The sequence below is a fragment of the Balaenoptera borealis genome, assembly GCF_965194805.1.
Source record: "Balaenoptera borealis genome assembly, chromosome: 13".
In the NCBI taxonomy this organism is placed as follows: domain Eukaryota; kingdom Metazoa; phylum Chordata; class Mammalia; order Artiodactyla; family Balaenopteridae; genus Balaenoptera; species Balaenoptera borealis.
Genome location: NC_138870.1, coordinates 65,525,920 through 66,555,188, shown reverse-complemented (window position 1 = coordinate 66,555,188; position 1,029,269 = coordinate 65,525,920). Strand labels below are relative to the sequence as shown.

The 1,029,269-nt window shown below is 36.1% G+C and overlaps 1 protein-coding gene and 2 long non-coding RNA genes across 21 annotated transcripts in view; 1 reads left to right on the top strand and 2 right to left on the bottom strand.

Moving 5' to 3' along the window:
- The first annotated feature begins 108,703 nt into the window (after positions 1–108,703).
- LOC309609804 lies at positions 108,704–635,007 on the top strand. Its single transcript, XR_014233589.1, has 2 exons — positions 108,704–132,308; positions 629,806–635,007. It is a non-coding gene; the product is annotated as an uncharacterized lncRNA (long non-coding RNA).
- On the bottom strand, positions 471,888–666,866 carry LOC309609802. The gene is made up of 3 exons (XR_014233587.1): positions 655,707–666,866; positions 654,707–655,673; positions 471,888–475,442 (listed from the first exon to the last, which is right to left on the bottom strand). It is a non-coding gene; the product is annotated as an uncharacterized lncRNA (long non-coding RNA).
- A 7,534-nt stretch (positions 666,867–674,400) lies between these two features.
- The window catches only part of NAV3 (neuron navigator 3), a 1,129,181-nt gene continuing 774,312 nt past the window's right edge, over positions 674,401–1,029,269 (bottom strand). For 7 of the 19 annotated variants that reach the window (XM_082351530.1, XM_082351531.1, XM_082351547.1 and 4 more), the window contains 38 exons: positions 930,689–930,806; positions 930,007–930,059; positions 903,196–903,268; positions 899,129–899,312; positions 876,206–876,274; positions 872,907–873,046; positions 861,996–863,022; positions 847,343–847,458; positions 831,359–831,467; positions 830,002–830,385; positions 819,876–819,995; positions 768,299–768,431; positions 767,371–767,641; positions 765,746–766,457; positions 763,220–763,708; positions 759,456–759,497; positions 757,896–758,056; positions 752,388–752,576; positions 749,053–749,105; positions 743,588–743,611; positions 741,316–741,393; positions 731,958–732,041; positions 717,555–717,666; positions 712,114–712,235; positions 710,721–710,822; positions 710,266–710,438; positions 708,539–708,692; positions 706,578–706,752; positions 701,553–701,650; positions 698,930–699,025; positions 698,505–698,673; positions 697,114–697,349; positions 690,804–690,958; positions 689,697–689,768; positions 688,900–689,096; positions 687,845–687,963; positions 683,539–683,742; positions 674,401–678,981 (listed from right to left, as the gene is read on the bottom strand). In XM_082351530.1, coding sequence (XP_082207656.1) covers positions 678,862–678,981; positions 683,539–683,742; positions 687,845–687,963; positions 688,900–689,096; positions 689,697–689,768; positions 690,804–690,958; positions 697,114–697,349; positions 698,505–698,673; positions 698,930–699,025; positions 701,553–701,650; positions 706,578–706,752; positions 708,539–708,692; positions 710,266–710,438; positions 710,721–710,822; positions 712,114–712,235; positions 717,555–717,666; positions 731,958–732,041; positions 741,316–741,393; positions 743,588–743,611; positions 749,053–749,105; positions 752,388–752,576; positions 757,896–758,056; positions 759,456–759,497; positions 763,220–763,708; positions 765,746–766,457; positions 767,371–767,641; positions 768,299–768,431; positions 819,876–819,995; positions 830,002–830,385; positions 831,359–831,467; positions 847,343–847,458; positions 861,996–863,022; positions 872,907–873,046; positions 876,206–876,274; positions 899,129–899,312; positions 903,196–903,268; positions 930,007–930,059; positions 930,689–930,806 — 6,933 coding nt within the window. In that variant the 3' untranslated portion in view covers positions 674,401–678,861. Of the gene's footprint in view, positions 678,982–683,538; positions 683,743–687,844; positions 687,964–688,899; positions 689,097–689,696; positions 689,769–690,803; positions 690,959–697,113; positions 697,350–698,504; positions 698,674–698,929; positions 699,026–701,552; positions 701,651–706,577; positions 706,753–708,538; positions 708,693–709,923; positions 709,990–710,265; positions 710,439–710,720; positions 710,823–711,119; positions 711,141–712,113; positions 712,236–717,554; positions 717,667–731,957; positions 732,042–741,315; positions 741,394–743,587; positions 743,612–749,052; positions 749,106–752,387; positions 752,577–757,895; positions 758,057–759,455; positions 759,498–763,219; positions 763,709–765,745; positions 766,458–767,370; positions 767,642–768,298; positions 768,432–819,875; positions 819,996–830,001; positions 830,386–831,358; positions 831,468–847,342; positions 847,459–861,995; positions 863,023–872,906; positions 873,047–876,205; positions 876,275–899,128; positions 899,313–903,195; positions 903,269–930,006; positions 930,060–930,688; positions 930,807–966,985; positions 970,511–1,029,269 lie in introns of those variants that run through there. The other 12 variants (XM_082351536.1, XM_082351543.1, XM_082351537.1 and 9 more) reach the window with 10 other exon arrangements.

Sequence of the window (1,029,269 nt, the reverse complement as noted above, 5' to 3'; positions counted from 1 at the left end):
CTGCACCACCAAGGTAACCACTATCCTATATTTTGTGTTTACCATTATCTTGCTACTCTTTATAGTTTTACCGCATATATATGTAACTCTAAAAATTGTCATTTTCAGTTTTTCCTTTTTTTGGATTTTTATAAATGGACTTGTGCAGTAATATATATTCCTTCAACACACTTAGTTTGAGTACATTTTGGGATTCGTCCATGTAGCTGAAGTTTATTCACTGTAACTCATAGATTGTATTCAATTGTATGAATACATCATTTTTTTAAAAAAAAAAATAAATTTATTTATTTATTTATTTATTTATTTATTTATTTATTTATTTATGGCTGCATTAGGTCTTCATTGCTGCGCGCAGGCTTTCTCTAGTTGCGCTGAGCGAGGGCTACTCTTCATTGCTATGTGCGGGCTTCTCATTGCGGTGGCTTCTCTTGTTAGGAGCACGGGCTCTAATGTGCCTGGGCTTCAGTAGTTGTGGCACTCGGGCTTCAGTAGTTGTGGCTCACGGGCTCTAGAGCACAGGCTCAGTTGTTGTGGTGCGTGGGCTTAGTTGCTACGCGGCATGTAGAATCTTCCCGAACCCGTGTCCCCTGCACTGGCAGGCAGATTCTTAACCACTGCGCCACCAGGGAAGTCCCCATCATTGTTTTTTACCCGTTCTTCTGTCTATAGATATTCGCATTGTTTTGCTATTACATATGGTACTGCTATAATCAGTTTCAAACATGTCTTTTGTTCTGCATGTGCATGAGTTTCTCTTGGGTATACACCTAGAATAAGAAATGGACCCAAGTTTTATAGATCTGAGGTTTTTACAATTTAGGGACCTTATTTTAAAATATAGCCCCAAATTAGGAATGGAAGTGTATATTTATTTGGAATGAAAAAAGTCACAACAAATTTTTTTTTATTGACAATATGTCCCACACTGTATATTTCATAGCTGTGACTCATTTTTTAACTAGACGTCTGTACCTCTTAATCTACCTCAGCTATTTCTCTCATCCCCACCACTCTCCTCTGCTCTGCCAACCACCTGTCTGTTCTCTATATCTGTGACTCTGTTTCTCTTCTGTTATATTTACTCATTTGCTTTATTTTTTAGATCCCCCATATAAGTGAAATCATACAGTATTTGTCTTTCTCTGTCTGACTTATTTCACTTAGTATAATACCCTACATGTCTACCCATGTTGTCAAAAATGGCAAGATTTCATTCCTTTTTATGGCTGAGTAATATTGTATTGTATGTATACCACATCTTCTTCATCCATTCATTTATCGATGGACACCCTTAGGTTGCTTTCCTATCTTGGCTATTGTAATTAAAGCTGCAATGAACATAGGGGTACACATATTTTTTGAATTAGTGTCTTTGTTTTCCTCAGATAAATACCCAGGAGTGGAATTGCTGGATCATATGATAGTTCTATTTTTAATTTTTTTAAGGAACCTCTATACTTTGTTTTCCACAGTGGCTGAACCAATTTACATTCCCACCAACAGTGCATGAGGATTCCTTTTTCTCCATATCCTTGCCAACACTTGTTACTTGTCTTTTTGATAGTAGCCATTTTGACAGGTGTGAGGTGATATCTCATTGTGGTTTTGATTGGCATTTCCTTGATGATTGATGATGTTGAGCACCTTTTCATGTGCCTGTTGGCCATATGTATGTCTTATTTGGAAAAAATGTCTACTCAGGTACCCTACCCATTTTTTTTTTCACCTGCCCATTTTTTAATTGGGTTGTTTGTTTTTTTGATGTTGAATTTTTTGTGTTCTTTGTATATTTTGGATATTAACTCCTTATTAGATACATCATTTGCAAATATTATTAACATCTTCCATTCAGTAGGTGGCCTTTTCATTCTGTTGCTAGAAGCTTCTTAGTTTGATGTAGTCCCATATGTTTCTTTTTGTTTTTGTTGTTTCCTTTGCCTGAGGAGACAGATCCAAAAAAATATTGCTGACTGATGTCAAAGAGTATACTGTCTATGTTTTCCTATAGGAGTATGGTTTCAGGTCTTACATTCAGGCCTTTAATCAATTTTGAGTTTGTTTTCTTGTGTGTGTGTGTGTGTGTGTGTGTGTGTGTGTATGGTATGAGGAATTAGTCCAGTTTGGTTCTTTTGCATGTAGCTGTCCAGTTTTCCCAGCTGTTGAAGAGGCTGTCTTTTCCCCATTGTATATTCTTGCCTCCTTTGTTGTAGATTAATTAATCACATAAATGTGGGTTCATTTCTGGTCTCTTTATTCTGTTCCATTGATCTATGTGTCTGTTTTTGTGCCAGTACCATACTGTTTTGATGACTGTAGCTTTGTAGTATAGTTTGAAATCAGGGAATCTGACACTTTTAGCTTTGTTCTTCCTCAACATTGTTTTGGTTATTCAGGGGGTTTTTTGTGTGTGTTTCCATACAAATTTTAGAATTATTTGTTCTAGTTCCATGAAAAATGCCATCAACATTTTGATAGGGATCACATTGAATCTGTAGATTGCCTTAGGTATTATGGTCATTTTAACAATATTAATTCTTCAAACCCATGAACACGGTATAGCTTTCCATTTGTTTGTGTCCTTTTTAGTTTCTTTATCAGTGTTTTATAGTTTTCCAAGGGCAGGTTCTTTATGTCCTTAGTTAGATTTATTCCTAGGTATTTTATCCTTTTTGAAGTGATTGTAAATGGGACTGTTTTCTTAATTTCTATTTCTGATCATTCATTGTTAGTGTTTAGAAATGCAACAAACTTATGTATATTAATTTTGTATTCTGTAACTTTACTGAATTCATTGATGAGTTCTAGTTGTTTTTTTTGGTGCTGTCTTTAGGATTTTCTGTGTATAGTATCATGTCATCTGCTATTTAAAAATAGCCTCAAAATAGGAATGGAAGTGTATATTTATTTGGAATGAGAAAAGAAATCACAACAAATTTTTTAAACAATTTTTCTTATTTGGTGGAGATCAATGATAAATCTTTGAGTTTTTAACTTGTATTTTTCTGATTACTGAGAAATTTGTTGAGAATAATATCATATGTTATTGGCCATTCATATTTCCTTTTCTGTGAAATGCCTTTTCTAAATCATTTCCCCATGTTTTATTTTTGGTCTTTGATTCGTTGGAGTTCATTATATATTCTTTGAATTAATATTTTGTTGGTTATATGTATTGCATATATCTTTTCTCAACTTGTGGCTTGTATTTTCATTTTGTTCTGTTTTTTTTCAATGAAGAGAAATGCTTAATTTTAGTGTAGCCCAGTCCTATGATTCTTTCACTTCATATTCTCTATATTTATAAAATTAAAAATATTTAAACTTTTATGTTTGAGTCATCAATATATCTAAAATATTTTTTGTATATACCTTGAGATAGAATTTATTTTTTTTTCTACTGATGACCAGTTGTCCCAGCACAGTTATTGAGTGCCTGTCCTTTCCCCCATCAACCTGCAGTGCTAGCTTTGTCTAGATCACTTTTTCATTTTTGCATGTGTGTTTCTTATCTATCTCTGCATCAACATTACACTGCTTTAATTATGTAACTTTATAATAGATTTTGATATCTAAAAGCATTCCCCACTCCTCCTCCTCCACTGTTTCTTCTTTCTTCTATTCCCCAAGTGTCTTGACTGCTCACCTTAAGCATGCTCATATAATTTAGAATTGCCCTGTAAATTTCCAGAAAAAAACCGGTTAATATTATTGATAACATTTATTATATATTTTACTCATTTGGGAAAAAATTGGTAGCACTATGACTTTGACTCTATCAAAGACATTATGCACTTTTTCCCCAGATTTAAGTACCAGTTTTTATTGTTCAAGGTAAATTCTACCATTTAAAACTTGCATTTCCTCATAAAAAATGAAGTTGGCTTTTGTAGCAAAGCTGCTAAACTAATTAATAATGATAATTTGGATATTATTTAGATTTTCTCTGGAGACAAAAATCTATGAATAATGACAATTTTCTCAACATCTATCATTTTCATTTCTTTTGCTTGATTATTGCATTGGGTAGATGATCCACTTAAGTAAAGATCCTTATTATTTTAACTTTAAGGAAAACACCTTTAATGTGTTACCAATAAGTGTTTGTTGTAGAGTATTTGACAAACTCCTTATAAGGCAAAGAAGTTCTCTCCTATTTCTGGTTTACTTTTTTATTTTTTAATCATAGACAGATGTTGAATTTTCTCTAGGTTTTAATTTGTTTTTGCATCTACTGAGAGGGCAATTTCCTCTTAATATGTTAATGTGATTTATATTAATATGTATTTTAATATTGAATTAATCTTTCACTTTTGACATAAATTAACTCTAATATAAATCTATTTTTTAAATAAATTGCTGGATTTGGTTTCATGATATTCTGTTAAGATGTTTGCATTTCTGTTGTTGACTAAGATTCAGTTATAATTTTCCACTTGAGCTGTACTTGCTGGTTTTGATATCAAGGTTACTAAAGCATCAAATAACATGTATTGGGTCTGTGTTCTTTTTTCTGTGTAGCACAACCTTTCACATCACACCTTTATGGATAGCTTGTTTTATGCCCTATATATGAAATCTTTGCTCACTCTGAAGTTATGAAGACAGTTTCTTATGCTTTCATCTAAGAGATTTGCTAGTTACTTTTAACATTTAAATAAGTAAGCCATCTGGAATTGATTTTTATGCATGGTGTCAGACTGGGGGTCAGTATTCATTTTTTTTTCTATGTGACTATATGGTTGATTCAACTCATTATTTTTACTATTCTTTTAGGGTTTATATAACATATACTCTTTAATTATTGCAATCACATACACATGTTTATATTTACCACTTTCTCAATAATGCTATAATTTAGGAACATGTAATTCCATTTATTCCTATACCACTAGTAGCATAAATCTGACAATTTATTCTAATTATACAAATATTTTAAATCTACATTATCATTAGTTTTGTACAATATTCATTTATATTTACCCACAAACTTTTGTTGTTCTTTTTCATTGTTTCGTGCATTTCTGTTTTTATCTGGGTTTTCCTCCAGCCTGGAAAACATCTTATAACTTTTGTTGTGGTACAAGACAGCTATTCACAAATTATCTGAACTTTAGTTTGTTTAAAAATGTCTTTAATTTCATCTTAATTTTTGAAGTATATTTTCATTGAACATAGAAATATAGGCTGATAATATATGTGTTTTTTCCCCAGGACTTTAGAAACATCATTGAATTATCTTCTAGTTTGCATTGGTTTTGATGAGAATGATTTTTTTTTTCTTTCTCGGCCTGCATAAAATATGTTCATTTTCTCTGACTGCTTTTAGGATTTTCATTTTTCAAATCAATTTCAATATGATTTGTTTGGTTTCAGTTTTTTGTGTGTTTATTTTGCTTGGGGTCATTGAGCTTCTTTAATCTGTAAACAGAGTTTCGATCAAATTAGGGAAAATTCTGACAATTTTTAAAATATTTCTTCTCATTCCAACCACATTTCCTCTTTTCTAGGATTCCACTTCTATATATGTTAGACTGCTTAATATTTTTCCACAGGTATCCAAAACTCAAGGGTTTTCCCTCCCTTTTACTCTTTTTGCTTCTGTGTTAATAGTTCTTTTGCTATGTCCTTATACACACGGGTTTTGTTTTGTTTTTTTCTCGGTATCTCATCTGTTATTTAGTCTATCAATTCTCATTTCAAATATTGTGCTTTCAGCTTCAGAATGTCATTTGTTTTATATCTTCTGTTTCTCCCTCTGTTATGTTTATATTTACCTTTAAACATGAACTTATCTCATTTGAAATCCTTGTTAATTCTATCATCTATTATTTCTGTGTTTTTTCCTATTGATTGATTTCCCTCATGATTATGTGTCAAAGTTGCCTCCTTCTTCTTTCTAGTATTTTTTTATTGGATACAGGACATTGTGAATATTACATTGTCAAATGTCTGAATACTACTGTCTTCCTTTAAAGTGTACTGAAGTTTATTTTGGCATGCAGATTAATTTCTCTTAGACCAATTTGTTCATGTTAAGGTTTATCTACAACCCAAGGTCCAACTGCTTTTTGTAAATAAAATTTTATTAGAATCCAGCTACACCCATTTGTTTGTCTGTTGTCCATGGCTGCTTTCACATAGCAGAGATAAGCATTTGGTACTCACAGAAGTTATATGACCTACAAAGCCTAAAATATTTGTGGTCTAGTCTTTTACAAAGACAAATTTGCTGATTCCTGTCTTAGGCAAGTATGTGGACCTGAGTGAAGTCAGTAATAATGACATGTTTAAGATGAGACACATTTGGGAGATGTTTAAAAACATGTATTTAAATGTTTTCCAGGTCAAAGGTGGTAGAGAGTGAGGAATTTAGACAAGAGTCTCAATATCTGAGCTGGTTAATTGAATAATTATTAGAGTCGTTGACTAGAGAGCAAATACAGAGAAAAGTATGCTTTAAAAAGAATGTGAGTTCAGTGTGGGGTTTTAGAGTTTAAGTTGCCTATGGAAAGGAGATCTGGTGATGTCACTTAAGTCAGTAATTCTCAGGTCTGGGAATTTGGTCAAGGTTAGAGATAACAATTTGGGGACGGTTATTGTTGATTTATGATTGAATTCATAGAAATAAGAAAAATTCTCACCATTTCTATTATTTTGCTAGCATATGCTTTTAAACAAGAGAATAAGCAAGCATACTGATATCTCAACAACTTTAACCCTGTTTAAAAAGTTCCTTAGATCTTAATTTCATATAAAGAATACCATGAAGAGATACCTTTACTTATAATAAACAAAAAAAATTGAATAAATAAAAAGTTTGTTTGTAAGGCAATTGTTTGGAATTTAAATATATATATTTAAGTGGAAACACTCTCAAAATACTCCTCTAGAGAATTCACAAAACTTGTAAAATCTATTACAAGCTCAAAGTTTAGTAATAATAATCCCATGTTGAGTATTCCTAACTGCCACTTTAAATATGGTTTCTAAAGAAGAAAAACATCAGTGCTGTATCTCAGAATATTAAAAAGATATTTTCAAAATTAGCATATTTTATAATGGTAATATGTTGGGTTTTATAGTGTATTTCTTACCCATATCATTTTAATGTAATAGTCCTCTGATGTCATTCCCATTGTTCCCACTTAACAGAGGATGAAAGAGGGTCACATTGTTTAAAAGGCTTGCAATTAAAGGTAATAGGGAGTATAACCTGGTTCTACCAATGCAATGTCTTTCGTTTTACCCAGGCTCCCTCTCTACTTTCTGCATTGGTAGTGGCAGAGCACACATTGAAACCAGGCAAATCTAGAATGGAGTGTCTAGGGCTAGTTTCAGGGTATATCAGTAATCATGAACAAAACGTGGAGCAACTAGGTGAAGGTAGCCATTTTAATTCAATGATCAAATAAGTTTTTCCCAAGAGATGAAAGTACTGTGATGATGTTGGGTTAAAGATTAAGAATTTAACATCAGTGGTGTTGAGATGAGCAGATGGGAAGCAGATTCTGTACACGTCGAATAGATCAGAAGACTTTGAAACTGACTAACAGAAGGTGAAAGAGAAAGAACATGGACTGCTTTGAAAACAGGTAGCAAAGAGCCAGTAAATACCAGCAATTTAACCAAGCTTGAATTGACCTAAAGTTTGGGAGATTAACTTTGCTGTGCTGCCTGTTCCTAAGGCAATGTTAAGATATTTGTTCATAAGAGAGAGACTGTAGTAAAAATTAAAGTGTACACAATTGATATTTCTATGATTTGACTTTGTTTAAATAATGATGAAAGAATTATGAACTTCATACAATCTACTTAGTGATTATTGCTTATAATTGTTTTATTCTTTTTAAAATGTCTCCATTTCCCTGCTTAAGTATGGGTTTCTCAGCTGAGCAATCCAAGTGTTTATACTTTCACTTAAACTGCAGAGTTTTCAAAACATTGAAAAACAAATGAACTGGAATTTTTAATTAATCTCAATTAGAATAGATGTATTTAATCTCAAACTTAACATATAGGATCTTAAGTTTTATACAGTACTTTAAATTTTTGTAGCATTTATCTGTTTTCAAAGCACATATTGAACACTGCTAAAATAAAAAATGATTAAGCAATCTACACTGTTAATATCCCCAGAAATGGAAAGAAGTTTAACTTCTAAATACAAAATAAATTGTTTACGGTTTAATTATAGTGTTTTTTTTCTTTAAATAAATGTCTTAAACAAGTATTTCTTTATCAACTGACTCAAGTCTCAGTTCTGATATTTTCCAGGCAACCCATCATAAGGTAGAAACTTATTTCCTACCCTTTCTCCATTAAAAATATCTTCCTCTGAATGCCTCACAATGTTTTTTGTTGTTTGTTTTCTGAAAACTTGTTAGTGGTTTAAGTTATTTATCCTTTATAATTACAAGCTTAGGATTTCAGAAGGATTTAACACATGAAGTTTATGGAGAGACTGATGGAAAGTTGTTGCCTACTTATTATTTCTGTAGGTTTGCAGCCAAGGGTCTGGTTATGGGTCTGTAAGCATTATTGAGAAGAAGAGCTGGACATGGAATAGACAGATGCAAGAACAAACTAGAAACTGCCAGGTTCTTTCTGTTACATGTAATCTGCCAGATTCTATCTGATACCACATCTAAGCATGAGGACCTTCAGAGAACAATAGCTACAGCTTCACTTCTGCCTTCCATACGTACACAAGTACCTCTGGACCAACTCTATTTAGGCATTATACATAGGAGAAGATTCTGGAAAATCGACTTCTCATCTAACCACACTGACACAGAAATATGTGAGCTATATTATATATTATGAAATTTTAAAATCATATATATGAAATTTAAATTACATGTGAAATGTAAAAATCAATGTCATTATTTGCAAATTACATGTTTCTATATGCAGAAACTATAAAAGAATCTATAGTCTTAGAATTAATAAATGAATTTACCAAGTTTTCTTCATAAATGGTCAATATACAAAAATAATTTCTGTATCTATTAGAAACAAATAATTAGAAGTGATATTTAATATTACATTATTTACAATAACATCAATGAATATTAAATACCTAGAAATAAATCTAGCAAAATATGGTTATGATCTCTACATTAAATATTATAAACATTGATGAGAAAAATTTAAGAAAACATAAATAAATGAAAAAATATCATACCCTTATATTGGAGGAATAAATAATAGGATGCCAAAATCTCCCATATAAATTTATAGATAAAATTCAATATCAATTTATGTAAATTGACAAGCTGATTAAAAATTTATATGGAGCTAAAAAGGTTTATAGTTTCTGTGAAAGTCTCAAATACGTTTAACAGAGTTGAGAGTCATACAATAGTAGATATGAAACTTATTATAAAGCCTCATATTCAAAACTGTGCATTACTGGTACAAGAATAGACAAATAGTCCAACAGATCTGAAAGTAGAGTCCAGAAACACTCTCACATATATACAGTCACCTGATTTGTACCAAAGGCACATCACTAATTCAGTGGGGGAAAGGATTTATTTTCAACAAATGACATTAAACCAATTAGATACATTTATCCAATTGAATAATTGGAAATAGATCATAGACCTAAATGTGAAAAGAAAAACAGTAAAGCTTCTGGAATAAAGCACAGAAGAACATCTTCATCAGCCTGAGGTAGGCAAATAATTCTTAAATACAACACAGAAATAGCTAACCATTACTGGAAAGATTGACATAATGGACTTCATTAGATTAAGAATTTCTGATCATCAAAGACAACATTCAAAGAATGAAAAGAGAGAACACAAACTGAGAGAAATCATTTGTAATGTATATATCTGACAAAGGACTTAAATTCAGAACAATTAAAGAATTCCTAGCCTCTTAGAAAAAACTAATAACTATAAAGGAAAATATAAATTAAAGTTCATCAACATTAAAAATCTCTTCAAAAGAAACTTAAGAAACTGAATAGGCAAGCCACATATTGGGAAATATTATTCACAAACCTATATCCTGTTTGTGTCCAGGATATATTAACAATTCTTACAGCACAATAATAAAGACAGCTAAACAATTAAAAAATGGTGGAAGAGTTCAACACATGCTTCACATAGTGTGAATGGCTAATAAGAACATGAAAAAGTGCTCAGATCATTAGTGTTCAGAAAATTAAAAGCACATGAAATATCCCAACAAAACCTGCCGACAAAGAAAAGTGCAAGAGCAGATCACTTTACTGGTTAATTTTACCAAAATTTTACAGAAGGATTCTCTCAAATCCTTCTCAAATTTCTTTCAAAAATCAAAAGAGGAGGAAGCACTTTTTTCACACACTCTTTGAGGCTAGCCTGGCAAAAAGCCAAAGATATCACAAGAAAAGTACTGACCAATATCTCTTATGAACATAGATGCAAAAATACTGGATAATATACTAGCAAAATGAATCTAATAGCCTATATAAAGGATTAAACACCATGACCAAGTGGGATTTATTCCACAAAGCAAGAGTAACTAAACATGCAAAAATCAATATAATATGACCAACTAATGAAGGAAGGTTTAAAAAAAATATGTTCTTCTCAATTGAGCAGAAAAAGCATTTCACAAAAGCCAACCCCATTTCATGATGATAACATTCAACAAACTAGGAATAGAAGGGGTCTTACTCAACAAGATAAAGACCATTTATGAATAACCCACATCTGACATAATTCTCAATAATGAAATAGTGAAAGCTTTCCCCTTAAGATGAGGAAAAAGAAAATGATTCCACTTTTGCACTGCTATTGAACACTGTACTGGAAGTTATAGCTAGAGCAATTAGGCAAGAAAAAGAAATAAAAGGCATCCAAACTGGAAAAGAAGAAATAACAAAAACTATAGTCTCAGAAGACAGGATCTTATGTATGTAAAATCTGAAAGAATGTACAATACAACTATTAGAAGAATAAACCAATTCAGAGGGCAGACAGCAGAAGCAAGAAGAACTACAATCTTGCAGCCTGTGGGAGGAAAACCACATTCACAGAAAGATAGACAAAATGAAAAGGCAGAGGACTATGTACCAGATGAAGGAACAAGATAAAACCCCAGAAAAACAACTAAATCAAGTGGAGATAGGCAACCTTCTGGAAAAAGAATTCAGAATAATGATAGTGAAGATGATCCAGGACCTTGGAAAAAGAATGCAGTCAAAGATCGAGAAGATGCAAGAAATGTTTACCAAGACCTATAAGAATTAAAGAACAAACAAACAGAGATGAACAATACAATAACTGGAATGAAAACTACACTAGAAGGAATCAATAGCAGAATAACTGAGGCAGAAGAACGGATAAGTGACTTGGAAGACAGAATGGTGGAATTCACTGCTGTGGAACAGAATAAAGAAAAAAGAATGAAAGGAAATAAAGACAACTTAAGAGACCTCTGGGACAACATTAAACACATAACAATCGTGTTATAGGGGTACCAGAAGGAGAATAAGGAGAGAAAGGACCAGAGAAAATATTTGAAAAGATTATAGTTGAAAATTTCCCTAACATGGGAAAGCAAATAGCCACCCAAGTCCAGGAAGCAAAGAAAATCCCAGGCAGGATAAACCCAAGGAAAAACATGCCGAGACACATAGTAATCAAATTGACAAAAATTAAAGGCCAAAAAAAATTTAAAAGCAACAAGGGAAAAATGACAAATAACATACAAGGGAAATCCCATAAGGTTAACAGCTGATTTCTCAGCAGAAACTCTACAAGCCAGAAGGGAGTGGCATGATATACTTAAAGTGATGAAAGGGAAGAACCTACAACCAAGATTATTCTACCTAGCAAGGATCTCTTTCAGATTCAACGGGGAAACAAAAAGCTTTACAGACAAGCAAAAGTTAAGAGAATTCAGCATCACCAAACCAGCTCTACAACAAATGGTAAAGGAACTTCTTTAAGTGGGAAACACAAGAGAAGAAAAGGACCTAAAAAAACAGACCCCAAACAATTAAGAAAATGGTAATAGGAACATACATATTGATAATTACCTTAAATGTGAATGGCTTAAATGCTCCAACCAAAAGACATAGACTAGATGAATATATACAAAAACAAGATCCATATTTATGCTGTCTACAAGACACCCACTTCAGACCTAGGGACACATACACACTGAAAGTGAGGGGATGGAAAAAGAAATTCCATGCAAATGGAAATCAAAATAAAGCTGGAGTAGCAATACTCCAGATAATACATATCAGATAAAATAGACGTTAAAATAAAGAATGTTACCAGAGAGAAGAAAGGACACTACATAATGATCAAGGGATCAATCCAAGAAGAAGATGCAACAATTATAAATATATATGCACCCAACACGGAAGCACCTCAATACATAAGGCAAATGTTAACAGCCATAAAAGAGGAAACCGACAGTAACACAATAATAGTGGGGGACTTTAACACCTCACTTACACCAATGGACAGATCATCCAGACAGAAAATTAATAAGGAAACACAAGTTTTAAATGACACAATAGACCAGATAGATTTCACTGATATTTATAGGACACTCCATCCAAAAACAGCAGATTACACTTTCTTCTCAAGTGCACACGGAGCATTCTCCAGGATACATCTCATCTTGGGTCACAAATCAAGCCTCGGTAAATTTAAGAAAATTGAAATCATATCAAGCATCTTTTCCGACCACAATGCTATGAGATTAGAAATCAATTACAGGGAAAAAAACGTAAAAAACACAAACACATGGAGGCTAAGCAATACATTACTAAATAACCAAGAGATCACTGAAGAAATCAAAGAGGAAATCAAAAAATATCTACAGACAAATGACAATGAAAACATGACGATCCAAAACCTATAGGATGCAGCAAAAGCAGTTCTAAGAGGGAAGTTTATAGCAATACAATCCTACCTCAATAAAGAAGAAAAGTCTCAAATAAGCAATCTAGGGACTTCCCTGGTGGTGCAGTGGTTAAGAATTCACCTGTCAATGCAGGGGACATGGGTTTGAGTCCTGGTCCAGGAAAATCCCACATGGCACGGAGCAACTAAGCCCATGTGCCACAACTACTGAGCCTGCATGCCACAACTACTGAAACCCAAGCACCTAGAGCCTGTGGTCCGCAACAAGAGAAGCCACCGCAATGAGAAGCCCATGCACCGCAACGAAGAGTAGCCCCCACTGTCTGCAACTAGAGAAAGCCTGCATGCAGCAATGAAGACCCAAAGCAGCCAAAAATAAATAAATAAATAAATAAATTTTTAAAAAGCTACCTTTTAACAAAACAAAACAACACAAAACAATAAAATCTAACCTTACACCTAAAGGTTAAGGTGTAGCCAGACTCCTCAAGAAAAAGACAGAGAGAACTCAAATCAATAAAATTAGAAATGAAAAAGGAGAAGTTACAATGGATACTGCAGAAATACAAAGCATCATAAGAGACTACTACAAGCAACTCTATGCCAGTAAAATGGACAACCTGGAAGAAATGGACAAATTCTTAGGAAGGTATAATTCTTAAAAAGGTATAAGACTGAACCAGGAAGAAATAGAAAATATGAACAGATCAATCACAAGTAATGAAATTGCAACTGTGGCAAATGGATAGAGAAGATGTGGTACATATGTACAATGGAATATTACTCAACCATAAAAAGGAAAGAAATTGGGTCATTTGTAGAGACATGGGTGGACCCAGAGACTGTCATACAGCGTGAAGTAAGTCAGAAAGAGAAAAACAAATATCGTATATTAACGCATATATGTGGAATCTAGAAAAATGGTACAGATGAACCCGTTTACAAGGCAAAAATAGAGACAAAGATGTAGAGAACAAACATATGGACACCACGGGTGGGAAGTGGGGAGAGGGGGTGGTAGTGGTGGCATTAATTGGCAGATTGAGATTGACATATATAAACTAATATGTATAAAATAGACAACTAATAAAAACCTGCTGTATAAAAATAAATAAAATAAATAAATTAAATAAAATTAAAAAAAATTTTTCCAACAAACAAAAGTCCAGGATAAGATGGCTTCACAGGTGAATTCTATCAAACATTTAGAGAAGAGCTAACACCCATCCTTTTCAAACTCTTCCAAAAAATTTCAGAGGGAGAAACACTCCCAAACTCATTCTACAAGGTCACCATCACCCTGATACCAAAACCAGACAAAGATACTACAAAAAAAGAAAATTACAGACCAACATCACTGATGAATATAGATGCAAAAATCCTCAACAAAATACTAGCAAATAGAATCCAACGACACATTAAAAGGATCATACCCCATGATTAAGTGGGATTTATCCCAGGGAGGCAAGGATTCTTCAGTATATGCAAATCAATCGTTGTGATACACTATATTAACAAATTGAAGAAAAAAACCCATATGATCACCTCCATAGATGCAGAAAAAGCTTTTGACAAAATTCAACACCATTTATGATAAAAACTCTCCAGGAAGTGGGGATAGAGGGAACCTACCTCAACATAATAAAGGCCATATATGACAAACCCACAGCCAAATTGTTCCTAATGGTGAAAAAATGAAACCATTTCCTCTAAGGTCAGGAAAAAGACAAGGTTGCCCATTCTCACCACTATTATTCAACATAGTTTTGGAATTCCTAGCCATGGCAATCAGAGAAGAAAAAGAAATAAAAGGAATACAAATTGGAAAAGAAGTAAAACTGTCACTGTTTGCAGATGACATGATACTATACATAGAGAATCCTAAAGATGCCACCAGAAAACTACTAGAGCTAATCAATGAATTTGGTAAAGTTGCAGGATACAAAATTAATGCACAGAAATCTCTTGCATTCCTATACACTAACAATGAAAGTTCAGAAAGAGAAATTAAGGAAACAATCCCATTCACCAGTGCAACAAAAAGAATAAAATACCTAGGAATAAACCTACCTAAGGAGGAAAAGACCTGTATTCAGAAAATTATAAGATACTGGTGAAAGAAATCAAGGATGACACAAACAGTTAGAGACATATACCATGTTCTTGGATTGGAAGACTCAATACTGTGAAAATGACTATACTACCCAAAGCAATCTACAGATTCAATGCAATCCCTAGCAAATTACCAATGGCAGTTTTTATAGAACTAGAACAAAAAATCTTAAAATTTGTATGGAGACACAAAAGACTCCGAATAGCCAAAGCAATCTTGAGGGAAAAAAACAGAGCTGGAGGTATCAGACTCCCTGACTTCAGATTATACTACAAAGTTACAGTAATCAAGACAATAGGGTACTGGCACAAAAACAGAAATATAGATCAATGGAACAGGATAGAAAGCCCAGAGATAAACCCACGCCCCTATGGTCAACTAGTCTATGACAAAGGAAGCAAGGATATACAATGGAGAAAAGACATCCTCTTCAATAAGTGGTGCTGGGAAAACTGGACAGCTACGTGTAAAAGAATGAAATTAGAACACTCCCCAACACCATACACAAAAATAAACTCAAAATGGATTAAAGACCTAAATGTAAGGCCAGACACTATCAAACTCTTAGAGGAAAACATAGGCAGAACACTCTATGACATAAATCACAGCAAGATCCTTTTTGACCCACCTCCTAGAGAAATGGATATAACACCAAAAATAAACAAATGGGACCTAATGAAACTTGAAAGCTTTTGCACAGCAAAGGAAACTACAAACAAGATGAAAAGACAACCCTCAGAATGGGAGAAAATATTTGCAACGAATCAACAGACAAAGGATTTATCTGCAAAATATTTAAACAGCTCATGCAGCTCAATATTAAAAAAACAAACAACCCAATCCAAAAATGGGCAGAAGACCTAAATAGACATTTCTCCAAAGAAGACATACAGATGGCCAAGAGGCACATGAAAAGCTGCTCAACATCACTAATTATTAGAGAAATCAAAACTACAATGAGGTATCACCTCACACCAGTTAGAATGGGGATCATAAGAAAATCTACAAACAGCAAATGCTGGAGGGGTTGTAGAGAAAAGGGAACCCTCTTGTACTGTTGGTGGGAATGTAAATTGATACAGCCACTATGGAGGACAGTATGGAGGTTCCTTAAAAAACTACAAATAGAATTACCATATGACCCAGCAATCCCACTACTCAGCATATACCCAGAGAAACCATAATTCAAAAAGACACATGCACGCCAATGGTCATTGCAGCACTATTTATAATAGCCAGGTCATTGAAGCAACCTAAATGCCCATCGACAGATGAATAAAGAAGATGGAAAAAGAAGTTGTGGTACATATATACAATGGAATATTACTCAGCCATAAAAAGGAATGAAATTGGGTCATTTGTCGAGATGTGGATGGACCTAGAGACCGTCATACAGAGTGAAGTAACTCAGAAAGAGAAAAACAAATATCATATATTAACACATATATGTAGAATCTAGAAAAATGGTACAGATGAACCGGTTTGCAAGGCAGAAATAGTGACACAGATGTAGAGAATAAATGTATGGACAACAAGGGGAAAAAAATGGGGGGGGCAGGTGCGGTTGGTTGTGGTGGGATGAATTGGGAGATTGGGATTGACATATATACACTAATATGTATAAAACAGATAACTAATAAGAACCTGCTGTATAAAAATAAATTAATTAAATTAAATTAAAAAAAGAATAAATAAAAGTTGCAAGATACTATATCAACACACAAATATTATTTGTATTTCTATACATTATCAATGAACAATCAAAAAATTTAGCAAACAATTCCATTTATAAAAGTATCAAAAAGAATAAAATACTTAGGGATAATTTTAACAAAGAAAGTAGAAAACTTGCACATCGAAAACAATAAACTTTGCTGAAAAATAGAAAAGACTTAAATAAACACAAAGGCATCTCATGTTCATGAATTGCAAGATTTAATTTTGTTAAAATGGCAGTACTTCCCAAAGTGATCTACAGAATCAATGAAATCTCTATCAAAGTCCAATGACCATATTGCAGAAAGGAAAACCTGACTATAAAATTACCATGTGACTGCAAGGAACCCTGAACTGCCAAAATAGCCATCATACTTCCTGACTGCAAAACTAACTACAAAGCTACAGTAATCAAAACAATGGCACTGGCATAAGGGTAACATATAAACCAATGAAACAGACTTGAGAGTACAGAAATAAATCAAATATCTATGGCCAACTAATTTTTGACAAGGGTGCCAAGACCATTAAATAAGAGAAAGGACAGTCTTTTCAATGAATGGTGCTGGGACAGCTGTATAGCCAGTTGCAGAAGAATGAAGTTGTACCTTTACCTCCCACCATATATGAATTAACTCAAAATGTTTCAAAGGCCTAAAGTTAAGAGCTAAATCTCTTAGAAGAAAAGAGGCAAATCTTCATGACCTTGGACTTGCCAATAATTTCGTAGGTATGACAAAAAAAAAAGCATAAACAACAAAAGATAACAGATAAATCAGATTTCATCAAAATTTAAAGTTTTGTGCATTAAAAGACACTATCAAGAGAGTTAAGACAACCTACAAATGGGTAGAAAATATTCCCAAATCATATATCTGATCAGGGTGTTTAGTACCCAAAATATATAAACAATATTTACAACTTACCAACAAAAGGACAAGCAACCCAATTAAAATATGGACAAAAAAATTCAATGGACATTTTTCCAAAGAAGATATACAAACTGCCAAAAAGCACATGAGAAGTCCTCAATATCATCGGTCATTTAGGAAATTAAAATAAAAACCACAATGACACACCACTTCATACCCATTAGGATGGCTATCATAAAAAAAAAGAAGTGAAAATAAGCGTTGGCAAGAGTGTGGAAAATTTTTAACTTTCACACACTGCTGGTGGGAATATCAAATGGTGCATCTGCTGTGGAAATAGTTTGTCAGTTTCTCATAGGTAAAACAGCGTTGCCACATGACCCAGCAATTCCACATTGAACACAGATATTCAAATAAAGACTTGCACAAAAATATTCACAGCAGCATTATTCACAATAGCCAAGATGTGCATACAACTCAACTGATTTGCATTTCCATCAACTGATGAAAGAATATTGTGGTATATACATACCATGGAATATTGTTCATCCAGGAAAAGTATTATAGTACTGATATATGCTGCGACATGAATAAACCTTGAAGACATTAGGCTAAGTGAAAGAAACTAGACAGAAAAGGCCACATATTTTATGATGCTATTTATATGAAATATCCAGAATACTTAAATCCATACAGATACAAAGCATATTAGTCATTGCCCTAGGCTGAGGAGAGGGAAGAGTAGAGAGTTACAGCTTAATAAGTATAGGGTTTCCTTTTAGAGCAATGAAAACTTTCGGGAACTAAATAGTGGAAATGATTGAATAACATTGTGAAGGTACTAAGTGCCACTGAATTGTACACTTTAAAGTGGTTAAGATGGTGAATTTTATGTTATATGTTTATGTTATGTTATATATATTTTGCCACATTTTAAAAATCAGTGAAAAAAATACAGATGATCCCATGTGCCCAGAGGGAGAGAGTGATATAAGAGAATGACACTATATGTTTTATGTGTTAAGAAAGTCACTTTTGATGGCTGTGTGTAGTATGGTTAAGAGGGATCAAGGAATACTTTTGGAATATGCATTCTAACTGAATATTGACGAGGAGCTGCCCTGAAGTTTTTTCTTTAAGAGAGCTGTTTGCACTTTAGCATCTACATAGGAAATTTACTGATTCATTTTTATACTGAGTCTAACTTCTCTGACCCCATAGTTAAACCTGAGCCATTTTCAGGAATCACAGTAGAGATGGGCCTCCTCAATAAAATATCAGTGTATTCCCTCAGTCTCTACGATATTAAACAAATTAAGTCTGAGGAGGAACACTGAGGTCTTTTTATTCTGTTTTTGTTTTTTTTGTTTGTTTGTTTGTTTTACATTATAACCCTGTTTCTTTAGCTTCCTCTTACAATCCCTTAATCACAGAGTCCTCTAAATTTTCTATGTGCTTTCAGAATTGTAGTGTTCAGCACCTGTGCAAGCTCTGACTACAGCTAAGTAGCTCCTAAATCCAAGTCAGTTTAGAACATTTGCTTCTGGGTTATTTTAAAGTTATTTTTAACTTAAACTATTGGAAATCCTCTGGATTTATAGGTTGCAGCTTTACAGGACGATAGAGATGGGAATTTTGTATTAGGCGAGATTCAGGAAAAGATGGAGGAACATACATATGCCAATTTCCCTGTGTAACTATAGGTTCATTTTTAAAGCATGACAATAATGTCTTTTCTATAGTCTTTCAAAATGCATATGAATGTTTGTACTGAAGAGATTTCATTGCTCTCAAATATGTACTACTGCTGGAGTTCACTTCTCTTACTTTCATTCCAATGGATTGTAGAAAGTTTTCCAATTCAAAGTCATTATGGAAGTATTTCCTAGTGTAAGATTTTCAGGCATGTTCTTTAACAAGTTCTTTTTTTTTTCTTTTTTTGTACTCTAGAAAAACTTCTGTTGTTAAAAATATTGATAAACTTTCTCATTTCTTCACTGCACATTTCACATAAATGCCTTTTTGGTATGTGTCAGAGTTTTAAAATGGTATCAATAATACGATTAACTTCTATTTCCACCTCATTTCATAGAAAATAAAATTCTGTGTGATTATGATACTTGAAGCTGTGCTCTTTTTATTTAGACTCCCAAATAAACAGAGCTTCAGTATTTAATCATCTAGCAGCAATAGTAAAATTACAACTTAGTCAGCATTATTAAGTGATGATACTATGCACTTTTAATACCTTATTTCACTTAATAAAATATCAGTATAACCTAAAGTGGAAGATATTGATATTGTAAATTATTTAAGAATTATAAAAATAGAATAATAAAGCCATGGTCTTCGAATAGGTACTTTATTTGAGTTTGGAAAACTTCACTTACAATAACAAATTTATGGAATTGGTATAAATTGGTAAAATCTAAAGTATGACAATTAAAAACCCTTTGATAAACATGTTCTTCTATTTAGAATTTTTTAAAAGAGAGATACTTTTTAAGTTGCAACACAAGATGAGGAAAGGAGCTAGGTTAGAAAAAGTAAAAATGAAAAAAATACATTTTCAGGAAGAATAGTAATAGCAGAAACATTTCAGTCAAATATAAATAATGTAATTTTAGATTTTAAAGGGATATAACACTATAGACATTTCAATAAAAGATTAAATGGGTGTTGCATAGGGAAAAGAAAATCATAATTCCATATAGCAATTGGAATAACTCATTTGTCTCATATAGCATTTTGGTTTTCTCTAAAATAGTTTAACCACCAATGTTATTTAGACAGTTTTGATTATTTAGAAATTGCATAAATAATCAAACAAAATGATACCTCATGAAATCAAGACGTTTTCCCCCCTCTATATGTAAGAGAAGGAATTCACTTTTAGATAATGGATAACATTCCTTTGGTCATAAAGACAATGTTCCAAAGAACTAAAATTAAGGTGCCTGAATGTCAACAAAGTTTTTAGGCAATATCAACAAGGACAAGAGAATAAATTTCATGGATAGAATTCTGAACTCCATTACTGACTTTTATTATTAAGCTTTTTAAGAAGCAACTCAGAAGAAAATATCACAGTGTAGAAAGTAATTTTCTAAAATTATCTGGAATTAAAAATAAGTGAGACGTTAAATTAAATGTTAGTTCATAACATATAAGGAGACTAAAATCATATCAAGCATCTTTTCAATCACAACGGTAAAAAACTAGAAATCAATTACATGAAGAAAACTGGAATATAGAAAAATATGTGAAGATTAAACAACATGCTACTGAGGAACCAATGGGTCAAAGAAGAAATCAAATGGGAAATTAAAAAAAAAAATTCTTGAGACAAATGAAAATGGAAATACAACATACCAAAACTTATGGGATGCAGCAAAAGCAGTTCTAAGAGGGAAGCTTTTAGCAAAAAATCCATACATGAAGAAAAAAGAAAGATCTCATAAAACAACATAACTTTACACCTCAAGGAACTAGAAAAAGAAGAACAAACTAAGCTCAAAATTAGTAGAATGAAGAAAATAATAGAAATCATAGTGGAAATAAGCAGAGTCTAAAAATGCAATGAAATTAAGAGCTGTTTTTTAAAAAAAGGATAAACAAACCTTTAGCTAGATTCCCCAAGGAAAAAAAAAAGGACTCAAGTAAAATTCAGAAATTACAGAGGAGATGTTACAACTGGCACCACAGAAGTACAAAGATCTTAAAAAACTACTATGAACAATAAAAGGCAAACAAATTGAACAAGTCCTTTTGTTCTTCTATGCAAGTAAAAGGAATGGCATCTGTTATTATTAAGAAGAATTCTGGTACTTTATGTGCTTGTTCATAGTTTTCTTTTTATTCATAATAGATGTAATTAAAAAGTTTTTAAGTAGAAAATTTCAGTATTCCTAAAATTCTTTCAAATGAATAATCTTTGACTTAACTTTCCATTACATGCAAAGTATTCTAAGAAAATAATTTGATATATGTATAAGGATACATGTGTAAGAATCTTCATCATAGACATTCTCTTTCATAGTGAAAAATCTGAAGTGCTTTGAAAGTTTATCAAAATAGAGTTGGTTAAATAGACTCTGGTATATGTACACATGACAAAATACACAGTAATAGTATAAAATAAAATTATAAGATTTTATAGTATACTATGTTACATAAAATACTATGTATTATTTGCTTTACAACAGCTATATGAGGTAGATGGTGCTATTATTTTCCAATACAGACATGAGTTTCAATAGAGTTATGTAATTGTCCTATGTTCCATAACAACTAAGTGGCAGTCAGGCAATCTGAATCGGGAAAATGATTTTGATCACTAGGCTACTGAAGTCTCTCTACAGTTATTGACATGGAATATATTCTTAATATTTTACTTAATTATACCAGTTATTCAGGATAAAAATTGGGAAAATGAGATATATAGCTATATCTTAAAATATTTCCAGTAGTTATGTCTGAGAGCAACGATTTATAGTAATTCCAATTAATTATATTTTTCTTTCTTTTTCTAATTTTCTATACTATTTGTATTCAATTAGAAAATATAAGATTTTTAATATATTGCTGAATAAATACATGAGTAAAACACATATACTCATATAAATATATCTGAATGGTTATTAACTAAAATGTTAATAGGGTTTATATTTAAATGCTAGGTTACAGGAATAATTCTCCTAAATTCTTTCTTATCTTTTATATGTATACTTTATTTTTTCTTTAGTGACAATATGTTACATAAGTAATAAAAATGTAATGAAAATTTAAAACAAAAAATATGACACAATTTGCTTTGCTTGCACTGAGTACCCAGTGTTTATAGGCAATGATGGTGGCAGAATGGAAACATAACTGTGAGCCTTTCTATCTCTACAGCAATGTAAACTATTTAAGTAGTACACAGATAATTTAAGAAGGATAGAGTCAATGTTCCCAGAGTAAGCAATTTTCATTCTCTTACCACAGCTACATAAAGGACAACTCTCAACCAACTGCAGAAATTTCTTTAAAATATGTCCTAGGAGAATCTCAGCATGCAACTTAGCAGCTTTCTCTTTAAATGTGTGTTTTCACAGAGTGAAGAGAAATAGCCACCCATTGGACTTGAAGGTTTTAATAATCTATATCATGGAGGAAACACTGTTTTGAGTTAGGTTAAGCTAAGCTCAAAATCTGTCTTTGTGAGTGATCTGAACACATGACCCTAAGACAGGAAATTTATAAATAAGAATAGATGACCTATCTATTACTCTTTCAATCCCAAATCAAATCTCACCTCTTCTATCTGTATTCTATTGGGAAAGATCATAGACCTGGATAATCACAATGACATGAAACAAAAACTTTAGATTAGCTAATTAAATAGCTTATCTTTAAAAAAATCTTGTTAAATCTGGTCTAGTATATGTTCTCTTTGTCACTTTTCTTACTAACACTAGAAAAATATATTAATAATTCATTTTGAATTGTTTCTCAGAGGACCAGAATCAATGACTGAGAACTCTATTACTACACAAAGTCAAAAATGTCATTGAGAGTGATTGTGATTTCACAATATTCTTGATCATGTTTATTAAAACGTCCATTAAAAGTCCATCATGTTAATTTAACTGGGAAAATCTAATAGATTGCCATTGGATAGCTTCCACTAAATTAATGTAGGAGAATTATAACCAGAGCCTTAGCTGCTGTCATTAAGAAATAAATAAAAACTGTAATGATGTATTAATTACAAGCAGAAATCAATATCATTAATGAGTGAAATTAAATCTTTATCTAAGACAAAATTTAGTAAAATTTTTGGTTCTCATTTAATTTTTTCTTGTAATTCATTGACATTTTGACTTCAGTGTTAGATAATGCATCTCACTCATTATAACTTAGACTTGTATACACTAATTTGAAGTGCTGTAGGGGTAAACCATTCCTGTTTCCTTCCTTCTGAACGTGTTCATAAGATATCACATTTTGCCCTTGTTTCTCTGGTGGCAGACTCTTTTGTAGGGGTCACTGGCTCAATGCAAAACTTCCCAGTTGGTATATTGCTCTATTTCTATGGGTTCAGTGAGCAAAGCAATTTTGATTCTTCCATTATGTCCTTCCTCTTAACCTTTATCAGCAGTAAAGGAGATACTTTGGTTCTCCATCTGCTGGCCTCTTCTCTTGCCTCCCAATTCATCTAGGATACAGGCAATAAAGAAGGACACTCTTTATTTGGCTTCATCAAGGAATCTAACCTAGAGCATTTTATGCATTGAGTGTGTCAAGTAAGCCATGTTATCTTCATCTTTCTGATGGTGAATATTTCATATTTAGGAAAAAAAAGATTAGTAAACAGGAGAAACACAATTATTTTTTGAATGAGTATATGATTCAATGAATCAGCTAACAGCACAAAAGGCAATAGTATATGATTTCCTATCATCAATCCATAAGCATTGATTAAGTGCTTGGCATTCTGTGAAGTGCTGGCATAAAAACAAATAAGACTTAAGTGACATCAGCAAGAAGGCAGAAGAGGAACCCCTGGACTCACCCACCACCAGCATACAAATTCAACAGAAATACACAGATAAATTCCCTTTGTGAGAAATCCAGAAACTAGTTGAGGGGCTCCTGCAGTCTGGACAAGTACAAAAACCAGCTACAAAAAAAACTGGTAGTAAAATTGGAGACATCCTCTTGCCATAATCCCTTCCCTGAAACAGTGCCATGCTATTGACAGGAAACCCCCAGCTGCCAGCTTATCCATGAGGAGAGAAAGAATTAGACCACACATATAGTATCCCAACTTTTTTGCATGCTGCCCACAGGACTGGCTTCTATCTCATCTCTTGCAGAGTGCTGACAGGATCAACATATGCTAGACTCCTGGGACCACAGAGAACAAAGGCAGCAATTTAAATTAAAATTCATGCACTCAGCACAGCTACTCAAGACTAACACAGAGCTAGTGGGGGGAAAGAAAAAGCCACCCTACCTTCCAGCTTCTCCCTAGGGAGGAAAAGATTTGGATCACACATTCAGTGTTACAATTTATCCAGTTACCACCAAAGGGATTGACTTCTCTCACTTCTGTTTAGGGGCACCTAAAAACAAAAATGGTGATTTGGACTAACACAAATGTTTGAGAGGACTACAGAAGCTCTAACTGGCTTGACTGGTGAACGTCATCTCTTGTACAAGGCCAATGTGCAAAGACTGAGAGAGTTGGCGTTTTTCTTCTGTGTAGCTAACAACACAGTGAGTTAAAGGAAATGAAGAAGTATGGAAATATGATTTTAAAAAAATGGAGCAAGGTAAAATTCCAGAAACTAGCCTTAATGAAGTGAAGATATATGAATTACCTGACAGATAATTAAAATAATTATTATAAGAATGCTAAAAATGCTCAGGAGAATAATGCATGAATAAAGTGAGAATTTCAACAAAAAGATAGACATTTATAAAAATAGCCAAACATTAATTTTGGAACTTAAGAATACAGTAACTGAACTGAAAATTTCAATAGAGGAGCTCAACAACAAACTAGAGCAAGCAGAAGAAATAATTAGCAACTTGAAGACAGGTTATTTGAAAGTATCCAGTCAGAGTAGCAAAAAGCAAAAAGAATGAAGAATGTTTAAGGGATTTATGGAATACCAAAAAGAAGATCAATATATGCATTATGTAAGTCCCAGGAGAAGAACATAGAGAGAAACAACCAAAATCTTATTCAAAGCAACAATGACCAAAAACTTTCCAAATCTGGGGAAGAAAATGAACATCTAGATGACTACAAGAGACTCACTTTACATTTATGGACATGCATAGGCTGGAAAAAAAAAAGAATGGAAAAATTTATTCCATGCAAATGAAAACCAAAAGAAAGCAGGGGTAGTTACACTTATATCACACAAAATAGACTTAAGTCAAAAATTTTAAGGAACAAAGTATATTAAATAATGATAAAAGGGTCACTTCAACAGGAAGATATAACAATTATAAATATATATGTACCCACCTAAATACATTAGCAAATATTCCTGAATTAAAGTGAGGATAGACAGCAACACAGTAATAGTAGGAGAATTCAATACCACACTTTCAATAATGGATAAAACAACGAGACAAAATATCAATAGAGAAACAGCAAACTTGAACAACACTATAGACCAACTGAACTTAACAGTCATATACAGAACATTCAGCAGAATAACAATCTTCTCAATCACACGTAGAACATTATTCAGAATAAATCACTAGTTTGTCACAAAACAAGTCTGATCAAATTCAGTAAGATTGAAATCATACAAAGGACCTTTTCCAAACACAATGGAATGAAATGATAAATCAATAGCAGAGGGAAAATGGAAAATCAAAAAAATGTGGAAATTAAACAATACTTTTCAACAACCAATGGGTCAAAGAAGAAGTCAAGAGAGAAATTAGAAAATATCCTGAGAAAATGAAAGTGAAAATACAACATACCAAAATTTATGGGTTGCAGCAAAAACAGCACCAAGAGGGAAGTGTTTAGTGATAAACATTTAAAAGGATAAAAAAGAAAAAAAACAAAGATCTTAAACAAACAACCTAACTTTACATCTCAAAGAACTAGATAAAGAAGAACAAACTGAGTCCAAAATTGGCAGAAGGAAAGAAATAAAAAAGATTGGAGCAGAAATAAATAAAATAAAGAATAGAAAAGAAAAAATCAACAAAACAAAGAGTTGATTTTTTGAAAAGATAAACAATACTGACAAACTTTAGCTAGATAACCTAAGGAAAGAAATACTCAAAAAAGTAAAATGAGAAATGAAGAGAAGGGGTGGTTTGCTCATTTTAAGAACTTTGAGGATAAAGAATGAATATGTCTGGGCTTCTCTGGTGGCGCAGTGGTTGAGAATCTGCCTGCCAATGCAGGGGACACGGGTTCGAGCCCTGGTCTGGGAAGATCCCACAGGCCGCGGAGCAACTAGGCCCGTGAGCCACAATTACTGAGCCTGCACGTCTGGAGCCTGTGCTCCGCAACAAGAGAGGCTGCGATAGTGAGAGGCCCGCACACCGTGATGAAGAGTGGCCCCCACTTGCCGCAACTAGAGAAAGCCCTTGCACAGAAATGAAGATCCAACACAGCCATAAATAAATAAATAAATAAATAAAAATTAAAAAAAAAAAAAAGTCTAAACCAGGATGAAACTGGGAGTACCAAAAATCAGAAAAAAAAAAAAAAATCACCTTCCTGCTTATAAGTAGGGAGCAGTAGATTAAGAATGAATATGTCTAATAAGGATTTAAGTCTGGGCTATATGTTATACCTTTTCTTCCCCATCTACCCATGAGATAAATCTTCAGTAAAATATCCATATTTTAATGTGTTAAAAAAAAGAAATTAGGATCACAGGCACAGGAGTTAGCTATGAAGGAGAAATTACAATTTATCAAGGTAGGACTACCAGATATAAAAACTGTACTGAAAAAGAAGGGCAATTGTGCTCCTTGGTTTTTACCAAAATGAGTTGAAAACTTAGGTCCACAAAAACCTTACACATGAATATTTACTGCAGCTTTATTCATAATTTCCAAAATTTGGAAGATGTCCTTCAATAGATGAACAGATATACAAACTGTAGTACGTCATACAATGGAATATCATTCAGGAATAAAACAAAATGACCCATCACGCCACTAAAGACATGAGGAAATCATAAATGCATATTGCTAAGTGAAAAAAGTGAATTTGAAAGGCTAGATGCTGCATAAATTCAATTATATGGCATTCTGGAAAAGGCAAATCTATGGAGAAGGTAAAAAGATCAGTTATTGCCAGGGGTTGGAATGGAGGAGAGATGAATAGGGGGAGAACAAAGGACTCTTAGGGCAGTGAGACTATTCTGTATGATATGATAATGGTGGATACATGCCAGTATACATTTATCATAACCCATAGAACATACAAGAGTGAACCTTAATATAAACTATAGACTTTAGGTGATAATAATGCATCAATATTGGCTCATCAATTGTAGCAAATGGACCACATTAATGCAAGATATTAATAATTAGGGAAACTGGAAGGAAGGGAAGGGAAGGCAATTTATGGGAATTCTCTGTACTCTGTACAATTTTTCTGTAAACCTAAACCTGCTTAAAAAGAAGAGATTACAATTGATGTCACAGATATAAAAAGGATCATAAAAGACTATTATAAACAATTATACATCAACAAAGTGGATAACTTAAAAGAAATAGATAAATCTCTAGAAATATAGAATTTATTGGAACTTAGTCATGAAGAAAAAGAAAGTCTAAACAGACCTATAGATAGCAATGAGATTGAAAAAGTTATCAGAAACCTTACAACAAGAAAAGTCCAGGACCAGAACACTCCACTGGTGAATTCTACAAGAATTAATGCTAACCCTTTTCAAACTCTTCCAAAAAATTGAAGAGGGGCAAACACTTCCAAACCCATATCATGAGGCCAGCATTACCTTAGTACTAAAACCAGATAAAGACAACAAAAGATAAGAAGATTACAGGCCAGTATCACTGATAAATGCAAGGAAGCAAAAATCTTCAATAAAATTGCAGCAAACCAAATTAAAAGCATATTAAAAATTTCATACACCATGACCTAGTGGGATTTATCCCTGGGATGCAAGGATGATTCAACATATGAATATCAATTAATGTGATATACCACATTAATAGATAGATAAAAATGACATGATATTCTCAACAGAAAAAGTGTTTTACGAAATTCAACACTTTTTCATCATAAACACTCAACAAACTAGGAACAGAAGGAAATTACCTCAAAATAATAAAGGCCATATATGAAGAGCCCATAGTCATTGTCACACTTACTGGTGAAAAACAAATTTGTTCCTCTAAGATCAGGCACAGGCAAGGATGCCCACTCTAGGCAATTCTATTCAACACTGTACTAGATGTTCTATCCAGACCAAGCAGAAATGTAAGGCATCCAAATCAGAAAGAAAGAAGTAAAATTGCCCCTTTTTGCAGATGACATAATCTTATATATAGAAAACCTTAAAGACTTCAAAAAAATAAAACCCTATTATAACTAATAAATGTATTCAGTTAAGTTGCAGGATACAAAATCAACAACAACAACAAAAAAATCAGTTGTGTTTCCATACACTAACAGTGAATTATCTGAAAAGTAAATTAGGGAAACAGTACCATTTACAATAGCTTTAAAATAATAAAATGCCTAAAAATAAACATAAGGAAGTGAAAGAGTTGTACACTGAAACTACAAAACATTGATAAAGAAATTAGAGAACATACAAGCAAATGGAAAGACATCTCATGTTCAGGGACTGGAAGACAATATTGTTAAGATGTTCATGCTATTCAAAACAATCTACAGATTCAATGCAATATCTATCAAAATCTCAATGGAATTCTTTTACAGAAAAAGAAAAAACAATTCTTAAATTAACATGGAACAACAAAGGAACCAAAATAGCCAAAACAATCTTAAGAAAGAACAACAATGCTGGAGGCATCTCACTTTCTGATTTCAAACTATACTACAAAGCTACAGGAATTAAACTGTATGGTACTGGCAAAAGGACAGACATATAGACCAATGGAACAGAATAGAGATCCCAGAAATAAATCCACACATATATGGCCAACTGATCTTCAACAAGGGTGCCAAGAATACAAAATGGGGAAATGATAGTCTATTCAATAAAAGGTGTTGGGAAAACTGGAAAGCCACATGAAAAGAATAAAATTGGATCTATATATTACACCATACCCAAAAATCAACTTAAAATGAATTAAAGACTTAAATATAAGACCTGAAACTGTAAAATTCCTAAAAGAAATAACAGAAAAAAGCTTCATGACATTGGTCTTGGCAATGATTTGTTTGATATGACACTAAAAGTACAGGCAACAAAAGCAAAAATAGACAAGTGAGACTATATCAAACTAAAAAGATGCAGAGCAATGAAAGCAATAAACAAAACAAAAAGGCAACCTATATAATGGGAGAAAATATTTGCAAACCATATATCTGATAAGGGATTAGTTTCTAAAATATATAGTCAACTCCTTCAACTCAACAGCAATATTAATAACCTAATAACCTGATTTAAAAATAGACTAAAGATTTGAAGATACATTTCTCTGAAGAAGACATACAGATGGCCAACAGACATATGAAAAGATGCTCAACATCACTAATTATCAGGGAAATGCAAATTGAAACCACAATGAGTTATTACCTCACATTTGTTGGGATGGCTATTATTCTCCCCTCAAAAAAATAAAAATAAAAAAAGACAAAAAGTGTTGATGAGGATATGAAGGAATTGGAACCCTCTACGCTTTTGTTGGGAATTCAAAATAATACAACTTCTATGGAAAACAGTATGGAACTTCCTTAAAAAGTTAAAAATAGAACTACCATATTATCCAGCAATCCTACTTCTGGGTACTTATCTAAAATAATTGAAATCAGTATCTTGAAGAGATATTAGCACTCCTATGTTCATTGCAGCACTATTACAATAGTCAACATGTGCAAACAATCTAGGTTTCCATCAACAGATGAATGAATAAAGAAAATGTGGTATATACATACATTCAATGAATATTATTCAACTTTAAAAAGAAGTAAATCCTGCAATATGTGACAACATGGATGAACCTTGAGGCCATTATGCTAAGTGAAATAAGTCAGTAAAAGAAGGACAAATACTGCATGATTCCACTTACATGAGGTATCTAAAATAGTCAAATTCATAGAAGCGAGAGAAGAATGGTGGTTGCCAAAGGCTGAGGGGACGGATAATTGGGGAGTTGCTAACCAAGGAGTATATGGTTTCAGTTATTCAAGTTGAATAAGTTCTAGAGATCCACTATTCAACACTGTGCCTGTAATCAATACTTTACATGTACTGTATTATACATGTAAAAGTCTATTAAGAGGACAGATCTCTTGTTAAATTGTTTTTACCACAATAAACTTTTTTAAAAAAGAGTCAATCCTTGCCCTCAATAGATGTCAGTCATAGAGGACAAATTATGTGAACTCAAGAGAAGATATTCCATTCTCCCTATAAATGTAGAGCTAGAAACCATTTTTTGTGGTGTTATGAAACTTTTATAAATGCTGAAATCAATATGAAGTACTATAATTGTATTGGGTTGATTCTTCTTTAACATAGTAATCATCTCTACTACTCTCTCTTCCTCTGTTTGCTTTTCTTTCAATACTCCTTTTACTTTACTGACCTATAAGCATTCTTTTTCCATCACTCCTTTAGTTAATCTTCTTTATTTCTAAGAAGTTGATATCTTTGAACTTTTCAACCTATTCCACTGCTTCCTTTCCTAAGAATTGTTCCACAATTCATAGGGAGAAGACTGACTAATCTCAATTTAATTATCATTCCCTGGTGAATGCTGATTAAACCTATTATACTAGGGGTAGATCCTTGATCCAATTGGGTTAAACAAACTCCTATGATAATTTGAGATTAAAATTCAGAAATCTTAGCCTGTCTCTGATGCTGATTTTGCTGAGTAGATGAGAAAGTGGAAGCTGCAAGAAAACCAAACTTCTAACCAGAAGCCAGTCTGCAGAAAGCAAAGAATGAAAAAATGGAAGAATGGAAGAAAGAATCCTTGACACTGTCAGTTTTCCAGTTTCGGGTGCTAATCATTGGGAAGACCTGCTTGAACTTCCATGTCTTGTGTTCTCTGAGATACTTTTGTGTCTTTATGAGATATTTTCTTCTTAATTAATTAATTGCAACATAGTTGTGGTGAGTATATAACTTTCAGTCAAAAGAATCTTGACTTGGAATTTCTTTTTCTTTTGCCTGTTCTTCTAGCTTTTCTTTTATTTCCCCTCTCTGTCATTTCTGATTTTTTTTTTTTTTTTGGAGGACTGAGATAATCCTCTCTACTGACATTTATTTTTCTCTTCCTTTCCCTGTTGCCTTGTTACTTCTTTCTATTCAGTATTTATGTCTATTTTTCTACTTCTCTCTCTGCATTTTCCTCCTCATGGTACTTCTGACACTTTTCTGCCCGTTCTTAACATACTTCTCCTCTATCGTTTCTAGGTCTGTTCTCATTTCATTGTTTTCCTTCCCTTTCTTACTCACCATTTTCCATTCTTGAATCTGATGTGTTTCCAATTTGAGGCTTGTACATGTACCTAAGTCTTTGTTTAGTTGTTTTAAGCTCTGAATCTTCCCATCTATGTGAGATTGAAACCTACAATGCTATATTATTTAAAAAGAAAACTAAAGGAAAAATGCTGTTTGATCTCAAAATATATAAACATACTACAAAAAAAGATATGTAAATATTGTATGAATTTTTCTCATCAAGACAACTTACCAAAATCTATTTTATTTTTTCTTTCAGTGAAAGAAAATTAAACAGCCCTCAAATGCTTTGAGGTCAATGTGTCATGTTTTCACTATAGTATACAGACCAAAATTATCAGCCTGCACTATGTGTGAACCTGATAAGTAAGGTTTAGTCTTGCCCTCAATTAAAAATACCACCACCTAATTGTCATTCATTCTGTTCTCCTTACAGAAGCTGAAAATACACAAATGAATGAAATTTCCATGAAGGTAATGTTTATAGTCATTTCTGGGTTAAAGAACAAGATTTATTTCACTTTATGGGAATGTATTTCCTGACATTTGTCCTACTGCATTATGATCAAAAAGCTGTAGTGCTAAATATGGGAACTTCTCCAGGAAGGCTGACTGTAAGTGATTATGTAAAGGTCTAAGCAAAGGCACTCTCCATCATGCACCCTGACTGTCAGAAATCCTTTGCAGGTTACATATTGTTGAATATAACAGGTTTCTGTCTATTGGAATTCCACAGGAGAATTTGGATTGTTTTATAAGTATAAAAATATAGAGGCACGCTGTTGCCAATAATTTGAACCCAAAGAGATGAACATGTTTGAATCATACCCACTGATGTTGATTTTCTTTTATAAACAGATTATGAGGATTTTGCTAAAAAAATATATATATAACCAAAATTGGTTTTTAGATCCATGATCTCTAACCTACCAGACAAGAAAACTGGCCTGAGTAATCATGTAACTCTGAGTCATATTTCGAACCTCTCATATGTCAACCAGTGAGTTAAATATGCTTATTTTGCTACTGTTAATAAGGAATAATGTTATAAATTCTTTATGTTAAATGCTTGCTGTGGAGTGACTTTAGGATGTGACATGAAATTATTTAGGTTTTTAGTTTATTGATTTTCAGGCACATATAAAACTAAAAATATTTTAAAAGACGTGCAATAAAAAGTTTTATGCACTAAACTTTATAATTTAATCATCATTTCATTCAGGTTTCTGTTCAAATATCTCCTCAGAGAGGCTTTGCAAATTCAGTTTGTCTTAAAGAGAACTTCCCCATCACCATTTATACCCATATCTTGTCTTAGTGTTCTTTAAAGCACATGTCATTCCTTTAAACGTATGTAGAGTTATCTGTTTATTGCTCCTTTCGCAGCTAGGACATTAGCTCCACAAAGGTAGGGATTCTGCCTCCTTTGGTCCCTACTGTATCCTCTGGCTAGAAAAGACTCTTACTTGGTGAATGAACAAACCATAGCACTAGCTATAATGATAAAAAGAAGAGAGAGAGAGAGATGAAAGTAAACTAAATGATTCACAATAGACAGACTGTTGAATAACCTAGTATATATTCATAACTTAAACCATTAACATGATGTCTATTTTATAGTAAAGAGATTTCTTTGATAACATTATATTAATAAACAGGACCTAGAATTTTATATGCAATATGATCATCACAGTGTAAATTATACTTAGGGGGGAAAAAGACTGAGAAGAAACACCCCAAATATTTCTAGAACATGTTTTTGGATGAAGACATCATGTATTTTCCTTATTTTGAAATATTTTACAATTATTATTTATTACCTGTGCTCAGAAGAAATGAGGCAAAATGGAAGAAATGAAGAAAAAACATAGTAGTGATTGAGAATTGAGTATTACAGATTGATATATTAGCTAATATGCTAAGGCACTGTAATATGAAAACTTTAACAACTAATAATAGTACATGATGTTTTTAAGTACTCAGATATCGTTTGAAGTCTTTACATAAATAAAAATTGCCTAATGCTCCTAATTACCAAATGAGGTCAGTATTATTATTATTATTATTATTATTCCCATTGTATAACTATAACCCAGAGAGGTTACACTACTTCCCAAAGTTATTCAGCTAAGAGAATGTGGGCCTGGAATTTAAAGCCTTGTCTGATTCAGGGTCTGTAGTTTTAGCTTCTGATGAAGAATAAGAAAGGGAATAACTGATTCTAAAATAAGAATAGAGAACAAAATATCATTTAATTCATAAATTCTTATTTTTTTTCAAAATAATGCAGTGTAAAATATGTTGTTTACTATTTAAAATGGCTCATTCAGGGTTTAGTCAAACATACAGAACAATCTTGAATATCTGGACATAAATGAGCAAGCTGCTGCTAGAATGTAAACTGGTGAGTTACAAGACACATATTATATTATAATTATAGTCTTTTGGTAACATACCAGGCTACTATGAACAGCAAGTGGCCTTAATAACTCAGAAATCTTTATGTAAAGAAACTTTATTAAGTCTCACTTTTTTAACATATACAATACTATTACGACTTTGTGTCTAGATGCCATTTTGAAGTGGTTTGAAAACCCTTCTTTCTATTTTTAACTTTATAATGTTCATGCTTTCCATAAACATTAACAAAACACCTTTAACTCAAACATCATGTAATAGAAAAATATATGAGCTTTGGAATTAAATTGGTTTGGGTTTGAACCTCAAAAGAACAATTTAGGATAGTATTCATGAGGCACAAATCTCAGTATAGGATGAATAATGGAAGTTCAGTTAAGAGGTTTTAGTATTTCTCTAGTTCAGAATATAGGCCACGGCAGTTCCATAGACCTAAATAACCCAATTGTCATTTTCAAAATTTAGAATTCTGAGTATTTATTACTTATTAATTATAACAAATGGGTTAATTATATAACTAAAAAAGTGATTGAAGTCACAGCTGACAGCTGAAAATGTCTTTACAAAACAATAAACCCGATTCTGTTTTCAGTGAAAACACTTCAGGAAATTTAATTTAGGATGCCAGGTGGCACAATAGGTTATACATTAACTTGTCCCCTCTGGAAAATTAAATTTGAATTTGGCTCTGGTCACAAATGAAATGAGTCATTTGGTACATGCCACTAAGGATACTCACAAAAAGCCAAAATGACATTTCATTGAAAAATCACCTGTTAAGAAAAATGTCTGGGGAATTTTCAAGAAAAATAAACAAGTGCATAAGGCAAAGTGAATGGGATCTAAGGGCTGCTGTAGATTATAGGCTTGCTGAAAATCTGGAGGAAGGAAAGTGCTATAAAACTTATGAGCTTATATGCAGACAGAAAGTCTTAATTTTTAGCCTGTACTTCCTATTTTGCCCAGTTTCTAGATCCTAGGAGATTATTCACTTATTTTCCAAAGAAAATTTGCTTTTTTCCTTGTCACAGGTTTAGCCAAATGTCAGTTTGTATAAAATTATCAAGGATTACTGAGCTCACTGCAAGGAATCATCTAATTGTGAGTTTGAGCCATATGTTTAGATCTTCCTGTTCTTTAGGTAAATAAACAATATAATTATAAACCATATTCTCTCCTTATTAGGACACTAAGACAATGTACAGTGGACAGACTTCAAAGGTAATCTTAGTTGAATTAATGCCTGTTCTTTTCACTGTTACATTCTTGTTCATGTAATAATCACACAACAAGAATGTAGACAGTTGGTGAAATTAATGAGAACAATAAAATTCCCAACACAAACAATAAAAGTCCAGTCCTTTCATATTCACTATCAGAGAAATATAGTAAAAAGTATTAAAATCACCTTAATTGCTCATATTTCAAGTGCTTATTACTGGATTCTAAATAGACACTGTCAATTCATTGTTTTTGGGCCTCCAAACTACTTCTTTCTGCTCAAAGTAATATCCAGACCATACTTAGTTATTCCATGACTGTTTTCAGGCCTCTTTCTGATAGTCGACACCTTCAAGGTCTAAGTGGTCCTGGGCATCTTAGCTGTCAGGCCTGTGTACAGGGGCAAACCGAGGTAGCCTCTAGCTTACAGTTATACCTCAGCAGGCAGATCTCAGACCATTCCAATCATCACTGAAGAGAGGTTATGATAAAAATTTATAGCATGACTAGGTTATGTTAATGACCCAAATTTATTCACAGCATCCCTAGATTTTATTCCCAACAGTACTTGCTAGACAAAGGTCCTTGCTTAGCAATCTTATCAGACCTGAAACAAAGGGACAAACCTCACTTTAAGTAGATTAAGACAACAGGGTCATGAAGCAAGATCTACAAAAAAAAAAAAAAAAAAAAAAATCATAGGATTTGCATATGTTAATTCATCCTTCCTTAGTGCAAACATGTACATGTATTTTTACAGAAAAGAATGAACTGACCTTCTGGCAAAGCTCGCTTGGGAACAATAGCCCTAGATTTATTAATATTCTCTGTTCACTTAGAAAGGAGAAATCATTGCAATTGGGATGATTGAAAAAAAAACCCATAATAGCAAATCACAATAAACATACACACATAAAAATGAATATATCCAACTCTTCTACAAAAAAGCAGAAAAAAGCATTATAAGCATAGTTTCTGTCTTTTACACGGCCTAAAAGAAATTTATCTTCCTTGTAATCTATTATCTGCGTATTCTTTTATTATCTTGGGAACCCTAAAACCTAAAAATTATTGTTGGTTTTATGTGATAACATCTAGACCTATATTCTCGAGGAAGGGCTCAGTATATACAAATAACAAGGAACTGTTGCTGAAATTTTCAAGTGTAATGGGTGAAATTGCTATTTTGCTTTGATTATTTTCAGATTTTTAAAATCTGACAAGGAGTCTGGCAATTATGGAAACAATAAAAGACAGAATTGGCAATATGTATTGATGTACTGTCTCACTTCTAAGAGATAGGTACTGAGTTTGAGCCATTGTAAATAAAAATTTTCTTAGGCTTCTGCATAACATACTTCTATCTTAGTCTGGAGACAAATAACACTTTTCAATGATAGATATAAAAACTTTCAATTTACTATCTAGATATTTTTTTTCAACTAACAAATTGAAAAGCAATTGGCAGTTTTATTAGATGTTAAATCCAGTCTTGCTTTTTCAGAACTTATTTTGTTACCTTTAAAATAGAGTTCCAAACATACAATCAGAACTTGTGAAAACACTTTAAAAATCAATAGTGAATAGAAAAGTAGCTCTGTGGGGCTTTCAGAATATATTTCCTTAGTCACACCATTACAGAAACCATTTCTCAGGATGGGAGAGACTATATATTATGCCTGAGTTGGGATTATTTGAGGTTAGCATCGTAATGAGAACACAGTATCACCATATTGTGTTTTTCTAATATTTAAAATTCTCTGAGATTTATGGGAAATTTTGAGACATTCTATCAATATATTTAATCAATTTGTTTCCATACACTTCTAATTTGTAAAATACACTTCTAATTTTAGTTTTTTAAAACAGGTTATTTGGCTTATTTTAATGCAATTGGATCATGTATTTCATCAGCTTAAACTCCTTCAGTGAATACCTATTGCTTTTAATAGGTAAAAGCATTCACATATTTCTTTTGGGGTTCTTGGTTATAAGCACCAAAACAACTCTATTTTAAGAAAGAAAAATTTTATTTGTTGGAGTACCCATGCTAATAATGGGGAGCTAATGGAAAGACTTGGAAGGTACACAGGTATAAGGCAAGGCTGGAAGTACAAAAATCAGAAAGGACAGAAACCATCTTTTATAAATGGCAGCCTATAGAGGATGCAGAGCCTACCAGTTAAGAATATGGACTCCGAAGCTAACTTAGCTGAACTTGAATCCTGCTTCCTACTGTATGACGTTGTGGAAATTACTTAACCTCTCTGTGGGTCGGTTTTCCCTATGAATGGGAATAAGTACCTACCACATAGGAATTTGTATTAGGCTAGGGAAAGCTATGCTCTGGTAACAAACAACCCCCCAAATCTCACTAACTTTAAAATATTCATTTCATGCTCATGGAACATGTTCATTATGGTTTGGCTAACTGACAGCTCCATCATCTGCACTCTTAAATCCAGGCTGAAGGAAGAGCCATTCTCTGGAGTATTATCAATGGCCACAACAAAGGTGAAAGAGGACTGGAAGTTATCTTATTGACAACTAGTTGGTAGGCCTAAAAATGACACACATCCCTTCTACTTAAAACTCCCTGGCCCAAACTGGTCACTTGGTTACACCAGAAGGACATCAGAGAGTACAATCCTACTACAAGTCCAGAATATTTGGCAGAGACTAATACAAGTTTCCAAATGAGTTAATATTTGTAAAACACTTAGAGCTGGACTTGACACATAGTAAGACCTCTATGTATACTTGCTAAATAAATAGCCAGGGTATTTCTGTGTCTGGACACAGTCACAGCTAACTTTAATAAATACCAACCATCTTACTGCCTTTACATAATTCATTTCAGATACAACACCCAAGGCTGAGCTTTAGATACTTTTATGTACATTTGCTGCCATTAGGTGCCATTTCCCTCAGTCTCCATAGTGAAAAATGAAACAGATATTATACATGAAGTTTCCTTTTTTACCAGTAGAAGGAGGGGTCAATGTTGATGGTACCCCAAACCATGAAATGTTTACAAAATTACCCCCTTGGCTACCTCATTTCCTCATATATCTTCTAACTATATTACATTTCTAAAAATAATATTCCCCCATAACATAATCAACCTTAAAACTGCAAACATACCCAATTCCCCCCAGAAAGGCAAACAATCCACAAATCTCATCAGTTATTGCAGACAGCTGTAAGAGTTTAGGTGTCTAAGCCCAAGATTTTTAGGTGGCACCTTTTATTTCCTTAAGTCTATTATTAACCCATCTCAATAAAAATGATCTATAAATGCTAGTAAAACAGAGAAAAGAATGAAAAATACAACCATAAACAATCTACTCTCTTTCTGCAGGTGTGGTTCCCTTTTGTCATGGGGCCATAGTTGATATTCATGGTTTTTAACTCTTTTGCCAATTCATTATTACTTTTGCCTTTAGCCAGAACCTTGACCATGTTTGTTTGTTTCAACTTTGAAGGATGACCCAAAATATTCTCGTGGGATGTGAGCTTTACAGTTATCGTACTTGTAATGGATTGCAATAGTCTTCCATTTCTTTTATAATGGAACAGTTGAAACTAGGGGAGTCTCTGATTCCATTCATGCTTCAATTCTCTCAAAAAATATATATATATATATTTAATAACTGATACATTCTAGGCACGGTTCTATACAGTGGAAATCTTTGATAGATAAAAGAAGACAAATATCTCTGTCCTTGAGTCATTTATATTTAAGCATGAAATGATATATGATAAACACTGAACACTAATGAGTAAATTTTATATAATGTTAGAAAGTAATAAGTATGAAAGAGAGAATATGTAGAGAACAAGAAGGAGGGTTGGAATTCCTGGACTGTAGGAATTATAACCCAGTTTTTCTTAAAACAGATCCACTGCCCATATCAACTATATAAACTTCCATTTGGGATTGCTCAGTAAGTGGCATGAAGAACCCCAAAAGGCCAAGTAGCAGTATCAGTTTTTAACTGGTGGAGATATTGGTTCAGTTATACAAATAAAAACAAAAAAGCACACAAGTGGATCATTTGGTTTCCTAAGGGCAGGCTGCATGTCAAATTCCATGCTAGGAGACCTGACACTTGAGTTCTGGTTATGAGAAAAAGATGACAAAAATACAAACCATTTACCACATCCTATAGGTATGAGATACTGTCCAAGCCTAAAAATGATTTGACTCCTTGTGTTGGAGAAATGCATTTTTAATAGAAATTTTATTTTAGCTGCTTTTTGATGATCAGTTAACTGATAAGGTTTTGAATTTTACTTTTTCCATAAGATGATTTCCTTAAAGCAATGATACCATCATACCAAGAGAGTGGATAAGGCATTTAGCAAGCCCATGAATGTTTGTGCTGGCATAACATGATGAGCAAAGAAAACAAATCTCAATCTAGAGTACATGTCTCTTCCAAGCTTCCTTCAAATAGAAGCTGTCCAATGTCATAAGCTTGATACCAGGTATCTAGCTGGCTGCACCCTATGTTGTATGGTATTGAATTGGGGGTTCAGAGATGGTGGTTGTTACTGAAAAATTGGGTTCTTATGTGTAGTACAGCAAGGTCAGCACTGATTGAGTGGAGAACGTTGATGTTGAGTTGATGAATATTGTTTGTTTATTAACCCACTGGACAAACATCAGGTGGATAGAATGTGACTGAAGGATATACGAATACCAAGTACACTCATGTGCCTGATTAAGTCTCTTCAGCAGAGAGGGGCTTTCAGTAAACATTCACATAGAACAAATTTTTCTGCACTGTAGGCTTACTTTAAAAGTTTCAGGAACCCCAGACCTCTCTTTAAAATCCTCTAATCTTGCTCCTTATAAGTTCTTGGAGTAACCCAGTGCTGTCTAGTTGATCTTTGTGTAATGATGAAAATAGTTTGTACAACTGGCTAATATGGCAGCCACTAGACACATGTAACTACTGAGCATTTGAAGTACGACTAGTGTGACTAAAGCACTAAACTTAACTTAAGCTTAAATAGCCACATGTAGTTAGTGGCTCCGGCTTTGAGCAGTGAAGCAGCCAAAGCGTTAACCACATACCTTGTTTGTATTTCTGTCTCAAGCTCTTTAATATATTATCAAAAGTTTTACTCTAGGGAGATTTCTTCACTTTACTGAGCTTCAAGTCTCCCCTGTTCCACCCCAGGCATATTGCTAGTAAGTGGAGGAGCTACTTACTTACCCAAGGTATGTCATCTACAAAATGATGAAGCCAGGATTTGGGCCCAAGCAGTCTCTGGAGACCATGTTCTTCCCCACTGCTGTCCTGCCTGTAGCCTACCCACAGGCTTCAATCAGAAGCTCCAGAGTCATCCTGACTTTTCTCTGTCTCTCATATCCCACACCCACTTGGTCATATACTCTTGTCCATTATGCTTCCAAAGCTCTCCCAAATCTTCATTACCTCTGCTTCCACTATTTCATGCTTCATAATTTCTCTCCTGGACTTAAAAGTAGCTATCTCTTCATTTATGCATCAGTATCACCTATCATTGTGCCTGGTACACAGGAGGAGTGAATGCATGCCTCCAAATGCCTTGTATATGATCTCTATAACTGCCATATTGCTCCATCTCCAATTCACCCTCCAGTTGCCACCAGAAAAATTTTCTGTAACAGAAATTTGATTCTGCATCACTCCCTAGAATATCACACAAGTCCTTCACTATCTAACTGCAACACTTCACCTCTCTGAATTCATTCTCTGTACTCTTTTCTCTATTCAGTCCACCTACTAGCAGCTTGTCAACTGTTCCCTAGGGACCTAATATAAAGGCATTCTATTATTCTAGCTCATGCCATTTGTGCTTTTCTTTACCTGAAACATCCTTGACTACTCTTACTTGAGTTTAAGACTCTGCAAATAATCCTAAAACTGATCGCCATTTACAGAAGCTAATGGTCTACCATATACTAGACCATTAGCTAATATATTAAATCCTTGCAACAACCATTCCAGTAGGTATAACTTCTTGAAATGTATGAGGAAATTTAGACGCAGAGAGTTGATGTCACATACCCAACTTCACATTGAGCTGCCAGATTTGAATCTTTAGTCCAAATTTAGCCCATTTTCTGTACCATATCTGTTTTATATTTTACAGAATTTTTCCTGTAATTGATATCTAGTCTCATAGTGTTGTGGTTGGAAAAGATACTTGATACCATTTCAATTTTCTTAAATTTACCAAGGCTTGATTTGTGACCCAAGATATGGTCTATCCTGGAGAATGTTCCATGAGCACTTGAGAAGAAAGGGTATTCTGTTGTTTTTGGATGGAATGTCCTATAAATATCAATTAAGTCCATCTTCTTTAATGTATCATTTAAAGCTTGTGTTTCCTTATTTATTTTCATTTGGGATAATCTGTCCATTGGTGAAAGTGGGGTGTTAAAGTCCCCTACTATGACTGTGTTAATGTCGATTTCCCTTTTTATGGCTGTTAGCATTTGCCTTATGTATTGAGGTGCTCCTATGTTGGGTGCATAAATATTTACAATTGTTATATCTTCTTCTTGGATTGATCCCCTGATTGTTATGTAGTGTCCTTCTTTGTCCTTGTAATAGTCTTTATTTTAAAGTCTATTTTGTCTGATATGAGAATTGCTACTCCAGCTTTCTTTTGATTTCCATTTGCATGGAATATCTTTTTCCATCCCCTTTCAGTCTGTATGTGTCCCTAGGTCTGAAATGGGTCTCTTGTAGACTACATATATACAGGTCTTGTTTATGTATCCATTCAGCCAGTCTATGTCTTTTGGTTGGAGCATTTAAACCATTTACATTTAAGGTAATTATCAATATGTATGTTCCTATTACCATTTTCTTAATTGTTTTGGGTTTGTTATTGTAGGTCTTTTCCTTCTCTTGTGTTTCTTTCCCAGAGAAGTTCCTTTAGCATTTGTTGTAAAGCTGGTTTGGTGGTACTGAATTCCCTCTGCTTTTGCTTGTCTGTAAAGGTTTTAATTTCTCCATCAAATCTGAATGAGATCCTTCCTGGGTAGTATAATCTTGGTTGTAGGTTTTTCTCCTTCATCACTTTAAATATGTCCTGCCACTCCCTTCTGGCTTGCAGAGTTTCTGCTGAAAGATCAGCTGCTAACCTTATGGGGATTCCCTTGTATGTTATTTGTTGTTTTTCCCTTGATGCTTTTGATATTTTTTCTGTGTATTTAATTTTTGATAGTTTGATTACTATGTGTCTTGACGTGTTTCTCCTTGGATTTATCCTGTATGGCACTCTCTGTTCTTCCTGGACTTGATTAACTATTTCCTTTTCCATATTAGGGAAGTTTTCAACTATAATCTTCAAATACTTTCTCAGTCCCTCTCTTTTTCTATTTTTCTTCTGGGACTCCTATAATTCAAACGTTGGTGAGTTTAATGTTGTCCCAGAGGTCTCTGAGACTGTCCTCAATTCTTTTCTTTCTTTTTTCTTTATTCTGCTCTGCAGTAGTTATTTCCACTATTTTATCTTCCAGGTCACTTATCTGTTCTTCTGCCTCAGTTATTCTGCTATTGATCCCTTCTAGAGAATTTTTAATTTCATTTATTTTCTTGTTCATCACTGTTTGTTTGCTCTTTAGTTCTAGGTCCTTGTTAAACGTTTCTTGTATTTTCTCCATTCTATTTCCAAGATTTTGGATCATCTTTACTATCATTGCTCTGAATTCTTCTTCAGGTAGACTGCTTATTTCCTCTTCATTTGTTTGGTCTGGTGGGTTTTTACCTTGTTCCTTCATCTGCTGTGTGTTTCTCTGTCTTTTCATTTTGCTTAACTTACTGTGTTTGGGTCTCCTTTTGCAGGCTGCAAGTTCATAGTTCCCAATGTTTTTGGTGTCTGCCCCCAGTGGGTAAGATTGGTTCAGTGGGTTGTGTTGGCTTCCTGGTGGAGGGAACTGGTGCCTGTGTTCTGGTGGATGAGGCTGGATCTTGTTTTCCTGGTGGGCCGGACCTCATCTGGTGGTGTGTTTTGGGGTGCCTGTGACCTTATTATGATTTTAGGCAGCCTCTATGCTAATGGGTGGGGTTGTATTCCTGTCTTGCTAGTTGTTTGGCATAGGGTGTCCAGCACTGTAGCCTGCTGGTCGTTGAGTGGAGCTGGGTTTTAGCATTGAGATGGAGATCTCTGGGAGAGCTTTAGCAGTTTGATATTATGTGGAGCCAGGAGGTCTCTGGTGGACCAGTGTCCTGAATTTGGCTCTCCCACCTCAGAGTCACAGGCCTGACACCCGGCTGGAGCACCAAGACCCTGTCAACCACATGGCTCAGAATAAAAGGGAGAAGAAAGAAAGAAGAAAGAAAGAAAGAAAGAGAGAGAGAGAGAGAGAGAGAGAGAAAGAAAGAAAGAAAGAAAGAAAGAAAGAGAAAGAAAGAAAAAGAGAGAAAGAAAGAGAGAGAGAGGAAAGAAAGGAAGAAAGAAAGAAAGGAAGGAAGGAAGGAAGAAAGAAAGAAAAGAAAAGAGTTATTAAAATAAGAAAAATTAAAAATAAAAAAATTTTCAAAAAATAAAAAAATATAAAGAAAGAGAGCAACCAAACCAAAAAATAAATCCACCAATGAAAACAAGTGCTAAAAAGTATACTAAAAAAATCCAAAACAACAACAACAACAAAAAAGGACAGAAAGAATCCTAGGACAAATGGTAAAAGCAAAGCTATACAGACAAAGTCACACAAAGAAGCATATACATAAACACTCACAAAAAGAGAAAAAGGAAAAATATATATATATCTATATATAAAAAAAAAGGAAGAGAGCAACCAAATCAATAAACAAATCTATCAATGACAATAAACTCTAAATACTAAACTAAGATAAACATAAAAAGAGAAACAAATTAGATGCAGAAAGCAAGCCCCAAATCTACAGTTGCTCCCAAAGTCCACCACCTCAATTTTGGGATGATTCGTTGTCTATTCAGGTATTCCAGAGATGCAGGGTACATCAAGTTGATTGTGAAGATTTAATCTGCTGCTCCTGAGGCTGCTGGGAGAGATTACCCTTTCTCTTCTTTGTTTGCACAGCTGCTGGGGTTTAGCTTTGGATTTGGCCCCGCCTCTGCATGTAGGTTGCTGGAGGGCGTCTGTTCTTGGCTCAGACAGGACGGGGTTAAAGGAGCAGCTGATTAGGGGGCTCTGGCTCACTCAGGCTGGGGGTGGGGGGAGGGGTATGGAATGCGGGGCGAGCCTGCGGCGGCAGAGGCCAGTGTGACGTTGCAACAGCCTGAGGCACGCTGTGTGTTCTCCCGGGGAAGTTGTTGCTGGATCACAGGACCCTGGCAGTGGCAGGCTGCACAGGCTCCTGGGAGGAGAGGTGTGGATAGTGACATGTGCTTGCACACAGGATTCTTGGTGGCGGCAGCAGCAGCCTTAGCATCTCATGCCCGTCTCTTGGGTCTGCACTGATAGCCGTGGCTCGCACCCATCTCTGGAGCTCGTTTAAGTGGTGCTCTGAATCCCCTCTCCTCGTGCACCCCGAAACAATGGTCTCTTGCCTCTTAGACACTACCAGACTTTTTCCCGGACCCCCTCCGGCTAGCTGTGGTGCACTAGCCCCCTTCAGGCTGTGTTCATGCAGCCAACCCCAGTCCTCTCCATGGGATCTGACCTCCGAAGCCCAAGCCTCAGCTCCCAGCCTCCACCTGCCCCGGTGGGTGAGCAGACAAGCCTCTCGGGCTGGTGAGTACTGGTCAGCACTGATCCTCTGTGCGGAAATCTCTCCGCTTTGCCCTCTGCACCCCTGTTGCGCTGCTCTCCTCTGTGGCTCTGAAGCTTCCCCCCACCCTGGTCTCTGCCAGTGAAGGGGCTTCCTAGTATGTGGAAACATTTCCTCCTTCACAGCTCCCTCCCAGAGGTGCAGGTCCTATCCCTATTCTTTTGTCTCTGTTTTTTCTTTTTTCTTTTGCCCTACTCTGGTACATGGGGAGTTTCTTGCCCTTTGGGAAGTCTGAGGTCTTCTGCCAGTATTTAGTAGGTGTTCTGTAGGAGTTGTTCCACATGTAGATGTATTTCTGATGTATTTGTGGGGAGGAAGGTGATCTCCACGTCTTACTCCTCTGCCATCTTGAAGGTCTCCATATCTATTTTAGACAATGATTCTCCTGGAAATGTTCTCTTACATGTCCAAGTTCTATTAAATTATGGCATTGGCTTGCCTATATTAAGTGACCATTCTATATTCTCTACAGTTTTGTGCTTCTTTTTATAATTCTATTACATTGTATTGTAATTATTTTATTTCTTTTCTAAGCAATATCTTAACCTTTGTATGTTTGGCCCATAGTAAGGACTCAATCAATACTCACCAAATGATTAAATGAATTAATGGAATTCACAATACCTACCTTCCAAATTAGCTTCATTCTATTTTTAGATCTATAGTAATTTTTTCTAGCATTTTCACACCTTTTTGGATACTAAGAGGCCAAGAAAATGGGGTTTAAACTTTCCATTACCTCACTTCATTTAACTCTTTACATGAAATTTATCTCTTCTTTATATTAATTTAAATTTTCTAATATTTTGCTTTTCTATAATTGATGAATGCTAAATTATTTACTCCCTTTACTCAATACAATACTGTAATGTAGAGTTTTTTATTGGGGATTATACATTGTATGAGGGCAGGATCTTTGTGTTTTTATGTCACTAGTATGTATTCAGACCTATAGCTCTGAAAATGTTTGGTAAATATTTGTTGAAGTTGGAACCATAAAAGACCCTGAATAGCCAAATCAATCTTGAGAAAGAAGAAGAAAGCTGGAGGCATCATGCTTTTTGATTTCAAACCATATTACAAAGCTATAGTAATCAAAACTGTATAATATTGGCATAACAACAGACATATAGATCAATGCAACAGAATAGAAAACCCAGAAATAAATCCACACACACATATGTTCAATTGATTTCTTACAAAGGACCCAAGAATATACAATGGGAAAAAGACAGTGTCTTCAGTAAATAGTGCTGGGAAAACTGAACAGCCACATGCAAAAGAATGAAACTGGAACACTATCTTATTCAAAACACAAAACTAACTCAAAATGAATTAAGACTTAAATATATGACCTGAGAACATAAGACTCCTAGAAGAAAACATAAGCAGCAAACTCCTTGACATTGGTCTTAGTGAAGATATATATATCTATATCTATATCTATATCTATATATATATACACACATATATTTGGATTTGACACCAAAAGCAAAACCAACAAAAGCAAAAATAAACAAGTGGTACTACATCAAATTGAAAAGCTTCTGGACAGCAAAGGAAACCATCACCAAAATAAAAAGGCAACCTACTGAATGAGAGAAAATATTTGGAAACCATATATCTGGTAAGAGGTTAATATCCAAACTATATAAAGAACTCATACAACTAAATAGCAAAAAAAAAAAAAAAAAAAAAAAAAAAAACCCAAACAATATGATTACAAAATGGGCAGCAGAGGATCTGAACAGACATTTTTACAAAGAAGACATACAGATGACCAACACATGCATGAAAAAATGCCCAATATCACTAATCATAAAGGAAATGCAAATAAAAACCACAATGAGATACCACCTCACACCTGTCACACCTGGCTGTTATCAAAAAGACTAGAAATAACAAGTGTTGGTGAGGATGTGAAGAAAAGGGAACACTTGTGCACTGTTGGTGGGAATGTAAATTGGTACAGCCATCATAGAAAACAGTATGGAGGTTCCTCAAAAAATTAAAAATAGAACTACTATATAATTCAGCATATTCCACTTTTAAGTACTTATCTAAAGAAAACAAACAAAAAAAATCTCAAAAAGATATAGACACCCCCATGATCATTGTAGCATCATTTCTAATAACCAAGATATGGAAACAACCTGTGTCCATAAATGGCTAAAGAAGATGCGCTTTATATAGACAATGGAATATTATTCAGCCTAAAAAAAGAAAAAAATACTGCCATCTATGTCAACATGGATGGACTTTGAGGGCATTACAATAAGTGAAATAAGTCAGAGAAAGACAAATACCATACAATCTCACTTATATTTGGAATCTAAAAAACTAATAAAAAATCTGAGCTCATGGATACAAAGAATAAATTGGTGGTTGTCAGAGGTGGGGGATGTTGGGGGTGTGAGTGAAATGGGTAAAGATGTCAAAAGATACAAATGTCTAGTTATTAGATAAATAAGCTATGGGGATGTAACATACAACATGGGGACTATAGTTAATAACATTCTATTTTATATTTGAAAGTTGGTAAGAGAGTAGACTGTAAAAACTTTCTTCACATGAAAAAATTTTGTAACTACGTATGGTGACGGATGTTAACTAGGCTTATTGTGATCATTTCACAATGTATACAAATATTGAATAATTATGTTGTACACCTGAAACTAACATAATGTTATATATCCATTATATCTCAAAAACCTGGTAAATAAAATATATACAATCAAAATATTTTAAACAGTGACCAAATGTAAAAATGAATTAGAAGCAGAGCTGGAACTCCTGGCTTGGGGTCTCTTCCCTCCGCTGTCACTGAACTGCCCTGGAGCCCATGGGGAGGACGGCCTCACTGAAACTGCTGGCTCTGGAGGGGGCCCAGCAGCCAAAGCCACGACAGTCCTGGGGACTGCGGGCCAGATCACTCATCCTGGGGTAAGTCAGCTGCCATGTCATGAGGACACTCAAGCAGCACTAAGGAGAAATCCATGTGGCAAGGAACTGAGGCCTCCTACCTACAGCCACATGACCGTATGGATGACAGGCTCTTGGTGGTCCGGCCAGGCATCAGGGCTGTGCCTCTGAGATGGGAGAGCCAAGTTCAGGACAATGGTCCACAAGAGACCTCCCAGCTCCATGGAATATCAAACAGCGAAAATCTCCCAGAGATCTCCATCTCAAGGCCAAGACCCAGCTCCACTCAATGACCAGCAAGCTCCAGTGCTGGACACCCTATGCCAAACAACTAGCAAGACAGGAACACAACCCCATCCATTAGCAGAGAGGTTGCCTAAAATCATAATAAGGCCACAGGCACCCCAAAACACACCACCAGACGTGGACCTGCCCACCAGAAAGACAAGATCCAGCCCCATCCACCAGAACACAGGCACTAGTGCCCTCCACCAGGAAGACGACACAACCCACTGAGCCAACCTTAGCCACTGGGGACAGACACCAAAAACAACGGGAATTACGAACCTGCAGCCTGTGAAAAGGAGACCCCAAACACAGTAAGATAAGCAAAATGAGAAGACAGAGAAACACACAGCAGATGAAGGAGCAAGGCAAAAACCCACCAGACTTAACAAATGAAGAGGAAATAGGCAGTCTACCTGAAAGAGAATTCAGAATAATGATAGTAAAGATGATCCAAAATCTTGGAAATAGAATGGAGAAAATACAAGAAACGTTTAACAAGGACCTAGAACTAAAGAGCAAACAAACAGTGATGAACAAGAAAATAAATGAAATTAAAAATTCTCTAGAAGGGATCAATAGCAGAATAACTGAGGCAGAAGAACAGATAAGTGACCTGGAAGATAAAATAGTGGAAATAACTACTGCAGAGCAGAATAAAGAAAAAAGAAAGAAAAGAATTGAGGACAGTCTCAGAGACCTCTGGGACAACATTAAACTCACCAACGTTTGAATTATAGGGGTCTCAGAAGAAAAATAGAAAAAGAGAGGGACTGAGAAAGTATTTGAAGATTATAGTTGAAAACTTCCCTAATATGGAAAAGGAAATAGTTAATCAAGTCCTGGAAGAACAGAGAGTGCCATACAGGATAAATCCAAGGAGAAACACGTCAAGACACATAGTAATCAAACTATCAAAAATTAAATACACAGAAAAAATATCAAAAGCATCAAGGGAAAAACAACAAATAACATACAAGGGAATCCCCATAAGGTTAGCAGCTGATCTTTCAGCAGAAACTCTGCAAGCCAGAAGGGAGTGGCAGGACATATTTAAAGTGATGAAGGAGAAAAACCTACAACCAAGATTATACTAACCAGGAAGGATCTCATTCAGATTTGATGGAGAAATTAAAACCTTTACAGACAAGCAAAAGCTAAGAGAATTCAGCACCACCAAACCGGTTTTACAACAAACGCTAAAGGAACTTCTCTAGGCGGGAAACACAAGAGAAGGAAAAGACCTACAATAACAAACCCAAAACAATTAAGAAAATGGGAATAGGAACATACATATTGATAATTACCTTAAATATAAATGGATTAAATGCTCCAACCAAAGACATAGACTGGCTGAATGGATACAAAAACAAGACCTGTATATATGTAGTCTACAAGAGACCCACTTCAGACCTAGGGACATATACAGACTGAAAGTGAGGGGATGGAAAAAGATATTCCATGCAAATGGAAATCAAAAGAAAGCTGGAGTAGCAATTCTCATATCAGGCAAAATAGACTTTAAAACAAAGACTATTACAAGAGAAAAAGTAGGACACTACATATGATCAAGGGGTCAATCCAAGAAGAAGATATAACAATTGTAAATATTTATGCACCCAACATAGGAGCACCTCAATACATAAGGCAAATGCTAACAGCCATAAAAGGGGAAATTGACATTAACACAATCATAGTAGGGAACTTTAACACCCCACTTTCACCAATGGACAGATCATCCAAAATAAAAATAAATAAGGAAACACAAGCTTTAAATGATACATTAAAGAAGATGGAGTTAATTGACATTTATAGGACATTCCATCCAAAAACAACAGAATACACATTCTTCTCAAGTGCTCATGGAACATTCTCCAGGATAGATCATATCTTGGGGCACAAATCAAGCCTTGGTAAATTTAAGAAAATTGAAATCGTATCAAGTATCTTTTCCGACCACAACGCTATGAGACTAGATATCAACTACAGGAAAAAATCTGTAAAAAATACAAACACGGGCTTTCCTGGTGGCGCAGTCGTTAAGAATCTGCCTGCCAATTCAGGAAACACGGGTTTGAGCCCTGGTCTGGGAAGATCCCACATGCCGCGGAGCGACTAAGCCCGTGAGCCACAACTACTAAGCCTGTGCGTCTGGAGCCTGTGCTCTGCAACGGGAGATGCCGCAACGGTGAGTGGCCCGTGCACCACAATGAAGAGTGGCCCCCGCTCGCCGCAACTGGAGAAAGCTATCGCACAGAAATGAAGAACCAACACAGCCAAAAATAAATATAAATAAATAAATAAATTTATTAAAAATAAATACAAACACATGGAGGCTAAACAATATGCTACTAAATAACCAAGAGATCACTGAAGAAGTCAAAGAGGAAATCAAAAAATACCTAGAAACAAATAACAATGAAAACATGATGACCCAAAACCTATGGGATGCAGCAAAAGCAGTGTGAAGAGGGAAGTTTATAGCAATACAATCCTACCTCAAGAAACAAAAAACATCTCAAATAAACAACCTAACCTTACACCTAAAGCAATTAGAGAAAGAAGAACAAAAATCCCCCAAAGTTAGCAGAAGGAAAGAAATCGTAAAGATCAGATCAGAAATAAATGAAAAAGAAATGAAGGAAACGATAGCAAAGATCAATAAAACTAAAAGCTGGTTCTTTGAGAAGATAAACAAAATTGATAAATCATTAGCCAGACTCATCACGAAAAAAAGGGAGAAGACTCAAATCAATAGAATTAGAAATGAAAAAGGGGAACTAACAACAGACACTGCAGAAATACAAAGGATCATGAGAGATTACTACAAGCAACTATATGCCAATAAAATGGACAACCTGGAAGAAATTGACAAATTCTTAGAAATGCACAACATTCCAAGACTGAACCAGGAAGAACAGAAATTATGAACAGACCAATCACAAGCACTGAAATTAAACTGTGATTAAAAATCTTCCAACAGGGCTTCCCTGGTGGCGCAGTGGTTGGGAGTCTGCCTGCCAACGCAGGGGACACGGGTTCGAGCCCTGGTCTGGGAGGATCCCACATGCCGCAGAGCAACTGGGCCCGTGAGCCACAATTGCTGAGCCTGCGCATCTGGAGCCTGTGCTCCGCAACAAGAGAGGCCGCGATAGTGAGAGGCCCACGCACCGCGATGAGGAGTGGCTCCCGCTTGCCGCAACTAGAGAAAGCCCTCGCACAGAAACGAAGACCCAACACAGCAAAAATAAATAAATAAATAAATTTATTAAAAAAAAAATCTTCCAACAAACAAAAGCCCAGGACCAGATGGCTTCACAGGCGATTTCTATCAAACATTTAGAGAGCAGCTAACACCTATCCTTCTCAAACTCTTCCAAAATATAGCAGAGGGAAGAACACTCCCAAACTCATTCTACAAGGCCACCATCACCCTGATACCAAAACCAGACAAAGATGTCACAAAGAAAGAAAACTACAGGCCAATATCACTGATGAACATAGATGCAAAAATCCTCAACAAAATACTAGCAAACAGAATCCAACAGCACATTAAAAGGATCATACACCAGGATCAAGTGGGGTTTATCCCAGGAATGCAAGGATTCTTCAATTTACGCAAACCAATCAATGTGATACACCATATTAACAAATTGAAGGAGAAAAAACATATGATCATTTCAATAGATGAAGAGAAAGCTTTTGACAAAATTCAACACTCATTTATGATAAAAACCCTCCAGAAAGTAGGCATAGAGGGAACTTTCCTCAACATAATAAAGGCCATATATGACAAACCCACGGCCAACATCGTCCTCAATGGTGAAAAACTGAAACCATTTCCACTAAGATCAGGAACAAGACAAGGTTGCCCACTCTCACCACTATTATTCAACATAGTTTTGGAAGTTTTAGCCACAGCAATCAGAGAAGAAGAAGAAATAAAAGGAATCCAAATCGGAAAGGAAGAAGTAAAGCTGTCACTGTTTGCAGATGACATGATACCATACACAGAGAATCCTAAAGATGCTACCAGAAAACGACTAGAGCTAATCAATGAATTTGGTAAAGTAGCAGGATATAAAATTAATGCACAGAAATCTCTTGCATTCCTATACACTAATGATGAAAAATCTGAAATTGAAATTAAGTGAACACTCCAATTTACCATTGCAACAAAAAGAATAAAATACTTAGGAATAAACCTACCTAAGGAGACAAAAGACCTGTATGCAGAAAATTATAAGACACTAATGAAAGAAATTAAAGATGATACAAATAGATGGAGAGATATACCATGTTCTTGGATTGGAAGAATCAACATCGTGAAAATGACTCTACTACCCAAAGCAATCTACAGATTCAATGCAATCCCTATCAAACTACCACTGGCATTTTTCACAGAACTAGAACAAAAAGTTCACCATTAGTATGGAAACATAAAAGACCCTGAATAGCCAAAGCAATCTTGAGAAAGAAAAACTGAGCTGGAGGAATCAGGCTCCCTGACTTCAGACTATACTATAAAGCTACAGTAATCAAGACAGTATGGTACTGGCACAAAAACAGAAATATAGATCAATGGAACAGGATAGAAAGCCCAGAGATAAACTCACGCACATATGGTCACCTTATCTTTGATAAAGGAGGCAAGAATATACAGTGGAGAAAAGACAGCCTCTTCAATAAGTGGTGCTGGGAAAACTGGACAGCTACATGTAAAAGGATGAAATTAGAACACTCCCTAACACCATACACAAAAATAAACTCAAAATGGAATAAAGACCTAAATGTAAGGCCAGACACTATCAAAATCTTAGAGGAAAACATAGGCAGAACACTCTATGACATAAATCACAGCAAGATCCTTTTTGACCCACCTCCTAGAGAAATGGAAATAGAAACAAAAAGAAACAAATGGGACCTAATGAAACTTAAAAGCTTTTGCACAGCAAAGGAAAACATAAACAAGACGAAAAGACAATCCTCAGAATGGGAGAAAATATTTGCAAATGAAGCAACTGACAAAGGATTAATCTCCAAAATTTACAAGCAGCTCATGCAACTCAATATTAAAAAAAAAAACAAACAACCCAATCCCAAAGTTGGCAGAGGGCCTGAAAAGACGTTTCTCCAAAGAAGTTACACAGATTGCCAACAAACACGTGAAAGAATGCTCAACGTCATCAATCATTAGAGAAATGCAAATCAAAACTACAATGAGATATCATTTCACACCGGTCAGAATGGCCATCATCAAAAAATCACAAACAACAAATGCTGGAGAGTGTGTGGAGAAAAGGGAACCCTCTTGCACTGTTGGTAGGAATGTAAATTGATACAGCCACTATGGAGAACAGTATTGAGGTTCCTTGAAAAACTAAAAATAGAACTATCATACAACCCAGCAATCCCACTACTGGGCATATACCCTGAGAAAACCATAATTCAAAAAGAGTCGTGTACCACAATATTCATTGCAGCTCTATTTTCAATAGCCAGGACATGGAAGCAACCTAAGTGTCCATCAACAGATGAATGGATAAAGAAGATGTGGCACATATATACAATGGAATATTACTCAGCCATAAAAAGAAACGAAATTGAGTTATTTGTAGTGAGGTGGATGGACGTAGAGTCTGTCATATAGAGTGAAATAAGTCAGAAAGAGAAAAACAAATACCATATATTAACACATATATATGGAATTTAAAAAAAAATAAAAATGGTTCTGAAGAACCTAGGGGCAAGACAGGAATAAATACACAAACGTAGAGGTTGGACTTGAGGACACAGGGAGTGGGAGGGGTAAGCTGGGACGAAGTGAGAGAGTGGCATGGACATATATACACTACCAAATGTAAAATAGATAGCTAGTGGGAAGTACCGCATAGCACAGGGAGGTCAGCTCGGTGCTTTGTGACCACCTAGAGGGGTGGGATAGGGAGGGTGAGAGGGAGGGAGACAAAGAGGGAAGAGATATGGGGACATATGTATATGTATAACTGATTCACTTGGTTATAAAGCAGAAACTAACACACCATTGTAAAGCAATTATACTCCAATAAAGATGTTAAAAAAAATGAATTAGACAAATATGTGGGAGAAATTTGCCTGCATTTACTTGAATATAAGCAACATTTTCCTTCCCATAAGTATTTGAGAAAAGAAAACTCTCCTCTAAGTTGGTGTGGGAGTGGGATGATAGTTATATTCAAGAATATGAAAGGACCAAATGTGTCAATTATCACACAGTGTCTTGAAGCTTTCTGCCAGCTTCAGAATCTAAATCTCTTTGCATTTACATATTACGTTTCTTCTCTAGGTCTTTCCCTTAGGAAATTCATCCAAAAATATCAATTCTGGTAAGTAATCCGTTATGGAAAATGAAGTCTTTTTCATTTGAACTATGTAATATCTGTGCATTTACCAGTCCCAGTTGTGGAATTAAATTTTTCAGATTTTTGCTAGATTTAGTTTAATTATTAGACCAATCTGAATTCATTTACAACATGCTCTGAAGAAAAAGGCAGAGTGTACTGCACTTAAGTATTAAGTTTTATAGGAGTATTTTCTTATGTGCATTTTATTTATGTATTTTTTCGATTAATCATGGAGATGATCTGTAGCATAAGTGATACTTTTGATACAAATTCAGGCTATAAGAGTTAAATTTTATTTAAATTCATTTTATCTATTTATTCATGCATTTCTTCATTCAGCACATATTTACTGAGTTCCTACGATGTGCCAGAAATAATGGTGTCAGTACACAGTGGTGAAAAAATATTGAATTTTAAGAAAAACTGTGACTAAGTTCAATTGGTATGTAATATCGATACTTACTTGCACTATAATTCCTAGAAAAAGAATAGTTTACCTCTGATATGTAATAAAAATCATCCATATGAACCTTAATATTCATTTTATAAAGTACTCATCACCTTTTTCCAATTTGCTGGAAGTTTGTACATTGAAGTCTCACTCAACACCTCAAAAACTGTTAAAAGTATAATTATAGCATTTTAGAGCTGTAGCTAATCTTAGAGATAATTCAGTCACAAAACTCAAAATGGAATTTCACCAAAGTTTAATGATTTGCCTATTTACTCAGATGTTAAAGGTGGAGACAGCATAGGGCCCAGGTATAATGAATCTTAATTCATCCTATTCTTATGACACCATAATGTAGGTATTTTCTACCACAGAAACTCAGCTTTTTCACTTAACATCATTCAGATGTTAAAATACAGCACAGAACTGATTTCTATGTCAGAGACTGTGGTTTACTGAAATCAATTTGCTCTTCTTCCTAGGCACGCAAATTGACTACATGCCCCAGACTTCTTTGCAGTTAGGTGTGAACATGTCACTGAATTATAGGCATAGGGATAAAATGGAAATGCTATGTGCCATATCAGGGACAAGGGTTAAGAAGATGGGTAGCCGGTTGCACATTCTTTCTTTCTCCACTGACTGGCTGCAAATGATAACAAGAATCCACACTATAGTAGGAACATAGATGAAAGAACCCTGGGTCTGCCAAGAAATGAAGAAGTGCTTTAATTACATGTCTCAAAGAGTGAAGGATGCAATAAAACTACGTTTCTCGTTTTGTAATCACATGCATTAAAAAAGCAATGGGCTAACACTGATATTCTCCAATGGTTTTACTTCATAACTGTTTTAGTCTGTTTTTCTTCATAAACTGTACTCATTCTCTATATGCCACATTTTTCTTCAATGGTAGAGATAAGTACTTATATCAGCAACCTTTAAAAATTATTTACCACTATTATAATGAGCAATGAAAGTGTAAAAAATACATATGTACATTTATGTGGAATATACTAAGGTATATATACTGTACAAAATAAAACACATATATGTATATGTGTGTGTGTGTGTGTGTGTGTGTGTGTGTGTGTGTATACATGCTACCAGAACTTCCCTAGGCAGAAATATTTCACAGTACTTATTCGTAATCACACACAAACATGTATCATGTTGTTTCATCCTCATATTTCAAAAATTCATGAAATAGTAATAAAGATAATAAAATTTAACATGGTTATTAATTTTATTATTTTCTTTAAAAGATATTCTCTCAAAAATTTGGAAAATAGAAATAGAAAACTCAAATAGAAAATTCAAATATACAATATCATCTTGAAATAAATACGCATCTAAAAAATAAGATTAGGTTATTGTTATTGTTATTTGAGTCTATAAGTAAAACATCAAAGTTTCTCAAAACTGCGTTTTTCTCCATTGTACTTACGATGCACAGAATGAGATGAGTAATAAACCCTGGTTCACTGAACATACTCTGCGTTGTCAGTACTTAGCACACTTTTGTTTGGTATTTATTATATTTTAATAATGTAATAAGCACCAGCAAACTCACCAATGAAAATCTGAGTCACCTTGCCAATGTTTTAGTTTTTATCTGTTTTAATGCCTTTTTAATATTTGTTCTTATAATATATTATAATTTTTCTTTTTCTTTTATTACCTCTTTTGTTTCTCTCCTTTTGGGTGTATTCTATAATAATTAAAATTATTTTTCCTGATGAATGTTGAATTCATTCATTCTGATGCTTCCTACCATTCTAATACATATATTTAAGGCTATAAGATTTCCACAAAGCATAGGTTTTGCTGAATTCTACAGGTTTTTATAAGTACTGCTTTTATAATCATTCATTTCTAGGAATATTATAATCAGTCTAATTGAGGTATACTCTGCACACCGTAAAATTCATCAATTTTAAGTGAATTGCACAGTAAGTTTGGAGACAAATATATGTACTCATCTAACTACCACTGCAGTCACTGCAGAGAACATTTCCATCACCCCAAAAGTTACATCGTGCCCTTTTGCATTAAATCCCCTCCACACATCCACCCTAACCCTGGCAATTATTGATTATTAAATGTGCCTTTTGTGGAATTTTATATAAGCACAATTGTATAGTTTATGATTTTTTATCTCAGGTTTTCTTTATCTAAGCACAATTTGTTTATCCATTCACCAGCTGACGGACATTCGGGTTGTTTACAGTTTGTGGGAATTAAGAATAAAATTTAATGAACTTTCATGTACAAGTCTTTGAGTGTATGTATATTTTCCTCTCTCTTGCATAAATACCCTAGGATTACTAGGTCATATGGTAAGCGTGTTTACCTTTATAAGAAACTGGCAAAGTATATTCTAATGCGGAAACCATACCAGTAACATTTGAGCTTTCCAGTTGTTCTGCATTCTCACAGATACTTGTTATCACAAGTTTCTTTCATTTTAGCCATACTAGTGTATTTATAGTGGCATTTCATAGTTTAATTTGCATTTCCCAAATGATTAATGGTGTTGAACATCTTTTTATGCGCTGACTGGACATTCATATAACTTCTTTTGTCTATTTTATTTAAATGTAAATTAACTAAAATAAAATAAAATTTTAAAATTCAGTTTTCTCAGAAATAGACCCACAAACATAAAAAACAAACTTATGGTTACAGGGAAAGGGGAGAGGGATAAATTAGGAGTTTGAGATGAACATATACATACTACTATATATAAAATAGACAACCAACAAAGACCTACTATATAACACAGGGAACTAAACTCAATATTTTATAATAGCCTATAAAGGAAAAGAATCTGAAAAGAATATATACATACACATATATATGTATAACTGAATCACTTTGCTGTACACCTGAAACTAACACAACACTGTAAATCAACTATACTTCAATTAAAAAAAAACTTAAAAATCAAACATTTAAAAAAATTCGGTTTTCTAGTCACACTTGGCCACATTTCAAGTGCTTAACAGCCACATGCAAAAATGCAAACTATAAACTGGGAGAAAAGATATGAAAACAAAATCTGATAAAATATTTTAATATTGAATATATAAATAGCTCATAACTCAATAAAAAGTGAACCAACCTAGTTTAAACAACAGGAAAAGTTTTGAACAGACACTTCACAAAAGAAGTTTTATTCATATCAATTTCTTCCTTTTGTAAGTGACTTAGTTTCTTTTGTTTGTTTGTTTGTTTGTTGTGTTCTGGAGGCATAGATTTTCTTTTAATTTTACTTTGATATATTTTGGACTTGACCCTTCCAGGTTAATTTTTCTAGGTACAAAGATAGACCTTTTCAGTAGAAAGGGCAGGTCTGCTTTTATGTTAGAAAAATTTTTAATATTTAGCTCTGTTATAAAGTTCTGTTTTGTTTTTATTAGATCTTCCCATTCCAATTGTATGTATGTATGTATGTCGGATCTCTGTGCCTGCCTTCTTTTTTTCATAATTTAATCCTTTTTTTTTTTTCAGATTTCATTTTTGTTCTTTTACTTTCTGTATCTATCACTGTGTATTGAGTAATATTTTTTTCTCCCTTGGATACTTTTTATCTCCATATTTATTTCTGAGTTGATTTTCTGTTTTTCTTCAATGAATAATTTGTTTTCCACTTCTCAGTTTTTGAATTTCTGATTCATCTGGTGTACCTTATCTGTGACAATTATTTAATTAGGTTTAATTCATATTGATGTTATGTACCAGTTTTTCTCTTCTTTGTGGTTTGGAGTATTTCTTCAGCTGAAAAATTTTGATTTTTACTTTATCTTTTCTTCGCATACTAGCTTTTTATGACTAATGGGTTCCTTTTACTGTTCTTGATAAGCTTGGTAATATTTTTCTGGACCAATAATAATGGATTATTCTGTGGATGGAGGATAAAAGAGTTTGGGTGATTTTATCTGTTAGTTCAAGATTACCTTCAGAGTGAAGGACAGTTCATTTAATAAATGGTGTATTGGGAGAGGTTGATTTTTTATTTTATATTATCCAGTGAGCTCATTTGCCCTCCATATATCAGCTATTTGTCACACATGTGGGAAGGACATGACAGATCCAAACAGCTGAGGGATACAGAGCAAATGAACCCCTAGGATGAAGACCCAGAGTCATTAGAAAACCACAGGCAATTCACTCTTTACTAGCTAGAATCAGAAAAGGCTTACACTTACCCTTTCCCCCAACAAGAAAACATTAGGAGAAGACCCTCTTTAGAGTTTATCAGTCCAGTAAGTTTAGAAAAGGAGGGGTGGGGAAGTCCTGCCTAAAATTAGTTATTTTAATCTATTTTATCAGATTCTTAAATACATAGGGCTTCCGATTTTACTCCTGACAAATCCTGAGAGTACCTTGAATCACTACCAATGTCAAGCAGGCACCGTTTGCCCAAAATCATTGGCAAGGAAAAGCAACAACATAATCCCAGCAGTTCTTTTTACTATTTTATCTTTCTGCAGCACAGCAATGCCCCAAGCCAAAAACTCTACTCCCTGCCTTGTCCCCCAGTCCTTACACAAGATGCACATACTAGTTCAAAACAGAACCCTAGACACTTTGTGTTGTTGCTTTTTTCATTTATGGGTGTTTTCTATTTATCACCCCACATTGACCTTGTGGGAGGGAATCAGCCAAAGTATGAACACTAAAATAGTGCTCTTACAAAGTGAAAACGTTGAGTCCCTGTAACATTTATGAAGAGTTCCTGCAACTAGCATAATTCTGAAACTTTTATGAGAACAATTTATAAGGATTTCTTTTAATAAGAGAAATTCATAATGGAGGTTGTCCTTATAAATTCTGGAATTTTCATCTTTCAGATGAGTTTAGGTTAAAAAGATGTTTATTACACTAACATACTTGCCTTAGTAGGTAATCTTGGCAAATAAGTTTTAAATTGTATTTTCCTTTTTTAGAGTAAATAATGGACTGAAGTTTTAAAAGTACAAGTAGAGGTAAGAAAAAACAATGCTTTTTGGAGACTTTGAAGTTAATAAATTTTGTTTTACTGAGGCACTAAATGAACCACAAAACAACTGCTATTACTCTTTATGTAAAAATTTGTTTAACTGGAGATTTTAAATTTGGATCAAAGTTTCAAATAGGAGTGTATCAGGCATAAAGACATATAACCACATAGTTATTCAAACTCAGATTTGTTCAAGGTTTCTTAAGAGTTTTTTCATCCTTGGTTTCTTTTGGATGCTATTTAAAGGACCTAAATCCTTTGTTTTGAAAATCAAACACTTAGAAATATAAATGTAATAAAGGATGGCAGTACTTCAATATATGTGCATATATGTCATTTTCCTCTTATATCCATGAATGGTGAATGAGAAAATACTATTAGCATGGTAAGTTGGGAGACAGGAACCTGGCAATGAGCCATACAATGTACTAGAGAACTTACCTAACCATTCAGAATCTCAATGTACATAGCAGAGATAAAACCATCTCTAAACCTCCCGGGTAAAATTCTTGAATAGAAAATTTCATTAAGAGAGTAGTTGGCATTATCTTAGAAGGCTCCTCAAGGTCAGTTTACGTGGAATTTTGTGCGAGTAAATCAGGATGGGTTGAAGCTTTCCAATAAAGTGAAGATTATTTTTTTTATAACCTTCTATTCTGAAATAGAGAGCCTTGATAAAAGACTGGAGCAAGTATAGAGCTTTTATAGACCCTGGTGCAATGTCGGCTACCTTGCAGAGAGCCATACATCTCTATTTAATCATCCATTCTCTAAGGGCTTTGGGATTTCAGATAAATTTAAATAAATCAACCTTGATTTTTCAGACAGAATTAGAGAACCTCTGATTTATGGGCCACTCAAACTTGTACCTATAATAGTGTAGTGACAAAGTAGGAGACAATTTTAGATAAATGTCAGCTAAGATTACAGTTAAAACTCATGCTCAGTTGGGTCTTGTCTATCCGATATGTTCTTTGTAGCTTTGTTTTATCAATGTATCAAACGGCACTTATATTTTACAGAACCTTTCAACATTTATTACTTTCACAAAGGGAAAAATATATATAAATTGAAAAAAGTTCTGTGCATTGATTTAAAGCCCATACTAAAGTTCCAAAGGTAAAATCAAAATATTATTCTATCTTGTGCTCTGTCACCTTGTTTAAAAAAATTCTTTTTTTTTTTTTTCCCCCTTTGGGCTATAGAACTAGAAACCAGTAACTCTTTCAGAGATTAAAATTTTATGAACATGGTCTTCATATTGAAATACTCTGAAGGTGACTGGTTACAGTTTTTCCACCATTGTTTTTTCTACTCAGGATATGCAATTTTCAATTGGGGATATAATTGAGAGAAGATGGAGTAATTAGTTTTTCCTCAATTTGTAATAGTAAAAAAGGTATTTTGCTGTACTTTCCATTCTTGGTAGAGTAATAAAAGGTACATTATTGTCTCAGGGCATAATATCAGATCAGATATGAATGAAGTAAGGCAATGACTTTTAATAATTTAAACTACATACTTTTAGTTTCAAAAATAAATCCACTATTCAAAATATATTTTAAAACATGATTAAATGCATATAACTTGTAAAAATTAATATACATTCACTGTAGAAATTTTGGAAAATAAAGAAATATATAAGGAAGAAAAGCAATATTATGTCTAACCTCACTTTCCAGCTCCCAACACCCTTAGCATATAGAATATTATTTTGGTGTATTAATCTCTGGAATTTTTATATGTATATGTATATATTTATATATAAAATTGGAATGATGATTGCATAAGTTTTATATCCTGCTTTTGGTTATTTTAGATGATTTAAAAAATATTTTACCTTGTTATTAAATATTCTTCCACAGAATTTTAAGATCCACATGATAGCCTGTGAAATATATATAGCATTATTTGTTTCTTTGTTTATTATAATAAACATGATTCTCCTTCACTAGACACAGTGTAGTGAACTAATTGTGAATATCAGTTGATAAAGGTACAGCTTTTGCTGGAGAGTCAGACATCTGAATAAATAATATGACAGAAAAAAATGAAGAAAAACATGATATGAAAACAAGAATTGGAAATCAATGATGGCTACAAAGAAATAAATTTAAAAGTACCAAATTAAAGAAATTAACATACCCATGTTGCATTATTTTACTAAATTGAGTTAGAATTGAGTTTTTAAATATTCTTTTAATTGCCCAAGTAAATAACCTACTAAGGTTAAGCCATATACACATATTTTCAGTATTTCAATTTATTAGTGTATTTTCATTCAAATAATAAATCTCCCATATGGTTATGTAATTTTTATTGCATTCCAGATGTGACACGCAAATTAAAATTACTTTCACACTATACTATCTAATTAGACATTAATAGAAAAAAACTCTATTATTTCCCATATTGTAGCTCTCATTGAAAGATGAAAATTTTAAGAAAAAAATTAAAAATTTCTTTTAATAAATAAGTTTCTGCAAATTAAGATTGCCTTTTCAGTTAAATAACATAAAGAGATAGAAACAGTACTTGATCTAAAGTATGCAAATTCACTCCTAAAAGCAATGTGAAATACAGCTGTATATGACAGAAAAGAAATTAATCTGGTACTGAAGAGAGAAGGAGGAGAGAATAAAATCTGTTCATACATTTTATTGGAAATTTCATTAGATGTTGGTTCTTATTTTTTAGTTTTTGGGGTTTTCAATACATTGGATCACTGAAAGTCAAAGAGTAATTATAAAGTTTTAAAATATATATATATATATATATATATATATATATATATATATTCAGCAGATGAAGAAAATATATCCATAATTTCCATTAATCACTGAAGTACTTTTCCTTTTATCTTTCTCACTGATATTATTATATCTTGTACTTTTAACCTTAAATAATTATATATACCTCCTTTGATTTTTTTTTAAGGTAAGAACAAATATAAGAACTAATTTTAAAATTTAAATATGTAGTTTAAAAGGATATATAACTTCACTTACACCAATGGATAAATCATCCAGACAAAATTAACAAGGAAACATCAGCTTAAGTGTCACGTTAGACCGGATAGACTTAGATTTAGCAGATATAGACTTAGACTTAGCAGATATATATATATATAGATATATATATATATCTATATATATATATACACACACACACACAACGTTACCTCCCCAAATGGCAGAATACATATTATTTTCAAGTGCACAAGGAACATTCTCCAGAACAGATCATGTGTTAGGCCACAAAACCAGTCTTAAACATTTTAAGAAGACTGAAATTATATCAAGTATTTTTCCTGACCTTAATAGTGTGAAACTAAAAATAAATTACAAAAAGAAAACTGAAAATTTCACAAATATGTAGAGATTAAACAACATCAAACTGAACAACCATGGATCAAAGAGGAAATCAAAAAAATCTTGAGATAAAAGAAAATGAAAATACAACTCACCAAAATTTATGGGAATGTAGCAAAAGTAGTTCTAAGAGGAAATTTCATAGCAATACATGTTTAGCTCAGGAAACAAGATAAATCTCAAATAAATAACCTATGTTTACCCCTTAAGGAACTAGAAAAAGAAGAATAAATAAAGTACAAAATTAAAAGGAAAGAAAAAGCAAAGATCAGAGCAGAAATAAATAAAAGAGACTAAGAAGACAATAGAAAAGACCTATGAAACCAAGAGCTGGGTTCTTTGAAAACATAAACAAAATTGACAAACCATTAACTAGAATCACCAAGATAAAGAGAGAGGGCTAAATAAATAAAATCAGAAATAAAAGAGACATTACAATTGATATCACAGAAATACAAAGGATTATAAGAGACTACCTTGAACATTTATATATCAATACTGAGCTTTGTAGAATAAATTCATACATTCCCAGAAAACTACAGCCTTCCAATTGAAACATAAAGAAATAGAAAATCTGAACAGACTGATTACTAGTAAGGAGATTGAATTAGCAATTTAAAAAAACCTCCCAACAAAAAAGTCCAGGACCAGACAGCTTCACTCATGAATTCTACCAAACATTCAAAGAAGAATTAATACCTATTCTTCTCAAGCTCTTCCAAAAATAGGAGGGAACACTTCCAAATGCACATTACAATGCCAGCATTACTCTGATACCAAAACCAGACAAGGATACCACAAGAAAGAAAATTATAGGCCAATATCTTTGATGAATACAGACTCAAAAATCCTCAACAAAATATTAGCAAACTGAATTCAATGATACATTAAAAGGATCATACACAATGATCAAGTGGGATTTATTCCAGGGATGGAAGAATAGTTCAGTATCTGCAGATCAATCAACATGATACACCACATCAACAAAAGGAAAAATAAAAATGACATGACCATCTCAATAAATGCAGAAAAAGCATTTGACAAAATTCAACATCTATTTATGATAAAAAAAACTCTCAATAAAATAGATATGGAACAAATGTACCTCAACATAATATAGGCCATATATGACAAGCTCACAGTTATTCATACTCAATGCTAAAAATCTGAAAGCTTTTCCTCTAAGAGCAGGAAGAAGACAAAAATGTTCACTCTTGCCATTTTTATTGACACAGTATTGGAAGTCCTAGACAGAGCAACTTGGAAAGAAAAAGTAATAGAAGGTATCCAGATCAGAAAGGAAGAAGTAAAATTTTTACTATTTGCAGAAGACATAGTATTATATATAGATAACCCTAAGGACTCCACCAAAAAACTGTTAAACTAATCAATGAATTCAGTAAAGTTGCAGGATAACAAATCAGTATACAGATATCTGTTGCATTTTTTATACATTAGTAACAAACTAGAAAGAGAAATTAAGAATGCAATCCTACTTACAAATGCTTCAAAAAAAAAAATACCTAGGAAAAATTTATCCTAGGAGGTGAAAGATCTATACACTAAAAACTGTAAGACAATAAAAGAAATTGAAGAAAATACAAATATATGGAATGATGTTTGGTGTTCAGGAGTTGGAAGAATTAATACTGTTAAAAAGTCCATACTACTCAGTCTACAGATTCAATGCAATCCCCATCAAAATTTCAGTGTCATTTTTCACAGAAATAGAGCAAACCATCTCAAAATGTGTATGGAACCACAAAAGACCCTGAGTAGCCAAAGCAATCTTGGGAAAGAAGGACAAAGCTGGAGGCTTCATGCGCCCTGATTTCAAACTATATTACAAAGCTACAGTAATCAAAACAGTATAGTATTGGCATAAAACAGACATATAGATCAGTGGAACAGAATAGAGAGCCCAGAAATAAACCAATGCATATATAATCAATTAATTTATTTAAAAAAAAAACCAGCCAAGAAAATACACTAGGAAAAGGATAGTCTCTTCAGTAAGTGGCGTTGTAAAAACTGGACAGAAACATGCAAAAGAATGAAACTGGTACAATGTCTTACATCATACACAAAAATTAACTCAAAATGGATTAAAAAATTGAATGTAAGATTTGAAACCATGAAACTCATAGAAGAAAACATATGTGGTAAGCTTCTTGACATCAGTCTTAGTGATGATTTTTTTTTTCGGGTTTGACACCAAAAGCAATGAAAGCAAAAATAAAGTGGGACTACATCAAACTAAAAAGTTTCTGGATGGCAAATTATACCATCAACGATATCAAAAGGCAAGCTTCTGAGTGGGAGAAAATATTTGCAAATCCATATGTCTGATAAGGGGTTAGTATCCAAAATATAGAAAAAACTCATACAATTCAATATCAAAACAACCAATCCTATTAAAAAATGGGCAGAGGCTCTGTATAGACATTTTTCCAAGAAGACATACAGATGGTCTACAGACACATAAGCAGATGCTTAATATCACTAATTATCAAAGAAATGCAAATCAAAACCACTATGAGATATCACCTCACACCTATCAGAATGACTATTATCACAGGTCTTGGCAAGGAAGTGGAGGAAAGGGAACCCTTGTGCACTGTTGGCGGGAATATAAATTTGTGTAGCCACTATGGAAAACAGTATGGAGAATCCTAAAAGTAATTAAAAATAGAACAACAACCAGATCCAGCAATTCCACTTTGGGGATTTATCTGAAGAAAAAACAACACTAACTCAAAAAGATATAAGTATCCCCATTCATTGCAACAGTATTTATAACAGCCAAGATACAGAAAAAAACCTGTGTCCCAAAATGTGAGATTTATATATATAAATAGAATATTACTCAGCCATAAAAAAGAATGATATCCTGCCATTTGCAACAACATGGATCGATCTTGAGGGCTTTATGCTAAGTTAAATAAGTCTGACACTATGCTAGGCATTATGAGAGAATTCAGGGAATATTTCTGATTTCTTTAAAAAAATACCTTATAAACTTATCAGCTTACAAACTATTTTACCAAATAAAAAACCAAGGCTCAGAGGAATTAAATGCTTGCCCCAAATGAGACAGCTGGAATGTCAACTCCAGAGTATGAACCAGGATCTGAATTGAACTCCAAGGCTATTATTATTGAGTTCACAATTCAAGACCCTTTAATCAAATAGGAGAAATAGAAACGATGAACATATGAGAGGAGCACCGCCACAGAGTGGGAGATCTTAAGCACGATGAATTGTTTCTTTCACTGTATACTCTTTCTATCAGAAGAAAAGCATTTCCAGTTACCTTATATTTGAAAATGAAATACACCTTGTTCAAATGCTTTTCTAACGAACTTATTTACTAAGATAATAATATAAACTCTGCATGTAAAGTCTGTTGTTCAAACTATCTTTGATTAAAAGTATATGGAGGTGGGCTTCCCTGGTGGTGCAGTGGTTGAGAATCTGCCTGCTAATGCAGGGGACACGGGTTCGAGCCCTGGTCTGGGAAGATCCCACATGCCACGGAGCAGCTGGGCCCGTGAGCCACAACTACTGAACCTGCACGTCTGGAGCCTGTGCCCCGCAACGGGAGGGGCCGCGATAGTGAAAGCCCGCGCACCGCGATGAAGAGCGGTCCCCGCACCGCGATGAGGAGTGGCCCCCGCTTGCCGCAACTAGAGAAAGCCCTCGCACGAACCGAAGACCCAACACAGTCAAAAATAAATAAATAAATAAATAAATAAATAAATAAATAAATAAATAAATAAATAAAGTAGCTATAAGAGCACCCAAGCCCTTACATTAAAAAAAAAAAAAAAAAAAAAAAACCACCACCGTTTAAAAAAAAAAAAAAGTATATGGAGGTTCAGAATCAAATCTATATATCTGAGTCACTTTGAACATAAACACATTTTGTCCTTATAACTCCCCCAACTATATTCGCTTTGAGCAATGAACAGTGGTGATGGGTTAAGTACAATCCTTCCCACATATTTAATATGGTAGGTGCTTTATAAATCTTACCAGTTGTGAAACTGTGCACAAATTTGAGTGTGGAATAGAATCTTTCTGTATGCACAGCTGGATTCATGATGCATGGATATTTATAGGTAACCTGGATACACAATACATGGATAATATATAGATAATCTGGATATGTGAAACTTAAGCCAGTGACCCAAGCAGCAGCATCATGCCCAACCAGTGAAAAGTAATCAGTATCCACTATAATCTTCTGGGCCAATTAAATAAAAATATATTATTTTGAGCAGCTTAGAAAGGCTTTTTTTTTTTTTTATCGTTACAATAAAGTCTTCCCATGTGACAAAATAAGATTTAAGCATTATGATACAGAGTCCAGAAAAAAAAGTAATGTTTTATTCAAAGGAATAAACTTAGTCATATGTTGAGTAAAGAAATGTTTTTGTATCTTCAGTTGTTTATATGTTACAGACCATTTGGAGAGTAGGTTAACTGAAAATTCATTTTATTCAGTCAACTTTTAAAGTACAGCTAATAATTTATATTTGAAAACATTCCTCATATATGAAAAACAAATTAGCCCTAGAGCTCCCCAGCCCGCACTTCATCTGCTCAGTGGAGAGCCTGTTGGCATAAATTCCTGGGGATGGTTTGCAGAAGACCATCCTAAATCCCTAGCAATCACTGATTGCTCAAGAGTCAGCCTTAATTTAAGCATGAAGGAGAATTAATGCAGAGGTTCCCTCCAGCTCCTAAGCTCTGAGCTTTAATCACTGCTTTGGCGCTGCCCAGGGCAATCAGCACATCAGAGCTGTGACTCATTCCTGGGTAAGCTGAGTCTGGTATGGACCTGGGTGGATGAGAGCTTAATTATACCTTGTCTTTTTCAAGCAGAAACAACCGGTATATTTAGAGTCTTCTGCACTGCCTGAGATCATATTTGATCTACTGACCTGAAGATGAAAAACTTCCAATGTGAATTGCTGACTCATGTAATACCTAGTCTCTCCTTTTCTCTCCATCTCTTTCTATTTTTATTGGTGGAGGGTAAGACCTCATCTTAAATACCTCTGATATTTTTATTTTCAGTTCATGGAAATGAGATTATTTTTCTCTCTTGCTTGATTTTCTTTACATCTTAGATTGCCTCAATTTCTTTTTGAATATGAACTGATTAAATTTCCTGATTTTAGGTCAATACTACTGTTGATACTAGAGATCAGCTAGTTCAAGTCATGTAATTGTCTGTGAAATTTGCTTCTTCAAAGTTTACTCTTGGTACCTGGCCACGCTGAAAATTTGGGCACAGGTTATTAAGAGGCATATGTTAATTTCCCAGCATAGTACAATGGTATTCTATAGTGAGTTCACAACTAATCCGATGTTCTCTAATGAGATTACAACTTAATCCATTGTAATTTAACTTTTATTTTTGATTTGTAATAAGAATAGCAGCATCTCACATGTACCAGCCACTGTCCTAAATAACTTTTTATATTATTTCAATCCCCACAAAAACTTCTATGAGATAAATTTTTGTCATCTCCATTTAATAAATCTGAAAAGTAAGACTCTGATTTTATGAGATTCGTCCAGGCCCAAAAAGCAAGTAAGTGGTAGACCACAGAGTGAATCTAGGTCAGTCTGAATCCATGTCCCATGATCTTAATCAATAGTATACACTACTTCACAAAAAAATTGTACAGATTAAAAGCTATAAAAGTATTTAGATAGACTGTCTTTGAAATAGTTAACTTCTCTAAAACTGAAATGTATTTTCTATGAATCTGAGGCAATCCATTGAGAGTTTTTAAGAGTTTAGATTAACTGTAATCTTTTATATGAAGAGCCAGATCTTTAGTTGAATCAACTTTTATCAGACTCTATGATGATTTGACAGTGTTCAACAGAGCTAAAATAATACGGTCTACCAAAGATCTTTAGTCTGTATTTGGAAAAATCTTTGTCAAATGTGAGACTACAATCTTGTAACATAAATATCGTACTGGGATCCATTACTTCACACGTTGTCAAATGGAAGTCCTGGTGAATATTTTACTCATTAGATTTCTCAACATAAGTTTTCAAGATATTAAGCAGTCTAATTATTTTCAAAAGTAGGTACATGCAGTAACAGAAACAGGAGTATAATTTTAGAATTAGGCTATTTTCACATTAGCTCTGTAGCAGACTTCAGAACACACTTGAAATGTGGAACTTGTAAAAACACTTATCAAAAATGAAATAAGATGGTGTCTACACCCACACTTGTAATGGAGAATTCCCCAAAGCATTCTGCTGCTATTTGGACATTTTCTCCCACATGTAATTATTTTTTAATTCCATCAATTTCGCACTGTGATTGTTTTTTCCATGACCAAGTCTCCTGTCAGAATTAGGTATATATTCAACTTGATGACTACTTTTCTATGTTTATATTTACCTGCCCTTTCCTGGAGAGCTATGGCCCCTCTTTTTTTATGTAAACTTTCATGTATAATAAAGGGAAGTGGGCACATCAAATAACTGGAGGCTCTGATTCATGGTATAGGCCTTAGACACGAACCTGGCTGAGTGGCCATTTGCTTGTCTTCAGGACCCCAAAGAACCTGAGTCTTTAAGGCTTTCACATCTTCCCACCTTGCTTCGTGTATAGCCTCAACTAAAATAATGACAGAATAGTGGACAATCTTATGAAGAATGTAGCCATAGTCAGAAACAAGTGCTGCTGTAGACATTCCTGTGTGGTAGGGCTCATAGGCCTTCATACCAACAATAAACTATCTGACTGTGTCTAAGAAGTATTAAGTCTTTCCACCCAGCCTGAAACAGTCTACCTTGGGAATTATGTGTTTATAGCTAATTGCAACCAGGTACAGAACTGGTGGCTGGGCTGAATTCACATGAACAGACAAAGGGGATTTAAATATTTGTGTTGTTGAAGAAAAGGGCATGCTGATATATTGATATAACACAATTTTCAATATTTATCCAAACCAACCAAAAATTTCTTTGTGTAATTGAACTACTCATCTCATCCCAAACCAATCACGCTACTTCCTGTATTCTTCACCACTGTCACCCCTTTGGAGAAAGAGATAGAAAAACTGAAAGCATAACAGTTATCATAATCTATTATTTCATTTTAATTATGTACTAATTTAACCATGACTCATGCTAGCAATAGGATTCTTAATACCATTACTTTGGGGAAGTAGATTATGATTTTTCCCTAAACCACTTGCTTATTCTTGTCATCACTCTTTTATTATTCCAGTGCTTGAAATTCTGATACAAAGATGTATTTTTAAGCGTTCTTGGAAAAATATCAGTAGGCTCCCAGCAAATCTCTTAGAGCAGTGAAACTGCATTCAGATTTTGCATTAAAATGGTAGATGAAAGGAGACAGACACCGATGCAGTCTAGGAGCAAGGCAGGCAGGTGCTTAGTAAGGATTATGTTTGATCATTTAAAAAGGAGGGGGGAAAAAGTGCTGTGCACATCATCAGTCTAAAACCAGGAACAGAAACGCGTTGAATTCAAACTGTGTCATTTATTCCATCACTGCCGTGCGTGTGCCACCTTCTCCTCCTCCTCTACTTTATCCTTCTATTTCTTCAGTTTCTGCCCACATGGATTGTTGCTACCACCTATTATCCTCCAAGGGAGATAGGAGGGCGGACTGGCTGCTTTAGCTCTCTGGAGAGCTGGTGCAGCTCCAGTTCTGGAAATCAGCTCATTGTGAGTGTTGGATGTCTTCTGAGCACTGAGATTTCACACTTTGCTAACACGCTTGCAGTTCCATATTTTAGGCTCTGTGTGATTACAAATGTTTAACAGGCTAGTAAGATCACCCACCGGAAATGTTTGTAGAAACTATATTTCAGAACGATTTCTAAATGTCCTTTTTTTTTCTTTCTGAAAATCAGGATAGGATTGAGAGGCTGTTCACACATAATAGGATCATGATAGAGAGCTGTTTATTTCTAAGGCTGTTGGGTCAAGCTTTTAAGGAGAGCGATTAAAAATGCATCTATGGCAGAATAAGAATGTACATGGATAGTACGAGGAATACGATTTTATTTTATTTTCCTACACTCCAGATATGTACCAGGTCCCTTACACCATCCTCTTCAAGGTTCTCTGAAAGACATTCTTTTAGTTGCAAAGTGCCTTACCGAACTTAAAACGTGTGACAGTAAAATAAAAAAGACAATTACTAACAAATACCACAATGAGTGTTGACCTTCTAAGAAATCTCTCTGGGAGACTGTACGTTAATTACAATGAAGCTACCATGGCTTGAAACCTTTCTGGAACTCCTCTTCTGGAATTGTGTTCAGAAAGCCTGTTTTACAAATCACCTAAGAAAATGAATTTCGTACCTTGTCTATTCTTACTGCTGTGAGTGCACTCAGGATGAGTTTAAAAACTAGGTTGTTTCATAACCAGTTTGAATTTGATGGAGAGCATCCGTCACTGATAGAACTTACCAGTTTCTGATTTTTTTAAACAGAATCTCTCTTTTCAAGTATTCATGAACTGCTTATTGAATTTCAACAAGAAGTTCATGAATTGTTCAGCATCTAGAAAGATTGATTAAATAATATAGACCATTTCCATAGAAATGGGCTTATTATTATTACTAACTTCCAATATTTTTACATGGCAAGTCAAAAGAAAATAATGTTTTAAAAACTCATGAAGAAGTATGGTTCTTGAGCTTTCAGAAGTTCTAGAAAATGAGACTCTCACCCTGGGGTGAAAACTGACAGTTAACTTTATCAACTTCCAAAAAAAAAAAAAAAAAATGAAATGCACAAAACTGAAAAGACTACAATTAAAAATAAAATAATAGCTTTGTGGGTTTGACTATAATAACCACAGTAAAGGAAAATAAAATTTGATTCTTTAGTTGCATATGAATAACTCAATCATAGCAACTATAAATGAGGTCCTTAACTTAAAAGCAATACAAACACCATTTTTTAAGACTTTTTTTCAAGTTTATATATGTTTCTTAAAAACCTTGATTATATTTATTATTAAATAACCATTGAAGGAAACTCAACACAATTTTTAAAAGCTACATTCACTGAAGTACCAATATAATGTAAAATTTGTCATAAAATTAGTAGTGAGTTATTCTAAATAATACTTGAATACTGTTATCAGCTATTATCCAAATAGATATCCTTCTAATTAAGCAAAACAATTTAACAACATTTTAAAGGCACAGGTAGTAGGCCATGAATGAGTTATATTCCAAATATTTATACACTAAAGTTGCAAAATTTAACTCACAGTATATCTCAGATATGCAGGGGAAGAGTAAATTATTTATCTGTATTTGATCTGGTTTTTCTCTTAAGAATCTACTTGATACTAGGATGTTACTAGGCAGGTATGTGTCTGTGTGTGCAGGGGGAGTGACATCTAATGAAATATTTAAAAACTTGCAAACTTAGTTCAACATAATGATTAGGCAATCCCATTTAATCATGCTTAATTACTGTAGGAAATAAGAAAATTTTTATTTCTTTGTATTTTACCTTCCTCCTCAGTACACAGCATGACTTCTTATTTATGGGAGAAAAAGCATCACCAAACCCTACTTGAACTGATATGAAAACCATATGCAAAACCCTGCTGAAACTCAAGGGCTTTTCCACCACACCCCCTACTGCCCTAGTGCAGTGTGATATGGTATACAGTAAGTCCCCTCCATATGAAAGAGGTCCGTTCCGAGAGTGCGCATTCGTAAGTCCAACAAAGTTAGTCTAGGTATCCAACTATCACAGTGGGCTATATAGTACTGTACTGTAATAGGTTTATAATACTTTTCACACAAATAATACATAAGAAACAAACAAACACAAAAAATAAAACATTTTTAATCTTACAGTACGGTACCTTGAAAAGTAGAGTAGTACCAGCTACATCACTGCTGCTTTTACGCTTGACATCCTGGGCTTGAAATAAAGATACTGTACTACTGCACTCTATACAGCACTGTACAGTAAAGTACACAAAAGCACAACCACTTGTAGAGGATGCACGCATGTGACAATGTACACCAGACACATGAACCAACTTACGTGATTGGACATGTGAATGTACGTTCACATCTTTGAAAGTTCCCAACTTGAAGGTTCGTATATAGGGGACTTACTGTAGTTGATTGTTTTAATTATCCCCTTATTTTGTTCACCTTGTGATTGTTTCTAGTAGTAGAGGTGGAACAAAAGTACTTGCTGTGTACTGAGATTTGCCATCTTTTAGTAGAAAAAAGGATGAGAACTCAATTATTCCTTTTGTGATGATTCCAAATATTCAAACAGTTAACCTTGCATTTATCATCCTTTCAGTATCTCAGTGTTCAACTCTTTTTATGATCTTTCTACTCAAAGTGTGAAACATAATCAGCAATATCTGCATCACCAGCGAGTTAGAAACAATGAATCCCAGACATACTTTAGACCTATGCAATCAAACCCTGCATTTTAACAATATAGCCAAGTTAATCTTATGCAATTTAATGTTTGTGATACACTGCACTAGGAGACAGAAAAATGTGGTATGAATTTTGGTTCTACCTTTGTGACCGTGGTCAACTAAGGATTATATTCCTCATCCATAGGATGGGAAAAATATGCTTATAGGTTTTTTATGCATACGATTTGGCATTTAACAAGGTTTCCTCCACCCCTTTCTCTAGGTAACCAAAACAGCCCTTTATGTCCTATTGGGATTCACCTAATCTTCTAGTGAGGTATCTACCTATAATATTTATTCCTCACAATATTGTATCTGACAAAACTCTCTGTGCTCCATGGTCAAGCAGTGCTGGATTTCAACACTGGTGCTGTCTCTTGGAAGATTTTTAATGAAGATTAAATAACATAATTAAAATGAAAATATTTAGCAGTTTTTCTGAAACAGAATAAGAATTCAACAATGTTTCCCTAATGAATATGAATTTGCCCTAAACCAGTTGAGTGAAATGAATGCTATATGGTTTTGTCTGAAACCAGTAGAATCTGGTTTTAAAGATCCAACTCATTGACCAGAGTTTGATGAGATTCTCAGAGGTGTACTTGTTTTCTAGAAAGTGAGTGCAGCAGCTAGTCTTTAGCATGCATTGGCCATGAAGGTCTTTGGGACTCAAATATTTAATTCCTTGGTTATCTGGCCACACTAGTTTTCATTCCCTTTTCTTTCCCTCTTTCAAGTAGCTCATTCTCACCCAATAATTAAATTTCCTACCCCTTCAAAATTGCTGATTTTAGCTCTTAGATTACAAAAAAAATCCTTAAGATGTGAACTCACAAATAAATGAATTGCTGGTATGAAATTATCTTCCAATAGTCATATATGAAAAAAAATATTTCTTAATTTAAATGAATTTTTATTCTGTTTTTCTATTATTGTGATCACACATATACTAAAATGTGTATTCTTTTATTTAAAAATATGTATTGAGAGCCTACTATGCACCAGGCACTTTTCTAGGCAATGGGGATTTAACAGTTTAAAAACAGACAGGAAGCCCTGCTGGAACAACTGTACATCCATATGCAAAAAAATGAATCTAGACACAGACCTTAAACCCGTTACAAAAATTAACTCAAAATGGATCATACACATAAATATAAAATGCAAAACTGCATAACTCCTAGAAGGTAACATAGGAGAAAACCTAGATGACCTTGGGTTTTGGCAATAACTTTTTAGATACAATACCAGGGGTATGATCCATGAAAAAATGATTAATAAACTGGAACCTAATTAAAATGAAAAATTCTGCTCTTTGAAAGATACTGTCAATATAATAAAAAAACAATCCACAGACTGGAAGAAAATGTTTCCCAAAAAAGACACAGCTGATAAAGGACTGTTATCCAAAATATACAAAGAACTCTTAAAACTCAACAATAACAAACAACCTGATTAAAAACAGGGGTCAAAGACCTTAACAGACACCCACCAAGTAAGATATACAAGCGGCCAATAATTATATGTTCTACATCATATGTCAAATTAAAACAACAATGAGATGTCACTACAAATCTATTAGAATGGCTGAAATCCAGAACACTGACAATATGAAATATTGTCAAGGATGTGGAGCAACAGAAACTCTCATTTATTGCTGGAAAGAATGTAAAATGGTACAGTCACTTTGGAAGGCAGTCTGGTAGTTTCTTGAAAAGCTAAACATTTTCTTACCATAAAATTCAGGAACTGCACTCTTTAGTATTAACCCAAAGGAGTTGAAAGCTTCTGTTCACACAAAAACCTGCACCCAGATGTTTATAGCAATTTTATTAATAGTTGTAAAAAACTTGGAAACAATCAATATATCCTTCAGTAGGTGAATGGATAAATAAACCATGGTACATCCAAACAATGGAATATTGTTTGGTGCTAAAAAGAAATGAGCTATCAAGCCATGAAAAGGCATAGAGGAAACTTAAGTGCATATTACTAAGTGAAAGAAGCCAATCTGAAAAGGCTGTATACTGTATGATTACAACTGTATGACACGCTGGAAAAGACAAACCTTGGAGTCAGTTAAAAAAAAAAAAAATCAGTGGTTTCCAGGGGTTGTGGTGGGGAGAGATGAAGAGGCAGAGCACAGAGAATTTCTAGAGCAATGACAATATACTATTAATACCATAATAATAAATACATGTTATTATATAGTTGTCCAAATCCATAGAATGTACAAAACCCAGAGTGAACTGTAACATAAACTATGGATTTTGGGTGATTATGATATGTCAATGTAGGTTCATTAATTTTAACTATGGTGTGGAATGTTGATAATTGGGAGGCTGTGTCTGTGTGGGGACATGGGTATATGGGAAATATCTTACCTTTCTCTTAATTTTAGGGTGAACCAAAAACTTCTCTCTAAAAAAAAAAGGACTATTTTTATTTATTTATATTTTACATCTTTAAATGACTATTTTTTAAAGTGTCATCTTCATGTTCTAGTGAAGGAGAAACAAAATTTAAAAATCAAATATACAGTATATTAGATGGTAATAAATTATACATAATTAATTAAGCCAGGTAGAGGGAAAGTGGAAATGTTAAATGGGGCAATAAGTGGAGGTGGCATTGAAAAGGCAACTTCTGACTAGTATGTCTGAAGCAGTACACAGGGTAGAGAGTGGACGTATGGTCAGATCATTTTGGGAAATGTATCAGACAAGATAAGGTCAGGTCACACATCAGTAACTCCCAGTAACATAATCCAGAGGCATAGATAACAAACGTTTTATTTTTCATTCATGCTGCATGCACATTTTAAGTCAACTGAGAGCTCTATTTTACCTTCAAAGACATATATACATAACTACCATAATTTTCAGTTTTTGTCAACATAAGCTATTTCATACATTACAGTGCACACACAACAGAAGAAAAGAAATTCTGTTAAGCATGACCAACAGAACATAAAATTTGGGGGGGAGTAAAAATATAGAGGTTTATAACATGTTTAAACTTAAGATGTTAGCAACTTAAAATAGACTCTTACAAATATAACTTGTTGTATGTAAGCCTAATGGTAACCACAAAGCAAAAACCTACAGAAGGTACACAAAAGATAAAGACAAAGTAATCAGCATACCACTAAAGAACGTCATTAAACTACAAAGGAAAAGAGCAAGAGAAGAAGAAAGGAACAGAGAGGCACTATAAAACAGGCAGAAAGTGATTGAAAAAGATGGCAGTAAATACATACCTATTCATAATTACTTCAAATCTCCAATTAAAAGATATAGAGTGGCTGAATGGATTAAAAGCACAAGACCCATCTTTATGCTGCCTACAAGAAATTCACTTCAGATATAAGGACACACACAGATTGAAAGTGAAGGGATGGAAAAAGATATTCCCTGAAAATTGAAATCAAGGAAAGCTGGGGTAGCTATACTTACATCAGACAAAAGAGACTTTAAAAAAGACTAACAAGAGACAAAGAAGGTCATCACATAATGATTAAAATGTCAATACAATAAGAGAATATAACGTTTGTTAATATTTATGGACCCAACATAGGGGAACTTAAATATATAAAGCAAATATTAACAGACTTAAAGGGAGAAACAGACAGCAATACAATAATATGAGGGGACATTAACACTCCATTTACATCAATGGATAGATCATCCAGTCAGGAAATCAATAAGGAAACATTGGTCTTACGTGACACATCAGATCAGATGTACTTAACAGATATATACAGAACATTCCATCCAAAAGCAATAGAATTCTCAAGTGCACAGGGAATATTCCCTGGGATAGATCACCTGCTAGGCCACAAAAGAAGTCATACTAAATTTAAGAAGACTGAAATCATATCAAGTATCTTTTCTGACCATAACGATATGAAATCAGAAATCGATTACAAGAAGAGAACTGGAAAATTCATATATATGTGGAAATTAAACAACATGCTACTGAAAAACCAAAGGAATCAAAAGAGGAACAAAAAAATACCTTGAGACAAATGAAAACTGAAAGGCAAAATATCAAACTTTATGAGATATAGCAAAAGCGATTCTAAGAGGGAGGTTCATAGTAATAAAGTCCTCCTTCAAGAAACAAGAAACATCTCAAAAAACTACCTAACTTTACATCTCAAAGAAGGATAGAAAAAAGAACAAAGCCCAAAGTTAGTAGAAGAAAGAAAATAATAAAAATCAGGAAAGAATAAATAAAATAGAGACTAAAGAAAAACAGAAAAGAAAATCATTGAAACTAAGGGCTGGTTCTTTGAAAGATAAACAAAATGGACAAACCATTAACTAGATTCACCAAGAAATAGAGAGAAGCCTAAATAAATAAAATCAGAAATGAAAGACATGTTACAACTGATACCACAGAAATACAAAACATTATAAGAGACTGCAATGAACAATTATATGCCAACAGTTTGGAAAAAAAAGAAGAAATAGATAAAGTCCAAGAAACCTACAACCTACCAAGACTGAATCATGAAGAAATAGAAAGTCTGAGCAGACCAATTACTAGTAGGAGATTAAATCAGTCATCAAAAACCTTTCAACAAACAAAAGTTCAGGATCAGATGCCTTCATTGATAAATTCTACCATACATTCAAAGAAGAATTAACACCAGTCATTCTCAAACTCTTCCAAAAACAGAAGAGGAAGAAACACTTCCAAACTCATATTACAAGGCCAGAATTACCCCGATACCAAAACCAGACAAGAACACCACAAGAAAAGAAAATTACAGGGCAATATCACTGATGAATACAGATGTAAAATCCTCAATAAAATATTAGCAAGTTGATTTCAACAATACATTGAAAGAATTATACAACATGATCGAGTGGGATTTATTCCAGGGATGCAAGGATGGTTCAATAAAGGATTGATCAAAATCAGTCAATGTTGTATACCACATTAACAAAAGAATAAAAATCATATGGTCATCTCAATAGATGCAGAAAAAGCATTTGACAATATTCAATATCCATTTATGATAAAAACTCAACAAGTGGGTATAGAGGGAACATACCTCAACATAATAAAGGCCATGTATAACAAGCCCACATCTAATATGGTACTCAATGATGAAAAGCTGAAAACTTTTCCTCTATTATCAGGAACAACACAAGGATGCCCGCTCTTGGCACTTGTATTCACATAGTATTGGAAGTCCTAGCCAGAGCAATTAGGCAAGAAAAAAGCAATAAAATGCATCCAAATCAGAAAGGAAGAAGTAAAACTGCTACTATTTGCAGATGATATAATATTATATATAGGAAGCCCTAAAGAGTCCACCAAAAAACTTTCAATCTGTGTGTCTCCTTATATCTGAAGTGAATTTCTTGTAGGCAGCATAAAGATGGGTCTTGTGTTTTTAATCCATTCAGCCACACTATATCTTTTAACTGGAGATCTGAAGTAATTATGAATAGGTATGTATTTACTGTTTCATTAACATACAGAAATCTGTTGTGTTTCTATACATGAATAAGAAACTAGAAAGAGAAATTAAGAATACAATCCCATTTATAATTGCTTCAAAAAGAATAAAATACCTAGGAATAATTTAATCAAGGAGGTGAAAGATCTGTATACTAAAACTGTAAGACACTGATAAAAGAAATTGAAAAAGGGCTTCCCTGGTGGCGCAGTGGTTGAGAATCTGCCTGCTAATGCAGGGGACACGGGTTCGAGCCCTGATTTGGGAAGATCCCACATGCCGTGGAGCAACTAGGCCCGTGAGCCACAACTACTGAGCCTGCGCGTCTGGAGCCTGTGCTCCGCAACAAAAGAGGCCGCGATAGTGAGAGGCCAGCGCACCGCGATGAAGAGTGGCCCCCGCTCACCGCAACTAGAGAAAGCCCTCACAGAAATGAAGCCCCATACAGTCAAAAGTAAATAAATAAATAAATAATTTAAAAAAAATAGAAATTGAAAAAATGCAAATATATGAAATCATGTTCAGTGTTCATGAGTTGGAAACACTAATACTGTTAAAATGTCCATACTATCCAAACAGTCTACAGATCCAATGCAATCTTTATCAAAATTCCAGTGTCATTCTTCACAGAATTAGAACAAACCATCCTAAAATGTGTATGGAACTACAAAAGACGCTGAGCAGCCAAAGCAATCTTGAGAAAGAAGAACAAAGCTGGAGACTTCATGCTTTCTGATTTCAAAATGTATTACAAGGCTATAGTAATCAAAACATTATGGCACTGGCATAAAAACACATACATAGATCAATGGAACAGAATAGAGAGCCCAGAAATAAACCTATGCATAAAGGGTCAATTAATTTATTTTTTAAAAAGGCAAGAAAATACAATGGAGAAAGGGTGATATCTTCATAAATAATGTTGGGAAAACTGGACAGCCACATGCTAGAGAATGAAACTCAACCACTATCTTAAATCATACACACACACAAAAACCTTAAAATGGGTTAAAGATTTGAATGTAACATCTAAAACCATAAAACTCCTAGAAGAAAACATAGGTGGAAAACTCCTTGACATGTAGACCTCCAGCTATATGTGGAGTGTTCAATGCTGAGTTCTGAATCTTAATGCTAGTTTTCTTAACATGTAGACACTACTGAATTTTTTTTAAATTTTTCAGAGTTTGTGCTTGGCTTCTTATATTTTGTCCCACGCAGCTTTAAAATTTGGCAAATATCTTGAGTACAAACTGACACAGTATTGACATCATTCTCTGCACCACCCATCTGACTGAGATCCTGGCCGCTTATGTTTTTTTGTTTGTTTGTTTTTTGTCTTGCTATTCCCTGAAAGCAGCCTAAAGCTGTGCTCTCTCTCTCTGCCTATTAGAAGAGGCCTTTTCTCCAGGTCCGTGCTGTGTTCAGTCTTCTGCCTCATGTTTAGAATTGTAAGAAAAAGAAAGAGCTGTAAAATGTTGGTTTGCTTAATCTTACACTTGCTTATTTCTCAGGGATTATGTCCATTAAGTCCTCAGTTGTTCTCCAGTGCCTATAATTTTTAAATATTTGGGAATCAGAAGAACCATGTTAAATTTATCTTCTCTGACTATCAGATTTCATTACCTATAAATGTCTTTACTCTCTCACTAGCTTGTTCCCAAAATGAAATGGCACAATATTTGTAAAGATTTTAAACTTCAGAGTCAACCATCAGTTATACTTCATTTCCCCCATATCACACTAACAACTGCTCTACAACCAATTTTCATTGAAAAGTCCAAGTTAATCAGAAGAATGAAAAGCAAAAGTAATGAATAAAATATCTTTCTGGTTTCTACCAACAATATCCATCTTTCCCTGTATTTCAACTCAGTTTTGCTTAGGCTGTAGGAACATGGGAAGAATTGATTTACAATGACTGAACTACAGCACTGGTGCAGTGATGAGGGGAAAGAGTTGATCCAGCCATACTGAATGGTCCATTGGATTTTATAAAACAACAAAAGACCTATTTAAATTAGTGACACTTGAAAGATTTCTGATTTTAATCATGATGGGCGATGACAGTGGACACAGTGTTTATACTAATTCTTCTACTTGATTGCTGGAAGCTCTCCTCCCCTCCCCTCTTAGGTCACTGGCAATCTGTGAAGAAGAAATAGTTGTCCTTCACAGATTTAAACCCAGTGAGAGCTGCATTTGCATAAAATAAGAGTTTATATTCAGCTTATACTTCCACTGATAAAGACAGTCCTTGAAGCAAAATAGTCCTTGATAGTCAAAAGGGAGGACTATCAAGAGAAAAAGTCATTTTTATTTCCACTGAACTGAACTGAAAATTATAGTCAGATGATGTGATCCAGACATTAGTAATTTCTAGTTCTTCAAGAAACAAACTGATTAATTTTTAAATAAATGAAAGATTAATATGAAAGTAAATCTTTCATTGATATAGTATGCTTCAGAATCTTTTCATAACAAAAATATATTTCGCTGATTTTAATAAATGTATAAACTCATTTTTTAATCCAACACACTTTTACTCAGAATCTATTATACTGCAGTGAAACTAGTGATCAATTAAAACAAGCAAAAGTATGTATCTGTTTCAAGTCTTTAGAATTGTTTCTGAAAGCAATGCTCCAAGTATGTACATATGATATCAGTGTTGGGCTACCTAATTCTTGTCTAGAAATATAATAAAAAACTTTTCCTCTTATTATATAAAGTCAAAATTTCAAACCATATATTCCTTGATGTAAGTTGGAAAAATGTTCACATTATCAGTATTTTATTGCCTTTCTATGTGTTTAACTACTGATATTATGTATTTAACAAAGTCCATACTAATTCATATATACTTTCCAGTACTCATACATACCTTTGCCTAAATCATGAAACATTATTTAGTTAGTTATCTAAGCTCCATAAAAACTTATTGTTAGAAAATATAACCTCCAATGCAGAATGCTTTAAAATATAATTTTACATAACTAAACTAGTTTTCTATGTATAGTTACTTTCATCAGAAATCTTATTTCCTAATTTCCTTTATTTTAGTTAAGGATTATTTAGAGTAAAATTAGAATAATCTCTTTTGATTAGCATTTTTTTCTGTGTGATAAAGTTGAAAATGATAACTAAGTGATTTAAAGCATCAGGCGAAGGGCCACTAGAAACCTTTTCAGGCATGATAAATATGGTTTTATAAGGGATGTAATAACAGTAAATGAAATTTATCTCATGATGTATTTGTTCGGATAAACCTACTCTACACTGAGCATTTTTGAAGCATATATGAGAATAATTGAAAAAGGAGCAACAATTTTTATATAAAGAAAAATGAACCTTGAGAGATATAACAAAATGTTGATAATGAGCTACCTCAATTAATGAGGGATAGTCTAAGAAGTAGTTGATTTGAATTAAAACACTAGGGATTTAATTGACACATAAAGATATTCCCTGATGATGAGGATTATTAGTTACTGGAATGTGTTCCTAAGAGTTCTGCTGGAATTCCCACTTTTTAAAGTGGGCACGAATAATTGGATATCACAGAAAGTCCCCAATAGTATACTTATGAATAGATGGATTCTCTCTTACTCTGAAGAACAGTCAGCATTATATTTAAATGTAACTCTGAAAGCTTTCTTACAATAATTTAGTTTAAGAAAAGGAGAATTACCAGTCTCATGTTTTATTAAGTCAATAAGCCACAAATCAGATGTATTGGTTATTACTTTTAGAAACTTGACATCACAGTCATAAATACTTGCAGACAACATGCTTTTCTATGTATTAGAACTAATGGGAAAGCAAAGTGCCCAGGTACAAAATAAATATACCAAAATAAATAACTGCCCTGTATAACAACTAGAAAAAAAATATAAAATATTCAGAAATGTTTTAATAATAAATATGATGAAACTATACTATAAAATTATGAAAAAAACCAAACTCTATGAGAGAAACTTTATAAAGTCTCCATAGTTAGAATAAATGATATAAATATCCAAAGTCTTCTCTAATAAGTTTAGGCAATCTTAAGCAAAATCTCAAATGGGAAAATGTTTCTTTTTTTGCAGGAATGACTTGGAATATTAACTACATAAAATAGATAAAGATTAGCCAAGCCATTTTAAAAAGGAGACTGAGTAGCACTTATCTTGTCAGATCTTACAAATATATCATAAAAATAAAATAATTAAAAATTCATAATTTAATTATTGTGTAAAATTTTGTGAGTAGTAAAATGCATAGCTTCTCCAACTTTTTTTCTAAGATGCCATGAAAAGATAGGAAAAGAAAATTACCACTTTGAAAAGGAAAGACTCAGAGTCAATCTACTGACAGATTCTGTGAAGAATTTCCAGTAACCACAAAGCCAATAAATTTTAATTAAGAACAAATTGGTACTGTGACCTAAAAAGGATGCAAACATTTTCACCTTAAAGAAAGTAGAGATGCCTTTCCCTTATTTTCCCCAGTGATTCTAACGTTTTGTCCATAAATATAAGATTTGTAACAAAAATGTTGGAGTAGTAACTGTATTGTGTGACTTTTTTTCACCAAACCATTTATTCTATCTCCACAGTTCTACAGGTATCTATTTTTTTTATTTACCCATCTAGTGATTATTTTTGTAAATGTAAGAAAATATGAGTATATATATTAGTATATTTCTTGCACAAAGGATAACATACTATGTATATTGTTTGGCATCTTCCTTTTTTCATTCCACATTATGTCTTGGACGTTGCTCCATATCAATTTAGAGATATTCTTCATTCCAATTTGCAGCTGCATTGTATTTGATTGTGTAGGCAGAGAATAATTTATTCAATCAGGTCCAAACTGATGGATATGTGGATCATTTCCAATACATTTCCACTACAAATAAGACTACAAAGAATAACTTTTTGCCTAAGTAATCCCCCCCACCCCCACCCTGGGCCACGCAGCATGTGGGATCTTTGCTCCCTGACCAGGCATCGAACCCATGCCCACTGCATTGGAAGTGCAGAGTTTTAAGCACTGGACAGCCAGGGAAGTCTCTTTGCCTAAGTAATTTTATACTTTTGCTGGTACATCTTAGGAATAGAATCCTAGAAAAGGGACTATCAGATGAATTAGTAAATGCCCAGCAACTTTTCTAGGTCTTCCCACATTCTTCATTGTAAGTGTTGAACTATCTTGCATTCCCATCAGCAATGACTAAACCTTCCTGTTTCCATACAAGAGTTTATTATCAAATTTGTAGATTTTTGCAAAAGAGCTTAGAAATATAATTTTAATGTTTATTTTCATTATCTTGAATAAGGTTTTCTGTCTCTTCACATGTTTAAGAGTTATTTTCATTTCTTCCTCTCTGAATAGTTTATATATTAGAACAATTAGCCTTTTGTGTATATTATATGCCTCAAAAATTATTTCTCAGTATGTAATTTTTATTTATTTTTTAGTGTTTTCTAGAATGCAAGTTTTAATATACTCAAATCTAGTAATGTTTTGAGACATAATTAAAAGTGTTCCCCTTTCTCTAGTTATAAAACAATTTACCCAGGCTTTCTTTAAGTACACGTTGGTTTAAGTTTCCACATTTTCATCTCTGATCCATTTGGAATTTATTGTGCAGTACGGTGTGACATGAATGCAATATTATCTCTTTTCAAATGACAAAGTCGCAACAATCTTTAGCAGAAAGTTCTTATCTCCTCACATATTTGAGATGCCTCATTCTTCATATACTGCATTTCCACATGTATTCGTACCTATCTGTGGATTTAGGAACCTATTCCACTGTAGGTCTGCACCAATAATAAACTGCTTTAATTATAGAGGTTTTATAATATGTTTTAATATTTGGTAGGATTATATCCCCCAATATTCCTCTTACTGATGAAGTTTCCTGGTAAATCTTATTTCTTCATTTTGCTATATGAATTTTATAGTTTATGTAGAAAAATAAGCCTATAGACATTTTTACAGAAATCATGCAAATTTGCAACTTAGGAAGATATGGCATTTTCATGATGTTGAATTTTCATATCCAAGAATAATATACGTTTTTATTTTTTATTTGCTTAAATCTATTATGTGTCTCTGGGGTTTTAAACTTTTCCTCAGATAGTTATTGCACAACTTTAATTTTTTGTGCTTAAGTATTTTTTTTGCTTTTTTGTTATTGTTACCACAGAAAACAGAATTTTCTCTGGCATATCTTATAACTGGTTTCTTTGTATTGATTCCTATATGTATTTTTCCTGTTATTTTACCACATTCTTTTATTGTTTTGTAGTTTTTCCACTAAATTTCTTTGGTTTTCCAGTTATATAATCACATAAACTGTAAAACTCCTTTCATTTTTTATTTTATTCTTCTGACTGCATTCTTTTATCTAAATGCAGTGACTAACGCCTCAGTACCATGTTAAGTAATAATGATAATAGTGGCATACTTGTTTTATACTTTGAAGAAATGCCTCTAATATGTTCTCAATATATTTTCAATATATCAGTCAACTTTTTCTACAAACAACCCTAAAATTAAATGGCTTTCACAATAAGCGCTTCTTTCTTCTTCTCAGCTTGATGGGTTGATTGTGGCTTTGCCTGACTCCTCTGGTCTCAGTCTGGCTTAGCTCTGTAGGTTGACTTCAGGTCTGCTTCATGTGTCTCCCCCTGCTAGGATCCAGGTTAAAGGAACAGGAATTAAGGCAGCGGTCCCTAACATTTTTGGCACCAGGGACAGGTTTTGTGGAAGACAATTTTTCCACGGATGGGGTGGGGGATGGTTCAGGCAGTAATGTGAGCGATGGGGAGCAGTGGAGAGCAGCAGATGAAGCTTCGCTAGCTCACTGCTCACCTCCTGCTGTGCAGCCCAGTTCCTAACAGGCCACGGACCGGTACCGGTCCATGGCCTGGTGGCTGGGGACCCCTGAATTAAGGGAATAAGTGTTCCACTGTTTGGAACAAATTTTAATTTGTTTATTGTCATGTTTATTGATATAGCCATTCAGTGCTATGAATTTTGCTCTGAGTACTGCTTTAGCATCATGCCATAGATTATGATAAATAACAATTATTAGTATTGGTAAGTTTGACAATTTAAATTTGTATATCCCCCTTGGCATAAGAGGCTCTTTTTAAAGGGTTTATATTTTATTTCCCTGTGGCAGAGGCTTGATTCTGTTGCTTCTCCTTCTACATCTCCTCTTTCTCCTCATTCTTTTTTTTTTTTTTTTTGGCCACACCTTAGGGCATGTAGGATCATAGTTCCATGACCAGGGATCGAACCCATGCCCCCTACAGTGGAAGCATGGAGTCTTAACCACTGGACCACCAGGGAAGTCCCCTCCTCATTATTCTTATCATTCATATTATTATAAAGAAAAAGTTAACAAATGGAAATGAGTAGAAGGAGAGAAGTAGTTAATATGAAAGAAAGAAAATGGAGAATAAACCAAGAATTATAAATGCGCATGAAGAATAAGTAAGAACAGAAATAATATTTAAAAATAGAAATGAGGAAAATTGTTTTCATTAAAATAGTAACTAAGTATATAGTTAAAAGGGAACCACTATGCTTCCACCCAAATTAGATAAGACCCAAATCAAAACATGTCCTGATTAAAGGTTTAAATTTCAAAAAGAGATGGGAACAAAAGCCTATAAACTTTGGTCAAAAAAGTAGTTTTGAATTTTATACTCATACACAATAAGATGCCAAAAAGGCACTGGATAACACTTAAAGGTATTGAACAAACATGTTTAAAACACAATAATTTTATAAACAACCAAGTCTTCCATGTCAGAAGACAATGAATTTCTCAGAATACAAGGGCTTAGAAAACATACCACCTATGTACTCTTATTGAATATGCCATTAACAAACACACAGCATATACACACACATAAAACTTTAAGATTTTCTTGTTATTTATAACAAATATTATTTTTAACATCTTTATTGGAGTATAATTGCTTTAAAATGATGTGTTAGTTTCTGCTTTATAACAAAGTGAATCAGCTATACATATACATATATCCCCATATCTCCTCCCTCTTGCGTCTCCCTCCCACCCCCCATCCCACCCCTCCAGGTGGTCACAAAGCACCGAGCTGATCTCCCTGTGCTATGTGGTATTTCCCACTAGCTATCTATTTTACATTTGGTAGTGTATATATGTCCATGCCACTCTCTCACTTCGTCCCAGATTACCCTTCCCACTCCCCGTGTCCTCAAGTCCAACCTCTACGTTTGTGTATTTATTCCTGTCTTGCCCCTAGGTTCTTCAGAACCATTTTTATTTTTTTTTAGATTCCATATATATGTGTTAATATATGGTATTTGTTTTTCTCTTTCTGACTTACTTCACTCTGTTTGACAGACTCTACGTCCATCCACCTCACTACAAATAATTCAATTTCGTTTCTTTTTATGGCTGAGTAATATTCCATTGTATATATGTGCCACATCTTCTTTATCCATTCATCTGTTGATGGACATTTAGGTTGCTTCCATGACCTGGCTATTGTAAATAGTGCTGCAGTGAACACTGTGGTACATGTCTCCTTCTGAATTATGGTTTTCTCAGGGTATATGCCCAGTAGTGGCATTGCTGGGTCATATGATAGTTATATTTTTAACTTTTTAAGAAACCTCCACACTGTTCTGCATAGAGGCTGTATCAATTTACATTCCCACCAACAGTGCAAGAGGGTTCCCTTTTCTCCACACCCTCTCCCGCATTTACTGTTTGTAGATTTTTTGATGATGGCTATTCTAACAGGTATGAGGTGATACCTCATTGCAGTTTTGTTCTGCATCTCTCTAATGATTAGTGATGTTGAGCATCCTTTCATGTGTTTGTTGGCAATCTGTATATCTTCTTTGGAGAAATGTCTATTTAGGTCTTCTGCCCATTTTTGGATTGGGTTGTTTGTTTTTTTGATATTGATCTGCATGAGCTGCTTGTAAGTTTTGGAGATTAATCCTTTGTCAGTTGCTTCATTTGCAAATATTTTCTCCCATTCTGAGGGTTGTCTTTTCGTCTTGTTTATGGTTTCCTTTGCTGTGCAAAAGCTTTTAAGTTTCATTAGGTCCCATTTCTAAAATTTTGTTTTTATTTCCATTACTCTGTGAGGTGGGTAAAAAATGATCTTGCTGTGATTTATGTCATAGAGTTTTCTGCCTATGTTTTCCCCTAAGAGTTTGATAGTGTCTGGCCTTACATTTAGGTCTTTAATCCATTTTGAGTTTATTTTTGTGTATGGTGCTAGGAAGTGTTCTAATTTCATTCTTTTACATGTAGCTGTCCAATTTTCACAACACCACTTGCTGAAGAGGCTGACTTTCCTCTATTGTATACTCTTACCTCCTTTATCAAAGATAAGGTGACCATATGTGCGTGGGTTTATCTCTGGGCTTTCTATCCTGTTCCATTGATCTATATTTCTGTTTTTGTGCCAGTACCATACTGTCTTGATTACTGTAGCTTTGTAGTATAGTCTGAAGTCAGGGAGCCTGATTCCTACAGCTCCGTTTTTCTTTCTCAAATTGCTTTGGTTATTCGGGGTCTTTTGTGTTTCCATACAAATTGTGAATTTTTTTGCAATAGTTCTGTGAAAAATGCCATTGGTAGTCTGATAGGGATTGCATTGAATCTGTAGATTGCTTTGGGTAGTAGAGTCATTTTCACAATGTTGATTCTTCCAATCCAAGAACATGGTATATCTCGCCATCTGTTTGTATCATCTTTCATTTCTTTCATTAGTGTCTTATAGTTTTGTGCATACAGGTCTTTTGTCTCCTTAGGTAGGTTTATTCCTAGGTATTTTATTCTTTTTGTTGCAGTGGTAAATGGGAGTGTTTCCTTAATTTCTCTTTCAGATTTTTCATCATTAGTGTATAGGAATGCAAGAGATTTCTGTGCATTAATTTTGTATCCTGCTACTTTACCAGATTCATTGATTCGCTCTAGTAGTTTTCTGGTGCCATCTTTAGGATTCTCTATGTATAGTATCATGTCATCTGCAAACAGTGACAGCTTTACTTCTTCTTTTCTGATTTGTATTCCTTTTATTTCTTTTTCTTCTCTGATTGCTGTGGCTAAAACTTCCAAAACTATGTTGAATAATAGTGGTGAGAGTGGACAACCTTGTCTTATTCCTGATCTTAGAGGAAATGGTTTCAGTTTTTCACCATTGAGAATGATGTTGGCTGTGGTTTGTCATCTATGGCCTTTATTATGTTGAGATAAGTTCCCTCTATGCCTACTTTCTGGAGGGTTTTTATCATAAATGGGTGTTGAATTTTGTCAAAAGTTTTTTCTGCATCTATTGAGATGATCATATGGTTTTTCTCCTTCAATTTGTTAATATGGTGTATCACATTGATTGATTTGCGTATATTGAAGAATCCTTTCATTCCTGGGATAAACCCCACTTGATCATGGTGTATGATCCTCTTAATGTGCTGTTGGATTCTGTTTGCTAGTATTTTGTTGAGGAATTTTGCATGTATGTTTATCACTGATATTGGCCTGTATTTTTCTTTTATTGTGACATCTTTGTCTCGTTTTCATATCAGGGTGATGGTGGCCTTGTAGAATGAGTTTGGGAGTGTTCTTCCCTCTGCTATATTTTAACAAATATTTTAATATGATACCATGCATCAGATACTCTGCCAAGAGTTGGGATAAGCTGGTGATCAAAACAGAAGTGGATCCTGTCTTCATGGAGCTTTACAGAGAAAAACACAAGAAAAACCATAACCTTAAAAAAAAGGTGGGGGGGTTTTTAGATAAAAGAACTTTTTAAAGTTTTCATAAAGTTTGGTTCCTGACTTTGGGAAGTCGTTCAATTCGTTAAATTTTTCTCATGTGGACTGGATAAATATTGGTTCTGAATTTGTATTTTCCTAAGGGAAAATGTGATTTTTGAGCCACATCCTTAATCCTACAATTCACATGAAATTTCCTGTCTTTTTAAGATCCCACTTAAGGGCTTCCCTGGTGGCGCAGTGGTTGAGAATCTGCCTGCCAATGCAGAAGACACGGGTTCGAGCCCTGGTCTGGGAAGATCCCACATGCCGCGGAGCAACTGGGTCCGTGAGCCACAACTACTGAGCCTGCGCGTCTGGAGCCTGTGCTCCACAACAAGAGAGGCCACGACAGTGAGAGGCCCGCGCACCGCGATGAAGAGTGGCCCCCGCTTGCTGCAACTAGAGAAAGCCCTCGCACAGAAACGAAGACCCAACACAGCCAATAAATAAATAAATAAATAAAACAAATTTAAAAATGCGTAAAAAAAAAAAAAGATCCCACTTAAAATTATTGCGCTGAAAGTAAAACAAACAAAAAATATTATTCACTGTCTCCAAAAAGGGAATCCTTGTCCAAGATAAAACCTGTAAATGTTCCTTTGTTGACCACTGTTAAAATCATATATGAAATAATCTCAACTATGTAAAGTAAAAGTCTCTACAAAATAGGAGACAATGCTTTTAAGGGTCTATTTTTTATAGTGGTGAGGCTACTGTAACTAATAAAATGTGACGTTAGTACACTTAATGTACAAAGAACTCTTTCAAATTTATGTGACATATTGGAACCTAGTTTTAAAAAAGATCAAATACCTGAAAAGACAATTTATTAACACCAAGTTATTTTATGAAATCATGTTCAACCTCACTGAGAGAAAATTAAAATTTACTCAAATGCTGAGATGCAATTTTTAGCCTATCAAAATGAAGAAAAAAGATTTTAATGTGCATGATTTTAAGCCTATATTCTACTTATATAAATGTTTCTTAGGCATTACATTCAGTAACGTGGATATAGACACTTCTACAAGGGTGCAACTAAAACATTGCGTAAAATAAATGCTTTTTGTCTGGATAGGCTTGTTATTAGAATACAGACGGTTATAACTCCCTCCCAGATTTCCACAGAAAAGGCCAAAAAGAAGAAAAAAAATGGAGGAAAATTTTGTGTTAGAAAAAAAGCCAGTCTTTTGAAGCTTTGGTGAATCTATGTTAGTTAGTAATGCCGGCAGAATGAGCTTCTTATATGAAAGCACAAGTGTTGGAGAAGCAATAAGGAAGACACTCATAACTTGATTACCACTGCAGATTCGAAGCAGGGGATGCTTGTTCTCGAGACCAGCTCATACAAGATATAAGAAGTTTAAACTTGCATATAATACAGCTCTCAGAATGAGAAACAGAATAGATGGATTATAAGCAGTGATCAAATAAATGTAAGAAGAAACACTGCTAACCTGAAGAAAGTCCTTGAACTTCTTTCTAAAGCAATTTTAACTAAGGAAAAGAGACCAAATCCTAGACAAAGTCTGGTAATGTACCGGATGCAGTCAAAACAAAACAAATCTGTACAAATACCCTTAGAACCCAAATCAGATTTTCAGCAGGCATCTGTGCAATATTGAATATTTTTAAAAGTTTTAAAGTAAAAAAGATTGTACATTCAAAAAATATTTATCCAACCAAATTGTCATTCTTCTCAAAGATAATGCCAAGCAATTCTCAGATATGAGGCCAATATACTTTCTTTTTAAAAAATAATCAAAGAGATACTTCAATTGACTTAGAGATAAATGACATGAAGAATGGAAGAATAAAGAGATTGTGATTTTAAAAGGATTTAAGTTGAGACACAGAAGCAAAGATTTAGTTTAAAAATTAATTCCTATGGCTAAAAGTAATACAAACATTAAATAATTAGTAGGAAAGTAAATAATTTAAAAAATAAGAATGTAATGTACTTCCCAGATAACATCAACAAAAATAGAGACTAAACATGCAGAAAGACCAATACTGTCACTTATGAAAATAAATGGATCTAGATTTTAAAATATAGGTAAGTAAGTATATTAAAGCCCTGCCAGGCTGTTTACTGAACAAAATAAAATTGTAGGAATGCAATGATTAAAATAGACTTTTTCATACTCCCTCTCCTGAATACCATCTCTAGTTCACAGATTTTTAGTCGCTCTCAGATACTGACTAAAAACCTCATTTTCTAGTTTATAAAGTCCACTTTGATCTAAAGCAAAAGCTGACTTCCTCTTTCCTTTCAAAGCTTCTTTTCTTCTCCCCTCACTGATGCCTGACTCAACCCACCACGCGGAAAGGGGATGGGTTCCAAGGTTTGGCCTCCTCCCCATCAAGCTAGGCCAGCCTCAGCAGGAGTGAGAAATCCCTAGTGCACAACCTTACATGGAAGGTGCTATTGTAGTCCAGCAACCTGGAACCATGCTGGTGTCAGAAATTCAAATCTCGTTTTATTTGCTTTTTCTGCCCGTGAGGTGCTTTGGTGGGCCTTTTGGAGACCCCGTCACTGGACTGTCTCACCTGCAGCAGGCTGATATGTGTGGTGCTGCCTCTGGTGATCAGTTTTGGCCTTCCCACCGTCTTGCCTTCAGGAGGACCTCACCACGTGGACACAATCACTGGGGCTGTGTCCCATCAGGCTTACTCTCACCTAGCTACCTTCCCCAGAACGTTCCACAGGAAAACCCACAGCCATACTGTGAACCTCAGTCTGTTTCCAGGACATCTCCCTCCCCTCTGTCACACCAGGCCCCTCCAGCCAGCCTCTAGCCTTCAGCCATTTCTCAGCCTTGACACGGACACCGGTCGCAGTGCCTTTCCAATTCCAGGACACGGATCAATCTTTCTGAACATGCTCTTGGGAGCTTTCTTCCCTGGCTGGGAGGGAGTGACAGGTCTATGCCTGCGGGAAGGAGGAAGACACCTGTGCTCCACAGAATTCCTCATTCTCTTCAGAGAAACTATCCTCTCTAAGGAACGCTTAGCTTTTGCTCATTAAATGTGTGGTGGGAGACAGATAAGCAGTGGCAGAACCAGATTTGGACCCCTCTCATATATGTCCAGCATGACAGTTCTATACCTAGAATGACAGGTTACTTTGCACTGACTGTTCTCAGATTCGAGGCCAGACTTCAAAACAGAGCAGTCTTTAATATTTTCTTACATACTTACTCTGCAAACCCAAAGGCCTTTGTTATCTGGCTCCTGCATACCCTCTAACCTCATTCCCACCTGCTCCATGCAATCCGGCTACAGTGGCTTCCTTTCAGTTCCTAAATGTTATGCACCTGTTCTTTCCTCTTCCTAGAACACTATTCTCTTAAATCTTTGCGTCACTGGATCTTCATTCAGAAATTAGCAATTACTCAGAGAAAACTTCTCTGCTCGCTTATCCAGAATATCTCATATCCCCTTTATCCCATTCATTTGCTTTATTGTCTTCATAGTGCTTACTAATATCTAAAATATGATCTGCCTCTCCCACATGAAGGTAAGTTTCAGGGAAGTAAGAACCTTGGATGTATTTCACACCGCTCTATCCCTAGAGACTAGAAAGCTGGCTGCTTCAGGCTGTGTACCAACAGATAGCGACTGAACAGAATAAACAGTTAAAATAGAACAAACAATGTAGGATATAAAAGAATAGTATATTTTGCATAAAAGAGACAATCAACAAAGAAACGAGAGAAAGAAGTAAAAAAGCAAAAAATCAAAGTATAGGTAAAATTTTTCCAGGAAAGTACAAACTTAAGGAAGCAGAAGTGCAAATATTAAAAGTTGAGAACTTACACTAAATAGGTATACAAATAAAAGGACAAGCCAAAATTAATACAGACCTTTCATTATCTTTTAGTGTCAAATATCAGAGCATCAAAGATGGTACCATGAGACTACAAAATGAGCTCAGTGAGAGCAGGGACTTTTGGATTTGTCTTTTTCATTAACTACTATATCCACAGTACCCAGAAAAATGTCTAGAATATGATGGATATTCAGTAAATATTTGCTGAATGAATGAATGACTCAACAATTTAAAGCAAACACATTATAAACTCATTAAAAATTGAAGAAAAAGTGATGGTAGTTGAATTGTTCAAAGTATCATTCAAAGCATGGGCAGACCCATTAAGTAAAACAGATACATTGATGGATGTTTAAAATAATGTCATTATTATCAATGATAATATTCCTTTGCAAATACCTTTAATTCTTTCATCCCTCTCTTTTTTCGTGTACTTACTTGGAACAACCACAATCATGACATTTTCATGTGCTTTTTTGAATGAATTTTGTAAGAATATTGTATAATGAATAACTTATTAATATAATAAATTGATTTAAATTAAATATTTTACTTTGCAAGGAAAGAATACATATTTTTGCAAATATTTACAAACCTTATTATAAACCAGGCTATGCTTAATGAATATTTCAATCAGCTCCTAAAAGTCAGATTTATACAGGTATAATATCGAATTACAGTGTAACAAACTAGGTATTAATGAAAAAAGTTTAAGTAAGAAACGTTCATTCACTGTTAAGAAAAGAAAGTCTCAAACAATTATTGTTTCAAAGGAGAAACCAAAAAAGAATTTGAAAAAATTTTAATAAAAAAGTACAAATTATGTAGTAAAATCTGCAGTTAGGAACTAATTATATATATTTAAATTAATATATTACTGAATAATTAAGGAAAAAATATGTGAATAATTAGTCCATTTAGCATTCCATAGAAGGAAGCACAAATGGAAGTAGAGAAATAAAAACTTTCACTAACTTTATTCACATTTATATTTGTATATATTTTGCAATGTCTATTCATTATCTTGCAATTACAAAAGCAATATATAGTGAATAGATGAATGAGTATGGGAGATCACTTTTTATATCTGCTGCATTCAAGTGTTTCTAAACCACTGTCCCACAAAGCCTTGTTTTACAGTATATTTATAGGTATGTTTTTGTGTGATGGTAGAAGTATGTTCAAGTATGCTTGGGAAATTCCAAACTAAACAAAAATAAGGAGATATTTTGACTCTAGGAATTTTCAGAAGATCTGATAGGTTAAGGCATATTGCTGATTTCTAATTTCCCTGTTATAATATGCAAATGTATTTTACTAAGGAATACTTATCTCTTAGCACATCTGTTATCAATTCCTGGATCTAGTATCTCCAAAAGCCCATTTTTAGGAATACTATTTTATGCTGATATACATTTTAAGATTTTATTAAATTGGTGATTTTCTAGGAAAACATAAAAGACCAAAATTGAAGATGGAACAAAATATACCAATAATAATGGAATAAATAAAAAGTTTGTTAAAGAACTACAACTGGAGCAGGCAATGTCCACAGACATTTAATAAATAACCTTTTCGATCATTTTAGATAAAAAGTCAATAAAATATTCCAGGAAATAGGAAATATTGGTTGTTTCTCTGTTAATTTTATAAATCTTGCTTACCACTGATATACAAATCTATCAGAGACCAAAATCTGTCTATCTCTTTAGAGATATCCAATACCAAATAAAATATCCAGCAGTATAGTAAAAAAAAAAAAAAAAAAAAAAAAATCCTTTGACAAAGTAGGATTATTTATCATACATTTAAAGATTGCTTATGTTTTTATGAAATGTGTTCATATAAATCATCCTATCAATGATTTAGAGAAAAAATGGTTTAGTAATCACATTTATTTAATCCAACCATGAACAATATCAACTCTAATGTCAGATTATAATTCCTGACATTCTCCTATGTGTCTTGTCTAGTCACTTTGTCATGACATAAACTGCTTTGTAGTTTGCTCTGATAAACGTTTCATCTAGTTTCTAGAATTACAAGTATGAGATTATCTGAAGTACATTTTTTAATAGAGTTGCACAGGAAAAGGTTGGTGAAAACCTTTCTTTAGTTACTAAAATCTTCCATCTCCTTTACCTGATCTCTTTATAGTATTTATAACTTGGGTGGTCATTTAAATTTTTCCCTTTGTGTGAACAAAACTAACTCATACTCGTGTGATGGACAGTAAAGTAAAGGACATGTGGACAAATAAAATAAGTAAAATCTGTATTCATTATTACCTTCCCAATGTAAGATTACCCACTGAGGGATTATGACCAAGAAGTGTAGGAGTCAGAAGTGTTAAAATTTTCTTGCTCTACCAAGATGGTGCCTTTGAAGTTTAGAAGTGATGAAAATAAAAGTTTGTCTTTAATTTTCCATCACAGTTTTGTGAGATGGATTTTCATTTTTAAATATATCAAAGACATTTGTCTGAGGAATCATAAGAGTCGATATAAAGTTCATGCTATGCAAATATGCTCTTCTATCTGGGCAGGCTGAAGCTATAAAGTTCCTGTTGAGATGAGCATAGGCTCAACATTTCAGAGTTTAAAGAAAGCTAGGAAGCAAGAAGACTGAACTATAATAAATATCAAAAAGGTCAATTAGAAACCTTGATCCAGTATTTTTCTGGAAGATTACTGCTCCTAAATCTCCCATTTGGCCAACTGGCATACTGGTAAGTGAATGTTTGTCATTACAGGGAATAGATTTTTGCTTCCTACATAGGAAGTTATTATTTAGGATCTGAATGTTTTTTGTCCTCCTAACTCATCCGTCCAATCATTCAGTCAGTCAGTTATGATATCTACATGATGTACACATAGAAGAAAGAATGCATATGGCTGAATATGCAAAAAAAAATTGAAGAGTATTTACAAGTAATATTAAGGACAAAATATTGCAGATAAAATACACCATACCATCCAATCTTTATCTAGTAAAACATAGCATTTCTCAATATAGTTCTGTTGGAATGGTTAAGTAAATTGTAAATTAAAGAGCACTACCCCTGAGTATCAGAAAATGTAATTACACTACTTGAGCATACTGTGTACTTGTCTTTAATATAAGGGTGCTATGCTTAAATGTGGTACCTCTGTAAGAACCCATCAGAGAAATCTTTCTTTGCTGCTGGGACCAAAAGACTCACTCACTCACTCACTTACATGTTCTCCTAATTATCTAGTTTCTTTTTCAGCATTATGGATGCTGTGTTCACTTTTCTTCCTTCCTTTATTTACTAGGAATCTCATAGCCAAATTTGTGGCTCCTTTAACATGGTCTTAGGTTTTAATTTTTGACGTAGATTTTATTTTTCCTTATCCTTGATTTAATAATCTATTTTTATTCTATTTATTCACATTTTTACAACCTTTATGAAAAAGAGGTTTTTGAATGAAGTGTGTCAAATAAATAAATAAAACCAGCAGAGCCTTCCTATCTTTTACCCTCTAATTTCCCCTATTCCAGCATTATTATGTTATTTAGACCTTGCAGTAGCCTCCACACAATAATCTACCGAAGGGGTTCAGTAGAATTTCTTTATGTCATTCCCCCGTAACGCTACTCCTCTTTTATCATCCTAATTCTTTTAACTTACAACTCCAATATTTAATATCTCTCTTTACTATTTTATTGCTACAGAATATAATTACTGCCCTTCAAGGAGTTTCTAAATTACCTTTCTAAATTGATTTTTTTTTTTTAATTTATTTATTTATTTATTTTTGGCTGTGTTGGGTCTTCGTTTCTGTGCGAGGGCTTTCTCTAGTTGCGGCAAGTGGGGGCCACTCTTCATCGCGGTGCGCAGGCCTCTCACTATCGCGGCCTCTCTTGTTGCAGAGCACAAGCTCCAGACGCGCAGGCTCAGTAATTGTGGCTCACGGGCCTAGTTGCTCCGTGGCATGTGGGACCTTCCCAGACCAGGGCTCGAACCCGTGTCACCTGTATTGGCAGGCAGACTCTCAACCACTGTGCCACCAGGGAAACCCCTCTAAATTGATTTTTAACCAACAGTATGCTTCATGGAAAAAATATGAAAAAAATATACAGCAAAGCTAAAAATTGAGACATGTATGTATTACCTTGGAATAAAAATATTTCAAGAATGGAGAAAAATATTTTTATGAATACCAATTATTATCATTTTATAATACAGTGTGAATGTTAAATGATTAAAGGTCGCTAATCAAGACTTCTCTTAGTCATCATGTAGTAACTAATACTAGACTTGCTCTTTTTCTGCAAACAACTATAAAACTGGACAGAATATTAGAGAAAACTGTTTACATACATCCTTCTCAAGAGAAGGGAGACACACCAGGTGAACTGCACATTTTCTCTTGCTTTCTGCCTGTGGTTTCTTTCTAGATTATGCTACAAGAAGATGGGTATAAGTAGAGCACAGAAGTCTTGCTACGCTGAGAGGGCAGATATCAGAGATGCTGTTGAATTTATTGAGCAGGGCACTGAAAAGGAGAAAGCTGCACAGAGAGGTGGGCTCAGAACTCTGCATAGAGGTTCCCCACGTGTCCTTGGCTGAGAGCTGTAGAACCTATGTACAGACGAGTAAAAATAAAACAACACATACACACACACACAACATTCTGACAAGTTAAAATGAATTATCTGATAGTAATTGATCTGCCTAACTAAACAAAGTCTCATCTCTTTAAGGAAGACAACATTCAGATTGTCTACAGCATCGCCATAATACCATAATATAATTTAAAAATATTATTAGAAGAAAATATGGCACAAAATAAAGACAAAAGCAGGTAATGGAAACATCTTTAAGATGACCTAGATGTCAAAATTAGCAGGCAAAGATTTTAATATAAGTATTATAAATACTCAAGGACTTAAATAAAAGATGGATATAATGAGTAAATAGATAGGAAACCTCAGCAGAGGAATAAGAAATATAAACAAGAATCAAATGAAAATTCTAGTACTGAAAATTATGATATCTAAAAAAGTTTCAGTACCTAATGGACTTAGCAGATCGGAAACTAAAAAATAAAGTGTTTTAAAGATAAATTAATAAAATAATTACATCAGAAGACCTAAGGAAAAGAAAGATTGAAAAACAATACAGACTCTTACAGGGCAATGTTTGGCAGTCTATCATTACTTACTTGGGTTCAATAAAGAGAAGAGAGAGATTGGACAGAAAAAAATATTTCAGGGGGAGGTGAAGAATGGGAAGTGACTACTTAATGGGATTAGGTTTCCTTTTGGAGTGATGAAAATATTCTGGAACTACAGTGGTGATGGCTTTGCCAACACTGTTAACGTATTAAATGTCACTTATGGTAAATTTTATGTTATATGTATGTTATCACAGTTAAAAAAGACTGCCAATATCAAAAGTTGTGGAACAAGAGGATATTTATATATTGCAGGTGAAAGGGTAAAATGGTATAACCACTTTGGGAAACACGTTGGCAGCAATTTTTTGCTAATATTTGTAATAGCCAAAACTTGGAAACAATTCAAATATACTTTAACAAGATGGTGGATAAAATTATTTCGGGCTTCCCTGGTGGCACAGTGGTTGAGAATCTGCCTGCCAATGCAGGGGACACGGGTTCGAGCCCTGGTCAGGGAAGATCCCACATGCCGCAGAGCAACTGGGCCCATGAGCCGCAACTACTGAGCCTGCGCGTCTGGAGCCTGTGCTCCGCAACAAGAGAGACCGCGATAGTGAGAGGCCCGTGCACCGCAATGAAGAGTGGCCCCCGCTCGCCACAACTAGAGAAAGCCCTCGCACAGAAACGAAGACCCAACACAGCTAAAAATAAATAATAAAAATAAAAATTAAAAAAAAATTATTTTTATTCATAAAACAGAACACTACTCAACAATAAAAGAAAATCTGAGCCACTTGTACATACAACAACATATGTGCATCTCAAAAACAGTATCTGAGTGAAAGAAACTAGGCACAGAAGTATACATACTGTATCGTATCTTTTATATGAAATTCAAAAATAGGCAGTATTATCTATGGTGGTAAAAATCAAAATATGAGGAGAGAAATTTACTTGAAGGGTAGCATAAGCAAACCTATTGGGATGATGGAAATATTCTATACCTTGATTGGGATATTTGTTATATGGTTCTATGTACATCAGTGAAAAGGCATAGGATTAAACTTTCAAGACTTTTATTTTGCATAGATACAAATTTTGCCACAGTGAAAACAAATGAGTATGTAGAATATGATCCCAGCTTGTAAAAATGGTATATCTTTATAAACATGACTATGTGCATTTAAAAAATATTAACTCAAAGTGGATCATAGACCTAAATGTGAAATTCAAAGTAATGAAATTTCTAATAGAAACATAAAACAACATCTATTGTACATGACCTTGGATTGACAATGAGCTTTTAAATACAATACCAATAGTATGATCCATGAAATTTAAAAAAATTAAAGATGTACTTCATTTTAAAAATTCTTTTCTACAAATGACACTGTTAAGAGAATGAAAAGACAAGCCACTGACTAGGAGAAAATATTTACAAAACACATACCTGATAAAGGACTTGTATCCAAAATATACCAAGAACTATTAGTACTCAGCAATAAAAAAAAAGATGACTCAATTTTTAAAAAATTGGCAAAAGTTATGAACAGACATCCCATCAAAGAAGATACAAAAGTGGCAACATAAGCATCTTAAAAATGTTCGACATTATCTGCCATTAGGAAACTGCAAATTGATACAGCAGTGAGATAATACAATGATCTATTAGAATGGCCAAAATCTAAAAACATTGACAGTACCAATATTGGTAAAAATGAAGAGCAGCAAGAACTCTCATTTACTATTGATGGTAATACAAAATGGTGTAATGACTTAAAAGATGGTTTGACAGTTTCTTACAAAGGTGAATATAGTCTTACCATATAATCCTGCAGTTGTGCTTCTATGTATTTATCCAATTGATTTGAAAACCTATGCCTACACAAAAACCTGCAGATGTTTATAGTAAACTTTTCATAATTGCCCAAACTGGAAGCAAGCAAGATGTCCTACAATAAGTGAACAGACTATGATGCATCTATACAATAATATATCATTTCGCAATAAAAAGAAATGAGCTATCAAGCCATACAAAACATAGATGAATCTTAAATGCATATTGCTAGTAAAATAAACCAATCTGAGAAAGCTGCATACGGCATGATACCAATTATATAACATTCTGGAAAGGCAAAACACACCATTAGTTGTCAGGAGTTCAAGGGATAGGAGTTGCAATAGATGAAGCAGAGGAAATTTAGGGGTGACTGAACTGTTCTGTGTGGCACTCTAGTGGTGAGTACAGGACATTAAGCATTTGTCAAAACTCATGGAACTTTATAGCACAAAGAGTGAACCTCAATGTATGCAAATATTTGTGAAGTTATTCAGTGCTTCAGAGGAATCATGGGATGAAATGCTAAGTGTATCCAAAACATGTAACTATATTACAGCTATATGAAACCACCTCACTAAATGGGATGGGAGAAGAAGTTCCTGAGCCAAGTAACTCTGGAAATGAGTGGGGTATATTCCACTAAAGGCAAAGAGAGCTGTACATATGAACTGCATTCTAGTTGATAAAGTTATTTCCCATGGGCATATGGGTTTAACAATTCTGAACCCATTTTATATGTATACAGAAATTGAACAATTAAGGAAATGGAAAGGGGTGGGAGGAGTAAGGTTTCTCAATGTTGGAGTGGGAGGTTATAGATAAGCAGGAGGAATAAGCTAGAATGATCCGTGTAGTAACTGATTAGACTTAGAGACATCAGTATCAACTCATATTTAGCTTAGTATAGATATAGGTGGCTAAATATAAAAACACGTGTAAATATGTGCATATGCACAGGTTAGTGCACAAATAGATATATCTCCATGCTCTGTCAGCTGAAAGGCCCTAGAAATAATGACACCATAATAGCAACCAGAACACCTAGCACCCAGACTTTGGACTTCAATAAAAGGAACAAGAGAAATGGCTGATTCTTAGAATGTAGAAGGAAGTATATAAACAAGCCTAGAGCATCTTATAATTCCAGAAAGTAAGAAAGTGCTAAAAAAAAAAAAAACAACCCACAATTATGAGGATATGTCTAAGGGATACAGGAGTCATCTGAAAGAGTTCCCAACAGCCAAGCTGGAAGAACTTGAGAAACAAAGTAAACTAAGTAGTATTAGGTTATAATCCAAAGTATAAAATAAATATGCATGAGTCCATAAAGATAACCAGTGATTGAGTAATAAATGAAAGGGAAAAAAATAGATAAAAACTTCCAAGTAACTCATGTAGATACTCTGCCCTTATGGAAGCATAAAATCATAATTTCCCAGTCCTTAAGAATGGACTGAGCATAGTGACTTTCTTCCATTGGGTATATTATGAAAGGGAGGGGAAAAAATACTACCTCAAGCAGGTGATCAAGATTAATCTGGTAGGAAGAATAGTGGCCTCAGAGGCATACATGTTGTAGGCCCTGGAACATATGAATATGGCATGTTACATGGCAAGGGCAAATTAAAAGTTGCAGATGGAATTAAGTTTGCTAATCAGTTGACCTCAAGATAGGGAAGTTATCCTGTAGTATTCAGCTGAACCTAATGTAATCACAAGGGTCCTTAAAAATGGAAGAGGAGACAGAAGAGGAAAGTCAGAGGGAGAGACGTGATTATGGAAGAAAGGCACTGAGAGATGCCACATTGCTGACTTTGAAGGCGGAGGAAAGGAGCCAGGAGTCAAGGAACGTGGGAAGCCTCTAGAAGCTGGAATGGCAAGAAAACAGATGTTACTCTAGAGCTTATGGAGAAGAATACAGCTCCTCTGACATCTTGATTTTAGCCTAGTGAGACCCATGTGGGATTTGTAACATATAGAAATGTAAGGGAATAATTTTTTTTAATCTTCTGAAGTTTGTGGTAATTTGCTACAGCAGTACTAGGAAATGAATACAGGTAACAACAACAATGGTAGGTCATATTGATAATACACACCTTTGACATTCTGTGATGAAGACGGCACCTTGTCTCTGGGGTTACACCCCCAAAACACATTACCCAAGTCTAATCATGAGAAAGACATCAAACAAATCCCAACTGAGGCGTAGTATACAAAAATACCTGACCAGTAATCCTTAAAACTGACAAGGTCATCAAAAGCAAAGAAAGTCTGAGAAACTCTTCCAGCCAAAGAGGAGTTTAAGGAGACACGACCATGTATGTAATGTAATGTGTTATCCAGGCTGAAATGCTGGAACAGAAAAAAGGACCTTAGGGTCAAACTGAGAACATCTAAATACATGATGTACTTTAGTTGATACTAATGTATCGATTCATTACTTGTGACAAAAATACCATACTAATGTAAGATGTTAATAGTAGTGGGAACTGTGTGTGGAGTATACAGGAACTTTTTACTATCTTTGTAATAATTTTGTAAATATAAAACTGCTATCAAACAAAGAATGGATTTTAAAAAGGAAGCCTTTGAGATGACTCCAGTTCCACTCACTGTCTGACTTTTGTCAAATGAATGACCCTAAGGGAGAGAAACTTGACTGGGATCAAACAACCCCTGAACTATGAGAGAGAATATTTTTTTAAAATGTTGTTTTCAATACCATCAAATTCAGGGTGGTTTGTTTTGCAGCAATAGATAAAGGGAACAATCTTGAAACTAAGAAATCTCCTTTGCACCCCTTTCCCTGTTCCTCACTAAGCTTTCCTTTGCAAAGGTGACCAGTAAGATGGGCTCTTTACGAGGGGCCTGAATCCTCTCACTCTGCACAGTCTCCTGATTTTTCTATTTTGAGGTGTGTGTTCTATAAACTAATTAAAACCAATTCTGCTGATTATGAGTAAGACATCACAATTTTTACTGAATGTTCTGTTTGAACCTTAAATAAAAGCCATCATCTTCTTATACATACAAAAATAGTAATAGTGAAAGCAAAGTGCTAATTTTGTGCCTAGTTCAAATCTTAATATAATACACATGATGACATTCAATCTTACAGCTCTATGATGAACCTGCTACTCTGATCATGTTACAGATGATGAAACCAAGACTCAGGGAAATTAAGTAACTTATTAAAGTTGCACAGTGAGTCAGCACTGCAGGAAGACCTGTAACTAGGTGATCTGACCCCACAATCCATGCACCTAACTAATACAATATACTTCTTACCAACAAACAAGCCATCCGAACCACCTGGACTACAGAAACACTGAAAAAAATTAAACCAGAATTCCTTTGGGATCTCTGAGATCAAGTCATCCTACAGTAGCCACATACCTCATCCTCGGATACTACATTAAATACCTCCTTTCTTTTCTTGTAACCTCATCCCCATATATTCTGTGCACCCTCTCCCTACTCCATTTTTCTCCCTGTTCCCTTCCCTACTAACGCTTCCTTCTGGCCTCTGGAATGACCCTTTCATGGTCAACAAACTTTCCTACATACTCAACTATTTCACAGTTTGCTTACTCCAGTATCTTTCCTTGGCTGTTAATTACTTCCCATATTGTTGGCTCCATTCAGCTTAGTTTCTCTGATCAGAATTGTGGTGGTGATGATCAGAATTGTGGTGGTGATGATGATAGTGGTGTTGTCAGTGTTCACTTAGCTCCTGTTCACCATTGTCAACTTATAACTTGATATTAAGAACCCTTCTCTTTTGAGATTTGTGATATCCATTGACATGTATCCATATAATCTTGTCATCTCTCCTTGATACTATTATTTACCATCCTGGTTGAATCTATAGCCGTTGAAGGCTGTGTCAGGCTGACCCAGAGTGTGTCTCTCCATCTCTAGCCTCTAGACTTAGAATTTCTTGATTCCCTTAACTCAAGAGCCAGCAACTCTTCTTTGCAGAAGTCACACACACCCAAAGTCAAACATTAGACACTGCTTATATTTCCCAAAAGTTCTACCTCCAAATTGTAAACTTTAATATTCCATGTTCTTAATACCTTTTTTTTTGGTTTCAACTACACCCGGCCACACTCTCAATGACCCTGCTTCTGTTAGATCTTTTATAACTGCCTGGAAAAACAAAACAATCAACAACAACAATGCCCTAATCCTGAATCATTCTAACATTCTATCTTCTCCATCTTCTCTGAGATTCTCAGTACAGTTGAGAGAAAGTGACTTAATCTTTTGTCACTGTAAATTTGTAGTCCCTCTCAACTTCTTGGAAATTTCTGCATATGACAGAGGTGGCTCCCTTTCCTATTCCTCAAAGCTTAATTATACCTAGATATAAACTAGATATTCTCTAAGGCGTTCTAAAGTGCTCCTCAAAATGTTACAGATGCTCACAAAGAATTTTGGTATAACCTACCATCTCTATTACATAAATGAGGTGATCAGTAAACTTACCTGGAATGAACGATTCTAGCTATGTATTTTCTTACTCATAGATAACTATTTTTAGACATTTTTTCAGATACTTTATATGAATTTCAACATTTAGTCATCACAAGAATCTATCAAGATATATATCATCACCGTTTTCAGATGAGGAAAAACGGTTAGAGACCATAGTTCAGGTCACACAGAGTATGAGAGTTCAGATTTGAATCTAATTCTAACATTAAATTGATGCTTTGGTCCACCGTGCCTCTTCTCTTAGCAGTCTCAAATACACTGTCCAGTGTATTTTCATACTGGTCACTCCATGTCAGCATAGGGCTGGTTGAATTTCACTGCAACATTGAGAGCATTTTCAGGCCTGGGGGAAATCATTCTGATATTTTCAAATTTTAGCAAAGTTTCAGACTCCACATTTTGTTTCTGTGCACTCAGAAAGTTATCCTCTGTATTTGTTTGAGAGCTGCACAACTTAATTGAAAGAGCAGAGGCTAGAAGTTTGCAATAGCCCCAGGGAGGCACAAATCTCCAAAAGTCTGACAGGAGATTGACTTTTTGAGCTGAGCAGAAGTTAGAACCTGGAATACTCGCCTTGTAGTCTCTCTCATCCCTTCTGTTTTCAATGCCCTGATAATTCAATTAAGGTTATGTAAACCTCATCAGTTTAAAGTGATAGGCCCATGGCATTTACAGGGTCACTAAACAAACCAGATGTCACAGGCTAATGCATACTTTCCTTAAAATAAATTCTCTTATTTAGTTTTATGAACTATTTCTGAGGAGACAGGTGGAAATCTCACAGCCTTACTGAGAAAAGTTTATATATTGGGAACGGACCCTTTCCACAAAAACTGGATTACATTAAAAAATGTGAAATGTCTGCCTTGCACATGAACACTGAGTTTTCTTTGGACCAACATCCAAAAACTTGAAGCATATGCTTGCTTGAGGTATGTATATACATATTTTTTCTTCATGCTATACAAGTTTAACAAAAACAAAAAACAACCAATGGTTTCAGAGAATCAAAATCCAGTTTTAGAGGTGACTGCTCTTCTGGGTTTTTTCCCCCATAACATAATTTGTAGCACCTTTTCTTTTTTACATACATGATGAATTTATTACTTCAATATATACATGCTTATATTTTCCATATAAACTTACTATTTTCAAAGTTTGCATAGGCATATTCTCATTTCTCACACAAAAAGCATACCTTGATTTGCATTTGGCATTCTCATGCGAGACTACAGTTATTTTCTATTTTAATTAACTTATCCTTTATTATATTAGGTTGCTTAAACATATTAGTTACTATGTTCATCTTTGTAAATTTTGATCTTGTAGGTGACATGCAGAGTTTAAAAATAATTTAACATTTTATAAATTTTTATGTTTAACCATGCAGCAAAGAGGCATTCTTGTTCTTGCTCTAAAATTTTAAAATCAGTTTTCCAAACTGATACTGGAAGATTTTTGTCATTTGTAACTCTGATTCTCAAACTTCAGAGTGCACCAGAAATGCACTAAAAGTGTAGGTGCCTCCTGAGACTGACAGAGATGGAGACTGAGGCATTTATATGTTAAACAACCTTCACAGGTGATTCTGTGGCATATGAAATCTGAAACCCAGTGCACTGTCAGATTTTTTCATAACCCTCTTCTGAGTTTATTCTGTGTCACTTACATTATGCTTTTTGGCAAATGAGTGAGAACAATAAATTCTGTGATAGCTCTGGGAAAACTTTTGCCTAAGAATAAAACTTTTAATGTGAGCCTGTCTAGTCCATTGGGATGGTTAGTCATCCAATGGTAACACACAGAGAGTGACTGACAAAATTAATAGGGAAAGTTTTATTAAAATTATTACTCTATTGCCTAAATTGATGACAACATGTAATTTTCTTCTTTGTAGCCCTCACTATAATTTGCTTCATTTAGTTCACTGAGAGGAAAGTTATATTTTTCTGTGATCACTGTAGCAACATCAAAAGAAGGTGCTTTCAAGTGTTAAGCATTTTATAATGCCAACCAAAAGGCACAGCCTTAGTAAGAAGAAACCAAAAGGTTAATTTCAATTATGATCATCCTTTGCTTGTGACCACTTGAGTGATCCCACTCAGATCATACAGAATATACAAAAAATACTCCTCCTACACATGCCAAACCATTAGAGAGATATCCTGCTCTTTAAATGTTCCATCCTTAAAATAGATATTTCTAAAGATCAGCCTTGGAACTCAGAATTCACAGTCCCAACTTTCTTGTAGAAGAAAATTACTAAGATAACTCTCACTGTATTTATTTTTCCTTGAGTCCTTGGTATCTCTCCTTAGCATTGTTATGATGTCAAGAATATATTACTCTATTCCTAAACTCTGGATTTCTTCAAGGATAAGGTCAACACACCTCCTATAAAGAGAAAGTTGATTTCTGAGGCCATAAGATTCTCAAGGAGAGAAATACATCTTTTACCTCTAAATCTGGCCATTTCATTTTCCAACTTAAAATCCGTGTGCTATCCCCACAGTACAAAATTAAAGTTCCACAACATGGCTGACGCCTCTTTACAGACTTGTTTCTTCCTCCTTCTCCAACATCATCTCCTACTATTCCTGCCCTCCCCCTGAAAAGTCAGGGCCACACTAAACTGTGTAGCTTCCTGCACCTTCCGTTTTGTTTCTTTTCCCACTGCTCATACTCTCTCTGTGGTATACGTCCTCACTTCTTATATTCTTCCTGCCTGGTTCTGAAGCCTAACTTCCTTCTCAAATTTTTAGCTCAGAAAAGGCATATAACAAGAATCCTCCTTGGCTTTCAGGCTAGGTTAGATGATATGCTCTATAGTTCCATAATACTTTGTGCACATTCTGCCAGAGTGGATTTAAATTTTTTGTACTGTATTTCTTTCCCGTTATACTGACCTATTTAAGGATAGGAAATATGTCTAATTCATCTTGGAAATTTCTAGAAATAGTCTCACAGTTACCCCTCAATAAATGTTGAATAAGGGAATGAATGGATATTTCTAACTCCTAAATAGGATATATATATATATATAGCATATTTGGTGTCAACAAGTATATTTTGAATTGAGAGCATAATTGGATTAATGAAGCAATCATCAGGCTAGATGTTTCCTACTGCTGGCAGATGTCAAATACCAAGTCAAAGACCTGAATATTTTTCTTGCTCTGAAATTTTGGTCTAAGGTAATAATATTTTCCTTTACTTACTTTAGAAGTATTTTAATACATTGAAGATATAGATATAGTTATAGTATATATATATAACTATTTGTTTATTGAATGTTTTTCCCATTTGTCTATGAGGTCAATGACCTTATTGGTTTCATATCCTCAGGGTGGAACATTCTTGGCTCACAATGGACATATAGTAAATATTAGTTGAATGAGTGAATGGCAAACAATAAAAATGTCTTGAATTTTGAAAGGAAGTTCAAAAATCACAATCAACAATTTTGACTATTTGTACAAAGTTGTACAGCTTTCTCTTAGCTGAGGGAGGAAGGAAATACATGTACCTGTACTAATCTGTATGTACACACATATCTATAAATATTTCTAAATGCAAGTAACTCCACTGACATTAAGTGGGATGTGCGTTGATGCTGATGTCTCTGCTCTAATCCACAACCACGTGGGTCATTCTAGCCTCCTCCCCATGTTTTCATGTAACCTCTACTCTACCAGCTACAAAACTCATTCCCACCATCCCCTTCCATTTACTTAATTGTTCAATTCCAATATCTATAGTGGTTTCAGAATTGTTAACCCACACCCCGTGGGAACCAACTTTATCAACTACAATAGAGTGTTCATGCACAGTTCCTTTTGCCTTTAGTCATACAGACAGCACTCAGCTTGCAAAGTTACTTACTTAGGTCAGCACCTTATTCCCCCACTCTAATCAGTGAAGCTGTTTCATATCTCTCTTACAGTTTCTTTTTTTTTCTTTTGGGCACATCCCACATTCATCCTGAGATCCCTTAACTTCCTTAGTAGTTTAAAAATTTGCCTACATGAGAGTTCACCATTGTATAGTAAAGTTCTGTGGATACTGACAAATACACAGTGTCATGTGTTTTCCATTACTGTATCATATAGAATAATTTCACTGCCATAAAAAAATCCCCTGTACTTTGCTTATTTATTCTTCTCCCATCCCCCAAGCTTCTAGCCATTGGTCTGCTCATTGCCTTTATGGTTTTGCTTTTGCAGAATTTCCTTTAACTGCAGTAATAAAATATGTTGCTTTACAGACTGGCATCTTTCACTTAGGAATATGTGTTTAAGATTCATCCATGTCTTTTTGTGTACTTGATAGTCCATTCTTTTTTATTGCTGAATAATATTCCATTACATGGATATACCACAGGTGGTATATCCATTACCTGGTGTAGGACATCTTGGTTGGCAACAGTTTTGGATGATTATGAATACAGTTACTATAAACAGTTTCAGGCAGATTAGTGTACATATAAGTTTTCACAACAGTTAAGTGAATATCTAGAAGTACAATTCTGGAGCATATATCAACACTATGTTTTGCTTTGCAAGAAACTGCCAAGCTGTCTTCCAAAGTGGGTGTACTATTTTGCCCTCCCACTGGCAATGAATGAGAATTCTCCTTACCAGCAATTGGTAGTCTACGTTTTAAAAAATTACCTTATATATCTACTGGAATGGCTAAAAGAGTAGTGTTTTATCACTGTTATTTGATTTGCATTTTACTAACATGATATTGCACGTATTTTCATATACTTATTTGCCATATTTATATTTACTTTGGTGATGCATTTTTTCAAATCTTTTGCCCATTTTTAAAGTGGATGGTTTGTTTTATTATTGTTGAGTTCTAAGGTTTTTTTTTTTTTTTTTTTTTGGTATATTCTGCACACATGTCCATTATCAGGTATACATTTTGCAGATATTTTCTCCCATTCTTTGGCTTGTCTTTTCATTCTCTTAACAGTGTTTATCAGTTTACAATGGCTGCTGAAACAAATTACTACAAACGCTTAAAGTAGCAGAAATTTATTCTCTCACAGTTCAGGAGGGCAAAAGTCCAAAATCAGTTTCACTGGCTGAAACCAAGGTGTTAGTAGGGCAAATCGACCTCCAGATGCTTTCTAGAGGAGAATTTGTTCCTGGTCTCTTCCAATTTCTAAAGGCTGCTAGAATTCTTTAGCCTGTAGCCACCCTAGTTTCTGCATCTATGGTTAATTATATAGTCCTCTTCTATGTCAAATCTCTTTCCACATCTTTCTTAAAAAGACACTAGTGATTGCATTTAGGGCCTACCAAACAATCCATGATAATCTCCCCATCTCAAGATCCCTACATTAATCACATCTGCAAACATTTACCTGTTTGAGGGATTAGGACCCTATGTCTTTGGGAAAAGATTACTGAGCCTACTACAAATATCTTTTACAGAGCAGATAATTTTACTTTACTCCAATTTATCTGATTTTTCTGTCATTGATTGCATTATTGGTGTTATATCCAAAAACTCAGAACTAAATGCAAGATCATGTAGATTGTATCCTATGTTTTCTTCTAGAATTTTTATAGTTTGGCATTTTACAATCTAAGACCCATTTTGAGCTGTTTGTAAAAGAGGTAAACTTTTTGTCTAGGTTCACTTTATTTTTGGCACATGGATGTTCGATTGTTCTAATATCATTTGTTACACATATTAACCTCTCTCTATTGTACTGACTTTATAAATTTGTCCAAAATTAGTTTATTATATTTGAGCATGTTTATTTTGGGGCTCTCTCTTGTGTTTCATTGAGCTGTGTGTGTGTTTATTATTTTTCCATTACTGCAAGCTTTATAGTAAGACTTAAAAACAAGTAGTAGAATCTTTCTGAGTTTCCTCAGTATTGTTTTGACTAGCCTAGGCTACTGCCTTTCCATTTGAATATTTGAATCAGTTTAAAAACTGTTTCAAACTACAAAATAGTTTGCTGGGATTCTGATTTGACTTACACTGAAGGTAGAGATCAAGTTGGGAAGAACTGCCATCTTAATATTGAGTCTTCCAATCCATGAATAAGGAACTTCTATTTACTCTTCTTTGATTTCTTTCAACAGCATTTTATAGTTTTATACATATTCTGTACATATTGTTAGATTTGTACCTTAAGTATTTCTTGTATATAAATTTGCAGCATAAACAACTCCATTCTCATACTTTCCTTAGTTCTTTAGACACAATTTCTTTTAGCTCTTTGAACATATTTAAAATAGCTGAATTAAAGTCTTTGTCTGGAAAATTCCTGGACAAGATGGCGGAGTATAAGGATGTGAGCTCACCTCTTCTTACAGAAACACCAAAATCACAAATGACTGCTGAACAACCATCAATAAAAAAAATGCTGGAACCTACCGAAAAAGATAACCTATATACAAAGACAAAGGAGAAGCCACAATGAGATGGTAGGAGGGGCACAATCATGATAAGATCAAATCCCATACCCACTGGGTGGGCAACCAACAAACTGGAAAATAATTATACCACAGAAGTTCTCCCACAGGATTGAACTCAGAATTCTGAGCCCCATGTCAGACTCCCCAGCCTGGGGGTCTGGCACTGGGAGGAGGAGCCTCCAGAGAATCTGGCTTTGAAGGCTAGTGGGGTTTGACTGCAGGAATTCCACAGGACTGGGGAAAACAGAAACTCCACTCTTGGAGGGTACACATAGGTTCTCGTGCAGATTAAATGCTCCAACCAAAAGACAGACTGGCTGAAAGTATACAAAAACAGGACTTATATATATGCTGTCTATAAGAGGCCCACTTCTGATCTAGGGGCACATACAGACTGAACGTGAGGGGATGGAAAAGGTATTCCATGAAGATGGAAATCAAAAGAAAGCTTGTGTAGCAATACTCCTATTAGACAAAAAAGACTTTAAAATAAATACTGTTACAAGAGACAAAGAAGGACATGACATAATGATTGAGGGATCAATCCAATAAGAAGATAAAGCAATTGTAAATATAAATGCACCCAACATAGGAGGACCTCAATATATGAGGCAAACACTAACAGCCTTAAAAGGAGAAATCGACAGAAACATAAATAATAGTGGGAGACTTTAACATCCCACTTTCATTAATGAACAGACCATCCAGATGGAAAATCAATAAGGAAAACTAGGTCTTAAATGACACATTAGACCAGGCAGACTTAATTGATACTTATAGAGCATTCTATCCAAAAGCAGCAGAATACACAGTCTTCTCAAGTGCACATGGAACATTCTCCAGTATTGATCACATGCTGGGCCACAAGATGAGCCTCAGTGAATATAAGAAAATTGAAATTATATCAAGCATCTTTTCCAAGCACAATGCTATGAGATTAGAAATCAACTACAAGAAAAAACTGTAAAAATCACAAACACATGGAGGTTAAATATTATGTTACTAAACAACCAATGGATCAATGAAGAAGTAAAAGAGGAAATCAAAAAATACCTAGAGACAGAAAGAAAATGAAAGCACAACGACCCAAAACCTATGGGACATGGCAAAAGCAGTTCTAAGAGGGAAGTTTATAGCAATACAATCTTACTTAAGGAAACAACAAAAAAGCTCACTTAAACAACCTAACCTTACGCCTAAAGAAACTAGAGAAAGATGAACAAACAAAACCCAAAGTTAGTAGAAGGAAAGAAATCATAAAGACCAGAGCAGAAATCTTTAGCCAGTCTCATCAAGAAAAAGAGGGAGAGGGCTCAAAACAATAAAATTAGAAATGAAAAAGGAAAAGTAACAACAGACACCACAGAAATGCAAAGGATCATAACAGACTACTACAAGCAACTATATGCCAATAAAATGGACAACCTAGAAGAAATGGACAAATTCTTACAAAGGTACAATCTCCCAAACACAAGTTTTAAAATTGAAACTGTGATTTAAAATCTCCCAATAAACAAAAGTCCAGGACCAGATGGCTTCACAGGTAAATTCTATCAAACATTTAGAAAAGAGTTAACACCTATCCTCTGAAACTATTCCAAAAAACTGCAGAGGAAGGAACACTCCAAAACTCATTCTGAGGCCACAATCACCCTGATACCAAAACCAGACAAAGATACCACAAAAAAAGAAAATTACAGGCCAATATCACTGATGAACATAGATGCAAAAATCCTCAACAATATACTAGCAAACTAAATCCAACAATACATTAAAGGAATCATACACCATGATCAAGTGGGATTTATCCCAGGATGCAAGTATTTTTCAATATCCACAAATCAATCAGTGTGATGCACCACATCAACAAATAGAAGAATAAAAACCATATGACCATCTCAATAGAGGCAGAAAAAGCTTTTGATAAAATTCAACACTGTTTTATGGATAAAAACTCTCCAGAAAGTGAGAATAGAGGGAACATACCTCAAAATAATAAGGCCATGTACGACAAACCTACAGCTAACATCATACTCAACGGTGAAAAGCTGAAAGCATTTCCAAAACAAGGATGTGCACTCTCATCACTTTTATTCAACATAGTTTTGGCAGTCCTAGCCATGGCAATCAGAGAAGAAAAAGAAATAAAGGGAATCTAAATTAGAAAAGAGACACTGGTGAAAGAAATCAAAGATGACACGAGCAGATGGAAAGATATACCATGGTCTTGGATTGGAAAAATCAATATTGTCAAAATAACAATACTTTCTAAGGCAATCTACAGATTCAATGCAATCCCTATCAAATTATCAATGGCATTTTTCACAGAACTAAAACAAAAAGTCTTAAGACTTGTATGGAGTCACAAAAGATACTAAGTAGCCAAAGCAATCTTGAGAAAGGAAAACAGAGCTGGAGGAGGCAGTCTCCCTGACTTCAGACTATACTACAAAGCTACAGTCATCAAAACAGTATGTTACTTGCACAAAAACAGAACTATGAATCAATGTAACAGGATAGAAAGCCCAGAGATAAACCCATGCACCTATGGTCAATTAATCTATGATAACAGAGGGAAGACTATACAATGGAGAAAAGACAGTGTATTTAATAAATGGTGCTGGGAAAACTGGACAGCTACATGTAAAAATATGAAATTAGATCATTCTCTAACACCATACACAAAAATAAACTCAAAATGGATTAAAGTGCTAAATGTAAGTCCGGATACTATAAAATGCTTAGAGGAAAACATACGCAGAACACTCCTTGATATAAATCGCAGCAATATCTTTTTCAATCTGTCTCCTAGAGTAATGGAAATAGAAACAAAAATAAACAAATGGACCTAATTATACTTAAAAGCTTTTCCACAGCAAAGGAAACCATAAACAAGACAAAAAGACAACCCACAGAATGGGAGGAAAAATTTGCAAATGATGTGATCTACAAAGGATTAATCTACAAAATTTACAAACAGCTCACAGGACTCAATGTCAAAAAAAAACAAACAACCCAATCAAAAAAAAGACAGAATATCTAAATAGACATTTCTCCAAAGAAGACATAGAGATGGCCAAGAGGCAAATGAGAAGATTCTCAACATCGCTAATTATTAGAGAAATGGAAATCAAGACTACCATGAGATATGACCTCACACTGGTCAAAATGGCCATCATCAAAAACTCTACAAACAATATATGCTGGAGAGGGTGTGGAGAAAAAGGAACCCTCCTATGCTGTTGGTGGGAATGTAAATTTGTGCAGCCACTATGTAGAACAGTAAGGAGATTCCTGAAAAAACTAAATATAGAACTACCATATGAGCCAGCATTCCCACTCCTGGGCCTATATCAGGTTAAAACCATGGTTTGAAAGGATACATGCACTCCAAAGATCACTGCAGTGCTGTTTACAATAGCCAAGACATGGAAGCAACCTAAATGTCCATCAATGGATAAATGGATAAAGAAGATGTGGTGTGTATATATATATATATATATATATATATATATATATATATATATATATATATATATATATATATATACACACACACACAATGGAATATTTTTCAGCCATTAAAGAGAATGAAATAATGCCATTTACAGCAACATGGATGGACTTGGAGATTATCATACTAAGTGAAGTAGGTCAGACAAAGACAGACAAATATCATATGATATCGCTTATATGTGGAATCTAAAAAAAATATATAACACAAATAAACTTATTTATAAAACAGAAGTAGACTCACAGACTTAGAGAATGAACTTATGGTTACCGAGGGAAGGGTGGGGGGAGGGATAGATTGGGAGTTTGGGATTGACATGTACACACTGCTTTATTTAGAATAGATATAGACATTTCCAAGCCACTCATGTGCAGTTCGGTCCTGTGCCAGGCTCCCAGGCTTCCTCCCTGCACAGCCTGTGAGCAACAGCCCTTCCCTTGCACCTGACTGGGCCTCTGGGACGAGGAGGTGCTGCACAAAAGGAAACCTGTGGCACAGAGAAGTTAACTGTCTCGTCCAAGTTCATAGAACTAAGCTGTGAGATTTGAGCTTGTGTACTTCAGGCATCACATCTTCCCCATCACTTAAGAAGCCATTGAGATGCTTCCATATTTAGCTGTCTCCTACCTGCTGGTGGCTGACAGGATCTTGGTGCTCTGGTGTGGTGTCAGGCCTGAGGCTCTGATGTGGGAGAGCCAAGTTCAGGACATTGGACCACCAGAGACCTCCCAGCTCCATGTGGGATCAATTGGCGAGAGCTCTCCCAGAGATCTCCGTCTCAGCACTAAGACCCGGCTCCACCCAACTGCCAGCAAGCTCCAGTGCTGGACGCCCCATGCCAATCAACTAGCAAGACAGAAACACAACACCACCCATTAGCAGAGAGGCTGCCTAAAATCTTACTAAGTTCACAGACACCCCAAAATACACCACCAGAAGTGACACAAGAAAGACAAGATCCAGCCCCACCCACCAGAACACAGGCACCAGTCCCCTCCACTGGGAAGCCTACACATGCCACAGAGCCAACCTTACCCACTGGGGGCAGACATCAAAAACAACGGGAATTATGAAGAGGCAGCCTGCGAAAAGGAGACCCCAAACACAGTAAGTTAAACAAAATGAGAAGACACAGAAATATGCAGCAGATGAAGGAGCAAGGTAAAAACTCACCAGACCAAACAAAAGAAGAGGAAATAGGCAGCCTACCTGAAAAAGAAGTCACAGTAATGATAGTAAAGATGATCTAAAATCTTGGAAATAGAATGGAGAAAATACAAGAAAAGTTTAACAAGGACCTAGAAGAACTAAAGAGCAAACAAACAATGAACAACACAGTAAATGAAATTAAAAATTCTCTAGAAGGAATCAATAGCAGAATAACTGAGGCAGAATAACGGAAAAGTGACCTGGAGGATAAAATAGTGGAAATAAATACCACAGAGCATAATAAAGGAAAAAGAATGAAAAGAATTGAAGACAGTCAGAGAGCTCTGGAACAACATTAAACGCACCAACATTTGAATTATAGGGGTCCCAGAAGAAGAAGAAGAAAAAAAGAAAGGGTCTGAGAAAATATTTGAAGAGATTATAGTTGAAAACTTCTGTAATATGGGAAAGGAAATAGTCAATCAAGTACAGGAAGCTCAGAGAGTGCCATACAGGATAAATCCAAGGAGAAATGTGCCAAGACACATGTTAATCACTATCAAAAATTAAATACAAAGAAAAAATATTAAAAGCAGCAAGGGAAAAATGACAAATAACATACAAGGGAATCCCCTTTGAAAGTTTCTTCTTTCAGCAGAAACTCTGCAAGCCAGAAGGGTGTGGCAGGACATATTTAAAGAGATGAAAGGGAAAAAACTACAAGCCAGATTACTCTACCCAGGAAGGATCTCATTCAGATCCGATGGAGAAATTAAAACTTTTACAGACAAGCAAAAGTTAAGAGAATCCAGCAACACCAAACCAGCTTTACAAAAAATACTAAAGGAACTTCTCTAGGCAGAAAACACAAAAGAATAAGAAGACCTACAAAAACAAACACAAAACAATTAAGAAAACTGTAACAGGAACATACATATCGATAATCACCTTGAATGTAAACGGATTAAATGCTCCAATCAAAAGACATAGACTGGCGGAATGGATCCAAAAACAAGACCCATATATATGCTGTCTACCAGACACCCACTTCATACCTAGGGACACATACAGATTGAAAGTGAAGGGATGGAAAAAGATATTCGATGCAAATAGAAATCAAAAGAAAGCTGGAGTACTAATTATAATATCAGACAAAATAGACTTTAAAATAAAGACTATTACAGGAGACAAAGAAGGACACTACATAAATATCAAGGAATCAATCCAAGAAGTAGATAAAACAATGGTAAATATTTATGCACCAAACATAGGAGCACCTCAATACACAAGGCAAATGCTAACAGCCATAAAAGGAGAAAGCAACAGTAACACAAACATAGTAGGGGACTTTAACACCAAACTTTCACCAATGGACAGATCATCCAAAATGCAGATAAACAAGGAGACACAAGCTTTAAATGACACATTAAACAAGATGGACTTAATTGATATTTGTAGGACATTCCATCCAAAAACAACAGAATACACTTTTTCTCAAGTGCTCATGGAACATTCTGCAGGATAGATCATATCTTGGGCCACAAATCAAGCCTTGGTAAATTTAAGAAAATTGAAATCGTATCAAGTATCTTTTCTGACAACAATGCTATAAGACTAGATATCAATTACAGGGAAAAAATGTAAAAAATACAAACACATGGAGGCTAAACAATATGCTATTAAATAACCAAGAGATTACTGAAGAAGTCAAAGAGGAAATCAAAAACTACCTGGAAACAATTACAATGAAAACACAATGACCCAAAACCTATGCGATGCAGCAACACCAGTTCTAAGAGGGAAGTTTATAGTAATACAATCTTACCTCAAGTAACAAGAAACGTCTCAAATAAGAACCTAACCTTAAACCTAAAGCAATTAGAGAAACAAGAACAACAACAACAGAAAAAAAAACCCCCAAAGTTAGCAGAAGGAAAGAAATCGTAAAGATCAGAGCAGAAATAAATGAAAAAGAAATGAAGGAAATGATAGCAAAGATCAATAAAACTAAAAGCTGGTTCTTTGAGAAGATAAAAAAAATTGATAAACCATTAGCCAGACTCATCAAGAAAAAATGGGAGACGACTCAAGTCAACAGAATTAGAAATGAAAAAGGAGAAGTAACAACTGACACTGCAGAAATACAAAGGATCATGAGAGATTATTACAAGCAACTATATGCTAATAAAATGGACAACCTGGAAGAAATGGACAAATACTTATTAAAGTACAACCTTCCAAGACTGAACCAGGAAGAAATAGAAAATATGAACAGACCAATCACAAGCACTGAAATTGAAACTGTGATTAAAAATCTTCCAACAAACACAGCCCAGGACCAGATGTCTTCACAGGCAAATTCTATCAAATATTTAGGGAAGAGCTAACATCTTTCCTTCTCAAACTCTTCCAAAATATAGCAGAGGGAAGAACACTCCCAAACTCATTAAAAAGGCCACCATCACCCTGATACCAAAACCAGACAGAGATGTCACAAAAAAAGAAAACTATAGACCAATATCACTGATGAACACAGATGCAAAAATCCTCAACAAAATTCTAGCAAACAGAATCCAACAGCACATTAAAAGGATCATACACCATAATCAAGTGGGGTTTATCCCAGGAATGCAAGGATTCTTCAATATACGCAAATCAATCAATGTGATACACCATATTAACAAATTGAAGGATAAAAACCATATGATCATCTCAATAGATGCAGAAAAAGCTTTTAATAAAATTCAACACCCATTTATGATAAAAACTGTCCAGAAAGTAAGCATAGAAGGAACCTCACTCAACGTAATAAAGGCCATAAATGACAAACCCACAGCCAACATCGTTCTCAATGGTGAAAGACTGAAACCATTTCTTCTAAGATCAGGAACAAGACAAGGCTGCCCACTCTCACCACTATTATTCAACATAATTTTGGAAGTTTTAGCCACAGCAATCAGAGAAGAAAAAGAAATAAAAAGGATCCAAATCGGAAAAGAAGAAGTAAAACTGTCACTCTTTGCAGATGACATGATACTATATATAGAGAATCCGAAATATGCTACCAGAAAACTACTAGAGCTAATCAATGAATTTGGTAAAGTAGCAGTATACAAAATTAATGCACAGAAATCTCTTGCATTCCTACAAACTAATGATGAAAAATCTGAAAGAGATATTAAGGAAACACTCCCATTTACCATTGCAATGAAAATAATAAATTACCTAGGAATAAACTTACCTAAGGAGACAAGAGACCTGTACGCAGAAAACAATGACACTGATGAAAGAATTTAAAGATGATACAAACAGAGAGATATACCATGTTCTTGGATTGGAAGAATCAACATTGTGAAATGACTATACTACCCAAAGCAATCTACAGATTCAATGCAATCCCTATCAAACTACCACTGGCATTTTTCACAGAACTAGAACAAAAAATTTCACAGTTTGTATGGAAACACAAAAGACCCCCAATAGCCAAAGCAATCTTGAGAAAGAAAAATGGAGCTGGAGGAATCAGGCTCCCTGACTTCAGACTATACTACAAAGCTACAGTAATCAAGACAATATTGGTACTGGCACAAAAACAGAAATATAGATCAATGGAACAGGATAGAAAGCCCAGAGATAAACCCACGCACCTATGGTCACATTATCTTTGATAAAGGAGGCAACAATATACAATGGAGAAAAGACATCCTCTTCAATAAGTGGTGCTGCGAAAATTGGACGGCTACATGTAAAAGAATGAAATTAGAACATTTCCTAACACCATACATAAAAATCAACTCAAAATGGATTAAAGACCTAAAGGTAAGGCCAGACACTATAAAACTCTTAGAGGAAAACATAGGCAGAACACTCTATGACATAAATCACAGCAAGATCCTTTTTGACCCACCTCCTAGAGAAATGGAAATAAAAACAAAAGAAACAAATGGGACCTAATGACACTTAAAAACTTTTACACAGCAAGGCAAACCATAAACAAGATGACAAGGCAACCCTCAGAATGGGAGAAAATATTTGCAAACGAAACAACAGACAAAGGATTAATCTCCCAAATTTACAAGCAGCTCATGCAGCTCTATATCAAAAAAACAAACAACCCAATCCAAAAATGGACGGAAGATCTAAATAGACATTTCTCCAAAGAAGATATACAGATTGTCAACAAATACATGAAAGGATGCTCAACATCACTAATCATTAGAGAAATGCAGATCAAAACTGCAATGAGGTATCACCTCACACTGGTCAGAATGGCCATCATCCAAAAATCTACAAACATTAAATGCTGGGGAGGGTGTGGAAAAAAGGGAACCCTCTTGCACTGTTGGTGGGAATGTAAATTGATACAGCCTCTATGCAGAACAGTGTGGAGGTTTCTTAAAAGCTAAAAATAGAACTATTATATGACCCAGCAATCCCACTACTGGGCATATACCCTGAGAAAACCATAATTCAGAAAGAGACATGTACCACAGTGTTCACTGCAGCACTATTTACAATAGCCAGGACATGGAAGCAACCTAAATGTCCATCGACAGATGAATGGATAAAGAAGATGTGGCACATATATACAATGGAATATTACTCAGCCATAAAAAGAAACGAAATTGAGTTATTTGTAGTGAGGTGGATGGACGTAGGGTCTGTCATACAGAGTGAAGTAAGGCAGAAAGAGAAAAACAAATACCATATGTTAACACATATACATGGAATCTAAAAAAAAGGTTCTGATGAATATAGGGGCAAGGACAGGAATAAAGAGACAGACGTTGAGAATGGACTTGAGGACACGGGAGGGGGAAGGGAAGCTGGGACTAAGTGAGAGAGTAGCACTGACATATTATACACTACCAAATGTAAAATAGATAGTTAGTGGGAAGCAGCCGCACAGCACAGGGAGATCAGCTCGGTGCTTTGTGACCACCTAGAGGTGTGGGATAGGGAGGGTGGGAGCGAGACTCAAGAGGGAGGGAATAAGGGGATATATGTATATGTATAGCTGATTCAGTTTGCTATATAGCAGAAACTAACACAAAATTGTAAGGCAATTATACTCCAATAAAGATGTTAAAAAAAAAAAGAAAACAATTCTTGGAAGTCTATCAGTTAGAAAGAAACACAATTTCCTGAATTGCCTTTCTCTCTTAATTACCTCTGTAATTGCCCTTTCCTATTATTTTGTACCCTTGTAATAAAATATACCCTCTTAACTAGTGTCTCTAACTTTTGTGTCTCCCTTCCCCAGTCTTTATTCCATACAGCAAATAAAAAATTATGTTCGTGAAGCACAGAAAATAAATAAATATAATAAGATAGACAACGAACAAGGGCCTACTGTATACCACAGGGATCTCTGCTCAATACTCTGTAATAACCTAAATGGAAAAAGAATTTGAAAAAGAATAGATACATGTATATTTATAACTGAATCACTTTTCTGTATACCTGAAACTAATACGACACTGTTAGTCACCTGTACTCCAATATAAAATAAAAATTTAAAAAACTTTAAAAAAATGAAGTCTTTCGGAATTCCAATGTTTGGGCTTCCTCAGGAATAGTTCTTTCCTCAGGTGTAGATCCTATTAATTATTTTTAGTGTTTATGAGGCATCCTTTCCTGTTGATTTGCATATCTCATAATTTTATGGTGAAAACTTGACCTCTAAAATAATATAATATGGCTTTTCTGGAAATCATTGTCTCCCCTTTCCCCAAGGTTTATTGTTGTTGCTACTTGTTACATTTGTTATTGGTTGTTTTAGTGACTTTTCTGTAAAGTTTGTATTCTTTATTGTCTCTGGCCACTGAATTTTCTATTTAATCATTTGTCCGATCATTGGTCATTTGTTTAATCTTTTTGGTAATACTAGACAGATTGTCTTCAATTCCTGGAAGCAGTACCTCTCCCAGTCTTCACCAGGGCTCTCTGTGTATGCTGAGGCATGCCTGCTATGACCAGCCAAGCAGCTGACCTCTATGTCTTGGTCTTACTTCCTGCTTTCACTGAGCCTTAAAGTCAGCTGGAGGTGAGAGCTTATGGCCTTCTCAGATCTCTTCCTGAGCGTGTCCACAGTATGTATGTGACTTTCTAGATCCCTAGGACTATGTCAGAGTGTTTCAAAGCCCCTATGCACACATTATTCACCAGAATTTCCCTTTAGGCTTTTCAGTTAGTCTACTGTTTGCCCCAACTGTTATCCACCCCCTCATACAGCTACGAAGTTAGAATGCTCACTGTAATTGTTTTCAACAAACTCCTCTGGGAGAAAGGGCTTTTGGTATTGGGTATGCTCTCTGTTAGGTCAGATACAAATAGACTTGCAAGTGAGATCTCCCAGGGAACCATTAGACAGGTTAAGTAATGCAATTCTTTTGGAATAAGACTGAAAGAGCTCTAGCTAAATTCTGATCCTTCAGGTGGCTTCCAGGCTGAACTGAGAATTTGGGTTGTTATTTTTTAAGACTGTTTTTCTAGAATAAATGCTTCCTGGGTTTCTTCAGGCCTTTGGTTAGCTTCCAACATCCTGGAAAAATTTATTCTGACCAAGTTTGAGTGGTCTTTTTACAAAAGAGAATATTCAGAAGTCCTTACTCCATTGTTTTCACTGACACCAAGTTCTATCGATTTTTGCCTAACAAATTTTGATGCTCTGTTATTAGCTAATACAGTTAGGATTGCTAGACCTTCTTGGAGAATTGACCTCTTTATCATTATGTAATGTCTATCTTTATCCCTGCTAATTTTCTTTGATCTAAAGTCTTCTTTATGAAATAAAAATATTACTTCTGCTTTTTTTTGATTAGGGTTAATATGGCTTATCTTTCTTTCTCCCTTTAAACCTATTTGAGTCTTTATGCTTAATTCACATTTCTGGTAGACAACAAAAAGATCTTATATTTTTATCCACTTGGAAAATCTGTCTTTTAACTAGTACACTAAGATTATTCTTATTTTAAGTGATTATTATTTTAGTTGGATTAATATCTACCATGTTTGTAACTTTTTTTGTTTTGCTCCCTCTTTTTCTGATTTCTCTGGTTTTAATTGAACATTTTCTATATTAATCCACTTCATTTCTTCTCTTAGCATATTAATTCTGTTTCTTGAAAACTTTTTTTACTGGTTGCCCTAGAGTTTGCAGTATATATTTTTAACTAATCTAAGTTCATTTTCAAATAACACTATATCCCTTTATATACAGTGCAGTTAACTTAGAATAATATATTCACAATTCTTCTTCCCCATCTCTTGGGATATTGCTATCAGTCACTTACCCATATGTTATAATAACCCAATACATTGTCACTATTGTTAATTTAACAGATATATTTTAGATAAATTAATAAAAAATAATATATTTCTAAATCATTACTTATTCCCTCTCTGGTGCTCTTCCTTTCTTTATATGGATCCAAGGTCCTGATTTGTATCATTTTCTTTTTGCCTGAAGAACTGCTTTTAACATTCCTTGCAGGCCAGTTCTACTGGTGATGAATTCCCTCTGTCTTTGTTTATTTGAGAAAGTCTTTATTTCTCTTTCACCTTTAAAGGATCATTTTGCTGTATATAAGATTCTAGATGGGTGGGTTGATTTCTTTGATCACTTCACATATTTCACTTGACTAACTTATTCTTTGCAAAACTTCTGATAAGAATTCCACTGTGATTCTTACCTTTTTTCCTCTATAGGTAAAGTATTTTTTTTTTGTGGCTTTATTGAAGGCTTTGTCTTTGGTTTTCTACAGTTTGAAAATTACATGCACAAGTGGTTTTCTGTTTGTGTATGTTTTTATTTTTGTCCTGCTCGTTTTTCTCTGAACTTCCTGAATCTGTTGTTTGGAGATTCTCATTAATTTTGGAAAGTTCTTAGCTATATTGAGTCAGTATTTCTTTTGCCTCCTTTTCTCTTTCTTCTCCTTCTTGTATTCCAATAACACATTTATTATACTTTTTGAAATTGTCCCATAGGTCCTGAATGTTCTGTTCTGTTGGGTTGGCCACAAAGTGGCTTAGGTCTTTAAATAAAAATAAAAGACACGTTTTTCATTTTCACCAAGAATTTTATTAAACCACATATTCACCCTTTTGTTCTACTACGTTCTGCCATTTTTCAGGCAACTTCATAACTCCATCTTCTCAAAACTTTTTATCTTTTTGAGCAAAGAACTGTTCCAGGTGCCTTTTATGGTCTTCCAGGGAATTGAATTTTTTTTCCATTAAGAGAATTTTGGAAAGACCAAAATCAATGGAAATCCAAAGGTGCAATATATGGTGAATACAGCAGATGAATTGGAACTTCCCAGCCAAGTTGTAACAGTCTTTGCCTGGTCATCAAAGAAACATGCCATCTGTGTTATCCTGATGGAAGATTATGTGTTTTCTGTTAACTAATTCTGGATGCTTTTCATTGAGTGCTGCTTTCAGTTGGTCTAATTGGGAGCAGGACTTCTTGGAATTAATCGTTTGGTTTTCCAGAAGGAGCTCATAATAGAGGACTCCCTTCCAGTCCCACCATATACACAACAACACCTTCTTTGGATGAAGACCGGTCTTTGGTGTGGTTGGTGGTGGTTCATTTCACTTGCCCCACAATCTCTTCCATTCCACATTATTGTAGAGTATCCACTTTTCATTGCCCATCACAATTTGTTTTAAAAACAGGATGTTTTTATTACTTTTAAGTAGAGAATCACCTGCAGAAATACGGTCAAGAAGGTTTTTTTTTCTTAACTTATGTGGAACCCAAACATCAAATCAATTAACATAACCAAGCTGGTGCAAATGATTTTCAACACTTGATTTGGATATTTTGAGTATGTCAGCTATCTCCCTCGTGGTATAATGTTGATTGTTCTCAATTAATGTCTCGATTTGATTGCTATCAACTTCAACTGGTCTACCCAACCGTGGAGCATCGTCCAGAGAGAAATCTCCAGCACAAAACTTCGCAAACCACTTTTGACATGTTTCATCATTCACAGCACCGCTCCATACACTGCACAAATCTTTTTTTGCATTTCAGTTGCGTTTTTACCTTTCATTTCAGTTGCATTTTTACCTTTCTTGAAATAATAAAGCATAATATGCTGAAAATGTTGCTTTTTTCTTTCCATCTTCAATATTAAAATAGCTACACAAAAATTCACCAATTTTGATAAGTCTTTTTTTAAATGCACGCTGATATGACAGCTGTCACATACAATCTAACAAAATTGTTTCAAGTGACGTTAAAGACAACTAAATGCTACTAGAGCCACCTTATGGAAAGAAACAAATGAACCTTTTGGCCAACCCAATGTTTTCATTGTTTTTCCTCTTTGCATATTGGTTTGATAAGTTTCCACTGACCTGTTTTCAAACTCACTGATTTTTTTCTTTGGCCATTCTAGTATACTGATGTGTCCAACAAAGGTATTCTTCATTTCTGTTTCCGTATTCTTTATATGTAGCATTTCCTTTTGATGTCTTTTTTTTTAAGTTTTCATCTGTTTACATTATCCATCTGTTCTTACAAGTTGCCTCCTTTTCCCATTACAAGTCTTAACATTTTAATCAAAGCTATTTTAAATTCTCTGTCAAATAATTCTAAAATCTGTGTCATACGTGAGTATGGTTCTGATGATTGTTTTGTTTAGTTGCTTCCCTTTTGGGGTACCTAGCAATTTTTTGCTAAAGGTAAGACATGATATATTAGCTACTAGTAACTGAGGTACATAGGCCTTTAAAGTGAAGAGTTGTGGTAATCTGGCGGTGTTTAATGTTTGCCCTAGTCATAAGTGCCCAAGGCTTCAAATTCACCCAATATCCTCGTTTGTGTTTTCCTTCTTGACTTTGGCCTTCTGTGACAAGGCCTTCTCCTCTTCAGAGTCTGTGTCTTGAGTTTTTTCAGCTATGACTCACTGTTATTACAGTGGATTCCTGTTAGTGTGGTGATGTGGTTTGGAGAGAGGGATACCCCTATAACCTTATGATTAAATATCAGTCTTTTAGTGGGCTTGTGTGAGCTGTGACCTTCAAAAATGTTTCTCCAGAGATATAGAAACCCCACCACCACCACCTCTACTCCCATCCCTTATGGTATCTTTTCCAATCTATTTCCTAGAGGCTCTGATCCCTTTTGACTATGTATCTTCCCCTTGCCTCTTAGGTGAGACAGAAAGGGTATGGAGGAATTCTCTTCTTCCAGATGAGATAAGGCTCATAAATTGTTTCCTGGAGGGCAGGCCTTTGTTATGGAAAAGGTAATGGCTGTATTTCATAATAATTATTCTTACCCTTCCCTTGTCAGATCCAGGAGGGGATCTTTCTCAGATATTCAACAGGAGAAAGAACCTAGCGGGATTCCTAGAGTAGAGGATCCCCCGGGAATTTCTCATTCTTATAATAGTCCACACTAAACCTCTAACAATTTGTCAAAATTACAATGTAAGTGTTCTACCAGTTAGTTTATGACTCAGTCTTCTGCTCCAAGTAAGCACATCTCAGATGTGATTCTCAGTGAGAGAAAGAGAGAGAGAGGGAGAGAGGGTGCTCTGTCCTTCCAGATTTCACTGTTGGTTTGCCCTGCAACCATGGTTCTCTGATGGGTCCAGGAAAAGTCACTGATTTTCTGTGTGTTCAACTTTTTTTTTGTTATAAGGATAAAAGTGAGGACCTCCAAGCGCAAGCTCTTTACGCGTTGAAACTGAAACTGAAACCTGAAACAGTCTCCTCTAGACCACTGTATTCTGATTTTTCTTGCTGTTTCTATGATTCCCATTCTGGCAAAGCAGAAGCTAGTAGCTTCTCTTATTTTTTCTTATTACCTCCTTATTTCATGTTTTCTGGATTTCTGATAAAGCCTCAATTCTCATGGTTATGTTAATGGAAAAATTTTATGTCCTCAACAGTCTCTATGTCATCGGATTGTTATTGTTTTCAGTACTGGGGAAAAACAAACAAGCAAGCAAGAAATTCCACTATTTCTGGGATTTTTTTTACTACATCTCATTGTAGGTGTCTTTTATATCTAGGGGCATTTAAAAGTTGTCTCTGATGACATAAAGACAAAGATTTATGCCCATTATAAATGCAATACAGATGCATACCTCTTCATTGAATTGATTCATAGGAAGGGTGTCTTCCACTCCAGTGTTTCTCAAAATGTGGTCTTAAGACCACCTGTAACAAAAGAGCCTAGAGGCTTATTCAGAATGCAGATTCATGGACCCAAATTTTATCCATTAAAACTGAACATCAGGCTGTGGGGAGTGTAATATGAATTTTATTAGCTCTCCAGGTGATTCAGATATACAATAAATTTTGAGAACTATTGTTTTTAATATTCATCATTAACTGTTGTTATTAGCTATAGTAAGTCAAGAAATATCTAAGCCTACCTTTCTCCAAGGAAATTATTGTTTACTCAAGTATCAATCTGTATAACTAAATGATAAATGTAACCCAAATTATTATGGTCTGCATGAATCACCAACACAACACTTGTATTTTAAATCCTTTAATGTTTTAAAGATTTATCCCATGGAGCTATTTCTTCAATCAGGGCAGAAGTGTGAAAGATTTCTTTACAGTTCTTCTAATTATATAATCACACAATCAAACATGTAAAATGAATCGATACTACAATGTTGTTTCAGTACACTGCTTTTGGAAGAAATGCACTATGAAGCTAGGCTACATTGTCAATCTTAAAACAAAATTGAGTCTAGACTGAAATGAAACAGACCATCTCAAAATGAAATATAGAATGTATCCTACTTTTTTTCCTCCTGCCATCCTCAGAAAGGGAGATACAGAGCTTATAAGGGATCACTCAGTACCACTTTTAATATTCAAGTTTACTTTCTTTACATTTTAATGAGACATTATCATACAACATTCTCCTTATTCCATTAAAATCTATTTTTAAAATGAATCCTTGGCATTTTACAGTTTTCATTCCATTTTTGGAACATGAGTATAAGTAAAAATTGGGTTGAAATGTTGTCTTAGTCTTACTTCATCTTTCATTTTTCGAGTCCAACCTACTTTTCCCTGTGATCAATCAAGGACTGTGAAGGAATAATGCAAGAGTCCGTCAAGGTCAAAATGGAAATTCTTCAAAAGAATTCAGTATAGACAGAACTTTGCTGAGAAGTAACATTTATGAATTGATAAGGCTCACTTATTTCTTGGAAGGTCAGAGGATGTGGGTTACATGGAAAAGTTGTACCAAACTAGGTATGATCTTGTTTATAATTTACCCACAACTGGCTTTTGAAGGGCAAGAAAGATTCCCACTGTAATTGGCTAGAATTTCAAGAAAAGGAAGAACTTTCTACAACAAAAGATTATATTGCAATGAAAAGTCAAATATGTTAGCAAATATGATATTCCTATGATAATTAACACTGTTGTTTCAATGAGCTACTGGTGATATTTGGGGTGTATTTGGAAAAGAAACTGTCCTCGTGCAAAATGCTATCTGAACATGGAATAAACCATTTTGCTAAGAGAGTAAGGAGGTAATAGCCAAGGAAAGATGGTATCCATGTTGGAATTTGCATTTATTACATGCTGACAATGTGTCAGACTCAATCCCAGTGCTTTAAAACAATATTTGATTTAACAGCTACACCATTCTGGTGAAGTATTATCATCATGGCAATTTACAGATGGTGAATCTAATCACAAAATCGGTACTTGGCACAGAAAGAATCAGAATTCAGATTAATCTAACTCTAAAGTACATCCTCTTTCCTTATACTATACCTTAAAAATCATGGAGTTGCAGTCATTTTGACCTTCACGGTGTCCAGACCTTCCTGTCTCCAAAGATCACCAACCTCCTCAAATGACTTGTTAATTATGCCTGCCATTCTCTTTATTTCCCAGTTTAGTATTTGGTAAGTTTGTTGAACACAAGACTCAATTCTAACAGCAAATAGTATTAAATACATTATAGTTCTCTTTGATTTGCAAATCGCTTTGATTAGAATAAGATAAAATTGGTAATTAATAGCAATAGGGAATCCCGAAATATATTTGCTTTGGTAAAAATGTTAAAAGATCCTTTAACACCTCTAGAACACCTTAGTATTAAATGTTTGGAGAAATCTTATGTGGACCTAACAGATATAGCCTTATACACAACTCAGGGATTATCTGTTCTTACATTATTTATCTTATCAATGTAAACATATAATTTAATACCAATGCCATAATCCAACACTGTACGATATGATAGAAAAAACATATACTTATTCTTCCTTCCGCCCTCAGTACCTCCCTTTTTTCCTTCCTATCTTTTTTTTTTCTTTCTTTCCTTTTTTTTCTCTCTCTCTCATTTAATGAATGTTCTCTGTGTTCCATACCCTGTTCTAAAGCAAGGACATATAATAGTGAACAAAAGGAAAACCCAGACTTCAAGAAGCTTTCATTCTAGTGGAATTTTATTTATATAAAAATAGATGTAAATTTCTATTTAGACCTTTACTTTCAAATTTTGCATATTTTTTCAGAAGATCAACATGGAAAATAAAATCTGTAAGTATTCTTAATAATACTGCTGTTTATACTGAGATAAATTGAAAGTTAGTGTCATGATGGAAGGAGTGAGGTCTATCCAACCACCCTCGTTTCCTCAGAACATAGCATAGTTCATGGTACTTAGCTGGCACTCCCTAAATATATTCACAAATTAAAGAGGGTTGTGTCTGGGATTGCACTTTCTAGTATAGTAGTCACTAGCTACATATGGTATTTAAATTGTTTAAAATTAAATAAAAATTAAAATGTAGTTCTACAATACCATTAGCCTCATTTCAACTCATCAATAGCCACATTTGACTAGTGCCTACTCTATTGGACAGTAAGGAGAACATCGTTACCATTGCTATAAGCATTGGACAGCACTGCCATAGAATTCTACTACTAAAATTGATGTCTACTGTTGGTCCAAATGGGTAATTTTCACTCATGTTAGGAGAAATATGTTTTTGGAAACACTAGTTAATGGAGTAGGGAACAGATGCTAAATTTCATCAAATTAATTAAGATGATTATAGCTTTTTAAAAAATAAATTCTCTTAAACTTCTTTGTATGATAGATTTAATAAAGATATTTTTTTCTAATGTTAGTCATTCTTGCTTTCCTAGGACAAGTACAATTTGTTTGTGGCATTTCATTCTGCTGTATGAAATTCTCAAAGATTTTTTCGGGAATTTTCCTTCTATGCCTTACATTAAAATATAGTTTATTCTTTGAATAACATGTTAAGAGTGCATATCAAACCATTTTTAGCTTTCGAAACTAGTTCTAGGAAGATTTAATCTTTGTCAACAATATGGGACATGTCACATACCTAAATAATTACCTCTTTAAAAAATTTGGTCTAGTACATACTTTAGGGTTTTCTAAAAAATGGTTAAGTGATGCAAACACATTTTCAAGTCAATTTCATAATATATACTTTGCTAGACAATTGCCACATTTACTGAAAATTTCCCAATTAGAAGAGATTCTCCTTTTATCCTTTAAAAAACATCTTTGCATTTTGGTTATAATGTCTTTCTCATTCTTGATATGTGACTTTAGGGGTGGCCTCTCACTTTCTTTAAATACCCTGCCTGAATTTGGATTTACTCATAAATTCTAATGTACTTCTAATTTTAAGCAATTTTTAATTCTAATGTTAATGTCTTTTAAAAAAAACTTTGGAGCTGAGTGCTTAGTTTGTTTCTATTAGTTCATGTTAAATAACATGAGCATTTTTCACTATGAATTTTCCACATAAAATTCAGTTCTTTAGTTATATTAGTCATATTTCAAGTGCTCAATAGTAATATGTGGCTAGTGGCTACCATGCTAAACAATGCAGAGAACATTTCCATCATTGTGGAAAGCTCGATTAGACAGCATTACTAACAATTCACTATTAAACTTGATGTCCACTGCTGCCCAAATAGCTACTCTTAATGGCATCTCATAAATTTTCATATGCAATGTTCTAAAACTAAATGAGTAGTCTGTTAGTGTAATTTGAAATTTAAAATTTTTTCTGTGATCAAGATTGTATTTTAAAAGTTGTGGAGTGAAGTAAGTCAGAAAGAGAAAAACAAATACAGTATGCTAACACATATATATGGAATCTAAGGGAAAAAAAAAAAAGGTAATGAAGAACCTAGTGGCAAGATGAGAATAAAGACACAGACCTATTAGAGAATGGACTTGAGGATATGGGGAGGGGGAGGGGTAAGATGTGACAGGGTGAGAGAGTGGCATGGACATATATACACTACCAAATGTAAAATAGATAGCTAGTGGGAAGCAGCCGCAAAGCACAGGGAGGTCAGCTCGGTGCTTTGTGACCACCTAGAGGGGTGGGATAGGGAGGGTGAGAGGGAGGGAGACGAAGAGGGAAGATATATGGGGACATATGTATATGTATAACTGATTCACTTGGTTATAAAGCAGAAGGTAACACACCATTGTAAAGCAATTATACTCCAACAAAGATGTTTAAAAAAAAAAAAGTTGTGTAGTTATTTTTTAGTTAAGTTTAAAAATTGTACTCTAGTGTTACATTACCATGGTCAGAGAATCTGGTTAGTTAAATAACAACTTCGGGAAATTTTCTAAACTGTTACCTCCAGCTTAGAATGAGATCTTGTTTTATAATTGCCGCATCAACATTTAAAACAATGTTCTATAAACATATCTCTGTTCATAGAGTAGAATGTTAAATATTTTACAGATATATTTTTAAAATTATAGTAGTATATTAAATTTCCTGATTATCTCATTTAAAGGCTCTATTATTCTTTTCTATTTTTCCTAGAGTGCCTACAATTTTCTGAAGCTATATGTGAAAAACATGCTTTCTCTTTAAGAGCTGACTCGTTAGTATCTTGGGGTATCTTCCAAGGATGGTGGGGAAGGGTGTGTATTCTGTTCCTTGGGACACTAAATAAGTAGCCAACAGTAAACTAAGGGCATTTAGAGGACTCATGACCCAAATATTTCCAATCCCCCATATAATCCACAATTTGAGAAGGCTTTTCACCTTCTACACTTTTCTTTTAAACTGCAAAGCTCTCTTCAAATTTCTAAGCCACTTTTAAGTCTTAGTGGAAGGAGGCTATTTCATTTGAAAAGGGGTAAGTTCCTAAAAGCTATTTTATATTTTCTGCTTAAAAATAGAACATATCTTCCTGGGCTGAAATTGTTTCACCATCTTTTTATAATGATATAGTAGGTAGTCCCACATTAGGAGAGGGAAGGAAGTCTAAGATCCATTGTAATTATATTTATTCTGTTGCTTAATACAAGATAACCAGCTCACAAAGCAGCAAAGGAATAGGGCAGTAGCAAGAGGCAGTCCTCCATGGGGAATTTGGCACAGAGTAGGCACTTACTCCTTTTTGTTAAGTGGATGGATGAACAAAACCAGGGAAGTTTTGGACCAACAGATGATATACAAATGAATAAATGATGAACATCTAAAGGTTGGGAAAAGGGAATCGTAGCATAGAGATGAGTATCTGTAAAGAACGTTGGAGAATGAGAGAAGCATATTTTCTATATCCATTCAGATGTATAGTAGTTAATTATCTCACTTTTCACTATTAATGCTTACATTAAACAACTCAAAATATTGTAAAACTCAACATTCTTCATTTTAGCCAAAATGCTAATTGTTGTATTTGCACTGATTCCTATAGTGTAAAAAAGTACTATAAGTATGTTTCTAAGTCTAGGGTAGTCTTTCATCTTCTCTACCTTTCCCTTGTAGTACAAAGAATGAAAAAGGCAGAAGGTAATATGGAGGAATATCTATGAAAGAATTTATTATCAGTATAGATGATTAATGTGTAACACGAATATTGAGGACTCATATGTTCCAGAGTTCATGCAAAATTACATTTAAATAAGTAACAACATTCTATCAGAAAAAAATTAGATCTTTGCTCTGGCTTTAAAGATACACAAAAGTCCATGAGTTGTGAAGGCAATTTTTAACATGTCAGCATCAGATACTCTCTATCTCTCATCTATGCCATACAGTAACTCCCGGAAAATATTTTTCTCTCCCCTCTCGTTCTGGAACTCCAACCTCTCCTCCCCACACTCCCTGTCTCCCACCGTTTGTGGTGTCTCTCTCTCACTCATTCTCATTCTCACTCTCACTCACTCTCTCTCTCTCTCTCCCTGCTTCTCACTCTCACCCATACTATTCTCCACATCACCTCTCCCTTCTACATACCGTCCCATAAAATGCTCCTGATTCTTTAAGCCAATTTTCCCCTTATTTCTCTTTTCCTTGGAAATTTTAGACACTATCTATTCACTTGCAGACTATCTGGCATAAAACAGTGGGGAAAGCTTCAGCTCTCTTACAGGTATTCCTATACTTGGGTCCTGAATTTGTCTCTAATTGCCTGTGGGCTGTATTTTCCCTCTTTGTACCTTAGTTGCCTTATTTGCAAAATGAAGGAAATGTATGTATGTAAATATCTGAGCACTATGGTAAACAGATCATATATATGAAAATATCTAGCACCTAGTTCAATAATTATTTTCCTCCTCTTTTGTCATACTTCTCCATTGTTCTAACAGATCTTCAATGTCTAGAGAATATCAGAGTAGAAAATCTCATAAAACATCAGCTGGTTTTAATGCAGTTCAGGCAATATTTTTTCTACATACATCTGCAGCAATAAAAAATGATGTTTAAATGGAAGACTTTCTAAAAAACGCAGGATTGAATGTGGTTCAAATAAGTATATTATGATAAGCTTATAAAGAGTCTATTTTGGACTTTACTACTTTACTACTTCCTCACTATGAAAGAGAAGGAAACTAACCAGACTAGAACCTTCATTGAATTAATTTATTCTACTTCTAAAGGCTATTAGGGAATTCTATGCTGACTTCATACTGGGCTCAATAATCAGAATAATAAGACTTCCTCTGAAGAATATAAAGAATGTCAGTCTATGAGGAGATAAGTATGTTAAGTTTAGCAGATGTTATTTACTAATTTTTCATGAGAATTTCTTGCATTTTAACAATGAAAAATATTCACATTGATGAAATAAAGTATATTTTATATAAAGTTTGTAAAAAAATTATTAGAAGAGGAGCAGCGTTTTCAGGTTCAGCTTTTTTGAGAGCTTTTCTAAAAAGGCAGCGTGGTATACTGGTTAACTGCACTGATGCACAAGTCAGATTTCAGGGGTCCGATAACAGTTCCACCCTTTACTAGGGTAGAATATTAATCTCTTTATGCCTCAGGGAGCTCATCTGTAAAAGTGGGATAAGAGGTGAGCAAACATTAGAGATACTATCAATAAATTGATACAGCATCTAGTAAGTGTTAAATAAAATGGCCTCAGGGGCCATTGCAGTGGAGAAGCAGTGTATAATGCAGCAGAAGAAACACAGGCCTGGACCCATGCAGCTACAGCCGAGCTCTGAGCTCTGATCTGGCCAGGAACTTCCTGTGACCGTGCAAGTCTGGCTTCATTCCTCAGGGCCTTGATTTTCTCATCTGAAATTAGCTCTAAGTTTTAAAATTCCATGACCTATTGTGTTTTTAACACTATGAGGAATGAGATGATTGAACCAAAATCTGATGTGTATTCAACATCTGTTCTTAGAATCCACACTTAAAGGACTAAAATAAATTTGGAAAGTAATGGGGCTATAATAGTTAGGATTATATTCAGAAGAACATATTAACAAATACATTATTGTCTGGCAGAGGCTGAAATCTATTGAATGTTGAATAGAGATAAATAATTCTCACCAGTTTATATGCTAGTAATCATCCAAAAAAAGAGAAATATATAAAAATGCAGTTTGGGATATGCAAGGATAATTTTCTTGCATGGTTCTCTTTACATATAAACAACTTTGAAGCCACGTATGAAGACTAGCTAGATTTTTGTTTTATTGTTGAGAAGAAATGTCTTACTCTGGTTTAAATTATATTGGGAGATGAGATCAATACACTGATTATAATAAACCAGCTACATTTTCCAGGAAGGCTACTCAGGAATAATGTAAAGAAAAATACATTTAGCATAGATTTTTAAAAGGCTAACTTGGTCCTTGCATATGTTTACATATTCTGTTTCCATTCTGCTACCAAATTAACAATTATATAAGCCAGAAGAAACCATCTAACTAAAGAACGGAACGTAATCTGCGTTGTTACACTTCCCTTTGTCCTATTATAGAATTATCTGTGAAGATGATGAAATACTGCTCACTACTAAGTGATTTATGCCTGTATGGCCATTTATCATTAGAGGTAATTGAGGTTTGGTGTAGTGCCTGGAGTCCTAGTGTAATGCTGTGTTAGCAGTGGATCTTTGGAATAGTTTAATGTAATCCCAATAATATAGCCTTCCTTATGTCTGCCATCCTTTCACCCCATCTTTCTGGTGTTTTCCATCTTAATAAATGGAAACATTTATCTAGAAGCACAAACTGAATGAGTCATTCCTGACACTGCCCTCCTTTATCATCACCCCTCCTATATTCAGTCTATCACTAAATCTTTTATATTTTATCTTAAATACTTCTTGAATACTTCCATTTCTCTGTCTCCAATGCTCCCACCTAACCCAAGCTGCCACTGTTGGTCTTCTGTCCTACTTGTCATCTATAACTACCTTTTCTTCATTCACACTTTTCCTAATCCAATCTCCACCTTTAAATTACTTTCTTTAGGCTAAGGCACAATAACCTCAACATGACTGATTCCCTGTACTAAAATATTCTCTCTCCATCACTTCCACTTCAGATACACACATCCTCAGGAATGTCTTCCCATTTGGTTACTTCCCTTTATAGTATTTATCTCACAATGTATTCGTATATTCATTTATGTAGTTATTTCATTAATGCCTGTCTCTCCATTAGTATGTAAATTCCCTGAGAGCAGCCATTGTGCCTGGTGTCGCTAGCTATTTTTTTTTTTTTGTCTCCACCATCATTTGTCCAAAGCACAGTGCTTGGAGCACAATTGGTACTGAATATTTTTTGAATGAATAAATGAAGGAATGCGTGCCAATATTATAAACAGCTTTCTGGTTCATGGCTCAGCCTTTGACTAAGATATCTTTTATCAACTAATTTAGGGGGAAAATAGGAGAAACAATTGGACACATTTAAATAATCTGTAAAAAATATTTCATGTCATCAGATTATTTTCGTTTTGGTGTTTCCTTGCAGCAATATAATTAAGTGATTAGGGTACTTTTCATTTTTTAAATCTATTTCTTATCATCGTAATATAAGCCAAGTTTCCTCAGAAGTTGTGAGCTTTAGCTTAAAACTCCCTTTAGGCTATAATGATGCTATTTTGTTGTATATTACAAAGTATACAATTTTTACTTAGACCTGGAATACCCATTGTTTTTATTTCTTCCTTCTTATGATCAAATTTTCTTTATTTTTCTTAATTTTTTCAACTGCGAGCTCACATTAAGGGAGCCAAATTATAAATTTCCACTAGATACTTCACATATGTTCCTCACACAATATTACTCAAATACAAAATTTCAAGTAGGCATCTATTCTTTGGAGGCAGAACACTAACAGATTGTTGAGTCAAACCAAAAGCTTTATTTTCTCGCACTCCTTCTCTCCCATGATTCTCATCTCTTTCTTATTCCCTCTTCTCCTCTCCCTTTCTTGGCTTTGCTTCCCCACCTGCTCCCAAACTGTTCTCAGAGAATCTCCTCACTCAATCTCTACACTTTTGCCAGTCTCCTCTCCTCCCTTCAACCTGCTTGGTACACAAAGACATGCCTCTCTGGGCTGCAAATACATATAATTTATTCTTCCTATCATTTTTCTCAATAGCATTGGGCACTTGATCTGTTTTCCCTGGGTTCCTTACACATAGTTGTTATCCTTGCATTTCTCATCACACGTACCATGTATAGATTTAGCTCTGCTCTCTCACTTACTGGCTATGTGACTTTTGGTTCTGTGCCTCACTTTCCTCTACTGTCAATCAGATATCATAACATCATTCAGAAAGAGGGGCTCTGAACTAAGACCACTTGAGGGACGCTGTTTAAAAAATAATACTGCAAAATTGAGAGTAAAAATTGGTGCAGTGTGGTTACTTATTGAGAATAAAGGAAGAAATCAAAGTACAACTTATTAAAAGTTGAGACCACAAATATCACAAAAATGAGGAAATAAAGCAATATTTTTATTCATTAACTAACACTACTTTTATAAGACTTTTTGCCTGCAAATTTTGGCTGCAAACTTACTGATTTGATGATGCCACTTTCCCATGATGGCAACTTTGTAAATCATTTTCTATAGAGAGAATTGAAAAAAGACCTTAGTTTTTCTACCAGAGTAGACTGAATTTTTTCTTCATGGTTTAGAAATGATTGCTTTAGATTTATAACCTATTACTGGCAATATTACATACATTTTTAAGAATCACCATCTAATTTGGGAAAACATTTGTCAAATCTCTTTCATATATGAGCTGTAAGATTGGAAGGGCTTTTCATAGACTGGCTCTGGCTCTGTATCTTTCCAACCATGTTCCTCCCTTACTCTCCACATGCTTCCGGGGCTGGAAGTCACAGGAGCTACTTATACCCTGATGCCATCTTTGGCCCTTCATGCAGGAAGTTATAGGTTGGGTACAGAGCGTCTCAGACCACCTTAAATTAACCCATAAGTAACATGTTATGAATGAAATAAATCTTTTAAATGTTCTATGGTGAATAACTAAGTCTTTATTAAGGTAACAAGAAATATAGTCAAAGTAACGACATGAAAAATAGTCTATTTGGTCTTATTTCAAGAGTCATTGAAAAAATATGTATGAGTATTCAGAATAGTGTAATAAATAACACTTACCTAGAGTTTACTGTGTGACAGGCACTCTTTTAAGCACTTTACATAGGCAATAATCCTTTCTGTTACCCTATGTTGTATGTGGTTTTGCATTCCTTCTTTACAAATCAGGAAACTGAGGTCTGGTGATTTTTATCATATTTAATCTCTAGAGTGCATATTATTTTTCTCCTTTAAACTGCCAATTGTGAGAAGTTTATATACCATTCTACGTGAAGTAAAATGGTAAAAATCTACCTGAGATAATTTAAGAACACTTTCCCAAAGACAAAAGTACAGGTAAAATGTCTAGATATATTTCTCCTTTTTAAAACTTCTCTAAACTTCAAAGGTTAGACTTGGCTATACTTGGAAGCTCATGCCAGAAAAATATTACATAGAATTTGTTTCTTAAAAATAATCAGATATCTATAGTATGAATGTCATCCAGGAATTAGAGTCCCAGAGTGGGCTAATCTCTAGTCACCTTACAGCAACCTTCCTCTCAACCACTTTGTCTTTCAAAGAGCTTCCCTCTGCTTGAAGATCTAGGTCAAAGATTTCTTCTTTGCAACTTCTCTCTCCACTCACCTAAAGGAACTTGATTATAACCCCTTTAAACCATACCTGTATCTTGTATAGACAAAACTCTGCATAATCATTTTCATTTAGTCGGAAGACTATTTGGTTATATATGTTTTTTTTTTTTCTTGTAAATATAAACTGCTATAACTTGGGGACCATTTTTATTCATCTTTATATTATTAGAACCAAGCAAAGAGCTCAACAATTAGATGTCAAATAAATCAACAAATACTGTATGATAGCTTTGGAATTCAACCTTTCCAAGACATAAAGCATTCTAGCTATTAGAAAATGGTGTGGTAAAAAAGGATTAATAATTTCACAAGTGAATTTTTTTATATTGTTTCTAGGATTGATTTATGAATTCTTAGATGACAAATGAATACAACCTGGCTCAAACAAGTTTTGCTAGAATGAGCATGTAAATTTGCACATTTGGAAGACAGATTGCTATTTTTATTCTTTTCTACTACCTTTTTAAATCCTGTGCTTTTTAAACTCTTTTATACAGTGGTGACACCCTTTATGAACATGAAAATAACACAGACCTATTTGAGAATCTCTGTAATATACTTCACATAACTTTAAATTCAATGTATTGTTTCAAAAGTATCTTTGAAAGTTTCTTTGGAGGTCTTTTTATGTGTCATAGACTAGTAATTATGAATTTGCTTTCTCTTTACAATAGTCCTGTCTTTTTTCACATCATTTACAACTTACAATATTGTATTTTATTGTTTTAGTTATGTTTCATATATATATACAGATGTTACTTTAAAAGCTTAGAAGTCAACAGTCACATTACCCACTTCAGTTCAACAAAGTCACAGTGTTATAATCAGCTAATGAAAGATATTAAGCAGCACATAATACAATTGGGTTTATGTTTGAGAAGATCACCCTGACAGTTTATGGAAGGTAAAATTGGATGGGGCAAGAGACCAGTTACTAGCCTACTTAATTTAGTTATTTACTTATAAATTTTTATTGGAGTATAGTTGATTTAAAATGTTGTGTTAGTTTCTGCTGTACAGCAAAGTGAATCAGTTATACATATACATATATCCACACTTTTTTAGATTCTTTTCCCATATAGATCATTACAGAGTATTGCGTAGAGTTCCCTGTGCCATACAGTAGGTCTTCATTAGTTATCTATTTTATATATAGTAGTGTGTATAAAAGTTGAGGCTAAAGATGATGAGTCTTGAACCATAGCAATTGCAGCCAGGATGAAAACTAAAAGGTGGATCTAGAGATGTTAAAAAAAAAAAAAAAAAAAAAAAAGGAAAGTAAAAAGGGATCTGGGGATGGTCTATTTTTTTAAATAATTGGAGTTATGAAAATTTGAGTTTGGTGTTGGCAGGCTTTTGAGCTAACAGGTCTCAGCTTGCAGTGAAGAAATTTACAACCTGGGGGTCAATGCACAGAGGTCATCTTTGGTTCATTTGTGTAACCCTCAGTGACCAGTTAGATGTACAAGATAGGAGGGAGAAATCCTGCCAAGTTTCAGGTTTGGATTTCTGTTGGATCATGACACAATTTTTTATGTTCACTAGAAAAATTAAGGCCACTTAGTGGATGCTCAAAACTATTTATAAGTATATATGTATTATCAATAATAGAGAGTTCAGAAATAAGATTTTAGCAGCTCTGAATGAATGCCTCTAGAACAATCGCTGGTATTATTGAGCGATTACCATATATTTAGCACTGCTCCAAAGACTTTTGATGTAGTCATTTATTTAATCCTCAAAACAACTCTATGAGAACAGTATTACTAGAATCTCCATTTACATATGAGAAAGCTGTGAAAAAGAGAAGTTAACAACTAGGAATTAATGTGGAGATACGTTTTGAGCCCTAAGCTCTTAAATGTAAAAATTTACCATGTCCATATACAATACAGCTACAGTAATAAAAAAGGAGATGACTGCAACCAGGAGCAAGATGACACATTTACTGTAGTTGAGCATTATTAGTAACATGCTTCATTCAACTCTCCATGAGAATCCATAGGCCTGGGTGCTATGCTACACGTCGAGAACAGAGAGCTATAGAAAACATGGTCCTTACACACATACTATCTATCTTTTGGGGAATTCTGAACCTTACAAAAATAATAAGATGATATAGTCAAAATTTTTCAAACACCCACCATGCTCCAATCAATCATAAAAAAATCTTTTTATTACCTGCAGTCTTCACTAATCATTTATTTAACACAAATTTATTGAATACCAACCATGAGCCAGACAATCTGCTGGATATTGGGTATGTAGGAAAAACTAAGTTAAGTCAGGTTTTTTGCAAATAACCAGGAATTACAAAAAACAATGTCTACTTTTCTGGTTTTTAGATTATATAACTGAGGATCAGATATGTTAGGAAAATTCCCCAAGATCATTTAAGAACATTTAAGTGGTAAGGCCAGGAACTTGAATTAAGGTCACTAGTCTATAAAAGTCCAGCTCACTCACTCAGTATGTATTGAGAGCTTACTATGTTTTAGACCACAAATACAGCAGTGAACAAGGTAAAGAAGATAGACATGGGTCCTATCTCTTGATACATACAGCTTTATCCATTGCCCCATAATCTAAGTATTAGTATAGGTCCAGACAAAAAACTGGAAACTATAATGAAGAATTTAATATAGGACAATGACTAAACTTAGAGGGCTGAAAAAGTGGGAGTTTCGAAAGAAGCTGGAGACTGGAACCAACTGCTAAGCAATGTACAACAGCTCGACATTGTTCAAGGATCAAAAAACAAACAGCCTTGTTGCTTCCTATTGAGAGAATCTAACTGGAAACCAGGTGGCATAAGAGTTTGCAGAGTCCCAGTCCTGAGCATTACAGAGCAAAGGTAAATAGTGATAGGTTTGGAGCTGAGAGACAACAGGGAAATGACAGACACACACTACCACCCTGTACCAGAGAGAATATCTTCAGAAATTTATGAACATTTGGATCCATGTAAGGTGGTAGGAACTACCTAGCCCGACCTGCTTCTTTTTTAAATGAGAAAACTGAGGCCCAAAGGGAGTGAGTGTCTTGTAAAAGGTTAGAGTCTTTGTAAGCATCAGAGCCAGGATAAGAATCTAGATTTTCTTATTCTGAATTTCTCTGAAATTTCTGCTATTCAATGCTATCTCTAAGGACAATGAACAATTAATAGACAATGTTCTCAAAAGATGAAAAAGATAATCTATAAAGGATGCAAGAGATGAAGAACTGATATAATGGACAATTATTACTTCCTGCCTATATCAAAATAAATTACTGCCTGATGACTTTATTATGAAAGGAAACTTTGAGAATTTAGGGAACAGATGATAGCATGTCTTATCTGTGTCTCTCAAATTCCATTCTTTTGGTCTGGAGTTAAGTACCACTCAGTTTGCGATTAAGCACCTATCAGGACTGATGAATGACTTTAGTGTAATTATACATTTTTTGAGGCTATCCATTTGATAATTTAGTTCTATCCAGTGATTCTCAGGTATGAGACTACAGAACAAGAGAGTGCATAGGGCAAAGAATGTTGAAGTAACATAGCCTGCTTCTTCATTCCTTAAACTCAAAGGATGCTGTGCTAATTGCATTGCCATGGACACAGCGTTGTTAGTCTGGGCATAGGAAGCTGTTTGACAAGCAACCGTGCTCTAGCAGTATGTCCTCCTTACTGAGAGTCAAGTCAGATCATGGGTTTCTGTGAGTTACAACCTGTTTGACTAGCCCAGGTTTGTACAATCTTGAAGGTCTATGAAAAGGTAAGTTTTGAAAAGATGTATGTCTTCCATTGGTTGTTTTCATAGATAAGCTTTTGAATAAAGACACCTACACTTCAAGCCCTCTTTAATCCGTTTTCTGTAAGTAAAAAAAAAAAAAAAAAATTCCCCAAATACATTAAAATACTACAGTATGTTTTTGTCTTTGGTCAGAGCTTTTCAAGGATTTACTGATTCACATCACACAGGCTTTTGTTTGGGCATTTTTCTCAGTGATCCTCTGATGTCAAAGTCTTTTGTTTAATTTACTCAATAAGAGCGGGCTTGTCTTTTCAAAGGTTTAGAATGAGGATGGCATTTAATTTTAGCACTTTATTGTCTTGGCATAAAGCTGAATTTTGGCAATTGAGAGAATGTTTTATCTTCAAAAAGCAAAAGAGTCTAGAAATTTAAGTAGTTGTACCAGCTAATTTCATTGATAAAATTATACAGTTACACACTGATTAACTATTTCTTTTGTTTTTTGAGCTGAGATGTTCTGAAGCAACAATTAATAGTACCAATTTGGGAAGTTGCTCAGTTTCACAAGGTGGACTTTTTCCATGAACACTGATCATTCATAAATGATGTACTAAATATTCACATTAAGCTAGAGAAGAAATAATCTAATTTTACCCCCTTGATAAAAGGATCGATTCAAGATGATGGTTATTGCAGAGAATATGCATTAGTGGATCAGCTCAAACTTTGCATTTAATTATTTGATTTAATTATTTAGGTTTGATTTAAACCCTGTTTGAAAAGCAAAATAAAAATCAAATTAAATGGTAGAATCATAACACACTGGATCTCTTATTGTATGGTCTCTGGATTTTTTTTTAAATAATGAAAAAAACTAACAGTCTTAGAATCAGAAAAAAAATACCATTCTCACCTTGACATTCAAATCTTTTCCCTCTGGACTTATTCTCTAGCTTCTAATTAGATCTTATATTTATCACAGAGAGATGAGTTATTTTCAGCATCATCAGAAACCCCTGGGTTGTCAAGATCTTTCCAAAGATAGAATAGTGCATTAGCTAGAATAGAGCACCATTAGGTACTCAGAAATGTAAAGGTAAAGGAGAACTGTGGAAATGAGTAGGGAAAGACAGAATATGGGAAATAAAGCAAAGCCAAGTAGATAAATTATTATAGATGTTAAAGACAGTTATATGCCAGGTAAGAATAAGGTGAACCTTCATTATTTTATAAATGAGTTATTCAATATCAAATAAATATTTATCCTATTAGGTGATATTAATCTAAAATAGTTATTGCAATTTGTGGGTATTCTCTTATTTTAAATATATTAAAAAGGAACGTTATCTATGTTAGATATGGTTACTTTTTTTCACTTTGAAACTAAAATATCCTTTTGTTCCTATTCAAAGCTTTTGGTCACTTTAATAAAAGAATATCCTGTGATTAAAAAATCTACTTCAAAACTGTTTCCATAAGGCAAATCTTATAGTGATGCAAAAAGGATTTGTCTTGTGAATGCAAAACAAAATATAAAAAAATAATTTTGATACCAAGGCTAAACGAATGCTACTATTGCCCATAGCCCTTAATTTGAAGGTATACTGCATCACTGTTGCCACAGGTCTTTCTATTCAGATCTCATAGTGGTTTTTTATTCATTGAACACTTTTACAAATGGCTTAATGCTCTGAGCATAGATTTGGGAGTACAATTATGCAATTTATTAGTTCCATAATTTTGAAAAAGTATTTAGCCTTTCTGATATCTGTTTCCTCATCTGTAGAATGGGAATAGTGATAGCTACCTTTCAGAAGTGCTGTGAGAATCAAGGTATTTAAATATTAAGTACATAGTAGTTCTTCTGATTGTTGCTATTCATCAAATATATCATTTTCTTTCAAGGAGCAGGAGAGAAGAAGGGCAAGTATGGAGACTAGACTGTAATCAAATTATTACAATGCTATATTGTTAGTATATTTTATTAAATTAAAGGTGATTTGATAATTAGTACTGTTTTACAGAAAGTTTTTTTAGTAGACCGAAAATAATGTTTACTTTGGAGGTCTTTCTGCCAGAATAGGTTGTATAACAATTACTTACACTTTCTTAAAGCTGCTAAGTGTAACTTTATGGATCACGAGAAACCATCTGGTCTGAGGGACAGCAATATGACCCAGTAGTAACAACACTGACCACCAACACAGCAGTGATTACTAATACTTACTGAACATAATATGTGCCATGCACTTTTATAAATGCTTTACATTAATTAGCTCATATGATTTGCATAACAGTCCTATGAGGCAGGGATAATTAGTATTACTGTTTTACAGCAGAGAGAAGTTAAATAAGAGACCTAAGGTGTCACAGTTAGTGGAGTAACAAAATCAAGTCTTGAATCCAGGGAACCTCAACTCTAGATCCTGCCTTGGTGTCCAAGGAATCACTGGATAGACAGCAAGACCTCTATAACTGTGCCAGAGAACATTTCCAAACTAGACCGAACCAAAAAGGTCCGGGTGATAAGGACATAGCCCACTTTCTTGGCCTTAGATGTAATGGTTTTCTCAGGTAAACTTTTTTTGTATACTTCATTCAAATTATAAAAAATTCTAATAAAAAATATGTAGTACGTATTTAACTTCCATCCAACATCCCTTGCTATTTAGCATATTTAACAAGGATTATGACAACAATCAACAGGCGAGTTCTGGAGGACCTACTGTTTCCCTCATCAGCCCTAGATCTTGCTGCAGTCTTGACAGGATGGACAAAATGTGCTGGGGGCAGATACTGAAGCAGCTGAGGTTTGTGGCTCTTTTTCTTCCAGTTCAGAAATATTCATATATTCTAATATCTGGAACATCTGGCATGACTGAAAATTGTGCATATGGGCTAAATAGCAGCCCTGCTTTGTACATGTATCGTTTAGTCAAACTATGAGAATAAAAAGCTTACTGTTTATAAAATTGCGTGATAAAGAATAAGTAATGACATCGTTTGGTGAACTCAGGTGTTGCTGCTTTTTGAAAGATTTGAAAAAGAGAAAGAAGGAAACTCTGTAATCAAAAAAGAACTGCCTAGGTAAGCCAGCTGTAAAGAAAATCTATTTTTTAAAGGTTCCTTGGAGATCACAAAACTGCAAATGTTATGAGACACAATGCATCTGTAATCTTTTTTACTACAGCAGCTATTTTACAATGCCTCTCTGGACTTGTAGGCGTGTGTGGGATCAATGCTTTGTTTATGACCACATGCAATCTAAATAAAGAAAATCATTGCTGTATAATACTTGTCACTACTATGATAAATTTCAGTACTACTATAGACAAAGCAAAAAAAGAAAACATGATACTCAAAGTACAGTCTTTCTGGTGAGGGGTTTAAAAATCAATATTCCAATTGAGACATAGAGGCATAACAACTTAAAATAATAAAGTAACATGATTTTGTCTCTTGATTAAAGAGACCGATAGATGGTGTAGAGGTCTTAGAAAAGAGAAGATCACTGCATAAATTTAAAGGTAGTTGGGATTGTTAAGAAATTTAAAATTTGACGTTTTCAAAGTCAAAGAGTAAAAGACAAAACTAGCATTGTGTTAGCTTAAATATTTTAATAGTAAATTATGACTATTTTATGTTAGTATTTCATATTATAAAAACACATACTGCACAGAATTGTATATAGTTAAAATAACTGCAGCCTTTCACCTAGTTGCTATGCTGTTTCCCAGAGAAAGCAACTCATCATCTGCTGTGCCTTTTATCCAGATATTTGTGTGCTCATGTGCGTGAGCACGTGCACGCACGCGCACGCACACACACACACACACACACACCAGAAAGGAAGATTCAACCAAAAAGAGCAAATTATGATGGAAACTTAAAGAAAGCACAGATAATATTAACATGTCAGAGGGAAAAACTCTCTTTATAACCCAAGTTATCTTTAATATAAATTTAATATAATTAAAATTATATTAAATATAATTAATTATATAATTAATAGAATTATATTAAATATATAATATAATTAAAATTATATTAAAGATAACTGGGGTTATAAAGAGACTGATTAGCAAAAGGTCAAAAGAAAGAAATGTACAATATATAAGGGATTGCCAAAAATTTAATTCTTTTATCAAAGTTGATTTTTAAAAATATTTATTAAGAGTAAACAATTCAGCTAGCATTTTTTCACACATAATGGCATAAATCTCAAAAGCCTCTGCAAAGTAGGTATTATTAGTCCTAATTTACTGATAATGAAACTGAGGCGTGGAGGACACGATGACTTCCTCAAGTTCGTACACTTAATGATGGAAGAACCAAGTTTTGAGTTCTATTTGTCTAATTCATAAGCCCATATTTTTTCCATTAAAATGTATTACTTTCCTTCTAATTTTAAGAGAGATAATTTAATTTTAAATAGCAAAGTAATTTCTTTCATTGGTAGCTTTATTTTCCCCCTTTTCCCAGACATCTATATACAGAGCAGTTTTTCAGCTAAAATTTTACCTTGATGTACTAAGTTAAAAATTATAGCGTGTACACCAGAGATTTTTAAATAGTTAAACAATAAAACCAGGGCTATGACGGTGAAGAGACACCGCTAAAACTAGAAGAAATGTAAAATACAGTGATGTACACAAAACTGCACTTTTGTGCACATGTTGAGAATTTCAGTTGGGTCTCCATGAGATTCTCTTTCTTAAAAATATCCAGAGAAGAGAAGAACCACTCACCCTCCAACTCATTCCTCATCCCTGTGGATTTCAGCAACATAAATAGATGTTAAATTTAGAGGGAAAGAGATCTGCTACAGTGATTTTGCAAATATAAGCAAATTACTATATTCCTAGAGAGAGTAAAAACAAAGTTACAGTGTACTGTGGAATATCCAACAAACTTTCTTGTGGGGTGGGGGGCAAATTGGCACTGGCATTTTGAGAACTATATTGAAAGGGGGAAAGCCAGTAAGAACACAATTAAATACAACGGAATATTACTCAGCCATAAAAAGAATGAAATAGTGCCATTTGCCACAACATGGTTGGACCTAGAGATTATCGTACCAAGCGAAGTAAGACAAAGACAAATACCACCTGATATCACTTACGTGTGGAATCTAAAATATGACACAAATGAACTTATTTACAAAACAGAAACAGACTCACAGACATAAGAGAACAGACTTATGGTTACCAAAGGGTAAAGGGCGGGGAGGGAGAAATTGGGAATTTGAGATTAATAGATACATAGTACTATGTATAAAATAGATTAGCAGGAGGACCTACTGTATAGCACAGGGAACTATATTCAGTATCTTATAATAACCTATAATGGAAAAGAATCTGAAAAAGAATAAATATATGTATAACTGAATCACTTTGCTGTACACCTAAAACATTGTAAGTCAACTATATTTCAATTTAAAAAATCTAAAGGAAACACAATTAAAAACAGAATTACCTAGATTTATATAAATTCATTCTATAAAGTTTCTTTAATTAGAATTGTATTTTGAGTAGCTTCAAATCTAGAGACAGAATCTCCTCAAAATGATAGTAAATGTTTTTCTAGAGAAATGACGTAGATACAGAAGAGAATCTGAGTACTAAAAGGCTGACTATACTCGACTAATGGGGACACAATTTACCTTAGCCACACGTGAGTAACTAGTTCAGTGATTCCTGCAAAGGAGAGATTGGAAGTTACAATAGACTTACATTATATGGTATGTGCAATTTTGCATGTTACTGATATTAAATTAACCATTCAGTAAACTATATACTTCAGTTGTAATTAATCCACATTTGTCTATCAGGGAAATTCTTCTCCCTCAGAGGGAAGATATGTACTCAATTTGTTTCAGTTCATGAGCATTTATTCTATCAATGCAGGGAGAAGTGAGCACATGGAAAGCCATCTCAGCAATTGTATGGTCACTGGATACCACTCAGAGTTTCCATGACTTGAAGGTGCACGAGCATCAGAGAGAATAGAAATAAAATGTTCTACTGTGATTCAGGCTAAGTAACAACTCAAATGAACATATCATGTTCATTCTCCTCACAATCAAGCATCCCCTATTAACATCTCTGTATTTCATTTGAAAATCACAAGAGAGTATCCAGCTGGGTCATTTTAAGTCCATCCAGTATAGACTGCATTTATTGGGCAAAGGCTATGACCAAGCATCCCATGGGCAGTTGTTCTCCCTAATATCCAGCACATCCATCAGTGTGCTTAGCTTAGATACCACTCCCTGTTATTGATTGCTTTTAATCCCAGGGCTGCTATTCCTCATCGTTCCTACTGATTCATCCCATATTTCATGGGTAAGATTAAGGCAGGAGAATACTGAGTGTTAGGCCATAAAACCTAGGACAAGAACCACGTCTAAGCATAGTATAGAAGCAGGAGACCCCATAGCTATCTACAGCAAAGAGCTAACTGCCCCATCCTTAGCACAATGTTAAGTCATACTCTGTCAGTGCCCCCAAAATATCAAATATTGGCTGTTTTCAGGCTCTGTTATTTTCATCACATTGTCTGTTTTAGCGTTTATTCATACCTTACTTGTATTTATATTAAAATATGCTTGGTTATAGTATAATTTAAGTTATACATTTTCTTAGTGCATAGCTGCCGCTCAGCATTATCTTAAAAATTAATATTTTTCTGAAGATTCACATTTAAAATACTTTAGTCAGCTTAAAAGGATTTTTAGCAGACCCTTAAGGACTGTAATTCATTAACAGAGGGACAGATGGTTGTGGATTTTTGAGTTGTTCCATTTCTCTCTATTGTTTTAAGTATAGCTGACCACTTTTAATCTTAGAGTCTCAGTATTCCCAACACAAAAACTGCATCAATAACAGCTTCAATAAGAAAGAAATTAACTGGATTTATTAAGGAAGGAACTTTGGAATAGAAACCAGAATTGTTAAACCAAAAATGGAAAAAAAAAAACAACAGAAAGCCCCCAACTACTTTATGTACTGCTCAGAACAATAAACTTTCCCTTGGTGTAGGAATGTGAAAAATTTTACTTATAATGTCTAAATTATAGTAAGTGAATTGATGAATTAGTTTAATTTCATAGATCTCAATATACTGGGTCTTTAAAAATTTTTTTGGTCAGCCACATGATCAATACCCATTAGAGGAGTTTACTATTTGGAGTAAAGATACATACCTAAGAAAATACTACTGGGAGACAATTTTCCATGGATCTTTCATGTTTTTCCATATCTTCAGTTCAGAGGCACTGCCTTTTTTCCAGACTATTTTCCAGAATGGAAACAACCTTGGAAGATAAAGATAGTGTCTCGTTCCAGAAAAAAGGCCAGGCTCTCTTACTGTCCATTATAAGATATTTAGGTTACCTAAACTTAGGGTTCCTCTCCTGTAATCCAACCCACTGTATATGCAAACATCAACTGGTCCTCTTCCTCTCACCCTGTGAGAACTGAGGCTCAGGGAATCAAAGCAGAAATTATACTTTGTCTACTAAGATTGCTGTCAGAAATAAACTATCGTTAGTCTCTGATCCAGGAATCTTGTGTATTGTACCAGCATTTATAAAACTGTTGTAGGCTAACTTGTTACCTTGAAGGAGGATAAAATCTCAGATTTTTCACAATTCTTGATAAATCCACAACTTTTATTAAAAGCTTCCTAGTAAATACTTTTTCACCAGTGTTTCCTGAGATTTCTTAACATATGTTTCATGATATGAACTGGCTTAAGAGCAGGAAAATAGTTATAATATTACTGCTGATAAACAATCTATAAACATAACTAGTGAAAATATTGTAGTTGACTAGTCATTAATGAACTTTGAAATGGGGCTTTTAAAAGATTAATTTGAATGACCAAAGATAGACATTTGGAACATTTGTTACAATGTAATTTTCATGGGGAAATAATTATCTCCATAATATACTTCAAGTAAGACTTTCTGTTTTGTGGAAATTTTTCAAAACAATTTTTCCATATGATGTACATAGACGACTTAACACAGAAAGACAGAAAAAGTTGTCTAACAAGTTAAACTTAATTTCTGAAACTTTCCATGTAAACTTCTAAGCTCTATTAAATGCTTTAAGAGATTTAACTACATTATGATAAAAGTTCTCAGCTACAGAGTATCTCAAATGACTGATAATTCACACTTTTACTGAGACCTCCTGCTTGAAAAAAAAAAAAAAAGAAGTTTCTCTTTAGTCCCTTGATAATTAGCTCCTGTTGTCAAAGCTTCAGTTACAGTTCAAAAAAAAAAAAAAAAAATCCTAAATGTCAAGAACCATGCTGTCTGATAAATATGGATGACATTTAAGAAGAAAAGTAGGTAGTGTCTACAAAAGAAGAGACTGTTTTGTGCTGCATTTATGATTAAAATACCTTATATCTCATTCACATAATTATTTGCTCTTCTATATGAATGACACATTCCATTTATAATGAATGCTACAGCCCCCTATTTCCCCTTGTTAAATACTAACAAGTTTGTAAGTAATACCTCAGAGCTAGAAATAGGATATTGAAAAGGAAAATTAGAGCATGTATAAGAAATCCTGTTTATTGTTTGGAGTCAGATGCAGAGAGCTCTCCAAATTATTATTTTTTTCCTAAATTTATTTTATTTACTAATTGAATCCTTGAGACTACATTAGTGCATATTCATTAATTATTACACTACATAATTCAGGCCTGCCATTTGGGTGAGCAGCCACTTCAGACCAAATCAAAGGCTTACTAACAATTGGGAGATATATTGCTGAATTGAGTGATAAGCAAACAGCAGGCAGAGCACCTATGTAAAACTTGGGAAAAACAGCTAGCTGTGAATTTTTAAAATAGCACAGAATTTAACAACTTAATTCTCAAAGATATTCACCAACTCTAATTTGCACTTCATTTTGATCTGTGGTTTGTTGCTAGCTTCTCTCTATACTGATCTTGCTACCCCTTATTAGAAAGTTATGTAAAACCATCAGTTATGCAAACTAACTAGAAATAATTCTGTTAGCCATAGACATAAAACACAGTATTTCAAGGCTTTAGGTTATTATAGTAAGGGAACACACACATTTAAGTAAAAGAGACCCACAGCTATAAGCCATAAATTTGGGGGAGCGGGACAGGGTAGAATATTATGGACTGCATTGTGTTCACCCCAAAATTCATTTGCTGAAGATCTAATTCCCAACATGACTATATTTAGAAATAGGGTCTTTAAGGAGCTAATTAAGGTTAAAAGTGGTTATAAGGGTGGGGCCCTAATCTAATATGACTGGTGTCCTCATAAGAAGAGAGATACCAGGGATGCTCACAGTTATAGAGGAAAGGCCATACAAGGACAGCAAGAAGGCAACCAGCTGCAAGCCAAGGTGAGAGACCTCAGGAGAAACCTCATCTTGAACTTCTACTGAGACAATAATTTTCTGTTGTGTAAGCCACCCAGCCTATGGTATTTTATTGTGGCAGTCCTAGCAAAACAATATACCTCCCAAACTTTACTTTTTCTTCTTTGTAATCCCTTCCCAGCCTCTCACACTATTCCCAGTCAAACAATGATTTGCTTTATGCCACTATAGATTGTTTGTATTTTATAGAACTTTATATAAATGAAATCATACAGATTGTTCTTTTTCTGTTTGACTTCTTTCACTCAATATAATTATTTTTAGATTCATTCATGTTCTAGCTTTAGATCAATAGTTTATTCCTTTTTATTGTTAAGTTTTATTTTATGGTACGTATATATGCCACAGTTTATTCACTCACCTTTTGGTGGATATTTGAGTTGCTTCTAGCTTTGTGCTATTATGAATAAAGCTGTGCAGTATTTTTATGTATATGTGCTTTTATCTCTCTTGGGTAAATACCTATAAGATAAATGGTTGGATCATATGTCAGAAGTATGTTTAATTTTTAAGAAATTTCCAAACTGATTTCCAAAATGGTTGAAATTTAAAGTATGATACATTTATGATAGCCTCAAAATATGAATACCTAAGGATAAATTTCACAAGATATGAAATATCTGAAAACTTTAAAAGGTTGCTGAGAGAAATAACAGGGCTAAATAGAGACAGATACATTCTACTTGGGCTGGAAGATTCAGTAATTTAAGATGCCAGTTCTCACCAAACTGATCTATCAATTTCACATAATCCTAATCAAAACTGAATAGGTAATTTGGTAGAGATTGGTAAATAAATTCTAAAAATTATATAGAAATGCAAAGAGACTAGAATAGCAAATAAGTTTGAAATAATTGGAGGTCTAATATTACCTAACTTCTTATAAAACTACAATAAACAAGACAGTGTGACATTGGTGTAAAGATAGAAAAACAGATCAACAGAACAAAATGGAAAGTCAGAAATAGTCCCACACATACGTGGACCACTGTTGTCAACAGAGGTGTAAAAGCAATTCAGTGGGGAGAAGATAGTTGTTTCAATAAATCATGTTAAAACAACTGGATATCCATATGCGAAAAAATGAACTTCAATTCACACCTTGCAACACATAAAAATTAGTTAACACAAAACAGAGCACAGACCTAAAGGTAAAGACAGAAGAAAAAACATAGGAGAAAAACTTTGTAACTTCGGACTATGCAAACACTCTTTTCTGAAAATTCAATAAAAATCATTATGGGGCCCATGATATTTCCTCTCAACAGAGAGCAAACGATTCAGTGAAGTTAAATACTTAATGTGTTAAGTATCTCACACTAATTGTCCTAAAACTAATTTACATGTTTTATTTCTCTGTTGAGAAATTATTTTGCTTAAATATCCCACAATATCTTACAATGAATTATACAAAAATAAAAATAGAACTTCTTTTCTTTACTCTTTACAACTATCTACAACTATTCTCTCATAGGCCTCATAGCAATCCTGTGGGGGAAAGTGCTGTTATTTTCAAAATATGCAGATAGATGGATAGTTATAGAGTGATTTGCCCAAGATCACTAGCAAAACAAAAGCTGTGATTCACACCAAATTTCAATGACTCCATTGACTCCAGAGTTTCTACTCCATCACTATACCACATGCGATATTTTTATCCCAACCTCCTACTCTTCATAAGCTATAGTCTAATAAATTGCTATTAGTACCTGTATTTTTTCCTATAGAAATCAATTTTCTAAAGGGTAGGCGGGCAACTTAAATGCTTGGTTTGAATTCATTTATGTTTGCCTAGAAGATAATAAAATATATGAAACTTTCGTCTCCATAGAAACTCTACTGCTGAATAGTTTTGGTTATGTATTCTCAATTACCTTGTGAACTTTTCTTTAAATTAATTATATGGCAATGTCAAACAACTACAATTTCCTACTAATTCAAATTATATATATATATATGTGTGTGTGTGTGTGTGTATATATATATGTGTGTATATATATATATATATATATATATATATATATATATATATATACACACACATTCTTTTAAAAGTGTACATTTTTAGAACCTTAGGGAATTACCTTTCCATGAGAAAATACTCTATTCCATTCCATTTCTCTCCAGTGTATGGAGAACATTTCATTAAAATTCACAGCTTATTTATCAAATAATAGAAAAATCAAAGGAAGTAGAATATTTAAATCTAATCAATTTTACTTATCTTGTACCCAGTGCAATAGGTCTATAGATGGTGCTACAGGAGGGTAAACAATTATCTTCCATGGAATACAATTACAATACAGATGAGTAGGAAGATTGAGTATATAAAATAAAAACAAATTAAGACAGGATACATTACAGTAATATAGTAAATAAATGCTAAAGTAATTCAGAGACCAGAGAGTCAATATATGAAAGCATGGTCTAGGAATTATTTATAAAGAAGTAGGATTTGACCCAGGTTATAAAACAAATAGTAATTTTTAGAAATGGCATATGAAGGCAGAGCTTACCAACACTGATTTTTAGTATTAGCAAATTATTATATCCATTTAAACTGACTAATCTCTTGGTAATAAGTTGCATGTCAATTCACATAAAGAAGGTGAGGGGACTACAGAAACGATGGGGAAAGTAGCAATTATAATTTGTTAAGTAGTAGATGCTACCACCATAATCTTGTTGTAGTTATTCAAACAAGAACAATTCTGTAAATTCCATGTTGGAAAGGAGAGAACAGGGCATTTCAGGCAACAGGAAATAAGTAAGACATTTCATCAGTTCCTTCTTTATAACTCTCTAGGCTCTCATCTCTTCCTGTCTGGCTTATTGAAATAACCATCTCAATGGCCTTCTAGTTGGTAAGATCTCCTGGCTTCCAGCCCATTCTATGCACAGCCACTGTGTTCATCTCCTCCAAACACCCAATTTTTGATCAAATGACCTAAGGCAGCAATTTTAGAAAATGTTACGATAGATTGGGCAATATTAAAAGTTGTTCTTCAAAAAAGTTTTACAGTCAAATACATTTGGAAAATGTTTTAAAAAGCTACATGTTTGCGTGGAATTTAAGACTTTAATGTGCTAATATATGAAATGAATCTTCAAACTGGTAATGAGAAAGGATGTAGGATGCATTGATTTTTGAACATCCATCTGGGAAATGCTGACGTAAAATAAAGACAGTGTGGTGGATATTTCACAATGTATATGTGTTATCAAATCATCAAGTTCTACACATTAAATTCATGAAATTTTAAATTGTCACTATATCTCAAAACTGGGGAAAAAAGAAATGCATGAAGAATCCACACAAAAGCAAAGTTGGAGGATATAAAGTTAATATTAAAACATCTATTTCTATATACTAGTAATAACTGATGATTTAAATTTTAAAACTAATATAATTAAAATTCAACTAATAGAATTAAAACATAAAATTTGATAAGTATTTTTAATCCTTTTATAATGAAAATACAACACATTGTTGAGAGAAATATAAAAGGATATTTTTAAAAATTCAGAGATATACCATAATCATACATTGAAAGGCTCTTTATTGCTGAGAGGTAGATTCTCCACAGTTTGACCTACAATTCAACACAATCCCAATCAAAATCACAGAAGACTTTTTATTGGGTAGAAATTGACAGGATGATTTCTAAAATCTACATGTAAATGGAAGTTTTCTAGAACAGATAAACAATTCTGCAAAGGAAAAACAAAGTTGGAGGAGTTATACTAGCAGATTGCAAGACTTACTACTAAACTACAGTAATCTAGACAGTGTAGTACTGGTGGAAAAATAGATATATAGAACAATGGAAGAGAATCGAGAGTCTAGAAAAAGAGTCATCTATGTACTGCCAATTAATTTTCACAAAGGCGCAAAGGCAATTTTCGATGGGGAAAGAAACATCTTTTCAAGAAATAGTGCTGGAGCAATTGGTTCTCCACACACAAAATAATGAATCTGGACCCTTACCTCATACCATATATAATATTTTACTTGAAATGAATCATATCTCTAAATGTAAGAGCTAGCATTATAAAGCTTTTCTAGGAAACACTGGAGAAAAATTGTGATTTTATATTACGAAAAGGTTTCTGAGAAAAAACACTAAAATATGAACCACATAACAACTGATAAATGAAGTTTTATCAGAATTACAGACTTCTCTTAAAACCAGTTGTTAAGGCAATGAAAAATCAAGCCATAGACTAGGAGACAATATTAACAAATAAATAACTGAAAAAGAACTTGAATCCAGAATATATAAAAAACTTTCACAATTCAATGATAAAAAGATACACATACCAATTAAAATAATTAAATAGATAAAATCTTTGAATGGCCACTTCAAAGAAGATTTCCTAATACCAAGTAAACACAGGAAGAAAATGTTTAAGATCCTTAGTCATCAGTGAAGTGCAAATTTAAAAACACAGCATGATACCATAGAACACCCACTTGAAACACTAAAATTAGGAAAACTGGCCATAACAAGTGTTTGTGAGGATGTAGATGACTGGAACTCTCCGACTGCTGGTGGTAACAGAGTCTGACAAAATTAAACATAAAACTACCTTATGACATACCGTTTCCACTTCTAGGTATTTTCCCTAAAGCAATTAAAGCTTATTTCCACACAGACTTGGTGGTACACAAATGTTCATGTGAGATTTATTTGGGATTCTTTATTAAAAGCTAGAAACAACACAAATGACAACCAACAGGTGAATCTAATTGTGCTCCATTGTGTAATTATACCACTACTCAGTAATAAAAGGATTGATTCATATAACAAACATGAGAGATTCTCAAAACAAAAGTGGTAAGTGAAAAATGCCCCATTATCTTCTCTCACATACATTATAAATACAATCGTATGACTGCATAATGGGAGTGTATGGTGGGACTAATAACTATCATGACTATGTATGATTTCATTTATGTAAAATTCTAGAAAATACAAATTAACATATAATTACAGAAGGCAGATCAGTGGTTATTTGGGGGTGGGGTGGTGGAAGAGCTGGACTGCAGAAGAGCACTGGGAAACTTAAAGAGTTCATGGAATTGTTTGTTACTTTACTTGTGGTAATGATTTCATACATATATACACACACACATACATACTCATATATATGTTGAAATTTATCACATTTCAATATGTACAGTTTATTGGATATCAATTACACCTCAATAAAGCTATTTTAAAAAGTAGAGAGGGGAATAAACATAACATTTCTTAAACTGGAATTTATTTCTCTCTGCAATCTGACCAGTCCCTGAAAATACTCTAATGACAATGGTCCATACTTGCTGATCTGAGGTTTGAAGTTGGCCTGGCTAAATATTTCTCGTCCTTTGCAATTTTATTATGTTTTTGCCCCCTAGAACTGTGGGCTCTTTTTTTTTTTTAATCTTTAAAGTTTAGTTATTTCATCAAGATAGATCTTGGTGTTAAATTTTCCTAGAATATGATTTAAATACGTACTGATCTAGGTGTTATTTGATTTCGGGAACTATCCTTTTATTATGTCTTTGAAAATATTTTCTATACCTATCGGGGGACTGAATCTTCATTTTGTGGCCCTCCGTATCAACTACCTTATCATCTATATTGACCAAGACCACCTTAACCTTTCTCTCAGGTTGACTAAACTTTAGACAGGCATCTTCCTGCCTCTGACCTCCCTCTCACATGCCTTACAAAATCCAGATAGCCTAACCACAGAGGCCTCTCTCCTCTGTTTACTTAGAGCATTTACTTTAGAAAACTCATCATTATAAAGTCTTTCTCTATTCCTTTGTGATTTAAATCTTTTTAGAAGCTTCTTGCTGATTTTACAACCTAAGACTGTTTTCTCTAAAGGACCTGGGATTCATCTCTTTGAAATGTAATAAACAAGGGAGAGAGTATCCCTATCTCTCAGTTTCTATAGGAGGGTAGGAGCTTAACTTGCCTTGTTCCAAGCTGTAAGACTATCTCTTGTGATGAAGGTATGAGAAGATGGTCTATGGTCCCCCATACTCAGCCCTTAAAAACTGTTCTGCCACTTCTATCCGCAGAATTCAGTTTAGACTGCATTTGCATCTTTTACCCCTATTGCAGTAGCCTTGAATAAAGTCTTCTTCACCTATTTAACTTTGTCTAAAACAATTTCTGCATTGCCAATATTCATTTATTTTCCCTTTCCCTCAGTATATACATATATTCCTCAAGTCTGTCTGGCAAGCTATAGAGTGAAGACTAATAAAATTCTGTTCTTTTTCAGTATGATTTTGAAATTATCTGTTTTAATTTAAATATTCTTTCTGATAGCTCATTCTCCAATGGATAATTTGGTATTTTGCATCTTACCCTTTCCTGTCTTTTATTAACCTGAAAGGGTAAAGCAATTCTTTCCTAAAATTCCAAAATGTGTTTAGGTAAATGTATTTATGTAAAATTCCAATATGAATTTACATATAGCATAGGTATATTCTTTCATTCTGTTGAAGAATTATGGCATCAATTTAACGTTGCATTTATTTTTAATTTTGCCTTTAATAAAAACAGTCCCACTGAGGCCCGTCATTGTCCCTAAATGTTGCACAGAGATTCTCTTTTTTCTTCCCTACCTCTTATTATGGCATCACTTCAATATTTTAAATTGAAGTCCTCGATGCTATTGATATTTTTCCTTCCTCCAATTATTAGGGTTATTTAGCTTTGGGAGGGGTAAATACTAAGGGAGACAGGGCACTCGGCAGCCAACTTCTTTCAGTTTTTCTTCCAGATTTATTGAATTTCATCTCCTATTGGCATGCATGGTCACATCAGTGTAGGTCAGGATGAGATCTTCATTTCTGGGCTTTTAGGAGTGAATACCATCTTGGAAAAAGTTCCATCTAATGTGATTTTCTATGGCTCATGGAGTTTTTCTATTGAATATTTAACACAGAATGTCTTTGTTGACCCAGAATGTCCCCACATTGTTGTTTCCTTGTTTCTCCTTTGACCCAGCTATAATTACAATCTCCCCTTTTCCTTTGAAATGCAATATCGTGGCTATCTTGTATGGTCAGAAGATCTCTTGCTCACCTCCCCTTCCTATTCTACAGAATGAGAGTGAGTCCACAAATATATCCCACTATTAACCTCCAAGCAAGAGAATTTAGTGGTATTCTTCAGAATGTTCCCATCCACAATCTAAACTCCTTATCATACTTAGGATTATAGGTAATATTTATTGAAGTTTGGAGTACTTCATCTAAGTATAAGTTGCACACTATCCAGCAGATAACCTATAGAATTTGAAGTATGGCTTTGTTGCCACGGTTTAGTTTCAGTATGCATATACAGTTTACATCCAATTTGAGGTTGTCTTTCATCTTTGAAAGAATTCAAAAGAGATTAATGCCTTGTACACTTTGCCAACTTTCTTGCAAGTCTTCCCAAGTTAGCCTTAAAATCACATTCAAATTTTCTCTGTGCAGCAAACAAAACATTTGATCGATTCAGATGAGACATGATTAGCACCCATTTGCCTCATCTCTTTTAATAATTTGACAGGTGATAGCCTCCTAACTGGTCTCTCTGCTTCAGCTCTTGTTCCTCTCTTCAGTTTATTTTCAGCAGACCAGCCAGAAATACTCTGTTAAAATGAAAGTCAGATCATGTCATTCCTCCACTCAAAATCTTCCAAGAGCTTCTGAGGTTCCTATTACGAATTATAAGGACCTTCATGGTCTGGGTTTCCTTTATGTCTCTAACTTCATCTCTTACACTTTCTCCCTTATTCACATGAGTTGACACACACTGCTCTGTCATTGTCTCATAGAAGCCAGCCACACTCCCCCTCAAGCCCTTTGCTTTGGCTCTTCCCACCATTTAGCCTATTTAGATTAAGGCAATGTAAATTGATACAGCCACTATGGAGAACAGTATGGAGGTTCCTTAAAAAACTAAAAATAGAACCACCATACGACCCAGCAATCCCACTACTTGGCATATACCCTGAGAAAACCATACTTCAAAAAGAGTCATGTACCACAATGTTCATTGCAGCACTATTTACAATAGCCAGGACATGGAAGCAACCTAAGTGTCTATCGACAGATGAATGGATAAAGAAGATGTGGCACATATACACAATGGAATATTACTCAGCCATAAAAATAAACGAAACTAAGTTATTTGTAGTGAGGTGGATGGACCTAGAGTCTGTCATACAGAGTGAAGTCAGAAAGAGAAAAACAAATACCATATGCTAACACATATATATGGAATCCAAAAAGAAATAAAAATGGTTCTGAAGAACTTAGGGGCAGGACAGGAATAAAGACACAGGCATAGAGAATGGATGTGAGGACATGGGGTGGGGGAAGGGTAAGCTGGGCCGAAGTGAGAGAGTGCAATGGACATATATACACTACCAAATGTAAAATAGATAGCTAGTGGGAAGCAGCTGCATAGCACAGGGAGATCAGCTCAGTGCTTTGTGAGCACCTAGAGGGGTGGGATAGGGAGGGTGGGAGGGAGACGCAAGAGGGAGGTGATATGGGGATGTACGTATATGTATAGCTGATTCAGTTTGTTATAAAGCAGAAACTAACACACCATTGTAAAGCAATTATATTCCAATAAAGATGTTAAAAAAAAAAGAGTCAGCTTCTCAGAAGACTTTCTTAACCGTCCTATCCAAAATGTCAACACCCTATATATCCTAACCTTCTTTTCTGCCTTTTATCTCCCTTAGCACTTACAGTCTATTTATTTTATTTATCTTGCTTATCATCTATCTTCCCCATGAAACTTTAAGTTCCACATGGGCAAGGCTTTTTGTCTGACTTGTTCATGCTATATCCCCAGTGCCTAGAGCAGAGTCTGGCTGTTATGAATGGAACGTTTATGCTTCCCCAAATTCATATGTTGAAACCCTAACCCCCAAAGTGATGGTATTAGGAAGTGGAACCTTTGGGAAGCAATTAGGTTTAGATGAGGTCATGAGGGTGGAACCCCCCACACACATGATGGGATTAGTGCCTTTATAAGAAGGGAAAGACACCAGAGCTTCTTCCTTCTGCCATGTGAGGATACAGTAAGAAGGCAGCCATTTGCAAATCAGAAAGAGGGCTCTCACCAGACACAAACACGCTGGTATCCTGATCTCGGACTTCTAGCTTCCAGAACTGTGAGAAAATAAGTGTCTACAGTTTAAGCCACACAGTCTATGATATTTTGTTATCAGAGCCCAAGCTCACTAAGCTACTGGCTCATGACAGATAATTAAGAGATGAATGAGTACATAAATAGCTCAGGGTCTAGAAAGGAAAGACCCTGATAGCTTGGGTCTGGGGAACTTTTCTCCAAGCAGGAGAACTCAGCTGCCACAGACCACTAAGATGATCCATGTTATCCAAATTGGTGGTAAAAAATAAAACCAATGATCTGGAACTATTATTGACAGTGTTCAATTTAACATGTATTCCATAGAAACACTATAGTGTATTGATTTTAAATGCAGGCTGCAGAGCTGGAATGCCTGGGTTGGATCTTCAGCTTGATCACTTACTAATACCTTGTGCAAGTAACTTAATCTCTTGTAACTCATATGTAAAATGGATAGAACAATAATACCTGCCTCACAAAACATTCTCTGACATAAGTCATATCAATGTTTTCTTAGGTCAGTCTCCCAAGGCAATAGAAATAAAAGCAACAATAAATAAATGGGACCTAATCAAACTTAGAAGCTTTTCACAGCAAATGAAACCATAAACAAAAAGACAACCCAGGGACTGGGAGAAAATATTGGCAAATGATGCAGCCAACAAGGGCTTAATTTCCAAAATACACAAACAGCTCATACAATTCAGTAACAAAAAACTAAACAACCCAATCAAAAAATGGGCAGAAGACTTAAATAGACAATTCTCCAAAGAAGACATACAGATGGTCAATAGGCACATGAAAAGATGCTCATCATTGCTAATTATTAGAGAAATGAAAAAAAAAAAAAAAAAAGAATCCACCTGCCAGTGCAGGGGACACGGGTTCAAGCCCTGGTCCGGGAAGATCCCACATGCTGCGGAGCAACTAAGCCTGTGCACCACAACTACCGAGCCTGCGTTCTAGAGCCCTCATGCCACAACTACTGAGCCCACATGCCACAATTACTGAAGCCCGCATGCCTACGGCCCGTGATCGACAACAAGAGTAGCCACTGCAATGAGAAGCCCGTGCACCACACTGAAGAGTAGTCCCTGCTCACCGCAACTAGAGAAAGCCCGCGCACAGCAACAAAGACTCAACGCAGCCAAAAATAAATAAATAAAATAAATAAATTTATAAAAAAAAAAAAACCGGGCTTCCCTGGTGGTGCAGTGGTTGAGAATCTGCCTGCCAATGCAGGGGACACGGGTTCGAGCCCTGGTCTGGGAAGATCCCACATGCCTCGGAGCAACTAGGCCCGTGAGCCACAATTACTGAGCCTGCGCGTCTGGAGCCTGTGCTCCGCAACAAGAGAGGCCGTGATAGAGAGGCCTGCGCACCGCGATGAAGAGTGGCCCCCACTTGCCGCAACTAGAGAAAGCCCTCGCACAGAAACGAAGACCCAACACAGCCATAAATAAAAATAAATAAATAATTATTTAATTAAAAAAAAAAAAAAACCTACAATGAGGCACCACCTCACACTGGTCAGAATGGCCATCACTGATTCACTTTGTTATACAGCAGAAACTAACACACCATTGTAAAGCAATTATACTCCAATAAAGATGTTTAAAAAAAATTCTGCAGATAACAAATGCTGGAGAAGGTGTGGAGGAAAGGGAACCCTCCTACGCTGTTGGTGGGAATGTAAATTGGTGCAACCACTATGGAAAATGGTATGGAGGTTCCTCAAAAAACTAAAAAATGAGTTGCCATAGGATCTAGCAATCCCACTCCTGGGTATATACCCAGACAAAACTATAATTCGAAAAGATACATGCACCTCTATGTTCATAGCAACACTATTTATAATAGCCAAGACATGGAAACAACAGATGAATGGATAAAGAAGATGTGGTATATATATATATATATATATATATATATATATATATATATATATACACACACACAATGAAATATTACTCAGCCATTGAAAAGAATAATATAATACCATTTGTAGCAACATGGATGGACCTAGAGATTATCATACTAAGCGAAGTAAGTCAGAAAGAGAAAGACAAATACTACAGGATATCACTTATATGTGGAATCTAAAATATGACACAAATGAACATATCTATGGAACAGGAACAGACTCAGAGACATAGAGAACAGCCTCATCATTGTCAAGGGGAAGGGTAGGGGGGAGGAAAGGGGAGTTTGGGATTAATAGATGCAAATTATTATATATAGGATGAATAAACAACAAGGTCCTACTATTCAATATCCTATAATAAACCATAATGGAAAAGAATATAAAAAAGAATATATATATGTATAAGTAAGTCACTTTGTTGTACAGCAGAAATTAGCACAACATTGTAAATCAACTACACTTCAATAAAATAAAAAAATAATAATACCTGCTTTAAAGAATTGTTTTGAGGATTACAAAACTTTGAATATTAGAGCATTTAGAATTTTTGGCACACATTTAGTGTTCAGTAAATATTGGATCATGTTTACTGTTGTGAAGTTGCTCGGCTTTATTCTAGAATTCACAAGTAAGTAAAGATATGTCTGTAAGCCAAATGACTACCCTAGTTTTATATCCCCTTTTCTGATGAACAAACCTGTGCATAATGTCAAAATTCATTCTTTACAAGGAAGGAGCAATGTATTTTAACCTTCAAAAATAAAAGTCCATAGCTTCTTCCTGATGCTCCCAAATCTCTCAAAGGTCACAAATGCCTAGAGATGAAACCAGATGAAACCTGAGAACATTTGGATAGAACTCCCTTAGGTAACAAAATTATGCCAATTTCTACCCTTTGTAATGAGCAACATTTACAATCACACTATCAGAATACCTGAGGAATAGGAGATCATATAGGTCATACTCATTTTTTCTGATGAGCAAACTGAAGTTTCAGTAGAGAGCTTTCATAATAGATGTTTGATATACAACTCTTAGGGTTTAATCTAAATTCTATTACATTAAGAAGAAATAACTCAGAGCAGTACACTTTCTATTTGCTTAGACCCAAACTAAAATGGTTTCAGCACGAGTAGACTTAAAAATTCAACATATATAACAATACTCAAATGCTAGAGAATACTCAAACACTTGTAAATAGGATGTCAAGTGAATAAATCTCTCTTGAACACATGTGTTTTACATAAAACCCAATATGCCTATACATAAACGTGGTTGCATTTAACATCATGAGAACAGTGCATCGCTTTTATGAATTAACTTTTTGCCTTTACATGCAGATCATCATCCCAAATAAAACTGAAAGTGGATATGGTTGTAGTTGAAATGACGGAAACAGTAGCATATGATTTTTATATTAGGAGTATTTGGTAAAGCAAAATAATTTTCAAACTTCTATGTCTTCATGCAACTGTAAGTAATTTAACATTATGATCTCTATGATTTTTCAGTTTTAACTAACTAAAATGAACCATCTAAACTGAACTGTATGTAATTAAGTGAAGAGAAGTTATTTGAGGGTCTTTTTTGCACTGACCACTCATTACTCATACTGAGGGCCTACTATCCACAACTGACACAACTGAATTTCACAAAAACTTTTCTGCTATTTCCCTATACAAGAACTTTGTCTCCAAATTTTATGCTGCTTTTTTCTCTCACTTGCTTTCTTTCTCTACTCATGGTTTTCTCTCCCCTTATAGGAACTGATAACCATAGGGTGGCAGTGCCTTTAGCCAACACACTACTCATATCAAAAGGAAATTGCTCTTACTCTTGTGAATGTTTGGCAAAAATACCTGCTAGGAAAGCTTATGTCCTTTTATTAGGATGCCTGAATTCTAAATAGTAAACAGCAGTCACTTAATTATTTTTCAATAGCATCAGTTACATATTTCTAATTCTTTAGGAGACCTTGGGAAGAATACAAGGCTGATTTTCATGCCAGAGATTTATGTATTCATTTTCTAATTAACAGGTATCATCATTTGCTGTAAAAACCCAAACTGATATGCAGTAGCAACTGATTCAAATACTATCACATTTGCAAATGTCTATGTAATATTGATAAGGCTAAAGTCAGTAGGTTGGTTTTTTAAAAACCTTAGTCATATTTTACATCAAGTAGGCGTAAGTGTATTTTTATATGCAGTAATAGCACTTAAGAATAATCCTGGATTGAATAAGCATCAACTTCTTCCTAGATTAGCTTAGTGCATGAGGCCTACTGAGCCATTCGCTTTTATTGAAGGATAGAAGAGTATCAGTCCCTACAGAATAGAGAATTAGCTCTTGCCTTGTAGCAAAGCTTTTTCCTGGTTTCTCTTCACAATGGGATTCCTTTAACCATGCCTTTTTCTAATGCAACCAGAGAGTAAAGTGGCAGTCAGAAGAAGAAAATTAAATCTATTGAAATGAAATCATCACGTGTGCTTGGCTTTAGCTTCTCACAGTAGGGTGATCTGACATGATTAATCTTCAACGATAGACCCCCTCTGGGGATCCATGGAAATTCCTCTGAGTATTAAAGTATACACTTTCTGGAATGGAAGTAATAGCTGTCATTCATGAAAAGATTTTTTTTTAATGTTACCTAAAAAGATGTAATATCTGATACATGAATCTTATGATAGAATAAAATGTTCCTTCAGTCTTCAACTTTTTTCATTTAAGATAGTTTATACTTGTCACTTTACAGCACATTTTATTACTTAAAACAAATTTTTTAAAGCAGAAATAAAAAGATGTGGGAGAGATACTGTATAACTTTCCCCTGGAATTTAACAAATTAGCAACTCATTTAGAGAAAAGAAATAAAATGGTTAACTGGGTGCTTTCTAGCCTGGAAAGACTAAATCTCATATTTCCATTTTGTTTTTTAAACTAATTTTTTCTGAGATATTTCAGAGTGAGTATGCCAGGATTTTTACTTAGCATTAATTTAGGAAAATGGGGAAAGATGCTAAGAATATATGATTTTTTTTAAACCAGATGTTAGCAGAACCTCAGTATGTTCAGGACACCTAAAGAACCAGTGAATCAACTTCTACTAGGAGGTAAGCAGTAAAGGATTTGAAAGATCTTTTCTCCCACGATAGAAGTAAGAAAAGTTGACACAAAATAAAAACCATACTTCTCTGTGGGATTAGGAAAAGGCATTTGCAAAGAAACCTTGATAAACTGAATTCCAAGGAGTTATCAGCCTTCATAGTTGAGCAAGGTATAATGACAGCTTCTACAGAGTTCCTAGAAAAGATGTATAGACTGAGAAGAAAGTTCTAAAATCTTTGATCCAAGTTTCCACCTTTAAAAGCTAGATAACAACAACAAAAAGACCAAACTGAACCCAAAGTAAGCAGAAGAGAGTAAATAATAAAAATAAAATCAGAAAATTATAAAATAAAAAATAGAGAAAAATCAATCACACTAAAAACCAATTTGTAGGAAAAAAGAACAAAATTGATAAAACTCTAGCTACAATGAACAACAACAACAAAAGAGAAAATACCAATTGCCAATATCAGGAATAAAGAGGAAGTATTACTATAGATTCTACAGGCATTCGAAGAATAATAAGGAAATATTATGAACAATCTTATGTCAATAAATTTGACAATTCAGATGTAACCAACAAATTCCTTGAAAAACACAAGTTACCAAAACTAATCCAACAACAAATAGATTTTGAATAGCCTTACACCTTAAATAACTTGAATTCATAATTTAAAATTGTCCCACAAGTAAAACATTAGGCCCAAAAGACTTCACTGTTGAATTCTACACCACATTTAAAACACTATATAGTCATTTCAATAGGTGTAGAAACAGCATTTGATCATATTCCATGCCCATTCATGATAAAAATTCTCAACAAACTGAGAATCTAAGGGAAATTCTTCAATCTGATAAAGGTCACCTTGAGAAAAAAAAATCTACAATCAATATCATAGTTAATAATTAAGTACTTTCCTTTCTAAAGGAAACAGGCAAGCTTGTCCGTTCTCACTACTTCTAATAATACTGTAATGGAGTTCCCATTCAGTGCAATAAAACAAGTAAAAAATATATATATATAGTAAAGATTAAAGATTAATATAGTATTTTTTCATGGACAACATAACTTACTCCATAATAAATTTTAAAAATGTATTAGAAAGAAGAAATGCTATAACTACTAAACAAATTAGTAGTTCATAAGAACACTATACAAAAATTAACTGCATTTTTATAAACTACAAACAGTTGGATAATGAAACTTAGAAACCAATATCATTCTTAATAACAAAAAAATAGATATACTGAATAAAGAATATTTAATATTTCTACACTGAAAAAACTATAAAACACTGTTGGAAGAAACTAAGGAAAAAATAAGTTGAGAAATATTACATTTTATTAATTGGATGACCCAACCTTATTAATATTCCAATCAAAATCCCAGCAAGCACTCTCCCTCCTTGCTTCCCTCTCTCCCTCTCTGCCTCCCTCCCTACCTCTGGTAGAAACAAAACAAGCTGACTTTAAAATATGTATGAAATTATTAAGTGCAAAGGACATCAAATAACCTAAATAGTCTTGAAAGAACACACTTATGCTACTTAATTTTAAAAATTACTCTTAAACTACAGCAGTCAAATGGTATGGTGTGGCGTAAGGATTGATAAGTAGATCAGTACAACAGAATAGAGTGTCCAGAAATAGACAAACACATATGGTCAGTGGATTTTTCACAAAGTGGCAAAGTAATTCAGTGGGGAAAGGAAATTTTTCAAAAAATTATCTGGAACAACTGGATATCCACGTGGAACATAATGAACCCTAACTCCTATCTTATGCATTCACAAAATTTCAAAATTAATAGGAGAATACATTCAGAATCTTGGGGTAGCAAAGATTTCTTAGAACTAAAATGGCAATAAACATAAAATAATAAATTGGACATCATCAAAATTATAAATTTCTACTCTTTAAAAGACAATATTAAAATAAAAATAAGCCACGGATTATATATTTACATATCCATTATATATATTTATATATAATTGTCTCACATCTCAATAAAGTTACAAATAACTCAAAAAGTAGACAAAAGATTTGAACAGACTTTTCACAGAAGAAGTCGTATAATACAATAAGCACATAGAAAGATGCTCATCATCACTAGTAATCAGGGGAAATCAAATTAAAACCACAAAGTAAAACTCACTAGGATGGCTAAAATTATAAACACAATTGCAAGTGTTATGAAAATGTGAGACAACTGGAACTCTTGTTCACTGCTGGGAGAGGTGTAAAATCTTACGACTGCTTTAACAAGCAGTTTGGCAATTTCTTCCAAACTCAGACATATAACAAAGCATGTGAGCAAATAATTCCACTCTTAAGTTTCTACCCAAGAAAAATGAAAATATTATGTCTACAGAAAGATTTGTATAAGAATTTTCACAGGAGATTTATGAGCCAAAAATTTGGGAGTGGGTGTTGGGTAGGGGTAGAAATGTCCATCAACAGGTGGATGTACAAACAAATTTTGGTATATTTATATTCATCCAATGGAATGCTATTCAGCAATGAAAACTAACCAACTGTTGATATGTTCACCATCACAGATTAATTTTTAAAAGACGATAAGCAAAATAAGCCAAACACAAAATGTATACATTGTATGATTCCCCTTATATGAAGCTCAAGAACAAGCCAACGGATTATGGTGTTGGAAATCAGCAAAGTGGTTGTTTGGGTGGGGGATTGCCTGAAAGGAGCATGAAAAAAGTATGATGGAAATTTTCTTTATGTTGATTGGGGTGGTGTTTGTACTGGTGTATACGTTTGTCAAAACACATCATACTGTACAGTTAAGAACTGTGCATTAACTGTATATAAATACTACCCTCAAAATAAAATGTTTAACAATTCTGGTTAATATTCTCCTTTCCTTTTTTCATCTACTACATCACTGAATACTCTCGTAAAGAAGGAAATGTAAAAAGTGAGGACAGAGTCAAATACATGCTCATAGTGTCCTCTCTCATTGCTTTCTCTTTCATTCTCTAAATAATTTAATCAGTGCTTAATATGTGCTGGGCTTTGTATTAATCACTAGGTATAAAAAGTCCATTAATATATGATTCCTACACCCTAAGTGTTTAAGGTCTGAAAACACACCATTAATTAATCCAAATACCCTCTACCCCACCCAGCTCACACCAGTTTGTGGATTCTAATGAATTGTATTTAAACAGTGTGTCACAAACACCTCTTGGATTCTCAGCCAACAACTCCCAAATGATAGGTAGCCTCCTTCCTTTGTCTCTGGAGGTAGTTTGGTATGAGAGAAGGAATATCTCAAGTGTAATTCTTTGCACTGCCTGAATCTGACTGCTGTTCCTGTATCTCTATCAGAAACTGTCCTGTGACCTCAGGCTGATAAATATGGATACTGCACTCACATTCCAGTCCTGAGACTGGAAAGAGGCAAGGGCAAGAGTGTGAAACACCTATGCACTAGCCTATAAATATTTTAAGTTTTGTCATAAAAGCTATGGTGGCCATTACAATTATGTGTGTTGGGGGGGAGGCCATTACACTTTTTAAGCAGGAGAAAGACAAGGTCAGTCTTGCCTTACGAGACATCACTATGGTCACAATGTGAGGAAGACTTGAGGAAGAGATATTGAACATAGGAGGACCAATTTAAGGCTGTGAACTCACACAGTTCAAGAAGCCATGAGGGACTAAATTAAAACAGGGGAGTGGATTGGAGCTGTGAGAAATATTAAGGAAGAAGACTATGTAAGAGGTGATAATGGAGGTTACAAAGCAATTTTCTAAGATGTTTCCTATGTTTCTGGCTTGAATGATGAGTGGATAATAGGGCCACTTTCTAAGACAGAATGTAAAAATCCATTTTTTTTTTTGAAATCTGGGGAAGGCGTTCAGTTCAGTGCTGGACTATCAAGTTCCAAATGACTGTGGAATATCCCATGGAGGTTTGCATCAAGTAGCTGGTTAGTCCAAAGTATAGGAGAGAAAGCTGACCTGGAGGTTGGTTTGTGTTGGGAATAACCTGCTTGTTAATGGCAGTTGAAGCTACTGAGACCATCCGAGGGGGATAGAGGGTATGAACAGCAGTGGGACAAGGAAACAACACTGAATAACTTGGACTTTTAAATGGTTAAAAAGAGATAAGCCCACAATAACCATCCTAGAAAGAGCAGCCAATAAAGTCAGAGGAAGATCAGAAAAGTTGCTATAAAAGCCAAAGGAGAAGCATGAAGAAAAAGTTACTCAATGCTGCACATTGGCTGATTAGTCTTCCCAAGGGACATTATGAAAGGAGTACCCATTCAGTCCAGGTCAACACTTAATGGACCACTTGGTAGGAACTGTTATCTAGCAGAAAGTAGAAATGGAAATATATAATTTTTACCATGGCTGACCCTATATCCTTCCAAAAGCCTCTTTCTTTAATATTCTATTTGGTTCTATGGATAAGTTTTATCTTCCATATACCACCATGACCCAACAAACTGGGCATCTGCTACCTCCATTTCACAGAGGACTAACAGAGAAACTTAATAAACTACCTAGATTTTAAATGGCAGAGCAAGGCTTTAAAATAAGTCTAAGTCCAAGCCATTTTCTACTGTATCATGACACAGCATCTCTCTTACCTCTACCACCATCTTTTTAAGAGGAGGCGCTCAGTAAAAATAGTAAGCTTGGCAAAGGGGATTGCAAATATTTGAACCCATAAATCATAAGTCAAAGTGTTACCATATGTTCTTCCTTCATAATAATAATGTCTTGGGAAAGGATACCAAAATTGATGTCAGTCATCTTTCTTTTTCCTTAAGAAAATCTGAGAAAATGTATAAATAAATAAACAGCTAACAATTACTGGGTACTTGCTGTGGCCGAAATAGTTTTAAGCACTTTACATGTTAGAAACTCCTTTAATCCTCCAACAGCGCTATAAGATAGGCATTATTACTCTTTCAGCCGTAGAGATGAGGACGCTAAAACCAAAGGGAAGAAGTGCTGTGTCCAAGTACATTTCCATAGCTGCTACCAAGTGTGTGCATGCAGGGAACTTGGGATTCCATTCCAAGCAGTCTAGATCCAGTGACGGTACTCAGAAGAGCAAAGTCATGCTGTGTAATGAGCATTTCCTGAGACCTGGGAGAACCGCCCTGAACTCATCTGCCTCAGAACAGTATCCAGATGTTGTACTACCTGAAGTTCATTATTAGAGCCTTGTTCCTTTGGGATAAGCTTTCCTTGGTCCAGACATCATCCACCAATATCAACTCACTTTTACCTTTCTGTGAATTAGATTAAAAAAGAGGCAGCTAGTGATGGAGTTAGCCAGTGATGTGTAGAACAGAGAGACAGGAGAGGGATAAAATGGAGAGATAAATAACGTGAGATGTTTGCCTAGGGGCTTTTCTGGCTTAAACAGTTTCTCATAAACAGATAAGAAGGAAGTGGCAGAGCTCAGCCCTAGAATTCAAGCTTCAATTTTAGCTGTTAATCTACCCAATAGAGCAAAACTTCTTTCCCTTTTTATTTGTTCTGCTGCTTAAGTTTCCTAACTGTGCGGGCATACTTATTCATCTTAATTTAATATTCTGCTTGTGAGACTGGATTTTTGGCAAACCATGACTAATTACCTTTGGTCTCTAGGAAGCAGGATAACAGTGTCCATAGCTCTACAGATTTCAGTTGCAAAATCAAAGGAAGCTCATAGAGTTTGGCTGGTTGTTTACAGTTAACTAAGAAAGGAAATGGTCTAATTTGTCAGATAAGAAAACATGATCTGTCCTTTCAATGTGTACCTGTTAAAATAGAGCATGCACACATCCTATTATCAGTGTTCTGAAAATGATTCAGCTCTATCCTTTATGCCTTTTTTCACATCTTTTTGTCATTTTGGTGTTCTCTGGCACTCCTACTTAGAAAGAGGAAAGGAGGAAAAAAAATCAAGATCTGAAACTTCAACCAAGTCTTTTTAACAATTAATAGCTCTAGGAAAAGTTGGGGTTTTTTGTTTGTTTGGTTGTTGGTTTTTTGAAGAGGGTTAGGTAGAAACTGCAAATGTTGGTTTAAAATAAGTAAGACTGTTAAATCTCCAAAATGCTTCTTCTATATGATATTTAATATCACAGAAAACCAAAAGACAGATTTCCAAGTGGATAAGTAAAATGTTTCAAGTTTCGGAAATGACATCTTAAATTATATCCTTGATTTGAAATTTTATTATATTTTCTAGTAAAATCATTGTGTTTTCCTCAAGGAGTGAAGATGAAGTTAAAGAATGCATTTGTTGGAGTCATAAAGCAGTAAAATTGACTGTAGCAGAGTAACCAGAAGATATCCCCTCATCAGAACTATTCTCTCCAATAGTACATGTACACTCCTTTACTTAATCAGCTCTATCATCTTAATCTTTAAAGCTAATGGCTCATTGACCTGTGCCTTCTTCAGCTTCTACAGTAAGACCAAGGCTACCTGGGCAACACAAGAAACAGGAAGAAGATGGTCCTGCCATCGGTGGCAAAAGCTCTGAAACCATTTATATCTAGACAAAGGTGCATAGTATCCATCCTAACATTTCCCAACTTCCCCATGGAGTTAGGTTCAGATTTTCTTGCTCCATCTAAGCTGTTATTACTGTTAATGTTCTTGTTGATAACTTAGAGGGGCAAAGTTAAAATATAATGATGTGAAGAAAACAATTAAAAAGTGATTTCTAACTTTAAGACTGGTGATACCAATATTATAAATTGGAAGTCCATGCAGAAACATGTCTTCCTCTGCTTAAAATCCTTCAGTGCCTCCTGTATTGCTTACAGAATAAAGTCCAAATTCCTTACCATGGCATTAAATGCTTTTTATAATCTATCTGCAACCACTTTTCCAGTCTCATCTCTTCCATTACCTTACACTGACCCTCTACTACTACTGGAGAAAACATTTGGCTCTTCCTGGAGTAGATCATGGACTTTTATTGTCTTGCCTTTGTACCTACCTTCTGCTAAATAAAGTCCTGTTGGTGAAAAGAAAAGCATCACCTGGTGATTAAACGAGCATGGGCTCTGCCATTAGACCACCAGTGTTTAAATGCTGGCCACATCACATGTTAGCGATGTGACTTCGCTTGAAATCTACATCTCAGTTTTCTTATGTATAAAATTAAGGAAATAATTATGCTTCTTTCATAGGATTGTTAATTCTTATAAAGATCTCAGAAGGGTACTTCCCCCATCTGTGATGCTTTTTTTGAATTAATGATTTGATTTTCCACTATTTTATTCATACCTCTTTTATTATATTTTATTCATATGTTATCAATTTGGACATTACTGGTGTTTGTGTCTTGATAACCTTTGTATCTACAGTGCCTAAAACACATGTAACATACTTACATTGATTAATTTCATGACAAATATAGCTGTAGTAATGTGTTATTTTTAAGAAAAAATAAAACCATATTGTTAGGATTGTGTTATTTAAAGTATAAAGGGTGTGCATGCCATAAAGAACCAGTAGGTTAAGTATCAAATAATTTGGGATCATCTAAGAGTGATGGGATGAGTGATTTTTATTTTCTTCTTTATGGTTTTCTGTACTATGCAAATTATTTATAATACTGTTAATATGAAAATAGTATAAATATTTTAAAGTTTTATTTTACTGTTAGAATTTAGTCATATTAGGAATACTTAACATGAGATCTAACCTCTTAACAAATTCTTAAGTGTACAACATATTATTGTGGATTATAGGTACAATATTGTACAGCAGATCCTTAGAGCATATTCATCTTGTTGAACTAAAACTATATGCCCATCGATTGGTAACTCATCATTTCCCCCTACCCCTAGCTCCTGGCAATCACCATTCTAGTCTTTGGTTCTATCAATTTGACTATTTTAGATACCTCATTTAAGTGGAATCACACAGTATTTGTCTTATTATGACTGGCTTATTTCCCTTAGCCTAATGTCCTCAAGATACTGGGACTAACATATATACACTATTGATACCATGTATAAAATCTGTAACTAGGGACTTCCCTGGTGGCGCGGTGGTTAAGAATCTGCCTGCCAATGCAGGGGACACGGGTTCGAGCCCTGGTCCGGGAAGATTCCACATGCCACGGAGCAACTAAGCCCGTGAGCCACAACTACTGAGCCTGCGCTCTAAAGCCCGCAAGCCACAAGTACTGAGCCCACATACTTGACTGAAGCCCACGCGCCTAGAGCCCGCGCTCTGTGACAAGAGAAGCCACCACAATGAGAAGCCCGCGCACCGCAAGGAGGAGTAGCCCCCGCTTGCCGCAACTAGAGAAAGCCTGTGCGCAGCAACAAAGACCCAATGCAGCCATAAGTAAATACATTTATATTAAAAAAATAGATAACTAATGAGAACTTACTGTATAGCTCAGGGAAATCTCCTCAATGCTCTGTTGTGACCTAAATGGGAAGGAAATCCAAAAAAAGAGGTGATATATGTATATGTATAGTTGATTCACTTTGCTGTACAGTAAAAACTAACACAATATTGTAAAGCAACTATACTCCAATAAAAATTAACTTTAAAAAATGAATTAAAAAAAAGATTCATCCATGTTGTTGCATATTGCAAAATTTCGCTCTTTTTAAAGGCTGGATGGTATTCCATTGTATGTATATACCACATTTTCCTTATCCATTCATCCATCAATGGACATCTAGGTTGTTGCTAGATCTTGGCTATTGTGAATAGTGCTACAATGAACTTGAGAATGCTAATATGTACAGAATGAGAGAAAATATTTACAAACCATATATCTGATAAGGGAGTTAATCTCCAAATATATAAGAAAATGATACAAATATTGAAAATGTTTTAACATTCTGACTCATTGGAGCTTAAACTAAAGTAGAATCAAGTTAAAGAGGCTAATGAGATAGATGGGGGAATTGAGTCTATAATTTGCTTGGAACTGGTGGTCAGCCATGATTTATTATGTCTATTTCATTTCAAAATATGATTGCCCTGTTCCCTGAAGAAGGTATTTTTACCAGCATGACACTACAGTTTACAAACCATAACTACAGTAAAACTTAGTCTTATGAATTGAACAAAGAAAGGAGAAACCATCCAAGCCAACAAAAATAGTAAAGTATCTTCTGGAGCTAACTGGAAAAGTTAGAAGAGATGGGGTGATGGGGAACAGTGAAAAACTGGAATGCAATGATCTGTTAATGATGAAACATGTGGGGAAATGGAGTGAGATGCAGTGGCTTCTGCCCAACGACCGTGTCTATTTACTTTAATGATTCCTTTCCCTTGCTTCCACTCTTACTTTTTCTGATGTTTCCTTTTTCATTTTTCTTCATGGAATGTCTTTGGTTTTTCTTCTTCTTCTACAACATTCTTATTCTGTCCAGTGAATACTCTGTACTTCTCTACTCTCCTCAAATCTCTGAATTCTCCTTCTCACCCTCAACTGATGCCACTGATTGGGTACCACCTTGATTTGTATTTACTAACCCTTCCTTTATCTTTAACTTCAGTTTTTTTCTTTCTTTCTACTTACAATGGAAGAAATAACTCCTCTACCTGTGTTTGGAATCCCATCTGTTTGTCCTCTCAAAAACTTTGTTGTTTCCAACCTAAATGTCTATCAACAGATGAATAGATAAAGAAGATATGATACATATATACAATGGAAACTACTCAGCCATAAAAAAGAACAAAATAATGCTACTTGCAGCAACATGGATGCAACTAGAGATTATCATACTAAGTAAAGTAAGTCAGAAAGAGAAAGACAAATACCATATGATATCACTTATATGTAAAATCTAAAATTCGGCACAAATGAACCTATCTACAAATCTGAAACAGATTCACAGACATAGAAAACAGACTTGTGATTGCCAAGGGGGAGAGGGGAAGGGAGAGGGATGGACTGGGAATTTGGGGTTAGTAGATGCAAACTATTACATTTAGAATGGATAAACAACAAGGTCTTAATGTATAGCACAGGGAACTATATTCACTATCCTGTGGTAAACCATAATGGAAAAGAATATAAAAAAAGAATGTCTATATGTGTATAACTGAGTCACTTTGCTGTACAGCAGAGACCGGCACAACATTGTAAATCAACTATGCTTCAATTAAAAAAATCTGTGTTGTTTCACTTACCGCTTCTCATATTTTCAAACCTGACCTTTCTATCAGCTCCTTCCAATTATCATTTTAACATGATCACATTTTGCCTATATTTAAAAACAAATAAACAGACAAAAACTATCCCTCACTTATCACACCATGGTCTCTTCTCCTCACTACTCTGTTTTTTTTTTTTCATTAACAGTCAAACTTAGCAATAACCAAAAAGTTGTTTATGCTAAGTGTCTCAGCATCTTCATCCCTCATTCACTTCTCTATAGGTTTCAATTCAGCTTCCCCTCTTTCTATTCCACTGGAACTGCTCTTACCGAGTTCACCAATGGGCTCCATGTTACTCAGTCAAATGGATGTCTCCAAGGACTTATCACTTCAGAACTCAGTTTCATTTGATACAGCTGATCACTCCTTTTTATTAGTAATATGTTCTGCCCTTGCTTTCATGACACCACCTCTCCAGATTTTGTTCCAATATCTCCATCATCTATTCCTTGGTCTCATTATCAGTTCTTCCTTCTGAACGCTACTACTAAATGTTTGAAAACATCAGGAGCCTCTTCTAGATTCTCTTCTTATTCTCTACCTATGGAATGCCTATGGAATGCCATGCACTTCCAGGACTTCACTTATAATCTGAGTGCTGTATTTCTAGAGCTCTCACATTGCTTCTGATTTCAAGATTCGCATATCCAACCATCTGTTTGACATTTGGATAGCTCACGGTCATCTCAGATTTAATATGTAAAAAACCTCTACTCACTCTGTAAATGACACCATCTTCTACCCAATTCAAGCTAAAAACCTGGCAGACTCTTCTCTCTCTTCTACTCACATCCACTTAATCACCTAGTACTGATGATTCTACCTTGCAAATGCCTCTCAATTGCATCCACCTCACTCTAGTCTCACTGCTAATAATATTTTCTAAGTCATAAACATTTCTACTGTATTACTATAATAGCCTCCTAACTGGCCCCAGAATTTTTCTTCTTAACCCATTCCTTCTTGGGTATTGCCAAACTCCCGAGACTTCCGTCAAACATGAAGCCCTACAATGTGCTAAATATGGTGTAAACGCTGTAGATACTACAGTGAATTCAATTATGAGCATGAGATCTGCTACAGATAAATTTTAAGCCTCACTAGGGATGGTGGAGAATAGTGGGGGGAGGGGAATAAAGAAGATAAACAGACAAATTATTTGACTAATACCAATTTCACACCTAGCTCAATGTCTTGAAGCATAATAGTCAATGGCCTATAGGCAATTTTATTTCCATCTAGATGTCAAAAATCAAACTCATTCTATTCTCTCTCCAGATATACTAGCACCAGAATATTTATTATCTTACTGCATCTTTGTAACAACTCTGTTAAAAAAAAAAGCAACAATTATCCAACCGTTTAAAGGTAAGGAATTAATGTGTGTAAAAGCCTAAGATTGGAAAATTAACCAGTGTCTCATTTCATGTGAGTTACAATTGTCTCTGTTCAGAGCAAGAGCCTCCAACTTTTGGGTGGGTGACGTGTGTGGTGAGAGGTGTAGTTCACAGGTAGAACTGCAGTCTTCTGTGTGTCATGGGTCATTTGTGTTTTTAAGTTATGTAAAGTCTGGATGCTCATAATTCAGGTGGTGGTATAACATAATTTAGTAAAATTTTAAAGTTGATCAGAACATGGCGATTACTTGGTCCAAACACTCCAGTTGGAAAGACAAGAAATTCAAGTTGAAAGGTTAGATGATTTAACTTGCCTGAGATGACACAATAAGCTTTTGTGAGAGCTGGGACCCAGATCTGACTCTCCTAACTCCAAGGGCAATCCTTATTCAAATACACATGACTCCCAGTTTTCTTTCAGGCTTCTTTGCCTTAGAAAAAGGCTCTCCATACATTTCTTTTAAATTGCAAGCTTGTCATGTGAGCATTAAATATATTTAAATATTGTGAAATCCAACCTGAACTGTTTTAAATTTATCTTGGAATTTTAAGTGTTTATGTATGCAGAAGATGAGCATTGACAAACTCTTTCCAGGGTGTCAGGAACAGATTAATGACATTAATAAAATAAAAAGAGTCAGGAAGTGATACTGAATGACAAGATCTGGCTGGGGCTGCTTGTCTAACTAAATCAAGTCCAGGCTTAAGGCAAACAAACAAAAGGCCAGGCCCAGAAACAGAGTGCTAAGTGGGTTAAGGATTCTGACAGAAAAAGCAGTGCTCTGGCTAGTTGCCAGAGAAAGAAGCATTAGGGCACATTGAAAGGTTCCCCAGAGTGTCTGGATGACTCATTGGGTCCTGTCTTCTCTGATATACCTCATGTTAAAGGAATCGCACCCCTTTTGTGCCAAAATGGAGTACTTCCAAGGTTAGTTCGTCAATAATTTTGGTAAACAAGCCCTGAGAATACACCCTTTGATTGTAGTCATTACATTGTTAACATTTTTAGAGAACACAAGAGTCTGATCAGATGACATTTATCCAACCTCTTCTCATTGGCCATTGCTCTTGTGGAAGACCTCTCTTTCATGGACCTGAAGCCAGCCTTTAGCTTAATTTGAGGTCCCTTCCCCCTATCCCTCTCCATCTCCTCCCCTGAACAGGGAAAGGAGAAGACTAGAGACCTCAAGATGCTTCAAATCAGCAAAGAACAAAAGGACCAATCAAGATCATCTTTGAGTCTTAACCGCTCTCATTCCCACAGATGTGGCAGTTGTCTCATGTTCCGTGACTCTACAGTTTGTCTATTTCACATGTATAATTCCTATGGCTTGAGTTTAGGACTAAAGAGCTTTGTGCGGAGAGGTGATTTAGTCATGTTTGACAAGCCTGATGAGGAAATAATGGGAGTACATTATTGGGTACTAGACATTTAAAGCTTAGAGGCCTTGGGACTGATTGATTTCTCGATGAGTACAGACACTACAAATTGGTTATGTGGTCTTAGTCACAGTAACACGTTTCAGAGGATCATATAGATAGACATGATCTTAGATGCTAGGATTTTCATGAATCTAATGTAATGGCCATTTTCCTTCCTATGTGACTTATGTCTGAGTCAATAAATGGTTTAGGTAGAAGGCATGTTGAGCGGCCTGCATTTTAGTCATATATTAATTTACAATTTATTTAAAGTAATGGAGCTTCCGCACTGCTGGCAGAAGCATGGGCGTCACTAGAACCCTGAGAAGGGGCAGCTGACTCAGCCTACAGGGTCAGGGAAGATTTCCAGAAGGGATTGACACATGAGATGTTCGGGTTCGAGAAAAAACACAAATAAATATGAATTTTTAGTGGAGGAGTGAATTGAACCATTGTACATTGACAATAGGGAGAATCATAGTTCAGTTTTTGATATGTCAAATAAAAATTTAGGTCCTTTGCTAAAGAGGATCTGACTTGTTCTTTTGATGATGATATCAGGATTGAAAAAAAGAGTTTGACTAAAACAAGATGTGAATTACGAACTTGATCTATAATAATTTATTTAAAGAGATGGTGGAAATAGAAAATATTGGGGACAAATGGTCAGGATCTCATAGCACTTTGAAATTAGTTTCTCTTACCAAGACTTTCTCCAGCATGGAGGAGGTAATTAAGTTATAAAGTATCAAAATCAGATATAAATGCATAGTGGTTCATGGGATAAGGATTCTTAAAATGAGTAATGGTGTTGCAGTCCTTCAATTAGGCACATATTTTGCTATAAAAATATGTAATTCTGCCCTCCCTTTAGAATAAATTGGCCAAAGAAGATTTAGATGAGACTGCTCGGCAAAAGTTATCTACAGTAGTTCATCAAATATAAAGCATATCAGAAGTCTTTGGATTAGTTAGGGGGCTAGTCTGGAACAACATATATAGATCTTCTGAGTATCTATGTTAAATATCTGCATGATGACAATGATACGGATGATGAATGTACACATGATGTACAACTATAATATTTTAAGAGTTCAGAACTTTAATCTTCTATATAAGAAAAAGTAACAGAACTAGCTTAAAGTGAAGTATTTAGGGCTACATACTTTGATAGGTTTTAAGGAGCTACTTAGCATATCATAGACATTTATGATTGTGCATTTACTGAGTAGGTCATGGAAGGTGTTATACCCAGAGTGCTGATTGCAGATGATAATTGCATTAATCACTCTTACTTTTACAAATATAATTCCCTGCCACACTCATTGAAATAAAAGGTCAGATATTTTCCACTATAAAATTCATCCATGCAAGAGATCTGTGAGAAAAAAAAAATACCCAATTAAAGAAATAAAGAAAAAAGCAATCAATTTCCCTTTACATAAAAATAGTCACAATTAATCCTTGGTGTGTATCCTGGTTTTCTATACATTATGCTTTGTTTTGATTAATGTTATATAAAGGGGATACTAGTATACTTTTTAAAATTTGTTGTAACATATGCATTTTATATATTATAGTATTTTCAATGAATATGATAAAATTTTAGAGTTGTGTGAGATTACATCAAGAGGATGTTTATGCATCTGGTATTACTAAATATTTATGTTACCTCCTGTCTTTCATTTGTATAAATAAAGCTAGAAAACATCATGTAATTAACTCCTTTTCTATACTTAATTTTTTTTTTGGCTTAGAATAGCTTTCTAAAAATAGCCAGGGTGAAACAACTGCCTAACAAAATATTTTCATTTAAATTCTAAGCACTAAAATAGCAATTTTTTCTAATATATAGGAAAGCTGTTGAATTTGTTTATGACATTTTTCTACTGAATATTTTAGGCATATGCACATCACATGAAAAATAAAACACTCTTGCCTTTTAATTTCTAAAAGTTATACTTATTATTTCTATTTTCAGTTCTGACCATCCTATTAACCAGAGCGTCAAAATTATTGTTAGATAAGGTACAGGCAGGTATAATGCAGAAAGATCACACATTTTGGCCTAAGAAAAGCTGAGTTTAAAATGTGAGTTTGAAAAAAAAAAAAAAATGTGAGTTTGATAGCATCACAGTAGAAGCTTGGCCAAATTGCAAAGCCCCCTCAGTTTCTTTTTTGCTTTTCTTTTTTTTTTTTAATTGGTAATATTAGCTATGTTAAAAGATACATGTGAGGATTAAAATAGATCTTTAGAAAAGGCTGGCATGTAGATGTTCAGTAAGTGGTTACTTTTATTATTCTGATTATTGTGGTTTTGCTGTTGTTATAGATGTTTTTATTGGGATAGCCATAAAATATGACAGGGATGACTAGGTCTTGACTATGGTATAGTGGTGTTTGAGCAGTTGCTGCCCAGCCAGGAACTGTTTCCAAGACTTCTCTTCTACACATGTCCCTTGCATCTAGGTAGGGCTAGTAATGTGGTACTTTCAGGCCTGGCCATTGAAACATTCCGTATACCCTCCACATGCACTGTCTTACCAGTCGCCATGTCTGGGCTTGAATGTTGATTCCCAAGGTGACCTGGAAACCACATGAAGATAGCAAAACCTTTGTCAGCCTGGGTCCTTGAATGACTGTGTCAAATAGAATTCTCGCTTTCTCTGCTGTCATTTGGCATTTATTTGAGTGAGATACTGTGTTATTGTGTTAACCCTAAGACTCCACTTCCAGTGTTTATACTGATAAAGAAACTGGTATCAGAAGTGGTGTAGTATCATTAAAAAAGCCCAAAAACTAAAGCAAGTGGCACTGGCTTAGTAGTTGGGTATTGGGTAACAAGGAAACTGACATTGGTGTTTGGAAAGCAGTTGATCCATGTTAGGCAGTGACAAAACATTGAGTCAAACTGTCACACATAATAATTTGGAAAGCAGCCAGCCAATCCCTTGTCTGTAGCTCTTAGGAAGGAGGATGAAAATAGAATAGACAATTTAGCAGGCATTAGATCAACGAGAGAGATCAAGAATTGGTCAGTTTGCAAATTTCATAAACCTCAAATGTTGCAGGTGGCTACTCCACTTAGAAATTCAGCTGAAAGAAGTTTGCCATCTTCTATACATAGTTTCCATTTTCCCTGACCTTGACAAGTTGTTGAGAAGGGAAGTTAGAGAGTCTATTGCATATGTGAGGTGGTCCCCTAACTAGGGGATATGCCCAGAAGTGAGATAAGTCACTTCTACCAGGATTGGTCCAAACTTAGTCAGATGGCCCCCTTCCCTTGATTCCACGGGGCTGTAAAATCAAGCTCTCAACTGGACAGTTGCTTCCCAGCAAAAACTCTACTCCAAGGAAAGAGAGTCAACATTTTTGCTGGACAGATAGCCAATTCCACCATAGCGATTAGCTTAAGCCTCTAATATTTCAGGATTTATCTGTTACAAAGACGGTGCTTAATTTAAGCAGTACACAGAGTATACTGGAATTTTTCCTCAGCAAGTCAGTAACAAAGGGGATTAATTGCAAAGACAACTGATCTGTCCTAGCACACCATTACCAGTGTTGAAGGGAACAGGATTGTGTCCCAGTGTTGATGGGGGCATGTTTCTATTTGGTAAAGGAAGCTCAGGTACCTGGTTCCCAATCCTCAGTTCTTCCTCTGTGGCGATATTTGGTTTCCTCATTGACTTTAATTGAGATTCTCCCTCTGGCTATGCTGTCTTTCTCGGCCCTCAGGAATCTTATAGCCTGCTCATGCTGGGCTTCTACTTCTTCTCTATTTGAGTAGTCCCTTATAGATGGTACTCTCAATGGGTTTTCCCTAAACATCCATACTCAGATTTTGTAGTCAGACTTGATGAAGGCAATAAACAAAAGGTCTAAGGGTAGGATGTATAAAGGAAACTAGGTTTTTAAAGTACGAGGTTTCCATGAACTTAAGAATCCTCTGTCAACTTTTTTCAAAGAAACGTGCTTCTATTGGAGAAAAACAAAAATAAAGCTCCATTAGGTGCTGTTGCTTTGACAAATTTAATAGTAATAGGCTTACAGACAGGAGACAGATGCTCCTGTACCCGAAATACGCAGCTGGTGTGCCAGAACTGACATCTTCCTTCTTTGCTACCCTTGGTTTCATTAACCTTCAGAACTCCTTTTATTCCTGTCTTAAACTAATCTCATTATTCCTTTAAGAGTCTGGCATAAGCAACAGAACATGAGCTACACTGATAATTGTGTTAACCAATTAGGTTATCCTTTAATGGAGGCCTAAAGTTTACCCCAAATCTTAGATATGTATGGAGGTAAAAATTGGAGGATTTCATCTTAGCTAATGTGATACAATTTCCCAATGTATCTTTTTCCTCATGTTTAGATACATTTTGTTCAATCTGCATGAAGCATATTGACATGATTCCTAGTGATGCTACATATTTGGGCTTTTCTAAAAGCACATTGGAAAAATGGCATGGAAACCTCAATGTTTTAATCTCTCCTCCACAATATTATAGTGTTATCAAGGCTTAAAAATATGACTTAATCTATTAACCTTTTACATTTACAAATATGGAAAATTATTTACCATATGTACATAGGAATATGGTAGAGAACTAGTTAGGAAGTAAAATATCAGAAAGTACTGAAAGACCTCTGAGTACTCCGACTCTTTATTTACCCTGTTCAGTATTCTATTCCTAATCCTTGCTTTCAAGTACTTTTCTAACTATTCTGAAAGTTCCTCTTTTCTCCCAGTTTTATTTGCATAGTGGGTATATCTCAATGGTAGTCAATAGAGTATATTATAAAATGGAATTAATGGAATCCAGTCAACAGGCTTGATCCTTAAGCAACAACTTTATGCATGCATGGAGATATTGCTTTGTGGACGTCTCTGTCTGTCTCTGCCACCATTTGGCAGCAGCTGACTAGGTATTTTTGTTAAGAACATGAGGTTTGGTTTTTTTGAGGTTTTTTTTTTTTTTTTTTTTGGTTGTTTCGCAAGACAATTTTCACAATGTAAAGTCTATATCTCACTGAGAGTAGGTCGGGAAACATCTTTAAATATGAAGGTCACAAGCAATTTTCTCCCCTTTCCTAATAATAAAAACATGCATTAGAATAGCTGGGGACATTTTTTATTATTTCCTTTCGTTTAATTTTTCCTTTCATTATTTCCTTTAGTTTTATTAATTCCTTTCACTTTAATTTTTTTTTTTCTGTTCTCTATACTTGCTTTACCCTATATTTCATGCTCATAGCACTTTCCAATGTAGCAATGGTTACCATTTTCACTTTCCACTCAATAAAAATGTTCCTTTTATGATAGACAAGCATACCCCTGGGATGCACTACCATAACCAATGAGTGCTCAGCTTTTTCAGCCCAGAAGTTCATTTTAATTCATAAGGCTTGTCATTTATCAGAAATTAATCTAGACCTCCTGAGTCTGCCTTTTTCCTTTAAAAAAAAATGGAGGGGTGGAGAGAAACTAAGTGCTCTGCATAACTCAAGGTTGTTAAGATTAAATAAAATAATGTATTAACAAATAATGTACAGCTCTAAAATATTCTATCATATTATTATTATTGCTTTATAGGCAATCGGACCATGATAGTCCCAATTCAGGGGCCAAATTTACATATAGCTGGAGTAAGTCATCTGTTCGTGTCATATGATTTCTGGGACGCTGAACAGGGCCCAGGGCCCTGAAATACACTTCTCCCACCTGTTCACTGGTGCCTGAAAGTAATTCCCTAGAGTGTCATTATTTTGACTTAAGGTTTCTTGGTCTCTGTTAACATGAAAACAGCCCTGGGAGCACAAACATATTTATGTCGTACCTGTATACATGATAGTTTAGTACCATTCTTATGCCTGGGTTTCATTATTCAGGAACTAAGACCTTGAAGGACTAGGAAGGTTTAGAGCAGTTAAATACCGTAACACTGCTATATTTCAACAAGGTTATGTACTTCTGAAGTTTAGGATCCTGTTTCCTAGTGATTTATAATTTTTTTTTATATCCATAACTAGTTATTGTACCCTCTGGTCACTAAATAACATAATTTAATTGAATGCAGAGAGAATTCCAGTAGGAAGCTAAAGCATTTTACCATTTCTTTAAGCTGGAAAGCAAGCATTACGTTCAGATGCTAAATTGTGACAGACACTTCTAGTGGCATATGGCTCTTTGGAAGGCTTCCCTGTTTGGGAAACTGGCAGTTCTGAAGTCACCTCTGGTTAGTCACATGGCTAACTTGCAGATGGGTTGTCTAAAGCTTCCAGCAGACTTTCAGAATCATCAGAACACATTTGATTCACATTGAATCTTTGGTGTCACTCTGAGCAATGGTGTTACTTTCTTCCATCAGAAGTGCCGAAAAGCTTAGTGTGAGACCTAGCTGAATATTTTGCTTTTTAAATATCAGAGCCCTCCTCCTCAATTTCCATTAAGCTTCAGATATCCAAAGAAGATGGAGGTATCAAGACAGATTTCCCAACTCAGCTGGTGGTAACTGGGCTGAAAACTACTTCTCTCCTGAATCATCTCATAGAAGGACCTAAATAAAGCTTTCTAATTCAGCCCAACTCACGTCAAGAGAAGAGCTTTGCACAGCTGTGTGGCTCATGAGGCCCTGGGGACTCATCTGCACATGCTCAGTTTCTCTGTGCCAAGTCCATCTGAGAAAGAGAAAATTCTGGAAGTATAACGTTGATAACAGTCAAAGTCTTGATGTATGATGTTTCTCAGAGGGTAATTTGTAAGCAGGTCAATAGACTTACCTTTGGAAACAAATGATGTCTGTTCTCATTTGCACCAAATGTTTATTTCATAATTTGCTTTATGACTAAATGTTGGGCTAAAGGATTAAATCAATGAGTAGGGTAAAGATTAATAGCAGTACACATAAAGCAGTGTGGCAAATTTTGTATTATTACAAACTGCAGACATAGGCAGGGTTTGGGGTTTTTTCCCTTATAAAAGAAAAATCTACTTTCTCATATGCATATTATCCCCCATAGAAGTTTAAACAGCTCTATATTCCTAAAATGATTAAAGGTCACTAAATCAGATCTTGTTGGTAAATTTTAGGCTTGATAAGTATTTACAAATGAAGTGGTTTCAGTGGAAAGTGTTACCTTGGAACATCAGAAAGAATGAATCTTTTAATAATTTTAGATGAGTTCTATAACTTCATTAGACCTCTGTTTATTCATCTGTTAGTTGGGTGTTGAAGTTATTAACTCAGGTTTCTTGGAAGACTAAAATAAGACTGAAGCAGTAAAGATACTTTAAGTTTTTAAATGTGATATCTAAATGTACATTATGTATGTTATACAACATTAGCAAATCACTTTTGATTATTTAATCAGAGATATGACTAGTTCTAAACCTAGTTATGCCTCTCAGATCAGATCTCATCTGGATCTAGTCTATGCATAAAAAAAAAAGCACACTAAGATCTGCAATCAGAAAACCTGAGCTCTAGTTTCCAAGAGATTGATTTCCAGCTATGAGCCTTTATTCTTCTGAGCCTCAGTTTCTATCTCAGTAAAAGTATCATAACAGTAGCACCTGTCTCCCAGGGGTATTGTAAGGATTGAATGAGTTTTTGAATTGGTGTATAAGCATATATACATTCACTATATTTTGTAACTTATGAAGTGTTATGCTAATTGTAATAATTATAATACCACTTAAACTTTTTAAGTACCCACTCTTCAATATATTTCATGATATCATGGTGAGAGAATAACAGATATAAATTCAACAGCAGCAGTTGAAAAAAATTTTAGCCTCTAGCTAACCATACAGTATGGTTCATTTTCTGGCAATATCTTTAGTTTTCATTATATTTTAAGCCTCTGGGTTTGAAAATCAGAATTAGTTTACACAAATGTTCCAAAGTACCTTGATCTTGTATAAGTTTTAGGTTTAAAATCCCATTCTGTAAAATTACAGAAACAAAAAACCCGTTTGAAGTTTTTTACATTCAAAGGTATTATTTTTATTTGAAGCACATTGCTTAAACACTACCTCTCTGATTACTAGACAGATTGTAGATTAAAATCTTTGCCCTACTATGGACAAATACACGTAAGAAAATACTATCTCTAAGTTTTCAGTAACTGTAAATTTTCAGTGGCTCACACATATGTTTAACCATCCACATTCCCATAAAGTAAAGTTTAATGCTGGGTTTTAATGTAAATGCTCTCTTTAAAGCTATGTAAACAAAATACTCTTATCAATGACAATAAATGATAGAAAATAAATTTTTTTAGTTAATTTTGTTCTCCACATTTTTCCCTCCTCTCTTCTATTCCTAGCCAGTGAGCAAGACCCTCTATTTCCTTGCCTCAAAGAATTATGCAGAACTGAAAGCAGCACTGTTTTAGAAGATAAAAGAATTTTCCTGTCTGATAAAAGTCTATACTTAGTCTAAAAGCAGAAAGGGACGAGGAAAGCTTTGGGCACACGGAAAATAACTTCCTTATCCTGCGAGCTGCAGTGAAGAGCAACTGCTCTGGAACCACTCGGGGCCCCCAGGCTTCAGAGGGGACAACCATACTTGCAGCTGGAGAGGAAGAAGCCCAGGCGTGGGAAGGTCAGACCCTGGCAGAGATGTCAGTGCCAAGTGTTAAGGTGTACTTACTGCTACTGATGGCACATTTTCACTGAGACGCTTATGCTTTTACAGCCCTTACAAAGAGAACAAAAGCAAAGACAAAAGAAGAGAAAACCACCACCACCACAAACAACCTATTTTACGTTTAAATGATTCATCAACACATGTTACAAAATATATAATTCTTCTTCTATTAAGAATTCTGATTTTATATGTATATATAGATGCATAGATACAAATATATTAATATATTTAAAGTACATTTAAATAAAAGCTTTTGGAAGATGATAGGGAAATAACTCATTGTTCTACAAACTGGTCAATAAAAGAATTAAGGACTTTTATGCTTAATATCTTGTCTGGAGTATGACTTGGACATGAAGATTTTGTAAAGTTCCTTGGTGAAGCAATTGTGTAGCCAAGTTGGAGAACCATAATTCTAGATACAACTGTCAGTTTACAGGATATCACAAAGTACAGAGGAACATGGCAAATGACATCATGAAGATGAAATTAGCAAAATCCTGAATGTAAGATGCTCTACAGTCACATTTGCAAGTGCGGCCTGTAAAGCTCTGGCACTAGGTGGGAGGGAGCTTGTTAGAAATGCAGACTCTCAGGCCTCAACCCAGACCTACTGACTCAGAATCTGCATTTTAACAAGATTCTAAGGTGATTCATAGGCACATTAATATTTGAGAAGTCCTGCTCTATCAGGAACAAGAAACTGGTTTCTTTAACAGCAATATCAGGGAGGAAATAAAGAGGAAAATTACCACAGGATACTTAAAAGACATATCAATATATGAAATGTGGAAATTGGGATTCTGATTCACAAAAACTAGTTATTTAAAGAACACTTGCTTATTTAGAAATAACTGGGAAATTTTGGACTGAATGATGACATGAAGAAATTTTTGAGATGTTGTAAGTTCTTATAAAAATAGAGAACACATCTTTCAGTGATACGTGATAAATTTTTTATGGATTAAAGTTGATGGATGGATTAAAGTTTGGGATTTGCATCAGAATAGTTCAGAAGGAGAGGGGGAAAACAGACCGGGTATAGATGAAAAGCTTAGACATGTTGGTAATAACTGACAACAGGTGATGAGTACATGAGGGAGGTTCATAACGCTATGCTCTTTGATTCTGGGTATTGTTTGAAATTTTCCATTATAGTAAGTTTCTTTTAAAAAAGGTTGTTGAATGACTGCTCTTGTTCTACAACAAAAAATTATTGACTTAAGAATTCAACTTAGGTTTGTTTCCCTGCAAAATCTGTGCTTATACCTTTCTTTGACTTCACCGCATCCCCAGAATACTCAAATGCCTCTCAGTACTGCTTCACACTCATTCAGTCTATACGATGTGTCAGCACTGTATTATGCTTTAGGTATACAAATTTTCACAGGAAGTCACAGTAAAGGGAAAAGAGAAAGATAAACATGATAAGTACTATAATAGAAGCATAAGCAGAGTCCTAGGACAGGTAAGAGGAAATATCTTGGCCATGGACATACGCATATTTCAGACAAAGAATGGCATTTGAGAAGTTTTTCATTTGAATGTTGGTAGGTATTATTTCCTAGATGATGGGATCAGCACGTACAGAAAGGTGAAATTGTGAAAAAGTCCAGAATGCTCTTAGATGGTAATAACCCCGTATGGAAGGAAAAGAGAACATGGCGATGAATTGCTTGTAGATGATCATGAAGAAGTAATGGGAGCCAGGATAAGAAGGTAGATCGCAACTGCCTTGCTCATCATGGTACCCCAGGCCTCCAGCACAATGAGTAGTGCATAGCAAAAGAATGGATGGTTTTATCCTGAGGTCAATCAGGAGCCAGCAGATATCTTCAATGCTGGTGACATGATTCTAGTTTTAGAAAAACAGCAATGACAACAGTATGGGGAACAGTCTAGATGTATAAACAGCTGAGGAGCGGAACAGAAGGCTGCTCTAATAGGTTAGGGGAGTAATGACGGGTGCCTAAACTAAACAGGCAGCAGTATGGATGATTGGAAGTCAGCTTCTGAAGATATTTCTGAATGGGAATTAGTAGGACGTGATGGCTGGATGTGACCATGACCAAAAGGAAATGGTAATTGATGATTCTGTTTTAACTTGTAAGACTGGATTTACAATGCACTTTACTGCGGCACAGGAAAGAACAAAAGCTTTTCCTTGGAAAAGTACTGATAAATTCTATTTTGAACAAGTTAAATCTGAGATGTCTGAGGTCAGCATTGGAATGATAAATCTGGAGCTATCTAAGGAAGTCAGAAAACTTGCGTGGGAAGCCTTTGCATATAAACAAATAATAATACAGAAAAGGTGATAGCCAAATTTCACTGAATTCTTCCCTTGAGCCAGGCACTCAGTATATTTCATTTGGATGACAACTGAAGTCATGGGGGTAGATAGAAAATAAATCACTGAAGGAGAGAATAAAGGAGCTAAGACAGGATCTTGAATTTAAAATTTCTTGTCCCTTACTACAATCTCCACAATGCCCCCTCTCCCAATTCTTCATGCTTGCAAAACACTAGTGTCTCCTCTCCTTGTGGTCTCAGGTCCCTCACTCTCCTTTTTCTCCAAGCCTATAATCCCCTTCTAGCATTACTTGCCTCGTAACTTAGTTGGGTTTCTAGACACATCTTTTCAGCAATGGGTCTGAAAGCTCCCAAGAAGTCCTCCATGCGGAATCTTGAATACCTCATTTATTTTTCTCCATTTCCAAATACTAAAATGCTCACTACAAGAAAATGTCTCAGTACCATGTGAGTTTATGCCTTTATGTTTTATTCAGCTATTTTAACAAAGACCTATTAAAATTCTCCCATGTGCCAAGCTCTGTTACAGGAGCAGAAATACAGCAGGATTGAAATAAAGTCTCTGTTCTCATGAGAAGGAGACATGTATTACACTCTCTTGCTCTAGGTGCCTCTTACACCCACTTACTAATTTGCACATTATAAAATGTCAAAAGGATCTTTGGTACCACTTTCTTTCTCCATAATTTCCTTGTCAATTTTCATAATTTGTGTGGCTTCCACTTTCACCATAATGCCTAACATTATCAAAATCCAATTTTTAGATCTACTTTTACTCACAACTGAGTTCTGGGCCCCAACTACCAACCTCAAGAAGGAAGTCTTTACCCAGTAATTTTGCAAGTTTCTCACACCCAACAAGTAGAAATGTAAAATGATTCTCTCTCTTTCTCAATTCAGATTTCTTCTGGTTTTGCTTTTTAAATTATTACTCCCATTTTCTGAGTCACTCCGGATAAAGTCAAGTGCAATTTCCCTTCCTTGTATTACATTTACTTACATCAGTTTTCACATTTTAATGTTTTCTTCAGCTTCTCATCCAATAATATCATATACTCTTCATGTGGAGAATGGCAGAACATTACTCTAGGCAGATGCAGTCTCCCAGGCATGGAGGATCTGGGAAGTCACATGAAATCATGTTCCCTTTATCCCATAAACATCAAGGAACCATTAAAGGGTTTGGACAGGGCACAGTCCACTGTATGTTAAGTTGAAAACACTCTAGAAATAGTATTGATATATTTAAGGGTAAACAAGGGACTGTTTTAATGGACAGAGAAGATGTGGGCTTGGTCTGGGAAGAAGTAGCAAGCATATCATTACCAAATGAAACATTCTGTGTCATTAATTTGAATCCCTGTTCTAAAACCATGAGTAGAGCCTCTTTTCCTTCAGAATAAATTGCAAAGAGCTCAGATTATCTCAGATTCATCTGATTCCATTCTAAGTATTAAGTTATAATTCTTACCACTGTATTAAGTATTCACACAAATTGACTCTTTAGTTTGAGGTATATATCATTTTCCAATGTTTCCTGCCTTTCTTCTGTCATTCTCATCATAAGGAATAACCATTAGTGTAAACTCCACTACTAGCATTTCAGTAATTCATCAAGACTCTGCTCAAATTCTACCCTTTTTAATGAAAACTTCCTTAATAACCCTAAATGGAAAAAAAAAAAAAATCTCTTCCTCAGATGACTGTAAGGTTTTCAGGTTTTGTTTTCTACTCTCAGTCATTATTACTATTTTATTTATTGATGTATATGTTTAATCCTCCAAACTAGGTTATCATTTCATTAGAGGTAGCATTATTTCATATTCTTTCAAACCTAATTCAGTATTTTGCTCCTATGCAAAAGTCAAATAATGTTGGTAGGCTGGAATAATATTTATAAAAAATAGCACATTAAAGATAGTTCAAAACAAGGATCAGGTATAAATATCATCATGTGAAAGCTAAAATTAAAATTGTTACACTCTTTAGACTTGTTCTAGATCAACAAACATTTCTACATGAAGTTCCCAAGAGAAAAGTAATCATGGGGAGAAGTATGCACAGTATGTTGCTATTCCAAGCTGGGGCTCTATCTAGTGAAACAGGTATTCTATTCCCTAGTGAAACAGATTTGCCCAAGTTAACTCATTTGCCTTCTCAAAACAAACCAACCAACAAACACACAGGGAGGGAATGCAAATTAGACAGAGTATTCCTCCCCCAGGTGGAGAGCAAACCTCCAAGAGCCATTCTATTTTGGTGGTAGTTTGGGAGTCAGAGAGTAGCAAGGGGGGATGGGGAGGAGGAAAAGGGGAGGAGAGAAAGATATACAACAAAATAGCTCAGCTTCTCAAAGGAAAAACAACTCCCTCTATCCTTTTTTTTCTCCATCATCCTTTCAGCAATTGCACTAGAAAAGGGAGAGAAGAGAGATCATCCTCACGAACACTGGATTTTTTACCCCTTAGTTTACAAAGTTCAACCAATTACCATAGTGGTCAGTAAAATTTCAAGAGCTTGGTGCATAGTAGTGATTGACTTTCTTGGGGTTGTGTGAAAGGGATGGAATAGGAAGGGCTGCTCCTCTCAACTTGCTTTAATAAACTTAGATTCTCTACTTCCCCTTTACTTTTGGGGGGCACCTCAATTCTGCTCTTATCCTTGGAGTTTGGGGTTTTCTAGGGCGAGACTCTGGATGGGCAATTTAGGAAGGCATTGGTCATGTGTGTCAAGCAGTGCCCTTGTGGTCTTCACAGTTACTGAGGAAGAGTTCAGGTTACAAAGTTCTAAGGTGAGCGAGAGGCTGAGCAGAGAGTGACTGCAGTGAGAGTAGGCATTTATGTAAGATTTGGGGTAGTAAGTAAAGAGAGAAAGAGTAGTTTGGACTTTGTACTATTGCTAGCTTTTCATTTTAGTCTTCTTGGTGATAAGACAATCTGAAATCCTCTGGAAAAATATGATAAGTATTCAATAGTGGTATCACAAGGACATAGATCAATTACTTCAACCTCAACTCCAATCTTTGCTTTAATCCTGCTTCACATAGTTAAGGAATACAGATTATTTGCCTCTGACTCTACTGAAATATTTTATTTATTTTTCCAATTCTGATGCTCCCCCTAAATTTTTCAAATAGGAATTATGCCAGTAAGTCTTTTACCAAATAGGGGATTTTATAAAAAATTAATTGAAGATTTTCTAGGTAATCTTTCTCCTATTGCTTTTTTCTTCTCTATGAGAAATTTACAGCATTTGCTGAGAAAAATCAGTAATATAAAGAAAGCAGAAGTATTTCCACACATTCTAATGTTTAACTAACCCGGCCCCTGTTAGCCTTAGGTTTGCTCAGAAGTCAAGCATTTGAGATATAGAAGACTTAAGAAACTAGAAGAAATGTATTTTCAAAGACAAAAATACAAGACTGCTTTTCTTCTTTCAAGAAGCAGCTACTCAAGAACCCTTAAATTCTCTCTAATATAGTTGACCTTTAAAACTTCATTTCTTGGAAAAGAAAATGAAAGATGTCTGCTTTGCAAATTTAAGAAAACCATTTGGGGATGTGTGGGAAGCAAGTGACACATCAGGGCTCCTCTTACAGGCCTCAATGCAATGGGCTCCAAACTCCACAAGGAAGGGAGTACAGCTTTCCTCATCACTCCCTCCATCCTCCATCCAGATGGTTTCCTTGTTGAGGATGAGAAAATTATTTCTCCTTTGCACTTAGCTAAAAGTAGAATTTGTTATACAACATTACCTTCTCCAGGTAAGATGGGAGAAAAACAGTTCCTAGGCTCTCCTGTGACATCACATAAATGTCCAGGTGTCCACATAGATGTTTCATGGGTTTAGAGACCCATAAAACACTGAGTAAATTGGACATTCTTGAGAGGGCCACATGTGATGGGAAGTGGAAAGTACCAGCACCAAGCAGGGTTCATGGGGCTTTCTGAGAAATCTCATAGCCACAGTACTTACAAGAAGAGTTTCTGATATATAAAGAACGCATACAATTCAGCAGCAAGAGAACAATCCAATTAAAAAATGAGAAGATCTGAACAGACATTTTTCCAAAGATGACATACAGATGGCCAAGAGGTACATGAAAAGATGCTCAACATAACTAATCATCAGGGAAATGCAAATCAAAGCCACAACGAGATAACCTCATACCTGTCAGAATGGCTATTATCAAAAAGACAAGAAAGAACAAGTGTTAGCGAGGATGTAAAGAAAATGGAACCCCTGTGCACTGTTTGGGGGAATATAAATTTGTGCGGCCACTACAGAGAACAGAGGAGGTTCTTCAAAAACGTTAAAGATAGAATTATCATATGATTCAGCAATTCTACTTCTGGGTATTTATCTGAAGAAAGTGAAAACACTGATTTGAAAAGATATATGCACCCCTATGTTTACTGCAGCATTAGTTACAATAGCCAAGATATGAAAACAACCTAAGTGTTCATTGATAAATCAATGGATAAAGGTGTGGTGTATATTATTCAGACATAGAAAAGAATGAAATCTTGCCATTTTCAACAATATGGATGAATCGTGAAGGCCTTATGCTAAGTGAAGTAAGTCAGACAGGGAAAGGCAAATACTGTATAATCTCACTTATATGTGGACTCAAAACAATCCACATATAACAGCAAAAAAAGAGCTCTGGCTACAGAGCACTGATTGCCAGCAGTAGGGGTGGGGATGGGGGCTAGACAAAGTGGGTGAAGGGGGTCAAAAGGTACAAATGTCCAGTTAGAAAATAAATCGGTAATACGAATGCAATGTACAGGGTGGGGAGTATAGTTAATACTATATTGCATATTTGAAAGCTGTTAAAAGCATAAATTTTAAAAGTTATCACAAGAAAAATTTTATAACTTTGTAGGGTGACAGATGTTAACTAGACTTGTGATAATTTGGCAATTATAAAAATATTGAATTCTTATATTATACCCCTGAAACTAATATAATGTTCTATGTCCATTATACCTCAATCTAAAGGAAACAAACAAACATAACAGTTTGGCCTCCAGGCAGCTATCTATTCACCTAACAACAACGAAAAAACAAAACTTTTAGAGGTTTAATTAAAATCATTGATGAAAATTATTTTGCCATACTTCTCAAACATTTTTTTGAAATGGGATCTTGCTACAGAAATCCTTAGTTCATGTTTCTAATATTTCTCTCAAAATACAGGCAATTATCTAGTTCACTGATTTACGGGTGACTTTCATTTGCAGAAGCAAAAGTCCTCTTATTAACCTGTATATTGTATAGCTTGAAAGTTGAAGGATAAACACCCTCAAGGAGCTGGGATTAGGATTGATGGCATCCTCCTATATGAATTGCAAAGAAGTCTTCCAGGTTTTTCTTGGTCTTTTGTTTTAGGAAGAAAGGTGTTTATGAAGCATATCAACAGGAAGTCACAGAGTGAGAGAGCTTTGTTTAACATTTGTCTGTCAGCTAACCGCACTATTGTGCGGAGATTGGCAGAATCTTTTGGCATTTAAGCAGAAGTCTTTGTGTTTGTCATAAGTAGCTTCCAGTCGAAGACAATTTTCCATGTGACTGGGAGGCACACACTGTACCATTCAGAAGAAAACGTCTTACTCTTATCTTTTTCATTTTTTATTCTTTAAGAAACTTTGATTCTGAGTTGTGTAGTCCCTGTGTGTAGGCTTGAAATTTTCCATTGCCGTTTTGCTTTTTTTTTTTTTAAACACTCTAATATTACAGTGTTTTTTAGTGTATTTCATTTAAAAGGATACAATGTTTTGGAACAAAACACGAAAGAAACAATAGACTAGTGTCTATTCTACCAGGAAAGATCTAGGCATTCAATTTTCAGGGCTGGCATTAAAAAGTACACAGAAAATACACTTCTGTTCGAGTTACCTTAAAAGTAATATATCCAGTTGTTTTGGGTTACTTTGAATTTTACTGTTAAAAAAAAATCTTATGTTTGGGAGTCTATGAAATTCTACCAGAGTCAAGAACTAAATGAAATCAGCTGTTTAAAAGTTCCTGATTAAAATTATCAGCATCCACATTCCCAGGACAGCTCTTAATTGGAGATTAATTTGTAAAGGATAGGATACTCATTGGTTTATCCAGATCACAGGTAGAGATGAAAGAATGCTGAATAATACTTTTAAATAATCAGAATTATTTCAGATTAAAGTAACACTTGCCATTTAATTTCATTTATACATAAAGTTTACCAAGTAGTATAAATTTTACAAATCTATAAATTATTTCATAAAATTTGTATATAATTATAACCATTTTACAAGAGATGAATTTAAGGACCATCATTATTAACTTTTACCTGTATGAATACACAAAACTCACTATATGGTTTTGGGAAGTAGATCAGGAATAATCATGGCAAAGACCCATGCTCAAGCAGCAAACACACATGATAGGAAACCATTCATCAAATTATCTTTCTATAATGATTGCCTTAGGTTCTGGTTCAAGATGGCGACGTAAAAAGATCCTGAACTCACCCCTTCCCATGGTCACATTAAACCTATGGCTACATATGGAACAATATCCTCTGGGGGAAAAAAAAAGAAACAAAAAAAGAAAACCTAAGAAACTTGCAGAGCAACTCCCTATCGGGCAAATGATAAAAAACCCCAAACACATGTAAGTAGTTAGGAAAAGCTGAGATGTAATCTCACCATAAACCCCATTGGCCAGCACTGCCAGGCACAATCAGGAGGGAACTCGAACCTGGAGCTCCTGCCTGAGGAGCTAAGGGTTCATACCACACAACAAACACGTCAACTTTTAAGACCTGCACCTGAGAGACAGGCCTCCAAAACATCTAGCTTGAAAACTAATGGGGCCCATGCTCACGAGACCAGAGGGGCTGTGGTGAACTGAGAAACAAATTTTAAAGGACTTGCACGGGACTCACATGCCACAGGGCCTAGGGCAGATGCAGCTGTTTGAAAAGGGCCCAGAATTTATGAGAAAGAGGCTTATTCCCTATATATAGTGATGGATGTTAACTAGACTTACTATGGTGATCACTTCACAAAATATACAAACATTTAATCATTATGTTGCACACCTGAAATTATACTAATATAACACTATATTATACCTCAGTTTAAAAAAACTGGGCCTAAGCAACACATAAATGGTAGAGTCATTTACTGAGACAGAAACAACCTGCAAAGAAAAGGTAGGATGTGATTAAGACTTCTTTTCTGAGTCGCCTACCAGGCATCAAAGTGGTAGTTAAACGAGTCCAAACTTAAAGAAGAGGTCAGAGACACAGTTATAAGTTTTGGACCCATTTTATTATTGATAGCATTTTGGAGTCATGGAATAAATGTTATTACCCAGGGAGTGAGCATGATAAAGTATGTACAGACATCTCTTTTAAGGATTTTTGCTATAAGAAACGCTCTCAGGAAAGTAGCTGCCTACACACATTCATTGAACACCTGTGACGTGTGGTGACCTGTATATACTGATATAGGTCTCAGGTGGTGGACAAAGTCAGTTTTTGAAATGTGGTAAAAAGCTTTCTCTGTTAAGGAATGTAATATCCAAGGCCAGCATCCCCAGCTCTAGTTTTTTATCCAATCATGTCACACAATTTTCTAAGTAAACAAAATAAATAGTTTCTAGTTCAAAATGGTCTCTGACAAGAAGATTCTAATACAACCTCTCTCAACCGATCACTAAGATATCCATAAAGTAAATTTTTAAAATAAGATTCACTACTTTGGAAACCAAGACTGTCAGAAAACAATAACAGAATGAGAGGAACTGACACTAATTATTAAGTAAATTGAACTAAAGTAGGGAAAACTCACAAATCACAACTCAACTTTATCCAAGCATTAAAATTAAATATAGAATAAGACCAAACTTGAGAATGCCCTGAACAGACAAAACCATTTAAACCACGTAAGGAAAACTAAAATCTAGCTTATTTCATGAACATAAGCAAAACTTAATCTAGGTTATTTCTTTCTTTTTTTTTTTTTTTTTTTTTTTTACTTATTAGTAACTTTTTTTTTAAACATCTTTATTGGAGTATAATTGCTTTACAATGGTGTGTTAGTTTCTGCTGTAAAACAAAGTGAATCAGCTATACATATACATACATCCCCATATCCCCTCCCACCCTCGCTATCCCACCCCTCTAGGTGGTCACAAAGCACCGAGCTGATCTCCCTGTGCTATGCGGCTGCTTCCCACTAGCTATCTATTTTACATTTGGTAGTGTATATATGTCAATGCCACTCTCTCACTTCGTCCTAGCTTACCCTTCACCCTCCCGGTGTCCTCAAGTCCATTCTCTATGTCTGCATCTTTATTCCTGTCCTGTCCCTAGGTTCTTCAGAACCTTTTTTTTTTTTTTTTTTTTAGATTCCATATATATGTGTTAGCATATGGTATTTGTTTTTCTCTTTCTGACTTACTTCACTCTGTATGACAGACTCTAACTCCATCCACCTCACTACAAATAACTCAATTTCGTTTCTTTTTATGGCTGAGTAATATTCCATTCTATATATGTGCCACATCTTCTTTATCCATCTCTCTGTCGATGGACACTTAGGGCTCCCATGTCCTGCCTATTGTAAATAGTGCTGCAATGAACATTGTGGTACATGACTCTTTTTGAATTACAGACTTCTCAGGGTATAGGCCCAGTAGTGGGATTGATGGGTTGCATGGTAGTTCTATTTTTAGATTTTTAAGGAACCTCCATAATGTTCTCCATAGTGGCTGTATCAATTTACATTCCCACCAACAGTGCAAGAGGGTTCCCTTTTCTCCACACCCTCTCCAGCATTTATTGTTTGTAGATTTTTTGATGATGGCTATTCTGACTGGTGTAAGGTGATACCTCATTGTAGTTTTGATTTGCATTTCTCTAACGATTAGTGATGTTGAGCATTCTTTCATGTGTTTGTTGGAAATCTGTATATCTTCTTTGGAGAAATGTCTATTTAGGTCTTCTGCCCATTTTTGGATTGGGTTGTTTGTTTTTTGAGATTGAGCTGCATGAGCTGCTTGTATATTTTGGAGATTAATCCTTTGTCAGTTGCTTTGTTTGCAAATATTTTCTCCCATTCTGAGGGTTGTCTTTTCATCTTGTTTATCGTTTCCTTTGCTGTGCAAAAGCTTTTAAGTTTCATTAGGTCCCATTTGTTTCTTTTTGTTTTTATTTCCATTACTCTAGGAGGTGGATCAAAAAGGATCTTGCTGTGATTTATGTCATAGAGTGTTCTATGTTTTCCTCTAAGAGTTTTATAGTGTCTGGCCTTACATTCAGGTCTTTATTCTATTTTGAGTTTATTTTGAGGTATGGTGATAGGGAGTGTTCTAATTTCATTCTTTTACATGCAGCTGTCCAGTTTTCCCAGCACCACTTATTGAAGAGGCTGTTTTTTCTCCATTGTATATTCTTGCCTCCTTTATCAAAGATAAGGTGATCATATGTGCGTGGGTTTATCCCTGGGCTGTCTATCCTGTTCCATTGATCTATATTTCTGTTTTTGTGCCAGTACCATACTGTCTTGATTACTGTAGCTTTGTAGTATTTTCTGAGGTCAGGGAGTCTGATTGCTCCAGCTCCATTTTTCTTTATCAAGATTGCTTTGGCTATTCAGGGTCTTCTGTGTTTCCATACAAATTGTGAAATTTTTTGTTCCAGTTCTGTGAAAAATGCCAGTGGTAGTTTGATACAGATTGCACTGAATTAGTAGATTGCTTTGGGTAGAATAGTCATCTTCACAATGTTGATTCTTCCAATTCAATATCATGGTATATCTCTCCATCTGTTTGTATCATTTTTCATTTCTTTCATCAGTGTCTTATAGTTTTCTGCATACAGGTCTTTTGTCTCCCTAGGTAGGTTTATTCCTAGGTATTTTATTCTTTTTGTTGCAGTGGTAAATGGGAGTGTTTCCTTAATTTCCCTTTCAGATTTTTCATCATTAGTGTATAGGAATGCAAGAGATTTCTGTGCATTAATTTTGTATCCTGCTACTTTACCAAATTCATTGGTTAGCTCTAGTCGTTTTCTGGTGGCACCTTTAGGATTCTCTATGTATAGTATCATGCCATCTGCAAACAGTGACAGTTTTACTTCTTCTTTTCCAATTTGGATTCCTTTTATTTCTTTTTCTTCTCTGATTGCTGTGGCTAAAACTTCCAAAACTATGTTGAATAATAGTGGTGAGAGTGGGCAACCTTGTCTTGTTCCTGATCTTAGTGGAAATGGTTTCAGTTTTTCACCATTGAGGATGATGTTGGCTGTGGGTTTGTCATATATGGCCTTTATTATCTTGAGGAAAGTTTCCTCTATGCCTACTTTCTGGAGGGTTTTTATCATAAATGGGTGTTGAATTTTGTCGAAAGCTTTCTGTGCATCTATTGAGATGACCGTATGGTTTTTCTCCTTCAATTTGTTAATATGGTGTATCACGTTGATTGATTTGCATATATTGAAGAAGCCTTGCATTCCTGGGATAAACCCCACTTGATCGTAGTGTATGATTCTTTTAATGTGCTGTTGGATTCTGTTTGCTAGTATTTTGTTGAGGATTTTTGCCTCTATGTTCATCAGTGATATTGGCCTGTAGTTTTCTTTCTTTGTGACATTTGTCTGGTTTTGGTATCAGAGTGATGTTGGCCTCATAGAATGAGTTTGGGAGTGTTCCTCCCTCTGCTATATTTTGGAAGAGTTTGAGAAGGATAGGTATTAGCTCTTCTCCACATGCTTGATAGAATTCACCAGTGAAGCCATCTGGTCCTGGGCTTTTATTTGTTGGAAGATTTTTAATCACAGTCTCAATTTCAGTGCTTGTGATTGGTCTGTTTATATTTTCTATTTCTTCTTGGTTCAGTCTTGGAAGGTTGTGCTTTTCTAAGAATTTGTCCATTTCTTCCAGGTTGTCCATTTTATTGTCATAGAGTTGCTTGTAGTAGTCTCTCATGATCCTTTGTATTTCTGCAGTGTCAGTTGTTAGTTCTCCTTTTTCATTTCTGTTGATTTGAGTCTTCTCCCTTTTTTTCTTGATGAGTCTGGCTAATGGTTTATCAATTTTGTTTATCTTCTCAAAGAACCAGCTTTTAGTTTTATTGATATTTGCTATTGTTTCCTTCATTTCTTTTTCATTTATTTCTGATCTGATCTTTATGATTTCTTTCCTTCTGCTTACTTTGGGGTTTTTTTGTTCTTTTTCTCTAATTGCTTTAGGTGTAAGTTTAGGTTGTTTATTTGAGATGTTTCTTGTTTCTTGAGGTAGGTTTGTATTGCTATACACTTCCCTCTTAAAACTACTTTTGCTGCATCACATAGGTTTTGGCTCTTTTTGTTTTCATTGTCATTTGTTTCTATGTAGTTTTTGATATCTTCAGTGATCTCTTGGTTATTTAGTAGCGTATGGTTTAGTCTCCATGTGTTTGTATTTTTTACAGTTTTTTTCCTGTAATTGATATCTAGTCTCATGGTTGTTGTCGGAGAAGATGATTGATATAATTTCAATTTTCTTAAATTTACCAAAGCTTGACTTGTGACCCAAGATACGATCTATCCTGGAGAATGTTCCATGTGCACTTGGGAAGAAAGTGAATTCTGCTGTTTCTGGATGGAATGTCCTATAATTATCAATTAAGTATATCTGGTCTAATGTGTCATTTAAAGCTTGTGTTTTCTTATTTATTTTCATTTTGGATGATCTGTCCATTGGTGAAAGTAGGGTGTTAAAGTCCCCTACTATTGTATTACCAACCAAACCAATAAACAAACCCACCAATAAAAACAGGCACTAAAAACTAAACTAAGATAAACATAAAACCAATAACAAATCAAACACAGAAAGCAAACCCCAATTCTACCGTTGCTCCCAAAGTCCACCACCTCAATTTTGGGAATGTTCGTTGTCTATTCAGGTATTTCACAGATGCAGGGTTTATTCAATCCGATCGTGGGGATTTAATCCACTGCTCCTGAGGCTGCACGGAAAAATTTCCCTTTTTCTTCTTTGTTCGCACAGCTCCTGGGGCTCCTGGGGTTCAGCTTTTGTTTTGGCCCCACCTCTGCTTGTAGGCTGCCCTCAGGCATTCTCTTCCCCACCCAAACAGGAGGGGGTTAAAGCAGTAGCTGATTAGGCCTCTCTTGCTCCCTCAGGCTGGGGAGAGGGAAGGGTATGGTAGTCATAACTGGAATGCCGGTTGGAGCTTGCCTGTGGCGGCAGAGACCAGCATGATGTTGCAACAGCCTGAGGTGTGCTGTGTGTTCTCCCAGGGAAATTGGCCCTGGATCACAGGACCCTGGCAGTGGTGTGCTGCACAGGCTCCCAGGGGGTTGTAGGTAGTGACCTGGGCTTGTACACAGGATTCTTGGTGGCAGCGGTAGCAGTTCCTGTCCACCTCTGGGGTCCAAGATGATAGCCACGGCTCATGCCCTTCTCTGGAGCTCACTTAGGCAGTGCTCTGCCATCTGTGGGCACATGGAGCAAAAGCCCCTCTCCTCACACATCCTGAAACACTGGTCTCTTGCATCTCCAGCAGGTCCAGACCTTTTCCTGGACTCCCTCCCGGCTAGCTGTGGTGCACTAGCCCCCTTCAGGCTGTGTTCACGCAGTCAACCCCAGTCCTCTCCCTGGGATCACCTCTGAAGCCCGAGTCTCAGTTCCCAGCCCCCACCCACCCTGGCGGGTGAGCAGACAAGCCTCTTGGGCTGGTGAGTGCTGGTTGGCACTGATCCTCTTTGGGGGAATCTCTCTGCTTTGCCCTCTGCACCCCTGTTACTGTGCTCTCCTCTGTGGCTCCAAAGCTCCCCCCACTCCCGTCCCCACCAGTGAAGGGACTTCCTAGTGTGTGGAAACTTTTCCTCCTTCACAGTTCCCTCCCAGAGTTGCAGGTACCATCCCTATTCTTTTGTCTCTGGTTTTTCTTTTTTCTTTTGCCCTACCCAGTTACATGGGGATTTTCTTGCATATTGGGAAGTCTAAGGTCTTCTGCCAAAGTTCAGTAGGTGTTCTGTAGGAGCTGTTCTACATATAGATATAGTTTTGATGTATTTGTGGGGAGGAAGGTGATCTCCATGCCCTACTCCTCTGCAATCTTGAAGGTCTCCCTGATAAAGTTATTTTTAAAAAAGAAGAAAAATATAAAATACAATGATTGCCTTAAATAGATCTGAAGAGGACTCAGTTATTCCCTGAAGCACTGTTCTTAGTTTAAAAAAAAAAAAAATCAGAATTCTGTAAAACATACAAGGTTGTGTGCTTTTTCTTTGGTTCCTAACATCTAGTACTTTGTTCTCCTGAAGGCCAGACTTTGGCCTTCTATTATTATTTTTTTGTATCTTGAGTTAAAATGTCTTCATCTACTCTAATCTTGTAACTTACCACCTCTGTGGTAATTATGTAATTGTTGAGTCCATCCAGTCGCACTTTCCTAAATGCCTACCCGGCTTTTGTATTTGGATATACCACCACCATCACCTGTCTAAAGCTGCATTTATCTTCTCTCTGAATTCTTTTCTGTTCTCAAGCTTATTTTTCATTGTTCTTATTTTGCTTGCTCTCCATGTCCTTCCCCATCACATTCGATGAATCTATCATGTAATATTAATTACATCCAATGCTTCATGTTTATTTCTTTTGATATCACTCTATTTCAGGACCATACCACATCAATGATTAATAATAACATTTCTCTTAAGTGTCCTCAGTGATTAAAATCAAACTCTATTTTCAAATAACCTCTATTTCACTCTGCCCGAATTTGGGGAACACTCTTTAATCTTGAGGTACAGAACATGTCACACTTCTGCTCAAAATGCTTCTCTTGCTCCTCATTATATAAAAGACAGAATCTTAAATTCTCATGTTTTCATAGTTAAGACTTCACCTTACTTTCTGCTCACTCTTCTGCGAAATCTCTTACTTGAATCATCTACTTGGGTTGACTTGTCTTCTAAGGCCTCTGCCTAGATCATTTTACTTCCCACATTTTATTTATGCTTCACCTTTTTCATTCTCAGTATTATTCCCTCTCACCATCATGCTACATCTTCATATATATCCAAATGCAACCCAACCTTCAACCTCATGTAGTTTCTTCTTTAATCAAAACTATTTATTGAGCACATGGTTTGTGCTATTCATTGTTCTATGCTATGAAATAGTACCAATGAGTAAGATACCATCTCTGCCTCCAAGAAGCATAGAGCTGGTCAAGAATCAATTATAACAGTGTAAACAGTGCAGAAGAGGGAAGCAACCAACATTCATGGACCACCTGTATCAGCCAGGCACATTATGGGCTCCAGACAACCCTGTGAACTCAAGTTGGTAATCCTCACACTCGGAGAAGTGGAGGCTAAGAAAGATTAGATAACTTGATCACACAGCTAGCAACTGGCCCCCAATAGTCTGTGAACCCAAAGCTTCCCATTGTACTGTGATGCAATGAAAACTTCACATAGCAATCTTGCTCTCTTTTGATTCCCTACCATATTTTGTTTTGTGCCATATATTTGACATTTATCATGCACTGGATTAATGCTTATTTCTTATATTTACTCAGAAAAACATTGCTTGAATACCTGCAAACTGCCTGACATTGGACCAAGTGCTAAGAAATACAAAGATCAACATGATAAAATCCTTGCCTTCAAGAAGCTCCCAGTCTAGTGTGAGAGGAAACCTTGATCATATTTTAAATTGTGTATTCCACTTTTTTAAATTATATGATATATACTCTCCACATTATAAATGTATAAGAATGGGATTTTAGGACTTTTCTCCTGGATGTATATCAGGTGATTCATAGCTTTTAGAAAATTATTCTCATTCTCAAGATATTTAAATGTACTAATATACAACTTTGCCAATTGTTTCATTATTCATTTGATAGAGAGGGTGGGAGAGAGGGAGACGCAAGAGGGAAGAGATATGGGGATATATGTATATGTATAGCTGATTCACTTTGTTATAAAGCAGAAACTAACACATGATTGTAAAGCAATTATACTCCAATAAAGATGTTAAAAAAAAAACTACACCTTTTAAAAAAAAGAAAATAAATTATCTCTGTATATCTTTACATAATCCATGTCTTCTTCACATATTTTCTGTTTATAAATCTTTTTTTATTAATTTGATTTTTCAGCGTTTTGCTTTTTAAGCTTAAAGAATAATTTTCTTAATTGCACTGAGTTTCAGTGTACTAATTCAGGATTTACTACTGTTTAGGACTTTCCTCTTACCATCCATGAAGCTGAGTTAATATTCACATTCTAGCTTCCTTAGTTGAATACCTTTTCCATTTTATTAATTATGTATTTGAGGATTGCAATTTACTTCTATTTTTTAAAATCATGACATTTTCAAGTTCAGAAAAAAAGCACAGAGAATAACATGGCATGTCTACATATAATTATCATTCAGTTTTATCAGTTTTTCAATTTTTGCAATACTTGCTGTGGATAATTTTTAAGAAATAACAAATGACTGTATTAGTTTACTAGGGCTGTCTACCAAGGTACCAAAAACCAACTGCTTAAAGAACAGAAATTTATCATCTCACCGTTCTGGAGGCCAGAGGTCTGAAATTAAGGTGTCAGCAGAGCCATGCTCCCTCGGAAGCTGCTAGGGATGGATCTGTTTCATACCTCTCTCCTAGCTTCTGGGAGTTTCTTGGCCAGTGGCAGCATAACTCCAATCTTCACATGACAGTCTTCCTTTGTGTGTGTCTCTGAGCCCAAATCTTCCCTTTTTTTAAGGACACTGGTTATATTAGATTTGAGGACCACCCTATTCAGTATGACTTCATCTTAACTAATGACATTTGTAACAGCCCTATTTCTACTATTTCCATATAAGGTCACACTCTGAGGTACTGGGGGTACAACTTCAGTATACAAATTTGAGGCGGACAGAGTGCAACCCATAACAATGACAAATATCCTTGGCAACAAGGGGGTATATTGACTAGAGAATATAAAAATAATTTTTTTAATGACTTAAATTTATTCTGCTTTTTATCATCACCATGGTCTAGCATTTCCAAACAGCGTCAATGAGATTGACCAAGAGGTCCTTAATGTTCCCCTTGGCTTGATTAAACCTTAGCCAGGTTTCTTTCTGACCATAATAAGCTCCTGAACTCCCTTTTCTTAGAGTATCTCCCCTTTGATGAAAATCTTCTCCAAGCCTCTTGTCATTTTTACAACTCAGAAATGTCTTTCTCAAGAAGACCTGAGAGTCATCCCTTTGAAAAGTAATCATCAAGAAAGATAGCTCTCCTCTCTTAGTCTCTGTGGGATGGTAGGAACCTACCTTTGATAAGCACCAATTAGCAAACACAGATGGCCTAATCACATTGACCAAGCTCCCCTCAACCCGATGCCTTTCAATACTTTTCCATTAGCTCACCCGAGTGTTTAAAACATCTCCCATCTTTTGTTGCAGCGGAGTTTAGTTCAAGCTCTCTCCTTTATAGCATTTCTCATGAATAAAATCTTCCTTGTCTGTTTAACTCTGTAGGGTATAATTATACTTTGACAGTTCAAAGTACTCTATTCCAAAGTCACCTGGAGTACTCTGAGTCTTATTAAATGAGATTACAGTCCAATTGCTGGCTGTGTTTGTCTTTCTTCAAATGAGGCATTCTCTTACCATTAGTTTCCAAGACTGCTGTTGTTGGATTTGATATGTGACTAATGTGTTAATTTCCTACTATATATCCATTTATCTCTTCTTCCTTATTATTTAGTTGAGTGTGACAGTATTTCCAATTAAAAGATAGTACCTTGCAGGTAGCATTGGCCATGTGGCTAAATTCCAGACAATGAGATGTAAGTGGAAGTTAGGAGGGTCTACTCCCTAACTTATCCTTCTTGACAGAACAAGAAACCCCACTTTGTTTAATCGACTATATTTAGGTTTTGTTACGTTCAGCTAAGCTTAAACTTTAACTGACATGGCTTCCATGGCACATCTAATTTGCCACAAAGAATTACTCATTTAAGAAAAAGAATTGCAGTTTGAAGAAACAGTACTATTTTGCGGCAGATGGTGACATGAGTGGAGGCCACTGACGAGGTCTCTCAATGACGCAGCTCCTCACCAGTTAGTCAATATTCCTTCCCGGAGCTTACAAAGCATGGATTTTTATCAACCTAGAGCAGAATTCACCAACTGTTTTTTTTGAAACAAAATTAAACATACAAACTAGCTGTAAATCTACACACTGACAGTAAAAAGAGAGAGACAAAATAATAGCTGAGTGGCATCTGGAGTGAAAGAAGAGGAATATCAGACTGACCCCAGAGTGGCACTGTGTACTGTAATGGAGTCTATTAGCTTGTAATCATATCAGCTTATTATCTTGCATTACAAGGTATTTTATAATGCTATTTTCTTTTTGGATAGACAGTAGTGCTTTCACTCAATTCCCTCTAGCAGTCACAGATGTGCAGTGCATTACTCTGCATGCTCAAATTTCCAACCATAAGGCAGAGCACTGAGAATAATTCACATGGACTGATCATCAGGTTTACGAGTATTTTCCCACATATACTGGAAATATTCTTCATTCCAGGTCTTGGTTTCATATTTCATGGTTAACTAGCTTTCTTTCAATGTCTCATATATACTATCTGCCCTCAAATGAAGAAGTATTCTTTTAAATATTAAGCCTACTAATATTAACTAATATTATTAATTAGCAAGCACCAGTTACATATTTAGAGATCCAGAAGAATATTACATTTGTGGAAAAAGTAACAGTTACTGCTGACTGTTTGAAACTCAACTCAATTACTTCAGGCTTACCAATGTAAGTATTTGGAGACCGCACCCACCCCCTGCCCCCATCAAATTTGGTTTCTAATAGGAAAAAAAGCAACTAAAAATCATACATACCATTACTTCGAATTCATACTTATGGATGTGAGCATTTTGGTGAAAATCTTTGTTTAAAAGATATTACAAACCAGAAATTTGGAATAAAAAAAGAATAGAATAGTTGTATCCTAATAAAGATATTTATTATTTTTAACTTATATTCCTAAAAAATCATATCCTATATAATGATCAATGTTTCCTATAACAAAATATTTGATGGGAAAGTGTATCATGGAGAAGATGTATGAGTCAGAATTTGGATTTACTAAGATACAGGGTAGGCCATGGTCTCCTGATGTTATTTGAGGATCTTATCTTTGTACCCAAAGACTCTCCCACATGCCCATATGATGCCATATTATTTGAAATGTCACTGTTTGCTGAAGGATAGCAAGTAGCTCACTGAATCAGCAGGAGGACTAGAAAAACTCCCAAGCAGGAACAGAGGGAGTTAAGGTTCAATGAAGATTCAGCCACGGACATGTATGCTTAGGATGTGTGGCAGATTATATTACGTTCTCAATTCTCCATTCCCTTGTAATAACATTATACATTCATACCCTTGCCATGGTCTCTTGGTAGAAAAAGTGTTATTTCCTAGCTTCTTGGCTTTGGGCTTAGCCATGTGACTTGCTGTGTCCAATGGGATATTAGTGGGCATGATAGAGCAAAGGTTTGCATCGTGCCTGGAATGTGGGTGCACCAGGTATCATGCTGTCCCAGAAAATGTGAGCCATATGGAGAAATCCTAAACGCTAGGCATGGCCTGGAGCCAAGTCCAGCCATGCGCAGTCGAGATCAGCTGAGCCCCAGTTAACATGCAACGCGTGAGTGAGAAGCAAGTACTTTTGCTGTATGCCACTGAGATTTCTATAGTAGTTTATTGTGCAGTATAAGCTGAGCAACATAGGAAAACAATGGCCCCATTACTACTGGTTACTGATAGCCATAGATGTTGCTAAAAATAGCAAAAAATATCCTTGTACTTTCCTGATTTTCCTCTTAAGTATTAAATTTCCAGATAAAAATAGGTAATTAGGTATCAAAAGGTAATATAGCTCTTTCTGCTTTCATGGAAATAGGTGAGGTCATTGCCCAAATATTTAAGGGTTATGCCAAAACAGGGAGGGTATTACCACAATGGACAGCCAAAACAACAAATACACACTAGAGTTACTCAAGAGAAAGAGGTAGGCATGGAAAAGAATCCCAATTTAGGAAAATAAAGGCTAACAGTACAGCATTGGCAAAAGCTGTTGCTTAATACTTAATAAGTATTACACCGAAATAATGGTTCAATGTTTATTTTTAAAATCTGGAATACAAAAGAAAAATTGCCATCTTTCCTTCAGGTCTTCTCTGAGCCTTTAAAACATATATATTCATACAAACACACACACACACACTTTGTGACTTTCCTAGGCAAAAGAAAGCATAGTGTGTGGCATTCCCCAAGTTTGACCAGTGACCTGTTTTTTGGCATCTCATATGTGACTTGTTTTATTTGTCCCCGATAACACAAACTGAGAAATACTGTTAGAGGAAATCACAAAGTATTTTTGGAGTACACGGAAATTACTAATTTGACGAATTTACTAAATTACTAATGTGACTAATTGTGTCTGCCAGGAGCTGCACATAGAGAGGGATGTTTGTGAGCAGAATCTAGAATTATGTGTAGGACTTTTCCAGGGAAACTTCTGAGAGAAGAGCATTTCAAGTACATACAGGAAAGAGAATCTAATATGAAAGACAGATATATAATGAAGTACTTGGGAATTTCAGTAAGTGATGCCCAACAAAGATCAGTAAGAACGATGGAAGTTTAGATGTTTGTGATGATGGTTATAGCAAAGGCAATAGAGGCACCGTGGTGTGGTGCTTAAGAGCATGAGCTTTGGCCTTCAGCACACCAGAGTAACTGGCCCTGTGAACTTGGGCAAAGTAAGTTACTTATCTCTGCCCCAGCTTCTTCAGTTATGAGGTGCTAAACTTGATGGCACATTCAAAGAATGTTAAGTAATTCAAATAGGATGTAGTGAAGCACAGGTGGAAGGGAAGGGTAAGTAAGGTAAGGCTATAGAGCTAGACTAGGAGCCAGATGAACATATACTGGGAAAAAACCCTCCAAATTATATAGCTGATGTTTATTGAATATATACTTTGAGTCAGGTACTTTTCTATACAATTTATATATATAAATTCATTTATCTTCAAAATAATCACAAAGGTAGATATTATATTTTACCCCATAAATATCTCTGGAGTCAGAGATATTAAGTAATTTACCCAAAGTTACACAATTAGTAAATTGCAGAACTGAATTTGAAGCTCTGCACCTTGTTCCAGAGTCCATGCTCTTAACCACTATGCCAGTGGCTTTCCAAGTAATTTTTTTTTTTACCTCAATCCACAGTAAGAAATGTGTCTCATGTCATAAAGTAGTGTGTGTGTGTGTGTGTGTGTGTGTGTGTGTGTGTGTTTATCTCAGTTCCAAAAATTATGGTTATCCTTTATAAGTGTGATTTATTTAGATATTTCTATTCTAGTATAATCTATTTAATTTTTTTAGAACTGTTGTTAACAACAAAAGAGTAAATTTCTTTTGGAACCACTAATTAATCATAGTCTATTGTTTGAATAATACTGCACTGTGCCATAATTTGCACTCCTTTCTAAGGAAGTTAGAATTTACCAAAAAAAAAAAAAAAAAAAGTAAAGAACAAGTGTAGGACTTAAAATAAGGGACTAACCTAATCAGATTATGTGTTTTAAAAATATCACTCCTGACAGTGTGGAGGTTAAATTGGAGAGAGTCGGCACTGGAAGGAACAAACCTATTTAGAGATTTTTGTAATGCTAAAAAAGAAAATAAAGCATGGAGAGCAAGAAACGGGAAATATAATCAAAGGACACAACAGAGTGACTGATACAATCTAGAAGGTGAAACAGAGGAGTGAATGGAGGACAACTTCCGTATTTCCATTTTCATTATGCAAGAAAATGAATGTAAAGATGAACAGTTGTGCTGTCTTTCTGTCATCATTTAACTTTATAGCACCTTCCCTAAGCAATGAGGTTACTCCATCTTTGTTCTACTTGATCTGTAATTCATTTATTCATTCATTCAACAAATATCAGCACCTACTAGAGGACAGGTATTGGTCTAGCTGCCTGATGGGAAAAATTACAAAGGGAAGTGGAATAGGGAGTGTGAGGATGGGGGCGGGAGCTCAAAATCTTAAATCCGATAGGGAGGGAGGCCTCCCTAGGAAGGTGAGACTTGAACAATAACCTGTAAGATGTGAGGTTGTGGGCCTTCTATTTTAGAATATTTTCTAAGTTTTACCATCTTTGATACTCCAATTTCCTGATTTTTTTTTTCAGGCCACACTGTGGCATGCAGGATCTTAGATCCCGGACCAGGGATCGAACCTATGCCCCCTGCATTGGGAGCACGGAATCTTAACCACTGGACTGACAGGGAAGTCCCCAGTTTTCCATTTTATTCATGTTAATTTTTATACTTATCTTTTTAGGCGACCCTTCTCCTTTTTGACCAAAAACGTTGAATATATCAAGTACCTTTTATTAACCAGGCACTGAGATCATTGTTTTATAAATATTATCTAATTTAATCATCAAAAAACTTTGAGATGGGTAATTTTATTATTCCCATTTACAGATGAGGAAGCAGTTGCTTAGCCTGCTTACATAACATGCTTGAACTCACAGAGCTGGTGTGAGAGGAGAATTTCAAACTCCAACTACAAAGATTTAACCATCATAGGTCTTAGCCATTATTCTATATATTAACTTGCTTGTATAGGCATACCTCGGTTTTATTGTGCTTCATAGATATTGTGTTTTTTACAAATTGAAGGTTGGTGGCAACGCTTCAGCGACCAAGTCTATCAGTGTCATTTTCCAAGAACATTTGCTCACATGTCTGTGTGTCACATTTTGGTAATTCTCTCAATATCTCAAACTTTTTCATTATTATGATTATGGTGATCTGTGATCAGTGATCTTTGATGTTACTATTGTAATTGTTTTGGGGCACCGTGGGCGGCACCCACATAAGATGAAAATCTATAAATATTGTGTGTGTTCTGACTGCTCCACTGACCCCATATCTACCCCTCTCCTTGGGCCTCCCTATTCTCTAAGACACAACAATATTAAATAACCAATTAATAACCCTACAGTGGCCTCTAAGTGTTCAAGTGAAAGAAGACTTGCATGTTTCTCACTTTGAATCAAAAGCCAGAAAGGATGAATCTTATTGAGGAAGGCATGTTGAAAGCTGGGATAGACCAAAAGTTAGGCCTCTTGTGCCAGTTAGCCAAGTCATGAAGGCAAAGGAAAAGTTCTTAAAGGAAACTACTACTCCAATGAACACACACATGATAAAAAAGAGGAACAGCCTTCTTGCTGATATGGAGAAAGTTTCAGTCATCCAGAGAGAAGATCAAACCAGTCACAACATTGTCTTAAACCAAAGCCAAATCCAGAGCAAAGCCCTAACTCTCTTCAACTCTTTGAAGGCTGAGAGAGGTGAGAAAGCTGCAGAAGAAAAGTTTGAAGCTAGCAGAGGTGGGTTCATGAGGTTTAAGGAAAGAAGCCATCTCCATAACATCACAGTACAAGGTGAAGCAGGAAGTGCTGACGTAGAAGCTACAGCAAGTTATCCGGAAGATTTAGCAAAGATTATTAATGAAGCTGGCCACACTAAACAACAGATTTTCAATGTAGATGAAACACCCTTATATTGGAAGAAGAGGCCATCTCGACTTTCACAGCTAGAGAAGAGAAGTCAATGTCTGACCTCAAAGCTTCCAAGGACAGTCTGACTCTCTTGTTAGGAGCTAATGCATCTGGTGACTTGATGTTGAAGCCAATGCTTGTTTACCATTCCAAAAATCCAAGGGCCCATCAAAATTATGCTAAATCTGCTCTGCCTGTGCTCTACAAATGGAACAACAAAGCCTGGATGACAGCACATCTGTTGACAACATGATTTACTGAATATGTTAAGCCCACTGTTGAGACCCACTGCTCAGAAAAAAAAGATTCCTTTCAAAATATTACTGCTCATTGACAATGCACATGGTCACTCAAGAGCTCTGATGGAGATGTAAATGAGATTAATATTGTTTTCATGTCACACATGAAACTAACACAACATCTATTCTGCCGCCCATGGATCAAGGAGTAATTTTGGATTTCAAGTCTTATTATTTAAGAAATACATTTTGTGAGGCTTCTATAGATAGTGATTCCTCTGATGGATCTGGGCAAAGTCACCTGAACCTTTCTGGGAAGGATTCACCATTCTAGATGCCATTAAACATATTCATGGTTCATCAAAATATCAACATTAACAGGAGTTTAGAAGAAGTTGATTCCAACCCTCATGGGTGACTTCATGGGTTCAAGATTTCAGTGGAGAAAATAACTGCAGATGTGGTGGAACTACCAAGAGAACTAGAATTAGAAGTGGAGCCTGAAGATGTGACTGAGTTGCTGCAATCTCACAAAAAAACTTGAATGGGGGCTTCCCTCGTGGTGCAGTGGTTAAGAATCCGCCTGCCAACGCAGGGGACACGGGTTCCAGCCGTGGCCCGGGAAGATCCCACATGCCGTGGAGCAGCTAAGCCCGTGCACCACAACTACTGAAGCTCGCGCACCTAGAGCCGTGCTCCACCACAAGAGAAGCCACCGCAAGAGAAGCCCGCACACTGTAACAAAGAGTAGCTCCCGCTCCCCACAACTAGAGAAAAGCCCATGTGTAGCAACGAAGACCCAACGCAACCAAAAAATAAATAAATAAATTTATTAAAAAAAAAAAAATTGAATGGATGAGGATTTGCTTCCTTATGGCTGAACAAAGAAAGTGGTTTCTTGAGATGGAATCTACCTGGTGAAGATGCTACGAAGATTACTGAAATGACAAGAAAGGATTTAGAATATTACATAAATTTAGTTGATAAACCAGTAGCAGAGTTTGAGTGGATTGACTCCAATGTGGAAAGAAGTTCTACTGTGGATAAAATGCTATCAAACAGCATTGCATGCTCCAGGGAAATCATTCATGAAAGGAAGAGCCAATCAATGTGGCAAACTTTATTGTTGTCTTCTTCTAAGAAATTGCCACCCCAGCTTCAGCAACTGCCACCCTAATCAGTCAGCAGCCATTAACTTGGAGGCAAGACCCTCCACCAGCAAAAGGATTATGACTTGCAGAAGGCTCAGATGATGGTTAGCATTTTTTGACAATAAAATATTTTTTAATTAGGGTATGTATATTGTTATTTTATACGTAATGCTATTGCACACTTAATAAACTATAGTATAAACACAACTTTTATATGCATTGGGAAACAAAAAAATTCTTGTGACTCACTTTATTATGGTGGTATGGAACTGAACCTGCAATATCCCCCAGGTATACCTGTATATATCCATTTGAAAATCTTAATTTATTTATAAATTTCTTCTTAGTTAATTTGTATAACACTTCAGGTCTTACTAATTGAAAATATTTGTAATTGTAGAGTCATAATTTCATTTTTGATCATCTGATATTCTTGAACTATATTTCTTTTAAGATTATCCAGGCAGAAGGATTATGACAATTTTTGTTAAAATATTTTATTGCTGAAGTCTAAGGCACGTTTCTAACTATCTTTCTTTGTGATTATGAATTTCACAATGATGTAGTCCTTTCCTGTTAAAAGACTCAATACAATATAGGTAAGTAAGTATGGACCATTCTATAGTTACCCTGGTTAAGACCACAGTGAGTACTAAAATAGAACAGTTAAAAGTCTGATGGAAATAGAAGCTTATAATGCTGTGTATGTGTTCATGAATGTGTTACTAGAATATTGCTTAGAGATGCAACAGTCTACCTTTAACCCTGAAATTTAATAATCAGAAAACAAGAGGAGATTTAACAAGAAACAGCTGCTCTGGAGCTATGTCTCAGGTGCTCAGAATGAATCCTTACATCTTATAAGAACACTCTTTGAAAGAATGTGATGAAAGGTGCTGGAGAGGATAGTCACCACTTCGTAAATCAAGTAAGAAAAGTAAATTAATGTAGAAAAAACCCCACAAAGATAAGGAAGGAGACTTTTCGAAAAGATAAACTTTCCAGTGCTGGCAAAACTGCCTTCAACTCCTCAGATATGACCACATTTACATTTCAGTAATTAACAGTAACATTTGAAAAAATGTGTATAATGTGAAATATATAGAGTATTGAGACCTATAAATTCTTGTCAGTATGTAGGGCAAGGCAAATTTTTAACAACTTTCTGTTCTATATTTTCAACCATTCCATCTGGTGATAAATTATCATTTCATCTGTTTTTCCACTTGAATTCAGTGTAGAAGTTGCCTTCATTGTTTCCACTGTCTTTTGCAAATTTAAAGTAAAATGAAAATAAATAGAGATGTATCAGATACTCTCCTCTTAGTGGAATTAGTAGTTTTTGAATGTCACTGTTACTTCTGGCTCCTTTGTTAATTAGTAGATGATTATTAAGAAATTGAGGGTGTTTTTCTTTAAAGAAATACGGAAATGTAAGAAAAGTTCAGAAATCATCTCTGATTTCTGCATGAAAAGAAGAGTGTGCATGTGTGTGGAGGAGGGCACACTAGCTACCCTGGAAAGCAGACATATTTACTGCTAAAAACTTGGCGTGGGATGAGGTATGATCATCCACACTTGTTAACATCTACCTGGGATGCTTCTGCCACCTGACAGTAGGTATTGTGCCACATTGCAAGATGTTCCTCTAACCTTTAAGAACAAGATCTCAACAACATAGATATCATGCCTTAATTATGCAGCAGAAATAAAACTTTCAGGGAAGTTTTACCATGTTAAGAATTAAGGAGTGAGTCACTGTTTGTAAACTGAATTTGTACAAAGATGAATTCAGACTTAACAGATTCATTTTGAACTGTTTGTGCTTCTTGGGAAAGAAATTGTTCATCTGAAGAAAGGGTGTGTGTGTATTTAATTTTTTCCAGAATTTTATATATATCTATTCAATTTAAAATGTTATCTTACTTAAATATACACAGCATAGCAGCCTAGGCTGCATTTACCCCATGACACGTATCCAGAATTTACTTATGAAAGAAATAGAGAATGGTATGTAAATGTTACTAAAAATGACATCTCAAGACCTATGTGCAAAAATTTAAAGAAAAAAGAGACAACAGAGAGACAGGGTTCAAGATGGCAGAGTAGAAGGACATGTTCTCACTCCCTTCTTGCAAGAACACTGGAATCACATCTAACTGCTGAAAAATCATCGACAGGAAGACAATGGAACTCACCAAAACAGATACCCCACATCCAAAGACAAAGGAGAAGCCACAATGAGATGGTAGGAGGGGCGCAATCACAATGAAATCAAATCCCATAACTGCTGGGTGGGTGACTCAAAAACTGGAGAACACTTAAACCACAGAAGTCCACCCACTGGAGTGAAGGCTCTGAGCCCCACGTCAGGCTTCCCAACCTAGGGGTCTGGCAATGGGAGGCAGAATTCCTGGAGAATCAGACTTGAAAGCTAGCGGGATTTGATTGCAGGACTTCAACAGGACTGCGGGAAACAGAGACTCCACTCTTGGAGGGCACACACAACATAGTGTGTGAATCAGGACCCATCGCATCAGTAGGCTCCAGTGTTGGGTCACCTCAGGCCAAACGACCAACAGGGAGGGGACCCAAGCCCACCCATCAGCAGAAAAGTGGATTAAAGTTTTACTGAGCTCTGCCCACCAGAGCAACATCCAGCTCTACCCACCACCAGTCCCTCCAATCAGGAAAATTCCACAAGCCTCTTAGATAGCCTCATCCACCAGAGGGCAGACAGCAGAAGCAAGAAGAACTACAATCCTCCAGCCTAAGGGAAAAAAAACACATTCACAGAAATATAGACAAGATGAAAAGGCAGAGGGCAATGTACCAGATGAAGGAACAAGATAAAACCCCAGAAAAACAACTAAATGAAATGGAGATAGGCAAGCTTCCAGAAAAAGAATTCAGAATAATGATAGTGAAGATGATCCAGGACCTCGGAAAAAGAATGGAGGCAAAGATGGAGAAGATGCAAGAAATGTTTAACAAAGATCTAGAAGAATTAAAGAACAAACAAACAGAGATGAACAATACAATAACTGAAATGAAAACTACACAAGAAGGAATCAATAGCAGAATAACGGAGGCAGAAGAACGGATAAGTGATCTGGAAGACAGAATGGTGAAATTCACTGCTGCAGAATAGAATAAAGAAAAAAGAATGAAAAGAAATGAAGACAGCCTAAGAGACCTCTGGGACAACATTAAACGCAACAACATTTGCATTTTAGGGGTGCCAGAAGGAGACGAGAGAGAGAAAGTACCCAAGAAAATATTTGAAGAGATTATAGTCGAAAATTTCCCTAACATGGGAAAGCAAATAGCCACCCAAGTCCAAGAAGTGCAGAGAGTCCCATACAGGATAAATCCAAGGAGTAACATGCTGAGACACATAGTAATCAAGATGGCAAAAATTAAAGACAAAGAAAAATTATTGAAAGCAGCAAGGGAAAAATGACAAATAACATACAAGGGAACTCCCATAAGGTAAAGAGCTGATTTCTCAGAAGAAACTCTACAAGCCAGAAGGGAGTGGCATGATATACTTAAAGTGATGAAAGGGAAGAACTTACAACCAAGATTACTCTACCCGGCAAGGATCTCATTCAGATTCAATGGAGAAAGCAAAAGCTTTACAGACAAGCAAAAGCTAAGAGAATTCAGCACCACCAAACCAGCTCTACAACAAATCCTAAAGGAACTTCTCTAAGTGGGAAACACAAGAGAAGAAAAGGACTTACAAACACAAACCCAAAACAATTAAGAAAATGGTAATAGGAACATACATATCAATAATTACCTTAAAAGTGAATGGATTAAATGCTCCAACCAAAAGACACACACTTGTTGAATGGATACAAAAACAAGACCCATATATATGCTATCTACAAGAAACCCACTTCAAACCTAGGGACACATACAGACTGAAAGTGAGGAGATGGAAAAAGATATTCCATGCAAATGGAAATCAAAAGAAAGCTGGAGTAGCAATACTCATATCAGATAAAATAGACTTTAAAATAAAGAATGTTACAAGAGACAAGGAAGGACACTACATAATGATCAAGGGATCAATCCAAGAAGAAGATATAACAATTATAAATATATATGCACCCAACATAGGAGCACTACAACACATAACGCAACTGCTAACAGCTATAAAACAGGAAATCAACAGTAATAGTGGGGGACTTTAGCACCACACTTACACCAATGGAAAGATCATCCAAACAGAAAATTAATATGGAAACACAAGCTTTAAATGACACAATAGACCAGATAAGTTTAATTGATATTTATAGGACATTCCATTCAAAAACAACAGATTACACTTTCTTCTCAAGTGCACACGGAACATTCTCCAGGACAGTTCACATCTTGGGTCACAAATCAAGCCTCAGTAAATTTAAGAAAATTGAAATCATATCAAGCATCTTTTCTGAGCACAACGCTCTGAGATTAGAAATCAATTACAGGGAAAAAACCATAAAACGCAAACACATGGAGGCTAAACAATACGTTACTAAATAACCAAGAGATCACTGAAGAAATCAAAGAGGAAATCAAAAAATACCTAGAGACAAATAACAATGAAAACACGATGATTCAAAACCTATGGGATGCAGCAAAAGCAGTTCTAAGAGGGAAGTTTATAGCAATACAAGCCTACCTCAAGAAACAAGAAAAATCTCAAATAAACAATGTAACCTTACATCTAAAGGAACTAGAGAAAGAAGAACAAACAAAACCCAAAGTTAGCAGAAGGGAAGCAATCATAAAGATCAGAGCAGAAATAAATGAAATAGAAACAAAGAAAACAATAGAAAAGATCAATAAAACTAAAAGATGGTTCTTTGAGAAGACAAACAAAATTGATAAACCATTAGCCAGACTCATCAAGAAAAAGAGGGAGAGGACTCAAATCAATAAAATTAGAAATGAAAAAGGAGAAGTTACAACAGACACCACAGAAATACAAAGCATCCTAAGAGACTACTACAAGCAACTCTATGCCAATAAAATGGACAACCTGAAAGCAATGGACAAATTCTTAGGAAGGTATAACCTTTCAAGACTGAACCAGGAAGAAATAGAAAATATGAACAGACCAATCACAAGTAATTGTGATTGGATTGAAATGAATTCAATAATAAAATGAATTTAATAATGAAATAAATTTAATAATGAAATTGAAACTGTGATTAAAATCTTCCAACAAATAAAAGTCAAGGACCAGATGGCTTCAAGGGTGAATTCTATCAAACATTTAGAGAAGAGCTAACACCCATCCTTCTCAAACTCTTCCAAAAGATTGCAGAGGAAGGAATACTCCCAAACTCATTCTATGAGGCCACCATTACCCTGATACCAAAACCAGACCAAAATGCTACAAAAAAAGAAAATTACAGACCAATATCACTGATGAATATAGATGCAAAAATCCTCAACAAAATACTAGCAAACAGAATCCAACAACACATTAAAAGGATCATACACTATGATCAAGTAGGATTTATCCCAGAGATGCAAGAATTCTTCAATATACACAAATCAATCAATGTGATACACCATATTAACAAATTGAAGAAGAAAAACCATATGATCTTCTCAAGAGATGCAGAAAAAGCTTTTGACAAAATTCAACACCCATTTATGATAAAAACTCTCCAGAAAGTGGGCATACAGGGAACCTACCTCAACATAATAAAGGCCATATACAACAAACCCACAGCAATCAGCATTCTCAATGGTGAAAAACTGAAAGCATTTCCTCTAAGATCAGGAACAACACAAGGATGTCCACTCTCACCACTATTATTCAACATAGTTTTGGAAGTCCTAGCCATGGCAATCAGAGAAGAAAAAGAAATAAAAGGAATCCAAATTGGAAAAGAAGAAGTAAAACTGTCACTGTTTGCAGATGACATGATACTATACATAGAGAATCCTAAAGATGCCACCAGAAAACTACTAGAGCGAATCAATGAATTTGGTAAAGTAGCAGGATACAAAATTAATGCACAGAAATCTCTTGCATTCCTATACACTAATGATGAAAAATCTGAAAGAGAAATTAAGGAAACACTCCCAGTTACCATTGCAACAAAAAGAATAAAATACCTAGGGATAAACCTACCTAGGGAGATAAAAGACCTGTATGCAGAAAACTCTAAGACACTGATGAAAGAAATTAAAGATGATACAAACACATGGAGAGATATACCATGTTCCTGGATTGGAAGAATCAACATTGTGAAAATAACTATACTACCCAAAGCAATCTACAGATTCAATGCAATCCCTAGCAAATTACCAATGGCAGTTTTTACAGAACTACAACAAAAAATCTAAAAATTTGTATGGAGACACAAAAGACCCCGAATAGCCAAAGCAGTCTTGAGGGAAAAAAACATAGCTGGAGGAATCAGACTCCCTGACTTCAGACTATACTACAAAGCTACAGTAATCAAGACAACATGGTACTGGCACAAAGACAGAAATATAGATCAATGGAACAGGATAGGAAACCCAGAGATAAACCCACGCACCTATGGTCAACTAATCTATGACAAAGGAGGCAAGGATATACAATGGAGAAAAGACAGTCTCTTCAATAAGTGGTGCTGGAAAAAATGGACAGCTACATGTAAAAGAATGAAATTAGAACACTCCCTAACACCATACACAAAAATTAACTCAAAATGGATTAGAGAACTAAATGTAAGACCGAACACTATAAAACTCTTAGAGGAAAACATAGGAAGAACACTCTTTGACATAAATCACAGCAAGATCTTTTTTGGATCCACCTCTTAGAGTAATGGAAATAAAAACAAAAATAAACAAATGGACCTAGTGAAACGTAAAAGCTTTTGCAAAGCAAAGGAAACTACAAACAAGATGAAACGACAACCTTCAGAATGGGAGAATATATTTGCAAATGAATCAACAGACAAAGGATTAATCTTCAAAATATGGAAACAGCTCATGCAGCTCAATATTAGAAAAACAAACAACCCAGTCCAAAAATGGGCAGAAGACCTAAATAGACATTTCTCCAAAGAAGACATACAGATGGCCAAGAAGCACATGAAAGGCTGCTCAATATCACTAATTATTAGAGAAATGCAAATCAAAACTACAGTGAGGTATCATCTCATACCAGTTAGAATGGGCATCATCAGAAAATCTACAAACAATAAATGCTGGAGAGGGTGTGGAGAAAAAGGATTCCTCTTGCACTGCTGGTGGGAATGTAAATTGATACAGCCACCATGGAGAACAGTATGGAAGTTCCTTAAAAAACTAAAAATAGAATCACTATATGACACAGCAATCCCACTACTGGGCATATACTCAGAGAAAACCATAATTCAAAAAGACACACGCACCCCAATGTTCATTGCAGCATTATTTACAATAGCCAGGTCATGGAAGCAACCTAAATGCCCATCAGCAGACGAATGGATAAAGAAGTTGTGGTACATATATACAATGGAATATTACTCAGCCATAAAAAGGAACGAAATTGAGTCATTTGTTGAGACGTGGATGGATCTAGAGACTGTCATACAGAGTGAAGTAAGTCAGAAAGAGAAAAACAAATATCGTATATTAACGCATATATGTGGAACCTAGAAACATGGTACAGATGAACTGGTTTGTAGGGCAGAAATTGTGACACAGATGTAGAGAACAAACGTATGGACACCAAGGGTGGAAAGCGATGAGGGGAGGGGTGTGATGAATTGGGAGATTGGAATTGACATATATGCACTAATATGTATAAAATGGATAACTAATAAGAACCTGCTGGATAAAAAAATAAATAACAGAAAATTCCAAAAAAAAAAAAGAAAAAGAGACAACAGAATATAGAAGTTCTCTCCATCTACCTATCCCATCCCTATCTCTTCCTAAAGGCCTCTAGTAATACCAGAACATACCCAAAACATAAATGGCACAATGAGGAAAACTCTCCAATAGTGAGCAAATTGGAGGTATTAACCAGAGAGCTTCACTTGCGATGGGTAAGTGTAGGGACTTGTGCATAATATGCACTGAATATTTACAATGATCCAGTTTGAAGTTTTGAAGCTGCACCACTGGCTATATAGCAATTGAGACTCACCATTGGATTATTTTTCAAAGGAGATGACTGGAAATGTTATATTATATATATATATATATATATATATATATATATATATATATATATAATTTATATATTAAATCAACATATAAATTTACATTTATATATAAATTTATATGTTGATTTAACATATGTTATAATTTATATATAAATTATATATATATATACACATACACACTTACATATACTTATATATATACACATACACCTTCAACTGGAATTAGAATGCTTTCAAAGTCTATCTATGCTATAAATTCCTAGGGGCAATGACCAGAATGTTTGATGTTTTGTTCACCACTCTGTCTCTGCATAGTAAACTTCTCATAAACACGATGAGCTGACTTACCAAATCAGGCAGCATTTTGCATACATTTAAAAAATGCTTACTTTAATTGCTTATTTGCATTTTTTTGCATTATACTTTTAGAATCTTAAGCCTGAGGTTTGTGTCTTGTTTACAAATGTATGCCTAGTACTTAATAAGTATGCCCTTCACATTGTAAATTCTCAAAAACATTTGTTGAGTGACTATACCAGTAGCCATTATTGCTCAAGGCTATAGCTAGACATAGATGGCAGCGTTATCTCAAAGAATTTTTCCTGGTGGTTTGTGACCCAACTTAAAGATTTGGCTCTGTACTAGGCAGCAGCTTTCTTAGCCGATTTTCGTTTCATGGAGTGAATTTTTTTTTATCTTATTTATTATTAAATAATTTCTATTAAAATATTTTACTTCTTATTACATTACTTCAGATGAAATTTCACCTACTTTGTGAAATTTTAGCCACCTTCTTCCTCTGTCTTCCACACGTGGAATGTATTGTCTCCCTCGTCCCTGTGTTCCTGTGACACTTTAATTATTCCACTAGTACAGCATTTAGCAGATTTTATTGTGGTTATTTGTCCCTACGGCTATTTCTTACACTAATCTGTTACTCTTTTGAGACTTTTATTTTGTCATTTTTTTTCAGACTCCAGCTTTAACACACGGTTGGACACATGTGTTAGTTGTCTCCATAAATGTTTAATTTAATTACCAAAGGGCCAAAGACCCCTGGTTTGGGAAGAAGTGTGTCTTGTAAACTTTTTACTGTTCAATGGTGCAATGGTGGGCCCTGGCTTTAGGTTCAACAAGGGATATTGCCTTTAGGAAGCATGTGGTTCTTAGCAGATGGAAATTCCTAGAGTATCATAGAGGACAATAGGGCATTCCTCGAAAGGTTCCTGCCAGTTGTAAAGTACCCATCTAAGGAGCTTGAGAGTCACTGTTATGCTCCCAGCTCCCTCTGAGCGTCTTCTTTTGCATGGTCACCTCTTAACCGGAGAACACCCGAGTGAACCTAGAATTGGCATCTGCTATAAACAAATCTGGTGAGAGACTGGCCAGTACCCCACCATCTTTGCATACCTCCATGTGTGTTTTCACCTGTTTTTCCAAAGACCTATTTCCATGTTTCCCAACATGTTTTTCGGAATATTTGTTCGATGATATCAAGAGTTGTCACTTACAAAAAGCATTTTATGATTAAATGAATTTGGAGAATGAAAGGCAAATGAAGGGTAAAACAAAGGAAAGCAAAACAAAACAAAAAATGCAGGATTCTTGAATTAGGATTTTTCAAACCCTCTAATACCCAAATAAACACTGAATTTTCAGGGGAAATAATATGGAATGTTTTCCAAAAATTATTCAACCATGGAACTGTAATATTTTTAACTTTTGTGATATAACGATAGGAATATACTTTATGAAATATGAATCAATACCACTGAATTTTCCCTACTCCTAGGTAGCTTTATCAAGTGTTTCTCTTATCTGTATATACATCTCTTCCTTCATGACTCAGATATGGAGAGAAGACCAGGAACACTTCCTCAACTGGTGCTAATGGCATTCTAAGACACACCACATGCACACTCTTTCTTTAAGCTTTAAATGAATATGTCAGCTCAAAAGTAATTGATGGATGCACAAATAAAAATTTTATGCTAATGTACAAATTCCAAATTGATTAGACTTTCAAATAATATTACGTGATTATAGTGATTGTATGTTCTCCTTTTATTCCTTTGTCCTTTTCAGAATCAATTTGTGATATCCTTAAGTATATACTCTTACCACAGTAAAAGTAGAAATTTAGAAATATGAGGGGCAAATTAGCAAATGTATAACAATAAAAAATGCAGAATGTGCTTATGCTAATGCATGAAAACTAATTTTGGCTAATATCTCAGCTCTCAACTAACTTCTCAACACACAGGAAAAGTTAATGAGAGTGATTTCAGAATTTTGCTCTGTGAACAAGGATACATTACACTTATTATCCAAGTTACTGTGTGACTGAACTTACATTTCACTACATGCAGTTCTTATGTCTTGCTTTTACTCAGCAAGAATTCATATTCTTACAATTCTGGGATTGTTTAATATCACTGTTTGTGCTATATTCCAGAATTAATGGCATACTAATACAATAAAATGGTTGATAAAACCAGAAAAATAGAAACATGACTAATTGCCAGAGATTTATTAAGCAAAGCATATTTTTAGCAAAAAAAGTAATATTTTATTAAGCAAAACCGAAAAGACTGAGACAAAACCCATACCTTAGATACTGTACAGATATATGCGTGTATGTGACAAAGTCAATGGAATTTACTGAAAATGTCAAATGAGTTTATTTGCTAACTTATTAACAAGGTGCTTGTTGTCTCTTTAAAAGGAGGTCTATCCTCTCTTTCATTGCTTAAGGTTATGTTATAAAGGAAGAAAAATATTACTCTTCAATGTTATATTTTTAGAATTTGTCATAAATTAGTAATTTACTGTGTCAGTTTGGGATGCAGAAAAATATTAATCATAATTCAAATCCCAAGTTAACAGAATAAACCTTGAAATTGATATGTTAATATGTAATACTATATATTACTATATTTCCTTAGGCTTGCAAAACCTACAGTACATTATATTTTCTTTTTTTTTTTTCAGTTCAAAAATACTAGCCTCTTTTTTTTTTTTTAAAGAAATTTGCTTCCAAGCTTTGGTTGTTGGCATCCGTGTTGATGGGTGTGAAACATCTCCACTATGAATGAGCAGGAGGCATAGCTGCTCATATCCGCAGCTGGGATGGAGCTGCTTCTATAAAAATGGGAAGTAGCAGCTGCAGGGAACATAAATTGTGCAACTGATTTGATTTTGCAAAGCAAACACATTCTTCGTGTTATGATTTAGCTTGCTAATTAGGCCTTCCATAATCAAAAGAACTTTGGAAGAAAATAATTCAGGATTAAGCTCAACTTCTACACCTTCTGATATCTCCTTATAACATTTTCCACATTTTCAAGACCAGTATAACTCAGACTGAAGGCCTTGAGCAACAAGAGGATGATTTGCAAATAATGTCCTTCTGGGTCTATGTGTCTGGTGCCAAACTCCTATTAAAACTGAATAAAAGGGGAAGTTGAACAGAAGAACATCAATCGGTCTATGACACCTGGGTCTTGAGAACTATGCAAACACAAAGCACTACATTTCCTCTTATTTTGTATCAGGTATCAGCAAACTTTTTCTGTAAAGGGCCGTAGCAAATACACTAGACTTTGTGTGCCATATGCTCCATGATGTAACCACTCAACGTTTCCTTTTAGGGGGAAAGCAACTATAGACAGTATGTAAATAAATGGGTGGGGCTTTTGTGGCCAATAAAACTTTATTTAAAAAAACAGATAATGGATCAGATTTGCCAACCTTTGGTCTATTTAATTCTCAGAAATGAAAATCAATGATAACCTATGCAGTATCTGTAAATGTGACATCAAGTTGTCAAACCAACACTATGTCATATGTAACTCATATCTGATATATGTTATATAGAGAGGGAATTTGCATATGTGGTATGTATATATATGTGCAAATGCATACGTATATGTAGAGACAGAGAAAGAGAATATATACAGAACACATTTTATCAAGTATGTGTGGAATAAGAGGGGAAAATGGAAAATTATTACGGAACAAGCTGAAACTGACTAATGATGTAATAAGAACAATTAAGAACAACTATATGAGCAAATTCAGGAATTGTATTTGTTTATAATTTCTATGTAGGTGTTTAATCAATTGATATATATGCTGAGTATTTATTATTAGCTAACTCTTCTGCTGTTAATAGAAATAAAAGAAGTAAATAATCATTCTTGCCTTTCAGAGCTCAGGTTATAGTTGACAAACATGCATATAATCTCATAACTAGGAAAATCATAATATAAACAAATACATATGTATAATAAAAACATGAATGTATGTGTGTGTATATGTATATCTCACATTAATAGTACAGACAACAAATGTCATTGAAATTGAGAAAGAAGAGAAAGAATTGTGAGCTGGGTGATGGAAATGAAAGGCCTTAAAGAAAGGCCTTTAGGCTTTGAAATGGACTTTGAAATATGAGTACATGGATTAGATTTATATTAGGGGGAGAGGATATTATTTTAGGTGCTGCAGAACTCTGAGCACAGGTAATGGGTAGGAAATTTCAAGCTGGGCTAATGTGGGAGATAAGATTTTTAGAGCAGATTGGAGTGCAACTGGAAAAAAGCCTTGAATATCAGATAAAGTTTTAACTTTATTTTGTAACCAGTGCAGAACCAGTTCTTGATCAGAGAAGCAACTGGATGAAACTGCTTTCCAAGTTACTCCAGCAGGGGCTTGTAAAATGTGATGAACCCAGAAGGTGGCAGAAGACAATGAGACTGACAGGGGAAGTGGTTCCAAAGTGAGTTGGGGGCTTCCGTGGTGGCGCAGTGGTTGAGAATCTGTCTGCCAACGCGGGGGACACGGGTTCGAGCCCTGGTCTGGGAGGATCCCACATGCCGTGGAGCAACTGGGCCCGTGAGCCACAACTACTGAGCCTGCGCGTCTGGAGCCTGTGCTCTGCAATGAGAGGCCGCGACAGTGAGAGGCCCGCGCACCGCGATGAAGAGTGGCCCCCGCTCGCCGCAACTGGAGAAAGCCCTCGCACAGAAACGAAGATCCAACACAGCCAAAAAATAAATAAATAAATAAATAAATAAATTCAAAGTGAGTTGAGAGTTATTGAAGTAGTGTGGTGGCAATGCCAGTGTTATCGCTGAGCTAGTCTAGAGGAACTATCATAATAACACCTGGCATTTCCATTTGCTTAATGCAAATGTACTATTCTGAGCCAAAGAATATACTAAGCAGTGACATTTTTCTTCTCGTTCACATCTTTTATCTTACAAAAAATAAAGACAGAACTTGCTAAATGATTGGGACTTTGACATGAAATGTCTAGGGTAACACACCAATTGTTGTTTAAGGAAAAACAGCCCCAACAATTTCAAAAGACAGTTTGGAATCAAACAAATTGGAGAAATGCTAACAACATTTACTAAACATTCTTTAAAGCTGGACTTGTCAGAGCTTTCAGTATGCTGCTGTGTGTAATGAATCTCCACACCACGAATGCTTCTGGCTCAGTGTTTCCGTATGATTTCCTTGGCACCTGGGACGTTCTTTGCTCAGCATTCATCCCTCCCTTCATTCAGGACCCAGCTCAAATGACTGTCCCTAACCACACACCCAATCTCAACTAGCCATCCTCCCCATTACTTTCTATTCTATTCTACTTTATTTTTTCACCATTTTTAAAACACTTTATAAAGTTATTTATGTTTTGTTTTTCCATGGTCTTTGGATGTATATTCTTTGATAATAGGGACCTTGTTTTACTTGATCGTTGCTATATCTCTTGTACCTAGAATAGAACTTGGCCCATAGAAAGCGCTCAATATATATGCACTGAATGAAAAAAAATGAATAAATTTAAGAGTAACTGGGCATGTGAACAGACTTGATCATTTCCTGTTACCACTGGCCCCACCAGTAGCCTAGGTCCTAACCACTTAGGTGAGTTAGGGCAAATATCTCCTATTTCTCTTGAGCTTCTAACCTCCCATTTCAAACAGCCCTTACACACTAAAGAAAGATACATCTTACTAAAACCTCACTTTGATCAAGCCAGTTCATATAATTGAATGTCTCCCCCTCCTGTGTGAGATAAAACTGATATTCCTCACCCAGGAATTCAATTCAAAGCTCTCAGGAATCTCACTCCACTGCAGCTATCCAACATCATTTCCCAAGACTTCAATATACTTTCCTCAGTCAGGCTTCTTTCTTGAGGGTTGCCTGCAAACTCTAGGGACATTCTTGCCTTTTGTGCTCTTACATGGACTGTTCTTAAGGCACAGAAGACATTTTCCATTCAAATCCACTCATCCAAGTCCTGCAAAGCATTCATGGACCATCTCAAGTAATTTATACTCTGTGAAATCTTCTCTACCTTTTACACATTTTGTCTTCATTCCTGAGTTTAATACACTTGTAAAATATTTTCTGTTAAAATGTTTTACGGTGACTCTACAAACATTTTGCCTCCACAGCAAATTTATAAACATCTCAGGTGAATCAATCTTTGGGAATTATAAGGAAAATACTTCTCTTATACTCTGCAAGAAATCTACCACAATAAATGGTGCTTATTTATAACTACTTCTTAAATTCTATTATAATTTAATTATTTAATTTTCTTTTGGCATGTTTATTAATCTGGGTTTTTAAAAAATACACACATTTTTATATGCACACATTGGAAGTTCAAAATTATTTCTGGTCTGCAAATTAAAATGTGTAAGGAATATTCCTTTTCAAAGTTCTACCATTAAGAGTGCCGTTTGGGACACAGCTGCATCCAGTTTATGAGACTTATCACTACTTGCAACTTTGCCTCTTTGCCCACAGTGTGATCTCCTTCATTTTGTATTGCTAGAAGCAAATTGGTTAGTTTGCTCCTATTAATTGCCCTACAACTGTGCCATATCATGCTACATGGTGCCACAGCAGGCTGTATCTTCTTTTGTTTCTGCTTCCCAAGCAACAAAATGTATCACTTCCTCACATATCATAGCTGTTTGACAATTTTTTGACAATCTAGCCCCTGAACATATGCAACATAGTTGAGTTGTACCAAGTACTACAACAGTGATTACACACTGACTGTATTATTTAAAGCCATATTGGGCCCTGTACTGCCATTTAATTGTATACAAGTCTTAGAATTTCTTTGGATGTTGTGTGTCAAAGAAGTTTTATCAGCATCTTCTACGAGTCACACGCTATAGATAATCTCCTCCTCATTACATCTTTAGTTTGGTGTTCCCCTCTGTCAAAGATGCTTGTTTATGTTTCATACTTTCTAGTTTTTTATAACAATTCATCAGTCTCCTATATAGCAACACTTAGTGCCTTTTTAGATTGCTAGTAAGAATATGAGTGCCAAATTCCTCTGTTTAGCCTATGTATGTCTCATTCTTAATTTCATGGTTTGTGGTTGTTTGTATTTTTTACATACATATTTTTAAAAAAATCATATCACATCCCTGCCCAAACCAAGTTTCATTCCTTGCTTACATCACTGAATATGCTTACAACCCTCAATTAAATAGGACAAGATGTGCTATACGCACATGCTCTAATTCACTTTATAACAGCAAATGATTGAACAGGGCTTCACTAATTCTGTTTTCATGGAAGAGCTTTCAGGCTTTCGAGTATTCCTCTAAAGACCAAACTGCTTCCAGAGCTCAAATCTATTCTTGATACAAGTCTATGAAACTCATGGATATAACAGAGATTTTTATGGTGCTCTTTACTTTTTATTGTAGAGCAAATATTACACTTTCTCTTTCACACTATTTTCTCAAGAAGTACTGTGAATCTGGAAAAATACAAGAACTAGGAAGTAAGGATAGAGATATATAAACTAAAAATCCATGTAATGGAGTGACTAATCCACAAAGGAATTCCGCCAAGATTTTTCTGGGGATGAGAATTTTAAAATGGTAGCATAGACTGGTAGACCATAAGATAATAAAGGAAAATGATTAAACATTTTAAGTAGCTTTTTCTCCTTCTTTTATACATTCTACTCAAAATTTTCAGGCAATAGAAAACATATAAACAATACCAAGAACACACCAGCCAGTTTACGTACAGAGTGTAATCCCTTCATTTCACTCCTTCTTCAGAAGGAAACACCAAACTAAATTTTTTTATCTGTAATTCTCAGGCACATTTTATTCTCTTGCTACTCCTAAAAAAGAATGGCTTTATTCAATATAGTTTATGAAATTCATCAGTGTTAATATATGTGACTCTAGGAAATTTATTTGCACTGCTACACAGTATTATATTATGTAAATATGCTACACTTATTTATGACTATTATAACATTGCTACCATGGATGTCTGTCTCCTTGTACTAAGAGTTTTCTAAAGTATATATCTGAAAGTGGAATTTCATAGGTTAAATTCATTTTTTATTTACCAGATAGAGTATAGTCAACTTTGTCTCAAAGGAGGCTATACCAGATAGATTCCTGTCAGCAGTGTAGTTTTCCTTTATCCACCTTTTAAAATCACTAGAGTATTTATTTTGGCCAATTTGGTGTAAAATCAGATATGATTGTGGTTTCAATTTGGATTCCCTTTATTATTAATGCAATTGATAAATCTTTTCATAATATTTTTGGGTTTTGGGATTCTCTCTTCCATCAAAATGTATCTTTTGCCCACATTTCCAGTATACTTTTTTGTTATTAATTTGGAAATGCTTTTCATATAGTCTGTGCACTAATCCTTTGTCAGGTACATATATTGCAACATCTTTTACCTGCTTCTACCTGTATCTATCACATTTCCCAAAGAAGTTTTTAATATTAATGCAGAAAATTTAACTGTCTTTTTTTCATGGTTATTGCTTTTTGTATCTTAATAAATCCTTTCCTAACAAAAGCCATTGTTATATTTTTTTTAAAAAATTTTGGTTTTCATACTTATATTTTTAATCAATCTGCAATTTATGTGTGTATTGTAGGGTGGGATGCTAACTGTATTTTCTTTTCCATATGATTAATCAGTTGACAGACACTTTTTACTAAACAGTCCATTCTTTCTTCTTAATCTGTAGCGCTTCTGCTGTCACAAATCAAGTTTTCAGAGATACACAAATATAATTTACTCAAAATAAGTCTTGATATCTTATAATAAGTATATAATAATAAATCTTAGTAACTGAAAATTCTCATCACCTTTTATTCATTTTCAAGATTGACACTCCCAAACTCATTCTATGAGGCCACCATCACTCTATACCAAAACCGGATAAAGATACCACAAAAAAGAAAATTACAGGCCGATATCAGTGATGAACATAGATGCAAAAATCCTCAACAAAATATTAGCAAACCGAATCCAACAATACATTAGAAGGATCATACATCATGACCAAGTGGGATTTATCCCAGGATGCAAAGGTTTTTCAATATCTGCCAATCAGTCAGTGTGCTATACCACATTAACAAATTGAAGAATAAAGACCATATGATCATCTCAATAGATGCAGAAAACGTTTTTGACAAAATTCAACATGTATTTATGATAAAAAAAAAAAAATTTCCAGAAAGTGGGCATAGAGGGAACCTACCTCAACATAATAAAGGCCATATATGACAAACCTATAGCTAATATCATACTCAATGGTGAAAAGCTAAAAGCATTTCCTCTAAGATCAGGAAGAAGACAAGGATGTCCACTCTCACCACCTTTATTCAACTTAGTTTCAGAAGTCCTAGTCATGACAATCAGAGAAGAAAAAGAAATAAAAGGAATCCAAATTGGAAAAGAATAAGTTAAACTGTCACAGTTTGCAGATAACATGATACTGTACATAGAAAATCCTAAAAAGGCTACCAGAAAACTACTAGAGCTCATCAATGATTTCAGTAAAGTTGCAGGATACAAAATTAATACACAGAAATCTCTTACATTTTTATACACCAACAATGAAAGATCAGAAAGAGAAATAAAGGAAACAATCTTATTTACCATCTCATCAAAAAGAATAAAATACTTAGTAATAAATCTACCTCAGGAGGCAAAAGACCTGTATTCTGAAAACTATAAAACACTGATGAAAGAAATTGAAGACAACACAAACAGATGGATGGATATACCATATTCTTGGATTGGAAGAATCAATATTGTCAAAATGACTATACTACCCAAGGCAATCTACAGAGTCAGTGCAATCCCTATCAAATTACCAATGGCATTTTTCGCAGAACTAGAACAAATTTTTTAAAAATTTGTGTGGAAACACAAAAGACCCCAAATAGCTAAAGCAATCTTCAGAAAGGAAAACAGAGCTGGAGGAATCGGGCTCCCTGACTTCAGACTATACTACAAAGCTACAGTCATCAAAACAGTATGGTACTGGCACAAAAACAGAAATATAGATCAATGTAACAGGACAGAAAGCCCAGAAATAAACCCATGCACCTATGGTCCATTAATCTATGACAAAGGAGGCAAGAATATACAATGGAGAAAAGACAGTCTCTTCAATAAGTGGTGCTGGGAAACCTGGACAGCTACATCATAATGGATTAAAGACCTAAATGTAAGATGGCATATTATAAAACTCTTAGAGGAAAACATAGGCAGAACACTCTTTGACAGAAATCACACTAATATCTTTTTGGATCAACCTCTAGAGTAATAAAAATAAAAACAAAAATTAAAAAAATGGGACCTAATTAAACTTAAAAGCTTTTGCACAGGAAAGGAAACCATAAACAAAATGAAAAGACAACCCACAGAATGGGAGAAAATATTTGCAAGTGAAGTGAACAACAAGGGATTAATCTCCAAAATATACATACAGCTCCTGCAGCTCAATATAAAAAAAAAAAAGACCCAATCAAAAAATGGGCAGATTTAAATAGAAATTTTTCCAAAGAAGACATACAGATGGCCAAAAAGCACATGAAAAGATGCTCAACATCACTAATTATTAGAGAAATGCAAATCAAAACTACAATGAGATATCACCTCACACCAGTCAGAATGGCCATCATCAAAAAGTCTACCAACAATAAATGCTGGAGAAGGTGTGGAGAAAAGGGAACCCTCCTACACTGTTGGTGGGAATGTAAATTGGTACAACCATTATGGAGAACAGTACGGAGGTTCCTTTAAAAACTAAAAATAGTGCTACCATATGATCCAGCAATCCCACTCCTGGGCATATATCTGGAGAAAACCATAATTCAAAAAGATACATGCACCCCAATGTTCATAGCAGCACTATTTACAATAGCCAAGACATGGAAGTAACCTAAATGTCCATCAACAGAGGAATGGATAAAGAAGATGTGGTATTAATTACATATATACAATGGAATATTACTCAGCCACAAAAAAAGAAGGAAATAATGCCATTTGCAGCAATATGGATGGACTTAGAGATTATCATACTAAATGAAGTGAGTCAGAGAATGACAAATATCATATGATGTCACTTATATGTGGAATCTTAAAAAAAATGGTACAAATGAAGTTATTTATAAAACAGAAACAGACTCACAGACTTTGAAAACAAACTTATGGTTAACAAAGGGGAAAGGTAAGGGGGGGAGGGATAAATTAGGAGTTTGGGATTAATATATACATAATACTATATATAAAATAGAAAACCAACAAGGCCCTAATGTATAGCACAGAGAACTCTACCCAACATTCTGCAATAACCTATATGGAAAAATAATCTGAAAAATAATGGATATATATAAATATGGCTGAATCACTTTGCTGTACACCTGAAACTAACACAATATTGTAAATCAACTGTACTCCAATATAAAATAAAAAATTTAAAAAAAGACTGAATTGTCTTTTTGGCCATCTGCTCTCCCAAATATATATATATATTTTAATTTAGCTTCTCAAGTTCATGAAAAACCCACTGAGAATTTTGATTTGTATTTCACTGAAAAAATAGTTGTCATCCTTAAAATACTGAGTTATGCTACCGTTTAATGTGGTATATCTCTACTTTTTTAAAAGGTATTTTTAATGCCTTTAAATAAAGTGTTATTTTTTCCCATACAGATCTGAAGCATCATTTGCATTTATACCTAGTTATTTCATAGTTTTGTTTCTAGTGTAAGTGAACTTCACAAATTATGTTTTCTAAAAGTTATGTAGAAAAGCTATTTATTCTTCTTTACCAACCTTATAAATAGCCACCCTGCTACATTCATATATTTCTAACATTCTTTTGAGTCTTTTATGTGATAACATATTATCTGTGGATGATTATAATTTTTCTTCATTTGTAATTTTTATTCTCCTTCTCTATTCCACTTTTATTTTTGCACTCACCAGAGTTTCCATCCCAGATAGAATTAAAATGGAGACAATAGACCTCATTGCTCTACTCTTGACTTTAAAGGAAATGCTTATAAATTTTGTCAGTGACATTCTTTAATTTTAAGTAGTTTTCCTTTAGCAGAGGAAGGAATTTAAAATCTCTTCCCAGTTTAATAGAATTTTATTACTAGTTTTATCATTAATTTTTAGTATTAATGAGTGCTAAATTTTATCAAATGTTTTTTATCAGTCTGTTGAGATGGCCATATTGTTATTTGTTTCAATATCAATGTGGAGAATTACACTGACAGATTTTCTAACATTTTTGCATTGTTGGGATAAACCCACCTGTGTTTGATACATTAATCTCTTTTACATATTGTCAGAATGAACTTAATAATACCTATTTCAGATTTTTGTATGTTTTTACAAATTCTATTTACTTATAATTTTCTTCTCTTATATTTTGGCTTATCATCAAGATCACACTCATCTCACAGGAAGAATTGGTGAATACTACTTCTCTTTAGCTAATCTGTACTATTAGGCCTCTGCACTGTACACGTTTGTTAAAATTCATTTGTAAAATAATACAGGCCTAGTAGTTTAATATTCATAGTATTTGATGGATAGATTTTTAGCTACTGATTAATCTGACTAAATTTCCTTAATGATTAAAAATATATCCAGACTTTCTTTTGCAGTCACTATTACATAAGTTACTTCTTTGTTTTAGGAAATGTACCATTTCATATGTTTTAAAATTTAATGGTCTAGAGTTTTTCCTAATGTTTTCTTTAATATTTTTACTCTCTATCCTATCTGTAATTCTATCTCACTTTTCATTTTTAGTAATATTTATTCATATATTTTCTTTTTACCACAACTATTCTTGCCAAAAATCCATCTATTATGTACCTTTTAAAATTTTAAAGTTCATGGTTTTATTAATCTTCTCTAATATTTGCTTTTATCTTTATTTCTCCAGTTCCTCTACTTTATTTGGATTTATTTTGTTGTTTTGTTTCTGAGTTCTTTGGCTGGATGCTTGCCTGATAATTTTATCCAATGCAAGTGGTTAGGTGTGTGTTTTCCTCCATGTGCCACTTCAGCTATTTTTCATAGGTTTGATATACAATGTTGTAGAATTTAAATTTAATTGGTGCCTAAATTTTTGCACATATTCAGAGAATAAGTAATTGCTTTGCACTGGTTCATGTGTAGTGGTGAAGACTATTTTCTTAATTGTTGAATGCTTTTCTTTTTTGGTTTTATTTTGTTACATTCTATGTAATTTTTCAGATTAATTTTTCCAGTTCACTAATTCTATTTTCAGATGGGTCTCATGCATTTTAATTTATCCATTGTGTTTTAATTTTAAAAGTATAGTTTTCATTGCTACTAATTTTCTTTTTTCTTTTCAGATCCACCCGGCTTATATTTGTAGCTTCTTTTTTCCATATATATTTAATATATGACTTACACTCTTTTTATATTATTTCAAATCATATGATACTCTTGTAAGTTTAATTATGCTTCCTGTTGCTTCTGATGATTTCATTCATGGTAGGTTATTTCTTTCTGTGCTCTGTAATTTTGGTTTCTGAATCCATGTTTCATTAGGCTTTAACTGTATAAATTCTTTGAGACCTGGCATGAAGTTGTGTCCCTCAAGGAAGAATTTGCTTTTACTCCTGCCACATATCTCTGGGAGCTATCAACTTGTGACCACTGCAATTTATTCATTTTTTATCATTTTCTGTATTTTGCAGGTAATATAAGCACAAACATCAAACATGCAGAAGAGCAGTACCATGGATTTTAATTCTCAGGCATTTTCTTTTTTCTTTCTTGCAGATCAACACAAACTTGTTTTCTTGTTGCCTCCATAGGGCAGTAAATAAGATTTTTTTCCAGTCCTTATAGCAATAAATAGATTTTTCTTCAGTCTTCCTTTTCACTGTAGGTGCCTTGCAAGCATTTCAGGTTTATGTGGGGACCTCAGTTCTTTACCCTCCTGGTAGCTTCTACAATCCTAGGTTCTATGTTTCTGAAATCTGTTAAGGCTCTTGGGGCAGACACAAGCTTCAGTTCCAATTGACAACTCTAGTTTCTGGACTCCTATTTGATTTTGGACCCTGAGTATTTCCTTTACTTTCATATGAACTCAACTGTGCATCTGAAAGAGTGTTTGTTATGTTTTACAGAGTATTACTAAATGTTTTATGGAGGAAAGAATTGTTTTAGCCTGCCATACACAGCACTGGAGGAAAAAAATCACTTTTGAAGTTCTAAGAATGTGGGCATTAGACCTAGCATCTATTTATAAAAATAAAATAAAGTCGTTTTCACTCTAACTCAAATGTTAGTAATAACAAAACAATAATAACAACAAAACCCACAAAACTTTCAATTTGATCAGTTCCCCCACTTTAAATTAACAAATAACTCATCAATTTATTACATTGCTTTATTATCTATTTTTATTTCTCTGAGATCAAGGATATGTTACTATTATCATATTATAAATTTACTTTCTGAGGAAGTAATCTTCTTCTCTGATCATCGGCTTAAATATTCTGTCAATAATTGATCCCTCAATTGCCAAAATCTGCTTGATGTATTTCTGAGATAATTTTACTCTTACTTTTACCAAAATATGTAATACACAGTTTTACTTTGAGTCACAACCTGAAAATCAGTTAATCAAATGCCTCCTTAGATTCTTAGGCCAAATACAGGCAATGTTACAAGTGACAAGAGCTAAATTTATTTTTTAAGCTTATTTTTTAAAGACCACTGTTATAACTATTGTTTACTTCTTTGATTTTAGACAGTCTATCCAATGTGACAAAGTACCTGAAGTGAAACTTCCAATCTTCAAGCATGAAAAGATTTTACTGGACACAGAGATATTTTCCAGGCATTAATCTACCTACCAGATCAGAAACATACATGTAGATATTATATTTGACTATCAACTGATTCACTAAGATTGTTTATATAGGAAATCTAAAGTTATACTGATCTAGAGGTATATTATTGATTCAAATGGAAATCTATTTTATTAAAGGAGAGAACAACATCAAGTTTAGGTAGTAGAAATTGTCAAGTAAATTAAATCATAGAAAGTGGCACAGCTCACCAAAATACTGTAGGAAAAAAACAAAATAAATAGAATAATTATAGAAAGTTTGAAATCTTGCACTGGAACTAATGGGGCAAAAAAAGCATAGCTTAGCCAAGTAGAGCTAAGGTTTCAGTTACTGCTAATGTTAAGTAGCTATGATATTTGGTTGTCTCAGCAATTGGACTACTCACTATTTCAAGGATATCATAATGAAAATACTCATATAAAATTGAGGAATACGACTGTTTCCACCACGTAGGGCAAACATGGGTAAACTATAGCCCTTGAGACAAATCCAACCTCCTGCCTATTTTTGTAAATAAAGGTTTGTTGGAACATAGCCACTCCCACTCATGTATATATTGTCTTTGAGGCATTCATACTAAAAATGGCCAAGTTGAAAAGTTGTGACAGACCATTTAGCTTACAAAGTATAAAATAGTTATTATTTAGCCCTTTACAGGAAAATTTTGCCAACCCCTGGCTTAAGGAACATCTGCGGAAGAGTTTGAGAGGACTTTTACCTTTAGGCAAAGACAAGTTATATATAATGAGTTAAATTGTACTGGTTTGATCCAGAGATGATAACTATTAACATTTACTGAAATTATTATTGATAATAAACAGTTGTGTGTTCTACATATTAACATTATCGTCATGAGGAAAGTTTGCACTTTCCCAGGTTGGGGAATAGAAAAGGTAGATTTATAAGCAGTGATGTTCTTACTTGACTGCTAATGTCATAAGCTGGCTTCAGGTTCTATGAGCCTGGCCAATGTTTAAACTGATTCTCTCACATGGAACATTTTCGTACGTTCTTCAGAAATCCCCCTTTGCTGGGGCCATTATCTGCATTTCCCTTGATACAAGTGATGTACTGTCAGCTCATTTTTTACTGTTTCTGCAGTCAGTAGATATCTAGCAATACTAGTTAGATTTCTTCCTCTTTGTACAGGATCAAATATAACCCATGCTGCTGTGCTCTCTTATTCAGCTACAAGTGGTCTATGCATTATTTTCCACAACCTGGTAATAATGCAGCAGCAATTCTATTTTAGTTCTGCCATCAAATCACCCATATCTAGCTTTTTTTTAAGTATCATTTTTCCCATTTTATTTTTTTTAATTGAAGTATAGTTGATTTACAATAATTATGTTCGTTTCAGACGTACAGCAAAGTGATTGAGTTATATATATATTTCAGATTATTTTCTATTATGTTATTATAAGATATTAAATATTGTCCCTGTGTTGTACAGTAAATCCTTGTTGCTTATTTATTTTATGTACAGGAGTTTGTATCTGTTAACCCCATACTCCTAATTTATCCCACCCCCTCCTCCCTTTCCCCTTTGGTAACCATAAGTTTGTTTTCTATGTCTGTGATTCTGTTTCTGTTTTGTATATAGATTCATTTGTATCATCTTTTAGATGCCACATTTAAGTGACATCATATAAAACTTGTCTTTCTCTGTCTGACTTACCTCACTTAGTATGATATTCTCTAGGTCCATCCATGTTTCTGCAAATGGCAACATTTCATTCTTTTTTAAAACAATCCTGAGGAAAAAGAACAAAGCTGGAGGCATAATTGTCCCAGACTTCAGTCAATACTACAGTATTGACTACAGTAATCAAAATAGTGTGGCATTGGCACAAAAATAGACATATAGATCAATGGGACAGAATAGAGATCTCAGAAATAAACCCACCCACATACAGTCAATTAATCTATAAAAAAGGAGGCAAGAATATACAATGGAGAAAAGACAGTCTCTTCCCCAAATCATGTTGGAAAAACTGGACAGCCTCATGTAAATCAATGAAATTAGGACACTCCCTCACACCACATACAAAAATAAACTCAAAATGGTTTAAAGACCTAAGAATAAGACATGACACCATAAATCTCCTAGAAGAGAACATAGGCAAAACATTCTCAGATATAAATTGTAGATATAGATTCTATATTGTAGATGTAGATTCTCAGATATAATTGTAGCAAATTAGATCAGTCTCCCAAGGCAAAAGAAATTAAAGCAAAAATAAACAAATGGGACCTAATTAAACTTAAAAGCTTTTGACAGAAAAGGAAACCATCAACAAAATGAAAAGACAACCTACGGAATGGGAGAAAATATTTGCAAATGATGCAATTGACAAGGGGTTAATATTCAAAATATGCAAACAGCTTGTATAACTCAATATCAAAAAGCAAACAACCCAATCAAAAAAAAATGCAGAAGACCTAAATAGATTTTTCTCCAAAGAAGACATACAGGTGGTCAACAGGCACATGAAAAGATGCTCAACATTGCTAATTATTAGAGAAATGCAAATCTAAATCAAAATGGAGTATCACCTCACACTTGTCAGAATGGCTCCCATCAAAAAGTCTACAAATAATAAATGCTGGAGAGGGTGTGGAGAAAAGGAACCCTCCTACACTGTTGGTGGGAATGTAAATTTGTGCAGCCACTGTGTAAAACAATATGGAGGTTCCTTAAAAAACTATAGAGCTAAGATAGTTTCCAGCAATCCCACTCCTGGGCATATGTCTGGAAAAAATGAAAACTCTAATTTGAAAAGATGCATGCACCCCAATGTTCATGGCAGCACTAGCCAAGACATGGAAACAACCCAAATGCCCACCAACAAATGATGAGTTTAAGAAGTTGTGGTATATGCATACAATGGAATATTACTCAGTCATTTCTGGCTTTTGAGATTTTCCAAAGAGGATTGAGAAGACAAATGTTTCCTGAGTTAATCCTATGAAAGCCATTCTTTTTTCCTAGGCTTTTGGTAATGGATCAATAATTTTATCCCTTCTCTTTCTGGGAGTGGGGCTCATAGCATAGCTTACAAGAAAGAAATTCTTCTAAAAATAACTCTCACTCTCAATTATTTTATAACCTTGATATATGTGAAGAGTTCAGAATATTTAACTAGTTCTCAGGAAACAATTTTGAAATTTATGCATAAGTCTCTGGTACCGACAGCCATCAAACCATGGTGGCTCAGACAAAACTGGATGAGTCTCATTTACACATACCATTTCACTGACCTAACTATGTGATAGAGTATGTGTTAGTCCAGACCTCCAACTTATTGCCATGGTTGCTGATGATTTTTTAAAGTAGGAACTGCCTTCTGGCATGGCTCTGTTATTCTTTGAAAAGTACCTCCAATATAATTGTGAAGACTGTATGAGAACAGGTATGAAATCTACTTTTACAATGCCTGGCATAGAGAGGAGGTATAATAAATGTATGTTTCTTTCCATAATGCACATAATTAACATGCCAAACCATTTTATCAGAAGTCTCAAATTTAAAGCTTGACAGCTGAATTACCTGCATGATGATAATTTGCTAGAAATTGGTATAAGAAATCCCCTTTTGACAAGGCCTTTACTCTTCAGATCATCAGTTTCCACCAACATGCCTCACACATTTCCTTATTTGGCCAGCCCAGACAGGTATTTACATTTGAAAACTTCATCTTTATTATATTTTACAATAAGATCCAAAATTCCTTTTCTCTCTGCTCATTAATAAAATCACCATAGCAGTGTACTTGATTATACAGCTTGTGTCCCTGAAGACCCCAACTACAACCTGCTCCTGGCTACCTCTGCCCTCACTTCTTACCTCTCCTCTATCTTTCACTGCTCTGGCCAAGTTGGCCTCTGCTATTCCTTGAACACAGCAAGTCAGAACCAGCTCAGGATGTCTCATTTACTAGTGCCTCTGAATATAGCATACTTCTCCCAGATATCTGCCTAGTTTCTCCCAACATTTCTTTAGGTTCCTGTTGAAACAGAAGCATCACCTTCACAGAGAGGGTTCCCTGACCACCCTGTCTAAAATAGTTCTCCCTACTATTCTCATGCCCTGCTTTATTTTTCTCTAGAGTAGTTATTACTGCTTTATCTTTTATTATGTTCATTTATTTATTTATTGTTGTGTGTGGTCCTCAATAGAATGTAAGCTTCGCAAGAACAGGCTGCTATGGACAGTACCTGGAATAATGCATAGAATCTAATAAGGACTCAATATATATATGTTGTTGTTTTTTATTGAGATATGACTGTCATGTGACATTATATCAGTTTTAGGTGTACAACATAATGATTTGATGCATGTATATATTGCAAAATGATTACTACAATAAGTTTAATCAACATCCATCACCACACATAGTTAAAAATTGTTTTCTTGTGATGAGAACTTTTAAGATTGATTCTCTTAGCAACGTTCAAATGTACAATGCAGTATTATTAACTATAGTCTTCATGTAATAAATTACATCCCTAGGACTTATTATTGGAAATTTGTAGTTCTGACTACCTTCAACTCATTTTACCTACCCCTTACCCCTCCCTCTGGTAACCACCAATCTGTTCTCTGTATCTGTGTGTTCAGTTTGCAGAGTTTTTTTTAGTTTCCACATAAAAGTGAGATCATATGGTATTTGTCTTTCTCTGTCTGACTTTTTTCACTTAGCATAATAGCCTCAAGATCCATTCATGTTGTCAAAAATGACAGGATAACCTTCTTTTTAGTGGCTGAATAATATTCCATTTTATATATGCACATTTTCCTTATCCATGTTCATCCGTGATGAACACTTAGGTTGTTTTATTGGCTGATTAGCCAGAATTGAAAACACTTCATTGAATAATACAGAGACAACGTTAAGCATATGTGGTGGTTGTGATGAGGTGGTAGTGGTGGGGACTTTGATTCATGAGCCTGTAGTCAAGTCATATGAATTCAAAAGATAAGCCTTGGGGCTTCCCTGGTGTCGCAGTGGTTAAGAATCCACCTGCCAATGCAGGGGACACAGGTTTGAGCCCTGGTCCAGGAAGATCCCACATGCCGCGGAGCAACTAAGCCTGTGTGCCACACCTACTGAGCCTGCACTCTAGAGACCACAAGCCACAACTACTGAGCCCACGTGCTGCAACTACAAAAACCCATGTGCCTAGAGCCTGTGCTCTGCAACAAGAGAAACCACTGCAATGAGAAGCCCAAGCATCGCAACAAAGAGTAGCCCCCGCTCGCTGCAACTAGAGAAAGCCGACACGCAGCAATGAAGACCCAATGCAGCCAAAAATAAAAATTAATTAATTAATTAAATTAAAAACAAAACAAGACAAAAGATAAGCCTTGAAAACAGTTATCTCCGTAACTTTTAATAAGGTCTAAAATAAGACAAAGAAGAAAACTTCTGACTTCTGTGATGGTTAATTTCATGTGTCAACTTAGCTGGGCCACAGTGCCCAGATATTTGGTCAAACATTATTCTGGATATTTCCATAAGAATGCTTTTTTGGATGAGATTAATAGTCTAAATTCATGGACTTTGAGTACAGCAGATTACCCTCCATCATGTGGGTGGGACTCATCCAATCAGTTGAAGACTGTAATAGAATAAAGACTTATCTCCCCCCCAAAAGGAGATCTGCCAGCAGACTGCCTTTGGACTTGAACTTCACATTGATTCTACCCTGGGTCTCCAGCCTGCTGGACCACCCTGTAGATTTGGGGTTTGCCAGCCTCCATAACTTCATGAGCCAATACCATAAAATCAATCAATCCAACTCTCTCTCTCTCTCTCCCTCTATCTCTTGCTTTTTCTGTATAAATATACATATATATAATGAACAATATAGCTTCCAAAATGGAATCATCAACTTAAATATCTAGAATTAACATTTAAGACAAAAATCTCATATATTTATGCTCTGTAGCTCACATGAGATTTAAGTACCTTTGAATGACCGGCAAATGACAAAACAAATTAAGGGGGAAGAAATAAAAGAATCAGACTATGTTAATAAAAATAAGTCTATTCAACTATACACATTAAAAGTCTCTATACTGAAACTCTGATTTTTATTGTAAGCTTTTTCTTGTCCTAAAATAATTTATTTCTCAATAACATAATAACAGTAGCAGCTATACTTCTGCATCGTATTATACATTATTACCTGGTTTAAGAATCTGGTGATTATATGTCTAAATTTTATGACCCATGAAGGGTCATAATGTTAATTTCTGAGACCAGCAGGTCAATTCTAAACAATTCTATAACATGCAATACCTAGCATGGCATTTATTTAGAGAAATCAAATTTCTGAAATAAACTTGTATTCAGCAAATCGTCCCATGAAAGAAAAATGTTTGTGCTAACACGAAGCTAAGATTGAGGTTTTTAAGAACCACATTTATATGCTGAATTTCCACAAATTTTTTATTACTTTTATATCAAAGAGATTCTCCATCTTGTTTATTCCTCCCCAGAAATTCCTAGTTTATTTTGAATGTAATGCATATAGGTTAAGATGAGGCTGCTTCTTTCAGAAAACTTTACCTGAGCTTCTTCTGTGCTCACACAACACCTTGGTCTTGAATCAACTAGAATTTAAGTATTCCCCCAAACTGGAACAGTTTATTGTCTAGTTTTGGACTCAGAATTTTTTTTTAATATTGACAATGAGAAGTATTGTTTTTGTTTGTTTGCTTGTTTTGGCCACAACACAGCTTGCAGGATCTTAGTTCCCCAACCAGGGATCGAACCTGGGCCCTTGGCAGTGAAAGCGCAGAGTCCTAACTACTGGACCGCCAGGGAATTCTCTGGACTCAGAATTTAGCAATGTTCCTGACATACAGTAATTAAGTAATAAACATTTAGTGAAGAAATAAAAGAATGAATGATGATCAAGTCACTGGGAAAACAAACATAAAACATGCTACGATTGTTATATTTTGACTCTAGCTTGGGGCAACAAACTTATAGAAGTGAAACTCACAGTGAAGAATATATATGGAAAAACAGTACAAATTGAAGAGGGACGCAGAATCAAAATGAACAGAATAGGACTAAGGTTAGTCGGGGAAGACTTCCTGAGGGAAGCCAATTTCAAAGCTAATCGCAGAGACTTCAACAGGCATGGAACAGAAGTATATGTGGGAGTGTGTACCTTTGGGAATAAGGAGAACATTCAAGGCTGGAGGAGAATGAGAAGCAGAATCTTAAAGCCAGTTTCTACCAAAAAAGTTATACAGAGAAAAGCACGCCAATCTACTTGAATGGATTGAAGAGGACCTGTTTGCTGGTGCAATAGAGGCAAAGATCAGTTGGAGAGGACCACTGAGGATGCCAAGCTGAAGAGTTTGGATTTAATATGGTAGGCACCAGGGTGCTCTGCCCTAAGGGTCCTTGAGTAGGAACGACGTGATGAAAATGGTGCTTGAGAAAGATTATTCTTGCAGCAGGGGGTCAATAGCCTAATACTCTAAAGGGGAACATTTACACCTAACACATTCACCCAAACATTACACTCTGCCACCCTAACGGGCCTCAGTGATCACAAGAGACTATTTTTGGAAGGCCCTGCACTTTTGGTGGCATATTTCACTCATGTTTTTTGCCAAGGGATTTCTTGTCCCTTCTTTTCTCTTATCTTTGTACTTTAACAAATACCCTGCCGCTGGCAGATAGGATCCACGATCATTTGTTTTCTGCCGCCTGTGGCAGATTGATGAAAACAGTTGCATTTTAAGCTACTTCTCTGTGTTTCCTTGATGGTGACTTCAGTTGTGACAGGGGCATTAACCTTAGGGGTGAGGAAACAATTCTTACTTCATGCCTTCTCAGTTCAGACCTTCTCCTCAGCAGGGAGAAAGCAAATCATGTACATTATTTGAAGCAATTCTGTGATTTATCCACTGGGTACTGACCTACAATCAAGTGAACTTTGCTTAAAACCTCCGAATGGATTTTTAACTGCTTCTGTGGGGCGAAGGGAGACATATACATGCAGCCACCTCAAAAGCAAACTTCTACATAAAGCAAACTTCTCTAAAAATTGTCCGAAAAGCCAAGGAGTGTGCTGCATCTTTAACCTTAAATTGACTTATACGCAATTTTAAAAATAGAGCAAAATCTCACCTTATTGCTTGAAAAACAGATGCCAATTGTATAAGCATACCAAACACAAGAGAGAGAAAATTCCTCAAATTCAGTTTTCTCAAAATTTATGTCAAAGAGTTAAACACCATTGCTATTTTATAAATGGAGACTGAAAATTAAGAAATATCAAATTATTTTCTATGCCTGCCCAAATGGGTCTTACTAGAGAATTTGAACTAGAGGTGATTTAAGAAATTCACACCTTGATTACTGACTAAGTTATCAGATTATGATTCAAAGTATAGAGCTCTGTTTCAGTGACAGCTTATTTGGTTGAAACTTAGTGAATCAAATTGATAAGTTTAATGATTAATCAATTTTGTATTAATACATTTTAAATGAGAATACATTTTATCCTACCCTGCACTCCAAAGCAATGGTTTATTACCTTCTGGGAATTTACCAGTCTAACACTCTTTGATCTCATGTCAATCTTTTACTCCTTCTCTACAAAAAAAAAAAAAAGAAAGAAAGAAAAGAAAATTAAATGAATTAAAAATAATTTTATTTTGAACTAAATTTTTTTTTTTGCTACTTTGAAGATGGAGACCTTTTAGGGTGTCATATTACAGGGTTGACTATCAGGGCCACTGAGAAGTGGCATAGCTACTTTACAGTAAGATATTTCTGGGCAATGTGTCAGAGGCTGTCAGTTTCAGAGGGTGCCATGTGGAGTGGGGCCTGGCATTTGGTAGATGAAGAGGGAAACAGCTAGGACAGTGAAAAGTGATAGCCATATAATCCAGAATTGCTTCTCCACATTGTTAGTGGTAAATTTTATGATCACCTGAGTGACGGGCTAAAGTGCTGGATAAATGAGGACTTAACAAGAGCAGAGAGATTCTATGTAGAAGGAATACCTCATTCTGAACAATGCCAAAAGGAATGGTTCCTAACCAAGAGTTCTGGTAAAAGGCATAAGAACTGGCATGGAATCTTGGAAGCAGCAATAATAGGTAACAATTATTTAGCGCCTACTATCTGCCAGATATTGTACTAATGGCTTCACATGGGTTATGATTCAATTCTTATAATCAACCTATGAGGGAGATATTTTATCAGCTTCAGTTTTTTCTGAATAGGGAAACTGGGGTACAGAAAAATTAAGTAACTGGCCCTAAGATTATATCACCATTAGAAGATGGAGAAGAATGTGAAACTAAATATTAAAAAATATAACATATTTACAGTATGTTGTAAAAATAACATGTGAATATTAAAAAGAATTATATGCATGAATATGTGTATTAAAATAGTCTGAAATGTATTGACAACAATAAAGGAGAAATTTATATACAGTATGACGATGTCTATGTACCAAATATGTATATTTAAATAAATAGAAAGATATATATTTAATTGAAATATTTATTAACTTTATAAGTATATTTATATATAATATTAATTTAAAAATTAAAATACAGTTGATGTACATTATTATGTTAGTTTCAGGTGTACTACATAATGATGTGAAATTTTCAAACATTATGAAATGATCACTACAAATCTAGTAACCATCTGTCCCCATACAAAGTTATTACAATATAATTGACTATATTCCTTATGCTGTATATTATATCTCTGTGACTTAACTATTATATAACTGGAGGTTTGTACCTCTTAATCCCCTTCACCTATATCACCCACCCCTTTCCCCCTCTCTTTCGGTACCCACCCATTTGTTCTCTGTATCTATGAGCCCGTTTTTGTTTTGTTTTGTTTGTTCTGTTTTTTAGATTCCACATATAAGCGAGATCATGTGGTATTTCTCTTTCTTTGTCTGACTTATTCCACTTAGCATAATACCTTCTAGATCTATCCATGTTATCACATACGTAAAGTTTTTTTTATGGCTGAGAAATATTCCATTGTGTATATATACCACCTCTTCTTTATTCATTCATTTATCAATGGGCATGTAGGTTGCTTCCACATCTTAGCTATTGTAAATAATGCTGCAAGGAACACTGGAGTACATAAATATTTTCAAACTAGTGTTTTTATTTTCTTCAGGTAAATATCCAGAAGTGAAACTGCCAGATCATACAGCAGTTCTATTTTTAATTTTTTGAGGAATCTCCATACTGTTTCCATGGTAGCTGCACCAATTTACATTCCCACCAACCGCACTCAAGGATTCCCTTTCCTCCACTTCCTAGACAACACCATTATTTGTTGTCTTTTAGATGATAGCCATTCTGACAGGTGTGAGGTGATATTTCATTATGGTTTTGATTTGCATCTCCTGATGATTAGTGATGTTGAGCATCTTTTCCTGTGTCTGTTGGCCATCTGTATGTCTTCACTGGAAAGATGTCTATTCAAGTCCTCTGCCCACTTTTTAATCAGATTACTTGTTTTCCGGTGTTGAGTTGTATGAATTCTTTGTATATTTTGGATATTAACCACTTATCAGATATATCATTTGCAAATAACTTCCCCCATGCAGTAGGCAGCCTTTTTGTTTTGTTGATGGTTTCCTTTTCTGTACAAAAGCTTTATAGTTTGATTTAGTCCCACTTGTTTATTTTTATTTCTCTCGCCTGAGGAGACAGTTCCAAAAAAATATTGCTAAGACTGATGTCAAAGAGCCTACTGCTTATGTTTTCTGCTAGAAGTTTTATGGTTTCAAGTCTTACATTTAAGTCTTTCATCCATTTTGACTTTATCTTTGTACATGGTGTGAGAAAATAGTCCAGCTTTGTTCTTTTGCATGTAGCTGTCCCAGCACCATTTATTGAAGAGGTGGTCTTTTTCCCCACTGTATGTTATTGCCTTCTTTGTCATGGACTGATTGACCATATAAGTGTAGCTTTATTTCTAGTCTCTCTATTCTGTTCCACGGATCTCTGTATCTATTATTGTGCCAGTACCATACTGTTTTAATTACTGTAGCTTTGTAGCATGGTTTGAAATCAGGGAGTACGATACCTCCAGCTTTGTTCTTTCTCAAGATTGCTTTGGCTATTTGGGGTCTTTTGTGTTTACATACAAATTTTAGAATTATTTCCTCTGGTTCTATGAAAAATGCCATTGATATTTTGATAGGGATTGCATTTCATTCATCCCTGGGTTTTTTGTTCTTTTTGATGCAGCATATATATGGGTCTTGATTTTTTTATTCATTCAGCCACTCTATGGCTTTTGATTGGAACATTTAGTTCACTCACATTCAAAGTAATTGTTGATAGGTGTGTACTTATTGCCATTTTGTTAATTGTTTTTTGGTTCTTTTCATAGTTCTTTTCGGTTCCTTTCTTCTTCTTTTGCTCTCTTCCCTTGTGATCTGATGAGCATCTTTAGTGTTATGTCAGGATTCCTTTCTCTTTCTGTGTGTTTGTATCTATTATAGGCTTTGGTTTGTAGTTACTGTGAGGTTCATATATAACAACCTAGATATATATGAGATTATTTTAAGTTGATCTCTTAAGTTTTAATGCAATCTAACATATCTGCATTTTACCACACTGCCCCACATTTGTTTTTGATGTCATATTTTACATTTTTGTTTTGTGTATCTCTTAACTACTTACTGTGGCTATCGATGATTTCACTACTTTTGTCTTTTAACACTTCTACTAGCTTTATAAGTGGTTGATCTACTACTTTCACTGCATGTTTGCCTTTACCAATGAGATTTTTCCTTTCATAATTTTCATATTTCTACTTGTGGCTTTTGTTTTCCTCTTAGAGAGGTCCCTTTAACATTTCTTGAAGAACGAGTTTAGTGTTGCTGAATTCTTTTAGCTTTTGCTTGTCTGTAATAATCTTTCTCTCTCCTTCATCTGAATGATATCCTTGCTGGGTGGAGTGTTCTTGGTTTTGGGTTTTTTCCTTTCATCACTTTGAATATATCATGCCACTCCCTTCTGGCCTGCAAAGTTTCTGCTGAAAAATCAGCTCATGTTCTTATGGGATTTCCCTTGTGTATAACTAGCTTATTTTCTCTTTCAGCTTTTAAGATTCTCTCTTTATCTTTAATTTTTTCACTTTAATTATAATGTGTCTTGGTATGGACCTGTTGGGGTACATCTTGTTTGGGACTCTGTGCTTCCTGGACCTGGAATTCTGTTTTCTTTCCCAGGTAAGTTTTCAGCTATTATTTTTCAAATAAGTTCTCTACTTCTTTCTCTCTTTTCTCCTGGGACCCCTATACTGCAAATGTTAACACCCTTGATGTTGCCCCAGAGGTTTCTTAAACTATCTTCATTTAAATCTTTTTTTTTTTTTTCTGTTCAGCTTAGGTAATTTTCACTACTCTGTCTTCCAGTTTGCTGATCTGTTCCTCTATATCATCTAATCTACTATTGTTTCCATCTAGTGTATTTTTTATTTCAGTTATTGTATTTTTCAGCTGTTTGGTTCTTCTTTATAATTTTCTAACTTGTAAAACTTCTCCTCTATTCATCCATTCTTCTCCCAAGTTTGTTGAGCATCTTTATGACCATTACCTTGAACTATTTATTGGGTAGATTGCTTATCTCCATTTCATTTAGTTCTTTTTCTGAGGTTTTGTCTTGTTCCTTCATTTTGAACATATTTGTTTGTCTCCTATTTTGTCCACTTCTCTGTGTTTATTTGTATATATTAGGTAGGTTGGTTAATTTCCTGATCTTAGAGAAGTGGCCTTATATCAGAGATGTCCTACAGGGCCCAGAGGCACACTCCTCTCTGGTTACAGATGCTCTAGGGGTATCTCCTATGTGGTTGCATGACCCCTTCTGTTGTGGTGGAGCCAATTACTGTGGGTGCACTGGTATTCAAGGTTGGTCCCTCGCACAGTTGGTTGCCAAACCTTGCAACCAGGCAGCCCACTGGTGGGCAAGGCTGAGCCTCAGTGCTAATAGGTTAGAGGAAGGGCTCCAAAATGGCACTTGAAACACCAGTGATTTTGTGGTAGAATAAGCTCCCCAAAATGGCTGCTGCCAGGATCTATGTCCCAGGAGGAGTCCTAGTTGCCTACTGCCTAGGCAGTAGAGCCAGAAGGCTCTCCAAGATCAGTAAGTGGGTCTGAACCAGGCTCCTTTCAAATTATTGCCTGTGTGCTGGGACTTAGGGCATGTGCAATTTTGTTTTTTAAGAGCAGAATTTCTGTTCCCACAGCCCTCCAGCTCTCATGAAAACAAGCCCCACTGGGGTCAGATGTTCTGGGGATTTGTCTTCCCAGTGCAGAACCCCCAGGATGGGGAACCCGATATAGGTTTAGGACCTGCTCACCTTTGGGGAGGTACCTCTGTAATTGTGATTATCCTCCCATTTGTGGGTCACCTATCTGAGGATATGGACCTTGCCTCATTCGTGTCTCATTCCCTCCTACCCATTCATTGTGCTTCCTTCTTAACATCTTTAGCTGTGGAAAATCTTTTCTGCTAGTCTTCAGGTCATTCTCACAGATAGTTACTCAATAGTTGTAATTTTGGTAAACCCATAGGAGGAGGCAAGCTCAGGGTTTTTCTGCGTTATCATCTTGGCCACACATAAAGATATTTCTTCTTTTGTAAAGTGTCAAAAATCTGGGCTGCATTATTTTCTGCCGTTGGGTGGAAAGTGAAACTTTAAGTGATGAACTTGGATAATGAGCTAAGATTTCCTAGCAAAGTGTTGAAGATGCAGCCTGGTTTCTCCTTGTTTCTTATAGTAAATGTGAGAGAAAATAGATAAATTTTAAAAGGAACTGTTAAGCAAAAATGAATCAGAACCTGATGATCTGGAAAATTCTCAGTTTGTTCAGATAGTATGATTTGAAACAGGGCCAAGGTCTGACTGTACAAACTTTTGCTGGAGAAATTAGACATGCAACTCATGGATCCAATCAACCACTAAAGAAGAAACACTGCTGGCTTGGATGGAAGGGGGCAGAGATGAGATGAAATGAAAAAGGCTGTTGGAATTCTGGGACTCTACAGGCAGGATATGGGCCAAGAGAGCCACTCAGCTGTGAACACCTGTCTCCTTTAAGAAAATGAAAGAATAATGTTAAATGTGGCTCAGAGGTCTGCAGGGCTACTGCTGTCAACATAAATCCAGAGGGTACAGGTCCAGGGTGCTGAGCCATCTCCTCTATTAGAGAGGACAGAGCTACTAATGAGGGATCAGAGGAAAGGGCTACCTCTCAAAACTCAACTGAAAAATAGGCATGATATTTGAATAGAGATATTACCTAAGAAAACATTTTGGATGGCATATATAAACATGGAAGATGCTCAACATTAATAGTCATTAGAGAAATGCAAATCAAAACCACAATGACCATCATCAAAAAATCTACAAACAATAAATGCTGGAGAGGGTGTGGAGAAAAGGGAACCCTCTTGCCCTGTTGGTGGGAATGTAAATTGATACAGCCACTATAGAGAACAGTATGGAGGTTCCTTAAAAGACTAAAAATAGAACTACCATACGACCCAGCAGTCCCACTACTGGGCATATACCCTGAGAAAACCATAATTCAAAAAGAGTCATGTACCACAATGTTCATTGCATCTCTATTTACAATAGCCAGGACATGTAAGCAACTTAAGTGTCCATCAACAGATGAATGGATAAAGAAGATGTGGCATATATATACAATGGAATATTACTCAGCCATAAAAGGAAACGAAATTGAGTTATCTGTAGTGAGGTGGGTGGACCTAGAGTCTGTCATACAGAGTGAAGTGAGTCAGAAAGAGAAAAACAAATACCGTATACTAACACATACATATGGAATCTAAAAAAAAATATAATTGTCATGAAGAAACTAGGAGCAGGATGGGAATAAAGATGCAGACCTACTAGAGAAGGGACTTGAGGACACAGGGAGGGGGAGGGGTAAGCTGGGACAAAGTGAGAGAGTGGCATGGACATATATACACTACCAAATGTAAAACCAATAGCTAGTGGGAAGCAGCCACATAGCACAGAGAGATCAGCTCGGTGCTTTGTGACTACCTAGAGGGGTGGGATAGGGAGGATGGGAGGGAGGGAGACGCAAGAGGGAAGAGATATGGGGATACATGTATATGTATAGCTGATTCACTTTGTTGTAAAGCAGAAACTAACACACCATTGTAAAGCAATTATACTCCGATAAAGATGTTAAAAAACAACAACAACAACACAATGAGTTTTACCAAGCCAAACTTAGTAGCATGGCTAAAACTAAAAAGATTGATCACACTCAAAGTTGATGAGGATATAATGTACCTACTGGAGGACTCAAAAGCCTCAGAGGATGATGTGGCCGTAGACACAAAGAGCCCAAGTCCCTAAATGACTTATGGAGCATAGCCTTTCCTCTCACAATTAATTTACAACAGTCTATGACACGAGAAAGATAATACAACCTTATTGTATTAAGTCACTGAGATTTAGGAATAGTTTGCTATAGCAGTTAGCATATGGTGACTAAATATACCTCTGTTGTGTATATCAAATATTAAATGAGTATATATTTTCAAATGGATGAGGTTGGCCCTAAAGAGAATTACATAGCAAGTCTCTAAGACAAATGAAATGAATTTTGGTTCTACTTTTCACCATTTCAGGTTTTTTCTTATCCAGGTATTTCCTCTTATTTCAGTGCTATGGAAACATAAGAAGTGCATGTGGATGGATAGGAGGATAAAGGTGATATGAATACATTCGGCAAGAAACAATGCTGATTTTATAGATGTCAGGGAATCAATAGTTTAAAATGACTTGTAAAGCAGGAATAAACAGGAGGGGCACAACTGCTGGGATGATATAAATAAGAGGTTAGACATGTTTAAAGTTATTTAGATGTTTATTTTCTCCAATTTAGTTTTGGTCATTTTATTGAGCTAGTTAGAATTCATTTAATTTTTATTACCCATGAAACATACTAATCTCTAGTAACTTCCACAAAATTCTACAACTGCCCTTTCAAAAGGACTGTAACATTCTCAAATATACATTATCACTTTTGTATTCCTAGTAACTTGGTTGTTATTTCTCATTTTCCACAGGAATACATGGTTTAAAGATTGAGTCCTTACAATTTGTGGCTTGTTTTTCTTAGGTGTTAGCTTTGCACAACACTCCAGTGCTCATACTGAGGTAATGAATTACCCCGAATGGTTATTTGTCAGTTGTGTGTGCTCACACAGTGACAAGGCCTGAACCACTTAGGCCTTTTAATTTCCTGATGCCTAAACATGCAATGTAGAGGAGCTTGGAATATGATATGGGATTTTTCCAGAGAATTTCACTCTAGAAATCAGTTCAGGTACTCACAGGAATAACTGTGGTATCTTACAAAGGGCACTAGATCTTCCATTAAATTTAAGTTGGTGCCATTTACTTGCATGTAAACTTGGAGCAAGTTACTTATCTGGGCATCTTTAATTTCCAAGCTATAAAATTTTGATAATAACTTAGAGTAATAGACTTACATATTTTTTAACTACACTGCTTAATAAATATAAAATATATAAGACAAATACTAGGGTTTCAGAGGAGATCAAATTACCCTTTTGCAGACATGGAAGAAGCCCTCTAAAACCTCCCTCCTCTCTAGTAGCCAAGGGTCTTCCATATCAGAGATACCGGAATAGCATGGGAGTCGTCCAGTCAGACCCAATTTGGGCCCTAAGCATCACTATTAAGAACTGAATCAAGACTAGCATCATGCTGGTAGAATCTGTCTCACAGACCTTCGTGCTTTGATGGGCATAATTTTAAAATATGTATTAAATAACATTGAATTTGGAATATTAATATGAAAATTACTATAATATTAAATTAAATTAAATAAATTAAATTTTAATGCCTTTGCTATATTAGGTATGTGATCCTTCCTGTTCAGAATCCCAGTTGTATTAACTGTGGTCAACTTCACTTATTCTTATTAACTGATTGTCCCCTGGACATACGTGGGTTTTTTCCTGTTAGAATTACCACACTTGTGATAGTCAACTCACCTGCAATCAGCCCAACCCTTACAAGGAACACATATATTTTAGTGGAATCAGGAGTTGAGGACTGAAGGAGAAAAAGAGTCTGGTATATTTTCACTACAGAAAATACTTGTTCATTGTTCACAGATTTCAAAAAGGAATTTTTTTTTCAGTACTTAAAATAAAAGTTATGCTTGGATACTTAATTCCTTATTGTCAAAATAGCAATAAGCAAAAAATGTGCGGTCAAGTTGCTTTACACATTTGCTTGTACATTTGCAAAGATTTTTATATTGATACTGCTTGTTTGAAGGATAATTTGTCAATAACAAAATTTGAAATGAGTATATTCTGTGACTAAAAGGAATCTGTCTCACAAAATTACTCACGTGTACATAAAGATATTTATATAAGAATGGGCAAGGTATTGTCATCGCTAAATATGAAAAAATACAATTGCATACTACTTAAGTGCCCGTTAGTAGTATGGTAAAAATAATCATTGTACATCACACTATGGAACATTATTCACAGCTATTAAAAACAGTAAGATAGATGTGTATGTACTAATGTAATAAATCTCCCATAATATATTGTGAAAGTTAAAGAGTAAATTCCAATATAAATAAATAAGTGAATAAATATATATATGCTGCAGATAAAAATGTCTAAAAATATAATACAAAACATTCACAGTAATGTCCTACTCACTTTTTTCTACTTACTTTATCCTTTTTGTTCGAATTTTTTACAATTTCCATATGTTAAACCTATAATTTAAAAAATAAAATCCAATACCCATGACATTGTTCACAGAACTAGAACAAATAATCCTAAAATTTATATGGAGCCATAAAAGACCCAGAATTGCCAAAGCAATCCTGAGGAAAAAGAACACAGGGGTCATAACCCTCCCAGGCTTTAGACAATACTACAAAGCTACAGTAATCAAAACAGCATGGTATTGCACAAAAACAGACATACAGATCAATGGAACAGAATAGAGAGCCCAGAAATAAACCCACACACCTATGTACAATTAATCTTCAACAAACGAAACAAGAATATACAATGGGAAAAAGACAGTCTCTTCAGCAAGTGGTGTTGGGAAAGTTGAACAGCTGCATGTAAATCAATGAAGTTAAAACACACCCTCACACCATACACAAAAATAAATGCAAAATGGCTTAAAGACTTAAATATGAGACATGGCACCATAAAACCCTAGAAGAGAACATAGGCAAAACATTCTCTGACATAAATTGTACCAATGTTTTCTTAGGTCAGTCTCCCAAGGCAACGGAAATAAAAGCAAAAATAAATAAATGGGACCTAATTAAACTCATAAGCTTTTGCACAGCAAATGAAACCATAAACAAAACAAAAAGACAACCTACAAACTGGGAGAAAATATTTGCAAATGATGCGACCAACAGGGGCTTAATTTCCAAAATATACAAACAGCTCCTACAATTCAATACCAAGAAAACAAACAACCCAATCAAAAAGATGGGCAGAATACCTAAATAGACATTTCTCCAAGAAGACATACAGATGGCCAATAGGCACATGAAAAGATACTCATCATCGCTAATTATTAGAGAAATGCAAATCAGAACTGCAATGAGGTACCACCTCACACCAGTTAGAATGACCATCATTAAAAAGTCTACAAATAGCAAATGCTAGAGACGTTGTAGAGAAAAGGGAACCCTCTTACACTGTTGGTGGGAAGATAAATTGGTGCAGCCACTATGGAGAACAGTATGGAGGTTCCTGAAAAAACTAAAAACAGAGTTGCCATAGGATCCAGCAATCCCACTCCCACGCATATACCAGATAAAACTATAATTCAAAAAGATACATGCACCCCAATGTTCACTGCAGTGCTGTTTACAATAGCCAAGACATGGAAGCAACCTAAATGTCCATCAATGGATAAATGGATAAAGATGTGGTATGTGTGTGTGTATACACACACACACACACACACACAGTGGAATATTATTCAGCCATTAAAAAGAATGAAATAATGCCACTTGCAGCAGCATGTATGCAACTAGAGATTATCATACTAAGCGAAGTAAATCAGAAAGATAAACACAAATACCATTTGATAACACTTATATGTGGAATCTAAAATATGACACAAATAAACCTATCTACAAAACAAAAACAGACTCTTAGACATAGAGAACAGACTTGTGGTTGCCAAAGGGGAGGAGGGGTAGGGGAGGGAAGGATTGGGAGTTTGGGATTAGCAGATGCAAACTATTATATATAGGATGCATAAGCAACAAGGTCACAGGGAACTATACTCAATATCCTGTGATAAACCATAATGGAAAAGAATATGAAAAAGAATATATATGTATAACTTAGTCACTTTGCTGTACAGCAGAAATTAAATACAGAATTGTAAATCAACTATACTTCAATAAAATTAAAAAATAAAATAAAACCCAAAAAACAAAAGAACAGAGAAAGTAATTATTTCACAATAAATTATTGACTTTTAACCTATTTAATCCATTTAATTCAAATACCTTTATATATTTATTCAGAAACTACTAAGTATAAGAAAATGAAGAGAGAGTGATAAGTCAAACATGGCTCTTCTGTGGATTTGCATCCTGGTGCTTAAACTTGAATTTGGATTTCTCTTTCCTGGAAAGAGTTCAAGTATAGTCCTAACTTCTGCTTCCTATTATCTCATTAATTTCTAATACTGCCAAAAATAAAGTAGCTTATTGAAATCATGTCTATAAAAACTTTTTCAAGTTTTCCTCAAACCCTCCTAAAGAAAGATTTCCTCAAAATATGCCCTTGGCTCTCAATTTTATTTAGTCTCTCCTTTCTCAATCACCATGATTCAAATGCCTCCACAGTATTCATCTCTTGCCCTTATTTCATGCGAAATTCAGGCTTGCCTGTCCAACTATTTATTATTAAACATCTAAAATATATCTCTGTCACCTTAAACACATACTTGAAACTAAACTTTTCATCTTTCTTCAAAATATTCCTGTTGCCTTCCTTATATAGGTATGTTCTTTACACCATCAAATTCCCAAACCCCAGGTTCAAAACTAGGAATCCTCTTTGATTTCTTCCTTGACACTAATAGCGGATCAGTTTTCAAATCCTGTCAGTTCTACCTTTGAAATACTTAATAGTCATAGCCTTTCCCCATTGCCAACGTCACTGCCTTAGCCAAGTTCCAATTACACAGTCTCTTGCAACCCCTTTAATTCATTTTTCCAGTCACCTGTTTTTCCTCATTCACTTCATCTTGTCCATTGATATAAGATGTCCAATAATTTAAAATGAAAACTTAGTAAGCATCTGGTTTTGCAGGACTATACTTAGATACTGAAGAATTAAAGGCAAATGAATCACAAACCCAACCTTTTCAGAAATCTGACCTTGTTCATTCCCTTTCCCCAAAATATTAAAGACTTACTGACTTCTCCCTAAGTAGTCCCAATTCTTTCTTATAATATTCACTCCCTTTCATGCAGCTATGGAGTCTTTTTTTCCCCTCAAATGATCTTTATTTTCAAATCTAACATTTGAAAGTACTAGGTAGATAGAGCAAATCTAATCTACAAGAAAGATAAACAGGCTTTCAGAGACACCATGGCCAGACCTCCTCCCCGCTTCCACCAAACTCTCTCACTTCCACCTCCCCTGACCAGAACCAACTGGGCCCATCCTCAACTCAGCTGAGCCCAGCTCAGCCTCACTGCCATTCTCGACAACGCTTTTATGCTTCAGACCAAAAGTCTGGTTTGCTTTTGTCCATGTGCCTAGGGAGACAACACTTAATACTGGGAACATATTCACTACCTCTTAAAGCCCAAATGAGAAAAATTTTAATCTTAGATAAGGTCAGGTTCTTCCCCCAAGAAGAAACAAGGACCCAGGCACTGCCCTGCAGAAACCTCCTCCAGTCAGACTGATGTACCAGCTTGTAGCTATTCATACTCCCTGCTTTCCTATTTTGCGTCTTGACCTTGCTACTCCCTGCAGAGAAGATTCATTTCTTATCTGCAAGTCCAAATCCTCAAATTCAGCTCAAGGTCTACCAGCCCACCAAATCTTCCCTGATTACTCAATTGAATAGTTTTTCCTTTGGCAATACCATACTTTTGCTGGCACCTTTTATATGGCACTTACAATTTTACATTGTATTTTAGTTATTTAAATACAAATCTCATTTCCCTAATCCACTATCAGCCACTTTATGGCAGGATTCAAATCTCATTTTATGGATAATAACTCCTTGCATGTACTAAATATGTTTTTAAAGTAAATGAACAGTTTCCATTACAAAATAAATTATATTTAAATAGCTTATTGAAAGAGAAAATAATTAATCTTCTTCCTCTCTAACATTGGTTTATCTTGCATTTTACTTCCTTCCCAACTAGGAATTGTGCTTAGTGACTGAAATTTTCCTATCACTTCCTAAACTATCCAATTAACCTCATTAAAATGATCAAAACCAAGACTTTCTTAATTCAAATTTTTGATATATGGACTTTTGATCAAGTAATATAAGGAATGAAGTTAGCCATTTATTAAATTAGAGTATAACAAGCATCTTCAAATGAAGGCTTTGATAGTCAGCATTTTTGTTCACTTCTCAGATCTCTCTCATCTAGAATGAAAATTTTTTAATAAAGAGACGTGTCATAAAAGAAACTCTCCATCTTCATTTTTTAGGTCAGATATAAAAGAGATTTTCCTTCACTTTGCCTAATGGATAGCTAGTGAAGAAAAAGAACGGTTTTCTGCTATCTCATTCCTTTAAAAGGCTGGGATCCCTAAGCAGCTTTGCCAAACTAGAAGAGTTGCTGTCATGAAGCAGCCTGAGTTTAAATTCTGATCCACCTTACTGGTTCTAATTTGTGAAACAAATATATTTCCAGCAGAAAGCTTCAGGCTTGTCCCTCTTTCCGAGCACCTCTAATTAAGAAGAGCTGTGAGAGAATTATTTTTGTGCCTGCTTCTCAGTATAACTGCTGCATATATTGTGTTGTGTACGAGAGACTCCAGGAATCTACACTGTTTTCTGAACACGTGACTTTATGCTCCTGGACCTCTAGGATGGAAAGTCACAATACAAAAGAGGAGATTTCTTATATGAGTGATGTTTCTCAGGCATCTGAAGATTTGAGGTCACCAAGCAGGCCTCGGCCAATTGTTTGGAAAGAAACAATATCTTTATTAACAAAAGGGAAATGAGGCAGAAAGATAAAGAGTTTTCCTTGCACTTGCATGAAATGTCATAGCAAATAGCTTGGGAGATAAACAAGATGGAATCGAGACCTGCATTTGTTGGACTACAAGTAAATTACATAATCTCTAGAAACTTCCATTTCTTCAATTGCAAAATGGATATAATCATGTCACCTAAATAGTGTTATGACAATTAAATGTGCTATTTCATATAAAGTGCCTAGCACTTTTCTTGATACATTTCTCTAAACTATTAGCCTTATGAATATTTATAATTTAGAATGGAAGCTTCTCGCAGCAGACATTGACTACCTAAACAACCACTCTACTTTATGTTGTCCTAATAGATCTTGAATTTGTATACATTTCTACCCTCTCCTACAATAGTCATATGGCTGAGTGAATCTGACATCACCCCTCAACTCTAGCAGCGGGTCTGATTTGTGTAAGAGTAATTCCCATCAAGCAGTCCAATGCTGGCCAATGATACTAACCTCTCCTCAGAGGTTATTTGGAAGCTCTGGAGACTGATCTTTCTTGCTCATAAAAGAGGTGTAGAAAGCCCCTCTTTCTACACCTCTGATGTGAACATGGAAGCATGTGTGCTACTGGCAGCCATCCTAACACCATGAGGAAACATTCAGAGAACCAACCTCAGGATGAAGCCAAGGTTAAAGCATATAGATGGAAAGCACGTTGTCCTTGATGATATCACTACATCACTGGATCAACAAGCCTCTCCCTACCACTACTCCTTTAGTAATGTGAGTCAATACATTTCTTCATTGTTTAAACTATTTTGATTTTGGTTTTTTATTCATTGCCGCAGAAGAGTTCTAACTCATACACTCAGGGTAGAGAATGGAGAATTTCATTTTTAAGAAAATATTAAAAAGTGAATTCAATAATCCTTTTAAACAATTTGATCTTTTAAATCCATTTCCAATGTGCAGCCAGAGAATAAGGGAAAGATACCCTTAGTTTCTCTTGGAAATTATACTGTAGTAAGGAGGAAATCTGAAGGAAGGGACAAGTCAATTGCATGCCTCTTTGTGAAAAAATATCCCTAACAATTTCTCTGCATCCCATAACTATTTACTGTTTATACAGATTTCTTAAAAGTCATTTGCTTGAGCAGTCTTAACACGTGAGGCACATAACTTTCTTGTTTTCTACATGACTTTTCCCACAAAAATAAATAAATGAATGGCATTTCTATCGATACATGACTTTTTCCTGACTATTCCCACAAAAACAAGCAAACAAATGAATGCTATTTCATCACTCTTCCAGTATAACATCATTTCTCCCATAGTTTAGTTATTAATTACGCTGATCATTTTCAAATGTTATCCCTCCCCAGACTTCTTTTGAATTGCAACACTATACATTTATTTGCCTGCTGGAAATTTTTACTTGCAATTTGGCAACTTAAATCTAGTACCCAAAAGTTGATATCATTTTTTTCCTCCAAAACTTAATCTCTCTTCTGTTATCCCCATCTTAGTGAATGCTATTGTTATTCATCCAGTCTCCCAAGTTATTTTATATTCTTTCCAGACTCTTCCTTGTCACCTACCTCCAAGAATGACCAAGTACTGTCAATTATATCAGCTTATCATCTCTCAAGGTTGTTTTCTTTCCTGCATTTCCACTGCTTCTACTTAAGTCAGGCTTTCATCATTTTGGGGCTTATCTATCAAATTATGCTTCCAATTTGTCAAATTGCCTCTAGTGTCTTTTCTCTTGCACTTATCACCCACAGTGTTGCCAACTTTTCATTCATCAAACTAGCTGTCATGCCATTTTCTGCAGCCCATTGCCTGTTGAAAATATCTAAATAAAACAGGTTTTTAAAATGATCTATGCCTGGCTAACTTTACAACTTCAACTCTTACAGGCCTTCACCATCTACCTTTCACAGCATTCTTTCTTAGGCCAAACTCTCTCTGATCAGGATCCTAAATTGCCCTCTATACCATTTAATTGCCTACCTGCTCTGACTAGATCACGAGATCTTCTATGCATCATGAATATGTATCATCTAGCTGAGTGATGGCACAGAAGAGGTGGTCTGTACTTGTCCATTAAATCAATAATGAATGGACAACTTCCAAGACTGTTAGAAATGATAGCAAAACCCATAGTAATCAACCAAAAATGAGAAAAATTTGAGTAGTGTTCATACATTAATAAAAGAAAATTGATAAACTAACATAAAAATTCTCACTCTAAAGGCATTCTGAAAGGGATTTGCCTTTCCTGTGCACCAAAATCTTGACCACAACTCAGAAGTCTGATTTTAAGAATATATATTGGTTCTTTTTCTTGATACTTTATGTACAAAGGAATCAAAGAAACCAAAAGGATTAGATGTGAACATCTAGACTATTGAGTAGTTTGTTTATTGCCAGATCACTTCTTTTTCCTTTTGTAGGGAACTTTAAAAATTCTTTTTAAACTATGGACTCTAAAGACCAACTAAACGTGTAAATGTAAATGAGAAGCAATTTTTACAGAATGTACTTCTGAGAGCCTAAATATCCAAATGATATTGATCTGGCAAAATATGTAACTAGGTTATTTTGCTTCAAACATCTATGGAATTGCCCTTTTAAAATTATTTTCACTGATGAGATCCCAACGCCTCAAAAAACCAGCATTATTACTTATTCCAGAAATCCATTTATTTAATCAGAAACCATTTTCTTTACATTCATTGAACAGATATCCTGTATTAATATACTCTGTGTCTTACTGTGGATAAAACAGTAATCAAAAGGGACCGAAATTCTTGGCTTCTAGATGTTTATCTTCTAATGATGCGTAATATCTACCTCATCTCTTCTGCTCCCTGAGTCCACATTAAACACACACACACACACACACACACACACATGCATGTGTGCAGATATACTGGGTGGGGTGTGGAGAGAGCTCTGGGTGATATTGATATTGGCACCTTGAAGTTAAGAAAATCAGTAAATTTATATTGATTGATAAAAGTTTATGAGTTTTTTCTTTTTTTTTTACTAATCTAGCCATGAAATTTGAATTACTGCTGTTGTTCAACTTTAGTAATAGGTTTCCTTATGCATAAGAGTATTCACTGTGACTAAGAGAGGTAAGAGAATAGTCATTTTTTGATCAATTGCTATAATCCTTTATATAAAATATATTTAAAACCTAATAGGTTAATACTTGTAACTTTTACTTTTATTTATATTATAAATTAAAATATTTTGCTACCCTAGAATAAGAACTTGCAGTTCTGGTGACCCTGTGGTGGGTGATGTAATGTGGATAATACTGTCAAAGTCTTTCCTTACACATAATAATGAGAAAGTGTACAAAACACTTGGCTATTCTGCGGTAGTTATTAATTGCCTGTGTAATACAGTAGTTGGTCCTTTAACCGAAGCTGATTGAGTTAATAATTGAATGTTTGAAATATTGATTCACCGCTGGCTTTCTCTATGTGTTTGAATTTACCATGGTAACCATGAATTGGTTTTGTCACTGCATTGTATATTGCTTTAAATTAAACTGATGGGATTAATAACTGAATGGAAATTATAAAAGCTGTACAGCTGATGTTTCATTTTCTTGGTTATTTTCTATCTATTATGCTCACATACAGACTCTATAACTTCCCATCCGCCTATTACCATCAACAAAGCAATAGGTTATGCCTGTTACACCTCACTTATCTTAATCAATGTACTAATGTGGACATCATTTTTACATTTTCATTATTTTTAATTCTAAAGGAGTATTTGAGAAGTTATAATATTGAAATGTGTATATTTATATAATGATATTAAAAATTGCAGTACTTAACTATACTTTCACCATAATTCTTGTTACTTTATCTTTTCTTTGAAGGGATAACACATTTATTTTGAAATATCATGTAAATACATATATTTGTTTTTCATAAAATAGTGGAATCACCTTATTTCATGGGCTAGAAAGTAGAAGATTAATTTTTTTTTAATTATTTGCCCCAGTCTATCAGTAACAGAGCAGAGAGCAAAGGGAAATTTTTCTATTTGATTTACTTCCAGTTTACCTTTTGTAGCATTTTTTCTGTCAGGCACTGCCAGAATAATCTTCTGGAGGTCAAAATTTTTATCATTTTTGTATCCTATTCTAAAACTTTTAATGACTTTCCATTACCTATATAATTTCTCCCAGTCTTTGACCTGAAATTCAGAGCCCTACATAATCTGACCAATCCCCTCAATTTTATTTTTTTAAGTATGTTGAACTCAAGTTCTACCTATAGCAAAAATATAAGAAGATGTATATTCTAAAAATAATCCTGTTATCAATATGGAGAATGAATTGGGGGAGAAACTTGAGGCAAGCAAGCTGGCTAGGTTCTACTATTAGTTCATGTGAGAGATAATAAATGGGGTTTACAGAGAGACAAGCAAACCCTTTTGGGACATGCCTCTTATAACAGTAGTCTTTAACTGTAGGGCTTAATATAGTAAACATTAAGGGGTATTAGATGTAATATAGCTAATTTATTTAAGGAAGTCATAATCCTGTGGTCACTTTATAGCTGGAGCCTCTCTGCTCTATGCCAAAAGACCATCCCTGTGAACACAAGTTATCTGGCAAATGTACATTAAAGGTAACAAAAGTATCCAGCAAGAACAACATTTATACACCTTACTATAAAACCAAGAAACATTTTAAAAACCTCACTATAATTTTATTGCTCAAAGTGTATTAGAATTAAGTTTGTTTTTTGTTTTTTTGTGTGTCTGTGTTTCTTTTTCTTTCTTTCTTTTTTTTTTTTTTTTGGATTGTTTTTGTTCCAAGTGCAAAATTTCAGGTGGTCAATTAAAGAATTATACTTAAGAAATCATGGTGAAGACTCCATAAATAACTCAATTCATTTCAATTAATTTCAACAGGTTATCCTTGAGGGCCTACTGCATTCAGTGCATAATTGATGGAACTGTTTTGACTTGAAAAATGAGATACTGAGTTGGGGGGGGTGGAAGTATTATAAGAATTGACTTTTACTTTTTGAAAGAAGATGTATTCTTTAATGTACTGTAATGAAAGTTGTCGAAAGGCAACTGTCAGCTTAATATTAGAAAGAACTTAACAAGTTAGAAATATCTAAAAGTGAAATAGGTGATGGTGTGCCAATCTCTGTTTCATCAGAGAAAGAAAGGTCTCTTTTTCACACTTTGGTAAACTGCATTCATATGTTGAGTGGAAGTTTGGCTTAAATTATTTCTAGGCTCATTCTATGCATGGTAACATAAGGCAGATAAGAGAATAGAAAACTGGGGGTTTGATACCTGGCCCTGGTTGTGATATTTACTAGCTGATTGAATTAGGTCAGGTACTTCAACTGTAAACCTTAAATTCCTTCATATCAGCAAGAAGAACTACGATCCTGCAGCCTGTGGAAAAAAACCACATTCACAGAAAGATAGACAAGATGAAAAGGCAGAGGGCTATGTACCACATGAAGGAACAAGATAAAACTCCAGAAAAACAACTAAATGAAGTGGAGATAGGCAACATTCCAGAAAAAGAATTCAGAATAATGATACTGAAGATGATCCAGGACCTCGGAAAAAGAATGGGGGCAAAGATTGAGAAGATGCAAGAAATGTTTAACAAAGACATAGAAGAATTAAAGAACAAACAAACAGAGATGAACAATACAATAACTGAAATGAAAACTACACTAGAAGGAATCAATACCAGAATAACTGAGCCAGAAGAACGGATGAGTGACCTGGAAGACAGAATGGTGGAATTTACTGCTGCAGAAGAGAATAAAGAAAAAAGAATGAAAAGAAATGAAGACAGCCTAAGAGACTTCTGGGACAACATTAAACAGAACAACATTCACATTATAGGGGTCCGAGAAGGAGAAGAGAGAGAGAAAGGACCTGAGAAAATATTTGAAGGGAATATAGTCGAAAACTTCCTTAACATGGAAAAGCAAATAGCCACCCAAGTCCACAAGTGCAGAGTCCCATACAGGATAAATCCAAGGAGTAACATGCCAAGACACAGAGTAATCAAGTTGGCAAAAATTAAAGACAAAGAAAAATTATTGAAAGCAGCAAGGGGAAAACAACAAATAACATACAAGGGAACTCCCATAAGGTTAACAGCTGATTTCTCAGCAGAAACACTACAAGCCAGAAGGGAGTGGCATGACATATTTAAAGTGATGAAAAGGAAGAACCTACAACCAAGATTACTCTACCTGGCAAGGACCTCATTCAGATTCAATGGAGAAATCAACAGCTTTACAGAGAAGCAAAAGCTAAGAGAATTCAGCACCACCAAACCAGCTCTACAACAAATTTAAAAGGAACTTCTCTAAGTGGGCAACACAAGAGAAGAAAAGGACCTACAAAAACAAACCCCCAAAAATTAAGAAAATGGTAATAGGAACATACATATCGATAATTACCTTAAACATGAATGGAATAAATGCTCCAACCAAAAGACACACGCTTGCTGAATGGATGCAAAAACAAGACCCATATATATACTGTCTACAAGAAACCGAATTCAGACCTAGGGACAGCTGTACAACAAATGTTAAAGGAACTTCTCTAAGTGGGAAACACAAGAGAAGAAAAGGACCTACAAAAACAAACCCTCCAAAATTAAGAAAATGGTCATAGGAACATACATATCGATAATTACCTTAAACGTGAATGGATTAAATGCTCCAACCAAAAGACACAGGCTTGCTCAATGGATACAAAAACAAGACCCATATATATGCTGTCTACAAGAAACCCAATTCAGACCTAGGGACACATACAGACTGAAAGTGAGGGGATGGAAAAAGATATTCCATGCAAATGGAAATCAAAAGAAAGCTGGAGTAGCAATACTCATACCAGATAAAATAGACTTTAAAATAAAGAATGTTACAAGAAACAAGGAAGGACAATACTTAATGATCAAGGGATCAAATCAAGAAGAAGATATAACAATTATAAATATATATGCACCCAACATAGGAGCACCTCAATACATAAGGCAACTGCTAACAGCTATAAAAGAGGAAGTCAACAGTAACACAACAGTAGTGGGGGACTTTAACACCTCACTTACACCAATGGACAGATCATCCAAACAGAAAATTAATAAGGAAACACAAGCTTTAAATGACACAATATGCCAGATAGGTTTAATTGATATTTATAGGACATTCCATCCTAAAACAGTAGATTACACTTTTTTCTCAAGTGCACACGTAACATTATCCAGGATAGATCACATCTTGGGTCACAAATCAAGTCTCAGCAAATTTAATAAAACTGAAAAAATATCAAGCACCTTTTCTGACCACAATGCTATGAGATTAGAAATCAATTACAGGGAACAAAACGTAAAAAACACAAACACATGGAGGCTAAACAATACGTTACTAAATAACCAAGAGATCACTGAAGAAATCAAAGAGGAAATCAAAAAATAGATAGAGACAAATGACAATGAAAACACGACAATGCAAAGCCTATGGGATGCAGCAAAAGCAGTTCTATGATGAAAGTTTATAGCAATACAAGCCTACCTCAAGAAACAAGAAAAATCTCAAATAAACAATCTAACTTTACACCTAAAGGAACTAGAGAAGGAAGAACAAACAAAACCCAAAGTTAGCAGAAGGGAAGCAATCATAAAGATCAGAGCAGAAATAAATGAAATAGAAACAAAGAAAACAAGAGCAAAGATCAATAAAACTAAAAGCTGGTTCTTTGAGAAGATAAACAAAATTGATAAACCATTAGCCAGACTCATCAAGAAAAAGAGGGAGAGGACTCAAATCAATAAAATTAGAAATGAAAAAGAAGATGTTACAACAGACACCACAGAAACACAAAGCATCCTAAGAGACGACTACAAGCAACTCTATGCCAAGAAAATAGACAACCTGGAAGCAATGGACAAATTCTTAGGAAGGTATAACCTTCCAAGACTGAACCAGGAAGAAATAGAAAATATGAACAGACCAATCACAAGTAATGAAATTGAAACTGTGATTAAAAATCTTCCCACAAACAAAAGCCCAGAACCAGACAGCTTCACAGGTGAATTCTATCAAACATTTTGAGAAGAGCTAACACCCACCCTTCTCAAACTCTTCCAAAAACTGCAGAAGAAGGAACACACCCAAACTCATTCTATGAGGCCACCATCACCCTGATACCAAAACCAGACAAAAATACTACAAAAAAAGAAAATTACAGACCAATATCACTGATGAATATAGATGCAAAAATCCTCAAAAAATTACTAGCAAACAGAATCCAACAACACATTAAAAGGATCATACACCATGATCAAGTGGGATTTATCCCAGGGATGCAAGGATTCTTCAATATACGCAAATCAATCAATCTGACACACCATATTAACAAATTGAAGAAGAAAAACCATATGATCATCTCAATAGATGCAGAAAAAGCTTTTGACAAAATTCAACACTCATTTATGATAAAAATTCTCCAGAAAGTGGGCATACAGGGAACCTACCTCAACATAATAAAGTCCATATACAACAAACCCACGCAAACATCATTCTCAATGGTGAAAAATTGGAAGCATTTCCTCTAAGATCAGGAACGAGACAAGGATGTCCACTCTCACCACTATTATTCAACATAGTTTTGGAAGTCCTAGCCATGGCATTCAGAGAAGAAAAAGAATTAAAAGGAATACAAATTGGAAAAGAAGTAAAACTGTCACTGTTTGCAGATGACATGATACTATACATAAAGAATCTTAAAGATGCCACCAGAAAACTACTAGAGCTAATCAATGAATTTGGTAAAGTAGCAGGATACAAAATTAATGCACAGAAATCTCTTGCATTCCTATACACTAATGATGAAAAATCTGAAAGAGAAGTTAAGGAAACACTCCCATTTACCATTGCAAAAAAAAGAATAAAATACCTAGGAATAAACCTACCTAGGGAGACAAAAGACCTGTATGCAGAAAACTATAAGACACTGATGAAAGAAATTAAAGATACAAACAGATGGAGAGATATACCATATTCTTGGATTGGAAGAATCAATATTGTGAAAATAACTATACTACCCAAAGAAATCTACAGATTCAATGCAATCCCTAGCAAATTACCAATGGCATTTTTTTACAGAACTGGAACAAAAAATCTTAAAATTTGTATGGAGACACAAAAGACCTCAAATAGCCAAAGCAGTCTTGAGGGAAAAAAACGGAGCTGGAGGAATCAGACTCCCTGACTTCAGACTATACTACAAAGCTACAGTAAACAAGACAATATGGTACTGGCACAAAAACAGAAATATAGATCAATAGAACAGGATAGAAAGCCCAGAGATAAACCCACGCACCTATGGTCAACTAATCTATGGCAAAGGAGGCAAGGATATACAATGGAGAAAAGACAGTGTCTTCAATAAGTGGTGCTGGGAAAACTGGACAACTACATGCAAAAGAATTAAATTAGAACACTCCCTAACACCCTACACAAAAATAAATTCAAAATGGATTAGAGACCTAAATATAAGACCGGACACTATAAAGCTCTTAGAGGAAAACATAGGAAGAACACTCTTTGACATAAATCACACCAAGATCTTTTATGATCCACCTCCTAGAGTAATGGAAATAAAAACAAAAATAAACAAATGGGACCTAATGAAACTTAAAAGCTTTTACAAAGCAAAGGAATCTACAAACAAGACGAAACGTCAAGCCTCAGAATGGGAGAAAATATTTGCAAATGAATCAACAGACAAAGGATTAATCTCCAAGATATATAAACAGCTCATGCAGCTCAATGTTAAAAAAACAAACAACCCAATCCAAAAATGGGCAGAAAAGCTAAATAGACATTTCTCCAAAGAAGACATACAGATGGCCAAGAAGCACATGAATAGCTGAGCAACATCACTAATTATTAGAGAAATGTAAATCAAAACTACAATGAGGCATCACCTCACACCAGTTAGAATGGGCATCATCAGAAAATCTACAAACAATAAATGCTGGAGAGGGTGTGGAGAAAAGGGAACCCTCTTGCACTGCTGGTGGGAATGTAAATTGATATAGCCACTATGGAGAACAGTATGGAGGTTCCTTAAAAAACTAAAACTACAATTACCATATGACCCAGCAATCCCACTACTGGGCATATACCCAGAGAAAACCATAATTCAAAAAGGCACATGCACCCTAATGTTCATTGCAGCACTATTTACAATAGCCAGGTCATGGAAGCAACCTAAATGCCCATCGACAGACAAATGGATAAAGAAGAGGTGGTACATATATACAATGGAATATTACTCAGCCATATAAAGGAACAAAACTGGGTCATTTGTAGAGATGTGGATGAATCTAGAGACTGTCATACAGAGTGAAGTAAGTCAGAAAGAGAAAAACAAATATCATATATTGACTCATATATGTGGAACCTAGAATAATGGTACAGATGAACCAGTTTTCAGGGCAGAAATTGAGACACAGATGTAGAGAACAAACGTATGGACACCAAGGGGGGAATGCGGTTGGGGGTGGTGGTGGTGGGATGTATTGGGAGATTGGGATTGACATATATACACTATTATGTATAAAATGGATAACTCATAAAAACGTGCTGTATAAAAATTTTTTAAAAAATTCCTTCATCTCTCTATTAAAGAAGTTATTTCCCTAAAAATAAATTATTGGTATTATATTCATACCTGGGAGAAAGAAAAGAATTCAGTTGTCAAGAAAAAAAAAGCAATAAAAAAGGGTACTAATTTGCATATATCTTCCTGACGAATTTTTAGTAGAATACTTTTAATAATAACTGAACTATTCACAGATGACTAGCATTCTGTATACGTGACAAGCAATGGTATTATTACAAAATTATTTTAAGCAATTCATAATTGGGTTATCTAAAGAGATTCATTTCTGTACATCCACATTTTTTAATTCCAGAAGGGCTTCTCATTTTAATAAAATATGGAATAAATTTATTTGATTGTACAGATACATCCATGTATATGTAAACTGGATTTATGATTCAGGATTCTCATCAAAGATCAATTAAAAACATTAACCACTTGATCTAAGCTGTCATCTAAGGAACATGAAAGTAGCCTCTTCTCAAGTTCTTCATTTAATATTTTTTACAACTACCTTTTTTTAATATGGATTTATTTAGTTAAAACTTCTGTGTTATCTCTGCAAAGAACTCAAACCACTTCAGTAAGGCAATTTTATATTAAAATCATAACTTGTTTACAACAGCCTTCGTGCTTTCTGCTCCTTTGGTTCAGTGGAAAGATGATTTCTTTTAAGAATATCAGTGATTTCTCTAATCCCAGGCCATTCTCTAGGACTTGAGGGTGTTCATTCCAGAAATAAACAGTATTTGTTACAGTTCATTTCCCTGTTGCTTCTTTGGGGAAATGAATAGAACACTTCAATGCCAGAAAAGAAAAAGCTGTATGGGGAAAGAAAAAGAAAGAAAAAGAAAAAAGAAAAAAAAGATACATTTTCAAATGTCAGAGGCCTATATGGCATCTGACCTAGGAAGAGGCTCTAAAGGGGAACAAATCTCCCTGCCCGCCTCCATCACTGAGCACTGACCTCCTGTGGCCCTGGCTGCTGTGTAGGTAAGGAGTGCTTTTGTGCACCTTGTGTGGAATATTTTGCACTGAAAACACACTGAGTTTAACTCAGCCTTAATCATCTAGAGCTACCAAGAGAATACTTTTAGAGTCAGACTGAGGAGAACAGACAGCTCCCAGATAAGAGTGATATTTGAGGCAATTACTTGTTAACTACTCTGACCAACTCTTCTGCTGTAATATGAAATCTTTGATATATGCAAAACAAATTTCCTAATGTTTGATAACCAAGCTTTATGGCTCTGCATTATTAATCAAAAGATAATGTGACTACTTTACATTTGTGTATTGTTCATCAATACGTTATCTTGACTTTACATACATTATCTTGATTTGTGCCCGTTGAAATGTTTTTAGTTACACAGTAGGGTCTCAATAGCCTAATTTTTTTGGAGATCAAGAAACTGAGCCACATAGTTATTAAGTGAATTAGTGAAAGTCAAGCATTTTACTGAATGGCCAAACACAAACAGTAACAGTAATGTTAATAGCAACCAATATATACTTTTTATTTACCATACGTGAAGCACTGGCTGTAAATCCTCATTCCCAGTCTTGATCAAGATGTGGCAATGAGATTTTGGACCACATGTTACAACATACACAATCATTAAAGGTAGTAGGATAAGCTAGTTTTGAATTTGATAAATCTTCTAATAGTTCATTGCCAGAGTTTTTCTACATGCAATGCCCACCTAGGAATTAAGTCTTTAAAATGATAAACAATTTTCTGGAGAGTATGTAATATAATATTTTATACCTCTTTTTCTTATAAAAGAAGGACCATAAAACCAAGCCTTTTATAAAAGGATTGCCCTTTATTTCCTCACCTTCAGAGTTATTGCAGTTTATGTTATTTGATGTTCAGTACACTGCAAGGTATGCTGAAAAGAATGAATCTTAATGGCCTCCCCAACTTTGATTTTCTCCTTTTTCTGCCAGGAGTAGACCAGTTAACTTCTAGGGACTTCCCTTGTTTGCTTCTGTGCCCTGATTTTATTGGGATTGACAGAACAATTGGTGAGTATTTGATGAGAATTATAAAGATTGATCAGAGTCTCTGAAAAAGTTTCTCTCTTCTCTGGTTTTATGATGTACTATTCTGAGGCCAGGGACAGCTCCAGCCTGAGGGATGCCAGCAGGGGATGAAGCAGAGGTGAGAGTCTTGATAGAAACATACCCTCCCCGCTTTAGCCATTTTTGGAGGTAATTTAAGCCTTTATTTTTTAAAAGCAAAGTGACTTGAATTTTCTCTTGGTTGCAAATAATATCAAACAAAGTGATATAGTGAAGAATCCATTTTAGAGAGTATTAGTGGATTCCTCTGGCAGCTTATAACTTTTATTAATTGTGATATTAATTTGCCTCTATAATATAATATGATGTGAGAATTATGTTGGCACCTCATCATAAATTTTTAATTTGCCTGTTCCATGCTGTAAGTTCCAAGAGGTTAAAGAACATCTCTGTTGGGTTTACTGCCAATGACCCTACACCTTCTACAGTCTGTGGCCCAGAGTAGGTGTTCACTAAATCTTCATAAAAAGAAAAGAAGAAAAAAGAGAGGAAGGAAGAAAAAAAATAGGTCTTCCATTGTTCCTAATTCAGAGACAGGGAATAACTACGGGAAGCTAGATTATTGTGAATACTTTAAAAATAGAATAAAAATTGTACAACAGCCCCAAGAATACCCATCATGATTTTCTTAAATGCTACCTTGGAATACATTCTCTTTGAATAAAAACAAAAAGTTCAAAGAACTTTAATACAAAATAAAAGTCACTTAAATAATTCTAGATAGTCAACCTGGATGCTTAAGATATGTACAAGTTTGCCCTTTTCAGTTTTATAATGTGAAATATAATACATAATGAGTTATAAGAGCTGCATCCAACATTAAAAACTGTACCTGACTGAGGATGACATGATTAACAGCTACTTCAGATTTCAAAGCTATCAGAGCAAGCAGGACTATATTCTTAAAATTCAGTTTCAAAGCTTCAAAGTACACTATTTTAATTTACCCTCTTTCTTTCACAACAAAAGGACATTCATCTTTGTCACCACTTCTCTACTAATGATCCTTGAAATGATATTCATATAAATAACATAGGACAAATATTGCTTTAACTTGATATATAACAACTCCCTGCAAAGAAGTGCTTCTAACACCTAATGGCCTGATTATGAGTTTTATTAACATATATTTCAAATCTTATTTTCTCAGTAAGATGAGAAACCCTTAGAAATGTTTGGACATTTGCTGAGATTCAACTTTTGAGCCATTCTTATCAAAACAGTTACCTCCCCTAAGTATGCCAACTTTTAGACAAGGTATTAGCTTTGTGTAAATGGTGAAACCAAACTACTGGATTAGTGAATACCTGCCTAAATGTACATAAATATTTTTTCAAGGTTCTCCTCACAGTCATTTTGCTGCCTTAACAGGCTGTCCATTTTTTACCTTTCATTTGTTTACAGATTACTCTGTTGGGTTAAATACCCATTTTAATATAATGAATATAAAATTTGGTATGTATGTCAGAAATCTGTCACCCCTACATTAACTTTGTGTTTAAGATACATTAACTTTTATATAGCCAAGCACCTCTTAAAAGATAAGTGGTTATAAACGATTAATATTGACTAACAATCCTCCTTTGGCCATCAGGTCTTCTCTTAACAATCAAAGCATGTACGTACGTGAAGAGGTATATTATGTGATTAGATAGCAGACCTGTGTTATTAAAATGTGGCTTTCTGCAGACAAAAGAGAGGTTTCAAACAGTTACCATAAATATCGGGTTAATTTAATACACTAAGCCTCTCTTCTGTACACTACTTGAAACTCGAATGCTATTTACTTTTAAAATATCTGAAGGTTTCTGAAAGTTTTGGAATATATCAGCATGTAAGAACAGCACTGATCATATACTGCGTATCAGTGCTATCCAATAGAACTTCTTCCAGTGATGGAAACGTTCTGCATTTTCCAGCACTGTAGGCACTAGTCACATATAGAGAGCAAGGACATAGAATGTGGCTAGTTTGGCTGAGTAATTTAATTTTATTTAATTATTTAATTAAATTTATATTTAAATAGACACATGACTAGTGGCAACTGTAGCGGACAGCACGTGCAGTTATAGAGTCTCAGTCTTTGGAGCCAAACACCGTTCTCTCTCTCCCTCTCACCTTTGTTCTCTACTAAGTTTTCCTTCCTTTCTCTTTGTTGCTTTTTTGTTCATCACTCTAAATATTGTATAGCACAACTTCATACGTGTTTAGTACTGTTAACTGTTGGGTCAGGAAAAACTATAAATCTAGAATAAATCTAAGTCATGGGTTTTATTTTTCTGAGCATTTAAAACAAGTTGGGGAGTCAAACATCATATAACTCATTGGCACGTGTAATATTATATCCTGATCACATCAAATAATTTTGTACACAATTTCAGAGGAAGAGAAGGTTATTGCAAGCACAGTACCTTGGTATGGCTGGGGCACAGAGTGTTAAAATGGTTCTTTAAGAATAAGTTTAGCAAAGTATTCAGGGTCTAGATCACAGCAAACCTCAAAATGAGGTTATTCATTAGACAATAGAAGAATATTCAAGGGTTTGAAACTAGAGTGTAACATGTTTTATTTTTAAAGATTATTCTGGAAGCATTGATCTGCATTATAATAAGATAGTGTATTTCAACTGTCCTTACATTGTGTTATAATTATCTTTGCTTATATCTGTTTCATCAACTAGAATCCAAAGATTGTTGAGAGAAGAAATTAATCTTATTTACTGTAGTAATTAAAGCACTTACCATGATGTCAGTCTCATAGTAAGTACTCATAAACTATTATAAATTATTTCTTGAATGCAGGCACATCCAAAACTATAAATATCTATCTATGTAATCCTCAAATAGTTTCAAAAGATGTTCAGCTTAAAATTGTAGTTTTTTTTTTTTTTATAGTAATAGTGAGAATGCAATTCTCATTTTCTGTATTAAATATTTTATCCTTTACTCAGTATCTGTAGAGTGTATTTTTAAACTCGGGGTACAAAAAAGAGAGATCATAGTCTAAGTTTGCTAATCATAGAGGATGGTCTTCCTCGTAACACCATCTATTCCTTCCTGCTCCAAATTACAGAGGCAGGAAACTTTGTTCACTCTTATGCCTAGGTATTAGGTCCTTGAAGATTCCTTTTGACCAAAAAGAGACAACTGAAATACACAAGCTAGACCAAGGGAAGCCAAGAAGGTCAGAAAAACAGAAACAAGTTGTGCCTTCTAAAATCACTATCCTTTTAAGCAAGCAGCAGACAACTGAACATAGCTGAGCAGAGATATCTGACATTTCATTTCTACATTGACCATCTAAAAGACTGCATTCACATGAGCAACATGCTGTATTCAGTAATGGCTACTCGTTCTATTAGTTTTTATGGAAATTTCTATGTTAACTAGAATGGTACCATATTTTCGGTTTCCCCAGTGAACCCAGACTCACACATGAGCCTCAGCACCCAAAGGCCAACAGATCTCAGGCCTGTCAACAGCCACACAAGCAAAAGTAGGTACACAAAACAACACAAGGGAAACACCCTAACTAGCCTAGAGCATCAGGGAAGTTGATCCTCAAAGAATCCAATTCAGAGATACCACAAGAGTAGATTAAAAAAATAAGTAGCGGTTTCCGCGACTAAACATAGATAAATATCTCTCAACAGCAGGTGATGCAATGCACAAAACATGCAAAATGAAATTGTTTCCAAAGTAGTTTTCTTATACTTTGACGATAATGCTTTGGAATTTCTTAAAATCACTTGTATAGAATGCATAAAATGTATAAAGAATAATTCATGATACTTGCCCTAAGGGAAATCATAGTCCAAAAATTGAGTCAGATATGCAAACCTTAATCCTTAATGTGATAATTTAGGTAGTATAACAGAGTTACACACAGGACTTACTGAAGGCAGTGGAGGGAGTTGATTACCTAAACGCCTCTAAGCAGGAAGGACAGTAGGGAGGGCTTCAGAGAAAAAGGAGGTGTTAGCTGTTTGATGGATGAAAAATGACTTTCCAAGTGATCAAGGGGAGAGAGTATTTTAGACTATAAAAGCAAACTGCACAAAGGCATAGGGGCATATACATCTTGAGAAGCATCTGGGGAACTCCAGGTAGGTTCATTGGCTAAGTTGTAAGGTATGATTGCAGAGGAAAGAACATGAACTTTGAAGTCAGACAAGCTCAAAGTACTGACCCACCACTCACTCACTAGCTGGGTGACTTGGAATATATTAAATAACTTATCTGAGTCTCATTTGTTAGAAGAAGAGAATAATAATTACTGTGTAATGTTCTGGTGAAGATTAAATGAAATAGGCATCTAAAGTATCTTCACAGTGTCTAGGTAAATAAGATGCTTAATATATGATAGCTGTTATCATCATCTTCATCATCGTCATCACCTTCAGATTGAGGAAGTAGGCTCTTGGAAGGCCTGTGCTCTACACTGACTGTAGTGTAGCAGACATTTAAAGACTTAAAACAGAGGCAAACAAACCCATAATTGTTTTAGGAAAATTGCTCCAACAGCATCATGGAAAATGGGAAGAATTGAGCCTGGAATCAGGAAAAACAGTGAGAAGACAGTGGCAATGACCCTGTAAATATGAATACAGAACTAAGACACTAAGTACAGAACTCAGACGCTAAGTGTTGAGCTGAGGAGAGGAGGTTTTACCAAGTTTACTTTTCTCTCTCCCCACGCAAAGCTTACGTGGCTTATGAAAGGCTTCCAATACAAAGTCACAATTGAGGTTGCTGTGGTTACAGTGAGTAGGAAGAAAATACTGTGAATCCTTTCTTCCTGGCTCATTCTTAAAACAGTAATTTTATCACAGTGTATTTCAGAATATTGTATTATAGCTAATCTTCTGCCAGGAAAGTTTTCTGTACTGGCTTTCAAAGTAAATATAAGAAATAACAGGAACCCTGTCACTCAGATTTACCCCTTGCACTCGTCCAAGGTATTTAAGATTCGGTACATAATATCTCATAAAGAGCTTCGAGGCATGTAACAGTGAATAAGAAACAGTCAATAAAAATATGAATGTGGTTGCTGGGCACTGCGTTGTCACTCAGAGCACTAAAGCTATACAAATTCTCTGTCATAACCGATGCTGTTTCCTTGTCAAAAAGGCTTAGTTTTCAGAAAGTAGCAATATAACACAGACTTTTAAGGAAGCTCACTCATATCTTCCTCTAAATCTGCTGTTAGTTTTAGTTTGATTCTTCTAACCACTGTTTAAATTCATAGCATTTTTTTTGTTAATATATTTCTACTCAATGGGGCTAAAACCAATCCCTGAGACATTATCACATAACTTTGAGCTGGCCGGTTTTTTATTGTCTTTGTTCTCAAAATGCTTATATTCTAATAGCAGGTCAGGCTGTTAATAATTGAGTACAAGTATAGTAGACAAGATATAGAATATGTATATTTTATATAATAACTGAGTGTAAATACAGTAGGCAAGGATAGTTACATCCCTGCTACCTATGTACCTTCCAAAGCAATGTACTGGAGTTCCAGAGCTGATTGCTCTGCTTAGGTAGATGCTTAATTATTTTAATAGTTTCCTGTAATGCCAGGAAAAACATAGCAACCTCTGTTTTTATAATGCTTTATATTTCACAAAGTACCTTCTTATTCATTCATTTCATGAACAAATATTTATTAATCATTTACTATATGACAGACACTGTTCTGAGAATGTAGCAGTGAACAAAGTAGACCAGGATCCTAAACCTGATGGAGCCTACACTCTCATTCTTGTTGGGGAAGTAAATGATGCAGTGTGTAACAAGGTGATGAGTGTAACCGAAATAAATCAAGTTGGGGAAGGAGTTAAGAAGTGCTGAAAATTTGCTGGTATGTAGAGGAAAAGCATTCTAGGGAATGGAAACAAGACAGCAGAGGTCTTAGGTAGCAACATGGTAGAGATATTCTCTAAACAGCAAAGAAGCCAGTGTAGCTAGAGATAAATGAGAATGGGAAAAAATGATTGCAAAAAAAAAGTCCAAAACTTAATGCCAGACCAGGTTATATAGAGTTTGAAGACCATTTTAAGGACTTTTTACTTAGAGTGATACGGGAGTCATTAGAGAGATCAGAGCAGATAAAAAACATGATCTGACTTATAGTTTAAAAAAATTTTTATTATTCTGGATTGAGAAGAAACATTGGAGGACAAGAAGAGGAACAGAGACCACTTAGGATATAGCAGTAATCCAGGAGAGAAAGATGGCGGCTTGGACTAGAGAGATCACAGAGGAAGTGATATCTTATTTTGGCTATTTTTAAAGTTGGGGCCGAAAGTATTCCCAGCTGACTGGATATGTCAGTGATGACTTCAAGGTGTGGGGTCTGAACTGCTGGATGGATGTAGCCACTAACTGAGATGGAGAAAACTCAGACAAAGAAAATGTAGGAGGGGAAATCAGGAGGTTAATACTGGCTTGGTTAAGTTTAAGATATCTATTAAATACTCAACAGGAGATGTCTAGAAGGCAGTTGGATACACAATTCTGGAGAGTTCTGGAGGGAGTACAGACTAGAAGGAAAAAACCTGGGAATTGTCAGCATAGAAACTGTGGTCACCAAGAAGTTAGGTGGATAGAGAAGATGTCCAAAAACTAAGCTTGGAGTAACTCCAAAATTAAATTGGGGAGATGAGAAGGCACAGCAAAAGATACTAAGAAGTAGCCTGTAATGTAGGAAGAATTTAATGTCATCATAGCTACATAACTAAAAGTACTTCCAAGACGAAAGATCAACTGTGACAAGATGAGGACTGAACGCTGACTTTTGGATCTAGCAATGTGGCCATTAGTGCAGATATGACAAGAGCAGTTTCTTTGGAGAGGTTACAAGTCTTGGAGTGAATTTAAGAGAAAATGGAGAGTAACTGAAGATTCTAACTATAGAAATCTCTTTCAAGGGGTGTTACTGGAAAAGGGAGCAGGGAAATGAGGAAATTGTAGAAGTGGAAATGGAGTAGAGAAAGAGCTTAGTTAAGATGGGAAAAGTAACATGTTTATGTGTTTGTTGTTTAATAATCCTAACAACCATGTGAGGTAGATATTATTTGCTCCCACTTTACAGGTAAGCAAAAAAAAAAAAAAACTCAGAAATGACACTGAATCAGATTTTGAGACTTACCCAAGAGTCCTGTCATTGAGTTAGTGTTAACAAGGATTTCCTTACTGACGGGTCCTTTGATTCCCAAGCCCCTACTCATTTTGCTATACCAGGGAGCCTTTTCCCCTAAGAATAAGCACTGGAAGAGAAGAAGGAAAGGAATTCTTCTCCCTGTGATGAGAGGCCAGGAACCTCTAGCATATAAGGGACACTACTTACCTAATCATAAGTTCTCCACTGACAATTTTATTGACACCTATGTTCATTTTCTATGATTGACTTGTGTACCCCTATTTAAGATTCTCTAATTCAGCACCACGTGCAAAATATTACTTATATTTATTGTTCATGATAATTACTGTTTATGATCCTGAAATTTTAAACAATTATATTAATTTACAGAAACAATTGCTTGCTATTGATAAAAACAGAATCGGCAAATCCAAATGGAAACAAGTTTTGCAATATCCGACACTGTAAGATGATACAATGTATCTAAACTCCTGAACATTTTTATGTTTAATGTTCTTTTATTTAATTCTTATATTTTATTTTAATTAGTTATATTCTTTTTAGGAATTAATATGGATATATTACATGCTATTTGGTATATACTGGAAGACAAGTTCATACATGCTATTTGGTATATACTGGAAGACAAGTTCATAGAACAGTAAATTTTAGTTATGAAGCTACAAAGATTTATATGCTATAAATGTCTGACAATGTTGTATAGTCTTACTTATAAGAGAAATTATTCTTTAAATTCTTTCCTTTGTTGATATTAGCCAGTACATATTTATTTTGGTGTGATGATATCTACAAGGTCTTAGATAAGTATCCAAAGAAAGAGGAATAGTACTATAGGTAGAATATATTTTCATTCTCACTATAGATATCTGAGGTTTTATTTATTCTTCTAAAAATTAAATATATTGTTACTGGGCTTGCCTGGTGGTGCAGTGGTTAAAAATCTGCCTGCCAATGCAAGAGACATTGGTTCGAGCCCTGGTCCGGAAAGAACTCACATGCCACGGAGCAACTAAGCCCGTGCGCCACAACCACTGAGCCTGTGCTCTAGAGCCCATAAGCCACAACTACTGAAGCCCGCGCACCTAGAGCCCATGCTCTGCAACAAGAGAAGTCACCACAATAAGCCCACGCACCGCAATGAAGAGTAACCCCCGCTTGCCACAACTAGAGAAAGCACATGCACAGCGACGAAGATGCAACACAGCCAAAAATAAATAAATAAAATAAATAAGTTAAAAAAATATATATATAGTTACTGTATTTATCCAAAAACGAATTAATTCAGTCTTTTTCCACCACCATCATTAAATTAGGCAACTCTGCTGGTGGGGAGTGTGACATACCAAAAGAAAATAATTTTGAGATGGTTTAAATTCATACTTGTGAAAATTAATGACTGCGTAAGGAGAAAAACATGCTTCCAGCAAAGAAGTGAACACAGAGATAATTAGAGAGCTATCAATAATATAAAACTAATATTTTATGACTCATATTCATGTTCTTCCATTTGATGATCATTTCAAAGCTTGGAAAAGGATGTGTTACCAATTAGTTGCTTTGAAAAGTACAGCCAGTTGAAAAAGAAAGTATCAAACAACTGAAAAAAATGTATAGGTGATATAGAAAATGTTCATGTAATAATAAGTATTCTTTATGATATAAATAAGATTTCTTTTGGTTTCAAAAATCATATTATACCAAAATGTAGCCAGTCCTAAATTTATGTACTCTATGAATGAAAATTTTGATGTAAAATTATATATTCAAATTTTAATAAAATTTCAACGGAAATTGTTCATGGTTTACAGAATTAAAAGTATCCATGTAGAGTATGACAAAGAAGTTGTCTGGCTCTATAATTTTGTCTCTGCCATTGACTATTTGAATAAATTTAAGCAAAGTATTTGTCCTCCATCCATAAGCTGAATCAACTCTTTGTTCAGTTGTGAGAGTAAAATGAGGTAGTATATAGGTATCTGCTTCATATATCTACAAATAGTAAACAGAGAACAGTGCTGTCATGAAGTAATCATTGCAGAAAGGACATAAGAATCCTATTAATCTTCCGCTCATTCATTTAATAAACATATTCTGAATATTTTTAGATACCATAAATGGAACTAGAACTTAAAAAGAGAGTGGGCCAAACAATAATGAATAAAGAAAATGTCTCCCTTCAAGAAGGCCTTTTGTGTCACATGTGTATATACAATGCTACAAAAAATTAAATCCCTAAGGGATTATAAGGAGCTACATCCAATGAAGCATGTGTTTATGCAATATATAGAAGAAGAGTTGCATTCAGTCAGATGGAATAAAATCAAAGCTCTAAACACTGATAAGTATAATTCACTTAAAATTTTAATTTACTTAAAAGAGCTCCTTAAGAGCTCTTTGAGTCTCTTTCTTCAAACATAAAAATAGGGAAAGTTACACCTTTTTTATAGTGTTATTTTAATAATGAAATTAAAAGACACAATATGTATCTATCAAGCTATCTCTCTATCCGTCCATCCATCTATCTATCTATCCATTCATCCATCTAACCATGCCATATACTGGAAAATAAATGTGTCAGTCTTCCTTTCTAAACATAATTTTAATTCTTAGATTTAAATTCTTTAATTTTAAATATCAACCAGATATTTTAGTCACTAAAAGAGCAAAGGCACCACATTTTAAAAAATGTGATTATTTCAAAGAAGTGTCAAAATTCTTTCTTGTGCATGGAGATGGCAAAGACTTTAGCTGGATTTCCTTACACATATTTTCATGATTTGGTATTGCTGGGCACTGTAATCTTTTCAGTTTAGGTCTCCTAAGTGACTTAATCTGGTCCTTGGGAAAGACTTTTATTTTATGTGATAGAAAAAACCTACATTTTATTCTAATTCTCAGATGCTAGGTAGATATATTAATGGAAATATTCTACTGGCTTGAATTTTGTTGAAAGCGTTGGTTTCAATGTTGACCCACTGGCCCTCTGATCAGAGGGAATGTCCTGATTGGAAAGTATTTGCTGATTTTTACATCTGCTGTGGCTGATTTCAAGATGTCAACATGATGCCACTGAACATAAAGCTGGTCAGAAATAGATACAAACAGTCACCGTCATGAACTCCTGCACTCCAGTGGTTAGAATACATTACTTATGAAGTTTTGCACTTCAATATCTGGCAGGGTTATCAAAGTTATCTGCTTTACTTTTTCAATCAAAGCTAAATCTCTTCTACAGCATTGCCATCCACTGACATCAAATTTACTTTTAAAGACTTCCAGGCACTGAGAGCACTGACTGCCCAAGCTACTCAATTTTGGACATCATTTACTGACAAAAATTTCTTTCTTATAAAGAGCCAAATTCTGTTTGGTAAGGCCTAATACCAATAAGTCCTAATTTTGGAATATTAATTCATGATTTTCAAAGAGATTTAACATACATCATTTGTTCCTCAAGAACTTCCAATTATAAAAAAGACATTTAAAGTTCTTCCATAAGTGGTGGTATGTTCCCAGTCTGCAGTGTTCTCCACCCTCAGGTAAGCAGACAAAACCAAACCAGACTTTTGGTCTGAAGCATGAAAGGGGTGTTGAGACAGGCAGTGAGGCTGAGCTGGGCTCAGCTGAGATGAGACTGGGACCAGTTGGTTCTGGTCAGGGGAGGTGGAAGGGAGAGAGTTTTGTGGGAGGGGTAAGGAGATCTGGCCATGGTGTCTCTGGAAGCCTGTTTATCTTTCTTGTAGCAGATTCAATTTGCTCTATGTACCTAGTACTTTCGAATATCAGATTTGAAAATGAAGATCCTTTGAGGGAAAAAAAAAAGGGCTCCATAGCTGCATGAGGGGCCTTTAATATTATAAGAAAGAATTGAAACTACTTAGGGAGAAATCAATGTCTTTAATATTTTGGGGAAAGGGAATGAACATGATCAGATTTCTGAAAAGTTAGGGTTTTTGATTCACTTGCCGTTAATCTAAGTATAGCCCTGCAAAAACCAGTTGCTTACTGTTTTCATTTTTAACTATTAGACATCTTATATCAATGGACAAGATGAAGTGAATGAGGAAAAATGGGTGACTGGAAAAATGATTTAAAGGTGTTGTAAGAGATCAGTGGTGAACATAATTGGGCCTTGGCCAGGGTGGTGACATTGGCCATAGGGAGACGCTATGACTAATAAATATTTCAAAGGTAGAACTGAGAGGATTTGAAAACTGATCAGCTACTAGAAAGAGTTAAGAAAGAGATCAAAGATGATTCCTAGTTTTGAACCTGGGCTTCAAAAAATATTTTGGATTGAGTGAATTAGAACACAAATATCAAAATGTATTTAATTCAGCTAAGATAGCACCTAGAAAAACACTTATACCATAAGCGCTTGTATCAGAAAATATGAAAGGTCTAAGATTCATAATCTAACTCCCCATATTTACAGTCTAGAAAAAGAAAAGCAAATTAAACTTAAAGCAAGAAGAAACATTAAAACAGAAAACAAAAAAAAATCCAAAAGTTGTTTCTTTGAAAGAGCAATAAAATTAACATACCTCTAGCCACACTAATTTTTAAAAAGGAGAAAAGATACAAATTACAATACTAGAAATAAAAGGGGGGATATCCTTCCAAATATTACAGACATTATAAAATTATAATAGCAAAATATTTTCATCAACTCTATGCCAATAATTTTGACAACTTAGGTGAAAAGGACAAAATCTTTGAAAGATACAAACAACCAATGTTCATCCAAGAAGAAATAGATAACCTATGTGACCCTGTATCTCTTAAATAAATTAGATTCATAGTTAAAAGCCTCCCCACTTTGAAAAAACCCCAGGACTAGATGCCTTCAGTGGCATCTACCAAACACCTAAGGAAGAGATGATACCAAATCTATGCAAACTTCCAGAAAACAGAAGAGGAGGAGATATCTTTCAACTTATTGTATGAGGTCAGCATTATCCTGATGCCAAAGACATTACAAGCAAAGAAAGCAAGAGAACGATACATCCCTCCTAAACATAGGTACAAAACCCTTAACAAATTACTAGCAAATTGAATTCAGCAAAATATTAAAAGTGTAATACATTATGTCCAAATAAGTTTACTACATGAATATAAGGTTGTTTAACATTCAAAAACCAATCAAAATAATTTATCACATAAACATTCTAAAAAAATAAAAGCCTTATGTCTTTCCAAAGAGGATCATATACTAAAAAATCATTTGATAAAGTTCAATACCCACTTATGATAAACTTCTCAGTAAATCAGGAATATAAGAAACTTCTTCAATCTAAGAAAGGATATGTATGAAAACCTAGAGCTAACATCATATTTAAATGTGAACTACAGAATACTTTTCCCCTAAAATCAAGAATAAGGAAAGGAGTTTTATTCTCACCATTTCTATTCAACATTGTTCTGGGGGTCCTATCTAGTGCAATAAAGCAGGAGAAAGAAATGAAAGTCATATAAATTTGTATGGAAGAAATGAAATTTTCTTAATTTGCAAATAATATCAGATTTGAAGACACTCCTAGGACATCCATAAAAAATTGCTAGAAACCATAAGTAAATTAGAAAGAACACAGGATACACAGTTGATATACAAAAAACAATTGTTTCATTTGCTAGCAAAAAATTATAAAACGTGCCATTTACCATTTTTAACAAACAATAAGCAAAAATTCCAACAAACATCAAATACCGAGCGTGAATTAACAAAATATGTACAACAGTTATATCTTGAAATCTACAAAAGATTGGTCAGAGAAATTAAATAAATGGAAGTGCATATCATGGTTATAGATTGAAAGACTCATTGTTAAGATATCATTTCTCCTCAAATTTATGTTTATATATATAAATAACACAACCCCAATAGTAACTCAATTATTTTTGTAGAAATTGAGAAGATGATTCTAAATTTTATCTGGAAATGTAAAGGACCTAGAAGTCTCAAAACAATTTTAAAATGCAGAACACAATTGGAGGACTTATACTAAATTATTTAAGACAATAAAAGACACAAGGATCAAGACCATGTATTACTCAGCAACATAGGTCAGTTCAGAAACTGACCACACATATATTGCTTTATTTTACCTCTAGCTCAAAAAATATTTTATGTTTCTTTTAGTTTTCCTGTTCTGTGTTTGTGTGTGGGTAGGAGTTAGAGGGAATGAGTGTTGAATTTGGCTGATCTTTTCAAGGGGGCATCATTTATCTAAATGACTATATTGTCTTCCTTTACCATTAACTTTATACATAAATACATATGACTGAGGAGAATTCTGATCTTATTCCATTCTTAACAAGTGTCATCTCTCAAGCAGACATCCACTGATACATTGTTTCTGGGACTATGAGGTTCTCACAGCGCTTTAGTCACTGGCACATTTGAAGGGCGAGTTCTTAGAGGTTTGGTTTTGTATCACTTGGAAGCATCAGGAAAGCAAAGCGTTAAGAGTCCTGCTGTTGGCCTCAGTCAGCCCTCAGAGGGAATCCTGTTTCTTCCGCTTACTAGAAGTTTGTCCTTGGATGAGGTACTTAACTTTCCTAAGCCTTATTTGAAACTTGAGGAGTCAAACCACATCTCACAAGTTTATTTTAAGAATTAAATGAGATCTTGAGATCATTCAGATAAAGCACAGAGGAAGGTATATAGTAAATGCTGAATGAATGATATTTATTTATTGTTATCATTTTATTGCTTCTACTGCTGCTGAAGAAAAATACCCAGATTCCTATAGGATTTCTAGATATAATAACATCCATACCTAGGTCTGTCTATCTTTGCTTCAAACTATATCTGGGGAGAAGTTCCTCACTTGCGACCAGCAGCTCACCGAGTCACTGCTAACAAGCCCAGGTGGTACTTTTGCACAAATTTCAAAAAGGGACTGCCTCTTGGATGACAAACCCCTAAGAGAGCGCTCGTGCTTTAGCAAGGAAACTGCACACTGGAACTGATTGTGTATATGCTTGCCTATATGGCCAAGTGTCTTTGAACAAGGCAAGAATCTCGGAAACATACAGATGGTTAGGAGGTGTCCCTCGTGGCACAGTGAGACAAAATGGGCCAAAGCAAAGCCCTTGCATTAGTCACTGCCTCTCTGGTTATATGCACATGTTAAAACCAAAAGGATCGCTCTTCTTTTTCATTAGAGCACAGGGCTTTTGGCCAAAGGAGGACAAGTTTCTCGTGGGGAAAGGTGTTTTGGAAAGTGCAAACTGTCCCGGAAAGAGCTACATTCTCTAACTTCAGAAGGTGGGAGGAGGCCAGGGATTCCTGAAGAAGCACTAGCCCCTCACGTTCGTTCCTTGTACCAAGGAGCAGGGCTGGGTGAGGGACATGAGGGAGGAGTAAAGAGGGAAGGATTCTGAGAGGGAGCAGAGTGGTAAGATTCCCATTTGGATGACAGTTCATGAAATCTGAAGAAATCTGAAGAGCAAATAAAAAACATAATATGTGAAATTTCTTGATGCTAATCTAGATTACAATTTATATTTTGCATTAGACGGTGTTATGTGTATGTATAGAACTTCTGTCATAACAAAATAAATCCTAGATTTTCACATTTTATTGTTTCTTAAACAAGTTGTATGCGTAATATATTAAAAGTAAAATATACTTTTTTTCTCAGAAAAAGTTATTACTGATGCATCATTCATCCACTCGTGTCTAAAATTTAAAAGTATAACTACTTCTGAAAAAATTAAAAAGACACAAATATATGTGTACAAAACTCATATATGAGACCATCTGTATTAAATCCAGAGGCATAGCAAATCCGGGATCCAACTGTTCAGCCCTTGTCTTTCTCCCGCATCTAGAGGGTGGTTATGAGGTAGCCCATCGCTAGTAGCTTGGAGTAGGCGTCTCTCACCCGGACCTGGCTCTCCCCATAAGCCTGCAGTAATACACTGACTACTTTGGATTTGTTTCAGTTGCATTAGAATCTGTCCCAGCCAACCTCACTCTTCACTTTTTTTGTTCCTTCCTAATTAGAAGGAAAATAAAACTCTCTCCTGCCACTCTGATCCTATCTGATACCACTACATGGTATTTTGCTCCCCATTAGCATCTACATTCACTTCTTGCTACCATGGCAACCAGCCACTTATAGCAAAATCCTTGATACCAGGTTTCTCATTTTCCATAGATAATCTGCATTGTGTACTTTTTTCCCTGCCCATTTCAGGCCTGAAAATCTCAGTATAATCCAACTAATGTTTCTCGAACAGCATCTATTTCTTTTTTTATTTTTTTAACCTCTTTTGAACGACTGCAAACTTGTTTATAAAATAGCATCAAGTTTTTAAACAAATATAAGAGATCCCTAAACACTTCCACATTTTGCTTCCAGGAAAGCCAGTTCAGTAGCCAAGAGGTCCCTTGATTTCTAGAAACAAATAATTGGTAGCTTTTGGAAATTATACAACTGTCTTTATATTTCAATAACATGTGGGCTTTTAAAACTAGCACTGTGACTCATTTTTGGTTTTTAGTTCACTAAATAACCCTATTCTGCTCTGTTGATATAAGAACAGGCCACTTAAAGATGGCATTTAATTTGTTCCATATAGGACAACTTACACAATTTTCTCCAAAATTTTACTGAAATTCAACTGGTTTGTTATTTAGGTTTTATTTCAATTATCCAGATGCTACATATCTTATCTAATCAGGTATGATGAAATGACCTTTCACATTGCAGAGTCACTGTGTCCTACTATTTGACTTACAAGCTAGGATTTCAGTAGTTTTGTTTTCCAAGAAGTACAACAGTTTACCTTTAACTACAAGGGAGAGACATGCAGAATTTTTCAAGAATGATGTGAGCTCTCAAGGCAAATAACCTCTTCTGAGAAAATGGTTTATATGGACAAGAGAGATGATTGGATTTTTACAAAGAACTATGAAGCCATTTACTATAAAAGAGAAAAAAAGCAGGAGCACAAGGAAATTGTAATTTAGGTTTATATAATAAAATATAAAGGACAGTGAAGTAACAGACTAAACTTACACAGAACAATGCCAAGAGCATACCCTATATAACTAGGATATGCTAACTTTACAGTTTTTAATGTTTTCTAAAATTTCAGACAACTTTTAAAAGGGAGAAAGGTACTGTGAATTTATAAATATCTATTTCATCAGAAAAACACAATTTCTGCCAACTTTAAGTAGAGATTTAGACTACACAATCCCTAAATATCTAGATTCTTTTACAAATCAATATTCTAGATGTTTTGCTTTGCTAGATGCCAAGCAACCTGGAGTTTCTAATTATCTTCAAGTATGGAGTATCTGTTTGTGGAAATTTCCTGCCCTATGAGGTCAGGGGTCTACAACAGAAATCAGTGTGATTTGGCACACTTAGTCTAAGAAATGACCTTCCTTACCTGTCAAATCCTCAAACATTAATTACCAAGGACTCAGGAGCAATAAATGCATTTTTGTACCTTCTTTTATTCTCAGGTATAATGAAAATCCTTGCAATAACTACCTTATCTTCTTCCTAATAAAAATTTCACTTCAATTATTTTAAGTTATTTTTATGCTGGAAATTTTTTTTTTATGTTAGAAATTTTTGTGTATATTTATGTCAAACCCAGATTTTCTACAGCAATACCAGACATGGTCGTGTTGGTGGAAGGAGAAGTGGATTTGAAGATAGAATGCAAAAATAGATACATGATTTAGCACAACTCGCTTTCCATTTGCATTTCTTCAAGTGCAAAAGGGTTGCTAGACATACTCTAGAAAGAGTATGGCTTCTCACCACTTCTTTCTTCCCTTATTTCACTCTAAAAGAGAGAAATAAGAATTTGGTGGATCACATTTCCTACACTGGGACGTATTAAAGTTGTTATGGGTGGAATTTTCAAAAAGTAAAGGATTACAAGGTAAATAACGATTAGGTAGAAGTGGTCTCTTCTTCTTTTCACTTATTTCAAAGTGACTGAAGTGATAAACCTTAACCATCTTTCTTTCTCTCCTTTTAGGGTCCTTTCTCTCCTGCCCTGTGGCAGGGAATCGTTTCACAAACATTTGCTGTTCCATAATGATTAGAAAGAGATGATTATGGTTCAATATCCTTACAAGTGTACCCCAGATGGAGATAAAGGGAGGGAGGGAGGTAGATAGATAGACAGTAAAATAGATCGGTCTAATCTTTCTGAGAGAGCTTTTTTAGTGTTTTAGTGCTAGCCTTGATATTAGTTCCTTTCCCTTTGGTTGGAAGAATTTTCTTCACAAAGGAAAAAAAAAAAAACAACTATCAGAAATCATGGGATTGAGACTGATAAATGAGAAAAATGTTACCATATCTGTGAAACCACTTTTTGTGACCACTTCCTTTCCTTTTTTCTTCCAGTTTTATTGAGATATAATTGACATACAGCACTGTACAAGTTTAAGGTGTACAGCATAATGATTTGACTTACATACACCATGAAATGATTCTCACAATAAGTTTAGTAGACATTTATCATCTCATATTGATAAAAATTTAAAGAAACAAAAAATATATTTTCCCTTGTGATGAGAACTCTTAGAATTTACCGTCTTAACTTTCATATATAACATACAGCAGTGTAAATTATATTTATCATGTTGTACATCACATCCTTAGTATTTATTCATCTTATAGCTGGAAGTTTGTACCTTTCAACTGCCTTTATCCAGCTCCCCCTCTCCCTACTCTCCACCTCTGGTCACCACAAATCTGATGTTTTTCTATGAGTTTGTTTGTTCATTTGTTTGTTTTTGAAGTATAATTGACCTACAACACTATGTGATTTGATATTTCTGTACATTTCAAAATGATCACCACAATTAAGTCCTGGTACAATCTGTCACCATACTAAGATGTGATATACTTAGGGACTATATTCCCCACACTGAACATTTCAAAATGATCACCACAATTAAGTCCTGGTACAATCTGTCATCATACTAAGATGTGATATACTTAGGGACTATATTCCCCACACTGTACATTTCATAACTATGAATAATTTATTTTACAACTGGAACTTTTTACCTCTTATCGTCTTTACCTACTCTTTCCTCCCCCCACACCCCTCTCCTACGGTAATCACCTGTTCTCTGTATCTACAACTCTGTTTCTGGTTTGTTCTACTTGTTCATTTGTTGTGTTTTTCAGATTCCACATATAAGTAAAATCATACAGTGTTTGTCTTTCTCTAACTTGTTTCACTTAGCATGATACCCTCTGGTTTCATCCTTGTTGTAACAAATTGCAAAATTTCATTCTCTTTTTATGGCTGAACAACATTGCTCTCTCTCTCTATATATATATACACACATATATATATATATGTATACATATATATATACCACCTCTTCTTTTTCCCTTTGTCTGTTGATGGGCACTTACGTTGCTTCCATATCTTGGTTATTGTAAATAGTACTGCAATGAACATGGGGGTACATATATCTTTTCTAATTAGTGTTTTCGTTTTCTTCAGAAATATACACAGGAGTGGAATTGCTGGATTAAATGGTAGTTCTATTTTTAATTATCTGAGGAATCTCCATACTGTTTTCCGTAGTGGCTGTACCAATTTACAACCCACCAATAGTGCCTAGGGTTTCCTTCTCTCCACGTTCTCACCAACACTTGTTATTTGTTGTCTTTTGGATAACAGCCATTCTGATAGGTGTGAGGTGATATCTCACCATGGTTTTGATTTGCATTTCTCTGATGATTAGTGATGTTGAGCATCTTTTATGTGTCTGTTGTCCATCTGTATGTCTTCTTTGGAAAAAATGTCTATTCAGATCCTCTGCCCATTTTTAAATTGAGTTGTTTTTTTGATGTTGAGTAGCATGAGTTCTTTGTATATTTTGGATATTAACCCCTTATCAGATAATATCATTTGGAAATATCTTCTCCCATTCAGTAGGTGGCCTTTTTGTTTTGTTGATAGTTTCCTTCACTGTAATAGAAGCTTTTTAGCTTGATGTAGTACCACTTGTTTATTTTTGCTTATGTTTCCCTTGCCTGAGAAGACATATCCAAAAAAATTATAACTAAGATTGATGTCAAAGAGCATACTGCCCATGTTTTCTTCTAGAACTTTTTTTTTTTGAACATCTTTATTGGAATATAATTGCTTTACAATGGTGTGTTAGTTTCTGCTTTATAACAAAGTGAATCAGTTATACATATACATTTATCCCCATATTTCTTCCCTCTTGAGTCTCCCTCCCTCCCACCCTCCCTATCCCACCCCTCTAGGTGGTCACAAAGCACCGAGCTGATCTCCCTGTGCTATGCAGCTGTTTCCCACTAGCTATCTATTTTACATTTGGTAGTGTATATATATGTCCACGCCACTCTATCACTTTGTCCCAGCTTACCCTTCCCCCTCTCCATATCCTCAAGTCCATTCTCTAGTAGGTCTGTGTCTTCATTCCCGTCTTGCCCCTAGGTTCTTCATGACCATTTTTTAAAATGGCCTCAGATCTTACATTTAAGTATTTAATCCATTTTGAATTTATTTTTGCTCATGATGTGAGAAAGTAGTTTATCTTGATTCCTTTGCATGGAGCTGTCCAGTTTTCCCAAAACCATTTATCAAAGAGGCTGCCTTTTCTCTGTTGTATACTATTGCCTCCTTTATCATAGATTAACTGCCCATATAAGTATGGGTTCATTTCTGGTCTCTGTATTCTGTTCCATTGACCCATGTGTCTTTTTTTGAGCCAGTACCATACTGTTTTGATTACCGTAGCTTTGTAGTATAGTTTGGAATCAGGGAGTGTTATACCTCCAGCTTTGCTCTTCTGTCTCAAGGTTGTTTTGGCTATTTGGGGAATTTTGTGTTTTCATACTAACTATAGAATTATTTGTTCTAGTTCTATGAAAAATTCCACTGATATTTTGATAGGGATTGCACTGAATCTGTAGATTGACTTGGGTAGTATAGTCATTTTAACAGTAGTAATTCTTCCAATCCATGAATATGATGTATCTTTCCATCCGTTTGTGTCATTTTAAATTTCTTTCATCAGTGATTTATATAGTTTTCCAAGTACAGGCCTTTTACCTTCTTAGTTAGATTTATTGCTAGGTAGTTTATTCTTTTTGAGGCAATTGTAAACGGGATTGTTTCCTTAATTTCTCTTTCTGATAGTTCATTATTAGTGTATAGAAATGCAACAGATTTGTGTATATTCATTTTGTATCCTGCAACTTTACCAAATTTATTGATGAATTCTAGTAGCTTTGGGGTGGCATCTTTAGGATTCTCTATATATAATATCATGTCATTGGCAAATAGTGATAGCTGTACTTCTTCATTACCATTTTGGATTCATTTCATTTCATTTTCTTGTCTGACTGCTGTGGCTAGGACTTCAAATACTATGTTGAATAAAAGTGGTGAGATTGGTTATCCTTGACTTTTTCCTGATCCTAGAGGAAATGTTTTCAGCTTTTCACCACTGAATACAATGTAAGCTATGGGCTTGCCATATATGGCCTTTATTAAGTTGAGGGATATTCCCTCTATACCCACTTTGTTGAGAGTTTTTATCGTAGATGGACGTTGAATTTTGTCAAAAGCTTTTTCTGCATCTATTGAGATGATGATTTGATTTTTATTCTTGAATTTGTCAATGTGGTGTATCACATTGTTTGATTTGTGAATAGTAAATCATCCTTGTGTCCCTCATATAAATCCCATTTGATCATGGCATATGATCCCTTTAATGTATTATTGAATTGAGTTTGCTAATATATTGTCAAGGATTTTCGCCTCTTTGTTCATCAGTGATATTGGTCTGCAACCCTCTTTTTTTGATCACTTCCTTTCTTTCACATTTATTCTTAAAATATTTATTGAGCCCCTACTACATACTAGAATTTTTAATATAGTGGTTCCCATCAAGATTATAATTTAGAATGGGAAAAGAAAGATATTTACCTATAAATAAATAGGTAAGTATATGATAATGAATTGTGCTAATGAAGCTAATATGCAAAGAAAAAGAGTAGAAACTGACATGAAAAGCCTACTTAGATAAGGGGTTAGGGAAAACCACAATGTGGCTACAATACTTACACCAGGCCCGAAGGATGAGAGGAGAGAGCCATGCAGAGGGCAGGGCAGGAACAGCCCAGACAGAGAGAGGAGCCTAGACAGAAGCCTGAAGAAAAGTCTTGAAATGATCAAGAACTTAAAAGACCCATGTAGTTGGAGCAAAGTGACCAAGAAGAAAAGCATAGGAAGTGATTTGGGAGATAAAGGCCATGCTAAGGAGTTCAACTATTCTAAACATAATGGGAAGCCCTTGAACATTTTTGAGAGAGTTCTAATATCTCTGACCACACTGTTTACTTACTTTGGTATTAATAACATAGGTGTATAACTCCCAAAACATATCCATCCCACTTTCCTTAGTAAGCCTGAGCTCCTTTAAGCTGTCTTAAATGACTAACAGAAACTGAATGAACCACCAGAAAAATACTAAGTGTTACCTCTATCATTCATTGGTCTATCATCAAGAAAAACTTGACTTCAGTAGGGAATTTAGCAGACTTTTCATTTTCTGCACCAATATTGCACTCCTTCAGTGTATAGAACAGAGACATCAATATATTTATGTATGACGTGTGGTATAGAAATTTAAGTTATTGACCATATTTTTACTTCCCAGATATATGGTCCTAAGACTTTTCTGCATATCAGTCACTATAGCCTCAGCTCCTTGCTCAAGCCTCCTTAGTAATTTCCGGAATGCTAACCAGGACCACACATCATATTCTAAGCCTGATTACCATATTTTCCTTAGTAGTACAAATTATAATAACATTTATTAAATAGCAGTTATCACAGTTCAATTAAATTCCTCCTAACAGTAATTGCAATGAATAAGACATTTTAAACTTTTAAGCAAGCCATATTTTCTGGGAGATTTTACATTTATCCAAATCTTGAATCAAACCACAAGTTTCCCATAATTTTTCCAAAGATTGATAAGTGGAAAAGACATCTAAACAGTTTACTTGAAATGTCAGAAGAAATTCTCCTAGGAAAGGACAGATGTAACATGTCTCAGCAGGTTATAGGCCCTACCTACTTGTGAATATGTAATAATAAGTGTTAAATATAATTAAAAGCTAAAGTAAGACAAGTAAGAAAAACAAGATCTTGGAGTGAGGATCAGGAAAATCCCATTTTTTATTGCTGCCATCTGATCACATTTCCCATAGAGCATGAAAACATGAAATACTTAAGCATTTCACTGTAACGTTAATAAATGATGTTCCAAATCTTGTCTCCTGAGGGGTCATGCAATCTTTAACACTGAATAGTTTTGCTTTTGTCAAATGAAAGCAGATCATTAGATAATTAAATGCATGCGTGTGCATGCACCCAAGTGGGTGATTTATATGTATTTTGTTTCCAACCTTCCCTGAATCCTTTTACATAATAGAGGCAGAATAAAACACACTGTAGTCCCACTGGACCATCCATAACACTCAATATACTACACTTTTCTAAGCAACCAGGACACTATGAGACTGATTTGAACTGCTGTATTTGACCCCTTTGCAGAACACAGCCCCTCGGGCTTCTCTTCTTGTAGTCTGTGCTTGGTTTGTATTTAGCATTTAGCTGGGGCAGGCCTAACTGGCTGAGAATTGGGTAGAGAGCATTGTTCTTTATAGTTCTATGGCTGAAGACTGCTTTAAGAATCTCAATTTGGCTTTGACATTCAGACCTTAGAAAAAGAAGTAAATTCCATATCTTTAGTCTTATGATGAATCATTCGATACTTATCCCTTTGGACCTGGTCCTTAAGAAGCCCTGAATAAGAGTCAAAAACAGATGCTTGCCTCACATCTCCCTTGACTGCTTAAAAAAAGAAATATTTCACACAAGAAGTTGTTCAACGGAAAGAGACTGATAAAATAGAAGCATAAAATCAATCTCCCTGTTCAACCAAACTGCTACAATAATTAGCTTTGGGGATTTAAGAATCCTTTAGATACCTGTTGTTTTGCTTTGGAGGTCAAAAGAGAAGTATATGAAAGACTTTCATATTCTGAGGGGGGGCAGTCCTGTTTTGTGGTGAACTGACACAGAGTTTATCAACTGGCAAAAGATTGCATATGAAGCTCTGCAGAACAACTTTCTGCCTCCTAGATTGCAAATACATATGAAAAGGGAACAAGATCTGCTGCCATATGAGGACAATGGTAACTTCAATGAAATTTCAATAAGACTATTCAATGAGCTGTACGTGTTTGGTTGGAAGATTGGAAAAAGAATTTTCCAGAAATTTTCCAGAATTGGAAAAAGCCATAGGGTAAAGGGGTCATTCAAACAAAGGGAAAATGCATCTCTATACTACATATTTATTGGCTGTTTCCTCTGAGAGCTTTGATTGGATTTTCCAGCAAAACCAGGCACCCTATGTTGGCAAAATGTAAAGAAGTAATAATGAAATTGGAACTTGAAATCTAAATATATTTTTCTTTTATTAGTAGGTCTAGAAGTTTACTAAGTTGCCTCAAGTCTGACTTCTAACAACCAGAAATTGGTGGGAGCCTCAGTTAACAACAGCCAACTCCAGGAGAACTTGATTTGTTTCTGCTGGTATTTGAAGTTAATATTTCTATCCCAAGGTAAGACAATTAAATAACTCTCTTTTCAATCTTAACCACAGAGAATATATTTTGTCCATAGTCTCCTCATAAACGGAAGACTTACTTATGAGGATAGTAGAAAAGTAAGACTTGATATATTTATATTTTAATTTAAAAATCGGCCAGTGAATGCTTGATACGCAGTAGGTACAATGCCAGGCACTCCAGATTCAAAGATGGGTTCTTGTATAAGAGATCACGGGAATGGAGAATTCTAATTGGCCTCATCTAGTAGCTAGGATCAGTGATTTAGAAAATTCACTCAACTAAATTTAAGAAGAAGCAGGTGTACTGTAAGGATATATTTACTGTTATATGCTAATTATATATAATATATATCCTTATTATACATTCCATATATACACTATACATATACACTCTAATACTTTCTAATAGTGTATATGTATGTGTATATATACATATATATATAATATATATATGTGAACCAGGAACTGACAGAGGCAGCCCACAGGTCATCTCTGCTTTGCTCTTTCACTCTCCCCCTCCTTCCCTCTGCCTACTCTCTAAGCATATACTCTTTCATTCTCCCTCTGTCTACTGAAGTCTTTATCTTCTATTCCTCTTTCCTACCCTCTCAAATTTTTAGCTTTTATGAGGCTTTGCATCCATTTACTCATACAACAAACATTTCCTAAAAGCATAATATGTGCAGGCACAGTACGTGAAATGTTAAAAAGAAAGTACAGGGATGTAAAACAGAAATTTCACTGGGAACATTAAAAAATGACAAGTATTATTTGAGTTATTGCAATAGGGGAGAGGATTTCAGTACAGAACTGAGTTCAACTCCATTAACAAAAGGCAGGAGAGTTTTTAAGCACTGGGGTGAGGTAGTGGAAAAGTACTACATAAAGTTAAGGGGGAAGTTGGTCTACGCCATTAGGCCATCTGTGTTTGCTACTTGGTGCTTGTTGAAAGAAGTTAGGTTCCTGGCCTCCCACAGAAACTGGAATAGTAGTTCTGTATTTCTTGATGATTACATTTCAAAGGCATGGTTCCCAGGTCCTTGAGAAAGTCATCCCTTGGTTGTTAAACTGGCAATAGCCTGAGAGAAAATTTACATCTCAAAGGGGCAGAGAAAAAATTTACAGTTGCAAGTTTTCTAAAGTAAAAGCTCTAAGAAAAGGGAGGTCAGCAGCCTATAGTCAGGAATAAACTTGTCTGAAGTTTAGTCAAGCTGAGAGGAACATTAAGACTGTATCAGTCAGAGATACAGCAGGCAAAAAGTTAGACAAAATCCCTGCCCTCATGAAGCTTATATTCTAGGAGCCTATAATAATAAAAAGGTAAACAAATAAATAAAGTTTAAGCAAATAAATAAAAGTGTATATCTGATAAAGTGCTATAGCAAAAAGCAAAGAAGGATGGACCACAGTGGTTAAAGGGGTAGTTCCATATCAAGCAGGGAGTCATAGATATCCTCACTAATAAAGGAACCTTTACTTTGAGCAGAGTTCTGAAGGGAATTGATTAACCCTAGGAAATATTTAAGGGAAGAGAATTCCAGGGAGAGGTAAGAACAAGCATAAAACCCCTGAGTCAGGAGCACGCTTGATGGGAGTCCTGAGCCCGAGGAGAAAGATAGTAGAAGATGAAGTCTGCGAGATAACAGGAAAGAAGCAGAACAGATCCTGTAGGGACCTTGAGGTCACAGCAGGACTCTGACTTTTATTTTGCATGAGAGGGCTACAAAGGAAGGGTAATAGCCTTTGACTAACTTTATAAAAGGATTACTCTGGCTACTGCGTTAATAAAATTATTGTTGGGAGAGAGAAATGCAGAGGCTGGGTGAGATGCAGTTGGGTATATCTAGGAGGCATTTGGAGTCTGGAGTTGAGGGCAGTAGCGTGAACTGGAGATTAAAATATGTGAATCATCAGTGTATAGGTGTATTATAGAATCACCTGACTCAATGAGTATACTAACAGAGCCAGTACAGACAGAAAAAATAATTACCTTGATGCGTGAAGACAAGGAGAAAACAGAAGCTCCAAAGGAGGGTGAGTGAGGTAGAGGGCCACTCAGGTGAGTGTGATCTCCTGAAGGACACGTGAAGAAAGTATTTGAAGGTAGAAGACTTGACTACCAGTATAATACCTCTGAATTGTCAAGGAAGAAGATGACCAAAATTTAACTTCTGCAGTGGTGGAGTAAAAGCTTGATTAGAGCGGGTTCAGGAAAGTAGAGAACTCTATGATTTTATCTATTAGAGATTATTTTATTCCAGAAAATTTTTCCACAGAAGAGAGATGAGAAATAGGACAGTAGCTAAAGGGAGATGTAGATTCAGGAAAAAAATATTTATATATATTTAGAGTGAAGAAATTACAGCATATTTGTATGTTGATGAGAATGATTTATCAGAAGGGGAAAAAGATAAGGTAGGAGAAAAGGAGAGAACTGCTGGACTGCTGTTCTCCAATAAATGAGAGAGGCTAGGATTGAGTGCTCCAGTGGAGAGGTTGGCCTTAAGTAAGAATGGTCAATTAGTACACCTGTGGTAAAGGTAGGGAGGCAGGGTGTATGTACACAGATGGAAGCAGATGAGTAGATACGGAGGAGACTCATAAAAGTACTCCTAGGAATTCTTTCAACTTCATGTTATGACTCAGTTCTTTCCAACTCAATTTGGCAAGAGGACCTGTTCAGCCTATCTCAAATGTTCACACTTGGTATGCCATTGGTCCTAAGTCATAGATCACAGGGCATCCTTTGGATTAGCTGCCTTCCTGTCAGTTGGTCTGAAGACCTTGCCAGGAGAACAGAATTAGTGGTCCAAGTCATAGATCTTTATATAGCAGGGACTGAGGGGGAATAGTTTCTCTTGGAAGAGCATATGACTGGCAGGTTCTGTGAATATGTCTTAGTGTATGAAGGAAGACAGATATAAACACAAATAGAGGTAGCAAAGTACTGTGTGGGCTATAACATAGGATACAGAGCCTAAAAACACAGGAGAGGAGAAAGTCACAGCAGAATGACATCAGAGCAGAAAAGAGCTGAGTCTGGAAGACTTAGTGGTAATATTCAGAAAGATAGCCTAGAAATAGAAAAAAATTGGAGCCAATAAATATAGATATATCATATTCTAGGAACTGCAAGTTGCTCAACACAGCAGGTGCATGAGGGGTTGGGTAGGGCTAAGAGAATGAATAAGAAGTCAGTTTAGCAAGAAATAAAGAGGTGAGAATATAAAGAGCCTTAATACCCACCCCAAAGAGTTTGGACTTCATCTTGTGTGTGACAGGTAGCTAAGATAGGTTTTTAGTCATATTAGCATTTTATGAAGAATTTGCACTCTCCAGAATCTGAATGGAGGTTAAACTGTAGGTGAGAGAGACTGGAGACTATTTGGAAAAGTCAACCCTGAAATGGTAGCAGTAGAGATGAGAGTTGAGGAGTAATGTGAGAGATTTCTTGGTCAGGTAGAGGACAGGGTCTAGAATGACTGCATCAGTAAGAGCCTGAACCACATACATGTGCTTAAAATATGGTACTTCACAGAATAAACACAGTGACAGAGGTATCTAACCTGAAAATGTTTGCTAACCAAAAAGAACTCACGATAGATCAAAAATTACCCAAATAAATCACTGTCTAGAATTTAGGCCCTAAATAAAAAATACAAGACAAGAAACCCTTGTAAACTCAGACAATGTTATAGACTCAAATATAATTAATCCTTTTGATATTAAAACAGGAAATACCTCATCAATGGGGTAATCCCTCAAAAACATGTAGTAATAATGATCATACTTAATAGTATTTTGAGCTGATATATGCATTTTCTCTTTCAGTCCTCTCTGGAGTAAGTAATGGTACTCCATTTTACAGGTGAGAAATCAGACACAGAGTGGTTAAAAAACTTGTTCAAGCTAATAATTGGTAGATCTAGTATTTATTTTCTGATATAGATATTAACAAGACTGAGTCCCAGTGTTTGAGCAACTAACCGTCTAAAAGGAAGAGATAGGTATATAAACAAATGAAACTATGCAAGGTCAACACTAAGAGAAAGTACATGATATATATAGTAACAACTCAAGGAGGGAGTGATTATCTTAATAATATTTTAATAATACATGGAAAAAAAATCAGGAAAGAGTTCATGAATCTTGGCCAAAAAATGAGCAGAGCAGATGAAAGATAGATTAGATTAGACCAGAGAGGATTAGACGTATGGTAGGGCAGGAAGGTAGGCTGCAACTTGTAGGAGATCTTATTAAAAGCTGAGACAGCAGTTCTCAAAGGATGGTCTATGGACCTCTGGGGTCCCCAAGACTCTTTCAGGGTGTTCCAAAATGTTGAAATGAGTTTTGTTTGGCAGGTATTTTCTTGAAAATGAACAAAGTGAACTTGCCATTGTAAGGAAAATAACTAGTAGTATTTGTTGCCAATGACAAAATTCAAATTTTAAAGAAAATTAGAATTTTGGAAAACTTGTATCTGCCACCATGAACTTAACAGCATCCCAGTATACAACATTTTTCTTTAAAAAAAATGAGATTTGGGATGGTATCAGTGAATATGATTTCTTGATATTATATAGTGAAATGCCTGAACCTTTGGAATATCTGTATAACTTAGTGAACCAATTTTTTCATATAATCAAACCATGATATTACAAGATCACACATGGGTAAAAGTTCCTTTTAAAGCACAAGTTAGATAAATAGATTTTAATTTAACAGAGTAAAAAAAATGTCATGGGCATCATTTGAGATCACACATTTCAACTACCCTGTAAGAAACTACCATTTGTTGAGATTTGGTGTAATACCAAAGAAGGATATTCACAATTATCTGAAAAAGACTATTAAAATATTCCTTCATTTTCCAACTGCATACCTCTGTGAGGTATGATTTTTGTCACATACTTCAACCAAAACAACACATCACAACAGGTTGAATGCAGAAGCAGTTAGTTGACTTTTATTAAGCTAAACATTAAACATTTTACAAAAATATTAAGCAAGGCCACTCTGCTCACTATATCTTTTTTGTTTGGGAAAAGATATTATTTTTCATAAATATATGTTATTTGTGTTAATATATAATAAATCTTTTGCATTTTAAATGAATTAATAATTGTCTCAGTTTTAGTTTCTAATACAGTAAGTACATATAGATTTGACCTACAGAAGCAAAAGCTTTTGGAGATCATCAATTACTTTTAAGGGTGTAAAGGGGTTAGTAGATCAAAAAGTTTGGAACCACTGTACTAAGTAAGCTGGGAAGTTTTATTTATGGCAACCAATAGAGAAATAGATTTGTATTTAGACCATGACTCAGTAAGCAGGCTGGAAATAGACTAGGAAACTACTGCCTTGGTGAAAGTTTATGGAGGTTTATCTTCTAAGTAAAACTTGGAGGAGAGGTTATTTTCTGATTTCAATTACTAAACAGATTTAAATTCAGTATGAAACGTTCCATCCTATACTGATTCTCACTCCAGCGTAAATGGTTTTGAAGGTTTTAATATATTCATTATACTTGAGAAAAAACAGTTAAGCAACAATAAAAGTTCACTGCAGATGCTCAACAGGGAAAAATTCAAGAAGGGTGGAAACTGTGTTCTGGTGTCTTAAGGGTGTTCATGTGGAAGAAAGAATTAAACTTATCTGCTCCAGTGAGCATAATGAGTTCCAGGGGTCGGAATTCGCAGGAAGGCAAATTTCAGAACCTTGTGACAATGAGAACTGTTGAAAAACAGAGTGAGCTGTCTAATTTGGCTGTTAACTCCTTGAAAATAGCTACTATTTATAATGCTGACTTCATGCAAGCCACTCTGTTAGGCATTTGACATGGTATCAATCCATTTCATTCTTACAGTAACCCTAAGTGACAGGTATGATTACATCCCGAGTCGCTATTTTATAAATTGGGGAAATACATTTAAGAGTTTCAGGGGCTTCCCTGGTGGCGCAGTCGTTGAGAAGCTGCCTGCCAATGCAGGGGACACGGGTTCGAGCCCTGGTCTGGGAAGATCCCACGTGTCGCGGAGCAACTAGGCCCGTGAACCACAGTTACTGAGCCTGCGCGTCTGGAGCCTGTGCTCCGCAACAAGAGAGGCCGCGATAGTGAGAGGCCCGCGCACCGCGATGAAGAGTGGCCCCCGCTTGCCGCAACTAGAGAAAGCCCTCGCACAGAAACGAAGACCCAACACAGCCATAAATAAATAAATAAAAACAAATACTTAAAAAAAAAAAGAGTTTCAGTCTTCACTGACTTACCCAAGGTTACTCAGCAAGCAGAGGACAAAGCCAGGATTCAAACTCAGGACTTCTGATTCTCCCCCTCGGGGCTTTCGCCACCAGCCTTTCCATGAAATACGTGACAGCAACTGTGAAGGATATTGTGACAGAATGGATTAAAAGCTCTCTGCAATTCCTTTTAAGCACTAAGATTTTTTTAACAACTTGGGGATGGGATTTTGCTATTTATCTTTATATTCTCAAACCTTTTCACAAAACCTGGAGCACAGTTTATTTTCAATAAGTATGTGTTAAATTAATAAATGAAAATGTTATGATTGTAAAATTAAAAGTAATGTAAAACACTGTTTAGAAAAGGTATGTTCTTTTTAATCATCCTAATGATTAAGAGTTGTATTTAGTACATGTCAATATTACTTGGTCTGGCTAAGTTAAAAATGACTGAAAATCAATAACACTGTTGAAAAACCTTCAATTCCTCAGTTCTACATATGACCTTGGGCCCAGGGGAAGTAAGTCTGTAAGTGCTTTATTAAATTGTTTTTGCATGTTGAACTGATTTGATGGAGTTTGCATGCTGGAAAATCCAGAGCAAGCCTTTTCCTAATGTATTTTTCTCAGAAGCTAAGTTGTATGAATAACAAATTGTTGGCTATTTTCAGTATCCATGAACAATCACTCAGGCAGCTCCTGTGGGGTTCGAGAGGGAGAGATCTAAGTACTTGTAAAATTAATGTGGATTGTCTCCAAATTCTTTCCTTTATTGTAGTTATGGTTTATCATATTAAGACAATATGATAGAAGAAAAGTACGAAAATACTAAGTCAGAAAGAGCTGTCCAATTCTTTCTCTACCACTAGCCAGTGTTGAACTGTGGCTACCAGATCAATTAAAATAGAAAATTACATAGTTAGCCTCCTGTACCTGTGGAAAAGGAGACAAACAGAACAGCAGAGACCTTTTCTGTCCATTTGTGCTTATGTGTATTATCTGAGGCTTAGTCCCCTGCTAATTGTTAAGAATGTTCTCACTCCTACCCAACTCTTCCCAAGTATCATGGCACAACCAGTTGTAAATTTCAGATGTCCAGATATGACCACTGAGATCAAAGCATTAAGTTCACGAAGGCACAATTTCCCACTTGAAGTTAAGACCTCTTTAATTCCATATGCAAATTTATGCATACAACATACAGATTTTTATGGTCTCTAGATTCTCTGACAATATCTGTAGCTCTATTGCATAATGACCACTGTGGGTGTGGGGTTTCACTGAGCAGATTCGGACAAAACCTGTGGCCAACATGTTGGCTGCCTGTCTGAAGTAATACCAGGTTATTTAGCCCTTTAGTGACAGGTTTCTGAAGTTAGATCTGTCACCATGAAGCATAAAAAGAATTAATAAAATGATTTTTGGGGGGTATGTTTTGGTGAAAGATAATTTGGCAAATATATATATATATATTTTTTTTTTTTTAACTTCTGAGAAGGGAAAAATATTTGAAAGAGCACAGGGTCCAGCTGTGCAGAGAATGATGTATCTGCAATTTAGCAAAACTGAAAACAAACAAGCAAAAAATCAGTAAAGATGTGCATTGTTCTTAGAATGCAGTTTGGCAGATATTTTTAACTTTGGTGACAAGGCTTTCTGAAAAGGCCCAAGAGACAGCTATGCACAGAACAATGGAACTTAGAGATATAAACTAAAGAGATAGGGGTGCGGGGAAGTTCTTCCCCTCTGTTGAAAGCTTTTGAGGCAACTATTTTAATTTCTGTTAAAAAATACACATGCTGAGTGGTGTCTCAAAGCCTATCAAACAGTGTTATCAGATTGAAGGCACTTCAGACCTCTGCATATCAACAGAACAGTCATTTGTAGCAAATTCCATGTTGCTTAGTGAAAAATGATGATATATTTGGGGGAGCATTCAGAGACTGGATCCCTCAAATTACAGATCATTTGGGTTAGAATAGATCCCTGGATGGTTCTTCCTAAGTCACTCTGCTGGTCCCTGACCTCTTCCTCATACCACAGTAAATCTCAGTGATTGGCTATGGAGAACAGTCTCAACCCCCTGTAACACCCTTCCCCTTCAAGGCCACCCTAATTATTCCCCTGCTACTGCCATCTCCACTTGCTTCCCAGGTGGTGTGTGCTCTCGGGTATGCTCTGATGCCTCCCTGCCATGTGCCCACTACAAGTCAAATGAGCACTGACAAGACAACATGGGGGACAACTCCTGAATCCTTATGGCACAAATGTGTAGTGTGAATTTTTTTCTCTTTCATCTCTTTTATTTTTTATGCTTCTTTATTGAAGTATAGTTAATTTACAATGTTGTATTGGTTTCAAGTGTATAGCAAAGTTTTTCAGTTATACATATATATAGTGAGTTTTAAATACAGTTCAGCTTACAGTACTTCATTTTCGCAAGCTTTATTGTTCTAGGACAAATCTCTCTTCTTCTTTCAAACAGGGGATTCAATTTATGTCCAAAATGTCACTATCTAGCCACACATAGCCACATGACATTTTATGTCATTTAGGGAATCTAGGATTCTAGGGGGAAGTCCACGAACTCGCTTTTATTCTTTTATTGTCCTCTTTCTTTCCCTCAAATATCTCCAATGCATTGATGTTGCAATCTATGTAACTTTCATTTAAAACAAAAAAATCTGAGAGCTTGAACACATGTAGAAGCTGATATCCTGTAGTTGGCCTGAATTCAAGTACTGAGAAAAGAACTGAAGTCTAGATATTTCCCCTATCTTGTCACTAAAATCCCCATGAAGCTGGTAGGCTTATTTCAGCATCTGTTGCAATAAAACTTGATATAATATAAAAGTGTTAAAAATGAATTTTTAAATAAGTAGTTAATGATGTTTGAGGAGCTGGTTATTCCAGTGAGTAGGTTTATAATGCAAGCATATTTAAAAGTGGTAAAGATATTTTCATATTTTTAGGATATTTTCCTATCCTTATTAACAAAAACATTCTCATTAGGACATTTACGACCAACTATCAAATCCGGGGGCATTGGAAAGACAGAGGCAGTAGGATTAGAAACTTGTCATACATTAAGGCTTAACAATGTAGAAATTCAAATTTCTGCTGAATTTCAGGATATTTCCACCACAGTAAGAATGTCAATGGAGTTTAAAAATACCGTTTTCTTTTGGAAGACTCTGGCTGGGAAACTGGGCAAAACTGAGGGCAGCAATTTGGTTTCCAGCGTCTCATTTTGGATCTTTCAATCATTCCCTCCTCTTCTCATCTTCTCCCTAACTGTCTCTCTTAAGAGCCTAGCCTTTGGTGAATGTGTTTGGTTGGCACTAAAGACTCTTAACACGGTCCTGGTATTTGTTCTGCCATCCCTGCCACATGGGTCTATCTCCGAGTCTTCTAGTTGATACCTTGAGGGAAACCCCAAATATGATGGCACCTGATAAGCCTCCAAGTCCATATACTGCAAAATACTTTTACAATCCATGAAATCTGTTCAACTTCAACAGTGACTATTTCAATCTTCTCAGTTCTTTGAAACAAAATACGTTCTTACTAGAACCCCATCTGAATTTGTATATTCTTCAAATATGTGTACTTAATTTCCAGATGCTCAAACGTTTAAAAGATACCTTGCCACTTCCCATTTCCATCTGAATTAAAATACTTAACATTAGTATAATACGTATATTTTTTCAAAGAGCATTGCCCCAATTAGCTAAGTAGTGTTCAAAACACTCTTAGAAAGTGTTTTCAGATGTAGAAAATGAGATTTATCTAAAAATTGCTAGAAGATTCATGGAGTGATTTGGCACTCGACCTCCTTTCATTCACAAACAGTACTTTTGCCATCATAAAAGAAATACTGACTTATTTTCAGTGAATGATGTTGCGTATGAATAGGCTTCCTTAGACCTTTACAGGGAATGCAATGTGCTGTACATTCAGCCAAAAAGACTATTCAGAAATGATTAATGGTGACCAAAACGTAAGAACTTTTGCAGTCTTCTGGAATAATATTTGTTCTGGAAAATATTTATTCATTCTTTCATCATACCCTTATTGAGCACCTACTATGTGGCAGGCACAATAACCTGGCAAAAGAATTTACTGTAGTGACTATGTAATAATAATCAGTACTATTTACTGAGAGTTTTAAATAATCTGCCTCATTCAATCCCAACTTCAATCAGGCAAGGTAGGTTTATTAGTCAGGGTTCTCCCAAGAAAAAGAACCAATATGATATGATATGTATGTATGTATATAAGCACACATACGGAGAGAGGATATATATGAATGAGGGGTGGGGGGAGGGAAGGAGGGAGGGAGGGAGAGAGAATAAGAATATATGAGATTTCAAGGAATTGGCAAACAGCATTATGTGGGGGTGATAAGTCCAAAAGCCTTAGAGCAGGCTATCAGGCTAGAAATCCAGGCAGGGTTTCTATGCTGCAGTCTTGAGGCAGAAGTGTTTCTCCTTTTGAAAACCTCAGTTATTCCTCTTAAGCCTTCAACTGATTGTTTGAGGTCCACCCACATTATGGAAGGTAATCTGTTTTACTCAAAGTCCATTTATTTAAATGTTATTCACGTCTAAATTATGCCTTCCCAGCAGCATCTGGACGAGTGTTTGACCAAATAACTAGACACTATACCCCAGGCAAGCTGACATAAAGTTAATCGTCACAGTGAGTATTGCTATATTTTATACATAACGGTGTTGAGGCTCAGAGAAATATTTACTGGGATTCACTCAGATAATAATTGAGAAATTGAAATTTTGAGTCAGTTTTGTCCTAAAACCAGCATGTTTTCATCAATATCACAATATACAGTGGTATGTTATAAAATCAAATATATTGTCCATAAATATTTTAAGTATTTAGAATGATTTTTGGTGGGGGATGTCAAGTTACAATTTATTCATTCATCCATCCAATATATATTAATTGAGAATCTCCTATATAAAGGGCACTGTGCCGGGAGTTGGGGATAGAACAGGGAACAAAACAAGACAATGGCCCTGCCCCCTAGTGAGGAAAAAAGACAATAGATAAATATCAGATCTACCTATAGCAAATACTACAAAGAAAAATGACAGCATGTAAGGATGATGGGGTGACTCTCTGTGGTAGTGATATTTGAGCAGAGACCTGAATGAAGTATGACCATAAACCATGCATATGTCTAGAGAAAAACATTATTTTCAGTTAAAGGGAAAAGCAGATGCAACAACCCTAAGATAGATGAACACTTGGCATGTTTCAGGAATAGCAGGAGACTAATATGACTGGAGCAGAAAAACTTAGGCTTATGGAGTAAGGGATTCAACATAGCACAAGCAGAACATAATTATTCTAAAGGCAGAGGGAATATAAGAGTGCTTAGTTTAGGAGCACTTAGTAAGGGAAAGATTCTTGAAAAGCGAGTTCAAAGCAGAATGCTTGAAATTAGCAAAAAAATAAACAAATGAAAAACAGGAATGACTTGGGTAAATGCACTGAATCTAGAACTACATCAGATAAAAATAAAGAAACATGAATAAGTACAATGGCTTAACTAAGACAGAGAATCTATGCTGTGGAGAAACCCTGTCGGTGACCGGAAGTCTAGGGATGATGGACTAAATGCCATCAGGCTAGATGCCTGTGTTTATGCAGGTGTCAAAGAATTTAGTGAGAACTGATTAAAAGGAAGTTAATGGAAAACTCAAATACAGAGGCTCCAATTTAATTTATATTGAAGAGGTGGTCATTGTAGGTATCAAAATGGGAGGCCGATGCTGAAAAAAAATTCAAAGATAATTAATAAGAAAAATTAATAATTGAGTGCTTTCTGCATGTTAGGCATGTTTATATATACCATTTCCTTTATTTCTTATGATAATCATTATGACATGAGATACAATTATTATCTATATCCTTGTTAGAGACAAGGAAGCTGAAATGAAGAAATATTAATTAACTTGCCCAAAGTTACATAGCTAATAAATAGTTGAGCTGGCATTTGAACCCAAGCAATCCAGCTCCAGAGCCCAAGCTCTAACTAATAGTGTCTTCCAAGGCCACTTACAATATGGCCTAGTAATCTTTATGGCACATAGTAGGTTCAAAATGATGTTTGCTAAATTGAAAGAAAATTTAATTATATTAAATGGGCTAAAAAAAGGTAAAGAAATTTGGATATAAAATACAGCACTACTCCTGGTTTACAGTGATGGTCTGAACCAATAAAAAATGTAGCCATGGACACAGAGAAAGAGGGGGACCCTAATTAATAGAACATGGTGATGGATTTGATTTAGAAGATAAAAGCGTGAAAAATTAAAGATAATTCCAGAGTTGGAAGTTTACAACAATTAGGAGATTGGCAGTGAGAAGAATACAATTGTTCATCATTTACTATATCAAGCATAAAGATTCAACTTCATTTAAGCCTCATAACCCTGTGAGGTTTCTAAAGAATGATTATTTCCATTTTATAAATAGCATAGCGGGAAGGTGGAGTCAAGATGGCAGACTAGGAAGAAACGGAATTCGTGTCTCCGCACAACTAGGGCACCTACCAGGCACTGGCGGGGGACCACAGACACCTAAGTGGATGGGAGGAAACCCCAGCAACCGGGTAGGACGTAGGGCATGGGGGGGGAGTGAAGGGGGAGGAGAAGTGGAAGTGGGATGGGACTGGCTCCCCTGAGGGGTGGCTGCAGGAGAGGAAGGGACCCCACACCTGAAGGGGGATATTGGGGGAACATTGGGAGGGCAGAGGATCAAAAGGGAGCATGGCCAGGTTTCCCCTGCCCACTTGGACCCCTGGGAACCTGCTGAGATCCCGGGACTGATCCTCTGCCTACCGAGGCCCCCTCCAGCCGTGCGGGTCCTGAGGGAGTGGGAGGGAGGGAAGGGGGAGCGAAAGTAAAGGCTGGATCTCTGGGACGAGCCTCCCCTGAGGGGGGGCTGGGGGAGCAGAGGAGTTCCTACACCCAGCAGGACCCACCCATGGTTAGGGGTCCAGCAGGACAGGGGAGACCCTGTGGGAGACTGTAGCAGGGCGGGGGGGGGGGGCGCGGAGGAACGGAATGCAGCCGGTGCTTTCTCTGTCCACTTAGGCACTGGGGAGCCTGTTGGGTTCCCAGGCCCAATCCTCTGCCCTAGGAGCCTCCCTCTTGCCATGCAGAGCCCAAGCCCCACCCCTACACTCTCACCCAGGGCTCTTAACTTACACTCGGAGACCCCCTCTGAGACCCCTCCAACTGCACTGGGCCTAAACCCCACCCACACACCCTCAGCCAGGGACTTACTTCCAAACTCTGGAACTCCACACTCCAGAGGCCCTCCTTTGGAAGTGCTGCCTCTCCCCTTCTGCGCAGGTCCTAAGCAGAGGCCCCGCCCCACGCTTGAACGTCTTCCCACCTAGGCCCTGCCCCCAATGCCTTTTCCATCAGCTTGGGTCCTGAGACTAGGTCCCAACCCACGCCCAAAATTCACCCCCCACCCGCCTAGGTCCTGCCCCACCCTAAACCCCACTCCTGTCTAAGTTCCACCCCCACCTAAACTCCGCCCCCCATAGCCAAGGCTTTTTATTTATTTTATTTTTTTTCTTTCTTCTGTTGTGGTTTTATTTTCCTTGTTGCAGTTGTTTCAAATAAATTTTTATTTTTCCTAATATATTTTTTATCTTTCTGATTTTATTTTGATTTTATTCTTTGTTACTGTATTGCTCCTTTTTTACTTTTTTTTCTTTTTTCCGCACCACACAGCTTGTGGGATCTTGGTTCCCAGGCCAGAGGTTGGGCCTGAGCTCCTGTGGTGGGAGCTCCAAGTCCAAACCGCTGGACTAACAGAGAACCTCAGACCCCAGGGAATATTAATCAAAGTGAGGCCTCCCAGAAGTCCTCATCTCAGCACCAAGACCCGGCTCTATCCAACTGCTTGCAAACTCCAGCGCTGGATGCCTCAGGTAAAACAACCAGTAAGACAGGAATTCAGCCCCACTCATCAAAAAAAAAAAAAAAGGAAATGACAAAAAAATACGTTACAGACAAAGGAGCAAGGTAAAACCCTACAAGACCAAATAAATGAAGACAAAATAGGCAACCTACCTGAAAAAGAATTCAGAGTAATGATAGTAAAGATGATCTAAAATCTTGGAAACAGAATGGAAAAAATACAAGAAACATTTAACAAGGATCTAGAAGAACTAAAGAGCAAACAAACAGTGATGAACAACACAATAACTGAAATTAAAAATACTCTAGAAGGAATCAATAGTAGAATAACTGAGGCAGAAGAATGGAAAAGTGAGCTGGAAGATAAAATGGTGGAAATAACTGCCAGGGAGTAAAAGAATGAAAGGAATTGAGGACAGTCTCAGAGACCTCTAGGACAACATTAAACACACCAACATTCGGATTATAGGGGTCCCAGGAGAAGAAGAGAAAAAGAAAGGGTCTGAGAAAATATTTGAAGAGATTATAGTCGAAAAGTTCCCTAACATGCAAAAGGAAACAGTCAGTCAAGTCCAGGAAGTGCAGAAAGTCCCACACAGGATAAACCCAAAGAGAAACACACCAAGACACATATTAATCAAACTATCAAAAATTAAATACAAAGAAAAAATATTAAAAGCAGCAAGGGAAAAGCAACAAATAACATACAAGGGAATCCCCATAAGGTTAACAGCTGATCGTTCAGCAGAAACTCTGCAAGCCAGAAGGGAGTGGCAGGACATATTTAAAGTGATGAAAGGGAAAATCCTACAACCAAGATTACTCAACTCAGCAAGGATCTCATTCAGATTCGATGGAGAAATCAAAAGCTTTACAGACAAGCAAAAGCTACAAGAATTCAGCACCATCAAACTAGCTTTACAACAAACGCTAAAGGAACTTCTCTAAGTGGGAAACACAGGACAAGATAAAGATCCACAAAAACAAACCCAAATCAATTAACAAAATGGTAATAGGAACATACATATCGATGTTTATTGTAAACGGATTAAATGCTCCAACCAAAGACACAGACTGGCTGAATGGATACAGAAACAAGACCGTTATATATGCTGTCTACAAGAAACCCACTTCAGACGGAGGGACACATACAGACTGAAAGTGAGGAGATGGAAAAAGATATTCCATGCAAATGGAAATCACAAGAAAGCTGGAGTAGCAATACTCATATCAGATAAAATTGACTTTAAAATAAAGACTATTACAAGAGACAAAAAGGGACACTACATAATGATCAAGGGATCGATCCAAGAAGAGGATATAACAATTGTAAATATTTATGCACCCAACGTAGGAGCACCTCAATACATAAGGCAAATGCTAACAGTCATAAAAGGAGAAATCGACAGTAACACAATAATAGTGGGGGACTTTAACTCCCCACTTACACCAGTAGACAGATCATCCAGACGGAAAATAAATAAGGAAACATAAGCTTTAAATGACACAACAGACCAGATAGACTTAATGGATATTTTAGGACATTCCACCTGAAAGCAGAAGAATACATTTTCTTCTCAAGTGCACATGGAATGTTCTCCAGAATAGATCACATTTTGGGTCACAAATCAAGCCTTGGAAAATTTAAGAAAATTTGAATCAAGTATCTTTTTCGACTACAATGCTATGAGATTAGAAATCAATTACAGGAAAAAAAAAAACAGGAAAAAACACAAATACATGGAGGCTAAACAGTACGTTGCTAAATAACTAAGAGATCACTGAAGAAATCAAAGAGAAAATAAAAACAATATCTAGAAAAAAATGGCAACAAAAACACAATGATCCAAAACCTATGGGACACAGCAAAAGCAGTTCTAAGAGGGAAGTTCATAGCAATTCAAGCTCACCTCAAGAAACAAGAAAAATCTCAAATAAACAATCGAATCTTACACCGAAAGCAACTGGAAAAAGAAGAACAAAGAAGAGCCAAAATTAGTAGAAGGAAAGAAATCACAAAGATCAGAGCAGAAATAAATGAAATAGAAACAAAGAAAACAATAGCAAAGATCAATAAAACTAAAAGCTTGTTCTTTGAGAAGATAAACAAAACTGATAAACCATTAGCCAGACTCATTAAGAAAAAAGGGAGAGGAGTCAAATCAATAAAATTAGAAATGAAAAAGGAGAGAATACAACTGACACTGCAGAAATACAAAAGATCATAAGAGTCTACTACAAGCAATTATATGCCAATAAAATGGACAACCTGAAAGGAATGGACAAATTCTTGGAAAAGTACAACTTTCCAAGACTGAACCAGGAAGAATTAGAAAATATTAACAGATCAATCACATGTAAGGAAATTGAAACTGTAATTAAAAATCTTCCAACAAACAAAAGTCCAGGACCAGATGGCTTCACAGGTGAATTCTATCAAACATTTAGAGAAGAGTTAAAACCTATCCTTCTCAAACTCTTCCAAATATAGCAGAGGGAGGAACACTCCCAAACACGTTCTATGAGGCAACCATCACCCTCATACCAAACCAGACAAAGATATCACAAAAAAAGAAAATTATAGGCCAATATCACTGATGAACATAGAAGCAAAAATCCTCAACAAAATACTGGCAAACAGAATCCAACAACACTTTAAAAGGATCACACACTATGATCAAGTGGGATTTATCCCAGGGATGCAAGGATTCTTCTATATATTCTTCAATCAATGTGATACAACGTATTAACAAATTAAAAAATAAAAACCATATGATCATCTCAATAGATGCAGAAAAGACTTTTGACAAAATTCAACACCCATTTATATAAAAACTCTCCAGTAAGTGCGCATAGAGGGAAACTACCTCAACATAATAGAAGCCATATACGACAAACCCACAGCAAACATCATTCTCAACGGTGAAAAACTGAAAGCATTTCTTCTAAGATCAGGAACAAGACAAGGATGTCCACTCTCACCACTATTATTCAACATAGTATTGGAAGTCCTAGTGACAGCAATCAGAGAAGAAAAAGAAATAAAAGGAAAACAAATTGGAAAAGAAGAAGTAAAACTGTCACTGTTTGCAGAGCACATGATACTATACATAGAAAATCCTAAAGATGCCACCAGAAAACTGCTAGAACTAATCAATGAACTTAGTAAGGCTGCAGGATACAAAATTAATACACAGAAATCTCTTGCATTCCTATACACTAAAAACGAAAGATCAGAAAGAGAAATTAAGGAAACAATCCCATTTACCATCACAACAAAAAGAATAAGATACCTAGGAATAAACCTACCTAAGGAGGCAAAAGACCTGTACTCAGAAAACTATAAAGCACTGATGAAGGAAATCAAAGATAACATAAACAGATGGAGAGATATAACAAGCTCCTGAAATGGAAGAATCAATATTGAGAAAATGACTATACTACCCAAAGCAATCTACAGGTTCAGTGCTATCCCTATCAAACTACCAATGGCATTTTTCACAGAATCAGAACAAGAAATTTTACAATTTGTATGAAAACACAAAAGACCCCAAATAGCCAAAGCAATCTTGAGAAAGAAAAATGGAGCTGGAGGAATCAGGCTGCCTGACTTCAGACTATATTACAAAGCTACAGTAATCAAGACAGTATGGTACTGGCACAAAAACAGAAATATAGATCAATGGAACAAGATAGAAAGCCCATAGATAAACCCATGCACATATGGTCACCTTATATTTGACAAAGGAGGCAAGAGTATACAATGGAGAATACACAGCCTCTTCAATAAGTGGTGCTGGGAAAAATGGACAGTTACATGTAAAAGAATGAAATTAGAACACACCATAATACCACACACAAAAATAAACTCAAAATGGATTCAAGACCTAAATGTAAGGCCAGACACTATAAAACTCTTAGAGGAAAACATAGGCAGAACACTCTATGACATAAATCACAGCAAGATCCTTTTTGACCCACCTCCTAGAGAAATGGAAATAAAAACAAAAATAAACAAATGGGACCTAATGAAACTTAAAAGCTTTTGTACCACAAAGGAAACCATAAACAAGATGAAAAGACAACCCTCAGAATGGGAGAAAATATTTGCAAATGAAGCAACTGACAAAGGATTAATCTCTAAAATATACAAGCAGCTCATGCAGCTCAATATCACAAAAACAAACAACCCAATCCAAAAATGGGCGGAAGACCTAAATAGACATTTCTCCAAAGAAGACATACAGATGGCCAACAAATGCATGAAAGAATGCTCAACATCACTAATCATTAGAGAAATGCAAATCAAAACCACAATGAGGTATCACCTCACACAGGTCAGAATGGCCATCATCAAAAAATCTGCAAATAATAAATGCTGAAGAGGGTGTGGAGGAAAGGGAACCCTCTTACACTGTTGGTGGGAATGTAAATTGATACAGCCACTATGGAGAACAGTATGGAGGTTCCTTAAAAAACTAAAAATAGAATTACCATATGACCCAGAAATCCCACTACTGGGCATATACCCTGAGAAAACCATAATTCAAAAAGAGTCATGTACTACAATGTTCATTGCAGCACTATTTACAATATCCAGGACATGGAAGCAACCTAAGTGTCCATCAACAGATGAATGGATAAAGAAGATGTGGCACATACATTGGAATATTACTCAGCCATAAAAAGAAACCAAATTGAGTTACTTGTAGTGAGGTGGATGGACCTAGAGTCTGTCATACAGAGTGAAGTAAGTCAGAAAGAGAAAAACAAATACCATATGCTAACGCATATACATGGAGTTTTAAAAAGCGGTACTGATGAACCTAGTGGCAGGGCAAGAATAAAGACACAGACGTAGAGAACAGACTTGAGAGCACAGGGTGGGACGGGGAAGCTGGGATGAAGTGAGAGAGTAGCACTGATGTATATACACTACCAAATGTAAAACAGATAGCTAGTGGGAGGCTGCTGCATAGCACAGGGAGATCAGCTCGGTGCTTTGTGACCACCTAGAGGGGTGGGATAGGGAGGGTGGGAGGGAGACGCAAGAGGGAGGAGATATGGGGCTATATGTATATATATAGCTGATTCACTTTGTTGTACAGCAGAAACTAGCACAACATTGTAAAGCATTTATACTCCAATAAAGATGTGAAATAAATATAAATAAATAAATAATTAGCATAAGTCAAATATATGCTCTGAAGCTACAGTGTTAGCAAATGGCACAGCCAAGTTTAAATCTGGTGTGGTCAATACTTCAACTGTTTGAAAGGTCAGGTCTCAGCCTTTAGAGGGTTCTCCAAGTACTGCCATAAGATTGCCCAGATACTTAAGCCAGAAAGGCACTGAGATTCAAGGCTGCAAATGCATCTTCAGGAATTATCAGCAAACCATATAAGTCAATACGCTTACCAAAAAGAAAAACAAATGCAGAAAGAAAGGCAGAGTTACAGTCCAGAAATGATGCTGGGGAGAGGATGGTCTGGAGGAAACAGGGAGAAAAGTAGACACCAGCTGCTGATGGGGAGAGAAGAAGACTGAGAAGCTGCTATTCTTTGACATACGAGTTCTTCAGAGCAACAAAATCCAAAACCTTAGCAGTGCAATGACACTTCCACCACGCAGTTTCAGCTGTGTCCCCTGCAAAAGCGAGCGCCAACTGTCACGGAGGCGGAACAGTCATGAATTGGAATAGCAGTCCAGATTCATTTTTGAAAACTTGGCAATGACTTTACATGGCAATGTGACTGAAGTTTGCAAGGATGTAAGAGCTTCCTTGTACTAGCCAACTTATTGTACATCCTCAAACAGAAAACAAACAAAAATCCTGCCTAATTCACTGATTTTCTGTGGCTTACCCTAAGCAACAGACCTTCAAAATAATAACCTAGGCTCTAAATAATATATTCCTAACACTGATTTGGTATGATTCCATCACACATTAATTAGAGAGTTGCCTGGGTGTAGGGGATGATGGGGTATTTGGAGGGGAAGGTCTGACTCAGAATGTTTGTGGCCACAATCTGTTACGTGGTACATCCATATCTTTTAAATGGGATAATTTATTCTTTAGCATTTACTTCTGGCTTTGGAATATTCTACAACAGAATAAACCAAAATAAGTCATGCATTCAAAATGTGAGTGGAATTTCATGAAAACTGTTTGATCTCATTTCTTAAACCCAAAGAAGCCTAAGTTATCCATTCACAACAGCCAGACAGCAGTAAAAAGAGCAAGTATTTATTTTCCTACTTTCTCCACTTTTTAGCGGGACAGCCAGGAAGTATCTGGGGGACCAAAAAGTAGGCTTGTGTAAGGCACACACCCCGAGCAGCCAGCACTGGCTTGTCTAAACCCCTAACGTGCCATTTGAACAGATGGAAATTCTATTCACCTTAGAAAACTACTCATCCATTCCTGGGGCTTAATTGTCCCAGGTGTTGTGGCCATCTGCCAGACTTATTTACAACAAATTCTTGCTTAAAAAATGGAATACTGAAATCTCTCAGCTTCCTTAGGACACGGTCAAAGAGCATATGGAATTGGAAATTAAAGCTCAAATCTTATATCCACCACTCCTAACATGGGCAGTTTCTGCAACAGAAGAGACAAGAGAGATTGATAAGGCAGGGTGAGCTGTTGACACAAACTAAAAGTGAGAGAATGTTTCAAGGGTAGAGTGAAGAATTCAGGGATACATTGGAAATTGAAAGCTTAGGAAACAGTGCAATTTTCTGAGAGAACGATGTATTCCATGTCTTTGGTGAGAACAAGTAGACATTTATGTTTACGTGAGCAAAGATTCCAGAGAAGTAAGCAAAAGGAAGGGATGATAATTAATAAAAAGAAACACACTTTTTAACTAGCTGAAGTCCTTATAATACATGAGTATTAAGTGTAGAATATTCTTAAAGCTGCTCATGTGAGCAACTTGTGCTATGGCGCACTGCCCACGGAAGAAGTGTAAATGCCTACAACATAATTAATTAACCAAAAGCTGTCATTTCAGCAAAGAACGCAATATTTGATTGTTCATGAATGAGCAACTTCATAATCCATTTTCAATCTTCTTTTAACAGAACTAAGAAAACTAATACAAGCCCAACTATTTTCTATTTTTTTAAAAGAAATAAAGCTTAGTGGTTTTGAAAATAAAAGAGATTAAAATTAAGAAAAATTAAAAATAAATAAAATTAAAATGTAAAACGAACAGTGAAACCAACTAAGTACTCTAATTCCATTAAGGAGTTAGATGGCTAACTATAAAGACAAAACTTGAAGCACTTAACTACCACATATTTCTAAAAGAGAATAGTGTTTCTGTTTCTTTCTTTACTCCAAGTATTTTCCTCAAGCAGCTCCCTCTTCTTCTTTCTCCCCCTGAAACTGAAGACCTGGTCATATTCCAAAGTCAGTGCCACTTGATCCTTTCTGGTGTTTCTATTTCTTGCTCTGCATGAACATTTTAAATAATCTCAGCTTTCTGCTTGAAGATGCATAAAACATAAATCCTTCATGTTCCTACCTCCATCTTAGCTCAATCTTCATTTAAGATGCAGTGAAGGGACTTCCTTGGTGGCGCAGTGGTTAAGAATCCGCCTGCCCTGTTCGAGTCCTGATCCAGGAAGATCCCACATGCCGTGGAGCAACTAAGCCTGTGTGCCACAACTACTGAGCCCACGTGCCACAACTACTGAAGCCCGCGCACCCTAGAGCCCACATGCCGCAACTACTGAGCCCACGCAACACAATTACTGGAGCCTGCGCACTCTAGGGCCCGCATGCCGCAACTACTAGAGCCCGTGCTCCGTGACAAGAGAAGCCACCGCAATGAGAAGCCCGCGCACCGCAACAAAGAGTAGCCCCTGCTCGCTGCAACTAGAGAAAACCCGCGCACAGCAATGAAGACCCAGCGTATCCAAAAAAATTTTTTTTTAATATGTAGTGAAAATTTTTTAATGTGAGTGGAATTTGTGCTTCCACCTCCATCTTGCCACAACCTTCAGGGTGTGAAAAATTCTAACCTGATGAATGTGGAGGGGTGGTACTAGCCTTGCAGTAGTTCCTAATTTTGTCCAGTTGTGTGTAGATCAGCAGTTCCTCTGTCCTGTTCCTCTGACATGTACATTCTCAGCTCATCAACTCCTACTGGTTATTGGTCCTCAGTTTAACAATAATTCAGTTTGGTTGTTGCCCAGTTTACTACCAGTCTTATCCTCAGTTATAGCAAACAAGACCTTATAAGGCAGCTTTTTACTACTTCACTGCAATAATTTTAGAGCGTCTCCTAAGAGCTCCCTCGCCGTGGTAAACTCACAGGAGCAGCTATACGTAGCATAGCTCTTTCAGGAAAACAACTGTTGCTTATGCGGTTTGCCTAGGAAAGCAGCCGTGTGGGACTATAAGGTGGGACCCACCCTTCCCACATTTCTCTTTTTTTGCACTTTGTCCTTAGATCCACATGAATTCTTATATGCCCTAAAGATTTTAATAATAAAAATGATAAAATAGAAAACACTCCCCTAGATTATGTGGAGGATATAAATTTCAGTGAAATATGGTCCATACCCCTAAAGGAGCTTAAAATCAGTTGTGAAGACAGATATGCACACAATTAATAGGAGTAAATAAAGGTCATAAGGGAGAAATTATGGAATGTTGAGCTAATCTCAGCTGGCCTTTTGGAGTATTATTGGTGGAGAGTATATTTTTAATATAATACATAAAACCTTGGTATCTCAAACATTAGAAATTTTACTGTGCAAGAGCAGATGCAGGTGATGCTCTTATAGTTTATTCCAATAGCATAAAAAATACTAAAAATCCAATTTGGATCTGGGGGGCATAGTATGCCTATTATTCTTTAGAGCAAATTTCAAACTTGAATATGCAGAGAATTTAGAATCCAAACAGCAGAAGCAGAAGAACATAAGCATTATGACCTTAAGAAGAGGGTAGTATTATTTAGTATTATTTTAACAACATACTGGAAGTTATACACCCAGATGGATGATGAGGTACTTCGAAGTAGCAAACTTGTAAGTCTGAAGACTGATTCCAATTCAAATAATTCCATTCAAATTGTATCATCATACACCTCTTTCAAAGTTATCTTTAGGTTCTAAAGCACGTTAGTTTAAAATATTTCAAGGCCCATTTTCATCCACTCTGTGTCCCTATCTGCATCAGCCTTGTCTACCTACAGGCAACAATAATGGTATCTCTTCTTAGTTTGTGAATATTGAGAACCCAAACCTGCAGCATATCAAGAGCTTCGTTACATTTCCCTCTAAGGATTGGAATTATGTTCTTGCCAATACTTTCACTGCTTCCAGCTCCTCTGGTATCATGGTAGGTAGACCTCCAGAGTGGTTACAGATCTACAGATGGAATTTGAGACAGTCTGCCATACAGAAGTCCTGCTCCTGTGTCCCACTGACATACGTTAGACTACTTAAAAATTGACAATGACCCAGATCTGCCTTGAGTTAGGTTTGACTTACCTGGCCTTCGTACTTCGGAGTTTAGATCTGTTTTTAAGAAATGGCAAGGAACTGGTGGGGGGGGATGATTTTCTGTATTATACATTTAGGTCATACTGGATATTGTACTTTGGGAGTATAATAGATTGGTTTAAATCAATAAAAAGTATTCTGACAAATTCTACGAATAACATATGTGACATCTTGGTAATACATTTTAGGGTCCCAAATATATTGCTATAAAATAAAACCTGAATTTCATGTGTGACTCTGATTCTGAAGGCATTCCCAAAGAGGAGTTCACCAAATGTCTGTAATTCCCAAAATGATTACTTTAAAGATCATTTTCAATTTAGAAATGTATTTCCGTTTCTTCCCAAAACATGACTTTATTGGCATATATATCCCAAAGTAAATAAGTATGCTAAACTATAGTGACAGTACTATCAGATTTATATCCATTATCTTCATTTAAAAAAATTTTTTTACAGATCAGAGGTGTTCCAAGGTATATTTAAAACATTTTTCCCAAATTCATGTATACTGTTGAGGATACCAGAGGTATGAAATTAGCTTTTTTCTCTTTTCTACAGCTCAGAGATTTGCAAAATTAATGCAAATATTAATTAATGTACATATTAATAATTTATTTCTCTAATTTTAGCCTCAGTAGCTCATTTTTTATTTTAGGAAAGTATCAAGGAGATGCAAAGTAGAAACTTCAAAGAAGCAGGGTAAAGTTTCTAAGTTTCCTCCCAAAACTATGTCTGCCCTAATTCTGTCCTACCTTTTACAGTAGGAGGACAGTTTGGTCTTCCTACCTATTAATTATTAGACTTGTTTGTGGAGACTGTTGGTGAGAATGCAATCAGGACTTCTTTGAGTAAAAGTGTAATGATTGCACATGATGGTTTTACAGCTGAGAGACTTAAAATGTGAGACAAATGTACCATTAAAAAAAATCTGAAGTCTTTCTACATTTTAATCACTATTCTGACTACTATGTGTAACCTGTAAAAACTTAACAATTCTCTTTAGCCTGGAAAGATCCAACTGTTGTAAAAACCTTCTTTGAGAAATTCATCCCTGGCTCTATAGACTGTGGCAGGCTTCTTGGGAAATATGGTTCCAATGAGAATAAATACAGCCACTATCAACTTTCAGTGTGATATATTTCACACTGGCAAATGATTTAGTTAGTCCTTTAGCAGGTGTTCAGAAAGAAAATTAAATTTGTAACATTAGGGGGCAAATAATTTCTTCCTCAAGCCCCATGGTATGCCCACAATAATTGAAGTTCTACAAATATTCAGGCTCTATCTGCCACAATAGCAGCCAGGATTCAATTTAGTAATAATCCAGGCAGCTAAGGGGAGTCGATGCTCCCTGATAGCAGTGTAGAAACAAGGCCCTTTGCTGGCATCAAAAGATGACTTAATTCTCGTCCAATGGGCACACCTGCTGTGTATCAAGGCAAAGCTTATCGCTCTTCAAAGATCTTTGTCAGCAAATCTTTGCCTGACCTCTCCTGCCATGCTTTGTTAGCTCTTTGATATGGATTTCATTATTCCCTCCATCAGTTTCTCCAGCTGCATACACAGAACATTTGGTGATGAGTTTATTTTGAACATGGCTGTGTAGACGATGACTGTTTTAAAGTTCAGAATTACTGAAGATATGTTTCACTTTAGTTCAGATGTGACTGGCATGTTGGCGGATTATTACTTTTGCCCATTCCTCTACCTCTAGCCTAAACAATCTGAGATGGATTTGAATGGTCTTCACCTACGGAAGAATTAAAATTTAGATAGAAAAACACTGAGTTTCTCAAGTCAAGGGTACATGTGTTATTTCACACTGAAGTTTCTAAGAGCTATATAAGTCTTTTGTGGGTCAGCTTGGACACTTCTGTCTACCAAACTTATTAGAAACTCATAAAAACTCATAGAAAACCATTAGAGTGCCTCGTTCACATCTGAAAGAACAGAGAGGGAATGTACACAACAGGAGAAAAAAACCAGTCACAGGTAAAATATAGAGGCAGCGTTTTAAAAGATCTCTCCTGGAGTAAAGTATACCTCCTTAGGAATAGAATTGAAGAAAGCTCTGTACTGAAAGCATAAACCCTGAGCAGTGGTGTAGAGAGAAAGACAAGGATTCTAAATTGGCATAAAAGCAAATAGCTATTACAAAATAGACAGTGGCAGAAGCCAGATTACCTGTTACAAATGCATTTTCATTGCCAAAACCCTATAGAATCTGCCCTTAGCAAGGTAATCAATGAGATCTCTGGTACTAACCCCAGAGGTTGCTTTCAATTCCTCAGTTGACTTAAATTTCTTTAAGGAGAAGTCTAACTTCCCTTGAATGTGGGTCACTGGTGACTTACCTCTAACGAATAGAATGTGGCAGAAGGAATACTATGTGGCTTCCAAGACTATCATAAAAAGGATACAGCTTCCACCTGGCACTCTCTCTGAAATGCTCACTCTGGGGGAAGCCAGCTACCATGCCACAAGGACACTCAAGCAGCTCTGTGGAGAGGTCCATGTAGAGAGGAACTAAGACCTCCTGCCAACAACCACTATCAATTTGTAAACCATGTGAGGGAGCCACCTTGAAATGGGATCCTCAACCCCAGTCAAGCCTACAGGCAATGCAGCCTCAGCCATTATCTGACTGCAACCTCATGAGAGACCCGAAGCCAGAACTGTCCAACTGAGCCACTCCCAAATTTCTGACCTCCAGAATCTATGAGATAATAAATGATTTTTCTTGTTTTAAGGGGGAAAAAAAAGAGAGAGAGAAATCTAACTTCTTTAAAGAAAGTGGGATTTTCTCTATCTATCCTTAAGTCCCAGTGTTCCCAGAGTTCTGGGCTGTCTTCTCTCACCCTAAGTATTCTCCATAGATTGCAAAGTCTCTATAATTTCCATTACTGTCTAAATGTTGATGGTTCCTTAATCTAAATGTCCAGCACAGAACTCTCTCCTGAGTCCAGACTGCTGTCTCAGTTTTGCTACAACACAGCTCCATCTGAATGTTTCACATATGTCCATAACTATCATTTTCTTCACACAATTCCAACCCACCCCTTCCTCTGTGGTCTACACCTTGGTGAATGGCTTGTATTCAGTCTACCAGCTGCTAAGGAGCTGCTGCAGCATACAAGACAGAGGTGGCCCCTGCCTTCCTTAAGGTTCAACCCAACAGTGAAGAATAAAATTTAACAAGAAATAACAGGTGTTAGGACTATCATAAGAAGAAAAGTGCATAGAGCACGTAAATGGGGTACTTAAAATCATTGAGGGTGGGAGTGGGTCATCACTGATTCTCCCTCTTGCTTATTGTCCCCCAATCTAGCACCAAGTCATAAAATTCACAGCTCCTTCTACATTTTTATCCCTTAATTTCCCTCTAATCCCACTGTCCCCATCTTAGTTCAGGTCACTAGCACTTTGTACTTAGATCACAACAAGCAACTCCTTAACAGGTCTGCATTCTTACCCTCCTTGTCTTCTTCATGTTCTGCAGTGTAATAGAAGCTTAGAAGATGATTGTTATTGTTGCTATCAGTTAGACATACAGAAAAAAAAAACTATTTTGGTTGTGATTGAAGAACCACCCTAAGACATTTCTGTCATCTGACTGAAGAACAGTTGAATGTACCCCAAACGGCCAGCTGTTGACAAAAAGCCAACTGTTGTACATGTTCACAAAGCACAGCACAACTTTCTCTGCCACACAAGCAAAAAAGAGAAACACTTAGCTGGCAGGAAGACAACTTCACACACCCACAATGTTGTCACCTCTCTGAGTTTAATTAGAAACTTAAATCTAGACTAGTATGAAACAAATTAGACTTTCCCATCTAAAGATGTCACAGTTGTCCCGTATTTTAGTAACAGCAGCACAGAAGTTCGTTGTGAGATGGATCCAGATAGAGGGAACACCTACAGCTTGCTATATGCAGGAATACATGGAAGGAGCAACTGTTCCTCTCTGTGCCCTAAATGCTCCCATTAAAGCCAAGGGCACTCTTGAATGTTACTGGTGGAACCCGGCAACTCAGAAGACAGATGGGCAGTAGGTCGCCTGAAGAAGGATCCCCAGTTTGTAAGTGGGACATACCCTTGACTGCCCAACACACATCATGGAAGAATTCACCATGTGGAGTCTGGTGTTAACAGGTGAAGGGGTGTCTCCAGGAACCAGCTCTGATATTAAGAGTGTTAGATTTGATAAGCTTAGAAAAAGAACAGCTGGATATAGTCAAGAGTCATAGCAGCAGAGATTCCTTTTCCTTCAGTTGTTCCTTAAAAATTCTTTTCCTCAGGGATACATTTTGTGTACAAACTCCACAGAGTGACTACTATGAACCCATACCTACACCCAATTACTTACATACATTCTCTTTCCCAACCCTCTTTGCTAAGCTCCAACCTCCTATATGATACTTATACCTGCTATTTACAGAAGAGTCTCTGGGCATTTGGTCATTTAGCTCACTCAGTATGTACTGAGTACCTACTACATTCCAAGTATGGTTCCAGGTACTGAGATACAGAATTAAACAAAAGAGACATAGTCTCTATTCTCAAAAAGCAGACAATTCAGTTGGGGAGACAGACCATAAATAATTACACATGTGATCATATTTAATCTTCAAAATAAATTTTAAGGTAATTATTTTAAACCCTTTTTTTTTTTAACTAGTTATGAACATAAGATTTTAAGATATTAGATAATTTGCCTAAGATCATGCAGCTGGTCGGTGGTAAGCAGGGCTTGAAATGTAAGTCACCTTAGCTTCACAGACTGCAATCCTAAGTCCTGGGTTCTACTGCTTTCTGTACAACAAATGATAGCTAGACATCTTGCCTTGAGTGCCTCAAAGATACATCACATCCAACATATGCCATCCTAAACTCACTGTATCTTTTCTTCAGACCTGCTCCAAATTTCTCTCTCAGGACACAGCAACACAATCCATTTGGTTTCTAAGCGGTAAACCTGAGACTTATCATAGATCCTGCTTTCTTTCCCACCTCAACCATAAAAATCACTTATCAGTTCTATACATATTTGCCTGCCTAATCTTCCACATCCTTTCCTTTCCATTCGTACTGCCATTCTTGCATGTTAAACTTTCTTTCCTCCTCCCCTGAGTGATTGTGATGGCTTCCTTCTGTCTGGGCCTCCAAACAATCCTTGTCCTCCCTCCAAACAATCATCTACTGTGCTGAATGAATGAACTTCTCAAAATACAAATTTGGTCATGTCACACTTCTGTGGGGTCTGCACTCCATAAACAAAAAAACAGATTTCTTTTCAGTCTGTCAGTCTCTTTAAAAGCTAACATCTGTCTGCCTCCTAACTCAGCGCCTTCCACTCCTCCTTTCTCTTCTTTATTTCAGTCTCTCTGCAGTACCGCTATTTCCCTACATGTATTCTGTCCCTACATACCTCTGTATACATATACACTCAGTCCTCACTGCATGGAGGCAATCTCCCCAATCCTTTTCAAGTTAGAACTTACTTGTTCTTCAAAATTCAGCTTAAGAATCAACTCCTTCAGGAAATTTCCTTCTCATCTCAATTCCAAATATTATAGCTCCTCATCCTTTTTGGGTCTTTTTTATATATATCATGAGTTTTATGGTAACACTGGAAATGTGCCTGTCTCCAATGTTAAACTGAGTTTTCTGAGGTCTGACTTAATCAATTTGATTATGAGTCTTGCAAAAGAACAAAGTAGGATGCTGTCCAAAGGCTATGTGATCTGTAGTCAGAAAAACCCATTTTCAAGTCCATGTTCTTCCCCTTAATAGCTGTGACCTCAGTCGTCATTTAATCTCTTACTTTTAGCCTCCTTACCTGTTAAAAGATAAATGATAAGAAATAAGTTGTATAAAAAAAGTAAAATGAGACTTAGCAAATGAAAGTATTTTTATCTATAAAATGCTAAAAAACATTACTATCCTATGACCTTATGAGCTCCTTGGGAGCAGACGCCATGTTTTGACATCTTTGTATGATTCTTTCCCCTTCACAGTCAGACTTAGCTTAGTACTGATCTGGTACAAAGCTCAGGTTTGATTTTTAAAAAAATACATGTTTTTGAACTAATAGTGAGAAATGTAAGCTTTTTACTTTAAAATTTGTAAAGACTTGTTTTGCAAAATTTCACCAGAAAGGGAAAAAGCACTATAAGAAGCATGAACACTTAAAAATTGAACTTAACACATTAATTAAACTCCTGGAGAGTAATCAGAATAAAAGAGACAGAAATAGTAAAATTCAATAAGGTCTACTACAATGTGTCTTTGATGGCTTTTTTTGGGAGGAGGTACAATTCAAGGAACAGCAATTTAAATTTCAGGACCTTCTTCTCAGGGCTTGCCCTGGGCAGAGTTGAGAAGTATGCATTTTGTTTTGTAATTTGATCTAACATTCTGCAGCCATTTCCAACACCTGGAAACCCTTCCTCTCGTCTAGAGGTAATTGGAGTCTTGCTTCCAGGTGTCTTCCTAGAACTGGCATTCCTAAAGATTTCTCATTATCTCTGACTGCCCCCTCTTACTCCCTCAGCTATTATATCCGTCAACTCAAGCAAAAACATCTCTTAGAAACACAGTACATACTAGATTTTAGGAAATACAATATAGGTAAGATACTGTCCTTGTTTGGGGGTAAATCTCCACACTGTTTTAGATAGTACACACAAATTATGATATACGGTCTGATAAATACATCACAGGACACAGAGCAAAGCGTTGTGAGAACTCCAAGGAAAGGGCAGTTCACCATACTGCAGGATTTGAAGAAGGCTCCGTAGAGGAAGTGATTTTTTTAAATTGAAGTAGAGTTGATTTGCAATATTACATTACCTTAAGGTATACAACATAGTGATTCAATATTTTTATAGATTATACTCCATTTAAAGTTGTTACAAAATAATGGCTATATTTCCCTCTGCTGTACAATATATCCTCGTTGCTTATTCATTTTACACATAGTAGTTGGTATCTCTTAATTCCCTACCCCTATCTTGTCCCTCCCCACTTCTGTCTCCTCACTGGTAACCACTAGTTTGTTCTCTACATCTATGAGTCTGTTTCTCTCTTGTTATATCCATTCATTCTATTTTTCAGATTCCACATATAAGTGATAACATACAGTATTTGTCTTTCTCTATCTGACTTATTTCACTAAGCAGTGATACCCTCTAGGCCCATCCATGTTGTTGCCAATGGCAGAATTTCATTCCTTTTAGGGAGGAGTAATATTCCATTGTATGTATATACTACCTCTTCTTTATCCATTCATCTGCTGATGGACACTTAATGTTGCTTCCATATCTTGGCTATTGTAATCAATGCTGCTATGAACATAGGGGTGCATGTTTCTTTTTGAATTACTATTTTCATTTTTGGGGGTTATATATTCAGGACTGGAATTGCTGGGTCATATGGTAGTTCTAGTTTCAGTTTTTTGAGAAACCTCCATACTCTTTTCCACAGTGGCTGCACCAATTTAATTTCCTACCAATAGCTTAGGAGGGTTCCCTTTTCTCCACATCCTCGCCAATACTTGTTATCTGTAGACTTTTTGATCATAGCCGTTTTGACAGGTATGAGGTAATATCTCATTGTGGTTTTGATTTGCATTTCTCTGGTGATTAACAATGTTGACCATCTTTTATGTGCCTGTTGGCCATCTGTCTGTATATCTTCTTTGGAAAAATGTTTATTCAGGTTTTCTACCCATTTTTGAATCAGATTGTTTTCCTGATATTGAGTTGTATGAGCTGTTTATATATGTTGGATATTCACTCTTTATCGATCATATGTTTTGCAAATACTTTCTTCCATTCAGTAGGTTGTCTTTTCATTCTGTTAATGGTTTCCTTTGCTGTGCAAAAGCTTTTAAGTTTAATTAGGTCCCATTTGTTTATTTTTGCCTTTGTTTCTTTTGTCTTAGGAGACAGGTCCAAAAAAATATTGCTACAATTTATGTCAAGGAGTGTTCTGCCTATGTTCTTTTATAGGAATTTTATGCAAAGGAAGTGATTTTCAGCTAGGTTTTGGAGGGGGAGTGCAAATTTTTCAGATAAAGTCTGTAGTGGACAGGAAGGGAGAGAAAATATGCATTCCAGGAAGGGACCATTGTCCATTTAAAGGCCTAGAGACATGAAAGGGCACAACATATTTGGAAGAGAGTTGGAAAATTAATATGTTTTAAGTGATTCTGAACCTAACCAAGGATGTCTCTAGTGGTAGAGTATTGGGCTACTTAAGAGAGTACAAAGGGGAAGTTTGGATTATGTCTATATGGAATATTTTTGGTCTAGGGAAGCCTACAACATGGATAACTGCTTAAACCTTTTCCCCCTAGTTCATCTTCCTCAACCATCCCCCCACCTCTAGGCTGGAACATGTCTCCCTTGTCAATTTATTCTAGCATCATGGTCCATCTTACATTATAACTGGATAACCTCATATCTGTCTCTTCCACCCTGTCCTCTCTACTGTGCCTAGCACAAGTTTATAAACATACATCAAACTGAACAAAAGTGTATCTCACTTAATTAAACTTCAAGGAACAATAATAAATATATGCTTTGCATTTAATATAGCACTTGTGCTTTATATTTATTAATCTTTTCAATACCCAGTGAACTGGGTATTACCATCATTCTCATTGAATAGTTGAGTAAACTGAGATGCAAAAAATTTCCATCTTGTTCCTTACAAAATAAACATATTAAAACACTATTTACTTCTGTCATTTTTAACCTACATTCCTATGCCAATTTATTTGAAAATAAGGATGCTCTTTTTCAAAAATATAAAACCACTTTGCATTTGTGAATGTGTGTTACGTTTTACAATGAAAATTATCTTTAGTAGTCACATTATACAAAATGATTCCTCCAAAGAAGAAAATCAATGCAAACTTTTTGAAATGATGATCATATATTACAAATTCCTCTGTGTTTGTTCTAGGAACTGTGAGCCATCTGTACCATGTAAGCAGTTCAGGTTGTGTCTGTAGACATACAGCAGAATAGAAGGTACCAAAATATGCAATTTGTTGTGACCTGCTTACCAAGTTTCTTGGAGTCAGGGATGCAGAAATTTCACGGCTGAGCTTCTCCTGAGAGTCATGTTAAAAGCCACAGACTCTTGCCTCTACTGTGATGTTTATTCTAAGGCATTCTCTTTGCTTTACAGTACATGTATCAATACATTACAATTTCATCAATGAGAACCACCTACTTAACTTTTTTGATTAATTAGGGTTCAGGCTAATGTTTAGGTTATCACAGAAAAAGATTAATAGGTACATTAATATGTTACAATTCCATCAATACTTTTCAAACGATGAGGGAAATTAAACTTTTTAATCCTAAATGCAACACCTATGTTAAATGTAGTACCTATATTAATTATACTTTACACTCATCTGTTTGTTGAAACAATTTATTTTACAGAACAAATGTACTTTTTCTTCTATAATGGTCATATTTTATTAAATTTTTGATTTATTGCTTTATAAATTTTTATTTAAAATATCCTATAATCCAGTATTGTATTTTTCCTCAATTATCTAAATAGATGAGATATAACTTTGCTTTTAATGAAACTTATGTATGGTTTTACGGATTCATCATCATTATCCTCCTTAAAGTCTGGTAACATCTATCTCCCCTTTCAGTAATGACATGAAGCCCCTGTTGGGCTTTCCTGTTGGGTAAATCCAGTTAATTATTTTATTCATCTTCTAAAACTACCTAGGGAACTTCTAAAACAGGCTTGTGTTTCTCTTAGGTATGGACCTATTCCCTGGAACTTTATTGTCTATTATTGAGAAAAAAAAAAGAGGAAGTATAGGTATTAAACTTGATGAGAATTTATGCAAATTTGGCAATTCCAATAGAATTAAATGAAACAATTTATTTGTTCTGTGGTTTAGGAGCTACTCAAAAGTTAATCAAAAATACTCCTGTCCTCTAAGTCCTACATTGTGAAAAATATTTATTCATAGGTAGATTAAAGAAACATGGAATCTTAAAGCTGAAATGGACCTTGGAGCCCTCCAGTATTAAATAACAAGGAGTCTTTATGAAAATCCTCCAATTGGTAATGAGCTCTTATTTAACCATCTTCTTTAACTATAGTCAGTGATGGGGAACTCATTGCTTCCTGAAGTGGTCAATTCCATTTGAAAAGCTCTAATACTGAGAGAGTTTTTCTTTATGTGCCAATCCAACTTACTATAGTTTTAAAGATAAATTAAATGATTTGATCTCGTTTCCACTCAGCAGCTATTAATGAATGAGGATACCTATCCTTCAGCACAAAGGTACATAATTGATAACCTCAAAATCTATTTACTGAAAATTTGTAATTTAATAGAGACTCCTTCCCTATCTCAAAATATAATGTACCTATTATAAAGATAGTCCAGGGACCATAAATATATTGGTTTACACTGAAGAAAAAAATGAAAATCACATTAAAAATCTTAACACAGCTACTAAATTAATATAAAAGAAGCATCCCAGATCAAAGGAGTGGCAGTTATTTAATGAATGGATTTGGAATACATAGTTAGCAATCTAAAAAAGATTTAGTTTGGTTCTCTACACAGCATCATACACCAAAAAAACTGACTTTTAACCAAACAGCCTAATGTAAACTCTAAACTTCAGCCAGACAAGAAAAAATACTGTCTATTAAATATCTTCAGGGTAAGAAACTTCTTAATCTAGAAGCAAGAGGAGAGAGTCCAAAGGAAAGTGTCTACAGATGCAAATATATTAAAAGTATACTTGTATGATAAAAGCATGCAAAAACAGAAACTAGAATTAAAAGCCAAACAACATCGTAAAATAGTGGCAGGAAATATGACAGAGCAAAGGTTAATCTCTTTATTATCTAAAAAAACTCATAAAATAAATAGGAAAAAACTTAAAAGGCAAACAGGCAAATAAATAGATACTTTCCAAAAGCAGAAATACAAATACTAAACAAACATTTGAGAAAATGTTCATTCATACCAGTAATCAACACAAATCAAAATAACAAAAAAAATTTTTTTCTATTAGTAATAATTAAACATTAGAAAACTTAAGCTTGGCAAAGCTTTTATTGTACATTAGTGTAATCCTTTTGAATTTGTATTTGGCACTACGTACTAAAACAATAAACATATGCATGTAGTGGCAAAATAACTCTTTTTTGAGATTTTCCTAAGGAAATAATTTAAATATGGGGAAAAGTGATATTCAGTGGTGCCCATCATAGTATTACTTATATTAGTTAAACCAATTTAAAAAAATCCAAAATAAACCAGCATAAAAAATAATTATATGATATGATACTATATATAGAAAACCCTAAAGACTCCACATAAAAACAACTAGAACTGATAAATAAATTTAGCAAGGTAGTAGGACACGAGATTAACATATAGAAATTGGTTGCATTTTCTTATGCTGACAATGAAATATCCCTTTTAAAACTGCACCAAAAAACTAAAATACTTAGGAATAAACCTGACCAAGGAGGTGAAAGACTTATATGCTGAGAACTATAAAACATTAATAAAGGAAACTGAAGGTGATTCAAAGAAATGGAAAGATATATACCATGCTCATGAACTGGAAGAATTAATATTGTTAAAATGGCCATACTATCCAAAGCAGTCTACGGATTTAATGTGATCCCTATCAAATTACCCATGACGTTTGTCACTGAGCTAGAAAAAACAATCCTAAAATTTATATGGAACCATAAAAGACCCAGAATTGTCAAAGCAATCCAGAGAAAAAAGAACAAGGCTGGGGGCATAACCCTCCCAGACTTCAGGCAATACTACAAAGCTACAGTAATCAAAACAGCACGGTATTGGCACAAAAACAGACATATGGGTCAATGGACCAGAATAGAGAGCCCAGAAAAAAACCCACACACCTACAGTTAATTAATCTTCAACAAAAGAAGCAAAAATATACAATGGAGAAAAGACAGTCTCTTCAGCAAGTGGTGTTGGGAAAGTTGGACAGCTGCATGTAAATCAATAAAGTTAGAACACACCCTCACACCATACACAAAAATAAACTCAAAATGGCTTAAAGACTTAAATATAAGACATGACACCATAAAACTCCTAGAAGAGAACATAGGCAAAACATTCTCTGACATAAATCATACCAATGTTTTCTTAGGTCAAGTCTCCCAAGGCAACAGAAATAAGAATAAAAATAAACAAATGGGACCTAATCAAACTTACAAGCTTTTGTACAGCAAAGGAAACCATAAACAAAATGAAAAGACAACCTACAGACTGGGAGAAAATATTTGCAAATGATGTGACAAACAAGAGCTTAATTTCCAAACTGTACAAACAGTTCATACAACTCAATAACAAAAACAAAAACAAAAATTAAAAAAAAAAAGTCAAAAAATGGGCAGAAGACCTAAATAGACATTTCTCCAAAGAAGACATACAGGTGGCCAATAGGCACAAGAAAAGATGCTCAACATTGCTAATTATTAGAGAAATGCAAATCAAAATTACAGTGAGGTACCACCTCACACTTGTCAGAATGGCCATCATTAAAAAGTCTACAAATAACAAATGCTGGAGAGGGTGTGGAGAAAAGGGAACCCTCCTACACTATTGGTAGAAATGTCTATTGGTGCAGCCACTATGGAAAACAGTATGGAGGTTCCTCAAAAAACTAAAACTAGAGTTTCCATGTAATCCAGCAATCCCACTCCTGGGCATATATCTGGACAAAATTATAATTCAAAAAGATACGTGTACCACAATGTTCATAGCAGCACTATTTACAATAGCCAAGACATGGAAACAACCTAAATGTCCATCAACAGATGAATGGATAAGAAGAAATGGTATATATATATATATAATGGAATACTACTCACCATAAAAAAGAATGAAATAATGCCATCTGCAGCAACATGGATGGACCTAGTGATTATCATACTAAGTGAAGTAAGTCAAAAAAAGAAAGACAAATACTACAGGATATCACTTACATGTGGAATCTAAAATATTACATAAATGAACTCGTCTTCGAAATAGAAACAGACTCACAGACAGAGAACAGACTTTGGTTGCCACGGTGGCAGGGGCAGGGGTGGGAAGGGATGAATTGGAAGTTTGGGATTAACAAGTGCAAACTATTATATACAGAATGGATAAACAACAAGGTCCTACTGTATAGCACAGGGAACTATAGTCAATATCCCATGATAAACCTTAATGGAAAAGAATATGGTAACGTATATATGTATAACTGAATCATTTTGCTGTACAGCAGAAATTAACACATTATAAATCAACTATACTTCAATAAAATTAAAAAAATTATGAGTTGGATTTTATTTTGATGCATAGATTAAATATAGCTATTAAAATATGAAAATTGATTATAAAAATAAACATTTACTAAGGCCCTACTGTGTGACAAATATTGTTCCTGGATATTTAAATGTATCACTCATTTCATTTAATTTCCTCACAGAAACTCTAGGAAGATAACCAAATTTGAGACAAGAAAACTGAGAAACAGAGTTTAAATGGCCTACTCTAGATGACAGTAAAAGTGAAAAAGTAGAAATAAGCAATCTGACTCCAAGTTTTGAGTTCTTAATCAACACTATAACATAAAAACTACTTATTAATGCTGCAACAAGATTTACTACTTCTTGATATGACATTAAATTATTAAAACAATGTAAAATCATGCATAAAGTTCAAAAACCATATTTTAAACTATGAATTAAAAATTATATTACACTAATTAAAATGCCAATTCGGTTAGTATTAGTATGGTACATTGTTAGATGATTTGTTTCCTTTTCTTAAATTTCTAAATCTTTCATAATATTTTTATGCTACTTTTATAAAACAATTGAAAAGAAATATTTAAATCCTATTTCCAGTAATATGATGAGCTAAGCTATTTCAACTATCCCTTCTGCTGAAAACAACTGAAGTGCTTTTCACATTGTTTTAAAAATCCTTTTTAAAGTTTTAAATATGTGGCAAGATAGTAAATCAAAGAGAAGGTAGAAACTAAGAGAGGTAAGCATATCAATGAAACCACATTTACCTTGAGAGCATTCACCAAACTAGCAAAATTGAGTTTTCCTTCTGATAACCTGCTGGAGAATGGGGGCCAAAATCAAACACAATCACTGGCCAAGCTTGGAAGTCCAACAGAAGAGAACGCTGGAATTCCAAATGTCTATACTTTAGTGAAAGAGCAAGTCATAAATAAACGTTCCCCCACCTCCACCCCAAGAGACTGCATGAAAAATCACCTTGGCTTCAAGCAAAGCCGAAAGGGGAAAAAAAAAAATCCTCAAATGGTGCTCTGTGGATCTCTATGACAAAATGAGATCATGTATGTACTCAAACAAGAACAACAACAACAAAAACCCTAATGTTACACATTGAGTTTAATGAAGTACAGAGAAATTGTGTTGTAGGTGCTTGTCAGAAGGAAATGCAAATACTCTCTGGGGTAACTCCCTGTCAAAACTAAGGACACAAGGAAACGACACTTTCTTTGAGAACCAATAGAAATAAAAGAGCTAAAAGTCTCAGAAAGATTTTAGATGTTGGAATTATCAGACACAGATTAAAGTATAGTACGCTTACTAGATTAAAGAAATAAAATGTGAAAGTATGTGCAGAGAATAGGAAACTGTACAGAGTGACATTTCATATTTCTTAAAGTAGATTTTCAGAAATTTTTAAAAATACAATAATTAACTAATTCATTCCACCACGGTACATCCCAGGCATCGTTCTATGCTTGGAAAATATAGTATTGGGCAAAACAGATGAAAAGCCTTGCCCTTGTGCAGACTCCATTCTAGTTTGCAGAGAGGGAGGTAAAAAATATGTCAAATTTATGGTATGATGCATGTTGATAAGTGCTAAGGAAAAAATAAGGGGAAAGGTATGAATGGGCCACATGCATAGTTTTAAGTTATAGTGTTTAGAAAGGTCATCAATAAAGAAATGTCATCAATAAAAACATGACGTGTGAGTTAAGACTTCAAGGAAATGAAGACATCAGGCACGCAGATAGATTAGAGTGTTCTGAGTAATATACCAATGACTGCAAAGTGCTGACGTAAGAACAGGCCTGGCATATCCATGGAACAGAAACAACGCTACTGTGCTGGAGTCTAGAGAACCAGGGAAGAGGATAGAGAATAAAGTAAGAGAGGTTACACACGGGGCAGACGTGGGAGGACATCTGAAGAGACTTGATGGTCCCGGTCAGGACTCTAGCTCTTATCCTGAGTGAGCAGGATAGCGATTGGATGGTTTTGAGTCACAAAGTCATGTGGTCTGATTAATTTATATATTCAAAATATTGCCCTGACTGCACAAGGGTGGAGACAAAGAGTTCAGTTAGGTTGGAGACTATTTAAATAACCAAGTGATAGATGATAACAGCTTGAACAAGGGTAGTGGCACTGAGGATGGTGCGATGTAGTCAAATTCTGGACATTTTGAAGGTAGAGACCAATAGATAGACTGATTGTAGAATCAGAAGAAGAGCAGGGAGGATGATACCAAGGGGTGTGTGTGTGTGTGTGTGTAATTATGAAGAGAAAATTCATCAATAAAAGTTTATATTCACGACTTTTCAAATAATGCTCTTAGCAAACTTGAATAAAAAGAACATCCCTTAATCTGCTAGATAGTACCTTCACTGTAATTAGAGCAAATATCATACTTAACAGTGAAATGCTGAGAGCTTTCCCTTTATATGATGACTAGAAATTAATTCTATCAGCAACATTTTCATTCAGCATTTACCTGAGAGGTCCTCACTACACAGCAGGGCAAAAAGGATAAACAAATAGACTAAAGATTGAAAAGGAAAAAACAAAACTCTCATTGTTTAGTGATGGTATATGTATTTTGTGTTTGTGATCTGTATTATCAAAAGAATTTACAAGTAAATTATTAGAATTAATAAAAAAAATTAGGTTGATAGGAATAAAGTAAAAATATAAATACTTATGGCTTTTCTATAAATCATCAACAAGCATTTAAAACACAAAATTTTTAGATATACCACTTGTAATCAGAAGTGCAAAATACCTGTGAGTATATCTACAAATATATATAATATTTTGGTAAATAAAATTATAAAATTTAATTGAGAGCTATTTTGAAAGACCTAAATAAATAGAGATATACCATGTTCATGGCAGGAATACCCAATAATGAAAAACTGTCACTTCTCCCCATATTATTTTATGGATTCAATGCCATCCCAAACAAATTCCTTATTATTATTATTTTTTGGGGGGTTCAAAGTTGACAGGGTTATTCTTTACTGCATTAAATAGTGAAAGAGATCTAAACAGCCAAGGCATTCACAAAGGAGAACAACCAATTGGGATGAATTGCACTAACATATATCAAGACTTATTATAAAAATATAATATTTGGAACAGTGGGTTGATAATCCTGTGCTAGACAAATAGAAAAAAGGAACATGATAGGAAGCCAAGAAACTGACCTACACATAGTATGTCAGTGACACACTATATGACAGAAATGTCACTGCAGATCAGTGGGAAAAGACAGACTTGTCTATAAATGTCCTGGGAAATTATGCATACATATGGAAGAAGAATGAAATTAAATATTTACTTCACACTTTACAGAAAAACCAGTTCCTTGTGGATTAAAGACCTAAATGTGAATAGCCCATGAGAATTGCAACAGTCATTAAGAGTGGTGCCCATACATAAAGAAATTAGTCAACAGATTGTCTATCTCCCACTAGGGGCCCAATAAATTTCTCAGATCCAAATAGATAGAACTAAACAGGTCAGTTACAAAAACAATTGAGGAAGGTACTTATAAGGTTCTGAAAACCTGACCCAAGGCAAAGTGTGCCCAAGGGATGCCTGAAGAGCCTTTCAGAATTTGTTTTGAGGACAGACTTATTCAGCTTATGTCCATATTCTCCCTATAGTATGTTTCTTACAGATTTACAATCTAAATTGAAAAGGACAGACAAAACACACAGTAGTGTTTGCAGTCACAAGATATGTTTCCACCAAAAGAAAGAGATTTCAAATCTGATCAAGAAACCAAAAGCCTCCCCTAAAAGATCATACCTTCTGGGATACAAAATAAACCTCACATTTGGAGCTCAAAGAAAAGAGATCAGGGCTGAGATCCACTGTGAGACTAATTCCACAGATCTCTGAGTGGGAGGCTCAAAGGACCTCTGAGAAGCACACTATTTCTGAATCAAGCCTCTTGGAACATGCCAAGGAGGAAGTCTTGAATTGATCTCAATGGGACTCCCCCAAAAGTTCCCCAAGTTTGCTGAACTCCCTAAAGCATCATCAGACAACCTGTTAATAAAGAAAAGCTAAATTTACCAGAGTCACTGCAGTAAGGGAAAACATTATCTCAGCAACGTCTTAGCAGTGACTGAGAAGGTGAGAGTCAGAAGAGGGCTATTTCTAGGATCTTGAGGTCTTGGCACAATTAATTTAAAGTGAGGTTTTCCAGTAAGGAAACTGACTGGATTTTGCAAAGTTTGTGACATCAAACTTCCAGACTAGTAGACACAGCAAAGTGATGGTCTTGAATTGTCTTAAAGCAGTTGTCTCATATTTTTTGGCACAAATTTTCTTAAGCAAGCAGTGGTGCTATTCATTGGTTCATAGTTTTATCTTTTTTGAGCAAAGATTTCCTGGAACAAACAACCAAGTCAGGTTGACAACACTTACTTCTTAGTCCTAAAAGCTATGTTTGATGCAGTTTGTTGCAGTTCTCAACCCAAAATACTAAAAAGAGTGTGACACTCTTTATATAATGTTCAAAAGTAAGCAAAATAATTATATAGTTTAAGTGTTCATTCGTAGGTCGCAGAATTACTTAGAACAACAAAGAATTAGTTAGAACAATAAAGAAACCAGGGTGGTGACTACCTCTGGGATGAGTAGGAAGGTGTTGACCTGGAAGGGGCAAAGTTTCCAGAATTCTGACAATATTCAATTTTATGCTTTTGGTGGTGGTTATACTAATATTGGCCTTATAATCATTCTTTAAACTGTACTTATATTTAACACTCTGCTGAATGTGTGCTACTCGAACAACTGTAAATTAATTAAAATGCGTGTTCTAAGTTCAAAGTTACAGCCTTCTACTCCACTTGGTGCCTGAATTCCAGTTGTAACTCCCATCTCCTCTTGAGTCCTTTGTACCTGAATGACCTTGATAATGTTACTTGCCTTTCTCATCTTCATTTTCCAAAAAAAGTGTGAATAATTCAATCACAATTTTATGAAGATTAAATAAAGTTTGTAACTTAAATGGTACTTGTTTTGTCATTTTCATTGTTAATAACAATGATGATGATGGGATCTCACCACATTTCTAACTATTCTTCTCTATATTCTGTATATTGATACATAGAGTTCTGAAAACATTTCTTTCCATCTTTCTTTTCTATTTGTATATTGATACATAGAGTTCTGAAAACATTATTGTCACTTTTGAATTACTGGAGGTTTCTTCTGTATATGACTGGGAGTTATTTATCACTGAGAATATTACTATAATAATTCATTCTTCTACCATACTAGCCCCTCCCTCCTAGGTTCCTTTGCTGGTTCCTGCTCATTTCTCCAACTACTTATTGATACAGAAGCATTGCAGAACTCAGAATTTTAGCCTCTTCTCTTTCATATCAAGATTATTTTTATCTAGTCTCCTGGCTTTAAACACTGTCTCTATAAGCTGATGACTTCCAAATTTATATCTCCATCCTGGACCTTCCATTTCCTAAGCCTCCAAATCTTGAAGTTTTAATTAACTTCTTTCATCTTTTTCATATACCTCGTTAGATCCATCAGCAAATATCTCCATTTCTACCTTCAAAATATATCCAGAATCCAACTGCCTCTCACCATCTCCACTGTTAACCCCTTAGTTTAAGTCACAGTTTTCTCTCACCTGGATTTTTTTCATAGTCTGGTCTCTATTTCTATAATCACTCCATTTCAATTTATTCCCAACACAATGACCAAATTGATTCTGTCATAGCATGAGGTCATGTCTTTCCTCTGCTCAAAACCCTTCCAAAACTTCCCACTTTACTCAAATTTAAAGCCAATATTTCAAAAATTACATATGATCACCACCTGATTTATAATTGCACCACCATACATATGCACACACATAAAGCACTCCCCATGCCCCGTCTCTGATTCGTTTTTCTTCAGGATCTTCTCCTCACCCTCCAACCTTACTTCTCTGACCACATTTCCTATTAGTTTTCCTTTAGCTCACTCTGCTACAGCCACACTGCCCTTTCCTCAATACCCGAGGCACGTTCATACCTTATAACTCTTTGCAGTTTCATCTACCTGGACCTCTGATCTCAGATTTGCATATGGCTCATTCCCTCACCTTCTTCAGTGACCCCTCCTCAACCAAACCTTCTATGACTACCCCATTTATAATTGCAACTCTCCCAACCCACATTCCCAGCACTTCTCATTCCCCTTTTCTGATGGCATTTTCTCCATAGACTATATTCACTATATCGTACTATATGACACTACAATTTACTTATTTTTATAAATTTCTATTATACACAAACACAGAGTGCAAGGATTTTCACTTTTGCTTACTATTTCCTAAGAATAATAGAATACTGCTTGATACACAATAGGCACTCAATAAATGTTTCTTGAATGAATGAATGGATACATGAATGGATAGATATATCTAATCTAACATCTCCCACAATGTATGATGTTTCAATTTTATCTGGAAACATTTTCATATATATGGCATAGTCAAGACAAAGTCCATCATATCCAGAATATGTAGGTATGTCATCTGGCACCATGCACATTGTTTGCTGTTTATTTCCCATGTCCTCTTTCTACCAGAGTTCATAGTTTAACTGGGAGAAAATGGGGAAACATTTGCTGTGCATTCTTGCCATTCAAGTTGAGTTTACATCTTTACAACCCTTAAAATATCTCCTAGATTTGTCCTAATCGCATCATTCATCTTGTGTTGGGGATAGAAGGAGACTATCTGACTACTGTCAACTTAACTGATACTTGAAACGTGCTTTCCTCCTTAACAAATATACAACCTCCTGGAAATAGACCCATTCAGTGACTGGTATAGAATAAAACAAAGACCATCAGAGCTTTAAAAGTAGCTAGTGTCTTAGTCTGTTCGGGCTACTATAACAGAATACCATAGACTATGTGGTTTACATATAATAGAAATTTGTTCCTCACAGTTTTAGAGGCTAGGAAGTCCAAGAGCAGAGTGCCAGGATGGTCAGGTTCCTAGTGAGAGCTCACTTCTGGTTGCAAACTGCTGACCTCTCACATGGTGGAAGGAGTGAGGGAGCTCGCCAGTGGTCTCTTTTATAAGGGCACTAATCCCATTCATGACAGCTCTGCCCTTATGACCTAATCACCTACCAAACACCCTGCCTACTCTGACCATCAGGTGACAGCCCTAGACAAATGCTACTGTAAGTGAAAGTTTCCCTTTTACACTACTTGTGGCTGCATAATTTCTAATTTTCAGCACTGAGATAACAGACATGACACTACATGTATTATTTCTAGCGTTAAAAGTTTTTGCTTTCTCTATTGTAGAAATATGCATTTCTTCCCTAAAAACATACATTCAGTTTGGGGGTGTGGGAAAGAATAATAACTGTTTCTTTATCCATTCACTCTTTAACACATTCCATGCATAGTTGGTGTTAGATACAATGTTTTTTTACCTATTTTTTAATTAGATGCAATTTCTTCTTATTGCTTCACTGTCTTCTGTGTTACCTTTTTCCATTTGTTTACTTATTATTACTAGTTGAGTTATCCTATCTTCCATTTGGTGATTTCTTTTTTGTATTACTCCCTGAACCCACATCATTTCTAATATGTTTGTATAGTGAGAGTCTTTCAACAAGCCCATTCATACTATCTGGGGGGAGAGCACATCTTTTATTTAATACGCTTATATAGAAGAAAATATGTCTAGCAGGAAGATTAACCTATTCAAACTTATGTAGGCCATGGGTTATCAACATCTTTTAACAATTAGAGATTATTTCACTCTTTTATTCATTCAACATTTATTGAGAAATAAACAAATGGCAGACACTCTGCTATATACCAGGGACATTCCCATAGGTCCACATTTCTTTGAGGCTATGCAATAAGACAACTATGAAGCAAATTATTATGTCAAATTTCGTGTTTGCTCCATTTGTTCTCCAGGACTTAAGAGCAAGGCTCCTCAGGCCAGATCCCAGGAGTGCTGGCTCTTCCCACTAGAATTTGTTCATTGCCAAGGGTTAAGGTGGAGCAATTATGAGTAGCTACTAGTGGACCCAGGGATATCTAACAACATTTATATTTTTAAACAATATACTAGACTTCATTCTACTAATCAGAAAATGAGACACCTAAATTTGTGGATCTGTCCTAGCCTGTGACTAACCTTTAGCTTTGCAGAACACTGAAATACTATTTCTTGTCACTCCAATTTTGATCCATAGATCTGCAACATCAGCATTACCTGGGACTTTTTCAGAAATGTAGAATCTAAGGTGATCCCCAGACTGATTGAATCATAATGTGCATTTTCACAAAAACCCCAGGTGATCTGTAGGTACATGAAAATTTGAGAAGCTGCTGTAAATCACTTTGACTTTTTGAGCCCTTCCTTGTAAATGATTAAAGCTCTTTCCTCCACATGGTTATATTATCAATTTTGGCAAAAATTGAAACAGAGGGAAAAGAAAGAAAGAAAACTTTGAATCCACAAAGGCCAGTATCAGGCCTTGTTAGACACTGTAGATCAATCTAGGGCTCTAAGGGAATGGTGGCAAAGATAAGTGGTGAAATCCTTTAAAAGTTTTGCCACCTGTTGAGGTTACTGAAAACACGTTCAAAGCAATATGAAATCCTCATACAAGAATAATGTAACCTGCCAGTCAGAAGCCTTTTGAACACTTGTAACTAATTGATGTTCACCTCTCCAGGCATCAAATGCAATTACTGTGCTACTTGGGGTACAATTTAACTTGAAGTTGACATATTGAATGCAGAGAGAATCACAAACACTAAAGGCATGAAGAAGTCCACTTAGAGGGACAGAGTCTTTCATTTCTGGAGCACACAGGACACTGGTCCACTGACATGAGTCCTGAATCATACTGCTGATCTGTTGCGAAGATGAAACAAAGAAACATGAAATCCTATAATACTGTGTTTAAGTATGTATGATGTGTGGAGAAGTAGCTTACAAAGGAAGAAAGCGTGCATCAAGAACAGCATTTATAAACCTTAAGAAACTATTTCTTATCAGTTGTTTTCCCTAGTCTTACTCCCTCCCTACCCCATACACATTTTTTTTTTTTAAATCTGGAGGAAGAATGTGAACAAGAAAGGAAGAACAAAGAATAAGAGAACAGATATTACAGGGAAGAGAGATGTGAGTACAAAAAGGCTTGACCTTGTCCAGTGGGTGGCTAGGGGCAGTCTGTATGTCTGAATCTCGGTAAAGCTGTTTTATAATTAGACCCTTAATTTAGAGGCCATCTTCTGTTGCTAATACTCATGTGCTGCTCTCACTCCTACCTTCACTTGCCCAGTCTAGCTAGCTGTTCACCAAACCCACTTCCCCCACCATGTAGCAATAGAACCACCTCCCCAAGTTCAGCTTGCACTCCAAAGGGCTGCCGCTTCACTCTCTGTACCCCGTTAATGACATTTGTCTTGATTATAGTAATACTTTTGTGAGAAAAATTCAAGTTCAATTGCTTTTAATCCTCTTGGGTCTGTTTCTCCACCCTTCCTTTGAGACAGTTGTTTCTTCTATGCCTCTCCATATGATGAAATAGTGATTCAAGCAATCATTGAGAACCTGCTAATTTCTGAAACTATACTTGGCATTGGGGACTAGGGAAATAAGGCACATCTACCTGCAAGAAGCTCTCAGTCTACTATAATCAGCCAGGTATGAAAACTATTCCCTCCAGTGCTGAGTTCTATAATGGAGGTTCATACACAGGTCTATGGAAACTCAGATGAAGATAAAGTTATTCTGACAGAAGAGTCAAGGAAAACTACAGGAGGTGATATTTGTGCTAAGCCTTTAAAAATGGGTAAGAACTTGTAAAGCAGAGAAGGGAGTGGGAGTATATCTTGGGAATACGGAAGATCATAAGAAAAGGAATAGAGGCAAGAGGCCCAAGGTACACTCTCTTCAATCAAGAGTAATATTTATAGGTGGGGAGAGGATTTGAGTTGGCTCTGAAAAAAGTTTGTGGCAAGCACGTTCAGAGCCTTGACTGGCATGTTAATAAAGTTCTGGAGGAAATAGGGTGCATGCTAAATGTATGTCTTAGATTCTTTAGCATAGCAAGGTAGATAATGAGAGACAGGGTAAGAGGGTCAATTAGAAGTTGATTTCAACAATCCACAGAATGATGATAACATCACAGTCTATAATAGTAGCAGCAATGGGGTCAGTGGGGAGTGCACAGAGAGTATTTATAGTATAGAATGGACAGGATATGTCCATATAAAAGAGTCAAAGATGGCTAGGTAATTTCTGCACCAGGCAGAAAATTAGGGAATCACTAGCAAAGGTAGATGAAGCCATGGGAATTGATAAACTTTCTTTGAGTGGTATGTACAGTGAAAAGAGAAGGTCAACCAGATGTTCATCAGGAAGTTCAGAGTGATATTAAAAAAACCATTAGTATTCAATGTCACTGAAGTTAAGTGGGAAAAAAAAGTCTACTAAAAAGGGAAAGGACAGAGAGCATTGTTCCAAATGATGTCAAGAGAACAGGACATAAAATTTTACATTTTCCTGCATGCTACAGATATGCATCTATGTTATGACCAAAGGAAAGTAAATTATTAACATATTTTGAAGGGATTAGATTTCCTTTATACATAGATATATTTCACAGTTAATATCCAGATAAAATGGCCACATTATTTGCCTAATGCAGAAAAATATTTACATCATAAAACTGCATGTAGAGTAGGAGGATCCTGGTACACTAAAGACTTAAAAGACTTATATATGCCTAAGGTCAGACTTAAACAAAAAGAAAACATTCCCAAAATGCAGTTGTTCCAAAGTAATCCTTAATTTCTGCCTTCAAATCTTTGAGACTACAAAAAGTTAAAAGAAATTTTCTGTGTTCTGTCATTAATACCTTCATTAAATTTCTGAAACATTAACTTATTTCAACCAGACATCAAGGTAATGCTGTGCTAAAGTACACTATAAATACAATGAAACAGAGAAGAATTTAAATCTTTTAAACATGTCAAGGAATAATAGGAAAGTCCTGGCAATACATCTCAGTAAATTTGAAGGTGATTAATGCAAATATAAATATGAAGGTGATTAATGCAAAAACGGATCTAAAATCATAGTAAGTAATGAATAAGATTTGAGTAAAAGATGCAATTTAACAATAGAAAATGTCTCTAAAAATGAGTGTAAATAGTCTTAAATTACAACAGATGAGATTTAGATGATAAGAGTTACAATGGTCGTTTCTTGACCATTCCAATTTTAAACATAAATTGAAATTGTCTTCCAAGAGATATTTAAGAGAGTAGATGTCTCTGACTTAGGAATAGAAAACATGCATTGTAAGCATCTCTAAGGTATTTTCCAATCAGATTTATCGGCTATCTAATACAATAATTTTAAAGCAGTACTGTTCCTTCCCCATCCTAAACATTCCTATTCCTAGTTTATGTTGAACTGCAACTGCAGGCTTATCTAAAAATAAATTTTTTAAAACTCTCAAAAGAGAATATTCTGTTTACTTCCCCAAAGAAATTCATAGTCCAAACTGTATTTCCAATTTCTCATAGATTTTTTTCACTTGGATATTCTACTTAAGCTTCAGATTCAGTATACTGCAAGCTCAATTCCCTTTCCCCAATCCTGTTTATTTTTCTGGCTTCCTTAATGCTACTACTGATTCTAGGATTAAGTCATCTTCAACTCCTTCTTCTCTTTACCTTCAAATTCTAATTAGTGACCAAGTCCTACTGGATCTGATTCTGAGGCTCATTTCCTTCTCATATTCTGCACTTAGATTGTCTTTACCATTCCCCCAAAATGTTGTCTTGGTTTCCCAACTTGTCTCCTTCAAAATCTCCCCCATTCCAATCCACGCTAGATCTTACTGTCAGATTAATATTATTGAATCTCCATTCTGACCTTGTAAGTCTTTTGTTCAAAATTTCCAATAGCTCTCCACTGAATACTAAACAGACCCAAATGTCTTCGCCTGGTATTCAACATTTCCCAAATTATTTTTTTTCAATTTTATTCCCATTACTTCCCTTTATACACCTCATTTCCCAGTTACAGCAAAATATTGCTTCTGATCCTTTGATTTATTGCTTCTGTGATCTGCTCATGTCTTGTGCTAGTAATGCCCTTCCTGCAGATCCATCATTAATCCAAAACCCATGAAATGTGCTGAAATACTATGTCCTCAGAACAGTTTTTCTTACTTTCCATCACATTCCACGCCTTTAGAAGTCAGCAATCTCTTCTCTGTATTCCAATAACATTTTTTTAATTTCTAAATTATACTCGTCAGTTTTACCATTATTTTATCAATATACCCAAATCAATTTTATCATTATTTTGTGCACCTATCTCACCTACAGTAATGAAAACTCCTTTAAGAGAGGACATTTGATTCATCCTTACAATAGTGGATTCTTGGTATTTCCATATTAAATATGAATTTTATGTGAGGGCAAAATGACTTTTCTTCCCCTGCTTCCTATTTAAAGTAGAACTTTATATCACTTCAAGCAGCAAAAGTAGTCATGAAGCAAGATTTGACATCAATATTAGCTCATTTAGGATCTTAGTAGTAACAAGATTTATGAAAAAAAAAAAAAGGGAAGATAATCAGTACTCCAACTTTTGAGGGGAGAGATCCCTGAGAAATGAAGTAGTACCTCAAAATCTCAGAGAATGAGCCTTGGAAAACACTGGTAGTTCAGGAATAATCTGTGTTCACATTTGAGTTGTCTGACTTTAAATTCTTTCCACTTTACCTACAGTGAAGTGATCTAATTTCATCATTAGCATCTGATGGAAGGAGAGACAGGTGGTGTTTGGGTTGAAAGTGGGAAGGGGGTCAATGAAAATTCTGAACAATCACAGACAGGAGTTTCTTGGGTTGATCATATATTCATTCCATTCTCATGACCCACTGAAGGTCTGCTACCTCTTGAGTAGAAATATGGGAACCTCCAACACTGAGCCATGGTCTAGAAGCTTTATCCATCCCTAGGGGAAGCATACCAGACTCATGAGCGTCTTCTACCCCTGGGTGAAGGATGGAGGAATGGAGAGTCTAGGTGTATGATGCCATTGGTATCATTTCCTTTTTTGATCTCTTATCCAATAAACAAACTTTTTTATAGTTTCCAATAATGATATCACAGTATATTAGTGGATAACACTGCAATCAACTATGAATATATCAGAGTTAGGCTACAGATGACATTCTACAGCATTTTTCTCTGGCTCCTATTTGTGACTACCATTTACTCTCCTTTACCTGTGCTATGGCACTATTGTCAACTCCATTCTTTGACTTCAAAAAACAATTGCACCCATAAAATAAAAATCAAAGGCAAACACTAAAACAATGAAACAAAGAAAACAATATTTACTAAGGTGTCTATGTGACTGAAAGTTTGGAGGAGATGAATATGGTTTTACATCAGAGGGGCAAAAACATCTTTAAATTGATTATTATTTCTTGTCCTTGGGCCACTATGAGATTTAGTGATTCCATGTAACCCATTCCTCCTTTCTCATCTCTTTCATGACAAAAGCAAAAACCTACAGACATAAACACAATAATGACACTAAGCTCCATTTCCTAATGCAGAGCAATTGAGCTCTTCATTGTCCCTGCTGTCAACTCTGCTTAGGTCTTCCCTTTACATGTCCAAAAATTCAGCAGAGGCTTTGAAATGACTACTTTGAAGATCCTGGTTAACTTCTTAGACCATACAAAGTGTTTCATCTTTTTTATCTATAAGCATCTGAGATAATGGGGGATTGAAGCCAAAGAAGAATTTTTACTTTGTACTGACACTAGTCTAAGAACTGTAAGTATATTAACTAGTTTAATTCCACAGTTCTCCTATAAGATTGGCATTATCATTACCTCTTTTTTGCAGACAAGGGTACTGAAATATGGAAAAATGAAAGAACTTTCCCACTGTTACCTGGCAAGAAAGTGACAGAATTATGAAGAAGGCAGATATTTTTTTTAGTCAGGAGAGGCTAGATTTTGCTATAGTAAATTAATTAATAAATCAATTCCGAATTTCAGCAACTTGATCCAACAGTCCTTGGCATCAACTTATCTCCTCTGCATAGATATTAAATTGGAATAATTTGGAAACAGCAAACCATATTGAAATGTAAGCCTGTGTGAGTGAGCCTGATTTTAAGAAATCCCTATTATGTGTAGCCACAATTTCCAAGGACCTGTTTACCTACCCATTTGAAAATCACTCTCTTATATAAAAGTAAAATGATTCTTAGCTTCCTCACCCACAGAGTCACTAGAGTATGGCATAGGATTAGCACATCAAAGATAATCTAGTAGAAAAAAAGACTGTGCACAGGATTGAAAAAAACTGTGTTGGGTTCAAATCCGAGCTCCACCCTTGACTGAGGATATGGCCTTATGTCAGTTATTGAACTCTTCTGGGTTTCAACTTTATCATCTACAAAATGAGGATAATGATGCTGTCTCAACAGAATTGTTGCCAAGAATAAATAAATTAAATAATATGTGCTAAGTGGCTAAGAAATTGCCTGGTTTGGGGTGTGCAATTGTCTTGGGTTCAAATCCTAGCTCTGACATCTGATGTGTATATGACATGAGGGCAGTTACTAATTTCCTAACATTTGAAATGGTAATAATAATACCGATGTGAATCTCATAGAGTTATGGGAAGCTTAGAGATAAAATATAGAAAGGTTATAGTTGAACAACTGACATATAGCAGGAGCTTAATATATGGTTGATCTGAATAGTTAATGTTATCATTTCTTACATCTGTAGGAGACAAAGTCCATGATACTTCTAAATCTTTTTTTGAGGTATTATTAATTACCCCTGACTTCAATCAGCTTAAACCTCAAATAAAATAATCACACATTATTCTTCTCTTTTAAATCCCTTTACTGACTCACCAGTGCCTTCTGTGCAACATTTTAATTCCTATCTCTAACATTTCATGTATCGGCACAGCAGGCTTACTAAGCTGCTCTGATTCCTTCCTATATAGGTTTCTGGGCACAAGGAGGACTCAGATCATTAAGGCAAAGAGTATGCTAGATGCTGTATAGAAAATCGAGATAACCAGTTCCTGCAATTTGACTTCTCAAATTGACTTGTTATATAATATAGAATTGATTGTTCGGTTCCCCCATCATTTTCTCCTTGCTCAGAAACTCAAATGCCCTCCTTCCATTTTTCTCTCCCTTCACATTTTTCTACAGCTGTCTTAATTGGAATAGCTCTGGAGCTTAATTAAAACAATGAGTATCTAGTTTACACAATTTGTCCAGATGAATAATATAACCTTGCAGTGATTATTTATTGATGTGGGCGTTAAAACTCGGGCACTCTCAACTGCAGAGGGCTAAACAACATTTTCCCTTTTAAATACCTTGATATCCTTGTTGAAGGATTTCATTAATATAAGGAGACAAGAACAACACAACAAACCTCTGGGTCTGAACTGTTATACAGCCTAATGAGAAGGAAGAGAGAAGTAAAATCTGTCCACATAAATCTGTGATGCATCCGCAGAGTATTAGACCTTTTTAGTAAAGCATAGAGTTACTGAATATTTTGTAAAAGCATTATAGATTTAACTAAAATATGATATGCTTACATCTTATTTGTGTTGATCACTATAGTTAGCTGCACAGTGATAAGTTATTTTTGCAGTGACTATTTAGAACTAGGAATTAACTAGTTACCGGGTTAATAGAGAAGATTTGAGAGAAGACTAAAAGATGAAAAGGAATTTTCAGGGAAGGGAGAAGAATTTTTCAACCTGCAGGAACATTATGGCCAAAGATCCTAAGGCTGAAATGAGGCTGGAATGGCAAAGAGTGGTTTGATCCCCTAGAACTTTGTGTTCCACACTTACGAATCTTGGGCTTTATCTTAAATGAAATGACGCTCTAAGTCATCCAGTAGAAAAGCGTCTAAAGGACCAGAAATCTCACAATTTACAACAAAATATGGCTATGAAAGCAAGGTGAGCTCAGTATGCAAAAGGAACGTGCAGTGGGCAGTGGAAGTCTGGTGAGGGGCAAGAGATGAAGTGGGATAGGTGAGCAAGGTTTGAACCAAGATGGCTGTTAACTACCATAGGTCCTATTAAGTTTATTCTAGCGCCAGTGAGAACAATGAAGGGAATTTCTTCTCTCTTGCCCTCACTGTTCTCTTCCATTTATGGTCAACACAGATAAGAAAAACCACTCTTAACACGCTGGATTTGCTTCTTCAACATATATTTCTTACTAAGCACTTGCTTTGTACTAGGCAGGGTATTAGGCAAGAACACAGGCAATACACTCATTCCTGTCTTCCATCTGTTCAATTATTTTTTATTAAGGGTCTACCAAGTCATGTGGGCTAGGGATACACAATGGGGGAAATGCAGGTATGGCCTCTGCTCATATGGAGCTTTAATGAAGCTGTGTGTTACTCTAGAGAGGGGCTTATAGTGCTTGGAAACAGAAAGGAGAGGCACCTAAGGAGATTTCTGTCTCTGTGTACTATCTATGGCAGGGGGTAGGGGGGAGATAAAAAGTATTGTCAAGACAGATTTTTCCAGTGGTGAATAGGAGAAAGAGAAGCTTTACCAGGACAAGGAGAAAGAAAAAACATGTGGAGGTGTTCAGGAACTGCTTTAAAGGACATCAACTCTACAATCAACTCTAGGACAAAACCTGTGAACACGGGAGAAGAGTTCAAAAAGGTTCCTCTCTACTTCACAGAAAGAACCAGATTTATTCCTTTGTTAAATATAAAACGAGTTACATTTTTAAAATTAAAAAAAAATTTTTTTGAAGTATAGTTGGTTTACAATGTGTTAGTTTCTGGTGTACAACAAAGTGATTCATATATATATATACATACATATATACATATTCACATATATATTCTTTTTCATTATAAATTATTACAAGATACTGAATATATAAAACCAGTCACATTAATTGACATTAGGTTAAACTTGACAGGATCTGGGAACTGGAATAGGAGGCACTACTATTTTCATCTTAAATGGCTTTATTTCTATACCACTAATAGAGAGTAAATCAAAGGTTTATAAGGGTTCTGCAGCTGGTACAGGGAAGCATCATGCAGATAACTATTTTTATTTAAATCAGTGTGCTGTATTCATAGAGAATAGGGCAGGATGGTGCAGCTGCAAGAAGGAATTTAAAATTAGAGCAGCTTCAATAGTGCTGTTCACAATTTCATCCAAATTCCTGAGCCTTGCCCTATAGTAAGCTTTTTTTTTTTTTTGCATTTGTGATATGTGTGCATATGCATGTACACACATTTAATACATCATGGGAAATTGAAACTAAACTGCTCTGGAGTCTGAAAATAAAATTACTGTCTGTTGGATAATAATCTCTCTCTCTCTCTCCTTATGTCCATAGCTTCATAGTCATGTCAAAACTGCTACCTCATAGCTGCTGCTTCTACAGATAAGCACCATCATTCAACTTCCAGTACCTGAACAGGTACTGTTTATTTCACATACAACAGAATTACAAAAACTTTCCTGCAGTGTTACCTGACCAAAAATAATTGCTGCATTTCAGAGTTGCTTACGTAACCCAGATGTCCTAGATTTCTCCAGGTTTCAAGGGTCATCTTTTCCTTTAAAGCCCAAGTAAGGAGGGTCCAAATTCTCACCCTGCTTAACTAGAGGGTTCTGGGTTTTGACTGGGTTTCCTTCTTCATACATTTCTGGGAATCTTCACAGATGCCCTAGGTCAGATGAATAATAATATACAGCCTTTCTTAACAGGGTATGGTCCACTTCAATGATAATATCATTGCCTTATATCTGCAGACCGTTTACAAAGCACTGGCTCATTCATCATCTCATTTATCCTCACATTACCTTGGGCACAATGCCACTCAGACGCTAACGACACACAGGTTTAATGGTGGCTTGGCTCTACGTTTTAGCATTCCCAAGCCTGGGCTCAACCACATACCACATTGTCTCAAGTCGTGTGAGGTCGTTACAGTCAAATGAGCTAATACGTGTGAGAAAGTACTGAAAAGGATACAGTATGTTCCAAAGAGAATGTTGTTGTTTTACTTTGTTGTTGTGTTTGACGTAGTTAAAGGCGTGCGGGGCCAGGCTCTCCCTTCTGTTTCCTTCTTTGGATAACAATCAGATTAATCTCTCTGCGTGTGGCATCTGTTACACTGCCAAGCATACGGAGAGGCTTTATGCTGAAAATTCCTTTGCTTATAGTCCTGGGCATTGCATTGTGATAGTGTTTGAAGTTTCTTAGCTCAAGGGAGAACTCATGCAGCTTGACAATCCTGGCTGTGGTACATATTTCTGCAGACTGCCCAGCCCCCTCTTGGCCAGGCTCTCAGAATCTCTGGGGAGAGTAGTCCAGCCATTGGGAAACTTAGCAAAACAACAAGGCCACTGATTGATTTGGGAAGTGACAAGTGTGTCAGGATTCCCCTGTGGGAAGCTGTGGAAATCTGGCTTGTCCAAACATCCTTGGCAACTGTTACAATGTCTTTTCAATTGTGGTTAAGTTGTAGTCTGGTTGACTAATTCAAGAGGAACTCATGCATCGCCCAATTTTCTGCCAGCGGTGCAGAGAAACATCCAGTAATAAGCTCATGGAAGTAAAGGACCATTTGCTTTACAGTCTCACAAAGGCCACAATGAGAATGCTTCCTTCCGGGCTTCCCTGGTGGCGCAGTGGTTGAGAATCTGCCTGCCAATGCAGGGGACACGGGCTCAAGCCCTGGTCTGGGAAGATCCCACATGCCGCGGAGCAACTGGGCCCGTGAGCCACAACTACTGAGCCTGTGCGTCTGGAGCTTGCGTTCCGCAACAAGAGAGGCCACAATAGTGAGAGGCCCGCGCACCGCGATGAAGAGTGGCCCCCGCTCGCTGCAACTAGAGAAAGCCCTCGCACAGAAACGAAGACCCAACACAGCCAAAAAATATATATAAATAAATAAATACAAATTTAAAATAAAAAAAAAACAACAGCCTTCTGTGTTAAAAAAAAAAAAAAAAAAAAATGCTTCCTTCCATCACAGTCAGGTATATGGACTAAATCACCCCGAGAGTAAAGGGGTGACTCTGTAGGGAACACTGGCAGCTCCGAAATAGCTTGGGTCTGGAAATGATATCAAAGGAAGAATTTGTCTCCAATAAATGTGCACTCCATCCTTCAGTGTATTCACTTTATGCCAAACAGTTTCTTCTTTAATGATCTTCCTCTCTCCAATGCAATTTACCTGTAGTTCCTCAACATATTCACACGAACCACGCTTCTAATTCTGACTCATAATTTTAGTCTCACCCCCTGCCTTTCATTAACGATGACCTAAATAATGAAAACTCTCTTCTGAATATCTTTCTTCAGGAAAGATATTTCACAACAGTTTTTGGCTCAGTTCCATTTTACTTAAATGAGGTAAAAAAAAAATTATGAAACAACTCATTATTTATGTGCACTTGATTTCTTTATAAATATATGTAAAGTATTTAAATGAATAATGTATGTATTTAAGAACTCTTTGTAAATACTTTATAGAAGAGAACTATTAAGATTAGATTTAAGTTAATGAAAGGAGGAAAAAAGCTAAGCAGAAAAATATTATCGCCCATAAATGACAATATATAGTTCATAAATCATAACTAAAATGCCTACATTGATGTTCATAGTATATAATTCTACAAATGTTATTTTCAATAGGTACATATACTTTTTCTTTTTAATTAATTTATTTCTTCACACATAACTGAACTCTATTATCCTCTAATCTTACCAGGTGTGAAGGAGAGGGGAATATATTTTTTAACGTTTCTAGGGAGAAATAAATATATTAAAAGAGAGATTGCTAAATTAGAGTACCTACTTCCCATAGCATATCAAAATCTAGAGTTTTGTGTTTAAAACTACAACTGGCTTGTAATCTTTAAGAAAACTTCTCTCACCGTTTACTAGATATTCAAATATAATCATCATGAAAACCATTATCATCATCAATATCAACCAATTTTCTCTTTATCCTACGTGAAAGAAAAATCCATGTTGCCTGAAACACTAAAATGTTCCAAAACCCGGCTAATTGAAAGACACAGAGCTACACTCTCATGAATCTGTTTGAGAGAAAAAAAAAAAAAAAAAAAAAACAATAATTAAGAATAAGGTAAAACATAAAAGTAAGATGATATGGCTTAGAAATTAATCAATGACTCCTAGCGGTCATGTGTATTTGTCATGTTTGCTTAGCCCCAAATCATTTGAATGACTTTTGGGGAGGCGGCGATTTCTCACACTGTGAGTTCTATCCTTCTCAAGGACTATCCCAGGACTCACTGTGCCAGCCTTTCTCGCTGCTAGGACATAGGCAGGTGACCTAGATTCTGTCGGTTAGACACACCTGTGTGAGGCAGCCAGCAGAAACAAGAGGACTGTTTATGAGACAAGCAGGGAAAAACAAGAAGTAGACATGTGCAGAGCCCATCCTTCAGTGAGTCATGGGGTCGGGGAGTAAGACCTTTCGAGAGCAGCAGCAGTGGCAGTCTGTGGTCTTGACAGTATTAACACCGTAGATACTGACCATGTGGCCTCAGAACTATGCTATTTGTGTGGGCTGGGGACAACAGTGATTTCTACCACCGTTCATGTGGCATAGTTGGGGATTCTTCCTGGCTAGTCTTTGTCTCTCTGGAAGATACTTTGGCTGACCTAACAAACTTTAATAAATTTCTGTCTTGTTTTCCCCCGAGAACTTTGACTGACACACTAAGCAACCATTTTCTCATTGTATTTGAAACTTCCCAGTCCATTGTTTAGTATAATCTTAAAATCATCATCCAGGGGTCACCCTCTTTCATAATATTTGAATGCCCTCTCACCTGCTCTTCTTTCTTCTTCAAAGCACTAATCACCTTTAAGCAAAGTTTATATTTATTATATTTAATACTTTTTGCTTGTCTAACCAAATCTTCCTCTGAAATGTAAGTTCCATAGGGCCAGGAATTGTACTCTATTTGGCATATTGATGTATCACAAAAGGGTCAGGCACATGGTTGGGGCTCAGTAAATATGTCTGAGTGAATGAATTAACAGAATAAGTTAATCTGTCTTTGTGCTTCTAGAGATTCTATGAAGAGATTGGTCCTACTGGCATTTTTAAATAGAAGTATGCTAGAATAGTTTCCTCATTTTTTCTCCAGATTCCTTGGCCTTTAGGTGAGCCCAGGAACTTAGATCAAGTGAATCTTAAATGTAAATGTAGGAGATTCCCCTCCCTTCCACTAATTTGCCCTAATCGGAGGAAAATCCGTATCACTATCCTGCTTTTCCTGTGCTAAAATACTTTGCTATTATTATACAGATGCTCTCCTGAATGTCCTCATGCCTACCTACCAATGGTCTATATAAAAATGTCTTATCATTAAAATAGCATTATCAAATGCTTAGTATTCCAAATAAATACATTATTCAGACAAGTCCACTATTAGATCAAAATAAGTGGCAGGAAAAAATTTGAAGTGAGTTGACATCAAAACAACTAGGAAGCATTTACTCAATAAAATTGATCGAAAGTGGAAAGCTATTAAATATTTTAAAACTATGTTCAGAAGTAAAACATATGCTTTTTTAGGAAGTTTATGAATTTAGCCTCACTCATATGAACATGAAACAATTTTCTTTCAGCATGATTCACAATTGGATCAGGTTTCTTTTCTCTTCCAATATAGAATGCAAAGTACTTTCCAAGGAGTTGGAGAAGACATCTACCAAGTTTTCTGCCAAGTACAGAATACTGACAATTAATACAATTTATTTTGTTAAGGACCTCATAAGTTGGAGAGGGAAAGAAAAGGAAATAGAAAAAAAGGAAGAATATAAATATGTTTATTGATATCATTATGGGTCAGAAATTGTGCTAGGTGCTCTATATATGTTCTTTTTCATCCCCCTCATAGCTCCAAGAGAAAGGTATTATTATTGCTGACTGAGAAAACTGAGTAGTTGAGAATCATCTGAGTCCATGCAGCTAGTAAATGGGACACAGAAAAATCTGACTTTCAAGCTGTTGATGTTTGAATTGCACTGCACTGACAAGCCAAAGATAAGGCTAATGAAAAACTGCCATTAGGGCCTCTCTTGCCTCTCATTGATGATAAGAGAAATAATCTCTTACATAGACTTGAAAACTCCCAAAGGACTTGGAGAAAACTACTGGCATGTTTTAGTCATGGCAGCTGTCATGGCACAAGTGAATTGTGATTAAAAAAAAAAAAAAAAAGGAATGCTGATTATTCAAATCCTAAGAGAATAAAATGGACCAAAAGTTTAAATTTAATTTAAAAACATATTTTTGTCCCTGGCAATCTAATTGCATTGTTGGACTTGATTCTTTTATTAATATAAATAGAAAATCAGGTAACACAGCAAAAGAGAAAAGTGAAATAATGAAACTACATAACTTTGTTTACTTCATAAACATCATAAACTAGCTCCTAAAATTTCATTTCTTGGTAAACAACTCTCTTTTTGGTTTTATGAAGTACTGCTTATAAACAAAATCTTCATTTGAATAACAAGTTCACCTTTATGAAATTTCCCATGTTAAGTCAAACTAATTTTCTCCCCAGAGAGACTTCCTGTCCCAGCATGACCTAAGCCCATAATATATATATACTCTTTTGGTTCCCAAAGAGACTAATCAAACTGCATCAATTTGTGATACTCAAAATCTGACTTTCATGAGAAAAATTTATAAATTTGTGTTTGCAAGTGTAATTAATATTATGGTTCATGTCCACTGAATCTTTAAGAAGTTGTTACTGAAGATGTTATTTAAAAAATATTCTTATATCATAGGACATTTTCCATAAAACCTATATATTCCAAGAAATATATCAACAAAAGGAGGAATATATTCCATTATACAAATCTATGACTTTTAAGAATGTTTTGTGCATCAGTTCAAATACTCTTTTGTCTAAAAAACAAACAAAAAGGTACTCAGAGTATTCAAGCGTGGCTGATATTTTTTACAATTGACTGAATGATAGATCACAATGTGTCACCGACATTTCAAAACCAAAGCATGAGCCAGAGATTGAGCTTATTACCAAAGCCTAATAAATTCCCTCTAAATTAATTTTTGACTAATCACACACACACACACACAAAAAAATAAATATATTTATTATATCACAAATTAGCAATATATTTTCTCTGTCATTAAAAATCAGCCATAAAACAGATGAACAACTATTTCGGGGTTTTTTTAACAGAAAAGAAGAAAATGAAATTCATAAGAGACAAGATATCACTTTTCCTGAAGGTTAATTTTATAATGTTTCATATGAACCTAAGTCCTAACCATCTCAGTGAACTATAAATATGTCTTTTGCCACCACCCACCTCATTCTAGTGTTACTTATTCTTACACATAATAAATAGGTGAATTTCAAAGATCTATTTGAATAAATTATTTGAACATTTGGGAGCTATTCATATATGAATATATTAGTATCACTGGGAGCATGAAATGGCTCTACTTCTGCTGGGATGCTCCTACACTCTGTCAAATTCAAGTTCCCTACTGTGATTTTTAAAAAACACTCTTAACTCCTCAACATTCAATGTGTTCTGTGGAATAGTAGTAGTACCAAAGAGCTTGTTAGAAATGCAGACTCCTGGGCCCATTCCCAAATTACTGAACCCAAATCTATAATTTTAAAAAACCTCCAGGTTATCCATATAGACATAAAAGAACAAAGAGTATCAATTACTATGTAACTAGACTCAAATGCTTTGGTTATCCTGTTCTAACAGGAAACTCAGAACCAGTGGAGAAATGTGTAGCATCAGATGGTGGCGGTAATGTGGGGGGTTGAAATTTGGGAAACCAAGAGCTTCTAGACTCTTCTTATTCCTCTTTCTTAAGTATACCAGTACTAATTTCGTATATTGTTGCACTGTGTGACAGTCTGACCTTATAATTTAGGAATGTTTACACCTTGATTATTGCATTTTATACATCAGAGTTGAGAGATTAAACATTTGGAAGTCAGTGTGGCAACATGGAAAGGCATTCTTTCAATATTTAGAGTCAGAGATAAAGGATTTTGAGTTCTGAATCAGTATTCTTAATAGCTCTGCGCCAGCCGAATCTTTGGAGTTGCAGTTTCTTTGTTTGAAAAGTAGAAGGAAGCTAATAGCCTCAGCTCCTAAAGGCCAGTCTCCAGTTCTTGCCTTACAGGCCCTTCCAACTCAGTAAAGGAGAACCTGCCTCAGGTCAAATCCCTCACGCACTGTGAATATCCTTGCCTTCCTCATCTTCCACAAGAGAAAACTCTCTGCTTTTAAAGAACTCATGTGATTAGGCTAGGGTCAATGGATAATTTCTCTGTTTTCAAGTCAACTGTGCCATATACATAACTTAATACACATATCCAGAGAAAACCATAATTTGAAAAGATACATACACCCCAATATTCACTGCAGCACTATTTACAATAGCCAGGACATGGAAGCAACCTAAATGTCCATCGACAGAGGAATGGATAAAGAAGATGTGGCATGTATATATACAATGGAATATTACTCAGCCATAAAAAAGAATGAAATAATGCCATTTGCAGCAACATGGATGGACCTAGAGATTGTCATACTGAGTAAGTTAAGTCAGACAGAGAAAGACAAATATCATTGATATTGCTTATATGTGGAATCTTAAAAATGGTACAAATGAACTTATTTATAAAACAGAAATAGAGTCACCAATGTAAAAAGCAAACTTATGGTTACAAAGGGGGAAGGGGGGGAGGCATAAATTGGGAGATTGGGATTGACATATACACACTACTATACATAAAATAGATAACTAATAGGAACCTACTGTATAGCACAGGGAACTCTACTCAGTACTCTGTAATGACCTACATGGGAATAGAATCTAAAAAAGAGTGGATAGATGTATATGTATAACTGATTCACTTTGCTGCACAGTAGAAACTAACACAACATTGTAAATCAACTATACTCCAATAAAAAGTAATTTTAAAAAGACATAATAATAAGAGTAAAGAAGATCAAATTCACAGATCCAAGGATTATGCAGTGTGTATTCCAGAAGGATGTGAAAACTTGGGGGACATCTTAGAATCTGGCCTACCATACCAGACAGAAAATATAAAATTCTGCCCAAAATGTATCAGATTTTAGACATAAAATCTAAAACTATAAACTTCTTGAAGAAAACATTAGAGAAAATCTTCCCAATATCAGGGTAGGTAAAGGTTTCTAAGGCAGGACACCCTAAAACACTAACCAACTTTAAATTTAAAAAATAAAAAATTAAATTTTAATAATATTTTAAAATTCTGCTTTTTGAGAGATATATTTAGAAAAATGAAAAGGCAAGCTACAGGTTGGAGAATTATATTCAAATTATATGTCTGACAAAGGTCTTATATTCAGACTATATAAAGAACTCATGAAATAATATAAGAACAAACGTCTAATAAGAACATGAAAAGATACTCAGAATAATGATTTATAGTAATGATTTCATGATGATCCTACTACACACCCACAAAAAAGTCTAAAGTTAAAAACATTGACAATACACAGTGTTGTCAAAGATGTGGAACAACTGGAACTCTCCTACATTCCAGATAGGGATATAAAATAGTACAACCACTTTTGAAAACAGTCGGCAGTTTTTCATTAAAAAGAAAAACAGGGCTTCCCTGGTGGCGCAGTGGTTGAGAGTCTGCCTGCCAATGCGGGGGACACGGGTTCGAGCCCTGGTCTGGGGGGATCCCACGTGCCGCGGAGCGGCTGGGCCCGTGAGCCACAGTTGCTGAGCCTGCGCGTCTGGAGCCTGTGCTCCGCAACAGGAGAGGCCGCGGTGGTGGGGGGCCCGCGCACCGCGATGAAGAGTGGCCCCCGCTTGCCGCAACTGGAGGAAGCCCTCGCACAGAAACGAAGACCCAACACAGCCAAAAATAAAAATAAATAAAAAGAAAAACATACACTACCAACTGACCTAGCAATCCCATTTCCACGCATGTTTGCAAGACAAATGGAAACACACATCTACACAAAGATTTTTACATGATTATTCACTGTAGCTTTGTTCATAATAGCCCAAACTGAGAGCAACTCAAACGTTCATTAACAGCCGAATGGATATTAATTTTCTATCGTAACAAATTACAACAAACTCAGTGGTTTAAAACAACACCTCTGTGTTGGCTTATAGCTCTGTAGGTCAGAAGTCCAGGCAGATGCCAGTAAATTATTTGCAGAAGGCCAAAATCAAGGTGATGGCCAGACTGAGTTCTTAATCTGAAGGCCCTGGGTAAGAATTTTCTTGCAAGATCATTCAGTTTGTTAACAAAACTCAGTTTCTTGTAGTTCTAAAACTGAAGTTTTCATCAGCGAGCTGTTGATGCAGGGTCCCTCTCAATTTCTAAAGGCTACCCACATTCCATGGTATGTGCTCATTCCATCTTTAAAGCCGGAAATGGCAAGTAATACCTTCTCATGTTTTGAATCTCTAAATTCTGTTCTGCAACCAGCCAGAGAAAATCCTCTTCTTTTAAAGGGCTCCCATGCTTCATTTCAGCTTACCAGGAATAATCCCCTTCTGTCATATAATGTAATATAATTGTAGGAGTGATACCTCATCATATACACAGGTTCCACCCACACTCAGATTGGGGCTGATTATACAAGAGTGAGAGTCATTGGGAGACATTCTTAGAATTATGCCTGTATCTTTAAGTAAACCAAATGGTAAATCCCTATCATGAAATACTACTCAGCAACAAAAAAGAACAGACTACTGATGCATACAACAATGATTAAACTATATATAAAAAACATTATGAAAAAAAAACCCACCACAACATTATGCACAATGAAAGAGACCAGATATAAAAAAAGGGTACATGCTCTACGATTCCATTTATATGAAATTCTAGAAAAGGCAGATCAAATCTATAGTGACAGACAGAATATCAGTGATTGCCTGTGGAGGGAAAGAGGAGTGACTAAAATGGTATATAACAGACTTTTGGGGGTGAGATAAATGTTCCTTATCTTAACAGAGGTGGTGGCAAATACATATTCCATATGTTTCACATTAAACATAAATTTTATAATCATGTTTCTGTTTATTTTTACATAAATTGTCATGTGCTTTTGGTAGGCAGAATAACGGCCCCCCAAAGTCCATAACCTCATCCTTGGAATCTCAGACAAGGCAAAAAGGACTTTGCACATGTGATTAGGTAAAGCAATAGACATTGAGATAGGCTATTATCCTGGATTATCCAGGTGGGTCCAATGTAATTATAAAATTCCTTAAAGTCAGAGAAGCTATAAGGATGAAAGCAGAGTGCCATAGTGATGTCACGTGGATTTGAAGATGTTAGCTTTGAAGTGGCTTGCTTTGAAGATGTAGGAAGGGGCCAGGAGCCAAGGAATGCAGATAGACATCAGGAGCTGGAATAGACAAGGAAATAAATTCTCCCCTAGATTCTCCAGAAGGAACCCAGTAGGCCAATATCTTGATTTTAGTCCAGCAAAACTAGACTTCTAAACCAGTTGAATAATAAATTTGTGTTTTTTAAGCCACTAAGTATGTGGTAATTTGTTACAGCAGCAATAGAAAACTAATACAGACATTTATAGACAATACAATGCTCCCTTTTACATTTGTGGTGCACATGTTTCAATTATTATATATTTATTATATACCATAATATCTGGCAATATAAGCTCTCTAGCCATATTTTCCTCTGAAATGTTTTTCTTGGTGATTCTTCTTCCTAATTCTTACACATGAACTTTATAAATATTTTGCAAAGTCAAAATTAACATTGTTATTCTAAGATTGCATTAATTAATTTAGGGGGAAAGTCTATTTGCACTATTGAGTCTTCAATCCAAAGTCACAGTATGTCTCAATGTATTCAAGTCTTCTTTTGCTTTAATCTGTGAAGTTTTACAGGGTTTTTTACTTGATTTTTTTCTCATAAATTCAATTCCTAATGTTATTGATATTATGAATAGCATCTCCCCAGAAATAAGTATTATTGTTATCATTTACCTATTTTTTCTGTGTATTAAAATATTAAAATAGTCATAGAAAGCTCATAGTATTGTTTGTTTTTTCTTTTAGATAATTTAAGCATTTTTATGACCTGCTTTTCCTAGCATATATTATATATAATTACATATATATATAATATTTTTTCCTTTATTCTTTTGTAACCCTTGCATAGTATGTCATATCATGGTTATACCATTTTACATTTTGCCATTGAACATTTAAGTCACTTTTTTTGCTCTTATAGTTTGTAGTGCTATGGGTATCTTTGTACATTTTTTCTTTACTGCATCAATATTTCCTTTAGATAGAAATACTTTATATTATTTTAAATTTAAATGGAAACTTCAAAAATTGCTTCCAAATTATTATTTTTCTTCATTTGAGAAATTTAATAATCACACATTTTAAATCTTTTGTCAGTCTGATGGATTTTTGCCTTGCATTTTTCTTTTTACTGGCTGAAGTCAAGTATCTTTTTATATTTTTATTAGCTATTCATATGACCTTTTCTAAGAAGTGATTTGTCATTTTTTAGTGAGTTCTTCATCATTTTATTAGCCATTTAATTTATTTAACAAACACACATGGTAATTACTATGTGCCAGATACTGTTCTAAGGACTTCATAAATATGAACTTAATAAATCTTTATACCAAGTCGACGAGGTAGGTACTATTTTTATTCCCATTTTACAAAATGAGGAGACTGAGCCTAGAGAGGCTGAAGGACTTTTCTAAAGTCACACAGCTGGTACTTAGTCGAACTGGGTGGCTCCAGGGTTTGCACACTCATCTACTCTACTATATGCAAAGTTCTTTATATGTTCTGAATACCAATACTTTGTTATGTGTACCACAAACGTTTTCTCCCAGTATATTTGTGTTTGAACGTTATTTGTTTTTATTTAATTATTATATCAATATACATAATTATATATGTGTGTCCATTTTAATTTAGTCATATATCAGACTAAAATCAACATATATATAATTAGACAGATTGATACATATGATTAAAATATACGATTAAATAAAAACATAATAAATGTCCAAAGAAAAATATATAGTTTCATTTTAGGATTTATCTACTAAAACTCATAAAGATTTTTTTTCTCCAATGTTGTCACCTAATTGTTTTAGCTTTGCTATTTATATTTAAGTCTTTAATCATATTCTTTTGAATACTGTGACATATATTGATCTTTCTATGTATACTTTGTAACCAGCCAGTTTGGGGACTGTTTTACAATTTCTAAAAGCTTTTCAGTTAATTATTTTTGGTTTTCTATGAGAAAGTTGTTTTATCTGCAGTGATAAAGGGGGGTATCATTTCTATTGCATTTTTATGGCATTTTATAAACTTCCAGAACAGTATTGAATAATTTTAGTGATAGCAGATATCCTTGTCTTTTTGCTGAAAGTGTTGAAAAATGTTTTTTAGTGTTTCAACATTAAGTATAGTGATGTTTGATATTCATTATCAATTTTAATATAGTGGTTTAATTAGTTGAGCAAAAATAAAACACAATTTTTTATCCCTTTTAAATATAACTCTTGAATTCCATAGTACAAAATACTATGGAAGAGTTAATTGTGCTAAATAAAGGCAACTCATCATCTTGATGTGAACCATGGTTAGGGGAGAAATCTGACCCAAATGCTGGCATCTGTATTTCCTGGTTTCCATTAAAGCACAAATCATCTCTTCTGGTCAATATTATTATGAGACACAACCTATTGCTACTATACTGTTTCAATATGGCCCATAGTCTCAAGATCCTCTTTGTCTCGATCCAGAGCTATTTGGTGTCTGTTTTTAAAGACTACACACGTTAGTGAAATCGGGAGTATGTCACTCTTCCATCAGCAGGGATACCTCTATTTTCAGGCCCCAAGCAGGTCTAGTGTTTCTCTACAAGGTTTGTTGTCTTTTGGGCTACTCCCTGGGAAACCAGGTAGAGTCTGTTTTATTCTGTGAACTCCCTAATCTTCTCTGGGATTTCTATCACTTTGACCTAGGGTTTCAACAAGGAGAAGAGGCAGGATGCTGAATATTTTTCAAAAACCTTTATGTTCAAAATCTAGTTTTACCTTCTTAATTTCCTTTCCTTCCTGATAATTGATGAAACTCAACTTTTCTTTACTTTCCACCCTCCCTGCCTCCCCTCCTTTCTTTTTTTTTTTCTTTCTTCCTCTGATGAGAAAAATAGCTTTTGCTTTAACACATATTTTTCCCTACTATATGGCTGTATGACTTTTTAGTATACTATGAATATCCTGTTTTCTATGGTATCCCAGTGTCTAGCACAAGGCTTAGTGGTTGATATTAAACAAGCATTTCTTGAATGAATTGATAAAAGGACAAATCCTTTTAACAATATATATCCTGTATTTTTGTCTTGGTTCTACTATGTGTTCCTGGTGTGACTTTGGAGAAGTTATTTAATCATTCTTGTCTCTTGCCTCATCTACAAAGTGAAAATAATAAGCCAGAACTGTTGCATTAAATAATTTGAAAATGAGAAAGTGCTTTTTGTAAACTGGAAAGCTACACCAATATGAATCTACCTTATTATTATTACATATTCTTCCCAACAGTATTGCAGGTTAAAGGAGTTTGCTTAATAACCCAAAGTACTGGATCTCTGAGACAGTATTACAGCAGAAGGATTTTAAGTCAGAGGAACTTTTCTAGCTGTCCCTCAGGTTTGTATTGTGGACCATTTTATTTGTGCTTACCCTGACTACAAGGATGTGTAGGCAAGCACTGAACAGTAGGTGGCATAAGGTAGAGTGGGGAAGATTTCTTAACTCAAGAGAAGATAGGAAGACTTACAGGCAATGCTATGGCCAGAATTCCTGCCATGTCATTCCACTGATTCTGACTCCAATACCTCTTCTTTCACATTTTATGCAGACCTGCTAGTATCATGGCAATTTGTTTCTACATCCTCCTCCATTCTTTTCTTGATATTTCCAGATCATTCTAGAAAAGATCTGTTTTTCTTATTACTGTGAAGGGAGTATCTTTCATGTTCAGATTCAGCCATCTGATCTGTGGTGTTTCCTCTACGGGTTTCTAAAATTATTATACTTATATTCTTTGAAAAGCCTAATGGGATAGAAAAACCAGTCCTTGTACTAGAAGCTGTAAGAACCAAAGTCATGTTGCAGAGTTATAATCTCTTCTCCTGTTCCCCTGACTCTATTTTTGTGGTGTCCACTCCACCACGTGTTCTTAATAAGCATATTTTTCCTACATATCTGAAGATGCTGTCCCTGTTGGTAAAAAGGGCATGCTAAGGATGCATGAATCATATATTCCTAATCAGTCTAAACACAGTTTAAGAGAAAAAATAAAAATATAAAATTTTTTCAGGGCATCAAGGATTTATTAGTATGCTCTGTTGACAGACTCTTGTGCCTTCAGACAAATACAGGGATTCACATTAAAAGATGTCATTAACTATAAATACACGTTCAATAGCTCTGAAATTGAGTCTCTATGTATGTTTCCTGGGGTTTTGTACATTCTTAAAAGTTTACTTCTAAGAAAGAAGAGTATACATTATACTGTTTTGTTCAAAGTACAAATTGTTCAGATATCCTCTATAGAATTATTGCTTGTTGTACATGACAGTGTTCATGACAAAATATTTGAGAGAGAGAGAGGGCAGAGAGTTGAGAGAAGGAAGAAAGAGTCAGACATATTTGTGATAATTATTTTTCATAAAAGGTGTCTGTAAGGTCCATTATAAAATGGACACTGAATATTATTTAACAATATAAGGTAAATAATAATCAACATCAGTAATCATTTTTAAATTTGAGGAATTCTTTCAATCCTAGATGTTCTTGTGCACTTTACAATTAAAGCCTCCCTCTCCTTATGATCCCATTGTAATCCTGCTAGAGTCCACCTTTCACACAAATATGAAATGGATTAATTGAACTAAATCAAGAGGAATCATGAGATTTAGCGCTGGAAATGTAGGAACACATTCCATACTGACTATAATGCTGTGTTCACTCTAATTCCCCTTGTATAAGAAACCTATTTTTACCCTATTCCATGATGTTTCTTTCCCTAAATCCTGACTGGCATACTCTGATTACTGTAAATAATTTAATTTTCACTAGCAAATTTTCTCCTTAATTTTATTTCTTAGCATTCTCACTACTTATATAATCTCTGACCTAGACTGTCAACGGTGATTTGAAGTAGGAAATGCCACATATCCCTGGAAAATGGGTAGATACCTCTACTTCTCTTTCTTCAAAGATTTGAATTGTTCTGTACAGTTTATAAAATTCATTCTTCCACTTCTATTTGTTTTATTTGTGTGTTTTATGCCTGTTTCCAAGGTTGACTTCAAGTGGCCTTCTTCACATTTGGCAACATTTTTTTATTGAAGTATAGTTGATTTACAATGTTGTGTTACTTTCAGGTGTACAGCAAAGTGATTCAGTTATATATATATTCTTTTTCAGATTATTTTCCCCTATAGGTTATTACTAATATTGAGTATAGTTCCCTGTGCTATACGGTAGGTCATTGCTGATTTTATACATAGTAGTATGTATACATTAATCTCAAAATCCTAATTTATCCTTCCCCCCTGCGTCCCCTTTGGTAACCATAAGTTTGTTTTCTATGTCTGTGGGTCTATTTCTGTTTTGTAAATAATTTCACTTGTGTCATATTTAAGATTCCACGTATAAGTGATATGATATTTGTCTTTCTCTGTCTGACTTACTTCATTTAGCATGATAATCTCTAGGTCCATCAATGTTGCTGTAAATGGCATTATTTCATTCTTTTTTATGGCTGAGTAATATTCATCATTCATACATACACACACACACACACACACACAGACACACACACCCCACACCCATATGTGGCAATATTTTATTTCTCAAAACAATCTTGGGGGTTTGGTATCACTATACACATTACAGAGATTAGGAAATTGGTAATTAGATAATTGAAAAGAAAAATCACTCAGCTGCTCTGTTGTCCAGTCAGGATTTGAACCCATGAATGTCTCACCCCAAAATCCATCCATTTCGTGGGCACTAAATAAACATTTGTTAAGTAACTGTTCAAATGTATAAATGCCATTTCCATACTAGAACACTGGAGAGAGCAACAGAATTATGAAAACACAGGAGTTATGGGAGGAAAGAGGATAATAATTAAAGGGAAATTCCACACTTGAATGAGACTGTGAATGAGGAAAAAGAGGAAAAAAGTCAGGTGCTTCTGAATTCACTTACTACTTTCAATACTGTGCCACCACACTGACCTATTTTCATAGGCCCCAGACCTTTTTCACTGATTTTGCTTTAGATCTACCGGCTGATAAGACTGTCACTTCTTTAAAAAATTATCAGTAATATATGATACTATAAGATAGTTATGATACTGCAATTATTTGACATTTGTATTTATAGATGCTAAATGTTAAGCTACCAATATATCAGTTTTAAAAATATATTCCATCATCTGACAATACCTTCCCTTAAATTAAAATACTCTCAGGAAGTACATTACTGCTATTTACTTCAAGTGGACAAAAAAAACTCACTTTGCAACCACTGTGAAATAAATATCTAGGCTTTATATCTGTGAGAGCTTCTGAAGGTTGCACTGTTAGGAGACCTATTATAGAAAACATCACCAGGAACATTTTTATATAATCTCCAATGTTTAGTATTTATCAATTAATTTAACAACCCAAATTTACCATTCTTTACCCTTCATTAAAGGACATATTGTATATCCCATCTTAAGAAATTTAAGGGGCATCAAATTCTTTCATTCCACAAGCATTTATAATGTGGAAATTATAAAGTAATTTTGAAACTAGCTTTAAAAACACATGACACACATTGCACGGGGAGATCAGCTCAGTGCTTTGTGACCACCTAGAGGGGTGGGATAGGGAGGGTGGGAGGGAGACGCAAGAGGGAGGGGATATGGGGATGTACGTATACATATAGCTGATTCACTTTGTTATACAGCAGAAACTAACACAACATTGTAAAGTAATTATACTCCAATAAAGACGTAGAAAAAAGAAAGAAACTTTTAAAGAAAAAAAAAACACATGACACTAATTAAGTAATTTGTACTTTTCTAATTGGTTCAACAAACATGTGTTAACTAGCTGGTATATTTTAGATACTGGACTATGTACCTTGAGCACAAAAGTAAGCAACAAATTCTATCCTGTACCTGTAATAGAAGGGAACAGGCATGTCACAATGATAATGAAGATAATAAATATACTAGTCATATTTTACTTATATTTAATATATAATTAAGCCTAATATATAATTATATAAGTATAATAGCATAAATAAATTAAATATATAATAAATGCTTTGTGTCAGGCACCATGATAATAATCTTAATAAGTTATCTAATTTAATCTTGACAATTCTGCAAGTTAGGAAATACTGTACACAAATCACCAATAATGGAAGTGAGACAGGTTAAGTTTTTTACTAAGATTGAAAAGTACAATGTAGGGTTTGTTTGGCCTCTGTAGTCAGAGTGCCCAGGTTCAAATCCCTACTCCATAACCAGTTTATGCCTCAGGTTCTACATCTATAAAACTGGAATGACAAAAGAACATGAGCCTTGTAGGGTTAAGTATGAGGAATAAGTAAGCCATCACCTGTAATGTACTTCAAGTAGGGCCTCACATGTAGTTAAGGGCTGAACAAATGCTAGCAGATATTATTTCTCTAAGAAAAGCAATGGAAGTAATTGGGGTTGGTGAATGAGGCAAGAATGATAATTACTGCATAGAACAAAAGAACTGTGAAAAGCTTAGTTTTTTTCTTTTCCTTAATAAACTATCAGGTAGTTAGGAGGGCCTGATACATAGAGATAAAGTAGATGAGGGAGGCATTGATTATACAGGAAATTCACTGATCAGGCTACCATAGTTAAAGTTCAGCATGTGATTAGACTGTGATTTTTCTGTTCATACCTTCCTCTGTTCAGATAACAACAGAATTAGAAGTAACAATATGGATAGAAGAGGGTCATAAAGAGAAGAGGGACAATTCTATTTTGCTAACTCTTTTTTTCTGCTAGAACCTTGCTTTCACTTTTTATTATCAGGAAAACTGCCTGTAGTTTATTTTCTCTGTTAACTACAAACAGAAGTCATGTGTGCCATGGTTCCTGACTTATCTTACAGCTTCTTACAGACAAATAAAGACTCTAATCAGTTACTGTGGATTTTTTTCATTAAAACAACTGACAAGTGACTGTTTCATGGCCCATAATTAAGATGTAAAACAAAAACACACTTCACTGAATTACTTCAAACAGATTAATGAAATTTTAATCTTATAGATCACGGACCCTATATGGTGGTAGTATTTTGTTTGAGCAAAGAGTTGTACAGAGAAGTGAACAAGGGTTTTGGAGCCAGAAAGATCTGGGTTCAAGTCCAGCCTCTGACATATACCTACTGAGTACTCTTGGGCAAATTGACTAATCTCTTTGATTTTTAATATTCTTATCTGTAATATGAGATAATTTTTCCTTACTGTGGTTAATTAGAAGATTAAATCGATGTGTGCAGGTAAGGCAACCAGATTAGTGATTATCAAGTAGCTTTCGCTTCACACATATTAGTTTCCTTCCACCACCTTCCAATAATTAGGGCGGGATTTGTTTTTGTTCTATTATTCAAAAACATACTTCGGACATAAGAGCAAGGGTGAAAATTACAGCATCATAGGAAAATCAAAAGAAACACTCTGAAAGTAAGCAACTGGTCTTCTTATAGTCAGTCAAGTTTATCTGATTACTGTATATGTGTATATGTATGCATGTGTGTGTAGAGAGAGAGATAAACAGAGAGACAGGGATAGGAGAGGAGGATGAACAGGAGCAGGAGAAAGAGGAGAAGGAAGAGGAGAAGTTATTTCTATGTGTTTTAAATGATCAGGAAAAAAAAGGAACTCAAATTTTAGAACAGTATCAAAGTATAGTCATCATGAAATACACCAATCCATCATTAACATAACTTTTAAAGGAAGATAAAGTCATCATAATCACCTTATATTTGATTCTATGCCGTACCGCAACAGGAATGTATAAATAACCCAGGTAATCCACCATGCCTAGACTTTGGTTTTCTAAGCCTTCCATAATACTGATTTACTTCATTGATGATTCCTCATGTTTACTAACCAACAACATGTACTTTTTACTTAAATGGTCCCACCTTTATCATAGTTCTACAAAAGAGCTAGATTCTTCCTGGACTCTGTTTCTTCAAACATTTCATCCCTCTGTCCTGAAATGTCTTCTGATCCTTCCTCTGTTTACCGAAATCCATTTTGCTTGAGAAATCCAGCTCATTGTGTCTATAAAGTCTTATTGGATTACTCCCAACACCAGCTTCTCAAACACTGATCCACGATAAATTTTTCACTAACACAAATGAGAAAAGCATCTTTTATGATGGCCCATGAATATAAAGACCTGAATAGTAAGGTTCTGATTTTCATTATTCTTTGTTATATTTGAAAATCCAAAGTATGTTTATATATCAGGTTTTTAGGAACAAATCTAATTGCAAATATCTGTTATCCCCATAAGCCATTAAAATATCCTGAAAATTCCATTACTAAGCACTTAACACTACCTCTCTCAGAGAGCTTCTATGACCAAATAATAAAGCAAAAATAATTTATTGGAACATGGGTCCTAATTTTGATTTTGTAACATATGGTCATACATTTATATCACATAATATAGCCCTTAAAAGTAGACAGAACTTGCACAATTTACATAGACTATCTTACATTTTTGCCAATTTCTTCAGGATCTTTTGTATTGTCTCCCTTGTATATTAAAATGGTATTGTTTGGGATTCATACCTAGAGTTCATGTGGTGTAGAACAGACACACAATAGTTGCTTGCTGATTAGCTGCGAAGACTATTCATCTCATGGAATAGAAAAACAAAGTGACATTTCTATTAGAGGAAAGCTTCTTAAGGACAAGGATTTGATGAATAGAGAGTTAATAAAATGAACCATTCCAAAAATATCCAACTAAATTAACATAATAGAAAAAGATGAAACATCCATTCTTGATTCAAATATTTCCTGAAGATTTATGAATTATTGATGATCTCTAAAAATGCTGAAAACAGTGTTTATTGGTGCAGACTTAGGAAAACTTTCTCCCATCTGCACTAAGAAGTGACCACCTCAGTTTCTCCAAGCCTTGCACCAAATTGATAATATAGTATGCTTGTGGCAAAAAATGATTGTCCAGCTTTCAGAGCTACATCAGAAGTCTTTCTTTTCCATATCAAAAATAGTAAAAAAAACATAGCCTAGAAAATTGCTACAGAGCTGAAACAGCAACACCTTTATTTATGAGGAAAAAGTCCAAGTGTGTAATTCTCTTGCCTTGCCTTGGGCCAAACACATTTACATGTTGAAAAGGGAGGAATCCTCTCTTTCTTCTTACAAAAATATAAACCTTTGTACTGTGCCCTATTTAATTTCTGCTTGGGTTAGAGCTGCCTCCACACAATTTGACCATTTTCATTCAACTACCATTCTTTATATATTTTTTAAAAAGTAAAACCAGTTTGTGCATAATGTTAAGGTCCAATGCAACATTCATTTTTTTATATAATTATATAAAGTTGCTCATAGTTTCCTCTACATAAATAGTATATTTATCTTAATAATAATTCCCCAGATGTCCAAGAAATCCTAGTCTTTATTCCAAAAGGAGTATGTTGGTTTGACCTACGACTAGGATGTGAAAGAACGATACTCTGTGGGAAGTATTTTAGGGAAGCAACTTAGAAAGTTTTGTACTAAGATCATCAAGGATGATCTGTAATGACTTTTATTCTTTAAGATCTATAGAAATGATTGTCATTTATTTACATTAAGAAAATGATTACTTGAATGCAGGAAAGCCAAAATCTTGTTTATTAAGTTCATGTTTCATATAAATATTAAAATTTATATTATTCCCTTGTGGAGTTTAATAAGAACTTTATGATTAATACAACAAGGATAGAAGTTAAGTTGTAAACCATATTAATCAATTAAATTGAACCAACTTGTTATGAAAATTTTAATGAACTCTTTCTTTCCTGTTGGAGAAAGAAAAAACTTTGTGAAGTTCTATACCAAGTAAAACAATCTGTTCCATGTCTAGTGTGAAGTACAATCGACCCTTGAGCAACACAAGGGTTAGTGGCGCCAACCCCCATGCAAAAATCTAACTATAACTTTATGCTTTGACCCTCGGTTCTGCATCCACAGATTCAACCAGCCACAGATCGGGTAGTACTGTAATACCTATACATTGGGGGAAAAAAAACCCTGCACATAAGTGGACCTGCACAGTTCAAACCCCTGTTGTTCAAGGGCTAATTGTATACAGAAGATGCATATGAAATAGTTATCCCCAGCAGATCCAACTGAAGCACATAGCTTTTAAACTTGGAATGCATGACCCATGGAGTTTAATGTTTATATTTCACCCACATTTACCTGATTGATTTTTTAAAGGATGATACCTGTGCACTGAAAAGAAAGCTTCTCCTTTGAAATGAAGAAATCATGAATAGTTAGATTGTCCCAAATTTAACCAGGAAGCAAGCAGTGAAGAAATGTAAGGTTTTGCCTCAACTGGAGATAAATGGTAAGGAAGCAAAAGTGGTGAGCTTCCAGAGGTTGTCCCAAGGATTACAGGAAGATAAGTTCCTTCAGGAAGCAAAAGAAGAAAATTTCTTTCTTTCTTTCTTTTTTTTTTTTTTTTAGAATTTTAGTTATTTTTTATACAGCAGGTTCTTATTAGTGATCCATTTTATACATATTAGTGTATATATGTCAATCCCAATTTTCTTCTCAAAAAAATTTAAAAGTAGAGAATATAATAAAGTTCAAATCAACACTTATTTACTTAATATCTATAACGTGCACATACTATCTAAAACAAATCAAAGCAAAATAGTTAGTTGGAAGATGGAAAAACTTCCTATTAGTTTCAGGACTCTTTTATTCTCACCTTAAAATTGAGGAAGTTGAGTTTTGATTCAATTTTTTCCCCAAAGAGATAATAATTGGAGCTGGGTATTCCAAAGCGTTAGAGGAAAAATGGAAGCCAGGAACTTCATTTTTCCCCTTTCTTTTGTCTTCTATAACTTATGGGGACTTACAGGGCTCTAGGATTTACCCAAAAGTTCTCATTGCCCCCACTTAATTAACAATTAACAGTGAAATAACAGCATTACCAATATATTTTCTCCTAGTGTAAGATTGACAATCTTATTAATACAGACATTTTCTGTTACCTGAGCAATAAAATATTTGTTATTGAATTGGATTTGAGTAACTCTGCAATAAATAAATGTATTACTAATATAACAGAGTACATAACTGTATTTTAAAATATTGGAATTGTATTGTATTGGAATTCATTTTCTTGTAAAACTTTAAATGTATAGAAATAGGCTGGCAAAGAAACCCCCAACAAATTACATACAAATATAATGAAAATCAACAAAGAACTTAAATTAAAAATGTATCTTTGAAGGAGGAAAAACAACATTTTATGACTACTTTTTTACTGTTCCCTACAGTGTACAGGGGACCACGTTTCATTTTATCATCAGACACATGCAAAATATTTCTCTGCATTCTTTTGGGATGCATCGGACATCTCCTAAAGCCTTTATTAAAGTTCAGGCAAAAACACATTCCAATACATCCTTTGTGCTACTGGCCCACAAAGGCACTGACGATTTTTCAGAACACTTTAGAAATAGGAATTTAAAAAAAGCCTGCTGGATGCCAAGAAAGATCAGGAGTTGTCCATACAATTTGATAGGTAGAGTTGTTACATTCAAAAAATTAAATGAATTTAGTGATATACAAAATTCCTAAGCATTTGCCTTATTTTATAATTGCACAGAGTCAAAAGTAGCCAAGATTCATGAAATCTATTTTTTAATGTGTCTGATTCTTAGAATTCAGATTTGTACATGCCCATAAAGGAATACCAAGTAACTTGTGAGGTTGTATTCAAAATTGATCAACACATTTTATTTTCCCTATGTACCTGAGTAGATAATATCTTTAATAGAATATATTCTTTTGTATGTATCAAATATTGCATAATAAAAATAATTTAAGAATAAATTATATTCCATTTCCACTACCTTCACATAGGGAAAATATTGTAGATACTTCATACTCTCAGAAAGGGACCCCAAGATAAGTATTAGAGTAAAATAAAAGGCAGCTAGTACACTTCAAGATATAAAAACCTCTAGCTCACCTGCTCATGGGCCCTGGCACCAGGCCCATGCACTCACGGACTCCACCACTTGACCTGCCAAAAATCTCACACTGGGCTGACTGATGAAGAAATTTATCTGCCAAACCCAGTCTGTAAAGACTAAAAGAGGTGAGCACTTCCTCAAATGTACAAATGCCATTGCAAGCTACAAGGATCATGAAAAGTCAGAGAAACATGTCACTGCCAAAGAAACAAAATAAAGTTCGAGTAACTGACCCTAAAGAAATAAAGATCAGATTGCCTGATAAAAATTCAAATAGTCATCTTAATGAAGCTTAATGAACACAAAAAACACAAATAGATACTAAATGAAATCAGAAAATCAATACTTTAAAAAAAATGAGCCGTTCAACAAAGAGACAGCAACCATAAAAAAGAATGAAACAGAAATTCTAGATCTGAAGAATACAATGACTACAACTGAAATATTCACTAGAGATCAGTAGCAGCAGACTCTATCAACCAGAAGAAAGAAACAGCAAACTCAAAGACAAGTCATTTGAAATTATCTAGTCAGAGAGACATAAAGAACAAGAAAGAAAAATAATAAAGAAAGCCCACAGAACTTATGAGATACCATCAAAGAGAACCAAATCATGGGAGTCTCAGAAGCAGTAAAGAAAGACAAAGGGGTGAAAAGTTTATTTAAAAAAATAATGACTGAAAACTTCCCAAATCTAGGGAGGAAAATGGACATCCAGATTCATGAAACCCACAGAACTCCAAAAATGTTGAATCTAAAGAGTTCTACATCAAAACAAAATATAAATAAATTGTCAAAATCAAAGACAAAGAGAGAGTTTGGAAGGTAGTGAGAAAAAAAGTGATTCATCACATACAAGGGGACCTCATAAGACCATAAGTAGAATTTTCAGCGGAAATCTTTCAAGCCAGGAAAGATTGGGATAATACGCTCAACGTGCTGAAGGAAGAAAAGTGCCAATGAAGACTACTAGCTCCAGCAAAACTATCTTTTAAAAATAAAGAAGAGGGGGCAAGATGGCGGAAGAGTAAGACGCGGAGATCACCTTCCTTCCCACAGATACAGTAGAAATACATCTACACGTGGAACTGCTCCTACAGAACACCCACTGAACGCTGGCAGAAGACGTCAGACCTCCCAAAAGGCAAGAAAATCACCACGTACTTGGGTAGGGTAAAAGAAAAAAGAAATAACAGAGACAAAAGAATAGGGACGGGACCTGCGCCAGTGGGAGGGAGCCGTGAAGGAGGAAAGGTTTCCAGGCACTAGGAAGCCCCTTTGCAGGCAGAGACTGTGGGTGGCAGAGGGGGGAAGCTTCGGAGCCGCGGAGGAGAGCGCAGCCACAGGGGTGCGGAGGGCAAAGCGGAGAGACTCCCGCACAGAGGCTCGGCGCCAACCAGCACTCACCAGCCCCAGAGGCTTGTCTGCTCACCCGCCGGGGCGGGCGGGGGCTGGGAGCTGAGGCTCAGGCTTTGGTGCTAGCCGGGAGGGAGGCCGGGAAAAAGTCTGCAGCTGCCGAAGAGGCAAGAGACTTTTTCTTGCCTCTTTGTTTCGCGGCGCGCAAGGAGAGGGGATTCAGAGCGCTGCCTAAACGAAATCCAGAGACGGGTGCGAGCCGCGGCTATCAGTGCGGATCCCACAGCAACAGGGGCGCAGAGGGAAAAACGGAGAGATTCCCGCACAGAGGCTCAGTGCCGAGCAACGCTTACCAGCCCGAGAGGCTTGTCTGCTCACCCGCTGGGGCGGGCGGGGCTGGGAGCTGAGGCGCGGGCTTCGGTCGGATCACAGGGAGAGGACTGGGGTTGGCGGCATGAACACAGCCTGAAGGGGTTGGTGTGCCGCGGCGAGCCGGGAGGGAGCTGGAGAGGAGGTCTGCAGCCGCCGAGGAGGCAAGAGACTTTTTCTTGCCTCTTTGTTTCGTGGCGCGCAAGGAGAGGGGATTCAGAGCGCCGCCTAGACGAATTCCAGAGGTGGGCGCGAGCCGCGGCTAACAGCGCGGACCCCAGAGACGGGCGCGAGCCGCGGCCATCAGCGCGGACCCCAGAGACTGGTAGGAAACGCTAAGGCTGCTGCTGCTGCCACCAAGAAGCCTGTGTGCGAGCACAGGTCACTCTCCACACTGCCCCTCCCGGAAGCCGGTGCAGCTCGCCACTGCCAGGCTCCCGTGATCCGGGGACAACTTCCCCGGGAGAACACATGGCGCACCTCGGGCTGCTGCAACGTCACGACGCCTCTGACGCCGCAGGCTCGCCCTGCCTCCTCCGTACCGCTCCCTCCCCCGGCCTGAGTGAGTCAGAGCCCCCGAAGCAGCTGCTCCTTTAACCCCGTTCTGTCTGGGCGGGGAACGGACGCCCTCAGGCGACGTACATGCAGAGGCGGGTCCAAATCCAAAGCTGAACGCTGGGAGCTGTACGAACAAAGAAGAGAAAGGGAAATCTCTCCCAGCAGCCTCAGAAGCAGCGGATTAAAGCTCCACAAACAACTTGATGTGCCTGCATCTGTTGAATACCTGAATAGACAACGAATCATCCCAAATTCAAAAGGTGGACTTTAGGAGCAGGATATATTAATTTCCCCTTTTCCTTTTTCTGTGAGTGTATATGTGTATGCTTCTTGGTGAGATTTTGTCTGTATAGCTTTGCTTTCACCATCAGTCCTAGGGTTAGGTCCGTCCATTTTTTTTTTTTTTTTTTTTTACTTAAAAAATTTTTTTTTCCTAATATATGTTTTCTTAATAATTTTTTCCGTATTTTCTATTTTTAGAAATTAAAAAATTTTTTAATAAGTTTTTTCATATTTTTTATTTTAAAAAATTAAATTTTTTTTAAATAAATTTTTTTCTTAAATTTTTTTTCTTATTTTTTACTATAAAAAATTAATAAATCTATTTTTAAAAAATTAAAAAAAATTTTTTTCTGAATACATTTACTCTTAATAATTTTTGTTCTTATTTTTTATTATAATAGCTTTATTTTATTTTATTTTATCCTCTTTTTTTCTTTCTATTTTTTTCTCCCTTATATTCTGAGCTGTGTGGATGAAAGGCTCTTGGTGCTCCAGCCAGGCATCAGGGCTGTGCCTCTGAGGTGGGAGAGCCAACTTCAGGACACTGGTCCACAAGAGACCTACCAGCTCCACGTAATACCAAACGGCAAAAATCTCCCAGAGATCTCCATCTCAACGCCAAGACCCAGCTCCACTCAATGACCAGCAAGCTATAGTGCTGGACACCCTATGCCAAACAACTAGCAAGACAGGAACACAGCCCCATCCATTAGCAGGGAGGCTGCCTAAAATCATAAGGCCACAGACACCCCAAAACACACCACCAGACGTGGATGTGCCCACCAGAAAGACAAGATTCAACCTCATCCACCAGAACACAGGCAATAGTCTTCTCCACCAGGAAGCCTACACAACCCACTGAACCAACCTTACCCACTGGGGACAGATACCAAAAACAACGGGAACTACGAACCTGCAGCCTGTGAAAAGGAGACCCCAAACACAGTAAGATAAGCAAAATGAGACGACAGAAAAACACACAGCAGATGAAGGAGCAGGGTCAAAACACACCAGACCTAACAAATGAAGAGGAAATAGGTAGTCTACCTGAAAAAGAATTCAGAATAATGATAGTAAGGATGATCCAAAATCTTGGAAATAGAATAGACAAAATGCAAGAAACATTTAACAAGGATGTAGAAGAACTAAAGAGGAACCAGGCAATGATGAAAAACACAATAAATGAAATTAAAAATACTCTAGATGGGATCAATAGCAGAATAACTGAGGCAGAAGAAAGGATAAGTGACCTGGAAGATAAAATGGTGGAAATAACTACTGCAGAGCAGGATAAAGAAAAAAGAATGAAAAGAACTGAGGACAGTCTCAAAGACCTCTGGGACAACATTAAACGCACCAACATTCGAATTATAGGGGTCCCAGAAGAAGAAGAGAAAAAGAAAGGGACTGAGAAAATATTTGAAGAGATTATAGTTGAAAACTTCCCTAATATGGGAAAGGAAATAGTTAATCAAGTCCAGGAAGCACAGAGAGTCCCATACAGGATAAACCCAAGGAGAAACACGCCAAGACACATATTAATCAAACTGTCAAAAATTAAATATAAAGAAAACATATTAAAAGCAGCAAGGGAAAAACAACAAATAACACACAAGGGAATCCCCATAAGGTTAACACCTGATCTTTCAGCAGAAACTCTGCAAGCCAGAAGGGAGTGGCAGGATATACTTAAAGTGATGAAGGAGAAAAACCTACAACCAAGATTACTCTACCCAGCAAGGATCTCATTCAGATGTGATGGAGAAATTAAAACCTTTACAGACAAGCAAAAGCTGAGAGAGTTCAGCACCACCAAACCAGCTTTACAACAAATGCTAAAGGAACTTCTCTAGGCAAGAAACACAAGAGAAGGAAAACACCTACAATAACAAACCCAAAACATTTAAGAAAATGGGAATAGGAACATACATATCGATAATTACCTTGAATGTAAATGGATTAAATGCTCCCACCAAAAGACACAGGCTGGCTGAATGGATACAAAAACAAGACCCATATATATGCTGTCTACAAGAGACCCACTTCAGACCTAGGGACACATACAGACTGAAAGTGAGGGGATGGAAAAAGATATTCCATGCAAATGGAAATCAGAAGAAAGCTGGAGTAGCAATTCTCATATCAGACAAAATAGACTTTAAAATAAAGACTATTACAAGAGACAAAGAAGGACACTATATAATGATCAAGGGATCGATCCAAGAGGAAGGTATAACAATTGTAAATATTTATGCACCCAACATAGGAGCACCTCAATACATAAGGCAAATACTAACAGCCATAAAAGGGGAAATCGACAGCAACACAATCATAGTAGGGGACTTTAACACCCCACTTTCACCAATGGACAGATCATCCAAAATGAAAATAAATAAGGAAACACAAGCTTTAAATGATACATTAAACAAGATGGACTTAATTGATATTTATAGGACATTCCACCCAAAAACAACAGAATACACATTTTTCTCAAGTGCGCATGGAACATTCTCCAGGAAAGATCATATCTTGGGTCACAAATCAAGCCTTGGTAAATTTAAGAAAATTGAAATCGTATCAAGTATCTTTTCCGACCACAACGCTATGAGACTAGATATCAATTACAGGAAAAGATGTGTAAAAAATACAAACACGTGGAGGCTACACAATACACTACTTAATAACGAAGTGATCACTGAAGAAATCAAAGGGGAAATCAAAAAATACCTAGAAACAAATGACAATGGAGATACGACGACCCAAAACCTATGGGACGCAGCAAAAGCAGTGCTAAGAGGGAAGTTTATAGCAATACAAGCCTACCTCAAGAAACAGGAAACATCTCGAATAAACAACCTAACCTTGCACCTAAAGCAATTAGAGAAAGAAGAACAAAAAAACCCCAAAGCTAGCAGAAGGAAAGAAATCATAAAGATCAGGTCAGAAATAAATGAAAAAGAAATGAAGGAAACAATAGCAAAAATCAATAAAACTAAAAGCTGGTTCTTTGAGAAGATAAACAAAATTGATAAACCATTAGCCAGACTCATCAAGAGAAAAAGGGAGAAGACTCAGATCAATAGAATTAGAAATGAAAAAGGAGAAGTAACCACTGACACTGCAGAAATACAAAAGATCATGAGAGATTACTACAAGCAACTCTACGCCAATAAAATGGACAACCTGGAAGAAATGGACAGATTCTTAGAAATGCACAAACTGCCGAGACTGAACCAGGAAGAAATAGAAAATATGAACAGACCAATCACAAGCACTGAAATTGAAACTGTGATTAAAAACCTTCCAACAAACAAAAGCCCAGGACCAGATGGCTTCACAGGTGAATTCTATCAAACATTTAGAGAAGAGCTAACACCTATCCTTCTCAAACTCTTCCAAAATACTGCAGAGGGAGGAACACTCCCAAACTCATTCTACGAGGCCACCATCACCCTGATACCAAAACCAGACAAAGATGTCACAAAGAAAGAAAACTACAGGCCAATATCACTGATGAACATAGATGCAAAAATCCTCAACAAAATACTCGCAAACAGAATCCAACAGCACATTAAAAGGATCATACACCATGATCAAGTGGGGTTTATCCCAGGAATGCAAGGATTCTTCAACATACGCAAATCAATCAATGTGATACACCATATTAACAAATTGAAGGAGAAAAACCATATGATCATCTCAATAGATGCAGAGAAAGGTTTCGACAAAATTCAACACCCATTTATGATAAAAGCCCTGCAGAAAGTAGGCATAGAGGGAACTTTCCTCAACATAATAAAGGCCATATATGACAAACCCACAGCCAACATTGTCCTCAATGGTGAAAAACTGAAACCATTTCCACTAAGATCAGGAACAACACAAGGTTGCCCACTCTCACCACTATTATTCAACATAGTTTTGGAAGTGTTAGCCACAGCAATCAGAGAAGACAAAGAAATAAAAGGAACCCAAATCGGAAAAGAAGAAGTAAAGCTGTCACTGTTTGCAGATGACATGATACTATACATAGAGAATCCTAAAGATGCTACCAGAAAACTCCTAGAGCTAATCAATGAATTTGGTAAAGTAGCAGGATACAAAATTAATGCACAGAAATCTCTTGCATTTCTATACACTAATGACGAAAAATCTGAAAGTGAAATTAAGAAAACACTCCCGTTTACCATTGCAACAAAAAGAATAAAATATCTAGGAATAAACCTACCTAAGGAGACAAAAGACCTGTATGCAGAAAATTATAAGACACTGATGAAAGAAATTAAAGATGATACAAATAGATGGAAAGATATACCATGTTCCTGGATTGGAAGAATCAACATTGTGAAAATGACTCTACTACCCAAAGCAATCTACAGATTCAATGCAATCCCTATCAAACTACCACTGGCATTTTTCACAGAACTAGAACAAAAAATTTCACAATTTGTATGGAAACACAAAAGACCCCGAATAGCCAAAGCAATCTTGAGAACGAAAAATGGAGCTGGGGGAATCAGGCTCCCTGACTTCGGACTATATTACAAAGCTACAGTAATCAAGACAGTTTGGTACTGGCACAAAAACAGAAATATAGATCAATGGAACAGGATAGAAAGCCCAGAGATAAACCCACACACATATGGTCACCTTATCTTTGATAAAGGAGGCAAGCATATACAGTAGAGAAAAGACAGCCTCTTCAATAAGTGGTGCTGGGAAAATTGGACAGATACATGTAAAAGTATGAAATTAGAACACTCCCTGACACCATGCACAAAAATAAACTCAAAATGGATTAAAGACCTAAGTGTAAGACCAGACACTATCAAACTCTTAGAGGAAAACATAGGCAGAACACTCTATGATATACATCACAGCAAGATTCTTTTTGACCCAGCTCCCAGAGAAATGGAAATAAGAACACAAATAAACAAATGGGACCTAATGAAACTTAAAAGCTTTTGCACAGCAAAGGAAACCATAAACAAGACCAAAAGACAACCATCAGAATGGGAGAAAATATTTGCAAATGAAGCAACTGACAAAGGATTAATCTCCAAGATTTACAAGCAGCTCATGCAGCTCAATAACAAAAAAAACGAACAACCCAATCCAAAAATGGGCAGAAGACCTAAATAGACATTTCTCCAAAGAAGATATACAGATGGCCTACAGACACATGAAAGAATGCTCAACATCATTAATCATTAGAGAAATGCAAATCAAAACTACAATGAGATATCATCTCACACCGGTCAGAATGGCCATCATCAAAAAATCTAGAAACAATAAATGCTGGAGAGGGTGTGGAGGAAAGGGAACTCTCTTGCACTGTTGGTGGGAATGTAAATTGATACAGCCACTATGGAGAACAGTATGGAGGTTCCTTAAAAAACTACAAATAGAACTACCATATGAGCCAGCAATCCCACTACTGGGCATATACCCTGAGAAAACCATAGTTCAAAAAGAGTCATGTACCAAAATGTTCAATGCAGCTCTATTTACAATAGCCAGGACATGGAAGCAACCTAAATGTCCATCGACAGATGAATGGATAAAGAAGATGTGGCACATATATACAATGGAATATTACTCAGCCATAAAAAGAAATGAAATGGAGGTATTTGTAATGAGGTGGATGGAGTTAGAGTCTGTCATACAGAGTGAAGTAAGTCAGAAAGAGAAAAACAAATACAGTATGCTAACACATATATACGGAATCTAAGGAGAAAAAAAAAAAAAAAAAGGCCATGAAGAACCTCGTGGCAAGACGGGAATAAAGACACAGACCTACTAGAGAATGGACTTGAGGATATGGGGAGGGGGTGGGGTGAGATGTGACAGGGTGAGAGAGTGTCATGGACATATATACACTACCAAATGTAAAATAGATAGCTAGTGGGAAGCAGCCGCATAGCACAGGGAGATCAGCTCGGTGCTTTGTGACCACCTAGAGGGGTGGGATGGGGAGGGTGGGAGGGAGGGAGATGCAAGAGGGAAGAGATATGGGAACATATTGTATATGTATAACTGATTAACTTTGTTATAAAGCAGAAGCTAACACACCATTGTAAGGCAATTATACTTCAATAAAGATGTTTAAAAATAAAGAAAGAAAGAAAGAAAGAAAGAAAGAAAGAAAGAAAGAAAGAAAGAAAGAAAGAAAGAAAGAAAGAAAGAAAGAAAGAAGAGAGAAATCTTTCCCAGAAAAACAAAAACTGAGGGAGTTCTTTACCACTAGACTTGCTCTACAAGACATTCTACAGGTAGCTCTTCAAGTTGAAATGAAAGAACACTAAACAGCAAAACAAAAGTGCATGAAAGTATGAATTCATTAATAAAGATAAACATATAGACATAGAGAGAAAAAATATTGTACTGGTATTGCATAAGTCACTTTTAACCCTAGTATAAAAGTTAAAAGACAGATACTAAGAATAACTATAACCGCAAAGAATTATTTTTTGATATACAGTATAAAAGTAAGTAAATTCTGGCACTAATAAAGTGTAGGGGAGAGTGAAAGTATAACGTTTTTGTATGCAACTGAACTTGTTATCACCCTAAAATAGACTTATAATTATAGGAAGTTTTATGCAAGCCTTATGGTAACCACAAAAGCACACACACGCATACACATACAAACTATAGTAGATACAAAAAAGGTAAATAGAAAAGAAGTATATCACTACTGGAAAAACCACAGTAAGTCACAAAAGAAGACAGCAACAGAGAAAGAGAGGAACAAAAGAAATGCAAAAGAGAAAACAACAAAATGGCAGTAGTAAGCTCTTACCTATTAATAATTACTATATACGTAAATAGATTAAACTCACCAATCAAAAGATTTGGAGTAGATGAATGCATATTAAAAATACAAGATTGAACTATACTCTCTCTACAAGACTCACTTTATTTTTTTCTTAATAAATTTATTTATTTGTTTATTTATTTTTGGCTGCATTGGGTCTTCTTTGCTGCACATGAGCATTCTCTAGTTGTGGCGAGCAAGGACTACTCTTCGTTGCAGTGCGCGGGCTTTTCTTGTTGCGAAGCACTGGCTCTAAGCACACGGGCTTTAGTAGTTGTGGCACATGGGCTCAGTAGATGTGGCTCACAGGCTCTAGAGCTCAGGCTCAGTAGTTATGGTGCAAGGGCTTAGTTGCTCCATTGCATGTGGGATCTTCCTGGACCAGGGATCAAACCTGTGTCCCATGCATTGGCAGGCAGATTCTTTTTTTTGAAATTTATTTTATTTATACAGCAGGTTCTTGTTAGTTATCCATTTTATACATATTAGTGTATATATGTCAATCCCAATCTCCCAATTCATCACACCACCACCACCCCACCACCAGTTTCCACCCTTGGTGTCCATACGTTTGTTCTTTACATCTGTGTCTCAATTTCTGCCTTGCAAAACTGTTAATCTGTACCATTTTTCTAGGTTCCACATATATGCGTTGATATACGATATTTGCTTTTCTAGTTCTGACTTACTTAACTCTGTATGACAGTCTCTAGATCCATCCCCGTCTCTACAAATGACCCAGTTTCCTTCCTTTTTATGGCTGAGTAATATTCCATTGTATATATGTACCAAAGCTTCTTTATCTATTTGTCTGTCAATGAGCATTTAGTGTGCTTCCATGACCTGGCTATTGTAAATAGTGCTGCAATGAACATTGGGGTGCATGTGTCTTTTTGAATTATGGTTTTCTCTGGGTATATGCCCAGTAGTGGGATTGCTGGGTCATATGGTAGTTCTATTTGTAGTTTTTTAAGGAACCTCCATACTGTTCTCCATAGTGGCTGTATCAATTTACATTCCCACCAACAGTGCAAGAGGGTTCCCTCTTCTCCACACCCTCTCCAGCATTTGTTGTTCGTAGATTTTCTGATGATGCCCATTCTAACTGGTGTGAGGTGATACCTCATTGTAGCTTTGATTTGCATTTCTCTAATAATTAGTGAAGTTGAGCAGCTTTTCATGTGCTTCTTGGCCATCTGTATGTCTTCTTCAGAGAAATATCTATTTAGGTCTTCTGCTCATTTTTGGATTGGATTGTTTGTTTTTTTAATATTGAGCTGCATGAGCTGTTTATATATTTTGGAGATTATTCCTCTGTCTGTTGATTTGTTTGCAAATATTCTCTTCCATTCTGAGGGTTGTCTTTTCATCTTGTTTGTAGTTTCCTTTGCTTTGCAAAAGCTTTTAAGTTTCCTTAGGTCCAATTTGTTTATTTCTGTTTTTATTTCCATTACTCTAGGAGGTGGATCAGAAAAGATCTTGCTGTGATTTATGTCAAAGAGTGCTCTTCCTATGTTTTCCTCTAAGAGCTTTATAGTGTCCGGTCTTACATTTAGGTCTCTAATACATTTTGAGTTTATTTTTGTGTATGGTGTTAGGGAGTGTTCTAATTTCATTCTTTTACTTGTAGCTGTCCAGTTTTCCCAGCACCACTTATTGAAGAGACCGTCTTTTCTCCATTGTATATCCTTGCCTCCTTTGTCATAGATTAGTTGACCATAGGTGTGTGGGTTTATCTCTGGGCTTTCTATCCTGTTCCATTGATCTATATTTCTGTTTTTGTGCCAGTGTCTTGATTACTGTAGCTTTGTAGTATAGTCTGAGGTCAGGGAGTCTGATTTCTCCAGCTCCCTTTTTTTCCCTCAAGACTGCTTTTGCTATTCGGGGTCTTTTGTGTCTCCACACAAATTTTAAGATTTTTTGTTCTACTTCCGTAAAAATTGCCACTGGTAATTTGATAGGGATTGCATTGAATCTGTAGATTGCTTTGGGTACTATAGTCATTTTCACAATATTGATTCTTCCAATCCAACAACATGGTATATCTCTTCATCTGTTTGTATCATCTTTCATTTCTTTCATCAGTGTCTTATAGTTTTCTGCATACAGGTCTTTTGTCTCCCTAGGTAGGTTAATTCCTAGGTATTTTATTCTTTTTGTTGCAATGGTAAATGGGAGTGTTTCCTTAATTTCTCTTTCAGATTTTTCATCATTAGTGTATAGGGATGCAAGAGATTTCTGTGCATTAATTTTGTATCCTGCAACTTTACCAAATTCATTGATTAGCTCTAATAGTTTTCTGGTGGCATCTTTAGGATACTCTATGTACAGTATCATGGCATCTGCAAACAGTGACAGTTTTACTTCTTCTTTTCCAATTTGTATTCCTTTTATTTCTTTTTCTTCTCTGATTGCCGTGGCTAGGACTTCCAAAACTATGTTGAATAATAGTGGCAAGAGTGGACAGCCTTGTCTTGTTCCTGATCTTAGAGGAAATGCTTTCAGTTTTTCACCATTAAGAATGATGTTTGCTGTGGGTTTGTCGTATATGGCCTTTATTATGTTGAGGTAGGTTCCCTGTATGCCCACTTTCTGGAGAGTTTTTATAATAAATGGGTGTTGAATTTTGTCAAAAGATTTTTCTGCATCTATTGAAATGATCATATGGTATTTATCCTTCAGTTTGTTAATATGGTATATCACATTGATTGAATTGCATATATTGAAGAATCCTTGCATCCCTGGGATAAATCCCACTTGATCGTGGTGTATGATCCTTTTAATGTGTTGTTGGATTCTGTTTGTTAGTATTTTGTTGAGGATGTTTGCATCTATATTCATCAGTGATATTGGTCTGTAATTTTCTTTTTTTGTAGTATCTTTGTCTGCTTTTGGTATCAGGGTGATGGTGGCCTCATAGAATGAGTTTGCGAGTGTTCCTTCCTCTGCAATTTTTGGAATAGTTTGAGAAGGATGGGTGTTAGCTCTTCTCTAAATGCTTGATAAAATTCACCTGTGAAGTTGTCTGGTCCTGGACTTTTGTTTGTTGGAAGATTTTTAATCACAGTTTCAAGTTCATTACTTGTGATTGGTATGTTCTTATTTTCGATTTCTTCCTGGTTCAGTCTTGGAAGGTTATACCTTTCTAAGAATTTGTCCATTTCTTCCAGGTTGTCCATTTTATTGGCATAGAGTTGCTTGTAGTAGTCTCAGAATGCTTTGTATTTTTGTGGTGTCTGTTGTAACGTCTCCATTTTCATTTCTAATTTTATTGATTTGAGTCGTCTCCCTCTTTTTCTTGATGAGTGTGGCTAATGGTTTATCAATTTTGTTTATCTTCTCAAAGAACCAGCTTTTAGTTTCATTGATCTTTGCTATTGTTTTCTTTGTTTTTATTTCATTTATTTCTGCTCTGATCTTTATGATTAGTTTCCTTCTGTTAACTTAGGGTTTTGTTTGTTCTTCTTTCTCTAGTTCCTTTAGTTGTAAGGTTAGATTTTTTATTCGAGATTTTTCTTGTTTCTTGAGGTAGGCTTGTATTGCTATAAATTCCCCTCTTAGAACTGCTTTTGCTGTATCCCATAGGTTTTGAAACATCATGTTTTCAGTGTCATTTGTCTCTAAGTATTTTTTGATTTTCTCTTTGTTTTCTTCAGTGATCTCTTGGTTATTTAGTAATGTATTATTTAGCTTCCATGTGTTTGTGTTTTTTTTACATTTTTTTCCCTGTAATTGACTTCTAATCTCATAGTGCTGTGGTCAGAAAAGATACTTGATATGACTTCAATTTTCTTAAATTTACTGAGGCTTGATTTGTGACCCAAGATGTGATCTATCCTGGAGAATGTTCCATGCGCACTTGAGAAGAAAGTGTAATCTGCTGTTTTAGGATGGAACGTCCTCTAAAGATCAATTAAATCTATCTGGTCTATTGTGTCATTTAAAGCTTCTGTTTCCTTATTAATTGTCTGTTTGGATGATCTTTCCATTGGTGTAAGTGAGGTGTTAAAGTCCCCCACTATTATTGTGTCACTGTCGATTTCCTCTTTTAGAGCTGTTAGCAGTTGCCTTACGTATTGAGGTGCTCCTATGTTGGGTGCATGTATATTTATATTTGTTATATCTTCTTCTTGGATTGATCCCTTGATCATTATGTAGTATCTATCCTTGTCTCTTGTAACATTCTTTAAAGTCTACTTATCTGATATGAGTATTGTTACTCCAGCTTTCTTTTGATTTCCATTTGCATGGAATATTTTTTCCATCCCCTCACTTTCAGTCTGTATGTGTCCCTAGGTGTGAAGTGGGTCTCTTGTAGACAGCATATATATGGGTCTTGTTTTTGTATCCATTCAGCAAGCCTGTGTCTTTTCTTTGGAGCATTTAATCTATTCACGTTTAAGGTAATTATCAATATATATGTTCCTATGACCATTTTCTTAATTGTAATGGGTTTCTTTTTGTAGGTCCTTTTCTTCTCTTGTGTTTCCCACTTAGAGAAGTTCCTTTAGCATTTGTTGTAGAGCTGGTTTGGTGGTGCTGAATTTTCTTAGCTTTTGCTTGTCTGTAAAGCTTTTGATTTCTCCATCAAATCTGAATGAGATACTTGCCAGATAGAGGAATCTTGGTTGTAAGTTCTTCCCTTTCATCACTTTAAATATATCATACCACTCCCTTCTGGCTTGTAGAGTTTCTGCTGAGAAATCAGCTGTTAACCTCATAGGAATTCCCTTGTATGTTATTTGTCATTTTTCCTTTGTTGCTTTCAATAATTTTTCTTTTTCTCTAATTGTTGTCTGTTTGATTACTATGTGTCTCTGCATGTTACTCCTTGGGTTTATACTGCCTGGGACTCTCTGTGCTTCCTGGACTTGGATGGCTCTTTCCTTTCCCATGTAGGGAAGTTTTCGACTATAATCTCTTCAAACATTTTCTCGGTCCTTTCTCTCTCTCTTCTCCTACTGGGACCCTTATAATGTGAATGTTGTTGCATTTAATGGTGTCCAAGAGGTCTCTTGGGCTGTCTTCATTTCTTTTCATTCTTTTTTTTCTTTATTCTGTTCCACGGCAGTAAATTCCACCATTCTGTCTTCCAGGTCACTTACCTGTTCTTCTGCCTCAGTTATTCTGCTATTGATTCCTTCTAGTGTAGTTTTCATTTCAGTTATTGTATTTTTCATCTCTGTTTGTTTGTTCTTTAATTCTTCTAGGTGTTTGTTCTTTAATTCTTCTAGGTGTCTGTTCTTTAATTCTACTAGTCTTTGTTAAACATTTCTTGCATCTTCTCAATCTTTGCTTCCATTCTTTTTCCAAGGTCCTGGATCATCTTCACTATCATTATTATGAATTATTTTTCTGGAAGGTTGCCTATCTCCACTTCATTTAGTTGTTTTTCTGGGGTTTTATCTTGTTCCTTCATCTGGTACATAGCCCTCTGACTTTTCATCTTGTCTTTCTTTCCGTGAATATGGTTTTTGTTCCAGAGGCTGCAGGATTGTAGTTCTTGCTTCTGCTGTCTGCCCTCTGGTGGATGAGGCTATCTAAGAGACTTGTGCACGTTTCCTGATGGGAGAGATGGTGGTGGATAGAGATGTGTGTTGCTCTGGTGGCAGAGCTAAGTAAAACTTTAATCCACTTGTCTGCTGATGAGTGGGGGTGGGTTCCCTCCCTGTTGGTTGTTTGGCCTGAGGCAACCCAACACTGGAGTCTACCTGGGCTCTTTGGTGGGAATAATGGCAGACTCTGGGAGGGCTCACGCCAAAGATTACTTCCCAGAACTTCTGCTACCAGGGTCCTTGTCCTCACAGTGAGCCACTGTCACCCCCCGCTTCTGCAGGAGACCCTCCTACACCAGCAGGTAGGTCTGGTTCAGTCTTTTATGAGGTCACCACTCCTTCCCCTGGGTCCCGATGCACACACTACTTTGTGTGTGCCCTCCAAGAGTGGAGTCTCTGTTTCCCCCAGCCCTGTTGAAGTCCTGCAATCAAATCCCGCTAGGCTTCAGTGTCTGATTCTCTAGGAATTCCTCCTCCCATTGCCAGACCCGCAGGTTGGGAAGCCTGACGTGGGGCTGAGAACCTTCACTCCAGTGGGTGGACTTCGGTGGTATAATTGTTCTCCAGTTTGTGAGTCATCCACCCACCAGTTATGGGATTTGATTTTACTGTGATTGCACCCCTCCTACCATCTCATTGTGGCTTCTCCTTTGTCTTTGGATGTGGGGTATATTTTTTGGTGAGTTCCACTGTCTTCCTGTCAATGATTGTTCAGCAGTTAATTGTGATTCTGGTGCTCTCACAAGAGGGAGTGAGAGCACGTCCTCCTACTCTGACATCTTGAACCAATCTCCCCGCAGGCAGATTCTTAACCACTGTGCCACCAGGGAAGTCCTCACTTTAGATTTAAGGACACACATAGGTTAAAAGGGAAATGATGGAAAAAATATTGCATGAAAATAACAACTGAAAGAGCAAAGGTGGCTATACTTGTATTGGGCAAAATAGATTTTTAAGTCAAAAACTGTCACAAGAGACAAAGTTTGTATTTACATACTGATAAAAGGGTCAGTTCAACAGGAAGATAGAACAATTACAATATATATGTACCCAATATCAGAGCACCTAAATATGTAAAACAAACACTGACAGATGTAAAGGGAGAAATGGGGAGCAATATAGTAACAGTAGAAGACTCTAATATTCCACTTTCCAAAATAAATAGATGATCCAGATAGAAAATCAATAAGGGAAATGAGACCCGAAAAACACTATACATCATTGTATAGTGGATCTAACAGACATATACAGAACATCCAAAAGTAGTAGAATATACATTATCTTCAAATGCACACAGAACTTTCTCCAGAGGGAGCTCATGCTAGGTCACAGAACAAGTCTTTACAAATTTAAGAAGAGTGAAATTATTCCAAGTAACAGTTTTGAACACAATGGGATGAATCTAAAAATTAATTATAAAAAAAGGAAAAATTCACAAATACATGGAAATTAAATAGCACATTCTTGAACAACCATTAGGTCAAAGAGAAAAGTCCAAAGGGCAATTCGAAAATAACACAAAACAAATAACAATGCAAACACAACATAATAAAACTTGGATTATGTAGTAAAAACAGTACTAAGAAGGAAGTTTATAATGATAAATGCCTATATTTAAAAAAAGAAGAAAGATCTCAAACAACATATATTTACACCTCAAAAAACTAGAAAAAGAAGGACAAATTAAATCTGAAGTTAGCAGAAGGAAGTAAATAGTACAGATTAGAGCTGAAATAAATCAAGTGAGAAAAGAAAAACAAGAAAAAAATTGGCAAAACTACAAGCTGGTTCTTGGAAAAAATAAAATCAACAAACCTTTAGCTGAATTAACTAAGAAAAAAGAGATAAGATAAATAAATAATATCAGAAATGGAAGAGAATATATTGCAACTGATTCCACAGAAGTAAAAAATACAAGGGACTATTATGGACAATTATATTCCAAATGACTTAGAAGAAATGGATAAATTTCTAGAAACATACAAACTATCAAGTCTAAATCAAGAAGATATAGAAAGCTTAAACAGACCATTAACCAATATGACCAATAAGGAGACTGAATCAGTAATCAAAAAACTCTCAAAAAAGAAATGACCAGGACCAGATGGCATCACAAGTGAATTCTATCAAACATTTAAAGAAGAATTAATACCAACCCTTCTTAAACTCCTCCAAAAAATATAAGAGGGAAAATATTCAAACTTATTTTATGAGGCCAGTATCACCCTGATAACAAAACCACACAAAATCTACACAAGAAAAGAAAACTATAGGCCAATATCCCTGATGAACATAGCTGTAAATATGATCAACAAAATATTAGCAAACTTAATTCAACAGCACATTAAAAAGATCATACATAATGATCAAATGGGATTTGTCCCTGTGGTGCAAGGATAGTTCAACATACACCAATTAATTGATGTGATATACCACATGAACAGAATGAAGAATAAAAATCACTTGCCATATAAATAGATGCAGAAAAATCAACTGACAAAATTCAACACCCATTCATGATAAATAACTCTCAAATTAGGTATAGAAGGAACTTACTTCAACACAATAAAGTCTATATATTAAGAGTCCACAGTTAGCATCATACCCAGTAGTCAAAAACAAAGGTTTTCCTCTTAGATCTGTAACAAGGCAAGATGTCCACTCTTGCCGCTTCTTTCAACATAATATTGGAAGTCCTATCTAGAGCAATTAGGCAAGAAGAAGAAATAAGAGGCACCCAAATCAGAAAGGAAGAAGTTAACTTATATCTGTATGTTTTAAGACGAAATAATTTTATGTGTAGAAAAAGCCGAATACTCCAACCAAAAAACCACTAGAACTAATAAATAGATTCAGAAAAGTTGCAGGATACAAAATCAGCATACAAAAATCAGCTGCATTTCTATATACTAACAATGAACTATCCAAAAAGACAATTATATAAACAATCAAAAGATAGAGTACTGGGCTTCCCTGGTGACGCAGTGGTTGAGGATCCGCCTGCCAATGCAGGGGACACGGGTTCGAGCCGTGGTCTGGGAAGATCCCACATGCCGCGGAGCGACTAGGCCCGTGAGCCACAATTGCTGAGCCTGCGCATCTGGAGCCTGTGCTCTGCAACAAGAGAGGCCACGATAGTGAGAGGCCCGCGCACCGCGATGAAGAGTGGCCCCCACTTGCCGCAACTAGAGAAAGCCCTTGCACAGAAACGAAGACCCAACACAGCCAAAAATAAATAAATAAATAATAATTAAAAAAAGATAGAGTACTTAGGAATAAGTTTAAATAAGGAGGTGAAAGATTTGTACACTGAAAACTATAAAACACTGATGAAAGAAAATAAAGCGGATACAAATAAATAAACATTCAGTGTTCATGGATTGGAAGAAATAATATTGTTAAAATGTTGATACTACCCAAAGGAATCTACAGATTCAATACAATCACTATCAGAATCCCAATGGCATATTTTTACAGAAACAGATAAAAGAATCCTAAAATTCATATGGAACCATAAATATCATGAATAACCAAAGTACTTTCGAGTAAGAAGAACAAAGTTGGAGGCATCATATTTCCTAATTTCAAAATATATTACCAAGCCAAAGTAATCAAAATAGTATGGTATTGGCATTTAAAAAAGACATATAGACCGATGGAACAGAATAGAGAGACCAGAAACAAACACATGCATATATGATCAATCGAATTTGGACAAGGGTACCGAGAATACACAATGGGGAAAGGATGGTCTCTTGAATAAATGGTGTTGGAAAAACTGGATATCCACATCCAAAAAAATTAAATTAAATGCTTATTTTACACAAAAATCAACTCAAAATGGATTAAAGCATTAAATGTAAGATCTGAAACTGTAAGACTCCTAGAAGAAAATATAAAAGAAAAGCTTCTTGACATTGGTCTGGGCAATGATTTCTTGGATATGACACCAAAAACACAGACTTTCTTCTCACCTCTCTCTGCTATGACTCCTCAGAAGATGTCATAAAACAACTCACAGTTTGTGGGGGGGAAAAATCATACAGATCACCATTAATTATACGACTTTATTCAGAAGGCCAGTGATTATCTTTGGGAAAAAAGGCAGAATTTTTTATAGCTTTTTAGCAAGGGATTTATCTAAATTTCAGCTAATTTAAGGAATAGTGGGTCAAAATTTGTTTTAAAGAGGGAGGAATTGTTCTTGTACTTTAACAGCCATGGTTTTGGCAATTTGATTTATCAAGAAGGTGAAAGAAACAATAAGGTTAAGTTCAATAGGGGGTTGGGAAGAACAGCTGCAGGTGACAAAGGCATGCAAGGGACAGAGTGGAAAATTTTTAATCCTCCCAGGTCTTTTTCAATTTATGTATTACAGCCCTGCTATGTACCAATATTATTTCCTTTCATTATATTTGTTTTCAGTTATTTGTATTTATAATTGTTTCTTGTGATAATAGACTTACAATTTAGGCAGGAATTTTTATTTCTTATTGGGTTTTATTTTACAATATATTGTAATTAAGTTAATAATTTTATTCTCAACACGTTTTTAAATTACCTTGATAAAAAGTAGTTATTTTTTTCTAAAACTAAATTCTTGTAAAATTGAGGTGCATCTTATATATTCCCTAAGCACTGGAAAATTATGAGAGTAGTTCGTTACCTGGTAAAAACAAGTTAAGAAAAGTAGAGTGTGTAAAAGCTGGATTGTAAGGGCCCAATTAAAACGCCGGTAGTGAGGAAGCAGGGGCAGCAAGTGTAGATATTTATGTTAGGATATCTGATGAAGAAGGGACGGGAAGAGGCAGAGTAACTTAAGGGATCAGATGGGAATGTCTTATTTATTTATTCATTTACTTACTTCCAGTTTTACTGAGATATAAATGACATATAGGACTGTAGAAGCTTCAGGGATACAACGTAACCATCTGATTTACATACATCATATAGCGATTGTCACAATAAGTTGGTCAATATCCATCATCTCATATAGGTACATACAAAATTAAAGAAATAGAAAAGTAGGTAATAAATATTTTTTCTTGTGATGAGAACTCAGGATTTACTCTCTTAACTTTCATATGTAACATACAGCAGTTCTAATTATATTTATCATGTTGTACATTATATCCCTAGTACTTATTTATCTTACAGCTGGAAGTTTGTACCTTTTGACTGTCTTCATCCAATCACCCAATTCCCCCTCCCCTCATGGCCCCTCCACCCCACCCCTGCTTCTGGTAATACAAATCTGATCTCTTTCTCTAGGAGTTTGTTTGTTTTTGAAGTATAATCGACCTACAACACTACATTAGTTCCTGTTAAACAACATAGTGATTTGATACTTCTATACATTTCAAATTGATCACCACAATAAGTCTAGTTAAGATATGTCACCATACAAAGATATTAGGGAATATCTTTTAGAACAGAGGGAGTCTATTCATGTTAATTGGCAAAGGAAAAAAAGATTTAAGCTTAGAATATTTGATAGAGTGATGTCTCAGTAGATGTAGGAAATAATGAGAGTGAGAGCACAAACTAAAGATGATGCAATCCATGTCAGATAAGTTTCATCTCCTCAGGAAAGCTGTAAGTAAAATCACTTGCTAAGAGTGAGAGAGGTGGGGAAGGGGATTGAATCTTCAGGAAATTGAGGGAATGGAGATTAGCAACAGATGTCCTTAAGAGTCCTCTGAGGAGTCTCACTAGCTCAAGCTGCACGTTGACTGCCAGCTCCTATTAAATAGGGAGCTGACAGAAGTAGACAGTAGGAACATTTTCACAGTCTGGGAAAATAGTGTGTCAAGCAAATTAATAGAACTCTAGGCATGAAAACCTCAAACTTCTAAAACTGTGCTCAAATAGACATTGCAATAGATGATTGCATTCATTTCAGTTGATTCTTATACGTTTTAAAACCTATGCAGAATCCTCAAGATCCTAAGAGATGTGAGTACAGGTTCTATTTCCCCCCATTTCTGTCAGCAGTACATACACTTGAAGAAAGAGACATTTCTTCCATGCTTGATAGCTCCCACAAATCACTATGCCCCTTTAATCTCCCACTAAAGACAAAGACACACACATAAACACACACTGATTTTCATTATGTCTCGGCTTTTGTTTGATAAGTTTAAAAGGTACCACCTGGTGAGTTATAGCTTCAGTATATGTATATCTATTCAGGACAATATACTGAGTAATATTCTAAAAGCTGAGCCAAGGATAGTATTTATGAATCTTGTAAATATTAGAATAAATAGTACCTTACTAAAATTATAAATAGCAGCATATTCAGGTATAAATGTAATATCAACAGAATGCAGAAATATGATTCGAAGTAATAATAGTTGATTCTGGAAGAGGTCAAAAAAAATTTCAGAAAATAACTATGACAAAAGATTAAGGCATAAATATACAGTGAGGAAAACTTGGGACAGGGGAGGTCAGAGTGGATATGAAATAAATACTGCACCTCTTGTAATGTCTGAGACACAGAACTTTCCTTGAGACATTGGCATGTGAAGGGAGAGTAGGAGACTTCCACCATGGTATCAGCCTAACTCATTATGACCCTTTAATTTAACTCCTCAAAAACATGAAAGGGAAGCAACTAGGGAATCATGATTACAGTACATAACCTTACCTCTATGTCCAAACTTTATTTAACTCTTATTATATATTTGACTCAACCTTCTCTCTCTGAATTTCTCTCCCCTGAGACCATAGACTTGTAAAATAAGTTCAAAGTTAGCAGATTTTTTTCAATCCTTTAAATGTGGTTATGCAAATGTAAGCCAGCCATCTTCCACAAACCACAGAGGACAAGAAATCGAAGTAGTTCACCCTTGAGTGTGAAATAATACAACAGGTATACAGAGATAAACTACAAGATTTCTAAAGGTCAGCCAATTCCTAATTGTAATCCTTCTTTTTGAGACTTGAACCCTACCTTCGGGTTCATGAGGAATCTCTGTCCTGTACTTTCTTATCATAAATTTCTTCTATTCTTAATCTTGTTGAAGTTGGTCTCTCACACATGTCATCAGAAGTCCTGAATCTAGGGAGAGTTGAAAATCTAGAATAGTAGAACTTTTTATCCAATTAAAGATATGTCTTTCTGACATGCAGCCTGTGTTTGATTCCTGACTCAACCACTTACTAGCTATGTATACTTTTTTTTTTAATTGAAGTATACCTGATTTGCAAGGTTGTGTTGTTTTCCGCTGCACAGCACAGTGATTCAGTACTTTTTCAGATTATACTCCATTGTGGGTTATTATAAGATGGTGGCTATACTTCCCTGTGCTATACAGTATATCCTTGTTGTCTATCTATTTTTTAAATCTAGCTATGTGTCTTTGAGTAAATTGCTTAATCTCTCTGTGCTAAAATTTCCCCTTCTGTAAAACAGCAATTGGTACTTAAATCATAAGGCTGTGATAGGAATTATTGAAATGAGTTAGCATACATAAAGCACTTAGAAGGGTGCCTAGTATTTAGCAAGTGATTATTATATTTTATAAATATATACATATATCTTAGTGGGTACAATGGAGATAAATAAAAAGTTAAGCAGCATGTTCAACAAATTAAGTGTATAATAACATATTCTTACAAGTCAAAAGCTCTCAAAAAAAACATAGGCCTTTCAGATGTCTCTCCATATTCATATATAATTAAATAAGGCAAAGTACTGGAGGTGTTGGATGTGGTAAGACATAGATAAAATGCATTATGTTATTTGGCTAAAATTCTACAAACACATGGCTACTCCATGAGAAGATTCCACTTCAGACCACTGAAAGATTCGGACTTGGCATCCTGAATGTACATGCATACAAACACACACACCCATTTTGAGTATACAAATTTCCTCATACAGGAATATGAAAGGAATGGATCAGTGGAATGTTTTGAGAAGTGGATCTGATTTCCTAATGATATGATCATCATTCATTGCTTCCACTGAATGTCAAATTGTAGAGACGTGGGCTCAGCAGGTTTAAACACCAAAATAGGCTTCAGATAAATTACTTGACATCTCTCTCCTTGGAGGCCATTAGGGGGACTGACAAGTACTTACTTTCGGAAGAAATGCACACAGCTTATGAATAATCAGGGAACTGGATACAGCAGAGTTGAGAAAATATAAAAATGTCAAAAAATAATTTTTCCACAGTTTCTTCAAGTTTATGGTAACTTTCATCTATGAAGTTATGATGAGAATTAATTTACTATAAAAATTTGGAAAAGTTTAAAATAAGAATTTGGCTATTGCTTGTATGGTCATCTTTTTGTCATATAATAATAATAAATGAAAATAAGAAGAAGTAGCATTTACTGAGAACTTAATATATGGTTGCCAGGCACTGTGCTGAGTTCTTTCATTTTGTTTAGTTCTGATAATGATTTATTTACTTCTCATTCTTCATATAATAAACAGTTACCCTGTGGCAGATAGATTGGGAAATAAGACTTAGATTAAGTCACTTGCCTGCACTTAACTAGATTAAGTCACTTGCCTGCACTTAACTAGTAAATAACAGAGTTGGGATGAGAAGCTCACACTCTTCTAACTACTTTGCTGCACTACCATTATTCACCTACAGAGCTTTGAACAATCAGTATTCAGTTTGATAAAAACACATACCACTTTTACCTCCATGTACATCAAAGTCTTACAGACTTCTCCAACTTCAATGTAACTTAATGGAGTGGAACAAATCAGTTAATCCATGTCGTGTTCTGTTCAGTTTTCATGGCATTCACGTTTGGCATGTTAGCTTTATTTACTCTCTACTTTTCTTACTGAAACCACTTTTCATCTTCAGACAGTTTTAAGTAGCTGTAAAATTAATCTTTCACAGTCCATTCTATGAAGAAACAGTTGGAAGTTAAGATACAGAAAGATGTATTTAAGTCACATACTATTTTCCATCTCTTCTGCCTTCAAAGATAAAACCCAGAACACAGGGATCTTCACCATTGGAAAAAAAAATATTCATTCTGACACAGTGTATGTCAAAAGAAATATTCTTCTAAAATATCCATTTTCCTCTTCTAAAATATTACTTTGAAATGCCAGCCCATAATTTCCAGACAGCATAAACTACCGTAAAAATCAAAGGGAAGTTCGTGGGTTTTGTCTGAACAACACCTTCAATGTGCAATTTTAGTGCTTCAGTTTGGGATGTAGGGAGCTGGATATTCTGCATATTTCTTCCCTATAATTCAATATGGCATGTCTAATAGTGCGAATAGTCTCTTTTTTGGATGGAGAGACAAGATGTGGGGGTAGGTGACGATGGTTCCAGTGACAGAGACTATGTGCAGTTAAGAACACTGTGCATAATTCATGCAATTCCATTTTTACTTTGCAAATGTGCCACAAAATTTCAATTGGGTGCTCTAAGGGGGAAAAAAAAGAAATGCTTCAAGAGGTATTTTTAAATCCTCAACAATTCCATTTCAAGTCTCTTAAGTCTACATCAATACCTACTATATTTATTGATATAGGTTCTATAAAATGCCTCCATTTAATCAACTGATTTAATTGACCTTGACACTGATTTGACATCAAGCCTAAATTCCATTCCTCCTTGATGTTCATGATAAAACTCTCATGCATTTGCCCTATTCAGAGAGCTGGCATGTCATTTTTCAATGTCATTTCATGCAGCTTAGTGTTAAAGAAGTCTCTCTCAGAGAATGATTCTGTTTATTTAAACCACTGATGAAAACTTAAAGACTCAAATGTTTCAGATAACAATAACACAAATGGCAAACATCATGGAAATCAAACAGAAATGATTTTGATTATAGATATTATTGAGTCACTCCCTTCTTCCCCCTCCCCAAACAATTCAATAAACAAACAAACAAAGGCAAGCAATGAAAAAACTATGAGGTGATGGAGATTGGAGAATTCTGACTGGACATGTGAAAATGACAGGAGTCTGGGGAAGAAAAAGCGACTGGTCAATACATGATAAAATCTGGTCCAGGTAATGGGAAAAAAATGGTTGCTCAGTTTAGACAAAGGCCCACGTTAAAGAAAAGCAACACACAGGGAATCCAAGAAACAGATAAAGGCCTTACTTAGAAATGTAAAGCTGGTGTCTTTTGTGCCAGTGAGGGGAGGAGAAAAGATATGTAAGAGATTGTGGTTGGCCAGGGCTGAGTGATGCTGAAGAAAGGTCTTGCTTGGACAGTGTGACTGATGACCAGAACTACCACTTCCATGAGAGAATGAGGTTAATAGCAGCAGTAGGAAGCAGATTGTAACTAACCTACATAAAGTTAACTGGTCTGTGGAGACTCCCTCCTGGTGACTAGCTCCCCTTTCAAGAAGGAGAGCCTTCCGTCTGAGGCAGTGTTACCCTGGATCTAAGTGTAGTTGCAGTGGTAATAACAGCACCTACTATTTCAGGTAGTATATGATTTCCTTGGAAACCATATGGATTACATGAATAGCATGTGAGTTATTGAGAAAAGAATCCAAGTGTCAATTTAACCACTTAAGAGCCAGAGAAGATAAAGGACAGAAATGAGAAGTTGTGAGATGCCTCAAGTCATCTGCATGCATGTCCCCCCTTTATACACATTGTTTTTAAAACAACAGGAGAAATTTTGAAGGGTCTAGGTTCAAAATAGTCTTGTTATTAATTTAAGTATGTACTCTTTACCCACTTTGGTAGTCATGAGAAACTGCAGCATTACTGTGTTCTCTAACCTGCACCAAATCTAACATGCCCTAATGACTCAGAAAGTAAACGCCTAATTCATCAATATATTGCACATAGAGAAGCCCAATCAATTCCTTTATATGATTCTCAAACCTCACTATTGCATATCCAGCTCTTTCAAATGGCTCAAGAGTCATTTTAGCCTAGCTGAGCCTTCTCTTAAAACAGTTAGCGAATCGCACTGTAAGCAAAAAAGATGGGTTATTTTCCAGGCTCCTCTAGTAGCCAAAAAACCAAGGCACCTTTGTGGCCTAATTGTCAAATTTTCAGAGGGATGCTTGCTCCCAATCTAATGGCCAATGGAGAGACTACATCTGAACTGTTCTGAGATTTTTGATCTAAAGATGTTTAACTCTCTCACTGTCAGTGAAGGGGGTGGTGTGGGAAGCAAGAGGTAAAGCTGAAACTGAGAAGGACTACTAATAAAATTTCCCAGTACCCATGGGGTTAAATCACTTTTAAATCAACGGGCTTTCAGGGGAATGAGGTAGCAGTGACTTCTGTATAATAGACAGAGAATTGGGCATGAGTCACAGCTTCTTGAGCGCAAGATGACTCAGGGACCCAATGGTTAATTTTCTCTGTCACTCTCTAGATACATCATAGAAACAGCAAGTAGACTGAAGCAAACTTTTCAAGAGTAAGAACAGAAGCTAGAAGAGAATGGAATAGTGCTACACAGTTCTGAATGAAAATAACTGTTAATCCTGAAAGGAGGTAAAATCAAGACATTTCAGAAAAACAAAACCTGGGCATTAACAACTGATAGACCTTCAATAAAGGAACTTTTGGAAGGAAACTGAACCAAAAAGGAAAAAGTGAGATGCAAGAAGTAATAGTGATCAAAGAAAATCATAAATGTGTAGGTAAACCTAAGCAAACGATAACCCATAATGCAATAAAATTAATGATAATTTGAAAGATAAAAATCAAAATTGCTCTTGTGGAATTAGAACACTGGAAAACAGTTCTATAGAAATTGAAAGAAAGTAATGGAAGTCAAAGCATTCTATAATGGCCCGTAAATACTATATTATTCAGAAGGAACACAGGGATATTGATTAACTTTGGTTTTTGTTAAATATGCACATTAAATGTTGAAGAGTGACTATTAAAGACTAGAATCAAGGTACAACTTCCAAATCAGTATAGGAAAACATATACTTTAAAAATACCTCAAACATTCCAAAAGAAGTCTCTCTAATATGAAAAAAAAAAGAAAAAGCAAGATAAACTGAAAACTAAATGCATCTATTAAAAATAAGTACAAATATATTCATAAACACAATAAATATAAAGTAATCCAATTTATTAGTTAAAAATATGTATTTTCAGTTTGTGCTAAATTTTCCTAGTTATATTGTTTAAAGAGAAATATAAAACAAAAGGGCCCATAAATACTAACAATCAAGTCTGTGAAAATTTGGTATAGCTATATTATGATCAAGCAAAATAGACTTAAACTTAAAAAAAAGAAAGACACCGCTAAAGATAAAATAGGATGATGCAATACAACAATTAAATAGTTTAATTAATCAGGTATACATAATATAAGAATTCTAAATCACTTTGTACTTAATAATGCAAACTAAAAAGGACATAAAGCACAAAGTGAAAGAATTACTAAGAGAAATTAACAAAGCTAAGTTAAAATGAGGAAATTGTACATACTTGGATGCAGAAAACTTTTAAATATCTTTCTTAGGAGTTAATAGATCAATAGACAAAATAAATGTGTGAGTTTATAGAAGATTGAACCAAAAGGAAAAAAAACATATGCCCATGTATCATATACATAGAGCAGCATTCAAAATTGGAGAATACAGATGTTTCAGGAACAAATGGGACATTTATGATAATTTATCATATATTAAGCTACAAACTAAGCCTTAACCAATATGAAGACTCCCACATGAGGAAGTTATGAGTTTGCCACTCACCCCAAGTATGTTTTATCATGGTGGCCTTGAAAGCATTAACATAGAACTCACAAGCAAACTATTGAGGGGGAAAATGGGAGTACAGATGAACACATGCAAAATCGTACCATTCACATAAAACATTCATATAGTACAAATACAAATACCTGTACGTGAGGTTTTGGAATTTAAGAGATGTCACCTCTTGGAGATATTATGAGGAGTAGGGGGGACTAGGGAAACTCAGCTTTATTGTAATATTTTATTTCTTAAAGCTAGTATTTTCACAGGTATTCATTATATTATTTTTATGTCATTTCATATGCCTGGGAATTTTATAATCAAAAATAAGCTAAAAAATAAATAACTGTTCTGTATATTTCTTACTGTGAGCAAATACAGTTTGTAACAAGCTATCTTTCTTGTAAAAAGGATATAATCGTTCAATTTCTCAAAAATAACAAGAATGTGGAGGAGGATCAAGATGGCGGAGTAGGAGGACATGGAACTCACATCCCCCCACAAACAAATCAAAAATACATCTACGAGGAAAAATTCTCACCAAAAACCAGCTGGAAACTGGCAGAAGATCTCTTTCGCAACCAGAGCTGCATAAAAGATCTCTATGTAACTGCATAGGACAGAAAAAATAGGCATCTGGATGGGACTGGCACCCCTGGGAGGAATGTGTGAAGGAGGCAAGGTCCACAGGGGCAGGCCCTCACCCTGGGGAACCCCCTTGTCTGCTGAGAGGTCTGCTGGGACAGATAGAGGGGCTGGAGGAGCCTGGACTCTGCTCACGAGAGTGCACACATGCTGGCTTGCTAGTAATCAGGGAGCTAGACTGGTGCTGACGTCTGCCACCTTGCTGCACTACCCAGCCCGAAACACAGACCAGATCGGGCTACTAGTACATGCACTGACTAGGCACTGAAGCTCCAGCAGATGGGCCCTGGGAGAGGACTTGATCTAGCTGCATGGAGACAACCCAAAAGGCCTGGGCTGTAGTCTGGGTCAAACCTCAGAGCCCATTGTCAGCACTCACAGAGCAGGGACAGGTCCAACAGCAGCACACTTGGTTGGCGTACATACTGGATGACACCACAGAAACACATGTCTCAGGCAGACAACTCCTGTGAAGGAGTACTCAGTTGTTCATTCCTGGCAGGAGTACTCCAGTTCCACCCACCTCACACCACAGCTTGGAGCCAGCTCTGGGGCAGGCAGGTCCTGGGAAAGGCCTGACACAGAGGCAGCCAAGGTGCCTGTTGGCAGCAAAACCACCTCAATTCCTGCAGCCACAGAACCCCAGACTCCAGCATCAGCCCACTTGACAACACAGCCTAGCACTAGGTCTGCACAAACACAATAAAGAAAGGGATGCAACCTTGGGCTGCTTCTGGGCAGAACCACGTATGCCTGCACAGGCAGCACATAGGTTCACTGTGACCACAGGGGCCTCACTTGCTTCAGTGCTCACCTCCTTTGGGATAGAGTATGTACTCAAGGGCAATGGAGGCTTGTCAAACCTGACCCTCAGGGCTCTACTCCAACAACTGGGGAGAAGACTTCACCCCCAAAAGGGCTGAAGAGAAATACTGAAAGGCCACCTCTAATCAGAAAAGAAGGAATTATCTATAGGAAAGGGAAAATCACAATAGGAAAAGCAAATATATAAAAGGATTGAAGATCACTTAAATAAGCTAGTATATAGATTAAAAAATAAAAAATAAACCAGTTATAAGTACAATGAAGAAGAAAAGGATAACCATGAAGATGTAAAATAGGACATCATAAAAACAAAATGTGGCAGAGGGGAGTAAAAAGTGTAAATTTTTTAGAATGTGCTTGAACTTATATGACTATCAGTCTAAAGTAAGTAGATATAGCTGTGGGTCAACATACTTGAAAATCAGGGTAACCACAAATCAAAAACCAAATATATATAATGTATAGATTTACAAAATCCAAAAAGAAAGGAACTCAAGCATAATACAAAAGAAAAACATCAAACCAAAAAAGGAAAAACAAAAAGAAGAAAGGAACAAAAAAGAATTAAAAAATCAACTGGAAAACAAGATTTAAAATGGCAATAAGTATATAAATATCAATACTTACTTTAAATGTCAATGGACTAAGTGCTCGAATCAAAAGACATAGAGTAGCAGATTGGATTAAAAAAACAAAAACCTACAATATGCTGCCTACAAGAGACTCACTTCAGGTTGAAAGACACACACAGGTTGAAAGTGAGGGGAGAAAAAGATATTTCAAGCAAATGGAAATGACAAAAAAGCTAGAGTAACAATACTCATATCAGACAAAATAGACTTTAAAACAAAGTCCATAAAGAAAAACAAAGAAGGGCATTATACAATGATAAAGGGATCAGTACAAGGAAAGGATATTACATTTGTTAAAATATATACACCCAATAGAGAGGCACCTAAATACATAAAACAAACACTAACAGGCATAAAGGGAGAAATTGATAGGAATACAATAACAGTAGGAGACCCCCAGTGTCATCCCACTGACATCAATGGACAGATCTTCCATACAGAAAATCAATAAGGCAACAGAGTTCCTATATGACACAGCAGACCATCTATCTACAGGACACCACATCCAAAAATAATAAGAATACACATGCTTTCAAGCACACATGGAACACTCTCTAGGATAGACCACATACTAGGTCATGAAACAAACCTCAACAAATTTAAGAGTATAGAAATTATTTCAAGCATCTTTTCTGATCAGAATGGCATGAAACTAGGAATCAACCACAGAGAAAAATGGGGGGAAAATGAACACATGGAGACTAAACAACATGTTACTAAAACCCCAATGAGTCAATGATGAAATAAAAGAGGAAATTTTAAAAATACCCCAAGACAAACAACAATGAAAACACAACCATACAAAATCTATGGGATGCAGCAAAAGCAATTCAAAGAGGGGAGTTCATAGCGATACAGGCCTTCCTCAAGAAACAAGAAAAATCTCAAACAACCTAACCTATAACCTAAAAGAATTAGAAAAATTTGTTCCCTCCCAAACAAAACTCAAAGTCAGCCATAGGAAGGAAATAATAAAGATCAGAGAAGAAATATTAAATAAGAGATAAAAAAGTAAAGATCAATAAAACCAACTGCTGGTTTTTTGAAAGGGTAAACAAAATCGACAAACCCATAGCCAGGCTCACCAAGAACAGAGAGAGGACTCAAATAAACAAAATAAGAAATGAAAGAGGAGAAATAACAACTGATACTGGAGAAATACAAAAAATCATAAGAGAATACTATGAACAGTTATATACCAACAAATTGGACAACCTAGAAGAAATGGACAGGTTTCTAGAAATATAAAGCCTGACAAAATTGAGTAAAGAATAAACAGATAATTTGAAGAGACTTATCCTAGAAGGGAAATAGAATCTGTAATTTAAAAAACTCTCTTTAAACAAAAGTCCAGGACCAGACGGCTTCACTGGGGAATTCTACCAAACATACAAAGAAGAACTTATACCTATCCTTCTCAAATTCTTCCAGAAGACTGAAGAGAAGGGAACCCTCCCAAATTCATTCTGTGAAGCCAACATCACCAAGATACAAAAGCCAGATAGACGTTACAAAAAAAGAAAATAACAGGCCAATATATTTGATGAATATAGATGCAAAAAGCCTCAATAAAATATTAGCAAACTGAATCCAAGCATACAGGAAAAGGATCATACACCATAATCAAGCTGGATTAATTGAGGGTCACAAAGATGGTTCAAAATATGCAAATCAATCAATGTGTTACACCACATTTAAAAAAGGAAAGACAAAAAACACATGATTATCTCAAAAGACGCAGAAAAAGCATGTGACAAAATTCAACATTCACTCATGATAAAAACTCTTGCCAAAGTGGGTACAGAGGTAATATATCAACATAATAAAAGCCATTTATGACAAACCCACAGCCAACATAATACTCAACATTGAAAAGTTGAAAGCCTTCCTGCTAAATCCTGGAACAAGACAAAGAAGCCTACTCTCACCACTTCTATTCAACATAGTATTGGAAGTCCTAGCCAAATAAATCAGACAAGAAAAAGAAATAAAAAGTACTCAAATTGGAAGGGAAGAGGTAAAACTGTCATTATTTGCAGATGACACGATACTTTATATAGAGAATCCTAAAGACTCCACACAAAAACTATTAGAACTAATAAATTAATTCAGCAAGGTAGCAATATACAGGATTAATATACAGAAATCTGTTGCATTTCTTTACACTAACAATAAAATATCAGAAAGTAAAAAGTAACAATCCCATTTAAAATCACATCAAAAAATAAAATAAAATACCTAGGAATAAATTTAACCAAGGAGGTGAAAAACCTATGTGCTAAAAACTACTGGTAAAGGAAATTGAAGATGATTCAAAAAATGGAAATATATCCTATGCTCTTGGATTGGAAGAATTAATATTATTAAAATGGCAATACTACCCAAAGCAATCTGCACATTTAATGTGATCCCTATCAAAATATCCATGACGTTTTTCACTAAACTACAGCAAATAATTCTAAAATTTATATGGAACTACAAACGACACAAAAATATCTGCCACACACCCAGTGGAATGTTACTCAGCCATAAAAAGAATAAAATATTGCTATTTGCAGCAACATGGATGGACCTAGAGAATATCATACTAAATGAAGTAAGTCAAACGAAGACAAATATTATATGATACCAATTATATGTGGAATCTAAAAAATAATACAAATGAATGTACAAAACAGAAACATACTCACAGATATAGAAAACAAATTTATGGTTACCAGAGGGGAAAAGTATGGTGGAGGGATAAATTAGAAGTATGGGATTAACAGATACAAACTACTATATATAAAATAGATAAGCAACAAGGATTTACTGTATAGCACAGGGAACTATATTCAATATCTTATAATAAACTTTAATGGAAAATGACCTGAAAAAAATGTATATACACAACCGATTCACTTTAATGTACACCTAAAACTAATGCAATATTGTAAATCAACTATACTTCAATTTAAAAATAAAAAAAGAATAAATAAACAAGAGACAGTAAGATTTCAACCAGCCCTCAACTCCTTTACAACTACCTCTCACCTCTTCTATCTCACTATTTTTTCTATAACCCTGCACTGTGCTTTTATAATGATGTATTTCTAAAGTTAAATTTTGAGTTGTAATTTCCTATCACCAATTACCACATGTTAATAGTTCTAATCAGATTTTTTAATTAATTTCATAAAGTATGTTATTCATCAGGAAGTTTTTTTCATTTTAGCAATTTTTTTTATTTCACTAAAAAGATTTTTTTTTAAATACACTTTTACAGATATGTAGCAATACTTGGAAAGACATAAATAAAATAATTTTAACTTGCTCTGTAAAAAAAAATAAAAATAAGAAAAAATTTAGAAATAAAAAATAATTTTCAATAAAAAGAAAGTAATGGAAGATAATTTTATGTTTGAGGATATAAATGAATTTTAAAAGGTGAACCAAAACAATTTAAAAGTAAAATTAGAGATAACCAACCACTGCAAAATATTACATCCTGCTTGAATGTATTTGCAGAAATCTTTCATCATATTTTTCCCTAAACTGTACTATAACAAGCATTAACGGGCATTCTTGGTGAAAGTTTAGGAAACATTACACATTATATCTCTTCCTGGAGAATCACAAGGCATATTATTACATGAAATGGCTCTGAGAAACTACTGGCCTGTTTAATTTTGTTTAACTTCAAGTTTCGCAAATTCATTTGATTATAAAACCCTTGTTCTAAGGAACGTTTATTAGCAAATTTTCAGGATATTAATGTCCCATTGAACACAATTTAGGAAATATTTCCCATAACCTTTATTTCCTAAAGTCACAACTAAGTGGGAAATACTTTACATCGACCATTTATATTTCGTTTATATAAAGAGTAAGGGCTTGCAATCATTCTTCAGGTGAAGTGCCTCAAATGATTTTTTTCTTTCCAATGCCTATTGTCATTTCTGTAGTTAAAATTAAAAGAGAAAGTGTACTAAATACAGAACAGAACTTGTCAACCCATCAGGCCTTTACTCTTAACGATTTACCAAACATCAGATATTTTTCATTCAAAATATTTTTGATTCAATTTTGTTTATCATGGATTGCAAAAGCAAAACAGAAAACTAATTAAATACAAAAACAAAAAGGAAGAAAATAAAACTATCTGAAACACAGATATAACCACCATTATGGCTATAGAGCTATGATGGACCTAGTTATATATATTTTTTTCTTAGTTATATATGTATATGTTTTTCTTAATGTACTTTTCCAAAGGACTTTGCTCAACTGAAGTGCTCTCTCCCTCTCTTATTCTCTTGTTTTCTTTTTCTCTCATTCTCTCCTTCTCAAATAACCTGATTTCTTTCCTAAAAATAATTCATAACATTCTCTGAAGGCCAGTGTTTTCATGATTTAACATATACCATCTTAGATGCAATCAATTTAAGTTCATCATGTGGACCAAACAGGCTTGATATCAAAGGCAAAGTCCAAGAGAAACACCTTCTGTTAGGCTTTCAGCACCAGGGTTAAATTTTTGCTTTACCAGAAGAGCAATTTAAGAGCTCCATTGATCGGCACTCTAGTCCTTTTATGGACTGTCATAAACGAGCAGCCAGCAATATTTCCATCATTGTTGTGTAGGCTTCATTTCATTCATGCATTTATGCACTCATTTATTCATCCACTTAACTAGAAACACCATCCATTTAACTAGAAAATAAAGATTTAGACTCCCTCTTCAAACTTAACTGGATTATACAGGCCTGCTTGTAGCATGGTAAATGTATAGGGAAAAGAGAGAGAAAACTCATTATTTCAATTTGGCACTGGCTCTCAAGTATTACTATTTCAGTAATACTATATTTAGTTTAGCCAAGTATTATTTTATGGAAGCAGAGAATATGATTGAAAGTTATATGCCTCAGTCCATGAGCAGTCCCACTGGCACAGGGACCTGGTAGGAAACCTGGTGGGCCCCTAGAGATCCTGAAATTACCCTATATTGTGCTCCAGCCCCCATTCATAAACAGTCCTGCTGGCCCAGAGTAACCTGGGAAACATGCCTGTTAGTGACCTCTGAGGCAGGGCAGCCAACTTCAGTCCAATAGCAACACCTAAAATGGACCTATGACTCAGCTTCAACCTCTCCCAGCTGTGGTCCACAAGCAGTCCACCTTTAGTCAGGCTTTCACAGACCCACCAGGAGACATGCTGGCCTGTGCCTCTGGAAGTAAGCCTGCCAACCTCAGTCCAACTACAGATCCTAAAACAGCCCTCTAACCTGGCTGCAGTCCCTCCCAGTCATGGTCAGGGTGCACTGCTGCCTGTCCAAGGACCTGGCAGGAGATGAGCCCATCTGTGCCTCCATAGCAAGGTGTGTAGACTTCAACCCTGGCTGTGGACCCAAAGTAGCCCTGGGACTCAGTTCCAGGCCCTCTCAACCATAATCTGGATCCAGTCTTGCCTACTCAGGAACATACCCAGTGACCTGACAAGGAACCCTCCCAGCTACTCATCAGGATACCACCTGTCTATGCACCTGGTAAAAGGCCTGCAGTCTAAGGATCCAACTTCAGACCCAGAAGTGAATCCTTGTCCCAGTGTCACCCTACTGAACAAGGTCCTAGAGATAGTCCCATTCATCTAGGGACCATACAGGATCCAGGTGATCCCAAACCCCTTGTAACAAGCCTGCTAACCACTGATCCCACTGCAGACCCAACAACAGCTTCATTTAAAGCAAATATTAATAGAACTAAAGGGAGAAATAAACAGCAACACAATCATAGTAGGGGAACCATTACCCCACTTTTAACATTGGAAAGATCATCCAGACAGAAAATCAATAAAGAAACAATGGACTTGAATAACTCTACATACCAAATAGACTTAATGGACATATTCTGTATTCAACAGAACCAGAATACACATTCTTCTCAAGCACATATGGAACATTCTCCAGGACAGATCAAATGTTGGGCCACAAAGAAAGTCAACAAATTTAAGAAGACTGACTGCATATCACGATGAACATGATGGTATAAAATTAGAAATCAAGAACAGGAGGAAAATTCACAAATACGTGGAAATTAAACAATACACTCCTGAATGATTAATCAATAGGTCAAAGAAGAAATCAAAAAGTAAATCAGAAAGTATATTGAGACAAATGAAAATAGAAACACAACATACTAAAGCTTATGGAATACTGCAAAAGCAGTTTTAAGAGGAAAGTTTATAGCGATAAATGCCTATGGTAAGAAAAAAGGTCTCAAATAAACATCCTAACTTTACACCTCAAGGAACTAGAAAAAGAAGAACTAAGTCCAAAGATAGTAGAAAGAAGGAAATAATAAAGATCAGAGAAGATTAAATGAAATATAGACTAGAAAAGACAAAAAAAATAAAAAAAGAAACATAGAGTTGGATTTTTTGAAAAGATAAACAAAACTGACAAAACTTTAGCTAGACAAACCAAGGAAAAAGAGCAATAACTCAAATTTAAAAATTATAAGTGAAAGAAGAGACATAGGGGCTTCCCTGGTGGCGCAGTGGTTGAGAATCTGCCTGCCAATGCAGGGGACATGGGTTCGAGCCCTGGTCTGGGAAGATCCCACATGCCATGGAGCAACTGGGCCCGTGAGCCACAGCTACTGAGCCTGTGCATCTGGAGCCTGTGCTCCGCAACAAGAGAGGCCACGATAGTGAAAGGCCCACGCACCGCGATGAAGAGTGGCCCCCGGTCGCCACAACTAGAGAAAGCCCTCACACAGAAACGAAGACCCAGCACAGCCAAGAATAAATAAATTAAAAAAAAAAAAAAAAAAGAAGAGACATAAATGATACCACAGAAATATTTACGAATCATATACCTGATATGGGTTAATATCCAAAATATATAAAGAATGCATACATCTTAACAGCAAAAAAAAAAAAACCCAAATAATCTGATCAAAAATGGGCAAAGGACCTAAATAGACATTTTTAAAAATTTATTTATTTTATTTATTTTATTTTTGGCTGTGTTGGGTCTTCATTGCTGCATGCGGGCTTTCTCTAGTTGCGGCGAGCAGGGACTACTCTTTGTTGAGGTGTGTGGGCTTCTCATTGCGGTGGCTTCTTTTGTTGTGGAACACGGGCTCTAGGCGTGCAGGCTTCAGTAGTTGTGGCACGTGGGCTCAGTAGTTGTGGCTTGCAGGCTCAGTAGTTGCGGTGCACAGGCTTAGTTGCTCCGCGGCATGTGGGATCTTCCCAGACCAGGGATCGAACCCGTGTCCCCTGCATTGGCAGGCGGATTCTTTTTTTTTTTTAATAGTTGTGGCTCGTGGGCTTAGCTGCTCCGTGGCATGTGGGATCTTCCCAGACCAGGGCTCAAACCCATGTCTCCTTCATTGGCAGGCGGATTCTTAACCACTGCGCTAACAGGCAAGTCCAGCAGGCGGATTCTTAACCACTGTGCCACCAGTGAAGCCCTAAATAGACATTTTTAAATAAAACATACAAATGCCCAATAGATACAAGAAAAGGTGCTCAACATCATTAATCATCAGGGAAATGCAAATCAAAACTGCAATGAGATATCACTTCAAACCTGTTATTTAGATTGGCTGTTATCAAAGATACAAGAGATTACAAGTATTGGTGAGGATATGGAGAAAGGGGAACACTTGTGCACTACAGATGGGAATGTCAATTGGTACAAACGTTACGGAACACAGTATGGAGATTCTTCAACAAATTAAAAAAGAGAACTACCATATGATCCAACAATTCCACTTCTGAGCATATATCTGAAGGAAATGAAATCACTCTGTTGAAGAGAGATCTGCACCCCCATGATTGTTGCAGCATTATTTAAAATAGCCAAGACATGGGAACAACCTAAGTGTTGAGTAGATGAATGGATAAAGAAAATGTGGTATATATATATAACAGAATACTACTCAGTCATGAAATAGAAGGAAATTCCGCCATTTGCAACAGCATGGATGGACCTTGAAGACATTACGCTAGGTGTGATAAGTGAGACAGAGAAAGACAAGTACTATACAACCTTACTATATATGGAATCTAAAAAGGCCAAATTCATAGAAACAAAGAGTAGATTGGTGGTTGCCAGGAGCTGGGGGGTAGGGAAAATGGGGGGATATTGGTCAAAGGGTATAAACTTTCAGTTATAATGTTAATAAGTTCTGGGGACCTAATGTACAGCATGGTGACCATAGTTAACAATACTACATTGTATACATGGAATTTACTAGGAGAGTAGATCTCAATTGTTCTTACACACACACACACACACACACACACACACACACACACAAATCGCTATGTAAGGTGATGGATGTAACTAACTTACTTGGGGTAATCACTTCACATTCTATATGTACTTCAAATCATCATGTTGTACACCTTAAACTTACAGAATGTTACATGTCAATTATATCTCAGTAAAGTTGGGGAACAAAAGAAAATTATACCAAATAACTGTAACGTGGGGTAAGGAAATGCTGGGTCAAAACTGTCTTAGTTTGCAATTTAGAAGTTTTCCTGCTACTTAAATATATATCATAAATAAGTAATTCTAGCTTCAGAAAGTATTATGTTAGCAACCTTGATAGTTAAATAGTTTTCAATTAGTCTAACACTTTTATAACAAAATATTGATCTAAAAATTACTTAAATGGGTGTAACTCTCAGTATAAGTGAAAATGAGCTTGTATATGGCATTGATTTCCCTGAACAGCCTACACTTTTTTATAAGTTTATTCAACATGCCAATTCATTCTCAGTTGTGAACTTCAGAAGTCAAAATGCACATAGTCTGCCAATTAATTGCTTAAATTGTTGTCTTTTAATTCTGCCAAGCTCTTAGTCATGGGAAATTTTTATAAATTTAGGAAGAATAATTATTTTCCCCCAAAAGATAACTAAGTCAAACATGAATACAATTTTAATATTGCTTTCAAAGATAGGAGACTACAGATGTGAGCGTTCACATTTGCTTTTGCTAGTATTTCTATGAGTTGTTCAGGGGAATTCCCCGGCCGTCCAGTGGTTAAGACTCCGTGCTTTCACTGCCAAGGGCCTGGGTTCAATCCCTGGTCGGGGAACTAAGATCCCGTTCCTGCAAGCTGTGCAGTGCAGCCTAAATAAATAAACAAACAAACAAACAAACAAATAAATAAATAAAATAAAAAAGAGTTGTTCAGATAATTTCAGAAAGGTTTTAAAGAGGCAAGAGAAAACATAAATGAAAATCAAAGGAAGAAAAGTTCTAAGTGCAGATATAATAAACATGCTATTTGAAGCTTTCAGGAAAAAGAAATTGATCTATTTTTAGCAGCTGGGCATTACTTCTTAGCCATTTGCAGAACTAATGAGCTTAAAAATTAATCCTCCAGTTTTTTCCAAATGTTAGCACATTTAACCTAATTTACAAAACGTTCTCAGGTCAAAGCTATCAACAGATTATTAGAGACTCAGTGACTTTTCTTCTCACTACTCTGATAGCACTGCTATAATCTCCAGGGTCTTTTATAATACAGAGATTCCAGTGTACAAATATAATAAAAAACAAAAACCAACCTCAAGTGTTCTGTTGATCAAATACACGATCGGCTTAGTATATAATATATATGAGACAATGGTAAGCAAGTTAAGTAAAATTATAAATAAGTGACTTCTCTAAACTCAACCACAGATTAATGATTTCATTTTTTGAAAATACATGAAAAAGACTATTCTTTGCAAAATCAAAAACGATTTCAGGGGGGAAAATGAGAAGTAAGTAAAACTCTTGTCTTTGACACTAATTCCACCTTGTTTTTCTCTTCCTGCCCCCCCATTGCTCCTCCTTTGCCTCTAAGTGCCAAGTGCTGACTTCCTGCATCCCTCCCCCACTCTAAGTCGATTTATGTCTCAAGATTTCCTTGATCCTCTCAACTCCATCGTTTAAGCTTCCCAATTTAAAATGCCATTTTCTAAATCTGTCAGCGTGGTATTTCATCAACACGTCTGAGAATCAGAATCACCTAGGTATTTTTTAAAAATATACACAGATCTGGCCCCATCCTAGATGTGCTGAATCCAAATGATTCAGAATGATTACCAGAATCCCTGGTGATTCTGATAATCAAGTTTGGGGAGGACCAGAGCTCAATCAGCTAAAACAGATGACCAATTTTTAAAATAAATCCAAAAGGCTATGAATTGCTAAACGTATACTCTTCAAGATCTCACTTGCATTTTAACAGGGCATTCAATGGCAAAATTCCAAAAGGAAGCTGGCAATTTCAAATATTCTGGACATTTTTTTTTTTTTTTTTTACTTATTCACCACCCACATTTAGAACACCATACTGAGCTTCCCCAGTTACTGTACTAGGCAGTATAGATATGAAAATAAATAAGGTGTTACCTTTGCAATAATGGAGCTATAAGTAGAAGAGAATAACAAGAAACAGATGTGTTTTAAGCACAATAATAGAAATATGAGCCAGAACTTTGGGAATCAAAAGAAGAGAGTAATTTCTCCTTGGGGAGTTTGGGAAAATGCTATTGGAAAAGGTGATATTTGAGCTGGTCAGAAAATAAGGAGTTCACCAAGTACACAAAGACAAATACTAAAGGATGGAAAACTGGTGAGAAGTGCAGCCTGCCTAGGCAGTGGATTGTGTAGCTATTGAGCAGAGAAAGATGATACTGAAAGAACGATTGAAGCCTCATTGGAAAGGGATTTGAATGCCCTGCTAAGTGCTTTATTCTTAGTCTAAAGGCGGATCAGCTAGGAATATTTGGTTGCAAGGGATAGAAATCTCAAAGAAAACTGTCTCACGGGAGTAGCTTCCATAGCTGGTTGAACCAGGCGTTTAAACTGTGCTCCCAAGACTCTGACATCTCTGCTTTCCTCCCTGCCGCTTTTATCTCAGGCGCCACCTGGTGGCAAGAAAACTGTCAGAGAGTTGGAGCGATATTCTTTCCAGGTACTAATCCAAAAGGAAACAGTGTTAATTCACCTTAGCTCTCCTCCAGATCTCAAGGTTCTTTCAAGTGGCCAGACTGCTACCAACCACTCCAGAGTCTCATCCTCCCAGGATCTACCCTGAGCAGAATGAGAGTATTTCTTCTGTAGCTTATACTGCACATCCAAGAGTCAATCTGATTGTACCATCTTGGTTTACAGTCCCATCCCTGAACAAATCACTGTGCTGCGTGTTGAGAGGGGACAGCAGAGAGAGGATGACTGATCGAGACAGGCCAAATGTCCACCTAAAAACAATCCAGTGGTTAGGGGAATTTGGTGCCCTCATCGAAAAGGCCAAAAAATGGGGAATTTAAGGCTTAGCATCGAAGACAAACAAAACACAGACAACAGAAGGAATTCTGGTAGCAGACTGAAGAATCGGGGTGAGGAGAGATGGAAAACGGAGTCAAGGCAAAAGATTATAGCCTGAATTAAACTGATAGAGTTCATGAGGAGAAGTAAAGGCAAAATCATTTACTTAGTAGAATCTACTGGTCATCTAAAGGATTGGGTGTGGAAGGGGAGAGAGACAGAGGAGGTGACACTAACTCTGGAGATCCTACCTTCCACTGCCCCTAAAATTAGCATTTATATGCACAATTGGGCCTGATGTTAGAAATATTTTCAGTTTATAACTCACACTTTCCCCAGATAATCTCTAGGCTCATAAGATCCAAATGAGTAAATGCTAAATCTCTCCGAAATAATGAAAACACTGACAAACCTGCAGTAATACTCCCTCACATAAACACACAGGTATACATTTTCTTGGATTTTAATCTATGTGCTGCTAATTAATGTAATGTAAATTAAAATTGTGAATTTGTGATACTGTTTTTGCCATTACGGCTGATTTTTCAGCAGAAACTTTTTTAAAAGTTATTCCTATGAGCCCTTGAGAAGAATATCTCTATCTAAAGGGTTTCTGTTATTTGATTTTAACTGTTTAAAAAATACCCTTAATTACAGCTTGAAAGAAGTTTCAGCGAAAGGTATTTTAAACAAATTGGAATTGTTAGAACAAAAATAATTCAAAAACTCTACCTGCTTGTTTATTTTTAAGAATAATAAATATAAAATGTAAATTTTAGATGAAGTTTATCAAAGGATTCTTTGGAAATGGGTTTTTTCAGTCTTACCTACTCCATTAGTCTTTCAACTTTTTGCTCATTATTAAAGAAGATAGAATGTTTTATACACAATATGCAAGCAATTTAAATTATCTAAGTGAATCCCTTTAAGTACCTGTCATCTGTTTCTGAACATTCCCTGTCAGAGTAATTCCAGACCCCATTTAACTATGCTACTCAGTATTCTACTGACACACCACTTTCATGATTGTCTACACACTTAAAACGTATTACATCTAGACTCCATTCAAAGAGCACAGACAACAAGAGTCTCCTTTGTAGTGATTTGTTACATAAGATCTATTCTGTCTCGTGAGGAAACCGTGTTTAAAATGTGTTTTGTGTTGGTTTGAGGGCAACCACAAGAAGGCAGGATAAAGCAGAACAAAGGAGGAGAGCTTTAGTCACGTTCTTTAGATTCAATGACTTAAAAGCGCAAGTAAGAAGGCGGACCAGCCAGGATGAAGGAAGACTCCCCAAATCTGCACAGAAACAGGCAATACCCCTCGTTATTTCATGGGGAGTTCCAGCTAGAAACAACCACTGGCCTGTTAAGTACATCTTCACCTAGGAGGCAAGCATGACAGAGACCACAGTCCATGTAGACAGAGTTCTGGGCCCTCAGCACACAAGTTTCTTCTCTACCACTGGGGATGGGAGAAACAGGGAGCTGGAAGCTCCAGGAAAGAAACTGAGGGAAGCTTTTGGGCTTCAATTGTATAAATGTCCAGCAGATTTGCATCTCAGCTGAAATAATTGTAAGCGCTATGACCTTGGAATTTCAGACCCCGAGCCTCATTTTTCTTGTTTGTGAAATATGACTGACAATGCCTACCTTCAAGGGTGATGGTCAAAATAGTTAGCAATTAGTAAAGTACAAGTTCCAACCAATCACCACAGAACAATAGACAATTAGAATAGATAGGCATAGATGGTGAATACCAGCTTAATATCTGCCCTCCTTCCCCCCACAAAGTTGATATGATGATTAAATGATTTGGCTGTGAAAGCTGTAACAGCACAATATCAACAGGAGCTCCAAATGTTTATCTTGTTCTCTTGCTTCTTCTTAATCCCTGCCCTTCATTCAGGGCACAAGACTGACTCCAAGCACATTCTCTTGTTCTCAATGGCACCATTTCCAAAAAGTCCTATACCTGGATGAAAGCCTAAAAGATGTCTACCCCACTCGAGGGACTACAGATAAGTAATCTGTTGCCCGTAAGAAAACACAGGTTAGTTTAAAAGACTGTCATTCACTCTTATAACTTCCGTCTATGTTCATTCTTTTTAAATTCCATTTAATTACCACCTAAGTACTGATGATCCCCAGAGCTAAGTCTCCAACCCAAATCTCTCCAACTCTATCTTTAACAGTTCCATTTATGCCATTCATTCATTCATTGGACAAATATTTATGTAGCAACTGCTAGGTGTCAGGTCTCTGCTAAGCATTGGTAATTTAGTAGGGAACAAAACAAATACCCCAACCAGACCATGTCCAAAAAAAAGCCTCATCTTTCACCAGAATCAATTCATTTTCCTGTCTTGCCTAATTCAGCGAATGGCATCACCAATTAACCAGTTGCGCAAGTCAGAGTCTTGCCTGACATACTTAATTCCTCCTCCTGACTCTCCAATGCCCCACATGAAATCAACCTCATCAATCATGACTGTGCCCTAGTGAATATGTGTTAGGATCATACTACTCGATAAGAGAAGGGATATTTGTATTTCTATACCCCTTTTAGGAATTTTTATTAAAAAACATTTTTGAAACTTTTAGAGTATGGTGCTTTATATTTGAGGATAAACTCTTTAAAAAATAAAAGCACATTTACCTGGCAGACAGAAAGCTTTTCCTCTCCCACCTCTTCTTTCACAGTCCTGAAACATTATTGCTCTGGCCCTCTGTACCCTCCATGGTACCTTCAATGATCATTTTGATATTGATTCCACCTTGAAATGTGTTCCACAGCAGTTGTGACCTCTGACTTCCCGTTTTCCCATTGAAATGTATATGTTTCACTCCTGCTAAGAAGCAACCCACATGTTTTGTCTTTTGAAGATGAAGTCTTGGCCTAAAATTTTCTTTGCTATTTTACACTTTATATTTTATCAGCAAGAGGCAAGGTTCAGTTCTTGTTCAGTGGCGCAAGGTTCACCACTGTTCTTTTGGTGGTGGTATATTCTACCCGAGTTTGCACAACATCTGAAATTGCAGGCTGAAACACTGGGTGAGATACATAGTAGCGACTGCTGGGCTTTGAAAAGCCTTTTTTCACTTCACTAAAAAATTCTGCAAGGCCCATGCTGTCCTATCACAGTTACATTCTTTCTTTGAATAACTTATATTCAAACTTTTGCTTTATGTTATAGCTCCAAGAATTTCACACATCAAAGAAGGTTTAGGCAGGTCAAAAGAAGTCCCTGAATATCTAGGCCCTCAGATTGTCATTACAAGGTAAAGAACAATATAAAAACTAACATATACCCCATTATAGCAGCTGCATTTACTTTAACCTGTTATATTACTGCAGCTTTTGTGCTTTTCAGAGCTTTAAATCAGTACATAATCCTATCAGGGTTTACTCATTCATTTAACATATGTTTACTAAGATTATCCTGGGAGGTTGAACCAAGCTCTCTTTTAGGAAAGGGGAATATGAAATGAAGAAGTCAAGCATATGGTGGTAAACGAAGAAAAAAATATGCATAAAAAGCTTATTAAATATGTTTCTAGAAACAGTATCATTCACAATCACCAAATTAAAATTTATCCTCAGTTTTCTTCTGGTCACTGCCTTGAATTTCATAGTAGAATATTGGAAACGGAATCATGCCTGGTCTTCTGTCATAAGGAAGGACAATCCCAGAGAAAGGCAGAGTCAGGCTACACCATGAAATCTAAGTGAATTTTGCCACAGTCTTTTATTTCCTCACTAGTTCATTCAATGAACATTGCATAAGTGCTTATAATGTATCAGACACTGTGTTGCAGCCTGGGGTTATAATTGTGGTTAAAGCAAAGAAGTCTGTCCTCAGACAACTTAAGTTATGATGGAAGAGGCAGAGATTAATCAAGTAATATCACAGATATCCAATTATTAAATGGGCAGACTTCTATGAAGAGATAAAGGACCTAATTTTGAGCCACATAATCTATGTTATGCCCTTCTTTTTTTTTTTTTTTTTGTCTACGCTAATTATTGCTCTATTCTTGAAAGTAAAGCACCTTTAAGAAGATGGAAAGTACTGACTTCAGTCAGGGCAAACATTTATAGGGAAAATCCAGGAATGACCCATCTTTATTCCACGTACCCCTGCATAGTTTCATACTCTGAATACAGTTCCGTGAGAATGGGTGTTTCCAAAACTTGTAACTTGTTCGTTCTTTTTGGTTGTCACTTTTCATTTTACCCCCAGCTGTATACCATAACTGCTTATTCCTTCATTGTTGAGAAGGTAATTAGGTGTCATGATAGAAACACAGGTTTTAGAATAAAAATTCTACCACTTGATAGTTTTAACCTCCCTGCATCTAAGTTTCCCTGTCTGTAACATGGGGATACTACTTTCCCCTACAGGGTTATGATGGGGATTAAATAATACAATTTAAGTAGAAGTCCATTCTGGTACCTAACAGACTTAAAATACCTTACCTTCCTGTTGTGTGCATGTGTGTTTGCATGTGTTCTTTTCCCATAACATTCTCTAATAGATCTCCTTTGTCTATAGTTTCATCTCCAGTGCAAATCACATACAGCTGCCCAGTTGAATCTCTACTGGGTTGTCTAACATGTATTTCAAACTTAACAGGTAAAAAACATCTTACTACTTACCACCACTTTCTGTCATGAAAATCTTGATAACAAGCCATTACTGTCTCTTATCATCTCACCAATTTCTCTGTTACTACTTTTGAGTCTATGCAGGAGAGTCAAACTGATTCTCCTTACATAGAAAACAGATATGCCATTCAACCATCCAGAACACCCCAATGAGTTAGAATAAAACTAGAATAAACATCAAAGACCCAACCACAACTTATGAGCTCTTTTGTGATCTGGTTCCTCTGGACCGCCTCCATGATTTTTATATTTTACAAATTTTTATATTTTATTTTTACAAATCTCCCCTTTAATGACTCCATTTCAGCTACCTCACCCACCTTGCAGTTTCTTAGCTGTACTTACTGTTCCCTCTGCTTGAAATGCTATTTCCAAAATATCCACTTGGTTCACTTAAAACTCATTCAGCTCTAAAACTGTACTCCATCACTCTGCCCTTCTGCTAACATAGTCACTTAATTCGACTACAGTAAGTCCCCTACCTATGAACAAGTTCTGTTCCAAGAACACGTTTGTAAATCCAAATTGTTTGTAAGTCCAACAAAGTTAGCCTAGGTACCTAACTAACACAATCGGCTATACAGTACTGTACTGTAAAAGGTTTGTAATATTTTCACACAAATAATACATAAAAAATAAACACAAAAATAATCACCTTAAATCTTACAGTACAGTATCTTGAAAAGTACAGTAGTACAGTACAACAGCTGGCATACAGGGACTGGCATTTAGTGAACAGGCAAGAAGAGTTACTGACTGGAGGAGGGAGAGGAGGTGGGAGATGGTAGAGCTGAAGGATCATCAGCAATAGGAGACAGAAGGCAAGCTGCAATTTCAGTCACGTCTGACGTTGATGGAATGCATGTTTGCATCTTTGAAAGTCTGCAACTCGAAGGTTCGTATCTAGGGGACCTACTGTATTTAAAACCCTCTGCTAACTCCTTCCCTGACTTCAGGATACAAGTAATTATTTTTAGCAACACCATGTAAGAGGCTCTACAGTCTGATATCAGCATAACTCTTTAGACTCACCTTCCATCATCCATTCCTCTCCACATTTCACCTCACTTCGCTTCACTTTGCTTTTTTCTTCCCTAAATAGCTTTCCCATGAAGAAAGTAAAAAAAACCTCTCTGGGTTGTTATTACAGTGCCTGAATTCAAGGCAACTTGATGCCTGTGGTTCTGCCTCTTTTCATCCATTGCTGGATCAAAAAAAAGAAAAAAAAATTGTTCTTGTTCTGATGGTGCATATTGACTTACTGTGTACACTGCTGCTCTCCACCACAACATTTCACAGCTATGCTCTCTTGACTGAAATTATGCTCCAGGATGTCCTAAGGACATTTTTTAAATTAAAAAAAAATTGTTCCCTTCTTATGTATTAATAATTTCTTGGGTATCTTGCTGTTATCTGCCCTTTGCCCACATCCAGTTCAGTGACATTCAAGGGCAGCAGGACAGGCTTCTCTGCTGATAGGCACTGCCATCCAGGATTCTGCCACTGCTGTTCCAAGTTTGCCATTTGATGACTCAGAGGTAACTGATGGAACTCGTCAGAAGCCTATTTGAAGTCACTGGCATTGAACTAAGAAATGTAGATGAAAGATAACTGATAAAATCATCATGGATAAATACATTTCTTTACTTTAGGTTTATTTTTTCCACTCAAGCCCATGATGATTGAGTTTTATTCAGCTACATTTATGGCTCCTATTTATTTCATCCATTTGGTTTCCTACAAAATATTTATTTATTATCAATTTCTGTTCACACACTGCTGTGCCAGGGGATAATATATATATATATATATATATATATATATATATATATATGAATGAAGCCCGTGGCTGATATTTAGTAGGCACTCAACAGTGTTTTCAATGAATAAACAAATTGACGACTGCAAAACACAGTCTTTATCTACAAGTGCATTATATTTAGCAGGAAGATTAAAAAGCAAACACAACAGAAGGACACTGCCACTAAGAAAGGTACAAAAAGCACGCAGAACAGTGCCTGGCACATAGTAGGCACCACATATTTGTGGAATGAATTAATATGAATGAGTTAGGAGGTACCCGTTATTGTGAGTTCACAGAAAATGAAAAACCTAATTTTGTCGCATAAATAGAGAAGGAATCACTGAGGAGGTATCATCTGAGATAGATCTGAAGTTTGCTTAGCTATTTGCCAGGTAGGCTAGGGAAGGCTGGCTTGCTAACTATAGGAACAGTATGTGTTAAGTAGAGCTACATAATTTGTGGGACCTAGTAAAAAATGAAAATATGGCATCAGACCCTTTGTTGGAAAAGCAGGGAGGAAAGTGTTAAAGATACTAAAATATAAAGCTTTTCCTTTCTTCCATAGTCTTTCTTCCACTGGTCATCATGTTTATTATTTGCTATTTCATGTCATTCTAAGTAAAATCAAAATTTTAAATTATTAGCGTTAGTTGTACCATTCATCTTTATTTTTTGTAATATCAGTTTTAAATGAAAATGTAAGAGCATTTAAGTCCAGTGCTGAATCACTGGATTACACAATTTGTATTCCGTAGTTTGCCTGTGCATACATATTTTGTTCTTACCAGAACAATGCAAGTGCTGCAAAAATCTAACTCAACCGTTTTTATGTCATTCTTTGATATGCACACAGTCTACCAACACTCTCAGACTTACTGAAGGAAGGAGAAGGATTGGGGAAAAAAAGGAACTGTGGGTTGTTCTATCTTTCCCTTTTCTTCTATGTCATCATTTTTAGCATAAATAGTTGGCTAATACTGGGAAGTAACACAAGTAACAAAGGACATGATAGGATCCCTTGTTATTCCGAGTTTCTCACAATGCTATTGTCTTCCTTTTGTGTTTAAAGCAAATTGTGTTTCAACAGGAAAGTGTGGTCTCTCAGGCTATCTGTGTCCCTGGTGACTCAGTTGTAGACTTAATACAAGTACTTTACTTGGAGTTGTGCTGAACTTTTTTTTTTTCTTTTTTAAGGGAGTAGTTTATTTATTTATTTATTTATTTTTAATTTTTGGTTGCGTTGAGTCTTCGTTTCTGTGCGAGGGCTTTCTCTAGTTGCGGCAAGCGGGGGCCACTCTTCATCGCGGTGCGCCGGCCTCTCGCTATCGCGGCCTCTCTTGTTGCGGAGCACAGGCTCCAGACGCGCAGGCTCAGTAGTTGTGGCTCACGGGCCTAGTTGCTCTGCGGCACGTGGGATCCTCCCAGACCAGGGCTCAAACCCGTGCCCCCTGCATCGGCAGGCAGACTCTCAACCACCGCGCCACCAGGGAAGCCCTGTGCTGAACTTTGACACACTGTGGGTCCACCAGAATCCTGCACTCATGGGACATCTCAAATCCTACGGGCTAACGGAGCAACAGGCAAAGTCAGATACACATATTGTATTAAGTCTCTCCACTCATGTTCATGCTCCCTTGTCTCTGAACTTCACTAATAAAACACACTTTCAAAAATAACATTATTAAGACTTTTGAGAGCACTACAGCACAGCATTCAACCAAGCACGGTCCCTCTTATGTGTGGGACCCCATACAACTGCACAGGTAGTGTGCTCGCAAAGCATGCCCTGGTTCTAAGGCACAAAAGCATGAGCCAGGGGTGCGTCCAGGGAACTTGGCATGGCCCAGCTATGAGGGAGCCTGGAGTGCAAAGGGTATATAACAAATGGTGTGGCCAGAGAGGCAGTCAAGGGCAGGTTTCCCTTTGCCCTGGTAACTCAAAGGACAGGAAATCTTCCCAATTCAGGACTTCGGAGACAAAGGACAGAAGACCCAGCTCTGTGCAGCCTATTGGGTCAGGTTGCCAGGGTTCAATATCTGCTCCGATTACTAGCTGGGAGAACTTGGGAAAGTTACTTATATTTACTGTGTCTCAGTTTCCTCATCTATAAGAAGTATGAAATAAAGAGTTGCAAAAGCATTTAGGACAGTGTTGGACTTTTAATAAGCACACAATACATAACAGCTGTTATTATATAACCTCTGGTATCATTCATTTCCACACTTCCTGATCACCAATTATGCACCAGGCACTTAGCTAGTAGACACTGTAAGACCAGGACTTATGAAGAATCCTGAATTGTGTCAATAAAGGACTGTCAAAACAACTTTAACTGTGACGAGTGAAGGGTCTTGAGAGAGTGCACTAAAGTGACACTCATCACAGCAAAAGATGCTATTGGAAATGGACCATTAATTAGAGCTGGCCAGCTAAAACATTTCATTTACCAAGAAAGGAATTGGAAAATTTGCAAGCAATGTGGACAAAAGAACCATGCTCTTAAAGATAGGGATTATATAGTAAGAAGTTTCATATTCTTCCTGGCCCAAACAAAGTGTTTTGTCCAAATAAGATATCCAACAAATATTTTAAAATCAGATTTTGACTAGAATCTTGATAATTGCCTTCAATAAACATGTCAGTGAGGTTTCAGTTATGATAGATGTAGGTCCATCTTCTTGTAAATGTTAATAGCCCTTATGTGCAAATTGGTCCATTTGCCAATAGGCAAATTTATTTGCAAATTGGCCAATTCTCTTTACCCCAAAATTCAAGAAAACATTTTGATTGATTTAGGAGCATAAAAATTATTATATTATTACTGCAGACAATTGGTACAAAGTATTTCCACCCATAGTGCAAATTAATAGTCACCTACAATAGACTTCTACGTTTGCTCAACTACATTTCATTTTTCCATTCAACAGCAAAGTTAATAAATTATAAATCATATATCACATCACTTCATGAAACCCTTCAATAACTTCCTAGTGCAATTAAAATAAAACCAAAACTGCTTAACATAATGGTAAAGATTAATATCACCTTCCACCTTAGTTCATAAACATTTCCCTTGCTTTTAGTAAGTATATTCTACTAAGCAGGCCTTCTCTCTGATTCTGGAAGACACTACTAAGCTCCTTCCCTTGTATTTGACATAACCTTGGTCCAGGCTTCCCATACTTGAGTTCTTAAATCCATTGAAATCTCAGCTGAAATATCATTTTCTCAGAACAGCCTTCTCTGGCCATCCTATCAAAAGTGCCCCTCTCCTTCTAGTTCACTCTCTATCTCATTACCATAATTTTTTGGGTTTTTAAAAAAATTTTTTAGACTACTTTTTATTCTTTAAATTCTTATTTCATGTTTTACATATTGTTATTTAGCTTATCCTAGAATGTAAGCTCTCGTAATCAGGGAATTTTCTTTTTATTCACCACTATATCTTCATCACCCAAAACTGTCATGAGCATCCAACAGGCACTTACTATGATAAGTATTTGATAAATAAATGATCAAATGTATGAAGAAAGTATCACTGGACTTTATTTTTAGCCTTCTTATTCTTTCCATTATAGTTTATGGTACTTTTCAGAAGTATAAGTGATCACTCACTTGATGTTCTAATTGATATCTGCCAAAGAGAGTTAATATTTGGTCTGGTTTGGAAAGCTTTTGGTGTTTTATCTTATTTAGATAAAATGCACACCTGGAAAATAATCCAATTCTTACAGAAGTATTGAAACAAATATTACAGGTCCAAGTGCTGCCTTAACTATGGAATATTAGAAACTACAGCTATAAATAAATCAATCTAGGGGGCAGAAATCATTCCTTCATGCTCCATTCTTACAAGGTCTTGATCAATCTCATTAACTCAGTGAAGCGTCCCCAGAGCACTCCATTCTTCTCAGTTAAATTAATCACTCATGAATCTACGTTTCTGTATCTACTTTCTATACCTACCTTTGCTGGAATAGAGAATTATATTTCTCTGTCTCTTCTGCTAGAATAATCAATCCTTTGGGGCAAGGATCATAATTCATTTACCTGATCAGCCCTAGTATCTATCACATAGTAGAAATCAAAAATTTAAATTAATACATTAGTGGGCTTCCCTGGTGGCACAGTGGTTAAGAATTCGCCTGTCAGTGCAGGGGACACGGGTTCGAGCCCTGGTCCAGGAAGATCCCCCATGCCATGGAGCAACTAAGCCCGTGCGCCACAACTACTGAGCCTGCGCTCTAGAGTCCGTGAGCCACAACTACTGAGCCCACGTGCCATAACTGCTGAAGCCCGTGCGCCTAGAGCCCGTGTTCCACAACAAGAGAAGCCACCACAACGAGAAGCCCACACACTGCAACGAAGAGTAGCCCCCGTTCGCGGCAACTAGAGAAAGCCCACGTGCAGCAACAAAGACCAAAAATAAATAAAAATAAAATAAATTTATTAAAAAATTAAATAAATAAAATAAATTAATACATTAGTTAATCATTCTTTAAAAATGAAATGCGTCTTTAGACTTTCACAGTCTGAGGATCTGAAGAGTCCTTAGAGACCTATAGATATACTAATATTGTGCTGATAGCTATAGGGGAAAAAATAGCATTAAATTGGGTTTTGGAAGTAGAAAGTCCTATTTCATAATCCAGTTCCACACTGTGCTAGCACTGTGGTTTCCAGCACTTTATGTAACCTATATAAGACTCAGTTTCATCACTTTTAGAGAGAGAATTATAAACATTCATAAGGGTTGTGAGGATTAAATAAGATGACATCTCTGAAGTGTTTACTACAATGCCTAGCACATTGTAGTCACTAAATAATAATGAAAACTGCTGTTACAGAGCCGGAGAAAGAGATTATATTTGAAGCGAGGAGCATGAATGCAGGAGACTGTATTATAACTCTCTTTACTTCCTGTAAGAGGGATGTGTAACTAAAACTTCTGATATGTATTGAGGACTGTTCCTCTGTATATTAAGAGCTGATTTCATGGTCATCAGGGCTTAAAGAAATCCACAAAAGGCAAGAAGTCTTTCTTACTATTAATTTTTGGACCACTGAAAATTTTAACTTTTGCCAGATCGACTAGCAGTAACATAGACTGTTCGCACTGAATCCAATTTGTTAAAATCTCAACCCATGTCCAGTTGAGTTTAAAAACGTATAGATCTCCATCATTAGTCTTTGCACACATCAGCTATTGCCTTAGAACAGGTGTCAACAACCAGGGGCTCAGCTCCTGGTCTAAATCCTGGGTTTTATACAACTAGTGAGCTAAGAATAGTTTGTACATTTTTGAATGGAGAAAAAAAAAAATTAAAAGGGAGGATATTATGACGCTTGAAGAATTATGTTTCAAGGTCCATAAATAATGTTCTGTTGGAACCCAGCCTCCGCAGTACAGTTTTGATAGAGTTGAATGATTGTGAGAGACCCTATAGCCAGCCAAGCCTAAAATATTTCCTATCTGACCCTCTATGGAAAGGGTTTGCCCATCCTTACTTGAAAACAAAGGATCACCTTTGTTTTCACACCCCATAGGAAAGGATCGCTCTCTCTGAAACTTCCCTACCTGCTCCGCACCGCACCCCGCCTCCCGAGCGTGGGGTCCCTTCGTATTGCGCGTCCAGACACCACACGGGAAGGAGACTTTGTTAGCTCAGCTCATCAGTGTGATGCTCCAAAATAATGTCATGTTTCAGGGGCCAGATCCTAATTTGCTCCACTTGTAAAAATGCTTCAGAATCACTACAATTGACTTTAAAACTGCAGACATTCTCCTTATTGTGATTTAACTAATTTAACCTGACTTTTCAAGAAAATGAGCTACGTTGAGAAACAGCTTGAAAGAGCACCTAATGCTTGTGGCAAATAGTGCACTGTTCCTCCACTTGATATGCATCTTGAAAGAAAGTCAATTTTCTTTTTAGCTTGGCTAAAAAAAAGAGAGAAAGAGATGTATTTGTTCTCAGGCTCCATGAAACACTGGAATGAGTAAGTCGCCGTTATCATTTATTTGTTGATAAACTTCAGGGAGAACAAAAATGTAATACTCAGAGAGAAAAAATTAGCATGTCATTTATTGGACCAGATAGCTCTCCTGAGATATGCCTGTGATTTTTGTTTGTGTGTGTGTGTGTGTGTGTGTGTGTGTGTAATTCTTTGACTTCCTCACCTCCATTTTCAGTGCCCAACACAAATGTGAAAAAGTGCAAGTGCTTATCCACAAATGCACCTTTCCATTTCTCATTTTCCAAGTAAATCAACAAATTTGAACAGATGACAGAGCCAGTGAATTGCTACACAATACCACTGCTCTCAATTAGCATCTCCTCTGGGCAATTCAGCTGAAATAAGTTCTCTTTGACTCTGGGCGACATCTTAAGGAAAGCAAGGTGTAAATTGATGAAAGGGAGAGGAATCCCTCCAACGGGGTTTGTTAGGATAACATCTAATTGGCCATCTTTTCTCTCCTATGTATCTCTTAAAAGAAGAAGCCAAGAGTCCTTAAAAGATTTCCCATTTGTTTTCAAGTAATCACTGTTTAGGCTGATTGGAAACGCTGCTCTGTGATGGTGAGTGAACATTGAGCATTGTATCCTGCATGAGAAGTGAAGCACCACCTCTCTGAAGAGACTGCACCCTTGCAAGATGAAAACAATTAAAATGCTCTTCCAGGCACTGAAACAAATACTAAAGTCCTAAATGACAAGTTCACCAGATACACACACACACACACACAGACACACACACACACACACACACACAGAGGAGACAAGGGCATTTACACATACATATCTAACTGAAGAACACTGGATATTTGCAAACTAATCCCATGAATTTAGACAATCCTTTGAGTTAGTGAGAAATGTAAAAATTAAAATGCTGCAAGTGGGTCTCTCCATAGCTTACTCACTCCATCTTAAGAGAAATGGCATTTAGACACTGTTTTCCTCAGACTTAGAGCCAGGGGAGAAAAAGCATTTTACAATTTCCAAGCTGAAAATAAGAGCCACAGTATAGAGATAGATCAGTTGATAAAAGTAATGCTGACCAGGAAGCTTTTAAATTATTTTCAAAATCTTTTATCAAGCTATAGCCTATTATAGAAAATGGTGGCTTTTTAAATTGGATTTCCCTCAAGCTGCAAAAGTGAGTTTGTTGTTCTGGCACTATCTTTTCTGAGGGAGCTCCAGGATTATTAACCCTCTACCTTGGGAAACGTAGACAGTATCCCAAACCTGAGTTCTAAGCGGAGCTGGCATCTGCAAACCTCTATTATAGAGAACCTGGCAGAGTGCGTGTTTCTTAAGTCAACCTACAATTATTGAGCCCTACTAGGTGCTGTGGAGACACCAGCAAACAAAACAAACAAAAACCCTTACCACTGAGGAGTTTAACTTCTAGTTGAGGGATACAGATAACAGACAATAAACATAGCAAATAAGTAACTAACACAGTATATTCAAGATGATCATTGCAATGGAAAAAATAAAGCAAGGTGAGAAGGATTGAAGTGGGGGAGGGGGTTATAATTTTAAAAGTAGTAATCAACAATGTAGGACTCATTGAGAAGGAAACATCTGAATATCTGAGGGGTCAATATCTCGGAGAAGAAAGATTCAGGCAGAGAGAACAGCCAGTACAATAGCCCTGAGGTTGAAATGTGCCCAGTATGTTTGAAAAATATCAAGGAGGCAGGGTGGGGGGTGGGGTAGGCAGAGATTGACTGAGGGTAAATGTAGTAGGCAATGTACAAATTAAGGGAGAAGGGAGCAGATCATGGAAGGGTTTAGTGTAATAATCTGAAAAAAAAATAAGGATCCATTGTTAGATTTTGAGTAGAGGCATATTTGTGATGGAGTTGTAGAAGATACTACGTTGATATGGCATGAGTGTTTTAGAAGCTGAAATTTACTCTCATACGTGAAACATGACTTGTCTCATATGAGATGGGGCACTAGAAGATATTACAGTTAAAACTCCTTGTTTCGAACACAGGAGAACTGACTAGTTCTAGGTTTGCTGTGTGGTAAGTGAGTCATTTAATTTCTCTATTCCTCCAAGAGGTTGTAAAGAATAATGTTACCTGCCACGTATGGTTTGCGAAACTGGGGAGATAATGGAAGAAAAAGTGTCAGATCAATATGGGGAGTCTTATAGCTAAAGAGTTGATGATGATCTTGTGTACATTCTGGTTGTCACAACAATTATAGTCCTTTCTATCAGGAGCCAGAGTGTCTATGCTGAGGCTGGAAAGTCAAATTTTCAGAAGATCATTATAGTTGTAAGAATGATAGGATATAAAGTATGTGTAAGAATTTTATAGTGATAATGTAGAAGAGGTGCTGACAGGAGGCCACTATGATAGATGTCAGATCAGTCTATCAGATGCAAAACTCAGAAGTGGTATGTAAAACATGGGAGAGGCTCAATCCTAAATCAAGTGTGTCACCAATCAAGCAGTGACAATGCTAGCTCCTGGGAAAGCTAAGAAAGAGAATAAGAACTGCCATGATGAAAATGTCTGATTTTGTCTCTTTCCACCCCTGCTCAGGCAGGAAAACAGATTTCTGTTAGCTGAAAAATTAAGCGGAATCAGATTTTTTTTAATGTCAAAAATGAGAGTGAAATGTTTTCTAAGACAAAAATGATATGAAAAAATAGATCAGTATGCATAAATAAATGTGGTAGAATAACGTAGATGGCCTACAAATAGACTCTCTTATATAATAAGATTTTTTGTATAGCCAAAGTCCTGCACATCATATTTTATAGAATACAATTATGGAAGACAAGTTTGCTCCATTAAGACACTTTCTCTGGGAAGCCTATGATTTTTTAAAAAGCAAATAAGTTAGCTCTATGTAAAAGCATTACCCCAACTCCCATATCGGAATAAAATGAATAGGTTTACAGATATCTTCTCCTAAAAGGAGGTCTGGTGGGATACTTACATAAAATAGAAACATTCTGATGCTAGAGGATAAAGGCTGAGGAAGTATTTCCCAAAGTGGCTTGGTGATAATTTTTCATTAAAGGAGTATAGAGGTCTGAAGTCAAGTATTATTTGGGACATATCATGCTTCAAAAAAAAGCCAACTAGGTAATAGGGTACAATGGTAGGACATTTAAAGGAAGGATGTAAGAACAGCAAGAACTATATTGTCCAACACAGGGAATATAGCCAACATTTTGTAATAACTATAAATGGAATATAACCTTTAAAAGTTGCGAATCACTATGTTGTACACCTGAAACTTACATAATAGTGTACATCAACTAAACCCCAACAAAAGAAAAAAAAGAAGTTCAGTAAAAGCACCAACTCAAAGTGGCACAATGCAAAGGGACATAGAATCCCAAAGAGAACATTCCTTATTTTATGGTTTTGCTGAAGATACACGTGTCATAGCTTATGGGAAAAAAAACTATTTTGTGTTCATTTACTTTTAAAGCATCTGGTCTCCTCTTTTGCAGCTGTATAAGCTGAGACTCTAAGAGGTTAAGTGATTTACCTCAGGCCATAGAGCCAAAATTGGGTCTTAAATTCAAGTGTTCAATCAAAGTAATATTCCTTAACTTCTAAACTTCTAAATAGCATGAAAAGAATAAAAGATTCTTACAATAAATTTTTAATACTCTCCTCTCCTTTTTGACAAATTATTTCTAATGGCTTTTGCCATGGGAGTTGAATTTTTCTTCTTTGGAAGACAATCTCCCAGTTTCTAAGCAAAAAATTCTTTGTACCTACCAAGTGTTCTATACATACAAGTGGGCTGAATATTTGATCTATGTTTTACTTTTTTTTACTTTCTCTTATCATTTTCTCATCAATAAATTTTTATCAGCATTTATAGATCTGAGACAATTATAAAGATGATGTTAGGAAGATATTATGACAATATAGAGTGGAAAGCGTAGCTGGATGATAAATTTAGATCTGATATGAGAAATAAAGCATGAGACAATAATTCAAAGTTAACAATCTCAGCAATGCAGGACGAAAATATGATACACAGATAAATACATATACAGACACACAGATGACTGCAAGTAAAACCTATGACAATCAAATAAGTTCTGCACTCTTGTTAACAGTATTGTACCAATGTCAATTTCCTGGTTCTGATATTGTGCTGCGGTTACATACAATGTCACCATTGAGGAAAGTGGGGTGAAGGATTAACAGACTGTATTATTTTTGCAACTTCCTCTGAGTCTACAATTATTTTTAAATAAAAAGTTAAAACAAAAAGCGTAATTCAGAGGAGGGATTCATAGGCCTCTTCAGACTGCCAATGGGGTACATGGTACAAAAAAGGTTAGGAACCCCTGGCCTAATGCTTCTTGTTACACATAAGAAGAAGAAAGGCTCAAGGACAGGCCTGAGCATTCTCCTTAGAGCTCCTCCCAGTTGACAAGATTCAAACAGATCCATTTTCAGGAATCTTTGAGAACCTTTCTTTATCTGTACAGTGATTCATTCACAAGACCCACTCTGATCCAGAAGAATAGCAGGGAACTTTCGTAGTGTTTTTGCTGAATGTCTGCACACTATCTTTATGAACCTCTCCCACCCCTATCCTCCCTAATTTCGTAAGGAGCTAAAGATAAATGAGATCACGTCAGCAAGAGCTGTTTATACAAGGTAAAAAGAAAACAAATCCAAAAAATGTGATTAGTAGAACTGATCCTCTTCACTTTTTCCACCTTGTTAATTTACTTTTTTTTTCCAAGAGTAAAGACAGAATCAGGAGCATGGCTTGTTATAGAAGATGTAGAAAGTATTTTTCTCCTTCATTTTATGAAAAAATATAAGTATTATGTTAAGAAATGTGAATGGGTCACATATTTTACTTATTGATATGCATTACATATTTTAAAAATTAAATGTTAAATCTCTAACAAATTACATTTAATAATTAAGTCTATTACTAAGGTAATGTGATCTGAAGAATGTGATTTTAAAAACTATTTTTGCAAATAATGCCAAGTATATAAAATAATGTTTGGAATATCTATGCATACCAAAAATGAAACTATGGACATATGGATTGTTTACTCTTGAAGGGGTTGCCAAAGGAACCTAAATATCTTCAAATAATTTTTCCTTAAGCTGCAACAACAGAGTATAGCTCTGTACTTCAAACATGAAATGTAACTTTTGGAATTGAAGCTTAGCTTATTTGACCTTTGAAAGAAAGAGAACAAATTTCAGAATCTCCACGATGAAATCATTCTACTCAAACAGATTCATACCCTTTGGTGTAAAATGGGATGCACTTTGAAAAGCATCTTGGAGTCTTTTTTTTTTTTTCCTAATTAAAATTAACTGTGAATCCAGAGAACATTCATTAAGCTCAGAAATAGTCCAGGCTGGTTACTGTAACAATACCGTCATGGAAATTGTATTAGTTTGCTAGGGGTGCCACGTAACAAATCACCACAAACTGGGTGGCTGACAAGAACAGAAATGTATTCTCTCACGATTCTGGAGGCCAGAAGTTTGAGATCAAGGTGTCTGCAGAGTTGGTTCCTTCTGAGGCTCTGAGGGAAAATTCATCCCTGCCTCTCTTCTAGCTTCTGGTGGCTGTCAGTTATCCTTGGCACTTCTCAGTTTAGGGCTACGTAACTCCAATCTCTGCCTCCGTATTTTGTTTTCTCCTTTTGTATCTCTGTGTCTCCAATCTCCCTCTAGCATTCTCTTACGAGGACACCTGTCATTGTATGTACAGCCTAACCCAAATCCAGGATGGTGTCATCTCAAGACCCTTTTCCAAATAAGGTCACATTCACAATTCCAGGGATTATGACTTGGGCATATATTTTTTTGGAGGCCCTAGTCAACCCACTACAGCAATGATCTATTTTAAAAGTAAACAGGGAAAAAAATGGTAACCTCTGCACAATCACAAATAATATGGGCTTAAGGTTTGGCCACATGGTAATAGTAGTATCACCCTACACATATGCAGGTCTTCTTAATAGTTTAAAAAGTGTTTTAAACTATTCACTTTCTCTTCAATATTTATAACAACCATTAAAGATAGTTTTATCCTTATCCTCATTTTATAGATGGCAAAGCTGATGATAAGAACAATTAATGATTTATCAAAGCCAAACCAAAAGCGGGTGGTAGGACATGTCAGAATTTAACTCAGCCTTGGAATCCAGGTTGTCTAATTCCAAGATGAATGCTCTAACCTATGAGAACCTGTCTACTTGGCATCTGATACAATGACAGGACATAAAATAAGCTGGTGTCTTAATATGGTCAGGTAAGTGTTGCCAATAATAGAGTTTGAGCAAAATACAGACAAAAATCATTCAGAACGTTTCTTGCAATAACTGGATCATATTATGAAAAGAAATTGTGATCCATGTCAACAAAATTGCTGATAAAGTCTCAGTAAAAGGCTCATTTTGTTATTTTCTTTTTTTTTTCCTTTTATGTACTTTTTTTAATGTTAAAGTATACATAACGGAGAAAATGGTGAATGTCTGGATAATTTAGTTCAAAAAGGCTGAACTACACTTTGCAGGGAAAAGCAGTTCTGTTCACCTCTGTATTTCTACCTCTCTCTTATGCCTTGCTGCAGGATTCCTTCCTTACCTCCTGGACAAAGCTGATGCTATATTTATCATGTGAGATTCAGAAAAGAACCACAGATAACATGTTTTTGACACTTACAAGATTGTGTGAGATGTCGGCAGGGAAGATTTCAGTTCTTTGATGCTTTTGGAAATCCTGCGTTTTCCATTGCAATCGAAATAATGGCCCTGGTGCCTTGCCATCTCTGAAAGTCATATGAAGCTGAGTTGTTCAAATCTTAAATTTGTACCTCTCTAGATCAGAACATTCCAAATAATATAATGAATCTATCTAAACCTGCATTCATCTTGCACACAGCAGGCTGACTAGATGAAAACAGGAAGTATCTATTAAGTTCTGCTCTAGAAGCATTCTACAATGAAGTGAGTTCATTGGAGTTGATTTCTACAGTCAGCTACATTAATCACTAGGTTCTTGGCTGCTGTGTTCTGCATGCTTGCTGCCTAATACGTAAAAAAGGCTAGGTTAATCTCACCAATTCCTTGACAAGCAGCCACAGTTTTTTATTCTTTATTACAGAATAAAAATCCCTCTGAGGAATGGATTTTTTTTTTTGATCACTTAATGTCAAGCAAGTCAGAAGTATTATTTCATAATGTACCTTTCACTGCTTAAACATTAAAAATGGTGAGATGCAAAACAATATGGAACACATTATATGCAAAGGACAAGGTGAGGAACTTACAAGGATATGGAGAGAGAAGTAGCCTCAGCAGTAATGAGGAATTTGCCTTCCTTCCTCTTTCCTTCCTTCCCGTGGAGAAGGAAAAATATTTTCCTTCTTCCCTTCTAGGTTTTAGCTGAGCCCCCTCGAGATAAAAAGACATATTAACAGGAGAAAAAGGAACAGAAATTCAATTACATGTATACCTCCTGTTTATAAGGGAGAGACCAACGAAAGCTGACTAACTCCTGAAATGGCCCAAGCCACCACCTTAAATATCATCTTCAGCTAATGACAAAAGAAAGATGTTGGGGAGCGGGGTGTTGGAGGTGGGAGAAGGTCTGTTAATGGGAGGTTATCAGGCAAAGCACAGTAAAAAACGGTATGATTGTTACATAGATTGAAGTCCGTGCCTTCTCCATCATAAGAGTTCCTAGAGATTTAGTTGCCCTTCTCTCCCTGGAACTGAGAGGGAGACACCCTTGCAAAGGGAGATTTCCCTTACAAATGTAAATGTCTCTTATAAAAGGGTAACTTCTACTTGATTCTCAGAGCTTCTCCCAAGTCTGCTGTTTTTAAAAAATACTCAGCTCAAAATAATCCTTATGCCAAAGAGGCGTATTTTGAGGTGGCAAATTCTGCTTCCCTTCACCTCCCTCTCTCTGTCCCTCTTTCTCTCCCTTCCATCTCTCTTTCCTTTCTCCTTCCTTCCTTTCTTTCCTTCTTTTTCTCTTCCCTTCCTTCCTTCATCTTCCTTACTTCTTTCTTCTTTCATTCATTCTTTTTAATTTCTTTCAAAGTAATGTAAATGTCATGATTTACTCTAGAAGTCTGCTTCTAGCCATGAGACATATGGAAATAAACTTGGATGATTCACATTCAATTGGATGGTCCTTTATAGTGTAAAGAACGTTACGATAATGTGACACTATTTTCATTCTTTTATGTATTCATTCAACAATGTCTAGGATTACTTAACTATGTGTCAAACAGTGAACTAGACGTTAAAGATTCAACAATGAACAAGATATTTAGGAAGCTCAGACCCTATAGGGACACCAGAAAATTAAGAAGGAAGACAACAAATTAAAAAAAAAAAAAAATCAGATCCAGTTCTGATTTGAGACCTGAAAGAACCGTCTGCTATTACAGAGAATAATAGGATAGAGTAGAATGGCCAAATTTCCATACTAGAGTCAACTATATAGAAAATGCAATTCTATGCTATTTGGCATAAGAGAATAATGAGCCCAGGATAATCAGTTACTCTAGTTGATGAAACAACTCTTTGAATGCCAGACGACATCAGTATCACTCACCTAAAGGAACATAAAGCCATATTCTAACAAATGCAGGTTGAGTATTATTTATATGCAAAGTACTGGCTATTCACTATACATGATACAAAGTTGAGTAAGCTCTAGACTCTTTCATTTGTGAATTTGTAATTTAAAAGAGGAAACATACACAAATAACCACACTGTAAAAAGTCAACTATGGTAAATGTGGTATGACTAGTAAAAAAATGGCTGCAGAAGATGAAAGGAAAAATTATTTTAGAATATGAGTCAGAGTATGTCACTCCTCTGCTTAGCTCTTTCTTTCCTCACTCAGTATAAATGTCAAAGTCCTTGCAATGAACTTCAAGGCTCTACACATTTTGGCTGCTATTATACATTTGACCTCATCTCCTACTACTATGGTAGGATAGTACAAAAAACCCGAACGGACTTTTTGGCCAACCCAATACTATTCCCCCTAGCTCACCCCGCTCCGCCTGTAGGGGTTCAGAGCAAGCCTTCCCAAAATGTGTCACTTTTGCAGGAGGATTATATTGAGATAAAGGCAACTGAGACCCTATGGGTTCAAGAGAAACCACTGCTCCTCCCTTAACTACAGAGAAAAATTTAAATTGGGGATTTTTCCCCAATTTAAAAAGAGTAATTACCTGAGATAAATTTTATGTAAGTGGCCCCATCTATACGTTGGGGCAAACATCTAATTACCAAACATCTGCTTTTCTTATCTTCTTGTGAATGAGCCTCCTGCTCTTGGAAGCCCCAAACCCCTAATTTATTCCTTAGCTCAGGATGGCATATATAGCACATTTTACCTTCCTGTCTCTAATCTCTCATGTATATGGGGTCCCCATATGTACAAAATTAAATTTGAGTTTCTCTTGTTAATCTGTCTCATGTCAATTTAATTCTTAGACCGGCCCAAAGAACCTAGAAGAGTAGAGGAAAGTTTTCTTCCTCTCCAGCAAGCCACATAGGACTGCTTGCTGTTTCACAAATCACCAAATACAATCCCACACTAAGGCTTTGGAACTCTCTTTCCTCCAAATACCCACATGGCTAACACTCTCACCTCCCTCAAGACTTGGCTCAAATCTTATCTTCAAAAGAGGTCTAATAACTCCCGTATTCAAAGTTGAGATACTGTCTCCAAATCATCTTTTTCAAATTCCTTTGCCCTACTCTAATGTTTTCTTTATTCTATTGTATTTATTATCTTCTGGTGTACTGTGAAAGTTACTAGGGTATCATGTGTGCAGTTTATTGTCCATTTCTACCAACTAGAATGTAAACCCCATGTGGATAGGATATCTGTTTCATTCCTTGATGCATTCCAAGCATCAGATCAATAGCTGAAACACTGTAGGTACCCAATAAATATCTACTGAATGAATTAATGAGTGATCAGCTTTGATTGGATGGTAAAGGCAGTGGAAGGAAATCAGTAGTGACTTAATGTCTGAGGTGGTACCTTGATAAAGAAGAAGATAAAGATGATAAAGAAGACTTAGATAGGAAGAGATGGTCTTCCTGATTCATCTCTTCCACTTCAGATTATTATTCTTTCAGCATGTGGAGAATAGTTCTCAAATACAGATAAGTTCTTAAAATTTCTTTATGTAACTGGTACACTGGACAAGTATGACTCATAAGATGTGATCATAAAACAATTTTATTTTAGTCTCCCATTGTTTTTGGAATGCATTTTGTTGTTTCTTTTCTACCAAATGAAAACTCAATCTTATGATTCTTTTGGTCATTCGAAGAAAATGGTCACTTCAAATGAAAGTTACTATCTTAGTTTTATAAGTAAAATATGAAGTCCAACTTGATTTAATACTGACATGTATCCTTTCTTCCCACCCAAAAGATCCACTGTGGAGAGGTGAGGCAGAGAAGAAGAGGGAGCTGACAGTAAGGGAAGGAGGATGGTTGAGCTCCTCTCTCTCCCAGTTGGAAAATATTAGTTTCTGATCGCAGTAGAGTTAAACCCAGGAAAGGCAGAGCAGAAGAGAAGATAAGACAGACCTTACTGTCCTGAGCCGCACTCACTGGGCTGGTCAGCTGTCTAGAGCAGACCCTTACCCTCATTAGCATTTTCACTGGCTTTCAGGAATTTGCTCAATCACTGACAATCTTTCAACTGTGGTTCCCTAAACCCATAAAAAGAATCTCTATTCTGAGGACCCAATTACTCTCTCCACCACCCACATCATCCAGATTCCAGAAACTGACACCTGTTTGTTCCTGCAGGCAGCCATTTACACAAGATCTAAGATGATTCTCATGGACTTCCTTGAATTCCTGACCTACCTGTGGCTCATGGAAAACACTCAAGCATTCATCATTCTTTGCCACAACAAAAACAGCTTCTTTGCTCTAGCTATTAGAATAGTTATCCAGTCATTTTTTTCCCACTTTTAAAATTTTGAAAGTAGAAGTCAACTATCTGCCCACTCTGTCTGTCCCCCCAAAATTGCAGAAGATGTTTATTAAAATATTGGAGTGGTCTTAAGACTTCCCCCCATTTTCTGTACTTTAGGTGAAGGAAAAGCATCCCCAATTTTCCCTATGGTAGGTGGAACCGAGGTTCACATTATAGCTTTCCTCTCCACTCCCTCTCAATCTCCACTTAGTGAACCTTGTGTACTCTGGATAATCTTTTGACCAGCTTAAGAGTTGCAAACCTGGCTTGTGGCCAATTCCTGTTTGTTCTGTAGGGTGGTCTGTCTCACTGCTTATTTCAGTACCTGAAAGCTTCTGAAGAAACACATTACTGGAGTTGAGTGTTAAAAAGAACAACCTGATAATATTACTCAGGTCGCTTTGAAGTAGGACAAGACCAAGGAGCTGTTCATGGAGTAAATGTATAACATGAGAAGGAACAGCATACATGTAAAGGAAACACCACATGAAACACTGGGAACTCTGCCTTTTAAAAAGGGTAAAAAGAAGAGTGAAAGATACTCTGATTAATCCTGGATGACTGACAGAATTATAATATAACTGTTATGGGACTTCAGAAGAAGATGATGATTCTTAGTCTAGTTTGGACATGTTAATTGAATGTGAGAAGTGAGACACTCTGTTAAGATTTTCAGGAGGAAGATTGAAGCACTGGCAACTTGAGGGGATACTCTATGAAGGATGTGGATGGAGAACTGTGACAATTTGTGACAAAACCCAGAGCAATATATAATTGCAATACTATAATTTACAATAATTGAAAAACTATATGAAATGTACTCTTTTTTTTAAAGATACTTGACAAAAAAAAAAGTAAGCAGCATATAAGAAAGCGTTTCAATACAAGAACAGCATCTGACTCGGTAGATTCACATTATCCTTAAAAAATAGAAGAAAAACAAATCAGTGAAACATTGCCCCTATGAAATAGAAACAGATGACAAAGATGAGGAAAAACTGTTGATAAACAGCACACTTATTGAATTAAAAAACAAACACTTTAGTCTGAATCAATAATTAGCAGGCCTGACATGGCAGAAAATTTAATTAGTGACTTACAGGGCAGGACTTAGAATAAACTGAGGAATCCAGAGGAAAAGGGCAGAGAGAGTACACTGAGAGGGAAAATGAGGAAAATGGCAAGACAAATGCAAATGCAGCTTACGTAAGAGAGATTTCCAAAAAGAAAGCAGACTAAGTAGACTGTAAACAATAATCAAAGAGAAATCCTAGAAAATCATCCAGTTTTTAAAAATCTGTGTTTTGATATTGAGAGACTAGCAATGTTCCAAGCAAGTTAATAACAAAAGCAACACAACAACAACAACAAACTAGCCTGATGACATTGGCAAATTCTAAGCATAAAGAATGCTTCAAACACAGTAAAAGAAATAAATATGATGGCCCAACGCTCCTTTCAAACAACAAATGCCAAAGCATGAGGGAACAATATCCCTAGAGGTTGAAGGGAAAGATTAAGACTAATGATTTCTACATTCTGCCTAGCTGCTCTTCAAATGTGAAGGTGATACCTGCATAAAGTGTCATAAAATAGACCATGATTTTGAAAAAGTTTCTCTAAAAAGATTCATAAGTGATTGATGAATGTAACAAACAAGTGCGAGGATGGCAAACTGTGGGAGGAAAGTCTGGTGATAGGCATTGAAAAGAGTTAAACATACAGAAAGTATTTATATAGAAATCATTTAAAATGTGGCAAATGTGTTTGCAAAAATATTAGGCATGCACAGTTCTTATTTAAAGAGATTTTTAACATTGTTTTAAATGAATATATCACCTAAAACCAGGCTAAGTTTGAAGATCATAGAAGCTTTAAATTCCTATATTCCAAAGTACTAAAGAATCTTCATTCAACATGGAAAATAAGGTAGGTAGGTAGATAGACAGACGGACAGATATATAGGACAAATTATTTTTAAAATTTGGATTAGAAATAAGATACTAATTTCAAAATATGTACATAATATAAAAAACAACAGAGTCTTCACAAAACAAAAATATATAAAAGGAAGCAAAAGTAAATAAAAGGAAGCATCAAAATGTAAAGTAGAGAAAGGGTAAAAATTTAAATAATAACTATAACATAGAAAGTATTCTATTATATGCTCTGCTTTCTTTGTGTGTGGCTTATCTCATTTAACCCTTAAAATTACCACATGAAATATACACTATTGTTATTTTCATCATAACAGATGGAAAAGTAAAGTATGAGGAAGTGAGGTAACTTGCCCAAGGTCACGCAACTAGTATATGGTGAGTCCAGGATTAGAAGCACATGGTCCTGGTCAGAGCTCACTCTTAACCTCCAAATTATGCTCCCTGGAACCTACACACATGCACATATGCAAACAAAATATATACATTCATACCAAACACATTCACACACAATCATATGTGCATTCATACATACATATGTTCATACAGACACATATTTATACATATATATAAACATATACATATACACACACATGCATACCTAAATAAGATTAATAAAACATCATAGGTTTAAAACAATGAAAATTATTGAAATTTCTCTATAAAAAGGTAGAATTCTAAGATAAAACAGAAGAGTGAAATTTACTTCTAAGCTTCACCAAGTTCAAAAACCCAGGCATAACTTAATCATTCTTCCTTCCCTCCAGTTTCAAGGGAAGAGGCGTTACAACTTTTATCTAAAGACAATGCTCACATGTGCTCTGACATCCCTTTTTTTCTTTCGAAGTGACTTGTTTTCTAGATCATACTTTATTTCCCTCTTCTGAATCCTCCTTTTCACTAGGTATACATTCTCTAGTTTCCCATTTTAAGAAGGAACCTCACTGATTCAATCCTGCTTCCCCTTTCTAGTAGCTCAATACCACTCTCCTCTCTTCACAGCTGAATTCTGCCTTCAAACATTTCTTCATCTCCTATTGATGATTCAGTCTTGCACTCCCTACTCCAAAGTCCTCTGGCCAAGGTCACTCTATTGCTCACCTCTTAAAAAGCCACCTACCTCCTTTGGATAGCCTAAAAATTTTACTCCTTGTTATTATTTTTAAGAATAATAAATGTTACTTGAGATTTCAAAAATAAATATGACTGGAAAGAAACCAAAACAAAGGAATAATGTGCTGTTCATTTTTTTTTTTTTTTTTTTTTTTTGGCTGTGTTGGGTCTTCGTTGCTGCACGCGGGCTTTCTCTAGTTGCGGTGAGCAGGGGCTACTCTTCGTTGTGGTGCATGGGCTTCTCATTGCAGTGGCTTCTCTTGTTGCAGAGCACGGGCTCTAGAGCGCAGGTTCAGTAGTTGTGGTGCATGGGCTTAGTTGCTCCACAGCATGTGGGATCTTCCCGGACCAGGACTCAAACCCGTGTCCCCTGCATTAGCAGGCAGATTCTTAACCACTGCACCACCAGGGAAGTCCTGTGCTCTTTGTTTTAAGCCATACAGTCTCCACTCTTTCCATGGGCATACTCTTAGCCCTAGGAATCCTCAGCTCGCTTTACCACCTCCACTCCTTTCTCTGCCTTGAGTTCCACTGCCTTAAATCCTTATATGTTGCCCCTCCCTGGGATTTTGTCTTAGAGCCTCGGTTCTACACACTTTCCTTGGATGTGCTTATCCATCCAGCCACAAGGCTCCAATGAATATCTACCACACATGCTTATGACACTCAAATCCTGGTCTCCTGCTTAGGTCTCTTTCCTAAGCTCCAGACTCATATATTCAACCACTAACAAAATCTTCATTTAGATAAAATTCTTCCTCCTACATATCTCTCAAATGTTTCAGTTCTCTCCATTCCCAGAGCCACCACTTAGCTTAGGGCATAATTACTTCCCTTCTAGATTACTTGAATAGCCTCCTACAGTTTTCCCAGCATCTGATCTTGCATTTCTCCAAGTCTTCTCCACAATGCAACCAGAATGATCTTCTCTGAAGTGCCACTTTCATCTTTTCATTCCTTTGAAGAAAGGCTTTGATTCATGGTTTGTTTCTCTTTGTCCTTAGTATAAAGCCCAACTTTCTTTACACAGTTGAGAGGGTAATCATGTATTGTGTGGTGTTTACTGTTCTATTCCCTACCTGTTGCTCTGAGTTCTTCCTATTGTCCCCATTCTAGAAACCTTTTCCTACTCTTTCAATTCTAGCTCAGAGACACATTGCATGTTTTCAAAGCACACAGAATTTCCCCATTACTATCCTTATCAATTGTACTATAATCATCTGTTTACTTATTTGTATCACCCACTAGACTATAAGCCCTCTGAAGGCAAGCACTGGGCCTGTCTTATACACCATTATATCATTAGTACAAGACACAACATTGACACAAAAATAAATATTATTTGAGGGAATTAATGAATAAGTGGATGAAAGGAAATGATACAAAATGGTATGCAAATAGAATTAAAACTATGGGCAAATCTACATAAACAGAATTTTAAAACATCAGGAGTGACAGTATTAATAATAGACAATGTATGATTTAAGATTCATCAAATGTATAAAGTCACATTTTATAAATGAAAGCCATAATATAAATGAAGGCAATAGGGATGAATATTATGCTCATATTAAATGACAACAATGTATAAAATATCTGTATTAATTCAAGGGTAACTGACAGATATACCATACCACTGGCAGATTTAGTATACATCATTATTTCTTATACTAAATAAAAATGAATAACGTGTTTTAACAATGTACTTGGTAGAATTGAGTTTATATATTTTTACCTTAAAAACACACAGTAAAAATTTTTAGAACCATGGAAACATTTTTTTAAAATAGATCAGATGAGAGATTACAAAGAAAACCAAAACCATTTATAATAACCTTACCAGTGGTTATTTTTGATGTTATGAGTCACTTTAATGACTTTATGCATATTACAAAATTTTTTACAGTAAGTAGATATTATTTCTATTGACAAAGAAATTAAGTTTAAATTTTTAAAAATTTGGACAAAAAAGGCAAAAAGAAAGAAGCGTACAGAATGGCTAAGGCAGATAATGACAGATGATACTGTTTGATGATTAGGAGATCACTGTAATTTTTGAGAGAGAACATTAGAAAAGATGCCAGGTCACATGGCACTCTGGAATAGTGAGAGAAAAGGAAGCAACAAGTCATAGCTCTTCTTGCAACAAGTTTGATAACTAAAGAAAGGAGAGGGAAGCAGCTTGAAAGCGATCAAGGTTGAGGTAAGAATTTTATTTAGGATGAAGAGACATGAATTTTTTACTACAGGCAAAGAGAAGGGCGTCAATATAGAAGGATAGCCTGGGGATGGAGAGAGGTCAAAGTCTAAGGAAGTGGTTGAAAACAAATCATGCTTACAGTTGTGGACTGTAGAAGAACAAGGGAGGGATGCTTCTTCAAAGCAAAAGGAAATGAAGAGTGAGATTATACATATGAGAAATAAAATATCATCTGCCATATCAGTAAACAAAAGATGTCCCAGGCATCAGCAATTGCAGTCACTTGATGGTGAGCCCTGGGGAAACTTAGGAAGGAAACAAAGAATACCTGCCATCTAGCAGTCATCAGACTGCAGCCACCCCAAGGGTGCAGCTTGAGAAAACTCAGGATGTGAAAGCACAGGATGCTGGCCCCAGATAGCTGAGGGTGCATACCAAAGGAATGATTTCAGTGAGTCCAGACTCTTGCATCTTCCTATACATAGAAAAGCACTAAATTCCTTAACTTATTTGGTTTTCTTTAATTAACAATAATCTTTTGTCCTTCCGACTACCTGCCCTTTGTTGCAAAACTCCTATATTTCCTAGCTCTCCTCTCACCTCTTCAGAGCAGTTTTCTCTGGTTACTTGAGATGCTTCCTCTGAGGCTTGAAGTCCTAAGAATGTCTGCCAAATAAAACATAACTCTCAACTTTTAGGTTGAACATTTTTTTCAGTTGACACATACATGGAGAACATTTCTAAGCGAAGGAGAAGGAAATAATTGAGAGCAGTGAAATCTGATCCAACAGACCATTCCAGTCTTCTGAATCAGGTGGGAGACAAGGTCACCGACCGGGTAAAAATAAGTGTTAGGAAAAAGCAGGGGAAACAAAAATGGAGTTAAAGAGTAAGGAAAGTAAGGGAATTCCGTGATTGAAATGTGATACAGAGTAAGATTTATTAGTTTTCACTTGCTCTTCCCCTTCATTTACAGATCTCTAGAATTAATGACATCATCTATATCTATTTATTCCTCCAAGTAATCCAACTACTAAACTCACCACATCCCTGAACTTTCTACATCCATCTACAACCTTCCTCTGATGGGCACATTTCATTTTACCTGACTTTTCAGCAGCATGTGATATTGGTAAATACCTCCTCCCTCTTTTTTCAAACAGATGCTTACTTTTTCTCCCTTGACTACTCTATTTCTTGATATTCCTCCTCAACTGGCATCCAGGTAGATAAAGAGGCAAGTCAGTGTAGAATTATGGTGCTAAGAAGAGAGTTAAATTATATAACAATTAAGGTACATAGATCACAACCGGAGAGGGGATTTTGATATTTCACTTCTTGGAGTACAGAGATTATTAAAATATATGGGTGGCTGAGATGGAAAAAGAAATGGTAGTCTTTGGATAGAAGGAACATATTCTCAGAGGTTTTAGAACTATCATCAAGATGCTTTGTCAGTTATGTTGGGTACAGGCTAAGCTGCTTTTACAACAGGCCCCCAAATACACTCACTAAGTATACTACTCCCTAAACTTACAGTCAGGTATTGTTGGGAGCTTAACTCCACAAAGTAATCCAGAAATTCAGGTTCTCTCTATTTTGTTCCTCTACCATCCCCTAGGGTGTTTTCCTTTTCCAAAGAGTCCAAGTTCTCTCTCCATCAGGTTCATGAACCAGTTTGCAAGAAGCAAAGGGGAAGCTTTAGGCAAGCAGCTGATCTGGAAGTGGGGCAGCTCTTATGCTCATAGCCCACTGACCAGATGCAAGGAAGGCTGAGATATATAGTCTCTGGCTGGCTGACTGTGTTCTGGTAAATCTAGTCAGGTTCTTTATTAAAAAGAAGAAGTAAAGACTGCATATTGGGAGTCTGCATAATTGGGAGATAATTAGAAGTCTCAGATACAAAGTCAAAATACAGGATAGAATAAAGGACTATGAAACAAATGTTGAAATCAGTGCGGAAAGAAGAATTAAAACCTTCTCTGGGAAGTAGGTCGGTAACTTCAAAATAGCAAAGAAAGTGCTATAAGTAGAGTGCCTGAATTTTATTAAAGAAAAAAAAATCCTAGGTTCTCCCTTGAGAATACTGAACAGTTTTACTGATATTGTGAGATTTAGTGACTTTGAGAAGAAAGAAGCTCAAAAGAGGTAGTATCTGTGGAGAGTAATGACACTTATTCATGGAAGAAGGTGGACCCCAAGTTTTGAAAGGAAGGAGTTAGCACAGAGGAAATTGGAAGTAAACAGGAATAACTAAGTACAAAGGGATGCCACTTCTGGAGAATAAAATTAGGGAAAATGAGAAGGAAGACATATCTACTTGTAGCACTCAATATCCAGGATTAGAGAAACACGGAGGAATCGGGGTATATTAACAAAAAGGTAACTGAAGTAATATCCTCTGTCTTATATTATACATGATTTCTCATCTTTCTTTTTATCTCCATTTTAACAGTTCTTTGTAAAATATATTATTATAAGCAAACTTAACTCTTCTTGAATTTGAGTACAAATTATAAATAAGTATATTCTAATTATATGAGACATTGGGCAAAATTTTATTTATGGGGTGAATTTGCTTAACCTGGACTCTTGGCATAAAAATACATGTACCTTAGAAACTGTCATCTCCCAATTGCTATCTCACTTTGATGGTTGCACCACTCCTCCTGTGTTGGGGGGACCAGTGTGGCGGCCAGCATGGCAGCTGTTGTACATACACTGATTGCTTGTCCAAGTAATTTGCCCTAGTCATTTCATAGCTTCTCGTGTTGGATTTTATCCTCCTGGTAACAGTGATCGTTGCAGGATTTGAAGCAGTAGGTAACATGATTTGCTTTGCATTTTAAAGAGTTTTTACTGTGATGGCAGAGTGGAAAACTGATGGAAATGGAATTAAACTAAAAAATAGGGACACCACTTTAGAAATTAGCAGCATCAAACCAAATGAAAGAAGATACAAAAGGCATTACTATGTCTTGTGGGCTGGTAAAACATCATTACGAACATGGCTTATAAATGTACAGAAATACAACTCAACTAAATGACAGACAATAAAGCACATACTTTGTTTCATAATGGGTTTGGAAGAAGCCAGAATCATTAAATATTATGCCCAATGCCACTAAAATATTTCCTAGATGGTAATATTTTTTTTATAAGTTCCCAGATTTTTTTCAAATGTCTGCAAGGTTGGTTAACTTTTACTACAACATGGAGGAAGCATGACCACAGCAATACGCTCATGAGCATGTATTTTGTTAGTCTTATTTTTGTTAGAAGAGCTTCAGTGCTATGCTTTTAAAAATACAGTACTTTGGTATGTCCCATCAGATTTTGCATCGGAACCCTTGAAAAATCTTATTTCTGCTATTCAGTGACCTCTTGGCTATATACTAATAGATTTCCAATCCACTGAGAAGCAAACCTTCACAGACACTTTTCAAACTTTCAAAGGTCTGATTAAATGTGCCTTTATATCAAAAAACAATCTTTTTTAAGGCATGAAAAGGATTTGCTCTACAGAGCAGAGACTAACATGTTAGACAGGCTCTCCTAGACTGTCCCTTGTAGGAAGTCATTGTTCTGGGGTTGTTTATAAAGGGAGATTTTCAAAGGCCCCAAACCTCAATTAGCATCACGTCCCTCTCATTTATACAGGATATTCCTGAATTACACAAAAGTTACATGCTGGAAATGTCACAATCAGCAATTAGTAGATGTACCTTTTTGATACATTGGTTGGTTAGCTAAACAACACGTAATCCTTACTCTTTACAATCTTCCAAGCAATATATAGGAAATATTTTTTCAAGGAGTTATACCATTTCCATAGAGTAAATAATATTTTGCTCTCTGGAATTGTCATAATAGTAAAAAAAATACTAGAGGTGAATTTAGCTAGCATTTATTGATTTCTTCATATATAAAACATAGATAATTGATTTTATTTAATTTTTTAAATAATTTTAATGGTTTCTTATACTTGTTAATCTAGTCTCTCCTAAGAGATATATCAGCTCACTGGGCACAGGGATCCCGTATTATACTTTTCTTAATTTTTCCACCACATTCAGCACAGAACTAGATGTTAGTAGGTAATCCTCAATAAATATTAACAAGAAGCCTTTAATACTAGAACAATTCCAATTACAATTTATTTTTACTTTATGAGGTGCAAATAATTGCCCCATTCAACTCAATAAACAGAACAGTAGATTAACAGGTTCTATTGTCATTGATCTGACATTATTAAATCGTTCACAGATTTTTGTTATGGCTGAAGCACAATATTGAAGCAGTCAATAAAATCTTTTCAGCAATTGTCCCAAATGTCATATTGACCTCTTACAGCCTTTGTGATGTCACTGTCTATCATATCTGCTTCAGCTGTATCATTTTGTTATTTCTTAAACTTTCATTTTGTACCACTACTTCTTTATTAAATATCAAGTCTCCAAGTGGTTCCCCACTATGTCTTTATGATGTTTCAATGTTTAATTATTTTGTTTAATTAATTTGCTAACGAGTCACAAAAGTGGACTTGAAATAATAAAAGAGGTCTGCACATGGTCACAGATTACTTGGCAGAGTCTAGGACAACACATGCCAAAGGAAGACTTTGATCATTTAACAGCTTGCAAGAACTAGGTCCTGAAAACTCAGCAGGACACAACAGGAACACAGAGTAAAAATCCAGGAAAAAGTGATAGTGATTCACATTTCTAACACAATGATTCAGAGCAACTCAAATTCAACCAAAACCAGACACGACACCTTTATCTCTATAAATCTGTTATATTCACTAGATTGGTGAACATACTTGTCATACATCTTGTTGTCTATGGCACCAACATAATTTCTTTTGCATTCTCACAGCCCATATTTAGTCAACAGGTACTACTGTTTCTGTCTTCTTGATATCTTTCCAATCTCTCTACGTCTTTCAATCCCCAGGGCCACCACTATGTGTTGTAACTACTGTTACCCTTTCCCTAGTGTACCCAAAATCCTCTTGACTCCTTTCCCTGCCTCTAGGCTTGTCTTGCATCATAATTCCATTCACTACCTTGTCTCCACCCTTTACTTTCCAAACTCAACCATGATCAAGTTCCTTTTTGGTTAAATATTCTCCCAGATCCCCCACAGCCTCCAAGATAAAATCCAAATTTCCTAGAAGGATATTCAAACCCCTTTATAATCTAGCTTACGATCCTTTCCAATCTCATCTCTCACCCCTGCCTCATTTACAGTGTCTGTTCCAGTAATCTTCCACTCTGAGTGTTTGTTTTTTGGACCATGTTATTGCACTTGGCTGCCTTGACTATACCCCCACTCCCTCTGCTTTATTTAGACAACTTCTACCTAAAAAAACTCTCACTCAATTTTTATGTTTCACCTCCTCTGGGCTTCATCCATCTAAAGAAACTTTTGTTGCCATACCTTCTTTTCCCTTGGCTAAAATAAAGTATGGAAGCCTAAATTCCAAAGAAGAATGAGTTGGTTTTTTTAAGGACAAATAAAATGGACATTGAAATTTGTTAGGATCAAGAAGGAACAAAAATACAAGTTCTGCTACTTGGAAGTGTCAAGGGGAAGGAAAACTGTCAAACAGAGATAGTGTCATATCATGTGTCAACTGACACATCAATCAAACATAATAATTTTCAAGCTGGGAACAGTGGACTAAGAGATAATAAAAAGTCAAAACAGATGAATTAGTTTCCTATTGCTGCTGTAATCAATTACAGATTTAGTAGCTTAAAGCAATACAAATGAATTATCTTATATTTCTGGAAGTCTGAAGTCCAAAACTGTATCTCATAGGGTTAAATTAAGGTGTCAGCAGGGTGGTCTTCCTTTCTGGAGGCTCTAGGAAAGATTCTATTTTCTCACCTTTTCCATTTTCTTGAGGCTGCCTATGTTCCTTGACTCAAGTTCTCCTCCCATCTTCAAAGCCAGTAATGGCCAGTCAAGTCTTGCTTACATGAAATCACTCTGACACTGACTCTTCTCTCTCCATCTTCCACATTTAAAAGACCCTTGTAATGACATTGGGCCCACTGAATAATCAAGGATAATCTTCTTATTTTAAGATCAGTTGATTAGCAACCTTAACTCCATCTATGATCTTAATTTCCCTTTGTCGTGTAATCTAACTTATTCATAGGTTCCTGCTGGAATTAAGAGGTAGATATCTGGGCGGGGGGTGGGGGCATTATTCTAGCTACCACAACAGATAATATCACAAATGTGTACAGCTTTCTTCAAAGGAATCCAGATTTGTATATTAATTTGTGATTAATTTGGGAGATTCTGTAGCCAGTAACACCTGACTCTCCCACTTAGCTGGAAAATTATCAAAACTCCATATATGGGAGTCCCCTACTCTTGAAACCTTGGGATATTAAAGTTTTTATCTGGTAGTATTGTTAGGATACACATGCTTTTAAAACATACAGCCTCTTCTCACAATCACTATATTGTAAAATGGCACAATAATGGAGTTATTTTGAGAATTAAATGACTCAAAATATGTAAAGTGTAAAACACATAGGATGGTCAAGGTCCATAGCATGTTGGAAGAGCTCGATAAATGATAATTATGAGTATTTTATGTCTCAGTGAATGGTAGTGGTTATTATTACGAAGCTGGATGGAAAGTTGTTCTTTTTAAACCTACCAAGAGTTTGAGTTAGATGCCTTGGGAAGATACCAGAATTATTTTTAAACAGAGAACTATTCTTACTCAGTAAAACATCTAGATAGGCGCTTTCAGAATTATGAAAGCCAAGGCCTTACGGATGTGACCTAGGAGGATAGTAGAGTGCTCTGAAGAATAAAGAAACACATCTGGGAGTTTCCTCCAGGCAGCTGAAACAGGAGATAGACAGGTCAGACAAAGGCAGAGGTCAGATAAGAATACTGGTCAAAGACACATTCTCCAACTCAGAGAAAGCTAAAAATCTTTTAAGAACCCTGACTATCACAATTATAAGTCGTTCTTTGTTCACTAATGTGTGACAAATGCCCCTATTATCTCCCAAATTTTAGTACAAGACGGTTCCCATCAGCAGTCTTGGTTGAGTGGTGCCATGAGGGATGATGCAAAAGGGGCCAGTGTTTGGCTCAGAGCAAAGCAGCCTGAGCTTCAGTGTGCATGGCTAGACCAGGGAAGCAAGGACCATATGGGGAATGACTCATCAGAGATATAAGACAAATCTCTTTCTCTCCAAATATGCTAGAGGGAGGAGAACATATTTTTTCTTCTTTTTCGAGGAGCAGGAAAGCAGAGGGAGTTGTTCATTTCTGATCTCACATATTTTTTTGTTACAGAGATTAGAGCTACCCATATATTATTCATGTGATGATAATGGTGATGATGGTTTTATCATCATTATTACTTCCAGATGATCTACATTATTTCAGCATTAATCTGAAAATTATTTTCAGAAGTACCATAAGGAATATTTAAGAAACCCTGGGGCACAAAAGAAGTACAAGAAGAATGAAAGTGTCATATCCTAATTTTCTAAAAAGGAAATATTTTAATATTTCTAATAAATATTCTAGTATATAAAAAGAGGTCAACAATGCAATTTTTTACAAAAAATCTGAAAAGTATTAATTAGTGATTTGTACTTTGAATATATTTACTGGGTCACTGGGAAGTTGAATGGATTCACTCTACAAAAGATGTCATGTGGAATATATTTTTCTATTTTGAAAAGATTTCTAAGCTTTTCAAGGCAACTAAGAAGTTTCCTGAAAAGACAATAAAAGTTTCATCCAAAGCGTAAATAATAATGTTGCCTTTTGGGATATTGCATTAACTCTTCAGGTTACTAAGTTACAAGCACAGCAATATAACTAGTTCTCTAGCTGTCCAAAAGATTTAACATATAGTCTAAAAATATCTAATGTAAATAAGACGTAATATTTCCCAGCCTGTTTGAATACATCTTACTTCCTATGGTAAAAATGTTCAGTCTCTTTCAGTTCTATTTCTATTATAAATGTAGAACATAGCTGATAATATTTTAAATCATGTTATACAGCTGCCAAGTATTTAAGAAAGCAGTAAACATACTCCCGATTAAACAAAAACCAATGATTTTTGAAAGGAATGTGTATCAGCATATGTTCAGGACTCAGAAAGTCCCAATCATTCCTGCCTCCTGGTACTCATGACCTTGTGCAACCCCTCCCCTTGAGTGTTATGGGACTACCCGATAGAACATGGAAAATGTGATGCGATGTCACTCCCATGATTATATGACTACGTAAGACTATGACATCTGTCCAGCTAAGAGTCTCTCTCCTTTGCTGGTTTTGATGAAGCAAATGGCCATGTTGGGGAAACCCACCTGGCAAGGTACTGAAGATGGCCTCTGACTGACAGCCAGCAAAAATTGAAGCCCTTAGTCTAACAATTCACAAAAAGCAGATGCTGCCCGTAACTACCTGAGTTTGAAGCACATTCATGCCAAGTCAAGCTTTGAGATGAGAACCCAGTCCTGCCTGACACTTCGTCCTCCTGCAGAGGACCGAGCTAGCTATTCCTGGACCCCTAACCCACAGAAAATGTGAGCTAATAAACATGAATATTTACTTAAAATTTTATGTTGAGATAATTATAGATTCCCTTATAGTTGTATGAAATACTGCTGAGAGATCCTCTGTACCCTTTGCCCAGTTTTCCCTAATGTAAACATTTCTGCAAAGCTCTAGTATAGTATCTCAACCAGAAAATTGACAATGACACAGTCAAGGTACCAAAACTGTCCATCACCGTAGAATCCTCATGCTGCCCCATTACAGCCATGGTCATTTCCCTTCCACCTTCAACCCCTACTTAACCCTTGGCAACCACTAATACATTTTCCATTTGTATAATTTTGTCATTTAAAAATGTTATGTAAATGGAATCACACATTATGTAAACTTTTTGGATTGTATTTTTCCACTCAGCATAATTCCCTGGGGATTCACTCAGGTTGTTTCATGTCTTGATTTCATGGTATGAAAGTACCACAATTTGTTTAACCATCCCTCCTTGAAGGACATCTGGATTGTTTCCAGTTTTTGGCTATTACAAGTAAAGAGTCTATAAACATTCAGCACAGGCTTTGGTGGACATAAGTTTTCATTTTTGGGGGATAGATGCCCAGAAGTACAATTGCTAGGTTGTATAGTAGCTGCATATTTAGTGTTTTTTTAAAAAAATAAACTGCCAAATTGTTTTCCAGAGTGGCTGTACTATTTTACATTCCCACCAGCAATGTATGCATGATCCGGTTTTTCTGCATCCCTACCAGCGTTTAATATGGTCATTTTTTTTTTAAGTCTGATTGGTGAGCAGTGGTATTTCTTTTTGGTTTTATTTCCCTAATGTCTAATGATGTTGAACATTTTGTCATGTACTTCCTTGTCATCTGTATATCCACTTCAGTGAAATATCTCTTTATTTCCATTTTGCAGTTGCCCATTGTCAATTTTCTATGGGTTAATTTGCTTGCTTGTTTGAATGTCGATTGTTCTTTATATATTCCAGATGCTATGCCTTTGTCAGATATATGGTTTCCTAATATTTTCTCCCAATCTCTTAAGAGGATGAAAATCCAAGCCACGGAGTCTTACCCAGAACAACATTTTTCATTTCGAAGAGGTCCAAATTATCTATTTTTCATTTTATGGATTGTGTTTTTGGTGTCAAGTCTAAAAACGATCTGCCTAACCCTGTATCCTGAAGATCCCCTCGTATGTTTTCTTCTCAAAGTGATATAGTTTTATGTTTATTTAAACCCACGATCCATTTTGAGTTAATCTTGTAGATGGTGTGAGACTTAGGTCAAGGTTCATTTCTTTTAAGCCTTTTTTAGAACAGTTTGAGGTTCACAGCAAAATTGAGGGGAAGGTACAGAGCTTTCCCATATAGTCCCTGCTGCCACTCATGCATAGCCTCCACCACTGTCAACCTCCCCCACCAGCTGTTAGAACTGCTGAACCTACAATGACATGTCATAATCACTCAAAATTCATAGTATACATTACTGTTCAGTCTTGGTATTGTGCATTCTATGGATTTGGACAAATGTCTAATGACATGCATCAATCATTATGGTATAATACAAAGTATTTTCACTTCCCAATCATTATGGTATAATACAAAGTATTTTCACTTCCCTAAAAATCCTTAGTGTCCCACCTATTAACTCCCCAGCGCCCCGACAACTCTTGGCAATTACTGATCTTTTTTACTGTCTGTCATCATAGTTTTCCAGATGTCATATAGTTGGAATCATACCGTATATGAAAAGCCAACCTTTGCATATTGGCTTCTTTCACTTAGTAATATGCATTTAAGTTTCCACCATGTCTCCTCGTGGCTTGATAGCTCATTTCTTTTCAGTGCTGAATAATATTCCACTGTCTGGATGTACCACAATATATTTATCCTTTCACCTTCTGAAGGACATCTTGTTTGCTTTCAAGTTTTTGCAATTGTAAAGAAAGTTGCCATAAACATTCATATGCAGGTTTCTGTGTGGTCATAAATTTTCAGCTCCTTTGGGTACATGCCAAGGAACACAATTGCTAGATTACATAGTAAGAGCATGTTTAGATTTATGAGAAACTGCCGAACTGTCTTCCAAAGAGTCTGTACAATTTTGCTTTCCCACCAGCAATGATCGAGGGTTCATGCTGCTCCACATCCTTGCCAGCATTTGGTATTGCCAGTGTTCTGGATTTTGACCATTCTAGTAGGTTTGTGGTTGTATCTCAATGTTGTTTTAATTTATATTTCCCTGGTAACAAATGATGTTGGACATCTTTTCATATGCTTATTTGCAATCTGTATATCCTCCTTGATGAGCTGTCTCTTAAGGTCTTTGGCTCATGTGTAATTGGATTGTTTTCTTATTGTTGATTTTTAAGAGTTCTTTGCATAATTGGGTAACAGATTTTTTTCTATTGTTTTTTTTTTTTGTTTTCAATTAATTTTATTGATTTTTGCTCTCATCTCTATTTCTTTCCTTATGCTTACTTTAGGGTTTATTTTGCTCTTCTTTTTCTAGGTTCTTTGGGGGGAAGGTTAGATTATAGATGAGACTTTGACTCTTGTCTAACATATTCATTTAGTGCTACAAATTTCCCTCTCAGCACTGATTTAGCTGTATCCCACAAATTTTAGTATGCAGTATTTTCATTTCATTCAGCTCAATGTATATTTTAAAATTCCTCTTAAGATGTTCTCCTTTATCTATAAATTATTTAGAAATGCACTGTTTAGTTTTTCACGTACTTGGGAATTTTCCTATTTTTTCCTATCAATTCCTAGTTTGATTCCAAACTATATGTCTCATAAGATATTGCTAGTATTCAAAATACATGAAGAGCTCTTACAACTCAACAACAAAAATACAGACAACCCAATTTAAAAATGGGTAAAGGACTTGGATAAACAGTTTTCCAAATATATACAAATGGCCAACGAAACACATGAAACAATGCTCAACATCATTAATCATCAGGGAAATACAAATCAAAACCACAGTGAGATACCACTTCACACCCACTAGGACAGTAGTAGTAGTAGTAGTAGTAGTAGTAGTAGTAGTAGTAGTAGTAGCAGTAGTAGTAGTAGTAGCAGTAATAGACAAAAACAAGTGTTGGTGATGATATGGAGAAGTGGAAATGTCATACGTTGCCAGTTAGAATGTAAAGTGGTGCAGGTGACATGGAAAACATTTGGTAGTTCCTCAAAAAAAATCAAAAATAGAATTACCATATGAGCCAGTAATTCCACTCCTAGGTATATACTCCAAGGAATTGAAACCAGAATTGTGTTCCAAAGAAAACTTGCACATGAATTTTCCTAGCAGCATTGCTCATATTAGTCAAAGGCGTAAACAAACTAAATGTTAATCAAGAAATGAATGGATAAACATATGTATCTATACAAGGGCATACACTTCAACCATTAAAATAAAAAAAAGAGTGAAGTACTGATATATGCCACACTATGAATGAAACATTATGCTACGTGAAAGAAGCCAGTCACAAAAAACATATATTATTTCATTCATATGAAATATCCAGAATAGGCAAGTCTATAGAGAAGGAAAGTAAAATAGTGGTTTCTTAGGGCTCAGGGGATAAGGAAGTAGGGGATAATAGCTAGATGATATGGGGTTTCTCTTTGTAGCAATGAAAGTATTCTAAAATTCACTGTGGTGATAGCTGCACGTATCTGTGAGTATATTAAAAATTACTGAATTGCACATTTTAAATGGGTTAATTGTATGGCAAGTGAACTATATCTCCATAAAGCTGTTTTTAAAAAGAGAACATGATTAAATTATAAACGATCATGTTGGGAAATAAACAATGACATCTTAAAAAAACAAACACAGAAACAAAAGGAAACCTAGAAAACACACAACCATGTCATTCTTTAGGACCTGAGTTCCCAAGCTAGTCTGTCTTCTACCTTTCAGTCTGATGTTTGCTTTATATATAAATGTCCAGGTATTTTACTTTTACTTAGCAGAAGGGATAGGAAAAAATATACAACTACTCTATCTTCCTGGAAGTAGAAAGCCCCTATGTGTGTTATTTTAAGCTGATAAGTTTGCAGTAAAATTGTTATGCAACAATAAATAATACAACATGTCATTGTATGTGTGGCCATTAAGCACCAGCAGGTAGATATTTACCACTGAGCATTATTGTAAGAGTTAAGTTAGTGTCAATAGATTGATAGTAACATGTAAATCTAACCTATGTCCCCGCTTCACATAGTAGGAAAAAATAGACAGATGAGGGTTCAAGCCCCTGCTCTTCCAACTATTAAAAGTGTCCACTGATCAGTATTTCTGAACCCTAATGGTATGTTAGAGTCACCTGAAGAATTGTACAAAACTAAAAATCCCTGGGCTTTGGTAAAGACTGATTAGAAAAGAATAGACATAGATCCCTTGAGTCAAGATTTTTTAAAACTTTTCATGCGATTCTGATGGTGAGTGAGTTTGGGGAACCACTCCTTTAAACCTCTAATTGTTTCTTCTTCTATAAAATGAGGATAATACGGGATAGTAATAAGACATGATATCTTTGTCACAGCTTGCTGTGTGACATAAATAACTTAATCTAAACCAAGTTCTGAGCACAGTACAGCATTTTGAGGTAGAAGGAGTACGCTTTTATAACCAGGGTTATGATTAGCTGCAGCAGTTTTGAGGCCTGTCACTGGTCAATTTACATGATCTTGAGCGTCATATTCCTCATTTCTAACCTAAAGGAAACCGTACTTAGCTCAGGGAGTTAATCTAAGGATGAAATTAGGTAATGCATATAAAAGCACTCATGCATTGTAGGTGCATCAGTTCCCATACCTTCTTCCTTAAATGTCTCTGCAAAGCACAAATGAAATGATCCTTATTGTCATGACAAAGTTTCACATAGAGTTTTAAATGCTAGGAAGGAAAAAGATATCTTATATTGGTCCAGCCATCTGGATGCTACTGATAGTTCTTTGTCCTCTTCTAGGCCTGGCTACTGGTATGGTATGGTTTTTGAGGTAAAGATTGCAGAAGTTTGCCTCATTAAGGAAAAAGTAGGCTTATTTTTTCAGTCATCAAGTACTGGACTTCACTTACTACTTCTTCCACACTATCTATTTTATCTCCCTTTCCCAAGATTTCTGCATATCACCCTTGTCCTAGGAGTTGCTGCATTCAAAGGGCCAACATGTCATCCCCAAGATGTCTCTTCTGACATCTAGAATTGTTATGCATTTAAAACAGGTCCTACTGTATCTGTGAAATTGGGAATGTTTCCCCCAAATTAGCAGCCTTTTAAGATTTCTGGGATACCCAATGAAGGAATTCTGAGAGATTTCTCTACATTGTCTATCATCATGAAATTTGTTCCGAATCCACTCAAGTGGGTTATACTACAGAGCATGTGAAACAGACATTTGGGGATCTGAATGATGTAATGCAAACTCCCAAACTGCCCTGTTCCAGATATGTATATGTATCAGTACTCACAGATTGAACATTTTGACTTAGTAAACACAATGGTTACTCATACTCCCACCAATCTGAAGGTTTGGTTGATTGCAGAAAAGCAATCATTTTTGGAGCTTTACAAAATTATTCTCCTCCTGGTGTAGTTAAACTGTAAAATATCACTTGACATGTCTTATCTTTAGACAATTAGACCAGTGGAAGCATGATTAGATTCTAAAGTGTAATATTTGGGATTACACTGTACACAAATCAGAAGTTGAAATAACTCATTAAACCCATTACAAGAGCTCTAAAGACAAAACCCTGCAGTCTGCAACAAACAGACTTAATATAAAATGACAAAAGAAAATATAATGCCCAAAGGAAAACAATTACATTTTCTATTTATAAGTACCATTAGAATAACTAAGTCATACTGTGAAAGTAAGATAGTAAAATGGTTTGTTTTAATAAGCTAGTGCCAAGGTATTTTAGGAAAGGAATATTTTGTGACAACAGAGCTGAGTCATCCCTAGTACAGATTATATTTTCTAAACAGATTCTTTTGGTCAGGGTCTGGGTTTAATTTTTGGCCAGCTTTTAAATGCTTTCTTACAAAAGAACTATTTTTAACTGAGTCATGATATTCCTTTCATTCTCAGAAGTAGTTTTGTGCAATCAGGGGTTGGGGAGGCTGAAAAGAGATGGATCAGATACTAACAAAAGCGTGTAGCAGGAGGACAAAAACGTGTGCATTTAGAGCAGTGATTTAGGGTTCCTGGATTTCTGTTGATTTCTTTACCTTGACAAAGTCTAAGCCTTTTCATTCTCTTGAATCTAAACAGAAGCAAAATGGACTCTCAACTATTCCAGTCTAAACTAAGCTCCTATTTTCCTACTAGAAAGTACTATTAACTTTCCCCTGAGAAAGATAGGTTATAGAAGAGCCAAATAAATAAGACTCCATTTAGAGGACCCTAAGAGTACACACAATGAACACAAAAATCAATGTGAGCCCCTTTGACAGCTGAAATTAGATGTCTCATAATGTTTTGCCAGCTTCATAGAGCACTATATATTTGCAAAGTACCCTCTCTGCCTTTGTGCTTTTTTATCTTGCTTTGCCTCTCTCGTTAAAAATACAATTCTGCCCTTTTGCTAACATTTCCTAGGCTTAGGGATTTCCTTTTAAGACCTAGCCACAAAAACTTGAATTGGTGGCACCAGCATTGCTAAGAGCAAATTAACCTGGAAGAATATGCACCTTGGGATTATTCGATAGCACATTACTATTGATAATGTTTATTTTGAAGTTTGGCCTTCTTTTCCTTTTATGTCACATGACATCTAGACAGAAATGAACAAAGACTACAGAGAGTTGCCTGGAAGAAAAAAGAAATGTCTTGTTTTATTTTTGCAGTATCTGACATTCTCATGTCTAAAGATGTAGAACTGAACTGTGAGGGGCAGGTTTAAAGTTAGGAGAGAGAGATGGGAAACTAGTTAGCTAGTTCAAATCAGGTTTCTCAGACAGGGACAAAGGAAAACTACAGTAGTAAAGCACCACCATTTATTAAACACATGTACAAAGAAATATGCTATGGAATCAAATATCTTAAATGCTAACTGTGTTTTGCTAAACTTTTCATACTCGACTCTGAAAACTGATTTTATTTTTAAGGAAGAATAATTAATAAGAAAATGATTTTGGGCTTCCCTGGTGGCGCAGTGGTTGAGAGTCTGCCTGCCAGTGCAGGGGACACGGGTTCGAGCCCTGGTCTGGGAGGATCCCACATGCTGCGGAGCAACTGGACCCGTGAGCCATAATTACTGAGCCTGCGCGTCTGGAGCCTGTGCTCCACAACAAGAGAGGCCGCGATAGTGAGAGGCCCGCGCACCGCCATGAAGAGTGGTCCCCGCTCGCCACAACTAGAGAAAGCCCTCGCACAGAAACGAAGACCCAATACAGCCATAAATTAATTAATTAATTAATTTTTTAAAACCAAAAAACAACAACAACAACAACAAAAAACAATCCCTGGAAAAAAGAAATGGAAAAACCATAATTATTTAAAAAAAAAAAAAAGAAAATGATTCATTTTAGGCATTATTTATTCTATTATTAAAATGGTATGGCCTACGACTGCCTTTGAGGCCCTATCTGACCATTCATTTAAAATTCAAGTCCAAATGTCCAATGCATTAACTTGCTCAATGCCCAAGGCCCAATTAATGCCCAATTTACCTTAACTGGCTCTCCTCTTTCCTTTTTGTCATTCTAACATAACTATAGCATTTATGTATTTGTATTTATTTTTTGTTGCAGATCTCCTCTTATTTAAATATAAAATCTATGAGGGCAAAGGTTTTTATTTTATTCATTGGTATATCCCTATCCCAAGAGTGTAGAATAATGCCTCACAAAACATATTTGGTGAATGGATGAATGAATAGTACTATGACACATATTAATCAGGATCTTTGACCTGCTATTTAGAAATCAGCCCACTGTAAGTTGACATAGTTTTTAGCATTGGCTCTAACATTTAATCTCCTTATTAGCTGTTGACTATAATTTCCTATACCTGCCTCCATTTTATAAACATAAATTCTACGGTTTGAAAAGATTTCATTTTCTCCCAGTCTCACAGGAATATGCGATAAAACCAGAAGGAGATTTAGGACCGTATAGCATTATATGTATCCTTTCTGTGGCAATACAGTGAATAGATACTTCCAGTATTTATCCGCCACAAGCCTCCGTTCTTTAAACAAACAACAGATAAGAAAAAGGAGAAAAAAATAGCAAGCTACATCATTTGCCTTGGTTTAATGGACCAGCAGAATCAAATATTAAAATGCTAAAAAGTGTTGAAATAATAACCCCACATATCTAGAGAGAGCTTGTGTTTCATTGCTGAAGTTCTGAACCTTAATACAGAGGAATGCCGGATTTCTATTTAGAAAATGATTCTCCGTGACATTTCAGTAAGTTGTCAAATCTATAGCATCCAGTTTTTTACTACTGCTAGAGGACGGTGCCTTTCCTGCGGGGTTACACCTCTGTGAGAGGTTAAAAAAGGAAGGGCGAGCTTTCTGCACACGGCACCACTATTCACTGAAGAAGGCTATTTTCGTGCTAAATCATCTGCACAAAACCATATGGTTAGAAGAAAATAGACTGCTAGCCAATATAGAGCATCTCCAGAGGGCACTAGACTGGCATTAGATGCCTGCTGATTTGTTTGCTATTTGAATAGATGCCTTCTTTTTCTTGACTTATTGAAAGAAATTGTGCTTTGGGGCAATAATTCCACTTTAAAAGATAGAACAAAACAGAATATCTTCAAGTAAGAAATACTTTCCAGTATTTTACATACATTTATATGTAGACATGAATCTTGATCTCGAGGAATCTACAAGTCAACAGAGGGTAACACATGCACATACAAAACCATAGTGAAATTATAAAGTGGAAAATGCCATATAAAAATTTCAATATTTCTGGTAAGAAAAAAAAAAAAATAGTGAAAGCATATAACTTGGATTTCCAGCCTCTGGAACTGGAAGAAAATAACATTTCTGGTTTTTAAGCTATGCGGTCTGTGGTACTTTGTTATGATATACCTAACAAATTAATAAAATACATAAGAACCCAAAATACTTTCTCTTCTGGAATTAATTAATGAAGATAAACCAAACTGTAGGAGGACAGGTGATTTCTCCTCCTATAAAGACAGCAGTAATCAGAGGGCATTATGTTTGTGGAAAAAAAAGTCTCCATTTAGGTATAAAGATAAATATTACATGTAAGATACAAGAATTTCAGAGAAAAAACAATGATAAATACAAAACAACTAATGTTTGTAATGTACTTTTACCAACACCCTTTTGTTTAATGTTATCAACCTTGTGAAGTGGGTTTGTAGATTTCAGTCTGTTGGTTGGCTTGTCCAATCCACAGAGCTGGGATCTGAACCCAGGCCCCCTAACCATAAATCCTATTCAATCATAATGTCACCTCTGTGTGCCAGTTCCATTTGGGTTGAATTTCTTTTGTGTTAATTGCCTTTAGTGAAGGAAATTCAATTTCTTTTAACCTTGGTAAAGACCATGTTCCTTGTAAGCAATGGAAATATTAGCAATCTGTGTTATAACAGGCAAGTCCTTTTTTATTTCTAATAATTTAAAATTAATAATTTTGTTCTTATAATGACAATTAATTCAGTTCCCCAAAACACTAAGATCACTCAGCCTTGTGCGTTGTAATCTATGTCTTAAAATCGAATGGCAAAATGTATTATTCACTATTTTAGAACACCCGACATATAATACAGAAATACCTCAGTTATCTAAGCAGAACTCAGTTACTCTCAGGATGATTATTGCTACGTTTGTTGTTATGAGGTTACAACTGACTCATTTCAATTTTTGCTATTTTCTATGTTGTTGTGTAATAAGAATTGATATTTAGGATGAGGGAATTGCAGACTTTCTAACTTCAAATAGCCAATTATATCTAGCGAGCTTTATTTACAAGTCAAAAAAATGGAGATACGAGTTTTCATTAAATTTTTGACCAAAAACATTGAAATTAATAGCACTTTGTATTGTTATATGGTATTTAGCACTTTCTACTTTCACTATAGTTTTATATACATGTGTTTTACCCTCTACTGATTTGTAAATTCTTGAGAGCAGGATTCATGTATAATTCACCTTTGCCACCTCACTTTGTCTTCTTTGTAGGTTTCCAATAAATATTTAATTCATGAATGAACTAATTAAAAGCAAAATAGTTTCTGTGTATCACTCGGATATTAAAGATGTGAATTAAATCAAAATAATCCACTAAGTAATGATTTCATATCAAAGAAAACTTGCACATCAAAATAAGAGTATTTATACCTCAGACAGATTCTAAACAAATGAAGTACTAACACATGGTAGAGTCCTTTCATCTGTGTTAAAAAGATTTTTTTATATTAATTTATAAATAGTGTTGATCAAATTTTCATGGCATAAAAAAGTTTTCTTCTTAAAATTTCTGCAATTGGTCTGTGTCTTAAGAAACCAAAATCCATTAGTCTAGCTTATGTATACCATCACCTTGGCACATAGGACTCCCCTGGGTTATCTGGAAAGTAACCATTCTCTCCTGCTGTTTCAATTAGCACTCTAGTGCACTCATTATCTTTAGTGGAAACTATCTTTGAAATCGTTACACCCTTCAGCTTGAAATGTGTTTTTTGACAGTTCAGAGGCAAAAGGTTTAGGATTTTTATTAAGGGACTCACATGGGGATGAAAATTACAAGTGGAGGAAAACCTGGGCCAAGACATTCAAAGGAAGTGATCACCAGTCCCTCCTGCTTTTTTTAGAGAAATAACCAAGTCCATATATTCGGGCAGAGCTGATGTTAAAATGCTAGGAATGCACTTGGCCAGCTCTCCAAATGAGAGAGCCTTTGCTTCGTAAGCCTAACCCCTCATCAGCTAGGGTTACAGGATCTACTTTCTCACTCTGCCTCTCCCTTGAGATGAGAAAGTCTGAACATTTCTTTCATCTTTCCCCACTTGATTATGGGGCTCCAGCCCCCAGTCAACAAGGTGTATTGAGCCTCTTTTCTATGGAGAAACTGTGCTGTTGTGCTGTGTATCAGCACAAAAGAAAGGGGGAAGTTATCCCTGCTTTTGAAGATCTCCAAATATGAAGAACCTAGGGAAGAAGTTAATGCCTACATGACTCATTCTTTTATTGGACTGTAAGGAGAAAGACAGAAATGAATAAGAATTAGTGCTGCCAAAAAAAAAAAAAAAAAAAAAGAAAAAAGAATTAGTGCTGCCAATGTCATTTTCTTCTTCAGATTTGGGTATACTCTAATGAGAAAGACACAAGGGATAAAATAAGGATCCTCAGCTCACATAAATTGGCCCAATTTTTAGGCAAGTACCCCACATGAATTTGAAAACACACGCCATTTACTGAAAGGTGACCTTATTAAGAAAATTAGCAACTACATGCTGTAAAGGCATGAAATGTGTAATAAAACGGTTCTAAAAATACCTTAGTGCAGCCGTCACATTCTCAGGCAGAGGCAACTTGATTAATGCAGGTGAAATCAAGCTTTATCAAGGTCTATTAAAATCTCATTGCTTTTAAACAAACCTTGTTTTAACCTAAAGATTTGTAGGAATTCTCATCAAAATGTTTTATTTCCCACTAAAAGGTTGTTGGGGATTTTTTTTGTAGTGTGTATGTGTGTGTGTGTGTTTGTTTTCTGTTTCCTATAGTTTCATCTGTTGTTGCAACTGTAGTGTTTTGATAAACAGATAAAGACAATGTGCAGCAACTCACTGGGAGAGGGAAGCCAATTTCTAGAGCCATTTTGTGATAACTGTAATCTCTCCTCATATCTTTTCCCTTGCAATGTTCTTTATGATCGATAAATAAGTTTCTCAATGTTCCTGAGATTGATTGGTTTCATCACAGGCAAGAAATTTATTCTACCTAAGTTCATTGAGTGCTATCCCCAACACAGTTTGGGCTCTCTCTCTCTTTCTATCTCTCTCTCTCCTTCAAGAAACATTTTAGGTGAAAGGAGAAAAAACTACACTAAAGGTAATTAAGAACTGTGATAGGTGCTTCTTTGCCAAATGCTGACCTCTGGAAAGTAGGGATGTACTTAAAGTTGAGTTTCCAGCTACACAGAGTGAAGACCTTTATAGAAGTGAAAGGTCAACACCTAAGTTGTTGCACCTATAGAGTATCAAATCATCAACCAATACACACTGTTAACACTGATTATTAACAGGGTATACTTTTACAGACCCCTGTTTTACTGGGAAAAAAATTCTTGAACTTTCATTCTTTCTCTGTGGAATTATGAGGGGGTAGAAGAGCAATGACTTCCCACTGGCAAGATATTTCTTCTAATATTCTACAGTAGTGCTCCCTGGAACATTTTCTTTTGAAATATTCAGCTACTGAAAAACAAAGAGAGTTGGAAATCAGAGCAGATCAGGGAGCTGTACTTTGTGAGGAAGCGAGTGGGTGGTAATCTGATTAGGCAGTCTGGACAGCCAGTTCTGAAACAAAAGTAATTTCACAAAAGAATCACTTTAATGGCCAAAAGTAAAAAAGAGGAAAACATTATAGGTTCTATAGTTGACATTAGTGGAAGTTTCATTACTTTGAAGCCAAGGTTAACTACCTTTATAAAACATACTATAATGTCTTTCTTTAAAAAAAAAAAACCACAAATTTAAATTATTTTAAGACACTGTGCACGTGTAGGCTCAGGCACTGACATAGGTGCTACGCAAGGTCCATTGGATTTTCTTCTGAAAGAAAGGGAAATATTTTATTTCTTGAATTTGAATTTCTGTATCATTCATGCCAGAGAACTTATTGTAAGTTTTTATTCTGAGTTTCAGGCACATATAAAGTTGAGGAAAATGTGGTCTTTGATTCAAGGAGCATGTAGGCTAAGAGAGAAATTATAGGATACACACATACCCTTTTTGTTAAACAAAATATATTAAAAATCATTAGAGGTTACAAAGTGCAATGAATTGAGAGGAGTTTTTTTAAAAAGTTCTTCCTGGAGAAATTAACAAAGGTTTAATTGGGGTAGTAGCTGTTGAAATGGGCCTTGACATTTGGGCAAAATTTAGATGAGATGAATTGGCAGGTAGGGATTTGGACAGAGTGAATAACATTAGCAAGAACCCAGAGGAGTGAGAATGTGGGTATCCTGTGAGAGTGAATAATACAGTCTGACTAGAGAACAGAGTACGGGAAAAAGAAGACAGAAAAGGCAGCTTGATAAAATTCATCCATGTTCTTGAACGCCAAGCCAAAAATTTGGATTTTATTCCTCAAGCAATGAATGAGGATAAGAACTACTATATATTGCATGCATTTTTATACCTTCCAAAACCAGTTTTTATGCTATATCATTAAATTTCCCCATCAGCCCCATAAGGTAAGCAATTTATATACAGGAGTCTGTAAATGGGATTCAAGCAATTCTTATTCCAAAGCTCTTTCCTCTACATGGTCATGAACAACTTTGAAAATTTCATCAAATCTATAAACTTCTTCCCAGAAAAATGTGTATGCAAACATATACATGTATAAAATTTTTCTTACACTTTCAGGGTCTTCACTAACTCTCATTTTCATTGCCTGTTAGAAACTCTTGCACTATCCAAAGATATCACCCAGTGTAGGAATGCATTTTCTTCTAATTCTATGATCCAGTAATATTTCAAAATGAGAAGATATCAGAGAATGTTAAGGAAGTAAGTTATTGAAAAAGGTCATTATTTTTTCTTATTACAGAATTATGAAGGGGGTATGTACATTAAATGATTAACTAAACAAGGTAATAATTTCATCCCAAATTTTGAAATGTTCCTTTTATAAAATAAAAACAATAGCTTGATCTTAATCCATACCACCCCACAATCATTTCAGTCCCTTGAATGTTTCATTAGCTTTTGCTCTATTTGTCTTAATGTTTTAGCTAAAGCTCTCTTGTTTTACCTTTACCCACATCTTCCAATTCAAATATTAACATTTGTATCAATTCTCATGTTTCTGCTATTTAGAGGACAAGGCCTTAGGGACAAAATATGTAAATCTGAGTCCCAAATCTATACTTACTCACCGTATGAACCTGGATAAACCACACCTCCAATAAACTCATAAAAATCTCTCAGATTCTTCTTCTTTAAAATGGGGATAATAATTACCCTCCTTCTATCATTTCTAAATGATAGAAACAGTATTCACTATTTGATTCGTTAAACATTTTAAAGAACCTGTCTTCATAGCATTAAATTTGGGAAGCAAACAAATCATTTTAAAAAGGAAAGTGTTAAAAATAAGAGCTACCAGTATCATGAAAGAGAAAGACACATAATAAACAGTTAAGTTATATAATAAAGACATATATAAAATGCTAGGAAGACACAGACACAGATGAAGAAACAATGACTGAGAGGCCTGGAGTAGTGCAATGAAGAGGTAATGCTTGAGCGGAGCCTTCTGGGAGGTGTTTTCTAGCTAATAATAGCAAGGCTTATTACCGAAGTGATTCTCAATGTAAAACAGCAACTTCCCATTCTCATATAACACATTAGCCCATGGAACAGTGCTTAAGCTTCAGAATAAAAATCTTATGTAAGCAGAAGAGAAATACTGTATCTTGGCTTAAATGCTACTTACTGGTCCATATATATGGTTGTAAAAGTACAATACCTTTTCAGTTATATGGAGAAATATTTGCACTTGTCTGAAATTCAGGTATCAGAAAAAACAGACCATGTAAATGATGTTTATAAAACAACAAGACAAATGTGAATTCAGTTTTTTTCTAGAGTATGAAATTCCATTATTCCGAATACAAGGGAACAGTCAACAGTTCTCGGCAGTCATCAACTCATGTTAATTTCTTTTCCTTGATTAAAAACTTAATTTTTTCAGATTTTTAAAATTTTATCTCTGGGAAAATTTTTTTCTCTTTTATTTATCATGAAGTGATTGCATTATTTTAGCACATTCATCAAGAAAATGTATATACACTTTATTAGCAACATAAAAGTAAATGCCTGTATTTGCACATCTGGACATTTCTATGGGGTAGAAAGCATTTGAATCTGCATAAAGTCAAATCTTTGCTATATTTTCCTGAATCAAAATATTTCTGTCAGTTTCTGCAGATAGGTGTGCTGGCAGGTATCACCTTGGTGGGAGGGGAGACTGCAGATGGAGTGGCTAGAGTCAGAGCCAGGTGTGAGCTGGGGCTTCTCCTGTGCTCAGTGGCTGCCACAGCCCTATCAGCAGTGGGGTCAGGTCTCAGGGTGCTGAAGCAGAAGCCCTGAGGGTCAGGCTTTAAGCCCTGAGGGTCAGGCTTTAACCTAGGCTCACCAAGAAAAAAAGAGAGAAAACCCAAATAAACAAAAGAAGAAATGAAAGAGGAGAAAATACAACCAATCTCACAGAGATACAAAAAAATCATAATAGAATACTAAGAACAGTTCTATGCCACTAAATTGCACAACCTAGTACAAATGGATAAATTTCTAGAAACAGAATCTTCCAAGACTGAATCAGGAAGAAATAGACAATCTGAACAGACTGATCACTAGCAGTGATATTGAACTAATAATCAAAAATCTCCCAGCAATCAGAAGTCCAGGATAGAACAGCTTCAAAGGGGGAATTCTACCAAATATGTAAAAAAGAGCTAATACCTATCCTTCTCAAACTATTCCAAAAAACTGACGAGGAGGATAGACTCCCAAATTTATTCTGAGGCCATGATTACCATGCTACCAAAACCTGACAAAGACACTACAAAAAAAGAAAATTATAGGCCAATATCTCTGATGAATATAGATGTAAAAATCCTCAACAAAATATTAGCAAACCAAATTCAACAATATATAAAAAGGATCATAAGCCATGATCAAGTGGGATTTATTCCAGGGATGCAAGGATGGTTAAATATCCACAAATCAATCAACATGATACACCACATTAACAAAACAGAGGATAAAAATCACATGATCATCTCAAAAGATACAGAAAAAGCATTCAACAAAATGCAACATCCATTCATAATAAAAACTCTCATCAAAGTTGGTATACAGGGAACATATCTCAACATAATAAAGGCCATTTATGACAAAACCACAGCCAACATCACACTCAATGGTGAAAAGCTGCAAGCTTTTCCTCTTAAAACCAGGAACAAGACAAGGATGCCCACTCTCACAACTTCTATTTAACACAGTAATGGACAACCTAGCCACAGCAATCAGACAAAAAAAAAGAAATAAAATCATCCACATTAGAAGGGAAGAAGTTAAACTGTCACTATTTGCAGATGACATACTATATATAGAAAACTCTAAAGTCACCATCAAAAAAACTATTAGAACTAAGAAATGAATTCAGTAAAGTTGCAGGATACAAGATTAATATGCAAAAATGTGTTGATTTTCTATGCACTAATAATGAACCATCAGAAAGAAAAGGCAAGAAAATAATCCCATTTAAAATCACATCAAAAAGAATAAAATACCTAGGAATAAACTTAACCAAGGAGTTGAAAGGCCTATACTCTGAAAACTATAAGACACTGATAAAGTAAATTAAAGATGATGCAAAGAAATGGAAAGATATTCCATGTTCATGGACTGGAAGAATTCATATTTTTAAAATGAACATACTACCCAAAGGAACCTACAGATTTAATGCAATCCTTATCAAAATAACCATGACATTTTTCACAGAACTAGAACAAATAATCCTAAAATTTACATGGAACCTCAAAAGACCTCAAATTCCCAAAACAACCCTGAGAAAAAAAAACAGGCTGGAGGTATATCCCTCCCATTCTGCAGACCATACTGCAAAGCTACAGTAATCAAAACAGCATGGTACTGGTACAAAAAGAGACACACAGATCAATGTAACAGAATAGAGAGCCCAAAACTAAACCCATAATAAATATTTGAATATTTATTTTTTTAATAAAAATTTATTAAAGACCTAAATGTACTCCTGGAAACCATAAAACTCCTAGAAGAAAATATAGGAAGAACATTCTTTGACATAAACTGTAGCAATATTTTCTTAGATCTGTCTCCCAAGGCAAAGGAAACAAAAGCAAAAATAAACAAATAGAACCTATTTAAACTTAAAACTTTTGCACAACAAAGCAAGCTATGGACAAAATGAAAATATAACCTACTGAATGGGAGAAAATATTTGCAAAGGATATGACTGATAAGGGGTTAATATCCAAAATATATATACAGCTCATACAACTCAATATCAAAAAAACAAACAACCCAATTAAAAAATGGACAGAAAAACTGAATAAACATTTTTCCAAGAAGACATACAGATGACGCACAGGTACATGAAAAGATGCTCAACGTTGCTAATCATCAGAGAAATGCAAATCAAAACTATAATGGAATATCTAAACTCACATCTGTCAGAATGGCTATCACCAAAAAGACCACAAATAACAAATGTCGGCAAGGATGTGGAGGAAAGGGATCCCTTGTATACTGTTGGTGAGAATGTAAGTGGGCGCAGCCACTGTGGAAAAGAGTATGGAGTTTCCTCAAAACAAAACACCTAAAATTACTCTATGATCCAGCAATTCTACTCCTGGGTATTTATCTGAAGAAAATTAAAACACTAATTCGAAAAGATACATGCACCCCAATGCTCATAGCAGCATTCTTTACAATAGCCAAGATATGGAAGCAACCTAAGCATCCTTCAACAGATGAATGGATAAAGAAGCATGGTGAGACTTCCGTGGTGGTCCAGGGGTTGGAACTCTGCGTTTCCAGTGCAGGGGGCACAGGTTCGATCCCTGGTCGGGGGCTAAGATGCCACATGCTGTGTGGTGCAGCCAAAAAAAAAAAGAAGTATGGTATATATATATACACAATAGATTATTACTCAGCTATAAAAAAATGAAATTTTACTATCTGCAACAACATAGATGGACCTGGAGTGTGCTATGCATAGTGAAATAAGTCAGACAGAGAAAGATAAATACTATCTGTGGAATCTAAAAAATAAAACAAATGAATGAATATAACAAAACAGAAACAGACTCACAGATACTAGTAGTTACCAATGAGGAGAGGGGAGTGGGGAGGAGCAAGACAGGGGAAGGGGATTGAGAGGTATAAATTACTATGTATAAAGTAAATAAACTACAAGGATATATTGTACAGCACAGGGAATATAGCCAATATTTTATAACTTTAAATGAAGTATTATCTATAAAAATATGTAAAACACTATGTTGCACACCTGAACTAATATAATATTATAAATACACTGTACTTCAAAAAAAAAATTATACAGTGTCCATACCACATTATGCTTCACATGCTTACTCAGTGATATTTACTTTAATTTCCTGAATTCGATATTAAATTTTGGTTTCAAACAGATAAGCAAAATAGTAATATCCATGAGATTAAAAATTCTAAGTCTCTCTTGTATACTTAGAGTCATAGTCACAATATTTGTTGGGCTTTATAACCTGAAATCCACACCTCATCCTCAGCTGTGAAGTCTCCCTCTTAACATAGTCTGTTTTGATTATTTAAACCTAAGCCTCAGGTTTCCCTGGTGGCACAGTGGTTAAGAATCCGCCTGTCAAGGCAGGGGACACGGGTTCGAGCCCCAGTCCAGGAAGATCCCACATGCCGGGGAGCAACTAAGCCCGTGTGCCACAACTACTGAGACTGCGCTCTAGAGCCCGCAAGCCACAACTGCTGAGCCCGTGTGCCACAACTAATGAAGCCTGCGCACCTAGAGCCTGTGCTCTGCAACAAGAGAAGCCACTGTAATGAGAAGCCCATGCATTGCAACGAAGAGTGGCCTCCACTCGCCGCAACTAGAGAAAGCCCGTGCACAGCAATGAAGATTCAACACAGCCAGCCAAAAATAAATAAAATAAATAAATTTATTTTAAAATAAATAAATAAATAAACAAACCTAAGCCTCAACTGTGATATCTCATCTGATTTTATGTTTATAAATAAATAACATAATCTAAACCAAAACATTTAAGATCACAAAATGTTCACCCATTATATTAAAGACAAATTAGCCATTGCAGATTAAATGTTGTGAACCAGTCACGGCTTAAAAATCATAGTTTTATTTCATGCAAAGTAGGAAACAACTGTCTAATGAGAGTCAACTTTTAAATCTAAAATTGAGGATAATAAGACAAAGCCCTGCTTTGATAACTTGAACACCGTGGAGAAAGGAAATAGTTATCTGTCCTTTCCACAACACTGCAGTTAAGATAAGCCAGAAAGAGAGCATGACAATGTATATTTTGCACAGGGATGATTTAATAGAGATTTGAAAAATTAAATGTAAATAAAAAGAGGCACACTTTTCCTCATACTACATTGTTTATTTGCAGGCCTGCCATTCTTTTTATTTACTTATTTATTCATTTTCAGTTTCTGAGCTCTTGAGAGTACAGATTCATGTTTCATATATGTTGTTATAAATCACCAAACACGCTAGCCATGCTCCATAAATATATAGTAAGATAAAGAGGAACACAAACATCACAGCAAAAAAATGAAGTCACAGTGACTCAACTTCTCAATTCCCATGTGCCCCTCAATTTCTTTTGGTTCTGATTCAAATTCTCAGGACCTCTGAGATTCTCCCTGATCAGTAGCTCTTTCCATGTACCTAAGGATTGACTTACCTTCAAGTCCAGTATTTACAAACACTAATATTTATCAAGTATTATAAAATAGCAGCCACTGTTAGTGTTGAATTTTTGAAATACAACAAAGCTCCCTACTCCACCAAGTAGTAAAAAAAACATATTATTGGAGCTAAATTGATCAACTTTAACATTATGCACAATCCCATGAAGATAAGGAAACGAGGAAAACTTATGAATACAGAACTGGAGAGAGCGTTTTCCCAGAGAGCAGTCATAGAGATTACTTGGGACTAGAATATTAATGCCAAATTACATGAAGTGATTTCCAGATAAGGAAACAGAGAAGTATGAGAAGACGTTCCTCCAAATGTGAATAAATTTCTCCAAAATTTCCCAACGTTGGGCATAGCTGTGTAAAAATACACTGGTGACTGATTAAGAAATGTCTATAAAAGTGTATAAATTCTTCACAGCCCCTTTCACAATTATTATACCAAATATTTATGGCAAAGTATCAGAAACTCCTGTGAAATTGTCTCCCTATGTATTTATCTTCAAAATAAATGTTATTAAATAAACAATCTATTTTAACCTCGAAATATATTGGACTATAGTAAAATTCTGTTATAATAAATAGTTGTACCTAGTTTTTAGTTGATCTGGAACAGAAATGTACCAAGATTTTATTTGGTAAATTGGCCAATAACAACTTGATCCTAATTTTAATCCTAATGGAGGGACAATCAGATTCTGTCCCTCCCTTCACACTTCAACTTGCATTTTCCCTTACTCTAAGCATTTAGATATAACTTACTCTTTTATTCTGACTTAGGTTTTCAAAACATAAACATGGTGATTTCCTTTTGGTATGTGTAGCTGAGGCAATTATGTATTTAAGGTGAAAAATAGTAAAAGAAATTGGTTTGGAAAACTATAAAGGCATTAACTCTTGTTTTAGTTCTTATCTCCCTATCTGAGCAAGATATATAGTCTCTATGTAGATTTTATTATGTTCACACATATGTGGTGCCTCCTTTCACAGCTTATCTTTGTGGGAGGATGCTACATCTATTTAACAAATTTGACCATGTGACTTGTTTGGACCAATGAAATGTGAGTGGGGTGACAGGTAGCACTTCTGAACGGTGAGTGCATGGTTTGCATTTTCTTTATTGCCTTTGTCAACTCAATCAATTGGCTGTGTTCCAGAAAATGGCAACTTGATCATGGACCCTAGAATAAAGATAATGTCTGAAGTAAAACCATAGCTGCCTTGAAATGGACATGTAGCATGAAAAAGAAATAAATCTTTTTTTTTCCTAGTAAACCACTAAAATTTTATAGTTGTTGTTGCCACAGAATTACCTAGACTATTCTGTCTGATATACCTTCTTCAATACGCCTTGAAAATAGGTGATGATTTGTTTTGACAGAGTGACTCGCCATTATTCACATATCAGAACCTCAAAAAAATTTTATTCAATAGGATCATTTATCATAAGGAATTAATTTAAGATGAACAAATCATTGGTACTGTGGTAACAGGACATAGAAATAGTTTTGCTTTAAAAATTCCCTTTGATAACCTGATTTGATCCAACTCTATGAAATAAAATTATCACACCCAAGTTTAATCCATGACTTTGCAATAATGTGAGCTTTCATCTTTTAGAATGTTTTCATACAGGGAAGCAAGAGTGAAGAACATAATTGGTGAAGCCACATATAATTATTCCCATTTCTGTAAGAAGCACATACATTTATTTATTTATTTTTTCTAACAACAACAAAAAAGAACTGCTCCCTGGTCCAACGAGAAAAATCAAACACAGGGAAATGTTCTTTGGTCCAAAGCCCAAATTTCCCACTTCACTTCTCATTTTGTCCTTGAAATGCTGGTACTAAGAAGTGATTTTACAGTGTAAACAGCTCAGTATTCCCTTCATTTCTGGTAGTTGCTAATGACCTTTTATTGTGACTTATAAGAATTATTTGTTCTATTTTCTGCCATGTAACATGTCTGATAGATCATATCCAAACTAAACGGAGGTGCTAGGTGCCATGGCATTAATGGTGTTAAAATTTTAAACCCTTTGATATGCCCAGTTATTCGTGAGGACAAGAAATGATACTAGCATCAGAAATCCTGAAAAACAGAGAGGAAGGGAGGGGCAAGGGAGAGGGAGAGAGGAAGAGAGGGAAAGGAGAGATAACAGCCATACCAATAAGCTGCTTGGTAGCCTTGGAAGGGAATTAACATGTTTTATTTTATCACCTTTCCTCTTAAAAATATTACAAAGAACTTCAGAATCTACTTTCTGAGAATGATTTACAATTAGAGAAATCTTCTTTCACACTAAAATATGGATGGATATTCCCAGCTCAATAGGTTTTATAAAATGCCAGGCAACAAAAGAGCAAACTGGACCAGATTAAGAAAATAAAAATATCGAGATATTTTCTCTAATTGTGTTGCACTGTGGAGGCCTTAATTGCATGCTATGTTTAAAAAGATGGTCTGGGCCACCCGTAATCTTCACATTCTATCTTTATATAGCAGATGATTAGTCTTCAAGAAGACCGTGGTAGATGCCCTGCTACACTGGGCAACTAAAGTGCGACTATGGATATGCTTTGTTTTCACATCCGTACCTAAACAATATCTTTATTTGCAAGGTCTGTCGTTCTGACTTGCCTGTGAGAAATGACTTCCCCTTGAAGAGATAGTCTGTGCTCACGTACCTCAGCCACAAGTCATCAGCCAGGACAGCAAATGGAGGAGAGTCATAACGCCAGGAAAACACAAACATCTTGTCCTAGAAAAAGATATTTTTAGTGATTATCATTCTAAGAAAGGGGAGAAAAAGGAGTTTGAAAACACTCTCAGTTCAGTGAACCATTTCTACCTTTTCTCTTTCCAGAGAAGTGAAATATTCATGAATATAAGCAGTCACTTATAACAATGCTGTTTCACTGTTGAGTGATAAGCCTTCAGAAGCTCTTCAAAAGCAGTTAGGGTAAAGGAAATTTCTTGATCTTCAGGAAATTAGTTGAAATTACAATGATTAGAAGTAAGAAATGTATGCAGAAAAGAAGCCAGACTTCTCTCACTCAAAGACCAGATAAAAAACAAAACAGAGAAATTTGAAGGATGCTGATTAGACAGTGTTCAGGGCAGCCACAAAAACTTAAAGTCCCAGTTTTTGTAAACATGGAAAAAATACCAAAGAAAATAAGTCATCTCAACCCTCAAAAATGTAGTGTATTATTCTGAACTACAGGAGACAAGCTTCCCATTTGGATGATCAAATATAAGATGTCTGCAATAAAGATGTTTTCCTAAGGCAAACTACTATGTAGCCAAGAAAGTATTTTCATATGGCAATATTATTTTCAATAATATCTGAATTGATAAGTATAGCCATTTGCAAGCATGCCCAATGTCAGCCTAGGTATCAATCTTAGTTGTTCAGGAAAGATACAGCCCACATGGAACCATCTAAGTGCATTTTCTTTTTTTTTTTTTTTTTTTTTTAATAAATTTATTTATTTATTTATTTATTTTTGGCTGTGTTGGGTCTTCATTTCTGTGTGAGGGCTTTCTCCAATTGCGGCAAGCGGGGGCCACTCTTCATCGCGGTGCGCGGGCCTCTCACTGTCGCGGCCTCTCTTGTTGCGCAGCACAGGCTCCAGACGCGCAGGCTCAGTAGGTGTGGCTCACGGGCTTAGTTGCTCCGTGGCATGTGGGATCTTCCCGGACCAGGGCTCGAACCCATGTCCCCTGCTTCGGCAGGCAGACTCTCAACCACTGCGCCACCAGGGAAGCCCTAAGTGCATTTTCTTTTGTGCTGTCTTTCCAGGAATTATGACCTGCTGATCTTAAATCCCTAGCCACGGATATGGCATCTAGGAGAAGCTGGCAGATGAAACCTTGAAATGGCAGTTTTCACCTCTGAGATAGGCTTGATTGCCCTGGCCTTTAAATGTCAGGGACTGTGCAGGAAAGGTTGAGACACTGCTCTTAAAGATCTAGCAACACCAAGATCCCCCCGCTGACAAAGAAAAAGCAAATATCTCAATTCTTTCAAAATCTATAAAATGTATTCTCCTCAAATGACACAAAGTTGGCAAACATTTATCACTTTTGTTCTTCAACTTAGAGAACTATTATATTTAGTAACTTTCTTAAAGGTAGTCTTTAATCTTTGAAAGTTGTGTCTGAAGCATGTTCTTAAAAAGAGGAAAGTTAAATCTAAGATAAATGGCTCTACCGGAGTTGCAGAGGAGGCACTGATAAAGAGTAACTATGAAGAGCTTATAGTCATAAGGAACATGATATTTTTATCCCTGTTCATCTAGAATATATGTTCCCTCTTATGAAAACTGCTTTAATGTTTAAAATGGGAAAAAGAAAAAAATATATATTTATAGAAATGAGAACAAATATAACTCATTAATATTTCTACTGAGCATTTATAGCCATTCTTATAAATGTCCGTAGAAGTAGGATTTTGAACGGAACTAATTTCTCTAGAATAGCACTGTCCACAAGAAATATAACGAGAGCCACATATGCAATTCTAAATTTTCTAATAGCCATGTTGAAGAAAAAGTAAAAAGAAACAAGAGAAATAAATTGTGTGTGTGTGTGTGTTCTTCCAGATATTTATGTGTGTGTGTGTATGGTTTTTTTAAAATTTTTATTGGAGTAGAGATGATTTACAATGTTGTGTTAGTTTCGGTGTACAGCAAAGTGATTCAGTTATACATATACATATGTTCATTCTTTTTCAGATCCTTTACCCATATAGGTTATTACAGAATAGTGAGTAGAGTTCCCTGTGCTATACAGTAGGTCCTTGTTGGTTATCTATTTTATATATAGTAGTGTGTATATGTTAATCCCAAGCTCCTAATTTATCCCTTCCCCCCCACAAGAGAAATGAATTTTAATATGGTATTTGAACTAATTTCATTTCAGTAAGTAATCAATATTAAATTTATACTGCATTTGTTTGAAATTTGAATTTAAATGAATTAAAATTAAATTTGAAAGTTAGTTTCAGTTGCAAAAACTAAATTTCAAGAGCTCAATAGCCACACATGACTCGTGGCTCCCATACTGGACCATGCAGCCTTGGAACTCTTTAGGTTCAATGTACAGTCACATAAAAGTTTAGGAAAGAAAGGCCCAGATCAGGCTAATGAATTTCTCCAGGCTTCCTAGCTATAGAGTAATGCAACGTTCAACTAGAGGCTTTTTTTCTAGGCTTACAATATTGTTAAGTTTTGTTGAAAAGATAAGTTTACATCTTACATACTAAAGTAGAACACTTTGAGGGATATCCTTTGTTATTATCTAATAATTCAGACCTATGAAGACAAACTCATTGATAATGCCATAAAACTCAGATATTTCCAAATGGGGCTCTTGATGACGTATTCAGCTGCTCTCCAGCCTGATTAGTAGTAACGGGCACTCTTAGGACTCACATTTTACTCTTTTCCTAAAGGGAGTCAAACGTCCAAATTGTCACAGGTCATCTTCTCATAGTTTTGCTTCTCATTTTAGTTGACCACTTGGTTAGAGGTTTTTACCTAAGGTTCTTGCGGCAGGGCCAGCCACATTCCAGAAATAAAGTGCATGTCAGGTCATATCCAGATTCTTTTTTAAAGGGTACTTTCAGGCAACTGGCCACAGGCAGAGTCACTTCAGTTAACTCAACTGTAATAGATGATGAATCTCCCTCACTGTGGGCGCTCTCATCCATCATAAGGCACACCCTGCCCTCTGTAGAAATGATGCATCATTACAGGGCTCAGGGCCATAAAGAGCGAAGAATCACAAGGAATAACAAACACACGAAAATGCATTTTGTCAGCACAGGATAGGCCCACATCAAACAAACACTAAAACTTAGAACCCTCTTCAGGTGTGAGTGCCTTTTCCTCAGGAGAATCCTCTTGTTTGAGGCTCACTTTTGTCTGCTGCAAACATGCTTTGTTGCTTCCTAAAATTAGGAGTCATCCGTTGCCTTCTCAGACCTTATATCACTTTCATTGAATTATCCTCTATGCCCTGCACTGAACTGGGAACTGTCCCAATGCCTTGTCAAATCCTTTTATTTTTGTTATGAAGCAGGTTCTACCTGAAGGAGATGCCCATTTGTTGCCAAACTTAATTAAGGAAAGTTGGATCTTTTAAACCAGGAGAAGCATACGACTTGCTAAATAGCAAAGGGCATTTTCTGGTTTTTCTACAGCACTAAAACAACACCATGTTCTTTCCATCTAAGCAGACAGACAAAACGGAACACTTCTAACCCCTGCTTACATTGTGCACATCATTCGATCATCATTATCCCCATTTAACCGGTGGGGAAAGTGAGAGAGTGGAAGATAACTGGAACTACCTAATGCTCAGAAATAGGAGCTAAAGCTAGAAGTCATTAACTTTGTCAATTTCCACAGCACAGCTGAGGCACTGGGGTTTTGAAAAAGAACAGATGGTAAGTGAAGGCAAGGACTAAGACAGAGGCCTTCCTTTAGTAACTTGGAAGGCTGTCAGGTGCTATTCTGCATGCTAAATACGAAAGAAATTCCAGACTTTGAGAGCCAGCCATACTGCCTTATATGAGACTGTAAAAATAGTTCTCATTGGAAAGGGTAGCCCATATTAAAAATGTCCTCAGTGTCCTATTTTCAAGGAGTCTGACTCAAACAAGTTATTTTTAATAGTGGGTGGTCACCTCAGTGGTCTGTTTAAAATGGATTACCCTGCACAATAAGCTACAATTGCACTTTTTAGATGAAGTTTCTCTGTATCTCTCATTTTTTTCCTTTAATTCATTTCTATAGAGCATTCAAAAAAGAAATCAAATCCACAGACTAAATCCATCTTTTTTCCCCTGGCAAATAAATTCTATCCCATCAAGGTTTTGCTGCTCTCTCCAGAAAATTAGAAAAAAATTTCTCTGTAATGCAAACTTGAAGACCAAGAAGTTTGGACACTTAGCTTTTATGATGTTACTTCCCATGTGCCCATGATGTTTTGCCTCCTTGATACATGAGAATGGGGGTGCTATAAGCTATGAGGTATAATTTCCTTCTGCCATATTCTTATCATGGATATTATTGAATTTTAATATTATAATAACTTTATATCCATACTTACAATTAAGATAAATTACTCAACTTTTAGCTACATCCTCTAAAACTTCACTGGTTAATATGGTAGCCACTAGCCACATGTGCCTATTAGCACTTGAAATGTGGCATGTTTGAATGGAGGTGTGCTGTAAACGTAAACTGCACAGTGGACTTTGAAGACTCAGTACAAAAAAGGAATGCAAAATATCTTATTAATAATTTTTAAGATGGATTACATATTGAAATAATCATTGGGATATATTAGGCTCAATAAAATATATATTTGAAATTAATTTCACCTAGGTCTTTTTCGTTTTTTTACTTTTTTTTAATGTGGCTATCAGAAAATTTAAAACTACAAATGTGGCTCATGTTATGTTTCTACAGGACAATGCTACTATAGAGCAGGAGTTGGCAAACTTTACTTGTGAAGGCCCAGATAGTAAATATTTTAGGTTTTGTGGCCATATGGTCTCTGTTTTAATTACTCAACTCTGCCATTACGAAGGAAAGCAGGCACTGACAACAGCAAATGAATGGGCATGGTTGTGTTCCAATAAAACTTTACTTATGAACACTGAAATTTGAATTTTATATAATTTTCATGTGCCATGAAATACTCTTCTCTTGATTTTTTTTCAACCATTTAAAAACGTAAAAAAAATTCCTTCTTCATGGGTCATTCAAAAAAAGATGGGGGGGAGGAGCTTCAAGATGGCGGAAGAGTAAGACGTGGAGATCACCTTCTTCCCCACAAATACATCAGAAATACATGTGAAACAACTCCTACAGAACACCTACTGAATGCTGGCAGAAGACCTCAGACCTCCCAAAAGGCAAGAAACTCCCCACATACCTGGGTAGGGCAAAAGAAAAAAGAAAAACAGAGACAAAAGAATAGGGACGGGACCTGCACCAGTGGGAGGCAGCTGTGAAGGAGGAAAGGTTTCCGCACACTAGGAAGCCCCTTCGCAGGCGGAGACTGCAGGTGGCAGAGGGGGGAAGCTTCAGAGCCACGGAGGAGAACGCAGCCACAGGGGTGCGGAGGGCAAAGTGGAGAGATTCCCGCACAGAGGATCGGTGCCGACCAGCACTCACCAGCCCGAGAGGCTTGTCTGCTCACCCGCCGGGGCGGGCGGGGGCTGGGAGCTGAGGCTCGGGCTTCAGTCGGATCGCAGGGAGAGGACTGGGGTTGGTGGCGTGAACACAGCCTGAAGGGGCCTGGTGCGCCACAGCTAGCTGGGAGGGAGTCCAGGAAAAAGTCTGGAGCTGCCAAAGAGGCAAGAGACTTTTTCTTGCCTCTTTGTTTCGCGGCGCGCAAGGAGAGGGGATTCAGAGCGCCGCCTAAATGAGCTCCAGAGATGGGCGCGAGCCGCGGCTATCAGCGTGGACGCCAGAGACGGGCGTGAGACGCTAAGGCTGCTGCTGCCGCCACCAAGAAGCCTGTGTGCAGCACAGGTCATTCTCCACACCTCCCCTCCTGGGAGCCTGTGCAGCCCGCCACTGCCACGGTCCCATGATCCAGGGACAACTTCCCTGGGAGAATGCACGGCGCGCCTCAGGCTGGTGCAACGTCACGCCGGCCTCTGCTGCCACAGGCTCACCCCGCATCCGTACCCCACCCTCCCACCCCCGGCCTGAGTGAGCCAGAGCCCCCGAGTCAGCTGCTCCTTTAACCCCATCCTGTCTGAAAGAAGAACAGACACCCTCAGGCAACCTACATGCAGAAGCGGGTCCAAATCCAAAGCTGAACCCCAGGAGCTGTGCGAACAAAGAAGAGAAAGGGAGATCCCTCCCAGCAGCCTCAGGAGCAGCAGATTAAATCTCCACAAATAACTAGATGTACCTGCATCTGTGGACTACCTGAATAGACAACGAATCATCCCAAACTGAGGAGGTGGACTTTGGGAGCAATGATATATATATTTTTTTCCCTTTTTCTCTTTTTGTGAGTGTGTATGTGTATGCTTCTGTGTGAGATTTTGTCTGTATAGCTATACTTTTACCATTTGTCCTGGGTTCTGTCTGTCCGTTGTTTTTTTCTTTTTTCTTTCCTATTAAAAAATTTTTTTCTTAATAATTATTTTTTATTTTTATTTTAATAACTTTATTTTATTTTATTTTACTTTATTTTATTTTATCTTCTTCTTTCTTTCTTTCTTTCTTTCCTCCCTTTTATTCTGAGCCGTGTGGAGGACAGGCTCTTGGTGCTCAAGCCAGGCATCAGGGCTGTGCCTCTGAGGTGGGAGAGCCAAGTTCAGGACGCTGGTCCACAAGAGACCTCCCAGCTCCACGTAATACCAAACAGCGAAAATCTCCCAGAGATCTCCATCTCAACGCCAAGACCCAGCTTCACTCAACGACCAGCAAGCTACAGTGCTGGACACCCTATGCCAAACAACTAGCAAGACAGGAACACAACCCTACCCATTAGCACAGAGGCTGCCTAAACCCATAATAAGGCCACAGACACCCCAAAACACACCACCAGACATAGACCTACCTGCCCACCAGAAAGACAAAATCCAGCCTCATTCACCAGAACACAGGCCCTAGTCCCCTCCACCAGGAAGCCTACACAACCCACTGAACAAACCTTAGCCACTGGGGACAGACACCAAAAACAATGGGAACTACAAACCTGCAGCCTGTGAAAAGGAGACCCCAAACACAGTAAGTTAAGCAAAATGAGAAGACAGAGAAAGACACAGCAGATGAAGGAGGAAGGCAAAAACCCACCAGACCTAACAAATGAAGAGGAAATAGGCAGTCTACCTGAAAAAGAATTCAGAATAATGATAGTAAAGATGATCCAAAATCTTGGAAATAGAATGGAGAAAATACAAGAAACATTTAACAAGGACCTAAAAGAACTAAAGAGCAAACAAACAGTGATGAACAAAACAATAAATGAAATTTAAAATTCTATACAAGAGATCAATAGCAGAATAACTGAGGCAGAAGAACGGATAAGTGACCTGGAAGACAAAATAAGTGACCTGGAAGGAAATTACTACTGCAGAGCAGAATAAAGATAAAAGAATGAAAAGAATTGAGGACAGTCTCAGAGACATTTGGGACAACATTAAACGCACCAACATTCGAATTATAGGGGTCCCAGAAGAAGAAAAGAAAAAGAAAGGGACTGAGAAAATATTTGAAGAGATTATAGTTGAAAACTTCCCTAACATGGGAAAGGAAATAGTTAATCAAGTCCAGGAAGCACAGAGAGTCCAATACAGGATAAATCCAATGAGAAACACACCAAGACACATATTAATCAAACTATCAAAAATTAAATACAAAGAACAAATATTAAAAGAAGCAAGGGAAAAACAACAAATAACACACAAGGGAATCCCCATAAGGTTAACAGCTTATTTTTCAGCAGAAACTCTGCAAGCCAGAAGGGAGTGACAGGACATATTTAAAGTGATGAAAGAGAAAAAACCTACAACCAAGATTACTCTACCCACAAGGATCTCATTCAGATTTGAGGGAGAAATTAAAACCTTTACAGACAAGCAAAAGCTAAGGGAATTCAGCACTACCAAACCAGCTTTGCAACAAATGCTAAAGGAACTTCTCTAGGCAGGAAACACAAGAGAAGGAAAAGACCTACAAGAATAACCCGAAAACACTTAAGGAAATGGTAATAGGAGCATACATATTGATAATTACCTTAAATGTAAATGGATTAAATGCTCCAACCAAAAGACACAGACTGGCTGAATGCATACAAAAACAAGACCCGTATATATGCTGTCTACAAGAGACCCACTTCAGACCTAGGGACACATACAGACTGAAAGTGAGGGGATGGAAAAAGATATTCCATGCAAATGAAAACCAAAAGAACGCTGGAGTAGCAATTCTCCTATCAGACAAAATAGACTTTAAAACAAAGACTATTACAAGAGACAAAGAAGGACACTGCATAATGATCAAGTAATCAATCCAAGAAGAAGATATAACAATTGTAAATATTTATGCAACATAGGAGCACCTCAATACATAAGGCAAATACTAACAACCATAAAAGGGGAAATCAACAGTAACACAATCATAGTAGAGGATTCTAACACCCCACTTTCACCAATGGACAGATCATGCAAAATGAAAATAAATAAGGAAACACAAGCTTTAAATGATACATTAAATAAGATGGACTTAATTGATATTTATAGGACATTCCATCCAAAAACGACAGAATACACATTCTTCTCAGGTGCTCATGGAACATTCTCCAGGATAGATTGTATCTTGGGACACAAATGAAGCCTTGGTAAATTTAAGAAAATTGAAATCATATCAACTATCTTTTCTGACCACAATGCTATGAGACTAGATATCAATTAGAGGAAAAAATCTGTAAGAAATACAAACACATGGAGGCTAAACAACACACTACCTAATAACCAAGAGATCACTGAAGAAATCAAAGAGGAAATCAAAAAAAACCTAGAAACAAATGACAATGAAAACACGATGACCCAAAACCTATGGGATGCAGCACAAGCAGTTCTAAGAGGGAAGTTTATAGCAATACAATCGTACCTTAAGAAACAAGAAACACCTCAAATAAACAACTTAACCTTACACCTAAAGCAGTTAGAGAAAGAAGAACAAAAAAACCCCAAAGTTAGCAGAAGGAAAGAAATCATAAAGATCAGATCAGAAATAAATGAAAAAGAAATGAAAAAAACGGTAGCAAAGATCAATAAAACTAAAAGTTGGTACTTGAGAAGATAAACAAAATTGATAAACCATTAGCCAGACACATCAAGAAAAAAAGGGAGAAGACTCAAATCAATAGAATTAGAAATGAAAAAGGAGAAGTAGCAACTGACACTGCAGAAATACAAAGGATCATGAGGGATTACTACAAGCAAATATATGCCAATAAAATGGACAACCTGGAAGAAATGGACAAATTATTAGAAATGCACAACCTTCCGAGACTGAACAAGGAAGAAACAGAAAATATGAACAGACTGATCACAAGCACTGAAACTGAAACTGTGATTAAAAATCTTCCAAGAAACAAAAGCCCAGGACCACATGGCTTCACAGGCGAATTCTATCAAACATTTAGAGAACAGCTAACACCTATCCTTCTCAAAGTCTTCCAAAATATTGCAGAGGGAGGAACACTCCCAAACTCATTCTACAAGGCCACCATCACCCTGATACCAAAACTAGACAAAGATGTCACAAAGAAAGAAAACTACCGGCCAATATCACTGATGAACACAGATGCAAAAATCCTCAACAAAATACTAGCAAACAGAATCCAACAGCACATTAAAAGGATCATACACTATGATCAAGTGGGGTTTATCCCAGGAATGCAAGGATTCTTCAATATACTCAAATCAATCAATGTGATACACCATATTAACAAATTGAAGGAGAAAAACCATACGGTCATCTCAATGGATACAGAGATAGCTTTCGACAAAATTCAACACCCGTTTATGATAAAAAACCCTCCAGAAAGTAGGCATAGAGGGAACTTTCCTCAACATAATAAAGGCCATATATGACAAACCCACAGGCAACATTGTCCTCAATGGTGAAAAACTGAAACCATTTCCACTAAGATCAGGAACAAGACAAGGTTGCCCACTCTCACCACGATTATTCAACATAGTTTTGGAAGTTTTAGCCACAGCAGTCAGAGAAGAAAAAGAAATAAAAGGAATCCAAATTGGAAAAGAAGAAGTAAAGCTGTCACTGTTTGCAGATGACATGATACTATACATAGAGAATTCTAAAGATGCCACCAGAAAACTACTAGAGCTAATCAGTGAGTTTGGTAAAGTAGCAGGATACAAAATTAATGCGCAGAAATCTCTTGCATTCCTATACACTAATGATGAAAACATCTGAAAATGAAATTAAGAAAACACTCCCATTTACCATTGCAACAAAAAGAATAAAATATCTGGGAACAAACCTACCTAAGGAGACAAAAGACCTGTATGCAGAAAATTATAAGACATTGATGAAAGAAATTAAAGATGATACAAATAGATGGAGAGATCTACCATGTCCTTTGATTAGAAGAATCAACATTGTGAAAATGACTCGACTACCCAAAGCAACCTAGAGATTCAATGCAAGCCCTATCAAAGTACCACTGGCATTTTTCACAGAACTAGAACAAAAAATTTCACAATTTGTATGGAAACACAAAAGACCCCGAATAGCCAAAGCAATCTTGAGAAAGAAAAATGGAGCTGGAGGAATCAGGCTCCCTCACTTCAGACTATACTACAAAGCTACAGTAATCAAGACCGTATGGTACTAGCACAGAAACAGAAATATAGATCAATGGAACAGGATAGAAAGCCCAGAGGTAAACCCATGCACATATGGTCACCTTATCTTTGATAAAGGAGGCAAGAATATACAGTGGAGAAAAGATAGCCTCTTCAATAAGTGGTGCTGGGAAAACTGGACAGCTACATATAAAAGAATGAAATTAGAACACTCCCTAACAGCATATCCAAAAATAAACTCAAAATGGATTAAAGATCTAAATATAAAGCCAGACACCATCAAACTCTTAGAGGAAAACATAGGCAGAACACGCTATGACATAAATCACAGCAAGATCCTTTTTGACCCACATCCTAGAGAAATGGAAATAAAAACAAATGGGACCTAATGAAACTTAAAAGCTTTTGCACAGCAAAGGAAACCATAAACAAGACCAAAAGACAACCCTCAGAATGGGAGAAAATATTTGCAAATGAAGCAAATGACAAAGGATTAATCTCCAAAATTTAGAAGCAGCTTTTGCAGCTCAATATTAAAGAAACAAACAACCCAATCCAAAAATGGGCAGAAGACCTAAATAGACATTTCTCCAAAGAAGATATACAGATTGCCAACAAACACATGAAAGGATGCTTAACATCACTAATCATTAGAGAAATGCAAATCAAAACTACAATGAGATATCATCTCACACTGGTCAGAATGGCCATCATCAAAAAATCTAGACACAATAAATGCTGGAGAGGGTGTGGAGAAAATGATACCCTCTTGCACTGTTGGTGCATGTATGTGGAATGTAAATTGATACAGCCACTATGGAGAACAGTATGGAGGTTCCTTAAAAGACTAAAAATAGAACTACCATATGACTCAGCAATCCCACTACTGGGTATATACCCTGAGAAAACCATAATTCAAGAAGAGTCATGTACCAAAATGTTCATTGCAGCTCTATTTACCATAGCCAGGACATGGAAGCAACCAAATTGTCCTTCAACAGATGAATGGATAAAGATGTGGCACATATATACAATGGAATATTACTCAGCCATAAAAAGGAACGAAACTGAGTTATTTGTAGTGAGGTGGATGGACCTAGAGACTGTCATACAGAGTGAAGTAAGTCAGAAAGAGAAAAACAAATACCGTGTGCTAACACATATATATGGAATCTTAAAAAAAAAAATGGTCATGAAGAACCTAGGGGCAAGATGGGAATAAAGACACAGACCTACTAGAGAATGGGCTTGAGGACACAGGGAGGGGAAAGGGTAAGCTGGGACAAAGTGAGAGAGTGGCATGGACATATATACACTACCAAGTGTAAAACTAATAGCTAGTGGGAAGCAGCCGCAGAGCACAGGGAGATCAGCTCGGTGCTTTGTAACCACCTAGAGTGGTGAGATAGGGAGGGTGGGAGGGAGGGAGATGCAAGAGGGAAGAGATATGGGGACATATGTATATGTATAACTGATTCACTTTGTTATAAAGCAGAAACTAACACACCATTGTAAAGCAATTATACTCCAATAAAGATGTTAAAAAAAAAATAGATGGGGGGATCAGTCAGATTTGGCCCACATAGTTTGCCGATCCCTGCTATATATAGGCTACAGAAAGTACCATGTAGGGGTAATCCTATCACTCCCCAAAGCCATGTTAAAGAGGACCAAGTTATGTTACAAATTAGAATAGAAGAGAAAATCTTCAATGAGGACTGCAGGGATAAAAGCAGAGGCAGGGTTACCACAAACCACAGGAATTTTTTTTTTAATCTACGGGAATGAGTACCATCAAATTTTATGACAAATATTCTTATGCTAGTACTTTTTACATGGGAGTTTTTAAAAACACAAGAAATGACGAAGCTGAGACCGAAGGTGGAGAAGAATTCACAGATGTTAGCTAATTCCCCTGCAGAGGTTTCCGTTGCCCTCCCTGCTGAGCAGTAGGTGAATCAGCTGCTGAGACTGAAAAGAGAAGTCTGTTCCTCGGCAGAGCTGAATAACAGATGAGGTTTTTTACTGACATTTTTCCATCTCTTCCATCTTTGACCACTAATCCTTGACCTCATACAGCTTATAGCCTAGTAGGGCAAACAGGCTTTCAGCAAATAAACAGAGAAGTCATTTAAAAATGTGAAAATACTCCAAAATAAAGGACAGGTACACAGAAGAATGTCTCTCAAACTTAAACATGCAGAAGATTAATCTGAGGAGCTTGTTAAAAGGCCAAACATGATTTAGTAGGTCTGGGTGACACTTACATTCTTTATTTCTTACAAACTTCTAGGTGACGCTGGAATTCTTGGTCCTTGGACCACACTTCACTACCATGCAAAGTTCACAACAGCAGGTATTTTTGCCTGTTTTTGTCTCTTGGGTTTACTGATGTATCTAAAGTACCTAGAATAGTGCTTAGTACATAATAGGCACTGAATAAATATATTTTGAATGAGGAATGTTGATATAGGAAATAAAATCACATGAAGAGATATATAATTTAGACTGAGGTATCAAAAAGCAGTCTCTGATAGACAACTATTTTAGCTGAAAATATATCCAGAGTCCTCTGACATTCTAAATGCTAATACTCTATCCATATCCCCTCCATCACTTACTCTCAATTTTAAGAATAGGTTCTCATAAAAGACTCAAAGTTGGAAACTATGGATAATTGTCAAATATGTTGCCTCTCCTGTGACATTTGCATTTGTAACCTTGGTGCCTGAAGAAGAAACATCTTCCAAGGAATGACTCTCAAATGGTGGAGTTTAAGGACCAGTGACAAGCGAAGAGGGACATATTTGATGTCAGTGTCCTTTTGCTTATACTAAATAAACAACTTACTTCCCAGTGTCTGCATAAAAATAGTGATACAATCATTAACAATGATGAGTCACATTTTTAAAAATTAAGGCTAGCATTTACGATTAACACCATTTCCCCTTACAGAGGAAATGATAAAACAATGGATTTTTAGAGTTGCAAAGGACCTAGGAAATCATCTACTTCAACCACTTTCTTAAGGTAAGAATGTTTAGTCCATATCCTGCCTTTGCATGGTCATACAATCTGAGATCCCTCACAAGACAATCAATTCCATTTTTAGCACCTGATAAATGATACTAAGTTATCTGTTTAAGAATTTCTCTCTTCCTAAAACTTTTATTTACTGGTTCTGGTTCACTTTTTCAGCAGATATTTTCGTGCCAACCATGTGCTAAGATGTACCAGTACAGTCATTTGCGAGCCCTGCTTGTACCATCCTGCTCTCTGGAACCCATGAGAATAAGTCTGATCCATCTTCCCTGTGACAGAGCATCATAATTTTGGAAGACTGTTATCCTTAAAGATGTGGAAAACTGCCCATTCATCTTCATGAGAAGTTACTTCATTTGGTGCTTCTTTCACAACTGCCATGTGCCAGTGGCTGTCCTAAGTACCAGGCACTGCCTGAGCACTGCTTTGCCCAAGACAGACATGGTCCTTGTCCTCATGGATATTAAGGTTTATTTGGAAGTATTTGCATTAAAGAAGTTTAATACAATATTGAGTATTACAGCAAGGCAAGAAATGATGATATGATGAGACCTAGGGGTTCAGAGGTTAGGGTTCCTAACAAACTGACATTTAAACTAAATCACATTTGGAACAAAGATGGCTACAGCATTAAGTATGGGGAGGGAAAGTGTTATGAGATGAAGCTACAGGAACCAGGTCATAAAGGGATTAGAAATTTAATTTGAAGCTTTTGTTCTTTAGCCAAAAGACAAGGAGAAGAAATTAAAGGGTTTCAGCAAGATAGTGACATGACCAGATTTGAATTCTGTTGATACAATGATTGCTCTGGTTTCAGTGTTCAGAATAGAATGGAGGTAGATAAAGCTGAAGGCAGGGAGACATATCAGTGTTTCTCAAAATGGACCATGCACAGAAATCATCTGGGGATCGTCTCAAAATACAGAGCCTACTTATTTGTAGGTTTGAGTGGGGCCTGAGATTCCATATTTCTAACAAGCTCCGAAGTGATTCTGAAGCTAATGAGCTGAGGTCCTCACTTTGAGTAGCAAATAGAAGTATCTCCAGGGAGAAATGATGGAGACTGCATGAGGCAGCAGCAGTGAAGTGGAAGAGAAGCAGACAGATTCAAGTGAGTTGCAGAAAATAGACTCAGTAGTAGGCTTTTTTTTATTATTATTAATTAATTAATTTATTTATTTTTGGCTGCGTTGGGTCTTCATTGCTGTGCACGGCTTTCTCTAGTTGCGGCGAGCGGGGGCTACTCTTCATTGCAGTGCACGGGCTTCTCATTGCAGTGGCTTCTCTTGTTGGAGCACAGACCCTAGGAGCATGGGCTTCAGTAACTGTGGCACACAGACTCAGTAGTTGTGGCTCACGGGTTCTAGATCGCAGGCTCAGTAGTTGTGGCTTAGTTGCTCCGCGGCATGTGGGATCTTCCCGGACCAGGGCTCAAATCCATGTCCCCTGCATTGGCAGGCGGCTTCTTAACCACCGCACCACCAGGGAAGTCCTCAGTAGTAGGTCTTTATAACCAAATTAGGTGTGGGAAATGAGGAAAGAATGCCTCCCAGATTTCTGGTGTAGCAAATGGGAAGGGGGAGGTTGTGGTGTCTTTAAATATATTATTTATAATTCAAAACAAAACGCTCCATTATTTTCAGCTTCTCATATATATAAGAAGTTTTCTCCTGTCAGTTGCCTGTGGTCCATGAAACCTGATGTATTTATTCTAAACTGTTTTAAATGGCTTAGAAAATGCACAAGCTTAGGCATATTGCCTTGATACGGTATATGGCTTCTTTAAAGACAAACAATCTAGGGATTAGTTTCCTGTCCACATAGCAATGTGCACATTCAATATCTATAGTCTTGCAAGCACACACACCTGTACTCCTACATTGCACTGTGGACTTCACTGGCACGCATACCAAAGGGGTCTCTTTTGGCTTTAGCAGCAGAAGTGGGTAACTAGAAATGAAAAGGCTCATTTCCTAAATTTTTAATATGGGCATGATAGTGCTAGTAGAAATCACATCTCTGTGATGGGCCGACATGGTTTTTAACAGCTAGGATTCCTTCCACACTCCCACAGCACATCCCCTGGCAGACTTCTGTTAAACAGAAGAGGTAGTTTAAAGGTTTGATTAGTATAGATTTCTGGAAGTTTAACACACAGAGCAATTGCAGCCAGCCTTGCTGGGATAGTTGGAGGGAGGAAGCATGGGAATCTGATACACTGAAACAACGAAACCTCATTTTGAGAGATGGCTCTGTTCTCTCCTGTCTGATATATCATATCCACTGTGTTTTACGAACAAAGTGTTTATTTGTTGAACTATTCAGGCAGAGGATTGATGAGCAGGTCCTAGGCTTGCCAGCTGACTTGGAGAGCTGAAATCTTCCTGGTTGTAAAGCTTAAAAAAGATTGTTGTTTATGGTATACATTCCATAGTTTTCCATCTACTTAAATTGAAGCTGACAGAAATCCAAAGTCAATGCCTTCCTTATGAAGTGATTCTTTGTGATGTAATTACAGAATGAAATCTCTTGGCTGAAATAGGATTTTCTCCCCTAGAGATGACATTAAAAAGAAATAGAGATTACCAGCAAACAGTCTGAGAACCTAGATGAGTAGCTGTGAAAGGAAGTCAAGTCATTTCTTTAATTCACTTGAACGCAGTCAGAAAATAACATCATCCCATTGAAACAAGTGATTCAAACTAGACTGTAGGAGCTGAGCTAGCCAACCAAGGCATTGCTGAAGTCCCAGGAAAAGTCAGGTGGTTGTCTCATAATAGAAGACATCTTCGGTGCATTTGCCCAGCACCCAACACTGTTCTTCCAACAACTCCTCTGCTGACCAACAAGCATGGTCCCTGTGGCAAAGATAATTCCATTTTCTTTACTCCTGAGATCATGGGCAGACTGACTTCCCCAGCCTCCCTTACATTTAGATAGGTCCAGTGCCTGAGCCCTGGTGATGGAAAATGGGTAGCTGTTTTGAATGCCTCTTCCAGGGTTGGCCCGAAACTCCTTCCACGAGCTCCTCCACTTGCTCTCTCTCTTTACTCATTAGCTTCCCCACTGCAGACGATTCAATGGAGAACTCTGACATTGTAGGAGAAGCCAAAGTCTCAAAATCCACTGATTTTTTAAAATCACAGCAGCATCACACCATGACCAATACAGTTCCTATGAGTCATGTCTTGTGGCTCCAGAGCCCAAGTTAACTGGACCAAGACTGAGTAGGTCACTCTTGCTGGCCCAGGTTCTCATCCTCCTCAGCTGACCTCCAGAACTGAGGACATGTCAATTTAGGAGCTCAGCGTGCAGCCTCCTTTGGTCATATGCAGATAGAAGTAAATAAAACCAAACTGCTGAAGTGAGTAACCGGAGTACTCAGGAGAGAGACCATGAGACCACAGAGATGTAAGATGTGATGGAACAGCTTGGCTTCCTGAAAGTTTGCTATTTCCTGGTTCTCTCTTCTCATTAATTAAAACTTTTCTTTTAAGTCTTTCTTTCAGTTGTCTTCTGATGGAAGCTGGGAGTTGGGAGAGTTCCTACAGCAGGCCTCATATCAAAGCCATTTATTACTCCTCCTCCAGAGACTTCTCATTGAACTCATTCTAGTGAAGACTCAGAAGTTCAGATCACACTGTTTCTATTCAGTAATTCACGTACTTCTTCCACAATTGCAACAAGGAGCAAGAATCACTATCCCATCGAGACTGCCTGTTGCTTTATTTCAGTTCACATTGTTTGTTCAGCAGAGTAGGGCCCATTCGCTATTTGAAGACCTCTGGCTTCAGTGGTGGGAAGAGAGAAGGAGAGGAAAGTGCTAAAACATTTTGATTACATTTGGGAAGAAGGCAGGAGGACAGAAGTGGATGGTACCTCCATGCATCTGTAAGGAACAGATCAGAGGCAGGTAGAAAGGGAAAATAAGGCAGAAAAGAAAGAAACAAGAGGCAGAGAAAAGGAGGAAGGCAAACCCTGTGCTCTCTCCATCTAACAGGTCTCTTGCTGGCAGGTCAAGTTCATCACTGATGGAACACCAAAAAGGAACTAAGTGGGAAAAAAAACGAAGATTGTTCTTAGAAGCCTCAACCAGTTCAATCTTCCTCAAAACAAATTTCAGTTATGAAAAAAAGATGAGGTTCCTTCCATGTTTGGGTCTGGAGTGTTCAGGAAGCATGGGAGAAGGCCTGTTGATAAATCTAGCTATCTGTGAACAGAATGTTTAAACTCTGCATCTGAAATGCTATAGGAGCAGACTTCTGCATCCTGATAGGAAAGGCAAGTGAAAATTTGTAGGATCCTGAAAGGGCCTTTCTGTAGATAATGCAATTTTTCCATCAGTTGGCAAGCCAATCAATCATGATTCTTAAGCGATGACAACAGCCACTTCTATTCTCCTATTCAGAGATGAGAAAGGTGTTGCCTTTCTCATCTCTGATCTCCCCGTCTCTAGCTCCTCCTGTGCTCAGTTTCTCTGTCACAGGGCTCCCAGCATGATACGTTTACCGCATCATTCTGACTATCCATCTTTTGTGTAAAAAAATCTTCAGTGACATCCCCTATTTTGTGATTAAGCAGTATCTCCAAATTAGCCCAGTGCAAATTGTCCTTTACCCATAGGTTTGAACCCACACTTTCCTTCCTCCCTACTCTACATGCAGCCAAACTGAGCTCCTTCCTCTTCCTCTAACATTTGGCACGTTGCTGTCTTAGGCTGCAGTGCCCTTTCCATCCCCGCACTTTAACAAATCACTGACAGTCCTTAAAGGGTATCTTTAAAGGCTAATTTCAACCGTTAGTTCCTTTACTTGTCTTTCCCTTCTCTTAACCCCAGGACTTTTTTTTAACTGTTAATGAATTTGCTAGGTGCCAAGGACTTCACTCCATTAACTCACTTTCTTTAAAACAACCATAATGGAAAAGAATATGAAAAAGAATATGTATATATATGCATATAACTGAGTCACTTTGCTGTACAGCAGAAATTAATACAATATTGTAAATCAACTATACTTCAATAAAATTTTTTAAAATGAAAAAAAACCCTATGAGGTAGGAACTCTTATCATCTGCTTTTTTATTTTAATTGAGATATAATTAACTTATAACATTACATTAGTTTCAGGTGTATGACATAATGATTCAATATTTGTATATACTGCAAAATAATCACCACAATAAGTCTAGTTAACATTAATCACCATAGTTAAAAAAGTTCGTTTCTTGTGATGAGAAGTAAGAACTACTCTTGTAGCAACTTTCAAATGTGCAACACAATATTATTAACTACAGTCACCATGCTGTGCATTACATTCTCATGACTGATCTTATAACTGGAAGTTTATACCTTTTGACAACCTTCACCCATTTTGCCTACTTCCCGCCCCATTCACAGCCTCTGGCAACCACCAATCTGTGTATCTATGAGTTCTTTTTCTGGTTTTTGTTTTGTTTTGTTTTAGATTCCACATATAAGTGAGATCATATGGTATTTGTCTTTTGCTGTCTGACTTATTTCACTTAGCATAATGCCATCAAGGTCCATCCATGTTGTCACAAATGGCAATATTTCCTTCTTTTTTATGTCCGAATAATATTCCATTGTGTATATATGTGTGTGTGTGTGTGTGTGTAACATTTTCTTTATCCATTCGTCCATCATCAATGGACACTTAGGTTGTTTCCATATCTTGGCTATTATAAATAATGCTGCATGGACATGGGGGTGTGGATATCTCTTCGAGTTAGTGTTTTCATTTCCTTCAGATAAATATCCAATCATCTGCTTTATAAAGAAACCAAAAATGTAATCTTAATAAAGCTACACAAATATTGGAGACAGAGCCAAGATTTTAATCCTAGCATGCTGGCTCCAGAGCCCACTATTATTACCATGTTGCCTCTTCTACAATTCCTGCTCTGTTCATTGTTATTTGCAATTTGCTTATCATCCCACTAGAGTATAAAGCTCACTGAAGGCAGATATATCTTATTTTTCTTTGTATTCCAAGCAGTGATTAGAATATTACAGTGCATATATGGATTTTTCCTTAATTGAACTGCATAGAGAAGTATAGTACTGTTTGGAAAACTACATATAGAAGTATATAAGATTTTATACTGTGATTGACTGTTCCTTTGGGATGCTTCTGGTATAGGCAGACGATCAATTCATAAGCAGCAGATCCAATAAAATAACCCAAATTCTATGGTTAAAAATAAACTTATTTTTATTACACATAATCTCTGTGACATGAATCCTTTTTCTTACTAGGAAATACAAAACTGGACAGAAGACTTCATTGAACCTAAAGGTAAAGGAATCTCTAGAAAAAAAAAAAAAGTGACCACATTCCACAACCCGTCAAAACAAAATATTTTCAAGATGACCCTTCATAGCCTCTTTAATTTTTACTTTCCTATCTTATGCTGCTTTCATGGCATTGCCAATGAATATTGCTTTAGTACTATAAATCTATAAAATTTAATTTCTCCAATGAATAGTAGAAATTTAAAGGATTCACTCTAATCTCTTAGACCATCATACAAATGACCAGATATCATTTTGATCCAAATGGTTCCTGCATGCTTTTTATCATAGAACTGAAATGTGTCCCTTTCCCTTCCCTGACTTCTTTTCATGCTTTCCATGTGATGCTATTTTATTTGTTTGTTTTTATACGTCTCATAAGCACATCTCAGCAACGAAAATAGTACAAGAAGCTTACAGTCCTTTAAGTAAAGGTTATGGTGGATGCTATCCACTTCATTTGTAGCTTTTAAAAAGAATTGCTAAGCAGTTACTTAATCCTATTACATTTAGTAAATGTTTCCAAACTCTGATAAAATAACACATAAAATAAAAATTTTAAATATAGTGGTGGTGCTATACAAGCATGAACATGGATAGCTGCTGTGTTCACCAGGAAATGACTGATTACTCAAGTCTTGTTACATCAGAATTACAGCATATTTCCTCCAGAAGGAAGAAACATGGCACATAAATGTGCCAGGGACAAGTTTGCTTTGCCTTTTTCCAGAGCACTGGACCAGACCATTCTAAACTTGGAATACTGCACTGCCACCTGGGGGATAAAATTTTTACAGTCATTTGCTGTCAAGCTGAGAGGAAGAGGTAAGATCCCATAACCACCTAAAAAAAATTGGAAGTAATGAGACTGTTTCTAAGATAAGTGTGGAGTCCTGTTTCTACACTTCGGGTTTTTTCCCCAAAGCAAAAATGCATACACATCTAAATACAATTCTTTCCTTCAAAATAGGGTTCTGTCATTATGTTGTATCACTTTCTTTTTTGATTACATTTTATTGCCTTTAAGTCATAATTTGAACCCAAAGGGGTTTGGGGCTCATCAAGCGTAAGCCCCTCCTTGCAGAGATGATGAAATGAGGGTCCAGTATTGCTGCAATTTGCCCTGTCATATAACTTATTAGTGGTAGATCCAAAAGACACAAATCTCCTATCTCCCAGTTGAAAGTCTTCATTTCTGCAAGATCTTATTCCCAGGAATACCAGACCATAGATGCTTCCCAACTTGTAAAGAATCACTTAGCCAGGCACCCAGGAGTAAAACACATGTACAAGTGAGTCAACAAAAGTGTTGATTTTAAGGCTCTATTACCTACATTCGTTTGGTGGAAGGCAAATAAGATATTAAAGTGGAACAGTGAGTGGCACTGATTGATTTATGTGCTTATTTTATAGACTAGTGCACTTATCCTTTATTAGTCTTTGATATTTATTTCCCATAAGGTTCAGAGCTGTTGCTGCATTTTAAAAAGAAAAACAAAAAAGCTTTGGTCTCTGCATAGTTAATATTATAATTAAAAAAAAAAAAACTAAACCACATTTATTTGACCTCTGCTTAGTAAGACAGTTAATCATTGGGTTATATGGACAGTACAAATAAATCATAAATTACCAAGAAACATAGCTTCATGTAGTCAAGTATTTTTCTTTTTGTTCTGTTAATTTTTTAACTTATTTGCTATATATAAGCATCAGTAACGCTACTCATTTATTATTCATCAACGTTTACGTTATTCCCATTCAGAAAGGATTGGGTAATTTATTGACATGAGCTAAAATTAAGTCAACCTTACTTGCATTAAAATTCAAAAGTTCTAAACCCTACTCTCCAATGAATGGGATTTCCAAGGGTCTTACCCTTATGTACAGAGAACATCTGAGGCTTCCTGTGAATCCCTTCATGGCTTACTATACCTGTCCAATCCTTTAGGCACAATAGGTAGAAACCTTACTCCTTAGCCAAGCCTTTGGAATAATTGATGAAGGGAAGCAGAGTTTGCCACCCCCAAATATGCCCCTTGGGTATAAGGATTATCTTGGACGGCTATTTTTAAGAAACTGCAGACAAGGGGAAAGCTTTGAAAACCAAGTTAAAGTTGTCCTTTTATAAGAGACATTTGCATTTATAAATGAAATCTCCATTTGTAAGGGTGTCTCCCTCTCTGTACCAGGAAGAGGAGGATGACCAAATCCCTAGAAACTCTTATCAATGGAGAAGGCACACACCTAAATCTGTATAACCACCATACCCTGGTTTACTGTGTTTTTCCTAGTAACCTCCCATAACTGCCTCCCCGCCACTCCCAACATCTTTTGTCTTTAGCTGGAGATGATGGTATTTAAGGTGGTGGTTTTGGCCATTTCGGGGAGTTACTCAGTTTTCCTAGGTATCTCCCATGTATACAGAAGGTATACATGTTATTAAAGTTCTGTTTGTTTTTCTCTCATTAATGTCTTTTATTACAGGGAGGGTCTCAGCCAAGAACCTAGAAGGATAAAGGGAAAATTACTTTTCCTTCTATACATTGATTAGAGATCACTTTTAGGGGAGGATGTCAGCATAATTACCATAGAGAGGCATAGAGTTCATAAGCCCTTGATCTGCTGAGGAGACATAAAGAAGAGAATGCTTAGGGAAAATGAATGGACATCAGAGTAAAAGAATATTAATAGAATTAATACAATGCAACAGTCTACTTACTTTTTTTTAAAATACAACCCACAACACAAATAAATTTTATTGTCAATCACACATATGTACATGCATAAAGTAAGATGTCTGTTCATATGCTGTAACAGAGACCTGTTATATAATGATGCTTTAAGTAAGAAAGAAGTTCACTTCTCTCATGTAAAATTCTGAATCTGAGGCCCAGGCCTGAAATGTTGACCTCTCCTTCTATCTTGGTGTTCCACCTTCCTGATCAGACCACTTTTTTTTCTAAGATGGGTGCCTCACGTCTTATCACCATGCCACATTCAATTAGTAGAAAAAAGGAAAAAGGAAAGAGAAGGACATACCTCTTCTCTCAAGGAGCATGCTACAGAAGTTACACAAATCACTTCAGTTCATAACCCACAGGCAGGACTTAGTCATGTAGCCACATCCAGATGCAAAAGAGACTGGAAAATACAGGCTTTAGTTGGGTAGCCACGTGCCAAAATAATATTCTATTATATGTAAAAAGGTGTGTTAGGTAGGGTAATACTAGCTGCTATTTAAAAAAAAAGAAGAGAGAGAGAGAGAGGTCCCTCCAAATGCAAAATAGGTCAAACACAATAAAAGTTTATTTCTCACTTACGTTTGGCAAGTCTTCAGAGACCTAGGTGAATAATGGCTCTGCTATCCTCAATATATGGATTCTACTGTTGCGGGTGTGGGAGGCACCATACTCTCCTTTCCAGTCATGGGATAGTGAGAAAAGAGGACGCAAAAGGTATTTGTGTTTCTTAAACAACTTGGCCAAGAAATGACAGACTCCACATGTCACGTGGACTTGCATTCATTAGCAAGTCGTTATATGATCCCCTCTAGGTACAAGAGGGGCTGGAAAATGTAGTCCCTGGCTGAGCATCCACTTCCCAAGATTAACTCTCTACTATAAATGGGGGCATGAATTTCAGTGGAAAGGGAGTTTTCTTTGCAACAGAAAAGGAGAATAGCTGGTGAAGAAGTCTACTTCAGTCTTTGCCCTCATTGCCAATTCAGGTCACATTTTCCTTTGCATTCATAGTTAGGACACGTTCCTGCCCTTCTACTCTCCAAGAGAGACAACCCCAAAGTCCCATCTAGGTCCTGCATCCTGTTCCAAGTCTAGCATCTCTGGGTGATATGCGTATCTATCAAAACTGGGAGTGGTTTCTCATGAATTGACAGTCTATAAGCCGAAATTGAGTTATCTGTCCTGATCCCCCAACCTAACATAAAGTGGTGAATAATATAACACACATAATAAAAAAAAAACTCAGTTCTAAAAAGGGAAGAATAAGAACAGCACCACAATAGCTGGACTTACTATCACAGCACTGGAATAATTTCCTGTGTTGAGCTAGCTACCTAGCAGCTCTTGGTTCCACTCTGTAGGGCATACCTCCTTGGTCACTATCCTGCCAATGTCTGACTTTGCCTTCAGGGAGGTTTTTACATGTCCATTATCTCCATGGCCACATATCAAGTAGGCATTAGAGAATATTCCCAACTTGGAAGCTTTAGAATGTTGGTAAGTTGATTCCTGCTGGTTGGATGGGTTTAGGGAGACAAAGTTTACTTTTAGGGGTGAACTGTAACAGAATTCTACAAGCCTGGCCCATGATTTCTTTGGTAACACAATGCAGTGAAAAAAATTTAGAAGGTCCATGGACTCTTTATTTCCATCAAATCTGATTGCAAATAAGTAAAGGCAAAATTCTCATCTGTATGTTGGCTTTTTAGCCAAAATTCTGGTCTTTTGTTTACTTGTTTCTGTGCCCTGTCAATCACTCTCTTGCTCAATTTAATAGTGACCACATTAAGGCCAAATAAAACAATTGGCTTCAGTAGGAAGGCAAGGTCCTTAATCAAATGTTCCCCCTGGGCTGGCTCCCACCGTCTGGTAGTCTTAATGGTTTGTCCAGTCTTATCTCCGGCTAAGACTGTTTCTTGATTTAGAGACTCATTTTATCACTGCCTCAGTTTGGGCACAAACACCTCTGTTTCCTGTCAGGACTGATTTATAAAGCCCTGTGTTTTAAGACTCTCAGTCCATTTAGATTGCAGGCCAAAGAAGCAGAAAGCCTACCTTGCCAGAGCTTCATTTTCTCTTTTTTTTTCTCCTTGCTTGTTCTAACTTCAGTTCAACTCTCTGATAGGCCTTGTCACATGGCAAAATTAAAAAAAAAAAAAAATTTGAAAATAATAAATAGCCAATAGGCAACAAGAATATGTATTAAAGCCTTGATCATATTAAAGCCTTTATATCCAAGATCTCTCCACATCAAAGTTGGTTAATGTTCTGCCACAACATACTTATTATCAACAGCTTTCCAGTCCAATATCTGTGTCCTCGCTCCATACCACCTAATAACTAAGCCATGTAATAACTTTCGGTGTTGTTCCTATAGCCCCACTCCTGCGTACCATGGTCTGTATGAATTGGAATATCAGTTCAACCATGGTCAGAAAGAATCTGAAATAATAAAAGTTTAAGCAGGAGAGTTGTTCATTTACCTCTTAATTAGGAGACAGAGAGGAAGTCCAGGGCTGATAGGAAGGTTCCGTAACCATCAGGGGTCCAGCCTCATTTAACTTCCTTGTCTAGTCATTCTCAATATGTGATTTCTATTTAGTGTTTTGGCTACTCCAGAGGTCACCAATATGTCTGTTTTCCAGCTAAGGTAGAAGTCAGAGGAAGGAAGAGGTCCCATTTATTTCCCTCAAAGGCTCAATCCAAAAGCAGGATAATTCACTTCTGTTCTTATACCTTTAGCCAGAATTAGATTGTAGGGAAGGGAAAAAAAAAATTTTTTTTCTTCTACCCACCTTGGGTTTAACTACTGGGACCCTGTAAATTAGACTGGCCAAAGACAGATTAACAAGAGAAAAATACAGAAGTTTATTAACATGTGTGTTGTGCATATACTCATGGGAACACCCATTGAGGCACAACCCAAAGGGCTGGTTAGAATTTAGGCATATATACCATCTTAGGCTAAACAAAGGAAAAGGGGTTTGAGGCTTCTGGGCAGGGGAGGCAAGTTAAGGGTAGGTGACCAGATAAGTATGGTAAACAAGGGTTGTTTATTAAGCTTTGTTATGCAGATTTAAGTGGGTGCCTTCTCAGCAGATGGGTAAGAGTTCTCCTCTTCCTGGTATGTAACAGGGAGACATCTTTTACAAATGGAAATTTCCTTTACAAAGGGGAAAACAGGCACCCTGTTTTTAGAGCTTTTCCTGCCTCTCCTGGTTTTCAATGGCCTTTAGCTCAAAATAAACCCATATGTCAAAGAGGCATATTTTGTGGAGGCATATTCTGGTACCCTTCAAAGTTATATGACCACATAGCTAGAGGGTAGCTGAGAAATGTAGTTAAAATGCAGCTGCTTATCATTTGAGAAGAGGACAATAGGAATCTGGGGAAAATCCAGCAGTCTTTTCCATTCATTTGCATGTATAACTGAAAGAAAAATTTAACGTGAAACCTACCCTAACTATTTGTAATACCCTTTGATTTTTTCTATTAGTCTATTCTAATAAAAGCGCTATTCAAACCCACAAAATTAATTTCTCCATTCATTAATGCATCAAAATCACCAGTTTTAAATCTATGAGTCTAGAAGGCAAGTTTAAGCTCTATATCCATCAGTCTAATTCTGCATCCTTGATTTCTAAACGAGGCTTACATTTGGTGATAATCTCAGGTACAGGATGATTTCAGGAACAAAAAACAAACCTACTCCTAGATACAAGACAAAACACCGAGGACAAAAGAGAAGAAAGGGGAAATTAATCTCTCCCATCAGCCTTTAACTGGAGACTGAGTCTTTCATAATCAGAGATAAAAAGCTTAAAGATGCAAGCACCTGCAGGCACTAACACATGACTGTGAATAGTTTCAGCAGCTTTCACACCTTGCAGGGTTAACTACAGTCTACTACTTTGTTATTCAAAATAAATATTCATACCCCTATTAGTATTGACCTCAAATTCTTAGGATCCCTCTGAGCTCACAGTCACATCCTTTTCAGACTGGATTTATCCCCAGCACATGACTAGGACAGGAAAAAGCAGCTGTCTTTTTCTTAGCACAGGTCTGAGGGTGTACTTCATATGGCTTCGCAGTAGAAAAAATATAAATGTACATATTTTAAAAAGTCATTATTTTCCTCTCTTTAAAGGTTTTTTTTAAATTTCCGTTTTGGAATTACATGAAATCTGGAGGAAAATAAACACTGATTCTCAGTAGATAAAAATTTCAACAGTGAACAAGGTTTTACAAATGTTCAAACAAAAATGAATCTGAGACAAAGCTTTACTTTAAAAATGTGGCTTGTGGAAATACACTGACTCTTCAGAGAAGGTGCTGGTGCTGAACTTTGATGCTTCTGGGTTTTTATTTAAATAAAATTGCTTGTAAAATAGCGTATACCATTAAGAGTTTTCGTTGCAGAAACAACAAACGCAACCTTCCATAAGTATTTCCAAAGCAGGTATAAAATAGCGAATCCATTTCAGAGTAATCAGGTGCTATTCTGCCTATCATGAAAAGCTACCAAGGACTCTCTGCTCCTTCTCCAGCTGCCCCCCACCCTGTAATGAGGACTGCATCTAACATATTTACCACTTTTCACTTTTATTCTATCAATCACACTCCATATTTGCTTATCACTGGTCTGATAACGCCAGTATTTTGACATAAAACAGCATAAAATCCGAAACAAATTTACCATTGTTACCATTAGAAGATGCTATTTCATAAAGTATGGATACTTCTACTAACATTTACTAGAAGACAAAGGGTAATTCCAAACAGATGGCATTTAAATGATTATGTTTTAGAATTATTATTTCTCTTTTATGTTCACCCTCTCCTTTACCCCTACCTATGCTTCCCGTTGGCCACCATAGAGAGGAATCAGGCTGACTTAACTGTGTTATTTGGCTCATATGATCTACACAGAAAACCACATTAGTTCCATCTGTGCAAGCTGGTATGGGATTTGAAGCTATGTTTGCATCAAATCCCATTCCTCTTTATCTTGTACTGGAACACTGAGTGATGCTCTATCAGCCTAAACATGTGATCTAGCCCAAACTTTTGTTCATGGCATCTGCTTTATCTGGAACCGGTTTCCTCCTTTTAGTAATCCCACTGCTACCTCACTCCTCTGTGGTTCCTTAAAATCTCACTCTTACCTAGAGTTTGTCCTTAACACAGGCACTGTAATTGCTTGTATTTATAGCTGCCCTTTCTTTTAGATCATGAGTGCCTTAAGAATATTGCCTATACCAAGTTCATCCTGTTTACACCAGCATCTAGAACAGCATCATACATAACAACACCTTAATGAAAGTTTCTTAAATGAACGCATAAACATAAGATTAAGAAAGTGCTCATAACAGCCAGAACACATGGTGCCAGGTGCCATGGGAGTGGGAGTGGAAGGAGGGAGAAGGTTGGGAGTATGAAAGGGGAGACTTTAACAAACAGTGTTGTAGGAAAGTCACCATTAAACATTCACATCTTGTATTTCTGACTCATTGGCATTTTCCAAACTTAAAGTTGACTCCGTTGCAATTACAACCATATTTATAAAATATAGAAGTGCTGAATTGGGTAAACATTTTCATTCTTTCAATTTGCAAGGACTGTGATTTTGCTCAAGCCAAGTAACAGGCATCCTTAAGTATCAGGTTCTGATGTTAAAGCAAGTTTTATTTTCTGACTTTTACAGGCTGGGAGCTAGAGCACCTGTGATAGCTCACAGTGGAGACTTCCTGATGACTGGCATCTATCTTCCAAGCCATCAAAAAACCTTTCAGAAGAGTCAAGAATTGGTCATTATAAAGCAGGAAAAGCTCCTGATTGTTTAAGGAATGGATAGTTCAGCAATATAAGACCAATAATGACCACAGATCTAAGTATGAGAGGCCTATGCCCAAGTCCTGCACTTTGGAGAGCCTGAAATGATCCTGTTCTGGCCATGCCCATTTTTAAAGTGTAAGCAATATAGATTCAAGGAGACCTACCCAGCCAGAGTCTCTAGTCTTGCTTTTCTAGATCGTGCTCTGGGTAAATAGGAAACCAAATTCTATGCCTATGTGACCTTAGCCTGATCCACATTTTTCTTGTGTCTCTTCCTTGAGTTGACCATCCTAAGAGCAGACTGAACCACTGGTATTCACATTCCTAGGCTGGAGGGGCGACTAAGGGAGAGCTGTGTATGGGGGCAGGGATGGAGCTTGGATGCATGGATGTCATGTCTACATGCAAGTGGGGGAATCCCCTATATTATGGGAGGGATGCAATTGTGGATGGAGAAGGGGAGCAGGCAGCAGGCTACAGGCCAGGGGCCCTGGGGCTAGGACATGGCTTTCTTTGTACCACCACGTTCTAGCACAGATATATGAAGAGCACAAGAATTCTAAATTCAAACTTGGCTTTTCACATCATTATAAAGCCTTATCAAGATTGGAGGATAGAACATATTTTATTTAATGACTTAATTTATGATATTTAAATATGTACACATATGATATGTAGGCCTCTATTTTACACTTCTCCTGAGCTCTGGAGAGATTAGAAATGGAATTTTATGGAAAACTGAATTTTCTTGAAAAATCTTACCAAACAAAATTCCTACATTGGATAAAATTCAACAAATACTTACAAATACAGAGATGCTTTCATAAGAAGGTAAGGAATATTTCCAAAGTCATAGAAAAACAGAGATAGAAAATATAAAAGAAAGATGAAAAGACATGAGAGACATAATAAGAAATGTCTTGCAGTTCAAAGAGGAGAAATAAAAGGAAAAGCAAAGTTTTCAAAGAAATAATGTCTGAAAACTTCTAGAATTTACAGAGATGCAGTTCTTCAGGTTCAGGGAGCTTAACAAATCCAAAGCTAGATACATAAAAATGAATCAAAACCTAAACTTATAACAGTAAAAATTCATAAAAGGGGGGATTTCAAAGCAATTATAGGAAAAAGATGTAATACGCACATAGGAATAAAAATGGCTCTGACACAAGACTTCCAATAGCAACAAAAGAAGCCAAAAGACAGTAGAACAATACCCTCAAACTTCTGAAAAAGTAACTGTCAATCCAGAATCAAGTACACAGATAAACTATCATTCAAGACCCAAGGCTAAATAAAGACATTTCCAGATAAAGGTAGGTAGTTTATTACAAATAGAATCTCCCTAAAATAACTTGTTTTGAGGAAGTAAGGAATTATATCCAGAAATATTTTAGAATCTAACATTTCATTTTAGAAAAAATAAAATGATAAACATGGATAAATTTAAACAAACCTTGACAGTAAAAATTAATAATCATCATTATAATAATTTCAAATTTGGGTAGTGTTATGGGTTGAATTGTATCCCCCCCCCCACCCCCTGGCATTCATATACTGAAGTCCTTAACCCCTAGTAGCTCAGAATGTGACCATATTTTGAGGTAGGGTCTTTACAGAGCTAATCAAGTTAAAATGAGGTCATTGGGGTGGGCCCTGATCTAATAGGACTAGAGTCTTTATGAAAGGGAGATTTGGACACAGAGACCTGCATAGAGGGAAGATGACACAAAGAAACATAGGGAGAAGATGGCCATCTACAAACCAAGGAGAGTAGCCTGAAACAGACTCTTCTTTCCCAGCCCTCAGAAAGAACCAACCCTACTGACACCTTGATTCTGGATACCTAGACTCCAAAACCATGAGACAACAAATTTCTGTTATTTAAGACAGCCAGGCTATGGTAAAAAATAAAAGAATTACAATTTTGTAATGAATGACTTTAAGCCTGGTGGGGAATGGTTGTAAAACTTTCTAAGGTTCAAGAATATTATAGAGATATTAACATCAGATTTTAAGCATGCATGTGAAAACTATGATGAACAAATAATAGGAAAAGGAAGTATACTTCCAAAATTAGTTGAAGGGAGAAAACAGAATTTAAAACTAAAACCTCAATTTAAAAAAAAAGAAGGCAATAAATAATGGGGAAATACCTAAAGGAAGGGAAAATGGATAGGAAGTACAAGTGAGATGGTAGAAGTAATTGCAAATATTAATATAGCATTTATAAAAAATAATGAACTAAATTCAACTGTTGAGCAGAAAAGATAGATGGGATTTAAAAAACTAAAATCTAGCAATAACATTTACAAAATATACATCTGAAATATGAGGGCATACCAGGTGTCTACAAGAATGTCTGAAAAGCAGTTTGGAAAAAGAATTATAAGAAAATTAAGGGTAAAATATTTTTAGGTATGTCTTTAAAATGCCATGGCATATTTTGATAAATTATTTTTTAAAATAGCTTAAGTAATAGCATTTCCCATCCCACTAAAAGGTGGCATATATTATTTATATAATAACAGGTAATTAGGGAGAAAATATTAGTTCTTCTTTTCCTTTTGTTTTAATATCTAAAACACATACTGGGTTTTAAATAAAACACTGAGGCTCCAAAAAGATAAGAAACTGCTTTCTTAGTAGTATATTTTATGAATTAAATATAAATGAATATTATACTATTATTACAATAAGAGATAACTTTTCAACCAACTTTGATATTAAGTTATTAATAAAGTGTTTATGTCTAGAGACTGCAAAATGAAATAATATTTCAGCTAGGAACATCTAAAATACATATTTTCACTATTTTATAAATCATGTTCTAGATCAGCTGAAAATTAATACAGAAATTACCTCTAACTTTGACAGATAGTAAAATTACTATTTGTAGGTCATCAAGCTGGCAGAGAATTAGTGACTCCAAATGTGTAAAAAGATAAAATTTGAAAGATAGAAAATTTTTGATTTCCTAGGAAGCAATCATTATTGATCAACTTTTTTCAGTTACACATATCTGCTTCCCAAAATTAATTAAAAACAAAAAAGCTTTTCTATATTTTCATGTATGATGTACATAATGTAAGTAGTGCTAAACATATTAAGAGTGCTAAAATAAAGAAGAAATTCTAGGGCTTCCCTGGTGGCACAGTGGTTAAGAATCTGCCTGCCAATGCAGGGAACATGGGTTCGAGCCCTGGTCCGGGAAGATCCCACATGCCGTGGAGCAACTAAGCCTGTGCACCACAGCTACTGAGCCTGCGAGCCACAACTATTGAAGCCTGCGCACCTAGAGCCCGTGCTCCGCAACAAGAGAAACCACCGCAATGAGAAGCCTGTGCACCGCAACGAAGAGTAGTCCCCGCTCGCCGCAACTAGAGAAAGCCTGCGCTCAGCAATGAAGACCCAATGCAGCCAAAAATAAATACATAAATAAATATTTAAAAAAGAAGAAGAAGAAGAAGAAATTCTAGGAGTATCTGACTGCCTCACGTGTAAAGTCATGGTTTTAGCACTAAGGCTATTTTGACTAAATTAGGGTAATCTCTGGTTGTATATGGAAGAGGAGGGAGGGAGGCTGAACTGTGCATTGTAGGATGTCAGCAGCATCCCTGGCCTTTACTCATTAGCCTCCCTGGTTCCTCTCACACCCTCCTCAAAGTCGTGATAATCAAGACTGTCTACAGACAGTGCAAAATGTCTCCTGTGGGGCAAAATTATCCTTGGTTGAGAATCACTGATTTAATTTGAGTATTTCTAGCTCCTTTTCTTTTTTTCTTTTTTTTTCTTAGTGTTACTTCAGTAGTCCCAATTTTATTTAATTTTAGTTTATACTATAAATATGCTCAATATGTAGCCCAGGAATCTTCATCTAAAGAAATGATTGACACTTGAATGGAAGCAGTTTGTATATATATATAAAGCACATCTTTTACAGGGTATTTTTAAAGTAGACTGAAACATTTTTAGTTGTCTAATATGACTACTAAGGAGGTTCATTAGCATTCTTTTTGTCTGGCTTGATGTATTAGGGATCTCAGTTGCAAATAGAATCTCAGTGCAAATTTAATTTAAAGAAAGAGGAGTTTGAGGACATCTTGTGTAACCCGAGGGCAGGACAGCAGCTGGGCTATCTTCTATAAGCTAGTGTGTCGTGAGGGCCAGAAATATTCTCACTCCTTTTATTTCTCTTTATATGTCTGCTTTATGCTTTTATTTTAAACTTTTTACTATGAGAATTTTCAATTATACACAAAATTAGAGGAAAGTATGTAGTTAACACCAATTCACCTATAACTTAGCTTCATCAATTACAACATTCTGTAATTCTCATTTCGTCTTTTTTTTTTAACTTTTTAATAAAAATATTTTATTTAGGACTCTAATAAGACAATATGTACATTCGCATCTTGTCTTCTGAAGATTTAATGGGGAGAGGTTCACCTGAGAAACATTTCCCCCAGGAAATCATTTCGTCTCTTACTTTCTTCTTTCACTCTACACTATTATAGCATATGAAGGCAAATTCTGGACTAATTATAACATTTCTTTAGTAAATATTTCTGTACATACCACTAAAAGATATGTTCTGTTTTGTAATATAACCATAAAACCATAGTCACATGTAAATTCAAAGTAAAATTAATTTGTTAGAATTATCAAATATCCCATCAGTGTTTAACTGTCCTTGATTGTCTCATAAATGTCTTTTAATAGTTGATTTGTTTAGAATACAAACAAGTTCAACATTTAGCACTTGGTTGGTCTGTCACTTAAATCTGTTTCAATCTATAATAATTCCCAGGTCCTCTTTTTTTTCATAGTCCCTTTGATGGGTCAAAGAACCTGAGTTACTATTCGTATAGAAATTTCTAAATTATAGATTTTACTAACTATACCACCTTACCATGTAATGTCCTGTGTACATCTTTTATATCTTATATCTCTCCTGTGTATATCTGTTATTTTGGTATTTAGATGCTGATAAGACTCAGATTCAAATTTTTGGTGCAAATAGTTCATAGGTGGTACTGTATAATTAGTTCTTACTGCAGCAAATCAGAAGGCAAAAATGTTACATCGTCTCTCTTATGTGAAGTTAAGTTCCCCATCTCTTCTTCATCCTTTATTAAATGTTTAATTGTCCAAAGTTATGTATTTAGCATTATATAGCTTTAGTGTGTGCAAGGACACCGTACAGACAACTGGTTTTCTTTACAGTCACAGTGAGCCCATCATTGATGAGTCTATATTTTTTAATGGATTCTAAATCATGTTTGAATGCTTATAGCCACATCATTGAGATAAGTAGATAACTTCCCAAATATTATTTGAAGAGCCTAAAACTCATTCAGATGTATAATTGCTAGTAAATTTGCTTAAAACAAAAATGTCATGGCCTTATAATCACACTATAAAGCTGGTGACAAAACTAATAATAATGATCCCCTAGATGTGACAACTGCTTTAGACCTTACTAAGCAGTTTCACTTCCTCAATTTCATTTGTTTCTCTAGACAGATGAGAGACGATACTGGCAAGCTGGCTTGTCCACTTGGGATGGATGTGCTCCTACCTGAGAGGCCATCTATTGTCCTCCTGCAGAAGGGGGCTGACGGCTGGTAATGTGATCGTCTCTCTAATGAATGCAACGCTGCTACCAGAAATGGCTTACTCAACTCTAATAATCAACTTTAAAATATGAAAATCAAAGTGGTAAACTTGGACTGGGTCTTCATGGACGACACTATGAAAACAGGATGCACAGGTCTGAAATGACTGTAGGGATCAGCCATATCATATTATGGAAGACGAAACCAAGACCAAAAGGAGGGAACTTAAAAATGACGCAGTCACCTGTGGGTATTGTGTTTCTATTTATTCATTTATCATTAATTACTAAGATTCTTATGATCTGTGCATTAAAATGTAGTATTACTCAATACTACACTGGACTGAGACATTAAACATTTGAAATTAGATCTCTGTGAGAAAATGTTGACAGAAGACCTGTCAGGGAGATGTATGTACTCATTCCTAGCCAGGCTGTTCCAAAGACAGGAAAAATAAAAAATAAAACAAACATATGGAAATTCATGAACAAAGGAAAGATTACTTAACTTCATTATGTTATATATAAGTATATCAATTCCAGTTTGGCAAATATTTGAGGGTCTTATACATCCAAAGTTCTAAACTGGTGCTATAGAAGACATAGCTATGGATTGGTAATGGTCTTTGACTTCAAGCATGTAGGTTAATGTGAAATGTAATAAACCATTGAAATGAACAGTTAAGATGATGAATGTTATAAATGCTATTAAAATGTTATAGGTAAAAACTCTAGGGTTTCCCTGGTGGCGCAGTGGTTAAGAATCTGCCTGCCAGTGCAGGGGACACAGGTTCAAGCCCTGGCCTGGGAAGATCCCACATGCCGCGGAGCAACTAAGCCCGTGAGCTACAACTACTGAGCCTGCACTCTAGAGCCTGCGAGCCACAACTACTGAAGCCCACACACCTAGAGCCTGTGCTCTGCAACAAGAGAAGCCACCGCAGTGAGAAGCCCGCTCTCTGCAACTAGAGAAAGCCTGCTTGCAGCAACGAAGACACAACACAGCCAAAAATAAAATAAATAAAATTAAAAAATTTATTAAAAAATAAATTAAAAAACCCCACAAAACTCTAGAAAGCTAATACCAACCAGAAGTAGTTAGAAAGACTTCATGAAGGGAGTGGCAATTTTAAAGGATGAATAGGATTCAGGCCTTCTAGGCAGAGAAAACAGCTTGAGCAAAACAAAGAGGTTTAAAAAAAAGTTCATATCCTCTAGAGGGAACAGTGAATATCGTGGTTTAAGTAAAAAGTAACGTAGAGGAAGGATAAAGGCCTGAGAGCAAAATTCAGTGGAATGAAGTTGGGAGGGCTTTGGATTCCATGCTAGGGAATGGGACTTCATTTCATTGACAATAGGATACCTTCAAAGGATTTTTAGGGGGGACACACATATTAATACACTGATGTAGAAAGATCCTTCTGCAGCTATATAAAAGATTAATTGAAAGGGGAAAAGACTGGAGATGGGAAGAAAACCAACAAAGCTCTAAATCAGAAAATGAAAGTAGGGAGAGAAAAATGAACAAGAGTGTTAAAGAAAGAAATAGCTAGGCCATGACTACATAATGGTTGGAACCACCTGCTGCATCAATTTGATGTTTCCACTTTCCAGTCAATCAGATTTTTGTATTTAAACTTCTATTTGAATTTCTAAGTTATGTAATTTTAAACCACCCAAAAAACACATCCACTGGACAATAGCATAGATGTATACTGTTTCATTCTTGCTGCCATAAAATAGTACCTAACATTGCTTGACACAGCATAATCATTCAGTGGATTTTTCTTAAAGGTCAAGCGTGAAAAAACTGTAGCCTGCAAACACAGCATTAACTAATGAGATAATGGGATTCACTTGCCTTGGTTCTTTCTAGGTTTTAGTGACCCAGCTGCGGAACAATTGAAGACCACAACCATGAAAAGCCTACCTCCATATTCATTTACAGAATCCTTCAGTGTTCATATATAAAATATATGGGTAGAAATAATAAGTGAAAATGTGTATCTTTTGGGCCAACATAAGTTCTTAAAACTGGAAAAGATTTTTTGCATGAGAAGAGCAGGAAAATTAATCCAGAAATTAAATTTTATACCTGGGTGAAAAACTGAAGAAACTATATGATAATCAATTTGCTACCGTCTAGAAAGAGTAAAAAGTACACCATTACATGCAAATCAGTGTATAAATATTTGAAAGAAAGTATCACTGCAGCTCATATTTCTCTTTAGGTCTGAGAGGCCAGCATCTCTGATGAGAGGAAGCCCTCAAGAAACTGGGTAGTGTCAGGACTACCATTGGACTTTTGTTTTCATCATATGTACTATTTCTGAACACAATTCAATTCAATATCCTGTTGTAAGATACTGGAACAAATAAAATGCCAGTTAACTTCTAGTGTCTTCATGTCGCCTGGGCCCCATGGGGTCTCACTGGATGCTATTGCCATTCTATCAGACAGCTCAGGGTAGCCTAAGGGGGACTATTTGTCTCCCTTTTCTGGTTCTGTGTTGTTGCTTTTAGTTATTCCTTTATAATGGGAATAATATATCTTTCTATGTACAGCAGCTTTTCTCTTTCACATTTAAGTGTATCCAATCCCCTCTCTAATCAGATTAAAGCATGTACCTATCTATGGGTGATAGGAGACTGGGGCAAGGTGGGATCATTACGACAGGAAGACAGGAAACTAACATTTAGTTTCTGATCATCTCGTCCACAGCCTCTTGGGCTAACCTGGGAGTGGCCATATCCATCCACTTATTCATTCCTCCAACCAATAAACATTTCCTGAATGCCTATTTTATTCTAAATATGGTTCTATGCCCTGGAGATGCATTGTGAACGAGTCTCTTTTCCTCATGGAGCTTATATTCTAGTTATGTTTCTAGAAAAGCAAATCGGTCATATTTTCAGTGGGGATACCTTCTACGGAAAACAAAATAGATTAAGGAGAATAGTGTCCATATAGGGTGGGGGGAGGTGAGGAGAAAGCACAATCTTTAAAGAGGACTCAGTGAAGGCCTTGCTGAGAAGATACTTGAGCAAGTTCTGAAGGAAAGGAAGTACTGAAGCCCGTGAATAACTGTGAGATGAGAATTCCAGGCAAATGACAGAGCAAGACAAAGGGCCTGAGAGGGGAGCATGCTTAGTTCACTGGAGGGACTGTCAGGGGATTGACCGGTGTGGCTTGCGGGGAGTAAATGGGGAGGACAGTGTAATGTGTGCCTGGGTGTGGATTTCTAAAGATGACTAACACAGACTGGCTTATGTCCGCGAAAGAAGAATTTACCGCTGACAGTTCCGGAGAGAAGACGACACGCCACACCACACAGAGCCACACAGGGAAGCACTAGGTTTGGCCCGGAGGCAGAGCATGAGTGAGGGGAAAGCACAGGGACACAGCCTTTACCAGGGTTTCTGTGGAGAAGACAAGGAAAGCAGGGTAAACACGTTAGGATTGGCCAGTTTGAATAATTCCGGTGGACTTCGGATTATTGGGGCTGTCTGTAGTTGTCTGGTATCTGACCCTGGACTGGTTTAGGGCAGGAGAAATCCTGAAGTGGTGTGTGAGAGTTAAATAAAAGAGGGGCGGCTTCCCTGGTGGCGCAGTGGTTGAGAATCTGCCTGCCAATGCAGGGGACACGGGTTCGAGCCCTGGTCTGGGAAGATCCCACATGCCACGGAACAACTAGGCCCGTGAGCCACAACTACTGAGCCTGCGCGTCTGGAGCCTGTGCTCCGCAGCAAGAGAGGCCGCGATAGTGAGAGGCCCGCGCACCGCGATGAAGAGTGGCCCCCACTTGCCGCAACTAGAGAAAGCCCTCGCACAGAAACGAAGACCCAACACAGCCAAAAATAAATAAATTAATTAATTAAAAAAAAAAAAAAGAGGGGCTTAGGAGTATGGAGTCAGTATAGATTAGAGGGTTTGTAATATGCTTTTCATGTGCCTGCAAAAACTGGATTACGGGGAGATGTAAACGAGTTTGGTCATTAGATTGGCCCTGCGATCAATGGATGCCAAATAGACAAATACAGAATTTAGGAATAAACGGTTTGAATACCATGGTGGGATACAAGGCCAGGAAAGTAAAAGGTGCAGATGATTGATACAGGTGTCTATAAGCTGTTGGAAGTGTTTGGGAGTTTACTCTTGGTGTGATAAGAAAGCAGTGGAAAGCCTTGAGCAGAGGAGTGACGTGACCTGACTTATGGGTTAAAGGGACCTCTGTGGCCGCTGGGCTGCTGTGGTGGAAACAGACCGGGGGAAGAGACAGGAACATCCGTAGTCTGATTTTTGACTTACTAAGTTTGCAGGGTCCTTTAGACATCCAGTTATACCTGCTGAAAGATTAGCAGGTTATATAAATCTGCTTCTAATTACACATTTGGAAATCTGTGGTGTCTTTCAGATGGTTTTTTTTTAAGGCCATGAGGCTCAGTGAGGTCCCTCTAGAGAGTGGGCATAGACAGAGAGGTGCCATGACTGAGCTCTGTGGTGCAGCAACGTTGTGAGGCGAGGAGCTGAATGAGATGAAACCAGTAAAAGAGACTCAGAAGGAACAGTCAGTAACCATAGTGCTTTGGAAGCTGTGTAAAAAAATTAGCTTTGAGAAGGAGAGGGTAATTGAGTGTCAAAGTCTCCTCAAGGTTTTTATAAGATGAGGTTGATCGGATTTAGCAGTTTGGAGGTCTTTGGTAACATTGATAAGGTGTGTTTTAGTGGAGTAGTGTGGATGAAAAACTAACTGGAGAGGATTCAAGAGAAAATGGGAGGACAGAAATTTGAGACAGAGTATAGACGACTTTTTCAAAGAGTTATATAAATGAGCAGAGACTTGGGAGGACAGCAGGAGATAAATACTGGATCAAGAAGTTGTGGTTTCATTTTTAACATGGTTGATATCACAGTGTGTTTTCATGTCTGTGGGATTAAGTCAGTCAAGTGGGAAAAATAAAGATACTGGATAGAGTGGGGGAAATGAATGGAGAAATCTTCTTCAGTGAGTAAGACGGGGTAGGATCAAGTGAGCAAACAGGAGAGTTAGCCTTAGGCAGGAGCAGGTGCATTTTATCCATAGTAACAGCAGGGAATACAGAGCATAGGGATACAGGTGTAGGGGCGTCATGGTAGATGTGGTGGAAGTTATTTCCTGATTGCTTTCTATACTCTTCAGTGTGATAAGAAGCTGAGATTACAGAATGGAGAGGAGGTACTGGATCTTTTCCACTTCACGGCCTTAAAGTATACACCATCTTCCCATCATGGACAAACAATAAATAACCTCCTACAGTGTTTGCATCCACTGGGCCATATCTCTGGAGAAGGGTATGCCAGAATATGCAACAACTAAAGATAGTCCCCCTCCATGTAATTCAGAGGTGCCTCTTCAGAGAAACGCTGCCTTATCCCATCTCCATTGGGAATCTATTCTTTAGAATGAGTTTTTCTCTAAGGATACTCTCTGCCCCTTGCAAATAAGTTTCTACTGGATCGGTCCTTACTGCTTGCTGGACATATGCAGGCTTTTATGATATCTAGAAATAGGTTCACTGCTGGCTGTGAGACAAATATTAATATTACACAAATGTGTAATTACCGATTCTGATAAGCACTGTGAAAAGAAGAGGTAAATTTGAGCTAAAATCTGAAGGACAAGGAGGTAGGCAAAAGAGAAGAGAAGAAGAGCATGCACAAAGACCTTGAAGTGGGCACTGGAGAAACCAAAAAGAGGCCAGTGGGGCAAGAGCACAGAAAGTGAAGGAGAGAAGGGTGATGGAGACAGGCAGTGATAAGGCTGGGGAGACAGGTCAGAGTTAGGTCATGCAGAATCTTGTAGGTCATGTTCTGAATTTTGGTCTTTATCATAAGACCAGTGGAAAGCCAATGAAGTCATTGATGCAAAGATGTAACATGATCAGCTTTGCATTGTGAAAGCACTTCAGAACTCAGGCAGCCAGAAGTGAGAGATCAGTTTCTCTTTTCATGCAGTGAGCTCCAAGAATAGGTATGGTGGTTTAAAGGAGCCAGAGATTCAGATATGCATGAGCAAAGTGCAATAGGTATTTAAAGACCGAAAGGATGAACATAGGAAATGAAGCTGGGAAGGCAATATTGATTTAGTCCATCATTTAAGTCTTCCATCTCACAATTCTATATCCCACAGACAATATTTGTCTTAACAGTAAGGTCATTTCCTGAGTCTCCTTTTATTCTTCTTTACCCAAATCCACTACTGGTCTTTTCCACTTTCTCACTGAATCTTAAGAACTATCATCTCTTCAGCTTTCCCAAAGGTTTCAAAGGCTCAGAATTTAAAGCCCTTTTTTATAGCACACCCTTCCCTCCATTACACTGTTTCTTATCCTGCATTTCTATTACAATTGTTACATTAAGGTGATTGTACCTTCTCACCTCCAGTAAGCCAGTTACAGCCTATTAACTAGAGTTGTCTCTCCCCCCAGTTCTGTGTCAGAAACCCTCAATCTTGGGGCAGGATTCAACGATTAACTAAAAGTGTTGCCCCAATGCTAAACAATCATTTGCTTGAAAGCAACCAGGTAGAATTAATTTGGCTGATAACTTGATCAGTATGAGAAAGTTATCCAAAAAAAAAAAAAAAAAGCAGTGTGCTAAGGAATTCCTATTATACTGGATATGTCTCATTGGTAACCATTAGAATGATCCAAAATTTCCTTATATAGTTGGGAACCTCAATTACAGAGAAGAGAAAGTCACATAGTTTTTCTTTTAATATGAACAAAATTACTACTGAGTATAATGAACTTTAATTTAGTTGTTGGGGGTACTATAACAATAATGAAGAAGAAAAAATGATTAAAATATTTTTAAATGGTAACTGAACAAATGTCTTTATATGACCTACTTAAAATACATGTATCATCATGCAGAACAGTTTTGTGAATTTTAAAGTACTTTCAGGTTACTTTGTTCAATGATGACAAAACTACCTAGAGTTTATTTTTCACATAATGTGTGCAGGCTCACATACATTATGTCAGCATTATTTTTAAATTATAGACCTTTTCATAGTGATGGTGAATACTAATACAGACAATATAATACCACTATTCTAAAAATCCCCCTGAACCGTCTTTGGGACTTGCTTTTTATCTCTGTTTAGAGATTCATTTGGTTTACGGATCTCCTGAGTTAACTCTGTAAGTGAGTTCTCATGTGTAGCCCTCAATGTTTCCAGTCAATGGCAGTTTTAAATGAAATTTCACCGAAGTTCAGTAGAGCAAATTAGCTCTGGGCTAGGAAGCCTTGTGCAGAGCTATAGAAAAGACAACAACCTTGCTCTTTATATCTTTTATTAGAAATGAAATTTATAGGGTGTGGAGGTGGCCACTTTCAGTTGCTTAAACAATAGCCATTCCCTCGTCTGTCCTATTCTTCTTTGCTAGGATATTTATTCTACTTTCCATGCTATAGAGGCAGAAGATGCCACACAGTCACTCAATCTCTCTCAGGTAGAGCATGGGCAGGTGACTCAGTCTTCATCAATGGGACTCAAGGTTAAGTTTGCTGATAGGCTCCTGGGAAACATTTTTGTTTTTCATAAAAAGAGGATGTCCTGCCTGGAGCTGTGGCAGACTTCCAGTGACCATGAGGAAACAAACTTATGGATAAACGTCAACACACTGAAATTGCAGATCAGAAAGAAAGAACTTGGGTCCCTGATGTCATAATAAAGTCTCTAAACCAAGCTTGGAGCCATCCCACATTTACATTTTATGTTCTATGGTCTATTACAGTTTTCCCTTGCATAATCTATCTTTATTTGGGAATAATGACTGGATTAAATCTCTAAGTAAACACATTAATTAAACATCTTCCTAGTAGCTACAAGTACAAAGGTAATGGAGAATTCTTATCTCTTCATGCTTTTAACGGATTCCAACTTGATTGTGCAGATTGTTAATGGTAAACAAACCTAGAATTTATGGATTTATGAGGCATGGTCAGCTACAAAATGCCATGTCAGCTACATAATTAACAGAGTATAAAATGAAGAGTTTTATAACCATCACATCTCCCTTTGTGTCAGCAATGCCCTACATGCATCCCTTAGAGACTTTATATATTAAATCTGGGCCAAGGTCAATATTGGGTTGGCCAAAAATTTCATTCGGGTTTTTCCAAGTTATGAAAACCCCGAACTAACTCTTTGGCCAACCCAATACCAATGCTATAAGGAAAGGTGTAGAATACTGTGTTATCAGTCCCAGACTTCACCATATTTCACCTCTATTTCCTTTGAACAATTAGAAAAGTTTGATATAGGGTCAGATCTCTGGATTTTGTAAATGTGATTTGACAACTGAACCCATAGTGGTATCTCACTGTCACTATTTATAACTTTCATTTTCTAATGAGCAATATAAAATGGCCACTCAAGCAGCACAATAATATTTTCAGAAGATGTCTAAACAGCAACACTTGCTGTTTTCTCCCTTCTAATTAGCTCTGTATGGGTTCTTCTCAACAAAAAGCCAGACTCTGAAACTGACCATGGATAAAATTTTTATTTGAAACTGTGGCTTGTGATCTAAAGAGGAAGACTGTATATCCTTCAGAAACACTAGATTTTGAGCTGAGTTCAGTAAGTAGGTATCTTGTTTGAGGAGGGGGTTGGGGGAAGGATACTTAAGGAAGAGGAAGGAGTGTGTCTGGATATTTGAATGCCTTACTGTACAGACTGACACTCCTCTCAAAACCATTTTTTCCTTCTCACATAGTAATAGGATTTTTGTTTAATCACAAAGCTTCTCTATGTAAAATAACATTCCCCAACTTCTCTCACAGCAAGGTATGGTCTTGTGACTAAGTTCTGGCCAATGAAATATAAATGGTGTTATCATGGACAATTTCCAAATCATGGCCATAAAAGAAAAAAATGTAGCCTCTTTTTCCCACTTTTTATTCTCCCTTCCTCTGACTAGCAAAACCCATATTGTACCATGAGATGGAAGCTGTTTGTTAAAGATGAAAGGGCAACAAAACAGAAGGAGCCTGGATATTTGATATTTATAGAATTACCATGCTAGCCTGGACCAATTTCCTAGGCTTTCATGTGAAGGAGAAAAATTCCTTTTTGATCAAGACACTATTATCTTTGTTCTCTACTACTGAGATGAACCAATATTCAAACTAATGTATTCACTCATCCCCATAAAGATTCAGCATTTGCCCTCTGTGTGTGTGTGTGTGTGTGTGTGTGTGTGTGTGTGTGTTTAGTATTTGGTCCTTTAAATATATAAAAATTTAATTTTATTTTTCATTCTCTCTTGAAAGATCTTAATACAGTCAACAGAAACTGTTACCACTACGCAAAAAAAGGAATAGATATTGGGGAACAACTAGCAGTTTCTGTCAATTGGATTATTTTGGTAAATGAACAAAATACAATTTCAGTGGCACATGGGCTTAAAATATTATTTAACAAGTTCATTTCTCAATTATCACCATCCACAGATTTTCCTCACCTGTTATTTTAAGAAAATGTTAGCATTTGCCTAAAGTTCTCAATATAAACTCTTCTTTGCATCATAAGCCTTCCCAAAATAATCAGGTAGTTTAAAACTTGTTCCTAGAAAATCATTTTGGTTGGAAGGATGTCAATACAGACACTCCTACATTTATAAACTTTTAAATTAAGAAGCTTTGTGCATGTACAAAAGCTGCCTCTGCGGCAAAGCACCTTAACTCTTGACTTTACAAGCATTTGGAAGAAGGGTATATAAGATCAAATTATTTTCCTCAATCTGGTTTTTACTTTATTTTGCATTTTTTCCTGTTTAGAGTTGGTTTTTTGTATTTTATGAACTTATGTTCACCAGCACTTCAAAAATGCAAAGGCAGTGAGAATGTGAAAAGTTCCTGGTAAAGAAGACTTCCGATTTGGAATGAAAATAGTTATAATAAAATGAAGCAATTTGTGAGAAAAGAATGTTGCATGTACATAAAGCATACTAGCACTGTCTTAAAGGAAAAGAGTAAATCATGCAATGTGTGGAAAGAGCTGTGTACCTTTACAATACTACATAATCACCAAGTGATAAGAAAAATGAGTTGCAAATGGGAAAACCAGATCTGTGTGGCTGGATCCACAGTCACAAACTTTGCCAGTTGTTGGACTCACTGAGAGGCCATTAAAAATCCTGATGTCTGCTTGCCCCTCCCCAGAGGTTTTAATTTAACTGGTCTGTGATGTAGCAGTGGCCTGGAGATCTAGATTTTTTAAATCTCCCCAAGTTCTTCTAATGTGCAGCCAAGATTGAGGATCACTGAATCAAGGTAATAGCATCCATGCCAGATGCCAGCTAGTATCATGTTAATGCAGGAGAAGGTTGGGAATTCATTCAAAACCTTAAATTTAAGATTAGAGAAGGGTCTGATTATAAAAATATCTCAAGCCACAGAAAGTCAGAGCCTATTACTCCATCTGTAATGGAGTAGATCCTAAGATTCTCTAAGATAACCCTGACCATGTTATCTGCAATGATGGAAATGTTCTACATCTGTGTTGAATACAATAACCACTTGCTCCTGTGACTACTGAAGATTGGAAATGTAGCTAGTATGACTACAGAAATTTCTAATTCTAATAAATTTCTAAATTTCTAATATTATTTAGCTAACAAATAATATTTTAAAAGTTAATATTATCATTAAATGTTAATTAATTTATATTTAAATTTAAATAGCCATAAGTGATAAGTGGCTACCTTACTGGATAGCATAGCCTTAAAATAAACTCAAAGAACATCACGTTGGTGCATTACCTGATTCCACAGATTTTTTTTTTTTTTTTTTTCCCCCACAGATTTTCAATGTTGATAAAGTGGGTGGCCTATTTTAGATAAAGTTGCCATATAGAACATATATTTGCAAGAATAAAAAAAAAAACCATGAATTTTTTCAAAGCTCCAGAGAATATAATCACATTCTTATACTTGCAAAAAGAACTATAACCTTTATTCATCCTTTGTAAATCTTGAATCCTTGAACAAACAGACTTAAAAACAGACTTTCAAAACAAAAAGCTGGCTGTAAATATAAATTTATATATGGTTTTTATTTTGATAATTGTTATTAAATCAACCACCTAATCTATAAATATAAAAGTATGGCAATAAGCTTCATGTCTGAAATAAACTCACATGAATGCACACATAGAGAGGCATGAAGTAAGAATCTATGCCCATAAAATAAGCATGCATTCTTTTTTTCTATCTTTACATGAATAACTTGGATTGTGTGCTTACTATAGACCAGACACTGTGCTTACAGCTTTAGATGCATATTCTCATAATCATCTAAGGAGATAAGTACTATTACCCACACTGAGCACATGAGGAAATGGAGGCTCACAGCAGTTAATTTTTTTATATTCACCCAACTCATGAATGTTAAAGCTGAATGCTGCATTCTGTATTTATTAATAGTAATAATTGACAAACCTTATAATTATATAGGGATTTTAAGAATGTTATTTTTATTGCTATTCAACATTTCTTTACCACTACTGAAATAAATTCTCTATCAACAGAGAATAATCAGTCACTGTCTGAACAAGGTGTAATCTGTGTCTATGCGTGAATACGTTTTCACTCTGTTACTATACCATTTATATTTCTATAGCTCTAGCTCTTCAACAGCAGCTTGAACAAAGCCAAATTCTAGAAGCCACGGTAACAAAAATTCATCACTATTCATAAATTAGAACAATTGATTGCTTCCAATTGTCTCCTGTAGTTTTGCCAAGGCAGCAAGAACAAAAGAAGGATAATGAGTATCACCCATGCCTTTTGTTTCAGAACTATTCATTAAATAAAGATAATTCAGCCAAATACACTTGAAAAAGACTTGCTGATTTGCACATTCCTTACAAATGCATTCAGCAAGTGACAATGGCATTTAAAATCTAAATTTACGGTAAAGAGATATCACAGGATTTTGAAGTAGCAAAACCATTTCTAGCTGCTGAAGTGTAAGAATGGAGAGACAAAATAATGAGACCTTGGGAACATGTCTAAAAATGTGACACCAACACATGGACCATCCATCCCCAGCTGTCTTCAGAAAGCTTGATGTACACTTAAAATGCATGACATCGCCATACCAGAGCCGCTTTCAAAATTTATCACCTGGTTTTGTATATTTTACTCTAGATTCCACTAGAAAGATGTTAAACCAACTGAATTACTGTCACCAGCTAGTGAGTTCTTGCATGGTTATTCTCCAAATACCTTGGAAATGAACATCTCCAAGGCCTCATCTAATAGACCAAAGTTGCCGTTTTCTAAAGGGAAATGAAACAGTACATTTGAAGATTCGTTTTCTCATATTCTCCAATGCTGCCTCTACTTTTGGTTAACATAAATGTATATGTTCCTATTAATATTTCAAAATCTTTTTTTAAAATAAGGAGTCATCTAAAATAAAATCCAACTTCAATATCTAATTATAGCTATTTATTAAATATATAATATATGTACTATAAATGTTCCAGGCACTGTGCTTGTCTCTTCTCATTTAATCCTCTCAGTGCTGTGAAAAAAACATGATTTTCTATAGTTCACCTATGAGGAAACTGAAGCTGAGGGGTAAATGACTTCCCCAAAGTAACCTAACCAATAGGGAGGTGTGCCTGGTGTGCCATACTCTCAACCATTCTCTTCTATGCCTGGCTAGGAATATACTGGAGGTAGTTAAAAGTGTTCTAGTCCTTTCTTGTCTGAAAATAGACTCCCATTTCTTTCACAGAAAACAGCTACTTTGAAAAAAACAGTGAGAGTAGTCTTATAATAGACTCCAATGATATACTTACTTTCCCACCAGTTATCCAGAAATAACCAACAAGAAATAATTTCTTTCATTTTTTTATAACATGTTGGAGTCTTTCCTTACTTTTCCAAATGGATTTAAAATCATATTTATTAACTCAAATCCATTTTATTATGTTTTTATTCTATACTACGAATTGACCCCTTTCTTAATAAGAACCCAAATTGAGTCAGAAGTAAATTGCCACACTGTTACAGAGCAAAGGAACAGATGGTAACATAAGTCTAGAAGGGAAAACAAGACCATGTAAATTCTAGAAGAAAACATGGGCACATTTCTTTAAAGTCCTGAAGTAGAGAAAGCCTTCCAAACTATATAAGTACCACACACTGATTGTGCCTCCGGAGCTCCAAAAGCCTTCCAAATTATGACCTCAATTCCACACACCACTGAAAGTTCTATAAATTCAACTTTTGCATGATTAAAAACACCCTAAGAAAAGCAAATTACAAACAAACAAACCTAATAAATATCAAAGAAAGAATATATAAAAAGCTCTAAAAATTAAGTAAAAAAACCAACACCCAACAGAAAAATGGACAAATAATATGAACCTAGTGTTTATAGGGTAAAAGAAAAATTAAAGTCTCTTAAACATATGAAAGCATAATCAACCTCTAAGAATAAAAGAACAGCAAACTATAAACTATACCAAGATATAATTTTAACCTGTATAGATATGGCAAAAATCTAAAATTTACAATAAGCTCTGTTAGACAATTCGTAAGGAAATAACTCCTCTAATACACTATTAGTAAAGCATGATGCAATGTCTGTGCAGCCACTTGACAATGACTATTAAAATCAACATGGGGCTTCCCTGGTGGCACAGTGGTTGAGAATCTGCCTGCCAATGCAGGGGAAACGGGTTCGAGCCATGGTCTGGGAAGATCCCACATGCCGCAGAGCAACTAGGCCCGTGAGCCACAACTACTGAGCCTGTGCGTCTGGAGCCTGTGCCCCGCAACAAGAGAGGCCACGACAGTGAAAGGCTGGCACACCACGATGAAGAGTGGCTCCCGCTTGCCACAACTAGAGAAAGCCCTCACACAGAAACGAAGACCCAACACAGCCAAAAATAAATAAATATATAAATAAAATAAATTAAAATCAACGTGCATTTACCATGTAATGCATCTATCTCTATTTCTAAGAATTTATTTTGCCAATTTACATGCATATATATAATACAACATATCTATAGAGCTATTCATTGTAATATTTTTCTGTAATTGCAAAAGACTGAGAAAAAGACCAGAGAGCAGACAGCAGAAGCAAGAAGAACTACAATCCTGCAACCTGTGGAACAAAATCCAATTCACATAAAGATAGGCAAGATGAAAAGGCAGTGGGCTATGTACCAGATGAAGGAACAAGATAAAACCCCAGATAAACAACTAAATGAAGTGGAGGTAGACAACCTTCCAGAAAAAGAATTCAGAATAATGATAGTGAAGATGATCCAGGACCTTGGAAAAAGAATGGAGGCAAAGATCGAGAAGATGCAAGAAATGTTTAACAAAGACCTAGAAGAATTAAAGAACAAACACCTAGAAGAATTAAAGAACAAACAAACAAACATGAACAATAAAATAACTGAAATGAAAAATATACTAGAGGTAATCAATAGCAGAATAACTGAGGCAGAAGAACGGATAAGTGATCTGGAAGACAGAATGGTGGAATTCACTGCCGCGACACAGAATAAAGAAAAAAGAATGAAAAGAAATGAAGACAGCCTAAGAGGCCTCTGGGACAACATTAAATGCAACAACATTCGCATTATAGGGGTCCCAGAAGGAGAAGAGAGAGAGAAAGGACCCGAGAAAATACTGGAAGAGGTTACAGTCGTAAACTTCCCTAACATGGGAAAGGAAATAGCCACCCAAGTCCAGGAAGCACAGAGAGTCCCAAGCAGGATAAACCCAAGGAGAAACACGCCAAGATACATAGTAATCAAACTGACAAAAATTAAAGACAAAGAAAAATAATTGAAAGCAACAAGGGAAAAACGACAAATAACATACAAGGGAACTCCCATAAGCTTAACAGCTGATTTCTCAGCAGAAACTCTACAAGTCAGAAGGGAGTAGCATGATATATTTAAAGTGATGAAAGGGAAGAACCTACAACCAAGATTGCTCTACCCGGCAAGGATCTCATTCAGATCTGACGGAGAAATCAAAAGCTTTACAGACAAGCAAAAGCTAAGAGAATTCAGCACCACCAAACCATCTCTACAACAATGCTAAAGGAACTTCTCTAAGTGGGAAACACAAAAAAAGAAAAGGACCTACAAAAACAAACCCAAAACAATTAACAAAATGGTCATAGGAACATACATATCGATAATTACCTTAAATGTGAATGGATTGGGGCTTCCCTGGTGGCACAGTGGTTGAGAATCTGCCTGCCAATGCAGGGGACGCGGGTTCGGGCCCTGGTCTGGGAAGATCCCACATGCCGTGGAGCAACTGGGCCCGTGAGCCACAGCTACTGAGCCTGCGCATCTGGAGCCTGTGCTCCGCAACAAGAGAGGCCGCGATAATGAGAGGCCCGCGCACCGCGATGAAGAGTGGCCCCCGCACCGCAATAAAGAGTGGCCCCCGCTTGCCACAACTAGAGAAAGCCCTCGCACAGAAACGAAGACCCAACAAAGCCATACATACATACATACATACATACATACATAAAAAGAATGTAAGCAGACAAGAATAACATTAAAAAAAAAAAAATTAAAATAAAAAAAAAATGTGAATGGATTAAATGCTCCAACCAAAAGACACAGTCTTGCTGAATGGATACAAAAACAAGACCCACATATATGCTGTCTACAAGAGACCCACTTCAGACCTAGGGAGACATATAGACTGAAAGTGAGGGGATGGAAAAAGATAGTCCATGCAAATGGAAATCAAAAGAAAGCTGGAGTAGCAATACTCATATCAGATAAAATAGACGTTAAAATAAAGAATGTTACAAGAGACAAGGAAGGACACTACGTAATGATCAAGGGATCAATCCAAGAAGAAGATATAACAATTATAAATATATATGCACCCAACATAGGAGCACCTCAATATATAAGGCAACTGCTAACAGCTCTAAAAGAGGAAATCGACAGTAACACAATAATAGTGGGGGACTTTAACACCTCACTTACACCAATGGACAGATCAGCCAAACAGAAAATTAATAAGGAAGCTCAAGCTTTAAATGATACAATAGACCAGATAGATTTAATTGATATTTATAGGACATTCCATCCAAAAACAGCACATTACACTTTCTTCTCAAGTGCGCACAGAACATTCTCCAGGATAGATCACATCTTGGGTCACAAATCAAGCCTCAGTAAATTTAAGAAAATTGAAATCATATCAAGCATCTTTTCTGACCACAACACTATGAGATTAGAAATCAATTACAGGGAAAAAACATAAAAAACACAAACACATGGAGGCTAAACAATATGTTACTAAATAACCAAGAGATCACTGAAGAAATCAAAGAGGAAATCAAAAAATACCTAGAGACAAATGACAATGAAAACACGACGATCCTAAACCTATGGGATGCAGCAAAAGCAGTTCTAAGAGGGAAGTTTATAGCTATACAAGCCTACCTCAAGAAACAAGAAAATCTCAAATAAACAATCTAACATTACACCTAGAGGAACTAGAGAAAGAACAAACAAAACCCAAAGTTAGTAGAAGGAAAGAAATCATAGATATCAGAGCAGAAATAAATAAAATAGAAACAAAGAAAACAATAGCAAAGATCAATAAAACTAAAAGTTGGTTCTTTGAGAAGATAAACAAAATTGATAAACCATTAGCCAGACTCATCAAGAAAAAGAGAGAGAGGACTCAAATCAATAAAATTAGAACTGAAAAAAAAAAAAAGACTGAGAAAGATAAACAACAAAAAACATCTATCAATTGAGGGAATACAGGAATACACCATAATTGGCTTAACCACTACCCTATGGTTGAATTTTTTTTTCCTGTTTTCACTTTTTTCCCATAACTTTACATGCCCCAGCCTTGTCCTAGAAGAAAATTAACATAGACTGGGCTGTAGCAACATGGAATTCTGGGAGTTCATGAGACCCAGATGGAGCGTGAGAACAGAATTCCCGTGATCTCCCTGCTCTAGAGAGAATCCAGCACAGCACAGTCACCAAGCCAGATGGAGGGAAGCAAACATGAGCCAGGTCTAGGCAATATTTAGTGTGCAAAGGGAGATATAACTCTAAAGAAGAGGATTGAGGTCATGGCATTAGGAGAAGAAACAGATGGAAGAATCATTTGAACCATATCCAGGTCTTTTGGAGATGGTCAGGAAGAAGAGAGAGAAAAAGCTACCTCAGATAATTTTGCTGAAAAGTTTGCCTCAGAAGAAAATTGTAAGTGTGTCAGAGACCTAAGGAGATAAGAAATATCCCAGGCAAAATGTGGTTAAAAGCAAACAAGCAAATACAACCTTCCTTCTTATTCTCATCCTCACCAAAATAGATTTACTAAGATGCAGCCGGACAGGATTGCCAGGCCTCATGCATCTCTCCAGACAACCTTATAGTTGATCTCAACACTGTATTGGAACATATTTCCATTATCTACAATATCATAAATGCAAGAAAATAATTACTTATAATATTTACTCATAGCAGTGAATCCCAGCATTAAAACATGGACTCTTATTCCAATCATATTGGCATTAATCTAGGCAGTTGTCAAGAAATCAAAAAGATGGAAAAAAATTGAACAGCAATCAGATAGTCTGGATATTGTAGTGACAGATCTGAATCAGTTATTTAGAAATTTGTTATGACTGTATTTAAAATAACCAAACAATTTGAAAAGAATCACTTCAACTGTGCATAAAAGGCAGGTTGAATTTTTCAGTGCACATAGTTTCTGCTATGCCCAAAACATTAAGTTTTCTTCTCCTCGGTGATTATTTAAAATAGTCCTGCAAGTGCTAAGGCTATAATTTCTGAAAATGTAAATTTTCAGGAGACCATATTTTAGCCACAGAAATCTGATTGACTAAATCACTTTGTAATATATAATTTGAGTCTCAACACCTTAAGACTATATAAACTGTGACATTATTAGATGGGAGTTAGTGAGACTGGGACTTTAATATACACAGGCTTTAACTGTATGCACCATAAATACAAACATCTTGACTCAAATGACTAGTCAGTTAGCCAACTTGTAGAAAAAAATAGTCAAACTAATTTTGTTTGGGTTTACTGGAACCTTTTTTTTTTTTTAGCAAAAATGATTATTTAACTCAAGTACTATTTCATTCAAAAGTCTATTATGCAAATATAACCGTTTTTTAAAAATCACTGTTTTAGAAAGTCAACATGAGATTTAATAATTTAATCTAATACATCTAATAATAAGTATTTAATTTATCTAATCTAATAACTAGTGTTTTTTATTTTTTCAAAGAATTCTTATCTCCAGTTATTGTTATAAGATGAAGCCATAGGGGATATATGTCATTCTTCAAAAAATACAACACAGCATGATGCAGGATGTGATTTATTCTGTTTGAAATAATATCTTCCTGAGGATAAATTAGAACAATTTCATTAGAAGGGTTTTTGAGAGTCTGGTTTTTGACCTGATTATTTAAAAAGTCTTTCCATGTATTATAAAATTGTTTGTTACAATGCTTATTGAATTTGAACTGTAAGAATTGAACTAAATTAATTCTGAGCCTGACAACGTTATTAAATTATATGAGACCTTGCCAATGTACTGCATATGATGTCAGGATCAGATAGGATTTTGTAGAAAATACCCATTTAAACTTTTGCCTAAATTGAAAAAAAATTATTTTAATACAAACAAAAAATGTAGATAAAGAGTATCCATTGCAGGGAGACTTCAATAAAATTCTACACTTGAGCTGTATTAGATGTTAGGAGAGTATGGTGACCCAAGTGCTTTGTCTACAAAAACAGCTGAATAGAACATAACTGGGTTCTAATATCCTACATTGGTTAGGGGAAGAGGTTTCGCTAGGACAAGAAGCCTCATAGCAAGAAGATAAACACAGAAACCCAAAACCAAATTCACTCTCTGATCATATCTTTCATTCATAGAATTTAAGAAATTTTAGGTATTCTCTAGACTTCTCCAGGTAGAAATCCTCAGAGACCAAAAAGACTTTAAAAACCAAGTTGTCAGAAATGGCCCAAAATAACCCCAACACTTTTACACATAGTATAGACAAGATCAACTCACCCTTCAGACTTTAGGCAAAGTATATCTTAATTATCCAGCAGCATTGTAGGCTGCTTGCCACGTAATTTTAAGACTGGAAATACTGATATGCTAATATTTCTTATCTATGGAAAACTGCTAGTTGTTTCCTAACATCTTTCTCTCCTTCTTCCATAATAATATGATTGTGCCTGAGAATATGGCTGCCTGGTTAGAGACAATATTTCCCAGCTCACCTTGCAACTAGATATAGTCAAATGACTAAATTCACAACAAGGCCAGTGAACTTAATAGCAACCTCCTCCTCACTTTCCTAAAATAAATCGATGCCCTCCATTTGGGGTTGTTATCACCCTCCACGGGTGGGTGGTGACCCAGCTTCAACCACATAGACAAGCGTACTACCTTTGAGGGCGGAGAGACCTGGTACAAGGACCATTTCCCTAACACCTCCTGGAGCAGGTCAGCCTCACCAGCTGTGACTGGATAATTGCATTCTATAGTATTTGAATAACCATATTTGAGGATCTCATTGATAAAGCAACTTAGCCTTTACCCTAAGAAATTCAACTATCCTCATCCTGTATCAGTGTAGTATCCTGTACTGTGAAATTCTTAAAGAACGATGACTTATTTACTTAGTCCAGGTCCTGACTCACAGTAACATTCAAGAAATGGGTATTGAATAGACAATGAAGAATTCTCTCAAAGAGTTACTAATGCTTTTTTCAGTCTACCACAGCATCACACCAAAAAAAAATTCATATAGTTGAGCATAGAAACCATCTTACTCCTCTCCAGGCTAAATGCCAATTCTTTTAACCTTTTCTTGTAAGACTTACTTTTCAGCACTTTAATCATTATGTCACTGTCACTCTCCTTTGGATTCTGTTCAGTTTCTCAGCATTTCTTTAAAATGTAATGATCAAGTATGCACATAAACTGTACAGTGAAGGAGTTTGAAGCATGTCACCCCAAAATATCCTACATTGGCATATTGACAATTTTGAGTTAAAAACACTTGAAAAATAGCAAATACAAGAACAACAGTCTGATCTTCCTTCCAGGAAATGAAATTCCAACATGAAAAATATCGTCTGTTTACGAGAAGGAAAGTAGTATCATTAAGGACAAGAAGCTGAGACTGAGAGAATTCTGTATAGACCTTGCTAAAATCATTCTTATGTTCCTTTAGGTTCCCCACATAGTTTAGTCACTTTTCTACAATTTCTTTTCCTCTCTTTGTTCAACCTAAGATAAAAGTTAGTAGGTTTCATGATTTCTTTGGGTCTTCAGTCCTTATGAAGGCTTCCATGTCATGTAAAACTTAATGTAAATCTGTATGCTGTTTGCCCCTGTTAATCTGTTTTATGTCAGTTTAATTCTCAGGCCCAGCTGAAAAACCCTATGAGGGTCGAGGTAATCCAGGAAGAGTCTGACTAATGCAAATTAGAATGGAAAGATTATCTTCCAATCCCTCCATGTGATATTCAGTAGATTAGTTAGAAGTAGTAAGTACTTAGTAAGTAGGTTAGTTGTTCACCACAGAACCATAACAATAACTTATATTTACTTCATGATGCAGAAGAAAAGCTCTACTGTTTCTCTAAGCTATTTATTTGCTACTGTAAATCACTGTCTTTATTATTAGTACCTACTTGCTGATATGTCTTCTCCTTTTGAATTCCATTATGTTTTTGTGGAACTACATTTTTATTACCTACTAACACAGTAGATTTTGATTTATTTTACCAGGTTATCATAAAAACATTAAATAAGATAGGAAAGAGCTCTGTGAATTATTGTCTGAAATGTTACTGAGGTTGATTCAGAGCCACTGGTAATTATCAATACTGTGATTTTGTTAGATATCAACATGTGAATCATTTGAGGGACTGTATTCAACTCCATATAATAAAACTTTCTTTAATCAAATGGGTTTATTTCTCTCACCTAAAAATAAGCCTGGGAAGAGAATAAGGGAATAAATTAAGATTGGCACTGTCACTCCATATGCCAGACTTCTGTTTTTGTTTTATTTTTGTTTTGCTTTGCCTTGCCATCCTTAGAGTGGGTCTATCATCCTCATTATCGAAAGACAGCTGCCACACACATGGAACAGGACAAAAGGGACATACCAATGTACCTACACCTCTTATTCAGGATAACAGCGATTTTCCCATAAGCCTCACCCAGTAGATGTCTCCCACAACTGCCTCGGATGGCCACCCACAGCTAAACGGGGATTGCAGGAGGCAAATATTTGAGCTGGGCACACTGCCTCCTAGACCAAATTTGGGAAATGTTAGTAAAGAAGAGGGAGATTAGCTATGGGTGGAGAATTTACCATATCTGCCATATCTTACACTGTGAGAGTCCAGATTATAATTCCTAGATTATGAACAAGAGTTTATCATTGGGCAGAATAAAAAATGAAATCAATAATTATCCCTTCTTTCCCATTAATAAGCATAGCTCTGTCTTCACTAACCATGCTCTATATAACACATACTATAGCAAAACTGCTATTGGATTAGAACTGCTCCTTTTGATGTGGGACACTTTCAATATACAAGAATATTCAGAGATACATTCCTTATATTTGCTTTTTTGCAGGTGGTTTACATAGTCATTATTCAAGGGACAACAATAAGCTTTTACAGTGGACACCTTCTATGTTTTGGTGTGACTGTTTAATCTGTTCTCAAATCTAGTGAATTAAGGAAGAATCTCAATACCTGCTGCATATTTTCCATTCAGGAGTCCTTTGACAATTTAATACTCCCTAACTAGCATCAGAACATTCTGACCATATGGCAGGTACAGTAGGAAAATGTCCTGACTTTAAGATTAGATATGCCTGAGATTGAATTCTCTATTTCCTATCATTGGGTGACCCTCATCAAATCAGTTGAACTCCCAGACCCTGTATCCTTAGCTGGGAATTGGGTTCATATTTCCTTGCAAGATAGGATTTAAAATGGTCTCTTTCCATTATTGTCAAACTGCACACTACCAGAATGACTCACCAGAACTAGGATTTCATAGCAATTATTTCCAACTTTAGCAAAACTTTACTTCAAGGAAACTAGGAAAAGACATCTTCAGCAGGCTTTGCACCTTTGAAAGTTGACAACCTTTAGGAATGGTACACAAAGTCTATTATTTTTCATCCTGTTAGTCTCCAATTATGGATCTATATGTAAATAGCAGCTTTTGTCATTCTGAAATTTGTATTGAGTGTTTTTCTTAAAAAAATGCACTAAATGTTGAAACACTGACAGCTAAAAAGACATAAGCTCAGCACCTACTCATCATAATTCCATTTGAATCTCTTTGCCTCACTGGTATGATTCTGTCTCCTACTTTGCCTCTTTGTTTATTATATATTTCAGATTCTTACTGTCTCTGCATTTATTATATAAGGTGGAGCACTCTGAGTCTTTACTAAGTCTAACCATTAGAGAAATTATTGTTTCAAATTCTGTAAAACTTCTGTTGTAAAGATGGTATACTTTATTCACATTATCTTAGGGTTATTTTTTAAAGTTTTAAATTCACTTTGTACTACACAAAGTTTGATACCATTATTAAAAATGAAACTTCCTCAGGTTGCATGGATTATATACTGTTTGAAACTTATCCTAGGATGCACATTGAATAGTTATTTCTTAATGAAAAATATTTTAAATAATTAGAATGCCACATTTTAAGTCATCTGCAATAATAGAGCAGCAGAGAGGGAAACCTATGACCTTCTCAGTGAAAAACACAAGGGCTACTTCAATCTCTGTCTTCAGGATAAAGGATGAGGAGGCTGCATCATGGATATTTCCTGCCATACAGGGAAGCCATTATGGCTCACACACATTGTCCTCACAGGGACTTTTCTCTGTGCATGGGCATCCCTGGTGTCTCTTTTCTTTGTAAAAGGACACCAGTCATATTGGATTAGGGCCCCACCCTTATGATCTCACTTAACCTTAACTATCTCTTTAAAGGTCCCATCTCCAGAAAGAGTCATATTGGGGGCTACGGCTATAACATAAGAATATGGGGTGGGAGGAAAACACAATTTAGTCCATAACAACATCTGTGCGGCTACAGTATAGGAAACTCTGTCTCTTTTGTAGTTTCCAACACCAACATGGGTTTACTGGTGAAGGAACAAGAAATTTATAGGCCTGGGGTAACTATTGCTGCATGTTACACGTGAGGTAGGAAAGTGAGGATGTCATTTGGGCTTTTGTACATACTATAGGAGAGAACCCCTTTTCTAATTAGGGTTTCAGCAGAGGCTTTCATTCTGGGGAATTACAAAAATCTGCTAGTAAGGAAAATCAGTTACAGGACACATACATGCATACAACAAATACGCATTGAGTACAACTGCTGTGTGCTGGCTCTGGTGGACACAGCTCTAATTAAATCAGATTTTCCCTGTGCATTCATGGCACTTACACTCTAACAGCCCTTAAACATCTATTAATATTTTGAAGAAGAAATAGAGAAGGTAACATTTTCTTTTAAAAAAAATCTTCTAAAAAAGAGATTAAGGGGTAGGGAGTAACAGGAAATGACTGCTGAAGTGTACAGGGTTTCTTTTTCTGTGGGTAAAGGAAAGTTTTGGAATTAGATAGTAGTGATGGCTGCATACTTCTCTGAAAAAATATTGAATTATATACTTCAAAGGGTGAATTTTACTGGATGTTAATTATATCTCAATAAAGCCTTTTTTTTTTTTTTTTTAAAGGCACTAAGGGGATTCCCAATCTTGGCCTCTCTTCATGGATGGTTTAAGCATTTCCCAACCGCTACTCTAAGAACTTTGATTCCTCTGAATTTTACCACAGTTAGATGCTGAAGTTTATGAAAATGTTCTTGAAACAGTGAAGGCACACTAGGCCTTCATTCTACTAATTTTAGGAAGCAGTATTGTGTAATAGTTAAGAACTCAAATTTAGGAGTAAGAAACATCCTATGTTCAAATCCTAGTTGTAACTTTTTGCAAGTTATATAACCTGTGACAAGTCATCTAATCTCACACATACAGGCATAAAAAAATTATGAGCTAAGTGTACTTACTAGTCTCATTTCACAGATAAAGAATGAGGCTCAATCAAGGTCATATAGTGAGGGTCTGAGCTGTTAACAGTAGGAAGAAATAAAATATAATGGGCAAGAGGGAATGCAGAGGAATGAAATAATCTGACTCTAATCTTAAAGTTCAGGCTCTGTGACTTACTCTGTTGCTTCTAACGAGTTAATTAAGGTCTTTAGGCCTGAACTTCCTTACGTGTAAGATGGTGTTTCAGATGTCCGTTGCCATATAGCAAACCACCCCAGAACTCGAGGGCTCTAAATGAGTCACTGTGATCTCCCCTGGTTCTGTAGGTTGACTGGGCACAGCTGGGCAGTTCTCACTTGGGGTCTCTCGTGCAGCTGCAGACAGATGTTGGCCTGGAACTGCAGTTATCTGAAGATTTCCCTAGGCTGATGTCCAGCATGATTTACACACACGGTTGGCAGCTGATTCTGGCTGTGGGCAAGGAGCTCAGCTAGGGCTGTCAACTGTGGCCATTCCATATGGCTTGGGTTTCTGCAGCATGGCTGCTGGGTTCCAAGAGGGAGCACGTCAAACACAATGCTCCCAGAGTCCCAGGTGGAAACGATGAGCTTTCCTATGAATTAACTTTGGAAGTCCCCAAAGGTTACTTCTGCTGAGTTTTATTGACCTGATTTAACAGGATAGTCCAGATTTAACAAGAGGAGAATGAGATATCACATCTTGATGTGAAGATCAGCATGCACATATAGCTAGGGAAGGACTTGGTGATGACCATTTTGAAGTTTACTGACCACAGTCTGCCCTCTGGCCACTGCAATATATTCATCCTCCTCCCAAGAGCTCCACAGTCTCATCCCATTATGGGATTGATTTGAAGCCCCGGATCTCTCATTTAAATCAGCCTCAAGTGCAGTTCCTGGGGGACAGTTCTTCTCACACTGCAGACCTATGAACCAACAAGGCTTCTTTGCTTATCCGTTCCCCACACACCCAACATACAATGGTGAAGCAAGCATAGGATGACAGCCAAAGATAATCCCACTCAAAAAGGAAAGGGACGGACAGCACAGAGCTGTCATTGGTCCACAGCAGTCATTAACACCCTCCAGATTTGACTTAGGTGCCCCACTTGCATGATCATAGAGTGCCATAGGCTTATCTTCATCATTAAAATTATTAAATTCCACATAATTGCTTGTTTTCTTACCTAGCTTGTCCAGTAGGTGGCAAGAGTTTTGAGAGCAAGGACTGTCTTATTGATCATTGTTCACCTACTGCCTAGCACTTAATAGATGCTTAATCAGCATTTGTTGAGTAAATTAAAACCAGAAACATGGAGCTGTCTTTGCTCCACTAATGTGTGACCTTGTATTGGTCACTTAATTTCTCCATGGTTACATTTCCTCTACTGAAAAGCAAGGAGTCTGGATTAGATCTCAAGAACTATGGCTAGTTGCATGATTCTATTCTATAATTTCTGCATTATCATGCCAGGAGCTCCAGCACCAACACTACATTCCTTTCAGATACCACAACTGGTTGGCATTTACTTCAAAGTGCTCTGATGGGTGCTGACTGATGGAAACAAGGTGGCTTTGAACAGTATTTCACAAAGCAATGAGAAAGGAGGCTCAGGTGCACAGCCACATTGGGCAGAGGGACCACTGAAGACCATCAAACTGAAACAATGCTCACATTGCTCCTCAGACATCCTACACGTTCATCCTAAGGCTGGAGGGCAGACCTCAGGAACACAGTCCAGACAGAGACACCCCAGCTCAGTCACCTGCAGTACTGACTCTGAGACCCCTCAGCAAGGTCTGGAGATGGGAGCTATCTATGCTCATCTCCACCATCATCCCAATGCTCAGAAACTCCTGAGATTTCTGCTCTTGGTTGTATTAGGAAGCAGAATGTGGGCACAAGGCCTCTTTTGACTTTCTCTTTGTGTTTTGATTTCTGTCCTTTTGCCTCTGCATTCCTCCGCAGTGAGGTGCAAGAAGACAAATGCCCACCTTTGGAGCCCTGATAGTGTGTCTAAGTCATATCATTTCCTAAAGACATTTTTTTTAAGATGACCTTTCCCTTTGTTTTTCTATCACTGTTCCACTTTGTTCCTTAGAAAGAGAAACCTCTGCAATCTCATTCATAGATCTCCCTCCTTCTCCTTCCCTTTATTTAATCATTTGCAGCTCTAGGGCAGTGGTTTTCAAACTTTAATGTGCATCAGAATTACCTAAGGCTTGTTAAACCTCATATTGCTGAGCCCCACCCCAGACATTTTGATTCTACAGATGGGTCCAAAAATATGCATTTCTAACTAGCTTCCAAGAGATTCTGATGCTGCTGGCATGAGGACCACAGTTTAAGGACCCCATGGCTTTAGGGTATACACCAAGAACTGAGTTTAAAATTATTTTCTCACTCTTAAGTATATTTTTAATGACTAAATGTTTTACTGCCTCCAAAATATGGTTTGCTCAGAGCTCAGATTTTGAAAGCCTGGAATTTCTTACTTTATGTGGAAACTAGACCTGTTGGCTTACTTGCCTAAATTATCCAAAGTAACAGGATATCTGAACTGACATCAGAGATGAACCTTGGTGAGGTAATGTCCCATCCACTTTGAATTGTTTCCCTAGGAATTTTAATCCAAGAGAGAGAAAACAGTTCTCTGTTTTCTCATATATTCTGTTTGTTTTCTCCCCCATGACACCATTCAGAACACTAATAAATAAATACATTAAGATAACTAAATTCAGAGCATTAAGAAAAAGAGAAAGCCCAGTTCTACCAGGTGAAACTGTTCCCCAGATTTCCTATTCACTGATTATTATCAACTCAACCTTAAACTCCGGTAAGGTGGACAGCACTTTTTTTAACCACTTAGAACCTGAAGACATTGGACAGGTTATTTAATCTCTCTGAGCCTCAATTACTTTGATGGGGTCCAGGGCAGGCTGCCCCAGAATGTGCCATTTTGGCATGTGGATTATTCTGAGCTGAAGATAATCAAGGCCCAGCAAGCAGACTCAAGAAGAGCTTTTAACCTCCCCCTTAACTGCTAAAGAATTTAGACGGGGGGTCTGGTCCAGGAAGAGAACTATCACCAGAGATTACTACAAAGAGTGTGGGCTAGGTGTGGTAAGCGGGGATGGGGGGTGGGGGTGGGGTGCGGGGGGGGCAGGGAGCAGGCAGGGTCCATTTGTTCAAAGTCCTCTCTGTGTGCCGTTATCTCTACATAGCATGGCAAACACTTGTTTACCAAACACTTGCTCTTCCTGTCTTCCTGTGAATTGTCTTCCTTTCCTTTGAAGCCCTGACCCTTACCCCCTTCTCCTTAGCTCAGGATGGCATATAAGCCTCAGTTGCCTGACTGTCTGGGAGACTCATGTATGTGGGGTTCCCATATATATAACATTAAATTTGTTTTTCTCCTGTTAATCTGTTTTATGTCAATTTCATTAGACCAGCCAAAAGAACCCAAAAGGGTAGAGGAAAAATTTCCCCCCCTACACCTTCACTTATAAAGTGAGAGTAATGCAACTTGCCTTCTAGTATTTTTAGAAGGACTAAATCCCTAACGTTCCCCATCGCCAAGCCCTGAAATACTACTGATTGCTCTTTCTCTTTCCTCTCTTCCTTCTACTATCTCTGATTATCTTAGTATTTCATAAAAACAAAGATAAAAACAAAAATTATGGGGAAGTGTTGTCTTGCTTTATCATACTTTTGTTTTATCTTGGAGTAAAGTACAACTGTTGTAAATTCAAGACCTCCATTGATTAAGCATTCTTTAATGCTATTAGCTTTCTAAGTTGACTTTAATTCAGTCCTTATTTTTATTAGATTTTAAATTAGTTGTCACTTCATGTAAAAATCTTCTCTTCTTTTGCATCTTAATCAATTCCTTTTTCAGATTTTATTGCTTCCCTAAATTATTGTCAAGACCTTGAGAGCAGGGCAGGAAATGCTTAACTCACACCAGTTTACATGTTCCTCTTCATCTTCTCTGGGTTTATACTAAAAAATATAGTTAAGAATTTCCAAGGTTTGATACAGAGAAGAAGCAATAATACACATTTTCTGAGCACTTACTACATGACACCCATTGTTCTAAGTGTTTGCTATACATGGCCTCCTTTAATTTTTGTAACTCTTTCACATAGGTATTATAACCATCCCAATGATAACGTGGAAAATGAGGAACAAATAATTAAGTCGGATGACACACAAGTCTAAGAATATGTTTCAGAGCCAAACTTTTAATCCTATCTAATTCAAAAGATCACAAGCTTAATTATCATGCAGATTCCTGTTTAAACTTAGAATAGTGCTGGATTATTAAAACAATTTCCAACTATTATGTAAGAGAGCAGTTCCACAATGACCAACCACATCATTGCTAAATGGGATTTTTACCTGGTGCTACCAAAGAAAGCATCAAATTTTTCATCAAACTTTTGTCCATTGTTAGCCATTAGGCTCTATGCTCTATACACATAATCAAAATATGTTTCAGAAAAAATCAATTTTATCAGCTACCATATATTAAAGTCTAATCCCTGCCATTACATTTCTACGTATTAGATGGTGGCAAAGGATGAAACCATGAGAGTTTATAGCCTTGTCCATCCTTTAAACCACTGCCATTAGAGTAATATCTCTGTCTCCTAGATGTGAAAGCAAACATGAGTAAGCAATCCAGCTCTTCTAAGTCAATTATTTCATGTAATGCTTCAGAAATTATATCTGTTGCTATTAAGACAAGCCAAGATCTCCTAATTTTCTATGATCAGAATCTTACAACAGCTTTTGACCTAAAATTGCTAAAAAGAAACAAACTCACTAGTTACTGTTCTTTCAGACTGCTATGATTTTTAGGAGGATGGCAGGTGCTAGCCATAAAGGATATTGATAATGACAAGGGGGAAAAAAAACCCACATTGATCACTAAAATCAGAAGCAAAAGAAGAGACTGCATTTGGCAGCCAGCCCTTTTCTATATATTCCATTTGGTTGACATTCCTCTATGATCAATTCTTAGTTAAACCTAGAAATTTTTGGAGAAAAGGCCAGAAGTTGCAAAAGCTGTGATTCAAAAAAATTAAAAAAAAGAAAACCTTAGAGGTTTTAAGAGACACAAACAACATTCTATTGAGAAGAAACTACATTTTATTGACATAACACCTGGCATACTGAGGTTAAAGAAGGGAACGCAGAGGGAGGATGTAAATTAGAAGCAAAAGCCAATGATGCTAAAGTTGGTGGATTTGGAGCAGGATGATGCATAACAGCCAAAGGAGAATGTTTGCAGAAGGAAGCAGGCATTAACTCAAAGCCAAAGCCAAAATGATGGCTTCCTCAATTTCTAACTAGTTTCTTCCCTCCTAGGATTCTGCACAGGCTGATATGGGGGCGGGCGTGGGAGAAGGGATGCTGGCAAAGCAGCAACCATCACATATGAGTCAGATCTGGTGATCCTCTGTGCATTAGTTTCCTGTGGCTGCTATAACAAATTACCACAAACTTGTCATCACCAAACAAGACAGAAACTTATCCTTTTCCAGTTATGGAAGTCAGAAGTCTAAAATCAAGGGATCAGCAGGGTCAACCTCCCTCCAGAGGCTCTAGGGGAGACTCTGTTCCTTGCTTCTTCCAACTTCTGGTAGCAGTTGGCATTCCTAGACTTGTGGTTGCATCACTTCAATCTCCCCTACATGGTCACATCATCTTCTTTCCTGCTGTTTGTCTCAAACCTCCCTCTGTCTTTCTCGTATGTAGACACTTGTCATTGGATTTAGGGTTCACGCAATAATCTAGGATGATCTCATCTCAAGATTCTTAATCACATCTGCAAAAATCATTTTTCCAATAAGGTGACATTAATTGTTTCCAAGGATTTAACATGGATGTGTCTCTTTTTGGGGGGAAGAGGGGGGCACATCACATTTCAACCAACTACACTTTGACTGAATATTCCTCACAACTAGAGTCACTGAAGAAGTGAAACAGTCTCTGTTCCTGGTGAGGATTCTCTCTCCTTCAGATGAGTTTGAGCTTGGTCTTCTCTTAGTGTGGTCAGGGGGCTGGGGTAGAGGAATGGAATAGAGAGGTGTCCAGCTGTACTTTACACAGATGGACCTTTTCTCCAACACAACTCAAATAAAATCCTGGCTCTGTGAAAAGTATTCTAAGGATGCATACTTAATATTATTAAGGTATTATCAACAGATACTTATTCCCAACAGAAAAATATTTCTTTAAAAGCTTTTCCATTACCAAAAGCATTTTTCTTAGGAAAAATTGAAGTTTACAGCAAGTCTCCACTCTTTCAAGCCACCAAAGATCTACTGAGTGACTCTAATAGTCATAAATAATCCCAGACTTGAGCAAACAAAAAGAAAAATGTACAATATACACCCAGAACCTGGAGTAAACCATGCCCTTGAATGTCTGGCTTGATGTGATATTAAAATGTTACTATCTTTCTGCAATAGGCATACTGTATCATCACCAGGGATGTTAGAAGCTTAGTCAATTTCCCAACAATAGACGTGAAGGATTAATTTTTGCTGACCAAACAAAGGGTTGCTTCTTTATTCTTATCTAACACAATATTCCTCATTTTCTTTCCTAAAGCATATGGCTAAGGGCTTCAGAAGGAGATATGAATACTAATTACAATTAGACCCACAAATTGAGTTTTGTAAAATCAAATTATAAATAATGGAACTGACTTTATGAAAGTTATAAAGTCATATTTCATTTGCCATATTTCTTGGCAAACTGATAGTAGATACACAGGCATAAAAATTCCAAGATTTTAACTCTTGTAATCTTTATTACATCCAGAAAGAAGCCAAAAAAAAAAAAAAAATCGAACAACAAAAATAGGAACAAGCCAAAACACCCAAGATCCACTTGAAAAACCTATGGAATATCTTGCATCTTGTCTTTTTCATCACCCATATAGGAATACCCAGAGACAAATAATTGACAATAGAAAAAAAAAATAAAACTCAGTCGAGTTTAGTTCCCAGTTTAGTAATTTTTTTAATCTGCAGATGCCTTTTCTCCTGATTCAGTATTAACACCATCACAGAGGGCCTTTTCTATTTCACATTCACTTCATAACCTTCATCTGTATGCCTCTTTAAAGACAAAGCTAACTTACAAAAACAATTTGTTTCACTGGAGGGGATAATACAGCACATGTTGATGTGGGAAATTTCCATCTCTAACTCTAAGGGGTTAACAGTTGCAAAGAAGGCAACAACAAAGGGCTCTCTCCCTCTGTCTCTCTCGCTGTCTGTCTCTCTCCCATCCCTCCATTCTCCCTCACTCTCTCCTTCTCACCCTTTGTGACTCCTACTCCCCTGATTCTCTGTTCGCTGCTTCCAAATGAGAACCCAACTGTCAGCCTTGTGCTACAATGTGAAGGGTGTCAAGGACATTCTACTAAAGCAATGAGCAGGACCATTGATCATTGTTTTTCCTCAGTGTTTAGAGAGACTCTCTGGGCAAGAGAATTGTCTTTGCCATGCAGAAAGCACTGAGAGTGCTGCAAGGTTTTGGCTTTTCGGAACAACACAGTAAGCTTATTAAGTTTGGAATATTCAGGAGGTTAAAATAGCTGTTTGCTTTTCATCATTATTGCCTCAGTGAAAGAATATACATGTTTACATCCAAAAGCCTAAATCCAGAGTCTCTGCATAGCAAATATAGGGAAGCAAATCTCTACCCCCAACAGTTCTGTACTGAAGCCGCACAAGTGACAAAACAAAACACTCAGGCATAACCATTTTAGTCTGATAACTGCGCACTTTAGAGACAAAAAGAACAAAAGTAAAGAACACTCAAATTACCATTTGCAAAATAGCCATCAATTTTTAGCATACAGCATGAACCATGAAAGCAATACAAGTTGCTCTTTAAAAGCTTTGGATAAGCTTTTAAAGTTATGGATCTGCCACACAAACAAATTTAAACCTAAGAAGACATCCTGTTGCCATGACAATATGATACACCAGCTTCCTGTCATGATGGATCGTGGGCTTCAGGAATATGATCATGCCATTGTACTTCAGGGTTCTCTGATAACAATGTGCTGCTTTTAAATCTTATTAATGTATTACTCAGACATTTGGTTTTGGTCTTAAAAAATAGATATAATGTCACAGGCACATAACCTAGCATAAATAAAAAGTATTATGTATATTTCTTTCAGAATATGTTTTTATCTGATGTTTGTAATAACTGAATGTACCCACGAGATCTTTAGATTAGAGAGAGAAAGGAAATCTATTGTTCAAAAATGAGAAGTATTGTTTGTCAGAATCACTAGTTTTTAATGCTTCCATGAAAAGAAAACCATTTACTAATCTGAAGCCTCAGAAAAACTTATTGTGATATAGTATTCATTACATAATGGTGTCTACAAATATGCTTTAAAGACAAAATAGAGGAACAGAGGACAGGCCCTAACTTGTCACAAACAACATGAATCAAAACCAATCTCTTCTGAAGCACATAACAAACAGGGAAAGAGGTTTCTTTCCGTCAAGGCTGATGGCAGCTTATCACCAGCTCCTTGCCTTCTTCCTGTTTCCTGAGTTTCCTTGCCTTCTCCTAGCCTTATTATTTTGGAAGTGATAAGAAATGAAAAACTAAACTGCATTACCCCTCATTCATTCTATCAGTAAACATTTAACAAGCATTTTTTAGTAGAAAAAAAGACCAGAGAAGAATAAGCTCAGCCTACTGAGGAACACAAATGTGAGAAAAATAAGTCTAATGGAATCTTCTTAAAGGCTGTAGTCCTGAAGTGCGAAGGATTTCATAAAATCACAAAGGCATGTAGTGTCTTGACACAGGTAAAACTCAAGAAAGTTATGTTTGAGGTGAGCATTTTCCCTGGCAATGAGGGGTGAAAAGGAGAAGGGTCATTTCAAGAAAAGGACATGTACAAAGGTACAGAGTTTTGGAATTCATACCCTATTTTGGGAAATCCCACCAGGTCTGTTTACCTGGAGTGAGGTGCATATGGGAACACAGTATGAAAAATGTTTGCCATAATATGGAGTTTGTACTCTGTCCTCTACAGGAACCCATCAAAAAACATACGGAATTACAAACCATGTGAAAGCAAAGTCCAAAAGTATTTGAGAAAGCTCACTTAAACAGAATGGTGGAGGATTCATTTGGGTTGAAGTGAGACTGAAGAAAAAAATTAAGTGGCTCTTGTAACAATCCAAGTTGAGAGAGACTTTAAAGAAGAAATATTTCTGGCATGAATGATTGGATGAATTCCATTACAATTTTCCACAATGAGGAATACGATTCAGGAGACTGTCATGCCAGATGGATTAGTGAATGACAGAAAAATTCCAACCAGTGGACTATAAGGAGTGAAGAGGGCAGATCAAACACCAAAGGATACTAATAGTTACATTGAAGAGATACAGAGAAAGAGCATACAATAGAGGGAAACAAAAAAGATAGTCAGAAATTGGTAGCCTTTCTTTCAACAAAGGCATTTCAAGAAGGAAAGAGCCTTCCACATTGAAATGTATTTAAATGATGTTTTAGTGTGGTAAAGATATCTGCTAATATTTTAAAATGTGTATGTAATATTTAACACTTTATAGTACATCCTTGTACAATGTATAAGCATCATTTGATCTCAACCACAAATCTATGTAACTAGACTGGGTATTATTATTTATCTCACTATTTCATGGAAGAGAAAACTGAGGGTCAGAGAGATTAACTAACTTCCCCAAGGTTACACAGCTGGTAACCCAGGACTGCTGAATCAATTTTCTCAAGGTATTTCATTAAAAAATCTAGTTATACATGAACTGCATGGAGAGGTTTATTTCATTAAAGTATTTAGAAAATTATGTCATTAGCTAAAACCAATCCACATCTTCTCAATTATAGAAATGATTTAAATAACTAAACAAAGATTATTTGGAGATAATTGTCTTCAATACAACTATAAACTCATTTTTTTGTGGAACTGAAATATGACAGTTATAAAGAGTTAAAAAAAAGACTAGAAGAAAGTATAAACATTTTCTGTAGAAGGTATTTTTACTCAAATCAGAGAATCAATGTAATTTTTACTCTCAAGTGAATATTGCCAGCCTCAAGGTGATAATAATTACCCATTACCTGCTTCAGATATACAAACAGGATATTCAATTTTAGACTCACTAAGTAATGTGGCAACCTATTAACTGAGCCAAAAAAATCAATAGAAAGAATAAAACTATTCCAAATAGTTCCTTTAAAAACATTCAAAAATAGCACACATAAGTCTCTTGCATAAGATGCATAAAAGATAAATGGTAAAATAGATAAATGGTAAAATGCTTGGGAAATCTGGCCCTCAAAAAGTGACACAAAAAATAATGAACAGGTCAAATGAAGAACTGAAACTAAAGCCACATATGCACAAACATCTTTCAGAACTTGACAGATCCTGCAAGAGCCATAGAGAAGTCAGCAAGTATCCTAAGATCCATCCTTATTTCAGTGTGGTCTTTAAGAATATCTTACTCTTATGAATCCTTTGCAATAAAGAAAATTATTACTTTTGAAGATTAACTAGTATTTTATGTCACTTTACAATTTTTTTTTAGATTTTAGCCTAAAATTTTTTTTGGTGATAGGTGAGTAGATATTGTTTCCACCATCTTCAAGATGAAGAATCAGTGGCTGAACGAGGTTGATATTTGCCCAGTTTTATCAAAAGGAGAAGGAAGAAAGCCATAAAGTGAATTCATGTCTTCTGACTAAATCTATCAGGTCACTATACTACTCTATGCTCCCTTTAATAAACCTCTACTTTAACACTCCCATGATAAAGCCCATGAAATGATCTTTCACTAGATAGGATTAAATCAAATCATATTGAGATGTCAACTGTCTTACAGTTTTATTTTGTTACGTTTTATCATGAGGTCACCCATCTGGTCCATAGATGGCTAATTCCTTTTTCTTCTCTAAACATAAAGTATGTTCACAAATAGCCGATTGTGTGTGTCCCAGGTTGTACTAAGCCACTAGTGTGTTACTACAGGACTCAGAGACTCTGCATTGATTTCATAACTCAGTCCCATGGCAAATCACTACAATAAACACTTCAAAAGAAGCCTCATCTCTTTATGCATAATGTGAGCATCAAATACAATGACCTTTCCCATATTTGCACATTAGTCATTGTATTTTAGTAAGGGTACTGAATTCCTTTGCTTCTCGATTTGCTCCTTGTTTATGTAAAATATTAATCATCTGGTATTCAGAAGTCTTTCTTTATAAGTCAAATTTTAAAGTCGCTGTGCTATAACCAAAAATATAAACGTGGTATTCTCGGATAATAACTGTGGATTCCCTAAGCTTCTTAATAATATTTCAAGTAGGCCAGTTAAAACATGCCTGCAAACAGAAAAAAAAAGTCCACTAAGGCTTTATCCCTGGGACATTTTCAGGGAGTAGAGCGGTTCTGAAAAGCTTCATTGGGCTTCTTTAGAAAGTCATATAGATTTGTGCATACCATCATCAATGTTAGGTTTCCAGAGTGAGGCAAGTATTTAAATTATTGATTAAATTAGGTTTAGGCTGTGTTTGTGAGGTGTATATGTATTTCTGTCCATAGATTTCCCAGAATTAATGAGACCTGAGTTTGAACACTGTCAATAGGTATACTGTCTAAAACAGGAGTACAGGTTCACACACTGTAATTATTATTATAATTATACTTATATAATGTTACTTACATAACAATTAACTAGTTATTGTTATTTATGTCTCTATTTTTTCTTCAAAAATTTTTAAGCACCTACTATGTGCACTCTGCTAGGTGCTGGAAATACAAGGACAAGGACCACAGCCTCCTCTCAAGGAACTAACATCATTAAATATGTCTACTAGCAACTTATTGTCATTATCAAACATATCTTTACATAAACGTAACTTTGAAAAAAGGGACTCCACACTGAAAAACAATTTCCCCACAAATAAATTAAAACGTTTCCGGGGACTTCCCTGGTGGCGCAATGGTTAAGAATCTGCCTGCCAATGCAGGGGACACGGGTTCAAGCCCTAGCCAGGAAGATCCCACATGCCACGGAGCAACTAAGCCCGTGAGCCACAACTACTGAAGCCCGCATGCCTAGAGCCCATGCTCCGCAACAAGAGAAGCCCGCGCACCGCAACGAAGAGTAGCCCCCGCTCGCCGCAACTAGAGAAAGCCACACGCAGCAACGAAGACCCAATGAAGCCAAAAATAAATAATAAGATTAATTTATTAAAAAAATAAAATAAAAGGTTTCCTCCTGAATTTTCAGGATTTTGGATGCAGGAGGGCATTTCTACCTATTTTCATCTTACTCCTATTAGAAATTATATTGCTCAATTAACATTTTGGTGGGAGAGATCAATCCCTAAGGCCCTATATGAGAAATACAACTCCCAGGCAGGCTCCTAAATGCAATATTACAGCCAATTCTAAGAGCTGGGGAGGTAAATGACACAGAAAAACATATAGGAAAATTGCTGGACAATGTGAAGAAGTATGGAGGAAGAGATGAAAGAGAGAGGCAGTAAGAAGGATCACAGAGTGTATGAAGAAAAGAAAGACATAACTAAAGTTATTAGACAGTAAAGAGACAGTCAAGTGATGTTCCCGTCAGTGGCACCATAGTCTGCCCTGTGGCTAGTCACTAGTAAGATGCAAGATGCGATGTCTCAATTCTGCTTACACTACATTATTTATACTTAAATAAAACCTTTGCACACCTATTATTCCAAATATAGTTACTCCTAAACATTTCATAAAAAAATTAATAATAATAATTAGCATTTATTCTTTTTTGTAGGTCCAGTCAACATGCTAAATGCTTTAGGTACATTACTTACTCTTAATATGCAAAACTCTATGAGACACATACCACTAATATGCCAATTTACAGATAAAATGTAAAACACAGGGCTTAATTCATCATATTCCTTTCCACGTGTCGCTACTCTTCCCCAAAAAGCTTGACATAAGTGCCAGACTCTAAGGTAAGGTTCAGGCAATTAACTGTGTAATTTTGGATGAGGTATTATACCTCTCTAAGCCTTAATTTTTCATCTACAAACTAGATATAATAAAATTGAGTATATCATAGCATGGTTGTGAGAATTAAGTAAGATAATTCACATAAAAATTTTACTTTATAACTGGAAAATAAACAGTAAATAAAAGAAGTATTCTCATTACCATCATCATCTATTTTTTTTTAATAAATTTATTTATTTATTTATGGCTGCATTGGGTCTTCATTGCTGCGCACGGGCTTTCTCTAGTTGCGGAGAGCAGGGGCTACCCTTCGTTGCGGTGCGAAGGCTTCTCGTTGCGGACCATGGCCTCTAGGTGCACGGGTTTCAGTAGTTGTGGCACATGGGCTCTAGAGCGCAGGCTCAGTAGTTGTGGCGCATGGGCTTAACTGCTCCATGGAGTGTGGGATCTTCCCAGACCAGGGATCCAACCCATGTCCCCTGCACTGGGAGGCACATTCTTAACCACTGCGACACCAGGGAAGTCCTCAACATGGCTTTTAAAGGGAGAGCTGACGAGATCTGCTGGAGGGTTCGGGAGGATGGCATAAACGGTTTGACAAAGGTCTGGGACCCTTCATGCTCCTCTGTAGGAAAAGGTTTTCCACAGTAGGGGCAGAATTTGAACGTTGCTTCAATACCTTTGCCACAGTCGGGACAGAAGATCATGCTTCTCAGTTGTCCCGCGAAAACTTCCTCTTGGGCGGAAGGCGCTGTGCACGTATCCTTCTCCCCTAAGGGAAGACTGCGTCCATGCAGCCTACGCGGCCTACGCAGACCTCCAGACTGCCCACCCATCATCTTTTTTTTTTTTTTTAACATCTTTATTGGAGTATAATTGCTTTACAATGGTGCGTTAGTTTCTGCTGTAAAACAAAGTGAATCAGCTATACATATACATATATTCCCATTTTTCCTCCCTCTTGCATCTCCCTCCCATGCTTCATACCCCACCCCTCTAGGTGGACACAAAGCACTGAGCTGATCTCCCTGTGCCATGCGGATGCTTCCCACTAGCTATCTATTTTACATTTGGTACTATATATATGTCCATGCCACTCTCTCACTTCGTCCCAGCTCACCCTTTCCCCTCTCCGTGTCCTCAAGTCCATTCTCTCCGTCTGCATCTTTATTCCTGTCCTGCCCCTAGGTTCTTCAGAACCTTTTTTTTTTTTTTTTAAGATTCCATATATACGTGTTAGCATACGGTATTTTTTTTTCTCTTTCTGACTTACTTCACTCTGTATGACAGACTCTAGGTCCATCCACCTCACTACAAATAACTCAATTTTGTTTATTTTTATGGCTTAGTAATATTCCATTGTATATATGTGCCACATCTTCTTTATCCATTCATCTGTCGATGGGCATTTAGGTTGCTTCCATGTCCTGGTTAATGTAAATAGTGCTGCAATGAACATTGTGGTACATGACTCTTTTTCAATTATGTTTTTCTCAGGGTATATGCCCAGTAGTGGGATTGCTGGGTTGTATGGTAGTTCGATTTTTAGTTTTTTAAGGAACCTCCATAGTGTTCTCCATAGTGGCTCTATCAATTTACATTCCCACCAACAGTGCAAGAGGGTACCCTTTTCTCCACACCCTCTCCAGCATTTATTGTTTGTAGATTTTTTGATGATGGCCATTCTGACTGAAGTGAGGTGATACCTCATTGTAGTTTTGATTTGCATTTCTCTAATGATTAGTGGTGATGAGCATTCTTTCATGTGTTTGTTGGCATCTGTATATCTTCTTTGGAGAAATGTCTCTTTAGGTCTTCTGCCCATTTTTGGATTGGGTTGTTTGTTTTTTTGATATAGAGCTGTATGAGCTGCTTGTATATTTTGGAGATTGATCCTTTGTCAGTTGCTTCGTTTGCAAATATTTTCTCCCACTCTGAGGGTTGTCTTTTCATCTTGTTTATAGTTTCCTTGGCTGTGCAAAAGCTTTTAAGTTTCATTAGGTCCCATTTGTTTATTTTTGTTTTCATTTCCATTTCTCTGGGAGGTGGATCAAAAAGGATCTTGCTGTGATTTATGTCGTAGAGTGTTCTGCCTATGTTTCCTATAAGACTTTTATAGTGTCTGGCCTTACATTTAGGTCTTTAATCCATTTTGAGTTTATTTTTGTGTATGGTGTTAGGAAGTGTTCTAATTTCATTCTTTTACATGTAGCTGTCCAGTTTTCCCAGCACCACTTATTGAAGAGGCTGCTTTTCTCCATTGTATATTCTTGCCTCCTATCAAAGATAAGGTGATCATATGTACGTGGGTTTATCTCTGGGCTTTCTATCCTGTTCCATTGATCTATATTTCTGTTTTTGTGCCAGTACCATACTGTCTTGATTACTATAGCTTTGTAGTATAGTCTGAAGTCAGGGAGCCTGATTCCTCCAGCTCCGTTTTTCTTTCTCAAGATTGCTTTAGCTATTCGGGGTCTTTTGTGCTTCCATACAAATTGTGAAATTGTTTGTTCTAGTTCTGTGAAACATGCCATTGGCAGTTTGATAGGGATAGCACTGAATCTGTAGATTTCTTTGGGTAGTATAGTCACTTTCACAATGTTGATTCTTCCAATCCAAGAAGATTGTATATCTCTCCATCTGTTTGTATCATCTTTCACTTCTTTCATCCGTGTCTTATAGTTTTCTGAATACAGGTGTTTTGTCTCCTTAGGTAGGTTTATTCCTAGGTATTTTATTCTTTTTCTTGCAATGGTAAATGGGAGTGTTTCCATACTTTCTCTTTCAGATTTTTCGTTATTACTGTATAAGAATGCAAGAGATTTCTGTGCATTAATTTTATATCCTGCAATTTTACCAAATTCATTAATTAGCTCTAGGAGTTTTCTGGTGGCATCTTTAGGATTCTCTATGTATAGTATCATGGCATCTGCAAACACTGACAGTTTTACTTCTTTTCCTATTTGGATTCCTTTTACTTCTTTTTCTTCTCTGATTGTTGTGGCTAAAACTTCCAAAACTATGTTGAATAATAGCGGTGAGAGGTGGCAACCTTGTCTTGTTCCCGATCTTAGTGGAAATGGTTTCAGTTTTTCACCATTGAGAACTATGTTGACTGTGGGTTTGTCATATATGGCCTTTATTCTGTTGAGGAAAGTTCCCTCTATGCCTACTTTCTGGAAGGTTTTTATCATAAATCGGCGTTGAATTTTGTCGAAAGCTTTTTCTGCATCTATTGAGATGATCATATGGTTTTTCCCCTTCAATTTGTTAATATGGTGTATCACATTGATTGATTTGCATATACTGAAGCATCCTTGCATTCCTGGGATAAATCCCACTTGATCATGGTGTATGATCCTTTTAATGTGCTGTTGGATTCTGTTTGCTAGTATTTGGTTGAGGATTTTTGCATCTATGTTCATCAGTGATATTGGCCTGTAGTTTTCTTTCTTTGTGACATCTTTGTCTAGTTTTGGTATCAGGGTGATGGTGGCCTCGTAGAATGAGTTTGGGAGTGATCCTCCCTCTGCTATATTTGGGAAATGTTTGAGAAGAATAAGTGTTAGCTCTTCCTTAAATGTTTGATAGAATTCACCTGTGAAGCCATCTGGTCCTGGACTTTTGTTTGTTGGAAGATTTTTAATCATAGTTTCAATTTCAGTGCTTGTGATTGGTCTGTTCATATTTTCTATTTCTTCCTGATTCAGTCTTGGAAGGTTGTGCTTTTCTAAGAATCTGTCCATTTCTTCCAGGTTGTCCATTTTATTGGCATATAGTTTCTTGTAGTAATCTCTCATGATCTTTTGTATTTCTGCAGTGTTGGTTGTTACTTCTGCTTTTTCATTTCTAATTCTATTGATTTGAGTCTTCTCCCTTTTATTCTTGATGATTCTGGCTAATGGTTTATCAATTTTGTTTATCTTCTCAAAGAATCAGCTTTTAGTTTTATTGATCTTTGTTATTAGTTCCTTCATTTCTTTTTCATTTATTTCTGATCTGATCTTTATGATTTCTTCTGCTAACTTTGAGGATTTTTTGTTCTTCTTTCTCTAATTGCTTTAGGTGTAAAGATAGGTTGTTTATTTGAGTTGTTTCTTGTTTCCTGAGGTAGGATTGTATTGCTATAAACTTCCCTCTTAGAACTGCTTTTGCTGCATCTCATAGGTTTTGGGTTGTCATGTTTTCATTGTCATTTGTTTCTAGGTAGTTTTTAATTTCCTCTTTGATTTCTTCAGTGATTTCTTGGTTATTTAGTAACGTATTGTTTAGCCTCCATGTGTTTGTATTTTATACAGATTTTTTCCTGTAATTAATATCTACTCTCATAGCATTATGGTCAGAAAAGATACTTGATACGATTTCAATTTTCTTAAATTTACCAAGGCTTGATTTGTGACCCAAGATATGTTCTATCCTAGAGAATGTTCCATGAGCACTTGAGAAAAAAGTGTATTCTGTTGTTTTTGGATGGAATGTCCTATAAATATCAATTAAGTCCATCTTGTTTAATGTATCATTTAAAGCTTGTGTTTCCTTATTTATTTTCATTTTGCATGATCTGTCCATTGGTGAAAGTGGGGTGTTAAAGTCCCCTACTATGACTGAATTACTGTCGATTTCCCCTTTTATGGCTGTTAGCATTTGCCTTATGTATTGAGGTGCTCCTATGTTGGGTGCATAAATATTTACAATTGTTATATCTCCTTCTTGGATTGATACCTTGATCATTATGTAGTGTCCTTCTTTGTCTCTTGTAATAATCTTTATTTTAAAATATATTTTGTCTGATATGAGAATGGCTACTCCAGTTTTCTTTTGGTTTCCTTTTGCATGGAATATCTTTTTCCATCCCCTCACTTTCAGTCTGTATGTGTCCCTAGGTCTGAAGTGGGTCTCAGGTAGACAGCATATATACAGGTCTTTTTTTTATCCATTCAGCCAGTCTATGTCTTTTGGTTGGAGCATTTAATCCATTTACATTTAAGGTAATTATTGATATGTATGTTCCTATTACCATTTTCTTAATTGTTTTGGGTTTATTATTGGATGTCTTTTCCTTTTCTTGTGTTTCATTCCCAGAGAATTTCCTTTGGCATTTGTTGTAAAGTTGGTTTAGTGGTGCTGAATTCTCTTACCTTTTGCTTGTCTGTAAAGGTTTTAATTTCTCCGTTGAATCTGAGTGAGATGCTCGCTGTGTAGAGTAATCTTGGTTGTAGGTTTTTCCCTTTCATCACTTTAAATATGTCCTGCCACTCCTTCTGGCTTGCAGAGTTTCTGCTGAAAGATCACCTGTTAACCTTATGGGGATTCCCTTGTATGTTATTTGTTGTTTTTCCCTTGCTGCTTTTAATATTTTTTCTTTGTATTTAATTTTTGATAGTTTGATTAATATGTGTCTTGGCATGTTTCTTCTTGGATTATCCTGTATGGGACTCTCTGCACTTCTTGGACTTGATTGACTATTTCCTTTCCCATATTTGTGAAGTTTTCAACTATAATCTCTTCTAATATTTTCTCAGTCCCTTACTTTTTCTCTTCTTCTTCTGGGATCCCTATAATTCGAATGTTGGTGCATTTAATGTTGTCCCAGATGTCTCTAAGACTGTGCTTAATTCTTTTCATTCTTTTTTCTTTATTCTGCTCTGTGGTAGTTATTTCCTCTATTTTATCTTCCAGGTCACTCATTCGTTCTTGTGCCTCAGTTATTCTGCTATTGATTCCCTCTAGAGAATTTTTAATTTCATTTATTGTGTTGTTCATCATTGTTTGTTTGCTCTTTAGTTCTTCTAGGTCCTTATTTAACGTTTCCTGTATTTTCTCCACTCTGTTTCCAAGATTTTGAATCATCTTTACTATCATTACTCTGAATTCTTTTTCAGGTATGCTGCCTATTTCCTCTTCATTTGTTTGCTCTGGTGGGTTTTTACCTTGCCCTTCATCTGCTGTGTTGTTTTCTGTCTTCTCATTTTTCTTAACTTACTGTGCTTGGGGTCTCCTTTTCACAAGCTGTAGGTTCGTAGTTTCCGTTGTTTTTGTTGTCTGCGCCCAGTGGGTAAGGTTTGTTCAGTGGGTTGTGTAGGCTTCCTGGTGGAGGGGACTGGTGCCCGTGTTCTGGTGGATGATGCTGGATCTTGTCCCTCTGGTGGGCAGGGCTGCGTCCAGTGGTGTGTTTTGGGGTGTCTGTGAACTTATTATGATTTTTAGGCAGCCCCTGTGCTAATGGGTGGTGTTGTGTTCCTGTCTTGCTAGTTTTTTGGCATGGGGTGTCCAGCACTGGAGCTTGCTGGTCGTTGAGTGGAGCTGGGTCTTAGTATTGGGCTGGAGATCTCTGGGAGAGCTCTCGCCGATTGACAGTATGTGGGGCCGGGAGATCTCTGGTAGTCCAACATCCTGAACTCGGCTCTCCCACCTCAGAGGCTCTGGCCTGACACCCGGCCAGAACACCAAGACCCTGTCAGCCACACGTCTTTTGGGAAGTCTGAGGTCTTCTGACAGCATTCAGTAGGTGTTCTGTAGGAGCTGTTCCACATGTAGGTGTATTTTTGATGTACTTGTGGGGAGGAAGGTGATCTCCATGTCTTACTCCTCTGCCATCTTGAAGGTCCTCTCTCTTCACACCTCTTGTTGCTAGAGGATCCACATTTCATCAGGGCCACCAGCCAGCAGATCCCACCAGGCCATCCATTTCCTGGTCAGTAGCTCTCTGCACAACTGGTACCCTGGGTCCTCATTCTTAAGAAACTTTATAAACATTTCATTATTATATTATTTCTAGTCTGGGAAGGAATGGAAGAAAAAAAAGAAAAGAACCCAAATGCCTGCTATTCCTACAGGCGATTCTGAGGAAAAAGTCCATGTTCACTGCTGCCTCTGACTGGGCAAGTGGCATCCAGGACCATAGACAGCTGTGCCTTCCCCTTTAACCAAAGTTGCCTGCACCTAAAATGTTTCTCTATTTTCTGACCCCCGGGGTATCTCTAAGTATTCTCTGAGGAGCCATGAATCAATCTGGAATGTCTTCAGCTGAATTATTTTGAATGGCTAGCCCTCACTGTCCAATTTTTCACAAGCATGTTGGCTATGCCCCCTTGACTTTACCAAAGTATAGGACAGCCACCAGTCTACTGTGACAAAAAGCCCTGCTCATTGGGTATTCCTTGAACCAGATGGTGAAGTTCCAAATGAACCAGATTCTCCTGTAACTCTAAGGCATGCAGAGAGACTCAGATAATAGTTGCAAAAACCTTGAGAAAGCAGATGCTATGATAAACATAAGCTAGAGTGATGAATAGTGAAAAAGTATTTATAGACCCCAGAATCTTAGAAGCAGAGAGACAGGGAGAACAAAAAAAAGTCACCCAAATCATAGAGCACTAGAACACCATGCAAAAATGCCTGCTTCTGAGGAATCAGTGAGTTCCACTGAACAATCTTCCAGCTTCCAAATGTCAAACCAGTCTCCATAAGGCCTGCTTGAAAGGCAATTGCTGCCTTTCACAAATTCTAGCTGCCCTTTCCTCCTGCAAATCCTTATAATAAGCCTCCATTACATATCCCTTTTCTTTGCAACCTAAAAGATTCAAACAAAAAAGGGACACCTAGGTTTCTGAGTGAAAGAGAGAAGAAACCCAACACATTATATAAAACTTGAACATCTATATTTCTTTCCCCAACTGCCACGTATAAACCAAGTCCTGACTCCAGACTGCTGGGCAGGAGCGCTGACTCAGCCCCACACTGTTCTGAAGGCAACTGCTTGCACCTCCAAATGTTTCTGTGTCCTATGGTGTGCAGAACGGGTTTTGGGTATATGCTGCTTACTTTCTATTCAGCTCACTTTTACTATAAGGGTGATGAGTATATGCTGCCATTTAAATAACCAAGGACCTACCTGAACCATTAATAAAGGACAATAAGGTATTATTTAAGTGTTCTTAATTTTTTTTTTTTTTCCTGAGAAACTCCTTTTTTCTGGCCCACAAAGTGGCCCTAACCATCCTTGGAGGACCAGGAATCAAGCTTGCAATATCTTCAGTTGCATCATCTTGAGTAGAGGCACCTCACCATCAATAATACCAACCAACAGCCTGTGATATCCATTATGTAAACAGGTTTGGGTAGGCAACGTTATCACTTCAAGGGTCATTGCTATCTGAACTGAACACATACAGGACTCCAATGAACTTTTATGTATTTCTTTACTCAAGGACATAGGCAATTCACCTAAGCTGTAGAGGTTTAGCAGGAGGAGGGGTGTAGGATATTATACCGCACCCTGAACTAGACCTCACTCCCTCACTCCCTCCTTTATCCTGTGGTGTCATTTGAGTGTGTTGCTTATTCTGTCTCTGCTCTTTACTTCTAAAACGTATCTCTAATCCCACTTTTCTCCATAGGTCTTATTATACATTTCTATAGACAAAGAAATCAGGTCCTACTTGCTGTTGCCTTAAATTTTTCAATTTCAAGTGTTTGGTAAATATCCGTACATAATTTCTGCTGGCTCTGAAGATAGAAACAGGCATTCTTTTCTCAGTCTTTCCTTGTTCTGTAACAGAAAGAAAGTAGCGAATTCTGGTCTAGCTTGCAGGGATGAGAATGGGAGACTTTTACTCCTGGCTTTCATTGGTTTTCTTATTCTTATCCTTGATCCAATGGTGACATTGATTCATTAATGGTGGCTACTGGAGCTGTGATGAGGAAGACATTGAAGTAGCCACCATTAATGAGTCAATGTCACCATCCCCGTGTAGAAAATGTGAGGAATGTCATTCTGTTTATAATAAGATAATTACATGGCTCTGATCAAGGCAAATAATGATTGCTCATTCCCATTTAAAGCATACACACTGAGTGGAGAAGCCAGCCTCAAAACATAGACCTTTTGGACCAAGTCAAAATACAAAACAAGCATCACTCCCTGGATGAGGAGTTGGCAATACAGACCACACGTTTATTTTCCCCTCAGTGTTATCATAACTCTTCTCAACACAGAGATTAAAGAGTTTACTGACCAGAGTCCTGAGGTTAGGAGCCCAAAGTTATGACTTCTCCAATATTATTTATATCCCCCTTTTCCAGTCCCTGGCATTGATACTGTAGATAAACTTTGGTGATGTATTGTACCATGTCAGTAAGAGAACCTGTTCTTTTATATCAAGAATGGCACAGCCTTCACCTTTCACAATCTAAATACAATATGTGAGAATTTACAGAAGTTTCTACTGAATAAAAGTTTAGAACTCCTTTCCCAAACCTTCCCAAAGGGGGAATAAAAGCTTCAGAAAATCTGAATCATATAAACCAAAGCATTAAATAAACAGATTATCTTCTTTTCTGCATTCATCTCAGACAAAGTAAAACTGGCATTTTTACTGTGTAAGATCAGGTTTTAGAAAGTAGAAGAAATTGTATCCTCTTAGATGGAGTTTGGGAAGAATAATTGCTTGTCTGTGGAAAAATTCTACCTGGAAAGACATATAAACTAAATGCTAAATGAAAAGTTTTCACATAGGTTTTAGCACAATTCTGATAGTGGTTGAAAAAGAAGCTGCCCTTTTTATTCCTTTTAGAAAATTTTGATAGTAAGAAACTAACCATAAGAAGAGAATATTATGCGGTCCAAGGAATAACCAAGTTCACGTAAAAGAATGATACCAATATGGCCTTCCAGCATATCAAATATATGCTATAATCTAACAGACTCCAAATGGAGCAATTCAAGTAAAAAAATAATCTGAAAAATGGAACAAGGCAATATAAACAAAAGATCCTACACATTCAAATCATAAAGTACATATCACAATTTTCCTAACAACACATTTCAGTATATATAAGACTGAATGGGGGCTTCCCTGGTGGTGCAGTGGTTAAGAATCCACCTGCCAATGCAGGGGACATGGGTTCGAGCCCTGGTCTGGGAAGATCCCACATGCCGCGGAGCAACTAAGTCCGTGTGCCACAACTACTGAGCCTGTGTGCCACAACTACTGAAGCCCGCATGCCTAGAGCCTGTGCTCCACAGCAAGAGAAACCACTGCAATGAGAAGCCTGTGCACTGCAATGAAGAGTAGCCCCCGCTCGCCGCAACCAGAGGAAAGCCTGCGCAGAGCAATGAAGACCCAACGCAGCCAAAAATAAAATAAATAAAATAAAATAAATAAATTTATAAAAAGACTGAATGTTCTTTAAATAAATTAATTAATTTTTTTAAAATCAAATATTTATTTATTTATTTTTTTTATGGCTGCGTTGGGTCTTTGTTTCTGTGCGAGGCCTTTCTCTAGTTGCAGCAAGTGGGGGCCACTCTTCATCGCAGTGCACGGGCCTCTCATTATCGCGGCCTCTCTTGTTGTGGAGCACAGGCTCCAGATGCGCAGGCTTAGTAACTGTGGCTCACGGGCCTAGTTGCTCCGCGGCATGTGGGATCTTCCCAGACCAGGGCTTGAACCCGTGTCCCCTGCATTGGCAGGCGGATTCTCAACCACTACGCCACCAGGGAAGCCCTAAATAATTGATTTTTAATGAATTATTTTTAAATAAAATGCTATCATTTTAATCATAAAATATAACATGCTTATTTTTAAAAATGAAACAATACAAAAAGCTTAAAAACAAAACAAAATTGTAGAAATCTAAAAGTTCAAAGATATAACAGCTGATATTTGGCTATTTTTTCAGAAAATCTTTCAAGTTTATACACTAATAATATTGCATATATTTGATCCAACGAGCAATACAATCTCTAACTTGTTTATTAAAAGTAATAATACATTATGGGCAGCTTTTAATATCCATAACTATCAATCAACATAATTATTTAAAATAGTGAAATAATAATCCCTTGTGTGAATATATCATAATATATTTAACTATTCCTCTACTGATGAACATACATTATTTTCAGATTTTACCACTATAAATTTCTGAGAACATCCAATGTATGCATTGCATGTATGTCTGATATTCTCCATGATAAATTTTGTTTAATTGAAGTATAATTGACTTACAATACACAGTAGTTTCAAGTACACAACATAGTGATTTAGTATTCTTATACATTACAAAATGATCACCAAGACTAGTCTAGTTATCTGTCACAATACAAAGTTATTACAACATTATTGACTATATTCCTTATGCTGTACATGCTGTGCCTTATTTATAACTCCAAGTTTGTACCTCTTAATTTTCCTCACCTATTTCACTCATTCCTCCACCCCTCCTGTCTGGCAACCACCAGTTTGTTTTCTGTTCTATGAGTCTGCTTCTGTTTTGTTAAGTTTATTCATTTGTTTTTTTAACATTCCACATATAAGTGATAATATATAGTATTTGTCTTTCTCTGTCTGACTTATTTCACTTAGCATAGTGCTCTCTAGGTCCAAACATGTTGCCGCAAATGGCAAGGTTTCATTCTTTTTCAATCAGAGTGACATTTTATTGTGTGTGTGTATGTATATACACATATATATGTGTGTGTGTCTATATAAATCACATCTTCCTTTTCCATTTATCAGTGGACACTTAGGTTGCTTCCATATCTTGGCTACTGTAAATAATGCTACAATGAACATAGGGGTACATATATCTTTTCAAATTAGTGTTGATATTTTCTTTAGGAAAATACTCAGAAATGGAATTGCTAGGTAACTTGGTAGTTCTATTTTTTTTTTTTTTTTTTTTTTGAGGAATCTCCATACTGTTTTCCATAGTGACTGTACCATTTTACATTCCCACCAACAGTTCATGGGGGTTCCCTTTCCTCATGTCCTTACTAACACTGATTTGTTGTCTTTTTAAAATAAATCCATTCTGACAAGTGTGAGATTATATTTCATTGTGGTTGTGCATTTCCTGATGATGAATGATGTTTAGCATCTTTTCATGTGTCTGTTTGCCATCTGTATGTCTTCTTTGGAAAAATGTCTATTCAGGTCCTCTACCCATTTTTTACTCAGGTTGTTTTTATTTCTTTGATGTTGACTTGTATGAGTTCTTTGTATATTTTTAATTTTAACTTCTTATTGGATATATCATTTGCAAATATCTTCTCCCATTCAGTAGGTGGGTTTATTCCTGGGCTCTCTATTCTATTCCATTGATCTATCTGTCTGTTTTTGTGTCAGTACCATATCTTAATTACTGTAGCTTTGTGTAATAATTTGAAATCAGGGAGCATGATACCCCCAGCCTTGTTGTTTTGGCTATTCTAGGTTTCCATACAGATTTTAGAGTTATTTGTTCTAGTTTTATGAAAAATACGATTGGTATTTTGATAGAGATTGCATTGAATCTGTAGGTTGCCTTGGGGAGTATTGTCATTTTAATAATAGAAACTCTTCCAGTTCATGACATAGTATATCTTTCCATTTGTTCCTGTTGTCTTCAGTATCTTTCATCAATGTCTTATAGTTTTCCAAGTACAGGTTTTTTACCTCCTTGATTATATTTATTCCTAGGTATTTTATTTTGTTTTATGCAGTTGTAAATGGGATTGTTTCTTAATTTCTCTTTCTGATAGTTCATTGTTAGTGTATGGAAATGCAACAGATTTCTTTAATTTTGGATCCTGGAACTTTACTGAATTCATTTATTAGGTATAATAGTTATTTGGTGCCATCTTTAGGATTTTCTATATAGAGTATCATGTCATTTGCATACAATGACAGTTTTACTTATCCCTTTTCTGTTTGGATACATTTTATTTCTTTTTCTTGTTGGATTGCTGTCACTAGAATTTCAAATACTATGTTGAATAAAAGTGGTGAGAATGGGCATCCTTGTCTTGTTCCTGATCTTAGAAAAAATGCTATCAGGTTTTCACGATTGAGTATGATGTTAACTGTGGGCTTATCATATATAGCCTTTATTATGTGGAGGTATGTTCCATTTATATCCACTTTGTTGAAAGTTTTTATCATAAATGGATGTTGAATTTTATCAAAAGCTTTTTCTGCGTCTATCGAGGTGCATATGATTTTTATTCTTCAAACGTTAATGTGGTGCATCACATTTGTGAATACTGAACCATCCTTGCATTCCTTGATAAATCCCACTTGATCTTGGTGTATGACCCTTTTAATGTATTGCTTAATTTGGTATGCTAATATTTTGTTAAGCATTTTTGCATCTATGTTCATCAGTGATATTGGCCTGCAATTTTCTTTTTTGTGGTGTCTTTGGTTTTGGTATCAGGATGATGTTGGCCTTATAGACTGAGTTCAGAAGCATTCCTTCCTCTTCAATTTTTTGGGAATAGTTGGACAAGGATAGGTGTTAATTCTTCTTTAAACGTTTGGTAGAATTCCCAAGTGAAGCTGTCTGGTCCTAGACTTTTGTTTGTTGGGAGTTTTTCCTTCTGATTCATTTTCATTACTGTTAATTGGTGTGTTCTTATTATGTATTTCTTCCTGATTCAGTCATGGGAGATCATACATTTCTAGGAATTTATCCATTATACATTGAATCCATCTTGGCCACTCTTCGAAATATGTATTCTTTTGTAAAGTGGCAAAAATCTTGGTTGAATTATTTTCTGCTGTTGAGTGGAAAGTGGAACTTTAAGCCATAAGCTTGGATAATTAGCTGAGGAGATTTCCTAGCAAAGTGCTGAGGATGTAATCTGGTTTCTCTTTGTTGTGTATAGCAAATGAGTGAAAAATAGATAAATTTTAAAAGGAACTGTTAAGCAAAAAGGAACTTTATGTTTTGGAAATTTTTCAGCCTGTTCAGATAGTGTGATCTGAAACAGGGCCAAGGTCTGACTGTACAAACTTTTGCTGGAGATATTAGACATGTAACCCATGGATCCAATCAGTCACTTAAGCAGAAATACTGCCAGCTTGGACTGAAGGGGGCAGAGGTAGGATGAAATAAAGAAGGGTGTTGGGATGCCAGGACTCTCCAGACAGGACATGGACCAATAGATCCACTTGGCTATGAACATGTGTAATCCTTCACAAAAAAATTAAAATGTAATAAAATAAAATATCTCTAAGGGTCACTCAGAGATCTCCTTCACAGTTATGATTATCCTCCTGTTTGTGGGTTGCCTACTCATGAGTGTGGGTCTTGACTGTATCACATCCCTGCCCCTCCTACCTGTCTAATTGTGGTTCCTTCTTTATATCTTTAGTTGTGGAAAATCTTTTCTGCTAGTCTTTAGGTCATTATCATATAGCTACTCTGTAAATAGTTTTAATTATTGTGTGCCCATGGGAGGAGGTGAGCTCAGGGTCCTCCTATACCACCATGTTGGTCACCCTTTATGATAAATTCTTAAAAGTAAAATTGCTGTGTCAAGTTTTATTCATTTTAAATTTGAATGTACATGTCAAATTACTCAATAGGAAAACTGGAAATAAATATTCAAACAAAATGCTTCATCATGGGCTTCCCTGGTGGCACAGTGGTTAAGAATCTGCCTGCCAATGCAGGGGACACGTGTTCGAGCCCTGGTCCAGGAAGATCCCACATGCCACAGAGCAACTAAGCCCGTGTGCCACAACTACCGAGCCTGCACTCTAGAGCCTGCAAGCCACAACTACTGAGCCCACGTGTCATAACTACTGAAGCCTGCATGCCTAGAGCCCATGCTCCACAACAAGAGAAGCCAACGTAACGAGAAGCCCATGCACCACAATGAAGAGTAGCCCCCACTCGCTGCAACTAGAGAAAGCTCGCATGCAGCAACAAAGACCCACTGCAGCCAAAAATAAATAAATAAAATAAATAAATTTTAAAAACATGCTTAATCATAATTTGTTAGACTGTAAAGTTCTCAAACTCAGGGACTGCTACTGTCTTGGATTTTGCCCTCTTCTCAACGTCAGAACTACATCTAGCATGCAGACAGCACATAATAACTATTAGTTGAATAAATTAATAAAGATTACATTGGATTTAAAGAATTTAATTTGCACCTAATTACTTTTATATTTGAAACTGAACCCCTTCTCTTCAACATATCCACGGAGGACATTTTGGCTAGGAAATAAGAACAAATTCTCTTTCCTCAGACTCTACATGAATTATGTACCCGTTGTGCTCTACCATTTACCAGTTTGCATGACCTTAGGCTAATTGTTTAATATCTTTGAATCTCCAATTTTCCATCTATGAGATGAGTATAATAAAACCCCACTCTGTCTGCCTGTCAGAAATGTTGTGAGATTTAAATGATACAATGTGAGGTAAAGGCACTTTGTACAAAATAAAATGGTCTACAAATAAAAGAGATTAACAATTAAAGACAGGTTTAATGTTCTGGAAGGCATTACACTTCACTCATATTAACCTGAAAAGATTTCTGCAAACAACCTAAAGCTCCAGGCTCAAAAGCTACCTTTTCCGGTGCCCACCTACAGATGATGCCTCATAATGGTGATTTCTTGTAAGATTGGGAAATGGCATTTGTTTTCACTTTTATCTGTCATACTTAGCTAAACAATGCTTCTCATTGATTTGTGGCATCAAAGTCACTTCCCTGTTCCAAGCATGGCATTTGTTATTTTCTCTTTGTAAGCACAGAAATCTAAAAGCAACACCATAAAAAAATAAAAAATAAAACCCCCATAGCTTAAGTATTGATTAAAAACAAGCTTGGTTCATTAAAAACACTGCTGGGATTTGAAGCACTTAGAGGTAATCTTTTCTTTTCCTCAGCATTAAAAAATATAGTGATTTACAGATCTTAGTGGGTCTAAGAAGGAGTTAGTTGTTATTTAAATAAGCTTTGGATTTAAAAAAAAAAAACAACATTGTAAGTTAGAGTCCAAATTTCCCCTTATTCCATTTGGTACCTATATATGGGGAAGATGTTTCGCCTTAAAATAATAACCATATGCCTAATCAATATTTGTATAGCACTTTTTCTACATAAGGATCTTTCATATAATGCATCTTATTCTTTGTCTCATCCTGGAATTTCTTGGTCCTCCTCCAAAAGGGACAAGGTCAGGGATGTGGTAGAGGTGAGCTGAGAAGCCACTAGCTACTGTCTTTAGGGATCCTCCCAGAGAGTGAAAAGACCGGTGCTCCTGTCAAGAGGAAATATGTGTTCCTATCTCAACTGACTGCATTGTGTTCCTCCTTCCAGTCAGGTGTCATCCTGGTTGGAGGGAAGAGTGGTGAGTCACAGGGTGACCCAAACCCTTTGCCCTCCTAGAAGGACATTCAGATAACACCACACTCTAGACAAAGGGAAATAAAAGACACTGTTAATTGAAATGATCCTTAAACTTGCTTTAAACTCTTTGAGAATAAGCTCTGTCATGGATTCATGTGTTTAGTTTTTTTTAAAACATTTTAAAACTGATTTCCCTGTACATCAGTGGTCTTAATCTTCAGTTTTAACACACATCCATCACAGTGTTCTCCACATCCACATATCAACTATATTATTACTGTCTTAATTACTTTATTTAAAACGGACAGATTTTTACTTAAATTTTATCTTAAAGGGAATTTCAAATCTATCATTCTTTAAAACCGTAAATATAGAAACAAAGGGAAAAAAAAGAAAAAAAACCCATAAATATAAAATGATTATAAACAAAAATGCAACAAAACCAAAACACTGGCAAAAATCCCACTTTGTTTTATTACCTGCCCAAAGCTATTTCTCTCTCTTTTTAAGAAGGACAATGGTAGAAAAATGTTAAGAGAAATAGAGTCTCAAAAATGCTTGATCTGAGTTGATCAGAGGATTGAGAGAGAATTGAAAATGGAGTTATGTTCTCAATTGTTGCTGTGTAACATCTTGTCCATGCACCAACTAAAATGATCTGTCTCACATCCGGTGATACTTATCTTACCCCTGGGGAAGCACAGTAATGCTATATTTTTTTTTCATGATGTATCTTTTGAGCCTGTTTCACCTCCAAATCTGGTGCTCCTACTTAAACGGATAAGGCAGAAGACACATGACAAGCATTTTTACTGAGCAGGCAAAATATCCAAAGTAAGTTTTCCAATGTTCATCCAGATTTATTGATATTACTTAGGTGTAATCTCTGTCTATGACTGAAACACTGGAACAAAGTCCATAGGAACAAAAGGCATTTTAGGCCTATTATCCCAGAAAGATCTTCTTCAAAAAGAGCCTGGGGTGCAGAAGCAGTGTGCCATGCTTCTCAAACTTTCATGTGCATGTAAATCACCTGCAGATGTTGTTAAAATGCAAGTCTGGGTGGGGTCTGAAATTTTGTATTTCCAACAGCTTTCAGAAGATGTCAGTGATGCTGCTTAGTGGACTTCTGTTGAGTAGCAAGTGTGTGCTTAAAGGACAGGCTGTGAATTCAAGCTCTGAAGTTATAATGTCAACTGAATGCCGTATTCAACATTTTCAAATTGTGTGAATATGGACAAGTTATGTAATTTCTTGCAGCCTGTCCTCATCTGTTAAGTGAGATGAGAAAGAGTGGGACTACTCCACTGGATTGTTATGCAGAACAAATGAGTTCATACATGTAAAGCACATTGAGCTATACCTGGCACTTACTACTACAATTCTACTATCAACAGATCTTGGAAAACAACTGCCATATCCCATCATATTTATGGCCATCCCTTGCTACACTTCTTTAATAGCCCCACTAAGTCTACATGGTACATTCTCAATCCCTTGACAAGGTCATAAACCTTAAACTGGCTTGTGATTGTCCCTCTAATGCTAATTTCTAGTTCTCACTCTCAAACATTCTAATCCTTTAGCCAGACCAAACAATGTCAGACTAAATAGGCCATGCTTTCTCATATCTCTGTGCCTTCAAAGATTAGAGCACTGGAAACCTAGCATATTTGCCCAGTGAATTTTACCTTGCAGTGGAGAACTAGAGCATCTTCTATGGAATTATACCCTTACCATCTTGCTTTTGTTGCCATAATACTCTTTATCATATGATTTTTAAAATGGCATATTAACTCCTTGATTCTCTCATTACTATGTGTTATATACTTTGGGAGCAAGAACCATGCATCAATGTACCACTAGCACCAGGTAATACAGTGAGAACTGTAATTTCAGCATTCATTATACTGCTTGGTGCAGTAGTACTAAATACATGATGAATTAATGAAAATCAGGAATTAAAATGATATATGCATACTTATGATAACCTTCTTCTCACTCATTCAGACAAGCTTTCATTCACTGTGGAGAATAATAATGTTTCATTCACTGGGGAAAATACTAATGTTTAATAATAATGTTAACTACTGCTTGATATATATTACAGGATCACTATTTTAAAGAATTTCTAAAAGGATGCAAAATTTACCCATTACTCATAATCAGTAATTCTCAAATTCTTCACAAAAGAACTTTTGGTGTGTCATGTTTAAAAAATTTTGTACCCTATTACATAATATATGTTTGTGTATTTATTTTTAAATGCAAAAGTTTTATATTAATTATCATAAAAGAATTTTTAAATTTCATATCTACTTCATTAATTAATGATGCTTTTTAGTTCAGCTATCAACTCCAAAAATATGACTGAATTGAGAAAAACCCACATTATGTATCAGATTTTTATGATAGGCAATTTTTTATTTCTTTGTTTTCCAATATTTTATGATCCCAAGTTTAATTTTAAAAAAACTATTTTTCTTATTGTATGAAACTATATATAGTTTTATAGTTCATATAGCTTCATATTATTAACATTTTGGCATTTCTGAAATCAGGAAGCATTTTAAAATTTTGACATAATTATAACTGATAGCATTATTTCTTTAAATTATGATATAAAACATTTTATTTCTTAAAATTGATGTTATCTTAAACACAATAAAATTTAGTATGTGGGGAAAAAATGGCAAGAGATTAATATGATCACACAGGAGTAATGCCCAGAGTATTACTGAAAACATGATGTAAAACAGGTCACTAATACTGGAAATTTTGATGTACATCTCATAAGGAGATAAGTTACATAAAATTGCTATGAGTGTCTAGGAACCACTGATTAGTAATGATGACTGTCTCATATAAATACTAGTTGAAGTTTTTCTTAAATGAAGAGGTAACAGCGCCACTTTTAATTCTGGCTATAATGAACTAGCCTGTATCAGACCAATCCTCTCACCAATAACAACAGGAAAAGATGGATAATATACATTAAAAACATCTGTTTGAAGAAATGGGAGAGCTGTTAAGGTACTCAAACTTATACCCAAGATCCTGATGAGAAGTGCAGAGGGACAGTCTGACATTTAGTACATTTTTTGTCCTGGCAGCATATGACTGTTCATCAGTGATGGATGAGCCACTGAGTAGCCTTTAGCAGTTTCAAAAGGCTAGAAAGAAGGAAAAAAAAAAAAAAAAAAAAGGTATATAGAGTCTATCAATGAGGAGGGAACCTGGTGACATTCTCAAATTTTCAACTGGGATGCTCGAATGGCTACACCAAAGAATTAAAGGAGAATCAGAAATGGTCTTCATAATGACAGAAAGCCAATTTAATCTGTGACAGACTTAAATGATCTTCTCCTAGTCTAAATCCTGCTACAGGCAAGAGGAAATACTCAATGAAGAAAAACATCTTCAAAAGATTCAAATTATATCTATAATTTTTCATATATAATTTTCAGCATGCAATCAAAAATAACCTGACACAGCAATAGACTACACTACATTTGACACATGAATTACCACAATCAAGAGTTAAAAAAAGAATCTACTGGAGATTCTGATATTAGAGATATCAGGCTTTGACTTTAAGGATGCTATGATTAATATATTAAAGAAAATTGGCGTGGTGGGGGGTTAAATGGTTAATATCAGCATATAACCAGGATCTATGAAGAAGAATTACTATGGAAACTATGGAAAACCTAGAAGTAAAGAATACAATAAATATCAAAAATAACTCAATGGACGGCACTGACAGCAGATTAGACACAGCTAAAGAGAAGACTAGTTGGAGATAGATGTTAGTAGAATATATTTAGACTAAAGCAAAGACAGTAAAAGAAAGGAAAATACAGAAAATCAGTCTATACACTAAACTACAAAATATTTTTGAGAGATATTAAAGATTGCAAAAATAGTTGGAGGGATTTCATGGATTGGAAGACTCAGTAATGCAAAGATATCAATTTCCTTCAAATATATGTATACAATTTCAATGAAATTTCAATTAAAAATCCATACTTTTCTGTGACATTTGACAAATTGATTATTAAAATGAAGTGAAGATGCAGAGAGACAAGAATAGCCAGACAATTTTGAAGAAGAAAAATAAAGAAGATATACAATGACCTTAACGTGGGTTATCATACCAGTCTGTTTTCATGCAAATTTGACAATTTTTTTTTCAGTGAACAAGGTTTTTAAAGAATCAATGTCAGGGACTTCCCTGGTGGTCCAGTGGTTGAGGCTTTACCTTCCAATGCAGGGGGTGCAGGTTCGATCCCTGGTCGGGGAGCTAAGATCCACATGCCTCGCGACCAAAAAAACCAGAACATAAAAAAACCGAGAAGCACTATTGTAACAAATTCAATACTTTAAAAATGGTCCGGGGCTTCCCTGGTGGTGCAGTGGTTGAGAGTCCACCTGCCAATGCAGGGGACACGGGTTCGAGCCCTGGTCTGGGAAGATCCCACATGCCACGGAGCGACTAAGCCCGTGCGCTACAACTACTGAGCCTGCGCGTCTGGAGCCTGTGCTGCGCAACAAGAGAGGCCGCGACAGTGAGAGGCCCGCGCACCGCGATGAAGAGTGGCCCGCACTTGCCGCAACTAGAGAAAGCCCTCGCACAGAAATGAAGACCCAACACAGCCATGAATGGATAGATAAATAAATAAATAAATAAAAATGAAAACAACAACAACAACAACAAAACAGTCTCATCCAATGCAAAAAAATAAAAATAAATTAAAAAAAAAAAAAAAATGGTCCACATCGGGACTTCCCTGGTGGTCCAGTGGGTAAGACTCCACACTCCCAGTGCAGGGGTCTGGGTTCAACCCCTGGTCAGGGAACTAGATCCTGCATGCATGCCGCAACTCAAGATCCTGTATGCCACAGTGAAGATCTCACATGCTGCAACTAAGACCTGGCTCAGCCTTAATTAATTAATTAATTAATTAATTAATTAATTTTTAAAAATGGTCCACATCAAAAAAATCTTTTAAAAAAATCAGTGTCATCTTTATATATCCTATCTTTTTTCATCATGTAGTTTATCATCCTTCATTCTTCAAATTTTCATGTTATCACAGATATCATCATAAAATATAAATATATCAAAGACAAATAAGGGCTTCCCTGGTGGCGCAGTGGTTAAGAATCTGCCTGCCAATGCAGGGGACACGGGTTTGAGCCCTGGTCTGGGAAGATCCCACATGCAGAGGAGCAACTAAGCCTGCGTGGCAGAGCTACCGAGCCTGCGCTCTAGAACCCGCAAGCCACAACTACTGAGACTGCGAGTGTAGAGACAGTGCTCTGCAACAAGAGAAGCCACTGCAATGAGAAGCCTGCGTACCACAAGGAAGCATAGACCCTGCTTACCGCAGCTAGAGAAAGCCCGAGCACAGCAACGAAGACCAACACAGCCAAAAATAAATAAATAAAATAAATAAATTTATCAAAAAAAAGATGAATGCAAAGGACAAATAATTTATATTAATTGTGTAATACAACCGTAAATCACTATGAAAGAATGGTGAGAGAATCACCATAGTCTCTCAATCACTTGTGCTGACATGTTTTTCACTACATTTAAATTGTAATTAGATAGCATTGTTTAACAAAGACTATTTTTTTTTAAATTTGCTGCTTCATTTTGACCCAAACATTTTTGTCCATTTCTATAATAGTTTAATAATAATTACAATAATAACGACCTAAGAAGGCAAACTCATATACTAATCTAGAACTTAACCATCTTAGGTAGTTCTAAAGCTGACCCTGAAATAAGATTCAAGCAATTTTTATTTGCTATTTTGATCAAGTTATTATTTTATTGTATCCTATAAACAACACTTTTCTTCTTTTCCCTATATTTTGGTGATTTTCATTTAAACTCATGATTATTATGTTATGGTTATTACTACAAAAAAAGAGGTGAATTTATATAATTTTTGCTCAGGGGGATGACATTTCATTTTTTGTATTCATATTTTAAATAAGCATGTGAGTACATCCTACTCTTTCTTGACTGTTTATCACCACCTACCATCAAGTCTCATGTTTGATTAGAATGATGATAGTATCTTCTTTGCTATTGTCTTAATAATTTAATGTTCCTTTGAACTTTTTGTATTACATTATATATTTTAGCAAATTCATTCTCATACTTCTAATGTTTTTTAGTTTCTTAATTCCTGAATTATTGTTTCAAGTTAACACATATTTATAAAATAAGGCGTAGTAAAATGGTAAATTATCGCTGCAACTAAATCACAACCTTGGACTATTTGGTACTGTCACTGAGAAAGTGGAACTAAGCAATACAACATGTAACCAAAAGATCTGATCTATAATAATTGCAGCAGGAGGATGAGTGGATTTTTGAGAGTCAAGGGTTTTTTTTAAAGTAATTAAAGTGAAAACCAAAATTAAACTGGTTTATAAGGTGATAAATAAAATTTTCAAAAGAGACTTTTTAAAATAAATTTATTTATTTATTTTTGGCTGCATTGGGTCTTCGTTGCTGTGTGCAGGCTTTCCCTAGTTGCAGCAAGGGGGGGGCTGTTTTTCGTTGCGGTGCGCGGGCTTCTCCTTGCAGTGGCTTCTATTGTTGTGGAGCACGGGCTCTAGGTGTGCAGGCTTCAGTAGCTGTGGTGCACAGGCTCAGTAGTTGTGGCGCACGGGCTTAGTTGCTCCGCAGCATGTGGGATCTTCCCAGGCCAGGGCTCGAACCCATGTCCCCTGCATTGGCAGGCGGATTCTTAACCACTGCGCCAGCAAAGAGTCCCCAAAAAGATACTTTCAATGTCATCCTCGATAATTTCAATAAGCAATTATTACAACACATCCATGCCATACATTGGCATATGTTGCTTATTCTAAAATAGTATACCCTATTTACATTGATACAACTATCCCATGGAATTCCCTAGTATTACAAAAGAACACACTGTCAAAACATATCTGTGAGATTGGCTGACGTAGTAAAGTGGGATTCTACTGATATTGCATATGAGTGTGCATTAAAATACCATTAAAGAGAATATACATTCAAAAATATTTTTCTCTAGGCTTCCCTGGTGGCGCAGTGGTTGAGAATCTGCCTGCCAATGCAGGGGATACGGGTTCGAGCCCTGGTCTGGGAAGATCCCACATGCCACAGAGCAACTAGGCCCGTGAGCCACAATTACTGAGCCTGCGTGTCTGGAGCCTGTGCTCCGCAGCAAGAGACGCTGCGATAATGAGAGGGCCGTGCACCACCATGAAGAGTGGCCCCCACTTGCCACAACTAGAGAAAGCCCTTGCACAGAAACGAAGATCCAGCACAGCCATAAATAAATAAATAAATAAAGATCCAACTTCAGGGCTAAAGGACTTATTAAAAATATATATATATTTTTTTTTCTCTAAATAATTCAGGGAAATTTGGCATTGAACTGAAATGTGCTTTGGCTATCCTACAGCTGTGAAAACTAATTGACATATTTGCATGAGTTGTCATCTGGAAGATACTCCAGTTTGGGAAGCATGACTCTGGGTGCTCTGAAATCTGCCCTTAGATGAAACCAGGCCACTGGAGAACTAGCTACATAGAATACATTCCTCTGTTCTTTTTTGGTCTCTTTACTCAGACTGAACTTTGGTATGATGCCTTCCCTGAATAAACAGGAAGAGTGTGAGTATATTTTACGGATGTGTTCTAGCTAGCAATGCTCCTTGATAGAAAACTCATACTACTTTAAGAAAGTTCCTTGTAAGATATACCTGGAACTATAAGAGAGATGAAATACCAGGGAAATCTAAGAATATAACTGGGAGGTGTTTGGTGATCAAGGCTGACTTCGTTTCTTCACCCTTACTCTCTAACCCCAACTTATGCTAACTTTGAGGCATAAAATAGGAAATTAGTAGAGCAGATGACTGCATGTAAAATTAATACAAAAATGTTTACTTTTATAATTCAGTAGAATGACTTTAAAAGCTGGGACTATAAGGCACAAATATATCAGGAGAAAATATTTAAAATTCAGTAAAATACTATTTTATTACTTGTAGGAAAAGATTCTAACAGATAAGAAAGAAAATATAAACAGAATTCAGAGTTAAATGTTTTAGAAAATATATTAGTTACATCCAAACAGTGGCATAATCACCTCACAGAGGATTATAGACTCTAACCTGACTTGTAATTTAAGCAATTTGATAAGGCTCAAACCTTCCTTTTTGGCTACCTAACCCAATGTTCTCTTCAAATTTTGGAGTCTGTGGTAAATGGCTGTAGGAAGGGGTTCCATTAGAGCTGTCAGAAGAATGCAAAAGAAAACATTCAAATCACCCTGGTTCTGAGCATCTTTAAGTTGTATTCCTGAATTAGATCTCTGGTTGATAAGCAATATTTGTTAGCTAAGAAGGTAACCCTAAAAATATTCCTTGAGGAGACCCTCCTAAGTTAATTATAATGGATTAGAAGATCTATCTCTTAGGTAACTGAAGTACAGAAGGAAGAAATTTAATATTTTAAAGTTTATAATTACAATTTAAAATATTTAAAGGGATTTAATTTTCCAAGTTTAGGAAGGAGACTACATATTAATCAAAAACCCTCTTAAAAGTGATTGTTCATATTTGTTAGACTTGCAAGCAGAATAAAAATATTTATTGGGACTTCCCTGGCGGTGCAGTGGTTAAGACGTCGCTTTCCACTGCTGGGGGTGAGGGTTCAATCCCTGGTCGGGGAGCTAAGATCCCACATGCCTGGTGGCCAAAAAAAAAAAAAAAACAAAGAACCAAAACATAAAACAGAAGCAATATTGTAACAAATTCAATAAAGACTTTAAAAATGGTCCACATCAAAAAAATCTTGAAAAAAAAATTTGTAAACTAAGCTTAAATTTTAAAGATCTATCTCCTCTAAGAAATCAAATATATATTTTAAAAACCAAAGTTGACCTCTGAATAATCTTTTGTGTCTGAAAAAGTCATTCTGAAGCCATCAAAAATTTACTTTAACAATTAGAAACTTAAAAGTTGGTAAAATATTTATCATTATCATGATCTGCACCTTAAGTAACTTATAACAGTTATTGTCAATCACAGTGTGGGTTTTATTGTGCCTCTGTAGGGAAGCAAGTTTTCACATGCAATTGATCAGTCAGAAATCTTCACTGGATATGGTATGACCTATGAAAACTCATGTTGCTAATGAAAAAGAAAATACTTTTGTCAATATGAAATAAAGTTACCCAATTTGCCTTATAACTAGGGATCAGGTATTTTCAATGGCATCTTTGTTACCTTATTTAAATTTCAAATGTTATATAATACAAATTGAAATTTTTAATTTTACTCTTTGTTGAGTTTTATACATGAGCATACTGGTTAGGACCAAATGTCTGTGAACTGCACAAGCCCAGGAAATACCAATAGTTTTCATATTGCAGTTTATATAAACAGTGGTACTTAAGATTGGCAGCTTTGTCCATAATCATGGTAGCTTTTCAAATATGATACATTTTTCAAGAAAAAATTCATGAAGTTACTGAATTTCAAGTGTTCTTTGCTTCCTGTGGTTCATCTGAAACATTAATTTGCCCATCTAGCACATTTTACTTATAAGCACAATATTTTTGATCTCCCAATAGCATGCTGTTGTAACTAGACAGATTTTTATTTTTTCACAGCAAAGTGAATTTAGGATTATCTAATATTGCTTGGTAATGTTATGGAAGGAATTACAGGCATTGAAGTAATGCACATTACTCTGAAATCTTGCACCTCACTGTGCAGTCAGCCAAATTATATATTTATTAATTTTGTTAAGCTGGCCTCATGAGTCAATAGATTGAATAGAGTCCCCGTTAATTAAGTTTGCTGATGAAATGACTAGAAGCTTGGAGAATAGCTTTGGAATTAAAAATGAGTTTAACCAGCTGGAGGCGATTTATGCATTGGATGAGGATTGGACCAGATGACCTCTGTGGTCTTTTTCAACTCTGGGATTCTATAAAAGACTGAGAAATCAGTATAACAAAATTTATATGAAAGGAACGCAATTTAACAAAAAGTTAGATGGAATGAATTCATCATATATATATATATATAGACACACACACACATATATACAGAAAATCAAAATCAGAAATAAATGGTAAGCACAGACATAGTTTTGATTCTAATAGAGAGACAGTCAAGATAGGCTAACTTAATTATGATACTGAGATGCCTTGCTTTCTAAAAACCTTTCTATAGAATACTTTTTAGTATGTGCCAGAGATTCACTAGGTGTTCAAACTTATAGTCTCTACATCATGGCTAATCAACAAGATTACAAATTCTTATAGTTAATGGAACTCCTGTAGCAAAATTAAATTTTGACCAACAGAATGTGTGGAGAAATAACATCAATTTCAGGCCTTCCCAATAAATGCATCTTCATGCAATCCTACATTCTCTTTCTTTTTTTTGTTTTTTAATTGGCTATCATGGGGTAACTTCCAGGGCAAATGTGGTATTTTATTTTGATTTGGGTTGTAGTCCCACTATATTTATTTGTAAAAATTCATGGAGCTTTAAACCTAAAATTTGTTCACTTCACTGCAATTAAAAAACAACAAGTTTATGCAAATGTTGCTTTACTTTCCTGGGGGTTAGAGTCTTAGCTAAGAAATGGAAGCAAAATAGAACCTTCCCCCAGGGATAATAGAAGGTTTAAAGGAGTAACTATGCAAATGACTTAGGACAGTGCCTAGTACAAGAGAGATCAATAGAAGTACTTATCAATTTTTTAAAGAGACAGACGAAAGAAATAAAATGTGGTGATTTCAATCTATTGATATATATTCTTGACATTAAACTACCTTTTCATTCACTGGATGACCTAACTTGCTCATGCTTTTTCTTACTCTAGTGAACCTGGGTAGCTAATATCATAGCTTAAAATTTTTGCTTTTATATTTACAAGTAAATTTGACCTGTAAATTTCTTTTTCTTACAGTCCTAATCTATTTTCAGTATTAGGATTATATAGACTTCCTAAGATGAATAAAGGAGCATTCTTCCTTTGCTACTCTCTAGAAGTTTTTCTTTATTAATACTGATGTTACCTGTTTAATAGAAGTTTGATAGAATTCCCCACCCAAACGTTCTGGGTGGGTCTGGTATTTTCTTGGTGAAAGATTGTAAGCTATTGACTTAATTCCTTTACTGGTGAAAGAACTCCAGCTATATATTTCCTCTTGTGTCAGTTTTGGTAAACTTTAGGAGCTAGGAAATTGTCCACCTTACATAAATGTTCAAATTTACTGGCATTTCATATATTCTCTGTTTGTCCTCTCTGCTATAACATTGTCCTGATTCTTTCTGTGTATTATTTAATAAACTTATGTTTTTGTTTTGCTTAAAAAAAAAAAAAAAAAACAACAAGTTTACAAAAAAGTTATAGTCTAATGATTTTAGGTTAAGTGTGCCAAATACACATCTGAAATATTAAAACAGTAGAAATGTTGTACAGTTTCCTTTCTCAAAGGAGATTCAGTGGTTTAAATGCAATCATGCCCAGAGGCAGGCTGGGAGATTCAATGACCTTTCTGGGTTCCTTTCAGCCCTATGATCCTAAGATATTTCATACAATGTGTTGTTTTTCTCAAAACCCCCCTTGGTCTTTCTATTTCTCTAGTATTGAGTTGTCCAGGACTGAATTTAATACTCTAGGGAGTTTTTCACAAAGGCAACGTAAGTAGAAAGTCTGTCACCTCCCTAATAGGTAATATGATGGAGTTCTATCCAGTGGGAAAACTCAATGGCATTTTGTGCAGCCCTGCTTCAGTTGGATGGATAATGCAAGGTCATATACAATTTTCTTTCTGCTCTCACCTCTGGATATTTTAACATTATTTCTTCACAAGTTTTCCTTCATGTTGCATGCTTTGCACTAGATTTATTTTTCCCCCAAGAGGTACTAAATTGACTTCCCTTTTGTCAACTTCAGAACAATTTTTTTAAACATTCTAAGTCTGTAAATACCATATAGGTTGGAGAATACTGGTGATTTCAAGAAATTTTGTGGGAAAAAAACAGTGGATTATTTTATCATTATGTAAACAAGAGGATTAATTGATCAAATAAGTTATTTTGCTTTTAAATACATATTAATGTCATGAGGATGCAATCGAAGAGAGAAAGCCAAAGAAATGGGAAAAAATACTTACATAAAATGCACTTATCATGACTATAGAGATTTGAGATTTCAATTATTAAATTTACTCTTATAGGAATTTTAAACTTTCCTATCAATGCTACTAGTAAAACCCTTGATTAACTCAGCTTCAAATATTTTTTAAATGAACTAATTCACACTAAAGAATATGGCAATGTGAATAAAATATTAGTGCTAAAATATTTGCAACTTGCAAGTAAAATTTAATACTAATTTCCTTCTAGTTTATGAAATGCAATACATATATTTTGCTTTGGCGTTGTTGAACATCCAAAGAAACAATGAAGAATTAGTTAGCTTCCTCTCAACATAGACATTTTAGGAACATTTTTAGTTGGAGACTTCACTGGGTACTAGAAGCCTATTATTTCTGGAAGTTTCCCAAGTAAAACATGTACTCTGGAGAAATAAAATCCCAGATTTGAAGACATCTACATTAACTGACACGACACAATTTGTTCCCAGGCTTTTAAGGCTCTCCAAAGGCTGTAATTTTAGGACACTCATTTAAACTTTATGCCACTGAATGGTTTGGGGCAACTACAGAAACACAGCATTCCACTGGTACTGTGCATCTGTGTACATAGCAATCTCTAAATGCAGATAATGGAATCTCAGCATGAAACCAGAAAAGATTTTTCCAAACTCATTACAGTTGCCAGTTACTCTAGTTGAAAAATTGATTTTGCACTGGGCAGTAAAAACCTAACTTCACTATGTCATCAATCATTGGGAAAACATAACTGAGACCTGAATGCAAAACTTATCCATTCACAATTCATAGGAAACCTTCATGTCATTCAAATACAACAAAATATCAATATAATTTGAAAGAAAACTTACAGGAATGCAAACAGAAAATTAGTATTTGTTTCAGAGAAAAAAATTTTTAAAAACTACTGTGTCAATTACTAGATATTCTAGTCCCAGGAAAATTTGTAAGAGAGTGCATAGTAACCAGAATTAATTTTCATTCAAAGAACATCTCCTTCTTCAAGTGACTAATGTCAGAGCAAAGACTCCTAAATTATACCCATCATATCAGCATGCCTAACAGGCAAATGAGTGAGTTTCATTTATTCACTCATTCAGTGATTCATTTAACAAATTTTTTTTAGATTTAACTGCTTAAATTTCCCAATAAAAAAATAGATTTTATAAACCTCATGGTTCTAAACGTAGAGAAACATGAAAATATTTCTAAACACCCAAAGATTTTATAGATCACTGACTGAAAAACACTGGTCTGGTTGATATAAGATAAAAAATGATATCCTCTTAAAGAGCTTAGAGAATTTAGATTCCATAACCATGCCCAGAACCCTGTTGCCACCTGCCAATCACACAGTTACCATATAAGTCAGAGAAGAATTTTTCATTAATGCCTATTGCCTGTATTTATGGACATCTTAGACTTTAAAGTTATACCTAAACTCCAAGATGGCTGCCAAGATCCTGCTTCCTGGTATTCCCACACTGTGTCCCTTGAGTGGGGGCTAGACTCATTTACTTACTTCTAACAAATAAAATACAACAAAAGTAACAAGAATTTCATTTCTGAGATTAGATTGTAAAAAAGGACTGTGGCTTCCCCCTTGGGTGCCTGTTCTCTCTCCTTCTCTCGCTCATTTGTTCACAATGTGTTATTACATTGTGAGCTAACTTATGGCAAGAGCCACATGGCAAGGAAATAAAGAAGTTCTCTGGCCAATAAATGTTAAGGAACTAAATACTGCCACCTGAAATGAGGAAAGTCTCCTGCTAACAAGCCATCAAACAACTGAACTCTGTGAGGAGCTCAATCCTACCAACAACCATGTTACTGACTTTGGAATTAAATCTTCCCCCACTTGAGCCTTCAGATAAGACCAAAAATGACAGGCTGAAACATCAGGAGAGACCTTGACGGACAGGCACCCAGCTACGTTGTGCTCAGATCCTAGACCCAGAGGAAGTGTAAGATAATAAATATTTGTTGTTTTATGCCACTAAGGTTTGAGGCAACTTGTTATACAGCAATAGATAATGAAATTACTTTTTTATATCCATAGCAAAGTGCAATTAACTTGTTTTATTACATCTTATGATTAACTTCTGAATTTTAATATGCCTCAAAAACATGCATTGTTAAAGTTGGATTATGAGTACACTGGATTATGACACTCTTTACCTTAGTATATTTTTAAAAGACACAAAAGTTCTTAAAATGCTCTATATAATTAGAAAGAGATTCCACATTTCCCCTTTTTTTTTCCTCAGATAAAACATTATTTCCAGGGCGGGTGGTGGTGGTGGGATGAATTCAGAGATTTGGATTGACATATATAAACTAATATATATAAACTAGAATACTAATAAGAACCTGCTGTATAAAAAATAAATAAAGAGAGCAGATAGCAGAAGCAAGAAGAACTACAATCCTGCACCCTGTGAAACAAAAACCACATTCACAGAAAGATAGACAAGATGAAAAGGCAGAGGGCTATGTACCAGATGAAGGAACAAGATAAAACCTCAGAAAAACAACTAAATGAAATGGAGATAGACAACATTCCAGAAAAAGAATTCAGAATAATGATAGTGAAGATGATTCAGGACCTCGGAAAAAGAATGGAGGCAAAGATCGAGAAGATGCAAGAAATGTTTAACAAAGACCTAGAAGAATTAAAGAACAAACAAACAGAGATGAACAATGTAATAACTGAAATGAAAACTACACTACAAGGAATCAATAGCAGAATAACAGAGGCAGAAGAACCCATAAGTGACCTGGAACACAGAATGGTGGAATTCACTGCCACGAAACAGAATAAAGAAAAAAGAATGAAAAGAAATGAAGACAGCCTAAGAGACCTCTGGGACAACATTAAAGGCAACAACATTTGCATTATAGGGGTCCCAGAAGGAGAAGAGAGAGAAAGACCCGAGAAAATATTTGAAGAGACTATAGTTGAAAACTTCCCTAATATGGGAAAGGAAATAGCCACCCAAATCCAGGAAGCGCAGAGAGTCCCATACAGGATAAACCCAAGGAGAAACACGTGGAGACACGTAGTAATCAAACTGACAAAAATTAAAGACAAAGAAAAATTATTCAAAGCAGCAAGGGAAAAATGACAAATAACATACAAGGGAACTCCCATAAGGTTAACAGCTGATTCCTCAGCAGAAACTCTACAAGCCAGAAGGGAGTGGCATGATATACTTAAAGTGATGAAAGGGAAGAACCTACAACCAAGATTACTCTACCCAGCAAGGATCTCATTCAGTTTCGATGGAGAAATCAAAAGCTTTACAGACAAGCAAAATCTAAGAGAATTCAGCACCACCAAACCATCTCTACAACAAATGCTAAAGGAACTTCTCTAATTGGGAAACACAAAAGAAGAAAAAGACCTACAAAAACAAACCCAAAACAATTAACAAAATGGTCATAGGAACATATATATCCTTAATTACCTTACACGTGAATGGATTAAATGCTCCAACCAAAAGACACAGGCTTGCTGAATGGATACAAAAACAAGACCCATATATATGCTGTCTACAAGAGACCCACTTCAGACTTAGGGACACATACAGACTGAAAGTGAGGGGATGGATATTCCATGCAAATGGAAATCAAAAGAGAGCTGGAGTAACAATACTCATATCAGATAAAATAGACTTTAAAATAAAGAATGTTACAAGAGACAAGGAAGGACACTACATAATGATCAAGGGATCAATCCAAGGAGAAGATATAACAATTATAAATATATATACATCCAACATAGGAGCACCTCAATACATAAGGCAACTGCTAACAGCTATAAAAGAGGAAATCGACAGTAAAACAATAATAGTGGGGGAATTCAACACCTCACTTACACCAATGGACAGATCACCCAAACCTAAAATTAATAAGGAAACAGAAGCTTTAAATGACAAAATAGACCAGATAGATTTAATTGATATTTATAGGACATTCCATCCAAAAACTGCAGATTACACTTTCTTCTCAAGTGCGCACGGAACATTCTCCAGGATAGATCATATCTTGGTCACAAATCAAGCCTCAGTAAATTTAAGAAAATTGAAATCATATCAAGCATCTTTTCTGACCACAACGCTATGAGATTAGAAATGCATTACAGGGAAAAAAGCATAAAAAACACAAACACATGGAGGCTAAACAATATGTTACTAAATAACCAAGAGATAACTGAAAAAATCAAAAAGGAGATCAAAAAATACCTAGAGACAAATGACAATGAAAACAGGATGATCCAAAACCTATGGGATGCAGAAAAAGCAGTTCTAAGACAGAAGTTTATAGCTATACAAGCCTATCTCAAGAAACAAGAAAAATCTAAAGTAAACAATCTAACCTTACACCTAAAGGAACTAGAGAAAGAAGAACAAACAAAACCCAAAGTTAGCAGAAGGAAAGAAATCATAAAGATCAGAGCAGAAATAAATGAAATAGAAACAAAGAAAACAATAGCAAAGATCAATAAAACTAAAAGCTGGTTCTTTGAGAAGATAAACAAAATTGATAAACCATTAGCCAGACTCATCAAGAAAAAGAGGGAGACGACTCAAATCAATAAAATTAGAAGTGAAAAAGGAGAAGTTACAACAGACACTGCAGAAACACAAATCGTCCTAAGAGACTACTACAAGCAACTCTATGCCAATAAACTAGACAACCTGGAAGAAATGGACAAATTCTTAGAAAGGTATAACCTTCCAAGACTGAACCAGGAAGAAACAGAAAATATGAACAGACCAATCACAAGTAATGAAATTAAAACTGTGATTAAAAATCTTCCAACAAAGTCCAGAACCAGATGGCTTCACAGATGAATTCTATCAAACATTTAGAGAAGAGCTAACACTCATCCTTCTCAAACTCTTCCAAAAAATTGCAGAGGAAGGAACACTCCCAAACTCATTCTATGAGGCCACCATCACCCTGATACCAAAACTAGACAAAGACACTACAAAAAAACAAAATTACAGACCAATATCACTGATGAATATAGATGCAAAAATCCTCAACAAAATACTAGCAAACAGAATCCAACAACACATTAAAAGGATCATACACCACGATCAAGTGGGATTTATCCCAGGGATGCAAGGATTCTTCAATATACGCAAATCAATCAATGTGATACACCATATTAACAAATTGAAGAAGAAAAACCATATGATCATCTCAATAGATGCAGAAAAAGCTTTTGACAAAATTCAACACCCATTTATGATAAAAACTCTCCAGAAAGTGGGCATAGAGGGAACCTACCTCAACATAATAAAGGCCATATAGGACAAACCCACAGCAAACATCATTCTCAATGGTGAAAAACTGGAAGCATTTCCTCTAAGATCAGGAACGAGACAAGGATGTCCACTCTCACCACTATTATTCAACATAGTTCTGGAAGTCCTAGCCACGGCAATCAGAGAAGAAAAGGAAATAAAAGGAATACAAATTGGAAAAGAAGAAGTAAAACTGTCACTGTTTGCGGATGACATGATACTATATATAGAGAATCCTAAAACTGCCACCAGAAAACTGCTAGAGCTAATGAATGAATATGGTAAAGTTGCAGGATACAAAATGAATGCACAGAAATCTCTTGCATTCCTATACACTAATGATGAAAAATCTGAAAGAGAAATTATGGAAACACTCCCATTTACCATTTCAACAAAAAGAATAAAATACCTAGGAATAAACCTACCTAGGGAGACAAAAGACCTGTATGCAGAAAACTCTAAGACACTGATGAAAGAAATTAAAGATGATACCAACAGATGGAGAGATATACCATGTTCTTGGATTGGAAGAATCAACATTGTGAAAATGAGTATACTACCCAAAGCAATCGACAGATTCAATGCAATCCCTATCAAATTACCAATGGCATTTTTTATGGAACTAGAACAAATCATCTTAAAATTTGTATGGAGACACAAAAGACCCCGAATAGCCAAAGCAGTCTTGAGGGAAAAAAACGGAGCTGGAGGAATCAGACTCCCTGACTTCAGACTATACTACAAAGCTACAGTCATCAAGACAATATGGTACTGGCACAAAAACAGAAACATAGATCAATGGAACAAGATAGAAAGCCCAGAGATAAACCCTCTCACCTATGGTCAACTAATCTATGACAAAGGAGGCAAAGATATACAATGGAGAAAATACAGTCTCTTCAATAAGTGGTGCTGGGAAAACTGGACAGCTACATGTAAAAGAATGAAATTAGAACACTCCCTAACACCATACACAAAAATAAACTCAAAATGGATTCGAGACCTAAATGTAAGACTGGACACTATAAAACTCTTAGAGGAAAACATAGGAAGAACACTCTTTGACATAAATCACAGCAAGATCTTTTTTGATCCACCTCCTAGAGTAATGGAAATAAAAACAAAAATAAACAAATGAGACCTAATGAAACATCAAAGCTTTTGCACAGTGAAGGAAACCATAAACAAGACCAAAAGACAACCCTCAGAATGGGAGAAAATATTTGCAAATGAATCAACAGACAAAGGATTAATCTCCAAAATATATAAACAGCTCATGCAGCTCAATATTAAAGAAAGAAAAAACCCAATCCAAAAATGGGCAGTAGATCTAAATATGCATTTCTCCAAAGAAAACATACAGATCGCCAAGAAGCACATGAAAAGCTGCTCAACATCACCAATTATTAGAGAAATGCAAATCAAAACTACAATGAGGTATCACCTCATACCAGTTAGAATGGGCATCATCAGAAAATCTACAAACAACAAATGCTGGAGAGGGTGTGGAGAAAAGGGAACCCTCTTGCACTATTGGTGGGAATGTAAATTGATACAGCCACTATAGAGAACAGTATGGAGGTTCCTTACAAAACTAAAAATAGAATTACCATATGATCCAGCAATCCCACTACCGGGCATATACTCAGAGAAAACCATAATTCAAAAAGACACATGCACCCCAATGTTCATTGCAGCACTATTTACACTAGCCAGGTCATGGAAGCAACCTAAATGCCCATGACAGACGAATGGATAAAGAAGATGTGGTACATATATACGATGGAATATTACTCAGCCATAAAAAGGAACGAAATTGAGTCATTTGTTGAGACGTGGACGGATCTAGAGACTGTCATACAGAGTGAAGTAAGTCAGAAAGAGAAAAACAAATATCATATATTAACGCATGTATGTGGAACCTAGAAAAGTGGTATGGATGAGTGTTTTGCAGGGCAGAAGTTGAGACACAGATGTAGAGAACAGACGTGTGGACACCAAGGGGGGAAAACCACGGTGGGGTGGGGATGGTCGTGTGCTGAATTGGGTGATTGGGATTTACATGTATACACTGATGTGTATAAAATTGATGACTAATAAGAACCTGTGGTATAAACAAACAAACAAACAAAACAACTAATACTAAACTTTCTTTGGGTTATTTGTATGGAAATATGTTAATATAAATGTTTCAAACATTACATGAAATTTCTAAAAATCTTATATGTTCTAGTATAATAAGTCATAATTCTAGTTATTACTTTAAAATATATATCTCAGAAATAACTAAATTTCCTTGTCAATTGCATTATTATGAACTTTCATCAAATCTTTAACCGTGGTCATTTTTAAGTCTTTTGTCATTTACAGACAGTTCTGGGTGTACTCTGATGCTTTTGCAAATATGTTCCTATAAAAGGGTTTCATCTTCAAGGAATTCATGGAAAAGACTCTGACAAGTACAGGTTTCTGGTAACTGACTGTACTGCTGAACTGAATGAATAAGCATTTTCAGAACTCTAATGGAAAACTGATGAACTCATAAAAGTGGTAACAATAGATCAAGATAAAAAAGAAACATTAATTACATGGGACTGAGTGAACTGATGAGGATGATTATAATTTTTGTGACTTTCTGTTTGAATAATAATAAAAAAATATCCCACAAGGACTCAGAGGCAAAAAATATACAAATCAATTTTCACTGCAAAGTAAAGGAGCTGTTACAGTGGAGGATTACTGGACTGAAAGTCAATATTATGACATAGTATGAGTGTGTTTCATGTTTGGTAATTGCAATCATCGTTGCTTTTGTTGTGGTCATCCGTTTACAATGCTTGGTGTCAGTTTATTTATCTCTTGTAAAAATAAAATACAGTGTGTGTGTGAAAAAAAAATTTACATACATGCAGTGCTTTAACCTTGGGTACAAAGCAAGATGATAAGCAAAGAGATTATTAAAAAATAAATAAATAAATAAATAAATAAAATTTTTAAAAACCCATTATTTCCTTTTATATTTTTTCATAGGAATTATTCTTTATCTTTTTAGTTAGTTTTTTCCATATATTTTAGAGCATATTGAAATAATTAGATACCTTAGCACAAAAGCATCCTGGTATTAAATGAATAAAAGCCTTAATAGATTTTTATTAAATGTAGGATCTGTAGGGGAAAGAGATTTCTAACTCACAAGTATATGTAATAAGTACAAACTTTATAATAAAGCAAACCTGAGTTCAAAACCATGCAAGAATAATGAATATTACTCATCTTCTTTTTTTAATCATTAAAATTGATTTAACAAAACTTGCCTCTTTGGTCTGGGATAAAGAGTATTAATGTAATAGTAGCTAACATTTGGTGGTACTTATTATGTATCTGGCAATTGTTTTTCTTGTCTTTTTAAAATCTCATACAAACCATAAAGGAACTAATGAGATAGATTCTGCTATTTTTCCTATTTACTAACAGGGAAACTAGGCACCAAGGTGTTAAGTAACTTTCCCAAGGACAGACAGGTAATAAGTGATAAAGCTTGATAAAACTTAAGATTGTGATCACTGAGCTATACTACAAATGAGATAATATGTGTTATATACCTAAAGTAGTATCTAGCACAGAGAACGCACCAGTTTAATTTCTTTCTCTTCATCATCCTCATGCAAAGATAGATTTGAGAGACAGTGAGTTAACGATCTGTATTTGTCAGGTTTCTGCCGACATAGGCTGTATAACTACCCCCAAATCTCCATGGCTTAAAACAAGAATTTATTTCATGCTTACAGGTCTATAGGTTGGCTGGGAAAGCTCTATTTCAGACTGAAGATTAGGTTCTGAACCATGTATTTGTCATTCTAGTCCACCAAATACCCAGGGCAAGTGCTTCTCATTTATGGGGGGAAGGATCTCCAAGAAGGGTGAGCAAAATCATTTAACGTTTCTTGAGGCTTCATCTTAGAGTTGGTACATTCTCACTGCACCATCATTTCATCCCATTGCCAAAGGAAGTCACATGGCCAACACCAAAGTCAATGGGCAGGGAATTACACTAGGACCACAATGAATCACAACAGGGAGGGGGAAGGAAGGATGAATTATAGATAAATAATAATACAGCATTATGGCAATGTTATTAAATTAACATTGAATAAATACTTGGAATAGTTGATGTTTAAATGTTATATGTTTGCGTATACCCTAAAATTTTACCCTAAAATTAGCATAATTTAAAAATTGCTTCCTAGCTCATAAGTCATTCTCTGATTAATGTGTCTATTAACACAAGCCAATGTTTTATTTTTTTTTTAATCCAGTCCTTTTTTAAATAAGGAAAACATGGATTTTAGCTATTCTCAGGAAACTGTTTATTCCATAATTCCTCAGTGTAATGACTAACGGTTCTAAAGTAATAGCTATAATTACTAAATCACTTTAGAAATTATGTCCTTAGTCACTGTAAATTTAAATGTATTATGTTTTTTAGGTACCTCTGAGTAAAAGTTTTCACAATTTTAGTCTGATTTCCATGGGTAGAGTACAACTGATACTTGTCTTAACGAACTCTACATCTGACCGCTTCTGCATCAAAACTTAAGGAACCTCAAAAGACTTAGTGTTCAATTAAACCCTGTTGTTTATTATCCCTCCTTCACTATAAAGGACACAGAATTGCCACTTTTGTCTTTTCCCAGGGATATCCCTCTTGGTGTTTCTATTTTACTCGTTGTTTTGTTTGTTTGTTTGTTTGTTTTAGAATGAATGGTTCTGTCTGTATTCCTCACTTACATTGTAAATTCCTTCAGAGAAGGGATTGAATCTTATTTTTCTTGGTATCATTTGTGCCTCTTGCAGTGCTTAAAACCTAGTAGGCACCCAATACATGCATATTAAAGAAAGACTGGCTGAATGAATAGACAACATAATTTTTCACTATACAGCCTGTCTCTCAAAGTTATAGTTGAATGTTCTATTTTGAAAATAATAGTTTTTGAATAAGAAATATCTCAGTTAGTTATGTAGAAAATATAAAGCTTGAATTATCACCAAGTAAGATGAAAAAAGACCCTCATTTATAAAACCAGCAGTGCCATTTCTTATTAGGTAATACTAATCGGGTTAGAGCAGTTTGGGGCCACACATCTGTGCTCAAAAGTGCTCAGAAGGAAGAAACCACCTCATTTTGTATCTATCTCTTAAGGAAGAGACCACATTTTCCAAAAGCTCCAGAAAACTCTTCCCCCTTTATCACTATTGTATATTAGAGTATGTGTTTGTAGGGGAGCAAAATTTGCCACCCCAAAATATCTCTTCAACATGAGGATTATTCACAGCTGAAAACAATCAAGGCTAAAAGACTCAGGAAGAAGCTTTGACCTTCCCTCTAGCTGCCTAAAGAATAGAGATAGAGGACCTGTTCCAGGGAGGGAGCTGTCACCATAGATAACTATAGTATGAACTTGGGGTGTAAACAGGGAGGAATCTAGCAAATTCTACTGCTTAAAATTCCTCTCTGTGTCCCACTGTCTCTGCTTGGCCCAGCAAACATTTGTTTACCAAACATTTTGCTTTTCCATCTCCATGTGAATTGCCTTCCTCCCCTTTGAGGTTCCAAACCATTATCCCCAACATCCTTTTTTTTGTCTTTAGCTGAAGATAGTATTTAAGGTGAGGGATTCAGCCATTTTGGTGAGTTACTCAGTTTTTCTGGATCTCTCCCATGTATATATGTTATTAAACTTTAGTTTAATTTTGTCCTATTAATCGGTCTCACGTTGATTTAATTCTTGGACCAGCCAGAAGAACCTAGAAGAGTAGAAGAAAATTTCTTCTTCCCCAACATGTCCATTCCTGAAATAATTATGGTGGCTAGGAGAATTATATGTGTCACAGGCTTAGATGTGGGTTCCTCTAGCAAGATTGATAAAGAAAAAAGTATGTAATAGTAAAAAGAAAAAAAAGGGTTTCCCTGGTGGCGCAGTGGTTAAGAATCCTCCTGGCAATGCAGGAGACACGGGTTCGATCCCTGGCCCGGGAAGATCCCACATGCCGCGGAGCAACTAAGCTCGTGAGCCACAACTACTGAACCTGCGCTCTAGAGCCCATGCTCTGCAACAGGTGAAGCCATGACAGTAAGAAGCCCACACACCGCAATGAAGAGTAGTCCCCCTTACCGCAATTGGAGAAAGCCCGCTCACAGCAATGAAGAACCAACAGAGCCAAAAATAAAAACAAATAAATAAATAAATTTATAAAAATAAAGAAGGATATAAATAAACAGTATTTCTTAAAGGGGCAATATGGTGATAGTAGTTTAGAGATTGTTTTTTGATCATAAAAGAATATTATAAACCCCTTTATGTCCATATATTTGAAAGGATAGATGAAAGGAGCAAAACTGTATAAGAAATATGTTACTGAACTTGATTTAATAAGTAGAAAAACTGAATAGACCAGTAGCCATTAAAATTTAATCAGATGGAGAAAAAACTTTCTCTAAAATTGTCATTCAATACAGATAATTGCAGACCTAAAAGTATAAGTAATTCCTATATTACCAAAATATTTTAAAGATAAAAAAATTGTTAAAAAAACTATCTTACTCATATTGTGAATCTAATGTAACATATATGGAAAGCAGGCAACAGCATAAAACTTAAATTATAGTTAAATCTCACCTTTAAAGAAACAAGAAGAAATAAAAAGAAATCATGGAAATCAAATTCAACCCAATAGAATATTTAAAAAGAACTCAGAAATACCAAAAAAGGTTTATTCTGGGATACAAGTTTTGTACAACACATTTTTTTTAAATTGGCAAGTCAATATAAAACATCTATTAAACTGAAAGTTTATATGATGAAGAAAAATAGGTGTAGAAATAATCATTTGAAAAATTCTCAGCAATTTAAGAATCAAAGGGAACATTTTTATCTAATAAAGTTCTAACAAAAATCTATAGGAATATTATATTAAAAGAAAATGTAAGGATCATTCCTACTAATATCAGAAATAAAACAAATGTTTTATTATCATTCAATTATTGAATGTTGCACTAGACATTCTGGCCAATATTTTAATTTAAAAAATAAATAAATATGAAGCATACAAAAATTTTTAAAGTCACAAAATAGTTGTTATTTACATAGAAAATCCAAGACAATCCTAGACATCATTCAGTCTAATAGAGAGTTTAGTAAATTTGCTGGATACAAAACCAACATACTAAAATCATTAGAATTCTTATAAATAAGCAATAACAAATTGGAAAATGCTATAAAAAATGTAAACATTCACAATAGCAATGAAAGTTATATTTATCTTTACTACCTATTAGGAGTAAATCTAATAAAAATTATGTGAGGCCTACAAAGAAAAATTATAAAATATTAAAGAACACAAAAGATGAATAAGTGAAGAGATACTTAGAGCAAAACTTTAACATGTCAGTATTGGCCAATTTTGTATGGTGGCCACCTGGTATTTGTTACGTTATTCTACCTTGCCGTTTTTTGTTTTTTTTAACTTTTCAAAACAAAGACAAATCAGTAAAAGGAGCTTCCTGTTTCTGCAGAGAAAGATATATTTTACTTCATGAATCAATGGCATAAATTTCCTACTAATGCTGTTTTATAAGTAAAATTTGAGACAAGAATTCTATTCCTAGAATGAAGACAGAAATGTTTCATGTGGGGTGCCTGTCTAAAAACACTTGCTGTTTGAGACCAGGAAATACTAAAGTCTATTTAAAGTATACAAAGAGAATTGAACAGTAGGATTAAAATCTTAGATAAAAACTTCCAAAATGATCTTCTGCTCCCTTTTTTATTAAAATGATTATGTCAATATATAGTATCAAGATGAGTATATGAAAAAAGTGTGACAATTTTTTCACTCATTCAGAAAGAAACAAATAAGCTAATGTAATTGAAAAGTGTTTATGAAACAAAGTGAGGTGAGTTTTGAGGAAAATACTATTTTTCAAGTTTTATCAATGTATTTTTCTTAACAGTCTCTGCTTTACTGCAATGAAGTATTGCATTCATTTCTGCTAAGACACTGAATTACATATATTTCTGTCGGAAAGTTGTATTAACACCTTTCAGAGTACCCATAAAACAGGATTATTTTTTCCATGAGAATTAGTGAAGGATTTTTTCATATCTTATTTCCAAACATTATTAGATATTTGATGCTTTTGGATGATTTAAATGACTTTCGATGAGCTCGAGATACAGTTTTATCCCATTGCTTTCTTGAACCAAGAGGAAAGAAAATTGCATACTGGTTTTATTTTCTCACCAAGACTAGATTAAACTAAAATGGGAATAATAAAGTTTTGTTTTGTTTTGTTTTTAACCAAAGAATGTATCTTGTAGGGGTCAAATATCAACATGTATGGGAACCTTGAATTTAGTTGTTCTCTTCACAAAAGCTGGGAGTTGGGAAATCATTGGTGGTTAGATACAGGATTCCAGACAGTCACATAGCAATGAACTACAAATCCTGAGTGTTTTCCTGCCTAAATGTATAACACTATTGTCTCAACTATCAAAATTCTATGCATGATTAAAGTCTAATTTAAATTTTATTGTCTCTAAATGTTTTCCCAATTGACTAAAATTAGATATGAACTCTGAGTGAAAGCTGATTTGAGGGTATGTGTGAGCCATGCTTAGAATCACACTCTGCTAGATTTGGAGAGAACATTTGGATCATCTAGGCTAAGCTTCTTCCCAATGTATAAATGATTTCCTTACATAACAATGCTGGTAAATAGGCCAGCTTGTGCTTAAACACTGCCAAGTGCTTACAAACTTCAGCAGACACTCCACATGACCTAATACCCAATACCAATACTCCCCATTTCTCCTTATTCCCCCAAACCAGAGACTGAAGTGTCAAATAGAAACAAATCTGGACTTAGATAAGGAGAGACTTTATTTAGAAGAAAGACTATTGCAATAGGGAGAGCTCTTCAATCTCAGAAATCAAAATCTCCAAATCAAACAGAAAAAGGGTTTTCTTTAGAAGGAGGGGGTAAGCAATAAGTAAGAGAAGTCAGTAAAAAAAAGAGGGAGTATGCAGTCTATGTTCTGTGAGGGTGGGCAGGGAATGTGTCTCGTGGTCCGCCACTTCTCAGCATAAGCTGATAGGTGGGAGTGTTCTGCATTTTATTGCTAGTTTAGGCTTGGAGGCAAGCTGATGTTCTGGGCCTTCTGGGAAAGAGAAGTCTGACTAAAGTTTGGTCAAGACAAAGCAGAGGTTTAAACATGGGAAATTATGACACTTGGTGAGAAACAATGATGTGTAGCTGGAGGGTGGTTATGTGATGTAGTCCTGCAAGCAGAAGATGATGTCTGCTTTTGTTTTCCTGATAAAAAGAGACCCACTTAGCTGGCAAACATCTTTTACAAACATGATATGTCTGTAAGTAGACCAACAATCTAAGGAGCATGAGGAAGGAAAACACAAATGAAGGATGAGAGAAGGACTCAGGTCATTGTTGGCATCACTGAGTCAGCATAAATGTCTGGACTACCTTTTTTTGCAGAAAAATTAAGTGCTGTTAGATTAAGTAACAGTAGTCAGATTTCTGTTACTTGCAGCCAAACACAATCTTAACTGACATGAAAAACATTTTTTTAATAATCTATAAATTTGCCAAAAATCAACATTATTTTTTTACTTTTTAAGACACCTACAATCTCCACTGCACTATCTTTTTAGTTTTCACATGTATACATCTCTAGTCCTGTGGATTTCCAATGACTCTTCATAATTATTTTCAAAGATAAATAATTCTTATCTTTATTTTTTAATTCCTAGCCACATATTTCTTTTATGATCCTTATATTTTGCCTTTCATTTTAATTATTGACCTATATATCTTAATAAATATATATTTATATACTAATAAATGTATATTTAAATACTAATATTAATAAATATATCATGAAGCCAAATGTTTAGTTACTGTTAGTATATATTTTTTATTCTGCATTCTGCCAGTGCTTTTCATTTGGTAGGTACTCCATAAATACTTTTGAATAGTTCCATGAAATTTCTAATTCTGACAAATTATAAACATTGAGAGGACTTGGAAAGCTCTCATTTAGTTTTAATGGTATTTCAAAACATCACCACTGTGCTAATAGCTACATGGCAAGAATTAACCAAAACTAAATATGGATATCTTCCTGAAAGTCTTTTTTTAAGTTAATTGAATTATTTCAAATACATTAGAGAAGTACAATATTTAAAGAAATCCTGAGGTGAAACCTTTTAGAAATGTAATAAGTCTCCTTTCATTCACCCATAATTTATCTGCTGGGTTTTTGTATTGCTCTAGGCAGAATTTGGAAGACACGAGCACTTGCTATAGTCAGTTATATAAGATTTAACCAGGATGTCAGCAAACAATTAGAATAGTTGTCAGGGAGACAAAGGAGAGGCAAAGGGGAGCTCTGAAAAAAAGCCAAAGCTCTTCCAATCAAGAATTCTAGTAAACAAGACAATTTTAACTGGAAGCAGCTTGATTCTACTGACCAGCTTTGCCCAGGGTCAGTCTACGTACCACTTTATGGTCGATGTAAAGCCCATCTCGTTTGTAAATATGCAACTCTCCTGGCTTATTAAGATTCTCCTCGTATCTATGTAGTTTTGAATTTTGAAGATTCCTTTTTATCAGATTTTTTCCTCCATGCACATTTTGGGGTTATTGGTCTGACAGATAGAAGATCTGATTCAAGGCTTGATACCGCCTAAGATACAGTTCTGTAGGAACTGTATGGTATTGTATAAGGACAGTCAGAAAGCTAAGTCCAGACAATATATTCTATCACTGCCATAGTTAAACAAATTCCCTTAGGGAAGACACACATCAAAATAAGTTTTAAATGTGGCTCTAAATAGACTTACTTATTGCATGCTCAATGAGGAAAAAGATTAATCCAAAGAAGAAAAACTTTAGAATTTTAGCATATATCAAAAAATCATATCTTTGAAGCAAATTAAATGACTATAAAAGGTTAGCATTGTTCATTATAGGTATATAGAATACACAGAAAAATGGTTTATAATTAGGAATTCAATTATTCATAAGTAAACAAATGCTTCCAAATTTCATGTGTCTAAAAACAACATTCATTATGATATTTTAGTTCTTTTAAAACATTTCCTTGACAATTAACTTTGCATAATTCATTTTGTTTAGCAAAGCTTCTAATCATGAAATGCAAAGTTAAACTTCATGTTAGGTGTTATATGAAAAACAATACATTCTCAATTAATAAAATCTCAATTTAAATATGTGTAATACTGAGTTTTCTATCAATATATTATACTGCTCTTTACATAAAGACACAAAACAATAGAAATTACTGGGGAGTAAAATTTTAAAACATAAAAACTATCACCAAATCCTGGAAATAAAACTGTCAAATATCAGAAAATGTCTGATTATTATTTGAAAGGCATTCAATTCTAGGCACTTATAAACAACTTCCCCCTGAAAGAAGAGATGTGTTTATTACAAGGCTTTTACAAAGAAAGTGCCAGATGTTTTTAAATCATTTCTGTAAGCAGCATTCAACTGTCATATCGATCAAGCTACAGTACAATTTGCTCTGCATTTATAGCCAGGACTTGTGACCCTAAGAACTCTGCAAATCGTCTGTATAATGTTTATTGCAGATTGAGTTTAGTGAGGAATAAAACAAAGAGTAAAGAACTGGAAGGCAACTAAAAAAACATACCTGAGGTACAATAATTGTGCCTGTGTATTTAATGTTGAACAAGTGAGAATTATTCTGCCAAACCTGCAATGTTTTTGTACATCAACTGGCAATTATTTAAGGAGAGGAAATATTCTTGCACATTTTGATTTAGTCATTATCTCTTCAGTCTGTCTCAGCTTTTATTACTTTGAAAAACTCTAGGAAAATAGGCCATTTGCATTACATAAGTACATCAGTGGACTTGAGAGTTTCAGCATTGCTTCCTTTGAAAGCAGAGGGCACGTCAAGCCCAGTCGGTTATGGCGAGTAATGATCACAGCCCCTGTGCCTGGGCTGGCCACCCTCGGCTGAGGACCTCCACCACCTGTCATTATTATGGGCTGTCTACTGGCTGGCTGACCACCAACCCGCCCCCCCCCCCCGCCCCCGCTTCCTTCTGCTCCTCCACAGCCCTTTAACACTCAATGATTAATGAACTGTAAAATAACAACCAGCCTTTGAGCAAGTCAAGATTCCTTCCCATGAATACTGAAAGGAAATGCAAAGTTTCTTCCCTGAAGTTGTCAAGATTTTATGGGCAGATTTTCCCTTTTCTTTTTGTACCCTCTAGCTCTAGTGAATGTTTTGTTGCCAATCAATGTAGAAACCAAACATTCAAACCAGATATTCAAAGACCCTAAGCTACTGCTTATAAGTTTTCATCAGTTTATTCCAAACTATTCCAACTACTGTGATTCATGATTAGCTCTTTCAAAACTTCCATCTTGGGGCTGTATTTTGGAACAAGGGGCTTTGTGAAAGAGAGATAATGCAGTGAAGCAAATACAATTTGAGAGCTGAGAGCAGGCTGACATCCTCAAGCTTACAGAACCAAGTGAGAATGTTCGATGTGCATAGCAATGTCTTTTCTAATAATAATATTGTTTCCTCAAAGAAAGGAAAATGCCAATACAGTGAGATCATAAGCTAAAGGGAAAAGCCACAAGTTCAGGAAAAGAGAAAATAAAACAGAAACCTAAGGAAAGAATGATGAGACCTGGTTTAACGCTAGCACATTGATTTCTAGACATCTCATCCAAATTGCATTTCCCAGGAAACCCTTCTTGCTTAAGAATTCAATGCCAATTGATTTAAAAGATTATCATGGATCTTGAGTATGAACAACTAAAAGCTGACTTTAGCTTTCAGTAAACTTGGATTTAGCAAACATTTTGTAATTAAGTTCTTCTATGAATGAAATAAATTTCTTCTCTTTTGCAACCATGCTTTCTCATCCTCCTTTTTATTTCAGAAAAATAGTAAATGTGAAATAACTCATAATGCTCAATTAAACCCTTATAATTTTATCACTGATTTATAAAGTTGCATTGGCCAAAAACATATTTCTCATTTTTTCTTTTGCATTATGTTGTATGGCTTTTGAAACATTTAAAATTCCATGTTGTATTCTTACTGCTTATATTTCAAGAAAAAACATTTTGTGTTCTCTGAACTGAAAATAAAATTCAAAACTCCTCAAGCATCTTAACATGAAAAAAATTTTTTATCTTCCTTCCAGCACACATTCTTCCTACCAATAAACATATGCAGTTGACCCTTGAACAACACAGATTTGAAATGCATGGGTCCACTTACAAGTGGATTTTTTCTCAATAGTAAATACTACAGTACTTCATGACCCAAGGTTGCTTGAATCCTCCATGGATATGGAACCTCAGATAGGGAGGAACCGAATATTTATGGATGGCCGACTTTAAATTATTCATGGATTTTCCACTGTGTGAAGGATCATGGCACGACCCCTGCATTTTTCAAGGGTCAACTGTAGTAGATTATATTACTGTACACATAATAATTTTTTTCTGAGACATGTGAATTCACATCATGACATATCAGGATAGCTCAACATTTTGAGAGAGTACAAACATTATTTGTGAGAATTTAGAACAAACATTATTAGTTACTCAAAAAACTTTAGTCAATAGCCTTGAGATATAGTGACCAAAGAAAGAAAAAAAAAATCTAACTACTTCAGGCATCAGAAAATATCTTAAAATTACTACTATTTATGTTTCCTAAAAATAAGCTTTGTTAAAACAGAAAAAAATTCCCATTTTTGCATTTTGATGAAAGTGTAGCTTTAAATGTTTTTACCTATAGCTTTAGAATCACAATTATTGTCTTCAACTCCTCAGTACAGTGGAAGCAGCAACATGAAACTGATAGTGATTGTGAACTGACCCATTTAGGATCAGTGCAGGTGTTTGGACTTTTAAAAACTAACATCTATTGTAAAATTCAAGATGCCTAACAAAATAGCTAAAAATGCTAAGTATTCAAATTTTTCAAACCCATGTTTTCCTCGAATGGATATGGTCCTACTGATAGGGACAGAGTAAAGGGACAAAGTAGGTGATTAAATAGTTAATCCCACTAGGGGATTATAAGTAAAAAAAATACGGGAGACCCCTGTAAGTTAATGATTACTTGAGAAAGCAGGTTTACTTAATCATGAAGCCAAGCAGACTTGCTTAGCAACAAAACCATGTAACGGAAGCACGAGACATGCCCCAAAACAATAAAACAATGGTGGCATGAGACGTACATCCTGCCCAGTGAGCTCAGTAAGTTAATGACCTCTAGGACATGCTCTCTGCACATATAAAAAACAATAATTTCCATAGCGCCATGACAGTCCTGGCCTGACCATGTAAGGACAAGAAAACTCCCCTGCCCAACCTGTAGGAGGAGCTAATGATGGAAGCATGACATCTACTCAAGAATGAAAAAGAAGGTAGTCTTTTCCCCCTCCCCACTTTTCCTTTGATTATAAAACTGTTGCCCACTAAGTTCTCGGGCACGGCACCCGCTTGCCCACCAGCTTGTAAACCTCACAAATGTCCTACTCTAATAAATCACTTCTTATCTACCACTTTGCCTCTCACTGAATTCTCTCTGCCCTGAGACATAAAGGACCAGGCTCCTCAGAGCCCCCCGAAACGACACCTATCAGTTTCACTACTATCGTAGGAGTTGGGGTACTCAAAGATATGTAACACAGGCTTAAAAGCTCTATTCAAAGTTACCAAGTTTTTCACGATTGTTTCAAGAGATGAAACACTAAAACAAAATTTTTTAAAGCTCAGCACAAGTTGTTTCTTTGTTTGTTTGTTGTTGTTTCTCCTTTATTTCTACCCATTCTCTGATAGCGTTCTCAGAGGACAATGTGCTACAGCCAGGGCACAAGATAACAGGAGTACCCTGGTGAATCAAGGGAATGTGGTCACTACAGCAACCATTCTCCTCACTGGGTATGTGGTATCAGGTTAAGAAAGCAACTCATTTTTTGGCCAGGTTCTCCTTGACAGCCATCGACCTACCCATTCTATACATATACCCTAGGAACAACCTATGTCAAAGCGGACAAAAATGGAAAAATCACAAAGGAGAACGACAGAAATATATTCTTTTTTACCCTTCTGTTCACTGCAATATCCTCGTATGAAAACAAAATGAGCCATATACATCGTATACACGATTCATATTTTTCATAAGAATATATTAAGGATTGATTTATGGGTACCCAAATTGGCCAAGGTTTAGGATTTATACCTGTCAGTTCTTCAGATAGATGGCCTGTTTATATATTCATTCATTCATTCACTCATCCAACAGTCTATTGATAATATGTGGATTCATAGGCATTCTTCTATTTGCTAAGAATAGAGTAGAATACAAAGACAGAAACATTGCCTAACCCCAAAGAACTTCCATCCAGAGGAAGACAGAAAATATAGAAGTTGACCAGAAAAGTGATAATTTTGTAAGTGCTCTGAATGAAAATAAAACATGATGCTGTAAGACTGTGTCTAAGGTAGGAGAGAAACTAGTTTTTTGAGTAGTTTAGAGTAACTACTCTAAAGTGGGATACAAGAAAGGGTTTCCTAAGAACATATCATTTGACTTGTGACATGAATGTTGAGTAGGAGCTAGTCATTCAGAAGTTAAAATACTCCATGCACAAAGGGTCAGGGAGGAAGAAATTTTCCTCTACCCTTCTAGGTTCCTCTGGCTAGTCTAAGAATTAAATTGACATGAGACAGATTAACAAGAGGAAATCAAACAAAAATTTAATAGCATGTATACGTGGAAGAGACCCAGGAGAAGTGGGTAACTTGCTCAAACTTGTCCGAAACTTTAACCTTAAATGCCATCTTCAGCTAAAGACAAAAAAAAAGGATGTTGGGGGTTTTGGTTTGGGACTTCAGAGGGGAGGAAGGCAATTCACATGGAGATGAAAAAGCAAATGTTTGGTAACCAAATGTTTGCTGGGCCACACAGAGACAATGGGACGTAGAGAGGAATTTTAAGCAATAGATTTTGCTAGGTTCCTCCTGTTTACACACCTAGTTAATACTATAATTACCTATGGTGATAGCTCCCTTCGTGGAACAGATCTTCTATCTACATTTCTTTAGGCAGCTAGGGGGAAAGTCAAAAGTTTCTTCCTGAGTCTTTTGGGCCTAAAAAATAATCAGCTTAAATTAATTCTCATGTCAAAGAGACATATCTTGGGGTGGCAGACTTTGCTCCCCTACAAAGGAAAGGGCTTGAGTTGAAACAAAACTGAAGAGTTCAAGAACTAAAGAAAGTTTAATATGGTGTGGTTTTTTTCTTCCTTACATGCCACAGTTTAAAATTTTGCAAAGGGAATAGGACTCAGTATGCTCTGAGCTTTTGAGAGAACAAGATCCTAACTTTCTTGTTTAAGGATAATAGACTATTTCAAATTTTGAAATTGATTCCTCCAAAACTTTTGGTAATGACCTCTTTTACACCAACCATTATTTTGCAAGTGAATTCTGGGCTTGGTCTTTAGCTAAGTGACCTGAGCCCAAGTTCACAGGCCACACCATTAATATTTATTTTAAATGGTGTCATATGCATAAGCACATATGAACCTCAGAACAAGCCTATAAGGTAGAATTAATTCCACCTAAAATTTGTCATGAAATGTTGGGAGTAGTTCTTAAGTATTTGAATCAAGAATATTAAATCCCGAATTACTAATCTTCTAATACCCACTCTTTTGTGCGTATATTCTTATTCTCTCCATTTCTGTTGCATAACTTAACTAATTCATTTTTCCTTCTGAGTGCCTTACATCTTTTTTTCTAGTCCAACTGTTATTCTCTGATGTTTCATCACTTTATGTTTGTTCCTAATTTTTAATGCCTTTTCATCTGTCTCTTTCTGACTAAATCCTACTTATCTTTCAAAGCCCAGCTTAAAGCTCTCCTTACCTTGATGTTCCTCCTAAGATCTAGGCCAGAAGGAATACTGTTTTATGTCTCTGACACTTAGCACTTTAGGTATCAGTTTCCCTCCTACATGAGATTGTTTTAGGGCCAAGGAATTTGAATTTTCTGGCTGTGCATATTTCCCCAAACTTGGCAAATCACCTGCCCAGAACAAATACTAATGGAGAGGGCAGACATGGGGGAGCTGGAACCAGTTCTCTATCCCATACTTTCCCTGCAAAGGGAGGAGAATGGGCAACCTAGGAGAGAAAAGTGTGGAGGATCCTGGAGGCCTCTCCCTCCTTCCCAAGGAGGAGAGGCGACTTATCTCAGTGGTTAATTAGGGGTAAGAACCTGAGCCTGTCAATCCCTGCTCCTATATTTCTTGCCAGGAGTTTTGCCTCAAGATGCATGCTTTCTCTGCTTTCTGAATGCAGGCTCTGTATCTGTCAAGGGGAGGTGACTGCATTTCTGAGCGAATGGATTTTATTCTGAAGGAAAAGTCTTAGGAAGCCTGATTGGAGCTACATATTTGAAATTCATTTTCCAATTCAGTTTATTAGTAATTAAGCTGTAGTATTTTGATCTCCATCTCTCTGACCCTTTTTCTATCTTTGAAAAATAAAACAACTTAATAAGGTCTTGATGAAGGAAGGAAGGAAGGAAGGAAGGAAGGAAGGAAGGAAGGAAGGAAGGAAGGAAGGGTGGAATGCACACCAAGCAGAGGTTGATAACCCATCCACCTGTCTCAGCCTTCTGTTTGGGTTTATTAAGTCACTACTCTTGGAAGTTTCACAATATAAAACAAGTCTAAATCAGTATCTTCTGTATAAGAATTGCTCACCTGGCAGCCAAGATAGCACAACAGTGTGGCACAGTTATGTTTTTATATTTAAAAAAAATTTTTCCAAATAAAGGCCCTCTCAGCTTTAAAGAATAGAGGGCTTAGTGCTAAATATCTTTTCAACCAACATTAATGAAAAGCTATATCAGGTAGAATACTTTATATACAAAAAGAGGCAAGTTCTGTGTATTGCTAATTGGCCAACTGTCCCCATTAATTTCAATACAACTTTGTGTGCCTAAAGAGTGACATTTTAGAAGGTAGGAGCTTTAAATTCTCAAGAAAGTGAAATAACAGTAAGTATCCCATGATTAAGTAATTGTTACACAGGAAATTAATACCTAATATTCTTTCATATAAACCAGAAATGATGCATAACAAATACTTCCCCAGACCCTCATTAGGTTTATGAGAGAGCCCTTTCTGTACCATAATTTCACTCATTATGGAAGGCTCACTGGATTTGGAAAAAAAGAAAGAAAGAAATATTTAACATCATCAGAATTAGTTATTAAGAATAATAATTCTCAACATCAATGCAGTTGTTAAAAACAGCTCTGCCAAGAGAATTCCCTGCATCTATGTCTAAATAGTATATTACTAAAATAAAAACTATGAGTCACGCCAAAAACCTAGAAACCTGAATTCAGCAGCAAAGCAAGGTGCAAGTGAAAATCATTTTGTCTTTTTTTAAGAAATGACTTTCAAAACTTTTCCTCTAGTTCTCTTAAAGATTTAATGTTTTCTAGTAGTGTTTCTTTTCTAGAGTGGTCACGTTTCCCTCTGTAATAAGCAACAGACAATTTCTTGGGAAGAAATATCATTCTGTTAGAATACAACAATTACCTAACAATTTAACTGTCCCTGAGAAATAAATTAAAAATAAAAAATTCACTACATACAACACAATACCCTCTTTTTTCTTGCAGGACTCTAATTTAGATTTTAATTCTTGTATTCTACCCTTTAGAACTTTTCCATTTACCTCTCCATGAATTTGACATTTCGATTTGAATCCACTGGAAGGGAATTGAAGCTTAAGCCATTGCAGCTGGGAGCAATTATCATATTAACCACCAGTACACAGGCTCACCTATTAACAATTTCCCACAACGTCTGAGATGGAAACTCCACATCACAGAGGCTATTCTATTGAAGCCGGGCCTCCTTCAGCTGAGATCTCACCCTCTAATCACATTTTTCACAAGTTATAAAAAAGGCAGTGCTTGTTAGGTGAAAGAAGTAACAAGCTTTTCTGAATCTAAAAATACCGTAATCAAAGAAGAGGAAATTTATAGCTGTTAGCCACTTGCCATTGCATGAATACGACACTGTAGTAAAATATTACCTCTCAACAAAGAATCAATGATTCTTTCATAAATTTGTATACCATCACATGTTCTGAGTGCAAATCTTTACCCATCCAGACATTTGTTAGCAACCAGCCCCTGGTGAAGTCTTGGCCTTAGAGGAAAGGGAGATTTTCATAGCTCTTGGTATGACAATGTTGCTCTGAAATTTATCACATTTAAATGAATTTCCTAAGGAGGAAAATTCAGAACTAAGACTCTCTCTCCAACTCACCCATCTGTATTTTTCTCCATAGGATCTAGGTTCAAGACTTCCCCTGATCCTGATCTTGCAGGAGCAGAGCGGAATTCAGCAGTGTGCTCTGACCTGGCTCACCCATGGCTTTGCACACTCCATCATGGACAGTCCTAAAGCTGTTAGGTTTTGGTGCTGTTTTCTTTATCTTTCCAAAGTCTACTTGACACTACCATCCTCTTTTTGTTCTAAACAATGATCTACTTTTCCACCCATTATCTTGTCCATAGAAATCATCAATAAACAATCTGTAATAGGAAAAGAGTTTTATTTGAGCCAAACAGGATTATAGCCCAGGAGTCAACCTCTCAGATAAAACCCTGAAGAAATACTCTGGAGGAGCATGGTTTTCAGTACAGTTTTACATCTTGTTAGAACAAATAACATCAAACAAGTCAGGGATACATCATTTAAAGGTTTTAAAAAACCAGATCAGCATGTACACAGCAGACGGAATCTTATCATCTAAGGAGTACTAGCTCAGCAACCCAGGAAGAGAGGCATTCAGTCTTCATTTTTAACATGTATATTTTTACTTCTGGTCCATGCACTCTGTAATAATTAAAGCACATGCACAATATATGTTTGACAACCACAAACATGTTGTTTTAGCATAAAATTTGAATTAGATCATGTATAAGCCAGAATGGCTTCACCATCCCTCAATATGTGAAAATTTCTTTCTTTAACCTATACACTGAATTATGCATGTTTTGAAAATATGAAAAAAAAAATCGTAATACTTTGCTAGACTTAGTCCTTCAGGCTTGTTTAAAAATACTACTATGAGGGACTTCCCTGGCGGTCCAGTGGTTTAGACTCCGAACTTCCACTGCAGGTTCAATCCCTGGTCGGGGAATAAAGATCCTGCATGCCTTGTGGCATGGTCAAAAAATACTATTATGATATTTTCTGGCAATTACTCATGTAAAGAATACAAGATAAGACTGAGTATTTAGGAAAAAATTATAAGACTAAAACAGAGTAAATAAATGTGTTTTATTTGCGGGAGGCTACTTTTTCATTCTCTTGGTGTTCTCTTTCACGTGGAGGGAACTCCAGTAAGATAACATTCCTAGCCTTTCTCTGTCCCCTCACTCACTTTTCCCAAGGTATAAATAATGACTTAAAATGATTGGTGATGTTGCAATGAAAAACTGCGGGGGCTTCCCTAGTTGTGCAGTGGTTAAGAATCTGCCTGCCAATGCAGGGGACATGGGTTCAAAGCCCTGGTCTGGGAAGATCCCACATGCCATGGAGCAACTAAGCCCGTGCGTCACAATTACTGAGCCTGTGTGCCACAACTACTGAAGCCCGGGCGCCTAGAGCCCGTGCTCCGCATCAAGAGAAGCAACCTCAATGAGAAGCCCATGCACTGCAACGAAGAGTAGCCCCTGCTCGCCACAACTAAAGAAAGCCCGCATGCAGCAACGAACACCCAACGCAGCAAAAAATAAATAAATTAATTAATTAATTAAAAAAAAAATCCCCTTAAGAAAAACTAGGAGTCCCCTTTTCTTTCTCTTTGGAGTCAGGGTGTTTTCAGGAAGGACACTCTGCTTTGCTTCTCTGTGCTCTGACCCTAAGCACGAAGACCTGGCCCCAGAGCCAGGCTTGCCTGTGGCTGGATCTATATAATACTGTGGTTCTGTATTAGACATCCCACCTTCCTGCAGATATCAGTCACCATGTGCAATATCAGTATTATCAATGATACTGCTTTATTCTTTTGTCTTATATCTCAGCTGTTCAGGACTCCAGGTAGGGAATTGATAGTGTTGTTTCTTAGGCTTCCCAGACACCAACATGTTTGAAGAAATTATATTCTATTTAATTCATTTACCACTAAATAGAATAAGTAATGCAAAGATCATTATATATGATTAGAACAACCAAGGGACTTGAAAGAATACCATTCTTTTCTCGTGTTTGTTTTCTTAGCTGCCAGCCTATCATACAAGTGTTTTAGCATAACAAGACAATTATCTGAATAACTATTCAAATATATAATAGGACATTAGTATTTGCAAAAGTTAATTTTATGAATTCCAGATCAATAATTTAATGTGAGGTGATAATAGTTAACATACTAGTCAAATGATAATTAATAGCTAACATTCCTGGGCACGATGTAATGATAATTCTACTGAAAACATACTGTCTTACTTAATCTTCAAAACAGCCCTAAGAGAGGCACTATTATTACCTCCACTTAAAAAACGTTAAAATTTGGGACTTCCCTGGTGGTCCAGTGGTTAAGACTTCACTGCAGGGGGCTCGGATCGATCCCTAGTGGGGGAACTAAGATCCTAAATGCCGCACTGCTAAAAAAAAAAAAAAAGGTTAAAATTCAAGCTTAGAAAACCTGCTTGAGGACATAGACAGAAGAACTCTTTCACAATTGAAAGCCAAGTCTATTTGACCTAAAAGTCCAGAGCTCTAAAATCATACTATATATTATCGCCAAATCATATTTTCCAGCATGTTCTTGTTAAACTAGAGAAATCATTTGGAAAATAAATTCAGTTTAATTCAACTTGTATGGTACTTGCTGCTTAAATCTCAACAATATGCAAACACATACATCAATCAAGGATACAGTGCTGAAAAATCCATAGACTTTATTAGGAACCCATTCTCTCTAAACAAAAGATGTGCCTGAAAGATGGTAAGTAAAATGAGGATTGTTAAGGTTTTAAAGAACAGAGATATGAAGAGATTGTTTCAATAAGTAAACGTCTAACCTAAGGATACACACATGGGAAAGTAAGAACTAACAGAAGTAGTTCCAACTGCCACACAGTCAGATTTCATGGAGGAATGAGATGCTGATGTCTAAAACCAGCTCCAGCAACACCTCAATTAACTCAAGTACCTTCTGCCCCACCGTAATGGTAACTCAACAGCTCCATTTCTGTTTCTCTCTCTCTCCATGCGCTTCCTTTTTCCTATTCTGCTCCTGGCTGCCTTTACTCTTCTTCATGACTTCTGCTTTCTCTAGACATCAATTGCCTCATGGCTTTTGTTACAGATGAGCCCAACTTACAACATCATTGGCTTTCTGACTCGTTCAGAGTTAAGCTGTCACAGGTCGATGGATTTTTGTCTTCATGCTTTTGACTTCACCCTACTCTAATGGTATATATACCAAGCAATTTATTTTTCCTGAAGCAGACTTTCTTTGGCTCATCCTGAAACCTCTCCTTTGATGTCTCATCGTTTGATCCTAATTATTTCAAAGAAAGACAATGCCTTTGATGATATCCTTACTTGGTTTAGAGGCCTACAGATTTGCTATAAGATACAGTATGTAGCCGCTTAGTTTGTTTTTACTTCAGTGTCAGCCCATCAGTTTTTTGTTTTGTTTTGTTTTTAATCATCATTGATGAGGTTGCAGTCAACTAGTGTAACATGCATTAGAATTAATATCCAGCACAGTTATACAGGTGTAAATCTCTTTCAATCATTGTTGCATCATAAAATTGGGAGGTACGGTTCAGCCGTCTTAGTCAAAACTATAGTTGCTTTTCTCTATAGACATATTTTCCTCCATCACTTCTTCTAGTGATACATCCCACCTTCCTATTGTTGGGGAGGGGGAAATGTCTCTCTCTTGAGTTCTTATGGCTGGACCAGTAATACAATTGACACCAGACAGATGAACAGGAGAGAAACAAATTTTAATTCATGGGCATGGAGGTCCCATTGAAATATAACCTAAGAAGTTGCCAAAGTAGGCAGCTTTTATACTTTTTAGAAAGAAACAATAAGTTTGTGAGGAATTAATAGAATAAAGAAACTTAGGTTTTGGGTGGCCAATTAGTAAAGAATCTAAACAGAGTTTGGGTTTAGGGTAGTAAATTAAAGAATTAACAAGGTATGTTTATATAGGCCTCTTGGCCCCAAATTCCCTGTCTTTGGCAATAAGGGTGTCCTTCTACCTGCAGATGCAGGGAATGTATTCTTCACATGAGAGATTTATTTCCTGCTTTTAGGGAGACAGAAAGTAGAGTCAAAGTGTTTCCCATTTCTTAAGTAACTTTAATTCAAAATAATCAATATACCATTGGGGCACATTTGGGGTGGCCTACCCTGGACCCCAACACTATCCAGAGATGGATTTTAACCAGAGCGCCCCTTGCCCCTGACTACACTGAGTGACCCAGGAATAGATTCATGACCCAAACCAAATCAATCAGAGACTTTTCCCAGATCAGATTTTATGGAACTAGCAGTTCCTCTTTAGAAAAATTCTCTAATGATGTGATTCCAAAGTTGTTTAGCAATTGCCATTTTTATCACAAGGGGAAAAGTTTGTCTACCATAGAAGAAAACAGGACCAAAGCGAGACAAACATGGAGAGACAGAGGGAAAGAAAGAGTTGTGGTTGTGGCCAAGCCCCAGCTTTATTCCTCAAGCCCCCAGAACTGCCCAAGTCCTGAAGTTTTAACCACAGAACCAGCCCCATCTGGCCCTATCCCATTTCTAATGAGATACTGAGTTGTTTTTCAGAGACAATAGAGCAAAACTGCAAGTCATACAACTGAAGCATGGGCAGAGGAGAAAAATTTGACTTCAAATAACACTCCCTTTTTCCCTCCACAGAATCAAAGGACAGGGGCATGACTGGAACCTGAATGCCGGAATCCTTTCAGAAGCAAAGGGTCCATTATCCAAGAGGATGCGGTTCTGGAGCCTCTTAACCATATCTTACCATAAAGGACCAAGTTCCAGAGCCCTCCAATCAAAACCTGCCCACCAGCACTTCAGCCTACCACACCTCCTTTCTTAACTCATGAAGGTTTGATGGAACCCCAGGTGGGGCAGACAGATTTGAGCCATGCCTCCTGTCTCCTTGCCAGTTGACCTTGCAATAGCTCCTTCTTTTCTCAAAAGCCAGTGCCACAGTACTGGCTTCTATGTGACTGGGCAGTGAGCCCTTGCTCTGTAACAAAGTTGTTCCTTCATTGTGTGAACTACCCGAGTACTCTCCCAATAAATCTTTATTGCTTAAACCAATTTGAGTTAGGTTTCTACCGCTTGCAACTGAAATAGTCATGATATAGTGTCCCTCTTAAACTATCACACATTTGTCCTCCCTAATCCAGAAGACCCTGATTGTGTCTCTCAAACTCTATCAAGTATAAAGCATCATTTAACAGACTTCTCATCCACAGCTACTTGAAAGTGCCTCTAATTCCCCACGTGTAACAAAAATTCATTCTTTTTCTGTGATTACTTTTCCTGTGTAACTTCCTATGTGGATCAGTGATACTGTTTTTCTCAAAGAAGCTAAAAAAATCTTACCAAAGTCTTTTCCTTTATATCTGTCTCACTTCACTCTTATCCATTTTCCAGTGTCTCTTAAATTTCTCACTTCTTGTCCATTTTCTCTAGAATTGCAGTTCAGATTGTTATACAAATCTGTGTATTTGAGTTCTGTCTCCCATGTTCCTCTACAAGTCATTTCCAGAGTAATCTATTTAAAATGTCATTTTGAACAACACTGCTCAACAACTTCAGATGAAGTTTTAAAATCTATAGGATAAACTAAACTTTTCAACTTAAAATTCAAGGCTATTTTGTATCCTGTAACAACCATTTCTATCTAAACTTCCATTGTTTTCTTTCAGAAATTCCATAATTACCCATATAATGTTCCCTAGTCACATATTATGTTTCTATCTCTTCACCATTCATTTTGCCTAGAATGCCTTCCCTATTTTCATCTTATTTTCTAAGCTTTGTCAAGCTCAAGCACTTTTTTCTCCTTGGAGAATGTGTTTGCCTTGAGGCTAGATAAACTAATCAAGAGGAATTGAACCTAAATGGATGAGGGAGGAGAAAAACATGGAGATAAATATGTAAATCAATTTACTAAGGAAAACAGTAGCTATAACACTGAAAGAAGGAAAACACTGTGGGTGGTGCCAGTGAGTCATATGAGAAAACAATCGGACCCGGAACCAGTCAGTTTAACCCCAAATGCACCAAGAACCTCAAATGCAAATATATATCATTGTGCAGGTCCCAAGTAATGTGAATTTAAATTTTAAGAGAAAATCAATTTGTAGACTTGGTAGACTTTTGTAAGAGGGGAATACAGTATTAGAAGGGCAAATAGACCTACTAAGAAATGGAAGAGGAGTGCCATAGTTTTATGTCCACTAGAAAACCAAGGTTCTAAGAGGTAAAGATTACTTAAGAACATCTAAGAGGTAATTTTTTTAAAGAACAATAATTAACCCATGAGATTTTGCTTTGGAGTTAAAGAATGGATCATTAGGGTTAGTGTTAGCGTTAGGGTTCTGTTAAGGGGTAAAATTAGGATTAGGGTCACCAAATGGGGAATAAGAAACTTTCTTAGAAGCAAGACTTAGTAGTGTGTTGAGAGAATCCTTTGATTCAAAACAGAGTGTCTGGGCTTCCCTGGTGGCGCAGTGGTTGAGAATCTGCCTGCCAATGCAGGGGACACGGGTTCGAGCCCCGGTCTGGGAAGATCCCACATGCCACGGAGCAACTAGGCCCGTGCGCCACAACTACTGAGCCTGCACATCTGGAGCCTGTGCTCCGCAACAAGAGAGGCCGCGATAGTGAGAGGCCCGCACACTGCGATGAAGGGTGGCCCCAGCTCGCCGCAACTAGAGAAAGCCCTCACACAGAAACGAAGACCCAACACAGCCAAAAATTAATTAATTAATTAATTTAAAAAAAAAAAAAAAAGAGTGTCTGACAAGTTCTATATTAGCTTTGCTGAAAATTAAAACTCCCAGAGAGAGGGGGCATTAACTAAGGGAAATCATTTAGAAGCTAATTATGACCAATGAGGAGGACTGGATAGTAAAATGAGTGAGATGCAAAACTTGAAAAGGGATATTAAAATACCAAGAAAATGTTAACCCAAAGAGAGCTAGCATGGCTAAGCACAATATGTTTTAAGGTAAAAAGCACAATTAAGAGGAAAAAAATGTTCTCTACATAATAATAATACTTAACAGAAAAATTAAAAAATTTAAAATCAGCATGTACCTAAGAACACATCTCAGAACACAACTGAGACAATTACCTGGAGAAATTAAAAATTCTACTACCATGTGGGACATTTTAAAAGATCTGCACACCTCCTCCAGTAATTGGAATATTCAGCAGATAGTCAATAAGAATATAGAAGATTTGAACATATCAATTAACAAATTTTGTATGATGATACATGCATAGAACCATGCATGCCAAGGTAAAAGACTATACAATGTTTCAAATTCACATGATATATTTACAAAAACATTATCAAGCATCAAACAATAAAATGAGTTTGAAACAAATGCCAAAATATAGGTAACATGGAGAACACATTCTTAATGATATAGCACTGCAATAGATGATTTTAAAAATAACTTAAGAAACACATCTGAAATGTTTAAAAGGATTCTTCAATATATGCAAATCAATCAACGTGATACACCATATTAACAAATTGAAGGAGAAAAACCATATGATCATCTCAATAGATGCAGAAAAAGCTTTCGACCAAATTCAACACCCATTTATGATAAAACCCCTGAAGAAAGTAGGCATAGAGGGAACTTTCCTCAACATAATAAAGGCCATATATGACAAACCCACAGCCAACATCGTCCTCAATGGTGAAAAACTGAAACCATTTCCACTAAGATCAGGAATAAGACAAGGTTGCCCACTCTCACCACTATTATTCAACATAGTTTTGGAAGTTTTAGCCACGGCAATCAGAGAAGAAAAAGAAATAAAAGGAATCCAAATCGGAAAAGAAGAAGTAAAGCTGTCACTGTTTGCAGATGACATGATACTATACATAGAGAATCCTAAAGATGCTACCAGAAAACTACTAGAGCTAATCAATGAATTTGGTAAAGTAGCAGGATACAAAATTAATGCACAGAAATCTCTTGCATTCCTATACACTAATGATGAAAAATCTGAAAGTGAAATTAAGAAAACACTCCCATTTACCATTGCAACAAAAAGAATAAAATATCTAGGGATAAACCTACCTAAGGAGACAAAAGACCTGTATGCAGAAAATTATAAGACACTGATGAAAGAAATTAAAGATGATGCAAATAGATGGAAAGATATACCATGTTCTTGGATTGGAAGAATCAATATTGTGAAAATGACTCTACTACCCAAAGCAATCTACAGATTCAGTGCAATCCCTATCAAACTACCAATGGCATTTTTCACAGAATTAGAACAAAAAATTTCACAATTTGTATGGAAACACAAAAGACCCCAAAGAGCCAAAGCAATCTTGAGAACGAAAAATGGAGCTGGAGGAATCAGGCTCCCTGACTTCAGACTATACTACAAAGCTACAGTAATCAAGACAATATGGTACTGGCACAAAAACAGAAACATAGATCAGTGGAACAGGATAGAAAGCCCAGAGATAAACCCATGCACCTATGGTCACCTTATCTTTGATAAGGGAGGCAAGAATATACAGTGGAGAAAAGACAGCCTCTTCAATAAGTGGTGCTGGGAAAACTGGTCAGGTACATGTAAAAGTATGAAATTAGAACACTCCCTAACACCATACACAAAAATAAACTCAAAATGGATTAAAGACCTAAATGTAAGGCCAGACACTATCAAACTCTTAGAGGAAAACATAGGCAGAACACTCTATGACATAAATCACAGCAAGATCCTTTTTGACCCACCTCCTAGAGAAATGGAAATAAAAACAAAAATAAACAAATGGGACCTAATGAAACTTAAAAGCTTTCGCACAGCAAAGGAAACCATAAACAAGACCAAAAGACAACCCTCAGAATGGGAGAAGATATTTGCAAATGAAGCAACTGACAAAGGATTAATCTCCAAGATTTACAAGCAGCACATGCAGCTCAATAACAAAAAAACAAACAACTCAATCCAAAAATGGGCAGAAGACCTAAATAGACATTTCTCCAAAGAAGATATACAGATGGCCAACAGACACATGAAAGAATGCTCAACATCATTAATCATTAGAGAAATGCAAATCAAAACTACAATGAGATATCATCTCACACTGGTCAGAATGGCCATCATCAAAAAATCTAGAAACAATAAATGCTAGAGAGGGTGTGGAGAAAAGGGAACAGTATTGCACTGTTGGTGGGAATGTAAATTGATACAGCCACTATGGAGAACAGTATTTTTTATTTTTAAAAAAACTAAAAATAGAACTACCATACGACCCAGCAATCCCACTACTGGGCATATACCCTGAGAAAACCATAATTCAAAAAGAGTCATGTACCAAAATATTCATTGCAGCTCTATTTACAATAGCCAGGACATGGAAGCAACCTAAATGTCCATCATTGGATGAATGGATAAAGAAGATGTGGCACATATATACAATGGAATATTACTCAGCCATAAAAATAAACGAAATGGAGTTATTTGTAGTGAGGTGGATGGACCTAGAGTCTGTCATACAGAGTGAAGTAAGTCAGAAAGAGAAAAACAAATACAGTATGCTAACACATATGTATGGAATCTAAGGGAAAGGAAAAAAAAGGCCATGAAGAACCTAGTGGCAAGACGGGAATAAAGACACAGACCTACTAGAGAATGGACTTGAGGATATGGGGAGGGGGAAGGGTAAGATGTGACAAAGTGAGAGAGTGGCATGGACATATATACATTATCAAACGTAAAATAGATAGCTAGTGGGAAGCAACTGCATAGCACAGGGAGATCAGCTCTGTGCTTTGTGACCACCTAGAGGGGTGGGATAGGGAGGGTCGGAGGGAGGGAGATGCAAGAGGGAAGAGACATGGGAACATATGTATATGTATTACTGATTCACTTTGCTATAAAGCAGAAACTAACACACCATTGTAAAGCAATTATACTCCAATAAAGATGTTAAAAAAAAAAAGAACACTATGCATATTAAACATATTTTTAAAAAAAAGCATTTCTAAACAACAACAAAAAAGAAATTAGAATAAGTTTAAAATACTCAAATATGAAGATGCTACATGTTAAAACTTTGTGAAACAAGCTAAAGCATTACAAGTATGCTCACCACACAACCTTTCTTGATATGAATATTCAAATGAAGAATTGCAAATTTTTGCCCAAATTCATTATTTGAGTCAAAACTCTCTATTAAAAATCTACATTTATATACCAGGAAAAATGGTGAATGTGTTCACTACCCAGGGCCATAGAAAGTAATGTGGCTTCAGTCTACGCTGGATTGTCTCCTAAGGGTAGTGTTTTAATCTCCTGTTATTTTAAAAGACTGAATAATCACTACATGTTCTCACATATGCCCTGGGCACTACAGTTTGCTTATGCTAAGCAACTGGGCCCCATTAAAATTAGTATCTTCAACCTACTATTTCACCGATTATTTTTATATGGTAGAACATATTCTTTGTATGTACACATTACAAATATCATTTGCATCTGATACTATCATTATTTAATAGTGAAAATAATTGAATAAATGGTTTTAGATTCCTTCTATCATACAAAAAGCCTTGTATTAAGAAAGTTTTAGTGATATGTGGAGAAACTTGATGAGGGCTTTGGATGGTCTGAGAATGCATTTTTTGTACCATTTAAAAAAGGTACACAGGGGCTTCCCTGGTGGTGCAGTGGTTGAGAATCCGCTTGCCAATGCAGGGGACACAGGTTCAATCCCTGGTCCGGGAAGATCCCACATGCCATGGAGCAACTAAGCCCGTACGCCACAACTACTGGGCCTGTGCTCTAGAGCCCGTGAGCCACGACTACTGAGCCCGCGTGCTGCAACCACTGAAGCCCGCGCGCCTAGAGCCTGTGCTCCACAAGAGAAGCCATCGCAAAGAGAAGCCATCGCAATGAGAAGCCCGCGCACTGCAACGAAGACTCAACACAGCCAAAAATAAATTTTTTAAATGGTACACATAATATACATATAATATGCAAATATATTCTGTCCAACATATTTCCAGGTATATATTATCTGATGCATATTAATAACAAAGGATGCCTGTATTTATAATCATTGTATGAGGATGATCAAACCTTACTACAAGACTAGATATGAACAACTAGATATGAACAACTGAAGAAAGAAAAATAATGCAAGAACTATATTCATGAGTATAGATATAATAATGTTAAATAAAATATTGGCGAAGAAAATGCAGCAATGTACATAAAAATATCACAAAATTTGATGTACCTTAGACATGCAAAGATTATTTAATGTTTGAAAATGTAACTAACCATGCTAAAAGATGAAAGAAAAAAGAAGCATCATTACAATAGATATGGGAAAGGAATTCAAAAAATAAAAATAAAAAATAAAGTTTTTAAAAACTATGATCAAATGGAAACTTTGTTAGAGGATACCTGCCAAAAAACTACAGAAAACATTATGCTTAAAAGTAAAACATTAGAAGTATTTTCTTTAAAGTCAATAACAGAATCTCGCAATTACCACTGCAACAGTTGAAACAATTGTTACAAACAAACTACCTCACAACTTAGGGCTTTAGGAAAACAATGATTATTAATTCTCATTATTCTGTGAATTGACTGGGCAGAGCTCAGATGGGATGACTTGTCTATTTCACTTAAGCCTCAGCCGGGCTTACTAATATGGCTTTAGTTTGGAACGAAGAATTCAAGATGGCCTCACTCACATGTCCAGTCCCTCACCTGGGATGGCTGGGGCCCTCTCTACTTGTAGACTTTGATCTTCCCAGACATCTTTCCCATCATAGGCTTTCATTCCCTGGAATCTTTCTCTCTGTGTGGCCTTTTCAGTAGGATAGCTCAAGCTTCTTTCATTGCATTTCAGGAATCTCAAGAGGGCAAAAGCAGCAACCACAATGTTTCATAAAGTTTGGGCATTTGAACTCAGACACCATCATATCTACAACAGTCTATAGCTTAAACCAAGCTAATACCTAGGCCAGATTCAGTGTAGAAGGAGATTACACAAGAGTATGAGTACAGAGAATTGTGGTTCATTGGGGGTCATTTTGTGACAATCTATCACAGATACTTCAAGTTTGTTTACTCATCATACTAAAATGAGGAGGAGGAGAAGAATGATGCTGATGGTGATAATGATGATATTAAGGATTGGAGGGAATCACATTCAGGAATTACATGATTGCCTTTAGAATACTGACACAATGGAATAGTATACAGCTGTAAAAATTAATAAGTATGAGCTATGCTTATAAACACAGATAAATCTCACAAGTATAAGGTTGAGAGGAAAAAATAAAAGTAAGTTGCTTGAGGGCTGTATAATTTGATACCAATTATATAATTTTTAAGTATTCAAATCAAGTGAAATAATGCTTATATATTACCTATGTGTGTATATTTAGTAAAACTATCTTTTTAATGAATAAAATTAAAAATATTCAGCACAGTAGTTAGTTCTGTTTCAAGTATATCTATAATGTTTTATTTCATAATCTTGATGGTAGACCCATGGGTATTCGTCATAGTATTATCTATACTTTGTGTGCATGCCCTTGAAATATTATAAGTGTTAAAAAATAGAACTATGGAGATTAAGAAACATGCTGGGAACTTGTAATTTGCCAAATGAGGATTTCCTGTTTTTAAAAAGAAAACAGATTTTTCATTCATTTTTTTGTTTTTTTTCTTATAAATTTTATTTATTTTTTATTTTTGGCTGTGTTGGGTCTAAGTTGCTGCATGTGGGCTTTCTCTAGTTACAGCAAGCAGGGGCTACTCTTTGTTGTGGTGCGTGGGCTTCACATTGCAGTGGCTTCTCTTTGTTGTGGAGCATGGGCTCTAGGTGAGTGGGCTTCAGTAGTTGTGGCCCTCGGGCTCCATAGTTGTGCCTTGCGGGCTCTAGAGCACAGGCTCAGTAATTGTGGCTCATGGGCTTTGTTGCTCCACAGCATGTGGGATCTTCCCGGACCAGGGCTTGAACCCGTGTCCCCTGTATTGTCAGGCAGATTCTTAACCACTGCGCCACCAGGGAAGTCCTTTCATTCGTTTTTTAATAAGTGTGTTATACTTCCATTACATGCCAAACACTGTACTAGGCAATGGAGAAATAATAATGAAAAGAAAGGCCCGGCCTCTTTCATAGTATTTATAATAAGCACTATATCACCTACAGAGAGTTGACATTTATATTGTTCTGAATCAAAAAGTTTATAACGAATGTTTAAAGTGGTGGCTCATGACAAAATAGAACAAGTCTTACCAGATTAACTTTATTTAGTTAAGGCTAACTTCATTTAGCTCTTTTAAGGATTATTATTATTATTATTTTTTTTTTATAGCCAAGAGAAATATGGTTGATGTAGTAAATCTGGAAATCAGCAATTCTATGACAACATATGGATTAACTGATATTTATCTAAAGTTAAGGTGTTAGGGGGAATATTGCACAGCCCGGTTCTCTACTTTGATCTATTAAGAATTTGTTGTTGTTTTATTTCTTTCTTTCTTATTGGTTTGGGCAAAGCTATAGCTCATAGGTTTATCTTTATTTTTCCAAATGAAACTTGAAGAAATAGAGAATATTAATATGCTAGTTAATATCAATATGCTAATTGTTAATATACTAGTATACCAAATTAACCAGTAATATGCTAAAATTATATTTTTCTCTTAAATCACACTGCTTGTCATCAATTTACAAATACTCTCACAGCATAAATATGTAACCCTTCTTGGGGGAGGAACAAAATAGGGGTAGAGGATCAAGAGGTACAAACTGCTATGTATAAAATAAATGAGCTACAAGTATATATTGTACAGCACATGGAATATAGCCAATATTTTATAATAATTATAAACGGAATATAACCTTTAAAAATTATAAATCACTATGTTGTACACCTGACGCTTGTAAAATATGGCAAATCAACTATACCCCAAGTAAAAAATAAATAAATAAATAACTATGCTGTGATTATAATATATACACATAAATTTTAATATATAGGGATATATATTATATATAAATTATATATGTAATTTTATATATATATATATATAAAATCCCTTATCTAAACTTTGTGGTTATCAATAACAGTGGCTTACATGGATTGTCTCAACTAGTTATGAGTTAAGTTGAAAGTTATATGCCTACAACAAATGATAGGCCCCAAGTTTTGAAATGATTCTCTAAAAGAGCAAAGGGAATAGATATAACATATCTCAGGAGAGAATAACTTGGTAATTGCTACCTTACAATATATATTGCTGCCACTTTTCATTTTACTTGGCTTTGATTGCAGCTTCTTCAAAAATTATTTTCTTACATAAGAGAAAACTCACCTTTTTTAGTTACCAAAATTTAATAAAAAGGAAAGATACATAGCAGAACATTTTGGCAATCCATAAACCTTTAGCACACATTGGAACACTTCAGGACCAGTGAAAAGCATATCACAAACAAGTCAGGTTTATGCCATGTCAAATAAAAATTGTCACTCGCCATCTGCCTCTACAAGGATTAGGTCACTAGCCACTGCACTCACTGACCTTCAACACACCCTGAAAGGAATTCAGGGTGGAGATCCCTCTGTGCTCCGGGAAAAACTGGCAGAACAGGCCTCAAGATAAGTTAAATATTTTCAGGAGGAGATTTTATGACCCCAAATTCTTGCATCTTCTCATATCTAAAAAAGCACTAAAATCATTAATGGAAACATCTGCTCCTTGCGACTAGCAGCCAGCCTCTGCCAAAATGTGTGCTTGATGCACGCCTCCCCCTTCACTAAAGTCGTATGTAATACCGACTCTTCCCCTACCTCTTCGGAGCAGTTCCTCAGAGCTATCTGCGAGGCTGCCTCCAGGGCTATAGGCCTCATTTTGCCCCAAATAAAGCTTAACTCACAACTCTCACAGTGTGCATTTTTTTTCAGTTGACACCCAGAAATTCAAGGATAGTTTAACATCGGGAAATCAATTGTTATTCACCATATTTACAAAAGAGAAGGGGAAAACTATGACCATCTCAGTCAGTGTAGAAAAAACACTTTAAAAAATTTAACACTAATTCATGATGAAACTCTCCACTAAGAGCAGAAGATAACCCCTTTAAACTGATAAAGAGTATCTTAAAAAAAGAAAAAAAATTAGACTTAGCATCATGCTTAATAAGGAAAAACAAAATATTTTGCCCTAAAGTGGGAACACCAGGGCACAAGAACACCCATTTGCTATTTCATTATTCTTTGTACTGGAAGTCCTAGCCAGTGCGGTAAACCAAGGAAAAAATATGTACTAGAAAGAAAAAAGTAAAATTATCTTTTTATAGATGACATTTTTGGACTTATAGAAAACCCTAAGGAATCTACAAAAAGCTACTGAAACTAATAAATGATTTAGTAGAGTTTTGTGTTTGTATAAATTAGCAACAAACATTTGAAAAATGAAATTTCAAAATTACCATTGACAAAGCATCTCAAATATTAAATACAAAAGAGAACATTTAACAAGATATGTAAAAGAGATGCACCTTGATAAATATTAAACATTGGTGACAGAATTGGAGAAGACCTAAGTAAATGGAGAGATTTGTCATGTTTATGGATTAGGAGAAAAAGAATATTGTTAAGATATTAATTCTTCCCAACTTGATCTATTGAGTCAAAGTAAACTCGATCAAATCCCAGCAGCTTTTTTGGTAGAAATTGAGATGCTTGATTCTGAAATTTATATGGAAATATAAAGTTCATAGAATAGCCAAAACCATGTTGAAGTTTTTCCAAAATTAGAAGAGTTATATTACTGATTTTCAAAACTTACTATAAAGCTAAAGTACTCAGGACTGGGTGATGCTCATGTAAAGTAGATGTATAGATGATCAGCACAAATAATTCAGAAAGAGAATTGCACAAATGGTCAAGTGAGGATGCAGAGTAATTCAGTGAGGAAAAAATAGCCTTTTCAACGAGTTGTGCTAGAAGAGCTACATATTCATAAGGAAAAATAATGAACATTAACCCTTACATCAACCTATGCACAAAAATTAACTGAAATGGATAACAGATTTTTAAAAAAACTGTAACTACAAAATTATTAGAAGAAAACATAGAAAATCTTTGCATCCTAGAAGCTGAACAAATATTTCTTAGGAAACAAAAGGCATTTCCTACAAAGAAAAAAATATATCAATAAAGTCTCACAACTAACAAATTGTAGAATTTGTACTCAAACTTACTCTGACTCCTAAAATTAAGTCTATAACATTATGCACGTTTTCTCTTATATTCCTTTTCTTGTCTTTTTTTCTGATTCATGTGAACTTCAGGACATGCATAAGAAAAGCAATTCCTGATTGGAATAAATAATGACAAAACGGGACTTCCCTGGTGGTTAAGACTTCACCTTCCAATGCAGGGGGTGTGGGTTCAATCCCTGGTCAGGGAGCTGAGATCCCACATGCCTCGCAGACAAAAAAAAAAAACAAACCAGAAGCAATATTGTAACAAATTCAATAAAGACTTTAAAAATGGTCCACATCAAAAAAACAATAATAATAATGACAAAACATTTTTCATTCCTCAAAAAGTCCTCTGATTCCTTTGGATTTCTAGTAAAGGTTTATTTTCACTTTGAGTTCCCTGTAAATGTTGGTGAACACAAAAATGTTGCCAAATAATTGCATACGGTAAGTTTCTAATGATGAGTACACTTACGAGGGCTTATTGTGTATGTACCAAGTGCAATTCCATGTGTTCTATATGTATTAACTCATTTAATCCTAAGAGTAAATCTATGAGCTTAGGTGTTTTTAACATCTCATTTTTACAGATGAGAAAACATAGAGTACAGAAAGGTAATTTACCCAAGTTGACACAGTTTAGTAGGATTCCCAAACAGGATTTGAATTCAGGCAGTCTAAACCCCACAGTCTATGCTCTTAACCATCCACAGTGTACAACCGATGTATCATACAGCTCAGTGTTCCCCAAACTTAAGCAGACAAGACAATCACCAGGAAGCCTTGTTAAAACATACCTTCTGGCCCACCACCAGAGATTCCTCAGGTCAGAGAATTTGCATTTCTAAAAATAAAAGCTTTCAGGTAGAGCAGATTCTGCTGACCCTCAGACCATGGTATAAACCATGTTGGGGTGGAGGATGGATGGTTAAAACCATCTCACTAAAGATCTTTAAAACAGGAGAAACTTTATCAGGCCAGTGTAGTAAACTATAATCTCACTTCAGAACAGCAAGATGGAATAAACCCCTTTAGAGCCTATGATTCAATGAAACCCTTTCCTAAATCAACGTGGTTTAATGCTTAGAGACAACCCAAACATGGTTTATGTAATAACTTTAAAAGCATTCTTTGCCTCTCAAAACACAGAGAAAAACAGTGCATACTAGGAAGAGTTTCCTTATGACCGCTGTACAATGAAAAGGAAGGTAACAAGACAATAAGCCTCCACACTTCTGAAATCTGCTGGGTTTAAGGGCTAAACTCTGTCCTCTGCTAGCTTGTGATACAAACTCAAGAACTAATATTTCAGCCAAGACTGAATTCCTCTCAGGAAACAAGATGGGCATTTTATATTAGAAGCTCCTCACACATATTTTTGTTTCTAAAAGAGGAAGTTAATTTGGGGGAAGCATGCAAATCTTAGCTCCCAGGATGGAGGGGGGAGGCTGCTGTGAGCAAAGCCTGAACATTACATTAGTTAGGTTCTCCGGGGCCCAGGCTATCTGCAGAAAGACAGCTGCTTGAACCTAAGCCCCAATTAAAGATGTTACAGGCTTTAGTCACTTTCTTTCCCAAGAACAGTCTACTTGTGTACTGAGAAAGTAGATTAACTGAATATTCTATTTTAGGGAGCAGGGAGGAGACATATGCTGAGGGTCTTTTAACAGGAGAAGCAAATATTGACGGAAATAATTTTCAAATAAATTGGCAATATGGTTTGGATATGAAACCTCTTTACCAAGTGTCAGGTGCATGTGCCCTAAAATGGCTAACTTGCCAGCCTCCCTGCAGTAAACTAGACTTGAGAACTTGAAGGGTCATGCCTTAAAGATATAATTTTCTAGCATTCTTTGTCTTTTTCTTATTGCCATGTCTTGGCACACAGTAATTTCTCAGAAGTTAGAAAGTTGGGACTTTCCTGGTGGCGCAGTGGTTAAGAATCCGCCTGCTAATGCAGGGGACAGGGGTTCGATCCCTGGTCTGGGAAGATCCCACATGCCGTGGAGCAACTAAGCCTGTGTGCCACAACTACTGAGCCTGCGCTCTAGAGCCTGCGAGCCACAACTACTGAGCCGGCGCACCTAGAACCGGTGCTCTGCAACAAGAGAAGCCACTGCAATGAAAAGCCTGTGCACTGCAATGAAGCGTAGCCCCCGCTCGCTGCAACTAGAGAAAAGCCCGCACACAGCAACAAAGACCTAATGCAGCCAAAATTAAATTAAAAAAAAAAAAAAAAAGGATAAGGCTCAAAAAAAAAAAAGTTTAAAAGTTTGTGCATTGCTACTTCTGTTTCGGGAAAAAACTTCCTTTGAGACCCGTATTTCCCATATTTGCAGGTACAGTGAAAAATATTTCTTGACGTTTCCACTGGTTAAAAATAAACAAGGGGAGGGTGTGGGGAAAGAAAATACAAGCATTAATCCGTGCCAATTCACACTATACTTCTAGTGTGCATTATTCAAATGTTATTAGCTATTAAACCTGAGGAATGGGCTCTTGCTTTGGGAAACAAAATGTAGGCATACATAAAATGCTCATAAATTATATGAATGAATATTGATGAATACAAGTGCATATCTTGCAAGAAGCCTATGAAAAAGTTCATGCTAACGCTTAAAGGAGCTTAATGCAGCTTTGACCCTGGAGACAGTCTGCCGAAAGTCTTTTTCCACTCGATTTCTTAGACAATTCAGAATGTACCCAGATGATTCCTTCATAATCCAGGGCCAAGCCCAGGATATGCTGTAATTCTTCTAGGTTAAATCCGTTTTATTTGTCTCTCATTACTGAGCACGTAAGCACTAATAGGAGAGGAGAAGACACCTATTTAGAACTTGTTTGTGCTTACTGCCATGTCCTAATTATCTTCAAACTGCTGTACTAGAAGACTAATTTTGAATCTTTACATCTGGGACTCCAGCAAATATTTGTTGTTAGGACTCCTGGAATATTCAGGACAAACTCTTATGGGGAGTCCATCGAAGAGCTTTATATCCAAGGCGGGGAAGGTTTTAAGGTGGATTTTGAAGACCTCCTTGCCCCCTTATAGCTGCTTTAAATCATGGCAAAAAATAGTCACATTCATCTATCCAATAAGTTTCAAAAACTATTTAAATGCATATTTCTTGCATAAGTGCTAGAGAAGAAAATCATAGAAGTATCCAATGGAGTTGAACAAGGGCATCTTACCTGGTAAAGATGGAAGGTTTCTCTCAGGAACCGACTTTTAATCTGAGTTTTTCTAAATGACTACTAACTAGCTAAGGAGGGGGCAAGTGGAAAGGATAAAGCAATAGAGATCCAGCCATAGAGAACATTGGCTGTGAAGATGGGGAAGAAAGATGCAGTAGACAGAGCTTGAGAAATGGAATAAAAGTCACTGTGACTAATGTGGAGAAAGTAAGGGAAAAGAAAAGCATGACAGGAGGCTGGTAGGGGCTGGATCAAGCAGAGCTTTGTCAGAGATACTGAAGATTTCGGACAGTACTCTAAAAGAGATGGGGGATCATTGAGGGTTTTAAGGAAGGCGATACTATTACAGTATCTATCTCTTTAAGGAAACCTTCCTCGGGACTTCTCTGGTGGCTCCGTGGTTAACACTCTGCCCTCCCAATGCAGTGGGCCCGGGTTCGATTCCTGGTCAGGGAACTAGATCTCACATGCATGCCACAACTAGGGAGCCCATGTGCCGCAACTAAGACCTGGCACAAAAAAAAAAGGAAAGAAAAAAGAAAACCTCCCTCCATGCTGTATGGAGAATTGATTGGAGGGGCAAGGGAGGAAGCAGGGACCACAAAGTAGACTTTTCCTTAGTCCAGGGAAGATGATGGCACTGTGCACCAATTTAGTGGGAGTGGAGATGAACAAAAATACTTATTTACAGAGGAAAAATAGATGGAATTGAAGAACAAGGAAGAAGGAGTTTTCAAGGATGATTCCTATATTTCTGGCTTAAGAAACAGTAAGACATAGAAGTAATAACCTGGACCAAGAATGGGGTTTATGCATTTATTCAACAAATATATATTGAATACTTGCTAGATGCCAAGTACCATTCTAGATGATTGGACCTGAAATAGAGACTGTACCCAGAATAGTAATAGTAATAATGTCTGATATTTATGATTCCTTATTGTGTCCCAAGCACTGTAATAAGTGATAATGTATGTGTGTGTGTGTGTGTGTATATATATATATATATATATATACACACACACACACACACATATAAATATACTTAACCCTTAATAAGTGTTATATAATAGGAACTATTACTATCTCCATTTTGCAGATGAGAAAAATGAGGCATAAAATGTTTAAGAAACACATAGTAAGTAAAACTCAGAACTGGAGCTAAGCATACTGGCTCCAGAGTTCACGCTTCTAAACACTAAAGTATACCACAGAACAGAATGTATCATTGCACAAATATGTTTTGAGCCATTAGAAGTAGCAAACACCATTCTGTGCTCTCCAGGTCTAGGTCAGTTAGGAAGAGTTAGTAAGTATTACAGTTGACACACCTATGGAGACACACTTGCATAGCCTCCCAACTGTAGCGGAATTTCATTATGCAAATATTTAACTTTTGCAAATTCACATATATATGATTGACTCTAAAAGCGAGGAAAAGAAGCAACAAATTCAATAGTGTGGAAGATTTTTGCTGCTGTTCCAATCAATAGAGATTATCCCTGGGGTCAATATGAAGTGGGAACGATGCATCTCCTGTAAACTCAGTCTCAGTTCCCAACTGTCTCCCCAAAATATGCACCTCTCCCAGAAGAGTGTGATTCTTGTGTTAGAACCCATGCTCACTCTCCTCAAATACAACTATCTCATCAGTCGCACATGCAGAGGAACTAAGGCTGCTTACCTGACCTCCATACTGAGAAATCATGTGTGTATTACTACTGTGACACCTCCTTAAGTGACATTGTGCTAGATTATATTGTTGCTGTTTGTATGGCAGATTTAAATTTTTTTCCTGTTATTTTCTACACTCCCAGTATTAGTATTATACTAATGCACGATTAGTATAATGCTACGATTGCATATGACCTGCAGTGCCTTCTTTCCTAGTGGAAGAAACGTACTTCCTACTGGCATGGACTTGATGCTTAGCCATGTGATTTGCTTGGGTCAGTGGAATGTGCGCAGGATGAAACTTTCCTTAACTGAACATAGACTTGAAGAGCCATCAAACGGTTTCCCCTTTGCCCCTTTACCGTCTACCTCAAGAACGGTACTTCCTGAGAGGAGCGCTCCTGCAGTATGGATCCCAGAATGAAGAAGGCGAGTGGAGCCAATTTGAAAGCAACTCTAGCCAACAATTAACATGAGAAAGAAATAAACCTTGTGCTTAAACTGCTGAAATCTGGGGGCTGTTTATTACTGCAGGACACCATAGTCTAAGTTGACTGATACAAAGATTATGGCTACTTTTGCCTAAATTTGAATATATGATAATTTCACTTGAAATTCTACCTTTAGAACCTAATCCCACATAATAATGCAACTCCAGGTACTTTTAGGGAGTTTCTGTTACCTCTCTTACCTACAGGTGGGCTCAGATCGCATAACTGAGGCAATTAATGGAAGACCTACAAGCAGGGCAGATTCAACCCCCAAATGATAAACATTGTTTCTAGTACCCCATCAAGAGCTAAAAATGTTAATAGTCACATTTTGACTACCAGCTCAAGTCATGTGTACTCCCTTCCCCTATCCTGATCTTCTGCCTGCAGAGTCAACAGCTTTTGAAGATTTATTCTGGAAGCTTTTCCGAGGGAAAGGGATGAGCAGCAGTCACACACACACACACACACACACACACACACACACATTTCTTGTCCATTTGTTCTCCCTGATCTTGGTTTCACGATGAATATCCCATTTTCACTTTTACAGACAAACGTCTGGCTGCTTACCACATTTCTTAGACTGGAAATCTGATTTATGCTTGTATTTTGCCAGAGGTAATAAATGTTTTCTTTATGAAGTCTGTGCTAATACACCACAGACACCTTCATAAACTCAAGGCTCTTATAGAAACCCCTGGGGTTTGCTAACTTTTAGCCTTAACATCAACTAACTTCAGCCTTTGTCAGTAACTCACTCTCTCTCTCTTTCTCTCTTTCTCTCTCTCTCTCTCTCACACACACCCCCCCCCCCCCCACACACACACAGTGAGCAAGTCCACAGGCCACCTGTCATTCACTATTTCTGAATATTCTCCTCAGTATCTGAGGTCCGGCAGTCTACTCCAGGGGGCACAGGTGGAAGAATTCAGATCTAGGCACATGACAAAAGGTAGAAGTGGCATCAGTGCAACACTGATGAGACCGGGTCTACTTCAAGTCAGCATGAACAGCCCGAGATATGAGAAGAGGATGACAGAGGGAAGAGACTGTGGGATTTTTCTCCTGATGGCTTATTACTTACTATAACAAGATGGCTAGTTGATGGGGCTGAGCACCAATTGTCTCCTCAGCCCTTGATTTTTCTACAACACATCAAGTCACATAAAGAAACAATCCTAGGTAGGTTTACCCAAGGAAGGAGGGAATGTAGCCCTAGCAGTACCAGTGATTTGAAATTAAACAACCAGTCCTAAGGAAATAAGCCCAAATGAAGTTATCATTTGACTTGAGCTCTGACAGATTTTTGTTCACCGCTTTTCTGGATTTTGAATGGAAAGAAAGTGACTCTTTTCCTTAGCACTTTTCTCCATTTGTATGCCAATCTTGCTCATGAGCTGTGTTTTTTTCCCTTAAAATTTAAACACTCTTTCCTCCTACCCAGAGGACAGAATGCCAAATGCTATTCTCCGATCAGCTATTGATGTGGTGCCATCTGTTACCTATGAAGCATGATTTCAAGGAAACAATGGTGTGGCATCTCTTAGCTTAAATTGTTCCAGGCAACCCCTTCTTCCCAAGAGCTAGACACAACCTGTTTGTTCCCTGTCTGCCACCATGACTTGTTTACGATTTTTTATTATTTATAATTTACATCTAAATGAATTCACAAAATATAATGGAAATTTGCATTTGAGTTGATAGGTTGCACAGAAGGTTTTTAAACCATTATTTTCCTCAATCAGGAGGTTCTTATGGACAGGCCAGTCACGCAAATGAGCTTTCTATAAAACATCATTTCCCATAAGTTTTCTCTGCTTATTTCTGGCAATGTTAACCCTTATACCCTCCTTGGGTAAAAAAAAAATGTCAGTGAAGAAAATCTACACCATTCTTTAATTTGAGCTTCACCATTTACTAAAATAGTGTGGTGTCCAAGGATATTCTTCAAACTGCTGGTCAAAATAGAAGTTTGATGTAATGTTATCATAAGAATCATAATTACACTCATTTTAAAAATATAGCAATGAATGAACTGAACATGTGCTATTATTTCACATGATGTAATTTCTACTTTCCTACATCTATGGCTTTTCCCTTCTCTGTTTACATAACCATCTATTTTATATACATTCTCTAATTATGTTTCCTTTGTTTTCAAAGAGAAATATATGAAGGCAAATCAAGAAAGAAGATGTGGGGTTATTTTTATCATCATAAACATGGTAGTTTATTGAACACAGAAATAGAAACCGAAGTACCATTGTATCTACTTGGGACCAGAACAAGAAAGTCAAGCATTAAGATGACTCTTTCTTTCTCTCGGGTAATACTGTCTACCACACATATATTGAGTAACCTCTATGTGTCACGCACTGTCTAGGCAGCAGAAATGAGAAATTGTCTCTACCCTCTTGGCACTCACAGTTTTGGAGGGGGTGGGAGGTCACAGACATTAATTAATTAAAATATTTTAAAATTAGTAATATTGTACAAAGAAGAAATATTAGACACAGAATCCAGCTGATTTTGAGGAGATAGTAAAAGCTTCTTAGAAGTGAAGTTGAAGTTGAAATATTAAGAATAAACAGAAGGGAACCAGGCAAGTAATGCTATGGACTTTCAATTAGTACAATCGTGTGTGGCCTAAACCCCTCCTTTTGACATGTCTGCTTTATACTTCTGCCTATGCAGTTTCTTTTGCCTATTTACAAGTTTTGCAGAGACCCAAAATATAGATGACTTCAAATCCGGAAATTACACAACCATTAGGCTATTACATGTAGCCTATGGTCTCTGTTGTTAAAGTGGAGAATCTGACTGACTTAGCCTGGTCCATGCAGGGTTTGGCTAACATTCAGTGCTGCCGCTGGTGTAATCGGCCTCTGGAGGGGGAGTGGAGCAGGGAGGGTCTTGAAGTAAATGGCTGTGGTTGTGGATATGCGAGAAGGAAAGTGGATTATAGCAGGTGAACTGATTGACAGGTCTGGAATGCAGATGATTTATGCACACACACATATGCAGAGTCTCATGGACAGTACTCTTTGTCGTTTCTCACTGGTGGTGCGCAGTCGTACACACCCTAATCCAACTTTCTGAATGATTACTGTACAGCATGGGGCAGGAGCTGAGGAGTGGCCAGAGGCACTAACAGATTGTTGAAATAAGTCTGACTTCCTTGAGAAAGGAATTCATGACCTTGACTTGACTCGTTACCGTCTCTACTCCTATATGAATTGCTATTGCTGTTTTGAAAAGAATTATGTTGAATGTTACACGACTTGGATATTCACAATAAAATTTCTCTATCAGTATTAAGCTAATAGTAAATTGTTGGGTTCTAGAGTCAGACAGGCCCCAATTTGAATCCAAATACTGTAAAAGTTACCTAATGTGGTTAAGAAGAATCATAAGATTCTTCACTCATAAAATTGAGATAATACCTGTGTACCAGTTAAGAATTCTCTTGAATAGCATATAGTAGACTATCCAAAACAGCAGTGGCTTAAACACATATGGATTAATCTCTCTCATAAAAGAAATACAGGTAGAAGCAGTCCAAAGCTCTTGGTAGGGTAGCTCCAGGAAGTCATCCAGAACCTAGGATCCTTCTATCTTTCTGCTCCCCCATGCTCAGCACTGGCTTCCATCCTCAAGCTAATAGTTCACGCTGGCTGCTGAGTCATTAGACATCACATCTGCATTCCAGAGAGTAAAAAAGAGAAGGTGGGGGTAGAGGGTGGGCTCAAAAGGAAGCATCTCCCAACAGCCTAAGTTCCACACAACAGTTCTGTGCAAATCTCACTGGCCAGAACTCAGTCACATAGCTGCATGAAGCTACAAAGTAGGCTTGGAAATGGAATCTTTTAGCTGACACTTTGTCACTTTAGATAAAATTGGGGTACAAAAGAGGAAAAGGAAAATTACATTGGTAGCTAACCTGCAGTTTCTGCCACAATGTTCCTCACAGGATTACTGTGCAGATTAAATGAGTTAATCCATGTTAAATTCTTAGCACAGAGCCTGATCCATTGTCAGCACCCAGAAGCTACCATTACTACTGTTAGCCAATGGCCAGGGACATCAGATTCTATTATTTAAAACTCATTAAAAAGGAAATTATCTGTAATTCTGGAATATGTAAATTGCTTTATTCTATTTGGTACTGATTAAATTTTAAAGGCAAGGATTTTTTTAAGTCATAAACAAAATATGCAGGAAAAACAGTTTAAGCCAGTAGTTAAAATTTATACTTTGGAGAGCTTGTAAATGAATACAAACTTATGAAATAAAAGATCCAAAACTGGGAAATGGCAGAAAGCTAAATATATAGGGGAGGAAAATGGTTTCCTTGAATTCTAGAATAATTTTTATTAAAAAAGTGATAATAGACTGTGGGCTCTTTCTCGTACTTCACAGATTTTCACACAGTTCAGTCCAAGTGCTTATGTGGGTGGAGAATGAAGGGGAAGCAGCAGTGTTCCCGTTCCTCCTTAGATGTCTCTAGTCTCCACTCACTGACTTTTTCTATTTTCTCCACCCTTTCCTTTTCTCCCTTTTTCTCCTATTTCTTTTCTCCTTTTCTTTACATTTTCCTCTAGGACTCTTCTGTCTTGCTACTTTGCAATGTTTTTGAGGTTTGATGCAAATCATAATCAATGTTCTTTATTCCTTTTTAGAGGATACATGATCCTAAATCACTGTTTCCAGGCAAAAGATGGTGTCAGGTTCTCTCAGTGCTAATTGTCTCTTTTAATGCTCTCTCAAAACTAAAATGGAGACATTCTGCTAGGAACCTAGTGGCAAAATAAGTTCAGTATCACACAGACCTAGGTGTGTGCCACCTTATGGGAAGTGAGTTAACTGTTATCAGCCTCAATTTCCCTTTCCCTAAAGCTGATATAATAACAGCATATGTTACGTAAGGGCTTCTGTTAAGGATTAAATATGGTAATGTAAGTAACTTCATAGCATGACAAGAAACATGGAGCAAATGTTAGCTCTGATAATGATAATGATAATAATGAAACTAGATACAGGAAAGCCATAGCCAAGCTTCTAGCATCTATACAATATTACTGTTAAATGATAATTATTCTACTATGCTATTAGATCAATAAGAACTTTCCACATGGAGCAAAACAAATAAACAAAAACTCAAAAACAAATAAGCTACATTTGATTCATCTATTGGGTAAACTTTATTACCTGATAGGATACTGCGAATTGGCCAAAGTCTGTCCTTGTGACTATAGTCCAACAGCCAATACTGTTATACATTTTCTGTATATGAAATACAAAGTCAGGAGATTGGTTCAAGATGGTGGAATAGAAGGACGTGCTCTCACTCCCTCTTGTGAGAACACAAGAATCACAACTAACTGCTGAACAATCATCAACAGGGAGACACTGGAACTCACCAAAAAAGATACCCCACATCCAAAGACAAAGGAGAAGCCACAATGAGACAGTAGGAGAGGCGCAATCACAATAAAATCGAAACCCATAACTGCTGGGTGGGTGACTCACAAACTGGAGAACACTTATACCACAGAAGTCCACCCAATGGAGTGAAGGTTCTGACCCACACATCAGGCTTCCCAACCTGGGGGTATGGCAATGAGGAGGAATTCCAAGAGAATGAGACTGTGGAGGCTAGTGGGATTTGACTGCAGGATTTTGACAGGACTGGGGGAAACGGGGACTGCACTCTTGGAGGGCACACACAAAGTAGTGTGTGCATCAGGACCCAGGGAAAGGAGCAGTGACCCCATAGGAGACTGAACAAGGCCTACCTGCTAGTGTGGGAGGGTGTCCTGCAGAGAAGGGGGGTGGAGCTGTCTCACCGTGAGGACAAGGACACTGGCAACAGAAGTTGTGGGAAGTACTCCTTGGCTTGAGCCCTCCCAGAGTCCGCTAATAGCACCACCAAAGAGCCCAGGTAGGCTCCAGTGTTGGGTCGCCTCAGGCCAAACAAACAACAGGGAGGGAACCCAGCCCCACTCATCAGCAGACAAGCAGATTAAAGTTTTACTGAGCTCTGCCCACCAGAGCAACAGTCAGCTCTACCCACCACCAGTCCCTCCCATCAGGAAACTTGCACAAGCCTCTTAGATAGCCTCATCCACCAAAGGACAGACAGCAAAAGCCAGAAGAACTACAATCCTGCAGCCTGTGGAACAAAAAACACATTCACAGAAAGATATACAAGATGAAAAGACAGAGGGCTATGTACCAGATGAAGGAACAAGATAAAACCCCAGAAAAACAACTAAATGAAATGGAGATAGGCAACCTTCCAGAAAAAGAATTCAGAATAATGATAGTGAAGATGATCCAGGACCTCGGAAAAACAATGGAGGCAAAGATCGAAATGATGCAAGAAATGTTTAATAAAGATCTAGAAGAATTAAAGAACAAACAAAGATGAACAATACAATAACTGAAACGAAAAATACACTAGAAGGGATCAATAGCAGAATAACCGAGGCAGAAGAACGGATAACTAACCTGGAAGACAGAATGGTGGAATTCACTGCTGTGGAACGGAATAAAGAAAAAAGAATGAAAAGAAATGAAGACAGCCTAAGAGACCTCTGGGACAACGTTAAACGCAACAACATTCGCATTACAGGGATCCCAGAAGGAGAAGAGAGAGAGAAGGACCCGAGAAAATATTTGAAGAGATTATAGTTGAAAACTTCCGTAACATGGGAAAGCAAATAGCCACCCAAGTCCAGGAAGCACAGAGAGTCCCACACAGGATAAACCCAAGGAGAAACAGGCCAAGACACATAGTAATCAAATTGGCAAAAATTAAAGACAAAGAAAAATTATTGAAAGCAGCAATGGAAAAATGACAAATAACATACAAGGGAACTCCCATAAGGTTAACAGCTGATTTCTCAGCAGAAACTCTACAAGCCAGGAAGGAGTGTCATGACATATTTAAAGTGATGAAAGGGAAAAACCTACAACAAAGATTACTCTACCCAGCAAGGATCTCATTCAGATTCAACGGAGAAATCAAAAGTTTTACAGACAAGCAAAAGCTAAGAGAATTCAGCACCACCAAACCAGCTCTACAACAAATGCTAAAGGAATTTCTCTAAGTGGGAAACACAAGAGAAGAAAAAGACCTTCAAAAACAAACCCAAAACAATTAAGACAATGGTCATAGGAACATACATATTGATAATTACCTTAAACGTGAATGGATTAAATGCCCCAACCAAAAGACACAGGGTTGCTGAATGGATACAAAAACAAGACCCATATATATGCTGTCTACAAGAGACCCACTTCACACCTAGGGACACATACAGACTGAAAGTGAGGGGATGGAAAAAGATAGTCCATGCAAATGGAAATCAAAAGAAAGCTGGAGTAGCAATACTCACATCAAATAAAATAGATTTTAAAATAAAGAATGTTACAAGAGACAAGGAAGGACACTACATAATGATCAAGGGATCAATCCAAGAAGAAGATATAACAATTATAAATATGTATGCACCCAACATAGGAGCACCACAATACATAAGGCAACTGCTAACAGCTCTAAAAGAGGAAATCGACAGTAACACAATAATAGTGGGGGACTTTAACACCTCACTTACACCGATGGACAGATCACCCAAACCTAAAATTAATAAGGAAACAGAAACTTTAAATGACACAATAGACCAGATAGATTTAATTGATATTTATAGGACAGTCCATCCAAAAACAGCACATTACACTTTCTTCTCAAGTGTGCATGGAACATTCTCCAGGATAGATCACATCTTGGGTCACAAATCAAGCCTCAGTAAACTTAAGAAAACTGAAATCATATCAAGCATTTTTCTGACAACAGCACTATGAGATTAGAAATCAATTACAGGGGAAAAAACGTAAAAAACACAAACACATGGAGGCTAAACAATATGTTACTAAATAACCAAGAGATCACTGAAGAAATCAAAGAGGAAATCAAAAAATACCTAGAGACAAATGACAATGAAAACAGGACGATCCAAAACCTATGGGAAGCAGTAAAAGCAGTTCTAAGATGGAAGTTTACAGCTACAGAAGCCTACCTCAAGAAACAAGAAAAATCTCAAATAAACAATGTAACCTTACACCCAAAGGAACTAGAGAAAGAAGAACAAACAAAACCGAAAGTTAGCAGAAGGACAGAAATCATAAAGATCACAGCAGGAATAAATGAAATAGAAACAAAGAAAACAATAGAAAAGATCAATAAAACTAAAAGATGGTTCTTTGAGAAGATAAACAAAATTGATAAACCATTACCCAGACTCATCAAGAAAAAGAGGGAGAGGACTCAAATCAATAAAATTAGAAGTCAAAAAGGAGAAGTTACAACAGACACCTCAGAAACACAAATCGTCCTGAGAGACTACTACAAGCAACTCTATGCCAATAAACTAGACAACCTGGAAGAAATGAACAAATTCTTAGAGAGGTATAACCTTCCAAGACTGAACCAGGAAGAAATAGAAAATATGAACAGACCAAACACAAGTAATGAAATTAAAACTGTGATTAAAAATCTTCCAACAAACAAAAGTCCAGGACCAGATGTCTTCAGAGGTTAATTCTATCAAACATTTAGAGAAGAGCTAAAACCCATCCTTCTCAAACTCTTCCAAAAAATTGCAGAGGAAGGAACACTCCCAAACTCATTCTATGAGGCCACCATCACTCTGATACCAAAAGCAGACAAAGATACTACAAAAAAAGAAAATTACAGACCAACATCACTCATGAATACAGATGCAAATATCTTCAACAAAATTACTAGCAAACAGAATCTAACAACACATTAAAAGGATAACACACCACGATCAAGTGGGATTTATCCCAGGGATGCAAGGATTCTTCAATATACGCAAATCAATCAATGTGATACAGCATATTAACAAATTGAAGAAGAAAAACCATATGATCATCTCAATAGATGCAGAAAAGGCTTTTGACAAAATTCAACACCAATTTCTGATAAAAACTCTCCAAAAAGTGGGCACAGAGGGAACCTACCTCAACATAATAAAGGCCATATACGACAAACCCACAACAAACATCATTCTCAATGGTGAAAAACTGAAAGCATTTCCACTAAGATCAGGAACAAGACAAGGATGTCCACTCTCACCACTATTATTCAACATAGTTTTGGACGTCCTAGCCATGGCAATCAGAGAAGAAAAAGAAATAAAAGTAATACAAATTGGAAAAGAAGGAGTAAAACTGTCACTTTGCAGGTGACATGATACTATACATAGAGAACCCGAAAGATGCCACCAGAAAACTGCTAGAGCTAATCAATGAATTTGGTAAAGATTCAGGATACAAAATTAATGCACAGAAATCTCTTGCACTCCTATACACTAATGATGAAAAATCTGAAAGAGAAATTAAGGAAACACTCTCATTTACCATTGCAACAAAAAGAATAATATACCTAGGAATAAACCTATCTAGGGAGACAAAAGACCTTTATGCAGAAAACTATAAGACGCTGATGAAAGAAATTACAGATGATACCAACAGATGGAGAGAGATACCATGTTCTTGGATTGGAAGAATCAACATTGTGAAAATGGCTATACTACCCAAAGCAATCTATAGATTCAGTGTAATCCCTATCAAACTACCAATGACATTTTTCACAGAACTAGAACAAAAAGTCTTAAAATTTGTATGGAGACACAAAAAACCCCGAATAGCCAAAGCAGTCTTGAGGGAAAAAAACGGAGCTGGAGGAATCAGACTCCCTGACTTCAGACTATACTACAAAGCTACAGTCATCAAGACAATATGGTACTGGCACAAAAACAGAAATACAGATCAATGGAACAAGATAGAAAGCCCAGACATAAACCCACGCACCTATGGTCAACTAATCTATGACAAAGGAGGCAAGGATATACAATGGAGAAAAGACAGTCTCTTCAATAAGTGGTGCTGGGGAAAATGGACAGCTACATGTAAAAGAATAAAATTAGAACACTCCCTAACACCATACACAAAAATAAACTCAAAATGGATTAGATACCTAAATGTAAGACTGGACAGTATAAAACTCTTAGAGGAAAACATAGGAAGAACACTCTATGACATAAATTACAACAAGCTCTTTTTTGATCCACCTTCTAGAGTAATGGAAATAAAAACAAAAATAAACAAATGGGACCTAATGAAACTTCAAAGCTTTTGCACAGCAAAGGAAACCATAAACAAGACGAAGAGACAACCTTCAGAATGGGAGAAAATATTTGCAAACGCATCAACGGACAAAGGATTAATCTCCAAAATATAGAAACAGCTCATGCAGCTCAATATTGAAAAAACAAATGCAATCCAAAAATGGGCAGAAGACCTAAATAGACATTTCTCCAAAGAAGACATACAGACGGCCACGAAGCACATGAAAAGATGCTCAACATCACTAATTATTAGGGAAATGTAAATCAAAACTCCAATGAGGTATCACCTCACACCAGTTAGAATGGGCATCATCAGAAAATCTACAAACAACAAATGCTGGAGAGGGTGTGGAGAAAAGGGAACCCTCTTGCACTGTTGGTGGGAATGTAAATTGATACAGCCACTATGGGGGACAGTATGGAGGTTCCTTACAAAACTAAAAATAGAATTTCCATATGATCCAGCAATCCCACTACTGGGCATATACCCAGAGAAAACCATAACTCAAAAAGACACATGCACCCCAATGTTCATTGCAGCACTATTTACAATAGCCAGGACATGCCTAAATGCCCATGACAGATGAATGGGTAAAGAAGATGTGGTACATATGTACAATGGAGTATTACTCAGCCATAAAAAGGAACGAAACTGGGTCATTTGTAGCGACATGGATGGATCTAGAGATTGTCATACAGAGTGAAGTAAGTCAGAAAGAGAAAAACAAATATCGTATATTAATGCATATATGTGGAACCTAGAAAAATGGTACAGATGAACCAGTTTGCAGGGCAGAAATTGAGACACAGATGTAGAGAATAAACCTATGGACACCAAGGGGGGAAAGCAGCGGGGGGTGGGGGTGTGTGTGTGATGAATTGGGTGATTGAGATTGACATGTACACACTGATGTGTGTAAAATGGATGACTAATGAGGACCTGCTGCATGAAAAAATAAAAAATAAATCATATATTCCTTGGGGGGAAAAAAAAAAGTAATACAATGTCTTATTCTCAGCCTTCCACCATTTGGTATAACTCAGAAAGATATCATCTCTCTGTTTAATTATTTCTTTGTATCTTAAAATTATTTCCTTATTGTTCATCATTCTGCAGACAGAATAATCCAGACTTTATCAGGTAGTATATACAGTATCAGTCCTCACTGATATACCTTTAGTCTAGTTAGTGTGGGTATGTTTATTCTTTGCCTGACCATATGAAATAAATGCTCCCACTCATTCAATTCCTTCCAAAGCACATATGGTGTTTTTCTGTCTAACAGTCCTTTTCCCAAGGTACTGACATATCTTGACAGACTTTCCCTATCTCTATCAAAAGCAAAGTTTCTTAAACTGTTTTGGCTGATGGATGTTTTTGAAAATCTGATGAAAAGGATAGATGTTTTATCTGGAAAAAAAAATGACCGTGCCCCCTCCGAACTTCATATGTGAAAATCTTCCCATGGTGATGGTATTAGGAGGTGGGGGCCTTTGGGAGGTGATTAAGTCATGAGGGTGGAGCCCTCATACATGGAATAGTGCCCTCATAAAAGAGATCTGAAAGAACTCCCTAGACTCTTCCACCACGTGCAGATTAAACAAGAAAATATCCTGGAAGAGGGCCTTCACCACACCATGCTGGAACCCTGATCTCAGACTTCCAGCCTTCAGAACTGTGAAAAATAAATATTTCTTGTTTATAAGTCACACAGTTTATGGTATTTTGTTATGGCAGCCCAAACAAACAAATTGCCAAGTGGCTTTTCTCCCTTCCCTTTGGCCCTTTTTTCTCCCCAGAAACTATACCTTTCAGAGACTGCCTCTTCAAATCCTACATACTTTCAAACTCCTTCCTGTTGTCTATGCTCTGATCTACCAGGCACATTTAGTATTTCCAGACCTCCTAGGGTGGCTTAGTCTTTCTGGTGGTAGGTTTGAATCAACCCTAGGTCAATTCTAGCTCCCATCTTCCCTCTCCCAGAATGGTTCCATGCCTCTTTTGCTTACTGCAAGGCTTTGCTCTAGGAGGTGCTGGATGGTAGCATGAAACCATAGGCTGGATTTTGCTGTTTCAGACTTCTGTCTTAGAATTTATATGAATTTCATTATTCTCTGTCTCTAAATTATGCTGAAGGTATTGTTTTATTTTATCCTCCTTGTTCATCCATACTGTTTTTGGAAGAAATATTAGGAAATATGGACATAGGCAGCCACCATTGTCTTCAACTACCTGGAATTCCTCAGAGATAATTCTTCTAGCAGTGTGAAGAATGGATTGGAAGAGAGGCTAAAAAATGGAAAGACTCATTAGGAAGCTATTTTAATAATGTAAGTAAAATATAGTGAGGGCCATAATTAACTTTGTAGATGAAGAGGATATGGTGGGTTTAGATGATATTAAGAATTTGGTAAGTGTCAAGCAGCAGAAGGAGGGAAGGGTGACCCCCTACGTTTCTGGCTTAGCCATTGAATATCGTTATGGTAGAACCATTCTGAAATAAAGACAATAGGATGAGGGCTGATATGGGCGGGTAGAAATTGTATGTAGAAGGAGTTCAATGAATTCAATTGCAGAACTAGGAGTTTGGGATGCCTGAGAAATATCCAGGTGGATTTGCTCACTGGGGATTTAGAAATACTGTAACTAAATACTGTTAAATATTGTAACTAAAGATAGAAATCTGGGAGTCCACAACATAAAACTGTTAGGAGAAACTATGTTCACGTGTGGAGTTTTCAAGGAAAATGGAGTAGAAAAGAGAAGAGGAAAGGATGCCAAGATGAAAGCATCACTTTCATGGATGGTGTAGGCAGAGGAAGAGACCTGGAAAAGAGAAGCCAGTGACACAGGGGGAAAACAGAAGAGGCCCATCTTGGAAGCTGAGGATGAAATCAACTCCTTGATGGAAGAGTTGGTGCACCTTCTAAATACTGAACAGAAAATATAGAAGGAAGTGAAGGTATGAACATCAAGTTGCTTGAAGACTTAAGATGTATTGAAGTTTTCAGCATTAGGAGGTCACTGATGATGTTTGCAAAGCACATTTCTTAGAAGCTGGTGAGGATGAATATCAGGTTACAGTGGGGTGAGGGATGAGTAAGAGGTAAAGAATTGGAGACAGAAAGTATAGACCCCTTAAATCTATAGTGCCTCATCCACTACAGTACATGAAAAACACAATAAGGGCAATAGTGAAAATAATACACCTAATAATATTCTCATAACATTTAGCACTCCTGATCTGTGGCACTTCTGACTATATGTGTACCTACCTTCTTTCTCATTTTAAATGGAAAGTTCCTTTACGTAAGGATACGTATCTAAATCGTGTTTGTATCATTCAGTAGTGAGCAACCTATGATGAATTAGTAAGGATCTGTGGGCCAAATGAATGAACCAATGGAACAATTAAAGAGCCAAGACTCAACTCTGTTCCAAATCCTAGGCATAATACTTAGTCCCTGTTTCCAGGTGCCACTTCCTATAAGGATGTTTAGCCTCCAATTTGAAACAATGAAGAGATTCTGACTCTTAACTTATTTTATGACGATGTAAATGACAGTCTCTGGCAGCCACCGTAGAGGAGCCATTAGGATACATGGAAGACTCTGACAACCAGCTGGGGTCTGTAAATGGCCATTCTGAGAGCCTTCCTTGAAAGGGGCTTTCAAATCCTAATGTGCTTCACCATTTATCTGTTCTTGTACAAGTAAAGAAATATTTTTTCATATGTAACTACCCTAAGGCACTTATTTAATTTTATTACTGCTCTCTGTAGTGCTGCCAGGCAAATATTCTTTGAGCCTATTTTGATTAATAATGCCGTTTGCATTTGTTGTTTGATTTCCAAGCCCATCTCGAAGTGAGACTCCAGCGTGGACCTCCAGATCTTCTCCACATCAGCTCTGTTTTGAAAGGCTCTGATTGATATAGGTTTCAGAGAACACACCACTGAGTATGAATATAAAAGCAACAGCATGTACCCAGAGCCGCAGAAAGGAAGAGAAAACATCCCAGAGCAAATGTGTTAGAGCTTAGTTTTTAAGGAGAACCAAAGGACAAATGTGGATCGAAATATCCAATGCATGATTTCATAATCCTTTTGACTTTAACCCCAGGTATGGCTTCCAACATAGGCCAACAATTTTTTTGAAAGCCAGATAAAGAAGTAAAACAGAAAAGTTTCCGTTACACTGTAATCCAAACATATGGACATACTTAATTTCTCCAGCTGGCTTTGGTGGCCATATTCTTAATATATTTGCATGAAATTAGCTTGAACGCCTTAAATCCCCTATGATTATTTGGGTAGAGATGTGGTAGGCAAGCCCATGTTTCTCTGTGTCATTTCAGCTTAATTCTCACTCTCCATCACGAGTTACACCTCCTATGTGTGCAATCCTTTGTTCTATGCCCCACTGGTCCATTGAGTCACACACAGATACTTTATTCTCTCAAATTCCTCCAACCCAAGGTAATGTGTATTTCAGATTTGACTTAAGAATTTAGAGATAACAAGGAGAGAGGTAGGTTTACTTAGCTGTACAGCAGGACAATGACTTAACATTGACTATTAGATACCTCTGGCCTTAAAACTCTTTGAACTTACCTAGGGAATTTGTGGTGGCCATTTTTCCTGCTAGGATTTTAGCATTGCAACATGTTGCTGCCCCCATTTCTCCTCAAACCAAGCTCACTCACCTGGAGCTCCCACCCAATGTTCAGATAATTTCTGCTGCAGAAGTGTTTAGCTAACCCTCTGTTTTATCACAAACCATCTGCTCATGCCCAAAGGGCCTCATCCTCATATTTATGACCAAACATGACTCTTCTCTCCCTAGAAGGAGTTCTGTGCCAACCTTTAAAGTGATACAATTTTTTTTCTTCCTCTGCTACTTCAAACTAAAGCTTGCACGACTTGGGCTCTCTGTTACAGATATTCTGTACTTACATCATCACATTCTCATAAAAAATAAAAAAGAGATAGAAGGACATATTTGACTTCTTTTGCATTTTCCTCCAAAAGGATTTATCCTAATCCTTCCCATCTTGAATGAATCTCTCCTTCAAAGGTCCCAAGAAAATGGTTAAAGAAGGAAAAGTAGAAACCTTTAGTTGTGAGCACCTCCCCTTTCAGTTCCCCAACCTCCATCTTGATTCACTATATCCAGAGGGTTTATTATATCCCTGTGATGGTTAATTTTATGTATCAACTTGCCAAAGCCATGGGTGCCCAGATATTTGGTCAAACAGAATTCCAGATGTGCCTGTGAGGTTGTGTTTGAATGAGATTAACATTTGAATCAGTAGACTGAGTAAAGCAGATTTGCAGTACATGAGATAGTTGTATCATGTTAGATTTACGACTTTTCTTTATTTGGAGATTAAGTATGGTTTAAGGAGGTATGCATGGGTACCAGTTTGAAAAGAGGTAGACTTGTGATAGTTAATTTTATGCACCAACTTTTTTTTTTTTTTAAGATTTTCACTAACATTTCGTTTTATCCATTTTAATGTAAGCAAATTTTTTAACAACCTAAACAACCAAAATACTTGGTATATTTTGCACCTGATTTGAAAGATATATAATTCTATTGAATAAAAAGTTTTCAAAACACATCTTTTCAATCTACCATACCTTAACACTTTACATAAAGCTGCATTAAGATATTTAGAATTTCTTAATACTGGGAAGACCGTGGTCTCTCCTATCCATTCCCACAGTATCCAACACTGCATATCATGCATAATTTTAAAATTAAAAAAAAACTCGGGGTGCCCAGATGTTTGGTCAAATATTATTCTGGGTGTGCCTGGGTGTGCTTTTTAATGAGATGAGCATTTGAGTCAGTAGATGGAGTAAAGCAGATTGCCCTTCCTAATGTGGGTGGCCCTCTTCCAATCAGTTGAAGATGTGAATAGAACAAAAAGGCTGAGAAAGAACTCAGTAAGAGTGCTCTACTCTGACCTGACAGCCTGAGATGAGACATTGACTCTCCTGGTTCTCTGGCCTTTGAAACTGAATTGAACTGGAACTTACACCAGCCACTGGAACAGCTGCATGATATTGTTATAAATCTTTTTCAACTTTTCTCTTTACTCCTACCCAAATCACACATACACACTCAAAAATGTCCCTATTCTAGATTCTCATAATTTGAAGAGCCAGCCTCCCCAGACTGTCTGTTCTCACCTAAAAGTATTTTTTTTATTTTTATTTTTTTGTGAATAATGCCCATCATGGAAATGCCTGTTGAAGTTCTATTATCACAACCAGTAATGGCCCATTTCAGTCATAGGTTTGCTCTGAGGGCAAAATCACCATTGCCCTTACATCACTCTTTTAGCTCATCAGTTGTCTTTCCTTTTATTTTATTTTATTTATTTTTAAATTGTCTTTATTCAGATGATATGATTTTTTTTTTTTTTTTGGCCGCACTGTGCGGTTTGTGGGATCTTAGTTCCCCCACCAGAGATTGAACTCACGCCCCCTGCATTGGAAGCACGTAGCTTTAACCACTGGACCACCAGGGAAGTCCCGTCACCTAAAAGTATTAAAAAGTCCTCCAATATAACAGTTGAGAGTTTCACCACTGCTTGATCTCCTCTAAGTAATACACCACGGACATTCTCTTCACAACATTATTATCTCTGCATTTCATTGCCCAGTGCATTCTGTTTTTGAGCATTTGACTTACAAAGATCCTAGGTGATTGAAAAAGGGACTGGGAGAAGGAAGAAAAGGGGAGGGAGGAGTGGTCTCTACGAGGCCATTTAAATAAATGTCAGCCAATTCTCTGAGCACAGGTGGGCATCTCCTGGACAAGTTCAAGCAGCAGTTTTTGATGAAAACTCTCCTGGCATTGACAAGAACTGCTAATGAGGCCCCCCAGCACCAGGAACACAATGAGCTTGCTCAAGTGGCACCAATGGCCTGCACGCCTTGGCTTGTCTCCCTCTCTGCTTACTGGCACAGGAGACTGAGTGCTTTCAGCAGTCTCCTGGTGCTGACTATTATTTCTGATGTCACTGCCAAACACTTCCAGTGTTTGGAATTCAAACACTGAAACTTGTCTCTTTCTCTTTGCACTCCTGCCACAACAGTCTTATTCTCCAGGCAATGTGCATGCTCTGACTGACTAGGGGAAGACTCGTGTACAAGGAAGTTCACATTCAATATTTCACTGTACGATCTCACTGCATAAAGCACCTACATTTCCCACTGCACACATTCCCCAGTAAGCAGTGGACAAGTAAGTGGCAAAATAAGTGAGAAGAAGCAAATTTAAAGACAGGAGAGTTTCCACATAGGTCTGTATAATTAAGGAGATCTTTAAAAATGGAGAGGGGAATAGAAATCTGTAAAAGTTAATTCCTCAATTATTTGGTTATTTCTACCTCCTCATCCCCAAGCCTGTCTTCTGTTCTTTAAGAGTATAGATAAATCCACAGATAATCTTAGATGGCTTTTGCTTCAGGGTCTAATCCTCGGGATCGTTTCAGGAGAGTTTCCTCTCGGTCTAGTAAAGATTCAAAACAATCCATGTGAGCAAATCACAAACCACTTATCTGGTTAGTGCTCTTAGTCTTATCCCCAAGTTTCCAACAGAGCTTTGGTTACCATTTGGCAGGGAGAGTTGTGCCTATTAGGGCAGATGGGATAAAGCTGAAGGGAAGTGAAAAAAACTAGGTGTTGGGAGAATAGGGAGGCTTAGAAGTGGTTTGTAGGTCAGTACAGGTATCAACTGTCACAAGAACTGCCAGCCTGCAATGGCCACCTGTTCTTTGCTGTCCTGAAGATCAGGTGTTTTGCAGTTTCAATGGGGACATGACTCATGCAATATTAACTCAGCAACAATTTTCAATATCTACTTTGGTGCCAGCCTCTGTTCGAGATACTGGAGCTCACATTCTAGTGTTTGCAGAGACATACACAGTGACTCTATTATGCTGATTCTTCTGTTCTGCACTAACATGGAGCATGGCATATTGTTGTGCAAACGTTGCTCCCCAGGACTCAACAATCCTGGGCTCTACTTCATGAACTTGCTTTAAGCAGGTCTATAGTTTATTCAGTGCATAAAGTCTCATGTTTCTCATGTGTAAAATGTGGATATTAGTTTAGCACCTTAACACTTAAGTCCTTATAAAGAGTAAATACAACAATGCATTAAAATACTCAAGGGAGAATCGACTCAAATGAAAATTTAAAGGTACATTCAAGAAATACAGGAAAACAATCAACAGAATGAAAATGACATAAAGAAAGAAATGAAAAGGATCTGAAGGAAAGCAGTGGAATAGATGACAGGCAAAGAAGGAATAACATACATATAATCAGAGTCACTGAAAAAGAAAAAAACACAATGGAACAGAGTTAATATTCAAAACTCTAATCCCAGAAAAGTTTCCCAAAATATAAAAAGAGACCCAAATATACACATTGAAAAACCGCAAAAAATTACCTGGAAAAGTGAACGCACATCAATCAATTCTGAGACGTATTCTAGCTAAAACTATTCAATTTCAAAGATGAAGATAAGATCCTCAAGACATGCAGGCAAAATGTCATATAAAGATATCTGACTTTTCAAAACATAAGAAGCAAGGCAACAGTGAGACTTCATTTTTTAAAAATTCAATGAAAGAATACATGAACCAAAAATTTTGTATCCAGCCAAGCTGTCCTTCAAATAACGAGGATGTAAAACAAAGCCAATGAGCAATTTTCAATATACAAGAACTTAGGGAATTCTGTACAAATCAGACCTTTTTGAGAAATTTACCAGAGTACTATTTGGCAAACTATGGCCCAAGGTGCTGTTTGGTAAGGTACAGTCACACTCATTCCTTTACATAGTGCCTGTATCTACTTTCACACTATGATAGAGTTGTTGTGACAGAAACAGTTTATGGTCTCTTGGTCTACATAGCTCCAAATTTTTACCATCAGGCCTTTTACAGAAAAAGTTTGCTGACCTCTGCCAACTAGAGGATGAGCTTTATTCAACCAAATAATAATGAGGAAAACTTCAGCAAAAGGACTGAATGCAAGCACTTTAAAATATAGGCATATAAGGGACTTCCCTGGTGGTCCAGTGGTTAAGACTCTGCACTTCCAATGCAGGGAGCACGGGTTCAGTCACTGGTTGGGGAACTCAGATCCCACATGCCACGTGGCTCAGTCAAAAAAAAAAAAAAAAATGGAATATACATATAAGACTAAAATAATGTTGGAGGTGAGAGTGTAAGACTAATACCCAACTGTTATATATTGTGATAAATCAGAAATGTTGCAACTAAAAATGGGAAGAGAGGGAAAAAGAGGAAAATATAAAAAGTTCCCTGTTGTATAGGCGATATGTGGATGCTAAAGGATACTTACAAAATAAAATGAAAATTGATAAGCTAGGTGGTAAAGGGTTAAATAAAGAGCATTCAAAAGATTACCACTAGGTTACCACTAGACAAAAATACAGACCTTCCTGTATACTCCCCCAATTTTTTTAAATGAAAGAGCAAACTATATGCAACTTATACAGAAATACTCTCATAGGGCAACACATGTAATGAGTAAACTATACATATCACAAAGAATTGAGACCAAACATATCAGTCACAAAAATAATTGTGAATGAGCTTAATTCACTGTATTACTTTGCTAGGGCTGCCATAACAAAACACCACAGACTAGGTGACTTATACAACAGAAATTTACTTTCTCATAGTCCTGGAGGCTAGAAATCCAAGATGACGTTGTCAGAAGGTTTCGTTCATTCTGACCTTGGCTTGTAGGTGGTTGCCTTCTCTCTGTGTTCTCACATGGTCTTTCCTCTCTACATGTGCATCCCTGGTGTCTTTCTTTATGCCCTAATCTCCTCTTTTTATAAGGACACAGTCAGATTGGATGAGGGCCCACACTTGCAGGCTCATTTTAACTTAATCTTTTACTTAAAGGCCCTATCTTCATATTCAATCCCATTCTATATAATGGAGTTTAGGGCTTCAATATGAATTTTGGGGTAACACAATTCAGCCTAAAACATTCACCTACTAAAAGAAAAAAGATTTTCTAGTTGGCTCACAAAATAAAACCCCTTTATTGACCCCATTCAAGTTTGAAATTTGAAACAGACACATTCTTTAGAAGAAATAGAAAAAAATTTTTTTAAAAAACTGATAAAACAGCACCAGGCCTAGGGATTTTTACAGAGGAATTTTACCAAATTTCCAAAGACCAGATAGCCCTAATACTCTAAAGTTATTACAGAGCATTGAAAAGGAAGAAAACCTTCGTAATTTCCCTTATGAAGCAAGAATAATAATCTTATTTAAACCAGAAAGAGTACAAGGGAAGAAAATTAAAGACTAACTGCACTCATAAATAATGGTGAAAAATTTTTAAACAGAATATTAGTAAGCAGAATCCAGCACCACATTAAGAAAATAATACACCGTGACCAAGTGGGATTTAATCCCAGAATGTAAGGTTAGTTTAATATTAGGAAATCTATTAATATCATACACCGTACTATTAAATCTAAGGGGAATATTATGATTATCTTCAGAGGTGCTGAAAATATCTTTGACAAAATTCAACACCCAACTATTGCTTAAAAAAAAAAAGCCTGAAGGAAATAAGAACTGAGACATAGATATTTTCTTAACATAACATATGTGTGTACCTTACTCCTTAAGCTATTATCTTATTTAAAGGGGAAATACTGCATGCATTTCCACTGTCTCTTTTCTTAGTTGATATTGTACTAGAAATATTAGTCAATACAATTAGACAAAAGTAGTTGACAAGAGAATAAGAATGGACAAAGGAGTGATATTATCTTTATTTGCAAATGATATGATAGTATACCTGAAAATCACCAGAGAATCAATGACAAACTAACTCAAACAATAAAATAATTCAGTGAAGTAACAAACTATAACATTAAGATACAGAAATCAATAGTCTTCATATAAACATGTAATAAATAGTTAAAGGACATAAAGATAGAGAAAAACCCATTTAAAATCTTATTTTAAAAGACAGAATACTTGGGAATAGATTTAACATAAAATGTATAAGATCTCTATGAGGAAAATTGTGAAACAATCCAAAAGTCACAAAAATAGACTTGAAATAGACATTTCCTCTTCTTGGATAGAGTACCTCGACATAAAGATGTCAGTTCTCCCTCAGTTAATATATAAAATTAATACAATTCCAATAAAAATGCAAAAATGCTTTTTTGCAGTTAGACAAATTGCTATTAAAGTTCATATGGAGAAACAAACATGCAAGAATCACATGAAAAAAATGGCTAAAGAAAAATTATGAGCCCTATGGAGTTATTAAAGTCCATAATTGGATGCAAATGCACATGGTGGACTTCCCTGTTGGCACAGTGGTTAAGAATCTGCCTGCCAATGCAGGGGACACGGGTTCAATCCCTGGTCCGGGAAGATCCCACATGCCATGGAGCAACTAAGCCCATGCACCACAACTACTGAGCCTGCACTCTAGAGCCCATGAGCCACAACTACTGAGCCCATGTGCCTAGAGCCCGTGCTCCGCAACGAGAAGCCACCGCAATGAGAAGCCTACACACCACAACGAAGAGTAGCCCCCACTCGCCACAACTAGAGAAAGCCTGCATACAGCAATGAAGACCCAATGCAGCTTAAATAAATAAATAAATAAATAAATAAATTTATAAAAAATGCACATGGCAACTTAATATATGACAAAGACAGCATTCCAAATCCCTGGGTAAACATGGATGTATTTAAATAAATGGTGGTGGGTCAACTAAGGAGCCATTTGGAAAGAAAAAAAAAAAAGATAAAGTTGGACCCATATCTCACACCTTAAATAAGAATAAACTCCAAATGGATTAGGAACCTAAATGAAAAAAATTAAACCACAAATAATAAGAGAAAACACGGATGAATTCCTCTTTAACTTCATCATAGAGAAAGGCTTTCTAACTATGACTCAAAATTCAGAGGCAATAAGAAAAAGACAGGTAAGTTTGACAACATTTTTTTTTTTAATTTGCATGGAAAAAACCACCATAAACAAAGTCTAAAGGAAACTAACCAACTAGGAAAAACTACTTACAACATACACCTCAGACAGGCGGCTAATATCCCTAGCATATTTTTTAAAAACCCTTAAAATTAAGGGGAAAAAACCAAAAACTCAATAAAAATGTCAAAAAATATGGAGACTTCCCTGGTGGTGCACTGGTTAAGAATCCGCCTGCCAACGCATGGGACATAGGTTCGAGCCCTGGTCCGGGAAGATCACACATGCTGCAGAGCAACTAAGCCCGTGATCCACAACTACTGAGCCTGCATTCTAGAGCCCGCAAGCCACAACTACTGAGCCCGTGTGCCACAACTACTGAAGCTCTTGCGCCTAGAGCCCAGGCTCTGAAATAAGAGAAGCCACCACAATGAGAAGCCTGCGCACTGCAGCAAAGAGTAGCCCCCACTGGCCGCAACTAAAGAAAGCCCTTGTGCAGCAACAAAGACTCAACACAGCCTAAAATAAATAAATAAATAAATAAATTTTTTGAATGTCAAAAAAAATGAACAGACATTTCTCAAAAAAAAAAAAGATATAAAAAATTCTCCTCAAATAGGGAGAAAATATTCAAGCTCACTCATAATGAGAGAATTGCAAGATGTCATTTTTGATCTATTAGAGACTGGAAAAAAATTTTAAATACAATAGAACGTTCTGTTGGTGAGACTATGGGGAAAAAGACACTCTCATACATTACTGAAAGAAATGCAAATATATATAGCCCTTCGACAAGTAAATTAACAATGCCTAACAAAAGTATATATGCACATATCTTTCAGACCAACAATCCCACTTTTAGAAATCTACCCTCAAAACACACTTCCAATAATACAGAAATACATATGCATAAGGTCATTCATTGTAGCATTGTTTGTAATTACTTAATATTGAAACAACCTAAATGTTCATACATAGGAAAGTGGTTGAGTAAACTCTAGCACATCTATACAGCAGAGTCTTATGCAGCTATAATAAAAGAATTAGGAATACGCTTATGAACTGATATAGAATGATTTCAAAATTATACCGTTAAGTGAAAAAAACAAAGCACAAAAGAGGAGGCAAACTTCACTTAAGAAAGAAAAGGAATATAAGAAAATACACACGTTATCTGTTCATCTATGTGAAATAAATACTGGAAGGATAAACCAGAAATTAAAAACAATGTATTACCTATAAGGACTGGTGAAAATTCTTGTAAGAAGTGGGAAATGGGAACAAGGTAGCAGGAACAGGAGGGAGTGATGCTTCTCTGAGTAGATATATTTTTTGTATAGCTGTAACCCAGGGACCCATAGTAATGTTTCACATACTCAAAAACGGAAAAAAACAAACAAAAAACAACAATAAAGCCAACCAAAATGGGTAAGAACCCAAAACAGGATACAAATACTACAAAAGAACTCTAAATGTATTACAAATGAATAGTAACCACATTCATTTGTGATAGGGAAGAGAAAAATTAACCCAGGTAACTTTGGAAAACAATGTCTAAACCGGATATAGCATGACCAAAAAACTGTACATAAGCGTTGTTATCTAGTTGATAAAAATCTTTCTCACAGCGATATAAGTTAGGAGTTCAGAAACTATCTATGGGTACACTATATTTAAACAAATAGGTAACCATATGGGAGCTAATAAGAGCCAGGTTTCTCACTGTTGGAGCAAAGGAAGAAATCTAAAAATGAACACTTGTTATTAAATTGGAATTCAATATCTCAGAGAAAATTCATGGTTTTAATATATATACAAGGAGATGGATACCTATATATAGATATTTGAGTATGCCTGAATTAGTATACATATATATGTATATGTGTGTGTGTGTGTGTGTGTGTGTGTGTGTGTGTGTGTATATATATATATATATATATATATATATATATATATATATATATGACATCCCAGTAGCAATGCACACACATAGTGCCCAGATCTTGGTTTCTAAACACTATCTTCCAATAAAAAGAACCAGGGATCCTTAGGGAAATAGTTGATTCCAGGACTGGGGCAGTGAAATATAAGATAAAACTAAAAATTATGTAATATCAGATAGTATGAAAGTATTCAAAAAGAAATACTTCTCAAAAACAGGCACCAATCTGAAGCAATTCATAATGGCCAAAACTAGAATAATTTGAGCCCCCTCCCTCAAAAAAACAAAACAAAACAAAAAAGTATTAAGTTATAACCCATAAAAAATAAATTTCCATGAATCCATAGTGATACAAATATACAATCAATTAAATAAATGCATAAGGAAGAAGAGATAGCTCTTTAATACAAAAGTCCAATTAAAAATATAAAGGGAAATATAAAATCACCACTGGCAAACACCACAGTAATAACTGTTGCAGACAAGATCAACAGATAGAAGCTAAAATTACTGATTAAACATTTGAAGAGAAAGTGGATTTGCACAGTATCAAATTAGCACCCAAAGATATTCATCATTACAAAGGAAAAAATATTAACTTTACAGTGGAGGAATCTGGCAGAAGCCACCTTAAGCAAGTGATCGAGGTCAACATCCCCAATAAAGAAACTTATCAATATCATGAACCCCATGATATGATGCACTGAGAAGGACATAATATCATTTCTGTGATATTCTTGTCAAAACGCATAACCTCAATTCAATCATGAGAAAACTTCAGACATCCATAAATTGAAGAAGATTTGACAGTCATTGATCAATAGCCTTCAGTAGTATCAAGATCATGAAGGACAAGAAACGACTGTTATGAAAGATAAGGAAAAACTGAGGAACTATTACAAACTGCAGGAGACTAAGGAGAAATAAAATTTTAAAGCAAAATGGGATCCTGGATGGAATTCTGGAACAGATAGAAAACATTAGTGGAAAAACAGGTCAAATTCAAATAAGGTCTTTAGTTCAGTTAATAACCTTACACTAATGTTCATGTCCTGGTATTAGTAGTTGCAATGTGGTTAAGAGTATGGAAACTGCAAATTTTCTGTAAGTCTAAAATTACTTCAAAATAAAAGGTTTAAAACAAAAATGACTGGACTCTTGATTTATCCCAAGAGCAATGTCCAAAATAAATCTAATTGTTTCTTTTTGCAACCCAAAGTATTGGAACTATCCTATGATTTATCCTTTAAGAGTCCTGGTTGTTCAACTTTCCCTGTGAGTGTATACACCGCTGCCTATAGCTACCCAATAAATACTTTGTTGTTGTTGTTCAAGACACCAAAATCAACTTCTGTTTGCTGGTAGTCAAAGAAACATAACTGACATTGGAGAGTTATGTTTATAGGACAGACTTTTAAATTCCCTTCAAGGTTTAGTGTTTCCAAGTACAAGTGGAAAATTAATTAAAAGAAAAAATTAAAGCAGGTTCTTACGTGAGCTTTCTTTTTTTCTTTCATTTAATATAAAATGCTCGCAAACTGCTGTCTTAAGAACAAAAACAAGCTTTGAAATTTAGGAAAATTCTTAATAATAAATACAAGGATGTCAATAAAAGAAGTGGTAATAGAAGACAAAGTTGACTTTTAATAATAACTTTTACTGCTCTCAATTTTAATATGCCATGACTTGACTTCTGTCTGACTATGCCTGGGAGCTTCTTCTGCACTTTGCTATATAAACCCAGGAGTGATGTCAGAGTGGAAGGTATTTACTTTTCTCATTGTGAGTCTTCAAAGCCCAACTTTCTGTCTTATTTTTCTCTTCACTCCTGTCTCTGCATCTCTTGGCATATACTGTGGCCCCTCAAACCTTTCTGTCTCCACCAGAATTCAAGAGCATTAATTAAAAAAAAAAAAAAGTTAAAATACCTTCTACCTCTATGAGTTTCCAATAAAAATTCTCTGATTCTGATATCGGTCTGTATCAGAATGTAAATATATTTAGTGATAGGACTAGATTCAGAACAAGGCAAAATTGTGAGGAAACTGAAATTTATCCACACTTCTTACCCTCATCTTCATTTTTTATTCACTCAAACATTTATTTATTCATTTGAAAATTATATACCTATAGACAAATGAGAATACACCCACTAGGATCTCATACTTTGGCAGGAAGACAAACAAGCAAATACAGTATTATATAAGGGCTATAATATTTGTACAAATATTCTTTGATTTAAAGAATAACAATCTGAATAAATTATGGGCTTTTAATTTTAAAGTATGCATTTTAGCTTAATAACAGTAACAACAGCAAAAAAGAAATGATGGTCTAGACCCAGCAACCATTAATTTAAACTCTTTATTAATCCAGTTGTAATTTAAATGTTCTCTTCCAGAGCACTATTATTTTTATCTTTCTTATGCTAATCATAGCAATCTGCATTGTCTAAAAGTTATCTTCAGATAACTGCTTTCTCCTGTACTTTTGTGGTATTTTGAAGGTGAGGGCTATGCCGTATATATCTTCCTGTTTCTAGCACCTGGAGATATGCTATCTACACTGAGAATTTTTGATTATGCACAAATATTTCTAAATCAAGCAACAAATCTTATTTGATGAAATCATTTTGGTTTGGTGAATCTAGTCAAGCAAAGATATTGAATGGTTCCTATGTTTAATTTCCTGTTTTCTCTGATAACACATCTTTCTGTGGTGATAGGCAGAGGAACAAGGATATTTATTTATTTATTTGTTTCTACTGAGCATAATTCACATTGCTCTCAACATGCAGTCTAGAGCTGCCTAGAAGTCTAGAATAACTCCTAAAATTCTTTCCTTGGGTTGTAACAGTTCCTCAAAACCTATAATTTTCTAAGTACTGGTTTTGCATTCCTGTGCACTTAGCCAAATTCAAGTTTTATCTATTAAACATGGTCATAAGTGATTAACTTTTGGAGTAACAAATTGGTGCCTATGTAAAGTGTTATAAAGAAGCCTACCATGGTGCTAAGGTATGTAGTGGTTAGGGTGGAAAAGTCACAAAAGGGGGAAATTTGAACTGTTTGGGGAACTCAAGAAAGGCTGCTGGAAAAGTTAGACTTAAGCTGACTGACGTGAGAAGTGTTCTGAACACAGGAATTAGCACTTGCGAAGGCCTAGGGTGAAAAAGAAGTTGGGGGTAGGAAGAACTTAAGGCCAATGTGATTGAAACCGATCAAGACCCTGTGGGACCCTCCTAGGTACAAAGCCTTTCCTGTCCCCCGCTTCTTATTTGCAGGATAAAAGCTTCAGCCTCCTAGACCTTCCTGAACACTAAAGAGCAAATTCAAACAGTAGCTAATCACCTAATCACGGAAGGGAGGGGATGAATAAACAAAGGAGGAACAATCAAGAAATAATAGTGTAGCCTTGGGTCCCGGCCCCAGTTCCTCCTCAAGGGATATACACAACAATATCTTTGAATTCTTCTACAGGAACTAAGACCTCCACCCAGGTGGAGGATGGTAACTTCAGGTTGAGCACAAGATTCCTAGAGCACCACACTGTTCCCTTACCACCAACCAATCAGAAGAAAGTCACACACCCTGCAGCCCTCACCCGAAATTTTGCCTATAAAATCTTCTCCCAGAAAACCATCAAGGAGTACAGGGTTTTTGAGCATGAGCCACCCATTTTTCTTGCTTGGTCCTGCAACAAAACTTTCTCTGCTCTAAACTCTGACAGTTTGTTTTATTTGGCTTTACTGTGCATTGGGCACATGAAGTTGTGTTCTGTAACATAGGCAACATGTTTAAGGGCACATAACAGTTCATCTGATTGAATGTAAAGTTCAAGGTGGGGGCAATTAGTGTAGGATGATTTTTGATTAATTATGAGTTATAAGTTGCCTTACTGAAAGTTTATGCTGGATAATTGTGAAGCCTTAGAAGACTTTTAAGAAAGGGAGTGACAAGGTCTTATGTCCATTCTAAAAAAAATAAAATCACAGAGTGAAATTTAGATAATGTATTAGAGCGGGGCTAGGGAGAGGAGTGGTTGTGTCTAAAATAACCTTGTCTACAAGAAGATAACTCTCAGTGCTACTGTGTCTTCTTAAGGAGAGATAAAAGGTCAATAACATTATGAAAGATGGGAATTTATTGTTTGTACATTAAATACAAACAAAAATTATTAGGAAAAATGTGATGTGATTATAGGTTTCTACGTCTGTGTTGCACTGAAATAAAAAGTCATTTTGAAGTAATAAATAAATATAATTGTAACAATGACTTGGGCTCACATGGGAGCTGAGGAACTAATTATTTTCACCTCCTAAAGTACCTACTGCTGTTTAACAAGTTTGCAAGATAAATGCTTTATTATATTTACATAAATCCCCTTGCAGTACCTTCTTTATCACTGCACTTACAAAATGAATTGATTTTCTAACACTTTCTAACTTTTTCAATTAGCATATACTTACATTTACATTTTATTAAATCTGGCTTTTCTTCAGGTAAAGTATCTTAACAACTTAGCCCCCAAAAGTGTGGATTCCAGAATGAATCAAAATTTGAAAATTTAATTTCCTCCCTTATGGATAGAGTCCACCTCTTCTCGCCTTCCACATGAGGGTCACTGCTTTTATTAAATCAAAACTGGTAACTCTGCCCTCATTAGGTTTAGCTGCCTTCTAAGAACTGAAATATTAAATGGCAGGTTGGTACAAAAGCTCAGTAGGTCATGAAGAAGACTGCTGGAGAAAGTTTTTTAAAAAGATTAAACTCTCCAGGTACGAATTTTTCTTAAAGGGAATGCCTCCTCTTCTTCAGAACATAGATCTTAGTAAGTTAATTTGTAATACTACGTTTCAATCAAGAATCAAAATTCCACCCTTTATAATGCTCACTAAATATATCAGAATAACAAGTATCAGCATACACTTCTGTTCTTATTACCATCTTTAAGCACCTCCTAGAAGAGGATGAAGTGGCATTTGAGAGACGGAAGCAGCAGAAGGATGTAATGAAAACTTTAAGTACATTAAAGAAGAGATTAGATCTACGGTGATCTATTACACAAATAGCTCTTAGGCACCCCTAAATATTAGCCAGGACAAGAGAATAGCTGCCTCTTTCTAATTCTTTCTCCTTGGGTACAGAGTGACTCAGATTTGATTTATTGGGCTACTGTTTTTAGCCACTTTTGAGCCTTATGGGTGAGAAATGACACCACCCACCTGAGGTCTAACTCCTCAGCTTAACTAAATTTTAGACAGTTTTCTTCCTAACTATAGGCTCCTGATATCCATTTTCTTAGAGCATTTACTTAATCCTTTCTCTGACCCTTTAAGATATAAATCTTCTGCAATCTTCTACTTATTCCTTTCTCTGACCCTTTTAGATATAAAAGGAACCTAGAAAAATAGTACAGATGAACCAGTTTGCAGGGAAGAAATTGAGACACAGATGCAGAGAACAAACGTATGGACACCAAGGGGGGGAAAGTGGCAGGGGGTGGGAGGTGGTGGTGTGCTGAATTGGGAGACTGGGATTGACATGTATACACTAACATGTATAAAATGGATAACTAATAAGAACCTGCTGTATAAAAAAATTTAAAAAAAGAATTTTTTTTTCTCAGGGACCTATGCAGAGCCATCCCTTTGAAATGTAATCATCAAGAAAGATGGAGCCTCACATGAAAAGATTCTCAACATCACTAATTATTAGAGAAATGCAGATCAAAACTTCAATGAGGTACCGCCTCACACAGTGAGAATGGCCATCATTAAAAAGTCTGCAAATAACAAATGCTGGACAGGGTGTGGAGAAAAGGAAACCCTCTTACACTGTTGGTGGGAATGTAAACTCGTGCAGCCACTATGGAAAACAGTATGGAGGTTCCTCAGAAAACTAAAACTAGAGTTGCCATAGGATCCAGCAATCCCACTCCTGGGCATATATCCAGGCAAAACTATAATTTAAAAAGATACATGCACCCCTATGTTCATAGCAGCACTATGTACAAGAACTAAGACATGGAAACAACCTAAATGTCCATCAACAGATGGACGAATAAAGAAGATGTGGTACATATATATATACAATGGAATACTACTCAGCCATAAAAAAGAATGAGATAATGTCATTTGCAGCAATATGGCTCGACCTAGAGATGATCATACTATGTGAAGTAAGCCAGAAAGAGAAAGACAAATACCATATAATATCACTTATATGTGGAATCTAAAACGTCACACAAATGAACTTATCTACGAAACAGAAACAGTCTCACAGACGTAGAGAACAGACTTGTGGTTGCCAAGAGGGAGGGGGCAGGGGAGTGGGAGAGGGATGGATTGGGAGTTTGGGATTAGCAGATGCAAACTACTATATATAGAATGAGTAAGCAACAAGGTCCTACTGTATAGCACAGGGAACTATATTCAATATCCTGTGATAAACCATAATGGAAAAGTATATGAAAAAGAATGTATACATACATATAACTGAATCACTTTGCTGTACAGCAGAAATTAGCGCAACACTGCAAGTCAACTATACTTCAATAAAATAAATTTTGTAAAAAGAGGAAGAAAGGGCTTCCCTGGTGGCGCAGTGGTTGAGAATCTGCCTGCCAATGCAGGGAACACGGGTTCGGGCCCTGGTCTGGGAGGATCCCACATGCCGCGGAGCGACTGGGCCCGTGAGCCACAACTACTGAGCCTGCGCATCTGGAGCCTGTGCTCAGCAACAAGAGAGGCCGCGATAGTGAGAGGCCCGCACAATGAGATGAGGAGTGGCCCCCGCTCGCCGCCACTAGAGAAAGCCCTCGCACAGAAACGAAGACCCAACACAGCCAAAAATAAATAAATAAATTTATAAAAAAAGAAAGATGAAGCCTCAATCTCTCAGTCTCTGTGAGAGGATAGGAGCCTAACTTCGTGATAAGCACCAATTAGCAACCTCAGGTGGCTTAATCACATTGACCGACTCCACCAAAAGTCCTCCAGTATTTTCCCTCTAGCTCAGCTCAGTGCTTAAAACTCTCTCACCTTTTGTTTCAGTGAAATTTAGTTCATTCTCTATCCCTTCTTACAACAGTCTTGATTCCTACTGTAATAGTCTTAAAGTCATCCTTTCCTCTACCATCAGGTACAAGTTTTTTTGAAGAGGCCACACACAGATGTCCCCCACTGATGGAGACAGTCAGAGCCCTGTTTGAGCATAGCTTTAATAAATAAGCCCAAAGAGTAACAGGAATACAAGACCAGAGGTTTTGAGTATGTGTGTGTTGACTGGGTGAGTGAGGGAACATGTTTCCCTTGATTTCACCTTTTCATCTGCAGGTGCTCCAGTGGATAACTCCCCTGTCCCATCTCCTCCCCTCCAGGGAAAGAGGAGTGAATTGTTTATCTGGTAACCTTGGGAATAAAAGATCTTCTTGACTACGGGGTAGAGCAGCCTGAGAGAGTAAGCACTATAAAAGTATTTGTTAAATTAATCAACTAAAAAATAAATAAATAGGTTTCAAACTCAGGCAAGGAGCAGGTAAACCATTTTTGGCATCTTCAGACACCAAGAGTTTGTCAAGTTGGGGCTTAAAAATTGAAGATATTAAAATTATAAATTCTGTTTAAAATATTTTAGGGGATTTAATTAACAAAGTTGCTCAAGGAATTCATTGTTTAAGAGAGTTTAAACCATTAGACTTGAGCTAATCAAATTTAATTAAAGGATAAGTAAAAGAGGAGAGGTGACTGTGCTTTCTCAAATGGAATTTATTAGATTTATACGTGACAAGATAAAATTTGTGAAAAATAGCTTAAAGGCCAAAGGAAAACATGATTTTTGAATGTGGAACTCTAATAAATTGATTGTCAATTTAACTACAAAACGTAAGATTATAGTCATTGCCAAAAGGCATTCTAAGAACTCACATTAACTATTAAAATATTTTACTGATACATTCAGTCTTTCAGATATTGTTTTGAAAAGCATGACCACAGATGTGAATGCCACTAAAAGGTCAACAAAAAGACTCCGAACATTAACTATGGGGAAATTATCTGTACAAACTCCTTTGGATAGTTTATTAAAAAGGAATCAACAATCAAAAGATATGGCTCTTTACGTGGTACCACGGTAGGAGTGATGCGGTGCCTCCAGAAGCCTGTGACATAAACGGTGCTGTGGATGCCAACCTCCCACCACCCTCTGTCTCTCTGTTAAGTAACTTAATCCTGGTGTGGACAAATACAGTTGTTATTTGTACAGAAAAAAAAAAAAAGATATGGCCCTTTAAAATAAATCTGTAATCTATAATATCAATAAAAATACCATTTGGTGATTTTAATTGATGTTTACTTTAGCAAGCATATTGTTAAAAACAAGCAAATAGGCACAAAATGGAGTTGCTTCTGCTAAGCCCAGTGTCGCCAAACTGAGACGAGTTAATTAGTTTCTTCTCTTCCAGAAATGGAATCTTAAACCAGTCAATTAGGAATCACCTGATAAGCATTAGTTAGGTAAGCTGCTGGATAGACCCCTGCCATCCCTTAAAGGAACATGACCTTGCAATAACCAACATGATTTTTAGTGTAGTATAACTTTCTTGTTCCTGCTCCCTTCTGCCCACAATTCTTTCACTTCGTATGGCTCCTCAGAGCTCCTTTCTATCTGCTAGATTGCATGCTGCCCGATTCACGAATCACCGAACAAAGCCAACACGATCCTCAAATGTTCTCAGTTGAATTCTGTTTTTTTACCAATATAAAATTTCAATAGATCCTTCATGCCCAGTGACCCAGTTCTACACATGGGTAGAATTTTATTTTTTAACGTTGTTGAACCAAACTAAAACACAGTTGCTTACGTCTGAGACAAAATGGAGTTGGCCATTTAAAGCAATGCGGGCGCATTAAAGAAAATGAAAGTTAACTTTACCTAACAGAAGTTGCAGGAATTTACAGCGCTTCTCAGAAATCAGCAGACGATGCCAGCCGGTCCCCAAACGCCAAGTCTGTTTACGCCATCTCTGGACTGCCTTGCTCCCCTGACTCAGCTACCGGGTTCCAAATGAGGAAAGAGACCACCAGGCAACCAATCAGCTGAAAAAGCCAAGTAACTTCCACGTGTATCCCATAAAAACTCCCTAGGCTGTGAGCAACTCAGAACTCATTGCTCCTGTAGCCTTGAATTTCTCAGCTTGCAGGTTGAAACCCTTGTAATAAACTCATCTTTCTGCTTTTTTTTTTCACTCAGTGTGCAGAGTTTGGCTGTTCACAATATTTTAAGGAATATGAGACACCTTTGTACTAGAAACAAGCATGATTGATTCAAGTGTGCCTATTTAGAGCATTTCCACCTAACTTTACTATTTTAAATCATTATGGAGGTAGAAGACATTATGCTAAGTACCTTAACCTAATCCACTGTTTCTATTCTAGTTATGAGTGTTGAGACACACATACAAAATATTATTTAAAAAACTGAAATGAGAGAGCTAATACTATATAACACATAGTAAGATTTCATTTCACTTCATTTCTTACTGGGGTCCCCAAAGAATCAGGTGCATTTGTTCTAACTCTTCTAGAATTGCTAGGAACTTGAATGTGACCCAAGTGTGTTTTACATAACTAAGTGTCTGTTATCACCTATGTGACTTACCCAGTCCTACAATTGTTCCTATGGGAAATAGGATGCATTTCAAGAAGATCTGATTTATTCTAAGTTTCAGGAAAAAATTTTGTGAGAAAATGGGAACTCCTGCCTTTCAGACCTCTGCAGGCCCTGTTCCCCCTTTGAATAAACATGTCACAAAGATAACATTACCATCTAAATGGATGCCACCAATGGGAAGTCAGTAGCACTTAAAAAAGCTAATTGCAACACCTTCAAGAGGAAAAACCTGGAGAGACTTCTCAAAAGGCTAAGGAAAAACCTGGAGAGACTTCTCAAAAGGCTAAGTGAAAAATAGATATGGGTTTAAATTAAAGGGAAATAAACTAAGCAAGGATGAAGAATGCAGGAACCTGGGAAGGTGACAAGGCAGAGTGGAAGATGACAGAAGCCTTTTGCAAATGGATTTGAGGGAGGAGAGGAGGAAAAGAGGAATCAAGAGCAGTGAAACTGAGATTGGTAGTGACTAAAGGCAGTTTGGTTGCCCCCATAAATAAATAGCAGGGCTCTAGAGGCATTTCTCAAGGCCACTCCACGACGCAGGAAAAGAGGACACTGGAGAAAACAGCATGCCCTAAGGCCAACCTGTTTTACCCAGCAAGGGTTGACCTAGCTCTGTGAGCTCTTGGAAAGAATTGCACGGGCATAGCTGAGGGAGAAATTCAGCCCTTTTTATTTTTCATCCGGTTCAAATAAAAATCAGGGCACAATCAACATAACAAAAGGTATGCCGATAACTTAATATAAGGCTACTGCATTCATCAAAGCCTTTCTCTCTTTAGAAGCCTGTTCTCTGCAAGTAGTTAGGTGTCTCACAGAGCTAATGAAATGCACCATCAAAGAAGCGCTTGTACTCACGGGCATTTGCAAAAGCGTAGACAGGGCCACCTACTGGATATGCTATGAAGTGCAAGGAGAGGTTCCCCATTAAAAATACCTCCCTCATGGGCTTGTTACTGTGCAGAAAATAGGTACCCCCAGCCCGGTCATTCAGGCTTAGGTATTCTTTTCTGTGAAGGCTCGGGTAAACCGTAAGTCTGCTAACTGAAAGGAAAACTAGACTTCTTTTCCAGGCATGATTCTCATCTCTAATGGTTAATAGCATTGTAGATGGCAACTTGGGGGTATCTCCCCAGCTTTTCTTCTTTGTAAAGTACCTCAATTAATATGAGTTGGCCTGAGAGAAATATTTAACTAGTGTGAACCTGCCATCCTAATCATAGCTCACTGGACAAGTGGGGATACATGATTCAAGCTGGGCCAGTCAGGATCTTTTGCTCAAGAATTTATACTCGGATACACAGAAATTAGGAATTGCAAATTGAGATGAATGGAATATCTCTAGGATTTTTGTTTTCCAAATCTGAGTCATAGAGGTACACTTTTAAAGGAGGAAAATGTCATGGAATCTCAGTATGATCATACTAATTTTTTACAATGGGACAGCCATGGTTAAGTATAACACTATATTTGCATGTATAGCCACTATCCATTTATAAGGTCAAAGATAATTACAAATACAAACAAAATTATATAATCAATAATAGTCAAATTAAGAGGATAAATTTCATATGTAGAGAATGCTGTTTTGCTTAAAGTGAATCACTGACTTCTCAGTGTGTTATGCTGATAAACCGATTTTCCCATGACTGAACTTTCAGTCAGCATGTTTGACACCATAGGTTGATATCACAGACATCTTAAGTGCCCATTGTTTATGCAGAGACTTAAACTCTGTTCTTTTATCAACGGCCCTCAACGTTTAGAGTAGCACTGCCTGGTTGGAACTCCATTATAAACATCCAAATTCAAGGTCTTAAATCACGAACAGAAATCAGTTAGCAATATTTGGCTTTAAGACAGTGGTCCAAATGATCTGGAATGCATTTTTTTTAAAAATAATCATCATGCCAAACATCTCAAATATTTAAATCCAAATAAAGATCACAAAATGTATCCATGTTTTCCTAAGTCTTTGCAGGTTCCCATTGGAGCCTCATTGCTCTAGAGAAACACTAATTGAACTTTCTGTGATAATGAAAATGTTCCATATCTGCATTATCCAATACAATAGTCCCATGTGGCTATAGAGTCACTTGAAATGTAGCTAATGTGACTGGTTAATTGAATATTAAATTTTATTTAACTTTAATTCAAATTTAAATAGCCACATGTGGCTAGCAGCTACTGTAATGGCCAGGACAGTTAGATGTTTTTCCTGAACCCCTGTCAAATGCTGGCTTCCAAATATTACCAAAATGACTTCTTGTGTAACAAAAATTACCCACAGAATTTAGTAACTTAAAACAATAATCATTTTTTTGTTCACACAGTTTGCATGGGTCAGGAATTGGAGAGCAGCTTAGCTGGGTGGCTCTGGTCCAGGGTTTCATGAAGCTGCAGTGAAGATGTTTGCTGGGGCTGCAGTCATCTGAAGGCCTGACAGGGGCTAAAGGATTAACTCTAAAATGGCTCACTCACAAGGTTGTTGGCAGAAGGCCTTGGCTTCACACCAAATGGACCTCTCCATAGGGCTGCTTGCTGTGTTCTCACACAGGGCAACTGGGTTTCTCTAGAGCATGCAATCCAAGAGAGGAGGTTGAAGTGTTTTTTATGACCTACTCTCTAAATCCAAACACGTCACTTTCTCTTTATTTATTAGAAGTAAGTCACTACATTCAGCAGAAGCTCAACTGGAGGGAAATTGGGCTCCAACTCTTGAAGGGAAGAATATCAAAGAATTTGTGTACATAATGTAAATCCACTATACAAGTTAACTTATCTAAAGCAATGGAGCTAATAAGTGGAAAAGCCCGCATTTGAATTTGTTTCAATCTTTGTCTGGACCAGATGTTTTAATCACATCTCTCTATTGCCTAGAGCATCTATACATTTGAACACAAGATCTCTTGAGGGCACATTTAGAAACCAAATGCAAGTATCTAGTTCAATTTTTGTTGATTTCAAAAGGTATGCATTTAAAACATCTGTTGGTTGCCAAATGTTATTTTATAATTTCATATTTTGAAAAAAGTCCTTTGTCAAGTAATTAAATTCATATTATGCTCACAAAGAAGGTAACAGAATCAGCATGGTGTTTGGAATTCCAGGATCCATTGCTGTACTGAATAATCTAATTAAACTGCTCCCTTCTAGGGAGCCTCAGAGTGATGTCCGTGCCCAAACTCCTCTTTGCCTGTCCCTTGTATAAACCTATTTAAACTGTGTTCCACATGGTTAGGCTAGGGAAGTTTCACAATCAAAGAAGCATGGTTCAAATGATGTTTCCAATCTTTGCCTAATCTCTCAAAGAACAAAAGAAGGATCCATGTACATAGTCAACAAGAACTCTTACTAAAATTCCCCATCTTCTTCTATTCTCTAATATGAAACACTCCTGAGCCTCTCATTATTCTGACACAAGAACTATTCCCATCCTCTATGCCGTTCCATGTCCTGCTTCCTCCCCTTCTCCCACGCCACCTACAATATGTTGCCTTCACAAGAGCTGTTCTTTGAGTCAACGACCCCTGAGTAAATTAGCTATTCGTTCCTCATTGCTATTGTTGAAAAGTTTGGCAATAAAGCTGTTGTCTCTTCTGTCTTTTCTCTCACAGACTCTTCATCACCACAACCTGAAGCACCAATGACCTTAAAAGCAGAAAAGACAGCAAAATAATGTATTTATCTGCAACCTACCTTCACAAGCATGCAGTAGGGGAAACACAGGTTTACAAGTGTTTTCTCTGCCATGCTAGGCACAGCTGAAAGAGCCACACTTAATGGTGATTGGGAAAACCACTCACATCCTTTCTTTTAAATTTAAACGTGAAGCACTTAGCAAGAAAATAAGTTAGTAGAGAGAACAGAAGCAAAGAGATGAAGAGCTATATGGCAGTAGGTCTTGCATAAACATTAGACCTGAGGCAGAAAGAAGCAAAATAGGTTTAAAATAAAGTCTAATTAACCGAGGCAACTCAAGTGTGCCTCTTCCCAGCAGCGCAGAGGAATCTAATATACATATTTAAAGGGATAAAACTTGTTTGTTATTTTCCAACAAGTTTTATTTGTGGTTTCTTATTTCCTTCTTTTATCTCAGTGTTAGCCCCAACATGGATTGTTAGAGTAGTAGTGATGGCTAACATATCCTGGATTGTTACTATGTATCAGGCACTGTTCTAAATGCTGTAAATATATTAACACATCTTCATTGTCGTCCCCATTTTACATTAAGATTTTAAGACAGAGTATAAAAATAATTCACCCCAAGTCATATAGCTAGGAAGTGGCAGAGGTGGGATTTGAACCCACATAGTCTGGCTCCAAAGACTGACTTCTAACTACTGTACTCTTCTGTTGCCCTAAATGAGATTCCCTGGCTGCCATAAGATAATTTCTGAACGTCTTACCCTGACAAGTAGCACCTCCACAATCTCACCCACAACAACCTTTAGCTAATTCCATTACTTCAACCCTTATCACCTCCAGACTTCCCTCCCACACTCCCCCCAAAACAAGCAGCCAGCAGGCTTTGCACCACCTCTCTGCACTCTGTGTCTTCTGAAACTGGAAAACCTAACTGAATGAAGGTGTGATCACAGAGAGACCAGCACACAAGAAGCAGTGGGTCTCCCAGCTGCCACGGTTTCAGACATCTGAATTCTGAGGCTGTAGAATCCAACTTTGATGAACAATGTGATCTGTCAGACTGTTTTATAAGTGTTTGTTTAGACTCTTAGCTGAAGAACAAGGAAAATGAAATTTAGTTCTGAGTTGTGTGAACATGGTCTGACTCTTGGATGATTTATTTTTTATGACAGATTCCATTTTCTGCTGCTGTCATGATTACACAGGAATACATTTGTCCACTGAGAGTACATTTGTGTCTTTTGCATGGGCTAACTCAGTGGTAGCATTTAATTTGTGCACGATTATTCACTTATCCGACCAAAAGATGGTACATGCTCAGAATTACTAAGTTTACTGAAATGTTATTACAAGAATCAGTCTTGAGAGGCAAAGGAACATCAGTGCCAGCTTGAGATTATCTTGTTATTGTCAAGGCGCAGATATCATTGAGTTTCCAGGATAAATTTAGGTTTGAAGAGGTATGAATATGCACTCTGTCAGGAAGGTTGTGTTGCAGTATTGTTTATTTTGTAAGGCAGTTGTTGAAAACAGAAATAGGTACAGAGTGAAAGTGGGTGGATGTACATGAATGGCGATTGGTGAATGCTCTTCTGAAAGAGGCTATCACTTGTCACGTCTAGCCAACTGTAATGGTGGAATGTGACCCAATGTTGCTGGAAATTCTCCTTTTAAGAGAAACCAGATTTCTGGATATCTGTATGAAGTACCCTGATGTTTAAATGTTGGTAAATATGGCAGGCATAATTTTGAGAATGACTCCCAATGACCTTCCGTGTATCATCCCATCCCCTTTGAATGTGAATAGGATCTGTTAATGTGATACTTTTTCCATGACTTTCATATTATGGGGCAAAAGGTTGACCTAATCTAATGACATAGCATCAGAGGGGGAAAGCAGGACAAGGGTAGCTATGACAGCCTTTGCTGGCTTCAGAGCTATAGAAGGCCATGCCCAAGAACCCAGAAACCTTTAGGAGCTGAGAGTGGTCTCAGCAAGAAAATAGGGATTTCAGCCCTGCAACCACAAGGAACTGAATTCAGCCAACAACCTGAATGAGCTTAGAAGCAAATTCTTCCTCAGATCCTTCAAGGAAGAACTCATCTTAGCCAACACTTTCATCTTGGTCTTGTGAGACCCTAAGCAGAGAACTGAACTGAGCCCAGCCTAACTTACGACTTACAGACTATGAGATAATAAATGGGTGTGATTTTAGGTCACTAGCTACATGGTTGTTTGTTACCCAGCAACAGAAAACTAATACAGTAAGCAATTACAATTTTAAAAAAATCATTGGTAGGTCACTTAGTACCTTATCAGTCAAGAAGGTATTAGTTTGCAGCCTCTGTTATAACTTAGGTGAGGTGAATCAGCTCAGATGGAAGCGTTTTTCCATCTTGTAATGTAACAAACTATACAATGTGCTTCTTATGGTCATCACTTAAAAGCATCCTTAAAAGAAATAATCTTTTGATTTGAAATGCAAATAAAAATTATCCACATTTTGGATAATGGGTGAAAGCATAAGGTGATGAAATGCGTAAGTGCATTAATAGAGACAGTTTATTGGCTTTGTGGATGTTTTCTGCACTTGTTACTTTGAGGTCATGGAGGTAAATCAAGAGGAAGGAAATTTTCTGTTACATTTTTTCCTAAAAATAAATTGGGAATGATTATTTAAACTATTTGTTGAAAGCATCCACAGATGTGCTTCATTTATTCTTGATTGAGGACGTATCTTTAAAATAGGCGGCAAAAATTGGCATTCCCATACGTTCTCTAGCTTCAATAACAAACAGTAAATACAGTTAAGTTCAGAAATTCCATAAGAGGTAGTTTCTCTTGTGGTAAACAAATTTTGGAAGATTATTCCAAGTGGCCCTGGAAATAAATTTATTCTCATTTCATGGTCCCAATAATAATGTTCTTTGGCTAAAGTGGTTTTTAAATATAAAAATGATTAATTAATAAGTACCTTTTCTTGCGGCCCTTATAAGACTCTCCTTATCTATTCAGCACCTTTAATTGAACATCTATTATGTTCAAGGCAGTGAATTATGAATAGAATTCTAAGAACAAAGACAACTAAAAAGATATGAGAGCTAGCTGGCTTCAAGTCCCTTACTATCTACCTTTTTTTTGTTTAATCTTTCTGTTGTAGTTAGAAGTGGACATGTATGGGTTCTATTAAAGATGCTATCAAGATTTCCTAGCTACCCTTCTTCACCATCACACACATAAATGCCAATTTGAAGACAGAAGACAGTTGGACTCATTCGGTTGCAGGTGGAGAAGCTGGGGAACTTCAACATCTTTCCAAAATCTCCTCCCACTGCTTGCAGAGACCCTGCCCAGGGATGCTTACTGCATAAAAGCTGGTGAACTGGATCTGTACACAAGTAGATTTGAGACCATTCTGCCCTCCTTGGCAGATAAATGTGAGCAGCTGCTTATATTACCATTCACATAAGTACTCCCACTTTGGGCAGGTTCAAGTAAGGGGTAGAGCTTTTAAGAGCAGGTTAGGACCCTGGAGAAAACCTGAGGGAAACCTGGCTAATAATCTTTACATGAGGTTTTTACGAACACAACTTGTTTAGGCTTTGACTTGGCCACGTCACCCCACCCCTCCTTTCCAAAATACTAGGCCATTACTTGTGCAAGGCCCTTACTTTGGGGGTGGAGATGGAGAGAGAGTCTCTCAGCAGCTCTTCCCAGGTGAAATTTCTATCCCCTATGGCCTAAGGCCAAAATGTGGGGAGAGGAGAAATGTTATCCTTTCATTAGCACGTATTATGTCTTGAAATCAGCCATTTGTATACTCAATGCACTCATAAGATAATGGATGGTCAATAGATAAAACAAATGTCTTACCTTTAGAGGCCACAGATGATTCTTAATATCTGTTTAGAAATGCTAAAGTGTACATAAAACAGAACTATCACAGTATCACTGTTGTTTCTTTTGGCATTTTCCAATTAGTGTCCCATACATATTAAAAAGGCATCCATTTAACTAAATTGTTCCCTTTGATTGAAAAGTAGTGTTGATTCTGGGATTCCACTTTTTCTTCAGTTTAGGTCCCTTGTTCTACATGAAGAGTAATATAAAATTACTTAATAGAAATTTTTGTAGACCCTCTAAAAATTGGTTACACTACCTTGTAGACAGATCTCTATGATACTGTTAACATTATAGTATGCTAGAAGTTACAACTGTTTGGCCACAAGATCTTTTTTTTCTTCAAATTAACATGGGTTGATTTCCCAATAAATGGTAATGATTTTAAATTGTTTACAGGGACTTCTCTGGTGGTGCAGTGGTTAAGAATCCGCCTGCCAATGCAGGGGACACGGGTTCAAGCCCTGGTCCGGGAAGATCCCATGTGCCACAGAGCAGCTAAGCCCATGCGCCACAGCTACTGAGCCTGTGCTCTGGAGCCCACGAGCCACAACTACTGAAGCCCTCGCACCTAGAGCCTGTGCTCCTCAACAAGAGAAGCCACCGTAATGAGAAGCCCGCGCACCACAACGAAGAGTCGACCCCGCTCGCCGCAACTAGAGAAAGCCCACGAGCAGCAACAAAGACCCAACACAGCCTAAAATGAATGAATAAATACATAAATAAAATTGTTTACAGTATTTTCCTATGATATGTTCAAACTCCTATTTCATTTTTGCCTTAGTAATGTTGAGACCTGATCTGCAACTTGACCTTTCTTTGAAATTAATAGTCACAATATAACTGTAGGCCGGCTTCTGGCAGTATCAATATTTGCCTGGCTGGTAAAATGTTTTCCTCTGTTTGCACATGATCTAGTTTCTAGTTCTCTGGAGGTCCTGCATATCTTCTGTAAGTCATTCTGTGAGAAGGAAATTTCCAGAGCATGCTGCAAGTCCATGGTGTCCTGCAAGGAGTAATACATGAATGCTCTCGCATAGTTACACCCGCCAACTGGCTCACCCGAAAACTTTCCTCCACTATTGTTTTGTGCTAATGGCATATAGAAATTTTATTTTCAGGTTTGCATTTAAGATAACATTAGTACCAAGTATAATTTTATTTGATAGGATAACTCATTCATTTTACTTAAACCGTAATGTTTGTTTGGGGTATTAATCATTTCCAGTTTCTGAGCGTGCCCCAGTATAATAGACATCTTTTTCTCAAGCTAGTTAATAAAACTCCTGATTGATGCTGAAGAAAGCAAACAGCTAAAGGGTATACTATTTTTTAATAAGGCTAATTACTGTGCTACATTCACAAGGGGACGTCTTACAGTGTGTTCTCTATAGTCAGCCCTGTGGCTTCTGCAGATGAAATAATTTCTAGTAGCAGATCTTAAAAAACAAACAAACAAACAAGGAAACAAACAAACCAACCATGTGTAGTCAAGGAAATATGAGGTTTCAGATCTTGGAAAGAAATATTCACTGAATTTTAATATATAAGAAAAAGAAAGCAAAAAAATGTTACATTTGAGAAATACCTTTATAGGTTTGGGGGTTTCTAGAAAGCAAGATAAACAATTACAATGTTGTTTGGTAAACAGTGAATGTGGGCAAAAAAAGTAGGTGGCTAGCCCTGAGGGATATTTTATCCAGATCAGAAAAAGCACTGCTTTAATCTGTTTCTTCTCTCTCATACTTAGTATGCGTGTCCATTTTTAGTGTATTTGTAGATATTTCTCTCTTATTCTCCTACCTGCAATCTTAAAAACATTCTCTTTTTATATTTATATATGTTAATATTATTGACAGGTTTGTGTTGAAGTTCTGATCTTGCTCTGGGAGTCATTCTGCTATTTAAAATGTCTTTGGATGTTAACTTTTTTTTTTTTTTTTTTTTTTTAATCTAGAAAAGAGAATTCTTTCCTGTCAGAAAAAGAACTTTTGTCTCTCTTTGAGGAGAGGTCCTTTTCCATCCAAGTGTGGGATGAGTAGACAGTTTTTGTCCTGGGATTAAGAAGACATATGTAAATATATGGAGATATATATATATGTAAAGATATGAAGATATATATACATATAATTATATAATTACTGTATATACATGTACATATATTATATATGTATATATTATATATATATATGAAATGAGATGTCCAGACAAGAAGTGGACACATTTATTAAGGACTCCATGGTTTTTCACTCAGTGGGTCACTGCAATAGTTACAAGCAACTGTTGTAACTCAGCATCTGCATGTGAAGGGAAAAACGAGTCTGAATACATTGGAAAAGTTTCAACTTAAAGCCCCGTGTTGTCATTTGCACCTAGCACGTGCAGGCTGTAGCAATTTAGGAACTCAATTTTTAACTTTAATGGTAATTATCTAAAATTTAAATTTAAAACCGATACTCAATTCATGTTAACTATGTTTGGAACAGCTTACCTATGTGAATCCTTTTAACTGTGAATTTTTGAAATCTGAGTACAGATTAAGTCCTTCTGAAAATTTAGTCTCCAAATTGAGATGTGCTCTAAGTGTACAATACATGCTGGATTTCAAAGGCTTGGTACAAAAAAAAAGAAAAAATGCAAAATATTAAAAATCTTATTAAAAAGGATTTTAGCTTCTTTATATGTTGAAACAATATTTTTGATATGTCAAGATAATAAAGTATGTACATTATTATAATTAATTTTACCTGTTTCTTTTTACTTTTAGTAATAAGGCTACTGGACAATGTAAAACGGCATGTGCAGCTTATATTATATTTATACTGGAAGGGCTGTAATAGTCTAAAGAGCATGAAGCCTCACAAGTGAGCAGAGTCCAGGTGAATTTCCCCCCTCTGAGAAACCACTGATATTGGCAAAGACTCGCCCCTAGCTTTTAGGCAGTGGCCAGATTGGAGGATTTATCTCCAGCCACCATGAGCCTGACTTTGGCTGTTCACTGCGCTCGCTTTCGGCCTCAGAAGTCCAACCCATACCAGGTTTCTGTGCAGCACTGCCCCATCACTGTCTGAGTCTCTAGCCTGCCAACGGGCTAAAGAGTCTTCCCAGTACCTATGTCCCACGGTAACCCGTGAAAGGGCTGGACTAGGGAATGTGAAGCTTCCCAAGAAAGCCATTTTCCTGGGAGCTAGGCAGCTCACCCTCAAAAAATACTGATGTTAGGCAAACGATCATTCCACCACATTCGAAGCGTCTATAGGGAATTTGGTCCAGCTTCTAATCTACACCTTGAATACCACCCTCAAAAATCAGCTTATATTCAGCTGCCTCCACTCAGGACACCAAGTTAGGACCAAATCACACTCAACACGACGATACTCATAAACACTCAAGTGTTCTTCGCTGGGCTATGACTTGACTTCTAGACTTTCCACTGTTTCCCAGGAATATGGTTCTCTGGGAACTGATAGATACACATTATGTGTATCACAGATGATGTATAGAATGACTCCATTTGCACTGGGTACATTTCATTATCTGTCACCATCTTTAGGGTATAAAATCTAGGTGAACAAAGATGACAGAGTAGTTGATTCGTCCTGAAAAAAAAATCACAAAACATGATTAGGATACAGATTTTCTGACTCTGAATTCAATGGTTTTTCCCTTACATTATACCCCTCTTTTATAAATGTCACATTAAATGGGCATAAATATATTATGCCACTTGAAAAATAAAAGCCAAATGAACTATAGAGATGTCCACCACATCTCTCACGCTCTCTTCTGTCTTCTCTACTTGGTCAAGATCTTTCCTTTCTTTTTATTTTATTTTATTTTTTATTTTTATTTTATTTATTTTATTTTTATTTTTTTATTTTTAAAAAATTTTTAATTTTATTTATTTTTTTATGCAGCAGGTCCTTATTAGTCATCAATTTTATACACACCAGTGTATAAATGTCAATTCCAATCTCCCAATTCATCACACCCCCTCCCCCGCGGCTTTCCCCCCTTGGTGTCCATACGTTTGTTCTCTACATCTGTGTCTCAACTTCTGCCCTGCAAACCGGCTCATCTGTACCATTTTTGCTACGTTCCACATACATGTGTTAATATACGATATTTGTTTTTCTCTTTCTGACTTACTTCACTCTGTATGACAGTCTCTAGATCCATCCACGTCTCAACAAATGACTCAACTTTGTTCCTTTTTATGGCTGAGTAATACTCCATTGTATATATGTACCACTACTTCTTTATCCATTCGTCTGTTGATGGGCATTTAGGTTGCTTCCATGACCTGGCTAGTGTAAATAGTGCTGCAATGAACATTGGGGTGCATGTGTCTTTTTGAATTATGGATTTCTCTGGATATATGCCCAGTACTGGGATTGCTGGATCATATGGTAATTCTATTTTTAGTTTTTTAAGGACCCTCCATACTGTTCTCCATAGTGGCTGTATCAATTTACATTCCCACCAACAGTGCAAGAGGGTTCCCTTTTCTCCACACCCTCGCCAGCATTTTTTGTTTGTAGATTTTCTGATGATGCCCATTCTAACTGATGTGAGGTGATACCTCATTGTAGCTTTGAATTGCATTTTTCTAATAATTAGTGATGTTGAGCAGCTTTTCATGTGCTTCTTGGCCATCTGTATGTCTTCTTTGGAGAAATGTCTATTTAGGTCTTCTGCCCATTTTTGGATTGGGTTGTTTCTTTAATATTGAGCTGCATGAGGTGTTTATATATTTTGGAGATTAATCCTTTGTCTGTTGATTCATTTGCAAATATTTTCTCCATTCTGAGGGTTGTCTTTTTGTCTTGTTTATGGTTTCCTTTGCTGTGCAAAAGTTTCGAAGTTTCATTAGGTCCCATTTGTTTATTTTTGTTTTTATTTCCATTACTCTAGGAGGTGGATCATAAAAGAACTTGCTGTGATTTATGTCAAAGAGTGTTCTTCCTATGTTTTCCTCTAAGAGTTTGATAGAGTCCGGTCTTACATTTAGGTCTTGAATCCATTTTGAGTTTATTTTTGTGTATGGTGTTAGGGAGTGTTCTAATTTCATTCTTTTACATGTAGCTGTCCAGTTTTCCCAGCACCACTTATTGAAGAGACTGTATTTTCTCCATTGCATATCCTTGCCTCCTTTCTCATAGATTAGTTGACCATAGGTGCGTGAGTTTATCTCTGGGCTTTCTATCTTGTTCCATTGATCTATGTTTCTGTTTTTATGCCAGTACCATATTGTCTTGATTACTGTAGCTTTGTAATATAGTCTGCAGTCAGGGAGTTTGATTCCTCCAGCTCCGTTTTTTTCCCTCAAGACTGCTTTGGCTATTCAGGGTCTTTTGTGTCTCCATACAAATTTTAAGATGATTTGTTCTAGTTCCATAAAAAATGCCATTGGTAATTTGATAGGGATTGCATTGAATCTGTAGATTGCTTTGGGTAGTATAGTCATTTTCATGATATTGATTCTTCCAATCCAAGAACATGGTATATCTCTCCATCTGTTGGTATCATCTTTAATTTCTTTCAACAGTGTCTTATAGTTTTCTGCATACAGGTCTTTTGTCTTCCTAGGTAGGTTTATTCCTAGGTATTTTATTCTTTTTGTTGCAATGGTAAACGGGAGTGTTTTCTTAATTTCACTTTCAGATTTTTCGTCATTAGTGTATAGAAATGCAAGAGATTTCTGTGCATTAATTTTGTATCCTGCTACTTTACCAAATTCATTGATTAGCTCTAGGAGTTTTCTGGTAGCATCTTTAGGATTCTCTATGTATAGTATCATGTCATCTGCAAACAGTGACAGTTTTACTTCTTTTCCAATTTGTATTCCTTTTATTTCTTTTTCTTCTCTGATTGCCGTGGCTAGGACTTCCAAAACTATGTTGAATAATAGTGGTGAGAGTGGACATCCTTGTCTTGTTCCTGATCTTAGAGGAAATGCTTTCAGTTTTTCACCATTGAGAATGATGTTTGCTGTGGGTTTCTTGTATATGGCCTTTATTATGTTGAGGTAGGTTCCCTCTATGCCCACTTTCTGGAGAGTTTTTATCATAAATCGGTGTTGAATTTTGTCAAAAGCTTTTTCTGCATCTATTGAGATGATCATATGGTTTTTATTCTTCAATTTGTTAATATGGTGTATCACATTGATTGATTTGCGTATATTGAAGAATCCTTGCATCCCTGGGATAAAGCCCACTTGATCATGGTGTATGATCCTTTTAATGTGTTGTTGGATTCTGTTTGCTAGTATTTTGTTGAGGATTTTTGCATCTATATTCATCAGTGATATTGGTCTGTAATTTTTTTTGTAGTATCTTTGTCTGGTTTTGGTATCAGGGTGATGGTGGCCTCATAGAATGAGTTTGGGAGTGTTCCTTCCTCTGCAATTTTTTGGAAGAGTTTGAGAAGGATGGGTGCTAGTTCTTTTCTAAATGTTTGATAGAATTCACCTGTGAAGCCATCTGGTCCTGGACTTTTGTTTGTTGGAAGATTTTTAATCACAGTTTCAATTTCATTACTTGTGATTGGTCTGTTCATATTTTCTGTTTCTTCCTGGTTCAGTCTTGGAAGGTTACACCTTTATAAGAATTTGTCCATTTCTTCCAGGTTGTCCATTTTATTGGCATAGAGTTGCCTGTAGTAGTCTCTTAGGATGCTTTGTATTTCTGTGGTGTCTGTTGTAACTTCTCCTTTTTCATTTCTAATTTTATTGATTTGAATCCTCTCCCTCTTTTTCTTGATGAATCTGGCTAATGGTTTATCAATTTTGTTTATCTTCTCAAAGAACCAGCTTTTAGTTTTATTGATCTTTGCTATTGTTTTCTTTGTTTCTATTTCATTTATTTCTGCTGTGATATTTATGATTTCTTTCCTTCTGCTAACTTTGGGTTTTGTTTGTTCTTCTTTCTCTAGTTCCTTTAGGTGTAAGGTTGGATTGTTTATTTGAGATTTTTCTTGTTCCTTGAGGTAGGCTTGTTTAGCTATAAACTTCCCTCTTAGAACTGCTTTTGCTGCATCCCATAGGTTTTGGATCATAGTGTTTTCATTGTCATTTGTCTCTAGGTATTTTTTGATTTCTTCAGTGATCTTTTGGTTATTTAGTAACTTATTGTTTAGCCTCCATGTGTTTGTGTTTTTACGTTTTTTTCCCTGTAATTCACTTCTCATCTCATAGTGTTGTGGTCAGCAGAGATGCTTATATGACTTCGATTTTCTTAAATTTACTGAGGCTTGATTTGTGACTGAAGATGTGATCTATCCTGGAGAATGTTCCGTTAGCACTTGAGAAGAAAGTGTTATCTGCTGTTTCTGGATGGAATGTCCTATAAATATCAATTAAATATATCTGGTCTATTGTGTCATTTAAAGCTTCTGTTTCCTTATTTATTTTCACTTTCGATGATCTGTCCATTGGTGTAAGTGAGGTGTTAAAGTCCCCCACTATTATTGTGTTACTGTCGATTTCCTCTTTTATAGCTGTTAGCAGTTGCCTTATGTATTGAGGTGCTCCTATGTTGGGTGCATTTATAATTGTTCTATCTTCTCCTTGGATTGATCCCATGATCATTATGTAGTGTCCTTCCTTGTCTCTTGTGACATTCTTTATTTTAAAGTCTATTTTATCTGATATGAGTATTGCTACTCCAGCTTTCTTTTGATTTCCATTTGCATGGAATATCTTTTTCCATCCCCTCACTTTCAGTCTGTATGTGTCCCTAGGTCTGAAGTGGGTCTCTTGTAGACAGCATATATATGGGTCTTGCTTTTGTATCCATTCAGCAACCCTGTGTATTTTGGTTGGAGCATTTAATCCTTTCACGTTTAAGGTAATTATCGATATGTATGTTCCTGTGACCATTTTCTTAATTGTTTTGGGTTTGGTTTTGTAGGTCCTTTTCTTCTCTTGTGTTTCCCACTTAGAGAAGTTCCTTTAGCATTTGTTGTAGAGCTGGTTTGTTGGTGCTGAATTCTCTTAGCTTTTGCTTGTCTGTAAAGCTTTTGATTTCTCCATTGAATCTGAATGAGATCCTTGCTGGGTAGAGTAATCTTGGTTGTAGGTTCTTCCCTTTCATCACTTTAAGTATATCATGCCACTCCCTTCTGGCTTGTACAGTTTCTGCTGAGAAATCAGCTGTTAACCTTATGGGAGTTCCCTTGTATGTTATTTGTCATTTTTCCCTTGCTGTTCTCAATAATTTTTCTTTGTCTTTAATTTTTGCCAATTTGATTACTATGTGTCTCGGCGTGTTTCTCCTTGGGTTTATCCTGTGTGGGACTCACTGCACTACCTGGACTTGGGTGGCTATTTCCTTTCCAATGTTAGGGAAGTTTTCCCCTATAATCTCTTCAAATATTTTCTCTGGTCCTTTCTCTCTCTCTTCTCCTTCTGGGACCCGTATAATATGAATGTTGTTGCGTTTAATGTTGTCTCAGAGGTCTCTTAGGCTGTCTCCATTTCTTTTCATTCTTTTTTCTTTATTCTGTTCCACAGCAGTGAATTCCACCATTCTGTCTTCCAGGTCACTTATCCGTTCTTCTGCGTCAGTTATTCTGCTATTGATTCCTTCTAGTGTAGTTTTCCTTTCAGTTATTGTATTGTTCATCTCTGTTTGTTTGTTCTTTAATTCTTCTAGGTCTTTGTTAAACATTTCTTGCATCTTCTCGATCTTTGCCTCCATTGTTTTTCCGAGGTCCTGGATCATCTTCACTATCATTATTCTGAATTCTTTTTCTGGAAGGTTGTCTATCTCCACTTCACTTATTTGTTTTTCTGGGGTTTTATCTTGTTCCTTCATCTGGTACATAGCTCTGTGCCTTTTCATCTTGTCTATCTTTCTGTGAATGTGGTTTTTGTTCCATAGGCTGCAGGATTGTAGTTCTTCTTGCTTCTGCTGTCTCCCCTCTCGGTCAAGATCTTTCTTGTGGGAAAACATCCCAAAGTGAAATTCACATCACTTCTCATTTTTATGCTAAGGATTCCTATTTTGATCTTCCCAGTCTCCACCTGTCTTCTGGGCTCTAGCATTACATTTCCAACCTCTTGGTGTATTTTATCTCTTCCCCTAAAAAGTCCACACATTTAAATTGTGCTATATACAACTAAGACGTCTTCAAAGGACTTGAAAAGCAGAAAGAATAACGAAAACTTGGTGGAAGGTACGTAGTACATTACATCTAAAGGGAAAAAAAAAATCCCAAGCGTGAGGCAGTATTTTGTACTGGATGCCACAAATCCTCAGGTTATCCTCCTCCTTCTGTGGTCATTAAACAGCAATCTAATTATTAATCTGGCTTTCCAGGGAGTTCTACCTGTAAAAGTGGTTCTTCTCAAATTTAATGCTTTTGTTTACCATAAGCTAAAGTTCAGTTGCTGTCTCCGTGTTCAGAAATATTTTTATTCAATACGTGTTTATTGAGAGTGCACTATATTCTAGGCCCTGGAATCGAACATGATAAGTGACCCACAATATATATATGTGGATCTAGAAAAGCAAATAACTCAGATTTTTGACCTAGTCTGTGGGATCAGAGGGCTTGTCTAAGGTAATGGCATTTGAGAATGCTTAAGGGCCTTGGGGATAAAGGAAGTAAATTAAAGTAAAAAAAATAGTATTCTAAACCTGGTCTGGGACAAAATGTTATTGCTTGATAAAACTAGTAATCTTCTTTGAATAAATCAGAACATTGATACATGTTTAGTAATTTTCAATAATTGCCTAATTACTTATGGGATTAATATTTGATTTGGGAAACCATCTACTCACGCATCTACCTGACAGTCAAAAGGCTGGGAATCTTTAAGTAGGTTTTTTTTTTTGTCTAATCTACATTTTCTATAAATGTCTCCCTAAGAGAGAAACCTTTAAATTGGCATACCAGAAGTTTTTTCCATACATCACGATTATAAGAAAATGCTGATGCTTGCTCATAGCTAAATTGTCTGGAAAGTTGATGTTAATGTTTCAACAATTACTTCTAGGTTCTACAATTAGGCTAATGTAGAGAACAGACCAAAATGGTGGCAGGGGACATGGTGAAAAAGGAAGTCAAGGGATAAGCAAAATCCAGATTGAGCAAAGAATTGTCCTTTGACATTTGAACCTTATTCCTAAAAACAAAATGCAAAAGAGGTGAGGGAGGTAGGTGATCACATTTACGTTTTATAAAGATCAATGTTTCTATAGTAGTATTATCCAACAGGAATAGAAATATAAAGTGACACACAAATATGAACATCATATTTAATTGTAGAATTTGTAGTAGCCACATTAAAAAAGGAAAAATAATCAGGTGAATTAATTTTAATACTACAGTTAAAATAATCCAATATACTGAAAGTATTTTCATTTTAACATGTAATCACTGTAAAAATTATTTACTCAGTTGTTCACCAGCTTCAACTGTACCATGCTAGTCTAGAATATTCAGGCAAACTTTAAAAATTCCAGTGATAAATAAAATGTTTACAAGTTTTTTTACAATTTTATGGAAAACAACTTGAGAACTTTCATTTTTCTCTAATAAGATTCTAGTTCAGAAAGTGCTATGTTTAATTTCTATAAATTTGTTTTCTTGCTGATGAACTCCTGAGTAACTAAGAGATAATGTATATTTCATGTGGAGAAGAGAGCCTCCAACGATTACTTATCCAAATCATCTTCACTGAACTAAAAATTAATATTGAATTCAGTAATGCAATATTTTACCCATCAGTCGGTTCCCCCACCCCCGCCCGGCAAGCAAAACACTGTTGAAGCTTTTTAAACGTCTTAACTGATCAAAGACATAGATTTAGACAATTTTTAAGGTGGCTTATTTCTTATAAAAATACTGTGATTTTTTTTTTTAACATTAAAGTCCAAAAGTCTGAAATAAAGGTATTTGAATTTCTCCAAATTTAAACATAATCCCCTGGTATTGTTGATTCTACCACTGTCTGAATATCTTTTAGCTACTATTCATTGGATTTCTCATTGGTCACTCTCTAGTGGAGAGCTTAGGTACTCATCAAAATAAGAAGCAGAGACCCAATTGTACTAACTGTAAGTCACTTAGGTTTGTGGCCTGAGTCTCAATGATTCTGATGCCTAAGAAAGTTGCTTGGCACATACTAGGTGTATAATATAAACATTTGTTGAGTAATAATAATAGCCAACATATAGCACTTAAGATGTGACAGACTTTTCTGAGTGCTTCTTGTATTTTAAAACATTCCATCTTCCTAAAAACCACATGAAAAGATGATCAACATCACTAACTATCAGAGAAATGCAAATCAAAAGTACAATGTGGTATCACTTCACACCAGTCAGAATGGCCATCATCAAAAAGTCTACACACAATAAATGCTGTAGAGGGTGTGGAGAAAACGGAACCCTCTTACACTGCCGGTGGGAATGTAGATTGGTACAATCACTATGGAGGACAGTAGAAGTTCCTTAAAAACTAAAAATAGAACTACCGTATGATCCAGCAATCCCACTCCTGGGTATATATCTGGAGAAAACCCATCATGCACCCCAACATTCATTGCAGCACTATTTACAATAGCCAAGACATGGAAGCAACCTAAATGTCCACTGACAGTGGAATGGATAAAGAAGATGTGGCACATATATACAATGGAATATTACTCAGCCATAACAAAGAATGAAATAATGCCATTTGCAGCAACATGGATAGATCTAGAGATTATCATATTAAGTGAAGTAAGTCAGAGAAAGACAAATATCATATGCTATCACTCATATGTGGAATCTAATTTAAAAAGATATAAATGAACTTATTTACAAAACAGAAACAGACTCACAGATTTCAAAACAAACTTATGGTTACCAAAGGGGAAATGTTGGGGGGGGGGGGGAGGGATAAATTAGGGGCTTGGGATTAACATACTCACACTACTATATACAAAATAGATAACCAACAAGGACCTACTGTATAGCACAGGGAACTCTATTCAGTATTCTGTAATAACCTATATGGGTAAAGAATCTGAAAAAGAATGAATATATGTATAACAGAATCACTTTGCCATATACATGAAACTAACACAACATTGTAACTCAACTATATTCTAACAAAATTAAAAAGTAAAAATAAAAAAATTGAAAATATCTAAAATAAATAAATAAAATATTTCATCTTCAAAGCAATCTTATGAGTAGATACTATAACTATCCCATTTTACAGATTAGGAAACTGGATGAAAGACTTACTTTTCATAAGACTTTAATATTACCATGAATACATTTACAAATTGAATCTTGAGAGTATTTGTTACACTACTGACATTATTAATTTATTATAATGGCAGTGCTAACACAGCAGCTGGCATTTATTCAGTTTCCTGAGTGCCAGGCATTGTTTTAAGTGCTTTACAGATCTAAACTCACTGCTACCAACAGCCCTATGAGGTAGGTACTATTACTACCACCATGTTATAAATGAGAAAACTTGGTTAAAAGATGCACTCTTAAAAATTTTTTAAAAAATACTGTTGACCCCTGAACAACACAGTAATCTGTTGAGAAATGGGTATTATTCTGATCATCATTTGATAGGTGAGGAAACTAGGCATAAAGAGGGTGAGTAAATTGGCCAAGGTCACACAGAGAAGAATGACAGTGTTGGGATTCACACTTATGCAGCCTGATGTTGCATGTGTCAGAATTATGTTCCAGTTTTGAATTAATTCAGTGTTTATCTGGATAAGATGAATTGTGGAAATTTCCCAATCTCCTAAATTTTAATCCATTATGGATACTAGACCCATATTAACTAATATATATATATATATATATATTTTTTTTTGCTCAATAACTGTTCTAATTTTCCTGTTTTTAGAATTAAAACCCTACTTAGAGTACCCAAATGAACATTCCAATTACTGGGGTTGGAGACTGAGGTGCTTTGAAAAAAATTCTCATTTTAAACGGGGTTCCGTTTCTTTTTATAATCTCTATTAAAAATAAAGTACCACCAGAAAAAATATTTTATGTTAAAAGCATCTTTAGAGCTAAAAGCTTAAAAAAAAGAGTTAATGGAATAAAAACAAATAATTAAGTGAATATCAACATTTTATTTTATATGAATGCTTATTTTATAACCATTTAGGTAGACTGGTCAGACTTTTCTAAAAATATTCACTGAATAAATACTTTTCATTTAAAAAGATATACCTAGTGCCTTCAATTTATTTCCTTACTTAAAAGCTATGAGGTCCTTTCTACAAGAAATGAAAAATAAAAATTCACATACATCCCTATTTATGGCATATTAATAGTACAAGCAACATTTTAAAGCTTGATACTTACGGTGCATAATTATTCAATTTTCTCCATATATAGACGCCACACCTTGTTGTCAATAAATAATTCCACTTTAATGGCAAAGTAATAATTTAGACAGATACAGGGTGCACATTTGCAAAAAAATATATGCAAGCTGGTTTACAAGCTAGAGGAACAATCAACCAATAGAAAATACATCACCCAGTTATGTCCACTGACACCAAGTACTTGTTGTCGGGGCTTTACAAAGACTACAAAACTTTTCAGATGATTTATTTCACTGTTTCTATTTACATGATATGTTACATCAAAAATGTACAAAATATAAAATGTATACAGACAAATGTTTCACAAACTAGTTTAAGTTGTAAACTAGGCGGACCTACTGGGATGTATTGCAGGAATTTGTTTATGATCGTGTTTGGACTGTGTTTCTCAAAACGGCAGGGAAAGATTAGCAATTTTCTTAGATCACATATTATACAAGGGCCACTAGTCACTCATCCAGCTACATATATTGATGCTTCACCACAGATGTGATCCACGTTTGAGGCTTCGTAGTCAGGGTGACCATTCTATGTGCATAAATTCAGTTCCGATTTCCCTTAGGGCAATAGCACCGTGGAGGACCTATAGACTGAGTGACATTCTGACAACTGCACAGATGTCTCGTGTTGTTATTGTTCTACAGCAACTGACCCGTGGGTGGTCACAGAGAGTAGCACCAATTGCACGTCCTGAAAGTAGCACATTTTCACGTGCATGGGACAAGCCTACACCATGGCCTAGCCCTTGGGTTGATAAATTTCAAACCTGTCCCCTGTGTGTGGTGGGAACTCCTCCAATCACTCCCATCAGTTTTCATGCACTCTCTTGAAAGCCTGCCACGACAGATGCACTTTCAGACATTTTTACTTTTCCGAAAATGGATTGGCTTCATGGACAGTTTTGAAGCATGCTCACTCTAGCACTGATAGCTCCTGCATGGTCATCACAACTGTAAATACAGGACAAACACACCAGATCATAACAGTGTTGAGGGTTTGCATTCTGTATTTGCAATGTACAGGAAATCTCAGCAAGTGAAACATCTCTTAACATCCACAGGATAAAATACAATTTTTGTGTGTGTGTTTGTTTCGATTTGTGCAAGTTTTTAAAATGATTATTTACAATACCTACCCAGTAGACTGTGCAAATCTAACGTCCTTTTACAGTATAAACGCTTCCTCATCCACAGTGACTTCACTGCATCAGTGTTCTCGAATGCTGAATTTCTCATGTACAACAATATCCATCAAAACAACATGCTCAAAACTCGTAATAATTAAAAAAAAAAAAAAAAAAGAATAGGGGAGAAAAGCGGAATCGTTGTGCTCATGCTGCATCTACTGCTTCCAGCTCTGCTGGATAAGAAATCACAATCTCCCGCCTTCTGAAACTCTTTCCCCTAGAGCTGGATGAAATTTAGCCACATGGCTTCGCTTTGAAGTGACAGTCAAAGAGGGTTTCTGGGTTGACTTGAGTATTTTGGAGGAGAGGCAAAGCAATCTATTCACAAGGTAAAAATACTGATCTTTCTCCTATCCATTTCTTCAAAAAACAAACACAAAACTAGAGAGAGATGGCTACTGCGTTAACCGGTGTTGTAAATGAAAAGACAGTGGCAATTACCAATGGTTCAGGATTTAAACCAACTGTTAAACTGTTGTAGAAATTGGTTTTAAGGCAGTGAGACAGCACCATAGGAAATGTTGCTTCTTTTCACTGACAAGGCTCAAACAAATAAAGCCCTAAAAAAGCCTTTTATCAGTGTTGACTAATAATTGGTATAAAACTCTTTTTAAGGGAGTGGGCAGGTGGTTTAAAAAGACCACGGTGGTAAAAACCACCTTCTCAAACCCGTGACTCAGACACTAAAAAGAGGGTGGAGCACATCCTGTGATCATGGCAGTTGAATGACACTGGCACTTCTCCAGCTTGTCACAGCAGTGTTTCCCTGGGGGTTGCACAATTCCATTTGTGCTTGCGGAGGCCTGGCCTCTTCATTTAGGAAATGGGGTGAGCGCACAACACAAACACTACTGGGGCTCCGTGACCAGCACCATGTGGCACAAAGGAGCTTGGAAGGATCAGAAGAATGGACCCTGCTTGGGGAGAACAGCCCCTCAGAGGAAACCAAAGGAAGGAACAACAACAAAAAAAAGGTCTGCATTGTAAACTTTTAAAGAGGAAAAACAGAAAGTCCAGTTTGGCTAATCCCATGTGCAATCTATTCAGTTGCCCTGTCATTAGGGTCCTTTCCAGTTGAGTAATGGAGCCTTACATCACTCCACGGATATAAAAATGCCTAGAAAGGAAAGCAAGTTACGCTTCCGTGTCAATTTAGCATCTTGGCGGTTCAAACTTAGTTCTACTGCCTCCTTGGAGACCACGGCCCTGGGTCAGGGCGCTTTCATATTGGCAGTGGTTTAGTGAAAATACCTTACTTTTTAACCTTTTTTTTTTTTTTTTTTTTTTAAAGCATAGTCTTTTCCCCTAACTTTGTTCACCCTCTAGAGGGTAGATTCAAGAGACGAATCCAAAACATCTTCACGGTGGCTGGTGCTATCACTGTCGCAGCTTTGTGTGCCCGAGTAATTGGCTGCTTCTTGGAGTTTCATTAGCATATTCATCTGAAGGAAGAAAAAGAGACATCGATGGAGGCGATGATGCATCGAGGAAGCCAGTCCCAGAAAACACACGGCCCCGAGCCACACGGACGACCCATCTCATCCCCTCCAAGGGAAACGGAAAAAAATTTTAGATTTTTACTAGTTGCCCCTGGCTCCTACACTGTTTCTCCCGAACATGACTACAACAGCAAACCATAACGACAAAATAGGGCCTCCGGGTAAGTCTTTGATTTGCAGTTGTAAATGAATACAGCTCCAGCAGGGAGACTGGAAAGGAAACTGTATCACAGCTGGACATCTGGGCTCGTGGCTGGAGAGTACACCAAGCTGCTCAGCTTTTTGGCTGAGAGAAGCAGAAAGCACTGAATGACAACTGAAAGTCCTGAATGTTCCTACAGGCAGACGCACGCATGGGCTCCCGGACACGGTCCCTGGAGAGGAGGTGGGGATGGAGTGGAATGGAGCCCCTCCATCTGCTGCTTAGGAGCTGACCTCGAGAGGTGACCAAATGAAGCCGACCATGAACGTTGGAAGAGGGAGAAGGGAAGAATCACTGTCAAGTTTCTGTGGTTGTTGAATGTCTGGCTAAAATATGATGGATATCTCACTGAAAACTAAAACCACCTTCTGGAACAAGAGCGGCTGTCTCAAGTTTCCCAGCCTTATAGGACAATGGCAATGTTTGTTCTCATAAAAGGGACGTAGGCATGAAAGCAGCTGGGGAGAAAGACAGCTAGCATTTCCATGTATTAGAAAATAAAAGGCAGCCACCTTGCTTGGATTTTGATAGATCTGCAGATCCACTGGTAGGGATGGAAAAAGAAAGACTGTTTAAAAGTGAACCATGAATAAATGGTTCAACAGTTTTAGAAAGCACAGAAAAAATGGCACATGTCTTCGGGAGGGTTGTTTTCTTATCAAGGGTTTCTGTAAATTGTAATAATCTTTGTATTGTTTAATGCGCGCTAACTTTGCTATTTCATAATGTAATCAAAGTTGTTTTTTTTTTTTTTTCCAACTCAGAAATATAGGGAATCTGATCCCAAAGAAAGGAGAAATCTAAAAAGGATTCCTTAGTCATATGTTAGGCTCTGCATGCTTGTATGCTCAGCGTAAAATGTGTGCTCAAAAAACACCTGTGAAATAAAATGACAAACTGGTAATTACCAATTCCAGCAAGGATGCCTTTCTGATGAAGAAGCTACAGTTATAGCATATTTTATAGCATATTTTAAAGTCATTTTAATATTCTTCAGGACAATATTTTTCAAAATAATTTTTTGTCTAATTCCCTGAATTTATTAAACTAGCTACATAAAGATACGAAATTAAAGTAGTTGGTGATAACCTCTTAAATCCAGTGAGTCAAAAAGCTAAATGTCTCCATCAATATACTGTTTCTCTCTCCTCTCTTCTTTGTTTCTCTGTCTCTTTCGTGCGTCTGAGTGCATACACACACACACACACACACACACCCCTACCTTCATGCACATTCATATTCCCTTTTTCCTTTCTTTTGTCAATCCCTCCCTTATTAGTAGCGGCTGTATATTCAAGCATCTGGGTGAAGATGATTTGTAAAAGAGAACTGTGTTTTGAGCACCTTCCAAGAGCAGAAATGATTTCAAGGGTTGTGCTTCTATCTCAGTCACAAATGTTTGAAATCACTTGAATGCTGACTGTTGTAAAAGTTTTACCGTGTAATAACAGTATTATTAAAGTCTTAATTTTTGAAAATGGTGCCATATAGTAAATACGTTCTATTAGAATAAGTTCAGAATCTCAGATTCATAATAAATACATATGAAGGCTTTACTCTGCCTTCTCATAGGGTTGCTTTGTACATTCAAGTCAAAGGAGATTACAAGAGGGAGGTAAGGTTCCATACCATTCAGTAGTCACTCGGATAGATCATTATTCTCTACAAAAGTACTTCCTTCCTCTCTTCCCCCCTCCTTCTTTCCCATACCCAGGGTCAGAAATATAATGTCTTACATTTGTAACACCTCCATAGGTCCTTATCATCCCTGGTATTTACACATCTGTTAGTCTCCCAGCCTCCATCCTCTCTCCTTTAATCTGCCCTCTATTCTATTATCAAGGTGATCTTTATAAACTGCAAATCTAATGAGATAAGTCCCTTGCTCAAAAACCTTTGGTGGCTCCCCATTGTCTGTGTGATAAAATTTTAACTTCCTACAAGACAAACAAGGCTTCACATGATTTTACAGTTGCAGACTTCTGTAGCTGTAATTCCTCCCGTCCCTTTTGTTCTAATCCCAACAATTTGTATACAGCTCCCTAAACTCATTATTTTTACTGTACTGTTCCATCACGTTTCACGTGCTATTTTCTTAATTTTGGGTCTTCTCCACCCAACCCCATGATGAATTTCTATTCATCTTTCCAGACCTAGCTCAAGCCTCTCCTCCTCTGGAGCTTTCTCCTAATCACTTCCTCAACAGACTCGCAACTCTATCTAGGATATATCTATCTAGGATATACTTCTATCATTATTTTACTATAATTCATATATATACATGTCTCTCTCCATGGCTGGACTGTGAACTTCTTAAGATCAGAAATGAGATCTTATTTATTTTCTGATCACCAGGTCTTTGCCTTGAGTACATACTTATTATTTACTAATATTTACTGAATGAATGAAATTAATGAGTTTGTTGATGATGAATACACATTATATTTTTAAACACTGTAAGATGTGCCAAACACTTGCATCCTTGTTCAGATTCAAAAATATATTACTGACATTAAATAGTAGATTTTTTTCTGATTTAATTGGACTGCAAATATGTTTTTACCTTATGTCAATAATTACAAAAATATAGAGCAATAAACGCAGAGAGATACTTACTTCTCTATCAGAATGTGCCTAATTCAAAGACTTTTAGATGATAAGGTTTTTGTCATTTAACATGTCAGATATCATAACCCCTTGTTCCTTAAGATGTTTAGGTGAACAGCAGGTTAGGAATCAGAGATTTTTTTTACCCAGATTCTCATTCAGAATGTGGAGATCCTGATCTCTTTTCCATACTAGAAGACAAGAGCATCCTGAGCCAGGGAAAGGAGTGATTAATGGGTTTAGCTGACCAGGACTATGGGAATTGGGAAAATTTAGGACATCCCGTAAATGTCCCATACTCTGTAGAGTAACCCTGAAAACAAACCTTTTAACACCTCACCTTTATCTGGAACTGTATTAAAAACTGCAAAGGGAGAACTGGAATTTATAAAAAAAATTCAGAGGAAATAACCCATATTTGTACTCTAAGGCTTAATTTTACTCTATTACATTTTAATCATTCTATCAGGAATTACTTAGTGTCTGCTCACAATTATGCAGAATTCAAACCAATTCCACCACCACTGTTGATTTCTAGCTACGTATGAGCTAAAGGGCCAGATACTTGTTATAAAAATACAAGTCCAGGCCCTTAAGAAGTTTATAGCCTAGACCAAAAGTCCTAAATAAGAGAACCCTGGGCTCTAAGTAGGTCAATGTATATATCTCTGTGACTTTATGGAACTTTTCGAAATAGTATGCAAAATCTTCTGTGTGTGTGCATTTCGTTGGGAAAAAAATCATGAAACTTCATCAGATGGTTCACATATAAACCCCAAAATGTTCAGAATGATCAGCTGAAATGATGACGACATATACATGTCAGGGTTGTTGGTATAAGGGTATTCCACAAGACAGCAAGTCATTTTCTGTCTTTAGGTACAGTTATAGATTATGATTTTAATCATTTCCTTTTTTGTTTGTTTTAAGTAACATAACAACCTTTATCTCAGCATGTCTTCTTTCTGTATTGGTTTCCCAGTGATCCCTTTAGTCAGAGAATGGTAAGCTAACAAACACATTACGTTTGATACCAGTCTATGGAAAGTCATCTCTAAAAATAAAAAATACATACAAAAAAAAAGTCATTTTACTAAGAACATCATGTACTTAATATTTTCAGAGTATTCATACTTTGGAGTTTTATTGACTTATATTAAGCCTTCCATGATTGCAAACTGAGCAAGGCAGAGAATAACGTCCCTTTGATTTCAAGTCAGTTTATTCTTCTCTACTGTTGCCAACAGAGGACTAATTCTAAATTTAGTCAGATACATGTAAAACATTCTTTAGTTCTTCAAGCATACATTAGATTATATTCTTTTGGTTTCTTTCATTTTAGAACAAAATTCAGTTTTCTCTTACATACCTAATGAATTGAGTACTGAATGTTTAAAATTTATTGATTTATTTACACAATTTTCTGCATAATAAAAGAAAAATTATGGCTGCAGAGTTCAGCCTGGTTTCAGTGTTTTTTTGATTATTTTTAAGCATATGAGTTTGGTCTTTCATTTTAAGAGTTTCACCCAATGAAAGTAGGCAAAAGGTAAAAATTTTTAAACTGAGTACCAATATCAGGACAGTTTCAAATATTACCTAGGATAACTAATGTCTCTGATGCATAAATACTAATGACCACACACTATAGTCAAGATTATACAGGAAGAATCAAACTATAAGCTTCTTACCAGGGGATCCCCCTCTGTGTCAGTTTGTGGAATGTGCTTTGAGGTTGTAGCTTCCTTTGTGGATATGCAGCCCTCATACCCAACATCTTCTGGTCGCAACTGAAGTAATGCTGGGCCCTCCTGAGGCAAAGATGCTGAGCTCCATGGGTATGTATCAAGCACCCACTTTGAGGGATCTTCCCAAGGTGCTCGTTTCCCATACATCTAAAAAGTGATCACATATTTAGCACATATAAAATGCATTTCTATTCAGTACAAAAGGTGACTACTAATTGATTGATTCCTTTGCACACTGAGTTCTTATGGGACTCAGGGGAATGAAGTGTCCATACACAATTTTCCAGATTTTAAACGTATATCTCTCTCTATAGTTCACTTAAAACTTGAAGGCTAGACAAAATAAAGCTAGAGACAAAATAAAGCTGAACATTTGGGATAGATTGTCAACATTTGGGGGAGAGCATGAGGGAGCTTTATTTTAAATACATGAAGAAATGGCTGCCCACATTTATCTTTGTTAGTAATTTTACAAACTGAAAGAAAGCTCATCATTGAGAAAGGAAAGTTCCAGTAATGGAGAAATAAAAAAGCTAGACACTAAATAGCTTTCTTTACTAAAGTGCACTTTGGAAAGATGATGAATGAAAGAGACTTCTTTTCTCTGTCTACTTCATTCTACTCAAATTTTCCTTGAAAATAAGAATCCTTTCTCCGACAACCATTTCCCTCAGATTAACTTCCTCTATAATCTCACTGCTTCCTATTAAAACTCTTTTTAGATATTTTTTTATAAGGCCACTAGTAAAAGAGGAAAACCATGGGAAATGAAAGATTTGTCAGAACTCATATGGAGGGAGAAAGTTAATAGAAAGAGATTATAAAGCCTGGTTAAAATACTGGCAGTGGAGTAGAGGGCAGATGAATCCAAGCGATGTTAAAGAATTTTTAAGCTGAAAGCAAAGCCAAAACCAAACTGGGAAGGGCACACTGAGGAGAAAGAGGTTGATGGGACTTGGTAAAAAAAAAAAAAAAAAAGTATAAGCAACAGGGGCACAGAAAGAAAAGTTAAAATTAAGAGGACGGTAACATGGGTACGCTAGTTCTTTAATGGACTCTCCTATTCCACTGAGAGCAATCCTGGTTACTAGGTGTATACACATCTTGGTCCTGGATGGCACAGAACACAGTGTGAAGTGTTCTATGTGGCTTCTTGCGGTTCAGTGAGACAAAAGCAAAATGGCGGACACTGAGGCCATGAAAGCCCATGGCTGCCTTGGAACTGTCTTTTGAGTTTCTCCTGGAGAAGTTGTATGACGTTGTGGCAGCTTGCCTTAAGAAAAAAAAAAAGTTCAGGTCTTGATAGCTGTGCATTTCTTTAGGGGGTGATGGTAGGGGTGGCAATGGTTAGTTTCCTTTTTTTTTTTTTAATAGTTCTCTTCTTTTAGAGCAGAAAATTTCTCTCAGTTAAAAATCTACTTTATAGAGGATGTAAAACATAGCTTGCTATACAACTTAAACTAACTGAAGGAAAGTGTATAATCCTTGGAAAGGAAATGCTACCAAAAAAATATGAAAGTCTAGTAGAATCAATAGATGCCAGCCTTTTAAAGAATCACCAAGGACAGCAAAATTGGGGGTGACCAATAAAAAGCTAAACAGGCTCAATTCTATATTTCAGAGTAAAATAGATGCTATAGAAGAAGAATTGAAAGAAATGAAATTTAAACATTCAGAAGGAGATAATCTGATTGTTGACGTTTCAAGAAAGATAGAATCATCAGAATAAAAATTGGAATCCAGTGCATCACCAGTGCTTTTTTCAACTAGAACATCTGGTAAAGGGTATTCCCCATACGGTTCCCCATCAAAGCATCAGCCTTCATTTGAAGAGAGATTTTTCTATTCCTCTCAACTCAGATTTTCATCTTTGCAACCATGCTTTGTTTTTCCACCTCTTGTTCCAATTCATGGTTCTTTGTTGCCAGGAGATCCAAGGAAATGGTTCATGACGTGTGATTCCTTTTTTTCCTGTTCCTCCAGAAGTCAAATATGGACCATCCCAAGAACATCATCTGCCAACAGACTTCTGTTCCAGCATATCCTTCAGTAGAAATGAGAACTCTCTACTCACCAAAGGGTTTTCCTTTTTCTCTCCAAGTGCTGAATTCCTCCTGCCTCCTGCCACCACCCCCCCCACCAACCCCCAGCTACTCCCTACATCATGGTTGAACCAGCTTTCACACTAACCTACTACTAAACATCCAGAACCACAGCAAAAATCTTGAGATCTTTTTATCCCTCCTCAAAAAATTTTTTTGAAGTATCTCTCAGTTTGGGAAACTGGTATTACCTTAGTGATTATGCCTTTGTTTAAATGGAAGCTTTATAGTATGATAATTCTCAGGACAGTGTTTTATAAATAATATTGATTTAAATATTAAAAATACTTTGTACTTAAAACAATGAGATCTAAGGATTTTTAGGTATTATTGTTTTTGAGTTTTTAAAATGCTTCTAATTCTTTCTAGGTATTAGCAAATGAATAGGAAATAAGGAGAATTTCATATATAAAGATTTGGATCATAGTTTATTAATATTGAAATAGTATATAGAGAACAAATAATTCATTTAAATATTTATTTTAAAATTATGACTGTGAATATTTTAAATACATTTTCATAAATATATATATATATATATTTTCTTTTTTTTTGGTAAAAATGGTTGAAATCAAGAGCCCCAACTCACATCTGACATAGCATAATAGTTTTAGAGGAATTCTGACATGTGCTATGTTATACTTGAAAAATAAAAACCTTTGGTACAGTCTTTAATTTTGTTGGAGACACTTTCTGGGGCTAGTTTGGCTTATACCCTTAAAAATATGAAATTGAGTTATTTAAATATGGATGAGAACCAATTAATAGCATTCTCTAGGATCATTACCTCTGAATGTTCAGATCATCCTCATAATATGATAGTTCTAAATCACTGCCATGCCCTTCTACTAGGTGAGGAAAGCATGATGGTAAAAGGAAGCGAAATGAAGTAAAATAGAAAACCAGTTTTTTTAGACAGTAAAATAAAGACTTAACACAGTATTGCAGATGACAAAATGTGAAAAGCATGAAGTATATCTTAATTCTAGCAGCAGTTGTGATAACCAGAAATAGAGATGCCTAAGCAAAAAACTGCCTAAATCTTAGCTAAGTTATTGTAAAGATGACTGGATTTTTCTGCCACAAGTTTGGTATACAATATCAATCTTAAAATATTCACACGTAAGTTTTATAATTCTACAATTTCATGAAATTTCAACTTCAATATAAGGAAAAAATCAAGACTGATGGAAAAGGGATGATATATTTTATTGAAGAAAAAGGGTTTTCTTATTAGTGATATATTTCGACTTCTTAGAGAAGAGTAAATAGAAGGGGTGGTTGCAGGGCCTCACGATGCAAGGTAGATGACAGGAACAGCAGGGGTGCTCTTAAACCAACCTGCCATAGATTTTAAAAAGTCAAATGCCTTAGATTTAGAGCACTCTCATAAACAGTAAAGGATCTTACATGTGACATTAAAGGGCTTCAAACAAAGAAATATCCTAAAGCAAGGAAACTATAAGCAAAAACTACTTGTTGCAGATTATATAAGAAGAGAATAAATGATCAAGGTCCATAAAAACATGCCTTTCTCATAAGATGTAGAACTGTGCAGTTAACTAGCTATCTAATAAGAACAGGTCTGGGGACTTCCCTGGTGGTCCAGTGGTTAAGAATCCATCTTACAATGCAGGGGACACTGGTTCGATCCCTGGTCAGGGAACTAAGATCCCACATGCTGCAGGGCAACTAAGCCCATGTGCCACAGCTAGAGAGTCCTCGCGCCGCAACTAATAACCCTGCGTGCCACAACTAGAGAGAAGCCTGCGCACTGCAACAAAGAGCCCATGTGCCGCAACGAAAATCCCAGGTGCTGCAACTAAGACCCAGTGCAGCCAATAAATAAATAAATAAATATTAAAAAAAAACCCAACAGGTCTGTAAACACCTATGGCAATAAATTTGGCCTTCAGTGTGTAGTTGTTGGAATAACTGTGCTTTCTCTTTCTCCTACATATTTATTCTCAGAGCAGAAAAAAAGTAGTGTATACTATTTGTTCTTTCAAACTTTACCACTATATTTATATAGTTCATGCCTTTATTTTTCTGCACAAATACTCAGAGAAATGAATTATTTTTGCTTTTAAAGGACGATTTTTTTTCACTTAGTTTTTTAAAACAGTAAAGAAAATTGAGTACTCTACCTGCAGACCTTCTCTCACTGCCTCCAGAATATAAGGTACCAAAGAATAGTTCCAGAGATCCATGAACCATACTCTAGAACCTTCTACATCCATGGGGCAAGGAAGGAAAAGTCGAGGACCTGAGAAGAAACAAATAACATTTTTAAGAACCATTATATGTAGCAATCTAAACCCATATTTAGACACCATTTGGGGGGAATGTTTCTTATAGGATTCTTAGAAAATTATAATCTTGGCCAGTTTGACTATTATTAAAGTGTGTTTCACTGAAGACCCAATCTCCAGGACCCTCCTTTCTTTTTACACTAAAACTTTAATCTAAAACATAACGTTTTAGCATTAGGAGAAACCTGAAAGGTCATAATCCAGTCAATCTGCCCCATTTTACAAATGACAAAACTATGCTGGAATGAATTGTCAAATATAAAATATGTCATTATTTGCAGAAGTGGGTCTCTGCCTTGGTCTTCTGATCACAAATATAGAATTGTTCTTTCTAATTTACACTGTGTCTTTAGTGAGTATGTCTTTATGATCCACCGCAATGGGAAAGGGACATATTTTTCGTGCAATTTAAGAAGGAATACAAAAACAAACATCTTTATGCCAACTCAAGACAAATAATTCAAACAATTTTGTCTTCATGAAAAATGTAAAACAATTAAATTACCTCTAACTAAAATCTTCTCTCACAACTATATTTGATATGAGCCATAAACTAATATTTGTTTTTAGCATAAAAAAGGTACTCTAAACAGATACAATTTATTTCAAATGGTTATCTGATTTTTAGATATTTGTCTCTATTAAACTTATTTGATGTCAGTAAAATCTTAGTAAACCATAATAGTCAGACAAAATGAATCTAATTAGAAATATTTATACAAAGCTTGGAAGAAGGCAAGCTTTCAGAAGGAAAAAAAAAATGAAAACTTAAATCTTTGGAAGCTTGAAAAACATTAGCTTCTCTTGTTATTTTCTGCCCGCCAATCTGGCCATCTTTACCACGTACACGTAGTTCCTGGAAAATGGCATATTGCAATTTTGGAACTCACCAATGGTAACATCAGAAGAACTGTGTGTTTCCAAAAAACTGTTGAGATGATGCCATGTCTTAGGAATCCAATCTATAATTTTGACTAGGTCATTATTGCGTATGTTCCTTTCAATTTCCATCTCTATCAGTTTCCTTCGAAGATATCTGCCTAAAAAGCCTTTCACTGGTTCTGTGTGGTTTGCACACAGCACCCACCTACAAAAAGAGAGAAAAAAAATACAAACTCAGAAATCTTTATATAAATTAAACTTTTATATAAATTAAACTTTTATATAAATTAAACTTTAAGTCCACAGTGATTCTCTTTCCAATATAAAGTAATAATGTTCCTAATTTAATTGGTGGCCATATGTTAATGATCACAGGGATGAGAAGGTCTATTAGCATTAGAGCTATACTGTAACTAACTTTTCATCCTGAGCTAAAGAGAAGCTCATGTGCGTCACAGCAGTGAGTGGGCATGTACAGGCTGAGCACTCTTCTGTAGGAGAATCACAAATCCTGAAATAGGAACTGTCTTCACATTTCTCACACTTAGAAAAAAAGTGCTCTACTTTAGCCAGTGACATAGTCAGCAGAAAAAACATTTCTTTTTTCTTTTTTTTGAAAGAAACACTTCTGATTACAGGTTGAGGATCACAAAATGTCTGCTTGAGAAAGAGTGTCAGAAGAAGTGAGAATTATTTTCACACCCCAGGTCACCACTGGCAGGATTTGTCAATGTACAAATGGAAAAAGCAATAACCAAAAGCAAACAGAAAAGAGACAATATGAAATAATTCAATTTATCTTCACCTGAAATTGTGATGCAGCTCTAGATTTGGTGATGAAGAAACTCCCTGATTCATTGTTCCAATAATATATGGACTGGGGAAAAAAAAGAAAATTTATATGTACTAACGGTAAGAGAGATTAATACATTAAAATTGTCTCAGAAAACAATTTAGATAAATATGGATTTTTCCATTTTAACATTAGGCTGTAAAAGGGTAATGTTGTAGTGATAGGTTGGAAAATGACAAAGATCACTGAACTGGAAATTAAGATTTGGGGTTCTAATTTCAGATCTGGCATCCTAAGCAAATCATTTTCCCTCTCTAATCCCACGTTTTCTCATCTATGAAATGAAAAGATTAGACAGAATAATCACAGTGATCTCACTCCACTCCAACATCTTATGATTCTTGTGCTTATAATCTAATTCATTAACTTTTTTTGTTTCATAATTATTTCAAAGGTTCTTAATAACATGAAAGAATTTGTATTCTTGTTTCAATATTTATTTTATGCTGATTAATTTTTAACATTTAAAAAATCTCTAGCAGAGATAACGGGGTTACTTGCACCATCAAAACTAACATTTATGTTGTTGTTCTTATATGTCCTTTTTTAGAGGCCATACTATAGTGAATCTTAAGTGGGTTTTCAGATTTTTTTTATACCCTACTTTAACCCTTTCTTTCATGTAAATAGTTAAAAATTAGAATCACTAGTGGAGAGAGGTATATCTGAATGTATTAAAATTATTTCTACAGGAAGGTTGAATTTAAACTTTTATGGACTAAGAGTGAAACAAGAGCTCTTTAGCTTCGTTCTTGTTCTTAATTTCCCTGATTCAAACATTCCATCATTGATAATGGTCTCCCAGACTTTCAGCATACCTGTAGAAGTTAACATCATCAAGTAAATAATGTTGCCATAAAAGTGCCTGGGACGCCATTGTTAAATGAATAAGTAGATGTTCTAATGAACACGTAGAGGTTCTTTGGAAATATGGTATAATAGTAATGAAGGCTTCTCAATAGCATCCACTATACGTCTTAAAAGGTATAAAGGCACAAGAATGCATATTTGATCACCATTTTTTCATATCTTATCACTCGAAATATTTCACAAGCATACCATTTGTTGTATTTACAGTTGAGAAAACCATTGAAGACATCACTCAAAGAGCCCACATGATGAAGATTATCAAGAATTATTACAACTGGAAGCTCTACACCGTTATTATCAGCACTGCATTGTTCAGCCAGGTTAGCTAGATATTGTTGCAATTCCTTTAAAAAAATAAAGAAAACAAATACATCAATGAGAAATTTATACCAATGGAAAGCAATTCATAGTTTAGGAATGATACATTTTGTCTTCCATCCAGGTTCTTTGATTAAAACTCACAGATCATTCCATTGATATAAAACCTTATTTTACAAAGCAAAATAACATACAATGTTGAGAGGATACACTTTTAAAGGAAAGAGAAAAGCCAGTACAGGACACCTGAAGTAAATATAAAGCTGTAAACACAAGGACATATTTCTCAGTTGTTTTCTCCCTGGAAGAAAAGTGAAAAAAAAAAGAATTCTGGATATGAGCTCCTATGATAAACCACAAATTCTGAGATTCATTCTTGTTTTTGGTATTACAATGATAAAGATGGATTTTAGCAAACCTTATAATTTCAAGTATAGACTAAATCTAAAATGGCACCCCTAAGTTTCCATTAAGACTTTAAATATTTTAATTCCAATTCATTTTGATGAGGTGCATCTGAAAATACAGCCCTGGGACTCAAATAAAACTGTGGTTGGTTGGTTGGTTGGTTGGTTGGTTGGTGGTTGATTTGTTATTTATTTATTATCTGCTTGCAATTGTTGTAATTTATAACAACAGACAAAATGTGTTATATTTCATTGGGTCACTTAACATTAGCATTTAGCATTTATTAAGCTTCTTGGTTCTTTACAGATATTATTCCTTTCTAATAGCTTTTAATCTAAATATGATAACCAGTTCACTGATTGCTCTCACAGATGGGTAGGCCAGAAATATAATTAGATTTCTTAGAATTATCCTAATCAGTAAGAGCATTTCCATAATATTTGCATATTTACAATGACATTTTCAATTTGTACATCTTGAGCAGGGTTAAAAAACAATTTCATGATGGATCTTGAATAATGAATAGAATTCCAAATGATAAGTATGTAGTTTTTTACTCTTTCAACACAGCTTTAGCAAGCGCCTACTATGTGCCAGGTACTCTGGCACCAAGGATTTAGAGATTACTTCTATATTCAGGCATTAGAGTTGATAGAAAGGCAGGCCAACAAGTGAGTCTCAAGGCAGTGTGATAACTGAAATGCACAAAACACTATAGAAAAACTAAAGAGAGGCATCTAATCCAGATTTAAGGTTCATAGAACAATAGGGCATGAGGGTAGGAGGTATAATTGAAGAATAAAGAGTAAAGTGTAAGAGGTGGAAGATACAAGTGTGTGATGTGTTGGGAGAAATATTGGTGTTCTGCTTTTGCAAGAGAAATGGTCCGTGGCAGTAGTGATCTCCATGAAAGGGGAAATCGAAAAGACTTTGAATCCATGCAGAGGAATTTGGATTTTACTATATAAACATGTGCACCATTCATATGTTGTTGTTTTCCCCAGGGTAGAGAAATTTATTTATCGAAGGAAACATACATGTGAAGGATAGGATGATTAATTAGAAATGGAAAACGCATTCAAGATGCTTACTGCCCGGAATAGGTTAGGCATGTATATAGATAACTAAAATTCACAGTGAAAACTCATACGTTACCTCAAAAGAATATACACCAAAGATTTTGTTCAGAGCATGTCAAGATTACTTGTAGCTTCTGGGAAAGACTTTCTGGTGGCAGTATTATTTGCTATTAACCCTTTATTTTAAAGATTAGGTAATACTGTGATGCTTAAAAATGGAAGAAGAGCTTTCTTCACAGATGGAGAAGAACAATGGCAGAAACATAAAAATATGATATCCATGTAGGAAAAACCCAGTAGTATATGTTTTGTGAAAGACTGGTAAATAAATTGGAAAGGAAAGTTTGCAACCTTGAATGGTTGGTAAGACTACTGGACTTTTCCTACTGACAGTGAAGAAACACTGACTATTCTGGGGATCTGAGTGATGTAGTTAGAATCATGATTTCAAAGTGTGGTAAGTACATTGCAAAGGAGGAAGAGGAACCAGTCAAGAGAACACTGAAATTGCTGAAGCCAAGAGACACTGTGGGACTCAAGAGGAATAGTAGAAGTATGGGAAGATTTTTGACCTAGAGCAGAAAGCAGTGGGGAAACACTGCAGGATTTTAATGTGGTCAGCTTTTAATTATGAAAGAAGAAGAATTATGAATGAATAGAAGACATTCTATTTCCATGAGGTGCAAGGATAAAGAGGCAGAGAGAGAAGGGGAATTTAATGCAAGTTGTAAATCAAGCAGTTAGTAAACAATTGCAATAGTCCAAGTAAGTGACAGAGTGTTTATTTGGGTGGGAGGGTAATGGTAATAGAGATGGATGAAAGAAGATGGATTTGTGATATATTTTCACAGATACATCACAAATATACAAGAATTGAAACTGGCATTTCTAAACATGTATATTTAGTATGCTAATGAAAACATACTTGTAAGCTAATAGAAATGCCTACCATATGGAAGAGTGGGCACGGCTAATAGTGTCCAATTGGAGCCAATACAAGTTGAAACAAGGGAGTCATCCAGATGAGAACAGAAGTGGGAGAGAATAGAATGTTGGGGAATATTTTCATTTACTGGAAGGTGAAGGAAAAACAGTCAGTGAAAGGCACTGGGCATCAGCTTATTAGAGGGTAGGAAGGAGACAAGGAGAGAATGATAATCATGAAAATCAGAACAATTTCTAGAAAGGGGGGATCAATTATAGCAATTTAGTATATACAGATCAAAAGAGGGAGAGAGAGGTGGGGGGAGAGGAGGAGGAGGTGGAGGTGATGGGGGGCGGGAGAGGCAGAAGGGGAGGGGGAGAAGTTTGAATTGAATTTGGTAAATAAGATTCACTGGGTGATTTTGGAAAAAGAGGGCCATTAGATTCTCTTGTGGTCCTCTCTCATCTTGAGAAGGGTAGTAGATCCCTTTGGGAATCTAATGAAAACTATGGACCAGTCACAAGTAGAAACAGCCATACACAAATAATTTGGTCATACAACTTGAGTTTTCTCAAACCTCTTTGAAATCACTTCATGATCCCCACTCTAGCTTAATCGGGGTAAAATCTTAGATTGAAGTACTGATACATTAGCATTAGAAGTTTCATGTCCAAGATCTAATCAGGCAGAAAAAAACAGGTCTATCTATCAGATGGACATTGATAATGAGATGAATCCCATGCTTTGAAAATATACACAGAACATAGCAGTTATATAAAAACTATTGATCATTGCTATCTCTGATTTTGACTCCAGACACACTCAAAATGAATCTGCCAAGTCCAGCTTTCTGATCTTTTCCCACCTAACATTCCAAGTGGCTTCAGTTGGCCACATATTCTTTACTAAATCCATCTCTAGCGTTCTGGGCCCACCATATCAAATGTCACAAAGTGTAATTTTTTATGTGTCCTGCTTTCAATCAAAATATTCCAGCTGGCAACTCGAGAGAGGGCTTGAAGAGTGGGAAGAGGAAAAGAATGTAAAATGCAGAGGGAACAAAAACATGAAAAGATTTTTTTCATTTGATGGTTTATTATTGGATTTTTTTGGAATCAGCGAGTGATTTGTGGCTTTGTCTCTTCAGAGCTATCGAAGGCATAGTAGAAAGCATGTCAGCAGTTACACAGTTCCACTTCTCAGGAAAAGAATTTATTTCATACCTCATTCACCCTTTACTTAAGTAAATCTACACTCGGTAGCATCCCTCCTACAATCCCAACCTGTCATCCCCGTTTCTCTATACCACTCTCACATACCATCAACCCCCTGAAAATAAAGTGTGGATTCTCTGACAATTTGGCAAGAATTGGTCAAATTCTTTGGCCATGACTTGGTATCCAACATTACTGACAGCTCATTCAAATCTTACAAACCTAAAGAAACAATAAGCATTTGTTAGTTGTAGTTTGTGCTTTCTTGGTGATGAATGCCATGTGATTTGTCCATGGATTTCTTCCTATTACTGTTTACTAGCATCATTTGTTCTGTTCAAAGGCTCTTGGCAAGCTTTATTTTTCATCAGTTTGTAATAACAAAGATTAAACTGACCTCATAATGGCACAAGTGATTTTATTCAGAAAAAGTAGAAAATAAGAGTGCTGGATATATTTGATCAAATTTTAAAGGACATATAAATTATTATTGATTAAGAATATCTCCAAGTACTAAACATTTTTTTTAACTGAAATAAAAAGAACTATATATAACAGTATATTTTGGAGTGAGGCAAATTTTAGAACCAAAGTTAAGTTACCCTACTTTATTTTAGCATGTCGAATTATATCCAAGTCAATCTATCTGATTCAGAACTTGATTTTAAGTGATTCTCCAACTTTATCAAAATGCCTGTTTCCTCTAATAAATCTGTTCTTCTCCTATCTTCCAACCACTTGTTTTTTTAATAACAGAAGTAACTTCTAAAGAGTTCTGTCACATCAACATTAAGGAAACACCAAAGAGAGCACTGAGGGTAATTAAGAGATGTCAATTCTTTCATCATTTTGGCTGAAAAGAAAACAAAATGTGCTAAAAGCTTTTAAATAAAGCTACGAGGAGACCCAGAATTCACTGGAGGCGTTAAAGGTGTAGGCTGAAGCAAACAACTGCACTCTTCCTGCTTCTGCTTAAAGAAGAGTTCAATATTCTGCCTCAGGTGCCATGTCTCTCTCTACCTGAAATGAGAATGGGTGGTTCAACCACAATCCGAATAGTGCTGAGTTCCAAAGAAACATTTGGAATTCATGTGCTGTACTGAGTCCACATTAAGAGATCCCATCATGCTTTATACGCACCTTTGTTCTCCTTGAAAAATACATATAAGCCAATTTTGAACAAAGATCCGTGTATGTGATGGGGGTGGGTGGTCTGTACGGGTCTGTGTGTATTTGTGTAAGAAAACCTTACAGTATTGGGAACCAAGAGCTATAATTAATAACTGCAGGCAACCCTTAGGTGGTGCTTGCTACTTGTACTATACTCTCCCTCTCTGTGCTTCTATCTGTCTGTCTGTCTCTCTGTCTCTCTCTCTCTCACACACACACACACACACACACACACACACACACACACACACACAGAGATACACACTCATTTTGTCCTTACCACAACCCCACTATTTTTTCCCATTTTACAGCTGGGAAAACTAAGGCACAAAGAAATTCAACAATCAGCCCTAGGTCCCACAGTTGGTCAGTGATATGGACTTAATGAATTACTCCTTTAAGAAATTTTTGTTCACTAAATTAAATGTCTTGTTTATGTCAAGAATCCAGTGGGTTTGGGTTGCTTTTGGGAGTCATGCTTCTTTTCTAAAAATTTGCAGGCCAGAGGTTTCTGCGAGACTGGGTCAGTTTAGATCATCTAACCAGGTTATCTCTGGAAAAACAACGTGACCCAGTATCATCTGGATATCTTCAAGGTATTGCTTATAACAGATGTAGTTTCCTAAGAGAACCTTAGGTTGCACTGATCGAGAATGTAAATGAATAACTATAGGCAAAAATAGTCCAGTGTTAGGAATATGTTAGGCATCAACTATTTCCTTTTTAGGATTCTTTATTTCACTCCGAATATACGAAAGTACTGGCTGGGTTTTATAGCCCCTCATGCCTATTTAAGAGCTGAGAGCATTCAGGATGATTATGGTACATTAAACCTTAGCAGATGGTGAAATGGAATATTGTTCAACTTCCTAAGGTTCCTAAGCAGAAATCCTATAGAAATATGATGTAAACAAATTGCTGTTCCCAGAATTTCTGCTTAGAATATATTAATTACACCCAAATTCCCATTGCTGCAACATCCCAGTTAATTCCTACTTATTTATTATGACCTAGACCAAGTATTGGCTTTTATAAAGCTCTGATTCCTGCAGGAAGAGTCATGGCCTCTTGTTTCTATGGTATTTGCATGGATCTCTTTCTGCTCTAATACTTCCTAAATGGATGTCTACGAGAAATCAGACAACAGAGACTCTGTCCTTTTCTTCTGTCCATTCTCAATGCTTGTGAATACCTGACACCTGCATGTCACTGAGCAGTCTTGTTCAAATTCATGAAATAGGGTTTAGTCATTCACCAGATTCTAGTTTTAGCTGAAGAGCTGGATATGTTTCCATGTACAATATGGAAGTTTCATATAATCTTAAAGTTTAGTTTCTTAAGACACGGATAAATAGCAGCAGTTGTCTTAGGAGTCTGTGACTTACCTTACTAGACTTGTGGTCCACATTAAAAGTGGCAAGTGCATCCTCTGTTTTTTTCCTCCCAGATTTGGTTATTACATATTCAGCAAGTTTGTTTGCTAAATAGGTCTTTCCAGTACCACTAGGTCCTGAGAGTATAATTCTGTGATGCTCCATCAACAAGTTAAAGTACCTTTGGGTAATTGGCTTAGGAATCAGCGTATCAAAAACAAAACTGTCCAAACTGTTTTCTTCTACCCCTGAAGGGAGAAACAAAGGGAAGAGTGTGGCTTATTGTTCTACATAAGCTTGAAATTAAAATATAGTGTCAACTGGCAACGGGGCTTTGTTAGCCATTGGAATGCAGTCCTTGCAAGACACCTTCCTTGACATTTCGATCCCACGTGTGTTGCTATTTTAAGACAGAAAACATCAGTAGTAAGGCAGAGTGAACATCCAAATGAAAGCAAGTTTTTTTCCTCTTTGCTTAGACTTCCCTTGTCTATTTCATGCTTCTCACTTATGTTTCCACAGAGAGATGGAAGCATTACTATGAATTCTATCATAAAATCCTCCTTCTCTTTGAAGGTGGTAGTTTTGTTAAGAATAAATGTAAAAATTAAAATAAAAAGTACAAAAGTGTGTATGTTCTTCTCTTTTTCTTCCTCTTTCCTCCTCTTTATTTCCCTCTAGCTCTCATTATACATCCAAGCTGTACCACCCCTTAAGCTTTTGAAGAATATAAATGTAATAGGTATTTGGCAAGGAATTAAGAAGGAGAGCAACAGTTTCTCCTTTTACTCACCCAATTACCTTAATCATAAAATCAAATATTGACAAATCCCTCTATTAATCCATAGTTTATAGAGATGTGTTCTGACTCTTTAACATATACGAACAAGGAATTATGGATACAAGTATACTTTAGATATTCCATTTGCCTAGAATTAGTCACATTATTCAAAGCAAAGAGAATTTCTCATCCCTGATTCTTAACTTCCATTCTCTATCCCCAGTGGGTACTTACTGGGTATACATATTTTTAAATTAAAGGTAAAAGAATGAATATATTACCTTGGAATATGCAATAAACTTTTTGAGTCTCCCCTAAATCTAAGATGATAATGGAGAAAATCTAGAAAACTGAAATTTGCTAAATCACATTTGTTTTTCTGAGTCTTGGAGAAACTTCAAAATTACATCTCAAAACTCAAAGAATTCCATTTACTTGGATTTTTGTGTTTTTAGTAGGATTTTAGTGTTTTAAATATAAATACAGGTCACATCATATCAAAATTATCAAAGTGGTTAACATAGTTTTCAAATATGAAAATTTGAAGGGAAACTGCAAAAAAGAAAAGAAAAGAAATGTTGGTAAAAAAAAATACAACTGTGCTTTTCATTTTTATTTTTACCTTTCAGGTTCACAGTGATGATGTTATTATCGCCGACAAGGTATCCACAAGGCAGCAGTTCAGGCACTTCTAGGTTATGGGATCTAATTAAATCTCCTATACAGTAGCTGGCAATGCAGTCAGAGCTCAGACCAAGGCTAGTGGATGTATCAATTCGGAACACATATTCCTGAAATGGTATACACAAAAAAGGAAAGTCAAAACAGAGGTCCAACTCCTCTACAACAAATACAAAACTCATGGGGATGTGAAGCTAGCTATCAAGAATTTTAGAAATGGGTAATATAAGAACTATTAATATCAAACAGCATAAAGAGAGGATGGAGGAGAGGAAAAGCAGATATCTCTATGCCATTAAAGCTAAGGGAAGCATCCAAAATGAAACACATTTGAAAATTAATATCAGGATGTCTTGCACAACTTACCTTAAAGAGACGTCTAATTACACCATCTAAGACATCCCACTTGGTTTTTCCACTGACACCAATGGATCCTATCAAATATGCCTGAGACTTCTGATCCTAAATAAGAACAAAATAAAACAAGATAAAATCCAACTGTGTGTCTTTTTTTTATTATGATATCTTCTACTAAAAAATATTAATATTAGTGGTGATTAACACTAAAATATATATTAAACCTATGGGTTTTATAATAACAGACATACACAGTGGATTATACAAAATACCCCAACAAACTAATCAACCAAACAAACAAACTAACTAACAAAGTAACAGGATAGCAACAGAAACAAGAGAGAAAGAGATTAGATGAAGTAGTATGGTCAAGGAAAACTGATTCATGACCTGTTCAGTACAAGGGAAAGGGCCAGGAGAGAACAAGTCTTCCGTTTTAATGCAGTGGGTGCATTCCTGAAGAGAAGCAACTTGGTAGGAAGGAAATGGTGACAGAGATGGAACAGAACTATATCATGAGTCCTAGAGCCTCATCTTAATGTTTTTGTGATCTTATCTTTAAGTCCAAAACTCAGTTTATTTTTTTATTTAGATTATCTCTAAAATCCAATCCAGTTTTGAAAAATAAGTTATCCATGGTAGTATGGCATTCACATATTCACAACACAGGTCCCATTTTGAATTTACCAGAAAATTCAATATTTAGAGGAACTTGCCAGGGAATCCTACAGGACTCATTTTGTCAAGCAAAGAACTCCTTTATAATACAAACAAAGGTCCCAAATTTATCGTTTTTGTAGGATGGAATTTTGAGGAATTTCTACATATATTAGAAAAGTAAGCAATTCAGTTTATAGTCTAACTGAAGCCGTTTTTATGTTGACTGGAATGGTTACATGAGATAGTGATCATGACACCAGTATATATAATTAGACAGTTGATATATCACAATCCTGATTCTAGTCACCAACTTGCATAGTCCTTAAGAGGTGGTAGAAAAAAAACCGAGTCAGGTGTTAGAAGACATGGATTCTACAACACACAACATCTACCATGTAATTAAGAAATGTGATGTTAGTTCAAGCCACTTAGCTGGCTCAGAGCCTCAATTTCTTCAACTGCAACATTTAACTTTATAAGGGTAAATGATTATCAGCACTATTTAGATATAACGTGAAGCCAATATCGGTTACAGAAAAAGTTGAGAAATTCACAGCAAACCATTCGTATTTTGTAACTACTGTTATAGACTGAATGTTTGTGTTCCCCCCCCCCCAAATTCATATATTAAAGCCTCAACCCCCAATTGATGGTATTTGGAAATGGAGCCAGCAGGAGGCAATAAGAGCTAGATTAGGCCATGACAGTGGGTCTCTCATCATGGGATTAGTGGCCTTCTAAGTAGGGGAAGTAGTAGAGAGATCTCTTTCTCTCTCCCCAAGTACACACACTGAGGAAAGGCCAAGTGAGGACATAGGAAGAAGGCAGTCATCTGCAACCCAAGGAGAGAGCCCTCACCAGGAACCAAATCAGCCAGCACCTTGATCTTGGAATTAATAACTGTGAGAAAATAAATTTCTGTTGTTTAAGCCACCCAATCTATAGTATTTTGTTATGGTAACCCAAGAAGACTAAGACAACTACTTTCCAATGTTCAAAAATATTATCTTTCAGAATTACTTTGAAAAAGAAAACTTGTTTTACAGCGTTATTATAACTGAATCAAAATGGACATGCATACAGTGCTTTTAAGCAGCTGCTTTTAAATCAGAGATCATTAGACTATCTAAGCTTCACCGAGACTATTACAGTCTTTTACATAAAGACCCACTTGGGAAATTCAGGCACAGATCTGCAGCTCAAGCAGAAAGTTTATGGCATTAGAATTCTTGCAATACACGCTCAGTGTAAAACTTCACAACTGCTAGCTCACTTTTCAAACTTAAATACTTCAATTATCTTAAAATTCTAAAGATTTTTTTGTTTCTCTGTCTGATAAAAATTTTTTGGATACTTAAAAATTTGTGTTTTTGGCCACTGAACTACAATTTCAACTTGAAATAATAGTTTTAGTTTCAAGAAGAGGCTAGGGTCAGAATGGTATTGCCAGTTTGAAGGCAATATTTGATTCCAGAAAAATTAGAATATTTGCCTCATCATCTAAGACCTTGCTTTAAAATGATACACACAAGTAGCATCAATGAATTTGTCATACTGAGTTCAATAAGATATATCTTTCCAGTGTTTAGAAGAGCCATATAACTTATAGTCTCTTCTTTGTACAAAGACCATCTTGGAAGTTCTAGCGACATGTTACTATACATCATAAATATCACCTGTATTTAGTTAGACAAAATGTTTATGTCAAAGAAGGCAATGTGCTTTTTTGGTTTTAGAAATGAGAGTGGCTGACAACCAATATTGTTTTCAGTGAATGAACATGACATACTGAGACACATTTTTACCTATAGGATGATGTCATTTCTTTTGAGTCCCTAACTTTCATGCTTTTATAATAGATTAGGCCAATGCCAAGACAAACACCGCTGATAGTATATTTATGACAAATACTTATTTGATTCATGGTCATTCTCATCTTTTAGTAATAAAGAACTTAAGGTTAAAGAAATACCTTTGCTCGACCGTAGCCCTTGCTTATGGAGACTATAATTTTCACACTGCGGCCATCTTTATGTCCGGTTGCATCACCAGCATCATCGAGCAAAATATCTACCAAATTTTCAAAGAAACATACACAGACACACACACATACAATAGAGTCACATTAGCTTGGATTTCTTTACTGTCATCGTTTTCTCCCTCATAGTTTCACATCTTTCAATGGGAATATTCAGATTTTCTGCCACCCATTCTAACCTAACTGGTTTGAAAAACCTCAGCTTTCAAGAAGATGAGTGACTGTGTTGGGTTAAAGTTTCCATCTAAGAATTTATTTCTGCTTCCAAAGATCTTCACCCAAGTGTTCGGCACCCATTGCATTTAGATGAGGAAATAAGGGGTTCCTTTTTTCTATTATGCACAGGTCTGAGTAATACCTGAGTAATAGTCAGTTACCATTATAACCGTGACAACCTGAAAAGCAATCTGATTTTTCTATCCAACCGAAAACATCCAAGGTCATCACCCATGTAATTATGAATGCAAAGGTGGTGAGACTGACTGTCAACTGAAATGACTTTCAAGCATTTGGCACATTCCCTGCTATATGACTACTCACCTCATATCTATAATTTTAGGTAATGTTTTGAATTTCAACCACGGCATTATACTTCCCCACAGAAATATATTAATTATTGCTTTCCTGTTCTTTTTATGCTTATAGCTTCAAAACCAAAATAATACTTCTAGTAATCAGCTAAGAGTTACAGAAGTATGATAAAGCTAGCTAACCATTAACCCACCAACTTTAAAATGTGATTAAAGATTAATTTTCAAAATATATTATATGAGATTAACGTCCAGTTTGGAGAATGATTAAGGCAAACTATCCCACATATATGTTTTCCTTTGACAAGGATGCTATTATGTTTAATATGAAGATAGTGTTCTGGGGACAAAGAAAACTTGGTTATGTGTTGAAGAGCACATGGGCCTGGTGACAAGAGGACTCAACTGCTCAAAGTGTAAATTTAGAGGGCCAAGGACTGTGACCGTACCATTATAGAAGCAACAATTTCATCAGGTGCCTTCTGAAAATAAAATGGTTCTATTATCTTAATAATTAGGAATATGAAATTTTGCAAAGGAAGGAGTTAAAAAAATGCCATAACACCATAACAATCAAAAGCACATTCAGAGTTTAAGGAATATGGAGTTTTTTTGCTAGAAATTTTTAAATTGTCAAAGACAATCTCCCTTACTGAAATTTATTTATTTTTTTTACTAGATTAACATCCTCTCAGTCTCTCACCATTTTTCCTATCCAACTCAAACCTCTTCCTTAAGTGTCATTTTAATTCTCTTCTTGCTCCTTTTCTCAAAAGTTTAAAGTGGCTTATCGTTCACATCTAAATATCTTGTAATTCATGACCAAATTACCTCTTTAGTACTTTGCTCAATTATTCATAACTTCCTAGATATTCAAAAATATTTATTTTAACTAACAGTTTATTAAGCATCAAAGAAATCAGGAACTGTGGATTTCCCTGCTGGCGCAGTGGTTAAGATTCTGCCTTCCAATGCAGGGGCGTGGGTTCGAGCCCTGGTCTGGGAAGATCCCACATGCTGCGGAGAAGCTAAGCCTGTGGGCCATAACTACTGAGTCTGCGCTCTAGAGCCCGCGAGCCACAACTACTGAGCCTGCATGCTGATACTACTGAAGCCCGGGTGCCTAGAGCCCGTGCCCCGCAACAGGAGAAGCCACCGCAACAAGAAGCCCACGCACCACAACAAAGGGTAGCGCCCACTCGCCCCAACTAGAGAAAGCCCACACACAGCAACCAAGACCCAATGCAGTCAAAAATAAAAAAATAAATTTATTAAAAGAAAAAAAAAAGAAATCAGGAACTGTGTTGGGCATTGGGAATGAATACCATGGTGAGAAGGAAGATGAATTCCCTGCTCTTTTGGAGTATACATTCTCAACAAGGTAATATTGAATGTTTTAAGTGCTTTAGCAAAATGAATATAGTAGTTAAGAGTCAGGCACTGGAATCATCCAGATCTGGGCTCAAATATTAGCTCTATCACTTATTGGATGCATAATCTTGAAAAATTATCATAATCACTTTCCTAAGTCTTGGTTTCCTCATCTATAAAATGGGGCACAAAAGCACCAGCTTCGTAGGGTTACTGAGAACATAATAGAAAACACTTTTAAATCACTTTATCCTCCGTGTTTAGTAAGTTTATCTGTTCTAACCATTACTCCTTTTCTCTGTGTGTTTATTCTAACTCCTTGTGTTGACAGTGGGAAGAGCACATCATGACTCACTCTGGGTCCCCCCTGCCCACCCTGCCCAGTACATTGACGGGATGATCGCCTGAACAAACGACTCTGAGTAAAAACAAATAACAGCCAGTTTGAGATAAGGGTTCTCTGTGCTGTTTTATGGAAAATAAGTTAGAGTCCTCTGTTAACATTTTGAAAAAAGATTTGCCATTCTGGTTACGGTCAAGTGAAATTCTGACAAAAACTGAAGGTTTTTCAAACTTCTGTCTTCACTAGATGTATGGAACATGCACTATTATTTCAGGAACTGGACATTTGTCAATTAGCCTCTCTCCTGCCTACTTCTTTTTAAAAAAAAATTAATCATGAACTCTAGAAACTTTTTTTATTAAAAAGCCCCAGCATAAAGGCACTTTTGATTTCCAATTTTGAACCCACTAAACAAGAGTGAAGGCAATGAAAACAGTATCCTAGTCAAGTGATGTCAAGTGATTTACACTTTTTTTGCTAGTTCAGACATAAGTATCGCTATTGAAAAATAGTTGAGGAAATAAAATAATATAGGACTAAAAATAAACCATGAAAACAGGTCATTATAAAGCACATTTTTGAAAAAAAAAATCTTCTCCTCACAAAATTGCCCCAAGTTCTGAATCACGGCCATCAGTTCGATGGACACAGAAAATGTAAATTTAATTTCTTTGATTTTATATTTATCTTTATGAGTCCTAGTCTTTCCTAGACATTAATTTTGGTTTCATTTTTATATGGCTGTTCTTCCGAAACTACCTTCAGTACTAAATTTGCCTCCTTCAGACCTTATCATATTTCCATAGGCTAAACCAAAATCATGTAACAGGCAGTAAAATCCCACCATTAAGGCATCCTATAAGGTACCAGTCCTTTTCTCTCCTTAGAAGGGAAGCTCCAGGACACAGGCAGGCACTGACTGCCATTAGGTGTGGATCCTACCTCACCTCTCTCAGGTTCATCACCGACAAGCCAATGTACAGGATGCGGCTGAGGACTCTCAGATTCTATACATTTAAAGTTTTTGTTCCTTCTTTTTTCCCATCTTTTGAAGAATGTGGATGATAACACTTCATAGACAATTTACACATTCAAGTTATTACCATATTTCCATAGTTTTATTTTACCTAATGATTTATAAGTTCATTTAATTATGACATCTCGGTTTTTTCTTAGCTACTAATATTTCTTTTACTTGATGTGTATTCTCAAAATTCATTTTCCTTCCCCAATCCCTGCCAAATGGTATAAACGTTGTTTTCATGAACTTCAGGAAATTCCTACTTGCCTTTTAGTTTCTAGTTACCTTTTATAAGAAGAAAGCAAGTATGCATTTGGGCCATTCATTTTACACCATGAAGGGCAGATATAATTAGTAGAATTTTTTAAATTCTGACCTTTTAGAAGCAAGAGATATGATTCATTAAAATATCATCAATATCAGCTTGCTGTATTTCTGTTTCTTTTCTTTTTTGTTTTCATCTTTATCTTTTTTTCTATATTTTGGTGTAATTTAAGGCAAGCCGTGAAGTTTCTCAATTCTATCATGGGATCTAAAATTGCCCAGGAACATGTATACATATTATTGGTTTCCAAGCGTCATCTAGTGGCTGTGTTTTGCAATCACTGCAGATCCTCATGTAAATCTTTCCTCACCTAAGTCTTATATATGTAGAATGATTCGATGCCATAGGAGCAGTTATACTTTATAATTGAATAGTTCATCAGCTATTGAGACAACATTATGTCATATGATTCTATTTGCAATTGAATAAAACTGTACCCTTGTTCCATCATTAGTACCACTGAATACAATAATAGAATCCAATGTGTTCTTTTTGTTTGTTGAAAATCTAATAGAGCTGCAGTCTGGGCAATGTAGTAGCATTATGTTCTCCCTGGGCTGCATCATGCAGGATCATCTAGTCAAATTTAGGAATAGGTCCTGATACACTTGTATACGGGCTTCGTACACTTAAAACACTATCAAATTGCATGGGGTTCTGAGTATTATATTCATTAGTACTAACAATCATCACTGAGAATATTACTTTTTCATCCTACGTGTAACCCTGGAGGAAGTACTTCTCGAACACAAGTAATTGTTTTAAAAAATGATATGAAAACCATATCTGTATGTCTTTTTACTCTTTCACACAGAATGTTCTTTTAAAATGACAATGAAGGGGTTTCCCTGGTGGCGCAGTGGTTGAGAGTCTGCCTGCCAATGCAGGGGACATGGGTTCGAGCCCTGGTCCGGGAGGATCCCACATGCCACGGAGCGGCTGAGCCCGTGCACCACAACTACTGAGCCTGTGCTCTAGAGCCCACTAGCCACAACTACTGAGCCCGTGTGCCACAACAACTGAGCCTGCACTCTAGAGCCTGTGCTTTGCAACAAGAGAAGCCACCGCAATGAGAAGCCTGTGCACCGCAATGAAGAGTAGCCCCTGCTCTCCACAACTAGAGAAAACCCGTGTGCAGCAACAAAGACCCAACGCAGCCAAAAATAAATAAATAAAATAAATTAAAATGATAATGAAGTAAAATAAATTTATAAGAGGAAAAAGGACTATTTCTGAGAACTAGGCCATTAACATTTTGAAGAGGGTATGGGTGAGAGCTGCAGCGGGTAAGGGCCTCCAAATTCGAGGTCTCCAGGCTTGTGAAGTCAGAGGCATGCTTTGATTCAGGCAGGCGTGTGCACAAAATCACCTGAGGTAACAGACTCCGTGATGTTCAAATTGTTCAGAGAGAGTCCTAAGGACTGGCGTGAGGATGAGGAGGAAGTGCTACTTGCGGACTCAGACGGGGGCCGAGCTGGCTTCGCAGCATTCCCCGTTTCTGCCTTCAACCGGTCGTTTTCCGCCTTCAGTATTTCAATCTCATTCTGTTGTGAAGATGGAAAACATGAAAAACATAGAGCTAGCTTGATTGAGAAAAGGGTACCAACTCTTTTAACAGGGTTAATTGGTTCATTTATTAAATAAACCATGTGGTGAGATATTAAATAAACAAACATAAATTATGGAAACAGGATTTCCTTCCAAAGAAGGAAAAGTAATCCTTTTCTCTGTCTCTCACATACACATATTCAGCTATTCACAAATACACACACTAACCAGTAGAACTTTTTATAATTTTTTAAAAATCTATCATATATTTGAGGAGTTTTCCAAATATGACATGGTCTCATGTGAATTAAGAATAACATAATTGAGGGCTTCCCTGGTGGCGCAGTGGTTAAGAATCCGCCTGCCAATGCAGGGGACATGGGTTCGAGCCCTGGTCCGGAAAGATCCCACATGCCGCGGAGCAACTAGGCCCGTGAGCCACAACTACTGAGCCTGCACGTCTGGAGCCTGTGCTCTGCAACAGGAGAGGCCGCGATGGTGAGAGGCCCGCGCACCGCGATGAAGAGTGGCCCCCGCTCGCCGCAATTAGAGAAAGCCCTTGCACAGAAACGAAGACCCAACACAACCAAAAATAAAAAAAAAAAAAAAAAAAAAGAATAACATAATTGAAAAGTTCATACCATTTCTCATTTTAAAAGTAAACATACACACTATACATATATAAAAATAGATAATCAACAGGGACCTACTGTATAGCACAGGGAACTATACTCAATATTTTCTAATAACCTATAAGGGAAAAGAATCTGAAAAAGAATATTTATATCTATATCAATCTATATATGTATATATTCAGTTATATACGTATAACTGAATCACTGTGCTGTACACCTGAAACTAACATGACATTGTAAATCAACTATACTTCAATAAAATAAAAAATTTTAAAAAACTTAAAAAAAAAATTTTAAATGAAAGTAATGTTAAAATCTCATAGAAAATAATGCCATTTGTAATACTCTGAATTCAGGGAGAGTTGAAAACCACAGTAAAACAAAAGTAATAAAATAAGGTGATTTAAAATTACCACTTCAGAATCCTAGCTAACGTCTGAAAAAGTTTTTGTTCCTTCAAAATGGGGCACTAAGCTCATAAAAACAACACAAGCCTATTGATGAATATATCCATTGGCAGATGAATCTGCTCAGCAATGAGCTTTTCCTATTTCAGTCATCTGTGGTACCAAGTGATTACTGGTTGACCATAATAAAATGAAAACTTAGTCTGAGCACAGACTGATTCTGAATTTAGCCTTCAGATGCTTCCAAAAAATAGAAAAGCTTTACTTCTACAGATGGCATTCTACATCACACTTACTTTCATATTTAGAAAGCTTGTGTTATATTTCTGTTGATTCCTCATTACATTCGTTTTTCAATAGAAAACAGGTAAAGGTGTTTTTGAAAGTCAGATTTCAAAAGAATAGGAAAAAGTTACCATAAGGGTAGATCATGGAAAAGTGAAGAAGCAAGGGCTGTAGTAGTGTCTCTAAAACCTTAGCTCTCAGTGAATCCAATCACTAGTACAGTGCCTTCAATGGTCCTTGAGTGCAACTGGCCAGTTTGCACTCCCACTTCCAAACCTGGATTTGACAAAATTCTCCACCCAGTATTGAGAAATGAGGTGCAGAGACTGAATAAACAGAGTGTATTTCCAAAAAGGATTTAAACGTGAGATTTGTTTTTATAATAACTAAGAGAAGAGAATAAGCAGCATTTTAAATCTCTCCCGTTTGTTCCCTGAAGGTGCTTTCGGACCGACCTGCATCCGATTCATGGCTTCCCGGATCTGATCGAGATGATGAGCAGAGCTGAGGGCCTCCAGCCGAATATCCGTTAATTTTAATTCCTTTTCTCTGAGCTCACTCTTCAGCTGCAGAATTATCTCTGCCTCAGCCTCTGTGCATTCACAGATCCTGAAGAAAGAAACAAGCACAAAACCAGTGGTTGGGGGATGCCAGAGGATTACGAAAGGCAATGCTTCTTTTAAAAGCTGAACTGCAATATTATCCAGCAGGTACAGAGATTATTTGCTGCTGGCAATACCTAGAGAAAAGGAAAAAGTTTTACAAACAGTAGTACATTCACAGGTTCAAAACTGAAAATAGTAGCCGTCTCTTTTAATCTTTTCTTCCTATTTTCTGAAGTTTAAAAACAATCTATCTTTACTGTATATAAAGTGATCCTCAAAATTCCCTTGTTGCTGTTTATGGAGCTGAAAAGTCATAATATTACTACATCTCATTCTACCATTTTTCAAGAGACTTGAGCCTCTATTTGCAACATGAAATTTGTTTAAAGCAAAGTTATTATGTCCTTAAAATGTTGATTTCTTGTTTTGTAAAATTTTGCAAAGAATAACCTTATTTGCCACAATACTATTTTCAGGTTACGATACAATTCAATATAAATATTGTAGAAAATAAATCAGGGAGATTAGTTTTGGACATTTAAATAATGGATGAGTGTTATATAATCCTCCTGGTAGGCTCAGCTGATTTAGGAGATCAGCTAATGAAACTGAATCACAGGTTTCAACCCAAATGGGCAGGCTAGTTGGGGGCTGCTTGAAGGTCATATACATTATATCCTATTGTTGTTCTGTAGACAGCTTTGTAGGAAGTATGTCAAAAGAATTTATTTTATGTTAATGAATATCTTTTCCATTTAAAATATGAGGACTAATTGCTGGTCACAAAATGATAGTGCTATGTTCTTTCCTCTAAGTCAGGAAATTATACAGGGTGTACAAGGGTCTTAAATAGTTCTATTAGTGGCCCTGCTTTATATGAATTCTGGGTGAGCCACTGTCTTGGGCACACAAGGAAATCTCATTTAAATAGTATATAGAACAAAGAGAATTATCAGAGCACATGTTTTACATTCTAAATGTTTTATTCTTTCTTGTAACATCAACTAGTGGGATACTATAAAAAAAAAAATGCTATGCTAGATTATCTAACACAATTAAAGAAAAAAGGATTGAAGTTTGTCTTGAGGAAACCAAATTTTACTTCCAAAACAGGAGGACAGAGAAGGTAGTCATTGTTGAAATGCATGCGAGTGATTTTAGAAAAGGCAAGAGTGAACACTGCTTAGGTTAGAACCAGGATCTTTGCAGTTTTCATGCAACACACTCCATTTTACCGGGATCTATGCTTGTAGATCACAGGGCCATTTTGCCGTTTCTTTGGTGGCCAGACAAGGGGTAACCTGCATTTAATGCACAGTTAGACAGATACACGGACAAATGCAAGTGAAAAGAAGTGAAAATAATAACTTAGAAAAGGGGAGAATGAGATCAAGAACGGTCAATTTCTAATGTATGGAAAGCAGAAGAGAAACAAATTCTGTCTGCTATCCTAAGGAAGATCTGAAAATAATCGGTACAGAGATGGTGCTGCAGTTCCATTTAGAACACAGATCTAGGCTTGGCCTGAAGTTGTCTTTAACAAAATACTTCCGCAACCGGCAGAGGGAGTGACTTACGCTGAGGCGGATTGCGAGGGCTTCATGGAGGCTGGCCCACAGTCACCCGCATTGTGGGGCAACTTGGGGGACGCTGGAAGGGACGAATCAGTAAGCTCTTCAATGTCCGAATGTGAGGATGGAGGCTTGGTGGATTTTTTCTTCCCAAAGGCTTGTTTGAATGAGCTTCTCAGCTGCAAGAAGGACAGAAATTACCTTCCTTGTCTATTTGCACTGGGGGCATCTTGCTTTGGGCCGTTAGTTTGCAGGTGCCATCCTAGCCACTGCCTGGGGTCAGTATGTATAAGCAAAGGATTAACAGCTGTAGCACAGTATCTCTAAAAAAAAAAAAGATACCGTGTTTTGTGTTTTTGTTTTATTCTTGTATTAATCCAGCGCAGCGCAAACATGGAAGGCTTTTAAACAGTGCAGGGTCAAGGGCATGGCTGTCAGAGCACTCATTTAAAACGAAGTACCTTGAAGGGATCTCCGTTCAGAAGGCTCCTCTCTTCAAGGCAATTTGTTTTAAATGGCTGCTTTAGCGCTACAATCAAGTCAGGGCCTGCTGACAATATAAACTTAAAAAGCAAAATGAAATCAAATTCACCTAACACTTCATTAATTGTGAGTTTCTATTCAAATTTTCAGTTCCCGGACTATGAGAAACCAGAGTTGGTATGCCCTACCGCGCTATTCAGAAAGTAGTTTTACTTCTCTTTAAAACTGGAGATTAAAATGAAAAGACACAAAGAAAAGACATACAAGGTAATCTGTTTTTAAAAGGTATAAAAGCCTCCTGCCAAAATGAATAGCATTCATGCCAAGGGTGGGTATTTTTATAGATGCATGCCAAATTGTCCATGGTTTATATTCACCTCACTTCCTCTAGAGTTCACCTTGCAGAAACATGAAAGAGTGTGGAATTACAAATCAAGGGAATGAAGGCTGATCAGTATTTTAAAATATTACCTGCATAAACATTTTTTTAAAACAGAAAAGATATTTCTCTCATTATTTACAGAAAGCACTCCAGTAAAATCCTCTGCTAGTTGTATTTTGGATTTCATCAAGAGTTCTACTTATTTAAAATCTACTTTTTTCTTTCATGGCATTAAAAGAAATCCTTTACTTCATTGTTTTTAAACATTTTGCAGTGATAGCATCTTCCCCTCAGTTTTTCAGCAATTACTTAATATCATAAATTCTATCTCTAGCAAACTTAAGGGACAGTCCTGTTAAAGTACATTTCTATATTTATCCTATGTTCTTTTGGTAAAAATACATATAGTTGATTTCTTATACAGTGACACTTTATTCACACTATAAACCCTGTTGATGCAAGGGGTAGAGAGGCTTTCAAGGTCTCTTCTTCCCCTTTTACTTTTTTTATTCCGTTTTTTCTCCACTTCCTCCATCCACCAGCACCACCACCATCACCACCATCAGCATCACCATCATCTTTTTCTTCTTCTTCATCTCTACCTCCACAGTAAGCCCCTGCTCCGAGCCATTTATTTACACATGTTACCCTATTTTTCTTTACAGTATCTCTATAAAGTCAGTATTAATTATCCAATTTTTACAGATGAGAAAATTTAGGCTCCCCAAAAGGTGAAGTCACTTGCCTAAGATCCAAATAGTTAAGTGTCAAAGCTGGGATTCAAATCCAAGTTTAGTTAGTGCCAACTCCAAAACGTTTGCTCTTCAGCACCATGCTGCCCTAATCTTGGTGATGAGTGTAGCCTTTGAGGTGTCAGTCACTTGAATGAGACACTGTAAACTGCTGTGGATCTCTAAAGCCCAAAAGGAAAAAGCCTGACTCACTGTGCAGTAATAAGCTTCTGAATTAGATGAATGCTAATGGCTTACCCAGTTTTTCTTTTTCTTCTTCTTGGAGTCAGCATCGTTACCACTGCCAATGCTGGAATGGCTCGTGGCACTGTTGATACTAGAAACGCTTTCGGAGGAATGCTGTCTTCTGATGCGGAGATCTAGCCACAGATAGACAGTATCACGTTTACCCATAAAAACTTGCAATCTGAACAAACAAGACTTTTAGGCTTTCTGAGAGGAAGTCCTCTAATAAATGTCAACATGGCTTTGTACAGATTATTACAATGCAGTTTTGGTTTTATAAGCTTAATAAAGTACAACCATATTTGCTTTAATTAACTGGGTTATCTGTATTAAGATTCAATGGGAATCTCAAGTAAGTCTGTAGCACTGGTGTTTTAATGAATTCTGAGTTTTGTCCCAAAATGAACTGCTATGCTAGTGATTTTTACTGAATACCTGGATCAAACAGCACTTCCAAAATGATTTATTCCAAATGATTTGTTCCATGGAGTAAAAGGAAACTCTTAATAGCATGATAATTAATTGTGTGTTTTTAATATTTGTCCTTCGAATAAAGCTACCAAAGCCAAATATATTAACTTTCCATTTCATGGAATCATACCTTGTTAGAGCCAAAACAAACCTTGCAAGTCATCTAAGCACTTCATACCACAGATGGAGCAACTGAAGTGCAAAGAAGTTAAGTAACCTGACCAAGGTCAAAGAGCCAATGGGGTGAAGGTCCTCAAGAGAGAATGTGGGTAGACTGCATTTGTGAATTAAACAGAAATCATACTTAAGACAGTGCAATTCTTGCATCATACCCTTAACCCCTGTCCATGACTTGGAAGAGTAATAGTAGTAACAATAATAACAGGTAATAATAAAGCTAGCTTTTACTACTCTGCTCTGGGAGTATCTAATTTTACTCTTAAAGTAAACCACTGAAATGAGTGTAATTATTAAATTTTCCCTGTGGTCACGTAACTGAAAAACAGTGAAGCCAACTTGAGACTTAGAAGTATCCTACTGTCTATTGTACTAATTGCCAGGTGATATGACCTCTATATACTCCTAAAAAGCATGGAGTGCTTCTCTAGATAATAAGATATTTTGAAGAGGATACCATTTGATACTAAATCACTTTTTGAACATATTCACTTACTCCATACAATCAGCTTATAAGATTTATTTATAGTCATTAAAATTAAAATTGAAATGATTTCTACTCACAGTGAACTTAAGTGTTAGCGGAGACACTAATAATTCATAAAATTATTTTAAGGTCAAATATGCTTTTAGGCCATTTCTATTGTCATATATAATTGGTATCAATGCATATTAGCCAAGCAAAAAAATCTCAGTGGAACTTATAAGATGTCAGAAATTATTATATAGCTTTCAAAAAGTTCCCATAGAAATAATAGTATGTAATCAAAGCTTTGCAGTTGACTAATTTAACAGTAAAATGACTGATGGCAATGGAACTGTAACTGGTTACTTTCAAAACATACAATAAATAAGTATATGTGTGGGTGTATAATACGCATATACATATCTCCATCCTTAATCTCATGTACATACATACCAATAAGTACTTTAATTTTTCCATTAAGAGAATAACCATGCTGAAAAATTTTACAGGAGGGTAAAAACAGAGCTGTTTTTAAGAATCCCTAGAGTTTGGTCCAAGAGTATTTTTTTTTTTTAATGATGAGACCATTTACTGTTTTTGCATGCCCAAAACATTACCAGTACCAAAACCTAAATCAAGGTATTTATGTGTGTTGTTTTGATTCAACAATAAAGGAGCACAGTATCCTTTAATCAACTAATATGGAAATTATATGAATAAGCAATAAAAGAACATGTGTAGGTATCTGTGTTTTAAATTTCTGCTACAGTTGGCTATAAGCTTTTCTGAACAAGATTAGTATTTGCTATTTTTCCCTTCATAACTGACTTTTACAAATAAAACAGATGTATTAAGCGTTAAAGTATTCCAGAGTTTTTATTATATCCAGAATTAATAAATTATATTTGACTTCAAGTAATCCCAAATTTTAAAAAGATAGGTAAATTCTTGTAATCGTAGGTCAAAAGTAGTCCTTGGAGGTATTAGTTATGTTCAATTATGACCGCATTTCCAATAAAGATTGGCAAGGGCATAATTTCAATAATACCATGGAATGAAGGGAATGCATTTTACTTTTCTCTGGCAATTCTTTTCTAGTGTTTGTAAGTATCTGATTGAGTACATGTGGCATTGCAGAGCTCAGTAAAGAATGGCTGACCAAATGAATATCAACAATCTGAATGAATGGAGAAGCTTATTTTAAAAATATCTATTTCAGTTATATGTTTATTCATTCATTCATTTTCCACTTCCCACCTTCTGCACCGTCACTGTTCTAGTTCAAGCCACCACCATCACCTACCTGCTCTAAGAAAGAACAGCTGTCCAACTCACCTTCAAACCATTCTACAAACCATAGTTAGAGAAATCTTTTTAAAGAAAAACCTCATCATCATTCCCTTACCTGAGACTTCCCAATAGATTTCCATTTTAATAAGAATAGAAAACATTTCAACTCTTAAATATGGCCTGAAGTTTCCTCAGTAATCTGGTCAGTATTTATCTCTCCAGCCTGGTTCTACTTACTTTACCTTCGGTCATTATCTTCCTTGTATCAGTTCCATAAAGGCACTAATCTCTTTTCTGACTCAAGACCCTCCTGGAATGCTCTTCTCTAAATATTTACAATATGCCTTGATATGAGTTTTAATACTACAGAAACACAATCTGAATATTCTATATACATTCAACCCTTTAAAACTATTTGTTTTTGTTAGTTTTAAATCTTACAAAATTATTTTTTAATCTTTCTTGGCCAAGTTGAATATTAACTATTATCATTTTGTTCATTTTAGGTATCCCTCCCACATTTCTGAGCAAAGGAATTCCTATTTTTCAATTCCAGTAGATATATTAAGCTACCTGTTGCCTGAGATAAAAGGAATCTTTCCAGAAAGTTTTACTTCAGTGACTTGTACTGTGGTAAAGAAAGGATTAAGCCTGTTTAAATCCCTTCTGGACCTATTTACTGACATGAAGATTTAGAACATAAGCTGCTTTATTATAGCTCTAAGATAAGCTTTAAATATGCAGTAATTTTCCATGCCACATATAAATTAACTCCCCCACATGGAAAGTTGCTAAATTCTTAAGAGAAGTAGCCCCTAGAGAACTAGTTTGTCCTTCAATTTAAGTATATATAACTGTTTTCCTATAAGTTAAATTTCAAGTTTTTAAAAATTGTATTAGTCCTTTCTATAAAATTTGAATAAGCCCCTTTTATGTGCAAGCCATCATTACGGCCAGGATTAAGGATTAAGAAAACAGACCACCCTGCCATCGACCAGGAAAGGCAGACCATAAACAAATTAAGGCACCAAAGTGACTGAATGCAAATTTTGATGAGGGAAGTACAGTTATTTCCAGAAACATATCACAGAGGGACCTCATATGGTTTAGGAGACAAGGAGGCATGTTTAGACTAACTCTTGCAAGATCTCAAAAAGTTTTTATGCTGAACAAATAGGGTAGAAAGTTCCAAGTAGAATAAAGAGAATATATAAAGAACTTTTGAAGAACTGAAAGAAGTTCTGGATAGCTGAAATATGAAATACACAACACGACAAAATAGCAAGACATAAGGTCTAGAACAGTGTCTAGCACATAAATGGTAATATCAATAAATACTTGTTGAATGAATGAAGCTGGCAAAGAGAGATTATGTCATGTTAAGGAGTTAGTAGTTCATCTAAAGGCAATGGGATACCTGTTAAATATATATTGTTAGGCAACTGCTCTGGTCTCAGTGTGAAGAATGGCATAAGGAGGTGAAAGATGAAGAGAAGGAAGGCTCCTTAAGACTTAGGAGTTTGTGGTCATAGTTCAGGGGAGATATGAGGAATGGTGATAGCAGGATGAGAGAAAAGGGAACAAGATATATTTAATGGATGGAATCAATAGAACTTAGTGATTTACTGTGTAAGAAGGGAGGATTTCTGGCCATATGGAAGGATGGTGATGCTGTTTACTGAGAAAGGAACACTGAAGGCAAAGCAGGTCTGAGAAGGAAGAAGATAAGTTCAAATTTGGAGATGTTGACTTTCAGGTGACAAACAGACATCCAAAGATAACCTAATGGAGTTTTCTCTTTGGCAGCTAGATATACAGCTCTGTAACTCAAGAGACGAGCCTGCCCTGGAGAGATATATTTGACAGTTATCAATACATAGATAATAATTATAGGTAGAGTACTAGATGAGCTTGTATAAAATTTTAGATAGGATGAAGAGAATCATAATGTATAAAATCATAATGGAAGTCAGTTTAGGACTGCATTCTACGAAACATCAACATTTAACAAATGCATACAAACGAGTGAATCTACAAGAGAAACTGTGAAAGAAATTTCAAAGGAGCAGAAGAAAAACTAAGAATGTGCATGTCATGAGCATTAGAAGAAGTGAATGTTTCAAGTAGGATGCAGTGGACATCAGCATCAAATGCTATTTGCACAACAAATACAATAAGAATTTTAAATGTTGTACTGGATTTAGAGTCATCTAAGTCATTATTGATGATGGAGAGAACAGTTTTGGTGGAGTAGTGGAAAGAGAAACCACACTCCCGTGGTCTGAAGTGTAACTGGATGTTGAAGACAATGAATGATTCCATCAAACTTTCCCAAAATTCATCTGGAAGTGCGAAGAGAGATGACAGAGCACTCAGGATTTAGGAAAACATTTTTCAGCTGGTAAAGAGTTGAGCATATTGAATGCTACTGAAAAGAGTCAGAATAGGAATAAGTAGAACCTATGTAAAGAAAACAATGACATAACATTATCACAGAGTATTTCTTCAGTGGCAATCTAAGGAGTGGGGTAGTGGCAGAGAAGATTATTTTATCATTGTTTCCAATTGTTGAAGCATAGTAATAATTAAAAACACACCAACTTTTAGTCCATTTTCTTACTGTTATTTTAAGTTCTCTACAGAAAAGTACCTTTTTATTGCCCCCACCCAGGACGAGTTGCTCCCAGTATCCACTACTTCACCATATTGATTATTGTATTTTTACATACAGATCTAGATTTTCATACTCCTTCCCAGGTTTGTTTTGCTTGAAGGCAGCTATGAATACATTAATCAACCTCTTCAGACCCACCTTCACCAAATCAGGTGGAGAGAAAAGTGTTGGACTGTAGAAGCAATTTCCTTAAGGTCAGTATGATACTGAAGCCTACTGTTCTTAAATTCTGAGATTCTGACTGCATTAGTAGCAACTTATATTGATATATTATAAAAGGCAGTGCGACTGAGTAAAAGCAGCTTTGTTCTAATTAATAAATAAAAATAGATTCCTAGCAGATTGGATGAAAAATGGCAAGATTTCTAAACATACCTTTGGGAGGGTGGTCTGGACCATTGAGTGCTCCCTGAATGGCTGCCTGGGCAGCAGAGTTCTGGGCCTTCAGCATTTCAATGGTTTCTCTTAGTTCGATCAGTTCAGACTCCTGTGAAACGAACAGAATTTAGGACCTTTAAAAGTAAAAGAGTCTTATTCATAGCTCACTATCAAATGAGTTTGATTTTATGTAGTGCTAATGTCCTGGTAGATTTAGATGCGTGGCTGACCTTTCAAGTTGTGTCTTACAACCTCTTACTTGTAAATGTAAGAAGGTAAATGCAATAGAGAATTTAAAAATAATGTCTTGGTTATTCTCTTATAAATGTGATCTGAACAGTCTTTATTTCTTTAAAAGGGTGGTACCCAGAGCTGACCAGTACCACATAAAGCAAGATATCACACTGCTCATTTTAGATACCAAACTTATTAATACTATCCACGATTATATTTACATAAATACTATTATTGCATTGGTACATCATATTGCATTTACTGTTAACTGGAAACCCTGAGTTTTTGTCAAATGAGTGATTTTAGATTTTCTCATTTATTTTGCACTTAGGAAAGAGATTCTTTATATTCAAGAACAAAACCTGGAATTAATTCCTAACTCACTCCTATTAAATGCCATATGTCATCCTAGATTCTGGCACTTTTCAACCAACAGAATTCCTAGTATGAAGATCTAGTTTCACCAAGCCAAAGCAATACAGGAATTTTAAAGAAGTGAATAGAAATATAGTCCTTAAAATAGTTAAATTATTTAAAAAGCTTACAAATCAAATTTTTATAAAACACCTATTTTCTTATTGAATTAAGGGTAATTTTAAGCTATGTCTCAACGAAAATCCGTGTATAAATTTGATCTCCCATAGTTATTTAAATGAATATCTTTACCAGAAATAAAGGACTCACTATTAGGAAGATAAGATAACAGCACCAACACAACAACAAGGAACAGGAGTGCTGTTTCAGCAGAAGCAATATTTCCATCAGGAGCACAAAAACAAGGAGTATCCTTCTTGGCAGTGATAGCAATCCTAAAAATTAGAATTCTTGTCAGCCTCTAGGGGGGGAGAATTCCTCCATAACGTGTTTGTCATTCATCGTTTTCTCCATTTTCTTTTTTGGCAGAAAGCCAAAGAATCAGACTTGGGTTCTTCACTCCATGGTAAGCAGTTTATCCCTACTTAATGTCTCCCAGTATATACGAAAAAAGGCAGGACCATGACAACTGCCTCTGCAGGAAACTGCTTCATACATGAGAATGTCCAATGACTATTCCAGCCTTAGACACTTTTTAAAAAAAAAAGATAGATGGTGCTAACTGAAACGATATCCAAGTTCGGAATAGATACTTGGCATCTCATATATCTATCTTCTTTGAGTATCTGGCATATTCCTGATAGAGGACAGTTAGGTATTTTTAAAAAACAAACCCTCTTACAGACTTTTAATAGCTTATAAGTCAAAGAATCTCATAATAGAAAATCAGTAGTGACCTCCTGGATTCATAGATGGATCTTCAAATACTTGAGTATAATTTCATTTGCATTTATTTATCATAAAGGAAAAAGAACATGTTTGTGAAAACTGCCAATACCATGACAAATTCAAATACAATTCATCATAATTTCTCAGTCTCTCCAAGTTTTATCTATATTCTGTCCCTTGCCCAACTAGTAATAGATAATTGTACCAAAATTGAATCTACTTCCCATTTAAATAAATCTCCCAAGTGATAAAATATTTATTGGAAATCCATTCTGCTTTTACCAGGAATTTATTCACAAAAGAATACCTATAGTGCATACTTAGTGAATCACATAATTTAAGTAGTTAATTTTACAACATATAAACTAAGATGAATGTTAAATTTTAAATAAAGTCAGACTTTCATCCTTGAATTTAAAATCAATAGTGTTTGTACTTTGGATTAAAAATCTGCTAAAACATTTGGCCATAGGTTTAAAGAGGAAAAATGAAATTGGAATCTCATGCAAATGTCTAAAAATTTAGCTTAATTTTACGGGTTGGCTGACTTATTTTACTGTCAAAATTCTACTCTTTTCTAGAGAAATCTCTTCTAAAAACTTTTTTTTTTTTAATTAGAAGTAAAATGTCCAGGTAATATTGATTTTTCAGAAAACTGTGCTTAATGAAATAGAAGAGTGATCACTTTCTAAAATTTTAAGTATATTTTTAACAACAACAGATATTAGCAGGGTAGTTGTTACTCAGTGTGGCACAATAAACCCAAAGGAAGAATAACTAAGTAAGAAATATATTTGTTATATAATGTGGGAAAATCACATCTATGAAAAAATTAGTTTAGCCAAATTCAGATTATCAGTTCTTTCGGAGAACTTCGTTAGTATAAATTGTCTTTAATTAGAAAGATAGTTAAGCAAGAAGAACTACAATCCTGCAGCCTGTGAAACAAAACCACATTCACAGAAAGACTAGATGAAAAGGCAGTGGGCTATGTACCAGTTGAAGGAACAAGATAAAACCCCAGAAAAAAAACTAAATGAAGTGGAGATAGGCAACCTTCCAGAAAAAGAATTCAGAATAACGATAGTGAAGATGATCCAGGACCTCAGAAAAAGAATGGAGGCAAAGATCGAGAAGATGCAAGAAATGTTTAACAAAGACCTAGAAGAATTAAAGAACAAACAAACAGAGATGAACAATACAATAACTGAAAGGAAAACTACACTAGAAGGAATCAATAGCAGAAAAACTGAGGCAGAAGAACAGATAAGTGACCTGGAAGACAGAATGGTGGAACTCACTGCTGCGGAACAGACTAAAGAAAAAAGAATGAAAAGAAATGAAGACAGCCTAAGAGACCTCTGGGACAATATTAAACACAACAACATTCGCATTATAGGGGTCCCAGAAGGAGAAGAGAGACAGAAAGGACCCGAGAAAATATCTGAAGAGATTATAGTCGAAAATTTCCCTAACATGGGAAAGGAAATAGCCACCCAAGTCCAGGAAGCGCAGTGAGTCCCATACAGGATAAACCCAAGGAGAAACACGCCGAGACACATAGTAATCAAATTGGTAAAAATTAAAGACAAAGAAAAATTATTGAAAGCAGCAAGGGAAAAACGACAAATAACATACAAGGGAACTCCCATAAGCTTAACAGCTGATTTCTCAGCAGAAACTGTACAAGCCAGAAGGGAGTGGCATGATATACTTAAAGTGATGAAAGGGAAGAACCTACAACCAAGATTGCTCTACTGGGCAAGGATCTCATTCAGATTCAACGGAGCTTTACAGACAAGCAAAAGCTGAGAATTCAGCACCACCAAACCAGCTGTACAACAAATGCTAAAGGAACTTCTCTAAGTGGGAAACACAAGAGAAGAAAAGGACCTACAAAAACAAACCCCAAACAATTAAGAAAATGGTCATAGGGACATACATATCAATAATTACCTTAAACGTGAATGGATTAAATGCTCCAGCCAAAAAAAAAAACAGGCTTGCTGAATGGATACAAAAACAAACCCATATATATGCTGTCTACAAGAGACCCACTTCAGACCTAGGGACACATACAGACTGAAAGTGAGGGGATGGAAAAAGATATTCCATGCAAATGGAAATCAAAAGAAAGCTGGAGTAGCAATACTCACATCAGATAAAATAGACTTTAAAATAAAGAATGTTACAAGAGACAAGGAAGGACACTACATAATGATCAAGGGATCAATCCAAGAAGAAGATATAACAATTATAAATATATATGCACCCAACATAGGAGCACCTCAATACATAAGGCAAGTGCTAACAGCTATAAAAGAGGAAATTGACAGTAACACAATAATAGTGGGGGAATTTAACACCTCACTTACACCAATGGACAGATCATCCAAAATGAAAAAATAAGGAAACAGAAGCTTTAAATGACACAATAGACCAGATAGATTTAATTGATATTTATAGGACATTCCATCCAAAAACAGCAGATTACATTTTCTTCTCAAGTGTGCATGGAACATTCTCTAGGAGAGATCACATCCTGGGTCACAATGAAGCCTCAATAAATTTAAGAAAATTGAAATCATATCAAGCATCTTTTCTGACCACAATGCTATGAGATTAGAAATGAATTACAGGAAAAAAAATGTAAAAAACACAAACACATGCAGGCTAAACAATACGTTACTAAATAACCAAGAGATCACTGAAGAAATCAAAGAGGAAATCAAAAAATACCGAGAGACAAATGACAATGAAAACACGACGATCCAAAACCTATGGGATGCAGAAAAAGCAGTTCTAAGACGGAAGTTTATAGCTATACAAGGCTACCTCAAGAAACAAGAAAAATCTCAAATAAACAATCTTAACCTTACACCTAAAGGAACTAGAGAAAGAAGAACAAACAAAACCCAAAGTTAGCAGAAGGAAAGAAATCATAAATATCACAGCAGAAATAAATGAAATAGAAACAAAGAAAACAATAGCAAAGATCAATAAAACTAAAAGCTGGTTCTTTGAGAAGATAAACAAAATTCATAAACCATTAGCCAGACTCATCAAGAAAAAGAGGGAGAGGACTCAAATCAGTAAAATTAGAAGTGAAAAAGAAGTTACAAGAGGCACCGCAGAAACACAAAGCATCCTAAGAGACTACTACAAGCAACTCTATGCCAAAAAAATGGACAATCTGGAAGAAATGGACAAATTCTTAGAGAGGTATCACATTCCAAGACTGAAGCAGGAAGAAATAGAAACTATGAACAGCCCAATCACAAGTAATGAAATTGAAACTGTGATTTAAAATCTTCCAACAAACTAAAGTCCAGGACCAGATGGCTTCACAGGTGAATTCTATCAAACATTTAGGAAAGAGCTAACACCCATCCTTCTCAAACTCCTCCAAAAAATTGCAGAGGAAGGAACACTCCCAAACACTATGAGGCCACCACCACCCTGATACCAAAACCAGACAAAGATACTACAAAAAAAGAAAATTACAGACCAATATCACTGATGAATATAGATGCAAAAATCCTCAACAAAATACTAGCAAACAGAATCCAACAACACATTAAAAGGATCATACACCATGATCAAGTGGGCTTTATCCCAGGGATGCAAGGATTCTTCAATATACGCAAATCAATCAATGTGATACACCATATTAACAAATTGAAGAATGAAAACCATATGATCATCTCAATAGATGCAGAAAAGGCTTTTGACAAAATTCAACACCAATTTATGATAAAAACTCTCCAGAAAGTGGGCATAGAGGGAACCTACCTCAACATAATAAAGGCCATATATGACAAACCCACAGCAAACATCATTCTCAATGGTGAAAAACTGAAAGCATTTCCTCTAAGGTCAGGAATGAGACAAGGATGTCCACTCTCACCACTATTATTCAACATAGTTTTGGAAGTCCTAGCCATGGCAATCAGAGAAGAACAAGAAATAAAAGGAATACAAATTGGAAAAGAAGAAGTAAAACTGTCACTGTTTGCAGATGACATGATAGTATACATACAGAATCCTAAAGATGCCACCAGAAAACTACTAGAGCTAATCAGTGAATTTGGTAAAGTTGCAGGATACAAAATTAATGCACAGAAATCTCTTGCATTCCTATACACTAATGATGAAAAATCTGAAAGAGAAATTAAGGGAACACTACCATTTACCATTGCAACAAAAAGAATAAAATACCTAGGAATAAACCTACCCAAGGAGACAGAAGATCTGTATGCAGAAAACTATAAGACACTGATGAAAGAAATTAAAGAAATTAAAGATGATAAGATGATTAAAGATGATACTAACAGATGGAGAGATATACCATGTTCTTGGATGGGAAGAATCAACATTGTGAAAATGACTATACTACCCAAAGCAATCTACAGATTCAATGCAATCCCTATCAAATTACCAATGGCATTTTTTACAGAACTAGAACAAATCATCTTAAAATTTGTATGGAGACACAAAAGACCCCGAATAGCCAAAGCAGTCTTGAGGGAAGAAAACGGAGCTGGAGGAATCAGACTCCCTGATCTCAGACTATACTACAAAGCTACAGTAATCAACAATATGGTACTGGCACAAAAACAGAAACATAGATCAATGGAACAAGATAGAAAGCCCAGAGATAAACCCACACACCTACGGTCAACTAATCTATGACAAAGGAGGCAAGGATATACAATGGAAAAAATACAGTCTCTTCAATAAGTGGTGCTGGGAAAACTGGACAGCTACATGTAAAAGAATGAAATTAGAACACTCCCTAACACCATACACAAAAATAAACTCAAAATGGATTCGAGATCTACATGTAAGACCAGACACTATAAAACTCTTAGAGGAAAAAATAGGAAGAACACTCTTTGACATAAATCACAGCAAGATCTTTTTTGATACACCTCCTAGAGTAATGGAAATAAAAACAAAAATAAACAAATGGGACCTAATAAAACTTCAAAACTTTTGCACAGCAAAGGAAACCATAAACAAGACCAAAAGACAACTCTCAGAATGGGAGAAAATATTTGCAAACGAATCAACGGACAAAGGATTAATCTCCAAAATATAGAAACAGCTCATGCAGCTCAATAATACAAAAACAAACACCCCAATCCAAAAATGGGCAGAAGACCTAAATAGACATTTCTCCAAAGAAGACATACAGATGGCCAAGAAGCACATGAAAAGCTGCTCAACATCACTAATTATTAGGGAAATGCAAATCAAAACTATAATGAGGTATCACCTCACACCAGTTAGAATGGACATCTACAGAAAATCTACAAACAACAAATGCTGGAGAGGGTGTGGAGAAAAGGGAACCCTCTTGCACTGTTGGTGGGAATGTAAATTGATACAGCCACTATGGAGAACAGAATGGAGGTTCCTTAAAAAACTAAAAATAGAACTATCATATGACTCAGCAATCCCACTACTGGGCATATACCCAGAGAAAACCATAATTCAAAAAGACACATGCACCCCAATGTTCATCGCAGCACTATTTACAATAGCCAGGTCATGGAAGCAACCTAAATGCCCACCGACAGACAAGTGGATAAAGAAGATGTGGTACATATATACAATGGAATATTACTCAGCCATATAAAGGAATGAAATTGGGTCATTTGTTTAGACATGGATGGATCTAGAGACTGTCATACAGAGTGAAGTAAGTCAGAAAGAGAAAAACAAATATCGTATATTAATGCATATATGTGGAACCTAGAAAAATGGTACAGATGAACCGGTTTTCAGGGCAGAAACTGAGACACAGATGTAGAGAACAAACATATGGACACCAAGGGGGGAAAGCAGCTGGGGGGTGGTGGTGGTGGTGTGATGAATTGGGCGATTGGGATTGACATGTATACACTGACGTATATAAAATTGATGACTAATAAGAACCTACTGTATAAAAAAATAAATAAAATTAAATTTAAAAATTAAAAAAAATGATAGTTAAATTCTACACTGATAGTCTGTTAAACCTGAAGTAGTTATCTCTCCATATCTGCAGAAGTCCCTTCCTTTTTTCTTACTTCAGTTAATGCGATCCACCCTCACCATCATTCAAACTAGCACTATCTCTTTCTCTGAGTCTTTCCATGTGATTTCCTCCTGTGCTTTGAATATCCTTCACCCTTAAGGGCCATGGTGACACGTCTCCATCCACATGACACCTCTTAGTTTTCCTTTGAGGAAAAATGAGCAGGTTCCTTCTCTATGCATCCAGACCATTTAATGCATTCAGCTTATTTAGCTGTCGAAGAGTTTATCTTTTCACCTGATTTATGATCTGATCTCAGTAAATCTTGGGACGATTTTGTTCAAATGTCTGGTCTATGTTAAACGGTGTTTCTTCCCTTCAAAGAATGATGTAAAACTTCAACTCCACTGCATATTTTAACGAGAGGGTGTCGATCACTTAGGATGCTATATACTAAAAATATCAATAACTTTATTATTCATTATAAACTGAAAGTCTCAATGTGGCTAAATCAGTGGAATCACTTCCTTTGGATGGCAACAAAGTGGGTTTTCCTTCCTCTCTTCTCCAAAAGTGTATAGTGATGAATATAAAGCATTTTAGAATGAAAACTGGACTGAGACAGAAATTTCTAAATAGTTTATTTCTCGCCTTCCTTTTTTCCCCTTTGTAATTATAGTTGATTGCTCACATTTATTTTTAAGGTACATATTCTCTAAGATGTCTATAATTCATGGAGCTTGCAGTGCTGCCGCCAAGGACAACTATGGACTCCCTGCTTTAGTTTTAGCCGTGGCAGGGAGTGTGGATTAGAAAAATAATTAGAAGTGAGTTCCAGAGATAAGCAACTATAAAATCGTTTGATAATCTGAAATATTTTCACATAGTCTTTTCATCTTAAAGGTGACCTAACAGAAGATAACTTAAGTTTTGAGAATCCCTATTAAAGCTTCAGAAAGAACCTGGAAAATGTAGATACCATCAAGAGATGAATTTGAAGTCTGTTCCTCTAATTTAGTAGTTCTCAGTTTCCTACTCTTCTCCCAAAGAGAAGACTGGGGCTGGACTAACTCTGCAGAGGGTCTGGGGAATAAGATGATCAGATAATATTTTATTGATATTTTCCCCTTTTCAAAAATGATACTTTAAAACGTGAGAACCGAACTCAAATTTCATTTACCTACAATGAGCCATTCAAGATAACGATGCCCCAAACATAGGCTGACCACGTGAGATTCCAGTAATGTAGTCCATGTGAGTTTCTTGTGTAAAAGAGGCTGGATGGAGTCAGTATCTCTTCTAATTGTTTTGTACATGTCTCTGAGGCTAAACAAGCTATCAAGGTCAGACTTGAAATGCTTCAAAATAAAGTGATCAAATGATCAAATATTGTGTCATAATACTGGCGTTGCTCCGTGTTTTTCCAACTTAACTTCCTAACTACATCTGACCTCTTTCCAAATTTCTCCTGGGCACAGGCCTTATTGAGAATCTCACAGCTTGGCAACAAATCTCATGAAACAGCCTGACCTTCTGTTTGAATTTCTAGGCAAGGCTCTTAAAATTTTTCCACTAAACCAGTCTTTTGCTTCCTCACACTAACGCAGTTAATCTCACATTATCTAGCTATAGTTTCTTTGAACACACCCCACTCTCCAACCCCTCGTATGTGTCTTGAAATTTTGTGAAGTTCTCTGCTGAAAGAACCTGGCCAGCCCTGGTTCTAACTAAATGAACTGAATTCATCAAACCTCAGTAGCATAAGTAACTTGAATCCATAAGTAACTTACAGATTCGAATTATCCTATGCCCTAAAAGGCTAATGAATGTATTTTCTGAGTCTAGTGATAAATTTTTAAAAACACTTCTAGATGATAAATATTTAACCTGAACTAGGAGTTAATGTAAAGACCCAATTCAACTAAAATTTTAGCTTCTACATTATCTATTTACAGAGTTGGTTTTGAATTTTCTAAGTTTTAACATTTAAGTGTCTATTCATCTAGTCATCCAAAAAAGTAGTTTCACAGAGGTAAGAATGAGCAAACCCTAGACTTTATAGTTAGCATAGAATCAACATCTGAGCTCCACTACTCAAACAAAAATATATTCCTCTGTCATGCTCTGACCTTCTAACAAGACTAACCTACCACACCTTAACATATGTTCTAATTGCCTCTGGCACTACAGATATAAGGAAGTGATTTGAAAGTCTTCTAATTATCAATGAGTATATAGCCATAGTAAATCTGCAAGGATTTAGCAGTAGTTGTGTAAAAATTTCATTCATAAAAATATAGATTTGCAGAATTCTTATCATTTTGATGACCTTTATTGCAGCATAAGAAAATAAAACCCTGAACAATAATTTGAGGGACAATTTTTTCAATTCTGACAAGGATGGTACGTAGCTAGTACCACTCTATATGCACTGAAAAGAAGCCGTTTCATCACATATAGTGATGCTTCAGGGCATTCGGTCTTAATTCTTTTAAAGAATCTTGGTGGAAAAGTAGTAGTTAAGGGACAAGGACCTGCAATCCAGGTAAAATTCTTGATCAAACTATGTCACCATCACAATCTGTTGAGCCTTAGGTATAGGGGATACCTAGAGATAATGTCACTCTCTGGGCAGCATTACTGACGATTATCTTAATTACTCTTATTTATAGACTTACTGTTCCATAACACATGGTCTTCTGGCAGCTACAGGGAATGCTGTTAAACTACTGGGAAATGCTGCTAGACTGATCTTCATTAACTAACTTTTATCATGTGAGCCTAGTGTCAAAAATCTTTGAATGGCTCCCTGTTTCCAAGGACCAGATTCCTTAGATATCTTTCAAGCCTTGGTTCCACATTTCCCTCCACATTCCTTCTTTTTCCCTTAATGTCTCCCGTAATTTCCTTCCTTGCTGTGCATGCTCATGGTGTTCCTTCCTCTATGACATGCGGTCCTCCATCTCTCCTGAATTAATTTTTTTCATCCTCCCAGAGCCTGACAAGGCTCCTCTCGGCCACCTCTCCTCTAAAACTAATGTAAATAGACCCACAGACATAGAAAACAAACTTATGGTTACTAAAGGGGAAAGGGGAGGAGGGAAAAAATAGGAGTTTGGGATTAATATATACACATTACCATATAAAAAAGAGATAACCAACAAGGACCTGCTGTATAGCATAGGGAACTATACTCAATATTTTGTATTAGCCAATAATGGAAAATAATTTGAAAAAAAATAGATATAACTATTCTATAACTATATATATAACTGAATCATTTTGCTGTATACCTGAAATTAACACAACATTGTAAATCAACTATATTTCAATAAAAAACAAAACAAAACAAAAAACCACACAAAAAAACCCAAACCCCCCCCCCACCCCCAAAAACTAGTGTGAAAATGCAGTGGTTCTCTGTGAGAACACTCATGACATTGTCTTGTTATATTTCTAACTGCACCTCATATTTTCTGCCTCCTGAGTTATTCATACATGTCTTTTCTTTCTTTTATTTTTATTTGTTTATTTATTTTTACCAGGCTACAAGTACATAAAAGCAGTGTTTTGGCACATACATTTAGCAAGAGAATCGGTGTGACTTGGCATCTGGAAACAAGGAAAAAATTTAGAACATTATTCAAGGGAGTGATTTTGGTCTAGAAACCTAACTAAAATTTTGATCCAGTTTTCAGGCTATTAATGCCATATGATTGTTGAAAATCACACACTGAAGCAGGAGTCTTGGATCTGAGTCCTAGTTTAGTTTATCTCTTTCTTTCTTTCTTTTTTTAATTCTTTTATTTTATTTTTTCTAAGTTTATCTATTTCTTAAGTAGATAACCAAGCACATGCAACCACCTTGGCCTTTGCTTCTTCATGTGTTAGCATCCTACCTTGCTTCCCAATATACTCATTCTTAGCTTAAAATTTTTCAGTGGTCCTTATCTTCACCTGAAATTCCCATATACTTGAATTATATTTTTATCATAATCTGTCACCTACTAGAATATAAACTCTATTTTATATTATAACTGGTTATAAACTAGGATATAAGTGTGTGTGTGTGTGTGTGTGTGTGTGTGTGTGTGTGTGTGTATTTCACTGCTGAATTCTCAGTAGCTAGAACAGTATCTCATACACGATAGAAATTCATTATTACTTTGGTGCATGACTAAATGGACAAAGGAACCTTGGAAGTCTAGAACAGAGTTTCAAAACCTCTGCTTTATATTCTCTTCTCTTTTTTCCCAGGATTGTTGGATCACCAGAGAACAATAAGCCCTTTTATCTCAGCTCCCTGAAGAAAATGGCTTTCCTGAAATATGACTAAATGTTATGCCCTCAGCTTTTAGAGAAATGTCTATTTGAACAGAGATTTTGTCTTTTGTTATTTCATGACCCCAATTTAAGAAACTTTACAATAAATTTGTCCTTGAATTCAGTGCCTGAAAGTTTGTCTCTTCAATCTAAATTATGCTCTTCTGGTCAGAAAATGAAAACTAAACACGTCAAGCAATCTCCCTTTGTGCCTTAGCTTCCTTGAGATCAATTCAGTTCAGTGAATTTCTACTTTGGGGTGGTAATTACCTAGGCTCAAGCATCTTGTTATATACATTCCTCTACTGGTTTTCACTAGATTCTGTCATTGAATTGTGTTATATCATAATCCAATAAACTTTATAAGATTCTCAAAACCACTCTGGAAAAAAGCAAGTTATAAATCTCAGATTACTAAAATAAACATTGTTAAATAAATAATATAATGAAATAAACATTGTTAATAAAATACAATGCTAATGTGAATGTTAAAAAACCTAATGTTGATAAAATAAAATAAGCATCGTTTTGTGTGTATACATATTTCAATTAAAAGAGCAACCATTCTACTTTCAGTTAAAAAAATGGCAAGGGCAATTGCAGACATGATATCTTCTGAGAAAACTTTACAATTTTGGCAATGTTACTTCAAGGATAATGTGCAAACAATTATATAATTCTTTGTATTATGGAGATGTATTCTAAAATATTCAGGAATTTTTCATAGACATTATAAATTAACAAACATGTATATATATCCAATTTCTACGAGAAATTTGCCTACAAATAAAAATATGAGCTGAAGGAAATATGGAGAGGCAAAATATATAAATTTTGACTTCTTAAAGATATTGTGACTTAAATACTAACCATGATTTCAAGCAATATGCCTGGCATACAACCAATGATGAATTTGGTTTATCTTACATTTTTTAAGGAAAAAAAGGAGAGAAATATAAAGAAAGGTAACATTTGTTGACTATCCACTGCCTGTGACATATTACAGTATCTCACTTACTCCTCAGAATGATTCTACAAGGTAGTTATAATAACTCCCACTTCTATAATGATAAAATTGAGGGTTACGAAAGGGAGATTCTCCAGCTCTTGAGAGACCTTGCCGAGATTCAAACTTGAGGCTACTGGACTCCAACATTTATAATCTTTCCCACCTGTATGCCCTTAAAAAGGCCTTGTAATCCTATTTGCTGAGTTCTTATGTTACACAGTGAAATGGTAAATTGTATCCCCCTCAAAAGATTAAGACAAAATTTATGTGGTCAAAGGAGTTTGTTATCTTCTCTTTCAGAACAGGCTTGACAGGGAGGGACAGTGTTTTCTTTCATGGGCAGGGGAGAGCTATGAAATAGGAGAATGAAAGAGAAGGGCAAACAGCATGCAGGTCTATAATTACACCAGGCAACTATAGGAATATTTGATTTTCTCTTTTGGTTTAATTGGACTGTTCAGTTTTTTGTTTTTTGTTTTTGTTTTTTTTTAACTTTAAAAAAAGTAGTAAACTGACAAAACTCAATAATACATGCTAGTTCTTTAAAGCCAAAGCCATACTTTACAGAACTGAAGCCAAAATCGAAGCCATCCCTATGGAAAGATATAGGAACTGATTCTGAAATTATCCAGAACTATTTAGATATGGATCTCTTTGAAAATTAGATGAAAACTATGGAAATCTGCTCATATTATGCACATATGCCATTTTTACAAATATTTCCACACAATTTTAGAGACTTTTTAGACACTCATCCAAGGACTCAGGTTAGGGCCACCAAATCAATGGCAGGGAGGTAAGTTACTGGTCATCATATGGAAAGTGTCCAGATTCTTACTATCCAGTGTGGACCTTTTGATATTTCTGCCTTTGTGAACCAAATTCTCTGTTGCTTTTTTTTTTTTAAAAACCATTCCTTCTTCTACTCCATAAAATCCTTCAGGTTTATTTTAAAGCTTTTGATGTAGCCTAGCTTTACTTCAAAGACAGCATCCCCAGATGCCAACTAGTCTTGTTACTCCAAAATTACACAGGACTGTTCCTTGTCTCGTAGATACGGTAACTTAAGGCCCCTTACTTTACAGAGCCCTAACCTCTGTTTCAGGCCTTCTCCGTGAGTATCTCAGATCACAGCCATGGTCTATAACTGGGCTTATAGACCATGGATTTGTGAAAATTCTTGTCAGAGTGCAATTCTCATCAACTGCGTTAAATTATTCCTAGAATATTCTAACTCTTCTCCTGTTTCTTTTTCTTAACATTTGGCATTCTTTCAATAGTTCCAGTCACAAGTAAAATAATAGACTGCCTAAAAAGAACGTGTGTGTGTGTGTGTGTGTGTGTGTGTGTTCCAATATAGGTTAATCTGAATCATAAGTCTTTAAATTAAAATCCGAAAAGAAAAGGTATTATCTTGCCATTGTTCCAATTTACTTTAGAATGGATCCTCTCAGTATTATTTCTAAGGAGCTGCATCTCAGGTATTGCTTAAACACCCTATGCAACTTCCTGTCTTATTTCAAGCCCCAGTGGCAATTCCTGAACATACCTTCTGTTCCGCTGTCATGGTTAGACTTTGCAGTCGGCCAGTCATATTCCCTAAACTCTTTTCAAAAGCTGCTACGAGGTGAGCCTGCGAACAAAACAGAAGGAACACATCTTAAATGTCAGAACCTTATGTGGATGGATGAAAACCCTTCTCTTTACAAAATGCTTAATTTCAGGTATTCTTACTCTTTAAATACTATGACCGTCATGTCTGGCTTTCAGTGCTGACTCTCCGTTAACACAAATCTTCATCTATTATTTCTAAACTTCAGCTTAAAAATCAGTGTTTCAATCTTGAGTTCAATCTTGAACTCACTTAATGAGTTCAGCTTAAAAATCAGTGTTTCAATCTTGAGTTCAATCTTGAATTCATTTAATGAGTTCAGCTTCTGAAAGGGAATGGTATTTTGCACATAAAAACACCTTCTAACTTGCACATCATGGAGGATTTGACACCCAAAATACTGGATAAAGTTCTGAGTTGCCAAGTTTTTAGACTCAAAGCCCGGGAGGAGGTCGCAGCAATAGTCAATGGACGAATGTTCCTCATTTTTATACCTGCATGATGACCTTTGAAGATACTGTTAGCTCCTCTATTGAAATGATGCTCTCCTCCAAGTGCCAGACATCTGCTGACAGCTATAACATTATCTTTCCTCTTTTTCTACTTACAAAGAATTGAATCGAAAAGAGTTGTCTTCACTTTCCAAACTCTTTTCAATAAAAAGGGCTTTTATTCCTACTTTTTTCCCTTCCACTAAGGAAGTGTAGGTAGGCCAGCTAGAAATAATATTCAGTCATATTTTATTTAAGTTTTTGTGGCTCTGGGGTTTTATTTTAAATCTCAGAGAATTATACACATTGCAGTACATAACCGTAACTCTTACGATTAAGAAGTATTTGAAAATCTTATTATAGTTCTAAAATAGGCCAGTTTCTATTGACATGCCATCATGCAACAGCTTGACCCACAGAATATTATGCATGAAGAGATGCATCAACCTCTCACTATGGCTTGATGTAGAACCACAGGTATGTTATCCAATTTTATCGCATCCATAAAGAGATACGAGTACAGAATATTTTACAACCGACATCTATAATAAACTATGTGTGGGGGAAAATTTGGCAAAAGATTATTTTTTTGAGAGAAGGGAGTGAGAGGATGCAATTAAAATAAATTGCCTTGTAACTCTAGCAGAGCTGAAAGGCTGAGGTACCTATTATCAAATGGGTCACAGGAGTCCTAAGAATTAGGGCACTAGAAGTTTATTTCATTATTAGTAACAGCCAGAAGTTTATTCCATTATTGGCAACAGCTAGAATGTACAAGTCCCTTCCATTAGCATCATAATATAAAGGTGTCTTTGTTCCTAGCTCTGAGCTCATCCTGGGATGCCTTTGTTTTCCTGACACTGTAATATAGAGAAAGATAATTATAGAAGATGCTATTAATCTTCAGTCCATCAGTAAGTAAAACTCTATTCTTTTCCACCTAGCTACAAAACAGAAACAGACTCACAGACATAGAGAACAGACTTGTGGTTGCCAAGGGGGAGGGGGGTGGGGGAGGGTAGGACTGGGAGTTTGGGGTTAGCAGATGCAAACTATTATATATAGGATGGATAAACAACAAGGTCCTACTGTATAGCACAGGGAACTATTCAATATCCTGTGATCAACCATAATGGAAAAGAATATAAAAAAAGAATGTCTATATAACTGAGTCACCTTGCTGTACAGCAGAGATTGGCACAGCACTGTAAATCAACTCTACTTCAATAAAAAAAAAATTTAAATAACCAAAAAAAAAAAAAAAGCCTCTATTCTTTTCCACTCCCTTCTCCCTCTTTCCGCCTTTCCCTCTCTCTCAAACACACACATACACACGACCTTGAGAACTGTACTCCAAGGTTTGTTAGCAGGTTTAATCAGATAAATAACACTCTTTTTAAAAAACGAATAGTATCTAATAGTTCAAAACATTTCCAATGACAAGGAATGTCATTACATCAGACTTAGTACCCTCAGAAATTAGCATAAGGTTATGTCCCACTTTCTCTTATACTTAACCTTCACACTATGTTAAAGGTGAACAAAATGAAAATGTACACCTCACTGGTTTAACGTCGCGAATATTCATGCACTCAGCAGCCAAGTCAACAAAGAGGATTTGAAGACCCTGGAAGTCCTCCCTTGCCCCTTCCTCATCTCTGTCCCCTCTCCCTTCCGAAAAGATAACCACTAGAGTGACCTGTGTGATAATTATTTTCTTGCTTCCCTATATAGTTTGGCCACCTAAGCTTGCATCCTTAAACACTATGTTTTAGCTTGGCCTATTTTTAAAACTATCCGAGTGGAATCACATGGCATGATTTTCTTGGTGACAGTTTTCTTTTGCTTAACATTGTGTTTTGAGATTCATCCATGTGGTGTGCAGCAGGAGTTAGAATTTGCTGTAAAGCACTGCTCTGTGTGATTTATAATCTATTTGTCCATGACGACCATTAGTGCTGATTCCAGTTTAGACTGTTAAAAATAATCCTGCTATGAAGATACAATGGGTTACTAAATTCTAAAGCTAAAATAGCTTGTTTTCCTCTAAAATAGAAGAACTTTGTTAATATTCACTACAAGAAATGCCAGACTCTACATAACATTGAAAAGTTTCAATTCTCCCAAATAACTGTAAGGTTTAATTGTTGGACAATGAGTCCTTGAATATATATACTTACAGAAAATTACTTCATTTTACCAGCTGTGCATATTTTATCAGTTTAATAGGAATTAAAAATATGACAAAGAAAGCAGGGCTGTGAAGAATATGCTGCACAAATATATTGCTTATATTTGGTATCTATGAGTAAATATAAAATGTTCACCATTAGAAGGTCAGTTTTCAATCTTTGGAAAATTGCTCTTCATTAATTATTTACAAGAACATATATAACTAGTTACAAAAGAACATTTTAATTTGAGTCACATTGCTCTCAGTGAAAAGTTTGTTAAAAGTATGTTCGTGAAATGCTGCTTTAAGTTTATGTCCCCTTGACTTAGTTTATCATAATAGCTTTGTTACTTTGAAGTTAATAAAAGGGCAACTTTCGCACCAATTGGATTCATGGAAAGGCACTACAATAGGTAAAATAAAGGAAGGCATTTATACCAGTGATAATCTTTGTCACCTTACTGGAGACAAAAATGGAATGTAAGACTGATTAAACTATAGGAAAATATATCGTGTCTAAAAACTCTATAAAATGATGACTTTAAAAGAACTGTGGATTTTTAGGGGGACTGTTAATCATAGTTTACATGGTTCTGACTTTTCTCTTAGCAGCTGCATAATTTTCAAGCCACAGTAAAGTTGTATCAATATGTTGATGAATATTCCCTACTTGTGTTAGGTGAAGTCTGTGAAGGTAATAAAAGAGACAAGACTGAATATTAGTTAAGTTAATATAAGTTAAGTTAATATTAGTTAAGTTAATATAAGTTAATATTAGTTAAGGGAAAATATTTTTAATACATATTGCCTTTAGTTTTGGAATCACATAACGTAATCTGAATAGACATGTAAATAACTGTGGTACTAAAAAATAAGGTGGAATATCATTATGAAAAATGCCTGCATTGCATTTGTTCATTCAGAATTCAGTGACAGCCCATTAACCAAGTAAAAAATACTCTTTACATAGATGTATATGGGGATAGATAGACAGATTACATAGACAGACAGAAATAGAAGACTTTACATTTGAAAATCAATAGTTAGATGAACGGAAAATGACTCTGAAACTATCATAAATAAGATTTCACATTTCTTTTACTGTATAAAATTGTCCCTTCAGTGTCTGTCATTGTTAATCATGTGCAAAATAGTTTTCCCTTAAAGGAGATGCAGAAACACAAAAGTAACTGCCAGATTATATAAAAATATTAAATAGAGCAAAGATATAGGACACAATCCCAAGGAAAATAACACCTGAGAGATTTGTGGTTAAAAGACTTATGTGCTGAAAGGTAAAAAAACAAAACACACAAAACACAAAAAAAACTTTTTTTGGTTACACATTCATTCAGCGATATCTTTGAAAAGTGGTAGCGATAACTAGCCTTAGTGCCCATTTCCAGATGACCTAAGGGCTGAGATTTGTAAGAAATACATTAAGTGCATCCCACCTGGCTTGGCAGCATGAAGGTATGGGTCAGAGGCCAGGGGGCACCTGGCTGACTGTCTGATGTGACCGTACATTCCCGGGGGCCTTGGACTGTGGGGCTCCTGTTCTCTTCCTGTTTGTTGGTGGGGTATTGATTCAAGGAAGGCCAGGAAATAGCGCTGGCCAACATACCCTCTCTCCTTTCCCCAGACATCCTAGTGCACACAGCTCTATAAAGAGGCTTCCCAGGCTTTCGGCAGCTCTGCTCAGAGAACTTCGCAAGGAGAGGGGAAGGCTCAGCGTGCCTTCTACTGAATGGAGGTTATACTCTGTCAGGCAGATGAGAGGCGAGCTGACTGAATAACTTTCTGACTTACCACTGCCCCTTTTAACAAAGGGGGAGAAAAAGCAGAGAAACAGATGTTTCAAATTTAAATATTAAAACACAGATTATTTTGTCTGGACTCCATATAAATATAATCACGCTGCCAGGTCCAAACATGTGACGCATCAATTACAAAAAGAAAAAGAACCCAAAAAGCCCAAATTAAGGAAAACCAATTAAGTCCTGATAGAATTATTCATCTATTGAGTAAAACTGAATAGCTGGATCTTAAAATGATTACTAAATAAACAATAATAATAACAATTAATGATATTTTCTACAGAACCAGACATTGTAATTTGTCTTTATAAGTCATGGCTATTACACTTCTATACAATAGTGGTCATTGTAGTGATCCCATTTAACCGAAAAGTAAAAAGTTTACTTGTGGTCTGAATAAAATAATAAATAAAAAGCACATCTTTACCTCCAAATAGGAAATGTACAAGATTAAAAAATGTTTTTGAGTTACATTGAAGAAACTATACAGAAAAATTTTTCAGTCTTATAATTAATTTAAGTTCTGTACAAGTATATTAAAATATATGCATATATTACATACATCAACAGATGTTAACTCAGAGGCAATGACGCGAAACACACTCTGAATGAAATTTAAATGCAGTATTTCTTAGAACTGAGAAACCAAGTGTTTTCTCAAGTAAATCCTTTGATGACTTATAATGGTGCACTGAATCTGAAGTGTCATTTTAAACTAAGTGCTAAAGAGAATGAGTTCAAGATGGTTTGTACCTTATAAATAATTCAAATTTCTGAATGTGTAAAGGAGCGTATATCCTTAAAGATACAAACGGACATAAATATACAAGACTCCATCCCTAGTAATTATAATGATACTATTAAATGTTTAAAATAGGATTGACCTTAAAATGATTTTATAAACATTTATACAGGCATCCACTTACACAAGTTCTTAGTTACTGCAATGGTTTTAAAGTGAATTTTGATAAACTGCTTTGTAAAAGAGTAGAAGATAATATATATCTTCATTACCTGAATCTCCTGACTTTCATCTTTTGACAGTTTCAGCAATACATTTACCTGATGGTAAAAAGCTTTAACAATCCATATCACCACCGAATGAAAAAAGCACTAAATGGTGAAATAAGATTTAAATTCCCAAGAAATTAAAAACTAGACATCACTTTTAAAAATTGTGATAGATCTTTAGGTGTTTAATTTTTAAACTTGAAATAATTATAGATTCGTAAGAAGTTTCAAAGAGAGTACAGAGAGGACTCTTGTACCCCTTTACCCAGTTTGCCTCAATGGTTACATTTTATAAAATTATATATAATATCAAAACCAGAAATTCATTATTGGTACACATATGAAGATTCACAGATGTAAATAACCACCTTTCATCACCACAAAGCTCTTCCTATTGCTACCCTTTATAGTTACACCCACCTCTCAGGAGAGAGGTGACCACCTTCCTTAAATCCTGGCAACCACTAAGTTGTTCTTCATTTCTATAATTTTGTCATTTGAGAATGTTGAATAAATGGAATTATATAGTATGCGACCTTTTAAAATTGGTCTTTTTTTCACTAAGCTTAATGCACTTGAGATCCATCCAAGTTGCTGTGTGTATTAATAGTTATTTAATTTTACTGCTGAGTGGCAGTCCATGGTATGGATGTATCAGAGTTTGTTTATCCATGGACCTATTAAGAGACATTTTGGTTGTTTCCAATTTTTGCACTATTAAAAAATAAAGCTGCTACGTACAGGTTTCTGTGTGGGTCTGAGGTGATTTGAGAATATTTCTAAAATGCATTATGAAGTAAAAAAAGAAGAACCAAATAGGATATATATTAAGCTCCCATCCACAGGCAAAATGTACTAATAATGATAACACAGACGTGCACAGGGAAGGCTGGAGATATTTGGATAGTTTTTCCAAGACTAGAACTTTTAAAACAAATTTATAAATTTGGCACCGATTTTTCTAATTTTATGTTTCTTACATTTTTTTCTTTATCACCCCCTAGGGAGACATCATAGATTTTTTTTTTTCCTAATTGTCCCCTTCCTCCATGGCCATTTTAATATCACAAATATGCTGGATACCTGTTTATGTACTCTCTATATATCTGTGCTTTATGCATAAAAAGAGTACTTTAAAAAAAAAAAGAGTACTTTTTTTTTCCCCACCATAAGAACCACTATTCATGCTTTGACGGTCATATCAATGCCCAGCTGAGAATACATAGTCCATAGTCATGAAAACACAACAGTGAAAATAGTGTGGCATGCATGACTTGAGAGAAGTGGCAGATAGCCAATGGCTGACATCTTTGTAAAATGTTTGTTACCTTTCAAAACAGTGGCGTCGAGTTGTCCCCCAGGACTGTCCTCCTATGTTAGAACTTGGTTCCTTCTGTGTGTCTATGTGTGTGTGTGTGTGTGTGTGTGTGTGTATAAGCCTTTCCAAATGTGTACTGTATATATGTATTCAGGGGTATATAGAAGAACAATGTTGAAAGGAAACACAAGAAATCAATCAACAAGAATGGGAATGGGAATCTCAGAGGGAAAAGCAAGTATATATCTTTTATTAAACACTTCTTTTAATTTCAGTTTTTCTTTTTAATACAATATACATGTACATTTGTCACTTGGTATCTGTGGGAGATTGGTTCCAGGACCAAAATCCATGGATGCTCAAGTCCCATAGTTGGCCCTCCGCATCTGTGAGTTCCACATCCAAGGGTTCAACCAACCAAGGATGGTGTATGGTTGACCCTTAAACCACACGGGTTTGAACTATGCGGGTCAAGTTATATGCAGATATTTAGAAATGTGTGGATCCACTTACATGCAGATTTTTAAAATATCCATGCATAAGTGGACCTGCACAGTTCAAACCCGTGTTGTTCAAGGGTCAACCGTATTACTTTTTAAATGGAGACAGTATAAACATTATTGTGTAAAAGCCCAAATTCCATTATGTATAGCAGCCATTTATTAATCCAACAACTGATATGTAAGTCCATGCAAGAGACATTTACAAAATAAAACAAAACTCTGAGTAATCATTCAAGACATTTATATCTTTACTATCCAGCGCATAGGGTCTGTCGTTGAGCCTTCCTCATTGCAGACAAACACAACCCAGTGTGTTCCGGCTTTTACACTGTAATATGTCCTCTGGGTACAAATTCAGGAATCTAGACAGGAGTGCTTCATACTACTGTACATATAGCCTATAGTATAAAATTTACAGTGGCTTCTGAACTATTTAAGAATTATTCTTAGACAAAAAATATGGGTTAAATAATACTGTTCTCTTCCAGTATTGTCTAAACAGTTCTCTAAAACCTGCTATTATTTTAAGAATCCCCTGACAATATCTATAAAAAATAAATATAACCAATCCCAAATTCATTTGATTCTCCCAAAGTTAAAAAGCTAAAGTCAATTCAAATACAGTGCTAAAATGAATGCATTGTGAGTGAAATGACTTACTTATATACTGTGGAAGGTACTGGACTGGCCAAAAAATTCGTTTGGGTTCTCGATGGTATGGAAAAACCCAAACAAACTTTTTGCCAACCCAATATATTGCACAATAACTTTTATTCTTAAAATCTCTCTTATTTAAATCATACCCAGTGGGCCCACATTTGCTCACTCTTGCTGTGTTAAGCTTTGTTGAACAGATGGAAGAACTCCACGCAGAGCAGAGCGGTGAGGCAGGGAACAGGCCCAAAGCCACCCCGCGGGAGTGAGCAGACTGATGTTGAGTGAAGGTGTCAGGACATACGGCAAAATAGCAGGAGCTTCCTCACCCCTCACTGCTGCTTCTAACACTGTTGTTCCCTAGGGCCAGGCACGATGCCACATGTTCGCCTTTATTTCTGCTCCTACTCTGAGTATACTCCCTGGCACACTGAAAGATCTTCAGTAAACGTTAATATAATTGATGGTTTTTGCCATCATCATTTTTTGCCATCCTCAGCTGCTTAAACTGCTATAAGGAGGCTACCAAGGTTTTTGAGAGAACTGTAGCTCATTTATAACATAGCTAAGAAACCCAAATTTAGAGAATTAACTGGCTGCTTAACTAATTGTCCAATAAATTGTGCTGAAGGAGACAGGGCACAAGAATTTTTTATACTCCACAGTTAATCACTGTCAACCCCTCATTGTCTTGGAGCTGAAGAAAGTCTTACGTATGTGGGGCTGGGCGTTGGTAACAATGAGAAATAAGAAAAGAAATGACACTTGTAGGTTTTACTAATGTTTCCAACTTTACAAGAAACAAAAAGCCATTTTAACCACATTGTGATTTCTCATCAATGTGGATTTACGTTTGATTACCCAGCGTGCAGGAAAGTCCCACTATTTAGTGACTTAAAGTCTGTATACGGGCTTCCCTGGTGGCGCAGTGGTTGAGAATCTGCCTGCCAATGCAGGGCACACAGGTTCGAGCCCCGGTCTGGGAAGATCCCACATGCCGCGGAGCAACTAGGCCCGTGAGCCACAATTACTGAGCCTGCGCGTCTGGAGCCTGTGCTCCGCAACAAGAGAGGCCGCGATACTGAGAGGCCCGCGCACCGCGATGAAGAGTGGCCCCCGCTCGCCGCAACTAGAGAAAGCCCTCGCACAGAAACGAAGACCCAACACAGCAAAAATAAATAAATAAATAAATAAAGCCAGAAAACATAAAAAAAAAAAAGTCTGTATAATTTTGGACATTTAAAGTTTGTGAGTCTGTTACTAAAATTATCCCATTTACTATATAAACATCTGTTTTAATATATCAAAAAAAATCAAAAGTGACTTACATTTGCTGAAAGTTGAGATGTGAGAGTGGCAACTTTTTCCTGTGATGCAACAAGCTCTCTCCGTAGTTTATGGATTTGCTGAATGTAATTAAAAAAAAAAAATCAAATCAATATGCTAGTAGATTTTAACTTAAAACTAAGAATTCAATCCAAAAAAGCCAATACTATATAATTAGCTCATCTTACCCCCACTAAATATACATATATATTTTTTCTGGGTCTTTTAATTTTTCTATCCATTTTTGTATGTTTATTTTTGTTTCCTATTCTTTGGCAACTTCTCAGAAGCTGTAGAATATCCTGCAGTCACTGAAAGTTGGCTCCAATTCAACATTTAATGATTACATATTTGAAAATAATTTTATTGGCTGGAGTTTTAATTCCTAACACTCAGAGAAGCCTTCCCAAGTCTTTGTTATAATGCCCTTTATTCAGTGAGTTACTATGAGCTCTGGGCAGAAATGCTGTTATAGATTATCCATAGTTTCAAAAAAGGGGAAAAATCAGTAATACTGTGCAAACGGCTAGATAAACCAACAACATAAATATGCTAAAATGTTTTCCTGTTTGGTTAGGTCCACACTCAAATAAAAGTGAACCAGAAAAAGATGAGAGTATATATCATATTTAAAATTTTAATTTAAGCACTTTCCACAGTTTAATCTGCATGTTTCACGTTTCCATGAAATATAAACAGTGATTAGTAAGGTTAAGATATTCATAAGCAACTGAGACTAAGTCTACAAGTATACTTCTGGTCTCAAGGGATTTTAGTTACTTTGGTGCCAAACATTCTACTCTGATGATTCTCATTTCTTCAAAAGCAAGTTCTCTATTATTGTAGTTAGACTTTCAAAACACTACCTTAGTTTGAAAGAGCATTATTGACACAGTTCATTAACTGTCTTTTTTTTTTTTTCCTACCCATTAGATTTTTGTGGAGAAGAAATGGTGGTAAATACTGAAAAGACTCTAAAAAAGAACTAAACTTTAAACTGGAATTAGAGACAGGGGACATTTACATAATTTTAGTAAATGTGATTCCATTTGACTCCTGTCCTTTAAAAAAAGAGATACACCCAGACCCAAAGAGCATTTGAGCTGCATTCAAATGATGATGACCGCAAAAGGTTCCAGAAAGCAGAGAACATCTATTTTATTCTTAAAACAATACAAATTCAAAGAGGCTTTCTCAAATTAATAGTCTCTATTACATGATCAGATTTCCTTTAAAATAGAATCTAGGAAACCTTAAAGTAATATAAATCATTAAAAAAGAACCAGGACCTACTATGGGGCATAAATAATTAAAGGAGAGGTGGATAATTACTAATACGGCAAACATGCGGTATTTCTATGCCTTAGTAGCTAATACATATTGCGGTCGATGGTAGAATTTTGCCATGTCCGTGAGATGTAAATAGTTTAGGTTTTTCAAAACCATATTTACTCTTTGGTCTAGCAATTATAAAGATAAAATTGAAATAATTTACACTTTTTCAATTTTTTTAAAATACGCACAAATTTTACTTTAAAAGGCTAATAAAATAAAACTTCAAAGGGAAGAGTTCCTTTGCAGAGGCTGTTACCAACGCATTTTTCTTTGCTCATGGTAAAACCAATCAAATAGTCATTACCACACCTTGAATAAAGGCCTAATTAAAGTCTCCCTGCTCTCCTTGGCCAGGACAACTCTTACACAAAGGGAAAGAAAAATAATGTTCTCTCCAGGCTGCAATCTGATTTGAACATGATTGCGATGAAATATTTGTGAAATGTGCGTGATTAGAACAATATACTACACTAGACATCAAGTGATTAGAAGCAGCAAAGTCCTCACACCAAATAATAGATGGGCTGGGATACTGATAAATTGTGTTGTGGAGGTCTAGTGCCTCAAATTCAATACTTGCCTTAATCCTATGCACTTAGTCTAACAGGCAGTGGGGGAAGAGACTATAATATAATAGACCACACATTCATTCATTCATCCATCAAAGATTTGTAAGTGCTTACTACTAGAGACAACTTATTAGATGTTGAGTTAAGACTCCAAGCTAGAACGTGAGAAAAGAGTTTGCTTCTAAAAACTTCGTTTCATTTTCTTTTAAGAGGAAATATCCAAGACCATTTATCACTAGCTGGGTCACTTCTATTAGCAGTGTTGGAGAGTTATGGGTTGTATCACAGAGCCCTCTAGTGGTCGAAACACTCATTTCATCATAAATGTAAACGAAAACAGTCAAATGTAAAAATGCTACAAGGTTTTTACCTCTGAATGAGCCTTTTCTTCAGCCTGTAAAAGAAAAAAGGAAAAAGAACTTAACTATAAATAATTAGTGTCAATTCATTCTACAAGTATAAAAGAATAAAATAATTATACTGTGTATTTAAAATGTTATTTTGGTCTAACATAAGAACATGGTAAAATATATGATATTATTAAATTAAAACAGTAAAAACAGGAACCTGTAGGACTGCAAATTACTATTTTGTTATATACAAACCTAATGGTATTTTTAAAATATCAGTTATTTGATTTATGGATATATACTCTGTCTTGAAAGCAAAGGATAGAATTAAACAATGGTGTTACCCTAAGATCCAGACCATAAACAACAAAAAGAAAAGTTATAAAATTATACTTTAAAAAAGATGAGTGCAGAAAAAAATAATAGAGGAGATTTTTTTTTTTCCATACAGATTTTAGGAAATTTATACTCTATGAAATTACAGAGATTTTTAGCCAAGACCTAGGAGTCGGAATTTTATTCTGCGATATATAGATCATAAAGAATGCCAAATAAGACTAGAGGCAAAATATTGACCTGTACTGACAACCACAGAAAATCTGCTGATTAGTTTCTATTTTATTTGTTTTTCTTAACGATCATTAAATAAGTTTACTGGGCTCCAAGTCAGCAAAACATTAAAACCCCCAGCGGTAAGGCGGTGATAAAAGTGTCTGACAAACATCGGCTCCACAGATAATGGAAATGAGCACTGCTGTAGGACCTCGAGGGGTGTTTTGGCCTCAGCTGTAGAAAACTCCTAGCTCTGTTTTTCTTCTTCACGTTGGGCTGCAAAACGCCAGAAAATGAATTATGTGCGCCATTGTATTTGCGAAGCTCCCTCATTCTGGAAAAAGCTGGAGAATGCACAATATTGCTGAACATTACAAGTCTGTTCATTGCCTTGAGCAGATCCAAAGCTGAAAAACAATCTCCTATCTCTCCTTTTGAGACATTTCCTGATTAACAGACGCAGAAGTACCTAAACCATTTTTTATCTCTTCTTTTCCTCCAGAAAACATAAACTAAAACAAAGTAAAATAACCCTCAGGATATTTTTTATGCATAAGCATCTCTTTTAAACTGGATTTTTTTTCTATCCTATATTTTCTTTATTCTTAAAAAATATGTATAGTTATTAATATAGTGGTTAAATGAAGAGTGGTTAACTAGTAGAATCCTAATAGCCTTGATAAGAAAACTGTTTTAAAAACAAATTCTGACATAAAGCTTTAATGTTTTATATCTCAACTTTTTAAAGTGAAGATTCAATATTTTTAAGTTATAATAATTTCAATGTTTCACATAAAGTTTGATTTTTGAATCAGACAGAATGAAGGAATTTTAAGATAAAAATTTCATGGATCAAAAGCTGGAGGTTGTTTGCCTTGAGGCATATGGCATGATTAACTTTGACTATTTGGTTTCCCTGGTATTTTGCGTATTTACTGCCAGTTTATTCTGTCCAAATCCTGCTTCTAGGCTTGTTAGGATTATATAGAACTGATACTCAATAAGTAACTTGCATATTGAAAAGAGCATTGTATGTTATTTTAAAAAAATAGTCAAGAAAGACAGTCATCACATTTTTTCATTAAAAAAGCCCTGAATAAGTTATACACACTAGTTATATGCATAACCATCACATATTAATTCTATATATACTGTATAGAATGACTTTCTCTTTGCTGACTTTTCAGAACTAACTTTTTCTTTAATCTTTGCCTTCTTTCATATCCTGTGGTTAGCAATACTGGGTAGGTGTTACCATAAAGTTGAAGCAATGAGCCAGAATATTAATATTTCTTTCAGTGGGTTAGGCATGGATTGATGACATTATGATGGAATATGATTACTTGCCATTTTTAAATGATAGTTTTGAAGCTGGCCCAATGTCCTCAAGGGTGGTAAACAATATAAAACACCTTGCCCAAATAAAAATATATTAGATGATTCTTTATTCTGTAAGCCATTACTTGGCCATTCATTCATCCTTTCAAATTTACTGATCAAAAAATGTTTACTTTAGTATTAGCTATGTGTTAGGAAATAGGCTGAAGGGCCCCACAGTGAACTAACGTAGCCCTCACTCTTATGAAATCAATACAAATTAGATTCAAAGTACAAAACGGATCCAATACAATTTTTAATATACAGCCACTCAGAAAACATCTATTGCAAGGATCAAAATTTTAAATGTTTAACAGGACTAGACATACAAAGAACAAAAAGAGCCCTGGGTATTAAAAAAAAAATCACACAGCCTTCCTAGGTTATCTGTTTTCCCCACTTTTCATAAAGATATGGATACTGAGGAGTATTTCTTTCCTGCAAGAAATGCAACAGCACAATAATAACTAACAGTGCAAACTCAGCTTCAGTGTCAGGAAGAGAACTGGTGGAGGCTGGGTCTTGCCTGAGATCACATGCCAACATCTAAAGGGGGCCATGCTGTAAACCTGGAGGAATTTCATCTCCGTGTTGCTAGATATTCCGATTACTTTAAAAAGGAACTGAGAAATTTGAATTTTTAGGTAAAACTCCATATTTTTTCAGTGTTGGCTTAGATTTAAAAACAAACACACAAACTCAAAAGTTTGCCAAAGGTAACAGCTTGGCAGGTCAGATTGGGTCTGTGATTTCCAACCAGTGTGTAATCTCCCTGGATCTTTCTGCTCAAAAATTCTGTAAGATGATTTACTCAGCTTTATAACAAGGTACTTTGGAAAATTTTACCAAACTGTAATTGGTAGAGACTTCAAGAGTTATATGTGAAGAAACAATCCTTTCAATTGGATTTATTATATTGGTAATTTGACAGGTAAATGTTCTTTGCAACAAGTCATCTTTGTTAGTTTAATATTTTTAATCAAAACATAGAATTCTATAAGTTGCATAAATGATGGTGTTAAAGACTGTTTATATTCATGGTTAGGAAGAGCAGTATATTGCCTCATAATAGCAAATAGTGTCTAATAGTCCTTTAAAAAAAAGAATCTATTTTCCCTAAACACTTTAATTTTTTTTTTTTTTTCCCACACCACGTGGCTTGTGGAATCTTAGTTCCCCAACCAGGGATTGAACTCAGGCCCCTGGCGGTGGAAGTGCGGAGTCCTAATCACTGGACCGCCAGCAAATTCCCTAATTATTTTATGAAGGGATATCATGCACAACTGTGTTACTTGCACATGGCATAACTTCAAAGGTGCAAATCACAAAGACTATGATATAAATGGTGCTCCCATGCAGTTTATAATTTTTTGTAATTTATGGTATGTAATGAACCTTATCTTCTCTAACTATTGCAGAAATCCCTTGGGACAGATGGGATAGATCTGGCTGCTGTTTGTCAACTTTATGTTGCAGGTACAGTCCACAGAAATTTAGCAACTTGCCTGATGTCACACAATAATTCCTGATAGAGTCAGGCAAAAATGTAAATCAACTGATCCTTTATCCTGAGTCCTTAAGGAGGCATGCAAAAAAATGATAAATTGATTTTTCACTTCATAGTTTGAAAGCACTTTCGCAGATATCTTTTCATTGCCAATTAACTATCAGTGCATGATAATGGGGGACTGGAGACAGAAATGACTCCTCTATCACCTGCAATTTTTCTCTTTATTAGTCCTCCACATATCCATTTATTTTAATTGTCTTACTACAGGTTGTCAGTTCAAGTATATAATTTCCATCATTTCCAATAGAACTATTTAAATTTCTTAATTTCCTAATAATATCACCTTCTCATGTGATTTGATCACCTAATCCATTCTTTTCACACTTAACATGAGGGTCTATTTCATCACATAAATATGTGTGTATAGTCTCTTTATTTTCATCTCTGTGCCTATTTCGTATTGTACTCTTAATACTTCTCATTTATACTTTCTAATTTATCCTTATTATTTTGACATCTGCTCCTATAAATCTATAATTTTTAAAATGTACCTCCTTTGTTCCCTGTAAATCTGTAATATCCAGTATAGCAGCCACGAGGCACGTGTCTATATAAATTCAAATTACTTAAAATAAAAGATGCACTTCCTTTGTCATACCACACACAATTCAAATACTCAATAGCCACATGTGACTAGTGGTTACTATATAATCTAGTACAGGTATAGAATAATTTTATTATCACAGAAAGGTCTATTAGACTCTTGTATACTAATTAGCCATCTGTTTTTCCTCAACCCATGCTCTTTTTCTTCTTGAGTTTTTCTCAGGCTTCATGAAGGTAGTTTCTTATCCAAATATTGTTTTTTATATATTTAAAATATGACTATAATGATGTTGCATCTTTTAATGTTATATAGAGACTTCAATTGCAAGGGTTTAAGTCAGAATATATCTCCCGTCAAGCAGTGGCATTGGCCCAATAGGAGGAACACGACATATTTCTTCTTTGTGTTTTTTCCGATACATTTTTCCATTTCTCACTTCTTTACGCGTTTGCCTAAAACAGCAGATTTATCTAAACACTAACAGTGATTTCATTATTCATAGAATCAATTGGCAAGGTTAATCATTAAAAGGAGAAATGATAAGAAAAATATTGCCTCTGCCAATGACAGTCTGATCTTGAGTGACACTTTAAAGCAATAAATATAAAAAGAGGGCCATAACATTTGAACTTAACAAAAACGAATGAAAAAATTAGCATTGCCCTTAATGCTTAATTATTCAGTGACAGCTGAGGCGTTGAACTTTTCATGAACCTTTCGATACAGGATTAGGGATTATTCATAGTGCTCAAGACTCAGTGAGATTCATAAACTAAAATATACCCCGCTCTAACCTAGGATGAAGGAACCTTTTCGTGAAACGTAACTGCCTGTAGACTATTTTTTTGAAAATGATGAAATTTTAATAAGTGGACAGAAAACTCATCTTGGCAAAAACAAAATATAATTTCACACATTGGGAAAATACGTTGATACACTGGCATTTCTCTCTTAAGAAATGAAGTTTTTAAAACCACGCTCTTTCAGAAGATACAGTTTAAAAAATCACCAAGCCTTTTAGGCTTTTACCCTTTGGTATGATCTTCTCAAAAAATGAACTTAAAAAAGAAAACGGAGAAAATACCATAGAACAATTACCAGTCATGGCTCAGGGAACCGAACAAGGAAAAGTGGTCAGTATTATAAGATTACAGTGGATCATCGTACATGGTTTCAGGGATTCTGAGTCATAGCCCATTGGGTTTTATGAGATTCAGTTTTCTATCCACTCATTGATTACAATGAGTACATAAAAGTCAAGTGGAAGCACATACAAATGAGCCATAGAAGGGCTGGGAGAGCACCCGCCACCTTATCAGTATGCAGGAGCTTAGAGGACACCCTTCTTTAACTGCGCGGCTTCTGTGTAAATGCCAACCTATTTAACCATTTGTGTGCTTGGCAAAGGCAAAAGCGTTTTCTTAACAGTCAACACTTACCGTAGAGTAAAGAGAAGAAGTGCTGGAGACCAGTGATAATGAAGAGCCATGAACTAAAGAAAGCAAAAAAGAACAAGAGGTGAAGTAATGAAGTCTGCTCAGAACTACACGGCCTTTACTGAAAAGTGAAGAATAGGTGGTTAAGGAAATAAAAATAACATAAGAATCTGAGAACAAGTCTGCTGTCATTTTTTAGAGATCGAAATGTTGAGCCATGGAAAGGTCCCTAAAGTACCTCCTCCACCACGTTACAGAGAACTGACAAGTGCAAGCCCTTCTAGCATGCTTTGCACGTATTGAAAACTAGAGTAAACTCCCACATAATAAATAATCAGAAAATCATGGACACCTAAAGTTGCCATGAAAGTTTAAACTTTAAAAAAACTTTATGTATTTTATTTAATTTCATTTTTATACAACAAAGATCCATTTTCACTTTTTTTCTCCATAAACTTTCAGGGAAATAAGCTCTTCCAGCGTTATCTGTGACGAGCTGATTATACCCATTCTAATGGAGAAGGATGGTTTCCTTCATAATTTTAGTAACAGAAAAGTACTTCTTATTTCAAGGTGGTGTCTCATTGAAATTAAGGATGGAAATTGCATACTGTCTTTTAGGTAGGTGCATCAAAATACCAGTCTTAAACAATTAACAGAATGATTTCTATTTCTGCAAGTCCAATGTACAATATTAAGCCCAAAAGGTGCATAAAATTGTGCTTAATTATATTTGTAGAAAAGTTCTTCCTCTTTTCATTGTGGGATAATATAAGGATATTTCTGCTCACTCATCCATTAAATAAACATTAGTCAAATGCACACAATGTGACAGGCCCTTGCTAGATGCTGGGACTGTAAAATTGAATGTCACAATCCTAGGAGCTCAAAAAGAAGTAGAAAGATATGTAACTAAAAAGATAATCACAACAGGGTCATATACATACTATTAAGAGCAATGCTCTGGGTACTACAAAAGCACCTGGGGGTGCTCACGACCTGGTCTGGAGAGCACCAGGAAAACTGTGTAGGATAGAGGCAGTTGGGATGAAAATAAAGGGATGAATTTGAGAGACACCAGGAAGAACCTCTTTAAAACTGATGTGGGTCAAAAGCAGAATAAAAGACGACTCCCAGAGTCCTAGCTTGAGCAAATCACTCTGTGAGATGTGAAAAATGCTAGTCATCTTTAAACAAAAGCACCTTCTTTCAACTTCTAGTAACACTGGTGTGAACTTAGACTGTTAGCATGGTGTACCAGTAGGAAGGTGGACGATGAATTAGGAGATCCCATTTTTAGTCTTTTTCTGCTGCTTAGGTCTATAACCTTAAAGTTTGTGGCTCAGTCTCCTCATCTTTCACCGTGAGCACCAGGCAGGGAATCAATAAAGTCCCTTACATTTCCTGTCCAACAATTCCTTGATTTTAGAGCATAATTTAAGAATTATAATAATTCAGTATTCAATGTATAGACATCAAAAAGCCATCTCGCCCACTGGGGCTGGCTTTCAACAGTTCAGATTATTTAATTCTCATACATGGAAGGCCAGAATTTCCCACCATATAAAGAGCATTCGCTCTGTAAATGAGGCATTCTAGAAAGCCATCAGTATGCTTAGCAAATCATTTTTCCAGTATTATAAGAGTGATAGAACCTGTCTGTGAAGAGAGTGATAGAACCATTTCAGAAAAGCGATGACTTGGGCTTCCCTGGTGGCGCAGTGGTTGAGAATCTGCCTGCCAATGCAGGGGACACGGGTTTGCGCCCTGGTCTGGGAAGATCCCACATGCCGCGGAGCGACTAAGCCCGTGCACCACAACTACTGAGCCTGCGCGCCTGGAGCCTGTGCTCCGCAACGGGAGAGGCCGTGATAGTGAGAGGCCCGTGCACCGCGATAGTGAGAGGCCCGCGCACCGTGATGAAGAGTGGCCCCCACTTGCCGCAACTAGAGAAAGCCCTCACACAGAAACGAAGACCCAACACAGCCATAAATAAATAAATAAATAAATAAATAAATAAATAAAAATTAAAAAAAAAAAAAAAAGAAAGAAAAGTGATGACTTTACATTTCAGATTAATTACATTTTGTCTACACTTGAAGCAATCAGCAGACCCTCAGGGTAAAATTCACTACCTGTCATGGTGAATTCAGTGGTTTGGTTAACATCCCAAAAGGCAGTGGCAACTATGGTCAACTGATTTAGTACCAGCATGTGTAATAAATGTACAGCGGTAACCTGAAGACCGGGAGTCAATTTTCACAGCTACCTCAATTATAGTCAGAAGATACTTTAAATAGGAAGGTGGGAAGGGGAAAGAGAAGGGAACAGAACTATTCTTGACTCTGCTTTCATCCTTAGAAATTACAGATACAGAAATCAGGGCTAATAAAGTTACAAAACTAGCTCATGTTCATACCACAGATAAATGGATGACCAGAGGTTTAAACCCTTGGTATGCTTAAAGATCTAGAGTCCCTTCTTTTATACAGACTTACTAAGGACTAGGATAGTAGGGCTGATTACACATCTGATTTTATTCTAATCTATTTGAACTTCTGTGTTTACCTTTATTTTATCCTTAGCTGATATGCTTTATAATATGTATGCCACAATTTTCCTTTGTGGGTACTTAAAAATCATTCATTAAATCAAAGAAGAAAATCTCTCAAATATTATCATCAAGTTTGACATTTGAGGTTATACAGTTTAGAAAATTACATACATTTGAAAATCAATTACGCCTCCTGAGTTTTTCAAAGAGTTTTTGTTATAAAGTATTCATGTAGAACTTTACAACTACAAAGACATTTATTAGGTCAGGTGAGAATCTTAATGTAATGGATAAGGAAATGTAACTTATAAAGCAAAAAGCAGGCACAATATGAATTCTAAAATAATATGATAATAAAAACTAACACCAGAGGGAGTTTCTGAGAATAAAAGTCGGCAGCATGTGGTTGTTTCATAAGAGAATTTTTTCTGGTTTATAAATCTTTTATGGTTTTTAAACTGAGGTGTCAAACAAAACAGTCACTTGGATATTTGGCACACCAGGGTAAAGTCTCTAAAATTACACAGATTTCTGTATGAGAACACCAGACTTACTCTGAACTGCTCTATAGCCAAGTATTAGTCTAAACAATTTCTGGCATATTTCCAAATACAGAAAGAAACAGAAGGTAATGCAGACTAAAATTTCTTCAAGCTTCAGGGCTCCCAAGTGAGAGTTTTACTTATTTACTTTGTTGAGGGAATCCTTGTGACGTGAGTGATGTGATAGTTTTCATGTCTGAGTTAACTAAAGTAACTTCATCTTTATTTCCCCCGATGCCTACCTTCTTCCATGCTGTCCCTGAATGAGCCTGAATGGCTGATGGCCCGTGGCCTCTCCTCCAGAGACGTGGCACTCCCACAAAGCTGGGAGTCGTCGTAGAGATCGAAGGATGAGTCTTGGGCTGGGATGCTGTTTGAACGCATCATGCTGGGCCCAGGAAGGTTAAATTGAGACAGATTTGTCGGGCTCACTGAAAAACAAAGCACACACAGCCTATTATTCTGGGATGTCTGCCTCTGAAACTTTCAATAGCAGTTACAGTGGAGTCCTCTTTTTTTCTAGCACTTTCATGGCAAGCAGTATGTCAATTTCTAAAGCAGTATTAAACAAAACCATCGAGCCACCTCTACTGTTTTTTGCTAGAAATAACATGGTATTTCCTGCTGCCCATTATGAAGGAAAGATTGTCTTCCTAGAGGCTGCACATTTCTTTTTAGAGAAAAAATAGATCACTTTAATGGGAAAAGCAAAAATAGAAAGGAATATAAAATACAAGAAATCTAAATTTCCCAGGAAGAAATGTTTGAAGCTTCCAACCAAAGACTTTCAGTCATTTTGAGTTCTAAATTTTTGTCAGTTCATAATCAGTACCATCATTATTATCAAAGTTAGGTTATAATAGAGGCAAATAAAAATGAAATATAATCTAATGTACGTGGTATCCATGGCTCATCGTGAGGTGAATCACATAAAACTACCTTCTACTGTGTCTAAGATGAGAATGTCACGGTGAGACTGTCAAAAGTCATAAACTTGTGTTTCCAAAGCTGTACCTTAAGTCTGTAATTTGGAATATGAATTTATTTACCTAGTGCTTATTGCCAAATAGTTCTAATGACACTCAACATTTTAGGCCAACTGATAATCATCAATTTAAAGAAAGATGTGGTTGACTGAATGTGTAATTACATTGGAAAACAATGCTGTTTTAAAATTTGGAATAAAAGCAAAGCAGAAAAATTAAGAAATATATTTATCATAAATGCTCATATTTAAGAAACGCAAATTGTTACAGGCATATGAGAAAGCAGGCAGGAAACTCTTAAGATAGGAAGAGAACTGCTGAGTACTTTCAAAGCCTCGGGGAATTTATATCTTTGGCTTAGAAATAGTCTGATATCGTTTCAAAATATGTTATTTTTTTCTTTGACACAGAGACTACATTTCTTAATGTAATTACTGGATCTCAGAACAAAGTAAAATAGGAGGAGTACATACTATAAGATAACTTAAGGAGATTATCTCCTATTTGCCAGGCACTATGCTGGATATTTTACAGGTATTAATGAATCAATACACAGAACAACTCTGATACAACTAGCTATGAATTAGAGTAAAAAAAGACAAGAAAAGAAACAAAAAACCTAAGAACTGTATCTATGTGTGCATATGTGACATATAATAAAGAAAGAAAGAAACTGTGGATTTGCAAAGTCCCCAATCCATTGGAAGGAGGGAAGAAAGGATGGAAAGAAGGAAAGAAAGAAGAAAAGAAGAGAGAGCGAGAGAGTAAGAGAGAGAGATCTTTCAGGCACATTCCTTCAGTCAGCAGTGACAATCAATCTGATTGCTGAGGACAGCCGAAAGACACTCCAAAGGACATTCTAGACTTGAATGTTTATGTTTAACGTATCTGGATTGGGGTAAATCGTACTCTTCTAGGTCCACAGTATGAATTGACTTTTTGCTAAATAAATGAAGTATTCAACGCAATGAAGTACATCATTTTAATATATGTATGTAGAGGTTAGAAAGACATTTCATTCACTGTTTGGCTTTGCGTAATTCTTACAGAATGGTTGCAGAGATATCCAAGTAAGTGTCCTTCTATAATTTTAAAACATAACACTTAGCTCATTCAAAGTGAAATAGTAATGAGGATTAGGGTAGACTTTAAAAGGAATAGTTTGTATTTATAAGCACTTCTGATAGCTTCTCCATTGGAAATATATTCATTTTATTTAAGAATGTTCAATTAAGTTAAAATCTATGACGGGTCTGCTTTTTTGTTATTGTGGTTAAATAGAAAGATAAATATGGCAAGATCCCGGGCTTCAAGAGTGACCTGTAGGGGAGGTGACTGAAAGGTAGAGAAATTAATAACATAGAATAGACTGAGAAAAGTTATGCAATAAAAGACAGAAGTATGACGGACAGAGAATTTTTGTAATGGGACACAAATTAGTACAGGGCTTCTAGTGGTGGCTTTGCTTTCCATTTGCTTTAGGCAAATACCTCCATTTCTACCCTTCAGTTTCTTCATGAATTAAAAAAAAAAAAATGGCATAATAAATGGCCTCTAAGATCCATTCAAAGCCAGGAGAAGACATGTAAACATTTCTAATAGGACAGATATAGGTGTGACTATATATTAGGGAAAAGAGGACTACTGACTTTGTCTTAAGTTATATATCATACCAAAGCCACTGTTTTAATTAAATTATATGTTTATTTGTAATGATTTGAGGAGAACAGGAACTGACAGAAATATGGAGCGGGTTTTTAAATACCTCCAAGTTGCCCCCTGACTTTGCTGCCACATCTAGACACATCAGTGAGTTTATGATGTTGTTTTAGTAAGAGTTGTCATATGTAACCTAATTTTAATTTATTTTGTGGAATTTGGGAATATAACTGGGAACTAGGTGGAGATTCAAGAAATGTTTATTTGATCATTTAAAGAACTTCAGAAGTGTGATATATCTAGATTTAGGTAGTTTCTGTCATTGGTGGGTTTAGAGGAGAAACTAGAGCTGTCGTTAGAATTTACATAATAGATGCACGATTGAACCAGATGTAGGTCTCTTCCAACTCTGAGATTCTATTCTTCCATAAGTATAGAAGAAAGGGCTTAATTCTGAATGTCCTGAAGGGTGAATATGGAGAGGGGAGTAGAAGGACATTCAAAGTAGAGGGACCTTTGGGAGTAAAGCAAAGAAACTTCCTATACAAAGGTGTTTAAACATCACTCTGTAGGCAAAAGGGTCCATCAAATATACAGAATTTGAAAGTGACAGGTTGATAATAATGCTTCTACACGGTAACCCTTGAAGCAAGGTGAAAAATGAATCTGAGCAATTATCATCACTCGTGGGACGATGACAATGAGTCTCACTAGGTTATGGGATGCCTCACAAGGGCTGTGACCAATAGCAAATGAAATTGCATCCAAAAATTTATTATTTTTTATATAAATATATTCTGTTATGCTTTCTTGGGTAGGAATGGTTTCTAATGTAGCTATCACACCAGAGACTCTATACAAACCAGAGTTTACTTCGGCAGTAGCTCACAGTAGTCTACTAATAATGACATACTAGTAGTGATCTTAAATTTTAAATGTTTGTTATATATATGTGATTTTTTACAGTAATATTTCTAAAAATTTTATGTATTAACATATTTTTAATGGGTAAGGATAAAAAAACATGGATACTGCAACTCTTGAATGTTAGTAATAATCACTTATCTTACTGATCATTCAGAAAAATTAATGATCAAATTGAAAACAAGTGATGACCAAAGTAAAATGTAGGACAATGCTATCCATATTCAAATTAAAGAGCTACATTTGATATAGTTTTTTAAATTTAATAATAAAGTAACTCTTATTTATGACTGCATTTTAATAGTATCTACTTTCTTGCCTAATAAATGTAAGTTCCAGAGATCTGGAAATACAACCCAAATTCTCTAAAAGTAATTTTCATGATTTTAAAATTAGTCATCGTTTTCTCTTGTAAAATAATACAACATAGAGATCTCACAGCGCCTGATTGGAATCCACATATGCTTATAAAACATGGCTGGGAACATGAGAGTGTGTTGACATGTATGGGAAGATCTTTCTTCATAAGTCCCACTGGGTGAAAATGTTGAGAAATTTGAGTAGAGGCAGTAAGATCAATTTGAAATCTACTGCAATTGTCTCTGACAGTGTAAGACATCTCTTTCCAATAAGAATGATGATGTAGCAGAGTCCACCAAGTCTGATAATCTCCTGTGTCTTTGCACACATTAGTCATGCCTCACAATATAACCTAGGTATTATGAACCCATTCAACAGAAGAGAAAGTTGAGGTTAAATGACTTGCTAAGATCAGACATAGTAGGTAGTGAGTTTTTTTTCTTCTCAAAGAAAGATGGAATAGATAGAGTCAGAGTAACAACAATGGGAAAATAATGGAGTGGGGATTCAAATACTCAAATTAATGTCAATTAATGAAAAGACTGACAGGAGACATGAGATACCCAGCAAACTCAGCAAACTAGGTGACATGGGTTTGATTCCAATGTTGCATAAAATTAGATTTTGTTTCATATGCCTATGACTCTATAAAAACATTTTTATTTCATTTTTTGAAGTCAAAGTTTTAAGCTTCCTGCTGTGTGCGTGTAACTACAACTCAAAGTAAAAGTTATACCATTCTTTGCCATCATGAGGCAAAGAAGTCTCATCATTGTGCATGTTTAGCAACAAAAACTTGGTGTTTGATATATATTCATTAGTGCATGTGGAACCATGACCAAAATAATTGTTTTTTTCATTGTCAAAAGCTCTATTCTCTATAGCAGGAATAGTTACAATAGAAGAGAAATAGCTTTGACTATCCCAACAGGGCGGAAAGTTGAAAAGTCCAAATTATTAAAGAATTTGGACAATCTGTTGGTCTATCATTAAAAAAAAACTTCTCAAGTGAAAAGAGAAAAAAAAATGATACTATTTTATATGTGACTTTATAGAAAAGAAATCTATTTTTAAAAGCATTGGATCTATTAAATGATAACTGTCATGTTTAGACTTTATTTTGTCACTTTCCCTGTGTTTTCTATGACATTTACACAAATGATTTTATATTTCATACAAATTATGCTAAACACAAAGTAATCCAATGGCTCAAATAGTCATTTCTTTTCACTGCATTTATCCAAAAATGTTCACAGGTTATTATCTTAATAGGAATTCTCATATGCATTTTAAGGAGAGTTTTAACTTTAAAATGATAAAAGAAGTGATCGTGGAGTCATGGAATCACATATTTTTCTTCTTCCTAATTATTTCTATTTTCTATTTTTCTACAAAAAGATAATTCATTTTCTTATAAGGATTAAGAAAACTTAAACAGAAAATAAGGAGGCGTTTTACTGGTTTTTAAGAGGACTCTGAGAAAACCCCTAGACTTAAAGTCAGGTGTTCTGGCATCAATTACTGCCTCTGCCCCTTACAAGGGGTGAGACTTTTTTTTTAAGTCAAATAATCTCTTTTTGCCTCTGGATCTTAGACTATAATATAACAACAGTATTACCTACGTCAACTTGTTGTCATGAGCAATAAACTGCATAATGTTTGGAAATTATTTTGTGGACAGTAAGCATACAAATAAAAGGTACTGTTAAGGTGTCTTTAACTCCTCTTTAAATGAACCATTCTTAGGGAGAGATGCCAGGGCTCCTGGGAGAGCAGGTGGTGAAAGGAACAAGATGAAACTGATGTTTTAGAATATTTTACCCAAGTTGGAAAAGTGGTATTTTCCCGTTGCAGAAGATGACATGGCAGAAGGGGAGACCAGGGGCGACTGATTGCCGGTGTCCTGCAGCCCTCCGGTAGAATGCGAGCGCAACCACTCTTTGCCCTCTTCTTGGTTGGCCTGCCGAGATGACGGGGTATATCTGCAAAACAGCACAGCTAAGACACTTCAGCACATCTGCAAGGGCAAGGCAATACTGAGACGAGAAAACAGTTGAGAGGAGCTAACTAGTCAGACCGAACAACATTCTCAAACAGATTGAATCTAATTATAATTGCTTAGTTCTTCCAGATGATTTGACACCATCTGTTTGAATCTCACAGGAAAAAAAAAAAAGGATTTTGAAAAGAAAATGATGCTTCTGTGAGACATGTAGTTGAAAATCGTAAGCAGTGAGCAGACAGCCAGGTTAATCGAGAAGGGCTCAAAAGCACAGTGTTTAGAAGGATGTGAAGAGGGTGAAAAAACAGACTAAACATGGTGGACAGTAGTAGGCCAGAAGCCAAGGGAATTGCAGTAATGCTCACAGGAAGACATAGGAAATAGAACACATATTGACAGATCATTTTTGTAAAAAAAAGGAAAAACACTTTTTTGGTTAAAATGCCACTTGACACCATGTCTGGATTTTTTTTTAAAAAAAATGGAGAGAGAAATGGGCTTACTTTATTGGAAAATAAATTTCTGGAATGAACTCTTAGAATGGAGTAATTGCAAGCTGTTTGCTCTTGCTAAGGAAGTGGAGAGGAGGAGGAGAACAGAGAAAGACCTATTTGGCCAGAATTCACTTTTATCAGAGTAACTAAATTCTTAGTACCAAAGAGCAGTCGACTTATGTTCATACAGTGTTATATCTCTATTCAGAGTTCCTTCCATATCTTCTCATCAGATAAAAGTGTACAGTAAAGGATGGCCATGCATTAAATTTTATTTTATTTTTTATGAGGAACTGAATAATTATTTTGATATTATGATGTAATACTAGGCTAATTCATGTCTATATTGATCTGATAGATACCAGCACCCCTGAAAAATAGAAAATAAAGCTCTTTTAGTTTTTACCAAAAGGATTCTTTAAAAATTATACCTTAATTATAGTATTTGTCATCTGATGATGAAAATATGTGTTCTTTGATTCAAATGAGAGCATCCTTCAACTTTTCAACATTCACTGGCCACATCTGTAGACTATATGGGGCGAGGTTTTGCAAGCATATGCCTCCAAGACGCAAATGTTAGGAAAATTAAAATTTTGTTTAATTTTCAGAAGTGAGTTCTGAATTCGAATAAAAGTTGCTGCCTCCGAAATAATGGCTTTTACATTAGATTTAATTTACTGAGTTTTGGCCTCTAACAAAATCTCTACCTGAGGGCCATCTCACCAACTCCTCAGGCCAGAGAAAACATCAGGATTAAAAGTGATTTCATCCTCGATGTCAGGTGCTTCTTCGCAAACAAAAAAGGAAAGAGGTAAAGAGACAGCACAAAAAGTTTACGTAACAACAGAGAAAGGCAGCAATTGTGCTGAGAGAAATATATACCTTAGTCCCTTTTTGGGTAGTGTATTTCTGTCAAGCTGCATGCTGTTAAAACAAAGAAAACCCCTAAGGACATAATGTAAACAAAACTTCGAAATTACACATCCAACATAAATGGTTCTGTTTGAATTACACAAAATAAGTCTTTTTGTAACACATATTTAATGCTTAACTCATTGGAAAAGGCCAACCAAAGGAGACCAGATGTCCATTGTTGTGACACCTTCGATGATAATTTAGTGACAGGACTATGAGAAGATAGATTATATGTTAACATAATTCTCCTCTAGATTCTATTTACCTAGTCCTATGGTAGTTTTTCCTTCCCCATGCAAATAACTAGACTTCTGCTATGATTTCACATGCAGGAGAATCATAGAGGCGGAAATAAGAAAGATCTTCTCTGCCTAAGTTAAAGTGACAACTTCCAATGGACAGAGAAGATATAAAACACCTTTTAATACTTATTTTTTGTATTTAAATGATCTTTAATAAAAATAAAGGCAGATGTAATCCCACTTACACATAAGAGAAGAAAAATAATATATAATATCTGCTTGAAATGTAATGTTTCTGGCATCATTTAAATATTTTAATGAAATTAAACTATGCCACTTTTTAGAAATTATAAATTAGATGTTTAAAAGGCTATAAGCTTTCAGTTTCTATTTTTAAAAATTCCCAATTGGTCTTAGAAGGGGAAGAAAGAATGTGTCTGGAGAAGATGAGAAGTGGCCTTCCTAAAAATAGAGGAAGAGGGTGTCAACAACTAGGTGGGATAAGTCTAGGAATTTCTGTTATAATCTTTGGCATGTGGCTAAGCAAGTGATAAAATTAATTTGAATTTGCAGAATGATACATCTCTTCCATTAGAACCTCAAATGATCAAAATTAAATACACATGATATGCATAATGGGGATGATACAACATGAATGCAAGCACACTGACTTGAAATTTAATCACTCAAAATCAAAGCTAAAATGTTTTCTTCTATGTGTACTCCATTATTTAGCACTGCAATAGAAAGCATCCAAAAGCATCATACAACTTTTACTTTATGTTTTGGGAATGTCCACATAGGGTAATTACCATATTATGCAGAGGCCAGTTCTAGCATACATCTTGACTATAGATGTGTTTTTAGTAGTGTAGATAAACCAACAAACAAAAAGGAATCATACTGAACAAATATGAGAGACCTCTAAATATAAACTACACAATGCTGAAACATTAATATAGTCATAAGCCATTTTAAAGATTATCTCTTTCATGTGTGCAAATTTATTAATTTGAACATTGCAGAGTACATTGAAAATAGGCATTGTTTTGCCCATGTTATTAATTGTATAAACATTATGTGTTTGTATGATGCAGAGAATTTAATGAAAGAAAAATCAGAAAAAAATTTAAGTTTACCAGTATAAGTTAAAACTTTAAGTAGAAATATCTGTTTGAATCTGGATATTAATGATTTTATAATATAGACAGTTTTCACAAACCCTGAAAAGTCGAAAACTCTTAACGCCTGCCTAAGTGAAGGAGGAATTTTAACCAACAGTCTGAAGAAGACAGGCACCGTTTCAGTGCACGGTTATAAAGGCAGGGGAGCCAGATCTGGTAGTTAAAAATGAGCCAGAAATTTTAAAATTTGGCTACAACTTTAAATTATTTTTAAGGTTTGGTTTGGTCACAAAAAACAAAATGAACAAAACAAATGTGAACTATTAATAGTTATAACCAAAGGCCACCAATGATCTAGAGCAGTTAGAGGAAAAATTGTTAAAGAATTTGTTTGTTTGTTTATGATATTTTAATGAGGAGAAATTTAGACTAAAATTAAAATCTGAATGAAAAACTATTTAACAGTACTAGGATAATGAGTATCAATAAAGTCTTCTGAAATCGTAGATAAACAGGTAAGTCATGGACTTACATACATCTCTATTATATGTTTCTAATTACTTTGTCTTAAATATTACACTTTGGCACATTTTCTCTTAGGCATGGCTCTTTGGTTTCCTTGATGTTCCCAACATTCTGCGGACTTAATTATGATTAAGCCAGGATCTCTGATAGGATCTAATTTTCTCTTCAAGGGATCATAAAGTTCTTGGGTGTACTTTAAAGGATTAGAATAAATTGCTATTGCTTGCAAATTTGTTCGCAAGAAAGAAAAAGCACAATTTCTTATATCAAAAATTATTTCAATCCAGTAATCCATTGGAAGAAACTAATTAAATGTTTATATTATATAATATACCTATGAAGATAATTTGCTTTTCACAGTTTAATATTCATCAATATATTTTACTAAGAACCAAGGGCAGAACATTCATTTATTCAAAATGAGTTTATTTAAAATTTATTTTAGAAAAATTATTTATCTGGCTATTTATAATACATCCATCTGTAAAATTGGTCTATTTAAAAGACTGAAAAAAAAAAAGATTTGCTTAAAGAGAATAAGTAACTGTGTATTTGCCAGTGTATTTCTATAGTGAGACTATATATATGTATGTATACTGACTTCTGTTAAAATATAGATCAAAGTAAAATATTAACATTGCATTTATGTTGCATAAAACTCATCAATCTTAACATCCGGTTTTATTTGAGGGTTACTTGGTTACAGATAATTACTTGATCATTTTTCTGTGTTTTAATGTATCAATGCCAAAGAAGTAGGTTGATGGTTAAACGGTCAACTTGTTGCAGTCATATTCATGATTAAAAACTAATCAGTATCTTGGAGGTTGATTCTGGTTAACAAACAATAACCTATTTGCCGTGTGCTTAGTTTGAGGTGATATGTCAGCGTCAATAATAGACTGAACAAAAGTTTGGGAAAGGTATCAGGCATTTTCAGTGACCAGGGGTGCTTTCACAAATAACTCAATTAAGATATACAGCCAAGACCATTTCTGAAAGCTTTAGGTGTGCCAAGAAACAAACAGCATTAAGTTCATCAGGAAAAAAGGGACAGTTTTAAGACGTGTGCCTGGGGGAAAGAGTCAGTACCAAAATATCTGAAAAAGGGTTTTTTAGGGAAGAGAATCTAGAGCCATTTTGGTCAACAGAGATGCTTTCTGGTAAGTATATTAGGTAAGGAATGCCTCATTATGGTCTTCATTTTAAGTTTAGAAGAAAACGGTAATTCATTAAATCAATGAGAAACACCTTGTAATGTGGTTTATTTTTAAAGGGCCTACTAAAAATGTCACCGGTGTTGTAATTTTCTCTAAGAATTCATATCTGACAACTGATCTTTCTTCCACTTCAACTAGGATTCCCAGTGATCCATTTGCCATTTTTCCACAGAAATGCTAATAAAGCCAATCGAACATTTTACTCTGAGCATAATCGTAGAATCCATTTAAATTTGGTCTTTAAAAATGCTTAAATTATCCTAAGGAGCTGTGCTGTCCTGGAGCTCAAGCCAAATCATTGACATGTCTTGAGAAAACATCATTCAATACGTAAATACATGCTATGAATTTTATTTAAATTGCCTATTGGGTATATATGTATGCATTCATATTAAGAAACTAATTATTCAATATTTTATGGATCCTTACTGGTTTTTTTCCTTCTACAAACTTGGTAATGAGACCAAAGAAAAGGCCCAGCCAGTCTCATCCATCTGACGTCCCTCTGCAAAGCGGCACTCCCACTGAAATCAAGGGAACTGAGCGGGGTGTGGGGAGAGGTAGGCACAGTGCAGGGAGGAGGGGGAGAGGACTTCATCGACGCCTCCAGGAGAGCTCACCTTTCTGAGAGAGTAGATCTCACACTACCCGTTCTCATGAGCAGGCTCTGCACCTCGTGAGTGCCTGTGGTCAGTCCAGACAGGGAGCCGTGGTGGCTGAGGGGGAGGTCAATGGACTCAGAGCTCGTATGGAGGCTAGTCATGGATTGGTAACTTGGAGTGTCCTTGCTGCCAGCAGAGGAACTGCTGAGATTGGCAGCCCACACGAGACCACCTGATGTGAAAGAGTGAACCGATGCTGGGCTGGAAGCCAACGAGTGACTTAAGCTTATAACATCTGTAGTTAAGTCTGAGGGTTTATTGAAGAGAGGGCTGCTGCTGCCACTTAGCCCACCAGCACTGCCCATGCTGCCCGTACCAGACGACGGTGATTCCAGACTGCCTTGCCGCGCTAATGTGGTACTAGGACTGGGCATTACAGAGGAGGATTTCACACCCTCAGTATTAGGTGCAGAGGCAGATTTGCCACCTGCCTTGGCACCAAACAACCTAAAAGAAAAACAAATAACAACTTCAGTTGTTCCGAGAAACTAATATCCACATTTAATATTTAGGGTTACAGTACATAGAGCCAAGTGTGCTTTGGTGGACCGAGCTACCGAGCACTTCCTGTCTCTATGTTAATGAACTTGATAAGCTTGAACTCCTAGTGCCAAAAATCTCTCATATCGCCAAAAGGGTAAGTCGGTCCTGGGCTGCCACCCCAGTGGTGGGGGGACATGGGCCAAACAAAAGGAACTATAAATCAAACATGAAAGTCCCTGGTTTTCACAATTAAGCGATCATGAGAATCTTTTGCAAAAATTAAATAGTTTGCACGTACTTGCTGCTACCTATTTACAGAACCATTATAATGAAACAACTTCTACGCATTCGGTATATAACATGTAAATTATGTTTCTTTTCTTTTTTTCTTTTCATTTTAACAGTTTATTCAAAATCTAAAAGGAATGCTTAAGGCAAGGTTTAGGAGGTTATGCTGTATAGCTGGTGGCCTGATTGACTTTCAGAGAGTATTTGTTTAGAAACAATATTGGACACTGACAGCAACATGTTGGTTTGTCTGTATTTTCCCCAAGAAAGACCAAAGGGTTTTATGTCAGTTGCCAGTGCTATTCAAATACATATCTGTAATAGTGATTTGAAACACAGTTGGTGCTAAGTTAGATGCTGGAGTTTAGTTCAGAAAACATTTTAGTTTTGTAAATGAAGCAGATGATATAATCGAATTTATGTAAATATGGAAATAAAGTGACATGAAGTAATGGCATAACGATGACTAATTAAGTTGCAGTGGAATCCGTATTTCCTACAGTGAAACATTTTGTGACGAATATGAGAAATTGTTTCATAGGTAAGGGCCACTGGAGGGCACCACTGGCTTCTACTTAAGCAACAGAGATATTTACTCTCACTACTAGAGACTATTCTTTCAAACGCGAGGCAACATTCCAAAAAAACAGCTCTTCAGGACTAATATTGCTATTGAGAGATATAAAACCTCTAGGTTTTGCAAACAGCCATGTATCTGAGATTGCCTGAAATATAAAAGTAAATGGTTCAAGACCCTTGATATCTCCCAGATATCAAGGTTCTTGGGTTAGTCAGTATAATAAAAACATTAAAAATACTTAACATGTCATGAAAGACAAATCATCCTCTCTCATTTCATAGATGAGGAAACAGACCCAGAGAGGTTTGACTATTTGTCCCAAGTCTTTCACTGTATGTATTTTCCTGCCACTTAAAAAACACATCAGTATTTAAAACAGTGATATCTCGAAGGAGAACTCTGCATATTCAATACCAAAGACAGTCCCGGTGCAGAAACCAAGTCCTGCTGCTTATCAGTCATATCAAAGAAAGCTGATGAAGAGTTAGAAAACCTAGCCCATTCCTTAGTTATAATCCTGTATCAAACATCCAAAGTTTTTCAAATTCTGTCAGTCATATCATACCTTGATTTTCATTCATACGTCAAGATATGGTACTATGTACATCTGTCCATTGTGATCCAGTACTGTACAAGGAACACAACTTCATCCACACTCATGATCATCAGCTCATTAAGAGCCAGCAAGATAATATAAACACTAGAAATGAATACTGATAGTCATAAAGACCTATTACGTTCTATTTTATTTTTAACTGTGGAAAGATGAAAATCTCTGGAAATTTTGCAAGCTACTATTTTATCACTCCCCCTAGGTATTGCCATCTGCTTTTAAGTCTCTCATAAATGCTATTTGTGTTGCTAATATGACAATGATAGTGAAACTACAAAGTTGAAGCAATTCTCAAAATGAGCGATATTTCTTTCACAAGCTATTTATATCATCAGCTTCATAAAACTCATTTTACTCAGAAACTGAATAACACATTCTAAGATATATGTGTCATAGAACATATATACTTAGGACACATATGTTTAGGATACACATCTTTTATACGACAGGATATAGTACACACATATATCCTAAGATATAGCATTTTATATTTTCTCAGCATCATTTTATGCTTTCTTACCTTCGAAATGTAGGTGAGGCAATGTCAGGATACTTGGACCCTGGCTGCCTGAGCCCTTGTGTCCCACAGGCACTAGCAGACGTGGGGCTGGATTTGGGGGAACCAGACAAAGAAACACTCTCTGAATCTGAGACTGCTACTTTTTCCTTCTCCTTGTCTGTCTGGTTGACAGTGACGGGACTCGAGCGCCCTGAGGCGATCTTCGTGGGTTCTCTCAGTTTCGAGGTAGTGGCACCAGCTGACTTACTGCTGACATTGGAATCTATACTGCTGGTGCTGGATCTGTGGCCACCTCGGCCGGGAATGCCACTGGTGCTGGATTTGGACGGGCGGGGCAAACTGCGGTATTGCAGGGAGGTCTTCGAGCTGACGTGCAGCACAACATCGTCCTGATTCTGTGAACCGTCCAAACTGGTTTTTCTCCCGGCATTTGACTTCCCACCAATGGCAGCAGATTTGGGGATCTTACCCAGTGTTGCTGAGCCACTTGTTATGGTGGCTCCACTGCTTGTGATCATGGCAGATGACCCTACTCCACTTGGTTTCTTAAATCCAAAAGAGCCAGTGGCCGTTGATCTCCCAATGCCTGAGGGGGGCTTTTTCCCCTCATCTCCACTGCTTTTTCCTGCATCTGAAGGAGACCTCTGTAGAGTCGATCCTTTCAGGGGAGTTTTCCCTTTCTCAGAAGCTTTGGCATCATCAGTTTTCCCTACTGAGTGAAAAATACACCAATTTATGTGCCTGCACAGTTTGATTTCACAATATTTCTTTAAACAAAGTGTAAAATGTGAATACATCTTTATATAACTTCAATTCCTAAATATTCATTGTTTTAGATTTAAATAGGCATGTCCTCTTAATACATTCAGAGGATTAACTACAAAGCTATAAAAATATGGCTGTTAGAGGAAAGTGACAAGAGATCAAGGAGATAAAATGAAAACGCCTATTTTTGTTATTTATTATTGCCTTATATCTTGCAACTCCCTTCCTTTATAAAGATAGCACTTAATCTCCTCAAACTAAGTGCTCAAAAAGGAATTCCTTTGACTATCTCTGAGATGATTGTATTTGGAGTGCCCCGTTACATCAGTACTTCAGGTGGCACTATTTAAAATGAGGAACCATTTTTAAAATAGGGAGAGAGTCTTTAAAAAAAAAAAAAAGGATAGTACAATTTACACAATTCTTTCACTCTCGTTTTGCATCAAGTCTAATTCAGAAATGATGTTTCAAATCTCCAGCCTTCCAGGTAGATGAGCGTGACTGCTCTTTCAGAGTTGGAAGTGAAACGTAGGGGCAGAGTGAACAGAAATATTCCAAACTTTCATAAGAAAGTCAGAATGAAGGCAATCTTATGTTTATTAATAAGTAGGCTTATTTTATTTCCACATGATCAGAAATGACTGTGGCAAAATAGACACTCACCAAATTATGATGATGCCCTCTAGAGGATGCCTGGAGCGTTACATTCATGTGGATGCATATGACAAAGCATGTGAAATTTAGAAATTTAGCATGAAGAAAAATCTGATTTAATTAAGAAAAGCTACTAAGAAAGACAAAAAGATCGAATGGAAACAATAAAACAATTTGGCATAACAGCTTTCAGATGACAAGCCTACCAGGGGTCTTGAGCGCACTGGTTCCAGCTTTTTGCCTAGATGGCGCTCCTCCTTGGGCTGACATGCCTCTCCTCCAGGAGCCTGTCTGTGAAACAGACAGGGAGGCTTTCTGCCCTGCCTTCTCAGGGTCTTCAGGAAGTCCAGAGGAAACGCCCTTCCACTTGCCACCTCCATCCCCATGGCTATCAAAGTCCTCCTCTGTTTTTTTCACCTCCTCGGTACTATCCCAGGGCTCATCTGTTGCAGATCGTTTCTCTGAATCTGTCTTCAGCTATGAAGAAAATAGGACAGAAAAACTTTGTGCAGAAAAGTCTATAAAGTGTGAATTAGGCCCTGGAATGTCCTTTCAGATAACTGGTTAAAAAAAAAAAAAAAGAAGCAGTGATTTGTATTTCAAAAGAGTTCTGAAGACTCCTCTATTTTTTTTATATCTGTCTTCATTTAAGTTTCATTAATTTTAGCCCTATAATTCTCAATTGCACATATTAGAGAATGTCAGAAGAAATGTGTGCATAAAACCCCAATTGAACACTCCAGAGAGGAAGGCACTTTCTATGTCAAATCTAACAAGGAAAAGTAAGACAAAATAAAACTTAATTACCTAATATTCATTCTCGATTCACCATTCACAAGAGATCCAGCAATGTGTCTCAGAGATCAGTATAAAAGTAATCAGGAACTAACCAAAATTAGACTATTAAAATCATTTTTGGAGTTCTAGACACACATATTATTATAAAGACAGATATGGCAACATAAGGCTTTCTGGGTTAGACCGTAATCAACTGAAAAAATATACATACCTAAACTGCTTCAGTTTATGCAATTCCTTCAGATTAAGAGGTTGTGCTATGTTTTAATGCAATGCAACATAATTTGGGGGAAAATGTGGCAGAAGCACTGGGGAAAGAGAGAGGGCAATTCTCACCTGCATGTTCTTTCGGGACGGGGCAGTGGCGTTGGAGTAAGAGCTGACGGAGGACGTGGTGTTCAGGTCATCAGTGCTGATGTTATCCAGGGTGTCACTGAGGCCGCTGCTCACCGAGCTGCTGTCATCCCAGCTAAAGGCAAAACAGGCAGCAGTAATGAGCTGAGCACACGAGGCACGATGCAAAAGTCACCCACACTCCCATTTAATGTGTGTCACGCATTGGGAAGAGAATTCTTATTTTTTTAATCTTATGATGAAAAATGTGCACTTTCCATTTTTGGAAAATCATACTGCTAAGAACTGAGTGTAAACCTGAGAGTTATCTTATCGGAGGTTTGCTAAGAATCAGTGTCTACGGCAGATCCAGGGGAATGTTTATAGAATGAATGAAAATACTGCATGGCATCAGGAAAGAAGAACATTATCCATAACCTTTTTTTTTTCCCCTGAGAAGGCAATCAGGAGTCACATAGCATGTAAGAATTCACCCGTTGTGTTAAAAATTAAAAACAAAACAAAACAAAAAACTGGGCTTTGCTCAGGAACCAGAAAATCATTCCTCATTCTTTCTCCTACCAATAACTACTCCCAATCATTTACCAAATCTTGAAGATTGAGACTTATTCTATCATATCATCCCTCCTGCCATTTCTGGCCTGGGCAACATACAATATTCTTTTATCTGGCCTTCCTGCCTTCAGTCTTTCTCAATAAACTTCATCTGCTAAATTTGGGTCAGTGCTCAAATGTTCACATCTGGCCATGTCACTTCCTTATGTACCACTCTTCAAAGACTTCTCTTTACCAAGGTAGTAGATTCCAAAATGTAATGCACCTGCCCTGCGAGGTGCACAAAGTAATCCCTTGGGGCATAAGAAAAATATCTGAAATTCTGAATACATCTGTTCTTAATCTAAAGAAGAAGAAGTAAAATAGGCTATATTAATATTCATGTGCAGGCTAACATAGGCACCCTCACTTAGTCAGTGTGTCAGAAGATGCAGAAGTAATGTAGGGTGAGCAGGGTCAGCTGAATGAGAATGGGAGCTCCACAGGGTGAAGGGTTGAACCATGGTTCTCTCACTTACTGGCTGGTTCTCAGTCTCCTATGATACACTGCTGCTCACCTGCACTCTATTAATTGAATTCATGTAAACTGGATACAGATATTAGATACAGACAAAAGTTAAGCCTCATAAAATAGACAAGTGGCTTTAAAAAAACTGCCTGCAAATAATCCACACATTGAAGAGAATATCTGTAACGAAAGCACAAGCTAACCATAAAGGAATGGTGAACTGGTAACTTTTCCTACTCTGCTATGTGTACTTTATGAGTCTCACCACACATTCCAAATAAAAGTGATGTATTTAGATCATATAGCAAACCAACTAGAAAAGTAATTATCAAGAAGAAAATCTGAAATTTGAACTTATAGAAAATATCATTAATGATGATCTCCCCCCAGGTGAGTATTTTGCTTGAGATATTAGCTACTGAGAGCTTAAAACATGATGACCAAACACATTTATAAATCATATTATTACCAATAATAATTGTATTTTTAATGACAGCAAAAGAGTATTTTGTACCACTGTAGCAAATACCTGCCATTTGTGGCTGCTCAAATCTTTTGAATATCTTCCCTACATCCTATTTTGATAAGTTCCCACATTATGAGTCTTACCTTCCGAAGGTAGACTGCAAAAAACTCACATTTCCAGACACCCTTATAGACAGATATGACATATAACAAAGGGCCTACAGAGTCACAAATGAGAAAATCTTCTGGCAAACACAGTAGCAGTCATTCAATTTTTCTCTTGTAAACACTGGCAGATATCTGGTCTCTAATTCCAAGGGTCAGAGGTGCCAAGTAGAGGAAGTAGTGATGCCCTAGAGCTATGGTTGGCTAAGCACCTACAAAGAGCCTGGTTCTCCAATCACCCCAATTATTCAGAGAGCCTTCTTATATCACTTCATTCCTTAGATAGTAGATTCTGTAGTTTGCAACCAAGAATCTCTATCGATACATTCATAATTTTAAAAATATTATTTCTTCTTTAACATATCTTTAAATTTTTCATGTTTATATATGCAGTGTAATACATATATTACCTTCTCATAGGAATGCATGCATATAATCATAAAATTATAAATATACACACTTGGGCAAGCACTAGTCTAAAGCAAAGTTCAGGCTCCTTTAAAAGACATACGAGACTTTCCATTATGTGGCCCTAGCCTACCTCTTGAGCTTAAACTCTTTACATCCCCTGCCTCACTTTGCACACTCTGACTTAGAGCTGCATTCAATTCCCATCACCATCACATTATTTCCAACCTCTGTCTTCAATCAAGGTACCCCTGTGTGTACTTGACTAACCCACATTTATCTTGTAATGCAGTTCTAGCATCCATCTTCTGGGAAGCCCCTTTTACCTGCCGCTGTCGGGATGAATTAGGTAGCTTCCCCTCTGCACTGCCATAATACTATGCAGACTTATAGGACTGGATTTAGCACATTGTTTTATAAATCTATAAATATGTGTCAAAATGGACCATTAGCCTGTGAGTTTTCTGAGCACAGAACTGTGGAGTATTTTTCTTTTAATTTCTACTATTTATGGCAATGGCTGACATAAATGTTTAATAAATTCTCATGTTTTATTGAGATTAAAAGAAAGGCAGTTACAGAGGTAATCTTTCATAGTCATATGAAATGAATTTTTAAGAAATACTTACCACAATATATTCAGTACTCAAAGAGCAAAATTAAACAAAGAGGAAGTTTTACCTTTTTTTAAAAATGAATATTTTTAAAGTAACTATTTTTCTGGCAAGGAAGATAGAATCAATATTTCTAATAATAGCGTTTACCAATGTTAATCTTAGCATTAGCGACTAAAAGTAAATGTATCAACTCTTACTAGAATTTAAAAAAAACACTTGTTTTAAAACCATTTAAAGACTCAAATGAACACAATGACTTTGTAGTTAAAATGATATAAGTGAAAGAATCCAAAATAAGATATAAAGTTTCAATCTCTTGATAGAAAAATAAAAATATATCAAACTAACAAACATCATAGACATGAAGAACAAATTTCCAAATTTATCCTGGTGTAATGTAAAGCACAATGGATTCCTAAAATTAAAGTCTTTCACTTGAGCCTTTTTTAGAGGGGCATAGCTAGTATGTTCACTTAAACTTGCTACTCTGATCTCTCTATCTCACAGAGTAGTGTGGGAAGCAAATGAATCATTTATATGAACCATTTGATAATACTTTACATTTTTCCATCTCCTCAAACTGCTTTACCTCTAAGATCTCAAATTCTGCAATCTCATTTTTTGATCACAGTCTTCTACACTTCCGGTGCTCTAAAATCTACTGATTTCCTAATTTTTATGTCTAGTTTATAGCTACTTCCTATTATCTATTTTTAATGGCCTTCTTGTGTTTTTTACTCCACTGAGCTCTTTACCAAATGATGCAGGATCCAAAGATGCTGGAACAAAAGGATCACTAAAGTCATAATCTAACCAGTACTCTGTTCTAGTTCTTGCCACCATAATGGTCTTCCATACCGGTCCTGCCTCTATGTTAATTAAACATGCTTTCTCCATTATTATTTTGGAAAATGACAGCAAATTCAACTAATCAGAATGACTAATATAACAATATTATTGTATATTTCATAATACATAATAATTATAATGACTGAATGCATATAGATTCAAGTTATCTAACCTCAGGTGATTTCTCAGCGCTACTAAGAAATTCTGCCTACTCCAAAAGTGGTTTCCTTCAAATTCCAAAGATACAGCTTTCTCTCTTCTTCCTCTGGATTCCAAGATCTTCCTCCTAATACTTTAGTGAAACTGCTTTCATTGAGGTCAATAAACCCATGGACTGAGTGCTTACTATGTGTCCTACTCTAAAATATTTTATATAATCTAATCCCAAACAAAACCATGAGACAGGCATTGTAAAGATAAAGGGGTTAGGTAGTTTGAATGATGTGCCCAAGGCCCATGATGGAGCTGGGATTTGAACCCAGGAATTATGTCCCAAAGCTTGGTCAGCATTCCACTCCATTGCCTCCCATGTTCTCACCCCTTTTACCTTGAAATACACCAATGATGAGCCTTTACAGGCTCTTTGCAAACTTCACCAATCCACAGAACCCTTTACTTTTCTCCTCTTCTTTGGGATTCCTTTGAATTCCTCAAAATTCAGTACTTAATCTTAACTCACCTTAGACATTCTTTCTTGGAAATTTCTTAGTCTTTCACAACTTCAATATCACCTCCATGATTATGACGCTCCAATTCACATCTCTAATCCAGACTTCTTTCCTGATTAATTGATCAGCATTTCCAGCCTTCTACTGAACACTTTCTCAAGGATGTCCTGTCAACATCTCAAATTCACTCCACCTAGATTCCATCATTTCTCGTTAACAATTCTTCTCCCTTTCAGTTACTGACTACCTGTTTATCCTTCTGCCATAAAATATTAGTGTTATTACCTCTCTTCTCTCACCTAGATCCACTGTTAATCAAGTTGTCTCTAATCCTTGAAAATCCATCTCAGCTATAGGTGACATGGCCCTCCTTGTGTTCCACATTGCCACTGTGCATGTCTGTCCCTCCTTCCATAAAAGCTATTAGTAAGAATCTGCTCTTATTCATTAAGTGATGAATAAATTATAGCTCCTCTCCTTTGAAGAACTCACTGCTTATTGTGGAGGTCAGAAGTTGAAACAAATTGTTATAATACAAAATGACAAATGTTGTAATAGAGATGAATGTTAACTGTGTGGCAGGACAGAGCCACTACCACTCATTTGAAGAATTCAAGCATTTCTTCATGACAGAGATACTGCAGAGTGATCAGAGGAAATAAATGTTAACCACTGTATTACAGCATATATCACTTGTTACAATATAACCACTATTTTGGTGTTTTTCTATCTTCTTTGCCATAGTCTGAATTACCTGAAGCCAGAGACTGTGTGACACTTATCTTTATAATTCTAGCATGCAACATGGTGTCAACTATTGAATAGATGACTAGTAGATGTTTGTTAAATAAATGAAGCAGTTTTACTTAGAATACTGCTTCTATCCAATAAAGTTAAGGCGGATTGAATGCAATAATAAATGTAGAATTTGAGAAAAATGTGTTCAATATATTTCTCTGCTAAACAATCTTAAAGGAACAAATTTTGATTGATGACAACATCATTTTCCTTATCTTAAGGTTCTGTGTTTTGACTTTCATCTTTGGTTTTGTAGAGCCAGAATTCTCCCTAGGTAGGATGTAATTAATCTTGCTTATTATGGAACACTTAATTAAGTTAAAAACTTCATAGAAAACAGTTTTTTTAACTGACAAAAATGTTAATTTACTCACATAATTAGCCCTGAGTAGTATTTCTCAAACCCATCAATATATTTTCTTTATCCTTTCATTTTTAAATTCCTTAAGTGTTAAGAATTCTTGACTATATTCTTTATAAAAGGGCAAGCCTTTATCGCCTCCAAGTTACAGATCTATTGATCTGCTAAATTCTTCTCAACAATCTAGGATGGCTAAAAAATTACAAATCTGAGTATCTTATCCACATAGTTTGCATTTACACACTGAGTTATTGCCAGTTTTAAAATATTATGAATAAAGCTGTTAAGAACATTCACATACATTCCATTTATGTGGCATTCTATAAAAGGCAAAACTATAGATATGTAGGACCGATCAGTGACTGCCAGTGGATGGGAGTGTGGGAAGATTTGTGGTGGCTGTTACATGACGATGCATATGTCAAAACTTACAACTGTAGAAAAAAACACTGTATGTAAAGTAAAAACAAATGTAGCCAATTAACCTGTTGATAAATTACAATTTGGATATACACTACTCATTATTCTAAGAAGAAAAGGATTGTTTTGGCATGCCTTTTACTATTTATATTTTTAATGCTTAATAACTCAATGGGGCTGAGGATCTATTTTATTTATCTGGTTGTGCATTTGTGGCTCTGACCCCTACGTTCACCCCTGGAGTTACATTTAGAAGCAGACCTGCTTGAAAACAAATGTGTTATATATTGAGAGTCTTTTGTTTTGCTTTTTATGTTGAAGAATTCTGAAATATTAAGTAAATAAATATTAAAATAATTTTGCAGATTTAAACCTAATTCCAGAGGAAAATGCTAGTCCTGTTTATAAGTAATTTTTCAACACACTCCTGTTTTTTGGTGTAGTAGCACTTCATTTAGCAGGTATTCAATCAGGCTCTTTGATAGCTTATATTGGCAGGTCAGCTGTACTACTTACACATATACATATAAAACATAGAGATTTTCTTTCAATAAAAACTAATTTCTATACTTCAGGCATTCAACAGTAACCTCAGTCTCAATTTGCCAGCTCATTAAATATTTCATTAATGAAATAAACAAACATGCTTCCTTTAGATGTACTCAGTTCTAACCCTAATTCAACTACAATCATGGAAATGCTGCCCACTAAGGTGATATTATCTCTGATTGCTAAAAAAACACCTTCTTATACCTAAACTTTTAACAATATACTATTTTGTTAGCTTATTTTATTAAAGCTTAAAATAAGAAATAGCCATATAAACAATGTTTGTGTAACTTTTTAAATTATTTGATTATATATTGCATGTTTTTTAGAAAATATGGATATTTAATATTTGTCAGTATCTGAGTGTTCTTAGGCCAATGCTGTTGGAACACTATGGAACCAAGTGCCTGAGGTTTACCATCAACATTCTTCCTCCAGGGTACCAGCATGTCTTACTCCCTCATTCATGATGATTCTTGCAATATGTACCTGATTCTTAATGCTGACAGTAATCACCTGGTCGGACTCTACATGTATCACCAACCATAGGCTACTGTACACTGCTTTAGATTTGTGGATGCCACTTCCATTTACATCTCAGTCCTCTGAATATCACTTAGATATATAGGACAGGTCTTGAAATAAGTCCTAAATCTTTCCCCACAACATCCTCATTCTGAATTCTAAATTTAAACTCATATATCCTTGGTTCCATTTTCAAGTACTTTAAGAACATAAAAAGTTTTAAAATGTTAAGCAAATTCAACATTTTTTATATGTGATTTAAACGAAAATTCTGGAGTCAAGTTTGCCATTGGTAGATAATGCAGATAATGTAAATAAAGTGTTCATTCCAGTGCCTGAGACTTGTGGACATTCCACAAACATATAGTTTGATACACTAGAAGTATTTAGGTACTGCAGACACTTAAGACGAATGTGGAGATTCCCATTTATTCCACAAGTGTCTACTATAAAATGGGGATTTTTAAAGATGTAAGTAAGGTAGCAGAAACAGAAAAAAATCTAGAAGCTAGAAGAAAAGGGGATACAAACTCCTAACATTTCATTGGTATATTAGAGGTCCAATGTTAAAAATCTCCTAAGATAATCATACTGAGAAAAATTGCTCTCTTCCAACCTAAATATTGGAAAACATAATAAGATACGATAAAGCATAAGTTCTAAGGATTTTACTAAATATTTCTTAAGACAAATAATTATTTCATGAAAAGAAAAACAAAGTCTCCGTAGCTATCCATAAGATCACTGTGTAAAAACTTCTGGGTATGCTTCCTGTTTCTGAGGGAAAAGTAAATAACATTTGCCTAAGAAAATAAAGTCACCACTTAAAACAAAACCCTATCACATTCCAGGATAGCTTTGTTTACCATTCCCATTGTTTATGCCAATTTAAAAAATACACATAAGGAGATACAGGTATCTTAAAACTATTTAGACATAATGACCCTTGCAATAATAATTTTAAAAATACTGAGAATCAATTGTCTAGGCTTTGCACTTTGGTACTAATATGTTAAGTCAATGATATTTCCCTCAAAACTAAATGAGCACAAAACCACTTAGACCTATGCCATACTTTTTTTTTTTTTTAAATCAGCAAACACAATACACTACCTGCCACATTTGAGCATTGCAACTGCTGAAGTGTAAATTCTATATTACTTCAGGGTCACTGATAGAAAGCAATGGAGTGTATTTCAACAACGATTTATTCAGCATTTCCCTGGAAAAAGATTTTATTACCAAGAAAAAGACTTTAGAATTGTAGAAACCTAAGTATATAACAACATCAATATACTAAACATGATTTTACGTTAAAAATAGTCCTTTCAACCTATACAATGAACATGGTCTTTATCGCAGTTTTAAAAAAATTTCCTTCTCCTTTTAAAGTGTTTCGGCCATCCACTGCTCATTAACTGTGCAGTGGAGTATAAGCAACTGGTTTATAATCCAGTTGAAACGTCATTTCCTCTATGAATCCTTCCATGATTTCCAAGGAAACATTAACTCTTCCATGTCTGTATTTACTACAAGTGTGCTCCCACTGTCCTGTAAATTGTCTGCTTGCAAAGTGGGTTCAGCTACAGGACTGTGGTTGAGGGCAAATAGAGCGACTTCTTTTTTGTAGTTTCAGGGCTCAGGTTGGCATCTGGCCCATGACAGGTTCCTAGTGTTTGGGGAATAAATCAATTGTGAGTGAAAAAATGTTGCCTGCCATATCAGTAAACAAAGGATGTTGCAGCCATCAAGCCATCACATTAGAGCTGCCCCTCAGGAGAGAAACAGCATGCCCGCCATCAAGCCATCAGCCCTGAAGCCACCTCCCAACGGTGCACGCTGAGGAGACTCAGGATGGGAAAACACAGGATGCTGGCCCCAGACAGCTGAGGTACATATCAAAGGAATGATTTCAATGAGCCCAGCCTTTTGCATCTTCTCATACATAGAAAAGCACTCAATTCATTAACCTGAGACGTCTGCTTTTCTTTAATTAACAGTTGTCTTTTGATGTTCTGACTACCTGGTCTTTGTTGCAAAAACTCCTATATATCCTGGCTCCGCCCTTATCTCTTTGGAGCAGTCCCTCAAAGCTATCTAAGCGTCTGTGTCCAGGCTTAAGTCCTCAGTTTTGTCTACCAAATAAAACACAATTTCAATGCTTAGGTTGTGCACTGTTTTCAATTGACACAATAAATCATCTAGTCTTACAGTCACAAACTACAGCCTTAATCTGTGGTTCATTCACTCATTCTAACACTCAAATGTGCGTATAACTATGAACTGTGGTTAAAAATCAACGTGATTATGTGAGAGGAAAACCAATCAGAAAGACCCACTACTTCTGGGTGAATAAAGAATGGCCTCTGAGGAGGTCGTTGTAAACAGTCATTAAGTAGACAACTGAAGGGTGAAGGAGAGCCATCTGTGAAAAGGGTGGAGAAGACAGCAGTACAGGAAGAGGAGACAGCCACTGTAAAGACCCAGAAGCCACAAAGGTCAAAGGGCAGCAGGACTGTGCACCAGCAGGCAAGGGGGAAGTGTCAGTTCTGAGACTGGGAAGGGATGCAGGGCAGCCCTTCAAGGATCTTCTAGACAAAGACATGAGAGTTCCTTAGAAATCTGATAGAACTTCATCAAGCAGTTCTAAGCAGTGAAACGACATGAGCAGATATAGGTTTGAAACATACTACTTTAGTGTTATGAATATATTAGAGGTAAAGAAGCGTAGAAGTGCGAAGCTCAATGCAGAGACTATTGCAACATCCTTCAGTTTTTGATGAGGGGTTTATAAGTAAATTAAAAGAAGGCAGTTTCAAGATATATTTGGAGGTAGAGAGGACAGGATTTGCTGTTGGATGGTGTGACATAATAAGATATAGATATTTGCTTTCTGTCCCCAGTTGCTGATTCAGAGCTACTAAAAATTTTGTAATTTTCTTAGTGATAGATGTGCTAGAACCTTTTGTTCTAATAGTTTTGTTCTACTATTAGAGACTTTTGTTCTCATATTTGGTCTTGGACTCCGGTGCCTAACACAGAGCTCCTAAATCCCTTGGAATTTCCTGGGTGAGAGGAGCATCTTTTGTTCTAATAAGACAACTCTTGGTTGGCTCCTGGATAGCCCATTGGTCTTTATTTTAAAACCACAATTCATAACTATTTGCACACTTACATATTAGAATGAGTGAATGTATCACAGATTAAGGCCTTAGTTTGTGACGTTGTAAGACTACATCATTTATTGATTTATCTCACACCTCCATCCTCTGGGAGGGAGAGAGGCTGAAGATTGAGTTAATGTATTATGCCTACATAATGAAGCCTCCATAAAAGTCCATAATTTATGGGGTTCATAGAGCTTCCAAGTGAACACACGGAGGTGCTGGGAGGGTGGCATGCCAAGGTGCTGGGAGGGTGGCATGCTATACCTTGCTCTATGTAAATCTTCAATTGGTTGTTCATCTATATCCTTTGTCATATCCTTTATAATAAACCAGTAAATATAAATAAATGTTTCCCTGAGTTTTGTGAGCCATTCTAGCAAATTTTTGAACCTGTGGAGGGGGTCATGGGAGCCCCCGATTTATAGCTGGCCCGTCAGAAATACGGGAGGCCTGGGCTTGCAATTGGCACCTGAAGTGGGGCAGTCTTATGGGACTGAGCCCTTAACTTTGTGGGATCAGATGCAAACTCTGGGTAAATAGTGCCAGCACTGAGCTGAATTGAATTGTAGGGTACGCAGCTGGTGTTGAAGAATTGGTTGGTGTGAAGAAAAAAACCCCCAAACATTTGGTGTCAGAAGTATTTAGTGAGTAGGTTGCATTGAAAACAGTTTTTCTTTAGTTGGAATGTGGTAAAAGAGAAAACAAAAAGACTCTAGATCTCTTGCATAGTTTTAATCTTAAATTTTGTTTGCATTTAGTGCCATTATTTTCATATATCAAGGGAAGCTTATATGAGTTTACAATATCATAGTTTAAGTGTATAACTCTTGACAAAACTGGCAATTCACGTCAACACGGGGTTAAAGTCTCTCTATTTTCATTATTTTTAGTGTGCACAAAATGCTATATATTTATCCATGAAATATTTAGAGAGACCACCATAAATACTGTGGGGATTTTGGGTAAGGAGAGCATCAATAAACTCTATGCATTGACCTTTCATTCCCTTTTCTTTTCTCTAGAAAACAAATAATGAATATTTACAATTATTCTATTATGGCATCAGATAGGGTAAGATAAATAAAAGAGAAAAAGCTCTTGTTCTTTATAAGAGAAAGCCCTATGTAGATTTGATTAAATGTGATGAATGGTGTTAGCTTGAAATGAATTTATGTAATCAGGCAGATTTTTTGTTTTAATGTTATCTGAGGCAGATAAGAAACATCTATTTTTGTGTTTATTACTATATGGGCTGAAATCACGAGATAAAAATAATCTTATTAAAAATTACTTTGCTGAACCACATCACTGGAACGATGTTTTTATTATGGTTTTGTTAGTTTATTTCAAAGCCTATTTTCACGATGCTGTTATATGGCTGAAATGTGTACAAGTTTATTTAAAGGTTTTCTATTAGTGATAAGCTGAGAATATAACATATAACTCATATGAAAGCTAACTCAGGATTCATTAAGGTCCATTTGGTATCTTTTTGTACTAATTAAAAGACCAATACGTGCTCATGGTTGAAAACTCAGAAGTCCAGAAATATATAAAAGAGACAAAGTAATTCATCTGTAATCCCACCTAGAAGTACCCACCAGTAACATTTTATAATTTCTGTCCAGTCATTTTCTGGATGTACAATATATACATATGTAACATACCTGGTTGAGACCTTGCTGATTATACCTGATTATATATCTGATTGTACCTTATTCATTTATTTTATATCACCTTATAATGATTTTTAATATCCTTAAATTTTCTTTGACACAAGTATATTATATGAATTATTATACATTTTACCATTTCTGTTTTAGGATATATGAAATACTTTACAATTTTTTTTACTGTTGTTAGTAATACTGCAATGAATATTTTATATATAAGTATTCAGGTTACATTTATGATTATTTTCTTAGGATAAATTCCTAGAAAGAGAATTAGTGATTCACAGAATACAAACATTTTAAACACTGCAGATGTAGCATAATAAATGAAGAACACATCATTTTACACTCCTGCCAGCCATGTGAGTGCCAATCTTACAAAACCTGGATACTTTCAGGTATGTGATTTCCCTCAGTAATTCAAAAATTTTGAAATGTGAAATAGTTGTTTAATGTAGTTTTAATTAAATTGAGCAATTGTGAGATTAAATTTTCTATAGGCTTATTTGCTATTTTTATATCTATAAATTGTCTATGTCCTTCGTGTATTTTTCTAATAGAGTTTAAACAACATATAAGTATTAGATTTTTATATATTTAAAGTGTTTCAAATATTTTCTCAATCTATTTCTTGGTTTTTAGTTTTATTTATTATATTTTAATGTATAGGGTTCAAAAAAATCAAGCTTTGATCTTTTCTTCTACAATTTCTCCCAGAAAAATTTGCATATATAATCTGATTTCTCCTCCTCCTTCTTTTTATATTCCATTGTTATGGTAAAGTAAGAAACTATTTTTTTAAACAAACAGTGAATTTCAAAGAGATCATTTATTGATAACTATTCCTTTCTATTTATTATTATAGTTCACTTATCAAGTCTCAATATATGCTATTTTTAAATGATTATGTATGTAATACCATACATACATGTAATACCGTGCTGTTCTAGTATAGTGAGGTCCAGAGGTTTTTTAATATTTTTTTTTTTAGACTAAAGACTACAACTTAAAAATATATATTTAACTAAGAATTCAAGCCTTTAAAAAGACTTTCTCAAAATTACAGTAATTAGCTATTCTTCTAAAAAATTATTACCATGCATAGCTTTATTCACTAATTAGTGCATGAAACATTTATTGAATGGTATCATTATGGAAAATACTGAGAATACAGAAATCAAAAAGATATTATAGAGACACAACTTTTCCTTTAATGTAGAAAATGTGTAATTCTCACTTTTGAGAACCCAGACTTTTTTTCGATAGCTGAACATTTAGTTATAGATATTTTACTTAATAAGTAGCAATCACAGCTACTAATCCTCAGCTAAATCATCTCCCCTCTCTAAAATCTCCTTTATCACTTGAAATATTTTTGGCATTAGCCATATCTTTCAGAAGAAGAGACTTCTCTTCTTCCCCAAATTACTATAATCTCATGGTTGAGTGTACAGAAACATTATGTAGAGATAAAAGAACTTAGATAAAACCCAACAACTTAGCTACAGACCTAATAGCAAACAAGGTTGAAAATGGAAATCTGTTCCGTGTTATCTTGCTTGAGATAGCATACATTAAAGTAACAAGAACTCAATAAAATATTTTTATTTTTAAGAGAAATATTATTAACAATGAAGAGATATTTTTGCTCTGAGATACATAAAATATGTTATATAAAAACATTCCAGATTCTTCCATTCAACTTTCGGAAAGCTGCCTTGGTAAAGAACATTCCTTTACAAGCCACTCCAGCAAGTGAATATCTCTAGGAGGGGGTGAAAGATAGTTCAGAATCAGAGAGAGGTTTGCCAGGAAATTCACATCCCAGCAGTGAAGAACAACAGATGGCAGCAGTAACAATGAAAACTTGCAGCAGATCCTGGCTGGCACACTTTCAAAATAGCCATTTACATTTCCCACCACAAACAGCTAACTGCTGTCTCCTTGTATCGTATGCATGGATATAAAAGAGAAAAAAATGCAAGAATGACACTTAAATTGCCTTGACAGGGAAAGGATTAAACCTTAAAAGCAAGAGTGAAGTGACGATGTGACCCTGGCTAGGTGTCTGAGTCTCCTGAGATTTCCCAGGCACCTAACTCATTGCTGAGGCTTTGCCGAAAACTATCTCCGGGTCTGAAACATTGCCAGCTGCTCCCAATCTACTCTCTCACTTTCCACACTCCGTCTCTCTGTCTCTGAGCCCGGCTTAGTAACTTCTATTTGATTTCTGTCTTCTTCCAGATGAAGATTTCATCCACAGATTTTTGTTGCTAATCCAGGATCATAATATCTGACCAGATTCATCTTGTGTCCCACCCAGGAGGAACTGAGGATTCCGAAAAGGTGACACTTCAAGACGAGGCAGTGGTTGGTAAACAGACCATCTCTCACCTCAGGCAGGTAAAGTGGAGTCAGGGCACACCCAAAAAGAAAGAGGGCAGAACAGAAGCAAGCAAGAGAGGTCACTGAGTCCTCGCACACTGGGGAGTTAGTGGATTTATAGGAGTTGAAAAGGCTCAGAACATAAACAGGAGAGAAAAAAAAATGCGATACTCAGTAACAAAAAAAGATTTTGACAAATGGGTCAGTCTTCCATCTGAAACAGAGAGCATTTATATCAGTTGAGCAGAAATCAATTTCCCAGGATTTAGTGAGGGCAAACAGAAGAGGCTGAGGGAATGATGTAAAGCCGTGGAGAAAAGCATCTCCTTTTCAGGTAGTTTGGGTTGCAGGTTATGATGTTATTCCTTAGTCCTCTCAAGAGAGGAGAACTAGGTTTTATTCTATAAGCTTGGAGGAAGTCAGGTAATTGCTTGGGGCATATCCTATGTGGTACTGATTCATGGGATTGATTTTGAGAATTGTATTTCTCTTTTCCACATAGTGGATTTAATACTGTCTTGTCTTAGATTCAGGCATAAGACAGATATATGGAGACTCTTCTCAGGCTTGTATGAGTTAAAATGTTAGGGTCAGAAAATGAATTTTTTCAGTAGTGTTTAAACCAAATCTACTGCATTTCCTATATTCCATCTGGGTTACAGCTAGGGCTGTCAATAGCCTATGCAGGACTTCCCTGGTGATAAAGTGTTTAAGAAGCTCCCTGGCAATGCAGAGGACATGGGTTCGAGCCCTGGTCCGGGAAGATCCCGCATGCCGCGGAGCAACAAAGCCCGTGCGCCACAACTACTGAGCCTGCGCTCTAGAGCCCACGAGCCACAACTACTGAGCCTGCGTGCTGCAACTGCTGAAGCCCGCGCTTCTAGAGCCCATGCTCCTCAACAAGAGAAGCCACCGCAATGAGAAGCCTGCGCACCGCAACAAGAGCAGCACCTGCTTGCCGCAACTACAGAAAGCCCGCATGCAGCAACGAAGACACAAAGCAGCTAATAAATAAATAAATAAATAAATAAAATAGCCTATGTAGCAAGTGTATTTATATAGTTCCACAGAAGCATGGCTTTGAAAGCAGTGCGGTCTGGGTTTCAGCTCCACAGTCATTCAGCTGTGCGTACAAGTATACAACTTGTATGATCCTACATGACCATCCTGAGTACTATCATGGAAGCACACGCCCAAGACAAAAACCTAGATTTCTCCATCTTGTACGACCTAAATCCAATTGGTCACCAAGCTCAATGTGATCTCTATTCCCTCCATTTGCATTTCTTCATCCCCATTGCCACTGTCTTAATTAATGATCTCACGACATCCCAGTAGACTAGTACTACTATCTCCTAATTGTCATCTCGGCCTCTGGTCTGGTCCAGTGCATCCTCCAAAAAGCCAGAATAAATTACCAAGAACTTAGCATGGTACAAAGACTCTTCGAAGTCTGCTGTTTGTGTTTTAGCCTAGTTTCCCATTGCTTCTCTACCTATAGTCATGTGGAGCTACCTTGCACTTTTTCAAGTGTTCTCTCAATTTCATAAATTCATGCATTCCTTAATGTATTTTTCTATATGTACATTTCCCCCAGACTGTTACATGTCTTTAGTTCCTTCTCAAAAACCTTCTCAAACACCTCAGGCACTCACATAACCCTCCTGTGTATTCTGTGAGTATCCAATTCAAATGTTTATACTCCTTATTATAGCACTTCTCTCACCAAATTGATATTACTTATTTTTTTAACCTATCTTTTTACTTGGGATGTGATCTGCTTGAAGGTAATTTCTGGTTACATGTATAATAAATTCTGTAAACTTGTACAAATACCATGGGTTACATTAACAAAACATTTATATAAGATTGGGAAATTTCATTCTCAAAAAGCTAAAATATGACACTCTCCCAATCTTTGCTTGTCTTTCAGACAAAATCTCTGAAAAATAAAATGCAGCAATTTAGTAATTTTTTACTCTTCAAATGTTAACACATAAAAGACTGGGTTGGGTCCAGTAAGAATTCAAATAAGGCAAAAGATGCAGATTTTGGCATTCCTAAGCCGAAGTCTTTCTATTGATCTTCCTTTCTTTATCCCTAGGTGGTCTCATTCAGTCTCATTACAACATATTGCAATTTATTCACTTCAGCCCCATAGGAAGCAGCTAGGTTTTACTGAGGGGCCAAAATATATGAAAGAAACCGATCTTCAATCCTAGAATCATTGCTTGTCTCACCCTACAGACAGAACTCTCCCATTTGTGCTCACTCTGGGGTCTGGGCTCTTTGAGTGGACTGGTGAAATAAAAACACCAGGAACCCTTCAATTGTGTTTATAAACATATATGTTCATATTCTTTCTCTCTTTTACGCTTACACTTTCTTTAATCCTTGAGTTTGAATTGATTGAGGAAGTTTAAAGAAGTCACTTTCAGCAACTGGAATACCTTCCTGTAGAGCCTACCTAATTTGCAAGGCTCTCTGGAACTTTGGTATTGACAGAGGTAATGCATAGTATGAAATACAGCAATACGCTGTCTATCATATCAAGAAATATTTTTAAATATCTTTCATGTGCAAGACACTAAAACTAGGTGGTATATGCTTCTGATTTATAATCTGGTAATTATCAATAAAAAACACTTTTTCTTTACTCTTCCTCATATTCTTGAGGGTTTTTTCTAATAATAACTAAAATAGTACACATTTATAATTGTGTAGTTACAAAGTGTTATAATTATGACCTTAAAAGATCAAATGATTTAGGATGTTCATAATGATATGACAGGGTTAATGTCATCCTCCAAGTTTAAATATGTAATTTGCAATCATCTCAGTAATTGTTGGTACTTTATCAGGTATAGTTTTTTGATTTGGGGAATTATTTTCTTCTCTTTAAAATGTTGTATTGATATCATTATATCCACTGAGTCATTTTAATTAAAAATAAACAGCCCATAACTTAACAAACGACAAAATGTTATACCTTGGGCATTTGAAATTCATATTTTTTAGATTGCTTTTGGGATAAAGGACGAGCAGACTTCATAGGTGCATGTTGGAAGGAAATTCCAATCTGGTCCAATTCTTCGCAAACAATCAGCTTCACAGTGTTTTTAGATAAACTCAAATGAATGGACACGGTATGAACGTCTCATCCTCCAATTGTATTCAAAATTGGTGCTTTAGAATTTCCCTTCAAAAATACAAATAGGGGCTTCCCTGGTGGCGCAGTGGTTGAGAATCTGCCTGCTAATGCAGGGGACACGGGTTCGAGCCCTGGTCTGGGAAGATCCTACATGCCGCGGGGCAACTAGGCCCATGAGCCACAACTACTGAGCCTGCGCGTCTAGAGCCTGTGCTCCGCAACAAGAGAGGCTGCGATAGTGAGAGGCCCGTGCACCGCGATGAAGAGTGACCCCCGCTTGCCACAACTAGAGAAAGCCCTCGCACAGAAACGAAGACCCAACGCAGCCAAAAATAACAAATTAAAAATAATAATAATAATAATGTTTATTAAAAAATACAAATAGAAAACGATTATTAAGACATCTTGGTAAACGACAGTCTTCTGAATATGCCCTAGAATAAGTATATCTTCTAATGTAAAAGGAAAGATGATTTGGGGTAGGAATTAATGTTTACTGGGAAAGAAGAAACTTGTCTCTTTTCCTGCTTAATGTGCCACTGTTTTTTTGTTTGTTTGTTTGTTTTTGTTAGTCCCTAGAGTCCCTGTGTTTTGTCAAACTGACACAGAGAGCATATGGCCTCCAGCCCCTATAGCTTGCTCTTCCAGTGCTCTGCAAATCTTTATACTACAGTGATGTGTGTTTTATTTCCAAACATTTAATATTTGGATTTGTTGTATTACTTCCATCACAACTTCATATACCATGAGATTTAAGGGTACTTTTGATTTCCTAATCAAAGCTTAAAATGCCTCCTCTGTTCTTTTATTCCATTCTTGATTTATGAGCGCCTTCTAAATTCCAGGCTCCATACTAATTGCTGCTATAAAGTAATAAACAAAACTTAGATTGTGTCCTCAATAAGCAAACAGGATGCAGAAAAATATAGATGGGTAAATATCTATAACTGAGAACCTGAATTTTAGCTTATTTTTAGTCAATGACAGAAAATTAAGAATGCGTTACGGAAAATCTACCCCTGAATTTGTTCCCAAAACAGGCAGTCACAGATGTAGCCACAGAAACTTGAAAATGTTACTTAATGAATCATATTCATTGTTTATGAAATAATTTCTACTTTCATTTATTCATTCATGCTCCAAGGATTTGCTAGGTGCTTATTCAGTCTATGAAGATGAAAGGAACAAAATCCAGCCCCCTAGGATGTGACCAAATGGAAATTATTGTAGGAAGTAAACATGACTTGGCAAGTTTCTCTGGGGGATTTGACCAACCAACCAGATAATACTTAATCAATACATGAAAGCCAAATACCTACCTTACTCTGCACTATGCAACAGGGAGAAATAAAATGTCTGCATCTCCTTACTATGGAATAGCCTTAGAACTTGGTTTAAGGCCCAAGTGAATATGGATGAAACAGTTGGGAAAATAATAAATACTTTCAAAGTTTAAAATGAGTTTTTTTTTCCTGGCATTAGAAAAATATTACCATACCAAGCATGAGCACATCTTTAAAGATGTATTTATCTTATACACTGTAAAACTCCCTCGATATAAGCCAAGTATTTCAGATGGGGCTGACCACTCCCTGCTCCCTTGTCTCCCAATTTTCACGGGTACCAATGTGAAATGTTACTTAAAATATCCTTGAACTTGAATGTGAACTTCACATGAATTCAAGAAATTCTGCAAGAATCTGGGCTATATGGAACCTGTGCTCTGCACTACCGTATCCCCAGCTGCCCAGCGCTTTGTATATACTAGGTTTGGATATTTGCTGGAATAATAATGAATGAATGTCACAGGCTGAAAAATACCAGGAAAATTAAATAAGCGTTTTCCTTCTTACCCTTATGACTGCTCTTTAACTTAGAGTGAGTGAGTGCTATTTTGATAATGAACTGAGCATGAGAGTGATTCTTTGTCCAGACTTTAAAATGAAAACTCAAAAAGGAAGAAAAGGAGGAACAATAAGAAATGTAGCCAAAGAACAGATGAATTACTTGCTAAACCTTGATTGAAACATTGGTTTCACATAACATTTACTTTGAGTTAAATTTTCGATCTGTTGAACGTGCTGAGCAATGAGGATTTATCATAGGATCATTTCCTGAATCACTAATTTTCAACAATTTAAAAACTGTCAACATTAATCAAAGAAAAATGCATTTTAGCAAGAAAGGGCCAATAGTGCACCTCCAAAGAACTGATCATAATCCTCTCCTAAAACCAAATTTGTTCACAAGGCTAAGGTTATTATTAAATGTTACATCTTCAAATGAGCTTTCAAATGTCAAAACATCGGAGAGACTTTCAAGATGGCGGAAGAATAAGATGTGGAGATCACTTTCCTCCCCACAAATACATCAGAAATACATCTACATGTGAAACAGCTCCTACAGAACACCTACTGAACGCTGGCAGAAGACCTCAGACCTCCCCAAAGGCAAGAAACTCCCCACGTACTTGGGTAGGGCAAAAGAAAAAAGAAATAACAGAGACAAAAGAATAGGGATGGGACCTGCACCAGTGGAAGGCAGCTGTGAAGGAGGGAAGGTTTCCACACACTAGGAAGCCCCTTCGCGGGCGGACACTGCGGGTGGCGGAGGGGGGAAGCTTCAGAGCCGCGGAGGAGAGCGCAGCCACAGGGGTGCGGAGGGCAAAGCGGAGAGATTCCCGCACAGAGGATCGGTGCCGACCAGCACTCACCAGCCTGAGAGGCTTGTCTGCTCAGCCGCCGGGGCGGGCGGGGGCTGGGAGCTGAGGCTCGGGCTTCGGTCGGATCGCAGGGAGAGGACTGGGGTTGGCGGCGTGAACACAGCCTGAAGGGGCTAGCGCACCACAGCTAGCCAGGAGGGAGTCCGGGAAAAAGCCTGGAGCTGCCGAAGAGGCAAGAGACTTTTCCTTGCCTCTTTGTTTCGTGGCGCGCAAGGACAGGGGATTCAGAGTGCCGCTTAAAGGAGCTCCAGAGACGGGCGCGAGCCACGGCTATCAGCGCGGACCGCAGAGACGAGTGTGAGACGCTAAGACTGCTGCTGCCGCCACCAAGAAGCCTGTGTGCAAGCACAGGTCACTCTCCACACCACCCCTCCCGGGAGCCAGTGCAGCCTGCCACTGCCAGACTCCCGTGATCCAGGGACAACTTCCCCGGGAGAACGCACGGCGCGCCTCAGGCTGCTGCAACGTCACGCCGGCCTCTGCCGCCGCAGGCTCGCCCCGCATCCGTACCCCTCCCTCCCCCTGGCCTGAGCGAGCCAGAGCCCCGGAATCAGCTGCTCCTTTAACCCCGTCTTGTCTGAGCAAAGAACAGACGCCCTCAGGCTACCTACATGCAGAGGCGGGTCCAAATCCAAAGCTGAATCCCAGGAGCTGTGCGAACAAAGAAGACAAAGGGAAATCTCTCCCAGCAGCCTCAGGAGCAGCAGATTAAATCTCCACAATCAACTTGATGTACCCTGCATCTCTGGAATACCTGAACAGACAATGAATCAACCCAAAATTGAGGCGGTGGACGTTGGGAGCAACAATATATATATAATTTTCCTTCTTCTCTTTTTGTGAGTGTGTATGTGTATGCTTCTTTGTGTGATTCTGTCTGTATAGCTTTGCGTTTACCATTTGTCCTAGGGTTCTGTCTGTCCGTTTTTTTTTTTTTTTGTTTTTTTTTTTTAGTATAGTTTTTAGCTCTTGGTATCATTGGTGGATTTATTTTTAGTTTGGTTGCGCTCTCTTTTCTGTTTTTTTTTCTTTTTTTATTACTTTAAAATTTTTTATTTTTAATAATTATTTTTTATTTTACTAACTTAATTTTATTTCTTCCTTCCTTCCCTCCCTCCCTCCCTCCTTCCTTCCTTCCTTCTGTCCTTCCTTTCTTTCTTTCTTTCTTTTTTTCTCCCTTTTCTTCTGAGCCATGTGGCTGACAAGGTCTTGGTACTCCGGCCGGGTGTCAGTCCTGTGCCTCTGAGGTGGAAGAGCCGAGTTCAGGACATTTGTCCACCAGAGACCTCCTGGCTCCACGTAATACCAAATGGTGAAAGCTCTCCCAGAGATCTCCATCGCAACGCCAAGACCCAGCTCCACTCAATGACCAGCAAGCTACAGTGCTGGACACCCTATGCCAAACAACTAGCAAGACAGGAACACAACCCCACCCATGAGCAGAGAGGCTGCCTAAAATCAAAATAAAGTCACAGACACACCAAAAAACACCACGAGACGTAGTCCTGCCCACCAGAAACACAAGATCCAGCCTCATCCACCAGAACACAGGCCCTAGTCCCCTCCACGAGGAAGCCTACATAACCCACTGAACCAACCTTACCCACTGTGGCAGACACCAAAAAAAAATGGGAACTAAGAACCTGCAGCCTGTGAAAAGGAGACCCCAAACACAGTAAGTTAAGCAAAATGAGAAGACAGAGAAATATACAGCAGATGAAGGAGCAAGGTAAAAACCCACCACACCAAACAAATGAAGAGGAAATAGGCAGTCTACCTGAGAGAGAATTCAGAGTAATGATAGTAAAGATGATTCAAAATCTTGGAAATAGAATGGAGAAAATACAAGAAACATTTAACAAGGACCTAGAAGAACTAAACAGCAAACAAACAATGATGAACAACAGAATAAATGAAATTAAAAATTCTCTAAAAGGAATGAATAGCAGAATAACTGAGGCAGAAGAACAGATAAGTGACCTGGAAGATAAAATAGTGGAAATAACTACCACAGAGCAGAATGAAGAAAAAAGAATTGAGGACAGTCTCAGAGACCTCTGGGACAACGTTAAATGCACCAACATTCGAATTATAGGGGTCCCAGAAGAAGATGACAAAAAGGGACTGAGAAAATATTTGAAGAGATTATAGTTGAAAACTTCCCTAATATGGGAAAGGAAATAGTGAATCAACTCCAGGAAGCACAGAGAGTCCCGTACAGGATAAATCCAAGGAGAAACACACCAAGACACATATTAATCAAACTATCAAAAATTAAACACAAAGAAAAATTATTAAAAGCAGCAAGGGAAAAACAACAAATAACATAAAAGGGAATCTGCAAAAGGTTAACAGCTGATCTTTCAGCAGAAACTCTGCAAGCCAGAAGGGAGTGTCAGGACGTATTTAAAGTGATGAAAGGGAAAAACCTACAACCAAGATTACTCTACCCAGGAAGGATCTCATTCAGATTCGATGGAGAAATTAAAACCTTTACAGACAAGCGAAAGCTAATAGAATTCAGCACCAACAAACCAGCTTTACAACAAATGCTAAAGGAACTTCTCTAGGCAGGAAACACAAGAGAAGGAAAAGACCTACAATAACAAACCCAAAACAAGTAAGAAAATGGTAATAGGACCATACATATCGATAATTACCTTAAATATAAGTGAATTAAATGCTCCAACCAAAAGACACAGACTGGCTGAATGGATACAAAAACAAGAACCATAAATATGCTGTCTACAAGAGACCCACTTCAGACCTAGGGACACATACAGACTGAAAGTGAGGGGACAGAAAAAGATATTCCATGCACATGGAAATCAAAAGAAAGCTGGAGTAGCCATTCTCATATCATGCAAAACAGACTTTAAAATGAAAACTATTACAAGAGACAGAGAAGGACACTACATAATGACCAAGCGATCAATCCAAGAAGAAGATATAACAATTGTAAATATTTATGCACCCAACATAGGAGCACCTCAATACATAAGGCAAATGCTAACAGCCATAAAAGGGGAAATCGACAGTAACACAATCATAGTAGGGGACTTTAACACCCCACTTTCACCAATGGACAGATCATCCAAAATGAAAATAAATACGGAAACACAAGCTTTAAATGACACATTAAACAAGATGGACTTAATTGATATTTAAAGGACATTCCATCCAAAAACAACAGAATACCCTTTCTTCTCAAGTGCTTATGGAATATTCTCCAGGATAGATCATAACTTGGGTCACAAATCAAGCCTTAGTAAATTTAAGAAAATTGAAATCATATCAAGTATCTTTTTCCGACCCCGACACTATGAGACTGGCTATCGATTCCAGGAAAAAAAACTGTAAAAATACAAACACATGGAGGCTAAACAATATGCTACTAAATAACCAAGAGATCACTGAAGAAGTCAAAGAGGAAATCAAAAAATACCTAGAAACAAATGGCAATGAAAATAAGATGACCCAAAACCTATGGGGTGCAGCAAAAGCAGTTCTAAGAGGGAAGTTTATAGCAATACAATCCTACCTCAAGAAACAAGAAACATCTCAGATAAACAACCTAACCTTACACCTAAAGCAATTAGAGAAAGAAGAACAAAAAAACCCCGAAGTTATCAGAAAGAAAGAAATCATAAAGATCAGATCAGAAATAAATGAAAAAGAAATGAAGGAAACAATAGCAAAGATCAATAAAACTAAAATCTGGTTCTTTGAGAAGATAAACAAAATTGATAAACCATTAGCCAGACTCATCAAGAAAAAAAGGGAGAAGACTCAAATCAATAGAATTAGAAATGAAGACGGAGAAGTAACAACTGACACTGCAGAAATACAAAGGATCATGAGAAATTACTACAAGCAACTGTATGCCGCTAAAAGGGACAAGCTGGAAGAAATGGACAAATTCTTAGAAAAGCACAAGCTTCCGAGACTGAACCAGGAAGAAATAGAAAATATAAACCGACCAATCAGAAGCACTGAAATTGAGACTGTGATTAAAAATCTTCCAATAAACAAAAGTCCAGGACCAGATGGCTTCACAGGCGAATTCTATCAAACATTTAGAGAAGAGCTAACACCTATCCTTCTCAAACTCTTCCAAAACATAGCAGAGGCAGGAACACTCCCAAACTCATTCTACGAGGCCACCATCACCCTGATACCAAAACCAGACAAAGATGTCACAAAGAAAGAAAACTACAGGCCAATATCACTGATGAACATAGATGCAAAAATCCTCAACAAAATACTGGCAAACAGAGTCCAACAACACATTAAAAGGATCATACACCATGATGAAGTGGGATTTATCCCAGGAATGCAAGGATTCTTCAATATATGCAAATCAATCAATGTGATAAACCATATTAACAAATTGAATGAGAAAAAGCATATGATCATCTCAATAGATGCAGAAAAAGCGTTCGACAAAATTCAACACCCATTTATGATAAAAACCCTCCAGAAAGCAGGCATAGGGGGAACTTACCTCAACATAATAAAGGACATATATGACAAACCCACAGCCAACATCGCTCTCAATGGTGAAAAACTGAAAGCATTTCCACTAAGATCAGGAAGAAGACAAGGTTGCCCACTCTCACCACTATTATTCAACATAATTTTGGAAGTTTTAGACACAGCAATCAGAGAAGAAAAAGAAATAAAAGGAATCCAAATCAGAAAAGAAGTAATAAAGCTGTCACTGTTTGCAGATGACATGATATTATACATAGAGAATCCTAAAGATGCTACCAGAAAACTACTAGAGCTAATCAACGAATTTGGTAAAGTAGCAGGTTACAAAATGGAGAGGGGGAAGGGTAAGCTGGGACGAAGTGCGAGAGTGGCATGGACTTATATATACTACCAAATGTAAAATAGATAGCTAGTGGGAAGCAGCCACTTAGCACAGGGAGATCAGCTCAGTGCTTTTTGACCACCTAGAGGGGTGGGATAGGGAGGTGGGGAGGGAGACGCAAGAGGGAGGAGATATGGGGATATATGTATATGTATAGCTGATTCACTTTGTTATAAAGCAGAAACTAACACACCATTGTAAAGCAATTATACTCCAATGAAAATGTTAAAAAAAAATGTCAAAACATCGTAAGAATCGATAGGTATTATTTATATGATCTTTAACACTTCAAGCACATAACTTAAGTAGGGTCTCCTGAATTCGCTAGGTTAGTAATCCATTGTATTTCAAAAAGGCATTTTAAGATATAAACTGCACTCTTTTCAATTATATTATGCCATTTTACAATATAATAGTTACTTGAGTAAAAAGCTAAATTTGTATCTCTTTGGATATGTTCACACTTACACACACATGCCCACACAAAGCTCAGAAATAGCTCCAACTCTTTGCAAGATGTCATTCATCTTTCACTTTTATTGTTAGAGTTTGGAAGTGAAAGGATGGACCCCATGCAGAGGAATTTTCACATCTTTTTAACTTTTATCTTTGAAATCAATGGATTCTAGAAATATGAAAGCAACTATTGTAGAATCGTCTTTATCACTTTAAAGATAGATCATAAAGACTTGTATAGGGCGTCAACCATAGCAATTTCTGTTTCAGAGAAAATTTAAAAACATATGTGGAGGTAATTTTAAGAAGAACCTATAAAAGCAGTGCCTAGGGTTACTCTGTAATAAAGTCCACAATATACTGACAACAAAGGTCTATTTAATGTCAATGGTACCATGATCAGTGGGAAAATATTCCAAGAAGCCCACTCATCATATACTTTATATTATCTAACAGTTTGGAATCATTTAAGGCGCAATTCCTACGGTGAATTCTAACAGGCATCATCAGGCAATGTGGTTAATGTTAGTAGCAGAGGCTTTAAATTCAGACAAGCTTAAATTAGAATATTGGATAAATTTTTTTAACACCTTTGAATTTTCCATAGCTTAGTATTATAACATCCACATTTATTTGCAGTAGTGGAACCAAAGAAGTATGGATATAGGAACACTTGCAATTTAATGCAACTTTCAAAATATTTTTTGGAGGGGCCTGAATACAAAGTATGTTAGTCATCACTTGATGTGGAGGATGATGGAGATACAAGAGAAGGAGAAACCTATGTATGATTCTAATTTTGCAAAATGGTGATAGAGTTGAATTCATAAAATAAGCAAACAAAATGATATAAAAGTCAAGCAGTGCAGAGCAGAAGAAAGCTTAAGTCAGAGTTTGAGAGGGAGGTAGTTTTGCATAGATATAGAAGACAGTGCAAAGACACCAAGCAATTGAAGATACCAGCCAGGCAGGAAACCAAGGCCAAAGCTGAAGAAGAACTAGAAGGTGATGATACACTGAAATATTTGGGATCTGAAATTGCTTTTGATTAGATGAGTTAGGTATAGTAGCTACGGAAGTATTGCCAGGTAGTATATATGTAGACTGGTGACCACAAGCATCAATCTACATGTGGTGAGGAGACAGAAGGGAACCAACTTCCCATAAAACACCGAGCATCTCTCATCATAACCCCAGAGTCCTAATTTCCACTGTTGACCCTGCCACTAATTAGTGCATTCAAATAGGATTAAAATCTCAGAAGTCATTCAGAATGCTAAACCTAAAAGCCATTATCCAAGCTAATAAAACAACTGAAATGAAGTTTACTTCATCTTAAAAATAAGGGAAGGAAATTAGAGAAAGGAAACCTCTGGAAAACCAAATGTAGTATATCTATGAAAAGGCTAAGTATTCTGGAGATTTATAGCTTATTTTTTGACAAATCAGAAACAAGAGTATGCCTATTTAACCAAGGCAAAGTGCCTTGGTTCTTTTAATACGTTAAATAAAATGGAGTTTCTTAGGTGTGTTACCATGTTTATCTGGATATTTTATTAATAATTATGGCCTTCTCCATATGGTTTAGCATTTATCTCTTTCTCATTTGTTTCCCCTGTATTAGCTTTATCTCTCCACTTGAATTAAATCTCAAAGAGGAGAAATCTGAGCTTATAAATAGGTGAATTCTATAAGGTTTGTTTTGTTTTGTTTTGAGGGGTAGGGGGAAAGGGGTGGTGGGGGGCAGAGAATCAGCTGGTTGACTAAATCACAAATTTAAATGATCAGATCTGCCATGTTTGCAAAGAGAGTGCAATGCACAAACATGCCTCTCATGCCGATTTCAAAATATATGAAGAGTAGACTCCATTAATAATCTCAAATTCTAAGAGATCAATGTGCAGTTACTGACGATGAACTGCATAGTTTCTTATGAAAGGTCAGAAGTTAAAACTCCTAATCTAAATGCCAGTAAGAGATTTTGGGGGCTGTAATATAAATGTTTTTTTTTGGATCCCATCTTTGCTAGTACAACATGTCTGTCTTGGATCCACTCTGCAGTGATATGGGACACATAGCCATCTTCCCGCTCATGCTCTCAGATTCTGGGTGAGCCATCCCATCTTCAAATTCTCTGGGGACCCCTGTAAAAGCAAGTAGTTGCTGCCTAAGAGAAGCAAGACCTAGAAAGTTGCAGTGGTTGCAAGAGCAGTAGCATTTACATTGAGTTCTGGATAAGAGGATTTATTTTAGTTGCTTCCTGAGTTTCTCTCTTGAGAGGAGAACAAAAGGAGAAAGAAGTGGGATGAAGAACTTTGATCTTCTCTTCTAGAGAGGACATTATTAGCATTGCCTGTAAGTTTATGTGACAGTGAATTTCAATAAAGCACTGAATTTCAAAAGTAAAAGTTGCCAAGCTAATTTGATCATTGGGTCTTCCCCCTTTGTTTGCCTAGTTGAGATAATATTGTTTGCAGTGATAATCCAGTCACACATTCTATAATAATAGAATTTTACGTTTTGTTGGAAAGGTGTTTGGAAAGAAAAGACAATGCTTGAATGAATTTTATATTTTACCCTGTTATATTTTGTTGATAATATGCTACCTGTAGATTTATTTTTCTTCACATGCATTTCAGAACCACTATTTGATTTTAATCTATTTTATGTATTACATGAACTATATAGCTGTGACAATAAAGATCAATTCTAACTATCATAAGAAGACTTACATGTTAAGTGAATAAGCAGCATATAAAATTGAATGAACCTTATACAGTATCATAGGTAAATAGGTAGGTAAATACAAATATGCATATGAAAAAAGATTAGAAAAGAAAAATGATAACATCAGTTGTGCTTAAACAAGAGGTGGGGATTTTTTCTATTTAGCAAAAGTTCTCTATGATGTTATATTGCTTTTGCAATAAAAAATAATAGTTCATATTAATCATGTTGATCAATAAATGAATATTCAAATTAATTTTCTATTAGGATTTCATCTGCAAAAGTAAGGAAAATAAATATATCCTTAATTAAATATAAAGTCTCTGTAAGACTATAAAAATTAATTAGCTGGCCATTTTGATTCTAAAATACTCTTTGCATAATATACAGGGAAAACAGTCAAAAGAGGACAATTCATTTTAGAGGCTGCATTTTATAAACTATTATTTCTAGAAGCAGACAGGAAGGTGAGACCTTATACTTCATGATAAGTCTACTTGACCATTGCTAGATTACTTTACCACCCACTAACATGGCTGTCATTAAATTAAAAAAAAAAAAAAGTCAAACAACATAAAACTGCATGTTAAATCCCACCCAGGTCACAACCCCACCTTCTAAACACCCATTTCTTGGCTGTGCATTGCAACTGGGAAGGGGAGGGCAGGGAGGTTATAGTGATAATGTACAGATACTTTTGGATTCCTTCTGAATGTACAACCTCCAAACTCATCTGCTCAATACAGGATAGAATACACACGTGGATACCAAGAGAACCTTTAATCCTCCCTGAGGCTGTTGATTTTCAGTTAAAAGTTTGATTTCTAGAATTAGATCATACACGTCAAGGTCTGTTACAAAACCAGCTCTCGCAGATTCATGTATCTTGGCAGCTTAGCAAAGAAATCCTCGATATCAGTGAGATCAACAGAACCATTTTTAGAAAATCACTGCCAGACCTGAAGCTAATTTCCTTTAATTCTGCAACATCTGTAAGCCTCATATGGGAGTCTGGGTTTTAATTAGCCCTGCAGTCTAAAAAATGGCTAGTGATGCTTAAAATAAAAAAACACCAAAAACCATTTCACAGGAAAACCGCAAGATAGTATAAAAGAGCAATATGGGCTACAGACTCTAGAATACATATTGTTTCACTGACAACTGTTAACACTTCATAGTCAGTTAATTCAAAAAAATGGGAAAAAGTGTTGGTGTCATATAAATAGAATCTTCTTCACTAAAGAGTATTTAATTTTTTTTACTAGTATGAAAGATGGCCAGTGAAGCCATGATAACCCCAACACACAGATATATCTCAGTGGAAATCACATCTCAATGGAAAGAAGTGATAATGCAGAACAAAATGTAAAGTGAATCTGGTCCACAAGTGGGCTGTAGAAATACTGACAGTAAAACAGATATATCTTTTCAAGTTTCTAATTCTAGCCAACTTTCAAGAGTTGTTTCATTTATTTCTTTGAGCTAAATGGAATAGTCCTTCAGTAATGTTTCATCTCTTCAAAATTTTTTCATTACCATGACTTCTTATGAAGCATAAAAACTTAAGAAGCTGAACATAAATAGTACCAACACCATCCAAATAGCCTTTCAGAGTGTCAATGCGATAAAAATATTGGTAGCAATAAATATGCATGCTGTACGGCCATATTCTGACAAGGAGCAAGAAGTAAGCATTTGGGTGCAATTAATTTAAAAATAAATGTTATTACTCAAAGTGCTGCACACATATTATAATTGAATTTAATCTTATTTGCATTTTTCACATAATTGGATAATAATTCCAACCATTCTTGTTAAGTTATCAAAAGAAATTTTAACACGAGTAAATAAAAAAAACATATGCTTCAAGAAAAGGCTTCAGGAAAAGCAAAGGTAAATAAAGCCAGAGTTAATGTTTTCTTTTTGTAATTTTGTTAACAGCATTACTATCACCAGTTCAATATTTAAAACAAGCCAGGAGCTGTCTGAGCACTTTGCAAGCAAAATCTCATTTAAGCTTCTCAACAATCCTATAAGGTAAGTGTTATTGTCAGTATTTTGCAGAGAGGGAAACAGGTTTAGGGAAGTGAAATAATTTGCCCAAACTGAAAGAGTTACAAAATGGCTGAGCGGTAAGCTAAAACTGTATCTTGGACTCCTGAGCCTATGTTTTTAATTTTTATGCCATACTGTCTTTCTGATAAATTCACAAAACTCAGAACCTACTTGCTGAGTAAGTCTAGGTGACTTGATAGTAGATCACCAATCCACACTTCTATCAGAATACATTTTACTCGGAGCTTGGATTTTTGTAATTTGGGAACCACCTACTCTATGTCTTAGAGTTAAATCCTTTATCTCCTTTTGCCAGAATGTAGGTGTTTCCAAATGATCTATTCTTGGCTTTGTTCAGAATCTCCAGACCTGACCTTTTCCCTAAGTGCTAGTTTTCCATTTCAAACTGCCTGTCTGACATCTGCTCCCGGATGTTCAGCCTACACAAAATATGTTTCTTACTGAATTCATCTTCTTCTTTCCCAAATCCATCCTTTCTACTAGATTTTCTGATTCTGCCCACTCTTTTCACAATCACTTAGGAGGACAGAAACTAGTAGTTTGAATTACCCCTATAGTAAACGGTATACTTGTTCACAAATATTCTATCCCCCTTCTCTTTTTGTGGCTTATCCATGTTTATCCCATTGACTTTGACCTTGGCCATGTGATGGTCTTTGGCCAACTGGGTGTCAGCAGATATGACATATGACACATCCTTTAAGTAGCAGTGCACATTTCTGCTGGCTTTCTTGTTCTTCCTCTCTGTCTTAAGAAAAGATACTCAAACAGGGGCTGCTCCTTCAGCCTGGATCTAGGAATGAGAAAACAAAGGAAAGCCAAGCCATAGCAGTCAAGCCACAACTGTGGCATGTTTTGTAAGCAAGGAATAAATGCTTGTTATTGTAAGCCACTGATATTAGTAGGTTATTTCTTGTAACTGCAACTACACATTTTCATTTTACTCTCACCTTGACATCAAATCCATTGCAATTTCCATTAGTTCTACATTTGTAATGTATCTTCCATCCTTTTTTTTCTTTGTATTTTCACCACCACTATCCTAATTATGTTGATCATTACCATCCCTTTTGATGATTTGCAATTCCTTATGCCTGCCTTTTACTCTAGTTTCTATCAAGATGACTCTTCCTCAAGTGAACTTTGAGCATCTCACAAACATCATATATGATTCTCTAAGGGGCAGAGGAAGGAAAGGTCTCACAGAAGACTAAGTAACCCACTTATCAAATAGTGCTGATAGGTCAGTCAGAAGGGGAATGAGAAATGACCACTGGATTTAGCAACATGTATTTGACCTCAATGAAAGTCATTGCTAACCCTAATAAGAAAGTCATTTATTACCTCAAGAAGAAAAGATTTGCAAGAGTGGAGTCAAGGGTCAACAGGATGAGAGAAATTGGAGATAGCAAGAGAATTTTAAAACATGTTTCAAGAATTCTGGTGTAAAGAAGAGCAAAGAGGGTAGTGGCTCAAGGGCAATATGGACTTCGGAGAGGGGGCTTTGTCTTTTTTGTTTATGGTGAGAGATAAATGTCAACATGTCTGTGTGCTGATAAGAATAACCTAGGGGAAACAAACAAACAAAAATCTGAAGATCCAGGCAGCTTAGAAATAATGGAGCTAAAAGTTTGAACAGAAGATAGGGGATGGGATCTAGTACTTAACTGGAGTGTCTGGCCTTGTATAATAGCTGAGACAGACTAACAGAAGATAAGTGAGCGGTAAGTAAGTAGAGAGTTCTATTTGAATTGCTTCCATTTTCTCAGGGAAATGGCAGGCAGGCTAACTGGGAGTTGAAATGGGAAGGGGAGATCAGGAGTTATGAGGAGAAAGAAGAGGTGTGAATTATCTGTTAAGAGAATGGAAGGATGAGTGACTAAGGGAATGCAGGGTTTCTGGGCATACTAGGAGTCCACTTGAGATCACTAGTCATGAACCTGCTATGAAGTCAGTCTGCATGATTTTTGAAATTTTCTGGCCACGTTCAGCTGGGCAGACGCAGAGTACAGAAAATGTTGGATTCAACTGCAGGTTGAAGTTTTGCTAGTCAAGTAAGCAAAGGGAGAAGGGGGCAGTGGAGTAGGCGGGACATCCATAGCCAATAAAGGGATTTTTTTTTTGATGAATCATGGAATCTCACTCGCCCGAAGAAGACTATGAGGACACAGTGAAGGTGTGGGATTCTGACAAGTTTGGAATTAAGGGATTAAAGGTCCTGGTAGAATTATGTTACTCTTGGGGCTGGAATAACGAAAGGAGGAAACTGGAGGAGTCAGAGTGATTGTTATCATGATACTCAAAACTGTTCCAATGCAGAGGGTGAAACTTTTATCGACAGCAAGTTCTAGGAGGGGATAGTGGGAGCACGTGGCGAAGAGAGGATGGAAGGCAAGATCCCTGCAAGGTAAGGCGTCAAGGTCCCGAGAAGCTAGGCTGTTGGAAAGTGTGTGCAGACACTGACACCGTAATGGATTATGGCAGGAGTAGTGTAAGAGAAAGTGACAAAAACTGAGTTAACATCTTGCATACCTGAGGGAGAGTGGCTTAAGGTTCTTGGAATGATAACACCAAGAAGGGGCAGCAGGGGGTCTAGAGTGATAGTAGGGGCTTCAAAACTGGATGTTTGTTGGAAAGAGAGGGGAGTGGGTAGACGAAGGAGGACGTGGAACCTACATCCAGGCCCAGTCACAGGAGGTCTGTGGGCAAAGAAGTGTATGGAATTAGAAGCCTAGGGGGAGAGGCGGTTTAGAGTGAAAAGAAGGTGAAGGGTGTGATTCAAGAAGAGATTACTGATAGAGGCAATTTAGCTGACAGTGGTTTTAAATCCTAAGAAGTGCAGTGACAGGATTTCAGGTATCAGGAAGGTGTGGAAAACAGAGTTTGAAAACGGATTTACAGGACTATATCGCTGTGGGGTATAGGTATGAGGGAGAAACTTTTAACTGTCACACTAAATGTATGTCTTGAAAAGTTTGTTGTATGTAACAACATAGTTTGTAAATCAAACATCTTCTGTTAAAATGTTAACAGTAGGAGGACTGCATCACACACTGCTTTTGTTTAATAATAGATGAACAGAAGCCACACGGAGCGTGTCTAAAACAAAACACCAAAGTAGTCAAGGTATAACTAGTTACCCTCATGTTAAAACTTAGCAGGAAAAAAGTTAACTAACCCAAAAGAACATGTTTTCCTTAAAACTCGTGCACAGATATTTTCAAAACGGGTCATTCATTTGGCAAAACAATGGAGGTAAAATAATTCATCAGCCCGTATATTTATATGTGGAAACGCGCATATGCCAGGGAATGAGATAAATTAAAGAGCACCCAGGGAAATAACACATCAGCGTGCTTGTCTTCAGGAAGTTTTGCATTTTAAAATGAAACATTACCTTTGCGGGTGGTCAGAGGCAGAAACACACAGCACAGGTTACAAAAACACGGGGCTGGTGAATGTGGAGGGCTCAGAACTCAAGATGCCTGACCCTGGGGACCCTGGGGACCCTGGGGACCCTGGGGAGCGTAACAGGTAGCCCCTCTCTTGGGCCTGGGAGAAACATGATCATTTCCACACAGGATGAACAGCACAGTGCCTCAGACAAACCTCTCTCCCACTTCCAGCCCGGACCCTCTCAGATTTCCCAGGTATATAAAAAGGCCTAGGCCAGGGTTTTAATAGAGAAAGCAGCAAGAGGCAAGGAGAAGAAATGACTGTCGACAGCGAGCAAGAGATTGTCAGCAAGACAGACAGCTGACATAAGCTGAGAGGAGCGTGAAGGACAGAGGGCACGTCCCCCGTGCATCTCCTGCCACTCACATCCTGTTAAGGTTTGCAATCACCACCTTGGGGCCCTTAGCTGTGCCGAGCCCCAAGCTCTGCGTCTGCACCAGGCCTGCTATGAGCCTTGCGGAGCTGAACTAACAGGCTCATGAGTTGCACCTATAAAAGGCATCATAGTGTCTGCTGACTCTGACCAAGAGAGATTCTTTCGAGAAAAGAACATTCCTTTGAGTCTGAAAAATCAACCTCACTTTCTCTTAACATATTATAATGTTATACAGTTTATAAGATATTAGAGATGCTGTAACACTGTAAGCAACTAAATGTTTCAAATACACATTGAAGGAAGACTTATAGATCTTGATAGGTTTTTCTCCTAAGGGGGAAAAAAATCAAATTCTGACTTCTCCATTTCCTGCCTTATCGCCTTTCCTCTTCATACCTGCTAGCTTGTCACGTAGATACAATCTCTAAAATGCACCAGACCGCATTTATGATGACTAAATTACCTGCAGTTGACAGGACTTTGAATTAGCCTATTTGTTATTACTGTGTGCATGTGCTCAGCTAAATAACGTCATAAGACAAACAACTTTGCGATAATTAGATGGTGGTGATTGTACCTGCGGCATGCACTTGACTCTCATGATTATTTCTGCAGTGAAGACTACCCATCCCATTGCATTCTGCAAAACAGAGCATCACAGTAGGAGAAAACAGTCCTGAGTCCCTAGTGACCATCAGTATCCATTTGAACACTATTATCTTACCATGAGTCCAATATCTTGGAAAAACTCCAAGGTAGCAGCCAATCAAGAGTTATGATCTATTTTAGATAGAAATTAAACCATAATAGGCAAAAGTGGTGGTGTGATGAATTGGGCGATTGGGATTGACATGTATACACTGATGTGTATAAAATTGATGACTAATAAGAACCTACTGTATAAAAAAGTAAATAAAATAAAATTCAAAAATTAAAAAAAGCCCAAAAAGCCAGATATCTCAAGTTAAAAAATAAATAAATAAATAAAAGTCATAATCAATACCGACACCCACTGTGTTAATGAGCTGCTGTCCTTATAATAACAATGCAATCAGAAGGTTAAGAAAAGTATCTCTTCAAAGTGTGGTGATTAAGCCTTTAATCCAAAGAGAACATTTACTCAGATGAAAATTTATTCTAAAAGCATGTTTCAAGATAGAAAACATTTAAAGTTAATTTAAGGCTCATTCCATATATCAGACAGACAACTTAATTTTACAAAAATTAAGTTGTCTTTAGAAAACAGGAGAAGGAGGCCAGCTCTACTTCTGCTGCCTGCTTGCTAAGGGGATGTGATACTTTCCTTTTCCTCTTCCCATTGGTTCTTTGTACTGTTATACCTCAACCTACACCACATGAGTACCTACTATGGAAGGGATACTTGTAAGCTAGAAAATTCTTAACTATATCCAATCCCTAAACTATTCTAGTCTGAAATAGCAGTCAAGAAAGCCCAGGTATGTGGATATAGTTTGAGATTCTGCTGTCAGCAGAATGTGTGTGTGTGGGAGAGGGCAGGATCATGTTCATAAGGTATTAAAATATAAACAAAACGCATTTGGCATGGTAAATGTGTTGATTCTCCATGCTTCGGTTGCCTCATTTGCAAAATGCAGAATACATTACTTTGTTTATGAATATAGGACACTTGGCACAGCATCTGGCCTGTAGTTAAACAATGTAAGTCCCCTTCCATTTCTCTACTGCCATACGCAGGGAAGGGAGTAACCATCACTTACCTTGCACGGAGTGACGGAAACTCCATTTGCTAGACAGGCCTAATCACTTCTCCAGCGTTCTCTTTGAAGATGCTTCTATTCTAGAGGTATGATCAGTGCACCAGGGTATCTAGTCATTCTCTAGCTAATTAAAGAGGTCTCATCTTTGTTTTCATATTTTTAAAGATGGGAGAGTTTTTAAAAATTAACACTTCTGTGATGAGAAAGAAAAAGAATTGTGCTTGGCACTATATAAGATTACAACTGTCCTATTAAAGTAGGTTTGGGATGATGGAGCAGGTATCAAATGCTGAATATCAAACAACAAATACCAAAATATACTGCTTCCTTTTGCTGATAAAAATGTCATCAGTCATGAAAATAATACATGGATCAATGGCAGCCTAATAAGACTTCAAAGAGATAGAATACGATGCTCTATTTTAAAGCACATTTCTTTCAAAATTGATGACTATGGACCAATTTTTCCAAAGACAGTTTCAGGTATATAAGCTACAAATCTAAGCTTTTATATCGAAGAACCTCACATGGTCTTCTCATTTAAAATTTTTTAAAACACCTCTTTAGAATTCCTGTGCTAACCTATCCTTGCCCCAGCTGTATGACTCAATGGCATCTCGGCTCTGCATGCTGTGACAGCTCTAGTTACAAAAGGTACGACACTTCCTAACAACAAGGCACATTCACAGCTGGGGATTTCAAATGACAGTTTTATTTTAGAGTCAGTTCTGTCTGCTGCTTGAACACAGGAGGGTGTGATTTGTGTGAGTCTTATTCTTGATATTTTTAGGGAATCACAGAGTTAAGGATCTTAACCAGCAGAATATTTGTTAGAAATACGGTGACAATAATTTTCCTTATAATTTGATTTTTCTACATATTGCTGCCCATTTTCTAAAGTGGTTCAATATTCAGATGACTGATACGATGCCATATTTTCTTCTGGGTGTTTTGTAGGATTGAAATGGCAAGTCTTACAGGGTCATCTTTCCAGTTTCTTGGTTCAGTTCTATTTGTCTATTATTACCGTGCAGTGTTACTGAGAGAGAAGCTATGGCTTGACATTTAGAAGGACAGAAAGAGTAAGATATAACTCTCATACTTGTTACTCTACCTCCTGGCGGCAATCAAGTTGGATGTAGTACAAAGAGAATGAGAATGTTATGGTTGAACTGTATGCCACTCTCCTCACCCGGCCAAAATTCACATGGTAGAGTCCTATTCCCCCAGCATGTTCAGAATGGGACCTTCTTGGAGATAGGGTCTTTACAGAAGTAATTAAGTTAAAGTGAGGTGATGAGGGCGGGCACTAATCCAATATGACTGATGTCTTTATAAAAAGGGGAAATTTGGATACACACACACAGAGCAAGACAATGTGAAGACATGAAGAGAAGACAGCCATCTACAAGGCCAGGAGAGAGGACTAGAACAGGTCCTTCCCTCACAGGTCTCAGAACAAGTCAAACTTGCAGACACCTGCATTTCCTACTTCTAGCCTCCAGAACCGTGACATTACATTTCTATTGTCTAAGGTTCCCAATTTGTGGGAGTTTGTCACAGCAGCCCTAGCAAACTAATACAGAGAATAATAAATGTCAGGCCTAAGAATGGTCTAGAACAGGAATCACCAAATTATGACTGTGGACCAAATTTCTGGTTTGAGTGTCTTGACCAAAATATTTTTAAGTGATCACCAGCCAGAATCAAATCCACACATTTCACACCTTAAACTTACACAATGTTATATGTCAGTTATATCTCAATTTACAAAAAGAAGCAAATAGCAATATTCTGGATGATAATGATTTTCAAAGACATTCACACATAATAAACTCTTCCATAATGCCTTCAATGTTAACGTTCTTATTTACATGCTTCTTTTTCTAACCTATATTTTTAAAACAAGCTCTCCACAAAATAAAGCATTTCATTTATTCACTCATTCATTTAAGTAAACATTAATTGAGCACTAACAGTGTATCATGCTCTGTGTTAGATACTGAAAATACAACATTGGATAAGATATGGAAAAAATATTTTTGATATCATGTGGAGAGTATTGTATAATACAAAAATGCACAAGATCAAATGGGGTTTCAGGACAACAGATGTATATTGACAACAACTGTATTTGAAACTGGGGGTAAGAGGATGAATAGGACACGGTCCCTGTCTTTGGATATATCATAGGCTTGTGGAAGAGACAGACACATAACGAGAGTCTTCAAAATAATATGATGAATTTTAAGATCGAAGTACACCCAGTACACAGAAAAGGAACACGGAGGCCGTTAAGGTTTTGAGGAAAGCTCACAGAGAAAACAACACCTGAAGTAACTCTCAGCGAATGAGTAAGCATTATGAAGGAAGACAGAAGGGTTGAGTATGGAATTCCAGGCCTAAGCAAAGACATGGAACAGCTGATTTTAGTATGTCGATATGTGTATATGTGTGTGGGGGGGGAAGCAATAAATAATTCAATATTTCCAAAGCATAAACTGTGAGGTCAGGCAAGGTCACATATGAGGTAAAGCTGTGGGCAAGAAGCCAGGAAGCCCAGCTTTAGAACAGAAGAAGGGAAGGAGTCAAAAAAAGGGTGCAATGGTAATTGTATAGATTAAGCAAGTTAAGATACAAGTAAGGACTTAGGCAGTGAAAATGCTTCTTTGGCCATGGTGACTAGTTCAAGAATGTGCATACCATAACCTGTCCAATTTTATTGAGTCTTAGGAATGTCGCAGAAGCTTGCTTCTGCACTGAACTTGAACCTTGAATTATATAGGACTCAGATAAAGGGAACCAGATACTGTTACATGCAGCCGCATTCAAACTCTGAGATACTTAGGGACCTCTCAGTTATTGGAACAGAGCATGCTTTTTTTCTTAATTCAGTTTTAATATGACTGTCTGTCATTTACAATTAAAAGAGGCCTAAGAGTGTAACTAGTTATTACTAATAGATCATTCATTTTTGTAAGTATAAAAATGAGGCTAAGAGAGCTATGTAACTTTCCAAAGTCACACAAACAGCCATTGTTTAGCTGCGATCTGAAGCCAGGAATCCAAACTTCAAAACCCTTTTTAATAACTAATTATGCTAAATTCTAGATCACAATACCATATTTTTTCCAAATGTATACTGCCTATAGTGATTTAAGAATTTGTGGGCTTCCCTGGTGGCGCAGTGGTTAAGAATCTGCCTGCCAATGCAGGGGACATGGGTTCGAGCCCTGGTCTGGGAAGATCCCACATGCCGCGGAGCAACTAAGCCCGTGAGCCACAACTACTGAGCCTGCGCATCTGGAGCCTGTGCTACGCAACAAGAGAGGCCGCGACAGTGAGAGACCCGTGCACCGCGATGAAGAGTGGCCCCCGCTCGCCGGAACTGGAGAAAGCCCTCGCACAGAAACGAAGACCCAACACAGCCAAAAATAAATAAATAAATAAATTTATAAAAAAAAAATAAAAAAATTTGTAACGAGTAAGCACATGGCAGGTACATGGGGAAAGTAGAAGGTAAATGATGGTCCTCATTAGATGGACTCATACCTGGTTGCCTAAATTTAGACTTAGGGTCTAAACTGGAGGAAAAGCTGGGAATCTCCATGTTTATTATGAAAACTTCATTTAATTACCCTGTGGTCAGTCCTCAACTGTACTCTGTGTCCCACACAAATTCTATTTCTTTTCTCCTCCCCAGAAAATAATCTCCAGTCTTTTGCTAAGATAGAAAAGGGGCAGGTGCCCAGTTATTCACGGTTGGGTTGGGGATCTGGGGATCTGACTGCTTCTTAAAAACCTTTTAACCCAGTTCCTCCTATTTTTACCTCATACTCATCCCTAAATCCCAAGGTAATTAATCCTAAAATTCCCAAGCCTTTTGGGGTTCCCATGGTGTAAATTGCATTGCTTCTTGCCTTCACCCTTGGCACGCTCCGTGCTTTCACGGGGCTGTTAAATCAATCACCATTCTCCCTCTGTCTTGCCGTTTTCCCAGCTTTCCTGCTATTGCTGCCTTCTGTATAGTTGTCCCTTGGTATCCGCAGGGGGATTGGTTCCAGGAGCCCCCACCCACCCTCCTAAAATCCAAGGATGCTCAACTCTGTTACCTAAAATGGTCCCAGATGGGGAACCTGTGGATTCAGAGGGCCAACTGTACTCTGACCATTGTGGCTTTATGTGTTTTAAAAATCTTTTCACTAAAATATTTGGAGAGTTTCAGCAGCAGCAGAGCTGGTATGATATCTGAATCTTAAAAATCAACTACACCAACATATTCTCAAAATGTAGTAGTTAAGTGGAATTTGAGCAGAATTTCTATTGGTTTTTACTATGATCAACCTGTTCTAGCCAACAGCCAATCAAACCGGCTTAGACAAGAAGGACAGAGGACAATCAAATTACTTAGTCAAAACTAAAGCTGGAAAAGATTTAAAAATTAAAAAAAGGATACTTATGAATGTTGTTTTTATAATCCACTTGTTTTGCTTCACCTGGGTTTAAATCCAGCTCTGCTATTTACTAATGGTGTGAACTGAAGCAAATGATTAATCTCTTTGTGCTATGGATGCTTCATTTGCAAAAAGGTGACAATTACAGTTCCAAATACAGAAGGTTGTTGTGAGGATTAAATTAGCTAATGCATGTGAAGTATTAAAAACTATTTCATTGGTTTCTGCTTTTATGTATATTTTCTTATTTCTTTGGTTTTAATTTGCTTTTCTTTTCCTAACTCCTTGAACTGGAGAATTCCTAACTTCTTGTAAGCTTAGCTCATTGATTTTCAGCCTTTCTTGTTTATTTTATAAATATAAGTATTTAAGGCTATAAATTTCCCTCTAAACATGATTTTAAGCTATATCCCACAAATTCTAATATGTAGTGTTCTCCTTATCGTTCAGAACAAAATATTTTCTATTTCCATTGTGATTTCTTCTTTTACCCAAATGTTATTAAGAAGTACATTTTCTAATTTTCAAACATACAGAGATTATCTTTTTTGTTAATGATTTCTAGCTTAAAGCACTGTGGTCAGAGAACATACTCTATAGTATTTCAGTTCTTTGAAATTTGTGGGGACTTACTTCATGGCCCAACACATCTTTTTGTAAATATCCAATGTGTACTTGAAAAGAATGAATTCTACTATTCTTGGTTCTGGTGTCCTATACATGTACATAAGGTCAACTTTCTTATTGTATGGGTCAAATCTTCTATATCTTTATTGATTTTTTTGGGGGGGGGGTGCCTTCTTGTTCTATTAGTGACTGAAAGAAGTATATTAACATCTTCAAAGATGAAAAAAAGAAATATGTCTGGCACTAATGAGACACTCAATAAATACACTATTATTATAATTATTTTTATTTTTATCTAGTAAATATTTGGGTTATCAAGTGGATGTGCCTTGTACAAACTGTCTGGGATCAGAATAGATTATATTGTTAGAGAAACAAATGATAGGGTTTTGTTCTGTTAAGAAATAAAGCCCTTTGGATATTTGCTTAGGTTTGAAGAAGAAGCAACACAGTTTCAGTCAATATTGTTTACCACCTATTTTGTAAGAAAAACTGGCTGACAAAGTATTTTAAAATTATATCAAACTCATGAATTCTAAGAGTTTACAAAGTCCTAAATATACACTTGAAATTTTAAAAACCTAAAGTACAAGTAAATTACAAAACTTAATCTTAAGGAATGAGATTTACTTGGAGAAATAAAATTAAATTCCAAATGCACCTGTGTATATACATACACACACATATATACAAATATGCACATGTGCATATGTGAGGTGTTTACCTTTTAAGAAAAAATACATATAGACAGACAATCAGATAAGTTTCTCCTAATGGCCTTGCCAATAAAATCTGAAATTTGATGTATGTCTTAAAAATTTTGTGGTTGATTACACAAACTCCTTAGATAAAATTTATCTCATGTGATATTAGAGCACGCAATCATTAAAAGTCATATTTTAAAAAAAAGTTTAGTATTATGGGGTAGTGTTCATTACATAAGTAGGTAAAGAAAGCAGGATAATCTATTGTATAGATGGTATAACCCAAACTGTGCAAACAGCGGATGAGCAAGCCTGGGAGGAAATACATCAAAGCAATATTCTTGGTTGTTCTGGGGATGGGAGGATTATGAATTATTTTTAGATTCTTCTTTATACTTTTACTTATTCTGTGAACTTTCCTCAATAATCACAGAAAAGCTTTATAATAACAAAATAACTAATTCAGAGAATAAGCACTCATTTGTAATGAAAACACTTTCATTTGCAACTTATCTAAAAAAACATATGGAAGCTCTGTTGATGCTTAAAAAAAGAAAAAATACAGCTCACTGCAGATAACTTTAACCGTTTCAAACACAAATTAAGTCAAGCAAGAAAAAAGAATATAAACAGAGCACATATGACTCTAATAAATATGTCCATGCCACCCACTCAAACAGCTGGAATGAGGAAGGTGCAGAATTTATCAGCTGCCAGCCGGAAGCCCTCAGTTGAATGATCCTAAGTTGAATGTCTCACCCCATTAGTTAGCCTATAAAAAAAGAATTCATCCGTAGCTTTTGAAGGGGGAAAAAAACTGTTTCATGTATAGATGCAACTCTTAAATCAAATTTAACAATTAAGTTCATTGACAAAAACCGCTCCCATTTATTGCTCTTTGTAAGACAAAAAAATCATGTAATATAAAAGGTCCACATTGTTTTTCCCTTCATATAAGTATACTTTTATTAGTATTTTTCTGTATATAAGATGAATCATATTTATCCCCTTTCCATTTTTCTATTATTTCCTTGAGCCTGTTAGAAATAGATATTTCAACAGACATTAGATTTCAAGATTAGGATAGATTTACATGTATAAAAGAACAAAACACTGCTAAATTGTGTTACTGATTAACAAACTAGCCAGCCTTTTAGAAGCTCTAATGCATGTGAAAATATTGTTCTGTCAATTGTGTTTTTACATTTATTGACAATCTGCAGTAGGAATAGAAAATGATCACATGCTGAAGGAAATTACCAACATTTACGAAGCTGAATAAGAAAGATCTATTCATATTTTACAGGTATGTTTAGCCAGAAAGGGACAACTGAAATAATTTTAAAAATCAGAGTATGTTATCCGGGCATGATAAAGCCCTTATCCATATTAATAATTTTATGAATAACAGTAAGAGTACAGGAACTGGATTCAAATCCAACCATTACCATTTATTAACAAAGTGTCTATAGGCAAGTTACTTGATCAAAGGACTGTCTCCCTCACTTATAAAACAGCAGTAATAAAGTCCACTTCACAGGGCTGCTGTGAAGATAAAATATAATAATGTACTTAACTAGTACGGTATGTTGGTTGCACTACTAGATCCTCAGTACAGATAGAAACTCTGGATATTTTTACTGTAACAGCCATGACTCCACCTTGTCCTCAAGATCATCATCACCACTTTCATAAGATTCATTAGCAAATTGTTTTGGAAGGAGATAAGGTAAAACTACTCCATAAATAAGAGTACTGGGGACCATCTCCGCTATTGGGAGATGTATTCTGTACTGGTAAAGTTTAGCCATGGCCAAGTTTAATATCAGGGGCAGTCTTACAAAGGGTGGTAAAACTTACAGCCACCTGTATGTATGTTTTAAAAGATACTAAAAGGTATCCCAATCAAAAATATCTACAACTTGGGCTAGTTGTACTGACTAAGTATCCTTTGAATCTCAATGGCTTATAATAGGGATATTTTAAATAATCAAGGTGAGGCTAAAAAGCCCTTCTAATGTAAGACCTAATCAAGCCTAAAAAGCCCTTCTAATGTAAGACCTTTGAGTACAGGGTCCCCCAGGATTGAGCACAGAACTTGGCAGAGAGCAGGGTCTCAATACACGTGCACACATTATGTACATGTGTACACAATGTGTTCACATGTGTACAGCGTGAATTAATTCTATGAGGGGTATTACTTAAAAGTGTTGGAAGTTTGTAAGATTATTCACAATGAGGTCAGGCAATGCTGAGAATCAGGACACAGGAGAGAAGTTTAGCACCAGTGCATAAGCCTGCAAAGATGAGCAAGGTACCCAAGGAAAGTTGAGGGGGGCAAATAAAACTTTTTCTACTTCTCCAGTGTTTTGCATTGGTCTCTCCCTACTTAAAGAAAGGAGGGCCAAAATGGCAGGCCATTTAATTATAAAATGAAATAATTATATTTACTTTATCTATTTTAATCTCAGCCTATTAAGCTTTTTTGTGTTTGCTTTTAATTACTATGGAAAGCCAGTAAGCTAATGAAGGAAATACTTCAGATATGGGAATATACTGATTCTGTGATTATGCAGGAATAAATCAACACAGAATAGAAGGAATTATTAGAATGTACATAAACTAGTGACAAGCATCATGAATCCAGACTCTGGAGATATCTGCTTGGTGGCTTAGGAGAAATCTCAGTTGCCTTCGCTTCTCTTGTTTGGAGAAGTCGTGAAAATACCAAAGGCCTCCTACCCTTAGAAATGACTCCCCACCTGATTTTATGAGAATTTTCCATGAGCCTTTTTGTAGAGGCAGTACAATTTTCTACACATTGATGAAAACTGTAGATTGAGGGTGAAGGGATACAAAATATACCACTGCAAAGAGCTTTTTCTTTCTTCCTAAACTCCCCTTGTCTGCCTGAAAGTGCCTCCCAAAAGAATTCAACTGTCATAAATCTCCTCCCTGGGAGTTTCACACCAGACAGGATTGGCTCCTATCACCAGAGACAAATGGCACCAAATAAGAAATTGCCTAAATAGACATTGTCACAAAACTATCATATCTCCCATCTCTTCTTCTATGGCCCCATTTATCTTTCCTAAAAGTCATTTGTTTTCCCAAAAGTGTCCTTCTCCCTGCCCCCTTCTCCCTATGAAGATGTCCCAATTTCTAACCATCTCCTTAAATCACATCTTTCTGTGATCTCCTGCATACATATGTGTATAAAAATTTGTCTCTTGTTCTTCTGTCAGAGTAATTCGCAGGCCACCAACCACTAAACCTAAGAGAAAAGATTTCCTCTTCCAGTAGGGGATTCATTATGACTAGATGCTTGGAACTATATATAGTAAGTTATAATGACTGATAATCTAGAGACATGTAATATCATGATAATCCTTAATGCCTTTTGTAAACTCGTTCATCAGCTGTGATTTTAGTTTCTCGATTATAGTATCATAAATGAAATCAATCTGTCATTTAATACAAAACAAAAATAATTTCTAGGATATATTATACTTTTATATTTTCAAAAAGTCATGACTAAACATGCAAAAAATCAGTAAAAATATGAATAGTTAAATTGATTCATTTATAATTGAAATGAGCAATCACTATATTTAAGAATATACTTTAGATAACAATGTAATGTCTATTACAGAATCCAGAATAGACCTGGTGAAATCTATTATTACAATTTGGGGAATTTGTCAGTTTTCAATAAAGACTGGTACCTGGAGCTTTGTCTTCCTCTCTTTTGAGACTCATTCTTTCATCATGAGTTAATGGTCACCTGGATAAATCATCTGCATAACCGAACTTTGACTTCTATGACCATTCTACTCTAGTAACTCAGGCGATGACTTACAGCTTGCTTAAATCATCCAGGAAACTTTACCTCTCAAATGTTAAACTTCGTATTATTTTACTTTATTTTTTGGCATAAACTCTCTTCACCTAACTTAACCTCTCCATGGAATTTGACATTGGTGCCTATTCCCTCTTCTCTCCATTTTAAAAGTACCAGTTAACCCTATTTGTCCTCCCCTTTGTGTTGGAGCTGATTTCTCTGCCTTCTTCAATGGCTGCTCTTCCCTTATTCCCTTTTTAAATGTCAGGGGTTCATTCTCAAGGTTTGTTTTCTCTCTCTACATCACCGATCCAAATGAGCTTTTAGCCTGCTCAGTGTTGATCTTCAGAGTGTTTTAAACAAAATCAACTATAGTTGCTGCCGTAACAGGCCTCACAGCCTCCAGAGTGATTTTATGGCTGGGATACAGACCTTAGATTGGTCCTATCTTGTATTAAAAACTTAGAAACGTGCTCAGATAGTTTTGCCACTATCCTTGCACCTGCCGGGCAGGCTTCTCACGAGTGGCAGCATTCTCATTCTGTACAGCAGGTATCACCACCAGCGTATCTCTTTGGGAAAATTTAATGGACCTAGGAAGTTTACATGACCATATGTGAGAACGTTCATGGTTTCTTGCTTTATATAAGCTTCTCTGTGATTTCCTAGATTACCTGACATTGAAAAGAATGTGTATCTTTATCTACTGATCTCACAGATGTGCTAAGATAGTTACCAATACGTAAAAATTGGGAGAGTTCTCAAAAAAGTCTAGACTCTTGACTGCACTTTACGGTTACCAAAGGGGAAATGTGGGGGGTTGGGGAGGGATAAATGAGGAGTTTGGGATTCACATATACACACCACTATACATAAAATAGATAATCAACAAGGACCTACTCTATAGCACAGGGAACTCTACTCAATATTCTGTAATAATCTATATGGGAAAAGAATCTGAAAAAGAATGGGTATATGTATAACTGAATCACTTAGCTGTACACCTGAAACTAACACAACATTGTAAATCAACTATACCCCAATATAAAATAAAAATTAAATTAAAAAAATCAAACGGTTTGCAATCCTCAGCCCTCCTTTCTACATTTGTGCATTTCCACAGGCAGCGACCTCTACAGTTGAGGGTAGATGCCCACTTGGACTGGTCATGTTTACATGTCTCTTCTGCTTCACTCATTTCATGTGACGTTCCTGATCCCCGTAGGGTTTGGGCTTATGATATGCATAATACATATATTCACTACTTTAATCCAGCACTTACAGAGAGACTGAACCTATAACTCCAAGGATAAAACCACCTGGGAGTTACACAGTTTTATGGACTGAATTATGCCCGTCCCTTCATCCCCCGTCACCACCAAATTCATATGGTGCAGTCCTAATCTCCAATGTGTCTATATTGTGCCTTTATGGAGGTAATTAAGGTTAAATAAGGTCATAATGGTGGGAGGAGGCTGGTCCAATACAACTGGGGTCTTTATCAGAAGAGAAACAGGCACTAAAGATCTCTGTCTTTCACTGCAAGAGAGCACAGAGAAAAGGCCATGTGAGGACACAGTGAGAAGGTCTGCAAGCCAGAAAAATGTCCTCATAAGAAAATGAATTTTCCGGCACTGTAATCATGGACTTGTAGCCTCCAGAACTGTGAGAATACAAATGTCTGTTGTTTAAGCCACCCAGTCTGTGGTACTTTGTTATGGCAGTCCGAGCAGGGTACTACACACGGACCAAACCCAAGTTCCTCTCGAAATGATGCTCCGCTTTTGTTCTTCAGTTCAGTGCTGATCTTCCTTCACCTGGACTTGTACAGTCACTTCCTAAGCAGTCTACCTAGGTTTGCATCATTCTCTTCAATATTCGCTGTGCGAGAGTTCTTTTTAAAATATAATGATTATAACGTGTTCTCTCTTTAAAAAAAAAACTAATTAAAATAAGTAAAATAGCTTCTTATCACCTACAGATCCAAACACTCTAGAACAGCCATCTGGATCCACTGTCTCTTGTCTGCTCCTACCCACATCCCCAGGACACTAGCAAAATCACATTACTAATGGCTCTGACAGAGACTCTCTCCTTGACAGAACTTCAGTCAGAGTCCTCTGAGGTCGCTTCTCAACTCAGCCTTGACCTTGGCCCCTTGCTGGGCCTGCACAGCCCAGTTTTATTACAAATCCTGCTAGGACCGTTCAGAAAGAATTCTCCACCCTTGACAGCTGATCACCTTAGATATCTGGTCAACCTTCTCATCCTCCACCCTCAGTACCTAATCAGCCTGGCCTACACTTTAGCAAGAATCCTGCTGACTGGGTTTAGCAAGACTCCCTCTACCCTCGTATCTCCATTCAGTAAACTTCCCTCCCTAACCCCCTTCATTCTGCTTGTTGGCTATAAACCCCCACTTGTTCTTGCTGCACTCAGAACCAAGCCCAGCTCTGTACTGAGGTCATTTTCCCCCTACTGCAATAGTTCCTAACGAAATCTGCTTTTTACTGTTTTAACTCCCGTCGGCCTCTGGATTTCTTGAACAACTCCTTAAACCAAACTCTACTATGCCTCTATGCTCTCACTCCCCTATTCCTTCTGATTCCTCCCAGGCTGTATGTCAAAAAGTCTTAAGCTTTATTTATGGCCCCATTTAAATCCTACTGCTTTTGGAAGTGTTTTCTTATACTCCCAAGTCGAAATAATTATTTTCCTTTGGTGCTTCTAAGGCACTTTGTATACAAATCTATTATGACTTGGTCAATTTTATTATCACTTTACTTTTTGTTTCCATTATTCTCTCTGACCATTAAACTCAGGGCCTTTTACCTTTATTATTTTGTTTTACTTTTACCCAACGTGCTATTATGATGTCATCACTTATTATGATGTCAGGCACTTAGTAATTATGTATTTATTAACTAAATATTGTTAATGCTAGTACAGAAGCCAGTGTAAGGACAGTAATAGGAATTAATGAAAGTAAAAACAACAATCATCTCCTACCCTCTCCTCAAAATTACCTTTTAAAAATAGCTCAACGAAACTGTATAAGTGTACGTGAATTAGGACTGACCTGATTATAACCAGAGCCAAATGGATAAAGTCCACACATTCTGTCTGTTATGAATTTATTCCAGTTGGCTGCTGGAAGCCCTCCTCTTTTCTTTGGGGCCATTTCAATCTGCTGAGAAGAGGAATTCAGCTATTCTCTATTGCCCATCACATTTTCTCCAGAAGTTGATCAAAGGGGAGCATATAACCTTCACTACAGCAACACGAACAATTCAAATCCATTGCCATACTAGCCAGCTGGGTACTTTGCCATTATAAAAGTGCATTTTTTCTTGATATACCTTTTAGAAAGAATATCTAAGAAATATGAAAACACTGCTGATTTTTTTTGCATTTAAGCTTTCTTATCAGTGAACTATTGTAAGCCCTATTATTTACCAATTTGCTAAAATGAACCAATCACTAATACGTTTTATATTATTTTTTTTTTTTTTTAAAAACCTTGACTGAGGTATCTGGGAAACTAGAAGTACAGGAGTAAAAGACCTAATTCCTCACTCTTTTATATCCACTAAATGAGAGCATTAGGCTAAATGAGCATTTCTTAAAATATTATAGGAACAAATTATCATTATAGAGAAAAAGGTGGGGGAATTGATGAAAACAACTTAAGGAGCAATGAATTAAATAAAGTTAAGCAGGTTTTATTTTAAACTGCAGGACTTCTCAGTACCTTCAGCCATTCTTGTCAATTCTATTTGGAATGGATATCAGAATTAAGAAAATTTTATGAAACATTATCCTTTATAGATTAACAGGACTTTCACAACTTTAATATCTAAGATTATGCATTTTAAAACAATAACATCTTGAATCACTTTCTGAATATACTATTTTAAAAGAGCTTGAGATTTAGCTATAATAAAAGAGAAAATCCTAAAACTCCTATAGTAGGATTTTCACTATAACCCTATTGCTGTTTAATATATAAAAGTGATCAAAGCGTTTTTGTATTCCTCAAATTACATAATTCTTTCAAAAACCTTCTACATAATTCTCAAAATCTGAATCTGAGACAATTTATTTCAGGTGCAACACATCATTATTTGATCTAATTTAAAGATTAATGCCATTGTTATTTTGATAGTCTCTTTCACTTGACGAAGCACAGCTAATGAAGTAAAAATTTCCAAATATTATTTTTTATGTTTACATGTTTATGTTAAATGTTTACATTTTCATAGTCCTGGCATCTATTTGTTCATTTTAAGATAGTGTTTCATGAGTTTTGGTGTATATGTGAATCACCTGGTTAAAGCTCCGAATGCTGGACCCCAGGTTCAGCGAGTCTTAGATGGAGCTGATAATTTGCATCTCTAACAAGTTCCCAAGTGATGCTGATGCTGCTGATTCAGGTACCACACTTTAAGAACTGTGGCTTTTGCTGGTCGCAATTTATTAGTTGAATACCTGGGTTTTTCCGTTGGTCTGAGGTTCCTCAGCCAGGCTCCAGTCTGGAGGCTGGAGAGCTGGTTATCCCAAATGCCTCCAAAATAAGTCACCTTTGTATTGATTCCTAGCTTTTGCTATCATAAATCTCATTTCCCAAAGACCAACAGATTTTTTCCTCTAATGTTTTCCACTGTCAGCTAACAATGAGTTGGTCATTAGTTTCAAAATGTGGCCCACACTTTGGATTTCTTTCCCTCTAATCACTCCTTCCTATTTTCCCACATAACTCATTCCCTCTCTTACATAATATCCTTGCAGTATCTTGTCTCTTTTCCCAGTCTTATTTGTCTCTTTAGCCAACTGGACGCTATCGCTAGCCTATATGAATATATAGCCTATATTCATTCCTTTGTTCATTCACTCCACAAGCATTTGTTAAAAGCTCAAAGTATCATAAATATGATGAAAATTTTGCATTCCTGAGCTTACACTGTAATGGGGGAGATACAAAACAAACATGTAAACAAATAATTAGGAGTGATGTGTACGTTGAAGAAAACAATATAAGATAATGGGAAAGAAAGTGACGGGAAATGAAATGTACCTTAGCTACTCTGGAAACACTTCGCTAAGAAGGTAACATTAAGCTGAAACAGAAATATGATGGAGGCAATAATGTAAGGAATGTAGAAAAGGGCATTCTAGGCAGAGGAAGTATCAATGTGAAAGCAGAAGTCCATCGTGTTTGAAGTTAGTGAGAGTCAGTGAGGGAAAACAGTTGAAGAATAGTTCAGGTGGGGGGTGGAGTGAGCAAAATTTTTCATAAGCCTTTTGTAACCACATGCTTCACACAGACACCTTGTGTACAGCCTAGGAGACTAGCGTATATACAGGATGAGAGCTGGCCAACAGCAGTTAAAACATCAACAGCATTTGAGTAAGGAGGAATTGACGACGAATATCAGAATTCACTGTCTAGCCTTTGAAGTTGGCAATATTAAAATGCACTATGAATTGTACACAGTTCTTATTTCAGAATGTGGATACATTAGGTCTTGCCCTTTCGTCCCCTTCATAAATGCTGAATTAAAGAACTACAGTAGCTCTGGAAATAGGCAATCCCTTCCTGCTTAAGAAATTAAAAATTCTGAGTGAAGAGGGGGCAAAATCAGGTCAGAAATATGTCTTACAGCATTATTTCACAAAGACAATATTGTCAAACAGCAGTGATTCTGATAAAATTGGCAAAACAATTCCCAGCAAAATAATAACAAGTATATGAAACACACAAACCTGTAAGCAATTTGAAATATGAAAGAGATTAGCTTAAAGCAAGAGTTGTATGCTTTCAAGAAACCCCTCAAGAAAAGCATCAAGCTTATTTTACCTGATAATTAGAATTATGTTTTAATCTTTATGTCATTAGCCCCCAGGTAGATCTGAGAGCATCTGAATTGAAAGGAATTTATCAGCCAGGGTTCTTTTCAAGTAAGGAACAGAAGTCTATGTTTATAATTTTGCTTTTGCAGATATTAAAATTTGCCACCATGTAACCTGAAATTTGTTAAATGTTCTCAATAGCAATGCAATTTCTTTTAGTGTACAGAGCTAAAAGTCTTGTAAGCAAAAGCACCTTAGTTTTCAAAATGTTCCAAAATAATTATTATATCAAAATAAAAAGTCCTTTGGTTTAATCCTGTAAAACTCCTAGGATCTCATTTATAGAATTGCTTTATGCATTCCTCACCATCAAATATACCGATGACATTACCTGTCTGCATCCACTGTCACATCATGAACCCCTCTCTGGATGACATCCCTGGAAGTCGCTGTGTCTGGTATTCGGTTCAGACTCCTAGTATACAGGTTGAGCCCTCCATCTGTCATGTACCTGAAAATAAATGCCTAATTAATCAACAGAAAATTAATTGACCTCAGCTGTATAATTTAACTTAATAAACAAATGGTGTGCAAAATTTTTAATAATTATGCAAATATGCTCTATTATAGTTTTTTCTATATGAATAGTCTACTCACCAGGAAGTATTAGAAAATCTTTTCAAGTTTATTAGGAAATTAATCTTCCTTACTGCAACAAGTAACTAGCCTATTATAAGACCTTCCTTTTTCTCCCCTTATTTTGAACAGACTTAGAGATAATGTAACTCTTAGCAAAATAAGAGCATGATTATTTCATTTTGTAAACACTATCTTTGAAGCATTGAAGGTCACAGGAGTAATCTTAAAATTAGATTAATTTATTTGATAAATAAAATATATACAGCAATTGACCACTATCATAAAATAATTACTAAGATGTATTAAATGCTTAAGATGTTGTCAGGAACCATTCTATATAGTTTACATGTAATAATATTATTATCCCCACATTAGTGATAAAGAAAATAAGTAAGCACGAAATGGTTAAGGACTTACACAAGGTCACTCAACCAGTCCCAGCAGAATTGAGAATAAATCTAGAAAGTCAGCTTCAGAAACCATGATCTTAACCACCATGGACTGCTGTCTGAACTGAAGGACCACACTGCCTGCCTGTTTCCTGTCTCTGAGAACTACTTCCTTGCTATCACAGGACCACCATCTTCACACAGGGCTGGGAGACTCCCATAGTCATGTTACTATTAGATAATCCTTCCTTGGCAATGGGGGATTAGAACAGGTGTTAATCTCCTACCCCATGTGGGGCTAATCAAATGTTTCTTTCTTGAGAAATGGGATTAACAGATAGCTCATCAGTCTTTCTATGTGGAAAGAGTTTATGATAATGAAAACCCAGGAGCTTTGGGTATTTATCTTCACCAGATGCAAAGAGGCACAGAGAAAGCTGATCAGCAAAGTAGAAAGAATGACACAGGTGCACAAAAAGCACACTTGGCCGTGTGGTTTCAGCATCACAACTTCTCCTGGGGTTCTAGGAGATATCCTTGCTTCCTTATAATAAGATCCCCAATTTGCTTAAACAAATTCGAGTTGATTTCACTATTTGGAACAAAAAATGTAATCATGACCATATTAAAGATCGACCAAATAGTTAAAACTACGATTATGAAGTTGGCTAATTGCTTACATGATTAGTAAATTCTGTCCTTATTAGTTGCAGGACCTTAAACAAATTTCTTAAACTGTGCCTCAATTTCTGCCTCAAAATGGGAAGAATAAAATTTACTGAAGATAGATATTATGGTAATTAAAGGAGAAATACATAAAGCTTTTAATATGAGAACTCTATAAATAATAGCGACTTGTTATTCACAAAGTCTCTCCCAACATATGTTTAAAAGGAAATATATGAATTTTATACACAAAACAAAAAGTTATGCTGTATTATCCTCGTAAGGTACTCTACATGGTTAATTTTCCTGAAAACCAAAGAATTTAATGCCACCAAAATTAAAACAATAAAAAGAGTACTTTGGTTCCAAAATGTGCTGAAGACTGACATACTCTTTTCAACAGGGAATACTAGATATGACAACTTTTCTTGATAACTAATTCATGATTATGAGCATCAATTTCCTGTATGACATATAGTGATACTAAATGAGACAAAGATTAAAGGATATTTGTCCTTCATACTTTTTAATTTGTCAGCTGCCATATTGATGCTGTCAGTGTTTTATTGTTTACTCTTACTTCCAATTTCTTATCTTATTGATATTTTCCACACAGTTCTCAACCAATTCTAAATATTTTTATTGCTTCTTTTCTTAAGGTGGAGTATATGAAATTCCTGATAAAGTAAAAGTGTTTAGTGAAAAATATTTTTCTCATACACTCTCCTTTTGAAATCTCTTTTTTTTAATTTTTCTATTTTATTTATTTTATTTTTGGCTGTGTTGGGTCTTCATTGCTGTGCACGGGCTTTCTCTAGTTGCTGTGAGCGGGAGCTGCTATTTGCTGCGGTGTGCAGGCTTCTCATTGAGGTGGCTTCTCTTGTTGCGGAGCATGGGCTCTAGGCACGCGGGCTTCAGTAGTTGTGGTTCGTGGGCTCTAGAGCGCAGGCTCAGTAGTTGTGGCGCACGGGCTTAGTTGCTCCGCGGCATGTGGGATCTTTCTGGACCAGGGCTCGAACCCGTGTCCCCTGCATTGGCAGGCGGATTCTTAACCACTGTGCCACTAGGGAAGCCCTGAAGCTGTGTTTTAAAAGTTTGGGGATGATAGAAATTTTCTCTCCAGATAAGTGAGATACTCCTTTTTTAAAAAACTATCAACATGCTTGATCCTAAACTTAACCTCAGGAGGAAGTTAAAACAATGTATACATGTTAAGTTTTACATCTTATTGGTCTGTCTTATTCATTGGTGTATCTCTAAAAGTGTTTAGTAAAGTGTTTTGTATATAGTTTGGTATCAACAAATATATTAAACATTTGTTCAGCTGAATTTAAAAGGCCTCCGTACTGCAGGAAGAAACCATGACAGCAGATCGCAGCACTTTAGCCGTAATGGCGATGCATGTAAACAAGAAACAAGATGGAAGATGACTTCTATTAGAAACATAACCTTTCAATTATTCAATGCTTACAGAAGGGTAAGTTCTATAGACAAAGTTTAAATGCTTTGAAAACTAATTTTCCAAAGAAAAAAAAACTTTAAAATTTCAATGAATTAAGAAAAAAAATCAACTTTTTTCAGGAAGCGTTTCAAAGGATACTCATTTTCCTTTGACCCTGGGATTTTCCAGGTAATATCAAATAGGTTTACAACAGGTATTAATTGAACCAAAAATAGTCATATTTCCTCTGTTTACAGACACTGTCGCATTGGAATGTTGGTAGGGCATTCTCATAACAGAACCGTGAGTTTGTTATTTGAAAAATTATATATGGGCATCACACGAGTAAAGCAAATTTCTCATTTAAATTTTTTTCTTGAATATTCTTCCTTCTTTTCAGTTTTTCTGAAGGATTTAAAAATCTAAAAGAATGTGCGTTTCATAGTTCCTCTAGAAAAATTTGCTACAATCCAGGAAATATAAATGTTAGGGATCAGTTTGAAAGAATAATGTAAAATTTTAAAAAAAGATTTCCTAATAATGTTATATCTAAACTTCTAAACCATAAGCTAAGATGAGTTTAAGAGGTCACAGTCACAGGATGATTGGTACAAACAAAAAGTTGCAAAGGAAATTTGTGAAGGTTACTGACAAAAAGTAAAATCTCTCAAACTATGAAAGTCTTAGGATAATTTTAGCCATGTTCAAATTCTATAAGCTATAAGATGATTCACATAAAAAACACAATAGTCTCCCAAAGCATTTCTAACTCTTCCTCCCTTCCAATGCCATCTCTCATCTTCCTTCTGTTGTACAAAAACTTTGCATACTTCGGCACATTTTCTTTAGGTGTGTGTTTTCCATATTAATATTTCCAGGCCATAGTGTTCCACCCTGCACTAGAATGAGATATTAAACTGCTTCCTGTACACAGATACGTGGATTTTCCATAACCACCTCAAATATAGCATAAACAGACCATATATTGCCTTTACCACTAAAGCTCATGCTCCTTTTGTATATGCTAATATAGTCATAGGGAAACACACCATCCACCTAGTTAACAATCTAGATAAATGACTTTCTTCTTGTCACTCACCACCCTCAACTACTACAGGATGCAGTCTGTTCAGACCTGTGAATCAACATCACTAGGTTCTAATTATGTCTGGAATTCACTGAAACCGGAAGAAACTATAAAAATCTTCTTTCTGTATGCTATTCAATCCCATTTTCTCAATCAACATAAATACATACAACTCTACCTCCACAGCAACTCCATGCTTTTTTAAAAAAAAGCTTCATATTTAAATACATCATATTTTTGCAACAGTATAAAATGTAACAGTACACATTAAATAATAATTAAAAAATAATATCAGTTTTCATGTACCCATAACCTGGCTTCAGAAACAGAACATTTCCAGTTTCTTCAGTGACCATATAGGCTTTTTCCAGTCCTACATTTCTAAACCTCCTTTCTAGAGATATCTATTGCCCTAGATTTTGTGTTAAGCATTCCTTTACTTTTCTTTATGGTTTAATCACATGGGCATATATTCCTAAAAATACACTGTTCAGCATCTCATGCATGTGAACTTCATATAAATTGAATCACATTGTATATATTCTTTTGTGACTTATTTCCTTCACTCAAAATTATATTTTTGCAAATCATCTATCTTGATGTGTATTATTGTATTTTTAATGTTAGTGTTATACAGCTTTGTTTTACAAGCACACTAGTTTATTTATCCGTTTGACTATTACAGACACTTGAGCTGTTTTTAGATTTTTTGCTGTTACAAACAACTCTGCCGTGAACATCTGTATATGCACATTTCTTTATGCTCACAGGCAAGAGCTTGTCAAAGGTCTATATCTAGGAAAGGAATCATTGGGTCAAAAGGGATACATAATATATTCAAACCCTACTAGTCAATGCCAAAGAGTTTTCAAAATATTTTCAGAATAAACTTCTACTTGTCTATGAATAAGAATTCTCATGTTGGCTTTAATTTACAAGTTCCAGATTACCAAGCAGGTTGATCATATTTTTACTTTGTTATAGGCCATTTATGTTTTGTCTGTGAAATGTCTGTTTATGACTTTTGCTCATTTTTGGATTCTATGGATCCTATTGGATTCTATGTTTAGTTTTGTTTTTTTCTTTCCCCATTGATAGTAATCTTTTAGTAGTTATATGTCTTGTATATGTTTGTGGCTTATGTGGGGTTTTATCCTGACATTTTTCTCTTATTTTTATGTGAAATTAATTCTTCAGAATAAAAAGAAACTTGATCTAGATACCTTTCTAACTTCACACAGTAAATGCTTCTGCTATTTTTGTGTAGTGTTTTAGAAGGTGATAATTAGCTTTTTTGAGATTTTTGGACTCTGTTCCCATCTCCCACTTTTATCTGGACCTTCTCTATCTTCACCTCTATTGCTACATCCTGTTCAATTTGCTTCTACTCCCGGAAGTTTTCCCTCAGTGTGGGGTCCTGTCCTGGAAGGGAGCTGTGGCTGGAGAGTTTAATGAATTCAATCTTCAACAAGATTGCTCCACTCCCTTCAGATATGACCTTCAGCCCTTACTGTCCCTGGCTGGTCAAGTGGTCAAAACCTTCCCAGCTTCAGTTGCTATCTTCAGATAGGCCCTGTGTGTTTTCTAGTCAGTTTCTCTTGGCTATTTTGTGGTTCTTCTGTTCTCAGTGTTATCAGACGCCCCACTACTACCTTCTGTTTCTTCGTACACAGATGCTGATATCATTCTGTTCCTTTCTCCTTTGCCTCTTGACTGTTTGTCCTTCATTGCTTATACTTGGGGTTTGAGGTGATACCTTGTCATCTTCTTTTTTCAACAACGATCACGGTTTTTTCCCATGGTTTTGCTATCTAGTTGCTTTGTCTATTTTTGTGGGTATTTGGAAAGATTCACCTATGCCCCTACCATATCTTCCTAGAATTCCGTTTTTACATTCAATATCTTATATCAGAAACTGTATATAACAATTAGCTATTTGTTATGACATGAAAACACAGGGCATCTAAAATGTGTGTGTGTTTTTTTAACCTCCAAGGAACTCTAGTTCAGCATCTAGAACACAGATCATGAACACAGATAATATTAAGGATTGTCCCCTTGATCCAAGGTGCCAGCTAAGAAAACTATACTAACAATGAATGATTGTTGTGAAGCTCTGTTATGTTCGTTTGTAAAAAATCAACTCCTAGGAGAGAAATGTGGACAAGTAGACATGTAGACAACTTCACAGGGTCAGTATGTCAAGATGGTTAAGAGTGGAGACTGGAGCCAGACTGCTTTTAAGTTCAAGTCCAGCACTGCATGCATCAAGAAAGTTTGAATTCTCAGAATACCAATGAACTAACTTTCTGAGTTCTACCTAAAGTTACTTAACCTATCTATGCCTCAGTTGTTTCATCTGTAAAATGGACATAGTAATGATATGCTTATCTCTTACAGTTATGGTGAGATATAAATGAGTTAGTATATGTAAAATGCATAGAGCATTACCTAGCACATAATAAGTGCTATATAAGCGTTGACTAACATTACTGGCTATTTTTTCCATTAGACTTTATACATTCACTAAAAATAACTCTCATATCTTGAAAATGAAATGAATAGAAGCATTGTGATTAGGAATATGTGGTTTCCCATGTACATCCTTTTAACCCAACTCAAGTAACCCTGCCCTTCCCAATGTCTTGCATGCTTCAGTCATCACAAAGTTTCCTAAAGGAGAATTGTGGGAGGATCAGGGGGATTAAAGCAGCATTAAAGTATCCACCTCCCTTTTAAAAAATGTCATTCTCCAGAATTAAATTACTTTGCGTTTGGGCCATTTAAAGCAGGATTTTAGGTTATATACTTGGCCCAACTATTTATCACTGTGACACCTGCAGATAACTTCAATTTCCACCCAATTAAAATATGTAACTTTTCCCCCAGTTTTCCAGGGTGTTCTGTTTTTTGCTTTACACATGGAGAATTTTTCAAAGAGATTCATTATAAGTAAGAGGCCTTCCTCTGACTAATTCCTAATTACTGGCAGATTCACATCCCCAAGTGTTTAAAGTAATTTTTAGAAGAGAAGAAAGAGATAAGCCTTTCCATGCTTCAAGAAATCTCGAATTCTCAGAATGCCTATTAACTTATTTTCTGAGTTCTACCTGAAGTACATGAAAAAAATGAAACTCCTTTCCCATTTACTTCATGACATTCCTTCTTGAATGAGAAAAAAATCCAAGATTAAACATCTTCATTCACTCCTTTGTCTTTTGAGCCTTTTTTGTCCCTTTAATCACTAAAACATACTTTAAAAAATTGGGAACAGACAGTTAACTTTGTGATTCAATTTTTTTCATGAATTGTAGCACAGACTTTTCTATGCCCTTTTTTCTTAAAGAAAACATCAAATTAAAGTTCCCCTGGGATATCTTCCTATCTTTTAACTTTAGGCTGACAAATCGGGCTGCATCCTACTGATGTTGACAATGGTACACTACATACGCTGGTGAGCAATGAGGAAGTACAACACATCCTGGGTGTCCTCCCCATAACCCCCCAGTCACCCTTGAGCTGAGACCAGTGACACTGCCTGCTGACCACGTCTAGTCATGCTCCATCCAGGGGACAGAACTCTGAGTCATTCTTTAAATTTCAGTGTCCTGTACTCTACCATGGGAAAGAGAACATGTATAAGGCCAAGCAGGTAAACATCATCAGAGGAAGTTTTCAAATAGGATTTGTGTTATTTTTAGTTTTTGTTTCTTCTTCTTCTTCTACTTTAGACACTGAGTATGAATGACTCAACACAAAGCGTGCAGACCACTAATGCGTTCTTACATGGACTCATTTGTGGGACTATTCAAGACCTCCTCTGAAAGGCCAACAGGGAACAAAACTGGAGAACAGACGTGAGAATCAGGTTTCCAGTGAGGCAGGAAACAAGTAGGAAGGACAAAGAACAGTATCTTAAAAATTTCTCGTTAGTTCTGCAGAGACTAGCCAGCTCTCATCAAACCAATTTCCTCTTCCTCCTGGGCACAAAGATGAATGTTGGTTCCTGGCCTCGCTGTCAGTGAGATGGGGCTGCAGCAGTTCTGGATAAGGAAATGTGGGTAGAAGTCATAACCCCCACTTCCAGACCTGGTACATATGAACTATTCTTACACCATTGTTCTTCCTCTCTTTTGTCATCTGTCTGTTGAAATCAACACCCAGGGTGACGTCAGCAGTCTGGTTGGATAATAGCAGAGTTACCTACCATCCATCTTAGTCCCCAACTGATGATCAGAAACACCAGGAGGGGTTTTATGTGAAGGAGGAATTAACTTCTTTGTGTTAAGTTACTGAGATTTTGAGATTTCTCTGTTACAGAAGTTAGTTGTCTAATACCGCTAGAGTCCTGGGAAATACAAAATGCTCCTGACTATAGGTATACTGGTAAAATACACTACTATAAGCAGAACTCAGTTTATTAAAAAATGACTTTCAAAAACCCCTTATCTAAGAATGTATATACATACACACGTACATACATATGTACACATATTACTATTCATTTATTGAATAAATGAGCAACTATAAAAATATAAAAACACTAACATGTGAGTATACGTGGGCTGGTACTGTGTCTATATTGTTCACCACTGAACACACAGTGCCTAGAATGTTGCTTGGCACATAGGAAGAATGCAACAAATATTTTTGAACACATACATACATACATACATAATTCAGCTCACGATCTCTCTTCTCTATTCTTTTCCCAGGATTCTTCACACCTCTCACAATTTCTACTCTCTCCTATATAAGATCATATCCTATGATTATTAGGTTGTTAATCATTAGATTAATAATTATTACTGATAAAAAAATGTAATTGTGATGATGATGATAATTTACTGAACACATATTGTGACAGGCTTTGTGCTAAGTACAATTTTGTGGGTTATTTTCTTCATTCCTAACAATTTCATGAAGATTTTGCAATTTTATCCTTATTACAGAAAGGAATTTGGATACGTTAAGCTCCCAAGGAGTTGGCAGATAGCAAATGGTAGAAAGAGACTTAATTTAGACACTCCAACTCCAGTGGCAACTCAACTGCTTCCTACCCTAATTAACAATAACCTGTCTCCCTAGTTCTAGACCTTTAGAAATTCAGAGCAGGTGGCCACCAGGAATGAACTGGTGGGTATCAGGATATCAAAGCAGAGCTGTTAAGTCTGATCAAAAACTCTTTTGTACTTTTTAAGGTCTTGTTCCCATTCAAACAAGCTTTTCATGACTGAAGTTAGGAAAGGTTACTTGTACAGAAGAGCGATTTCTGAGACCAGTCCTCTCAGATGCATAAGGACAAAGAAGAGGTAAAAACCTGGACTCACATGGAAAATATAGATAAAGTTAATTGGGAAGCTTTTCCTTTTATTATAGAGCCTAGGTTTTGAAGTCAGACGTATCTGAGTCCTAATGCAAGTCTAGTCTTTGCTTAGCTTTAATACAGTTGGGGCCAAGTGGGATCAGTTTCCTTATCTGTAAAACAGGTATAAAAATACTTACCTCATAAGGGTTGGTGGTGGGGAGGGGGTTAAATGAATTAATGTCCTTAAAGCACTTAAAAAAGAGTGAAGTAGGTAATAAATTTTCAAAGTGTCAACTACAGTTATTAATAGAAGTAGTTTTAATAGAATATCCTATTTCCTCCACTGGGGCTCATCCTCAGATTGAACTAAATATTCCAAATTGCCAAAATGCTTTCGAGAGTTTTATAATCACAACTTTTTTTTGGAATGTAATAGAAAACAGAAGGAAAACAGGGGTTAACATAAAAGAATCTGATGCCATCAAAAGAGAATAAATAGATTGAAATTTTCAAATCTAAAATGATTTTCTCTCAAGTTAGATCGGAGGTGTATAATTGAAGAATGCTAGAAAATCTGTGTTCCTCAAAGCAGTTACAGGCAGCTTTGACAAGCCAAAAAAAAAAAAAAAATCAAGCAGCTCAGCAAAACTCCTCCTGTCTCCTTCCCACGTCCTTCACTACAAAATCTGTTATTTAAGAAGCATGTGAAAATCACTCTGAAAAACACAGGGCACATGTGTTTCTCTGAACTAACCATAGAAAAAGTTAATGGGTTATAATGAAAAGACTTTTTGGAAATTTTGGACATTTTACTGTTCATGAATAGTTAGAAGAGAAGGGTGAAATACCCCCAAATAACCTTAGATTTCTCACATTTTCTAATGATTTTATTAACTAACCTATACCCCCTTCCTACAGCTACTGCATTGTAGTAGACCACCTCTCTTTACACAATTCTGTTAGAGACCGGGGCCCAGGGCCACTTACCCACTGTTGATGTCATCGGCCCTGAGACTTTTCCCAAGGATATCACCATCACTCATATATCCACCAACATCGACTTCAGAAGACATGTCCAGGTCACTGCTTGCTTTCTCACTCATGTCAATCTGTGACATGTTTCCCAGCCGAGAGACAGCAGCTCGACGGAGAGGCGTAGTGTACATGAACCTTGAGGGGTCTGTGTGGATGAAACGACTGGTACTGCTGCGAGGGTAGCCAGCACCCAGGGAGGGAGCATCTCCAGCCTGAAGTCTAGGACATGCCTGGCCCAACCTCCAGGTCATGGGAGTGGGTCGACCTGTCAAGTTGGGTATGGTCCTGCCGTTCACTTCCGTCGTCACAGTGCTGTCAAATGTTGTCTCCAGGGTGCTGTCAAATAAAATAGAGAAATCACTATATTCTGGTTCACCTGGGGCCATGGACCCAGAATGCATGAAGACAGGAACGCCTACAGTTGAGAGTCATTTCTTAGAAGTATGTCCATTTTCATGAAAGTCAAATTATACATTCATTTTGAGATTCTAAACACCTCTGCAGGTATCAAAATGTAGGACGGGGCATTCATCACAGATTGTTTGCTTTCAAAGGAAACGCCATCATTACATTTTAGATAAAACAAAATATTGTTTCACATTCTCAACCAACCCTTAATTTAACCCATTGTAGCCTTCCCAGAACTTTTCTGGAAGTTAACTACAATTATGTTTGAAAGACTCTCTACCACCTCTCCTCAGATGCATTTTAATTACAACTTCCACCATTGTTATTTGAGGCAGGCGTGAAAATCCATTTAGCAGTGATGGTGGTAGTTTCAGTAGCTAATTCAGATTAAATGGGAAATTATATTGAAGAAGAGATGGATAGGAGAAAAACATCACTGGGTAGGGCTGAGAAGTCACCAGTTGATTGTCATATAAAATTTAAGTGGGGCTTCCCTGGTGGTGCAGTGGTTGAGAATCTGCCTGCCAATGCAGGGGACACGGGTTCAAGCCCAGGTCTGGGAAGATCCCACATGCCGCGGAGCAACTAGGCCCGTGAGCCACAATTACTGAGCCTGCGCATCTGGAGCCTGTGCTCCGCAACAAGAGAGGCCGCGATAATGAGAGGCCCGCACACCGCGATGAAGAGTGGCCCCCACTTGCCGCAACTAGAGAAAGCCCTCGCACAGAAACGAAGACCCAACACAGCCATAAATAAATAAATAAATAAAAATTTAAAAAAAAATGTAAGTGAGAAAATAGTAAAGGAAAACTAAAATTCCTTCTTTATCATTACAAGAAGTTAAATGCTTAATTGTAATTTTTTCTTTATTGGCCCCAAAATAGGCAGAATTGAAGAAGACCTGTGACTTATCTGGGTCCCACGAAGACTGGACATAGTCTCTTCTAAATTCTGCCTCAAATCTGCTATGTTTTTAACTGTTCTCATTCTTCTTGTTTCAGGGTCTTCACCTAGAAGAGTAACATAATAATAAATTTGTTATTCATGCCATTTACTGTCCTGTGAATAATTTGAATAATTATATATAGATATAGATATAGATATGAGTTCCTTTTCACAAAGGTAAAATAATAGGTAGAAAATTCCAAATGACTATTATTATCTGAAATTATAATTTTTTTTCTACAAATAAAATGTGAATAGAAACAAATGTAATGTTACAAGTAATAATTTGAAGTGGCGAAAATACAATAGTATTCCGTAGGTCTATGACCTTAATCATTGCAAAATGAGAGAGTCATTTGGAAATATACTGTACAGTGCTCCATGTTTCTAAGCTTAATTTAAAAATCTGAAACTATTTGGATCCTAATTACTTTCATAATCACCTATTTCAAAGTGTGCTCAGAATAGCTGAGATAAACTTGACTTATGTAGCAAGTATACATTTATACTCTGGGGAATCAGACAGAGGCCTTTTCTCATAGAAGCAATATCTTTTTAAGTCTTTTATTTTATTAGACTCAAGAACCAAGATCCAAGAATTGGATAGCTTTATTTTTAATTATTTCTCCACTTTCTACAGGGAACCAAAATATCCACATGTGACACCAGAGTGCCAGTAAAGTCTTAGGCATCTAATCCAGTAATAAGTCTACACATAAAATAAGCAGCTCTGCCAGGGTGACAACTGTTGGCCTTGTTCAACCTCTATCTGTCATTTGGGGGCAGAGGTGCCATTAACCATTTTGTTTATGGCCATGTAATAATTCCCAGGCCAGTGGCCATTGAAATTGGTGAATCTGGATAATAAGGACAATATGGAAAGGAAGGAGAGGAAACATAGTCTTAATTCTGTTCAATTTGAACTCAGGAGGATGTCTAGTGATGAGGAATTTTAAATAAAAAGAAAGAAGGAATAAAACAAGGGAAGGAAGGAAAGGGAATGAATGGATTAAGGGGCGAGAAGGTATAGGAAAGAAAGAAAGGAAGAGGATGGCAAAGGAGGGGATGGTAGGGAAGGGAAAGGAGTGCAGAAGGGATGGAAGGAAAAGAAAAAAAGAAGGAAAAGTGAAGGTAGAAAATGGCATGTATTAAATTCCAGTATGAAAACTGTCACATAGACAAGTCAAGATGCATATCTACCATCAGTTTTAAGAATACAGGTAGATATTCAACCTGTTCATTTTTCTTCCACAGTATTCATGCCAGGTTAAAAAAAACACACACAACAAATGCACACATTTAACATCTATAATAGAATCTTAGAGTTGGTGGGGACTTCAGAGATTGTCTTGGCTCACCTCTCAGCCAATGAGGGAAAACTCTTTGTGTCACTAGCGAGGTGGCCATGGGTCTCTGCCTAAAACCTCCAAGATCGGAAAGGCTTCCTCCTCTCCAGTAAGAGGCGACTCTTTCCAATATTAGGCCAATTAGGTCTCATTATAAAAAGAATTCTGAGGACGTGTAATGATTTGCCCCCATTTAACTTCCACCCAGGGGTCTCAATGGCTCTGAAACCAAATGAATAATTTTATATCACTTTACCATGGCAGCCACTCAGAAAGACAAATGCTAATTTCTTCTTCAGCCAAACATTACTACACTGTTCATTATCCTTCATCCTGAATGGTTGCCAAAACAACCACCACTCTGCTGCCAGTCTGCAAATCTCTTCCTTTTAATTTACCAATTATTTGAATGATTGAAATATGCTTAATAACTGTATTATTATTTCAGATTTAGAAAGTACTGAAAAACTTCCTTAACTTCCCTGTGTGTGTGTACACACACACACACACACACACACACGCGCGCGCGCGCGGAATATTACTCAGCCATAAAAAAGAATGAAATAATGCCATCTGTAGCAACATGGATGGATCTAGAGATTATCATACTAAGTGAAGTAGGTCAGACAGAGAAAGACAAATATCATATGCTATCACTTATAGGTGCAATCTAAAAAATGATACAAATGAACTTATTTACATAACAGAAACAGACTCACAGACAGAGAAAACAAACTTATGGTCACCAAAGGGGAAAGGTGGCAGAGGAGGGAGTAATATATACACGTTACTATATATAAAATAGATAAACAACAAGGACTTACTGTATAGCACAGGGAACTATACTCAATATTTAGTAATAACCTATAATGGGAAAATGATCTGAAAAGAATATATATATGTGTGTGTGTGTATAACTGAATCACTTTGCTGTACACCTGAAATTAACACAACATTGTAAATCAACTATACTTCAATAAAAAAAAAATTTAAAAAAAAGAAATGAGTATGTTGTACCCTCACGCACATGGCATAAACTTTTCTAACCCTAATTCAAGTCATACAATTTCTAACCTCATAGATTAACATTATTTTAAAATTCAGAACTGTTAATAACCCTTAAGACTCTAATTATATTTTCTCTGGAAATTCTTCCCATCCTTCTCCTCATAAATATAACAGAGTGTATTTGAGAAATGGCTAGAAAGAAGTCTACCTCTTATTTCCAAACAATCTGGCAGTATGCTGAAAGAAAAAGAAGGCTTTGTAAGGAAAATCTTGAAGGGCAGAAAAAAATATCATTACAGTCAAAGGAAAGGCAGGGGTGAAGAAGAGATTTTACTTAAAAAGGGCAAAAGTAACAGTGAAGGATGAGACCAAACTGGAGACACATTAAAGCTAATATTCAGTAGTTTATCTAAGATTTCACACAGTAGAGAAGCCTAAGATTCTAAGTGATGGTAAGAGAAAAGTCTTAAAGGAGAAAGTGCTGAGATGACTTTTATTGGAGGGAGTAAGGAAGGCAAGTCATTGCCCTTACACAAGTGTCAAAAATACACCATTACAAGTTCCCTATCTCCCATCTCCTAGCCCCTTCCCTTGGGGAGAACTTTGACTTTGTAATCAAGCTGCACCTCAACTACTTGCCAATTGCATAATATTAGTAACACTGATATTTGAATTACTTTCAATATCTTTTTTACATAAACTTTAAGAACAGTGTATTTTCAGACATTCCATTTCACTCAGTATTTTTTAACACCTTCTTTATCTCCTTTTAAATTTCCTTCTTCCAATCCAACAGGCATCTTAGATCCTTGGATTCTTCCAGTTGAATCCATTGTTTATACAGCTTCCCTCATATTTCAGAACCATTACCTCTCTCTCTCTCCATTGCTTTTTCTCCTCATGACATCTACTCATGACACTGCACCACTCATGACAATCAGACAAATGGACCTTTTCCTCCCAACACTTACTGAGCAAAACATAATTGCTGCCTCATTCATGTCAGGAAAGATAATAACCAAATCAAAATTTCTTGCAGCAAATGTTCTCAATGACCCATGAAAGGCAAGATAAAGTTAAATGCACTTACAACCCCCGTAAGTATTGCACAAGCCTGAAATATCCTCTAAATTTGTATCCAAATGATGTCTAGAGAAATGGGGGCAGGGAGGGAATCACAACTGTGAAAAAGCCAAATGTAAAAGTCAGGAAGCCTCCTGTCAGACAAAATAGTAAGGGCTTATACACATTTTCCAGAATGGCATATTCTGCAATTTGCTTTGAATTTTTAACATTAGTGCAAACTACTTTCTCTTTGCTTGTAACATCTCTTCTATTAGGACAGAGTAACAGGGTCAGTTCGGTGCTTTTGCGTTTTTACTTAATAGCAGACGGACCATTTAATCTGTGTGGTCCTGCCCTTACTTTTCAAGCTTTAATTACACACATTGTAATGAACACTGCCAGCCTTTGTCATCTTTTAGGAGGAAATCAAATTACATATGAATGAACCTGATTCACAGAGAATTATGTCCTCTATACCAGCTATATTACAAATGTTATTTTTTAGAGTACAGCTGCCTGATTTATTTGGAGAAATCACCCTAATTTTGTGGATGACCCCAAAGGTGAGCTGGATAGAAAATTTTTCAACTCATCAGGTTAAACCAGACACTTTGGGGGAAAAATAGCAAAATATGGCTAACAGCTTTACCACTACCTTTTAAATATTCTCCTATATAGTTATAGCACAGACCCTAGTGTGTCTGATTTATTTAGGATATCCAAGAATAAAGAGTTGAACTCAGGGAACTCTGCCTAAAAACTAACTTGGAAGAAGCCATTTTGAGTCAGAAGCAGAACCTAGTCAAGCACGTAGCAAAAATCCTGCAATTCTTGTGTGCTGTGGGCTTGGATATATTTACCAACTTAACATGCATCATTATTTAGGGAATTGCATTGCAATGCTTCATTATCCTGATATGATTATTCATATCAGAGCTATTTGAATAAACTCTTCCTCTGACTTTCTCATTTGCATCTTTGAATACTGGCATATGCTGGGGGAGAAAAAAGCCTTAAGGAGAATAATCCCATAAATAAATTAGCAGATGCTCAGTTTAAAAACCATGGAATACACAGACACCTATTGAGAGATGACCCTCTGACAGTAATGCTCCAAGTTATTTATGTACAAAAAGGCATATGTCATATACACACCCAGCCACAGCATGCTATAATTTAACAGAACAACCAACACATGCTTTCAGGGGACTTTACTTTGGTCATATCTTTGAAAATACTTACATAAGAGGTACTTAGAACAAGATAAATGCTACCATTTTCAAGGCAAAAGACAAATATTATTTGATTCTACCGTTTCAGAGGATCAAGAAACAAAAAAAGATTCTTAAGGATTAAGACTCCCCCTCTTGCCTTTGTACTGCATGCAGGGTTTTTTTTTTTTTTTTTTTTTATGAGAAGCAGTTCATCATGGAAATCACACAATGGTGAAGAAGTAAATCTTCAGTGTCTGAGCACTTGGTGTATTCAGATTCAGAAATCACTATTCCCGCAACTGTGGAAACATTACTCTTTTAAAGCTAAACTAACAAGAAAAATTGAGCGATATTCACCTCTGCTGTCTCTCTAAGCTTTCTTCTTCTAAAGCTGGTTCACTAAGATTCCAGAAAATCTCATAAAACCTCTTGTAACAGGAGAGTCTACACAGAGAATAAAAACAAACCTATATTTGGCTTCAGTTGTATGAATCAGAAACAAAGGGATCACTGGTCTGGTTTAATTCTTTCGAATTTAATGAGTCCTATATGAAGTCCTTTGTGGAAATACACACTGACATAAAAGAGGATGTGGTCAATGGCTTAATGCTTATGACTTTTTGAAGAAGGCACCATATGATATAAATATGCTACAGTAGAGCGCTGAACTTAGATATAACAATTAAAACGTATACAGTTTAGCTATTCAGGCAGGTGGCAAAACTGAAGAATTACTTCAGACATTGTCCTATCTAATTAATTAAAGATTATTATCAGAAGTTACTCCTAAGAATCATGTCATCAAACAGGCCTACTTTGTAAAGTATCAGAACAGTTCACACTCATCTACATAGTAATTTAAATAGTTATAATGTACACACTCAGAAGTATGTTTTGCCAAACACTTCAAAAAAAAGTGAGTAAAGCTGTCAGAAGAGGCCTCTGCATTTCCAGCATAACTAGAAAGTATGGTACTTGTCACCGAGGTACAAACAAGGCCATCTATTCAGACACCACTGAGGCAGCAGAAGAAACTTGACTATACAAAAAATTTACCCATGAGGTCCTTCATTCTTCATTCCAAATCTGTGGTGAGGTCACCTTGAGGGAAGTTGAATAAATAGGCCCCGTTAATGACTAAGTAAAAAAGAAATTTGGAGTTTTAAAATGTTAACACTTACTTATGGATGTGTAGAGTGTACTAGACTCCAGGCCAATAATGCCCAGGGCGGGTGGTTGCTATTTACTTTCTCCATATACACTTTACAACGAGTTCTCACAGTTCAGCTTTCTGAAGACAATCATTTCAAGAGACAAGGAATTTAAAATTGTTTTGAGTAACTACGGTTTCGAAAACATCAGTCAGAAGAACAGAAGCTATTTGGCTTAGGCAAAGAGGCAGCTTCTGAAAATTCCATCCTCCTTTTTAGGAGCAGACCCGACTTACCTAACAAGTCAGTGTAAAGGGCCTGTTCCAGGTCGCCAAGCATTGTCAGGATCACATCCTCGTCCAGAAGAGCTGTGCCTTCCCGCAGGCAGCTTTCTCCCTCCTCTTCGGCCCAGCCCCTGCCGGTGCTGCCAGGCCTGGGGGACACATTTTCATCTTCGGACCGGCTGTCTTCATCACTCTCACCTTCCAAGAATTTTCTGGAAGACCACTCTTCTAAGCTCTCCCTGCCTGCACAGCTGGCAGGCAGCAGGTTCCAGGCCCCCGGGCCACTGGTGTGGTACAGGGACTGCACGGACCTTGACAAGAATCTAGACAGCGAGCGCCTCTCTGCGTAGCTGGATTCCCTCTGGCTGGCCTTGGCGGCATTTCCAAACCAGTTGGAAATGCGCACAGTGGGTCGCCTCTCCCCCTCACTGGTGAGGGACAGATTGGTCAGAGACTTTTGCTTCTGAAGGCCAGCTCCCTTTGGCCTTACTTTGCTCTGAAACACAGAGAGTTCAGCCGGCCGCTGCATGACTCTCCTTACCGGCTTCTTCTCTTTCAATTGGACTTCATATTGTCTTTTCTGCACTGAGATGCCAACTGGCCCTTTTGGTTTTAATTAACACTTGCACTTCAATAAAAGCTCAGGCAAGGCTCAAACATCCACGTTAGATCCTAGAGCTATAGTACAATCAATGAGTTGCCCACAATTCAGCTTGCCAGGTCATGCCCCTCATCAGCAGTACTTACAAACATTTTGCTTGTGTATATCGGAAGCAGAAAAGAGTTCATCAAAGACACTGCTCCAGCTGAAAAGTAGCACAGGAAGCCAACTACGTTTTCCAGTCTTCATCCAATCACGTGTCTCAGCAGGGCGATGGGTCCACATTTCCCTCTATCGCTTCTGTATTCCCAAACGCGAGGTAGTGAAGCACCAGCGATGTCTCTGGCTTTGCTTTTTTTCCCTGCCTCTCACCAGCCCTTCACGGATCTATCTGGGTCTGCAGCCCTTTACTCTAGAGGAACTGACAAGGTGCCGCATGTAGAGCCTCCACATCAGAGCCCCGTAAGAGCAGATTAAGCACTGAAGCCAGCCCTGCACGCGCCTCTCGTGTTTTAGTATTCCACCTGCATTCTCAGATCTATGGCTCTTCCTTGCTGCAGTGGCTGCTGCTGGCTGCCATGGCAGCAAACATCCTGCTAAATTAAAACAGAGGCACAGAAGCGGCTGTCCAGCCTAGCATGCCACAGGTTTCAAAGCCAAGCCTGAATGAGATGCTACACGATTAACCCTATGCATGTTTAAATCACTCTCGGCTACCCCGCCTCAGATACGGCGAGACACACACACACACACACACACACACACTACATACACACTCACTCACATACATAACACACACTCCACGACACTGAGAATGACAGACTAATTCTCTAGAGCTGCAGGCAGCTGAAGCAGGCAGATCTGTCTTCTGAATGTTGGGATTTGTGCTGTAAAAGCACAAATCAAATTCAAGAGTGTAAAGGACCTAAAAAACGGAGCATGGCACTCTCCACCGGCAGACAGATAATGTTTTAAAGGGAAAGACTTCAGCTCCTCTTTTAAAGAACAAATCCAAGGGCTTTTTATTCTGAAGATATTTAGTACAATCCTAATCTGACAATAAAAATCAAGATTTATTCCTATACAAAAATAGCGCAAAAAAAAACCTCAAAAGGTTTTTTTTCTTTTTTCTTTTTGAGAAAGAATATTTTCACTCCAAGTGTATAATTGAAAGTTGATGGCCAAGTGTGTTGAAGATAATGATGTGACAAAAACCATAAAATGTATATTATGTTTTCTGACATAGAGCATTTTTCTTAGTCTATTCCATAAACCTATTACTGTATAATCAGCTCTTTAATATTTTGATAAAAAGCAGAAAACCTAAAGGGTAAATTTCTTATATTTATCTTGTACTGGTTATAATTACCATCCTGAAATTCTGATTTTAGGAAAACTTTTAAAACACTTATCAGGTATAGTAGAGACCATGAACCACTGAGAGCTAATGAGAAGAGCATCGAGGAAAAGCTTTTCAGATTTTTCTGCCCATAAACATTCCTCACTAAAAGGGGGCAGCATGGAGAAATAGATGAAAATATTTGTGTCATTCAAATTGATATAATTCCCTAGCATTTTCTGAGCTAATATCATCAAATTAATTCTGATTTTTCACCTCCTGTTGCTAACTTCAGCTAAGGGGGAATGCTCAGTCTCTTAACTATGTAAATTAGCATTATAATGTACACTGCCTATACCTTTACATATGGTAACAACTTACTTTGCAAAGTTAATTATTCCTTATGCTCAAGCTCAAGGGTGTATGTAAAAGGGAATTAGCTGGAAAAAGGGCAATCATTTGTGATAAAAATTTTTGCAATTAAACAAACCTGTGAATTATGAATACTGATTCTCAATTCTTCATTCTTCAAAAATAAATTATGTTTATATAAAATGTGCTTAAATAAAATGAGGGTACAAAGGCTGAATCATAGAAACTGACAATTATCCTTCTAAAAACATCATTTCATAAAGTGTTTTTCAAAAGATCAAAATGCTACCCCACTTTGGATTTTTTCTTCATTTGGAGTTACTGTGATCCAGTAAATCAGCAAATTAGAAGACTAGAGTAAATTTGTTAAGGTTATGAAACTTTCATGTGTTTGATATGTATTACACTAAAGGACACATGCAGCATCCTCTAAAGTCTTACAGATTCACAAAGAATGGAATTCTTATGCTTTAGGCATCAAAAGTTAAACTTGAGCATTATAAGTGAAAGCAATAATGATGCCCTCTCCTTATACAAGGATACTTGTGTACCAGTCAGCTTAGACCACTGGTTCTCAAACTTGAATGTTCAGAACCTCTCGGAGGGTTTAATACAATGGAACCTGCTGGGCCCCAGCCCCATCTCTACTCATTCAGTCGGTCTGAAAGGGGCTTGAGACTCTGCATCTCTAACACATTCCCAGGTGATATAGATACTGCTAGGTCTCAAACCCCACTTTGAGAACTTCTAGGTGAGACTAGAGACTAGTGGTTTTCAACTGGGTCCTCCCGAGGGGACATTCAGCAGTATCAGGAGACAGTTTTGGTTGTCACAAAGGGGGGGTGTGGTGCTTCTGACATCTGAGAGTAGAAGCCAATGATACTGCTATACACCCTATAATGATAGGAACCCCACTCCCCAAACAAAGAATCATGCAGACTACATGTTGATAGCTACAAGGTTGAGAAATTCTGGCTTGGGCTACATTATATTGTATTTACAAATGATTTAGAAATTTCAGTGGCTTACAGAAACAAAGATGCACTTTGCTCACATTAATGTCTACTCTATGTTGGCTGCAGCTCTGGTCCAGGTACCCTTTATACAAAGACCCATATTGAAAGAGCAACTTCAGTCTAGGATATGTTGATATCATGATAGAGGGAAAAAGAGACAAGAAATCTAAGCTTCTGCTCAAGAATGGCCCATGTCATTTTTCCACTCACATGTCATTGGTCAAATGAAATCACATGGCCCACTCTGATTCAGTGGGGCAAAAAGTATAACACACCTGTAGGGGTGAATTTAGGAAGGGACTAAGTCCAGTGGAGACAGCAGCAAGGGGCTGGCTATTTTGAAGATATAACCCGAACAGAGAAAAGCACCAAAAGGGCATTTTTGCTTGTTTCTTTGTTTAAAGATATTGTCAACTTGTAGTTATAGTAGTTTTTCCCCTGGGAACAACTACATGGGTCCTTAAGTTTACCTTGAACAACAGCAGGGGACCCAATTATTGCTCCTCTAGAGGCAGTTATCTCTGCTTGCTTTTGGGTGTACATTCATACATGGGTGTATTTATACTTACTTGTATTCAATCGTTTATTTATTTATTTTTTTAAAATAGATTATTTATTTATTTTATTTTTGGCTGTGTTGGGTCTTTGTTGCTGCCCGCGGGCTTTCTCTAGTCGCGGTGAGCGGGGGCTACTCTTCGTTGCGGTGCGCGGGCTTCTCATTGCAGTGGCTTCTCTTGCTGTGGAGCACGGGCTCTAGGCGCGCGGGCTTCAGCACTTGTGGCTCGCGGGCTCCAGAGCGCAGGCTCAGAAATGTATGTTACACAAGGCGGAGGAGGAAGCCTCGGTGTATGAGACAAACACGCCCAATCAATACTGAAAATGTGAATCGCTCTAATTTAGCCAAGACCTCACATAAAGTAGAGCTACTATAACGTTCTGAAAAGGAATGCTTTTGAGCTCTTTAGTAAACATAATTACAAAGTAGCTATTTAAGTAAAAGATCCAAACTGATTTAAAATGACCTGAGCTTGATCATCTTAATCTTTATAAACATCCAAGAAAAAGGCAAAATAAGTGATCATTTACAAATGTCTTAAATACCAAATATTTCCCATTATTCAATACAAAGTCTGGGAAGTCAGAAAAAAACACATGTAACCATTAGTTTATCTCTCTGTTCAATTTAAATTCTTACTTCTAAAATGATTTCCTGAATTCATCCAATTATTTAATTACTTTATTACAAATGACATATTGGCTTCACTGATTCTGATTCAGTCTGGCATCTATCACCATTTTTCAGTGTTGAAAAGGTAAAGGTTAAAAAGTGGATTAAATAAATGTTATACATGTTGGTAGACAGTCTTATGCAAAACAAGGGGCATGTGTGAACCTTTGTATTAAAAAACATCTAAAAACTTTCTGAATGATTCCAATGGAATGAAAAACAAAGCTCACTTTGCATTTGGCAGGATCTCTTGGCACTTGATGAAAGGGATGGTCTCTGAAACCAAATTCTTTTTGTCAATGAATGAGAGAATAAAACCCAAGCCAAAGCAGTAAAATCTAAACCGTCAATTCAGCTGGACTTGTAATATTGAGGTCATGGCATGAGTCTTAAGGATAGGCTGGAAGCAAGAAGCTCACTTGATCTTTGTCACAAATTATATAATGCATATCACCTGACTGTAATAATTAATAGAACCACCATCATCAGATTGGGTAAATATCACAGTTTCCTCCCTAAGAACATGACAAATAATGGGAAACTTGAGAGAGATACATAAAGACTTTGGAGGGATAAAAGGTCTCCAAATTGTAAAAGTCTTGAGTTTTCTCCAGCATATGCCATTTTATTGTGTAACTCATTTCTGATACTTATCTTCACACCACAATTTAACTATGTTTTTAACTTCTGCTACCATTTAGTCATGAAGACACTGTTCTTATAAATTCAAATGAGTTACTGCAGAGAGGAAATGTAAAGAGCTAAGCCTCCTAACAAATCTGCTTTTCAATGTGAACTATTCAAGTTTGCTCCTTAACAGTATCATAGAACTTTACATGTCATGCATCTCACAGGTCATGCAATAGGGATGCTTTTCACATTTGTTTAAGTACAAAAAGGGATTTCCCTGGGTAACACAACAGAAAGGTGCAGGGAAGGAGGGAGACAGAGTCTCTGATGTGGCTTGTTCAGGGGCCCAGACATTTTCTGCAAAGACCTTGAGCTAATATTCTTCTGCTTTAGGTTCTGTTTTCCCTATGTTTGTTTCACTCGAGGGTGAAGGTAACTGCCAGCAGCTCCAAGCTTTCTTCTGATTAGCTTCAGGTCTAGTGGAAAAACGGAGTGTCTCTTTCCTAACAGCCAGGAAAAGTTCTGAGACTGATTCTCATTGGTTCTGACTGAACTGAATTGGGTCAGTTGTCCACTCCTGAAAGAGTCACTGTGGTCAACGGAATGGGTTGTTCTGATTGGATCTGCTTGGGTCAATTTCATTTGAACTACCTGAACAGAGACTGATGGGGCTATGGTTCCCCAAAAGAAAATCAAGGGGCTGTTACTAGCAGATGCAGCAATGGATGCTGGTCAGGCAAAACTATACCAGGACATCAAGGTGCGTCAACTGTGAAGCCAATGGTGTTTAATATACAGAGCTTCTAACTTGGTTGAGCCAATGTAACTTTGTATTTTTTAAATTATTTCCAGGCTCCTCCAAATTGTATAGGCTTCAAACATTCACAAAACCTGGATCTTATCCAGCCAAGACTAACTCCATCAGAGTTCTCTATTATTTAGGCTACTTCACTTGGGGAACAGGACAGATTTACTCCCCACTGAGGTCCCCACAGCAACCTTTAACAATAAGGCTTCAACAGTAGCACTGGCATTGAAAATCACTGATCTACCAAAATCCCAAATGTACCCGGTTTTACAATAAGAAACAGACAAAAATGACAAGTAAAACTTTTTTTCAAATTACTTCCATTGAAGTTGTTTCTTCCTGAAATATTATGTCCTGATTTCTTTACCCATTAGAATTCTACTATACACATGCGTGATCTTCTTTTAAGCCCTGTATAAATCTTTACAGTTAAGTTAGTTGTTCCCATAAATCTAGTAATTCAATTATTTGTGGTGTTAAAGTTTATTTGTCTCTTATTCCCCCATAGGAGAACTCATGTCTTAGTCATGTTTGTTTTCCCAATCCTTGGCATGCTTGGCATTTATAACGTACCTGGCGATGATTACTGAAAAGGTGGATGGAAGAATAAAACCGTATCTCACAATAATCCGGAGTTTACTAAGCATCACTATAGTCACCTCACAAAAAAGGGAACTAAGGGACAATGCAAACAACAACATAATGGCAGTGCAGAGGCCAGGATTAAGTTTTTCTACTTCCTAGAACACTTACCTGCTCATATCTCATGCTGTCTTTGAAGAAATATTCTAAGGGCTAGTCTAAGGCGTGGCATTAAATTCAAGTGTATATGTGGTTTGTGGTTTCCCTAGCAGCCAGAATATAGTAGCAACAAGAGAAATTAGAGAGAGAAAGAAAACTGTGGAAGGGGTCAAGGAAAGTTGTTTTGTTTTGTTTTAAATTAAGATTGCAGAGATGGCAGCATCCTGTGGGCGAAACAGAGTGGTTTGGTATAGAGGGAGATAAGGTAGAAAAGAAAGTAATCCAAGGAAAAGTGAAGTAAATAGGTATAAAATGCTGTACATGGGTAGATATGGTGGCAGGGGTTTGTGAAATTCTTTTCGCTCTGCTTAAATTTTTTTTAGTGACATCAACATCAAGGTCATCAGTTAAGAGAAAGGATGGGAGAAGTGGCACTGTAGCTTTGAAAAGAAGAGATAAGGTATAAAATTGTCATCTAAGAACAATCTCAAGTTCTTAGATGACAAAAAAAGAGTAAATGCACCAGAGAAATACAGAATGATTGCCGGGCAGCATTAACTACTCACTTGAAGTTGGTGGTCATGAATGTAAAGCGAATCACATCAACACGTGATGTGTTTTTCTCCAGGTTCATTCATTGCTGGTATGGACTAGGTGGAGACCTGAATGTTACCAGGTCCGTGGTTTCATCCAATGAGAACAATGAAGTGAAAGAGGTGTAAGGGAGTAAAGGGTATATGTAAAAGTAAAATCACATTCAGCCACTACAGGAATTCATCTGATTAAGGAAGGAAGAAAGGATATGTAGAGTTTGGAGAGGGTAAGTAAATGGTGGTGGGATCAATAAATTGGAAATCTTAGTAGAACCAGTGTCAGAGTCAGAGAATGAAAGGAAGGGCATTGAAAGGATAGGAGGATGTCATCAGCAAGAGTGGGGTGCATGGAAGCGAGATTATAGAGAAGCTGCAGATTCCGACGGTGCCCAGATGTAGGGTACGAACAGGAGAATAAGTAGCTCAAGGAAGGATTAGAGGGCAAGATCATTAGAAGAAAGGCCAGGGTATGCCAGCTCTGCTCTTGTCACTGGCCTACTTCCCTATGACTGTCATCCTCTCATCACTGGTCTACCAGTATACTCTCATCTACATTTCTCCAATTATGGTAATCAATTTATAGCTTTCTAATCATAAATATCTTTCTTTCATGAAATCTCAAGTTTGCAATTGAGAGAAATTTTCAGTACTCCACTATAGACTCATTTTAAACAAATGATCGTAGGAATGACATAATCAGATAAGCCTCATTTCAGCACTTATGTGTTGTTTTCTTTCTTTTATTCCTATCTAAATCATAGATTTAAATCTATGATTCTATATCAATACTTATTGACATAAATTAATATTATACCTTCTAATAAATCCATCAGACTATTATATTATGTTAAAGCCTAGTTTATTTTTCACTTTCAAATATTCTATTAAAAATCAGAACATTAAATGGAAATTAAAAATGTTTTTTTCCAGTTTTATTGAGATATAATTGGCATGTAGCAGTGTATTAGTTTAAGGTGTATAACATAATGATGTGACTTACATAAATGGAAATATTAACTGGAAGTATAAAAAATGATTAAATGGTCAAAAGAATAAGAAACTGGAGGAAAAAAGATCAAAAATGGGTTACCGATTCAATCAGAGATACTAAGCGATATACTAATTTCAGAAAAACAAGGTTTCTTTGTGAAAATCACATAAAAATTAGAATTCAATGTGTACTTAAACGCATTTTCTCCTACAGATTTGAGCTCTAGTATTTTGTAGGCATATTGATACTAACTGAAGACATGCATGAGTAAAGAAATGTGTGAAACGTTCCACACTATGTTTAAATAATATCTAGTCACAATACAGATACATATCATCATTCACCAAGGGGCTATCTGGAGCTATGGAAAACCAACACTTTCTCCAAGTGCTTGAAAGATCTACAAGTATCCATATAGCTATGCCTTGGCATTACCATTTCTGCCCTTACCCTGAACTGGCCCACTGTAATCTCCACATGAAAACTCTGAAGCCTATGATACCACTGATGTTAATTCCAAAAGGAACCCTTGGGATGTTGTGCTGTCCTTGTTGTCAATATCCATTGATGGATACTGCAGTGACTGCTAATGCTCGCCAAAGTGTTTCAAGTCTGCTGAAGTGAGGAAGTTTCTTAACCTTCAAATTTGTGATATGGCTACGCTCATGAGCTTCAGAGCAATACTTTGAGTTCTAGGAGTACTACAGTAATTTTTAAAATTGAAATAGTCCTTTTAGTTTTTTCCTTAGGAATATACAAGGGCTGAGCCAGAGATTTATTGGACCAAAAGACATACCTCTACTGCCATGCATTCTTATACTTGGAAACACATAAAATGTTCTTAAACTGTCTTTCCCCTTAGAAGCAGTATATCACGTTAAGAGCCTACTTAGTTCCTATATTATATATTATATAGGTCCATATGGACCTATATATAATAAAATTATACCAAAGGCCTTCCATATGTGCCTAGGCTTATCCAGATCCTAGGAAAAATAGTGGACTAAAGCTGAGAATCTGACAAATTGGGTCTGGAGCATGTATATGTCATTTTTCTTACATTATTATATATATAATGAAATATTTCCATAATTACATTTTTCCCAGAACACACATTTGGAGCCACTGTGTAGAAATGTTCAAAATAACACAGAATTGTAGACAGCGCAGGGTTGGAGGCCTTGGAAATTTTACATTGCCATCTGATCATTAATATTTTTTTAAATCTCTAGATATATTCAAGAACTGCCTTATGAACAATAGAAGATTCTCCAGGTCTTCTCTGATAGTATTCAACTAGACTGAGGGCAACCATGACTTAAAATCTCAGCCTCCGAGAGCACTACCATTCTTTACAGAATTCATTACAGAGCAACAAAGAGACCATTCTAAGCAGAATAGTCAAATACCTAAGCATCTCTGAAGCATGAAATGTACACAGTCCATTTATGCCTAAGGGAAAACAGTATAGCATAAATATGATTTAATAAAAAGACTTATGGAGAGATTATAAAAATTCTGAGTTTGACCTACCCACCAATCAGGTCACTTACCGGATATCTCCTCTAGGCACTGCTTAGCTGTCTTACTGTATGATAAATCCATCTTAGTAGGACTGGTACAGGAATCGGCAGATGGTAAAGAGGTACCTTCATTTTCTGAATGTGCTCTGAAATTAACCAAGAAGACAGAAATACCAATTGCTGTCACCAGCGACTCATCAAAGTTCTCTAGTACAAGAAGAAATCAATGTATTAAAAGTTTTCTATGAAGGTAAGTGAGCATTTCTTTACGTCTGGGACATTCCAAAGCTGTCTATCTACAGGAGAATTTCCTTACTTTTCATATACAACCCAAGTTGTAGTGAGGTATTAAATCTGATTTCTTAGACTTTTCTAAGTTTGAAAGCTTGTAATTACCAATAATTGACTGCACTTTTTTGGGCAAAAGACTTGAAAAGATTCTTTTTTTTTTGCTGTCTTAGAGGAAGTCTGGCTAAACTGTGTTCTTCTGAGAATAATAAAAGCACTGAAAACACCCCTAAAATTATTTTTTCCATGCACATTCTATAAAATATATCCTAAAACACAAAGTATAAGTAAAATAAATATTGACTTTGCTATGGGCAATAAATGTCACTATGATGTCTTGATTTCAGAAAAATTAAAGTCAATCAAAAACAAATTCTCATTCTGACAACCCCCTTTTATAATATGTTTTATAGTTGTGTATATATGTTCATGGGTATGTATTTGTGTGTGTGATTAACATGTAAAGAGTAGGTCTAATCAAATAAAAAGCACTCCACAGAGGGACTGCATACGTTTTGATATTCCAATCTTCATGCATTGCTTCTTCCTTTTATGCACAGGCAAACGTTTTAAGAGGCACTATCTTTCCTTATGCAGCTTCAAAATCTACATATATTTGGTCAAAAACACCACATCTTTAGAAAGTCCACAGCGTGAACGACAAGAGAAAGAAGGAGACAAGACAATACAGCATTGTACACTGGACTTTGTTCTTTATAGTTATCTCATTTGCTTGGAGTCCCATTCCTAGTACTGAGTTTGGACCATGGCAAGTGATCACTAAACATTTCTTACTTTAAAAAAATCTAAAGAGAATATTTATATGTGAAAGAAAAATTCAGTATATCTTTAAATCAATTTTCACTTAATATGTTACTTTTATTCTAAATCCTGGTTTTGTTTGAGAGAAAATAAAGTGCAATCATTGATGCCAGAAATATTTTCTATTTATCTGATGGGTCTAAAAACTCTGAAACGCTCATTAGGATTTTAATAAATCATGGAAAACTATATGCTGTATGTATGTATGTATATAGGAATTGACATATTAAAAGAAAGATAGAGCCATGCAAGAATTCATACAAAGCTGTGCCTTGACCTCCAGTGATTTCTGGCAGACATTCCTAGCTTATTGTAACTTAAAACTAAATATAAGGAGCACAGCAAAATTCAGAAGAGGACATGCTGTTCAAATGACAGGATATACCATTAAGGCCAGTAAAAATTTCAATGTTGTGAAAAATCAACAGACATTTTTAGTCTTCACCTTCCTTGATATCTTGGTAGCATTTAGAATAGCAGACCATTCCTCCCTTCATGAAACTCTCCTTCCTTGGCTTCTATAATAAAAAATTTCCAGTTTGTTCCCCATTCTCTCTGGATGCTACTTTTTTTCTCTTTGTTCTCTTTTACCCAATCATTAAATGTCATGGTTGTCAGTAGTAAAAAAGAAGGGCAAAAGTTGGGGGTTCCTCAAAGCAATATCCTAAGCTTCTTCCAGTTTGCATTGTACAGTCTCTCCAGACGATCTCAAACATACCTATTGTATTAGTGATGGCCTATCCACACATGAAGTCCAAATTCAAACTCTAACCCAGAACTTTTCTCTGAATTCCAGATGTGAATCATAACTGTCTAATTGACATTACCTCTTGATTATCACAGAGATAACTCAAACCCATCTTGTACAGAACTGAACTTGTGATATTTTCTCAACAAACCTGGTCCTTGTTCATAGCGCCCCTGGGTGAAACCTTCAGGGAGCCTGAGAGGCTTTGCATGGTCTGATCTCTGTCTGCCTCTCCAGTATCATCTTGCACTGGACTCCCCTTATCTCTCTCCCCTGTGGTCACAAGAATCTTCTACCCACATCCTATAGCTCCTGGCCTCAACAGGTCCTTTCTACTTGAATATTTTCCTTCCCATGACATCCAATTAAATTTCTCCCTTCAAGTCTCAGCTCAAGTGACTCTTTCTTAAAGAACCATCGCTAATTTTCAGGTGAAGTCCCAAGTTACAAATACTCATTTCTCCCTGTACTTATCTTGAGCACTTCATACTCTCGTAACATGACATTTGTGTAATTATTTGATAAATGTTCATCTTCCAAACTAGAGTCCATTCTCGATGTTTAAGCTCATCATTGCACCCCAATGCCTAGCCACATGTCTAGCAGATATGCTGCACTCTGCAAATATTTGATAACTGAATGAATAAATCTTATCAGTAGTGATCATAAAATAGTGTCATTGGTGGGTAAAGCATATAGAAGGAAGCATGGTATAATGGTGCATGCTTTGCATTTGGTTGTAAAACAGCTCTCTCACTAAACAGTTATTAACTCACGTGACCTTGCTAAGTGACTTAGCCTCTCTGAACCTCAATTTGCTTATGTGTAAAAGGCAAAGAAAAATATGTTCCTCGCAAAATAATTGTGAGCTCAAGTGTTGTTATTACTAAAGGCCCGGAAAGGCATTCTCCTGAGGCATGTGGGATTCCGGTCAACGTTAAAATGTGGGGAATATATCCGGCTCTCTGGGCTATTTCTTTTCTTCTCTGGCCCCCAGGGTCTCCAATGTCCCCTGTCTATTGCCCCTCCCCACTCACTTCTAAAGTTCATTATCATCTATTCTTCCACTTGGGCTCTTTCCTTGTGAGCCACTGTACCACCCTGGCTTATTCCTTAGCCTAATGTCCATGAACGAGGGGAAAAAATTCCTCTGAAGTTTTCTAAGGATTGTTATTACTTGCTGAAGCCGTTTAAATGGAGAGTATGGAGTGAGATAGGACACCCCAGGGAAAGCTTACTGGCTGCTTGCCAAGAAGCCTCAGAGAGGCATGGTGCCTGGGTGACCTGGCTGGGAGCCAGGGTTGGCCTACAGTCATACAGGCTCAATTCACAGACCGGTTTCTCAGATGCTGAGTCACATAAAGTAGTTCACTGGGATGGCTGTCTAAAGCCCAATGCCAACTGATTTTTACTAGAACAAGACCAGAGCAATTACAGGAACCAGAATACTTGTAGCCATGTTAGTTATAAAGATGCAGAGCATCTCCCTCTAGGAAAATCTCTATGGAGCAAGAGAATATTCAGAATGTGTTTTGGGAGTCGAGTTCTTTCTTTGCTGCAAATATACAGATCTTAAAAAATATTCCTCAGTGTATGGCTATCTTTCTCAATGTATGAAACCTAGTACTCAATTCCATTGGCTAAGTCCCCACCCTCTGATAAAAAAAGTATTCAAACTTTGGTCTTAGAAACCTTTGTTTTACTTTATTTTTTAATGTGGCAGTGAACGTTTCTGGCTGATTTATTCTTTAATTTTTTTTTTTTTTTTAGTTTAGGTCACAAGAGAAAATCTTATTTATACCATATTTTCAAGTTCTTTGGTGTATGTTTCACAGTGTTCCCTATCTGAGTTACCTACATTAGAAATGATAGGGCAACAGACTGATCAAGGGAAGGAACATGGTGAAGTTAAACTTCAAATAATTATAAAAAGATCTCAGAAATTATCTTTGGTTTGTATTCACATGTAAATGGGTCCAGATCCCCTGCTCTATATATGTTACAAGACATTGATTTCTCCAGGATTTCTACCTCATTATTTGTTAAAGTGGAATCAGAGTTTAACTCCAGTCTCCAGAGGGACAATCAAAGGCAACTGGTAAAGATTTAACTTTTATACAAATGATCAAAGAAGTTCAGTTTAATCTCTGAAGGCTCTAAGCATGTCCTCTATTTTTGTGCATGCTTCATTCCAGTAAAATAACAGGTTTTGGTGTTGATTCATAAAACAATTTACGAAGACTTCAGAATCAACAGTGTTCTCTAACCAAAAGGTAGATATTGCAGTGGCATCATTCACTGTTCCCATGTAAACCGATATTGCATTCCTCTCATATTGACTGGGAAAAGGAAAAAATGATTCAAAATATTTAGAAGACATCATCCTGTGCAGACTATCTTACTGTGCATTTACAACATGGTCAACATGTTATAAGCACTCACTGAAACTGTAAGATAGGGCATTGCAAAAACACCATTTAATTTATTTAGAGTTCTAATAAGCTAGTGCTAGTGTCTGTTACTAAGAGTCCTAGTAGTTAAAGGTCTAGGTTTCACCAATAATTAACATAAAAGCTAGTTCTTGTTTATGTGCACTTACTATATGCCAAGTACTATGCCTAGTGTTTTATCTAGGGCATATCACTCAAACTTCACAACAATTGTGTTGCTATGGACTGAATATCTGTTTCCTCCCAAAATTCATGTGTTGAAACCTAACCCCCACTGTAATGATACTAGGAGATGGAGCCTTTGGGAGGTGATTAGGTCATGAGGATAGAGCCCTCATGCATGTGATTAGTGCCATTACAAAACAGACCTTGGAGAGCTCCCTTGCCCCTTCTGCCATGTGAGGACAGAGTGAAAAGATGGTCATCTATGAACCAGGAAGCAGGAGCTCACCAGATACCAAATCTACCGGCACTTCGATCTTGGACTTCCCAGCCTCCAGCACTATGAGAAATAAATGTTTGTTGCTTCAGCCACCTAGTCTATGGTGTTCCTGTTAGAGCAGCTGGAACAGACTAAGACACCTGTAATTTAGGTGCTGTGGATAAACTGAGGCTTCTAGAGCTGTAATAATTTGCCCTGTGTAACAAACTGGGAGATACTTAACCTGTACTTAAACCTGGACGCTTCTAAATATTGTTTTATTAACCACTACCCTACAATTTAATTCCATCCAAATGTCTCTGGACATTGAGCATGTTAATGTATGTGATCTCTCCTTAGCTGACAGATAGCTTAGTCACTAAGTTATTAACAGACAGTACTTGAATGTGACAATACCCAGTGGCCTAACCTTAATTTTACTCTTTACTACCTTAAATTTTTACTCCTAAGAAAAGGAAGCTATTATACATGCCATTTAAAGGAATTCAGCAATACATCTAGATACTATCAATCTTCAGATTTCCAATTTCATAAATAGGGGTGTTGCATATTGGTTTATATTAAAAATACACCCATATGAATTCATCTTGATATGGATATACTAGTCACAAATGTGGACACAGACAAAGCTGGTTTGAGTCAGCAACATTAACTAATGGTCTTATAGTTCCTGCTTTATAAACCCAACCTAAAAGAAAGAAAAACAAATATCTTTCCCAAACCAGCTCTCTCTTTCTTGGTGGGAAGGCAGAGAGGTGACAGACAGGGCCAAGGCCAGGAATCTGTCAGAGTGAAGAGTAGCCCAGTGTGGATGGGAGATTTGTTAGATTTGTATGCTGGGGGTCGGGGGGCTGAGCAAATAAGAAAACATATTGAGTATAATGGGAGCCAGGTTTCTCAGCTGACAAAGGAAGGTGCAAGTATGGAAAGGAGAAAGCAAGCATAAACTCTGTGTGTTGATTTGGAATTGGAGGCGCTGTGAATTTACGGTTATATACCCATCTCTCTCTCTCTCTAATAGATAGCTCATTGATACTGAGATAAATACATGTGTAGGGACTTCTCTGGTGGCGCAGTGGTTAAGAATCTGCCTGCCAATGCAGGGGACACGGGTTCGCGCCCTGGTCTGGGAAGATCCCACAGGCCGTGGAGTAACTAAGCCCGTGCGCCACAGCTACTGAGCCTGCGCTCTAGAGTCCGCGAGCCACAACTACTGAGCCTGCGTGCTGCAACTACTGAAGCCCGCGTGCCTAGAGCCCATGCTCCGCAACAAGAGAAGCCACCGCAATGAGAAGCCCGCGCACAGCAATGAAGAGTAGTCTCCACTCTACGCAACTAGAGAAAGCCCGTGCACAGTAACGATGACCCAACGGAACTGAAAATAAATAAATAAATAAATTAATTAATTTTAAAAAAAGGAAATAGGTTTAAAAAAAATATGTGTGTGTCTGTATGAGTGTGTGTGTACCTACATATATTTTATTATTTAGGAAAGCTAGGAGCAGTGAGATCTGGTTCCTAAATATTACTCTTCACAAAAGAAATCAGTGCACCTTAGATAAAAGCTAAAGCCAAGGCAGTGAGAGAACAAGATGAGCCTAGATTACCTTGAGCCAAAAAGAAACAAAGTTCTCAAAGAATAATGGGGCAGAAGCCAGCTTGAAGGGGATCCCAGTAGCCAAAACTGGGAAATTCTAAACATCAAAATAAATAGTCATATTGATGGATTATAATCCACTGAAGACAATAGGAATCCATTAGTCCACAAAATTCAAAGAGAGGGAGAGGGAAAGAGTACAGGAGAAGGAAAAGGAGGAGGGGGGAAGGAGAGGGAGGAAGAGGGGGAGAAGGAGAAAAATAAGAAAAGGACATCATTTTCTTAAAGTTGAATGGCAAGGCATAAATGCAGAAGGAATAATGGAATTAGAAATCACATGACATCCATTGGAGTAAACTATTAATTTAGGCAAGAAACCTCAATGGATGCTAAAACCTATGGGTGAAAGCAGATCAACTGTGGCAAACATCATCCCAATCAAGCAATCAAATTCAACACCACCAAAATGGGGAATATCAATAATGTTGATACCTGATAGGAAGGCAATGGAAAAAACACAGTATCATTTCTGTGATATTATATATATCTAAATCTATATACATTTATATATATTTATATATATATATATATCTGCAATCATGAAAAAATATCAGACAAACCCACATTAAGAATCATTCTATAAAATGCTTGCCTTCAACATATCAATGTCACGGAAGTCAAGGAAAGATTAAAGCACTGTTCCAGATCGAGGGATGTTAGGAAGACATGACGACTGGGTACAACGTTCATCCTGAATCGCTACAAGTGCTATCTCTGGGACAATTTGTGAAACTTGAAAAAAAGGTCTCTGGGTGCTCTGAGTTAAATGTGTATGGGAGTTCTTTGTACGATTCTTGCAAATTTTCTGTAACGTTAACAGCTTTTCCAAGAGAAGATAAAATACAGAAAAAAGAAACAGTTGTGGTTTGGTTGGGCAATCTGGCGCTGAACCTCGTAAGCTAAATACAGAAAGGGCAGTTTATCAAGCTTCTCTGTGGGGAGAATTGCCAACTCATAGCAGTCTTCTACACAACAGACCCTCTTCCAGCATTGGCTCTGCATTCTAGCTTAAAAATACTGCTGTGTGAGGGAGGTTAAACTGCTACCCAATGCACAGATATATATCAAACCCAGCCAAAGACAAGTTTGCAAGACAAGCATTCAGTAAGCTTTAGTTTGTGCTGATAACCAAGTTTGCCCAGTTCACATAAAACCACAATTGCAGTATAATCTGTAATAATAGCTGCAGGGCTTACAAAAGCTTTATCTGCAAGATGGTTACATGCTCCACATTTCAAACTTCATAGACTCGCAGCTCCTCCTACTCAATCTACTGGCTCAACAAATAAGCCAAACTTAAAACCATGTGAGTAAGCATTTTCAAAACTAATGTTTTGTATTCTTTGCCTTTCAGAATATAATATATTCAAGGGCCAATTTTCCATGTCACTTTCTAGGTAAATCTGAAATCTCACAAAAACTTACAACAAAAATCTTTCCTGAGAACCCTTGATGTTGTTATATAAGACAAATCATATTATACCAATTATATATATACATATACATATACATATAGAGTAACAAAAGGAAACCTCTAAATTCAGACTTTCTTGACCTAATTTTACAAATCAAGTGTGTACAGAGGGTTTCCGCTTATGTTTAATTAATGGGTTTAAGAAGCACAATGATTTTCTTCTCTGTTTAACAATGTTTTGCCTTATCTAAAGGTTGGGTTCCTTTTACTTCTTCTGTGAACTGTCCTCACCCTGATTCTCTCCCTTTGCCTTTAGATGTTTGCGTTATGTCCAATGCACTGATTTCTTGACATTTACTACATACAAATGGTCAGAAAATAACAAAGAGCATGTAGACCTCAAACTAGCAAGTTATGAATCTGGTTAATAGCTATTTTGAAATTTATTGGGGGCTGTTAAAAATACTGAGGTTTAGAGAAAATGTGCACGTCTTTCTTTCCTCCTTGACTAAGGAATCACTTCACAACTTTACTTCACATATCTCTGCAAGCACAAGAAATATAGCTGTGAAGTAATGAAAGTAAAAACAATGGAAGAAAAAAAATGGCACATCAAAAGAGGGGAGGCAATCTTGAAGGTCCAGAGGAGCTGAGGTAACAATTTTTGAGCTCCAGGAAAGGAAAGCAAGTTTGAAGAATACAGCATAAAGGGCAGACACCAAGAAAGAAGAGGAACAAGGAAAAGTAGGTTTTTTCTTCTTAACTATGCTCTTCCTCTCCTTGCTATAATTGGTACCTCTAATTCAAGTCGTAACAAATCTAACTCTGAAAGTCTGTAAATTTCTCCTTCATCCAGCCATTGAACCCGGTGTATCCTACCCTGACCTCTCCCACTAACAATTCACTTACACAATAAAGACATAGTAATTTTCCAGATTATGCTGCACACACACACAAAGTCCAAGTTCTTGACATTCAAGAATTTCTACTAACACACCACTGTAAAGCAATTATACTCCAATAAAGATGTTAAAAAAAAAAAAAAAAGAATTTCTACTACAATCAGGTTCCAATCAATCTTCATTTTCCAGGAAAGCTGATCTCCTTGCCAACCACCTTACACATCTTGTGTTTACCCTATTTATTTGGTTCCTTTAGTCTTACATTTCCTTTCCTGTCCCCCTCATCTCCGAAAGCCCAAATCCCACTTCTCTTTCAGAATTCAGCTTAAGTGCCACTTTCTCTGATTCCAACAACTAGTGGTAATTTTCCATTTTTTGAAGTCTCGGTGTACAAAATCTGGTTCACTGCTGGGGGAAATGTTTACATTTCCTGCTTCATTCTGTAGTTATGTTTCAGTCAGTCTCTTGCCTACTACATTGTGGACCATGGAAGGGAAATAACATATGGGATGTGTGATGTTTCACTCTAACCGTGATGCCTTACACAGTAAATGTATTTAGTAGGTAGTCGAAAGAGGAAAAGAATAAGTGAATGAAGGTCCCGAAGAGAAGACATGGTTTCATTCTATAAACATTTTAAAGCTGTTTACATTTCAACTAAACCCTACCATTTATAGGAATAAAAGACTTCTGAATTTTTCTTATTCCATTGTACATTTTTGGTAGTGTTTCTACTCTTCTATAGCAGATGAGTCTAACCCATGATGATGGTGTTTCATTCAACAATTTTTATTTGGTTCCTATTGTAGGTAGGCTCTGTCCTGGGCAATTACGCTACTAAATAAAAAAAGACAAGATGCTTGTTTTTCATTGAGTTTATGTTATAGTCGGAGGTGGCTGAAATCACACTTGTTAATAAGTAAACAAAAAGCCAGTGGATGGTGATAAACTCTATGAATAAAATACAAGAGGACAATGGCATATAATTTTGGCGAGACGCATTGTGAGTGTTCCTTCAGACGAGATGTTTGGAAACAGCTTGTGTGAAGAAGTAGCATGTAAGCAGAGTTCTGATGAGAAGGAGGCTGCTTTGATCCAGAAGAGAGTCCTTATACGCAGAGAGAACATCTATGACAAAGTCCCCAAAGCAGGACAGGTTAGTTTGTTAAGAAACAGAATGAAGGCAGGGAGGCAGTGAGCGTAGTTTAAGGGCTAGATAGAGGGCAGGATTATGTAGGAACTTGTAGGACTTGGTAAGATGCTTACGTTTTACTTTTCAAGTGTAATGTAAATCCATTAGATGGTCTCATGAATTTAAATGACACGCAATTTATACTTTTAGAAGATTAGAGTCCCTGCTGTGTGAAGGCTGCTACTGGAAAGGACCAAAAGTGAATGCTGGAAGACTCATTGGAAACTAGGTGAAAATTGGTGGTGCCATGATCAGGGGAAGGCAGGGTGGAAATGGAAAGAAATGCCCAACTGAGGGTATGTTTTGGAGCAAGAGCCCATAGGACTAGCTGAAAACAAGATGTGTTGGGAGGGAGTGAGCGAGAGAGAAGAGCAAAGTATGGATTCATTCCAAATTTTCTTCCTAGGCTCCCATTCAAGTAATCATGAATTCTAACCTCTAGTCTTTAGCAGTTTTGGTTACTAGCATTTTGCATAGCACTTCGTAATTTGCCTGTTATTTTTTCCAACATGCTTGGATTGTAAAATTGTAGAATGTCAAATTTGGATGATGCCATAACATTCCTCCTTCCACCTGACAAATTCTAACTCATCCTTTAAGTCTCATCTCTTCTCTTACCTCTTCTGTAATGCATACACTGACTCCACCCTCATGTAAGATTCAGGAAAACTCTTCTACCTTATTTGTTGCATACACTTCCATGACAGCAATGATGTTTTAAGTTCTTGATTAAATTCTTTTTATTATCACCAATAAAACTGAGCTCCCAGAGAGCAGATAATTTTTTTTTTTTTTACTCTTTGTAACTCTTATTACATAGTATTTGCAGAATGAGTGATGAGTACATAAAAGAAAAAAATATTTGGTGAATTCCCTTAACTTAAACTATGGCAACTGGTCACTGTATCACTTCTTAAAAATCTCCGGTAGCCACCTGCAGCACTTAAAAAAGGCAGGCTATTCCATTCACACAGGTCTACTTATTGGGAACTTCTTATATTGAGCTAAAATCTTCTTAAAGTTTTCACCTTTGATTTTAGTTATATCCACGCATTAAATGGATAAAGATATGCCCAATTCAAAACTACTTTTATCACATAGTAGTGATAAATGAGTTACAAAAACTTAATATAGAATATCCTTGCACTGTGCAGGAAGTAGGACTAAAATGAAATTCATTAACTTCCAGAACTCAACATTATATTTATAGGCCTCTGAACATTCAATTTGCAAGAAAGAGTATTATGAAGCATATATTAAGGTCCCAGAAGGAATAATTAATAACCAGCATGACCTAGAAGTGGGCTGAGAACTGGGGAAAAATATCACCATCACCCATGGATCTTCCCATTATATAGAGGTTATTTAATTTTCTTTAAATATCAAACATATGTATGTTTATACATATACATACATATATATGTATTTTAAAGTTATTCTACTTAAAAGCAATTAAGTATTTCCCAATATAAATGAATTCTGATTGCGATATCTGCAAATCTGCTATTGACATTTTCCCAGCCAGAATTTTCCTAGTAACAATACCTCTTATTTCTACACATACAGCAAGAACTGCTAAGCAAAGGAAGGCGCACTACAGACTCAGGCATATATGGATTCAAAGGCAAACCCCTGCCAGGCCTGTGACTTTAAGAGATTATCGTTATTCTGCCTTGAAATCGCTGCTTCTTCATCTCTGTAAAATGGGGTAACATTCCCTTGTCATGGGTTTGTGACACAGTTTAAATGAAAAAAATGAACATAAATTTTGTAATACAGACTTGTACTAAGTAAGCATTCAACAAATACCATTATAAAATAGTAAATTATTACTATTATTGTATCAAATGATTAGCAACTCCAGAAAAGTCTGTCAGGGATTTTGCAAGAGAAATTCTTAAATGGTGTTGGAGTAGTCAGAGTTGAAAGGACATCAGGGGTCACATAGCCAGATGACATGACTCTATGATATCTCTTTCACTGACAGTTAAGAAACTTGAATATTGACTACTCAACCTTAAGAGGATTTATATTATCATTTACAAAATTATTCTGAATTTATAAAAGACTTCAAGCAACCATTTCCTCATATGTAGACTATGATGTGACATTTCTTGTTAGATGGTTTTATTTATTTTCAACTACTTTATATTATTGATAATAAAACAAATAATTACTGACATTTATAATAATTTATTCTGAATCTGGCTCTGTGCTGAAGACTTTACACAAGATTGCCTTATTTAATCTTTAAAACAACCAAATGAGGTAGATATTCTTCTACCACACTTTACAGAATTAGAAACTGAAGTCTGGGGAAGGTCATTTACTGTGTGGCAGGTACTGTTCTGAACCCTGTATAAATATCAACTCATTTAATCTTCAAAACAGCCTTATGAGGAAGCTTCTATTATTATCATGCCCATTTTACAGATTATAAAAATTTAGTCTCAAGAGTCTTTAAATGCATTACACAAAGTAACATGACTAATAAATGGTGTCATCAAGATACCAACCCAGGCAACCTGGCTCTTGGGGCCATTGTCTCAATAATACAAGGTGCAGTTTCTGAACCATGGTAGAGCAAACGGACTCTACAGCCTGTAATCCTAGCTACTTGGCTATATTACCTCACTTTTACAATCTCCGTTTTAAAGAGGGCAAAAAGAAACTCAAAGAGGCTGGAGAATTTGGCAGTCACACGGTAGATTCACACTTTAACCTCTAAACTGTGCTGCTTCCTCTTTCAGATAGCAAAGGTTACACTGTCAAATGAAAATCACTAAATCCGTACCCACTGGATATGTTATTGCAAACAACCAAAGAAGTTTGCTGCTACTTATAGAAAGAAGCTTGCTAAACTGGTGGATATGTTCTTTTTGCTTAGATTTAGACTTTCCTGTGAAATTCATCCGTGGTGATTTGAAATGACTGATGTTCTTACAGAATACATTTGAGAGTGACAAGTGTGCTGAGAATGACATATTTTAAACTTTATAATTTTTTCTTATATTTTTGAAACGTGGATTATGATTTTGACATCTGAAATTCTCCTTTGTCAGATAGGGTCTCTGGAGCTAGAAGGATCTGCAGACTCCCATTGTAATACAGGTGGGACAGGCGCGACCTAGAGCAGTCCCCCTCAGCCATTGGTTGGCATCGCACTGGGCCCCTCCCCCAAGCGAGCGACCATTAGTGAGCAACTGTCAATGAGCAACTGACTGTTAGTGGTCCCACTCAGCCATTGGCTGGCACTGTAGTGGGCCCCTCCCCCTCCTCCGTAGAAAAAGAGCAGCCCAGAGAATGCGGACTGAGGGAAAATGTTTTTTTGCGACTAGGGTGCCATCTTCTCGGTCTGCTGGCTTTCTGATTAAAGTCGTTATTCCTTGCCCCAACAACTCATCTCCCGATTTACTGGCCTGTCACGTGGCAAGCAGAGCAAGCTTGGTCTCAGTAACACCATGTGATGCAGATACAAAGGTTTTAAATGAATTTTTGCTATTAAAGTCAGAATAGCAGCCTTAAATGAGGTAGCCTAAGACCTGAAATTCAATAATTATGCATTTGTTTGGATGAGTACATAAAGCCCCAGAAAAAAGTCACTTAAAGCACTTAGGTTTTTCACTGAGGGAAAACAAATCATTATAATTATTTTCTTTACTTAAAAACTCATATATTTAATAAATTTAATAAAATTTGAAACTATATAATCGTGACCTTTTCCTATTTGCAGCAGATCCTACATCCTGTTTTTCCTGTTGATGAACCTGCCAAAGTCGCGGGCATTATTCCTCCCTAGCCACCTCTTCACTGAAAGGACAGTGGATAAAAACGGAGACACAGCAGCACTGACATAGTCCTAATCGAGTAAAACTTACCACAAGACAATAGGCAAAATGTGTTCCTTTTACAACTGTCTAGTAGGATATATATTTTAAAATATAGCATGTGCTATGTATTTTAATAAATGAAAAATAATACACATATATAACAAAAATTTAATAAAGTTAAATATAATAATTATATAGATTATTATTTTTGCCTGGAAACAACAGGCCTAGCTGTGGAAATTAATATAAATTTTATGTTGGGAAAGCAACGCCTTATAAACAACATTTAACAAACATGTACAGTGTGCCAGAATATATAATAAGCATCTTATATGCATTATGCCTGTTATTCTTCCCAACTCTACAAGGTAGATACTATTATTTCTATTTGACAGCTGCAAATGAGACTAAGAGATGTTAAATTCTTTGTCCAAAGGCATATAGCTGGTAAGTGGCAGAGCTGGGCATTAAGTCTATATCTGCCCGATCCCAGAGCGTGCCCCCTTAACAATTATGGTTTACTTTTTCTCATGCGTGAAAACAAAAATATCTCTCAACTCTATAAAAATGAGAATTATTTTAAAAGACTAATAATAGAAATAATAGTAGTAAAAGTAATAGACACAGGGAAAAGTCATGACATCTGGGTTCTATTTTCCCTTTGACGACAAGTAGGTTAACTTTCAAAGGCCTCGGTTCTTGCGTGGGGGGGGGGGGGGAGGGGAGGGGGGAGGGGATGGAGATGAGGACTAACAGATTGGAGGATATGGGAGGCTTTCTTTTAAAAATTTGAATTCTAGGCCTCTCTCTCCAGCATGAAACACCGTTCCCAAAATGACTATGTGAAATAGGACTCCGCAACCTTCCTTATTATGTATACTCTTGAGAATGCAGACCTGTCAGTGTTTACAGCTGTGGACCCGCGGAGCCCGCCTTACCTATAAATGAACGGAGCCACGGTGGCAGTATTTGGGTGGTTGTGTTGCTGCTGCTGAGGGAGCTGGACGGCTCCATTTCCCACGCTCTGCGCACTGCCTTGCGCCGCTGACCCAGCACAGGAACCCGCCGGAGAAGCGTGGCTAGCTTCCCTTCCTTCCAAAGGAGCAGGGCAGTTGGATGTGCTTGCTTTCTCAGTCGTTACGGGCTTAGGGAAGGACTGGGAAGGGCTTCCCTTGGTAGTCCTGAATTTTTCAGACTCTTTGTTTGCTGAGCCTCCCGGTGAAACAGTTTGCTTTGCTGTTGGCACCTTTGAGCCCGGTTTTGGAATCCCACTGGAAGAGGGGATTAAGCTTTCCTTCTTGGCTGCTGTCGTCTTGCTGCCCTTTGGGATTAAGCTTGCAATTTTAGAGGTCTTTTTTGGAGTCGTCTCCGCCACCTGATCTTTCTCATCCTTGACTGGTTTTTCAGTGCAAACTTTATTTTTGTCCCTGTTCTTTTCCTCTTTTTCCTTTGGCTGTAGCAAAGACTTTTTATTGCTGAGATTTTTGCTTCCAGCTTTTGGAGGGGCTAATTTCGGTGACACTTTGGGGCTGCTATTGGTTGAGCCGCCACTATTCAGACCACTGTTAAAGCCTTCCATTTCACCAGATTCAGATAAGGCATCGTCCTCTTTCCCACCTTCACTGGGTCCTGAACTGGGAGGTTGCAGGGGGCGTAAAGCAGTCCGTGTATTGACCAGCTTGAATTTCTCAAGCATGGATTTCTGTCCCGAGGGAGCTGCTTTGCCCCCGTCTGAGGCAGGGGGCTTCAGTCTGTCTGCAGATGGTGTGGGAGAGGTGGCTGGGCTCGACTGCTTCACGGTCAGCATGGTGGAGGTGGCGCTGTGCTTGGCGTTCATGGACTTGCTGCGCCACGGCTTGCTGGTGCTCGGAGAAGGGATGGCAGAGGCCGGGGGCTGCCCAGCGGTGCCGGGGGGCTGCGTGCTACCACTCACACCTGAAGATGGTTGAGGTCCTTTGGAGGAATCTGGACGTGGTTAAGAAGAAACATTGTTAAAAAGGCTGATTAGTTTTTGATCACTTATATCACACCACTGAGTATTTCTAACTATAGGCACAAGGAAGTTTTCTTTCCTCTGAACTGGAAACGGACATGCTATGTGGCATCAATCACTTCTGTAATGTGGTGGTTTTTGTACCATATATCAAACATTCAGTGTCTGAGGGACAGTGATTTTTGGGGAAAAAAAACACAACACTTTTTTTCCCTTCTAAAATTATTCTTAGCCAAATGAATTTTGCTGGTCACAGAGGTCTAAAGATGAATAAAACACTCTCCCTCCCCTAAGCAATTCTCTGTATTCTTCCAGCCACTACTGTAGCCCATAGCAGTGAATGGATATTCCACCTTGCCCTATAAAAATAATGAATACTGAGAAATTGCTTTAACTTACAGGAGCCTAGCTTATTCTTATCTGATTAAATATGCTTTAGAATCATAATTTAGCTTTTTTTTAATATTGTTTTTATTTGTACAAAATAAATATTGAAAGGGATGTTTATATGGGTCAGATAATCTACTAAGAAATATATAAAATATGTAATACAAATATGTAATACTATGAAATGTGTAATAATATGTATAATCCTTATAACAACACTACAAGGTATGTATTGATATTTTACAAATAATTCTTACAAATAATAATTTTATAAATAATTAAAAAAAATTCTACATAACTTGTCTGAAGTCACCCGGCCTGGACCTGAACTGATTTCAAAGCCTGTGCTCTTAACTAGCACACCTGCAGGCTCCTGTAGTGATTTGAACAAACTTTAAATTCTAATTAAAAAAATCAAGCTACTTTTTGGGGGCTGTAAGAAAATAAGGCCAATTGTCATATAAGTACTTATAATGCACTAGTGTTTACTTACTTTCCACTTAGAAATCTCATTATGATATGAATTTCTATATGACTGTTATAGCACTGATTAATGCTTGATTACAAGTCTTATTTTTAAGCATGAAAAACTAAACCAAAAAGAGATTTTATAACAATGTATAGAATAAAAAAAAATTGAGCTTGGAGTTAAGAGATCTCAGTATAAATGTTAACACTGGAGAACTATATAATTCTGGTCATGTCATTTACCTTAAATTTCATCTACCATAAATACCTCCCTCTTCCATCCTCTTTTTCTTTTTTTTCTGAGAAATGGAGTGACAAATGATTAAATTAGATATTTATGTAAAAGAGGCAACGTTGATACTGTTAACATACTAGATATTGTCAAATAAATGCTAAGCTGTTTTTGATGAAATGTCCAAAGGAAATATTTTATTAATAAATCCTTTCATAATATTCAGGAATTGGAGACCATTAAATTCCATTAAATATTCATAGATCTAAAACTACAATGCTTTCATTTTTAAATGTTTGTTCCAACAGTATCAAAATGCAGGATAAACAATAGGTAATTAAGCCAATTGGTATAGAATACTTGTCTTACCCATTTTTCAGAAGAAGAAATTTACATTAAAAAGTTAATAAAGAAAATTAGAGATAGGAAAAGAGGTTAAATTCTTCATTAAATATTTGTGTGAGTTAGTTTTTTTTTAAAAAAATAAGTGTGCCTAAAATAATATAATAGATTTGTGAAGTTTATATTAACAATGCCAATAGTATAGACAAACGTAGATAACTTCACTGTGATTGCCTGTTTCCTCTACTGCACTGTTGATACAGTCCAGGAAAGCAAAGACCACACCTGTAATGCATAGTTCTACATTACACACATAGCACCTTCTGTGTGACAGGCACTAAACTAAGTTTTTGAAGTACATTAACTCAGTCCTTCCAACAACTGCATAAAATTTTCACTATTACCCTCATTTTGCACATGAAGAAACTGAAGCACAAAGAGGTAAAAGAACTTGGCCAAAGTTACACAATTTGTAAGTGACAAGTCTGAGAACTGAACTTAGCTTGGGATTCTAAGTTAATTCTGTCAACCACTATGTTATACTATTTTTCAAATGTATATGAAGTTCAATGGCTTATCAGTTATAACATTATTCCTTGACTCTAGAAACACAAAAAATAGTGAATGTCAAATTCATGCCTTTAATAGGATTGTCAAGTAAACTTTATTTCTCGATTACCTAGATTCAACTGGAAACTAAGAACATCTCCAAACAAGATGCATTTTCTCAAGTTCAGTGAATTGTGTACACGCCTGTGCATTTCACACAGTGACCTTACTGTTTTGCAGATTCCTGTCCAACATATATGCCTCTATTTTTCTACTATTTCCAGAAATATTAATCAATGCTCTTCAGTTCCTACAATCTCTAGGACTTGAATCTAGGCATAACATCTGTTAATATTCACTGAGTGGCTATTCTGTGCAAGACTCCCCAAGACACCTTACAATCAAGTCAGAGGAAAGAAATCAGACTCACAAAAGATGGATGGCATATATTAAACCTTAAACGAGTAGGAGGTGGGAAAGAAAATGCTAGAGATCAGAAGTGCACAAAGGGCTGTACAACATTAAATAAGATCAAGACAAATGAGCTAAGGGAGACATGCAGGCATTCAAGGCAGGAGTAATATAGAATTTTTATATGAAACTATGTGAAAATTTATTCTATTTATTTACATTTTAAAAATATGTACATACGTATATTGGGACACAGAGTTAGAGAGAAATAAAGTACCCCCAAAATGAAATCGTAGTCTGTTGTAATATTGCTAAGAGGAACATAATGGCCTCATATTGAATTTATCTTCACTTTCTTACATTGATCTCAAAAGTTATTTGCGATATTTCTTATTCTATAATGAAAATAATATTAATAATTATTACAAATATAATAATGCCGACTGGCATTTTATTGAAGATTCTTTAACTATATTATCTCATATTAGTGTTCACAACAACCTCATGAGATGGGAAGGGCTCCTATTTTTTTTTTTTTTGACAATTTCATAATCACTTTGCCTATCTTTTTTTGGAAGGGCTCCTATTTCTAATTCACACTTGTGTAAACCCAAGCTTTGAGGGTCCAAACAACTCATTCAGTGGTGCACAGCTAGTGAGGAATGTGTGGTGTGGCTAGGATTTGATCCCACATGTGTGATTCTAGAGCCCAAGCTCTATAATTATCGTAGAATGTCTGATATTTTAAGTGTTTAACATAACGGTCTCAGACTTTAATGTGTGCTTAAGTCACTGGGGATCCTACTGAATGTACATCACATTGTGCTTCAGCAGATCTGCAGGAGGCCCCGAGATTCTGCATTTCTAACAACCTTCCACATGATACCAACGCTGCTGGTCACAGACCATGTTCGGCTTTAAAGAGTTATTTCTTATGACAGTGTCCAAATTGGCTAAATTCATTAAATGTTACATAGCTCTGCAGCATTAATATTCTTCGCTCTGTGGACTTCTGGAACCTTGGTCAGTTCTGCATTCCCCCCAGATGCTTGGCAATCTGTGGTGAGAGACCACTAAAAACAAAAGAGGTTTTCCTAATGTCTTTTATTTCATCATTTTCGCCACATACTTAGCGTATATCTTCTGTGTTTCTGTAACTAGGTTAAGAAGCCAGGGGACTCCTTCCCCTATATGCCTGGGAGCTTTGGTGAGGATGAGAGAAGAGGGCAGAAAAGGACCAGTCAGGATGCTCTGTAAGCGTGCCGACATTAGCTAGATAGACTGCTATCGCAGTTCAAGTACAGAGGAAATTCAACATCATCACACCCAAAAATGAGACAGGAGGGACTCTAGATTATGACATCGACATCCAGCCTACCGTAACGGTCACAGCAAAAGCTATAAAATCGTTCTCAGATGAGTACACACATAGAAGACACTTCTCTGAACTCAACTCTCAATCTGTGCCCAGCTCCTCTCTATAATCAGCAATGAGGTGCTTCAGGTTTCATGAAGAGTGAAAATCATAAGTCACTGTGCATCAGGAGAGCATTAGAATAATGAGTGTCTCTCTGGACACCTCACAAGAAAGGGTGCAGAACAACAGCTGCTGAAATGGCAGCCTCTGCAGCTCTGACAGATCGGGGGTCAGCACAAATTCTAGTCTCTGTGCGATTTACATATTCAATAGTAAGTAGCCTGGTCTCACTGATACATTGCTGACTGTTGTTAACTCAGCTTCTGACTATAAATGAACTGTTAGCTGGGTATGGCGGAAAAGCACAGGTATCTAATGCACATATTTAAGGGCATTCCTGCAACAGACTTGTATCTTGCGTTTGCAGGGCCTCTCTGCCTATAGCTGTTCCTTGTCTCTGGCGTCCAAAGAGAAAGTTTCTTCCACTCCCTCTCCTTTTCCTCCCCTTCTTCTTCCACCTCGCATCCACCACCACCAATTCCATTACAACCAAATAATATTATTTATCAACTGCTTACTTTTCCCAAGTACTTTGATACATGGTATCACATTTGGAGCTTCTACCCATATGCCTCTTATTTAAACTCATAATAATCTACAATATACTTATTGTTTCTCTTGTTATAAATGAGAAAACTGAAGCTTAGAGAAAGTAACTTGCTCCAAATCATGCATAGAGTAAAATTTAGAAAAGACAAAGCCAAAACTGGAACCCAGGTTTATGTGACTACAAAATTTGGAGGCTTTTGACTCTCCCTTCTTTCCATATGTTTGCTTGCCCACCCAAAAACTCTACCGGTTCGGTTCTCCAGAAAGTCACATGTTTGTCACAACAGTGAAGGCAACTGGGTAACTCCCCGAAATATGGGTTCCTTCTTCCTCAATGAGCAGAATATAAATGGGGAGAACATGATACAAGATACTCACTATTCAGTTAGCTATATACTATCTCCTGGGGCATCCTACTGGCACCATCCTTTTGAGTTGATGTAAGAATAGATTTTAATTCCTGCTTAGAAAACATCTAAAGTCAGAGAGTTAATTTTTAGTTATTTCATATTGCAAAAAAAAAAAAAAAACTTTGATGACCTGGGAAAAATGCCAATCTAGTTCTAAAATTAATACACGGAGGTAAATGTGGCAGTCACAACAGGCATATGGGAAGTTTAGATAAAGACGATTCTCCATGAAAATTTGGCAGGTTAGCTTCAGAGCTTAGTGCTATGTTGCCAATGGTGCTACTAGCCTGAGAAAGGACCAGGGAACATCCTCAGTTGTTTACTTCTTCTTCCTCACTGACTAGTATGCTGTTTGGATGGAAGCAAACCAGCTTTCAATTCACAAAGTAACAACACACAAAGTAGCAACAACAATAAAAATGACAACAGCACCACTCTTTTTAAAGTATTCACTGTACAGCAGGCATTGTGCTCAGTGATATGTATGGTCCCTGCTAATTATAGAACAACTTCAGCATCACAGATCATTATGGAAGGAAGGAAGTGACTGATCAATGTGGTGATGGCAATTAGTTTGGTAAATAATTAACTTAGACTCTCATTTTACAATAATATACCAAAATACACTGAACATTTTGAAAGTTAAAAAAAGTAGCATTCAAATTTATATATGTTTTGTTACCAACTGGCCCCTTGTTTACCTCACCACACTGTCTCCCATAAATGACGGCTTGCGAAATGCCTCAATCATCAATTTTATGATGAACAGAAACATGGAATGCTATTACGGGGATTGTAGGGGCACTGTACATTCTGCACATGTATATATTGTACCGTTTGTAATGTGAGAGTGCCACTCTGTGGACTACTGAAAAATTTAGGGAAGCTTTAATTCACCAGCCAGATTTTTAAAAAGTATGTAATTTGTGTACAGGCATATAAAATACGCGTACACCTCAATATGTAAGCGTGTATACATAAGTAAACAACATATATGCCCAAGTCTATTTAGTCATATCACTTGATCTATGTACTTAATTATGTTACCTCATAAAAATCCTTAAGATTAACTTGAAATTATGTCATTATAGGTTTATATAATTATTAAGGAAATAAAGCAAAACGTCATGGTGGAACACATAATGAAATCACCAGTAAAGAGATATAATGAGTAAAACATATTTGCATTGCATTGAAAAGGAAATAAAACAGTTCAGTTCTTTGGTCTTAAGAGTAATTTCAGAGTAATTAAAAAAGTACCTAAGAACTAGATAACTATGTTTTAGCTGTCAAAACTCCACGACTAATGTAACATTCACATTAAACCTATAGTTTTAAAAAGTTCAATTTCAATTTTGCTCAATTCTCCATATCAATCACACTAAATCTATGTTGAGTGTAAATGAAAGAAAACACTTTCACACCAGAAGATACTTCATTAGAACCTAGGAGAACAGAAAGGAAATCTCCTCTTCCATAGATGTACAGGTACCATGTAAGAATCACATGGGAGAAACAATAAAGAGATGGTAGCATGCCCTCTGGTACTGTGGCATGTTTCTTAGCAACATAGAAAAACATCTGTCTACTACGGAACTCTGTCAAGTAATAAGTATTTACAGATGATAATTCAGAAAGTGAATTCCAAATAGAGCTAGGGACATTTACATTCCTAATAATACTAAACTGTTAAGCCTTTTTCATATTTATCACGTCGATTTCATAAAACAAGAATTATTTCTTAAGATAATTTGCTTCAGGCATATAAAATGTGTGCCCAAATGAACCAGGGCATTTTTTTTTTTTTCACAACATCCCTGATTTCCACTGAAAAGATATTTGATTTTTCTTTAAAGCATACATCTGTCTAGAGTAATCTCATAGGGTGCATGGGCAAATTGATAAATGCTAGTGTCAGAACATATTATTCATTGTCAGTCTCTGCATGTCAGGTCACAAAGGGAAGAAACTTGGACTCCCCAAAGAAATGCTTTTCTACAAACAATATACTATCTTCATTCCACCATTTGTTCTGAGAAATTTGTTCCTACATTCCATTTCAACAGAATGGTGGGGTGGCATTGCTTTCTATTTTAACATTTCTATTTCAGCCTTCTCTGCAAGTGATCATCTATGGCCGTGTTCACTGATATTTTAATCCATTTGGTGAAATGAGCACACTATTTTTTGGATTGTATTATTATTAAAATGGTATTAGATGTATCTTTTGAAATGCAGTTTGTGATTCTCTACTGATTTCCCTTTATTAGGTAAGTCACACAATTCGTAAATAAGCTATTTTTACCATCCCATACATGTGAGAAGCTACTGTGCTTTCAACAGTATGTTTTTTAATAAGGAAGTGAAATTGTTTTAATTGTGAATAAACCTATACTATCTATTACAAATTCTAGAGATTCCCCAATTGATTCATATAACTCATCGTTTAAGACTTCTTAAAGAAAGTAGAAAGTACATATTCACTTAGAAGCATTCAGGGAGCACATTACAGATAGTGTGATTATTTCTTTTGAGTAAAAATATCTTAATTTATTAAATTTAACTGTTATACTTTCTAATAACTAAAAAGGAATGGCAATTAGAATACTCAAGTTAGTAATTTCTGAATTCTGTCATTATAATATTGTAACCTTTAAAAATTCTTCTTTAATTTTCACCTTATTTGGCCATGCCTAGGATATGTATGAACTATATTGTCACAGAGATCAACCTGTCATCAGATGGAATCTTATATTTTTATATGCTATGCTAACATGAAAAATCTCCATGTCAAAGGTTAAATAAAACATTCTTATCCAAAAAGATGTACCATTAGAATAGTCTAAAGAATAAATTATAAACTGTTTCATATGTGATGTTTATATTTGTTTTGTTTGCTCTATAATTTAAGCTAATATTTTGGAAATATAAAATAGCATGACACAATGATTAATTTAGAGATGATATTGCATATACTGATATGAAGTTGTAACTCCACATTAATAGAAAATGCCATATAGCGTGTAAAACAAATTCCAGAAGGCTGTATTATATAATACAATTTATGCTTTAATTATTATTGACAGTTTACAGACATTTAATGCCAACATTTGATATATAATATTATAAATATTTGTGAATGTGAGATCATACACTTTAAATGTTTTGGAATTTTACTTTGTTGGAATTAAAAGTAATGGCTAATTCACCATGAAAACTCTTGCTCTTGATACTGACCTAAGGAAATCTGCTTATGGTCAAAAACCTTGTAATGTATGTTATCTGTCTCCACCTTGTGGTTATTATAAATATTGCTACTTTCTAATTTTGTACTACTTCCTAGACATACATAAGAGAGGCTGAATGGCTATGGAAAGATATGAATACTTGGCTACCTCTGGATTTTTACTTTTAGACACCAGAAATACAAAAAGTATTTCACATGATCAAAAAATACATTATGATATCAAAGCGTTGGGTCATCTAAAGCATTTCTAGGTTTCTTTGCCAATGTTATTAGTCGTTTTTTGCAAAACTCTTATACAACTGTAGTATCATGTAGCTAAAATCAGACACTTGAGCAGTCCACTCAGCATATCTTAATGTCTAAACATGTTTATTTTCCCTTAGAATTTCATAGCACATATAGGTCTTTGTATGATGCTTTCTAGGAAAGTCACAAAATGAGGGAGGTGTTTTTCTGATAAGAAATTCTTGTCCCCTTTCTCTCCAGGAGAAGTGTAAGTCTTCAGTAACATTTCTTAGGCCCTCAAATCAAAGGTTTTATTCTTTATTTTAAAGACAAAATCCTAACTTCCAAACACATACTATTTTCTTCTTTTTTCCATTCAACTCAAGAACTGGGGATGTTACAGGGATCAAGATACACTGCTTTGCTTACAGGGATTTACGGTCTGTCCAATTTTGTTTTAATGGGTAGGAAATTTTCACGGAAGTGTATAATTCATAGATCACCCCTGTCAATTCATGTCTGAGTAAGAGAAGTCTAATCAGATCATCCATATGAAACAATTGGAAATGATCTAATCTGAGCCAAAAAGTTTCTACCTGGTTCAATTAGTCAAACCAAATTTGCCAGCTGTTCTACTAAGTGTATTTGTCACTTTTGAATTTCATGTCTTGTTGCATGGAGAGTTAAATACTACACAGAGAAGTTAAAGTTTTACTGATTAGAAAATACTACCTCACAATCCCACAACGTGCCCTAGTCCCTCACAGGGTCACACTGCTCCCAACAGCAGAGGTTCTTGATTTTCTCATGGTTTAGATGTAAATTACACATCCTCCCATTTGGATGCAGATTCCACAGGGATATGCATCAAGCCAGCACCTCTTTAAATACGCACTGTGCACATTAGAGAGAACTGTGTATCATACAGTAGTTAATATATAATCTGCCTTTAACACACACTTCCACTGTGTCTTTTCTTCCTGATCAATGTGTGATTGGATATTTCTATCATACACTCGTTCAAGAAAATAAAACAAACATGAATAATTTGTCTCTTATAGGAAAAACTAAGGTCATAATATTTATCTGTCCTGCTGCTTTCAAAGACTAAATACCCTTCATAATTATGTCTTAAATTTTGATGCTCCAACCTTAACTTCCTCAAACACGTATGGCACTTAATGTTAACTAAAACCAAGGATTTGAAAACATTTCATATAGGTTTATGACTTCAAGATAAGTGTTCATAAAACATGAGAAAACAAAAGAAAATGCTATTTACATGCATCCAGGAGGAACTTTTATTGAGAAACAGATTTTATACTTGGGGATAATCACTAACCACTTTAATATAAATGACTATATTTCCTTAAAGTGTTCTTCAGATAGGAAAGGTCCTGAAGAAAGCTGGAATTCAGGAGGAGGCACTTAGACAATATAAGAAAGTCCACTGATAACATTTCCATTCCAAACACTGCTTAAATACTAGATTTAACATGTAATTTATGAGGCTCATATGTTACACTTGTGCCTTAATGATGTAACGGGCGAACTCTTACCTTTTTCACTGCCATTTGCATAATTTGGAGGCTTGTTTTTATCAATGCTGTTAAAGCTCTGACTTCTCCTATTTAAATTGGAGGCTCCCTGGACCTTGCTGCTGCTGCCTGCAGCTGGCACCCTAGAGGGACCTGGAAGCCTGAAATAGTACAAGAAAAATTACATCATTATTGCACATTACAAAAAGATAGGGAACAGGAGGTTCTGAGCAGGGAAGGGTTAATGGGAAAATCATAACTTACGACGTTCAGCAGAAAATGTTGGTTTAAGTGACAAATAGCTAAACACAAGGTTTGAAAATCTTCAGAAAAATCTTGGTTCATATGATATAATTTGCCTCCGAAGTATATTAATAATGCAGGACGATTAGAAATAAAGTAATTTTAACTAAAAAAGTCATACCTATATGCACCTGATGAATAAAACTTTGATTTAAAGGTACTGTAACAACTACATGAAAAGCAAGGGAAATAATACTACTTAACTAGAATCTATTATATTCTCAGGGTATTAACCAGCTGCCTGCAGTTGTTGTTAAGTTGTTCTTTTCAATATACGGGGCATTTGTTTTTATCTTAGGTGGCTGTATCTTAAATGAACTTGTACATTAATAATAAGAAGAATAAAGTTACATACAAATTGCAAATAGCAAACGCTTACTGAGTATCTAAGCTAGTTAATTACTTGAAAACACGGTGTGGAGACCAAGGTCATGAGTTTGTTCATATTTGACTGATCTGTCTCACATAAAAACTTTCACTCTCTTGCCAAAAGTAAGCACCTAGACTCTAGCTGGTTGTCTCACAAGTGTGGCCAACTGATCACACAGGCCATGCGGCAAGGATGTAGGTCTCAGAAGAAGAAAATCTACGCTAGTAGAATGACAATTTAAAATACACCTACAGTGATAGTAGCTTTAGCTGCTCACTGTGTATGAAGGACAAGACATGAGGAAATGTAGGTAGACTGTATTAGAATTAGGGGAAGTTTGACGGGAGGTAATTATCTGCAGTTATTTTATTTAAACTATAATTAAACATCAGTTTGGATTATTTATTTCACTATTTAAACAGTTTCCATATTAAAATTTCAGGTATCAATTATTTCAAGAACTGTGCGTAAAATATGCAATTACTATATTTTATTTTATACTAATACTAATGTATATTGTATATGTATAATAAACTCAATCTGCATAAATGAAAAACTAGAAATTAAGAATTAATATTGGACTCTTAAGACATTTAAAAACATGATATTAAGGGTCGCCAGCATCTTTGCTAGCATTTGCTGCCACCATGTGAATGTCACAGTGTACTGCTCTAATAAGTTCTATTTTAAAAGAAAAATAACAAAAACAATCCATAACTTATAAATGTAGCAATTAATTTTTTCTTGTTATACAAAATATTTAAAATAAAAGAATGTTTACATCTATTATATTGGTACCCGATATATCACAATTTCACAATCAGTTGCTACAATATTCACATTTTAACTCACCTTATTATACTACTTGACACATTATTTCCATAGATTATCAGGAAATCAAATTCTTAAATGTATACTATAAATATTTTATAATAGTAACAGGTATTGCGAAATGGAATGAACATCAGGAAAACACACACGCCAGCTTAAGACCAGAAATGTTGATATCTTGGAATAGTTAATAGTTTCAAAATGTTGACTGTATTTTGGAGTTTAAATACATATGGCTAATAAATAGTTCCTTCAGCTATTTTGCTAATTAGAGGTTGTGTCATGCACAAGATTGGAATCTTTTCCAAATGACTCCAGCATTTAACTTTTACTCAAATGGATCTACAGGGTTTGTAAGTCTAGCACAATAACCACAGACACCAGCAATTTTGAGTACCAGTGACTGCACTATGTAGAAGGAACTCAACTAATTAATTTGGCCAAATGTCCCATCATAATAAATCTGAGAACTAGTACTGTAGACACAGCCATAGGCTTAGAAAGTTCATTCCAAACTCACATTTATAAACAAATTTTGTCACAAAATTTGCCCTACTTGCAATGAAACTTGACCTGTTTCTAGAAAGCAATTAAAATGCATTTTGATCTTGACTGTGACCCATGAAGCCAAGTGATCTTTAGTTCTCAGAAGAACAAATTAAAGCAAATTAAAAAATCCATTTGCTCGTCTCATTACCCTAATTTGACAGTCAGCCAGAGCTCCAGATCATTCATCAAAGTAATAAAAAGAGAAATGAGAATGAAGCCAAAAAAAGAGATGTTCTATTAAATCAAAGAAGTACTTAAAATATATTTTATATTCATTAAGTCTTAGAAGTAGTAATAAAAAATGCTTATTGAACATGGCAGGTCACTGTTCTTTGCGCATCCTAGTTTATATCATTTCTTTTGATTTTTAATGAAATACCCTTTTAATTTGCCTTTCCAGAATCAGTTTAATTACTATGGAAATGAACATAACTTAGGAAACCAAGGCAAGGGGGAAAGCACATAACCTCAAGTCAAGGCATCATAAGTAGTTCTTGTGGTCAAACACTGCATAATATGATTCATTATTAGAGTAGTGACTAGTAAACCACCACTGAGATACTTCCCCAGTAAGTGAGATGGCACATATAACCACATAATAATCAGGGGGGCAAAACACATTTGCTGTGGCTTCACTTAGCTGTACCATCATGCCTCCAGTAACTTAACATTTAAAAAAATCACTTTCCACACATTTTTCTATACCAGTATTTTCCAAACAGTATATAATGCACTGTCATTTATTATAACAGATTGCCTTTAAAATACATATGTCATAAAGAAGCAAAAATTTAAATGATTAAAGATAAAAGAATGGTTCAGGCTGACCTGGTGCTAACTTTCCCACAAAAATCTGCCAATGTTTCTCACTTCTGCTTCAAAATGTGCAATAGTTAATGCATACCCATTTCAAAAAGCAATTACAATCTTGTTTTCCTTCCAGATTTGTGGCCTGGAAAGAATGGGGTCTTCAAAGTAATTTTTTTCCTTGACTTTCTCTAAGCCTAGAACCTAGACCTCAGCCCAGTCATAGCACTATGTATAACAAAACTGAATTAGAAGAACCCAGGACCCATTTCATCATCTAACACAAACATGTTCACGCCCAAGAGGGCGTATGGAAATCTACTTGGAAGAATTCGGTACTCTAACCTTTACATCCAGAAGTATGTCAGTTTTTGAAAAAATTTAGAATGGTAGGACAAAATATCCCTGGGCATTTACTTTATTATCACTAACAAGCAATAAATTAGAGATATTAACTGACCTAGTAGGCTTTTTTTGACTGGTTGCAATTCCACTGTGATTAGACTGAGTTGCATATCTGGCTGCCAGACTGTATGAGGAGAAACAGAGAAATTGAATTAAAGAGATTCTTTGAACATGGAAAGAAAGTACAAACTTACAAGAAAACTATGAGTTAATGAAATGCAATTAGAACATGTATAAACATGTATAAAGAACAAATTAGAAAATTATGATAATGCAACACATATACCATGACCTTTGATTATGAACATATTATGAAATAAATAATGCTGTGGACCCCTTAAGTGTGTCATCAACGAATTTTAAAAAATGGTTGTGTGACAATATTAATATTTTTAAAGTAATATTATTCCATCTTAGAAAAAATTCAACCTTTGTAAATGACAGTGAAAACTTCAGGAAAGCTAAAGCTTGACTTAACACCATAGCAAGATCTCTTTCTCAAAAAGATTCAAATGGAAAAAAGAGTATGAAATGAGAGTCATTATTTTCTTCTATAAACCCTTCTAGTTTGTTGTTTTAACCTAAATACTATTTTGAAAGACAAAAGATTAAAATATCTGGTTTCTGTGTAGTAAGTTATTGTTGATCTCTAGTCCTGGATAGAACATTTTATGGAAGTGATTAATACAAGATGTTTTTCTAGAGAAAGATCTATGCAAAAAATTGAGATTAAAATGGAGTCAAATTCTTCAAAAACGGACTGAACAACTGCTGATGACAATTTCTGGGCATTCTTGAATTACAATTCTTAATGATTTTTTAAATCACAATCTTTGGTTGAAAACACACCAAAAAGCATTATGGAAACCAAGTTTTGAAGAGCAGTGGATACTTTATAAACAAAATGAACATTTGTGCTTTAATTTGAACTGATTTCTGAATTACCTAATGGTTCTGAAATTAGTGTCCTGAAGGATATAGTAAGACTCAGTGGGCCTAAACATGTTCACACGTGCTGTGATGGTCATGGGTTGACGTGTGAGTGGAGAATCGCTCTGCTGGTGAATTGTGATGACTCTACATGAACACGTTTGTTGTACACGCAGAGTTTCCAAGGCCTCCAAGGAAACAGGAACAACGTGGGGCTGTTGGAATCAGGGTGGAAGGGTCATGTGGAGCCCTGCTGTTAATCCAGTTGCTTTGCTGCTAAGTAGAGGGTATTTAACCAAGGGAAGGATCCCTTAAGATGGTGACATGTTTCCTAAGTAAACTCTTACTCCGTGCAGCCAGTCTGTGGTGGGAGTATGCAGGCCTTCGAACTGCCTGGCTAGAGAGGAATAAAGAATTCCTCATATCTAGACAGCTTTTCAGAGCACTTGTTTTTCAAGTGGATATGTGATATATTCTTATTCGCAGAGAGTGCATTCTGTATTCTAACTGTACTGGACACTGAGACAACTGGCTACAACCGGCCAAACTACCTCAGCAACAATAATATCAGAGGACAATTTAAAAGTAAAAACGAAAGCACTCCAATGAAATATTAATTCAAAAATTAAAAGTACCCAAAGTGAAAAAAAAGAATCTTCTGTGAACATATCAGTCTACTTTGTCAACCCAAGAATAAGAGAACTACCTACAGGTTCACCATGATGTCTTCTATCCTGTACCCTCTAAATTGAATACAAATATTAGCAGGAGAGATGCCAATAAAACAATGTACTTTCCCTCAGGGAACTGAAGCCACCTCATTGATTTTTTTCCTCCATGATTTTAAAGATGTATCATAATTTCTAGTATAGAAGTGGAAAACCAACAACAAAATCTAGAGGTTAATCGACTTGGCCAAAATCAATCTGATTTTATTGCCCACTTGTGTTTTCTGATTATTATGAGAATACTCTACTAGTTGCCTATATTTTTGCACCAAGCCATCCTACTTTAATTCTTTGAAACTGGGCTTCTGCTCTATACTATCCTTATAAATGTGAAACTGTTATTTGAAGAAGAGTTTGATTCAACTCTTACCATATTCTAATATTTTTATATTTGACCATATTTTTCCCTCTGCCTTTTAAAATTTCTCTCTTTCATAGACTGTCACACGAATAAACTCACTTGATCTGCCCACCATCATTCTTGTCCATTTTCTCTTTCTTTCACCAGGACTTCTTCCATTACCCATCTCTTAAAAGCATGCTTTTTCATATGTCATCTTTCCTCAAACACTTGTATGCATTCTTTCATTTGATTCTTACCTAAGATTTCAGATGAAATCTACTAGAAACTAGAGTTAATATCTGCATCATACTCCTGGACATCAATATCAACTGAATAAAAGACATCCATTTCCATGACCTTCAAAATCAATTACCACATCAAACTCACCATTTTCCTTTTTTTAATCCCCCAAGTTCTAATCAGATCCTTCCTTTCATTTCATGATTTCTGTACACAGGATCACCATTTTCTTTAGGTCTTTGGGCTTGAAACCTCAATAGTCAACTCTTCCCTTTTTCCTTCTTTTTAGTTATTGTAGATGTGCAATCAATACCCTGCCATGCTGATTCAACCTCTACAAATTTATCTATGTTCTCCTTCAATTTTCATGTTTACCACCTAACTCAAGCCCCAACGCGTCTCACAATGCCTCTAGCTCCCTTTCTTTCTTTCTTTCTTTCTTTCTTTTTCTTTCTTTTCTTCCTCCCTCCCTCCCTTCCTCCCTTCCTTCCTTCCTTCCTTTTATACCTGGCCCTGGCTCTCTATGCAGCAGAAACGAATTTTTTCCCCCACAGTGCTTGTGATACCATGTCCCTAATTTCAGATTTACAAATGGGCTAGTAACAAAGCAGGTGAATAGGTACAGCCAAAGCAGTTTATTAGTGAAATAGACACAAGGGACATGTAGACACAGCTCTGAGGCAAGTGGGGGTAGATAAATAGAGTCAGAACACCACTAAACTAAGGATTTGCAGACATCTGGTTAGAAGATTATGTATTTTTTTCCTGAAATGTTGTCAAATGAAAGTCCTTCTAGTTAATGGGTGGCAAAAAGTATCAGAAACAAAAGCACAAAAAATAAATATTTTGAGACACACTGTGGGTTCTACTAAAGGAAGTATCTTCTCATCTATCCTGTAAAGTAGAATATCAAGGGAAAGCTTTTTATTTCCCCTAACATGGAAGGGAAGAGGAGGAGATTAGAGACAGTCAATTTAAAAAAAGGATGAAACTCATCTGGTGTTCAATACACAGAAGGATCCAAACTGCCAGAACTATCCAATACAGCTTCAGTGCAAATCCCCATGTAGAACAGTAATATCCATTTATTATAAGGAAAGAAAGCTTCTCAAAGTAAACCGATCCTGAATTGCAATCACCTATTTTTATTAACCACCAGAGCCTCACTACTCATGGTATTGTCCACAGACGAACAAAATGGCATCACCTGGGCCTTGTTAGAAATACTGAATATTAGGTCTCATCCCAAATCTACTGAATCAGAATCTGCATTTTAACAGGATTCCTATGCATAATAAAAGCTGTGCTCTACAGAACATCCACAGATGTCCAAGCTTGGAAGAAAAACACTTGTTTCCAAAGTCAAAGAGCATAACCTAAACATCTCAAGCCATGCCTCATTTTCTGTTCTGCTGCGGCTGCTTTAGACAGTGCTGACACCCTCCTTCCTCTAGAAATCCTCAACTCACTTAGCTTTCTTAACACGACCGCTGTCTCTTGAGCTACTCCTCCTCCTCCTTCCAAGACACAGGTCCACTCACCATCACCCCTTCTAAATTTTGTACTATGCCCATGAATATTTTCAAAGCCATAATCCTAGGTATCAGCTAGTATATCCCTCCATTCTTTTTATATCAAATCTGTATTTTATACTCCAATCTCAATTCTAAACTCAGAGCCTCTTTTCTAAGTATCTCATTATCTCCTATATATTCTACCTGGATCTATCAGCTATATTTCTCCCAGATATCCCCAAAATGTTCAAACCTTAACACATTATTCTTTCAAATCATCTCTCTCTCTTTGACTTTGCTATTTAAATTTAGTGTCACCAACTTTTTTTTTTCCATTGAACAAAGAAGAGTTGTCTTCCTTGACATGACCCACTCCATTTTTACCTCTGTGTCATTTCTCTCATGGACTCTAATAATGCCCCTCCACTAGTCCCTTTGTTATTATCCCTTTTTTATTGCCAACCAAATCCAATCATTCTTCTCACAGTCAATAGAACTAACAGGACTTTCTTTCCCAAGAGAGAACAGATGTCAATCTCTTTCTTTGAAATTGCTGTTGACTTCCCATTGTCTGTAGGATATAGTCCAAGCTCTGTGATCTGGTTTACTGAGTGTTTCCGTGTGTCTCCTCAGACTCTCTTACAGCTTCATCTCCTCTACACATCTTCCATCCCATGTTCTCCACTGTCATCACACCTCTGCTTCTGGCCTGAGGCCTCTTCTCCCCCGGCTCCATGGCTTTTCTCATGAGGTTTCCTTCATCTGAAACACCATGGCTTCTCTTCCCCACATTATGAAATCTTACTTCTGCTTTAAGATCCTGCTCAAGTGTCACCTCCTTCTTGAGGCATTTCTCAAGTCCTGTAGAGTTAGTTTTGTCTTCCATTAGTCCCCAGGTCTTTACTCATCTCTAAGGATTAGGTTAACACGGAAATTTATCAGGGTAAATGCTTATCTCCTGAACAGATTACATTGTTCACCAGGACAGTAATTACGGTATGTTCATTTCTTCATTCTCAGTTCCTATCATGGGTTGGTACGTGTTCAGTAATTAACTATTGATTGCTATTTACTGGGTAGTATTATCAAAAAATGGTATGTTATATCACCATCTTTTAACCAAGGGAAATTGTTTTAAGAATGGAATTATCAGAAGTATATTAAAGGAAGACACTTGTCTTCATTGTGTCCTTATCAAGTGACAGTTTACATTTATTTGCTCATTTATTCCTCACAATAGTCCTGCAAAGGTGATCCTCTATTCCTGACTGAAAAATATGAAACCGCATTTAAACATTAAGTAACTTGTACAAGTTATACATCTTATAAATAATAGTACTGAAATTTAAACTTTCTTCTGTTGGATTCTATAAGCTGTGCTAGGTTCTACTATATCATATCATTTTCTTGCAAAGCACAACTTGTGATACTTTAATGCTTCTTTTGCTATTAATTCATTGCCCTTTGGATTTGTATCTCCAAGACATTATGATAATAACTTTATATTGCCTTCAGAGTATCATCTCTTCCAGTGTCAAATAAATCTACTTTCAATAGATACTCTTCAGCATTTAGATAGGGAATTTTAAATAATTTCATTCCACAGATGACTTTATGTAGAAATCGGAAATAAACAGTAAAACAAATTTTAAATGGTCTGATGTTTTTAGTGTCCAAGCAATTCTCAAAAATCTTCCAAGTAAACACTATCTTTTAAATGTTTAAGCCACATTTTAGTAAGAGCTAGAAAATTATGGCATACTATTTATAACTTGCCACTCCCATGTTCATTGCACACATGACTAATTAATCAATCACAGAACTTTTTTTCTGCTGAGTCCTGTGGTAGCCTCAAAATCCTTGGCTAGGATTCCAGCAACCCTTATTAATTAGAACACTTAGAATGAGAGTAAAAACTTACTCGATCTCTTCCTTATGCTCTCATCAAATATTGTTAAGAAGATTTTGAGTGGCTCAGTGCAAGATTTTCGTGGAAGGTTCTATTTCTATTGTAGTTATTCTAAGAGTGGACTTCCATGCAGAAGTAAAAATTATATAATCTTATTCCTTAGCTTTCATCTTCAAAAATCAAATTGGACCCAGATATAAAGACATGTGCGTCATTAAAAGTCACCAAAACGTAATATCTGAGCCTCACACGTCTATCATTCTTTACCTCCATTGGCTACGATCAAGGTTCTTTCAAAAAAAAAAAAAACTCAGTTGAGGCAGTTAATATTTGAATTGCCTTAACTGGTTTTTAATTCCTATGATAGTTAAAATATTCTTTTAACAACTACTAATTGCCCAAGTAAAAAGTTGGAGAGCCACAGTAACTTCCTAAGAAATTGAGCCTTTGTCATGACCACAGCAGAGAATACCAAAAGGTTTAAATTGCAGAGTAAATAATAAATTCCCAGATTAGTGAGGTCCTTTTCTTTGATATGTAAAGAAGAAACTGGGGGGACGAAAGAGGTTGGGATATTTAGCAAGCCTGGAACCAGGAGACCACATAGGAAATCACTGCTACAATTCAGGAAAGATTTGATGAGGGCCTCAATGGAGGCAGAGGCACAGGAAATAAGAGTAAATGATTAATGAGAGAAGTTATAATCACGGACATAGGACTTGAAGGGAAAAATCTAAGATGGCTCTGGGGCCTCTGGCTTGGGTTGCCCAGTACAGTTACATGGGAGCAGAGGGCAGGAAAAAGAGATTTAACATCCCTGATAGAGTGTAAAAAGGGAAAAAAAAAATCAAGACTCCACTTTTAAGTTATGTCATTAGTCAAAGGGTGAATAAAGTAACAGGAAATACTAGGAAGATGGATATTCACAGGTGAATAAATCCATTTTCACAGCAGAGATAAAGATTACTTTATGGTCTTATTATAATAGCTCTTTTATAAAGCACATAATAGTTTTGGATATTGAATAAATTAATAAATAAGAAATTGACTTCACACCCCTAAGGTATTTAAAGTGGCAGACAGACATAGATATTGAGAAATTTGATTTAGTTTTGTGTTCCACTTATTCTAATAAGCATATATTGATTGACATTATCCACCAATTAATAAATCATTTAAAAGGTTTTTATTGGGGCTTCCCTGGTGGCGCAGTGGTTGAGAATCTGCCTGCTAGTGCAGGGGACACGGGTTCGAGCCCTGGTCTGGGAAGATCCCACATGCCACGGAGCGGCTGGGCCCGTGGGCCACAACTGCTGAGCCTGCGCATCTGGAGCCTGTGCCCCGCAACGGGAGGGGCCGCGATAGTGAGAGGCCCGCGCACCGCGATGAAGAGCGGTCCCCGCACCGCGATGAAGAGTGGCCCCCGCTTGCCGCAACTAGAGAAAGCCCTCGCACGAACCGAAGACCCAGCACAGCCAAAAATAAATAAATAAATAAAAATAAAAGTAGCTATAAAAAAAAAAAAAAAAAGCTCATAAAAGGTTTTTATTGACCACCGGCATGTATCAGCAATGTGCTAGAATGATTTAATTTGGGAAAATTATGTTTAAGAATGCAGGGATGACTGTTTCACTCTGAGAAGTATAACCCTTAAGACCAGGTATGCCAACTCAAAACCCTTCCTAAAAAATACAATTTGGCATTTAGTGGAAACTGAACTGACTTCAACCTTGGACGGAGAAACACAACAATATTAGGCAAGTGTGCAGAAAGTGGTACATTCAAATATCTATTTTCTGTGAATTATTAAGTTGAAATGCCAGTAGTAAAGATCTAACATATTGGTTAATAGCACAGACCTTAAAGCCTGAATACTCTACCTGAATCCCAGCTCAACTGTTCTCTGTGCCTGTGTCCTCAGGGGTTAAATAAGGATGACAATATTATCTATCTCAAGGTTTTTACAAGGATTAAATTGTAGATCACTTAGAAGGGTGTCTGGTAGAAATAAGTGCTGGAACAGTTAAAAAGAAAATTCAGTGGGATTCAGATGTACGTTTGGGAGTCCCTGGGTTCACTAAGCCCCCATGTGAGGCTCTATAAATAGTCTGGTGACTTCATTACAACATAACTTCCTATGTTCCTACAACTACCCTGCCCTCCTGTGCTTGGTTGTCTTCTCAACACCACATTCTTTGGTCCCACCTATCACTTTTGATGCTACTACATTCTTACTCTAAGACCCACAAGCCCGGACATCTCAGGACAGTGCCTGAGCTTTTAACTCTGGCTCTCAGTCTCCTGGTTTATAATTACTTTGAGACCCGATTTCGTGCAAGCAAATACAATTGTCTTATTCTCCCTCAAACCTCTCTGGATACTACTCACTCTTCTTGTTTTCTAAACTCAACAATATCAAGCCCTATAGGTACTAATCTTATAAAGAATCATCAGAAAATTGCCCCAATAGGACATCCAAGAGCCATCATTCCCAAAACAACACGCACAGGATGAGCCTTCCAGAACCTACAATTCTCAACACTGTACATAATCCCCAAAGTATCTCAAATACAGAATTTCATAAATGTTCTGTTCTGTGATACAGTCATTAGATGAAAATATAATTTTGATATGCTTAATGCTAGAGTATATTTGTTTTAATATTTCAACCATAGTTTTGTGTTAGATTTGCACTCTAAATGTCACAACTAATTTGAAAGACAGGGGTAAAATGTGTCAGAAATTGAGGCAGTCCTCGATAACAACAACAAAAATAATTTGCCTTTAAGAAGGTAGCAAACAGGCCTCCATAATTCTGAATATATTGCAAAACAACAAAAGGAATTCTCTTGTTTGCTCACTTGACCCATAAATGTTTGTAGTCTCCAGAGTTTTGTTCCGAGCCCTCCTTTTCTTCCCTAGCTTTATACTCTCTTCCTGAGTAATCTCTTCCATTTCTATAGTTTCAATCAACAAAACATTGCTAAGCCGATGTTCCCAGGTCCATATATCTGGCCATGACCACTCTTCTGGGCTCCAGAGTCTCATATTAGATATCACCATCTAGAAGTCCCACTGAAATGTCAAGTTCATGAAGGCCAAAGCTGAACTTCCTTCTCTGCATCTCCTGCTCATCTGTTTCCACCACAGCATTACTATTTTTTCCCTGTTGAAATACATCATCACCAGTGAGTCAACAAAACTAGAAACGTGATGATTTCTTTGGCCCTTACCTCCAAACAGTCCCCAAATCCATCTTCCTCAGTCCCACCCTCACGCCTATTAACATGAAATTGTTCAAACTCTTGCCTCTATAGCTATAATGTATGACAAACCTGCACCCTCTCACATTTCTCCCCAAAGCACATTTTTCTCCACCCTGTCACCAAGGTCATGTTCCTAAGTTATAAGCAGCCTCATTTTCCTTCTGCTAAGAAAATTCCTGAAGCAACTTCCTTTACCTTCAAGAAAGAACTGGAGCATCCACAGCCCCCATGAATTGGCCTCTGCCTACCTTTCTAGCCTCCCTCTCATCATGCCCTGTGGCAATTTAAACCCAGAGCTATAATCAGTTATTTGATGCCCCTGTCATTAAAAGGTGAGATCTCTGTCCCACCCACCCTCCCTTTGAAGCTGGGTGGAATTGTCAGTCCTTCAACTATTGGGTCACAATACAGTTGGGTCACAGTACAATGTCCCTGAGACAGCCATGCCGGTGAGGCCACATGTAGTCGCTGTTCCAGACACGTGAGTGAGGAAGTCACCTCGGAAGTGGATTCTCCAACCACAGGTGCTTTGCCTCGGGGCAGTCTGTGACACTCCAGCTATTCCAGCCTTCCCTGTTCCAGAAATAGTGGAGTAGAGACAAGCCATTCCTGCTGTGCCCTGTCTGACTCCTAAGCTCATAAAATCCATGAGTATAATAAAATCGTTATTGTTTTGTGCCAATATATTTTAAACAGCAAGAGATACCCAGAACACATTTCCACTTTCACTTTCTGCTCGGCCGAAAGGTGGCAGTTTCCTGAAAGTGAAATGGCATTTTCCTCATCAGTGCCTTTGTATGGGCTTTGGTACTCTGTTGGAGTAGCTAGCACACCTCACTGAACCACCTGTTTGAACATCTAGGTCCTCTGTTAGATGATGGGCGAAATAAAAGGTTAAAGCATCACCAGATCTCAGCTACACATCTAGCATAATTCCTGGCACACAGTGGGGGCTGAATCTTTATTTGTTGAAAGGTCACATCTGAACTTTCGAACCACCGATAAGAAAGAACCCTGTGCTCTAAGGTAATATATGAAAGATCACTAGAACAATATTGTTTTTCATTAAGCCATGTGGTATTCACGGACTACACACAGTGACTGGTTCATCAAAACATAAAAATAAGCACAAAACAGTAATTTTTAAAATGGATGTACTTACTATAAATATGATAATACACTATGTTTATCAGAGCAATCTTTCATATTATGTAGGTTTTTATAACTCATCTATATTAAGAGATTTTACAGAAAATTGTTTTAGAATCAACCATCTTTCCTCCCTTCAGTCTACTTAACTTCAGCCTTGGAGTCACACGAATAGGAGTGGAAATCCCTATACACAACCCCTCTACAGTCACACCTTTAGTACTCTTGATTCCCAAAGAAAGAGAAAAAAATGCTTAATCATAAAATCACATTTGTTCTACTAACAACACTATTCCCAAGGAACCAAGGAGGAATACAAAGAAGGAAATTACACAATATGAGGTAAGAAATTTCTTGGGCATAAATTTTGGTGGAAGTTTTTTACCTCCCAATCTTACTTTTCTTTTGTAAGATGGTATCACGTGAAGAAGACAGGAATCATTTCCTTTCAAATTTACTAAAAATGGCTTGAGAGAAAATTAGGGATAAATTACCCAAAATGTATTATAATTAAGTACGTTGGAAGAAAGTCTTAAACTAAGGATTTTATATAAAATAACAAACATTGAAGATAGTAGAACACATTCACTAATATTTTTAAGGCTGAGATAGATTGAAATACATTTCCTTATATATCCTATGATTGCTAGAAATGAAACCGTACCTTCAGAATGAATATTTAAAGAATTCTTTAAACCAAATTCTTCCTTTAGTATATACAGTTTCCCTTCTGTAGGGTCCTTGTTCAATGTTATAAAATGATAACTGACAAGCTAATAGCTCTAAAAAAGAGGAAAGTGTTCGGCCACTTCTGCAAAATATCTTTTGTACCTTAAAATCATATACGCTCCTTCAAAAATATTTAAGACATTTTGTAACAACTATACTCACATCAGAGTATGTGATAAAAATATGTTGTCTCTATACATAAATTTTGCTGAGACTTCACTAAAAACAGTTATTGCCTAATCCATAAATGAGTCAGAAGCTTAGCCTTCATCCACATGTGTTTCTTTTTAGCAGTTGGGTGGCTGAAATATCATCCTGATTACACGTGAGACAGGTTACTGTGATAACTTATCCCATTAGTGAAATATGGCATGTAAATCTATTATAACCTCTGTCTTATCTTAAATTTCAACTGACAGTTAATAAGGCCACCTGCATGGTCTGCTTTTGTGGGATCTCAAAACAGTAACTAAAGAGGGAGATGCCTGGCTAGGATATTACTGCATCAAAGTCTCACGCTCTTTTAGGAATGGAGAACTTCAAGATAAAGAACTCAGGAAACCAGGTTCACATTTCTCTCACAATGTTACCATAAATTAGATTTTCACACTGCTTTTACTTACATGTAGCTCAAAACACTATGCTGCTGCATGGATCTTTTCCATTTACAACTTTCAGTGTGGAGTAAAATTATATCGCAATGCATTCAGTGTTCCATTCTAAAAGCCCATTTTAATGCAACCACCTTAAAAAAACTGGACCCTGAATACCGCTACACAAAACTATTTTTTTAAGTTAACTTTTATTTTATATTGGGATATAGTTGACTTCAATGTTGTGTGAGTTTCAGGTGTACAGCAAAGTGATTTAGATATACATATATATATCCATTCTCTCTGATTCTTTTCCCATATAGGTTATTACTATTTTTTTAAGCTAAAAATGTAAACAAACTTTGGCAAAGACTACCCTGACGAGTGAAAAAATCTGGATTATTTAATACTTCTGAAGATTTTAAAAGTAAGGGGACACGGGTTCGAGCCCCGGTCCGGGAAGATCCCACATGCCGTGAGCAACTAAGCCCGTGCACCACAACTACTGAGCCTGCGCTCTAGAGCCCACGAGCCACAACTACTGAGCTCGTGTGCCCCAACTACTGAAGCCTGGGCACCTAGAGCCCGTGCTCCGCAACAAGAGAAGCCACCGCATTGAGAAGCCCGCGCACCACAACGAAGAGTAGCCCCCGCTCGCCACAACTAGAGAAAGCTCGCGCACAGCAATGAAGACCCAACGCAGCCAAAAATAAAATAAATAAATAAGTAAATAAATAAAAGTATTGTAGGAAGCACAAACTATGTTAAACTATTTCCTAGTACCCACGTTCATGAAAATGAACTTAATTATTATACTTATAAAATAATTATATAAATGTTTGAAGATCTATAAGAAAGTCCATTTTAGAGAGTCCTTATAATTGGGCTCCTCTCAATTTGCTGCAAAGCAAATGTAATCATTAATACAGTCAGTTTCATATCATTTAGGGGTAACTGGGGTCTCAAAACATCTCTGATGGTGGACTCTGGTCTAGAGTCTGCCCCCACTTGTGAGGAGAGAAAGCTGATTTTATTTACACATCTTTTGAGACTGAGAAGTCATTTAGAAAGGGGTGGGGGCTATGAGGGTGGTCAGAAGCAGAAGCACAGGAAATGGAGTGTAAAGAGGCAAATGTTGACAGTGCGCTTTGTAATGAAGAAGGACTCAACCAATGGCAAGACTATCTCAGCTGCAGAAACATGCAAGTCCCCCAAATTCAATTCTATGCTCACCCAGTCATCCCCTGATTACAATTTGTCTTTCTCTGTAGACCTGATGACAGGAAAATATTCAATGGTCATACTGACACAATTATACTGACACAGTTTTTGTGACAGGTGCATTTCTCCATTGTAAGACAATAAGTTGAACCTTTAAGACAGATTTTAGTGGAAAACAGATTAATACATAATAATTTCATATGGTATAAAATTGCAGATATAATAATCAACTCTACATTATCAGTGCTCTATTTGAGAAGACAGTACCCCAGAAATAGTAAAGATCAAATAGAACCAAACAATTTCTAGTGTTTGGGAGACAATGTTCATGCAATATATAAACAGGATATCAAAATGTCCTGGAGTAAAATATTAAAGAAATAAATCACCAATTAGCTATTCTGAGTAATGGCTCTGTGATGATACATGAATCATATATTTGGTAATTATAAGAGAAAATTATGAAACATTGGCTTACCATTGTTTTTATCGAGACATTTATGTCAGAGAGCACAAGTCTTAAATTCTCTAAATTAGGAGAGAGTCTAATACTTTAAAATATATTATATTCTCACAATTCCCTTGGAAAGATAGAGTATAACTGTGATGTTTTCATTTTCTACCTGGAGAAATTAAGCTCAGTTAATTGATTTTTATTTAGTTAAAGAAAAAAAAAAAACAAAGTTATCAGAATGAAGAATGGTTCTGTCGATGAATGTGATACCATTAACATGTTGATAAACAATAATTAAGGTTTAAGTTCGCAACAGCAAAGGATAACATGATAGATAAAAGGGGCCATCAATGACCAAGAGACTTCAGCAGCTTTTGGAGAACTGAAAAGAAATGAAGTATTTTTGATGTGGAACACATAGCCTCCATGTGTTCTCCATCAAAAATGAACACAGACGCCTCATCCTACTATACGCATGGAGGGGGGATTCAGCCTGTAAGACTGAGGGAGGCTGGACTAGGAAATTTCAGATAAGATGAAGGGGATATAAGAAGAGGGAGATTAATCGAACACCCATATCAATTACTATTGATGACCACTCCATGGCCAGACACAAACAAACCAATTAACCATCCAAACAAACAAGAAGTGATTTTAACTATAATAACTGAATAATCAAAGAAAAAAAATGCCCGCAAAGAGGGGTCTCTCAATTTACCTGGACTGATATCCCTCTAGAGCATCATTAAAGGAGCTATGGCCTATTCTTTTTTTTCAAACCAAAGTGTATTGCTCAGCCATTAAAAAGAATAAAATAGTGCCATGTGCAGCAACACGAATGGACCTGGAGATTATCATACTAAGTGAAGTAAATCAGATAAAGACAAATATCATATGATATCACTTATATGTAGAATCTAAAAAAATTGATACAAATGAACTTATTTACAAAATAGAAACAGACTCACAGACTTGGAGAACAAACTTCCCCCAGGGGGGGAAGGGTGGGAGGGGGGGATTGATTGGGAGTTTGGGATTGATATGTACACACTGCTATATTTATTTAAAACAGATAACCAATAAATTAGAATTGCTTTCTAAAACAAATAAATAAATAAATTGAAGTGTGTCTTTGATACACAATAAGTTTCAAGTGTATAACACAGTGATTCATAATTTTTAAAGGTCATATTCCAATTATAGTTATTATAAAACACTGGCTGTAGTCCCTGTGTTGTACAATATATCCTTGTAGCTTATTTATTTTATACATGGTAGCTTGTACCTCTTAATCCCCTACCCTTATCTTGCCCCTTCCCCCTTCACTCTGCCCACTGGTAGCCACTAGTTTGTTCTCTGCATTTGTGGATCTGTTTCTTTTTTTTAATATTCACTAGTCTGTTTTGTTTTTTTAGATTCCACATATAAGTGATATTATGCAGTATTTGTGTTTCTCTGCCTGACTTACTTCACTTAGCATAATACCCTCCAAGTCCATCCATGTTGTTGGAAATGGCATTATTTCATTCTTTTTTATGGCTGAGTAATATTCCACTGTGTGTGTGTGTGTGTGTGTGTGTGTGTGTGTGTGTGTGTGTATACACATATATACACACACAATATCTTCTTTACCCTTTCATCTGTTGATGGACACTTAGGTTACCTCCATATCTTGGCAATTACAAACAATGCTGCTATGAACACTGGGATGCATGTATCTTTTTGAATAAGTGTTTTTGGGTTTTTTTGGATAGATACCCAGGAGTGGAATTGCTGGTTCTATGACCCCCTTTGCTCAGTATCATCTGAGTGAGGACTTTCCCAGAAGCCTGTTGAAATGTGCAGAAATATGGCTCCTACACATCTTATTTCTCCTTTTCTGATTTATGCCTCTCTACCATCAGCTGTCCAATTACTAGTACATACTTAAGTTTTTAATTGTTTGTCTATCACTAAATGTAAGCTTCAAAAGGGCAAGGATTCTTAGATTTCTTTTGTCCTCTACTGTATCTCCAATGCTTAGAAGAGTGCCTGGAACACACAAAGTGCTGAATAAACATTTGTTGAATATATTAATGGGGGATGGGAGAGATGGGAGAGTATGTACATCAAAAGATAATGATCAAATTAATGAATAAAAATTAGTGGCAGTAGTATTTTATTTAGCTATAAGGGAGTAATTACTAAAGGAAATACCTAAAATAATTAATGGGGTTACCTCTCTGCAGCTAGACCAGGCTTGGGAAGGTCTGAGCATTGGGCCGTTATTTTTAAATCATAAGGATATTATTACTTTGAATTACATTTATGTATTTAATAGAAGTTAGAAGTGTAATGGACAGAACTGATCAGAGAAAGTGAGAGAGGAAGGAACAGTGATGAGGGTGACTGGAGGTTTTTTAATGTGGGTCAATATATTTCATTATATATGTGATATGACCTAGAAGCGGGAGGAGGAAAGATGAAAGTGGCTGGTTTGAGTGCCTGTTACATGCTAAGGGCTGTGCTAAGGAGGAACTTTAAACACAAATTATGTCAGGTGGTCTTCTCAATACCCTTTTGAGAAAGCTACCACCATTCTAATATGAGGTAAGAACACTGGTATTTGAGCAGGTTAAAATCACTTGCCTCATGCCACATCACTGGGAATTGGTTGGCAGAATTGAAACCCATGTTTGCCTGACTCTAAAATAACCAACACTATACAGATGCTGCTTCATCATAACAACAGAACTATGAGTGGTTGTCAAGCTTTTAAAATAATGGAATAGAAGCACAGAACATAAGCAGTGTGTGTATGTGTGTGTGTACATACTCTTAGTATTACACCCTCTCTTGGTTTCCTCCATCAGTCAATTAAAGAATAATTTCTTTCCCTTCAATTATTTCTCTCTAGGAATAAAAAATCCTGTTATTTAAAAGGAGATTCATAAATGTCGTTTTTGTTTGTTTCATTTTCTTTAAAGTTTAATTGATTCCCTGTCTTTTATGAAGAGCACATTATAGGCCACAACACAGAGTCAATTAAGCAACTAATTGAAGCCAGGTTCATGAGGGCTTAAATTACCAGAGCCTTCCTGTCATCTTAAATTAAACTTCCTTATATACTTCTCAAGATTTATAACCCCAGGCTGAAAAGCTGTAAACCATCCCAGTTTCAGAGTGAATCTCCCAGAAGGAAATGATGTTTCCTGGAAAAGAGGAAGGCAAATGTCCTCCATAGAAGAAGGTTCCAAAAGCAATGTGTGTGGCAGGGGTCATGGGAGCCTTGAGAAGGGGCTGCAAAGGGAATAGACAAGTCACTCAAATAGCATGTGCCCAGAGATTTTTGCAATTTGACTTGTGAGTCCTATAGGAAGGAGCAAGTTCATCTAAACAGCAAGTAGACACATTCTTGACTTTCTCCTACAAAATGAAAAGCAGAAGGGCAAATGATTTTCTGTGGAGATCATAATCTCCCAAATTCCCAAAATAGCTCTTATTTTAGTTGAGAAAGACTTATTATCACTGCCTTTAACACTCTATCACCTATCTATGTAATTTCTTACCTACACTTTCACATGCATTTTGTTTCTTTTTTACATGTTTTAATTCTCTATAATATAAAAATACTTGTTCATGTGATTCAAAAATCACTGTTTTGGGATTGGTACAATTCACCAACTATTTAATACCGGGATGGGAAATCATTTAATAATGTAGACAAAAATTAAGCTAAAAGGCCTGTATTCTAAGGAAAATCACCTCCCTTTTTTAAACTTTTAGCAAATAGAAAACATTTTTTTTCATTTGTTACTTTTTTAAAAAAATTAATTATTTATTTATTTTTGGCTGTGTTGGGTCTTCGTTTCTGTGCGAGGCCTTTCTCTAGTTGCGGCGAGCGGGGGCCATCGCGGTGCGCGGGCCTCTCACTGTCGCGGCCTCTCTTGTTGCGGAGCACAGGCTCCAGACGCGCAGGCTCAGTAGTTGTGGCTCACGGGGCCAGTTGCTCCGCGGCATGTGGGATCTTCCCAGACCAGGGCTCGAACCCGTGTCCCCTGCATTAGCAGGCAGATTCTCAACCACTGTGCCACCAGGGAAGCCCTAGAAAACATTTTTTATGTATACTATTACCCTAACATCTCATGTATAACCAGACCAGTACATAAGAAAAATGAATTTTCATTTTATAATTTTCTTTCACTATAATGCTTTACTAGATATTCTCAGGAAAATTAGACATTCATGACATGATTTCTGCTCAGTGTTGGCTGGACTCACGTGCCAGGCACTGTGTACGGTTTTGGTGAAATTGAACTTTCTGTTACTTTTCATGTCAACGAGAATTCTGTCAAAACACACATATGTAAAAATATGATTAGCAGAAATATCCTGAATGTCTATGACATATTTACTGATGGAAATAAATTTTCTGAGTTTGAAAATTATAGGATTCATGTCTACCTTGTTTTTTGAATAAGAAGTACTATTTTCCCCATCTCCTGGTTAATGCCTATAGAAAATAACTATGATCGCAACTCTTATATAAGATTTTTAGTACTTTATATTAAAACAGTTCTCATATTTTTTCCAGTTGGTTAGACAAAGGGCCTTTAATATACTCTTTTCAAAATAAAATGAAAAGCCAGAAAAATAAAAGAAATTGATTTTATATTTTATATTAAATAAATGCAAACAGGATACTTAACATTCTTTAATATAGCAAAATGTTTAAACTTTACTTACGTAAAGTCCTTCCAAAGATCACTGATATAGAGAAAAATTAATTTTTATATGAAATATGTTCAAATTTTTGAGATTGCTGAAGGACTGAGGAAATTTAGAATGAGTCGCAGCTTTATTTTAATACACATACTGCAAGTGGATAATTCAAGTCAAATGATAAACAGATCAGTGATCAAGGAAGAAGACTACCCTCACATATCAACACTAAACTTACACCAACCATGCCATTTTAGGGTTAATTCAGAACGTAAGTCTTTCAACAGTATTTTCTCCCTTGTAATATTAGTTTATGTTGACAAGGTAAGGACTTTTGTATTAATATTATTTATTAACAAATTAGTAATTTGGACATTTTAAAGATAATACGTTTGTGTCAGATTAGTTATGGCATTCATTTTTTTAACCAGCCTTTAATTAAAAATTTTAAACTCTGTACTAGCTGCAAATTAGAGGCATCATTTCTTAATACTAGATCAGATACCTTCTTTCGTTGTCTAAACCAAACATGACAGAGAAGACAGGAGTTATAAACATGCAAGCCTTTAAGCTATCAATGATATTTCATAGCCCAAACACTTCACTCATGTTACCTATTACTTTTTGTGGTACCAAAATGCTAATGATCTTGGTAATCTGCTTCCTTATCCCACAAAACAGAAACCACATATTGGTAAAGGAATGGTACTCCACAGAGGCAAGCAACACTGACAGCAGTGAATTAATGAATGACAGCCAGAAAACAAAGGGAACAAAATATTTATAATAAATAGGTAAAAGACCAAAGAGGTATATAGTCAGGCATCAACGAGGATGGAAGCAAATAGTTCCACACATCTGGATAAGGGCTGATGGTTCCACTACATATCATTCTGAAACTAACTGTAGTTCAATATCATGACCACCCAAGAATCAAGAACATTTTATCTTTATTATAGCAGTTTTGTAATACACACAATTCTCATTTTAAATGACGTACCATTGCAACTGTGAATGTTAGAAAGTTTTCCTACCTAAAATTAGAAGCAGCTATAAGAAAGATTCATTCACTCTTACTTAACTCATTTCAGAAATCATTACTAAGGACGTACTGTGTGTAAGGTTCTGGGCTAATCCCCTGAAATATAGAAGTGGTTACAATGTAAAAATACTGCTGTCCTCACAGTGCTTACATTCTGGAGGGGAGGAAGTGGCAATAATAAACAATGAATATAATAAATAAGTTGTAGGTTAGAGAGGGATTAGAGCTACAGAAAAGAAGGAAAACTACAGCAACCATGATGTGGAGTGCAGATGGGCAGCGTGCAGTGTTAAAAGAGAAGTTAAGGTCAGCATCAGTGAGAAGGCAACACTGGAGCGGTTGACTTGAAGGAGGTGAGAGATTCAGCCAAATGGCTATCAGAGGAAGAGCATTCCAGGCAAAGGAATCAGCTACAGCATATTTCCTAAGCGGGGAGCAAGCCTAGTCTATTTGACACCGTGGCAGGGCTTTGAGCAAAAGAGTGACATCTGACAGGTATGTTCAAAGAGTTTTGTAGATACTGACCCACTGAACCCCCAAAACGACTTCATGAAATCGGTGCCATTTTTTATACCCTTTTAGCAGATGAGAACCTGAAGCATAGAGAAGTTAGGTAAGTTGCCCAAGGTCACACAATTAGGAAGAGGTGGAACTGGGATCCAAGTGCAGGCAGTCTGATTCTAGAGGTGAGCGCTTAACAAGGAGATCTTCAGTCCTTGAACAGGACACACACAGGCACGCATGCTAGCTCACATGCGCACACACCCACACACACACACTCAAGAGTGGAGAGGAAGCTGAGAAGCCAGAAGAGGAGAGTTTGTTATCCACATTCTACGTCTCTTGGTCCACATTTTATTTTCTCTCTTGTATATTTTACTGGTTAACCTTTAGATCAAAATGTCTGTTTAAATGAAAGATGTTCAAATTGATTGAAAACATTTGGGGTTATTCTCAAAAGAGCAAAACAAATGAGCAATTCTTAATGTATAAAATAAATATTGTGGAAATATAGAGAGTTATGTCAATTTACTTTAAATAAACAAAGAGAACAAAACAAAAATACTCTCATGAAACAATGTGCACTAAAATTATTTTAGGTCTACAGAGAAAAATACAAGAACATTTTTCTGGCTAAATATCCACAATAATATAGCCACCAGTCATTTAAGCTATTCACTTGGGAAGAGCCTTGGAAGCAACAGAAAGGCTTCATAAATCATGATTTATGACTCTCATCTCATGTAAATGAAGATAATGTATCACTGAGATTCTTTTCCATGTTAATTATCTTGGTTCTATTGTATAGACACTTATTCCTTTCCTATGTATACTATCAATATAGGCTGTGAAAAATGCTTAGATACATTGTTATATTTAAGTTCACATAGATAATAATTCATACACTATTTCACTATGTCAGATCTATACAAATGGAAATAAGTATTAATGTCTGAAATATAACATTCTCCAAAACATAGAATAAATTCTGTTAAAATGAAGACTTGGCACTCCTCTTTATCATGGTCTTAACTAAGCACTACCTTTAGTACAGTAGCTACTGTGCATTTATTAAATTAACAATCCAAAAAGTAATTAAATCCAACTTATCGAAAGAAAAAATTGGGCTTCCCTGGTGGCGCAGTGGTTGAGAATCTGCCTGCCAATGCAGGGGACACGGGTTCGAGCCCTGGTCTGGGAAGATCCCACATGCCGCGGAACAGCTGGGCCCGTGAGCCACAATTGCTGAGCCTGCGCGTCTGGAGCCTGTGCTCCGCAACAAGAGAGGCCGCGATAGTGAGAGGCCCGCGCACCATGATGAAGAGTGGCCCCTGCTTGCCACAACTGGAGAAAGCCCTTGCACAGAAACGAAGACTCAACACAGCCATAAAAAATAAATAAATAAATAAATATTTTTAAAAAAGAAAAAATTATTTGAGTCTATCTCAGAATTAAAGGACACTGGTGAAAAGAATGCTTTTCCTAACCTTTCACTGAAAAAAATAAGATAGCTCTCCCCAAGATGGTATAAAATGACCATGCCTATTATATATAGGTCTATATTTTAAAATATAATCCAGTTTCATAATATCCATGCATATCCACCAAGAAGAGAAAAAAATTTCCCCCAAAGGGTCATAACCACTGAGAAATGTGGGGCAAGAAACTCCACATGGCAGATACAGAAATAGAGTGAGGGAAAGCAATGACAAATGATATCTCATCTCACTTCCAGAGTCAACATCCTTTGCACAACACCACTTCACTTCCTGTATTTTTCCAGCTACTATTCTTGCTTCTTGTCTGTTCAAATGGCTTAAACCAAACTCTAGGAAATATTATTTCTGGCAGTTCTCAAAACGTAGATCTCTTTCTACCAACCACCACTCCCCCCAAAAAAATTAATAATAAAAAATTTTAAAAATATATTTTGTTTTTTCTTCTTCTCTATTCTTAAGGACATCTAAAGAACTTATACTGTAGAGAATGTTTTTTTCACTTTGATTCCTGCACAATTTCACATGACATCACAAAATACCAAGACAAGCTTAAAGAACAGAAGCACATCTGCATTACTGAGTAAAAACAAATATCCCTTATCACTCCATGGCCTTTGTAGTACACTCTATATTTTTTGGTGAAACTGTGATTTTTCTTTATTAATAATTCACTAATGAGTAAAATTTGCCAAAGGAAATGAGTTTACATGGTTGTACAGAGACAGAAATATTGCTTAATATGAAGTGAGGGATGGTTGACAGATGAAAGAGAAGGGGATTTCTGAGTTGCTGAATATTTGACAGTAAGTGGGAAGTGGTTTGTGAATGTATCTTGGAATTTTATGTTAGCTTTCTGAGTCAATACTAATTGCCAAAAACAAACTCAAGGCAAACTGTATTATTAGGTTTTAGGCTTGGCTTCTAAGATGGAAAAAGTTAAATATTTACATATGTGTGATACAGTGTGTATATTTTAGTAGATGATAAAAGAGTAGTTTCATATTGGACATTCGCCCTCCTTAAGAAAAATGATCATAGCTATGTATGCCATAGAGCTAATGATCTGATAATCCGAACGTTGATCAGAAACATATGAGTAATTTGCCTGAAACCTGTTAACTTAATTACGTTCTGTGATCATTTTTTGATGTGTCAACTTAGCTAGGTTTATTTAGTTCCACTTAACACCAATCTGGTGTCGCTGTGAAAGCATTTTGTGGATGTGGTTAAAGTCCAGAGCAGTTGATTTTAAGTAAGGGAGATTACCCTAGATTATCACTAGGATAGTAGGCCTGACTCACTCCTTGAAAGGTCTTAAAAGCGGGAGTGTGGCCTCCTTGAGAGACGAAATTCCACCAGTTTATAGCGGTTTCAGCTCGTGCTAAGAGTGTCAGCTTGTCCTTCCTGCTGGGCTGCCCTCAGGATTTCAGACTTGCCTAGCCAGCCCCCATGATCATGTGAATCAATTCTTGAAAATAAATCTGTTTGCACTCTTTCTTACTGATTCTGCTTCTCTAGCTGAATCATGACTGATATAGTTCCAAACTGGAAAAAAGCAGAAACGAAAGAGTAAAGGAAGCTGCAGTGGTTTGTCAGCACCCCACACCGGCTGTGTCTACATGCACCCACAGACTCAAGTCAGACAAACAATGTGTGTATACAAACTCACACACACGTATACACACACATGCATGCACAGACAATCTCACATCAAAATGGTATGTTCCCAAACACTCAAACTCCAATGTTTAACAGACCTGAAAGTTTTGACAGATTTAACGATTTAATCGATCAAAAGCATCAACCAAAGAAAACTACACAACTGGAGACTAGGACTCAAAAAGCACATTCTAAACAATAATTTGTAGAAGGAAGGAACTGCGATACACTACTTACAAGAAAGACATTTCACACATTTTGATACAAACCACAATCACCTTCAGAAAACAAACACAAATATTTCACCTAAAAAGTGATAAGTGTTGGTCATCCAACCAATAGAAAAGTGGTTTTAAATTCTATAAGGTTAATCAAATAATCCCATCACTTTGATACAACTCCATAAATACGTTTTCCAAACTCTCAAACAAAAACTTATTAAAAACAAGTTGTATCAAGATAAATTCATTCTAAACACATTCCCCGCTTCCCTTCCTTACCTGGACTGCATATCTTGCTGGGTTTTGGCCTGACTGGCTTCTGCCTGAGGGCAGGCGTGAGTGACCCGCTGCTGAAGCTCCACCAATGACTGGTAATACTGCTGCTGCTGGTGTTGCTGCTGCTTGTAGCGAGATAAACTGAAAAACAGCCCTAGAATGGCTTTTAAGTTTCCATTTCTTATTTCTGTATCAAGTGGAAAATATAAAAAAACAGTATCATAGGAAATGATTATTTTTTACAAATGAAATTCTAGAAGCAAGTCTCTTAGGCTCAATCTATGGAGACAGAAATACAACTTGATTTTCTCAGTCACAGATTTAAGCAAATCTGATTTTCTGAAATATGCTAGCATTTCCAAATAGCTTGGAAATTTCAGGGAGAGAGAGGGAAGGGATGAAGCGTAGAGAGAACAAAGCTTACGCAAGTGATGTTCTTTGCTGACCCTGAACGACAGTTTTTCTAGAGTTAGTTTCTTCATGGAAATGGATGGGCTCTCAGTCTTGTGCTAATCATTTGGTTTAGCACTCTGCTTCCCTCACAAACACACACAGCTGTTACCAACACAGTGGTGGCTATGAGCTAGAGAAAGAAAGCCACTTAAATGCTGGTTGTCCTACATTATAACTACTGACGCACCTCATAATACGGGTGCACCTCATAATAGCAACTAGACTTATAACTGTTAGCACAATTCTAAATCACCCACCAACCAACTTATTTTAAAAAATACATGTATATGTCCTCCAAAAAGCAGACTACATCAGAGGTATCCATTTTTAATGATCCAATTCTTTTATTTTTAATTTATGTTACATATTAATAAATATTAAAGATCACCTGACTCATGACTTTAGATAACATAATTGAATAAATGTAAGTGGAATTCCGAGTTCTAACACATGGGGCTCCTGTGTAAGTTTTTCTAATATTGAATAAAAAATTAAATGCACAAAGTAGGCTACAACATGAGCCTACGTTTTCCTCCTGCAGTTATAACTTTAAAATTAGAAAAAGAGATACAAGTAAAGCTTGATATAACACTACACAACCTATAATCATATTTTAATTGAAACTTGCTATTGGCAATAAAATATATCCTCCTTTGAGGTCAAGGTTTTACGTCTCCTTTTTGGAATTTAGAAACATTAATAAACTACTTAGATTTCTTGCTCTCTGATGGTTTATAATGCCACACACACTATGCCGTGGAATTATTCATATAAAATGAGGCTGAATTGTTATAACCCTCAAATCTTCCTCACAGGGGTCATAACATATAAGTGTTGGCTTGATCAATATAAAGCTACAGTGAGAAAGTATTAATTTTCTCCTGTAAACCTGAATGATCTTATTGAAAGAGGTTTTTTTAACTTCTTATTTTATTACTATGCATGTTTAATCAACTTAGAAAATCATTCTGGGCATTCATATATTTTTAGGAGATAAATAAAAAGCAAGAGGTTTATGTTAATAAAAGATATCATGTTATACTCCCTCACACCATACACAAAAATAAACTCAAAATGGATTAAAGACCTAAATGTAAGACTGGACACTATCAAACTCTTAGAGGAAAACATAGGCAGAACACTCTACGACATAAATCACAGCAAGATCCTTTTTGACCCACCTCCTAGAGAAATGGAAATAAAAGCAAAAAATAAACAAGTGGGACCTAATGAAACTTAAAAGCTTTTGCACAGCCAAGGAAACCATAAACAAGACGAAAAGACAACCCTCAGAATGGGAGAAAATATTTGCAAACGAATCAACGGACAAAGGATTAATCTCCAAAATATACAAGTAGCTCATGCAGCTCAATATCAAAAAACAAACAACCCAATCCAAAAATGGGCAGAAGATCTAAATAGACATTTCTCCAAAGAAGATATACAGATTGCCAACAAACACATGAAAGGATGCTCAACATCACTAATCATTAGAGAAATGCAAATCAAAACTACAATGAGGTATCACCTCACACCGGTCAACGGCCATCATCAAAAAATCTACAAACAATAAATGCTGGAGAGGGTGTGGAGAAAAGGGAACCCTCTTGCACTGTTGGTGGGAATGTAAATTGATACAGCCACTATGGAGAACAGTATGGAGGTTCCTTAAAAAACTAAAAATAGAATTACCATATGATCCAGCAATCCCACTACTGGGCATATACCCTGAGAAAACCATAATTCAAAAAGACACATGGACCCCAATGTTCAGTGCAGCACTATTTACAATAGCCAGGACATGGAAGCAGCCTAAGTGTCCATCGACAGATGAATGGATAAAGAAGATGTGGCACATATATACAATGGAATATTACTCAGCCATAAAAAGAAATGAAATTGATTTATTTGTAGTGAGGTGGATGCACCTAGAATCTGTCATGCAGAGTGAAGTAAGTCAGAAAGAGAAAAACAAATACCGTGTGCTAACACATATATATGTAATCTAAAAAAAAAAAAAAAAAGGTTCTGAAGAACCCAAGGGCAGGACAGGAATAAAGACACATACGTAGAGAATGGACTTGAGGACACGGGGAGGGGGAAGGGGAAGCTGGGATGAAGTGAGAGAGTGGCATGGACATATACACACTACCAAATGTAAAATAGATAGCTAGTGGGAAGCAGCTGCATAGCACAGGGAGATCAGCTTGGTGCTTTGTGACCACGAAGAGGGGTGGGATACGGACGGTGGGAGGGAGAGGCAAGAGGGAGGGGATATGGGGATATATGTATATGTATAGCTGATTCACTTTGTTATACAGTAGAAACTAACACAACATTGTAAAGCAGTTATACTCCAATAAAGATATTAAAAAAAAAAAAGAATATGAAAAAACAAAACAAAGCAAAACAAAAAGATGTCATGTTATATGGAAGAGACATAAAACGAATAAATGGTAACATTTCTCACCAACTTTAACCACTTAGAAAGTAAAGTATTATCCTGGAGGATTTTATCAAATTTTATTCTAAGTAACAGAACCATGAGTTAGGTTTGAACATAAGTTTTTTGCCATTAAATATGTAACTTAATATTAAACATCATGATGACATATACAGATAAAGGATTAAAGAAATTTAAAATAAAATTTAAACAGTGAAGAAAAAGTGACAAACGTAAATAATTCTAGTACATGTCCATAATATTTCAGAATTCACACAATTCCTCTTTTTCCAATGGCAGCAAACTTTGAACAGCTTAGAATTGTCTAATATTTCTACTATCTGTGGGGGGAAAAGGCTTTTCAGAGTAAACTGACTGTAGTAGAAACAAGAAGCAACATAAATTGTCAAAAAGTGTTTAATCATAAAATTCTAATTAAAAATGGTTGTTGCTGATACAGATCTCAAAGGACTTGGTATTTTATAACTTTAGCAATTGTTTTTTTATTTATAGTACTAAATTGAAAATTTTGCAAAGGCTTCCTAAAAATATATGTGGAAGAAAAAGAAATACAGAAAAAAAAATAACAGATCTAGTTTTCTTTTTCCACTTTCCTATATTTCAATGTCAGTGATGATCTTTTAAACATTTAATAATTTTAAGGCCTTTACAAAGAACAGTTATTAATACTGTTAGTGCTAATTATTTAAGAACTCCTGATGACTTATTTAAAATTAACAAATATTTAGACTTGGACTACCAACTTGATTAAATTATAGAATTGTTATTGATAAAATATTTGAGCATTAATTACACTACTTTAACTGTATTTATGTCCATATACTGTATTTATTATCCAGCATTATCTATCTATCCATCCATCTACTTAAGACTCTAAAAACACTACCAACTGGTAATAACATAAAGATATTTTGTTAATATGTCCCCCTCCTATATACTCGGTAATGTAAAGAACAATTTTGGCAAAATCTGCAACATACCTACATAAAGCATACATTAACAACCATTGAATTTATGTTTCTATTATTTTGGAAACTTTACTGATTTCCTTTCTTGTATTAAGGGGCTATGTACTCCCACTTTACATTTCTAGCGTTATAAAAAGTCTTTTACAAACATGGATGCCATTTGTGACAACTGTGCTTTTTCTTACCTTCAGCAGATAGACCTTGAACATTTACTCCTCTGGCTGCTAGAAAACTAAGGCAGACATCAACATTTTCAATCTGCAACATGAAAAGCAGTGAAAAAGTAACTTAGAAGGTTATTTTTAAATAAATAAATGAGCTAGAATGAAGCCAGAGAGAAAGATAAAGAAAGAATGAATACTTTACATTCATTTCATACTAGAGATCTTTAACCAGAGTTTAACTAGAATTATTTTGGCTAATTGCAGAATGAATATAAAGATTGCATTGTCTGATTTAGTACTTACAAACAATTCATAGAGGCCTGACCAAGAATGGCATTCTTACAGATTAGCAACCCACCTACTTAACATAAAACCAGACTGATTTTGTGCTTCACAAACAAGTCTCAACTAAAGCATCCAAATAGGAGGAGACTCTTGCTTCTGTGAGTTAGAATACTAGGATGTGGGTAACTGAGATTCGAACAGTAATATTTGGTAAGTATGTCAAAAGATAAATAAGATGGAGAAAGGGTTAATATACATGAAAGAAATGAAGCATATTTTCATCCTAAATCATAGAAATTCTTTATTTTAAAAACTGCATTTGTACTTCTACAGTTGTTAATTCTCTGCTTAAATATAGGTATTGCCTTTGTAATTTAAAAGAGTGATGCCACTGCTTTTGAACAGTTCGTTTCAACATGATAGCCAGTGATTAACCATTTAGGGTGAGAAGCAAAAAAAAAAAAAAAAAAAAAGACTAATTTATGTTAATTCATGGGTTGATTTCAGTATTAGTTATGGCATTATGTAGCAAAGTTAAATAGCTAAGACTTTTTAAAAGAATGTAGGAAACTAGAAAGTTCCAGTTCTTTGTGAGTCATCTCCCTGGGTTTTGTGGTATTCCATAAATCTTGAAATTCTAAAGTAAATAAGAGATTTAAAGTTAATACTTGGCAAGGTACTGTTTTCTGTCTTATTAAATTCTCATCAAAAGCTATGCAGGAGGACATACAAAGTTTTGCCAATGTCCTCTCTAGCTGAGCTTCATAGGAAGGTCAAAATGTCTGTTAAAGAAAATAAAAAGAAAAAAAATATATTCTAGAATCTGTCTTTATAAAATGGACAACTGTTTACATTCCTTTTTAAATGTAATTTTGTGCAAAATTAAAGTAATAATATCCAATGAGAGGTTCTTTGCTTTAAAATGATTGCAGCCAAGGTATACACATTTGCTTTGAGAAAAAAATAACTACTTTATTGATTCATTTCAAAATAAGTTTTACTGAAAGAATGATAGAGTTGAAGACGCTGAATGTTACATGACCAAGTGGACCTTCTCTTTCTACTTGTCAACGCCTAAATACCTAAAAAACCTATGGTTCTGGAATCCACTCCAAATTCCTTCCTTCACATTTCACTTTGCTATTAGAAAATAAGATAACATAAAGGAAAGAAAAAGAAAAGTGTAACAGACACTTTTACGAATATAAACAGAATATACTACTGTGTCTACCCAATGTGTTCTTTAAAAAATTTTTTTTCGGATTGATTAAAAATAAAAGATGCCAAATAATTATTGTGGCCTAATATTAAGACAGAGAATTGAGCTGAGTATTTTTGAATGTTTGCTGTAACAGTCCTGGTATTATTAATTTTATATCAATTATATGAATTTTATAGAAAGTAAGAAGATTTCTGGCCCAAATATATATAATTTACTGCAAAATGTATTTTTATTATACATAAACAGATTAGTTCATTGGAAGACCAAGAAAATATTCATGAACAGTGTCTGTAATTAAATGTGTAAAATGGCTTTTTTGGCTGTTCAGAATAAAAAATAAACTGCTGTCTAGATTGGGTATTAGACACAAACAACTCTCTCTCAACACGCACCATAAGTTAGAAAGGGAAATTAAAAGGGTCCTAGTAGAGGAAAGAAAAAAATACTCAAAATATACCTTACATTCCTTTCATATCTATTTATCAGAAGCATTCAACCTTTTGTAATAGTCCTTTACAGTCATTCACTACGAGCACCGACAACTTGAGGTAGTTAATTCTGTTTCCCATCTTACTATAGCAGGTAAGTAACAGCAACAGAATAAGTACTTGAATACAAAATCTCCAGTATGACCATTAAAGGATAGTTCATTACAATTTATTTATTTATTCACCAATTTTTGTTTTTGGTCAAAATTAATTTTCGAACAATGTAACAACATAACAAACATAACTTAAGAAAATAATATCCTCTCCCTACCTAACTCCAAAGTCATCTATAAATTCAATCATGTTTGTTGGTACTACTTATATTTTTTACCCAGCGGTAAGTTATAATAAAAGAAAATGGCTGTGAGAAATGTTGTTAAATGTCATTTATATGATTAGTTTCCTTATCAGAGGCATACTCTAAAATAATTTGAGAATACTTTCTACCTATATAATAATATACTTTGGTTAATGATTATTTTTATTTTAATAAATTTGAGACATTAGTTTCTCATAATTCCTGCTTTAAAATAATAGATTGTCCCCTTACATTTCCCAGTTAAATATCTATAAATACTGTTTTAGTTCCTAATTTTTTTGTCATGTCAAACCTCAACTGTTCTTTGAACTAAAAACCTCTAAACATTTTTGAAATCCCAAACAGATAAAAGTGATTTTGCCATCAAATTTATCCAACTAACTGAAGTGAGTTTTATTTTTTCTCAGTATTATTTGAATCATATACCAAATAAGCTATCAAAATTCAAACTGTACTTTTAACAGCTAATAATTTGGGTCAATTTTTAATTAGAATAATTTCATGTACTTAATAAACAAATAAACAACCCAATGCACAGTTACCTAAATATAATGGAAACAAAAGTTTCATAGATCAGTACTTACACTTACTACATGAAATCGCTGTGATGCTTTCTACTAATAACATTGTCTTCTCTTTTCATTAATTAATTAATGCTTTTTAATCTGTATTTAAATATTGGTTAAAATCCACTAGATGAATTTCAGGATCCATTGATGGACAGTAATCAACAATTTGAAAAACACTGCCCTGAAGAAGACCAGAGCATTGACACATCTACAGTACCTTTTCTTTTGGGGGGTGGGGGTGGGCGTTATATTCAATGACTAATCAGAAAGTGGAAAATTATCCTCACAAGCGAAGTCTCTGCATGGATTTAATTACATCAGTTAACTGGCACAAAACAAAAACAAAATATTAAAAATACCGGTTATATAATCACATAGTTAATTTTTAGGATATGTTTACAAATGGCGTCCTTGGGTTCAAGTTAATTTTTAGGATGTGTTTACAAATGGCGTCCTTGGGTTCAAGATCTGAAAAAGAATTTTAACTCTTTTCAATCCCCTTTAATTTGTCTAGATACCAAATCATTTTGAAAAGGAAAGCAACTGAGTTGAAATTTGAGTCAATCTTTTACAAGCAATCAGTTATTTGACCAAATTTAAACAACTATTTCAAAATTACTAGGTTATTTAACAAAGTCAATCATTTCTTGATCTCTCTCTCTCTCCTCACTCCCTCTATTTGGTTTGCCGGTAAATAGAGGTGTTTGTTGAGTTTTCATAGTGTTATTTATTTATTTATTCCGGTTTTTTTTTTTTTTTTTTTTTTTTTTATGAAGACATGGTTTTAGTGAAGCTCTAAGCCTCTGAGAGACAGGAACTGAATTTTGTTGACTCGTGTACCTTCGGCAGCCTAGCATGGTGTTTGGTGTCTGATAGATGCTCAGTACATACTTGAGGAAGAAGGGAGGAAAGGAGTGTTGGCCAATTGGTCCTTGTATTTTTGGAAGAAATGAATCCAAGAAAAAAAAAAAAAAGAGAGACAGAGATAGACACAGAGGGAGACAAAGACAGAGAGTCATTTGATCCAGAAGCTACATGTTATATTCTCTTTGGGATCTTTTAAAATATACTACTTCCCTGTGCCTGACCCCAGACAATAAGAATCAGAAATTCTGTTAGTTGGGATTGGACATCAGTTTGTTTTCAAATTTTAGCTCCTAATCTCAGTCTACCCTCATCTTTACAGATTAAGCAACTGACCTCCAGAGAAAGTCTCACATAAAGATGAGCAAAAGAAGCTAACAAAAGAGTATATACTATATGAGGCTCAATTTATGAAATTCAAGATCAAGACTAAACAATGAAAACAGACATTACAATAGTGATAAACTTTGGAGGGGTACAGTCTGGAAAGCAGCACAAGGGGAACAGACACGCTAGAAGTGTCCTTTGTTTTGATCTGAGTGGTGAGTACACGGGTGTAGAGATATTTAAAATCAATCATCTATACACTTAAGACTGGAGTATTTTATACACTTTTTATGTTTGCTTTACCTCAAATTCTATTAGAGTATTTATACTCTTCTATGTATGTTTTACTTAAATTAAAAATAAAAATAAAATGATTGGTCCCTCGCTTTGTTGAGAATAGATTCCAGGCATATAAAGACAGAAGTACGGAAACCTGTCAGGTAGCTCGTGCAAGTAATTCAAGTGAAAGATGATAGTGTTTCAGACAATGGTGGTGGCAGTGAGGTGATGAGAAAGGATCACCTTCTGGATCCGAAAGGATCAGATTCTGGATATAATTTGAAGGAATCTAATGGGAAGATGCGGCATATAAGAGACAGGAGTCACGGATGATGCCAAGGTTTCTGGCCTCAGTAGCCAGGTGGATGACATCTCCAGCCATAAGATGGGAAAAGCCACAGACAGATACAAGGGGTTAATTTCTGGACCTGTTATCTAGTCTCTTAGACACCCAAATGGATGTACAGGCCTTTGGACACACAATCTGGAGTTCAACTGAGAGGTTTCGGAACAGAGATCTAAATTTCAGGGTTATCCTCATACAGAAGGTAATTAAAGCCATGGGGCTAGATTAAATCACCAAGGACGTGCAGCTGTAAAAGAGAAGAGGAACAAACAGTGGGCCTGAGGAGACTCACTGGAAAGAAGAGGAGGAACCAACAGAGGAAACGGAAGACAAGCCACCAGTGACATGTCAGGCAAATCAGGAGAGTATGGGACACAGAAAAGCACCTGAAGAAAGTACATTAACTCCAAGGGGCACATGAGCTCTAGCTAACGCAGCTGGTTAGTAAGATGAGAACTAAGAACTGACTCTTAGATTTAGGATTAAATAAATCAACTCATAAAAGCCTCAATCCTACTACTCCCTGCCTCTCATGCTTGCTGGCACTTGGGCTCTCTCTTTCTCTTTCTCTCTCTCTCTCTGTATATGTATACACACAGAGAGAGAGAGAGTAAGAGTACCTTAGGCACGCTATCAACAATTGTTGAGGGAATGAATTAACTACACAGGGATAAAATGATGTTTTATGCTTAGATCATTCAAATAAAAAAAGACATAAACAATACTTTATAATACTATTAATAATCAAATTTAGCGTTATCTGCCCAGGCAACTTAGACTTCTGCAGCATCCTAAGCTTCTCTCTAATGCTCACCACACTCATCTCCACTGGAGGGATCCGGCATCTCCCCTCTCCCATTTACCCTTCTATGGGAACTTGTTGACATTATATTTTAGGATTGATAGAAATAAATAATTTAAAAGAATTTCCAAAATTGAGGAGCCCATAAAGATCATCTTATCTGACCTTTTCAAATTAAATAATGAGATGAGAACCAGATAATATACATCATTACTTAGAGGACCCAATGAAATTGCACATAAATACGTACATAGTACAATGCACTGCACATAGTAAGAACTCTAATAAACTCAAGAATAAAAAAGTAGCTGTGATTACTGTAACAGTCTTTAATATTAATAGCAGGTGGTAATGGTATAAAATAGCATCATAGCGTCTTTTGCTTTTGGTATTACAGCAATTTTTCTGAGAATTATCCACACTGCACAAAACCTGCTTTCCAAACTTTTAATTCAACAGTTTGCAAACTGTGCTACACATTAGAATCGCCTGATGAACTTTAAATCTATACATGCCCAATTTACACCATCATCAGTTAAATCAGAATGCCTGTGGAGAGCAGTTGTCAAAAAACTGTTCAAAGTCCCCAGGTGATTCCAGTTTGCAGCGATGCCTGGAAAACAAAGCTTCCACCTATGCTCTTCAAAGAAAGTAACTGAATATAATTTCAATTTACCCCATGTGGATGAAAGAATTGCACTGTTCACACTGTAGCACTATATTGCCTTTTGTGTATTTGAACCACTATACTATATAATTCATTGTTTTACACTTATTCCTTTGGTATTAAAATATATCTTTGTCGGGCTTCCGTGGTGGTTCAGTGGTTAAGAATCCGCCAGCCAAAGCGGGGAACACGGGTTCGAGCCCTGGTCTGGGAAGATCCCACATGCCGCAGAGCGACTAAGCCTGTGCGCCACAACTACTGAGCCTGTGCTCTAGAGCCCGCAAGCCACAACTATTGAGCCCACGTGCCACAACTACTGAAGCCTGCACGCCTAGAGCCTGTGCTCCACAACAAGAGTAGCCACCAGAATGAGAAGCCCACGCACTGCAACCAAGAGCAGTCCCCGCTCGCCGCAACTAGAAAAAGCCTGTGCGCAGCCACGAAGACACAGTGCAGCCAAAAATAAACAAATTAAATAAATAAATTTAAAAAAATATATATATATAAATATCTTTGCCTTTGTAGTAGTAATACAAAGAAATCCATTCTGTTCTTTGGACACCCCATTTCTCATCTGGCTCAGGTAACAGTCATATCTGCAGCTCATGGACAACTCCCAGGACTTCTACTTGCCTATTTTATGTCATGCACTATTTCTTGGGTCCTTCTGTTTGTGGCTTACATTTTATTGGCATGGAACACCTACGTTGCCTCTCTTTTTCCTGCTAAATTTGAGGATGGCTAAATAACTACAAAAATACTGACTGTATACTGAAAATAAAACCAAAAGTTTCTAAATTATAGATACAATCAATGTTTCCAGAAGTTTTAAAATGTTTGGGAGTAAAAAAAAAAAAAAATGTTTGGGCACACTGAGCCTTTAGGCTTTTAGATTGTATGAAAATAATGTTATCACAATGGCCTAAGCCAAAACAGTTTTTCTAGAGTAAATAAGTAAATTGATCATTGCGTGTGTTTTCTTTATTGAAGATACTAAATAAATTCAACAGAAGTTGATTCATATTTTTAGACATGAATAATTTCTATTTGTATAACCAATATTAGTATCTTGAAGCAATACCATTTAATTTTGTTTATGTTCTATAAATCAAACCATTCACTGATTCATCATTTTTTAAATTATTTTTCTTTTTTAGTTTTTTTGGTTTAAAAAAAATTTTTAGCATCTTTATTGGAGTATAATTACTTTACCATGTTGTGTTAGCTTCTGCTGTATAACAAAGTGAATCAGCTTTATGTATACATATATCCCCATATCCCCTCCCTCTTGCCTCTCCCTCCCACCGTCCCTATCCCACCCCTCTTCGTGGTCACAAAGCACCAAGCTGATCTCCCTGTCCTATGCAGCTGCTTCCCACTAGCTTTCTGTTTTACATTTGGTAGTGTGTATATGCCAATGCCACTCTCTCACTTCATCCCAGCTTACCCTTCCCCCTCAAACCCAGGGGGGTATTTTTTAGATTCCATATTTATGTGTTAGCACACAGTATTTGTTTTTCTCTTTCTGACTTACTTCACTCTGTATGACAGACTCTAGGTCCATCCACCTCACTACAAATAAATCAATTTCATTTCATTTTATGGCTGAGTAATATTCCATTGTATATATGTGCCACATCTTCTTTATCCATTCATCTGTTGATGGACACTTAGGTTGCTTCCATGTCCTGGCTATTGTAAATGGAGCTGCAATGAACATTGTGGTACATGACTCTTTTTGAATTATGGTTTTCTCAGGGTATGTGCCCAGTAGTAGGATTGCTGGGTCATATGGTAGTTCTGTTTTTAGCTTTTTAAGGAACCTCCATACTGTTTTCCATAGTGGCGTTATCAATCTACATTCCCACCAACAGTGCAACAGGGTTCCCTTTTCTCCACACCCTCTCCAGCATTTATTGTTTCTAGATTTTTTGATGATGGCCATTCTGACCGGTGTGAGGTGATACCACATTGTAGTTTTGATTTGCATTTCTCTAATGATTAGTGATGTTGAGCATCCTTTCATGTGTTTGTTGGCAATCTGTATATCTTCTTTGGAGAAATGTCTATTTAGATCTTCTGCCCATTTTTGGATTGGGTTGTTTGTTTTTTTGATATTGAGCTGCATGAGCTGCTTGTATATTTTGGAGATTAATCCTTTGTCAGTTGCTTCGTTTGCAAATATTTTCTCCCATTCTGAGGGTTGTCTTTTCATCTTGTTTACGGTTACCTTGGCTGTGCAAAAGTTTTTAAGTTTCATTAGGTCCCATTTGCTTATTTTTGTTTTTATTTCCATTTCTCTAGGCGGTGGGTCAAAAAGGATCTTGCTGTGATTTATGTCAAAGAGTGTTCTTCCTGTGTTTTCCTCTAAAAGTTTTATAGTGTCTGGCCTTAAATTTAGGTCATTAACCCATTTTGAGTTTATCTTTGTGGATGGTGTTACGAAGTACTCGAATTTCGTTCTTTTATATGTAGCTGTCCAGTTTTCTGAGCACCACTTATTGAAGAGGCTGTTTTTTCTCCATTGTATATTCTTGCCTCCTTTGTCAAAGATAAAATGATCATATGTGCGTGGGTTTATCTCTGGGCTTTCTCTCCTGTTCCATTGATCTTTATTTCTGTTTTTGTGCCAGTACCATATTGTCTTGATTACTGTAGCTTTGTAGTATAGTATGAAGTCAGGGAGCCTGATTCTTCCAGCTCCGTTTATCTTTCTCAAGATTGCTTTGGCTGTTCGGGGTCTTTTGTGTTTCCATACAAATTGTGAAATCTTTTGTTCTAGTTCTGTGAAAAATGCCATTGGTAGTTTGATAGGGATTGCACTGAATATGTAGATTGCTTTGGGTAGTACAGTCAATTTCACAATGTTGATTCTTCCAATCCAAGAACATGGTATATCTCGCCATCTGTTGGTATCGTCTTTAATTTCTTTCATCAGCATCTTATAGTTTTCTGCATACAGGTCTTTTGTCTCCTTAGGTAGGTTTATTCCTAGGTATTTTATTCTTTTTGTTGCAATGGTAAATGGGAGTGTTTCCTTAATTTCTCTTTCAGATTTTTCATCATTACTGTATAGGAATGCACGAGATTTCTGTGCATTAATTTTGTATCCTGCTACTTTACCAAGTTCATTGATTAGCTCTGGTAGTTTCCTGGTAGAGTCTTTAGGATTCTTTATGTATAGTATCATGTCATCTGCAAACAGTGACAGCTTTACTTCTTCTTTTCCGATTTGGATTCCTTTTATTTCTTTTTCTTCCCTGATTGCTATGGCTAAAATTTCCAAAACTAAGTTGAATAACAGTGGTGAGAGTGGGCATCCTTGTCTTGTTCCTGATTTTAGAAGAAATGGTTTCAGTTTTTCACCATTGAGAATGATGTTGGCTGTGGGTTTGTCATATATGGCCTTTATTATGTTGAGGTAAGTTCCCTCTATGCCTACTTTCTGGAGAGTTTTTATCATAAATGGGTGTTGAATTTTGTCAAAAGCTTTTTCTGCATCTACTGAGATTATCATATGGTTTTTATCCATCAGTTTGTTAATATGATGTATCCCATTGATTGATTTGTGTATACTGAAGAATCCTTGCCTTCCTAGGATAAACCCCACTTGATCATGGTGTATGATCCTTTTAATGTGTTGTTGAATTCTGTTTGCTGGTATTTTGTTGAGAATTTTTGCATCTATGTTCATCAGTGATATTGGCCTGTAGTTTTCCTTTTAGGTGACATCTTTGGTTTTGGTATCAGGGTGATGGTGGCCTCGTAGAATGAGCTTGGGAGTGTTCCTCCCTCTGCTATATTTTGGAAGAGTTTGAGAAGGATAGGTGTTAGCTCTTCTCTAAAAGTTTGATAGAATTCACCTGTGAAGCCATGTGGTCCAGGGCTTTTGTTTGTTGGAAGATTTTTATTCACAGTTTCAATTTCAGTGCTTGTGATTGGTCTCTTTATATTTTCTATTTCTTCCTGGTTCAGTCTCGGAAGGTTGTGCTTTTCTAAGAATTTGTCCATTTCTTCCAGGTTGTCCATTTTATTGGCATATAGTTGCTTGTAGTAATCTCTCATGATCCTTTGTATTTCTACAGTGTCAGTTGTTACTTCTCCTTTTTCATTTCTAATTCTATTGATTTGAGTCTTCTCCCTGTTTTTCTTGATGAGTCTGGCTAATGGTTTATCAATTTTGTTTATCTTCTCAAAGAACCAGCTTTTAGTTTTATTGATCTTTGCTATTGTTTCCTTCATTTCTCTTTCATTTTTTTCTGATCTGATCTTTACGATTTCTTTCCTTCTGCTAACTTTGGGGGTTTTTTTTGTTCTTCTTTCTCTAATTGTTTTAGGTGTGAGGTTAGGTTGTTTATCTGAGATGTTTCGTGTTTCTTGAGGTAGGATTGTACTACTATAAACTTCCCTCTTAGAACTGCTTTTGCTGCATCCCATAGGTTTGGGGTCATCTTCTTTCATTGCCATTTGTTTCTAGGTATTTTTTGATTTCCTCTTTGACTTCTTCAGTGATCTCTTGGTTATTTAGTAGCATATTGTTTAGCCTCCATGTGTTTGTATTTTTACAGTTTTTTTTCCTGGAATTGATATCCAGTCTCATAGCGCTGGGGTCTGAAAAAGATACTTGATACGATTTCAATTTTCTTAAATTTAGCAAGGCTTGATCTGTGACCCAAGATATGATCTATCCTGGGGAATGTTCCATGAGCACTTGAGAAGAATGTGTATTCTGTTGTTTTTGGATGGAATGTCCTATAAATATCAATTAAGTCCATCTTATTTAATGTATCATTTAAAGCTTGTGTTTTCTTATGTATTTTCATTTTGGATGATGTGTCCATTGGTGAAAGTGGGGTGTTAAAGTCCCCTACTATGATTGTGTTACTGTCGATTTCCCCTTTTATGGCTGTTAGCATTTGCCTTATGTATTGAGGTGCTCCTATGTTGGGTGCATAAATATTTACAATTTTATATCTCCTTGGATTGATCCCTTGATCATTATGCAGTGTTCTTCTCTGTCTCTTGAAATTGTTTTTATTTTAAAGTCTATTTTGTCTGATATGAGAATTGCTACTCCAGCTTTCTTTTGATTTCCATTTGCAGGGAATATCTTTTTCCATCCCCTCACTTTCAGTCTCTATGTGTCCCTAGGTCTGAAGTGGGTCTCTTGTAGACAGCATATATACAGGTCTTGTTTTTGTATCCATTCAGCCAGTCTATGTCTTTTGGTTGGAGCATTTAATCCATTTACATTTAAGGTAGTTATCAATATGTATGTTCCTATTACCATTTTCTTAATTGTTTTGGGTTCGTTTTTGTAGGTCTTTTTCTTGTCTTGTGTTTCCTGCCTAGAGAAGTTCCTTTAGCACTTTTTGTAAAGCTGGTTTGGTGGTGCTGAATTCTCTTAACTTTTGCTTGCCTGTAAAGTTTTTAATTTCTCCGTTGAATCTGAATGAGATCCTTGCTGGGTAGAGTAATCTTGGTTGTAGGTTTTTCTCCTTCATCACTTTAAACATATCCTGCCACTCCTTTCTGGCTTGCAGAGTTTCTGCTGAAAGATCAGCTGTTAACCTTATGGAGAGTCCCTTGTATGTTATTTGTTGCCTTTCCCTTGCTGCTTTTAATATTTTTTCTTTGTATTTAATTTTTGATAGTTTGATTAATATGTGCCTTGGTGTGTTTCTCCTTGGATTTATCCTGTATGGGACTCTGTGCACTTCCCGGACTTAATTGACTATTTCCTTTCCCATGTTACAGAAGTTTTCAACTATAATCTGTTCAAATATTTTCCAGACCCTTTCTTTTTCTCTTCTTCTGGGATCCCTAAAATTCAAATGTTGGTGTGTTTAATGTTGTCCCAGAGGTCTCTGAGACTGTCCTCAATTCTTTATTCTTCATTCTGCTCTGTGGTAGTTATTTCCACTATTTTATCTTCCAGGTCACTTATCCGTTCTTCTGCATCAGTTATTCTGCTATTCACTCCTTCTAGAGAATTTTAAATTTCATTTATTGTGTTGTTCATCATTGTTTGTTTGCTCTTTAGTTCTTCAAGGTCCTTGTTAAACATTTCTTGTATTTTCTCCATTCTATTTCCAAGATTTTGGATCATCTTTCCTATCATTACTGTGAATTCTTTTTCAGGTAGACTGCCTATTTCCTCTCATTTGTTTGGTCTGGTGGGTTTTTACCTTGCTCCTTCATCTGCTGCATATTTCTCTGTCTTCCCATTTTTCTCAAATTACTGTGTTTGGTGTCTCCTTTTCACAGGCTGCAGGTTCTTAGTTCCCGTTTTTTTTTTTTTGGTGTCTGCCCCCAGTGGGTAAGGTTGGTTCAATGGCTTGTGTAGGCTTCCTGGTGGAGGGGACTGATTTCCGTGTTGTGGTGGGTGGGGCTGGATCTTGTCTTTCTGGTGGGCAGGGCCACATCTGGTTGAGTGTTTTGGGGTGTCTGTGAACTTGGTATGATTTTAGGGAGCCTCTCTGCTAATGGGTGGGGTTGTGTTCCTGTCTTGCTAGTTGTTTGGCATGGGGGGTCTAGCAGTGGAGCTTGCTGGCCATTGGGTGGAGCTGGGTCTTAGCGTTGAGATGGAGGTCCCTGGGAGAGCTCTCATCAACTGATATTACGTGGGGCCAGGAGGTCTCTGGTGGTCCAGTGTCCTGAACTCGGCTCTCCCACCTCAGAGGCTCAGGCCTGACATCAGGCTGGAGCACCAAGACCCTGTCAGCCACACGGCTCAGAAGAAAAGGGAGAAAAAAAGAAAGAAAAAAAATAATAAAAAAATAAATAAATAAAATAATTAAAATAAAAAATACTTAAATAAATACATACATACATAAATACATAAATAAATAAAATAAGAAGAGAGCAACCAAACCAATAAACAAATCCACCAATGATAACAAGTGCTAAAAACTATACTAAGGTAAACATAAGAATCAAAAACAAGTCAGTCACAGACAGCAAACCCCAAGTCTACAGTTGCTCCCAAAGTCCACCACCCCAATTTTGGGATGATTCGTTGTCTATTCAGGTATTCCACAGATGCAGGGTACATCAAGTTGCTTGTGGGGATTTAATCTGCTGCTCCTGAGGCTGCACAGAGAAATTTCCCTTTCTCTTCTTTGTTCGCACAGCTCCTGGGGTTCAGCTTTGGTTTTGACCCCACCTCTGCGTGTAGGTTGCCATCAGGCATCTGTTCCCACCCAGACAGGAGGGGGTCAAATCAGCGGCTGATTCGGGGGCTCTGGCTCACTCAGGCCAGGGGGAGGGAGGGGTACGGAATGCGGGGCGAGCCTGCGGCGGCAGAGGCCGGCATGACATTGCAATAGCCTGAGGCGCGCTGTGTGTTCTCCCGGGGAAGTTGTCCCTGAATCATGGCACCCTGGCAGTGGTGGGCTGCACAGGCTCCTGGGGGTGTTTGGATAGTGACATGTGCTTGCACACAGGATTCTTGGTGGCTGCAGCAGCCTTAGTGTCTCATGCCCGTCTCTGGTGTCTGCGCTGATAGCCGCGGCTCGCACTGGTCTCTGGAGCTCATTTAGGCGGTGCTCTGCCTTCTGTGAGCAGACAGGGAAGGAATCCCCTCTCCTCGTGCACCCCGAAACAATGCTCTCTTGCCTCTTAGGCAGCTCCAGACTTTTACCCGGACCCCCTCCTGGTTAGCTGTGGCACACTAGCCCCCTTCAGGCTGTGTTCACACAGCCAACCCCAGTCCTCTCCCTGCGATCTGACCGAAGCCTGAGCCTCAGCTCTCAGCCCCCACCCGCCCCGGCGGGTGAGCAGACAAGCCTCTCGGTCTGGTGAGTGCTGGTCGGCACCCATCCTCTGTGCGGGCATCTCTCCGCTTTGCCCTCCACACCCCTGTTGCTGTGCTCTCCTCCGTGGCTCCGAAGCTTCCCCCCTTCCCACCCCCTGTCTTCGCCAGTGAAGGGGCTTCCTAGTGTGTGGAAACTTTTCCTCCTTCACAGCTCCCTCTCAGAGGTGCAGGTCCCATCCCTATTCTTTTGTCTGTTTTTTCTTTTGCCCTACCCAGGTACGTGGGGAGTTTCTTGCCTTTTGGGAAGTCTGAGGTCTTCTGCCAGCATTCAGTAGGTGTTCTGTAGGAGTTGTTCCACATGTAGATGTATTTTTGATGTATTTGTGGGGAAGAAGGTGATCTCCATGTCTTACTCCTCTGCCATCTTGAAAGGTCTCCATTCATCATTTATTAAACTTACTTTATGCCTGGAATTGTACTCGGTGCTACAGATAGAAATTTCAAGATATAGCCACTATTCTTGTATATTCTAAAGAGCATTGATTTCTTTCCAATATTTTCCACTATTCCCACAAAGAATGGGAGTCATTTTTCAGGAATTTCTTTGTTTGATTTCATAATTGTACATTTATCTTGGCCCTTATGAACTTGCTCAATATGAACATGGCTAATTGTTAAATCACAAATTGGATTTCAAATGAGGAAAACAAGAGTTTTCATTATCTTCACTTATGAAAACTCTAGACAGTCATCAGTGTATGTATGCTTTCAAATTATTTTTAAACCTGAGGGTCAATATGTATTCTCAACATATTAAACACAGAGTGTGTGTTGCATATATTTGGACTTATTCATTTCAGTGTTGAATGAAGTAGTCCAATAAAAGAGTAGTGTTTTTAATTAGCACAACTTTTTTTTCCCCACTGTCTACAAGAGACTCACTTTATTTATTTTTATTGGGGTGTAGTTGTTTTACAATGTTGTGTTAGTTTCTACTGTACAGGGAAGTGGAGTTCCCTGTGCTATACCGCAGGTTCTCATTCGTTATTTGTTTTATACATATTAGTGTATAGTGTATATATGTCAATCCCAATCTCCCAATTATTGAACTCATGAACTTTAAGTGGCACGTTTGATGCCACCCAGCCTTTTAGTATTTTTACTACAAAACTAGGATAATCTGTTTTGGAAGATGTAATTGGAGGCATCTTTCACAATATTAACAAAATTATGCCTTGCCTATTCATAGGTTTCTTTCATTTTTACTTACGGATATTTAATGGAAATTACATTCTGAGTATGATTAGTATCAATTTGAGATCAGTTTGTGATTAAATTTTAACCATGGCATCAACACTTAACAACAAGTAATCAATTCATTCAGCCTCTATTGACTGTTTATTATGGGCAAACAGCTCTACTAGATGGTTAAAGGATGTAAAAATGACTATAAGGTCTTTGCCTTTGTGAGCTGTGTGAGCTTGTAAAATAGCTGAAGAGACGAAAAAAGATTCATAAATCACCATAACACAAGGCGTAATAGTCCAAAAAAGAATTATAGAGAACACTATAAGGCAGTGAAGAGAATGGATTTATCAATTTTCACTACGGATCTGGTGAAAGCTTCAAAGAAGAAGTGTCATTTGGATGCACAGGATAAGTCTGATTCTGAGAAGGTTAGACAGGCCTCAGAAGGGGAAGCAGCCATGCCCAACAGAGCAGCTTAGAGCAACACACAACTGCTCAAAAGGATGCCTGAAAACAGACCATGCCAGCCTTTCCTTTCTGCAATTATGTTTACAGAGCTGAATTTGGCCTGGAACTGAAAAGGCTCTGATGCCCCCTGGGATTCTAAAACCACTGCAATATAAAAAGTTAAATAATTGTAAACCAGGTAGTAGGCGTAATATTTCAAAGACTGAGTTCTCTCTACAGACACAATGCATCCTGGTTAGGGCATGTCTGAGGTACTGCTGCTGTGAATCATACACAGAGAATGTGTAGAAGAACATAAAGCAAACGTAACTTTCATTCTCTCCGATGGTAAGTTCTTTTGTGACTTGTGCTATTTTTAATTAACGATTCTTCCTATTTTTCATGATAAACATACACTGCTAGTATCATTATCTAAATTAATTACATTTGATTTCAACCAAAAATAAATAGATAAGATGGCTCAGTTTGAGCAAAATCCCATCCTATCATAAAATTCAAATAATTATATAGATTTTAGCCAAAGATTTTAATATAACTCTTTTAAATATAAATGTTTGGAGAATTAAAGTAAAATGCAACAGTGTTTTTGCATTGGTTAAAAATTCTTAAGATGTTTGCTTTCATTCACTCACATAACGATTATTTATTCATTGAGACATGTCCAAGCCCTTAAAAATATATGTAGTCTCACAGGAGAGATAATTCCAATGTAATGTGATGAATGTTATAATCAGAGAAACATAGACTCCTAAAGAAGCATGCAGAACAGTCTATTCACGATCAGAGGTAAAGGGACTAGGAAAGGAGAAAGTTATTAGTAACTAAGACTTCTCTGTCATGGTTACAAAGATACCTTCTTCTGAAGTTGCCGTAATTATAGCATTTTTCCAATGATAAAAGTGTTGATCAGAGAATTAAACTGAGATGCTCAAGGTTACACAGAGAGAATATGTCAAAAACAGAGCCTGTATCATTAACTCCCACATTTTTTTTTCTGCTTCAAGGGAAGCCTGAGCTAGTTCCTGAGAGGTTAGGAAGGGTTAACCAAATAACAGGATGTGGGGTGAAGTCAACCCAAAGAAGGAGCAATATGTGAACTGGTCAGGGTTGAGAAACACCGTTAATTAAGGGACTGGGGAATTCAGAATAGCCAGGGATATTAAGAGTTGAACCCCACTTAAATCTTTCTCCACAATGTCTTTGTTTATCATTGAGAAAACAGGACCCTCCAAAGGCTGGCGGCCTTCAGTAGGTTTCAAGAAACTACGTTGGAGGTGAGATCAGGCAGAAGGTCTCCAAGAACAAGTATCTTGAGATCTGGAAAATCTAGCGGCAGAAGACGAGGCCATAGAGATAAACAGGGGCTAGATGTGGAACATCTTCCATGTCTTGCTAAGGGCCTGGGCTTGATAGTGAAGCTCAGGGCGCTAATGGTGTGTTTGATGCAAAAGAAAGAAATGGTCAGCGTTGCACTGAAGATCTCTATTTTATATGACCACACAGTATATACATAGGTTTATAGATAGAAATTAATAAAAGTTTCACAAGTCAATTTCTACCTATACTATCTGCAATGCACTCTGATTTTTAAAAAGTCTATTTTAGTGTATTTAATTTTAATATGTCATTTGTAAAATATTAACTTCAGAACACACTAGGTGAACAGGCCACACTGTGAGGAACTGGATACCACATGTCAAGAGAAGCATGGGAAATGGCTTGAAAGCCACTTTTTCCTCCACCACTTAACAACCCAGCACAGGAAGGGAGTTCATACACAGTTTTAAGCATGGAGGTTATTTACTCCAAATGCAAAATCCTTTTTTCATCTTTACCGTAGACTCTGGTAAATTTGATATTATTTTGACCATTCAGTAGAGGCTTAGAAATGACATACTTTGTACAAGTTTACACAATTAATAAATAGCAGAGCCAGAATTCAAACTCAGCCCTGTCAGTCTCCAATGAAATCACCATTTCTGCCACATTATGGTTCCTACCACTGTAATTTAGACATTCTGACTGAGTCATTTCCAGCTTCTGACTCAAGCTCTCTACATGATTGACAGGCAGTTAGGATACAGGCCTGGCACAAGATAGGTGCTCCATAAATATGTGGTTGAATGTAAGGATGAAATTGTGTAGTGTGAAAGGAAGGACAGAAAGAATATGCAAAATCTATTTGTTCCATACATATTCTAAGTTCATAAGGTTTAAATGATTCCAAATTATTTCACAACTAACCAATGCATTTTTATCTCCCTGTAGATGAACATACAGAATGACTGAAGTGGCCACAAGCCAAGGAATGCTGGCAGCCACCAGAAGCTGGAATGGGCAAGGAATGGATTCCCTCTACAGCCTCCAGAGGGAGCACAGGACTGCTGAAGCCTTGATTTTGGCCCTGTGATACTGATTGCAGACTTCTGGCATCCAGAACAGTGAGAGATTTAAGTTCTACTGTTTGAAGCCACCACATCTGTGATAATTTGTTATAGCAGTCACAGGAAACCAATGCAGCAGAGCAGTAGATCCCAAAACTTCAGCAAGCCTAAGGGTCAGCTGGGATCTGTAAGCATGCAGAGTTCTAGGCCTTGCCCTCTGAGGTTTGATTTGTTAAGTCTGTGGGGAGGGGAGGTGAAAGGCACAGTTTAACTAGGTATTTCATGTCATCGAATGCTATGTCCCATGTTTTCCTCTCCTATCTCAAGTTAGTTTGTGTTGTGGGATAGGGAGAGGGAGGAGATAGAAATTTTGTTTAGCTCTTCAGTTTGTTTTTGTGTTTAGTTGGTCTGGGGTTAGCTACAAGGAGTCAGTTCATTAATTAAGCACTATAGTATAATAATTTAAAGTTTTGCAGTCAAATAAATCTGAGTTTGAATCACAGTTATGCAATTTACGCACTGTTAGAAATAAAGTTTTTACTCTCCTGAAGCCTCAGCTTCCTTATCTGTGAAATGAGAATGAAAGCAGTTCCCACACAATATATTATGAGAGGATTACAGATGTTTATGAAGAGCTTAGCTCCATACTAGGCATATGTGTATCTATGTCTGTGTGTACATGTGTGTATGCATAAATTTTCATACTAGGAATGCTTTATATAAACACATATATAACAGAAGTGTGTATGTGACTAGATAGATAGATAGATAGACAGATAGATAGATAAGGGTACAGATATGGAAATTCTATTAGAATTTTATCAGATAAAAATTTTTTGTTTAAAATTCTATATTCTGCTTTAACTGACTTGGTGATTAGACAATAATGAACATCATTTAATATTAGTTGCCAATTATAGATGATATTAAATCTTCATTATAGGCTATAATTGCCAATATAAAGTGTTATAAATATAAAATTATAAAATACTATGTCAGTACTCATTGACCTGAAAATATACTCTGTAGGTTTTTAATAATTCCTGCTTCTCGGTTTGTTTCAGAGAACAAAACAAAATAAGGAATCTTACTCTTTTACTATGAAGTTATAAAACCATTCTAAACAAATAATATCTGTTTAGATATAGGGCTAAAGTTACATATAACAATTAATTATTTTCCAAATGCATAATTTCACCACAAAATTTATAAATCATTATCTCATATGCCCACACCCTCTCCCAACCTAACCAAAGCTTTTATTCCTGCCATAGATGGAAGAAACAAGCATAATATTAAAGAAAAATGCTCATTTATATTGCAAGTATGGAGGGAGGGTAAGGAGGGGAGGGATCCAAACTTTAAAGAAGAAGGGGAGGTGGGGAAGAAGGAGAAGGAGGGGGAGGGGGAAGAAGAGGAAGAGATCAAAATCTCAAGACTTGAGTCCCAGGCCGTATTTTTTTAAATGCATTTGTTAATAAGTTTTAAAGCAATTTGGCCTAGACTCAAATAGACATGAGACCAAACACTGATTCTTCCACTTACTAAATAGGGACACAGGCAGCCTCATTGAGACAAGTTCTTTTGTAGGTTTGCTATGATGACTCAATGAAAAATGCAAGCAAAGCATCTAGTACAGCACTGGATAAAGATGGTTGACATTCAACCTGCAGATGAATCAATAAGTGATACTGATATGGCTGAACTCTCAGGTCCATCTCTGAAATTTGATGCTTCTATGATATGATTTCATAATATTTTTTAATGTTTGAAACATGGCTAATACAAATCAAATGGGCAATACAATTTTTCAAAGTGTAACCAGACACGTCATGTATTTTGTCTGTGGCTATCCACACAGGTCAGTTTAATTTAATTCATATTAAAATCATTTAAATATAATATCATAAAGCAAGTAGATTGGGTACATCTACTGATTTTCAAATAATTTATCTTATCAAAGATATACTTCCCAAATGATTATACTGAGATCAAGTGAACAAGATTCCCCCATTTCATTTCCTTTTTCTGTCCTATGGAAGTATTTTTTAAAAACATTGTTTAATCACCATAGGTTTTTAAGCTAAGAATGTCATAGGTCATATTTAAAATGGCTTCATATCTTAGTGTATTGTTTTCCAAACTAGGGTTTTAAAAACTGCTCTTATTTCATATTTTTTAGTACTGAGTATTAAATTTCTCAGTTAATTTTCTATTAATTTCAAGAAGGGGGTTGAAAAAGATGGAGCAGTAAATTCTTTAAAAAAAAAAACTAGATTAGTGAGGGTAATAAAACTAAAATTATGAAAGGATTGCTACAAAATATGTTTTCTAATACAAGGTATGATGGTATTTTGTGTTTACTCAGATAGTGGCTTATCAGTGGGAAACAACTTACAGCATTTTAAGTCAAAACTATCAGGATAAAGAACATTCTAAATGTTTAAGAAAGTGGTTGGTATTTAAATATATAGTAGAAATATTAAGCACATTTGCAATTTTTTATGTATAGAATAAAGCTTAAGAACTACCTGCAAAACCAGAAATATTTTATATCTTGTCTCCAGAAAGAAGGAAAAAATCTGTACGTGGAATCTGGTGTCCAACCCAAAGGGAGTTACTTAACTTCAATTTCTATTTGTCCTACAAACAGCACAAACCAATTTAAATACTGATACTCATAAGAAAAACATTTACACTATTTATTCTATAATATAAAATTAATGTAGAAAAGCATTCTTGTATCTTCAGCATTTATTTAATTTCTGAATGGCAGACCAGATAACTTCCATAAAAATATTGTTTTTTGTTGCAAATTAGACGTAATATATTCTAAGAAATGTCTTTCTTACTTTACTATGAATGTAGTTTTAAAAAGCTATAAAGATTGAAAACCCAGGTATATCTATAAGATGAAATATTGAACAGAAACCGTGGTCTTTGGTGTTTCATTAACTCAATCTAGCAAGTCGGAGTTCTAACAGACTTTAATCAGTCTAATTTCCTCATTGCAGAAATGAGTGAAAACTCTGAGCATTTACTGAATTCTTTTTCCTGGATCATCTAATCAGAATTAGAATTCCAGTGACCACTGTCCTTTCAACATGACACACTTTCAGCACTCCCATGTTATTTCAATTACTTCATTCAAAATTTACAAGTATACAGAGCAACTTTGAGAGACAAACTCAGTTTTAAAAATCATCAGGGTGATATTCTAATCATTTAATATAAATTTCCTAATACTTGTAGTTTATGCCTATTCTTCTGAAGTGTGAGCCTAAATAAAAATAATGAATCATTAAGGAAACTACAAAGTAGAGATTTTCAGTTAGTATTTCTTTAGAGATCAGAGCTCTATTTGTAGGAAAGCATTTGTCTTCATTAAGCTATCTTTTTCTAGACATTCCAGAAGATGAACAGTTTCAAAATGGCAGGGGATCATGTGAATGGACTAACTTAGCAATATTCCACGCCTCTGAGTCATAGTGCTAGAATCCTGTAGTGTGCCATTTATAAGATTTTATTAAACCTTTAGAGCATTCCAATATTTTAGCTCTTCCCTATTTGGTTAGGAGCCTCATCTTCTTATCTTACCTAAATAGATCCTTTAAAAGGGCAGCAATAACAAGCAGTGGCTGAAAGAATTAAAACTTAAAAGGACAGCATAGTGATAAAAGAACAGGATACTTTTTCTATCAAGAATAGTTTCACTGTCTGGATTGCTGTAAACTATAGAAATGGAATAAAGATGCCTGTGAAATCCATGATGGTAATTATTGTGGCAGCCATAACCCTGTGGGACATGGAATCAGAGAATTAAGGGAAGACTAAAACCTAATTTTTCATCTCCTAGGAATAGAAAAGGGTAAGAGGCACAAGTTTTCCAAAAATCAGCATCTCAGCAAATTTCAAACAATATGATATGATAGAAAAGAAGGGAGAATGTTGTGGCTGAAAAAACCAGTCGAGCTATTAGAGTGAGGTGAAGGGAGGAAGCAGCGAAGAGGAAGGACAGGCTGGGAACCACACCCTCACCTCTACCCCACCATCTAATTCTTGGTTTGCAACTATTTCACATGATCAAATTTCCTAACACCTCCATGCATTTATGAAGATTATTAAATATCATGGCCTAGTTTATTAGCACCCCACTCTAACCAACTGAGCTAACTGGCCAAGAGCTCTAATGGTCTATTTTAAAATAAAGGAAGTTTTGTTTTCAAAACAACTTTTCCTCTACGTGTCTTACATTTTTGTCTAAGAACCTTGCACTTGTGCCTCTGCATTTCAAATACATGTTGGGCATTTTTTTTCTGCTATTTTTAATCTGCTGGGCATTCTGGATGTTCCTGGTATTTATAGTTGGCTAATTTATTTCCTCATGTAATCTCACCAGAGTTGTGGCATGCAGCATATATTTTGAATCCTGATACCACCCACCTAGAAATTACTTAACAGGTGCCATCCATATTAGTAACTTCATCTTTGGATGAGGTTAAATATAGTGTTGAATAAGCTCCTACAAACTTAGTTCTGTTTTTTTCAGGATGAGTTTGGTCTCAAACTTATTAAGGAAAGATAGCAATAGATAGCAGTTGAAACTTGGAATAAATATGAATCAAAACCTCTCAATAATCCTGCTAATAAAGACAAGTTCATATTTTTCTTAAATATGTGCCCTTTAGCCAATGATATTTGAAAGAATTTTGGTTGAATTTTCTTTATCTGCTATAAAATACTATAATCAATGTTTTTTCTTTATATTATAACGTAACCATTAGAGAACGACATGGAAAAGAGCACATTAATATTATCTAATAGTCTGAAGTCATTATCATATTGATTTGAATTCCTTCCATTTCTACGTAATCCACTAACAAATACCACCTCTTCAAGCAATCATATCCCCTTATGAAAGGAAAGTGTATCCCCATTGTTTTCCAACATTAAATATTCCACACAGACTTCAAATTTCCTCCTCTGCCACATCCCTGATGATCTGGCATGGTCACTTGTCTCCCCATTCCCCTGGATCCTCCCCTCTCCCTATTGCTTCCTCCTTCTCTGCCGACTTCTGCCCTTGCAAAAACTTCCCTCACCTTGACTTCCTCTCAAACTATATATTTTTTATGCATCCTTCAATAGGAAAGTCCTGGAAAGATCATTCAAGACTCAGTGGATATCTGCACCTCTCAGCTATTCTTGAACACATGATCACTCTACAGAAGATGTTTACATGAAGGTCATTAATGCCTGTCTAATTACCAAAACTAACTCTTCTGCCTTCTGGTATACCAACCCATTGACTAGGTAGCATTTGACAGCATCTGCCACATTTTCCTCATCTTACTTTGCCCTGTCCCACTGGGTTAGTCCAAGTATGTATTACAGCTTAAGCTACCATAGCTACCCTAAGGATTAACAATCCATATCTGTTGATCCACTCTCTCAGTGATGGGCTCACTTTCTCACCACTCTTTTCACCCTTTTCTGACTCCTTCACCTCTGCTTATCACATATATGTTGGTATTCCTCAGTGTGAGAACCTCAGCTTTCTTCCTTTCTGACTTTACACAGATCTCCTAGAGATCTCATCCTTGGCCACGGCTTCAACCATTACCTATGCAGTAGGTATATTCTAACCAATACCTTACTTCTGGCCTTTAGAATCACATGCCTAATTGCCTCCAATAACATCCTACTTGACGTTCCAATGGATACATCAAATTCTACTTGTCAAAATCTGAATTTGTCCTCTTCCCCTCTTCACCTTTTAGCCTGTTTTCTCCCTCCATAATAATCATCTGGTTTAATGGTAACTATTTACTCATTCAGGCCAAAAAATCGGGGACCATTGCATAGTCCCTATATTTTTCATCTCCCATACCCAACTGAAGGCCGACACTTAAGTATTCTACAATGCCCAGAAGGCACCTGGGGTGATCATTTTTAATATTTACATCAGATCACAACACAGCCCAGCTTTAAAAGTCCTCCAAAGGCTCCTCAATCAACTTAGAGTAACATACAAACTCCTTCCTTTGGTCCTACATAATCATGCTTCCGTCGTCCCCTCTAATCACCTCTCACTGTGCTCAAACCACAGTGGTCTTCTGCTTCTGGAACACACCAAGCTCACTTCCTTCACATTCCTTTTGTTCTTCCCTATTAACATTGTTGCTATTATTTATTTGAATATTTGCTCCTCTGATCCTCAAGTGTCCCTACACCTGATGCCTTATGTACTCAGTTAATATTGTCTAAATATGAATAGCTGGCTGTTATTCATCAATATACCATACATTCATACCATGAGAGAACTTCTATTACTAAAGGCTGAAAATAATCCAATAAAGGTTACCAAGTTTGAAATTAAAAAAGAAAAAAAAAAAAAGACAATTTGTAACTAGAAACAGTAGCAGACCTAGTTTTACCTTACCTTTTGTTAAACATGAACGCCAACCAAAGGCCATGAAAAATCAGATATATAAAAAGCATTGGCCAAGTAGTTCTATGAGTAAGGACAGTGCTCACTGCTACTAACACGGCACTGCTCGGTTGCTACACAATAAAGAAACAGGCAACATCCTGTTTGGAAAAGATGTATGAAATTTATAAGCCTAGTCATGCTATCATAATTCTCTTTCCTCTACTCTCTTGTCTCAGTTAAAATCTGGAATTTTTATTCATTAATAACATAGTACCGATGCCAATTCTTAAGAACAGAGGCAAAAATAATTCAGCCAAAAAAGCTACATTTGTGTCATATGTATTCTTCTGAATCACCTTATTGAAGGCATGCCAATTTCAGGTTAGAAATTCAACCACATCAAAAAAAATGAGGTTACAAGTCATTGTTACTCAAAATTCAGTGTAATTCTGACTAAAACTTTTTGGCTGGAAAAAAAAATCACCTATTTTATAACATTTGCATTTCTCAGGTTTTGGCTTTTCTGTTTTTTTTTTTTTTTTAAATCAGAAGCAGAAATATCAACATAACAGGTATACTAGATGTTGCATGACATTTGGGGGCTAATAAGGAGCAGGAAGTAATAAAATTAAGAGAGTCTTATACTCATGAGAATATTTTCAGATTTGTAGAATCTTAGGCACAGATGTTTCAGATAAATATCTAAGGACTGCATCTCTATCTATAGTTATGAGTTTTGAAGGTTTATTTGTTTATTATCTGTCATAAAGTAATAGCTTGGCTATTTATTGAACTGTAATCAGAATCAAATTGGAATGACAGCAGAGAACATAAGAGTTTTAGTATCCAACATCTCTTTATGGTTGAAATAATGAAAGTAAAACCAACAGTGTTGGGTTTGAGAAATAACATATGATATTCAGGGACTATAGAGCTTTTTAATATAAAGCCTTAAAAATCTTTTAACAGGTATTAATTCATGAATGTGCTCTTTATAAAGTTTATAGCAATACTATTCTGCATTTCCATATCAGTTTAGGTAGTAAAGAATGTCCATAATTATATGTTATTATCATATCATAATTAGGGTTCATTTTACAGATGAGAAATCTGAGGCTCAGAGAAGTTACATGTCTTTCCCATCATCGTGCAGCTTTTATTATAGCAGGGCCTAAAGGTATTATAACTACTTCCAGTAAAACTGCAGGAAATAACTATAATTAATTTTAATAGAGTCGTCTTTGTGCCCAGAGTAATTAGATCAGGAAGTTTCCTTAAAACTGAAATGTTTTACAGAGAATCTTTCTTTAGAGTGATTTTTTTCACAAGAGCGACACAGAGTTCATGACACTGTAGTAGGTCCTTAGAGGAGTGCTTAAACACACACACACACACACACACACACACACAGACGTGCTAGTTAATCACTCTTTAAAAATAAATTCTTTTTATTATTTTGGATTTCAGTTTTCTGACATTAAATAAAGCAGGTCAGCAAGTCAAAGCAGTTCATCATTTTTTTCATTCTTCCAGTTTCTGTCAATTAAGTACTCATTATTTTTATTTTAAATGCCTATTCTATGCTAAAAAGAGTTTTGGAGGAAACCTCATCTTGTGGATTTTGGCTGTCATTCCTGATTATATCTGCTGACATAACTTCAGTTAAGGCATTTTGGTTTCATGTTGTCCTATAAAATTAAGTTGTGGCTATTTAATTAAGAAAGGGGTGGGTTTTTATCTCAGCAGTTTATTAATCTATTATTTTATTATAAAACTCTAGGCTTTACCAAGTGGTAAAAATAAGAGAGGGCTGGGGGACAGACAGACCTCTAGATCGACAACTTTCTGGAAAAGGCTATGAATCATATCTCCTAGTCAGTCCCTGCTCAGCAAAATTCCAGCAGCCTGCCCTTAGAGTTATTTCCAAAAGTGTTGAAGAGTCCATGTGTTTACATTGGACTTTGTTATGAGCGAAGAAAATACTATTCGTATATTTTTAAAATGCAGATGGCAACTTCTGTTCTTCAAACCAGTTGTTCAGACAAAAAGGCTCCACTTAAAACTGGAAATGGGATTTATTGCCACCAAGACCAGTGTTAAATTATTCAGACATCAGAACAGAACAAAAAAAAAAAGGTCAAGAATCTGATCAAACACCTGGAGATTGGTTCTTCAGGAGTCATACATATTAAACCGTATCGTTGTTATCACTTCTTCCTAAATTGCACCCAAAGAAATATATATGATAGAATATGATCAAATGGTTTCTTAAACAAGGAGAGAGACATGCAAAAGAAACTTCTAGTCCATTTATAAATGCAGTTAACTCTGGAAGTGAAGACAAGCAATCTATTTAGAATAAACATGATTCTTACCATCTGAGATTGACTCCTAGGACATCCATTGATATCTTCAACTTTTTCATTTGCTAAAGCCAAGAAATAAAATAAAAGAGAGAAAAAAAGAATGACATGCTTAAGCCATGAAGTGAAACACAAAAAAAGGAGACTAAGAAAAAAAGAAAAAAAAAAAACACCAAGCACAATGCTGGTGCTACATTCACTCTGTCTCCTAAGCCGTGTACAAGAAGACACTCTTGTTAGCAGCCGTCAGGTCCCTATGCACAAATCAGGCAAATAAAAAAAAAAAGTGAGTGAGAAGGAAGTTGCTGCTAATTCCTTAGCTTGTGCCAAATGACTGCTGGCATGAAACCTTTCACAATTGTCCCTGCTGGATCAGGATATAGTTTCAAGGAATCTCAGAGTGTAAGAGTTGCTCCAGCTAACGAAATGCACACATGGGAGACATATGGTTTAATGAAGCGTTCATTTCTGACAATTCAGTGTATGTAAAGATACAGTTCTAGCCATTTAAAAGCATGGCCAAACTGCCTTTTTCAAACATTCTCACATAAACATTTTAATTAAATCACGGGGAGAGCTGCATTAATCTCAGAGACACGTGGACCAAGTTCCTAAGCATCCAAATTAAATTGTATTTTACCAAAGTGTGTGGGCGCAGAAACTTTCATGGCTTTTCTCAGAGGGCAGATCTTACCAATGATCTGGATGATTTCTGCTAGCAGTACTCCATCTGCAATGTCTTGCTGCAAATCCTTGATCAGTCGCTTGTGGCCCGATTTTGCCAGGTAGTGGTTGGCCCAGTCCGTGTAAATCTGTTGAACAGAGGGAGGGAAGAAGTGAGATGGGACGAGGGAAAAGAGAGGCAATAAAAATGCTTAAGACAAATGTTGGATTCAAAGGGAAGTTATTCTGGATCACATTCCAGCTTAAGGAGTCATAGCTCCAAAGGAAATAGTTGTAAAATAATTTTTAAACAGCTCTTTCCCCCACTTATCTCTTGTTTCAAAGGGGGATGACTCACTCTTTTTTCAAAACCCGGGACTAGTCACTTGTGACACAGCAAAACTCCCTTCCTGGATGACTACTGAGGAAGCTCCTGTTTGCAAATCAGTTTGAGTTTTTACTCCCTTGCCCCTGGTTCTATCATATTGAAAATAATCTGCCTGTCCTTGTAAAAGGAAGCCACCTGGATTGATTTATACCAGAATCTTACTATAAAAATGTGTGTTTCTCTGAGAAGACTTTATTAAATTTGTCATGTGAGATACTGTATGTGACAATATTTTGGCATCATTTTATGAAACAATTGCAAATGCTTAAGCTATTTTATTTGAACTGTCATATCCCATTTCAGCCTCTTGAAATGCATTTATATAAGAGAATAGAGGAAGTAAATGCAGTTATTACATAGAAATTATAATACAGAATTGAGGAGCAGATTATGAGCCATAAGGTTGGCGATCTACATAAAGTAGAGGTGTCCCTCCAATAACAGATTATGATAGAAGAAAAAACTGAAACTGTTCAAAAACTTCACAAAAATAAAATGTTACTAATTTTTCAAATGTTATAGGCACTTACTGATGTAATATGATCTAAATGCAAGGAAATAAATAAGACTTTAATTTCATGAATGGCTCATATGGACATATTAATACATTTATTACAAGGCAGACTATAATATGTGATATGATAGAAGATTGCAAAATTTGAAATGAGAATAGAGGAGGACAATTAACTGAGAAATATACACATAAAAATGTGTTATAGAAGCACTGGAATTAGTACTGGACACATAATAGAACCTAAAGATAGGAAGTGAAGGAAAGGGCTTTCCCCACAGAGGGGACAAGATACAGAAAGGCAGAGGAAAAAAGGAATCAAGGGCACAGTTGTAAATTATATAATCAAGGCAGGATGCCTGAAATTATGACAAATTAGACTGGAAAGGTAAATTGAGCTTTGTAGTCATGAGCACTAAGTGCCAAGCAAAATGTAAAAAATGCTTTTTTTATTTCTAACAAAACTAATACAAGGTTTTGTAAAAATAAAATAAAATAGAAGTGTAGAAACTGAGAAATGAAGTTTTCCCCACAACTTGCAACCCCACCCACTTTTGAATAACTGGGTATAAATAGTTCGAGAATTTTTTCTACGCCTACACACTTTACCACATGACACAGTATTACACACACATACACATACTCACGATAGAATGCGTAACCAAATCTGGCTCATATTTATGTATCACCGCATTTTTCAGTTTTTTATGTAACAGTATTTTAATAACACTTCTAAAACCATTTCGCATATATTTTCTCACTATTTTTGATGTAATATTATACATGATATCAATCCCCTGTTGAAGGATATTTAATTTTTTTTTAATGTTTCCACTGCATCTAAATTTGTAAGATACATCTTATATATGTATCTTGGCACATTCATATACTAGTATTTTTTACAGGACCAAAACCTAAAAGTGGGACCACTAAGTTTTTTAATGTATCCTAGGTACAAACATTCCAAAATACAACATAGAAGAAAAAGACAGTGTTTCTTTATTTTAGAAAATACAAAGTGGCATCTTAATGCATATGTAGTGGTATTAAGTGTCCTGAAAGACATAAATAATTTGAAGCATCCTGTTGCATAAGAAAAACATATATGAGGGCAACACTACATCTTTCTCCATGTTCATGATCTTCTTTATACTGAAGATATTAAAGTGTGAGAAAAATCACTTGCACAACTGTCTCCTGAATTAGAAAACAAACACATGATTTCTAGATAGACACTTTTATTTGGTGATCATTTTCCTCAAGATTTTAGTCTGCTTGTGTTATTGTAAAATTTTAATTTTATAAGGATTTATACTGTTTAGAATATAAAAAATTGAGCACTTTCCCTTCATCTACGCATCAATCAAATGATAGCATTAATTGTTTGGTTTCTAGTAGAAATTTCAGGGCGAGCCAGGCTTGATTTGTGCCTATCCCCTAGGCAGTGAATTATAAGCACCAGTTAATTGACTTTAAAGGATCCACAAAGATGAAGAACATGAGTTCTGTAGTCAAGCAGACCTGGCTTTGAGGCCCAGCAGGCCGCTTGCCACCCCTGGGACATTGAACAAGTTGCTTATCCTTTCTAAACCTGATTCCTCATCTGCAAAATAAGGATAATAATAATACTTACATTATAAAATTGTGTCAGGAATAAATAAGATACCACTTGTAAAGTGCCTGTCACAGAGTTAGCCCTGAAAAAAGGTCTGCTGTTATTATCATTTTATGGCATCTAAGTGTTATTTGCTATGATGGCTTTCCAACAAATATGTGTTGATGTTATCATTTTGCAAAGGTTAAAAAATTTGTAAGTATTGGCGGTCGAAGACTGGAGAAACTGTATCGTTGCTTTCTTACACTACTCACATCTCTGACTCCTGCTATCTTATTCACTGGGGCCACAGATCTGTCTGCCATCCAAACTCAGAGGAATGTATCCAATTTTAAGGCTGTGATGTTCTCATCCAGGCCTGCAATGCCTCCATCATGACACAACCTCCAACAAACTCTATGTTGCATGGATTCTTCTTTTTTAATGACGGCATTAAATTATGGAAAATATATTCATTTAACATTTATTTAAATATACACAGAATGGAATGTATTAAAAATCAAAACAATAATACTTTTATTCTCCAAATGCATGTCAACAGTGCCTTAGCCTCTATCCAAATCCCTCCTGGGACTCAGGTGAGAAAACAGATGGGAAACCAGCTGGTTGGCTTCAAGACCTTGTTGGGATAGCCTCTGGCTGAGCTCATGAAACACGTTTTCACTTGGTCCAGGATTCCTTCTAGAGGAATCCCAAGCCCGAGTGCTTTGACTCGTCCAGCATCTCTAACACATGAAACTTTTCTCAGATAGTAGCTCTGACTTAGCTGCAATCAGAAAAATCTATTCAGATTAAATAAATGAATTTAAAAACTAAGTCCCATGCACTTTATTTACTTACTCTTTCTAACAGACATGTGTAGAAGATACCTGATTCAAGTTAATCAGTGATTTTCAAAGGGTTATAATCTAGATTAGGAAATATAAAACAATTACAAAGCAACTTATACATATATTTAAAATTAAATATATATAAACTTATATTTTCCTGTCTTTTAAAAAATAAAAAATTAAATTTAAAAAAGTGGACATATGAACTGTGTCTTTAAGGAGACAGTTTTCAAGCAAAGGACACATGGTATATAAATATATATATTTAAAACTCATCAATAAACTTTCTGTAATAACCTGATGAGAGATGATACAAACAACCTTGTCAATCATCATTAGAATCTGTTGTTCAAATAAACACAACAGAATGGTGAAATCATGTCCGGATTTTGGATCAGAGCTCCAAAGTTGCCCTTGATTCATTCCCATAAAAATAATCACAGTATTTAACCTCTTAGCCTCAGTTGAATGAGTGAAATGTGTGGTACTTATTTCGTAGGATTAGGGTATGAATTATAGTTTTGTTTTTTTTTAGTGAAGAAACTGATATAATTGGAAATAATATCATATCAATCATAAATCAATATTTGGTATTTTCTATAGCAGGGTCATTGAGTGTTTAAGTCATCAAGGTTGTGACCAAAGCTTTAAATATCATTTACCTTAAAACATCTGAGGAAAGCTGGCTTCAGATGTTTAAACTGCAATATTATGAATATAAATGTCATCTCATGCAATAATTATATTTCAGTTAATTCAGAAGAATTAATGAGATTACATTTACCAAAGTGCTACTTAGAAACTCTAGCACAGTTGTATGTTTAATAATGCATTTACAGTAATTTAAAATAATAGAAATTAAAGGCACCATGGTATACTTTATATTTCATATTTATCAGCATGGGTTTTAGGGCCTATTATGCAACAGCAGGTATTCTTTAAGGAACAGTCTACATGGTTGGAATTTCTGCTCTGCCCCTCAATATCCATGTGGATACCGACTGAACATTTATTTCCTCTCAGTGTAAGATTTTTCTCATCTGTAAAATGGCAATAATAGTATTACCTATTAATGGGATTATTGTGAGGAGTTAATAAATTTATACTTTTGGAACATGGCCTTTCACTTACTAAATATTTGTTAAATGTCAAATAGTATTATTAGTTCACATTTTCATATTTACATTAATCATAATTAGTTTATTAACATTATACAAGAGTATCTTTGTCAAATCCTTAAATCTTAGCTGTCCACCCAAATGTAGTTGACCTAACTAATTAAGGAAAACTGCTGCAAGTTGTAATGATCTCTTAATTATTTGATCCTATAATATTTCTTTTACAGTGCTAATTTTTAAATTATAAAATAATAGGGTCAAATAGAAGGCAATATTCCTGATTTCAAGCTATACTATAAAGCTATGGTCATCAAAACAATATGGTACTAGCATAACAACAGATAAATAGACCAATGGAACAGAATTGAGAGCATAGAAATAAAACCATGCATATATAATCAACTCATATTTGACAAAAGAGCTAAGAATACTCAGTGGAGAAAAGGCAGTCACTTCAATAAATGCTGCTGAGATAATTAGATAGTCACATGTGAAAGAAAGAAACTGGACCCATATTTTATGCCACTTAAAAAAAATTAACTCAAAAATGGATTAAGACCTGAAACCATGAAACCCCTAGAAACAAATACAGAAATAAATTCCTTGACATGGGTCTTGGGAATGAAGTTTTGGATATGACATCTAAAGCACAAGAAACAAAACAAAACAAAAAACAAGTGGGACTACACCAAACTACAAAGCTTCTGCACAGCAAAAGAAATCATCAACAAAGTGAAAAGACAACCCATGGAATGGGAAAAAATTATTTGCAAACAGTATAATCTGATAAAGGAATACCTAAAATATATAAAGAAATTGTACAATTCAATACCAAAAATACAAATAACCCAATTAAAAATAGGCAAAGGATTTGAATAGACATTTGTCCAAAGAAAATACATAAAATTCCAACAGGTATAAGAAAAGATGTTCAATATCACTACTTATTAGGGAAGTGCAAATTAAAACCACAGTGTGATAGCACCTCACGCCTGTTAGAATGGCTGTTATCATAAAGACAAGAGATAACAAATGCTGACATGGATATGGAGAAAAGGGAACCCCTGTGTACTACTGGTGGAATTTTAAATTGGTATAGCCACTAGGGAAATTAGTATGGAGGATCCTCAAGCAGTTAAAAATAGAACTACCATATGATCTAGCATTTCTACTTCTGGAAATATATACAAAGGAAATAGAAACGCTAACTCAAAAAGATATCTGCAACCCTCTGTTCATAGGAGCATTATTTACAATAGCTAAGACATAGAAAAAAACCTAAGTGTCCATCGATGGATGAATGGGAAAAAAAGTTGTGGTACATATATAGATATATAAAATATAGATATATAAATTTATACACACACACACACGATGGAATGTTATTCACTCATAGAAAATGAGGAAATCCTACTATTTGCCACAATATGAATGAAACTTGAAGGCATTATGCTAAGTGGAATAAGTCATACAGAGAAATACAAATATTGTATAATCTCACTTACATGTGGAATCTAAAAACAAATGAAAAAACCTCATTGAAAAAAGATCAGACTTGTGGTTACCAGAGGCGGAGGGTGGAGGGCGAGGGGGAATTGGAGAAAGGTGGCAAAAGGTACAAACTTCCAGTTACAAGATAAATAAGCACTAAGGATGTAACGCGTGGCATGATGACTACAGTTAATACTGCTATATGATACATAGGAAATTTGTTAAGAGAGTTAATCCTGTGAGTTCTCATCACAAAAAGACTCCCCCTCCCATTTTTTTCTTTTTACTGTATCTATGTATATGAGAAGTTGGATGTTAACTGAACCTACTGTGGTAATAATTTCACAGTATATGTAAACCAAACCATCAGGCTGTATGCCTTAAACGTATACAGTGATGTATATCAATTATTTCTCAATAAAACGGCAAATGAATAAATAATAAACATGGCTGTAAAAAAAAACAAACAAAAATAGAAGACAAAATACAGACATCATACTGCTTTTATCCTGTTACAGTAAAACAACATCAGAAGATCTACTTTGGTTCTCCATTGCGTCTTAAACTTTTGTTTATGAAGATTTTTTTTTTTTTTACTACTGACAATATAATGCACTGCCTTTGCGTATCACAGCAAACTGCTCCTGAATTTTTAAACCATAATTCAGTATTTGACGAGTGTATTGTAAGTAACCTGACAGTTATATAAAAATGATTATGACTGTTTTTGTTACTGCATACACTACACTGAGGTATACAAATGTTTCAATGAGACATAATAATTTATTTTTAATGAGTGCTAAATGATCAAAGAAATGTAAAGAAGTAGGTGGGGAAAGGCAGACTCTTCAGTCAAGAGCCTATTTTAACAGAAAGACACTAACCTATAACCTACTTAGAAAATATTATAAATGAAGTCAGATGATTTTAAATATTAGTTGAGCTGGTTTCAACCCTGCATTTATTTATACACATTAGTTTCTCCCCAACATTCAAGGAGTAGTGATATATTCCCATAAGCACTGCTCTCTGGTTTAGTCAAATTACAGGTTTTGAGAAGTCAAATAGGCTCTTCTAATCCATAGCAGAAAGAAACTGTTTTGAAAACCAACAATTTCAACAGTAATAATTGGGCTTTCACATTACATAAATCAGCAAAGGACTAAGCACATAAAAGATAAGCCATAAATGGTAGATTAGGGAAGAGTGACCAGTGATGAAAGTATTTTTTCCCACAAAGAAAAGAATTAGTCCTGGGAAGAGAATTGGAAGGAAGGGAAAGTGCTAAGATTCGACCTAACAGGCCACCTCTCTGGGTGGAGTTTCATAGTAGCATCTGGACCCGAGAAGGACTCACAAAGCATAACATCTACCAAAAGTTTATGGGAGAGCATCCATTTTTTCTTCCAATTCCTGAGAACCATATGGGATTTTCTAAGGGAAAGCAAGTGATCCCAGAGTGTATTTGAAATCAGGACAGGAAGAATGCTTAGACCTAATATGGGAAAGGACAGAAAGCAAGAAATATGTGAGCACAGGTTATGATAACTCCAGTCTGACAGACATCATAAATTTCACCACTTACCGGACAGTGGCACTGATGGGCACTAACGGCCCATAAGATGTGGCATCATGGTGCCGTGGTAGTAAGTATCCTTGTTCACCAACCCTCCTCAGACTATCACTTCAGGGAGAAAGATGTACAAGGGAAGGAGAAGAATCTGAAGTTGACTGGGCCTATTCTGATAGGACTGAACTTTAAACCAGAAGTAACTGAATACTTTGAATTGGGAAAAATAAATTTTCTCCTGCTGTACAGAAATAGACATTTGAGAGGTGAGCTTATATATATATTCTTTTTTTATAAAAATAGAATCTACCTCTTTGTTTATTATTATTATTTTGATCACGCTACGCAGCTTATGGGGTCTTAGTTTCCCGACCAGGGATCAAACCTGGGCCCCCTGCAGTGGAAGAGCAGAGTCCTAACCACTGGACCGCCAGGGAATTCCCTATATATTCTTTTTAAAAGCTATAATTTTGTACACCTCAGTGTATGATTCAAAACTCCATGAGTGATAGGCAATGTTGGGCAAAGGAGATTAGAAAAAGTACAGTATGGAATTAAGACCTGAAACATGCTATTTATACTCAGTTTGAAATCTGATCACAGACCGGATCTTCAGTTGCTATCACAGAACTGATATGACCAAAAGATCCATGGAGTTCAATGTCATGACTCTTGCAGACCTTCTAGAAATCTCAATACTGAGGGCTATGAGGGACTATTATAAAATGAACCCATTAAAAGCTTTTGATAATATAAACATCATCACAATATATGTAATAGATTCACCAAGTAAATGGTTCAACTCAGCTAGTTTATTTCTCAGTTTTTACATCAAGGAAAATACTATTAATGAACTTTTTAAAAATATTTCAAGTTTGAAGGTTGATTAAAAGTGAATATTGATGAGTCAACAACCCCAGAAAATCAGAAGAAGGTCTATGAAAGCAGGTAAATTCTATAGTAAACATAAAATAAACTCTAATAAGTTCCTTTTGCTATTTTTCTTTATTTCTCACACCCAATCTCTGACCCAGTTCTGTTAATTCTATCTCCTTAATATCTTTTGACCCTTCGGCTCCATTACTGCTGTAATTATTCTGGTTCAGCTTTTCATCATCTCTCACCCAAATTGCTTTAAAAGTCCTAGAAACTGTCTCTAAATTAGGCAGGGTATGCACTAAACTATTCTATACACTATAGATAGGGACTGCTTTAAAATGCAAATCTGATAAATTTACCTTCCTACCTAAAAATCACAAGAGAGCTCACACTTGACTTCAGAATAAAAGTTTCCTTATGAAGCCAATTTACTCCAGTTCTTAAAAGTGAATTTGTTTAAAGAAAAATGGCCCCCCCCCAAAAAAAAAGAGAGAGAAAAAAGAAAGCCACAACTATGAAGGTCCTAGAAGAATGATGGAAGATTGAGGAATGCCATCCAAAAGGATGAGCTTTGACAAGCAGAGAGAAGGGGAAAGCATATTCCATATATATATATATATATATATATATATATATATATATATATATGGAGGGATAGTGAAACTTATTAAGGGGCAGAGGTGTATTTCTTATTCTGAATTCTGAATCCATTTGGTCTGAATAATTCCACTTGGTCAGAGCATGGGGAAGAGGCACATGGAAAAGCTAGAGAGAAGACAGGAGTCAGGCAGGGGTCCTTTGTAAAGTAAAGAGGGCTGTATCAATATTTTAGGTAAAAGCTTATTTTTATGTAGGAGGCATAACAATGACAGATATGGGGCTTCCCTAGTGGCACAGTGGTTAAGAATCTGCCTGCCAATGCAGGGGACACGGGTTCGAGCCCTGGTCTGGGAAGATCCCACATGCCGCGGAGCAGCTGGGCCCGTGAGCCACAATTACTGAGCCTGCGCGTCTGGAGCCTGTGCTCCGCAACAAGAGAGGCCGCAACAGTGAGAGGCCTGCGCACCGCGATGAAGAGTGGCCCCCGCTCGCCGCAACTAGAGAAAGCTCTCGCACAGAAACGAAAACCCAACATACCCAAAAATAAATAAATAAATTTTAAAAAAAAAACAAAAAAAATTCCTATATTCTTTAAAAAAAAAAAAATGACAGATATGGCTGTATTTCTAAACTCTAGCTCTGGTGTAGCTATGAGGGATAGAGAAAAACAATAAAGGGAGACTGCTTAAGAGGCTAAGCCTTAAGATGTAAGACCCCCACTTTCTGGATGGTAAAATAAATACTTTTCCACCATGTATTTTCTAGGAATTCTCCCTTAAGACAGCAAGAACAAAAACCGAAAGCTCAAACTCAATCTCCTGTGACTACAGTATATGAATATGGAAATCAGCTGAAAGAGTGATACATGATTTAGCAAAGAGGAGTAAGGGAACATCAAGCCTACAGGAGCCTGCAGAGGGAGACATCAGAGCAATGCAAAGAGATTTTCCCATAGAATCCCAGAACAGCTCAGGAAGTGTGGGCAACAGACCAAGTGGAAAGTTGGGGTGGGGGAAACCAGAGACAAGAGCTACTACTTACCTCTCCCTCATACCATCAAGAGCCAGGAAATACAGACCAGGGAAAATCCAGACTTAGAGATATCAGTCAGACAGGCGGGTGGAGGTATAAGAATGAAAATGAGGGATTAAATGAAATTATGCATCCTGATACCGAGACTCCAGCAACTGTCTTCCTGTCCTAGGTTCTTTCTCCTTCAGAAATGCAAGATTATATCTCCCCCATCCGCATTCCAGCCAGAAGTGGCAAGTCCTTCTCGGACAACAATTATCATCCCTAAAACCAACAGACATCAACATTCAAGGTACCCAGTGGATCAACCAGCTGGCCAGTGGATGACCTAGAGTGAATCCCAGAGGACACTAAGAAATGTGTGGACGTGTGAACATAGCTTTTTAGTGTCTCACACTTGATACATACAGAGTTGAAGGTTACCATACATTTGATGAAATCCTCTAAAATACAATACAGACACCAGATGGGTAGATAAAAAAGAATAAAATAGTGTCAAAGGCAGGAGTAGAATAAGAATTTGTTATAATGTTGGTGTCTACCACTTAATAGACACCCAAAAAAGCCTGGCTTACAGCATTTTGGTCCATCTATACACAATCCATATACGTAATATATATATGATATACATGATGCATTCATTTTTAGATTTTAAAAAAACATAAATATTTCTTAATTTTTAAAAAATATTTGATTTTTGGTTACAAAAAAGAAAACTTCTTAATGATGATTAGTATATCAAAATTCTGGTCCATGTCACATATATTACTAATAATATATTCCATGTGTAGGGATTACCAGTCTTAAGTAAACATTAAAATTCATATACATGCAAAAATATCACTTTCCATTATTACTGCATTTAACCTTTCAAGTTCTCTGAGAGTTATTTCCTACCTGAGAAAAGAATATACCTTGGCTGCCTACTGTACTTATTTTGACCATAAGCCAGATGGAGCAAATAATCAACATCAATATTCTCAACTTTCATGCTTGCAACCCTACCCATCCCAGTGACACTTCCTTGGCATATAGCTGTCAAATGTACCACTTGATTCAAGTTTCAGATTTTATTGAAACTGAAATTACATTGATATTTTCATTTACAACTGCATTTATCTGTTTAAATTTATAGCCCAAGTGATTAGCTTGGAATGTAATGACATCTCCTTTTAGGCATACCTCGGAGATATTATGGGTTCGATTCTAGACCATCTAAATAAAACAAGTATCTCAATAAAGCAAGTCACAAGAATTTTTTGGTTTCCCAGTATATACAAAAGCTATGTTTAAACTATGCTGTAGTCTATTAAGTGTGCAATAGCATTATGTCTAAAAAAACAATGTACATACCTTAATTAAAAAATACTTCATTGCTAAAAAATTCTAACCATCGTCTGAGCCTTCAGCTAGTCGTAATTTTTTGCAATACTAACAGCAAAAATCACTGATCACAGATCATCATAACAAATGTAATAATAATGAAAAAGGCTGAAATATTGCATGAATTACCCAAATGTGACACAGAGACACGAAGTGAGCAAATGCTGCTTGGAAAGCTCAATGCAGGGTTGCCACAAACCTTCAATTTGTAAAAGAAACCCCCTAGAAAACAAAAAACGCAATTACCTGTGAAGCGCAATAAGGTGAAACAATAAAACGAGGTAAGCCTGTATTTTCACATAGGAATAAGAAATTTTTAGATGAGCAGAAACAGACCTAAATGTAATCTAAAAGGAAAACAAGAGAGAGAGTTTACTATGCTAACTACAGTATTCCTGATTTTTTTTTTTTTTTTTTTTTTACCTGCAGTTTATTTGTAGGGAAAATAATGAAACCAGAATACAAACTGGGGCATGCATAATCAAATCAAATCAGCCAACACTGATTGTGCAGCGCTGTGCTGGGTACTGTGGCCACATTAAAAGGATAAGACACATAGTTTGTCCCTGAGGAGGGAAGGAAGGACTGTGCAGGGAGCAGGTTAGCCAATTTTGAGAACCCACCAGGTGTTCCTTGCAATGATGATTGCCTCGTCTCTCCGCATCTTGCCTATCTGGTGACATTCCAGCTACCTCGATCTTTTTTCCAAATCATCCCTCCCCACACTCTTGTGAAGACTCCCTGGCATTTATTTGCGGTTATATATGTCACTCTCCGATCCTCTGACCACTCCAAATGTACTGACTGTTTTGGTTTTTGAGTCATATTTTCTCCTCTAACCTTAAGTGTCACCATCATCCTGCGCAATTTCCTCACCAGTGGACAATCCAATAAACACTCTGCCAGAAATGAAATATATAAAGAAGAACCATCTATCCTGTCTTAAATTCACAGTGCTTTTTAATGATCTTTTCTTCTACAGAGAAAATGACATTTTGTAAATTTTTGAAAAAGGAGTTGGATATTATAACTATACAGTACAATTCTGGTACTAATTTAAATTTTTTTCACTTAACTTCAATTGCATTGCCACTGCTACCAGCAGCATGACCAAAAAATAGGCTTTATAGTATTCTTTCTCCAAGATGTAGTATCTGCTAATAATATTGTTGAGAGTAAGGCACTATTTTAAACACATTAAATGGTTTAACTCAGTCAATCCTCAAAGCTTCCTAAGAGGAAGATACTATTATTCCATTTTAGATATGAGGATCTTGAAACAGAGAGGTGAGGTGTTTTCCCCAGGTCTCAATATAAGGGCGCCAAATAATCCAGATATTCTGGCTCAGAAGCTCTCCTCTTAGCTCACACAAAAGGAGATATTTCATTTATGAGCTTCCCTAACTCCAGCCTCCTACAGTTATTTCCACTGCATCTGACATGCATCTCAAAATATGGGGGAAAAGCTCCTTTATTTGACTGCTACAACATCTGGCGTTTATAGAACGCTCTATAGGGAATCCATCCTAACTGCTTGCAAAATTCTAATAACCCAGGTGACAACATGTGTTAAAACCTGCATATTAAACTGTACCAAAGAGTATTTTAGAAAACCAGTTAAGAGAACTTTTACTTCTCATACTTTTCTAGGGGAAAAAAAAAGCATGATACTTGAAATTCTTTTACCTTCTTTTTATCTCAGTCTGATAATTGATGCAAGTTAAATTCAAGGTAAATATTAGCAACCGTCCTTCAAAGAAGAAATAATATGGCAGAAAAATATGCGTAAGAAAATAATATTAATGAAGCACAAAGGTGAGAGAGAATAAACCTCGATTAGTCTTAGCAATTCAGTTTCTAGGCTTCTGACCTGGGTATTTCCACTCACGTACCCATAATCAGCAGTGAGGAATTGACTGTTAGAAACATCAAGTATAGACCAGTAATTCTCAAAGTATGGCCCCTGGACCAACATCATCGGAGTCATCTAGGAACTTGTTAGAAATGCAAATTATCAGCCCTCACCCTAGAACCACTGACTCAGAAACTCTAAAGGTGGGGACAGTAATCTGAGTTTTAAAAATTCTCCCGGTGATTTTGATGTATGCTAGCTAATATTTGAGGACCACTGGCATAGACAATGATTTTCACACATAAAAATGGTTTTATTTCTAGCACTTTAAACTGTGTTTCACTGTAAAGAGAATGTTATTTCAATGTAAATTAAAAGTAGCAAAAGACTCACAGCTTATATAGTATTTTCCCTTACCTCCTAAAATTCTCCTGCTACCAAAAAAAAAAAACCCAAACACCAAAAAACACCTCAGAGTGAGCCCAGAAAATACTGACTATAAGTGCTCTTTGCAAACCATTCATTCCTATGTTAAAACCTTTAAATTTTTAGAAATAAAGGTAGGCATCCATTTCGAAGTTTTATTAAGGTTAAAAAAAATCTATTTATTTAGAAGGAGGTGAACAACAGGTGGTGGAGGTGAACAACAGGTGGTTTATATTTACTTAGGCTAAAAACATAAAACTTGGAAGCTGAGAGAGAACACACTTCCTGCTGTGCTAAAAAGCTGCAATGAAGAGTAATGGAAATAGAAATGCATCACCCCAGGGGCACTAATACATCCATCCAGCCAGCCACTGCTAGTCTGCAGGAGTGAAATTTCTGGGGACAAAAAGAGACTTTTAAAAATATTTGTTTTCTTGCCATCTTCCTTTTTGTCGTTGTTACATGAATTCTAAGCAAACACAATACTATTTGGAAGATTTTGTTGATCCCCATGGGGCCATATCCTATTTTCATAAATATTTGAAATTTTTGAAACTATCATGAATTGTAGTAACACACACACATATATGTGTATATACATGACACATGGTGATATGTGTCATTTAGTTTGCTGTTTGCTAAGGACACTTTGATGGATCCAATTTATATTCCAATCAGACACAATTATTTATCAGCTTCCTGCATGTGGTTTCTCTACAGTGACATGCTATAGCTCCAAATCACCACAGGTAGGGGCTAGAGCCACATAACTCCAAGACCATCAGCTGGAGTGCATCTACTGTACAGCTTTGTCATGCTGCAAAGTAAACCTGCTCACCTAATCGGACAACCACACTAGTGGTCTCTTGACCCCGACGAGAGCACCAAGATTTTAGAAGTCATCACATTGACAATCACCATAAAAATCTCCAAATTTCATTCTGAAATCCTTTCATTTTAAATGTACCACAACAGGTAGACTGCTAAGGATTCAATTTAAATCCCTTACAAGTTATTACACTTCATTAAGTAAAATGGAAAATAAAAATGAAAAAAAAAAAAGGCAGACTGCTCACTATATGATTTCATACTGTATTTATATACAAATGCAAGGTAGCAAATAGAAATCAAAGATTCTAATTTGGCCAATATTTCAAGTTCAAGCCTCCAAACCAAATTTTACAATCTATTTTCGTATAAACCTATTCCAGTGATTGAAGTTGTTCCCCAAGAGGATGTGAAACATGGTCTAGAACATTCACCCAACATGGACAACTCAGGAAGTAAAACTTCTCACTAAGCAGGTAAGCCAATCTCAGCTGATGTTGTTCTCTAACTTCCAACCCCTCTGAGAAAAAATAACATAAAGTTAAATTTTTGAAGGGTTTCAGAAGTAGAGCTTGGAGTCAGAGATTCTGGGCTCCTTTCCCAGTCCCACCACTTACTACTGGATCTTGAGTTTCCTCCTCTTTAATGCAGGGATCATATCCTTATCTACCCTATCTCAGAGGATTATTGTGAGGATTAACTGTAATAGAAAACATTTGCAAAAGCAAAATATATTGTACAAAATAAGGCATCATTATTATAATCCATGAAATATGTTACCCATGAATTACATTTAAAAACATATTCCCCTAAAACAAACATAGAATCATTTCAAAGACCTATTGCACATGCATACTGAGATCAACTATGTTTTGTTTTTTAATTGCATTAATGAGACACAGAAACTAATTTGTCTCCACAAAATGCCCTTATCTCGAATTTCTTCTCTGTCCATATCTGATGTATTTCCTAGTCTATTCCAAGAAAGGTCATACATCAGCTATGTATTATGACAATGGATGATTTTTATGAAGAGCTGACCTAACTAGCAATGTCTTTCCAGCCGCTTCATGACTATAAGTGACCCCACTCCCATCCCTTGTCAGAAAACCTATTACATTTTAGCTACTGTTCACCAAAACTGGTGTTCCAGCTTCCACAGCATAGAGTATCCGCTAGCAAGCAGCTTCTCGCACAGGAACTTCATTTCCAGCTCTCCTCTTCTTGCATTTAGGTAGGAAAATGTAGACTTCTTCTCACCAATGGGATGTGAACTGAAGTGATACTCATCTCTTCCCAGCCTGGCCCATAAAAATACCCCACACCGTATTCTCCATCCTTTTTGCCCTCGGTGCAGCTGGAAGTTCATATCTAGGTGGAATATGGAAGCCACATGATGAAAATGGCAGAGCTATCATTAGTATAAGTTCTGAGTGACTGTCCAAAACAGAGCATCCCTGATTCCACAACCAACAAGCAGGAAACACCTTTGACTGTGGGAGTGAGAAATAAACAGCTACTGTGCTAAGCCCCTGGAATCCAGGTGTTTCTTACAGACTGGTGTTAATTTAAATTACAGAGACATTCTCCTTGCAGCCGAAGACTCTTCACAGAACAAATCGCCTGTGTCCAAGAATTTGATGATGATGCCAATGGAGAAAAATAGGAAATATTCCTATTTCCCTTCCAGAGACCATTGCTCTGTACCCACAGTCCTTACCAAGGACTTTCTCTTCATTCCTGATAATCTTTTCATTAATTCATTTCATGTGTATCTTCTGAGCACTTATTATGGGCTCTTGATCATTAGGAATGCCTCTCTCTTCCTTGTGAAGCTCTGAACTTGGGTCCTCAGCAATTCCATTCAACTTGTTGCTACTGTCCCTGGGATGGGAACGTGGGCATACGTTGGTCAAATTTCCACAACTGGAATCCTTAGAACTTGGTATAACATTTTTTTTCTTAATGATGATTAAAAAGAGAACTAAGTATTAAATATATTTACTTATTTATTTTTTCTTTATATCATCAAATTTATTTAACTCCTCAATGTCACACAAAATGAAGTCTAGACATACGTGGTATTATGTTTCTGTGGGTCATTTTTTTTTTTTTAACATCTTTATTGGAGTATAATTGCTTTACAATGGTGTGTTAGTTTCTGCTTTATTACAAAGTGAATCAAGTATACATATACCTATGTTTCCATATCTCTTCCCTCTTGTGTCTCCCTCCCTCCCACCCTCCCTATCCCACCCCTCTAGGTGGTCACAGAGCACCAAGCTGATCTCCATCTGTTATGTGGCTGCTTCCCACTAGCTATCTATTTTACGTTTGGAAGTGTATATATGTCCATGCCACTCTCTCACTTTATCACACCTTCCCCTTCCCCCTCCCCATATCCTCAAGTCCATTCTCTAGTAGGTCTGTGTCTTTATTCCCTTCTTGCCCCTAGGTTCTTCATGACTTTTAATTTTTTTCTTAGATTTCATATATATGTGTTAGCACACGGTATTTCTTTTTCTGTTTCTGACTTACTTCACTCTGTATGACAGACTCTAGGTCCATCCACCTCACTACAAATAACTCAATTTCGTTTCTTTTTATGGCTGAGTAATATTCCATTGTATATATGTGCCACATCTTCTTTATCCATTCATCTGTTGATGGACACTTAGGTTGCTTCTATGTCCTGGCTATTGTAAATAGAGCTGCAATGAACATTTTGGTACACGACTCTTCTGGAATTATGGCTTTCTCAGGGTATATGCCCAGTAGTGGGATTGCTGGGTCGTATGGTAGTTCAATTTTTAGTTTCTTAAGGAACCTCCATACTGTTCTCCATAGTGGCTGTATCAATTTACATTCCCACCAACAGTGCAAGAGTGTTCCCTTTTCTCCACACCCTCTCCAGCATTTATTGTTTGTAGATTTTTTGATGATGGCCATTCTCACCAGTGTGAGATGATATCTCACTGTAGTTTTCATTTGCATTTCTTTAATGATTAATGATGTTGGGCACCCTTTCATGTGTTTGTTGGCAATCTGTATATCTTCTTTGGAGAAATATCTATTTAGGTCTTCTGCCCATTTTTGGATTGGGCTGTTTTTTTTTTTAGATATTGAGCTGCATGAGCTGTTTATATATTTTGGAGATTAATCCTTTGTCCGTTGAATCATTTGCAAATATTTTCTCCCATTCTGAGGGTTGTCTTTTCATCTTGTTTATGGTTTCCTTTGCTGTGCAAAAGCTTTTAATTTTCATTAGGTCCCATTTGTTTATTTTTGTTTTTATTTCCATTTCTCTAGGAGGTGGGTCAAAAAGGATCTTGCTGTGATTTATGTCATAGCATGTTCTGCCTATGTTTTCCTCTAACAGTTTTATAGTGTCTGGCCTTACATTTAGGTCTTTAATCCATTTTGAGTTTATTTTTGTATATGGTGTTAGGGAGTGTTCTAGTTTCATACTTTTACATGTACCTGTCCAGTTTTCCCAGCACCACTTATTGAAGAGGCTGTCTTTTCTCCACTGTATATTCTTGCCTCCTTTATCAAAGATAAGGTGACCATATGTGCGTGGGTTTATCTCTGGGCTTTTTATCCTGTTCCATTGATCTATATTTCTGTTTTTGTGCCAGTACCATACTGTCTTGATTACTGTAGCTTTGTAGTATAGTCTGAAGTCCAGGAGCCTGATTCCTCCTGCTCCGTTTTTCCTTCTCAAGATTGCTTTGGCTATTCGGGGTCTTTTGTGTTTCCATACAAATTGTGAAATTTTTTGTTCTAGTTCTGTGAAAAATGTCAGTGGTAATTTGATAGGGATTGCACTGAATCTACAGATTGCTTTGGGTAGTAGAGTCATTAACAAAATGTTGATTCTTCCAATCCAAGAATGTGGTATACGTCTCCATCTATTTGTATCATCTTTAATTTCTTTCATCAGTGTCTTATAATTTTCTGCATACAGGTCTTTTGTCTCCATAGGCAGGTTTATTCCTAGATATTTCATTCTTTTTGTTGCAATGGTAAATGGGAGTCTTTTCTTAATTTCACTTTCATATTTTTCATCATTAGTGTATAGGAATGCAAGAGATTTCTGTGCATTAATTTTGTATCCTGTTACTTTACCAAATTCATTGATTAGCTCTAGTTGTTTTCTGGTAGCATCTTTAGGATTCTCTATGTATAGTATCATGTCATCTGCGAACAGTGACAGCTTTAATTCTTCTTTTCCGATTTGGATTCCTTTTATTTCTTTTTCTTCTAGGATTGCTGTGGCTAAAACTTCCAAAACTATGTTGAATAATAGTGGTGAGAGTGGGCACCCTTGGGTTGTTCCTGATCTTAGTGGAAATGGTTTCAGTTTTTCACCATTGCGGATGATGTTGGCTGTGGGTTTGTCATACATGGCCTTTATTATGTTGAGGAAAGTTCCCTCTATGCCTACTTTCTGCAGGGCTTTTATCATAAATGGGTGTTGGATTTTGTCGAAAGCTTTCTCTGCATCTATTGAGATGATCATATGGTTTTTCTCCTTCAATTTGTTAATATGGTGTATCACATTGATTGATTTGCTTATATCGAGGAATCCTTGAATTCCTGGGATAAACCCCACTTGATCCTGGTGTATGATCCTTTTAATATGCTGTTGGATTCTGTTTGCTAGTATTTTGTTGAGGATTTTTGCATCTATGTTCATCAGTGATATTGGCCTGTAGTTTTCTTTCTTTGTGACATCTTTGTCTGGTTTTGGTATCAGGGTGATGGTGGCCTCGTAGAATGAGTTGGGGAGTGTTCCTCCCTCTGCTATATTTTGGAAGAGTTTGAGAAGGATAGGTGCTAGCTCTTCTCTAAATGTTTGATAGAATTCGCCTGTGAAGCCATGTGGTCCTGGGCTTTTGTTTGTTGGAAGATTTTTTTATCACAGTTTCAATTTCAGTGCTTGTGATTGGTCTGTTCATATTTTCTATTTCTTCCTGGTTCAGTTTCATAAGGTTGTGCTTTTCTAAGAATTTGTCCATTTCTTCCAGGTTGTCCATTTTATTGGTATATAGTTGCTTGCAGTAATCTCTCATGAACCTTTGTATTTCTGCAGTGACAGTGGTTACTTCTTCTTTTTCATTTCTAATTCTATTGATTTGAGTCTTCTCCCTTTTTTTCTTGATGAGTCTGGCTAATGGTTTATCAATTTTGTTTACCTTCTCAAAGAACCAGCTTTTAGTGTTGTTGATCTTTGCTACCGTTTCCTTCATTTCTTTTTTCATTTATTTCTGATCTGATCTTTATGATTTCTTTCCTTCTGCTAACTTTGGGGTTTTTTTGTTCTTCTTTCTATAATTGCTTTAGATGTAAGGTTAGGTTGTTTATTTGAGATGTTTCTTGTCCTTAAGGTACGATTGTATTGCTATAAACTTCCCTCTTAGAACTGCTTTTGCTGCATCCCATAGGTTTTGGGTCATCGTGTTTTCATTGTCATTTGTTTCTAGGTATTTTTTGATATCCTTTTGACTTCTTCAGTGATCTCTTGGTTATTAAGTAGTGTACTGTTTCGCCTCCATGTGTTTGTATTTTTTACAGTTTTTTTCCTGTAATTGATATCTAGTCTCATAGCACTGTGGTCGAAAAAGATACTTAATATGATTTCAATTTTCTTAAATTTACCAAGATTTGATTCGTGACTCAAGATATGATCTATCCTGGAGAATGTTCCATCAGCTCTTGCGAAGAATGTGTAATCTGTTGTTTTTGGATGGAATGTCCTATAAATATCAATTAAGTTCATCTTGTTTCATGTATCATTTAGAGCTTGTGTTTCCATATTTATTTTCATTTTGGATGATGTGTCCATTGGTGAAAGTGGGGTGTTAAAGTCCCCTACTATGATTGTGTTACTGTCGATTTCCCCTTTTATGGCTGTTAGTATTTGCCTTATGTATGGAGGTGCTCCTGTGTTGGGTGCATAAATATTTACAGTTCTTATATCTCCCTCTTGGATTGATCCCTTGATCATTATGTAGTGTCCTTCTTTATCTCTTGTAATAGTTTTTATTTTGAAATCTATTTTGTCTGATATGAGAATGGCTACTCCAGCTTTCTTTTGATTTCCATTTGCAGGGAATATCTTTTTCCATCCCCTCACTTTCAGTCTGTATGTGTCCCTAGGTCTGAAGTGGGTCTCTTGTAGACAGCATATATATGGGTCTTGTTTTTGTATCCATTCAGCCACTCTATGTCTTTTGGTTGGAGCATTTAATCCATTTACATTTAAGGTAATTATCAATATGTATGTTCCTATTACCATTTTCTTAATTGTTTTGGATTTGTTTTTGTAGGTCTTTTCCTTGTCTTGTGTTTCCTGCCTAGAGAAGTTCCTTTAGCGTTTGTTGTAAAGCTGGTTTGGTGGTGCTGAATTCTCTTAGCTTTTGCTTGTCTCTAAAGGTTTTAATTTCTCCATCAAATGTTAATGAGATCCTTGCTAGGTAGAGTAATCTAGGTTGTAGATTTTTCTCCTTCATCCTTTAAAAAGTCCAGCCACTCCCTTCTGGCTTGCAGAGTTTCTTCTGAAAGATCAGCTGTTAACCTTATGGGGATTCCCTTGTGTGTTATTTGTTGTTTTTCCCTTGCTGCTTTTAATATTTTTTCTTTGTATTTAATTTTTGATAGTTTGATTAATATGTGTCTTGGCATGTTTCTCCTTGGATTTATCCTGTATGGGACTCTGTCTGCTTCCTGGACTTGATTAACTATTTCCTTTCCCATATTAGGGAAGTTTTCAACTATCATCGCTTCAAATATTTTCTCAGTCCCTTTCTTTTTCTCTTCTTCTTCTGGGACCCCTATAATTCAAATGTTGGTGCATTTAATGTTGTCCCAGAGGTCTCTGAGACTGTCCTCAATTCTTTTCATTCTTTTTTCTTTATTCTGCTCTGCAGTAGTTATTTCTACTCTTTTATATTCCAGGTCACTTATCCGTTCTTCTGCCTCAGTTATTCTGCTATTGATCCCTTCTAGACAATTTTTAATTTCATTTATTGTATTGTTCAGCACTGTTTGTTTGCTCTTTAGTTCTTCTAGGTCCTTATTAAACGTTTCCTGTATTTTCTCCATTCTATTGCCAAGATTTTGGATCATCTCTACTATCATTATTCTGAATTCTTTTTCAGGTAGACTCCCTATTTCCTCTTCATTTGTTAGGTGTGGTGGGTTTCTGCCTTGCTCCTTCATCTGCTGTGTTTTTTCTGTCTTCTCATTTTGCTTAACTTACTGTGTTTGGGGTCTCCTTTTCGCAGGCTCCAGGTTCGTAGTTCCCGTTGTTTTTGGTGTCTGTCCCCAGTGGCTAAGGTTGGTTCAGTGGGTTGTGTAGACTTCCTGGTGGAGGGGCCTAGTGCCTGTGTTCTGGTGGATGAGGTTGAATCTTGTCTTTCTGGTGGGCAGGTCCACATCTTGTGGTGTGTTTTGGGGTGTCTGTGGCCTTATTATGATTTTAGGCAGCCTCTCTGCTAATGGATGGGGTTGTGTTCCTGTCTTGCTAGTTGTTTGGCATAGGGTGTCCAGCACTGTAGCTTACTGGTCGTTGAGTGGAGCTGGGTCTTGGCGTTGAGATGGAGATCTCTGGGAGATTTTTGCCGTTTGATATTACGTGGAGCTGGGAGGTCTCTTGTGGACCAGTGTCCTGAACTTGGCTCTCCCACCTCAGAGGCACAGCCCTGATGCCTGGCTGGAGCACCAAGAGCCTTTCATCCACACGGCTCAGAATAAAAGGGAGAAAAAATAAAAAGAAAGAAAGAAGATAAAATGAAATAAAATAAAATAAAGTTATGAAAATAAAAAATAATTATTAAGAAAAAAATTTTAAAAAGTAAAAAACAAACAAAAAAAACCAGACAGAAAGAACCCTAGGACAAATGGTAAAAGCACAGCTATACAGACAAAATCACACAGAGAAGCATACACATACACACTCACAAAAAGAGAAAAAGGGAAAAAAATACATATATCGGTGCTCCCAACGTCCACCTCCTTAATTTGGGATGATTCGTTGTCTATTCAGGTATTCCACAGATGCAGGGTACATCAAGTTGATTGTGGGGATTTAATCCGCTGCTCCTGAGGCTGCTCGGAGGGATTTCCCTTTCTCTTCTTTGTTCGTACAGCTCCTGGGGTTCAGCTTTGGATTTGGAACCGCCTCTGCGTGTAGGTTGCCTGAGGGCATCTGTTCTTCGCTCAGACAGAACGGGGTTAAAGGAGCGGCTGATTCGGGGGCTCTGGCTCACTCAGGCCGGGGGGAGGGAGGGGTACGGATGCGAGGCGAGCCTGCGGCGGCAGAGGCCGGCGTGACGTTGCAGCAGCCTGAGGCGCGCCGTGCGTGCGTTCTCCCGGGGAAGTTTTCCCTGGATCACGGGACCCTGGCAGTGGCGGGCTGCACAGGCTCACAGGAGGGGCGGTGTGGAGAGTGACCTGTGCTTGCACACAGGCTTCTTGGTGACTGCAGCAGCCGCCTTAGCGTCTCATGCCCGTCTCTGGGGTCCGCACTGTGGGCCGCGGCTCGCCCCCATCTCTGGAGCTCCTTTAAACGGCGCTCTGAATCCCCTCTCCTCGCACACCAGGAAACAGAGAGGCAAGAAAAAGACTCTTGCCTGTTCGGCAGCTGCAGTCTTTTTCCCAGACTCCCCCCGGCTAGCCGTGGTGCACTAGCCCCTTCAGGCTGTGTTCACGCAGCCAACCCCAGTCCTCTCCCTGCGATCCGACCAAAGCCCGAGCCTCAGCTCCCAGCCCCGCCCGCCCCAGCGGGTGAGCAGACAAGCCTCTCGGGCTGGTGAGCGCTGCTCGGCGCCGAGCCTCTGTGCGGGAATCTCTCCGCTTTGCCCTCCACACCCGTGGCTGCGCTCTCCTCCGCGGCTCCGAAGCTCCCCCACTCCGCCACCCGCAGTCTCCGCCCGCGAAGGGGCTTCCTAGTGTGTGGAAACCTTTCCTCCTTCACAGCTCCCTCCCACTGGTGCCGGTCAGTCCCTATGCTTTTGTCTCTGTTTTTTCTGTTTTTCTTTTGCCCTACCCAGGTATGTGGGGAGTTCCTTGCCTTTTGGGAAGTCTGAGGTCTTCTGCCAGCGTTCAGTAGGTGTTCTGTAGGAGCTGTTCCACATGTAGATGTATTTCTGATGTATTTGTGGATAGGAAGGTGATCTCCGTGTCTTACTCTTCCGCCATCTTGAAGCTCCCGGGTCCTAAATATATTTAATATCCCGATTTTGCTTTATAATTTACAAGTGAGTTATCTCACTTGCTCCTCACAATACTTTTTTTTTTTTAATATTTATTTATTTGGTTGCACCAGGTCTTAGTTGCGGCTCACTGGCTCCTTAGTTGCAGCTCTCCAGCTCCTTAGTTGTGGCACGTGGGCTCCTTAATTGTGGCATGCGAACTCTTAGTTGTAGCATGCATGTGGGATCTAGTTCCCTGACCAGGGATCAAACCCAGGCCCCCTGCATTGGGAGTGTGGAGTCTTATCCACTACACCACCAGGGAAGTCCCCTCACAATACTCTTTTGAGTTGAATAGTGTAGGTGTTATAGTCCTACTTCACAGACCTACAGAAGGGGTAACATGGGTTTAGGTGCACTGTTTGGGAAAATTAACCATCATTTATAACATTGTTTCTATGGCAATGGTGGTTCCAAATTTCAGTAAAATACATTTTTTAAAAAATACATTTTTAATAATTTGGAAGATGATCAATTTCTAAATCCATCACAGCCTCTCATCTATTTTAGTTCTGATGTGTGTGTATGTGTGTGTGTGTGTGTGTGTGTGTGTGTGTGAAATTAAATTCAGTGGCTTATAAATTATGTAAAAAATAAGCATTGGTTTTTAAAATTCAGAATTCTTCACTATCATAATTTAGGTGGTAGAATTCTGGAGTAATAGAATGTTTTTGCTTTTTTTTTTTTTTTTCTCAAATTGGCTTTAGGCTTGTCATACACCCCCTGTGATATTCTTTATTCTCTTTTTAATGTGCATTTATGTGCCAAGAAAATGTCATTTGTAATATGAATTATTGTATTTAAAAATAAGAATTAAAATAAAACCCAGTAGGTAAATTATTATTACTAAATAAGGTTTATTCACCCTAGGAAAAATTAAGTAGCCATGAAAAATAGAAATTATGATGCTTATATACCAAAATGCAAAAGTATTAATATGATGCAAAAAAGTAGAGTATAAGACAATCTTTAGATGTGCATGTAAAAAATACTAGAAGCAAATGCAGGGAATAACAGTATTTGTAATGAGGGTGATTAGATTTACAGATTTTTCTCTATATTTAACAAAATTCTATAATATTATATTTCTTATATAATTAAAATTGAATTGAAATCATTACCTCACAGGTATATTAGTAAAAATACTTCAAGAGCATTTCTTAGTCTTCTTGAAAAAAGAAGATGCAGTGAGACTTTGAATTCAAAGCAGTAATATGAACACTCATTACTACTTATCACTCCCATAGAGAGAACTACAGGTAACAAGAGGGGTTTGGGACCACATAAAGTTGAGGGACACATGCCAAGGGCACAAGAGTGAAGCCAGTTCTGGACAAAGGTAGGCGCCAAAGTTGGCAAGTAGTCTGAAAGCACTTCGGGGTGGCCCATCTACGACCAACACTTTTGCAGGATAACAGCAGAAGGCGGGCACAAGGGAGCTGCAAAAGTCGGAAGAAATACTGATGAGGGAATTTCCAGAAGTAAAGGCGTGGAGGCAATTGAAGAACTAGAAGATCAAGGGATCAGACAAGAACCAGGATGTTCATAAGAGCTCGGTGACCAGAAAAGCAATTAGGAGACTGAATACAAAGCACTAGCCTCCAAAAGGGCAGAAATCTTAAAAACAGAAATCTCTCTGGTTCACAGCTCAGAGATTTTAAAACACTGAGGCAGGGAACCATCCCAGGGTGGCTATTCTGGCACTTTCAGGAAGAGGAGGTAATTGGAACTGATGGCTGATTTAAGGAGTGTCTTCAGGGATGACAGAGCCAGTAGCTTTCTTTAAGCAAATGGCCAGAAGCCCTTGTACTCAAAGTTCACTGACGCAAATATTCAGAGCAAGCTCTGATCTAACTGCCACAGTTCCCACTAAGACATGAAGGACACCCGCCCCAGTACAGCATTTACTCCCACGAGTTGGGCACTTTACGAGTATGATTTCCTACATCTTCCAAAGGATCCTATGAGATGGGCATTGTTATATAGTTGGCCCTCGGCATTCGCAGATGCTGCATCCGTAGACATGGAGGCTGACTGAGCTATGCATTTTATACGAGGGCTTGGTGTTTGTCGAGAGTCCTGGAACCAGTTCCTCGTGGACACCGAGGGGCCACTGGATTTATTTTACACAGGAGACAAGTGAGGCTCAGACCACTTTACCAACTCACCAAAGTCTATAAATAGTAAGTCACAGAGCCAGGTTTGAAACTGCTTCTCTCTCTCCTATACCCGTATGTTTTCAATGACTCCATACCATCTTCTCTGTTGGTATAAACAAACAAAAAAGGGTAATATTAAAAATGTTCAAAATGTTTGCCCTGGTACTGCCTTTATATGCCCATAAAATAGCTGGTTCTTTTAAGAATATGTCACTTTAACCCTATGCTTTCCAGTAAATTTTTCATCTTTTCACATTAGAAGGCTCATGTTAACTCCATGGTAAAAGGACTTAGCTATGAGAAAGAACTTACTGTTGGACAGTCTTTCCTAAATCAGTTCCAAGCTGCAGCTATTAATAGCATTTTTTCTTTGCTCTAATATATTTGGATTAATAATGATCACAATTTGTTGATTATTCCAGACTGCTAGTGTCTCTGATAGGGTATATATGGCTAATTCTGGGGTGCAGGATTATAAAGTATATTGTTGCCACATGGCTATAATTCTTCAACAGTTCTGTCAATAGTAAAAATGAAATTTGAGTTTCATCTCTATGACTCCATCAACTATATGCAGTTAGTATGGACTTAGCAGAACATTTATTAGCCTCTAAACTTTCAAATTAAAATTTGAATAAAAATTAACATTTACAGAACTCCATATCTTGAAGATACATGTCCTCAGTTACTAGATTTATGATGACAAAAAAAAATTCACATCTTTTCTCAAACTAGCCTAAATTTAAGGTTAAGCCTTTGTCAAAAAGTCTGCTGAATACTTCACATACCTCTACTCTTAAATTTCAACTTCTTCACTGGCAGTTGAGTCTTGGGAATGGGTGTCCTTTTCATGTTCTTATCATGGAATAATTAGAAGCCCACTTTCCTAACCAAAATTCTCTACTCAGAAATACCTACAGCCTTCCATTCCCTTTTTTGACAAGGACATGGGCAGATAACCCAAAAGAACCTGAACAGTGACCTTTAAAAGTCTAATACTCTCCACATTCACAAGGTAAAACAATTGTCAATGTCACCTTATTCTTTGATAATCTTGTCTTTCTCAAGACAAGAAGCATCTCATGTAATTTTTTAATATAACTTTTTGTGACAAATATTGCTGTTAATATTTGGATTTATACTTTCAAATCAAGTAGAAAAAATGGCAAATATTTGGCTACATGAGCGAGAAGGTGTTTGAGCATTGGTACATTTGCCAATGTACTAAATATGTACAAGTACATATTTGTACTTGTCTTTCTGATAGTTCTAATTTTCACAATATATATTTCTCTAAAACTTTAATTTTCCACAATACCAAATTAATTATGTTTCCAGAAAAATGCTATGAAGTATTTATTTGTTCTATGAACTTTCTAAGTAAAAAGGTCACTTAGGACTTACTTCATTTTATAGTTTGGGAGCTTTTTATTGTGTTTTTTAAATTTATCTTTTCCATTTTCTTCATGTCCAATGTTAGACCATTCATTCCCAAAACAAACTCCAATTTTTTTCAAACGAGAGAAAACAGCTTGAATTGGATAAAGTAACTGAGAAAATTACGTACAATATAGAGCAAAGTATTCTCTATTCAAATTTGAATTATGAGTTATAGAGTGCTAATTATATATAGTTGAGTAACAGTAATAACAATAAAACATATGGATCTCTTACCATGTGCTAGGCACCGTGCTATGCTCTACACAGGGACACAATGCAATTCTCAAAACCATACATTAGGGCTTCCCTGGTGGCACAGTGGTTGAGAGTCTGCCTGCCAATGCAGGGGACACGGGTTCGAGCCCTGGTCTGGGAAGATCCCACATGCCACGGAGCAACTGGGCCCGTGAGCCACAATTACTGAGCCTGCGCATCTGGAGCCTGTGCTCCGCAACAAGAGAGGCCGCGATGGTGAGAGGCCCGCGCACCGCGATGAAGAGTGGTCCCCACTTGCCGCAACTGGAGAAAGCCCTCGCACAGAAGTGAAGACTCAACACAGTCATAAATAAATAAATAAATAAAAGAACATGAATTTCTTTAAAAAAAAAAAAAAAAACCCATACATTAAAGACAGTGTTATTACTGTTATTTTACAGATGAGGAAACTAAGGTTTATATACATTAAGCAATTTGCCAAAGTTCACACAGGTAGTAAGTGGCTGAGACTAAACTCTTCACCAAGCCAAAAAAACTCTGAAACTTTTAATACTATGTTATATTTTAAATGCATTTGATAAATAATGTCTAAAACAGTGTAAGTTCTAAACTTGCTGTATGTATAGTGTCATTGCCAAAACGAAATACAAATGATTGTTCAGCCCTCTATAGAAATCATCACTCGTTCCCTTCAAATTCTAACCACACAGCCCAACAATGACAAAAGGTCACCAGACAATAAAAGCTCAATTAGGTTTTCATAAAGTTGAATAAACAGCGGCCCTTTGAGAGCCAGAATTCTGTTGATCTGATCAAATAAAAAGCAAAGAGAGTATAATTGCCATTGAGAACACTGTCCAGGCAGATTGTCTCAATGGAAGCACATTGATTCTCCTACGAAAATAGATGTTTGATAAAATAATATGAATTCTGCCTTGAAAGATATAAAGATGTCCTTCAGTGGTTGCTATGTAACATATTTCAGTTTAAGAAATAAGCTAAATTACAGACTTTTACATTTTAAATTATGTATTTTGGTAAAACAGGGCATTAAAAAGTAAGGCGCAAGGCAATGGCTTACTTAGACATGATGTATTCCTTGCTATCCCCACTTCTACTTGTGCAAAGCTGCAACAGTTCTGCCTGAGTATTTTTAGAAGTTAAGCTGGACCCCAATAGTTGAAGTCTATACTGCAATATTTGAATTCTCCTCCTCCACTTCCACCCCAATAGTTGAAGTCTAAATTAACAACACTCATGTGGGTCTTCTGATAAGGAGGTCTAAATGACCTAATTCACATGTATTTACTTCATTTGTTGGCCCATGTTTCAATTCATGTGGACACCTGGTCAAGATTTAACAGAGCAAAGAAATCTTTGATCACACTTTAACCCCCCCTCACCTTAATCCATGATTAACAGCCTGTGTGCCAGTCATCTGTTTCGTTTTGCCCATAGACGACAAATGTTTGTTCTGTTTATTCTCCTTCTGTGATATGTATACTCATTCCAAACCTAAGTTTCTCTCCCTTGTTCATTCACTAAAGATTCCAATTCTTCCTCTATCTTGTTGTCTTTGAAAATACTCTTTCTCCTATGTTCCCTTCAAACCAGCTCTTGGGTTCATTCTTTCCCCTTCCTTGAATGAATCACTTGGCCATTTGTACATATTTTCTGTGGTAGAGTGTAATAATGTTGTCCACTCTTCCCATAATGATATGGAGTTGCTCTTTAACTTTGAATTGGGGTTGGGCATTTGACTTGCTTTGCCCAACATTACTTTAGCAAACATGACACAAGCAGAGCCTAGAAAAGCACTTGTGCAATAGATACTGCTGCTTGCTGCTCTTGGAACTCTGAGCTGCCATGTGAACAAGCCTGGACTATTCTGCTGGATAAGGAAAGACCATGTGGAATGAAGTCCCAGTCATCCCAGTTTTATCAGATAAGGCCACTGTGGGCCAGCTTGACAAAAGCCACCCAACTCTCAAAAACAATCACTTAGCTGTCTGGCAGCTGACCACGAACATGAGTGACCCATGGAACACAGTCAAACTGTCTTGATGAGCCCAAGCCAAATTGTTGACCCACAAAGTTGTAAACTATATAAATGGTTGTTGTCTTAAGACATGGAGTTTGGGTTGGTTTTGCAGCAAAAGCTACCCGATACCTCTTCCAATAACTTGAAATAGGTATGGATGTGCTAACGGAATCAGTAGCTAACAGCTCTGAACTAGCTGATGTAAAAGGTCCCCATAATATAGACTGTAATCATACTCAGCCAAATAGTTTCTATTTATGGATCACTGGCTAACAGAATGTAGATGTCATATGCAAGATAATAAAGTCCCTAAAAGAAAACAGCCTTGACCATGAAAACTTGTCCAAAAGAAGGGTCACAAAGTGGTGCTTAATATATCTCATTTAAGAAAAGCTCTAATAATTAAAGCAAGGGGAATCCCTAGGATCGAGAAAGAAGAGAAAAATATCACAATTGACCATTCCATACTGAAAGACAGAATATTGTTCTTTAGGTATAAGTTAATGCTTAATTTTGATTAGTTCAATCTGGACTTCACATAGTTTGTTAGCTCTTCTGCTAGAAAACAATGCTGCTGACAGTGTGCAGGTAAATGAAAGTTTTTCTAAATGCCATCCCATGCTTTCCACATTTCAGAAGAGAAACTACAGATTAAAAGGACAATGCAATATTACTCAGCCATAAAAAGAAACGAAATGGAGTTATTTGTAGTGAGGTGGATGGAGTTAGAGTCTGTCATACAGAGTGAAGTAAGTCAGAAAAAGAAAAACAAATACAGTATGCTAACACATATGTATGGAATCTAAGGGGGAAAAAAAGTCATGAAGAACCTAGTGGCAAGACAGGAATAAAGACACAGATTTACTAGAGAATGGACTTGAGGATATGGGGAGGGGGAAGGGTAAGATGTGACAAAGAGAGAGAGTGGCATGGACATATATACACTACCAAATGTAAAATAGATAGCTAGTGGGAAGCAACCGCATAGCACAGGGCGATCAGCTCTGTACTTTGTGACCACCTAGAGGTGTGGGATAGGGAGGGCGGGAGGAAGGGAGATGCAAGAGGGAGGAGATATGGGAACATATGTATATGCATAACTGATTTACTTTGTTATAAAGCAGAAACTAACACACCATTGTAAAGCAATTATACTCCAATAAAGATGTTAAAAAAAAAAAAAAGGATCCATTTGGTCACTGCCTTTAGATGCAAAATCACAGTATGAGTCAGGGTCCAGTCAGGAAAATAGAAATCACTCTAGAGAAGTAGGACTTTAAGAATCTAATCTGTGGCCACTGAACAGCCATGAAGACAAATAAAGAATGTTTAATCCAGATTTTAGCAAGAACAGGAAGCCATTATCACCTCTACAGCAAAGGGGAAAAGAGGTGTGGTATTGCTGAATCCTAGAAGCTAGACTTCACTGATGGAAGCTACAACTGATGAGATATGAGACCACAGAAGAGAAGACAAACTCACTGCATAAAATGCCAACCTACCATCCACAAGTGTTCAAAGATTAAAATATACTGAATACAACAGAAAAAATATATTAGGTAGATTTTGTACTTTAGACTTTTGTTGAAATGTTCACTAAAATCTATGGAAAACCTGCCTCCCTCCTATTTCAACTAATGCCTAATAGCCTTTACTCTGTTTCTAATACAATCTTTACACCATCTGTCCCTTTCCTGGTAGGATTAACCATTCCTTCCTCTTTGCTTTGGTACCTTTTAGTTGAAGGAACTGCACTCCCACAAGGTACAACCAGAAAGGAGCCTTAGTCTTTCCCTTCAAAAGTTTTCTGGATTTATTCTTTCTTCTTCCTGAAACAAAACATTGGACCAGTAGTACATATTTTCCAATGATTTTCAAATAATAAATAGTCTTTTAGTTGCAGCATTAAATAAAAATTGCTGCAATTTATGTATCGTATAAGTCCTATCCAGCTTCAGGGCATTGTATTCACTGCTCCTTTGGCTCATAATGCTTTTCCATCAATAAATCGTTCACTTAACCATTCATTTGTTCACTTAACCATTTCATTCATGTCTCTGCTCAAATCACCATCTCAGAGAGGTCTTCCTTAAATTTCTTGATAAAATACTCACCGCCATTGCAATTCTGTCACTGCCTAACTCCATATATTACTTTATTTTCTTCAAGTGCTTAATGTCATCTAAAAACATTGGACCAGTAGTACATATTTTCCAATGATTTTCAAATGTTCAATGATTTTCAAATAATAAATAGTCTTTTAGTTGCAGCATTAAATAAACATTGGACCAGTAGTACATATTTTCCAATGATTTTCAAATAATAAATAGTCTTTTAGTCTTAATGTCACCCTAAAGATCTGTCTCCCAATTACCTCCACACCCTCATTAGAATTTAAGTTTCATGTCATCAAGCATGGTCTTGCTCACTGCTGTATCTCTAGTCGCTTGGACTAGGTCTAGCCCATAGGAAGTGCTCAATAAATACTGATGGGATAAAATGAATGAATGAGGAATGCATGTGGCCACAGAGTACACATAGCAAACATCTTACCAATTTTACAACTTCCTTGTCTTTATAGTTCTACTGGAGAAGACAATGATGCAGTCAATTTAATTATTTCTCAGAGATAAAGCGATTATCTTCAAAGATAAGAAAAAATTTACCCTCCTGGTCCTGATCAAATTTTGCAGATGTAAAATGGCAAAAATTACATAAAAAGATGCAAAGAATACACTATTCCGTTGAATTACTTGATTCTGGCTGGAAGATCTTTTCTTTCTTTTAACATGAAGAGACCCAGTGGGAAATCCCTGGCTTGCATGTCTGTTTTTGTCAAACATTCAACAGTAACTGATAATCTCTACATCTGTTATTTATTTGACAGATCTCCAGAGGGCCATACAAGTGGAAATTTCAGAAAAGCCCTAAACAAACTCCACAGCTCTATGCAATGCCAGGAAGAATTTTTAGCCATTATATAAACGTTAGGTTTAATTTAATGTACACACAAATGGCTACTTACTGATGCATTCTTCTGCATAAAGCATGAAATGTGAAATTCTGTGATGTGTCCACTATGGTATTTAAAAAAAAAAATTACATATTGAAATTAAGCCACTTGACTCTGGGAGGAGGCAAAAGTCAAAATTTGCAGCTGGTCAGGAAGTAAATCCAGGGTGGAGAAATTTCTGCAGAGCTCAGGAAGAGAGGAGGATTGTAAGGCATGAAGGAAGACATTTAGGTTTTGTTACGGTGTTTTTAAGTTTCTGACAGCTGGAATCAAAAAGATGCAAGATATCTCTTAAACATACACTGCATAACTAAACTAAATGATCTTCAGGAATTAATGAGCTGCATTTGGCTTGGATTTTTAAAAGCCATTTAAATGACTTAATATTGTAAAATAATACGCATGTGCAACACACGCATCAGGCATAAAATGGAAAAACACCAGATCCTGAAACAAAGACAAAGCACCTATACATTTCTTAACCTGGTAACGGGTTTAAGTTTATTGTTTTGAGTTTTAAGTGTCTGTTATATGAATGAGAACAGATATCTGAAAATTGCTTTCTACAAACTATTCAACATTCATTTTAGTGCAAAACAGACTAGGCAAGACCCCATGGATTGTCACTCCATATTTGTGCAAGGAAAATAAAAGCAAGATATACAAGTTATCCCATAGGGCACTAGCTAACCCTTTGAGGGAATTTAATCTGTGCCTGTGACCATAATTTATTTTAATGGTATTCCCCCAAACAAGAAGTTATCCTTCAAGTATGACTTTTAGATAAAAGCAAAATCATTTATCTTGCAATTTCATGACACAGAAACATCTGTAGCAAAACACTAGAGAGCACCCCTCACTAAAATATCAAAGTAGCTGCTAAACTCAGAGGCCAGCTGCAGTACATGCAGTAGAAATTTACCCCCCAATACATCTTACACCTTCTCACATGATTGACTGATTGGCTGCCTGATGAGTGAATAAACGACTGAAGCTTCTAATAGTGAATCAAAGGCTTACTCTCTTCACATGCCAATAAAACCAATAAGCATTCATCTGCAGAAGAGATTGTTGGATGGTTCTCTCCTGAAGCAGCTTAAAAAGTTGGCATAGATACAAAATGTAAAAATTGTGGGACACATTAACCAGCTAAACATCTGCTGAAATTTTCATTCAATTAAAAGCAGAGCATCTTAAAACCCCGACTTGGCTTCCTTAAAATGTCATGGCTCAGAGGTAAAGAGGGACTTCTGCACTGGATATGATTAAGGCCCACAAAGAATTAAGAAAAAAAAAAAGTTAACATTCAATGAATCTGTATTATATTCTAGGTACAGTGCTAAAAAAAGCTGCCTGAGAAATCCGAGATCCACATCAGACTGAAAAAGGATATGTGTAACAGACAGAAAGAAGAGGCACAGAACTAAGAAAACACTTTAAAACTCGTCTGTAAAAATGTCTGAAGCCCAGCATAAAAACTGTGTAAACATTTTAATTAGTTATATTTAAAGATAGAACTTAAGTGAGAAAAGATAAAAACATGCAAATCCTATTTTGCTTCTAGCCTCTTAAAGCCTCATTCACAAACATATTCCTTGAATTCAGAATCTAATCTGCCAATAAACTACAACCTAAGTCAAATGATCCTCACTAAAAAAATCAATTAAATAGAGTTAATACGGTACCTACAAAACTCTTAGAATAATGCCTAGAACATGGTTAAATACTAGATAAGTGTTATCTATGATGATCATCATAATCTTACTTCTTCTTATTCAAATACATTAACCTTCTAGTGGTTTACTGGATGGAGCACACGTTTCAGGGACTTTTGAGAGTTTTCTACCCACAACCCATTCACCAATAGTGACTTGAGTGCCATTGGACATAGGCATGTGGACTTTCCTTCTGTTCCTTCCTTTAGTGTAGCTAAGTGGCTCTCCTCTGAGTATAAGAATTGCTGTGTACATAATATACAAAGTGAAAGTATATGTGTACATATGACACATACCATGTACACATCATATATTGGGGCCAATTAAACTATTTTAAGGATTTTTTTTTCACTAGGCACATTTTTTTCATATCTTTAATGGACTTTTTGAAATTACATTAAACAAAAGAGTGATTCAACTGTAACTGGTAACCTGGAAATGGAAAACATGATTTCGGTGGAAATAACTGAAGATAATAGAAAATAACAGTAAAAAAAAATTATCTAGACACTTTATACTAAAGTCTTAAGGTACACATTGCTATTTCCCAAAGTTCTTGGGGAAAAAAAGCATGTTTTTAGACCATGATAATCATTATCATCATCTTTTAAGAAACAGAGATTGATCCAATTTTTCAAAATTGGGGAAAATGTGTATTTGCAGATCACTAGTTTGATGCAGATTTATGGAAAAATTCTAGTGTGAATTACTAAGTAATTGATTTATGAGTATTTACATAGTAAAAGATGTTTCTAGCAATCAGACTGTTTACTAGGAACAAATCAAATTAACACCATATCATTGTAATAGGGTTACTAGGCATTCCTTGGCTTGTAGACCAATCACTCTATTTTCTCTCCATAGTCACATGGTGCTTTCCCAATGTGTCTGTGTCCAAAGTTCCCTCTTCTCATAAGAACACTAGTCATTGGATTATAGCCCACCCTAACCCAGTATGATCCCAACCTAACTGGATTATATCAGCAAAGATCCCATTTCCAAATAAGGTACAGTAGGTTAGGGCTTCAACATACATTTTGGGGGGGTCAAAGTTCAATCCCCAATAGTACTTTATTCCAGGTAATTGACACTATGTTGCCTCAATTAATGGTTGCCATAAACTCTGTGGAGTAGGCATCACTCCCTCTTAACTGATGAAAAGAAAGCTCGTTAAGATTAATTTACTTTTTTGGAAGGACACAGCAAGTAAGAGGCTGAGTCTCATTTAAACATGGAACTGCCTGATTACAAAGTCTTTGTTTCTGAAACTGGGGTACCAATATATGAACATCCTGGAGATGATAAAATGTGTGATCAGTGGTATAAAAACCTTTCTGATTAACATGCTCTATCTTTCATGGAAATTAACTTTATCTAATGATGTGAGTTAAAACATTAATTTTATTTTAAAATCAACACATTTTGTAATGGAATGTTAAATTCACATAGGGTATCATAAATAATTTTAGCTTCAAAACAAGTCTGGAGAACTGATTTCTGGCAAACTCTTATAAGTAAATATTCATTCCATCAGTCTGTAGATATTTTATTTTTTGAGTTAAAAATAATTAGAGAAACACTGCCAGAATGATAGTTTTGTTTTGTTTTGTTTTTTGTTGTTTTTTGTTTTGTTTAATATATAGGATGGATCATCATTTGCCAGGATGTTGCAGAAAGTCCTGGATAGGATTCCATTCTTTGAATATAAATTGATAATAAACCAAAATATCTTTTTTCTCTTCTTATTAGTTAATATTTTAACAAAAACAAAGACACAAGATGGAGTGAAAATCTTAAAACAACTCTGGTATGATAAATCAAGAGTCATAAATTTTTCACGGCAAAGTTTCATGCTCTCACTAGTCAACAAGTTGGATAAATTTTATGAAAATGCCATATTCTAATCCCATTTCCACAAGGAAATTCTAGAACATCTAAAGGTTAGGATAAGTCCCATTTCTAACCTTCATTTATCATGAAGTCTTGAGGTATTTGATCAGTTATCTCATCAAGATGGCTCTTCACTCTTTCTTCGGACACATGGGTACTAAATTATTCAACAGCTAGTGTTTGGTTGAAATAACACAGTACTGCCCTAAGGGATTCATTCATTCTTTCTTTCTTTCTCCCTCCTTCTCTCCCTCTCCTTCTCCCTCTCCCTCTCCCCACCCCCCTTTTTCTCCCTTCCCTTCCCCTCCCTGCCTTTCCTTTCCTCTCCCTTCCCCTCTCCTCCCTTCCCCTCCCTTCCTTTCCCTTTCTTTATTTCTTTCATTCGGCATCTCTTTATTATGCCCATACTATCTTCTAGGCACTATGCTATAGGCTGATAGAAGTATAAAAAAGGTGGCCATTCAATTCTATTCCAAATACAGAAGTTTTGGGAGTTTTCCCCTCTGCTCTTCTGTTGTTTCTCTCTACTAATTAGTATCTATACTACCTCAGTATCTAGCTAGCTTGCTCGCACTCTCTCTCTCTCTCCATTCCCCACCCCGCCCCACGCCATGGTTTATTGTTTCCCATGTTTCTTTCATCCCTCAGCTTTCAAGCAAAATGGCTTCAGAGACACATCATCAGCCTACTGGGTACCCATTTTCTCTCTGAGCTCTAGGGGAACCTCGTGAATATAGATAATAGGGCATAATCCGTTAGAGCCTTTCAGTTCTATTCTTCCACAGAGGTCATCTGTTTGGGGTGCCCAGGGTTTTCCATGTCACCAATTTCGGGTGCAGAATGACTTGCTGGAACCACAGTGTCTCAGATATGAGGGTTTAATGCTTCTTGTGACCAGGTTCTAGCAAGTTACTGAAGTTCAAAGCAAACATACTTAGACAAAGGCAAGAGAGAGTTTTTAGATTATGATACCCTTATTAGCAATCTGTTAAACTTAAGACTACCCCAATTCTGTTAAACATTAGAAGAGCCAAATATTATCTATCCTCTCTAATTGAACTCCTTCTGGGGCACAGTTTAAGAATGCCTTAAGAGTAAAATAGTGCTATTCCAAAAAGAACTTTAAAATAAAAAAAAGTAGGAACACTGTAAAGTTGTCTCAAAAATGAAAACAGTGAAAACATTTAAATGATAGCTTAAATATCATGAGGTATTTTAGTCCCTAAAGATATCCACACCACCAGGGCAAATGTAAACACTTTTAAAAAAAAAAAATTTTTTTTTTTATTATTATTATTTTTTGGCCGTGCCGCACAGCATGTGGGATCTTAGTTCCCTGATCAAGGATAGAACCCACACCCCCTGCATTGGAAGCGTGGAGTCTTAACCACTGGACCGCCAGGGAAGTCCCCTAAACACATTTTTAGATATTCAATTCTTTGTTTAAAGTAAATTGTTATACCTTTAAAAATGTACCTAGTAACTGTAGACTTTGATGTTAATCCAATCATTTCAATAGCATCTGATAGTTACAAAGATTGAAGAGATTATTCCACAATATATAAGCATTCATGGAAATTATCTGTATAAGAAAACCATAAAATAAACTCTCCATTTCCACTGAGTCATATTAGATAATGGGTGACACATTCAAAAGGTGACAACTTCATGCCAGTAGCTGATTTTAAAAGGCAAAATACTTATGTTCATTTGAAGAACTAGTTCTACTTAAAAGAGAATAAACAAGTTGGTCTGCCTTTTCTTCTGTGACGACAATCACTAGCATGTAGTACCACAATCTCCTCATAACATTTTTTCTCTTTTTATAGACTTTGAGTTGGCATCTCTTGTGCTCCTTCCTCTTATCTGTGAATCAGCCTAGACCCGGGGGGAATGCAGTCATTATCTGGCTGGAAACAGGCCTAAATTGCACCACTGTTTCAGCAAGATCAAAGGAGAAAAAGGTCCCCCAAAATTTCTCAACTATATATGTTCAGATACATTTACTGATTTGTATTTCCTGTTTTAAAGTTTATGTCATCTTTAATGATCAGATAGTTATAAAATCTTATACCTACAAATGTAATTCTGATAATAACAGTAGCCACATTCTGAGAACCAGCTACAGGCTAGGAACTTTATTAGGGGCTTTATATCGAGAATCTAGTTTAATCCTCACAACAAAACTATAAGGCAAATAGTATTAGTCCTGTTTTAGAGATAAAGAAACTGAGGCTGAGAGAAATTAAGTAGCTAGAGCAGCGTCAAACATCAAATGGATGGGTCATGATTTGAATCCAGTCTGCCTATTTCCACATCTATAGTCTATGTTCTTTTCCCTGAACTATGTATGGTTTGTTTTGACTTTCAGATTCTTTAAATACAAACTATTCAAGCTATTTTTACAGGCAAGTATAAAGTGCTGTCATTATACAGAAGGAGCAATCTGATCTATAAATTATGCAAAGAAGAAAAAAATATCTGAGAGTGGTACGCTGAATGCTTCTCTGAAATACTGTAAATAGTAAAGCAATGGAAAAATCCAACTATTAATCAAGGTCTTTTAACTATATCTAAGCCACTTATCAAAGCAAAGTATGCATTTTTATGATGAATATTATTTTCAGAAAAAATAGCAGAAAGTCTAAACATTATTATAAAATGGAATTCATATGATCACCAAAAACTGTTTAGACACCAGAAGCTAGAGATTAACAAGGATATATTCTTTTTAAACTGCGTTTTCTCCCTTTTAAAAATATTTGTATCATTGTTTCTTTTTCTTCACACAAATACATTTGTGTACATTTTGCTGAGTGATGCCCATTTGGAAACTATCTTATAGTTCTAAAATAAATAAATAAAAGACTTCCAAACTTTCCAGTGAAGCATAATATATTTAGCCCATACGAAGTCATAAACAATATGTCAGCTCCAATACTTTCTAGAAGCATATGTTGTTGGTTTTATACCATATTTACAATATGGTGATTTTAATATTTATGTTTATTTTCCAATATGTAATTAGTAGTCTATGTGGAAATAAGCAATTCTGAATACAAGTTATTTGGAATAGCCTGCTGACAAATAAATATATAATTTGTGATTGCTACTTACAACCAAGGCCTCATTATGTTTTAAAATAAGAATAAAATATAACAAAACAAGCTAAAAACCACTGCTAACCATAATTCTATAGTTTCTATGTGGGAGTGGTTTATTTCTAGCTTTCCAGAATATTATGGAAGAAAATATGCGGGGATCACTGTGTTTAGTACACAGGCCAGTAACTTTATTCAGCCACTCACACAGTGAAAGAAAAGTTCATATAATCCACACCTACTTCCAAGTATGTGGCATGCATGTAATGTTATTCAGATATGAAATATTGCTGTCAGTTAATGTTTATTGAGCTTGTTCACTTGCCCGGCATCATGCCTATGTCCAATATACTGGATATATTAGCTGCCTCTTAGGTGTTTACAGTCTTAGGAGATGGTCCTGAAGTCTTAGCTTTCTTAACTGAAAAATCAGATGTAATAATACCTATTATATAGAGTTGTTGTGAGGACTCACATGTGTGTGTGTGGGTGTATGTATATATATATTTATATATAATAGATATACATACACCCACACACACACATATGTTTCCCTATCTCTATGTATATATAAAACAAATGAATACCACGTAAAAGTGTAAGAGAGAGAAAACCAGTGACTTGCGTTACTATTCATCACAAAGGCAGTACCAGGAGAGGTCTGGAGCGTGTGAGAAAAGCTGCATAGAAGAGATGGGACTGAGCAAAATCTTACGAGATGAAAGGGCTACCAACAGCTCTCATCTGGTGGCTACCGGAAACCACACCAACCAAAGCTCAGCCTGTAGAAAGACAAGGAGGAATGGCTTTCCACAGAAATGAATAAAACTCTCAAAGACTCAGACTGGAAACAATTACATGCTATCTGAATGAACTCTCATCTCTCCTGAACTCAGGCTCTTGTGCATTCTGTTCCTTCTGACTTGAAGGCACTTTTTTGCTTTTCGATACATTCTTTGAGTCATATCTTCTCAGGGAAGATTTTCATGTCTACTGAGCCCATCTTCTCTACCCCTCCCTCTCCTCTCCTCTCTAATCAGTTATCTTGATTGTTACTCATCCACCAAAGAATCGAAAATCTGAATTCAAATCTAAAGTTCTCTGTCCAGCTTTCTGGATCCTTTGCAATCTGATTTTCAGTCATCCTCTTCCCTTATATCATGGAGCTCTAGAGTGGTAGAGAAACCATGGACACTAGAGTTAATTGGCATGTCTATAGATAAGCTATCAAAGGGATCCTGGAAACAGGATGCCTAATCTGGGGGACTCCCCTCCCTCCCCTCCTCTCCCCTTTATGTCTTTCTTCCTTCTTTCATGAGGGTCAATTGACTTTCTCAGCTCTGCAGGTCCATGGCAAATACAGGTTTGATGTTTTTTGAACTAATGAATCCAGTGTCTAAAGCTAACTACTTACACTCATGGTCTACAATTTCCAGGGAGAAGAAACAGAATTGGCATAGCTTGGATCAAAAATCCACCCTTTATCTAACAGAAGTGGCCAGAGGGAGCAATGTCCCAAGGCATGCTGCCTACTCAGCAGATTGTGGAAAAAGTACTCAGTGAAGTGAAGGAAGCTCCAGGTACCCATGACCTGTCTACTTCAGTATTCAATACCAATCCAAAATGTTCTAGTTAGCTCAAAAAGTTTCTACTGTGATCAACACACAACAGTTAATTACTGTGGTAATTTTTGTGCTAATATTTTTTTGGGTCTGGTCAGTCACAGTTAATATAGCTTTTATTAAACAATAAAATAATTACTATTGTTATAAAAGATAAACATATTATTTCTATACTGAGTTACATTATTATTAATTCAAAAAGCTTCCAAGAATGAGAAATGCATTAAATTTGGAGATAAAATCCAGTGGGATGTAAATATATAATTGAAAACTGAAAACATAAATGTAAACTGAAAATATGAACTTAATATATTTGAAAGTAAATGTGAAAAAGGAAAAAGAATGCACACAGTTATGGCACCAAACTTCTATAACCTTGGACAAATCAATCAAGTTCTCTAGGTCCTCGCCAACCTATAATTTGACAGATGCAATTTGTAGGTCTCCCTACTTTAAAAACTATGACGTTTTTCCCCCATACACATATAGTATTTGAGATAATGATATAAAATCTAGAGAATTTCTTTCAAACAAAATGACTCACTGATGATATAAAGAAATAAATGCATGGCAAAGAAAACCCTTTTTCCCACTTGCATACAACCACTAATGAATGCAAGTAGATATATTTGTTTTTTTCCCCAAAGTAATTTTTATAGCTTATATCAATCCATTCTGAATCTGAATATTGAGATCTCAGTTAGTATTAAAAATCACCAAATCCCTGAAGACATAGATAACATTTCGCTATGCCAAAAGGTGAGTTTTTAATGAAATAATTTCAGATATATTCAAAGGCATTTACAGACCAGGGGGATAGCATATTGACTTTGCTATCACTGTAGCAGTTAGTATGAGAATAACTTTTCATTCCTTGATTTATGCATTGGCACCATTTATACATACTTATTTCAGATCTCTTTCTTAGCATTCTTTTAAAAAAATAAAGTACCTGATCAAATTAAAGCAACCATATGGCATGACCAGCATAGCAGGAAAACAAAACACCAGCACTTGTGCAGATAAAGCATAGAAGGAAAATTAGAGTAGATAGACGTATAATGAAATAATCATGAAAACAACTTTTGGTCCTAAACCCAAAATAAGTTAGGATAGAATTCAGAGAAACTGGCAGTAGTTCTAAAGTAAATTTAATAAGTAGTGCTATGCCTTTCTATTCCCTGTTGGCTTGGTTTTCATGACCACTACCTTTTGGGATAATCTTTAGTGCATTTTTCACAGGCCCAGTATTATAGGGGCTGTCTACACACGTAAAAACAACACAGTGGTTCATTCAATCAAATGGCTGGGCACCAGCCAAACTACTGGTTCAGTGGGACTGACCACTTCAAAGAGTGGGCATGATCTTCCCAGAAACCAATTTCAGGTACATCCTAATTAAAGATAATTAAGTGAGGGAGATAATTCAGAGAAATTCCACCACCAATAAAATATCTAGTCAAAGTGTCAGGAGACGATTTTTGAAAACAACATATAACAACTAAAATGTAATGCCAGAAATAAAAAATAAGAATATAAATCACTTGTTTCAGAGACAGAAATAAGAGTAAAGATAATTATAATGAAATCATTTACTATAGGACCATCTCTTCTTCCACAAGCACCCTACATACAATCATATGGTAGACGACTATTGCTAAATCCAGAGGGCACTTCTACGTGCCACTCAGAAAGACACCACTGGATAATCTCAGAGCTGCATACTCAAGCAAACCCAGAGACCCCAAACAGAAAGGAAAGGAATCTTCCTCTTTAAAGAGCCAGGGTAGCTCAGCTGAGACTAGTAGAAAGGGCAGCAACATCTCAGTCTGAATATGAAGCAGAGAAGAGGGATAGAGCTACAGGAAAGACTGATGGTTGATTCAGAGAACCAGAGAAGGAAGGACCTATGGCAAGAATAGTCCAGATTTGGGGAGCTGTACAGAGTGAGCAATCTCCAGGTGAGCTGCATTTTCCACATTCAGCTCGGGTGGACTTTATAACTGCTGACATTACCTGTGTTAAATTCCCTTCGTGTTCAGAATCTGTGCCTTCTCTTGCCCTCAAGAGGACAGTGCTGTGAGAGCAGAGTTAAGGAGAGCATATTGAAAAAGATCATATAAATCAAACAATAAAATGGCCAAGTTCTCCCTCTATAAAGAAGCAATGAGGCAGACACCAGGTCCAACCTGCATGGACGCTTTAATGTGATTCTAACGTAGAAGAAATTCGAGAACAAAATTGTCTATTTTTATAGACAATATTTAATATGCTAAATAGACTTCGAGAACAAGAAGTCTATTTAGCATATTTGGAGGTGAAAGGAACAAAAGGGTCAAGATTTCAAGACGGTAGCCAAAGAAAAGAAGGACAGTTAGTACATGACAAAGAAAACATGACAACAAACAGAAGAAAAAGAGATATAAGGAACAGAAATTAAGTTGACTATATTACGGGTCTTTTGTAGCTAGTGGATGAACAGTTTATTTTGAAAAAGATACACAAACTTTAAAACTTTGAACACATAAAATATGCTTCATTTTATGATCCAGATATCATTAAAATTTTAGACTTTGCACCCTTCCCTGCTCCAAAATTCACATTTACATCTTCAGAAATGATCAGTTTGTATCTGTCTCCTCAAGAAGCCTTGGACAGATCATCCTGCATCCTCTAGCATCTAATCCTCATAAAACTCTGTCCATTGCATTTTATGACCCATCTTCCATTCTCCCTGTACACTGCCTTTTTCAAGGTCAATAATGACTTCCAAGTGTTAAATTCATGGGCCATTTTTTCATTCGGATACACTTGACATATCAGCAGCTTTTGATGTAGTTGATCATTCTCTCCTCCTTGAACCCCTTCCTCACATGGCTTCCAGGGTACCACATTCTCTAGGTTTTCCTCCTGCCTCCCTGACTGCTCCTTCTTGGTCTCCACATGTTTTTTTTTGTTTTTGTTTTTTTTTTCCCTGCATTTCCCTGACCCTTCAACACTGATGGTTCTCCAGTATCAGTAGTCAAACCTCTTCTCTTCTCAATTTACACTTTCTTCTTTGGAGAATTCATCAAGTTTCATGACTTTAAATACTACCTGTACATTACTGACTCCAAAATGATTAACTATAATTATCTCTAGGGAGATGATATATTCATCTATATTCTAGATTCACAGATCCAGCTTCTCAACCCACTATCTCTACTTGGATACCCAGAAAGCATCTTGTGATGGTTAATTTTATGTGCCAACCTGACATGGCCACAGGATGCCCAGATATCTGGTAAAACATGATTTCTGGGTATGTCTGAGGGTGTTTCCAAAGAGATTAGCATTTGAATTGGTGCACTGAGTAAACCGGATGGCCCTCCCCAAAATGGGGGGCGGGGGCGGCGGGGCTGGCATCATCCAATCCACTGAGGGCCTGAATAGAACCAAAAGGCAGAGGAAGGTTGATTTGCTCCCAGCCTGACTGAATAAGCTGGGACATCAGTCCTCTGTCTTTAGCACTCCTGGCTCTCAGGTCTTTGGACCTGGACTGCAATCTACACCATCGGCTGTCTGGCTCTCATGCCTTTGAACTACACCACCAGATTTCCTGGGTCTCCAGCTTTCAGAGAGCAGATAATGGGATTTTTCAGCCTCCATACCATTGCAAGCCAATACCTTTTAATAAATAATAAATCTCTATAAGCAATCTCATCATATATTATGTATATGATATAAATATAATATATATAAAATACTCTATTCCTCTGGAGAATCCTAATACACATCTCAAACCCAACATTTCCAAAATTGAGCCTCTGATCCCTACCTTACCGAAACTGGCTCCTCCTGCATTCTCCCCCATCTCATTTCCCATCTCATTTTATCCTTCCAACTGGTCCTTCTAAAACCCTGGTGTCATCCTTGACTCCCCTCTTCCTTTTATATCCTGTGTACCATTTGTCAGCAAATTCTGATAACTTTACCTCTGTAATAGTTAATTATGTATTTAACAGGACGAAAACTTATATTCATTCAGTTTGACTAGTTTGATGATAATTGAAATGAGATGAAATGCAAATGGATTATAAGGATATTTCTGTATATGCTTGCCAGAGAATATGTGATATAACATGATCCCCAAAAAGTACCAAAGGCCAGAAATTCAGCATTGGTTCAAGTGTGTGTGATCTTAGTCACTTAGCTAATTTCCATAATCATCATATTCTCTTCTATGAAATGGGAATATAGGGACACCTAACTTGTAATAGTTATTATAAGAAACAAACGGAGTATAAATTTCAAAAGCCAAGTAAGAATAGGTACTTATAATAGAAATTATTGATGAGATGTCCCAGTATTAGGTCAGCTGAGATGTGGACCACTTGGACACAGAGCTATAAAGAAACAGGGTTGTGAGATTGGACGTTGAGCTCAATGAGTGTAGGATCTATAATAAAATATGTACATAGATTTTCTCTCTTGAGACCTCATTGGAATTGTACAATTCCCACAGCACTTTGAACACCATGAATACCAAAGAACACAGACATATTATATAAACATACACCCCACACACCTGCCAACCAGCCCCCGGCACAAAAAATATGCCAATATAAAAGAAAAACAGGGCAAAATAGGAGCTTAGAATGGGCTGATGGAGACTACCAGTACAGTTCATGATGAAAGAAAGCAGAAGAAAGAACCACAGAAGCCAGAGCAGTACTAAGCCCAGGGCAGCCTACAGGCTTGCAATTCAAATTGCTGTGACAAAGTAACTGGAAATTGAAGTCCAAAGAGGTGTACCCAAGGCCCAGCTAGGGAAAGACCACTTTGTTTTTGAGTAAAATAAATATGAGAGAGTAGATATGAGGCAAACTGGCAAAAAAGGGCAACAAAGAATGAGGTCAGAGCTCCAGGATGACATGGAGAATGCCAGTAAATACTTGAATATCCTATCAAGTTAAAGAATGATGTGATGTGACAACATGTACTAGTCATTTACTGAAACACCCTGTAATGGTTTCAGAAGATTTATTTCCATGAAAGTTAAGATGAACTGTTCTCTAGGAGAGACCAAGAATCAATGAAAATGGTCAGTGGGCGTAGAAAAAACACCAGAAGAAATAAAAGGAAAGGGCCCAAAATTCAAAGTCACGACTTTTAGAGAAAAATCAATTTTTTTCTTTTTGATGCTTCCTAGGCCAGAGCTTGTAAAATGCTTATGAGCCTACAAATCACCTGGGACTTATTTAAATGAAGATTCCTCTTCAGGAGATCTAGAGCAGAGCCTGAGATTTTGCATTTTTAACAAGCTCACAAGCGACAGGTTATGCTTCTACCACTGGTCCACACTTTAACCAGTGAGGTACTGGTGTGTAAGCAACTGGAAAGCCTGACGTGGGTCTTCTGTGGCTGGTCATTGGCCTCCTGCAGCCCAAGACCTACAGCTTTGCTCTGTTTGGCCCACACAATTTAAAGTCTACAATGAGAAAGCACGAGACTATAGGTAAAGATTGGGTTTCCTGGTTCTCTTAGAATCTTAAGACAGCTGGCATCACTGCACCTGTCAACCATCAGTTGACACTGGAGGGGAGGGAAAGTTACCCCTTCAGAGGAGGCATGTCCCCTCCAATTGCCAACAGCCTCCTTCACTACCAAGTACATCCCTGACAGAGGCAGAGACCATTTTTCTATTCATCATGCAATTTTTATGTTGATTTTGTTTAGAAGAGAGATATTTTTCTATCCCCATGTCTGTCAAAACTGAGGAAACAAATGTAAACCTAGTTGTATCACATTGTATACTTTTTCCATATCAATCATTTATATTATCTGCCAATCCCCTTCACATTTTTGACTTTGAAATACATGGTTTTATTCATCTATCTATTTCCAGTACCTAAGACAGAGCCTGGCAAACAGTAATATGAAATGAACTGCTAATAGAAAACAGAGACTTGGAATCAAGAGCCTTCTTTTGGAATCCTTTAGCAGTACCCTGTTTTGTTACATTAGTATTTCCACTGGTTTTAATGTGCAGGCAGATCCGTGAGCTATACTTACATCTACCTACAGTGAATCTATAGATTCACAGTCAATCTTTTAGATGAATTTTGTGGCCTGACAAACTAGAGAGTAGGGATATAGCTATCCTGAAAAAGATCTTACTTATTGTTACCAGAAATGATGATAAAATTAAACGCACAACTTTACTATAAATTGCTTACTTCATTAATTTTCTAACATTAGAACCACTTTCTCAGTTTTGTGACAGATTTCCATTGTCCTAAGAATAGCATTAAAAGAATCTTTTTATTTTTTTAAACTGGAAATTGAGATCAAAAGACAAACTAAATGACCACAGAAGTTCAGAATAAAATCAAATCCCACTTTCAGTGGTTATAAATCATAATGTATACTTTTATATGAGCTCTTTGCAAAAGAGTGGGAAACATAACTCCCCTTATCAGATCTGTGTATTTTGTTTAAAAAGGAACATTTGTGTAAATGTTTCCAGACAGAATTTTTTTAAATGTGTGTGTGTGTGCATATATATATATATGTTGGTACAGGGTGGAGTGGCATATGGAAGGAAGGCAGATCTGAAACAGAATCATGATGCCTACTTAAAGCAGACACTTTAAAATATCTTTTTTTACAAAAGAAAACATAAAACTTAATATATTTTATACAAAGCTCTGGAGTAAAATTTTGCACTGAGAACCGCTGAGAACATTAACAACATAAAGTCAAAGCCAAATAACAGAAAGGCAGGTTCTAATCAAAATACTTATCTTGTATTCAGAGAGTATAAGTTTTATATGCAGGAGCACGTCCAAGACTCAAAAACCATTCCCTTTACTGTTTATCATGAAAGCATTGACCAGAAAGTTTTGAACATTATACCATCCACAGTCTACTATTCCCTTCTTTCCTCCTTCCCACAAAATGCACACGCACACTCACGCGCGCATGCACACACACACACACACAACTTCCCTTCTTTTTAAAATATGTTTTTAAAATCAGGTCAGTCCCAGACAAACCAGCAAGCCTCTGCTGACTTTTCACTCTCTGTTGCTATTACTCTGTTTGTTCATATTTCATATTCCCAATTCCTTTCATCGCACCCCATCACAAGGGTCCCAGCCATCCAAGGCAGCCATTGGAGGAATCCAGGAAAATAACATATTTTTCAAGAAACATTGCTGTCCTTTTCTTATCCCTCTTCCTTTGATCAGACCCCATCATCTCACGTCTCCTTCAAATGTGCCCTAATTTGCTAATATTTTAATGAGTTACTCCTGTACAGGTGAGGCATTTGGTGTCAAGAAAATAAGAATGTGCGAGAAATATTTGTGAGAGCAGAGGTAGGCAGTCAACTGGATCAAGCCCTCCAAAGATGCTTTGTTTTGCAAACACAGTGTTTTAAAAAGATTTTAGCTAGTTTTTAAAGCTCAGATTATTTCAGATTTCTGGCTTCTTTTGAGAAATGGGAAGATCTAGCAGCACTAGATACACATTCTTGCATGTCAATAGTGACCACTTTTCAGTTAACCAATCCTCTTCACCATTACCTGTAGTTTCATACCATCGGCCCTTTTCACACATTTACTCTTCTTGTCCGGTCCCCAGAGACATTTCTTTGACTTTACAATTCCCGTACTAGGTATTGGCTAATCCTTTCTAATTCTGCTAGCTACAGTTGGTAGGGTTGGTTAAAATAATGCAATGCCAAGGAATTGGGTTTTTTCTAATAATCAATCCTGCTTCACTTTCCATAGATTATTGTTTTCCAAACCCAAATTACTGAAATTTTTATATTAACATGAAATACCACTTAGAGCAAGATTTAAAGATTTTTAACAGATATATATTTTCTCTAACTTTTATCTTGGCTTATAAACTATTTTGAATCTTATTTTAGAAATAGAAACCTTCCTAGGTTACCTTCATAATTGTCATGCTGAGAGGGCAGTGACAACACCACAGTGTTAGTCAACTGGAAAAATATCTAGGAAAGTGCTGGGCAAATTTCCAAAGTCAACAAACCAAAGTAAAACTGCTATAGTTTCAGGAAGTCAGGGGGTGAGAGGGGAGCTGAAGTTCTGGGACCCATGAGATCAAATCACGCATTTGAAAGGGGATGCAGGTAAGTGCCGAGAGGTAGAGAAAGGCAACAGCTGGGCAAAAATAAGTTGCTTTTGACATCCTTGGTGTTTTCTGCAGAAAACAGGTAGCTGTTTGTCTACTCTTTAGAATATGTTAGTGTAACTAGATGGCAATTAGGAGAGCAATATTATAATTACAGTTGAAGCTTTCATTCAACAGCTAAAAGGAAGTTCTTTGAGCATCCTGAAGACGCTTCTCCAGCTCTGACAAACTCACTCTGCTTTAAACACCACTGCAAAAACTCTGATTGAAGTTGCTGAAGTCACTATTCCAAAGCCTTACTGGAGCAAGGTATCATTCTTGCCTCCTAACTCTACAATCCTGACCCCCTGATTTTGTCTTTGAGCAAGACTCATCCCTTAAAAGTCAGATTAAGCTTGCCTACACAATTTCAAATTTTCAATCCCCCTTCACTTTTTCTTAGATTGGGTATCTGATTTTTCTTACATTAATAGTCTTTATCAATTCACTTATAATAAGATGCTTTGTTTATTAATATGTGCATATGATCATGCCAATATAAGTACTCTATGCAGTTCAACTCTAATATGAATATATTGGCATTATGGACTTCTACTAGATCTTTCCTTTTTTCTAATTTTCAAGCAATATTATGGAAGCAACCTAAATGTTCATCAACAGATGAATGGATAAAGAAGATGTGGCATACACACACAAGTATACACACATGCACACACACACATATACAGTGGAATATTACTCAGCCATAAAAAGAATGAAATAATGCCATTTGAAGCAACATGGATGGACCTAGAGATTATCATATTAAGTGAAATAACACAAATACCATACGATATCACTTACACATGAAATCTAAAAAAAAAATGATATAAATGAATTTATTTACAAAACAGAAATAGACCCACAGACACAGAAAGCAAACTTATGGTTACCAAAGAGGAAAGGAGGGGTAGGGATAAATGAAAAGTTTGGTATTAACTTATACACACTACTATATATAAAAGAGATAACCAAAAAGGACCTACTGTATAGCACAGGGAACTATACTCAATATTTTGAAATAACCTATATGGCAAAAGAATCTGAAAAAGAATATATATATATATATATATATATATATATATATATATATATATATATATACACATACATAACTGAATCACTGTGCTGTACAAGAGAAACCAACACAACATTGTCCATCAAGTATACGTCAATAAAAATAAATATGTAAATATATAAGTAAGAACAATTTAAACAATCTTAATTACTCTTCTGAGTTTTATGCTTGAGGAGAAAGTTCATGTTGAGCAGCAGAGAAAGTCTGACTTAACAGTAAACTCCTAAGAAAATGTTTAATTTGGTAGAAGGGGACCTCCATAAACGTTGACATTAGAAGATTTGCAGCATGATGTAAGTTGTAGTCGGTTATTTAGCTCATTCCTGAGGTTCTTAAAGATAACAAATTTCTTTCCTTAGTTCCTTTATGTTCCTTTGAATCCTATATTTATAAAGACATTTTCCACACCATGTAAGAAAAATGCTATAGTTAGATATAAAGTTCTTATAACTACGTCAGTATTTCTAAGCACTGATCAGAAGACTAACATCCACTGAGATATTAATAGTTGTTACTCAATGGCACTGAATGATTATCATGAAGCTCATCACTTATGATATTGTTTCCTTACTTACATAACTAATATCAAAGTTAGTTACCTACCAAATATTCATTACCCCGCTCTCCTTTCCTTTATAATAGCTACATATATTTATTACTTTGTACCAGGTACTGTATCAGCACTTCATTCCTATTTTCTCATTATTCTCATTTTGAAATAAAGAAAATGAGGCTTATCAGGTTTAAATAACTTTCTCAAAATCATACAGTTGATAAATGGTAAAGCTGAAATTAAAACAAGAGAGTCTGATTCTATTGCTTGCCTCCTTTATGAACTTAGGGAAACCTTTGGTGATCCTCTGACATATAAAGAAATAATTTTCCATCAGCAAGAAGATATACGCAGCATTCATCAACTCACCTTTGCATTAAACGCTTCTCAGTGATTACAGGCTATGACATAGGCTTACAACTTTAGTATCTTTCTTGTATTGATATATAAAATATGTCACATTTTGGTAATTTATTAAGCAATTAATTTATGAGACCATTTTTGCCCTCTAATGTTAGTTTGAATTATTCCCCTCTATTATTGTATCTTTTTAATACAGTAATCTAACAAAAAATTACAACTATAAAAGTGTTCCATGGTCAAATACACCTGAGAAATGTTGGTGTAGGTTAATGTCTCTAAACCCATGAAAGTGGCAGAGTGGATGACTAGCCTCCCAGAGGCTTCTGCTAGACTAGTAGATGAGGAATTACACCTGCAAGCCTGTTGGTCACAGAGCAGCAAAGAGGAGAAATTGATGGAATCAATGATACCTTTCCTGTGAAGGAAAATAAATGGACAAGGGAACAGTGGCACTTAGGATGAATGACTTCTCTCTGGAAGGTAGCATAGTGTTAAACAAGCCTATTAGACTGAAAAGCAGGAGTCCAATGCCGTTTCTATGGCTGCTGGCTTTTGGAGTTGTGCATAAGTCCTTCAACTCCAATTGTTTCAATGAACAAGGTTTGTTAAATTGCTAGCTGTTTGTGATATACATGATAAAGTGCATTATATTAAGTGCATTATATCACTGAACTTAGGTTGTTCCTGTTTCAAAAAATGTAAAGGGCCACAAATAATAGGACTGAAATTTGTTAAAGAGTTCTTGAAAAAAATATAGGCACACCTCATTTTATTGTGCTTTGTTTTACGGCGCTTCGCAGATATTGCAATTTTTACAATATGAAGGTTTGTGGCAACCCTGTGTTAAGCAAGCCTATTGGTACCATTTTTCCAGTAGCATTTGCTCACTTTGTGTCTCTGTGTCACATTTTGGTAATTTTCAAACGTTTTTGTCATTATTATATCTGTTACAGTGATCTATGATCAGTGATCTCTGATGTTACAATTGCAAAAAGATTATGACTCAATGAAAGCTCAGATGATGGTTAGAATTTTTTAGCAAAAAAGTATTTTTTAATTGAGGTAGGTATTTTTATTTGACATAATGCTTTCCATACTTAATAGAATACAGTATAGTATAAACATAACTTTTATATTTACTGGGAAACAAAAAAATTTGTGACTTGCATTGTTGCAATATTTGCTTTATTGTGATGGCCTGGAGCTGAACCTGCGATATTTCCAAGGTATGCCTGCATATAGATTTGAGTGTACGAGAAACAAGATTGCATTTACCCCAAACAGACAACAGACGTATCTTTGTCTGCCAAGAATATAAACAAGGAGGTGAGAGACAAAAGTGCCTTATGCAATATTTTGAGTTCAACATAATATGAAAACAATGCTCACCACATAAACATTTACTAAGTTATTATCAAAATAATCTTTGGTAGTACATTTATACTGAATCACAGCATAGGTACAGAATACCCTATCTAAATCACTGAGAAAATATATTTGATCTAAGTTATCTTGTCATTTCAGTTTGTTTCACTTACCAATTTTTAAAGCAGAAATACCAAGGAAAAGTTCTAATATTTCATCAGGAATGCTAAATTAACAAGGAGTCTTACTTATAAAACAGGATAATCTTGCTTAAGAGAAGAAAGGGCAGAAAATATTTGACTAAGCACAGGCTACTTTGGAGAACTAGCTTGTGTCTAAATTATTAAATCATTTATCATATTAGAATATTGGGCATGATTCCCTTCCTTTGAACTAGTTTCTGAAACATTATATAGGCATTTCAGATGCTGATGTGACTTGACGCTACTTTCAAAAGAACTTGAAACTTTTCTACAGAGTTTACAGATAGCTGTTTAAGACACTTTGGGATATGTTCACATTGTGGAGTACCTACTTTGGGCAAAAAGTCATCTTCATATTCAATACTTTAAATTCTAATATTATAGCTGGTATATTGAGATTTAGGGATATCTTTCTAAGTCAAGATAGAGCAGGCTATTTACCCTCTGAGGTTTTTTATAAATATTTTTTATAAATATCGAAGTATAACAGATGTTCTCTAAATTAAAAAGGAAAGGTAAAAAATAGACATGTTTTTCTAATTCCAACCATGGATAACCATATATGAATTAGAGATGAGCTAGGGCATAAAAATTATATTTCTTTACTTCATAATTTCCTTAAAATTAAAGAAATCAAAATAGGCTATAAATAGCAAAGTTCTCAGGAAGGTCATTCATCAAAAAAATTTAACCAAGAGCTAAGATTTGATTGAATATGAATTATAATTTGTTAGAACAAGAATTTATAAAATGAAGGCGTATGAGACTAACATAACATAAAATTCAAAGATTAAGTTCTAATTCTTAGGTTTTTCTCTTATTCTACCTATCCACGGGGTTTGGTTTCAGTTATGAATAAGTAGACAGGCTTAAGACAGCTACAGGATAAGTGTGGTAACTACTGCATGTATTTATAGAGTCCAAATTTATAATAGCTATTCTTCATATATCCTGTAGAAGTTACCAAATGCAGATAAATGGTATAACTATTGGACATATTTTTGTATGCTTATGTGAGGACTAGAATTTTCTTTCATCCTAAAGATATGAACTGTACTTAGGAATGATATTAAGAAGAACCCAAAGTTATTGGTTCATGTATATCTCTAATAACAACTGGGTTTCAACAGCTCAACAGCCATTAACCCTAAACTGTAATTAATGATGATCAAGATTAATGACAAGATTCTTTAAGTTCGGTATAACATGATTTGTTGAGTTAAGTATAACACTATTTATTACAGAGTAAAAGAATATTTACTGAGTTATCATTGAAATAATTTATGGTAGTTGAAATAGTTGCATTTACCATGGATTGTCCAGCATTTAAATTTTAATCCTAGCTAAATCCACCTGTATAAGTCAGGGTTCTCTATGGAAACAGAAGGTATACATATAATGAGATTTATTATAAGGAATTGGTTCATGTGATTATGAAGGCTGAGAATCCCAAGGTGTACAGTCAGCAAGCTGGAGACACAGGAGAGTGGGTTGTGTAGTTCCAGTCTGAGTCCAAATGCCTGAGAACCAGGAGAACCAAAGGGGTAAGTTCTAGTCCAAGGGCAGGAAAATACTATGTCCCAGCTCAAGCACTCAACCTTTGTTGTATTTAGGTCTTTAATTGATTGGATGAGGCTCATCCGCATTAGGGAGAGTATCTCTACTCAGTCTACCAATTCAAATGTCATCTCACCTATAAACACTCTCACAGTTACACCCAGAGTAACATTTGACCAAATGTTTGGGCACCCTGTGGCCCAATCAAGTTGACACCTAAAATTAACTATCATGCTACCCAAAAGGTGGGTGTTTCTAAACTACATCAATTTTTAAGATAAAATGAGGTGTTTTATTTCTCTTAAAGTTTACTATTTATTTTAAAATAAATTAAATCATATATATTGATATCTAATATCTAAAAAAGATAAGTCACAAGTTACAGAAAAAATGAACTCAGAATTAAAGATCACAAAAGCAGTGTAAATATCTAAATAAATCTACTGAAGGGGAAAATCACATTAACATGTAATAACTCCTCTAATCCTTCCAACAAATATTTATTGAGTTCCTATTAAGTTTTGGGCATTTTACTAAAGGCTAATGATGTAAGAGTAAACAAAGCAGATATGGTCTCTGTTATCATGGAACATAATCTAGTGGAGAAAATAGGCATCACATAATCACACTAATAAATACAAATTTTGATAGAACTTTACTACATCCCTAAACACAAGGAGTCACTGTCTTTCCCTGGATACTGGTTCTCAAGTTACCACATAAGGCACACATTACTCACACTCAACTTTTCCCTTGAAAAATACTGAAGTTTCCCCTAAAGTAGAAGATGCATAGTTTTAAGTATACAAGTCTATTCTATTAGTCATGTTGAAACTGAAACCAAGAAGGGATTCAACTCTTCCATCTCATGATGGAATGATGAGCTGAACTTTCCACAGCATTTAAATTAATTTCTTTCATTATCTACTCCCAATTTCTCTCTTTCACCAGTGCCTATAAATAAAGTTTTCTAAATTAAATGCACCTATGATGGGACACCACTGTGAGGGGTGCATCTGTTTCTTGAGAACAGGATCTTCTTTAAAGCAAGGTCAAATTTATATTCTTAGCATCTAACATTGTAGCTGGAAATTAATAATTGTTCATTTAATTAGCATGGAAAACTGTTGTCAAAACGCCATGAGCCTAGAAGAGAACTTTTCTTTCTCAAAAAGCTTGGAATCCATACTAAATGAAAACAATTGAAAAATCTCACCCGAAGACATTTTAAATTGACTATGGTGACTGAAATCAAGGGGTAAGTTATATACAAATCACGTCAAAAGGCAACACCAGACTAGAACCACAATTACATATCTCATTTCAGCCTAGTAATTATTTATGGAGAGCTGGCTATGTGGTAGGCACTGTGCTAGATATTTATTTAAGAAGAACAGATCTTTTAAAAAGTACCTCCAAGGAATAAAGATGCAGATGTAGAGAATGGACTTGAGGACACGGGGAGGGGGAAGGGTAAGCTGGGACGAAGTGAGAGAGTGGCATGGACATATATACACTACCAAATGTAAAATAGATAGCTAGTGGGAAGCAGCTGCATAGCACAGGGAGATCAGCTTGGTGCTTTGTGACCACCTAGAGGGGTGGGATAGGGAGGATGGGAGGGAGATGCAAGAGGGAGGGGATATGGGGATATATGTATACATATAGCTGATTCACTTTGTTATACAGCAGAAACTAATACAACATTGTAAAGCACTTATATGCCAATAAAGACGTTAAATTAAAAAAATAAAAATAAAAAAATAAAAAGTACCTCCAATTCCAGAAAGATGAAGGAAATGACATTAAACATGTAACAAATTTAGCAGCTTTTATTCAGCAAGCTACAACAGCTAAAAACAAGAATATCAGAAAAACTGTGGGATGTAACTACATATTTGAGAAAGAAGAATTCAGCAACAAGTTATCCAGGGGTGGAAGCAACAAAATGCTTAAATGACATCTAAGACCAATTTGAGATATTTTCAAACGAAAAGAAATTACACCCTCATTGAAGAAATATGAACAAAGCATGGTTACTATACTTGAGGGACTTATAGTCTGTGTTAGACTAAGACAAAGATAATATAAATAAACATAATACGTTAAGTCTAAGATATAGACACACTGTAGTGATAGTGGGAAGATACAGAAGTTCAAACGAGCTAGAGGGAAAAAAAACTGAACCACTAAACAGCAGGTTGTGTGAGCAGAAGCCATTTAGTGTTATCAGAGCAGAGAAATGACGCCATAAATGAATGCAGGGACCAGATCATGGCTTTTTTGTATACCATGCTGTGTAGATGGGAATTCACCCCGTGGCAATAGGGAGCATTCACCTGGATGCGATGTGGTAAAATTGACGTTTCTCAGGCAACGGTTGAAAGATTGGTTGGGAGGCAGTAAGACTGGATTGGGACTATCAACAAGGTGACTTCAGAGAGTACAGATGAGAGATTACGATGATGGGAAGCAGGACAGTGATAAAGAGAGAAATGGGAGAGGGAAGGGTTGAAGAAATATTTAAGACATAAAATAAGCAGGATCTGGTGACTGACTTGATACCAGGAATGAAGAATAGATATTTGGCTTAAATAGATAAATGATGCCACTTTTAACTGGGAGGAGGAAATGCCAAAAATAATTTATTGTTTGTTTAAACAGAAATATTCTTAAACGGAAAGATTTAGTTACTCCCATTGTCAAAAACGGTGAGAAAGCTCATGGAACTAGAGTTATATCTTGCTTTGGATTAAAATTAGTCTTAAGCAACAGGACAGTTAGAGAATGACTCAAATTGCAAGTAGGTTCTTTGCTTCAGCAATGTTCTTTCAGGAATGTGACCACTCCAATGTATTTAAGTGCATGTTAATGATCGGTAACTACTCAACTGAGAAACTAAGGGAAGGAGATGGGCGTAGGCAGAGAAATTTAGAATGAATATTAGACGTCACTTCCAATTAAAGATCAGAGCATATTCTTGAACATTTTGATTCACAAAAATACTCCTCTGGGGCAGATAGAACCTGTAAGAAGCAAAGGAACCTTCATATATGACCAACATAACTCTTATTTCTATGTATATGTTTATTATATAACAAACTAATATGCATTTATTGAGCACTGTTCTGTACAAGGTATTGTTGTGCACGGCTACATTTTTTTCTGAAAATAAGAGGCACATATGCATATATAGCTACAAAAAAACAAGTAATGGTAAAAGCTGTGACTAACTATGTAGTCTCTTTAGACTTCAGATTGATCACTTGTACAATTAGGCCACTGAATGCTAAGGGCCTTTCAAACTCTGTGACTCTGTGACTCTGACATAAATCGACACACTTCACTGTAATAAAACACTAACTCCTAGAAAAAAGCTTAAATATTTTAATTGTTTTTTCCCTACTCTCTATAAGGATAATCCCATGTTTCCAGGAACAACCATGAGACAATTAAATGGTCAGCCTCCTTTACTTTAAAGTAAATGACACAAAATTTGACAGGATATACTCTCCATGGCAGATTTATAGTCCATGAATATAGACTTTTCTAACAATAAAGATAAGATTCCAGAAATGTTCCATCCATTCATCCTCATCCTTATTACTATACTTATGATAAAACATACTTAGCATTTCTGAAAATGGGGGTGCATCTCATAATCATTTGGCATTGTCAACATTTATTTCCTTCTTCTAAAGTTTTACTGAATTGATGGGGAATCTGAGAATTGCAGAAATAAAGAAATAATCAGAGCTATCATTTGGAGCTGCTTCTAGGCACCATGCTAAATGGCACCCGGTTATTAAGTGAACCAACTGGTTTTAGAAGCCAGCTCTGCCTTTTAGCTGAATGAGATATAAAGTTTTAAAGCTATAGTAGGTGCTGGGCCTCCCAGAGAGGTTACTTTTGGCTTTGTTTCAAATTACTACAAGATCACATGGAAAAAATATTTCAGGTGGCCAAATGTAATTTTTGTACCTCTTTTTAAAAATATGGCATGAAAGTATAATCAATCTTTTCTAGGAACGATTTCCAGCTGGACCTGTGATTTCCAATTTCCCTGTGGTATACCGAAAGTTAAGAGAAAGGGAAAAACCAAGTAACTACAGCAAAAACCTAATGCAGCAGAGACCATCTTTGAGGAAAAGAAAAGAGAAAATAAGTCTCTTTACTGTGAAATACGTTAGTCAGTGCACATCTTCTCTCTCGCACTCTCTCTCTCAGTAAACATGTTAGAAGAAAATAGCTGTTTACCCAAACAGTATATCAAATGATTTTGCTGAGCAGTGGATAAAGCTGTAAAAGACTAACTGCCATTTTCCATGAATGCTGATGGATGATGAAATCTGATCCTGATACGCAGTTTATGGAAGATTCCAACTGAGCTACTAACCATTTGCAAACACTGTAATGACTTGAGATTTCACCTGGCAGCACAGTGGAGCCAAGTGTTAGAATGGGGCAGGGAGACAGAGAGACCCATGTTAAAGCCAGCTCCTAAGGTCAAAATCACCATGACAAAAAATCCCTTTAAAAAATGTTATGCCGATAATAAACTCATATTTATGCTCGCTTATGTTTGAGATCCACTAAGGTAGCCTAAAGGAAAGCACAGCTATCTAGGCATTCTGCCTCAAAACAACTACAGAATAGCTGGTCATTAATTGGCAGGGTAGGTGGAGACAGCAACAATGCCTTGTACAACTCCAGAGGATGCCATTTACATGCCGTCTATGTATCAATAGATAGTATCTACCAAAGTTGAAGCAAGACAACACTGAGGCTCTGGATGGAGAAGTTTAAAGAAGTACTAGTTGCCTGCAGGGTTTATCCCACTTCTAACAAATACGGAACCTCTATAAAGGAAAGAGTAACTGCACGCTAACAGAATTGTCCATTTTCCTGACAATTAGGGGAAACCACATTTTACAAGATGTGACTCCGCTATGAGACAAGCTATGTGCCAAAGAAAGATTTCCTCCCTCAGGCCTTCTCTTCCTAGAATGAGAAATACAATAAGAGGAACAGAACTATGCCACTCACTGTGTCTTAATTACTTAGAAATGGAAGTTCAGGCATATTTTTATGAAGTGCCATTGGGAGGCCGGAAAGGCTTGGGGCTCCTATTCACTCTTTCTTACCTATTGTAGAATCGTAAAAGGAAAACTCATATAATAGTAACTACTACCATTTATTAGGCACCGAGGATAGGCACATTTTTACAAATATTATCACATTTACAATATTACTGTAAGGCAGAGATTATCGCCATGAAGTATCAATGAAGAAAATGAGAGTAGAGAACTTAAATCATTTATCCAAGGTCCTGACTAGTAAGTAAGAGGGCCAGCATTTGAACCCACATCTGTGGGACTTTATCATTATTGGAAAAGATGACTACTTTGACTTAACAAGAGAAAGTGCTTTTTAAAAAGTTATAGCTCACTAACAGTGAAACAAACTGGTTTGTGAGGCAGTGAACTCTGATGATTACACATAATAATTATGTACCTCCATATGGAGTACTTTACGGTGGTAAAATAATTTTCACATACATGATCTCATTCAGCTTACATAGCCCTGTGGATCAAATATTATTTTAATTCCCATTTAATATGAATTCTGTGAACATGAGTCTTACATTATGTAGAGACTTGACTTAGATAGCTACTAAAACAACTTGCTGTTTCAAAACACTATGGTTCTCTGAAGGTATGGAGGAGAAATTTTTGAGCCTGGGGACTTTCCAGGGTTACTTGCTTAATCTAGACTGTGTTGTAACTCTCCCTTACTAACTCATAAATAGTTCCTCTGCATCAGCTATATTTGGTGGCACAGAGCTACCGACCTCCAGGCTCTGCCACATTCCACCCACTGAGAGCTGCTTCCTGTTACTAGTCATTGAAAACTAAGAAATGGCTCTCTGAGACAAAGCACGTGCAGACATAGTCACAAATATGCTCAATGAGGACTGAAAATCTACAAATTCAGGTCTCTCCTCTGTAAACATCTCATTGAACTTTATGAGACGGAGGTGAGGGTTAGTTTTTCTCAGACATTCTCAGAAAGCAATTCAGGTCAAAACTTGATGGCCAAAAGCTACTTCGAGAGCAAAGAGTATGTACCGTGGGAACTCTAACAACCATTATACAATTAAAATAAAACAAATGTAACCAGAATGTCTAAGCTCCACTTGCCAGAGACCTCTTAATCAGATCACATTACTTACCTTTTTTTTTTTTTTAATAGACAGTTTTTTAGAATAGTTTTAGGTTTACAGAAAATTGAGACGACAGTACAGAGAGTTCCCATATACCCAGCACCCAATTTCCTCTTTTGTTAACATCTTACATTACTATGTATATTTGTTACAATCAACAAATCAATATTAATACATTATTATTAACTAAAATCCGTATTTCATTCTTATTTCTTTAGTTTTTGACTAACGTCTTTTTTGTTTTTCCTGTTCCGGGATCTCATGCAGGATACCATAATACTTTTAGTTGGTCTGCTTAGGGTCCTCTTGGCTCTGCCCATTTCTCAGACCATGGCTACAAAAGAGTGATAGAAACATAAACCAATTGCATTTCCACATGGACTTCCATATCTATATTATTTATTTTAGAATTTTGATGGAAATAAGAACAATAACAACTCACAGTGCCATCGTCATGCTACCCTATGCCTTGGAAAAAGACTAACCTGAAATGCTAAGTGTTTCTCCAATACACCCTATTTTTCTCAAAAGATACAAGGGCAAAGAGGAAATTATTGTGGGTCTCTCTAAGTATTACCTATTGCTAGAGGAACATGCAAATGGAGACAAGGAATATTATAGACTACTCATTAATAACGTGTTTGCAATGTATTATCTACCATGTAATTTACATACAGCTTAAATACGTATAGGCAATAAAATACATCACTCATATGAGCAGGAATACAATCAAAATACTGTCGATTTAATCAAATTCCATAATCAAATAAGAATTCCTTTTCTCATTATTACTAGATTCAACTTATGCATTCATTCATTCATAAACTCATTCATTTAATAAATATGTATTGTGGCTGTTCTATATGCCAGGTGAGGTTTTAGGAAGTGAGAACACAATAGTGAATACTCCCTGTTCTCATACAGCTCACATTCCAATGGGGAAATTAATTGATAATTATAATGTATTGATAAGTACTGTCACTTATCAAGCAGAACAATCAAACAGGATAATAAGGAGCAACAAGGTGTTTTCTTGAGAAGTGTAGTCAGAGAAGATCTTTTTGATGAGGTGTGACTGGAGCAGAAAGTTGTATAAAATATAGAGATGAGCCTTGGGTAACCTAAGGGTAACAATCACTATAGAAGTCCTGAGGCAATCATGCATGGAGTGTTTAATAGCGTAAAATAGTAATTTAAATGTTTACACTGTAGTTTGTTGGCAGTTTGAAGAAAAAGGGGCTTTCCAAAAAATACTTCTGGAGAAAATATACTTTCAAAATGTTTCTTCTGTATAAAAACCAACAAATGACCAAAAAGACCTTCCTTTCACCTCTACTGGTGGCAGCTAACGTCTTGCCATGAAAAACTTTACTCTTGCCCAATGGCTTGTTATTTGTAAAGATAAAAGAAATGCATTCTTCCTATAAGAAAATATAAATCTGTTGTGCGACTTTTGTGAATTTCCTCTAATGTATAATTTTATATATTTATCATGGAAGCTGTTAACGTCAAACTGAGTAACCAAATTTATAGAGAGTAAGGAGAATGAAATAATCATTTATTAAGCCAGATACCCCTGTATGCTTAATTTATTTACTCATTATAATAACATAATAAGGTAGGTATTATTAACCTCATTTTAGAGATCAAAAATCTAAAGCATCACAGCCTTTTGTAACTTGTTCCAGAGAGACTCCCAAAAGGTAATTATAGTATATAAACCCATTCTGAGAGATTCCAAAGCTTAAAACCTACTACACACATGAAATCATTCACCAGTAATTAATACAATGCAAATAAATTTGGGTGTTTTTAAAATCTACCCAACCCATTTGAAAAGATTAAAAAGAATGTTAGCACCTAGTATTCTCTAAGTTATAGAGAAACAGACACTCTTACAACATTGTTATTGAAAGAACAAATTCATATAATATTTAGAAAGAGAGATTTCATATAATATAATATGATTTAACATGCTATAATATGATACAATATATAGCTTTTAAAATGTTAACAACATTTGGTCTTCTAGATATTTACCCTAAATAAAAAAAATAGTCATGGTTCTTTGCTATGACATTATAATAATTTGCAAACAAAAATTACATGTAACAGACGTTGAACACTAGGCACGTACTGAGAGAAAGTTTAACAGACCTATGGTAGGAATTCTTTCAGTCATTAAAAATCAACTTCCCAGTTCAGAAGATGCATGCACTCCAGTGTTCACAACAGCACTACTTACAAGATCCAAAATATGGAAGAAACCTAATGTCCATCAACAGACAAATGGATAAATAAGATGTGGTATGTGTACATATACACATACATATATATGCCATTGTGTGTGTATATACATACACAGTGGAATATTAGCCTCAAAAAAGAATTAAATAATGCCATTTGCAGCAATATGGATGGCCCTAGAGATTATCATATTGAGTGAAATAAGTGAAGTAAGTCAGACAGAGAAAGACAAATATCATATGCTATCACTTATATGTGGAATCTTAAAAAAATGATACAAATGAACTTATTTACAAAACAGAAGCAGACTCACAACATAGAAAACAAACTTTTGGTTACCAAAATGGAAAGCAAGGGAGAGATAACTTAGGAGTTTTGGATTAACAGATACACATTACTTTATATAAAATAGATAACCAACAAGGTCCTACTGTATAGCACAGGGAACTATATTCAGTATCTCGGGAAAACCTATATAATGGAAAAAAATCTGGGAAAGAATATATACACACACACACACACACACAAGCACGCACACACACTTATAACTGAATCACTTTGCTATACACCAGAAACAACTAACATAACATTGTAAATCAACTATATTTCAATTTAAAAAAATCAGCTTCCTCAAAATATGTATGGATATGGAGAAATATTTTAAAAATATTAGTTTAAAAGGATAAAATATGTACAAAATGTATATCTTCTTATATGTTAAAACTAAAGGTAATTACTCTAATAAATTTTAAAAGTAACATCTGAAAAATGGGGTTAGAGGTTTTTTTAACTTTCATCTATATTTTTCAAGTTCTCTGAAATGAGCATACATTATATTTATTCAACACAATAGAAAAAGAAAAATGATATTAAAAAACAGATCTACATTGGTTAAAGCCAGAGCCATAATCACATATTTAGAGGGTTCCAAATTTTTAAGTCTACAAAAGAGTAATATTAATATCTTGGCAAAGATGACTTAAGTTGCAGTGGCCAAGACCTCAGCTTGAAGAAAATAAAATGCTTCAATTGACTTTTCTCAGTAGTTGTGCCTCTATTATACATTTTCTTGGTTCCCCAGGATTGTCATTAACTAGTGGTTCTGTCCTAGAACTTGGCCTTGTGTCCTAGAATCTCCAACCAGAGCTTTCCCGAGTCTGAGGTCTCTTTCCCAAGACCACGGTCTTTCCCTAAGTACCAACATTTCAGGGTGCACCCTCAGCTCTCGTGTATGCATTTCCACTAATACCCACATTGGGTTATTCTCTGAATGCTTTTGTTTCTCAGAAATTTAGAACTTAAAGTGAAGTTACAGTATATGTAAAATGAACACAAATACCACTCAGGCGGCATCATGTATGTCATTCATTCATTCATTCATTTATTTAATTTTTGGGCACGCTGCACAGCATGTGGGATCTTAGTTCCCTGAACAGGGATCGAACCCGTGCCCCCTGCATTGGAAGCATGGAGTCTTAACCACTGGTCCACCAGGGAAATCCCTATGTCACTTAGTTTTAATTTTTCGTATTAGCTGGTCTCAAATATAAGTTTACCTTATTTCATGTTCAATTAAAGAAAAGGCAATCTGCACTCATGCTTAAGGAAAAAGAAAACAATAAATTGCAAGCTAGTATAGTACACAAAAGTATCATGTGTGCTAGTCTTCAATTTAAGAAAATCTCAAAGACAATTTCTACTGAAGTTTATTTTCTACTTATATGCTAATATATAGAAGTTATCTCTCATATAAGATTCTATCCACTTAGATCTGTATTAAAATGTATTTCACGTACTTAAATTGACTATAAGCTCCTAACAAGTGAAGCTGGGCATACACATTTTTCAATACCCTTGTAAATGATTGGATTCAAGAGCTAAAGCTATCATAAATGGACTTTCTACCATGTTCACACAGGCTTTCACCTTGCTTTTAAGTTGAGGATGACGTATATCCTTGAATTTCGGGAACAATGACTGGTGATTTTCAGAATTCAGTTTAAATCCTTTCCCTCTCTCGGTTTGGTTTTTAAGATCCTCATGGATTAACTTTTTCTTGCCAGGTCTCCCACTATTTTCCTCTACAGAATTATCCTTAAAGACTGGTTGTTTTTCCCACTCCGCTCACTTCCTTTCCTTTCCCCAGTGTGTGGCAGATCCCCATCTGAACATTCTCCAGCACCTGTAACAGAAGCACCATGACTGACTGACTCATCAACTTGATAAAATTTCATTTCCAGACCCAATATTTCTCCCTGATTTCTATTCCTAAATGTCTCACTAATAAAAAGAAAATGTTCCAATTATCTAGGCTTTATTCTGATTTACTCGATCACCTAAAATATAGTAATTTGATCCCTATATATTCTTGCCTGAAATTATATAGAGATGTGATGATTATTAGAAATTTTTATATAGCCTATCTTTATATAGTATGTTGCAATAACATATTCAGATATCTTTCTTGGTAAACTGTCACAGATATAAAATTTGAGTTAGGTAACAACAAAAGACTATTTATGTATTTACTTATTTCCTATCCAACACAAAAATGATACACAAAACAGAACTGAACACACATCATTCATTCATTCATCAAACAGTATACACCTTGTATATGTTAAACACTAGAAATATATTGGTTGGCAAAAAAATCACAGGTTTTTCCCCCCATAAAGTTTGTGGCCTAGTGAGAAAAATATATTTAATAAATAATTATACTAATAAATATATTATGAAAAATAGAGATAAGGGCTTTGAATGAAAGGAACATGATATCAGGAGAGCATAAAGCAAAGGAAACTAATCTAAATTTGGATGGTGGAGGCAGGTGGTCCAGGAAGTTGGCCCTGAAGAAGTAAAGTTTGAACTAAAATCTGAAAATGAGTAAGAGTTAACCAGGTTAAGAGCAAGGGAAGAAAACTCCAAACAGAAACAGCACTTCCAAAAATCCTGAAGAGGGAGGGGCATGCCATGTTCAAAACGGCTGACATGGTCAGGTTCACATCTATTAAGACAAATTTTCATTTTCTCAACAAATGATCATAGGCATAATATGTCAGTACATTAGCTGATGTGTTTCAGAAAATATTATCATACCAAAACATATTTTTCAATACAAAATTATTTTGACTTGACATTTATTTCTCCAAATAGGGTATTTACTTACTATATGTCAAGAACTTTATATTGTTATTTAATGGAATCCTAGTACAGCTGGTAAGGGGCAAACCTAAGAATAGAATCAGCCCTGCCCAAAGCCCAGCTTCATTTCCACCATATTAAGTAAAACATGCATTCTCAGTAGTAGAGCAGAGCATTCTCACTCTTCTTAAATAATCATTTTAAATGGCTTGTACAGATCTGTAAGTGTCGTTTTTGCATAGTGACGTTTAAGGCTCTCATAACAATTATTTAAATTAACCAGACTTCATGCAAGCATTGAGATTTTTAGGAGTACCTATTTTTAGTCCATAGGAACATATTCCCCTGGCTCTGTTTCTCTCCACATTATAATCCAGCGATCCCAGCATGCTGTTTATTCTTCTCAAGTTCTTCCAAATATTAATAGCTCTTTGAGTTAGAGCCAACTAAAAAGTCTGAAGACTAGAAGAAAATGACAAACTTTGGTTTACAATAGAACCAGCACCTCCACAATGCAGAGCCTGTGCCTGAGATGAAGGCCAGTATCTGGGGCGAGCAGACTCCACTCTCTGGTTTTCCTCAGTGCTTTACCTAAACACATCCATTCTTAAGTGGCCTCAGCACCCTGCAATCCACTAGGTCAGTGCAGCCCAGAACTGTAGGCTGCCTGCTTTTTATACTATTTGGGGCCGGAGGGGGTGGGGTCACAACAGCACCCTAGGGTTTACTCTATCATCATGAAGAAAGATTTTGCTATACTACAATTACTCAAACTAATTAGTGTTTTAGTTTTTATTATACCGATGGGTCTACTCAAGGGTTGAGTGTCACAGCTCTAGGAACGGTCTGCCTGCCATACTTGGGAATGTTCACATTTTATTCTCATATTGTAGAATATTCTACAGCTTTGATTCTGTTTGAAAGCACATCATGTGTTCCACTCCGTTCCTCACACCCATCTATTCATTATTTTTCAAGGGTCATTCAATACTCATCTCCCTGTAACCATCAAGCTCAACTAAATTTTAATTTCACTTACTTTAAACAATTACCCTTAGGATTTTATATACTAACCTATATTTTAATAACTCACATATTTTTTTAAATGTACTTTAGCCCTGCATATGCATTTCAGCTTAGAAATGCCAAATATTCTTTTAGAGAAAAGGTTAGAGGAAATCAATATGTATTAAGAAATACAACAGTCAAGAGGAACAAAGAATAATTATGTATCTTGGACTGCATCCACTTTCAACTTGAACAATTGCATTTATCATGTCTAAACACTGACTTCCTTTTAAACTGTTAAATTTATTGCTTGTTTTGACTGTCACATTACTAAATTTAATCCTTGCCATGTTATTGGCATGTTCTAAAGAATAAATGTAGCTGTTAATAATTTTATTTGGTTACATTGAAGAGGAGGCTAAGTATAAATGAGACATTTTCAAGAATTTATCTTCACTGGGAATCTATGTTTCTTGTTATTTGATGGGCAAATTTAGCTATAGACCAAAGCTTTGATTGGATATTAAGAGGATTTCTTTCCTTTTATAATTATTAAACGAGCTATTCAAGTTACTCACTGAGTTATTCAAGAAGAATATAGAGCAAATATATAGCTTCTATGCCACAAACTTAAGAGATTTTAAATCTTAATCAAATGGCAAACTTCTTATAAATAACCAACAGAGTAAATCTGTCACTAGGCCTTTCTCAAAATTTTTCTGATTGTAATTAACCTTAGTTATTGGTCTTGATGTTAGATGAAGAAAATGTTTGGTTCGGTATCCTGTGGTTGCTGGATGCTCCGGCTTCTCTGAATCAAATCAAAGTGCCCTTATGGCCCCATAGACCAGGAGGCCTGTGCAATTTGCATGAGCCAGCAGCCACTTAGGCTAACTTGTTCCTGTGGTACCAAAGTCTTTTATATGTTAATATAAATGTTTCAGACATTAAAAAAAAAAAAACACAAAACTCCCTTCCCTACAAACTTCCACTTACAGAATAAATAAGTCATGGGCATGTAATGTACAGCATGGGGAATATAATCAATAATATTGTTTCAAGTTTGTATGGTGACAAATGGTAACTAAACTTATTGTGGTGATCATTTCACAATGTATACAAATGTCAAATCACTATGTTGTTCATATGAAATATTATATTGTATGTCAAATATACTTCAATAAAAAAGAAAAATAGAAAAATCCAGTAAATAAAAACTCCCTTCTTCTATCCAGCAGCACTGTGTAAACCTCAAAACCATTCTAATTAAACCTTAAGCTTTATGTATTCAATCTCAATTCTCCAATAGAATGTAGAAAGATAATATTCTAACATCCCCATAATTCCTCTACCACTATTCATATTTTATCCAAGTTGACAAATCATTCAACATAAATATAACTGTGCTCAAGAATTATGTTTTTCTTTTGCATTTGGATTTTTACTTTTTTAAAGTTAAAATCTGGTTTCAAACCATATGCTTAAAATTTTATTAATTACCCTTCATAAAATGTATTTGGTAAACAAATACTGGAAAAATGTTATCACATATTATTTTGGTGGCAAGCTGACAAACTCCTATCATGTGAGGCCGATGGGAACATCCCTAAGAGCAGTGGATTGTCTTTTCATGCATTTTTAAAAAGAAGTGTATACTGATTACTCAGTAGGCACAAATTAAGGGATCTCAAAGCTTAGGGGAAAAGGGGGAAATGGGAAAGTTTGTTTCACAGTAGTCACTAAGCAAACATATTAGGATGACAAAAATATGCATGTAGGATAAGAGAAGCAATCGGTTGTTTTATAATGTAGAAAGTTATATAGTAGAGGTTTTGTACATTCGTTTGTTGTTAAATACATTATCATAAAACTTATAAACACCCCTAAATATTACTCTTAATATCATTTCCTTAAATTATAATACATAGACTATTTAACAGAGCTAATTTTTTAAACTATTTAACTACTATCAACAGCAGTGACTAAATACATTTTAAGGGTTCAAACATTAACTAATGAATATTTTTCCTGTATCTCAGAGATAGCTATAGTTCCAAAGAACCTCAAAATCTCCCTTGGAAAATGTGTTTGTAATAAAAGAAGATTGGAAAACAAAAACAAGTTCTATTATGTTTGTTGGTAAAAGGATTTGAAATATTCAGTGTCCTTATGGACATTATGAGAGTAAAAGGAAGCATCTATTCTTTCTTGTTCAATAGAAATGTCTCACGTATCAGTTTTTCCTCCCATTTCAAAGTAAAATAAAATAAAAACAGGATGAAAACATACAGACTCATCTACATGAACTATGAAAGAGTTTTGAACTGCAGAGTATGTTTTAGTTCAACCATGTAGTTTTAAAAAGGAGCTAATGTAAATAAACATACCTTACATTTCCTCACCAACTATTCACATTTCATCAAAGTCATCATTTATTGACAATATAAATGCCTTTCTCATAGATTTTATCATGATGCATGTAATGGCCATAAAGAATTAAAATCAATCATAAAACGTGCCTGATGCCAGCAGGCTAATCCTGGAGAAGAGTAAACATTCTGAACCCTTTTAGGGTTACTCCCGGTTTAGCTCACTCATTCATTCTTTCATTTATTATTTGAATAGATATTTATTGAGCACCAACTTTGTGCAAGACACCACTCAAGACACAGAGGGTCCGGGATGAAAAAGAATAAGACAGGCAAGGCCTCTCCCCTCATGGTGCATAATTCTAAAACAAACAAAACAAAACAATGAATGAGAGAATTACAGATTGAGATAAGGTAACATGACACATAGTGGGTGGGCAGAGGGAATTTTAGATAGGAAAGGGGTTGCTTAAGAGGTGAGCAGAGACTCCACTGGTATATATAGTTCTGAGGGATGTCTACTTCTATTCAGACTAGCCTTAAGAATTTCTATAATCTTTGCTCTCTCAGCCATCTCAGAAATTATAACCAACTGCATCAAAGCTTTATAAATTCTTACTCTAGAGAGTAGCATTTGTTTAGCAAGCTCCTCCACTCTGCTGCACCAGGGAAATTCTTGCAGTGAACATATGCTAGTGGACATGTGATATTTGTAAGGTAGTTAAAATAAGGATTACTTGTTATGAAAAGGACTCAAAGCCATTTCATAACGACATATGTTTGAACAAATTTCACTATTACACTTAGATACATTGGCAAACCATTGGGCCCTACTTCTGAGAAGATGAGGGACTGATAAGGAAAGGGGAAGTATAACTTGGTAGAATTCAGTAAAATAGAAAATAGAAAGAAAATAGAAAAAGAAGATATAAACAAGGGGTGCATGAAGAAGCTATAGCTGGATGAAAGTACAAATCAAATTTGAGATGCCCTAATCACAGTATTTAAACAAATCTTTGTATTTAGGTATCTTCTAAGATGTACCAAAGATGTTCATTAGTCCTGCCCCCATTTATATTTATATTATAATATCTGCCATAAGAGGCATATTTTTACAGAGACAGATGAACTGAAATATTAATATATATATTGGAGAATTTGGGGATCTGTTACTATTAACTTGATTGCCCTGAGTGACTCCCTTAAATGATTTTTGTTTCTGTCTTCTGGTGTAATAGCCCTATTATTAAAAACCAACAAACAAAAAACACATAAAATTAAATTGTGAGAAAACTGTCTTTAAGTAAATGTCTTAGTTCTCAATTTTCCTACTTTCAAAGGTCAGTCAAATATTCATTGTAGCCTTAAAACATGACTCTTCCCGATTGTAGAAAAACTTTTTTTCCCTATGTAGTCAATTCAAACTTTTTCATTCAAAAGGATAATTTAAGACTATAGGAATAATGCAAACTGAATGAATCCCATACACACTTATGCCAATGGGGAATGAAAAGGATCATGATAAAAAGAAAACTGAAGAGTTAGACATATTACGACCCAAACCAATAGATTTTTTAAAATATCTTGCTAAAATGATCAGGAGAGTAACTTATGCTATTATTTATTTTAGAAAAAAAGTAGTTAAAATACTTAATTAGGAGGCCTTCAAAAAGTTGTCTACCAAATAGTGACTATAAATAAGGAAATATGAAGTGATTAAAAAATACTTGGGTGACTTGTACAAGTTTAACCAGTAGTCAGAGTATCTTCTCAACATATCCCCTGACATCTGAAGAGAATTGAGCTTCTAGGACTTTAAATATAGATGATTCATTTTAACAACCCTTAGATAAATAAGTTAAAAGCTAACTCTGTCAAACAAGTATGTATTCTGATCTACCCATCTTCAGCGGAATTGTTATTTGTTTACACTTTGCAGTTCGTTTCTCTAGTTGGCACTCCCAGCCCTTACATTTTAAAGATAAACATGTTGTATTTGGTATGAGCAGATGCAGATAATTTAACACAGATTTTTCAAGATGTCCATTTCTTAAGAATATGAATACAATCCATCAAGTCACTGGCAAAAAGTTTTCATTAGCAAAGAAGAAAGGGAATTCAGAATGGTAACATGCAGTGTTTATGATACAAGTAAAGAAAGGGAATGCTTTAGCCTTTTTTTTTTTTTTAAAGATGAGAAAAAAAGGAAGGGGAAGGTTTCATGACCTTCTAAAATTGAGTGTGACAGTATCCTCCTTCATCCTGTCCCCATTCAAGTCCTAAAATAAATAGTTGCTTCACCCAAGAAACTTCTGCCCGATTAATATGGAAACATTAGATAAGCTATCGCTTAATCAAAATAATGTTTTAAAAAAAGGTCACATATCACCACCAATGAAACAATACTCTCCCTTTGGGCTTTCATTTGTTTGATGAATTCCAACAAAAGGAGAATAATGATGCTGTCTTTTTAATAATTTTTTGTTATCATTTGCTTGGTACACTCATTGGACCTTGCTACGAAGGATTACAGGAAGGATTATGAATTTAATACATGTTTTCACTTTTGGTTCCATTTCAAAATAGAACATCAAGCCAAAGGAAACAGTCTCAAATTATTCAACAGATTCTACAGGCTGGCCATAGCGGATTCTGCATCAGTTTCAGTTGATAGTACAACTTTCTGTTCACCTCCCCCCAAACTCCTTTGGCATTACAAAACTGGAAACAAATTCATCTTGTTGACAAGCAGAACTGACTCAAGGAAGGCAAGATACTTTATTATCTTTGTCATTAAACTTTAGGTAATTAAAATGTCACACCAAATTTTCCTTTGTTCAAAAGGCTCTTCAGGGATAACTGATGAACTGCTCTTCTCTGTACACTTAACTTGAAAACATTTTTAAAAAGGTTATTTTAATGATATAAAAAATAAAATTAATAGACTGTTACTTTATTCAGCACTCCTCCAAAGACCCATGAAGAGAAACATAATTCATTTTAATGTGTATCCCACATCTGCAGAAACCTCTGAAGAGCTGTATTTGCCTGTTATTTAAAATAACAATCATCACAATATTATCCATTGGAAAAATTAGAGAACATGTCAGAAATGAGGCAGCAGAAAAGTATCTTTTTGTGTGTGCGGAATTCTTTCTTGACCTTTCACTGTATATTTTAAAAGTACTTTTAGACAAACGCAATTTATAGCAATTGATAAAAATGATTGAAATCCTACCTAATGTTTATTCACATTGATATTAGCCTGGGAAGGGAGTGACTATTTTTCTAATGGCTCAAAACATGAACTTTGTTTGTAGAATAATGGAGTTTAAATCTAATATGTAATAGAATATAAACTAGTAAACACACTTCAGAAAAATTATTTAAGATCTCAGGACATTTTATAGTCTCCTCTAAGATTTCAGGAGCTTTTCCCCATAATCTACCCCCTCCCCAATCCCAACAATTTAAAGCCAAATTGGCTTCCATGATATCCGGCCAAAAGGTAACAGAAACTCTAACTTAGACATCTTATTGCTTATATAGCAGGTTGCAAAAGTCCAGGTGATTCAGGGGGCCATATTTCACGTTATTTAACTGTCTGATTTATTTTATCAGGATACAATAGGAAACTCCACTTGCAACGCTGAAGCATTTTCTTAGTGTGCTTTTAAGACAGACATACAAATTGGTTTCATTAGAACATCATTCCAAATTTCTTAGCATTTGACCAGAATGTAAATGTTATTAATTTAACCCATTAAATATTGTCCTCTCTAATCATGACTGATGCCATATGATAATAGAAAACTGGACAAAAAGTCACAAAACTTCTTGTTGGTTGTGGTTAATTAAGAGAGTTTCATGCAGATGAATGTATATAATCATCTGCATAAAATAGAAGAAAAAAAAGAGGAAGAAAATTTTAGTTTCTCTTAAGCCAGGAAACATTTTAAACAATTATGACCCTGTAAATACCACAGGGCTATATGATATTGCAATCACTTGCTAACTTTATCTCTACTACATAGGAGACAACCATGGTTATGGCATCAAGATGAAGCATACGAATGCCCAGAACAAATGTCTCTGTGATCAAGAAAGGAATTAATGGGATTTACCGATACTCTGCTTTTAAATGACTCTTTGTCATTTCTTCACAAACACATATCAAATGAATATTGTATCGTATAGTTAAGTAATTCAGACTAAAATGATCATGCTTACCCATTCTGTGAAGGGCAGTTTTGATCCTCAAGCCCTTTATATCCCTTTTATAGGCCCATTAAAGCAGTTTGACCAAGAATTACTGAAATGCTAAGTTCACTGCCATTCGAAATTGTATGAGAGACTGCCAGCATCCCTTCCCATTCAATTTGAAACCCATGTGCAGTTCTATTTAAAATTTTAAACCTGACTTTAGGCATTCACATCTGCACCTAATATTTTGACAGTAAAAACTAACCTCATTCTGTTTAAATGTCAAATACAGACTTGGGAGTATTATATTTTATTCAAATAAAATAATGGCAATTTATTCCAACCCCAAAGTAATAATGCTTTATTGAATATCGCAATTTGTGCCCTACACCCAGAAAACATTTAACAAAAGAGAAATATTTTCCTCCCTCCCTCCTACCCTCCCTATCCCACCCAAGAGGGAAGAGATATGGGGATATATGTATATGTATAGCTGATTCACCTTGTTATAAAGCAGAAACTAACACACCATTGTAAAGCAATCATATTCCAATAAAGACGTAAAAAAAAAAAAAGAGAGAGAAATATTTTCTAGTAACTAGAAAAATAAATATTTTTTTGTTTGTTTGAATACTCATGATTGCTGTCGTGCAGTACTACTTTGGAAATGGCTATTTCTAATTCAAGTATGAAAAAAGATTTAACAATTAGTTTTTAAACCTCAGCAACATTTTAATATTCTTTGATTTTAAATAATGTGCATAATAAAATTTTAAACAGTACAAAGTGCATATATGTGTGTGTGTGTGTTTACATGTATAACTTTATATATGTAATAAATGTATATATATATACTTGTAGATATATGTGTGTTGTATGTATATATGTGTATAATTATGTGTGTATTTTATATATATAAATTATATATATAGCATATATATATAACAGCGTAACAGTATATTATATTATTATATATTACAGTAAAGTAAGACCACCTCTACCCTTGAGCACTAAGCTTCTCAGTTTCCCTTCCTTCCTTGGAGGCAATCACTGTTACTATTTTCCTATGTATCATTCCAGAGCTGGTATAGGCATAAATAAATACATATGTACATATACATGCAAATATATTTTGTGTGTATTTGATTACAAAAGTGGAAGCATCCTATCCACCATGTTATGTATTCTACTCTTTCCAGTTAACATATCTCGAGTCTAACTCATTATCAGTACATGTAGATCAACCACATTTTTTAATGAACAGGGAAATATTTTAAATGTGCTTCACTTGTTAGCAGGAATTGATTCCACTTATGAGGAAATACAATTAGGTATAAAAATAAAATGGTGACAGTGTAAGCAAGAGAAGGAAAAGAGAAATACAAGAATGACAAGGCATGTCAGAGTTCAAATTCAGGGCTAAGTTACCATTTTAAATATTTTCTTGAATATCAGAAAGATACAGCAAGAAAGGTTATCAATTTAGTCTTTGCTATCAAAAAACTGTTCTCCCAAGAGAGCCACATCTGATTTTCCTTAAGCCTGAAAAAGTACTAACTCTGCCATAGAACCTTTGCCCTGAGGGCCAAAAGACATATCTCTAGGGACTATATATTTCTCTTAGACAAAACTGAAAAATTTGAAGAGTGGAGTTATATTTTAAATTGTTTCTAAGACACATTTGCAATAATAGTTTTCAGGGTCTTACAATATAATCTCTAAGGTTGCAATCTTGGAATGTAACTGTATACCAAGGAAAGCTTACGAGTATAATAAGATATGCTAAGAGTTTCATGAATTAAAGAAAAATCACAGCTAAACTGAAATTTTTTTCCCTTCTCTAAAAGATCTCAACCAGTTTGGAAACAGACCTCTTGAAAAGAGATCTCAACCAGTTTTTTACAACTTCTACTTCTCATTCTTGGATAGGATGACCGAAACTATTTTATTGTGAATGATACACCCTTACTCATTTAAAAACAAAGGAGCTACACTTTCTACAGCTGTAATGAAAATAAACTAGAAGAAATACCTGTCAGTATGTAATGCCAGTCAATAAACACAAAAGGCTTATGATCTTAGGTTGGGGTAAAGAAGCTTACATCTCTCTCAGTAGGAAACCATAACAGAATTATCCAGGGCAACTCCTCTGCTAAGCACTGTATGTGCAGTTGTATACTTAATGAGATTTTGTAAGATTTTATTTGGATTGGTTTTGGGTTTGGGTAAAGCAGCTATTGTTATGTGGATAAGCATGCTTATACAGCAGGATTTTCCTTTTAAATATTTTCCTGGGGTTCAACAGGAACAAACTTTTGATTTGTGAGCTTTTGCTTTCCCTGAAGAAAAGTGGTCAGACTGAAATGAGAGTAGAGAGGCTCCCCTAGTTCTGGAAGCAGAATTCCCACAGTGTGAAAAACCACAATGAGATAGTGGTAATAAAATATGGCTGTGAGTTCCCAATCTGTCTTCAACAGAGCTGCTTTCTCACCAATTCTCCTGGTAAATCAATTGTGTATATAAACAGCTGGAGTCTTAGATATTAACTTTAACACGGTGGTTGTACGCATCATACTTCCTGAGTACCTGAGGTATTGCTGAACCTTTGTAAATCTTAATTAACAACACAGTCCCACCGAAACATTTCCTGGAACATATGTATTTTGAGTCAAATTCTTCATGCACACGGAACCCAATCCCCCTAAACCCCCTGTCTCCCATTTTCATTTTCTTTTCATGTTTTCCACCCCCCATGAATAGCAAATTTTTCAAGCCATACTACAGAGCTTAAAACACTGCAATGTACTTTACAGTGTGAATGATGGATAACTTTTTGAAATATTATAAGCTATTGTGTTTTATTTCAGAAGCCACTGCCAAAAGTAAAAATCACAGGCCAGATTCCTAACTCCCTTAGAACTCTCCTATAGAAGTGACCTCTTGAAATTCCTAAACCCGTGAAATAAATATGGATTGTATTTTGTCTCAAATGTAAAATGTGTTTTTAGTCTTGGCAAAATGCATAGATAACGTTTGTTACCTAATGTGAATTTTACACTCATGTCCTTACAAAGATAGTTAAAAAAAAAAAAAAAAAAAGTAAGGCAAACAAAACAACAACAAAACTCATCAACTTTGTGTCACAAAAACGTAACCAACTCCATAGCATTGTTAATATAAGAGTTTATGGGGTGGATCATTTTCCATCTACATAATACATCTACATGATACAGATTTTTATTATCCTCAGTTTTAAGACATGGCTTTATATCTGAGCATTTAATTAAATATTTTGCAAGAACATTTAAATATGATTAATTCCTTTAAGGAAAAGATTATCCAAGGAAGACTTTTTCCAAAACCTTGTTTTTTTCTTGTCCTTAAAAAAATCCAAGAAATGTCATATATAACTAAAGATAATGGTTTAAAATTCAGAAAAAAGGAACTGTTATGAATCAAAATAATGATATTTTAAATTCACTATTACAAGTATTGCTGAATATTTGAAGATAACAGAATTGATTACATTTTGATTTTAGTTGCTGAATTAATGAGACATAATTTTTTAAAAAATTTTTGTCACAACCTTCCTATTCCATGCAACCATCACCACTAAAAATAAAACAGAAATCCCACAATTATCATATAAGTTCAAAGAAAACTGAAACTAAAATCTAAGAGTATATAACAATAGCTATTATTATTATTATCATTATTATTAAAGGCTCAATTTATTCCAATTACTATAAAAAGATATCTAACACTTAAAAACACTTCATGAATGTCATATTATGATTTCTATTTTAGAGAGAAAGGACATGGAGCACAGAGAGGTTAAATGATATATTCAAGGTTACTCCTTTAATAAGTGGCAGGGCTGGAATTTATATGTAAAATTGGCTGGTTCCAACTTTCATGCTTGAATTCCTCCACAAATTTATCAGAAACATGTAGGTTTGAATTTCCCTTAATTGGAATCTCATTTTACATATTATCAAAATGAATGCATTTGTTTAAAAAAAGTTAAAGATGTATTCTATGCAAAACTAGAAAAATAGTTTTAAATACTTGATAATGCTAAATGAAGTCTAAACAATTAGAACTTAACCATTCTTATCCTTTCACTGTCCAAAGTAATTGTAAAAATTTTAAACCATTTTAAGATCTGTAAAAATCTTATTTTCAGAAACTATCATTTCTTTTTTCTTTTTTTTTTTTTGGCCACGCGTCATGCAGGATCTTAGTTCCCCAACCAGGGATCGAACCCACACCCCCTGCAGTGGAAGGGCGTCTTAACCACTGGACCACCAGGGAAGTCCTCAGAAACTATCATTTCTTATTTTCAACTCAAACAGTTCAAATTTTCAAATGTTTACTTTCACAATGTCTGGGGAAATTTTTTTTAAAAAGCCATTCCCTAATATTCAAATATTTAATGTTATTTTGGAAAAGAAAGTAGATAATTAACTTTATTTTTCCTCTTTTCAACTTTACATTTTAATGTCTCTTTATTTCCCCAAATTGTAAAATAATATAATAGTAAGAATTTTATTTTTACTATTTTACTTTTTATTACATCAATTTAAAACTGTGATGACATTCATTCCACTACAAAATTTTCCAAGGGAAAGTTTTTCAATTATTTTTGGACTTAAGAACTTTAAACATTAAGTTAAGCCAATATAGTCTTAATTGAAACAAATCTAGATTTCCAGTGTGTATCTTTACACTTTAGAATAAAGACAACAAATTTTGGGTGGAACTTCCGTGTGAGAACATAGCCCTTGGGGCTCAGAAGATGCCAACAGCCAGCTTTCAGAATTTATGAGCAATTTATCAGTATTTTCTCCTAATTTCACCCTGTCATTATCATTTCATAAACTGGTATTTATGTTCAGACTTAAACAGCTAAAGGTAACAAGAACAATAATAAGAATACTCTAGTCAATAGAAGCCCAAGATCTACAAGCCCTACGTTTTTCCTAAAAGAGAACAAACAGCAGGGACTTAAAAGATCTTAATGTACATCCATTGGTAAAAAGAATTATAAAGCATTCCTTTGTAATCCATGGCATACGTGTCAGAAAAAATGAATTGCAGAAAAATTATATTGACATGAAAACTGTAATATTCCAAAATGTATAGGAAAAAGAAATTTTAATAATAAAACTTACATGGAGATAAACTGTATAACATTATTATGAAAATCCAGTACATATCAGTATCAGTGAGCATTTGCTATAAAATATTATACATTACCAAAAATTTAGTAAATTGAAACAACCACCATTTTTTAGCTCATGACACTGTGCGTTGACAGCGTGGGCTAAGCTCAGCTGAGCAGTTCTTCACTTGATCTTGGCTGGTCTCACTCAAGTATCTGCATTGTGCTGGTAGTCGATGTCTCACTCATTGAGCGAGTTTGGCATTAGATAGCTGTTGGCTGGGTACCTGCATCATTTGCCATTCATTATCCAGTGGGCTAGTCCAGGCTTATTCACCTAGGGCTCCCAAGAGCAGCAAGTGGGAAAACCACTAGGCTCAGAATTCTTAGAGTGTCCCTTCAACTACATCCTATTGCTAGAAGTAAATTTCAAGGTCAGCCCAGATTCAAAATGGGGGTAGCATCCTGCATCCCACTTTGATGAGAGGAGCTACGATGTCATGCAGGATTTTTATACTATACCACAAAGTCATTAAACAAAGACCTTATGAGAAAATAGGAAAATGTGTAGTGCCCTTTAGGGATAGCATAGGTTCACTAAGAATAGATTCTATCAAACTAACTTTCTTTCATTTTGCGACAGTGTTACTAAGTTGGCAGCCAAGGGAATAACAATCATAGATATTTTAATTTTAGCAGATTTTTTGGATAATGATTTCACTAATTTTTTTTCACAAAAAATATACCGAATTTCAGGCTATACAGTAGAACATTTTGGTAATTTATAAACTTGTGTGTGTATTACAAAGCAGCTGTGGAATATATTATACATATTCAATTTTACATCTCAAATAATGTTTTTCATTAATAACTAATTATTAATAGTGTTCTTCATGACGTATATAATAGACCCTGAGGCCAGAATTGGAAAATGTTTTCAACATTCTAGGAAACAAATATTTAAGAGTGAGTTGTGAATTTTACCTAATCATAACATATATTCATTGTAGTTAGGTAGGAGGGAGTGTATTTTTGAGAGATTAAAACAGCATATTTTTGTCCTTATTTATTTCTGTTTCTTAGTTGACATATGGTTCCTCGATTCATTGAAACAATGATATTTATTACTTCCAGAAGACAGAATTCAGCATATGACAAGGAACTCATTGCTCAACTGTATTTCAAATATTTTTTTAAGTCCATAGTGACAAAACAGTTTTGAAAGTTAGGATTCATTGAATGAGAGTATTTTCCAGATTGCAAAAGCTTCCTTTTACTTACCACATTGAAAACCTGAACATAGAGTTCATATAAAACACAATGCAGAGGACGCAGGAGATATTTTCAGAGAGACTAACTGTGATGGTGAGAATTTTAAAAAATTCCAATAGCAGGTAGGAAGCAAGGAGATTCAGAAGGGGTATGTCTAAAATACGATACCATTAGGATCCAAGATGGAAGACCATGACTCCATACCCTGGGGAGTAGTCCCAGGATTGACTGTTGGTTAAGAAGACTTCCCAGATACGTTGAGGATCAGGGTGAAAGCTAAGAGGACTTGCATTCCACTTCCCATCTGGTAGCTGGCAGGGCTAAAACGCAGGGTGCCCCTTGCCAATATCAATAGCCAAAGTACAGGGAAAATGGCAACAGGACACACTTTGCCAGACAGAGCTTGAAACAGCATTCCTGATATGCACCAAATCCAGAGTTTCTATGTATGCCAGTGGGGATATGCGAAAGTGCTGAGAGGACTATGTATCCAAAGAGAGCTGGCATTACGGCAAGGCAGATGCAGAATTTAGGCAATGGTAACCAGCAGTGGGTGTCCACACAGTATCTAAAGCCCAGCTCTCAGCAGAAAACGGCACAGCATGTCCAGTGACCAAGCTGTATGGGGCCATCACAGCACAGACCAGTAAGGATGTAGATGGTTGCAAGCAAACCCGAGAGCCTTTCCCACTCCATCTGCTACTACCTTGAGGATACACAAAGTTCCCTAAACATACTGTGTCCATCTGTCAGATGATGTCATTTCATAAATGAGAAAAGAAGAGAGAAACCTCATAGAGAAAGGAAAACAGCACTGACAAGAAGTTTCACCTTCAAATAACTAAATATTTACTCTAATGAGGCTTTCCTAAGCAAACAAACAGAAAAAGGAGTCTAATTTAGGTTTCTCCCATCCTCACCAATCTTTACTACCACTATCAGCAGGAATGGAGGTTGGAGAGCAAGAAGAGATATGTTATAGAAGATACTGAATTATATTTTCTTACACCTTGGAGAAGTTGTGTATCTTAAAGCCCTTTAAGTCAAACATACAAATTACAATGCACTTGGCTGAATTTACTACACTACAATGGACCTGTGATTACTTACAGGAAGATCCAGATCATACATCACCCTAGACAAGGAAAACTGTATTAACATCCATAAACCTACTCTGGCGATAGAGTATGGACATTGTTGCTGAATAGACTGATCTCATCAATTATGTTCTAACTGACAAGGAAATCAAAGAATGCCAAGATAATCTGAGGTGTTGGAGCATGTCTGGAACATCTCCCATCTCCCTACTGGTCCTCCAGCACAAAGCAATGGCTGGCTTTCTGTGAAACGATGAGTCTTGGATTTGATGTTAAAGTCATAATCATTTTTCTCAAGATGGATTCTTAGGGTAATCTAAGTAATAGTTAACAACAACTGGGACACTTAGGTCAAAGACTTCTATATTCACTTTTTAAGATTATATGGCTTTAAGATGGTCCATTTCAATTTGCTGGGTCTTGATTTTATCAATGTACAAAAAAGAGATACTTGTATTAGAATACCCTCCACTATCCCTTCCACTGCTAATATGATACATTTCATGATATAGATTGAGAGACACATGAAACGACCATTGAACTGGGATAGATTCACTCAGGATGCACTAGTACACTATATTAAAGCTAAAATTAGGAAGATTTTGACCTTGAATTACTCCAATAGCAGAAATATACCGAAACAGTAGAGCCAATATTTATATCCTAGCAATCATGAACAGCCTCTAGGATAGCTCTTTTTGAAACAAAGTCATCAGGAGGCAAATCATGAGTTGAAAAAAATAAGATTACAAAAGTCATTATTGATTTTTTTAATTCAATGAAAATGTTTAAATTCTTACTGTACCCAAGGCATTGTGTTAGGGATCTCAGGGGATATAAACATGAATCAAATAGGCCTCTCCTTAAAGTACGAGTTAAAATGAGAAAATTCATTTCAATTAGATTAGGGAGAACTTTGAATGAATGCCAAGATTCCCCGCTGTGCTAGGGAAGATTAATTTGTCAACGGCGTCTAGGAAGGACTAGTATCACTTTTATAGCCACAAAAATCAAAGAAAACATTGCTATTATACAGTCATTCCTGAGAGATTCTAAACTTATGATCTATAAACCTCAGTGAACTGGCAACATAGTACAATCTCTTTTTTGGAATATATGTCAAATCGAATGGCATCACGCTGAGAAGACTGATGGCTTCAGTCTTTATTAAAGAAATTTATCTCGATTTACCTGGGTTCTACCCTCTAAAATAAAGAACAGCAATGCAATTTAAATCATCTAGTGTTCCAGAACATATGGCAAAAGTAGCACTCATTTTGTTCAATAGATAAAAAGGCAGGTACCTCTTTATCCTTTATGCCACTGCCAGAATAAACTGTTCCAAGTATTTAGTAAATTATGTGTTGTATTAAAAATGGTGTGAGCTCATTATTTTTTTTTGTGTAGTGGAGGACAAAGTTCCTGTATGTCTCCAACTTGACTGTTTCCAGCAGAGAAAAGGTTTGATTTACTTGGACTAAAATACTTGGCATACAATGGAAGGAGGGTAAGAACTTCTCACTGATTTTTCCCATTAAGCATTCTTGGGCAAACCTGAGAAATTACTCCACAGAATGGATCTTATATTCATTCAGCGACCCAGTTTTGCCACTAGTAGCAAAATTCATAGGCTTAACTCAGAGCAGTCCTGTTATTTTAACATGACTGTTTCTATTTATAAAGTTACACAATCCAGTTGGTTCCTTCTTCCTCCCTGTCTGAAACACAGTTTACAGAAAGAAACCACAGTCATTACGTAATTGTATTGCCAGGAAATCCTAGTGTTGTTTTCTGGTAGAGAGTATAAGACCCGCACCTTGACTTATGCCTTACTCATCCTAAATCACATCTGTTCTTTGGGGCACTTTCTCCTGGCTCAAGAATGTGCTCTGAAATTTTACTATGTTTATTAGAAGGCCGTTTTTGCTATTATGACTATTCACGTTGTGGTTTTACAGATGTCCTGTAAAGGAAAGCCCGTTGTACAACAGGAACTAACCGTGGCCAAGTCCTTTGGAGAGCAGTGACACATCTACAAGAGGATCCAGGTGGTAAGACATGTGAAAAACAGTTTTACACGACCGCACTTGAGAAGAAGAAAGCAAAAGACAAGGCAGCCATTGGGACTTGTTCTAACTCTCCTTTCAACTTAAAGGCAGCTGCACCAACTGGATATGTTCATGAGTCACCATTGTGACACGGTGGTACAGACAGGAACTTTCCTCTGGAAGGTGAAACAAGCTACAAATGCAGCAGAATGAACACAGGGATATGATGTCCAAGATTTTCTTGCAACTCCTTAAAATATTAAATTTAATTAAAAGTTTACTTATTACCTGATCAAGGCTGCAGAAGAGAAAGGGACATGCCAGTGCTTGTGCTACCCTTACTCCGTGTACCATCTTTTCTCATATTTCATGCAGAGTGAGTTGTAGATATGTCAGCACCTGGTCCACTGTCGGCCTAAAAGGACTTCTTTCCTGCTGAAACCTCTGCAGCCTTATATTTCAGTTGGATTTTATCTTCTCGCTCTTTCAATTCTCTCAGCTTGCTTCACACAGACCAGACATAAGAGCTAAACAAAATGTGTTTAGTGCCTGAGGGAATTAATTTTCTGCCTAGGATAACTAGACAAAGTGTGATGCAATTCCGCCCCTGAATTTAAAATGCTGTGTTATCTTGAAGGCAATCTTCCTCATCCAATAAAAACAGAGATGGAAAACGGGTGATCTTAAAAAACATTTTTCTGAAACCTAAGATTCTCACACATACACAAATGCCTCTGATAATTTTGGGTGTAGACAGATGCTCTCTTCCTCTCTGAACTTCCCCAACATTTTGTCAATGGTCTACTGTTCAAGTGTGGACTTTCTCCCAGACCACATCCTGTCTGTCTTACAGAGCAGGATGCTGCTGGAGTAAATGAAAGTCCTGTTTTTCTGTGTAGTCTCTAAGGTGGAGAGAAAACAAATCAACCTCAAGATAGCTCTAAATTCAACTTAGGACCTATAGGACTTACGGTGGAAATTACCTGATGAACTCTGGGAGCTAAGTATGTTTGTTTTATTGACAACTCTAAGTCTTTCACACAAAAGGAAACAACAGGACATTCATTATTGCCAACACTAGTTAAAATGACACAGATAAGGAAGGAGCAGATGTAAGTATCTGAACCTCAAAAAAAAACTTCTGGGGGAGGAGAGAAGATGGCGGAAGAGTAAGACGCGGAGATCACCTTCCTTCCCACAGATACAGTAGAAATACATCTACACGTGAAACTGCTCCTACAGAACACCCACTGAACGCTGGCAGAAAACGTCAGACCTCCCAAAAGGCAAGAAACTCCCCCCGTACTTGGGTAGGGCAAAAGAAAAATGAAATAACAGAGACAAAAGAATAGGGACCGCACCTGCACCAGTGGGAGGGAGCCGTGAAGGAGGAAAGATTTCCACACACTAGGAAGCCCCTTCGCGGGCAGAGACTGCGGGTGGCAGAGGGGGTTAGCTTCGGAGCCACGGAGGAGAGCACAGCCACAGGGGTGCGGAGGGCAAAGTGGAGAGATTCCCGCACGGAGGATCGGTGCCGACCAGCACTCACCAGCCCGAGAGGCTTGTCTGCTCACCCGCTGGGGCGGGCGGGGGCTGGGAGCTGAAGCTCGGGCTTCGGTAGGAATCCAGGGAGAGGACTGGGGTTGGCGGTGTGAACACAGCCTGAAGGGGTTAGTGCACCACAGCTAGCCGGGAGGGAGTCCGGGAAAAAGTCTGCAGCTGCCGAAGAGGCAAGAGACTTTTTCTTCCCTGTTTCCTGGTGCGCGAGGAGAGGGGATTCAGAGCGCCGCCTAAACGAGCTCCAGAGACGGGCGCGAGCCGCGGCTATCAGCGCGGACCCCACAGTAACAGGGGCGCAGAGGAAAAAGCGGAGAGATTCCCGCACAGAGGATCGGCACCGAGCAGCGCTCACCAGCCCGAGGGGCTTGTCTGCTCCCCCGCCGGGGCGGGCTGGGCTGGGAGCTGAGGCTCGGGCTTCTGTCGGATCGCAGGGAGAGGACTGGGGTTGGCGGCGTGAACACAGCCTGAAGGGGTTGGCGCACCACAGCTGGCTGGGAGGGAGACCGGGAAAAAGTCTGCAGCTGCCGAAGAGGCAAGAGACTTTTTCTTGCCTCTTTGTTTCGCGGCGCGCAAGGAGAGGGGATTCAGAGCGCCGCCTAAACGAACTCCAGAGACTGGCGCGAGCCGCGGCGATCAGCGCGGATCCCAGAGACGGGCGTGAGACGCTGGGGCTGCTGCTGCCGCCTCCAAAAATCCTGTGTGCGAGCACAGGTCACTCTCCACACCGCCCCTCCCGGGAGCCTGTGCAGCCCGCCACTGCCAGGGTCCCGTGATCCAGGGACAACTTCCCCGGGAGAACGCACTGCGCGCCTCAGGCTGGTGCAACGTCACGCTGGCCTCTGCCGCCGCAGGCTCGCCCCGCCTCCTCTGTACCCCTCCCTCTCCCCCGGCCTGAGTGAGCCAGAGCCCCCGAAGCAGCTGCTCCTTTAACCCCGCCCTGTCTGGGCGGGGAACAGACACCCTCAGGCGACCTACATGCAGAGGCGGGTCCAAATCCAAAGCTGAACCCCAGGAGCTGTGCGAACAGAGAAGAGAAAGGGAAATCCCTCCCAGCAGCCTCAGAAGCAGCGGATTAAAACTCCACAAACAACTTGATGTGCCTGCATCTGTTGAATACCTGAATAGACAACGAATCATCCCAAATTCAGGAGGTGGACTTTGGGAGAAGGATATATTAATTTTTCCCCTTTTCCTTTTTTTGTGAGTGTATATGTATATGCTTCTGGGTGAGATTTTGTCTGTATAGCTTTGCTTTATAATAGCTTTATTTTACTTCACTATATTATAGCCTCTTTCTTTCTTTCTTTCTTTCTATTTTTTCTCCCTTTTACTCTGAGCCGTGTGGACAAAAGGCTCTTGGTGCTCCAGCCAGGCATCAGGGCCGTACCTCTGAGGTGGGAGAGCCAAATTCAGGACACTGGTCCACAAGAGACCTCCCAGCTCCACGTAATACCAAACGGCAAAAATCTCTCAGAGATCTCCATCTCAACATCAAGACCCAGCATCACTCAATGACCAGCAAGCTACAGTGCTGAACACCCTATGCCAAACAACTAGCAAGACAGGAACACAGCCCCATCCATTAGCAGAGAGGCTGCCTAAAATCATAATAAGGTCACAGACACCCCAATATACACCACCAGACGTGGACGTGCCCACCAGAAAGACAAGATCCAGCCTCATCCACCAGAACACAGGCACCAGACCCCTCCACCAGGAAGCCTACACAACCCACTGAACCAACCTTAGCCACTGGGGACAGATACCAAAAACAACGGGAACTACGAACGTGTAGCCTGTGAAAAGGAGACCCCAAACACAGTAAGGTAAGCAAAATGAGATGACAGAAAAACACACAGCAGATGAAGGAGCAGGGTCAAAACACACCAGACTTAACAAATGAAGAGGAAATAGGTAGTCTACTGAAAAAGAATTCAGAATAATGATAGAAAGGATGATCCAAAATCTGGGAAATAGAATAGACAAAATGCAAGAAACATTTAACAAGGACATAGAAGAACTAAAGAGGAACCAAGCAACGATGAAAAACACAATAAATGAAATTAAAAATACTCTAGATGGGATCAATAGCAGAATAACTGAGGCAGAAGAAAGGATAAGTGACCTGGAAGATAAAATGGTGGAAATAACTACTGCAGAGCAGGATAAAGAAAAAAGAATGAAAAGAACTGAGGACAGTCTCAGAGACCTCTGGGACAACATTAAACGCACCAACATTCGAATTATAGGGGTCCCAGAAGAAGAAGAGAAAAAGAAAGGGACTGAGAAAATATTTGAAGAGATTATAGTTGAAAACTTCCCTAATATGGGAAAGGAAATAGTTAATCAAGTCCTGGAAGCACAGAGAGTCCCATACAGGATAAACCCAAGGAGAAACACGCCAAGACACATATTAATCAAACTGTCAAAAATTAAATATAAGGAAAACATATTAAAAGCGGCAAGGGAAAAACAACAAATAACACACAAGGGAATCCCCATAAGGTTAACATCTGATCTTTCAGCAGAAACTCTGCAAGCCAGAAGGGAGTGGCAGGATATACTTAAAGTGATGAAGGAGAAAAACCTACAACCAAGATTACTCTACCCAGCAAGGATCTCATTCAGATGTGATGGAGAAATTAAAACCTTTACAGACAAGCAAAAGCTGAGAGAGTTCAGCACCACCAAACCAGCTTTACAACAAATGCTAAAGGAACTTCTCTAGGCAAGAAACACAAGAGAAGGAAAAAACCTACAATAACAAACCCAAAACATTTAAGAAAATGGGAATAGGAACATACATATCGATAATTACCTTGAATGTAAATGGATTAAATGCTCCCACCAAAAGACACAGGCTGGCTGAATGGATACAAAAACAAGACCCATATATATGTTGTCTACAAGAGACCCACTTCAGACCTAGAGACACATACAGACTCAAAGTCAGGGGATGGAAAAAGATATTCCATGCAAATGGACATCAAAAGAAAGCTGGAGTAGCAATTCTCATATCAGACAAAATAGACTTTAAAATAAAGACTATTACAAGAGACAAAGAAGGACACTACATAATGATCAAGGGATCGATCCAAGAGGAAGGTATAACAATTGTAAATATTTATGCACCCAACATAGGAACACCTCATTACATAAGGCAAATACTAACAGCTATAAAAGGGGGAATCAACAGCAACACAATCATAGTAGGCGACTTTAACACCCCACTTTCACCAATGGACAGAACATCCAAAATGAAAATAAATAAGGAAACACAAGCTTTAAATGATACATTAAACAAGATGGACTTAATTGATATTTATAGGACATTCCACCCCAAAACAACAGAATACACATTTTTCTCAAGTTCTCATGGAACATTCTCCAGGATAGATCATATCTTGGGTCACAAATCAAGCCTTGGTAAATTTAAGAACATTGAAATCGTATCAAGTATCTTTTCTGACCACAACGCTATGAGACTAGATATCAATTACAGGAAAAGACCTGTAAAAAATACAAACACATGGAGGCTACACAATACACTACTTAATAACGAAGTGATCACTGAAGAAATCAAAGGGGAAATCAAAAAATACCTAGAAACAAATGACAATGGAGATACGACGACCCAAAACCTATGGGACACAGCAAAAGCAGTGCTAAGAGGGAAGTTTATAGCAATACAAGCCTACCTCAAGAAACAGGAAACATCTCGAATAAACAACCTAACCTTGCACCTAAAGCAAGTAGAGAAAGAAGAACAAAAAAACCCCAAAGCCAGCAGAAGGAAAGAAATCATAAAGATTAGGTCAGAAATAAATGAAAAAGAAATGAAGGAAACAATAGCAAAAATCAATGAAACTAAAAGCTGGTTCTTTGAGAAGATAAACAAAATTGATAAACCATTAGCCAGACTCATCAAGAGAAAAAGGGAGAAGACTCAAATCAATAGAATTAGAAATGAAAAAGGAGAAGTAACTACTGACACTGCAGAAATACAAAAGATCATGAGAAATTACTACAAGCAACTCTATGCCAATAAAATGGACAACCTGGAAGAAATGGACAGATTCTTAGAAATGCACAAACTGCCGAGACTGAACCAGGAAGAAATAGAAAATATGAACAGACCAATCACAAGCACTGAAATTGAAACTGTGATTAAAAACCTTCCAACAAACAAAAGCCCAGGACCAGATGGCTTCACAGGTGAATTCTATCAAACATTTAGAGAAGAGCTAACACCTATCCTTCTCAAACTCTTCCAAAATACTGCAGAGGGAGGAACACTCCCAAACTCATTCTACGAGGCCACCATCACCCTGATACCAAAACCAGACAAAGATGTCACAAAGAAAGAAAACTACAGGCCAATATCACTGATGAACATACATGCAAAGATCCTCAACAAAATACTAGCAAACAGAATCCAAAAGCACATTAAAAGGATCATACACCATGATCAAGTGGGGTTTATCCCAGGAATGCAAGGATTCTTCAACATATGCAAATCAATCAATGTGATACACCATATTAACAAATTGAAGGAGAAAAACCATATGATCATCTCAATAGATGCAGAGAAAGCTTTTGACAAAATTCAACACCCATTTATGATAAAAGCCCTGCAGAAAGTAGGCATAGAGGGAACTTTCCTCAACATAATAAAGGCCATATATGACAAACCCACAGCCAACATTGTCCTCAATGGTGAAAAACTGAAACCATTTCCACTAAGATCAGGAACAAGACAAGGTTGCCCACTCTCACCACTATTATTCAACATAGTTTTGGAAGTGTTAGCCACAGCAATCAGAGAAAAAAAAGAAATAAAAGGAATCCAAATCGGAAAAGAAGAAGTAAAGCTGTCACTATTTGCAGATGACATGATACTATACATAGAGAATCCTAAAGATGCTACCAGAAAACTCCTAGAGCTAATCAATGAATTTGGTAAAGTAGCAGGATACAAAATTAATGCACAGAAATCTCTTGCATTTCTATACACTAATGACGAAAAATCTGAAAGTGAAATTAAGAAAACACTCCCGTTTACCACTGCAACAAAAAGAATAAAATATCTAGGAATAAACCTACCTAAGGAGACAAAAGACCTGTATGCAGAAAATTATAAGACACTGATGAAAGAAATTAAAGATGATACAAATAGATGGAGAGATATACCATGTTCCTGGATTGGAAGAATCAACATTGTGAAAATGACTCTACTACCCAAAGCAATCTACAGATTCAATGCAATCCCTATCAAACTACCACTGGCATTTGTCACAGAACTAGAACAAAAAATTTCACAATTTGTATGGAAACACAAAAGACCCCGAATAGCCAAAGCAATCTTGAGAACGAAAAATGGAGCTGGGGGAATCAGGCTCCCTGACTTCAGACTATATTACAAAGCTTCAGTAATCAAGACAGTTTGGTACTGGCACAAAAACAGAAATATAGATCAATGGAACAGGATAGAAAGCCCAGAGATAAACCCACACACATATGGTCACCTTATCTTTGATAAAGGAGGCAAGCATATACAGTGGAGAAAAGACAGCCTCTTCAATAAGTGGTGCTGGGAAAATTGGACAGGTACATGTAAAAGTATGAAATTAGAACACTCCCTGACACCATGCACAAAAATAAACTCAAAATGGATTAAAGACCTAAGTGTAAGGGCAGACACTATCAAACTCTTAGAGGAAAACATAGGCAGAACACTCTATGACATACATCACAGCAAGATCCTTTTTGACCCAGCTCCCAGAGAAATGGAAATAAGAACACAAATAAACAAATGGGACCTAATGAAACTTAAAAGCTTTTGCACAGCAAAGGAAACCATAAACAAGACCAAAAGACAACCATCAGAATGGGAGAAAATATTTGCAAATGAAGCAACTGACAAAGGATTAATCTCCAAGATTTACAAGCAGCTCATGCAGCTCAATAACAAAAAAACGAACAACCCAATCCAAAAATGGGCAGAAGACCTAAATAGACATTTCTCCAAAGAAGATATACAGATGGCCTACAGACACATGAAAGAATGCTCAACATCATTAATCATTAGAGAAATGCAAATCAAAACTACAATGAGGTATCATCTCACACCGGTCAGAATGGTCATCATCAAAAAATCTAGAAACAATAAATGCTGGAGAGGGTGTGGAGGAAAGGGAACCCTCTTGCACTGTTGGTGGGAATGTAAATTGGCACAGCCACTATGAAGAACAGTATGGAGGTTCCTTAAAAAACTACAAATAGAACTACCATACGACCCAGCAATCCCACTACTGGGCATATACCCTGAGAAAACCATAGGTCAAAAAGAGTCATGTACCAAAATGTTCATTGCAGCTCTATTTACAATAGCCAGGACATGGAGGCAACCTAAATGTCCATCGACAGATGAATGGATAAAGAAGATGTGGCACATATATACAATGGAATATTACTCAGCCATAAAAAGAAATGAAATGGAGGTATTTGTAATGAGGTGGATGGAGTTAGAGTCTGTCATACAGAGTGAAGTAAGTCAGAAAGAGAAAAACAAATACAGTATGCTAACACATATATACGGAATCTAAGGGGGAAAAAAAGGCCATGAAGAACCTAGTGGCAAGACGGGAATAAAGACACAGACCTACTAGAGAATGGACTTGAGGATATGGGGAGGGGGTGGGGTGAGATGTGACAGGGTAAGAGAGTGTCATGGACATATATACACTACCAAATGTAAAATAGATAGCTAGTGGGAAGCAGCCGCATAGCACAGGGAGATCAGCTCGGTGCTTTGTGACCACCTAGAGGGGTGGGATGGGGAGGGTGGGAGGGAGGGAGATGCAAGAGGAAAGAGAAATGGGAACATATTGTATTTGTATAACTGATTCACTGTTATAAAGCAGAAGCTAACACACCATTGTAAGGCAATTATACTTCAATAAAGATGTTTAAAAAAAAAAAAAAAACCTCTTCTTTGAATAACTAAAACCTCCACAGAAACTACTTCTAATTTGAATAATTGCCATTCAAGAAAGGACATGTTCTGTTAAAGCTCACTAGAGAACCGACAGTCTGGCAATGAATTTTTAATTAAATGAGGCGATGTTTTAAAATCAATAAATATAAAATACATTTTCTACTACTACAAAATTAGAATTAATAATTAGACAAAAATGCAATAAAATTAAAGAGGAACACATGAAAATCTGATTCAGAATTAGTGGGACCCACCATCCCAGTGTGCCCTGGACTGAGAGATTCCCAAAACAAGAACTTTCAGTGCTAAAATCAAGACAGTTCTGGGAAAGCCACTATAGCTGGTCACTATGTAGACTTAATAATTTCTTTTATTTTAATGGTTGCTTATAGAAAATGGGGGTCAGGGGAGAAAACAGTAAGTAAAATCTGGAATAAAAATGTTATCAATAAAATTTTTATTTAAATTACACAGTAATGTCTCTGTATGCCCCTAGGAAATATTTCTTGCACACCCAAAAGCAGACAAAGATGTGAACCTCCTAAGCAAATATTAGCTCATGCTTTGGGCACTGATTAAAACATCACTTGCTTAACCTTTACGTATCACCAACTCAAATGCTCATATCCAAATGTGCAGATGACCCCTAGTAACTATACAAAACATTGCAGCACAAATTTTATACACCAGCTCTTTCCTCTGGCTTTATCCTATTCTATTATCTTTTCTTCTTATAATCCTATTTTATTTGCACATGTTTTGAAATCTTATATGTTGCATTTTTTTAAGTTCTACTATATCTTTTTTTCAAAAGAGACAGTATTTAAATCAGTGGTACTAAACTGAGGGCAATTTCTCCCCCACCAAGGGGAGGCAACGTCTGGAGACATTTTTGATTGTCATAACTGGAGAGAATAAATCTGTCCAAAATAAAATAAACATATCTCGAATGTATAATCATAGTTATGATTATTGGAAATCTGAATAATTGTTTCTGATATTTCTAGGTAATATCAAACAGGAATTTAATGTTGCCACATATAATAAATATAAATTCCTAAAAAGAGTCCCAGTTGTTGCTAGTATATTTCCCATAAAGCCTATCATGTCAAAATAAGCTTTCAAACATACATACACACACACACACACAGACACACACACACACACACAGACACACACACTTCCCCTTGTACATAGTAAGTAAACAATGAATAGTTGATGATGGACTAATTGATTAATAAAGATACGAAAATCACCTAGGATCCATGATAAGAGGCAGAAGTAGAAATTGGAAGGATTTACATTTGTGCAATAGCCACCTTGTTTTAGAATACAATAGATCTAGCCTGAATGAGAGGAAAAGAGCAGAGAGAACATATTGTTGCAGATGATAAACCTTGTGTTCAATGGAAGAAGGCAACACACGAGTGTGGATATCAAAAAGTCAGCCAAAGGAAGGAAGAAACAGCTATAAAAAGCAGATGGCTTGAAGAGAAAGGAAATGTAAAACAGAATCCAAAAAAAATATAGGTCAAAATAATAACATAAATGGTTCTGGCAAAAATATCACTCTGTAGAAATTCAACAAATTGTCAAAAAAAGCAAGGCACAGCAAGATTAAAAATGTAAGCATTCGGGGGCAGTAAAGAGAAATGTCTGTTACCTGCATATGTTACAGAGTCTAAAAACTGAACAACTTAAATTGATCCATGCTAAAGCTAAATAGTAAACACTGTGAAAGAGAAGTAGAAACCTGAGTAGATAATCCCAGATGCACAACTAAATCTAAAGACCAATTAAGTCATTTAGAAATTTACCTTGCATTTGAAAAGAGGTTGCTTGATGCACTCTTCCTTATATTTGCTCACCAAGGTCTGAAAGGATTGTAATATGAGTTGCTTCTTTCAATACCAGTGGTGGGTCTGTCAATGACCCATTCATACTTTCCCACTAGGTTCTTTTTGGAACCAATATGCAATGTAGTGACAGAAGCTACATGGTGTCTCCAGGCCAAGAGAGCAGATATTCCCTCACACAACTATGCAGCCATCCATTTGACATCTAGAAGCCAGCAAATGCCTCCTTCCTGCTGTGACGCCTGACTCCAGCCTGAATCTTTAAATTTCATTTCTAGAATTCAGATCTGACACTGTCTTAGCTTTTCTGGCTCCCAGCTTGATGCAGAGTTTCCAGGTCCCGCAAGACAAGAATGCTACAAGCTGAGTAGTAAAGCGAGTAGAAACAAGGGCACGGGACCAAGAGAGAGTTGCTTTCAGGATGTGAGTTTGGATCACCAGGTTGGAACAGGAGAAACTGAAGGTGGTTAGCAAAATCATCAAGTGGCAAGCAGCCTGAGCAGTCACGATACCACAGTGAGCTTTCTGCATATGATACATTTGGGTAGATGGGCCTGGTCCATTGTTTAAAAGCAGAGTTAACTACAAGATATTTTCTTTCTGTACATTGAGAAACTTGAATACTTGAAACTTATGGTCCTCCACACATTCAATGTTTTGCCGTTAAAGACATGTTCTTATAATTCAAGGCAACATTTTGACAACCTGGAAGCCACTTCTGGGCCCTCAGAATATTTTTCATATGGCAATTTTTTGCCTAATGTTGAACATCTGACGAATTAGACAGTCATGAGCTAACTAAATTCTGGCTAATAGCTCACCAAACCATTTCTGGGCGCACAGCTAGACTATATTTCCTAGCCTTTCTAGCAATTAGGTATCATATGACTGGGTTCTGGCCAATAGAACTGAGTAGAAGTGATATGTGGAATTTCTAAGTCTCTTACACAATCCTCTCTTTCACTGATGGTTAGTTAAAGGTGGGATGGTACAACCACAAGCTAAAAAAAAAAAAAAAAATCTGATTTCCTGAGTTACCATAAACCTGTGTCAGCAAACTTTCTATAAAGGATCAGATAGTAAATATTTTGGACTTTGCAGGCCATACTTTATTATAACCACTCCACTCTGCTGTCACAGCACAAAAGCAGCCATAGAGAACACAGAAACAAATGTCCTGGCTGTGTTCCAATAAAACTTTACTTACTAAAATTGGGTGGCAACCCAGATTTGACCTATGGACCACCGTTTGTCTACCCCTGATGATACAAACAGCCAAGAGAACGAAAAATAAACTCCTACTGTGTTAAGTCACTGAGACCTTGAATCTGTCTGCTAGAGAAGTTAGCATTACCTTGACTAACAAAATGCCATTTTCACTGTTTATGAAGTTTACTCTAACTCATGTCCCGATGGGAAATTATGAGCCTGCCCACCTCAGGTTTTCAGTTTTACAAAAGAGTGAACATCAAAGAATAACTTCAAGAGTGAACATCAGTTTGACAACATCCAAATACAGCAAAAAGAGATGGCCTGCTGTTTTTGTTTCTTTGGGTTGTTTTCTTTGATGGAGATCAGATCATGTTATGTTATTGGGAAAACTTAGGTAAATTTTTGCCACTGCCTTTTCATCTGGTGCCTTTATCTCCAGGCAGACTTGTAACACTTTTTAACAAATCATTCCATTTCCTGGGAACAGTGGAGAAATCCTGCTATGTGTCCAATTAATGATCTCTCCCACAGATATTGAATTTCTCTATTGGCTCTAGTGACTAGGAGTCCAAAGAAAAGCACTTCTTAAAGCAAAAAAGGAGTAACAGTGGGAGAAAGAAGAGTGCAAAGTGAAATCTGTCAAAGATTAATTCAGCCCCCCTGTAAGAATCCACAGTTTTCTTTGTTTTCCCATTATGTGACTCAGAATCCACAAAAAGAAGAAATAACATTGATTTTGACTGTGGTTTATAAATTGTTCTGAGAGAGAGACAGAGATGGAGATTGGAAAGTAAGGACTTAAGAGTCAAATAGACCTAGGTTGGCATTCCCGCTTTATCCTAGTACCTCTCTGAGCTCAGTTTCTACATATATTTAATTGTAATAATAATAAATTGGGTATAGCATCCAGCATGTGGTAGGTACTCAGAAAGTATTGATAATTATCATGGTTGATTGCTACTGGCTGCCAAGTTCACAAATTATCACTTCCAAATAAACTAAGTTTTGTTTGAAGAAACATGTACATGTTCTTCAAGATGCAGAATTCTGTGTTTTGCTGATAATTAATAAGTTGATCCAAACAGCTACAGCTTACTGCACTAGATGTGTCCCTCTTCCATTGCTCTTGAGAGGGATATCTTAGACAAAAGTTTGCTCCATCACACACTCCTAATCTTCTGATTTTTGAACTCTCCTTTTACTGGATATTTCCATATTTCATTTCATCCTCACCTTTCTAAAATATAGACTTGATCATGTCTCTTTGACATCCTTCCCCCCATCCTCTATAGACTACGCCCAACCTCCTTACTGGGCATTTAATGTCATCTTCCCATAGCCTCATCTCAACTGCATCTCTCTTATCTAAATCCTAGGATTGGTGAATAATCTGTAGTTTTCTAAACATAGCACAGTGTTTCATACCTTGATAGATGCTATTCTACCTAAGATGTTCTTTCTTCCATATTTATTTAGCTAAAAAAATTCATTCTTCAAAACATGGCTGAAATGTTACTCTACTCGTACATGGAAATTAATCACTGTTTCCTTTGTTCTACTAACAATGCTTAATATTACTACTTTTGGTATTAAACTATTAGATACTTTTATAGTATTATAATAGGTAATAAGTTGACCACCAACTATGTACAACACTCTGCTGGCATACAGTCTTTATGCAAATGTTATGTGGTTAGTTTATATTATTGTCCTCATTTTATAGATGAAGAAGCTAAGACTTAAGTATTAATTGACTTGCCACAGTCACTTTGTTAGTGAATATTGGAGCATTCTAAAATGAGAATTGTGGTCAGCAGACATCAAGTGCTGTAAACAGGATGAAAATAACACGTAAATATGAGTCAAGAAAAAATGTCTTTTCCACCCCAAAACACACCACCACACGTGGACCTGCCCACCAGAAAGAAAAGATCCAGCCTCATCCACCAGAACACAGGCACCAGTCCCCTCCACCAGGAAGCCTACACAACCCACTGAACCAACCTTAGCCACTAGGGGCAGACACCAAAAACAATGGGAACTACTAACCTGCAGCCTGTGAAAAGGAGACCCCAAACACAGTAAGTTAAGCAAAATGAGAAGACAGAGAAACACACAGCAGATGAAGGAGCAAGGTAAAAACCCACCAGACCTAACAAATGAACAGGAAATAGGCAGATTACCTGAAAAAGAATTCAGAATAATGATAGTAAAGATGATCCAAAATCTTGTAAATAGAATGGAGAAAATAAAAGAAACGTTTAACAAGGACCTAGAAGAACTAAAGAGCAAACAAACAATGATGAACAAAAAAATAAATGAAATTAAAAATTCTCTAGAAGGAATCAATAGCAGAATAACTGAGGAGGAAGAACGGATAAGTGACCTGGAACATAAAATAGTGGAAATAACTACTGCAGAGCAGAATAAAGAAAAAAAATGAAAACAATTGAGGACAGTCTCAGACACATCTGGCACAACATTAAACGCTCCAACATTCGAATTATAGGGGTCCCAGAAGAAGAGAAAAAGAAAGGGACTGAAATATTTGAAGAGATGATAGTTGAAAACTTCCCTAATATGGCAAAGGAAATAGTAAATCAAGTCCAGGAAGAACAGAGAGTCCCATACAGGATAAATCCAAGGAGAAACATGCCAAGACACATATTAATCAAACTATCAAAAATTTAATACAAAGAACAAATATTAAAAGCAGCAAGAGAAACACACAAATAATATACAAGAGAATCCCCATAAGGTTAACAGCGGATCTTTCAGCAGAAACTCTCCAAGCCAAAAGGGAGTGGCAGGACATATTTAAAGTGATGAAGGGAAAAAACCTACAACCAAGATTACTCTACCCAGAAAGGATCTCATTCAGATTTGACAGAGAAATTAAAACTTTTACAGACAAGCAAAGCTAAGAGAATTCAGCACCACCAAACTAGCTTTACAAAAAGTGCTAAAGGAACTTCTCTAGGCAGGAAACACAAGACAAGGAAAAGACCTACAAAAACGAACCCAAAACAATTAAGAAAATGGTAATAGGAACATACATATTGATAACTACCTTAAATGTAAATGGATTAAATGCTCCAACCAAAAGACATAGACTGGCTGAATGGATACAAAAACAAGACCTGTATATATGCTGTCTACAAGAGACCCACTTCAGACCTAGGGACACATAGAGACTGAAAGTGAGGGGATGGAAAAAGATATTCCCTGCAAATGGAAATCAAAAGAAAGCTGGAGTAGCAATTCTCATATCAGACAAAATAGACTCTAAAATAAAAACTATTTCAAGAGACAGAGAAGGACACTGCATAATGATCAAGGGATCAATCCAAGAAGATATAACAATTGTAAATATTTATGCACCCAACATAGGAGCACCTCCATACATAAGGCAAATGCTAACAGCCATAAAAGGGGAAATCGACAGTAACACAGTCATAGTAGGGGACTTTAACACCCCACTTTCACCAATGGACACATCATCCAAAATGAAAATAAATAAGGGAACACGAGCTTTAAATGACACATTAAACAAGACAGACTTAATTGATATTTATAGGACATTCCATCCAAAAACAACAGAATACCCTTTCTTCTCAAGTGCTTATGGAACATTCTCCAGGACAGATCATGTCTTGGGTCACAAATCAAGCCTTGTTAAATTTAAGAAAATTGAAATCGTATCAAGTATCCTTTCCGACCACAATGCTATGAGACTAGATATCAATTACAGGAAAAAAACTGTAAAAAAATACAAACACATAGAGGCTAAACAATACACTACTTAATAACCAAGAGATCACTGAAGAAATCAAAGAGGAAATCAAAAAATACCTAGAAACAAATGACAATGAAAACACGACGACCCACAACCTATGGGATGCAGCAAAAGCAGTTCTAAGAGGGAAGTTTAT